Here is a 1,153,433-nt window from a genome sequence, read left to right as displayed (position 1 = left end):
GTTCCTCTTCATTCTCAAGTCGCAGGTTCAATCCAGAGTTATACTTAGACCTATACATTCTTTTACTCTCAGCTTGTAATTAGCTCCGAATTCTGCAGCTTTTGAAGAAGGGCTTGTGTATCCCAAATCTTTTCTTTTTTCTTAGCTACATCAATTAATCTAAATAAACCAACAAACCTTAGTTTTAGGCACTTTATTAGAAGTAATGAAGTTAGTGGTTCTGGGTACACTGGAGTCAATGGAAATGTGACTATTACTATTTATGTAAATAACTGTATGTAAATACAGCCAGAATTTCTCTTTTGGAGCTGCTCAAGTGCTTCAAGTTACACATGTGTTTAAGTGCATTCCTGACCTACAGCCAGACTCCTCAGCATCTTTCGAAATTGTTTTGTAGTTAAAAAAATTATGCTGACACTGTGTTGCAAAAACATTGTTTTTACTGGGTGAATGAAAAAGGTTATTTATACTGTTCATCTAAAATCTAATCCTACGTTTTTTGGTAGGAAAGATACAATGCAATTTAGAACTTGAAATAGGAGCATCTAAGTTGGTTTCCGTTCAAAATGTTGCGGTTTTGTTGATGAGTAATTTTCTCATTTAATTCTCCTTAAATGGCCTAAAAAAGGCAGAACACTTCATGTCATCAGAAAAACCTAGATAAGTATTCAGGGTATTCTCTAATGCAGTGACAAGACTGGTTATATCTTGTTTATTTATCTGAAAGTAATAATTTCTTAGAGCAAAGCAGGTATGAGCCTTATTGCAGGAAATAGCGGTTTTGAATGTTACTTCCTTTGTCTTGCAAACAGGAACACATAAACCCAGCACATATTTGGTTATATTCCAGTGCCCCTTTGTTCGTTTTGCCATTTGCTTCACTTTTATATAAATTAGAAGTTGCCTGGGTAATGTTTTTCATTCTATTGTTTGTTTACATGTCCAGTGTCCTTAAAGCTTGTAGAAATCATGGGCTGTGACTTTTTTTCTCAAGCAGACTGTAGTTCACTTTTCTCATATCTATGCCGAATACAGAAAATCAATGGTTGCAAAGTTATTAATTTTTAATTCTTATTGTGAATTGGATACTATTATGGTGTTTAGCTGAATAATACATTATGTCTAATGGTGCCTGGGATTATAAATTACATTTTGAACATAATATTTACTTTGAAAGCTAAGCAATTTTGCCTTGGAGTACTCTGTTTATCTGTTTAAATCTCACCCCTCCACCTCCCCAAAAAACCGACATGTGCCAGAGGAGGATCCTGAAAGAAGGTTTTCTTTTCTTGAGTAAAGTTTGTAGAATCAATTGTGTGAACAAAATAAAATCAAGAACACAAGCAGAGTTTTTTTTATAAAAATGCAAAGGTGAAACAGTCATGACATCTATTTGTAAAAAACCCTGAAAATATGTTCAGAATTTTTTTGTCTTAAAAATATTATTACTAAAATAAAAATAAAATGCATTAGCTAAACACTGTCAACATTATTAATACCAAATCCCAGGTCTACTGTAAGGAACGATGACCACTATCAACAATATCTGTTAGACTTGCTTGTAGCTTTGCATCACACTATGTTGGAGACAGTGGTAAGAGAATCTAGAAATAAAAACTCTGTGTAACAAAATAGATTCTTATCTCCAGTGTGCAAAAATAATACTGCCTTGTCTGTCACAAGATCACCTGATTGAATAATGTGGCAAACTACTCTACACAGTTTACTCCATCATGTTGAGTTCTGGCTAGTACATTTAGGATTTGTTCCCAAGAAAATAGATGCTGCTTTCAGGCTTCTCTCATGAGGGATATTTGGAAGATCCAGATATTTCCCTGGCTGAGCAGAACTATAAAACTGAGTTGTGAGCCTCTGCTGCAAGAATTTGGAGAACCCAGATTAAGAAAACTATGTATTGATAAAACTGTCTAAGGGAACAAAAACAGGAAATGTTTTTAGATGAGAAAGAACTATCAGGAATTTAAACAGGAAAGGCTGAGTACTGTTTGTTACTGGAGAATGCTGATGCTGTGTGCAGAATGACCATTGCCCTGACTATGAGAGCTTTGACAGACACTGTCCAAGGATAGGCAGTCCAGATCAGCAGTGCAAAATTGTTCACAAGGTGCTTCACTGGTTACAAAAGCTTAAAATGGAATTAGAGTCAAGGGAGTCAGGCATCCAGCTATCCCCTAAATTAGCAGGACCAAGCTGCAAACAAGAATTATGACCAGAAGAAAGATCTTGGGCATGTTAGAAGAGCCCAGTATTGCAGCTGAGGTCAGAGGAGTCAGAGGCAAACTGAGGGAACCAGACAAGCAGTGAGCTCCAGCTGGAGCTGAGTGTTCGCAGAGGAGAGAGCAATCCAGAGCTGGTCACAAATAGAGACACCAGCAGGTACAGTGCTGGCACTCAGAATGGTTTGTCCTCTGCAGGACAGAGAGCCTTGGAAAGAGGGAGGAGGGCTCAGTGCCACCATGGCAGGTGCTCTGTGGTGGGAGTGCAGAGCAGCACTGCCCGAGGCTGTCACAGGTGGGCTACAGACAGGCACCTCTTGGGCCAGGGGCTCACAAGCCCACTCATCCCTTGTGGGCTCTGAAACTGGCTGGCTGAGAGAGCTGTGCAGGTCTCAGTGGTTCCTCTGATGATGGATTAGGATGGTTCTCTCAATGAATAGCTGCAGTTCTCAGGTTTCAGTTCCCACAGCTCACAGCAATCTTCCTGGAGCAAAGGGCTGGAGCAGAGCTCTGGTTTCCCAACAGAGCTGTAAGCCATGGGCAGTTTTCCCCCAGAACAGTCTTACAGTGAAAGCAAATCAGTGCTGTAGGAAGTGAGCAAAAGAATTTGGAATCCATAAAACTACCATTTTTACCAAAAACTCCAAAACAACCAAACAAAAAAATCGAACCACAAACAACCCTCAACCCCCACCTTGCAATCTCCCCCCAAACCTCAGATTATTCTCAGAAGTTCTACGCTGACTTATTTGGTAGGTTTCCTTCATATTAAATAAGCCTTCTCACTCACTGACCTCATCCTTTGTTTATTAGAGCAAAATAAGAGTAAGTCCAGCTCAACTCTTAGTTTTGCTAGGCAAAGTTGGTATGAGTCTGTGCTATTCCATTTCTTTTCCATTTCTGAAGTATTTTCAATTAATGTATAAAGAATAGGTCTCTACAAACATCTGTTCCTACAAAACCAGATCTGATATTATTGTATTATCAATTATAAAAGCAGCAATGAGATTATACATATAGAATTTTTTTTTTTTTAAATATGGTAATAACATTGCAATAGTGCTGCTAAGATATCCCCTGTTACAGTAGGCTGGTCAGTCTGACCAAAAATAACAGAAAACAGATACACAATTAACTTCTTTATGAAGTAAAAGTAGGAACAAAATCAATTCCAACCGATATTTTACTGAATTTTGTTTTCCAAAATTGAATCTTTTTACTTTTATGATGAAAATTTCTAAGGTTTTGACTAAATATTCCATGACATTCAGATTTCAAATGCAGCAAAATGCTTTTTCCATGATTCAGACCTTAGAGGGATTGCAGAGAAGTGAGCTGGCAGATTTTTAAAATGCATATGAAATTCTGTGTCTTTATATAGGTATGTATTTTTGTTGTTTGTGACATATATGTAAATAGTTTGTCCAGATTTTCATGGATGGTTGGAATTTGTAGAAGGGTTCTGCAGAAAGCAGGACTCATTTCTGTTCTGTTCAACATAGTGTATGACAACTTCAAATTAGTTATCATACCATATCTGATAAAATGTGCACATGACACACAGGCCAACCAAACTTTAAGTAATGATGAGGCTAAAGCAGTTATTTGCAGGATCCTAAAATTCTTGTTCTGCAGGGAAGGGGGGGTAAAAGTTGTTTATATAGCTAAACAAAGAGTAAGTGTATGAAGAGGCAGTTTTATCTCTCCTTGAGGTTTTAATGAGACCAGTATTGAAGTACTACTTGGAGAACTAATGTGGATGCACCAAAAAAAAGGAAATTGAAAGTCTACAGTATAAATCATCATTAAAATGCCCAGGGAGAATTTTCTCATGAAAAGGATGGGAAATGTGAGCAGCAGCAGAAGGAACTGGCTGCCCTGTGTCTGGCAGCAGCTTGGACAGGCTCTCAGAAGGTGTCACACATCCAAGTGGTACCAGGGAACAGGCAGGGATGGATGTGAGGTGGCTGCCTCATGCTAGGCAGGGCACTGAGGAGACCACTGAAACTTTCTTAATGACAAGTACACAATTTAATGGTCAGTGAGAGATGGAATATTAAACTAGATAATCCATTTTTTATACTTCCTTAATGTCAGTCTGCCTATAAATAATAAGTCAAATAATTTAGGAATGAACTGTAACAAATCTCTAATTAGAAATTGCTTCAATATGATCTTGCAGAAGCAGGATCCTCCAAGTGAAGCAGATTCTCAAAGCGGCATCATTGTCCCCTAGTTAAAATAGAGTTGTGTGACTTGCCACAGAGAGCTGTGATACAGAATTCTGTAATTTGAATAAAAAGAACCTTTTAGTTCATTCTGAAACATGGTGGAGATACCTGGCAACTTTGATGTTCCTTTGAACTCCCTTTTAGTTCATTGCTAGCCAAATGGCTGCTGGGCCTTGCAGATATAGTTCAAAGCCTGATTTATGGTAGTGATTAAAAATAATGTAAAAGCCTTGGGAAAAAAGGAGTTTGGGCACATAATAATGCAGTATAAGGCTATCCACTAGCTTTACTGAGCCGTTTTCTGGATCTGGCTGCTGAGTTTTGATTCTTACTTACTAGTTTCAGATCTTGGTGAGTGGCAGGAAAAAGAAGTTGGTATTGGCATGAAAAACACACTTTGGCAGTGATGTTATTGTGCAGAGTGGTCCAACTTCTCAGCCTCTCATCTGATATCTAAACAGGATAATGTATGTAACTGAATGCATGTCACAATGGGGAAAGCAGAGATGGATAGTGCTTTCCAGCTGTACCATCATGGGTGAACCTGTGATGGGACTGTGTGACTTGCCTGTGGTGGTTCCAGGCGCAGATGGCGCTGTCACCAGCCCTGCCAGGGAGCTGGCTTGCCCAGGAGTCCCCTCACTGTGCAGTGCAGGAGCAGGACAAGTTCTGAGCTAACGGGGCTGTGAAAGGAAAACACTGCACTATTGTTCTCCAAGGAGGGCTCTCAGGGCCAGGCAGTGCTGCCATACCTGGCTGCACTGCAGAACTGGGTCCCTGGCCCCTCTGGCCCCTCAGCACAGTTTGACCTGAACACCCTCTGCTAGTGTCCACAGTACAAACAGTAATGAATGCTCATGGTGTGCCCTATTTAAGGCCATAAGACAGTAAACAAGGCAGATTTCAGGGATGAGGAACTACAAAGGCATCATAGAACCATGGCCTTTCTCTTAGGAATAGGTGTTCTTCAGTACTGCCTTGGCCGCAGCAGCTAGCCCATCCAAACATAAATGCTATTTTTCACACCAAACTTTTTAATTTTAACTTCCTCTTTATGTATGTGTATATATTGTTTATTCACAAGCATGTCACAGCTTCCAGTGGGTTGAAGCAGGCAGTGTGGTATCTCTATTCATACATTTCTGCTTTTTAATAGGATCTATTCAGAGCAAGACAAAAGGCTGATTGAATGCTGGGAGAAATTTTGTATCGTAGAGTCATTTAAATGTGAACTAGGACATTCTCTGGAAAATTACATAAAAATGGCGAGTGACCCTGTGTACAATACTTGCTTTCAACATTATCCAAAGCCAAGACAGCCTTTTGACAGTTACATAATGCAGATGGGTCATGATCAGCCAACTCAGAAATGTTCAGCATTGTGCAAAATGGGAATCACATTTGACGAAGTTGAAGCAAAAAAAAAGGACAAAAAACCTTTCATTTTCACTATGTTGATCAATTTTCTAATTTATAATATCCAAATTTAGAAATATTTGGAATCATAGAGTCATTAAGACTGAAGAGACCCCCAAGATCATTGAGTCCGACTTTTGAAATTTTATTTGTTTGTTGTTTGACATCTGAATACTTGTAGAAAGACTGGTAAAGACTCAAAATAAAGAATCTGGGAGGTCTTCCACCTTTGACACACCTGTTTGCAAAAACATCTGCAAAATATTGTAAATGGCTCGTGAAGCTACAGATGAGTGATCATATCTGCTATTGATCTCTATGAATCACATATATTTTGATTTAGAGAGATTTTACTCTGACTCTAAAATAGCCATAGACTGATTTAGTTACAGAACTGAATTCCAGAATTCACAAATCCAAATAATTTAGCTCACTGCTAAACCTTCTTGCCACCCCTGCTTTTCTTCCTGCTTTCTCTACTGAAAAAGAAGATGCTTAGTACTTTGAGTTAATGCCTATTTGCTCTTTCTTATGCTAAAACAGTAATTTTACAGAAAAATATCAACAAAATATCTGAAAAACTGCACTTGCATCAGTAAACACCACATGGCAGCAGTGTCAGTTTTCTCCCAGTGGAGGAAATAAGGTCTTAAACTACACAGAATTGTGGTGTTTCAGTGTATGCAATTTGTACTGTGTAAGCCAAAGGCTTTACACACAGATACAGATATATAGATATATAAATATGAATATATAAATAAAATTAACTGCAGTAAAAAGTCTTATAGGTATATATATGCATTTTCTGCAGGGATATTATAGCACAAGCTTCTTTGATATTTCTGTTTATATTTTTCCCTGTAGCCTGAAGAGAAATCTGTTGATGCTGAAGGATAATTTATGGTCTTCCTTTGCATTCTCTCTTTCTCTTCCAGGATGAGACTGTTAGTTACTTACATGCAGTAATTGTAATATTATCTCAAATTAATTATACTTTTGTGGCATTCCTTCCTTGAGAATTGCTGGCTCCTAATGTAGCCCAGTAAGTATTCCAAAACACTGTAATGGACAATCAGGTAAGAACACTTCAACATGGCAACCCTTTTGTAGCTGAGACTACTAAATGGTTTGTTTATACAAACTGGTTCCGCAAGTATTAGAATTTTGATTTTGAGTGACTAAAGAAAATATTTTATTTTTCACTCTGGCCTATTTTCCCCCACCTTAAACCTTGTTTTAGTCACAAAACTACTTTATAGTAGTGAAGAAATGAACTATAAGTTGCAGTGAAAACAAGATTTCCATATCTGCCTTTAGGTTTCTGATTTTAATATGTATAAACTGAGTTAGGGTGGTGAATTTTATCAAGAAGCGGGGTTTTTATGTTAAATCATAAAAAAAGACCTTTACTCCTTGTCATGCAGTCTTCTGCTTCAAGGCTAGCTAGTTTGGATTGCTATTTCTTTTTGGAAAGATGTGTGCTGTCAATCTGGAACAAGTATACAAAAGACTGAATGTAAGGAAAGTGAAAATTAAATTTGATTCAGAACAACCCTGAACATTGAAGAAGTTTTGTTTAATACAAAATGTCTTTGTAGCTTGAGTTGTCAATCAGTGCTTCTTACCAATATGATTTGTCCTGAATTTAGTACAAATTAATGTCTTGAGGGTGTTTTTGTTTTGAAGCAGCGCATCATCTCTGCATTTCACTGTGGAGTCAGGGCAATAACAAGCACAAATTCAGGCTGGGTGAAAAATGGATTGAGGGCAGTCCTGAGGAGAAGGTGTTGATGAGGTCATGACATGCCTGACATGACCCAGCAATGTGCTTTTGGAGCCCAGAAATCCAGCTGTGTCCTGGGCTGCATCCAAAGCAGCGTGGCAGCAGGGTCAGGGGGAGGATTCTGCTCCTGTGCTCTGTTCCTGTAAGACCTCACTGGAGTTCTGTGTCCTGGTCTGGACCCTCCATATGTAAGGAACATGGACCTGCTGGAGCAAGCCTGGAGTCGGACAAAAGGGTTCAGAGGGCTGGAGCACCTTTCCTATGGAGGCAGGCTGAGAGAATTGGGATCATTCAGACTGGAGAAGAGAGGTCTCTGGGGAGACCTTTTTGCAGTCTTTCAGTAGCTAAAGGGGACAAAAAAGCCTGAAAGAGATATTTACAAAGGGCATGGGAACAAGATTAAGGGGACTGTAGTGCTTTACAACAGAAAGGATATGAAAATCTTATTTAGACTTTTATCTTGATCCCAATGAACTTATAAGTAAGAGAATTGCGGAGAACTTCTGATAATGCTCTTGCTGCACAAAGTATTTAATAGTGGCCGTCATCTACTTCAAGTCAAAGCAAAAGTACAGACTTATAAATATTTAATCCTTTTCATTTCACTTGGATGAATTAATCTGTATAAGTACAGTGTTTAATAACACAGTACCCTTTGCTGTATTTCTCAAAAGCAGATTTAAAATGCTGCCTGAACTCACTTTGGGTCATTAAACTCCATTTAAATTTTCCCTGTGGTTCTTCACAGTTGAAAATGTTATACTTCACTAACCTCTTTGGGGGCTCAGCTTGATTTTTCCATATTAAATGTAGCTAACTTTTTTATCAATTTTCTGCCAGCCCTTTTTGACTTTGGTGCTCCACTCCTCATTATTACATGTAAAACTGCCCGCCCCTAGTGTAGTGTTGTTACATAAAGTTTAGTCAAGGCTCATGCTAGACAGGAAATTAACCAAGGCAGAGCCTAAAGCCCACTGTGTTCCAAAGAACCATCCACACTTAATTAAATCTATTAGTAATAATACAAAATACAAAACACCTGGTGACAGAGATGTCATTTTTCTGTTCCGGCTCCTGTCTAGCAACATTGCAATTAATGGTAAATGTGTACAATACTCAGTTCTTTGTAGTACTCTCTAAATATTTGTTGCCATTTCTGTTAATACACAAAGATTGTTTCAACGTGGAAGCAGAACCTTGGATGAAGCAGAAACAGAACATCCAATCCCTTGGATGATGTTCTTAACATACCCATACAAAAATGTACTTTTTTTCTCACGAGTATAGGGTGAGTTGTGAAGGAAGGAACAGTATCAAGGAAATAGATATATAACTAACTGTTTTCAGCTGTGGAGAGAAAGTAAACTTTTTTGATATTCACAATAGGGGTTTGTTGTAAAAAAACACACAAAAATTTAGCAAATATATAGTAAAGGCTTGTGGGAGAAAGAGTCCTTGTTCACCTGTTACCTAGAGAATTTAACCAAGTGATTGCCCCCACACCATGGGAAGGAAAATCTGTAAAGACCTCTTAAGACATATAGTGTAAATGTAAAATTGCATGAGGAAAGCAGCCTGATGAGAACACAGTATCATTAAATTTATATTGATTATAAAATGTGAGCAAAGTCAATGTTAAAGTCAGTCAAGATAAATGAGAATTTGCAAATGGTTGATGAAACATGAATATGGAAAAAATAATGCACAGAGTGATGATGTCCAAAAGTGTCAGAAGTGCTGTGTTCCCTGCTGTTTGCACTGCTGAAAGCATTAAAATAACACCTTGCATCTCAAATCACAATTACCAGGCCTCTTCTTTTGCTTTTGTGCTGAGGAGAAGAGAGGGATTGCTATGGAGACAATATATAGCTAATAGCTGGAGGGTAGGTGGAATAAATTCAATAAATAAACAGTCACAGCTGAAAAGAAGGAACGAGGGATGACAACCAAGTCTGACAAAAAGCTTCTGATTTTGTATTGAAAATTTGAAAAGGATGTAGAAATCAAATGCTGTCGCTTAAAAGCTGATAAAGCCATTGAATCAACCTGGGAAAAGCATCAAGGATTGATCCAGTGTTCAAAATGAGAAGCTAGCAGAGAATCATAGATAGGACCTTTTGCTAAACTCTACAGCTGTCTCTATGCTTTTGAATGGGTCATTTATATTATTACATTCTCTGAACATCAGATTACTCTGAAATCCCTTTGGGTTTCAGTTGGGGCATTGTGTGAACACTTGCTCTCTCTATTTAGCCAGTTCATTTCTTCCTGTGCTCTTAAAACCAGCATAAAGCTGGGCTGGTATGACAGCCCAGGGATACAATCAAACAATCTTACAAATCACCCGCTAATCTTAAAAAGCAATTATATGTCTGAGAAAGGTCATTAAATAATGCATAGTATGGCAGGTGACATAGAGTCACATTAATGGAAACACTTAACACTGTTACCATGGTTAGTGTGAAAAATGTGCCCAAAAGGGGCTGGTACTGTTGTCTGCCACTATTGATTCTTGAAAACCTCATTAGTTCTGCTTCTCAATTAATTATGAAATACTGGAGAAATGCCTGTCATTGTTCTTCTGTCAATTAGAATTAAATATAACAAAAGCTTAATCTGTTTTTTATTTCTGTATTTCTGCCCTGTATAAAGCTCCTGCCCACAGTGTATTATTTACTGTTGATCAACAAAAATATTTAGTAGTGGAAAAGGAAAGCTCTGACTGCAGACTCAGCCTTCCAGTTGACTTTCTGGATACCTGGTCTGGCTTCACATCTTTCATTGCACAGCCAGATCATAAATATTTTTCCTTCAATGACTTTTCCCTCTTTCAATCAGATATTTTTAATCATTATCTTGTGTAGTTTTATGTTGCCTTTCCTCAGATTCACAGCCTGGTTCTGGTTCTTTCGCTGGCCACATCTCACATCTCAGGAAAGGAGAAGGGTCATTTTGGTAGGCAGGAAGAGAAGGATGGAAAGGTTGAAGAGTAGTTGAAGTTTTTTTCCTAGAGCCTCCAATTCTCCATATCTCTTCTTTCCCAGTTATTCACCCAAACTGTAACTAATCAGGATGACAACTTTGTTAATTTTTGGTGTCATCTGTAAGAAATTAGCTTTGTGCTTTTTATTAGCACAAAGATGGAGTTCTCAGAGTTCATTTGAGTTTCTCATTACTCCTATGTAAAATAATACAAATCTTAATAATTTGCAAATACATCTGACATAACTATGGTTAGAAGATTGTGTTCAGCTCATTTTTCTCCCTGTCATCACCCAGTATCCTTCTAATAAAACATGGCTAGCAGTGATGTGGAGCAGTTGAGAAGCTGATATACGTTGACTTTTGCTCCTCCTATTGCAGATGCAATGACCCACTGCAAAGAAAGTGTACTGACTGCTGAGGGCAGTAATAGGCTGAGATGACTGGATCCAATAAGTGCTGCTAACCAGGGAAAGCCGTGAGCCCTTTGCTTCATTTGCTGTCATAATTGGTGGAAGTGAGGAAGTGGATGTGTGGGGTTGAAGGAGGAAATAGGAAGGAGCCTGGACTCATACTGCTAGCACATCTTCATTTTAATGCAAAAGGTATCAGGAGGAGTTATATTACTCAAAATGTCTTTTACAATGTGTTGGTATGTAGTGGATGTGAACATGCATTGTAGAATTTTCTACACAGAAAAATAAAAAGAATCCTCAAGTTCTTCCAGTACAATGAAAGCTAGATGTGCTCAGTTCAGTGAACACTGATGTGCAGCAGTACTCCTACTGTTCTCTGACCTATCTCAGCCTACACTTTCCATCTCTCTCACCTCTGCACCTGGCTGACACTACAGACACTGCAGCAGCGCATTGCCTTTTACTTGCCCTGTGCTTGGTACCTGTAGGAGCTCAGAGAGAGCACCCTGGAGTGGCCACAGGTTTACTTTGTTTTTGGCTCAGGTGGGTTCACAGTGCAAGCTGACATCTGTGCTGCCATAGTGGTTAAAGGTGTCTTCAAACTCCCCTCCCATGACTAATGGGTCAAGACTTTTTTTCTTTTCATTTTAACTGTCTAGAAATGAGGTATCTAATCCAAGCTATTTGTCTAATCAGTGTTACCTGGATATAAGCAATGTGAAAGAGACACTTCTGAAAGACATTTTGTCTCCCATTGTGTTCAATCATTTGGGGATTAGATGAGTCACTCCTCAGATTTATCAGACCCTTTACAGTGATTACAAAGGAAACCTGCATGACTAACCTAGATTGTGACACTTTTCAGATGTTAAAGCTTGAACACAGGAATTCCACCTAACCTGAATGACAGGGAAATTGGTTGAAGTATTTCAGTGCAGGAAGCTGAAATATAGGGCAGCATAGATGGTAACAAGAAAAACAGTAGAAGTACTAAAAGAATAGATCCACATATCTTGTAGTAAAGTATTGTAAATGAGTTTGTAGTGCAATGAAGCTTTGTTACAAAATGCCATACTACACACCCCAAAAGTGGAGACATCATGTGGTATGTTAAAACTTTTATGTTTCCAGTGAAAAAAAATCCTCAAAGTTAATTAATTTTATTTTTAATTATTATTTATCAACAATTTTAAATATTGTTGATCATTAAACTTTAATTAATTAATGTGTACATATATTTTGTATTTTTTATACGCACTGGTAATGTTTGACAATATTTTAATGGCGTTGAGCTATGGATATGTCTAGGCAAAACAGTTGTGTGAGCAAATTATCAATTTTACAAATAAACAGAATTCCACTAAGCACAGCAAAAGTGATTTATGCCAACTGTGATTTGAAACTATGTATTTTGATGGAAAGCTTTGAAAAAAATAATTCCATTATTTAGAAGGTGTAAAGAGAAATCTGAAAACAGAAATAATTGCTCCATTTAACTGTCCAAGATGAAACACAATTGCATCTTTTCTTCTTTTGTGAATTCTTATTTATAGCACACAGTAAACAAACAGCATATTGTGTAGCTTTGAATAGTGGCTGACACTACTTCAAATAGATGATCTTGACAGCATGCCCAAAGAAATGTTTCAGCTTTAGAGCCTAAAAAATGTGTTTTTTCTGTGAACTAGGCGCTCATATAGATACATCTTTTAAATTAGGAACACAGTGTTTATTTCATTGTGGGTGCATTTTTCAAGCTCGTTGTTCTATAGGGAGGACAAGGAGATCTCAGAGAAATGAGTGGAGTGCTGGTTGAACCTCACTGCTCATCTGAAAGAGCATGAAAACTGTTCATACAGCTGGAGTGGCTGACTCAGGGCCGTGTTTTCATCTCCAAGAACAGCATTAGCTGGAAGGGCTGAGAGCAGGAGGCATGACCCAGTCCCCAGAGTCCCCACGTGAGGCTGTGTGAGCCCTCTGGGTCTGCACCAGCACGGTGGCAATGTGCAGACCGCAGCTGCAGGGTGACCAGGAACCAGGCTCTGGGGTTTGGCATGAATGCATGTGAGTACATGTGTCTGTGAGTTCAGGGTGTATCAACTCCAAAAGAAAACTAGGGAAATAAAATACATTCAAGAAGCCTGATTGTATCAGGCTGTGGATATTTATATATATATATAAAGTTTCTATCATATTTATATGTTTGTACCAAATGTGTGAGAGGCACCTAGTTTGAAATGCTACTGACAGTAGAGTGAAATATTGAGGGAGTATAATTGTATTATACTTACAGGTAGCTAACTTCCTCTGTTGCCCAGGGAGGTGGTGGAGTTGTTGTCTCTGGAGGTATTTAAAAAAAGACTGGATGTGGCACTCAGTGCCATGGTTTAGTCAATAAGGTGGTGTTAGGTTGGACTTGATGATCTCAAAGGTCTTTTCCAACCTAGTTATTTCTGTGACTCTGTGATTCTGTGACATGTTAAATAGTTTTGTCAAATAAATCACGTTTGTCAAGCTCTATTAAAGCAACATTTGCTCAAAGCAATTCTAATTAGTACAGAAGTCTGTGAACAGACCAAATTCTTCTGATGGTTTTCATCCCAAATTCATCGGAGTTAACATTGATTCTCTTGGTAATGTTCCCCTTCAGTCGCAGGGACAAGGGATCCAAACATTGCATTGAAAAAGGCTGCAGATCAGTCATCTTCACAGAAACCACATGAACAAGGTGTGGCCTAGGTTTACAGTAAACTAACAGGATCAACAACAGGTTCTGCTCCTGACCTTGGACAGACCAACAGCTGCCAGAGCTTGTGTTTCCCATCAGTTTTGTAAGAAATGCTGAGCCTGTGATATGTCTAAGTATAAATTTGACTTATTTTAAATAAGTAAATACTCACTCCTGTCAGAGTGCTTAATTAAAAATTACTGTGAAATGGTGCAATATGAGACAGTCTGACATTCCAATTTTTGAAAGCATTCAACTGTTTAATAAAACACTAAGGAGCAATATTTTAAGTAACGTACAATGTTACATTAGCTGTATACATTTAGTTATTAACACAAGTATATCTATTAAAATGATTTGTTGTGATAATTCAGACTGTGAGTCACTTTCAGACACATGGGAAGTCTGGACTAACTGATGTGCTGTTTGAAGGGCAACCAAGTTGTCCATTACTGTGCTGAAGTGGGATGCATTGTGGCACATACAAAATGCAGCGCAGCCTAAAGGGGAAGCTTTTAAGCTGCAGTTAGCTAGTTACTTCTGGCTTCAGTTCCACCACATACTGGATCTGTGATTTCAGGATTCTTTCTTACTGTTTGACCAGCTCTGTTTTTTCACAAAACCTGCCTAAGGTTGCTCTCATCCTGACAGCTCCAGTTTTGGCAGCAACGGTTGGAACCTTTTCACCTCTGAGGGTCTGGTGACCATTGGCAGCTAAACCAGACCTGGGTCCTGTAAACCTGCTCTGACAGAGGGCTAAAACTCAGGCAACTTCTAAAGTCACCTAGTGATAATCATGATGAGACCATGAGACTCTGAAGTGCCCAGAATGCACCACAGACACTGTTCTTTGTTATTAACATAATTTCAGTATAACACACTTATGTTCTTCTGGCAACAAGAGGTCAGGCCATGTCAGGTCAGATGAATGAAACCTGAGTTTTCAGCCTTTGTAAAGATATGGTCTGATTTGGATTACAGGAATCAAAAAAATATTAGGTCAAATTGTAAAGTGGTGAGTATTTTTTTTTAGGAAGGTCAGTATTTTATTTCATTCAAATTTTTATGTTCCAGGCATTTTTAGAAAACAGGTTTTTATTCAGTATGCCCACTCAAGAGAGAACAGACTTTCCATTAGCATGTCCTAATTAAGAAGGTTTTCCAGTAGATTATAAATGGGACTTTTTGGCTGAATTATGTACAATAATATTGACTGATTCAGCTCTGCATCTGCCAGTGCAAGTCTTTATTGCACTCTCATTCCCTTGATTTTCTGTAATGTGAGTACTCTGCAAATAACAGCAGTCTCTTTGTTCCTGGGAGGGAGCAGACCTGCCTGGGGCTTGTTGGGTTTATCAATGTTTGGGTTGTTTTCCCAGAAACACACTGGCCTGAACATACTGGCAAATGTGGCAAATCTGATGAAAATTATTTACCCACCCTACACAATCATGGAACCTCTCTTCATCTTCTTGGAAAGGCTTTTGGGTGTATATTGAACCGTGAACTCTATAATAATAATTGTATTTCTGCAGAAATAATGTGCATCTGTCAAGACAGATGCTGAATGTTACTGATCTGGGTCCTGTCCTCTGACGTTTTTTCAAAAGACCAAATATGGTTCTTGTTTCTCTTCTGTATAAATGTATATTGAAGCTTTGGAGTTACAAAATATAGGAATTATAAGAAAAGAAAAGAAAAAAAAAACAGAAAAAACCTGTTTTGTGTTACTTTTAGATGCATCAATATTTTGTTCAGAATGTTTTGCCCAGAAAAGCTGCAGCTGCCCCATCCCTGGAAGTGTTCAAGACCAGGTTGGATGGAGCTCTGAGCAACCTGGTCTAGAGGAAGGTGTCCCTGCCAATGGTAGGAGGTTTGGAATTAGATGGTCTTTAAGGTCCATTTAAACTAAAACCATTCTGAGTCTAAGAAAATGGTCCCTGAATGAGGCTTTAGCTCAAATTAAGACAGTGTATCATACCTGCTAGTCAGTAAGAGAACATATAGCCTCAGCCCAACAGACGTTTCCCCCTCCCAAACAGCATTTATTTTCTAATATAAAGTGAATTTTTCTCTGAAGCCTATAATTATAGAATCAAATATTAATTAAAAAGTTCATTGTGAGATAATTATAGTATAAACCAAAGGCACAAAAGTCAGCCAACATATAACTATGATACCTTTGTGAGAATTTGAAAATTTATGATCTTCCAATCGCAAATTTAAATTAGTAAGTATAGGGAAGTATTTAAGGTTTGATTATTTTTTTTCCATTTTCCTTCCAGTTCATGTTGATTTCATATTTCTGGGGTTTTTTTTGCATTTACATCTGTTCATCCATTAATAACCTTATTTCATGACTTCATGGACTACATGTTGGATGTGACCCCGGGTGAGAGTACACAAGGCTGACCAGCAGTCCCTGCGAAGGCTGCACTGCAGAGCCAAGGGTATTATTGTGAGATGCCCTTGGGGACCACACTCTTCATTTTATTTCCTCACTTGAGCACACTGTGTTGATTTGTCAGGGCACAGCAAGATGGAAATAATTTAGACAAGATGTTGAGTTTTGCTGCCTGAGACTGAAGTTGCCTTTGAGACTGGGCCGGGTAGGTCCCAGCTGCTGCACATCGCTGGCTCACCGACAGCCAGGGAATGTCCCGTCCTGGAGCACACTCAAACCAAGCTGTTTACTTTAAATATTAACTTCTTGGGGAATGAAAAAAGGTTCAGAGGCAAAGCAAGCTGTGCTTAGCCTCTGTTTGATTTGCAACAGTTGTAGTAGACTTTTCCCTTTGCGGATACTCTGCAGTTTGGGGTCTGTTAAATGCTGTATTTCTTTGGGGAGCCAGGTGCTCTGCAGCCAAGGCAGGTTTATAAGGGCAAATTTATTTTGTGGAAGAGACAAAGAAGTGGTTCAAGACTAATTCAGACTGAAAAGAGGAGAACAGACAAGTGTGAAGTGGACAGGGCACGCTGTAAAGGAGGAGGTGGGAACAGATTTAGTGTTGGCTGGACGACAGGCTGCAGAGAAAAAGTTATTCCATCACCATGGCAACTAAAAGCCAAGAGAAAAGGGTAAGAGGCAGTGGCGAGTCCTGTGGCCTTACGCAAGGATGTGTATTCAAGGATGTCCCACAATGCCTATTTTCATTCGAGGTTAGATATTAACTGCAGTGGTTTTATTCCTTTCCTGCAGTGCAGTGTTTGCACAGTTTGCACTTTACAGGCCTGTTTCCGTGCGCTGATGGATGCTCAGAGCCCACGGAGGTCAGGTCAGCAGCACACAGCACCATATCCCATCTCAGCTGGCAGGGGAAATCTGTTTTATCCTATCTGATAGTACCAAAACTTTTTTTTATATTTTATTTCACAGCATCTTTAAAATGTTACCTAGGATTTATTTTTACATGGGAACTGACTCTTCTCTCCATCTCGTCTGTTTCATATTCACATGGTTCTAACAAGGTCAGAGTGGCTCTTGTCCTGTTGTGTGCCAGACAAGATGAAATGTAAGAAAATTTTTCAGTCTTCAATGCTATGCTGTAAGGGATTATCTGTCTCATCAAACTTGGCATGTCAGATGGAAATGAAACTGGAAGTTGGGCTTGCATAGGAGCAGGTACTGACTACTGACTTCTGCCAAAGCCTGGCTAGGAGAAACCCTACCAGCAGCAGTGTGAAGTCAGGCTACAAACCCGTGGTTGTTTTCCAGCAAAGTGAAACACACTGCGACATTACGATGCACTATTTATATCTAACCACCCGTCTGGGCACAAGTTTCTAAAAACCGCATCAATGAACCTGGAGCCCGATGTTACTGCTTTGAAAACACCATTTTGCCACCTAGTGGTGGTTTCTCTCTTTATGTCTTATATATATGTTTTTGCTTCTCCAACTTGCATCTTACTGTGCTTTGAGCTGTATATTGTTCAGGCAGGCAATTCTTCCAAGAAGGCACATATTAATTTTCCATAAAAAGTAGCCACATGTTCAGTAGAAACTGAAAGTTTGTTGGGATGAATTAGCCAACTTCTTTAAGTATTACCTGGCTTGGAAAGTTTCTTTATGTTCCAGATTTGCATTACTTTGTTAAAGATTAAAATAATTATTCTTTTAGCTCTGTTCAAGGTTTTAGTTAAATGGAATTTTTCAAAGTTTCTATCTGCTATGATTTTCAGAGTAGATAGAGGACTTCACTCTGTAATATAGCTGAGCAGCATTCCCTACTAAATGCAGTGTTTTAACTCTTGAGCTGCAGGAACAAGGCTGTAGGTGCACTGGTATTTTGAGGGAGACAGATTGCTGTTCTACAGCCCAGACAGAAACCCTTCTGAACGAGCAGGATCTCTGAAAGAAGTCTCTTCAAAACCATGCACTTAGTGTGTGATTTACTGCAAGGAGACACTCCCATCTGGGATGTATTTAGTCATAACAAAGCTGTATTTTGTTTAGCATCACAGAAACAGCTGTGTTTGTCCATAAACCAGAGAACAAAAATGAAAAATGACATGAAGGTACATTATGGTGCATTATATTAGTTAACATGGTTTGATTTTGATGTTTTCTTCTTGGGACGTTGCATGGAACTCGCTTCCTGAGTGTTTTGCCAAACAATTTTTTTCATTTAAACCTCTGAATATATGCCAGAGTTCCAGTGACTTTTTTTTTATTATAAAGGCTCTTGTCTTACTGGAGAGGGCTAGCTCATTATTGCTGGTGAAATTACACCTTCATGAGAACAGTATGGTGTTGGCTAAAACAAAGCACCTTATAGAAAGGAAAACCATCCAAGACCTAAAATGCTAAGAAAATTATGTACTTCTTCCCAAGAAAGTGTCCTGTTTCTAGATTTTCTGAGTCATTGGCACCGCTGTATGAGCTGATGAGAAATCAGAATTGTGTAGAGATTGTAGCACGGTGACAGTCTCAGCCTGTGCACTGCAGTGGCTGGAGAGGCTGGGAACACCTCAGCAAAGGGGGACTCAGTGTGTCAGAGCCATCAGGAGAGTGACCACCATCTACCACACACAAATATTCAGTCCTCATTTCTTTTTGCCTCGTTGCTCATTCACGTTGTGGCATCCTCCTGAATATTCCTTTACAGACAGACTGATGAGGGTTTCCAAGAGAAAGCAAATGACTGCTTATGAATTCCCACAAAAATCCATCTAAAGTGGAAAAGCTTTATTCAAAGGGTTAAGACAAAATTCAGATGGCAAGAAGAAAAAGTTCAGAACTGGATGTGAATTGGCGCAAGCAGAACTAAATTTTTTCAATTCCTCAGTGCATTTCAAAGTAAAATATCAAAAAAGATACTCAGAAAATTATTTTAACTCATGCTGGCAAATATTAATCTTAAAAGGATTTATTGTTCAACTTCTATTATATATCCTCTCTCCCAAAAATTAAAGAATTACATTTATAAATAAAGTCAAAGTCACACCCGACTTTACTTCTAGCAGACCTCATACAAAAATACCAATTTCATTGATGTTTTAACCTTGGTAAGACTAATACAGATTTTTAGTCGTCTCCAGTAAGGGTGCTTGCTCTATATTTCTTCAAATGAATTATTTCATGACATCTGTAAACTGTTAAACAATGGTTTCTTCCTTGTATGTATGTCATCATGTGCCAGTTGACAGATATAACTCACTGTTTTACTGTGCATTTGACCCAGGTTGTCATGGTGTAGAAACCTGAAACTATAACCCTTATTTCTGCCAGCTTCACCTCTTTGGTAAACAGACAGTATTTGGTTTGGCTGAGTGAACTGGGATATTTATGAACTGGCTTTAATGATCCATCTGTGCAAGTTGTTTTTCAGCAAATTATAGGATCATAGGACAATTCAGGTGGGAAGAGACCTCAGGAAGTCTCTAGTGTAACCTTCTTCTCCAAGCAGGGTTAGCTGTAGGGTCAGACCAGGTTGCTCAGAGTTTAGTCCAGTCAGGTCTTGGAACCCTCCCAGAATGGACATTGAATCAATTATGAATTAATCAATCTCCAGTGAAAGCTCTGCTGCTGCTTGATGGTCTTCCCTGAAAACTTTGACCAAGAGCAGATGTCTGAGAGATCTGGCCAGCCCCATCCACTACCTGTATTGAGAAGTTACCCTGAGGATGCTCAGAAACCACTGACTGGTTGTGTTCCACAGCCTCCCAATCCAGCAGATCATGTGCACTAGGGGATGTGACCAGAAATACTCTAAGTTTAAAGAAATCTCTGCACACTTCTTCACCATAACCACAGGGTCTGTAACAACAACCCATCACAGTGTCTGCCTTCCCAGCTTCTTCTCTGTTCCTGACCCACAGGCTCTCCACCAGCTGGGCATTCATCCTTTGGAAGAGCTCCATAAATCCGAGCTGCACCTTCACAGAGTGAGCAACCCCTTCTCCTTGTCTTCCCTGCCCACTTTTTCTGAAGGGTTTGCTCCATCTTGTTGCTCCCTCCAGCTCTGCAAGCTGTCCCACCCTGTCTCAGTAATTCCGATATTTTAGTGACTCCATGCAGAGCTCTGCTTCCTGCACAGGCTGCAGGTCTTTATGTACTCTTGAAGTTGATGTCTCTTTACCTTTCCAATTGATTCTGAGGCATCTCTTGTCCCTGCCACCCTCCCCCTTTGCTTTCCACTCAGGTCAGAGCTGTCTCCCATGGATTGTTTTTCCAACCCTCACAATTTCTAGGTTAAAGCACACCTCACCAGGTGAGGCCATCATGTGAGCAAACACCCTCTTGTCTGGCTTTGTCAGGTGGACCCCATCTCTCCCTAGCAGTCCTCAATTCTCACAAAAGATACTGTTTTTTAAAAGCCAAACCCTTTTGATGACAGCAGTTGCACAGGGTATTGATTTACAGGACCATCTGCTCCTTCTCATATGTTTCCCCTTCACCAGCAAAGCTGAGGAGGCATCACCTGGGCCCTGCCCTCTACCCCCACGCCTGCAGCCAGGTATTCCCTTCTGCCAAAAATAGAAGCAATTTTCATGGCTGAAATTAGGTGTTTGCATCTGAAACATACTGAGTATAGATTCTCTTAAACACACAATAATTTTAAATTCGTGATATTAAATATTTTTCTGTTTGATCGGGCATTGAATCTTGTAAAATCAATTGCTTAGAAGCAGATACAATCATAGAAATCCTTTGAGTTTCCATCAAGACATTAATCTTTATCACTAGTATTTCTTGATAAATTTATTTTGCTTCTGGATGTTAGGGATAGTATTTCAGCTATCCCTGTAGACTACAAACTGGAAAAGTCCATATATCTCTCTATACCTATAGGCTTCCCCAGTGATTTGTTTGTAGAATTCTGTCTTTCTACAAAGTAGAGAAATCTCTTCATAAGAAATTACCTTTCTGCTGCTGAAATATTTGTTCCTGAAAGAATCTAGGAAAAAATGTCTGTTGTTGTTGAGAATATCCAACAGGAACGTTAAATGTTTCCATTGGAACTCACTTCTTTTATTGGATCTTGCAAAACACTTCTCGAAGAAATCCTCCTGACATAACATTTTGTTTTCTGTCTTAAAATACACTTTCAGTGATAATAATTTGCTAACAAATTAATTCCATGATTTCAAAACACCTCTGCAGTGCCATTTAGTAGTGTCTTGGCTTCCCATTAACTTCAGTAGTGAGTGGGCTTTTTACAATAGCATTTGTTCTCAGTATTTTACCTCTTTTTTCTAATCACTTTTCCTGTTAAAATGGTCACATTGTCAAGTCTAAGTTAAAATTTACAAACATTCGTTCTCTGCACAAATGGAACAAAATCTCAGCTACAAAATGCCTGTTGATTTTACAGCCTTGAATAAAACACTATACTTCTTATTTTGCATTATTACAATTTTTATATTGTTCCAAAACATGCAGAACAGCTTATTTTTGTTGTTGTTTAGTATTTATATCAAATATTTCATATTAATTCCAAGTTATAAAATGAACATGCATTTTTGTAAGTTTTAAGTTTAGAAAACCATATGGCAAAAGTTAGCAAAGCAGCAAGGGTGTCTAGCAAAGAGCAAACTACACAGTCTTCTGTAAAATGTTTATTTCATATTAATATGTGGGAGATATGAAAGAATAGCTACGAGGAATAAAAAAGTGTGTTTCTCTTCTACCACCTCATCACATCATGCAAAAGCACATATGGATCCAGCCAGCAATAACAAGTCAATAAAGTTCCAGGGGTTTTCTTGACTGTCAAATCTCTGCCTGTATAAGGCTGGAAACAGATTTCACAACTAATAAATAATTATATTAATGATTAAGAAATAGTTTAAATAATTTAAATTGCACAGAATGAAGCTTTCTGCCCAGAAAGGAGTTAAGTTTGGGTACAACACTGTGTGTGTGACACCTATAAATGTAAATGGAAGATGTGTGCATCTTCCTGCCCCCTCTGCAAGCGCACAAAATGAGTGCAGAGATGGGGGAACAAAATTCAGGGCCAGTCACTTTTTCTTGCACATAGATCACTTGTTGATCTAAAATGAAACAAAATTGATACTCCATGGTTTCCAGATGATCAGTAACCTGCTGGACCTGTCTCAGACCTGTCTGGTTGGAGATGAGAAATTCTTGTGCAGACAGAGAAGGGATCAGGGGGAGAAAAACCTGGTCTAATGGTAAGGAGATTTAGAGAGGCCTATACAAGCAAGCAGGAATAGTTAGTTTTCAGTGCTTGCTTCAGGAGCAATTTTACCTCATCTGCTGCTAGCAGGATTGCAGTAGCAGTTCCATTTTTCTTAGCAGTGTGAATAAAATTTAAATTTAGAGGATTTTTGTATATCCCCAAAGTTCAGCAGTACCAATGTCCTCTTCTTTCAGGTGAGGGGCTTGTAAGGGTAGTTAGTGATAAGCTCTAGCTCTCCTCAGGGGTGCACTGAACTCAGGTATGGAGTGCTGGGGCTCAGCCACCTGCCCTCACTCCCTCTCCATGCCCAGCCTCTCCCAGGCTTCCCTGGAGCCTGCAGCCACTAACTGCTGCACCATGTTGGGATGCTTATGGAGACACAGCTCCTGCTCACACTTCCCATGTCTCAGCTCTCCTCATGGCTAGAGGATCTGATTAATGGGGATGTCTTCACTAGCAGTAAAATAAGAAGATAAAAAAGACACTTAGGCTTGCTTGTTAGCTTTTTCCTTTCATCAGTCACCCTCTGTCTTCACTATATGTTGTCACTGGACTTCTTGAGCTCTGATTATCCTTCATTTTTATTGTTTTAGGCCTCAGTCATCAAACTCCCAATTCTGGCAAGAGAAGTAGTTTGAAAGAATTGGTTTTAATTTAAAAACCAGTTTTGCTGTAGGAATGCTTTATTTTAATGGCCATCTTTCTAGCAGCCAGCAACCTTGGAAGATGTTGCCTATGCCCTCTGCTTTAAAAGCAATAATTTTTCATGAGAAGAATTGCCTATGAATGCTTAATATGCAGACTTTATAGAAACCAACTTAAAATGCTGAGCAGCTGAGAACACTAAGGCAGGATTATACCCCATAAGGAAAAGCAGTTGGAAGACCAAAGATTTATTTGAGCATGGAAGGTCTTAAGCTGTGACAAAGTTAAACATCATTTGGCCTGTTTGTTCATCCTCTGCACCACTTTTTTTCCAAACTTCACATCTGCAGTTCCCCAATCACTCTGCAGCTACTAGAGGCAGCACTGGCTTGTTATAAGCAGCAAAGCAGGAAATGTTTGGGATCCGGCAGCTCCTTTTGAACAAGAAAGCAACACTCCTAAGGTGTAGCTATAATTTTGGCACTCTGTTAGTGTACACTAAATCCTGCCTCCCAGAAGGATGAAAGAACCCCCAAATCTCTTATCTCTCATGAAGTAGGCACCTGTAGTAGGTATGGATCTTTAAAATCTCACACTGCCTTCTGCTTGCTCATATCAGAGAGGAGTGAGCTGTGCCCTGCAGTGGGATGTTTACAGTGCCCCTTGAACTCTGTCTTTCCTTAATGATAGCCACAGAGATGATGAAATAAACCAGGATTGTTATACAGATGTATAAAACTCTCCATGATTCTTAGATGTAAATCCACCCTCTCAATAAACAAATAGAAAATTTGATAGAAACACTATCTCAGAAATGTGTATTTACTAAAGTTTATCTTCAGTGTTTGTGTCTGCATGCAGAACTATCAGCTCATTACTTTCCTTGCTTGTTCAGTCCCTATAGCTTCAAAATCTCACAGCAAAACAAGAATAATATTTTGAAGATGTGTTGAATTATGAGGGAAAAAATTATCCAAGCAGGCAAGTTGGTAATTTAAGAAATGCATTACAATCTTTGTGTGTGTGTGTGTGTGGTTTTTATTTGCTTTTTGAAAAACCAACCAAACAAACAAAAAACCCCAAACCAAAAAAGTCAAAAAAAGCCCCAAACACTGGTTACAAGAAAGAGAAACAGCATAGAAAATTCAGTTATTCAGTTACATTAAGTTACTTTGGTGAGATAGAAACAAAATGGAAGTCTGAAAGTTCAACTGAATTCCTCCTTAATTGCAGGGTAGAAATGTTACTGTAAATGATGAACTGCTTGTATTGCCATGTGTACATATAGTGTGTACATTACAACTCTTTGTGTTAAAGTCACAGGTATGTCTTGGAGAACAGCTCATTTCATACAGCAGTTTCACAGATGTGAACTGAAGGGCTTTCATCACTCAAAATGCTCCCCTCCCTTTAGGACAATACATGAATAAAACTGCGTCCTTTTTTCATTTACCAAATTGAGCACAAACACACACACCTCAACCTCACATCAAAATACTGATTTTATAAATTACATGGATGTTTGGAAGTTAGAGGTTTATTAGACTGAAGAAAAGCTTATAAAAATAACTATGCCTTAAAGTGAGTGCAGAAATAGGTGTAAATAAATGTCTCTATTTCATGCATAAAGTAGATGCTTTTGGAAGAGTTATCTCAAGAGACAGCCACACTGAGACAGGAAATATCCCATAAGCTTTCAACACCCTTTGTATTTTATGAGATTTACTTCATGACTGAGCCATAAAGTATCAGTCTTTTGGGACTTACCCTTTTTCATGTTTTTAGTTTAGCAATAGTTCTACTTGAAAGCAGGATATTTTTCTCTCCTGTAGTCCTTTAGTGACAGCTGTGAATGTTTACTTGGAGAGGCATATAAATATGGGTATCTCTCTGAAACTGCAGGGTAAAAGGATAAAAGAAACTGGGGACCCCTCACTCAGAGTAAGAGAGGAAAGAGGCCAATGTATCTCAGTTTCAAATTGTCTGGATCATTGAAAATTACTCTTGAAAGATTGCAAAAGGTATCTTTTTGCCTTCTGTCCTCAGCTGCACGCAGCTCTCACCAGCTATTGTTGATAATCTCTCTCAAACCAAGACAGATGTCACAAGAGAGCGTTTCACCATATTTGCAAAAGGAGTTTATGTCCAATAAAATACAAGACAGCTGCTCCAGAGCACTAAAGCAGCTTCCTCAGAGCAGTCTGATTGTTTGAATTGCAACTTTCTGCAATGTGATATGTTTGGAGCCCAGCTTTGCCCTCTCACTTGTCTCCATCTGTCATTTTCCCATATCTCAGGTCTGGGTTTCTAAACTCTCAAGGAAATGGGCAGATTGACCAGGCCCTTGGGCTCTGCACACCTCTGTGGCACTGAAAACCCTGCAAATGTCAAAGTCCTCAGGCTTGGTGGCATCCTGGCACTGCCCTATAGCACTCAACACAGAACTGCATCTTGGGATAATTTAAATTTTGGGGACCCATATTTCTGCCCTGATATACGAAAACTGCCTCCTTGCTATTCGCATGGGATACATCAGTGTTGGCACAATTGTTCTGTATACTCTGCACTGGAATTCAGAGATGAGATTTGGGGATTTGAAGTATCTTGGAATATTTATCCAACAGTGCCAACACTAACAGGCCTTTTCAAGTTCTGCCCCAGGATCAATTGCAGAATGTCACAGCTGACTCACAAATGCAGGGTTGTAGTGGCATGCTGTAAACAGACAAAATCCCACCTATCAGCTTGTTTGCATATTTAGAGAATACTGATCCAAAACCTTTTTGATTACAATTCAGATAAGAAGGCAGATGTTTAAAGGAGTATTTTTTGTGAAAATACACTCCAGGATAAATTTAGCACTCAGTAAACTCCAAATGAAATCTTTAAACCCAGAATTGTTAAGCTCAAGATCGATCAACACTTGAGGTTTCTAAGGTATGTGTAATTCTTGCCTCTGAACATCTGAAAAATGTTTGATTCAGAAGGGTAAAGGTGTATTTAGGATGAAATGATGGAAAGTTTTCTGTAGAATGAAGCTGTGAATGTAGGCTGACAGTGAATAAATCCATTGTGCATATGTTGGAACCAAACTGCAAAAGATACAATAATTGTCTCTTTTCACAGTTGTGGACACTGTTCTGGACTCACTGCTGTGCCCCTCAGGGTGACAGCCAACCCCCTCCCCATGGCACCCCAAGCAGTCAGGCTCACACCTGCCAAGAGTGACTGGAGCTTCTCAGCCAGAAGTCCAATCTGTGAAAGACAAACATCACACATGAATGTAAATAAAATAGTACACCGTCAAATAAAACAGTGTTACCATCATATTTTCTGAAAAATCCTCTGTCCAGGATTCTTCTCCTGTGAAGCCAAGAAGCCTCAGAGAAAAGGGAAAACAATATTATCTCACTTGCTTCTCTTGTGTTTTGCTGCTTTGGAATGTGGTTGGAGATTGTTTATCCAACATGTGAATTGTTTTGACTTAATGACCAATCGCAGTCAGGCTGTGTCAGACTCTGAAGAGAGAGTCATGGGTTTTTAATTATTATCTTCTAGCCTTCTGTCTGCATCCTTTCTCTATTCTTTAGCGTAGTTTAGTATAGCACTCTTTAATATAATATAGTAACATAAAATAATAAATTATCCTTCTAATACCATGAAGTCAGATTCATCATTTCCTTCCTGACACGGGGGCCCAGAAAGTACCACACACTTGTGCTAATCAGTTTGTGATAAGGAATCCTTGAAGGTTTCAGTTAAATTCCCGGTGGTCATCACAGGATTCCACTTTGCTGCCAAATCTGCTGAGCATTAAGGTCTGAGCAGTTCCCCTGGAATTGGTTACTCCTTCCTGCCTGTGTGCTTTCCACCTCTGGTGCTGGCAGGAGCTGGCCACAGCAATGTGGTTTACAGAAAGGATTTAGGTTAATTTTTTTTTTTTTGACAGTTATGGCTCTAGAAGGTTTTCATATGGGTCAAAAACATGAGCTAAAGGAGAGAGAGGAAAGAAAGTGAAGAGGCAAAGATAAAGGCTGGAGCATCTCTTGCTGTTTGCTCATGGAAGTACAAGGATAGCAACCTGTGTTGACTCTTTCTCAGTAATGGAGAGAAATGGGCATCTCCAAAATGTGGTTTTAAGATTCCTTATCAAAATGTATCTACTAACGCTGGTCATCTTTAAAGTGCCTATCCCTCCCCAGTGACTGAAGAAAAATCATGGGGAACAAATTCAGAATATGCAGCTAATTTATGGATTTATGAAACAGTTGAAATATACCTCCCTACAGGACTATTTTTCTGTGTTAATGTGTTACTGCATTTTTTTCTTTGAAATCTTGAGAATTTGTTTGGTGAATGGCTGTTGCAAGGACAAAAATACTTAAAGTTTATGTAAAACAGATCTTTGTGCTGCTTTTAAGCTGATGTAGTACATTCATGGAGATTCCTGCTTATAAAGCTTAATAAACTGCCTCATTCCTTGGATAACATGCAGGTATACCCCATAAATGATACGCAGTGAGCTGGAGCATGACTTGCACTTTCTCATGACCAAATCAGAAGAGTGAATCACCAGAGCAGACCCAGAGCAGATCTGTCACCTAAACAGCCTCTCTCTTTCAGCACTGCTTGTATTCTGCCTTTGCATGGCCAGCTCTACTGGACGGACATCCCACCTGAGTGAAGATCTTTGCTCAGTTTCCAAGGTCTGAACCATGACTGGTCAATTGGCTCCATCCTGAGGACCTCAGGAAGTTTCCTCTGGGTAGGCAAACTAATCTCCAAGCTGGCTTTCCTGGTCCCTCTATAACCAATGCAAAGAAATGGACATTTCTGGCTGTTATTCATGTCAGCTCAGAGGAGTTATTTGAAGGAGGTCAGACAAATTTCTGCCTCTACCTTCCTTCTGGGAAGCATAAATTTCTCTCCATTGACTATAAAGTGAAATAGGAGTTCCTATCCAGTGACCCTCCCTTAATAACTTCCCTCCAGGCACAGCTTTATTCAGGACCATATGTAAAAAGACATATATAAGTTCATTTAAACTGGCTCTCAACATAGGGCTTGTTGTCCATGGGTCACATCATGTAGGATTTATCTTTCCTAAGCCATATAATAAAATGAATTTTGCAAACTGCCAATGCTAGTAATCAAATACCAACCATTATCAGATCCTGAGAGCTTTTTTCAGAGGCATTGGGGAGATTAACTTCACAACATCTTCAACTGATGTCTGCAGCCATGGGCATCAGATAAGTAAAATGGTTTCTCATTACAGGCAGCAGGATGAATAAGCTTCAATAGAAACCCAGGGTCCATTTTGCTGTTCCTGCTGGCAAAAATCCCCTTCATAAAGCAGAGAATGATGAATCAACACGCTGGGTGCTGGAGAGCTGGAGATAAACACTGTTCCTTAGACTTTGGGTTGAATTGGGAAATGAAAAATTTCTTTAGACATTTTGGGCCCCAAAAACAACTTAATTTATCCTTTTACAAGTGAGTTTCCTAAGTGTTCTTAAAATTTATCATTAGAACCGTTGCAGAAATGGGAAGATATTTAATTGACCTATAAGCATACAAAATTGGACTGAGTTGATTTGACAGGAGTTAGTTCAACAGTTTTCAGAAGATGTAAAGTAGTGTCTTGATTTCGATATTTTGGTTTAGATTCTATCAAGACTATTTATTTCTAAATATAGAAATGTTTTTCACATTCTATAAAAACATTTTAGCATTAAAAACGCTGCAGTCACTTTTCACAGAATCATAAATATAGTAAAAATGCAGACCCTACTGCCAATTACAAACACTGGCTGTTGAGAGCTGACATCAGAAACACTGGTGGGGCACTGGCCTTGCTTTCCTCTATTAAATAAAAGGAGCAACAAATAAAAAATCCTATATTTTAGACTATGTGTGGTTATGGGCTGCAGTGTATTAAGACTTCCTGATCTTGCCACTAGAGAGCAGTGCATGCCTTCTGAGTTCATATATTTCTCACCCAGCTAACCTATAGCTCTCTCCTTATCTATTAAGTATTCATTTAAATTTCTCCTCAAGGGTGATGCAGGATTTGTGGAAAGAGTTATAGAATAGCATATGCTAAATATATGAAGTAGTATTAGCTGCTATTCACTAATTTTTGATGAAAATTATGAGCTTTAAAATAGAAAAGATTAAAAAGGTGCAGACCTTGTGATGTTCCATTTATGCAGGCTCACAGAAAATAAATTGGTTAAAATGGAATTCCTCTGATTTATATTATTATAGTAGGAGGAAAATATGTCCCACAAGTCTATGAATTCTTGAGCCTTCTTAGAAAGTAAAATGTACCTTTCACAGGTTGAAGGGAGAGCAAGATTTTTTATACTTACCTGCCGTATTTAATGCTCTATTCCTTTGAAAGAGGCACTGCTCTGAGATAAAGAGCATTTTACTTTAAAAAAATACTGTCAGTTTATTATAACATGTTGAATAACCTGATTTAATTGACTCCAGCAGTTCACTCTCTCTGTTTTTAGAAGTATTATGAAGTAAACCTTCCTTGTTTAATGCATATGGAAGTAAAAAAAGCTATCAGCTAGGAGGTGACTCAGGTCTGCTTTCCCACTGCCCATCTCTGCCCATCTCTGAAATGCTTGTTAAAGTAAAATTAAAGGTCTCTGCCCTCCAGAGCTTCACTCAAACAACTTATCACTCCGATGAGAAGTCAGCTGCTATTCAAAGATTGCACATTTCTGATGAACACCATTAAAACAAAATGCAGAGAAAAATAATGCCAGCATCATTACAAAGAGACGTTGCTGAACAGATGGGTAAGCTTCTGCCAGGAGAACCTCAGAAAGCAGATCAGTGACTTGGCTGCAGGGAGGGAGAGGGAGGAAGAAAAGAGGATAAAGGAGAAGAAAATAAGATAACTTCATGGAAATCTTTGCCAATTCAGAGCAGTGAGTAAAACTGCTTTCACTATTACTTTGGAGAAAAAAATACAATATGGAGTTTATAATTTGGTGTCTTCCCTTTTTTTGGTGCCTCAGGAGTTCAAAGTAGTTGAATAGATTGAAACACCTATAAGGGTAAATATAAATACCTGGGGATTTTTCTTTTTGTGTTCATTGGGGTTTAATTTTGGTAGGCCAAAGTGATGCTCTCTAGGGAAGCATAAGCCTGATGCCAAGGCATGATTAGTTCTCAAGTTTGACTGGATATAAGGCAAGGATTTTTTTTTTTTTTAATAGAGGAATCAAAAATATACAATGGAAAACTCTGATGTGTTAGAGAGACACTGAGCAAAAGAACTAATGCTACCACTGATATTGTGGTTCCTGGGATAAATTACATGCTGCAAGGGCATTCTGCAAGGGCTTTTTCTTCTGTTGCCCTGAGTTTTCTGAGGATTCTTCTGGGGGAAGTTGTTTATTCTCCTCCAGGGATTTTCTTCAGGTCTTATTTGCCATTGACTATATAAATGTTATATTCTCCCACACCACAATCATTTATGGGATCAGCTGGAGAAAGTACCTGGTCCTACAGTCACCACTATGGATGGAAATTTCTCCCTTGAGCAAGGAAACAGAGGAATCACCAAGAGCAGTTTAAATCAATATTTCAAAGAGTAATGTTGGTTAAGTCACTGTTCAATACAAATGGGAGCTTTGAGTCCAGGCTCCTTAATTTCTGGTAATTTCAGAATATGAGTAGCCCACTGCAGTCACATTTTCATTTTTTGTCTGATGACACCCTAGTGCTGTTGAAATGTAAGTCAAAGGAGAAGCAAGAGCACAGTTCCACTGCTGACTGCAGCACTTCTAAGCACATCTTAATCATATGCTCTCTGAAATGTTTCTCTTAATTTCCCTTGTGACCAGCTCTTTTGAAGCTTTAATATGTGACCTGTTGCCATCCACTTTATTAGCTCTTTTCTCCCTATTTGCTCTTTTTCTATGCTCTTTGGAATATTATTTTTCTTAGTCCTGGCTGCATTACTCTCTTGATGCAATAATGAAAAATATTCTCAGGAACCTGTTCTTTCACCGTACCTATGTTATGCAATGAACCTATATAGTTTATCTAGGTCAGATGGTCTGCTTAAATTGCATTGAAATGAACACAGAAATGTGAACTTCAGGCAGGTAATTTATTTCAGCTCAGAATGCTACACTGTGCTACAGTGTGCTTTAACTAGAGCTGGTCAAAATGAGTGAAAATCATGTCAATGATGGCTGCTTCCATTTTTCAAGGATTGTGATTTTTTCAGAGGGTTTTTTCCTTCTGTTCTTCAGGTGGTTTTGGGGGGTTGTTTTGTTGAGGGGTGTTTGATAGGGAAATAGTATGGATCTGCACCTACCTTCAAAGACAAAAGGATTAAGGAAAAAAAAAGTAAGAAATTTCACAATAATTTCTGAGAATTCATACTTTATTGTATCAGCAGAATCAATAATTTCTAGCATCAGAGTATCTATTTAGTAAGATTGAGCTGTTTTGATTCTGTACACCTGAAATAAGTTGAGTATATTTCACACAACCCATTTAACTGGGGCTGAAATGAAAAGCACTAAAGTCACTTCTAAAAAGAGAGAAGTAAGGAGAGAAGCCTATATTTATATTGCTTTGAGCTGCACATGGCAACTGACCCCGCTGTCTGTCTTGTTTTCATTTAGTAACCTCACCTTAATAAGCTTTTTTATTGACCTATAGATCTTTAACATAATAACAACAGCCCAGAGGTACTGGCAAAAAGAAGGTCAACGTGTGCCTTCTCATTCCAGTCTGAATATATTGACGGCATTATTTTATAAAGACACCAAACTAAATAGGCAGCAAAGTGGCCTCTGGCAATGAAAATGGTAAAATGGAAACTGGGAAGGCTCCATACACACTTGAAAGCTGTGCAGCTTCCAGTCAGCCCAATAAATTCAGTTTGAAACTGCATTCTAATTATAAACAGTTAAACAAGTAGTAAGAAACAATGACTATATAGACTCTATGTAACTATGATAACCATGCAGGTGGAATTGCTGAAAAGACATTTCTAGAGAAATGTGAGTTTGTAATTCCAGGAGAAATCTCAGCCGCTCAGTTTGGGGGTTGCTTATGTTGTCACTGATCAAAAGAAATTAAATCACATAGGAACTCAAACCACTCCATGCCATTTGAAATATATTAATGAGATTTGGAAGACATTAGAAACATTACATAGTTTATGGCAGTTTTCATCCATCTCCTTGATTGAGTTTTCCCAGAAGCCTCCATTGCCCTGTTTGTGGCAGAGCTAATGAGAACTGATGTCTCTGTGTGGTTCTGCCTGAGCCCAGCTGAAATGAGTGTGCTGGGCCTCTGGGCACAGTGGCAGCAGCTTGTTTTCAGAAGGAATGAGGACTGTTCACCTCCTGCCTGCCTTTAATACCACCTTTTGCAGCACTCGGATTCACATGTAAAATGTGGCTGCATGGCCTCTGCTCCTGAGTGAGATCAAGGTCAGTGGACCAATATTTGCTAATACAGACAAATTTAATGTGTTGTTAGTGGTGTTTGGGTATCTCTGAGCACCAGCCAGCTCCGAAAGAGGCAAAGGAAATTTCCTTCTCCATTTGGAATTTGTATTTTCATGGGAGAGCTGCACAAGTCTGGTTTGAGTTAGAGCTTTAGGATGTTTCTGGGCTTGTAGCAGAAAGCCTCTGTAGAAGACAGAGCATGAAACACTTAGTTGGAAACAGATGGGTACATCAGGCTGTGCTCTGTGAACCCAGGAGGGAAACAGGGCAGGGAGATCGGAAAGGAATTGGAGTTATGCTTCATATTTCCTCATGCTCTTTTCTTCCTGGTGAATCCTCTGATTGGATAGTGATAATAAAATTAACCTGCATCATATAAACTTTCTGCAGTTATTTAATAGACCAGTCAACCAAAGACCAAATCTGACCATGGTATGAGATACTTAATGCAACTGTAATTAGCTGATATCCAAACAAGTAGAAGCTGAAAAACATCAGAATGTTGAAATCAAAAATCACACATAAAAATTAGATAATTTTCATTTTTAGGCTTAAAATATATACTTTTATTTTTTCAAGTTAATTTACAGATTTTAGATTTCTATACATTACTTTTTCCTCCCTCCCTTCCTCCCTCCCTTCCTTCCTTCCTTCCTTCCTTCCTTCCTTCCTTCCTTCCTTCCTTCCTTCCTTCCTTCCTTCCTTCCGCCTCTCCACTTCCTCCTTAAAGTGGTAGAAAGGCAGGGAGGGAGAGAGAAAGGACACACAGGGGAATAAATAAATCTGGCTGCAATCTTCTTTTCTTAGAAGATAGTTTTTGTCCTTTTTTATTGCATGTCAACTTTACAAATACAGTGTTTATGGCTTTAGCACAATATTATTACACAGCTGTGTTTTATTGGCTGTTATGAATTTCTGTGTGAAAAGCAAATGAGGCTGGAATATTAAGTCTAATAACATTATTTATCACTGATTTTGATAAACTGTTCTGGTAAAAATGTTAGCAACTTTAATTCATCGAGAACTAAAATAAACAGTTCATTATAATGAATTTAAAAATAAATCAAACCACAGCTTTGTTTCAAAAAATACCCCAAATTTTATCTTTTCACCACACTGTTAATAGTTTCAGCTTATATCTTTAAGAAGCAGGTTACTATTGACTGGCTTACAAGGCAGTTTGTACTGGTATTTTATGCTTTTCACCAAAACTGCTAGAGAAAATCTGAAATAACTTTTTTTCATAAATGAATTGCTTGGTCAAAACCGAATTCTAAGTTCCTGTATTCCAGTTCCTGCATAAAAGGTTTTCTTCTCCAAAACACAGTGCCACTCCAGAGAAGGCTGGCAGGAGGAGAAGAGTAAGGAAGAGCAATGAAGCTAAAACTGGCTAGTTTCATGTTGGAACTGGAGATGGAAAGGGGATCTAGGTCTGGATTTGAACATGCAGAGGCACCAAGTGGGTTCTGGCAGCTGTCCATGTGTGCACCGGGCAGAGCCACTGAGCTGCTCTGTTCAGGGGAGGCTGGAAAGGAATTCAGCTGAAGCTGCCACCAGGGACCCTGCTCAGCTGCCCAAATGTCCCCTCATGTGTCTGACACTGTGGGGGACAGCCTTGAGCACACACAGTCTCAGGGCTGTGTCCTGGGGGCAGGATGCCCCTTGGCTCTGAGCGCGGCTTGCTGATCAGATCTTCAGAGCCACCCATGCTGACAGCTGTCCATGTCCTGAGGAGCAAAAATACCATGCCAGGTGTATAAAGGAGCATGTTAGGGCTCAAAGCAACCAAACTGTAAAAGTCCACAGGTGAATATGGTAGTGGAGGGGCTAGAACCCAAGGGGGCAGTTCTGCCAACACACAGCATAAATGTATTTGGTGATTTCAGCAATCCCATGTACAATAGTACAACTGCAATGTCTAGCACAGAAGGAGCAACCTGTCAATTATGGTTTTATTTATCAGAGTAAATAATATCCCCAAAAATGCTTTTTGCTTGGAATTACTGATTTGTGGCAGTTCCCACCTCTCATGCATACACAAAATTTGGTGTATATAAAGCAGATTTCAGAATATAATAACCAAATTTTAAAGATCAAGTTGTCTATCTCCCAAGGAATTTTTAAAAATTCCTGCTTTAAGCTCTCTTGAAATTCTATCACCTTTTACTTCAGGAAAGCATGAAAATAAGAAAGAGAGAAGGTGATGTAAAAAAAATAAATGTTCATGCTGTAGTATATTAGCCAATGCTTCAGTACACTGCCAACAAATTTAGAAGCAATAAAACTCAGATGACCTGGAGAGGAGATGAACCTTGCTCTTGTCCAACCTTGATTTCATGAAAGGAGATAAGTGCTCTTGCCACACCATAAAACATGTTCTGGTACTTCCTTGGCAAGATCATTCATAACTGTAACTCATCTCCCAAACTGTTGTCTCCTGAAATAAAAAAAAAAATGAACCATATCCACTATGGAAAAGAGGTTGCAAGTGGCTTTGTTCCATTGCACTGATGGCAGAATAAGGAAGAGGCAGTCTTCATATAATTAAAAATCTGCAAATAAAAAGACTCAGGTCAGCACTGGTTTAGGATTGCATCTAGAGGAGGCTGCTGAGGTCATTGATTTTATTTTTAACTACTAACACATTTGTTTCAACTACAGAAGCTGCTCCTCAAAAGAACTCCAAGAATAAACATTCGTATTCAATGCTTTCTTTTTAAAAATAAAACCAAAAGGCCTTGAAGATTAAGCTACTTATCACCACTTTCAGGGCTATGTTCTCCTTTTTTTCATGGCTTTTCTAGCTGGAGCCTCAAAATCAATTAACTGAAAGGTCTTCATCACCTCTGGAATTCCACTCATTCACATCAGTAATTACAGAAGGTCTCCATGAAGCAGTGGTTTCTCAAAGAGTTAATTGAAATGCAGGAACAGTTTAATACTGATTCAGCAGACTTAGCTGTAAACTTCAAAGGAATTGTGATTTACCATTTGGTTCTTTGTCTATTTAAATTAATCATGTTGCTCAAAGGCAAGGGAAATGAATCATTGGAGGCCTCATAATTATTCCAGCATAAATGTTAAAATACATTAGTCTTATGAGACACAAATTCTGAATTTTTATTTTTATTTCTTTTATAAAATATTTATTTCACAAAGTATCTATTTCATCTATCTTTCCTGGCAAACATAGGATTTGCCCCCCAAATCTCTGACCTGTGCACCACATCTGGGTTTATTAAATACACTAATGTAAGGAAACACCCCAGGGCCTGATTCAAGTTTTACAAAGGCAATACAAAGCTTATCAGATCTATGGTTTACTTACTCTTGAGATAGAGTAGGCTGCCCAGCACGAGTCATGATTCATAACTTCAAATAGATACCTGCCACTGCTTTGGACAGCCTGCCAGAGATTTGGCAGCAGTTTATCTCAACACACATGAAATGAATCCGTTCCACACCTGCACTGTGAACTTGCATTTTGATCCCCAGATATGCAAAGATTTCACCCCACAGACTTCCCTGGATCTGACATGCAGTATGTTCTTGTTGCACTGCTGAGGAAGACTGGCATTATGCCCACCTGTTATGCTCTGAAGTGATGGAGGATTGAGAGAGTTTGGTGTCTGTGTCTGTCTCCTCTCCTTTTCCTCTCCAGCCTGTCCATGCTGTAGCACACAATGGTGATTCCTTGCTTGGTTGTGTGAGCCAATGGGTCCACAAAAGCCATGGACCACACAGGCAGCTGCAATCCCAAGCTGCAATGTCCCACACAGTGCAAACCTGCTCCCTTGGGCTGACTCTGGGGCTGGCACCCCATGTGGGAAAGATTGGAAGGGTATCTCCAATGTGATAGTCTGGGAGGAGGATCTACCTTATCTGGCAGAAATGTTAGAAGTGGCCCAAAAAACAGACTGTCTGTATGTGTTATTGGTGTCTTCTACAGAGTAACACTCTGTTTCTCAGTAAAGGGTGAGCCCTGAAAGACTCACAGGATAAGCAAAGACAGCATTTCCTCATGGTTCTATCAGGCAAATTTAACTCTTTCGTATAGAAACCCTCAAGAAAGGTAGTTGCTAGTTTTCTCAGTTCTTAGATGTGCAACCTCTTCATTTACAGCTTTCAAGATGAGCAGATAAGTGTTATTAGATATTTATCTTGGAGTGAGTGCAAAGTCTGCTGCACCATTCACATTCTTCAAAGGGAGAAGGGTCAGTTTGTAACACCATTTCCTTAGTCATAATTTTTGTCTGTGTGTTTTCTGTAAATACAAGCTTAATTACTTGCTCTTGATTATTAATCACTGTCAGTGCAAGATAATTCTGTTGTGAAAAAAGACTGGTAAAATGATCCTTTACTCAACAGCACAGTGCTGAGTTCTCACAGCAGCACCTCAGTGATTGAGACTGTGATTTTCAAGGTAACTCCAACCCACTATTGAATTGAATCCTAACCTCTTTAGGATCCTTTGAAAATCTCAGCCAGTGGTTACTCTTCCATGTTTTTTGATTTTTGTGTCAACTACAGAACAACCATAGCTCAGACTGACTGTTCTGTTTTCCCTGGGAGGCTCTGCTGGCAGAGCTGGCTTGGACCAGTGGCAATTGTGTGGTTCTGGAAAGCTGATGGGAGCCATGGGAGTGTACAGGTGCACTTCCAGGTGTGATGGGAAGAGGCAGGGCTGATACCTGTCCCTGAGCTCCCATGTCTGCTGAGGAACCCTATGCATTGTGCAACATGTGAAATGGAATTATTACCTCTCAGACAGCTGACTCTCAGGACGTTTTTTACCGCAAAACTAACTGCAGGAGTGCCACCAACCAATGTTAGTGCCACCAACCAATGTTCCCTCCCTGGGTTTACCAGGGTGTAAAATGCAGCACAACACAGCTCAGTCCCTTTGGTGTAAGCTGGTGAGGAGAGTCAGGGTGCATCCTTTGATGAAGGGCACATTTACTGCAGCAATCAGAAGTGTGAGTACTCTTTGCAGAGCATTGCAGGGGTGTGTCATAAACAGCTCCTGAGAAATGGGGTCTCTGAAAGGCTGGCTGGCCTCGTGGTACCGCTACAAATGAGCTGTCTCGCTCCAGGCTGGAATCTCATTTCTCCTTCCCGTGGATATTTGCACTGTTTCAGCCTCAGCTCCTGATCTACAGTCCACAGATGATTCTAGAGGGATTTTTTTTCTTCTGCAGTTGTTATCAGCTGCTTTTTTATTTGTTGTTCTCTAACTACATGACACGACTGCTTTTGTCACAGCTTAAATGCCACCTATCACAAGCACTTTAGGACTGAAGTTTATAAATTCAGTCTTTTGTTTGGCAAGTCGTTAAACTTAAGTAATTTTGAGAGGTTTAGAAAAACCCTAAGAGTATAGTTCCTTCCTTGTTTTTTCCCTTTTCTTCCATAGGAGAAAATTTGTCTAGTGCAGTGCTGGAGAAATGGAAAACAAGGGTGGCAAAACAGCCATCACAGCTCCAAAAATTCCCCTGGTAGAGCACACAGAGCCTCACATGGTGCTAAAACCTGTCATAGTGTCACAGCTTTGCTCTAGGTCCCTCCCTAAAGCCTGAACCTCCCAACACCAGCTCGGCCTTGCTCTTTCACAGATGGCCACCACCACCCTTTGAAATGGAGCAGTGGGGACATCAGAGTGGTGCAGCTCTCTGAAACATCTCTCTGCCTGCATGGTCTGGGTGGAGAGGACACCTCCCAAATCCAGCCTAGAAGCACCAGCCCTGTCCCAGGTCCTGGCATGTGGACCATGCTGCAGTTGCCATTATTTCATGACCCAGTCGTGAGAGCTGCTTATTTGTTTCTGAATTGTGTCATGCTTCCTGCTTTCTTTCTACTTTTATCCCACACACAGTTTGGTGGGTGTTTTTTGTTTGTTTGTTTGTTTTTAAGGAAAGTACATTTTATCCTTGTATCTGAAATATACATCTTTATTTACCTGAATTCTGACATTGTTAACTTTACTTGGCAAAATTTCATTTCTTGGAGGGAAAGGAAAAGAAAACAATATTCAATTAGTAATGGGTACAGTTCATCTCATTTTATAAACTGAGCTATTCACCTGCCTAGAGCTAAACCTGGGCAATGCTGGACATCAAAAGGTAGTCAGGCTATTTTGTGGGGAAAGAATGAAAAGAACAACCAGTTCTAAGCACTTGAGTATTTTCCCAGTTGTTAAATACTCCTAGAGAGCTTAACCTGTTCACTGGACTTCATAAGTTATTCAGAAAGGTCACAGATATTTCATGGCTTACTATCTTTTCCCTGCTTTGTTTCCTTTACAGATATCACAGAGGTAGATTAGACAATGACCAGGTAATATAGAAAGAAATACTGTCTGTAGCACAGACCCTTGGAGCTCTGTATGGTTTTATCCAAGTACACAACTACTGCAGAGCAGAGGCAGCCCTTGGCTTCCTAAAACTGAATGTAGCAATTGTGAAAAACTGCCATCATCAGCTTAAGTCAAGCATTTTCATGGCATCAATGACTTTTGCTCAAGACCTAAGGTGTCAGAGAAGTAGCTATGGCATGTCTAGCCACAGTACTGTGAAAAAGTCTAAATAATTTGTGCTGTATCTATTGGCAAAGATTATCATTTGCAGTACCCCTCCATTTGTACATGTGAGTGGGAAGGAGTTGACAGTTTTGGCTGTATTAACCTGTCAGATAAAACAGATATGATATAATATGGCACAGCTGCCTTTGCCCTACACTGTGTTATATGTGCCTCTCTAAAGATGAGACAGACAAATTATCCTGTTTAGCTGTATATGTAACAGCCTGAGGCAACTGAGAAGGGAGTTCTGCCATAAAATTTATAATTGCTGGAGGCATGTTTGTCTCTGGTTGATGTAATTTTGAGCATCCCATTTTCTACTTCTCAGAAAGAAGCACCTACCTTGTTCCCAGCCTCTGGTATCAGAACTGACACCTCATTCCTCCTCCTTGCTGTGAGACCAGTCACCTGTGCTGTTTCTACTTGGAAACAAGGCTGGTCTGAATTGGGTTTCCCAACTATTTCTGTGAATAGCATCTTTTAATTCTGGTTGTACAGGAAAGAGTAATATTTAAATTTTATGTTCAATATTCCTACTGCTGTGAACCTGGGCAGTCCAGAGTGTCTCCCTGGCTGTTTGTGATGTTGGCAGTGATGGAAACCAAACAGTTTGGGTGTTCTCTGGAGTGTCCATGACTAGGAATTCCTCTATTCAAAAGTCAAGACCAAGATGGAGTGAAGCATTTCCTATATCATCCAGAAGTGTTTCCAACTATTCCTACATAGAGTGGATGCTTTCCAGGCTCAATATCCTCCTGGAGCCTGTTGGATTGGTGTATCCTGGTGGCACAGTCAGGCTTCTGTGATTAATAAATTTTTCCTGACTGTGTTAATTCTGGACATTGGGTCTGAAGGGGGACCCAGAGGGAAAACACCTGCAGCTACAGAAGAGAGAGGTCATATAGAATGATTTGTAGGAGTCTCAAAAATCACATTAGTGAAACACCCCAGGCTGAAGAGGCAATCAAACCTAGCTCTGCTCCTGCTGATTTAGTTCCTTAATTTAGGGGCACCCAGTGTTAGATCAGATTTTTAATGCCAAGCAGTTAAAACTGCTTTGCCTTGTCCCAGTCACTGTCCCCTGAGCAGAGCAGACTCCTCACAGGATTAGGTGGGGCTCAGCTGCATCCTGTGTGTGGCTCATGGCAGAGCTTGTGAGAAGTGGGTTCCTGCTGTGCAGGAGAGGACAGGGCCACCCAGCTACCCTGTCACTGCCAAGGGGTGGAGCAGGGACAGCCTTGAGATGCAGGGAGCTGCTCCAAGGGGCTGCAGTGTCTCTTTAGCCCCTCTGAGGCTGTCTGACCTTCCTCTGGAAATGACAGCTGAACCACAACACCTACAGGTGCCTTCTGGCACCCAGCTGGAGCCAGGTGAGCCCAGGCAGACATTCCCCACTCCATCCTGTCTCTTCCCACAGAGAGGAAAGCTGATGCACAGGCTGCAGGGAGGTAATGCAGCTTTACACTGCAGCAGCTACCTGCCTAATGATTTGGACATAGCCTAGATCTGTACATCCCTTGGTCTATTAAAGCTTGTTTTGTCAGGTCGAAACATGTTTTCCTTTCAGGAGAAGCTTAGCTCACTTAAAACAGCCTGTAAAGCTTTTTTACTCACTTTTCCCTGGTATTCAAAGTGCTCTTCCTTCCAGGGATGAGGCAGTGAAATAGTTTCTTGCTGCTACAGTAACTTAGAAGGGAGGGAAAAAACAGTGAGAGTGAGCTGTCAGCTGGGTGACCCCATCATCTCAGTACCTCAGTGTGGTATGAAGCTCAGGCACACAGAAGTACTTTCCTTTTGGTGCAGGGAATAGAACAGATCCAAGAACAGGGTCTGCTGTCTCTGCTGGCCTCTTTTGGGAATCTCAGACTATGAGGAAAACTCCGTCCTTTTCTCTCTACCTGTCAACACCCTTGCCCTCTGCAGTAGGATCTTTTTGGCACTGCTGTGATGAATTTCTTTTCAGGAATGATTTCAGAGACAGGAGGAGATCTTTGTGTGTTCCTGCAGCTCCTCCAAGGCTCTCCCCCACACCCCTGCTCAGTGATGACCCCTCAGGAGCTGCTCCTCTCTCGCTCTCTGCTGAGCTGCTGACATCTAAAAGATGCTAAACACACTGGACTGTCAAGGACTGAACACTCTGGACTGTCAAGGACTGAACAAAAGCATTTTACAGCTCCAACTGAGTTATTGAAAGCAGTTTTCTATCTGTAACTGTCTTGGGTTTGTGTGTTTGTCACGTTTGAATATATCCTTGCATAGGGTTAATGATGCACTTTGGAGATAGCTGCTCACAAGAAATTAATGAGACATTTCAAGACAGAATTCTTACCAGCTAATTAAATTACCTGCCTTGCTTGCTAGAATTAATCACAGCTCTCCCAACATATTTGTGTAAACAGACAGATTTTCATGTAAATTAAGTGATGTTTGAGATGGCTGGTGAATCTCTGTTGTTTGGTGGTTCTGATACTTAGTACAGAAGAAAAGATAAAATTACTAGAAAGCATTCTTTGTTACTGCTACCACATATTCACACTACTTTGCCAGTTTCTATAGCTGTATATCACACAATGAGGTTAGCCTGCTCCCTCAGAGAAAAAAAGATGTATCTTGTAAAGTCTGATTTCTGACATTTAATAATCAAGCATGAGACAACTGTAGCTGTCACAGGAATGAGTTTTGGAGAATTTAAGGGACTTAAATTATGGAAGTCTTTTATTAGAGGTCCATATCTCTCCAGAAGGTTATAACACAAAAACAACCAAACAACAACAAAACAACAAAAAAAAAAAAAAAAAAAAAAAAAAAAAAAAAAAAAAAAAAAAAACCACAACCAAAAAAAACCCCCAACAACCAATAACATTTTATATATTTCATGCTTAAATAACAGAAGGCTTAAACATTTCTCTCTAATCCACTCACTGCTTTCAGGGATGATCACTCCAGTAGAGGAGAGAAAGGTTTTAAATTTTTCTAACAAGAAAGATGCCAGAATAAGAATAAACAAAACTGGATTCTTTCCCAATCCCTATTTCCAATTCAGGTGCATGAACCACTTTGTCCTTCAGTGCCCAAGCTTCCTCTTGCTGTTTGTTGCCTGTATCATCAGTTGCAATGCATCCCCTGCAAATGCTCTTTTACTTCCTATAAGGAGTGAGAGACCAATAAGAATGCAGTAAAATAAGATTATCTCAGTTTACTGCCTTCAGACAAACTATAAAATTCAAATTGATTTAATAAAATTTAAAATTTTTCAATTATATGATGGAGGATTGTCGCCGGTTGGCCACAAGGTTTTCGGGGTGAAGGAAGAGACGAGATGGGCTCCATGATCAGAAGGCTTGATTTATTAAGTTATGATACAAACATCTAATATAACTATACTAAAAAGAAAAAGAAGAGGAGAGTTTCCAGAAGCTGCTAGCTACCTAAGAATAGAAAGTAAAGAATGATCAACAAACCTTGCTCTCTCGGACTGTGTCCGAGAGAGCTCAGTTCTGGATTGGCCATTATTTCCAAACACTCAATCTGGGCCAATCCAGAACTGACCTGTTGCATTCCACAGAAGCAGATAACCTATTGTTTATGTCTGGTTGCTGAACTTCTCAGCTTCAGCAGGAAAATCCTAAGAGAGGATTTTTCATAAAAGAAATGTCTGTGACAGAGGATGAACATACCTATGTACCTACATATCCTAAGTAATTTTTCATGTACAGAAACAATTCCTACGACAGGAATTTAGCATAGTTTATGGTTTTACATTTTCAGTAGACCTAAAGATCCACATCTAAAAGTCTTCTCTCAGCAGCTGTATTGACATTGAGCAATTCAGCCCTGGATACAGATAATGAAATTGCATTTGCTACAGCAAATGTTGGAAATCCATTCCTTGAAGACTTAGGTATAAGGCTGAGCTGGCTTTATTCCTGTGCAGAACTGCCAGGTTAAGGAATGAAAATTCAGACAGGCATAACTCCCAGGATGGGGCTGCATAGTCCTTCTTCTCACAAAGTCTGTTCTGCTGCTGCTTGCATTTGGTGGATCAGCATTATAGCTATTACAGGTAGAGAGGAAATTCAGCCAAGGATGATGGAATGATTAAATTATTGATTTCTTCTTCATCTGGAATATGCCATCAATCTCAAATATTTGTTCAATTGTAAGGTTTCCTGAATTTCCATTTTCCAGAAACTCCAGCATAAGCAAGATCAAAGATTGTGCTTTCACATAAATGGTTTATTTCATGGAACATTGTTTTTAATGCATTCCTCTCCCAGAAAATTCAGAGCCATGCTTAAAATACTTTAGTTTTCTTGGTGATGTTTTCCTTGTAAAGATTCATATGTACTGTCTCTCCTAGGCTCATGAATTGTAGTCCTGGGTGTGAATCTATTTCTGTGGCTTTCAGAGGTCAGGTTATAACATGCAAAGTTCACCAATGCAGAATGATTCCGCTGCTGTCAGAAATATTTGAGCTGTTTTGTTTTTGTCAGCTAAAGAACGCAATGTGGAGTACCAGACCCCAACTGCACTGATCTTCCAAGAGGATTTGCTTTGGTTTAGAGCTTGAATTCCACTTCTTCCCTTTTTCTGTTTGTGTTAGAATATTTTCAGAGCAAAATCCTGCTGTCCTAAGACTTTTTCTTAAGAGTAACAAGGAATTGCCTTTACTCTTGCAAGACATATTCTGAGCTCCCTAGCAGCACTGCACTTCACTGCACCTTTTCCATTATTTGTGGAGTGGGCTTTTTTTCCCTTAGGTCAATCTGATCAAAGTGTTACACAGTATTCCAAATAAGATTTTCTTACTGTTATGGATGTTGTCATCAGTGCTTCCTTGTCTTCACTGAAATCACCTGGTTTGATCCAGTCTGGGTTTGCATTTTCCTCTTACTTATCCTTCTTCTCATGTTAAACTCTCCTTAATAATGCTGCCATGTGATATCTGTTCTCTTTATGTCTTATTTAATTTCCTTTTGTGTGATTTCTGCTTGACTAATTACTATGCCTTCCAAGCACTTTGCTGAAATAGACTGAGACCTTAGGTATCACACATATTCACCACTAAAAACACCCAAACCTTAACCAAACACAAATAAAATTCATGCGCATTCTCTTATTAATGAAATAAAATTATTTTTAGCCAGGTTTAACAAAGGTGTGGTGAACTGTAATTAAATTGCTGTAATATTCCAAGGAATTATGATGAGCTATAAGGTAACATTGGTACTGTCTACTCAGGCTACTTAGGCATCTTAATTAAACTGTGATTTAAAAGACCACAGAGGTATGATTTGAAGGCTGTGCTCTGTGAAGGCAATGAAAACAAACAAGCACTTTTGAGGGGCTCAGTTGGGCATGCTGGTGCCTTGAGAAGGCTAAATTCAAATCCTCTCCCTCGTGCCCACCATGGAACTGCACTGGCACCAAGTTCATCTTTTGTGAAAATTAAAGAAGTGTTTTCCACTCAGAGGGACACAAGGGCTTATGAGCTTCAAATATAATATAAAATAATGTAGATATTAAAGCATTTCAATTATTCTTATACCTTGCTTCCATGAATCCTCTTGTTTCTATGAGACATTTCTAACTCATGATATCCTGTCCACTTGGACTGATATTTCTTCAGTGCTGGCTGAAATTGGCTTAACTTTTAATATAAAAGTACAAAATATGGATCATTTTTTAATAAAGCTTTGCTGTGTGTATTCCTTAAAGACTTGTGGGATGTGGTAGTGTTAAAAGACAAGATAGAATAGTTAAAATGAAATATTTAAAAAAACTCTGATGATTTTATTTTCTCTTTTCTTTGGAGGTGATCAAGTGGGAAAATAATCTAATGAATGATTATTTCTCCCATTGATAACCAATTAACTGTACAGTTCAGAAGATCTGTCTGTGTTTTGCCAAGCAATCTGCTGGGTTTTGGCTTATTTCCTGGCAATAAAATGAACTGGTTTGGGTTTTTTTTCACCCTACTCTCAGTAAGGTCAATCTCTCTGTTCACCTGGCACAGGTTATAAGTCCTACTACAGCCTTTTTGATCATAACACCAGGATTATTGACAAGCTGCCATGGGTTATAGCTGGTGCTTTTCTGGGCTTCAGTATTGACTTTATGCCCTGCCAACAAAGCAGCATCATCATCATAATTTCAATCCCCAAGACAACAGGTTGCAGGTACCAAGAAGTGAATGACTGCCAGACTGAGCCCTGTGGCAGAAATAGCTGTCTTACAAGATGCAGTAAAGTAATAATGGTTGTGAACAATTATGTTTCAAAGTGGAATTTTAGAAGAATAAGACTCATCAAGGTTTCTGAAATATGGCACTGAGCAGTTTCATTTTCCATTTCAGGCCTTTTGAAATAAATGCTCTTAATAACTCTTGCTTCTTTTCCCCTGCTATGCAGAAAAGACAAAAATTCATCTCGGTTTTGTAACATATATACCCTCCATATAAAACATTTTATCAAAGATCAACACAGTGTTCTTGTGTTGTTGTGTCTAGCAATATCTGCTAACATTCATCAGCAAGGAAGTCTTAACTAGCAGTTTAATAAAAAAATGGAGCCTAGATGGGTGAAGAATGTAAACAACCTGGAAAGTAGGGTCCTTGGACACTGTATGCATTCAAAGATTGATGGCTCAGGACTGTTTCCAGCCTTCACTGTAGTTTCCAGGCTCTGTCTGAGAGATGTTAATATTTGAATTATTGGTTTTTGACTACCTCCTTGTCCAGGGAGAAAGAGTGATGATCTACGTCATGTTCCCTTATCTTATCTTTGAAAAAAACGTCACACTGTGACTGTGTTCCTGGGCTTTTGAGTAAATATAAAGGAGGAAGAAATCTGTCCATTCTTGTATTGGAAAGATGGAATTAAGTATATCAGTAGCTGAATGCTTTAAAAAGCTTAAGTGTGTATTTAAGCTGGTATCAAAGGTCCAAGTTTAGGTAACACCAGCTGCCCCACAAATAAATTACTCTGGGTGGCTATGTTTTGGCTTGACACTGAAAATCAGGCCATCTAGATCTATAACCTTATTAATTGCTCAGCTCATCTTTAATTCCTACTTTCTAAAATAAAGGTACCACTAAAAATAAAGGCACCACTTTCTATAATGTAGAACTGTTACTGCTGAAAATTATGTATGTGCTCTGCTAATTTAGAGAACACACGTGATTTTAGGGCTGAGGCATGGCTTTTTCTCTCAAAATCCCAAGGTACTTTACAGACAGCTGTGCTGAACAAAGCAGGGCATTCACTGCCTTGTTCCCCTTGCTAAGGGTACCTCTAGGTTCAGTGCATTTTGACTGACTGATCATTTTTCCATATGAGATGCTAAATTTACTCTCAGACAGTTTCAGAAGAATCTCAGCTACATGGTCTCAGGCAGTAAGCTAGAAGAAACTCATCTTGCTGGTTCATCAAATTCCCAGGAGATTTCCTAGGGAATCAGACTCTGGCTGCCATTTGTCTGTGCCCTGCAGCCAACACAGACCCAGCTTGGGCCATGCCCTGCATGGTGTGGGCTGAGCACTGGGTAAAGAGTCAAAGTAGTGAAGTGCCTCAAAGTCGAGGAGAATTTGGATTGTGGTAGTGGCCATAGAAGCCCTTTCCCACTGGGAAGAACAGGAGGGAATATAACAGCAGCTACATCAGGAAAGAGACTCTGCTCTGCTCTTTTTGTGGTACTCTGTGCAGCAAAGGCTAGTTTGAGCCAGAAATCCAGAAAGGGGAATGTTTACCAAGGTAAAGGTTTTCAGGGAGGTGTCCACAGTAACTATTTGTGAAAAATTGTGATCAGAGATGAAGCAGCACAGCACACTCCTGCAGCCCCAGGGACTGCAGAGGAGAGAGCTCTGCCTTTGCCTTTATTTTTGTTCATGGTTGCATGCCTTTGGTTATCATTTAAAGAAGATTAGAAGAGGGACAATCCAAAGTGCAATATTTCAAGCACGTCTTTTCCATACCCAAGACAACGAGCCTGGTAAAGTGTTCAAATTCACATACAGTCTCTGCAAAGGCTTCTGACTTCACAAAAGCTTTAATAAAGCCACAGGAAGGACCTACAGAATCATTCTGTTTCCATATGGCTGAGCTGGGAGTGGAACAACTTCTAAATGCATTTTATGAACCTCAGAGGCTCATATAACTTTTACCAAAATAGTAATTTTTAGTGGATTTCATCTGTTACTCTCCCCTTACTCAAAAAAAAAATAGCATTAGAGGGGGTCACTTCTGAGCAATTATGGGGGTTTTTTTGTTTGGTTGGCTTTTTGTTTGTTTGTTTGGGGTTTTTTTTTGGTTTTTTTTTTAGCAAGATGAAAAAGGTCAAAGCAGTGTTGGGACTTGACTATGTCCAGTGCTACATGGCAGTACAAATTAGTATCATAAATATTTCTGTGTTGGTGCTAATGAAAGTAGACAGACACTAAGTAAAAGGAGCTAAATTAACAATATTTGGAAAATAAATCCCCTCTCCAGCCGCAGAAAGATTTTATCCAGTTCTGAACTCCTTCCCAATCAATTTGAACTCTAGCCTGGTGGGCTGAATATTTTAGGGAGAGGTTAATTCCTTAACCTGCATGCTGAGGTTGTCTATTAGCTTTTTACTTCTGAATTTGGCCTGGCCATGTATTTGCAGGGACTGTTGAACTGATACTGACAGGGAGCAGATAGATGATGGTACAAGAATGACCTGGAGTTGAAAATCTTCATGGCCTTTCCCTAGATCAGTTTCCTCAGCTATAAGTTTCTGATGGCAGACAGATTTTCTAATTAAAGTTACATTCTGGCAGATTTTTTTGATCCCTCATTAGATCTGATGGCCGTGTGTAAAATACGAGCCCGACTTGCCTAAATGGGAGCTGTTAATTTACCCACTAACTGCTGTAACCTGGAGGCAATAATATTAGTTTAGCAGGTAGGAACAACTTACTCAGCATTCCTCATGGGCTGGAGGGGAGGCAAAGGCAGCTGACCCCAAATGCTTTAAAATACCCCTCCTAGCAGTGATGTGCTAAAGAAAACACTGAGGGGAAAAGCTGTGAAACGTTGTTATCAAGGACCAGTGTCATAACAGAGCTGCTCAGGTTGGGCTAATTAAATTGTTTTAGCTACCAAAGGGATGGGGTTTTCCAGCTGTGTGCAAGCAGCAATAACAAACTTTCCTTAGGGTGCAAATTCTTTGCTGGCTCTTCAGCTTCACACAGCTCAAGTGTTATTCTTTCTCATGACAGTCTCATCAGATATTTGGCTGCAGAAATGCTTGCCTGGCTGCATTAGCTGTGGAAGAAAGCAAGGAGGGTGAATTAAATAAAAATCCAGTGTCCTTGACAGCAGTGGGGTTTTGGGGGTGAGGAGGGAAGGAGGTTCCTGGTAGCAGTTTTTCTGTGGGGTACTGTGTATTCTTAGGAATTTGTTCAGCTATATTCAGCCTGAACTTGAGATCCAGATTTTCTGCCATCCTTGTATAATTAATTCTTTTGGGGGGCTTTTTTTTGTGCATTTTTTTTTAACTTCAGTATTTTCAAGATTGGCTCAAAAAATTAGGCTCCCTTTTCAGATGCCTTGTGGGTGACTTTAATATAGGATGGAAATGTTGCTACAGAGTTGCTGCTCTTCAGAGACCACTCCCTACAAGTAAAGAGAGAAGATTATTTATTAACAGCCCACTATACCATCTAAGAATGTCAAGAAATTATCATAAAGCAATACACAGGATAATAGATGGAGAACTTTTGACTGTAGATGAGTTCATACATGTAAATATATATATTACATGCTAATAAATGTATGATTTAGTTTCTGATTTCAGTCATTAAGCAATTATGCCTGATGAGTAAGGAGAGAACAGAGGGTCAGCTGTACTTTCTAAATTATAGAGACAGTGACAGGGCTTCATTCATCATGGCAACTAAGATCTTCACTGCCCATGCTTTAGTTGATAATATGTCCAGGACAGGGAGCTGTAGCTCCACTCACTTGCCAGCCCAGTCAGAGAGAGGGCAATGGAGCTCTGAAACCTGAGTGACTGATGCTGCAATGAATATGTGCTTGTCATTGATAGCAACCTTGGACTTTACATATACTTTATACAGATTTTAAATGAGGTTTGTTGAAGATATCAAGGGAGACACATGGAAGTATCAAAACACCATGGTACTTACTACAGAGCATTAATTCCAATCTTTTAGGGATTTTTCTTGTGTTAATTGTAGATGTTTATGCCTGCAATGAGTTAAGAAAATCTGAATTTTCAGGGAAGATGTAAAAATAAAGTTAACATAGTCTGAAAAAATAAGTAGTCAAAAAAATGCTTCAGAAACAGAGATACTAAAGCCTTCATAAGAACGGCAAACATGGCAAAACTGATAAAAGGATTCATGTTTTTGCATTACTTAACACTTAAGAAGCTAGTATGGAGTTATTGAGACCCTGAAAGTGCTTCAAGTGCTTTTGATGAGGAACTTCAAAATTGAACCATTTTCCCCCTGCCCTGCAGAAATTTCATAATTTCTTTCATTCCCCACGTCAGCTCAGTGTGCAGCAGAGATGTCTGCAGGACCTGGGGAATGTTTTGGGCTGCAAATCCCCATCACTCTTGGCTGGATCCTCACCTGAGTGTTGGGAATGACCTGGTTAAGGTTTGGAAGATGCCACCAGCAGCTCCTCCACTTGGCTGCTGTTTTTTCCTGTCCAGCTGTTCCTTTGCAGCTGACTGGTGAGTGCTGAGGGGTCCCAGAGAGTCTGAATGGCCTTGCAGAAGGATGTTTTGTGTGCTTTCTGCTGCAGGAGAAACCAGCAGCGTGCTGAGAAAATTAATTGCATCCTTGAATGCTACAGCTCCAAATTAGATGATTTCTTTTAATTCTCTTTTCCCAGCAAACCCACTAAAGCATCACATAGATGGAAAATTCTTAGAAGATGAATATGCAAACATGTCCCCCTTTCCCAGTCAGACCTAGTGAGATAATTTGGGGTTAGAATGGGATAAGCCTTCAAATAGGCTTAAGAGATTTCATGCAGGACATCCATGACTCATTAGCTCATTGTTCTTCACTGATGTACAAAAACTTTCCCTTCATACAAGATATTTCTTATCTGTCTATTATGTTGACATCTAGGCACTGACTCTTCAGTGTTCATCCTTATGTAACAGACAGCTTGGAACAGTCATGCAGATTAGGGGATGACTCTACAATGCTGCTCATACCTTGCACTGTGCATGAACTCTCTTCACTGTAAGCAGATAAAAGACAGCAAAGGTACAACCTCCAGTGAAATCAGCCCTGCTCTGTGTAGCATCCCAGCAGTACTTTGGCACAAAAGAAACAGATGTGCTTTTGTTGTCACAGAAACAACATTATAGCCAACAAAACTCCAGCTGTTCTGCCTCTATGCTTTTCTGGGCTTCTAAGAAGTGCATGTTTCACCTGTAAAACTTATTGAGTTAATTTTCTGCTCTATGCCACATTAGCAAAGCCTCATGTGAAAAGAGATATTGGTATGAGTCATGGTACTTAAAAAATGTTTGAGAACACATGAGAAAGCTCACATGAGATCAACAGCAGCTGCCAGAGAAAACACTGAAGTACTTTTAGAGAGAGCTTTTAGAAGAGAAGGTGAAGAAATGAGAAGACAGTACACTTCAGTTACACACAGGCATACTGCACCCTGAAAGGTACTGAAAGGATTGAATCCTTTGGCTATAAAGAAAATTACATGGAAAGAAACATTCCTTGGAGGTTAATAAACAAGCCAAACACTTTTGGTTTGGGAGGTCCAAGGCCATACTAAAGTGAAGGGATATCTTGCAGAACTACTTCTGTGCTCAACCTGTTCTCTTACACAACCCAAAATATTTCCACTTCCCAGATGAACATTCCACTGGACCCTGAATGGTTCCTGTTTTTATTTATTGCCCTTCTCTCGAATAATACTTTGTGATAACAAGTGTACTTAACAGACACATTGCTTCACCTGTCACTGAGGCAGTCAAGGAATCAGGCCACTATCACGAGTGCTTTGTGTTCAAGTGATCTATTTTTCTATTCTGCTATAAGACTTTATTTTTTTTTCTTTTGTGCCTTGCCTAAACTTCTCCTACATCTATCAAATCTTAGGAGATCTCAGAGATCTTCAGGGCTGTTTGCTGATACACAGGATGCTTAAGCTTTCTGGTACAAGCCTGTATTCTGGAATGGAGAATTTCTTTTCTCAGTCTAGACACTGCAAAGTACATTTTGATGCATTCTTGGATATTTGTCTCGTGTCAGTCTTTCTAGCACACTTCAAAGAATTGAGATTTCTTTCAGTTTGTCAGACAGATGGAAAGAAAAATGGTATGAATAGTTGTAAAGGTTTGTCATATGTGTTTCATAAAATTCTCTCCAGACCTTTTCTTAAAAGGGACATAAAAATTTGTTGTCCAGTGGTCTCAGTGTTTTCCAGTCTTTTATATTTCTGAAAGGGTTGCAATTTTGTATTCTTATTCACTTGTCTTTCATTTAATGTCACAGTTCCTGCCTGGATAAGTTGTCAGTAATTGCAGTCCATTTCTTGCAGCATACGTGTAAAAGAATAGTGCTGTTCCCTTGGAGCAGTGCTGAAAGCACTCTGGAGCAGCCTGCTTTTAAGAAATGCCCTCCAGGGATTTATGGCCATGTTCTACTTGAATGGCTTCCTGCTCCTGAAAGAGCTGGGTGAACTTTTCATGCACAAACATCACTGCAAGACATTTCTTTCAATTTTTGTCTATTTCTATTCCATTCTTGTTAGTGTCAATGAGAAGAAGTTAAGGGTGTGCCTTTCATAGGAACATGCTTCAACTCTTGCCCTGTCACTCTTGTCTTTACCTTTTCATTATATCATAAGTGTTCTGTGGGAACTCTGCACATCACTCCGGATGTGAGGAGTCCCCCGAGACCACGTCGAGAGCCGAAACCCCGTCAGGGGGCTCGGAGATCTTGGCATGATGCCCAGAACACTTGGTGGCTGGATTTCAATCCTGCAAATGAATTGCCAGTTTGGTATGAGGGCTGGAAGGTGTCACAAGTTTAAAGGGTGTTTTTTATAAGGTGTACACAGGGTGAAAATATAAGTTTTAAAAATTTTTGTATAAAGGTAATGGGGACAAGATGGAGGGAACAGGGCGTGTCTCATCCTTCTTCCTTCTTCTTCTTGTTCTCCATCTTCTGCTGTGGTGTTGGCACTCAGGGATTGGTTTGGGGAAGGGGTGCACTGTCCAACATGGGTGATAGGTATTGGAAGGTAAAGGTAAATATGATATACGTAATTTGTGGTATAAGAGACGGAGCAGCCTTGGGGGCGGTCGGAGAGCGTCGTGGCTGCCTTGCTGGTCAGACCTCTGTCTGCCAGGAAGAAAATTTTGTAGATAAGACTTAATAAACAACCTGAAGACCGAACAACAAAGAGTCCAGTCTCATTCTTCAGAGCCTGGGGTCGCTCCCTGGACCACCCAACTCACCTCGGGGGCAGAGAACAAGCAGCCGACCCCGAGAGTGTTCTAGAATAGGTCACTAGTTCTCTGACGTATGGGACAAATTTATCAAGAAGCAGAAACCATAGTTGTTTCATTCTCTGGTCAATCAGTGCCTCAAATTTTGCAAATAACTGTGATTTATGAGACATATTCTGAGGTTTGGAGATTGGCTAGTGTTTCTGAATTGATTTATTATGTTCACTTAGGGTTTGCAATGATTTCTCCTTTCCAGGGTCTGTATCCCAATTTCCATAAATAATCAACATTTCATATTTACCCAGATCTAGATATGCTGACTACCTGTTTGAAGAGTCTGTGGTCCCAGTCTGATGCTGCTGTCTCTCACCTGGGCTCTGGGTTATTTTTAGGCTGTTCTACTGCTCCAGTCAAGGCCTGACTTGCAGAATGTTCATCCCTTCTTCCAGCAGCCAAACACTGATATAAATACCTCCCCATTCAAATTGCTGTCAGCATTGTTTTACAGATGAAACACTTGGAAATATTTTTGCCTTTCTTAAAGTGCCAATAATGCTTAGGTTTTATTTTTCATTTGTTTTTTCCTCTTATCTATGTATTTCTGCATTTGCGGCCATTCAATACATCTTTCTTAGAGTTTCCATATTTATTTATATTATTTGCTGTTCTAGCTCTCTGCCTGACTCATATGCTCTATATTTGGTTCTGAGCTTATTTATTAGCTCTGCATGTTTCTCTTAGTTGATTTATTATGGGCTGTCTGAGTATTCCCATCTGAGCTCCTTCATACTTCATGGCCATGATTAATCTATCACAACATTGGTTCAAATTTTAAGATTTGATCATTAGTCAGTCATTTTGCACAGGTTGACAATATACTTATTTTGTACTTTTCCTGTGGAGATATGAGTACAGTCTTTAAATAAGAATGATTTGGACTGAAAATACTTTTGGATCATTGCTAGGATCTTACATAGACACTCCTGGTATGTTCACAAGATGGTCAAAGTCTGCCACTCAAGAGAGCTTTTGTTAACACTATGAATAACATAGTTCTTGCTTTGTTCAATTTCTATCTTCATTTTCATTTCATCATTTGCATTTTTTTGAGTGAAAATTTCCATTTGCAAAAGACTTCCCTGTCACAGCTAGACACATTGAGGCGAGGTTTTAATACATCATTATGTTTGACTAGTACTTGCACATTTCTTTTATACATTTTCACATTTACTTGGGGATAGATGGGTGAAGGTTGATTTGTCCTGTTAGTGCTTTCACTTATCTGCAAGAGCTAAGTTTAGATACTAATTTTATTGTTAAAAACAAAAGCAATATTCAGGTTCTACTCCTGCTTTAATACACAGTATTCTTTTAAATTCAGGATTTACTTGTAGTAAATGTTTTAAATTCCCAAGATTATTTTGTTTACTAAAATAATATGATACAATATGGTGATTTTTATAATGGAGGTGTCTTTTATAATTTGGTTTAGCTAGTTTCGGTTTTAAGTGGTGAAGTTTATAGATGTGATTTTTTCCAAGACTGCTTCTCCCCTCTGTGATCAGTAGCCATACTTTCTTGTCTATTTATTTCACCCTCATTGCTTGTATTGCTTCCCCCAAAAATATTGGTAGTCATTTCCAGACTGACCATCATCTGCTTCACTCCAGTGCCTCTCTTCCCCTCTTCTGTGGAGTTGGAGATGCTCGTGCTGATGAGAAATTGTAACTGGAGATTGTAATTATCCCAAACTACTAAAATCTGATTTTAGTAGTTTGGGATAAAGAGAAGGAAACCAGTATCAATTGAAGATTACAGCTTGTCAGATCAACTGCAGTGATCAAAAAATAAATGTTTATTTTAATAACTGGTTTTCAATAGCAATGGCTTCCACTCAACCCCAAATTTTCCTATCATATGTTTCAGTGCTGTTGTTTAACACGGCCTTTGTAGACTCTCAGTGTCACTCTGATTTTTCACCAGTGTTTATACAAGCACAGGCCATTAGTTTGAAGTCCACAAAACAGCTCTTCTCTCTTGCAGGTGATTTTTATGATTCTTCATACAAAGCTGACAGCCATCATTATTTTTTGTCTGCATCAGTCCCTTCTGAAACACATAACTCCTTATGGTAAACTGTAGCCCATTAATTCCATTAACGTAAGGCTGGAAGCATTGAAAAGAAAAAGTTGGCTTAAAATCTTCTTTTATTACTCAAAATAATTTCTTGCGTACAACAATCCCAACAAGTTAATTTTTGTTTATTTTAATTGGAGTTTTAAGTTATACAGGCACCTATGATTAATCTGTCACCCCGGACATATAAATTATATAAATCTAAAATTTAGAGCACTCACTTTAAATATAATTTCATCAAACTTCTTTAAAATAGTCCTCAGCAAAAAAGCACAGCATATATTTCACAGCTATTTCTAATATACACTCCCATTAATAGGGAGCAATACAAAAATAAATTGAGGGCATGCTGAGCTATAAGACAACATTTAGATGACAGAGAATTGATTTTCTACAAAGCTGAAGGATTTTATAAAAAAGTAAACAAAATCTTCTGGGAACAATTTGCAAATGAAATATGTGAAATTGGATGTCTCTAAGTCACACATCAGTTTGATCTTTATAAACACATTTGCTTGTTGATGTTGTAAGTGATCATTGCTCAGTCTTCTTGCAAACATCAAATGGGGCATGATAATTATAGCAACAACATCATTAGGGCTGGACCTCCTGGAAAGCTGGAGCTGAGAAAGTCTGCATTTTCTGTTGGAGTTCACCTTACACATCCATAAAATTGGTTGCAAACTCTTCTTTTCAAAGGACACCAATAGAAGGCTGATCTGGGAGCCTTGTGCTGCTGAGCTGTGGAGGGTGGAGGTGGGACAAACACCTTCTGTCACTTATCACACTCTCCTGGCAGGAGGGCAAGACCCAGGCTATGGATGAGCTGTACAAGGGGTACCCCAAGAGGGCTGCTGGGTGGGGATAATTCCTTCCCTGCTCCCTCTTTCTCCTTTATTAGGAGTAAACCATAGCAAGAAGAAGCACATATTTTTACATGACCATTATGACCAGTATGGAAGTGTAATACAGGATAGAATAATTTTTTTCAAAGTTCAGTGTGAGCTAAAGGCAATATATTAATTTTGTTGTAATGGGTTGTTGAGATGCAGAAAAAGAGATCTCAACCCAGTTTCTTGAAACAGATCCATTAAACAATTAAACTAAGTTTCAATTAAAACAAGTTTCAACCTTATTTTGCAATCAGATTATATGTATTATTTTAAGCAGTATCCCTGCCTTAAAGAATATAAAGCAGGAGATATATTGATGTGGATAGACATGGATATTTATTTCTTTAGTAACAAAGTAATTTGCAGCACTCTAGTTGCTGCTAGCAGAGAATATATAAGTCATAAAGTGCAGTTAGGTGATAAATTTATTTATAAAGTACCTTAGCCACTTCCTTCTTCTCTGCTCACTAATCATTCTCCCCCAGGAGTCAGTCTAATTTTAATCCACCAAGCAGATAGGTAAGTGGTATGCAGGGCAGATAAGAATAAATCCTTGTCTCCTGCAAACATAAGATCTTCTGCCCAAATTTATTTGAAATTAAAGCACATCATGAATGTGGACCAGCCTAATCTGACATTTGAAGTCAAAAATTCCCAGCCATGGAGATATTGTTTTGTTGCCCTGAAAGCCTGCAAGCAGGACCTATATCTCTTCAGAACATGAATTTTTCAGTTTTTCACTTTGAGACCCAGAAAGCCTTGATAAAACATCTATTAAATCTCTGATACCTTAAAGCTTCTTTGGGCTCTTGTTCGCTGGCTTTCACTTCTTTCTGCTGTTGAGTTCCTGGTGAGGAAGGCATAGAGCTTTGTAAGAGAAGAGTTAGAAATTACCTGTTTCAAACTGCTCTTTCAGAAACCCCAAAACATTACTAAAGTATTTGTTCTAAATTTCTGGAGCACCTCATGATAACCCCTACTACCATAATACCTTCCTCTAGATGAGTGTGTTGCATGAAAAATAACAGGGCCTGATACAACAGCTTTTGCTCTGTAAACAGGAAGCCAAAAATTTTTAAAAAAAGGCAATTTCCAGGCAGAAATTCTTCTGTTTTACAATGTTCAAAAAAGTGCCATTACATCCATTCAGAGAGCTTAACTCTCATACCTGTCCCTTTCAACTGCTGAACTGTTGTATCTCAAAGGACATTCTTATTTATACAATTAGTAATATGAGAGAGTTTATGTTTAAAATAAAACCAAATGTTTTAGATGAAAAAAAGTAGAAAATAACTCTAACAACACTAGGCTATTGTTTCTCAAACTGGTTCAGAACATTGTCAGAAGATGGTGCTCTCCCTGTGTATTCTGTTCTCTATATAAAGTTACTCACTGCCTCTTCCATCTGCCTTATGCCTGCAAACAAATCCAAGAGCTAAGCAGAGCAGAGGGATCACCTTGTAGTCAATCTCTATTTTGTATCAGCCATCCATAAATGTTGTTAATTGCTACTTAGCTGCTTGATCCAGACTGTCAGGAACTTGGAGTGAAAAATTGAACAATGAATCAATTTGTGATAGTTATTGGACAGCAGTTCTACATTGGCTTCTAGGAGAAAAAACAACTCTAAAACCCTGCAAAGAGAGCCTTCTCACAAATATCTCCAAAACCCAGGAGCAATTCTGTTTTCCTGAAAATATTTTTTTCCCTACTTCTTTTTCCTCACTGAAACTCGTGTCTCTAATAAAAGAAGTAGACATAGGTTAGGCTGTATGTAAAGCAAATTTTTACAGAACCCAGGCTGAGGGACTTTCATTTCCATAGCTCTAGCACTTAATCACTACCCACCTATGATCATTTCATGGCATACATACATGCTGTTTAGTTAAGGGTAAACCCAAGCGGTGAAAATCTTCAAAAAAAAAAAAATTAATTTCAATTTTGCGCCTTACTGATGAGGGAACCAATGAGAGTGCTACTTTTTAATGTGATAACTTTGGTGATCACATGGTAACAGCCATTCTCCAATGAAAACAAAACAAAGAGAGGGCCTTAGTCAGCTGCTTGAGCAGTTTCACAGCTGTCTGCAGTACCATGAGAAGCATGGCCATGAGGTTTGTTTCCCTACACATGTGTGATGTGTGTTACCATGAGGCCTCCTCCAAAACAGAGAACAGCCGGGTGCTGAAAATCAGTTTCTCACAGGAGGAGGACTCAACTGTAGGATAGCTTTCACTGTAAATAGTTTATTGCTATTATATACTCCACCTGAACATAAATAGCCTCTAAAGACACTTAGGCAGTCCTTTATTCCAGGAATCCTGACATGAGCCTGCTTATCCAATGCCAAAGAATGGTTTTCTGCATCAAGAACTGGCTGAAGATCGTGATGATATAGAATTTTCCCATGTCCAGTTTTCCCTAGGTAGAAGGTTAGGATTGTGTGGTTTTTCTTACATATGATACCCCTGTGCCAAAAAACCTCCTCCCCAAGGTGTTGTTGGCACCAGCTGTGCTTGCAGCTGAATGGGCTGAGGGGCCAGGCTCAGGAAATGCCCTTGGGACCAGAGGGTGGGCCTTGCTCTTCTAATAGTAATTTATTGGCACAAAGAGTATCTGGCTTTCAGATTGCTGTCACTGTACTCCTGGGACAGCACAGGTACAACAAGGTGGATCCTCAGTAACTTGTCTGGCCAGACAGAGAAGAGACTTAGAGGTGACAAGATGAAGAGAGATCTAAGATTGGATGGAAAAAAGGTGCAGGAAGGGAGAATTTGGAAGTTAATAAGAAGGGGAGAGAAGATGAGAAAACAGGATCAGTATCAGAAATAGTCCTTCTCCTCTTTCCATCCTCTCCAGCCTGTTCCTAAAGACAATCCTATAGCCACCCATCCTCCTCCACCTTCCCACCTTGTACCAAAGGAAGAGCACTCCCTTTGCCTTCTGATTGCAATCGAAATGAATTTTGCACTGCTATCTGTGCACAATTTCATTATTGTCACAGTTTAGAACTTCACAGCAGAGTCAGCAGCCCCACTGAGAGAGAGAGAGCCCAGATCAGAGCCCTCAGCACCCTTCTGGCAGGGCACAGGCTGGTGATTCCCTCCTTGGGGATACAAGTCAGGATGTTCTGCACGAGGATACAGTGCAGCTGAATTTCAACAGACAGCTGAATGGTTTTGTTGTTTTTTTTTTTTTTTCAGCCTCTTCATTTTTATTCATGTGGAAATTTATTATTTTTGTGAATACAGAAGGAAAAGGCACATTTGAAAGCTTTTACTTTCACTGCAGAGAAGTACAACATGATGGACAAAGAGATGAATTTCCATGGCTGAGCATAATGTGTATGTTCACTGCCTCAACCAGCACAGGAACAATATGTTTGCTCTTCAGGCAAACAGTATTGAGGTATGAAAAATAAAAAAGTCACATCCATACTGCTACTGCACATCACTTTTCTGATTATACTGTCATCTGGAGAAAAAAATATAGCTTTGTAACATTAATCAGCTCATAAGTTCATTTGTAAACTAAATATTCATTAAACTTTGTTCTCATTCTGCAGCTGGATAGCCTTTGTGTTTCTGTAGACCACTCTTTCTTACTGTTTCTAATAATTCCTTCAGAGATAAATTTCTTAATGAGAAATATGCTGCGATGAAAATCTCTAGCTCTGCTTTGATCAGAAGTTTCAACTGTGGATGGCCAGAAACTTCTTGAAAAGATGATCCATCTTTATATTCCATACTAGGTGCACAGTAGTGGAAAATCAAATCACTAACAACAGTTTTATTAATTTTAATGTGATAAAGTCAAATTTATTACTCTAATTTGAAATCATTACAGCGATTCCCTTTGAATTCCCTCTGAATCGTCTTCTTTGTAAGACTTACTAGCAAACGTGCCAAGGCCTTTCATTAGCACAAATTAGAGCAAATGCAAGGATTTGTACTTCAATAAATTTTCACGGATGCATGAAATTGCATGGCCAATAATTGCAGCCAGCTCAGTTATTTCAGTGATTATACTGTGTGCAGAGGAAATTAAACCAAGCCAGTGCAAACTCCAATCTGGACAGCTATCCACAAACAAAGAAAAATCCTGCTTTTCTCAAATGAGGGCCCTCAAGAGAAAAACCTCATTAATTTTATTTTGTTATCTGTGACTTTGCACCTCATACACCATGCTGTGACAGGAGCTCAGTTCTGGCACAGGTTTCCAAGAGGCACTACCACTCTGTCTGTAAAATCATGACTCATTGAGGGACCTTTAGTTTTTCTGTAACAGTTTTCAGAAAGCTGAGATTTCCATAGCCTGGAGTAGTAGTTTTCATTCTGTTCTCCAGGATTTTTAGCAGAGCGTTGTTCTTTGCCCGGCATTGCTGCAGTTTGGGTACTGCTGATACAAACTGTTAAACAGCTGCCGTGTTCCACTAGAGAGCTCCTCTTCTACTGCAATTGTATGACTGATACACAAATCCTCACCACTAACAAACAAATCTGAATAACAAGGAGCCAACAGATGAAAACACACAAATTAGCCAGACAAACAAGTCCAGACAGGGACCACAAATCTGATGCACAAGAGCAACTGAACCTGCTCGCTCAGCACATGCCAGACTCAGGTTCAGAGCAGGGAATTTTCTGTGTAGAAAATGGGAAAGAGTTCAAGGCTAAATTGGATGGGCCTTTGACCAAGCAGGTCTAGTGGGAGGTGTTGTTACAACCCTGCCCTAAAGGCAAAGGTAACGCAATTTCTTGGTAATAGATCCCTTGGGGCAGGGGGGATTAGAGTGAAACAACACTGAACAATCAGTGCTTATAAATATAGGTATGTAGGGTTTAATTCAGTGCAATGGAAAGCAGGTATGTAGTAATTTTGGTTATTATCTATTGTATTATAGCAATATGAAAGCATGAAAATATCACTTAAGCAAGTCTATAAGGGAAAAGAAAGAAGGAAGAAAGAAAGGATAAAAGTAAAAACATACCACCCATGGATCTCACGACAAGACTTGATTGTTGCAGTTTGGATGTCCATTTGTCAAAGTGGTGGTTGTTGAAGTGATGGTCACCATCTTGATGCATCAGACTGGGGAAAAAGCCTGCAAAGCACGAAGTCAGATGAAGCCTCAGTAACTGAGGTTCAGGTGGGAACACCCAGGTACTTCCCCTGAGCAGGGAGAGCTTTCAGTCCTCTGGTGGAAGGTCTCAGAAATGAGTCTGGAGGTACTTTGGGGGGGTCTTTGATGCTTTATGACACCTTTTAGAACAGAACAGCCTGGCTCTCACATCAGTTGAGCCAGTTATGTCCCATCAGAAGGGATGAACATCCTCAGGACCTTCACAGGGAGAGAGGGAGTTTTACCACTGGGTTCTGTAGGGGAGGGCTGCTGGCATGATAAGAAGCCCCATCCCACCTTGCAGGGTCTGCCTCTTATTCCCCTTAAAGACCTTGTAACCTCTGGTGGTGATTGTTCACCCCCTCTGTCTTAGGCAGACCAGAGTCTTGCCATTACACCAAAACCTCCTCCCTATTAGAGCGGTGCAAACCTGGCCTCAGCATAGCATCCTGGCCCTCCACAAATGGGCAATGTTTTCAGTCATTAACCATTAGCATTTCAGTCTCTTACAGGTGTCTCTGCTCATGGCAGGAGGTTTGGAAATAGGTGATATTGAAGTTCCCTTCCAACCCAAACCATTCTGTGATTCTATGAGTATACCAGTTCACTGGCAGAGCCAAATTTTGCCAAACATATTTCTGCAGCAGCCACCACTCTGCCTGGTGACACAAACCAACCAGGTCTCTCACCATCAGCCTGCATGCCAACCCCTCAGCCAGACTGAGCAGTTTGGGTGGGCAGTGAGGGATGCTTACATTCATCCTGGTGTCTCTGGGCTGCTGCAAGGGCTCCCCATAGCTATACACACAGATCTAAATGCATTCTGGAGCAGTCTCAAGCACTCTTCAATTATTCCTCTTGCCTGCAGCTCATGCCAGGGACATGGTGTGTAGGCACTGACAATGAACCAATATCCAAATCTCTGGTGCAAACCAGCCAAGACAGTTACAGGCAAAAGCAGTATTGGAGAGAAGAAAAAAGCAACCCAAAATTAAAAAGGGATACTAACAAATATAGCGTGTAAAATGTCAGGGAAGCACCTCTTCATCCCAAAATAATTGCTAAAAAGAAGGAACCTGGAGTGACTTTGCCATGGGCTTCAGTCCAGCTAATTACCTTACCCTTAATTGCCTGCCAGGATAGCAAACTTCAGAGAATGCACATCCTCAGTGACCTCAGTCATCTTCAGATGCCCAGAGAGAGAATAAAATCAGAGGCTATGGGGTAAGGAGCACCCGTGGCTGACCCTGTCGTGGGGACAGAGTCTGCAGGAAGGATTGCTGTGGACATGCCTGGTGAGTCCAGCAGTGAGGAGCAGGCACCTGGGGGAAGAAAAGGCAAAAATTGTGGCAAGTGATGTAAGACGAATAGATACATTCCGGTCTGCAATGTATACAGTGGGCTAGACCACTCCATTTCCCAAAATATCCAGGCTTTCCTCTTCTGGGACTGTAACTGGACTCACCATTAGAGACAGGGAAATTGGAGTGATTTGCTGTCAGCGCTGTTTACTCTGATCCATTAATTCATTTAAAATTCTCTTGAGCATGGGGCAAGGACCACTCCCTGGTTATTCCAACTCTAACCTGTCTATGCTATCGTGCTTGCATCATTGTAGGTTGCCTTCTGTATCTGGCATCGTGTTCCTTGAGGAAATGACTCTTTTTTTTTTAAGAAGAATGATATTTGCTTCAAAAATCATGAGCAGGTGTAAGCAAAAATGTGTAAAAAGTAGTATCTTGAAAAAGAAATATTTTTGCAAAAGAACTTTCACAAGTGTCAAAAAATCCACTTTTCCTTGCAATAACTCAGATGTGGCTTCTTTTCAGCATCTCTACAAAGATAAATGAACCTCTCTACTGTCTGTAAGTGATTTATTGTCTCCATACTAATGCTATATTTTATAATGGATGAAATTAGGATTAAAAGAAGGTTATGTGTAATTGCCAGCAGTGCTTGGCATAAGTACCAGTTTGTCCCACCTCTGTACATCAATCCCAGTACTTTAAAATGCAATTAATACCTGTCTCATTATTAACTGCTAATATTGATATCAAAGGAAACAAACAGAGTTAAGATGAAAAGATATTCTGCAATGATTCATTAACATTTGTTTTCCTTGTCTGTGGACCAAAACATAAAGGATTTTCTCAAAGATGACTTTAGAGAAAGGAGAAAAAGCATCTCATTGTTTGACTTTATGACTTTGACCTTCATAATTACAGGTAATTAGGAATGTAATTGAGATTTATCTTTCAGAAAAGAACATTAATACTTGCTGGGAGTTCTGTTCTCTAGCAACCTGCTCTCCAAATTTACTGTGAGATTGAAACTCATGTTGAGTGCTGATATCTACTGTTTTAAACATTATGATAGAAATCAAGTAACATAATCAAAATGCTGAAACCTGCAGAGGTCGTTCCATTGACATCCTTGTAGTTTTTCTCTGCTCTGGGTTCCTTCATCCCTCTACAATCCCTCAAATATTTCCTGCTGCATCTCAGTGTTGGAAACTTGAGTGGAAGAAGGAAATGCACTATGGCTGGCAGTAGACTCTTGCTTTTCAGACTATTTCTGTAATGATAAACATACTCAGGGGCTGACCCTGAATGGATCTGGGAACTATCAAACAAATATGCTTTCAAAAAACTCCAGTAAAAAAGTACTCTGTCACCATATATTTAGCTTTCTCTTCTTCTGATAGTGAATTTTCTTTCATGTTGATTTAAGGATCCTGTAGTTTTAACTTCTTAAAATTACATACTTGAACTTATCTTCTTTTACATACTGCATATTTTTTCCCTACAAGTTTTCAGGAGATTTTTACATAGCATGAATGATAACTGCAACATAAGGGAGACACAGAACATGGATTAGTGAAGATCATTTTCATTTTGGATGATTTCTAACAGAGCCTGTGGTAATTGTAAGCCTTGTAGATAAGTTTATAAAAATTCTGAGTGATGGATATCAATCTGTTGGTAATTAATTACAGGGAGGAATGCAGTGACCCTAGCCTTGTACATTAGAAAATTCAATTCAGGCCATTTTGGTGGCAGCTAAAAGTATTCAACAATCTTAAGAATGGAAAAGATTCATAAATAAGACCTAACACCACAAAACAAAGCCCTAATTTTTTTCAAGATATAAAGCCTGTAGATCTCATAGACAGAAGATAATACAACAGGTGGGATTGATTTGTCCTAACACAAGCAGTTAGGGATTGGGTTCAGTTCATGTTCATATGAAATGGTCTACATAAAAGAGTGCAATTCAGTTGTCTAAACGTTAGGATCTTCTGCTGTTTGAGGTGCCTGAGGTTATTCCACATCATTTCTTACTGCCCCTCCCAAGGCACATATGCTTCCCATAAATCCCATGTCTTCCTGTAGAACATCTCCCAAAATGTCAGGTTCCCATTTTAGGTGTCTTACCAAGACGTGTCTGTTTTGGGGTGAACTGAACAGACCTACTCTGCCTTGTGGCTCCACTGGGTGCACTGAACTCTCTTCTGAGGACTAGCAGAGGGCCTGGCACAGCTTGCTCACCTGTGTTACAGAAACCTTAATTTAGAAGTCTTGTCTGGACTCAAGTCTGACCTATATTCAGTGCTGAGCACAAAAGGGTCCGTTCAGTTACTCTTGTCAAGTGAATTGCCCTCTACAAGGTCATGTCCTGGAACCCATGGAGACATGCTCAGACTGAGTTTTGACATCTAAGGTGAGCTTGAGTGAATCTGTTTGCCTTTATTATTTGGAAATTTAAGGTGCTACAAGATAACACAGAACACAATTTGGAAAAATGCTTTAGGAGAACTAAATTGTTTTTCTTTCTGTTGTAGAGTTGTTGGGGATGGCAACATGGCAGAGATTAGCTCTGAGGGAGAAATCCACAGCTGTAGTGGCTCTATCTCTGGTCAGCACTAAGGGCCTTGTTAACTGAGGGCAGAATCAGATTTATGGTCTATTTACATCTGCAGAACCACGTTCATTTATGGTGCAGCAATAAACATTTGTACTCATCTCCCAAGATTTACCACCATCAGCTGGTTGTTTGCAGTCAGTTTTCCCAGGTTTATTCTTGCTGATTTTAAACCATTTCTGCTTGTGAGCATGTGCCATACAAAGTGATTTACAGCAGCCTTTACCCAGATAATAGTACATTGCCATAGATCCTTTGCCAAGGCTTCTTGACCTTTTTTTTATTTACGGTGTCCAGGGTTGAAGGATTAGATCCATGTACATTTTGGTTATTGCAGATAAGGACCCTGACAATTTTGTTCACACACTGCTAACTTTATTGAATTGTTCTCTGTGTCATGGTGTACAACCTATGCTATGAGAAGGACATGGGTTTTTGATGGAGGAGAGTAGTTATTCTGTTCTCTCTGGACTAAAACTTGCATGCATCCAGATTTCTACAGAAAACTCACCAAAAAATTGCTGTTCTATTCTAGACTTTGGGTGTGTTCCCAGGGACAGAACTTACTGGGCTTAAGTCAGCATGCTTCTACTGCAGAAACCTCGGGTGTGAGTGTTCATGTTCAGAGATGATCTGATTTAGGCTTTGTAATCTTTGGCACCATAATTCTGCCCTTCCCTCAGCCCTAACACCATGTGGCACTCTCTGAAGAATAAAACAGGGCTTTTGCTGTCATAAAAGCCAATAAGAACAAGTCTGGAGCAAGCTAGATGAAATACCTCTATAAGAGCCCAATACATTCAGGGTTCATTAAAAAGCATCTGTCATTGTCGCTGCCTCTGAGTCACAGCCTAGGTCAACCCTTAAGGAGCATCCATGTTTTCATTTCCTCTTCTCACTTTGACTGAGTGTGTACTTTTCACATCTCTATTGCTTTTAATTCAGCGACTAAGCTGGAGGATAAGGTTTATGTCTTGCTGCATAGTGCAGGCACAAAAGCACACAAAGCAATGTGCAATGAAGCACAGTCTCACACAAAGCCAGCACAAAACTGCTCAGTCCAGAAACAAATGGGGTTAGAGCTCCTTTCCTTTGAAGCAAAGGAAAAGGATTTATGTCAGGACTTGAAATGATGCAACTTACTTCTCCCATTCTTCCCTGAAATTAGCCCTGCGCATTGCAGGGGCTGGTGCTAAGCTGTGTAAAGACCCATTTCATTGCCTGCCATCCATCACACACTGCCTGCTCCCAAATGACTCCCAAAGGGAGGCACAGCCAAATCACAGCTACTCAAAATCTTGCCTATATTGATTTGATGAAAAGGTATTAGATGTCAGTATTAGATATTGCTTCACTGATATTTATAGACACCTCAATCAACAAATTCCAACTGAAATCTGAAATTTTATTCATGGTAATACCTAACATTCTTTATTTTTGAGCTACTTATACACTTATTTATTGAACTAAATATACACCTTTTTACCTATAACCAGTCTCTGTTATTTCCCATTTAAAAGTGTAAGTAAATGCAAGAAGAAAATAATACTCCTCTGTAAAAGTGTATAGATTTATATCATATTTTGGACAGGAGCCAAAACATAGCCTACCCTAGCAGAATAATAATCTACCACAGTAATGTTGGCTGGAAGTGAAAGAAGACGGAGCAAGGATGTTGAGCTGTACTAATAAGACTTCAGCTGCTCACCTGTGAGCACAGAATCATGTGTAAGTATATAGTATAATCATCTTAACTGTATCTGTTATGCTATGCTTTGGAAGGGCAGGGTATAAAGAATGTGTTCAGCTGGTTTGAAAAAAAAAAAGTAAAAGCCAATTCTTTATAGTCAGCAAAATTCTTTACAAAACTTCCCAAGGAGAAAGCAGATGCTGAGTAGCACAAAATTAATCTTGTAACATACTAGCTATAAAGTACAGTAACACAAATCAATACTGCAGCCCTAAACTATCAGCTGCTGAGCACAGGAAGAGTCAGCTGAATTGTGTAGGACATAAGCTCAGCTCTCTGGTTTTTCACTATGGGTTTCTTTTTTAGGTCCTGAGTTAGAGCCTGCTGGAAACAGTGACAGAAACATGGCTTGGGATCAAGCCCCAAGCCATAGATTTATACTGACCGGTACCCAAGGAATGCTGCAGTTGAGTCAGTGCTGCAGTGAATTGCTGCTGGTTATGTTATCCCACACCAGAACCAAATTGCTCTGTGTTGGAAGAAAGCAAATTGCTTTTGAACTGTATGATTTTAACACAGCAAAATCTGACCTTCTAAGTGTAAAATTGCACATAGCAATTATTCGCTCCTGCAGGAAGCAAACTCACTGTGTATTTAACGCTTCTGTCAAACAGCAATTAGGTTACTTTTATAGCTGAATGTGCAGCTCCTAATGCAGCAAACCCACTGCCTGTGGCAGCCACAGCTTACCAGCTCAGCTGCAGAAGCACTGGCTCTTTCTGGAGACACAGGAATTAGTTCTTTTGCAGTTGACTGCAAAGGCAGCCATGTTCTGGGGCAGCTCAGCTCACCAAAGCTCGGGGAACAGGAATTCTCTACGTGAATTTTCCTACTCTGAACCCTGCTCCTCATTTTGGGTCACAGCCACCCTTTCTCAGTCTCTGTATTTGGCAGGTGAAGGCATGAAACAGGCATTCAGCACTGCAAATGAAGCAGTTCCAGGACTGGGAATCCAACATCTCCTCCTTGAACTGTTCATCTTTGAAGGCTGATATTTGCTATAAGAAAATATAGTGGATAAAATCAACTGAAAAATCTATCTATAGGCTAGTAGGACTCATTCAAAAAACTCCCTTTGGCCCTGGCCAAAAAGCCTGATACCTTCAAAAGCATCTCCCATTCTACCTTCTGAATGTATCCATCATTCTCTGCATGATGTGAGGGTCTGCTGCATCATTCAGCTCCTGACATGTTGCGGGATGACCAAGCAAAGAGTTGTATGAAGTTGAAGTAGATAGATGAAGTTGAGTTTCTTGGTTGCAGAAACCTTGGAACAGGTTGCCCAGAGGAGTTGTGGATATCCTTGGAAGTGTTCAAGTCCAATTGGATAGGGCTTTGAGAAAACTGCAGGGGGGTTGGAACAAGATGATCTTTAAGATCCTTTTCAACCCAAGCCATTCTATGATACCATGAAAAGATTTGCTTCCAGTGAGCCTGACCACGGATTTTGGCTATAGTGTTATTCATTACATAGTAGGTCAAATTAAATAACATTTTGAAATACTCCTCTTTTATTGCTTCCTAGGGAACAATGGTAGGATGTAAAGGTTTGTCAAAGTATCTGTTTCCATTGGTGTCCACAACTCCTTCTGCCACTATTTCCCATGTCATACCTTTCTCATATGAACCCTTTTCTAAAAAACCAGAAAAACTAAGCCTTAAATGAAAAAATTCTATATAGCTTATATAACAATTCTCCTTAATCAGCATCTGTTGATGAGTTTTATACTTTATGACACTTTCCCAGTTTATATTTACTTACCATATCTATAAAAATAGTAATAAATCTCATAAATGTTCAGCACAAAGAGGAGAGTTGCTATGAATTCCAAGATGCAGCTCCTGGTTATACAGCATACAGAATGAAGAAGAATGCATAAGGAACTCACTTCAAAGTGGGAGCCATAGTTGGACACATATTTTTTGTTCTTTATATCAGTGCTATGCAAAGGCAATTAACTTTATTGGTGCTTTATCAAGCACTCTGGCAGGAAGGTGCACAGGCATTGGAGAAGATATACCTAATTTGTCTGCTAGTACCTGAATTTCAAGATGCTTCAGACACAGAGCGTACTTAAAAATTATTCTCTTTATCTTTCCCTGTACCCTGTTATAGCACTAATTCTCTAAAAAAACCCCCAGATTTTGTAGTATAGTTACTCATTCTGTGGAGAAAGGTTTAGCTTGATATCGCAGAACTTCATAGAATTTTTCACATAATTTCCTAAAATTCTGAGGTCATAAACCTCTAAATTTAAATCTGGTGTCCTAAAAAAGATCACACCTATTTTTAAACAAAAAAAAAAAAAAAAAGTTTTGAAAGAAACCAGAGTGAAAAATTAAAAAAAAAAGAGAATATATTCAAAAACTGAACTTCGGTATTTACTCAAATTTGGTTTAAATCAGCCTTGGACTTCTTGAGTCCCTGCCAATTCAGCCAAATGTACCTGTGCATGACAATGTTTCAGTGTGTAGGACATCAGCATTGGGTTTTTTTGTCTTTCTGATGGCTACTGTCCCTTCCATCTGTCCCTCACTGTGACCACTCCACTCTGCTTCCAGAGCAGCTTTAGCAGCAGCGACCAAAATCATGAGCAGGGCTCAGACGCTCTTGTCTCTTCTGTGTTTCTGCCTACAGCTCTGAGCTTCAGTGGAAGCTGGGAAGATAACACAGAATAATAAACATGTTCTAATGTATAATTCTTACTGTGTTTTGCAATAGCAGCTCCTTGTAGACACACTGTTAGAGGCACGCAGGTGCATAACTGCAGTTTTGTTTAGCCTTCAGAATGTAATATTTGATTAACTTTTTATTGGTTTTTCTTAATTTATTCCACCCAATTCTTTATGACTTGCATGAAGTTAATGTAAATTTAACATGCCTGAAGACCACTAAGGAACAAAATTGCTGGAAAAGAGCCACCACTTCTTGATTGGTATCTGTCAGATTCATTTGGTTACTGACTTTTTAATTGGAATATAGTTGTTGCTATTATTCATGACCATTCATGCAGAATTTCATCTCTATATCCCTTCTTTAATTGAATAGAGAAAGTAAGAAGATTTACATTTAAAAAGTTTAAATGATGAGCTGTTAATAGACATACCACAACTAGGCTGACATAATTAATTTATGTATCAATCAGCCACCTAGTCATTGTTACTCAAATTACCATTGGGAGTTTTGCCTTTATTCTGAGTTGCTTAAATATGTAAGTGCAAACATATTTCTAATTTTTTTGTCACAGACACAGACAAGCATCACACCATGGGGAGCACTGCTCTTATTATTTTAGGAATTGACAAAGCCTGTGCAAATACAGAAAAATATCTAACTGGCAAATTCAAATATTCTCATATCAAAGAAATATATAGGCCAATGATGGATAGTAGCCAAGGACATTAAAATATATAAGGTCTATTACCAAAAGATGTCAGTTAATTACTATGCAGAAATTCAGTGAATGTATCATATTGTCCTGAGCTCAGTTTTATTAATATAACCATTCTCAATTCGCATTGGATGCTGGAAATGGCAGGTCAATAAAGACAAAATCTGTTGGATGCTTTTGAAAATATTACAGAAGCAAATATGCTGATTAACATTCCATCACAGTAGCCTGTCATCAAACCTGCTTGTAGGCATAAGCTGAGTGTGCTCCCACCATCCAAAATGACTTCTGCTTATCCAGCGTTGACTGCACTTCATCATTTCTGCATTAGCACTGAACTGCTGCAGCCACCGAGCAGGACCCTGAGGTAGCAGATGCAGCAAATGCAGATAACAGGAGCTGGTTTTGAGAGTGTGACAGTGGTCACAGGGGTCTTAGGATGAGGGAAGAGATGTAGATCTGACTTTATGTTACAGAAGGCTTGATTTATTATTTTATTATATATATTACATTAAAACTATACTAAAAGAACAGAAGAAAAGGTTTCATCTCAGAAGGCTAGCTAAGCTAAGAACAGAAAAGAAAGAATGATAACAAAGGTTTGTGGCTCGGACGCTGTGTCCAAGCCAGCTGGGCTGTGATTGGCCATTAATTCTAAATATCCGCATGAGACCAATCACAGACCCGCCTGTTGCATTCTACAGCAGCAGATAACCATTGTTTACACTTTGTCCCTGAGGCCTCTCAACTTCTCAGGAGGAAAAAAATCCTAAGGAAAAATTTCTCATAAAAAGATGTCTGCAACATGAGAGCTTGCAATTGACTCCTCCATCTTTGCCAGTGGATGCCCTGCTTTGGCAGTGAAAGAGGTGCAGCCTCCCTCCTTCCCAGATCTCTTTGGACAACGAGGACTTGACTTTTCCCATTTGTCACATCTGTAATTTGGTTTTCTAATGCTGACAGCAGTGTGCCCTTGATAACACTCAGGCCTTGAGAAAGCAGAGCTGTGGGAGCCCCCTTGCCCCTGAAATATTCTGTGAGTGTGAAATGGGGAGCATGGAGAGCTGGAGGCCAAGAAGGGCTCCTGGACCCTTCCAAGGGTGTTCAATATCTCTGGTATAATTCCTATCTCCAAGGCAGGCTTGTATGGTTCACAACTCTGCATCTCTAGCCCCAGTCCAAGCCAGCTTGCTTTCAACAGTTGGCTGCATCAGTCTTAGGGTATTTTTAGTGTAGATTTTTTTTGTTTTTGTTTTCTGCTTAGTTTTTTTTAACTGTGGTCTCCGAACCAATCATTCATATATCTATGAATGATTACTGAGGGGTTTACAAAGAGGAGTTATGAAAACCAGAACTACCATCCATATTCATTGTTCTGGAAACATTGTTCTGGAAATTTTCCAGCTTAGCTGGAAAAGTGGCAAGGTCCTGCTGGCCAGAGGAACCCCTGTCTTATGGGCTGGTAGCCCCCCTGTCTCCAAATGCTGCTCCCACTTATCTCTCATGGCTCTCCCTGTGCACAAGGACTGATGAAACACCTTGAACCTGCCCTGTGCCTTATCCAGATGTGCCTGTAGCAATCATTCCTGTACTTTTTAGATGACATATAATTAATAGACCAGACCACTAGCTTTTTGTTAATTGCCTTGCAGAACAGATTTAGGTCCCAGTGACTGAAAATGGCCTGTACATTACAGCCTATCCAGAGATGCAGAGGGTTATGGGGTATCCAAGATCAATACCAATTCACAGAGGATGCTACCCAGGACCTGATGTTAGAAGTTTCATTTCTGGCTTTAATGAAAACTGCATTCCACATTTGGTCAACAAGATTTCTTGCAGCAATAAACTGCACTTTTCACTCCGTGTCTCTGCTGTGGGAGCAATAATGTACAAAGCTCCACACCTTTCTCCTTCCCAGGTTATTAAAAGAACTCTACCTACTAGCTGTACAAATAATTGTTCAAAGGTTATTTAATAACTGCTAAGTATAATTAGTGTAAATATTGATATAAATATTCAATAAACAAAATGTTAATCTTATTAAATATTAAGCAATTTCAAGAGTGTCCTGGGAACTTAATTAGTCTCCATAAAAAATTGATTCTTTTCCTCTGTAACACAGAGCATGAACAAATGCTCAGCTGTTTTGTATTAGAGAACTCAGCTGGTTTTAGAAAACTTTAAAAGTCCAGACTGCTGTATCACACTTTAAACTCACATCTTATTGCTGCTGCTCATGTATGCAGGTGTAAAATTTGCTATGGATTGTGTGTTATTAGGAAGTCTGAAGTCCTGCAGCAGGTTGGCAGAGAACTTGATGTGCTATGTTGAATGTCTTCATTACTTTGTCCCTTCTGTTGGTGTTTAGTAGTGCAAATTCTCATGCAGTGACTTGACACACAGTAACAGAAATGCTTTCAGTTGCATACCGAGACAAAAAGTTAAAAAGAAGTGTTGGCAGTAATGTGTAATATTAATTGCCTTTTTAAATCACAGAGATGTTGAGTATTTGATGCACAAAACAGTAATTAGGAGTAATAGGATATAAAGAGGAAAGATGATGTGTTGGACAGTTATCAGAATGTGTGTCAAAGCCTAATTCATTAGGCTGTGAAAAGCAATAATGCTGAATATGGTAGAACATTAGCATTTTTCAAATTAAAGATATACCAAGCAAAGCACAAAAAAAGTAGTTTCAGGAAAAATGAGGCTGAAAAATCAGGGTGTTCTGACCATTTTTAAGTTGTTCTTTTGACTGAAGCTTATCAACTATCATTCAGGAAAGCAACAAAGGCACGCAGGAAATAATGGGTGTGATACCACCAACCTAGAAAAGGTTATGACTGGTGACAGTTCTTGTATTCCTGCAGCTAGATTTAAGCAGAAGTGCTTATAGAGTTGGGCTTAAAGCACTGGTTCTCTGACAGGTTCTTGGCCACTCTGCTGCTCCCACGTGAATTGCCCATGCTGGACTCAGCCACAGCCCAGTCAGTGGCACCTAAGGATGCTGCTCCACAGAAAAGTCTGGAGGCAGGGTACAGTCACAGCTCTGAGAGGCAGGAGGAGCTCAGGCAGCTGCTCTCTGCCAGCCAGCCAAAACCCAGGTGAACTTGGTCACTTCAAGAACCCCAGATCCATGACAGCTAAGCAGAAGAAAAACCCCACTGTGATCTCCTTCTCTCCTCTGCCTGTGTCAGCTTTTTGCCAGTAATGAATCAGAGTACATGACAATCTATTTTCTCCACCAAATAATGCATTCAGCAGAAATACTATTTTGAATGCTTCAGTAGATAGGATCTGTTTAAATGACAGAAAATCAAAAATATTAAAATGAATTTTCATGTAAGAAATATTTTTGCACTTATGGAATGATTTACATTGTTAAACATAGTTTTTCAAATTTAAATTAGCATCAATTAGGAAAAAAAAAGTTTTCTATTAAAGGCTTTATAAATGAAGTATTTCCTCCTTTATTCTGAGGTCAAGCAACATATTCTGGTTTATCCCACAATGAATCCTCTCTTATTTATGCAGGTTTAATTTTGAATCATTGCCTCCAGCTAGGATGTGCAGAGTTTTGCTAACAGAACTTCTCCTGGCAGGCAGACAAGAGCTGATTTTCTGTCTAGTAGATCAATCCCTTAAGTAGCTTTACCCTTTATCACCTTGGAAAGGGATCAGTGCCAAGCATTTATTTTCCATAAGTAATAAGCTCATGATTGTGGTGGTCATACAAAATGGGCTTTGTCTTTTTAGAGTTATCAAGGGGAAAGGCAGCACTGATTTATGTTTTGTTAAACAGTGCTCCTGATTTCTTTGTAAACAGAGAAGTTCAGATGATCTGAGCACACCTGGGAGCACATTCATCACTGGACTTGTAGTATTTCCCCGTTTCCAGGTCTATTTTAAGTTATGAGCATATGCAGAACCTGGAAGATGGTTTCAGTGGGAAAGTAAGCACAGCAGATTAATGAGAGGTTTGCAATTTTCTAGTCACTTCTTTAGCATTCAGTTGAGTCTAAATTGGCCTCCTCAGGCTCTTGACTGAAAGTGCTATACAGAAATCAGTTGCAGAGAACATTTACAACAAATTTGTGGTACTTGACATTTTGTCTCAAACAATTTTTTTTTGCTCAAATTGAGTATTGTTTGCTTTAGGAAGCCTAACATTGAAAGCCAGGTACTATCTTACAGGCATTCAGAATCAGAATATCTAAGAGTTTCTTTCCCAAGATACTCTTACTGATCTGTAAGGGGTTGTACATTTATAGTATACAATGAAATAACTGAATAATATAAGCTGAGTGTAAAATTAGAGAAGTTTTCTTGGTGAAATTGCACTGTGATTGAATTTCCATGCTGCAATGTTTCAGTATTTGTGTAAAGCACAAAACAAGCCAGCCACACTGGCATCTGATAATAAAAACCTATGAGTTAGAGTAAATAATAAAAGGTAATCTGCCTACTTATTGCAAATTAAGCTCAGAGCAGAAGCCTTAGGATGAGGTACATAGGAATAAAATTCATCAGCAAGCAATCCACATCCAACATCTTGAATTAAATCAGTATTTTAAATGGACCAAATAATACACAGTGGCCAGTTCAACACTATTGCAGGAATTTCCTTTTGTTTCTGCAATGAAGCATTAAAAGAGCATTCTAAATCAAAGCAGCTATAAGCCTGAATAACCTGTGAGTTTGACCTTCCCTGTTCTCAGCCCTTGATGATAATGCAGGGACTTAAAACAACAATGGAGTTAGAATGCCTCAGCCTGCACACATTGTCTGTCTGTCAACATCTCAGAGAAATGCCAGCATGTCCTTGCTCTATCAGAGAGTGTGCAGGCATGTGTGTGTTAGCAAATAATCTAGTAACAACAGATGTACTGTAATTATGACTGAGCTGATTAAAGTTCCAGGAAGAAATGACTACTTTTTCTGTGGTGGCTATTTCCATCACAATTCAAAACTCGGCACTGGATTCAGCAGGAATCCTGGACATGAGTAGCAGCAGAGTTGGATCCTTCAGCAAAATCCACTGCAGTGTGGAGGGTGCAGGAGCTGCCGTGGTGTGAAGGCAGCCCCTGCTCCTGACACCAGAGACAGGTTCTCCCTCACTGCTCCTCACAGGCTGCCTGCTTTGATGGCTGATAGCAGTACTACACATGCCAGAGAACTCCTGCTGCAGAGCCCAAAGGTGTGGTTTTACACCTCCAACCAGAGATCTCTATTCTCTCCTTGCTTCTATGAAATTTCCCTATGAAAGTGAAATTTCCTCAGCATCAGTTCCTGTAGGGGGACACAGTATGGGTAAATGAAGGTAATGTAGAATGTAATCTTATCCCCCAGCAAGCTGCAGCTGGACCCTGTTACTAAAGATTAGGAGCAGGCTGGATGATAACAGGCAACACCTGTACCAAATAAGAACTAGTGGTACAAAAGAGTGGATCGGTGGGAGGCTGAGAAGTGAGAGAAGGAGTCAGATGGCTGCTGCAAGGACCAGGAGCAGTCAGTGCTTAGAGGAGATGCCTGCACTAAACATCAAGGAGGTATGAAGCTCTGGCAATATGGAATCCTTGCACTATAATGATAACAGGACTGTTGTAATTTATAAGATGAGAAGTTCCAACCCACACAGGTTCACAAAGAGGAGGGAGCAGGCTGTGCTTTTCTCAGGCCATGCCACAACATGTTGCATTTCAAAGGACAAAGCAGAAGAGAATAAAACCATAGCACTGAAGTCAAGCAAGGACTGGCCTCTTCCTGAACCTCTTTAGCACATTCTCCCATGGTACAGCAAATGAGGCAGAAATCATCCTCAGGATTTTATTTTAAAATGAGCACAGTAGAGAAGACTTTGTATTTATAGAGGGTCTTCCTCTACTGTGGATCTCAAAGCACAGGAGAAGCCTCACTGCCCAGCAAAGGAATATTTCTGCAGAATAAACTCACAATGAAGTGTTTCCAATTTGCCAGCCTTTTCCCATGATATAACCAGTAGACAAAATTTACAGGCTTCTTTATAGCCCATGCACTTTTAAAACATAGCCATGGCATGTATCCACAGAGTTGTTGCTATACTCTACTATGAATTTTCTCTAAAACCAGAAGAAAAACTTCCTTTGCTGATCATCTTAAAATAAGTTACATAAATTGGATCACTGAGCCACAGGAACAGAAGGAAAAGGAATTGCAATATTTCTGTTCTTCTGAATTCATGGCAGAGATCAATCTTAGGCTGATGTTTGCACAGATTTTTAGATTCTGCCTTTGGATTTTGTTGTGAGTGCTAGAGGGAGTTAGGAGTAACGTGCAGAATGATCTTGTGCTTACAAATATTGCTTTTCAAAAAACATAGCTTATGAACAGTATTTCTGAAATATATTACATACTTTGAAGGCTTATGGATCCCCAATGTGCTTTATTTTAAGATTAGTAGGATTCTTTCAGGCAGGAACAATAAGAATTGGGAAGCAAGTGCACTTTCTTTTGAGAGAATAGAACTCCATTTTTCTATTGCCTAGAGTGACTAACTAGCAGGAGAAAAATTTTAGAAACCCAGATGTTATCTTAATCAAGATTTATGAAATTACTTTTATTTCAGAAGGTCTAAATTAGGTAGAAAAAAAAAGATGGGAGAAAAAAATCACAATTTTCCACTTAAATATCCACATTTTCCTCTGAAGGAATTCTAGAGAACTTTACAAGCCACGAGACTTGATGTGCCACAGGGACCACCTGGACTGCTGCCTCCTCTGAGGTGGAGCCAAGCAGACATTTTCCTACACTTAGTTGCAACATATAAAAATTTACCACAAGAATTGAGTGTAAGGACTTAAAAAATACAGCTGTCTGTCTCAAAGCAGTGTCAAGGCCACAGAGGTAACTTGCCAACTTAGTTAGAAGTAATGGAGCCACCACAGCTTAGTTGCTTGAGATAAGCTTGGAAGGGAGGAATTTGCAACAGGAAAGTGGTAATTTCAGCCCTGTTGGTAAGATCTGGTTAGCACATCCTGGCTAATCGAAGAATCATAGAATATTCTGAGTTGGAAGGGACCCACAAGCATCATCAAGTCTGGCTCTTGAATGAACAATCCACGTGGGGATCAAACAACAACCTCGGCATTGTTAGCACCCTGCTCTGACCAACCAAGCTAAGGCATCCAGACAAAAATTCCCACTGTGACAAACTGTGGGACAGGAGGCAGCTGCCCACACACATATCACCCCAAGTTATGGGAATGGCATCTGTGTCCTGTGGAACTTGGGCTGTATAGAAGAACAACTCCAGCCCCTGCCCTGCACGGAGAAGCCCAGGATGAGCAAAGACCAACAGAACACTGATGGATTCTCAAGGGCCACTATCGTCTGCCTCATCTCTCTCTCTCTCTCCCCCGCTCCCTGTCCCTCTTTTCTATTTCCATCTAGCTCTGTACCTCACACTTACTGTTAAATAAAATCTGTATTACTGACTTTGGCACACAGTCTTGTTTGCACCTCAATTCAGGCAGCAGCATCTTTCACCAATGGCATAATAACACTGAGAAATCTCTGCTTAAAACTGGTTCAGAGAAGCTGTAGTGCAGCATTCCTGGTGGCTCATTAGTCTCTACACACACATAATGACTAGTTACAGTGTCCTTGAGTCCAAGGACAGCACTCCTGCCCAGATGTGCACCTACCTGCTGCACTGAGGGGCGTTCCTGTGCCACAGTGCCTGGGGACAGAGGGCTGTCTGTTCCCTTCAGCTTCTTCTGAGGTGAGTCATGACAGTTCCTGTGTTTCAAATCCCATCCCAGAACTTCTTCCTCCTGGCTACCTTTTTTTGGTCCTATGTGGTTTACAAAACCTAAGGGACAATTTTAAGCATAATGTGGTACCTCAGCACAGAGCTGAATGTCCTCAAAAAACTCACTGCCATTTACTAGTTTTGATTATGCTTCTAAAATGCTTCCCATCCCAATGGCTACAGGGATAATTCCTCACTTGTAGTTTATATGTGAACCTCACCTCCCTTCAGCCTTCCCCATCCGGACAGTGGCCAAAGAAGGCACTGAACCCTTCAGTTAAACTTTATTAAACCTTCTGGTTAAAGATCCATGGTGAGTGACAGGAGTGTGCACTGGGACACCGCTATATTGCACAGCCCTGACTTCAGCAAGGCAGCTCAATTCTCTTTGCCCTGCAGCTGGGAAGCAGTGCCCTCTGTGAGGGAATGGTCTCCCATGGTGGGTGGACAGACAGCAAACTGCTTTCTCTGCCTAGCTAGATCATTGTTAGCAATTTTCCTTCCAGTGAAAGAGTCTGATATTTTCATACTTGTCCAAAAATTCAGTAGACTGCATCAATTTCTAAATTTATGAGAAAGAATAATCTGAAAACATATCATTTTAGAGAATTCTACAATTCATCAGAATGTTTTATTTTGTTGGTGTCAAGATGGTTTGTGTTACTGTAAACATAGCATGCGGTGATACAGTTTAAAATCAATCTTTAAAAAAAATTAAATAATTGAAGTTTCACTGAAATTAAAATATAATGATTAAAAGAAAGCTAACTAAAAATATATACTGGCATCAAACTGGTAGGATTGGGATGGCGTGAGGTTTCTCTTCTCTGGAAACTTTATTATAAAGCCGTCTGCACTTAAAAAAATGTTTTTACTGTGATGGTGATGAAACACCTGAACAGTTTTTGTAGAGAACTGGTGGATGCCCCACCTCTGGAAGTGTTCAAGAACAGGTTGGATGGGGTTTTGAGCAATGTGGTCTAGGTGGGACATGTCCCCCCATGGCAGGGGCATTGGAGGGAGAGGAGCTTTATGGTCCCTTCCATGGTTAAATTCCATTGACACAAAAATGAAGAAAATTAAATGCTATTTAAAACTCTGTTAAAAATGTAATTGAAATTAAATGTTTTATCTACAACATCCCATTGTTTCTGAAACAGAATTTTTCAGTGAAAAAAACCTTGTTAATGGGGTTTATATCACCATAGCTCCTCTTATTTAGAACTACATAAAGTAGGTGTCTTCTGCCACATCCCAGTATAAGTGAGAGACTTTGAATAGCTTCCAAAGAGATCTTGGTTTGAGGAATTTTCTCCCTGATGATCTCCAAGACGCTTTGGGAATTATCATAAATGGGGTGGCATTCATCACTGATCATAAGTGAAATAAGAGAAGATTACAATTATTTTTGCTTTTGAGAAGCAGAACATCCTTATTACCTCTACCTAAAAGTTATGTATGCTTTTGATGCACATCTGTGAGAATTTTGATTGCCAAAATGATCATTTGATGGACAATGAGCACCATTGCTTGTTAAATTTCTCAGGTTTTTAATGTAGCCAAACTGTAAAAGTAACCCCATTGAGCAGCACAGTGTAAAGAATTGAGGACAGATCTGTGTGTTTGCACCTCAGGACCCTGGAAATGCAGCACAAACACATTGCATACAGGGTTTGATATCCTCAGGTTGCGCCCCTACTGCTAAATGCATCCCACCCAAGGAGTTAACCATAGCCCTAAGCTAACAGGTAAGGAGCGGAAACACTTTTGCTGATCACTTTTGGGACTAGGGCCAGTCCCTCACAAATTGGCTTAGGGGCATTGTTGTCTAGGGGATAATCACATTGCCTTGAGACACAGCGATTTTTTTTATTTTTTTTATTTTCTGGGAGTTGTTGTGGGCTTTTTTAGATGAAATTCAGTTTGAACATAGATTGAATTGTGTTGTGGGGCACTTAACTGAATTTTTATTGCATTGGAACATTTTGCAAGTCCTGGAGTCTGAAGGACTTTCTGTCTCTAAAGACCACTGAGGGTAAAGGTGCAGCCCTGTAGGTGTGATGGGGTCCCTGACACGGACTGTGTGTAAGATTTGTGTCACTTGCTTTTTTTGGTTATTGCCAAACAAACCCCAAATGTAAACTAACATCTGCACAATGCACACAGCAAGGATCCAGTGCCTGCCATGAACTCGGGAACTAAATTATCTGGTAGTGTAGACAGACTCTAAAAAAGAAATAAATTACAGTTAAGGGTGTTTTCCTCTTACATGATCACCAGAATGGAAAGGCATTGTGATTATGAGGTGCTGACAAAGCTACTACAGAGTACACTTATCATTCATGTGGTTTTTCTAATTTCCATAATAAAGTTCTTGTTCTTTCACACATCGACTCAGTGCTTGTGAGTGGGGAAATGCTGCTTATTGAGGGTTCCTCAGAGAAATAATTTCTGATTTCAGAAACTCAGGTGGCTGTGTTTCTTAAGTTCAAGGAAAATGTTTGCTATTTGACAGCAGCCTGTGCCAGCAATTTATATACAAACACAAACAGGATGTGGGGCTGCTAGGAAAGCGTCGAGAGCTGTTTATTTCTCAGCATCAGCCTCATACATGATTTTTTACATGCAAGATGTGAGCAAGCTCGCAATCTAGGCAGCAAGCCAAAGAACTTTAATGTTACAACATACTAAATACTTGTCTTAGCAATTACATAGAGCAAAGGAATATTGACAGCCCTGTGGCTGCTGCCATCTTATAGCAGGAGGCTTCCTGCTCTTAATCCAGTCACAGGGTTTTCCATTGCACTAGTGACAGGGATGATGCTGATTTATATTTAGATATGTGAGATTTAGGTACAAGTTCCTATAAAAGTTCTCCAGCACACCTTGCTGGAGTCAGCCTCTGTCTGTTGGCTATGGAGGAAGATTGGAACGCTTATTTAGGCTTCATGCCTAAAGTTTATAAAGCCAAGTGAAATGAGTCATGATTTGATAGGATAGCTCGTGCTCCTGGGAAGTGTGACATAAACTTCTGTAAGTGTTTCTTTAAGTAAAACACTTATATGTCAATGTATAGCCATGGGCACTCAAAGAGAAAATGTAACTGACTAAGAAAAGCATGGCATTTTCCAGTGTATAAACTAGCTTGATACTGTAGATTAACTAAGTTCCTCTTATAAATGTAATAAAGAAGCTTCAAAGTGTCACTTTATTAGTGATTTTCCCTAATGTATTTAGGATATTTTGGGAATGGAGATATGGCAAAATCATTTATTTCCCCATGGTGTCACCAAGGACATATCTACATAGCAAATAGAAAAACAGCTGGAATGATAAAGGAGAGTATCTGCGGGAGTTTAGATATTGTCTTCCATGTTTCCAGAGAATGATTAAAAAAAAAATCTGTCCTAGTCCCTACTTTGCTGCTTATCTTAAACTTGGGAAGGTCTTTTGCTGCCTTTGTACAGCACTTTATATTGTGGAACCCAAGCATTGCAAGCAGTAAATAAGAACAATATATTTCCATGTACAATGATAATTTAAATACATTAGCCCTTGTTTTCTAAAGTGATTGGAGAGCTTCCAGCTGGATTTTTTAATGGGGTGAGAAAATACCAAGGACAAGAGAAACATCATCATTGCTTTCAATAGGGGCAGGTGATATTTTTGTGTCTGCATGTTTAAATGTAGTTCATTAAGAAATAATAAAAACTGCCTTAGTACATTTTTAGTTTAGATAAGAGGGATGATTTTTCTCCCTAGCTTGCCTGTAGCTTGTTTTATAACCTATGAGAATTTGACTCCCAATCAAATACAGTATTACCAATGCATTTAAGTTTTACAGTATTAATATGTTCTACAGATAATGGGGTACACTTCAATCTCAGTTTGAGGCGCCTCTGTGTTGCCTGTGGTGTTACATATGTAATAATGTGAAGATTGATTCCACTGAGCTGTTTCTAACCTTCACAGCATTACCTTGGGCTGGTGTTGGCCTCAAGCTAGACAAAGGCCATGACCAAATTCAAGTACCTTGATTTATTTACATGGGAGGCAAGGAATGTGACTTTCCCATTAAAGCTATTCCCTACAGAGCTGCAGGATCTCATTTACTTGGAATGCAAAGCCTTTTTCTTGTGAACTAAACTCCTCCAGATCTAGGGAATGCATTTAGCAGCCTGTAATACTGTAGCTCTGGTTTTATCACTTATCTATGCTTCCTCCTGGAGAGTTAGATAACTTATGTGGATTTTTACTAAGGTATGAGTCTATATGGTCTGATCCAAAACTGCTCAGCAAAATGCTTCAAAGCTAAAGGGACTGATTCTAATCTCACTTAAACTTTTGGCATCATGAAGATAGTCTTAACATGTACTCATATCTGTGATTGCTGCCTCTCAGCTGTCTGCTCTCAAGACTGCAGACTCATGCAAAAGTCCTCAGAGCACCTTTGCAAGAACCTTCACTCCCTCACTCATTAAATGTCTTCAAGGTGAAGTTTTGCATAAAAGAGATTTTTTTCCCTCACATATTTTGTAATTCACTATAATCACATTCATGACAGTCTGGAGTAACTAAAAGCTATTTTTCCTTTCTGGAGATAATTTTTTGTGATGGCTTAAAAAGAGACTCAAGTATGCCTTTATGCTTTCAGCTAAGCCAGTGTCATGGTTGTAAGATTAAAATTTGGCTTATAACCTCCATATTTTAATTAACTCCTTTTTATCTCCTCACTCGACCATTCACCTCCTTCAGACCCTTTAAAATCAGGTTAGAATATATGTGGGAAACAAAACCAAAGCTTTTTTGGTTTGTTTATTTTTTTTCTTTTGTCAGCTGAAATGAAAACCATCAGCTGGAAAGGATATTGCCTCTAAGGGAGAGAAGGGGCTGGAGATAGGTCACTGTCTATGGGTTCAGAAAACATGCTGGGTGTAGATCTTAAAATATCCGAGTTTACAGAAGTGCAGAATACTGTAAGAGCACTTAGGATCAGCTGTATAAAGATCATTTAAGCACATCACCATATTGAAGTATTGGCAAATGCTTACAGAGTGCTGGTCTGAAACACCCCACCCAATGTTTCTGCAGTGAATGGGGGTGGCACTGGTTTGCTAGGCTCTGAGGGTGTGCTTGTATGACAAATTCACTGATGCTCTGTGATTGTTCGGACACTTTGGTACAGTGCTGGGGGTCCAAAGGCTTGGATAGGGTCCATTATAAAAACCAGAAATAATATTTTTAAAGTGTTGGTTGTCTCTGTGTCTGGAGGTTAAGCAGCCTCAGCGCACAGTCAGCCCTGAACTTCCAGTTTATTTTTTGCACTGGGTTTGGACAATCCTCTCACAGACTCACCCAGTGTCTCAGGTGAGAGACAGGTCCACAGAAGGGGGTCAGCAGTGACAGAGACAGCAGAGCACACATCACACCAGAGAGAGGGGGGCAGGATGCCACTGCCTCAACTCTGCCTTCAAATAAATTCAACCCTTAATCTAATCACCTGTCTGGTCCTATTCTGAATGGGACATTATAAGCAGAAACCAGAACAAGACTTTTTTCTCTTCATTCCCCTTTCCAAGTAAATAAACACAGGGTGGAAGTAGGTTTTGGTGGCAATATTGAAGAATGAAGGGGTTTAAGCTCCTAGAAAAGGAAAAGAAGGAATGGTTACCATCCCAGCAATCAGAGAAGGCTTTATGATTTCAGGCAGTGTCATAATCTTCACCTTACAGGGAAAGAAGCTCAGGGAACAACTACAGTTTGGTTTTGTTTGGTTGGTTTTTAGGGTGGTTTTTTGTGTTTGCTTGTTTGTTTGTGGGGGTTCTTTTTCCTGGTGCTTAATACAGAAGGACCATTCTCCTGCATGTAGCTCTGAGTAGTCTTATAATCAGGTTAGGAAAGCACTTGTAGCAGACTAGAGCACAGCTGTAACCTCCCCCAGTGTTAACTGGACGACAGCAGATGGAGCAGATGGAATAGTGTCAGAGGCTGCAGGAGCAATCAGCATGTTGAAGTTGAAGAGTCCCTGAGGCAAGAAAATTCTGCCTAAGTATAGTTTACGTCTTGGGATTTCATTCAAGCTTTGTTGAACTTTTAAGACATGTGGTCCATTCTGAACTCTTATAAAAAAATATCAATAGTTTGCAACAGCTACTGGGCTGCTTCAGTGTGCTGCCAAGTCATTCCTGCTCCTCTGGTGACAGACAATACAGGCAGATGATTTATTTGCTTATTGCGATTTTTCATTGCAGATTTTAGCAACTCATTTAAAAAAATTAAAAAAAGCACATTCCTCATAATGTGGAATGTATTGAAATTTGCCATCTGCTCCACTTGAAGCATCTATAGGGTTTGGTTGACAACTGCAGCCCATCACTTCTGGCACTGGCTAACACACAACCCAATGCTTTTTACTCCCCTTTTTCTGAATTTGGCATTCTTCTCTACAGGTTCTGAAACAAAACTTCATCAACTCCTTACAATTGCTTTTAACCTTTAGGGCATCACTAGTGACAAGAACTTGCTTCTGGAGTGTGAAATTAGAATATTAACAAAAGTGTGTATATTTTCTTCACACCACACAAAGGAGCAGGAATGTTGGCAGATGAATTGTGTACTCCAAAAATGCTGGCAATTGAGGCAAAATACTGTGAAGTGGGTAAAATATATATATGTATTCTGGGATGTAACTTTGTTGCAGCCAGCCCAGCAGGCACACACTGCACTCTGTGCACCAGCTGGCAGGAGATCAGCATCTATGGCAGAAATATTTAAGATACCTATTAAACTTTTGGCATAAGCCATGGGGACTATTATCACCTCTCTCCTGATCTATGGGATCTCTTTGCAGTTTCAGCCCAGTTCCTTGGAGAAAAACGTCCCCATGACAAAACTGTGGGTGCAGTAGGATCCTAAGGAAGTATCTGGACAGACTCCAAGGACTAAATGGCATCTCTAACTGCTGCCACCACTTCCACTCCATTTTGGCGAGCATTCTGCTGGCTTCCAGACCTCCAGCAGCCTCCCTGCCATGCTGCCTTCCAGGGATCCCAGCCTCAGGACCCCTGTCCATGGCTCTGAGTCAGTTTTTGTCACTGCCCATGGGCTGGGGAGCTGATTTGTGCTTGCTCAGTGACTTCCTCACAGCATCAGGTTCCTTCTCTGGTCCAGTGCTGGAAGACACAAAATAGCTACATAAACCAGGCACTTTTTTATTTTTAATGTTGCCTTCCTTGCTCATTTGACATGCAATCGGCCTACAGTGCAGGAAGGCACATACTCTGTGAATTATTGTTGTCAATCAAAGGCAAACCACGCAGTAAATTCAACAGTGACACAAATGACAAATAATTTTGTAGGAAAAGAGAACCAGGACTTTGCTGCCTACTCAGTACTTTTCCAGGAGACAGACAAAGGACTTCATATTCTTGTGCTGTCAGTCTTGCACATTTTATAAGCAGTGACTTTGCTAAGAAATTTTAAAACACAAGAGAATGCTGATAAATATAGCAGCTATTTTATCTCCATTGGATTGTATATTCCCTGTAGCCTGTGTAATGATATTTTATCTATATTAATAGCTTATTCCAGGCAGCAACATATATTTTTTGTCTCTCTCCCTTTCTTTTCCTTTCTCTTACTCCAAAGGCCTAAAACGTTTATTAAGGGAGAATGTGGTACAAAGGGAACTACTTGATTGTCACATGCTATCACCTTATTTTAAGCAACTCTTGATCCTATGACTCATTAAAATTTCCTGAAGCTCTAGCATTTCTGAAAGAAAAAAAATAATCTGATACCTTTGTAACTGGATATTAAAAGTTGTGTTGTACAAAATTTCTTTTGCTAAAAGTTTCCCCTTTAGATCTTTTAAAAAAACAATTTAAAACACTTTTCATCTAAGCAATAGAAACATATTTTTCATGGTCTCAATGGGTTGTTATAATCAGTGTAATCAGAAACAATAGGTGAATAATGTATAAATTTTCATAATTTCAAGTTAATTTATCAATACAATGATATGACCTTTCATGTTGCTCACATTTGCCAATCACATTGTGTCACTCAGTTGAACCAAGCACATTTCTAGTATCAGCTATGCCAAAACTAATTTACTACCTCTGTCCTGGTCTTCTACTCTCTGATCAGTAAGTAACATCTTCCACATAAAATATGTAAGTTTTCCATTCTAACCAAACCAGATCTTTCAGCTGTTCAGTTTTAAGATACAAACAATTGCATTTCACAGAACAATGCAGAACTCCCTTTTAAAATTTATTCTATGGTCCCATCCAATGTGAACAAACCTTTAAAGCAAACCTCATGCATTTTATACACCTATGAAAACCCTTTCGTGTAGAAATAACCTGTAAAAATAGGGGTCTTTATTCTGGATGTTATCCAAATAAATATTGTTTTAAATCGATTATTTCTAAACCCAGGATGGTCCTTACCTAATAACCTTCATCTGTTTTCCTTGTGAAAACCACTAACCACTCTCATAATGGTCATAATGGACACAACCACAGCAGTGTGGACTCCACCCATGGCAGGCTATGAAGGAAGGCCAGGGAGTCAAGGACTGGAGAGATGTGTGTTTCATGCAGGCTTCTTCCTGCTGGGTTTGAGGTGCCCCACAATCATTAGAGTGGTAATTACATTGCTTCAGGCCATACCACCAGTTCCAGAATTTTATTTTCCCAAGGGAATTAATTTTAATTAAATTAATTACAGCAAGAGGAAATGGAAATTCATCTACAATTCTGTGACAATGCACATGGCCATGCAGTGAAATCTAAGAGGGCTTCATTGCCATGTAGCACACTACCTGTACACAAAAGATCACATTGACATAAAACTTGTTTGCAATAGGAAATTGTGTTAAGAGTTATTATCTGTGTAAGGAGAAATCCTGTTACACCAGTATACAAGGGTTTATGCAGGCATGTCTTAGTCTGTGATGTGAAATAAGGTAAACCAGTGTAAGATCCAAGACATTTCCTACCAGGCTTATGGCAGTAAAAATAACATGGCTAATCCATCATACATGAACTCACATATTTTAACAGCTTTCACCCTGTATACCATGCTTGAAATGCTGCTTGTTTCTGACAATCTTTGTAGCAGCAATCAAGATAATTTTCATTAATTTTCAAAGGATGCTGCTGAAGACTCTATGTTAAACATATGTATGTATTGAAGAAAAATAATGGTAGGAATTTTATTGCAGAGTGTTTTGGCATAACTTTTTAGAATGTCATGTTGCAGTCACTGCTTTCCACTGTGTCACACCTGCTTACACAATTTATGACATTTACACTCCACAACTGTAATGCAAAGTGACTTATCTGGTGTAACACAAAGTGAGGCATTAGCAAATGTATAAATAGCTCTGGGAGGGAACCAGATTTAGCAAGGAAATTTTGATTGCATCAGACAGTGCAGATTTTGATAGACTTTTAGTCAGTTTGCAACAGAAGTCTATATGTTTGCATTATTCAGTGCAATTTAATATGAATTACAAGATGAAGAATGTAAAGACACATTCTGGTAAAACTCTGTGCCATAATATGTTAATGAATCATGAGAGCTACATTTATGGACACTACATATCAAATTTAAAGAAAAAAAAAAAACCCAAGTATTCAAGGACTCATGCCATTTACCAGAACCATGGCCCAGTCCAGAAAATACTTAAGCCTATGAATAATTTAGCATATGAGGAGTTAAGCTAATATACATCAGTTATTCTCTTTGTGCTAAAGAGACTAAGCAGGCATGTGCCTTCAAGCATGTGTGGACAGTGCACATTTTGTCCCCCAGGCCTTTTATTTTCAAACATTTTCTCCTTTACTTTAAGGAAAAGTACTTCTAGTAATAGGAAAATAAAATTTTAATATATGGAAATATATGAAAACATGTTATATTATGTAACTAAAATTTTACAGGAATATACTTTGGCTCAGCCAAATGAGTACTTACAGTTACTTTATTTCAATTTTTTTATTTATAATAAGTAATAATCAGAAAATTAAAGAAAATGGCTCCAACAAATAATTGGAAAAAAAATCACTGAAAGATTTGCTTCATATGTTTTCTTCAATAAATAAATTTTATTGACAAAAAGAGTAAAACTTTCCATGAAAAATACTTCAGAAAAATAGCTAAATTTAATCATCATAAAGCCTTGATGAAGAATTTCCATTACCATTGCATAAATATAGAAATAGTATGTTTTATTACTTCCATGATATAACTGGAAACTATTTGGAAAACATGTATATAAGGATACAATTTTAAAATATGCAACCTTTACATTGGTGCCCTGTGATTTAAGACTTTTTTTGTTGTACTACTCTAGTACTTCCTCTTCATAGTTTTGGATAGAGAATACCTAATATTTTATAGCTCTTCCTTGATTATTCCAATATGCTTTACAGGAAAACATTAATTCTATCAGTAAATGTATAGGAAGCCAGCATGTCCTACTCAGATCTGAATTCTGAAATATTTTTAATTTATGTAACATGGCAGTGGTATTTCCATCTACTGAAAATTGCGCATATATTTCTGCAGTGAACCACTCAAAAGTGACTCACAACAGTTAAAAAGTGATAGAACATGTGCACTTAGCACGACTCTGGCATTGTAATTTTTAAAACACATTATATTTTTAATGGGGGAACATTTCTGCACTCATTAACAGAGCCTGTTTTTTGCAACAGGGTTGCAGACATATAAATTCCAACATATTTTGGGACACAGATTAACTCGGGAGCACAGATTTGCAGTCATAGGATAAGAAAAGAGAATAGGTTTAAATATTATATGTACCTAGAAATGTTTCAGTTTTTGCAACTTGTTTGTGGTTTGGAAAATAGAACTTAACTTCCCAACTTAAGACCTGAAACCCCAACATCCCTCTTGGAAACAGGAGCTCAGCTTTGCCAAATCTCAGCATTTTATCTGACATCAGCAGTTCATACACATGTGATACAATAGAGAATGAGCCTGCGTAAAAGTAAGGCACAGCATTCTTTTAATAAAAATATAATGATAAATGAATTTTAATATCCTCTAATGCTTTTTGGGGTTTTTAGGTTCACAGGATTAGTTGACTCTTTCTGGCATAGATAACATAGTTGAGATCTATGAGACAATCACTCACTTCCAAAGTGTAAGAATAACTGAGTTAATTAGCAGATTTGAGTGTGAAATAGCTTTCCCATTAAAGAAAAAAATCAAGATATTAGAAAATAATTACTGCAAAAAGGTATGAAAATTAAAAATTGCATACATATGTATTAGCCAAACCCTCAAGGAGAATTGACTGCAGAAGTGTTAGAACATTCAATTGTTTTCTAGATATTTATATTTTTATAATTTAGAAATTTTTTACACAAGATAGAAAACAAATCTATTTTTCAAATCTTAAAATGTGAATTTTTGGTTTTTTTTGAAGTACTGCTGAAATAATCAATTCAGTACAATTTTGAGAGGAAAAATGCACTGTCACCTAAAATTTCCACAAATTTGTAAAGGTTTCAGTTTTGACTGAAACAAATAAACACTATCAAAACCAGCCCCCCCCCCCCAAAAATTGTTTTGTTCATAGGAACAAAACAAACCCTCATAAAACTTCTGATCAATTCTGTTAATCCACTGCTTTCTGGTGGAGAATTCTTTTTCATACTCAGCTTCCTCCCACATTCTTCTGCACTGCAGACTCTTTCTAAGTAAAGCCATTCTTTGATGCAATGGGGAAAACAAATTTTCTAAGTTCCTTAAATGTATTTTTCCAGTTGTCCAGGCTGCTGAATCATTCTCTTAGGAAAAGATTTTCTTGTACTTTCAGGGTTTTGAGGGCAGAACCGAAGAGTTTCTGCTTGCTGCAGTGCAAATGTGAGCAGTACAAAACTCATCCTGTAGCAGTTAGATCCCATTTTATGTCATAGGACATGAGATACCTTCTACAATTATTTCATACTGTAAATTTTTAAGGACAGATCCCATGCATTTCAAACAAGGACTGTTAATTCTCAGTTAGTGGCTCCAGGTTATCCTGTTAGAGCAAGATAAACATTGATGATTAACATTAAACTCCAGTATTTCCCAAATCCATACCCTGCAGAGCTGTATCAGAAATTAAATGCATAACTCCATTTTGCTCAGAAAGAACAATTTCTCCTTATTTGCTTGAAATTTGAAATTACATAGATGGGGGGAAAAAAGAGTGATGGACCTCCAGAATTTGTGAAATAAGCAAGCGATGTAAGATTCCTAATTGCAGATTCTGTCTTGGATTCAGCTGATACCAACTTGGAGCCACTCCTCTTTATTTCAAGTAATGACCCACACTAGGAAAGAAATTGCCCAATTCTCTGTTTCTTGTGAGAATAAAAGACATTTCCTGAGGCTGTTCAGATTTCAAGTGTACTTTGAAGGACACAGATGTCAACATGACCAGTATGCTCCCAGTTTGTCAGGTAGAACAAAAGCTGCTTCCTATGATAAGGTGTTGAGGTCCTCTTTCAGGATGGTGACAGCTGCAAAGAATTTTAACTCAGAAGATGGAGCTGCCAGAAAGAGCAAAATCTTAGGGGCTGATTCATTGAAAATCACCAGAACTGAGAACAAAATAAAAGGACACAATTTACATAGGAATATAAAACTTTTGTTCTGCTGAAACATTTTTAGTGCAATCTGATGGAGGGGTGTAATTAAGCATGCACATGGTTAGTGGAGAGAAGGAACTGGTTAGATCATGGCTGTGTTTCTGCTAGAGACAGAGGCCAAAAGCCAGTGGAAAAACTATAAAACCAAAACACAACAAATCTGAAAAGCTATGACACTGCTGTATAGACACTTTTGGCACAAACAGAGGGAAACACCACATGGAAGGGAAAGACTTCTTGATTTTGTTACTGCAGTGCTGTCACAAAGAGGGTTCTGTCTGGAATTTCTATAAATTCACAGGGCTCCATTCAAAAACAGCTACTTCTGATCAGAATTATTTCATCCTCATGGAAATATTCCCTGAGCCCCTGAATTCTGTTAGAATTATAGGATCAAAGCAGGTAAATTACACAGACTTTCACATACTTCATATTGATTGAAATGGCTACATTTTAACTGTAATGTATTTTATTCTATAACTTAAGAAATACAACAGATAATAGGATTTCTGAATCATTTCCTCTGTAAAAAATACTGTTACTTTTTAAAGCACAGTGAGGTCCAGGGCACTGTACTGTAACCTTTAAATTTCTTTAACACATTCAGATGGGAATTGGAAATGCTTTCATCCTATTAAACAGCTATGCATCCTATTAAACACTGACCTAATACTACAGCTCAGTATACAAGTAGCAAGAGTAGAGAGAATAAATTTTGATGTGCTTTTTTCACAAGTACATGAGAGTAAGAAATAATTTGCTGTTTAGGCACAGACTTCATATTCTCAAAGTAGATTTGCTCAGATATTTATTTAAATCTCTTAAGAATAAAGATGCAATGTTGCATTATTCCCAGTTTACTATTTCTACAATTGCACTATTTTACTTAGTCTTCCTTTAAAGTACTCTAAAGTAAGCAGATTCACAAACAGTCACATATGCAGCAACATCTGGTTAGTTATTGCCCTTTTTTAATCTGGTACTGGTTAAAGGGCAAGATGAATGTTTTTTAAGCAGTCTAGGACAATTACACAGGCAAAAGCATCAAATTCTCTATTAAGAGGATGTCTCAGGAAAGTTTCTGCTAAAATTCAACCAGGGTAGTTCAGCCATCATACGAATTTGATGGAAAACTCTGTATTTAAAGCCAAAAGCACATTAGTTTCTGGTTTTGAGAGGTATTGGAATAGTAGGACATTTTTCTTTCTACATATGCCCTTGAAATTATAAAATCACCAGTGCAAAAACTATTGAACACTCACACCTTTGTGAGGCTGAAAAAGTACTGCAGGTCACAAAATAAGTTCTTCATTTTCCATTCCATTAAATCTTTGACTATTTGGAGAAAAAACAACCTCATCCTTCCCCAAATCTGCCAAAAGAGCACTTCAGATTTCAAATACTTCAAGATGCTGGATAATAGGCACAGATAAAACTTGGTTTGACTATCTCCATCCTGCTTTTCTACCTCCTGGGAATTACCAAGCAAACACAACCTGTTTGATGCCACCTGAAGCTGCCAAGTGAGAAGCCTGGCATGGGCAACTGCCACATGCCACAGCAGACAATTGCTGCTCATCTGTGGCTTGGCTCCACACTGGTGCTGATATACATAAAGCATGATTAACATCACTGCCTGCAAATCCAGGGATTTAGTCCAGGTAAGGCTGGAAAGTACAAATCTCTGTATCACTTCACTGGCATGGTTATCTAAAAGCAATCCCTGCTTCCCTCATGCTGGAAGCATTGTGGTGGTGCTGTTGCACTTTGCTGGAAAAGCTCTTGTTTCTGGCTAAATTAGAATGCCTTACAAGGCATTTGTCATTCATGGTAACAGTAGGAGAGAAATCAATAGTACATTCACAGCTGATCCCCAGCAGCTCTTGTTCTTCCTATTCTTTAAAAAAAAAAAGAAAGTGCTGAGTTCCTCAGTCTGGATAACTTCATTATCTAATGCAAGCCCCAATTAGAGAAGATTTAAAAAGCAAACAGTCTCCCAAGGCACAGAAATTCTGCAACGCAGTTTCTGTCAGGAATGGTGAGCACCTCACATCACTGCATTTTTAAGCTACAACTACCCTGAGGAAGTTGTGTACTCTTATCTTAGTACCTGTTTGGTTATGCAGCTCGCCAAGGGATGTGAGGGTGTGGAAACCTGCCCCAGTGTTCAGCTGGTGGGTGACTCTGTGAAGGGAGACCAAAAATTATGTCTATACTAGAATGTGAATTTCCATTAGCTGATGTGTTTTGGTAAGGGCAGGACTTACTGCCCCATCCTGTTTCACAGTTTTTGTTGTTTTCCCACTATGGCAATTCTCTCTTGCAGCCCATCTTCATCTTTAGGTATTCTGAAGCACATTAACACACACCTCACCAACACTCCCGGGCATCAGTGCAAAAAAAATGTTACCACCTTTCTGTTTTCTAAAGAAATTGAGTTCTGCTAACTAATTACCAGTGTGTCCTCATCAGTATGTGGTTTATTTTTCTTTTTGAACAAAGCAAACCTAGATGGCTTTGCTCACCTTAGACAATGATTCTTAGTTTTCTCTGCTTTCAGAGCATAGATAGATGTGAACTGTTACAGCACAGAGATTAGGCTACAATTGTTCTTTTAGACAATTGGATCCCAAAGTACTGTGTACTACTACTCTTTATTGCAGCACCTAGAAACCCCAATTGATTATGAACTTTTTTCTAGAGCATGTTTTATTCCTTGTCTTCTGAGTCTGATAATCTTCATGTTCAATGGAAAGCTTTGTACTTAATTTATAAAGTAAGGAATAAGATATAGAGCTCCTCAATGACTTCTTACTATCACCCTCAAGGACTGTGACAGCAGAAACACTAAACTTGGTTTCTTGATTGAGAAACATCTTTGATTTTTTTAGAAAATTCATTTAAAGAAGACATGTTGCTTTAATTGTGTATTTATTCACATTTGTCTAGAAATATTTTTTAAAAGTGTACAAATACGCATTATTATTTATCCATAGATACCCCCATATCTATTTATACACTTATATATGTGTATCCTAGCATACATGTATGAGGAAGGGCCATTAACAGCTGCTGGGGTAACCCCAGGGCTCTGCTCAGCACTGCCCTTCACGAGCAACACAGATCTATCAAAGAGAAAATCCACGACAATGCCAACAGCTGAGGAACCTGTGGGATGTCAATAAGGAAATAAACTTTACATTAGTCTTGTCATTGGTGCCTCAGGCCGCATTTTCTTTAATCTGTGTTCCTGATTCATAAATTATACTGAGGTGCCACAGCCCTGCAAAGCAGAATTCTCTTATTGATCTGGCAGACGTTGTTGGTCTCAATTTTTTTCCAGTCTGACAGGGTGCAAGAGATATAACAGGGACATACACCCTAATATGAATCACATTTTAATTATTTATTTGTTTTATCTTTGTGCCAGCTTTAGTACCTGGAGCTGGATGCCACACTAGGGCTGTTGTGGAGAACATCAACCCCAGCCAAAACAAAAGCCTGCATAGGTCACCCTTTAGTGAGCAAAACCGTGTTTGAACACACTTTTATTAGCAGACTTTTATGATCATTCTAGTGACTCTGGAGCAGCTGTCCAAATTATTTAATGAGTCTGATGATAAAATATTGGAACAGATTCTTTCTTCATATTGTGAAATATTAGTCCCTCCCGGTCTTACTAACAGAATGTGAGACTGAAGGTACAAACCTCATGTAGCTGTTTAAAGTTGAATTTCAATGTTTAGCATTGTATGAGACCAGCTCTGTGATGGAATCATGGAGAAAATTAGTTTCCTCTTACTAATATAAAGTCTTAAAAAATGTCTGCCCTATTCCTGCTCGCCTCAGTTTTCTTTGCCTTTCCTAACAATAGATTTCTGAAACTGAATTCCATATTGCCTATTTGGCACTGAATGCTCCACTGCTAATGTCAGGAGAGAGTCATTTGCTGCTCCCAGCTGTAAAGGTGGCATTTGAACCTGGATCAAAATCTATATCTGATATCAAATTACATCTCTATTATTGCTAATAAATTTCTGATTAGCCAGTGGTGTAGCCCTTGATAACACATAACAGAAGAGTTGTGACAGTGTATTATAACTCAGTGTTTCTTTCTCTTCTTCTCAAACATTTTTCCTCAGTTTTTCTTGGATAAGAAGGTACTGCATGAGTAATGTACAATGAGAAAGCACAGAATAAAGCTCATGAGAATCCAATAAACCAGATATTTATGAAGACAGGATATGATAGAATTTATAGATAAAGTGATTGCATAGAAGGAAATAATTTCAATATTCATTTGCAATTCTGCAGGAGAAAAATTGAAAGTTTTTCATAGTACACTGCTTTATTTTGAGGAGCAACATCACAGGCCGGTTGACTTAAGAAAACTTACAAACCATCAGAAGTAGCTGTCATTTTTTGTCAGCAGATAATAAGTATTAGGAAATAGAAGCCTGGGAATCTTCTAGGCCTGTGGAAAGCTGTTGGAAACATTTTTATATTGATATGAGTGAAGAGAAAATGTGAACACATGGATGCAAAACACCAGCAGGAGAGGATTGTAACAATTACACATGTTGGTGAGGCCTCCAGTATCAGGTCATCAGCATCCCAGCACACACTGTGACCTCTCTGAACAAACAGGTATGAAGCAGAGACTGACTAAATGCTAATGACTCACAGCAGTGGGACACAGTAGAAAGATTAATCACCACCAGCTTCCAAAGGGTACAATGAGACACATCCAAACCGGCACTCTCCTAAAGCCAGAGGCTGCTGGGAAGGTTCAGAAATGGATCTCGTGGTGCTCCCCAGCAGAGCAGGGGGTCTCAGCAGAAACAGGACGTGCTGTGGGGCAGAAAAGGGTGGGCTGGGGAGGAACTCTGACCTCTGATAACACATTTTTCATCATGTTTGTGACCATCACTACCCCATCTGTCCTTTCTCCCACTCCAGAGGTGTGAAGGCTTCTCCAGCAGCCTTTGAAGCAGAGAGCCCTACAGTAGCCTTTTGATTTTGTCTAATTAAAATTAGACATTAAAATTTAACCATTCACATGCTCTTATTAAAGCTATTATGTTACTCACCTACACATTTGAGAATATGTACTTAGTTTAAATATGTTCAAATGAAGGTGTAATATATAAGTTAGTAAACATATTTTATATGCAGTTGTGTATATACAAATATTTATTTACATATATTTGTACAATTTTGTATATAAATTTATGTATAATATATTATACATATAAAAATAACTGCTTATCTATGGAAGGAATGGTAGATACATGTTGTATATTTTTACATAGGATCGCTTCCTGGACAAAAGAAAACATGGAGCCAATCAATTGGTTTCAGAAATGGCAACTGGCCAATCACATTAATAAGAAAATACATGGGATGTGAGGCAGTTGTGCACAGCAGCCACTGTGAGTGCTGGGATGGGGCTCCCACAGTGCCACACGTACCTGGCACCACCAGTGGCACCCTGGGCTGTGCCCCTACAGCTCCATCCCGAGCTGCATCGTGTCCAGCTCTGCCTCTTGGCTCTTCCCAACCTGTGCTCCAGCAGCAGCCCTTGGCAGCTTTGCAGTGCCAACTCCCATTGTTAAGTTGTCTCAACAAATTTTCCTAAGATTTTAACTTGCTTATTTTTACTTTGCAAATCATGCCCCTATCTGTCTCTATTAATTGTTCCAGCAGCAGACTAATTGCTGAAATTACTTCTGTCAACTGAACTGCTTTCTTCTTCAGCCATTGTGGGTGTCTGTGGGCTAACCCAGGATGCCCCACCTCAGTTAATGGAAGCCTTTATTAATGCTCTGTGGTTGCTCTGTGTCATTTGCTTTCCAACTCTTGCCCAAGACAGGAATATTAAGAAAAATGTCCTAGTCCCAGCTTGCATCCTTCATTGGACATACTGAACTGCAGAGCCTGCTTTAACTGAATGTTGTTGTGTTTTGTACAGACTACAACTCTGCCAAGAAGAAACATTATTTTTGTGGTCCAAAGGTAATGAAACTTCCCAGTGAAATGAAGGACGTGTGTTCAAATCAAACAGAAGATTATATGAAATTATTTGGTTGATGCATCTGTCCAGAGCAGGGATGCAGAGTCCTGGGTATAAACTGGACTCTGCATTTTCTTTCTTTTTTTTTTTTTTTTTGTAGAGAAAGAATTCAAACTGGATTTGCTGCTTAAAACCTAGAAAGTATGCACAGCTGAAAATCCCCAAAAAGGGTAGATACTCATGTTCACCTAGCCCAGCTTTAGCAACCATAGTTATTCCTAAGTGCAGTAATCCAACTGCTGCTGTATTACACTGCTCCTTTTTTCTTCATGGAATAATATGTTGAGCTTTTTTTTTCAACTAGGATGTTGTTGGCTACTAAATATTTTCACATGTACAGAAAACCATTATTAAAAAGTAACGAAATCAACTGAGAACTATGAAATACAAAGGCACCTGGAGATCCCTGAGGTACAAATTACTAGAGGCTGGGGGTTATTTGCCCTGTTCTTATGCATTTTAGGACTGCTGCTGTCCAGAGTCAGAGAAAAGGCTAGGCAATAAGGTAATGCAGTATTCATCATATCTCCATGACATTTATTTGCTTTGCAGTGCTGCATTCAGACACAGCAGTGCTGTTTCACTGCAACACTTCAGTTTTCATTGCCATTGCAATGCGGTGAAGATGACCTATAACTCTTGATTTGCTTTGATTTATTGTGCTGAGCCACACTTTGCTTCTACAAGATCATGATGAAAAACTTGCTGAAGTGCAGAGGGCACAAAGGATGTGTCAGGTACCAGGTAACCGGGGGGGGTCTCACTGCCTACTTGGAATGTAGACCAATACTAACAGCCCCTGCAACAAATACAAGAGAGATGTATGTTGACATATAACTCATGTGAAACTAATCAAATTCCAGTGAATTACTGGTATTGAGAAGAAGGGATTCCAGGTATTGATTGAAGAAGGGAGTTTGAAAATCAAAGCAGAATTTAACAAGATGGACATATAAGCAGAAAATTATGTAAATAATTATATTAATTACTCTCTGCCTGAGCACAAGATTCTTCAATTTAGGGGTTAGTGTCCGTGCTTAAATAAAGATGTGCATTTGCCTCATGTTTTACAGGTAAGAATCTCAAGTACATTCTCCTCTGACTGCACAGCCATCATTTCTTTTAGTGTGCAGGAAATTTTGAGTAGGTTTACTCTGCTATACTGATTTGGGCTTGACTTACCCACACAATATACTTCAGACTCAGTGTATGGCTTATGTTCTTTAACAAAAACAAATCTTTCATATATGACCAAAACCCAAGCATTATGGCCTCACTAGAAGTTTCATTTTTCTTAAATAATTTTTATTGTTTCATCTCTCTACCAGATCTGTGATCCTTGTTCATCCTCAAACTTTCCTAACAGAAATCCTTAACCATGACACCCTCGTGTTGTGGCACCACCATGTGTGTATGTGTGTTGAACACTTCCATTTATAAGGGTGAAATGAGATTCAAATAAATGCAAGTTTCAGTAAAGCTATAGAAAAGGAGAAGCATCTTGTGGTTACAGAGCTTTAAGCTCTCAGTGTATTCAGATATTTTTATTCTTTTAAATCTTTTATCGTTTCTTTGCTGCCGAGGTGGGGAATGAAGGCTCCCTATGCTTCTGAAATGGAAAATCCTGAAAGCTTTCCAAACCAAAATTTTGTTTTAAGACCCCTTGCACACAGAAAGTCTGTATGCAAAGGTTGTAATATGAATGGGCATTTTCAATGCTGTTCTAATTTGCAAGGAATCAGGGAAGTCTCTAAGGCATGAATAGAAAGAGTAGACTCTTCAGAAAAATAAACTGTTTTCCATATTTATTAAGTAATATAAATACTCGTTGTAAAAGTATAAAATATTAAAGAAATTGAGTATTTCCAACAAGATAGGGAGAGGCCATTAAAGAAAACATCAAGGCAAATTGCTACTGTGATAGCTCTATCAGAAGAATCAGTATCATACATGTGCTGTCTCCTGCTGGGAAGACTAGTAAAAATAATTTTAAAATTATTTTATTTCATTTTTTATCTCCATACCTTAAATTTGCAGAACAGTTTGCATTTTTCAGCATGCCTTAAAAATTACACTGACCATGTTTATTCCAAAGTATCTCAGAGTCTTTGAAATCCTTGTTTATTTCCATGGGAGTTATTTACATTTATATTATTTTAGTTCCTCCTTAAGAGAGAAGTTTTCTGTTGTATTCATTTTGAACCTACCAAACTGTCCTTTTCTTCCTCTGCAAGTTGGTTCTTTCTGGATGAGAACAATTAATTGCAGCTCTGAATTTGTCAGCTTGTAGAACTTTATGGGTGAGTATGACATTCATTTTTATCTCTCCTAGTACATTGCAGGCAATCAGTCTTAAGGAGTGCAGCTATAGTGTGAACATAGGGCAAGTGTAAATCCCCAGTAAATAGTGGAGGATTTAAAATATAGGTCTGCCATTTTACACAAAATTAATATCCATTTATAGATATTTTCTAACAGTGATATTTTTTCCAAATGTATAAGTAAAGAAGAAAGACTTCAAGTGTCATTCTGATTTATCAGATTCTGCAAACATGAACCAACCCATGGAGAAGGAAATTCCCACATTAACTGCTATTCTTTCCCACATCAATACTGATCTATCCAAGACAGGGACATAATACAGTCTGAATCATCTGGGAATTCAGGTCACAGGATCAAACAGCAAAGCACATATGAACTTCTGGTTTGGTAAAATTAATAAACCTCTGTGTGTATAGGTTAAAAAAAAATCAAATCAGTTGCTTGAAAACCTGTCAGAAAATAGACTTGCTGAGCAGTTGTACACAAATCATTCCTCTGAATCTGCAGGCAATACACAAAATTACTTTCAAAATTCCTCTGACATTCCATACACAATTTATTAAAGCTAGCTCTGATTAATGATATTTCAGACATATGTCTTCCTTTAGCAGGCAGTGGAGGCTGGTGCTCCTCTCTTCAGGAGTTCTACTAGTTTGGTTCCTATATTTCACTTGTATTTATGTTTTGCCATTTGTAAGTTTACAAAAGTTAATAGCTCCCAAGTGGATCTGCTGGCTGGCATTTAGAAAGTTCATCAGATGCACTTAAACTTTTTTATCTCAGATGGAATGGTACAACATTCCCACGGATTTACAAGAGTCATTTATCAAAGACGACACCGGCTGCGACACAAATATCAGCCAAGGCCATTTTTTGGTCTAATATACTGCCACGTTCATTGATTTTTTAACTCCAACTACCTTTCCACAGAACCCTCTAAAACCATATTTTTTTGAATTTCCTTTTTAATGTTCATAACCACACCTAATGCACATTTCCAGGAGCATGACAGAGAAGAGGACCATTCATTTTCCACCTGCTTTACAAATGAGCAGGAAAATCTCCCATCAATGCCTGGAGAAGAAATACTTAATAACTTCCATTAGTATTAATAGAAGTTGCCAGCATGGATCCCTGTGCATTTTATTGAGAGCAGACTTCAAATTGGACTCTAAATGTTTTCATTTATTTTTAATTGTGTAAGTAAACCAATCTAAAAATCCAGTGGAGGATTTACTTCCTTTCTAAACTGTTTCTGGATGAAATGTTAGCGTTTTTATAAGGGAATAAATATTGAGTCAATATTGCTGTTGAGAAGCCAGGTACTTTCCAGTAATAAGAACTACAAAAGCAAACTTCAATTAAAAAAAAAAAAAAAAAGAAAAAAGAAAGGGAAAATGCTGTTATGACTTCAGGCAAACTTTTGCTTTTAAATCAGGAGATTAATTATTAAAGAGGAGCGGTCCATCCTTAATTTGCACCATTTCACACTTCAAGTCCAATCTGACCTGCAGTAAAGAATATGTTTTTCTAGCAAATACAAAAGATTCTTGTCAAAAAAAATATTGCTACCTGATGACTAAAGTGTATCACCTCAGTTAGGCTGCCCAAACTGTATCTCCCTGATGTCATTGTCACACTCCCCACTTGCTTTGATTCATTCAGTGTCCCATGTTGTACATCAGAAGAGGGCTGCCAACACTGTGAAATGTCTGGGGGGATACTGACAGCTTGTCATGCATCAACATTCTGCAGACACAAGAATCAAGGAGATTCATTGAATGGTTTTGTCATGGGTAGTGGAAGAAAACTGATAGGGAGGGGTTACATACCCATTTATGCAAAGACTTCTAGAAATACCAGCTTAATTGGCAGAACAGTAAATTACCTGAATAATTTAAGACCTGCCTCTGAAAGAAAGTTCTGCATTTGAAAAATTTTTAGGACAAGAGAAGCAGCAACATGTATGCCATCAATGCATATCAGCAAACTATGTGCTGTTAGCATCCAAGATTTACACATTGACATGATATCACAATTTAAATCATTTACTCTCCCTTTTGCTTAGTACCATCAGCCCTCCCCACTGACCAGAGAGAAGTGTGGCTGTTTTCTGCTATGCTTTTTAAGAGGTAACCAGGAGCGATGTTTGTGCCGGCAGATTGGTTGTTAAAGTCTTTGCAAGGGGCTCAGAATGAAAAAGCAAGCTAAAAATTTAATTCAAATAAGAACAAGAATCTCTATTATGGTCAACCCAAAAATGCATGAAATTAAGATGGGTTTGGCACAATGCTTTATAATTAAAGAGCTGAGGGCTTTCAATCAGAGACAAACGTCATCTCACTCTCTTATTAGGTGCCAGAGTAACTTAGCTTCATTTCATGGTTCTTGCACATAAATTGCCCTTAGATTGATCAGTGTGGAGCAGTTCCTCAGTGTTGTACATAGCAATTTATGTCATGGCAATTCCTTTGGGTTCTCAGAAGAAATAGAGCCATCCTAGCAGAAATGTAATCATTACATTTACCATGGCTATACTGCACTAGTCACCTTCATTTTCAGGTGCTGTATGGTCAGGAAGGGCCAGAGAACATAGGCAAGGGAATTGTTCACAAAGTTTCTTCCCTTTTCATGGTTCAGTGGGAAGCTCAGCCCAACATTCACAGTCCCCACTGAGCTCTGGGGGGACACACAAAATGCTTCTTGTTGTTAGTGTTGTTGTGGGAAGAGGGAGACAAACAGATGAGTTTTGCTGGTTTGATGTGAGGCTCATTGTATCTGGAAGAATTTTTCTGACTGAAGGAAGGTATCTCTGTGGTCAAAGCTAGTGGGCCAAAAAAGCTTTCATCAGGGTTGTCAGAGATACACACACCTAGATAAAAATTGGGATCTCACACAAAAAAATCTCTTCTCAAAGGAGATTCCAGGGTTGCTGTATCCATTACTTTGAAAACAAAGACATTTATTCTGCTGTTCCTATACAAGCATTGAAGAAATTAAATTTGAACAATCAAGACTAAGAACTATGTACAAAATCACCAGTTGTCTCAAATCCTTTTGACCCTTCTTGAATGCCTCCAGGGCCTCATTCTGCAGTCACTGGTTATTACAAAGGTTTTGCTGTAACCACGTGCTATAACCTAGAAAATAAACCTAAAGCATAATGAATATCTGTCATTCTAAAAGCAGGCAGAATAGCAAAGAGAAAATATGACATCTTAGTCATAGCTACAGATAACTTCTTATGTAGATTGATGCCACTCAGGGAGGGAAGTTGGTGCCAGCTCAGACACCTACCCCAGGTGAAGTCAAGAGCACATAAAGTTGGAATCCAAACTTTCTATAGAGTCAATATTAAAAAAAATCCCCCAAAAGACAACTGTGTCTACTCAAATCTGCTTCTTAAATCTAAGCTGTGTCAATAGCTGTGTATGATCTTTCAGCTATCAACAGGGTCAATGGGAGGTATCTGGAGGTCTCAGTCCCAGATACAGATGGCATTTTAGCTTTAACCCCCCCAAAATATCCCAAATCAAGAAGAATAAGAGTATCCCAAATCAATACTGACTCCTGTGTAAGACCTCCCTGGTAATTGTGAAGATATCTTATGACATCTAACAAATCACTGGCATATTCTTTGTTAAAGTAGGTTCTGGAATAATACCCAATTTTAACCTGTATTCCTTTAGTTAATATTCCAATCAGAGATTTTTATGGTTCATTATAAATCATTAATCTTATCCATATAGATTTTAAATGGCCAATATATTCCCCTAGTTGCTTAAACTCTAATTTTTTTCTTTCATGTGTTGATCTTGGGATTGTGCTACTTCTTCAAAGAGCCAAAGTACTGATTAAACAATGATTTATTATAGGATTATCATTTATTGATCCATGTTCTCCAAAAATTACACAAATTGAGTTCAAAGCCTGACACTTTTTTTTTACAGTGAGATCTCTAAACTTACTTGCATGTCTTTTGAATTAGCTACTTACCAGATTAAATATCACTATTACAGCAAAGGTGTCACAATATCACTAATCATTTCCTGGTTGGTTTTTGTAAAATAAATACTTAATGTTATTTTTTGTGAACAATACAATTCTATCCCATAGTTTCCACTTAGCTTCTTAATAAACTCTCTTCAAATTATTTTGTGGAATTTTCTGCTTTGACAAAGTCTGTTACAGGATTTCAAAATTTTTAGCCACTGAAATTAAATAAAATTAAAAAAAAGGTGCATTCTTTTCAGAAGGTAAAATGGAAGAAATGAGAGCATCCCAGTATTAAAATACGGTCTAATCACAGGAGTTTACATTAATCATTTTTGCAGAAGAATCCAAACATATAAACTGCTGAACTATGGGCAGGTATTCCTGCCTCTCTCATCATGTAGGGATAATACTCCATGCTGCCACATTGCCAGCATGCCTAAAAAAAGAAAGCTTGGGCAATCTTTACTCCATGCTCAGCTTGATCACAGTTAGAGATCCAGCTGCCAGTCTGGCTCAGAACAGCAGCAGAACAATTATCTTGCCAGAGAAGATCTAGAGTGAAGTGATGGTTGGGTGAAATCCTGATTCCTGGGTGGGACTAAGAGGCACAACAGCCTCTCTCCCCTGGAAATGTTCTTTAAATAAGAGAAGATGATTTGGGCTATTTGTACAGAATTTATTGATCTGCTTCTGCACTGTGAGTTCAACATATCTAGAGCACATGTGGCTCACTCTCACACAGAAGGCAGCTGTGCAACTTGTGTGTGTGAGTGTATTTCAGTCCAGGAAATCCCAAGCAGAAACACGACAAACAGTTCCTGGTTTCTCCCATCAATTTACAAACATTACGGAGAAATTCACAGACTAACACGTTTCAAAAATCAGTGGTTTAAGATGTCTTCCAGCTCTATATGTTATTTCAAAATGTGATGTGGGGTGTTTTCTGTCTAGTTTTGAAACATCTCAGTGTCCCACATAGTGATTGACCATGGATTTGTATCCACATGTCCTCTTCAGAATTCTCTTGAAATACCTGGAGGAAGCACCACTGAATGGGGTATTACAAATTAGTGTGCTATGACTCAGAGCAGATGTGTCAGTGCAGAACTCCAGCCCCAATATTCCCACATCTTTTCAAAACTCACACTTGAAGTCCTCCTAGAGCTGCACATGCTGGTTTTTATTTGCCCTTTATCCTAACTAGGCCCCTATGGAGAAAATGTGAGAAGCGTACGGCAGATCGTTTTCATAAACAAGTTGTGTAATTTTGTGTAATTACATTGGTTTCCAGAGCCATCAGAAACAGAACTTCAGCATAACCATCCCTCACTGCAAGTTTCTCTTGCATTTTTTCCCTGTAAAACTTCTCATAAAAAGCCTCTTCAAAAAGAGCTAAAAGAAATTACATTCCCAAGTTGTATCAGATTATACCTAAAATAAGGAAATAAATATGATTCTGGTGCAGCATTTAAGTTTTTAAACAAAAACTACTAAAGTCATTTATCTGCTGCAGGAAACAGCACAAATACTTGTAATACCTCCAGTGATAGTAGAGAAGGAATAGAGTGTGAACTGCAAAGCTTTGCATATGGATGATTTCAACACAATTTTTGGATGGGTATTTGAGTTGCAAAGAACAGTGTTTAGTAGCAAATGGTATCTGTGACAATATATTCAAAGGATGATGCACACTAGGGGTTGGTAGATAACTGATCTGTTTGTTCTCTACCCAGTTCCAGGCAATGCAGACCTGGGCATACAAATAAATACAGGTGAACTTTTACCAGCTGCCTTGATACTTCACCAGAAGAAATATGACTTTTTCTTGTGTTATAGATCATAACTATCAGTGATTACATCTTCAGTTTGCATTCAGTAAATTTATGGTGGCCTGAGGTAATACTTCATGCCTAAAGGGAAGCATGGTCCAAAGTAGCAAACACCAGTTTAGGATCCAGGCTCTGTGATTTGGCTCTGTGATGTTGCTGGAACAATCAGATGTTATTTCTTTAAGGCAGCTTTCAACAGATTGGAACAATATAATTGCACAGCCATTGCAAACATGTCCCAGAGAGTTTTAAAAACAAATCACAAGACAGAAGATGAAGAGATTTCATTAGGTTCAAGGTAACACTGCAAAATGTATGTGCATAGAGTCATAGAGACAACAAATATTGTTAGAGGTAGTTATGAAATTCTTGGAGATATAGAATTCACTGAAAAATTATTTTTTCTCCTTTGTCTTCTGTGTACTTGCTTCCTACCCAGCAAATAAATCTTTTAATAATGGTGATCTGTTAGAAGTGTCATTTGTTATGACTTGCAAGAGTCTTCCAAAAGTCTCCAGGCAGGACAGGAATAAAACTTACATATCATTAAAATGGGAAGAAGTAGCTGGAAAGAGTAGAAGATATGGTGTATAAAAATATTTTACAGGTATATGAATTTGCAATTAGTTTACTGTCTTGTTTCTTTTTAGAAAATTGTAAAGAGGAAACAGTTCCACAATAGCAACCTTTAAAACAATGTTCCTGTTAAAACTAAATTAAATTTGAAATAGCCTTTTAGTGACTTCCACAGCAAACTGGTAAAGAACAATAGTATTATTCAGGGTTTATATGCTTTGGGCAAATACATCTAGCACAGTATTTCACCTATTAAATTTGAGCAATTCAGTCAGCCTGCTTGATTGGATTGATGGCAACATCTGGTCTGCTTAAGACTGAGTAGTTTTGCTCTCAGTTCTGTGTATCTGCCTTTTGTCTGTGTGGTGGGATGGATTTTTCTGTTTTAATTAGACAGCTCTGGTAAGTTCTCAATTCCCTGATTAATATATTAATCACCTTGGCACAACTAACTCCCCTTCTAAAACACTGTCAGGTAGGGAATGTTAAGCTTGTATCAAACTGTATAATGTAATTACACATTTCAGTTTCAGTTTTCATGAAGCCAGCAGCTCTAAAATAGCCTCAGTACAATTTGTCTAGCCTGAGAAAGGATGTGCAACCCAGATTACACCAGGCAGTTTATGGCCAACATCTGAGAATTAAACTGAGTGCTTGAAGAATTTCTCTTATGCTCTGTCCAGATCCCAGTGGAACAAGTGGGCCAAAGATGAGATTTCCAGGGGGAAAATGAAATTCTACTGTAAAGAGATTTTTTTGTCTTCCTTTTTTTCTCTCTCTCTTGTGATAGAAATACCTGAGATTTGCCTTGGTCCAAGGGGTTGCCTTGCAACAAATGACAAGGAGTGGAGTCATCAGCTGGTGCCTGTGGTGAAATCTCAGATAGTGGAGAAAATTACTGTGATTTGGCTACTCAAATGTGAGATAGACAATAGATTTCCATCCCAACAGACATCTAGGGCAGATCTGTTGTTTGGAAAGAGTGGCTTGAAATTGGAAGTGGAAAGGCACAGGTAACCCTGGAAATTAATTCAGAATTAGGACATTTCCAACTAGAATCAAAGTTCATCCAAAATCACATCCTTCATATTGCTACAGTATTTAACTGCTTTCTGCATAAACTTAGATGAATTAGTCATGATGATGTTGAGTTCAATTAGATGTAAAACCAGCATTTACTCTTTTTCCTTTGTAGGGTACAACCTGTCCAGTGGTAATATAATGAGATCCAAGCTGCATATTGAAGTCTTACATATCTTCAGTGGACTACAGTGTGCTAATCATTAATTATAAATAAAGGGACAAGTAAAGCTGAACTGGGTGAAGAGTCCCACCAGCTTGCAGACAAAATATATCATTGATACCCTTTTCATGACAGGATTACTGATATTACTGAGTATCACTGGTGGAAATCAAATCTTCTGGTTGTTACTGAAGTATATCATAAACCAGGAGCTGGATTCTATGAATAGAAAACAATCAATGAGAGGAGATGTACTTCTCATTTCGCATTGTTTATTTTATGTTTCCTATTTCCAATTTCATATTTCTTTTCTCTTTCTCAATTTCATGTACAGAGATGATCTTGAGAAACCCTAGAGTAACTCCACTAGTTTTGTGAAGATGCACAAAGCATAAAAAGGCTCAGAACTCTGTCATCTCACTACTGCAAAAGGAAGTTCTATTTCCCAATCAATTGAGTTGAAGATGGGTGGGGTGTAAGCTTTATCTGTCATTCATTCATGGCCTGGTGTGAGTAAACCCTGCAAGGACAGGTCTCTGCTTCCACCTCAGCTTCTGCCTACCTGTAAATAAAATGTAAAGTTCTGACATCACCTTTCCGTTGAATCTCTGTCATAAGGCAACTCAATTTGTTAAACAATTAGATTAAAACCAGAGCTGGACTAGATGAAGTTCAGCAGCTGAACTCCATTTAGCTCCTGGAAATGACTGTCATAATCACATCCAGCACAATCCAGTAAGAACAAGTTATTCAGTTATTCCAGTAATTTCCCTAGGTCAGATGCTCTGAGAAGCAGCAGGCATCCATAGACAGGGCATGGCCTGACATTATAATGACAGCAGATTTTGGGTGCCCTGGGATGTACCGGTCTGGTCAGCCAGCCAGTGTGTCAGTGCCTGCACAGTGCAGACTGGCAGTAATTTCTGTAGGTGGCACACATGGAGCTGCAGCTCTAAGCCAGGCAGCAAACATGTTGAATCTTACGACCTTTTGTCTTCTGCCTATGCTTCATTGTCTAGCACAGGCAATATACTTTAATTTGCACATAATTCACATTTTGCTTTAATATCTAGCTTCACACACGTAAAAAGAAGGCATTGATTAATTTATTTACAAGGTAAAAAAATTGTCAATAACCATTAAGCAAAAATCTTATTCTACAAAAAGTCAAGTAGATTCAGCTTTACTTTCATGGTCAGAAAACGTATTTATTCAATGTCATTGGGGCATATGGTCAAGGGTAACAATATTTTTACTAACATCTTATATGCAGAGAAGTTTTAGAACATTTGGTTCATTCTTTTTGGATTTTTATGCATCTGTGCATTCCAAATTCATTTCATTGCCCATAAAATTTTAATGATTTTTCAGTTTCTCCAGGTAGATTGCTAAATGTATTAAATAAAAGAAATATTTGGATTTTTAATTTATTTATGGTTACTAAGCACTATAAAGACAAGGTAGAACTAAAAACAACTATTTAGGCATACGTTGAAAAAAACTTTATCCAGTTCCCTGAGATAAAGAAAAATTTTAGATGCAAAAGTTCTTTCCATTCTGTGATGATTGTTTTTTCATTTTTTCTGAATATCCTGTAACACATTTTAAGAAATATTTATCCTTTTTTTGTAAAAATATGTAAAATAAAATTTTGAGGATACCTTTTTTTAGTTTTATTTAGAAAGGAATTGAGAAAAAATTTGACTCAGAATTTTTATTAAGTTGGCTGCTTTTCGACTAACTATGGATTTAAAATAAAGCATATGGTTTCTCTTCAATTTTCATTCATCTGTCAGAAACATTTAGTATAAGTAGCAGAAGGCAAACTACCCAGTTACTGTTAATTAATTTTAGAGCTGAGCAAATATTTGGTTTTTCTATCTGAAAAATCAGATAGAAAATCAGAGAATATTTTCATTCCAAGTACTTGCTCATTTTCATCACCTTCATAAATTCGAATACTTAGATTTTGTAAAACAGAATAATTCCATTTCATGAAATACAGTCAGTAAGTTAACCGGAAGCAGGAGAAAGGGATGTTTTAATTGTTTGAGAACAGATGATCACATAGATCACTTGATGGGGCAGATGGTGGACACAGCACTTCCCGAGGCTGAGTGGTGGATGGAGTTACAGAAGAGTTCCAGAGCAGGGGCTCCTGAGGTGCAGCAGGGAGCACTTCCAGGGGATTGAAACACCTCCAGGGAATGCTGAGCCCAGTGTGGAAAAGACCAAGGTTTTCAATACTTCACCTCTGACTTTCCAGCACTGTTGGGCCCCAGGTCCCAGTAACAGAAATCCAGGCTGATGTGAACACAGATCCACTGTCAGTGAAGGAAGGATTGATGTCTGAATTATTACAAAAGCCTGAGCCCTACAAATCAAGGGGCCCTGGCAATACCTGCTGAGGGTGTTGAAAGAGCTGTCTGACACCATGGCAAGGCCACTTTCCATAATCTCTGAGAAGTCATGGAGACTGGGTGATGTCCCAGAAGACTGGAAGAAAGCTAATGTTGAATCCACCTACAACAGGGGCTTAAAGAAAAATCCAGAAAATGACAGGCACATCAGTCTAGTTCAGTCCCTGGGATAGTTATGGAATAAAGCCTCCTGCAAGACATCAGAAGTCAAATGAAGTGTGTGATTGGGAAAATACAGTATGGATTTGCCAAGGACAAGTCATGCTTAAAAAACCTTCTATGACAAAGTAGAAGTTTGTTCAGTTGATGGGGGACCTGTTGGAATCCTGGATGCTGAGAATTTTAAACTTTCTGTGCTTAAAGGCACAGACCCACAAGAGAACACTTCAATTGACCTGAGGCTGTGGAGAAGGCTTCCAAAAATGATTAATAGCACTGGCATTACAGGTATGTAGGTGGTAAGAAGTGTGTAATATCACAGGGTAGAAAACGTAGAGTTTGGGGTTTTAGAATATAGAAATAAATACAGAGCAAGATGGAGGTTTTAGGGCAGAGACAAGTGTTCTTCTTTATCTTCTTCCTCCTTCTTCTTCACCTTCTTCCTCCTTCTTCTTCATGGGTTTGAGTGATGTTTTGTAATTGGAAGAAAAGTCCGTATTGTGGGCTTTGAGGGATCAGTTATTGGGTTAAAAGGGAAAATAATCTAGGTGTCATTTCTTAATTGGATAGTTTAGTCTTAAAAGACCTTGTAACAAGAGACAGATAGCCTAATGAAAGGCTGCAGAACTCCTGGCTGTGAAACTGTTTCACTGATAAGAAATAATAAACACCTGAGTCCAAATATGAATTACTGTCTCAAGTGTCTTCAATTCCGACCTCGAGAAACTGATAGGGACCAGCAGGAGACATTGTCTACGTAGATTTCTCCAAGGTTTCGGATGTGGTTTTCCAAGGTCTCCTCCTATGTTATGGTCTGGACAGGAGACCTGTGCTGTAGATGGGGAACTGGCTGATGAGCTGCACCCAGAGTGTGGTGGTAAATTGGCTTCCTTCAAATTGGCAGTTTGTCACCTTTGGGTCCCCAGGGATCAATATTGAGTCCAACACTGGTTTATATCTTGGACCAGAGGAACCCTGAGGCCCCTTCTAATCTGATAGTCTATGATTCTATGATAGTGACATGGGTAAGTAGTGGAGCTCAAGGACAGCACATTAATATTAAACTTGACAGTGCAGCAGAGGATAAGTTAATTAAAGAATAAAGAAGCAAGATTCAATCTTCCCAACTCAGAGCTGCTGTCAGCCTTTGTAAGTTGAGCAGAGTCATGCCTGTAAGGATGTCAGATCTCCAATGAAAAACCCTCTGCTTCTGGAAGTGATGTTAGCATTTTAGTCCTTAATGTCACTGTATGGGGACCTGGCAGATAAGGTCAGTTCTGTAGAGCAATATAAGCATAAGAAACATTCACCTGAAAATTCACATTACATTCACACCTGCAGGAAGAAGGATTGAATTTTAAAAGACAGTGAATCAGTAAAACATTTTGATCATCAAAATGGCATATGTTCTCAGTGTGATGTAGTGGCTAATATAGTCTTTGGATGCATGGACATGTAGGGCTGTCTACCCATGAAGGCATGCTTGAGTTTTCATTCAGAGCTAGAAGCATCAAGTCTGTCTCAGGGCAGTGCTCCACACAAGACTAATCGGTCCTGCTGAGAGGTGACACAGCCCTGAACTGTGCCAGGAAAAAACCCACAGGAAAACAAGTCTTGGGAAAAAAACCCAACTCACTGCTCTTGTACACAACATTAGAGAAATCTGATGAAATATCATACATGTTCAGTGACTTCTGCTCAACTTAGTGAAGATTGAGATGAATGATTCAGTCATGGTGCACCAGCACAAACTCCCAGCCAGCATCACTCACTACTGCTGGGCAGCTGTCAGACCCAGTAAGATTGCTGCGCTGTTTTGACTGTAGCTGACACACTCATGAGAAGCAAATATAAACCCAGGATGGTAACTGTCTCCACAGAATTTTTTTAAGTGTCTACAGTGCAGGTGTTTACAGACCAGTCAGATTTTTTGGCCCTCAGCACAGCTCATGAACATCTGGTCAGTGAAGTCAATGAGTAAGAATTCAGTTGCCTGAAGGATAGTGGATGCCATTTGAGATGCCCTGGAGGATGTCCTACATCTGTACAGAGATGGGCTATATGATCCCATTCCAGAGGAAAACCAGGGTTCTGCTGCAACAGGAAGATGCACAGGTTAGCCCACAGCATCTAGCTGGCACTAGGCAATGATGACTTGGCAGCTGAATATTGCTACTAATTTTTCTTTTCTGAGAATAAGCATCTATATTGGGAGTCCCAAAATCTCTCTGAATTCACTGTTTATTAAATTTCTATTGTCTATAATTGCCTAAACTTATCACACACACAGGCATTATACAACTCTGTAACGCCTAAATTTGGTGTCTAAATTGGAAGGCTCATTTACAACAATCAAAAAGACACAGAAATATGTACTGGATGTTCCAGCCTATGCATAGCTGAGACACAGTGCTACTACTGTTTTCCAAAGCACTACCTCACTTCCAAAAATTAATTTTTGGAACACAAACATCGATTTTCTAAGACTTTCCCAAATACTGATTTTCAAAGGATGATCCCAGGGATGAAAAATTTGTAAAATAAAGAATTTGCATGTGTGTGAATGCAGGGTACCAACACAGCAAGCTTTGCTGCAGTCTCCCTTTTAAACTCCTGATTTCGTGTACATTTTCACTTTGACTCACACCTGCAAAACTAATCTGTCTAATCCCAGTTCCAGAGGTAAATGACCTGAGACATGTCAAATGAAATTTATCAATCACAATTGCTAAGGCTGTTTCATGCAGTGGAGCAGTGTGCAGAGATTTAAGGCAGCATAGGTCCAAGTTAGTAACCACAGGAATGTGTAAAGACAGCTTGGACCTGGAATTGTTTGTTTATGTGTAGCCGCTGGCAGGGTTTATCTAAGGCAAAGACAAGGAGTAGTTCTGAGCAAGGTTTGCTGCACAGATTAAAGCCTTCTCTGCACTATTCAACACTCCTGAATCCATGTCCCTGTCCCTCTTTGGAGTGAGCCAGAAACAGAACTGAGGAAGCCCAAGCTGAAACCTCCTCATCCCTTTTCCATGGAGAGCTACAAACTGCCATTAAAATATGAGACAGATAACAGGAAAATCTGATCACTTGTATACAGAAAGATGAAAATGTCACAGTCACAAAATAGTCACTGTAACAGGAAATGGATTATCAGGTATTTTGAGTTCCCTCTGGCAATGTGCTGATAAAAAAAGGCAAAGAATTCCAATTTATCTCAAATAACTAGACTCTTCCCCCTATGTATTTAAGTTTGTTTCATCAGACAAACAAGAAAAATATAATTTTAAATTTATAAAATGCTGAGCTCATGATTAAAAGTAATGGGTATGAAGTCTTCTCAGGGGTTCTTCTTTCAGTTCAGTTTAATGGGGGTTTTTTTGCATCTGTTGGAAGTTAGGAAAAGGAAATACACTTATTTTACTCAATAAGAACTGTAAAATAAAGTATAAATAACCCCTCCTATTAACAGATGCTTCAAACAGGCAAACTTGAAAAGAAAAAAAATAGTAGAAACACTCAGAGGAATCTAAATTACATCTTCTATCAAAAATGGAGACTTGGTGTCAGGTGAAAAGACACAGTAACCAATCCAAGCTATCAAATATTAACACAGTCAATGTAGAACACACTTATATTCTGTAGGGAGAATTGTAAGGGGGCACAGTGTGTAATCTTATTCCCCAATGAGTTGCAGCTGGGGCCAATTAAGAACACACCTGTGACCAATTAAGATCAAGTAGCTTAAAAGGGTGGAGTCAGAAGACTGTGAGAATTAGGAGAAGGCTGCTGCAAGAAAGAGCTAGATGGCTGCTGTGAGAACTGGGAGTGCCACAAAGACTAAGAGATGGAGGGGAAGCCTGCCAGAGCCAGGAGAAGACTCCACCAGGAGACGACTGCTGCAAGAACCAGGAGAAGATGGTGAGTTCCCCTGGAGGGGATAATCCCAGGAGAGGATAGACCCCAGGAGAAGGGCTGAAGAAGCTATGGACGTGCCAGGGCCCTGCGGCAGTTTGGCAGCAATATCTTCATTGGATCACTGCTGGATTACCTGCAGATGCTTTGGCTGTGTGCTTCAGGACAAGCCTCTGGAGGGGATAAACTCTGTAATGGAACTGTTGCAATGTGTTGCTGTAATATATAAGTAGTATTGTAAATGTATATAAGACAACACCTAGCAATTGGGTTGGAGAAGCTATGGACATGGGGTTACAGTTTGGCGCAATATCTTCATTGGCTGCTGGATTAGCAGTTTTGGAGAAAGCCTTGGGGAGATTGTTTGTTGCTTAATATTTTTTATTTTGGGTGCTCTGTGGCAGTTTGGCAGCAATATCCTTCATTGGATTGCTGCTGGATTAGCTGCAGATGCTTTGGCTGCGTGCTTCAGGAAAGCAATGTAGAAGTATTGCTGTAAAGTGTACAGGGCAACTGTGACCCCCTGGGATGGAGTGGGGGAGGCGGTGTTGGTGTAGCTGAGAGTGGCAGGTGGAAGCCACAAGGAGGTGCGGACCTGATTTCCTCCAATCAAGACACCTGGAAGTAGGTGAGCCACCAACTAGCAATATAAGTTGTAATGTATTACTGTAATGTATAAGTATTGTTGTAAATGTGTATAATAATGGGACATTTGAAGTCTTTGTTTTGTGTTATGACTGCCTCAACAAGAAGAGGTAGATGCTGTTGTAATGTAACTGTTATAATGTATTTCTGTAAAGTAGAAGTATAGTTGTATAATGTATTGCTGTAATATATAAGTATTGTTGTAAACGTGTTTAATACAACAATATTTGTAGTCCTCTTAGACTAATGGCAGGTAATTTTACATGTTTCCTCTACTTAATTCCCTTTTACTCTTGTTCTTGTCACCTGGAACATCACTGACAACCTACACTATTTGGTTAAAATATTTTCCTTTCATTTTTCACAGAAAAAACCCACCTGCAGTAGATGACTCAAGCAAGACTTGGTAGGTTACAAGGCTGCACCAGACATTATATGGTTCCTGGTGAGCTTAGAGAAATCTGCCATGCACTGGGTCTGTTTTAGGCTAATAGCCAGGAGATCTCTTGGCCCAGGCACCAGGCAGAGATAACATAGAAGCTTCAGACAGCAAGCCCTCAGAAATGGCACACAGGGGCTTACATGCCTTGGCAGGCTTTGCAGTGGAATGTGAAGGGAGGAGATAACTTTTACATTTAGATACAGAGACACAGTGATAAAAATTGTAATCAGATCATTATCACATTGCCAGAATATCCAATTCAATTATAAATCTTGGATGTATAATAAATATCTGTGTAGCCTTAGGCCTATATTCTTTTCCCTGCACTAAAATTTCTTTTGGCTACAGTACAAGTTTCAGTCAAGCGGTAAATTTCAGGGGCAGAAGAACATCGTGGCTACAAGATGAAACTGTGCCTGAGTGAATTTTGGCTTGACAGAGCAGAGGAGGAGGACAACTGGGGCACTAGGCATGTCTCCAACACAGGCTCCAGCCTCACACAGCAAAAGGTTCCTGGCTTGCTTCTGCCTCATGACTGTCCCTGGTATTGAGTGGCAATGGGGTGCTGAGGAGCATGGTGAGGAGCTTGTCCTTCTTAGCCTCAGGCAAGTCTCACACAAGCTCTTGCCTCTGAACCTCCCCCTCTGAAACTACATTTAGCTTCACTGACACAGTTTGTGATAATTCTGGCCTCAAGCTTCACAAAACTCTTTACACCCTGCTGATCCGACAACCTGTTCTTAAACGCGTGATTAGACTTTGAAGGCAGTAAAGTTGTACTCCAGATAAGGAAAGTTGTGTTTTGTCTACTGCTAAAGGCATTTCACCTAAAAGTTTCCTTGGTCAATTATCACACTTCAGCTGTCACACTGCTTGGCCAGGTCTCCAGGGGGCAGCAGTTAGAGACACAGAAGCCTTAACCTCTTTGGGGTTCATTTCAAAGGTCTCAGCACTGTGCTGGTGCTGCCAAAGTTGCCATACAGTTTTGTAGTATAAACTAAGGTTACATGTTGGGCACTGGAGAGACTGGCATGATATGAATAATTGTTTCAGTGAGCAAGTCCTGTTGGACTACCACTGGATACCTTTGTAGGGCAGGAATCAAGAATCACTGGCATCAATGTCTGAAAAGAGCAACAGGAGGGGCAATGAAAACCCTATTAATAGATGCATTTCAACAAGCTTGCTAAGGTGTGCGTGCACAACTTGTAGCAGTGAGAGCGGAATCCTCATATGTAAACACAGACACATACACAAATTATTACTTGCTGGAACAGAGCTTATTTTGAAACGTCTTTCAGTTGTTGCAAGTACATTTATTAACTCCACATGAGTTCTGAGCTGTGCTTTCCTCCAGCAGAGAGGCTGCTGGAAAAGCCTGTATTTCTGTGATGGAATGGTCTTTTCTGACCAGTCTGATTAGCAAGACAGAGCAATTTATTTGCAAGCAGAGAATCCATGATAATGCTATTTTTCATAGCAGCCATAGAGGTCAACTATATTTCCTCCAGAGTCCTCAGCATGTTAACACTGAAATACATCACAGGATCAAACTCTCAGCTTATCAACCACTGCTTTCTGAGCTGAGTATTTTGTTTTGAAAGAATCTGCTCTGATCCATGCTTTTGGACATTTTCCCCCATTCGTTGTCATTTGGGCCTTGTGCTAACTCCCACATGGATCTGATCAAGCAGCTCAGCCACCATAATTGTGCAGATATGGAAAAAACAATTTACTTTTTCCCTTATATCTCACTAACAGGAGTATTTATCATCCCAAGGACTGTTTTTGTGAGAGGAAATCTTCTTCAGCACTGCATGAATTCCCTAAGGATTATTAGCTATATCACAGCAATTTTCTAATTTATGGATGCAAATTTTAGGGTGACTTATAAAGAGAAAAAAACAAGTAGACTCTTCTTTGCACTTATGTGAGGAATAAAGACTAGAAAGTTTCTGCTAAAAATAATTTCCTCTATTGTGAATATTAAGTGTACTTTCCTGTTTTGTGGGATCTTCCAGAATCAAAGTACTGGATATATATACAAACTCTAATTCAAATATAACTGTCTAAGGTGGGTGTTGAAGATTGCATGCAAGATGTTTTCCATTACCATCTGTATGGCTAATTACCTTGTCAAGTGAGCAGTTTGCCTTATTTCTCTCTTTGAGTGACCACATTCACACCTTTCTTGGGAGGAGACCTCTGCTGATAACAGACTATTGAATATCAGTGCATGACTGATAAGAACTATAACATCCCACTGGGAGACGCTCTGCCCAGAGGGAGGAGCCAAGCACTGCTACCCAGATATACTCTGAGATTATGACACTACAACACAGCTTTTCTCCATGAGATTCCCCAGAAGAACAGCAGCTTTTCCTCCTGGATCTTCAGAACAAGACTATATCCTTCTCTACAGATCCTCCTTGCTCCAATAGAACCACACCTGATACTTCAGAGGACTGCAGCCACATTTTCAATCGGACTGCCACCAACACCCTGGCCCACAGGGTGTCAGGTTGGGTTCTGACTCTGTCAGTGTTGTTCTAGTAGACTGCATTGTTTATTTTATTCTTTTTATTTCTTCCCTATTAAAGAACTGTTATTTCCTGCTCCCATATTTTTGCCTGAGAGCCCCTTAATTTAAAATTATAGCAATTCGGAGGGGTAGGGAGAGTTTACATTCTCCATTTCAGGAGAGGCTCCTGCCTTCCTTAGCAGACTCCTGTCTTTCCAAACTGAGACAGTGGGAAAGGTGCTTAGTCAGACTTTAGTGTCATTAAAAATTACATAAATCAAAGTTTAGCTGCAATCTTCATAGAAATTGGCTAATAGAATTAAATGCTCATGCTTCTTCCATGAGATAACATGGAAAAAAGTAAAGGTCTATGTTCCTGAAAGCACCTCTCTTTCTGTCTTGACAAGGCACCAGTCAGTTCGTGAGAATTTTTTAACCAATTGACTGATTTCAAAAAAATGAGACTTTGGTGCCTGTGGCACCAAAGGTACTACATCCATGTAAACTTCACGGGAATTGGTGGTTCTGCCAGGGAGAAAAATCCAAATCAGCAACCTTCTGGTGGAAAACCTGGATTATTTGGTAGCATTGTAGACCTCCATGGCAGCCTGTTGGTCAAGACATCTGTAGGTTCAAGTGTGAGCTGGTAAACAGAGATCATTGGAAAACACTGAGGGTGCTTTATGGGACATGTTGGAAAACAGAGGTGTTGTATGGGTTGTTGGGAACGTGGAGCTCCCCAAATGTTGTGGAAGGGATCTTTATTTCCTTGGCAAATACTCCTCAAAAGAAAAGAATCTGGGGCAGTTACATCTGGGTATAGACTACCAAGAACTTCATTATAGTTGTTGATTATCTGCCCACAGCTCCAGTGCTTATGAAAAGGAAGATTTGAGGTCATGAAGGAGATCCTACAGACACAGAATAACTCATCTTATTTGTCCACTATACTTCTGTCAAAAGCAAGAAGAAAAGTTGAACATATAAAACACACTGGATGTAGAGAGAGTTCAAATATTAATTTATGAAATGTCAGAATTCTGACATTCATGCACTGAATGTTGCATGAATTCCAAAAAAGAATGGCAATGATAATCAGGTAGGGCAGTCTGCAGAACATAAATTGTCTTTAGGAAAGGGAAAAGGAATCTTGGGAAAAAGAAAAAAAAAATAATGTGTGGTGGGGTGGTGGGGTTTTTTTTTTTTTTTTTTTTTTTTTTTTTTTTTTTTTTTTATTTTTTTTTTTTGTTTTTTTTTTTTTTTTTTTTAAAAAATTTTTTTTTTTTTTTTTAAAAAAAAAAATTTTTTTTTTTTTTTTTTTTTTAATTTTTTTTTTTCTCCTCCAATTGCAATTCCTTTGATGATATCCCTATTCCAGACACTTTGTAAGCCCTTCTTTTCTCTTTTGGCCTTCAGCGGGCATATTTTTGGGCAAGCTTTGCTGCATGTGCCTGCACTTGATGCCATATGGCATGCCTTTTGATGGCTTTGATTTTGGGCAAGATTTTTTTCATGGGTGGTTTTTTTTTTCAAGTATCCATGCCATGTCCCTCATATCTTCCCCTCCAAGTTGTGTCTGCCTCCTTGACTATTTCCTCTGCCTTTGCAACATCTGGGAGCTTACTTTTGGCCTCCTTTGGTCCTTTGCACTTCAGCTCATTTCCTCCCAGACCATTTTTTGAAGACACTACATCTCCCAATTTTCTGCATTTTTTGGGCTTTTTTTCAATTGCATTTCATTTCATCCTATCTCCTCTCCAGAGTCTTTCTAAGCCTTTCTTTTCAGGTTCGCAAGATTCCGTTTCCCTTCCCGAAAGGAAATGAAATTTCCTTTCGGGAAGGGAAACGGAATCTTGCGATTTCAATGGGGACCACTAGAGGAATCTTTGGTGCATGTCCCTGCACTTGATGGCATGCCATGCCTTTTCATGGCTTTGATTTGTGGAAAGATTTTTTTCGTGGATTTTTGGGTTTTTTTAAGTATCCAAGCCATGTCCTTCATATCTTCACCACCATGTTGTGTCTGCCTCCTTGACTATTTCCCCTGCTTTTGCAACATCTGGGAGCTTACTTTTGGCCTCTTTTGGTCTTTTGCACTGCACCTGATATAATCCCGGTCCATTTTCTGGTAGTCACTACATTTCACAAATTTGGTTTTTTCTCCTCCAATTGCAATTCCTTTGATGATATCCCTATTCCAGAGTGTTTGTAAGCCCTTCTTTTCTCTTTTGGCCTTCAGCGGGCATATTTTTGGGCAACCTTTGCTGCATGTGCCTGCACTTGATGCCATATGGCCTGCCTTTTGATGGCTTTATCTTTGGGCATGATTGTTTTCATGGGTGGATTTTTTTTTCAAGTACTCATGCCATGTCCTTCATATCTTCCCCTCCAAGTTGTGTCTGCCTCCTTGACTATTTCCCCTGCTTTTGCAACATCTGGGAGTTTAGTTTTGGCCTCCTTTGGTCTTTTGCACTGCACCTGATATAATCCCGGTCCAATTGCTGGTAGTCACTACATTTCACAAATTTGGTTTTTTCTCCTCCAATTGCAATTCCTTTGATGATATCCCTATTCCAGAGTGTTTGTAAGCCCTTCTTTTCTCTTTTGGCCTTCAGCGGGCATATTTTTTGGCAACCTTTGCTGCATGTGCCTGCACTTGATGCCATATGGCATGCCTTTTGATGGCTTTGACTTTGGGCAAGATTTTTTTCATGGGTGGTTTTTTTTTCAAGTACTCATGCCATGTCCTTCATATCTTCCCCTCAAGTTGTGTCTGCCTCCTTGACTATTTCCCCTGCTTTTGCAACATCTGGGAGTTTACTTTTGGCCTCCTTTTGGTCTTTTGCACTTCACCTCATTTCCTCCCAGTCCATTTTTTGAAGACACTACATCTCCCAATTTTCTGCATTTTTGGGCTTTTTTCAATTGCAATTCATTTCATCCTATCTCCTCTCCAGAGTGTTTCTAAGCCCTTCTTTTCTCTTTTGCCTTCGAAGCGGGAATGAATCTTTTGGCAATGGACCACTAGGTCTTTGCTGCATGTGCCTGCACTTGATGGCATGGCATGCCTTTTCATGGCTTTATCTTTGGGCAAGATTTTTTCGTGGGTTTTTTTTTTTTCAAGTATTCATGCCATGTCCTTCATATCTTCACCACCAAGTTGTGTCTGCCTCCTTGACTATTTCCCCTGCTTTTGCAACATCTGGGAGCTTACTTTTGGCCTCCTTTTGGTCTTTTTGCACTGCACCTGATATAATCCCGGTCCAATTTCTGGTAGTCACTACATTTCACAAATTTGGTTTTTCTCCTCCAATTGCAATTCCTTTGATGATATCCCTACTCCAGAGTGTTTGTAAGCCCTTCTTTTCTCTTTTTGGCCTTCAGCGGGCATATTTTTGGGCAACCTTTGCTGCATGTGCCTGCACTTGATGCCATATGGCCTGCCTTTTGATGGCTTTGTCTTTGGGCAAGATTGTTTTCATGGGTGGTTTTTTTTCAAGTACTCATGCCATGTCCCTCATATCTTCCCCTCAAGTTGTGTCTGCCTCCTTGACTATTTCCCCTGCTTTTGCATCATCTGGGAGTTTAGTTTTGGCCTCCTTTGGTCCTTTGCACTTCAGCTCATTTCCTCCCAGACCATTTTTTGAAGACACTACATCTCCCAATTTTCTGCATTTTTGGGCTTTTTTCAATTGCATTTCATTTCATCCTATCTCCTCTCCAGAGTCTTTCTAAGCCTTTCTTTTCAGGTTACGCAAGATTCCGTTTCCCTTCCCGAAAGGAAATGAAATTTCCTTTCGGGAAGGGAAACGGAATCTTTGAAGCCAGGAATCTTTGGTGCATGTCCCTGCACTTGATGGCATGCCATGCCTTTTCATGGCTTTGATGTATGGAAAGATTTTTGTCGTGGATTTTTGGGTTTTTTTAAGTATCCAAGCCATGTCCTTCATATCTTCACCACCAAGTTGTGTCTGCCTCCTTGACTATTTCCCCTGCTTTTGCAACATCTGGGAGCTTACTTTTGGCCTCTTTTGGTCTTTTGCACTGCACCTGATATAATCCCGGTCCATTTTCTGGTAGTCACTACATTTCACAAATTTGGTTTTTTCTCCTCCAATTGCAATTCCTTTGATGATATCCCTACTCCAGAGTGTTTGTAAGCCCTTCTTTTCTCTTTTGGCCTTCAGCGGGCATATTTTTGGGCAACCTTTGCTGCATGTGCCTGCACTTGATGCCATATGGCCTGCCTTTTGATCGCTTTGTCTTTGGGCAAGATTGTTTTCATGGGTGGTTTTTTTTTTTCAAGTATTCATGCCATGTCCCTCATATCTTCCCCTCCAAGTTGTGTCTGCCTCCTTGACTATTTCCCCTGCTTTTGCATCATCTGGGAGTTTAGTTTTGGCCTCCTTTGGTCCTTTGCACTTCAGCTCATTTCCTCCCAGACCATTTTTTGAAGACACTACATCTCCCAATTTTCTGCATTTTTTGGGCTTTTTTTCAATTGCATTTCATTTCATCCTATCTCCTTTCCAGAGTCTTCCTAAGCCTTTCTTTTCAGGTTCGCAAGATTCCGTTTCCCTTCCCGAAAGGAAATTTCATTCATTTCATTTCCTTTCATTTCATTCATTTCATTTCCTTTCGGGAAGGGAAACGGAATCTTGCGATTTCAATGGGGACCACTAGAGAAATCTTTGGCCTCCTTTGGTCCTTTGCACTTCAGCTCATTTCCTCCCAGACCATTTTTTGAAGACACTACATCTCCCAATTTTCTGCATTTTTTGGGCTTTTTTTCAATTGCATTTCATTTCATCCTATCTCCTCTCCAGAGTCTTTCTAAGCCTTTCTTTTCAGGTTACGCGAAGATTCCGTTTCCCTTCCCGAAAGTAAATGAATTTCCTTCAGGGAAACGGAATTTTCAATGGGGACCACTAGAGGAATCTTTGGTGCATGTCCCTGCACTTGATGGCATGCCATGCCTTTTCATGGCTTTGATGTATGGAAAGATTTTTGTCGTGGATTTTTGGGTTTTTTTAAGTATCCAAGCCATGTCCTTCATATCTTCACCACCAAGTTGTGTCTGCCTCCTTGACTATTTCCCCTGCTTTTGCAACATCTGGGAGCTTACTTTTGGCCTCTTTTTGGTCTTTTGCACTGCACCTGATATAATCCCGGTCCAATTGCTGGTAGTCACTACATTTCACAAATTTGGTTTTTTCTCCTCCAATTGCAATTCCTTTGATGATATCCCTACTCCAGAGTGTTTGTAAGCCCTTCTTTTCTCTTTTGGCCTTCAGCGGGCATATTTTTGGGCAACCTTTGCTGCATGTGCCTGCACTTGATGCCATATGGCCTGCCTTTTGATGGCTTTGTCTTTGGGCAAGATTGTTTTCATGGGTGGTCTTTTTTTTCAAGTATTCATGCCATGTCCCTCATATCTTCCCCTCCAAGTTGTGTCTGCCTCCTTGACTATTTCCCCTGCTTTTGCATCATCTGGGAGTTTAGTTTTGGCCTCCTTTGGTCCTTTGCACTTCAGCTCATTTCCTCCCAGACCATTTTTTGAAGACACTACATCTCCCAATTTTCTGCATTTTTTGGGCTTTTTTTCAATTGCATTTCATTTCATCCTATCTCCTCTCCAGAGTCTTTCTAAGCCTTTCTTTTCAGGTTCGCAAGATTCCGTTTCCCTTCCCGAAAAAATGAAATTTCCTTTCTTCGGAAGGGAAACGGAATCTTGTTTCAATGGGGACCACTAGAGGAATCTTTGGTGCATGTCCCTGCACTTGATGGCATGCCATGCCTTTTCATGGCTTTGATTTATGGAAAGATTTTTGTCGTGGATTTTTGGGTTTTTTTAAGTACTCATGCCATGTCCTTCATATCTTCACCACCAAGTTGTGTCTGCCTCCTTGACTATTTCCCCTGCTTTTGCAACATCTGGGAGCTTACTTTTGGCCTCTTTTGGTCTTTTGCACTGCACCTGATATAATCCCGGTCCATTTTCTGGTAGTCACTACATTTCACAAATTTGGTTTTTTCTCCTCCAATTGCAATTCCTTTGATGATATCCCTACTCCAGAGTGTTTGTAAGCCCTTCTTTTCTCTTTTGGCCTTCAGCGGGCATATTTTTGGGCAACCTTTGCTGCATGTGCCTGCACTTGATGCCATATGGCCTGCCTTTTGATGGCTTTGACTTTGGGCAAGATTGTTTTCATGGGTGGTCTTTTTTGTCAAGTATTCATGCCATGTCCTTCATATCTTCCCCTCCAAGTTGTGTCTGCCTCCTTGACTATTTCCCCTGCTTTTGCAACATCTGGGAGCTTACTTTTGGCCTCTTTTGTTCTTTTGCACTGCACCTGATATAATCCCGGTCCATTTTCTGGTAGTCACTACATTTCACAAATTTGGTTTTTTCTCCTCCAATTGCAATTCCTTTGATGATATCCCTATTCCAGAGTGTTTGTAAGCCCTTCTTTTCTCTTTTGGCCTTCAGCGGGCATACTTTTTGGCAACCTTTGCTGCATGTGCCTGCACTTGATGCCATATGGCCTGCCTTTTGATGGCTTTGTCTTTGGGCAAGATTGTTTTCATGGGTGGTTTTTTTTCAAGTACTTCATGCCATGTCCCTCATATCTTCCCCCTCCAAGTTGTGTCTGCCTCCTTGACTATTTCCCCTGCTTTTGCAACATCTGGGAGTTTAGTTTTGGCCTCCTTTGGTCTTTTGCACTGCACCTCATATACTCCCGGTCCAATTTTTGGGTAGTCACTACCAATTTCTCAATTTTGGGCTTTTCTCCTCCAATTGCAATTCCTTTGATGATATCCCCTTTCCAGAGTGTTTGTAAGCCCTTCTTTTCTCTTTTGGCCTTCAGCGGGCATATTTTTTTCAAGTTTGCTGCATGTGCCTGCACTTGATGCCATATGGCCTGCCTTTTATGCCTTTTGATGGCTTTGTCTTTGGGCAAGATTTTTTTGGGTTTTTTTTTCAAGTACTCATGCCATGTCCCTCATATCTTCCCCTCCAAGTTGTGTCTGCCTCCTTGACTATTTCCCCTGCTTTTGCATCATCTGGGAGTTTAGTTTTGGCCTCCTTTGGTCCTTTGCACTTCAGCTCATTTCCTCCCAGACCATTTTTTGAAGACACTACATCTCCCAATTTTCTGCATTTTTTGGGCTTTTTCAATTGCATTTCATTTCATCCTATCTCCTCTCCAGAGTCTTTCTAAGCCTTTCTTTTCAGGTTCGCAAGATTCCGTTTCCCTTCCCGAAAGGAAATGAAATTTCCTTTCGGGAAGGGAAACGGAATCTTGCGATTTCAATGGGGACCACTAGAGGAATCTTTGGTGCATGTCCCTGCACTTGATGGCATGCCATGCCTTTTCATGGCTTTGATTTATGGAAAGATTTTTGTCGTGGATTTTTGGGTTTTTTTAAGTATTCATGCCATGTCCTTCATATCTTCACCACCAAGTTGTGTCTGCCTCCTTGACTATTTCCCCTGCTTTTGCAACATCTGGGAGCTTACTTTTGGCCTCTTTTGGTCTTTTGCACTGCACCTGATATAATCCCGGTCCATTTTCTGGTAGTCACTACATTTCACAAATTTGGTTTTTTCTCCTCCAATTGCAATTCCTTTGATGATATCCCTACTCCAGAGTGTTTGTAAGCCCTTCTTTTCTCTTTTGGCCTTCAGCGGGCATATTTTTGGGCAACCTTTGCTGCATGTGCCTGCACTTGATGCCATATGGCCTGCCTTTTGATCGCTTTGTCTTTGGGCAAGATTGTTTTCATGGGTGGTTTTTTTTTTTCAAGTATTCATGCCATGTCCCTCATATCTTCCCCTCCAAGTTGTGTCTGCCTCCTTGACTATTTCCCCTGCTTTTGCATCATCTGGGAGTTTAGTTTTGGCCTCCTTTGGTCCTTTGCACTTCAGCTCATTTCCTCCCAGACCATTTTTTGAAGACACTACATCTCCCAATTTTCTGCATTTTTTGGGCTTTTTTTCAATTGCATTTCATTTCATCCTATCTCCTCTCCAGAGTCTTTCTAAGCCTTTCTTTTCAGGTTAGCAAGATTCCGTTTCCCTTCCCGAAAGGAAATGAAATTTCCTTTCGGAAGGGAAAAGGAATTTCATTTGATCTTTCAATGGGGACCACTAGAGGAATCTTTGGTGCATGTCCCTGCACTTGATGGCATGCCATGCCTTTTCATGGCTTTGATGTTTGGACAGATTTTTTGTCGTGGATTTTTGGGTTTTTAAGTATCATGCCATGTCCTTCATATCTTCACCACCAAGTTGTGTCTGCCTCCTTGACTATTTCCCCTGCTTTTGCAACATCTGGGAGCTTACTTTTGGCCTCTTTTGGTCTTTTGCACTGCACCTGATATAATCCCGGTCCATTTTCTGGTAGTCACTACATTTCACAAATTTGGTTTTTCTCCTCCAATTGCAATTCCTTTGATGATATCCCTATTCCAGAGTGTTTGTAAGCCCTTCTTTTCTCTTTTTGGCCTTCAGCGGGCATATTTTTGGGCAACCTTTGCTGCATGTGCCTGCACTTGATGCCATATGGCATGCCTTTTTGATGGCTTTGACTTTGGGCAAGATTTTTTTCATGGGTTTTGTTTTTCAAGTATTCATGCCATGTCCCTCATATCTTCCCCGACAAGTTGTGTCTGCCTCCTTGACTTTTTCCCCTGCTTTTGCAACATCTGGGAGCTTAGTTTTGGCCTCTTTTACTCTTTTTGCACTGCACCTGATATCATCCCGGTCCATTTTCTGGTAGTCACTATCATTCACAAATTTTTCTTTTTCTCCTCCAATTGCAATTCCTTTGATGATATCTCCATTCCAGAGTGTTTGTAAGCCCTTCTTTTCTCTTTTTGGCCTTCAGCGGGGACCATTTTTGGCAAGCTTTGCTGCATGTGCCTGCACTTGATGGCATATGGCCTGCCTTTTTGATGGCATTGACTTTGGGCAAGATGTTTTATGGTTTTTTTTTAAGTGTTCATGCCATGTCCCTCATATCTTCCCCGCCAAGTTGTGTCTGCCTCCTTGCCTTTTTCCCCTGCTTTTGCAACATCTCTGAGATTAGTTTTGGCCTCCTTTGCTCATTTGCACTTCAGCTCATTTCCTCACAGACCATTTTTTTGAAGACACTAAATCTCCCCATTTTCTGCAGTTTTTGGGCTAATTTTTTCAATTGCATTTCATTTGACCCTATCTCCTTTCCAGAGTGTTTCTAAGCCTTTCTTTTCAGGTTTCGCCGATTCCGTTTCCCTTCCCGAAAGGAAATGAAATTTCCTTTGGGGGAAACGGAATTTTCAAATGAGGGACCACTAGAGGAATCTTTGGTGCATGTCCCTGCACTTGATGGCATGCCATGCCTTTTTGATGGCTTTGACTTTGGGCAAGATTTTTTCGTGGGTTTTTGTTTTTTAAGTGTTCATGCCATGTCCCTCATATCTTCCCCCGACAAGTTGTGTCTGCCTCCTTGCCTTTTCCCCTGCTTTTTGCAACATCTGGGAGCTTAGTTTTGGCCTTGTTTTAGTCTTTTTGCACTGCACCTGATATCATCCCGGTCCATTTTCTGGTAGTCACTATCATTCACAAATTTTTTTTTCTCTCCAATTGCAATTCTTTTGAAGATATCTCCATTCCAGAGTGTTTGTAAGTCCTTCTTTTCTCTTTTGGCCTTCAGCGGGGATCATTTTTTGCAAGCTTTGCTGCATGTGCCTGCACTTGATGGCATATGGCCTGCCTTTTGATGGCTTTGACTTTGGGCAAGATTTTTTTCGTGTTTTTTTAAGTGTTCATGCCATGTCCCTCATATCTTCCCCCGACAAGTTGTGTCTGCCTCCTTGACTTTTTCCCCTGCTTTTGCAACATCTGGGAGCTTAGTTTTGCCTTGTTTTACTCTTTTGCACTGCACCTGATATCATCCCGGTCCATTTTCTGGTAGTCACTATCATTCACAAATTTTTCTTTTTCTCCCCCAATTGCAATTCCTTTGAAGATATCTCCATTCCAGAGTGTTTGTAAGTCCTTCTTTTCTCTTTTGGCCTTCAGCGGGGATCAATTTTGGCAAGCCTTGCTGCATGTGCCTGCACTTGATGGCATTGGCCTGCCTTTTGATGGCTTTGACTTTGGGCAAGATTTTTTTCTGGGTTTTTTTTTTTTAAGTGTTCATGCCATGTCCCTCATATCTTCCCCGACAAGTTGTCTCTTCCTCCTTGACTTTTTCCCCTGCTTTTGCAACATCTGGGAGCTTAGTTTTGCCTTGTTTTACTCTTTTGCACTGCACCTGATATCATCCCGGTCCATTTTCTGGTAGTCACTATCATTCACAAATTTTTCTTTTTCTCCTCCAATTGCAATTCCTTTGAAGATATCTCCATTCCAGAGTGTTTGTAAGTCCTTCTTTTCTCTTTTGGCCTTCAGCGGGGATCATTTTTGGCAAGCTTTGCTGCATGTGCCTGCACTTGATGGCATATGGCCTGCCTTTTTGATGGCATTGACTTTGGGCAAGATTTTTTCTTGGTTTTTTTTTTTTTAAGTGTTCATGCCATGTCCCTCATATCTTCCCCGACAAGTTGTGTCTGCCTCCTTGCCTTTTTCCCCTGCTTTTGCAACATCTCTGAGATTAGTTTTGGCCTCCTTTGCTCATTTGCACTTCAGCTCATTTCCTCACAGACCAGTTTTTGAAGACACTAAATCTCCCCATTTTCTGCAGTTTTGGGCTAATTTTTTCCCCAATTGCATTTCATTTGGCCCTATCTCCTTTCCAGAGTGTTTCTAAGCCAAGATTCCGTTTCCCTTCCCGTAATGAAATTTTTTCCTTCGGAAGGGAAAAACGGAATCTTGGCATTTTCAATGGGGACCACTAGAGGAATCTTTGGTGCATGTCCCTGCACTTGATGGCATGCCATGCCTTTTGATGGCTTTGACTTTGGGCAAGATTTTTTCTGGGTTTTTGGTTTTTTAAGTGTTCATGCCATGTCCCTCATATCTTCCCCGACAAGTTGTGTCTGCCTCCTTGCCTTTTTCCCCTGCTTTTGCAACATCTGGGAGCTTAGTTTTGCCTTGTTTTACTCTTTTGCACTGCACCTGATATCATCCCGGTCCATTTTCTGGTAGTCACTATCATTCACAAATTTTTCTTTTTCTCCCCCAATTGCAATTCCTTTGAAGATATCTCCATTCCAGAGTGTTTGTAAGTCCTTCTTTTCTCTTTTGGCCTTCAGCGGGGATCAATTTTGGCAAGCCTTGCTGCATGTGCCTGCACTTGATGGCATGCCATGCCTTTTGATGGCTTTGACTTTGGGCAAGATTTTTTTCCTGGGTTTTTTTTTTTTTAAGTGTTCATGCCATGTCCCTCATATCTTCCCCGACAAGTTGTGTCTGCCTCCTTGACTTTTTCCCCCTGCTTTTGCAACATCTGGGAGCTTAGTTTTGCCTTGTTTTACTCTTTTGCACTGCACCTGATATCATCCCGGTCCATTTTCTGGTAGTCACTATCATTCACAAATTTTTCTTTTCTCCTCCAATTGCAATTCCTTTGAAGATATCTCCATTCCAGAGTGTTTGTAAGTCCTTCTTTTCTCTTTTGGCCTTCAGCGGGGATCATTGTTTGCAAGCTTTGCTGCATTGCCTGTACTTGATGGCATATGGCCTGCCTTTTGATGGCATTGACTTTGGGCAAGATGATTTTTTTTTTTTAAGTGTTCATGCCATGTCCCTCATATCTTCCCCGACAAGTTGTGTCTGCCTCCTTGCCTTTTTCCCCTGCTTTTGCAACATCTCTGAGATTAGTTTTGGCCTCCTTTGCTCATTTGCACTTCAGCTCATTTCCTCACAGACCAGTTTTTGAAGACACTAAATCTCCCCATTTTCTGCAGTTTTGGGCTAATTTTTTCAATTGCATTTCATTTGACCCTATCTCCTTTCCAGAGTGTTTCTAAGCCTTTCTTTTCAGGTTCGCAAGATTCCGTTTCCCTTCCCAGGAAATGAAATTTCCTCGACGGAAACGGAATCTTGCGTATTTCAATGGGGACCACTAGAGGAATCTTTGGTGCATGTCCCTGCACTTGATGGCATGCCATGCCTTTTGATGGCTTTGACTTTGGGCAAGATTTTTTTCCTGGGTTTTTGGTTTTTTTTAAGTGTTCATGCCATGTCCCTCATATCTTCCCCGACAAGTTGTGTCTGCCTCCTTGCCTTTTTCCCCTGCTTTTGCAACATCTGGGAGCTTAGTTTTGCCTTGTTTTACTCTTTTGCACTGCACCTGATATCATCCCGGTCCATTTTCTGGTAGTCACTATCATTCACAAATTTTTCTTTTTCTCCCCCCAATTGCAATTCCTTTGAAGATATCTCCATTCCAGAGTGTTTGTAAGTCCTTCTTTTCTCTTTTGGCCTTCAGCGGGGATCATTTTTTGCAAGCCTTTGCTGCATGTGCCTGCACTTGATGGCATATGGCCTGCCTTTTGATGGCTTTGACTTTGGGCAAGATTTTTTGTTTGTTTTTTTTTTTAAGTGTTCATGCCATGTCCCTCATATCTTCCCCGACAAGTTGTCTCTTCCTCCTTGACTTTTTCCCCTGCTTTTGCAACATCTGGGAGCTTAGTTTTGCCTTGTTTTACTCTTTTGCACTGCACCTGATATCATCCCGGTCCATTTTCTGGTAGTCACTATCATTCACAAATTTTTCTTTTTCTCCCCAATTGCAATTCCTTTGAAGATATCTCCATTCCAGAGTGTTTGTAAGTCCTTCTTTTCTCTTTTTGGCCTTCAGCGGGGATCAATTTTGGCAAGCCTTTGCTGCATGTGCCTGCACTTGATGGCATATGGCCTGCCTTTTGATGGCTTTGACTTTGGGCAAGATTTTTTTTTTTTTTTTAAGTGTTCATGCCATGTCCCTCATATCTTCCCCGACAAGTTGTGTCTGCCTCCTTGCCTTTTTCCCCTGCTTTTGCAACATCTCTGAGATTAGTTTTGGCCTCCTTTGCTCTTTTGCACTTCAGCTCATTTCCTCACAGACCAGTTTTTGAAGACACTAAATCTCCCCATTTTCTGCAGTTTTGGGCTAATTTTTTTCAATTGCATTTCATTTCATCCTTTCTCCTTTCCAGAGTCTTCTAAGCCTTTCTTTTCAATTCCTTTGAAGATATCTCCATTCCCTTCGTTTGTAAGTGTTCTTTTCTTTTTTGGCCTTCAATGGGGATCACTTGGGAATCTTTGGTGCATGTGCCTGCACTTGATGGCATGCCATGCCTTTTGATGGCTTTGACTTTGGGCAAGATTTTTTTCCTGGGTTTTTGGTTTTTTTAAGTGTTCATGCCATGTCCCTCATATCTTCCCCGACAAGTTGTGTCTGCCTCCTTGACTTTTTCCCCTGCTTTTGCAACATCTGGGAGCTTAGTTTTGCCTTGTTTTACTCTTTTGCACTGCACCTGATATCATCCCGGTCCATTTTCTGGTAGTCACTATCATTCACAAATTTTTCTTTTTCTCCCCCAATTGCAATTCCTTTGAAGATATCTCCATTCCAGAGTGTTTGTAAGTCCTTCTTTTCTCTTTTGGCCTTCAGCGGGGATCATTTTTGGCAAGCTTTGCTGCATGTGCCTGCACTTGATGGCATATGGCCTGCCTTTTGATGGCATTGACTTTGGGCAAGATTTTTTTTTTTTTTTTTAAGTGTTCATGCCATGTCCCTCATATCTTCCCCGACAAGTTGTGTCTGCCTCCTTGCCTTTTTCCCCTGCTTTTGCAACATCTCTGAGATTAGTTTTGGCCTCCTTTGCTCATTTGCACTTCAGCTCATTTCCTCACAGACCAGTTTTTGAAGACACTAAATCTCCCCATTTTCTGCAGTTTTGGGCTAATTTTTTCAATTGCATTTCATTTGATCCTATCTCCTTTCCAGAGTGTTTCTAAGCCTTTCTTTTCAGGTTTCGCAAGATTCCGTTTCCCTTCCCGAAAGGAAATGAAATTTCGGTCGGGAAAACGGAATCTTGCGCATTTCATGGGACCACTAGGAATCTTTGGTGCATGTCCCTGCACTTGATGGCATGCCATGCCTTTTGATGGCTTTGACTTTGGGCAAGATTTTTTCCTGGGTTTTTTTTTTTTAAGTGTTCATGCCATGTCCCTCATATCTTCCCCGACAAGTTGTGTCTGCCTCCTTGCCTTTTTCCCCTGCTTTTGCAACATCTGGGAGCTTAGTTTTGCCTTGTTTTACTCTTTTGCACTGCACCTGATATCATCCCGGTCCATTTTCTGGTAGTCACTATCATTCACAAATTTTTTTTTTCTCCCCCAATTGCAATTCCTTTGAAGATATCTCCATTCCAGAGTGTTTGTAAGTCCTTCTTTTCTCTTTTGGCCTTCAGCGGGGATCATTTTTGGCAAGCCTTGCTGCATGTGCCTGTACTTGATGGCATATGGCCTGCCTTTTGATGGCTTTGACTTTGGGCAAGATTTTTTTCTGGGTTTTTTTTTTTTAAGTGTTCATGCCATGTCCCTCATATCTTCCCCGACAAGTTGTGTCTTCCTCCTTGACTTTTTCCCCTGCTTTTGCAACATCTGGGAGCTTAGTTTTGCCTTGTTTTACTCTTTTGCACTGCACCTGATATCATCCCGGTCCATTTTCTGGTAGTCACTATCATTCACAAATTTTTCTTTTTCTCCTCCAATTGCAATTCCTTTGAAGATATCTCCATTCCAGAGTGTTTGTAAGTCCTTCTTTTCTCTTTTGGCCTTCAGCGGGGATCATTGTTGTCAAGCTTTGCTGCATGTGCCTGTACTTGATGGCATATGGCCTGCCTTTTGATGGCATTGACTTTGGGCAAGATGATTTTTTTTTTTTTTAAGTGTTCATGCCATGTCCCTCATATCTTCCCCGACAAGTTGTGTCTGCCTCCTTGCCTTTTTCCCCTGCTTTTGCAACATCTCTGAGATTAGTTTTGGCCTCCTTTGCTCATTTGCACTTCAGCTCATTTCCTCACAGACCAGTTTTTGAAGACACTAAATCTCCCCATTTTCTGCAGTTTTGGGCTAATTTTTTCAATTGCATTTCATTTGACCCTATCTCCTTTCCAGAGTGTTTCTAAGCCTTTCTTTTCAGGTTCGCAAGATTCCGTTTCCCTTCCCGAAAGGAAATGAAATTTCCTTTCGGGAAGGGAAACGGAATCTTGCGATTTCAATGGGGACCACTAGAGGAATCTTTGGTGCATGTCCCTGCACTTGATGGCATGCCATGCCTTTTGATGGCTTTGACTTTGGGCAAGATTTTTTTCCTGGGTTTTTGGTTTTTTTTAAGTGTTCATGCCATGTCCCTCATATCTTCCCCGACAAGTTGTGTCTGCCTCCTTGCCTTTTTCCCCTGCTTTTGCAACATCTGGGAGCTTAGTTTTGCCTTGTTTTACTCTTTTGCACTGCACCTGATATCATCCCGGTCCATTTTCTGGTAGTCACTATCATTCACAAATTTTTCTTTTTCTCCCCCAATTGCAATTCCTTTGAAGATATCTCCATTCCAGAGTGTTTGTAAGTCCTTCTTTTCTCTTTTTGGCCTTCAGCGGGGATCAATTTTGGCAAGCCTTGCTGCATGTGCCTGCACTTGATGGCATATGGCCTGCCTTTTGATGGCTTTGACTTTGGGCAAGATTTTTTTTGGGTTTTTTTTTTTTAAGTGTTCATGCCATGTCCCTCATATCTTCCCCGACAAGTTGTCTCTTCCTCCTTGACTTTTTCCCCTGCTTTTGCAACATCTGGGAGCTTAGTTTTGCCTTGTTTTACTCTTTTGCACTGCACCTGATATCATCCCGGTCCATTTTCTGGTAGTCACTATCATTCACAAATTTTTCTTTTTCTCCCCCAATTGCAATTCCTTTGAAGATATCTCCATTCCAGAGTGTTTGTAAGTCCTTCTTTTCTCTTTTGGCCTTCAGCGGGGACCAATGTTGTCAAGCTTTCCTGCATTTGATGGCATATGGCCTGCCTTTTGATGGCATTGACTTTGGGCAAGATGATTTTTTTTTTTTTAAGTGTTCATGCCATGTCCCTCATATCTTCCCCGACAAGTTGTGTCTGCCTCCTTGCCTTTTTCCCCTGCTTTTGCAACATCTCTGAGATTAGTTTTGGCCTCCTTTGCTCATTTGCACTTCAGCTCATTTCCTCACAGACCAGTTTTTGAAGACACTAAATCTCCCCATTTTCTGCAGTTTTGGGCTAATTTTTTCAATTGCATTTCATTTGACCCTATCTCCTTTCCAGAGTGTTTCTAAGCCTTTCTTTTCAGGTTTGCTTTTTTTTCCCTTCCGGAAAGGAAATTTCCTTTCGGGAAACGGAATTTGGGGTTTCAATGGGGACCACTAGAGGAATCTTTGGTGCATGTCCCTGCACTTGATGGCATGCCATGCCTTTTGATGGCTTTGACTTTGGGCAAGATTTTTTTCCTGGGTTTTTGGTTTTTTTTAAGTGTTCATGCCATGTCCCTCATATCTTCCCCGACAAGTTGTGTCTGCCTCCTTGACTTTTTCCCCTGCTTTTGCAACATCTGGGAGCTTAGTTTTGCCTTGTTTTACTCTTTTGCACTGCACCTGATATCATCCCGGTCCATTTTCTGGTAGTCACTATCATTCACAAATTTTTCTCCCCCAATTGCAATTCCTTTGAAGATATCTCCATTCCAGAGTGTTTGTAAGTCCTTCTTTTCTCTTTTGGCCTTCAGCGGGGATCAATTTTGGCAAGCCTTGCTGCATGTGCCTGCACTTGATGGCATATGGCCTGCCTTTTGATGGCTTTGACTTTGGGCAAGATTTTTTTTTTTTTTTTTAAGTGTTCATGCCATGTCCCTCATATCTTCCCCGACAAGTTGTGTCTGCCTCCTTGCCTTTTTCCCCTGCTTTTGCAACATCTCGGAGATTAGTTTTGGCCTCCTTTGCTCATTTTGCACTTCAGCTCATTTCCTCCCAGACCATTTTTTGAAGACACTAAATCTCCCCATTTTCTGCATTTTTGGGCTTTTTTTTCAATTGCATTTCATTTCACCCTATCTCCTTTCCAGAGTGTTTCTAAGCCTTTCTTTTCAGGTTCGCAAGATTCCGTTTCCCTTCGCGAAAGGAAATTTCTTTCATGGGACATAGATCTTTGGTGCATGTCCCTGCACTTGATGGCATGCCATGCCTTTTGATGGCTTTGACTTTGGGCAAGATTTTTTCTGGGTTTTTTTTTAAGTTTCATGCCATGTCCCTCATATCTTCCCCGACAAGTTGTGTCTGCCTCCTTGACTTTTTCCCCTGCTTTTGCAACATCTGGGAGCTTAGTTTTGCCTTGTTTTACTCTTTTGCACTGCACCTGATATCATCCCGGTCCATTTTCTGGTAGTCACTATCATTCACAAATTTTTCTTTTTCCCCCCAATTGCAATTCCTTTGAAGATATCTCCATTCCAGAGTGTTTGTAAGTCCTTCTTTTCTCTTTTGGCCTTCAGCGGGGATCATTTTTTGCAAGCTTTGCTGCATGTGCCTGCACTTGATGGCATATGGCCTGCCTTTTTGATGGCTTTGACTTTGGGCAAGATTTTTTCTGGGTTTTTTTTTTTTAAGTGTTCATGCCATGTCCCTCATATCTTCCCCCGACAAGTTGTGTCTGCCTCCTTGACTTTTTCCCCTGCTTTTGCAACATCTGGGAGCTTAGTTTTGCCTTGTTTTACTCTTTTGCACTGCACCTGATATCATCCCGGTCCATTTTCTGGTAGTCACTATCATTCACAAATTTTTCTTTTTCTCCTCCAATTGCAATTCCTTTGAAGATATCTCCATTCCAGAGTGTTTGTAAGTCCTTCTTTTCTCTTTTGGCCTTCAGCGGGGATCATTTTTTGCAAGCTTTGCTGCATGTGCCTGCACTTGATGGCATATGGCCTGCCTTTTGATGGCTTTGACTTTGGGCAAGATTTTTTTTGTTTTTTTTTTTAAGTGTTCATGCCATGTCCCTCATATCTTCCCCGACAAGTTGTGTCTGCCTCCTTGCCTTTTTCCCCTGCTTTTGCAACATCTCTGAGATTAGTTTTGGCCTCCTTTGCTCATTTGCACTTCAGCTCATTTCCTCCCAGACCAGTTTTTTGAAGACACTAAATCTCCCCATTTTCTGCAGTTTTGGGCTAATTTTTTCAATTGCATTTCATTTGATCCTATCTCCTTTCCAGAGTGTTTCTAAGCCTTTCTTTTCAGGTTCGCAAGATTCCGTTTCCCTTCCCGAAAGGAAATGAAATTTCCTTTCGGGAAGGGAAACGGAATCTTTTTCAATGGGGACCACTAGAGGAATCTTTGGTGCATGTCCCTGCACTTGATGGCATGCCATGCCTTTTGATGGCTTTGACTTTGGGCAAGATTTTTTCGTGGGTTTTTGGTTTTTTAAGTGTTCATGCCATGTCCCTCATATCTTCCCCGACAAGTTGTGTCTGCCTCCTTGACTTTTTCCCCTGCTTTTGCAACATCTGGGAGCTTAGTTTTGCCTTGTTTTACTCTTTTGCACTGCACCTGATATCATCCCGGTCCATTTTCTGGTAGTCACTATCATTCACAAATTTTTCTTTTTCTCCTCCAATTGCAATTCCTTTGAAGATATCTCCATTCCAGAGTGTTTGTAAGTCCTTCTTTTCTCTTTTGGCCTTCAGCGGGGATCATTTTTTGCAAGCTTTGCTGCATGTGCCTGCACTTGATGGCATATGGCCTGCCTTTTGATGGCTTTGACTTTGGGCAAGATTTTTTTCGTGTTGTTTTTTTTAAGTGTTCATGCCATGTCCCTCATATCTTCCCCGACAAGTTGTGTCTGCCTCCTTGCCTTTTTCCCCTGCTTTTGCAACATCTGGGAGCTTAGTTTTGCCTTGTTTTACTCTTTTGCACTGCACCTGATATCATCCCGGTCCATTTTCTTGTAGTCACTATCATTGCAAAAATTTTCTTTTTCTCCTCCAATTGCAATTCCTTTGATGATATCCCCATTCCAGAGTGTTTGTAAGCCCTTCTTTTCTCTTTTGGCCTTCAGCGGGGATCATTTTTTGGCAACCTTTGCTGCATGTGCCTGCACTTGATGGCATATGGCCTGCCTTTTGATGGCTTTGTCTTTGGGCAAGATTGTTTTCTGGGTGGTTTTTTTTTTTTAAGTATTCATGCCATGTCCCTCATATCTTCCCCCCCAAGTTGTGTCTGCCTCCTTGACTATTTCCCCTGCTTTTGCAACATCTGGGAGTTTAGTTTTGGCCTTGTTTTGCTCTTTTGCACTGCACCTGATATCATCCCGGTCCAATTTCTGGTAGTCACTACATTTCCCAAATTTTTTTTTTCTCCTCCAATTGCAATTCCTTTGATGATATCCCTATCCAGAGTGTTTGTAAGCCCTTCTTTTCTCTTTTTGGCCTTCAGCGGGGATCATTTTTGGCAAGCTTTGCTGCATGTGCCTGCACTTGATGGCATATGGCCTGCCTTTTGATGGCTTTGACTTTGGGCAAGATTTTTTCATGGTGATTTTTTTTTTAAGTGTTCATGCCATGTCCCTCATATCTTCCCCGACAAGTTGTGTCTGCCTCCTTGACTATTTCCCCTGCTTTTTGCAACATCTGGGAGTTTAGTTTTGGCCTCCTTTGGTCCTTTTGCACTTCAGCTCATTTCCTCCCAGACCATTTTTTGAAGACACTACATCTCCCAATTTTCTGCATTTTTTGGGCTTTTTTTCAATTGCATTTCATTTCATCCTATCTCCTTTCCAGAGTGTTTCTAAGCCTTTCTTTTCAGGTTTGCCGGTTGCAAGATTGTTTCCCTTCCGAAAGGAAATAATTTTCCTTTTCGGGAAGGAAACGGAATTTTGCATTTCAATGGGGACCACTAGAGGAATCTTTGGTGCATGTCCCTGCACTTGATGGCATGCCATGCCTTTTCATGGCTTTGATGTATGGAAAGATTTTTGTCGTGGATTTTTGGGTTTTTTTAAGTATTCAAGCCATGTCCTTCATATCTTCACCACCAAGTTGTGTCTGCCTCCTTGACTATTTCCCCTGCTTTTGCAACATCTGGGAGCTTACTTTTGGCCTCTTTTGTTCTTTTGCACTGCACCTGATATAATCCCGGTCCATTTTCTGGTAGTCACTACATTTCACAAATTTGGTTTTTTCTCCTCCAATTGCAATTCCTTTGATGATATCCCTACTCCAGAGTGTTTGTAAGCCCTTCTTTTCTCTTTTGGCCTTCAGCGGGCATATTTTTTGGCAACCTTTGCTGCATGTGCCTGCACTTGATGCCATATGGCATGCCTTTTGATGGCTTTGACTTTGGGCAAGATTGTTTTCATGGGTGGTCTTTTTTGTCAAGTATTCATGCCATGTCCTTCATATCTTCCCCTCCAAGTTGTGTCTGCCTTCTTGACTATTTCCCCTGCTTTTGCAACATCTGGGAGCTTACTTTTGGCCTCTTTTGTTCTTTTGCACTGCACCTGATATAATCCCGGTCCATTTTCTGGTAGTCACTACATTTCACAAATTTGGTTTTTTCTCCTCCAATTGCAATTCCTTTGATGATATCCCTATTCCAGAGTGTTTGTAAGCCCTTCTTTTCTCTTTTGGCCTTCAGCGGGCATACTTTTTGGCAACCTTTGCTGCATGTGCCTGCACTTGATGCCATATGGCATGCGTTTTGATGGCTTTATCTTTGGGCATGATTGTTTTCATGGGTGGTTTTTTTTTTTCAAGTACTCATGCCATGTCCTTCATATCTTCCCCTCCAAGTTGTGTCTGCCTCCTTGACTATTTCCCCTGCTTTTGCAACATCTGGGAGTTTAGTTTTGGCCTCCTTTGGTCTTTTGCACTGCACCTGATATAATCCCGGTCCAATTGCTGGTAGTCACTACATTTCACAAATTTGGTTTTTTCTCCTCCAATTGCAATTCCTTTGATGATATCCCTACTCCAGAGTGTTTGTAAGCCCTTCTTTTCTCTTTTGGCCTTCAGCGGGCACATTTTTTGGCAAGTTTGCTGCATGTGCCTGCACTTGATGCCATATGGCCTGCCTTTTGATGGCTTTGTCTTTGGGCAAGATTTTTTTCATGGTGATTTTTTTTTCAAGTACTCATGCCATGTCCCTCATATCTTCCCCTCCAAGTTGTGTCTGCCTCCTTGACTATTTCCCCTGCTTTTGCATCCTCTGGGAGTTTAGTTTTGGCCTCCTTTGGTCCTTTGCACTTCAGCTCATTTCCTCCCAGACCATTTTTTGAAGACACTACATCTCCCAATTTTCTGCATTTTTTGGGCTTTTTTTCAATTGCATTTCATTTCATCCTATCTCCTCTCCAGAGTCTTTCTAAGCCTTTCTTTTCAGGTTCGCAAGATTCCGTTTCCCTTCCCGAAAGGAAATGAAATTTCCTTTCGGGAAGGGAAACGGAATCTTGCGATTTCAATGGGGACCACTAGAGGAATCTTTGGTGCATGTCCCTGCACTTGATGGCATGCCATGCCTTTTCATGGCTTTGATTTATGGAAAGATTTTTGTCGTGGATTTTTGGGTTTTTTTAAGTATCCAAGCCATGTCCTTCATATCTTCACCACCAAGTTGTGTCTGCCTCCTTGACTATTTCCCCTGCTTTTGCAACATCTGGGAGCTTACTTTTGGCCTCTTTTGGTCTTTTGCACTGCACCTGATATAATCCCGGTCCATTTTCTGGTAGTCACTACATTTCACAAATTTGGTTTTTTCTCCTCCAATTGCAATTCCTTTGATGATATCCCTACTCCAGAGTGTTTGTAAGCCCTTCTTTTCTCTTTTGGCCTTCAGCGGGCATATTTTTGGGCAACCTTTGCTGCATGTGCCTGCACTTGATGCCATATGGCCTGCCTTTTGATGGCTTTGTCTTTGGGCAAGATTGTTTTCATGGGTGGTCTTTTTTGTCAAGTATTCATGCCATGTCCCTCATATCTTCCCCTCCAAGTTGTGTCTGCCTCCTTGACTATTTCCCCTGCTTTTGCATCATCTGGGAGTTTAGTTTTGGCCTCCTTTGGTCCTTTGCACTTCAGCTCATTTCCTCCCAGACCATTTTTTGAAGACACTACATCTCCCAATTTTCTGGATTTTTTGGGCTTTTTTTCAATTGCATTTCATTTCATCCTATCTCCTCTCCAGAGTCTTTCTAAGCCTTTCTTTTCAGGTTCGCAAGATTCCGTTTCCCTTCCCGAAAGGTTGTCGGGAAAGATCCTGTATAGGTGGGACAGATCCATGCATATGGAACCCCTAAACCAGACAGGGGTAGAAATTGATCAAAAGCATCAAACCTTCAAGATAAGAAAATCTATTTCAAACATGTTGCAGGAAACAGAAGGGTGGAGGTATTTTTTGTTTTGGTTTCTGATTTTTTTATTTTGGCTTGCAATCCTGTGCCCTTAGCTCCAGCCAAGGGAAAAAAGATGAATTCTATGATCTGGCAATAAAACTGCATAGCAGTACTTTGCTTCTCGGTAATAACTTTCAGGGAGTTTCTCATTAAAACTGAAGTACTGCATTGCACACATGCACAGAGCTCAGTTTAACGGCACAGGCAACAACAGAACATTTCACTCCAACTCCCTTATGCCCAGCTTCAGCATGAGGTGTAAATCATGCTTTATTTTTATTAACACTCTGATACCAGAAGGCAAAAGTTATATGTTTAAGCCCATCCGATGAGCACTGCTGACATGAACAATGACTTTCCAACATCAGGCAACTATAACTCACTATAGGAACAGTCTGGATAGAATTTAAATTGCAAGAACAGGTTCCAAAGGGGCTGGACACATACACTAGCAAAGGCAGGCATGGCATTTCCTGGGAGACAGCTCTTGGAAATGTGTCTTCTGGTAAGAGAAAGCTGAAACGATTTACTGATGCTTTCAGATACAGTCCCAGACCATTTTCAATATTTGTCCTGGCAAACAGGAGCAGAAGGAGGATGAATAGTGGCAACAAGGAAATGGGATGAAGAAGGAAACAGAAAGTAGAGCAAGAAGTAGAATAAGTGTAATTAAAAATAAGGAGGAAAATATAAATCTTGGTTACTGGGATCAGTAGCAGCCTTAGGAAGAAAGGTAGGTTAATGTAAATGTGACTCTTACTCATCTGCCCCTCCGTTTGAGCTACAGTTATATACTCTATAACAGCTACTTTACAGAAATTATCCCTTTCAGGCAGGGATAAATAAGGCACTTTCTATGCAAGCTGCAGATAAAGGATGATACTGAGACATTATCTTTCATACTGTCCTGAGCAATCTATTATCAGTATCAAATGATACTGAGAGATTGAAAAAATACAGGTAATTTTTTTCAGATTTTTTTAGCCTGGTTTTAAGGCATTGGGTGAATGCAGCCATGTAATTTAGTTGCAGAGGCTTCTTCAGCAATAAAAGTACTATTTAATTACAAATTCCAAGCTCAAATAGCCCTTAGTTACATATGCTTCATCTTGGACTATTCCAAGGTCACTCAGCCAGCCAGCACAGAGATTGAAAGGGTCTGATCAGACTTTTCTCAGTATTTCACTATGTCTGAAATGAAAACTGCCTTCAAGTCACATCTTACATTTCTTTCTACTCCCTGAATGTGTCTCTCATATTGTGAGACATTACAGAAAATGATGACCAAGAAAATGAGTTTCTACTTTAAATGATGCCTATCCACTTAAATCAGCATGATGCTATTAGAACATCACATGACAGACTCACATTGAGTTAACCTTTTACTATTGCATATTCACTGCTTAATCAGATGAAGAAAAGCCTTGCTAACTCTTGAAAATGTTTTACCATGAGCATTGGCTAATTATCATATATTTACATATATTCAGGAAGCTTCTGGCACACTGCACACGTATTTATCTGTTAGTATGGTAACCGTCTTTTTCATTCACAATTAAAAGGTCTTACAATTTTTCAATTTACTAAAAATCATCTAGCTGGTATAATCTAAAATATCCTTTACTCTCTATATTAAGCCACAGGATTCAAATGATAACAAAGGAAACTTGATGAAATAGATTATATATCCTGGCTAATATTTGTGTGACAGATATTCTTGCTGAGAGCAATCTGTATTTGCAATGCATTCAGGGACAATGCAACCAAGTTTTACTACCTCTCTTGCCTTCCTTGAGGCTTGAACTTGAACTAGTAAAAGGCAGTTACTGAGTGATGCAAGTTGTTTGTCCCTTGAAAGCACACTGCTGGCATTATGGACCATGAAAACAAGCTCCGAAGATGTAGGGCACTCATTCCTTTTCTGAAAGGTTCTCCCCTTTTCATGGCATGATATTCAGAAATTGTCTCGCTCAGAAGACACATCTTAATCCCATAGAGTAAATATCTCTTAGCCATAGCAGCAATAATTAGCAGCACAAGTTAGGAACTAATCTACCGTATGAGAAAACTTTCTGAGAGATTATGATTTTTTTAAAGTTGCCAAAAATGTGCTTATGAATGGCTGCTGCTGCTGACAGTGCAATTCTTCTAATTAGTTTATCCCCAAATTCACTCCTGCCTCAGATGAAACACAGCTCTATTTATCACCCACTATAGATTACTACCCTAGATAACTACCTAGATGTCAACAGGTTTATATTCTGAATAGACACACTAGTTTAATACATCATTAATATAATTAACACAAAAGATCCCAGATGTACATAAGGGAAAGCAAAACCCCTGTATTTTTCACCAGCTGCTCTTTTTTTATTAAAAAAACTTAAAAAACCTCTGCTCTTGTTCACAGCCCTGACTACATCAATATACATGCTTCCAAAGTCTTGTTAGGGTATATTTTGGGTCATACTTTTACATTTATGTGTAAATTTAAAAGGCACATTAGGAATATTTTGTGTCACACTACTACATTTATATGTAAGTTGAGTAGCAAAGGCCATAATTGAACTATCTAGTATTTCAATAGGAAGATATATTTTCCCATTAACAATACAGATGCTTTAGTCAAAGTCATGTTTGCATTACATCAACAGAACATCAAAAATAATTGCCTTTTTGTGCAGCAAAGCACAGAGGTCTCACAGAGGTCTCTAAGTCTGGTATTATAATGAAGGTTTAGAACATAATGGCAGTAATCAAGTTCTATTATAGACTTGAACATGACAAAGACAGAAAAAAATTGCTATAAACTGTAGGCCCCCATAAAACAAAAAATTCAATTTTCCTCATTAACTTCTGCTTACAGCAGGAACCAGAGGAGTAGCCAACGATTTTTAAATTCCTCCAGTGATGGAAAAGTATACAAAACAGCCAGAGAGACAACCTACCTGGAATGGGAGGATACCTCTGTGGAAGTTAAGAAGAGAGGCTGGCACAATTCCCCATAGTTCTTTGCTTGTCAATGCTAATATGCTGTTGTCAATCGACTGCTGTCCATCCCCCAGTTCCAGAAAGTTCTGCGTTCCCTGTTCCTCCATTGGCTTTCCCTGAGAGACCCCGCCCACTCTGCTCCCCCATTGGTGTATTCCATGTCCCTCCACCTTAACTCCACCCCTGACTCCCTTCCCCATTGGATAATTTGTACCCTGTTCCCGCCTACCTTCCCATAGTTGTATACCCTGGCTCCACTGCTGCTCCTGGTTCTTTGCCCGTGGTTCCCGTGGGCTGAGGTTGTGTTCTTGCTTGCTACTGTTTCTTTCCTCACCCTCACCTCACCTGGACCCTTGGATTTTCCCTTAGTAAACCCTGCTGGATCTGCCATGTGTGGGGTCCTCTCGTTTTCTCTGGTGAGGCTTTGGTTACACCATCCGAGCTCAGGCATCTGGTGGGCTGGGGGAGTTGTCAAAGCAGCCTGAAGTGGAGACACTTCAGGTGCTGCAGACACCCCGACAGCACCTGCCTGGGGAAGCTACTCTGGCCACCCACAGAAAAGTTACGTACTAATGATTACTGGCCTTTGCTGTTAATAGTATGTGCTCTACTTACTGACTCGCCTTCTCTAGGTTTAATTTCAAGCATTTGTAGCTTCTGCACATGTCTCTGTGGAACAGAGGTGCATCTGGCTTTATGAGATATTTGTTCCACATGTAGGTATTTAAAAAGGCAGTTGGATCACTGCTTGTGACTTCCTTTTTGATAAATTCCTATGTACGCAACCAAGATTTCATTAGTCTCTTGGCCTAATAACTGTATTGGAGCCAAGGTTCAGCTGATTATCACAATTGTCTCAATGTGCCTGTTTTAAAGACATTTCTAATGTGGATAGATGTCTCTATGCCGTAATTGGGTTCGGTATTCTTCCTTCCTAAAGGTGTAATTTTACAGTCAGTTTTATTGAAGGTCAAATTAATTGCTTGCAGCCTGATTTTTCAAATAATTATGGTGATTGGTTTCTTTCTGTAACATATCTTTCTTTCTGTAACATATCCTCACCATTACTTATCATTCTCATTACATGCATGTTCCGTGAACTTTGTCAGCAGCAATTTTTGATTTTCTCCCAGATCAGCAGTACAGTGTGGAATACATGAAGCCAAGGACTAGCCTGATAAAAATCCAACTTAGAGTGGCATATTGAGACATAGCAGTTGCGTTACTCCTAGAGTAGTCCAGGTAGATTGTAGATTCTTGGTGACAATTGCTATAAATCTCGGTGTAAATGCATCACAGAATTCTAAGTTTGCAAATTGTGTTAGCTCTAACTTAAAAAGAAGTAGCAAATTAAATTTTAATATAAATTGTACATCATCCACTTTCAAGTAGTTTTTTGGTTTTGAACAGTTATGACATTATTTGTTTAAAAATTGTAGTTGAGGTCATGCGTCTAACCCCATGCTTACATTGCTGCAGCATTTGTCTCCTTTCAGTGCTCCAGACCCTTCATGCTCCAAGACTTGAAACTCAGGGTGGAGGAGCCTGACCATGTCTCTTAAAGTTACTGGATGCAAATCTTCTAAAGCCAGTAACTGGATAATAAATTTCCTCAGCTAATTCTTAGCATCATTGTGACTGTCTGTCGAACAGACAGGTTGTCAAGTACTCTGAATGTCTCCTGGTGTCTCAGATCTGAGCTATTTATGGCACATGCTTTGTGTTGCAAATCACAATCACTGTCCCCGGGCTGGTCATTACAGTAATCAGTGCAAAATTATACTCAGGAGAAAACCCCCTGCTAATCTCTCCTTTGTTAATCTAGTCACATTTTCTCTCTTTTCCCAATCCTGTGTACCTGTAGAAGAGCAGTGGCTGTAATGTGCTAAACCTGTGTCTGTTTCTATTCCCAATTTAAGTGGAAGGAGTTGAAAAAAATCGTTCTTTTAGTCTTTAAGGGTAAACCCACTTATTTTTTGTCATTTTGTTTACATCAAGGGAATTGTGTTCACTGTTGGGCAATTACATTTCTAAAGCCCTATTGAAAAGACCTGAAGTATCCACTACTACTGTCCTTCAGATTTATGATCAGAAGTATGCCTGTCTGTCTAGTGGTATTTTTACTGCAGGAAAAGTTCACATCATTGTTTTGACATCCCTCAGCAACTGTCACTTACGCTTTTATTTGTGTCATTTATGCTTCTATTTGGGTGGTCATACATGTGCTCTGCATGATGGGTGACCTGAATTTCTTTTGCTCCTTTTGTAACCTGGAACTCTTAACAGAAGTTTTAAATACTCCATCTGATCTAAATATGGTACAAACAGCATGACAAAAGATTCCTCTACACAAAACTACAACAGACTCTTAAATTGTCCATTCATTCTTTTTGTCTTTTTGGGTTTTTTAAATTTGTTTTTGAAAACTTAATTGTCTTTTAAAAAAATTTTGACAATGAATAAGAAAAAAATTGTTACCACTATCTCATTTATGTTAACACATAAGTGCAAAAATTAAGTTTCAAGAAAACAACATTTTTTACAGAAGTACCATTAATTGATCGTCACGTGAATACAGGGGCTTTTTTCCCCCCTTGAACTTGCTCTTATCCATGTTGTACTGAGTTCTTCTTGTGTTACTAAAAATAATAGGAAAAATTCTTCATGAGATCAATAAGCCATCTTAGGTCTTAACTAAGTCATTGAAAGACATCTGCCTGATCTCATGGCAGTTGCCAATTTTGGGTTTCTGTGTAGAGGAACAAATTCCTCCAGTTTGCAGTATGTTCAAAAAATCCAAGCTACTCATGGCTGATGAACACTTATGAGGGCACAAGGCTTGTGATATGCTTGGCAACTCCTATTTTGTGAGTCAGATGGCTTTGTTAAAGTGATTTGGAAACCCCGTGTGACAAGCCTCTTGTTTCTTTAACCCTTTGCTAACACCAATGCAATTTCTGTGTCACAGCCCAAGATACACAGAATCCTTGTGGTTTATATTCCATATCAAGCCAGAGCTCATGAGGCTTCTGTATCTTCCTCAGTATAGCAGGAAAACACCTGCTTGAAGAACACTGTCTGTCCCAGTCATAAATAAATTTTTCAGTCTGCTTGAAGCAGAGGCAGAGGATGTCAGGGATCTTGTCACATCTTGTCACTTAAAGCATGTTAGAGTGGTGTTGATTGGAGGTAGCTAACACAGGGTCAGTCCGATGGGTCAGATGACAGCATTATATGAATAATAATCAGTGTGCTGACACAATGGAAAACATATCCTATTTTACATTCCTCACAGTTCTGGTTTGGGTAGAATATTATTCCGTATTTTCATTAATTACTTGGATGAGGGAACAAAGAGTGAGTCTATTAGATTTTTAGACATTATCCAGTTTAGAGGGACTGAAAGTATGTTTTGAGACAGTCTAAATGACTTTGAAAAATAGAAGAAATATTTTGGAAAACAAGGATGCAATTTAATAGCCAAGTTTTATACTTCGAGAAGAATAACAACAGCAGGAACGTAGGATGTAAAATTGTTAATCAAGTACTGCAGTCTCAGGTTGAGATACAGTAGTGACTCTCAAACTGGAGAGAAATCAAATAGTTTTGAGACTGCAAAAGAAGTCCAGCATTGTACTTGAATCCAAAGCAGCACTGTCACGTGAAGATTTTCTTACTTAGCTTATCTGGAGTCCTGAATTTCATTTTGGGCACGCAGTTCAAGCATAGCCTGCTAGGATAAATGCTGGAGGAGAACAAGGTGAATATTTATAGCTCTTGGATATGTAACTCACTGACAAGCAACAGAATCACAGAAACATTTGGGTTGGAAAACACCTCTGAGATTATGGAATACAGTGCAGCACTGCCAAGCCCACACTAAGCCATGTCCCTAAGTGCCACATCTACACATCTTTTAAATTCCTTCAGGGACAGTGACTCCACCACTTCCCTGGATAGTTTGTTCCAATGCTTAACAATGCTTTGAGTGAAAACATTTTCCTAATATCCAATCTAAGCCTCCCCTGGTGCAACTTGAGGCCATTTCCTCTTGTCCCATTCCTTTTTACTTGTGAAAGAAGACCAACCCCCACCTATTTACACCCTCCTTTCAGGTAGTTGTAGAAAGGAATAAGGTGTCCCCTGACCTGTTTTTACTCCAGGCTGAACATCCCCACTTCCCTTAGGTGCTCCTCATCAGACTCCTCATAAATAGTGGCTGAACCAGCCGCACTTGATGTTTTTCTCAAGTTCCTGCTGAGAAACACTTTCAGTTTTATAGGTGAGGCCATGAACATACCATCCAAATAAAAGGATTTTTTAGGTGCTGGAACTACCCTGAATATTCATGCATGCAGACTGTGCACATCTGCATTGTGTGTTAACCCTGGCTTGGGCATAGTACAGTTACTTTGATTAGCAGATTTCCTTTCTGTGCTGCAGGTCCTGGTTCAAAACTAGGAACCCTGTAGGTGGAAAAGTCATTTGGATTTGAAATATCTTTGTATCATTTAATGGTTTGTGCTGGGAGGAACTTTATAGTTCATCTAATTTCAACACCCTGCCACAGACAGGGACACCTTCCACTATCCCAGGCTGCTCCAAGCCTCGTCCAACCTGGCCTTGAGCATTTCCAGGGAACAGGCCATTCATAGCTTCTGTGGGCAACCTGTTCCAGTGTCTCACCAGCCTCTCAGTAAACAATTTCATCCTAATATCTAATCTAAACCTACTTTATGTCAGTTTAAAGCCATTGCTCCTTGTCCTGTCCCTACAAGCCTGCATGCCCACATATATCAAGAGGCATTTTCTCTACTGGGGAGTGGTAAAGGCTGCTCAACACAGAGAGTTCATGTTTTATGTTTTCAAAGTTCTCTGTAGCAGTGCAGTGTCTTTGTTCTTGGTATAAATGTAAGAGGGCTCAAAGAATATGGTTTGCTTTGGTGGTGACCAGTTTACATACACTATGATCCTCTTTAAGAATCCATCTGGTTTTCTCTAGAAAGTTTACAAAAAGTATTTTAAAATACATAGCACATGAATATTCCATTTTTCATGGATTCAGCACTTTGAATTTGTCTTTTTTTTCTTTTATAATATAGATTATCTTAATTGTTTTTAATGCACTTTGAAACCAGCATTGCTCTGACTTTTTGACTCAAGTAACATCATCTTACTATTATTTGAATTCTTGGCATTTTTTTCTTAATGATAAGAATGTTCTTTTTAAAATCAACACATTTCTGACCAGATTAGAACAAAGGAAGTGCTGGCTCCGATGACACTTTAATGTATAGAATAAATATAATGCTTGAAAAGATAATTTTTTCCTTGTATAGTAATTAGTCTTGTGATTGAAGCAAGATTATTTTATTTTTATGCTCCATTACAAGGTAATTTAAAATGTTACATTTATTTAATGAGTAAAGCAATACAAGTGTTTTGGCAGGACAATGTTTTTAGTGTACCAAAATCTATTTTTTTATTTCAAGCAGTAAGACTCATCACCAGAAATATTTTGTTCTTGCTCACAATATAGTAAATATTTAATTTTTCATTGTCACTGCTGTGCACAGTTTTTTCTTTAGCTCTTTCCTTACAGTGTGACATGACTAACTACTCTTGCCATTATGTTCTCATTTACTAATGTCATCGTGAAGCAGTAGCTTGTTGTCTTCATAATGAGATCAGTGCCTGGAAAAAACAAAGCAGAGTAATCATGCATCATATTTACCATAACTGACATGTTATATAAGGGGAGACCTTGTTACAGCCTTCCAGTACTTGAGAGAGCCTATAAGAAAGATGAGGACAGAATTTTTAGCGGAGTCTATTGCTATAGGATGAGGGATAATGGTTCTAAATGTAAAGAGGGTTGAGTCAGACTAGATATAAGGAAGACATTTTTTGCAGTGAGCATAGTGGTGCATTGGAACAGGTTTCCCACAGGAGTGATGAATGCCCCATCCCTGGAAATATGCAGTCAGGTTGGATGGGATTCTGAGCAAGCTGATCTAGTGGAAGCTGTCTCTGCTCATTGCAGGTGTGTGGGACTGGGTGACCTTTCAAGATCCCTTCCAAACAAACTCTTCTATGATTCTATGCTGTGCCTAGAGAAGAATAAAATATCATGGATCAGAAGCATTCAATAATGAATAAGAGAACTTCAGAAGCAAAGAAAAACAACGTAACAGTCTCATAACACGAGACAGGTTTGGCACCAGGTCAGTAAGGGCTGGCCTGGGTACACCTCTGTAGAGGATGTAAATTAGGGTGGCTGAGCTGAGATGAATAGAGTTTATGCAGATGTACAATTTAGCTCATAAAACAGAAAACAAGCATTGAGGGGAAGGAAATTTGAAACAGAACAAAAGGTTGACAGAACCATTGGGAAGTGTTTTCTGATGGTGCCCTCTCAATACAATAGCAGAGATGTAGGGCCGCTCTGCTCTCTGCCATGAACCTCAACAATGTGGTGAGTGGGGCTGGTTAAAGAAAAGTAGCAAACAAAGCAAAGGTTAATTACCAACACTATATGACCTGTAAACTGAACAAAAAAGGAATTAGGATTATTATCAATCCTTGATTTGAATTCTTCAGATATTCCTACCCCTTTGTACCTGGCAGCATTGGGTTGTATGTGCAGCTGGCATGTTATATACACAATCTCCCATTTTCTTCTTCCTCGTAGGACATGCCATTTGCTCAGTGCATGGCTGCTGGGATTTACACTGCTTTCAAAAGTTACTTAAACAGTTACCTTGTTCTTTGAGAATTTTAATAATGTCTGGAATTTTCAAGGGGGCAATATTGTTTTTAAATTCTATACTGTCCAATCTAGCATATGAGGGGCAAAAAAATTATCTTAAATGTCAATTTCAAAAATTCAGTATCCAAATAGCTGCTAGGGTTTCTTCATGCTGATTACATGGTGTTTTCTTTGCTTAAATCGTCTCCAAAAATGCTGTGAAGCATTCTTTTCTGAATATGTCAGTGTCGTTTGTGTTAGTTCATAAAAAGTGCTTGATTCACTTGAATCAAAAAATAACTCCTATTCCCTTATACCTTAACATTTTCTCAATCTAAAGAAAAGGAGATCAGCAATGCAAAGGTCTGCGTCTGTTTTAGTTTGCATAATAGAGTGCCCTGTACAGAAGGAAACAGAATTCATGGTTTTGTTTGTCACATAACAATGAAGCTGCATGGGAGGACATTGCTGAAACTTCCATGCAATGCATCAGCTGGCCTGAATGTTTTTGAATGTTTTTCATGAGTAAGAACTGGAAATGGAGAACTTACTTGTCATTCACACTTAGCAGGAAATAGTAAAAATAGTCAGTTTTTCTATAAAGATATCATGATGCTGTCATGGAGTTAAATATTACAAAATAAGCTCGAAGATGAAGGCTCAAAGTGAATTCTTGAGTTCACTCTCTGTGGGTTGTTTTTTTTATGAGCAGGAATGCACTCAAAGGAAAAAGTTCACCAATCTAGATTTTTTTTTTCATTTCCTCAGAGTGTCTCTGTTCAAACCCTGTTCTGTGCTCCATATGACATTGAGTACATGAGGAAAAAAACCTACACAGCAGCTGCATTAGCAGTGCAGGTGCACAAACTTGATTCTCTATTTCCTTCAAGTAATTCCTTCTCCTAGTCTTGATATCAGTTCTGGTTTATTGTGAGCTGAAGAAGTCTCTTCTGGCTGAAAATCTATATGATGAAAGTACAACAGTGCCAACACATTATATGTACCCAGCTGCTCAGTGGGATCTCTGAGATGAAACAGAAGAGGAGACCTCATCCCCAGGTCTGACAGTACAGGGAAAATAGTTCTTCTCTTTTCTAGTAGGTAATGGCAATTATCATCATAACAGTGACATGGGAGAGGGATGGAGCTCACAATCCTACTGTAAAATTAAATATAGCTTATGAAAAGGAGCAAATAACCTCCACAGCACTGTAGGAGGAAATAATGAGCTTTTGCCTCACCCTTCTATATGGAACAAGCAGCCAGGTAATCATACTTTGCAGGTTTAGAAGGAGAGAAAAAATATTGTTACAGCAAGAGTTTGGATTTTTCTTGTCTGAAGAGTGCTTCCAAATCTCTGATGTTACAGGCAGCTGGGAGTTTTACAAGCTGTTCTGACATATAAATTGTTATTGTGCACAAATATTTGCACAGTGTTGTACATACCTTGATGATGGATGAATTAATTAATTAATCATTGAATAAAAATTACAGTATTGTTAATAACAGCAGCAGTAACAATACTTAAAAGTAAAAATCTTGGCTTCTTGTCCAGGAAACTAAGAGCATTAGGAGGATATCTGTTTGCACAAAATGTAGTGATAGAAATGAACATGAAATCAAAGCTCAGCAGAGAAATAAACCATAAAGGCAGACTGGGTGAGATGCCTGGCCAGCTGGACAACATTTACATTCCAAGCAGCATTCCCATGATTTACTCTGAACACATGGTGAGGTCACGACTAGCAAATAACTCCAGAGCAGATTCACATCTTTATGCCTGAAGAGAAAACCGAAGGACAAAAGGACTAAAAACTGATCATTTAAAGACATGTTTTAATATTTCACAGAAGTACATAACTACTTCCATCCACAAGGATTTTCAAAATCTTTCTATAGAGAAATAATTTTCTCCTTCATTGACTTCACAAAGATATTTGATATGGTGGGATGAAACTGAAGATAAATTTCCCATAACATCTAGATAAATTTTCATGTAAGCTTTATCACAATAAAAATATTTGTCAAAGCTGAAGGCAGAATACTGGAGTGCTTTGTCATTATAAAAGACATAAAACAAGGACATATATTATGGTGCTTGATTTTTATCTAGTTTTTATTTATTTTGTCTCATTTTTTTAACAGATAGGAAAGAAACTAGAGCAGGTTAAATAAGGAATGTCAGAAAATTCCAACATTTATAGACTCAAATTTCTCAATTAATATGCAGATTGTACACTGTTGACTGAATAATGGATTTATCTCCACAGCTGCTTGTTATCAACTTAATCCTAAATCACAAATTCCATTCAGTCTTCTGTGCTTTTTCCATGTTCTGCTAAGGGTCCTTTTTTAATATCCCTCAAACATGCTTAAATTATTGACTCCTTCAGTGTCCTTCATACCTGATTACATGTATAAGACAAGTTGTCTGCCTTCTTTTAATTGATTCAGTACTGGCACTCACAGCAAAATAAAGTTGGTGCCTATATAATTTGCCCCAGAATTCTGATTATTTCCCCCAGTATTCTGATTTCTGACAAATTCAGAATTCTGATGAGCTTTCTACTTTTCCAGATCCATTTGGTATATTTGTTGTGTCTGATGTCCTTCAAACAATCTGATAATATGAAATAACATAAATCATTAAGTCTCATCTTACATGCAAAATATTATTTTTGTTTCTTATTCAGACTCCTCCTATTACTCCAGAATCATCAGGGTTTTCTGTCATTTTTTGGTCATTGTTTTATCTGAAGTATACTAACATGAGCTCTCCCTTTGATGTATCTTATTTTTTTGTTTATATATAGTCTTTCAACCATATTCCTCAGGTGATAAAACAGACAAAATCATATATTCTGTGAACCTCAGACTACTAAAGAACTTGCTTCCTACCTTAGGGCATTGCTTAAGTCTCCCAGGGTTTTGCTTATTAACTTTGTTAAGATAAAAAAATGTGATCATTGTCCATATAGAAAAACAAGTTAGATTCAGACAGTGGCTAGGAAATAACTCAGGTGAAGACAGCTGAAAATTTATTGAGAAAGAAAAGATTCAAAGAGCAGGAAAACACCCCCTATTACTTGTTGAAATGAACAGAGATAAAAAGAGAGAAGCCTAGCAGGTGAATCTAGGCTGAAATACAAATCCAGTAGTTGAGCTTTAACAGTTTTACAACCCACAAAATAGCTTTGTCTCTTTAGTAATCATAAAGCCAATGTCTACAGTTTGTGACAAATCTAGAAGATGACAACTACCGTGATACACTATGTGAGAGTTTATTATCAGTGCCAAGGAAAAGAGAAAAATGCTGTTCTCACAGTCACTGAAATGGTACATTGCAGTGTCATGTCTTGTCTGGGGACATCACAAACACACAATATATAAAAAGTGCTGAAAGAGCAGGGCTACATAAATTGTGCTGCAGTCTTAAAATGTAACAAATAAAGATATATTTTATATAGATATATGAAGTGTTAGAAATTAAATGTTGAGGCAATCTAGTTGTGAAAAAAACCACAGCAATATCTTTATGATTTTCCTAGTTCCATTTTTTATCCCTAGTATCTGGAGACTTGCTGCCTAAGAGGCAATGCTATTAAAGTGGACAATTAAGTCTCATTCAATTGCTGTAGTCATTACAGATTTGGAGCACCACTCCACTTATTAACATTCAGGTTTCATTAATCCAGATTTTTGTAATGGATGAAGTGAGATGTTATTATTATTTTTGCAAATTACCTTATTCCTTATGTTTTCCAACTGCATATTGTAGACAGATGGAAAGTTCTTACTTTGTGCATAGTGGCAAAGACAGACATCAACACTGAAGTTCAACTCATCTTCAAGCTGTTCTGCTCATAACCACCCACACTACTCCTAATCACACACTTAACCTGAGGTGCAGCTCCTTGTCCAGCCCAGGGGTTGATGAGAATCACCACATATAACATTCAGGTAATATAAATTTGCGTTGTTTCAGTCTTGGGTTCCTGGGGGCAAAAGGCTGGGGAATCTGTTCCAGTAGGGTCAGAGTCCCCTGATGACTTTCGCAGGAGCTGGCTGAGCAGCCCCTGCCCCCGAGGTGCTGCTGAAAGCCTATCCCTCACCTGTGCAGGATCACAGTGACCTACTGTCGCCTCTGCCATCCACAGTCATGTGACAAAGGCCTTAAGGCTCATTTTTAGGGCAAAGGCAGAAAAATCTTCCAGCCACCATCAGCCTGATGTGTTCAGAATTTCTTCCTGTGCCTGTAGCTGTTGATGAGCATGTTCTGGGCTCTTGTATTCAAATGTTTGGCGGAATAAGTCAAAGGGGGAGCACATCAGCTGTCCTGGCTGCTTGCCAATGGCCCAGCTCCCAGGATATCAGAAACTAAATTTAAACCCTTCCTAGTGTCTGCATCACAGTAGCTGCAATACAAAAACCTACCCCAAAGGTGCAGAGTGTCCTGATGGGGATACCCAGGGAATATTTTTTTTTTCTCATTCCTAGGCTGAGTCTAACCAAACTTACAGCTGTAAACACAGTGTAGCATTCTCTCCATAATGACATTCAACAAACACCTTTTTTTTAAACTCTTTTGATTTAAGTCGTCTTCCATTTGCTAATTATAATTAATGAGGTGCCTCTGAAACAACTGTGATGGAACATGAGCATATTAGGATTAGTTTGCTACTGCAATTGAACCATCTTCAATTTTTCTATCTTACTGTCTTTACCTTTCACACATAATAAAATACCAAAAGTCCTTCCTCAAGTAAACACCAGAATATTAAGTTTCTCTAATATTCTGCAATACTCAAGTGTGCTGCACTGAAAAATAGCTGCATTAATTCTAAATGTTTATATTGTATTTTCTATATTGAATTATTAAAATGGCACATTAATTATTTATGTGCAGCATTGATGTACTTCCTAGTAAGACAATGTATGAAATAGAGCTGTCAAATATAAAAGAAGGGAAAAATGTTAATATTTGCAGCAGAGGACTCCCTCCTCATTTCAGACTGAAAAGTTTTTTGTTACATTATCCATCACAAGTTGTCAAAAAGTGTTTTCCACTGAGATATGTAGTTATAGGGACATCCAGATGATTGCTGTCTTTTAACATTCACAGAAATAGGGATCAAAGAAATGCATCTACTCTAGATTCAAAAGAAATAATTGATAACTTTGGATCTGATGGGCAAGTGACAGAATATTGGAGAGGTTTATGGATTAATTTAGATGTAAAAGGTCCTGAAGAAAAGGAGGGGAGGAAAGCAGAATCACCATTCCTTAGAGAAAGGTTCATTTGACTGAATTTCATGCTGATTCCCTACAGAACAGAGCTATGATGTTCTGAATATGAGGTTGTTGTCTGATCTCTGGACCATGTCAAGTATTTCAATTTTTTTGGGTTTTTTGCTAAATTAGAGCAAGTTAAATTATAAGAAGAATTATGTGTCTGATTATCTAAAAAATCAGTATTCTATCTCCTTTGAACTGTAATGTATCCTAATGTGTAAGATTGAAGGAAATAATGAATTCTTTATACAACCAAAGAGAAAGAAACTTATTTATGAAATAAATATTTTGCTTTTCTGCATCATGTGACATAACAGCGATTTCTGAAGGCACGTTCTAAGCTTCATTAATGGAATATATTTGCTCTTTGTCTATAAGTTTTAGACATAACAGTTCTACCTTTGCTCTAAGCATTTAAGGCAAAACCTTTCCACAGCATACCACATTGTTAAATTAATCTCCACAGCCACTGAAGGCAATGGAATAATGGATTCCACTTTATATTGACTATTGGTAACACTGGGTTTTATCAACAATAAGAATTATATATCCAAATAGTGCAAATTGAGTAAAGTTACAGGAAAAAATAAAGTGCCTCATTATGCCTATAAAGCATTTAAAAACTGATCAACTCCCTGAAGTCTCAAAAACTGCATTTCCAGAAATTGGAGATATTAATACCAGTCAATATGTGCAAGCTGAGACCAGCTAAGAACAGCAACTCTTTTAGCTCAGAGGTCAGCCCTAAAGAGAATTCTATATTTATTAGAAAGTGATGTGCAATATAGGTATATGAAAAAGAAATATTTGTTGTTCCCTGAATATTATTAAGACATCAATTATTTAAAACATGTTAATTTTTCTCATTCCTCTGGATGAGGATCTATGGTCTGCTGCATGAATCTTTTTAATAAAAGATTGTAGCATTTTTCCAGTTTAGTTTCTAATTTAAACAGGTTTGCCATGCACTGTGCAGCTGATTAGGTGTTCCATCTACTATTTGAGGTTGCTATAGCTTTAATATGATTCTTAGGTAGGTCCTTCACCTACCTAATCTACTGTGAAGTAATCTATTATTATGAAAATTCATTAGAATTGCACTACATTATGCTTTTATTCATGAGCAAAGTGTGGTAAAATAGGAAAAACACATTCTTTGGATTTGATACAACTTGCAACAGAATCACCAGTCCATGAACATCAATTGTAGAGGATGAAACGTCTTCTAAGACATTGGTTTCATCCAGATAGGGCAGAGGAAATGAAAGGAATGTTTTTTACAACCCATTCGCTTACCCTCTGTTCTACTAAATCCTAAAAATTTTTGAGGGAAGAATTAGAGCTTGAATATTTCATAAGTAGTACAGGGTAATATATTTTAAGAAGAAATTTAACCTGTGAACATAATTCTTAAAAGATCTTGTGCTGTAACAGCTGAAGAATGCTGTAACACTACTGATTAGATGGAAGTTTCACTGAAGATTAATATTCCTTTGGGTTACTTGAGCCCATTCAAAGTGCATATTCTATCAAAAAAACCTGTTGTGTTTTATGTACATAAAATGTTAAGAACAAAATATCCTTGCAAGTCAAATTCACAAAACATTTCTGCAGTCTCAGATTTGTGCAGTAATGAACAGATTTCTTAGTCTAGAAAGGAAAGTTTAAATTTGGCACATCATTACAGAACATTTTAGCAAGGCAACTCGACTCCTTTTTTAGAATGGGAAAGGTCAGTTCCCTGAGGAATTGTCCATTTTGTCATTTCAGTTACAATAACTTTGCTTTCAAATTGAGAAGTATTCTTTAAATCTTCAGGCCATAAAAATATCTTGGACTGTTAGAGCAGATAAAGCAGATAATATTGGGAATCTGCTGAGGCACAGTGGCTTCTGGATTCTATGGATTTTTTTTGACAGTACTAATTCTTATATTCCTATAGACTTACCATTTCATCCTGCCTCATCTTTTCTAATTTTCCTATTAGCAGTTGTTAAATGGATATTAATTGTAAGCACATAGAAATCACTTAAAATTCCAAGGTCTCCATAAACATTTTAGGGACTACGCCCCTACAATCAGGGCCTTAGGAACAAGAGGGAGAGCTGCTAGAGCAAGCCAGCTGTCTGCATGGTCTGTGAAAGGACTTGGAGGTCACAAGGACAGAAATCTGAAATATGCAATGCAAGATTTGCTTATTATCCCTGAAAAGCAAACTGAGAATGGAAAATTTCCCTTTCTCATTTCTGTGCTCCTCTAGTCAAATTGTTAGCTATGGAAAGCAACAACAGGAATTTAGCTTTACAAACCAGGCAAGCTGATTTATTTCCATTTTCTTTTAAGACAAAATTTTATTAAAAAGAATTATAATAGGGAAGAATATGGAGGAGAATTTCTAAAAATCTACATTTCATTTAGGGGTTAAAATCCCATTAAGCGGAAAATTCAGTAAGTCAATCTGATTCTGATTCTTTCCCCACTCCCCATCAACAAAAAATAATTGATCAGCTATTTATTCCTAAGAATTTTCATTTTTTTGTTCTGTGGCTCTGTGACATGTTCAGTAAGTGAATGCTTGAAATTATTGCCTTGGAGTTTTCCCTATGGTGAAATAGGCCATTAAGTTTCAAATCAATGTGGATGATTGCAATGTGAAACTAACAATTTTCTTGAAATTAATACTGGAAATGAGATGCTATGGTGAAGAAGTAAAATCAAAATTCATTTTTAGACACATTCCCACTATTTCCACAGAACTTAGATAATTAACCTATACAAGCATCTAACCACATTTTTGATTTTTCACTCAATGCTCATTTTCTAAAACTCACTAAACTCAATGAAAAGATCTTTGGAACTCTCATCCTAATGCAAGTATTTTTCCATAGGATCACTTCACGCAGATTTATAATACCCAAAAGCCCTAAGAAATCCCTTGGAAAGAGGATGGTTTTTGATGAAGAATCGTGTGGTGTAAGCTCTGACCAAGACTACCTGTGTCAATGCCTCAGCAGCATAAGCAATTCCCACAGAAAATGCTGAAATCTCTTTTTAATTTCTATGGCTGGAGCTTATTTCAATCTAGGGCAAGAAGAAATAGGGGTTCAGTCATCACAAAGGGCATATGGCTTCTCCAAATAGAACATATGCAGGTTCAGTAAGACAACTCATTAAAAGAGACAGTTAGAAACTGTATTTATCTTGAAGAGCCTGCAATCTAAGCAGCCAAGTCTGTGAATGGGTAGATAAATACAGGTACAGAGCAGTCAAATGGCTTTATCAAGGTTAGTGAGAGAGCTGAAATAAGAAATCAAAGTACCTTTAATTCCAACCAAAGCATTTCAGATCTACTAAAGGATGTGCATGGCATGTGACTTCAACGAAGTTTTAAAATGTATCACAAAAGAGATACTTGCTCACGAAAAATATCTCATGTTGTAGCCAGGCTGCAAACAAATGCAGCTTTTTCATGGAAAGACTACTTTTTCCTGCCTCTTGAAAAAGAAATGAAGAGGCAGAAATCAAATTGAATTTTGATGAACAATTGGAAAATCTTGTCTGCTGTTCCAGCATATTTTGCTGGTGTAGAACAAAGAAAAATAATAATAAAAAGAAGTGCAGCAAATGAAATATATATAGATTAGCTAATTTGGATTTATTGAACCTTACTCCTTTATTGAAACATAAAATGTCTGGTTTAATGGAGGAGAATGTGAGGGACAGAGATTCACAGAGACTAATAGAATACTTTAACACAACTTTTCTTCAGTGATGTGTCTGGACACGTACTTGCTTTCTCTGACACAGCTCTGGTCATTTTTTTCTTTTTTCTTTTCCTGTCCCAAAGACCATATTGGATCAGAATATACCACATATCTGCAACACATAAAACATACTATTAAATTTCCAGAATTACACTTTCCAAACCTTATTATTTCTTATTAATGTCTTGTAAAATTACTTTTGGGGGTGGGGCTGTCAGTTATTTTAACAGGTGCAACACAAAGCTCAGGAAACGAAGCAATAGCACATCATAAGCAGCCTGATCATGAAGAAATGACAGCTTCCTGCAGCAGGAGGCTATGAGACAGAAAGATCTGAGCCGTTTCAAAGTGCCATTATTGAGAACAGCAATAAGGCAGAGGGGACCACATCCCTGAGGTGCTGCCTCAGCAAGTGCAGCGCCAGGGGCAGCTGATGCTGCTGCCAGCAGCTCCTCACATGCTATGAGTGGGAACAGCAGCAAGTGCACAAGTATGAGAATAGGTCAGAAAGGCCGAAAAAATCTGATGTAGGAGGGCACACTTGAATGACACAAAATGACTTTTTCTACTATAACCAGTGCAATACGCAAAGAGCAAATTATTCCTCTGAACCTGTGATATATGGTGTGATACAGTTCCAACAACACATAGTAACACTTGAACACCTTTCAAATCCCTTGGTTTTAGTTTTTGATTTTTTTTCAACTCATAGCATGAGATTTCTTACATTTTTTGGACAATAAGACAAATTTACTAACAAAATTCACTTACAAAATTTTGCAACAACAAGAAAGGAGAAGACAACTGCTGTATTTCTGATGTTAGCAGCACCACTATTTTGTGAGGATCAGAAGGTTTTCCCCTTTTGAGAACACAGGAAAGGTGAGCAGTGAGCATTCTGCAGTCCTGAGTAACTCAAGATGAACTGTTTGATGTTATGTGCAAAGCACAAGCAAAAACTCTTGAGGCATAAACATTTAGTTATGAGGTCAATTTTTTTTTGCAGTTTACACAATGAAAATGAAGTTTTCATTTGCTTGAACAATTACCTTTTAATATTATACATCCAGCAAGGATATCTTGAAAAGATAGAGGAGCAGAAAGGTATTCATGCTAACTTGGGATCTCTGCAATAATTAAATCTGAACTAGTAGCCAGCCCCACCTCTCTAGTTAATGGAGAGAAATAGGCACTTTGAATGTCCAATATTTTGGACAACTATCCTAGGAAGGCATGATCATGCCTTAGAAACATTCATTTTTCCTTGAGCCTTCTAAACTGTAAATCTCTTGAGATAAGGATCTTTTATATGAGTTTGTGGCTCCAAATGACATAAGACATTGACATATAATGCCTGGTTTCAGTCCCAAGAAAGAACAGCCTATGAACAAGTTTAAAGATGAGGTAAAGGACAATCATTTAGAGTAATTCTGAGCACCATCAGAAGACTTAGAATGGGAGATCGATGCAAATGGCACAAAGATAGGATGAGAGCTTTGTGGATCATTGACTTTTGTGACCTTGGTCCACAAACCTATGTATTAAGAACTGATAGAATAAATCAGCCTGGCTAAGTACAGTGTCTTTGTCACTGGATGAAATATTCCCTCGCAAATCTTCATAGCCTTCTGCAAACTTTAAACTTTATATCTCTGAGGTAAATTATTAGCTCCACTGTCAGTGTTTCCCAGCTAATGCAATGGAAATGAGGAACAGCTTTACCAACAATGAGTAACAACCCTACATTAGGAATAAGAAATAGCATGGGAGTCTTCTTAGCAGGTCTGATTCCAGTTCCATTATGATTACTACAGTAATTTTCCAGTTAATTAATCTAATACACTGCAATCCTGACATTCAAATTGCTCATGCTTTCACAAAACACTTTTCTTTGATGCATTGACCCACTGCATTAAAGTAATAAGCAAATTGTTTAAGAACATCAAGTGAAAATAATTGAACCATTTTCTTTCTTATTTTTTCAAAAGGATCATCTACAGCACATAATAGCCTGCTCCAGCCTCCCATGAATTTCATAGAAAGACTCAAATTCATTTGAATGAGGTCTGACACAGTCCTGTAATTCTACTAATTTAAACCAACTATAAACGAGTCCCCTGGTTTTTAAAATACATGACACAATATTGCCAGGAATGAGCATGTGTTCCACAGTATTTTATTTTTCTTTTATTACTGACTTGACATCTTTTCTTATTCCCACCAACTACCTAGAAGAGGTGAAGAATAAAAAATATTACCCAAAGAAAATATAAAATCCTATATTCAGAGTCTTGACCATGCTCCCAAATTTAGGAGGTGGCTGTTTGCCAAGCCAAACTCTCCTCCAGAGCTGGTGAGTGACAGTGCTCTGCAGAGGGTGATGGTTGCTGCTCCCAGCCAAGCAGCACCAAAGGAGCCACCAGTTCTGTCTCAGCTCACCCCTAACTGGAGGTGAGAGCAAACTGATGCTGCTGTGTGTGTGCAGTGAGAGAGCTGAGAGCAGGAGCATGCCTGACGTCACTTGCTGAAAGGGAAAGTGATGCAGAAAACCACTTTTCAGCTAAATCCTCAGCTGATATAAACCAGCCCGGCTCCACTGAGGTCAGCTGATGTCCCACCAGTGGGTATGAGCTGCCGGTGTGGCCCACTGTCCCTGCACATGGGATGGGCTCACATTCAGGCTGTGCTGCTGCCGGAGTCACACAGCCACAAGTGCTTCACAGCTCCACTTTGCCCTTGGGTCCCAGCTGGCATCACTGCAAGAATGCAAAGTAATTCTTGTTTGCTCACAGCTTCACTGCTCCTACCTGTAGTTACTCACCTAAAAACTGAAAGATATTCTGGTTTTTATACATCCATTCAGATGCAAACTTACATGGACATTCTTCTGGGAAGCAACAATCCATATTTATCAGCAGCGAAGGCAGGAAAAGTGGCAAATTGTACAGCATTTGATACATCCACTTCAGCTGCTCTTAGCCCTTCAGTAGTTTATTTGACAAAGAACTGTCAAGGAAGTACTCCAGAGCTGGTGAAGAGCACAATTGCTACCTTGCCTTGTGTGCACTGCAGATATTGTGCAGCATTCTGTAGGGCTTTGCTCTCTCTCATCCCCAGGAAGGATAGACGCAGTGGAGGTCCTGGCAGCAGTGCGTTGTCTCAGGCTCACATTTATTTGATAGAGTGGAAAATCTGCAGAATTTGGAAGAGTGAGATCAATATTTAAGGTAATTTTTTTATTTCACCTCTTCATTTTTTTTTTTTTAATGTCTGTCTTGGATCAGCTGCTGAGCTCTGTTTGCTTCTCAGAATTATCACTTTCTTCCTCAGTTTCTGGATTTCAAAAAACGATGTAATGCACAATATTGAAAACAAGCAACAGAGAGACTCAGAAAGTGTTGCTAGTAGCTACTTTTCAGATTTTTTTAAAAGCAGTTTATATTTCAAGACAGGATTTTAGGGTTGATTAACTGCCTTTGCTGTTGTTGCAACTATTATTTTGGTAGGCAGCTCTCCAACATTAGTGTGTCTATTTTGAAGCTGAGTCAAATGATGCAGAGCATTTATTTGTGTCCATCTCTTCTGGTATCTAGTAAAGTTAAGAGAAAGCCTGAGTACTGTCAAAGGCCTTGAGTGTGGGCTTACTGAGCCAGTCAGAGAGCCATTAGGCAAATCTTACCTGACAGGTCACCCTGCAACCTTTTCAGGGAGAATATTTTGACTGTTTATAAATAAATGCTGTTGTTTGAAATACAAATACAATGGAAACTATGACAGCCAGTGAAAAACATCACATCTTATGGCTAAAGCAATTTAATTGCCAGAATTTCTGGTCAGTGCTCAGTAAATGTACTGCAAATAGTTAGCACTCCTTGCTATTAACTTCCCCATGTTTTCTTAATAACATTGTTTTATTTTAATAGACAGTTCCCATAAGGCTGCTCATGTGACTGTGATTCATTATAGACATGAAAGCATTTGTTTTTATCTCAAGAGTGCAGAAATCAAAACACTGCATGCAAATACCAGATAAAAGTTGAGAAGCACAGGAGAAATAAAAGATCTTGCATTAGGAAGAGCCAAGCACCATGAGGGGGGACGTTACACATCATCAGTACCTCATCACCACACTGAGCTCTGAAGCACAAGTCAACACAGTTAAAAACTTCTTTGGTCATCTCTTGTATTTGTGGGGTGCCCCGTGGCAGAAAGGAATGATGAATCTGACTCCATGTTCTTAGAAGGCCAATTTATTATTTTATGATAATATATTATGTTAAAGAATACTAAACTAAACTATACTAAAGCATACAGAAAGGATACTTAGAGAAGGCTAGAGAAATAATAATGAAAACTTGTGACTCCCTCCAGAGCCTTGACACAGCTTGACAGTGATTGGTCATTAAGTAAAAACAATTCACAGTAGAAACCAATGAAACAACCACCTGCTGATAAACAATGTCCACATTCCAAAGCAGCAAAACACAGGAGAAGCAAATGAGATAATATTGTTTTCCTTTTTCTCTGAGGCTTCTCAGCTTCCCAGGAGAAGGATCCTGGGCAAGGAGATTTTTCCAGAAAATATGGTGGTGCTGGTCATCTCTTCCCAGTCCTGCTCTTCCAGGTGAGCTGCACAGCAAGCAGAGAGCACAGACTCCCTGTGGCAGAGAGCTGTATGAGCATTTACCATCACCTGTGCAAACTGCCCATGATCTGCCTCTGCAGAAGAACCTTGGGGCTTTTCTGTATTCTATGCAAAGCCTTCCAGAATCAAGGTCATGACCCTTACATGGATTTACACACACACCCTGGAGAGGCAGGCTGGAATGGGTACATTGCAGCACAGACCCTTGGGCACAGCTGCCACTCTCACTTGTCCCTAATGCAGTTCCCACTTCTACTTGTGCCGGCAGGTTGGTATTTTGGACTTTCCGTCTTTAGATCTCAAAGTAGCTGTGTAAAACACAAAATCGTGTGTGTAAGTATGAGGCATAAATTACATTTACATGTAATGACAGCATTCAGTGCTGAAACAAGTAAAACGTTCTGATTGAGGAGCTTGTGGAAACTCCACTGCTGATTATTTCTGAGGGCAGAGAAGGTTAATGTGACATAGATGATCCTGATGAGTCCAAACACCCAACAGACAAGCTGCCTGCTTCTCCCCACCATTTGTGTAAAGAAATCTAGGTGAGCAGTGTCCATGAACACTGATATTGCAGCTGCACACAGGAAAGGAGATGTATCTCTTTGAGGGTGACCAATAATTTACTAGCTTTTGTCTAAGTAGAAATACATTTGCTTGTATCTTTTGTATTATTAGAATAAGGATTTCTGAGACAGTGGGGGCATTCACTCAACTGCCCTTTCAAACAAAAGGCAAGTTTGAAATTAAATCCTGACTGGAGTTTAAAATATATATCTGCATGAAGTTCACATAGCAGTTTGCATAACTGCTGCAGCAAAGCTGTTCCTTCTTCAACAAATGCTTTGCATCACTGTGAAATATTATACTGTGTGACTAAATTTTTTGGAGCGGCAACTTCACAAATCTCAGTCCTAGACTGTCTAAATGTTTGTTGCAGCAGCAATAGAATCAGGTCACATCTGAAAAGTTAGCAACAGTCTTCCTGGCAGTATCCTGGAATTCTTCAGACCTCTTAAATTTTATGTCTTCAAAAGCAAAATATAAGAACTCTAGAGAGTTCTAGCTTTTCAGGAGTTTAAAAACTATGTATTTTAAATTTTTGATCTGAAAGATAGGCTGGAAATCATATTTTTCCTGGTGATTTTGTTGTTCTAATTTAAAATCTTGTCATAGTACCAGCTGCAGCCTCTGGCTACTTTATTCATTAGAAGAATGGTGCTTGTTAAAACAACAAAATATTAGCTGAACTGTGACTTCAGATCCACAACTTAGGAAAACATCTTCATCACTGCTTGCTGCTTCTGACCAAGTTACACTGGAAATTCATATCAAGTAAAATGATAATGAGCCTGCTGTTACAAAAATAATCCTCTTGGTTATTAATAATTTATAAGGTTGAGCACTGATTAATTCATGGCATAATATTAAAAGCACGTTATGAATTAGAGTCAGAAAAAATGGGATTGTTTATGAATAATGAGTTCTTTTGAATAATTTCCAAAATCAATAGATAAAGCTTTAAACCTCCTATGTCTAGCACAATGCTCTGGCCAGCAGCATCCACTGCTCTTTTAACTGGGGAGCTGCTGCCCAGGGTCCCAGGTGGGTCTGGATGGAAGGTTCCTGTCCTGCAGACAAGTGTGCTGTGAGCTCTGCCCTTCCCTATTGCTCAAGAAAGCTGAAGCAATGCAACAAAAGAAACAGCAGAACACGTTGCAGGACCAGAAACAAAAAGATCAAGGGGAATCAATTCGATTTTAACCTGTCCACCCAACCTTCCCATTCATTCCAGTTTTCTTTTAAATATTATGCACTGCTCATTGTAGCTGTAAGTTCAAAACTTGCTATCTCAGCTTCTGGTTCAACCTCCTCCAAAGAAACAAAAATCTCATTAACTTCTATAGAAAAAAGATCATGACCCAAGTGATCACTTAGCAGTGTTTTCTCTTCCTCTAAAAATGAGGATAGCCACAAGGCCTAAAAAAAAAAAATTCTCTAAACAAAGAGTAAAAGAAATCACAGAACCCCCCTTGGGGCTTAATGAAGAAAGGCTGCTGGGAAGCTTTAGTGAATTTTTGCCTACAGAATCCCAGAGAGATGCTCAGAAGTGAATCTGTGCCCCCTCTAGCAGCAGTGAGTCCAACCAGCTCCCAAAGCCACATCTCCAGTGGTAGAAAAGTCTGAACCTCTGCATGAATGTATTGCAATTTTTACCATATTACCATGAAAAGCCTTGCCCTAACACCCAACCTAGATGTTATTCATCTGGGACGTGGAGGACAGCTTCTCTCTTGGCAGCAGCTTTTCATGTATTTAAAGATTGTTACCAGAATCTCTCTTTTTTTTTTTACTACTACATTCCCATTATCTCCATAATGTTAAACAGTTCCACTTAATTCAGCACCTCATTGCAGGCTCTGTGTCATGGATCTATGATTGCTTACATTTCTACCTATTTCTCTCACACTTTTGCTACACTCGGTAGCAGAAGTGAAGAGCTAAATATGTTCAGTGTGTCCTAGGCCATCATGAGTTCTTATCCTATTTAAAAAAAGCTGATAAAATATATGGAGGCTACAAAAAGCTCTTTTATTTTAGTGAGAAACAAATTAATAAGTAATGAAATGTTGTGTAAAAAGGATTCAATACTATTTAGTAGTGAGAAAAAAAAATAGATTAAAGGCAAAGAACTTTTCATGGATAAAGAACTGAATAGGAAACAAAACAAAACAAAAAAATCCTAGCAAAGTCCATCATAACTGTGTATTGAGTCCACTGTTTTACTTACCAGTGAACTAGAAGTACACAAAAACTATTTGAAAAATACTGTGTTAACAAGGGTTATCTGAAATAACTGCATGTCTTATCAGGCATTTCTTACACAACAAGAAAAATAGCAGCATGCACAACAATAATTTCTCCAATTTTTCTTAGGTCAGCTTTTTATGATCCCTGGTTATATTTGTTTTTACAGCTTCCCTTACTATTCATTATGTTTCATAGTCACTGATAGGCAAAAACCCTTCATGAATTTAACTGGTCCCATTTGGTCTCCACAGTGTATTATGTCAATATGTTCCACAGCTCAGTGATGTACTCCCTGAAAAAGGCTTTCCTTTTATTGTTTTAAGCCTATTAAACATTATTTTCTTGGCTGCCCTGCTGTTGTTGAATTGTGAAAAACAGTGAATAATCAATGCCTATTCACTTTCTTCAGGAATTTATAGGCTTTTTCCAAACAGCCTAAATCATCTATTTTCCAATCTATTTGTTCTGCTCTGTTAATTGCCTTATTTTATAGAAGCTGTTCAAACTTTTGATCAGCTTTGTTCTACTAAATCCCCTCTGAGATGGAGTGACCAGGAGTCCGCAAAGTGTTCAAAGTGTTCATGGCTGGACATGATGGATTGAGTGCTACATGCCTTGCTATTTTTACAGAAAATACTTGGTTTTTTTATGTGATTCTGTATTTTTCCAAGTACTGAAGTAAAAGTTATTGTCAGACAACACCTTGGTTCTCCTTTCACTCTGTTTGAAACATAAAAACAAAGAACTGGTGTGATATTTTACAGAATGTTATGCTTCCCATTTCAATTGCATGAACTCTCACATTGCATTCAACTGCATCCAAGTCTCACAGTTCAAACAATTTCAAATGTCTAATAAATAGAAATATTCCTTACATATTTATGTATTTTGTGGTACACCTTGAGCTTACATTTTTGCTGCCCTAATTGCCTTAGCTGTCTGAACACAGCTGACTATGTTTGCTGAAGACCATTGTTAAAAATTTTACTCTGTAGCTGACCAGCTCTTCCCTGGCTTCTTCCTTTCTCTCTGAAGGTATTTACAGAATGTTTTCCTGTTCATCTTAATGACCCTTGCAAGCTGTACCTCATTTTATACTTATTTTGTGCTTTCCACAATTGTCCTTGAGTACTTATTTCTACTTATCTGTCCCTGGCTTAATTTGCCCATGTCCTGACTTCCTTCCTGTATTGCCACCTGTGATCCAGCCACAGAAATCTCTTCCTGTATTTCATCCTCAGCACTTGCACACTTTGTAGCTGTGCCATTACTGTACCTTTCTTAGAGAGCTCCCTATTAGCCCATTTTCCTCTTTATACAGATTTTATTTGAATAGCAATGCTCTGGGTTTGATGATGCCTTTGACAGCACAGGGATGGGACAGACGGTCTCAGTCTCGAGGATTTCCTTCCTTAACAGAGCTCAGATTTTTTCAAGAGCCCTAATTCCATTATAACTTGTATTGTGACTCATTTCACTGCTTACTCGCAGGAAACTGCATCTACCTCATTTTCACAGAAAATTTGTCTGTCGAGGATCCCTGCTATGGCAATTGCCTTTGTTGCTGTTTAAAGAATTCCTATTCTGTATATCTGTCTGTTTAGCACTTATATATAAAAAACCTTTCAGATATACAGAAATGCTTTTTTATTTCTGCAAAAGGTGCATATTTTTATGCTAATAGTCTGACCATGTAAATAACCTGTTTCAAGACATAAGAAAATAAATAATGTGATCAATGTAAAGATTTTGTTAAAAAAAGCAAGAATGGACATACATATGGAATATTTGCAACACAGGCTACCTTCCCTGAAACAGTGTATCATAAAAGTAAGCATTCAACATAAAAACAAAGACAATTAAACTTTGAGCTCACACACAGGGATTCCAATTCCCAGACTTTGACAACAAAAACATTATTTTTGTGTGTGTGGAAGGCATTGTAGAAGGGTTTCTCATTGGTTTCACTAAGATACCAAAACTTCACAGAGCTACCAAAAGGCTGCTCACAGATGTTACAGAATATGAAGTTCATTGGCTACTTCTAAGCCAGCACCTTGGAAAAAATCTTCTGCATCTCAGTGTTTAGTCAGGTGGAGTTCTGTGGTCTTTACATTCCTACATGGACCATTTTCTTGAACCTTACAGCAGAGCTCAGCTCTTCAAGTCAGACACCTCATTAATTTTATTTTACATGATAAATATTACTTTTCCTACGTCTGCCAATCAAATCTGGGATAATCCTGCAAGAAGCTGAATTCAACTAATATCAGCAATACCATATATTCAACGTTAGGCCATCTTGCCATAATTCATGTTAGATTTAAGAGCCACTGCTCTATTCAACTACTGTCGTGGCTTTGTTGGAAATGTGTCATCATTGCCATTATTCAAGTTCATTCTCTATTCTTTGTGAGATTTCTATAGCTTTTTTTTTAAAGTCCGCTCATTTTTATGAGTATGTATCAACTGTTCTGCTTCATTGTCTATACTATATCACAGATAACAAAGTTTGGACTTTTTTCTCAGCATTTTAATGAACTGTCTGTAAAAGTCAGAGGTTTCCTTCCAATTTTTTATGTACAGAAACTCCTTGATTATTCAAAAATAAACCTGGAAAAAACCTCCCAAACCTCAAAACTTTATTAAAATGTAACCAAATTTAAAACATAAATAGTATCAGATGAGAAAGGAAATTCAAAAGTGATCAGTAATTAAAGGTCATGTCTTAAAAAACAAAAAGTGAATGTAATTTTATTTCTTCATTAGCTAAGTTGTGTTTCTGGATGAGATGTTCTGTATCAGCCATTCAGAAAAACTTTATAAAAGTGAGCCCAAAGTATATAATAGATACTTTTAGCTTCTAATATTAAGGTCTTAACAATAAAATTTCTTTTTGAAAGTAAAAGTTTGGTATCTGCCACTGTATGAGTCCAAATTCTAATAAGCCCTTCAGCATTAATGGCAAAGAGACTCATATTCCATATTAATGGATCCCAGAAGTGCTGTTTGATGACAAATGTACAAGTAGTTTTATCTTTTGGGCACGGTAGTTGAATTTATTTGATTTGGCATGGAAAGCACCAAGATCTGCCTGTAGCCTGAATGTATTAAATAACATCAGTACTAAAGGCAGTAATCTGGAAGCTTTCAGAGAACAAAATCCAGGGTCACCAACAGAAGATGAAGAGGATAAGACTTTTTTTTTTAATCCACATCCTATAGCTGGGCATGGTTTCCTTATTATTATAAATATTTTTGATGACTTATACAGCCCTACTCAAAACCAGTAAATACTGACTCAGAGCAATGCATGTTTCTAAGAGTACATTTAAATAAATAAGTAGAGGTGTCTCAGCCACACACCATTGGGCAGCTCTGAACTGCACACAGAGCTTTCCTGCCATGGGATTCAGGCAAACCTTTCCATCTGCAAATATAACACAGGAAAAAACCTGTCTGGGTAAACCAGTCACACCAAAAAGGATCCCCAATCTCCTTTCCTCACAATAATCTTGATGCAGACTCATTGAACTTGCTAAAAATAAATTTGGTGTATTCCATGTTATCAGGTGTTTTCATTCATCCGTTATGCAATTTTAAAGAGAGACACCTATTTAAGATAGCATTATTATCAATTTTATTTTCTACATACTACTTCTGATCAAAGGACCAATTGTTGCATTTTTTCATCTAAAACATGGTCTAAATTGTATTTATATTACATTGTGCTGAGGTGGCTTGTGTTTAAATTTTTATCCCCAGACTGACATGTTCTAGCTTATATAGGTAAATCTATTTTAGGCAGTTTTCTCTTTCTGATATGCTGTTTTATCTTTTAAGTGCCACTACAAGTGCTATGGCTCCCGAGGTTTCTATGCTCAGCCATATACCTGCAGTGACAGATTCTCATTTTAAGATGAAAGCATTTCTACAGATTGTAAAAACTTTCTGTCCTGCAGTTCCTCATAGACCCATCTGTGTATTTAATGCAGACAGTTCCCCAGTTTACGTCATTTAACTTTGGAAAGTCCCACTTCATTTTTTTAGCATGTCAGGTAATATATTTTTCTTTTTGGTAACAATTCATTTAACAAACATAATTAATCTCTGGAACTGGTCTGTGCATGGCCATGGAATACTGGAGCGATTAGGGGATGTCTCTTTCCTGTAGCACTGTGGTTTTAAAGGCAGCAAGTGGGATGAGTCCTTTTTCTCCCTGTGGGGCACCAAGGTAACCAAAAATCAGGCAAGGCTGTGAACCAGGAAAAATTCAGTTCAAATGGCAGAATGTTTTTAACCAAGATTAAGAAGGGAGCAGCCTTTCCACATCTGCACTGATGAGAGAGAAGGAAGAGGCTGAGTCAGGCACTGATCGTGCCATCAGTGTTTGCGTCCACTGCCAAGAGCAGCACAAAGCAGCTCTGGCCAGAAGCCATCAGGACACAGAACTGGCCACTGGCGGAGCCCAAGGCCAGCAGATGGGAGCTGTGCTGTGCTCAGCTGGCTCTGAGCACAGGGAGCACCAACAGAGCGCTGCCCGTCGGCCACGACACACCAGGAATGGGAGACCAACCAAAAGCATGGGCTGTGCTTCTCTGCTGCTTTTTTAGTTACAGATCCACACTGACACCATTGCTCAGGGTCACCCTGTAAAAGTCCCTGTAAAAGCATGGTGACTGTGGGGAGCACAAAAAATGTTTCTGCTCACTTATCTTTCTTCCAAAGCTCATCACTCAGAAATCCTATTTCTAACAACTGTGCAAGTTGCAACTGTTGCAGCTGTTCAAGTTAAGGATTATTTCCAAATGCAAGACTCTGCCTTTTTGCATGAGTGAGACAAGCCTCCTCTATGTTTGTCATTTCCCCAGCAAGGGTGAGTGGCTGCTTAGGCCCTGAAAACCTCATTTTCTGTCGCAATATTTTTGTTTGTTTGTTTAATAGGGGAGGGAATTGTAGGAAATTAGAAGGGTGGGAATTGTTGGGAGCAGGAGTGTATTCAAGTACCTGAATTGTTGAGCTCACCAGCAAGTAAACAAATTGAGCTGAGCTTTTGCTGTATTTTGGTATTCATTTTTTTCTGCTTCTATCAATATCTCAAGTTTGGATATATGTTTTTAAAATTTTTTTCAGGAGTGTGTTCATTAACAAACAGAAGAAAATTCAGGTTCATACTATTTTCAATTACTTGATTTGTTTGAGGTTAGCCACCTAATTTACAGCATGAAGTACCTGAGTGATGTATAGGAACATGGTTCTCCCCATTCATTTTATAACATACAACTTTATATTTTTATTTTTTGAGATATATTTGCAGTCATGCTGCAAATAACACACAGTCTTGGGGAGGCAGAACAGTATTCATATATATTTAGCAGGGCCCATTTAAGTTAATATAAAATCACTGTTCCTTGAGATTACATAGGAAAGAAGTTTTACTGCAAGTGTGGAGGCATGAAGGCGCTATTTTGGGGGCACAAAGCAGTATAATAGTAGTTTCTGGAAAGCAAATAACAATCCTAATCTATAATCTCATTAAAATATCAAAGCAAATTCATTGAGGCTCCTGAGAAGTAACATCACAATGCCATCAAAATGTGAGGTTACTGGAAAGCAGGACATGACTTTGACAATGATGATTATTTCCACACATGACAGTGAGGAGCTGCCATACCAAATGCTGTTCCCTGTGGTTTTTAGGCCTTCCTGGATTTCAGCTGTACAAAACCAGGTGTCTGCTACCAGATCCTACATCCACATGTAGAGTTAAGTCACATCTCTCATTTTTAATTGTATGCAATACCATTATTGACTATCTAAAAAAGGCTTTGTGCTGTGTATGTTTTTTAGTTTCACTGTGCCTGAATGTTTTATTGGAACATTTACTCAGGTAACTTGAGAATTACTGGGCAGTAAATGCACCTAGTTAGGGAACTTAGCTGTGGGATTTTATATTATTTTTCAAGTAATGGGCTAAGGTGCAACTATTTTTTGTCTAATTACTCCTCTTTGAAGGCTATGAGTTATCCTTTGCTACAGATTAACCTTGCAGGTTTTGAAGTATTAATGAAAATAAACCTGTGATTCCAGAAGGGAAGCACACAACTTTTTTAATGCATGTATTGCATAGGAGAAATTATTTTCATACATTCCCTGTTCAGTTTTAGTTCTGATTATTGATTTGAATGGATTTTCACTTAAAGTTGATCTCTCAGTCATAATGAGTAATATTTGACATCTGATCTTGAGCCATAAAGGTCTTAATATTTTAGCTGTATCCAGGTCATCAGTGTCTGCAGCCATCCATTGGCCACATTTTCTGCTTTCACAGTACTTCTGATCATTTGAAATATGTTTCCTTGAGGAGAATTCCAGTCTTAAAATTCCCTAGTAAAAACTCATGACTCAGTGTTTTTAGTGTTCAGATCTTTAGGGATACTGAGCCACATATTGCTGATTCAGTAGCACATGAATTCTGTAATGTTCTAATTACTGTCTACAGATGTACAAACAAGTATTTGGTCCAAAAGATTGATTCATTGCATCTGCCTTAAATACCCAGGTTCCCTGTCAAACTGGGAGATACCTTTCAGAATGAAATTTTCAAAGTCTTTAAGATGACACCTGTCTCTCTAGCCTTTATAAAGCAATTATTTCCTAGCAGGGCTATTCAGCTTCCCACAGCCAGTAAGGAGCTGCCCAGAACCAGTGCATAGGGAGCTCAAGAAGGGAATGGTCTGAACTGTACCCAGAGAACTGCCCTGCACAGGGCAGCTTAAAATCCAGACTTGCTATACCAGACTGTTAATTTTAATTGGTTTTCTCCAGTCATGGGAGACAGAGGTAACAAAGATTACCTGTAAAAGGCAATCTGATTTTCACTGCATTTTCCACTGGTGAGGGCTAGGAACAGGCAGACTGGTGTTTACAGATGTTGACAAGTTCCTCCTTATTTCCATGAAATTAATTACCTACATATTTTCTAATCTCCCTTTACATGATGTAGGAAAAAAAAAAGTCTGATTGCCAATCTCAGTTATTTAAACACTTTGGAAAACACTGCCATATGTTGACATCTATGTAAAAGCCCTGATCTTGAACATGTAATTTTCATTCATCCTTAATGCAGCTAAATGCTTTTGTTTTCCCAATCTCTGAGCAGACTGGGAGCTGTTTGCTGCAAAATCCAATTCTTTATTGCATGAGACTGCAGCTAATTCAGGGACCATCTGTGTGTACTTATAACTTAAATCATTCCTTTCAATGGGTTTTATATTGTGCTTGTCAGGATTCAGCTTCATCCTCAGTGGTGTTGCCTGTTTACCTAGTTCTGCCCTTTCCCAATGGAACTCATCACTTTCCTTCTGAGCTTGCACATAAACCATCTTGAGACAGCATCATATTTTACAAGTTTTCCTCATTTTGGTGAGCCATGCAAAAAGGGCACTCTTCTGCACCGCTAAATTGCAAAGGATTCTGTGCTGGAATTGCTGCCCATCCTCCCAGTGCTCGCTCTCAGTTGCACAGCACTGCCCCATGAAGCATCCAACAGCAAAGAGTAATTGTGACCCTAAACACAGGCAGGGCAGGGCAGGGCAGGGCTGTCCCACTCCAGCCTTCCTGATGTCCATGTGTCCTTGTTCAGACCAGTGAGGAGGAGCAGGTGTCTGTAGAACAATGGTTGGCACCTTGAAGAGTCCACTGAAGATTCATGTGACACATGAAGCACCTCCTGATGGATGACTTCTTTCAGAGAGCATGACAATAGCAGAGAGAGAGATAATTAGCTCTAAGGTAGCTGTCTGAGGTACCATGAGCAATGATGCCTGAGGCTTTACTGCAGCTATAGAACCATTTGCCAAACACTGTGTTGCTGTGAGTATTCTGTATATCTAAGCCAGACGGACTTAAGGTACTGCAGGCAGATCAGCTGCAACCCTTGTGCACAGGCAAGTGCTCTTCAACTTGCTTTCTGTACATTTTCTGTCTTTTCAGAAACGTCAATATCTCTTTTTAGGCCCAACCACTTATAGGAGGTATAAAGGGTCTGTGTTTCTGATGAGGGATTAATCTCCCTGAACTCCAGTTCTCAAGTACTTGCAGCTGGAGCTGCAGTACTGGCTGACATTTCTTCAGCACCCTGCTCTGTGTCATCAGCTCATAAGATCTTAACATGCAGCTTTTTATTCTGTGAGGATTTTTCTGAAAGTTCTAGTTCTTCTGTGACTCTAAATTTTTCATAATGTGACTTCTTTTTTGTTGTGGAAAATGTTTCATCTATAGCCACAAGCGCTGGAAAGGAAATGAAGGATTAACATCGATAATTACTAATGCCACATGGTTTTTAAAAGCCTCAATTGAAATTACCAAAAGTTGATCACTGCTAAATGTAGCCCCCAATCAGAACTGGAGACAACTTTGGCAAGCAGTGCATGCTGTGGTTACTGTCAGCTGCCCAGCTGCAGGAATGTCCAAGTCTTCTCATCCTGAATCGTGGTCTCCTCTGAGGAAAGGAGCTGAAGGACTCCCCAGCATTACAGGGATCTGCAGGTAGATAAAGGAGCAAACAAAAAGTAATCAAAATTAGAAACAAAACGGTTTCATGTCAGGTGCGTAAGGTACAAAAGAGGAGGAAAGGGAAAAATGACAAATCTAGAGGTGCTCTGAGAAATGGAAGAATGCAAGCAATGAATGAAGGTGGTTTCAAGGAGAGGAAACAGCGAGGGAGGAGCACAGAAGAGAAATGTGGGTAAGTCCCTTTCAGGCAGAACCATCAGCATGCCCGTTCCCATCTGAGTGTCCATCCTCTCCTGTGGAGTCTTGCTGAACAGGAATCTGCCAGATGGTGATCTGAGGTGAAGGAAAGCAACATACCCTTAAACATCTGTCCAGGGACATTTTGTACTTGGAGAAAGGGACAGTCAGGAGAAATCCCTTGGGAGAAGGAAGGAAACCTTGACACTGGTTTACAGGGAGTATTGCTTCTCTCAGCTATTTATACTGCACATACATTGCAACAGAATCTGTGCCTCTGTACGATGTGAAGCACATTTCAAGAGCTGCACTCAAATGAAAGGGAAATACAGTGGAAAAATACACCATGGGATTTTTGTTCCCAAGAAACTCAAGACAATCCTGCTGAATGACAATTTATCTCCATTTAAGGGTTTCATTCCCACAGTATGTTTGTGTTGTGTCTTCAGCTGTTTTAAAACCTGAAAAGTGATTTTATGTAACATAGTTTTTTAATTTGGGTTAGTTTTTTGGTGTTTTGGTGCCTTTTTTTTTTTTTTTTTTAGACATGTATTATAGCGTTATCTAAATGTGTGATGAATGTTCCATCAGCACCCTACTTCATTAAAACTCAATGATTTTCTGTTGTGCAGATCTCCTTAACAGTTTTCTGGGAAGAACCATACAGATACATGCTATGAAAGTCAGAGGAAAAGTGTAGGAAACAAATACTCTTTAAAAGAACAGAAAAGACAGTAGAAAATTAGATACAGAAATGAGAGGAAAAAAAGGTAAAATGTAAAGAAATAGAAATGAAGACCAAGACCTAAAAGAACCACCTATCTTCATAAAGTTAATTATACACTAAGAAACATTAGTTTTTAAACAAATTACACAATATTTCTGTAGATAAAAATATAACCTGCTATTGCACAATTCTGCCAGAAGGCTATGTAAGCCTGCAAATGCTCATTCTCTTATAAGAAAATCTCCTCTTAAATATTTTTTATCTTGTTTCTCCAATGAGTGCAAAAAATCAACAAATTGTGAAGTGCATTACTTCTTGCATCTTCCTTTAGTATTTGAAAACTGTATTGTACAATTTTACCTGTATTGCCAGGACCTTGATTCTGCACTTTGTCATTAAAAAGAAGCCCAGGAACATCAGTAGCATTTTCTGACATGTGGTAAAAAACATTTTTTGACATTAATGTTGCTCCTAAGAGTGCAGAGTCAGCACATAAATGGGCTGCTTTTGGTAATTCTGATTGTCAAACATGGACCCCCTGCCACACAGAGCTTTTATCTCAGCAATCACAGAAAACTGCAAAACTCCCAAGGCTTCCCAGGGTTCCTAAAAAATTTTAAGCATTGTAAGATCTTCCCAAATAAGTGTATGCTTATTAAAGAAAAGATGATCTACATAAAACCAGAGGTTATTGTAGTGCCTTGACTAGAGTTATACAACCCTCACTAGAGGGGCTTTTCTCTTAATTCCAATTTCATGCATTTTTTAGCAATGGAGAACAATGAGGGAGATGTATTTACTAGCAGTAAGTTGTTAAGAGGAGCTTACAGTATTCAGTGTAAATGTCTAACACAGATCTTATTACGAGGTAAATGGTAATAACCTAAAATGCACTCAGAATGCCACTGTGCACTCTGCTTATGTGAGTCAATTATAGCAAATGGGAGAGTTTTCCAGAAGAAAAAGCTGTTTGGCTCATCTCCTCTTAGTACACAGCTGTAATTTTAAACTCTATGTATCATGGCTTCATTTCACTAGATAAATTAGTAATAAATAAATCCATCACTTATTTGGGTTGTAACCTTAGGAAATCTCTCCTGCCTTTACTTTTCTTCTCTTTTTTATATGTCTTATAAATCTCATTAGATTTCCAAGTCAGGGATTGCCGTCGCTCGCTAAGAAGCCCGGGCGGCGCTCCACAGAGCACGAGACAGCTGGAAAGTCGCGAGCGGCCGCAGTCTGTCTTAGCCAGGAAACAGCAGGCTGCTGAAGGCAGAGCTGCTCCCCGGCCACCTGGAGCCCCTTGGCGATATAGCTCAAGGAGGCGCTCCAGAAGAGCAGGGTGCGGATGCTTGGCAGCGGCAAGGCGAGATGAGTGGAGTCGTTGAAGTAAAGCAAGAATCAGCCAGTTGTCCGTGGGAAGAAGGAAGGTTTATTGAGGGCAGGAACGATACAGAAGGGATGGGGGCCACGAACAACTGACCAAAGATCCTCCCCCTGGTCAGGCCTTATAAAGCCGACCCCAGGGGGAGGGTGAAACAAACATAACCAATCAATAGACATTACATCAGCACAGGAGACAAATCAACAGAAAACAGAGGAGTGGCCTTCCCCCCTAGCCCAATCACCACCCGAACCCCGAAGAACTTTCTGGATCTGGGGAGTGGGGCGGGGGTGATGGACAGGGGGGTTGCCCGGACAACGAAGGAGGGGGAACATTGATGGACAACGAAATTTACATGAAATAAGGAGGACCCGGCTGACTGACATATAACGAACACTGGGGGTGGGGAGGGAACCCTGGAAATCCCCTTGCTCAAGTCGCCATCTTTAACTAACAGAACTTAATGGGAATAAAATATAAAACTTACAAAACTCAACTTTAGAACAACAAAACAACACGCACCCCAACAAGGGATTATCCTGTGACATATTTTGCTCTCAGCTATGGCTCAGTAAAAAAGACCTTGATCTCATTTGGAGTCTGCTCACTACTGTAATATAAAGTAATGTTAATAAAGAGTTCAAAATAGTAATACTTCTGTTGCTGTCCTTGAAGACTATTCTGTAGACCAACAGTCAAAGGGAGTAGACTTCAATCGAAGGAAGTTTTCTTTTTTCATTTATTACCACAGCCTTTTCTTTCTCTGCATAACTCTTATCTGCTCTCAGCTCTTCTGCTCAGTGCTGTCCTGAACACTCCTTATCTACCTCAGAAGTCCGCTCATCAAATATTTATAAATTAGATGAATGTTTCATCACCTCTTAAGTTAAATACACAGATTTCCCTTTCTAAACCGTTCTTCTAATCCCCATCAGCCCCTGGATTTCATTTGGTGGTTTGCCTTTGGCCATCCAGTATTTCGTGCAAAGGTACCCTTTTTCCTACAGGCAGTGCAAACAAAATATCACCAAGAAAATTTATGGCCTTAAAAAATTGCTTCACAAGACCTGAAATAGCAAAGCATTCTTATTAATCCTGAATGTGCCATACTACAGGAAAGTAACATGGATCCCCAGTGACAGACCATAAACCACGCTTCTACCAGTTTTAGTACCTTTCTCAGAAGAACAGCTTCTGTGTTTAAATTTTAAAATAAATGTTAGATATTTAAAGCAAAAGGATTCCTTTTGCCCTTCAGATGCTTAGCCAGTCATAAGGCACAACAGGAACTCCTTTGCCAGCACTGACATCCGGCTCTTGTGCTGCTGGTGCCACAACGGATTACACTTTACAGAAAATGAGAACAGCTAACAGCAGGTCCAGGAAGGCTCAGCCTTCCCCCTTCCCCCACCTTTTAAAGGCTTGGATTCAAAATGTGATTCACAGCTCCTATATGATTTTTTCCTGTGTAGATATAAATTCAAAACAATATGACAAGCAACAAATGTTTGCTTTTCTTTTGGGGGGTATGAATACAGCACACATTTTTCAAATAAAATAACTGAGAACAATATAGTAAGTGATGGACTTTTTTTACACACAGAGCTATTTTTTCAAGGTCATAATATGTTCCCAGTCAAATCCAGAGGAGCTTCACAACTGATTGCAGTGGCACTGGGATATTGCATTAAAGTCCAGGTTCTTTCCTCAGAACTTAGCTTTCATATATGCAAATTCAGTGGTGTGTGTATGACATTGTATTATGAAAACTTTCTCATGATTCACAGTATTATTTTTGTGACTCCAAGTGAGAGCTGGTAAAACAAGAGACAAACTAGCAGAATCCATCTGCTTGAAATGTTTTGTGAACAATCACAACCTATCTAAAAAGCAAAATGAGAAGAAAAGCAGCTTTGTTTTCTTGTAGGGTGATTTGAGTAATTTTCATTCACTTTTTTCCATTCTGTTTTCCTTCATTCTCACATGGCATTCTCCAGTCTCTCTCTTCCCTCCTCCCATTTCTGCCATCTTAACCATTACATAAGAATATAAACACACTTCTGCTCTTAAGGTAGATGGACTTTTTTTTTTTTTTAGAACATTTCTGCTGAATGTTGTGTTCTAATATAATTCAGTAATGGCTTTTCATGGATATTATCTCAGATTTTTAGAGAGGCCAGCTCCAGACAGCTTCACCTGACCAATTTTTATGCTCATGATAGCTCTAGTGATGGGGAAGGTTATAAAACTAACCCAGTGACTGTCAGAGGTGTTCAGTTGCCCAAGCATAAGTGTCTAGTGATGAGATACCCTGGGGCATCTGAGACCTCCCCACAGTGGTAGCAGACACAATAGAGGGGCCCTGCTACCTCTTACCTCTATTTGGACCACTGAATCAAGCCACTTTTCTTTGAAGATAAACTGATGAAGGAGCTCTGTTCCCAGAACTAAGTATATCTCTGACAGCTATAAACATTCTATAAGGGAGCCTAGATGCCATAATGGTTTAGGAACACCTACATATACATGTTTAGATCATATACCTTGGTTTAGAGCCAAGTTTCATTCACATGGTTTCAACTGGCACCAGTAGAATTATGATCATTGCCACACATTGCCACAAAACCACATTACTTGGTGACAATTTTGATGCCAAAGCAACGTGGGCTTCTCAGAAGATTAAAAAAAAAACCCTACCCAAAAGAACCAAATGCCAACAACCTGTTACTTAACAAACACTTGTAAAGGAAAGGGATGTCTCCACTAAGTTTCTTGATACACAACCAAAATTATACCAGAGCAGATAAAGTATAGGGATCACCTAATACCTTCCATCTGCCATGCTGAAATCTATGCAGAGGATGATCCTTATCCAGAGCAGGAATAAAGCCTCTCACTTTGACACAGCATGAACTGTAATTCCAAAGACTTCTAAGTATTAGCAGATAATCTGGTGCTAAAATAAAGTAATTACTATTAATCTTCTAGTTGATATATAGAGTCTGCAATGTTTAAGAAATTATTGCCTTTCTGAGCTTGAGGCTGTAGTGTAAATAGCTTTTGAAAAAAATAAACTTCCACTCTTCCAGTTCAGAAACAACTGACTGGCTTTAGTGAACTCTAATGCAAAGATTTTGGTTCCATACACCAATTAAAGCCTGTTTGTAAACATGGTGCTTTATCAATACAAAAGTGCTAGATTAAAATCAGTACTGTAACTGATGTTATTTTTCCAGAGGAGAGGCATGTATTTTATCTATTATATAATGGAGATTAACTAGCTACAGACCTTAACAACAGTGAGACGAGAAGTCCTTGAAAAGCAGCAACACCAAGTCATGATTCAATCCCACACAGCTATGGCAGATTCAAATAACTGTAGATGACAGAAGGTCATCTTGAGACAGTAAAACCTTCCATGGAGTTTTACATGGTGGCCATTTCTCAGTCTTCATGCCAGAGTCAGCTTTGATGATGCTCTGTGCTCTTGATCCTGCAGTGTGCTGAGAAATCTGAAACAATGCCTAATCTAAGGCAGATAGAAGTGTTTAGAGCTTCATCTGCTTCTGATTTACCTGCACAAAGTGTTGGGAAGAAGTGTATAATGAAAAATGCTGGCCAGGCTAATGCATGAAGAATTATTTCTTCAGTAAAGTAGAAACCTGGCAGTTATACACAACAGACAAAGAGCCCTTCTGATGAGAAAACAAACAAACAAACAAACAAAACAAAACAAAAAACCCCTATTCTAATGTTTTACTAAAGCAACCCCTCTTCTTCAACCCACTAAATTCCCCAATTCTGAGATTATAAAACAGTATTCAATCTGGGGCACAGCAAGACATCTTAAATGTTTAGAATTTAGGGTTTGTAAATTAACAATGGGTTTCTACTGTCCCTTGTGTTAGTGATTTTCAGTATCATTTATAACTTTACTTACCCATTTTAGCACCACATCAATAGATAAAACTGATAGGCTCATTACTTGGGGCACAATCAGGGTCTGTACACTTAGGAAGAAAATACTTCTGAGATTATGTGATCTTGACTGTGTTTTAAGTGTCTGAAGTGGAGCATTTCAAGGAGGCACCAAAAGGAAATGTATAATGAATGATGTCCTGAAAATTTCATGAAATTTGTTTTCTGATGGAGAAAACCAGTTAACTTATGACTCTGTCTGGTCTGACACTACATGTCTAAAGCCATTTTAATGCAATCAGTGAAGCTTGAAACTGTGGAAAGCTAACACAGTCTTAAAATGGGACGCATTTTGATTAAATAATCTTTAAAATCAGCTTTATTTTACTGTATCTATCTCCATAGTGTTTTCTGAGTCTTAATTTTACCAATAAATTAATACTGATCACAAGTCTATTCTGAATGAAAATAAAAACACATTGATGCCAAGACTATGTGAAATTACACCAGGTACACATGCTATTAATGGAAGCCAGTGCTGCTGAATACTCAGCTAAGACAACAATTAAAGTATAATGTGTTGTTCTTTCAGGCTTTTATGCAATGGAGGCTATTACAAGCACTCCTTCACTTCTATCAGATAATTTATAGGGGAAAAATTGGGTATTAGGAAACAGTTAATAATATGGAAAATGAGATAACGAACAGAAAGCACTAAAGCTTTTTGAAAACCAGAGTTTCTGTAAAATCTCTTGATCCCAACAGCCTTGTAAATACCCTGAGGTTTGATCAGCTCACCAGAAATGGATTGCATGCAGGGTAACTCTGCTGCTCCTTTACTTGTACTGGCTATGGGGGCCATGCATCAGGCTTAGGGTGCAGCGTCTGCTCTGAAGTCTGCGCTCACTAAAATTTTGGTTCCATCTCATTTCATTAGAGTGGGTAAGGCCTTAGCCAATGTCTGTGCAAAAAATGGGCAAGAATTAGAGAACAGGCTGAAACTCATTTGAGTCTGTTGGGAGAAGCAGAGAAAATGGTGGTGCAGTCCTAGACTCTGACTTAAAGTTTGTGGCCCTTAAACACAGGAGGGTGAAAAGCACAGGGATGGCCTTAGCACAGGGATGGCCTTAGCACATGTTGGTCCTCAGTCTGGACACAGAGTCCATTTTGCTGTTTTGCCATGGGTAGAACTGAAGTACTCATTCTAGATGTGACTTGCCTTTTCTATTTCAGCCTTGATCACCTTCAAATTAGACTACCAAAACTTGAGGCTCCATGGTGCAGGAAAAACCAGCACTGCAAAGCCAGTGCTCATTTGCCTCATGGTCTCCGAACTGTTCCCCAGGTGTGGAGCTGAGCCATGCCTTGGATAGCACAGAACCTGTCTGAAGAACCCTTTATTTACTTTGGGTGTAGTTACAGGGGTGAAATGAGCTGAGGGACTGATTGCCTCCTGTTCTAAAGGAAAGGGCATCGCCAGAAGGGCATTTCCCATGAAGTGTGGAACTGATTTCACAGAGCTGCCACAAGATCTTCTCATGCATGCAGAGGTTATTGATCTGGCAGCTCTCAGGGAAATCTTACAGATTTGGTCAGAAAGAGAGGCAAAGTAGAGTTTTTTCTGTTGGTTTTCCTCATTGGTTAGATGTCTGAAGCTTTTACTTATGCCTAGGGGCTTTTTTTGTTTGTTTGAGTCTGTGTAAACAACTGTAATTACAAATCTATTAAATTAAAGTCCATAGAGATTTTGTATTGATTTTTTATTGTTGTTTAAATAAAAAAAATGCAGGTCTGTGTAATTTTTTTAAACTGCACAGATGAATATAAAATCCAGATATGTTCCAACAATGATTATTTTTACTTTCTGTAATAAAGTAGGATTACTGAGGTGAGACTTCAAGGAAGAACATTGCAGACCACCACACTGAAGATGTGGTTTTTACTTTCAGAAAAATTTAGAGTTTAATTAAAAGCTTTAAAGAGGGACTTAATCAGTCTTAGATTTCAATACATCCATAATAAACAGGAACATGAAAGTCTATTTGTACAAAGTCAGAGATATGCACAATGATGCCTTTGATGACAGAAAAGCACATCAGGTTGTTTACCAAATGCAATCTCAGCCTTCCTATCTCCTCCGCTCTCCACCTAATTATCACAAATTTCAGGGGGAAAAAAAGGGATTTACTTGTCCTGATGTACATTAAGAAAGTTATCCTTAGGTCTGCAAGGTTTGCAGTGCAATTTTTTAGCATCCAAAATGTTTCCATGGTAAATTAACATGTGTTACACGTTAATTGTATGAGTATCTAGTCTTTCACCACAGCATTGATCAGAAGATGGTTTCTCTTGCTCAAATGTTCCTGTCTCTGTTTCTCAGTTTTATCTGTTGTGACAGATGAGCTTTGAGTTTCAAATGGAAGGTGATAATGCGCTAGTCACATCCTCCCATTTGATTAGTTATTTCGTAAAACTATTTTGATGACTAATCACTTTCACCATGTCAAAATGAATCCTACTCAGTTTGAAAGGTACTGTACAGACACAGTAGTAATGGCTTAAAATTACATGAGGATAATGAGTTTAAAAAATTTAAAATGCAGAAACATTAATTTTCTACACAGTTTGTAAACCACACCTATGCCTGTGCATAGCAATAAGGGAACAAGACTGTCTCCTGAAGTGTAGTTTGATGACATATATTGTATTATTCTTTTCAGAAGCCAGTATGGCTCTCTGTCTTAGAGTCAATTAGGTTTTATACCCTTACACTTCTAATTGGAAGGCTGTTTAAAATTCTTGTTTCTCTCATGGTTAAAAATCTCCTCATATCCAGCCTAATTGCATCCATAGTTAGTATATATGCATTTGTTCTTGTGTCAGCACTGTCCTTTACCATAAATAGTTTTGCTCCTTCCTGATGCTTACCCATCAAGGATCTTTATAGAGCAATCATATCCTCTCTCTGAGACTTCATCTGATGGACTTAATAAGCAAAGCTTTTTTAGTAACTTTTTATGAAAAGCCTCTCCATTCTACTGATCCTCCCAGTAACTGTTGTGTTTCTGATCCAGATTTTGATTTAACTTCTTAAAAAATAATATTTTAGAGGGATTCTTCTCCAGCATCTTGAACAATCCCTAATGATAATATGATCCACCTGTTAATTGGATCCACCTATTAATATGATCTACATATTAATATTGCATTTGACTTTTCCTTTTTTTGTTGTTATTTATGGTGTTTCAAGCATTGACTGTGCATGCCAGTCACTGCTCTTCCCAAGACTTTCTCTACCTACTGCTTTGAAAGTGTACACTTTTGCATTTTCTAAAATCACTAGCACTTCTGCTGTGATTAATCACAAAAATAAATGCAGAATATCTGTTATTCTGCAGAGTATCTCTCTCTGCACTTGATTTATGAGTAATTCAACTTTATGTCAATCTGAATAGTGAGAATCCAGAGAAATATTATTTCATGACTTTGTTCAAGAGATTACAGGCTTAAAGGTCCTGAACTTTTCTGAGATGACTTCAGAGTTTGTTAGCAATGATTAACCAAGATTCAAGTTTTTAAATCAAGTCTTAAAGACCTTACAACTATCAGTACAGATTTTAAAGATATAATTACAGACATCATAGATGAATTCTCAAAATCTCAAATGAGTCCCATAGAGTAGGAATGCAGAGTTCAAACTGAAAAATCTACCTGGTGTTTTGGGTAGAGCAGATCAACATTGAAAAATGACATAATGAGGCAACAATACCTCTGTCTTGGAGAAAGCAAATTAAAAATTTGTTGTGTAAAGGAAAAACAGCACAGAAATACTCTCAGGCATCAAACTTTCATCAAACTCTGTAACATGTGAATCTGGCCATTTTAGACACCTAAAAATGCAAATTTCAAAACTTAAGAAGATGGACTGAGTATAAAGAATAAGCCAGACAAATAAAATCATTCACCCTTTTGTTTTCTTCTCTTTTTTTCCTTTTTATTTCCCCTTCGATTTTATGAGAACACGGCAACTGGAAAAATAATTTTGCCAGAAAACCTTTCTGCTGAAAGACTGGGATAGATCTGACATACCTTTACAGCCTAAAATATAATGTGTCCTTGATTTAAGAAATCTGACTCAGAACAGAACAAAATTATGAGCCAGGGAAATTCTTACAATTAAAAGTGATTGCTTTTGCAGTGAACCTCTTCACTGCAGGCAGTTACTTCAAGGGCTTTGTCAGTTTGAATGAGTTTGCCAGCAGCTGTCACACATCTTTAGCCAATTTTTCGTTGTCACACACTAAAGAACCAGAATGACTCTCCTTAGCTGTTGTGAAAAGCACTTGGATACCTTGGAAAACTTTTAAGTGAAATTTCTGTGGCATTTCTTGAACTTATTCAGGATGGCAGCCTGCCTCTCTGGGACAGTCTGCTGATACTCAGGACAAGCGCAGTGCAGATGCATTTTCCTGCAGAGTCTTGCAAAGGAATGTAGCTGTACTTGATCAAAGTGTGAGAACCTCTAGGAGGAAGGATGGCCTCAGGGAATATTCTGCCCCACACCCTCTGTGTGACCATGGTCAAAGCAGTCTGTCAAGCAGAGCTGAGGAGGGGATGATACTTCAGCACTTAGTGTGGAAACACTTCAGTGAATGATGGTGGGATGTGTGGATGGGGCTCAGAGAGAAAACTTTGCTCATGGCTATCATTATGCCAATCGTTACCATCAGCCATGGTAAAAGGGGAAGGTACCTTGGGATACTGACATACTAATGTAGATCTTTGGCTTCAGGGATTGCTCTTGCTCTTGCTCTCACAATTCAGAACACAAGCAAGGAAGGTTATAACTGTCCAAGCCTATCAGACAGAAAATCAAACACCTAAGATCTGGTCATTGGTATTTCTGTCTTCACCTCTATTGTGAGTCTGATTTGTAGTTGGTGGGGGTTTTGAATTCTTTTGATATATTTAAAATGCTAAAACTGGCTATTAGCATAGAGTTATACCAAACCAAAAGTAGAGCCCCTTTTATCATTTTATTAAATGCTACTGCTAAAAAACACCTCATGGTGGTGTAAGAGTATCTACACTAACTAACTAACTAACTAAGCATGTAAATTCTTTTAATCTTCAGACAGAATTTAACACCTGTTTGCTTGTGAGCCCTGTGAAAATCTCAGTCCTAATCATATCTGCTTATCCATTACACTTTTTGGGTTATATGTCAGATACTCCACATGGCTGTACTGTGGTCAATGAGTTATGAGCTAAAAAAAGTTTGAGGTGAAGGTCATGACAGAGCCCATGGTTTTTCCTGTGGGCTTTCCCCAGTGAACTCCAAACATGCCAGCTTCTGCTGAGGAAAAGGGTGCTCAGTCAGACAAGTGCTGAGCTCTGTGCACAATGTGCTACCTGCTCAGTTAATCATGAATCTGAGCCCATCCAAGATCACCTGACTGTGCACTCCAAGGCTGACTGAGTCCAGTGTTCTGAGGATGCTCTGTGGACAGATAAGCCACAGGCAGCCACATCCATGAGAAGCCGCCTGAAACTGGTAATTGATAAGCATAGTATAGATCTTTTGTTCATAAGCTTCCATAACATTCTGCTTTTGCCAGTGTCCTAAGTGGAACAGAAATATGTGACACAAGTATCAGAACAAGAAATTAGCAGAATAAATCTGAGGGAAGTGTCCCTCATAAAAGCATTAGGTCACAGAGTGCAATTTAAGTGGTGGTCTATCTTTTTCTGCCTAGAGGGGCAGATGGGTAATGGGATCTGAAACTGAACACTCTTTGCTCAGACTGACTCTACCTCACTCTACCTCATTGCTGACCTAATCACAAATTCATGGCTGCTGTAAAAAACTCAGGCTGTGAGCTTTATTGACCCAAGCAAGACATCCAGCAATTCAGGAGAGACCAATCTAAGCATCTCGTTTCATTTTCTTTCATGAAGGCAAGGGCCCACATCACTTTCAAGTTCATTTCAGCTTTCTTGTGTGCTTCAGCAGAAAACAACCCCCCTATGTACACTTTTGGGCCACTAAAATTATATTAAATTTATCTATGCTAAATTTCACAAGAGTTTTTAAGGGCAACATTTTACATAGTTAGCCATACAGAGAAGTGTATCATGCTGAGGAAAAAGAACAAAATTTATATATGAAAGTGTGTAATGTCTGGGTTACTGTATCCTTTAAATAGGATACTCCTGGAAAAGAGTGCAGAACTGCACAGAGCTTCTCAGAAGCAGGGTTCAGCAAGTACCCTGTCTGCTTGTGTAACACCACAGGGGATGAAAAAAATTAAAATCTTAAGATATTGAAAATCAGGCTAACACAGAATGAATCAAAAGACAGGGTCAGGAACAGGAGTTTCTAAATATATATATATATATATATATATGTATATACATATATATTTGGAATTTCCTTTCTTTTACTTGGAAGTTCCCATAGATATTCTTTCACTCAAGCTTTCATTCACTAAATCAATTTTACTGGAAATATATTCAGTTTCCCAGAAAAAAACTCTGTACCTTTCTTCTATGACCGAAGCACCAAAAAATTGACTAAGAAGGACTTTTCCCACTGTATATGGTAGAATCAACTTATATCTATAAAAATTATTGCCTTTCATTTTTTTGTTTGAGACATGGACACTCTAAAAGTTAATATGATTTTAGGTTGAACATTTGCTAGTTAAACGGCCCTAAACCTGAGTGAGTAGTTTAATTCACTTTCAAACTGAAAAATAGTGAAAAAAATTGCAAACACTAGAGTTCTGGATAAAGATGCTCAATCACGGATTCATAGCTTTCATTTTCTTTAAAATCATGTTTTTGATTTTAAATAATGGCCCTGAGAGTCCTCACACAAAAGAAATTCTGAGTCTGTTTGACTGACTCTAAATTCAGGTTTTTTCCAAAGTGTGAAGCTGTGGTAAAATGGACAGATGTTTTTTTAAAGGTGATATATAAAGCCTCCAAAGAATTTGTCCTATGCATACAGATGTAGCTAATAAAAAAGTAATAGCTGAACACATCAGGATCTTTTTGTGGCAAAGAACCATGAGATCAAAACAATAAATTTTAATGCATTTGTTACAAGAATCTCTTTCAGATGAGAAATGGGGAAAACTCAGGGAGAGTTGCTTGATCAGAGAGAGAGAGATCTGTTTCTTGATCAGGCAACAGAGGAAGGATTTGAAGAGCATGGTTGTTTTTCAATCAGCTATTTAGTTGAGATATCACTGTATTTATTTCCCACTTGTTTTCCTCCTATCCCAGAAATGTTTTTGCTTAGAATAAGCTTCTCATGTAAAAACCTGAGAAACTTCCTTTGCCCAGCCATGCAGACAAGGATTTCCATGGAACATGGGCTAGATACTGGCCCAAAGTATCTGCCATGTTTTCTGTCAGTGCCAGAGTGCACACGCGTGCCCTGCTGTTCCTGCCCAGAGCCTAGGACTATGAGATTCACATTCTCTGAACCTGGGAGAAGCAGTCAGAGAAGCAAAGAATGATCAAAACAATTCTTATCTCATTTACCGCTCCTGTGTTGTTCACAAGTGGAACACATTGAGGAAGATTATTTACCTGAAGGAATTTTCTTGATCCAGGTGTGTTTGTGTTGGGACTGTCGGCTGGCAGTCACGAGATGCTGTGCAGCGGAGCTGAGTGCTTGGCAGATTCAGTTTAGATGTAGTGTAACATAGTGTAATATAATATAGAATAATATAGTATAATAAAGTAAATAATTAGCCTTCTGATAAGACAGAGTCCTCCTCATCATCCCTCCCGGACGTTGGGCAAAAATATCACCGATTTAGGACCATCCAGCCCCAGGACCCTCAGTCCCAGCCCCAGCGAGGCCACAGGACACATCTCCAGCCCCACCAGAGCCCTGTCCCTCCTGTCCATAGTCTGAGTCCCACCCCCAGCCCACATCCCACCCATTCCTGGGGCTGGGGCTGCCCAGGAGCCCCCAGCCAGCTCTGCCCCTGTCCAGAGCTCCTGCCCCTTGTCCCTGTCCCACCAAACACAGAGGAGATGGGAATGATGCAGCAGCCACGAGTAACGAGCTGACAGCAGAGTAAATCACAGCCCTGCAGGAGATTCAATAACTTGTTGAGTAAAAGGGTAGCAGGGATTCTCTTGGATTGCTAACAGGACAAAGCAGTTACCAGCTCTTCTTTAGCTGGAGAGCAGCAGCTGAAGCTGACTCATACAAAATGTTAAAGCTTACGCTGACCTGCTCTACCCTCTATTACAATTACTGTGTCTCTACTTGGAGACTTATGTTCTCCATACAATATGTTCAGCTCATCAAAGTGATGTATGCACACAAGCCTCCATATTCATGCTGGCTCTCAGGAATACATACAGCTATATATATAGAAATGGATCCTTGAAATTATATAGATATAAATATACACATAGATAGGACAAAAATCTCCATGGAATATCTGTATGCGAAGTCAGATTTTCTTTTAAGCATGCAGTTCAGTCTTGGTAATTGCTCACACCAGTGCTGCCTGGAATATAGTAGGAGCTTTAGCAAAGATGTCCAGAAAATTCAGATCTATGCATATATATTTTATATTTGCACTATGCAGAGGGAAATATTTCTTTGTGAAGATTTAAAATAAACCACCGGAAAGGTCATCAATCAATATTTAGGCAAAGAAGCCAAAAGTGAAAAGTCATTTTTACTTAATGTCAACTTCTCTCTCTGAAAAAGAACATTTAAAATAATATAATTAAAATAATATCAAATTATCAGTAACATTTTTCAGATGTGGCATTTCAAATTTTCTTATTTTAGGTAAAATTCTTGATGTTTTGAGAGCCACAAACACTCCTAGAAAAAAAAATTGGTTACATGTACATTAATTTTCAGTTAATGTATGAAATATTTCTAAGTTCCAAACAATCATTCATAACAGGGATTTCTTTACTAGCAGGGATTTTAATAACTGGTGCCCATCCAGCTCTGCAGCAGAGCATTACCATGGTGTTTCACAGATCTCTCAGTACTCCCCAGCTGAACATTTGCAAACCTGCCCTCAATGACCTTTCCTAAGCCAGTGATTGGTATTTTTTTTTCTTTCTTTGACCACCCTACACATCATGCTTTGCCAGTCAAAGCCTGAACTGAAAAGAACTCATCATCACATTGACAGATTGCCACATTTCTGACTTGATTCTGCATGTTCATATTAAATTCATCTGTCTCTGCAAAAGGATTGAGACCATTGTTTTATAGACAAACGTGTCCAATTGATCAATAATATACTCTCATCAGCCCATGGAAAGCATTTACTTACTCTCAGTGAATGCCAAAATTCCCTGTCTAATTCAATATGCTAGCAAATGAGGACACATTAAATTGCTTTCCTGTATGTATATGTCTATTGACAAGAGATTTCATGCTTATCTCCTTTATACCACAGAACTATTTTAATGGTTGAATGCTTCAGCCTTTGTCTCCACGGGGTAGTAGAGGTAATCAGGCTTTCTCTTCCATAATTTCTCTTCCCTGCCTGCAGATGTATACAGAACATTTTCTGCATAAGCTTAGTGGAAAAACTTTACATTGTAGAAGAAAATACACGTACCAATTATAAGCAGAAAGCTCTGCAAAGTTGATGCTCAGGCCTGGAATTCTTCATTTCCTCCAGGACCATCACATACTTTCTATGATGCCAGAATACAGTTTTAACACCTTGCCTGTTTGCCAGACCTAATCTATGTTTTCTTGGTTGAAAACCTTGTTAGAGATTCCATTCGTTTTATTTACATGACACAGGTTAGAGGCATTATTCTGACAATCTCTCCAGTATGTATATCACATCAGGCATTGAGAACCTCACAGGAGCCTGAAGTTAATCTTTCTGCCATACATCAGGCCCCCACAGCATGCAGGGTAAAGTTGAGTCGGGCCATAGTTCACTACCACCCCAGCCCAAACTGAAGTAAATTAGCCAAGGCATAGATGATTTCACTGGCACAGAAGTGTGTTCCAGTGTCTCCTGGCCCATGCCAGTTCCAGGACAAGACCTTCATTACAGATTTGCCCAACATTTCACCAAGCTGATGCGTAAGTCAAATCAGACAGGTATATCTATGAAGGATATACCTATAATATTATCAATATGCTATATATGGCATGGATCTTGCAAACATACCATAAAATTTGTCTTTTTTGGATTCAAGGATGCCTAAGTATGTTAAAAAAAAAAAGACAAAAAAACTTGTAACACATTCACACAAATAAAACAACACCAAACAACTCATTGAAATAGTCATAGGGCAGAGCCAATCATAGGTTCATGGTTATCAAAATACCACCCTGGCACCTAATTTATTATTCTGTTCTACAGAAAATAGAACAATAATTCTTTGCCACCCATACACAATATTTGCTGCAGTATCTTATCAGGGTCAGATGAAATATTTTTGGTGTTTTTAACTGTAAGCTAAAAATTTGATTTATATTTGCTTTCTCATGCAAAGAATAATAATGTAACTTTATGATCAGAAGTATTAGAAATTTTATGTTAGCAGGTAGTAGATATTCTTTTAGAAGAAAAAAAGCAATACCTTATGGCTTTTGAAAGACAGCCCTGCAACTTGTGAAGTAATGTAATTCAGGCAGGATCTCTTTGTGCTGCCATGCCTCTGAACAGGTTCCTATCTGCATCATGTGTGCTGATAAGATAGTCAAATACCACAGGTCTGTGATTTGTAAACATCTGAATCAAGGGCACTGCTACATTCCCTGATCATTCATGCAGTGAGGTGTAGCAAAATGGAACAGAAAAGCTCTTTGGAGCTCTAACTGCAATGCCCAGAGTTCAATAAATTAGCTGAGTCTGGGGAAAGGTTAAAAGAAACAAGCTGGTTTGATTCAAGTTATAATTATTTTTCTTGTATCATTTTTGGCATTCTCAAAGCTTGTTTATGCCCTAGAAAGGCATGTACTTCTGCCAGCTCCATGCAAATTATTACTCTATGCATGACCTTGTCAGGCAGCCACACTGAGCATTTCATTGTCTATGGGAAAACTCTGCTTTAATTCAGCCAAATAATTATCACAAAAGTGGTGCAGTAAAAAGATTAAATCCCTGGGTCTAATGCTGCAATACTTCAATTTTTTTAGTGATTTGCAAGACATACAAAATGAAAATAAGGTAGTCAAGTCAAAATAGTAGTAATTCTCATTCATGTAACTGATAAAACCAAAGCTCAAGGCCACAGGGTCCATGTACATTTTTATTTCAATCATGAGACTACATACTGCATCTCAAAAGGGACATGTGGACTGACATTAAACATGTGGCTGCAGTTCTTGCTACCAAATTATGCTCACATGGAATTTGCCACTGTCTTCCCTGTTCTAAAAATTTGTCTGAAAGGTACAGATTCATGTGTCTCAGTAAGAGCTTTCTTTTCATTTGGCAATTGTCCCCTCCATTGTGACATGAAGCAGTACCAGAGGATCCAGCTTCTCTCATGTTTTTGGCATAAACATTGCTATGATGCCCTGTTTGGATTCATTACCTCCAAAGAAGTAAAATTGCTTCAGATTCAGCCTCTTTTCCGAGTTCACGTTAGAATACCAGGTCTAGTTTAATGTCAAGAGAAGGGTTTTTTTCAACAAGTGGAAAAGCTCATCTCTTCATTATAAATTTAAAATTTTAAAGGAAGCATTGGTGCCTGGGGAGCAATTCACTGCCTGAACATTGGTAACTGGTAATGAGGGTTTTGGCATGTGGTTTTTTAGAGTTGTTTTTTTCTTTCCCTTTAATAAAAGAAGCAATAAATGATACATTAATCCAAGATATATGAGATGTGGATCAAATCTGTTTTTTTTGTGCACATAAGCACCCGTAACTCTCAGAATCTCTGTTTTGTGCACACCCAAGCTGTGTTCATGTGGTGAGATCAGGTGAATAATGTAGCTATGGAACAGGTCTCAGGGCATGTGCCAAGTGTTGCTGCTGTGTCATTACTGACCCCCTTAGCTCTCTGTCCTCTGGGGCTACACTGCCTTTAACAGCAAAGCTGAATAAAGCTAATTCCTGGAGCTCTACCTGACCTGCTGTGGCACTTTGGAGTGCAGGTGAATGTACTGGTAGAACATGAAGCCCACATAAAAGGAGGTTCCAGCAGGACCCAATGCGTTGCACACCCCAACACCACAGTACCCAGTACCTTAAGATGTACAAAAAGGTCTCTGAAGTTCTCTTTACCTCAGGTCTTAACCCTGAAAAACCCCCACTTTTCCCACAAGAACCATGGCTATCATACAATTTAAAAGTAGCACAGAAGAAGCAACTTTTCCCCCTGAAATAAGAGTCCTAAGAACCTTAGGTTTAGCAGAATGAATTAAGTGGGGCAGAAAAAATACTGTAATCAATGTTCATTTTAGGCTCATTTAATTTTAATTTTTATTTCTGGGTTTCAAAATTGGAAGAATAATCTTCTTTATGAACATTTATATTGCACTGTAAATTTGATATAGCATATATCTTTGCAGAAGTGCTAAATGTTACAATTTGGTTCTGCTGGTTTAGGATAAAATTTGTATTCATTACAGACAGATTGTCTATTTTTGTTTTTACATGGATATACATTCTTCATCTGGCCCTAGGAAAAATAAAAAAAAGTGTCATTTCAGATTTCCCTTAAATCGTTAATTTAAAGAACAACATTTTCTTTGACAATAAACTTTAACATTACATTTTTTTGCTTTCAGGTTTTAAGACCTCATAAGAAATGTAAGGATGAACCTATTATTTAAATATTCCTCATTGTCCTGGTTCAGGGCAAATTTGAGAGAGAAAATTAATATTTGTCTCTTTGAGGTCCTAGGACACTTACTGATTGAAAAGTCTCCCCAAGCCAGACATTTCAAGGAAGAAAAAATTCAGATTATATCTTTTAAGTCTTGCAGCCATGTATCCCCAGTGTTTTCATATGCTCAAATCTGTTTTTCATGTAAACCAACAAGGCCATCCTTTGTTTGGTTAAGTAAATATAAATTTAAATTAACAATTGTATAATATCTGCCTGTATTCAAATGAGAGATTTTGTGGCTTTTTAAATCATAAAATTAAGCCTCAAACAATGTTGCTACTGGCTAGAATTTCAAGTCAGAAGTGCTTTGCATTACCATATGCCTGAGCTCTTTCTATCATGTAACAATCCCAGTTTAAATGAACCTCTTCCAAGGGCTGCATGCAGACATTGCTGGTGGCATTAGATGGGAAACACCAGGAAGGATCATTGCCCTCAGTCATGGATAAAACGAGCAAAACCAGCCTTTAACTGCCTTCCCTCTCCTTCAAATTAATATTAAAAAAAAAGAGCAATCAAAGTACCATTTTAGAGGACTTGCAGCAGAGCAGTAAGACTTGTGACCATCTCACTGCTTACTAGGCAGCACAGAAAACCTCTGCTACTGAAGCTCATTCCTGGGCTCAAAAGAAACCTCATATTCATTATTAAGGACACAGAAGCAAATAATATGTGAAAAATAGATGCTCAAAATGTTTGTGGAGACAGAGCCAAGAATTGTGTTTGTGAGTACGACACATTCTTATCAACTAAGTCACAGACAGAGTGGGAGGAAAATTGCAGTGCACATCTCAGCAGTCCTGGGCTCTTTTACACCTCCAGGAATGCCAGATCTAAACTACTGTTTATTTGAACAGAAAAACCTCTTTCAGAAGACAGGTTTTTCCTCTCATGCTTTCAATGCAACTGTTCTCCAAGAAGTTCTCATCTGATTTTTGATCCAAATTACATCACATTATTCATGAAATTGTAATATAATCATCTAATCAATTCAACAGCCAAGGAAAACCAGTTAGAAAAACCCATGCTGAGCAAGTTTCCAGACTTAAAGAATTAAAGAATTTAATGTTTTTCCACTTTAATTTATGCCTTTGGGAACCTGGGTTAAAACTACTAAGTCATCTCTTTCCAGTGCAGATTGCACTTTTAAAGTAAAAATAAGCTGAAAAGTTCATTTACTACAATTCTTAGACCAGGTATTGATTTTTTAAAAAGTATTTCTGCAAAGGAAAGATCAGAGTTTATAAGCAGTAGGGAAATGCAGAAGTGACGGAGAATTAGTAAAGTGTCCAGAGGCATGATGAAATCAGAGTAAAGAATGAGGAGAATTGCTTCTTTCTGTAATTTGACTTCTTCAGCATAGTTTTGATGGAGATCACCAGGATAATTGTGATACTGAGCTGTATGAGGTTGGATCATGCTTTCATTTCTTTGTCTATTTGCCACTCTGCAGTGGATATTTCCTGTACTTTATGGTCTTCCTGACTTCTTGATACTGTGAAAACAACGTGTGTCACAGTTTTCAGGACAAAATCCTTGGTCATCTAAATGTTCCGTGGTTTTGAGGAAATGTTGGTATGCACCAGGCTGGAGGGGTGATCCTAGAGCTGTTTCCCTGGAGGCTGCATATTCTGGGTGACCTAGCATGAGGTCCTACACCTGCACGAAGATCTGGGGTCCACCACTGTGCATCCCACAGCCATGTGCTCCCATTCCAGCCCTGCAAAACCCAGCAAGGATCTCTGACAGCGCAAGTGTGCTCTGTGTGTGTGTGTGTGTGTGTGTGTGTGTGTGTGTGTTTTCTGCTCCAGCCTTCTCACATGACAGAATAATTGAGACCAAAGCACAGAGGAAGAGTGAAGGTATGAGTGAATCTTAAGAATTTCTACAAAACCAGAGAATTCAGCTTTCTCATTCACCAGTCTGCTCACAGTGTAGCCTCACATAAAAGTGACAGGTAGAAAGAATCAATGGCCAAGGAAGGACTACAGACAGGTTCTTCCAAAGACATCACCATCTCAGTCATGAAGGCAGAGTTGGAGAGGTGGCCTGACACACGGCAGCCCCTCTGCACTCCTTGTCCCATTCCAGCAGCAGGAGGGATGGAAATTCCTGCCATTCCCACACAAGCAGAGCTGCACAAGCTGTCTGGCACTGCTGACCAGCCAACACAGCTCCAGCAGACACCTGGCCAGTGCATTTGGAAGTCCTTGATGGTGCCAAAGCATGCAGTATCAGAGGGCCTCTGAGTGATCAGGGATGCACTGGTTTTGGCTGGGATGCAGTTAATTTCCTTCATAGTAGCCTGCATGGGGCTGTCATGAAAACAGTAGGGATGACACAGTAATTTTTGCTGAGCAGAGCTTACACAGAGCCAAGGCCTTTTCAGCTGCTCACTCCACCTCACCAGCGAGGAGGCTGGGAATGCACAAGGAGTTGGGAGGGGACAGAGCCAGGACAGCTGGCCCCAGCTGACCACAGGATATTCCATACCATACAAGAAAGACAAATTAGGGGCATTTAAAATTACAGTGTTTGTGTTCCCAACTAACCACCAAGCAAGATGGAGCCCTGTTTTCCTGGAGATGGCTGAACACCTGCCTCTCCTTGAGAAGTTGTGAATTAAGTCCTTGTTGTACTTTGCTGGCACACTCTGCTTCTGCTTTACCTGTCAGACCCACAAGGTTTCTAACTTTTGCCCTTTGATTCTCTCCCTCGTCCTACTGTGGGGGCAGTGACCAGCGAGCTGCCTGTTGGGTTTAAACCACAACAAGGGATTAATTATGTAATAATCCTGTATTTAATCCCATTTCTCAGCCTGAATGTATAAATTAATGTCACACTGAAAGGGAACACAATGGTTTTGTGGGTCACATCCTTTAACGCTGGATTTCAGGACACATTTTCACCTCCTAGCTTACTAAGAGCTTGTGAAGGACTCAAAGGTCGGAATCCTTCAAATTTCATGGTATTTGCGCAGGTTTCCAGATCAAGAGAATATCAATCAGATTTCAGTCTTTTTAAAATTTATTTTCTATACATGAAAAGATGCACAGTTTTAGTTTTACTCAGTGGATGTTAGAATGTAACTCAGAACATTTGGTTATTCATCTTCTGCCTGGGCGTGTTTCATCACAGCCCAACCATTTCTGAAACTCTACAGGGATCAAAGAATATAAGAGATAAAGGGCCTGTTAAAACACCACAGTCCTTATAAATTCTTGTCATGTCAATTTTTCAGTGGGAAAGGATGACAGAAGCATGAAAAAACATCCTAACAGAGTACAGAGCCCATCAGTGCCCTTAAAAGAGACATGAGCCTAGCAGTCTTCCAGTATTGTTGTCTTTGCAGGGTAGATAAGAAAGAGCTAGAGGTTACAGTGTGAAATGAAGATTAAAAGCACTTTTCCTGTAGAGAGGAGCTCATCTGACATCTATTTAAAGATAATGATAGCAGTCTATTAAAGGCAGGTGAAACAAAGGGACAAAAGAAAATGTGTCTAAATAAAAAATAATGGTCATGGAGCTTAAAGGACTCAAAAATAAACACACATCAGGTCACTAACCAGTAAACAGTAGAATCTTAAGGGCCATTTATCACAGAGCTGAACAGATATACGTAAAAACAACAATGTTCTTCACCTCAAATGGTAAATCAAAAGCATGCTTTTAACCAGCAACAGCCCAAGAGAGGGGAACAAAGAAGCACTTTTGATTCACTAGTGACATTGCAGACATAATGGCATCACCTCTCAAGACAGTGAAGGATATGTCTGAAGTTCCTTCTTAGGGTTTTTTCAATTTATTTAAAATCAAAATTAATTGAAGGAAGATAGGCTGTTCATGACTTGGTTTGTATGCTGGGGGGTGAATGACAGCTCCATCCAGCTGAATTGATATGTCTTAAATGGTCTATAAAAACCCATAAAACTTAACAGTGTTTCCAACCAATCTGGTCACCATGAAGTATAAGACTCGTTTCACAAGTTTTCTTAATTTTCCTCATTCAGGCTGAGCTAAGAAGATACGAAGATACAAATACAGATTTCTGCCAGACTGCAGTTCACAGAACAGATTTGCAGCTTTTATACATGGCTGCATCTTGTTAAACTCCACAGAGACATGCAGATTCAGAGATGAGTATCTTGTCCGTCAAGCAAGTAATGCTGTTGTATGTGTGGAAAGGAACAGTTTATTTTAGAACTAGAAAAGGAAATTATTTTATGCAAGAGTGCACTAGCCTTGCAGAGTCTCATTTGCAACAAAATTTTTACAGAGAAAGTGGATTGAGTTCACCTACTTGAAACTTGTAAATAAGGTTTTGCTTCACATATGTGACCAAATTTCCTCAACAACTCAGAGTTTGTGTCTCAAATATCTTCCAGAGCCTTTAAACCTGCTGGCACAGATGCCACTTATATATGTTAGATAGATGCTTCATAACAGGAGAATTTCTAATGTCAACCTTTTGCTTTTTATGCCAGAGGAAAATGATTATTTGCTTTGTATCTTTGATACAAAGGGCTTTTGATGCCACCCAGCCACCTGTGCAAGTTTATGTGTGTCCACATGCACCTATACATGCCACCAATCCATTGCAGTGCTTTGGAATAACGTTTTGCAAATGAACTTTCTAAAATTCCACATCCTACTTTAGATGTAGCCCACTTGGAAAATTCAAATGCAAAGCAGAAAGATGAATATTTGACTTGCTATTCTAACAGACTTGGATGACTGAAACACCCACTGCCAGTAAAACTGTTCAAGAGCTTTCATGAGAACCTAATATACAGTTTCAGTAAGTTTACTGGCCTGGTAATGCCTCTGGAAATCTAGTCATAATCATCATCTTAATTAAAAGATGTCCAAAATTAGACTGACAAGAACCATCAGCTAAGTCTGTCTTCTGCCAAAGTTGCTGTAATATGTTCTGAAGATATCCTATATCCCACATACTGCCTTGCTGGGGACTGTGTGGCTGTTAAGAGAAAAAAATTGTTTCTTTGTATTAGGAAGCATCAGAGAAGAATTTTCCTACACAGTAAATGCTACTTACAGACACAGATTTTTCATTTCTCAGCGTTTAAAAAAATCACAACTAATTTCTACACAGGTAACATGTGTAAACCAGTTGATGGAACAAGTCACAGCAATTCTTGCTTTGGTGCCAATTCCATTACTTCGATCGGTGCTCCTTCCAGGTGGAAAATAGCTTGGGAAGAACAGTTTAAAATGTTTTATACAGACAAACAGATACTTAAAGAATTTGTGACTTTTGCTTCACAAAAATCACAGATGTATGTTTGATTGAATTTCTGAAACCAATTCAGAATTAGGAATGCACAAGAAATGGCCAATGACCTCTTTTTAAAATTTTCATTCATTAAAATATTTTCATTCTAAAAATCCACTGAAGCTGAAAATAACTCACTACTAAAAAAAAAATTCCAATAAGATTCAATTCAAGGCTCCCTGGGTGTTACCTCTTGGTCTGACTTCAGATTGTGATGATGTTGTTCCTATCTTCATTGAATTCACATTAAAGAGGACATAGGACAAATCATTGTGCTTGTATTTAGATAACTATTGCTTCTTTTTCCATGTGCCCAGGACAGCCCAGAGGAATTCTAAGCAAAGCCACTGTTATGAGCATCTCTTATGAAAAAAAAGAAAAATAAAAAAAATTACTGACTGCTTTTACATTTGTTTAGAGCACATAACAATATCTATAAATTCATTGTGCAGGTGATCCTGAGCAGACAATATTCTCTTTTCCATGTCAGTCTAGATATACCTAAGTGGAATGCACATTGCTTGGTGACTCAAGGATGGGCTCTCTGAGATAATGTCTTCAGTTCACCACTTTTTAAAAGTGCAGGGGAAAGGTTTGGCTGGGAAGAAAGCAGAGGATCTGGCAGAGGGAGCAAATGTATTTTGCATGGTCCCAGCAATCTGCTGCCACCATCTCTCCTTCTCTTCTCCTTCCCTCATGGAATGAGTGCAGACTCCAACATGGGAAAGCACAGGAGGAGAAAAGACCGCAGGAAAAGACTTTGAAAATGAGTGTATCTTGTGTCATGCTGTTCAGGGACTAGGCCTGGCAGCCTAAGCCTCCTGAACCATAAGTCCAATGTTTTTTCCAACTTTTGCAGACCATTCGTGCCACAGCCACTCTTTTGTTAAGTGTTCCATGGTATTCTTTGCAAGAATAAATTACAAACACAAATCAATTCTGTGACTGTCTAAAATATTGCTCACAGAAGCAGGTGAATGGTGCAACAAATATTAATATGCTGTAAAACAGTAATAAAAGTTTATTCCCAAGTTCCTAATGCACTCATCCATGCTCTATAAGGATGACTTTGCATCCTTTTAGTCAGTTCTCCTTCTGGCTATACAGGGGACTCAGGTTCCATAAAGACTGTGGTACTTTTGAAAAGGTTTTCCATTATGAACTGAATCAGACTTTTTCCTGAACTTTATGAGGTCCTCTGAAATGGCAGAACATTGAACTGCCTTTGATATGGTCATTTGCTCTCTGAGTAATAATTATAATTAGCTCTTTTCTAATATCCTCTTTTGGCTTTAGTGCAGCTAAAGCTATAAAACAGGCCTGAAACTTTTCCCAGGCACTGTTGGGAACTCTTTTGTATTTTAAGTCAATACCTAAATATAATAAGTTTTCTTAATGTGAATGAAAATTCTGTATGAAGTCGAAGGACCTTTATGATGTTCTTCAAAGCTATTAGACCTCTCTTCCCTTAAAGTAACCTTGACTAGATGGCTAGAAACTCATGAGGGGTATTCTAGAATGTGTCCTGATTGTCTTTCCTCTTCCCCCATTTCATCATTTTACCCCTTTCTTACTCCTTTCCTTCTACACAGAATCTTCCTTTCCAAGTGACCTGAGCCTCTTAAACATTCTTTACTCTCAAAAACCTTACTCCCCTTATTTCCTTTTCATTTCCAAATACTTCACACACATTGTTTACAGCTATGGTGTTTCTTTCTGCAGTACGAAATCATCCTCAAAGACACCTGCCCATGGCTCTCTAATAAACAAGTTCATGACAAATTGTTTCATAATGGTTTTCTAAAAAGCAAATATTCAATCTCAGCCACTCCTTGTGGAGGATTGTCTTACCTACTCATATTTTTGAACTGTTTCTTGCTATCAACTTTCAGAATGGGACCTTGTGGTGGGCATTCAGGTGCCTGCATGTGCCCCAGAGGGTTCAGGCATCATCTGCTGCTCTTTCCCTGCCACACTGTCAATGAGCGACAGCATTCAGAGCATCTTTATTCTGAGGATTCTCCATTCCACTTCTGTGGGCAGCTCTCACCTCTGATAGAGATGTACAACATCCTCAAGAGTGCTTTAATGGAGTGTAACTTTTCTCTAATGCTCACCTACTTCAGAAAATCCATATAGTTTCTCGTCATCAGGTTACATCACGTGGCTGCTGGTGTTGCACAGGGTCTCAGAGACAGAAGTCTTTGTGTAGAAATTATTTTTTTGGATTGTGGCATAGGATCAGGGCACAATTGGACAATCTCATGGACTCACCCAGGAGTCCTAGTTTCAAGGGTTCTCACAGCAGCATGTTCAGCTGGATTGGGTGAGACTCCCTGAGATGCTCTTCTGCTCATTTCATACAATCTACCTGCCTGTGGGTGTACATGACCACTTCAGTTCATGTGTGATAAAATGTTATTGATTGTCTTCTCTAGATCCAAACCAGGTTCAAAACACCTAACAAAGAGCTGTCCTACGTGACCATTTCCTCATCTGCAGGAATATTTTCTATTGGCTGTTTACACCTTTTGCCCATGTACAATTTGACTGATCCTGCAGTAAGAATCTCTGTGACACTCTACCCACAGCATTAATCAATAGATGTAAGCAAATAAATTGGATTTGACACAGCAGGAGCAGCCCAGTGGATTCTCTAGGGCTGTCTAAAAATCCCACCTGGAGAGGTCTTGCAACAATCAATAAAATATTTCATTTTCAAGGTGGCCAATGCTTCAGACAATCACCTAGTTTTTTAATTCTCTGTTGGAAAGTGATAATGACAGCAAGCTCAACTCCTAACTTTCATGAGATGGGGGAGTAACAAAGTGCCGGGAGTCTTTTGCTGTCACTGGTATGTACCTCAGTCATTTCAAAAACCCATGTACTCCTCCAGGCACGAAGTGGGAGTCTCCAGCTGGGATTGAAATTAGCAAATTAGTTTACTGTAGCAACAGCAAATTGACAAAAGCATAGGAATGCATTTTTGTTTGATATTTTTTTGGTTTCTGCTTTTAACTATGTATAAAGAAGAAGAACATTGTATTCATGCATATAGTATGGACAGATCTGTTTTTCTCTCAGCTTGTATATATATTTGTTATGAATGTATTTATGTTTCTTGTTCCTGATGTATTTCTTGTGTTTTATTCAATTCTGCTAAAGGTTGGTATCTGGTGTTCTTGTTGTAATTTGGAAAAAATCCACAAACAAAACCATACAAAATACAAAATCTTCTCCTTTTGTTTCTTACTTTAGATCAATACTTTATTTTTGCAATGAAGGACTGAATTAAAATATTCTGCTGTCACCCCATTAATGAGAACTCAGGGCTGACACTTGCTTGTCTAAGTCCTTCAGTTACCTTTATGACACAGCAAAGCCATTCATTTGATCAAGCTCAAAATATGCTTAAACTCCAGAATTTATGAATTTAAGATTGCAAAGAGAGGGGGGTTATATGGCCAAAGAATTCATTAGAAAGTTTTTCACAAAATAAAACTTTAAATCCATTTGAACCTGGATATCTGAGATGAAATGACAAGGAGTAAAAGAAATAACAATGAACATAATTTTCTTTTGTGTTACTCTAATCTTTTCTGTGAAAACCACTTAAAAGTCTTGATCGTGGTACTTGCTTGAAAGCTGCAGAGGAAGAGGTTCATAAAATTAAGTTTCCAAGTCATTCAATTACTATTTAGTCAAACTGTTCAGAAAAAAATCTTCACCATTCAAAAAATCATACTTTTTCTATTGTATATGTGGGCATGATTTTTAATGAATACAGCCCTTAAACATTGTAAAACTGAAATATTCATAAATACATTTGACCTGACTGCAAGCTTCTCTTTCTCTTCACTCTGAAGATCACATTCAAGTCTGAGAATGAATTACAAATGTACACAGATGCTCCAACCCATGAAATATTTGGATTAATTGTATTTTTGCCACACAAAACAACTTTTAAAAAGTCTGTTGTTAGCTTCCTTCGGCAGAAATGTTACCAAACCACCTTAGTAAAACATAATTGCAAGTGTGTATGTCCTACATAATGACATATGTGGTTTAAGATAAGAACAAAAGTCCACACAGCCTGGCATTCTGTGCCTGCCAATAGCCAAAACAAATATCCTGGGCATATGGGAGAGGGGTAAGCACATAATGATTTTTCCAGAATATTTTTCCACCTTCCTGCTATTTCCTGGAATAAATGTGATACTTTTATATTTAAGAGAATGAAGGAATTAAATCAGCCCCTCTGCCAGCCCTCCACCACCTCCATGCCCTGCTTAAAATAAAGAAAAAAAGAAAAAAAAAAGAAAAAAAAAAGAAAAAGAAGGGGGGAAAAAGGAGAAAAACAATCAATGGATGAGCAGTATTGTGATTGTAAATTGTCCTTTTGTATTTTTTCCTCCTGGTAATTGATGTGATATTGCAAGCACAAATCTCACCTACATGGCCCTGTTGGTTCTAGCAAGAGACAGGGAAAAGAACAAGTTTGGAGTTTGGGGATTAACATCTTTGTGCTTGGCAGTACAGCTTTTGGATGTGTTTCGTGCTTCTGTGTCAACATTCACACATTTTTGGCAGGGGATGATGTTCAGGGCACCAAAGGTTCACAGCCCTTTCCCAGCAGAACACAGCCTGCCAGGGCACTGACTCTGCTTTAAAAAACTGACTTGGACTAGAAGGGGTATGCATATTGCTTTCAGAATATCTTTAATCTCCTGGAATGCTAAAATACATCATCAATCATTTCAAGATTTCCTGAAGCAGAGACAGTGCTGATAGCCCTTGGGATCTGATCCCAGCCTGCTTTGCATCACTAACAGTGTTTCTATCACCCATGAGCCTCAAGGAAATTTTCATCTTCCTTAGTATTATTTTTGGTTAACTAATGTAGTTAAGAAATCTGATCTGTTAAATCAGTTTAATTAAATGAGTGTGAGCTCTTTGTGTGTGAACATTATTGTTTTGGATTAAATGAATTTAGTTTAAATATTCTGAATCAATATATGCCAAACACATTATTGGTCTGAAATAGTTGCTCACATACAGTTTTCAGTGTTCCACATTTAACACCACAGCTTAAGTTATGTAAATTTAGACTTTGGACTGTGTATGATGCCATTCCACAGTACATCAGATATTTGAGACAAGATTTTTCTGGGGTTGCATTCCATTCCTCATGTATTTCTGCTTAAAAAATTCAGCACTGAGCAGAAGCATTCACTTAAATAAAAGAGCCAGAAAACAATTTTCACGACTATCAACAGCACATAGACACTTGGAGTGTACAAATGTCAAGATACAGAAGCTGTTGAAATCAGTTGGAAAATGCTTATCAACATTACAATTTTGTATCCTGTCCAGCAGACCAAATATTTACAACCGATAGCAAATTCTGTGGTAGCTGATGATTTCCTACCAAAAGTTTTTCTCTTATTTAAAATAGCAAAAATAGCAATTTCTTTAGGCTATTTTACAAAGCTAAGCATTAAGAGCGTTTGTTAGAGCCAGATTAAAGTTGTTAAAATGGAAAATTTTAAAAGCAATTAATAGGGGTTTTTGCAAACCACTGTTTTGTATCTATTTGGGACAGCAAAGAAGCTTTTTTGCACTCAGACTGCAAAAGGAAACTTTTTTCCCCTAAACATTGTGTGTTTAAGCCCACTGAAATTCTTGTTAGATGAAATTATTGGTGCAGTATTTTTTTTTCTGCCCATGGGAATTTCCTTATCTTTAGTTAAGATATGTGTTAAAATATTGTCTATCAATACACTGCTTTATGAGGGGCTCTTAGAAATTTTATTGAGATACAAACAGAGAGCTGGTGACTGCAGAGGATGTTTGTACACAAATGTCAGGGGCATCCAAGTCCTTGGAATGTAAAAGCCATGGCTGAAGCCTTTGGGGGAAATGAGATGTGCACTTCTGTCACTGGTTTAAAAGGAGCAGGGCTGAGTCCTGATGAAGCAAGAGCAGGATGGCAGCAGAATGTTTTTTCTGATGCATCCGCAGTGATGGAAACAGAGCAAAGAACTGCATGGTCCACACCAGGAGGGCCACTGTCAGGGAAACAAGGCACATCATTGCTTCGTTGCTCTCCACAGCTTCTTGAGAGGTGGAGTAGGAGGTGCTGAGCTCTTCTTCCAGATATTCAGTGAAAGGACTTGTGGGAGTGGTTCCAGGCTGCCCCTGGAAAGGTTCAGACTGGACATTAGGAACCATTTCTTTACAGAGAGGGAGCTCAAAAACTGGGTCAGGCTTCCCAGAGGGATGGTCAATGCCCCAAGCTTGGCACTGTTTAAGGGGATTTTGGACAATGTCCTTAATATTATGCTTTAAATTTGGTCATCCCTGAAGTAGCTGGGCAGTTGGATTAGAAGGTAATTTTAAGTCCTTTCCATCTGAAACATTCTATTCTATTCTATTCTATTCTATTCTATTCTATTCTATTCTATTCTATTCTATTCTATTCTATTCTATTCTATTCTATTCCATTCTATTCCATTCTATTCTATTCTATTCTATTCTATTCTATTCTATTCTATTCTATTCTATTCTATTCTATTCTATTCCGTTCCGTTCCGTTCCGTTCCGTTCCGTTCCGTTCTAATCTCACAGACTCTTCATTTTTAAATGTCTTTTTCCTTCCTTACAGTCACAGCATGCTGAATGATCCAGGAGGAGAAAGGGAGGGTATTCTTCTTTACCAAGCTGTTTGCCACTCACCAAAATACCAATTTTCATCTATTTCTTAGTGTGTAATGTATTCTGGTTTACACTGTGATTCCCATGAATTTGTGAAAGAGATTAAGTCATTAGAAACAACTCAAATCTCCATCTTTAAGATTCTGGAAAGTTGGTAAAAATAGTATCTTGGTTTCTGTCAGTAATTCAGTGGATTTATTTCTTAACATAATATAAAAACTTAATTCTCATACTATTTTATATTTTTTTTTAGAATATGACTTATTCTTTGAGCTCTGTCAGGAATAGAGGTAACAGTAATTCAGTAGATGAAAATAAATTATTCTCTGATTCTATTATCAATTTTTAGCCAGATAAGTCCTTTAAACTTTCCTGGCTATGATCTGAAGCCTCTTTACAAAGCTTTTCTAGCTCTCCCCTTGTGTACATTAGAAACATTAGAACAAGCTCCAAGGGGAACAGCAGAATAGAGAGAATATTGCATGATTTCTAATACCTCATGTTCTTGTCCCAAAAAAATTCACTCATCAGGCAAGCCCATGAGAGCTCATTAACACAAAACCTGATTCTTGGCTTGGTCCATCAGCTTGATGCCACTGAACCCATGGAGTTACTCCAGAGCAAGATTTCAGTAACAAAGTGAAGAGCAAACCCCCTCTCGTCATCCACATTGTGACAAAAGGTACACATTTCTTCTCTCTTCCTGTGAGAAATTTGTATTTGCTGGGAATGAGAATTGGGGTTTATAAAATGACTGCAATATTATTCTTCCCTCTTTTTGGTTTTTTCCCTAACCAAATTGAAGCTGAAATTGAATATTGAACAGTTATGTCTCAACTGCAGAAGTCACCTTTAGTTTTTACCTTTTATGCTTAGCTGGGAAGGGGTGCCAGAATCACAACTATCTCCCAACATTAGTGGAGACAATCCAGAGCCATTTTTGCAAACTGTGGTTGTGTTATCCTGTTTTGGCCATTCAGCCCATGTTATGTCAGGACCTGTAACAGTTCTGCTCCCACTAGGCTGTGATCAAATAATGTAAAATGAGTTTAAGCAGAATCCAGTTTTGTTCCTGGCACAGACAAATTCTGGAAGCAGGATGCATTTCTTCTCAAGGGGATCTGAGAAGTCTTCCTCTCATTCCCCACTCGAGTCAGCTTGGTTGTATTTATGTGAAGATACCAAAGCAATCTTGGAAAAAAAGGTAGACTATGCCTTTTCTTAGCTATGTGGAATATCTCCTGCAATAAATTGTAAAACATGAAGATCCCTTGGTTTTATTTATTGTCAATGTTTATGTTATCTCAATTGTTGTACATTTGCAACAGCTGTGAAATCCCAACACAGAGATATTCCTGGAACAATTATCTCCTGCTGCAGTCTAATCAGAGTAGAGAATGTGACTAGATCAAGGCTCTGGAGTTTTTTAAGATGAGAGATGCATGTGATGATAAATAATGTATGTGTCTAATGTGTTGCAACAAGATGTAAAAGAAAATTAATTCCAGAGGCAGTTTTTTATTATTCTTGAGTCTGTAACCTGTCATCTTCACTGTGAGTCAAATGCCAAATTACAGCTAAAATCCTGTTCTGCAAATGAAATCCTTTAGTCATGCTAATTTTAATTTTAAATTTGATTGTTTGCATTTTACAACTCTTACTATTAACCTGCAAGCCAGTTATACCTCCTAAATTTTAAGACACACAAAAAGCTCTTTTCCTATTCTAGCACTGCAGATGTAAATCGTGATGCCATAGCCTTACCTCAAGTGCATTTCAGGAAAGCTGTGGGTAATGAACTGAGGAGGAAACTGGGCCTACTGAGAAGGCCTGGAGTAAGCAGAAGAATTAAGGCAGGAAGGATCTAGAGACCTTTAGCAGATATAAAATGTAGGATACAAAGCCGTAGAAAAGTGAGTTTCATCAGTTTTACTGGAACAGTTTGTTTCTACAGGAAGGTATATCCATGTAAGCAATAAATTTAAACAGTTCCTCAGGTTCAGCAAGCCATCTGTAGGGTCTGGTACCCCTTTGGACTTGAGCTATGTCTCAGACCTCAGCACAGCCACTTCCTGCCACCTTTAACACTACCTAGATCAAATGCTCCTCTTATACCTCAAGATTTGGATCTGGCCCTGACCTCCTAATGTTAAAGCTTCAAAATTTCTTCACGGTACCAGCAGTCAAAAATACTAAAAGATTTACTTTCCCTTTTAAAAAATTGCTCTGGAATGAAATACAACTTTTTTTTTTTTTTTTCCCACAGGATGAATCAATTTTAAGCAGTATTTTATTACAGGAAATGAAGCATACCAGATGAAACTGCAACATGCTTTTTAAATTGGCAAAATTAATCAAACTCCAAATTTGACAGGTCAGTAGAGTTAATATAACTAGAGTTTCAGAAAGTGCCCACTAGTAAATACTGCTCAAGACTGCTACTTTCCAAATGGGAAGGAGAACTCAAGCCATTCAGATATCATCTCCTGCCTGCCGTATCCCCTTGCTCCCAAAGAGGTTACAGCAGTGCATTCCATAACAAGTGACTGTCTATGTACAAACAGCATAGGTTAATCTTTTGCTCTAAAAATTCACTAGCTCCAGGCAGATCTCTGTCTGGAGCAACTGGGAAAGTGGGTTTAGATGACCTTGATGTGGATAACATCAGGCACAGAGCTAATCATCTGAGAATATATATCTAAATCTAAACTATCACAGCTAAATGCTAGAACTCTATGTTCAGCTGAAATTTGTTGAACATATTTGCACACCAGCTTGGCTAATATCTAATTTTAACTGCAGAAGTTCTGCTAATTGGTTCACAATTCAGCAACTCTGGCTTTGAAACCTTTTTCCCATTGAATTAGCCATAAGATGCATATCTTATGAGAAGGCAAGTTATCTGGGGAGGGAAAAAAAAGTGGTACCACAGCACACAGCTCAACTATTGATCTGGCAGCTCGTAGTTTTAAATCTCTAACAGGACATTTCTAATAGCCTAAATAATCAACAGCTGAAAATACTTTAAAAAAAAGGAAATTTCTCTTGGAAAATGGAACGGAAGAAGAGAAGACAATGACAATATTCACTGTGTCATTCCAAACATGAAATAAATGAAAAGTTAAGAGTGAACATAAAGTTAAATGAGAGAGTTGACAGGAAGATTTGAGGTGAATGTAAGATTGGGCTTTTCTTAAGTACAGGATTTTTTGAGATAATCCTCTACTTTTTATCTGACATTAAGTTGTCCTGGGATTCAGTTTCTAAACTGACAGTATGAGCAGAAAGTTATTTCTTTAAAAAATCACTCCCTCAGTGAGGGACATTGCTATCACAGAACCAGCAAAGATGATTGTACCATTTGCTCATGCAGGCCAGTCTTATAACATATTTGCATTTTCACACTGTGTACATAAAAGATCATGCAAGATCTTGAGTTCCTCCATGAGACAAATTACTCAAAGCTGGGCAGGATGCAAATGAATAAATCAAACTTCTGATTGAAGGAAATCATTGGTATTGACCACCCATTATAGGAGCGCTAAAGTCAACATGTACATGGACATCTTACTCCAAAGATTCCCAGACTCCAAAGATTCCTGCTTTTATGCACATCCAGGGTCACATCAGTGCCAAAACCTGTACACCCACCTTCCACTCAGTTGGGAGCCAGACTGGAAGCCCAAGGACTCCGCAAAGATTTTATTTCTCTAAAATTGCAACTCCAGCTGCATCCCTTCAAAATAGACCTGCAGGAGGCTTTTGCCTCTCGACTGCTGTTTTCAGACTGGGGTACCAGGCTCTGCAGTTAGGGGGTGGGAGAATTCCCTACTCTTCCTGGTGATGCTGTTCAACAGATAATTTGGCTATAGTGAGGGAACATAACTCACTACCGCAGCAGTATCCCATGGGATTACAGAAATGACTGAACTAATAGTTACCTAGTTACTAAGGAGACTTTTCCAGGTTCCAAGTAGATTTAGAGGCTCACATTTTCAGTTACAGGCCTCCCTTATTCTTGGTAAATGTTAGGATATTTCTGAATAAATATCAACAGGGGCTGAGGTGCTCGGGGGTCAGATATTTCATCAAGGATGACCATGTATCTGGAAATCCACACATGTCCAGGGCTCATGTGCAGTGTTACTAACAAAAGGTGATTTTAGGAAAACATCTAGCTCACTAATCCTGTGCTCCAAGTCACAATGTACAAGGGCCTGACATACTGTGCAATGACTCTGCAGTCACTGCATGGTAGCCTCAAGGGCTTACTACTAAAATGTTATTTCTCTAAATAAATAAATGTATGTATGTGTTTAGATATTTCATGTCAACAGTGTGAACACTTCTCTGTGCCTCTAACTTTGCACACAGAAAAACTTCATAAAACTACAGCTATTTTTGAGGGTTTGAGTAAAATAATATGGGGGATTGACGCATTAGTTGATGTAATCACAAAATAAAAAATTATTAAAGCCTAAATATCAAAGCCTAAATGCAGGTGATATGCATGCATTCATTTCTCTTGGAATTATATATAATTGATTGGAATTATCTATATTTGTACTGCAGGAATTTCCAAAATTGAACCTAAGAGCTTAGAAAACCAATGTCAGAAGAAGAAACAAACAAACCCCAGAAAACCTGTGTCATTCTGCTCTCCATGTAATTTGAATCCACATAAATTCTGTAAAAATAAATTGCAACGAAACCTCCTGCTATCTTCATTGCAGCTTCTATATGGAGTAAACTGTATTCAAATAATAAAATAGTTCTTGATTCAATGGTCTAATGTTTTGGAATTTAGAGGGCGACATTTTCTGTGAGTAATGTTGCAGTACATTGCTACACTAAAATACAAACCAATTTTATGAGGCAAAACTACATATAATTTGGATCTTTTTGTAAAACCTCTCCTGGCAAATGCTTCCTATCACATTGATTGTTGAAGAATACTTCAGATTCTCATGCTTTCATTATGATTTATTAGCATACAGTAATACAAAAAAATACACCTATTTTTGGACATTCTTTCTATCAGTATTAATTAACTCTTGACTATGCAAGAATGATCAAGACAGATTACAGTTTTATTTTGCCTTTTGCTGGATATCTTGCTCGCAAATTTTGAACTATATATGCATGTTTTTTGAAGAGAAAAAAATTCTAGTATTGAAATTTTCCTGAGTTTTCAGTATCAACACATCAGAACAAAAATGAAATTGTGGAACTCATATATTTAAAAGCAGAGGTGGGAGAGAAAGGATGGTAGAAAAATAATTTCTGTATGTAAATACTGTCATCTTTACATAGATCAAAAAGAGGAATACAAATAAGCAAGGTGAAAGGAAGATTGTGAAATAGCAGATTTTACTGATGGCTTGTAAACAGCGAGTTCTGTGTCCTTAAATAGTTTCTCCACAATACAGTGTAGTACTCACTTCTCATTAAAAATCTGCTGTCAGCAACAGCCTGAAGGCTTTTGGCCTTCAAGTTGTTAAAACAGAAAGTAAAATAGAAATAATACAACCAGTTCCCTCATATTTGACAGCTGGGAGCATACTGGGCAACACAGAAAAAAGGAAATTTCCTAAACAATTCACTGGTGTACAGTGTGCTCACCAATCACAACTGTTACACTCAAGATGAAGAAAATAATCTTCTAAGGAATAATCTCTAACTGAAGGTTTAGACCAAAAATATAAAAGGAGCCACTAGAGACAATCTCATCCAGTACCTTGTGGTGCTCATGAATGAGTCCTTGTTTGATATAAGATCCTGTAAATAGATTTTGAGCTTTCTTCTCTTAAATAGATATCTACCTTAAATAGATCATTTTCACATTGATTATAAAGTGTTTCCTAATATTCCATTTAAATTATTCAATGCCAAAAGTTAATTCACTTTCCTATTTACTTTAGCCATGTAAAAAATAGCTTATTCTCTTCTAGTACAACCTTTGACAAATCGCAATACCGTTGCTATGATTTTCCCTTTGTATCTTTCTTAGACCAAACAGAACTAATTCCTTTATGGGTTTGGTTTGACAGTTTAATTACTGCTCTGGGTAATAATGGCTATCCTTAGGAAATGCTATCATTAGTAATGGTGAGACTTAATTTTTGTCTCCCATTCCCTTTAATAATGCTTGGAAAATGTAAGTTTATCTGATGTCAAAATATGGAAAGAAGTGGAGTGTTTCCAGATGGTCAGAATAAAACTGTTCAATTACAAAAAAAAAAAACCTTTCATGTCATGTGTTTGTAAGATTTCTCTTGACATGGCCATTGCTGGCCTTATCATCTGAAAATGTTTTGGTGTACAGGTGACCTGCAAAACAGGTGACATATTAGAGTGCCATGATAGAAAAGATTTTGTTTCTCTTCTGGCATGGAAGATAAAGGATCTGTCTATCAGTGTCCTCACCAATAATGCAGATTTCTCATCATTTTTGTAACTCTTTGTAGTATTGTAACATGTAATATTGCAATAATTGCAACTTTTGTATTATTTATTAAAGGTCCTTAAAATTGGACATATCTGACATCAAGACATTGTTTATTTTAGTGCCAAGGTCATGCCCTTGCAGGACACACACACAGCTTGAACTACCTCATCCTTTATTAACACATGGTATCACTCAAAAACCTGGAAAAGCCTCTTGCACACCACATCGACATCCTACAAGGTGATAAGAAAAAATAAAAAAGAAAAAGAAACAAACCAAATGAAAAGCTTTACCTGTAACTGCTTACATTGTCTTAACAAGCATGTCAACCTACCCTCTACAGCAGGGGCCAGCCCTGACCATTTCTTACAAATATGGTACCTGGATCCTGCCAGCATGAACCTGTGTTTGTGCATGATTGTCTATTGCTCCAAATCTCATTAATGCCTTAGAAATAGGAGATATTTAAATTCAGAGTGGGTTAGAAAAGTCGTCCTGTTGGTGAGCAGTAATATTGCTCATGTCTACTGAGCTTTCAAAATACAGAGATTTGATGGAGGAAAGAAGGACATCAATTCACAAAGTTGCTGTGGGTAATATCACTCATGAGCTGAAGGTTTTGGCAAACAGCTGATTTGTAGTTCACTGCTCCTTTGGAATTTTCACTGTGAATGGAAAATTCTAAATCATTCTGAAGAGAGGCTCTTTGAATTTACAGAGTTGGATCCCAAAAATAATATTATTTATTAATAAAGAAATTAAGGGTAAGAGGATAGGAGTATTTGCATTATTAGACTGAATTAGTTCTGCCCAGAATAAGCTCCTGGGGCTTCCTTGTATCAAAGGAATACTTTCCCTCACTTTCCAACAGAGAGGCCAATGGAAAGATCATGTATAATAATTTACTGTTATTATACATGGGATCCTCTGGTTCTTAAAAAAAACATGAGAGATTCAAGTTAAGAGTAGAGCAGAAACACTGCTCTGTCACCAGTGCATTAAAATATTATGTTCAATTCAGCATTAAAGAGCTTCTGAGGTGGACATAAACTGAATGCAAAGTACTCTCAGGTCAGAGACATTTTTCTTCCACAAAAGCAACATTTACAAGGCAGCCAGAGTTCAGGAGAAGAAAAGTTAATTAAGTGCATTTTTAAAATTAGATTTGTGAATATCTGCTGGCTTTTTTGTATTTAATAGATATCATAGAAGTGGAATCCATTAGATCCTAAAGAAAGAAAGACTTTTCCTTCAGGGTTTATACTACCATTTGCTGTATATTGACTATTTTGAGCTAGCACCATCTATCACTTTAATCAGGCAATGTAATTCACTCTTTTCATTCTATACGATGGCATTCAAAATCCCAACAAACTTTAAGGACAAAACAATATGAAGCCTCCAGGGAAAACTTTGTATGCCTTTAATATATGCTTTTATATGCCAGCATCTTCACTAGGACTGAGCCTGAAGAAATGTTACCTGTCATCTCATACGTTGGGAGGGTAGAAGGATGATCTTTTCAAAGGCTGAGATGTGTATTGGGGTCAAATTGCCTTTGAACACTTTGTCCCCTGAAGAAAATCTATTGTACTGATCAAAGCAATTGTTTGACAGATGGATGAATAGTGCCTTTCAAGCACAAGCTGCTGGGCTTCTGGTAGGAATTCCTACAAGGAATTTCATGCCTCATGTGTTATGGAAGAAATCAGGCTACATGGTCACTATAGTGTAATCTCTATGTAAAATTTACATGTCTGTGAGTGTTGCCCAAAAATAAGCTGAGAGAAATTAAAATAACCCTGTGGACTAGAGAAAGGCAAAAATTCATAAAGTGACTATCTTTTAAGTTTGAGGTTTTTCTCTGGAAAACATTACTTCCTTCTTTCTCCAGAAACAATTATTTGTGTTTGGCTTAAAATAAATAACTCTCTCAATCTTTGTTGGTTAAACACCAAGATTTTCAGCATTTGCTGAAAAAAAAGTGAAAAAATTGAACGTATATGATGGAGGAAGAGTCAAAAGGACCCTTGGAACAAAATGGCAGTGTGATTACTGAAAAAAATAATAATTATATAAATGACAATATCATAAAAGATAAATGGGTCAAGAACCACTGATGTATGTCTTCACTTTAGCTTGAAAAATACCAACAAAATTATTGAAATACTGAGAAAAATTTGAATAAAATATTCTGGAAATGTATAAATGATAGAATTCAGTGGACAAATCTGGTAAGTTTGAAACCATAAAGTATTTAACTATCATCCTGTGAATACATCTAAGTTTGAAAAGACAATTAATGACAGAGGAGAGAGGAATCAATAAATCTGAGGATCATAATTTTTTGTGTCATAAAAAGATAAATGCAGTAGAATCAATTCTAAATATGCATGCAAAAATACTTCCAATTAGGTACCATGTAAAATTATAACACAGTATTACTGCAAACTAATTCAGAACTGGTCATATGGCCAACCTTGAGTAACTGTGCAAATCCTACTGTAGTAATAACGGAGAATAGTTAATTCATTGTAAATTTTTACATCACCTGGATTAACTGAAAATGTAAAAAAAAAATGGAAAAAATGGGGGGGGGAAGTGCATTTGCCTTAAGAATCAAAACAACCTTCTGTGGAGTGCAGTTGTTTACTGAAGCAGAGCTATAAAGCTTATTGCATCTGGTAGAATGCCTGCAAATAGAAGTTCTCTGCAATATATGAAGGGACTTGATTCAGAAAAGTGCTTTAGAAAAAATTCTTCTTAAAAGACTGGGTGAAACCCAGATCTCAGATTCACAAAAGGAGTGCAAAAGTCCAGCCAGGGACATGAGTGCAATGCCTAAACTTGGCTTGGATTGGTCTGAGGTCACCTGAGACCTTGGTAGTTCTGCTACCATGGTATAATGTCACTAAATTTCCCTCTAAGAAAACTGCTACACTTATGAGCCTATAGCTGAAAGGCACTGACTCAAAATACATCAGGTAAGGTAAAAGGAAGGAGGCTAGAAATAGCTGACCATGGTCTTCAAAAAATTGATGGTAAAAGAAATTATATTCTCCATTCATCATGACATTTTCTAGAAATCATGTTAGATACCATTAAAATGCAAGAAATAAATTTTGCAGGATACACGATAACAAATAGTTTTTGCAAATATAGGTTTTCACGCATATGAATAATCAATTTATATCAACAAGATTGTAAGGCAATGAATAGTATATATGCTTTGCTCCTATTGCTGTGTGCTCTTGTCTTTAAACTGGTGTTTACCCTGTCTCTGGGGTTACCCAGGAGTGACTTTTCTCTCTATTAGAATTAATGGATTCTGTGATGGTGTGCAAAAGACTACTCTTGGCTAACTCTGCAGTGTAACACAGAGTAGAATCATAAGCAATAATAGTTCCATTAAAAAAAAGGGGTTGATGCCAAATTCAAATACATTTTAAAAAACCAAACCAAACCAAACCAAAAACCAAACCAAAAAGTTCGTGACAAGGTGTTCTAATCTTTCAGCTTGGAATGCCTGAAGTCAATTGTGCAAAGACTATCTAAGTGAATTCTGTAGGAAAGAATTCCATATCTAATAGAACCTACAAAAATAGAAACTTTTTTTTTTTGAAACAAAGATTGACAGAGTAGTTATCAAAGGTTCATTGTGAAAATGAAAGGATTTTACTGCATGGGGTTCTGAAAAAATCTGCTGTGGAAACTAATTTATATTTTCAAGAATGACTTGAATGATGGAATTCAGAATGTTTCTCACATTTGCTAGTGACATCATCCTGGATAAAACTGCAAGTACATTCATCTGTAGTTCAAACAATCTTGATAATTCATGAGAGCACCTGAAGAAGTATAAGGCTGTCTGTGAAGCAGGAACCAGAGCAAGATACTGATTATAGGGCAGGAAAAATCAGCTACAAAACATAGAAAGGGAACAACAGGTTAGGGAGTAGTTCTGCAGTTGTATATCCCTTACAGAGGTTTACAAACTGAACCTGAATCAATCAAACTTTCCTGATGCAAAACAAAATACAGATACCATGCAAGTCATCCATGCAGGAGCACATTTCCAAAGAACTTGAGTCAACATGCTGGAAAACTCAGCTGATGGACATTCTTGGGCTCAAGTATGGTAAGAATCACATGGACAGAGTTTGGAAAGGAGTAATGAGACAAAACCTAGTCATGAATACAAGTTCACAGTGAGGAAAAAAAGTGGGACTGGCTGGCCAGAGGAAGAGGCAGCTGAGTGGCAGCTCAATAATTACTCAAATTTGCAGAAGCTTGCTGCAGAGAGAAAGGAAAAAATCTGTTACTCATGTTATTGGTGAAAAAGACAACAGTAATCAGCTTAAATTCAAGTAAGAAACATTAAAATTAAACAGCAGGAATTGTTTTGTTAGAAATGATAGTGGAATACTGAACTTTAGTAGGTAGGATAACCTGTATGCCTGGACATGTCTAAGAGCAGGTTCTACAACCATGCTGCAGTGGCCCTGGTTTGGGACAGGAAAATGAGCTACATGACCTCTCAGGGCTCTTTAAGCCTTCTGGTTCTACATTTAAGGTATTAGAAATAAAGTGAGACTGCAATGAAATGAGACTTGCTAAAGGAAATGCTGAGAGAAATCTTGGAAAGGATTCTGGGAAACAAGAACAAATAAAAAAACCCAAATGGTTTTTTGTCTATATAAAGACACAGGAGAAAAGAGAAATAAGGCACAACATAAGAAAACGAGTTTTTTAAATAATATTGAACTAGGACAGATGTGTCAGATAACTGCTGAAAAAGTAATTGAAAATCCAAGTAAGTACAGGATGGCGAATTTATCATCTGAGGTAAAGCAATAAGGTTTATTTAGAGTTTTAGGAGGACAGGGCAATTTCTACTGCACAGTAAATAAATAAATAATAGGGCAACATCCATGATAAAGTATAAAATATTTTTGAGAAAATGTAAATACTATAAATGCATCTTTTAAAATATTGAAAATAAAAAACAGAGAAAAAGAGACATCAATAGCTACAAAACCACTTTTGTCAAACCTTAAAGTTATGTAAGACTTGAGAACAAATTTTTGAAATAAAAAACAATATTGAAAACACACAGATAAATCATAAATGGGATGATCTCCAGTACCCAAACAACAGATTGCCAAAGGCTTGCCTGATTTCTCAGTAAGAAACTATTTTTAGAGGAAAATTCAAATATAGTAGGTATTTTCTATCTGATTTTCAAATATGGTTCTTTATGGAAAACAGTTGGTAAAGCCTAGCTGAGTGGGAATTAGTGTGTGAATTCTGATGGGAAAAGGAAATGACTTATGGAAAATGACACCTGGCCACGCTGGAGGGAAAAATACCAATCTGGATAGAGTTTACCATTCTCTACCATTGATCTTTCAAAATGTTTTTGACAGCCTAAGCACTAAGGGTAGTGTTATGCTGCTAAATAGGGCACGGTCAGCACATAGAGGGATAGCACCAGGAAAGAGCAAGGCTGCCATGGTTTGTGCACAGTAGAAAAAAGATGAACTACAATGTACAGCACAACATACGTGGAAACACTAAAAATAAATTTGCAGTGTAAAATAGTAGAGAATGGGACAAAGAGCACCAGCCTTGCAGGTGACAAAAATTGGGTCTCCCCACCCCCCTCTTCCTCCGGGTAACCAGCTACCAGAGCTGAAAGTTAGTGATGGGGAGGCGAGTATATCCTGTTAGTGACATGCTATGCTAATCAGACATCCACAGGTCCATGGGCCCAGATGGGATGTACCTGAGAGTAGCGAGGCAGCTGATGAAAGAGCTCACCAAGCCATTTTTAACCATTTACAGCAGTCCTGGTTTACCAGAGACATCCCAGGTAAGTGGAAATTAACAAACATGAGGTTGTTTAGCCTGCAGAAAAGGAGACTCAGAGGTGACCTTACCACTCTCTACACGCCCTGAAAGGCGGTTGTAGTCAGGCTGGGTTGGTCTCTTTCTCCAGGCAGCTCTGACAGAACCAGAGCTCACAGTCCCAAGCTGCATCAAGGGAAATAGAGGTTGGATATTAGGAAAAAGTTTTTTACAGAAAGGGTGATAAAGTTCTGGAATGGTCTGCCTGGGGAGGTAGTGGAGTCACCATCCCTGGATGGGCTTTAAAAAAGACTGGATGTGGCACTCAGTGCCATGGTTTAGTCGAGGTGTTAGGGCATGAGTTGAACTTGATGGTCTTTAAGGTCTCTTCCAACCTGCTGATTCTGTGAGTTCTGTAATGTCATCTACAAGAACAGCCGGAAGGAAAACATAGGGAACCCATCATGCTGACCTCAGTGCCAGGGAAGGGCATGGAGCAGATCATCTTGGACACCAACTCCACAGCATTTGCTGATCAAGGCTTAGATGGGTGTACTCTTTATGGGGTGAAAAACCAGCCGGATGGCCAGAGGGTGGGGAATGGAGTTACACCCAGCTGGGAGCCAGTCACTAATGGGGTACTGGCTCCTGCTGAATGCAAGTGACCTGATAAGGCACAGTATTACGCAGCAGCAACTTGGCTACAGAGCTCTCCAATGCCCTTGCCACCAGCCAAGGTTTCTGACATGTATCTGTTCTGATTATTACACATGTCATTTTGATAAGCTCCAGCCTAAGCATCCCAGCTTAATCACTGGTAAGGTTGCTCCTAGTTCCTCTTGGCACTTACTCAGGTATGCTAATTTTATCACTGTTAGTACAGCTTCCTTTTGTGGAACAACACAAACATCTGTGCCACATCCTCTCTCCACCTTTAATATTAACATTTCTGTGGGTGCTGAGTTCTGTATAATTAGGCCCATTTCTGAAGAAGGTCTGGCCAGTCCAAGCAGTCCTGGAAACGCTGTTCTTCAACCACTAGAGTGGTCCATAGGACATATATACCGTCTTGGGGAAAAGTAACAAACTCTGATGGTGTAAGGCATCAAGTGAAATACTCTTTGTAGTTCTTGTTGCCACATTCAAGAAAGACCAGAGATGGTTATTAAGCTGATTGATTAATACAGTGCCAGTGTGTGTGCATTAGCATTTAGTTCAGGTCAGGAGTGCCCTTTTTTAACTAATCTCATCACCCTCATTTACCACATTTAGGACACATAAATAAGAATATTTTCAAACAATGAGCAATACCTGACTGGTGTGTGTTCCACCCACAGGACCAGAGCAGAGGAGCGGGCAGGTGCTCTCACAGGGGTGTTGAGCAGTGGAAATGCCGCACTCTGCTCATGCTGTCTGGCCTCTAGAGGCTTGTGTTGGGGCTGGCAGTGGTGAAAAGCCACCCTGCAGCCCAGCACACCTTGCACAGGGCAAACCCCTTGGAGTCAGGCCCTGCCCTGAGGTGTGCAGCCCATGTTGGGGATGCTGTGGGAGACTTGCCTGGGTTTTGTGGCATGGAGATAAAAGGGGGGCACCTCCACTGAGAGCAGGGCAGTGTTAGGGTCACAGGTGGGTGAATGGGAGGCTGGTTAGGTCAAAATAACCAAACAGGGGGTGAGAAATGGCTAGACAGGACATGAGAAAATATCTGGTTTAACAAATAACAAGGTGAGAAGCTGAGAAAAGTAACAACATCATCATGAGGAATAGCTAGATTTTTAAAAGTTATGTAAGAAACAGACAGAATTCTCACACAATTGATAACAGAATAAAAGGCACCTTTAGGAAGCTCAGACTTATAAGACCACCAGTGCTGAATAAAAATAGTAATGCTTTGTAATTTTGCTGCCTTGTTACCTGGGTAAGTATCAGAAATACTAAATATGAGTACAGATGCAGAAACAGTGGCAGCAGTGAGGAAAAAGTAAGTAAGGGAAGGTATAAACAGTAATAGAATATACCAAAAATTCTGACAGAAAATAAAAAGAAAATTTAATTTTTCTTCTGACAAAACAGAAAATTTGTTGGCTGTTTTCTGACAGAAGAGGCAAAGTTTTGAATTCATGAAATGTTGATGTTATCCTTTTACAAGCTCAGGTGAAATCTATCTGTGTAGTTCTGGTGCAGCAGCCTGACATAAACATCAGAAAAGGGAAAGGCTGACCCAGTGAGAATAAGTGACAGAAGGAACTGTAGAAATGAGTGTAAATAAAAGAAAATTACTTTCACTTCCCAAAGGATTCCAACAGCCCTGAAGCTATGCAAATCAGTGTCTTCCTAACCTCAGGTAATCTAAAGCAATCCTGCACCTGCCCTTGCTCAAATTGTAAAACCAATACAACCTTGAAGGGAACCACTGCATGCTATAATAAGCAAAATCATTCAACTGCAGCCCCATAACTGAAGTAATTAAAGACTTAGTTATTAAAAAAAGAACTCTGTGGCAACTTAATCAAATTTGGGATGAGAACATGAGCCCTACCTTTATGGACAACTTCTGTCTCACACATGGCAACAGCTAAGGCATTTTCGCTGAACATGACAAGGTCTATCACTCTGTAGTAGTGGCTAATCAGAAAGAGGAAAAGGGTTATTGATTCAACTCCTTACTTCAAAGGACCTGATAAGAACAGAACTTGAATCAGGGCAGGATTCTCATCCATATGGATCCATTTTCAGCAAACAGATTCACTCAAATCTAACAGCCCAAATGGACAATAAAGTAAGATATGTATTTACATTCTGGTATCAATAACATTGATGGAATCATGTTTTCAGTGTAGAAGGTCTCCAAATTCTCAAAATATCTGAAATTTTACTTAAATTTTAAATGCTTAAATTGTGGCCACTGAACTTGGCTCCAGTTATTCTGGAGCTATCTGTCCAATCTCTAACCAAATTCAATAGATTAGCAGAGGAAACACTTGGGGAAAACAAAAAAAACCCCCAAAACCAACAAGCTTTTCCTTCTTATTTCAGCATTTAAGCATTTCCAGATTAAGGAATTCATGAATTATGATGGTGGAAGTAGAGTACAGGAGAAAAGGGCAGAGTAGAATAGAGCAGAAAGAACACATGCCCTTGTCAAAATATTGTGGTTGCACAAATGAAGCCAATTAGGAACTCAGCTGACAAGATCTCTTTTCCCATGCAAGGGAAATCTTTTCTAGACATTTATGTTTTCAACAGCTAGAGAAAACAAATAGATGTTTCTAAAGAAAAGAACAGTAATGATTACAGCTAAGCATGAAAGGCCTCTTGTTTAGTGAATCATCCATATTTTTAAGTGCTCACAATTATAAGTCAAAAAATTCCATTTTCTGGAATTGCACCCCAATTTGTTCTCAAAAAGAGAAGTAGCTTTAGACCCTTAAGGGAAATTGGTTGAGCTTACTGTAAACATTTTGAATATGTAGGAACAGCTTGCTGATGTAATTTCGTAGAATTATCTCCACAGCAAGAACAAAAAAAAAAGCATAAACTTTAATTCTTGGCTTCTCTAGCTTTTAGAGGGATATATGGGGAAAGGATAGCAACAATTTCAAATGTTATGAATTTTTAAGCACATGAATGATGGACTTATTTTGCACTTGTAAACCTAGGAAAGGATGTATACACATTAGGGGGTTGCCATGGCTTGTGAAGGCATCAACATTAGTAGTAACTCCCAGTTTCCATATATGAATCACACAGATTTTTTAAGCAACATATATATATTATTTATTTTAAATTAATTGTGACATTTGAAGCAGCACTGATACAGCTGTGATGTATAAAAGGAGACATCTGGGTCAGTTCTGTTAAAAAATTCTAAAAAGGATCTAGGAGTGATTTTCTGTATTTACTGAAATCAGTCATAAATCTTGCATTCAGTTTAGTGGCACTGACCTATGCACTTATTTTTGCCATAAGTTGTCTCCTCAGTCTGCCTCACCCAAAGTCAGCAGGTTTGTAAGGGAATCACATGATTCACTGACATTCTGCAAAAAGGGAGAAGTGGTACACCTGCTGCAGGAATATATCTTAGGGGGATTTATTTCTAAGTAGAGGCATTTATTTCTACAAGAGGAGGAAGAAGAATGACAGTAAATTGATTTTCCATTGCTCACCAGAAAGTCGGGAGTTCTTGTGAATGTGAGAACTCCATCTGGCTATTGGGAATTGTCATGCAACCAATGTTATGCAGCAAGCAACCCAAAAAATGGTGCTGCAGATAGCTTTGTGTAAAACCCTCTGTGCTGAACCATGATGACAAAAAGGTGCAGCCTCGCTGGAGGCTGCACTCTACTCTTTAGCAGAGAGGGGCTGACAGCCCACCTAACCCCACACAGCCCAGGAATGAGCTGTGCAAGCGCATCGACATATGTCTGCGCCCTGTGTAGCCAGCAAATCTCTTGTGACAGCTTTTGTAAGTAGATCTTTTTCTTGTATAGTAGCCCCCCTATTCAGCATAATCTTCAGATGAATATTGCCATTGACACAAACAGGAGCCCCTGAATGTTCTATAGGGTGCACAAAAAGAGCAACAAACTCTAATAGAAAAGCCATCTTAAAGTAACAAGACCATAAAATTAAAGAACAAGGAGCTCTCTCTCATACAGTAGGTATGCCACAGAGGAAGGGTCCTGTTCAACAATTAGGGAAGTGGAATTGTGTGACAGCGGTCACAAGGGTTTTCAGGCAAGGTGAGAGACGAGAACGTTGACTCCATGATCAGAAGGCTTGATTTATTATTTTATGATATATATATATTACATTATAACTATACTAAAAAGAAATAGAAGGAAAAGTTTCCAGAAGCTAGCTAACGTAAGAATAGAAAAGACAGAATGGTAACAAAGGAGCTGGCTCTGACAGAGAGCAAGAGCGAGCTCTGCTGTGACTGGTCACTGAACCAAAACATCCACACCAGACCAATCACTGGTCCACCTGTTGCATTCCACAGCAGCAAACAATCACTGTTTACATCTCGTTGCTGAAACTTCTCAGCTTCAGCAGGAAAAATCCCAAGAAAGGATTTTTCATGAAAGAAATGTCTGTGACAGAATTGGGCAGAAGAGATAGTTAATTAGAGTAAAAAGGGAAAGATAGGAGAGAAAGAGAACTAAGACGTAAGCCTGCCTCAAAAATCAAGAGCTAGACATTTATACTAATTTTTAGTAGCTACTGGACACTCTCAGTTCCTTTGAATTTGGTAGGAGTTTGATGGTTTTACTGATGTCTAGGTCAAAGCTTTGAGTAATTTGCACCAGACTCCTGAACAAAGTGTGAAGTCCCTGCCAATGACTCTAAGATGATATAGCCTCTATTTCTAACATAGCATGAGAGCAGCAAGAAGTGAATATGCTTGGGCTGGCAAGGAGAGCCTCAATGAGATGAGTTCTGTGGTGGATGAGCAGAGGGGGTGTCAGGAAACAGCACTCATGGATAATGCCGTGGTGTTCTAACAGGACAACCACAGACTGAGGCAGGAAATGGGTTTAAACATACAGCTGACAACACAGGAATAAAACTTTCAGAAGTCCTATCCCAACAAAGAGATAGGTCTGGCTCAGGTAAGGACACCAGGGTGCAGCTGCCTTCCCAGTGACTGTTAACGCTATTCAGAGACTCCAGATTAATACAGTGACCTCCAGCCACTCATTTATCACCCAAGTTATTTCATGAGTCTAAATCCAAAAACAGTCTCAACCAGAGTCCCTAAACAGGGGCAGTATCATTTATCAGACAAATCAGAACCCCACCAGTTGCAAGTTCCATGCAGGAAACTGAAGGTCTCTAGTCTGTGCAGCATAAAGGATATGGGTGGCAAGTTTCTGGCTGCTGTACATTAAGAACTCCTCTCAAGATATTCTGTCTCAGTATACATCCTAATTAATAATTTAAGTGGTTAAATTACAAACTCTTCTAAACTTGAGGCCCTCATTTTTCTACCATTGGAATTATTTTTTCTCACAGGTAGCTCAGTGGATTTCAGCTCTGTTTTCATTTAACAGCAGGTCTTCAGTAGGTAGGAAAAAACCCATAAAATCTCACTGCAGTGTTGCTTTCCCCTGCAGAATTACAGACTCAAAGATGTATCCCTGACAGAGAAAAAACAGTCTGCAATGAACATAGATTCACAAATTTGAAGGCAAAAGATTATTATGAACATTTATTCATTCCTGCATAGCTCAGGTTACAGAATTTCCCACAAGTGATTCCAGTGTCAAATTCAGTAATTTACAGTTGAATTAGAGTACTTACCCTGAGAATGATTGGAATTTTTCCATAACCATGATGCAGTATGCTCTGTAATGTTCTACATCAGCTCTTACTAGAAAGGCAATGAGGAAATATAAATAACTTCACTCTTTTAAAACTTTTTTCAAAATATTTTTCAGCATTCCTCCATATCTTATTTTCAATTAATCAGACTGAACTTGTTCATGAGCTTTGCTACATGACATATTCGCTGGCAATTTGTGCAAATATCAACTCTGACAAACACAAGACCCAAGACATAACTAGCACCGTGGATGCACTTCTGCACTGAAGATTTATATTAATTAACAGTGTACATGACCAACCTCTTTTTGCATTCTGCTCTGTATTAGCTTTTTATCAGGTGCAGTTACTCTGAATTTGTGGTCACTGTGCATCTGGATACAGGAATGTTGGAACATGCAAGGTGGATCTAAGGCAGCGTCCTGTGGGTGTTCAGTAAATCTGCCTTTAGCTGTGTCAGCTTCATGTGGCACCATTTGTTAGGTGCAAGGAGCCTGCAGTCATTCAGTTAACACTCATTAACAGATCTGCCCAAATGGAGACTGCAAAAGCAAATTTCATCTTAGCATTCTTTCAAGCAACACGACTTATTTCTCAGCTGATGCAGAAATCATTTAATTTACTGAAGTCAAAAAAACTTTAAGAAAAAATAATTGTCACCAATAAGGATAATGTAATAAAAAACTTTCAAAATGGAAGAATTCCAAAATATCCTAAAAATACCGGGAAAGAACTTTTCAATCAGCCTCCATGGCAAGACCATTTCTCATCTATCAGTGATTCTATCAGCCCACTGCATGCAGTCACTCCAGAAAACATGCAGAATAAAGGAACCAGTGAATTTCGTAGTGTCTCTTCTGCCCTAGAATAACCATGCAGCTATTAGAAGTCCACTCCTAGTTCAGTGCATAATTATTGTTACATTTATTTTGGAAATGACTGGCTTTTCTCAGCCCTGATTGCTCCTCCCCTGGAAAAGGTCAGTGTCTCCCCAAGGAGGTCCTGCTCGCAGCCTCAGAGAGATTGCCCGGGAGTCATACCCTTTTGTCAGCTGACCTTTAAATACAATAATGTCAGTTTGTTAACAAGAAAGTTTCATTTGTTAAAGTCCTTAGTGTTAGTCTGACATGCCATTTACAACACTCACCTGGTTTTTTTTCCTAGCCTGCCATTCCACGATAATGTTACAGTGTTAATCTTTGAGGTCACACACTAGGCAGGTTCCCTCTCCAGCCCTTACTTGCAAGCTGAATATAAAAACTTTCCTCTGTCATTAAATTAGTTTTAAGGAAGTTCAGACATAAGTTCAAAGAAATATCATACAATTTCCAAAAGCTTTTACTCCAGAGGCTAGAAGCACTCTTTATGTTTCTCTATGTGGTTGGAAATCTCAGGGAACTTGGGGGGAAGTTTTTGACTGATTTCATGGGTCTGCAAAAAAACAAATACTGTATTCATCCTCTCTGTACTAAAGGGGCAAGTACTGAGCATTTAATTAAGTACAGTGATAGTGCAAAACTGTTTTTCAGGCAAAAGTTCTGCTAGAATATTTTTGGGTGAATATCAATCGCCCAACACCGCAGCATAAATTCAAACACGCTTTCCTGAACTCCAAGGCTTCTTCTGGTGCTGCCTGCATTCACAATTACAAGCATGATATTAGGCCTTTTGGTGAGCACATACATTACTGGCAAAAAGTAAAGAATATTTTCTTTTGGGAACATCATTTTTCTTGTGACACTCTTACAGAAACAGGTCAGGCTCTTAGGGATCCTCTCCTGGGAATCACTCAAGTGGTTTACACACTATGGGCAGCAAGCTAATTGTAAATCTTCCTTAGAAACTGAGTCCCTGCTGCACCACCCTTCTCCCCAGGCTGCTTGCACAGGCAAATCTATCAAGATATACAGGATGCCTTCCTGCCTTCCCAACAGGTTTGCTTCCAGAGAAAACTGAGGGAAGTGTGAGTGCTGGTAACCACTACATGGGGATTAAGGCTATGGGACATGATGCAGAGCACACCTGCCTCCAGCATGGACATATCAATGAAAAAGAGAAGAAATAATGAGGCCATCTAGGCCTGTAAGGTCTCAGACCCTCAGTCTTGTCTGTGTGAACAAAGGGAGGAGAAAAAAGTGTCATTAGAGTCAAGACACTGAGAAGGGGAAATACAACTTATCTCATATATCCCTTACCTCATACTGCAAAAGCCAAATAAAAAAAATTCCAAGCTACCGTCCAAACTAACCTGTCCAAGCCAAGGAAAAATGTTCTTCCAAACTCTGATAAACACCTTGATCATGAATATGTGATTGCTTTACACTTGCAGCACATCTAAGGACATGGATTCCCTGCAAATCACCAGAGCATTGACAGAGCTGTGCTGATGATCTGCCTCCAGCTGTGCCCCCTAAGCAGTGCTCCAGGCAAAGACACACACAAACTTCAGATTATTTTCCTACCTCAGCTTGGTGTAGCTTCCCCTTAATGTAATTCAGAAGTTCACATTATCCCTTTTAGTCACAGCACTGCAGGCATCTCATGTTAAGGTAATTATCTGTGATGACCCTGAAGTCCTTCTTGGAGTCTAATGTACCTATCATGCTCATTACCATAATATCCCAGTCTCCATAGTACCAAGGCATCTGAGTCAGTCATGTCACTGCAGAGCACAGCCTGGAAAACAGCAAAGAAGGAAAATAGATGAAGATAAAGATTCAAGAGCAAAAGCATAGGCTTTTTAATTATTGGAAGATATTTAGGAGATCAAAAGGGTAATGTAAATTTTCTGTAATGAAATGAAGTCCGAGTGACAATGTTCCATTGGAAATAATAATGCTGAAATCATTTTGCAAAGCACAGCACAAAACTGCACTATAGGAACTGACAGGAAACCTTTTTTTTTTTTTTTACTAAGAACAAATAGATTGAACAGAAGCAAATTACAATAGAAGATTAATGATGCTGCCATGTACACTGACTAAACCAGGAGTAACTTCATTGCAAACCATGCAGCTACACATGTGAAAGAGTACTGTGAGAGTAGAATAAAGCTCAAAGTAATGGAAATTCAGCTCCACTAGTAATGATGTGAAACAGTGGACAGTCATGTAAAAATAAAGCACATTGCCCAGCATGGTTTCTGTCAAATTATATATTTACTCTGCTCTTACAGATCTGTCCTTGACACTTGTTTCTTGCTAGTTAGTCACTGAGTGAACCTCCTTTAACAAATTACACACTTCACATCTATACTTTTGCACCACTAATAGAAAGAGTATTGATCACACATTTTCCCTGTTGAATCTTGTATCTCATGTTTGTGACTGAATTAAGAGTCACACTAGCACGACAGTGCGTCAGGGTGGGAGTCACCTCACCTGGCTTTCCATGTCTACACCTGAAGCAGTCAGACTCTACTCCTCCTACAGCTAATTACAGGCTTTTCTGTATCAGGGCATAAATGGCATCTACTTTAAGTGTAGATGAGTTATGATCTAGAAGTGCCTGTTTCTCTTTATTGACTGCAAAGGGAGCCAGGAGTGACTAGATCAAATAGAGCCTACACAGAGTCAGCTGAGTCACCCCCACAGTTTATAATTTTGATAAATCACACACATTAAACCAAATTTGTTCAGTGAAACATTATTTTAGCAGAGCCTTTGGCAACTAGCATGCACTTAGAAAGTAGGTCTTTCTGTGTAAACCTTCCCTGCCAACACACGTGCAGGGAAGTCTGTGTCAGAGTATCTCTTAGACAAACACTGTGCCAGTTGCCAAAGGACAGCAGACCAAAATTGTATAGCAGCCTCCTGATTGCTTATTAGTACTCTGTAGCCTGGCCTATAGTAAAGCATTTTAATGAAGAGAGGGAGAGTAAAACAGCGTCCATGAGTAGTTTGAAAATCAGACACTTCTTGTTACAGATGCCAGGTTATTCCAGGAAGCCCGCAATGGATGCCTCTGTGGGAGCCCTTGTCATGCCTTGCCTAATTCCCATGCACTTAAGTGGCGTCCTCAGCTCACCTTTTGCCCTTCTCTTCCAATTGCCACTGCATGTACCAAGCCATACATGATGAGCTAAAGGCACAGCAGTGCAGATGCCCAGAGTTGCACACCTGCTTCAGGCCAATCTGGTACAAGGGAGTTCTGGTCTGCAACCATGTAACCCATGTAGGACCAAAGGGTAATGACCAGGACCCCTTCTCTGTTTCATGTTCATTCCCATCATGGCAGTGACACAGAATCATAAAATCATAGAGCGGCTTGGGTTTGAAGGGACCTTAAAAGTCATCTAGTTCTAACCCCCCTCCCATGGGCAGGGACACCTTCCACTAGGCCAGGTTGCTCAGAGCCCCATCTAACCCGGCCTTGAAGACTCCTAGGAATGCAGTGTCCACATCCTCAGACTAAAGATTTTTTTCATAATATCTGATCTAAACCTACTGTCTAAACCTACTGTCTTCAAACCTACAGTTTGAAGTCATTCCCCCTGGTGTTATCACTACATGCTCTGGTAAAAGTCCCTCTCTATTTTTCTTGTAAGCTGCCTTTAGGCACTAGAAAGCCAAAAATAGATTGTCCTGAAGCCTTCTCTTTTCTAGGCTCAACAAGTCAATCTTTTTAGCCTTTTCTCATAAAGGAGGTACTCAAGTTAACTTGGTGCCCTCCTCTGGATTCATTACAACACGTCCATGTCCTTCTCATGCTGGGGACTCCAGAGCTGGGTGCAGTACTCCAGGTGGGATCTCATAAGAGCAGGGCAGAGGCAAAGAATCACCTCTCCTGTTCTGCTGCCTGCACTGCTTTTCTTGCAGCCCAGGATACATGCTAACATCTCAAGGATTATATTTTTTACAAACAAACAAACAAAAAATTAATCTCGCATGATAAAAAAAAGAAAACACAAAATTAAAAAACGTCTTGGGAGAAAACCTCAGGTAGAATCTTCAGATAGAAAAGGTATTTGGGGAGATAAAAAATGCCTGGACAAGGTCCTGGATCTAGGCTGCCCTGTTGAGCAGGGGTTTGGACGCTTCCAACCTCAGCCAGTCTGTGACTGTGAAAAATCCCACAAAGCACCTGCTAGGGAGGTTGGTCAGGAGAAAATTGAACTGATGCATTTGTCCCTGTGCCTGCAAAACCAATGTGTGGAACAACCTTTAAATATGCAGTAAGGAAGGATATCACTGTTGCTGCTGCCTGAGATTCTTGTTCAGGTATCCAGGTAAAACTGGAGTTGTAGATTTAATCTCTGCCATAGGAAGTAATTGGAATATCCTATAAGCCTCTCTATCCATGACTCCCTTCAGCAGCTGTTTCACAGCAAAACTCCAATTTCAACTGTACAGTTTCAAACGTAATGGATCTATCCATGTTACTTCATAACAGCAGCTCTCATTTGTATTGATTTTAAGATTATTCTTACATAGCAGATTTTGGAGTTACTCCTGCTCTAGTCTGCTTAGAAAATCATATCATTTTTCTTAAATTAACCAGTCTAGGGAAAAATCATGTACAATAACAAAATCCATCCAATGCCAACACACAGCAGGGCAGTATTTTCAAGGTCTGAAACTGTACAAAGAAAGAGAACTTTTTTTGTCTTCCCAAATAGTATACATACAAAATAAACTGGCTCTCTTCACATGAAACATTAAAAAAAGTATATGCTTCACCATGTTTTTGATATTTGGCCTTACTTCAGATTGGCTTAGATTTCAAAATCAAGTTCTGTCATATTAAAACCAAGATTTGAATGCCAAGAAACAAATCTTGCTGAACAACTCTGGTTTTGAAACTTCAGTTATTTTGTAAATAGAAGCACAGAGTCTCACTTGTCTGTCTCACATGAAATACTGAGATTTCAGACAGAAAATAACAGTTCTGGGGTTTAGTGCTTGCCTTAGGACAAGCCTCCAGCCTATAGGAGCCTCCAGTTTTAGAACCCTGCTGTAGAACTGTTTATACCACCTTACATAGATTATTTGGGCTTCTACCTTCTAGAGGCGCTGCAGTTTCAGTATTGAACTACACCATCTTGTACTTTTTGTAGTATTTTTTTAACATCTCCATGCACTGCCTTATGAATAGCAGCCTGATGCTGCAGTTTTCAGGATAGTCTGATCTTCCTTTGGTATTCTGTTAGTTGTTACAAGATGAAAGAACCACTGAAGGAATTTGTGTTAAATGTCAGTCTCAGAGAATGACATACAAAACAGCCTCATTCTATTTTCTGCACAGAGATTGACTAGATTTTTTTTAATCTTTCTTTTTGGGGAATACATATGGAAAACTCTTATGTGATCCTGAATCTTCTTGGAATTTTAAGAATTTATATGATATGATAAGTTGCCCTTTTAATTTTTTTCCAGAAATTGACTTTGAGGACGTATTTAAAAATTCAGCTAAAAGCAAGATTATATTTTTTCCCATCCCTAGAGGGGCTTATAGGATTCTGTGAATAAATATAAGTACATAAACCTAAAGAAATTATTTTCCCTCTTGCTACATTATGAACATGTATTTATGCATATATTTACTACAGCATTTACTGCTGCAGTGTTTGTTCATGCTTTGTGGCTTTCATATTAAGGAGGTACAATGGCAGGTGAGGTGAATTAAGTCATGTGGACCAACAGAACTGCTTTGGAAGTCACCTTCGCATTAGGTGGAGAAGAAATGCAGGGAAAACCCAGCCAAAAGGGAAACAGTTTCTCAGTTTACACTCTGACATGCCAAATGCTGAGTACTTGCTCTGTGGGGAAATGTCACAGAGCAATTGTATCAGCAACATGAAATCTTCAGAGAGAGAATTCAAGCCCATGAGACTTGGAAGGCTGAATAACAGGAACTGAGAGAGACAGAAAAATTGATCAGCAGCAAGGATATGTCGGAGCCATCTAATCTTGAAAGGGGCACAAGTCCTACCTAAGAGGATAGAGAAATTCAGAAATATCACAGAAGATGGGAAAGGTACAAAAATTACAAGTGATGCATTTTTCCCAATAGATAATATCAGTGTAGCATCCAGCACTAAGGATGCTCCTCTGAAATTAGGAATTCAAACTGGAAGAGGAGACAATGTTGGTAAGGGTAGAAGACATAATCATCAGGCAAAAAGATAAATGTTTGCTTTTCAGGATGATTCTATAGACTTCTGCTCATCACAAATGTGATAGACATCATAAGGGACTACAACCCCAACAGACAAAGAAAAGGGAGGGAAAATGCTCGTTGAGACTTTTTTTTGCGTGCCTAAAGAAGGGCAATGAAGCTGGTGAAGGGTCTGGAGCACAAGTCTGATGAGGAGCAGCTGAGAGAGCTGGGGGAGTTCCAGCTGGAGAAAAGGAGGCTCGGGGGGGACTTATTGCTCTCCAGTGCTACTACAGGTTGTAGCCAGGTGGAGATTGGACTCTTCTCTCAGGTATCAAGTGGCAGGATGAGAGGAAACGGCCTCAAGTTGCACAAAGGGAGGTTCAGGTTGGATATTAGGAAAATTTTCTTCACTGAAAGAGTGGTCTGACATTGGAATAGGCTGCCCTGGGGGGTGGTAAAATCACCATCCCTAGAAGTGTTCAAAAGGTGTGTGGGTTTGCACTTAGGGACATGGTTTAGTGAGGACTTGGCAGGGCTGGCTTAACTGTTCAACTCAATGGTCTTGGAGGTTTTTTCCAACTTGGAAAATGTTATGATTCTGTAAAGGAAAAAAAACCACAACAAAACTCAAGGTTCATGGTGAATAAAGGTGATTTGAACAGGAGAGGCAAACCCTAAGGGAAAAATGGTTAGCTGGCATTTAAAATCAAAAGGGTTTGAGGATTCTTTTAAAATAAATTGTGGAGGGGTGCCAGCATTTGCAGTGATATTTTAAAAAAGAAACCTGAAGAGCCCTAAGTGTAAAGGAGAGCTCAGGAAAGACAAGTCCACTGAAGAAGGCAGATTAATTCTTCAAAAAGGCCTTAACTTCAGTAAAAATTGGGGCATTCTTACATGAAAATCTTTCCTTGAGAGCAAGGAGAAAAGGGTCAAGGGTGTCCACAGAGAATCTGTTTGAAACCAAAATAACTGTAGAAAAGACTATGGTGTAACTACAGAGAAAAGATATATTAGTGGACCTGTGGATGAATACTGTTAGATTAAAAATTCAGCATTGCTTTGTTAAGGGCAAGTTCTGCCTTATAAGTGTCTTAGAGGGTTCTAAAAGAGTAAAAAATTATGATAATAATAATTATTTGAATGGTTTAATCTAGCCTAATTTCCAAAGACATTTTAAAGGAAACTGAGCAATGACTTAAGAAAGAAGGTTCTGTCATGTGAAAAATATTTGATGAAATATAGAAAACCTAGAAAAGGAGCAAATAAATAGTTCTTACATATCAAGGATGTCAGCAGTTGTTTCTATAAGGATCTGTTCTGAGACCTCTGCTGGTTAATATATTCATAAATGACCTAGAAAAGACAGTAATCAATGATAAGGTTTGCTGATGGTTCCAAGTTATTAAAGATAGTAAGATGAGAGCCAACTGTGAAGTGTTGCAGAAGAACTGACAAGATGGATTGGGCAATAAAATGTCAGAAGAAATTTAGAGTAGACCAATGTAAAGTGATGCCCCTGTGAGAAGCCAATTGTACCTTCAGACAAATTGTTTTATTCTGGCTTTTACTGCCTGGGAGCAAGAACTTGGGGTGTGATGGTTGGTTCTTAAAAAAACACCAGCTCTGGGCTGGTCAGTGTTTAAAAAAATATTAAAAATTGAGCACATGATAGGAACATGTTGGACAAGAAATAGCTAACCAAGAAAGCACCTATATATACCTTTATCCTACTGTATAAATTCACAACTCACCCATGCCACATTCTTCCATTAGAAAAACACATGAGTGAGAGGTGTGACACAGATCTACAAAACTACGTTGATCACAGAGAGTAAGGAGAGGGATGGACTGCTAAACAGTAGTTCATTCAGTGAAAAAGAATCAGTCTTCATCCATGCTCAACATCAATAACAAAACAATAATACAAGGAATTTGACAGTTTGACCAAATAGATTTTAGAAATCACTCCTGCCCAGTTGGAAATCTTATCAACAGGGCATGAGATTAATTTTGCTTAACTTTAGATGTCTACATTGTGTCTGTACCTGAGTTATTTGACTAGACTTCTTTCACACTCAACAGAAAAATATTTTCAGCATGCAAAACAGATGATCATTTTGGACATGCACAAAAAGAGTTGTAACCAAAATTCCTGTTTGCTTCCCATGACCATAAAAGGAGCCTGTTGTCATCTTATTACAAAAGTCTCATACCTTCTCAGTGATTTCTCATGGGCAGATCCTCACTGCACTGACTCCTTCACAGCACAAACAACAAACTCCAACTCTTCTCACCCAGCTAACCCACTCTTTTGTAGCACTCGTCTTCTTATTGGACACAGCTCTGGCCTGTTAAGGGCAGGCCTGCTCCTAATTGGTGATTAGTACAGCTGCAACTCCTCAGGGGTGAAACTACCTTCTGCAATATTCTCTTACACTCTATCCCTCCGCAGGAGCCTACATAATTATCTCAGATACAGAAAGCTGCACTCCAGTAATCTCAAATTTAAGGGAAATATCAGAGATATCCATATGTTGAACAGGAGAACTGTTTTTCTTACGCAAACATATCAATAATTTTTCAAGACTGTCCCATACTCAACTGACTACACAGATGAAGCCCACTGTCTACTGCAGGATCACCTTTTATTCTTCTAACCCCCAAAATACATGTTCCATTGCTATATCTTCCCATTGCTATTATCTGTATCTCTTTGGTTGTGCTTTTCCTGACTGCAGTTCTATCCCCCATGGCTGTCCACCCTCCCACACATAAGTGACTCTCTTCCCCTCCCTTTTCTGCAACTGATCTCCTCCCTTGCTCTCTGTGTCCAGATTAGGGGCTGCTCCTGTCCCTTCATGTGCCATCAGTCAACTCACATCTTCTTTAGAGCAAGATCCCACATTCCCTTACCAGTGCTTTCTGTGAGATAAGGCAGGCTAAATGATGTAAGATGAGCACCACAGGTTTTCTTTGATCATTGGCATTCTGGCAAAATTCCTAAACTGTTTTCAGCTGATTGGGCAAGTCCACTGAAGAAGCTGCTATTTAAGGAATGTAGCATCTATTGAAGAGAATAAATTTTAAATTATATCGTAAAAGCATAAATTGCCAGGGTTTATTTACACACGTGTGCACAGCACGTGCCTGTTGTTTTGTACCAGATCAGTGAAGAGATACTCACTTTAGAAGATGTATATTGTCCTGTGTAAATTTAATATTTTTACCCTTAAAAGAAAATACAATTTATATTCTGACTCTTAAATAGCCCCTTAATATCTTATATATATAATTAAGCAGAGCAGGTTTTCCATCACAGTTTAAAAACAATCAGAGCATGAAGAGCTAGGATTTATCAATTTAGAAAAACTAAAACTGTGTTCTGTTGTGTTAATTTTTGACAACAGTTGTGTTTCGTGAAAACGCACAAGAATATGTTTCATCTCAGTTTAATTCACTACTTTAGCTTAATGCTGAGCTGAAGCAAAGCTGTGAGGACCAGAGCATGTTAAAAAAGGAGGAAAGCTGATTTTCCAGTTTCAGTTTGTAAACAATGATGAGGTGTGAGACAGTGAGATTTACCCATTTTGAAAATGTGAAGAACATGGCAAGAAAGAAAAAACCCCATTGACTAGTGATAAATAATATTGTCATTTAATATCTTAAGTTTCATTAAAGCTTGTTTTAAGGAGCTTTTTAATGCATTTTTTGTAGTTTTAAGTCCCAAATAAACAATATCAAAATACCATTAATCTTTAATTGGGCATCAACTAAACTGAATTTCCATTCAAATGCAACCTCACACAAATCATAATTAAAAAGACAAATTATCCACTAACTAATGAATTCACCATTCCAGCATAATAAAACTATAAGTACTAAGTAGCACAATAAAACCATGTAGTTTTATTACAAGTCAGACAAATATGTAGCAGACATGCATTTTTCACTGAGCAAATAACTTCATTAAATTTATCAAAATATTTCAGCTATTTGGAACAGACTATTTTGCAGAATATTTTTGAGAAAAGGATAAACATTATTTAAATTAATCCTTGTTGATTTAAATGGTGCTTAAAGTCGCTGTGATATGAATCACTCATCTTGGTGCACATTCTGCCTATACACCCTGGTTTTATATGCAAGCAGTGACATCTCATTTGGAAAAAGTTGAAATCTATTCCTGTTCCATTGTTAGCTGTTGAATATTTACATTTGCAATTAATTTAAACTGCAAGCATTTCCTGCTTAGTCGGCTGGTACGAGATTTTGTTAAGAAATCTAAATACGAATAGAATTTCCACAGCTGTCATAGACGCAGCTAAGGCATCTAGGTAGGAGAGACACATGGGTGTGAGAACATCTGCATTTTTGAACATTTGCTAGTGACTGTGCAAATTATAAGTGGCATTATTATTTGCAAATAATGTGAAAATAGGAGTTTCATAGTACAGCCACAGGATGTTAAATGGTGGGAAACGATGAACTACTGAACTACACTCAGCTGGAGAAACTGAAAGCTTTACATGAGGCACAGGCAGTGCCTCCAAAGTCTCCACGATGGTCACCTAGGATAAAACAACCTCAAGGATGCTGAAAGCCAAGATTAATTTCTAAAAGGCATTATGCACAGAAATAATGCCTTTGAAATTTCACATAATAAAAAAGGAAAGCTCATATAGATCCCAGGGGAAAAAATGGAGTTGGCATTGGTATAAAATAATTCTATTTAGGAAACCTCTTTTGTGCTAATTCACCTCAACATCAGTAATCTTGTGGATTGGGCTACAACAGTGAAATTCAAATTTGTACAGAATAAGCAGCCAATTCATGATGCATCAGAGGATGCAGGAGTGAGGGAGACTACTGAAGCACTCAGAAATGCTGCATTCCCTGCCAAGCAAATCCAGAGGAGGTATGGCACTGATAAAGAAACAAACATAGGTCGAATAATTTCTCCCTGCCTCTTCATATTCACAACAAGGGAAAATACATGTTTATTAAATACTTGCTTAATTCAAATAAATTCAAATACCTGCATAGTACCAGTCAGATAGCATAACTGTAGAACAAACTGCCTAATTTGAGGATATAAAAAGTCATTGTGATATATAAAGTTCAATATTCAGAGGACATTATTTGTTGTAACTACTGAAACCTGAAAAGCCACAAAGGAGAGAATAGCAGTTGCTTTTAAAGCTAGATCATTAAGTATATATATATATATATATATATATATATATATATTTTTGGCAAATTACATACAAAATCACACATCACATTGGAATTGCACATTAAATTGGAAGAATGCAGGTGATTCAAACAGGAGTAACACTTTAATGCTTGCTCTTATCTGGCCCTTACAGAAAATAAAAAAAGTAAATTTTTAATGAACATAACTACAACACGTTTTCAAGGAAATAGACTGCAAGTCAGACTAAGAAAAACAACTTACAGAATAATTAGCTAACATAGATGTATTCAGTTAGGCATGGCCAGATGTAATTCCTCCTTGGATGATTAAGGATATAGAAAAAATAAGCTCTGATCACTATCTTTTAAAAGCTGTGAGAGAGAGATAATACCTTGAGGACTGGAAAAGGACTACCAAATTCTCTATCTCAAATTTAATGTGGAAAAAAGAGGATTCAGTGAAATACAGATCTAATCATCCTAGTTCCAAATCTTGAAATACACTGGAAAACATATTAAAGGTTCATTTTGTGAATGTCCAAGAGATAATTAAATGACAAACAACGACCAACATGATTTTGTCAGGAAAATTAATATGAAACCACTCTAGTGTCATTAAATAGTTTATTAGATAAGAACAAAAGAAAAATATATTATGTAGCTTAATTTTAATAAAGCTTCTGACATTGTGTAACATGATGTACCTTAATGTAATTATATAAGTACTAAGTTCAAGATGAATGAATAATCAGTTCAAAATTGGATTTCAAATTGGCTTTTACCTATGGTCTACTCTTAAAATGTTATGGATAGTCCTAAGCATGTCTGGTCTGTTTTTCATTCTTCTCAGAAATACATGTTTAAAGAGGAGGGTGGGCATGTACTAAGTTTCCTTGCTGACCTAGAAACTTCAAACATTCTGCAGAAATCCTAACAGATGAGATGCACTATATTTCTCTTTCTAGAAAATTAGGCACATCTTAGATGAAATATGGCAAATTAGTTTGGACTGATCTAATTTCATAAACCGATATTGCATTTAATCCCATTTTCCATTTATCTCTATGTCTTAATTATTCTTCTCTTCCAAATTTGTTCAAAAGGTTTTCATTATACTTAGGTCAAACTGACATATATCTAGTTTTCAGGATTACTTTTTTTTCTTCTCTCAAATATCATTACCATAATGCTCTTCTTGCTGCTATACCATCTCTAGTTTGACAGATTCAATACAATGCCTTGCTGCCAACTTTAAAACTTAACGTACTAGTTCTTTCCAGTATTATGCCATGTACATTATTCTTTCCCTTCCAACTGAGCTTAGGAACTTTCCTTCCACCTAAAATGGACAGGCACATTCATCACTCGTAGTCTTAAAACTACAGGGGAGATGACAGATGCTGGTGTCAACCCTCCCTACAAGGCCATGCTTCTCCTACCAGCCTGTTCTCTAGCTCTTCCAGACATGAACTCAGTCCACACCAAGCAATAATCAGGTTTCCTTTTGTTCAAAAAAATCCATTTTGTCAAGGCCCATGTTGATGGCTTCTTGCAGGCTGATCAGCCAGGGACATGTAGCCCTCCAGGAGGTGGAGGCCTCTATCCTACCTGGTACTCACCTGTCAAGGATAACACAACCTGGGGGCTTTTTCACTCACTTATCCTTGTTCTTTCTTTGCTCTGCATCATCTTCATTTATAATATACACTACTGCAGTCATCTCTTTTAACACTTCCAAAATATTTTGACTTCCCTCACTTAAAATATACCTTACTGAAGATTTCCTGCCAAAACACAGTTCATGTATAATACTGAGAGTATTCTCCCCTCTAAAACCTCTGCTCACATCTTGGAAGAAATTTTCTTCAATAAAAAGAACTCTGAATATGCAGTGCTTACTGTTGCTTGAGCCCTGCAATCCTAGTATTAACTTCTTCTATAATTCTCAGTTTCTGGGTTAATCATGCACAAATTTTATTCTACTAAAGCAAGTTGAAATTTTCCCATCCACTGCTGTGCCTGATTTATGACTACTTCCCTCTCTATGCATACAAGATCATGGATTGTAGTAATTCTAATACCTAATTGTAATACAGCATGTCACTAGTAATTTTTTGCATGTAATTCTACAGGCCTAATAGCATATATTTTTCATTTTTGTAAGAGCTAGACAGATATTTAATCTCCTTGTATATTTTTTTAACAGGATGTTGTTGAAATTCTGAAATAATATTGATTTACACATACAGATACAGTGATGAATTTATTGTTTGCTTTTAAAACAACAGTCACAAAAAATAATAGATCCTGGGTTTAGTGATGATATATGGTTTTAGGCATTGGGACCAAAATCCTATTTGACTCATAGAAAAGATCCAGTAACTTTCTGTGAGCCTTTAACAGGCAAGGTTTTGGCCCCACAAAGGATGCAGAGGCTGAAAATATATTTAGAGATGATTTTAGAGTTCAGCTTCCAATTTATGATTTGAGATTTCTGCACTTAAAGGCTTCCTAACTCTGCAATTGCCAAAGGTCCATAGTACTTCAGGTTTTCATTTGTTAAGTTCCCAAGCACATGAAGCTGTGCCACAGCTCATTTCCAGGATGATATCTTACTTGACTAATTTGACCTCTTTGCTGCCCAATTTATGCCAGTACACCAGATGGAGCAAAAGATTGGTCACACTTACTGGTCTCTGCTTGTGACCTCCACACTAACAGGGAGAAGATGACTTTCTCTAAGAGCATACAGACAAAAAGGCCAGGTTATCACAGCACACTGCATCTCAATTAATGGGTGCACACTCTTCAAATCTAGAGCAGATGGTCATTTCCTATATTAGAACTAGTTTCTATACAGCACTCTGTATAGAAAAATCCTGTGCTGGACTTTATTTGGGCAGAGAGGAGGAATTGAACTTCAAGTTAAAAAAAACTGTTGAAATGGTTCATGGTTCTGTTCTAATTTGCATAAACCACTGAAATCTGATCAAGTCACCCAGGTTAACATAAGCATTAACAATTTATTCTAGTAGATGAAATAAAATTTTAACAAATTTTAAGGCTCTATTTGCCTTACCAGGCTGCAGCGAGTCAGGATATACTCGGTTCTGTCAGGCCCAGGCTGCAGTACAATTGGGAATAAATTTAAAGTAAGCAGATTGCTTACTTTTCTTTTCCAGGGACTTTCACCTGGAAAAGTGGAAAACTATGACTTCACAGGCCTTGCCTGATTTTTATTCCTGTGAATGTACCATGTCAGGTATATGAACAGGAATAACTTCTGCTGGAAACTCAGAACTATTGCTCAAAATAATATGTAATGCAACATGAATAGCCAAATAAAGAAGAAAAATTGTCTTAAAAATTAAAAACTCAAGCCTTCTATTGTCTCTTCAGTCATATCTGACTGTCACTTGTATTTCAAACCCAGGGCCAGTGGAAGGCACCAGGATGAAACAGCCCATGCCTTATCCCAGCGGCTGGAGCAGTCTATTCCCAGCAGCTGTGTAGTCATACACCACAGCATTAAAAACTGACTTGTCCCCAAAGCAGGAGAGCATACTAATCCAATCTGCCAGCATTTCAACACAGCAGTTTTAGGTGTAGAAAATGGAAATGCTAATGGATTTCAGATAATTACAAAATATATTACTCCTAGTCTGCATTTGAGTGTTGATGTCTGTTTATTCCACTTTGGACTGGAACAGTAGAAGGGAACACAAGCACATAATATTTCTCCATGTGAGACATTTGAGAAGAATATGAGAGGATAAGGATTTATGTTCACCTCTGCTTTTTCTAATAGTCAAAAGAAGTGTAGAAATGAAGTCTAGAGATAGTCATGCCCAGAATATACTAGTCAGGCTGCGTCTGCAGTGTGTAAAGAAATAAAAGAGAAGGTACAGGGAAGTTACACACTCCCCATGTAGGTTTATGAAGTGCCTCATAAATACATTTTGCTCAACTGCCTTGATTTATTTCTTTATTCTTTCCTTTTTTCCCCCTGTTTTCTCTCCCTTAGTTTCTGTTTTTCAAGAGGTCATACTTTGAAAGAAAGCTTTGGAGATAATAGCACTTTTGTAGTGCAGGGTGAGTCTTCAAGAATTATCCAGTTTGCACCTGGTTCATGGATGAGATAGTGTGCTCACAGAGAAAGACAAATCTGCATGGGCAGAAAATGTTGCAAAATCCTGGCCCTACAAGTAACAGCAATTAAGATAACAGCAATCACTGTTACCCAAGTCCCTGATCTCCTTCAAGGGTGCATTGGCTGAACAGATTCATATGGTTCTCTCATACATAACAAGAAAATACCAAATTTGTGGAGAGACATTATATCAGAGGTTTAGGAGCAGTTAACCACTCACACTAGAATATTATATTGCTGCCACAGAGATTGAAGAGGAACTAAGGAATGGAGAGGATTCAGGATGATTGACTGGCTGAAAAACATTGTCTGCAACAAAATTTTGAGAGGCCTGAATCCATTATGCTAAAAAAACCCCATGATTTGATTATAGGTTGTTAATTCTAATTTGAGTAACAATCTGATTGTAGCTGGCTCATCAACCTCATAAACAAAGATAAAAGAAGATTCAGGGACTGAAAATTGAGGCAAGGAAAGTTCAGACTGAGAAATAAAACAAGGTGAGAACTTTTAGAAGAGGTATAAACAACCACCAAGATAACCTAACGATATTAATGTTAGTTATATTTTTAGCATTTTGATTTGGTTTTTAAAGTTTTTTTTTAATGAAAAAATATTTAATCCAAGCAAATTTATTCATGAAAGCCTTATGGCATGTATTATTCAAGAGTGCACAATAGATGATGGTGATGATGATGATAATAATAAGACAGAGCTGACATCTATTCTGAGTGGAAACCTGAGCTTATTTAATCCACAAGTATATTGCCACTGGCTTGATTTCACTGTTGCTTTTGATTATATTAAAAACTCTTTCCAAATTTACTGATAAATTAAGCACACACAAACACCAGATGAAGTAGACCAGGGGATCTGGTCAAAGACAACACTCCAGGAATAAAAAGGTTTCTTGGGTTTTTACAGCCAAGCATCCATGCACCTGTGTACAGCACACCAGGGTAAATAGTTAAACTGGCACAACAGAAAACACAGCTGATTGTGCCAGGACAGCATGATAAATAGTCAAACCTGACTTTGGCAGAGGGGAGCAGGAACTTTCCAAGCCAGCTTTGCCACCAAAGACTGTATCTCATGTGTCTCCTAAAGCTGGATACTTGGCAGAACAGGACAGTACTGGTACATCCACCCCTCATTGCCAAGGCTCTAAGACAATAGATCTTTTTAATGCAGTTGATTTGAAATGTGTGTTTGTTTATGAAGAGTAAGAGCTGAAGGCCTTTTACCACAGAACAGTTTTCATGTAAACCACAAACCCACATTTCATTTGCTAATAGCTCTATGTCGTATTTCCAGTCTCTAAAAGAAATAATAGAGAGTCTTAATGTCAATCTTCTTTTTGAAATGCAGCTTCTCCCATAGGCTGTACATTACAGCCAGCAGTCATCAGAGATGGATAGCAGGAGTGTATTTTTCTTAGTGTTGAAGACTCAGTGAGCTGCTGACTCAGAATCACCTTTCTTGGAGACATGCCTTCCTCACATGTTAGTTCTTTGCTTAAACCACTAGAGCCATTTAAAGAATATTTGATTCACCACATGGCAGCATGAATTTTGAGTAATATTCCCCTAGCACTTACAGTGTGGTTCAAAATAGCATCCATAGACAGCTATATCTTAAGTTGATAATTTATTTTTAGAATACAGCCCAGAGCATTTTTTAATGCCCACATTTGCATTTGTCTTTGATTTGTGCTATGGAGAATCCCTAGTAAGTGAAAAGTGCATCCAACAGATATTTTTTTCAGCGTTTTTGAAATGATGTGCTATTTTTAGACAAGATTAGTTATTCCCCCATCTAGATACTATATTTTGATCTGTTGCTCAAGCCAACTTTAATATGTCATGTCCTGAAAAGAACAGTAGAGAAACAGTACAAGGGAGACATAGCTGAGTATCTATAGCTACAAAACACATACAGCATAAAAAAGCTCAGATGAAAGTGCCCATAAGCTAAGCTTCCAGGTAGATAGCATGGTAGCCAAAAAGCCTTAGTCAATACCTTCCTGTAAGGCTTTGGGAGGAATGCCACAGCACTTTGAGAATCTGCTAGAACAAGCATTCCTATCATTGCCCTGACCCTGGTGAATTACTCCAACTACTGTGATCACCCAAGCTTTTGTAACTGAGGCAGAAGCAAGGCTGGGCTTATGATTAAGTTTAGTCCCTACCTTGATGGGATCAGCTGGATAAGGGCCCTGATCCATTGCCTGGGCCACTGCAGGCACTGTCACAAGGGAGAGTGACAATGTGCATCTCACACAGAGGGAGTTTGGAAAGTTCTTCAGTCTGATCAGCCAATGGATTCACTCTTTTTACAAGTGTGTTAAATGATTTCCTGGTAAGAAATTAGAACATATTCAGCCTGGATGAGCTGATGCAAAATCACTAGCACATATATTATTTCAGACCATCTATTAGGTTTTGTAGCATAACCTTAGATTTAAAACCAAATTGTCATGGCAATCTTCTCTTGCACAGAGTTGACTTCAACAGCCCCTAACCCAGGCACTTGCCCATTCATTGCCTCCCCAGCCCTGTAACCCCAAAGCCCTGCAGCACCACACTGCTAAATGAGAGGCCATAACGACTGAGGCTTGCCAGGGTGCCCTGCCCCCACTTTTCTTGACTTGCCTGCAAATCCATGGCTAATTTGTTCTACTTTTGCTTATCTTTATGTGGTACAACTGTGGTTTTATACAGATAGCTCTAACAAGCCATCATTCTGTGGAGAATGAGGCGCTTACACCTCTAACACAGCAATGTAAGGTAGAGAAATACAATACCAAAAAACCTTGGGAAGTGGAGAGGCAGGATGCAGCATAGAAAAGTGCCTGTCTGGAATGATAAGAGGTGGGCCCAGGCTGGCATTGAGGTGTGCAGAGATATAAACCGCCCAGCAGCAGGCAAAGGATTGCAGACTAGGAGCTGGGTTTGATGGTAACAAAGAGCAGAAAACAGCATCTTCCACAAAGTGAGAGTTAGAGAGCAAGTGTGGATGCAACATAGAATTGTAAAATCATGAATGAAAACAAAGGTATATGCTAGAAAGAAGTGTATGGTAGAAAATGTATAAAAAAATGGGCAAATTATGGGGAAGAGACCAGCAAGAACAAGACTGGATCCTTCCCACTGAAGGATCAGGGGATGGTGGCTTATGGTCTTACCCTTTCCAGCAGCACAAATCTGCTGGCTGCTAGTTCAGAGGAGAAATAAAAGGGTAAGCATTCTTCAGGAAAAGCATAGAAAACCAAGAACTGAGTGCTAATATTTCAATTGTATCACTATTATTGAGACCTTTTGTGTAGAGAAGCACTCTAATTGCATAATTAGTTTAATTTTAAGGTCAGAAATAGGTCCAGAGTAATAATAATCCTTGAATTAGGCTGCTGAGAGTTCCATCACACTAACAGCAAAGCACTAGATGCATTATATGTAGTGTGCTTCCCCCTTGCCCATAAATAATAACATTTTGAAACACCACCTTCTCCTCAGGTGCACTTGTTTAATCGTTTGGGAACAGCAGCTGCTGTTTGAAAAGGGCAGTGGCCCTTCTGATGGAGTGGACCCATGGTCAAAATAACTCTGAAAGAAAATCCAGCAATCCTCCTAACAAAACCACTCTTTTTCTTACTGGTTATCAGCTCCTGATCTTGTCCACCACATCTCCACAAAAGCTGTGCTGCCGTAACAAAGGGCAGAGCAGACACAGAACAAGAAGAAATTGGAATAGCTTAAATCAACACTATTGCAAAGGAACAACAGCCAAAGGGGCTGCTCTGGCTTCAGAAAAGAGGTGACAAGACTTATGGTCTACAAGTGCTCCAGCAAAAGGTTGAAGATCAGATGTGTGCAATTGAATTTTGTTATTTGTGAAATAATACCTTTGAATCTCTTTTTTTTTTTTTTTTTTAATGAGAGGCTAACCATAATGTAAACCAAAATATTCAATTAGATTTTGCATATGTAACACAAAAGCAAGAGAAAAAGATCAAACCTGGAGGCGCAAGTACTGGAGACATCTAAAAACATCTTTAAAATCAGCACACATAGGTGAAGCAAATAAACAGTTAAAAATGGCTAATTTAAAATTTCTATCCAGATTTTTCTGTGTTAAAGACAGCTCTCAATTTGACAGCATTACCTATGAAACAAACACCAAGGGGGCTGTGAATATCTGTGGTCTGTAGGAAGGAGAGATAGCTGTGCTGTGAAATAAATAATGTTGTATAGCTGATAAAGGGACATCATGTAAAGATATACAGGTCATTAATAGATTTACATACCTGGAAGGGGGAAGATGTTTAAATTGCTTTAATATTGAATAACCTCCCTTTATAACAAAAGTATTTTCCACAGGAAAACATCAACAGAAAAAATGGGCTTTTTAAAAAAACTTTAAATTTACATCTTTTTGCAAAATAAAGATTAATTAAATTAAAGAATTTTTCTTATTTTTTATTTAAACGGAATTTTTCAATTATTTAGAGGGATTTGCTTGTAATTTTTCAATATAAAGAAATTATTTTCAAAATGTGTATTGGATATTTCTATTATTTTTCCACATTAAATAGTATTGATTTTGTCAATATCTTCTCTTTAGTAAAAATGCCAGAATCGGCTTTTTCAGGAGCAAAAACCAGAGCTTTGTGAACTGCATGAGCTCAATGAACAGCTTGATTAAGTCTATTGTGACTGAGATGAGTGAATCATTACTTTACAAATTGCTGTTTATTAGTTCTGAAATACCCATTAATTTTTCCCAATTAAAAATTAATAAATGTCTTTGTCAAGTTCATATAATTCCTTCCTGACTGTAATTTAGACCATTGTTTCTTTGGATTTCAGAGCTTTACATGTGTTTCTGCATCTGTTGTTCAAGATCCTCCTTGAATAGTAGAAAATACTTCTTAGGCTTCTCTTAAATTCTTCATTATGCTATTGATTGCAGCATATTCTTGACTCCAGCTCATCTAGGTAATTAAAAAGTTCTCAGGTTAGGCATGTGAAATGTTTAATTGAACAAAATTCTTCACTGTTGATCATTACTTAAAAGCTTGGTTGAATCTGGCCTTGGAGAATGTTTCTTCTCTCAGAGCAGCTTAAACAATACGTCTCTCTTAGTAAATTATGTCCTTGTCACTGATTACTCTACTTCTGGTCCTCTTCAAAGAGAAGAGTGCTATCTTTTAATTTAGAGCTAGATCTCAGTACTTGGACTACAAAACCTGCTCATTTGAAGAAGTAATTAATGTCTGTGTCAGGAGATGGGATATTTATTACCAGGTTTAAGTTGTTTCATTAGAGGTACAGCTTGTTCCAAGGGAAAATAAAATCAAATAGACACTGTAATGCTGAGCACTTTAATGTCCTAATGTTTATGCTCTTTGGCTCCTTGTCCTCAAAGGAATTCAAGGTGGTGCCAACAATAAGAATTGTGCCAGCAAAGAGACACCTAAGCATAATAGGACCACAGGAGACAGGGGTATCTCCTAAATCAAATATGACCCCAGAGCATCCTCAAGTCCCTTCTTGGACAGTTAACTCAGCTCCAACCAGAGCTACTCCCTGTGTGGTACCAATAGACACGTGCCCAACAGTCCCTTGTGAACATGAGCTGGTGAAATACCTGAATGAAAACCTGATGGACTTGAGTGAACAGACACTGTCCTGGCTCTGATGCACATCCAGGAAATTAGGAATTGTCCACTGCTGCAAATGTGCCACACTGGGCCATATGGCACTTGGATCTGCACTGATACAGCCAATTCTACCATCTCTTACTTTTACTAGATCACCCAGGGTGGAAGCAACTCCCATGCTTTGCCCTTCTGAGCAGAGCAGTTGCACTCTTCTCCCCCACCGTACCCACATGTTCCTCCTGCAGCCTTGGCCCTGGGAAAACATTCATGTGTGCACTGAGTCCTGAAAATAGTGTGAACCCAGGAAAATAAAGATTGGCTTTTGGTTATGGCGTTTATGACTGGAGAAGAACCACTTACAAATCCACCCACATGCTGAGAGGAGCCAAAACTACAATCTCTGTCTCTTACGAGAAAAATAATTCAAGATTACAAATAGTCAGAGGTGGGGAACAAATCCTGCTCTACCTGTTGAAATTCTAACAGATCATATCCTTCAATTTGTGAGACTTACCAACTCTTAATGTGACTTTTTCAGACCCAAGGAAAAGGAAGGTTTCTCCCAAGATGAAATCTATCACATCAATGAATTCTGACCATCATGAGCAGATCAATGAGGCTCGATGGGGGACTCACAGGTCAGCCCAAGCATCACCTCTGCAGTAACATTCTCTGCAACTCCCTCGGGTCTTCAACCCTTTCTTTACTTTTTAGGGTAATCCTTTTTTTGGGGTGTCAGACAAGAATAATTCTTGAATCTTTGTAAATATGATCTAGCTATGCATCTGCCCTAGACATAATTTCTGTCTGTTTTCTAGAAGGAAGTGGTTGGACTGAAAAACAAATTTTTTCCCTACACATATCTATTTATGTACCTGAAACAGCAGACTAGAGGTACCTTTATTCCTTTCCTTAGTTCTTGACCCATCCTATCCTCAGATGTGACACTTGGTAGCATCCTTGTTATGTAACATGGCACATAACCATTTCTACATTTTAAATTATCATTTTGCACTCTTAAGTCCAGCAAAAACATGAATTTTAAAAATTCAAAATTGCTTTCAGTCACATTTTTTTTAATTTGGGGAAATAATGTCATAATATATTTAAGGTTTTGCAACCTCACAGCTGACACATGGATTAAAATGTGACAGCCTAAGTACACAGTTATTCATTTGACATCCTCAGATTGCAGTAAATTAATACAGAATCTAACCTGAGATGTCATATTTAAATTCTGCACTAAGTCAGATGGCGTTTAGGTCTGGAAGTAGCAGGTGTTAAAATTATAAATATTTGCATATGATGTGTAAGGTCTAAGCACAACACAGACAGGAATAATAATTTTCTTTTCGTGCTTAAGACTAATAAACTTAATTATTCTAAGAAAGTTCCTAAACATTTTCAATGATCACATCTGATCAGTGTCTTTCAGAAAAAGGATAATCTTACTTTTAAAAGTTTGAAGACACAATTCTGAGCCATAAGTAGCTATCTATGAAATAACTTTGGAAGATGGACCTCTTTTAATCTGCTCAAGGTTATGAAAACATTTCTATTTCTACTGAAAACAGTTTCAGCAAGTTTCAAGCCAGGCTCTGATAAAGTTCCTTTTATATCACTACTGAAATATGGATTTAATATGGTACACCTGCAGTCAAGTATTTGCATCACTCCTGTAATTGCTGTGGATGGTCACTAATACTTAAGGCTCTTGCTAAACTCACGAATTTTAATGATCCAGCTTACAGGCTGTAAATCAGGCTCTTCCTCAAGTGTCTAATCAAATCAAGACCTAAAAGAGTAGCCGGATCTGCGTTTCTTGAATTCCTTTAATATTATGGTAGTAACATGAAAATTATAATATCAAATATTATTTCGCCATTCTGTAACTCCTTGTATAGAAACCCTGAAGTGAGCCAGAGGGAAAAAAAACTTAAACTTTAAAATGATCCATTATTGTCCATCATTATTCATTATTATTTTAGAAAATTAAGCAATAGAGGTGATAAGATCACATGTGTCTATCTAAAATCAGATACATGAAGTATTATTTTCAAATATGATTTCTAGCTTCCTGTGAAGCTGAGGTTCCTAAAGAAACTTAGCTAAAATTACTCTTTTTTTCAATTCCTCTGAAAAATCCTGGTGAAAAATGTCAACATTTTCACTTAAGTGACATCCCAAAGATCACCAGGATATGTAATGGCGTTGATAGTACAATCCAGAAGTTCCCAATTCTGTTTCTGCCATCAGCTCTCATCCACTTTGACAGGTACTGTATTCAGTTGTTCAATATTACTTTGTTCAGAATATGTTTCAACATTCATCAGAACATTTCTGGACTGAGTAATCAAAGTTGCTAATTTGTATGAATTTGGTTATGTTTCTTATTTTAAAATAGATATTCAGATATCTTGAGATTACATCCTTCCCTAACAAATTGCAAACTTCAGTGTGTGAACACAGCCAGCCTATTTCCTTTCAACATAGAAAATATAATGAGTATTATTAACATTGAATACTCACCATGCTGCACTACTTTTGAAAACTCTGAGAGCCTTATTGGTAACCTCATGTTCTATCATTAGAATCAATTACTGTTCAATTGACCACAGAAAATAAAAGTCTTGATATACCCTCATGCAGAAGATGAATAAAAGCCTCTCTCAACATAATATTTGTAATTTTAGTGTCTATTTCTATTAGGATTCCTGGAATGTGATGTGATCACAGGAAAAGAATGGACCATTGACTGCAAGGGCAACCTTTCCTGTATCATGATGCTCTTCGCAGATTCGTCAGCAAGGGCAAATACTATCAAGTGAGATAGGTTCCTTTACAGCTGGAACAGGTTCACTGTGCCCTCATTTTTGAGCTGCTCACAAGCAATGGCATAAAAGTCACATTTGCTGGTTTTAAGTAGCTCCTAGTTACATGGATGAATTGTTGTTATTTTTTCACCTCATCCTTTGTACAGTGCAGAACAAAAATAAAAAGCTCTTGGGAATGATTTTTTTTCTGTAATTTCCCATTATCATAAGTGAACATTAACAAATCTCTTGTCTGGGTTATTAAAAGAAAGTCGGGAGCTACATAACCATGGAAACACAACTTCCAGCCCCCTCAAGCACATGACTACTCCAAGCCATGACAGCCAAAGCCCTGGCGGCAGGAGCATATGATCCATTGGATCTGCTGACATTCTAGGCATTAAATTTTGCTTGAACTTATGCACAGTGGAGTTTTTTTGTTATTAGAGATGTTTTTTTAAGGGAAAATACAAAGACATAAAATGATAAAGAGGTTTTTCCATTAACTCAAATGAGCTTTCTGTGTGTTTACCATGGGCTATGCTGGCACCTGGGCACCTGACCTGACAGATATTTGGGTATTTGAACAAACATGCAGTGAGACACAGTTCTGGTTCTAAGGATCTTACACATCTTACAAATAAAATATTCAAAGTATGTGAACAGAAAAAAAGTCCTTTTCTGACCACATTTAAATACACCCTATAATGACATCACCGAAAAACCAAGTTGCTGTACTGAGTCAATGCCTAAGGATCCTAAGGATGCACAGAAAGTCTGCCCTGGTTTTGAACACTGAGTTTCTGTTTCCCATGTACCACTGTTGCCTCAGCAACAAAACTGTACAGTTTCCCTCAAAGAGATGTGGTGCGTCTTCTGCTCTGCCGATCAGGTGCTTTTCACAAGAACATATTTCACTACAAATTTAAAAACTGTCACTATCACACTCTTTTCACTCCTCCATAGGGAAGACTACAACCAAAGATCTTCACAAATGTCTTGGGAACATCTGTTATGTTCCCAAGCCAGGTGCTCAGTGTGGTGACAGCGAAGTGTTGAAGTGCTGTGTTATTGCAACACTTCTACTGTAGTTAAACCTGCCATTTCACCATTTTCCTTCCCTGAAAGTTCAGCTTCCACTAGGAAGTTCCTGACAGACCACCCTGTGAAAGGCTGTTTCCAGAGTGAGGGCATCTTCCATACCTAAAATTAGAGAGAGAAACTTGTTTGGGAATAGCTTCAAAGTTTTCTGCTCCTGTTGAAGCAATTCTTAATGTACTCAACATAGCAAAATCATCTTTGCATTCTAAGAGCTCCCTACTCCTAGCACATCCCAAATCTTGAAAGGGACTGCATCATACTGCTGAGAACACTCCCATGCTCCCTCCGAAGGCAGGACATCCAGAGGCAATCTCAGACCCAGCACAACCATTCCTTGGCACTATCAGGAACCCCACTATTGTTTCTTTCTAAACACACCTTCAGCATTTTTACAAGCACAGATTTCACAGTATGCATATAACTTATCAAATAATCTTCAAAGACTCATGAAAAGTTTCTCCTTGGGGAAAGCAAAGAACTGCTTGTGATTCTGGATGATCATGTTGCCTACAGCAGTTTCACAAGGGTTTACTAGTGCAGTGGTGTGAGCATACACAAACCAGAGCAGAATATTGACACTGTTTTAAACAGAAACATCCCAGCAGTACCCAAGGCCTCCTGCAGGCTTTAGAGGAGGAGGGGATTATGAGGATTGGAGATTTCCTGAGCTCCATCTGCTTTCTGTGCTATGAGGAGTGAAATGCCAAGATCCAAATTGGTGGCTGCAGGTTTGTTTCATCACCAGGGTCCTGTAATGGGATGTCCTCTGTGAAATGTGACTAAAGCTTTGCTTCCTGGGATGTACATATACATATATACATATAGACATACATGCTTGCTGGTCACACCCCTTCCAAGCAGAACCCCACCTGCCCACAGAAGTTCCTAACATAAGATCATCTCAACAAAAAGGTAAATATTTGGCTCTGGGGGGCAGCCCATGATGCCTAAAATATCTGCTTGAAATTTCTGTGCTCTCACAGTGCTGCTGAAAACCTGCAGAGGGGAAGTCATTTGGCCTACAGTCAAGTGTCCATGCAGGGTAGAAGAAATCACTAGGAAATATCAAGGCTGTTCATTCACTTGTCATCCAAATTAACCAGCCTTCTTTTGAGGATGAGAAAAAAATGGGCTAGGGCTGCTGTGCTGTGTAGATAGTATTTTAGTTCAGAAATTAAAGCAGAGATTCAAGAAGTGAAAATCCTGAAAACACAACACTGAATATTATTCCAGGCAGTCTCATGCATCAGCATGCTTTGTTGCCTCCTGTTAAAGGCAAACCACTGTAAGCTGAGAAAGCAGGACCTAAAGATCTAGAAGGAGACCAGGCAACTGGATACCTGCTCTTCCTGTTTGATTGCATTTTCTGAAGCTACAAAGTCTGTTTATATAACTGAATCTGAATTGAGCCCACTAAGTATGAAAGTCTTGTATCCTAAATGACAAGTCTGGCAGACCTAATGCAGTGTGAGCTGCTCAGCTCCCAGGTAACTGTGATCTGCCACTGCTGCAGGCAGACCTGCTCTGCTGTCAGTGCTAGTTCCCATGTCAGCCAGCTGGAGAAACTCCTTGGACACATCACACTGCCAGCTGGAGTGCAAGAACACTTTCCCCTCATAAAGTTAGAATGTCAGATTTAAACAAATAGACTTGTAGCATTGTTAAGAATGCTGTCCAAAATGAGCAGATGTAATTACATCCACCTGCAAGAGCACTGTGCCAGCCCAGCTCAGAGAGGCTTCTGCTCAAGACCATCACTGAGCCAGGTGAGTATTAGGAGAGGGAGAAGAGCAGCACAGGTGTTCTACATCAGGCACTGAAACACTGCTTCAGATGTGCAAGGGCAATTTCATCAAGAGCCACCACGTGTGGTAACCATAACTATGTGGGTTTTTTAACCCCATCAGCTGCCTGATGCCATTTTAGTCATCACTTACTGCTCTACTTCATCCTAAAATGTCTGCTGGGCCCTCACATGCTACAGCTGTTAAACTATTAACTGATGAAGGAAATTTGCCCTCCCTAATCTCCAAAGCAGCTACCTTTCTTTTCTTTATTATGCTGCATAAGCCTTTTACTTGACTATTAAAAAAAAGCCATCTAAATACCTGTTCTTTAATTAAGTTAATCCCAGCAGTCACAGAAAGCTGTGAGAGTTATTACAAGAATACTGTCTTTTTGCACAACAGAAATGAAAAATAAACTATCCAGTATTGTAAGTTCAAGGTTCAGTGAAGCATAGGCACAAAACCCAAGTTTTTTGGACAACTCCTCGTCACGGTTTTTTGGACAACTCTTCATCATTAAATTATTTAGCACAAATTGAAAAGATAACAGGAGAGCATCACTTCTGCCCATTGTAATGTTGGCAGTTTCTCCAGGAATTGTGCCAGACATGGATGCCCTTATGGTAACAAAGCACCCTTAGGGAAGATGTGTGAGTTCATCTCACTCCTATTATTCCATGCAACTGAACAGCTATAGTTAGGCATCCAGAGAGATTGAGGCTGAACAGAATTATGCTATGATTATAAGCACTTATGGGGCAATAGTCTTGGAGAATAGGTAGGTTAGATTGGTTTTGAGTTTTTGAGATTCTTAATATATATTTAGGCAAGATTTGAGTGATCAAATGTCTTTAAAACTGAGGCTTAATGGAGAAAAACACATTATAAAGACTATTTCCTTTATACTCTAAGCCTTCTTATCTGGATGGAAATACAAAAAAAAGAAAAACAAAAAAACCAAAACAAACCCATAGAATTTAAAACAAAGATCTGAAGGGAAACTTGTCTCTCTCATGCTCCTTTATCTCCACAGATGTGTTAGATACCTTTTCATTTGTGAAATTTAATTACCTTTGTATTTTGGCTTGAACCTTGAAATACCCTATTTTATTTTTTAGACCTTACATTTACATCACTTCAGCATTTACCACATCATTAGGGCTCCAATGCTGTCAGAGCTTGACTTGGCCAGTATTGTCATAGGTTTGGCATCAGCACAGTTTGAATTCAGAAATGTTATATAATCTCAAAAGTAAATTATTTAAATACATTCATATTCATATATTTAAATAATTACTCATATGCATGATGTAGTCCATCACACTAATGAATAAAATATCAGAAGACATCTTGGAACACTAATTGATTTCTATTTATAAAGACATTTATGTGCCTTAATATATATACACATTTATATATACATATATAGATAGATATAGATATAAAACAAAATCTTTGTTTTTCTTGAATCAGCCTCTTGCCACCTGTTTAACCATTTGTACCTTCATCCTGAGTACTATTTAATCATGAAGCTGATGCAAAAGTCATGTCAGGATTGATATTTATTCTACTGTGTAGGAGGCACTAACGTATGATAATATACCAGGTATCTGACCAGCAGAATGGAGTGATTCTAGCCCCAGAAAAGTTCTTTCTTCTTCATTTTTATTTTTCATTTTTATATTGTAGGACTACACAAGAAGTTAAGAGCGTCAAGCCACAAGACCTATGAGTGCCCAAATGAAAACAGAAGCACTTGTTGCCATCCTTCTCTGCTTCTGTGTAAGACAAATGACGTTCTTGTTGCTCCTAAAGAGATCAGTCTGTCGCTGCTGCACAGAGTGGCTCTTCAAAGAGCCAGGCAGACATTACTGGGTTCTTGCAGGACACAGTAATGTACCCAAACCTCAGCAATCTCACAAGGGACAGGCCTGTCTTTACAGCATGTTAAGAAAAAAATCTAACTGAAAGACATTTCTAAGAAGCAGAACTTAAAATGAAATCCTATTGACAAGCCACAAATTGGGAAGTAAAAAATACATGCTTTTGTTCAAGTCATTAGTCATTGAGAGTGACCAGAAGATTGCTGGCTCAAAACATTTCAGGTGCATGTGTGGGGAAAGGGGCAAGTCGAGTCTCCCCCTGCATGGCAGTGCTGTGTTTAATACATCCCACCTGTATCCCACCTGTATCCCACCTGTGCACACCCCTGGCACACTGGAAGCAATGGTCCACACCCCACCTCTGGCATCCCTAACCCAGCTCCTGAGTGGCCACCAAACCACAAGTCCCACCTGCGAGGAGGGCCTAGGAAAGCCAAATTGGACTTAAGCAAGAACACAACACAGCTCTTTGTTTTGACCCTACTTTCTTGTGGCTCTTTTGTTGCTTAGAGCACCACTGGAAGCAGGTCTGGTAGTTATATTTGTTATTTTCTGTATCTCCCTCTAATTTCTTCCTCTCAGAGTCTGAGTAACTTAATGGTGGATGGGTTGGAGTTTGCTAAGTTGGGCGGTGGGGGTTTCCCTTTGTTAAGGTAATGCTTTGTGAAATGCTTCATGTTGATTGAATGTTGCTTGAAACTTTTGCCAAAGTTACCTGATTTTCTAAAGCTTGCAAGTGAAGTTTTTTGTTGTTCTGGCTTCTTGAGAATATCTTGTTGGTGTTTCCTCTTGTGTCCAACTCAATATACATAAAAAGCCTGAAAGGCCCTTTAAGGGACTTGGTGAGGAATTCTGGGGCCTTACAATTGTGAAGGTATCTCTGTCACTCCCATGAAGCACGTCAGTGTCGAGGAGGAGGAACAAAATGCAACAGTGGGTTTTTGGAAGAAAATGACATGCTGGGTATGAAGAATTATCTCTGTACCACAGCCCAGTGCCCCTCCACTGCTGAAGGCAGCTGGATGTGTGAGTAGCAGAGACCTCACATAAATCCAGCACAGCTGCAGTGGGCTTCACCACTGGTGGGAAGAGAGAGCTGTCAGCTCAGATCCTGCTCCTTTCCCTGTGGCTGGAACCATGGCATCAAGCTACACCAGCAGGAGAAGTGGATGCTGTCACTATCAGATGCTTTACTGTGTCACCTGCAGATGGGGATCAGTGCCCTTAGTGAGCTTGGTGTATGAGGACCACACAAAGATAAAAAACCAAAAGTTTCAGAATTTGATTATGCTGAACAGATTTCCAGGCAGGCAGACAAAGAAATGCTTGTACTTGAAATACTGGCTATGTTCTCATTTAATTACCATGTAATCATTTTTAATGAGAATTAGAAAGTTGGTTTATTCTTAGTCACTGAAAAAAATTTCTGGTACTACTGTTCTAAACAAAGAGAAGAAATGAAAGAACCAAACACATACCAACAACTGATGTCTGTGTTTTTTGCATTTTCCATTCAAACACAACTCATGTTGCTATATAAAAAAATTTATCACCACAAGATAATTTTTGTCATCACTATATCTGTTTTTTAATTTGATAATTTTCATAGCATCTAGTAACAAATGCACAATTATCAGCCTCCAAAGGTTTTTTACAGTATGTACTGCCAATAACAATTAAGTTGATAGTGCCTTCTGAATAAGTGACTATCCAGATCCGTTGACCCAAGAGTTAAATATTAACTGAGAAGATTCAAAGGTCAATATTCTCCTAGAACACCAATAAATCCTAATGTCCTTCACAATAAAAATGATGCACCTAATACCGTATATACTGAAATTTCTTGCCTGGATGCCCTAATGTCTCTACTAACCAAATAAAGGGTGTTTAAGAAAGGGGGATATCTTTGTTATAGGTGTGAATAAAGAGCAAAAGGTGCAGTAATCCAGGCCAGGATCCATATTCCATTGTATTGTTTAAAATAAGAAGTCCATTGCTCTCAAATATACCAAAAAAGTTTCCATCTGTAATCAGTCTCCTAGGTGGAATACATATTCGCAAATTTGTTTAATGTATGGCATAAAAAATAATTGCTGCACTTATAAGAGGTCCAGTAAAAGATTTTATTATACATTGAGTCTGACTCTTACTTAAGGTCAGAATTAAAAGGCAAAAAAATTCTTGTTTTAAATCAAAGCTTGCTTTAAGCTTTAAAGCAGTTGCTTGCTTAGTTACTGTTATGAGATCAAAGAGATCAGCCCAATTGCACAGTGAGAAGCAAAGTGATTAACATATCTTTATTTGATTGATTAAGCATGGTAAATAGATACTTCCACAGATAAACTGTGTTACCATGTTGAGCATCAGGCTCTAAGAGAGCAGCAAAATGATCCTACTCATAATTCGTGCTTTAGGAGCAAATGACCTGTGGAAAATCCTGACCTGATTGATTTCATCTCATAAACTGAAAGCTGTGTTTTGCATATGGATGCAAGGGTGGAAAATGTAAGAATGGAAGGATAAATAGTGTAAGTAAACATGTCACGGGAAATCCCAATCCAAGAAGAAGAAGAAGATTACATTCAAAAGTTTGTATGTACATACCTTAACTAGTAATTTTATGAGTATTATTATAGGTCTAACAAGACTCACTGCAAATTTTTTTCACCCATATAAAGTTTTTCAACACAGGGTAAGATTCACCCTTACACACACAAGCTTTCTCAGGCTCTGGGAATTCTGGGGGGAGGATATTTTGTTTTTCCATGTGTGTTCATTAATCCATTATTTCTTGTACAATTTCCCTGGAATATGGGCTATGAACTAAATTCAGATAAACAGATTTTTTTTACCAGAGTGGCATTCATAACCTACATGTCAAAGTGCATGATCCAATAGCAGTTAAGGGAATTTTCAAATATTTACTTGTATTGCTGTATTTTCTCACGTGTATGTGCAATGTTAAGAATACATCTCATTATTTATTTTTACACTTGCTTGACACCAATTTTGGGGGGGAAAGAATGCGAAATTTTTCTTATTTGCTCACTCTAGCTACTGATATTTAAATGCAAATTATCTCCTGTTAGCTGGATTGTTATTCTTATCTCCCTGAACCTTGTCTTTCTTGTATTGCACATTTGTTCTGCTTTACTATCTGTGAACTGTCTTTTTTTAATTCCTAGAGGCAAATTCCCTCAAGCCTGTTCTAAGATGTACAGTAGTAAACATTCTCTTCTCTCAACTGGTACAGCCATTCATCTACATTTCAAGTCTCACTCTGCTGGAAACTGGAAAATAATCAGAAGATTGTTTATATGTTACTGTTGTTCTAAAGTTCAAACCATTATAATAATAAAGTCCTATCCAGTATTCATACACACAAAATGTCAAACAGAAAATATGGACATATCAGGTATTCAGGAGACTGAATCTCAAACAATATTGTACTAGGGGAAGGGAACAAAAGCAATTTTGAAGTTCAAAATTTCAGAAAATGTTAGAGAAAAACAGCAGGCAAAGGTGTCTTAGTTGCATATCTTTTTTTTTCTTGTGCTAAAATCCAAAATCATAAGACTGAGCAGAGAGACAATGCCATGAAAACAGTTTGGTTCACTTTTAGACTTAGGAATGTGCTGCCATAACTGAATTTCAATTTCTAGTGAGAAAATTTTATTGGAAACTGACGTTTCTGAACACTTGCAAGATGGAAAATATACTAGCAATAACATGCATAAGGGCATGAGTTTGATGATGGATTCTTATGAGTTTTCCCAGTATAAAATGTTTAGGAAAACTGTAGTGAAAACTTAAAGGGATGATTGTTCTTATTACAAACAACAGAGCTTTAGGAAATAAATACTGGCCTTAACTATTTGCTGCTGATTTTATTCTTTAATTGAATTTAGTACTCATGGAAAATGCTAAATCAGGAAAGTTTTTCTACATTGAAAAAAATGAAAACAGCCATAAAACAGCTTTCCATGCCTAGCCCCACAAATGCCTTTCTGCATTAACAGGCCTTCCTGACTGGGTTTTCCTGTAATGTGGCTTTCCATAAGATGGCCCGGCTCGAGGTGCGATTGCTGCTCCAATTGTGATCTCCAGAGGTCCCTTCGAAGTTCAGCCTTTCTGGGGCTCTGTGAAAGGGGACTAAATGTGTTGGTGACTTTCTGAGAAGGGTACCTGTCTACTGTGGTCTTCTCAGAGCCTATTAGGGTTTGTTCTTGTGGATCACAAAACTGCCAAGAGATTTTAACAAACTTCCCTCCCTTACGACCTGTCAGGTTCAGACCTCAGTGCCATTGAAGCACATGAGTAACTTCAATATATAAGCAGTGCCACTAAATCAAGCCTGCAAGGTTTTTACTGATTTCCTTAATGGGCTATTGATATGCTTAAAATTATGCATTTGTGTTTTTACACAGGCCTCAGTTTTGTTCTGAGTTTCCAACACAGGCACTGGCTGTTTGGGGGGTCAAGTACTAGGGTTGAGTGCCCCTCATTTCTTCCAATTATATCTGTAGGTTGTTTTCTTTCTCTTTATATTCATCACTGCTTAAACTTCAGTACCTTTCTATGCAGATACTCCTCTCAGTGTAATGCTGTTTAAGTCCCCCCCAGAGAGTTTCATTCTTCACTGCTATTCCTGGCTTATTGCACATAGAGCCTTGCAGCCAAGCAGAGCGCTGACCCCTGGACAGGGTTGGGTTTTTATATGATCATTTTGTATGGGGTTATTCTTTGTAAGGTCAATATTTCTGCCAATGGCCAGGGTAAATCCTTAAATGTTATTTAAATTCCTTCCATCAGCTTCTTTCTCCTATAAGTTCAGGGATAAACTTTTCAGCCTGGTTCTCCTAGCAAATGCATTGTTTTATTTAAATGGGAAAAAGGAAATTTGAGAGTATATTACCACTTCATCTTCGTGTATGGATTAATAGCTTAGTAGTAGGATTAGCTAGAGAACTAAGGATGGTGCCACCTGTGACACACTGGCAGTTTCTTTGCAGTTTAGAAATGTTTCTATAAACCTGGTCCTCTGGGGCCAGGTTCTTCTCCAGCCTTTGCTGTTTTAAAACAAGATTATCTTCCCTGACTCCTGTAAGATTGCAATTGACTTGCAAATAAAGTAATTCAGAGAAAATAGTCCTTGACTTCAGTCACACTGAAAGAATTACCAGTTATTTTCTTTTTCACAGTATAAACTTATAATTTAGACCTTGGTTTTGCTTTCAGTTAAACACATGTGTTTTGAAAAAAATAAATACTAAAAATCTCAAAATCTAATATTTTCCATTTGTTGCCCAATTGCTAATTTTTTTTAATGTAATGAAGAGCTGAATAGTAGACAATTATTTCATTGTGTCTCTGAAGAAAAGTAGCTTATGAAGTATGCTGGAGCATTCTTCGGCTAGGGAACTAGACCTTGACAGGGCTTGGATACAACCAGAATCTGACAATCAAAAGACAGTATTTCATAAATTTTCTACATTTTCCCCCCAGAAAACTACTTTAAAAGGAAGTTATAATCTTTCCTGATTGGATTACCTCAAATCCAACTTCATTAATTTTTTTAATCATGTTGAGCAGGGCAAAAGTCAGAATCTTAATATTTCCACTGCAGGTTTTGTAGTAGTGCCAGTCTATTTTCTCAGGAATTTGTTCAGATGTTGTAGGAACTGGCAACAGTATAAAGCATATCACTGTGCAGGTCAGAGTGCTTATCAGCCATATTCAGGGTTTAGATGACCTTTTCTCAGTGCCAATGATGGTGAATTTAATCTTATTAGAAATTTCAGCTGCAGTGGTAATGGGTCACTGGTGAATTGTATGGAGAGTTTGTTCAAGAGACATGTTTCCTGTCTGTTTTCATTGTATTTAATATGGATGGGTGGGCAGTGATTGTGTTCAGATCACATTTAAACTGAATGAGTTGAAGAGGAGGCTTCAAAGTCTAGACCTGAGTTATATAGGTTGGGTTTCAATGATCACATTCTCCAGGCTTACCTTGTAAGGTCTCTGCCACCCAAAATCAGTAAAATTTTACTCTTATGATGTTCTTCCCATGTCTAAAGCAGAAAGAGAAGAATCAGGGTTTAGGTTTGGACATGTCCTAAGTGTGACTCCCTAGGAATAGATGGAAATTTTAATATATGCATTTAATATTTTGGGGAATTAAAATATCAGTTTTTATTTTTCAATCATTAAATCCTAAAAATTTGGTCTCCGTTTCCAGTTTCTTCTTGGGCCACATCAATGTATTTTCGGAGCCCATTCTCTTTCAAGCACGTAACATTTACTTGTTTTCTTCAGTAATCTAAAATATGGATTAGATTTCAATTCATATGTTAATATTGTGCCAGTTTCTTTGAAGATTGACTCTAATCTTTCATCCATTTTTGTCCTTATGTGAGCTTGCTGTGAGAAAAGAAATGCCTGGCTAGTCAAGTGCATATTAAAATACAACACTAATAAAGATGAACTATTGAACTGAAATATGCAACTTTCAGATGTCATTTTCTTTTCATTTTTCTTCTCTGCAGCACCCTTTCTTGGTCCCACACCACTAATTTAGCTGATAGGCTCAAGACTCTTGGGGTTCACTGATCGTGTTTTGCAAAGGAACCATTTCTAAGAACACAATTAAATGAATCAGTTGAGTCTAAATGCAATGAAGAGTAGTGTCTTCCTTCTGAAAACTGACTTAAGAGTAGAATTTTATGTAGAGAGAAAAAATACAGCATTTTACTATAAAAAAAGTTTTTATAGTATTTTAGTGCATGAAAACCATACTGGTATTAAGTCTTTTTTAATGGAAATAATGCTTTGTGAGACCTCTAAAGGGGAGGATAACTTAAGTGAATATTTTGCAACCTCTATAAATATACCTCGAGAGGTTATTGGGATCAATACAAAGCTACCAGTACTCCTATCATTATGTCAGAGGGATCCTTTAGCAGCAGAGAGCACATTTTATGATCACTGCGCTTTACAGCAACACAAGTACAAGGAAGAGTCATCACATTTCTACTTTGTTATGCTTTCAACTTCAACTAGAAGGCCAGACACTTTTACTGAATCTTAACAAATTCATGTCAAGAATATTCACAAGCCAGCTATTTCAAAATAAAGACCTTATTGCTCGAAGGCCTCATTGCTTGAATGCCTCGCTCATTTTACTTCAGGTTAACTGCTTCACAGAATCTTGGTTATTCTTTCTTGATATTCATAAAATGCTGCACTGTAACCTTGAAATTAAATGGTCAGGTGAAAGAAAAGCCATCCATTTGTTATAAAACTATAATTTTTAAAGTCCAAAATAAAAGAAAAATAATTCATTGGGGCAAATCAAGGTTTACTTGCTTTTGATATCTTCCGTTTTTTCTTCTGGCCCTTTTCCAAAAGGGAGTAGAACACAGCAAGAAATAAAGAATGCTAAATGTTGAAGTAGTAATTGTATTAAGCTTTGTCAGTCAGAGCTCATTTTTTCTTAAGTTTCCATAATGCCATTCATCTGAATTAATCAACTCACGGAGTGTGGTTTGTGTTTTAAAAAGAGCTCCCCCCCTCAAGGTACAGCTCAGAAGCTGGCAATTGAAAACAGATACAGAATGCATTAGTGGGATGAAGTTGGCTGCCTCAACAAAAAATTCAGATTGACACAACAATTAGGCAAGACTCTCAAGTAGTTCCTGTGTCAGATACAGCTTCTCAATTGGATTTGAAGAGGGAATGGCATAAAATCACTCTTGCTAGAGATAAACCTGGGATCATGGGGATCGAGTGCTTCCTCAGCCATTTTGCAGACGACTCCGAGCTGGACAGGAGGGTAGGAGGGCTCTGTAGACAGGTGTGAACAACTTGGCCAAAGCCAATTGTGTGAGGTTCAACAAGGCCTGGTCCAGGTCCTGCGTTTGGGTCACAACAACCCCAGGCAGTGCCACAGGCTGGAGCAGAGTGGCTGCAAAGCTGCCTGATGGAAAAGGTCCTGTGGGTGCTGGTCAACAGCAGCTGAACATGAGCCAGCTGTGCCCAGGGGGGCAAGAAGGCCAATGGCACCTGGCCTGTACTGGTGAGGTCACACCTCTCACCCTGTGTTCAGTTTTGGGCCCCTCACTCCAAGAAGGACATTGAGGTGCTGGAATATGCCCAGAGAATGGTAATGAAGCTGGTGGAGGGTCTGGAGCACAAGTTTGATGAGGGGCAGCTGAGGGAGCTGGAGGTGTTTGACCAGGAGAAAAGGAGGCTCAGAGAAGACCTTATCACTCTCTACAACTCCCTGAAATGAGGTTATGATCAGGTGGGGTCAGTCTCTTGTCCCAGCAAGTAATAGAACAAGAACAAATGGCCTCAAGTTGTGGGAAAGGAGGTTTAGACTGGATACTAGGAAAAATTTATTGCCCAAAAGGGTTGTCAAGCATTGGAACAGGCTACACTTGTAAGTGGGAGTCACCATCCCTGGAGGTATTTAAAAGCTGTGTAGAAGTGGAACTTACAGACATGATTTAGGTCTGGACTTGATAGTGCTAGGTTAAGAGTTGGACTCAATGATTTTAAAGGTCTTTTCCAGCCTAAACTATTCTGTGATTCAGTGATACTTTCTTAGCAACAACATTGCAACATTTGATTCACATAATTAACGCAATTCCTCTTGCCACCTGCGTAACATGGCAAACAACTCACGATAATTTTCAAAAAGCTTTACAATACATTACCCTGTAGTGGTGGCTCTCCAGACTAACACAGGTGAAAATTAACTGAATTGAGGTAAAATGCTGAAGGATATTTGTGGTAAGCAGGGTTTATATGCATTTCTTCCAGCATTTCTTGCATCATTACAGGGATCATTCACAGTCAGTGCAAGGTTTTGTCAGTAATTTTCAATACTTTCTTTTACAACTGTAGAAAAAGGTATTTTTCGCTGCTACAATACACATCTCTGCTGAGGAATTTTGCTGCAGAACTTAATTGCTATATTATGTTCTCCATCACTTCTATGATACCCCAGGGAAGAACGAATGAGAAATTTATAACTGCAAAAGGAATCTTTTCACCCCTTTGGGCAGCTAGATCCTGAAATAGTTTTAAATGGTATTTCAGGCATTATTACTTTAGCAGTCATCCTCTTTCTAACCACATCTGGCACTCGCCCATCACTTGCCAGTCCACCAAAAGAGTAGTCCTTTTTCACCTTAAAACAATCCACCATGAAACAGTTAAGAGTGTTTTCATTAGGTCTTTATTACAACTCAGTTAATGATTCAAAATTATACTGAGCTAACTGGCAAGATTTTAATTCTGTCAGACCCATGAGGTTTTATCTCAAAATAAAATTCATACCTGAATTCATTTGGGTGAACTCAACAAGCCCATTAGATTCAGTTGTTTTGTTGTCAACAAACAACTCAGGAGCCTGGTGTTGTTTTTCTGAAGATAGTTCCAAATTGAGTTTCATTTTTCCACACTTACACTGTGCCACAGTTCCCCCTGAACTGGCCTTATCTGGTGCAAATCCGAAAACAATCTTCTTCTCAAGCCTTATGATAGAGTATTTAGAAAAAAACAAAATATATTTCTGATTCAGCACTAGTGAGATCATCAACATAGTGACTCAAAAAGAGAACAGGAAAATGCTAACTATTCAGGAGAGAAGAATTCATGGCTTTGTGATAGTGTAATTCTTTTGTGCTTGTTTGGTTCAAATCTTTGCCACAGGAAAATCACCTACTCAACAGAGAATATGCATTGTGTTCTTGAATTCATCTTACTCGTATGTATTGGAAACTGTCTGTGCACATCCACCCTCCAAGACGTTCTCTAGCACTCCTCACCAAACCTTTCAAAAAGCCTACAGATCATCTCAGGCTTCAAAGAGACACTGTTATGTATTTCTAGTAGTTCTCACTGTTTTGCTACCTCTTCCTTCTGGATTATTTGCTTGAGTTGCCCATTTGACTCTTTGGCTCAGATTCATCTCATCCAGATTTAGACATCTAACATATGGTAAAACCAACAGAGAAAGACAAACCTCTCCCGTGAGCCATTGGTGGCTTGGGTGGACTGAATCATTGCCAGGGGTGCCATTCCTTCTTCTCTGTCTGAAGAAAGATGCTACCAAGACTGTCCATGACATGGAGACTCCTGAGCAAGCCACATAAAGTTACATGTGACTTTAGCAGTGCTCCAAATGTGAATTCTCACACCCTTACATGACTTCATTTTCCATGGGGACAATAACACAGGGCTTTGGTTTTGAGAGGGTTTTGGTAATATTGTAACACCATTTGTGCTGGATGCTTTGGGAGCATCTTTCTGCATGCTATTATTGCATTCGCTACAACTAGTGGATTATAAAACAAGACAACCTGATGGGTAATATTATATAATCAGAGCAGTGATGAGACTCAGGGAAAACAGATGGAATTCTTTCTTTTCTTTTCCTTCACAGGCCTTTTGCTTTAATTTTCATATCAGTATTGTCACAAAGTTTAAAGATCTGTTTTGTAATGGCTTCTTAGCAGAACAAGTATTACACTCTAATAGACAGAGCTTTCCCATTCAACCCAAGCAACCAGAATGGCCATATTAAAATTTCTAACTTCAACTTGTCTGTGGTATGAAAAATAGTTTGAAGTAAAAAAGCAAAAATCCTTCTCTCTTATCCTTTCCAGATGCACTTGAAATGATAAGGAATGACTTGCATGTTGGTGGTAACAAAACAATCTCCACATACACAATTGTACTAGTAGCTATCTGTATCTGGGAAAAAAGGATGAGAGGATAAGAGGAAATGCCCACACCACAGAACTGTGCTGCTGTAGTTTGAAGCCTGAAGGAACAGGAAAACTTGTTCCATATACCCTAGAAGCAGCCACTCATCCACCCCTCAGCTGAGCTGGGGTGGAGAATGTAGGGCATGAATTCGTGCCAGAGATGGATATTATTGTAATCACATCAAATGGAGACTAAGCTGATGTCTACCTCTTAGATTCAAACCTTGGAAGTCCATCAAAAGAGTCACAGCACTGACCCCAGGTGAAATCCAATTTCTTTTTCATCACACATCTTTAATTTTCTGGACAGTGTCTCTGTCCCTCTTCCTGTTCCTGTACTGTCTGAGTGTACTTAGTTAAATTTATCTGCTCTTTCTTCATTATCATCAGGAAAGATTCTTTTTATTATCTTTCACTTAACATCATTTTACCCTGATGAAAAATCCCACCTACATACATTCTGTGAAGCCTGGCAATGCCTGTTTACATACCATGCATCTTTTATCTCAAACTAATAAAGTGCTGTCACCAACCAGGTTTTGCATCCCATCTGGCATGAACATAACACATTAACCACTTAACCTGAGCCTACAGATAACAACTACTCTTCAGAATTATCTAAATATTATTTAATATTGTCATTTATACTAAAATTGAGTGGTAACACACTCCTGGCAATACTTGCTGGGATATGAATGCTTCTGGTGTTAGGACTGAGGGGGACAACCAGAAGCCATAGGACTTTGAATATTCCCAGAGTCCTCATAGTGTGTTAGAAACACTGCACTCAGATGTCATACTGTGAGCAGGAAATGAAAGGCAAATAATATGAAAAGGCTGTGCATTAAAAATGCCAAGGGTACAACCTTTCTGACAACAAAGCAAAGATTCTTGCCTAATGTTATACTTCCACAATAATTATTTTTAATATTAGCGCATTAATTAACTTCCCACTGCATATAGTAGGTTGCTGTTTGAATATGATTTAGAACCTGTAACACATCTGTGTAGGTTTCTGACAGTGGGACCTGCTTACCCAGTTTGGAATCAACAACTTTTAAAGCTATAAGGTAGCTTTGTGTCCTGCTGAGGTTTATCATTTCTATAGGCCATTTTTGGGTAGTGCCCAGCAACAGAAGCTATATTTTTACCATAATTTATTTTAACCATAAATATCATAAAGGAAGAGATGCACAAAAAGATGGATTTACAGGGGTAATTGAGTACCTTGAAAGCTGAGGAGCACCTACACCTTGGGACTTAGAGAATCATGTAAGCACAGCCTGCTCTAGACAGTGGTCTTGGCCAGCCAAACCCATCTGTGTTCCCAAAATTTCTCTGCCACATGACTGAAACGGCCCTGCTTGCAAGGGCAAAGTGCTAATTTGCACATGCCCCTGAGCATTGCTGGAGGGTCCCTTTTCAATGTGCCTGCAAGTCTCACCCAGAGCAAGGCTGGGTTATGAGCAGATTCTGGTCTGAATTTCTGCTGTCACCTGGAGCACCTGACATCCAGGGATTACACTCTGGCCCAAAGAGAGAAATTACCCAAAAAAGCATCATAGATAAATGTGGGATAACAATTCAAAAGTTTAGTACTCTGGAAGTGTGCCAGGAAGAGCATTTTTCACTATGCAAAGATCTCAGATAAATGTATGCAAATCTTCTGTGGTTTGTGTTAAAAAGAATGAGGAACAATGATTTCAGAAGGAGTTCTGGCAATCAGACACAGATTCCATTTCAAAATTCTCTCTCATAGATGCAAACATACACATAAACATTAATCTAAGCATTTTATTCTCCAGTCCCAAATTTGTCTCACTCAATTTGTCAAATAGCACACACTCAGTGTGTGTCTGTGAGGAAATAATGTTCTCCCCTGTGCCTCAGCTTCCCCTTTCCATCAGTGGAAGCTTCTAATCTAATATTTCTTAAATTTGTACACAGAAAAATGTTTTCAGGCTTAATATATCAAGATAAATAAATTACACAGAGATGTTTGCAAAAGAACACTGCATCAGTGCTGAGACGTTCATCATAAAGAACAATTATAGCAAATACACTTCGAATATTAAGCCTGAAATGTTTATAAGTGTATAAATCTTCAGAACAAATCCTTTGAGCAAAGCTGCTGCTTTCACAAGAAAGTGCTATGCGAGAAAATGAATGAGATTAAATTTTGTTTATGTATATAGCATACCATAATAATGTAGCTGCATTGGCTAAAAGCACTTATGACATCACATTAATTACTTTAAAGTGCTACATTGTCTCCCTACAAGTGCTAAAGGTCTCCTAGATGTAGCTGAGTTAAGACAATTCTCCTTTAGTGTAAAATCCATTCTTTAAAGATACACTTTTTGCACTTAATATATATCACATTCATGTGCACGTTAAATGAAAACCAAGAAGACGCAATTACTATGTCTAAGCAGTTGAGGCGCATGAATATCAAGGGGAGAGATGTGTCATGAGATTATAACAAGAAGATACAGACAGAATAGTTCAGGCTGAATAGGAGGAAAAGTGTCTTAATAATGATAAGGTCTATTGGACCATGGAATAGTCTTTAAAGGGAAATAATAGAACCCCATTTCTGGGAATAAGTATAAGCACACTGAAAAAAAAAAGAAATTAAATATGGCAAGAACAGTCCTGATGTGACTTAAGATGAATCAGCTTGTTGTAATTGGTTTTTTGCAATTTAAATTACCTGTGATTCATAGTGGACAAAGACAAACAGAAAACACACCACACAAGCACTCCAGACTTTTAGGGATAGAAGGAGTTTAACAGATTAACATTTAGAAGACACATTTGCAGACCTATCAGTCATTCCATGAAAGCACTTATTATACAGAATATATATTGATAGTAACAGATCATTCATATTTAAGTTTTCAAGTCTCCATTTCTTCCCCTCATTACCTCTGGGCTTCATTTAAAAACAAAACAACAAGGCAATGGACTTTCTGATATTTATCTCTCTAGATCTTGTCAGAGCACAATCACTATGGAAATTGTGTTGTTAATGAACTTCAAATTTCTTTTCTTCTTTTTTTTTTTATTGCCATGGATATTTTCTTCTTTATAAGCACTAACATAAGAGAGTTGATAGCATGCTTTGTTATATTACAACTCGTGGAAAAATATTGAAATTGAAGTCTTCTAAATTGAGGCCCTTGAGTTGAAGGCATACAGAAGTATTTTCCATTGCTAGAGGAGGACATTCATCTCTAGGAAAATGAAAAAATTAGGGGTTGGCCAGAATGAGGCCAGCAACCATAAATTTAGTCTCCAGAAATGTTAAGGTCACAGTTGCTGGAAAGACTGTAGTTTGAATAGCCTCCCAAATCTCTGTTCTAGTTATAACATTAACTCTTCAGAGAGGAACCTCTAAAGATTCCTCCACCTTCCAAGTCTGGATCTGCTTCAGCAGACAGGGACTTAAAAGAACTAGTGACTGACCTTGACAAACCCTTGAAAGCTGTGTTCTAGAGAGAAGACGGCAAAGCACCACAATGTATAATATACAGATATCTTTGGGATATCATCCCTGCCAGAGATCCTGTGGTATCCTGAAGACCACAGTAACTCCTGACAGTTTCCCATCAGTGCCTACAGCATCAGAAACAGATTAAATATTTTAGCTAACGTGGCTACTATTCAGAATAGAAACTGCATATAAATTGTGCATATAACTTTGTCTGATTGTTGAACAATTCTGTAAATGCTTATTCTCTCCAGAAACACAAAATCTGACCCATACCTGGAGACGCACATAAGGTGTCATGGCACTGAATGATGAGGTTATTTTGATACCAAAGGGATACCAAATCAAAAATGAAGTTTAAGGTCTCCTAACCTGTCTTGCTACAAAACTAAAATACATGGCAGAAGCAAGCTGGTTTTGTGTGCTTTCTGCAACTGAACTCTTGATTGTGCCTGTAGTGTAATGTTATCTACTTTTATTTACACTCTGCTGCAATAGCATTTTAGTTCTACATTCTGATTCTCTTCCAAAATAAAGGTTAACAGAATAGAGACTTCTTAAACAAAAATCCTCACCTTACTTCTCTACTTAATATGAAACATTGCCTTTTAGTGTGCAACACATATTTTCACCTCTGATTCATGGTTCTCAGGTGTATGACTTTATGTGCTCACATACACTCTCCATCACTACTTCAAGTAAATAAAACGCAACAGTTCTGTTATTCTGGCTGCTCTGATTATCATCCCTCACCTTCACTAGCAAGATAGAAACAACGTGAGCAGTAGAGGGCTAGTCCTTGTAGTAAAGTACCTCACATGCCCCTTTTCCCCTGAACAAGTGTTTTGTGTTCCAAGTTTTCACACCACATCCCCATCAGCTCCTGAGAGCAGCACATGCATTGTCTGCTTCCGAGTTTGGAACACGCTGACTGACAGACGTACGTGCTGATCAACAAACCTGGGGGTATTTTTGGCTTCCCCAAAGCAGAGGGCAGTGATTTACTCCTTGTACACTTGGCAGCAAGTTTTAATGGCCAGCTGGTTCTTTATGGGGGTAGAGGGAGGTGGACAAATGGAGGAAGAAAGAGGCAGAAAATTCACTGTTGCTGTTGTGATCAATTATATGTGGAGAAGGTAACTTCAGTCACTCTGTAAATTGAAAACGGCTCACAACCGTAATACAAAGATTTCTGTAGCTATAAAATGACAAATTATTTTACTTTTTACAGTTAGCTGTGTTTTCTAAATATCATTGCTATAGATACCCAGGATAATGAAGAGAAAGATTATTAATTTGCTGATACTTCCAATTAGAATGTAGGATTTAGGGTCATAATAACTTGTTCATACCTGGATGATAAAAGAATCTGCCAATATCTGGTGAGATCACTTTTTCAGAGGAATTCTGGAAGGAACCTGAGAACCAGAATAATAAGCTATGTAAACCTACTGCTTTGGATAAAGTTTTAAAACTCCAAATAATGTTATAATTTCCAGACTTTGAGCTTTATGTTGGCATGTAGCTAAAACCGTAAGACAGAGTTTAGAGAAAAGTATATAGGAAAAAAAGTAATCCTGAAGTTTTTCTTTTTCTCTTAAGTTTGAAGGCAAGCGGCTTGAGCAATTAGAAATGCTGTGTTCAAGGGACAAAATTCCCAAATACAGTTGATATTTATGTTATGTTTAGCCATCTGAAGTCAGATATCCATCTAAGCTGGTTCATCTAGATTCACTTTGTAGGTGGAGAGAGGTCCACATTCATGTCATCCTCCATGATTCACCTGAGAGCAATGAACTAGCTCTTCAAGGAACTTAGTGATTTCCACAGAGGGTTTCAAACACACAGTTAATTTTGAAGTTTCTCAGGTTGACTAGATAACAACTAACCAGGCTGAGTGGGTTGCTGTGCACAACAAAAGATTTGCATTCAACTAGGATGAAACACATAAAAATCACAGGAGCACTTTTGTTATGGGAGGGTCACCATGTGCTCCTGGGAGGGAAGCAGAACCAAGGTGCAGAGACAGTGAAGGGCTTGGCCACTTCAGCATGGCAAAGGCAAAATGTAACACTTGAATACAAATCAGTGTAAACTTGAATCAACAGAAGAGCTGAAAGCAGCCCAGCAGGCACCTGCACTTCAGGCTTGCCACATTATTCTGCCTTACATTTGTCCAGATGCTGCTTTACTTTGGGGCCATCTCAAACTGAGGGCTTGTCTCTGGTGTGCCCTAATGTGCCACACAGATAAGAGCTTCTTCATTTAATTCCCAGGAAACTTGGACCTTGCCATCTTCTCAGAGCACTTCTATGTGCAGCAACCTTCTTGAAATGAAAAAAAAAAATGCTGTAAAGTTGCCAATATCTTTTTACCTTTCTCCTCATCCCCATTCATTTTTATTAGTCTAATAGACAAACCACTTTCCTATGAAAGCAGCAAATGAATGTTCATTTCCTCCTTCTAACTGGGAGAACTTTTGAATGGCAAAACATATGTCTTGCCAGTCATCTGTGCAGATACAGATTTTTATCAACAGATTTTAAACCATCTATTACTAAGCATCTATTGTGTTAAAGCAGCTGTAAAATGAAATCCATCTTAATAATTTAGCTGCATCCCTACAATTCTAACAAACTGTATTTTCTCCCTGGGTGCGTAACTTGGGTGTGTAATTTGCCTTTTGGTTCTATAACTGAAGTTTCACAGATCTTATGCCTACTTGCACTTTGGTGTATCCTGAAGTTTTCTAAAAAGTAAACAGAATACTTGTGAAATATTAATGAATCTGAATATTAGTGTAGCACATCTGCTGTATAAGATGATACTGATGCAAAACACAAGACAACACAGAATCTTAAATCTTCAGACATCAGTGTCCTTTTCTTTGTCTGAGCATTAATATTCCTCCATACTTTTTAAGTTTTCAGAAGCCAGTAGTATTTTAGATCTGCAGGAGGTAGTGAATAATAATGTGCATTAATAAGGTAGCAGAGGACACAAGATGCTGCTGATTGCGTATCCAAGATTGTTGTTGATGACTACAGTACTTGCTAAAAAAAGTAAACAAATTCCTACACAGAGAGATCCAAGATATGCCAGTTGCCTGGATGCTAAAGAATATTAATTTTTCAACAAAAATGCTCGACTGTGCTATCATTTTCAAGAGATGTATTTCACAAGTAACATTTTTTTGGAAAGGAAATCAAAACCACTAGGAAGTATGATATATTTTCAAAGGAAGTGTAAGGATTTTATTCTTTTCATTGTCCATATTATCACAGTCTCTAGCATCAAGTCCAGCTCTAAAATGCCCAAGAAATCAAGCAAACCCTCAAATATGCAGTATGAATTGTTTTTATGAAACTGAATTTGACCTTTGTGTGCTATAATTAAAGTAACTACCTTTGTTTAACCAGCAGCTTATTTTGATAACTTTATATGTCTGGTTAGAGTGAGAGTTCATCTTATATCCCTGAGTCTCTTCCATTGACTTCAGCTGAGCTTTTCCCATGAGGATTCATGGTAAAAGGATTAGGCTGCTTTCAATTTTTATTTCATATATTTTTATTTAGGCATATGAGCCAAGGCCAGTACTAAAGGAATTTATTTTTGGAATATGGGAAATGCAAGTAGGCAGTTGCATTAATAGATTTATGTAAAGTTCTTCAACATGAAACAATACATTCCACATCTAGATTTTATTTAAATAAAAAGGTATAGTGTTCTGGGATCCATGTAACAGAGCCTGACTTACAATTTGGTGTCTAGGAAATGACTTATTAGTTGTTATACAATATCCAGCTTCCTGAACATCACTGAAGAGAAAGTGCAGGCTCCAACTGTTAGACACATAAATACAACACAGTATTGTTTGGAGACTCCCACAGACACAAAAATAAGGATATCAAAATGAGAGTTAGGTTCCTCTTCCCAACAAAAAATAAGAAGCCCAAGTTTTGGGCTACTCCAATGAATAGTTTCCCAAGGGACTGGCAGTGCAAGGTACCCAGTCAAGGACTGTCTGCCTGCTATTACCCACCAGGGAAGTTCAGGTGGTGGCTGCTGATAGGGTGAGTCTTCTCTGACCAGGGATGTTAATGGCCATAACTACTGCCATGAAATCAACTGCTCTCTAACAACTATCCACAGTAGCTTCTCCATGCAAGCATCAATTTCCAGGCCTTATTTGTCTGGAATAACGCTCATAATGCTAAACTATTTCAAAACAAATTAAACAATAGTTGATCTTCCAGGATAATGTTACTTGTCAGTTTACTCTTTTGTGACAAGTCTGCTCTGCAGAAGACAATAGAAAAGTCCCGAAGATCTGCCCCATGTCCAGGACATAGGCACGGCACTTTTTTTCTGAAGATTATTTTATTTCTGGCAAATATATGTTGTTCTAGGACAAGGACCTGCTTAGACACAGACACCACACCAAAAGGACACAGCTCATGCAAACACAGGCACAAGGCTTGTTCTTAATAAAGTGCCAGCAGAGCTAGGACCAGGCACATGCTGCTGCATTATATGCAATATTTGCTCATGCATCAAACATTAGGAATGCCCATTTTAAGCATTAATATTGTGAAATGTACATGGGAAAACCTAGGCTGGGTGCACAACGTCCTCAGCAGTGGTTCAATATCTTGGTCTGATCAGTGGTACCTGAGAAATACACAACATACAGTTATCATTTCTTGTTACCTTTTATCAAGCCTTTCAGTTGTAAGGTATAAGCACACATACTAATGAAATGTATAACAAACCATTATGCAGCATTTGTTTATACCCTACTGCTGAATTTTACATCACACATGGATATTTTTACTTTTCACAATTGAAAACAATGAGGTACAAATTGAATAATGTGTAAAACCAGTGAGTACAAATCAGAAAACTTTAGAAGTGTCAGTGCAGCATGCAAGCATAACAGAGGGAGTTATTCTTCAAGATATATCTAACTGCTTTGTCAGAACAGCAGTGCCTGCAGAAAGCTATTCTTGCTCTTGATGTTGCTAACACCCCTGCCTTTATCTCAACCTCACAACATTTGGCACTTTTCCTAAGTCCTCAGGAAATGTCAGTAAATGTGTGGGTTTTTTCCATTTTTTAAATGGAAATCTCCTACTTCTTGCAATGTTAATGTAAAGATTGGAAACATTTTTGTCCAGAAAAGACAATCAGAAATTCCCAAAATTATAATTATTTTTTTTTACCTAGATTTTGGATGTGTATATTTTTTTAAAAAATTGTGGTACTGGCTTTTCTCATAATCTGTAGCAATTGATTATTTATTTAAAGTTTTCATGTTTGGCTACTTATGTTATTGCATAGTTTCAATCCAGACTGACTATCTAAAAAGCCCAAATTTTCAAAAAATTCAGAATAAATCTGGTTAGAAATCCAGTTTCCACTTTGCTGACTTATTTTTCCACAGAAGTGATTTTGCTTTGGATCAAAATAAGCAGCAAACCTGAGCAAAGTTTGAACTAAAGCAGCAGTTCCCTAGACATAGCAGCTGGAAACTGATGCCCTTGCTAGCTTTTCTGGGAAGACAAAGTACGGCAATTTCACTGCTGGGAAGTTGCTGGGGGTTCACACCTGCCTGGCACAAGGGCAAACTTTCCACTGGACTCCCCTGGGGACAGCCTCCATGGTCTCCCAGCCTTCTCCTAGGATTTTTTATAATTTTTCAAACCACTCAATATCACATAACACTCCAGTTTTGACAGTAACTGGAGTAGGTTAGACACAAAATTCTGGGAAACTTTAAGAACAATGACTTTCAATTTTTTATTTTTTTAAATTAATGAAATTGTTGTAACTATCTTCATTGGAATCATGGTAAAAGTTAATGTATTTCTAGTATGGTGATAGCCTGTAACCACCACGTGATCCTTTGGACATAGACAAAGCAAAGTGTGTTCTGGCATCTGACAATATTGTAAAATTTTGAGGACATCATCTGTATATAAGTCTGAAAATGGAGATATTTCTTTTCAATATTCTTTCACAGCACAGCAGAGCAAGTAAATATTAGTGTTGGGTGAGCAGACTGAAAATCTGAGATTTTCCAAAACCAGCACTGGTTTAATCTTCAATACCACTATCAGAGTCTCCACAAAGAGAAGGAACAACAATTTTAATTGGGAAGATGAGCCACGGGAGAGATCAAAGTTATTTCTCCCAGTGATCAGCTTATGTATTTCTTTCCTCATCTGACATTTCATAATGCCTTTCCTATAAAATATTTTCTTTCTGAGGATCTCAACAGGATTTGCTGTGGGTACAGTTTCCCAGAGCTGATTAAGTACATTGCTGGGTGTCTCTGCTGTTGTACTGGGATACCTGCAGGAAGAAGATGGAAATAGGGCCAGCTCAGAGCTCTGTCTCAGCCTGGGAGAAGTGGATTTTGGATTTGCTTTATTGGGTGAGTAACACCTGTATGTGACTGGGAGTTTGCAGATGGCATTGGAAAGGATGTAGTTTGTATGCAGAGCCACATAGGGCTGAAAACCTACTGTTTGGAAAGGGAAATAAAGCATGTGGATGCTGGAGCACAGAAACAGTAATAAAAACTTGTCTGTGCTAAATATTGAATAGTGGCATGATTAACAGAATAGCGGGTTTAGATGCTTAAAAAATGCAGTTTGTAGCAGTACAGCTTCCAGAGTGAGGAATTGTGTTCCTATTCTTGAGAAGTCACTGAGTCTGACAAGTAGGGTGGGAAGGATAATGGCAGAGAAAACCCTGACAATGCACAAAGAAATGCACAAAACTGAGAAGGCTTTTCCATCCCTTTCATCATTGTTCATCTGTTCTGACTGTTCTTATACCATAGGTATGGAACAAAAAACACCCTGAAATTAAGGCTAGGCTTCTGCACATGAGTTTTTCCACAGTGGGCACTGGAAAGAACTGGCACGTTCTCATGGAAGACACATACATCAAAATGAATTAGTAACTGCACTTGGCTGAACAGGGAGAAGCTGTGGTCCACTGGCCCCATAAGTACGGGGAAGGGAAACCTCTAAGAAATCAGGCAAACCCTGGCACTAGGTAGGGTAACAGTAGATGTGATTTCCATGCCCATTCTGCCTTACTCCTTCTGCCTGAACTCAAACAAGTCTCTAAGTCTCTCTGTGCCTCAGCCTGTAATGGAGTAATAATATTTTCCTGCCTCACTGTGGGACACTGTCATCCTGATATTGTGTTGATGGGTACAATTGAACAATTTGCCATATATTAAAAAGAAAACTTGTTCAGATGGATGGTGCTTTATCACTGAAAAACGTCAAGTGAATGAGGTGTACTGGCTTTTTATAGGTTCCTTGTATGTGCTTTGTTATAATAAGAAATTCATCATCACTGTGGGGACCTGAGTCATCTTTGTCCTTATTCTGCTCTTTTTCTAGTGTTTTTTCTTGAATGCAATACACATAAATCAGTATAAAAATGGAGTCATACCATGGCAAATCATAGGCTTTGTTTTTCTCCCTGGAAGTTGCACTAGCTCTGCAGTCCAAAACAATTATTACCATGTAATTTATTTTCACTTTATTATGTTTCTCTGAAATACAAATTGGAGTTTGCTGGTTATGCAACAGCTCTCCATATTCATTTTCCTACACAATGAAACTTCATCTGGGAATACATACAAATTAAGGATTCAAATCTTTCTAAGAAGTTTTGCAAAACTTCCTTTAGAGCCAGCTACTATCAAATCCCATTTGCTTTTATAAGCTGATGAAAACTCTAATCAGAAATGTCTGTGCTTATGTGCTCAAAACAGAGTATCATCTATACCTTACCTTACTTCCCTGCAAAAATCCCTGAATAATGTGAAAATGGCATGCCTTTCCTAATTCAAACATTTGGCACAACAGTGTTCTAATAAATGATGTAACAAGGGAGATCATAATAAGAAACATCTGTACAGATTGCTGAAGGCAAGCTCAAAGTATGTCAGAGTCTAAGAATTTACCACAAGGAAAAATTACTGAGAAAAATATGTAAAAAATGTTTATGTTCAATGTTGCTTGAAAAGGAACATGAATAAGATATGTAACTATACCACACAAGTAGACCACAACCCTCTTCTCAAATTTACAAAGCTATTGAAGGCTTTGCACAGGGAAGTAAGATCCCACCACTTAATAGCAGGAAAAGATTATGACCTCTCCCTTTTTTGGTAGGAAATCTCAAGTACAGAGAGGCCAAATCAAAATTGTTCCTCTGATTTGAGTGCAATAAAAATTGGGCAAATCAATTTCATTTGCCTTTTGCTTCATCAAAAAATGCAATGTCTGAATCTTCCATCATTTTCAGATAAAGAAGACAACACTTGGCCTCTTTGGAGACCATGTCCAAGATTTCTCAAGTCAGAGACGTCTAAAATGAATATGTGAATTGAAGGTCATCCATCCATTGCATAAGGAATTTGCCTAAGGACACTCCTACACTGACCATCCTAATAACCTGATTCCCTGTGCTTCAACACAACACTGGTTTTCATTTTTTACAGGACTTTCTTTCATCCATCTGTACCAGTAGGAAATGAGTAAGAGAAAACAAAGAAAAACATGCTGCTGAAACACACTGTGTTCTGAAAATCCATCCCAGGCCCTTGCCCACAGGTAGGGAAGGCAGCCGCTGAGATTGTGAGCAGGGATATTAAAACAAAAAAAAAAAAAGTGATCTCTGAATGTAATGCCTTTAGATTCCAGGAGGAACAAGCAGTGAAAGACAAAAACCAAGGAGATTGGACACATTCTGGGGAATGAATAATAAAGTTGGACAAGCACACAGCACCCTGTCAGCCTCTTGCTAACGGAAAGTCAACTATTCCAGGAATCAATGTCCTATGCCTGGAGTTCAAAAGGCAAAAGTGCTAAGAACCTCCAATGTTTTGTATTTTTTTAAGCTTGACCAGGTCTAGAAGGAAAATACTTGCAGTATTATGTAGTATGGAGTGAAGATGTCTCTGCTGTGCCAGATATCTGATTATGAGAGCTCAAGGACTACTGACAGTGGATGTCACTGATACTCAAACTAAAACTTTTGCTCTGTGCTTGGCTAGTAACTGCATTTTTTTGGCGGGGGCGGGGGGGCTGTCATTCCTCAGAGCTTTTCAAAGAGTGTTTTAAATGTGGAAAGACAGTTTCAAGGTTTTAGTTGTTGATAATTGTTTCTCCATGCATGAGGCAACACAGTTTTCAGAGGAGCTGAGGATGCCTTTTTAATAACAAGCTCTTTTACTTGGAACTATATAAAATACTTCTGTGTTCTATAAAAATAATGCTGATTCTGTTCAAATAAACTCAGTGCTGAGATGCTGCAGTAAGCTTCAATATTTTTAGACCATTTGGGCCCCAGGCAATCTGAAGTAAATATATTTATTTTAGCTTATCCCTGGTGTAAACAGAGAAAACCTGAGCATCAGGGTAAAGGTCACAATCCCATGGGCAACATCTGTTCTCTTGAATTTTGAGGAATAGTTTGGACTGTATGTGCAATAAAATTCAACAGCTCTCCTCAATCTTCTCACACCCCTCCAAGCCTAGCAGCCCCAAAATGTTGAAACCCTTGAATTTCACCTCATGGATCAGACAGGAGCGGGTCAGCTACAAGTGCTGGAGAAGCTTCAAACTGTGACTCAGTCTCAGAGTCCCAGCTTCAGTGAGAACTTCCAACAAGTTCTTATTACCTCTTGTCATCACTCTAATTCAGGAAATATGAAGCTCTATAAACACATGAACTTTAATCTTATTTTTTTCAACTGATATTCATTCTTCTTAAAAAAGTCAGTGCTCTTCATTGAGTTAAAACACCACAGACAGAACAGATGTTTATGTTACGTTTTGCCTTTTTACCATTTGTCATTTTGCCATTTTACTCTTTATGTTACATTTTGCCACACAGATACACACATTTAAAAGCTTACACAGTTTGTCTATATTTCCCTTTAATTATGCTGGAAAGTGAGAAATGGCATTCATTAATTGTTTTACTCATTTCTTGCTTTGTCAGGAATCAGAATCCATTTCAAAATACCAGGTGCCTCAGTTATGCCTGATTATTTTTTATGTAAAATTATTTCACATGCTTTCCACCAAGAAAAAAAAAATTGCAGAATCACAGAATATGCTGAGTAGGAAGGGACCCATCAGAATCATCAAGTCCAGCTTCTGGCTCTGCACAGGTAACCCCACCCATGCCATCCTGTGCCTGAGAGCATTGTCCAAACACTTCTTGAACTGTGCCAGGCTGGTGCTGTGACCACTGCCCTGGGGAGCCTGTTCCACTGCCCAGCCACCCTCTGGGTGAAAACTTTTTCCTTATCAGGAAATCAACTTCCCCTGACTCAGCTTGATGTTGTTTTCTCGATTCCTGTCACTGATGAGAGAGCAAAGAGATCAGTGTCTGCCCCTCCTCTTTCCCTCACAAGGAACTTGCAACTGCAACGAGGTCTCCCCTCTGTCTCCTCTTCTCCAGGCTGAACAGACCAAATGATCTCAGCCACTCCTCATAAGGATTCCCCTCCAGCCCCTTCACCATCCTCATGGCCCTCCTTTGGACACTCCGTAATGTCTTTTTTATGTTGTGGTTCCAAAAACTGCCCCAGCACTGGAGGTGAGGCTGCCCCAGTGCAGAGCAGAGCAGGACAATCCCCTCCCTTGCCTGGCTGCTGGTGCTGTGCCTGAATCCCCCAGGACAGAGCTGTCCCTCCTGGCTGCCAGGGCACTGCTGGCTCATGTTCAATTTGCCACTGAGCAGGACCCCCAGGTTCCTTTCCCCAGCACTGCTTTCCAGCCTCTCATTCCCCAGTCTGTCTGTACATCCAGAGCTGCCCCAGCCCAGGTGCAGAACCCAGCACTTTCCCTGGCTGAATTTCATGTGGTTGGTGATTGCCCATCCCTCTAATTTGTTGAGGTCTCTCTGCAGGGCCTCTCTACCCAGGAGGGAACTGACAGCTCATCCAAATTTAGTTTTGTTGAGAAACTACCTTAGTATTCCTTCAAGTCCTGCACACAATTCATGGAAGACAATGCTGAAGAGAAGCAGACTGAGGATGGAGCCCAGTGGGACCCCAGCAGTGACAAGTCCCCAGCCTGATGTCCCCCATTCACTGTCAGCTTTGTGCCTGACCTGTGAGACCATTGCTCATCCACTGTGTAACCCGGTCATCCAGCTGTGAGCTGGACATTTTATTTCTTGTGAGATAAAAGTATCAAAAGCTCTGCTGAAGTCCCAAAAGATGATCTGCTGGCTTTCCTAGATCAGCTAGAGGAGTTACCTTGTCCTAGAAGAAAATCAGTTTCAACAAGAAGGACTTTCCCCTCATGAAGCCATGCTGGCTGTCACCAGTGACTGCATTGTTCTCCAGGTGCTCTTCACTACCAACCAGAATAAATTTTCCATTATTTTACTGGGCATTAAAGTGAGACTGATAAAAAATATTCCTTCTTGCAATATTTATTTATTTATCTATAGATCTAGATTATTTGAATTATATTATAGAATTTTTGTTATACAGTATGAGAATATTTATTATTGAAAAGTGTATAAAAACAGAAAAGTAGTTATTGTTTCATATGACACTCTTCAAGATCGGAGATCTAGGCAGCTCACAGTCACTCAGACCTCTGGGATATTCAGATGTAACACTGCTACAAGTCCATCTCTGCTTTTCTCAGTGTTTGCACTGCTTATAGACACTGGAGTGCCTATCTGCTGTGTACCTGCAGTCATGATTTATAAATAAGAGTTTATAACAAACTGTTCCTGTGTTGTTCTGATCACAAGAACTGAAATACACGTGAAACATGAGTTCTTCAAGGATATTATGCAGTGGGTTTGTTTCTAGTGAAGCTATTCTAAATCTAATGTACTGAAACAGCAAGGTTAAAACACCAGTATATTTAACTTTATTTATAGAAAAGCAGCTGCACTAGTTCAAGGCATTTTATTTTTCCAAGTAAGCTTTTGCATAATGGTCTGCCTTGCTTGTTCAAATGAAGAAAAAAAAAGGGAAATTGGCAATGTATGAAAGGGAGAAAGCAGACATAAGAAACACATTCCTGACATGGATCCACAGTGACACAATGAAGACTTGAGTCTGGGAATTCACCAAAGTCTGGACATATTTGGAAGAAAATGAGGAAGTCACTTGCAGAGATCTCTCTCAAAGACATTATTTTAAGATGAGTTCTAGATCTCCTTGAAATGTCATTCATCAAACCAACTCCAGACTGCAGCTCCAAGCCCTGGTGCTTAGAGGGTGCAGCTTCCCCTAAGCTATGGTGTTTTACCATTATAAATGAGATATATCACCTTTCACTACCTAAATATGCTGAAAACATACCTTCACTCCTACAAACCAGTGAGGCACACTGAGCATTGTTTTAAGCCAACCTGCATACGAAATTCCATTTTGCATTAAATTAGATATCAACTGATAGCAAGCAATTATTTATACTTCTACATTGACAATGTCTTCAGGAAGAGCACATGCAATTGTGTTTTCAAGTGTAACTCTGTGTCCTGACTGATGGTTGTTTGATATCTGAAGCTGTGTGATACATAAATTCTAGGCAATTATTAAGTCATTTAAGATACAGGCAGATTTAGATCAACTTAGATACATCTTCTATGTATTTACACACCATTTATACAGGTGATAAAGGGTCACATCCTGAGGATGTTGGCAATTTATGAGATCCCAGGATCTGTCCTAAAGAATCATGTGGAGTTTTGTATTTATTAGAGGTTCCCTGTCATTTGGCCATCGACCATCTGATGACAAGGATCACATCCACAGGCACAACTCTTTGTACCATCAAGCATTCTCTTGGCTGTGCAAGTGTGATTCCCACACCACAGCACTACACATCACAGCATGGGAATTGCTGCACTAAATTACATTTTAGATCCTGAAATTATATGCCAACTAACTAACACTGGAAGAGACAACATGGGTGCCTAAGTCTGCTTCTACATTATCTCAGGCAAATATATTGCTGTCACTAAGGCCAGAGGTTCATAGGGACATCATTTCTGCAGAGTAAAAACAAAATATAGACTTTTAAATAATAACAGTCAGTCTTACACAGCTTAAAACCAATAAATGTTCAGTACTAGGAGAGATTTTACTGTTTTCACCACATACTAACACCTTAGCACTAGACCTGAATTACAATTAAGAGACTGAGATAAAATGGAAAAAGATAGGCTCAAGGCAGAAAGACTTACAGACCTTAGAAATTAATTTCTAAATCTCTAAACACAATTTTTCAAATTTGCAGTGATAACTTTTTATTGGAAACTGTCCTGTGCTGCTTTTATATTTTATTATGGTAGCACCAACACAAGTGCACTTGGGATATATTTATAGTCCTGGACTCAAGCCTCATGTGTGTTTGGCCCAGCTTTTGCAAGACTGCCTGGATTTCCCCACACACTCACACCAAGGAAAAGATTTTCCACTCTCAGGATCCAGGTGCAGTGGTGCTAGGGCATGACCCCCATGAAATAGTGGTGGTAAAATAGTGGTGGGATTAATTTATGGCATAACACAATCCACACTGGGCAATTTCCATGCTGTCCCTCACAGGACTGCGCCACGTGTCATGCCTGGTGCTGGCACAGGAGCTGCCTGCCCAGCCAGCACGGGACAGGGGCTGTGTGAGCGAGGCTGAGAGCGGGGGCAGCACCTCCAAATGCCCTTTTCTACCAGGGCCCATGCCCACAAGTCTCTCCCTCCTCCTGCAGCCTCAGAGGGGTGTTTACATCACGCTGCATAAACTGTGCCCCTGCTGCCTGCCCCAGGGCAGCAACCCCCCCGCCCCGTGCTGGTTCACTCAGAGAAGCAGATGGCCTGAGGGCACCTCTGCACATTTTGCCTGTCCAGAGAGTATCCCCTGAGCAGGAAGATGAGCTCCTTCAGACTCAACACCTCCATGTGAGTAACACAGAGCATAACACCAGGCACATTTATTTCTTTATTTAATAAGTGGGTTCATGCTGAGCATTACAAAGTTGCCCGGTGAAAGTATCCACCTTGTCAGATCTCCACAAATATATCAACAAAGATGAAGTGAATAAGACAGTGTTCAAGGAATATTACAATAAATAAATAAATAAATTTATACATAGATAAGCAAAGCAGCCTCCAAAGCAACAACAAAACAAAATTTCCCCCACCTCCCATCCCTACTCCACATCCTTCTCCAGGCTGTTTAAGGCATAGATTGCCACCTACCATGATTTCTTCTTTGGGTATGTTACCACAGTCCCAATTCTGCCCTCTAGCAATGGATTTATCAGTACCTCTATGGCATAATTTAGCCAAAAATGTGAAATTACATACATATTTCATATGCTTTAGTAGATGTTTAAATATGTTGATCTAATTTTCCCCTGTAGTTTATTTAGCATATAAATTGTCTCTTTTTGGTGTTACGTATATTTTATCTCTTCAAAACAAATGGTTTAAGTTATAGGTCAAGAACAGATTTTTCTATAATACTGCTCTGGTTTTAAGCTACTATGACTGGTAAATTAAAAACCATATTTACTGCCCTAACATTAAAGCACCAGGGAGAAAATCTGTATTGTGGGTTGATTCAGTTCAGGAGAGCAAGAATCAATGAAAAACCAGAGTGTCTACTTTACCCATCAGGGACCTGTGTAAATATGACTCAAAACTAGTTTGCCCCATGGTGTCAGGCACAGCAAAATACAAAGCCTGCCTTGTGTGCCCATATTAACTCTTTTCACAGCCACAGCAAGTGGAAGAGGAGTGTTCCCAAGAGGTAAATGTGTGCAGCCCTGCTGGCTGCTGTTGCCAGCCCAGAAGAAGTGAGCAGCAGTTCTCTGAACTGGGGAGAGCGGGACATTTTGAGTGTGAGCTGCAGGAAACCTCTGAAGGTGATGGTCACTCCTGCTCTGGCTGTTACACAGCTGTGAGGGATATCTTTGGATATCTTTGTATCCAGTTTCCAAATGACCAAGTAATACACAATCTAAGGGAAGTGATCATGTTTTTCTTAGCTTTTCTATGTTTTCACTCATTAGAAACATGAAAATTGTTATTGCAATGAGACCAGACATCCATGCACCTTTTATAATTTTTCCAGAGCCACAACCATCTGATATGAGGATCAAACCCATTTGATATCAGCCTCATTTCAAAATGTAATTAACATTGCAACTTCCAAGAGAAATGAATGCATTTTTTTTCTGAAGAAAGGCAGATAGCATTAAATCAAAGAACAGATTCTCCCACAGTCAGGGGTGGGAGAATGACCACTCCTGCTTCCCTACCAGGCCAGTGCATAAGAGGGCGAACAATTATGAAGACCTTACATTTTTGAAACACACAGCATTATGAGCATTAACACAAATGGGAAAAAATCCTCACTGAAGCCAAATGCAATGCTGATCATGTATTCAGAAGTTGTTGGAGGAATATCAAATCTAACTCCATATTCCTAATGAATACAAAAAGGATGATTCTTCACAGTTGGCAGGCTGGTGTGAGCCATATAACAGAAATTTGTGGCTGTTCTCGCTCTGGAGTTAGGCTAGGGCTATCGAAATGATGGATGGTAAGGGGTGTTTTACAGTATCTGCTGCAAACCTGCTCACATTTTGCATGTAAGTCCCTTTCTCTGCAGTGTGCTGGGAGAGCAGCAGATCTAAATGCTCTCAGTTATAAATGTCAGCTTCAAACCACTCAGGTGGGATCGACAGCACTAAACTGGATTAAAAACAGCCCACATGAGAACAGACCCAGCAGTTACAAAACAGCTATATTAGAAGACAGTTAGCTGTTTCCATAGAAATGGAAATATGGATTCAATCCCTTCAGATCAGAGCTCTGAACGAAGCAGGAGTAACCAAACTGTTTGTAAACGTGTCATGTCAAACAGAAATCTCTGGTAAAAGTGCAGACTTGAGGTGCTTGTAAAGCTCATGTAAGTAATGCTTATAACACAAAGCCAGGGAAAATGCAGGCCCAAGTGTCTCCGGGCTGCCTTGCTCTTGGGAAGGAGGAGAACTGGAAGGCAACTGCGCATTACTGATCATGGTGATAGCTCCGTCCTTACCCGGGCTAGAGCAGGTTACAGCGCTCTCACTGAGCGGCGCTTACCCCTCCATCCATCTCCCGAGGCGGGGGCGGCTCCGCTGTCGCAGCCGGCGCCGGGACGCGGGGCCAGCAGATGGCACCGGAATGCTCGGCATCACCCCGCGGTACCCGAACCGCTAGGAATACTGCCAGGCAGAAATGTCCGTGGGATACGGGCAGGGACACCCCCTGGGCGGGCACGGGTCGCTCCCAGGTGCGGGAATGCCGCGCTCGGCGCCCGCAGCGGTCGGGTACCAGCAGCGGCACTGGTGAGCCCAGCCATCAGCTTCCAGAGCTGGGCTTTAAATACCGAAATAGCCCTGACTGGCCGTAAAAAGCTCCAGCAAACTGCCCAAGCGGCGACTAAAGGGAGCACTGAAGAGTGAGCGAGGAGAATAAGCAGGAATTGTGAGCGCAGAAGAGCGCGGAGCTGCTCTCGCTGCGAGGGAGGCTGAAGCCCCCGGAGCGGGAGGGGATGATGATAACGCCCCGGCGGCCACAGCAGTGTCTGGCCTTTCGGGAGAGAGCCACAGCTCTATCCCTGACCACTTTTATTTCACACACAGCGAAAACCAATTAGCAAACACTTTTCTTTCGAACGTAATCCCAGTCTTGGGCTTTTCATTAGTTTGGGAGAGTGCTGGCAACTCCCACATCAGCAAGAATTTCCCGATTGCTTTCAGAAACGCTGCTTGCTGCATTCCTCCGAGAAATGCCTTCCCATTTGCACAGCATAAACAAGCACAGACACGGGCGAGACTTTCTGAAACCCTTTGCAGCAGCCTTAAATGGATACTCCTCCACATGCCTTTATTTCTGAGGATGAACTTTGACTTCTCTGCTTCTAGCAGTACTTTTTAAAGTTTTTTTTTGGTGGGGGGTTGTGATAAAATGAAAAGAGGAAAATGGACAAAAGGAAAAAGAGCAAAATATAAGTAAAACAAAAAAAATTGACATATTTTGGGGAGGACTGAAAAGAAATAAATGTTTTTGGGAACTATTTTGCACTAATTTATTCTTAATTTCCAGTATATCCTCCTGCCCGATGTAATTTCACTAGGCCTTTTAACTATCTTTGATCATTATGGGAGGTTTCAGGCCCTTATTCCCTATTTACAGCATTTTGTCCTCCAAGTCAGCCTGTGGTACTTGCAACTGCTTAGCAGATGTTTGTGTTCTTGGTAGGAAGTCACTTACGTGTCTTTGCTCTTTATTAGTAATGGCTGATTTGGCTAGGCTGAAACTATTGATGGCAATAATAAAAATATGGAAAAAAAAGTCTTACATATCTCAAATACAAATTTCACTATTTTAAGAATAAAACCTGCTATCAAGTGTTTTTATTCCAGATGTTCTAGGTTTGTGTTTTGATTCTTCAAAAATTGTCCTGTATTTTCTTGTCAGTTCAGTCAGTCACTATACCAACGCCCTAAACCATCATTATACATGGAGATATCAGTTAATTTGAAACCTTTTATTTAAATATTTCTCTGTTGAGGTAAACAGAGATACAGAGCTATAGCTCTTAAAACGCTATGCAGAAGTTTTCCACGCAGAGAGCTCTCAGAAGCAATGAAACAATTGAACATTTTACACACACATTTGCAACACTGTTTTACAGAACAGTAACTTGGTTACTATGGCATAAATTCCTTATTATCTCTACTGACTTTGACAGTAAAAACAGGTAGAAAATCTTATTTCTGAGCCACCAATGGAAAAATATGGGGCTACATCAATGCTTAAAAAATATTATTTGAAAAGCCCAAAGTTTTTTTGAAAGTAAATGATTAATTCTTGAAAAATTTTGCGCATTTAGATACAGACATAAAAGCTGAAAAAGTACAGAAATCCCTAATCTCCCTGATTATGCTTCCTTGAAGTAACTGCTCATTAAAATAATTTCATGCATGTCATCCTATCATAAGTGGAAATTAGACCGACTGTTCAAAAAAGAAATAAATAAATGGAAGAAGATAATTTCCCCTCCTTTCTAACCCACACCCACTCATCCAGTTATTGTTTAGTGAATATTTCTTTTTTCATTCCTACACCTTTAGACCTCTCTTAGGTCTTCCAACAGTGGCCTGATCTGTCCGTGTGTGACATACAAAACCACCTGGGAAAGTTTTGCAGCTACTGATAAACTCGATTAGATCTCAGCTGCTACTCTGACTGTGAACAATTTTGGGTGGGGTGTGCTCATTCCTCCCTGTGGCCCCCTTCCCAGCTCCATGCCTAGCCCCTGTTGAAAATCATGTACTAGGTTTCCAACATCTTTTCCCTACAAACAGTTCTAGGAGCAAAATTTACCCACATTTCAGTCCCCAGAATGAAGAGCTGATGAAGACACCTTCCTCTTACCTAGAAGCCAGCACAGTGCTTGTGTGATGAGCAAGAAAAAAGGTCTATTTTCTATCCAGAGCTTTCAACCTGCCCCATGTTCTCCATGCAAATGCACTTAAACACAAGTTACTGGAACTTCTCAGTCCTTTAAACTGTTCCACTGTGTGTGACATACAGAAAGAGCCACTCGTGACACAAAGAGATTATGTGGGATATTACATAGGCATTACAAACACAAGGGTGGTCAACTCCTACTGGAAAGTTACATAAATGTCAGCCCTTGCTCCAAGGACTATTTAATCAGGCAGTACAATGCTCCATGGGAGCTCCTTGGGCTCTGACTGTGGGGTAAAGTGTCATCCCTCCTCTCCCTGGAATTCATATAGTTATGTACTTTTTGAAAAATAAAAAAGCTGCAATATGAGAAATGCAGGTGCCATATCATCAGGCTGCCAAAGGGAGTTGATCACAGAATTTTTACTTACTGAATGGAGATTAACGATTAGATGGTGGAAAAAATAGCTATAAAACATGGTTTGTGCACATAAATGTCCACAAGAATGTTGTAAGAATTTTTACACTCATATTAAGACACCAATGGATCTCTTCATTGGACACAATCTATACACCAGATGAACATTAATTATCAATGTATAATTTACACTTAGCCAGGTTTCTAGCTCCAAGTTTCCCCTGACTATTCAAAATCAACTCTGCAACACCATAAGTCTGCAAGACCCCAGTCCTTCTGGAGTCCTACATCTGAAACCAGTGCAGTGTATCTTTGAAAACAGTGATCAATCAGTTGTTCTCTTCTGCAGGAGGTTTTAGAAATCAAGGTGACAATTTACTATCCTAACTGGGCACTTTGGAATACACTTGTTTAATCTGCATGAAAAGTGCCACCACAGCCACTATCTGCAGGCTCTGAAGTTGTTACATATTTTACAAAGTATATAGATAGAAATGTTTTTTTCCCCAATTAAGTTTTCCTATTCCCATGGTTTCCAAATGACACTTTAAATGAACAGTAGCTGATTTTGGTAGCTGTTTTACAGAAATACAGCATTTGGAGCCTTGCCCACACAACAGCAAAGTTTTATGGGTATTAAGAAAAGCAGAATTTATATTTCTAAAGAATTATGTCAATGCTTCCTGCAGCTACTAAAGTCGATTTGTCTGAAGATAACTGTTACATAAATTAATTTTAATATTTGGAGTACCCATACAAACAAGGACACAAAATATAGCTGTACTTCACCTATATATATCTATTTATGCAGGAATGTAGCACAAAAATAAAGGAATAATATTCAGTAAGTTTAATTTTCAAAGCATTTTACTACTTCTAGATAAACCCGAGTCCTGCCTCACCATTGCTTTTGCCATGCTGTTTCTGGCCTCTCTCACAGTGCTGTAGCTGTTCCCTGAATGAAAACCCTTTTCCCACCATGGGAGTCCACCCTGCTCCTGCTGACCTGAGTTTGTGCCTCTCTGCAGGTGTTCCTGAGACACCCTTGGCTGAACCACACAATTGTGGGGGCTGCTGGGGCCCTCCTGTGTGAGATCTACACAGCAGGGAAAGATCTCCCCTCTCTGACATTACCCAAAAGTTCCAAAGGCTCTTGGAACCCCAGAGCCAAGTGATTCCACCCACTTCTTGTCTGTTGGCAGCTCAGTTATTTCTCTGAACCTTGTCAAAGATGCCTCAGAGGAGTCTGGATAGGGTGGATTTCACTGAGTAGACTCAGCTTTTTAGCTCATTATCAAAGAAAGCTGCAGACACCAAAATTAATTTTAGCACCTATTCATTCAAGAAGGAAAAATGAACATCACCACCATCACCTTACAGAAATGGCTCTGAACCTTGTATCCAACACTTCAGAGAAGACAGGAAATACATAGTAAGGAAATCAAGCCCACTTTCCCATAATATTATAAAGTATCAATCTGCATCTCTTTTATTCATCGGATTATCATGTTCCATTATAAACATCATACCATATGTCAAAATACAGTATGCATGAACACATTTGTTAACAGACTCTGGAAATAATCATACATTATTGAAGCATTATAATCACTTGTATGTGGACACAATAGTAAAGATTTATTCTAAATAATAACTATGTTTTCTCACTTTTGTGTATATAGGTAATTCAATTGTCATCCTTGGGAAACAGGATAATTTCTAATTCACTATCAAAAGCTGTTTATGATGACAGATATATTAATATTTCTATGTTTAAAAAAATAAAATATGACTGTTATTCCAAATCAGTTTTAAGATAATTCCCTCTCGAATCAGGGCTTGGCTAGATTTACATTAATTTTTTCCAAAAAGGGATCTCTAAAGATGCAGGAATTTTCAAGCAGTTGCATCTGATTAAATATGCCATGTACAGAGAAGGAATAGCAAAGATTAAGACAAGGAAAAAAATAGAGAAGATTACATTTTCCATGACTTTCCTCTTTTTAACTAAATCCTGTCTAACGTAGACAGCAGTGTGTTTTAACTTCCATCTACTACTCTGCAAATTATTTTTATGTCCTGTTACATAAGTACATCTTGAGTGCAATAGTGCTTTAGAGGGATAATAAATAAAGAGCAACGTAATAAAGGATGTTACGCTGCAAAGAGCAGTGCACAGGGACAGCATTCTGTCCAGCTGATTCCTTCCCAAGTGTGTAGCTCACAAATTCAGAAATACATCATTTAAGTTTAAGCACTTGAGCATCAGATTTTCATTACTGTTCTAATACATAGAATAATAGATTGTTAGTTCACTGCACTAGTTGCAAATTTATCTGCAATTGTAAACTTTGCCAGGTAAGGTGAACCTAAACATAGGAAATGTAAGCGGAGAAGTATCTTAGAACTCTTCTGAAGAAAATATGGGAGAGCCTGAGAAAAGTTTGTGAACCCTGTAGATAGAGTAACTTTTAAATAATTTTAATACCTCAAACATAATTACAAATCCTCTTCTTCCCTTTGGCTTCTTCAAGGCCATAACATCATTTTCTGAGTCAACATAACTATGCAGGTCACTGATCCTAGAATCACCTGCAGGAATTTTGTACTTTAATGAGCTATGTCCGTAAAGAAACTGCTTATTTGTTTAAAGTTCAAAGCATATTAAAAAATGTGTGCATTCAGAGTCTAAATCTATTTGCATTATAGAACAGAATCACATAATTCATTTAGTTTGGAAAAGACCTCTAGGAGCATTGAGCCCAACTGTTAACACAGCACTACGAACTCCACCATTAAACCACATCTCTAAGTGCAGCACCTACACATCTTTTAAATATCCCCTCCAGGGATGGAGACTCCACTGCTCCACTGAGCAGCCGCCTCAAGTGCTTGACAACTGTTTCATAGATGACATTTCTCCTAAATCTAAACTTTCTCTGGCACAACTTGAGGCTGTTTCCTCTTGTCCTGTCATGTGCTATCTCAGAGAAGAGTCTGACCCCCAGCTTGCCACAACCTTCTTCCAGATAGTTGTAGAGTGATAAGGTCCCCTCTGAACTTTCTTTTCTCCAGGCTAAACAAGCCTGACTCCCTCAGATGTTCCAGAGGCTTCATCAGCTCTGTTGCCATTCTCTGGACTCACTCCAGAAACATCCTTAGAGATCCCTTTTTGGAAAAAATTAATGCAATTCTTCCCAAGCCCTGACTTGAGAGGGAATCACCTTATCAATGTCCTCCTTAATATCCTCCCTTAGTGAGATACCCAAAACTGAGCACAGGATTTGAGATGTGGCCTCACCAGTGTGAGTACAAGGAGACAATCAGTGCCCGGGTCCTGCTGGCCGCAGTGCTGCTGATACAAGTCCAGATGCCATTGGCCTTCTTGGCCCCCTGGGCACAGCTGGCTCATGTTCAGCTGCTGTTGACCAGCAGGTCCTTTTCCATCAGGCAGCTTTGCAGACACTCTGCCCCAGCCTGTGGCACTGCCTGGGGTTGTTGTGGCCAAAGTGCAGCTCTCACCCTTGTCACACAATTGACCTCAGCCCACCAATCCTGCCAGATCCCTCTGCAGAGACTTCCTGCCCTCCAGCAGATCATTACTGACTCAACTTTGTGTCATCTCCAAACTCACGGAGGGAGCACTTGATCCCCTTGTCCAGATCATTGATAATAATATTAAACACAACTGGCCCAAATACTGAGTTCTGGGGAACCCCCCTGGGGTCATCAAGGATCACCAAGTCCAACATAAGTGGATTACTCATATGAGGATTGAACCCACAACATTGGGGTTATTACACAATACCCTAACCAGCTTTTGAGAAAAATAAATCCCCAACCCAAATGTAAAATAAAACAAAAGTATGAATATACTTTCATTTTACCCAAGTATTAGCTCATTGATTAATTTAGAAGTTTAAGATAACAAGGAACTGTTGTAGTGCTCTTTATTCTAACTAAAAACTGTCAATTAAATTCATTTTACCACCAAAAAGATACTATTACATAAATGGCTAAATTTAATTATCAATTTAGTCTGGTGTAGTAGGTACACCAATTATTTTTATTTGTTAGCCCAAATAAGGGCACTTAAGAATGTTTGTTCCTATTACAAGAAAAGGGAGCTGCACGGTGAAGGACAGAGCCACAATGCAGTCCTACAGTTTATTAAGTTCTTATGATCAAGAAGCAAGACTTTAGAGCACAATATTTGTCCTGCAGTCTTAAAAGAAGGGATAATTATTGGGCTTTCTGTGTTAAGTCATCTAGAAGCATGAAATATGTATATAAAAAAAAATCCAAGTCCCCAAAAGAGTTTACAAATCTGGATTCCAGCCAGACACAACAGTGAGTGAAGCAAGCAGATGGGAGAATAAGGGCTAGGATAAGGAGCAAGTTTCTCCTGCTAAGTAGTAGTCACAGCGTAACACCTGCCTACTGCCATCCTCTTATCACTGCAGAAAGCCAAGTGTTAGTAGTAACAAACACTGTCAAGTGCCATGCTTTTGCAAAAAGGAGTGAGCTCCCAAAGTGTAAGCACCCGTAACAGTCAAAATCCCTGCTAGAATCACAATTTCTAGATTTGTAAAAAGTGCCTGTGATTCAGAATAAAAAATACAAGCAGCTACATTCTTTGTAAAACATTTATGTTGCCTTCTACATCTCCAGAAATTATGCTAGAAAATATTCAACTTTTCAAATGACAAACTAGTTTTATAACTACTCAATGATAACATATAAATATCAAACTAAAGGTAAACTGTGGGATATATGTACATATAGTAGAATACTGAAGTTCAAAATAAATCATTAAGAACAGAAATTCAAGTTTATTTTAACTCTTTTTCACACAAGGATTAAAGTGAGTCTCTTAATATTCACACAGACTTTGTTTTGATAATTAATTATAACATACATATATGCAAATCAATTCAATGGAGTTTAATTCCATCATATTTACACCTAGAAGAAGAGTAAATTACTTCACTTGTTCTTTTGGCTGGAATAGACTTGCTATTTCTAAATCAAAAAATTGACTTATTTCCCTTAAATGTACAGAAAACAAACGAGCATTGAAAAGGTTCAATTTTGACCTACTTTTTATTTGTCTGGTTATTGCTCTCTAAGAAACAAGGTGACTTCTTGCTCCTTTGCAATGACTGAAAACATGTTCTTCAGGGAGACTTCTGTACATGATGCTGAAAAGTCTAGTCTAATTTTTACTTTGCTGTGGATCTTTTTCTCCAACAATAAATTGGCTAGCTTGAGAAGACAGTTTCAAAATTAATGCCTTTTAGATTTTGCAATGGTAGAATCCAAAAGCAATGACTTTCAATATCTTTTTATGTACAGAAATAAATTTTTAAAAATCTGACTACTTTTATTTCTTTTGAAGACAACACTAAGATGATGGACCTCAGCAGAAGCCAAGGTACAACAGTGTGCAGATCTGCTTTAGGAAGATCATTGCATAGACAAAATCTGCAGGTGGAAACTTGTGTACTTTCTGAGAGAAGGGCATCCTGAGGTTACTGAATAACAAAACTGAAGGAGCAATATCAGGAAAACAATTAAGTACTTCAGAAAATAATATTGTTAATTGGGTAGGTCAGAGTTTTCTGCAGGGAAACAGCTGCCAGTGCAGCACTCATTTTTTAAGTGCAAGCAGCAAGGATAAAAGATTTGTTCCAGTGACACTTAAAAATGCATACCCAAAAATTAAATCATGCAATAAATGCAGCACTATGTGGGTCCCACTGAAAAATTGGTTTCACCTGAAGAGAAGGAAAAAATAATTCATTATTAGCTCATCTCTATAGGATAAAGCAATATTTTCCTCTATTTCCAGCACTGCTTTCTAAAGTGCACCCCACAAGAGATAAAATCCTGTCAAATGAGCAATTTGCCATTTTCTCTCATCACTTGGAGAAATCAGTTTCAACCTGAGACCAGCTGAACTAATACCAATTGCACCTATTTAGTATTGTAGGAATGCCAATATATAAACCCAGTAAATACATTATTAATTCATTCAGGGCTCCTAGGTTTGTAAATTAAGAGGGTTATTAATTTGGGTTTGGAAGAAGTGTCTTAATAGTGTCAATTAATTTTTAAATTGAATTGCATACTAAGAGCTTAACCTTCAGGTCAAGAGGTGCTCAGAAGCCAATTTAATATAAAAGTCAATGGGACAATTGCTGTGTAGGAGTACTGCTCAATCTAATAATTGCAGAACTGGTCTCCATCCACAACAATATTGCCTTCATACAAATTTATGGCAAATATGATGTGGCTCAATGAACAGCTGTGTCAGAAGACTCCAGTGACTTGGGTCTGGTTGGCACACGACCACACAGAATTACTGAACTGTTGAGATTAAACACAACCTCTGAGGTCACCAAGTCCAACCCAATGCCCAGAGCAGGGTCAAGCAGAGCAAGTTGCTCAGGGCTGAGCCCTGTTGGATCTTAGAAGCCTAAAGTGAGTCAATCTCTCAGCAGAGCTTATTCTAGTGTTCAGTCACCTTCAACATCTATTATACGCTCAGAAAGTGATCTTAGAACTACGTGATCTTGCCTGCTTTTACCCCTATTATCCATGATGTCTGTATTAAAAGCTGTTCAGAGCATAAATCCTAATTTTTGATGTAAATACATGTGACAAAGCTCATAGTGATGGGAGGAGTCCTATGAGAATTGCACGTAATTGCATCTGACAAGAAGTTCATTGAATTTAAAATCTAAAGTGAAAACAAGACACTTCCAAAACCAATATACATCACAAAGTCTTCAGGAAATAATTTAATACCTTTAAAAGTTCTTTCTAATTAGACTAGTTCTTTCTTTTTCCTCTCTACTTTTTTAAAACCTCTTTTTAAATAAATCTCAGCACTGGTGTTAGCCTCCTTATTTACCTACGGTATGGTGATTATTCCACTACTTCATTATTAACCTTGGGGTGAAAAAGAATGGAGTGAAGGACTGCAGCAGCAGAACTGTGGATTAGAGGCACCAATGCCTACATCATTAATTTACAGGGACAAAAGAGCAAGTGTTACTGGCTTCAGACACAACAGCCCAGGCACTGGCTGTGACAGAAGACTTACAAATAAAGAATCCTTATGAGAAAAAAACATCATGTTGATATGAAGGTTATGAGAGCTGCAATATTATTTAGATAGAAGAAAACTAACAAACCTGCCCTTGAATATAGTCTCTCAGACGAATTAAATAATCTGTAGGAAATTGCAAAAATAATCTAATTGCCCATGCAGTGTTTCTTCTTCATGTGTTTCTAACTGCACAGTGACTGAGAACATTTTTTCCTTTGATTAGTGATAAAAAAATTGAACACCTAGCAAATACAGTCTTTCTTTAATTTCCAGCTATCATATAACAAGGCAATGATAAAGTACAGTATCTTTTCCTCTCAGCTCAAGAAAACACAATTCCAAAGTCAAAATAAGAATAATTTGACTTTGAAACTTTTAAAATCTATTTTTATGTGCTATGTGTTCCACACAAATCTCTCAACTGAGTGCAGTAAGGGCTGACTTGCACCTGTCTTGCTTCAGGAGGGTGAGCATGTTTGCATGTTTCCTTCTTCAAATTCAGTGGAGATGTCTATCTGAGCATTTTCCCCAGGAAAACCTGGATTTCTGGTCAAGTGTCAAATATTCCTGGAGACTGTGGCCTTGACCTACAATTTACAGGAACAAAAACCTTGAATTGAAGTCTTGATTGAGGGTTATGTCTTCAAATCATTAGATTCAGGTAATTACATCAGTTGAAGCTTTTTTTTTTCTCCTGAAAATGTCATTCAAGAGCAGCATCAGTGACCTGGCAGCGCCGTGTGCAGTCCCATCAGTGAGCTGCTATTGATGGAAGCACCTGTGCAGAAATGTTCTTACTGAGAATGATGCCCAGCCACCAGTGTGACAGAGCATGGAGCCATATTCTGAGAATAACACCAAAACTGCACAGGGAGGCAATTCAGCTTCCTTGAGAGCACTTTTGTTTATCATCCTGAAAACAGCAAAGCCCATATTGTGATTTTAAGCATGTGTGGGCCAATTCCAGAACTCCATAAACAAAATTGCATAAAACCTCAGGGTGTGCAAATGCCCTTATGCCACATCTGGAGCACACACACTCTGGTTGTGGGGCAGAGACAAGGGCTCTAGGTCTACCCTAGTATTCAAGTTTTTGAGTATTTATACATCACTCTGAAATTAAGCTCTGCTAATTTAAAACCATTTTTGTCACCAACCTCAGTGTGATGATACATGATACATAAAGATGTCTCCATCACCAGATAATCTTGCAATACAGCCAGCTGGTGAAAGCAACCCAAATGTTTCTGCACTTGTGAAAAACACAGCAGGGAGTGAAGAGTAGCTGGATCCTGATCAGACAAGGGATACCCTGTCCTTCAGCTGTCATGAGGCAGCACGAATCAGGAACTCTGATGAATTTAAAAGTGTGGTAGAGCAATGGAAATGAGACATCATCCTCACCAACTGAATTCATTAAAGCTTCAGGCTTACTAAGGGAAAAACATTGAGAATTTGGCCGGTTGGGTGCTTCAGCACCACTTGCACCAAAGTGCCAAATTGACTGAGGCTTCTTTCCTGCTCAGTTTGGCTCATGCATGGCCTCTGAGCAGTGACAAGCATTGGGTGAGTTTCTGCAGGTATTATTTTAGAGTAATTTTCTCCAAACTCCTCATTGCACCATGCTTTAATATTTATGGAAATGTATCTACAAAACATGCAACCTCTTATAAATTTCCATGGTGATGTCTGTATGAATACTTCTAACTTCAGAAGTATTTTTTAATTTTCATGACAAAAAGGCTTTGCAATCACATTAAGTGCTAGAATTTTGACATGGAAAAGTTATTCCTCTCAAAGAGATGAGAGAGATGTGCAAATAGGGTTCTGAATGGACATGCTGTCACAATTTTACACGGAACATCAACAATACATCCCTAGAATAATATGCTTTCATTTTATCTTTTATAAGTTCATAAAATATTCATCTCCTTTCCCAGCCACGCTGTGAGATCAATCTCAGCAGCACTGTTAGTTCATATGAAATGTAAAATGAAACCGATTATAAACATGAAAGAGGAAAGTCTCATTTTGTCTAATCCAAGGGAAAGTAAAATAAGGCAAGGAAAAAAGAATTCAGAGAATAGGTCCACGGTAGTTTGCTGATCTAAGATATCATCACATACCAGAAATAACCAAATGTTTATGGATATTTTAATGGTGAGGTAGATCACTGAATACTAAATATTAAAATGGGAAAATGAAGAGACTAGATACAGGATGACTTTGACTAGCAAGTGCACAAGCTGGTGCTGTGCTGGTAGAGAGGTCAATTCATACCCAGGCTCTCACTGAGCCACTTTAGCTGCTATTTTTCAGAATACCAACCACCACTCAGCAGCAGTAATTCACAGTGAGCCTCACACTTCTCTTTCATTTCACTGTAACAGATACTTGTAGGCTTGCTATCTTTCTACTGTCAGGACAAATTTAAAGGATTATTTTCTGATAGGGTGTTGTGTGCAGTTTTGTTTCTGTCTTATTCTGTCTTCTACTGTGGATATTTACTGGGATGCAATTTAAACTTGCATTGCTGTAGGAAGAGGCTATCATTTGTTTATTTCAATGGCTCTTTTCAAATTTATTTTGACAGACTGTCTCCACAACTTTGTCCCTGGGGAAGTTTTTGACCTCCAACAAATTTTCTATGTCTCACCTGAATCAACTCATGAGCAGCTAGCAAGAGCAGTGTGGGAAGTATAAAATACCAAAATTTGATAGCAAAAGAGAAAAGTAACTGAGAAAGATTATTTTAAAACAAAAGCCAATAGAGATGAGCAGGAGAGAACAAAATGTTTCCTGCAATCTTATAAACCTGTTGTTAACAATACTATTTAGATGAACTTCAGTCTTTGATTTTTGTCTGCTCCCAAAAGTTGCCTTTATCTTTCAGTACAGCCATAGAGACTTTCTTCCCATGCAGAAGGGATCACATTTGCCCTCTGCAAGAGCTATTGCCAAAACGGGAATCCTCCAATGGGTTGAGACAGCTGAGTATTACCAATTACTTTCCATTTTTTGTCAGATGTATGATTTACAAAATGTTGAAGTTCAAAATTAAACAACAAATTATTTTGAAGCACTGATGGCCAAGACTATGGAACATTTTGATCTAAGACAAATAAAAACCCAACCAAACACACACAGTAATTCTTTTTTTTTTCTCTGTAGTACAATAAAACATGTATTTTTTATCAAACTTGAGAATGTGGAGGACTTGGGAAAAGAATTTTTCGATAAATAGCCTGAGGTTTTAGCTTTTCTAAAGCAAGTCTTCTTAAAAGCTGAAGCCAGGAAATGGGAAAAGATTATACTAGAAATAACTCTAGGCTCATACTAATAAAACTAAGACTCACAGAATACATGTGTGACTGTAGTAAATGTGGTAACAAATTTCTAGTGTTTTTTTGGTGAAATTTGCAGCGGAGAAGGTTAGGAATTTTTTACTTTTATCCAAAAAATGGCATTTTCACAGAATCCCATGGAGAACATTTAGAACTCCAAGCAGAAGAAATCAACTAAGACACTCTGGAGCTCCATTGATGGTAAGATTATCTATTACAAATTTTACAGGTAACTAAAGGTATAGGGAAAATATTTGTGATTTTGGATTTAATCATCTGAATTCCTGGTCCCAGATGAATACATGTCCTGTGATGAATTTATATTGTAGTGTTGAGAAGCTTATTTAAGGATAACTGTTGGGTGGCTGATGTGCTAAATAGAAAACTGTAGAGAAAAGCGGAATTATGCCCATATTAAAATGGAAAAAATAAGAGAGCAATATCATGTAGTTATCATCCAGTCACACAGGAAGCATGTGCTGAAGAAGGAAATTTAATGTCTTCTGAGTTCAAGTCCAACATTACAAACACAATTACAAGGCAGAGAACTCCATTCCTGCATAAATAATAGAAGGTAATGGATGTATTTTCTTTTTATCCCCTTTGGCATGTGCAATACATCATTTTCTGTCTGAGGAATTCACTTATCTAAAAACATGGCATACTGAAAATAAAACCAGAATTCAGTTACTTTTTTTACTGAATCTGTAATGTTACAGTAGGAAGGATTCCTTTCCAGCTACCAAATATATTTATGAAGTCTCACGCTTCAGCTTACTCATGAGCTCAACTTTACTCCCAAATGTACAGTGACTTACTGGTTCCTGTGTTTACAGGCTCAGATTTAAAGGAATAATAAAGGCATTTGTGTTGTTTGGTGAATGTGTTTCATTATGTGCTGTTGTTACTTTTGCTCACAGGAAATCCCTTGTGTTAGATGCCCTTACGTTCACACTCAGGACCCAGCTCACAGGCCCTCCTGGGATGAACCAATGGAAGGGAATAACAGAAAGATCTTGGCAAATCACAAAGTCCTTTTCAAGCTCTTCAGGGGTCAGACAGTAAATCTGCCCACTCACTTCTTCAGCCACACGCTGGGATGCCTGCTCTGTCAGAGACAAGAATAACCTTGTTGCACAGATAACCCTCTACCCCTGTAAAAATTAAAGCACATAAGCCAGTTATATTGTGGCAAAATTTTACCCATAAAGAGTCAACTCAAAACTCTAAAATCTTATGGCTCCTGTAAGAAAATGCTGCAGAGGAACAGCATGTTCTTCAGCCATCCTTCACTCTCTCCTGTTCTTAAAAGGTATGGCCTGCCATTCTATTCACCAAGTTTTCTTGGTCCCCGAACCTGAAAACTGCCATCCTTTCCTGACATGAGGATCAACCAACACACAGATCTGCTTTGGGAAAACTGCTAAGGCTCCTTCCATCTAATCTCCCACTTCTCTGCCAAACTGCAGATGCCTGTGCTAGGATCTGTCTGGCTCACACTGCTGCCCACCCCCAGAAGGCAAAGTTAATGCCCCTGCAACACCAATGCCACCACCTCTACATGGTATTATTTTAGATTAATACAACAGCAGTTAGACATGAAGGGTTTATTCAGCTGGATTTGTCCACAGCACATGTGAAATCAGAAATGTTCTACCCATTACCTACTGTTAAAGTCATCTGTCTTAAAATGGTAATGAGCATTATAAAAACTCTGATCAATACCTTACTAGAGACTCCTAAGAAAAACAACAGCCACAGCATGCCCTTCCCCCACCTAGGGATATTTCCAATATTTCTTGACATATTTATTAAGAGCTGTATTTTTGGCAGATGTCCTAGCGTTGTACATATATTGTGGTAAACATGGAGTTACTTAAAAATTTATTTTAATTGTAAGACAAATCAACAACAGCAATACTATACTAGCAGAATGACTACAAACTCCAAATTAAGAAATGGCGACCACTTCTAAAGTCCAAGAGTGGACTTTAGTAGAGCAGATGACTCAGCAAAGAAGTGATTTTGGTAAAATATAGGAAGGATAACAAGATGTTATGTCTTGTATTCCTCTTTTCAGCCATTTGGTTCCTACTCCATTTCTGAACTAAAAACCAAGACAAACTGAAAAGGCAGGGCTACAGAAACACTCTGCAGGGCTACCTACTGACTCTCTTGCTCTCTTTCCAAATGCCTTAGCCTCTTTTTGTCCAGACCAAAGCCCCTGCTCCCTAGTGACAACAGGACATTCATGATAGCCTTTGGAAAAGGAAACCATTAAATACTGTTGTCCAACCAGTGAAAACATCTTAGTACCGTCCAGACAAGGTACCTTTCCATCTTCAGCTGTCTGTACTTACACATCTCATGTTTCCACATATCTGGGGTCTTGGTTTGTTTATTCTTTGAGCCCACTTTTGTGAAGCCACTCACACATAGAGTTTTGCATTTCTGACCAGGCCCCCACAGCAAAACAGGTGAAATGCAAATACAGATGTCAGTAATTTCTCAATGCTTTCTTCCCCTGCATGTGTCTGTTCCACCTCTGGAACTCGAGTGATTCTGAGGGAAAATGAACTGAAGAACCCTGTTTTCCCACAGACTTATAGTGAGGCTGATAATGAGCTGTAATTGAAACTTTTCTCATTACCAAGATATTTATATGGTCTCTCAACCATGTGAATCACTATTTAATAAGAGGCAAGTTCATGTTACAGCCTTTGGGACATTTACAGGATCTCTCAGCCCTACCCAGCTGCCTGTTTTCATGAAATAGCTTAATTATATTTGAGATAGATTTGGGTGAAACTGCCCAACAGCTTCAAAAGTTATTGGAGAAGTAAAGGAGACACAGCCAAGCATGATCACATAACAGCCTGTTTCCATAGAAACCAAGAGGAAAAACAGCCGCACAATTTGGAAAATTTCATTGCGGAGTCACTTTAATTGAAATTTTAAAAATATCTGACCATCTTTAAATCACATGCCATAACACAAAGTACATTTCTCCTGCCTAATCCCATTCAATGGCCTGTCTGCAGACCCCTGCCTTCCTATATCCCACTCTCCTATATCCCGCAGACACAAAAACTATGCTTCTTAAAGTCAGGATGTTCTTCTGAGTGTATTTTGTCAACCTCCACTTCGGATGGAAACTATTTTTTTAGTCAAGGCAAGTTTCCTGGAAAGACGTGCCTATTGCTGCACTCACTGTGTTCACACATGCGAGGCATATGACAGAGCTAAGCAAAGGGAGAGCTCACAGGAGGAGCGAGCTACAGTATCACCTGCTGAACGGTGCATCCCACTGCTGGGGCTCCAGGGAGGGTCTGCAGGTTGGAGGGCGAGATTTTGGCTAAGGACAATTAGCAGAAGGCAACTGGCATAAGGGTGGTGAGCACTTGCGTCAGTAAATTTCATGGGAAGAACTGCCACCTCTCTCTTTGCTATAGCCTCTTCAGCTGTAGCACCCACCTGAGCCATCAGCTCTGGCCACAGCACCCAGCGTAAACAACAAGCCCATGTGCAACTCAATAAACTGAGGTTTCGCGTGAAGTGAAACTACTCTGCAAACGCCCGTGACGCGGAGATCCTCGAAGCAAACAGGTGTCGCTCGGTTTTGCAGCCACAGCCCGAAGCCAAGCTGCCTTTGGTTCTTCCCGGCCGCGAGCAGAGTTCCTGGAGCGCAGGACCCTTCCCGCTCCGGCTCAGGCAGCTCCCCCAGCCATGCCCCCGTACGGTTCGAGGCGCTGCCGCTCCCCTCGCGGCTGCAGCGCGGGGCGGCACCGGGCAGGGTCCGGCCGGGCCGGGGCGGTACCGGGCAGTGTGTCCAGCCGGGGGCAGCCGCTGGGCACTGTCCGGCCAGGCCGGGGCGGTGCTGGTCAGTGTCCCGCCAGGCCGGGGCGGTACCGGGCACTGTCCGGCCGGGCCGGGGCGGTACTGGGCAGTGTCCCGCCAGGCCGGGGCAGCCGCTGGGCACTGTCCGGCCAGGCCGGGGCGGTGCTGGTCAGTGTCCCGCCAGGCCGGGGCGGTACCGGGCACTGTCCGGCCGGGCCGGGGCGGTGCTGGTCAGTGTGTCCAGCCGGGGGCAGGCGCTGGGCAGTGTCCGGCCGGGCCGGGGCGGTGCTGGTCAGTGTGTCCGGCCGGGCGGGGCAGGCAGCGGGGCCAGCGCCCCCGCTCTCCCGAGCGCCCCCTCCCGGCCGGGGCCGCGCTGGGGCCGGGCCGGGGTCGCCGCTCTCCCTCTCGCCCGCCGAGCGCCCTCGCCCCCCCGCCCGGGCCGTTCTCCGCCTTCTGCCGGCCGTGCCAGGCAGCCTCTCTCTCGGCCTTCACTACCGGGTCAGGCGAGGCGGGAGCGGCGAAACAGCGCCCGCCTCGCTCCGGCACCGACACCGACACCCCTCCTCCTCCTCCCCGCGCCGCGGCCGTCCCCTCCCTCCCGCTGCCTCCCTCCCTCCTCCCTCCTCCCTCCTGCCAGTTTCTCTACAACTAGTGCATCCACGCGCAGGCAGGGTCCGGCCGCCGCGGCTGCCATGGATATCAGCTAAAGCCGGGAGCAGCGGGCACAGAGGCGCTCCCCGACCCAGCTCGCAGCCCGCGGGGCCGCCGGCCGGCACAGCCGCGGCCGCTCCGCCCGCCCCGAGCCTGCCCGGAGGAGCGCGGCTGCCCCGGGGACTGGGGGCAGAGAGGGAGGGGGGGAAGAAGCACAAGACTGCAGGGAGGGAGTCGGGCAGAGCATCCCCACGGCAATGTCCAAGGGCTTGAAGAAAAAAAGCCACTGGACGAGCAGAGTCCACGAGATCGTGATCGTGAGGAACCCGGAGGGACAGCTGGGCTTCGAGCTGAAGGGGGGCGCCGAGAATGGGCAGTTCCCCTACCTGGGGGAAGTGAAGCCCGGCAAGGTGGCCTATGAGGGCGGCAGCAAGTTGGTGCCGGAGGAGCTGCTGCTGGAGGTGAACGAGACCCCCGTGGCCGGGCTCACCATCAGGGATGTGCTGGCCGTGATCAAGCACTGCAAGGACCCCATCCGCCTCAAGTGCGTCAAGCAAGGTAAGACAGGCATGGGCCCCCCTCTCTGCCCACCCCCCGGGGGCCGGGGCAGGTCTGGGGGAGCGGAGGGGGAGCAACTTTGTTGCTGCAGTTTGACTTTCCCCCTCCCCGCCGGAGCCGCCCCCTCCCCGGCGGCGGGGGGAGGATGCGAGCGGCGCTGCGCGGTACCCGCAGCCGGGCGAATTAAATGTGCGTCAGTGACAGCGCTTCGCCATGCCGGGGGGGGCCGGGCGGGGCGCGGCGGCAGCACCCCCGGCAGCCCCGCTCTCACGGGGACGGGTGCCCCCCGGCCCGACCCGACCCGAGCCACCGGCCCCGGTCCCCGCCGCCCCTCCGGTCGCTGCTGCCGCTGGCGCTGCCGGGGGCCGGAGCGGCGGCCGGGGCCGGCTGCGGAGCGGGGCTTGCCCTTGGCTTCGCCCCTCTCCGGGCTCCTTGGCGTGGGGACAGGGGCTGCCGCCGCTCGCCGGGTCCCTGGTGGCGCCCAGGGTGGCTTCAGCATCTCTTAAGTGTCATTAGCGGAAAAGTCATTCATTTGATCCCTGGTGAAAACGATCGCTAATCCCAGGGAACGGGGAGCTCGGAGCAAGTGAGAGGACAGACAGAAAGAAACTTTTGGGAGAGAACGGTATACTCGTGCCTCGCCTCTGTTTCGCTTATTTATTTTGAAGTACTGTAATAGGTTAATGCGTTTCCAGGAAAGTCAACAGAGAAGAGACGCCACAGATGCTGTTTACATGTTTGTTTCTGTCCTCTTTAAACTATGCTGAGTTGAGTTCTCTGCAGCTGAACGCTCGCGAGGAGGTTTCTGCTACCCCAGCAGCCTTTCAGGAGCGCAGGAGCTGCTCTGGGAGCCGGGTCTAGAGGTGCTCCTCGGCTATGGGTGGTGCAGCGGCTGTAGGCGTATCGCTCAAGTACGCATTCCAGCCGGGCAGCGAGCCCAGCCATTGAAAACTTGGGAATTTCTGCGGTGGGAAGTTTTTAGATACCATGCATCAAAGGCGCTTGTGCTCTGCAACTCTAGCCATCAGCCTGTGCTCAGAGGACACAGAGGAGAATCTCTCTGGCACTGGGTATAATTTGGCAATTTTGCTTCTTCTTTGTAATTGACGGTTTATTGTTTATAATCTGCGATACTTCTGAATGCTTGAAGAATATGCTAGTTATTAGTTTATCCAGACATGATAGAACCAGTAGAAAGAATCTGATTTCCACTCAGGCCTTCAGAATGTACTTTGTTGTATATTCAGTTATCTCCATGAGGTCAAGCCTCTATATACAGATATGATCTGGGACCTTTTTATTTGTCCTTGTATGTAAGTTGTGCAATATATTGTAGATCATATCTTGCCAGTCAGGCTATGCAGGGATACACAATAGTTCATGTGATAAGTGAAGATTAAAAATGGCTATAATGGATTCTGTCTTGCCAGTGTAGTGTCATCTTTGGGGGCCTGAACTCCAGGAAAGCTGCTCTATACTGTCCTCTTTTTATTAATAATTTTAGTGTGAGTGGTTTTACTGTGAAAGGATTCCAAAAGAAGCAGCATTTGAAGTGTCAAGAAGATAGGGTAGATTGTCAGTAAACCAATTTTAACTTTTTTTTTTTTCAGAAATCCTATAGATTCTTTACAATAAGGCAAATATAAGGTTACTTTGAGTTGCTATGTGAAACATATGTCCTATTTCTCTGCTGTTTTTATAACATTTCTCTATAAGTCAAAGCAACCACTGATGATTCATTAATGTGTGCACCCTTAATAAATTACCTGTCATACATGAATTAGGGACACTAGTCAGGCTTTTAGTCTGGGAATTACTGCAATCTTCTGATAAGACATAAGGGATAAATTCTGAATTCTACCTAATTCTATGTATCTGTACCTGTATCTCTACATACCCGAGGAGTTTCAGTTCAGTATGTTAACTCACTGCAGTTTTAATGCAAGTTTTCAAAGCGCTGGCCACATGTCTGTGTGTTTGGAAATGACAGTTCAGCATAGATTCTTGGACTGAGAAAGACTTCCTGGCTGGAATGATCTTTCATGTGCTCCAGCATCCTTTACGCCAGAGAGAGAGGCCTTCTGGATCCAACTTCCTATTGGAAGAAAAAAGAAGTCAATGGTTTGTGCACTTTACTACCTGACTCCTCCTTCCAGTGTAAGCCAGTGCATCCCTGCGCCCCTCGGTGACAAAGCACAGGCAGCCACGTTACAGCAATATTACTGTTCCCTGACAGCGCTTTGCAGCAGCGTGTAGGAGAGAAACGGCTGAGCAATAAAATCTTTATGTGTTTTTGTAACTTTTTTACTCCTTTTTAATTACGAAGCACCTTTAGTGTGCTGGAACAAGGTTAATGACTCCATTATCGTTGTTTCCGCATAATTTATCAATGCTATCGCTGTCAATTAGAATAGCATGACCTTGAATGCACCATGTGACTGTAGCTGCTGCTTCAGTGCTGCCTAGGAATGAAGTCAGAGAGAGAAATGTGGAGGTAGGACACGACTATTTATAATGTGATCTTTAAGAGACTGTGAGTATTTCTCTTGTTTGAAAGTTTTGACAATTCAGCAGTGAAAATTTACTTGTAGATAAAATCAGGGATTGGTTGAATTAGCTGTTTTAAAGCATAGAAAAGGTGCTTTCATGATTTTTCTTTATGTTATGTTTTATTAAACACTTCCCTCTCTGGAATAATTAAATACTTCAGCATTTATCACATTGCTAGATGAAATACTACTTTTGAAAAGTTTAATGGAATATTGCTGTTTTGTGTTCGCTAAACATCTTGAGTTATAAAAACCCCAAACATATAATGTAGGAGTTGCTGCATATAAGTATATAATGAGGAGGAGTAAACTTCATAAGAAACTGATTTGCGGTTCCATGATATAGTTCAACATGAATTCTTCTAGGTATGACACCAGATAAATAAATAGGCTTTTAATGCAGGATGTTGGGCCTGGTTTTGCATGAGGAGAAAAGACTGTAAGAATCATTATTATTATTATTTAGTCTTAATTGTAAGAGTTCACAAAGAACTATTCCTTGGAGACTATTTCCTGTTTGGGTTTTTTTTGGTTAGTTTCTTTTTTGAGAGCCACTTGTTGTGCTACTGTTGGCAGAATCACAGAGAATCTCTGGAAACACATGGGATGAAATCTTGGCCCAGATAAAGTCAAAGGCAAAGCTGTCTTTGACATCAGATAAAGAAGGCAGGGTTCCCTCAGCAAAGCCCCATGCTATTTTGAATATATATCCTTCCAATGAGAGAATTGTATACAGCAGTTACATTAGTTGGGCATATTGCAAATGTACATTTTGACCTTCTGCTCCTTTGAGTGATGATAAGAACCTTTTACTGTTTTTTAAAGAAATACTTCTGAATTTCAGATGTGTTTGTTTTCACATGCAGAACAGTTTGGATTAAGTGCTGTCTTCTTCCCACACGTGTACAGATGCATAGTTGTAAAAGTAGCAGTGTGTTAAGGGAAGGCATCTTAATTTGGATAAGTAATCACATGGGGAAGAGTCATACAGGGAGCAATGTTGCCTCCAGTTCCACTGTCTGTTCCCTGCTGCCTCAGATCCACAGTAATTCCCAGCAGTGGCTGACCAGGTCTGTGCTGTGCACACTCACTCCTGGAAGGGCTGCACAAACAGCCCGCTTGGTTCTACTGCACAAACCAGGATCTTTATTCTTTACAGAGAGTTATAAACTTCCACAGATGCCCTCAGCAGAATCCCTGTGAACAGTCTGAAAACATGGATTTCAGAACTCAGGAGCATTGGAGCAGATTTTGTCCTGGAGCTCTTGCCTGGTACATCTCTTTCTCAAGGAAAGTGGTTTGGATGTAACCAGGTGATGTGACCAACTGAGCAATTTAATTTATTTTTAAAAGTGTTTAGTGGTATGACTATTCAAAATATGAATAAAACAGACACTTTCTGTGGATACTTTCTAATGGCTGTTTTCTAAATCTAAATAGTCAAACTTTAAGTGTCGACCCCTAATTCTATAGCTCCTTATGCAAAAAAGGCATTTTGTACACATAATGTAAGGGGGAACTAAAGTTTAATTTTCTCAATCCAATCATTTGCTTAATAGTGAGCATATTCTAGAATGTTTTGCTGACTATAAATGTACTTGGGGATATTTTCAAGTGCTTTCCCAGTCAGGAAAAGGTTTGGATCCTCATTAGGATGGACACAAGAGCAGCCAAGTTTGGGCAGACTGCATCCTCCACATCCTATTCCTGGTGGCCGTGACTGTGGTTGCTGAGCAAAGACTGAAAGGACACAGGATGGTACTGTCTCAACACCCACTGATTTGTGGCTAAGGGGTTTAGTAGCCTTGTAGTGTTTTTTCATAACTGGTTCATCCATAAACTTTGCAATTAAAACCTGGCTTAACTTTGAAAATTTGTTTAAAAGTCTATGACAGGCCTTTTGACAGAGAAATGCAGGAATGTCATGATTTTCCAAAGTTGTGGCTGCATGTGTAAACATGTTAGCTAATTAAAATACTAGTATTTTACTACAGACTTTTTCATACACATATTCCTATGTATAGTTATGGGGTTTTTTTTTAATGTCTTGTAATTTAAGGTCATAAATAATTATCTTCTACATTCATTAAAACACTCTGTGCATTTAGATACTCTTGGTGATATTTTATTCCTGGATATCACATACACTATACTCCAGGATGGGAATGTTGGATGTAGCTGTGTTCACAAGAACAGTATTTTGAAACAGAAAGCTGCATGATTTTCCAGAATAAAAAAAAATCACAAGGGTTTTTCAAAAACCAGACCCAAAGAACCCTGAAAACCTACATGGTTCACTTTTCTTTATAACTTTTGCATAGATAGTATTTGAAAATAACCTTATTCCTTTTTCCTAATTTGTGCTCCTTAGGATTTTATTAGCTCCTGAAATTAAATTCAGAGTTCTTTTTTTACCATTACTTTATGTTATTCTTATGCTTGTCCATCTTAATTTAAAGACCATTGAAGCTGACTTCTGACTCATGTAGCTTGTGATTTATTCTTCAGCTCCTCCAGAGAGCTTGTGATGTTTCATGTCAGGGACTCTGTGTTCACTAGCAGTAGAATTATAATCATCAGTCTTTTTCCTTCCCTGAGAATTAAAAATGTGCCATTAAAGGATGGGGCCATGACTTTGTTAGTGCATCATTTCCTTGAAGAAATTAAATAATTGAGAGTGCTCTGCTTAGTTCTGTTTAGTCACATAAGGTAAAGTTAATTTTACTGTAAGACTTGTTCATCTGTTGATACAGTTGACATCAAAGGAAAGTCCTGGTGTGAGGGGGTAGAATTGTGTCTGACTTCCTTTATGCATCCTATAACCTCACCTGCATTAATTCAGCATTTCATGAAAGATATGGATTCTGAGCTTTTGCTTTCAGTGTTCTTGATCTTCTCCTTGCTCTTTATAGATGAGGAGCTCCTTTCATGACATGAAAGATTCTATAAATTATTCATCTACATATTTTGTATACAAGAAGTGGTGTATACATGGAAAAAGAACTCCTTCAAAAGGGACTTATGGGAGGAGGTGGTCACAACTGTGATTTAGAAAGAGTGATAGAAAGGGCTGCAGTAGCTGTACAAGCAGATGTTTCTCTTCCTCATGGTGCTATAAACAAATAAAAAAAAAGATTTTTTTTTACTGGGGGCCATCGAGGGAAAGTTCAAAGAACATAGTGATATTTTTTGACTGTGTTAACATTCTCAAACTAATTTTTTTGCTTATGTACCTAGGTGTTTATAAATATAATAATATACATTAAAAATAATACAATCTGGTTTTTCTGAGACTGGTAGGAATTTTCATCTGTAGTAAGAATTTGCGTAGTACTGCTGTGCAAGTATTGCTACAGTATGACTCCAGAATATTTTTCATTCAAGTTTTGGTGCAAATATATATGATAACTACAATGGACCCATACACTCTGGTGGTCAAGCAATGTACAAAATGGCACAGGATTCTGCAGTGGGAAATAAAATAATCATAAACTTTAGAATAAGATTGACTAGATGCCTCTCCAAGTAGGTGCAGTCTAGAGTTGGATGGTATTGATTTCAGTGGCAAAGTGCCTGTCATTGGGTTTTGTTGCTGAATGCCATTGCAATGCTGGCCTGAATTTTCTAAAACCGTGGGGGCTGTGATCCCAACAGTATCTCTTCAGCACACCTGATTTGTTACAAATCTGCTTTTCTTCAACCTCATAGAAATCCATCCAGTAAGAAGATGTCGTACTTTTCTGGCCATTTGTTTAGGTTTCTAACTGTAGGCTGAAACTACCCAATCAAAAATGGAATGGTGGGCAGAAGCATGAGAAAAGAAAGATACTTAAGGGCTTTAGCAAAAATTATTTAGCATTCCTAAACTGGACAAAAATTGGTAAATGATAATCTCTAAAACAGTACTTATGGTTTGAATGTTCTTTTAATGTTAATCTAAAATCTCTCATTCATTCAAACCTGCTATCCACAATCTGGAGACTTCACTAGAAACTGAGCTGAAAGAAAGCTGTTGTTTGTGTGTATCTGCCATGTATTTATCCTTTTTACATTATTCTTGAACTCCTAGTCAGTACCTTCAGAGTGCTAGAATCCAGAAAGCTTAATCAAAAGGTAGCTTGCTGTCAACACAGCACTACCAGGTGTCTTCTCATTCATACATACATTATGATTAGTAATATATGAATAATGCTGTTTCGCTCTGCTTATCAGCTTCAGACATTTCTCCTGGGTGTCTTTGATTATTTCCACAGCACATGAATGTGAGGTGAAGGAAAACAAGACAAGGAACAAAACAGAGAAAGTAAAATTATGTGAAAGTTCCAGGAAAAAAATTTAGAGATTATTAAAGTATATTACTGGTTTTAGAATTTACATGTTCTGTCATATTCAAGAGAGTGAATGGCCCTGTGCCTGCAGCACAGGAAAAATCAGTGCAGGGAACTTGTTTCCTAGGCCTGTCTTAGTTTCTCAAAACATGTTGAAATCATAGAATCATTTAGTTTGGAAAAGACCTTTACGATCATTGACTCCAAGTGTTAACCCAGCACTGCCAAGCCCACCATTAAACTGTTACCCTAAGTGCCACATCTCCAGGGCTGGGAGGCTCAACTACTTCCCTGGGCAGCTTTTTCCTATGTTAGACAATGCTTTCAGAGAAGAATTTTTTTCCTAATATCCAATCTAAACCTCCCTTGTGTAACTTGAGGCCATTTCCTCTTGTCCTATTGTTTGCTATTTGGGGGAAGAGGCTGACCCCCCACCCAGCTACACCTCCTTTCAGGCAGCTGTAGAGACTGATAAGGTCTCCCCTGAGCCTCTTTTGCTCCAGGCAAAACACCCCTGCTCACTCAGCCACTCCTCATCAGAGTTGTGCTCCAGACCCTTCCCTCTGTTGCCCTTCTCTGGACATGCTCCAGCACCTCAATGTCTGTCTCATAGTGAGTGGCCCAGAACTGAAAACACAAGATTATTGATAAAGATATTGAGCAGGCCTGCCCCAAATAGTGAGCCCTGAGGAACCCAACTGGTGCCTGCCCACCAGCAGGATGCAGCTTCGTTCCCCCCACTCCCTAGGCCACCATCCAGTCAGTTTTACACGCAGCAAATGGTGCACCAGTCCAAGCTATGACCAATTGGTTTCTCCAGAAGAATGCTGGTGTAAAGCTGTCCCTCTAAAATATGCACAATTAACTCATTCCAAAGGAAAAAATAGCATTCCTGCTTCGTCAGATGAAAACATGAGTTATTGTTAACACATCTGTGTTTCTGTCCCAAGTTCTCATGAAAGTAGGGTGAAGCAATGGTGCCACCTGAGAAGTGGGGGAGAAACACAAAGTTGTGTAGGATGACTTTCCTACGTGAGTGATGTTCCTACAAAAAAAGAGATTTACCAGGCAGTGTTTCATCATGGACAGAACTGCATGCTGGGTTCCTTGCTGCTGAGGCAGCACCTCAGCCTCCCTGGCTCTATTTCTGCTTCCTTCTTCTCTGGTACCATCACAGTTGTGGTGTCATGGCCATAAACACTATGTAGTGGTAGTGCAGAACCAAAAACACTAAGTCATTACTGTGCCTTTCTTTTCAGGCCTCTGACCTTGGGAAGCAAGGACGACAGTCCAGGTATTCAACACCATGTGAAAACGGAATTAAGATACCAAATGTGCATATGGTTTATGGTTTTCAGACAAGACAAAGTGGCTGTCTGCTGCCACATCCATAGAGGAAATAATGCCTTTCTATATACATTTCAATATAATATTTTTGTTACTTTCTTGAGCCATCCTTGGTTCAGATCAGTATACTTCATGGATGGAGGCCCCCCATAAATTTGCAAACCATGGAGCCCTGTCTGCCACCAACATTCTTCTTCTTGCCCACTCCAAGCCTTTTGCTCTAGTGAAGCACCTTCCTGTGTTGCTGGAATTCATATTGAACCTTTCAGGTAGCACATCTTTCAGGTCTGGCATAAATACCAACTAGTTTATTCTGCCAGAAAGATATTCCTACCCTCTGTGCTTGAGTTCAGTTCAGAAAGCATGCAGAAACTTGTTTTGACACAAAATTCTGGCACTCCAGATCATGCCTGTTCTAATGGGAGAAGGGCTGGTGTGACAGTCTCCCATTGTGCCTGGTCTGGGGGGTATGTGGCACAGCCTTGACAGCATATGCCAGTCTCTATAGCCAGTGATGGCAGCCGTTTCATTGACTTATCCAGAATTATTAAAAGTGTCCACAGAGTTCCCGGATTACTACACTGGGGGCCAGGGTTTTCCTTCAACAGTCTGTTAGGTCAGACACTGAGGACAGAATTGAGGTCACTCACTCTCTGCAGAGTCATAGTGTGTTTGTTCTTAAAAATGCTGAAGAAATATTGTGTCCTCATTATGCAGGAAAAAAAGGGAAAAAACCCCTAGAAATAGACTTCATCATTATGAGGAGTGCTCTTAGATTCACTATGCATAGCAGAACAATGGAAAACAGTGGTAGAGTATAATGAGCAAAAATTTCTACACTATACTAGCAAGTACATTGTGTAGCTGTGTTAATGTAACATTAGTATTCCAGAGTGGAAATCCTTCCTGCAAACAGGTACAAATTGTATTTTATTTCTTATCTATTTATTAATAGGTTTGTATCTCACGTTGTCCTTGCATTTCTCAAAATGAAATGTGCAAAATGATTTTTTAAATTGCACATTTTAAAGTTCTTTTTGTAATTAAAAAAAAATCTTCCAGCTTTGTTTCCATTGTGCCAATCATGAATTAATCTGCATATTTCTGATAAAATATTGCCATTTCATAAAACAACACCTAGCCTGTCCTATAGAGGTTGAAAGGAAAAAAAATTGGGGCATTAGTCTCATTCCAGGACATCCATTTCACATGAAAGTTCTTATAACACACACCATTTTTTTCTACCTAAACTTACACTGAAAAGTGATGAACAGTCATATTTGTACCCTATATGAGTTACACTGAATAGTTTCTATCATGTTATATTCTCACAGCTGATTCTAGTATGAAATGGAATGGCTGTGTTCATTTCTGTTATTCCCTCACTAAGTCCTTCTTTGTGCTAAATCTGCATTAATAAATGTCACATAAGCCTCTCACATGCTTCCAAAATGGTATGTTAGTATAAACAAGTATTAATCCCATTATATTTTAATTCTCTGGCCTTGGTTTTTTAACAGGAACGGCAGTTTATATTTCCAAGTGTTGCAGGGTCCTGTTGCTAGCTTAAAAAGCTAAAAGATCATGCGGGGTTCCTATCATGGAATTGAAATCCTTGTGAAGTGGGAAAGGGAGCAGCTGCTGAACTCTTGTATCAGACTGATGGAGGAGCTGAACACTTCTTCAGATTAAACTATTGAGTGCCTTGCTTAGGTGAAGTGTGATTACCCCCCAAATTCCCTGTTCAGCCACTGCACTACTCATTTGGAAAACTCTCCTTGAAGCTCAGGCCTGCTGGGATCCCTGTTCTGCACTTGATGGTATTAGGTGCTTTGCTCTGACTCCTCTTCATTTTATATATATATACATATACATGTATATATATAGTAATCATACAGTCATTATTTTTACTGGTATTTCTCATTTCTCTTTCCATGTGGGTTTGTTATATCTGCCTATTGTCTCACACATGAAAACTGAACTCGTGGTGAGAGAAACTGCCTTTTTGTTGTAGCAACTAGCATGGCAATTTCAAGTTGAGAGTCTCTCGTTTCTATGGCAATGTAAGGAAGTATTCACATTAAATTCGGAGTCTAACATAATGAATTTCTTGGAATAAGTTGCTGGAAATATTCTGTATCATTTTAAGACAGGATCTATTACTCTAATTGATCATAATTCAGTCTTGGTGATAGAAGCTTTAAAGTGGATAAAAGCTTAGCAATATTTTTTTATTTAAGAGAATATAGTGGTTATTACTAATGTGGAGCTTCTATTATCGGTAGCGCTGGTCTGTTGTCTCATGGTTTTTCTATTATAGCTACTGCTAGTGAAGCCTATTAAAAAATCTTTGTTATATTGTGTACAGAGAATATGTTTCCCGAAGAGTTTGGTTTTTCATTTTATCTGCTTGATTAGAGATGTGGAAGAACATTTCTGCTCTGTAAACTTCTAGAAGAATTACTGGAATTTCAGACAAGCCAGTAAAAAGAGCTTTTTCTACACTCACTCTCTTTGGTCATTTTCCAGTAAAAATAGCATAAAAGATTTCAGAAAAAGAACCCATTACAGTACTGGAGGTTTTGTTAAGAAAATAAAGTAAAATCAAGATGTTTAGTTTGCTTAATTAAAATTGAAAGTCGGTAATTGAAATATCAATTAAAAGGTCTTCTGGATTCATATTTATATTGAGTTTTATGTTAAGCCTGTGATACTTATGTACTGAAATAGAACAGATGAACCCACAAAACTTATATATGCCACTTTTAAATATGTGTGAAATGTTGTATGGGTTTGTGTACAGTTCATCTGACTTGCAGAAGTGTAACAGCTGCTTTGCCTTGATAGGAACTCATGTCTGTGCCTGTGCTTCAAGGGTAGTGAAATTAATGTTTCTGAGTGTAAAAGTCAAAAAGCTGAAGGTTTGATTTTGGGTTTTTTTTGCATATGTGAGAAAGAAACTCCTGCATGTGACTAGAACAGTACCAGTTCTAGAAAATTAGTAAATCCAATTCGTATTCTTTTGGGTCAATATTAAGAAGATTTCTGGTAAGTAGTAGGCAACTTTCTCACCAATTTCTGTAGGAACAGGTTGCATGAGCTGCAGAACTCCTCCCTCTGTGTCTGTGCACTGCTGGCCAGCTAGTGAGGATGCTGCTGGCTGGGGAAGAGGTTTGTAGCTGGGACATTGAACCAGAAGCCTTCACTTGTATCCCTTTAGATGCTAATATTGGTCTTGTTATTTAGACTATCTGAGTAGCTTCCAGATTCTAAAAGTCATTTACAAAAAAACTTCACAGTTCCCAGACAGGGAGTTTTTCTTGATGTCCTCAGCTGCCTCAGTGAATTTCAGTCTGAGGAGGGAAGCTGGGACTGTGTAAAACTTCTTCCCTCTTTGGTCTCCTGACCTGGGCTATGAGATAGAGTACTTAGAAACCCCTGGGAAATTACTGAGTTTCACAATCATAATGATTTTTGTCCTCTGTGCTGTCTTTTAATGGTTTTGTTTGTTTTTAATTTTTTTAAATGAAATTTATTTCATTATTAAAGCCTGCCTAGCTTTTAGGAAGACAGGATCTTTCTAAACATGTATGGTTTGCCCATAGAACTGGTACTGTATTTCTCCAATATAATTACTTAGTTTTTTCCTTTTATTCTTTAAAAATTTAATCTCTTAGAACATAAATATTGTTATTAGTTTACCAAGCCAACTGAAATAAGATCCCATGGTGACAGGTACTACAAGCTGGCAGGAAAAAACACTTGCTTCCCGAAAAGGTTTATAAAGGTAAATGAGACACAGAGGGTAGGTAGGAATAGAAAGAACTGCACAGTGGTGAAACAACTTGCCAAAAATCTCAGCTCAATCAATAACAGAGTGGAGAACACTGCAATGTAATTTAGAAGTCTATGCAAGCAGTACTGCATCCAAGTAAAGGCACACAAACCACACAAAACCCCCTCTCCTGTTCAATGAGGGTTTCTATTGATGGCTCGAGTAAAACATTTTTGTAGGTATTTATTTTATATTTTACACGACAAATCCCACGTAAAGCTTTTTAAATAACAAAGAAGCACAAGCATGCAGAGGTATCTGCAGATGAGAGATTGTGATGGAGTGTTTTTTCCTAAAATGAAATGCATTTCAGAAATATATTGGAAGTGGTAGAGTGTAGGAAATCAAAGTTATATACATTTATATATTTTAATGAGATGTTTATCTTTGTTTGCGCTGCTAATTGGACAACTAGGTACTCAGTCACACTGTATGAGACATGTATTAAACTTCTTTTGGCCTGTTAATGCCACTGTTTGACAAGTAACAAATTATAAGTAATTTGTGTGGGGTTTATTTTGGGATGGTTATACCTTCACTCACCCCCTTTGCATTTTTGTTTTAAAACCTTTTGGAAATAGAAGAAGTCCTAAAAATATTACCATAGGCAGAGTCTGGTTTGCTGAGTGAAACACACAAAATCCTAATTAAGAACCCAGTGGGAGCCTCTAACTTTTCACGGTGGTGGGGCACTTCAGATTAGATCCCTGGGTGGTGGCTCCTTTCAGAGCCCTGGTATTGCCACCTTTTGATCCAAATTGGATGGGGTTACTGGCAGAATCTTAGATTTAGCCCAACCTGCCATCCCACCAAATTAATGAGGAATTGTGAGAAGTGAGCCTATCCTGATGTGACAAGGACACCTGGCAATCCCAGGCAGGGCTCTGTTGTCGCTGTGTCAGTTGTGGTTGCACCAAAGGTTTCCTTTCTGTTTCTGTCCCTCTGTGAAGAGCTCTTGGTGCCTCTTTGTGCTTTCACATCCTGTTTGGCATCAGTTTCTCATTTCTCTTTGCTCCCACTCCCCTTGGAGAGGCTGCTATAAAGGAATGCTGTGCTGGAGTGGAGTGGGTTTCACTGTCTGGAAGGTCTCTCTGTTCTCCTCTTTCCATGCCTGGGGCCGGCGTGGAGTTAAAGCAGTGATCAGTGAGAGGTCAGGGTAGGATTTAGCTTTGCACAGGCTAGGCTGCTTAGGTCTTGCTGAATCCACCCTTTGTTTTCAGGAAAAAGGAGTTGCATAACATTAAGATGACATCTAGCTGAGGTTCTGCAATCCTTCTTTTAATCCCCTTCTATGTACCACAGTACTTCTAGATCCTTTAAATAGACCTGGCCCAAGCCAATGCAGATTCCTGTGCTTTTATTCTATTGAAGCACTCATGTGTCCTTCTGACAGCCATGGAGTCCTGTTTGATCTGCAGCGCCCATTATTATACAGTTAGCCTGATAGGACTTTGGTGCTGAAGTTGATCATGAGCACGCTGTTGCCTTGTTTGCATTATTAATTCATCAGGTTTTTTACAGGTGCAGTCATTGGTAGGTCTGAGAACAGAGGAAACCCTGAAAAGCTGATGTCTCCAGCCAGTGAGCGAGGGCAGCTGGGTCACAGTGCACAGTGAAGCTGCCCAACAATTTGCTGCAGAAAATGTGCAATGTTCTGCGTGGCCAATATCACCAGGGAATAGGTGAGATGAGCTAGACTTTGGCTCAGGCACCAGACTTAGCAGTCTGTACTCCTGTAAAGCAAAGGTCCAAGCAGTACTTGATGGAATAGCACTGGCATCACTCCCCTCCCTGGAGCAGGTGTCCTGAATTCAGCCCAGGATCAGGCTGTTCAGGCATGCCGGGTGTCCTCATAGCAGAAGGTAAAAACACCTGTGTTTAAAGGGTGCTGGGTCATTCTGCACTGGTGAATACTCATTTTCTTTTCTCATGGCTCTGTTTGTGTCTCCCACTGTACTCAGAAGGATGGGATTGCTGAAGCTGCACAGAGTGCTGGGCCCAACCAGATTCCAAAATAGATGATGGAGTAGAGCATTGCTGTGTGAGAGGGAACCTGAGCTTGCCCCCTGGGAATGCTGTGTGGGGCACCATAAAGCTGTTGCTGAAGACACACTTGCAAGCAGGAGACCTGGATGGGCTCCAGTTTGACCTGTGGAACAGGTCTGTACAATAATGTCCTTGGTGTGGGACTACACTTGGCTGTAAATTCCTCAACTGATGTTTGAAAGATTGCCTTCTTTCTCCTCCCTTTTGTTTTTTAAAAGCACAAAATAAAACCAATGTCAATGCTTCATTTTTTTTTTTAGAGCAGAATCCTTGTTTACCGACCAGTCTTTCTCAGCATAGTTTTATCTGCTTAACTCAAGGCTTCCTGCTGCTTTGCCTGACCACGTTATGCACACTGAGAAGTCCTATCCACTCAATCACCAACTAGTTGCAGCTTTCCAGTTGCTCTTTGGAAGCCTTTCTGCTAAGAAATGACCCCATCACATCATGTTTATCTTCTGAGATCTGATGGATCACAGAACTAGTGTGGCATTGCTCTGAATCTAAAGTTTATGCACATGTTTATTCATGTTTTGCCTGAAAACAGTATTATGTGTCACTGCTGAGAAGTGATTTCTGATCAAATCCAGGAGTAGCCAGGCCTCTGTGAGTCCATAGCATTTTAAATTTTTTCCCCCTCTGGCTGGTAGCTAGAGATAACTGCTGTCTCTTGAAAAGATCCTATAATTAAGGTGGGTGAACCTGCAGAGTATGATTTACACAGGAGTGTTTCAGAAGGGCAGCAGAATAGAGAGGGGAAAACGCCCCTAGCAAAATGTTTCACCCAGATTGGCAAGTCAAGGATCCCTCGTTATATTTTAGATTTTTTTCCCTATTTTTTTTTTGTAACAAAGAGAATTGCAGTAATTATTTTGTAAATAAAATATTTAAATTGTATTATGGTGTAGAAATGACTTTACAAAGATCAGACTTTTTTTTCTGACCCCATTTTTCCTTTTATTACCCTAACCAGCACACTGCAAAGGCTGTGCCGTTGAATTGTATGTAAAATATATCTTCAATAGAAAATGGGACCTGTAGCAGAGAGGCTCCATTTTTAGCACGTAAAGGTATCTTACACATATGGGGTTTTGTATAAAATACAAAGTCCCTGGAGAGGAATTTTTTACAAGAATGTGTAGCCATAGGACAAGGAGTAAAAATTTCAAACTGAGAGAAGGTAGGTTTAGATTAGAAATTAGGAAGAAATTGCTTACTGTGCGTGAGGTGTAATTACCCACAGCTGTGGGTGCTCCATCCCTAGGAGTGTTCAAGGCCAGGCTGGGTGGGCTCAGAGGGACCTGATCTAGTGGAAGGTGTCCCTGCCCATGGCATGGGGTTGGAACAAGGTCATCTTTGTTATGATTAACAGTATTACAAGTCATATAACTTAAAATTTTGGCTTTGAGGGGCTAGAAACTGCAGTTTTCTCAGAGAACATAAATTGCAGGTGTTCTGTAGCTTTCAGTGTGAGGTGCACATTTCTTGCTATGTCTGAGCCAAATGGAGCTGCCCATGCTGAGCAGCCCAGCATGTAGCCCAGCTGGAAGTGGCTGTCAGCCCCCAAAATGCTTCTCAAGCCTGCTGGAGCCAGCTCCTGCTTCCCCTAGGAGCAGCCTGTTTCCAGTGCCATCCTAGCACAAACAATAGCTTCTGACTGCTCCAGCCCAGGAGTGGTCATAACTATTTTCACCTGTTTTGTTTTTCATTTTTCAGCTTTGAGATCTTCCTTCAGCTCATTTTCCTTTGAAAAAAGTTTGTCTGCTAACAATCAGCTGGGTGTCATGTTTGCTTGCAAAACACCTGCAGCAACGCATCATTTCTGCTTCCCTTATGTCAGACAAGATCCAAGAATTACATGCCCATGCTGATTTATGCTATACTGCTTGGAATTACATTGGAAATGCATTAATTTCATGTGTCCTGCTGATCTTTGCTTTATTTTCACGTGCCAATATCAACTTCTCAGGGAAATTTCATATCAGTTTTATCAAGTTCACAGTACAGCATAGCATACTTCATATTTCTCTTATAGGAGAATTCCCAGTGAACTGTTTTCAGATACTACATTTCTGTATGTTGGAGCTGTGTTTTAAAGGTTTATAATTCAGTTTTGGTTACTAAAACTGTCTGTAAGCAATGCCTGTAATTTGTTTCTGTCTTAAAACTGTTTATGAAACCAGGAAATTTCTGATTGTTTTTCAAAAATTGCAAAGTATTTCCATACTTGTTTACTGTACATACAAGGAATAATCTCGTCAGCAAATAAAAGTGAAGGAACAGGAAAAAAAGATAGAAGCAGGAGGCACTGCTGAGTAATTCTATTCCATCCAATTGCCTAAGAGGCTACAAAGATTTGCTAGTCTGTAATGCTGATGCTACTGCCTGAGAATTTCCATCTTTTCAGATGACATATTCTTGCACAGGTGTCTTCAATTGTTTTTTTAAGAAAGACAGCATCTAATTAAGAGTTGGGAAGTTTCACTGGGAACTAGAGATGTCCTGCCTTTGGAGCCCTGGCTGTGATGTGCAGGAAGGACTGGGAAGAGGCCTGGAGCTGGTGCCCCGACTCTGACTACAAGAGTGGAGAAGGGAGAGAGATGGTCTCCCCAAGGAGACAATTCCAGGCCCTTGTGCTTGTTGGAAATGATTGGAGACCAAGGGAGTTGTGCTTTTGGTTGTGTTTTGTGCACGGGGCAGAAGCCGGTGCCCTTGGCAGGCTCCTGCGCAGTGCCTTGTGAGCCAGAATCCCCGTGCAGACATTAAGTGGAAGAGTCTCAGTGTAACAGATTGTTAGAGCTGTTTGTTGTCCTTCATTGTGCAATTCAGATCAACAGAGGAAATGAATGTACTTGGTCTAAAAAAATTCTGTGTTCCGCTCAATTTTTATGAATGTGTATAACAAGAACCTTTGGAAAAGCTGCGTATTAAGGCATAAGTGGTTAAGTTACAGTAGCATTAAAGATTTGATTTAAACCAACACCTTCAAGGATTTCCAATAAAACTGAAAATCTTTTTATCCAAATTTTAAATGTGTTGTGTATGTAAAATATCCTCTTTTTGTGACTGTTTTTGTGGACATGCTTTTTTTCATTTTATCAGTGGAAGAGGTTCAGTTTTCCTGTACTACATTAAAGCAGATCCAGAGCAACTAACTGATCCCTTCTGTTTGAATCCTTACTGATGTGTTGGGGCACCTTCAGCATCAATCAGATAAACACTCTATCGCAGTCTTTGACCCTGTGATTTGATAGGAGTTATGTGTATAATCTCACGGTGTTCCAAACATCTTGGCTCTCTTGGCTCTTTTTACACTTCTACCCTGTGTTTTAAATATGTTTTACTTCAAAGCTCTTATACTAGAACACTCAGTACATAGAACCACAGAAATAGTTTGGAAAAGGCTGCTGAGGTGGAGTCCAGCCTTTAACTGGTCACCACCTTGTCAAGTAGACCACAGCACTAAGTGCCACATCCAGTAGTTTCTTGAATACCTCTGAGGATGATGACTCTGAAGTGTGTTGTTGCTATCATAGAATCACAGAAAGGTTTGGGTTGGAACACCCCAAGAAAGATCATCTTGTTCCAAGCCCTCTGCCGTGGGCAGGGACACCTTTCACCAGACCAGGTTGCTGAAATCCTCATTCAGCCTGGCCTTGAACATTAGGGATGGGGCATCCACAACTGTTCTGAGCAGTTCCAGTGTCTCCAGTTTCCCATTACCCTCACTGTAAAGAATTTCTTCTTAATATCTAATATAAACCTACCCTTTTCTTTTGAAACCATTGCCCCTTGTCCTGTCACTGCATGTAGTGCCTTTCCTGCTCTCTTGTAGCCCTTTAGGTACTGAGGGATGCTCCAAGGTCTCTGGAGCCTTCTCATCTCCTGTCGGAACATTACCAATTCTCTCAGCTTGTCTTCATAAGGAGAGGTGCTCCAGACCTCTGATCATCATTGTGGCCCTTCTCTAGACTCACCTCAGCAGGTCCATGTCCTTCTTTTATTGGGGACCCCAGAACTGGACACAGCACTGCAGATGGGATCTCAGGAGAGTGGAGTAAAAGACAGAATTACTTCCCTTGACCCCTTGGTCATGCTGCTTTTGATGCCACTCAGGATTTGTTTGGCATGTTTAATGGCCTTGATTGTGGCTCCTGAAGTATTGATAAAGATGCTATCTCAAGGAGTAAACCAAAACTAACAAATAGACCAAATGAACAAATAAACAACCTCCCAAAACAACAAAACAAAAAACTGCAAACCCTCACAGGAAAAGAAAAAAAAGAGTGAACAGAAGGGAAATAAAAGTAAAAAAAAATTAGACCATTCAGAAGATGTTGTGTAGACTCCATAATTTAAAGCCAGTGTTAATCCATTTGAAGTGATGTGATGCCACAAAAGAAAAGCATGCAGGTTGCAACTGTTCTGGACTGGGGATATGTCTGCTGCACTTCATCAGTCCCATGGCCAGGGGAAGGAAATCAGGGTGCCACTGCTGGGGGTGTCAGGGCAAGCTTAGCAGGGACAGCAACTGCTGGGAGGGGGACAGCAATGCTGGGGCCATCTGGGCCTTTGGTGGTGATGTCTGGGTGGGTAGAGAAGAGATTGGAGGTAGCTACAACCTCTTCTTGCCGTCCATGCCAGACCAGTGCATCTCTTCTTGAGGGCTGTTGCAGCTTGATACATGTGGGAGGACAGAATGTAAGAGAGTATTGCAGAAGGTAATCTCACACCTGAGGAGTTGCAGCTGTACTAATTACCAATTAGGAGCAGGCCTGCCCTTAACAGGCCACAGCTGTGTCTAAGAAGAAGAGTGCTACAAAAGAGTGGGTTAGCTGGGTGAGGAGAGAAATGGACTTTGTTGGTTGTGCTGTGAAGATGGTGGTGTCAGTGCTGCAAGGAGCTGCCCTCAAGAAATCACTGAGAAGGTATGGGACTTTTGCAATAAGATGGCAACAGATACAGACTTGATACAGTGCTGAGATATGATAATGTCATTATTTTAAAGTGGCAAATCTACTGCTGCTTTCAGTATTGTGAGATGTTTGAAATGTGCAATGGTGTAGATTTCAAGATGCTTAAGTAGATTAGGGAATGGGCAAGCACTCAGAGATCTGGGCTCTGGTTCTCTAGAAGCCTTAAATAAATTTCCCAATCTCCCTACCTTTGTTCCCCAGTGATAACAAAATCACATAGATTGTTAAACTAATAATAGGTCTGTTCCTCAGAAAGAGTTGTGAGGGAACTCAATTAATGATTGTGATGCCTTGGTCTGCAATAGCAGACAGGGTAGCATACTAATATGATTTACAGACATGTAATTGCTAATTATTCAATATTGACCTGATCCTTGAAAAGTAAACTCTGAAAATGGAATCAGATATTGTGTAAATATTATAAAAATTACAATTTTTTTTTAATTCAGAGGTGTGTTCCTTGTTGATTTTCTCTGCATATCTCAGTTTTGAGACAATTCTCTGATCAAGTCAGAGATTTTTATTATGCCTTCCTACTTTTACTAGATTTTTCTCCTGAGTGCTTGTGAACATTTTGGAAGATATCTGGCCAAAAATATCTCTGTGTTAGTTTGTTATTCTTCTTCTGCATTGTTATCATTCTGTGATATGTCTATTTCATTTCTTCACAGAAGGAACCTGCATTTTGCATTCCATTTCTTTTCTAACATTTTGCACTTCATTTTCATCCAAAATCAAACCTGTGGTCATTCTCGTGTTGGTTGTGGATGCACCATTGAAAGTGAAGAGAGTTACAAAAACCTCAGTCTCAGAGTCAATACTAAGGGTAACTAGACTGAACCCTTTATCTGTATTTGCTGGATTCTAATTGCCCAAATCCTACAGGGTGGTTGCAATATTTCAGTAAACTTTGGGAGGGCTAGGTGCATAAAAAAATCAGTCAAGGAAAAGATAAGGCCACACTTGGCAACCAAGTATTAAACTTGGTGTCAAATTAAGTTAGTTTGGAAAAGAAAAATGTATGAGTTATTCCTTTGGTCTTCATTTGATATTAGAGAAATTGAAATTCAACTTTTTTTTTTTCTGAACATACTGATTCTTTTAAGCACTTCTGAACTGTTTGGGATTTTTTAGGTAGCTTGTCAGGTATTCTACATGCCAGGCCTGGGCCTGTTTTATGTTCTCAGATGTCAAGTAAGAGACGGTATCATCTTTTATTTTGCCTCAAAATGATCTTAAAAACTATGGCTGGTTTATTTGAGTAGTCTTGAAAGGGCAATTCTTTCAAAAGAAAATAATTCATTTGCCTAAACAAATATAAGATGTAAACAGATTGAATTAGTTTATTTCTATTTGAGATTTTTTTGGTAAAATTTGGGGTCAAAATCTTCTGCTCAAATGGTTTGGATAATTTGTCTTCAAGCAGTTCTAGCTTTTATTGATTCTAGATTTATAGATGCTTGACTTTCTGGATAGTAAGCTTTGGTGTCAAAGATCTAAATGAATTTGATCTGAAGCTGAGCTGGAAAGCCTTTTCATAGCCTCTCTGAATCATTATTAATCTTACTAGGAAATGTGGACATGTAATGATTTTTGGAAAATCATGTTACAATTTTGGGCAGCTCAGACCATAGAAAACTGAAAAAAAAAATAGGTTTTGAGGTAGAATATTCACTGTTGGGATACTAGAGCATGTAAGTGTAGAGGAAAACATGCCAAGACTGGGATTTCAAAAGGGCACAAGGGAGCAGGAAATCACTGGAATAGAATAGCCCTTGTGAAACTTCTCTGAGAGAGTAAGGTTGTAATAAAGTGTTGGTTTCCTCGAATGATTTTATGATCCCAGGGACCCTGAGAGAGCTGTGTTGAGCATTGATGATCACTGGGGATTGAGGCCAAAGCTTGTCCTATATTGACATACATGCAACTTGACCTCAGTCAATATCACAGCTGTCTTCTGTTCTCCAGGATTCCAGTGCAGGAACTAAAATTCCCAGGGTTATTAGTGAGTCTGGCTTCTGCTGTCCTGCAGTGCATGATTTAGTTTAGTAATTTGTTTAAAAGAGCCATCTGATCATTTTAGCCATTGGTTGCATTTGGTGCTGTCTAGTTCCACTCAGTAATATACAGTCTTCATTTCTGCAGGGGCCATTATTCAAGGGGAGTAAACATATCTTACTCCTTCATAAAAAATAAGAATCAGTATTTCAGAAAGGGAAAAGGAAGTAGCCATATACCTTGAAGACAAGAATTAATTATCTTTTAAATTTATATGGAAAAGACAAGTAACTGGATGATGCAAAGAGGGAGAATTTGTGTTGGTTTGGCTTTTTGTTTTCTGCTGGCATTTTGTACATTCCCTATAAATAATTGAATGGCCATGGTGGAGTCAGGTGTTTTTGCTCTTGATAAAACATACTGATTTTCCCAGGGTAAATAACATCTGAGAAGTGGTAACTTGGGAGGCACCTGTAATGCCACACTTACCTCTTTCCATCTCATGCAGGATTTCTCTTATCTTCCAGTTGCCACAAGAGTTCAAAAACTTGGTGGATGCCTTGTAAAAGAGCAGATTACTGGTGTATATATGATAGATTTGGGAGGTATCAGTGACAGTTGTCACGTAAATTTACTGCAATTTCCAATAACTTCCCTTCCTTAGCACTGTAGGGTGCATTTCACCACCTGATACAGAAAGATATATTTGGGTTTTTAAAGAAATCTCTATTATATTTCTGGAATTACTAGGAATAGTCTGTGAAAGTGAAATATATAAAAGTTGTCATCACAACCCAAAGAGTAGTTTTGTGTTTCAGTGTCTGCATGCTTTTCTAGGAGTGAGGAAAAGAAAAAGAAAGAGTTTAAATTAGCTAAATCTGGTTTTATTATGTGTTAGTGGGGGGAAGAGCAAAATTTTGTGCTTCAGTAACATAATAAGATGCCTCAATAAATTGTTGTCTCCATGTAGTTTAACACTGTTTTATTATATTGGTCTGATCCAGGCTCTAAGTTTCTTTCTTTTGTTTGGCCATAGCTGATTATAGGTCATAAGCATTACTATTCACTGAAACAATGTAAAACTAGTGGAGGAGAAAAGTAAAATCACCCTGTTAATTACAATAAATAAGTAGATAGGTTTTAACACATAAGGATAAATCAGGGAAGTAATGCCAAAGGTGTGTCAGAATTCAAATTATTATCTATGTTTATAACTCTGTGGTGAGATTTTGCAAAAAATTCTCTTGATCTGTAGAATTGTTGCCCAGAACTCTCTACCATTGACAATCTTAAAATTGTTTGAGTTTTAAAAATATAAATGAATTCACAAGGACACTTTCTAAAAAGTATATTTCAAGTAAGTTTCAGTAAAGAGAACACAGAAGCAGAGACTCGATTTATGTCTGACTGAATTTATTATTTTTTTACTGGATGGTAAAAATCCCTCTCTCTGAATTCCTGTCTGACCACCAAGGATAAAGTTTACCTCATTGTGTATTAATTAAAATTTACCTTGTGTATTGTGGATTAATTATTGTAATTTACCTCTTTGATTCACATGTTGGAAAAATCTTGTGTACAAAAGAAAAGCAGATTTGGTCTCTTATTTGTGATGTGTTCAGAATCATGTGACTTAATCACTTCGGGTAGGAGCTGGAACAGATAATCCCCCTGGAGCTTAAGGAAGTGTTCCAAAATCAGGGTATGATCTTGCAGTCCTCAATTACTTGATTACTTGACCAAAGACCATCAGCCCTGTTTTTAAAAATGGGTGTTGAAAGGTACAGAAGCAGCTAGTGGGGTTTTCAGGCAGCTGAGGAACTTAGGAAGACTTTGCTTACCAGCTGAATCTTTATAGACTCACAGGCATTTATGTTTTAATATGGGATTATGAATGGGAACACTTATTTTATTCTAGCCTAAATATGGTCTCGATTAAATGTCAGAATGTAGATCAACCAGTTTTAATTCCTATGTGGATTAAAGAAAAATGGAGTGGAGCTCCTCTTTAAAAAGCAGAGGAGATTTCTTCTTCCTCAGTGGTTTGACTGGGTGTCCTCTCCTCTCTTTGGCTTGTTCACTGAGGCTGTATGGATGCAGGGGAGAGGAAAAAGTTGGTACTCAGCCAACTCCAGAGTTTTGGTTTGTTGGTTGGAGCAGCCCTACCCCCTAAAGATGACAGATAAAGGGGTGCTTTTTTTGTGTGGTTTTGCTTTCTTACCTCGGTACCTGTTGCTAAAGAGAAAATGCCAATTTTCTGTTTTGAAGAGTTGTTGTAGTGGCTGTGATGTTCAGGAGTTCACCAAGCCCAGACAATGTCGTGGCCCTCCACGATGCCTTCCTCCAAACCCCTCTGAGCAGCAGCCCAGGGCACAGGGAGTGGATTTGGGCTTTGTGATTTCTCTGTCTGCTCACCTTGGTCAGGCCATGAATCCTCCTCAGCTCTTTATCTCACTGCTGTTCCTCTGTCCTGTCCTTCCCAGTGCTGTGTCCCACTGTTTTAGGAAAGGCCATCCCTTTAGTGCTGTACACGAGGCCTTTGGTTACACTGTAAAACTTCTGTTACATTTGCACAAATGGGGAAATTTGTGGAAGTACATTCTTAAACCAGGGAAGAGGTTGTGGAAAGTTGAACTGTTGAGATCACAGCACACAAGCTGTTGTGTGAAGAGAGGGGTGCTTCATGGATGTTGAGCCCCTGTGAAGGAGAAAGATTGAGGGTTTTTTCTAGGAAGTGCATGTAAGCTGAATTTTAATTTTCTTTTTTTTTATCATTTGTGGACAAAGTATTTGAAACTGTTTGAAAATAAGTCCTAATCTAATTATTGCAGAATCTGAATACCTGATCATAAATTTAAAAAAAATCCATACAGGATTTTTCTTTGCTTAGGCTGCTTAACAGCTTATGTTTGAAGAATGATTTAAGCACCTCAGTTCTAGAATAGAATACCAATAATCAGTTCAGACTGAAGAATGGTGCTTTCACTGTCTTTTAGTGAACAGCAGCAGCCTGAAAAATCAAAGCATCTGTGCCATCTTCCCCATAGGAGAATGTGCAACCACTGTGCAGTAGTTTGCATGCTAAAATACATATTGCCCAAACTGGGTGAACAGTTTTGTAGGTTGCCTCCATACATATTTATATGAATGAATGATTAGTGTGTCTTGCTTCTCCTTGCACTTCATAGTTGAAATTTATTCCTGTATGATCAGGTATCCATTACACTGTGACATTTCACTGCTAAGTCACTTTCCCAGAGGATAATTTATTTATTCTTTTTATCTGCTTGTTTAAAAAACTGGTATAGAAAGGAGTTTTACCTAAGGGAAAATGAGGATTTGGCTGTAGGGAGGAAATAAGGAGCCTAAGAGAATAGCTAGAAACCCTGCAGGCAAAGAGGATGGTCTGTTTCATGGTGCTGTTACATCCTTCAGTGGTACCTCAATACTATATTATGTAGGAAGCAACCCCTGCAGTTTCCCAGCCAGAGTGTCTTGTGAAGTCTCTGAGTCAGCAGATAATGGAGACAAATTTGGGATTTGAGAGAGTCCTTAAAAGAGATTTTATTCTTTTCTTTAAATTGACATAAAAAACAAACAAAGCTTCCTTAAACCACTTTCTTGGTCTTTCTATATTTAATTTCTTTTGTTCTTGTTCAAGAGTTATTTTTGTAACACTTCTTTTTAGTCTGCTCTGTTTAGGCTTTTATACCATTCTCACCACTATTGTTTCTGAGTGGATTTGAATACTGTATAAAATGACATGACAAACATCTGTCACATGTTGCTCTTTCATCCTCTCCCCAGGGAAGAACCATGCCTGCAGTGCTGTATTTTTGTAAGACCTTTGTTGTTGCTTGGGTTTGGATTTTTTTTTAGCTGTATACATGCTGCTGTGAGTTTGTCAGAGCACGGTGGCTCAGAAGAGATTCCTTTGTACTTGGAGGAAAAGAAGAGGAAGATTTTGAGTTACTACCTGAAGGTCTCCCCCATAAACGTGGGAAAGGGTGGCAACAGTCAGGCACTTGTCTCTACTTTCAAAACCTATTTTGTGGTGCTTTTTCAGCCATGCTGTAGGATTCTGGAGGGATAGTTAAAACAGAGGACTTAGGCATGCCTTTGGTTCAGCATGTGGTGAAGTCAGCAGCTGTTCTGGTTTGTGTTTGTGATCTACTTTGAGCTCCTGTGAGGTTTATCTCTTGGACAAGCCCTCTCCCTGACAGGTGACAAGCAGGTACAGTCAGGTACCCTGAGTGCTGTGTTTTAGCACAAACCCTCGCTGTGCTGGTGGTGGTACTTTCGGCAGGATTGTCTAGCTGAGGAAAGGGAGATAATTGTGACGTTCTGCTTACTGGAGTATGCCATTATGCCAGCAGTAGATTGAGACAAGTGCTGTTGCTGGATGGCCCTGCTACAGTGACTGCTTTGGTAGGAGCCTCAGTCTGCAAAGCCACATTACTGGGCAGAGAGAGAACACTGCAAGTGAGTTCCTGTGCTCACAAGGCACCTGGCTGCAACCCCAGCTTGTTCAGTTCTAGCCAGTAACTCTTGGTTGCCAAGGGAGACATGAAAATAATTGCTTGAGTCTGGGATGAAGAAGCTACTGGAGTGGGCAATTCTTCCATACCCCTTTAAAAATGTATATAAAATATATGACCCACCTTTAACAGAAACAGCTTTAATTTTTCTGACCAATTACATGATTTTGGAACTGTATTTAAATTACTTTCTCATTTCCTTCATTTTATTTCAGGACTGTATAGGATGTACAGTAACAATAGTAATTCGTGGGTGAAGGTTACTTTTACTCAGTAACATGATGGGTGACTGTGCAACATCATGCCTGGAGTCACAGAGGCACCTATTCTGGACATGTGGATTTATGAGGGAAGGTTCAGCTGAGTCTGGCTTTACTTGCCTTGCATCTTCTGCTGAGTTTCATTTCAGGATTTGCAGTTTTTCAGTCTAGCAAGACCATTGCCATCACAAGAACTGACTCCACCTCCTACTCACTGTGTAATTTCTAATAGATGGGTTTTTAATGAAGGCCATAAGTTTTGGAGGTTTTGTATGGTTTTTTGTAGCTCAAGCGTATCTCTTAGAAATATCCATCCTCTTGGTTTAATGACCTTAAGGGATGAGAAAATTCGTGATAGGTGAAGTGTTCCATAGCTAATTATTCAAACTCTTAAAAAAATCCTAATTATTTCTAGTGTATATTTCTAGCTTCAGCTTCCATTTGTTGAACTTTGTTAGGCATTTGAATGAAAATTAACTCAAAAATACCCTTGTACTCAAATCTGGAGAGGAAAACGAAATCGCTTCTTAGCCTTCTATGTGTAAACTACACACCTGAAGTTTATTGAGTATTATCCATTTTCCAGCTCTCCAGTTGCTTCTGTAGCTCCTTTTGAACTCTTTTAAATTTATCAACAGGTTTATAAAATACAGCCACCAAAGCTGAGCCCAGTTCCACTAATGATTTTATGAAGCCAAAATAGTACTTCCAATTCTGAGCACTGTTTGAATCCTCACCTCGTTATCCATGCAGTGATCTTTTTCACATGAGATCACCTTTTTTAATCCACCACTTAGTATAACTATAGCATTTCTTATTCTGAGACACAGAAAGTGATAGGATTTATGCTCTGTTAGGCAATAAATCTGTGTGAACAGAGCTATGAATTGTGAAATTAGACTTTGTCTCCTTACTTGCATGCTTCAGAATGTGTATGTTTGTGTATCTTGCAATTATTTTCAATGTCATAAGTGTGACATGTGAAAGTAACCATTCTGAAAATTGCAATGGGAAAAATGGCAGAGGTCAAATATACAACATTTTTTGCAGTGGAAAAAAGAAATTAATTCCATATTAAGGGGCATCTATCAGAAAACAGAATTATGTCATTGCTAAGTGATGCCCTTTATTAGTGACCCAGCCATTAGTGGGGACTTAAGCTACTTTTAGGCACAGGCAAGGTATGGTAGGAAAGAAATAAAAAATATTAGAAGATTAAATAATTAATGAGTCCAGAAGATTAGTTAGGGCTCTTAATCACAGCTCCCCATTTACAATTTTGGGAAGGTAGTGAGGAGGTTGGTGAGACACAGGGTGTAGTGGCAGAAGATGGGAGTATGAACTTCAGTGTTGCTAAACTGCAATCATTAAATACCAACTCCATCTGATCAGCACCCTACCTGCCTTGGGCATCATTTGCATGGCTTATGTACCAATAGCATGTGATTTTCTGGGAAAAGTGATTTAATCTATAAAAAGCAAAATTTAAGAAGCAGGCTATTCAGAAGGTGCTTAGGGCATGAAGGATGATATGGCAGATAGGAGTACAGTGACTTAGAAACATAAATAAGAGCAACTTACCAGCATTATTTGCATTTCTAAAGGTTTTACTAGAGCATGTGTCAGTACAACAAGTAATGCTTTTGTGTCTTATCACAGTAATACTCAGCACATTTATTCTACTGAGCAAAGAGTAAACATAAACTATAAATAACTAGGGCTTCAGATAGTGTGGGGTTTTTCCTCTGACTTTGCAGATAAGATACAAAATTGGCTCAGCAGAACCCTGCTGGAACGTGTCTGATTGTTCCTATTTCCCTGCTTTCTCCTTCAGTTTGGGAGTAGTCTGTTTTATTGTCTTGGGTCTACTGGTCCTTGAGATTGAAGTTTACTACTCTAAAGTTACTGTCTGCATTGTGAAGGGGGACTTAGGAACCCCAGTCCCTGCAACTGGGACTAAAAAAATGTGGCATTTACATATATATGTGTGTATATACATTAGTCTGTATCATTTATATGTAATGGCCTAATGACTAGATCCCTTGCCAGGAAGTGGGAGGCCCAAGATGCAAATTCTCTTCTCCCTGAAGAGATCTAAAATGTAATTTGCTATCTTCTAAGTAGGTGTCTCCATCCCAGATGCCAGGGACATTTATATGGTATAAGAACTGCTCTACACAGTCCTTTTAAAATTATACAACTGTGAACTGAATGCAGGCTGGTCTGATTTCTCATTGTGTAATTTTCTTTAATTTTGCCCGTAGTGAAGTCATTGAGTTTCCTTTAGTTGTTCATCACATACAATGGGGGCGTCATCCCATTTGAGATGTTCGGATTCTGAATCATTTATTCAGGCAGTTAAATAATTTGTTTGGTGTATGAACTTATCAAAAGCCTAAATGTAAATGTTTAACACCATCCAACCCTCTGTTCTATATGTAAATCAGCATAAGAGTGCTTTACTAAATTGAGCTTGGTAGGTGGCTACTCTTCTGCTATTTGGCAATAAGTCAAAATTTAGTGAATGTAGTTTGTCATGGACAGAAATAACACAATATCTGTGAGGAAACAAACTGTGGTTCTTGTTTCTTCTTTTATTATAATTTATTAGCATATCACTAAAGAAGCATCAGAAGTATATGTTTAAGATGAAACCTTTTTGGGTGTTAGCAAGGATTGAACAATTTAATTCTGACTAGTGAATCAGAATTTTTGCCTTACACAATTGGAGTGAAATCATTCAGCAATCCTTTTTCCTCTGAGATATGTCAGAATTACAGTCAGCTCTGTTCCTCTTATTCTGTGACTTCCGTGTGAATTGAGGTCACGCTGTCATTCACTGTGGTGAGTTCCTCGCTGGCTGTAAGGTCACAAAGAGTTACACAGAACCTTGGCCATTGGTGGCCAAATGTATCAGGGTTCTTTCACATCCCTCTGGTCTTACTTACTGAGAGACCTTGCTGAATGAAGTGGTGATAAATCATCATCTGCTCCATTTGATGTGGTCTGGCAGGAATGCTGGGGAACTGGGCGGAGTGGTGAAATAGCCTTGCTCTATGGCTGATGTCTCCTCAATCCAGTAAATAATCAGCCTGGGGACAGCACATGACTCCTATTAGCATTCCATACCTGGATTAAGAGTTACAGTAAGCTCACTGACCAGGCTGTATGCTTGCTATAGAAGTAGGTTTTTGTAAACAGATCTCTAGAGAGTGGCACAGAAGCCACTGTCCATAGAGGTACCAATGTAGAGATGCTTGGTGAACATCTTGGGGGTGGGGAAATCACTGCTGTATTTCAACACTCTTTGCACAGTTTACCAGGTGTGCCATGTTTATGTAACTAAGGTGATAGCAAGTAATTTAGTTCTTACTCCAAAGTTATGATTACTGTTTAAACACCAAATTATTCCCAAGTAGTATTACATGGGGGGGGCATGTGTTCCATGGAGTTGGTGGTGGGAGACAGGGACGACACACACCCCAATGTCCATGAGGCAATCAGGAGAGTTTATTGTTTGAACCCCTCTTTATGAAGAGGGTTTGAAAAACTGGTCTGGATAGGTCATTGACCTTTGACACCACCCAGCTCCCACACCAGTGAGATGTCTGCAGCTCAGGATGGAATGTAATTGGTTGAGGTTCCTCTCTGTCAATCAAGGGGCTGGTTTATGGAACTGGCTATGTTTCTTATTTATAGCCAAATTAATTGCCCAGTACAAGCCAGCTTGCACTGTGGCATACTGGGACAAAGTAGCACAAATTATATAAATATAGAAAATTCTGGATCTTCTTCATTTTCGGCAAATGTGAATTCTCTTGTAACTCTGCTGTGTACTGCTAAGTGCTCAGACTTACATTAGGTCAGATTTTCGAATGCAGTGTCTTTCACTGTGGGAAATAGGCAGCATAGAAGGGAACTAAAATTTCAGGAAAATTGAGCCTTATTGGACAAAGCTATGTTTTCTACCACTGCTGCAAACTGAAAGACAACACATGAAGAATTGTCTGGATGTTGAGAATTAGGTTCAGTTTCGTGGCCACATCTTTTTTACAGGTAGAATGCCTTATCGAAAAATTAATAGCTTAAATGCTGAACAGGCTGAGTTCACATCATAAGCTCCTTCACATAGAGGGTTTTTCTTCACATAGCAGCAGTTATTATGGGCCTTGATCTCAGGGCTGTTTTGTGCAGATGTAGATTCTAGATGTACAGTCCATAATGATACCTGAATAGCTGTGCCATTTAATGAAACTCCTTTCTATGACACCATAAAATATCTTTTGCTGGAAGTCTTCTATGTATAGAACTGTGAAGTATTTAAAAATGAGCTTGGAAACTGCCTTGTGTGGGTGTGGAGTGTTCCCATTTATTTTCTTTACAGTTGGAATGCACCTGATTGGCTTAGACCTGGTCGATTTAGGCATTTTTCCTATGACTAATTTTTTTTTGTAACATTCATTTTGATAACTTACTGTAACTGTTTAATTACATTTTGCAATTCAGTAATTGATTCTTGACTATATACCAGAAATTACATGGATTGTAAGAAAGGTAGCATGCTAAAAGGGATGGCTGATTATCTATGCTATTTCTAAAATGCAGTTTTCTAAATGGCTACTTTATTAGCAGCTCATCAAAGCATTCTTTTAGAAAGAAAAAAAATCTGCTCATGAAAGCTGTCTGCAGCCTAAAATGCCTATCAGCTTTAGACTTGATAAGTCAATGAATCAATCGTAATATATGTACTCCTAATCTGAGCACCCAGCATTTTATGAAAGTTGTAAGAGTTAAGGGTACATAAAATATTTGAGAACTGGTCTTTAATTAGAAGCTTTTATATCTAAAGTTTTATTCTTGGGTAGACTGCATTTCTGTGAAAGTTAGCTGATTTGGTTGGTTTTTAACATATGGCAACTTCTTAATATATGTTACATTTTACTGTAATATATATTAAAAAAATTAAAAATAAGGGTTGCATAGTTTCTTTTAAATCTGTGGATGTTGGTTTAGATGTAATAATAATGAGGCAGATGAAATTAATTTATTTCTACTTAGGCACCCTCTGTGGTTTCTATTCAGTTGGTAAGCCATACAGTGTGCAATCCCTGTTTATGCAATCACAGATGCATAGCACAGGCCTGTATGGAGAAAGAGGTTCTGGTAATTTTCTGCTTTGCAGCAGGTATCTCACCTCTGGTTCTCTAGCACGTGGTGTCTAGTTTTGGGCATCCCATGGGAAATTTGATAGAGTTAAAAACTTGTTCTCCAGTGTCTTGTCTGTAGAGATCTTTCTTGCTCCCATCAAATTAAGAGGGATCCCTCACTTAACTTCAGGCAGAGTGTGTCTAGCTGTTTGCAGCCAAAAAAGAAGCAAAAATATGAAGTTTGTGTTTTCAGTTTCTTCTTCATCCTGTGAAATGAGAGCCTCATAGTCACTAAAAGGAAAACAAGCCAGTGTGCAAAGAAAAGTGGCCATCCCTTCCTAAGGTTCACATGCCAGAGGGTCCTGAGAGTTCTCAGTTTCTCAGAGCTGTATGAGGCTTGGCAGCTTTTAGTCTCATACAGTGGAACTTATTGTGATAAGAAGTCATCCAAAGAGGCAGCATGTTTGCACTTCAAGAGATTTTATAATCTGTAAAATATGAAGAAAATATTTAGCAATTCCAGGGAATGAAAGAGCCGGAAATGAGTTGCTGTGTAAGCTGACCACGAGGATAGTCTCTGGAGAGAATTCCCACTGCTCTCTCTGCACCTGCATTGCAGTAGTACCTATATATACAGTTTTTAATTGCTTCCCTCTAAAAATCCCCTTTGGTTCCTCCTGGAAGCAAGATTGCAGGTGGTACAGGCAATTGATATAATTTGGTATAAGAGGTGTTTTACTATTAGGTAAATATAAATAGTGAAAAAAATGTAACAAAAGGAGTGATACAGATAATCAATCAAAAAAATTTTCCAAAAACCACACTAATTTAGCATGGCATGTGACCAGTCAAATCTAGACAAGAAAGAGTGCAGCTGTACAAAACAGAAGTGTCCCTTGTGATGAGAGATGAGCAATGCGTATCGGGTGTGCTACTGATTTTGAGAACAATCATTCTATTTTTGGATTGTTGTGGCCAACTGTGACACAATATCTCATAGGGAGGGCTATTACAGAACTACCCATTATTTCAGCTATACTTAAAATTCTACCAGCATTTGCATGATAAATGTATTTTTAAAGGCTACAGCGAGGCGGTAAATGTTCATTCAGCAACTATGACAGCTGCGATTAGCCATTTCCAAAATATAGAAATAGAAGCAGAAGTTAACAAAAACAAGATTCTGGCATTTGTTTACAGGAATTCGGAAGGTGGACAAGCACTGCAGGGATGGGGCATGTCACTGGAGTCAGATTGTACAGAACACAGAGCAACAACTCTGTCTACTCTGTTTTTCAAGAAAGCTATTGTGTTGTCTTTAGACCCCAAACCTTTGATTATTCAATTTCTCTGAGCCATTAGAAGTCCCAGAAGAAATGCCATGAGTAATAATTGTGGACCAAGTCAAGGTTTGAATGACTAAAAAGGCCAAGAAGAGCCTGATTTCTGTGAGGCTGGAAGACAAATGCCATAACCTTTCCCCCTGTGTCTCTACTCTCTTGTTGATTGTTTTCAAGACTTTGCTTGGCACAGATGACCCAGTATCAACTGGTCTCAGAGGATATTTGTGTCTATTTTTCCCAAGGGTAGAGTGCAGTTGTCACCACAACTTTGCCAAAGCCTCACTTGTGTAATGAACTCATTACCTGGGAATGTTCCAGCAAATGGGTCACCAGTGTACATGAGGGCAGAAAAACTGGAGGAGTTTACATGGTTGAGTACAGCTGCCCTTGCTTATGGGTGTTACCTGCTTCTACATATATAAGGTTTTATGCAACTGGCTGGTTTTGCCATCCAGTTCGTGTTCTTAGTCTGTGGGATGGAGAAGGACAGTTCTCATCTGGAGAGGATTGAGTATGTTCAGGTTTCACCTTTGGTGGAAATGTCCATGTAGGTTCAGGCTTCATCATTGTTAGGCTTTCAGTGTGATAGTCAAGATTGTGCCACCAGTTTGAGAGACCAGCTCCTTTCCAGAAACATTGTCCTTTCTTTCTTGGCATGGTCCTCATAATGTAACAGGCACCACTTATGGCCAAAACACTCTAGTCTGGAGTCCTTGCATTGGGACTCCCGTTCCTCCTTTTGCCAGCAGATGTGGAGGAGGGCTTGTTCTAGGCATCCAGCCCAGATCATGCAGGAGAAAGTTTTTCCTCACTCCTGCTGGATGGACAGACCTGCTAATCCTGGCAGGATTATGGCATTGGTGGGTCTGGGTTTTGGTCTTATGTTTGAGAGAGGGAGGATAGGCTGAGGCACCTTTAGGTAATTCCAAAGGGGGCGGCTCTGGGGCTGTGGTCACATGAAGGAGAAGACAAGCAGGCCTCTGATAAATTAGTCTTTCACATGAACTGGGCTTAGCACCTTATGGGTTTTTTGATTCAGAGGAAGAGCGGGTTGTTCAGACTGCCCAGAAAGAAATGTACCTGCCCAGCTACTGCCTGTGCAAGTCTGACCCACCTCTGGTCAGGATGGTCAGCTAGGAGTGCCAGCCTTGTCCCTTGCTTTCTTCACAGAGTCATCAGGCAGAGTGTCTCGGTGTGATGGGTTTTCCTGTGCCCCGCTACCTCTCCAGCAGCAGTCCAGGCGCACCAGCCATGTGACATCCCAGATCTTCTGGCTCCAGTAGACCTGTACGATGCCACCAGGCCATAACAAAGCTTACCAAGAGTGTAGATGAGCAAAACCAGCTGCAGCAGGATCATGTAGGGTGGAGGTCTGGTGCAGCTGTGAGCCCATAAGGTGGAAGAACTCAGTGGGGCATGAGGAGTTCCTGGCACTTCTCACATCAGATATGAGAGTTTGACTGCCAATTTCCTGGAAAATTCCATAATCACCTGTCAAGTGGAGACACCCAAGCATCCTACTCCACTTCCAAGCAGAGAAAGTGTTTACCACGACTGGTCTGCTGGCTCACTTCTGAATCCCTGCATTCTCAAGTCTAGGAATTTCACTCACATAGCTGGGTCGATGGGTGATGCAGCTTTGGAGGGCACACCTGCAAACTCATCAATGCCAGTAGTGTAATGTCCATAGCCTTTGATGGGACTTGTGCTCACAGTATTATTTGTTTTTTGTTGTTATTGTTGGCTTTGACTTTGACATTTGGAGATGCCCTGTCACAGACTACTAACTCTAATTAAAATTGGATAAATTGATCTAATGAGGAAGTGGACGGACTGGGGCATAATAATAGGGCAAAAAATACTAGAAATTCTAATATTTTTAGTACATTTTAACAGATGTATGCTGGTACTGTAGATACTTTTTTATCAGGTTGCGCTTAAGAATATTTTAGTTCTATTTTTCTCTGCCATCTCATTCAGAGGGATAAAGCCCTGAGAGTACTCCTTGGTGCATGTAATTTTTCTGAACTTCAGGCCTCACTCACTAAGGATGACCAGTTTCTCAGTCTTGTGTGGCAAGACTGTGCCTGATCTCATCTGGTTTTAGTAAACAAGGGTGGCCTGTATGAAAATATGTATGGGACAGTTCAACTGCTGGCTCTGTGTGTGCTGGCTGCAACAAGAACAGCTGCCTCATTTTGAAATGTCTTCTCTATTTGCTTACTGGTGTCCCATTGTGGTAGGTAATCCACGGAGTTAAATGTTAGTTGGCTTTCAGGTCTGCTCCTTGCCAGTGGCTCTTCTATATAAGGTTGATACAGTTGCCTTGCACTTGTCAAACCGGAAAACAAATGTGTTAACAATTAAAGCTGCTTTTGCACTGTACACTGTGTGACTGTTCTCTGTACTCAGTGTCCTTTGGGATGATTCTGAGCTTTATCACTGCCTCAGCCTCATGTGGAGTTTAATTGCTACTTGTCCCAGGGTTGGGGGGCAGTTTTGGGATGACCTCTTAGTTTCTTACAGAGGGAAATGAGGAGTTTGACATGGTCTGGGGTGTCACAGACATTTCTTTTATGAAAAATCCTCTCTTAGGATTTTCCTGCTGAAGCTGAGAAGTTCAGCAACCAGACATAAACAATAGGTTATCTGCTTCTGTGGAATGCAGCAGGTCAGTTCTGGATTGGCCCAGATTGAGTGTTTGGAGGTAATGGCCAATCCGGAGCTGAGCTCTCGGACACAGTCCGAGAGAGCAAGGTTTGTTATTCATTCTTTACTTTCTATTCTTAGGTAGCTAGCAGCTTCTGGAAACTCTCCTTTTCTTTTTCTTTTTAGTATAGTATAATATATATATATATATATATCATAACTTAATAAATCAAGCCTTCTGATCATGGAGCCCATCTCGTCTCTTCCTTCACCCCAAAAACCTTGTGGCCAACCGGCGACAGTCTGGGGGGACCAGATCCTGCAGCAAAACTGCTGTACTGAGGAAAGAATGAATGTTGGCAAGTGCATGACTAGTATTTTCTGGGCAAACCTGTGGATTTGGCAGGCACGTGGGACATTTGCTGCTCTTCCTTGTGTTGATTGCTGAGTAACCCTGTATTTTTTCATGACCCTTGTGGTAGATCAAGCTTCCCTAAATTGTGTCTACAGAGCTCAAACAAGATTTTTCCTACATTAAAAATGTGTTTTCAGTGAGCTCAGGGAAGTTTGTCTAACTCTTAGCAAAGCTCCTGTCCATTTTCATGGCAGAGGAAGAAGGATCTGTTGTCTCCAAGCCTTCTCCAGTCAGTGAAGCTCTGTGTCTGTTGTATCAGAAAGAAAAATGTGGAAAAAAATAAAAACCCCAAACAGGGGAAGAACTTTTTAAGAGATCAGAACAGGAATTTGAAAAGATTTGAAAAACAGGTGAGCCTGAAGCTGCAAAATCAAGCTGATGCAACGTGCTGGCATAGGAGGGATATTGGCAGTGCACAGGAGTCTTTGCTTATCACCCTTGCTTGCAGCTGCTGTGTTACTGTGGCTGTATTCAGGGCTATTGCTGGGCAAGGGCTGCAGTATCATCCTCAGACAGCCCCAGCAGGATTTTTAAGAGATCCCCATTGTCTTTGCACATATTTGGATCAGTACCATCTCACTGGCAATGCCACACAGCCAAAGCCAGGGACTGTGTGAAACTCCTGAGCACTGTGGTCATTGGAAGGGATCAAGCATGCTGCTTATGGCACTATAGAATGGATGGATAGCTTTGCCAGTGGGAGTTTCTGTTCTTTGGCAGGAGTGAGATAGTACTTCCATCTCCCAAGAAGTACATGCTGGAGCTCTGACTGTTTGTGAGGGGTACCTGGTTTTACCTATGGACTTTGTACATCACCATGGAGATTTCTGAAGCCTTAAAATGTGGTGGGTTTATATTCCTTGTCATCGTAATGATCGTGTATTTCTTCCTGTGGCGTTGAAGGGGAAAATATATCGCATTTGAGCCCTACATCTCTTGGCTTTGCACATCTTCAGTGGAGAATTACAATCAGTGCAGCAATGTCCTTGCCAGCCTGACAGATCTGCTGACAGTGTAAGAGTTAAGAAGCCCTTAAAAAAAACCCAGTCCCTGCTACTGCAGCGCTGATGATTGCACTTTTCCATTTGCCTGGCCCTCCATGGAGCCTTTAGCTCCCTCCTGCTTTTACTGAACCTTGCAAGTGCTCACCTGTCATAGCAGGGCTGTGCAGCAAGATCATTGCGGAGGCAGGAGGCCGCTGACAAACTGAGCCCTTCTGGGTGGATAATTGATTACCTGTGAACAGGCAGAAGCTGAGAGAGCTGGGAGGAGCATGCTGGAGTATCTGGAGATCTGGAAGGTTTCTCCTCTTTGATGGAGTACTGAGGCACCAAACACAAGGTCAGTAATTTGGATGTTGGCAGGCAGTGGTGACTCACAGCTCTCCCCTGAGGTCCTCGGGAGGTTGAACCTACCAGTGTAGTGCAGTGTAGCCCCACGTTTCTCCTCACAGAGAAAAGCAAGGCACAGTTCTTCCCAAGAATATTTCTGGGTTTCACGTTCTCTGAACTTCAGAGAAAGGAAAAACAATTCTTATCATTTGCTGTGCCTGTGTTGTGCAAAAGTGGAATGCACTATGGAGATTGTTTACCCAAAGTGTCGGGTGACAGTCCCGAGATTCTGTGCAGTTGTGTGCAGGGTCCAGTGCTTGGCAGATTCAGTTTAGATGTAGTGTAATATAGTATAATGAAGTAATTAATTAGCCTTCTGATATCAATGGAGTCCTCCTCATCATTCCTCCTTAGCTGGGGCCTTCTCAGCACAGTGAGAGTGTAGGTCCAGGCAGTTCACTCCTGGTGCTTTATTGGACTCTTCAATACTTCAGGTTTCGTGAGGGTGGTAAAAATTTTAGAGAATTAGGTAGGTAGTAAGTTTTGTTACTTTTTCTCTGTTAGATACCTTAAGGTAAAGTGAGAGTTTACAGTCACAAGGTACATAGGGGCCTAAAGGGAGCCTGAGAGCTTCATCCGTGATGGAGAGAGGTGTCAACTTAATGTTCTCAAGGTGTTCAATTAGACCCAGTTCTTCCACTTTCTGGTTGAATGGCTTAAACGTTACTTTATGTTAAATATTTAACACTTGCTTATAAGTTAAAGATGGGTAATGGCCAAGTATTTTCTTCCTTTGAAAGAACATGTCTCTCTCTTTTCAGCTGGGCTGAAGACGGTGGTTTTGTGGCATAGTAGGTGACATTAGAGCAACCTAACAAATTAGACACCTATGGGGGTGCCAGCAGTTATTGCAGAGTACATATTAGCACAGAAACTTGTTGATGCTTTTTTGGTTTCCCTGTAGTAAGGTGCCTGTGAGATGTCAGGAAGCTGTGCAGTCAGATTGGATTTCCATGGCTTGTTCATATGGGTTTATTAAACTGCCTGTTTGTGGTGAGTGGGTAGTAGGACATCTGTACTTGACAAAGGGAGTTTGAGGACAGACTGTTAATAACTGTTGAATGTGTATACAGAGTCTTCCTTATGAATGTTTTCTTAAATGTAAGTGTGTCCAAATACTTGGGATTTATCAATTATTATTAACATGTACTTACAGAAAACATTGGTAGTGGGGCACCTCTAACATCTTTCAATGTGGCTGTAGTATTACATCAATAGGTTTTTTTAGAAGAAAAGGGAAAAAATCTGGCCAAATTTGTACAAGATAATTACCATGAGAACAGAATAAAAAATCTTGGGCCTAAATACCTTGGGGATAGCAAGGTTTTATAGTGCTAATGACTGTTCTTTATGGCTAATTTTTTTAATGAAAAATCTAGACCCAGTCCTGGGCACTGGCACATGCAAACCAAAAACTAACTTCTAGATTAAAATTCTTACAATCCCATTGTGCTAAGTAATACAGTAGTGGGGATTTACTGTATTTCTCTTGTAAGTGCCCTTTCAAAAGTACCTAGATAAAGTTCACGTAATTTCCTACAATAGTTCAGATAATTTGCTGGGTCAATGTTCTGTATCTGGAAATTTCCATACAAGGTAGTTTAGATGCAACCATGTGGAATTAGGTAATAAGAAGTTAATATGTGTAGTTTGTAGAAGTTTGTGAACTGTAATAGCATCATAATCAGAATCTATAAATAAGAACCCTACAAAGTGAGAAATTTTTCCCTTTTTTAAGATGTCCCAACTAAACCTACCCAAGGCAGCCTCACGGCACAGCATGAAATGGGATCTGCCTCAGGTATTGAGTTATATTTGCTTTTAAAACCCATCCATAAAGAGCACTGTGGAAGATTGTTTGTGCTAAAAAGGAAAAGCTGTTCAAAGTTAAGGCTCTGTGGGAGATCCTTCCTAGGGCGCCCTCAGACACAAAACTTCATCTTGCTGCTCAGTGACCCTGGTGCTGTCAGGTGCTGAGTGCCTTCAGGTTCCTTTGCTGTCAGTGGCAAAAAACATACACACCTCAAGATCAGGCCCTTGGCCCTCAGTATCTGCACACTCATGCTGGCACTGTGTGCAATGGGATGGATGCTGGCACCAAAGACTGATGCTGCAGCTGTCCTGGAAACACTCGTGATAGAAGCTGAAGGAGCATTTGCTTTGCTTACAGGGTAAGAAGAACTTTAAAACTTCTCTGGTATTTCTTTTCAGATTTCATGCTAATATTTATGCCTTTCTGCTTCTTTCTGTACTTAAATTTTCTACCTTGCAGCTGAGTTGCTAGTTACAGCTAGTTCTCTCTTGGAGACTGAACACCTCCCCCCATCTCTTCTCTCAGAAAGATTTCACAGCCTCCAGTACCCCCAGTGCTGTGACCCCCAGGCTCTCCTCAGTGCCCAGAGCCCCCAGCTCTCCTGCTGGCTGCCCCGACCATGCTCTGCTGGGCTCTCCCTCCATGGGCACAGCCTGCCCAGGGTACCAGTGCCCAAAACCAGGGCTAGAGTTGTTACCACTGTGTGCAATGTTCTCTGCGCTGATGTGCTGGAGATTTCTCTGCTAATGTATTTTCTTTTTCTGGATGATCAGTAAGTGTGGCAATTCCTATTACTAATTCAGTGACTTTAAACAAATCCTGGGAAACAACTGAGGCTTTTCTCAAGGGAGAGTATACTGAAAAAGATAAATGGCATAGTTCTTTTCTCCTTTGGTATTTTCTTTGTCAAGTATACCTGTGCATTTACATAATCATAGAGCCAGCACTACATGTGTTTTTGTTAAATTTTGAGTTGCTCTTTTTTTTAACCCCATCCCAAATTGTGTTACTGGAAACAAGATGTACATCTGGACTGTAACTAACACAATTGTAGTTTTATTGGCTAAGTGTGGACCTCTGTATGAAATGTTTTCGTGGGTCTTGAACTCAAACAAGAATGTTACTTGCATTGACGCATGCATTTCATGGTCTTTTAGAATTAAATGGAAGAGACAACCTTTCAGCAACCCTTAATGACTTTCCATATGGAGGCAGTGCCTTGCTGTGCATGTGGTCTTTGATTTCTTTTCAGTTCTGAAATTTCTTACCTTATGGTCTATGTTCCTATATTATTTTTATTTTTTTTTATAAATAAGTGAAGTTTAGCTTTATGGAGCTTGATGTATTTATAATCCTGGAACTTTTCTTGTTTAGTGTGAGAAGTTGAAAATATAATTATTCTACAACAGGACAACAGGTTGCTATATGAAATTGGAAAGATTTGTTGTAAGGCCTGTTTCTGTCCATAGAATAATAATACAGAATTATAGATTTGTATAGTGTAAGAAATACAGAACATAATATTATCAGAAGTACTTTTTTTGTGCTGGGTGTGATAGCTTTTCTGGTCTTGAAATTAAATTAGAATGAATAAACTTAAATGGAGTTTTCTGAACTGTAGGGTTAAATTGAAAAACTCATCTCAGGTTTACTGAATGTTAATTTGACTGAGGTTACCTTTCCTTTCTGTCAGGGAATTTGTTTTCCCCAACCTTAAAGAGCTGTCTGGTATTCAGATGTTAGGATCCAAAGTAAAATCCAGTGCACTAAAATCCTTGGAGGGTGAAAACCCACCAACCCAGACAGCAATCCAGCAAATTTACTTTCCAGGTCTGCATAACCCGGTAAACATGTCCTTTCCTTACCTGAAAGCTTCCAGGACTCCTGTTATGAGGAGATAAGCACTTACCTCCTGCCTAGACTGTATTTGCAATTGGATTTAAGGAGGGAATAATTTATACCTCAGCTGGGTCCCTTGAGAAGCCCCAGAAAGTCCAGAATTTAAATTAGTGTTTCAGGCTGAATTCCTGTCCATCTTTCCATGCTCTCTGAACAGCACCCACAGTGCTCAGCTCCTGTGAAGTGTAAGGGTGAGGACTATATGAAGGCTGATGCCATGATAAATTAGCATTTCTTTTAGTACATCCCTAAAAATAGCTCGTGATGGAATGATATCAGCCATGAAGGGAATCCCTCCCTCTCCAGGCTGCTGTTCAGGGAGGAGCTTTCACCAGATGTGAAATGAGGACAGACAGTTTTGTCAGAGTCTGGATGAACATTTCAGATGTGAGTGCTGATCCTTTGGGTTTAAATTGTCCTGTTGGGAGAGGAGGCAATGTGGAACAGGGATGTTTTTGTCTTTTTCCTGTTTTTCAGCAGTATCCCTTAGAACCTCTGAAAAACCTGTGTGAACAGCTAGTGGAGTCAAATTCTGTATTCCCTGTATCTCCCAACCAACGTACCGCACCATTTGCACATAGGGGTGATCATGTGATAAAGCTTCAATAAGAGTGCTATGCCAAGCTTCTTAGCCATTTTCTTGTTGCTGGCATTGTCATTGATTAATCCCTGTGTACAAAATACCACAATCCACTCATAACTCATCTGAATTTTGTATTTTCCTAGTATTTCATCTCCTCTGTGAGTGTTCAATTGTTGGCCTTACTGTGGGCATTGAACCAGTTCCTGAAGTGATGGAAATAGTCTGCAGTGCCTCTGCAAGTTGAGACCAGGAGTTCTGCTTCATCTGTAGTGCCCATATTAATTTGAGATAATCTATCTATAAATTGACAGCATAAAGCCTTTTAATTTGTATTTAACATAAACAGTGTTGTCAGATACACCTCTCCTACAAAAGATAGAGAAGAAGAGGTTTTTTCATCAGTATACTTCCAAATATTCTTAACAAAACTGAGTAATTCAGCTTTAAGTCTGGTGAAACATGTATGTAATGTTAACAAGACCAGCTGGGAACAAGACTCTTATTGTTACTTTAATAGAAAATTAGAAAGGTTGGATCCAGCTGAGCAATGTTCTCAAAGTGATGAGTACCCTTATCTTCCAGGAACTTTAATGAAGTTGAAAGCACTGAATTAACTAGATTGACCTGGCATGAATTAATCAAGATATCCCATCAGCCATTTAGCAGAGTAAAGCTGAGCAATGTTTGAGTGGTCAGATCTCATTGTATAAGATAGTGCTCCAATTCTCAACAGGAAAGTTATGTATCTGGGGTAGTACATGATGATTTTGTGCTTGATGGATGAGTAACCTGCAGGATGATAAAATAACTGGTGAAAAAGGCTTTAATTCACCTTGCTTTTAGAAAACTTGAGGGTTTTTTTTTTTTTATGAGCAACATGCATTATTTAGATAATTTCTACTTTAGTCCTTTTTCTGGACACTAATTATGGTAGTTTCAAAAGTGCATTGGAAAGAAATATATATCCTGTTTATCAGTGCTATGTGCATTCTAGCATAAGAAAATGGAGAAAAATGCACCATTTTAGGTCATACACCATTAGAAACTACTCCGGGAATCCTGCAGCTGCTGAAGTTCTGAGAAAATGATGATCTGTACTCCCCGAGTCAATGAGAGCTGACTCATGCTTATGTAGCAATTAGCTGCTGCACTTAAAGGGTACTATCAGCCCGATAGTATAAATGTGAATTGCATATACCCACACCCTGAGTCACATCAGTAAAAATCTGCCATTGTACCTCAAATACATTTTTATCAACGTTCTGCAGGTACTTGGAAAGAAACTGTGTTATAGTGGGGTTGAATCCAGGTGATATAGGAGGAGAGCTAGGACATCTTCTGCAGTAGATCTTGGGCCTTGGAACTCCATCCCAGAAGAGGTCCCAAAGCCCATATGAACTTAGGAACAGGATGCATATTTTTAATACAATTATATTACTGTATATGTTTTACAGTACATATGCATCCTAATGTACAGAGCAGAGGAATAGGAATTTTTTTTTTCCCTGGTGGAAGGCATATTGCTTTATAATTTTGTCATTTGTGTACCTGCTTCATCACTGAAAATAAAGATTAGTGTTTGGATGGCACAAGATTTTCAGTTAGATATAAACACAGGCATATGCAAAAGCCTGTGCAGACCCTGTGTCAGTGTGTCTCAATTCACACCGGCTCCCTCCATATTCCTGCAGCTCTTGTGTTGCTTGGTTTGGTTTAGGCAGCAGCTCCTGAAGCATTATTTGTGTCTCTTTGTCTAGCCAGGACCTCCCTCCAGCTGACCAACCTTCCAGGTGCATACAGAGCACGTGGCCACATGTGCTTGGAACATAAAAATTGCTAATGGTCCCAAGACATCCATGAGTTAACAGACAGGAGCTGCTCTTTGTGACTGCTTCTTTGCAGCTGTGCAGAGGCACAGCCTGGGACTTAGAGAGGAAATGCTTGGGGTTTGGATTTGTTGCCTGACTTTTCCATCAGTTCCTAAGGAGGTAGAACTGTACCTACCAAACGTAAAGCTATTTGTCTCTTCAGAATATTTGCTGAACCACATAACAGAGTAATCTCTGACATATTTCTGTTGAATCATGGTTTTTATGGGCAAAGACATTATAAATTCTTATTAAAAGAAGAATCATGTAAAAATGGAGATTACATTGGAGATAGTGTCCCAAATTTTGCATGCTTGACAGTGATAAATTAGGCCATTTAGCATATCATAAGTTCAGTGAAGCAATATTTCAAGAGAATCCCTACAACCAGTAAGTTCTATAAATTAATGATGGCACATAGAAACTGGAGCGCAGAACTCAATAAAAAAAGAAAGCATTTTTAAAGAAAAGCAAGAGGATATAGCATGGTTTAGTCCATTTAGTCCATGTATTCTCCCATGAGTAAAGTGTATTCCTGAGTGAGCAGGAAAATTTTCAGGTTATGGTCACTTCCATAATTTGTTTGAATTTATTAATCATAAAATGTGTCATGAGAAGATGCATGGCACCTCTTACTTCTAGTGTTGGCAAGACTAGAAAGGAGTCTTCATGTTATATACTGAGGAATGCCACTTCTGAGACTAATATTGAGTCTAATGCCTTTTCACACACTGGAAAAGATAGCAGAAACTACTCTGCTCATGTGAGGTACTGTTTCCTCACATGCTTCCTGGTTTTGTTGTTAGAAAGCCCCTGGCAGAAGTCATGCTAGCTATAAAAAATTGGTGACAGGGACTTAGGTCTTTGCATTACAAGCAGCAGAAGTTCTTGACATTTCTTGTCATCTGCACCAGACATGCCTTCACCAGGTATTAAAAATTAACCTAATCCTGCAGCTGAGTCTTCTGGGAGTTTGTATGCCTTTGGGAGTTTTGTAGTGGCAGAGGAAAAGGAAAAAAAGTCATGGAAAAACAAGAATAAAAAAGCAATCAGCCTTGACTCAGAAATAAGTTTCCTTTCCTCTAAGACTATTGGAAACTTCTCAGTTTGCTTTATAGAATCATAGATTTATTTAGGTTGGAAAGGACCTTTGAATCCAGCCGTTAAGTGCACTCCGAAGTCCACCTCTAAAACATGTCCCTTAGTGCCACATCTATGTGACTTTGAAATACCAGGATTTGGAAGCAAAGTCTGCAATAGCAGCTCACAATTCAAGCTGTTGCTCTGGATACTGTGCTTTAGCATCATCAAAGTTTACTCAGGGAACAAGAAATTTCAGAGTTCTGCAGCGCCCTCAATATTCAGTCTGTCATGGCTCCTTACTTTTTATATCTTTCCCCAGAGCTCTTTGGACTGGCAGGGACTCTTTTCTATTGTCTGGTGTGTATGATGATCATGACTCTGGGTTGTGGAACTCTGTCTACAAGATAGCATTTTGCCATAAGCATTATGCAATTGTCAGTTCACAATGTCCTTTATAATACAAGCCTGTTATTATAAGCCCACTTAGTACAAAAATTCCAGAAATAGTTTAATGGCATTTTTTCTGACCAGGGATTCTGTCACCCACTGTCGCCAGAGCAGTGTCTGCAGTAGTCACAGTGTCACTGCAGCAGCAGTGCTGAACAAAGGTACCACACAGACACAAAGATGCAATGGATCTTCCCAGTGCAGTCATCTGTCACTGATGGCTTATCTCCAAAGCAGCACGTGTGCTGCCTGAACAGCATCTTATGCCATTCCCACCATCATCTGCAGAACTCAGCTGTGGTGTTACGTGTCCTGCCTCAGCTCTGATTCTTTATTCATCAGCCCTTCTTCCTAGGCTCAACAGAGGGACACAGAGATAGCAGAAAATAGTACCAAAAAAGATAGGGTTTAGATGCATTTTTCTTTCCTCTTGGGAAATTTGTCTGGAAGATTCAAGAGGAGGCAGCAGGACCCACAGTGAACACACGTACACAAAGTATCCTCACTATTCTTACAAACTTTAGCTGTTGCTAGTAAACATCTACCCTGCTTGTCAGATCTGAAAACATATCACAGATGTGAGAGACATTAAGATAGATGAGCTAAAACTCCTTACTAATTAGTAGATACAAATAAAGGAAGCTGTCTCAGAACTCTGCTCTTTTCCCCATTTTCACCTTTTTTTTAAGGCATAGTACATACCCAAGGGCATAATGGGTGAGGACAATCAGCATGGATTGGGATAAGAAGGCCCATAGAATTAAATTCTCCTTTGATCCTGGACCTCAGTAGAGCCTTTCTGGAAATGCTAGAAGAAACTGAAGACATAAAGAAAATAGTTAAAATAAAAAATATGGTCAAATTACTTAAGAAAATGAGATTAGAAGAGTTTTACAGTGAAAATGATAGCAAAAAGAAAGGAGTTAAGTTTTTCTCTTTTTTCCTACATTTAGAAATCATTAAGCTCTGACAAAAGCCCTCCAAATATCAGGGCACTCTCCTTCACACATAGCCTGCAGGAATTGTTCCCTGTGTTGTACCATGAAACAGTTCAACAGTAACAGCACTTGAGTTACTTTGCCAGGGCCTACAGAGCTCCTCCTGCTTTGGGATTAGGAACTGATGGTCTAGAATTGGCTTTACATCCTTCACACATCAGGTTCTGTGATGGCTTGTCTTTTGAGTTTTATTTCTTAAGGCTGAGAAGCTCTTAGGATTTTTAGCATTTTTTCTAAAATTTTCAGAATTGCTACTAGCAATATCTAATCTAATGTTTCAGCCTTGAGTTTTTATATGAATTATGCATAGGCAGGTATTAATTGTCACAAATCCTTATGGAAGTTTTCTTCTTCTATGTGAATAAAACACATCAATTTTATATGATTAGTCTAAAAACCATTAATTTTAAGTTGAGTATTATTTTCATGTAAGTTTTTATGTATATTTCTGTCTTCCTTTCGTGGTTTAACCACTGTTAGCAATCAAGTCCCACTCAGCTGCTCGCTCACTCCCCTACCAGTGGGACTGGGGAGAGTGTTGGAAGGATAAAAGTTGGAAAACTCCTGGGTTGTAATAAAGACACTTTAATAGAAAAAGCAAAAGCTGTGCAGACAAGCAAAGCAAAGCAAGGAATTAATTCACTGCTTCCCATGGGCAGGCATGAGTTCAGCCGTCTCCAGGAGAGCAGGGCCCCAACGCATGTGATGGTGACTTGGAGGACAAACACCATCACTCTAAATATCCCCCTTCCTCCTCCTTCCCCAGTTTATATACTGGGCATGGTATCGCATGGTCTGGAATATCCCTTTGGTCACTTGGGGTCACCTGTCCCAGCTGTGTCCCTTCCCAGCCTCCTCACCAGTGTGGCAGTACAAAAAGCAGAAAGGCCTTGGCTCTGTGTGAGCCCTGTCCAGCAATAACAGAAACATCTCTAGATTATCAATCCTGTGTTTAGCATAAATCCAAAATACAGCCCCAAACCAGACACTGTGAAAAAATTAATTGTACCTCAGCCAAAACCAGCACACTTCCCCACCTGTATCATTGTTTCTCTCCTATCTTTATTTTCCTATTAGTTATTGATTGTATCTTATCCACAGTTCATAAGAATGAATGGTTCAGAAGGTGGTCTGTAAGCCAGATCTGGACACCAATTTGTATCTTAAATATCATAATTTTTTCTCTTCTAGCTTGAGGACACTCAAAGATCCAGAGATGTTTGTCCTTCTTGCCTACCTTTATCTAATAGTGAGGGAGGCTGGTGACCAATTGCTCTGTCCCTTAGTTGTGGCCACAGGTCAACATTTAGAGGTTGAACCCACTCAATGCGTGGAGATTTTTCTTTTCTTATTATCATCTTCCTTGTTCTTCTAAATACTCATTTGATAGGACAGTTTAGGTTTATCTGAATGAAGGCAGAAAGCAACACAAGAGCAGTCTTTAAGAGAGTGGGAGACCTCTGTCTAATGTACCGTGCAGTTTTCTCAATATTTTCACTATTGTATCTTTAGTAAAGTGGCAGTTTTAATTAAAACTTTTTTTGAGTAGTTTAGGAATTCATAATGGCTATCTCTCAATTTTGGTGGTTATCAGAGAAAGTAGTTGAGCAGCTTTCCAAACTCAGCATTCATTTGCATGATGTTTTCTATTGCAGTTATTTTTTCTATCTCATGTAGTCTGTACTTTCAGAACTAGATCTCAAAGAATGTCCCCCTCCTTTAAATAAATTAACTGGTAGACTTAAAGGTATTCAAAAAGGCTTTTTGGACTATGAACATTGACGCTTAAGCTTAATTTCTTTAGTCAGGTGTGTGAGAGTAAAGAGTTCATTCCTGCAGTGCTCAGGAAAATCTACTCTAAATTTGGAAAGCATTCAATTTTTAATGGAAATTTTGAGTAGTATGAAGTTTCTTGGTCATCTTCTTTCCTTGGACAAAAGCATATCAGGAAATGGAAGCTGTTGGAGCCAGTTTTACAATGGATGAGGATGAGCCAGTTCCACGACATCACCCCATCACTTCATGGAATTTGATAACAGTGAAAGACTCAGGTCCATGGAGTTGTGGTTCTCATGCTTTTGAGACTTGGTGGAAAGGAAAGAGAACTTCCATTTACCTTTTTTTTTTTTGTGAAGAACACCAAACCAGGGAAGAATGGGAAGTTATTACCGCTGCCAGTATGCTGAAAGCCTGTAACCCTGTATGCTCTGCATCTCCCAAATCCAGAGACTTGCACAGCCTTCCCAAAGGAGGTGTTGAAGGAGTCCTCACAGGTGCATGGGGACTTGAAAGCAGGAGGAAGAGCAGAAGTTTTGTCAGTACCCATTTTAGTTCAATATTGCACACAGGCATCAGCTGATGCCTAACAAATGCAAAAAAAAAAAAAAAGTTATATTTCTATCATTACTGAAGTCAATTTGGCTGTCATACTATTTTCATCTAGATAAAAGGAAGTGCTCTGAGAATGTCCATCATTATAAGAATGATGATTGCATTACTATAATACATTTCAGCTCACAGCACTTCACAAAGCATGGAGCTTTACAAGCATAGATATAAAAGCCTCTATAGATAGAGAAAAAATAATGGTCATATTAAAGCACAATCAACAGGAGTGGGAAGAATTCACAATTCATAGAAATTTCTTGTAATCAAAAAAAAAATTTAGATAGAAGGGGTGCTTTGTGGTCTTCATGCCATTTAATACCCTGCATTCAATTTGCTACCATGTAAATAAAAAAACTCCACCCAAATTCCAAAAATGCCTCTTCCAAATTTGCCTTCATTTACAACAAAATTTACCACCTCATTGACTTCTTGTTTAATTTAGCTTTAACAGTAGTTTTCTTCAGCAGTCTATAATTAACTATTCTTGTTTTCAACTTACATGAGATTCTCAGTTGCTGAACTGGTAAGGGAGATCTGGTCTTTTGTACTTAAGGTATATAAAATCCTTGTCATAATTATTTTTGACACTTTGATTTCTCAGACTGAAAGGCCCATGAAGTGCAATTCCAGTTTTGACACTTTCCTACTGTAACAGCAAAAAACCACAAGAGTGATCTGAACTTGAGTTTTCCCTGTTTTTAACTTGCTGGTCATGTTTGATGTACCTGAGAAATGAAGTGGTAAACTCTTGCATTGATTTTTAGGGAATAGTACAGAGAAATATAAATTTACTCTTAATTTTTGCTGGGAAAGACTATTTGGAACACTTGGAAATTAGAGCACCTCCTGCTGAGTATAATTGCAAACAGCCATAGGTGACAAGATTATTTTTATTTTTGATGCTGACTTTACATTATTTGCTGTAGCTTGACCTGATGTGTTTTCTTGTCGCATACATGATGTGACATACATTTAAAATAATTTTCATTTTGCATCTTGAACAACTGGTAAAAGAAGCATAGCTTGCTTGTGAAAGAAATCGTTTATCATTAAAAAACTTCTAGTTATGCTTGCTTTCATCATTTATTTTATGCAATTCAAGAATTAAAACAATCTGCAGTGCTAGCAATTATTTTTAAAGGTTGTCCCAATAAGTACATTATTTTCTAATTTGATAATAGATATCTTGATTTCTAGTCTAAATGACCTTCGCTGCCTTGAAGGAATTTTTATTGAACACCTTATGAAATTGTTGCCATTATAAATTTTACACATCATTTAAATCTATGTGAAGAAATACAGCATCATTGGAATTTTGCAGTGGAATCTGGCCAACTACATTTTGTCTGTCTCATCTCTCACTCTATGTGTCAACCTTTCCATTTTTGTGACCTCTATTCAAAGTAAAGAATTTTCACACTCTTCTAGACTTAGTATTAAAGTAAGAACAAAAAAGGAAGAAATATTAACAATGATAAACCTGTGTAAATTAAAAGTGTGTCTGTGTTTTGAAAAGCTTATGCATAATATTCAGCGTTAAAGGATAGAAGCTTTATGGAGTAAGCTGTTCAGTTTTTATTTTGGATTTCAATATCTAGCACCTTGCAAGTTTCTCCTAATTACCTTTTCATCATTCATGGGAACTCCAGAAAATCTCCAGGGTTCATGAATTGCAACTGTGAAGTGTTTGCAAAAATAATATACCATATACATGGAAAGAATTAAATGTTCAGATGGCTGAGTTACATCTTTGTAACAGGGTCTGTGTAAAGGGATGCAGAAACTGCCAGAGACCTAGGCCAGTATCCAAAAAGAAGTCAATAAATTCCCAAGAACTGCGTCTTAGTAAGAATAACTCAATGGAAAATAGAACCTTCTGTTTTATGAGCGCATAGTGAAGACATTGTCCTTTTTTATTGAAACTCAAACATCTTTAACTTAAGGTTCTCCCAGTGACTGGGAGAAATTTCAAAATGCTAGAGTTTACAGAAATCCAGTCCAAGACCTGTTAATATTGTCTGGATTCTGAAAGCAGAACATGGACTTCAGCTTTGGTTTGATCCTCCCGAGGAGATTACCACCTGTGTGAGTGAGGAAGATAATGTATAGGCAATAAACTGACCAAAAATAATGATGTATAAAAGATGAATAATTAGTTGAGACAAAGCACCAGAAGGCATACTGCTGAGAATTTAAAACAATAAAATCCTAGTACAATGTAGCTACATTTGTGTGATTAAAGAGCAGTGGTGAGACAAGCAAGATGGAAAATAATGGAAATGGTAATGGAAAAAGGGAAGGGGAGGTTCTCTTCCAGTTGTTCCTAAGAGGCTGGATTGCTTTTGACTCTGCAGATTGGAAAATTATTCAAGATAAAGAAATGTTTGAACACATATCATACACCCCAGCTACTTGTGTAACATTAGGCTTCCGTTTATGTCCAAACTTACACCACTTAAAATACAGGAGTTCTAATTCCAAAACTGCAAAAAAAAATGCACATATAACTGCAGAATTTTTTGTGGAGGGTTTTAGGAAGCCTTAGACAAGAAAACTTATCTTTAAGTCCATGTTTCCATCTTCTTTCTATTTTCTGTGAAGCTGGTGTGGTCTCTAGATATTGTGGGAAAGGAGCATTGAACCACAGACACACATTTCTCTGAAATGGCAATGTACCTGGAGAATCCTTTAAAGACAGATGGAAATTGTTCCTTCTCCCTTCTAAGCACATTTACATGAGCTGTATATGTTGTAAAATATGTAGATCATTTATGAGCACTCCAATAAATTTCCAGCACCAGATTTGAACTCTTATTCAATGATGGATAATCAGAATAGATAAATACTTACCTCACTGCAATGTAGGACAAAGATAGCCATCATCACCCAGAATGAGGACAAAGAGAAGAGACTTTGCCTTTTTATGTGGCAGCTCAAATTAATAAGAAGCAAAAACTCTTTCAGAGAAAGTTATTTTTTCTAGATTAGGATCAATAAATATAACCAAAAAAGCCAGTTTTCCAGTAATAAATCTCTAAAGCTTAGCATAAAACCTCAAAAAAGGCAATTTATACTGTGGGCATCAGCCATAATTTTCCTTCTTTATGTGCAAATCAGTCTAAGAAGTTTTATACGCAATTCATGTGTGTGAGTAAATTCATTTATTTTCATGGCATGGAATGATATTGTCTAAATAGAAAAGGATGTGAAAGCACAGCTATTCAGTAGGATCATCAGATAGGATTCATTATCTTCAAATGTATTCTGTGTGTGTTGCCGATGGATGATTTAATATAATGCAGCTCCATTGCCAGTACTCTTTATGCCACACAAGCTTTAAAAGGCATTATCTGGCTAAAAGGCAGAGATGGCCTTATTTAGAGCTCTACTTATTATCTGATCTCTGAAAGTGAAGGGAGAAAAAGTTCACAGACTTTAAAGGTTTTTCATGTTAAAGGGAGATATTGAAACCCATTAATTTAAAGCTGAGAAATCTTCCAATGGTCATAGGATGTTGAGAAGATATATAAAGGGACAACTTTGTAATTTAAATTCCTACCTAGTGTTATTATTTTGCCTCAGCATTTTCAGCCTAGTTTGTATAAATTCCTGTCTTCCTTACTTCATAGTGTACTGTGCTCCAGGAATACCAGGAAGTCAAAGACTGCTATCTAGATAAAGGTAATGTTGTATATCCTGAGCAAAACCACTTTCTTAAAGAAAAAGCAGTCCAAAGTAACTGTTCAGTGGATGTTACAGTAATATGAAAGGATCAGAGATTCAGTCTTTATCCATTCCTAGGGCTGCAAAACCAGAAGTCATCCTGCAGACCTTGAGAGCTCAAACCTCCCAGAACACACTGGGCTGTGGTGGAGAGGATCTGAGTGGACATTATGCATTTGATAGATAGGGAATCCTGTTTCTCAAAGTGTTCACAGCTTCTCATCACCCAAGTGATGCACTGATAGTCTTATCTACATTGGACAGAACCCAGCTCCTTCATTTGTTTCAGAAAAAAAGTAGTCTGATGGTTCAAAGGCAAGAAACTCTGGATTCCAGGTAGGGAAAAGCAGAGTTGCAGGGCGATGCTGTTTACTGAAGCCTAGGAGAGATGCAATTTTTTGGTTTTTTAAGATTCTTGTGGGAGGGAAATTGTCATGTCAGCCATATCTTATAAAACACTTGTCAAGAGTACATGAATTTTCATGCTTCCCTAAAATTGTTGCAAACTTGTCAGATTTTTTTGGTTGTCCTGTATTAAACATCTTGTATGAGTTACATACGTGCTTGGCTATTTCATACATGGTAAGAATGGAGGACTGTTCATTTAAAACGTTCAGATTTTTGTCATGGCTTTGTAGTTTTGATGCATTTCATGCTGAATTTAGCTACAGTGGAGTTTTTTGGGGTTTTTTATTGAAGTTGTTTGCCCACAAAGCAATGTAGTATCCTGTAACAGGTCTATTTCTTGCTCAGTGCCAATTCATTGTATCCAGAAGCTGATGTCTGAGCTGAAAATACAGAAGTCAACATTATTTAAGGCTGTTTTGATCTCCATGACATTGTTGGCTGTAACTTCTTATCCCAGTAGTATTGTCATTGAGGGTACAGGAATGACCTGCTGGAGAATTTCCAAATAGGCTCGTGCTTGTGATTCATTATTCATTAAAGGAGACAATCTATACAAGGTTTTTAGGGTAGTCTAGTATGATGTGCTGCTTTCTTCTTCATCCCTTGTTCTCTTTTCTGCTGATTAGAAACAGAGTCTGAGTTTTCTGGGATAGAAGGACAGCTTGATTAAATCAAAAGGCAAGAGTATGACTTGAAAAAATGAAAGGCCTTGTTTCACAAGGAGAAGTTAGTGATGTGTAGAATGAGTTTAAGTGACAGAACTTAAATGAAGAGCTGTGTCCTCTGTGTGAAGATTCTTGCTGGTTCCATCTCAGCACCAAGACAAAGTGGTCCTGGAATGGCTTTTCTCATTGCCCTTGGATGAAGGGCAGAGCACTAGAAGGTGATATTTGATTCCCTAGGTGAAAAAAAAAAACAGGTGACGCTGAATTGTCAAGGACGAAGGGCACTTCTGTTGGGCAAATCTCCCAATAAAATAACTGGATCATTTATGATGATGATGAATATTGTGAAGTGAAAAGCATGATTAGTGGAAAAAATATTAATAAACAAATTATTAAAGGAAAATTAACTAATGAAAGATAAAATGATAAAGTGAAAGAAATGAACTTTCTGCAGTTACTGAAGTTATTCTGATGTCTCTGTTTTGTGCTTGAATGTCCCTATAACAGCCATTTTGCAAAGAGCTAAAGAAGGACATTCCTTCTCTCATACTAAGTATCTCTCAGACAAACAAATGTAATAAGTGATGTGAGTCAGCACTTCATTCACTGTCCAAAACTTAAGAATGCGAGCTACTCAGTTTATTTTTGATTAGTCATATACCTCAATTCAGAGTGGCAGATGCATAATTTTAATCTAAATATTTAATGTTTGTGCTCTGTAAGTAGCGACTAGTGATATTGAATGTCAAATATTGAATTATACACATCTCATTTTCTGGAGGGTAGGGCATCTGTGACTTTTTGCAAGTGCTTTAATTTGTCCCACACAAAGACTGTAGTTCAACAAATTACCTACACGTGTGCATAGTTTAATATGTGGATGCTCATTGATTTTAGCTTAAAATTTTGGTCTTTAAAGCCTTAATTTGTTTAATTGCATTACTGAATTAAAGCAAGAGTTGTTTAAAAAATGTCTTGACCTGAACTCTTTAGGATGCTATAACATTAAATTAAAATGTGTACTTGAATGTACACTTCTTATAGCGTCAGAAATAACCCATAGATTTCTACTTTATTTACTGACAAGCACAGGATAAAAGTCTCTGTACCAGAAGTGGAACACACTGCTTTGCAATGATTCCACTCTGTATCACGCAAGGAGGAAATAAAGTTTTGAGGCATTTTCCTATGGCAAAGTTTTCCATCATCACTAGAACACAGGGCTGTCCCTGAATGCTGAAACATCCAGAATGCTGAAAGAGGGAAGTACAGGCTAAAAAAGAGGAGGAAAGCATTCACAGACTGATGGGGGAGAAAAGATAGTTGTAGAAGTGGGATGTGACATGATTTTACTAGGTTGGGTTCTTTTGTTGTTGTTGTTTTTGTGGTTGGTTTTTTTGTGTGTGTGTGTGTGTTTTTGTTTGTGTTTGTGGGTTTGGTGGTTTTTTTTTTAGGTAAATAGTTCCCTTGACATCGTTTTATCTGTAATTGTAAATAAGCTGTGCATAGGACTGGAGTAACTCTCTAGAGTCAAGTCTATAGCAAGTCAGAGCTTATTTAAGTCAGGGGAGTTACAACAGAGCTTTGACACGTGGAGGTTTAGTTAGTCAGAAATGTGTCCTCTGATGGAAAGCAAAAGAAAACCAGCTTGAAAGGTTCTGCACCCTTTGAGGGTCAGTATAATCCTGTCAGTATTTAAAATGGATTTCACTATTGGTAATGTGACTGAAGTTGGGTCTGCACCAGGTTCCTGGTTCAGTGAACAAAACTTAAGAGTCTGTGTCACTTTGAAGATAAAATAATCTCTCTCAGGACAGGCTGTCAAAAGTCTGATGAAATGAAGTGTTGCAGCTTTGACTGGTTCTTTAGTTGTGCTTTGACTTCAGAGTCCTTTGGGTTATTCTTTATTAATCTAAAGAAATCTCACCTTCTGGCTATTTCACACTGTTTGAATTGCTAAACAAGTCTAGCTCCTTGATTTTTAATTCCAAAGGAGTCCTCTAGATCATATGAATGACCCCAGGCTATTGCTAGTACCTGAAAACAATTCTCTGGATTTAGTTACTAGCACTGTAGTCAATATTACACAGGCTTATTTCAGGAATTTCTTTGGATGCAGAAAAGTCATAGTAGCAGTACTTGACTTCAGAACTCCAACAGCAGTTCTGGATTTCTTCCACAGTTCTGGACTTAATATTCCATTCTCCATGCTCTTGATCCTACACTAGCAACACTAGTTGAAGTTAATTACTGTTCCGAATTAACTACAGTCACTAGTTTTCTTTGATGTTGAAGTCATTGCAGAGTCTCCACCTTCCCACACAGACCCTCTAAAACCCTATGTACAGTTGAAAAATCCTTCTTACAGAGAACAAGGGACCAGGTGACTTTTTTTATTAGTTTCTTACTCTCTGTGTACCACAGAGGCCTTAAGTCACTTGCTATCCCAAAATACCAAACAAATAATAGTATTGGTAATTGCTAATGATTTATGGGGTCTGGAGAATCATTATGGAATTATTAAGAGAGTTTTCAATTTACTTCATATCACTGTGTTGACTGTAAGCTGCCACAGCCAAGTATGAAGACTTAGTCCCCATCCTAATGAATAGTTGGTTGGGCTTTTTCATTTACATTATTTCACTCATGCTTATTGAATGTTGAAGTTACTTAATGGCTTAGAAGGCAATGTATTTTGTCTAGATCTATTCATCCCAGAAGGCAGAGGTTTCGATTTCCTTCTTTTTATGCTACTCAGTGCAGAGTAAAAGCACACTGAGGAAGAATTCAAGAGGCTGACAGTATATATTCCCTTGAGAGTAATTGTTCTTCAGGTTGGAGGCATTTGGCTCAAGTTCCTTTATTTTAAGTTTTTTTTTCTTTAACATTTAAATTCTACTGAGTAATTGTACTCCAATAATAATTTCTCTGAAAAGAGATGTTATTTCTTCTAACTTTATTAGCAGAGATTCCTGATGTAAAACATTGTAGAGAATGAGAGATTTGCAACACAATAGATTATTCATTAGCTGTTCCTGTAGATAAGTTTGGCACAAAACCGTTTCAATGTACTGATTATATGTTTTGAGTAAAATGAATTTAACATTTTTTGCAAAATTCTAGTTGATCTGAATATTTTTTATTCTATAAAGCATTTCTGTGGAACATATTCTTTAAAGGTAATGTTTGCAAGATGTGGAAAGAACCTTCCATTTCCTCCATCCCTGCTCTGTAGATTTGTTCCCCTAAAGCCACTGTCCCAGCCTTGGATCCCCCAGGTCCTTGACATCACTTTGATGGACTCTCAATCCACTGAGTTGTTCTTTTGATTTCTTAATACTTGCAAATTCTCAGAGCTCAAGCTTTTCCTGCTTCACTAGTACCTGTTGTCCTGCTGGTCCTGATCTCTCAAGTCCTCCTGATGAAGCCTGTTTAGGGCAGCCAGAATGATGGAGAGAAATGGGGCAGAATTTCAGGCTCTTAGAAATCTGGAGCAAATCACTCAAATCAAACTGCAAATGCAAATTTTAGTCACAGTGTAGAGGCAGACCTGACCTGCACATATAAATCCTTATTTATTATGGATATTTTGGGCCATGCCATCATGGCACACAGTGCTAATCTGGGTCTGATAGTCTGCACTGGGTTCCACAGCCCCACAGCTTTTACTGGTACCAAAGCTGACTGAAAGTTCGTGTATACATCTCTGCAGACAAGGTAAGTAGAATAGATGTATCCTGAGGCTGGCAAGAGTTTTTTGTAAGGATCATCAGAAAATGGTGGGAAAATGCTGTCTAGGGGAAGTTTCTGTTTTCTGTGACAAAGAGTCAATATTTTCACTGAAAAATCTAATGAGAATGAAACCTTGTATTCTGGGAAAAGATCTGCAGGGCAAAAAAAAATTTAATAAACTTTCTGAGTTTTATTCAAACATTAATTTACTTCTCTTGCTTCTATTCCCACTCATTTCTTTCTCCTTTTTCCTCCTGCCAATTGCACCACTTATGACCCTCGCATTCCCTTATCATATTCTTTCAGTTCATTTGTTACCTTCTCTGGCAGCATCAGACACATTTATTCTCATTTTGTTTTTACCTGTTATCTCCTGCCACAAAATAAACTCCCCTATTTGTGAAAGATTTACACAAGCTCCTAGTTTCTCAGTTGTTTCTGAATCGTCACTTTATGCTTAAGCTCTTCAGACTTACACCTTTGGCAATAAACCCTATTTATTCCTTCATTTATTAGATTCTTACGGTCCCCTGGGTAATCCTGTTCTTTGTCTTTCCTTTGCATTGTAAATTCCTTTTGTATTGGTTCTCCAAGAATTTATAGTGCATCTGTTGCTCTGACTCTGTGCCTGGCTTCCTGTTAATGATATTGAGCCGCTTTATCTAAATCTATGGCAGTGAACAACTGTATGACCTTCAGACATGCTTTGAAATTGGGGAGTAAACATTCTGGATGATCAACCGTTTTTGCTAGAATCATCAGAAGATTACATTATTTGTTGTATAAGAGAAGAATGTGATTGTGCTGTTGAACCACTGTTTCATGAATCTTTTTCATGTTTCATGTTACTTTTTGTCTTTCATTCTTGCCTTTTTCTTTCTTCAGAATGTAGAAAATAAAATTTAAAAAATTTAAACCTTGATTATTTGTCTTGTCAGAGGTGAACCAGAGCCTAGATGGAAGAGGACTGTCTCCTGATGGAATAATATTCTGTAACTGATATGTTGGGACTAATTCTTTAAAATTGTGGCTAAAACAAACATGTGACTCCCTTCTAATTTTCTTTTATAGTAACAATGTTTCATGAAGCATAGAGCATGAGAAGGAAAAAAGAGGAGGAAGATATATCTGGGGCTTGTTTCATTTTTTTAATGGCACTTTGATACCCTAAAGACATAGATTTGAGAGCTCACGTTTCTTTTCCACTATGGAAGATTTACTGGAAGTCTACTACATATTATAATCACATATTTTCATTTACTAATATCAGAATTTTATGCCTTCTGTTGCACACTCCTGATTTTTCAGAAGTTGATAGGAAATGAAAAAAATATTTCACCAGATCTCAGAAATCATTATTATAAGTGTGAAAACAGTATTTTGGGGCAAATTGTCTATTTCCAGAAGTCTGCAGACTATCCTTATATATTTTCATAAAAAATGCCAAATTTTTCATTTGAGCTTTTGAATTTCTCTGGGTTTAAGACCAGAGAAATTGGAGATGACAAGAATAGTATCAACCTTAACCACCTCACTGAGGAGGTTTCAATATTCTGTTGAGTGTTTACATGAAGCTGTGGATGCAGGTGAGAGAATGGAGTCCCTGTTTGATGGGTTCAAGCTCTCTTTATGCACAGCTTAATAATCACCACTGTGGTTCTCCAGAGGACAACAATAGGCTTTGATTTTGCATTTGTACATCAGACCTACCACTGGAAACTTATGTCCAAAGGGAGATTTTTTTTTCCTTTACCTTGTTCTTGTTTCTAAGATACAAAAAATAAGTAATGGTTTATAAATCTAATTCTAAACATGCCTATCCACAAAGTCTTCTTTGAATCATTCATCACCGTTGCTTGCTGTGTCTTAGTTGGTATTTCTGGTTTTTGGTGCTGAAATGAATGGGGGTAATGATGTCCCTCACAAAGGCATGAGGAGTATTAATTGTTCTGTGCCACTCTTGAGCAGCTCTTTCAGCTCTTAATGATTCCTTTGTGAATAGTAAACAGGATTGTTCTCAGTGATTTATTTAACAATGTATGGTTCACTTAATCCAGATGATTTTCTTAACTATAAGAACTTATAAACTGGGAGCCATTTAGTTAAAGTCCTGTCTTCAGCTGAGTCAGATGGAGTTCTCTAAACAGTGTAGATATCAGGATCTAATTGATTCCCTTGCACGCCAGGTGCAAAGCTAATTTCTGTCTGTACATAATATATGGAAAATAACTGCAGCAAGACTGTAGTGGCATGAGTACAACTCTGCTGGGTAATGGAAAGGTGTTGGTTAATGAGAAAGTATCTGAAAAACACTTAGATGGCTCAAGGAGGGCAGCAGGGTACAGGTGAGGACATCCTCTCCTTTGACATCTAGTGGAGACACACCCAGCGTCAGTAAAGATTTGTATTCATTTTGGTGCATGCAGCATGCCATGTGACAGTGCTCTTTTGACTCACAAGCAGCTGTAATGAAAATACACAGCAGTTTTAATTGCTCAACACTGCAAGTGATAATTTAAATATTGAGGTCTGCTGTATGAGTTTTTAAGGCTGCACTTCTCTCAGAGTGCTCTGGGTTTCAGCTGTGTGCAGTGTAGTATGCTAACTCTCTCTCAAGGAAAAATAGATTATTGGACTTTGATACTTTTAAATAGGCAACTCTCCAATAACTGTAATTGTAATGTTTATTTATGTAAAACCACAACCTTGATTTGAGGTTTTAATCATTTTAATTGAAGGTTTTATTTCAACCTAAACTTGCAAATAAGAGTATTGTCAGAAAGTACAGTAATTTCTTTGACATCACTGCTGCAACTGAGTTTGCCATTTATCATGTGGGAAAAAAACTGCTATTGATGGAGTTTTTCTTGTCTATGTTGTTTTTAAACCCAAGGAAGTTGTAGTTTGCCAGTGTAAGGTGTTCTCCGTGAGTGTGCTGAGTGGCAACGTGAGCACCTTCTGTGTCTGCAAGGGCCAACTGTCTAGTTAAGTGATGCTACTTAGAGAGTGACTACAGCTTCCACTAACACTGTGTTCATTTGGTGAGAGACTGGGAGTTTGTAGTGCCTTTTCACAGCCTCAACTTAGCCTGAGTTTCTGTCAGTTTCCACGTAGGCTACTTCTTCCCTGTTAGTCATTTCAGTTGTGCTATTTGTGAAAATAAGTCAACAGCCTCCTCTAGGAATGTGGCCCTCACGCCTTTCTCATTTCAGGCTGGTGGCCTGATAGTCCTGGGTGGCCACGCTGCTTTTCTGCTTCTGCACAGCACATCTTTCATTGGTTTGAGTGAACATGCACCAATCCATCTGATATGTTCTTTTGCATGCTCCTGACTCTCTTGGGTCAGACTTAACTCTCCTGGGTCAGTTTATCTCAGTCCTGATTCTTTGACCCCATCCTGTTGCACAGACTAGTTGCCTGATGACCCTCTTTGGTTATTTTCTATTCCTGCTCCATAGACAACATCATTAGGAGATTTAAAAGAAGATATGTTGTCCAAATGGATTCTTTAAATCTGTGACAAGTCAGGAATTATATTTAAGCTTAGGGTGATAAAAGTTTTAACGCTAATGTGGCCCATTTGATCATGTTGTATGACATTCTCTGCCTCACAAACCACTTGTATTTTTTACAGCTTCCCCTCTCTTAATCCACATTTTAAAAGTAGACTTTTAAATATTCCTAGTATGATTTGACGTCTCTTTTTACTGCAATGTCCAGTGAGTCTTATTCCCAGTAATAGAAACTGAAGAGAATATTTTAAAAATTATTTTTTACATTTAATCCTTCTACACCTCTATGTTTTCTGGAGAGCTGAGGTGAATCTTTTCAGTGTTGCCTGGACATGCTTTCTAAAAAGATGTTTGGCATTATGCAATGAGCTGAAGAAGAATCTCCAACTGTTCCATAGCCTGCTCTAGCTGTCTTTCTGGTAGGTATTGATGATAGCAGGAAGTCTTTTAATGTAAACAAATTGAACCCAACTCTAGGGTGCTCAGAATTATTTTGATTTTTCTGCCTTGTTAGCTGTGTATCTGGTAGTGTTTGAAACCCATATTCAAACTAGCTTGCTGTTGTTTGTACCTGCATCTGGTGTCCTCAGATTTGGAGGGGATTTTTTAACAGAAATTCCTACTGCATGTTTCATCAATTCCCAAACCATATAAAGTTTTCTGTTATGCCATATCTGACTTCTTTTTATTTTCATGCTTAGAAGTTTAACACTTATATTTTCCTGTCCTGTAAAAATACTGCTGTCATAAAATCTCATTATATCCTCTGTACTTAGTGACTACAGCATATTGCAAATATATTTGCTATCTGCCTATTTCTTATTTATGAAACATATGCCCAGTGTTTGTCCAATACTCTGGAACACTTCATGGGAGGCAACATATGGCACCTGTTCTTAGTTAAAGAAAATGTTGCTGAATCAGAGACTGATTAAGGATTCCTTTGCCTCACACCCAAAATTCCACTGCCTGGGGGAAGAAAAAAAAAATAAACAGAATAACTTTGACTGAAGGCACTATTCAGTTGACAAATGTCTGCCTAGCTGCTATGTTGTGCTCATTCAAATCCTTCCTCAGAATTTCACTCCATGCTGCTGCACACTCATGGAGCTCAGTAGCAGCCAGCAATCTGCTAGCTGCTGATGAAGCTAATCACAAATTTATCCTGCTGTACTCCTTTCACAAGTATTTGTGGTTTCCATTAATTGTTTCCTCTCATACAGTTAATATGATTGTAAAATCATTGTTTTAAGCTTTTTTGTGAGTCTGTCGTACTTAGTATGTATAGGTGCATACATAATTCAAGTAAATAACTTTTAATAAATTTCCAGCTTGCTGCAAGAGAACTTAATCTATGGAGAGCTGTTGGTTTCATTCACAGGAAATATTTACCTATCCATCCCCTCAGGCTGTGCTGGAGATATACTTTAGATAAGAGAGCAGGCTCTGTGCAAATAAACTTGAGATTATTCTCTGCCTTGAGATGACAAACAGATCATTTTCTGCCTGAAGTATTCCCATGGACTTCGGGAATTGGGACTTTCCCTCTCTCTAGTTTTATTTAGGATCTTCTGTTAGTTTTATGGCCTCATTATCCCTTCTGTCCCAGTCAGAAATAGTCTGACCTTTGACTTTCAGTTAGTAATTTGGAATTATTTTTATAAAATTATGTGTATGATTTTTCTTAAGATTCTTCAAAGGAATGTAAAATATTCTTAATATTGGTGTTTTCACCACTAAATTGGTAGAGAAATGAAGCTTTATTTAGAATGAGGATTTTTTCCATGCAAAAAAAAATTATTTACCAGGTAATTGTCTGTGAGACTAGCATGGTATTATACATGAGGAACTTTGAGGTCAGTGCAAGTTAATGTAAGTAGTCTAAATTCATTGTAACTTGTGTTCCTTTCTCTACTGGGCTAACCATCACTATTTAGAATGTAAGCAGGAATTTTAGAGGGTCTTTTATTGTTATTGTGCATTCTTTTTGATATTTTGATTTATTTTTTAGCTTGCAATTTCTTTCTTATCTAAATCCTCTCCTAGCAATATTTTCCTTACCACAGGCCTGAATAATCTGCTGTGTCTCTGTTCCAACAATACCCATTGACTCCATCTGAATTTTCCATAGAGAGAATTTTTAAGATAAGGTGTTAAATATTAAATCTACAATAATATTTTTCATTATTTGCTTGAAGTGTTGTTGAATTAGATACAATGGGCAAAGCTGAACAGGCAGCAGAGAAGAAACTGTTTACAAAGTCAAAGATTATGGTGTACAGAGATAAAGGACAGAGAATCTGTACTAATCAGCCTGCCAGGAAGAGACCCTAAATCTAAATGAGGAGACAATTAAAGCAGGTTGTTCTCACATAAAGACTAAATGCCATATTATAACATTGATCCATACCTTAAACACTCATTGATTTTTACAAGGTGTTTCATCCATAAAAGAATGGTAAAAGACACAGATTTTAATGAAAATTCAGTTGAAGAGGATAAATGCAGGTATAATCATACCATTTCAGATACTTTTAAGATCTTCATTTTGGGAACAAGCACATTATATTGGCACCTGCTGTGTCCAGAGCTGGGCTGCCCAGCCAACTGCAGAAAGTCCAAGGAAGGGACACAAAAACACAGAACTTGGAAAATCTCCTATTTAAGGAGAATTCTTAGGAATCTGGGGAGAGAGAAATGCCAAGTGGATCTCAGCAATGCACGAAGGAAGGGAGTAGAGAAGACAGAGCCCAGGCTCTTACCAGTGATGCCCTGTGAAAGGACAAGAGGCAAAGAAATTCCATTGAAGCATAGGAAAAACACTTTTGCTGTTCAAGTGAACAAAAACCAGGACAGGTTGCCCAGAGAAGTTGTGGAGGATTCATCCCTGGAGATAATGCAATGGACACAGCCCTGAGCAAACAGCTCTGACTCTTTTCTGGGCAGGAGGATCGATGAGATGGTCTCCAGAGATGTGTGCCAACCTCATCCCTGCTCTGATTGTGCAATTCTGTCACACTGGGCAGTTTTCTCATTGTCAGGAAATGTTTTCTAGGAGCTCAGATTTTCTCCAGCTGCTGCAAGGCAAGATTAATTGTATAGATTTTTTAAGGTATAGGAGAAACACCTTTTTCATGGTCACATCCGTGGATGTTTTTTGCAAAGAAAAATGTTGTTGTTCTTCCCTAGACTAAGTGGACTGAAGGACCATAAAATATTTGCAAAGAAGAAAATACTTTTCAGAGGGTGGAAAACACAAAGAGCTCACTTTGAAAAAAGAGAGGTATTTTTGAAAGACTGTGTAATGTTGGTTCAGTGTAAACATCTGTAGAATGATAGCCTGTATCATTCTGTCTGGATGCTGAACATTTCTACATGAAATAATTGCTTTTTTAGTATTTATTTTGCAAATGAGTAAATTGAGAAACAGAGAATACAAAGAAATAATACAGTAACATGGTGTCATCCAGAGAAATAGCAACCTATCTAGGAGGTGTAATTTCTACACTCTGATTTAAGATTCCATTGCATTAATTGAAAATTGCATTGTGTTATACAGTAAGTCTTGTAATAAGGAAAGTCTGATGATTGCATTAAATCCAGCAGAAGTTAAAATTAACAACTTGCTGTTTAAGTGACATTGTAGAGAACAAATTTGTTCTTGTTCTGTCAAACAACTAGTTTTTGAGGGACCCATAAAGGTGAAGTCACAGCTGCGACTGAAATTAAATAAAACCCAAGATCCCAAATCCCACAAGTGCTTTCAAAAAGTGTACCTTCTATGTCTGACAATACACATTTCTATAAACTCACAGAAAAGTAGCTGGAAAATAGTGTGAAGAAGATGTTTGCATAAATATGAAGTTGGGTACAGCTGTTCTAAGAAAGCATGAAGCTAAAATAGCATAGGAAATGGAAGCAAGGAATTCTTTTATGTTTAAAATATAATCCTACATAAGAAGAAATTAATGAGAACAGTTGTGAAAATGAATTCATTTAAATATGAGCTATTTCCTTTTTTGGACCTCTGAAGTTTTGGTCTCATGAATATTTGTCAAAGTTAATGTTGTGAAGCTGAGCTGTTGCTTTTTCTTGGAGAATAATTCTTGTTGTCTTCCTTTGTGTTACATATTCTCTTTAAGAAAATGAAGATAATGCAATGAGTAATATATATGCTGCTAAATCCTCATGCATAGCTTGATTCAGCTATGGAACAAGAACATTTTGCTTCTTGTGAAAAAGTAATGAACTGTATAAATATAGGAATCAAAGCTTAAAGTTGGCTGAAAATGATGAAGGGCTCTTCTCCTTGGAAACTTAATCTTTGTTCCATTTCTTGACATTCAGATAAGAAAAGCCATCAGGTTTTTCCAGACTTGCTCATGCAGGGTCACATCCATTATGGTGCTGACATTGGTCTCATGGGAAGAACAATGCTTTGTCCAGTTGTGAGGTGATGCACTTGGAAATGATACAGCTGTTACTGCAGATGTAAAAACAAATCCCTTCATGGTTTACTACAGAGAAACAATAAAGCAAAACCTTTGCAGTTTGCATATGTAAAAAATTGTTATTATTATTATTATTGTCATCATCATCTGAATTCTAATTGTATGAAGAGCCTCAGATATATAGTTCATACTGATTTTTAAGAAGCCAGTATCATCATGCATGTGGGGTCAGTGAAGGTGTTCTGCCTGTAGACAGGGAAGGTACTCCAAAGCACAGCTGCTTTCCTAAGCACTGCTGAAGGGTCAGTCAGTCATGATTGTTTGCACTGATATCCTTCAACATTCAAACACAAGGAGCTGCATTCTGTTCAGTGGCAGGACTCCAAAATGATGTCTTTTGGGTAGACCTAATCTAGTTACATAGGACATAGACCTCAATATGTTGCAAAAATCTCAATGTGTGCTTATAGCATGGGGCTTTACATACTCTGACAAAAAAGTGTCTAGCATTGTTTAAGTCAAAAAAAAGTTGCCATTGCCTTTAATGGCTCCTTTTTTTTTTTCTTTTCCCTTCACATTGGTTGAATGTTGTAAACTTGGTTATAGTGTTGTTTATTCCAAACTATTTTACTTAGGCAGGTAGGTTTTGCCCTATGGAGATAACTTTTGAAAGTTAAAATTAAGGCTTCTGCAGTTTCTGGTCTTATGAAGGAGAAACTCTCCTCCAGGTATTGAAGTTTTCTCTTGAGTACTCAAAAATTTGCTTGCACACATATCTCTAGTGCCATGCATAGACTGTGGTATGGAATGTCTAGGAGAGAAGTGTGGTAGAACATAGGATGATAGAACTCCTGCACTCTTGTGACCACAAGAAGGATATCTAAAACCATCTCAGCTATTGTTGGAAAACTTCTAGGCAGTTAAACTCTGAGCCCAGGTCATATGTAGATACCTAAATCTAGATTCTTATTCTGGATCTGAATCTCTACCTCATGCCTTTGCTCAATTAGTATAAAGGAGCTGAGTAAAAGGACACTATGCTGCCTTCTAACCACATTTCCTACTTGAAATGTGTTCTTATATCTATCTCTATCTATATCACCTATATCTGTTTATATATATAGATTTAGCTGTAAATGAATAGTTGCACATGGTTCATTTGTATGCATATGAGCTCTCTCATCCTTGGAATTACTCAAAAGCCATCTGGAGATAGTCCTGTGAATTCTGCTGTAGTGGCCCTGCTTGAGCAGAGGGGCTGGACCAGGTGACCTCCAAAGGTCCCTTCCAAACTCAGCCCTTCTGTGGATCTGTGTGATATTTGCTTATGAGCAAATTTTGAGCTAATAGGAATATGCCAGTAGATGGTGCTCATGAATATATAGCTTTGTTCTCACATAATTAGCAATTTTTTGGTATTGAATGCTACCAGGATTCCAGCATATTGTTTATGTGGCTCTTTTAACAGCTGCATAATTAAAGTTCAGCACATACATAATTGTTTGCAAGGAAAGAGCCTAAATTATGTCAGAAGGTTGTAGATGAAACTGATCCCATAATAATTCTCTCAGCTGCCTTCATGCTAGCATGAATCCTCCAAAATAAAATTATTTCTAATCTGTTTGAATTTCCCACTACAGAATGACATTGTTCCTTGGCTCTGGAACTATCCAAAATCAAAGAACTTTGAGCATGTCAGGGAATGTTGAACATGAACTGCTGGCCTCAGTGGTTCACCACAGATAAATTAGGATAATAACATCTTCTGTTTGTTCAGGCTGCAGGAACTGATCTCAGAACTGTATTGGACTTGACTCTGTTGAACAGATGTTGTAACAAGATGGTAAAAAATCCAATTCATTCCACAGAAAAATGGAGAAGTGTTTTATTTACATGAAGGGCATAACCACACTAAAACAGTTTGATGAACACATTATACATTTCAGAAAGTTGCAGCTGAATGGAGTGAGGACTAGAGCTTATAAAAGACACATTTACAAGCTGGTATCTCAGTGGTTGCTGTGCATAATGACCCCCTGAAAATGCTGCAGTGGGAACTGGGTGCCTAAGCCCCAGGAAACTGAATGGGTAAGACTGGAAGCTCAAAGAGGCAACTTGAAAACCTGAAGCTGAGTGAGAAGCCACTAGAAGTTAACTGTTGATGTATAAGAATGGTGTCTGAATTCCTACCCAATGGCAAGAGCTAATCTTGGATCCTTGGATCCTGGGAAGGGATACAGTTTGGAATCAAGCCACTTCCAGATTTATTTTTATGGAACAAGTGAACAGAACCTGCAGCAGTCATTGTAAGGAAATAGTAGTAGCATGATAGTACCTGACTTTCATCCTCTTCCCAGGAAGCAGGAGAAAGCTGCCTTCTGCAGCCTCCACTCATGCGTCTCCCAGGTGAGAACTTCACCCACCCCATGGCTGCCTGAGGCAGGTGGGCACTCTCTGCCCCGTCCAACAAACTCAGGGATGGGACTGAACTGAGGGGGTGAAACAGAGCCTGACCCTGCAGCCTGGTGCCCTGGCCTGTGTTGGTGAGCTGTGCAGGTCACGTTAGTCTCTGGTAAAAATGCAGAACTTCTCCAGAGACCAGGCACCATGGATTAAAACTCTTCATTCTAGGTGATTTTCCCATGTACTAAGTAGGGCCTGTTCCTCCATGCCTTGTCTCCCTGTGTCCCCACAGTGCTTGGTTTCCTGCCCACACAATGCCTCTGTTTCTACAGAGTATTCCTCCAGCTGGGCCAGCCTGCAGCCTGTCACTCATACTTTATTGGCAATGTGGCTTCTGTTCTCTTCAGGCTGAGGAGGAGTTCAGTCCAAACTCATCTTTATCCCAGGAGAGGGTTCTCTTGTGTAGATCAGGGCTTTTTCTCTGCTGGTGAAATAATTTCCATGCATATTTCCAGGCATGTGACCCACAATGGAGCTGGTGATTTGGGAAATTTCTCGTATTTACTGAATCCCACACTGAAGATTTGGGAAATTTCTCATATTGACTGAATCCCACACTGAAGAGCTTTCTTGCTTAGGTCTTACAGAGAAGTTGAGCATGCCCATGCAGCTCAGGTCCCAGTGCAGTGCAGGGGGAAAAGCATCTTCCTGGCATCTTCTTGGCATAGACAGGGTGCAGCCCACCAGGAAATTGGTCAAGCTGGTTTTGGACTCATACCTGAATAAAATGCTAAAATTATTTAGTAGCTTGTGTGAGTAAATTCATGCTTTTAAATGATAGAAAAATGGGGGATTATAAATTTTACACAGAAAAGCATACACTAACCTTATTTTAGTGCAGCATAAGGCAAAAACTGAGTGTTTTATGTTAATGGATTCACATATTGTTTACATTTTATTTGTATTATTTTGTTGGTCCTTAAATACAAAAACATCATTATAAATATTTTAGATATTTTCAGCTTGTAAGTTCTTTTGCCACAGCTGGTGGTCTGTTTTGCCAATTTGGATTAAAGGAACATCACCAGTTGGAAATCTAATCCATTTTACAAACAGAGTTAAAAGGAGAATAACTTGCAACACCTGCTAATAACCCCCCAGCCAGTTTCCCTGTTTCTTTTTAAGATTTTTTTCCTTCCCTGTGCAGAGTTTGATCATTGCCTCACTGCTGTGAAAGGCAGCATTGCCGCCAATTTTGGGTGCAGACTTTGAAGCCCTAGAGGTGGCTGCAAGGCTCGGTGTGCTGTGGAAAGCTGCAAAGCTGCAGCTGTGTTGCATGATGGACTGCCTGGAGATGCTGTGGGGCCACCCCCCACACATCAGCGCTCTCATATCTGCACTGCAGGGGCTGCTCTCAATAGAGATTTTGGCATTAACTCCAGCTCAGTCTGCATGTGGCAGAGCCAAGCTTGGGGCAGGCTGGTTTGATGTGCATGAGCCCTTGGTGAGACACTGAGCAACTGACTGCAGAGGGAACCAAACAACTGTGCCCAAAGGACCAAAATATGCACAAAGCCATAAATTAAGGGGAGAGGAGGAACAGAAATGCTCATGAATAAATTGATAGCTTGTGTTGTGTGCTTGTAAAATTCATTTTATAGCACACAGACTCTCGAATGCATCATCTTCCGCGAGGTACCTAGAAAACTTGTGAATGTGAGAGCACTGCCAGCATATGGAAAGCTACTACTATGAGTTTACACAGAGTTCCCTGTCAGTCTGACTCATCCACCCGCCTGGTCTGTGCTGCCAGTGAGGTCAGACTTCACAGGCACTTTCTCTGCCTTGTATGGATTCCCATTCCCATACCAGCTCATGAGATGCCTCCCCAGCAGACCTGCAGGGACACTGGACCACCTTTCCCTGTTCTGCTTCCTTCTCATCTGGGTCTGTCCTGGGATGCCTGAAGTAAATGAGGCTAGCAGGAATGGGAAAATATCCAGGCAATTAGGCAGAATTGGGTACCTGATAAAATCATATCATTTCTTTATCAGCAGTATATTAGATTTCCCAGCAGTTACTTACCAGAACGTGTCCCCATCTGCCCCTCTCTCTTTGCACACATGTTCACATAACCTCTTGGCAGCCAGACCTCCCTCCCACTTTTCCTTTTGGAGGCAGGATAGTGGCTGAACTGCCTGACACTCATTCACAACTCCCAGGGTCACCAGCCACTGCCACAGTGCATCAGTTCAACCATTCATCTCCTACAACATCTTGCAACAATTACTTCCAAATACTGCTCAGAAATGTCTTACTCTCCCTCTGTATGCAAGTTATACAGCTACAGGCCTTGGAGGAGAATTTTTTTTTAACCTCAGGCATCATAGCATCTAACTTTCCCTGTTGACATTTTTTTTCTCTAGGCCAGAAGGATGTTTTTGTTTTTCACATGCATACCTTTTCCAGCTACATTGCTATAAAGATCTTGATAAAAATGACTTTCATTTTTTTTCCAGACCATCTCAGCCACAAAATGTTTTCTATGGCCTCTGACATTAATCAGTAAAACTCTGTTCCTGTGATGCATAAAAAAAGCCATCTTCAGCACTAAAGTAATCTTTAATTTATCCAATGTTTGAATGATTTTCATCAGTTACTAGATACAATGATTTGATTTTCCTGTATAATCATTTCATCTTAGATATCTCACTTGCCAAAAAAGCGTGACAGATCTGATGTGAACGCTATTTTTTATTACAGTAAATTACTTTGTATTCAGATTTTTTACATTTTGATACTTGATTACCCTAGGAGATAATTCAAAATAATTATACTTTATGTTCATTTTGAAGTTTCATTCTTTTACATGATAAACCTGTTAATTCCCTGATGCAATTCAGAATCCAGTCTGCTATTTTAAGTAACCAGTTACTTGACAAGGAGAGCAAGTGCCCAATTCCATATTCATATGGTTCTGTCTGCCAACCATAATTTTATTTTTTCTCCTTTATATTCAACAGAGGAACTTCTGAAGATGAACAGGATCCAGTCTGCCTCATTTAAATACTCACTGCTCTCCTTTGCGTGGGGTTTTTCAGCACCTTGAGAGACTTACTCAGATTTAGTGCCAAGCACCTTCACAGAAATGGAGGGAAACAGTACAAATGCTAGAGAAATAGATTTGACACCCAGTCAGCCCAGCCTTTTTTTGGCAGTGTGTGGTAGCATGCCAGCAGCCACCCTGTGCATTTTGATAAGGGTGCTTTTCAAACCATGGGGATCAATGGGCTTATAGGGAACCAGTGAAAAGGAATGAGGACAAGAGAGAGAATTCTGGTCCGCTAAAAATCACTGTGCAGAGCCCTGCACTTCTGTGTGAATTAAGGCTATAATAATTTTTCCATGGAACTTTTGTTTTTTACATTATATTCCTGCTGTATAAAAGCCTCACGCTGCTCCAAGAAGCAATGCTGAGATCTCTCCCTTTTCAGTGATGCCAGACTTCAGTGGGCTTTTCCTTAGGACTCCAGCACTCACCTCTGGGGTATCTGCCCTGCTCATGGCATGCTCTGGATTCCAGGAGTGGATGCTCAGGCAAGGTCTGGCAGCATAAAATGCTGTACCAATTTGCAAATACAGAAAAGCTAATATCATTGGATCACCTCGTACTCGGCTGATTAAATCAAGGCAGGCAAGGAATTTTCAGACTAACTGGGGAAGTACCTAATTAAATTCCTGGAAAGCAGACAATGGACCAACATGTAGAAATTTGAGTGGGCTGCATAGGCCCACCTCCCTACTCAGATAGAAACTTCCCCTTGGTTTGCCCTTTAACAGAAACAGATTTGTGCAAATGGCATTGCAAGGTTGGAGCTGGCCTTCTGAGCTTGACACCAAGGAAGAGATTATCTGAAAGCTGACATAGTTTGCACCTTACCTACCTTCATTAACACCTTAATTAGCATGTGAAGCCCCCACCCTGGCTGATGGTCGACCTTTCTGTTATTCCTGGGCAGGAGGCAGTAGGAATAAGAGGAATAGAAGCAGAAACCTTCAGAACAGATTTTTGCCTAAGTGTACAATTTCTGAATGAGATCTAATTAAATACATGTAACTTTTAAATCAAAGTTTTGATCCTTCAACAAAATCAGTCCTTTACTTACTTACTTCTGTGACTAGTCTCAGTAAACAGTTTCCAGAATGAGATACTGAGCAGAGAATTTGATGTACTGCCTGTCTACATGGGGATCAGCTTCAGTTGAGCCTGTAATATTAATACACACATCTACAGATCAAAATTTCCCATTACTTTTTCTTATAGGCGAGAAAGATTTTTGCCTATATCAAAGAAAGAAGAGTAATTACTACAGCACTTACTCCTTAGTATTAATTTTGTATGCTTTTTTAAGCCCAAAATTTTCTACATACTTGTGAGCATGTCCTTATAATAATTAAAATTGGATGAATTCATAATCTGACTAGGAATAATTTATTTATGAACCATTAGAGATTTAATTTCTTCTTAATGTTGTTTTGGAGACATATACAGTATACAAGTCTCTTGATTGCCATGAAAAAAAGAACAAAGCTTTCTCTTCAAAGAGAGTAAAGTAGAAGAGGATATTCCTTTTTTGGCTAAGCTTTAAGATGTTTCTGGTTTGTTTGGGTTTTTTGTTTCAATATTTATACTATTTTTAACTCATCAACAAAAGCAACTTTTATTACTTTACCCATTCCAATTAATACTTCCCTAAAGAGCAATGATGAGACACTCTTGGCAAATTTTTACATGCATTTCATCAAATATATATTTGGGTAACTTCTTCAGCATTTGATGCTACCCCATGAGCAACAAAAACATAATTTCCCTGCACTTAGTGCCCCAGATTTCACAGAATGACAGAACAGTTGGGGTTGGAAGAGGCCTCTGGACATCACCTTGTCCAACCTCCTGCTAAAGCAGATCCACCTACAGCAGGTTCCACAGGATTGTGGTTTTGAATATCTGCAGGGAATTATGCAGAGGCTCCACATCTTCTCTGGGCAGCCTATTCCACTGCTCTGTCTCCCTCACAGTAAAGTTGTACCTCATATTCAGATGCAATTTCCTCTGTTTCAGTGTGTGCCCATTGACCCTTCTCCTCTCACTGGGCAGCACTGAAAAGGATCTGGCCCCATCCTCTTAACACACACTCAAGATATTTGTATGCATTGATCAGATTCCCTCTCAGTTTTATCTTCTTCAGACTAAACAGGCCCAGCTCCCCAATCCTTTCCTTGTATGAGAGCTGCTCCAGTCCCCTAAACATCTTTGTAGCTCTCCACTGGACCCTCTCCATCCAACAGTAGACTTAACAAAAAACAAACAAAAAAAAAAACAAACAAAAAAAAAAAAAAAAAAAAAAACAAAAAAACCAAAAAACAAGCAAACAAAAAAATCTTTCAATTTGCATGAATTTACATACTTTCCCAAAACATCACACCTACTGACACAAGTTATAGATCTCTTCTTTCCCTCCACCCAAAAATGTCAAAAAATGTAATTGATTCCACATCCTCCAGTCCTAAGTTCTTCACAGAGCTGCACTGTTCACAGATTAATTCCACTGGGAACAATCCCCAAAACCCACTCTCCAGCCTCTGCTGTTTCACAGACACACGTGTAGCTCTTCCCCCATCTGCCCCAGGATGCTCCCTCATTGCCTGGTAAGATTCACCAGTGCTTTACCTGCCCCAGCTTCAACACAGGGCCTCAGGAGAGATGGAAGGTCAGAAGGGCCAGAGAGTGGCCAAGGTGACAAAGAAATTAGCTGTTTAGCCAAACCCCCTAACACTACCTATACCTTTGTGTATAGTGACTGAGAGATGTGTATACTTGAGAGAGGACACGGGTATGAGCTGCTTTTTAATTATTTACCTGAGATCATAGTGCACATCCTATTGACTTCTAACTGTTTGGACTCTTCTTCACCAGATAACTCTGCAGGAGTGGTCCTGATTCCCCTCATGATTCCCTTGATGTATCAGAGCCAGGGAAATGCCTCTCTCTGTTGTAGGACGGAACGAGAAACAGACAGGTCTCTGCCACTCTTCCAAGAAGTAAATTGGATTCTTAGTCATAGAGAGTGTGTGCAGCTTGGAGGTGCTCTTGGTGGCAGAAGAGCATTCAGAGGTGACTTTGGTGCTTGATCTGGTCTGTGGTGGGCAAGCAGTTAGAAGGTTTTGGTACTATACTCATTTGGAAGGGCTGCCCTCAGCTTGGAGACCAATGTGATTATGAATCCATAATGTTCAAACACTGCACATAACTCAGGTTCCTAAGAAAAGATTTGATAGTTGCCATGAGTTCCAGATCCTGTGCATGTGTTCAGGCCGGGAAGAACTGGAAAAAAATGAAAAACATTTCAAAGAACTAATCATGGTATCTTCTTACACTTTTTTTTTTTTCCTGAGCCTGCTGCTACTCATTTTTGTAACAGACTTGTCAATGTGTAAAGATGTGAATTGTTAAAAATCTTTAAATCATTATTTTCTTGTTGAAGGATGGGCTAGAAAACTACAGGGAGGTAAAACTCAAGTCACATTTGAGCCACTTGAGTTGAAATGTAGTCTGTGTTACATAATGCCCATCATGAAAAGCCCATGAATTCTTAACTATGTACTTTGATAGTGCCTGACAGATTGATTTACTGCACACAGACTCCTTTGCAGGCATGCACCCATCTCTTCATTCCAGAGCTCTGAAGAGAATGCCAGGGGAATCCATCTCCTGGAATGATTCTAGCTTCTAGTAATTCCATTTTTCTTGAGACCTGGTGTCAGTGGCTTGGATATTTCTTCCTTTCCCTCCCCTCCCCACTCTTTCCCTTTTTTCATTCTTTAAAGCATTGCATTTTTAATTAGATGCAATTTTTGCTTACAGATGGGAAAGACAGTTGCGTTACATAACAGACTTGGTGAAATCCATCTTCTTTTCACAGCATTTTTGTGTAACTTGTGCTAACAAAACTTTTGTCCTTAAGGAATGGAGAATTTTTTTTCCTTATTCACTTTCCTTAAATGTTCTTACCCATCTTAGTTCAGTTGGACTAAAGGTCTGTCAGAAGACCAACCCATTCTTAACTTGTACAAAAGTCTTGCACTGAAAGTTCTTGTACTTTTACTAAGGAAGTACAAGTTCTTGTACTAAAATCTTAACTTGTACTGAAAGTCTCCTGATCTTCCTGAGGCCTAAGGACATTACTATGAAACAACAACAACAAAATATCTTAATTTTATTGGCCTTCCTGCAAAACCTCTGCAGGGAAGTACCTGTTCACTCTTAAATCTGTTGTTGTGTAACATTTCATAAAGAATGGAGTGTATTCTTGGGCACATCTCATAAGTGATTGCTGCCCTTGTTGAATGCGTCATACTCCTTGGCTGAGAAACTTAAGGTTAGAAATACTGTTTATTGTCTCCCCACAATATGTCAGTCCCTGTAGAGCCACAGAAACTTCAACATCCCTAAAAGTCATGTGGCAAGTTCTAATGTTTAAAACTTTATTTTGCCACATTAGAGGTTTTACTGTTTCCCAAGCCACAATTGCATCTCCTGCTACTGCTTTGTTGCTTCTCCATATTTTGATATGCAGTGCCATGCAGAAAGTTACCCAATCTTTATAAGATTTAAAAATTGTTAACAGTTGTAACCCACTTAAACAGGTATGTAAAAATTATCAAAATTACCATAATATTTTGTAAGCATGTTATTTTTACCTCTGGCTCTTGACTGTTAATTAATTTTCAATAGAGAGGAAAATGTATATTCAAAAGGATGCAAATATTAACCCGTTCCCAGTTTCCTTCCTTGAACCTGTCGCCTTTCTGTGCTGTCTCTGCAGTCCTTGAATCAAATAAACTTACAAGTCCTCTTTCTATGCCAGAACTCTCCTCTCCCAGGAACTAAATCGCTCCCAGGAATTGCTGCTGTATATAACATGAAGTGGAGTACACATCTGACATACAGAAATTGAATGTTTGATCACTGAGCATTCAGCTGGGATATTTCTATTGTGAATAGTTTATAAACCAGGAAGTACCAATTTAAAATTTTCAAGAATGTGCAAAACTTCCTCATGTCTCAGTGCTTATGTATGCATGTGTAACATGGTCTAGCTGTTGACTCTGATAGATTGAATTAAAATGAAGCTATTCTCTTCTAGAAACATATTTTTCCCTGGAGACACAAGTAAATTGGAATAATCTCATGAACTGTGTTTCATTGTGTATTTTAGGGATAGCTGCTGATGCTTGTCAATCTGAATACTTTGGCTACCTGGTCAAACTCACTATTTTAAATTTATATTTACTTTTATATTGAACATGCTGGTGAAGGGTTGCAATTTTTAAATTAAATTTCTCATATCTCACTGTAATTCATCTTACTGATGTATTTCGGGGTTTTTTGTATTCACTGAGTATGCATATTATAAATTGTTGTAATTATGAAAAAGTAAATAATGGTGTTCCTTAGCAGCAATATAATTTCTTATTATTCTGTTTTAAGTTGTGCCAAATGACAAACAACACAATTGTGTAGTGCTCAGAACACTACAGCAAATAAAACTTTAAGGATAAACAAAAGGCTACTGTAGAATATGTCAAACTGCATTTCCTCCAGTCCTTTCAGAATAGCACACTTGTTCGTGATCGTTTGAATAAAGAACTGGAAAAGAGAAATATAAACAACACATGAAATGTATGGCATGCAATTTATGCTATGGAAGTAATTAGGTTATTCTGCTTACAAATCAGTTCAGATAAATTCTTTAGACTCTTTTCCCCCTCAACAAAACATTTGTAAAAATCTCAAGGAAATAGACTGCATGTACACATCAGAAAATGGCTGCTAGAGACTACAATCTGTGCAGGTCTTTGTACTAAAGCAATGATCTAATAACTAGGAAAGGTTGAGTCTTCTGCACAAACATTGCTACGTGTCTAACAAATAATTCAGCTTTTTAAAAAGTCTTCTAAATATGTTTTTCTCTTTCAGTACCATTTGAATGGAACACATCTTTTGTTTTTAAAGGACCGTGTACATCTGCAGCACTAAGACTTTTATTAGTAATTAGGTCAATAAAATTCCCATTTAAAATCCCTTAATTATCTATGTAAGTGACAGATTAACCCTCAGAAGAAACCAGATAGATTCATCAGGCCTGTAATGCACACTTAAATTGATCAGTAAATTGATCTAAAATTGATCAGTAGTAGACCCTAATACAGAAAGCATGCACAGATCATGTTATCAAATAAATCTCCCTTATCTTTACTCCAAATAAGCTAGACAAGATTTATACTTGCTATCTTTAGAGTTATATTGTCGTGTTTCTTGGATGGTCTTGCTTTCATGTGTAGAGCTGCCCTATCCCATACAAAATGCTTCAGCTGTTCTTCATAGATTTACATTAATAATAGAAATTATATTTAGCCCTCCAGAATAACTTTCATGCATTATCTTCCAAAAAAAGAAAAAAAAAGCTCTTTTTTTTTTTGAGTGAGTTATTGAAAACCTTTCTTCTGTCAGTTGCTTAAAAGCTCATTTGAGAAGCCAATTGATTCTATGATACATCCCAGGACTTTTCTTTATAGCTAAAGAAATATTCTCTGTGTAGTGTGGCTAGCATTGTCTGCCTCAGTGCTGTCATCAGTGCTCTAGGGTGTGCTGTACCCCATGTCAGTCTCTCTCATTAATATTTCTCTTGCAAAGCTGTCCTTTCAAATCAAGTGTTCTTCCACTTCTAATGCAGTCTCCACCGTTTCTGAAAGCAATTTCCTTGCCAGACAAGGTGAGAATAGAAAAACAGCTTTTCTTCTTCTCCTTTAGCTGGCCACAGATTTCCCTCTGAGGTCATAAGAGTCGCAAGTGTATTGCATTTTCCACAGCAGAAATTTGGGGCTGTGTTCCTTTGTCAGCACTTTGATGAGATCAGCTGGGATGCTGCTACTGCAAGGATTGGTGTGCTGTGTCCACTGAGAGACAATTAGGTTGTTGCTGGGTACACGTCTTGCATTCTGAGCACACTTTGTATTGCTTGGGGTTTTTTTTTACCCTGAAACATGCATGTATAATAATGATTTTCTCCTGAGAAATTACTCTTACTTTTATGAGTCTTTGTATTTGGGTCTGGCAAAGGATTCCCACCGAACTTCCAATTTATCATCTTCAGCAATTGGTAGAGCGCATTATCTGTTGTTGGTTTTATTTTCTCTCTCTATGCTTATATTCTATCTTAATTTACTTTCCATGTTGCCTTTGTGTATTTGACAGATCTGCTTTTATTTGAGAGCTCTCAAGAATGTGTTCACTGAACTTCAATTATTTTATTTACCTGGGGGAAAATATTCTAAAATAGCATTTGATTCTTCTGTGAAAACACTGTAGTCCTGCAACTTTGATTTTGATGTAAATATTTCAGAGATTGAGGTGATAAAGAGTGCAAAAATTTATGTGCATAAAGTAGCATAATAAAATATATTATTGCCACACACTTTGTGTATGAGTTTAAGGAATTGTGGAATTTTCTCTAATGTCATTTTATTTATCTTTCCCTTTCTACCCACTGGATTTTTTTACCCCTCCCTTTATTAATTTTTCTTTATTTTCCACTGGAAAATTAAAATATTGTGCGATAGTAGTAAACTTGGCTTTCTTTTTGTCCTGGAAGCTGGAACTTAACCCTGCAACTGGATGGCATACCAGTTTTTACTTTGTGGTTTTGGCATGAGTATAATAAATCCCGATGAAAAAAGGAATAACTCAATGGCTTGGACACTGTCACAGCTGATGTCCATGTGTTTGTTAAGTGGACATAATGAATTTTTGACTTGTGTTCATCGACATGGCATTTAAATGAAGTCCTAACATCTTAAAAGCATCTTGTTGAGATGATGTGTGCATGCTGCAACAGCTTAATTCCTGCTAGTCTACTTTGTTGTCATGACTGGCTAAAATGTCTGGTGATTTTTCTTATTTTAAACGTGGTACAGTTTAGGAATTAGAGGGAATGAAATACTCTTGAAGTGGAACAGAGAGGGTGAAATGAAACTCATAATGACTGAAAGTTCCAAATAAGTTACTACTCTGCCAGACAGACATGTAGACAACTATCTTCTTACAGAGAAGCATTTCTTTGAGGGCCATGAAGATGGTGAAGAGCTGTATGAGGAGCAGCTGAGGTCACTTGCTCTGTTCAGCCTGGAGAAGAGAAGCCTGAAGAGACCTCACTGCAGTTACAACTTCCTCATGAGAAGAAGAAGAGGGACAGACCCTGATCTCTGCTCTGTGGTGACAGTGACAGGACCTGAGGGAGTGGCCTGAAGTTGTGCTGGGGGAGGTTTAGGTTCAATATTAAAAGGTTCTTCCTCCAGAGGGTGGTTGGGCTCTGAACAGGCTCCCCAGGGCAGTGGTCACAGCATCAGCCTGACAGAGCTCAAGAAGCATTTGGACAATGCTCTCAGGCACATGGGGTGACTCTTGGGGATGGTAAAGGGCCAGGAGTTTGATCCAATGATACTTGTGGGTCCCTTCCAGCTTGTCAGATTCTGTGATCTGAGGGAAGCTTTCTTTATGCCTTTTTAAAGTAAAATAAAGTTATTTTGAGAAGATTGAGCTTTAGAATGTATTGAATGTATTCCTACATCTCTGCCTGACTTGACTACACCTTGAGACTTGCTAAAGTCTGTTTTCAAGTCTCTTACCCTTGCTTGCAGTATTTGCAGGAAGACTGTTGTATTCTAGTTGTCATTTCTCTCCTCTGGCAAGTCAAAACACAGTGCCAGCAATCTGCTTTGCAACCTGTCAGCTCTCCAAGGTTGTCTGCTCATGCTGGTTGAACAGATTTTTTGAGCCAATGTTTTTGGGTGCTGGGTTTTGAGGTTTTTTTCTTTCTTTTTATTTTGGAGTTGTATTCCCTTTCATTTCTGCTGTTGCTTTAACTTCTTGCCTTTTTACCTACCCAATGGTAATTCAGAAAACCAGAATCTACCAGCTGGAATTTGTTATTCTGAAATTCTGGAAAGCCTGGGAGTAGACTACAGATTTGTAGTCAGACTGCTTTTCATGGAGGATTGGCATGTGTATGTTTTTCATCTTACAAGTATCATAGTATTTTTTTGTTAAGAGAATTCTCATGAGCAAAAGTGTGATTCTTTGGGAGACTGTGGAGAAGAAAGTCTGTTTCACTAAGACAAATGCTTCCAATGCACTTGGAAAGGAGTCTTATTAAAGTTGCCTTTGGACCAAGTCCCAAACTAACACGGTAGTAAAGCTGGGGCTGTCACTGAGCCTTCAAAAAGCTTAAAATGCAATTGTTATGATGGAAGTAAACAGGAGAATATGGAAAACACATTAGTTGAAATTTATCTTTTTAGATGAGTGTGTGGATTGCTTTGTTCTTTTAAAGTTAATCTTCATAATATTCCAGAGACCTGATGTTTAGAGTCACGTCCTTAAGGCATGGGTCAGCCATGGCACAGACCTCAGGGGCTTGTGACACGTGATGCAACTGTGATATTTGTTAACTCAAAAACTCTGAATTTTGTTGGGTAGGAAATATTTCTTACTTGAGATTTTCAGCTACTGATGTGTCCAACAGTCCTTGCAGAGACTGCAAACCCAACCTTCCCATTTTCACCCAAATGTCCCATGCAGGTGGCCACAGACTCGGGCCTAAGCTCGCTGCCTTCTTGTGCCAGCAGTTCACAAAGTAGGGCCACTCTGCAAGAGCACTTGAAACTCAGGTAGCTCCTGGGCCAGATTTCTCTATGCCAAAAGATTCAGCCAATGCCTGTAAAAGAGCAATTTGTGTCCCTTGAAATGAGGAACTTATTTGAAGTTATCTGTGGTATAATGCTCTGAGAAACCATTGTATAAAACTGGGGTAACTAGCTTCAACCTAAAACAAAATGATGACTCCTGGCCTTCCTTGAAGGAAGACTGTTGAGTGTCTGGTGCTGATCTATGAGTATAGAAAAGAACTCCTATGATTTTCTGTTTAATATTAAAGATGGACTTCTCTCCACTCCCTGTTTGTAGTGTCTGAAATAAATGCCTCCCTATTCGACCGGTTTTGTCTTTCTGCCACTCAGCCCCCGGAGATGCTTATATAAGAAGCTAAGACAAATCTGATTGCTGACCTTTTAGAAGTGCCTGATTCTCTCTCCAGTGAGTAGCTGAACTCAGGGTGACCAGGTTTGATTTGGATACCTGAATGTTAGCTTCCTAGAGCTGAAAAATACTCATCTCCTCTTTTTCTGCTAAATACAAGCCACATTGCTTAAATGTCTCAGAGCAAGTGAATGGCACTTTCTTTTTCACTTACCAACACAGTTTTTTATATTTTTACTCTTTTTAATGTTTTGTGTAAACTTTACATAATGCTAGTTTAAGTAAAATTAGTTGTACTATTACATTAACTTTTGCTTCTCCAGGGCACAGTTGCCCAGAATTGTCAAGTGTTGTCTAATGGTACTGTTGAATTGATTGTGAGTATACTTTAGGTCACATAATTTGTTTTTTTTAGGTGCATTTGTGCATTTTCCTCTTTTTAAGAACTTCCTGTTTATTACTACCTGAGCTAAATAGCTATTGTACATCTTACTCTGAGTAGTTTAACTAGAGAATAGGGATAAGGAGTTGGTCAAACAGTCCCTTTCTGATGGATGATCTTGCTAATAGTCACAAGTGGTTTTCTTAGAATGGTTTGATCAATAAAATTACCTTGAATTTAAGATCTCATTGTCTTTGTCTTCTTAAAAAGTAATAGTGCTGCTCTTGTAGGCTTGGTCAAGCATTTGATTTCTCAGATGAAATTTTCTGCTTTGCCCAGTTGAGACTGTCACTAAAAGGTTTTGCAATTTTCAAAATTACATTATTTCTTATTTCAGATCAGGCAAAGAATTTACTCAAATGATAACTGAGGGAAATCTAGCCTACAAAAAAGTTCCTGTCTGTAAAGGGAGGAAAGGTGGCTTTGTAGACAGATGGAGGTGAAGGTTATCTAACAGCACAGGTCTGTGAATAGAGGTAACCAAATATATCAAGTGACATCCCTGAGGTGTTGGTTCTGGCCCTGCTACTGTTTAATATTTCTGTTGGTGTTCACAGTCCTGAAAGCCAACTGTGTCCTGGGCTGTGTCACAAATAGTGTGGCCAGAAGGTTGAGGGGGGTGATTCTCCTCTTCTGCTTCACTCTTGTGAAACCCCACCGGAGTTCTGTGTCCAGTTCTGGGGTCACAGACATAAGAAGGATGTGAACCTGTTGGAGTGAGTTCAGAGAGTCCCTGAAGATGATCAGAGGGCTGGAACTGCTCTCCTGTGAAGACAGACTGAAAGAATTGGGGTTTTTTAGCCTGGAGGAGAGAAGGCTCCAGAGAGACCTTGTGGCAGCCATACAGTTTCTAAAGCAGGCCTACAAGAGAGCTGGACAGGAAGATTTACAAGGGCATTTATCCTTAGGACATGGGGGCTCTGAACTGAAAGAAAATAGCTTTGGATTAAATGTGAAGAAGAAAATCTTTACTATGATGGTGAGGTGCTGGAATAGGTTGCCCAGAGAAGACGTGGATGCACCTGAAATGTGCAAGACCAGAGCTGGTGCAGCCTGATGTAGTGGAAGAAATCCTCTCCCATGGCAGAGGGGTTGGAAGTAGATCATCTCTGAGGTCACTTCCAACCCAATCCATTCTATGATTCTACTGTATAACAAAACAGTTAATGTCAGAAAATATACTTGCTCATTGCAGTAAGCTTGTAGCTCTTGAGCAAAGAAAAATGTGCCAAGAATTCCCTTTAAATGAAATTAACTGGTTGTGCTAGCTGGCAGAATGCTACTTTATCTTAGTTTTTCTAGATGGATATCAGAACTTTATCTAATAAAGCCTAATTTCTCATAAATGCTGGTCATAAACATATATAAACATTTCATGCAGAGTTATTTTGTGGGAGTTAGAGGAGTAGGGGAGTTAATATTTATTGGTACAATGTACTAGGAATGCAGCCAGACATCCTCTGATGCAGGCTGTGCTCAGTAGCAGTGAATATAAGATTAGCAGCACATGGAGTGAAAGACTGGCAAAGACAAGACTAATTCATAAACAGAGAAGTTGGATTTGTGCATTAAAATTGTTATTGTGCAACACTGTACAAAGGGCAGCACTGGAGAGACCATTTACCTTGACTTTCCCCCTACTTAACTAATAGCTCCCTCCTATCTGCTGCTGTTATGATTATAAACCTCAGCATAAATGCCTCCAGGTTTCACTGTAATTGATCATAACAAATCTTTTGCCATTAAAGCTCAACTGAACCTTTTCAATTCACTTTACTAACAGTTATTTTCACTGGTCTCTCCATGCCAATCTTAGGATTGGCATATCTTTAACTTAATGTTTGTCTGAAGAGGCCTGAGCTTGTCCAGATTATTTGCACAAATCATGCATGTCTTTTTTTTCCCCCAGAGGGATTTTTAAGATCTATTGCTTTTACCTGCGTAGTACTGGAAATCAGATAAATGTATTCCATAAGCTTGAAATACCTTTTTGTTTAAGGAAAAAAAGAAATTTTAACCTAGAGGGGCCTTTGGAATTTATGCTTTTAATAGGAAAAAAAAAATCAGCCAAATGGCCAGTGGGTTTGCCTAGAAGCTATAGGAATTGCATGTATGGGAAATTGAATGATTTGGATTTTGGCTGTTCCTCCTACAGGAAGGAGCAGCTTCAGTGAGGGCTAAGGCAAAGGAAGGATGCCTGTTTCTTACTAAATTATAGTCTTGCTTTGCATCTGTGCAAACAGTTTTCTCGGTGAAAATACATTGAAAGTAATAGAACAGGATAAATTATTGGGATTATCTAATTAGAAAACAAAACCAACGAGATAATTAATCTTCACACAGTAAGGCAAATTTTTTTACACAGTGTGTCTTCAATACTGATTAAATGGCAACTCCTTCTGTTGCTGTTGTTGGGATTGTTCTTTTGGTCCTTCATTCTAGGCCCTTTTTTTATTAATGGGGCCACTAAGCAGCTACAACATTTTCATTTCTACATCAACACATCTCGATGCTTTAAAAGATTCCACTCCTCTTCTAGAGTCTGTTTCCTCTTGAAATGATGACCTACAGTAGGGTTCATTAATAAGTAGCAATAGGTTTTACAACAAGGACAACCTAGAGAAATGTTAGCATGGCAGTTGTCTGTGGGGTTATCCAGCCAAGGAGGGCACACAGCCTTTGTGTTTTGCCCAAAGGAGAGCTCAGAGGACTTGTAGAAAATCCATTTGTGCTCTCACTGTAGGACTGTTTAAAATACTTTTGCTGTCTTGCCTGTCTCATCAAATATCTGTGGCTTCTTTAATTTTTCATTTCTTCTTCTTTAGTTTTTCTTAGGTACTGTATTTATTGTGATAAAAATATGCATCAATAGGTGAAAAAGAAGATAAAATCCCAGGCCTTTCCTGAAGTCAGCTATGTAATTTGCATGGTATCAGATGGTGTGGTGGATCTGGTGAAGTGTCTGTTTGGAATTAAAATATATTTTAATTTTATTTCTTCAGAGATAAAAAAAAATCAAAAGTCTTTTTCAGTTCCTCTAATAGAAAATTTTCATGTTTATGGCTGGAGATTGCAAAAGTTTTTTATTCTGTGGTTGGGGCTGATTTTTGTATTATTACTTGAAAATCTTAGATTGCCAGTTTACTGTTTGGATGGAACTGCCAGGCTTTTTGTGAATATCTTGCTATATTAGGGGTTTTTTTTGCTGACATTAAATGTCTAGGTACATTTTCTTTCTGAGCATCTAGGTTTTTCTTAGTGTAGTGGAGGGATTTGAAGTTTATAACCTGGATATGCTTTTTTACTACACCTGTAAAAATCCACCCACATTTGGCAAAGTTATGAACATTTGAAAAATATTGCATTTCACACATTCTTGGTCAAGTTTATTAGATTTTTTTTAGCAGCTGCATTTCCAAAAGATTACATATGTATTGGATGTTTGCCTCCCTTAAGATGGGACTTTCCTTGAAATTGCTGCTCTTAGTTGAACAGGTCAAACCAGTACAACCAGAGGAACTGAGACTGAGGAGTTTGCTTGTCATGTTTTCTAGTGAGCATCCTGTTATGATCAGTTAGCACAGCAATATGAATTAAACATTGAGGATTAAACTTCAGATGGGATAGGAGAGAATGAATGGGAGTGATTATTAGTTAAGTGGTAAATAAAATTTTGTGTTTGAATGGCTAAACAGGAGTGGGGACAGAACTAAGAAAAGATGAGGATCACAGAACGGAGCTCTGGCTGACCAAGGGACAGGGGATGAGCTGGTGGTTGGATTGCTGGACTGCATGAAGAGACTATGATGCAGCTGGAGATAAACCTGAGAGGGGAGAGAGACTGGGTGGGATGGCCTTGGTATTGTAAAGGATAGAGACAGCCTGGATGTGCTGGATAAAGTCTCCTGTGTGACTTCAGTCTAAGTTCTGCCAGGAGATAAAGTACTTCAAGTGTGCAAGATGTATGCTTGAGAACAAACCATGTGACACCAAGGATAGGTGCAATGAAAAGCTTTTACTACAAACTTAATGCATTAAAATGCATTAAAATGCTAATATAGATGAATCCAGTGCCCCCCAACAACACTTGCATGTGTTAATATAGAGCTTCTCAATCATTCACTTATGTTGGCTGCCCCTTAGAGCCAAGATTTTTGGGATCACTCTGTCCCCCATGTTTTTAGGTAGACCATCTTTCCTTTTGTTTTGCATTGTGAAAAATCCTTCTGTTGATTGACAAAGATTCTGGAATTGTTTTTCTATAACTTCCAACTACATTTTCCACCTGCAATCAGAGAAGAGTCAGCAGGCTGTCCTTGGTGTCAAAGTAGAGAAGCTTTATGCAGTGGAATTTATGAGTTTCCAAGGTTTAAAAAAGAATTTGTTTATCTATTGATTTAGTTCTCTTAGGAGGTCATGCATTCTGTCTACTGTAAGTGAAGACTACAGGCCTGCCTTTGTTCTTCTGCCTCAAGTCCAGGGTATGGTAACTATCAGTATCTTCAATTTTATTTGGAACACTGCTGTAGTTGCTTAATGTTTTCTTGACCTGTTGATATCCTCTAGAAGACAAGAGTGACTTTCCCATAAATTTAGCATTCCTTCTGTAGTCACTCAGCAAGAACAAATTCTCATCTCTTTTATTTTCTTTTTTGCTCTCTGGAAGTGTACGGGTTTTATAGGCATTTTATTTCTTCCTGTCTTTCAAATGGTCTTTGCATAAAGGAAAAAAAAAAAACTGTCTGGCAGAAGTGAAAATCAGATGGTTGTCAGCAGAACCTGAAACCTCCTGAAATAAATTCTGTTCCCTGACCCACTGAGCTGAAGCTGATGGATACAGCTCAGCATAATTGTTTCAAGCAAAAACATGGGGAAGCAAAGTGAGCATTAAACAAATATCTCCTTTGTGACTAACTGTGTAGCTTCAGAAAGAAAACCACTTCATGACTTTGTGAAGTACACTTTTTCCTCTGTGGATCAGCATCATTGTATTTTTGGCCCACGTGCAGTTGAGGAGGTCCCCAGTCAGAGGAAGCTTCTCTAAAGACAGAAGTTCTCTGCACCTACATGTACACATTGTATAGAAGTTCATGGTCTGAAGCAAGAATGTCTGTCTTTTTGACTTAATATCTTCCTTCTGAATGTCAATGGAATGATACCATTCTGGAAGGTAGAATAGCCAAAGTATAGCAAAGCTTGATTTCTGTATTAAGTGATGACTTTTTGACTATGACAGAAATTTTCTTAAAAAAAAAATAGAATGACACTGCAGCACCTTACCAAAAATCTTGATATTGAATTATGGGATACCCTCTTTTCTAATAGCATTCAATTGTTTGCTTCAGAGGAAGGGGAAAGAAAGAGCCATAAACTGGTGAATTTATTAGATGTTTTGATTTACTTTATCCTGGCCAAAACAAGAAAATTAAGTAAAGAGTCAAAACTGTACAGTTTTCTATAGTTGCTCACTTTTTCTTGATTATAATGTTTTCTTTATGTTTTGGAAGAAAAAATGGTTTGTAACCATGCAGTGAAATTCTTTTGAGATGAATATAATGTAAAATCAGTTAATGTCCAACAGAAAGGAGACCCAAGTTAGAATTACTAGGCTTCTCCCAGGGCACATGATGAAAGTTTGACCTAATGTTTAAAAAGAGTAATTTAGACCCCATTCAAATTGCATTGAATTGAGTGGAAAGTCGCTCTACTTTTAATGGAAAAAGAGTTGGGGCCTTTATTAGTAACTTTAATATAGTACTGTCTCAAGAGGTTGCATTCTACTGCATTTTATGTTTGAATATGACTGCCTTGCTGCAAATGACATGGTTATTGTGATTTCAGCAGCAGCAATTTCTTGAACAGATTACCATTACAAGTAATGGCACAGAGGGAGGAAAGTTTATTGCCTGCTTGAATTTTTTTGTGGATGAAACACTAGAAACACAAAGGCTTAAAGAGGAGTTGCATTCCTTAGTTTTAGTGCACACTGCTGTGTTACAGAAAAAGGGGAGATAAGGGAAAATACATGTGCATATGGAAAATAGGTCATGAAACAGCTGATTCACAGACAGTTGGAGCTGAGGTGCTACAAAAGTCCCAAGAAAACAGTTTTTTAACAGTTTTTTAACCGTTTTCTTGAGACTTTTGTAGCACCTCAGCTCCAACTGTCCTTGACCAAGCGTTGTCTGAAGGCAGTGGTGCAAAACTTCTTCCATTCTAGCAGGAGAAATGTGGACCTGTCTCCTTGCTTTACTTGTGAATGAAGCATTTAAACACTACTGGACAGTGCTGCTCCATGGGAGGAGCTCCAAAGCTGGAGACGAGGCAGTGGTGCTGATGCTGGGCTGTGGCAGAGCTATTTTATGATGGTGGCCCCATCTCAGCTCTGGGCAGGACACCAATGGCTCAGCAAATATGCTGGCTACAAACTTTTCCAAGGGTTAGCTTCTTATTTCCGTCCTGGGAAAGAAAGAGGACCTTGGTAGACCCTGCCCAGATTTCCTCCTTCCACACTGGAATAAATTTGGAATAGTTCTCAACTCCAGATGTGTATTTCACATTCTACAGTATATCTGCTTGTAGGCTCTAGCTCTCACCTGAATGGCTTCTTTCCTTTTAAACTTAGAGCTAGTTTGTTGGGAAGCAAATTAAATGTATCTGGATGATTCAGCACTGCCAGTTCTAAGTAATGCCTTTCTGAAACTTACTTCAGTTTAGGCTCCTGGATGTTTGGTATATTTCTGGATTAATTATATTTTCCTTTAAAGGCAACATTTTTCATTTCTGTGAATCAGTAAACACAGTAAAAAGTTAGGTAAATCATACCCAGATGGTTTTCTGACAATTTCATTGTCATATATATAGAAAGGAAAGTACAGCATTGATTAGAAAATCAGAAAAGATTTAATTTTTTTAACTAAAAAAATACAACTTAAAATTTACATTTTATGTCTCTTCCCTCATGTTTTAGAATATAAAAGCATAGCATTGTGAAGTGCTAAAATAATTTAAAAAATTGCATTTCTTTCCTGATTTCAATGCTGATATGAGGAGACCCTGAAATGAGATAGGAGAGCACAAGTTCCTTAAACTTCTCTTAGTGTCATCTTCTAAACAATTGGGGAAACAGCTAATTTCACAAAGACATTAGTTTTAAATATTGTCCCATAAATGTATCGGGTCCCTACATTAATATCACTGTGTATATTGAATTTTCTTCAAAGGAGTTGACCCACCTTCCTTTATGCAAAACAAATTTCTGAAAGCAGGATAGTCTCTAAGTAAGGAGATGGAAGTGAGCTGTGTTATAGTGCTAACAACTTTCCTCTTATAATCTTTTGGAAAGGTTTTTTATTGTGACCACACCCGATTCTATTTCTACTCCTCTGTCTTTATCAAGGCCTTAGGGTGTTTGATCAGCTCAGTCCAGATCTCAGCTGATGCCACAGAAGGATCTTGTTTGATGCCCCACAAAGGACTTGGATTTGGGCATGGAAGGATAAGAGATGCAGATTGTAAAATTGCTGGGTTAGCATCGGTCCAAACCAGTGGAGGATCTGCCAATGCCTTGGTCACAGGAGGCAGCTGCTGCTTTTTAGTGTTGAGAATTCACTGCTGCATCCATTGGCTGGGTGAAAGAGAGCATTGTTTGCTTCTGGCACCAAATGTTTTGTGTCCCTAATTTTCAGCAGTTTGCATGGGCTTAAATACTTACAGACATACATTTACTAATTAGCTGTGTGAGTGTTGTTTGACTCCAAGTTTTACTTCAGAGATATGTGATTCCTGATTTCATTTACTCATTCTAACAATGTGCGTTAGCTAAACTGCCCTTCATGCTTATGCAGAGTTTCTTTCCAGAGCAGTGCCAATGAACCTCCTCATCATCAGCTATTCTAGTCCTTCATTTCCAATGAGTTTATTATTTCAAGCCAAAATGTCCATTACTCTAGCTTACTGATAATCACAAACCAGAGTCTAGACTGAATTTCTGCCTTTGTTTTCCTTGCAAGGGTTTGTATCAATGGTGTTAATAATGAAGAACTGATGTTCAGACACAGTGATTTTTCTGCAGTATATCATATAAAAGGGGATAAAATAGTTTAACATTGATGTTTCCATTAAGTAAAAAATGAAAACTCTCTGTAGGAAGCAACATTAAATTAGTACAATTATATATCACTCTAATTTCAGGAAGGAGCATTATTATTAGTTGTATTTCTACTAACCACTGTTGGCACGAAGTAATAAAAAAAAATTAGAAAATATAGAGGAAAACAAAACACAGGGACATGCATATGCCCATTTTTGTTTTTCCTGAAATGAGCAAGTGGTGGGGTAATCTGTAAGAGCAGAAGGCTTGTAAGAAAGAGACCTAGGGCTAAAAAAGCCCTGGGTAAAAATCCTTCAAATATCTGGAGACCTGTTTTCTTTGCCTTGGTGGTGTAGAAAGAACACTATTTTTTAGGGGTGGGAAGTGAGGTTGGGGGGGTGAGTAGGGTTTTTTTTTTTTTTTAATATAGTATTGAATCAATGTTCATTATAACAACCAGCCACTTCTGTGACAAAACAAGGCCACAGGAGTCTGTGGGAAGATCATCAGCCTTTTCTTCCATCATGTTATCAGCTGCTTCTGTCCAGGTTGGCACTTTTTTTGGTTACGTGTGCCAAATATTCAGGATTATTTGTTTGGCCACACAGAAACACTGCATGGATTTTTAACACTTTGGTCAGTCGCCTTTAATGTCCCTCCTTTGATTTTCTTTTCTAACACCATTTTGGTTTTTGTCCAATGGTTGCTAATTCCTTTCAATTAAAAATAACCCTTTTCCAGAGCTGAAATATTTCACTTGTTACTCTGTTCTATGTGGAATTAAATTGTTTTCACTCTTTTAAATATTTTTTTGATTTGGGACTGGGTTTCAAGGCTGCTTATGAGACATTTTTATTTGTTTCTTATTGTTTCTCTTATAGTACCCTGAATTAAAAAAATAGGTATAAACAGAATAAATTATTCAGCATGCTTAAAATTGAGAATAGCTACATAGTAAAGGTGTACATCTCTTGTGAGATGGTATCCAAAAGCTTGTGTTAACTCAGAAATTAGAATTTGTGCTTGGAAAGAATTTCACTTAAATTTTCATCCCATCAGAAATATGATCAGAGAGAGCTGTTCTTAAAAGAAAAAAAGTCATTTAAATAGTTTTACTTACCCAAATTATTTGCATCCCTAATTGTTCAAAAATAGTTGTTATTATTTTACAATTAATTCTAAATTTAAATTGTTGTTTTAATTTATTAAACAAAAAATAAAACATTATTTAAGTGAGAAATGTAAGTTGTTGAACAGGCAGTCTCTAGTGAAGATTAAAATTCTGGTATATGCTGCAGAATCTAGTACAGCTTGTGGCTGTAAAGGTATCTGTATTAAATTTTGTAGACATTCCTGTAACCACTTCTCATTTTACATTAGTACTCAAGTGTAGATTTTTTCCAAATTCATCACCCTTTTCCTTTTAGGTTCATATATAGGAGAGTGATCAATAATATTTTCATAAATCCCATTGAACCTGAGAATACACACCCTTCAGTCTTTGCAGAATTAGGTCCAATAATAATAAAGAGAGAGTTCACAAATATCAATTTTGTAGTTCATACTACCCAAAGTCATTTATTCAGGTGCTGAGAATGGGCAGAAGTAAACACTGATTAGCCTGGTAGGAAACTCCAGAGGAAAATCTGAATGATTTGGATGTATCTATGTAACAGTAATTGTATCTTCTGCCTATCCTTCAATCAAGAGAAAAATTGTGACTTTTGCTTAGTGATGTGCTGAAACACCTTGTGGAATGTTTTGGGGTTTTTTTCTTCTCTTATCTTTTTTCTTGAAACAATGCATTGGAGAATTTTATGATTCTGTGGTTCAATATTTATGATTTCATTTTGACCCTCCTCAGGATTCAAAATGCACACAGATTTATGCTATGTACTACTGAGGAAATGCTTCCCTGCATTCCCTTTCAGAGACATTGAATTGAGGAAAGGGTCTTGATTTGATGCATAGTTCCATCACTTGACTCTTCCTTCATAATTTTGAACTGTGAGTCTTAAACACATAGGCACCTTTCCATCATTGGGCCAGATGGAAGTAACTCACTTAGCAGAACCCAATTTGACTTGAGCGTATCTTTCTCTTATTTATTTTAATGCATTCCATTTTATGTCTCCAAATGTTTTCATTTTTACCCAGCTCTGTGGGTCAGTTCCAAAATTCACATGCCATAACCATTCCTCTCCCCACCTCTACCAGAATGAGCAATCATATTTTATTCCTTATTCTCCCAAGTGAGCTACTTTTGCCAGACTTGTGTTTGTTTTGTTTGCCTGCCAAACTCCACCAAATGTCTTGTTTTAAAGATGATGGGGCTGGCTCCACATGGATTCAGATTGTTCTGCAGATTTTTTGAGGTTTATTTTGGTGAGAGGTTTTTTGGGTTTTTTTGTCTTTTGTGCCTCTTTATTTAATTTTTACTTGCAGATTTTTTAGTCTGTAAGACATTGCAGCTAAAATGATCTTCAGATGAGGACTGAATTTCATTCTGTTCTTCCAGAATGATACATGTTAAAATGTATTTTAAGGCAGTCTGGAATTCAGAGATCTGCATGGCAAGATCTTTCACTCATTTATGAAAGAGCTATCACCTGTCCAGGAATGTGGTTTAAACTCAGTATTTACAGCTAGTACACTTCAACAGCTCTTCACTTTGTTTACATGACCTGTTAAAGGCAAAACTTATGTTCACTCATATTCTTCTACAATCAGTGTATTCCTGAAAACTGCCATGAAAGTTTGATTTCAGTAGTTCACTACTGACATTTTTATGAAACTCCTCTGGGAAGTGAATTTTTATTTCACTGCTGTGGGTAGTGCCTATGTAAATCTGTCTGGGAAAATAAATCAAATTACATGCAGGGCTGAAATTGTTATTTTATTTTTTTTCTCTGAACTATTTATCAATTCCATTCCACTCCAGAAAATTATAATGATGTGGCTGTCCTGGCTGTCATCTGAATATTACAATGGGAGTGGGATATTTTCCACACAGTTGAGAGCTCAGCCAAAAGAAATAGCTATGTTTGAAGTACTTTTGGTTTGCTTTTTTAACTTTTCATTTTTAATGTGGATTAAAACCCCTAAGTTCCATGGTGCTGTAGCATAACTGCCTGTATAGGAGAAATAGATCCGTGTGTCACATTCCCAGGGAGGACACACAAGTCAGTGGGGATCAACATGACACAAGTTTTGGGTGGTGGGGAAGGTTGTGGGGCCCCTCTTCTAAGAAGCTGCTGTCACTTGCACTGTTTTAGGGAATGGCTCTGAAGAATAACAGAGAATCCTGAGAGTGCTGATGTCAGGAGTGGTTTTCCTCATTAAAACTCTTGCACCATGCCTGGAGAGGTAAGCCAGATAGGTGAGAAGGAACTCAGTGCAGGGAATGTATTTAATCTGTGTCTTCTTCCTCTGGAAGAGGTGTCTGTGAAGGACTGAGAGAGGTGTCATAACCAGTGTTGAGCCCACTTAATATCTAAGGGAGTATATTTTTCCATAATTGAGGCATTACAATGAGTCCTTTCTTCTACCACTCCCTTTCATCTTAGATTTTTTACTGCTTCCTTGACGGTAAATTCAAGAAGAAAACCATTGCTGATAATCCCAGGCAATAAACACATAGAGGAGAGCAGAAAAATGAGTATCCACCAGTCTTCCTATTCCTGTCCTGTGAAATCTTGCGTCACAAAGTAGTTATCAAAAAAGGCAAGGGAGGGAGAAAACAAGACATATAAAATAATTTCCTTATCCAGTTTTGCAGCCTCCTAAGAGTGAAATGAAAAAAGGGATTTGGCATTTGTGAATTGCCTGTGGATTTAGCACTTTCAGGCTGACTGTATTTTGGAGGCATTTATCCTGATTGAGTTTGCTGTCATTCAAGAATAATAATCTAGGAGAGAAAAACTTTGTGGATCTTTTGCTCCCAAATTAAAAGTACTTCTGTCTGTCTTGTGTGAAGTCATTTACAGCCATGACATGAGACCAGATCATTGTTGTATTCTTTTATTCTCACTCCAGAAAATGTATAAAACATCTGTCAGCCAGTAGGTAGTGGAACATCCGCCCCCCTCTTATCCAGGGACATAATGTTAGTGTGTTAATTTAATTTTATCTATATTAGAAATGGCTATTTAGCATATATTAAGTGCAAAAGTTCAAAAGTTGGAAAAGATCATTATGGTTAATTGAGCCTCAACTGTAGATTTGAAGTTTACATATAGTCTGCTTCAAGGAATGGATGAAGAGCTCCCTGTGTTTCCTTGGGGCTATGTGGTTGGTTGGTTGTGTTTTTCTACTTGTTTTTGTTTGGTTTTTTTCCTTATAAAAGAAGCAAAACATAATGAGACAAAAGGGATGTACCACAAACAAAAATCTTGAAAGGGTCAGTGAGATTTTTTTCTTTCCTCTCAACAAACCCAAGGTAGCTAGAATTAGAAAACTCTGGCCGAATATTTAAAATAAAAAAATAAAAAAGGGATAAGACTTCCTGATAGACCTTTTCTTGGCTCTTTTTTTTCATAGAGTCATATAGTATGGTGAGTTGGAAGGGACCCATCATGATCACTGGGCTCCTGGGCCTGCTCACATCACCCCAAGAGTCACACCATGTCTAAGAGCATTGTCCAAATGCTTTTTGTACTCTGACAAATTTGGTGCTGTGACCACTTCCCTGAAGAGTTTGGGTGTTTTGTTTCTTTGTTTTTAAAAAGCATGTATTAATCATTGCCTCTGAAGTGTCCTTTCCAGAGAGTTAAATTTTGGACTATAACAGTCAGTTCTGTTTATCTCTAGGGAGCAGTGTGTAGAGGATTTGTGGAAATTTTACTCTATGGTGATTATTTGAACATTAGCACCCCAGAAAAAGCCAAAAAGCTACAAAGCTCCAGCATTTCTGACACAAGAATTTTGGAGTCCAGCATTTTAAGGCCATTTAAAGACTGCAACAGAGAGAACAGTGATGCATCTTGTTGTCACTACTAGATCATTAAAGTTGAAGAGAGGAAAATACAAGAGAAAAAACAAAGGAATGCAAGAGAGAAATGGGATCCTACCTCTTCATACAATAATTGGACTGGGAGACATGGTAAGATTAGTGAGGAAATGCCAAGTCACAAAGTTTGAAGATGCAAAATATATCTTCACTGCTATTTTCTTCATGATGCAGATAATGGGAGACTCAGAGGTATTTTACCATCCTCTGTTACCAAAGAGTGGATTAAAATAGAAGTGCATCAAATAGATTGATCCTTCAGGGCTTTTTGGGGCTTTGTGTGTGCTGATTTCCTGTGGCAATGTTTGCTTGCTTCCAGGGAGTTGTTTGTAGGGACTTTAAACCAGGTGTAACATTAGACCAAGAGATCAAATAGCATCTTTCCCTTCCTAAGGTGAACTGGAATGTGATGAAACTGTGGATTTGAAGCACTCTCATAATAGCAAATGATGATAAATTAGTTTAAAGACAACCTTTGAACCGGACTAGGATTTCAGTGAACTACTGCAGAAACAGAAATAACTCATCTGCAATTTCATTTGGCTGTATGATGCACAATGGAGAAGTTACAAATGGTGTTATTTACCACAAGGCTATTTTTAAGTGCATGTACTGAGCCTGCAATGCAAAATTTATAGCTGGGTAGTACTACTCAGTGACTGAAGCTTGCACGCACCCTATAGGAGGCCATAAAATACCGTGGATTTTTAATCTAGAAGAAAAATTATTTTAAAAATGAGGAAAGGGAAAGTGTGCCTCACATGCCCTCTCTTGCTATTTTTACTCTTACTGAGCTGGACTTTGCCAGCATGAAAATATTAAGATTTGTCCTCAGAATAACTTTGGAGCCAACCAGCAAATAAATCATTACTTGGGGAGAAGCTATTTGTATGCGTGTTGTGTGTTTTTCAAGAAAAAAACCAACATGCTTGCACACAAAGATGTGACAGGATAATCCTTCAGACAGCTTTCAGGACACAGAAAGAACAAACAGAAGTCACTGAATTACACGTTTGAGGCAGACTTTTGCAGACATGCACAGCACGGGGTCTGCATGCCAGCTCTCCCATCCTGACAGCAGAGGCTGCTGCAGAGCCTGGGCTGTGGCTCTCAGGGCACATTGTCCTGCTGAAGTGTCTGAACAGGGCCTTTTCCAGGGCAGGTGATCTCATATAGGTAAAGCTTTATTTTGGCACACACGTGCACATTGATGCTGCATGGATGCAATTCTACTGTATGTAGTTTAAAGATGTTTCATTTGTCAAAAGAAACTCAGGGAACAGTAAGGCATTGAATGCACAGCAGGAGTAAAGAGAAACCCCAAACCCAGCTACATCGTAATGAATACTTTCTGGGATGGTCCTGATTACCTGAATGTAATGGATTTGATTTTAAGTTCTCTAATTCTCAAAAGTGCAGCTTTGTTGTGTAATATCTGTCTGTCCTTTACCTTTTTCTGAAAGGAAAAGCAAATCCATAATTTTTTTTTTAACTTTCTTGCTGACTAATAAATACATCATGGTAGAGGACATTGGAATCACTGGAACTTCTATCCATTGGTGGTGTCTGTAAGCTGAATACCCCGATAACAATGTGAAAATGTCAGACTTGTAGGAATTTGCCATTTCAGTGCATCCTTATCTGTAAAGGCCAGATTTATTACTAGGCCTATTTCTGTACCTTCTATAACTGGGTTGGAATCGTTGTCACTGAAGCTTTAATAGACTCACACATCAGGCAAGCAGAAAGAAGAGGAGAGTGGCAAAAGCTTTTTAATACTTCATCAAAATTTTATTTCTTTACTTTTAATAAAATCTAGTTAGGGAAATATATTTATAGGACTTCTAGTATATTTATGAATTCTGAAATATAAGGGGAAAAGTCCCCCACGCTTGCATAGCTCTAAACCAAAACATTGCTCTTCAGACACTTTTTTCATTTCTTCTGTTTTGGGTAACATCTTACTGAGTGAATAACAAACTGTGCTAACTCCCACAGTCTGTCACTCTGTACTGCAGCCTCTTCTGTGCCATGCAGGATAGAGCCTGTACCTTTGGCTTTTCCAAGCTGCACTTTTGAGTGGAGTTGTTGATCCTTGTCTGGCTTTTGCATTGGCTTTTTGGGGCAGCTCGCCCTGATTGGCGCTGTCAGAACACATTGGGGCGCGCGTATCTCAGTACCCAGGGCACTCTTTTGTCAGGTCTGTCTGGGTTCTTCTACTTTGCTCTCATCTCATCTCCCTTTTGGCTGCCAGGAGCGCAGAAGGACAGTGTGTTGACAAAGGTCTCCATTTGACATTTCCAGGTATCCTGTCAGGCAAAGAAATCCCCTCTTTCCTCTGCTTCCCACACCTGTCTCTTGCTGCCTGCCAGCATTGGCCCAGTCTGGTGGAGGGGTGCTCAGCTGCTCCCCAAAACACACAGTACAAGGTGTTGTGGGTGCATGTGAAGCACTGAATCTCTCTGATGTTGTTCCACTCCTGAATTCTCAGGGACATGAACATTCTGCAGGCTCACTCCTCATCTTTGATTAACCATCTCTGATTAAGCGAAGGCTGCGGTGGTGCTGCTGAGTGTGGTATTTGCTGGGTCCCCAGGACAAAGGAGGAATTGAGAATCTGACTCCGTGTTCTTAGAAGGTGAATTTATTATTTATATGATATTATATTATATTAAAGAATACTATACTAAAACTATACTAAAGAATAGAGAAAGGATGCAGACAGAAGGTTACAAAGAATGATAATGAAAACTCGTGACTCTCTCGAGTCCTGACACAGCTGGACTATGATTGGTCATTAAGTGAAAACAATTCACCTTAAACTAATCAACCACCCACCTGTTGGATAAACAATCTGCAACCACATTCCAAAGCGGCAAAACACAGGAGAAGCAATCAGATAATTATTATTTTCATTTTTCTCTGAGTCTTCTCAGTTTCCCAGGAGAAGAAATCCTGGCGAAGGGATTTTTCAGAAAATATGACAGTTACAGCTGAGCTCTTCTCTTCCCAAGAGTTAAGGTCCACCAATATATAACCCTGAGTGGTCTTGAAGAACTCAGCATGGGAATGTAGGATAAATTATAAATAGTAAATATGTTTTTTTATAAATACTTCCTCATGGAAAATTTGGAAGTGCTCTCTTCTGGATGAGGGATTGCTTGCGACATCTAACAAGAAATCATGAAGAATGAGGCACTTATGCCCTGATGGTTTTTTATGATTAAACAGTCATGATGTTAATCAATATTTTGTATTTTGGTCACTGAAAAGAGCAAAAATAAGAAAGTTTTAGCTTGTTTTTTTCCCTACTTTTTGCTTACATTTCTTGAAGTTAGCGGAATAGTTCATTATTTGACTGCCCAGGACTTTATAAAATGGTCTTCATTCAAACTATACACTTTCTTTTAAATTTTGGTTGTGACTATTAAGCTTCAAAAAGCCTAAGTTGCTTTCTAGAAATAAAATCTGCACATGAGCTTTGTACTTAAATGAAGATGTCAGTCTGAGAATGTAACCAGAGTCTCTACAATCCTGATCTTGCCCTTCCTCAAGGAAGTTGTGTTGGGAAGGGTTAATTATAAAATAAGGCAGGCTGGAGGAGCAAATTCAGCATTCCAGCAAGAATATGTGTGCCAGTTTTTAGGGATTGGCTTTTGATTTTAATTTTTTTGAAATTATTTTTTAAGTGCTTCATAATGAAATATTCATGCTTCATTTTATTTGACTTGTAATTTGGTCACATGCTTCTGGAGGAGAATATTGCCAGGCGTGACTGAGCTGTTGGATCCTCCTCAGTGTTGGTCCATTTCTGTTTTAAAGATTTAATTGACTCCAGATTCCCTCTGCACACTGAATACAAATGTATTGTTTGCTTAAAATCCTGGAATGCAAATCAGACATAGGTCCCACTGACTCAATGGGATATCATTCCCAAGTATTGTAGGACTGAACTAGCTGAACCTGTTCTGCTTCAGGGAAGCAAAAGCAGCATTAATGTCTTTCGTATCAGAATTGCATAGAAAAATATTATCAGTCTCTCAGCTAAACAGCAGCAGCAGCTCTTCAAGTTTTCACTCCAGTTTTACTTCTTTTGCAGTTACACAAAAACCCCCATGGTTTGGGTAAAGCTCTGTGAAGACTGAGATTGAGCGAGCTCTTTTAGGTTTTTCTCCGTGTTTCCCAAATCCTTCATGTAGACATTGTCCTTTAGCAGTTAGTTTTGGTTTGCCTCATCCCAAGGAAGGCAGGCTGGAGCCAGGGAGGTGTTTCAGGCAAGCCAGGCAGTTTGTGTGGCTCGTGGGAAGGCACAGCAGCAGTGCCCTGAGTGCTGCTCGAGCTGTCCTGGCAGGGATGGCAGCGAGCTCAGAACCTGGCACACAGTGGGAGCTGCTGCTGGCCCAGCTGGCAGGCACAGGTCAGTCACACTGTGTAACACTCCTCAATGCAAAGTCACAACTGAGGTACCTCATCTTGATCTGGAAATTAAAAAATTATGAACTTACAACGGTCATATCCTGGTTTATTCCTTTCCACAAGTCGGCAGAAACAAAATAACAAAAGGCACTTGAATGCAGTGGGAATGAGAACAATCAAACGAACATCTTTGCGCAGTTACAGATTCACACAGTTACAGATTCTCACTAAGTAAATTCCTCTCAAATTTGGCAAAAATATGACAATAACTTAGGGTAAAAAATCAGGGTTGCATTAACTATACTCTGATATCAAAATCACTAGAGCCTCATTAAGATTCTTTTGCAAAACTTCTAAAGTGTTTATAACTACTTTTTTAAAGAGCACAAGCTTGTCATTTAGACGACTGCTGAAAGGAATTTCCTTAAATATAGTATACAGCAAGGGACTGCAATGGATTCTTCAGTCACAGTAGCTCTGATAAGGTATGTAGGCACACAGTTTGTGGTAATTGGGATGGGGCTGTGGCTGAGCCTCATCTCCAATGGGCACAGCTGTGAGAAGCAGGTGAGCGGCACTGACAGCAATGAGCCATGGAGTGCCCAGGGGCACTGACCAACCACCAAAGGGAGCAGAGGGCACACAGGTGCAATGCATCAGCATGGGGGTTATAAAAGATTGGGCTAAATAACGAGAAGGGCAGATACTGGCAGCCTTCTGAAGTGGTGAGGTGTTACTCTGCATGGCTTGAAGCCGTCTGGTTGATAGCCTGTGGTGATACTCTGTGTGTCATGCCTGTCTCAAGTATGATGTATGCTGCAACAAAGGTACACCCTTGATTTGTGAGTGAAGGTGTTGTAACAAATAACATCATTTGAGGGTCTTAATTTTGGTGATGTGTAGTCGATAGGATGCACAATGGTCTTTTTATTTCTATGTACTTTAAGATCTAGCACTTTCCCCCAAGAATTAATTCAGTGTCAGGACTAACACTGCAGTTACTGTGTGTTGCCAGAGGATGAGAAGAGCTGCTGTGGCTCCTTGCCCTCAGTTTCCGAGGTTTTCTGTAGGTTGTGTAAAGCAGAAAATCTTTAGCCTGACTGTATTAATTTGGTTGTGGCTGAGAGCAGGGAAGAGTTAGGTGGGATCCGGTAGTCACAGTAAAACCTTTGCTGGAAGAGCCAGGTCTTGGAGAACGATGCTTAAAAGGTCTCATGTCTTGGTGAGGAGGAAGCTGGAAGCAGAAGTTCTTCTCTACTCGAATGATAACTTGCTGGTACAGAGTTTCCGTGCCAAAGTCAGTTTTTCAGAACAGTGCGCTGTACAGACTTACTGCCATGTGTCATACTGAACACCATATCTCCTGAGGTACAAGGGAAATTGAAGGATTAACTGGTGATGGGACTTCTTCTCCTCTCTAATTAAATAAATTACTTTTATTCTGGAATGGAATTCTGACTGCACCTCAGCAATTCTGGTGATTGACCTATCTACACCTGGTTTGGACAATTGAATTTAAGCACATTTTTGTGAAGTTAAATTTTAAGAAGTCTCCGCATTCCTCTGAAATTTGGCTCAGCTGTGGCTTGCTTTTCCCTTTTGGAAGAGGGAAAGAGGCGTAAAGATTTGAATGTTATGAGGAATGTATGGTTTGGGAAATAAAGGGTGTAATCTTTGCTCTAAAAAATCCCCAACTACTTGAAGTCACTGAAATGAGAGGAGGAAAAAAAAAAAGAAAAGGAATGTTGGGAAGAGTCCAAATCCACAAACTCCACAGACGGTCCACATCAGCAAATGCCTTTTGTTTTTGATGATGTTCTCAATTATATATTGGGGTAGACACAGCAGATTTTCCACATAAATGCAGATGATGGCTGCATGATAAAAAGTAAATGTGTAAGTAGTGAAGTTGTTGAGAGAGGGTGATAAAGGTCTAATGCCAGGTAACCAAAGAGAAATATTTTTGAATGTGTACATAATTGATGCCTCTCACCTCTTAGTCCTATATTTGTCCTATAGGTACAAGTAAGAAGCTACTGAAATGCTCACAGATATTTCATAGAGGTTGTGATCCACCAGGACTGGTGTGTGTGTAAATTACAGAAATACAAGTGGTGTTTACCTAACAGGATTTTTCACATGCTTGAGCTTACTGAGGTGCTGTAATGCTAAAAGCAGGCACTCTGTTTTCACTCACACGGGTGATGAGGTGAACAGCACCAGGCAGAAACCAGCTATGTGTGTGCCCCCTGAAATTCAGTGTAAGGACAAGTCTCAGGTACAAGTCACAGTCTCAAGCGTGCAGTTGTAGGAGTGCATTTGCACATCTGTATGTTAATTGGCAAAGAAATAGGAAAACACATTCTCTATTTTGACAGATATTAGATCATTCATGCTATAAAGTTCTGGTCTGTTAGACAAAATTATTTGCAAAATGGGATCTCCTTCACCAGTGTTTTGTCGCTAAGGAAAACTGTTACATTAACATCAAAGATCCAATCAATCCCATTTTATTTATAATGCATTTAATTTTGGCTTGTAGCTAGCTATATTCTGCAAATAGTATTTATGATTAAAATGTTAACTGATAAAAGTTATTTTATAAAATTTGATTGTAAGAGTGTATTGGAGTTTGAGGTTTCTTATTTTGTGGGGTAGAAAAAGATTTGGTGTCTTTTGAGTTCTTCAGTGAGAATATACAAGAAGTTTCTGGTAAAATAATTTAGAAATGAGTAATAGAGTTACTTTATCATTTTGGTAATTACTAAAAATATAGAAATTGTATCACTCAGAATTAAAATAAGGAAAGGGTTGTCTGGGGACTTGAGAACTCATCCAGCTCCTCTCTTATCTGGAGGCTGGATCAACTATACCTACATACTTCCTGACACATGTTTATCTGGATCTTTCTTGAAGATTTGTGGTAATGGAAATTCCATGTTGTTTGTAGCCAGGCAGTCCATTCTGATGCCTCTCATACCAGAAGTGCTTTTTTCCATCTCTCTTACCTCAATGTGCCTTACTGCAGTTCTGTAAATGAGAAGAGAGGCTTTTATTTGTAGCAGCCACTTCCATTTATTTATTTAAAAAGTTATTATTATCCCTCCAAATTTTCTGTAAGTTAAACATGATTCATTCGTCACTTAACATTTATCCCAGGATTATACCGAATTCTAGAATCTGTAGTGTAGGGGATATAACTGCACTTACTGTGAGACTGATTTGGAGTACTTTAATTACAGCTCTTAATTATACCTGCTTATTCCAGCAGATAGCTGTAATGCCACCAATGATTGTCATGCCAGAATGGGAAGAACAGAAACTGTAGAATATCAAAAGCTTTTTGTGGTTGTGATTGCAGAATTTTGTTAACATGGCATTTCTGTACTACTCTTGATATTGTATTGCTGTTACAAATTTTTTGTATAATATTGAAACAAAGCAGAGACGATAAAGCCAAACTGATATTAATTGTATCAATTGTATTAATTTGGGCAATTTTGTTGTAGAAACAATGAGATATGGGATTTTTTTTGTTTAAATGTAAAATTATAAGCAATGTGTTAGGAGGCTGAAGGGGATTCAATTAAAATATTGATGCAAATATTAATTTGTAGTGAATTGTGAGCACTAGGCAGACTTTTCTAGCTCTTACTAGTCTTGATTTCATTACTTTTAGTAGTGCTGCAATTCCAAAAGCTGGAAAATTTATTTGTTCCTTTTTTAAAATGCAGAGGAAGCTGCAGCTTGAAGTTAGATGTTCTGAATTATTTTGAATGCTTCAAATTTGCATTTGTGTTTTGCTGCTTGATTGGTTTTGTTTTCTTTTTGTTTTCATCTGGGAATAAAAGGAAAATGATCTTAAAGTAAATATATGTTATTGAAATGAGGGATCACAAGTAGAGTATAAGATGAAAGCAGAAAGATCTCCAACAATGCTGTTTTGCAGAGTATCCCAGGAAGGGTTTTAACAACAAAGACTTAATCAACTTGAAATTCATTTATATGGAAAAAACAAACCAAACCAAAAGAGTGGCAGAAAGCCCCCTCAAGCTTGTTCCAAATGGGAAATGTGTGTGCAAACACATTTTTTTTTTCCTGCCAAATGCAGGGCTTGGGATAGATATGATTGGAACAAAGGAGAAGGGTGAAGGGTGAAGGGTGCCCTGAAGGATGAACTGAGTGGGACCTCCAGCCTGAGTGCACCACGACTGCCAAATACAGCTCAGACATCACTGCAGCACCAGCTGGGTGTAGGCTACACATTAATACCTCTGATCACCTGTTAGGTTCTCTGCAAATCACTCAGTGTTTAAAGCAGTCTTTTTCCAGATGTGAGGTGGATTTCTGTTAATTTAGCTTTAAGAGCAATACAGCCACAAGGAACTTCCTCATGTTCTGCTACCTTTGAGGTCAGCCTGTTGGAGTGGGCTGATAGACAATTCAGAATTATGCATCAGTAAGGGCCAATGTCTTATTACCCATCATCTCTGTGCCCTTAAGCACAGTTTTCTTTAAAAGAAAACTTTTTTCTTCTTTTTTTTTCCCCTTCTGCTTTATTTCCCTTAAAAGCATACGCCAATAGCAAACAGAAAACATCACTTTAACTTCTGGTTTATGCAAGCTTTTGAAAACCTCATGAGCTTCACAGCTGTGGTATTCAGCTGCCTTTTATCTAATTCACTGTCATTTTGTGGCATCTCAGTGACCACCACTGTTTGCAAACATTGTTCTCTTCTGTGGGGGTGGCAGATTTTTCACATGGAGACCTGGACACAAGTCATTTTCACACCAACAGGAGCTTGGGGATCATTAGTTTGGGGTGGGAGTGGGGCTGAGCATCAGCTCTGTGTGGATGTCGGATGTTGTGGATCACAGGGAAAGGAAGCCCATTGATCTGAACACGGTTAAGTGCCTGCTTGGACGTGTTCTTGAGATGCAGGAAGCCTATTGATCTCTGAACTCAATAGGTCAGCAATCCATTATTGCAGGTCACAGGGACAGCCTTCCTTTGAGATTTCTGATGCTTTTACCCAGTGCACTGGAATGTTTTTCATAGAATTTTTAAATGATGATTCCAAAGAATCATCTCTTTTCCATCTTTCCCGTTTGTGGCCATTGTTTGCTATTTATGTTGGCAGGTACATATATAGAGAGATAGATATAGATGATATAGATATGAATGGATGTAGTAACCCAAATTACAATTTCATGTCCGGTAGGGTGAAGTTTGTTGCAAAAATTTATCAAAAATTTGCTAAATTAATAATTTCTTTTGAAAACTATTAAAAGTGGAATTTATCTGACCAAATGTGTTCAGCTATAATAGATCCTTGAAGTGTTTTCATATTCCTGCAGAATGTGAAATGAACTTCTTGTGAACTAAATACATGCATCCTCAATAGAGATTTTAGGATTGGTTTGCTTTGGGGTGTCTGGGTGGAAATAAAATGTTCTCTAGACCTTGCCATATTTTATTTCTTGCACAGAAGTGTATTTTTAAAATTATTATATGTATGCATTTTAATTTGTAAATATATATTTTTATATATAGAAAAAATTCTGATGCAAGTGTGTAGTTAAGCTTAGACCTGAATAGCACAAATAAATATGAGCCTGTAGATAAATACAAGGGTAAAAGAACATGTTGACCCAAACACCAGCAGAGCTGCTGCCTAGTTTCTGCGTTTTAAATGTATAAGCTAAATAAATAAGCTAACGTGATTGTGAAATGAGTTTAAATTGAGTTACATGGAAAAAATAATTTCTTCTTTGAAAACAAGAACATTGCTAGCAGAAATCCAAGTTGCCATTATTAAATTAATGCAATTTTAGTGGATAATTAAATTAGAAAATTACTGTTTTGGCATTTTATCAAGCTATAGTTTTAGGTGTTATTATCCTAAATATATGAATAACAATCAGATACTTAAATGAAGAATATGCCAATAAATTAAGAGGTTTTCACAAGTAGAATATTTTATGGTGACTAATTAAGAAAAAAACCCCATAGAATACATTTAGGAAAATATAACCATGGAAGTTAAACCAACAACAAAACCCCTTGGAGTTTAATGAATATAGAATTTACTGGTGCCATCTACTGTTGGCAAAATAGAGATGACAGAAAGATATTTAAGGAGTGGTGAAAATGAGCATAAGAAAAGAGGTCAAATAATTCCACTCAATATCAAACTGAAGGAAAACATGATAGAAAGGTCAGATTAGTTTTTCATGTTTCATAGCTCATACCAAGTGAAAAAAAAATAGAAGAGATATACTTGAAAATGTAATTGAAAATGTCAGACTTTTTTAATCCCTCAAACTTCATGATTGTTCACCAAGGAAAGCCAGAACTGGATATGTGCAATTCAAATATTGTGGGATTGGAGTTTGTCTTGATAGCTTTATCCTGTTTTTCTTTAACTTTTAAATCTAGTGGGGTCAGTTCTTCAGCTTGTACAAACAGGTGGTGTTTAATTAATGTTGGTGTTGAAATGCCATATTAAAATGTGACTGTAAGGAATGCTTTTCCCCCTCCTCCCTTCCCCTTTTCAGGAAAAAATTTCCTTCTTTGGTTTCTAAGGAAGTAGATAAACATTGGAGTAGTTTGAAAAGTTTCAGCAAAAATAGCACAGAGATCAAAAGGATAACTGCAATAGAAATAATTCAAATTTTTCATAATAAAAACAACAGTAAAGGACAAGTCTCTCAACATAAGCAAACACGTTAGGAATTTAAGAAATTCAACTGCCTGTGCTTTCCAAGTGAGCTTGAAGTAGTGACAGAGGCAAGCCCAAGTTGTCTGCTTGTGTGCAGAGAACTTTAAGGGCTCTCCTGCTGGAGATTTAATGTCTCTCATTATGGGCTGGGTTGGGTGTTTTTTCCACTTTTAAAATGAAACCCTGTTTTCATTGAAATCAACATCAAAGGTGTTGATTACTTTAGCCAAGGTAGAGTTTCACCCACAAGTGACCCTGAAATGGGAAACTTGTCCATCTCCCGGACAGAACCATACTCTGGATTGTTAGGTGTTTTGTTCCCTTCCAGTGTACCTTTGGAACATGTGAGATGACTCTTAATGTGACTAAGATTTCATTTAAACTTCAAGGTCAAGTAGGTGAGCACTCTGTCAGTAGCCAGATTGAAATATTAATCTAGAAGTCAAATATTTTTCCTTCATGTTGCTAGGGGCTTGCCTATAAAACTCAACAGGACTTTAAACACCACTAATGAAACAGAAATACCACACAAACACACAGGTAATTAATTGGATCTGTTTTAGGAAAAACCTTAAAGACTTCATTTTTTTTTGAGGTGGAAAAAGAAAGTAAAACACCAAAATGTAAACTTGTGCTCTCATAGTTCTTAAATTCATGACTTAAATTCAGGACAGCTCCCCAGCAAAGCAAAATCCAAAGTGTGAGCTGTTGCTCAAGCTCCTTTGGAGAGCGTGGGTGAGAACGGAGCAGCTCTGGTTGCTCATCTGGAAAGCTGTGTCAGGAGTGTTTCCTGGGCCTGAAGGAGGATTTGAAATGCTCCAAACTGACTCAAGGCACATGCAGTGAACATGGTTAGAAATGGTACAGATGAGCTATGGGATACCAGTGTCCTTCACTGGTTATGGAAAGTGAATGATAAAAACTCCCCACATAAAGGGATTCAAGCCAGTGTTTCAGACTCCAGAGCTGTGCAGTACCTTCTCAGGGTGAGGAGGATCATTCTCCTGGTTCTCCAGCTGTCTGCTGGAGATGGCTGTGGTACAGCCTAGGGAGTGAGGTCAGGGCATTTGGGTCAGGACAGAGACTGCTTATGCATTTCCATATCCCCAGACTGCTTATGCATTTCATGTTATGCAGCCATTTGGTTACCAGCACTGCCACTTCCCTGGACATGGAGTGACACTGGCCACTTCCAGCTGGTCTTGTGTTGTTTCATTACCCAGTGTCAAGGTGTTGGTTGGTGACTACCAAGCTCCTTCTGGCAGGCAGGCACAGCTTGATGTATGTGTAGATGTTGGTGCACTTGCAATAATACCATCACAGTCCTCTCACTTTTAATGTGCACAATGCTGAGTTGATCCTCTCCTGCCTGAAATGCCAGACAGAGGGGTTTGCCCACGCCCTTATGGTGGCATCAGACGCATCACTGGAGGAAAGGATGGAGGAGATTTAGGCAGAAGGGTTCCTGCCCATAGGGAGAGAAGGAAATTGGAGGCTTGAGAACACCTACAGACAAGGAAGTCAAAAATCTTTATACATAGAAAATAGTGAGATTCATGGTTCCTGTGATTCACCATGAATGGTTTTTGCAACTTTGCTTCATGTCATGCAGAAACTTCACACATGGAGTGAATCAAACTGGAAGGTAGGAAGAGAAGGGACTGTCTTCTCTTTGAAAAAGTTCAGTGCTGCTGTGAAGGACTGGATTATAGCAATGCCAATGAACTCCTATATTGTTTTAATCAATTTGTTTAAATGTGAATTTTCACAGAAAATGGAAGTTGGGAATGCAGTTACAGGTGTGCTGAGCACTCAAAATTGAGAGAGAAGTTGAATGCTTTGTATATGTAAAGCCCAAATAATGTGAAGAGTTCTAGAAAATAAGAGATTGTATTCCTTGTTAACTGGGCACCAAATCACTAGATATGTGATTTTTTTTTTTGCTGTCTTGAAGTTCACCTGAAAATTTCATTTAGTTTTCTCTTCCAAGAAGGAGTCTGATGAAAATGAATGTTTGAGATCATATCAAGGAATTAGAAAAAATCCATTAGCAAATGAATTGCTTTGTTTGTAGTGCATATTTGAATGGGTCATGGTAAACGAAAGTATTTGGTCACATAGTGAACACTGAGAAAAAAGGCAAATTTTAAGTATCTGTTCATTGAATGAACTTTGCCATTCATCTTTTACATTAAAATGGGCAAAGGTCTTGCAGAAGAGTTTGGATAAGGTCATGCAAAAAAGAATTAGATCATATTGCAGACACGTGGAAGGCTATCCCTTAAGTATGGCTTTCTGTAAGTTTTTTAGGTGTTTGTTCAGATATAGCTGAAGTTGCTGTAAGCAACTGTGGCTTTTTAATATATCTTGACCTTCTGCTTTTAGAGTTCCTACCCATTTAGTTTGTGTATGTTCTATGTTGCAACTCCTTTGCAAACACTTTGTTCTCTGTTAAACTGCTGATTCCAGAGTGAATCAATGCATATTAATATATATGGATGGAAATTGCATCTTAAAACGACTCAGACAAACCTAGGGAAAAAAATTAAAAATCTTAGACTAAATATGTTTTCCTTGCCCAGATAATTGATGATCAGCTATGTTTTAAGTCTGTGCCAGAAGTACAAATTGCCACACAGATGTCTCTCTACTGTGAAATTGCTCAGCCCATCCAAGGTCTCCACTACTTAAAATATTGAGTATTAAATATATTTTCACCTGTGTATAAAATCTGAATAACAGCATTTTATCACCTTGCTGCTTTTCAGGGTTTTTCCACAGCTTGATTAACACCCATCTAGGACTTTGGTAATGCAGATAAAATAACTGGATTAATCTTTTTTGCTGTGCATGCTTTAGTTTTAGTATATGTTGCAAGAAAAGCTTTCCTGTGCTGTATGTGTATAGTTTTTGTTTGAATGTTGCTAGCATTAGCTATTGTTCAGTTTTTGTTAGTGTTAGATGAATGCTGCAGCACTGCTGTAAAGCTGTGGTGGTGCAAAGGCACAGCACTGATCTGTGTGTATGGGTAGGGACTGGCTTCCTTTTTGGTTGCTTTTTTGGTGTGTTTGTGTTTATTTGTGTTTTGGGAGGTTTTATTTGATTAATTTTTTTTTTCAGGTTCTGGAGTGGGTTTTGTTTTATTTTGGTTTTGTGTGTTAATGCTTTAGGATTAGTCAATGTATTGTCTGCTGCAGAAGTACTTGTTTGTCCTTGGGGAGATGAGAGGTATTTTCAGCAGTGCATTGTACAGACTGAATAAGTGATTTGTACCAGTACCTTCCCTTTGAAGTAGATGGCTCCCTGCCTTGATGGAAGTGAAGAGTGTTTTCTAGCAAATGAGTCAATGATTTGATAGCATCTCTAAACCTGGATGGGTCAGGGGGAGAAGTCTGTGTGAAGGTTAAAACTTGGCATAAATCCAGGTTAAACTCTTCAGCAGATTAAATGCCCTTAAATGAGCAGGGTGACTGCAGGTGCACTGCTCTAAAAGCACTGCTGTGTCCCTAGGCAAAGTTCAGGTTTACCCTTTTCTAAAAAACATTTTTATTGTTTAGTTATTTAGTATTTAATAACTTCTTGTTGGTAATGAAAAGTCTCAGATGTAATATTTTACCAGATTTTCCTTTCAAGATGTTTCTATACAAACTTCATAGTGATGTGTGAGCCAGAAGGGTAGAACTGGAAACTTAAGTCATTTTTACCCTAATTACGTCAAAGGTACTTTGCCAACAGGTATGCTAACCAAGCACATCACCGTAATGTATGGGTTTGCATCAGTTTGGGAATCTAAATTATAGCTTTATTAAATGATAACACTGTTAGAAATCTACTCTAGATCCAGCTCATCTAAATATCAATAATGTAAATTTACATCCCTTCTCTTCCTGTCCAATGAAGGTTCCTTAGCTGTTCTGGTGACTGTATCTGGCTACATATTTAAATAGAAATAATTCTTCTCGAGTGTGAGAAACTCTAGAAACTGTCAATTTTAAATTATTATCGTAGATATGCATATTTAAAACTCTGGAATTGAGATAGCAGCAGCCAAAGTCAGTGCAAGTGTTTTTTTTTTAATGTAGCTTTCTCAAATTATTTCTATTCTGGTCTAACTTGAGTGAAACAATTTAAAATCAAAATATCTAGGTTTCATTTTAGTGTATTCAATATGGTTTTTTAAGGTTTTGTATTTGAGTTTTAGATCCCATCAGAAGATAAACTTGACGACATTTCTGGCCTTCTGGTTTAGGGAGTCTTTTGTTGCAGAATGTTTCCTTGCTTTTTGCTAAGCAATCTCAATCAATAGAAATTTGTTCTGGCGGGGTGGTGGAGTAAAAGATCAATTTCAGCTTTACAGTATGATGTTATTGTTTTTAGTTCAAAGCAGTGATTTTAGATAATGTGGTACCCAGACCCCTGTGAACAAACTGTTCTTGCAGTGGTCACTTTCCGGTGACTTGGCTGTCAGTGTATTTTCCAGCAGCAAGGTGACACTGCCATGAGGAGATTTGTCAGATTTGGCAATAATTAACATCACTGGAGGCTTAGCAGAAAGCTCAAGGTCGAACTGTTTTCTTGCACAATTTCTTTTTTACTGTTCTAGGGACGTGATCCTTGCACAGAGGGGTTGAGGCATTCCTGGGGTTAAATGGGGAGGGATAGATTTTTGCACTTTTACTACATAATTAGAGGCCTTTAGTCTCTGAAGTTCCAATCCTGCAGCTTTCATGAGCACTGATTTTTCACTGGAAAAAAATTGGGGAAGGGAGAGAAAGAAAGCAGAGAAGGCTGCAGGACACTTAATTTATGAGAACTTAAGCTAAAATCTCAAACATATGCAAAGAGAAAATGTGCTTAGTGGACTTGGTATTTAAGTGCTTATTTTCCTCAGAAGACCAGCCTGCCACTGGGTTGTTTTAGCAGTGTCCAGTCAGCAGAGTCCCAGCTATGAAACAGCAGTGACCTTGCCAGTTCAGGGATATTTCTTTAGCAGTGTTTAAGCACTGTTCAGATCCTTCCCTCTCTGTGATCGTGCTCAGGTTAGTGGTTTTATTACTTTTTTTTTTTTGTGTCTTTTGGGAGCTTAATGTTGCATTTTTAAAAGGGAAAATGTAAATGAAGAAAGTAGATTGAAGAGATATATTTTGGACTCCTCAATTTAAAAATATTACTTTACATGCAAAGACTGAAATTAGGCATGTTAGTCTTTTCTTAGAGTCAAGATCTTCACTGCCGGAATTATAGTGGAGCTGTTCCCACCATCTCTGTCTGCATGGTGTGTAAAGGAAGCAGGTGATATTGCAAGTAATTATGTTGGTCTGGAAAATTTATTCAAATGTAATTAAAAAAGCTTTAGGATAAAGATGTGAGTAAGACTTATTATTCTGTTATAATAACCACCCTCCTAATAACCATCTGTTTCTGGAGTCATCTTGGTTAAGAGTCTTGGCAGTTTCTGCCTTGCTCATACTACATACAAGGTTAATTGTTTTCCTGTATTGATGAAAAATGATCAGCCACTGATTTTGTTTTTCCTTTTTTCAAATTAGAATACTGTAATAAAACAGTAAAATACAGACAACATGGTGGGTGTTTATTGGTGAGATGACCAAAGGAAAGGTCAAATAATCAATTAGAGCATCTTATGACATACAACTCTTAAATTTAGCTCTTGGTTTGGAGCATTCTCCCTTACTGGCAAACGGAAGCATTTGGAAGCAGATCAGGCCACTGATCCCATGCTCTTTTTGACTGTTGGGAAGCAGTTTCAAATTTTTTTCCAAAGAAAAGAGAAATCAGATGGGCTCAGTTTTATATGTGGATTGGTAGTTCTGGGCTCCCACATTCAAACATGATGTTCTCCAGGTGTGGATTACTTACACACCCAAAATTTACTGACAGGGGGTTCCTGAGGCCAGGGGTCAGGGAGCTGTGGGTGGGGAACAGGATCTAACCCAGAGAGAGAAGCAGCAACCAGACCCAGCCAAGAGGGGATGGGCAAGGCTGTGGGGACAGGGATGGGCCAGGACAGGGGTGTCTGGTTTGGTGGGGTGGGATTTGCAAACTGACCTCTTAAGTCCTGCCATTGGTACGCCAGTGAAATGTAACATAATGGGCAGTATCAACTCTGGCAAAGTCAGAGCCATTAGCTGACATGGTGCACCACAAATGCTTAAGATGGGTTTTAGGAATTGAGGCCAACTCCATACAGCACCATTTTACTTGTTATGGAAATTATTGACAGTAAATGTGTGCCCACTGGCTCACAAATGTGCAGTTTTGTGACTGTCTCTTTTCTCTGAAGCACTTCAGGGATGTCACAGAGAAAGGCAGGCTTTGGGGACACCTGGATGAGAGATCCATGGCTGCATCCCTTCAGTAGCTCTGCCAGTGACTGTGCTGAACGTGGACTGGAGGTTCCCTTTTTTCTGCTCAAGTAACAAAGCTCACAGTTGAATTCCAGCTGCGCTGAGTTGGAGAGAGGAGTCTTGTGTGCTCTTTCTCAGAAGAGCTGAGTGCTAAGTCTATTCACTTCAATTTATATTGAAAGTTGAAGAATGTGTTACAGTGCCTTCTCAGGTTTGAATGCTTATTTCAAAAGGTTTATTACAAGCTTTTGATAATCTCTGCTAGCTCCTTAAATGGTGTATTTGTCTAAATAGCATCATTTTAGTCTCTATACATCATTGATTTCTAAATACAGAAACACTTTACTAAAACAACAGGGGTAAAAAGACCCTTATTTAGTCATTTATAATTCATACCTTCCTGTTTTGAGCTCCACAGTGTCTTCTAAAACCTAAGATCTGGAATTACTGTAAACGTTCTGTATTGTCTTCCTGAGCTCTGTGATTCATGTCAGAGTCTCAGAGCTTGCTCTAGGAAAACCTGGGATTAGTCTCTTCCTTAATATTGCTGTGCTTGAGTAGACTTGTGTCTTGTCCAGAAGCTCTTGCACAGAACAGGCCATCAGTCACAGTCTGTGCTTCTTCCTGTGCAACAGGAAAACAAACCAACAGTGTCTGAAAGTTGACTGGACTACAGTGTGGCATTCACATTCCTTGAAAATATCCCTTTGCCCAGGACTTTTCTCCTGGGAAGCTATGAAGTCTCTGAGAAAAGGAAAATGATTCTTATTTCATTTGCTTCTCCTGTGTTGTGCTCATGTGGAATGTGTTTGGAGATTGTTTACCCAAGGTGATTGCCTGATTGGACTCTGGTGTGAGTTGTTTTCACTCTTTGGCCAATCAGTGCCAAGCTGTGTCAGGACTCTGGAGAGAGTCACGAGTTTCATTATTAGCTTTTTAGCATTCAGTAAGTATCTTTTCTGTATTCTTTAGTATAGTATAGTATTCTTTAATATAATATAGTATCATAAAATAATAAATTAGCCTTCTGAGAACATGGAGTCAGATGCATCATTCCTGCCTTTGTCGGGGCATTCCCCTGCAAATACAATGCTACAGGGCAGAAACTGGCTGGAAGAATTTGATCTGAAATGAAAATCTGTGCCCTGAAGAGCAGTGGCATCCCAGTGTACTTGATGGAATCTGCATTATGTCTCTCAAGTTGTCTAACAAATAAAACAGTCCATAGGTTACATTACTGTGCAAAATGTAAAGTGAGAGTAGTGAAAATAAAATTAATAGATTAAAAAAAATTATCTAGTCTAATATTTCTAATAACATTGACAGTTGCTTTAAAAACATACAGAACTCACTTTTCTAGTTCTAAGTGTGTTACAAATGTACTTTGTCGTTAGTTTGAGTCGCAAAGAGAATAGTGTTGTTATACTGTTATTGAAATCCTTCTCCTCACTGGACAGATCATCTTCATGCTGTGTTCTCCAAATGATTCTAAATATAATACTGCAATGTCTGTTTATTCCTTTATCTCATCTCAGCCCACTGGAATTTGTGGCCCCAAGCTGTGTAATGATAAAGTTTGGCTATTGATTTATTGCTCAGCGCCTCCTTGCTGGCATGTTGAACTCATGGGCATGATTCCCTTTTGAATCCCACTGGGAACAGAGTTCAAGAACTGTGTTGTTTGCCTAAAATATCCTAATCTCAGAGAGCTCATCACTCACAGGTTTGGCTGCGTTCAGTCCCTCCCACTGGTAGCTCTGATAGGGTCTGTCCTGCTGGCTGTGAATGCCTTTTCTCTTGTGCTTATTCAGAGATCTCTCAGTTAATTTTCCTATCCTCACAGGAAACCATATCAGTTTATAAAGACCCAAGATCCTTTCCAACCCAAACAGTTCTAGGATTCTTTGAAATTAGGCGAGGGCAGGGGGAGAAAGTCATATTCACCTACCTGCTCTACCCAGTCTGTTTTTGTTCAAGGACATTTTGCCTCTGCAGAATCCCTGTCAGCCCTCAGGGAAGGGATGTTTTGTGTCACTGAGACCATGATCTGCTTTATTGCTTCGAGCAGATGCATGCAAAAGTCGTGTAACATGGCCAATGTGGGAATTATGGGCAGTATTTTTTCCAGAGGAATGTATCATTTGCTTGACAAGGCAAAGACTGACAGTCTTTGGTTCTGGTGTTAGGGTGAGCATTTAAACACAATGGCAGTGGATGGATCTTAGTTTGTACACATAAGTCTCTTCTGGTTTTTCATCACTGTGGTTTTTCAGCCTCATTGTTGTAACACTTGGCAAGAGAGAAGCTTGGGAAATGTAATTTGTTATTCTAACTTAATTTTTATGAGTTGGTAGATAAAATTGCATCACTCTTCTTACCTATTTTTGTTTTGGCTCTGGAAATATGATATGTACAAGGCATCTTAAAAAAATAGCATATCAATATAATAGTAATAGTAGTATGATGTTCCTGTCTTTCACCTCACAGAGGCAGGGACCAAAATGACAAAGTGTTTATGGTGCTCCAAATACCTGGATATAAGTTTTCTATGCATTGCTTCCATATATTAGCTGGTGGGAGACTTAGGTTTTGGGTTGGGTTTTTTCAAGATACTTTTCTTAGTGCATATTTGCTAAGAGCAATCTCATCACAGGAAGTTGTGCATATTAATTGATAAGGGTTAAACTCCTGTGGGTCAGGAGTTCCCTCAGCTGCAACCTGTTTTGAAATACAGAGTATATTAAGCAAGTACACTTCTTTCACATGGTTGTTTCCATATCCACTTTTGGTGCCTGTTGGAGGCAGGATCTCAAATGATGTGAATCTTTATAAGAATGTCTGTACTGAGCCAGAGCCCCTTTTATCTTATGTTCTTGTGATATTCAGGATGGAGGTATATAACAGGCAAAATCTCAGCTCTGAATATGTTAACAAAGTTTTCTATAAAATCATCTCCCAGTGAAGCAGATGTTCTGTCCTATGATATTTGAATTCATTAAAGATGAATAGCACAGCTTTTGTCAAACATTAGAGAGTGTTCAGGTAATAGAAAAGCAGGGGACCTTTTGGCCTCAAAGTCATTGGAGAGGTAATTACTGTAATTGTAAAACTACATTGTTTCTTTTCATCACAACTTGGTGCATATACTGTGAATTTTACTTAATATTTGTATAAAACCTGTAATCTTAAATAATACATGCTGTTCTTTGGTGCATGAAGGTCTGTGGTGTGTTTAAAAGGAAAAATGTGATGTGCTTCATGGTTGGAGAGATGCAGTGTGAGCAGTGACAGCAGACAGAAAGATGGATCAGAGCTACCAATCATTACCATTAGGGAAGTGTTGATGAAAGCTCTCTGTGCTTTTTAAAAACCAGATGGGTCAGCTTCAAAAGTTCTAACACTTTGGCTAATAATTTAGATTAGTCATCCAAGTCTAGCTCTTCCTTTTTCCTGAGTCTTTCTGCATGAATGCTGACAGCACTGTTTTCAAATGCAGGAGAGAGAGCCAGAAGGAAAGCAGATACCTATTTCAGTAGATTTCCATAGCATACAGAGTAGCTTTGGGCCAGGAGAGAAAGAACACAGTTGGGTAGCTGTTGGCCCAAGCGTGAAAGCTTCAGGTGTGGAAGGTTCCCTGCTTCCTTTCCCTTCAGAGATCCACTCTGCCAGTAGGCAGTGAAGAGGCACCTGTGTCCTGACAGCTGTGCTGGAGTCATTCATCAGGCTGAAGAACTCGGCGTTCTGTACTCAAACTTGAGCATGCAGTTATGGAGCTTAGTGCTGCCTTCCTTTTCCATGCCAGCCTTCTCAGGAGGTCAGCCCTGGTATCTCAGCCCTTCAGGGGCAAAGCTGATCACAGGGTTTGGGTCTTGATTTTATAATATTTCCTGACCTTCAAGTGCATCAGGAGTTGTTTGAAGAAAAATGAATTCCTAGAAATGTCTGTGTTCAGTTTTGCTCACCTTTTCACAAGAGACTCATAAGAACAGATTCCCCAAAGTATATAAACAGGTGGTCTAAAAGATAATCTGTTGGCACTGGTTTTTCTTACATTTTGCAATCCAGTAGGGAGGGCTAATCTTTTGGCCTTCAGTGCCCTTTCTGCCCTCCCAATGAATGATGCAGAAGAAAGAATAAGGCACAGATCTAATCTGATTTGCCAAGAGATTTGGATTTTTGGATTTTGATTTTTTTTTTTCCACCCTTCTACAGGGAAGACAGATCCTATCTGAAATGGGAGATTAAGTGGCAACACTGGTGTATAAGTAGTGAAATTTCAAGGAGTGTGAATGTATTCTTAAAAGGACTGTGAATGTAGCTGCCTCAGAAAAGCAATGTTCGCTCCTGTGTTTAATGCTGCTTGGGAAGATGGAACTTAAGGAAGAAGACTTTCTTCCACTTGTAGAAATCCAAACCAGTATGTGGGTGTTTCTACAAATTACAGGTACCACTGTGAGTTTCTGTGCCCTTGTGTCTGCAGTTGCAGATTACAATGTTTTAGTCTTTCTTCAGATGACAATGTTTTATTTCTGCTTCTTTCTTCCTATGACTAAAGGGAAAAAACCTAATACAGAGAAGGACGTGTCCTCTTGCTAACAACACATTTATTAGCCTACTGTCCTGCCTGCTTCAACCCCCAGAGACAAAATCTTCCCTATATTTTGTGAGGCTATGGAATTTATCATTCCTACTAATGGTCTGATGTGCATGACTGTCTGAAAAGGGTTTGTCCCTTGTTTTTAACTTGGAGATGTTTTTTTTTCTCTTGTTAACCCTTTGCAGACTACAAATCAAAGTTGTAACTTCAGCTTCCATGTCTGTGTGTTAAAAAAGCTTCAAAACCAAATTTTTGTTACTTAATACCAAGGCAGATAAAAGCCTTGAGAGATCATATAACACTATGCCCTTGCTTTCACCAGTGTTCTAACACTGTTGGTCAGTGTATGATTTCTGCTCTTTTTAAATTTAAAAAAACCAAACCACTTGAATAGGAGTGAGATATAGTTTTGTCAGCATGTTTCACACAGTCCTCTGCATCCCCTCTTCCAGAGGTTTATCTGTGAAAAGTGACACATGGGTACTGAAATTAGATGCCTTGGAAAATCCCAGCTCTCGGTGCCAGAGCAGAAAATTGTGCTGAAAGCTTGAGACTAACCAGAATCCATCACAGTTTGTGAACTTTTTAATTTCTTTTTTTTTTCTTTTCTGTCAGATTCCTCAGAAAGGAATAAGTGTTGAGTGGCAAGTCTGAGGCAGTCCCCAAACAAAACGTTAGGAGGGAGTATCACTTTGCAAGTGGTTTCTGGAATAACTCCAGACCTTAGAACAATCTGTATGGCTCCTAACCGCCCTCCCTGGACTCGGTCCTTGCAATTAGCAAGGAACTTTCAGTCTGGGAAATGACAGCCGGCTATAGCTTCAGACAAAGGGAGAAAAATGTGCATTGTCCAGAGGGGAAAGTAGTGGAGCTGTGCAAGAATCTGGCTGCAAAGTTGTCTGTGGAGCAGAAACCATGAAACATGGCTGTTGAATCCTAATGATACAGGATCTTTGAGCATCTTTGGATAAAGCCACGAGAAGCAATTTATAGATACCCTCTATAAATACCTCCAAAACAGGTGCTATTGTTAGACCCCCATTCACTGTCTACATCTCTTGCAGTACACAGGTGATTTTATTAAGTTAGGGCATTGGCTTTTCTTTGCTAAATATAAATATAAATAATGTTTCATTTTATCTTAAAAATATTTCTTAATATTGAAAAGCCTCATAGGTTACAGAAATATTAAATTCAGCATTTAGAGAAATAGAAGATGGAAATGCATTCTGCTGATCATTCCCTCCAGAGACAGCAAAAAACCTATATGCTCTTTTATGCAGTATCATGGTCTGTGATTAAAACCAGACCTGGTGTAATAAGTCTGGATGGAATATGCAGCCTCATCTAGCAGAAACTGATTTTGGAAGGATAGTCATTAAAGGCATATCTGTGTGAGAAAAAACTACAGCTGCTAGGGAAATAATCTGGGAACCACGATTTCATTTGCAAGCGTGCTTCAGTGACTTGGTGTTCATGTTAATCCTCTCAGTAATTTCTCCATGCTGCATCGTATCACCCTACTGGCAGAAGTCAATATCCTAGATTTCATTAATTTATAAGAGATTCACCTGTTTAGCTGGTGAATGGTCCTTAACCATGTGGTATCAGGAAGAGCAAAGTGAAATAGTTTGGGGACTGGATAGCTAATAGAGAAGGTGTGATATCCCCTGAATCTCAAAGGACCGTTGTCATCTCTCATGAATAACTGCTTTGTTCCTGCCAGGACAGCCAGTGTGTATGGCAGACATTGTGTGAAGAAATTGGAAGATATATAACAGTGCCTTGCAGCTGAAAAAAATCAGCATCTTTTGTGGGCTAAGTAGCAGTACCAAGGAGAAAACTTGCCCCAAGGTTTACAGGGTCAATAACATGGAAAAAAACTTGTCCCTAGAATATCCTTGCTCATTGTATATGGGGTTTTTTTCCCTTCTTTTTTCTCTTTTTTTTTTTAACTTGATAACAGTTATGAAACACCTTGTAGCCTCTTCAAGCATCAGAACTTGTCTGAGCAGGTGATAAATGATGTCTTGCAGGTTGGAAAGGTTGCTGCTATAGATCTTCACGGAGCTCTTCAGACCCAGATAAAATACATGAAGGAAGCAACAGAAGCAATATTCATGCATTTTTGCCAAGAAGGCTTGGCAATGCTGATTAGCATAAGAGGAGGATTTTAAACATACTTCTTTCTTAATTAGGAAGTTTGAGGTTATCAAACTCAGCTCTCAGGTCATGGAAATTGAAATAGATACCAGCGTGAAAGGGTGGCCACTTTCCTGAACTTCATAGCAAAGCTAGAAAACCTGGCTAATTCTTCTGTTGAAATCAGAGCATGACTGTAAATTTACTGTCTCTAGTGTGCTTGCATGTTTTGGTTCTATTGCTGCCTTTGGTGCATTTTTCTTACCTTCATTAAAATTATCATTTTAAGTAGGTCTGTGTTTAGCCGGTTAAGGAAAGAGAATCTGCCTGAAAGGTTAATACATCCTGGTGTTAGCTATGGGGATATACAGATGAAGCACAAGTTCTCTTCGGTCCTAAACTAAAGCATTGATTATTTTGGTAATTTGTTGTGTTGGAAGCCTTCTTGGATGAGATCCAGAATGACACTTGTACTTTGGAAAAGTGTTCCTAAGAACCATAACCAAAATTTTCCTCAGTGAATGTGATAAATATTTATTTTCCCTTTCAAGCATAAACATTAAGAACATTAGTACTGTTACTTTTACAATGAAGGTGAAGAAATTGCATGTCCTCTCATGAGATCTGCTTGTTAAACTGTCCTGGTGTACTGAAAACATTCATATGGGCTTTAGCCAAGTAACTTATAATGGTCACTTGGTGGCAGATTTGAGCAGGTGTCTTTTTGAGTGGTCAAAAATAAAAAAACACATGTTCTTAATTCTGAGCCATCCATATTTAAAGAGTATTTACATCTCATACTCTGGAGTTGATAATGCAGCAAAAATCATATTTTGATAATTCTCACAGAATCATTACAATAAAGAATAGACAAATTTCCCTTTCCTTCTCCCTCTGCTTTTCCCTTTCCTTTCCTTCTCTGATACAGCAAGAAGTATTTGCTTGGTCATCACAGAGAATATTTTCCAGGTTTAGAAAAGTAATTTTCTATCAGAAGTTTTCATTATATTGAATTGGAGACCTGGCATACCTGTGATCTGTGATGAGACACTAAGGAAAAACACCAGGTAGGCATAACTCCTCTGTAATTGAGGAAAGCAGGGTGAAATAATGGTTATAAAAGTTGTACCAGCAGATTAATTTCCAGGAGTGCCTATTATTATCAGAAGAATGTGACAGTTATTGTGATGATGGAAAGCTGCCATCCATTTTACTGGATCTGTACACATTATTAAAGACCATAAGAGGAAAAGCAAGTAGTTTACAGTTGGGGTAGGGTAGATGTTTTAAAATTCTGTTACTTTGTGAAGCTTTGACTGCTGACAAAGACTCCCAAACAGAAGGAATGTAGTACTGTGGATTTGCCAACACTATTTGCACAAGAAAAAAAATGTTGTTTCCTCAGAGAAAAAACCTCCAGAGGTTTTCTGACAAAATTTGGCCCTTTTTTGGTGCTAAAATGTTAATGAGCATTAGTGGCTCATTTCCATTCACCACCCCTGGGGAAATGAGACTTTTGCAGTCTAGGGTCTCTGAATGGAGGGAGTGGGATGCAGGTGACAGTTTCAAAATCAATTGTCCAATTTAAGCCAAGTTTGACAGAAAAAAATAAATTCCAGTGCTTATTGTACTGAAGCTTTGGAAAAGGGAGAGTCAGGTGTAGTTCAGTTTGAGCACAGGAATATTTAGACACTGGTGAATTTCCGTGGGAAAGAGCCCAAGCTGGATTGGTGCATTTACCAAAACTTTTCTTATTCCATTTCTTGTAAATAAAAGGTTGTCAAATGAAGATTAGAACAACTTCATCAGCTTCTGTTTTGTTCCTGTGTCTGATCTAGTTCAAGGAGGATTGACATTGGCACAGAGAACCAGACAGCTTAGCACAGCATCATGTTCTGCTGAGTTTCTTTCAGAACATAACTATGTTTCTAACATTGCTTCTGATGTTTGTAAGTATCATTCCTACTGTTTGTAGATTTTTGAGGAAAAAATAGAGGCTCATTTTTCAAAATGCTTGACTTAAGACTCATGTGATAGATTCAAGCCAAGAAACATCTTTTACCTTTATGTTGTCCATAAAAGTTTTTAAAAAGGCGTGTCTGTTTTAAAGTATCTTGGGAGTCTTGTTCCAGCCTGAGAGTAGGTTGATTCCACAGTATGCACTGCCTCATCTTCCATGCCTCTCAGTTTCTGCAGCAGGGAATACAGGCAAATTTCAGGAAAATCCCACCTAAGAAACACTTGAGGATTTCACAGTTTTGACACAGTTGATGAGTGCTGTCCTTTCAGTTGACCTTCATCAGAAGAAAGATGATCTCTTTACCAGTATTTGTCTCAATTCCAATGTCTTTTATAGAGGTTTACAGATGTATGAAGCCATTTCTTTTTCTTCCAACTACTCCCATATTCATGTCTGTACCTCCCTTAATTGCATTGGATGCAGAAATCTCTCTTAATAGAATGAGAACCACATTTTTCAGTGTCACTGCAGTCCCATCCATCAAGGACTTTATCCGTCATCTAATTGTATTAACCTTGAGTGATTTCATTAGGTCAGCAGAACACAGAAAACAAAAAGGCCTTACCAGTTCTGTCTCTATACTTTAAATGTAGAAGCTGATTGCCTATATAGGCAAATAAGCACATAGTCAGTCATGTGGGAAATCAGTCATTAGACTGTTACCTTGTTACAGTGGGCAACAAAAAGCCCCATATCCTTCTGGGACTCCTTTTGATCTCTTCCTGGGCCATACTTTCAGAAGCCATCTCAGTATTTGTGCTAATCATACTGAAGATACTAAACAAGGAAACTTATATATTCCCTTAATAAAATCCAAGGTTAGTAAAGTCTTTGTAGAAAAAAACAGAGTCCCCTCTATCTTCTCTTTCACTATGAGCTCCAGTATCACTAAAAAATTTGGAAGAGAAGGTCATGAAAGTTTCTGGACATAAGATGATTCAGTGATAAAGACAGAAATGTATTATTTAGGCACAGATTTGGAGGAAAAAATAAAAGTTTAGTAGGAATTTTTTTGGGGGGCAGGGACTGGTGGTGTATTTTTATGATCCGAGAAATATGTTGCTTTATGATATAGGTCATCTCAGTCTGTTTTTGACACAAAATAACCATTGAAAATAATTCTATTCCTTTGTGAAAACATGTCCTAGTTTGTGCTGAACACTTTGTATTTTTTTGAAGAGTCTGTTTTAAAAACCCAGAAAAACCATTAGCAAGACTTATAGAGCCTTAGAATCTTTATTTAAAGACTTTAGTTCTTAATTTGACCCAGCTTTGATGTAATTATGTCTGGAAAGATGTTACATACTAAGTCCCTAGCTTCACTGAACATGAGCAACAGTTTCCACTGTTCCAATTACAGCAAACAGGTTTAACTCAGTGGCAGTTTGCAAATCCATCAAGAGTGGTGCAAGATGTGGATATCACACAATACTGTAGCATACAGAAAGAAGCAAATGAAAAATTCCCTTCACATCCACACAGGTCACTGCTCAGGACCATTTAATCCTGGGGTGATAGCAGGAAATGTTTTGCTGTCTGCCATGCTATAATTTCTACTGCTTGTTAAATGGACAAGGATAATGGTAAAAATTCAGGTCTGTTTTAAGTGCTTTTAAGTAATCTGTAACAGTACTTGTCTGTTTTTTATTCCAGACATCATAACTGCTTATAAGGCATTTTGCAATATAACCCTCTGTATCTTCTACCTTTGTCTTTGCTAGAGAAGGTGAACTTTACACAAAATATTTTTCCTTTCTTATTTGCAGCTAGTTTTAAGAAAGTAGAAACTGGTATTTGCCTTTTGAATAATGGTATTGAAATGAATAAATAATTGAATTAAAAATGGAGAATTATCTAGGCATAAAATTTGTTTAAAAATTTGTCTTCACAGTGCCACTGTGTGTATATTTCTTTTCTGCATGATAGCTGATCAATCTGTTTTGACAGCAACTTAATTTTACTGGCTAAGATATAGAGCTGAGCATCTATTAGAAAGTATTTCTTGTGAGGCACTTGCCTGGGGCTAGTTTCTTGTTTAAATGAAGAACCTTCTAAAGCACATCAGCTAAGTAAATGTACCTGGGTGTGCTTGAAATATTATACGTCTCTGTTACTTATCAGAGAACAGCATAAAAATGAGACTGAGAATCAGTGTATGGAAACCAGTTTTAAGTTGGGGTTCTTCTTCTCTACTTTTGAAAAGAAACTAATTAGTATTTGCTTTTTCCTCCTTCTACTTTTATTATATATTTTTCTTCTTCTAGGATGCTCTTATATTAGCTATCTCCATATGCATTGAAATATTTGACTATTCCTAATGTACTGTGATTTTAAAAGTGGCAACATTTTTGCTATTCTGGCTGACCAGAGATGGACTGTTGAGGAATCCTAGCATTTGAAAGAAACAGGAACCAGCAGCCTCTCCTGTCCACATCTTTATCCTGAGCAGGGAAATTAAGTGTAAAGGCTGAAGTAGTGCTTGAGGGTGCAGGTGTAAAAGGAATGAAGGGTGCAGCAGCCAAGGGACAGCACAGTGTCACCCTCACTGCACCCACAGCAGCCAAGGGACAGCACAGTGTCACACTCACTGCATCCACAACAGCCAGAAATGTGTTTTCTGGGGGGAAAAACACCCACAAGCAAAGCAATCAACCAACCAAAAAATAAAACCAAAAAAACAAACCCTGAAACCCAAAACAAAACCAAAAAAAGCCAAAACAAAGAGAAAAACAAAACTCAAAGGCACAATGTTTTTTGCTTGTTTCCTGTATTAAATTCTTGGGTAGCTGCAATGACTGTGAGACAAGGAAAGACCTGGTGGGTCAAGGAATAATATTGAACATCTGAGTAGGGAGAAAAATGTGTGATGCTTCTGAATTCCCTTTTTATGAGGGATTAGGCACCAAAATATTTAGAGAAGGAAACAGCTCTTTGATGAAACATGAGTTGTATTTGGGGCTAGATAAAAATAGATGTCTGCAGTGGAAAGATGGAATGGGTGATGGGAAATACCTTCTGATCATAGCTTACTTGCTAGAAGTAAAAAGATAATTTCTTAAAATAAGAAGTCCTTGGAAGCTGACCTCTAATCCTAATTTTCTAACAGATAAGAGTTAAAGAGCCATCTTATTTTCCATCAAAATATTTTATTTCCTTTCAATTTGCTTTCAGTCTTAAAATGACTGTTCCTCATCCTGACCTTGTGGCATTTAAATAAAATAGAACAAAATGAGTACACTATATGAACAGAAGCCACAAGAAAGGACAACCATAAGGAGAAGCACATTTGTGTAAAATTGTTTAAGCTGTGATGTTCTTTTGCGCTGCATAACCAAATGCAAATATTGTTTTGAATGAAAAATGCTAAAGGGAGCCACAAAGAGTGGAGAATAACTAGAAGAAAAGAAAGGGCACATGAGGTAAAAACAAAAAAAAAAGGTGGATTCTGGCAGGGCATATGTGACACCAATGATGCAAAAATACAGAATGGAGCAGAATGTGCAGGAGAAGAGAAGTGAAAGTAATAGAGATTAAAAGGAACAAAGGAAAAAGTGGAATAAAAGAGCAACATAAAGATGAAGAAAAAAACATAAGAATTGAAATAAGATGAAATTGAGTTTTAAGTGGCTAAATGGGGAATTAAAGAAATAAGGAAATATAATCCAGAGTTGGGGTAGACTCCTGTCTTTAGCAGTTGATTCTTTATAGACTTTGAGTGTTGCACATAAATATTCTCAAATGCTGTGTTAATCTGGTGGCACTAAGATTGTTTAACCTTTAAAAATTGCTACTTTCAGGGAACACTTACCACCAAAGTAATTTACTGGACAACCCCAGCAATTTTGAGTTTTAATAAATCAAAAGCTACAAGCAATTAATGGAACTGCTCTGTTAAGTACTTGCTAGTAAAAATCCCTCTTAAAATACCGTTTCTAGGATTATGCCCCCTGTAGTTTTTTAAATATTCCAGAAGTGGTAGAGTTCCCACAACCCCCTGAAGTAATTATTTCACAGTTTAAGAAATCTGTGAAGATAAGTTCTGAGCTCAGCTTCAATCTTTGTCTTTAACTCAGTTAATTGCACAGAAACAACTGTGAGAAACAACTCATTCAGTATTAGCTTTTGTCCCTTGGAAAACTGTTTCCAAGTCCCTTCACCTGTGGTTCTTTTCTGGACCCTGAGCTGTTTCTCCTTCCTTCCCCTTCACTCTGCAAAATTGACTTTAGATTTTATGTGGGTGCCATGGGGTGTTACAATTACTGTGTATCTTTATCTGCATTGTCTCTGACATTTAATGTGAAGGTCAGAACTAAGTACAAGTAATCATAGTTTGATCAGATCTGGTTTTTTGGGGTTTTTTTTTTTTTTTGGGAAGGGGGGATTTGGTTAGTGATGTGTTGGATAGTTTTGCTTTCTTTTTTTTCCTCAATCTCTGTCACAATAGAAGCATTTCCCCCACCTCCACCCTGAATAAAACCCAAACAAAGTGTTTTATGACAACACTGCCGAAATTGAGGACACAGCCCCCAGATGTGTTCCTGTAGGTCTCCAGTGCTTGCAGCCAGGGAAAAGCTGGAGGGATCTCGCAGCAAGCCCTGTGCTGCTCCAGTGCTTCCTCCAGCATGGATGTGAGCAGAGGTTGCCACCTGCCAATGTATTCTTTGAGCATCCTCATGTGGAATATGCTTGGTAGTGGTGTCAGCAAGCCCCAAGGCTGGATGTGCCCCAGGCCTGGCAGACTGTGGAGGGAGAGGGGACGTGTGGGTCCCAGAGCCTGGACCCTGGGATGTGGCAGCTCCTCAGACCTCTGCTTCCAGGCTGGAGCACATGGTCTGGGAGGACCTCAGGAGGCAGGAATGGGGCAGAAGGCAAGCTTGATCTGTCAATCAAGAGCTTGACTATGTAAGTGAGTGTTTTAGCTTTTGGGTTTTGTAGACTACAAGCGATACATTAAAGGTCTGAGATCCCCTCCATGCCCTGAGTGGGATGTAGTTTGCTATGCTGAAGCGTTACCATTTAATTATGCGTGTTCAGCACATGTATAAAAAACATGTGTAACATGCTGCTTTCATGGAAAAGTAGTTGGCTTCAACTACCTTGTTGAAGATACCACAAATAAACAGGGATTGTTGGATGGCAAACCTCATTTGTGGCCAGCTGTTAAATATTCCAGTAAGCCAATGGTGCAGTAGTAGTAAACCTGAGTTACTGCAGGCCTACAAGTAATCTGTTCACCAGGGTTTTTGAATTTGGTTGAGTCCTGCTCTGGACAGAGCATGGCTTTCCATGGGGATTTTGAATTTGGTTTGTATGACTATGCAAGTCTCTAATTCCAGTTCCATGTCTCCAGTATTCCAGTTGCAGAAACACTTCTTGTTCTTTCAGTGCAAGTTCTGCTCCAATCTTGCTGTGTTCTGAACAAAGACTTAATTACCACATCCACTCAACAAGGACCCCAAGTAGGTAACTTTTACCTGAGTAACCTGATTTTGGTTGTACTAAACCCAGACCTCAGATCCATCCACACCCTCAGCAGTGCCTGCCACAGGTGTTTAAGAAGGCTTTTTAGACAGGATTGTCTGGTTGTGACACTTCTCTAGAGTACTTTGATGGCTTCCAGCACATCATAATCAGATCTCATAAAGTTTAGGAGAGGGCTTGCTATTCAATAGTTGTCAATGGATTTTTCTTCCATAAAGTTGTCCAGCCCTTTTGTGAACTGAGGTAAACATTGTAAATCCTTTGGGAAGGAATATAACATCTTTATAGTGAGATATATAGAGAAATGTCTTTTGTTGCAACCTGCTATATGATGGCATTTTTTGATGCTCCCTAATCCTTGTTTAAGAAGGCAGTGAACAAATACTGGCTATTCATTCATCATTCCAGATTTCTTAGATTTCTTTCCTGCCCCATTCCAATTTTATCTTTTCCAGATTCAAAAGTCCCATTATATACAGTGTATGTCCACTGCTGTAATATTTCCTATTTTGCTTTATTTCACTTTGGGTCACTGTGCCTAATGGACTTTGCATTCATTCCATCAGTACTTCATAACAGTCGATATGGTCAATGAGTTTCTCTCTCTGAAACCCTAACCTTGAGGTCTCATTCCTTTTTGGTGATAACTATTTCAGACCCAGCCACAGCGTGCAGTTTTTTTCATTACATATTGATGTATGCGTTTTGTTTGTTTTAATTTATATTTCATTTTTGTCTTTCTTTTCACTCAGTGCCTTGACACTCTTCTGCAGCATATTGAGTTGGCCTTTGTCTTTCCTCCATGGAATAGTTTATATTATCCCTCACATTTGCTGTTGCCCTGCTCATTTCTTCAGCCAGCCAGAACTTGCCCTTTTCCTATTTTTCCCCTTTCTTTTTTTGCTGATCTGGTTTTAAATATTCAAGAGAAAATAAAATTGAGATCTCTCTGAGCCTTGAAGAGGTTTCCTAAAGCTTCATGCAAATTTGACTCAAGCCTGTGGGTAAACCATAACAGCTCTAAAAATAACACCTTTACCTTCTCCTATCAGTGACAGGCTATTCCACCTGCCCAACTAAGATAAACTCTGCCTAAAGGAAGCACAGCAAAGACAAGAGCAGATACTGCAGAGGCATTTAGTAGAAGAGATATTCAGAAAGCACAGGAGAGGCAGATGGCACAAACTTACAGGCAGAGGTAGAGAGGACTGGGGAAATGGCAGCCAGGATAACAGCAGAGCAGTCTGATGTGGATTTTCCTCTGGCTTTTGCTGAGCCAACAGTGATCTCAGTTTTTACAATGTGTCTTTGCAAGGTTTTGAGGAGCTCAGAGGCTGCAGATGCCCTGCCTTTTTGCTAAACTGTGGTGGTGGTAGTTACACTTCAAGGAATAGCAAGGATTTCTAACAAGTTCCTTCATGTGAGCTGCTAGTTTATAGATCAGTGTCAGTACATTCTTTACCCAGTCCTTGATTCTTTTAGAGAAAATTAAGAGTGTGGAAAACAGTTTCTGTTTGATCATTTGAAACTGCTTGAAAGATATGGTTAATGCAGTCACTTAACATTTTATGTCATGATGTTTGCTTTATTTTTTTCCCCCATTTCCAGACTCGAGGTGCAGCTCATTAAGCACACCTGTGGCTGTACAGCTATAAAATATTTTATCATTCAAGATGCATCCCTCTGGTATTTGAATAGTGCTCATGTCCTACAGTGTTTGTTTTCTCTATTTAAAAAATAGCCACAAATGTGCTTTTTAAAGAAAGGAGCTCTCCTGTTTCCACCTTGCTATCCAAATGGGCATTGTGTACTGTGAGGAATGGGAGCAATCCAACTCACTAGAGTCAGAAATTTTCATATGCCTGTTTCCCATTCACAAAGAACAATTGACTAGTTCTTGTCCAGACATTATTTGTGTAATTTACTTTTCTAAAGGACAAGCAGAAATGCTATTTCTGCTGAAGGTAAAATAACCCTTTAAAGCAATGTTTGACTTAACAGTGAATTTACTGATTAAGCATTTGATTGTTCACTTTCAGGGTCAGTTCAAGAAACATCATAAAATGATGGAAGGGACCATAAAAATTATTCAGTACTAAGCCCCCTTCCAGGGGGAGTTCCAGTCCTCTTGCTTTATAAAATAACCATTATTATGTAATTTGCTTTAATTACTGTTATTAATTATGTGCTCATCTGTACAGTTTTGCATGACTGAGGCTGCATTTGGCTAAATAAAAAACATTATTTCTAAGTAGGTAAAGACCCTTACTCCTTTATCCCAAAGGAAGCCAAACACTGTGTGAACTTGGAATATGCACAGTGCAGTGATTTGACTCAGCTGACAATTTAAAAAGGATCTGTCATCAAGTACAGCAGCTGTCCTTAACATATAAATGAAAGTATTGTTATCATGGGAAAACAACAGAAAACAATTTACTTTTCCATTCAAGGTCTATTATTTGTGGGTTAGTTTCTTTCTTTCTTCCTTTTGGTTTTGTTTGAGTTGCTTTGGACATCATAGGAAGAACAAACAATCTGAAAAAGGTTGCTTAGTAAATTTAAGTAAAAGAAAATCACCAGGCTTTAATTTTGGTGGATGCATCCCATACTTATTTGTCACAAAGCCTTAAAGTCCAGCAGATCACCATCTTTTGTTGCTCAAACTATTCTGATACTCTTTCTCTGTCATATCCAGGAGATTTGGTTTAAAATTGTTGCTTTCTTCTATTAGAATCTGGACAATCTGAATTCCCCAAATGCTGGAAGTAGCTTTTTTACTGTTACCAATAATCCTAGAAATATGAAAAATATTAATATTATGACAAGATTGATTACACAAGTTAGTAATCTATGAAAACTAAAGCAAAGCTTGTAAAATAAAACCTGTTATTTAATCCTATGTGCCTAAACAGATGAAGGAGAATTTGAGCTTCTTAACCAGGGCAGTAGTTTACCATCCACAGTGGGCTACTTAAGAACATTTGTTTGATGTTATTCTACATTTTCCAGTATTTAGTCATTCTTCAAAATTATTTGTATTTGTCTTAATAATGCCTTTAAAATTAGTAAATTCAACTGTACCAAATATATCTTCAGTTTTTAAGGATCAAAATCCTGCCCTGTTTGCACCTGCCTTCTAAAACCAGAAGAGAACAAATACCCAGTTTTCCTAACCAAGCCTCTTACCTTGTGTCTGGCAGGACTGCTGGCAGCAGCCCAAGGTATTCCTAGAACATGCTGTAAGGCTTTGCACCAGGTGACAGGCAGTAAAGGTACCAAAGCCTACAGGTAGCATTTAGCTCCCAGCAGGCAATTCCCAGCTGTGCTGCTTTGTGTGTCAACCATAAAATGTGTGTTGTCTTTCTGAAGCCTGACTAAGCAGCTTTGGATATTACAAAGGCTCTGCTGCATGTTTTAATTTACATAGATTAGTCTTTCTCCTTTTTTTATTACATTGACTAATCAGGAGAATATCTTAGCCCAGACATGTTTATAGCCTTGTGTGGCTGTGTTTGGCTACACAGATAAAACATCCTCTCATTTGCATGATTATTGCATGAAAGCAGTACTCTTAGAAAGCCCAAACACTAATTTAAGACTCCTTCCCTGCCTCTCTTTCTACTTCTAGAACCCAATTGTCCACATCCTCACCTTCTTCCACTTCTTCGCTTTGGTGAAACCTTTTCATGGCACAGGCTGAACTACTTGGCTCAATTCTCAGGCTCAGAACCAGTGGGAATATTGGATACGGAATTGTCAGGGATGAGGTTTGCTGTGGATGGAAGTTTCGCTGCTCAGCATTTGTACTTCCCAAGCTGGGCTTATAGGACAATCCAGGTGTGAGGAAGGAGTTGAAGCCATGGTGGAAACAGAGAAAGGGAAATATGGAGCACTGTAGAGAAAGCCTTGGGGAAACTGAGGACAATCTTTTGGGTGATTGAAGGGCCCACCTTTGAGTGGCTTTTGTAGCTGTCTGCAGCTGCTTCACAGGCCAGGGGCTGGCAGGCAGGCAAAGAGGAAACATCTCAACACTGAACTGCTGCTCCATGCTCCGTGGTGTTTGTGAGGTCCCCAGCACGAGGTGAGAGATGAGAATCTGACTCCAAGTTCTCAGAAGGCTGATTTATTATTTTATGATATTATATTATATTAAAGAATGCTACAATAAAACTATACTAAAGAAAGAGAAGGATACAGACAGAAGGCTTAACAAGAATGAAAAATAAAAACTTGTGACTGACTCCTCAGAGTCTGACACAGCTGATGGTGATTAGTCATTAAATGAAAACAATTCACATGAAACCAATCAATCAATCACCTGCTGGATAAACAATCTCCAACCACATTCCAAAGCAGCCAAACACAAGAGAAGTGAATCAGATAATTATTATTTACATTTTTCTCTGAGGCTTCTCAACTTCCCAGAAGAAATCCTGGCAAAGGGATTTTTCAGAAAATAACACAGTGAGAATGCTCGAAGTATAAACTGCTCCAAGTAGAAAAAGAAACAATTGGTTTTACATAAAATTCAGTAAAATAATAGCTTCATGTCTTTTTATTTCAGGAAACAAAGTTGTGTCATATTGTTACCAAATCTGCAGAAATACAGCTATAGTAGTTGACTCACTGAACTTCACGAATGTGGGATAAATTTGCAAAGAAACATCTGGGCCTTCAGTTTTTCTAACAGATGGATAAGAGAATGGCAGAAATTCAGGCCTGAATACTCCTTCCAAGATTTCCTTGAAATCTGTATTAGCAGATTTAAGCTTTGGTATTTCATATCAAGTGTTCAAACCTCTGAAATGAAAACAGGAGACATTGGCTTAGATTCTGATAATGAGTCAAGCTTGGAAATAATAAGTCAGTAAAAAGAAAAACAAATTTAAGGATGTCACATCTAAACCAATTTGTCATCTTAGTTTTGTAAGATTTTAATAAAGCATATTGGATAAACTTTCAGTAATGACTACTAACACAGTTCTGTGAGATGCAAATGCTACTTGAAAATGTGGGTTTTTTTAAATCTTGTTTGGAAAACGAGAATTTTTATTGTGAAAATGGAAATTGTGAGACTTTAACCTGAACTCAACAAATAATTATGGTAAAATGCTTAAAAATGCCTTGGAAAACCTTTGGAAAAGTGATGACTTTTAAAATTAAGAAATTCCCAAATACATGGGTATAGATATGGGATTTTTTCAAAAGAGTGATGAAATTTAAAACTATTTTAACCTAAGTGTTGCTTAACTTACTTAATTTCAAACTTTCTTTTTTTCTTGTTTCACCAGAAAATGTAAGGCACTCCTCTTCCCAATGAGTGATCTAGTTGCAGCAGTTGGGAAGAGCAGCAGTGACTCTCCTTAAGTGTTTTGGGGAGACACATCTGTCAGAGCCTCAGCTTATCACATCTAACCCCATTACAAACCAGCGCTGGCTGCTTGCTCCCAGTGCTGTCCTAAACAATTCACTTGGTTTTCTTATACAGTCATCTAAACGTTGTTCCTAGAAGAGAAAACAGAGTAAGCTGTCTTCACAGATGGATGGCTCTGCACTCTGATTTATTCTATTGATCCTGCAAAAACAGCTGTTTGATTTAAACCAGGGACCATGAACTGCAGGCCAAGTGGCCATCAGAGAGCAAGGGAGAATGGCTGATGACTTCAGAGACAGGTAGAATTGTCCTTGTCCTTATGCTGTCCCAATAAAAACAGTCAGGATGAGGTGTTTCTGTGCACTCACGTACATTCTTGCTTTTCACATGAGCTTTGACATTTCCTTTGTAGCACTCTCAATCTGTGTGTTACCAGTTCCAGTGCTGACACATTCCTGCTTTCCAAATTAAAGCATAGAATCATGGAGCCCTCATTTGCTCCAAATCTACTTCTATTTGAAATAACTACAGTGCACAGTAGAAGGGTTAACAGCAGATCTGTACCATCACTTGCTGTTTTCCTCTGCCTTTCTTTCTCTCTTGTCTTTTAATATGGGGAATTTGAGCTTCTTAACCAGGCACATTAAATGCACATTTTACCAGCCTAACATCTTTTCCTTTGTATACCTTTTACCTTTCACAGTGGGATCTCAATTCTAAGCTGAACATCTGTGCACTGCCAAAGTACAAATGCTTCCAGACATGTCCTAGATGACTGGGGAAGCGTATCACTGTACCATACCAGAACACCCCTTAATAGCACTCTTAATAATGGTTTCATGAAAATGTTTCCTAATAGCTGTAAAAATCCATTCTTTACCCTTAACTTCACCTACTTTCAGAGCCTTTTTTGCTGGAGATTGTGTGGTAAAATGTCTGATATTATTATTAATACTTATTTAAAAGATGGTTATGAGAACCCAAATGTATAATTTTGTATTCATGGCTTTTAACAAATTTCTGATCTATTTTCTGGTCTTACTTACACTGTCTAGTATTGTACAAATCATCTAAGCTTGTCTGGAAAATGAATTTTGTGTTACTTCTTGTTCAGAATAGTAAGTTCTGATTTTTTTTTTGTATGCGTGCAAGTGTCGTTTCTTGTTACCATGATTTTAGGGAGAAAAATGAGAAAGCGGGGGTAATGACTTGTGTCTGGACTTCCTGTGCCTCTTGTTTTTTAATTTCCTTAGGGTATGGTGCATTGTGGAGAACACTGTAATGGTTGGGATATGGTAGGTTTTTTGGCTTTGGTTTTTTTTTGGTTCATTATATTTAAATTATAGGAATAAAGACAACTTCTCAAGAGTCAGGAACTGTCAGTCCAGGCTGGCCAGTCAGTGCTACATTGAAATTCAGACCCATATTACTATGATTGTAACAACTTAAAAGTGTTTATTGAAGTTTGGTCATGTGACTGTCAGTTTCTGGTTAGAATTAAGTTCTATGAACATGTGAACAATTTTGCCATTGACCAATCTGTCTGTGTCATCATAAAGTTGAGTATTTACCAAGTGAGCATACCTAGGCTTGGAAGTCTTTTCCACCACATTCTGAGTCTTGCAGACTATTCCATTTTAAATCACATGAATATGTTGCAGGATCAAGCTCTCAGTTTTCTGTTTCACTTATTGTTATAAACTGTATACTATTATAAGTAAATCAGAAAATTTAGGGCAAGACTTCTTGCCCTAAATATAACAGTCTTAAGCTGCTTATATTTAAAATCAGTTTACTTGCGTAAAGCTGGCTTGCGTCCTTCTTATTCAGCAAAAAATAATGTTTCTATTCCTAGAAAACTTAGGACTGGGAGGTACTTCACAGTGGTTGACTAGAGAGTGGCTTTTCACAAGTTCCTGGCTTTAAGGTGAAGTAATTTGAAATTTTGTTGCATATGACCCCTTTAAGCACCAGTGCCACAGCTGTGCTCCTCTTAGCACATGCAGCACCATGCATTCTGTGTGATAGCTTTCATTACACAAATACTGAAAATTGATTTACCTTTGTCAAAATAAATGATACAATCATCCAAACAAATAACACAACTAATAAATTAGAGTTTGGCAATATTCCCTAGTCAGTGATTCAAAAAAGTAATTTACTTCTGATTCATTCATGTACTTCTGTGATGGCATGTCAAATCACCTGACTCTAAAAATAACTCATTAAAATATAGAGTTGTGTCAAATGCATCTCAGTGAATTGCATTCTTAAATGTTTTCATTTTGGTCTATCAGTTTCTGCAATGTGTAAGAGAGATGTTTGCTGCCTTCCTTGTGGATGGAAGCCAATCTGATGTCTTGTTTCTTCAGCATTACCTTGCATACTGTCAGATCTAACTTTTAGTTCCTTCCTGCTTTTGGCTGACTTTATGCAGAGGATGCTGTGACTTAAGTGTTGATGTTGGTCTCTGGGTTTAATCCCTTTATTGAGTGGAATTTTGCAAATCTGTGTTGTGCAGTTATTCTCTTTTCTATCACCAACTTTAATCATGACTGTGAGTAATTAGGGTCAGGATGTCAGACTAGATTTCCACTTAAAAGGTGTGCCCAGTAATCATGCTGATCTCAGATGATAAAAAGGATTAATTACTGTACTCATCCTGGCTGCTGCTGGAGATTTTGCTAGAAGGAACAGCAAGAAAGAGTGCAAAGCTATTAATTAATTGCTCTGTATGCATTCCACTGCTTGTTCTCTTACTCCTTTTAATCCTTTGGAGTGCTATTATCTTTTCTGAAGCTTTTATGAACTCTTGTGCATATTTAAGCACTTTTGAAGAATTACCTAACAAGTATAATCTGTGGCACTCAAATCCATTAGAGTCTTCTCTCCCTCCAGATCGTGTGAGATTAGTAAAGCACATTGTAAAGAAAATAAAATGGCTACTTGCCTTTTCCCTCCACATCAGATCTTATACGTGGCATATCTTATGTGTGGCAGCAGTTGAGTGGAGTTTTAGCTGGAAATATAAATCCATGAGCTAACATTATTATAGAAAGGATTTACAGCGGTTTATCTACCTTTTTATGAAGAGTAAAACGTGCAAAACATGCCTGGGATTTTGTACATGACTAATTTTATTTGACTAGCATTTCTCACTTTACATTAAACCCACAACCAACTGCACCATACACTGATTTTACACAGTGCCTGCAGACTACATGAGTGAGAGATCAATGCATTTCCTGCTCTTTAAGTTCACCTCTGAGGAATGAAGGTGTCAGTTTTGGTAGAAACTGCTCAGAGATGGTGCAGGGAGTGGAGGAAACAAGAAGCAGTTCAAGCCCATGCAGAAGGGCCCCCCTAAATTGCTGCTGCTGCCCCAGGGATGTTGGTGGGGCCGTGGGGTTTGATGGAGTCGGGGTGATGGGTAACTGAGAGTGTGCATAAGTTCCTGGGCAGGGCAGTTCCTTCCATGGGTAGCAAAATCCTCCCTCCCAGCCAGAAGCAGCAGTGGGAAGGGATGCAGATGTTTTAGTGATCTGACTGAAATTCTCAGCCATTGTGGTCAGTGGTTCTCTGCACTGCCTTCCCTCATTCTTGGGCTGCTATTCCTGCTTCTTGCATTTCTTGGCATTGTCATGGCACTCTTTTAACCCAGTTCCTTAAATAATGTGCAGTGGAAATGTTTGATCTTTGTGGAGATATTTCTGTTCATGAGGACATAGATTGCTATCGTTTATTAATTGTTACAGTATGGCAGATAAGCCCTAACCAATTATGGCCCCACTACACAAGCCAGTGATTCAGCACAAAACCAGAATGTTTTTCTGTCCAATAGTTCTACAGTTCTTACTTTTCTGTTTTTTACAAGGGAACTAAAGGCAGGGCAATGTCACATAGCAAGACACTGACAGAATCTGGAATTTAGGACCTTATTAATCTTAGTCCACTGCTGTAACCAGAACAGCAATTCCTTGCCTTGCAGTAGCTGATATTATTTACTTAGTGTAGCTAAGCTTTCTCGCTTGGCTGGTAAGAAACACTATTTAAACTGTGGTATAAGAATACCATAAATCTAAAACAATTAACATTATATTCACTTGGGCAAAGACTTTTGTGGTTTTAATATTTAGAGGGTGTAAAGGCTATTTATTTTTTCTTTGACGCAAAAATGTGTGTGCATGTTGTGTGCAAAATTTGTATTTGCTTGTGTTTTGCTTTTTCCCCTCAAGGAAAGAACCAATTACTTCTCTCAAACAGAGCATGACATTCTGGAGTAAATGTTAAGAAAAAAATTAGTCAAAGTTAAAATAAATAGTTATGGTGAAAGCAAAACAAAAGCCCTCTTTGAATTCAAGAAATTTGAAGTGAGACTGTAAAATGTCAAGAAGAAAATTACAATAGGAATTTTCTGTATTATAAATGGTGCTGCTCTGCAAGCAGGGATTATGTAGATCTTTTTACTTCATTAGGATGCATTCACCTGTGAGATTATGGGATTCCCTGCAATCCAAATGAGGATATACCCTCCTGTAGGTATCTGAAAACAGCTCTGTGGCAGTGCAGGAGGAGAGGAAGAAATCTAAGCAAAATAATATTGATTTTTATTACTTGCAATTCATTTGTAGAGGAGGAGGAAGAGGAAATGAATGCTGTTTCTCAGACCTGGTATTTACTATGCTCCTTAAATATTTTGCAGAGACCCAAGCAATGTAAGTGCATTTGCTCTTAGCAATGCAAACCCAGCACTCAGCTCTAGGAGGTGTTAAGAGCGTTCTCAGGTCCAGCAACCTCCTCATGGCCCAGCTCTCATCGCAGGGCTTTGCTAAACTTTGCAAATTGTACTGTGTTTTGTGAGCAGTGTTTATATAATCACAGAATAGTTTGGGTTGGAAGGGACTTATAAAGGGTCATCTAGTCCAATTCCCCTGCCATGAACAGGGACATGTTCAACTAGATTGGGCTGCTCAGAGCCCTGTCTAACCTGGCCTTGAATGTTTTCAAGAGTTTAGAGTCTCTGAAGTCCATTATACCCAAACCTTTGTCATTTTTTGTGTCAAGAAGGTCTGGTACTTAGACAATAGGACTCCCTGTTTGTGGGTGATCTATAAAAGTAAACAAATCTGTCAGGCTTGTGACTGTAGACAAAAGTATCAGGAAAATCTGTTTTGGAACATTTATAATGTTCCTGCTAAAGTTCTCCTGCCTTCTATATCCATATTGGTTTTCCTACTTGTTTATTCTGGTCCCTGTGCAGAGCAGCAGGAAGGGCTGTGTAGGTACTGAGGATGCCCCATAAAAACACCCTTCTAAAAACCAGTACATGGAGGAAATATCTCAAAGGTTCACTGCTGCTGGAAAAGGAAAGGGTTTGAGGACGACTGATCCAGAAGTCCAAGTCTAGAAGAAGTCTAGACAAGTCAGTCTAGAAGAGCTGGAGGTGAGAGCAGCCCTGCCTGGGGAGAGCCTGTGGTGTGACAAGGGAATGGAGGCCACAGAGTGCCTGTGCCTCTGAACATGCGGGAGGGACTTCCCAATTCAGGGGGTTTGTGTTCATCTGGGAGCACATTGTGAATCAAGGGCAACCTACACAGTTGGAGGTAATATATGTGCTTCTGAATCTCATAAAAGGTATTATTCCTCTCCCTCAAAACTTGGCTCTGATAGGTAAGGTGATTTCAAGATACTACATTTAATGCAACAGCACTTCACTGAATCTGCATATTTATGTGTGCAAAGACCTGGCTGTTTAGTCCTCTATAAACTTCTCTCAAAAAAGCTAATTTCATCTTTCTGAGTTTGAGACAACACTTTATAAACAAATAAGAAGTTAATACCTCAATGTTTTCATAATTAATGAAATATTTAGCTAAACTAAATGTATACTCTGATAAATCTGGAACTTTAAATGTCATTTCCCTTCTGATAGGCTGAAAAAAATTTTAACCATGCAGTGAAAGATTTTCTGGAAAAAATCAAAGCAAAACAATGAAAAACAAAATCCATAAAACTTTATTTCTGCTGACTACCAGGGAAAATTGTAAGCTTTTAGGTTTTTTTTTAATTTTCCTCCCTAGCATATGAAGTCACTCTCCAAATTCAAAAGAAATGAAGGGTAATATACTTGAAACTCTAGAGAATAGCTGTCTAGTTCAAATTTGATGCTATAACTGAATGTAATTATTCTAAGGACCTATTTGAATGAATATAGCCAAGATTAAATGGCTGTGGTACTTACACTGTAAGCACAGAGAACCAGGAGTCCTGCTAATAAGCAAAGGATGTTTGTTTATGAAAATTTATGGATGTTTTTATGTACAGCTGAATTTTGTTGCCTATACTCAATTTAAAAATGAAAAGTTTTGTACTATAGTAACCAAACTTGCAGTTTTTGCTTTAACTACCAGTGAAATCCATCACTGATGGATAGTGTAGGTTTTCATCTGGATAAGGGCTGCTGGTTTCAGTTAATAATTACAAATGTATTCTAAATGACTATCATTACAGCTCCATTATGGAAAAATCAGACACTGTGGCTCTGATTCTGATCTTAAGGTGGGGTAAATTAGGCATGAGGTCAAGTGAAGTTCCAGGTACATAAAATACAGGAGCAAAGCCTGTCCTGCCATCTCTGAGCTGGGGAGAATGAGCCTAGAAATGATCCTTCTCACAACTCAGTTGTGACTGCATGTTTTATGCAAAATGGTAGGAAAACATTGATGGTCAAGGTCTAAAGTCACTTTGATCTTGTTTCCTTCCTGTCTGCTCTGTAGTTTACCTGAGACCACAGATTGTAGAGCTGTTTTGTTAGTGTGCTAAACTCCTTGGAGATAAGAGCAATGCACACACAGTGTCATGATAATCATTCCATCTGTCTTTGCGCTCTGAAGGTTAAAAAGAGAAATCTTTGAATTTCAAAGTCCTGCAGAGCATGTGGACCAAAGATTAATGGAAGTTTTTCCATTATTTCCCTGGGACACTCTGGCATTATCAGCCATTGTTTCTGTGGAAACTGATATTCATTCAAGAGACCAGTGGCTGTAATGCAGGTAAGGATATCTGCTGAAACCTGTAGGGTTTCATTATTCTAATAAGTTACATAAAAGCTTATATACAGAGGAAAGGCTAAGAAAATTCATTGTTAAAAAGTAAGAAAACTTTAAAATTCATAAAAACTACAAAATTCTTACAGTACCTCTTAGAGCCAGCTTTTTAAATCAATATCCCCTCCTTTAGTTCTGGCACATTAACAGGTAATATGTGTGTAGTAAATTCAGAAGCAGGAAGCTTTCATTCTGCAGTTGCTTCACTGGGTACTCATCCTTTATCAAGTTAAAATATGTGCTAACTTGTACAGTCACATATCTAACTACCTCCTTATTAAGATGAACAAGATTTGTTCTATGGTAGCAGGGGGCAAATTAGTTTTTAACAATCTTGCCCACTAAAAAAGTAATTATTTCTGGGCCTTATTTAAAGGCTTTGTTTTAAACTGTTGCTTTTCATGCTGCCTTGGTTATTTTCCAAGCTTAATACTCCTTTTGTTAATTATGATTTGTGATTGCCAGACTACTTGTTTGGACAAATAGAATGTAGTATTTTTCAAGTAGGTATCCATTATAAGGGATTTGTCTCTCCCAGTTTTGTTGTTCATAGGATATAAATGAGCATTACAGTTGAATTAAAGCAGAATTATTGTTAATAAGTCTCTGAATATTTTAAAACTTTATTTTTTCTCAAAACTATTTAATTTTTTTAATTTCTAAAATTTCTTCATAGTCAGAGTTCAGGTGCATCTCCAAAAAACCTTATCTGCAAGAAGCAGACACACACTGTAAAAATCAAGATGAAGAATAAAGTTTATTTTAATTTTTAAAAATGTGATGTATGACATAATTTGAAAGATAGATTAAAAATACCAAATTTACCAAAGAAGGAAAACCCAAGTTTTTCTGTTTGAATAACATTTTCTAAAGAAAAGAAAATGAAGTCTGAGCTGCCTGAGTTAGTAACTGGTTTTGTATCAGACTAAGCTCTCTTGCAATGAAATTCTCAGATGTGTAACTAAAAATTTAACCTGTGTATGGCCAACATCCAAGGAATGACACAGTATAAGAGCTTACAAAAGGAGCATGAGTCAAACTGTGAAGGTCTGTGATGGGCATTGTGAGTGATGAAATATTGATGGTTTCCAAAATAGGAAAATGCTTTTTGTTATGAAAACTCCATTTTTTCAGAAAAAAAAAATCTGACAAATATTAATTAAGAATTTTTTTATTACTGTGGGTAAGTCTAGTTGATGGGCTGATCTTAAAGTTATTTCTGTTATGTACTGCTGACCTCTATTGGCTTATTCCCACCACTATATGCTGATGTTGTGGCACTGCTGTTTTCCTCCCCTGGGAGATATGAGCTTATGTTTGATTTAATTTAGGAAGTTTTGTTGCAGAATGCCAAAAATTTGAGCATATATATCTGTGTGTGTGTTTCTTGTCATGCACAAGTACAGCCATTAAGTTACTTTTCAGCCTCAGCTAAGTCAATGGAAAAGCCATTATCTTGAAATAATGATTTGGTAGGGGCTTCTTGTGTCCATGAATTTACAAATATGCTTAAATGGTTTTATTGAGGTGTGGCCCTAGATATCCTACACTATAAAAATGAAAATAAATGCCATAATTGCAGTTTTCCATTGCCTGTTAGTCAAAAGTTTTAGAAAGGATAATTTGGCAAATCATCCAACTGTAGCATAGTCTAATTGGTTTTGAAGCCACAACATAAAATTTAAATTGGGGAAGATATTTAACTGTGTCAAATATGCTGTTCCTTCCCTCATTGAAGTCAATGCCATAATGTAATTTCCTTTGCATTTGCTCTTATCGCTTTTTGAGTCCATTTCTGTTTGATGAGAAGCTCAGTATGACCTGGCAGTGTGCACTGGCAGCCCAGAAAGCCAAAGAGATCCTGGACTGCATCAAGTGTGCCCAGTATGTCAAGGTTTGGATTAGATATCAGGGGGAGATTCTTTCCTGTGATGGCAGCAAGACACTGGCACAGGTTGTCCAGGGAAACTGTGGCTGCCCCATCCCTGGAAGTGTTCAAGGCCAGGCTGGGTGGGGCTTGGAGCAACCTGGTCATGTGGAAGGTGTCCCTGCTCATGGCAGGAGGGTGGAACAACATGATCTTTGAGATCCCTTCCAACCCAAAGCATTCTACAATACTAGGATTCACATAATTTACATCATTTTTCTGATATTTGTACACAGAGGCATAATTTTATTTGCTTTTGTAATGACAGTAATGTCTTGAATCAATTCACAGCCTAAAGCCACCTGCACTGACAAATGAAAATTTTAAGACATTCTAGCTCATACTGAGCCTCCCTATCCCAGCCTCATCCCCAAGACTTTTATGGGGCCATTCTTTTGATCTTTGAGAAGTGCAGATGGTAATGGAGGTTTAATTTCCAAGTTTGCTTTTATCAGAGAGAGGGCCTGTGGTTAGCTTTGTGACAATGTACATAGCCCTGTGGAGTGCATGCAGTAGGTAAAGTGATGCTCAGTGTGTGCTTTTTAGAAGAAACCTTGGTTTGGACTTATTTTTAAAAGGAATATTTGCTTTAAAAATTAATTGTAAGAATTAATTTTTAAGCATCTCTAGGATTTTGCTGCTTAGAGTACTGTACTGGAATTTCAGATCTTAACAATTTCCCTGTGTGGAGAGGACAATTAAAGGAAATAAATGTCTAAGAAACAGGTTTTCACATAATGGCAGAGTGTGCATGTGTTTTAAAGTGCAGCCTGTAAGAGCATGATGATTCTCCATGTAAATGTCCTGTAATCACTCAAACCAGTGGGAGCAGATGTAAGAAATAGGCTTCAATTGCTACATTAGGCTCAAAATTTCTGAGGATCAGGCCCAAAATAGTTTGGGATTTTATTATTTAATTCTCTCCAGGGAAACATAGGAAACAGCACTGAGAGGATGAATAATAAGGCTTAGGAAATGCCATGTCCCTTTGGGTAAATTATACAGCACATGCCCAAATAGGAGATTTTTTTTCCTTATTCTGTCTTAGAGCTGCCAGAGAAAGACTCAGAAATATCTAAACCTTTAGGATTCCTTCAGATCTAAAACTATCCCATTGTCATGGAGTCCTAAAACATGCAGAGCATTCTTTTTGGAAAGGAAACTGCTGTTCTGGCTGTTCCCTACTGAAATTTCTGTTGGGAGGAAGCATTTCAAAGGTCAGTTGTACTTCCAGACAAATGTTTCATATTTCTTGGCTTTCCTAGCAATTAAACCTTTGCCAGTGAAAGTCAAAAAGATCCCATTTGTAGCAAGAGGGATTTAACTCTATCAAAGTTCTTTATAGACCGTGATTATTAGTGCTCTTTCTATATCCTGAAGACTTTTCCAGCTAAGTAATCCAAGCTAGTGAAACTCTAATGATGGGGCTCCTCACAGTGAAACCTTAGGTTTAGGCTTTGGGTGTGTAGCCAGGATAATGGATAGCAGAGATCAGAAAGATTTGCTGTGGGTGAGGCAAGGCACAAGGTCTGGCGCATGAACTGTGGATGCAGCAAGTGGAGTCAGACATGGAGAGCAGGGGCTGGTGTGAAGGAGGCAGAGAATGATGCTGAAAGACACCCAGGACTTAGATCCAGACTGAGGTGAGGATCAGAAGCCAAGGTTGAGCAGCACTGACTCCATGTTAGGCTGACTGCCTTTGCTCTGGAAAACCCAAAAAAGGGTGGTACCTACCTATCCACCCATCTCCAGCAATTGCTGCAGGCACTGTGTGATGTCTGCTCTTCTGGAGTTTTCTGGAAACAGGTTTGGGATAAGAATGACCCAGAACAGAGGAGTTTGTAGTGTAAGAGCCTCAGCAGGCACAGCCCAGTGTTGGCTGCATTACAGTGAGTGGAGAAGAGGCACCAAGTCAGGAAATCTGGCATTCTTTTTTCATGGGCTGCATCCTTGACTAACTGGTATCTGATGACTGAAATATCCAGGTATTCCAAGAGGTTTTTTTAAATTTTACATTAATAGCTACTTATCTTTCTTCACCAGATCACTATGGGTGCAGTTAACCTCATGAGTTGTTCTGTGACTGCTAGGCATATGTTGGTGACCTAAATACTGTATTTCCTGATTTTGTTTCTTTTGTCTTTTTTTTTTTTCCCATAAGAAGCTTTATTTTAATATTATTTTCTGGAAAAGAAAAAATGTATTAAATAATTTCAGGAGAAATTAGCTATTTATGCTTGGAAAAAAAATTAAAGCAAGAAAAGTCACTCTCCCATTTCCTTTTCTTATTTGAATAATCAGTCTTGAAAAGCTTCAGATTAATAGAATATGAAAATCTGAAAGACTGCATTTTCAACTCAGATTGGTTTAGCTGATTCTCACAAGAATTTTACAAATGAGATTTCTCAGTGTCTCAGTGACTATGCAGTTTCATAATGAAAGGTAACCCTGCATTGATTTCAGGATAAGATCAAACCCAGTACTGAAAAACATCTGATAGGCTGGTACAGCTCAGCTTGCTGGTGGGAAGAAGTCTTTTTTAAAAGGCTCTACCCATTTTTTAGTGCTTCCTTGTGGAAAGGCACTGAGGCATCATACAACAGTATGGCGCTGTTAAGATACAGTTTTAGAAAGCTCTGACTGTAGTTGCCCTTCAAGCTTACATTCTTGTTTAGTCATATTCCAGAAGTTTAGAAAAACTATTCTGCACAGAGTCTTTGTTAAGCCTTTGTCAGGAGTGTTTGATATTTTAATCTTGCAGAGAGCAGTGAATCGTGCTAATTAGCACTACGGTTCCCGTGTCTCAATGGTAGCAGGAATGTTTCTCAAAAAAAGTATCTTTTATAAGGTGTCTTTTGTACATCTAATATGTAAATTTATCCTCTTAAAATATTTATAATAGAGGGATTGTGTACCTACTCTGAGGTAGGTTTGTAAGGAGGACAGAGCTGTGTGGTATGTGCAGTGGGTAATTGGCCACTGCTGAGAAGGGCAGAAAGCTCTTTGTGTTTCCCTGTACAACTGCCAGAGCAGTGTAGTTCACAGCAACGGCAGTCTGAGGAAAAGTGTTCTGCATTCTCTAGGATTCAGTGTTGTGTACAGGATTAAGCTTTAAGAGTATGTATTATAGCAATGGATTTTTATTAAGCTTAGAATTTAGAGATTCTGTTCCTCAGACATCAAAGAAAAATCCAAGTGGTAAATAATAAATCCTTCCCCAAGATCATCCCCATCATTTGGCATAGCACTAAACAAGTCTTTAACACCTGTGGGACAAGAGATGGATACTCTATATTTTCTTCTTCAAACAGGCTTTCACTCAAAGAAATTTCTGCCAGCATTGCCCCTCACACCAAGAGCGCATGAGCCCTGTGGAAAGTTCCAGGGCTCCATGTGTTTGCTGCACTTTGTGGCTATAGGGGCTGTTTTCCTCATGCTACAAGAGTCTGATGTTTTCTTGAAAAAGCCCTGTTCCAGAAATAGATTTAATGGCCATTTGTTTTCACACCTTCACACTGCACATACCCTACATTGAGTTCCTTCTTTTTACTTCGTCTGGTCTTGGGTTTTTAAGTGGTGACTGGACAGCAGTGGGTGACACATCCAGAAAACAATTCATTAGCATTAAAAGTGCTGTTGTCAGAAGTACATCCATCTGACTGGGTAAGAACATGTCCAGATTCAGTTTGTTTTATTTTCAGTGCCGTCAGTCTGATGGTTGTTTGCATCCAGCTTGAGCTGTAGCAAAGTGGCATTTTCCTTGGCAGTTTCCACAAAGACAAGAACGGTGGCAATGAAAGGCTGGCTATAAAGTACTAATTCCTACAGAATTTCAGACTTTTGTCTTAAGTTTTAGGATAAGAGAAGCTTTGCATATTTGTTTTAACAGACCTTTCATCTGTAATAATAATAACACTTAGCACTTTTCAGCTTCAAAATACCTTAAAAATGATAGTTTCACAACACCCCAATGATACAGTAAGTATTTCATTTGCCCAAGGCAATGAAGGGAGTCAGCACCAGTACTAGGAATAAAGTAAAAAGAAGGATATATATGGAGAGAAATATTTTTGGGAAAACTCTACAACAATTCTGTATTTCCTGTGTGTTCCTTTTTTTTTCTTCCTCTTTTCCAAAATATGCCTTTTAATGCTGAAATTCTGAGAGCAGTAGAACAAAACTAAGGGAGAAGATTTCAGGTTTGGATTGTTCATGGACTTATCTTCCACAGTTCATTGTACAGAGATTTGACACTTTTCTGTATGATGTCAGTATCAATTTTAAATGACCAGATATCAGTTTTAAATGACCAGACCGAGATAAATGTGTCTTTTGGGGAGGTGAGAGGGAAAACCAATGCTTGAGATTATTTAATATAGTGAAAATATTGTAATACTGCATGTCCTTTAGTGAATAACCCAGGGTGTAAAAGTTAGAAAGGAGTTGCAATTCCATTTTCATTGTCCCAAATTTCCAGTTTTTGCTTGTATCTAGAGAGGGCAGCAAAGAGCTGCAGTTTGAAACTTCTGCAGCAGGTAACCTGCCCTGTCTGTTTTTTCTTTGATTACAGCCTTGAAATAACTCATCATGAAGATATTTTCAAAGTGTTTCTTGGTTTTCTGACTCCAAGTTTTTTGGGGGTAGCTCTGTGTTATGAGACGGAATGGTCAGAATTAACAACTTGACCACAGGCAAAGGATGTTGGCAAATCAACAAGGTGGTGTCTTGTAATCACAACCTAAGCTCAGTTTATCAGTCTCAGTGCCTCCAGGTAATTTAGGATATTAGAAACAGAATTTTTATTAAACCTCTGGAAGTCTGTTCAATTTCAAATGCATTGCCCTGAAAGAGCAGGCTGGATGTGTATCCCAGACAGAGTTAGCAGACATTAAAGTGAAATTCAGTGGTTTCACTTCTCTTCAAAACAAAATCCTGCTCCCTCATGCACAAACACACTGCAGGAGCAGATGAACTGCTGGCAGAGGGGACAAGCCTTTAAAAGTGAAGGAAGGGAGGTGATCTATGGGATATTTGGAGGGCATATCCATGAACATCACATCATTAAAGGAAAAAGAGTGGATTTCAGTGGGTTCAACAGAGATTACTCCTTTGGAGCAGAGATGTAAGGACGGACATTACTCTGAAGTCCAGACACTTAAGACATCTGAACTTTCCCTCCACTGTTCATTATTCCCAGCTGCCTGGCTTAGGTACAAATTTTTGTCCTAAATGAGTTAGTGGGAATTTTGCCACTAATTTCAGGAAGGCTGGTATCTGAGGTTAGCAGAAGTGTCCTTACTGGGTGTCCTGTGTTTCCTTGTGCTCATCTACAGCATGGTTGGAAGATACCATGTTCGCAGCCACCCCTGATTACCAGCTTGTATATTTTGTGATGTGCAGCTGTGCTTGTCAGCCTGAACAAGCCATGGTTTTATACCAGTTGTATTGTTCTAATTTTCTGGGACCTAAAAGGGCTCTATTTTTACTGGAGTGTGCCACTCATGGACTTTGATTCTTTAGACAGGCAAAGTGCTGGCCCTGACCTCAGGCACTGATTAGAATTGATTTCCATAACATCCCTCTTGAAAGGGATTTATATGATCTCTAAGTGGGAATTACCTGAGGGAGGGGGATCAGTGGGATGTTATTTATGTGTAAAAATATCAGATGGGTTGTATAGAAGGCAAAGTCAGACTAACGTGTCTGACTGTCACTGTCTCAGTGACAGAGCAAATGGCAACAGGCACCAAAAAAAGATATTTTTCATCCATTCCTGCAAAAAAAAATAATTGTTGTTGTTTGAACTGTTGAGATGGATGGAAACTTGGCGTGGATAGCTCACCTCTCATGGAGATATCCAAGAGCTGTTCACAACCCAGAGCAAATGGTTGTAGGTGATCTTCCTTTGAGCAGAGGGGTTGGGTGGGAGGATGTCTGAAATTCCCTGCCTACCTCAACCATTCTGTGATTCCCCAGATAGATCTTATCATAACCTGCTGGAAAACAGTCAACAATTGTGCAAATACAGTTAAAGCTGCATGAAATGGTTATTTAAATATAAAAATTATTATTCATTGTAAATTAGTTTGATTCTTTTCCCTAATAATTGCAATAAATTAATACATTCTTTTAAAAATGTGTGGTACAATATTTGTTTAAAGGATGATCTCCTGCTGTCTGATTTCTAGAAAAGATTTTTTTCCTAATGTCTGCTATGCTATATAAATTCCCTTTAAATATTCCATTTGATGATCTTCCTTCCATTATAAAATTTTTGAACTTTAAATGTCATTTGAAAGTCCTGAGCAGAAATAAAATATAAATTATGATGGAAAGATGTCAAAGATATAAAGAAAATGGACATGCTTTTTTCTCATTCTGTTTGTTTTATAAATGTTGTGACATTTTGACTAGGAAATAAAATACAGCTTTTCCAGAACTGTGGGAAAATGACTGAATTTTTGGTAGTCATAACTGGGCATTCCTGACAGTCCATGCATGAATGTCTTCCTTCACTCTTACAGCCTCAGTGTGGTAGAGTGAGAACTTTCCTAGTCATGGAACAATACTAAAAATAATCATTATTAAAAAAAAAAAACAACACCCCAACAACTCTCCCTGAAGCTGTATGGAACATTCAGAGAGTATCTGGCAGAGAGAGACAAAACCAATTCAGGAACAGCTACAGATGCTGCTTGGCATCAGAGGAACTTTTCAAATGAGCTCTTTAGTAATCTCATCTCATATTAATCATTCTTAGGTTTTGGGTCTATCATTTGCTAATAATCTCTACCAAACGTTACTTTCTTACTCTTGGCAGCAGCCATTTGAGTAATTGATGACTGTTTTCATGCTCTGTCTCTTCATTGGCTGTCCTATTTTTAGACTGAACTGTCATGTTTGTTTGTTGGTTTGGGGTTCCCCCATCCGTCTGTTTATTCTTATTGCTGCCATGTGGATTCTGTCCAGTGGTTAATGTCTCTTGTGTTGTGTGGACATGCACCAGTCATCCTGTCTGCCAGCCAGCAGAGACTGCTACAATAACTTACAGTTACAATTTTGAAGTATATGCAATTTTTCTTTTTCAAAAAGGGCATATCAAAGAGCTGTTCCCTATCTGACCCTTCTTAACTTGGATGCTTTTCAAGCCTTAAAGCTGGAAAGTCGAGCCTGGCCCTTGTGGTGCGCATGTTTATTTGTAGAGAGGAAAAGCTGCTCCTTTGTGTTCCTAAGGAGTATTACCAGTACATTAGTACTGTTTTAGACTGAATAATGCTGATCACAGCTGTCCAGTTGTGACAATTTACCTGGGCTGAATGGAGTGGAAGGAGATATGGCTGATTATGATCTCCTGGTAAGATGCTTACCCTCCCTCCAATAGCCTGAGACAGTTGACATATTTGACAAGTAGATGGTGGAACCATGGAAATACCTGTGCCCTTCTCTACTATCAATTCAATTATTTATTTTCTTTAACAAAATTTATAAGAGCTCTATTCTTCATTACAGATCATTTCCTCCTTCAAATTCCCTTCTATGATCAACTGGAGTAAAACCTTTTGTTTTTAAAGTGTACTACTGGTTTGTTAAGATTTAATGATGCTCTTCAGGGTACTGGCAGTTCCTCCCAGCTTTCCTGAAAATTTACTTTCTGGTCTGTTACCAAGGTCCTTGCTGCTTCTGGTGATTGTTATTTTTAGGAAAGAGAAAGGAGTAATGTTGACTGGAGAATATACACTCATCCATAAATTTGGAGAGAATGTACAGCTCATCTGCCATCTGTGTAGCTGTCCTTTCTTCATCATCCATATTTCTATCCCAAACACCCAAACAGTATGACTGACAGCATCTTATTTACATTAAAATCTATTACTGGATGTGGAAATTTCTATTTTGAAAGGTGGTGGGTAGATCCACCATTATATGCTGTGAAAGTTTTTCCATGTGCCTGCTTGATCAGTAGAGCCACAAAAGTGGCTGTGTTGTTGCAGCTTACTTGGAGAAGATGAATTGGGAGAGAGTTGCAGGTCACTGACCCTGTGAGGTGCCTGAAATGGTGTGACATGTTTCTGCAGGGCAAGGGTATAAGAAAAAGGGACAAATCTGCTGCCTCCCTGGGCAGCCAGGTCAGCCTGATCTCATTAGCTCCATTCCTGAGATAGAAGAGCAAAGAAATTGTGTAGTAGTGAGAGAGAAGCAGCTGAACCTTAAACATAAAGTGTTTTTAAAGACCAGCCCCGGAAGCAAGATTCAAGCTGTGTGTTATGTTCTTAATTGGGGAACAGGAGACGAGTCAAGAAATTAGTGGGTTAGGTTTGCTAATATCAGTGGGCTGGTTTGTGTTGAAAGTGATTTTTAAATTTTAGCTATTCACAGTTCTCTGTTTGTTTTAATTTGTTTGACAGTAGTTCAATTTTAATGAATTAGAACACCTTTGCCTAAAGAAATCATAACAGAGTGAAACACTGTATTAAGAAAACCAACTCAAACCTTCCTGAGTACTTATTCTTGCCATGCAGAATAAAAATTGAAGATAAAGGGTCCTAGAAGAAACTCAGAGACCTTAGAGAAAGATAACTTTTTTTTTGTTTTAATGAGTGCTATTTTTCATGTGATGTCTAAACTCTCTCAAAAAATTGTTTTGACCCTTGTTCTGATGAAGAAACAGCTAAGGAACCAGAGGGGAACAGACATTATGAAATAAAGATTGCTTCAGTCTCAGATAATTTTTTTAACTTCCTTGTTTAATGCTGCATAAAGTACCAATAAATCTCCCTCTAGGCTTTGTGAGTCCTACTTTGTAGGTGACAGATCTCAGGCATTGATAGGTAGTCAAGGATTGTCATAGAAAAGTTTGGAGGGGAGAATATGCCCTGATGACACAACAACAACAAAAAAAAGCGTTCTTCACTGTCCAAGTTTAATATCTGCAGATTTGGAGCCAGATATGATTTCCTGGCTTTCAAAAACATCTCTAGTATCACTGAGTTGCCAGCAATGTATTCTGGATGGTTCTGCAAGTAGGAGTTTCCTGCAATGTCTTAATTATACCTTTTTTTTTTTTCCTTCTTGATGGGATTCCACAAAGCCACAAGCATGCACTTTAAGATGAGCTATTAAAAGGAAAGAAAACAGTCACCAAAGCTTCTCCAGTGACTAATGTTGTGTAAATACTGTCATGGTACGGTTGGATTTATTTTTAATTATTAGGCCAGCCTGGGGAAGTGCTGTCAGAGAGCAGTGATAGCCTGTCCATTGCTCGTTTGAGCAGAACAAAGGCCTTGACTTGGAGCAAGTTGCAATGCAGATAGTGTTGTCTGAGTGTATTCTGCCTTTCTTGTTCTCAAGCAGCAGAAATGTAATCTGGAGCTGCAATGGAATTTAATGCTAGGGTAGATCCCTGTGGATTTGTAACTCAGCTATATATTTCTTAAAATAACTGTAGTTTTCCATTTTATTTTTTTTATATGATTTTGACTATATTTAGGAAATCATAATTCTGGTCTATCAGAGGTGTTAGTCTCATTGATCTGTTCCCTCCTTTACTTCTTTTTCTTCTCAGAAGTGTCTCATTTTATTCAAATCAGCATTAGACCAAATAAAATCTTAGGACCTTTTCTGTACAGATTTGTTCACATTTTGGTGCTTAGGTTTTCAGGGGGCTGCGCATATGGAAATACTGTTTAAACAGAATTGGAATGAGCTGATTGGGGATAAATAACTTACACAATGCTTATCTTAGTTTATGGTCTTGCATACATTTTGTTGTCTTCTCTTACCCTTTACTATAAATGTTCTGTTTTATAAACCCACTGTTCAGTCCAACTTCGTGCTGCTGCTTTACAGAAATAGATGCGCACTAAAGATGATGGTTATTTTTTCTGTTACAGACTTTTTCTGCTACACCTGCAATTTTAGGAGTTTATTCTATTTGTTTGAAGGAAAAAATGGCACACAGGAGTAGCTTGAGACAGATTGATATTTGGGGGGAGTAGTGGAAACAACCTGAATAGTCTCACAAACTCAGAGACCAGTAAAAATAACCAGGTTGTTACATCTGGAGTAGGACTCCATTATTTGCCTATGGACACCTACTGCAATTGTAGATGTCCTGCAATTTCTGAGTATTTGCAGAGCATATATTAACATGGGACAGGAGCTACTCAAGACCTGTGCTGCTCTGGATGTGCAGCTTGGTAGCCAAGTGTCCAAGAAGCTCAAAAAGTAGCCCCAGATATGTTCTTTATTTTGGTAGGCAATAAAAAGAAGTCTTGCAGTGAGAAGTGTATCCCAGGTGTTTTCCTGTCCTTATTTCATTTTTCCCTGCATATTGCCCGTTTATGGGTGGATTTTGCTTGGTTGGTTTTTTTATCCCCACACAGAAGTACTGACAGTCTGGAAGCCATTTGTAAGGGAATACTTTCAGACCATGTGAAACTTAAACTAGTTTTATATATGCATTTGTATATATATAGATGATATTAGGTTTTAGGAGCCTAGATATGGATTCCTTAGCCTACATGTTGGATGTTGTGCCCACACCCTTCCTGCAGAGGTGATGTATGGCTTTAGGCAGGGAAGTACAACTTACTGAATGAAGCAGTGCACTTGCAGCGTCTGTGGGTGCTGAGGTATTGGGACAGCCAAACTCATCTCGAGCTCATTGGATTCAGAGGATTAACAGTGTCATAATCTGTATTTAGTGTCTAAAGGAGCTGTGCTGTATTGAAATCTCTGCCAGATGAAATCTCCTCCTCCAGCAGGCTTAAGTACATACATTTGAAATGTTTAGGATCAACAGCAAACAAAAACTTATTCAGAACTTAATTCTTAGGGTCTTGATGAGGAATGAAGGTCATGAAACCACACTGCATGATGTCAATTTTTGGCTTTTTGTACTAACTAGAAAGGAGGCATGGAAATACTTATGACCACAAATAGTGCCTAAAATCTGGATAGCAGAGCAGTTTTGAGTGGATGGGGAAAGACTGTACCTCCAGCAGAATTATTTTAACTGTACCTTTTGAACCAATTTGGAAGGTCCTGGAGGTTCAGGATGGGAACACAGCAAATATTGTCACTCACTCCTGCAAAGCATCAGGGTATTCTCAGTGTAAGAAGATATCTAAGCAGCTGTAAAAATATTAGAACTTACAATTTTAATGTGCTTAATTGCAGGAAGTTCAAGTAAGGTTGAAAATGGCATGCATGTACAACTTACATTTCATTTTTCCTAGCCAGGATTATCCAATTCATCACTGTAGCCATTTTAGTGAGTGTCAGCTCTAATTCCCTTGAGAGAAGTCAGTTCTCATTTTATAAAGGAACAGAATGGCAGAAGGGCCAAAATATTATTGTTCAGAGGAACAGGTGAGAAGAATCTGTTTTCTGAGGCTCTGTATACATATAATAAAGGTATGTTCACAAAAGGACAAATGATCAAGGTAGCTTCTCCTTCATCTGAGAGCCCCATATCTGAGATATGGTTACTGCATGTACTCTCTTGTCACTTGGGAAAAAACAGACATGAGCTGATCTGCTGTCATGGATAAAGGAAGACAGAGGATGTTGGTTTAAACTTCAGTGAAATCTCCTGTTCATGTTTGGCTATAAACACGTGTGGTGACTTGAGCTGACAGACAGTATCTTGGTTAATCTCAGTAACTAGATGTGGGCTTTCAGCCCAGAGAGCTAAATAGAGCTGCAATCCCCCTTGTCTGTCTGGGAAGCTGAGGAAGCCTGTGAGAGCCTGAAGTGCAATCCCCAATTTCCAGCCAAAGTCTCTGTCCACCAAAGACCTTCCACACCCTTCACAATCTGCAAAACTCCTCAAAAGTTTTCATAAAGATTTCATTTTTCAGCATTTGAGATGGAAATGCCAGGGTGTGTTGTTGATGAAGTCTTGAACACAAGTGTCTTGCAGTTATCTCAGAGAAATGTAATGGAAATCAAAATACAGTCTCTGAAAAAACTGATAAAGCTGTCCTAGAATCTGTTTTCATTATCCATTAAATTTCCTTCACTTTTAGTTGTGCATATAAGATGAATAAATCTATTTGCCTTAACTGCTTGATGCTGCCCACGTACTGAGAACTAGAAATTATATGAGGAAATATTTTCTTATTCTGCGAGTTAGATTAAATTAGGCAAAATTAGACCATATGTTCTAGTGTTGGTGCCTGTGATGCAATTGTATTTTCTGTGAAGACATTGTCAGAATCTTTCTTCCCAGAAGGCATAACTATTAAAACTCCTTTTTTACAAGACTTTTTTTGCGTAACAGGTTAGAAATATAAAGGCAATGTCATGTGTGCATTAATACTGACAGCTTTATCCTTTCTATTCCCATTTAGACTTCATTCACTGCTTTAGTCAAGCACCTTTTTAAGAGTCTACTGTTTCATGATTTCTATTTGGATGAGAAAGTAGTATTAAGCAGGTAGGGTTTTTTTTTTCCTTTTCCTGACTGACATTGTAATGATAGAAAATTGTCAACTATCCACAAGTTTTTATCTACAGCCATCTATGAGACTCCTTCTATTCAGAAAAGTTCCAAGAAAAATAGAAAGCAAATATTCATAGAATTTTTTTCAAATGAAAGTAAAACATATAATTTGAGCTCAGTCTTTTCTCTATCGTGATAATATTATATGTGTTCTAGTGCAAAAGTTAAACATAGAGTTCTCCTCTTAAAAATTATTACTTCTCATTGAAAATTGCATAGGCTGGACTTCCATTACTCATTCCATTACCTTACCTGAAGCAGAAGATGGGGACCTCCCTAGTTAAACTGTGCTGAATTTCAAGTCAGGAGCAGCCCAGATTCATCAAAATAGAATTGTGTTCCCAACATGTGTCTTAAACAGGGACCTCCAAATTTACTCTTGTTTGCATGTAAATTTTAAGGAAAATGGAGATCACAGACAGAATCAGTATTTGGCATAATTTGTATAGATGCAATTAGATGAGTAATAGGAATATGAACAGGAATATCTTCTCTGGCTCCTATTAAAAAATTGTGTTTATTCCTTAGGAGTATGGAAACATGTAAAGTGTGGCTGATTTGTTGTTGGCATGGTTAATCTGGTGTCTCTTTATCTGGTATCTCCTTTTATTTTTCTCTTTAAATACCAAATAATTCAGCTGATATATTTTGTAAATTTAAAACAAACCTTTGCTATTTTCTAAAATATTTTTTTAAAGTGGTAAAAATGAATGGCATGTAAATATAATAAGAATCATTATCACATTAAAAAAAAAAAAACAACAAAAAAACCACACAACTATACATAAAATACTCAGATATCAGTGCTCCTGGCTGTGGACAAGGACTGCAGAAAACAGCAAAATTCTTGTTTTCTTACCCTCAATTTCCATTTTTATTACATGCAGAAGTTAAGTGCGCAAAGTCTTGGTTTCTCACTTCCTTTCTGTTTCCCTGTCATTATTTTTATCGTGATATTGCACCTCCCTTGGCTCTGTAATCCCCTGAAACATTTCACAGTCCTGATTTTCCCATTCCAGCTCTCCATTTTTTCCTGTGCCCAGTCAGCTTTGTGTCCTTCATAATCTCTCCTGCTTTCATGCCCGTGTGTTTATCTCTCTGCATCCCCTTATCTATTGGCTCTCAAATCTTCTTATCCTAGATTCCTAACCTTGCTCATGCTGCAATCTCCCCCTTGCTTTGATGATGTACATGGCTTTCAGCTGCCCAGCCCTATTGCATGTCAGATTGCTTTTCCTTTGCTACAACTCTTTCTGCCCCACTTGGGTATAGGGTGAGCAGGGAAGCTCCAATGACTTGTGAGAATCAATGTAAAAATCCCTTTTTCGTCACTTCCTACCAGGTGACAAAACTAATATCTATTTTGCTGTGAATCATTGCAGAAAGCTGAAGAAAGGTAATTTTTGCTGCAAGAAATGCATATCACCCCTCTTGCAAACCCTGGTCTCTAAAACCTTTTAAAAACTCCCATCATTTTTATAGTAGGGGTATTGTTAATTTATTAACTAGCTGTAGATTGTGGAAATTCATAAGAACACTAAAAGAACATAGATCTTTTGGGTTTGATCAATTAAGTAGCCTGAAAAATCTCTCTGTCAGTACTTAGGAATAACACTCTTTTTGTTGTGTACAACAGCTTTAGTTACAGGTTTATGTGGAGTGGCCCAGCAAGAGCTCCAACCAAGGATCTCCTTGCAGTCTTCCACCACTTGGAAATGCATCTTTACCAGATGCTGGAGTAATTGTTGCCTCTAACAGTCCCATTAGTCAGTAGATATAAGTGGCTTTTTAACACAATTATGTGTCTTAGGCTTCTTGCTGATCTTTTATTTATTATATTAAGTATGTTGAGTCTATCCTTCTCCAGTTTTGAGGCAGAGTGATTTGGGGGAGAATGTGCTAAAACTGTGTAAGTTCTGTGAAAGAAAGCTGATGTTGAGCTGAGATGATCAGTTAGTAGAGTGCATCTACCATTGGTCGGGAAGAGTATGATGCATTTATCAAATATCAGTTTATTCTGAAATTAACATAGGAAAGCCACTGAGCTTTCAGGTGGGACTGGGTTCTCTCCTATGTTCTGGCAGAAGGAGCAGATAAAAGGAGAGCTGAAATATGCCTTTCTTTCCTGCCTTGTTGCTCTCCTCTAAGCCCCCTCCACAGAGAAGTGGCACTGACTGGGAGATATAGCAACAAGAAAGGGGAATTTGGTTTCTTCTGATGCTTGCAAAAATGCTGCTGCTTCTTTCTTAATAGGAATCTCTGTTCTCTTGGAGATGAACAATTTAATGCACATGGGCACACTTTGTACTGATGGTTTATATAATGTACTTTAGATGCTGGGTATCATTTCCTTTGAATTCAGAGGCTCTGCTGATGCAGATGTACAAATACCCTGTGTCCTGGGATGCCTTTGTAAATGAATTTTTCTTCCTTTTTTTTTTTTTTTTTTGGTCCTGTCTTCAGCAGCTGATTTGTGCTATTCAACATCTGTTGCCTTTTATCACAGTGAATTTCAGCAATAGGCAGAGTGATTCCTGTCAGTTTATATATCATTTTTAGTGCAGTTATGGAAGGAGCAGGAATGAAATGCCATACAAATGCCATACAAACTGTTAAGAGAAAAAAACCACCAAAACTAAAAAAAATCTCACATCTCAACCAACCAAGCAAACCACACTACTGCTGTGTGAAAAAATAGGTGAAATATGTTAAGTTTCTGTTTCTTCTTTTGATAGTTTTATTCTGATGAGTGGCTATTCAGATTTATTGAATTCTACATAATAAAAATAATTGTTTTGATTTATAAGACTATTCACCGTTTTTCACAAATGGTCAAGACTGCATTGCATTTAATCAGCTTTTGAAAGAAAATGAAAAATTTTTAGAGAAAAACCAAATATGACATGAAGGTGCCACATGTCAAGTGGATGGTTTAGAAATCCTTCACTCTTGTTAAAAGCTGAACAGTTGCTTTGAATTTTTTTGATCACTGAGATTCAGTAGGTGATTAGCAAAAACAACTTGTGAAAAGTTATCAACAGGAATATGATCAGAGTTGGTTAAGCAAAAATTGAGTTACTGTACTAAAGGACTTTCTTCAGATTTCTTTAGAGAAAATACTTCATTTTTTTTTACATTCAAGAAAACTGAAATTTTTCATTAAGACTTGGAGGTCCCAAAAGGATCAATTAGTTAATTATTTAGCAGGAGTCAGGTTATTTCATTAGCATCAAAAAGCTTATGAGACACAGTACACATGTGGAAGCTAAGTAAGCAGCAAAGAGAAGCAAAGGCTCTGCTTGTGCTGTGCAGAGGTGTGCAGTGTTTGGAATATGCTGTAAGACTGAACCTGCAAGGTGCTCAGACAAGATGCCAATGGGGGAGGGGTACAGGATACAGCCTTTGTGTTCTAGAGCCTTGTTTTGTAGGAGTTAAAGCAGTATGTAAGGTTGATAAGACTAATGAGGTAATTAAGTGATTTTCTTTTTTTTTAATGGCCTCCTTCACAGAGACAGGGGATCTGCCTCATGTTGAGGTAAATGTTACAGAAAAATAAGGAAAGAATCAGATTAAAGAGGACATGCTTGCACTGGCTGAAAGCACTCAGGAAACTGGACAGGAATATGATGTTCCTATTCAGTGGTAGATTTTTTTTAAATTGTGAGTTCTTACCTGGTCATGAATCATCTGGAAAATTACAGTGAAAATTGCTGATGATAGTAAATTATTCTGTATCGCAAAGACAAATGCCAACTTGAAAAGCTGCACTGAATAAGTGAGAAATGCAATGGTAGAGGACGGAATGTTCAATATTGGGAAAAAAAATGCAAATGAGAGAGAACCGTTTCCTGCTTTTGGCTCAACAGTGAGCACTGGGATGGCGCCATTGTGGTTTCAATGTCTATAAAACATCCGGGTTGCTTTGCTTTTTTTTTTTTTTTTATCTTTTTGTTAATTTGAGAGCTGAAGTTACCAGCTGGTGGTTTTCCCTAAAAATAGTTTTAGTGTGAGCACAGTATGTGCATTTTCTTTCACTGATTTTGTAAAGGTACATTACTAGTGGTACAAAAAAGCCATAATTTGCTTTTGGATAGTAGAACTAAACAAAAAGATGAATGGGGCATATATCTACTGTATAGACAGCTTTCCTTTTGTTGCTTTGGGCAATCATATAGTTAAGTGATAATGTTCCTGGAGATTGAGTCCATGAAGCAATAAATGGCTTTTATAGTTTATTAAATGCTGAAGTGCAGCTGGAGCTACAAAAACCATCTTAAGCAGTAAGTATGTTATTACCATTATGGAAAGCTAAAAGGAGAATATCATGGGAACAGGAATTTTTAAAATTTTGAGGCAGGGATAAGAACAGAAAGGATAATATTTTCATTAAAGCCATTTATACTTATAACAGTCCACGTTAAAAAATATGCTTATAAAACTCACCTCATTGTGGGGTAAATATGAACCAATTGCTGTCTCTAACCTTTGCAATTTCAAAGAAATCCAGATCCATTATATGTAACAGAACACTAATAACATTATGTGTAAAATTTTGAAGAAATAGAGTGAAAAAAAATTAAATTTGAGCTGGTTTGAATCTTAACTGAGCTGGTCTTTTCCCAAAAAAAAAAGCACTGAGAAGGAAGACCGGGGGTTTTGCAGCAAGAGTAGTTTTGCCCAATTATCCTAAATCAATACGAGTACCAAATAATGCTGGTATTGGAAGCTACCCTGTTAATTTTTCTTTATAATCTCTGGCCTCATAAGGCATGTCCCTCCCCCTGGCAAATGTCTGTCATTATCACAGAAGGTTTGAAAAGGAAGTAACTGGGGAAAAGACAAGACTAAGTTCTTTCTGATTCTGTCTCTAGTTAAGCCAAGTCCTGCAGCAGATGAACACATCCGTTCCTGGTTCAAGCCCACAGCAAAAGCAAAGGTGCAGCTCCTTTATTCAGGGCCTGGCTACCAAACTTGATCAGGCCAGGACTGAAGTGAATAGAGGCTTCTTTTATGGGTGATATAAATAGGACCCTGGTGACCAAGTGGTCATTCAGGAAAAAATATTGATGCATTATGCCAAAGATTTAATATCACTAAGCATTTGTGCTTTAACCTAAGTATCTGATCTAATGAATTTTCTCACCTTCTCTGAGCCAGTGAAAGATTTAAGAATAGCTGTGTGATATAAATAAGTCAATAATTGTGTTGAAAATTATCAAAACTATTAAATAAATCTTCCCCAGTATTTGCCTGAAAATCATATCTTCGCTTTTGAACCAGCTCTTCAGGACTGGGGAAGCAAATACTTCAGCACTTAAGTACATGAACCAAGTGGTGACACATTCTCTGTCCCAGTCCATTTCAGTCACTGTCTTCATTTTATCCAGAAAAGCAACTGAGTTTACGCTGCAGTACTAGGAGTTCAAAACTGTAGCCATCGACTGCTGGCACCTGGAGGAGTGATTTTATGTCACATTTAGCCAACTATGTTGTGAGCTCAGACCTTGTAACCAGAGTCAAGCCTCCAGCAACTATGGCCCAATGTATGTGTCCCTGAATTTAAGGCTGAAATATGAGTCAACAAACAAATAGTGGGCTGAGTGGAGCTGATTCTTCATGGATGACATCTGCATTGCCTGAGATGCTTGATGATCTCCAGGACAACAGCTCCTGAGTCTTCCATTTTAGATTAACAGATGTGTCTCCTTTCCCCATATTTTAATATTCATGAAAACTGATTCAGGAATGAGGGCTCAATCTGTTCCCATAAAGTCACTGAAACTTTTGTCAGTGACTTAGATGGAAGCAGACCTGAGCCCAATACAAAAGCATTCTGTCACTAGAAAAGCAAACTGAAAAACTCAATTTATTCTTCAGGCATACTTTGGGTACTGTATTGTTTAGATCAAGTTGTCTACAAACACGTGTCTGTACCATAGTTTTAGCTTTAACTCTCCATTGAGCTTGAAATATATTTATTATAAATAATATTGGCAAGCAGTTATTTTCACTAGATCTTGCATATAGATCTCAAATGCATTATGTGACAATTCCTGGCAGCTGTCTTTCTGTGATGTAACCTGATGAACAAAATCTCCCAGGGACTGAATGCCAACCTTTATCCTGAATTACAGTTGTTGCATGTCTTTTTTGTCAGCCATTTATCTAAATTGTTGCCTTGTTTCTTTAAGGAATTTTTAAAACCTTGGGAGGAAAGCAGTCTTTATATCACATTACTCTTTTCATATAGAAACTAATATACGTGTTATCTTCTTCTGCCTTTGTTCAAGGCATGAGAGAAAAACCATACCTGCACTTTTCTCATGGAAGTGTATTCTTCTGGCCAGCCCTTGAACAGATTGCAGTTCTTAGCTGAAAACTGTAACTTCATGAGGTAATTTTAGCAGCATATATTCACTGGGGGAAAGGTGGGAAAGGTCTCAAGAGTCCACGTGCTCAAAGCAAAAGCAGCACTGAATTCAGAGCAGGTTTCTCAAGGCTTTGTCCAAATGGGCCTTGGAAAGTCCAAGAATGGGAACCTGCAGCCTCTGGGAATTCTCTTCCAGTGCTTAATTATCCTCACAGTGATTTTATTTTTTCCTTATACCCAGTAGGATCCCTCTGTTTCAAGTCACATCCATCAGCTCTCTTCTTCACTTCAGTAGAGAGCTCTCTTCTTGATCACCCTTTTGATATCTATTGGTAGGATGAGGTAGCTGTCCCTGAAGCCTTCTCCACTCTGGACTTAAAAACCCCAATCCCTTAGACTATACTTGTGGAATTATATATGTTCTGTTATACCTGCAGTGTCTTTAGCTGTAAAGCACATAATTAATTGCATATTCTGCTGTGTTTTTCCTGAGGTCAGATAACTTTTATCATTATTTGTTACAAATTTGAATGTCTTTTCAACTAACCAAGTAACTGAGCAAATGGCTTATAGCTTTTAAAGATTAGTCATAGAAAATGTCTATCTGAAATTATTTGAACCCATAATTGCATTTTCAGTCAATAGAGTTCATTATGATTGTGTGTTTCTTTCAAAAAATTGAGATGCATACCTTCATACATCATGTGTTTTAATCCCTAAAACATCAACTGTATAAGGAAGTCAGCCTGCTTTCAAATAGACATTTCAATGTAGGATGCATGCAAACACATCCTTCTTGGAGCAGGACAAGAATTGAACATCTGCCTGCTGACACACACACCAGGGATCTTTTTTGGTGCCTGTGGTCATCATCAGAGGCAGCAGATCTGATCACAGGCAAAGGTAGCCCATGCAAGCCTTCCCTTCATGCTTTCATTATTTCATAATTACCAGCTCTACCCAAATGAGGCACAAAAGTTCTTTCATTACTAAATTAGTAACAGAAATCTCAAGTGAAAGCCATGAAAATTTTAGTGTTCAAATTAACTGAGTTTGTATCATGTCAGTGCTTCAGCATGACAGCTCAGAGATTTCTCAGCAGGCCTTGTTCCTGTAGCATCTCTGTGAGCTGTCAGGAGCTGTTCAAACAGTCAAGTTCGTGCTGTGGGACCCATGTTTGAGACTAAATTATGTCCCTTTTTTCTCAGTTGCAAGTATGTGGATGGACACTCATAGCTGGTTTATGACTTTGGTAGCTCTCCACAAGATTTTCATGTTCAGTTAAAGGGAGTGTAAACACAGCTGTTTACTTGTTTCCTACTCTTGTGGCTGTAGATGAAGCAATGTAATGTTTTCACTTTTCAGCAAGTGACATGGGCATCCATTGCTGACATTTCAGCTAATGGCATGAAATGCTCCTACTCTAACCCATGTTCCATTAGAGTTGTTACGGTTTGCAGAATTTCAAAACCACAAAATTACAGTTTGTACTTTCTTTTTTTTTTTTCCCAATAGCACAGTTTAAAGTAAAAATGGACCAAAAATCCCCCCAAACAAATCTAATTATTTGTGCTTATTTTTCACAAAGACTGACATCTGACTCCTAGCAAAATAGGACTTGATATTTTGTTTTGTGTTTCACCCATGGAAGCAACTGTTTGGTAAGTGAGGCTGCTGCTGATGAAAGTGTGCAGGGTAAATGGGATTTCATAAGCCACTGCATTTGAGGGCATAGGACCATTTGGGTTCCTGATTCATGGGAACTGTAGGGAATCAACAGGCATATGAACAAGACTTTCCTAGCTGCATGAAATATTTATAGACAGACTACTATATCTGGAATATTTAAATGATTTAAGTGATACAGACCCTGTACAGTTCTAACATGAAGGTTATATGTTTCTGGTAAAATATATAATTTACATTTCTTTAAGGAATTGTGAAGTGTAGATTTATAGCACTTGATGACCTTTGGCAATGCAGTATATAAACAACAAATAATTCTCTGACTTGGGGCATGCATGAATCTTTTTTCTCCATTATTTAATCCAATAGTTGCAGAGTAGGTCATTCTGTCAGATGGTACATTTCTGTCTGGTAAACAGGGATTTGTTTAGTAGGGATGTTACTGAGTGAGAAATGAGAAGTATTTTACCTGCTCTTGGCCTTATTATGAATTATTTTTATTGCCCACAAAAGTATGCTAAGCACTTGAAAGAACCATTTAAGCAATTTAATGGATTTTGTAGTGGTTCAACAACCAAGGATTTTTTTATACATATATTTCTCTTTATGTAGATAATTATACAAGATCTGCTGCAAGCAATCACATACCAGCTCCTTGTGTCACCATCACGTGTGATGTGATTTTTCATGCTCTCTTATTTTTTCCATTGCACAAGGAGCACTGGGATTCTGGCTTATATTGTCACAGTGCTTTATATTTTAGTGTGATTATTGATTTGCATTTATTACAATATAAATTTTCATTCTGCCCATCCTTAGCCATGCCTGTATGTGTTAAACCTGTGGATGTAGCCAGAGAGATAAGCTGAGGCCAACAGGTTCTCTTATGAGCCCACACTTGCTTGAGCTGTACGCTGAGGGAGAGTTTGTTTTTCAGAGGATGAAAGAGGGTGGTTCTTTTTGCTCAAAGGCAGCTCTGGTTTTCTTACAGGTGGTGAGGGTATGTGACAGAAAGAGGCCTGCAGGCTCCCAGGTCAGTGTAGGAGGAGCAGGAGGTGCTCTAGGTGCCAGAGCGGATTCCCCTTGAGCCCAGGGGCAGCTCCTGGTGGGGCAGCTGTGCCCCTGCAGCCCAGGGAAGTCCCTGGTGGAGCAGAGATCCACCTGCAACCCTTGGGGGACTCCAGCCTGGAGCAGGTGGGTGTCCAAGGGAGGCTGTGACCCTGTGGAAGCCTTTGCTGGAGCAGGCTCCTGGCAGGACCTGTGGTGCCATGGAGAGAAGGGCCCATGCTGGAGCAGCTTTTGTGGCAGGATTTATGACCTCTGCATCCCATGGCAGAGACCCACACTGGAGTAATTCATGACTGATAACCTGTGGGAAGAACTTGCCCAGAAGTTCATGGAGAATTGTCTCCTGTGGGAGGGACCCCACACTGGAGCAGGGGAATAGTGAGGGGAGTCCTCCCCCTGGGAAGAAAACTGTGGCAGAGACAGTGTGGGATGAACTGACCACACTCCCATTACCCATCCCCCTGTGCTGCTGAGGAGAGGAGGCAGAGAATTCAGAGTGAGGTTCAGCCCAGGAAGAATGGAAGGGTGGAGGGAAGTCCTTTTTAAAATTTGGGTTTTATTCCTTGTGGAGGGATAGAATGTAAGAAAATAGTGCAGAAGGTAGTCTCACACCTGAGGAGTTGCAGCTGTACTGATCACCAAAGATTAGGAACAGGCCTGCCCTTAACAGGCCACAGCTGTGTCCAATAAGAAGAGGGCTACAAAAGAGTGGGGTAGCTGGGTGAGGAGAGAAATGGAGTTTGTTGACTGTGCTGTGAGGAGAGATGGAATTTGTTGGCTGAGTTGTGAAGAAGAGTTAGTGCTGTGAGGAGCTGCACATGAGAAATCACCGAGAAGGTATGGGAGCTTCACAATATGATGACAACAATTCCTCATTACCCTATTCAGATTAGATTGGTAATAAATTGAACTCATTTTCCTGAGTCAGATTTGTTTTGCTGAGGATGGTAACATGTGACTGATCTCTCTCTGACCATATCTCAGCCCGTGAGCCTCTCACATTTTCTCTCTGTCCAGCTGAGGAGAAGACGGATAGAACAGCTTTAGTAGGCACTTGCTATCCAGGCAGGGTTAAACTTCATACAATTTTGTGTTTGGACCAATGTCATTAACATTTTTTCTACGTGATATATGACAAGGGTTCATAATTATGTTGTTAAACCAAATGAGGATACTTTTACATATGATATCAACTCTTGCATGTTTAAGCAGCCATCCAGAATGTAAAAACCAGATGGACTGTCACCATTTCTTGTCATTCCTAAGCAAACCTAAATCGCATCTTCTTAATTAAAATGTAACTTTTTCTTTCATTTGTGTGGACTTGGAATGAACTGTAATAAAGAGCAAATGCTGCTAGGTTTAATAAGAATGAAACTTATATTGGGTATCCAAGTGGAGTGTTGGAAGCAGACCTTGTTAATCAGATTGGGAGCATCATAGATGACATTGCAAATAGGTGCAGTTGTAAAAGACCATTAAGTGCTATTTGAAATAGAAGTGTGCCATTTCTATTGTGTATGAGTTTTTGGAACTGCATCTATACTAGTTTCAAACAAATTTAAACTGCAACGAATATGCTTGTGTATTTAAAAGACAGTAAAAATTTATAAGAAACCAACCTATTAATTTAAGACAGTTCCATTAAGTAAAGAAAAAAAAAGAAAAGGGAAAGAAAAGGAGCTCAGTGAAGCATAACTGATTCCATTTATGTGCTGAAATAAAATCATGGTGATAAAGATTTGTTCAAACAGCAGCTCAGGGCAGATTTGAAGTTGTTTTAGGAAGTAGTGTATGTGTTTTTAGTGCAGGTTTTTAATGGTAGAGCTGCTATATTAATATTTTTCTTTTCAGTTAGACAAAGACAGTGTGTGTTTGCGAGCCCATGTATCCTCTTGGCATTTAACATCATTTCCCTGGAGGGGAGATTACAGCAGTTTGTTTAAAAGATCTAGAATAAAGAGACAATATTTTGTGGATATCCAGAGAGTTGAGTTTGAGTGTATTTTTATAATAATAGACATATTTTATAGCACTCTGTTTCATAACACATCCAACAGAGCTCTGCAAGGTGAAACACAAATCTACCTACCTGGAGGTATTTATTGCAGCCCCTTGCCAACCTGCAGGTGAAATTAGTGCTTTGCAGCAGCACATGCTGACATCAGAGAGGGACAGGGAAATTTCTTTTAAAATTATCTGCCTAAGATATGCTTTATTATTATTTTAATACCAAGGTTGTCCTCAAGTTTGTTCAACTTGTGTAAAAATGGTAAGGAGTTGTTTTGATACCTAAATGTTCCACATGGTGTCACTTGCTCTTCCACCCTCCTGCTTATGGGTGGTTCTGTTTGGGCCACCTGCACACACATGCAAGTGCTTCCAGAGCCCCCACCATGCAGGCTTCTTCTTTTGAACTTGGCCCAAAGTGTTTGAAATTGGGAAATTAATCAGATGTGAATGAATTATTGTAGTAAATTAAAAAAACTTTTCTGACAACAGTTAATGAATTGATTTGTCCATAAAAAACCTTGCTGTGGAAATGGGGAGAGCTTTGACCCCAGTGTAAGGGAGCTGTGTAAAACTGGCAAACACCCACAGGCTGTTGGCTCTGGTGCTGTGGTGATCCAGCTCAGTGCTGAGCCCCAGCCCCATGCCAGTGGCACAAGCATCACCGTTGCCTTCGTAGCTGGGCAGGGTAGCATCTCCTAGCATTAATAATGGCTTCAGAAATGTTCTTGTGCCTTTGGAGGGCAAAGACCTTTCCATAATAAAGCGTTATTAGCTATTAAGTGCCCTTCTATTTTTTTCTCTGTTTTGCTTCTGTCAGAAACAGAAAAACAACCAACCCTGTTGAAATCCCTTAAATTAAAGCCTTGTATTTAAAAGGTCTTGAGATTAATTTCATTACTGAAGCTTACAGAATATCACTATTCAGCACTTTTTAATGCCCCATTCAAATTGCTGGGCCTTAGGAATTGTTTGCACTTTCAAGTGTAAAAATTTCTTCAGAAATAAATTGCTCCATATTTATTGCTATAAAGATAATCTTCCAAACATGAATTGATGCTGCTCTGACTTCCTGGGAGCTCAGTACTTCCACTGTAGAAAACCTTCCCAATCATCAAAAGGGGGAAGCTGCTGATTACTTTGATAAGATTTGCTACCTGAAAGCCTGACAGACAGAGATTGTGTGATGTGACCATAAGTACTTAAATATTCACAAAGAGTTAAAAAGTGACATGGATAGTTGTTGGCTAGGAAATGCTTCTGAGCATTTAACAAAATAGTTTTTTTGATTGTAAAACTATGCCAGACATCTTTTTCACTAATCTAGTTTGTGTATGTTTTTAGTAGGTCTAATAGTTGTGATTCCTCAACTGAGATGTAAGCTGCACTCTTATGTTTGGTCAAGTTGGCTTCATCAAATTAAAAAAAAAAAAAAAGCTTAATGGAGAAAGAAATTTTTTATTATGAATCTACCATTCCACTTTCTTGCAACTTTCTTTGTCTCTCTTGTCTTGGAGATTTCTTTGCACATAGGGATGAAACAAATGGTGGAAAATAAGATAACCTCATAAAAATAGTTCCTGCCTTCCTGTTGTTCCAGTCTCCAGGGGAACAGATTGGTTTGGGAACCTGTTAGATGTAATATATATTTTATATTTTCCCTTAAACAAATGTGGTGATAAAGAGTTGAGAAATTATGAATTTTAGACACTATAGGGGCTGAACAAACAAGTTCAGAGATTGAATATAAGTCAAAAATGTCTGCAAGCTGCAGCATGGGGCTTGTTAAGGCAGAGGTAGATAAAAAGGGTATATTTGGACAAAAATTTTGCAAAAGTGGATCAAACCATTAAGTAGCAAACTTAAAAAACCAAAAACCAAAGATTAGTTTTACAAACGTATTGTCAGTTTAAATGGAAAAGTGTAGCAGCCTTAAAATAGACAAAAAAGCCTTAATGTTTTTAATTGGATGAATACATTATCTTTGAATGAGAAAATCGATGCATTGTGGATGTGCTTGGCAGAGATTTGTGCTCCTCAAGATTGCTCCTGATGGATTAATTTTCAGGATTGAGGTGCCATTTTTTGGAGTAGCATGTGACATATTTTTGTAGTGCTTTCAAATTACTGAAATCACTGCCTAAGGAAACAGATGAAAACCCAACATATTTCCTCTGAATACAAATGTACAGCATGTTCCTTTGTCTTTTAGGAGCTAAACTTTGCCTTGCATTACAGATCTTTTTCATGGGCATGATGAACTTGGTCAGATGTGACATGACAGTCACATTTCTTACATGCATGACAAAACCAAAGCTAAATTAAAAGTTGAATTATTTTGGTTTTTTTGAAGACACGATCTAAGTATTTTGAAGTAAAACATACACATATTTCAGACCTGTAATTTCATTATTGTCTAGTCAGTGTCTCTGCTAAACCTGAAAATATCTATTTCCATTCTTTTAAGGATATTATCCACTGCTGCTGAAGTGAAAAGTGAGAATTCATCAGATTTCATTGGTATTGGGGTGCCATTGGCAGTGAGAAAGGATATTCTAGGATTGATAGCCTTCTTTCTTCTTGGTCATTTCAATTTAAACTTCAGAATGAGAAAAGATGAACCCCATAAAACCCATTCATAATCAGAGAGTGAATTTCAATGCAGTTATTCAGCACAACAGAAGCACACATCACAATTTCATCTCTCTTGTTAAGATTTAGAAGCTGTTCCAGTGCTGAATAACTTTTAGAGGTGAATAAGCCACCAGCTTCTTTTCTTTTGTGAGTTCTGTAATCCAACTCCAACCCATTTTAAATGTGGAAGTGGTACTGGTGAAGTGTAGGCTCCACAGTGACCTTGGGATCAGTTCTTTCATGTTGCTAGAAGATACCTCATTATCTAATAAAATCAGAAATTTTACATTAGCTGTTCCGATCTTTTGTTAGATCAGATAGTGTCATTGGGTCTAAATGACATGTTTTGATGTTCCTTTACCATGTCTTTCTATGTATTGTGCACATATTTTTGTTCTGCACAAATCTTGATGATAAAGCAGCTCAGCTTACTGCCAACTTGAGACTGCAGTAAAAGAATTAGAAACATCAGGTGATTTTGTTGCCCTGAGATAACATCCTTTAAATATTTGTACAGTTTTATAAAAAATGACCTGTTGTTGTCAAGCTGAGAAGATCAAAGAAGGAAAAAGCTAGTATTAATTATAATACGTGTGACTTTTACATAATCCCTAAATCAATAATAAATTTTTGAGTTTGTGGGGCATATTTGGATGGTGTCCGCAATAATAAAATATAGGGCTAAATCTGTAGAAACCTTCTGTACTATTAATGAGGTTCTACTACAAGCTCTACTATTAAGTTCCTTAGTAAAGCCACTTTCCAAATAGCCTTGGACCATGTTCTTCTCAGTAGAACAGAAATAATTCCAGTTGATTAATTGATTAGGAATTGAAGAACTGATGTTGAGAGTAAAGTTCAAAGACTTCTAGGGCATAGCATGAAGTTCACTCTGGCCCCTGGAGCAGCTGGCAGAGTCTGGTTCACATCCCTACTGCTGTTCTCTTTTCCAGTCTGAGACAGAGGCAGGAGCACTGCAGGAAAATTCATTATCTTATCCCTTACATTTTTTCCACTGGAAAATTTCTTCAATCCAGATATTTTTTTCACAAATTTAATGCTTATTTTGGGGCTTGAGAAGATTTTCAAGTCACCTTCTTACATATGATTTGCAGGCAGCTTTAAGAGCAGTTCATACAATTTTCTGTGAAATTTTCATTCTGGTTTCTTTTTTCTCCACTTTGTTCCCAAGTTTCTAGGTTGCTATTTAAATATAAGAGCCATGCATGTTTTTCTAAATGTCAACAGGAACAGCATCTAATATTTTTTACAAATATCGTGGTCATCTGTGAGGGCTCTCTACTACATGAAGGTCCCAAATAGTTAAAGCAAATGAGCTTGGTACACAAACACCATGCTGTTGGGTATGCTCTGCTTTTCTACTTAAAAATCAGTGGCATAAGAGGCAACACAGGGAACAAATATGTGAGGAATGTAGTGCTCAGTGAGGTCTTCAAGGTGAAAACAACAACCTGGAATTTCATATTGTGCTAAAGAAGGTGATGGAATTTATGATTTTGGCTCCGTTCCAGCAGTGTACTTAAAGTCAGGGCATAGTCCCATTAGATAAATCTATTTATGGAGGTAGATACATTGCCTCTTTAATAAATGCAAGAAATCATTAAGATTAATAAAATTTGTGAGTAAACAGTAAGAAGAAAATGTAACAATTAGTTTGGACAACAGTTCTTTTGGGTTGGGTTTTTTGGTTGGTTGTGTTTTGTGGTTTTTTTGCTTTGTTTTGGGGTTTTTTTTGATTGTTTGTTTGTGGGTTTTTTGGTAAAAACATCTAACCTTTGTTCACAAAAAAATCTACACATTATATTAATTCACACTATATCTCCTAGAATCTCTGTGTTCTTTTGGCACACAGAGAGCATGCTGTTGGTCACATTCATGATTTCAGCTGGAGCTTTTGATATCCAGCCTTTATTAAAAAAACCCAAACAAGCAGAATTGTAAATTAAATTCTTGAAATCATAAGAAAATTTAAGGCAGTGTGCACAAGTATTCTTACTTTGTTAGGATGGAAACCCATTGATAGTCCTCCTTCCAGTGTCTTTTAAGGAAATGTCCTCATGAATTGGAAGTCATTGGTGCATCATTTATTACAGGATCCTGCAATTATTGATGAAAGTTCAGAAGATTAATGTCTAGAGGTTGAAATAAGCATGAAAAATTCTTATTCAACAGGCTCTGGAAAGAACAAAAGGATTATTTGATATAAAGGTAGAAGGGACTACAGGCAGCTCAAGTTTTGGCAATATATATTGTTTTGTTACCTCAGAAAACAAGTACGAAGCAGCAGAGTATGATCTGTGCTTTGGATTTGAGTTCAGCCAAGTACTGCCTATTGCTGAACTGTTTTTGGGTTGCTGAACCATAATAAGAGTTTCAAACATGACCACTTGGGAGTTCAGAGTCTGTGGGGAAACAGTGCTTGGGGATTGGCAGACAGCAGTGAAGGCAGCAGGAGGTGCCTCAGAAGACTCAATGGTAAAGGAAATAATTTCTTCTAGACAAGATGAAAGGAAAGGCTTAGCAGAGGTGGAGAAGAAAAGCAGAAGCCAAAACAGAGTGAGAAGGGAATTTGGAGTAAGGCTGGAAGATTCACAAACCTGGGATGAGGGATGCAGAGGGCAAGGAAAAGCCAGAGGTGGTACAGCAGAGTTGTGTGCTGTGGATAGGCCAGGTTTACTGTGATCCCTAGGCTGGGATCTGTTACTTCTCAGCGCTGCTGGTAATAAAAACTCTTCATCATCAGAACCAGATAAATGCTGCTTGTTAATTCTGACAAAACTGAGTATTTTTGGCTCTAAGTACGAGAGAAAAATCTTCCTCTGGCTACTGCAGGAGAGTGGGAGCACCTCCCTCTGTTTCCACTGCCCTTTCCCAGGCACACAGGCTGTTGCTGGTGGCAGTAATAACAGCAAGGTCATCACCTTGGGACAGTGCCATTGAGGAGAGATGGCAGCCGGGACATCTCTGACTAGGACAGTCTGCCAGTGTGGACATCTACTTATTTTGCCTCTGCCTGAAGCTGGCCTTATGTTCCTCTCTGGGTGGTAAATCGACATAGAAAGAATGTCCTCTTACTCCCAGCCCCTACTATTTCTTGAGCAAGCTATCTTAGCCTGGGCCATGTCCTAAATAGCACCCTAAGAATTATTATTATTTTTTAATACATGAAATTACTTACAGTTTCCTGCCTCCTTTTTTCCTCAGTGCCACTGAACCCTTGTTTTCTCCACAAAATTGTTGTCTCAGTCAGAGCAAGGGATAAGTGGAGATCACTGAATGAGTAACTCCTCAATATTTCTTTTTAACATCAGCCATATGGTCAGTCTGTGATCATTGCTGAACTCGTCGGGGGCTTAGAGACACAAAGCTTCTTATGCCTTTGTTAGGGCAGCTGTTTCAATTGGGAGGCTGAGTATCAGGCATCCATGGTGCTGAATTTATCTAAAAAATCTTACTATCTAGGGAAGGATTTTAAAAAAACTGACTCAAATATGTGCTGAAGATTCTTACCTAAGAATTCTTACCAACTATCCAAGGCTAGCCAGAACATGACATTCCTTCTTTCTTATCCTTGTTGCTGGTTTTCTCCTGTTCTTAATCATAATATCAACCATCCATGTCTTTTATTTTAACTGATTTTAGCAACATCAGAAGGGGAAACAAGAATATTTCATTTCCAGTTTTATTTTAAGCAGAGTTCAAAAGTTTCCATAACAGCTGGTGGCAATGCAAAAACCATTTTCTTTCATACAAGTTTAAAATAAACTTTCCAGCAATATCACAAAAGCAGTAGCATTTTGATAAAATTAATTAATGACGGTGCAATTACATGACAGATGTCTAGTAACTTCTCACTTTGCTGCAGATTGTAATCAGATGTGTTTTAGATGCACCTTATCAAATAACACTGTCCTTAAAGCTCTTCAGAAGATTAATAAACTTTCTGGTGATGTCATTACTGGGAGTGGGGAGGAAAAGTTATTATCTAAAAAAATTAAGAAGAAAAGCTTGTATTTTCTCAATATAGTTAATGGTTTTACATTGAGAGTGGAGCTGGGTACTGAGCTGGCTGTGGGTGTGTGCTATGGTCCCAGCCAGAGCTTGGTCAGCTCTTGCTTTTGGCTCGAATTTGAAGCAATTGGATAGACAGAAATCATGCTCATCTTGTGCTTGAAAGAGGAAGAGAAATTGGTTGAAAACAACTTATTATCAGCCTCTCCCCCCTCAGCTAGAAACTGTATTAGAGCCAGAAGATTTCTATGGGTATGTAACCCACAAAGAATGGTCAGCGAAGGTGTACATCCCTTCACTCTCCTCCTGTCCCCCCAGTAAACAGTGCTGGTAAACTGGGCTGACTGTATGATGCTTTTATCCCAAATCTTCTTGTTCTGTTTATGTTGGATAATAAGGTTTCCACCTTTAAGACTTGCTCCAGAGAGTGAAGGGGGGAGAGAAGAAGCAGCAGTTTGTTTTCAGACACTGCCCTCACTCCTCCACATTCCTGATCCTGGACTGCGCTGTCTGAGGATGGACAGGCAGAGGGGACAGAGCTTTCCTTTGTTTTAGTTAGTTTTAGCTAGCTGAGGCAAAGAAGTTCTCTGGACTGTGGCTTTTTTTTTCCCTTTTTCTTTGGACCTGTTCAGCCCTGCTCTGGCCTGAACACCAGCAGAGCACCGGCAGCTGCACCTGTGGCCCACCAGGCCGGGCCTGGGCCGCGGCATTTCCAGCACTGAGGGACTGATCAGAGACTGAGTGAGCTGAGCTGCAGCCTGGGGAGGGGACTTTCTGAGCCTGTCATCTCTTTTGGAGCAGCAAGGGGTTTTATTGTTTAATATTGTTTAGGTTTTATTGTTTAATAAGCAGGTTTTTTCCCACTTTTCTCCAAGGAGGTATTTTCTCCCAGACCATTTGGGGGGGGAGGGGCCGATTGAATCTGCTTTTCTAGAGGAGCCCTTTGAGGGTTCTCTCCCAGATTTGCCCTGAACCACAACAGCTGGTAATGGATGAGGAGGAGGGTGAGCTATTCAACAACTTCTGTGCCTCAGTCTTCAGTGGCAGTGGGGGTGCTGCTGGATGAGAGCCTGGACATGACCCAGCAATGCACAAAGCCAATCGTGTCCCAGTGGGCATCCAAAGCAGTGTGGGAAGCTGGGCAGGAAGGGGATTCTGGCCCTCTGCTCTGCTTTGACCCCATCCGAGTTTCATCCAGCTCTGGGATCCCCAGCACAGCAAGGACATCGACCTGTCAGAGCAAGTCCAGAGGAAGGGCACTATGATTAAAGGGATGGAGCCTCTCCTACAAGGAAAGGCTTAGAGAATTGCGATTGTTCAGCCTGGAGAAGAGAAGGCTTCAGGGTGACCAAATTGCAGCCTTCCAGTATGTGAAGGGAGCCTACAAGAAAAATTGAGAGAAACATTTTACATGGGCCTATAGTAACAGGACAAGGAGGAATGGCATCAAACTGAAAGAGTGTAAGTTTAGATTAGTTACTAGGAAGAAATTTTTTGCTGTGAGGGTGGTGAGCCACTGGAACGGGTTGCCCAGGAAAGTTGTGGATGCTCAATTCCTGGAGGTGGGCTAGCTTGGATAGGACTCTGAGCAACCTGGTCTCATGGAAGGAGTCCCTGCCCATGGCAGAGGGGCTGGAATGTGGTGATCTTTATGGTCTCTTCCAACCCAAACCATTCTGTGATTCTTCTGTGAATTTGTAAAACAAAAAGTCCAAATCATCAATTAGAAGTAATCAAATGGATCGTTCAAGACCAAATTTACAGAGCCATTCCTGTTGCAGTGTCTGCACAGAGGGTTTTTTGCCCCCTGGAACAGGAGAAAATGGAGCTGCAATCCAATAAACAGAGCTGCAGCATCAGCTACTCCTTATTGTAACTTTCCACAGTATCTCACAACACATGCTTCAATAACTGCTGGCAAGCATTGACTTTGGGAACGCTAATCTCCCTGCCAGCTTGTTCATGGTACCAGAGTAACAGTGTGTCAGCAGTTGTAGTTACTGCCTCCAGGTTAAGAGGCATTTTCCCATGCTCTGTAATTACTAGCCAAACACCAAAGAATTAGCTGTGTCCATCTGACAGATTTGGTGATACTGTGTGATTGCTCCCACTGAAGCAATAACCATTCACTGACCGACTGGTTCCTGCAGGAGACTTGTTTTATAGCTCCATCCAAACGCATTTAAGAAAGCAGAAATCTGAGGAGAGACTCTATGGCCTTATAAAAGTAAAGCTAAGATGTTGTAGCTTACACCCTGACATTTTCAGAGCTTTGATTTCAGACACCAAATTGCGCAGTCATGGAAGCAATCAAATTAGAAATGACAGAAAACATTCAGATAAACATAAAATCATCTGCTGTGTAAATAAAGGTACAGAGAAAAAAAAAGAAGAGATGAGTTTTATAATGGAAGGAAACAAATAAAAAGCCTGTCTATAGAAGAAAGCTCAAATAAAAATGGAGTGATGGAGAGGCTCTCTCCAAATATCTGTTTATAATGTGCAGTCATTTCAGTTTAGCACCATGAGGAATGAAAAGTATAAGCCAGAATCCAGGGCTTCAAGCCAAACTTAGTGTTCTGGTTGTCAGCAAACAGTGAAAATGCTGTCAATTAGCAAAAATCGTTCTCTGTCCTCTCACATCAAAGCAGTGATAATGTGTCCTTTGATGGCCTGGCAGCACAGGGATGAGAGAAGGCAGCCTGCTGATGGGAAAGGGCCCAGCCAAAGATGAGCACCCTGTGGAAGGCTGGAGGGGCTCCTGTGCTGAGCCGGGTACCTACGGAGAAGGGGATGGCTGATGGGGTCAGCAGGGAACAGCATGAGCTAGGGGTCTGGAAAATGACAAAGCCTCAGTTTTCTGCTTATTTATGTCACTGAGGAGCTAAGCCCTCCCCTCTGCTGAAGGAGTGACAAAAAGGAGACTAGTGGATCCCAGGTAAATATGAATGACTTTTCATAAGGTGTTTAACATTTCAGGTGTGCAATCTATCTTGGTTCTGAGACACAAAGGAGAGTGAGACAATAAGAAAATCAGATCCAGTGCCAAAATATCACCAAGAATTATTTAGGAATTATAGATACAGGGGTACAATTTTTATTTTGTTTAGGAAAATGGCTTAATGGGCACTGAAATGAAATCTGATCTTGATTATATTGCCATAAACTAGTAGTAAACACAGCTGAGAGCAGAAATAGATCAATAAAAGTCAGTAATAAAGCTGAAAATAGAGGTATTAGGAGTTTGTTAAAGACGAAAAGAATATGAACATGGCATGTGAGAGCCAAACTCTTTAGCTGGAGATTCAAATTTGGTTCTACTAATCACGAAGTGATCCCACAGAGTTTCATGCTGCACAGGGGCAAAGAAACTGAAGACAAAAACTGGTCACCTTTTGCTTCCAGCTGTGGTAAATGGGAAGCAATTTTTCATGATCTTGTTCTTTGAAGTTCTCAGATCATTGAGTTCAACAATAAAAATGACATCAGCAGCATAAAGTTTAAAGTAGTGAATTGATTTTTAAGCTCAGACAGCCAAAGGCAAAAGTTCTCACTAACAAAAGAATGTTAAGCCATGGGGTTCTGAGTCTAAATGTTGCTGTAGATCACTTCCATTTGTACTGCAATGTGTATAGGACAAATCTATGTCTTGGAAAATGCCTTGCTTTGAATTTTGCCACCACAAGTACATTAAAATCATTCATAGGTACTTAGAGCATCAGCATCTGAGTAAAAGATCTGAATGGGAAAGAATTTTCTGAATCCTGTACATCACTGTAAGTGAAAATTTTGTATTACTTAAAGGATAAGAGTTGCTAATAGATATTCAATAGTGAAATTCTCTATTTAAAAATGTAAGAGAAGACTTTGATGATTAGGCAGCGCATGGCTTGTTCACGTCAGAATTGTCCTGTTGTACTGTCCTGTTGTCACATCCTTGGCTGATTGCTTCTTTTAATCCCAAAGTTCTGTGTTGGTAATTGCATCTTTTTGTTGTCCTTCTTGCAGTTTTTGTGGTTTTCAGCCTTTCAGAGCTGAGCCCTTTTCTGATACAGGCAGCCAACACTGCACAGCACAGTACTGTGCTCTGCTTACTTGCCACAGTTGCTGGTACTGCAGTAGTAGAGAATTGTGATGCAGGTTGCATCTGCCTGTTCAGTACACTTGGAACTTAATAGAAAAATCAAAATATTTTGTTATTCAGAAATTGAAAAGACAATACTCAATTAAATTGGAGTTAACAGCAAAGCCTGAAATCACTGCTGATATTAGAAACTGTGGGGTTTAAGTTTGCCTGCATTTTGCCTCTACAGTTTCACTGATAATTTCAGGCTGCTGAGCAATGTTTAATTTGTTCTTAATATTTCTGGTTCTGAGCTTGTGTCTGCGTGTTTTGAAAAGCAATACTTTTCACATTTGGGAGCATTTATGTAATAGAAAATATTTCAGTAGAAAAATATGTGTCTCTTTAACCTCAGGACATGTTCTTCCTGCTGTTGCAAATGAACTTGGGGAGAGCTGGGGTTTCCCTGAGAGTGCTGACAATATTATTCCATGTTTGTGCTGCATGAGGATGCTTTAGACTTTCCCACTTCAAAAGCCAGAAGTTGCTGACTTTTTCTGCCATCAACTTTTATTTTGGATCAATGTATAGGGTTTTTGATTGTGTGGTTTAACAGTTTAGAAGATTATGGTTAGTTTGTATTTAATTTATTGTATTTATTTATTGCTTCTTTGATATTGGAAAGTAAAGCAGAAAAGGACATGGTCTCGCCTCTGCTGATACTTTGGTGGAAAAAGTGATAAAATTATATCCTTTTTACCTCTGATACTTTGTGAAATTTCCGTGGGAGGTTTGGGTCAGTGTTTCTTTCAGCAATTGTCAGTCTTGTAGTTACTAACTTTGATAAAACTGCCGGGGCTAGGGATGGCAGCAGTGAACAGGAATGTGCACCTCACTTGTGTCCATCCCAGGCTTGATTTTAAACTTGCAGATTCTTTCGCTGTGTGGACAAGCCTGCAAGGCCTCTATGGAGATAATAAGGTTTGAGAAGTCTCGTATAAAAATATGATAATAAACAAGTTAAAGTAATGTTGAGCAGTTGGAGAAAAAAAACAGCATCAAAATTAAAACTAGTTCCAGCAGAGGATCAATGAAATTAAGGACTTCTAAAATGTTTTATTTTCCCCATTGAGCATGTCTGAAGTGTAGGTAAATAGTTACAAGGCAAAATGCCGTATGAACCTTTTCTCCTTATTTTTAATTCACAAATTTAAACACAGCCCCTGCACAGGAGCACAGATAGTTCCAAAAGACAGTTTTTCAGCTGGAGGAAACATTAATCTTTAAATATAAGGTGGTTCACTTTATATTCTGGTGCAGATTATTTAGTGCTTTTCATATACTATAGCTCAAAGCCTTTTACTAAGAAATGAACTATGGTAGAGATGTGCCCTGAATGCAGAACTCCCCAGAACTACAGATTCAAATGCATTAGAGTTATTTTTTGTGTCTGAATGCTGTCACTTGGATCTATACAAATGATGCATTGGCGTGAATCCTCTGCAAAATAGATGTCTACTTTTATGGACTAACCAGAAAATGTGAAGCCAGGAGTAATATTTGCAAAGAGGAGAGGTGTCTTTGAGCTAAAGATTTTTGCCACCCCATAAAAACACAATTGAGTATGTGTGAAAAATGCAGGCAGAAAAAATATTAGTAAATATGAAGCATTATTCTACTTTTTGGTTTTTTTCTTTCTTTTTTTTTTTTATTTATTTTACCAACAGCTAGAATTCCAAAAAATAAACAGACACCAAATTTTGCCATGTACTGCAGAAGTGTGTGAGAGGAGACAGTTCTTCTCTGAAGACTCCTCACTCTGGATAGACAGGACAGGAAAAGGCCAGTGGCAACTAAAAGATGAGAGTTGATGTTTGAATGCAGATGATTTGCAATTTTATAATAAATTAATGCTGAGCAGCTGCTGAACAATGAACATATTTTTAACCTCTTCAGTCTCGAGGTCATGCTCATGTGCTTCATCATCCTGGAAAGGCAAGCCAGTCCTGGCAACTGGTGACACTTCCTTGGCTGCTCTGAAGTGACTTTGTTCACTAGTGTCACTTGACCTTGTTTGGTCATTTGCCCACATCCTCAGTCATGTAGAGATTGGGATGGTTTGCACCTTCTTTGATACTTGAATCTTGCTATTTCTATTCATCTTTCCAGAATATTGAAGCCTCTTATCTTTCATGAAATCCCCTGTTTCTTGCTGTTTTTATTGAAGCTTATGAGAAGATAAAGAGTCAAGATAGAATTCAGAAAGTAAAGAGAAGTTATAATAATTTCAAGAACTTAAGTTTTTTCTTATTCTGGAAGAACAGAATCCCGCTTTTTCTGTGTACCTCATTTCCTTTTGAAAGAAATGGATTATGGTCTTCATAGCCCAATTTATCAGTTCTTCATGTCCTGCTGCAGGTAACAGTCGAGTGCCTTATCCTTTGGACTGGAATGCTCAAATTTGGGGTTTGAGTGGGGTTTTGTTTTGTTGTATTTTTGCATCTGTGCAGGAAGGTTGCATCTCCTTCAGGCCTTGGGCAAAGTTAATTTTTTAATGATTATTAGACTCTGTCTAGTTATTCGGTGCCTCTACTTATGACTCTGGAGTTACCTGATTTAGACAGGCATTAAACTCTTTTTTTTCAATTTCAATTAATCTTTTTATTCTAAGGAATGGATAATCTGTTTAGGTGAGCTATGAAACTTAGGCATAAATGCTCCAAGCAGATTGAATAGACCAGACCCATTTCCTTCAAAATCTTCCTCTTTTATTCTGTGCCACCAAAGGAGGTCGGCTCTGATGCCCTTCAGGATCTTCAGGGCAGGTCATTAGAACAAACACAGTTTTCTCTGTGGTTATGTTCTTTTGCTGTGGGGGTTTTATAGTCTCTCTTTCTTTGCTATTAATTGTTTGGTTCTTGCTACAAGCACTCCAACATGTTATAACATTAAAAATAGATAAATAAATAAAATTGGTGGCCTGTTAAAATGGGGTCTTGGTTCAATATGAAACAATATTTTTTATGTAAGAAGACTGGCTATGGTTTAAGATACCAAGATCTGTGTTCTGACCCTCACTCTCTAACAGCTTCTTCTTCACAGCCCCAAGCAAGTCACTTTAACTTTATTCTCTGAGAACTGTGGATGATAATGAATACTTCAATATCTTTCAGGGCACCAGAACACAAAAATTCTGCTGGCTAATCTGCGAGGAGAAGGTAGTATGGCAAAGAAGAGACACATTATTAGCCATAAGTTAAAACCAAATGCGATTAAAATATCAATAAAATCATATGTGTTTCAGGGAAATGTACCCTCTGAGTAGCTAAGAGAAAACAGCAGCTATTATATGCTGTCAGGGGTGGAGAATTAAAATGCCAAATGTGCTCTACTTTGCCACAGTTCTTGATGCACTTGTTGTGTGCTCCAGCCCTCAGATTGCTTTTGTGTCTCTCTCTGGACTGGGAGTGTCTGTTTCATGCTGGAGAGCCCAACCAGAACACACTCCAGAGCTCCAGCTGTGCCCTCACCTGTGCCAGAGTGAGGTGGGAATCACTTCCCATGAGAAAGTCATGTGTAGTGCAGAAATAGTGACTACTTCCTCAGTTTAAGCTCTTCCACAGCTTAGCACAGTTTTCTCTCTTTAAAACAACTGAAGAGGTCTCAACACTTTAGTATTGGAGCTCTATTAACTCAGCATTCTTTTGCCCTAAGGATCCTGGAGGGTGGAGGATTCTGTAGTATCTTATGTGTAGAAAGCCCAGGGTAGGTTTCTTTGCTGTTAACTGCTAAGTTTAAGTTCTCAGTCTCTCTGTGGAACAATTTCATTCATGTTCTTGCAGTGCATCTGATATATTAGTTGCCAGAGAAATAAAATCATCTGACTCTTCTCATGCATGACTTTTATTGTTGTTAATATTAAAAGTTTTCTAGCAGAGACAAAACTGCTGTCAGGAGTGGCATGGTGGGAGGAATGATGCTTTCCAGCTATGCCTGGAAGTTGTATAGGAAAACAACTGTGGGAGAAATCACCTGTAAAATAAATGAAATTGCTTGGCATTGATAAATAGCATGGCAGTTATGTAGAACTTAGGAGTGGTAGTAAATGGGAAAATATGAAAGCTCATTTACTGAAATGCATGAATATTGTAACCAAAAGAGTAAGACCCTGTTTGTCACTACTGTTACACGTCAGGTTGTGACACAAAACACAGCAGGGCAATATTCCAGTACTTGGTGTGTTGATTACAGCACAGGGAAATAGAGTCTATTGCTTTGCAACTTGTCAAACAGCTCTGTAAAATGTGGAACTAATCTAAAAGGTTATTTTTCTAACTGATGGTGTGGCACAATTGATATAAAAATATGTACATTTCTATAAATAAGTCTTCAGTCACCTTGGAAGAATATCTATACAGGTGAAATCCTAATTTGTCTGGTTATGCTCTGGTTTTGTGAAAAACTGGTTTTCATGTTGGGGGCAGCAATCAGATCTTAAAGTACATAAGCAATCTCGTGTACCTGACTAACATTTAAAGCTGTCTTATGGAATCTGTTTCTGGCTTTGCTCTTAGCCATTTGAACTTTCCTGTTGTCAGGAAAATCTACAAAAAATGACAAGGGAATTCTGGTTTATTCACAAGTGAACTTTGAGCTCTTCTGAGACAGCAGTCACAAGCAAAATCTAAACATTTCAGAATTGTTATTATTTTTATTATTGTTATTAATTTAGAAAGAACCAATGTCTGATGGTTTAGTGCACTTGAGGTTCAACTCATCCAGCTAGATTCTAAAACAAATCCCTGTTCCTGCAGTACTGCAAACATTATCCTCAACTAACTGGTTTCTGGAGTGGGAGATAGGGTGTTTCTTAAGATTCATACTTATTTACCCAGCAGTGTGTTTTGGACAGCAAACTGAGTAGATCAGATTTAGCTGCTGTTTGGTAGTGGTCTATACACAAACATGTCCAAGTTTCTGTGGTCTTCAGCTATTAAGACTGTCAAAGAATTTCTGCAGGATATAAACCTCATAAGAAAGTCATAGCTTCACCTTTGAAACTCAGCAAGATATTTTTCCTTAGTCAATACAATACTGTTGTCTGAGTGAAGTATGTTTATCTACATGTATTTCTAATGCATTAGCTATATTTCTGTATAATTTCAATTTTATGCACTTTTAGGAGAGGGCTTAGAAAGGCTATTTTTATTACTTTCACGGCATTTATTTCCTGGGGTAAGTATTGGCCAAGGTATGGTCTGGACATATGTATTCTGTGAATGCCTAAATGATTATTGCATTGAGGTTTTAGGTAAAATTCTAGCCTTTATTTAATATTTCTAAAAAATTACTTTCAAATTGAATTTGACATGTCCTTCAGTTCTCAGTAGTTTAGGAGGTGACATCCAATATGAAATATATTCAGAGACCTTAGGTGCTAGCCTTGCAATAAAATTGCTTTCCTGATTCCATGGTGTGCTTTATAGAAGCTTTATGGAAATAGTTTTATTGTTCTTTCAGGACTCTCTTTTGGTATTTGGAGCTTCTTTTATCTAAATGTTCATCTGTTATAGTGTTAGTAAGTGACTTCCTATTTAGAAACTATATACAAGATTCACAAAAGTGCAAATAATTAAGATTAGGAAGGCTGTACCTTTCACTGAACGAGTCTGAAGGTGCTGTTCAAATGAATATAAATGAAAGCAATTTCTTAGACATATTATGTTTTATTTAATATTTTTCAACATCTCTAAGACAGCACTGTTATGTTTAAACCAAAATTTAAGACTAAAATCTCATACTCATGTATAATAATTATACGGTGCAGAATAAATCATATGTGGTGTATGTGAAATGCTTGGGTCTGAACAGTAAAGGCAACAGTTTTGCTGTTTGATTCCTGACATCTTTAAATATGAAAATAAATGTATAATTCTGCTTGGAAAAAAAGCAGCAGGGGCTGGTTAGGCTGCTGCACACCTGTCAAGCTTTCTGCTGGAAGAGTTGGCAGGCTTCAGCAAAGGTCAGAGAGATATCTAGGGGATTATGGATCCCCTTTGTTGGCAGATGTTACCTGATAACCCTTGTTACCAGCACCAGCTCAAGAGGCTGTGCAGGTTTTTACCAGCCAATTTGCCAAAGCACTAAGAAAGGGCAAAATTTACCTGCAATTATCCTGACAAAGCAGGTCCAGTCCAGAGAACCTCAGGCTAAAGCCAGTTATTCTCATGGACAAAAATTTAATCATGTGATATGCAGGAATTTTGTTGTATAGTTACTCCTTTTAGATGTTGCATATTAGACATGACAGCTTTGCTTTTTCTCTTTGGTGTTTCTGAGTGAATATAAAACCCCCAATATAAATATATGTGGAAACAAAAATGTCAAAATATGGAGCTGAACAGAGCTACAGGAATAGCCAGGGTCTCCTCTCTTAAAAATATGTCTTTTGAATCGTCTTTATTTCTGTGTCACAAAGGTTCACATCCTCTAAAGTGTAGTATTAAAAGTTTTATGACCATTCCCAGACAATTTATACCAAATAAGTCTGATGGAAAAAAATTATTGAGCAAGACAGAATACTATGTAACTATGATAAGCAATACTTCATGTCCTTGCTAATTAAGAAATGGAGCAAGAAAATATTTCATTTTTCTGTAGTAATAAGTTTCTAATTTTTATTGAAAAAAATACTTAACTAAATTACAGAAAACCAGTCCACTTTCCTTATCCCTCTGAAATATTTTATTAAAACCCTATCATTTCTTTAAAAGTAAAAATAAATTGTAAAACAAATTGATAGCTACATTGTTGCAATCACATTGTCAGAAATATATTTAGAATAGGTAATTTGATAATTAAAAAAGTTATTGTGCCTCTTCACAAAGGCAAAAAGAGTTGGTAATAATAAGCATGTAAAAAAGGTATGCTTAGGAAAATAAAAACCAAAATAATAATGCTTTTAGGAAGCTATTCTCATGGGTAAAAAAGTGTCAATAAGACTGAGATTTTTTCTTTTTTTTTTTTTTAGAAAGACAAATAATAGTAAATGTATATTGGAGTTGACCAAATAATATGAAAAATAACATATTGATCTTCTGAAGTTTTGATCATAATTAATTTGATTTTTTTCTAAAGACTGTGAAGATATCCACATCAAGGCTTGTTCTAATCTCTACTGTTAGAAATAAATATTGATCAAGTGTTACTGCACATAGGTATGATATGGTCTTCTGATATGGTCTTCTTGCACCTGTTTCTGAAACATCTGTTACTGTTAGAAACAAGATACAGAGACAACTAACAATATGTGTAGAAGCAGACTTGAATTTCCTTCTGATTATGATAAGCTCAAATCAGTCAGTGGCTCACTGCCCTCTCCAAACCAAGACTATCAATCTGTGAGCACTTTCAGTAGCTATAATTTTGCATCCCCCATTCATAAAAATAAATCTGTTCAGTTGGATAATCTTAGTTTCAGTCTCTCTGATTCTCCAAAGCATTAATCTTGTTGTCTCAACGATCCCTTTGGAAATAAGCTGAATTTTTTTATTGTTTAGTAGCTCAGTACAATGCACTTGAAATGCAGCAATGGCCAAGAGTATTTTGAAGACTTCATTACTCTTCATGCTAAGTTCCTCAGCAATAGGATCAGTGGATATTGTATTGGATATTCAGTGGCTCAGAGTTTTAACTTGCCTTGTAAAATGTCTTATGGAATTCGTATTGTAGAAGGAAATAATTTTAGGAACTACCCTGGCAAAGAAGGTAAAAACACTGAAGGTCCATCTATTGCCTACTCAACAGACCTGTGCGGAAAACTGACTTCTGAGGTTCCTGCCCCTGGAGACTCGTAGCTTGTTTGATCACACCTACACACAGCTGTTTCTGAAGTGCATCAGCCCCCCACTATGTCAGTGGAAACAGAGGAGGGCAATTCCAGATGGAAATTCCTCTTACTGATTTCCCTGAGGAAGTTCCCATTTCTTTTGTTGTGTGTAGAGGCAGTTTATGGTAATTATGGTGTAATTATGTTCACCTAATTTTAGATCTCTGCAGGCATTTGTAGAGTCTGGCTGGTGTGGCATATACTAAAGCAGCTGCTTTAGGGTGAGATGAATCATGTCTAAAAATGCTTATTTCTCCCCATTTACTGTAAGGGAAGTCTGTATAACTACCTCTTAACTAAATGTCTCAGTTTTCTGTGTAGGAAAATAATTAGGCTATCAGCATTTTCTGTGATGAAGGATGTAGTCTAAATTCTTCTCATAAGGGCTGTTCCACTTGGCCTAAACAATTCAGATCCATCAGCTAAAAAAAAAAGAATGTTAATGAATGTTAAGATAAAAAAAAAGTAGGAAAATTTGATTGTCACAGTTAACTAGCCATACCACCAAGGAACACTAGTCCTGGTTTCCGGAAGTGCTGAGCAGAAAGGTACAGCAAGGACTGGAAGTCAGAACTGCAGTCACAGATAAATGCCCTAAAATGAAGACTTGCACAGAATCTGTCTCTTTCCCAGCAAATATTTATGTAAAGTGGAAATTAGGAGCAATTTGAAGTTGCCTGTAGGGCCCCTGGAATACCTTAGACTGTGCCTGGCAAACTGTACTTGTTGGGCTGAGCCTGGATGGGTTGAATGTCCTCCTGCAGAAGAAGGATTTGAATGCAGGTGTCCTCACATATTTCTGAGCGTGTTCCTTAAAAGCTGAAAGGCAGAGAGGAACCACTGGGGAAACAATCACTATTCATTCCCTTCAGCAGAGTTTGAAGGACAATACTCATTTCCCCCTGACTTCTGAAGGACCTGGCTCATGCTCCTCCCTGCAAACGTTGCACCAGGTGCCACCACGCCTGGGTGAGGTTCTTGCATGTTGTAGAGTACAGATTGGTTTTGAGGTAGGGGTTTCCTATTCCTTATTTTGTGGAATTTCACATGCAGCAGATCTATTGCAATCACCTTTTGTTTTCTGCAATCCAACTCTTCTCAGCATTGCCATCAGCCCTTCTCAGTACTGTGGATTCTGTCTGGGAAATGGGAAAAATCTGTGTTGCTTAGTTCCTTTAGTGCTGAACCTTTCCAGCCCTCTTCCTACATGACCAGATCTCTTGAACCATAAAGGACATGCCTTCTGTCAGCTCACAGAAGCATTTCAGTCTCAGCTGTAAGTCTGAAGGTTATTAAAATAAATGGAAATAGAGTATACATATGTGCAAATTACTTTTTCACAGAGCAAAAGACAGCTCCAAATGTGTTTCTTCCTTATATTGTTTTCATTACTTAGTGTGCTCCCTGTGTTAGATCTGTTTATCTTTCAGGCATGTAGTCTACCCTCAAAGTAAATGATAGAGGACACTATATTCTATTAAATAGTGCTCATGCTATAGCTAAAATAAATTAAAACATAAATAAGTTACCCAGAAACTTCCAATACACTTGACAAAAAAGTAACATAATTTTAGTCTGTTCAGTCTAGAATATGCTTGATAGTGAGATCTTATAATTATATAGAACTTTTCATTTTGAACAACCTATATGTGGTCTGCAAAGAGACAATGAGTTGCTGTGCCACCTTCAAACAGGCAATGAGACATAGAACAGTGGGAGAGTAGGAATTACATGACCAAAACCAAATTTTTCCAGACACTGGAATTAATTCCTTATTACTTCTTGATGATTTTTGCCTTTTGTTTAATCTGAATGAATGGACTAATAAAGTAGCACATCAGTTTTAAATACTGCCAGTGTGCTTTTTTTGACTGCCCGTTTGCCATGTGAATGAGTGTACTTTCATAAGCAGATATTACCACTGAATTTTTTAATGCTAAAGTTTATCATAATAAAAATATTCATGCTATCATCACATAGGTGTTAAATTAGATACTTTCATTTATTGGTGGAATGAACCAAACAGTAATGAAACCCAGAAAGAATTAAGGATAACACTAAAGATGAAGCTAAAAATTTCAGATGCTTTAGTAATTGAATAATGTAAATTTTAAGTTATATTTTTTAAAAATTGCAAGCTTCTTTCTTTTAAGAATTCTCCCACTGAATTTTTTGTATTTCCAAAAGGAATTACAGTCTCTCATACTTCATGTGTGAGGTATGCAGTTATGAATTAATATGCAGCTATGAAATTTGGGCACACATAAAACCAAGTAATATCTAATGCTGTCTTTGTTTCACTTTCTTTTGAAACATCAAGATTAGCTATAGCTACTTGGACTAAATGCACTTTGACTCCAAAAGCAACCCCATTTTTGATGCCTGGAAAAAATTATTTTAATTTTTTAATTACTATTTTTCCCATTAATAAGCTTTGATAATGCATGCACCATAAGAAAAAAAATTTCCCTCTTCAGAGTGCTTGTTGAAGCTTCTATATATTTTCTATATAACCTGAATTAAAAAAAGGAAAACAAAATGAATTCTGTCTAGAGGCATTTCTAGTTTGTGACCATTTACTGGTTTCTCAGAAATCATTGTAATTATGGTGTCATTTGTAACAGAACACGGGAAAATATCTCTTCATTAGCAGCACTTTCAGGCTGCACAGACTCTTGTAAATGTAATTTATAATGAACCACCCATGAAGCCTTATATTTTGCTAGCAAGTGTTATGAGGCTGTACAGAAAAAAACCCAAACAATCTTTCTCAGGTTTTTTGGAACCTGTCAGGGTAAACATTTTGGTATTTGTAACACAGACCATGTAACTTCCTGAGCCACACTGAGACATGATTGGCCATCCGGTGGGTTAAAACACTAATTTGTATTACCTTTTGATAAAGTGCTTTGCAAAGACTCATTCTTCTGCACTGAACAAAAGTGACTGGTTTTTACACTAAACATACTTTATTCAAATGGAAATTCAGAACATAAAAAGTTGATAAACCTTATCTCTAAATAATGTGTGTATAGTTAAGACCTGAACAGTTGCTGTGTGCAATTTTTTTTCTCTCTAAAGAACAATGATAAAATGTTGGCCTGTGACTTGGGTTAGAGGACACATGAGTCATCAACATGCCATGAGAATAGCCAGTTGTCAAATCAAATTTATCATTTGTGTTAGCAGACTTGTTTAAGTAGAAATAATTATTTCATATTGGACTTTAGACAATTAGGACAAAATTTCATTTAAAAATGGAGAGAAAAGAAACTGCCATTATACACAGTGCCCACACTACTCCAGATCTTACCTCAAACTTCTGTCTTGGTGAGAGAAATCACTGTTTTCTAAAAAAAATTATGAGTAAAGAAGAAAACACCAGATTCTTAGGCAAACAAGTAGATTAAGAATATGTGTAACATGCAAAATATTAATATTCTTATAATGAATCATTAGAGGTTATTCACTTACATAAATGCACAGACATCTCAGTTTGGACGAACCCATTTCAAGCAGAATTTAACTCTGCTAGTGTTTGAACGTTTTTAAGTGAGGATATTCTTTTTTCCAGAGAAAGTATGCTCCAAACTGTTTCTTGCAATTTCTAAGTAGCTTAGATAAAACTGCTTCTAGATTTTGCTGTTCTTATGATTCCTGAAACCAAGGCTGTAAGGAAAAAAAAAAAAAAAACCAAAAAAAACCCCAACAAACCAAAAAGACAACACCCTACAAAAACAAAGACATAAAACCAAAACCCAACAGCAAACAGAAAAACAGTAAAATAGACTAAAGACATCATTTTGCAGTGGAACAACTGAAACTGGTGTGTGGAATAACGTTTCTTCATCATTTAAATGTGGTTGTTCCCAGTGTAGATCCCAGTAGAGTTTCTAGGAGGGCAGCAAAGACCTGCTTCTCTGGGTAAGACCTTTTCTTGCCCAAATTTTCCTTTTCTCATTGACTTTGTGCCCACACAGGGCACCTGGGGCAGCCAATGACCTGCAGCAAGACCTGTGGACCTGGCAGTGGCTGGAAGAAGAGCAGCAATGAGTTTGTCGTTGCAGCATTTAACGGATTCCTAATAAAGAGTCTTTAGCATCCACTCTTATAGCCCCCTTGGAAGCCTTTTGACTCAGAGATAAAACTGAAACCATCTCCTTAGGAGATCTAAAGGACTGCCATCCAGAACCATGAATGAGCTGCTTAGCCAACACCAGCTTTTAGCCTCTCTGAGCAGCTGCTGAGATCTTCAGCAATTACACAGCTCTACAAAAGACTGCAGCTTCCATGTGTTGCGTGGGGGAGTCTGTATTCAGTTCATTTACCCTAACAGCTATTCCACAGCTGAGATAGGAAGTTATCCCTTGTCTTTTTGTCTCTGTTTAACATATAATTATGGTTTCTTAATTGCATTTTAATACAATCTGATTTTTAATTCTACATGCGCCCTCTAGGTACACTTTAATTCATGCACAAGATGAATATATTTTTTTATTTTAACATTTTTGCAAATAGGTAATTTTGTTTGCTTTTTAGCTACAAAATGTATTTTAAATTATTTAAAAATGCCTAGATAGATTTTTGTTATATGTTTCAGCATTGCAATTAAAACTGTCTAATTCAGAAGAAAAAATTACAAAGTCTTATGACTACATGGCAGGTCATTGAGTGGTAAAAACCATGATTAAAAGTCTCATCTTGAAAGTTTTCTGCTTCTGCACAATGTACTGCTACCAAAACAATTTACAGAAAGTTTCTTAAATTTGAAAAAAAAATTGTAAGAGCCAATCCTCACTTTATTTCTTGTGAAAATGTCTGGGAAATCTTCTTCTTGCAGGCATCGTGCTGTACTGCCCAGTTATGTTACCAATTTGAGAATAGCCTACAGTATCTATACTGAGTTTTTATTTTTGAAATGTGCATTACCCATATTTTCCAATTCTTATTACCTACCTATGCAGCATCTGTGCAGTTTGGTTGATTTTAGTGGAGTTATTTTTGATAAAGGGTGGACTGTCCTGGCTGCAAACTGTGTGAACACATGGCTCTTTGTGCTGGAATTCAAATGACACTTTTCCAACTCTGCACAAACCTTAGAAAATATAAGATTGTCAGCAGAATATCTTCTGATGGGAGTGAGGAATCCTTTCAAGAGCACCTTCCTTCCAGGAAAAAAATCACTGGTCAAAATCTGGGCAAGCAGAAATCTTGCTGCTGCTTCTTAATGACAGGACGATGGTGAGGAATGTCTGTTGCTTTGCATTGGGAGGCAATGAATTGTGTAAATGCAACCCTGTAATAAAATCAGCCAGTTGGTAATGTGTTGGGGACAAAGCAAGAAAGGAAAGTCACTCATAAACAAATGATTGAAGTAGGTCTTACAGATACCACATAAGAAGTTACTGAAAAATCTCAGTAGGTCTGTCTTCCTTTTGCAAGATCAAGCTTCATTAGTTTTCTTTATTTTCATATTCATTAAAGGCTTTGAGTAGTTGCAGGTTGAGAACAGTAACGTTCACGTTTTAGGCCCCTGATCCCAAGAGAGTTATGAAGCTAAATTGTGTAAAAAAGATGTTTAAGAAGGAGGTGTGAAAAAGAAGAGCAACTTCAAGTGGTCATAATTTTAACCTCTAAAAGGTGAAAGATGAAGGCATGGATTAAGCACACCTGAGTAAGGGGTTTTTATTCTCCTCTGATTTCTAGATTTAGATGTAGTTTGGTCAGAATGTTGGGGTCCTTTGCTCAGTCATAGCCACACTTGTCATTAAACAAACGTACATGCCTGAGGAATTTCCAAACCATGAAGCCAGGAATCTCATTTGGGGTTTTTTGGACCTAAAGTACAACAGACTGAGGTATGTTACATCTTCTTCTTGCATTGAGCTCAAAGCACATCAGATGAAGTTACTAAGAGAACAAGGACCTGTCCATGGTTCAAAGTAGTCCTTTGTATTGTGAGGTGGTGGTGTGTTCTCCTGGTAGCACCAGCTAGAAAAAAGGACACCCGGAGAAGGGTCAAGTAATGTTTGCATGAATCAGTCAGAAGTGGAATTGATATGTTCCAGTCCCATTCACAGGACTCTGTTTTATGCATTAATGCATGGTCTCACATATTTCTGTCTGGCTTTGGAAATTCTTTGCAAGTTTTCACTCATTTTTTTGACAGTTTAAGGAAGTTATCAGTGTTTTGTGCTTGTGCCTAAAAATTAAGATTTTTTTGCAAGGCGTTCAGCTGAAAATGCTTCCTGTGTTAAGTACTTGCTGAAAGAAAGGATTAGAATGTAGTTAAGCATTGGACAGATCATGCTGTGCACCCATAAAATAGAAAGTATATAAATAAAAAAGCTAATAAAAGGATATAGTTATTGTGGGTGTTTGTTTAGAAAGTAGAAAGCAACAAATCAGGCAAGGATTTTAGTAAATCTTCAACAGGTTTTCTGTGCGCTGATATATACAGTAATCTGAATAAGTCTTGCTATTGCAGCAGACCATGAACTGAAGTTGTTCTTTTAAATTTAAACTGGGTCATCAACTCACCACTCTCCTGCCAGAAGCACACTGCAATAATCATAGGACCATAGAATGGTTTGGGTTGGAAGGGAAATTAAAGATCATCTCATTCCAATCCCCCTGCCATGGGTAGGGACACTTTTCACTAGACCAGTTTGCTCAAAGCCCCATCCAACCTGGCCTTGACCACTCCCCAGGAATGGGGAGTCCACAACTTTTCTGGACAGCCTGTTCCCAGTGCTTCACCACTCTCAGAGGAAAGAATTTCTTCCTTATCTCTTATCTCCATCCATCCTTTCCTCTGAGCCTTCTCTCCTCCAGGCTGAACAGCCCCAACTCTCTGAGCCTGTTTTCAAAGCACAGCCCTTGGATCATCCTCATGACCCTCCCTGGGCTCGGTTCAGCAGGTCCACGTTCCCCTTATGCTGGAGGCCCCTGAGCCACAGGCAGCCCTGAAAATAGTTTTGCAATAAAGGAACTGTGTTTGAGTCATACATGGGTCACTACAGAAATGCTTTTAGAAAATGTTACCAGTTAATGGTAGCAGAGCAGAACACCTTGATTTAAAAGTAATTCTTTCTGCCAGAAACTTTTATGGAAAAAAAATCTGGCTTTAAGATTTGAAGAAGTTGGAAGTTAAGGAACTGGAGAGATGACTTACTAGAACTCATACATATTTTATTTCTTTTAATACCTTACTTTTCACCCCACCAAAACAGCTTCTAATGGATTCTCAAGTCTCTAGAGACGATTTTTAACATTATTTTTTGATAGAATAAAGTGCATCCATATGTCTGCTTTATTGAATGTTCCTAGTGCTCTCTGGAAAATAGCACTTCTATTGACAGCAATACTTTTTTGCCTTATGGGTTTTTTTTCAGTTAAACATTTTGGAAGACAGTCCAAAAAGATTTAGCCTTAAATTCTGATTCTGGTTGCACTGCTATACAGTGTGCAGATTTGACATTTCAATAAATGCCTGAAAGGAATGAATGAAAAGATCCTAGTGTTTCTATGTCACTTAATGTTGTGTCTTTAGTCAGATAAGGAATCAAAGTGATATTCTTAGTACAATACAAGAAAAACTTTATAAGCTTATTCACTTCCCATATGGTATTGTAAAACAAAGCTTGATTGATACTTTAGCAGATTTTAGTTGATAGTTTGGCTAGGAAGTTAACTGTCCCAGCAGGAAATCTAATTAAGAATTATACCAAAATGTTTGGGGTAGAGGGAAATGCATGGGAAGGAGTGACAAGGCTGTAGGTGGAAAGTTTGCAAGTGGACTGCAGGCAGTCTTATGAGACCCTGTGTTCTAAATGCTAGTGTCCTGTTTTCCTGCATCAGTTTAGGATAATTTTTTTTCCTCTTTCTCTTTTATGATTCTACTTCTCTTTTACCCTTTCTAAAGTCATGTCTACATTGTTAGTCACTATATTAACTGCCAAGGGAGACCAAATGACTATTTCAGACTGAGTATCTGATTCTTAGACAGCTGAAGATGAATCATATTTGTTTAATGGTATTATTTAATTTATCCTCGGTAAGTGAAGAATGGAAAATGAGTGGAGCTGTGAGAGTCATGAATCTTTCAGCTTCAGTGGTTTGGGTACTTTCAACTTTAATTTTCATGTTCCAGTATCTGTAGGATTAATTCCCTGACAATTCAAAACAGCATCAGGGAGGCCTTTAAGAAATTAAAATCTGAAAGCAAATGAAAGCAGGCAGTGCGTGGTGGTGAAAATGGATGAAGTGTAGGGACCTCTGTAAGAATTGTGAATAGCCCAGGTGGTGCCCCAGGGTACCTGAGGGCAGCCAGGCATGGTCAGTTCTCTCCCTCTGTGGCCTGTTTGGAGTTTGCAAGTTTAGAAGATCAGACACAGGTATTTTCTTTTGTGTGAAGAAAAAAAATCGCCTTCAGTTTTGCAACCAACCTAAAGGGATTTTGAAGGGAGTCTGAAATTTATACTCTTGCAGATACTAGACATGTAGAGTTCTCCTTCATAGTATTACTAGAGAAGTGAAAGACAAGAAGTATAGGAAGTGGTGATGAAAGCAAATGGCTAACAAGTTAAATATAAAGAATTTGACTTAGTGGCATTCCTTTCCTCTGTCACTGTAACTCCCTTGTTTTATAAGTACAGTATTTTTATTCAGGATTATGCAGTATTAAAGCTACAATGCAGCCTTATGTTGGGAGAAAAGAGTACAGGGAGAAGCAAATCAATTGATGAGAATAAGTGCTAACAGCATAATACCTCTACTTTCATGCATTTGAATCTACAAGTTTGTGAAGCAATTATTTCCTTGAAAACCAAGGAGCATATTTCTGTGATTATGGTAAAAACCTACTGGAAGAAATCCCAAGCATTTTGCAAGACTCATCAACACATTTTTAAAAGTCCTTCTCGAACACTGGGGCAATTTGATTTTTGTAAAAGTGTAGCATGCTGTGGCTAAAACCTACTGATGTGAAAACACCACTGAGGTATTTTTCTGCAAAGATGTTTATGTGCAAATAGCAAGTGGTAAAGCACAGCAGCAGATTAGCTGTGAAATTTGATCTTACTCATTTTCTGTAGGTATGTAGAATTAGAATTTCCAAACACAGTAAATTTAGCAGTTGTCTGATCCAGAATGCAACTTCATAAATATGCTGGTTTTACAAATGGGTTTCAAATGGTGGTTTCAAAGGCTGCTGAATGATCTTCTAAGACAGCACCTCAGCAGGCATTTATTATCCAGACTGGGAGATGTGTACTTCAACTGATTCCAGTCTATGAACAGGATAGCATTATTCTGATTGGCCTTTGGCACATAAAATCCAAGTAGGTTTTTTGACCACCTAATAAACAGTGGAAAGAAAGCAAGGCTTTATTTTAAATGTGTATATACTTGACCAGATACTTCATCTTTCTAGAGCATCTAACATTTTTAAGATAATCTAAATATAGAATAAAGAGCTCTACTGGGCTTTTTATAGACTTTTATCACCTCTTAGACATTCATTCTTCAAGGAAAAAGTCAATCATATTACTGTGAGGTAAGAGAAGTTCCACCATTTCTCAGGTCCTCTCTTCCACCTGTAATGCACTTGATAGCAGCTGATCTGGTGTCTGTAAGGAATCTGTTCCAGGATGCCCTGGTTAAACAATTGTTTTCAAAGTCTGATGCCAGCTGCAGCACCACAATATGTGAAATCCTACTTTTCAGAATATGCCTGGTACACATTTCACTGATACTCTGTATAATTTAGTGAAATATCCTGTAAAGGAATGTTTTATTCCAAGAAAAGCATCTTCCAAAATAACTTCTGAAGGAATATATGACTTTGAAATAAATCGGCAATTGTTACCAAATAAAAACACTCTTTATACACAAGAATAAAAATAAAATAAAGCTTTAAAATAAAGCTTGTGACATTTTTAATTAGTTAAAGCAAGGGAGCCATCTTTACTCTTTCATTCTTGAGATTTTTAAATGCAATAGCAGGAAATTAACTTTGGTTCTTCCTCTCTTAGGCATGCCAGCACTGGAAACAAACAAACAAAAATCCCTTGTGGAGAAACAGGCTCAAAAAGCCCTAAAACACCTGTCTCTCTTACAAGCTTTTTCTAAGGGAATCACAGTTCATATTTCTTGAAAAAAGGACCTATCAAAATACTTGGCTTTTAAATGCAGGCAATTATTTTCATCTAAGAGTATTCCGTGTTGTATCTAGTTTGGGATGTAAATATTAATATACCAATTGCAAAGATTGAACCTGTTTATGGAGGTCGGGGCAAAAATTGATTCATTTTGCACTGAAACTTCAGGAGGATGCAGGAAGGAATCTTGAGGCCTTGAGTGATGAAAAATTTTAACCACAGTGCAAGACAAGCTTACACAGCTATACAAAAAAGGCTAGAGTATCATGAGTTTTACATGTCATTTTGCCATAGGAATCAGCTCAGAGAAGTGGCATTTTAATTGGGCAGGTCAGCAGGCTTTCAGAGGCAGGAAGACGTCAGAGCACCTGTTAATCCTAGAAGAGCTTGATTATGAAAAAAGTCTTAGTTACAGAAAAGGTGTGAGTGATGTACCATACCCATCATTGTAGAAATGTGCCATAGCTTAGGGCATGATCTAGGAAAAGCAGAGAGAGATTATTGTTACAGTAAACTGAGACAATTTGAGAGAAAACTAAGAATTATCATGTTGGATAATCAATGATCTGCTTTGTGGACACTGACTGCTATATCTTCCATTTTTGAGGTACTTATATCTGCAGGAAAATAAATGTGAAAATGAAATAATACTTCATTTGAAAAATTATGTTAAGTAGACGGTCTAATATAGTCCTGTCGAGCAAAATGGTGTCCTGTCTTCTGTGGTGTGCCAAAAGGGGTTTAGAAATTTCAACATACATCTTGTGTTCATCAGAATAATTTTCTCATTATTTTGTCCTGCTCATCAGCAATTCATATTTTCCTGTGTCAGTGCAGCAGCTATTTAGCCACCAACAGAGTGCTTTGGGGAGAGGGAGGGGCAGGACACCTAGCTGCAATAACATTTGCCTTAGCTAAAGGAGTGGTGTAAAGAGCATCCCTTGAGTGCAAGAAGAATGTTAATGTCAGACAATTAAGCCTTCAGAAGCAGTGAAATGCCAGTTAATATGGCATTATTAACTATTGAATAGTGTTAACTGTCCCTTGTGCACAGGTATCTCCTGGTATTGGTTAATGGTATAATTGCTTGCAGTTTATCACCCAATATTCTATAACATCATATATTTTTTTATCTGTGGCATCAAACCTGTCTCTGTTATTAAATATGGGCAATAACAGAAGAATTGTTAATGATAAAAAGGAGATCATTTTCTATTGGCCTTCCCATATGTGTACAACTGAAAGTAAGCCTTTAAATATTTTTATTCTCATTTAAATTTTTTCAAATATCTACTAGAGGAAAAAACCCCAACAAACAAATTAGAGATGGGAATCTCAGTGATCAGCACATCTAAAAATATTTTTTCTCATGAAATTACAGTTTCTTATTTTCCTAAATTTCAAAGATTTAAGAAAATGTTTTTTCAGTAATAACAATGAATGTGAGTCTACCAATTGCATCTTTGTGCTGTAAAATTCAGAGTTTCTTATGCATCGTAAGCCACTTCACCATTTAGAGATATCAGTACCTATAAACTTTAGGCAAGTAGGTGAAAATTATGAAGCTATATGAGTAAATGAAAATTAGAATTTTTAGAGATATTTTTGCAGAAAAGTGCAAGTTCAGTTTTCATATAGGAAATAATGTTTAAGACTTTATTGTTATTTCTTGCAGGCATTTTTCTGTTTGTTTTGAAATACTCCAGCTTTTCTCCTGCAGTTTCGTCTTGCAATGCCAAAGTTATCTAGGCCCAAATCACAAATATATATATATATCCACCTCCTATTTTAGTGGCTGACTTTGAAGTCACAGTAAATATCTTTGTCTTTTCAAATAGCCCTTAGAGCATATTTCTTACTCGTCACCTGTGCTATTGAATGTCATGATTGATGGTTTTAATAAAATAGTTCCTATTCTTGTATTGTAATTTTCCTATTTCTCCAGGTTGTGTTGAATCCTCTCTTTTTCTGTGTCCTGTGACACCCTATTTCATTACTATTAAAAGCTTTCTTGTTCTGGTACTGAAATACTCCTAAATATACAGGGTTCTATTGCCCCTGTGAAGAAATTAAAGACTTTTCAGAAGAGCCATGAGTTCATTTCAGTTGGTTCCTCTAAAGAAACAGCAAATTTCCTTCAGTTTCCTTTTCCTCTGAAGAAACATCAAATTTCCTTCAGTTCCAGTGGTGGTAGAGTCATGGGTCCTCTGTGGCTCTTGGTGAGGCAGTGAGGGGTCTGTGTCTAGCTCTGGTCTTATCTTTATATGTGATGTAGACAAATTAGAAATCAGCTGCAGGGGAAAAAGTCCGAGATATAAAAACAAGGAAATTTGTTCCCTCGGTTTGTTCATCTCAATATTAATAGGAGAAAAAGAAAAAAAAAGAATAAAAAGAACAGAAAAAGGGAAAAGAAGAGGACGAAGGAGAAAGAAAGTGTTTTAATTTGCAACATAAACTTTTTTTCATGGAGCAGTTATGGGTATTTCATTAAAGGGAGAGAGGAGTACTCTAAACCAAAGACTGGAAACAGAACTCAGAGACATTCAAATTAAAATTAATGCATACATTTTTAAGAGTAAGGCCAATGAAATCACCACAGAAGGAGGAAAGGGTCTCCAGCTGTTCTCATCTTCAAGCCTGTAGGTGTTGCTGGAAGCAGCTGTAGCAACATGAATTAATAGGCTTAGTACAAGGGTCACTGTACTGGTTGAAGTAGCATATCCTGCAACATGTGGGAGGTCAGACTAAAGGATCTAAAGGGTTTTTTCTGACCTGGAACATCAAGCATTAGCATCTGTAAACTTAAAATATAACTGCATACCTTTGCTCATGTTTGGGGTGGTTTTCAAACTTTCCAAATCAGCAGCCACCAAATGATAGATATGCCTTGTCTCTGAGTTATGCTTTTAAATTCCCCTCATTTTTGATGCAGAAATTAAAAAAATGTAATTTGCCTTAAAACAAAAAAGAAGTAATCTTAAGACTGTCTCATGACTGGGTTCCAAGTTTAGAGACATAAATATTGCTCAGTGACATTTTTCTAACCCAATCATTCTTTCAGTAGCCTTTGGCAGCCTGGCTTGTTTGAATCTGAAACTCTGCATAAATTATTTCTAATATCCAGCATTTTTCAGTAATATTTTTTTCTTGTTTGTGGTGTAGGAGTTGGCTGCTATCCCAAAATGCATCTTTTTTTCCCTTTGTGGTGTTCTATTTTTGGCACAGATTAATACACACATTAATATTAATAATAATGATGATAATGAAAGTAGCAATAGTATTGAATACTGAAAGTAGCAATAGTAATGAGTATCTTTTTGGGTACTTCTTATGTAGGGCATCAGATAACCACATGCTTGCAGAACAAGCGAAAACAAAACACATAGCATAAGTTAGTATAGAATGAAAAGAAAGAATTTCTAGCATGAGAAACATATTTGCAGTGAGAAATTAATTTTATACTTGAGTTCATCCTTCAGATCAGTATCACAAGATACAGGCTGGATTCATTTTGATTGAAGATAAACCATGAAGTGGCCTGCTCTGAGAGGCCCATTGTGAGTCCACCAGTCTTAAACTAGTTGGCACTTTTTAGGAGGTGCTATAGTGCTGGCAGCATCCTCAAAAGTTAGCTTTCCTCTTGGTTTTCCTTGATGTATGGCATTCCTTTGTTGTTGAAATATCTTCAACCAAAAAAAGTTTATATTTTCCTACACTGACTATTCCCTTTCTGAAAAAGGGCATCTGCCAGCTCTTCTTTGACAACTGGTGAATTACTACATCTTTTATATGTTCTTTAAGAACAAAACCCAGATCCCCTTTTCATGGTGTCTTTAGTCTGTTGCAGATTCAAAGATGCCTCCAGACTGCAGTACAGGACAGACTGCTCTACTCAATTTTCTTTGAACTGTCTCTCCTGCATTTATTTAATTAAAGCACCAAAAATCAGATGCCTTTATGGAATACCTCTGAATTCACCTCAGGAATAAGATCATAGCTTCAACTGAAGTCAGTCTCTAAACAGCCAGCCACAGATGCTCTGCTCTGAGCTTCAACCAACATCACACATTCATAACTTTTTGAAATGTTTTGGTTTCTTTCTTTTTGCTGGGATGAACAGCATTTTCACTTCCCTCACTGTCTCAGTTAACACAAGAGAACTCCCCTGCTCTAGATGTTGCCCCTCAAGATTTCCCTATTTTGATGTAGAAACTAGTCCTGAATCTGAGTTAAACTGACATTCTGACACCATTGCAACTTGTTATTTGTGCAAAAGAAATCTGATTAGCGGGGGGTCTAAATTATTTTTTGTTTATAATGTTCTTTGACTGCAAGCAAAAATATTTCTTCCCCTCAGTATTACAGAGTCTGAAGATCCTTAGGGTGGTTGGCTTGTGCTATACTGATATAGAAACATACAGATATTTCCATTTTTATGAGGCATTTTTTTAGATCTGACATCTGTTGGAAGAAGGAGGTATAAAAATACAGATGTGTTAGGTTCATGCAGATTTATACAAACCCAGTACTTGCTTGTTTAGGACATCATGAGCCTTGGTCCTGTGGGGTTCACTTGCTCTGAGGACTCAGCGTGGCTGGCAGGGCCAGTAGGACCCGCTCTCTATTAATACTGACCCCCAAGATGCATTATTTTTTTTTCAGTTATCCATAAAATTTCTGGGAACTTCACATTGAGCAAGTCCACTGCAATCTTTAAGTTCTTCTGTCTTGTAAACTAACTTACAGTTTTGGGGCATTTTCTGGCAGCTCAAGGAGCTTTCAGAAGTAACCTCAATGTTCAAATTGAACACCTAGAACATTTTAGTCTGAAGGGACACCTGAAACAAGCAACCTCCTTCCTAATGTGCAGTGGATGATATGGTTTATTTATTGCATGAAATATGCATTTTAAAGTCATTGTTTCATCCTGCACCATGAGCCTTCGCCTGATTTCCTAAAGCAAAAGAGACACTTGCAGAGTCCCTAAATGTAACCATTTGGTTTTTTCTGCTCTGACACCTTATACCCCAAAATCTGAATGCAGACCTACTCTGGCATTAGCATTATTTGTGCTTGTTAGTATAGGATGAGTAAACAATCTGACTTGCACACTAGCATTGTTCTGCTTATGAGGCCCAAGTTCACCAGTGTTTGTCCAAGAGGCCTCACAGTAGTGTTTCAAAATGGGTAAAGGTAAAATTCTTCAAGCCAAGTACTGAAATTATTCTGTTTCCTTTCAGTCTTCAAGTGTGTAGAAGAGGATACATGAGATGAACAGAAATTTTCTTTTCTATAGCTGTACAAGCATCCAAGATTCCGGCCTTTTATTGTTTTAATTTCCTGTTTTATTGCAGTCTTAGAGAAACAGAAAATTTTTATTAGCTTCCTGATTTAAAACTATAAATCTCTCCATTATATCTGCATGCTAGTTTAATACTGTCAAGCATGTTAAAAATAGGAAAAGGTAAATTGACTGCTGGCATTTCTTATATGGTGTAAAATTTACTTACAATATATTGGGCCTGTAGCATTAAATGAAGGAAATGGCATTGGAAAAGTACAGATCTAATATTTTATGTGGTATGCATCAAAATCTCTACAGAAAAGGCAGGTGAAATTACAGGCACATCCTGCTTAATAATGTTCATGTTTGAGGCTCTTTTAATGGCTTTGTACCATATGCAGATTGATATTGACCTTAACATGCACAGATAAAACTGGAAATGTGTAACTATTAATCCACACCTCAGTGGCTTGCCAAATTCTTTATTGTCCCATGATTTTAGCCCTCTAGTTTTCTCTTTTAATTAAGTAACAACTGTGAAAATGTAAAAAATTCTGTGCAAAACAACTAGGCATACTCCTGAACTACAGACTATATTGATTTTAGTCCAGTAGATCATAGCCATGGGGACAATGTGCCTGAAGGGTAACAAAGTGAACCTACAGCTTTGCCATCTCATTTTTGTCCCCTGATGTGACACCTTTCTGCTTTTGGGGATGCAGAATGAGCAATTTTAGTCCAGCTGTAATTGTGTGGTTTGTTCTGTGGCTCAGCAAACTGGGGTATTAGAGAAATGCAGCAGCAGTCTCTTCCCCAGAGGTTGAGGGCATCGTGTCTCTGCAGGCAGAGTGCATGATCTTGCTGGAGTACCCACCATCTGCCTGCCTACAGCTCCTGGGAGCAGGAGCGTTTTATTTCTCTGTTGAAACATGTTATGTAAGCACACATATTTTTCACAATCTAATTCTGCACAATGCACAGTGCCTCTTTTGGTCATTTGCATTTTCCAGCAGTGCTAATTAAATCAGCACGAGGGGACTTAGCTAACCAACTGAGACCATCCCAGAACATAACAGCCTCTTCATGCACCGAGCAGCTGGTTCAGTGCTCCAAGACCAAGTGCTGTCTTTCATGCTGAAGTACCATTCTACACAAAAGGTACCTTTGATGGCATAAAGACACTGCTCTATTGGCTACACATACAGCGATTTTGAAGTGTTTATTGAGTAGCATTAAAAAGACTTCCATTTTTTTTTGTTTTCAAAAATCAGTCTCATTTTTGTAGGTTTTTGAGACCAGGCTAATTTGAAGCTGCATTGTGTCTGCATGCTGGGGATCTACTATTTTTGTTTGACCCAGAGACATGGGCTCATGCAGTCTGGCTGTGCCTAGAAGTGAAGAACAGTGTTGCACTGCTTAGAAAGCTCTGTCAGCAGTAAGTACATGGCAATCGTTTGCTTTGTCATCTACAAATCTCTGTGTTGTATTTTGTGGTTATTTATTTGCTTTCATTTCATCCTGCCAGCTTATCTCTGAGACAAGTAGGAAGATTTTCCTTTCCATATGTGTAAAACAGAGTGACTGTAGGAATTGTATCCTCAGTGGGAATGATTCAGAGGCAGAATTAGAGAGGCTGTCTGGCTTGCCAATAGCAGAGCCAGAACACCCTGACTGTGATGGTTCTTTTTTTTGCTTTGACAAAATGTTTATCAGAGACAGACCACCAAACATAACGACCCAGACTGTGATCCAGAGCAATAGTTGTCTGGTGTGGAATGTTCTGCTACCTGGAGCTGAGTGTTTTTATGACAAATATTTTTATATTTAATTAACACCTAAGTAGGGTGTTAATTCCCTTTCAGTGGGATTAACAGTGTGGTCTGCTTGTGAATCTCTAAATATTACAGCTACTGCTAGTCTAGTTTAATCTTGTCTGATTTGTTTTTAAGCCTGTTCCATGACCTGTTCCACTAGTAGAGCAGAATTTGTTCCAAGTGACCTCAAGCACTCCAGTGTTTTCAGTCTCTTCTGTCTTGACTGAAAGGCAGGTTTCTTAGTGTGCAGGGCATATCACCACTCCAGTGTTATCCCACAAGGGCTAAACAGGGCATCCACTGCTCCAGTGGCCTCTCAACACGCCCAGGCACTCACCTGCCCTTGGCTTGGGGACAGAAGTGCCACTTGCTCAGTTTCCAGCATGACTCATTTCATTTTGTGTGCTGAGACATTTTCTGGCTGTCCTGGCTAACTTGTGTGATAACTGTGAGGTGGTGCCACTGCGGGCTGCAAGCTGGGAGGAACATCCCATACACGTGAGATGCAGAGGGCTCTGACACTTGTCTGGTGCTCACTATTGTGTTTATAAAACTGAAGGATATCTTCTCAGCCTCAGGCTTATTTGCAGCTTAATTTCCCATTGCTGAAATATAGCTGCAAAGCATTTCCCCTTTTAATTTTTCTCAGTGTTTTACTCTTGTTTTGACTTGATATGAATGGCATATGAATGGCACTTGATTTGGAGTACAGCATTTTCAGGGAAGGAAACACATTTGATAACATAAATGCAATTCAGTCACAGAGATTATCAATAATTTTGTGAACTCAAAAATTCAGTTTATTTATTGCAAAATTGAGTTTGGAAATGATAGTTTTCTTGAGTACAAAGTCTGCAAAATGCTGTTCTGCTATCAGAAAGCAAGGAAGTAATGTATTATGGTAGTAATTATTCATGGTACATTATGAGTTCAGACTGAGATGCTACAAAGACTTTAAAAAACTGGGCTGCCATTATTCAAATACCAACCTAAATCATATTTTTAAACTATTATTAGAACTCATACAATGGTAACCTCTGTGAGCTTACTTCCCTCATAAATTGTGTATTACTGGGATTCTTTTACCCAGATTAATTTTTCTTTTTACAGAGTGTCAGCAATTCACAGCCTATTAATATGGCAATATTATTTCCAGAAGTAAGGAAAATAAGTCTCTATCTCAAGCAATTAAAATTGTGCTGCTATAATTTAAGTAAAATACCTTTCAAATAATTCAAGTCTGGTAAAATTATGCCACTATTCCAATTCAGTCTTTCATATTTTATTTAAATACATGTCAGACCTCAAAGTTCCATCACAGTTGTCTTCCACAAAGATAAAATGAAAAGAGTATTAGAGAAAAAGAATATTTGTGTCCCTACTAGATGAACAGTTGTACTGATGTATTAATAGAAAAAGAGTATTAAACAGAACAGTAACTTTTCCATTAAAGGTGGGGATCAATTTCTGTCTACTTTTGTGAGGAGCTGGCTTTACCCACTCAAAGCAAGGACAGGAGAATGTTTGTTCACTGGAAGAGAAATTTGAATTTATTATTCAAGCAAAAGTTCTGCTTTTGCTTGAATAATAAAACTTGTAAGAGAACCTTCATGAAGACTGGAAATCTATCCATGTAGCTCCCAGCACAGGGTTTTAGGGGCAGGTGGCCCAGAATGGGGCTCAGAGGCGACAGCAGAGGCTCTGGATGGGGACAACAGAGGTGGCTTTTGGTACAAGTGAGATGTGTGTGGAATTCCTGAGGAATATTGTCTGAGCAAGCCCTTCTTGCAGGTGTTCTGGGCATGCACCAGCAGACCCCAAGAGGGCTTGCAGGGTTTCAGTGCTGAAACCCTGAGGCACAGAGAATTGCATTGATGGAGTGAGGCACAATTTGTATCCAGGCAGAACAAATGAGGCCCCCATTATCAGCATTACTGTGTATTACAGATTAATGCTACATTTTTCAGAGAACTCAATTTGTCTCTTTTTTCCTAAGAGCAGCACATGGATGGTTTTTTTCTTCCAAGTATACACATAAAAATATTTTGCTACAGTTTGATTAAAAATAAAATTCTTATAACTTCATGACTTTTTTTTTCCCTCATTAATTAAATTTTTGTGTTGGACTTTTCTGACTAATATAGATCTTCCCAGAATACAAAACATCTTTCTGGAAATATATCCAACTGAAATAATAATATAAATGTTTTTCTGAAACTAAAACCAGCCTTACTTGTCTGTTCAAATGTTTTTAGTATGATACAGTCGATCTCTGGTTAAACCTATTCTGTGAGTTTACATCTTTATGTTCCATCAGTTTTCAAAGAGGCTTTGCCTTTAGAAGAATACTAATAAAATTTATTATTTCCCTTTACCAACTGACTTCTTGAAGTCAGTTTCTAGAACTTTCTTTGGGAGCTGTATCTGAGAGCTTGGTTACATAACAAACATTGGTCCTAGCAAATTTCATACTCTGTTGTGACACCCTTTGACCAAATAGAAGGAGATTTCCCAGAGTGGGAGCCTCTGAATGCCAGATAGTGTTTGACTGCTAGTAAAGACTTCAGTAAATATGTACAGATTTCAAGAGAAAATATTGCTGCCTTTATATGCCTGCACAGGATGAGTGTGGGTTTTGACATTCTCATTTTGTAAGTAAATGTATGATCTCTTACAATTTTGTTTGTCAAAAACATCTGTAAAGATAATTGTTTGCCTTGTAGCAAGTCTAGTAGGAGCAACATGAGTCTTTTAAATAGCTCAGTAGCAGTCATTAAAGTTTGTGTGTAAGCTAAAAATCAAATAATTGATAAACTGGAGGCATCTACAAACAGCTTGTTCATAACTGGCTTTAGTGAATTTGAAAACTGGAGTTCATTTCCCAACAGGTTTTGTAGAGAACAGCAGCATTATTTGAACATCACTTTATTTATGCACCTATTAAATGGAGCACCAAATAAAAGATTAGTATTTTGAAAGAAAAGTGCCCCAAACTGTCCTCTCTGTTACAGAAATGACAGCTGGACTTTTTTTACCAGCCCATTAAATCATGGCATTTCCCAGCAACTTCAATCTAAAATTGTGCTGAGCAGTAAATTAACTTAGGAAAACAAAACAAAGTACCTCTAAACAGCAAAGGTACAAAATTCTTTTACTGTGTAAATATGCATTTTTTGAAGCTGACTTGGGGTAACTTTGAGATTAGAAAGTCCATGTTGCATGCTGCTAGCAGCCTTTGGAAGGTGCTGCAGTTGGCTTTGCAATGGAAAACTCTCTCTAGCCATGAGGAGTGGAGCTCTGTGTTGTAATAAGAGCTGAAGTTCAGCAATCTGAGGTAAAGTACAAAATGCAGATGTGTTTGGCTCAGTTGATTCTCCTGCTGACACAGCCTCTCTGTATCATTACAAACCACATTTTTGCTTCCAGCACAGTGCACACTTGTGTCTTCACATTTCAAACAGAGGCTTGAGGCTAGCCACAAAAACTAAGAAAATAAATCCAGGGAATGATATGCTTTTACAGTGCTCCTAGAATCAGCCTTCTCCTGTGGTGTTGGTCTCATTTGTGGCTGCTCCAGGGTATCCTGTTTATCTGGTCCTCAGACCATCCCAGAAGGTACAACAAAGGCAGGTGTAACACAGTGGTGAATTAAACCCAGGGTGTCCTTAGGCAGTGAGGACTCCTCTGTTCCCCGAAACGAAATGGGAACTTTCTCCACTGTGAAGATCAAAGAGTGGGCAAACCTCAGCCAGTCTCTTCGTCTGAGGAGAGCAGGTGGAATATATCATCTGTATAGATTAGGGAATTGCACATTTGTACAGAGACATAAATACAAATATGAATTCTCGTAATTGGAGAAAGTCATTCATTGGCTAAAATTTATTGCAGGTTTTTAAATATAGTCTGTATGTAGCGTCATCCCCATGCAGTTTAACCTGTAAATTCTACAATCCTGTATTTTAAAATTTTGAATTTAAAATGCTAGTAGGAAGAAATCAAAGGATAGAGCTAAGGATGCAAGTGTAAGTGTTATAAATATGATACATGTGGATGTAAAAGATCCATAAGCAAAAAGGTTAGTAATATAATCCATAGCCAAAGAGAAAGATTACAAAATAGCAGGCCATGAAAGAGAAGGCCATTTCCCATCAATAAATTAGATCTTAAAATGTTTTTCATTGTATATAGCACATAGAAGTATACCAAGATCTAATATTTTCCAAAGCCTTGACATTTGTTTAGATCTCCATTAAAGGATCATGGAATACAATTTATTGGAGTAGCCCTAAATGTGAAAGAAATTAATTTTTTCCTTGAGGATTTTCTTGCGTAATTCCCTCTTGGTTCTCTATCACACACATTCCACAGAGTTCATAGCTCACCCCAAAGGTTTGAGGCTTTGCAGATAAGTCAGACTTGGCTGAAGGTAGTGGTGAAAGGCAGGCAGAAGTGCAAAGATGATGAACAGTTTAATCTAGGGATAGAAAGGCTTTAAAATAAAATGTGTGATCTTCAGATGATGGCTGCCAGTGAAATAAATGCTTCTTATTATTTACTAAAGTGGTTTTTTACTGTTATGGTGTTTACATGTTTTGCATGGAGACTTGAAGGATCATCCCTTGTTGAGTATGCCCATTATACCATGACTGGGGAAATGCCAACACTCATCTTTACACTAATCTGAGCACCAGATAGGTTTGTTGAGAATTATTTCCCTCAAATAATAGGCTTAACTACAGGCTGTATTTTAATAATGAATCCTTATAAAATCCAACCAAGAGTTTTCATATTACTTGGAATTTTCATATTCTCTCTTAAAAGTGATTTTTCTGGTTAACTCTTAGCAGTTAAAGAAACTATTAAAGTAAATCATCTTATACTGACTCATATGTTTTAAATGCCTGAGATCTTTATTATTCAAGTATTAAAATAAGACATATTTCATTTGTTTAAAAAGTACCATTTGTATTGCAAACAAAATGAATTCATCTGAGTAGCAGAAATCATTTTTTTTCTTTAATGGAGACGTTCTTAAGGATATTTTTAAAATTTTATTACAATAAAATGTCACTGAACTTGTGGGAGGGAAAAAGGAATTGTGGTGCTCTTCTTCTGAGGAGATCTTCTGGGGAAAAACCAGGAGATACAGCAGGAAATTTTGGTTTATGCTTAAAATCTTTCAGGGTGTAAGATAGAGGGAGTGTTCAGGAGCTGTGGCTGACATGGGCTTTCTCACAGGTGTGTGGTGCCCATCCCTCACTACTGCTCATTTCTGATTTTTTTGCATCAGCCTGGAGGTGTGTGGGTCTGAGAACAGGACAGGAAGAGGGAATTATAGGTCACCTCGCAATAGGTTGTATATGACAGAATTAATAAAATGATAGAGATGTTTAAAGATAAGTGGTCATGGTGTCACTAAAATTATTGGAATGACTAAGATGGGTTCTCTACAGTAATTTCAGATATTCTGGATTCTTACCAGACCATTTGAAAAGACATTCAGAAATGAGCATTTAAACCATGCACACAGATTTTTACCTATGATGACTATGATTTCCTTGATATATCCCAAAGAGAGTCACAAAAAGAATATTCTTGCACTCACCTTCCTGGGTAAAAGAATAATAATAAATCAGATAATAATCTGATATAGCTGATAATAAAAATAATAAATCAAATATTCCTGATATAACTGATTTAAAGAACTTAGGTAATAATTTAGGCTACTTATAGAAAGGTCAATTAGATTATCTGTGAACAGTGAAGGATAAATTAATCTAGCAGGCACCAAATTGCATGTATTCCACTGAGGAGGTGCAGAAGAAACTTGAGCTACACTCAGATGGCCACAGACCCACCCCATGGTTTGAATATAAAGCTGCAGGTACCACCTGAATAAATAATTGGATGAGACTCTCCAGTAGAATGCTCCTGCTGAAGCTGCTGAAAGCCAGCTCATTCAAGGCATTTGACTTTGCCAAATATGTGCCTTATGTCTACAGTCAGAAGTATAAGCTTTTTAAAAACAAAGGGAGAGCCAATCTGATGGAAGTGGGGCAGTTTATACTAAAAGTTTTTGAGCTTGTCTGCTTTCACAGAGTAACGATACTAAGATATTTCCTTTAGTTTCTCCAGATGCAGAGCATGTACAGATGCAAATATAGATCTAAAATTCTTGCTTGCACATAGATATTTCTAACTACGAGTATTTATAGAAGTCAGGGAAACTGAAATCTTTTCAATTTTAATCCCAGCAAATAAAATATCTAAGGCAAATTATTCTCAGATGAGATGCAATTGATTTTACTGTTAAAAAATCCAAAAAATTTACCACACCACATTTTTGGAAGGCAATTCAATGAAAGATTGTGATACAACATGAGCAAATACTAATGGGTGAATACTCAGAAGTGTTTATTGAAAATTTACACCAATAAAAATGTCTTAAGGGCAAAAAAATTATTTAGAGCTACCATTGCAGGAACAAGAGGGATGTTTGTATTTACATGTTTTTCATGGAAAATATAATGCAAGTGTAGACTCCAGCGGGAACATCAGTGAGTTACCACAGTGGAAGTTGCAAAAACCTGTAACAATATTTAGAATTAGAGAAAACTATAAACATTTATCCCTGCCATTTTCTTGGAAATGGCAATTATCTTCGGATTTGTATCTTCTAATGATCTAGAAACTATTCAGTACTCTTTTGTCTCTCTGTTCTTTATTGTATTTCTTTTCTGATTGGTTTTTTCTACTAGATTTTATAAAGACAAGCAAACATGAGAGAAATGCCTTAGAACACTGTAAAAAGTTATACTTTGCTCATTAGATTCATAAGTATAGCATGCAAGCAGAGCAGTTTTTAGTTCAGCCAAGTGTGTCTTATTCTGTAATGTCTGGAATCAACTTCAGTCATGGTTATGAGTTTGCCATCATGATTGGTAGCTGTACCTAAACCACACATACATTATGCAAGAGATCATTACTGGAAGTATTTAATTCACAACCTATGTTTCTCAGCTAGCAAAGCAAGGGGATTCATTGGAGTGAAATGAAACTGAAACAGAGCACAGGCCTCAAGCCAGCCAAAAGAAAATAAAGCATAAAAGCACTGCATGGCTGCAAGCCAGTGAATGCTCCATCACACAGTTGTCAGCCTCCTCCTGAGGCAGTGGCCAAAGAACCCTTTATATCATGGTCTCTGGGTTGGGCTCCTTAAGCTTGAGGTGTATAACACCTCTGACACACACCAGTGCTTCCTGCTGCTGTCACATGCAGTGAGCAGGATGTGGCCTGGGGGAGCTCCTTCCCTCTGAGCTCCAGCTTGGGGGCCCTAGCAGGACAAGGGATTTGTGGAATGGCACGATGGGCACCGGGGGTCCCTGGGCGCCATCCCCAGCTCCCCCACTGTGGGCAGCTGGGAATAAGAGAAAAGAAGGGGGTTGGGTTAATGTCAGGAATTTTTCAACATCTCAGTAACTTTCAGTGTTCTATAAAAAGAGAAAATAAATGGAAGCTGAATTCTACAGAAACCAAGTCAGTCACTTGTCTAACAGCGCTGGATAGGGCCATTAAATAGTAGTTACTGACTGTAAAAGTGCTTTTACCCTGTTTCTTTTTCTATGAACCTGCTGTCAATGTCACCGTTCTTCTTTCCCTCCCAAGTAAACCAGATGATAACATTTTCTGTGTCTTATTTTCAGCCTTTTGGAGGACATAATCCTATTACTATTACACATGCTATTCTTGCTTTATATAGTCTGTAACACAAACTGTAATTCAATGCTGCTGAATCAAGGCTGGTTTACATATTTGCAATTCACTACAGTTTTCTTTCAAAAAGTCTTCTGGATTCATAACTGCACACACAAGATGTTCTTCTGATTGTGCTTCAAAAGGATCAGGCTGCTCCAAAGTTTAGGTACTTTAAATACCACAAAAGCACTTCTGGAGTCAATATGCTTTAAAAAAGCATCAGGTAAAACTACAGAACTTTTTAGGGGAGAAAAGCAAAAGAATGACAATTGAAAGGATGAAGTAAAAATATACTACATCTACTTTTTTGAGCTCTAGAACTATTTTATTTTTTAAAATTTCTAGGAGAAAAAATTCATTGTTATACCAGATAAAAAAAAGAAAGTAGCTTATGCCCAAAGTATTGAAAAATATTAATTCGTTCGACAACAAAATTACTTTTGAAGAAGAAAATTTTTAATTGTACATCGTAGTTAATTGTAGTTAATCTGACTGCTCTTTAAAATGCACAAAACTCTATACTATATACTCAGATATTAAGAAAAAATTATATTGTTTCCATTGTGCTTGGAAGTTTTATTTCCTCTGCACCATGATTTTATTTCTGTTTATTTCTCTTAGAAACTTATTTTTGAATTGCATGTAACAAATGCAAGGCTGTAGGCATCTCTTCCTGTAAATACACATTTTTTATCTAGTTTGGAATATACAATTTGCCAAAAAGATCAGGTGACTCTTTTTATGAAGTGCTTAGGAGGTTTTAGTGCATTCATTATGCATGTTGAACTAAATGAACTAAATGGCTGTGCTTGAAATGAGAGGCTGTAAATAAAAAATCCACTTTGAGGGTCAGAAATCTGTGTAGGTTCCTAAACTTACTAATGTTATAAGCTGAATGATTCAGGTTTGTGTCAGTGGGCAGGCTACAGCTGCTGTTCCCGAGCTGGCATTTTCTCAGGCTGCCAAAAAGCATCTGCATCACTGGGCATGTTCTGTATATTAGAGTGAGAAGAGCAAGAGCTGCAGGACCTTTGCAGCCGATCACGAAGGAGAGCAGACTCAGAGAGTTTCTCTGCAGTCTCCTCAGAAATCTCAAAAGAAATTTGAAGTAAGGATTGTGTCATCGGCCAAAACTTTTCTATTGCAAGAAACAGGGTTAGTGGTACGAAGTAGTAGATTAATTAGAGTTTGAGGATCCTGGAAGAACAGAGATCCATATGGAAGTTCTCAGCCTCAGGGAACCAGGCATACAGGTATTTTGTGGCTTCTGAGCTGGGGTGCTTTTTCCCCCCTTCTTTTGATTATGAAAGTTTGCTGGCTTTTTTGCCTTTAGCTAAAGAAGAGAGAAATTATTTATAAGCATTTTGTAAACCTGAAACAAAAGGTTTTGAAGTTACTGACAAAGAGCAGCAGTAATAGCATTATGGACTGATAGTAGGTAGATAAGTAGGAATATCTGTAAGAAGAAATATATTTGAATTTATAACCATTTGTGCTCTTCAGTGACTTTTCAAATAATTTGGTAGAGATGTTATGTGTTCCTATTTACAGGAAAATCTTTATATAGTGTAAGTCAATAAGGCTTTTGGCAGAGGGTTCAATAGCAAATGACATTTGAAAAAATGTTTTAAGGTTGCATGTGTGAAGCAACAAGTTAGGGATCTATCTACTTGCAATTTTTCATCTTGGGAATATATGTCAGAACTCAATGTAGTAATGATTTTCTATATTTTTCCTATGTCAGAATTTCAGAGAGAGAAGAAATTGAGTTATTTATAGACTTTTCCATAATTATATATTTGATCCCTATTCAAGGTTAAGAGAAATTGGGAGGAACTATATTGGAAAATTCTTATTAATCATGTTGGATTAGATTTATAGATATGCCTTTCATAGTGGAACATCTTCCAGTCAGTAGCTGAAATTGTTTTGTCCTAAAGTCATAGTAAAAGTGGCAAATACAAGGTTTTAAACTCAGTTTTTCCCCCATGTGCACTGCTTTGCTGGGATGTTGTAATACCATTTTTGGTGGTGGAAATAAAATATGAACCCTCGTTTTTTATAGTGTCTCTTTCAATTGCGAGTTCTGTCAATATAAATAAACCAGAACATATAACATTTATGTGATCACTAAATACAGCCACATTTCATTCTGGTTACAAATGGACTAAAACCACTGAGCACTGCAGAGAGATTTTGAACCAAGATTTTTAGTTTAATAAGAAATGGGAAATTGATACATAGTCATGGGAAATATAATACCTAATACTTTATTATTTAGATACATATACAGGTAGTTGTATGATAACATGTTCAAGTTTTGTGTAGAAAGAAAATTGACAGCTCTGTCTATAATCCTATATTTATTTCCTGAACTGTACAGACTTAGCCAGTTATTTGTTATTAACTTTTTCTAACCTTTACAATTATCTATAGTAAAAAAGACTGTATCAACCACATGCTTTAACCAGAAAGTTCTGTGTGCTTTTTGTCCTCCACTGGGACAGAACCATGAAGGAAAATGACCACAAAGACTTCACAAGTGATTCATTGCTTCCATCAAAGCAATATAATTTTAAATTGTACTTGCATTTGTCTTTTCCCTGACAGGAGGCATCGTTGATAAGGACCTTCGTCACTACCTCAATCTACGGTTCCAGAAAGGTTCGGTGGACCACGAGCTCCAGCAGATCATAAGAGACAATCTCTACCTCCGCACCGTGCCATGTAAGTAGGGTGGAGATGGACAAACCTGCCTTTTTAGTGTCAGTAGACTGTCTGGGTGAGTGCTGCTGAGGCCCTTTGCAATGCATGAAGAGGTGGTCTGTGGATAAAAGAGCCTTCCTGTAAATAGATTTGTGGCTTGGTTCCAGTTTTCTACATTACTGCTGAGAAATTCAGCTGTGCAACACTGATGTTTTCGTGGTGTTTTCAGAGCTGTAATTTCATAAAGTCTGTCTCTAGAATAATAATAATATTATTTCTTCTGCAGTCTCAGAAAGCACAAATTTTAAGAGAAAAAAACACCTGTTTTCTGGGCTGGTTCAGTGGATATCCAACAGAGAGAGTTTGATCTGCGTCATATTTCACATATCCATTATGTAATAATGCTATTGGATTTAGAAAGCAATAGGGCAGCAGAAGAAATGTATAAACTAGATTTTGTTTGAATGCAACAGGCATGGCGATGAAAGTTTCTACTGTCTTGCATATGTGTTTGTTGCCACATAAGTCAATATTCAAAATGTTCTGAAACCTCTAAAATAGTTTTTGTTGTATTGATCATATTCAGCTACTTCAACAGTGGACATGAAATTAAGCAGAGTCACGCAAGCCATGCCTGACTGTCAGGGCCATGCCTTTCAGAACAGATCTGCTTGGCTGACAGACAATATATCATTTAACTGAAGTTCCATTATTCTTCCCTCATAAAATAATTGCTTAGCAGACATGAAATGGGTCTTCTGGTTTTGGCAAATAGGGGTGCACTTTTGAACTTCAAGGCTTGACACTGGAATGATAGGCAGAGGAAGGTGTACTGAGTAAGTGGCTGTGCTATTTACATGGTAATGACAGGGTACTCTGAAAGCTGAGTTTTTGTGGATGCTACTGTGTGTTTTTTCTTTCATAATTTTAAAGAATGGATCTTTGAAAAGACCCTCCTAAAAAAATAAATATAAATTCCTAATGTTCCATTTGCAACTGATCAGAAAGGAAGGTGGAGAAAAATATTTAAAAATTATTACATGTATGCAGAAAACAAAAAATGTTATATTTGTGTGAGAGTTATGATGAATTAGGTTTGCCTGAAAATGCTGAGAAACATCACAGCTGAAGTGGAAATGCATGTACAAAAAAATTGGAGACTAAATCCCACTACGAAGGATGTCTGTGAGCATCATTAGCCTAAGCATGTTCTTATTATAACCCCAGTCCATGCTCATTAGTGCCACTGGTTCAGGTTAAAAAAGGAAAACACAACAATATTGCAAATACTGCACACAAGTGTATAACAGACGCTGTCAGCAATATGGGCACAATGAGTATTTTTTGAAGTTGTTTTGTTTTCATTCAAGGCAATAATAAATTGGTGTCAAGTAAAGTACAGTACTCACAGAAGCAAATTTGTCATTCAAAATGTAACACTACAACCACAAAGACTACAATTTGGAACCTATAAAAAATACAACCTTTTCTTTTTGCTGTGGCTTCTCCATCTTCTGTGTCACTTTAGGTTGCTAAATTCTTAGGTCATTATTGTATTATATAGTGAGCATTTTTGACTAAGTAAAAACTACATTTTGAAATATACTATAGTGTTGCAGATGGCAGGTGCTGATTTGCCAGGTAAGTTGGCAAATATTCTTGGAGAGTGGAGGATTCTTTTCAGTAGTAGTGGTAGGAAAAAAAACAACCAGAAAAACTTCCATAGTGCCTAATTGGTATATTTTCTTCAAAATTTTCTTGAAAAGTCTATGAAAGTAATCCTTTTTCAAAGTGGGTATTTAAAAAAGGAAGAAATTATCAAACACAGATAGGATGATATCTCATTAGCTAAAGAATTTTTCATAATCAGTCAAATAAAAAGGACACTATCACACAGTTTGCAACCAAAATTTTCTCTAAATCATAATTGTGGTGAAAATATTTTTTTAATTCAATTTTACTCTGTCCCCAGCATTCATGCCTAGGAGGGAAAATGTTCTCAACTACTTTCTTATTTTCATATAACTTAACTAATTTTTGAATCACAAACTTACCTTTCAAGGGCATTGGTATTCGAAATGTTCTGCTCTGGGCAGTATTTTATTTTTAAGCTCTGTACATAGTCTAAGAGTACTGCTTGGTTATCCTTAGTATACAGTGGTAGTGTTTAACTGCCTGTACCACTGCCCACAAGTTCACTTATGAGTGCACCTAACCATGAACTTATTACAAATCTGTCAACAGATACCAACATAGCAAAAGCAGCACTCATTTTTGTCCACTCCTTGTGCAGAAAAATAGAGAGGGAAACCCAACTGCAGGCAGTATAGACTTAATTTCCAATGACAAGGTTGTAACTTGCACTTAGAGGGGGAAAAAGATGGAAAAATAGGTGGCAACATTTTCCTTTTAAAAATGTGTCTACAATCTTTGCTCTGTTACGGAGGCATAATTGCCAGTAAAACCATGAGAATGTTTATAGAGAGTCCTTGACCTCAAGTTTTTCTGTCCTCTGCTTTCTGTTCACACTGGCAGCACCATCCCCAGCAGCGCAGTGGGCATGACCATGGGTTTCTCAGACTCTGAGGTCGGACTAAGTCATCTTTCACTTGCATTTTATGAGTGAGTATTCTCTATGAAACCAGGAAGCAGAGAACTAATCCATACCTCTTTTAAATCAGGATAAGCCAACTCAAGTTAGACAACTGAACTAGTTTTTACTAAAAACTGAATAAGGTTGGGCTTTGGACTCAACCTTGGCAGTATCTAAAGCCAGGCTGGAAAAGGCCTTATAGAACCAGCTCTAGTGGGAGGTGTCACAGCCCATGATAGGGAGTGCTGGACTAGATGACCTTTGAGGACTCTTCCCATCCCTTAACATTCTATGACTTCAGGTAAGACTTTGAATTGTCTATTATACAAGTGCACGTCCCTGTGTACACCAAAGAATAGATGGGCCAGAATCATATGATGTGATGATAATGGATAAATTCTGCCCTCAGAAATTGTAACCCCTGGGAATGCGATGACTTGGTTCGGTTTGTGATCCTTAGGTTCCTCTATTATTGCTAATGCGGTGCCCTGTTCTACTGAATTAGAAGTGACCATATAACCCTGAGAGTCAAATGCTGCCTTCCATAAGTGTCACAGGTCTCAGTGCATATGAAATTGATTTTCCCTGCATTGCCAACAGGAATGATATGGATATGTCCCAGGGTAGGATGTACAATTGTATTTGCAGCAGTCAAGATGCAGCTGTTATCAAGGCAGTTTTGGGGGTAAGTTCCTTATTTTCCAGTTTCAGAAAACCTAGCTGAAGTTTGTGTCATGCATTTTCTTCCCCTTTTCCTGTTTGTAGAATTTTAGCACTTTTTAGGTCCTAAACTTACTCCTGAAGATATTTAGGAGCACTACTGTGCACTACTACGTTTTACCATGCCTACAGAAAAATAGGCATGGTGAAACAAGGTAGCTTTCAGCACTGTCTGACACTATCCATCCAAATCTAGGGATTTGGAGAACAGACACAAAACACACGCAGGGCTCTGAATGCTATAGTCAGAGAACACCTTGGTCATGCTGCATCTTGTGCTGGGTAGTGCTCTCAGCAAACTGCAGTTGCCATGTGGGCAAGCAGCTTTCCAGTCTTTACTATTGTGAGAAGAGGTAGCTCTAGCTCTGTGTCATCTCAGGAATAAAGCTTTGAGGAGAGTAAATCACAGGAAAGCAGTTTTGGTAGTGACACTCATGGCCAGACCTATCTCCTTTGATATGTCCTTTCCATCAATTGAAAATTCCATTTCTTTAAGAGCTGGCAAAACAGGGTAGCTGTGGTTGAAAACAGAATCAGTGTATGCTTCCTTTCCAGACAGGGAATGTGAAATTATAGTGGAAAACATTGTGATTTAACAGCACTGTAAAAAGTCAAGGACAAGCTAATTCATAAAAGTAAAAAGTCATCCATTAATTGGAAGAGAAGCTCATTGATATCCTCTGGGATATAACTTCAGATTGACAGTAGCTCAGATGGTCTATCCTGCTGGAGGATGTAGGAGGATGCAGCCCAGGAAGGCTTTCTTCACAGTGAAAATGGGGAAAAAATAGCTTTAAAAACATTATGGGGATGAGGAAGCTTCCTTCCTAGTCTTTCAGTTTAGAATAAAAAGGAATGATGTAAGAATAGAGAGGATTGTGTATGTGGCTCAGCCTTACAGTACTGGATACTGCAGTGTTACCATTAGCACAGAAATTGGAGGAAGGAAGGATGTTTTATTTAAGACATTTATCAGCAGCACAGGAAAAAAAGTTAAGTTTGTAACTGAGCCATATGTTGTATGTGAGTGTCCAGGGGCAAGAAATGGAATCATTATGAGCAGCAGTTTCCTACATACCAAATTGGGATACAAATTCTCCTTTTTCTCAGCTTTCCTGTTGATGCCATGGGTGCTGTGTGTTAGGTGAATATGATTAACACTGAACTGCAAATATGATGCCTATGAACACTTAATAAGTCACTTCCACTGTGACTTATTTTTTTACATCTTTTGTGAATATTTAGATTTAGTTCATTTTGAGTCAACATAAATAAGAGCTCATTTTCAAATATAGTTTTGTTCTATTGTATTAGTATAGTCTGGTCTACATATAAATTTAACCCTCATGCTGCAATTTGTCTGTATATTGCTGAAATGTTATATCTTACAGCATGCTTACGTTTGCTGTCTAGTCCTCTTCCCAGAAGAAAAAGTACATGCAGTGATTCATTTTTTTCTGGGTGTTGGTTTTATTTATCATATATAGTAAAAGTAGAGCCATTAGCTTACCCTTTGGTGATACTAAAGTCAATAAAATATGTTTATACTTGAAGCTGCAGGGGAACTCACACTTTCAGACCTGAAGATATCTCCATCTACAAAACAGTGCAAAACAAAGGAAGTCATTCTTTCTATCAGAGAAGTGCAATATATTGGCAAACCTTAGTCATTCATAATCTACTTCGTGGGTACCAATCAGAAATAAAGAACTTCTGGGAGTGTGTAAGACATTCCTCTCCTGATGATAGGTGTTATCATAGTTTTTATTTCTTCTATTACCTCTTATTTGGTCACAATAATTAGTAAATACTGAATTAAATCCATGTTACATACTTAGGTTTTCATATGAGTCTTCTAATTTCCAAGCTGAGGAAAGAGTTGCAGAATTCAAGCTGGGAATATTGGTTGAGGGTAGCCAGACTCAGAAGTTCTCTGTGCATAGTTCTGCTGCTCTGGATAAAGTTATGAGCTGTACCTGACTAATCCATATTTGGACAAATATTCAGCCTTTCAAATCTTTTTTTGAAAAATGCTTTTTTTCTTGTTCTTAAAGTGTATAGCCAAGAAAATTGAAATGGAAATGTGTGAAACAGACTTGCCAATGGTATAATGTATTTTTCTTACAAGTTTGTTTATGTCAAAAGTATCTTACAAGAGGTATTGTCAGTGAAAGAGCTGCCAGTTTGACGTCATATGGAGCTATTGCTAGGATAAAATAACCTGTGCTTAGCATACCATACTGCCAAGAAATGTCTGCATCGCTGGAAATAACAGTACCTAGCTTTAATGACTACATTATTCTTCCAGTGTTAGCTATTGCTTAGACTTTGATGGTTCAGAATAGAGCAATGCAGAGCTCTTAAAAATGTTCTTGTTGTGTATCTCATGGAGCACATCTCCAAAGTGTACTAAAAGTGAGGTCATTGGCATCTCAAGCAAACTCAGGTTTGTGAGATGAGGGCCCCACTGTACTGCTTGCAGAACAGCCACGTCTACCAGAAGATGAGAGAGTTGTCACTGCTTCCAACAACAGACAGCCTAAATAGAAGAGGAAAAGAGCAGCTGAAAAAAGCCACCGAGCACCAACAATGCCTGAAATGTCCTGCATGAGGTGGAGTGGTGGTTAAACTATTGCCTGTGAAGTTTCCTTTCTTTTCCACTGCTGCATTCAGTATTCTTGATTACCCACTGAAAATGCACTTGGGGCTATGACCTGTTTTTCTGAGGGCACTGCGAATTCCTGGTCAAAAGAATTTGGCTTATACATCTTTGTACTGAGTTTTCATGTTATTTTATGAGACCTTTTGTCTGTTTCAGAGCAGGGTAGTAAAGGTTGGAGTCAACTTCTCCATCAGTTTGTACAAAGCATTGGCTGTGCCCAGAGCATCTTTGGGCTGCAGGCGCTGCATTGCCTTTAGTAGGAAGTAGATAAAAATAAAACCAGGGGAAAAAATTAAAATTTATTTATCAAGGTGAGCCCCAATTTTAATTAAGGTCTAGGGTAAACAGATGTCCAGACTATAACTACAAATAACAACACCGATGGAAAATACTGTCTGTTAGTCATGAGAGAGAAAATTTACATAGTTTCTGTCTTTTTTCCTCAGAAATTTCTCAGTTCTACATATTGGGGACATCAGCTTTCAGGTATTCAGTGACTAAGTACTCACCTTAACATGTATGCAAAGAAAACAAATACAGTTCAAGAAGAAGGGAGGAAGGAATGTGTCTGGTGTGGTATGACTGTAGTAGGAAGTGAGAACAGTTGAAACAAAACAAAGAGGTGTAGTTGTGTACCACTTCTGATACTGTAGCTTAAATGTTCCATAAAGGTTGCATGAAGACATTAGGATGCTTTCATTGGCTGTAGAGTTACAACAGTTCTGTTTCTCAGAGATTTTTGCACCCAAATCACATCTAGAAGACATTGTGGCTGCTAATTCTGTCCCCTACTCCCATTCTTCCCACCTCTTTATTCCCTCCTTTCTGCTCTTTTAAATACCATGCTTTTTCTCCCATTTTAAAAACCAAATCATCCAAAATCAGTATTTTTTTTTAGTAAAACAGTGCCAGTATAAATTATTTTTCTAACAGGTAATCTGGTGTCCTGCCAACTGGAAAGTTGATACAATACCACTAAAGTCACTAAAAGTTTTAGCAGTGAAAAAAAGGATAAGAAAATGCTCTGAAATTGCAAACCCAATCTTTCTAAAGCTGCTTTCCTACAAAAGTGTATCACATATTGTCACATATTTTCCTTCACTGATGTTACCTGGCATGTGATTTAAAGACTGATGCCAAGTATCTCGGGTTGCTCATCACATCTGTCTGGAGTTATTTATATGTGATATAATACATGCATAACTCCAGATGAGAGTTTAGTTACAACAGTTTTGCTGATTGTCCCCAGGAATCAACAAGTGTTTATTTAAACTCTGAGGAGGCTCACTAGTGTTGCAAAATGGGTTCTCTAATTCCCGTGATACCAAAAAGGTAAAGGATGGTGGCATTTTTAAATGAGTTTTGATGATAGCCCTAATTTTATTGATTACTAGCAGCAAACTGGAAGGGTAGTAGCATGAATCTGGTGAAGTACCTTGCCTCAGCAGAACTAGAATAGCAAACAATAGCAGAGGCCACAAATAACTTATTTCACAAGTGCAAGTCATGGTTCTTGAGTAGCCTAAAGCAGCTGGAAGTTTGTGTAGAGGTTGTATCTCCCTATGACTGTAGGCTTTTCAAGCCTGAAGGTCTTAAATATACTACTGATCTTTCTCCTTAAATAAGCAAAGTATCTTAGAAATTTAAGAATTACAAATATGATGAACAGAACTGGCAGCATTGTTGAATATAAGTTTCCTATGATTTCTAAAGTATTTTTTTTCCTACATGATCTTTCCAATTTGCCTTTTGATGTTAAAAGATTTAAAAATATATCCTCTAGGTAAATTTAATCTCCATCTGCATGCAGTCAGATAGGTCAAAAATTGATTTTTTTCTTAAGGTAAGCTGAGATACTCTAAATATCTGTGTTTTCTCTCAGTCTGGATAAGATAAACTGTCAGAGACAGTGGATAATCTTTACTTGGTGATTTTTAGCTGAAGAACAACTGAACAATGAACATGGGACACCAAAAGCTGTCCTTAGAAATTCAGAACAATAGCAACAAAAAAAAGAGTTGTGTAAAATAATCAATATTCTGAACTGAATGACCAGTTAAACTACTAAATCGGTATTTGCATCATCAAACAAAAAGGTCCAATATCAGCTTTGAGAGGATGTGCTTCTTTTGGTTTTTTCTCTTCTGAAGCTTTCATCTACAACCATAAGAAAAGCAAATGAGTGGTAGTTATGATGGATCAGGAGTAGATCATCTGGTGCCTACTGAGAAATTTATGTGAATTTGTAAGCACTTGGCCAAGTTCGCCAAATAACCAACTTCTCACATTTATGTCTCTGAAGTGCACCTGCAGCTCAGCAGTCTCCTCACACCAGCTGGAGCCCAGGTCCTTCCTGGTCTGTTTGGACACCCTGCTCTGTGCCACCACTCCCTTCATTCATAAAGGTCACTAACTACATTCATGAAACTATATGACCTTAGATGTTTCTTGAAAATTTAAGATTTTCCCACCTGTAGAGAGGAAGGCACAACTTTCTGTATATTTTCTGTGTCTTACAAAAAAGGAAAGAATTTCAACCTTCTGTGCATGATAAGCTTAGGTCAATGGACAAGTGTCTCTAATGGCACCATGTTTTAGATAAAAAAGTACCCTGGCTAGAATAAAGCCTTTTGAGAAGAAAAAACATTAGAGAATGAAGATTATAGAGGTGCTGTAATGCCTGAAGAGGTGCTTAAGACCTGAAGAGTAAATAAAATTTTGGTTTCATCAATAGGGGAGAGATTAATTTGTAACTTACTGGCTGAAAAACTGTTATGAGGAAACTCCTTTCCTGCAAGTCCTTTTCTTTTTATTTTCCTGTATCCTGAGGATACTACTGTCCTGGTTTTGACCCATGACAGTTTGTCAAAACTTTATATTTCTGCTTTATCTCCAGGTTTTGTTTCTATCTAATGCATTTTTCTTTTACTAATGTATTACTGTTATTAACATATCAACCTCTTGACTAGCTATCAATCTACTATAGATTATTCAAATAATTCTGTCAAATTTATTCCACTGAGTCTGAATAGAGAAACTTTGTTACTGTTGAGATGGCAGAAATATATTTTGGTTAGAAAAAAATAATTAGAATAATGCAGAGGTTCCAGACCTCTGTATTTCAAATGAAAGCAAGGATCTGGATTTAAATGCAGAACAGTGTTGTAATTTTGGCTTTTAAATTCTTGTCTTTGAATTTTAGAAGCTTGCATGGACATATATTACAGGGTCTAGAAAGCACTATGCTTTTCAGTGAAGAGACCAGATTTTCTTAGTAAATTACAGATTTTCTTAGTAAATCACATTTGCTATTGTTATTTCCTATTTTATCAATGTGTTTTTTGTTGCAACTAATCACTAATACCTGTTATATGTTGCTAAGATATTTTCACATTGCTCACAAAAATAGTGGATGGTTTCATATGGAGGAAAGCACAAAATTCACTCTAGGCTGCTGAAGGTGCAGTCTCCACATGTTGTAGTGGCCTCTAGCTAGTGACACACCAGCACTCACTTTAACTTATCTGTAGTTTCTGATTCCTGTTTTTGATTTTGACTGGTTATTGAGCTTTCCTTTTCAACTTGGTACTGTTATGATTTCTTCAACTCATATTGGTACTGACTTGAGTAGATGCTTGACCAGTTATTTCATTTGGTGTTTTTTAATACAGAGAAACCCAGAAAGGTCTTTTTTTTTTTCTTATACCCCTCCTTGCAAAAATGGAATTTTTTTTTTCTGCAGAAGAATCTGTGGAGCCCTTCCTGGTCACAGGTGTGTCAGAAGTCTTGCAGTAAAATTCTGCCCTGCTATGATTCATTTATTTCACAGAACAGTTCATTTAATTGGGAAATGCACATTGCATTGTACTCCTTCTTGAAGAGCTCTTAGAACCCAGAGGACAGGCTAACATTCAATTACCTTTAATTCATTGGCAATTTTATGCTATGGGGGCACTCAAAATGGTGATTTGGCAAGATTTCCTTTCTTACATAAAAGTAGAAGTCACTTTTATATACAATATCCTCGTAGTAGCAGCATCTATAAAAAAATTCTCTTGTTCCCTTAGAGATGTCCTGCTTTGACTCTCACTAAGATGCTGAGTGGTTCTGAGCCTGTACACGTGGTTGGCTCCATATTTATAAACCCTGGCCACTCCCTGCTCAGAACACTCGTGGTTTGGTGTCTGACTCTGAGCCTGCCATAACTGCTCAGGGAAAGGGAGCTTATGACCCCAGGCTGTCGGTTTTACACAGGTTGCAGCTTTAACCAAAGCTGATGCTTAGGGCATGGACTATTGTAACTTTTGTTCATACAATAAGCAAGGCATATTCGCAAATATATACTTCAAGGTTTATGTCCTCTAGATAAGCTAGTGCAGCTGCCTTCTCAAGAACAGGATAAAAATCAGGCTGGTTTCAAATTTCTCTCTTTTTCTCTTTTTCTGAGTCCTGTGAGGACATGGTGAAAGGTACAGCTGAGTAGTGAGTCATTCTGCTATCCAGGCTTTCATTCAAGGAATATGTGAAATGTAAAGTTCTTCATCAATTACCAAAAATTATTCCCCCTTGTGTATCATGTAGAAGGAGGCTAGCTGTATTATATATTATCTAATCTTTAGTTTATCTTTGTGTACTTCAAAAATAATGGTTATTTCCTATAAAGCTTCAAAACTTGCCATGAGATCATTAGTCACTTTTATCTACACTGCAAATGCATTTCTACTTGTATTAAGAGTTGGGCACCAACAAACTATTATTTAAATACACAATTAAAATTGCACTGAGTCAGAAACATGGCACTTGGAGCCAGAAACAATTTAGTAATCTGGACTGCAAACCATCAGAGAATGGTTGTTGTTCTGTTTTTGTACTTCATAATGCAATGTCCTGGAAGAAAGTGATAAATTTTGGAGAAAATCCTTTCTTTCATCATCTTCACAAAAAGAGAGCATCTAATTACTCCTTTCCTGTTGTCATCCTCGATTTGTTTTGCTCAGCTCTGGCATGTCTGGTAGGTTTTTGCAGGGAGCTTTAATTTCTAGAATCTTCAGAGTAAGATACAGGGTTATTTCTGTCCTGGACCAGAACTGGTCAGTCTGAACTGGAGAAATCAAGTGGAAAGAAACCAGGATATTTGAGGGATTCAGTCTGGACCTTGCTTCCACTAGCTTTCACATTAAAAAAAAAATATATTAGAAGTCTGCATGGCACTGTGTTTCTAAGAGCATTTTTTCCTACCCAGTTGAGGAAAGTAACCAAGCTGTGAGTTGTGAAATTTTTTTTTCTGTTAAGTAATTCCTACTCTATTATATTCTTTTAAAATTCTGAAAAAGCAGCAAAGTCTAAAAGAAAAGAGAAGGCTTCTGCAAGATGCAATTATATTGTCTCTCTGTCCCTCTTTCTTAAATGTGGGAGATTTGAGCAACAATAATAAACATGAGAAAATGTTAGTTCTTGTATAATCCCCCATTAGCATCATAAAAGAAAATTCTGAATAAAGATTAAAGGTTTATTTTTGAAAAAGGAAAAGGCTTCCGATTTAAGTTCTCTCTTCTACAAAATAAGGAAGCTGGAAAGATGAACATAAAGGAAAATGGAGAAGCAAAGCAGAAGGGTTTGTTCAACAAGGGAAGGCAACAGAATCTGCATGAGGAATGGGGCAGCCTTGGATGTACAGACAGACTGGGGAATGAGATGATGGAAAGCAGTGCCACAGAAAGGAACCCAGGATCCTGGTTGATGCGAAGTTAAACATGAGCCAGCTCATTAGTCTCAGTGCACTCTTCTGGTGGTAATTTTTACTGAGTTTGGAAACATGGAGGGTTGCTGAGGGCATGTGTTTAACTGTGTTATGACCAGAGGCCAGATCATGCTCTCTGGCTCAGGCAAGAACTTCCTGAGGATCGTGGCATTGTTGCCATTGTTAAGGCTCATTATGTCATAAACTGCAATATAAAGTGCAATAACTGAGGTTTTTTTTCCTCTGCTTTGCAAATGTTTGTGCTCATAAACTATTACCAAAGACTAGGCAGAAGTTTTAAGAGTTTTAAAAGGATAATGATGGATTTGGAGAGACAGTAAGCTCTGACCAAACAATGCGCCTCCTATCCTCCCATGGAGTGACACCTTACAGGTCTCAGGGTACATGACACAGTATCAGACAATGAGGAAATCACCTGTGAAGCCATTTGGGTGGTGGAGGGAATACCAAAGATCACTGTAGAAGGTAGATTTGTAAACATTTGTTTGTGTGATAAATTGATAACTTTCTACAGTTTCCTGCCTTTTGTTAATACTCAATCTGAAACCAGATCTTTGGTTTAGACTGAAGATCATCTTAAACCCAGTTAAAAATATATATGGAGTTCAAAAGAAAAGGCCTTGCATTTCATTTCTTGATACCTTTTCTGATGAGATTACTATTTTTTTACCCATTTCTGCTCTGACCAGTCTTAAGGGAAGGAAGAAATCTACTACCTTAGTTTGGCTGTGAACATAAACTGTAAGTCACTTGAGGGATGACTTTAACCCACTGGTTAAGAACATAAGGAAAATTACACGGGAAGTGTACAGAGAAGCAATCATAACTTGGAGCACAATTTTTGCTGTTCAAGTGAAATATCATGAACTTTCATTGAGTTGAAGTGAGAATTAATTTCATTCTCTATGTCTCTTGTAGAATTTTGTTAAATTACAAGCCTTAGCTTTCTGCAGGTTGGAAAATAACACACCTCTTCCCCAGATAATACAGTGAGGTTTATAGCAGCTTAATTTTCTTTCATTATATGATTCCATGTGGGCCCTATAAAGATGTGATCTGCACAACACTAACAATCTTTCAAAGCTAAAGCTTGAACAAATCAATGTCTCCAGGTCCATTAAACTCAAGCACAAAGCACGTCACGTTCCTGGACAGAAGGATTAATTCTGGGTAAGAATACACAGAAATAATAAAACAGTGAATACAGAAACTAGGCTCAACCTGATTATTCCAGAAGTCATTCATAGGAGGGTCTGTAGTGCTCTGGCTCTGTGTTCTTCCACTCCACTTTTATTCTGGTGCAGATCATGGCAAAAGATAGAAAATATCTTCCTGTTATGTGGTCTAGCAGAGGTGTTTTAAATGGGTTCATAGAAACTGCTTCTAATTTCTTGCCATACCAGTGCAGAAAGAGAAGAGAAGGGGGATTTTAGTGAGAGGAAGGAACACTTGAAATGTGGTACGTCTAGTTTTCTGGTTCAAACCGTGTATGTACCCTACTGTGCAGAGCTGCTCTGTTCCCCATGGTTGTGTACTGTCCCTGTTCAGACAGTATTGTGCACTGCTGCAGCATGTGACAGACAGGGAAATCTGTTTCCATGCAATATTCCATATGGCACTGCAGTCTCCCTTCATATCCCAGTTCTCCTTTCTTACCCCAAAGAGACATCAGAGAAAATGTGGGAACACAATTTCCTGGGTGAGTATGGAGTGTCCTCATTAACAATGCACAGCCCCAAGCAATTCAAGGTGATGGCTGTGTCTGTGCCAGGAGAAATAGATGGAGATGAATGGAAAATAGTGACCCTCTGGGCAGGTGGGAAGGGATTTCTTTCCCTACACCTCCACTTATAAAAACCTATGATGTAGTTAAATGTTCCATTTGTTCATCTCCACTACTCCATCCATCTCCTACAGAAGTGCACTTCCAAGCTTATTTACCAATGGTATGTGATTCCAAGTTTAAGACAGGAAATCTGATTCTGAATGATATAGCCCAGTTTTCACTTCCAGAAGCTGAAGAATACCACAGCAACTTGGCAAATATTATTCTGCAGTATTATATCAGAGCAATATTCAATATATGTCTCTTAGCACCAGTAGATTTTTTGAAGTGGTTTTGGGGGTTTGGGTGTTTTTGTTTTATTTTGGTGGTTTTTTTGTTCTTATTGGTTTTGTTTGTTTGCTTAGTGGTTTGGGATTTTGTTGTGGTTGTCTGTTTTGGTATGGTTTGGGGTTTTATTTGGGTTTTTTTTGGTGGGTTTTTTTTGGGGTTTTTTTGTTGTTTTTTTTTTGCTTTTGTTCTGGGGTTGGTTTTTTTCATGTTCTATGTAGAATTACTTAAAATATTAGGAGTCAGAGTTTTGGTTTTCTTCTCATTGTCCTTGTCAGATTTGGGATTCTGGCCCACTGCTTTGCTAAATCTGGGCCATATACTTCTCCTTCTGTGTCACTAAAAATCTTGAGCAGAAGAAAACAGTCCCAGCTGTAGAGTGTGGAAGAAAGTAGCAGTAAAGAGTTCACCCTCACCTTCCCCTCACCCTCCAGCCCTTCAATAAGTTCTGCAGTAGCACAGGGGAGAGATGAGTATTGATATTGATAATCAATCTGCTCTCACTTCATGACCAGAAGCAAATAAGCATGACTTGCCTGTTCATTCTCTGCAGGCACCAGTGCCACTGCTGAGAATCTCAGCTTGTTTTCTGTCCACAGAGACAAGGGTTGGGTTGGGTTTGGTTTGGTTTGTCTAAATGTCACTATTCCAGAAATTCTGTAATAATATTGCTGATTGTGTAGAATCCTGCTCTCATGTATTGTGCATGGCTAACACTTGAATGATGGGCCAGGATGTGTAAGATATTTCAGATGAGTAACACCAGGCAAGTAAAAATAATTGTTATTGGAACAGTTTGGTGATTTGAGGAAGCAGTCTATTTTACATGAATGCAAAGAAAAGGGGTTGGCAATCAGATAAACCCCTTCTTAACTTCTTAATATTCTTTTCTGTTTCATCTGTTTTGTTTTTTTGCCCTAAATTGTATTACTCAAATGAAAATTCAGTGCATGACAACTAAAGTGTGCCTAACAATTCTACTTCTTTTTAAAAAGGCTGAATTTCCTATTTATCCCCTGGTGCTTCAATCTGTGAAAATGTTACATTAGTTATGATTTATGCTGTTCCCTGTTGATACTGCCTGGAGTTATGCAGTTGTTGTATTCCTGCACGTTGGGACAATGCAATGCCTGCAGGGATTGCAGATGGGAAGGGATCCATGTGCCCTTGGGGGCCACCCACAGCACCTTGGAAGGTCAAGGTCTAAAGTGTAGTGCTCACAAAGACTTTGGTGGAGCAGGGGAGTTAGGAGGGTCAGGAGCTGTGCCTTACTGATGTAACAGCTGAGTTAGGTCTGCAGGTAGAGCTCTTCTCATCCTCTTCTGCAACTTATTTTGTACAATGAATTTTAAGTTATTACTCCTAAGAGTTTCCAGTTGTCTGAATACACACCAGCAACAATTTCTCTGCTGATGTCAATCATTACAATGTTGAGGATTTTTAGAAATCAGCACAGTTTGAGGCTTTAACCTTGTTATGATAGGCAGGAAACATCGAGTTCCTTTTCCAAATTATTACTGAATGCTAACAGCTCTCTGGATGTTACTGATGTAGATTGGCATAACTAGATTTGTTCAATGTTGAGCTAAATATGTTCCTGAAATTTCAAAATATTAAAGTTTTGTAGCATTTTTTCTGTGGAGACTTGTAAATTGCTTTGTTCTCCTGAATTACAAAATTAGCTAAAATTTTAATCATAGAACTGTAAAAGGTTGAAATCTGAAAAGCAGGAGCAGCTTTATTGTTTTATTTAAATAATGTAGTTATTTCCATTTGCATATTTTTAAAACAAACCAAAAAAGCCCAAAACCCAGTGCTCACCCTAAGATTTAAATTAAGAGAACTGTTTTCATTCATTTTTATGTTTTTCAAATAATTCACTTTGCAGGCTAATTTTGCAGCACGGTGCAGATTGTCATAATTGCTGCCTAGGAAGAGACGCCTTTGCCAGGGTTGTTTTTGTCACTTCTCCTTATTTATTTCTTTGACCTTTACCTCTGAGAATAAATGTCATGTTGTGGCTTAAGCATGGTTATAAGCAATAGCATGCCTGACTGCAGCTGTAATTGAGGATCTACCTATTCTTCCCTTTGCAAAATTGGTGCAGCCTTTACAGCTAAATCCAGGTGCTCTGATCACAATCAGGAGCAATTTGGAAAACTGAAATTGTGTGGTCTCATTTTCATAAAAATCATTTGGATGGGGCCATTTTAGTCCACATAATACTTCTGAAAACAGAAGCAGAGCAGTAAGACCCTGGGCCAGCACTGTTCACATAACTATGTTCACATAGTAAGACCCTGGGCCAGCACTGTTCACAAGGGATATAAATTTCCTTGAAAGAAAGAAGATACTGCAGAAAGACAGTGGTTTTTTTAATGCTGGGTTTTGCTGTTTTGTTGTTTGGGTTTTTTTCTTTTTTAATGCTCATTCACACTGGTTTTCTGGACTAAGAACTAGGAAGGTGTGAGATGAGGCTGCTCAGTGATGATGCTCAGAGCAGCAGGGAAGATGGACAAGGGGAGCATGGGGTTCTCTACAGTAAATGAAAATAAGGGGTTTTATTTTTCACAAGACTGATTGAAGTGGCAAAGCTGTGGGGAGAGTAATGTGACAGGATTATTAAAGATTTCATTATAATAGAAATAAGAAAGAACATGAATTAAAACTGCTAAACGGACATTTTCTAATTTTTAGTGCTGTGGTTTATAAGTGTAGTAATTTTCTTCTGTCATAAGTTACAGTGTAGAGATAGTCATAAAGCATTTTTTAATTTTTTTCCCTTGCAGAAAATAATAACATTTTAAGGGGGGTTTAAAAAAAATTAGACTTTTATCTTACTTTGTTTCTTTTTTCTTTTGTTTATTTTTATTTTACTACTTCTGCTAAACAGTAGTCTGCAAAAATAGTTTTCATGCTTGCTTTACTGTGAAATAACTACAGCTCTCAGTAAATGTGAAGACTGAAGCAACCTCTTCATGGAAAATTCAGTATTGCCTTAAATATCAGAAGAAAAAACGTAATTGGCATTCACAGAGAGACTTTCTTCCATAAATTTGCAGTTTTACAAATTGGTAATTAGTCTTATGCAATCATTCTGATGTTGTTGGAGGAAAAAAATAATAAAATACTTGTTGGCAGCTGCAGCTAGAAACCTTGAGTGATACAGAAAACAAAGATAAATAAAGATTCTGAAAAAGCGAAAGCTTGCTAAGAGCATATCTAGCCCAGTCTTCATAAAATTGAGATTATGTTGTTTATTTACAGCAGTTCTATAAAGGTAATGTGAGTCATGAAATAATTAGTAACATATAAGAGAACTTGTTCCTGATCTTTCTGCCAAGCAGGCATTTAGGTATCAGCTGGAAACACCAGTAGCATTCTTTAAAGAAATACAGTGGAGCTATGTCAAATGAGAATAGAAAAACTTAAATTTTTATGTGGAATTTGCTCTTTTAATCCCAGACATTTCTCTGGGGTTTCTCCTAAACTCAGTAGCATTTGAGATGCATTCTGAGTGCTGGGGTAGCTCAGAAATACATTGCAGTGATATCCTTTTAAAAATGAGACATTTTTGTCTCTCAGTGTGAACTGGGCTTTCAAGGAGTTTTCTCCAAGCAGCAGTACTGCCCAGTGTTCCTTACCAAGAAATGTCCATGAACTTAGAGGTGCTCAGACATGTCCTGGTTCTGTATGGTTCACGTGAGGAACCAGGAATCACTCCAAACTCTGCAGGAGGGAAAGTGGGACATGGGAGTTGTGCCTTCTGAGAAATGAGATGGTTTTGACCAAATTGTTGTAGTAAAGAAGACAGTAGTTACCAAAAAAAAACAAAAACCTATGTTTACCTTATTGTATCTTTGGAGGCTTAAAATTTTCTAAATTGGCTAAATATTTACAACAAAATCAATCTTGAATCTTATTCACTCGTTGAGCCTTTGGTTCTAATATAGGGTAATAAAACTTGTTAATTTCAAACTCTAACTCTGTTTCTGGTTATTGAAAATTGAAAGCCTTTGGGTTTTACATTTCTTTTCAAAAATCATTTCTGTGTTGGTTACATTGTTACCTGCCATCAAAAACATTAATTTCTCAATAGTACTTTTGGGAAGACTTTACCCTGGCACAAAGTGGATGCTAATCCCTTCTTTCAAGTGCGAAAGAACCCTGGTTACATCAATAAATGGACTTGACTGCAGAATCTATTCACAGGAATTTTACATTCTGTCTTATGAGAAAGTGGCAGCATTGCTTCTCAATTACAATTGTGCACATTACAGCATTCTGTGTCTTTGAACAGTAATACATCTTTTTGGATGTATTGTGGCATCCTAGAGTTTTACTAAGAAAACCCATCTAGAAAATTAGCAATGTCACACCTATTTAATCTCATTGTAACTTTTATATTGACGATGCTTTTCTAAATTGAGATTTCTCAACTATTATCAAAAATTCCCAAAAATAATGCCTCCATTTATGAAAGTCTTTCAAAAGAAAACATTTTAAATTTCTTTAAAAGTTATCCAGGGGGTCTTCTAATGGTCTTTAAACCATGTGTGTCTTTTATATAGCTTCAGAAAGATACTCACAGAGTTAGGCAGGAATTTCCAGACTATCTGTGTCTGTTATCACCCAACAATGGCAGTGACAGCAATGGCAGTGACAGCTGCTATAATTGCAGATCTACATTTATGCATAGAAAGAAAAGTGTAATCTCCCTTCTCACTTTCCAAACTGGAACCTCCATATTATTGTCTTCTCATTTCCCTTCTTCTCTTCTCTCTCTCCCTCAGATTTTTCCTTGCTCCTGAAGGAGCCTCAGATCATCCCTTCATTGCTTTAAGGGACATCCAGTCTAAGTCACAGTATAATCCTCTTGATATAAGCAGGGCTAAAAGCTGCTGTAGTTTTCACCTGGTTATAAGCATTTCACATTGACCTGTTTCTACACCTCACCTGAGGAACTAGTCTTTTTAGGTAATAAAAATTTTGTTCCAAGTCACACAACTAAGATGATGCAAACGTCTAATGAGCAGATTTCCTGACAAAACTTCTCATCTATGTAAATGTTAATATATGTGAAATTTATTTATTACCAGCTTTGAACTCGTTATGGATACCATATTCACAACCTGCCTTCTTGATATCACTAGCTTTACATATCAGACACTACGAGGACTTTTCTTTCTTTATATTTTGTTTGCCACTACCATAATAATAATTTCCCTCAAAACATCATTTTGGGATTCCAGATTTCAGTTAACATTGCTTCCAACAGTACCAAAATATTTCTTTGGTCACATCCCATTAAATAGTGATGGGAACCCTAATGTTGCTTTGGTCTCACTTGTGGCCAACAAGGCTGCACCACTGCAGAGCTGTGGTTTTGCTTTGATCTATTTCTGACTGTATTCCAAGCCATGCATTTGATCTATTCTGACATCTACCCTGGGAAAAAATGTTCTTTTCAACATTTATACACACAGGCCAAATAAGCATTTTAAACACAGATGTCTAGGTACATAAAGTCGGAGTTCCCTTCCAGAGTCACCATTCTGTTTATTCACCTCTTGCATTCAAGATGCTAATTTCACTTTTCCTTTGTAAATTTTCATCTTTTCCTGCAGCTGGTATTTTAAAACCTTTGACAAAGGTAGTTTTTTCAAAAGTTAAAATCTTTTATACAGCAAATCATCAAGGTAACTTAATTCACTTTGAAGTATAAATGAAGGAAACTGAATTACAATTGATTCTTCTTTAGGACATTTTTCTCTACGCTGAGGCTGGACACACAAAAGAAACCCTGCAGCAAAGGGGTCCCAGTGGTGCCTTACTTGTAGTGATTTTTGCATTCAGCATTTTATATGGAACCTTTTGTATATGTTATGTGAGTGATCTTCAGCTGTTTCTAAGTTAATTCCAAAGGGGGCTGAAGGAAACCTACGGGAAAGGAACAGAGCTGATGTTAAAAAACAGGCAAGGACTGAACTGCATGCAGCAGTACCAAATACAGATGAGAGCAGGCAGAGCTATTTTGTGGCTAATTCCTCAGATGAACAACTCCCCGCCACTTCTCTGCTCCCAAGGAGGTGTAAAAAAATGGAAAAAACGTCACTAGTGCTGTTTTCCATTGACTCTTGTTCAATGGAAAGTGAAACTGCCTGCAGTAGAAATTAATGGAGTTTGTCTGCTCTCACACACACTCACTCAAACTCCATGGCTCATACTTAACCCTTAACTTATTTTACGTTTCTTTATACCTCCCCAAATGCGATAAATTTACCAAGCTATAAAGCCAAAGTTAAACTCTCCCTTTAAGTCTGGCTTTTCTGAGATATGCTCTTTGCAGAGACATCCATTTTGAATGTCAGAAAACACCCTATAGCTAAAGAGACATTGACAAAATCTATTTGTCCTATTCAAGTAAAAAGAAATTGTCATCCTTTTACCGTGAGGTAGAAATGAACAGGGGAAAAAGCTGAGTTAAGTATCTTATTGTAGGCTAATGAAAGCCTGAGACTGCAAATATTTCAGTTATGACTCTGAGACATTTTTTTCTTTCCTAGTGAAGATGTGAAGAACATATCAAGCTGCTTCTGTCCAACCAAATCCCTTTTTTGTTCATACAGAACTCATAACAAGACATTGACATTTATTACATCTTCTGAAGTCCACTGTATACAGCTGATCATAAAGATTACATTGCCAAAATTATAATTAATATTATTATATCCTGACTTCTTCTGTGCATACCCTGATTTACTGCTGCCATTTTCTTTGAGTCAATGAAATGAGAATGCTTAAAATAATTTACATAATCTAAAGTTATGTACAGCTGGTTTTTATTAAGTGTATGCCAGCCTAAATAATGACATGCTTTCTTTGGCATGTCACAATAAGGCTGTGGTAAAATGTATACATTATGATTACATGAGTTAGTAACCAAGGAAACTAAATTGGTATTGTAGCAGTGTCCTCCAGAATATATATAATTAAGAGCCTATCAGGTTTTCTGAGAAAGATCTCCCCTGTCTCAGGATTTAGCGACAGCCTTGTGAAATTCTGATATACAGACTGAAATGTATGAGGTGAGAGAGCAGGTACTGTATCAGCTGTAACACACTTGTCTTATCTGTAAAGGTGTTCCTCAGCAGACTATATACACAATTTTTATATTTTTCAATGGCATTTTTGATGTCTTCTCAGTTGCTTACTGAAAGCAAATGCCTCAAAAATAAAGCCTTCCATTAAAATTGAAGCCAAATGTTTCACTGAAATCAGAAGCTATTGAAAACATTGGGTGACTTCCTGATGGATAGGATTGTAGGGTTAGAATTATTTTATACATTCTCTACATTAAGACCTTCATTCATTTCACCTAACCTTGGGTGAAAAGCCAGTCAAGTTTTTACGTGTATCCTACTTGAATCTCAGTCCTATGGGCACCTTTTGTACAGACAGAAAGCAAAAGTATCTCGGGTAAGGTTAAATTGGATGTCTCTTCAAAGACCCTCAGAGAAAAATCATATCCACTTGAATACCTGAACCCAAATTAGACAGGGAGTGCCTTTTTCCTCTTTAGTTTCACACTTCTTTAAAGCTGATGCATTTTTTGTTTTGAATGTTCCTTTAACTCCCCATTTCAGTTTAATCCAACTACTGATCATCTTCCTCTTTAAGATAATTTTAAGAAAGCACCTGCTCAGATATTCCTAAGAGCCCTTGTTATCCAGCCAATTTTGCCAAAAAGTCCCTCACAGATATCCCCTTGTTAAGGTTCTGTATTAACTGTGGACAGCTGTGTAACAGTGAATGCTTCTATTTCTACCCATGGAGTTCTCATATGTTATTGTCTTAGTTTTATGAACTCTTGAAAACAGATTTTTTTTCTTGTTTTTTGTAGGTTTTTGTGGGTTTTTTTGCCATGCACTAGGGCTGTATCCTGACAGTACAGTTAAAACAGTGACTTAACACTTCCCTCAAAGCAAGCAGTTGAAGCTTGACAGCTTCATAGTATTTCTTATAATTTTAAAAGAGCACATAGTGCAACTCAGAAATAGTTTGCTGTGAGCCACAAAGAAAATATTCTCATAATAAGAAATGTGAGAACATCACTTTTCTCTGACTGGAAAGAGTGGTGATTTCCCACTAATCTATGTCACTCAGTAAGTTTGGGTAGTATGCAAAACTTCTCTTGTGGTAAGGAGAAAATTATCTGACATTGTATCTATTTATCAAACATATGGGTGCAGAAGAAGACTTCAGAGCACAGAGAAAGAAAACACAGCTTTGTCTCAAGGTGCCCATGTGTTTAAACAACAGCAAACTCTGCTTTATTTTCCTAATATTTTCAATGATCAAAAATGGTATCCTGGTATGAAATGGATCATGCAATTACTGAACACACAGAATGCCCAGAGTCATTGGGTCATAGCTCCTAAACCAATGTGTGTGGAACAACCCCTTCTCTTGCCTAAGTGTGAGGCAGGATGCCCAGGGTTTGCTGCCAATAAGTTTAAGTGATTTATCCAATAAGTTCCTAAAGAGGTAGGGGAATAGCATAAATATATGTAAGGTTTGTAATCTGAAATATCACAAATAAATACAGTGATCCAATAGCAGCTTCTATGTTGTCACATATGGAAATCATTCATACTTTTCACAGGTAAGAAGTTCCATAGTTTTGAGACTTTTTGCCAACTTACATTTAAATACAGCATTGTTTTTTTGTAAAGAACTCATTTGGTTTTGAGGTATTTAGACAGTTGGGTCTGTCATGAACTTTCTACTATTTGTTAACTGGCCATGATGGGAGTTGCATACCTGAACACTACAGAGCAGAATCAAGGTCACTTTTGGCATGCAGCAGAGACCAACACAAAAAAACCCGAAAGGTTGTTGTTATTTCCATACACTGTATTATAAAGATCCAGGCACTTTAATATTTTTCTGTCTGCATGCTCCACAGTTGCATGAAAATAATATGTCACAGCACAAAAATTGTATCATAAAATCATTCTGAAACCTCCTCTAAGCTGTTGTCATGGCAAAGGAATCTAATGAGAATGCTTTTAATTCGATGATGTTTCAGTGGGCCTTAAAAAATGTGAGTTAGAGCCAGATAGGAAATTTTTGTGAGTGAATTACAACCTGGCATTGTCTCTGTGTATTTTAGATACTGTTTTTCATCATAATCCCTGTACTAGGAATACTGGAGGGTGAGATCCTTCTGCTTTATACATTGTCAAGGTAATTGCTGGACATCTTGCAGTGTGATAATGGTGAGGAAGGAATCACTCCATTGATACCCCCCAGTCCTTATATAGTGTGTGGAAAATGTCACCACACTGGGAGGCTTATTCTTTCCATCTCTGAACCTGAAAGATGTAAGATTATCCTTGTTTGGACTCTTTAATGGCACAACTGGAGAAATTTGAAATTACTGCTGCTTATGACTTCAATTTAGGAATTATTTCAAGATAATGTCCTTGGAAAAAAGTTAAGAGCATTATTTTCTCTGTAATTTTCACTCTTTCTAAGGAAGAAAATAAAGAGATGATTGGTCATTCATCTGTTGAGTGTGGTGGCTGGCATCTCTGTGCCAGCAAACACAATTGGGGAACAGATTTATTATTTGAGCATTTCAGAATCAGTAATAACACTAATTAGTTTTCTCTTTTCCTGGAGAGAAACCCAAGTAACCCATCTTTATGTCTGTGCAAAAAAAGTAGTTTAAGATTCAACTGCTGGAAATAGAAATCTAAAATATTCAGATTAGAAATAAAATGCTGCTGCCTAACAATGAGGGCAATATGCCACTGTAAATTTCTTAGAATAACTGATCAGAAAAAATGAGAAATTCATCTTTACTCTCAATCAATAGTAGCAGAGTCACAGAATGGCTGAGGTTGGAAGTGACTTTATGGAGGGCATCTCCTCCAAACCCCCTGCTCTGGCAAGGCTGTCTGTATCCAGGTGCCCAGGACTCTGTCCAGACTCCAACACCTGGAGTCCTTCAGGTCCTCTCCTGCCCAGCTGCTTTCTGGATGGGTGTGCCCCAGCATTGATGGGTGGGGTTCTTCTTCTGCGCTTGTTGAATTACCCACCTACAGAAACTGATAAAGTTTTTTAATTTCTTTAAGTACATGATGGTATTTAATTTCATAATTTGAGAGAATAATTCTTTTTTCTACAAATCCCATCTGCTGAGGGTGCACTGTATAAGTTTGTCAATACAAGATTAGTTGTTCTGGCCTAACAAATGCCAAAGATGTCAGATGCCCAACATGAATCAGCAATACTGCTTTGAGTTTTAGAAATATAACTGCATTTTAGTACTATTCTAATTTATTTTTAATTCATGCTCAAAAAATAGATCAAGTAGATATTACCAGTTAACCAAATCTCTAAATTAGTTTAGCATTTCATGTCATGAAGTTCAAGGCAGAACAATAATGGCCAGATGGTTATATGTTGCCATGTTTTAAATGGTTGTTAAGCATTAATTGGCTTATCACTATAAGCAGTTTATAGAAAAATGCATATTTAAAAAATAAAGTAGGTTTCAAATTTTATTATGTTAATTATATCTCACAAAATAAGTAAATACTCTATTATAGCTGACTCATGGTTTTATTTTTTTTAATTTTAATTTTAATTAAAATTTATCCATGAGATGGAAATTAAAGATACGCTGCCCTGTCTTTTTCCTTCCAGGACACTGAAAAGGTTGAAGACAATACATAAAAGCTCTCATTTTAAAGGGAGAAATTTATGATTTACACCTAATTTAGAAGTAGTGTGAGTCTTAGTCTCCTGATTTTAAGTATGTAAGAACATGTAATTCACCCTGAAACAGAAGGATGTCAGGTTTAGGTATTTTAATAAAAACAAAAATGATCAGAAGCATTCTAGATCTTATTTACTGATGAGCCCATTACTGCCCTGGACAGTAACTGAAAGAACAATAATATTCTGCTCTCTAATCTGAACTCTAGTTGAAATGTAAGAGTGCCTGGCAGACGAAACTGGCAATTTTTAGAGTGAGGAACAACTGTGACTCTTCCAGGTCACTGAAAGGTGTCTACTAGATGTGTATAAAGATAATCCTGTCACCAGGAAAGTGAAAAGTAAATATGAATTGATTTGGGCAGCAGGACAGTTTGAGATTTAATGCATGTAAGAGCAGTGAAAACAGTGAGAGCATAGGTAAGTGATGAAGAAAAAAAATTTACTGATGTAAAATTCAGTTATTCCACTTGAGAGAGAAAGCAGCTTAAAAGTGTGGTAAGGGCATCATCTGAGATAACTGCATGTCAAACACTTCTCCCAGCCCTTGTGATACAACAGTACCATTGGTACTGTTTCCATTGGCATGTAGCCTGGCCTTGGACCAAAGAAGGTGAATTAAATGGATACCCTGGGAGATGATGATGAAATGGGCAATCCTGCAAAGGGTTTAATGATCAACCTGTGTGTGTGATGCAACCTTCTATTACAAAGTGAGCTGCAGAAACACATTAAATTGTAGAAAAGCAGTACTAAGATAAGAGCCTCTTTGTTGTAAAGAAATGAAATTTCTTGGTGTGGTGAATCTGTGCTTCTGTGTATAAAATTCCCAAAGCAGAAGAATATGTGCACCAAGTACCCCAGTTGCGCACTAATAGGAGCAACAACAGGGTGGTGCAGGATGTCAAAAAGATGGTAAAAAACCAGTTCTATCATGCCTTAAGTGACTTAGAACACCTGATTTCTACAATACATGAGAAGAAAAATTAGTATTGAATTAACCCTAATAAAAATGCAGGCCTTGAAAAATAATTGAGTGTGAGGAATAGTATGCATAAAATAATTGACTTCTCTTTATGATGAATCACAAGTTAAAATTTCCTATCTGTCCTGTCGCCTCATTTTTAAAAATAGGATTGTCAAGGAAATGGGGGGAGAGTTAAAAATTATACTAGAAATGAGAACTCAGTGTTTAGTTAATCATAGTCACAGAAATATCACAAGTGAGAAAACTTTTAAATGGTCACAAAGGTAAGAACAGGAATGTACCCATGTGCAAAGAACAACATTGTTTTGGGTGGGGACATTTTTGCTCTCTCCTAAGTTAAGAGAATTTAATAAACTCTAAATAAACTCATCTACACTGAGTCGTTTATCATTTTAAGTTGCTTCCTTAGGAAAGTGAGCAAAATATTTGACAGTTTTGAGATGTTAAAATGTCTTATTGTCTGACATGTCTGACATAATTTTTTATTCTTGCTTTTCTGCAAAGTTATAGCTACTTGGACAAAAATGTGTGGTGAAGTCTTTTATTTATAATTTGCCATATTTCCAGTAGTGGGGCATGATATTTAATAATATTTGTAAGGCTTCCTGGTCCTTTTTGTCCTTCTCAACTCACAACTATTATCAAGATGTATACTAATTAGTAAAGTGACCCTTCCCCTTCATCAAAAGTAGCATGAAGCTTCATTTAAGGGACATGGGGTCACAGAAGCAGTGATATTTTCAGGTGAGATGATAATCAGGAGCAGTGGATATGGGCATTCCATGGTGTTCTGGATAGGGATCCCTTCCCAGATTACCCAGACCCACTCTTTGGTCTGCTGACAGTGGTAGCTTGAATGGAGGCTGCAGTATCTCTGTCCTTTCCAGATGTACTCATGCAATTTTAGATGCTTTTTTCCTCACAGAAACACACAGTTCCCCTCAGAGAGCACTTTGCCTTTTTTCTTTTCTTGTGTGCCTTTGACATTTCTAGTGAGCTTTTAACAGCTTGAATTCTGCTTTCAGCTGTCTCTGAGAAAGCCCTATTCAAAGGGACAATTACATGTGTGACAACTGTCTTCTCTCAGTAATTCCTAAATAGCCCACCAACAAAAACTAAAAGCCATGCACAGGAACAGCATTTACCCCAATATTATTTGCGTGAAAATTGTGTAAATAGCTACTGTTTCCTGGAAATGTCTGGAGTACAGAATTGTAGAACGTACCACTTTTTTTATAGTTTCCCATTTAAAATGACTCTTAAGGTAAAGTGTTTCAATTGTGAAAGTTCTCTGTTGATTACCCTGGTCAGATTTTGCTAGAGAAATGTGAGATAAAAGGAACCTCCAGAGTTAAAGGGAATAGCAGGGCCTTCTAGATGAAGTATCACAGAATACTGATGCCACCAGTCAGTTTGCAGGCCTCTTGCTTTTTGTACCCAAATAGCAAAATAAATTTTGCAGACTGGTGCCTACCATCCTCATTATTAGATCCAGTGCTATCATAATCCCTGTGCATAAAGTAGTGCAGAAAAAAACAAGCAGTAAAAAGAATTATAAAACTTATGAGCAGTAGGAGAAAAAAACAGGTTTGTACCAAAAATACTTTAATTAAAGCCAGTGGAATAACTACAGAATTTTTTTGAAAGAAAAATTAATGAAAAATCCTAATTCCTAAGATAAATCCTTCAATAATGTCATTTTTATTTGGTTTTAAACTGAACATGTTTTTAATAGGCTCCACTAGAAGATTAAGTAAAATATTCCATTAAAAATGTCCTTTTTATAAATGTTTATTTTGGGGTTAGATTGCAATCTGTTAAAAAGAGCAACTCTTCCAAAACTGTCAGAGTAGATCATGCAGGAATGTGAAAGATGCAGAATATTTACTTAAGAGGAAATGGCCTAAGGAATTATTGCTAATTTTAATTAAGTTTTTTGCATACCCAATTGGTCTGCTATATCTGGACATCCTTAGAACTACTCGTTTCCTGCAGAACACATTGCTTCATGGCTGCAGCAGTACCTTCTGGTAATTCATTCATAAGATTGCTTGTCATTTGGTCTTTATTAATGAAAGAGTGGAAGGAACAATTTATTTATAGTATGGTTAAGAAAAAGTATTTGGTGAAAAACTAATTATGTGTGATACTGTGTCTTCACTGAGCTTATTATGTTCATAGTTTTTTTGCTCTTCGCTGCTTGTGTATCAAATGAAATATCCTGACAATTTCTCAGCAATATCTGCGTTTTTCTTTTCCTGTAGAAAGTAGTTGGTCGTTTACGAGCCCAGCTGAGAATATTGAACCCCAGAAATTTTTTCTTCAAAGTGACCTGTGTAGCCCCAGCTGCACTCAAAGACAGTTTGCTAACTGACCCGTGAAGTTATGAAGGACATGAACTTGCTTAACATGCCCTGTAATAACCACTAATGGTCTATTCAGGATAGGGAAGGCGTTCTCCTCTTGTCCATCTCTTCTCTTGCATCACTGACCCTTTTCAGAAAATTACTAAGACCTAAAAAATCAGTTTACTATTCCTGTAAAAAGCAAGTGAAAAAGACCCAATTTTTAGAAAAAAAAAAATGCAAACCAAGTCAAAAACCCCCTACAAACCTCCCTCCCTAAAAAACCCTCACCAAAATGACCCAAAACTTCTCTATCCCTTTGCTAAAGCTGTATTTTAGTCAGGGTAATGATACAAAAGAACAGTCCAAGCTGGGCTATTCTGTTGTGGTTTTTTCTGTACATGTGCGTAGTCTGTGCAATAAAAAAAAAAATCCATAATCCAAAGAGCAACAAAACCACAGGTGCAAGGAGATTATGAGAAGTCTCTGGGTAATTACCCAAAGCATTGGTTTTTGGGGTTTCCTGTGGTCTTCATTCAATGGCTGTAATTAGACTGCATGTTTTACAAAAAGCTTTTTAATGAGCTTCCCATTCCAGTTTACCTGGCAGGTACCCAGTTTATTCCAACAGATTTCTTATTACCTCCAGTGAGTTGAAGGGAAGTGACTTGTCAAATCTACCCCCATTCTCTGACCAAGGAGCCATTTTCACTCAATGAAGGTAAGTTATTTAGAGATCAAGTCTCTTAAAAGAGCTTAAAATTCAGCAACTACAGATGATTCCTCCTGCTGGTGAGGAGCCCTTCCTGTAAGCCAGGAAATTGCTAGACATCAACCTCATAGGTTGATTTTTTTTTCCCAAGTGAGATGCTGTTTTGTTATAGTCTGGTACCAGCTGCCAGTGAAGGTCACTTCAGAGAACCAAGTGGGGAATAAAGTGCACAGTTCTTTGGCTATAATGCCTTTGATATAATGTCTTTACTCATTATATCTCTCTTCTTTTCCCTCTTTCTCCAAGCTTAGGTGGGAGAATCTCACTTCTTTCAAAGAAATGGTTTTAACTTAGTGATCAGAACTTGAACTGGATTTTTATTTGTAAAGAATGTCTGATTGACAAGAGATAGTGCACAGTGGGGGGCCTTAGATCAGAAGAAGGCCAGTCAACACAAGCTTTTTTGGGGTCAAAAGTATTGATTCCATGGATACATTGTTATGCAGTAAGTTTTCTGCGTCCATGACAATGCAGCATTTTGGTTTTCTGCCTAAAAGATTTTGAAAAAGTCTACATCCACTTGACTGAATAACTGGACCTGCAAATTCCAGTCTTCCACAGGAGGTTTTACTTTGGATAAAACAGCTGCAGATTTTGGCAAACTCAGGCATGAGTCTACTCTAAATTAATCGATATAAGCAGAGACATCAGCTTCATTGAAGCCGATACACCAGCATTCCACCTCAGAAAAATTAAAATCCTGTAATTATAACAAGTCATTAAAAATGCCCTTCCATGGAAAGATTTTGGTCACAGCTGTCCTGAACCCTGCAGCACAGTTGTCATGGGCACTTATTTGTGATCAAACAACTCAGCACCATGAGCAAGAGTTTGGCTGTTGATGATCAGAAAGTGCCTTTGTGGAAAGAGCAGCATTTTCATCAGCCTCTGTGCTCTCAAGAAAACTAGACACAGCAGGGTATCTCTACAGGGGAGAGTATTTTCATTTGAAGAAACAGCAGTTTCCATAATGAACATTTTTTATCCTGATGCAAAGCTAAGTGACATTGATAGTGACCTGATAACATTGAAATATAACTTGCTTTTGAAATTACAAGTAAATTAAGAACCAATACAAAGAGAAGGTGAGTCTACTGTTAGGTTTCTTTTTTCTATCTGTCCTGTTGATAGCATGTTTCTTAAAAATATGTAATGTATATAGTTCTTTCACAGTGCAGTGAAGGGTGTGTGTAGTGTGTATTTAATGACTCCTTAACTTTTGATATATTTACAGTTTCAAAGAGTTGAAGTCTCTGGAAGCAAATAGTTTAAAGAAACAACTCTCTATCCCCTTCCTCTCATCCAGTTCTTTCCCCACTGCTATCCTATCTAACACATGCTGTACATCCCAGAATAATTTCAGTTGGCATGATATGCAAAACTCATTAAAAATGAATAGGGCAGTGTCCACATAACTTCTATTTACTTAAAGTACTTGTTAGATATTTTCCCTAAGGATGACTTGATCCATCTTAAGGTAAACTGTTTCAACTGTGAGAGTACTCCCTTGGTAATAAGGAATGGCAATAACAAATCATGAAACCTGTTAGGACATTAATACAAACAATGTGTGTTAAAGCTGGGGACTAACTCTTCATACCACCAAAATGAATGTCTGTGAGAAGAGCACTTTGGATGATACCTTTTGTCTGCTCTTCCTGGCTGCACACAAACACAGAGACAAACTCTCACGCTCCTTCCAGCATCCTAGCCAGCACTGTTAGGAAGGTAAAGAATATTCCCTTTAGAAAATAAAAATAGGATTACTGGTAGCACTCAGATTTTGTCTGGACCACTGAACCAGTGTCCATTTTGGTATTTCTAAATCCAGCTGGGAACTTAATCTTGTCAAAACACCACACTAAGGCAAGGCCTAGGCAGGCAGACATTCCTCCCCTAATTTATTTTTTGGTGTGAAGGATGCCCAAGAGCATAACCAAGAAGGGAATTGTTGATCTCTGGTTGGGATGGGCAAGACACCAGGGCTGACCATGGTGTGCACCTGTACTTCAGCCTGTGTGTAGGCAATCTGTGCTAGCCAGAGTGTGCTTTCCTCCATGGGATGTGTTGGATGGGGAGCCTGCCTCCAGTGTACCCTTGCTTCTGTGAGGGCTTCTTTCATCTTTTCGTTCTAAGTAGTGAGGGATTAAAAGTCTTTGAGACAAAAATAAGGTCAGCTGAAAGAGCCTTTTTATGACTGTACTTCTCAGTTGTATAAAACCTTAAATAAAGCATCTCACTTGGCATAAGAGCTCAGTGCCACAAAAGTTAATATCTGAGAAATGTATTCATGTTTCTGAGAAGTTAAGGGTGCAGCTGTAATTTCTTTCCTTTTAGATCTAGGTCAAAAATGTCAGTACCTATCAAAGAGGTGAAACCTGTAAAAGAAAAAAAAGGAAAAAAAAGGTAAAAATCATCACTTCAAAGTGTGTGAATACTTCCAGGGATACCATCGTTGCCAGTCTCAAACAGGAGAGGGGTTCTGTCATACAACAAAAAGGGTATGAGCATATGTCATGGAAAAGTGGTTTTTTTAAATGAAAACCAGTAGAGGGAAAATACAGAGGTAAATTTCACTATCCAACCAGAGTTTGAACATAATTTAATATTTCTTTTTTTTTTTTTTTTCCTGAGAGGAAACAGTTCAAGTTCTTCATTCCAGACAATGGAATAAAAACAGCTTTTAGCCTAAGGTAATTAGTCATTATCATTATCTTCACAAGAACTTCCTCAGACGGACATGAGTGTACCTGGGGATCTTTAATCAAATTGAATGGATATTTTCCTTTTGCTAATTAAAGCTAGGAAGTTTGGTGTGAAATAAATTAGCAAAAAACTGGTTGTTCTATGAAATGTTAATACAGTACTAGCACATCTTGGTTTAATTGAAACCCAGTATGTCATACATCATAATGATTCTCCAGAAATGCACATGGAAAAAGAAAAACATTTTGAGGACTATAAAGTATTATATTTCATTTAGGAGGAGGAAACTCATGCTGATACTGCAGAAGGCCATGTATCACCACCTGTTTTGAATAAATGTCAAAAATATTCATGTTTCATAAAACACAAAAAATCCATGAAATTATATTTACTCGTTGTGGTTATATTCAACATACATAGATTTCCCAGGAGCAAGAGAGATTTCATTGCAGTTGTAGTTTCTTCTCTCAGAGCCGCTGGCCTCAAAGAAAATGCATGTACTGGATGCCAAATGTTTTAGGACTTTCTCCACTACAGGTCAGTAGCAAATTCAGTGAATGTGGGTGTGTGGTTCAGCTGTTCAATTTTATATTTTTTTCAAATTTTCTGCTATTTAAATGTTTAGACTAACATATCTGAATCCATGCATTTGGAAACTCAGCTTAGATGTACCTCTGCTTTTTCTCTGCTGCATTTTTTTGCCATTTATCACATACAGCATCCTTAGCTTTAGACAATGGTTTGATTTCAGAAACTTAAGCATCAAGATTAATTAGGCATAAAGCATTTTTTGTTTTAATGTTAAAATGATTGCCTCCATGGAGGATTGTGTGAATTTTAGTCCATCTGAAAGGATAGGTATATCTAAGTAAAATCAATTCAGCAGATAAGATTAACACTGTATTGTTTAAGTCATGCTGTACTAATGTTAAGGTGAACCAAACCCTGAAAAAACACATCCTTAAAAAAGCCCAGTTAAAGTTTTAGTGTAGCAGAAGCAGTTCAGTGGAGATTGAGCTTAAACCTGTGAGTTTTCCTATTGATATTAGTGAAACCATACACAAGCACATGGAGAATATTCAATATATACAACCACCATGCTATCAACAAGGACTGCATTTAAGATCTTAAAAATGCAAAATCCTACAAAATATCTTCATTAATTATTCTTAAGATGTGAGCTCTCCATGTGGCATAACTAGTCAGGAGAGATTGACTCAGTTGCAGGTATGAGCATAATGTGTTGCTCTGGCAGTATTTGTACATGCAGCTCTAATGGATTTGGAAATCTGCTGTAGCATGTTTATTTTAAAAGCACACCCAGTCTGAGGAGAAATCTGTATTTTCAACTCCAGCAATCTATTCTTTCTTGATTAAGGCCACAGGAATGATACAGCCTCATTGGTGCTCTGCAGCTGTTCCTTGGCTGGAGTGTAATTCCTGTGCAGCTCCTTTTCACCTCTGCTCCTGCACATAGATACTTGACATTCAAACTGTGTGAGTGTCCTCCTATGGAGGATTTGGGCATGGAAATACATAAAGCTCTAAAATTAGGCCATGATGTTCAAACTCCCAAAGATAAGGCAGTAGATTTCAACTAGTATATGAAATAGAAATTGAGCCTAGTTTCAATTTGATTGTCTAATTTCAGTGCTGAATGAAAAAATAGTGGCAGAATGAGATTAGAAAGGTTCTTATGACTGTCTGGTATTTTACAGTTTTCCAGTAGTTAATATTCAAAGCAGGATATTTCTTTTGTCACTGTTTAATAAGTGGATGTTTCCTGCTAACGTGGCAGCGGTTTTCATACGCCTTTGAAAATTATAAGCATAGAAATATATACTGTCAACATTTAGGTACCAGAAGAAGTTCCAACAAGTTTAGTAAATCATCCGCCATCATAAGGCACAATGAACTGTGATTGAAGAAGTGATGAATACTGCAAAGCTTGGGAGTGTTATCTGGCTCACTCTTTATTTTGAATTCCAGTTGAACAATTGTCACAATATGTTCTGAAAGTGGTGAATTGCTACTAAAGATCAGAGAGATGAGTAATAGGAGAGGATCTAAAACCTTAAACTGTAAAAGCAAAATGCCATGGCTAAGAAATTACTCTTCGTATTATAAGGCATCTAGACTAGGCCTAATTAAACTTGCAGATTTCTTTGAGGAAAACAGATTTTAAATTTTCCTTTACTTCAATTAATTCTTGTGCAATGACTAAAACCAACATAACTTTCTACGTTTTTGACTAGGCAGTTATCTGTGCATAGACAACCTATATATCACTGACATTAAAGATACTGTTTCCATTGCAAATCCTGACACTTTCCTGAGGCTTTCAGATTATGGAATTTCCTTAAGTTTCTATTGTGAAGTACATTCCCTGGACAATACTTTTTGTATTGAACTGTGAACACTTACTGAATTGAACAATCCTTCTAAGATCAGGGAAATCTATCATTGTTTATGTGTGGTTTGGTCTTCTAGTTCTATATGTCACCAAGAGAAGACTTCAGTTTTTCAGTATAAGAACTTCAGGTCAGTAAACAGACAGAGTAAAAAGTAAATTGAAAGTTTACTTTGAAAATTCTTAAGGAATAGCTTCAGTCACTCATCCAGTAGAGGGAACTCTAATACAGTACATGGCAGGTGACCTGGGACTGCAGGGGAGTAGGATCACAAATACAAGGCAAGTGTGTAAAATGTGTTTATGTTATATATAATGTGTAAAGGAAAGTACCTACAGCATATGTGCCATTAATTTTTTAGTGAGCTTATTGCAGTTTGTTTATTTTCTTTCCTTCTTTTCCTTGTATTCTGTGGTAAGAGTTCATATATGTCTGCCAGATTTAAGGGATGACTTGCCAATGACAGTGTCACATTCTAATAGTTCCTAAATATTACAGATCATGTACCATTGACCATTTAGCTGAAATTTGACCAGATGAAAAAAAAAAACTTTGTTAGCTTTTTAAGATGCCTCAATTATGTGTCAGAGTGGCAGATAGTAATCTCTCTTGGAATGACTGGCACACATCCTTTGGAGGAGAGAGGAGCAGTTTACAACACTAAAACATAGTAGTCACCAAAAAACCCCAATGTTGTATTAAACTGCCTTTCTATAGAAACTCCCAACAAGGAATTCACTCACTTTGTTTTTTCTCCTTCTTTTTTTCTGCCCTTTATCACCTGAATATGCTTTCAGCTGGTGTATCACTGTTTCATTGTTTTTAAGGCTTGGTGTCTTCACTCAGTCATCATTCTGTCATTTACTGCTTTCCTCTTGTAGTTGTTGTTGCTGTTGTTGTCCTTAGAGACAAAATGTCACCACGTTGGTTGATCACTAAATAGGCTTCTTAGGGAAAATTGTTTATTTTTTCTTCCAAACTGCTAGAAGTCAGAAATAGATGTAACATTTCTCTGTTGCAATCTGAACTTAAGATCCTTCCTAGGTCTGTCTTCTCCAAAGAGCCTTAGTTCTCCTACACTACATTGAGACATTTTGTTATTTCTACACAATGAGGTATTCTATGGTCTTCTATAAAAGATAAAGAAAAGTTTAAAAATGCAAAACCTGCTGACATCACTGAACATTTTTGAAAGCTTTTTCAAAATATGTTCACCTAGGGTAGGGTTTTCAATATTAAGATCTCACATGGAAAGGGATTGAATCATCTGGTTTTAACAAGTATTTGTTCTTACAGAAAGGAAAAAATATCCCGGCACATATGATGTGTTGGCATTTCCAGTGGCAGCATTTCAGATCCTGTGCACAGCTGTGAAAGAGAGCAAAAGTCTAACCCAGCATCTGCTGTGGACTTGACAAGTGCCTCAGCTGTGGCCCCTTCTCTGCTTGCATGCATTCCAGAATTAAAGTTCCAGAAGGACAGATTTATTGGCTAACTAATCTGCTTTTTCCATGAAGTGCCCTGACTATTGTTGTTTTCAGATAAAACTCAACTTACCTTTCCACTATATTTAAGTAGTAGCTTTGTTTGAGAGGGAATCTTATGGGTCATCTAGTAATGATTGTTAATAAAGGAAGTTTCGGGAAACTGAATTTATTTTAGTTGCATACCTACAAAAAGAGATTAACTCGGTTGGTTAGAGCATCATGTTGATAATGCCAAGTTTGTGGGTTCTGTCTGTTTGGGAAACTCACTTAAGAGTTGGACCCAACCACCTTTGTAGGCCCCTTCCAACTCAGAATATTCTGTGATTTTGTGAACAGCTTGACCTTTAATACTATTAAAGACAATGCAAAGCTATTTTTTAGCTTCTGCAGAACCAATAGGCAAAAAATTGCAGGAATGCTTACAATTTTGACCAGTAATATTTTGTAGTTGCAGGGGAGTATTAATTTTCTAGAAAAGTGGAACCAAATTAAATATAGATGTGATATGATATCTAGTATTTCTCATTACACAAATCTTTTGCTGCATCCCTTGGAATAAGTCTAAAATGCTAATTCTAAGCTGTAGTACAAAACCTAGGGGAAAATTAAGCCCTGCATTCCAGAGATCAATTCAGAATGTCCTGAGGATGCCAAAAATAAGGAGGAATTAACTTCATGTTTAACTTTTAATTCATGGTCACTCTTGAGTATGTATTGATATCCAGATACAGAAAAAGATATCTCTGAAGCTCCAGGCTGTGTACCTGCATAAATTCCCTGTTTAGTGTTTTATATTAGCTTCCTGTAGAGTATCCTCCTATGCAATATATCCTGCATTAAATATGCTAAATGCATCAAATCTTCCTCGGAATATGTCTAAACACAAGGGGAAGAAATAGGTGCTTCAATTCATCAGAATTCTGCAGTGGTGTCAGACTTGAGAGCGTCACTTGTCCTCCCTGAATGATTGCACTAATGCCAGATATTTCATTTTATAAATTACATGTCTTAGTGAGGCATAAAGTGGACAGTCAGAATATGCCCTTTATTCAGGATACCTGTGCCATATGTTATTCTTGGTTTTGTGTTCTCTGGCTATTCAGGGTGGCAGAGCAGGATAGCTTGTTTTGTTTAGGAAAACAGTTTCAAAAATAGAAAACTGTAAATGCATATTTATCCACCTAAACAATCTGAAAGTGTGAGTCCTTACAGATAGCTCTAGCTGCTGAAGTACAAATGCTAGATGACAATACTTGTAGAACCTTGACACACCATGTCTTGTGTGTGTTTATTTTTGGGTTTGGTTCAGAATAGTCTTTACTGATTTCTTTTTCCCTCTGTTTTCTGATCTATATCTAGGGGCAATTAACACATGCCAAACATCTCCATAGGATTTTTTGATCAAATAAGCAGGTTTGTTCTGCAGGAAAATGAGTACCTTGAATTCAGCCCCTTATCCAAGATGCTATGCCCTGTAAATGCTGATTGCTTTGACAGAGGTAAAAGGTATGAAGACTTATTTTCATTAATTGTTTAAAAATGGATTATTCTTTGTAAGGATATTGCTATAAAGATGCAAGATTGCTTGTTTGGCTCTTGCATTTTCAGAACATTTCCCTTTTTTTGGCATTTACACCAATTGCATAGAAAGGTTTTTTGTTTTGTTGGGGGTTTTTTGTTGTTTTGGGGTTTTTTATGATTTTGTTTTAGTTTGGTTCAGTTTGTTTTGTTTTGTTTTGTTTTGTTCTGAGATAAATACTTCTCTGTATATACAGTGCAAAGCAGGTCTGTGCAAATAGATTGCCAGTTCATGTTCTAGTTTTCCTGATACTGCTAAAATATTTCTCTTTTAGCACATTTGAAATTGATCTGGATTGTTAATACATTACTCTAAGTGATGGAATGGATAATAATTTCCTAAAGTAAATGCAGGACATATCATACAGTATTAAATAAAATGTGTAGAGGGACACATGTATAAGACAGGAAGGTAATTTGATCTCTTAAATTATTTAGAACACATTTCCATTTAAGTAAGGAGCTAATGGTAAGCAACCAGGTGAAGATTTGCACATTGAATTATGGATTTGTATTAAAGATTTCACATTGCTGATTACATTTCAGCAAGTTTTCAGGGTTTCTCTTCTAAACAGACCATTTTATATTCTATATTTTGAAATGAGAGTTGGTGTTTAGGTTTCCAGTGCAAACATGTGTAACAGGACAGATGTAAAAGGGCAAAAGGACAATTACTAAAATACTAGATTTCTTTTTTTATTGGTAGTACTCCTGCCATATACAGTGCTAGCAGAACCTCAGGAATGATAGATTTCTTTAAGGATTTTTTTTAGGACATTAGTGTGCTATATATGAAGAAAATATTGAGACGTTTTAAAATTTTTCACAATCTTGAGTTGTTTAGAATGTTATTAATTAATAGATTGTGCTATACCTAATATGCAATGGTTGCCAATGATACAGACAGCAGGATGGCTGGACCTGATTTATTGGAAAAGATTCAATAAGCTTTTTTAAAGCTGATACTCTTAGCAGATTCAATTTGTCACTGAAGTCAAAACTAAATTCAATGTATTAATCCACATTATCATCTTTTATTAAATGTATCATGACTAGCTTGAAGGGGTTTATTTTCAAAATTATATTTGTAACATAATATTCATTGAATGTTCTGCATCAAAAGATAACTGATGCTGACCAAAGAACAGGTGCACAATTCTCTTCTTTTTGAAATGCAAGATGAGGGAGAAACCAAGTGCTTGTCTGGTCTCACACCTCGGTGGCTGCAGTAGCTGAACTTCACTGAGTGAATTTCCTGATTAAGTAACAGTTCTGCCTGTGGTTTGCTGACATCACTTGGAGAATGTAGATGAGGTGTTCTAAGCAGCTGCTCAAAAGCTTCTCTTGGTGTTTGGTATCCATTTGCAGCCATTCTTAATCTTCACTTTGCATGCTCCCCTACATAACGTGAGCCAGGAAGATGCACTAAAACTGCAAGGTAAATTTGTAGAGCTTGTGATGCCTTGAGCAATGCACCTGCTCAAATAGAAAATCCAGAGGACATATCTGCTCCCTTCAACCCTTAAAGAAAAGCACCATAGCCCCAGGATCAGTGGGTCTAGAACTTTGCAATTACAACTGATGGGGAAGGCATTAGCATGATATTCCAGGCTCTCTAGCTGATTTCAAATCTATGTCTTTAATCATTAGTGCAAAATTATTTTCTTCTATGTGCAATGGGATTACTCTTTTGAATAACAGATGAGAGAAAATTGAGTAACCTTTAATCTCTGCCAGATGGTTCAACCAAGCAGCCTAAAGAGGTGTGCAAATTTCTTATATATAAAATAGGGGAAAAAAATCAGCATTTGATCAATGAATTGTGAAAGTCAAAAGGGCATTTGTAAAAATAGCTGATTATGTTCACTTTATCTGCTTGCCAGTCTGCTTGTTCCCAAATGTTTGCTTCATGGAAGATGATATATACACAGTGAATTTTCTAGACAAGCATGTATAGACTTGTGCCTTTGCAGAAGACAAAAAATATACATGTAAAAGATTTAAATTTTTCATTTTTCCATTTCTGATCTTAAATGTTTACTATGTTCAGCCTCAGCATAATAATATAGTAGAGGGGATTTATTTCATTTCATTTTGCACCTTTAGAAGATCATATACAGGTAATGCTGCATACGTCTCTCACAGGTACTTATATGGTTCCATTATTGTGTTATCTGGGTACTTCACAATTTTTATTCTGTAAATTTATGGCACCCTTGCAAGCAAGAAAATGGACCCATTATTCAATTAGGAACTTAGGCACACCATTAGGGAATGGTAAAGGAAATAATAGTAAGTGGGTCTAGCATGCTTCAAAGTGCTTTTTTCCCTTTTTGGGCATTTTTTGAAGTGACTTTTAAATTCAGATAAAATAGAGAGACTCTTATATCTAGTCTGTCTAGTCTAGCCAGATCTATAATGCAGAACAAGATTACTCTCACCTATGTTTGTACTTTTATAATGCAAATTTTGCACTTGAACTAGTTGCTAAACTCCTGTTGTAGGCCCTCAGTGGGAACTGGGTGATGAGGGCATGAGTCATCTCATCTTATTAACCACACAGGGAGTCAGGATAACTAGCTGAGATATCTACAGAGAAGATGACTAAATAAGTTAAATCTAACTTAACACAGCTGGATAACTTGGTCGGGACCACAGAAGAGCAGAACAGGAAGCTGAAGTAGTATTTCACCATTCCTAGGTCTGTGCCCTAACCTCTGACACAATGTCTTTCCATGACCTCGATGACATCCTTATCTTCTAGTCTTACTACTTGTCACTCTACAGCCATAAATTATACAGCCAATGCCTATGATATGGCCACCAGCACAAGTACTACTCACTTTAGGCTGTGCTTATTAAAAATGTATTGTTGAGATACTTATTCCATTGACTATCAGTGAAGATTAGAGGATTATCTCAAAAGTGAATGTTGACAAGGTCTCATTGTGAAAGACTGTGAGCTTTTGTAGCCATAAAGTGTTCATTTCAGAATGAACAGATAAAGGCAACTGAGAAACCAGACATTTGGAAAAAAAGAAACTCCACTAATTAATTTCCAATATTCAGAAAAAAGTTGGCAGGAGTCTTATGGCATGATTTTTTAAGCTTGCTATTGATGCCACTGTTTAGGATTTGATCCCATTCTTACTTCCTGAGAACAGAAGTTGCTGTGAAAAAGCATTTGTGTATGGATTTTATACATACACACTTTCAGACTACATTCTTGTTATTATCAATCTCTTAGATGTCACAATTTCTGTTCTTTATGTGTAATTGAAGCACTGGGATGAAGTAATTGACAGCAGGACCTATATTCCTGATGTAACTTGAAAGTAAAACTTCATGTATTCTTGACAAGGTTATCCTAATTTATCCAATAAGATTAGGGTCTGTAACATACAGAATGTTTTCTACTTTCTGGAACAGAATTTTTTACTTCATACTCTGTTCTTTGAAAGTAACTTCTACATAAACCTGATAGGCAGGTAGGTTTTATAGTTTTTGTACTCCTGTCTAGTTAAAGAATCTGCTCAAGGTGATGCCAAGTTTTTTTTTTCTTTATTTGTAGTTCTACAAATGATATATGAAGTCTTGAGACAAGAGATTTTTGTTGTATTTCATGAAGGACCTTAGGTCTACCAAGGTGATGAATCGTGTGATTGGGAATTTCTCTGGGAAGCCTCTGGTTTGCTGAGATTTACAACTTAGTGAAGGCTGGTCTTGTACAATGACTCAAAGACCACATAAATCAACTAAAATATTTTGGGATGAGTATCCTTTTCATTCATTCAAGCCCTAGAAAGAGCAGAATTCTTTCTCTGCATCCCATTTCTATCTCTGAGTCTCACTGCAAATTCTGAGGCTTAGAAATGTTAAGATATGACCTGCTTTTTTATTTCAGACTGTCTTCTTTTATTTTTCCCCTGTAAAGAGCATAACAAAGACAGCTCATAAAGGTTCTGGAAATATTTTTAAAGTTGGAAAGGGAACAAGGCAGAAAACAGTGATAAGTGGAGTGATTATCTGCACCTGGGGTTTCTGTTGAGTACTTATCTATCACCCCTTCTCTCTTTGCCCTGTGAAGTCAGTGAAATCACTCAGATGAGTAATAGTGTAAACTTTCAGAAAAACAGATGTCAACAGGACAGAGATTACAATGAACTCACGTAAGTTATAGTACCAGTGAGTAGAAATGAAAGATTATTAATTGCAAGGAAAACAAAAAAACTGAAGAGAAAATGATATTAAAACAACAGAAGAGTTAACAAGTAAAGGAATGGCATTCGGAATGATGCTTTTACTCATTTTGAGAATAAACCTAATGCTCATTATCAAATATCAAAATATTATATCAAAATATCATATGTATTTACTAAGAATATCAAAGAAAAAAATTGAATTTGCCAGCTGTACTGTAATATTCATATTCGAAGCCTTAAGGATTTCCCTTTTCTTTGTCCTTTTTCTTGTCACTTGCTGATGAAGACACAGAGTGTCTGTGTTTCTAATGATTACAACTGTCAGAATAATGTGGCTGTACAAGCAATTAGATCTGTGTTACCAAACAAGGTGCACACGTGTTGAGTGCATATGGGAAAGGGCAGGAAAGAATTCAGAACTCTGGTCATAGGTAGAAGCTCCATAATAAGGAGTTGATAGTGCAAATATATGGTCATAAAAAAAAAAAAAAAAAAGAAGTTTTACTAGCCACTAAACATGAACCTATCAGTAACTTGAATGAAAAACTTGAGTCTTGTAGTCCTTAGAAAATCCCAATGTAAAACAAGTGCTGACTCTTGAGGACTCAAAGGAGTTAAAGTGTTCAGTATTTGCTGTGCTGCAATACTACTGAAGCTGCAGCAAACAGAAATTGGTATTTCATATTTGTAGTATGGGGAGAGAAAATCAAAAGAAAATGAAGACAGTTGTATAAAAATTACTGTTCCTTCTTTTTAGGTCAGCTTCTATATTACAAGGAAATCTCATGGTTTTGGCATTGTTTTGTGCCAAATTTTGGTATAATTGAATCATTTTATTATTTGGCTAAGGAAATAATGTAAAAAGGTCCAGTTTAGAATAGCATGCAATGATATTAAAATGTTAGCTGGAACCAAAAACTGTATTATGATGATGGGCTAATAACGGTGTAGTTAGGAAATAACACATTTGTGGCTTACATCTCAATAAACAGAAGAAGAGCAAGATCAGTTTATGATTCAGAATTGAGAGAATTAGACTTTATCTGGGCAAGTGCTGGTCTTGTCCCCTTCACAGAGGGGATGATGTGGGATCCTTATGCTTTTCCTAAGGAATAAAACCAGGGCTTCACACTTATGGAAACAGAAACAGCTCCAGGTTTTTTGTTGTTTCTATGGAAACAAACTCCCACTTTGTTTACAAGGCAGAGGAAATGCTTTTTAATGCATGAATTAAGGCATGAAGCACTGTGCAAAACAGGTGAGCCTCTAGAAATCCTAGGAGTCAAGACCAGCAAAGCCAGCTGGGGCAAAAGCAGGGTTTAACAAGAGCTCATCTGAGCACTTTGCTAGTTAAAAAGAGGAGAAAACCAAAGCATTAGCTGCTGCTTTAGGGAGGATGGATCGCTGCTATTATACCAACGAGTGTTTCAGAGGTTCCTAAATTGTCTTCTGTCTCACACTCAAAACTGCCACATTTGAACAGTGAAAAATATTGTTTCACTTCCAGCTAAATGCACTTTAATGGCTTCTAGACAGCCATAAAACTGAGCAGCAGGCATAATTCTTCCAACAGGATATAACATCCAGTGTGTTTCTTGATTATCCAACTCAGTCTGATGCTCTACAGATTTCCAGTGCTTCACACTTTTGTATAAGATGTATTTCTAATAGAATGGATTCATTTATGGGTTGGATATTTTTCTTTATGTTATACTGTAGGGATTTATCAGTCCCCATGAATCTGTATTTTATAAAGTTACCCTCTAAATTTCCATGCCAAGAAATTATTTTGTTTCATGATCTCCGTTAGCTTGAAGGTCATATTTGGCTTTCTGCAACATTTTTTTCAACCCAGCAACTTCAGAAAGTTTGGCTGCAGGTCAGTAATTTGGTTTTAGTTAGGCCCAAGTGAAAGGGAACATGAAGGAAAGGATGAGTTCTATAAATGCTTTGTAGAAAGTATTTGTTGGAGTCATTAGGGAAAAAACTCAGTATTCAAACCTGTGCATCCACCAGTCACAAAATCTTTACTGCTATCCTGTGAATACCTACTTTCACCTCCAATGGTCTGCAAAAAATCTGTACTAATAGAGTAGGATATTGTAGAACATCTCAAGTGGGAAGGGGCCCATAAGGAACATTGTTGTACTAGGCACTGGATATTTTAATTTACTAGTTACATCTCTGTAGTAAATTAATATTTTAGAGTAATAGTGAGATAAGTGCTCTTTAACAGTACCTTCCACAACCTCGCTGCACAAAATCATTTGCGTAGATGTGCTTCTACTCACTAGTATTAGAGTTAGCCATTCTGAGACTGCTGTGCTCTCTGCTGCCTTGTCTGTGAGGTTCAGTCAATGAGACTGGTTGTTTGGCTTTCATTTATATCATTTATTCCTGCATCTTAAGTGAATTGATTAACTTCAGTGATTTTAGAGGCTTTCCTGAATGAGGTGGGATGGGTCCTTTATCTGCAGTAACTCAGAGGAATGCATGGTTGTAATGGCTGGTGAACTTCAAGCATGTGACAAAAGATTTAAAAAGCAGGAGATGGATAAGTTTCCAAAAGAAAGAGGTTAGGATTAACACTGTGGCTTTTTGTTTCATTCAATCACTCAATGACATTTGTAAGAATCTCTCATGACAGTTGTTTTTTCAAAGCTACCTGGTAATCCCCAAAGGCAGTGGCATTTTTGTTAGGTTCAAATACAGTTATATTGTTCTCCACTCTAGCTCTCTGATATTTTGATGGTCAAATAAAAACCCTATAATCTTAGTTATCATCCTAGGGTCATGCAATTTTTAGAAAACAAGATTGGATGAAATATTAGGTATTCACTTCTATGCATTTTTGTTTCTCTCAGCCTTCCAGTTCAACTGGCAGGTCTTCCTGAAGCACTGTGAATATCCATTCAAAACAAAATGAGGATTCATTTTCTGTGGTGGCAGAGAAATGTATTCATACTGATTGTGATACAATACAAGATGAAAATGGACAAAAGAGACCTGGACAATATGTACTATTGTCTGATTGCCCTGAAATTTCTTCATGTTATTTGGACCTGCATGTTATTCAGTGGCAATTAAGCCTTATTAGTTTGCTTTTGTCATTATTTTTTAAACCACATTTAATGCCAGTAAAGCTGTTGAACATTGCATATTAGAAAAACTATTGGCTACATTTTTGCCTTACATATAGCTAGAGGTATCCTAGTTTGATGGGGAGCTTACATGCCAAAGTAAAAACAGTTTATACATTGAGTTACTTTGTTAAATTACATGCACAAGTACCCCTGGAGTTTCCTTCCTGATGATGCTGTTTTCATTTTGAACTGCTGTTTTGACATTTGTAGAGTTTTAGCAAATGCTTCAGGAAAAGGTCAGTTTATAGCGACATTTTCCCTTTACAAAAACCTGTGGAGAGGACACTGAATACAGGTTTACTTGATAAGGCATAACAGATTTTAAAACAAGTCTTTTTTTACTGTGTTTTTGAGCACTTTTTTTTTCACAATCTTTTTGTGGTTTTGAACTATGCTCCAACCTTCTACTAGAAAATTCTTTTCATAGAACTCCATTCTGAATGTTTTCCTTTCACACTGTTAACTTGAAAAATATTTCACAGCTTAGGGGTTTTTGATACAAGAATGAAGTGTTTAGAAAACATAAGGCTAGGGTATTTTAATGTTACTGACAAAATCCAAATAGACTGAAAGAGCTCCTACAAAAGCCTCCCTGCATGTCCGTGTGGTTGTGCAGTGTTTGCTCCTGGTCAGCTGTGCTGCAGCTATATGTGCAAACTTTTTTTTCCCCTCCAGTCAACTGCGTCATTTTCACCTGTCAGTCAGTTCTGTACTGGTTTGAAATCCACCAAATTAATTAGATACTGTCTAGTAACATGAATCAATACTTTCCACCATAGCCAGAGCTTCTGTCAATGATGTCGTTGAGTAATTTACTGTTTAGGGAATAAAGGCCCATTTATTAATGAGAATGTCATCAACCTTTTTCATATTTTCAAAATCAGGATATTCCAGTAATGTCTCACTGACATATTTTAAAACAAAAAATACGGTTCTTCAAAAAAGTTCTCTAAATATTACAGAAGAAATAGTTCACTTTTTCAAAAATACAGAGTTACAGCATGAGAAAATATGTTGAGAAATGTATTTCTGTCTGGCAATAAGTATGTTCCCTGCACCTGAGAATTCTGTGCTTTTAGCTATCCCGGAATTATATTGATGCTTTAGTGAACACAAAATTTGTTTCTATCAAAGCAAGGCCTCTTAGTTTCAGAAGATAAACACTTAGAGAAGACTTTTCAGAAGATGTTCAATGTTTCTATTGATGAGGTGGTTGTTAGGAAATAAATATGATAGAAAAATGTCCATAAATATATATTTTTAACCTTGGTATTAACACCATGAATGCTGTATGTTTAATGATTGAGGGAATTGGCCTTTAGTCATTATGTACTATACACTTTTTATACAGCAATGAGACAGAATATGCAAACTGACCTTTTCTTTGAATGAATTAGAATAGAAATTCTACTGAGTTCTCAGGACTGTGTGTACAGAGCTCATTAGAGCTGTCAAATTACCTGTGCTCACTGAGCTGGTAGGACAGTGTGGTAGCAATATTTTATGCGGCCAGATGAGAGAAGTCCCATGAGCAAAATGACTCAGTTCAACTTGGATGAAAAGACTAGTCAGGATAGGTCAATGGCATATATTTAGTCAAATATTGTATAACCACTCTACCACCAGAAAACAGAGAGATCTGATTAGAAATACTTGATGAATTTGATGGATGAGGAGGATGAAAATACCCACACCAACATTATCCCATTTTTGAGAGTCAGTAGACATTCATGTGAATTTTCACTCTTTTTGTTTTCTATTTTTCAACATCTATTGTTTTACAGGAGATTATTTTTCACTATGTATGTAGCATGCCCTTACTGACACACTCAAAGATAATATTTTTGATTCCATCAAGTCAGAGCAAACTTCTTCCCAAATTGTTTACTTCTCTTTTCACTGACCTAATTGTATTACAAGAGCATCTTCAAATAAAATCTATGTTCATGTGTAGTAAACGAGAAGCATGTGGTTATTAAACAGTTATAATAACAGTGTTACAACCAGGCCAATGAGAATATTCATAGCATGCACTCCTCTGAACTGCTGCTACACAATTATTTTTGACAGATTCACTTACAAAATGATATTATTCATTTTCACAACACATCATATCTTAAGTAGAAACAGCATAGATGCTTCATTAATTGGTTCTTTATTTTAAAATAAATACATATATTTACAAGATATTAATAGCTTTTACCCTTTAGCTTTCAGTTGTGTGATCTTGGACAGAAAATTGCAGGGAAATGAAAGTGCAAGTGATGTGCAATAAGATATTCAAGCATTAATGTTATGTGTAATATTGGATTTTTAATATCTTTTTCTAACAAAAATGTCCTCAACTGATCCATAAGAACTTTAAAAGAGCTTTCCTTGCAGTATTAGCCATACTTTTTAAAAAGCATTTTTATAAGATTTGTTCTATTTTCACCCAACTTGGCTCAACATTGTTTCATGGATTTCTGTTTGTAACCTCTTCAACTATAAGAATTTATTACCTTTCATTTTTTGTGTTCAAGCCAAATGAACAGATTGCATGAATTATTTCTTTTCCATACTAACTAAATTATTCCATCAGACTTTTTTTAAGAGAGATATTTTTTTCATTCTTCAGCTCAAAGTAGTGAAACTTTCAAAAATTTCCAGTTTTAGCTCTGTCAATGAAAATCTCTTTCCCTTTCCTGTCTTGTTTCTCCATGAAAATTCAGTAGTGGAGAGCAACCTGCCAGCAGAGCAATTGCCCATCTGACCATGTTCACTCATGGACTGAGTCACAGTCCATCCTGTTCATAGTTGACTAGTTATTATTTGGGGGATTTAAATATCCTGTCTATTATGAAAGGGCCTAACTGATTTTTTTAGCCTAAATATCCAGTGCCAGAAGGTTTCAGGTTAGACTCACAGCTCCTAAACATACATATAGGAATTAAATGCTAAATACTGAGAATACAATTTAGTTTTGCATTGATTTTAAAGTGGTGATCCAAAACTATATCCTTACCATAGGTCTGTATACCTGCTGGGGTTAGGGCTGTTGGAATTATTGAAATTAACTATACATAGAATTAAACATACAACTTTTTGTTTTCCCAGTCTGTGCCTTTAATGCAAAAATAAAAAACAGTTTAATAAGGCTTTTGAGCTGCCTGACACAAAATAGAAGAGTTAACCATGTTTCTTTATGCCACTACATTTTCCAAAGCCTGTAATTGTTGTCAGCTGGTGTTGCTTGGAAAGCATAATTCTGAGTTTTCAGTAATGTAAGAGAATAGAGGTTTCATGACAGAAGTAAGAGATATATCCTATTCAGTAAAATCTGCATATTTGGAAAGTGTTCAGGAAATAACAGTAAGATAAGACTGATTCTAATTCTAGAAAAGCTGAGAGAATCCAAATAATCTGAACATATATAGTATAAAGAAAAAAAGAGAAATGAAATCTGACTTGATCATGCAAAAAAGTACTTATGAGGTAGTTATGGAAAAAGTAGTTTCTGAGAGCAGAAGCATTTGACTTTAAAAGACCAAGACTAATAAAAGCTGGAGCTGGGGACTGGATGAGATCTGAAAAGAATTGCAGGAGAGCAGGTGGCGCTGCAGCTCACCCTGGAGATGAGAGGATTGTTCACTTGATTGTTCAGGCTTCTATAGTCTTTTACAGTGTTGAATTGATTTCTGTTGAACATAATGGTAGTTAAAGCATTAGGTTTAAGTGGAGACACCTGTGTTCAGGTTTCTTAAAAGCAAGTCATTCCCTTCATGCTTTCCTTAGGAAGAGTCTCTGTGTCAATGAGACACGATTGATACAGGATTCGCCGTATGAAATCCTGTGTGGGCCATGCCTTTGAAAAGGTCACATTAATCTATCACATCACCCTGTGAAAGGCATTTTCCTACAGCCTGGAGCTTTCCTTAATTGCTTGCTGTGCCTACATCAGTAGTAGAAATAATAAAGAATTTTCTAGATGCTTTGTCCAATATATCAGCTGAGCTTTTAGGTTATTCTGTGTATTTCTGGATGGTTTTGGTAATGATCATGTATTTCTGGATGGTTTTGGTAATGATCATGTATTTCTGCACTTATGTTGAAGAAAGGAACTTCATGGTTTATCCTGTAGCTAAATTCCAAACCTTGCACTTGATTCGGATGTCTCCCATTGGGCAGGGAGGGAGGTGCATTGTGTGTATCCCACAGGGACTGCACACACAGGGGAGTGCACAGGGTAGCTCTAAGGACCTGCTGGAGCTCCTGCTGCTGGTGCATCAAGTGGGAGTGTGTAAAAGTCACATGCTGCTCTGATATTCCACTTGCATTCCTGGGTGGTGGTGGGCAAGTCAAACACAATGACAAGACTTTATAAGCCAGTCAGAAGTGGTAAAGGTTGCTTCTGCATTAGAGGTTAGCATCTAAAATGCAGCTGAATAAAGACAAGGGAAGAGTTTGGAAGGCCTTTAGGCATAAAATATATATCCCATAATATGCATTTGCTCTTTTAACTTTTAAAAAAATCCTTCTTTTAAAAGGTTAAAAAAGTAAGAAGAAATAGTAAAGAAGCCATTACATTTATATATTTTTGCACTATGCAAATGCTGATTTCAATATGCCAAGTAATCAGATAATTACATATCTAAATATTTCTAATTACTTTAAAAGTAATGCTGCATATTCTTTCATGTTAGTGCAGTGCTATGCCATTTTCAGTATCTGTAAATAATATTACTTTCTTCTAGCTGATCTGCAGTAAACTTCAAAATTTGTTGCTCTAGTTTGGTCATGCCAGAGTGCACTTATACTCTTCATGGTATCAAAAAAAGAATTTGTTTTCTATTCACTCACTTAAAATTACAGTGTTCTGTAAAAAGTACTGAGTATTATAAAAAAATCAATTTAGGGACAAATATATGTTGAATCTGTTTTCTGCAAGGCTATAAAATATTTCAGAGTGTGAGTGCTAAATTTTACATTTAGTTAGGAAGTTCATCACCTTTTAGAGTTTCATATCATCTCTCTCTGAGATATGCAATCACTTCCACAGGAGCACTTAAAGTTAGTAGTCCTCTGGAGCACTGGTGGATTTTTTCTGGAAACTGCTTGGTCAGTTTTATTTTATTACTATGTAAAGTGCTTTAAATGCCTTAAGTATTAAAGAAATGTTTTTAAAAAGTTATATTCTGTTATGTGTAATGTTATGTGCAAAGATTATTGAGGAGGTCAGACTGGCTAATCAGAATGGTTCCTTTGGGCCATGAAAAAAATATCTAAGACTAAATAACTACTAGAAGTTTTTTGTGAATATGTGAAAAGAAAAACACTAGTTTAGTACTTGAAAAGTGTTGCATGGAGGTTTTTTATTTCTAATAAAGCTAGAGAGAAATTGCAGCTCTCTTTTCACTTATGATCTCTCATATGTATTAATCCTTTGGAATTTTATTTATTCTGTTTTAGGAGGGTAAGTGAATTATTTCATCAATTTTGTGTTACTTCATTTTGTTTCTCCTAATTTTAAAGAAAACCATTTTAGTGTTCTCTAATAATTTATAAAACATGCTTTTACAACAGGAAGAAAAACATCCTCAAGCTATAGCCTCTGTTGTCTACTGTGAAATTATTAGTATTTATTCAGAGTCTGAAGTCTGAATAATATAGTCAAAAATCTTATCACAAGAGATTACTGGATGATCAAAATTTACCTGGATTAAAAATTTAGAAGTGGCTATCCTATTACTTAGTAGAAGTGTTGAACCCTTCTCTCAGTTGAGATGTGAATGCCCTAAAACCTATCTACAGGCTTAACTTCACAAGGAAGATGGGCATATATATTTTAAATGCTACTTTACAGTGCAGGGTTCTTTCATTCATTTTTTTATCAGGAAGCTTCTAAGTTTAAAATAGATATCCTGATTAAAAATTAAAGAACCAACACTTTCCACCATTACAGCAATATTAAATCTAGCTACATTTTTAAAAAATTTAAGGTACACAAACTTTTTCAGCAATCTAAAATACAAGGAGAACCTGCTGTTTCCTTCACATTCTTTGTGTTTTATACAAAAGGCAACATGTGAAGCTGAACTGAAATCTAAGAGCTTATTGTGATATTGGCAGTACTACTATTGCCCTTCTGAGGAAAGGTAAAGGATATTAAGGACCTGTAAATCATTTTAGTGAATAAAAGAAGAGTAGTGTATAGGGCGTTCTCATTTGTTGAGATTTCTTTACGTTCTTTCTTTCCCATCAGTCTCCAATAAAGGTTCTTGCAAGCTTGGGACAGGTGCATCTTACCTTCCAGAGATCTCTAACCTGACCCTCAGAATGAGTTTATCATGGTGAAGGAAACTTCAGCAGAGCTGGAAGACCAAGGCAACAAGTGATCATCTTTGATGGTCACAGTAGCTCCTTCCAGTTCAGGTTTTTGCACAGCAATGAAGTCAAGGAACTTTCCCCCGCAACTTGGACAGAAGGAATGTGCCAGGAAGATTACCTAAACAGCTTAAGTGCAGTAACTTTTACAGTTTGTCTAACAGAACCATGCAGTGACATTCACAATGCAGTATGACTACAGTGCTATGTCTTTGACCCCAGAGCCAGGGACCACCATGCACTCTCTCAGCATGGGATAAGGCAGTTTAATAGGGCATAGCATTACTATAAAGCCATTTGGAGCAGGAATTAAGACTGCCCTAATTACATGAAATTCTTACCAGAATTTTGCTGTAGAGTCGGAACTCAGGCAGAAAGACCACCACTACATGATAGACAGAAAAAAAAAATAGCAGCCAAAAATCCAGATCATTACAATAAGTATTTAAGAATACTAAGAATCAGGCAAAGTCATGTTTATCAGGCTTGAGTCTGTGTTTCCTGCTTGAGACAGTCTTTCTCATAACATTATGAGAACTAAGGAAAAAAGATAACAGAAACATTGTCAGTTTTGCTTACAGTTAGTAAATCTATTACTGACAGAATTTTGTCTCACAAAAGTGAGATCTGTCTCTTTAATGCTAAGAATACATGAATTAAAGAATCCTCTTTTTGAGTTCTTGTGTATATGAAGAACCACAGTCCCAACAAAAGTGTCCATTGTGCATGTAGCTGCTCAATTCATAAAAGATAGGTTTGTGACCTTTGACTCCTAAACTGCAGATTTGTGCAGAGAGGATCAGACCTAAGCATAATATTTGAAAATAATTTAAACTCACTTTAAATGGCTATATGCCAGATTTCATCAGTATAATGGATTGGTTAGAAGACATGTCTACTGCATGTTTGAAAAGTCTTGTGCCAAATATAACCCTTAGATAGCAACAGGACCAAGCAAACCATGGTAAAAGCCCATGGACAATGTGTGGTTTCCCTTGTAGTCCTGGTTCGTCCTCAGGGTGGCTTTGAAGACTCATAAACCCATCCTCCCTTAGCCAAACATAAGCTTGATTTGAAAATAACTATCTTTCATGCTATTTACCTTTCTTATGCTGTACCCAGCATATCTTGCAGGCTGGTTTTTACACTAATAAAACCCAGTGGAAGGCATGACTGGGGACCATTAACCTTTAGAACACAAAAAGCTTAAGCTCAGGGAATATTTCTGAGCTGCCTCATAGGGCTTTGAAGCCACTGCTTCCATCCTTCATCTAAATTGCCTGAATTCATTTTCAGGGCTGATAAACTGTCCAGTGAATTATGAGACATGGGCCTTGGGTTAATTTATAGAAATGCTCCTGCACCAATGCTGAGTGAATCCACCTTCCTTTGTTGGCTATACCTGCTTCAGCTTTCAGAACTTATTTTGGCCCTTTACAACCTCTGCATTTCAAACTCCCCTTTCTTCATTAAAAAAAAATGAATTTACTAAACATTATTTTATCTCATCTTTCACACTCTTTCAGATAGAGTAGTAGCAATGCAATATGTAAACAGATGGTCAAGTTGACTTATTAAATATTTTTTTTATTAAGATGAGAAAGTCGGTCTCACTATTCTGCCAGCACTTCACCTGTCAAAAATTAGTTCAAAGGAATAATTCACCTTTTATCTTCCTGTATTCAATGGCTAGACAGACTGCAATTTCTGCTTATCTGGCTAGCTGAGTTCAGAGGCAATTACAAGGAAATCCTGTACTTGCCAGTTACCTTTTAGTGTTGGGCTTTGGCTCTTTATTTCCATATAGGTAATATAGAACTGGAAATAGCTTGGCTGTCCCTTTTTAATTAACTATTTTGCATATTTTATAGATGAGGGAGACGAGTACCTCAAGCGGAGATATTTAGAGTGTATTCCCATGAAAATTGTTAACAAAAAACAATTAATCACTGCCATGTTTTTCTTACCTTTGGGTAGCTCTCAGATTGACATTAATGTTCATATTTAAATAGTTGTATGATTGGACATTCAAAAATATAATAACTAGAGTATAAATTGTCTTACTGAGAGAAAAGTTGTGAACATATTTTTTTGGAAAAAGAGACAAAAGTAAACTGTTCACACTACTTTGGGGTTTCTTTGCATACGTCATTGTTGTCTCTTGGCACTTCAGTTTGGATAAAATCTATTTATACTTCAGTCTTTATAGTATATGCATGATTAGTTCTCAAATCCTGTATCAAGAAGATCCTTTTCATGGTAATGGCTGTAAAGACCTTGCATGTATAGCAATTATATATAATATGCCCCTGGAGAATGCTTAGATTTCTTAGCACTATGTAAGCATCTTGTCACGGTTTAACCCCAGCTGGCAACTGAGCTGCATACAGCTGCTCACTCACTGCCCCTGGAGGGGATGGGGAGAGCATCAGAAGAGCAAGAGTGAGGAAACTCATGGGCTGGGTTGGAGACAGTTTGGTAGGTAAGGCAAAATCACCACCAAAGCCAAACAAGGAATTCATTCAGTGTTTCACATGGCAGGCAGGCATTCAGCAGCCTCCCTGAAAGCAGGGCTCCATCATGCACACGGGTGACACCACCACACCAAAAGCCTCCTGCTTTCTTCTTCTTCTTCCCCCTGCTTTGTGCTGAGCATGAGGCCGCAGTGTCTGTGCAGGTCAGCTGTCCCAGCTGTGTCCCCTCCCAACTCCTTGTGTACCCCCTGCCCAATTGCTGGTGGGGTGAGGTGAGGAACAAAGACCTTGACTATGTGTGAGCTCTGCTTAGCAATAACTAAAATATCCCTGAATTATCAACACTCTTTCCAGCATAAATCCAAAAGGTAGCCCATAACAGCTGCTATGCAAAAGCAGCACGCATCTGGAAACCTAAAAGTCCTGTGAATGAAGAGTTTACCAGGCAGTCGTGAATTGTAAATGGGGTGATAGAAAGTATTTCTTGTTCAGAGAAGAGGTACCATACCTATCACCACATATCTAATAGTTATCAGCTCCATTTTGGTCACTTCTCGACCATGAAATGTCTATCATATCTGCACCCATTACAATTGTTTTTAGTAACAAAATCAGGATCAGTAAATGTGCATTCTGTTTCCTGCAGCACCTCTTACTAAAAAAAGCACCACATTGCTATGACATTTAATGTTTGAAAGCAAAATGCATAGAATGATAACATAAACCCAACAGAGTTTTTAGCTTCAGAGGTCTTTAAGCTTTGTTATATATTTGGCACAAAGAACTGTGAAGATCTGCAAGGAGAATGATTTGATTTTTTTTCCTTTTTTCAATTAGAATACTTTGAAGCAAGTTACTTTTTTTGCTCTGAGTTTTTTCCTGACCTGAATAATTGGAATGGTAATGTGTTCATAGATCAGAAGTGTATTCTGAAACTTAATTCCCTTGGCACCATAGACAATGAGTATTGAAATGGTAAGCATTATTTTCTGAGGTCCTGATCTTACAAAGAGCACCATGTAAAAACTTGGGAAGAGCAAAGTCCCTGTGTGTGGGGAAGGGGTGTGAAAGGAGATGAAGGTGAAAGAGGCTGTGGTTGACTGGCACCACTTTCATCCCTGCTATGGAAATGGCTGTACTGGTAGGCATTTCCCACTCCTTGCTTTCTATACATACACAGGGGTTGTCAGCTGTCCTGAATTTCTTCACTTTTCTTCCTGTATGTCATCAGAAAGACATTCTGTCCAAGCATAGAAGCCTTCAGACTTTATTGTAGGGCCTTGATAGCCCCATGTAGAGATGTTCTCCCCAGTCACAACACAAAGTTCTTTACCCACAGAATTATCCAGGTAAGACACACAGCTGCACATCCATGCAGCATTTCCATCCAGTGCAAACCACTGTGGCTTTACAGAGGTCACAGCCCCAAAGGACTGTTTTCTAGATTTTATGTTGCTCTCACTGTAGTGTCCAAGCTTAATAAACAGAATGTAATTTTAAAATATTACCAAATATATGAGAACTAGGCTGATCAGTCATACTTATTGTAGTAATGCATTTTTTTCTATTATTTACCTTTGGAAGGTATATTTGGGTTATAAAGACTAAATTGATTGTGTTTTCTAATTAAGAAGAAAATGAGGAAAGGGGCTGAATATTTATTTCAGGATTGCAGTCTACAGTATTTAAAATGCATGACGAGCTACAGTCTTGCTTCCTAATTACTTAGTCCCTGTCACTTCTCATTAACATGTAAATCATGTTATAAACATAGTAAAGGTGGAGTAAAATATGTCCTGAGGGGAGGGGGCATACTGGAAAATTGCTTTGGGCAGTGTGGTGATGAGACTGTTTCATTTGCAGCTCATCTGTATTCCACTCCTATGGGAAGATGCATATATGAGATTTAAGCAATCATATTTTCTTTGTCCTAGGCTGGAGTGGTTGTTGCACTTAAACAAATTGATCTCAAGCTTTTAAATTAACTACAAGGAAATTAGCATACAAAATCTAAGACTATCAAAAATATTGAGAATATATTTAAGGAGTAATTGTATTCTTCTTTAAAAAGAAAAAAAAAATTGCTTATGATTTTAGGTGATAGTCCTGAAAATAAGAACATTGTTAATAAGATGTTTTGTTTCATAGCAATCCACCAGCAATAGCCTCTTGGCTCCCTGCTATATAAAAATGGATTATACATAAATAAGACAACATTCAGAATATTCAGAATTACTCACTTGTCTTTTAGTATCTAATATTTAATATTTGTAAGAATAATTGTTTCAAAACAAATTCATGCAATATCGTTAACACTTTTTGCTTACTCAGAGAAGTCTGCTTCTGAAAAGACATCAAGGCCTATAATTTTAATGAGAAAATTGGTTTATACGTATTGAGTTTACTCTTAATTTACTTACCTGTCACTGACTGAATGATGAATAAGGTAGAAGTAGAAGGTCTTCTTCTCAAACACTACACTCCAATATGAAGAAAAAATATATACTTCTAAAAAAATATAATTTTGGTGTTTTTTTCTCTGTGAACAGCTACTTTGGAGTGCTTTATCTGAATGAGAAAACTGAATTAGAAAATTTCACCTTCTCCATGTAGTCAAATCTTACGGTGCCTCATGAAGAAAAATATTTGGACTAAATGTTATAAAGGAGTGAGTGGCGTATGTATTTAGCATAGTTGATAATCTGATTTAGTTCAAATTTCAGTGAGCTGGTGAAACATATAAAGGTTCTAGAAAATGAGAAATGAGCACGTTATTGTTTCATTAAAATTAGCTTACAGCACATTATTATATATATTATGTGTATATCATCTTATACTGTACTTTTTAGCACTTTCCATATGAAAATGGCAGCACATTTTAAAAAGAGATATTGGCAAGTGATTAGTGGACAGCTGGGACTTTTGGCATGAAGGATGTGTATTTCACACATCTAGAGCTTACTGAAACATCTAATATTGAGGAAAAGATTAATTTTCTGTCCCATCTTGAGAAAGGGGAAACAATTTTCTTTATTCTGGGAAGAAGGATTATCTCATTCCCCAGTTTCTGCAGATTTTCATGACAGCTGGTTTCCCTAGACTATGCCCTGTTATCTGCCATTACGTCCACTCACAAAGCATCAATTCAATCATTCCACTAAAATGATGTGTTATGGTTAGCAATAGTGTAGGTGAAAGTAGCAGCTTTGATTAGAACAATTTGCTTGCCTCTGAGTCTTCCTATTTCAGGAAGCCAGTACTCTCAGGAAGACATTGTACTCTGGTTTAGTGTTTTATTCACAGACAAAAGGGCTGGAGATACATATTTTAGTGAATTAATTGAAATTTTAGACACTTCTTTGCAGTGGATCTTTTTAATTAGATGGCAATGACAGTACAATAACTGCTCCCTCATCTTGCCTTGTGGTTTGCTGGACATACAAGGCTCTCAAGCAAAAAGGAGATAATGGTTTCAGCAAACAGTAAGTGAACTTTAAACTTCCTGAGTTAAGAAAATTGAAGAGATTTGAGAAGATGAAAATGAGATGAGAGTTTTGATGAGGGCAGAAAGAAAAGGGATGTTTCTCAGGATGGCTGTATGCGGGGATATGGGGTGAAATAAAGCTGTCATCACATTTTTTGGTAGAAGTCAGTGTTTAAAAAAAATCTGTTGATTATTACAAGAAGTTAAAAGTAAGTAAGGTCATATATCTTCAGTTAAAAGAACCTGCACACAAACCTGTCTCAGCATACCAGGAGGCAAATTAAAGTGGGATTAATCCTTGCATTGTGATGGTTTTCCCTAAAAAGAGGGAATTTAGTTCATATCTGAAGCTGGATTCTGGGTAAAGGGTCAGAGTCTGTAATTTCACAACAAAGTGATAATAAAATGGATTTACAGACCCTGGTACACTTGTGTGCTTGAGACACACAGGAGGAAATGTCTTTGCTCAGAGTGGCAGGAAGAGGGAGGAGATGGGAAGTGACAAATTTGGGTCTCTCAGAGGTTATGTAAGGCGGTGGCAGGGCAGGGCAGGAGGAGCTGAGGCTGCTGGGGTCAGTGGCCTGGCAGCTGGGCAGCTCAGCAACGCTCAGCCCCCACGGGTCAGCAAAGCCTCAATGGGGCTGACAGGGAAGGCAGCCCTTGTTCTTCCCATCTGCAAGGGCAGAAGGGTCACAGATGCTGAATAAGTTACAAGTCAGCCCCTTTCTGAGTCTCCTGGGGGTTCTGGGTCATGAGGGACAGTACATTATATAGAAAAAGGTGCTCTTCAGCAAGGGTGGAAAAAGGAATTCCCTAAAGCCCGTGTTTTATCTTCTGGCACTGCTATCCTTTAGTTACTATTGGCATTCCAGCCCAAAGACAGTTCCCAGATGGGTCAAGCTGAGTATCTGTTGATCACCCATTTCCTTAAGCCAGTAAGTGATTACCTGCCATCGCAGCACCATTTCACCTGCGTGCTTCATTGGCTTGGAAAAGAGTGTTACTCTAGCAACAGGCACTTTACCTCCCCTTTGACCCGTCCCCAGCCCACTTTCCTGAGGGCACTTTTGCTCCCAGAGTATTATTCCCAGCCACCAGCCTTGCAGGAGTAGAAGTTTGCAAACTCACTCAAAGATTTGGCACAAAGTGTCATGCTTAGGGCCAGCAGGAACCTGTGACCAGCTGGAAAATAACAGGAAAGCACTGGAAAGGTGACTGCTTTCTCCAAAATACAAAGGAGGATCTGGTGAGTTAGCACAGAAGTACAAGGTCCTAAAATGCCTCACTTACTGAGGGCAAAAATGTAGAGAGAATAAAAGATTAGCACCAAAAGCAACCTTTGGAGGACTGCAATAAAGAAAGGATGGGAAAAGGAATGATCACAGGGTCTGGGTGGGCATTACAGTGAATAGGTTCTAAGTGATGCTCTTCAAGAAATAATTATTTTTTCTTCTGTACTTGTCTTTTGCTGTCTCTGTGATTTCTTAATGGTTATTTGAAAAAATAATCAAAAGACAAAGTCGTGTAAGAGATATCAACAAAAACTGTTAGTTTCATTTAACAATAAATGGAGAAGAGTTAAGTAAACCAGAAAATGGACAGTTAAGAAAAGTTTCCTGGCAACCAAAAAATGATGTGAAGCACAAAGCAGAAAATGAAAATTGAAATAGAAGTTGGGGAGAAGCTACAAACTTTGGTTAAATTTTTTCCATTTGAATTCTGACCTGTTATTAAAATTTTCTGAGCCAGACAAAAAATTGGAGGCAGCCTGGGAACAGTGCTCAATGACAGTGACATTTCCTGACAGAGCAATTCTTTGCATATCAGTTGTAATAATTGCATTCAATCTGACAGCAACAGTTTAACCCATTCACCAGGGGAATTGTCTTGCTTCGAGACCAGTGATCTGTGTTTTCATTTAGATGTCAATCTAGCCTTGTGCTGTATATTTTAAAGGTAGAATTAGCCTTAAATGATTGTACTAATATGATAAACACCACCTCCCTTTGAATTGTTTCACAACAAAATCTTAAAAAAGCAACTTTTTTTTTTCCTGGAGAAAAGCTTAGAAATCTAAGGGCTTTTGCCTTTTTCGAAGCCAAGCTGAATGAAATCACTTATTTCCTAAGGCAGTTTTCTTTATTTGACCATAAAGGAAAATAATTTTGGGCATCAGAAAGTGTTTTGCCTCCAAATATATCCCGAGTGCTTCGTACAGTTGCAACAACTAAAATCCAAGTGCCTGTGCCATTTTCTTCCACTATGAGTGGGTTTTTATTTTTTACATGAGAGGCAGGAGACCCTATCAGGCTGGAAGACAGAAACATCAGATGAAAATCAGTTAAATACATCCATTCATTGTAGAAATTATGCTGCCCATAGAAAACTTAATGGTGGGTGGAAATGGAGAGAGATGAAAATCCTGTGTGACTGGCCAAGCTCAGAAGGTTGGAAGCTGCTTTAGATGCACATTCGGTTGTCCTTTGAAAACTGTCAAGCCTTATAAATGCTTCCCAGGCCTGTTTCTCTGCTTCTGCAATACTGCTGGCTGCTGCAGAAAATATCACCAGAATAAATCTTCAGAAATTACACCCTGCCACTGGGTTGTACTGAAGATGATGGGTGCCTGAATAGACTTTTGAAATACAGCTAAAGTAGTCACTAAATGCAGTTATGGGGTGAAAAACTCACCGATAGAGGATAGTCTATTAATAGAAGGTGTGAGCTTAATTGCAAAAGGGAAGAAAAGAGGAGAGGTAGGGAGAGCATTGTAAGCAACCTTCAGGACATGAAGACTTGTAGCTTTTAATATACGGCTATTTTCTGTGTGGTGCTATTGGCTTAGGTGGTTTATATTTGTTAGGTAGAATTGTTTATATACCATGTTACGGATTATGGGAATGGCCCACTCTTCTAAAAGACTGGGCAAAGAGAACAAGTAAAAAGTTTGAAGGCACTTGCAGAAAAAAAAAAAAAAAACCAAAAAAAATTAAATGCAAGCGAAAGAAGGAAAGTTTTTTAGAGAGATTACAAAAAGAAGGAAAAAAAGAGATGAGGAAAAATAATGAAGATAGTTTGCGTTTTTGGAGAAAATCAATATATGTTAGTGTGGAGGGACAGAATGTAAGAAAATAGTGCAGAAGGTAGGCTCACACCTGAGGAGTTACAGCTGTACTGATCACCAGAGATCAGGAACAGGCCTGCCCTTAACAGGCCACAGCTGTGTCCAGTAAGAAGAAGAGTGCTACAAAAGAGTGGGTGAGCTGGGTGAGGAGAGAGATGGAGTTTGTTAGTTGTGCTGTGAGGAGCTGCACATGAGAACTTTCCAGGAAGGTATGGAACTTTTGCAATAAGATGATGACCATGTTAGCTTAAAAAAATTATCTAATTAATTGTTTGACATAACACAGAAAGCTGTAGTACATCTTTCAATGGACAAATTTCGCAGAGCCATGCTGTGAACACAACATTTACCTGCTAGCCCAGGTTCAATTGGTGTGGTGAATTTTTTTCTTTAGATTAAGTCTGATCTCTCTTCCCATGGACCCTTGAGAAATAAAGGCTGTGGAGCACTCCCTGAGCTTTTAGTGGAGATACTTAAAAATTTTCCTTGCAGAGAGAGGAGGAAAAACTTAAACAAAGTAAATAACCAACATAATGGTGAATGACTGTTTAACTGAAAGTAATGGACATTGATCCAATGCAAAGTTCTTTTAATAGACCTTGTTTGCAGGCTCAACATTTACTTGATCAATGTATTTACACCCAGGTAAGGGATCTGTGCATTACTGTATGGAACACAATAAGAAATCGTGGTAATGTTTAACTACTCTCTAAAAATCCTTGCAGAAATAAAGATAAATATAGTATTAAATACACATATTCCCGTGCCAATCCTTAAATGAAAGACAGATGATTTGAACAGGTTTAATTTTATGTAACTTCAGTCCTGTTAAAGAGAGTTGTCTAATTTCATGCTAGTCACAAAGGCTTCCTTTCCAGTAAATGGAATAAATAGGCATAGCTGAAAGATAAATAATCTGGCCTACTTTAGAAGCTATTTTAGGATGAAACATATTATCTTTTGGAGGTGCCTGTTTCTCTTTGACAAGAATGAAGCGAACTGACTGTGACTGACCTAGAGTAATAGGTTTAACTTTTAGACCCTTCAAACATGGCAAATTAGTTGCATTCTTTGTCCTATGAAGGAGGGTCAAAGTAAAACACTGGTCTGCCAATAAGAAGAGTTTTAATTTTTTTTCACAAAACATGAGTTGTTGTGTGTTAGTAATTCAGATATGGAGTAATTCAAGAATCTCCTTTGTTCTACCTTTATTTTCTCTCTGTTACCCATAGCTCTTTCTGGTCTATGCTTCAAAAGCTATGTCATAGATGTTTATGAGGAGTCAGAATATGATGTATTTTTTTAAAAAACAAGAATACTTTATGGAGGATTTGTATTTCCATATTCTGTATGCTCTGCTGAATAGCATAGTAAAGTTAAAAATATCTTGAAGTATGAATTTTTTAACAAACAAAATGTCTTTAGATGTTTCTGAAATTTGTGAAAAAAATAGAACCAAAAAAAAATCAAATGTAGAACAGCACACAGAAATGCAGCTTATTCTGATAGATGACCATAGATTGCTTATTGTTTGCTTTCACTGGGCATCTAGTTTTGAACAGGTTGGCAGCAGTTTCCCAGGAGAGCTGTCCTGAACGTTTGCACCTGTATTTGAGTCGTGTGCTTCTCACAGTACCACACTAAAGATGATGTTGTGTTCCTCTTCTGGACATTTTCCCAGTGTTATGTGGAAGCGTTCTTGTACATGGATCAAAATATGGTATTTCCACATATACACAGTCATCTATTTTCCTTTGAATTTGGAGCTTGCTGTTGTGAAACACTGATTGTAATGAGCCCTGTTGTTTTAAGTAAATATTTGAGGTTCTGTCTAAGCAGATCTCTTATTACATGGCAAATGGCCTTGTTACAAACTGCCAAGGAGATGCAGTGCAGAGCATGCACAGTTGTGGTCCAAATGCATACAGCTGCATGTGATTCACTGCAGAAACTGGAAACCTGATAATGTCATTTCCATTACATCATTTTTCTCATTGTATTAGTCTCTTTTTTACCATTTAGAAGTTACAGATTTCTGCTAAGTAAACTGTTGGCTGTTTTATTCTTTTTTTAAGGATTTTATTTTACTGTTTATTGAAAGGGCTTTAAAAACAGGAGCCACTCTTAGCAGAGCTACTGTTGTGTATCATTGTGATGTTAAATCTGTCAAGGACATGAAATAGCATCATAACATTTTGACTGAGTACAAGTGACTGTGCTGTAGTTTTGAGATTGTGGCTTGCAAGTCAAGTGTCAGTAGAGGTAACTCATTAGCTACAGGGCTTTCAGTAAAATACCATGTAGTGGATTGGCAGTCATGTAGTGTTCAGCTGTATCTTCACAAGTGGGGTGGAGGTTTTTTGCAGAGCACAGCTTCTCAAAATGTTTGCTTCTAGATAAGCAAATGTATTTTGGATCCCTAGACTTCAATCTCTTCCTTATTAATATTAATCAGATAAGGATAGAAAATGAGTAAGGGCTATTTATCTGCCCTGGCATTAAAAAGAATTAAAAAAAGAAAAAGGGCAACAAACATGCATGCACAAATAAATATCACCCCCAACACCACTCCAAAAATAAGATTTCACAGTTACTGATCAGAGAACAGTACAACCATATACTGACTGCTTTGCTCTGAGCAGTCATCATTGTATAGAACACCTGATATTTCTGCTGCTTTGAACTGATATTTTTCACTTTTTGTTTTAAACATGATTTCAGATAATATTTTCTACTGATGTTGAACCTACCTATATTTAAAATAGAAGAGGAAATAGAGCATCTCGCATATGAGCTGTCTTAATAAAGAACACATGGCCAACTTCAGTTTTCTGCAGTTGTTAATGGTGCTAATTAAGACTGCATTTTCTCACCCTCTCTGTGGACTCGGGAGTCAATCATCTGGAGAAAAGTAAATAGTGTCAGCAAAGTGACAGGAAGTTTGTTAAGAAGTTTTGATGTCTAAAAAGCAGATCTTTTCCTGTAAACCGCTATCAATTATATGTAACATGTCCTCTAGGTTCTATATTCAACAGTCAAAATAACTGCAATTTCTCTTTCTAAGCAGCAAGTCTATACCAGGTTTTTCAAAGGTATTTTAGTGAAGAGAAGTGAATAGGGGATATGTTTTTCATGAAGTGAAAGAATCTTGTTTGAATCACCACAAGCTTCCTGTAGACTTGATGGGAGTTTGAATAATCCTAGAGACAGTTTTAAGTGAGAGTGAAAAGGACTGTCAATAAAAAAACCTCCAACTAAGGGTAAAGTATTTTATGTATGTGTTATGATATAAATGTCTAAATGATATGAGAGCTGTTGGAAGATGTAGGAGCTACAACAATCTTATCTCAGTCATCTAGGAAGAAGAGGGCTGAGGATTCTTTTTCAGAAATACATTGGTCTGTTTGAGAAAAGACTGTGAAAAATTTTCCATTTAGATCAGTTCAGCAAATACGAATTTGGGAAAGGATATTAACTTTTTGGGGTTTGGGTTTTTTAATGTTGTTAAGAAATAAATAACGGTTTTTATAAAATAAGGTACCAAAAGGATAATAATATTTCCCCCTGTATTTTCAGACTATGATGTCTTAAGGTTGTATAGAAAAAGTGTCCTCTGATTTCTAACTTCTTTTGTTATTGAATAGATACCATTGAAGACTTTAAGTCATCTCCATGCTTTTCAAGCAAATCAAATCTGGCTCTTGTACTCAGAGATTACAGTAAGAAAACTATGACTCTTGGAACACCAACAGCTACACCACAGGAGATTTACTAAATCCTGGCATGTGTATCATGTGTCTAAAATCTTAAAACAAATTATGAAATAAGTGAGCAATGGAACACACCAAACATGAAAACATTTGTTTCTATGAGCCACTCATTATATTGGTCCACTAAGGGCATGAGACTGTGGGAGGCAGAGCTCTATGCAGCATTTCTTTTTAATCTGTCACTCAGAACAATGGTTTTGAACATGGATGTTAAAGAAATACTGCTTACTTGTGTGAGAAAATTTGTCATTCATAGTCAGGAAGAATCCAGTAATCTTTTTGTGAGTGCACCCTCAGCAGTTTTGCCAATGATACCAAGCTGTGCGATGTTGTCGACACGCTGGAGGGAAGGGATTTCATCCAGCAGGACCTGGACACGCTTGCGAGGTGGAACTGTATGAACCTCGTGAGGTTCAACGAGGTCAATTGCAAGGTCCTGCATGTGAGGTGAAGCAATCACAAGCACAAATATAGGCTGGGTGGAGAATAGATTGAGAGCAGCTCCCAAGTGAAACCCTGGAGTTCTGCATCCAGTTCTGGGGTTGTAAACATAAGAAGGGCGTGAACCTATTGGAGTGAGTCCTAAGGAGAAAGCAAAGATTATCAGAGATCTGGAGCACCTCTCCTATGCAGAGGCTGAGAATGATGGATCTATCTAGTCTGTGAAAGAGAATGTTCTGGGGAAACCTTGGAGCACTTACCAGTACTTAAATGGGGTTTCAAGAAAGGTGGAGAGGAACATTTTACAAGGGCCTGTAGTGATGCAAGGAGCAATGGATTTTAACTGAAAGAGGGCAGGTTTAGATTAGATATTAGAAAGAAATTCTTCTCTGTGAGGGTAAAAGAAGACTGGAGATACTGGAACAGGTTACTCAGAGAAGTCACAGTTGCCCCATCCCTGGAAGTGTCCAAGGCCAGGTTGGATGGAGCTGTGAGCAGCTTGGTGTTGTGGGAGGTGTCCCTGCCCATGGCAGGGGGTTTGGAATGAAGTGATCCTTAAGGTCCCTTCAAATCCAATCTATTCTAGGATCCTTAAAGCATAGATTATTACAGTCAGTCACAAGTTTCACACCAACTAAACTGAACAAACTGACGTGGTTATTCATTTATAGTTATGAAATGCCTTTGCAGTGGTTTACATCCTTAGCATTGCACTTATATAAAAAAAATCAATATATTTCTCTTATCCAACTTTACCCTGAGAAATTATTTTTGAGAATTTGGCTCATTTATAGGACTTGGTATCAAAGTAGGAAACCACAGCCAAAAGTGCCAAAGGCTAGAGAGGTTAAGATGATGGCAAAATGCTCTTTTAATCGGTATCTCTGAAAATGAATTAAAATATGATGCAAAATACAATGTAGAAAGACCAAATGGCCCAATAAAGTTACCAATTGGGTAACATTTCTTATAAATAGAACGCCAATCACTATATACTGTAAAAGTATTACAGTAGTTCTTAAAAAAGGAAGTAGCAATAATATAACAGTGTATCAAAAATAATCACAACTCCAGCAAACTGATTTTGGACAAATTAAGTGGGATAGTTTTGTTTTCTCTTGTCTTGAATAGAAGCACTAGAAACATCTACTGCAAACCATTAGGTCTGCTGGAAAAAAGAGTAAAAATAATTTCCAAGATTCTTTAAAATACAGTTTATTCAAGTCAAATTAAATATTACTGGTCTAGATATCTACTGCTGTACCACAGTCACACAAACAGACATCAAAGGCTTTTCTAGGTTATAAAAGAGCGATCCTTGTGATTTTGGAAACATCTGGAGATTACATCTGGAAGAAAGGCATTCTGAACAGATTAAAAAAAAAGATTAAATTCTCTGAGAATGGACTAATAGGAGAGCTCTACACAAGTAACTGTGAAATCAACAAGGATGTGAAATAGATTCTGTATTTAAAATAATTCACAAAATTACTGTGTGAACTAATTAAAGAAGACTAGAGGGAGTTTTATTGCTTGGAGTGTTAAAAATTAGAGTGGATGAGACACTAGGGGGCCTGTTCAAAAACCTTTGAAACCTTTTGAAGTCATCATAAGCTTTTTCCTTGAATTTCCGCAGTTTTTCAGTCAACCACACATAGTTGTGCTAAAAGAATTGCTCTCCATTGTTAAGCTATGCAATACATTGCTCCAGTGTTTTAATTTTTTAACTTAGAAATATGTAGGTGTGGGAAAATATAAACACTTATTTTTATCTCTCAGAATGAAATTAGTTGCAATATGAATATAAAATATTTCACATAAAGTCACATATTTCCATATTTCTCAGCATTGGTAAGGGATACAAGCTCTGTTCTTTGCTAAAACTCAAAATCTTTTGTTAACCAAGATATAAAGATAGGAGTAAATTTTCCAAGCAGAAAGTTACTGCTGAAAAAAATTTAGTAACTGAATTGGGAGTCAATAAAAAAATGCAATTTTATGTTATCATAACTAATCAGGTTGTAAAAAAGTGTGCACTATAATATGGAACCTAAGAGGAAGGAGCCATCTATTTCCCATAAGTTTTTTATTAGGTATTCCTACATTCTAGGATAAAATTTTTAAAATACTTTAAAATGGATGAGTACATTCCATTAGACTTGCATATTCATAACTCAGTTGGTTTTTTCTTAATAAAGACTAGAAAAGCCCATGTAAAGTTTAACTTCTCCTCCTGTAAGTCTTGCAAAACCGTATTATATGTAAGAAAAATTGTGTTCAAAATTCTCTGTCTGTGCAGATATGTAAATATATTTATAGTTGCATGTGCAGGTGTGTTCATGTGCTCCCTGAAAAGCCAGGTGGGTGGAAATTACTCTTCCAATCATTAATGTAACATCAGAACTGGATGCAAGTGTTAGCCATGTGCTTTTGGAAGTGTCTCTGTGATCAGTGTGAATGCTGACCCTTGGCTGTGACAGATTGAGAACAAACTGGAGGAGGGCAGAACCACTGGCCAAACACCAGCCCCCGTTCCTGTGCCAGTGTCCAGGGGGATCTGCCTGTAGGAGTTCACTCTCTGGAGCCAAGCCATGTGAAATAACAGGAAAGCAAAAGTGACTGAACTGATACCTGTTCACTCAAAATCCCTTCTGCACTAGAACTGCTACGAAATTCCTAATTATTCCACTTCTGTCTAAAGTGTCATTAATTTATATTTCTAAATAACAAAATGCCATACCTTCTAGCAATCTAAGAAATGAAACTAACATTTTTAAGATGATCAAAAGATGGCAATTCGGGATGCCTTTATGTTATTTAGAGATCAGAGCTAAATTTGTTGGGTTTTTTTTTTTTCTGGTCATAGTTTTCTACTCAGTGGAGTTAGAGCCTCATCCATCTAGTTAGCTGTTAATTCCATTCATTGAGCACCATTCATCTGTATCTTCTTTATCCAGAGTTATAAGGAAAAAGATTATTATTTACCAAAGCTTGAATACCCATTTAAAACACCTAAAAAGTTGCAGTTTAAATTAATTCCAAGTTGATCCATTGAAATTTACAATTTCAATGTATGATCCCTGTATGATGAATTTGTGTCTCTAGGTCTTGAATAATCCACTCAGTAGTTTCCACTCAAGCAAAACCAGTTAAAGTAGAGCTGAAATCCAAGATAATGATGTTTAAAAAATATCTATTCACATTATTTAATTGTAAGAGAGAGTTTTTACTGATCACATTTTTTTATGTCTGTATTTCTCAGATGAGTAAACAATAGGTTTTTTTTTTATTTCCTCAAAGATTAATGACATTCTGCCCAACACTTTGATTGGTTTAATCAGTGGGTTCCACAGAGAAGGTGTGCAGACAGAAAATATCCCCATCCCCAAAAGCTTCTCTTACATTTTTTCTATAACATCTTACTTGGCATAAGAAGCTGATAAAAGTTAACAAGAAATTTATAATTGATACAACCTCAGTACTATAAGTTTGAAGTTGGGCAGAATAAAAAACTCATAATTTTTTGTCTTTTTATTATAACTAAATACAGAATTAAAAAGATTTGCAAGAATAATTTGAAATAAACTGAAATACGGAACAACATAAATTCATGTTTAGAGATCCCATATTAAAATATCTATTTATGTTTGTGGTACAAAGAATAAAATTAAAATTCCAGTGCTGTTCATATTTTTGGAAATAACTCTTTTAGAATTATAAAACATGAAAAAGTAATATGAACCCAGGATAACTCTGTAAGGGAGAGCAGACACTGAGTTCTGACAAAACGGGTTGAAAGTCATTCTGATCTTTTGGCTATAAACAATCCCCAGTGAATAGGATTTGACATCAGATTTTGTCAGTGACTTGGTTTATATAACAAAACCATTACAGACTAGACAGAAATGGCATGCTCCACTCAGGGAAAGCTTAGGGGGAAAAAAGAACTGTAGGCATTGCATAATTTCTCTTCAGATAAGTTACACGAAGCTTCATACAATATTGCAAAAAAACCTGGACTGATGGTCCCTGGATTGGCAGCACCCAAGCAGAGCTTGGACAAGGCACAATTGGGTATTGACATCAAGGAGAGCATGGGAAATATCCCCCTTTCTTTGACCATAATAGGAAAGACACCACGGTGAACAAATCTGGTTTGATAAAACATTCATATGCCAAAACAAACAAGTACCAACATTTTTTGTGAAAGTTCAAAGCATCTCTGCAGTGTTTCCAATAATGGGAAAGGTGCATCACCTTCCATACTCTTCCATGTTGACCCTGAATACTGTTAATTATTTTTTCTTTTACTATCTATCCATAAGTAGGCTAGAATGAATCCTTTCAGTATATATTGATGTATATTTCTGAGGCCCTATTTTCTTCCAGTATGTTTCACTTACCTAAAACTGAAACTATACTGTTCTACTGAAAAAATACCCCAGGAAACAAACAAACAAAAAGAAGCAAACAAACACCCCCCCAAAACTTCTATGAGAACAAAAATATCCAAAAAATGGTAGCCATTCATAGCATTAGGAAGTTTTTACTTTTACCCAAAATTTTTCATCGCCAAAGATCGGACTTTAATAATATTTTTCAAGTATTTGTAGAATATTTTCTGCTTAAGCAATCAAAATACTGTGAAAAGATTTAAATCATGACTTCTTTGTGAAGATGTGAACCTGAAAATGTAATAAGTCACTTAAATTTCCTGAGGTCAAATGAAAAGTTAGTTGAAGAATTAGGAATAGACCAGGCATTTTGTTCATAAATTAAGACACCTTAGCAACCAGAAATTGATTTTAAATTCATTAGCTATAGGATTTTCCCCGGTTTTTGTGAAAGAAAAGATTTTCTGTGTAAGATGGGAAAATAATTTCAGTGCAATTTATGACTTTTCCAGAAGTTTCTTCTTTCTTTTTTCGGAGATGTGAAGGTTTTTGCAGCATCATAGAAATTATTGCATGCTATAAGGTTAAAGCAGTTTGCATGTCCCTAGCAGCAATTTAAAGCAATCTAAATATTAGAAAAGGCATTCTTTGGTTCATGGCCTGATTTAAGATTTTATTTTTGTTATTGCAGTTAGTGACAGTAGAGGTATTAATAACCAGATATTTGAAGAGTAGTAGTTATTTCAAAGTTCCAGTAAGATTTTAAAATCTATTTTGTTGTTTGCTATCAAAGTATAGAAAACTTTTGACCCAAAAAAATAATTTCTAGTAAGGCATATCATAAAATTAAAGTACTGTCTTAGAATATGACATCCAAACAAATAAACACAGAGATGAATTGTGTATCAAATTTCCTCCAGGGCTGAAATCTATGAGCATGGAAACTTGCTAATGCAACCTGAATGATTAGGTTCTGTAACTCCCTAAGTTATTTCAAAATTTATTTTCTGTGAGGAAATGCTATTTGTATATGAAACAAGTTGGATGGAAAAATCCTTATGAAGGATGGTGGAAGTTTATTGAGAAAATGAAACATATTTAATTATGTTATTCTTCATCCATTCTAAAATCTGAAAAACTGCAAACATAAACATTTATTTATTGCATCAAAAGTTTTAAATCAATTTTCTCAAGGAAGGTAAACTTAAATTCCAATTTAACTCTGCAGAAATGTCTGTGTTATGTAGGAAAGAAAGGAAATGGAAAATAGTGGAAAATGCATTATGTCTCAGTCATCTAACATTGCTTAATGATACTACAGGTAGTTTTATAAATTCTTTTCATATTAGATTTATGGATTGGTTACTAATAATTTCAGATTATATTAGGCATTTCTTTCTGCAGTCCTCATTTAAAGTGGGCTGTTGCCACTTCAATATATAATTGCCTCAAAGAGGAAATTTCTGTATTAACTGAGAGGTATCTGAATATTTTGTTAGATTGCAAAAATCATTGTTAGTTTCTGTTTATTATTATAATAAAAAGTCTTGATAAATATGGTGAGAGAAAATTACCTCCATCAAATAAGACTGCCCTGATGCGCATGTAATTGGTCAGAAGCTTCTAACGTTCTTCCTCAGCAATGTAATGTTATTTGCACAAAGATATTTTTCTAGCCTTAGACATTATCTCTCTGAAAATTAGTAGCTGATAAATTAGGTGCTGATGGGGAGCCAACAGAGTGCAGTCAACTGTGAGTGTGAAGATAGCACTATTTGCATTCCTTATTATTCATAAAGAATTACAGGACGCCCACACATCTGACATGATTAGAACACATGAACAGTAGATTAAAATCATTCTGTATTAAATATAGAAAATGAAGTAGAAATGAAAATACATTTTGGCCATTATAATAAAGTGATGTTTGTTCACTATTTCCTAACTGATCTCTATGTTTCTGTGCCAGTTGTCTTTTCAAGCAAAAGAAAGCTTTACATTTTGCTGGAAGTTCTTTGCTTTAGATTTCAGTACAACTTATTGCCTAGGAATTACATTGGAGGCTGTATTGTAAACCCTAAATCACACTGGAACTGAAAACTCAGAGGTGATATTTCTCCCTGGTTTACTTATTGTTTTATTGGGATTTTTTTAAATTTTTGGTATTAATTATTTTAATGTGAATTTCTAATTGGAAAGGTTATTATTCAAGTTCATGCATCAGTCTTAAAAGGTGGCTGAATCCTTATATTCGGTTAAGCAAAGGTAAACGTACGTACCTGTCCTTAAGTAACTACACAGAGCAATGTTCAATGTTGCAAAAAAAAATAGGACAGGGGAAACCTAATATGCCTGGAAAGATACTTGTCTGGAAGTTGGTGTGAAAACTCACAGGAGCCAAACAAGAATGTATTTTGAATTAGCCCTGTGCTCCTGTAATCACAATATATACCCACATATGTGTTACTGCTTTCATTTAACTTGCAATTTTCACAAGTCTTGAGTTCCTGTGAGAGCTTTCAAGTCAGAAGTTCATTGGCCTTTTGTGACAGAAGTCTGATTGACACAAACATGTATACTGTCTTTGCAATCAAAACATCCAGTCTCTACAATCAGACACGTAAATTCCACTAGACATTTAATCAGGTATTTACATTGGAATGATGTAAGTCAGTAATAATGACACTAAAATTCCACTGATTCGGGTATCTTTTCATGAGTAGACACAATCAATCATCTGTTCACTCTGCCTGCCATCCTGGTCACTGGTCAACTGTGGTCCATGTGCCAAGGAGCTGTATTAGAGTGCTGAGCCTGAGGTTATATATACCTATTTCAAAATCACACAGCTTCTGGATCAGGAGGCTATAGAAGCAGTGATTTTGTTTGATTTGACAATGTCTGTCATACTTGAGCAAAATTTTTCAAACACTGTCCAGGAAAGATCAAGAGCAGGAGAGGGGATTGCAAATTAAATCACAATAGTTAAGGGTTAGGCACACTTAGCTTCTGAGAGACTTAATGAACCTTTATTACATAGTTGGTATGATAGCAGAAATTTGGAGATGGCAGATGCAAAGTAAAGAATACTAAAATATATATTTTAATTATCTATATACCTCACTGGGCCTAAAGATATGGAAATTGCTCCTGCTGAGGAACAAGGTACCATTTCATGGAGGTTTTGCTAATCATTCTGTTTTGAGCACAGGAACTTTCAAATAGACAATCATGTTAAGGAGATCAAAGACTAACTAGAAAATAAAATGCAGAGTATTCAGTATCATCTTATCAGTTTAAATTTCCCATGCTAAATTTTAATCACCTCATTTAAGAAAAATAGTAAGATTTCTGAAGAGCAAAATAAATAGGAGCAGAAGACTTTTAAAGTAATGAAGAGATCTTGAGAAGTCTGATGCTAACTTGTGTGCACAAGCAAGATGTAATAGTGAGAGGTAATAAATGGGAAGTACTGATGTACATTGTAAAGGTAATAAATTGGAAGTACAATGTAACCATAGCTCCTATTGTATCTGTTACCTTTATACCAAACAGAAGGAGTACTCATTAAAACTGAAGATAGTCACTAATATTGAATGATAAAATTATTAATTATTTTCTATTGCTTTTTCCTTTGTATGACATTGAATTTGTCTTTGAATAAATTGAGTTTTGGAGTTGAAAGTCTTAAACACAACAAGATATACACGTGACTGAAGAATACCCATAGTCATATCAGATAAAGTGTGTCCTTTTGAGAAGGGACACAGACTCACAGATTTGAGTGTAGGACAAAACATTAACTAATGGCATTTTTTTTGCCTATGGGCTGATTGTTTCATAATTGTCAACTGCTGACTTCCCTTCACCTTCATTTGAAGCATGAGGTGATGGCCTCTGTCAAAGATGGGATGGTGGATTAGATGGATAATTGGTCTGATTCCTCATGACAGCTGAAATTATTCTATGTAAAGCCAAAGTAAAGAAAATCAAGCTTGTACTTTTGTCTGAAGATGAAAGCAACTGTCTAGTGGTGGGGTTTTGTGGGGAGGCTAATTCCTGCAAGCATTTCTGCTACACCTAAACACTGAAGTGAGAATTTCTGGAGATTCTGCTCCAAAATGCAATTCCTTGTAGAAGGAGGTTGTGCTAATTTAAGTTCTGAAAAAGGTTTAAAGCTGCATGAGCATGGCCTCCTGTCTGTAGTAATATACTTTGCTGTGCTGCAAGCCTCCTTCACCCAGGCAAAACGCACCAGTAGGTGTGGTAATATTCCTTCTGGCATCTGAGCCAGCTTTCCTTTGACCAGTGGAATAGATGTGTAGGATCCCATATTCTGCTGTGTGTACTTATCCTTGTGGAACAAACATCACAAGCCACTTGGACTGTTTATGGACATTTTAAGCCTTTTGGTTCCAATAGATTGAAAAGATAAAAATAGATGTAGCTACCTTTCAACATCTACATGATTACCAGGTCTATATAATGAAGTCATCTGTTCATTAGAGAAATAGCAGGAGCAGTTCTTTTTTATGCTGAAGGGTGCTTGAAAGAAAGAAGAGTCCTTTCCTTCCTTCTTGGCTTGCTTTTGATTTTCAAGGAGAGTATGCACAAACAGCCCTGAGTTATTTAATGAATGCAACAACAAACTTTTTCTCCATGCAATCTCTATTGCACATCAGGACATAGAGAGCATTTTGTTTTTCTTCCATGTTTTATTGCTTATTTTTGTGTCTGTTTTTGCACTCTTTTGGGCTGCTGTGGTCACTGGAAGGACAAAATTCTGATTGCAAGAAAGGGAGGCTTAGAAACAGAAAAGGAGACTGTTTCTGCAAGGAAACAGAATGTATGAGTAAAAAAGAAAATTATAAGACTAATTATTATCAAAACAATATATCTCATATTTTCAATAATGACTAATATTGTGAGTTCTGCACTCTAGTATTACCTTTTGATAGAGGTTGATTACCTATTTTAGGCCACTTCTAAAAATTCCAGTATGATTTGGTTAGTAAAAGACTGCTGTGGAAAAATAACAGAAAAACATTTTCTGGAGACTGCTTGTCAAGAAGCAAAAAAAGAGCAATGCAACTGTAGAAAGATGAGGTCAAATGGTCTTGACCACCATGAATTTACAGCAGTAGCTTTTAGAGCAGCACTTACCTAACCACTAATGCCAGACATGTAGTGAGATCTCAAGCAAGTCATTAATTTCTTGTGTGCATTTCTATAGATAGCTCTGTGATGGCCCTTCCAACCCTGTGCTTCTTGGTGCTGTGGGGCACCTGCGGCATCTTTAAACCACATCTAAGTTATACAAGTTTTCCAGGCTGTCAAACAGGGTCCACTGAATCAGCTCTTTGGTCAGCTGACCAGTAGCAGTCCTACTGGGGGCCAGTGAAATCAGAAATACATTAGGTGGATTTTCTTGTACTCAGTGAACTCTGACAGTGCATGGCACGCAAGAATGGATGGAGTAAATTTTATGCATTTGGTTTCCCATCTTCTTTATGCAAATTGTGCTGGGTTTTGTTTTTCTAGCATTTTGGTTAGTTGTTTGTTATGTCATATCTTTAGCTAGACAGTGACCTACAAAGGTTAAAATGGTAGCATCCCCTAAGCAAGAAGGTGGTAGGCCTTTGCTTTGCCTTGCTCAGGATGTAGCTTCTCTGGAATTATTTTCCAATACCCAAAATACAGGAATACAAGGAGAAATGGAAGTACAAAATATGCCAATAGCCCCCTACACAAAGATGTCTTGGACTCATTTAGTACACTCATTTATCAGTGCCTTTATTTTTAGAGTTTTCAGACTTTATAGTGCTAGTGATTGAAACAAATCCTCCTGTTGATTTGCCTGTATCCTTCCATGTAGTGTGTGGGTTTTTTCTGGGAAACTTTGACCAGGAATTGCAGTGATATGGGAGGCTGCTTAGATCATGCAGTTGAAAGTGGCAATTCAAATGTCAAGCACTGAGTGAAAAACTGATTTCCACAGTTTCATAATTAATTCCTCTCTTATACAGCCTTGCTCATTTTGTGGTCCCAGGTGTGAGAAGCAGCTGGTTGGCTGAGCTTGCGTGGGTGGCCAGCTGTGCCTGGCTTGTATTCACACAAGAGGAAATTGCAATGAAAAGGTGCATTACCTAAGAGAACATACTGTGTCCACAGGTTAGTATCACACCCTGCCCCACAGAACAACCAGATGAGCCTCTGCTTTTCAGACAAATAAATATATCAAGTGGAGCAGTTCCACAGACTCCTCTACATGTCCTAGTGCAGGGATGGTGCAAACAGCAGGTTTGCCCAACCTGGGAACCCAAAATGGCATTTCATGCATAGACTGAATTATATATCTACTTTACATATAGGTGCACCTTTTGTGTCTGAGTCACACAGCTTGACATCCATAGGTAAATGTTAAAAATCTGTCTGCAATTAGAAGTTTTTCAAAATGTACCATGATACTGTCCCAGGATTCACTGTGATAATAAAGTCTTCATGTGACCAGATTTAGATTTATCCTAAATGAATGAACATTATTTAATCTTGCAAATGTTAATATGATTAGAAAAAAAAAGTGTTTATGTCAATGTACCTAAATGCCCATTTTTCAAATGATGATAACATGTTTTTCTTGCATTTTTAAGAAAGATACAATAATGATAAATGTCAGATTCTGTATTTTTCATTGTCCTTGGTTGCAAATGCTGGTATTAAGGTTGACTGATGCACATTGCACAAATAGGATGCTTTAAACTATGTACCAAAACACAAAGTAAACAGTTTCATGTGGCAGATAGTAATGAGTAATCCTGGACTTACAGGCTTACCAGTAATACAACCTTTAGGCTATACAGTTTTGTATTCTTGCTTTATTAGACATTCTCAAAAAGAAAAAAAAAGTCCTTCTCAATTATTAAATGCCCCAGCCAGACAGCAAATGCATAGACTGGATAAGGAGGCTAGAGAATTTATTTATTTCCAATATATCCCCCATAATCTGAGTTTTGAGACTTACCTACAGTCTGTGCATACAAAGCATTCAAATATCATTTATAATTTTTCAATCACTTGTAACAAGAAACAGCTTACCATTTTAATCAGGTTTTTTGTTTGTGATCTTATTTCACAAGTATACAGGATTTTCAACAATGTTCTAATTTTAGAAAGGTAGGAGACGTAATTTGAATGTTGAAGAGTCATAATAGAGAATAATAGAGTAAAGGTTGTTTTGTGATAGGGAGACAAATAAACCTGAGCTGCTAAAGCAGAAGACAGGTGAAAATGAGATTAGAAATAGTAAATAAATACTGGACATTGATGGATCATGGGTTTACAGAGAAAGATGGAGGAGAAGAGATGATTCTGAAGGAGGTCAAATGCATCCATTGAGACATGGAAAAAGAAGCAAAGCAGAAGGATGACAAGGTTGAGCAAGTGGTAAATGGACGAGTTGATCCATGACCAAAAATCAGTCTAGGAGGTGTTGCTAAGGAGTTGAAGGGAATGTCATTCCAGCTGTACCAAATACCCAGTATGAAAAAAAAGAGGCTTGAGTAGAGGAAGAGTCTGGTCAGCATTATTTTTCTCTTTGTTTTCCTCAGTCTGTGTAAGCTTTGAAATATTACATGTATCTTATCTATAGGCTCTGAACTTTGCCATGTCCATAGTGCAATAGGTACAGCTTGATTCCTAACTCTTTTTCTTTATTTGAGTACTCACTTAAATGGATTTAGATTTATATGTCCAGATATATATTATTTAAGGAGATCCAAGCCAGTAGGATCATTTGGGAAACAGCAGTTTATTCTTCTTACATTAAACAGGAAAACACTGAATGCTAAAGCTGTCATCCTCACACAGTCAAGGTTGAGGCATCATTATAGAGCTGTCGTGTCAGGAGCTAATCTTTTTGAGTGCTTAAAGAAATTATATGAATAAATCTGATCAAAGAAGAAAGTTTTTATGTGCATGGGAGGATTTATTCATTATAGGCAGCCTCATTTGGCTTCTGATTTTAAAAAAATATCCTTGTCTGAAACATGAAGAAAATCATGTTAAGGTTTGTCTACAAGTGTCATTTGGCTGTAGGAAAAGATAAACTGAGTCAAAAGGCTCTTTTCTCTTGGAACTCTACTTCAGGGACTCCTCAGAGACTTTGAAGATGTGCAAAGGTGAACTGGCATTTTAGTCGAGTACACATGGTCACTCCTACTCTCCTTTTGTGTTGTTTCATCTTTACTCCTTTCTATACTCCTGGATTATAGAGGATGGATATAATTTGGTTTTCAGTGTGTAATTAGCACAGCAGTATAAATGGCTCAATGCTTTTGCCTCAGACAGAGACAGAAAGGAGCACTTATTGTTTCTTTGCAAGTTCAAGAGTTAATATCCTAAATATGGGCCTGGGAAATGTTTTCCTAAAACCCACTACTCTGAGACTGCTTATGTCCCATGAGCTCTTGTGCCATTGCTGTGACTGACCTTCACAAAGTCTCATCATACATTTGCTCTAACTCTAACATCATACATTTGCTCTAACTACCCTTAATTTTGTTAAAAAGAAAGAGATTCAGTGGGGTAAGTTACTAAAGCCAAGATTTAAAAATAAACAGCAGTTTATCCTGCAATGAAAGCCAGTGCCTGACAAAATTACAGCAGCTATAAAAGAAAAGTGTCCCAGTCTACACGGTTAATGATATCTTTGGTAATTAAGTTACAAAACTAATGTAAACACTGCAACTCCTTAGTTATAGCAGAGCTCATAAAGTGCTTTTGTCTGTTCTATTTTCTTTCTGAGCGAACATTTAATAGGCTTATTGTATAAATTCAGAATAAACTGAATTACAGCATTAAGCCCTTAATTATTTGACAGTTTGGAGTACAATTAACTATATCTAAAAATATTTTGGTAGTTTAGTTAGCACTCCCAAGTTTTAAACGAAAAACTGAATGATATTTTAAATGTAATTTACTTAAACAACCAAATCAAATCTTTCTGTGAGCACTTAAGGAAGTTAATCTTCATTTGTGCTTTTTATTAATTGGGAAAACCAGCTGTATTCAACCTGTTCTTTAAACCTGGCTTTCTTTCAGTGGTAGTAAACAAACAACTGGTTGAATAGGTATTATCTTGAAATAGAGTAATTTTTATTTAAAGGCGTGCTTGCTGTCATATGACTAAAAAAAATGTGAAACACCTACTAAAACTTTGAAAGAACAGAGGATATGGTAGTAATTTTGTATTTAGATTGTCTTTCCTGCAAGTAGCTATGTTCTGAAATATGTTCATGGGCATGGTTTTTTATTTGATATATTTTTGGCATAATAGCCCATTTTGATGTTACCATTTTGATTACAGGAGAGATATACATTAGCATCTAGCTGTAATTTGATTTTATCCTATCCCTATTTCCTACATGGTTCTATTTCAAATAAACTGTGTATGCAGCAAAGTTGTCTGGCAACAAAATCTATGGAGCCAAGTAGGTATTTGCTACCAGATAATTTGATCCTTTACCTTTTACACCATTTTGAATTCTTCTTATCTTACTTTATCATTTGCACCCCACAAGACGAGGTCAAAGTCACCCATATCTCCATGAACATTAATAGAAAAAGAGAACTTGTCTGATGATTGAGGGATTTATATAAATATTTACTGCATTTTATTTTTAAAGAGCATTGCATTGAATAACCTCTCAAAGATGAGGGGTTGTATTTTTTAATCTGTATAACACTGAGCAGTTTCTTAGCTGATAGTTGAATTTATTTCAATTTGTTTGAATGCAGGAAAAAAAAACCCAATATGACAATATTATTTATTTAAACTGCGTTGACCATTTGGCATTGACCATATCTGTAATGTAACTCTATCCAGGATAATAAAAATATTTCAACATACCAATATGCTAAGAGTTTGACCCTACTCCATGTGAATTTCAGCATTTCAATAGTTTCTGTGTTTAAGTACAGCAGTCTTAGATGATTTAGTCCCATGCCAAAACTATGTAGGATGAAAGGGAAAAGAGTGAAAACTAAAATCAAAATGCAAAAGCAAAATAAATTAATGCAAAAAATTGTATAAATGTCTTTTTCAGACTGAAAATATTGGTTAGAGTTGCTATTTTAGACATGCACATATAGAAGTCTAAGAATAGTCCTGTCTCTGAATTTTGAGTTGGCAAGTGTGAATAATGGCTATTTTTCCAATTTTGTCAAAGCAACCCATAGCAGTAGGAGCAGAATATCTTCTCAGTGCAAATGGTTATAACAGCCACAAACGGGCACCCTAATGTGGTACCCACAGTTGTAGTCAACAGCTACTGCAATCTGTCCTCTACAACACCTCTTTTTATTTTTGATTATTTCACAGCTTAAGGCACCACCAGGCAACTTGTTTCCTTCTCAGCAGGAGCTGCTGCAGCCTGTTGTGCCAGTGCTGTGAGGCGTAGTGAGGTTCAGGGTCACTGTGAAATTGAGAGATGGGCAGAGAGGAAAAAAAGTAGGCAGTCAGGAGGACAGAAGGGAAAATGGAGCAAAATCTCATTTCTGTTGGGTAGGACTGTGTTGGTGCCCTGGTACAAATCAGAAATCCCTGGATGTGCTTGGGTAGATGGCCGAGTGATCAGGGCTCACTGAAAAAGGGTAGAGTTTCTAGAGCACAACAGAGGCTACTGATCTTAACAAAGGATTACTCCATAAATTCTTACAAGATTTTTTTTTAAATTAAAAATGAAGGGCAGGAAGGTAAAAAATAAGAGAGAGAGACTAGAATTTATTTCATTTAGCCTCATTTCTGAGCTCCTTCTTTCAGTTCACAGTTTTCTTACATTCTTTATTCTGATTTGTTTGTAAAGTTCCTAACAGAGCTTGGATTCAATTGTCTGTTCTTTGTGTCTGTGTTTAGTTGGAGGTTTGTTGCCTTCTTGTGCCCTTGCTATCAGAACTCCATCTTACCCATTAACATATCACTTTATCAACTTGCTACAGCTGAGATGGTAATTGAGATAGATCTGTAGGAACCAGTAACGATGATAAGACACAGACACAGTGGGTAGTGAGAAGCATTCACATGCAGCTTGGCTACTGTCCATCACTTTCACGTCAGTTTTCTACTGAAGGGTTTTTTAGTGGCCAGATATTACCTGTTATGCCTATTTGAAAAAGGCACAGAATGATGCCCTGTGGATCACCAGTGATTGGTTTTAGTGCTTGACCTGAAAAGCACTGAGACAGGAATTGTTTTTCTAAGACCTGCTGATGGAAGATTTGCTGTTATTTTAACTGAACAGAGGAATAGGTTGCATGGTTACCATGCTGTGTACCTCAGAGACAGCTTTAGTACCTGGAAATGTTCAGGGAAGCTGAGTGAGGAGACTTCTGATGTTCTTAGTACCCATATTCGTTTGAACTTGACATCACCTTTATTCAATTTATATGGCCAAGCACAGTAATTCTTCAACTGTAAGAGGTCACATCAGAAATTTGTCACTTAAACAGTTTTTGTTGTTGGAACAGTCTTTTTTTTTTCTTTGAATATGAAAAAACATGGAAAATATTTTCCCCAATAGGATAAATATATTTTGAGCCATGTGTTTACATTTCTTTGCCTCCTGGTGACTTTCTTCTTTTGTTATTGGTTATTATTATTAAGTTGACATAACAGCTACAGAGTAAATAATGCCATTGTTTTAAGAAGTCTCACAGAAGGCCACTTCTACAGCTGTGGTCTTAGTTTTGCTTTTGCATGTCCATTTCCATTGAGATACCCTCCCATCTGCCCAAAGCTCTACACTTTTCTGTCATAACCTTTACCTGGAGAGTACCTAAAGAAAGGTGAAAAGTCCTGTTTTAGATATATTTATTGTATGTTCACTGTTTTGTGATCATGGAATCACCTCTGGAGATCATCCAGTCCAATCCCTTGCCAAGGCAGGGTCACCCAGAGCAGGTGACACAGGAACTCATCCAAGTGGGTTTGGAAAGTCTCCAAAGAGGGAAACTCTACAACTACTGTGGGCAACCTGTTCCAGGTGTACAGAGGTCCTTCCTCACGTTGAGGTGGAATTTGTTGTGTTTATGGTCATTGTTCCTGGCCCTGTTGCTGGGCACCACTTAAGAGTCTGGCACAATCCCCTTGTCACTTTGAGATATTGATGTGCAAGAATGTCTTCTCTTCTCCAGACAAAACAGACCCAGCTCCCGCAGTATCTCCTCATGAGAGAGATGTTCCAGATTCCTAACTGACTTTGTAGCCCTCTACTGGACCTGCTCCAGTAGCTCCTTGTCTTTCTTGAGCTGTGGAGACCAAAATTGAACGCGATATTTCAGATGTGGCCTCACTAGAGCAGAGTAGAGGGCCAAGATCACCACCCTCGACTTGCTGGCCTCAGTTTTCCCTGGTACTTGGGGTTGTTCCTCCCCAGGTGCCAGACACTTCACATGCCCTTGCTGAACTTCAATATTCTCTCCGCCCAACTCTCCAGCCTGTCCAGGACTGGTGAAATGTCAGCACAGTCTTCAGGTGTATCAGTGACTCACTCCATTTCATATCACCAACAAACTTCCTCAGAGTGCATTCTATCCCTTCATCCAGGTCATTGGTGTTGAACAAGTTGAATAAGACTGAAACAAATTGACTGAGACTGGATGATGATGAATGAGACTGGATGATGATCAATTAGAGCTTTAGGTTGAATGGCTCAAAGTTTCTGCCAGCATAGAAGAGATTTTTCTTTGTAGCATTATTTGTACAGAAGGCAAGGGGGATCTGTCACAGATCCCCCCCTGCCTGTGTGTGTCTGTGTCTTTGGGTTCCCTTCAAAAACTTTTGAACTTGGTGTATTTTAACCAAATGTGACAGAAGTAGAGGAGTCTAATTAATTAAATAATTAGATTTCCACAGATTTATAAATGTTTCAGTTGGACATCAAGGTCAATCAGTCACTAGGCGCTTCAATAATGAATTATGCTTTATTAGTTCCAGTGACGTCAGACCTTACTGTTGTCTTTCATCAATCATTCAGTTACTTTGGTGCTAGAGGATGTGTAAACACACATGATAGATTTAGATGGCTGTGCAATCCATGACTTTTGAGCAGTCCAAATTTTCAAACATATTTAAAAGCAATTGTGGTGGTATTTGAGCATCCAATAAAATGTTAAGCACCTAACAGTGTTTCTTGTATGGAAAACTTGAGTGTTAAGTAACTAAGCATTTTTAAAAGTCTCCATGTATCTTTTCAAGCATATGAGAGAACAACTGTTGCACTTCTTTAAGTATGAGCAACAAATGTTCCTTTTCAGTCCACTGATATGCTCATTTTTAGGAAACACTGATGCTTTGAACTCCAAATTCCTCTCTTGTACCCTAAATTATGCATATGGAGAAGGAAATTTTAAAAAAACAACAACAAAACAAAAAATATGGACAAAGAATTAAAAAAAAAATTAAAAAGCTTCAGATTTTTCAGTCATTTATCTGCAGACATCTTTTTTTTCCTGAGGTGCATTAAAAATGTTCATAAGTAATCTGTTAAGCATATAAATCTGAGATAGTTGCCTAGGATTCCCTAACAGAAAAAGATAGGTGATGCTGGAGGCTAATTCCCTCTAAGATAAGTATAAAAGCCTAGTGGAAAACATTGCCCTGTGGACATTCATGTCTCTTTTTTTAAGGCAGACTAGATGATTAGGTTGTATTTGACATCTATCATTTCTCTTGCTAAAATTAACCAAAATTATAGCCCCACCCAGCCTGCAAATTGACTTATCAATTTCTGCTAAGTAAAAGTGTTCCTCAATGTGAAACAGGTAAGATCTACCCCTTAATATTCCTTTAAATTGTCTGTTCTATTTCATGAGATTCATCAATATAGTTTTGTCATCGTATTTAAAACTTAAAAAACGAGGGCCAGTATTCAAAGATGATTTAAAGATCTGAGTTCATACTTCTACAAAGACTAAAGCAACTTCAAAATTTTCTTTATCTGTTTTAGAGCCCAGAGATTGGTCCTGATCATGCAAGCATTTTTCCTCCTGATTCCCATTGTTTGCAGTTAAAGTCTGGCTAATTGAGAACTATTTGCCTTGACCAGTCTAAAGTCATGTTCATGCCATCACAGAGTCTCTTAAATATTTATTTTTGTCATTGATAGATAAACTGTGGATAATCAGCTCAACATTGTAGGTGAAAGTTGAGCTGAAACATTTTTGCAAGTTATCAAGAAACACTAAAGATGGCAATTTATCGATGTTCTCTGTAAATATATTCTGAAATTTCTCTAGGAAGAATTCAGTCCTAGAATAACTTGGATTGTTTGCTTGTGAGGAGCTTGTGTTGATCTTCTAATCCACAACAAAACAACATGCCCTCTTCTGGGAAGTGTGCAATTCGTTGTCTCCACTCATAAAGTAATCTCAGGCTTGAGAATGTGGACAAATTTTATTTTTTAAAAAATGTATTAAATTTCCTTTTAAAATCTCTCAGTATAAAAGATCCCAGTAGCAATGAGGTTTCAAGCAGCTTACATGCTTCTTCTAAATAAAGCTTTTATTCCAGGCTCCCTTTTTTCTCACCTTACATACAGAGGCACAAAAGGGACTCACTCTTGGCAGTTGCTGCCACTTTGTCTCCTAAAAACAGACAATAGTTTGTCATCCTAATTGTAAGCTCTTGATGTCCTATTACACCAGTGACAATTCAAGAAAAGGGAGCTTCCAAGCTTGGCAAAGGGCAAAGTCTCCTCTCCTGCTTCTTATTCATTCACAGAGCTCTGTTGGAAGCATGAGAAAAGAGGGCTGCAGCTCACACAGAAACATGGATGTCATTCACAGGCACCACCATGCTGTGTAGCAGCAGAGCTGGCAGCGCCACACTGGCCACAGTTTGAGGGACAGAGCTAAAACCTGTCAGATGTTCCTTTTTCTCCCATCTACCATTAATCTTCTGCTTATTATCAAGGCATTTTCAAGGACTAACACAACCTGTTTCCTTCCACAACTGATATTTCTGGGTGACAGGACAGGAAGGGCCATCTTCGGATTCTGCTAAACAGGAGGTGGATTTGCCTTGGTCTTAGAGGTCATTGCAGCATCTTGCAAAGCAGCAAAAATAGAAATGGGTCCTCTATGTCACTGGAAATCTACTTTTCTGAAAAAAAATAAAGAAAATTATTTACCCAATATTTTATTTCTTTTTTACTATAATGTGTAAAAACAGAAATAAATACCTTTTGTTCATGAAGTGTGAAAGTATTTTTATACTGCTAATTCACACTGACCAAATTTAGTAAGGAAAACAGTATTAATTTTGGAGGATTGCTTTGGCTTTTGTAAGAACCATTCCAAAACCTACAGAGATGTTGCAAGTATGAGAAAGGGATCTGGATCCTATTCCTTTTCTGTGCTACAGCTAGACCATAAACCAGTGTCCCTTGGTCAGTCCAGCAGAGGATTGCACAAACATGGGGGAGAAGGTGTGGATGCAGACACTTTAATAGTGGAGTCAGTGGAAATCCTGAACACATTTGCTGTGGAAACCATGGAGAATTACAGTAGAAGTTGGTACCAAAGCATGAGAAGCATGAGAAAAGATGGCAGAGGTGCACTGCTCCCTACAGAGCTACATCTCTCCTGCTGACACATGCTGTTACTGCTTATCAGTCCCAGCAATTTAATTTCTTCTAACAATGTACATCACATTTTAAGAGGTGCTTAAAGAGGAGTATCAATGGTAGCTAGAAATTGACAGTTAAGTTGCAAACACCAGTGCATACTCAGTCTACCAAATATGCTTTCAGAAATATCCTTTTTTCCCTTTATATGATGCAGTATTGTTGGAAAATCAGATGCAAATAAACATTACTTTGGAAAAGATGGAGAAGGAGGACATTATCACATTCATTTAAATAAAATGAAGTAAGCACAACTGACATTATTTTTTCCTTCACTGCTCGATGTGGTATAATAAATCATCCTCGATGCTTCCCCATTTTATTATCATTATCTGTGAACAAGCTAGAAGTAAGTTGATTCTTTATCAGCTATGACATTCATCTGAAAAACAAGACTAAAAATTCAGTCTCCAGAGTGAAAAATTAAAACCATTAGGGAAATATGGAACAGAATGTCTAATCAAATGATTATATTGGATGAAGGAAAACCATGATTTGGCAATGAGGCGTTTTGCTTTGTAGTCAGAATTAACTTGGTAATTATAATGAGTTATGAATTTTGCAATTGTTATTTTTTAGAAATGTATAACTCTCCAAGAGAGTGGATTTAAAAACAACAGTGTTTTCAACATCAGGGAAAAAAAATGTACTAAAATACTATATAGAATTAAAGTTCATATACACACAAAACATAACTGTAACTCTGCAAGTAATCTTAGTTTGCACCAAAACCAGTATTTACTGGGCATGTGATCTGGGAGGAATATAGAAACACTGTACAAACATGCAGAAACAAGGTTGGAAATGTCAAAGCCCTTCTAAATTTGAATCCAGTAGGGGACATGATGGGAAATAAGAAGATTTCTGCAGGTACAAAAAATTAAAAATAGGGCAAATGTGTTCCTGCTGTTCAAATGTGCAGAGTACCACATGGAAAAGGATGAGGTGCCCAGTGTCTTCTTTGCTTTGGTCCTTACTGTTAAGACTGGCTTTCAGCAATTCTAGGTCCCTGAAGTCAGGAGGAAAAGTCTGGAGAAAGGAAGAATTACCCTTAGGGAAGAAGGAGCAGATGGGTAGAGCAGGATGGGACATACAGAAGTATGAGTGCCTCCCTGGAGGTTTTTACCCATTAGTACTGAGGGAGCTGGCTAGTCACCACAAGACCACTGCTTGAAAGGTCACAGCTGTCTGGAAAGGTTCCTGAGGACTGGAGGAAAGCAAATATTACTCTCTATCTAAGAAGAGAAAGGAGGAAGGTCCAGGGAGCTGCAGGCTTGCCTGCCTCACTTTAGTCATTGAGAAGGGGTTGGAGCGAAAAATCTTGGCAGCCATTACTAAATGCACTAAGGACATGAAGGTGATTGGAAATAATCAGCATGAATTTATGAAGCAGAAATCAGGCCTGATCATGCCTTTATGCAGTAAAATAACTAGCATGGTGAATAAGAGGAGAGCAGGAGATGATGTACATCTTGACTTTAGCAAAGCTTTCAGCACTGTCTCCATATAATCCTCATGGACTAACTGATAAAATATGGATTAGAAAATGGGCTGCAAGGTGGATTGAAGACTTCTTGAACCACTGGTGCAAAGAGTTTTAATAAGCCTCCCAAAGTCCAGCCTTTGAGGTCAATCTGTAGTGTGCAGGGTAATAATGAAGCAACAAAATCCTCCTGCTAAGCAGGTGTCTGTTCAAAGCACTCTATGGACAGGCTGCTGCAATACAGAATAGACTTTTTTGGGGGTAGATGAACCACCTATGCTTAAGTTCAGAGTAGTCAGATCTTAAAGAGCTCCTTTGTGCTGGCATGGGGATCTTGTGGTTTGTAAGCAAGATTGGGAGATGGTTGTGGGACATGATTTTTCCTGTAAAAGCACCTTGGTCAGCTTTGGGACTGATCAGCATCTTGAACTAGCACAATGAATAGAGGGAGAGAGAGAGGATGTGGCCATGGCAAGTTTACTCTACACTGACATAAACTCTGTTCCTTTCTCAATGTGAAACAATAGGAATAAATCAAAGAGCAAGATTTCAGGAACTAGACCAATATGTGGTCACAGTTGCAAAGATTTTTTCATACTGGAAATACATCCTAAATTATATTTCATATATTTATAGAGAGATTGTCTTTCACTCTACAAATCACTTGACATTATACCATAATGTTGAAAGGAATAGCAGTTTAGGCAAAGTCACACTTCTCACATGGAAGCAGGACTGCTTTGAAATGTTTCCATTGGCTTGACTTTTTGCATATCTATTTTAAATTTTACTAAGCAAAGAAATATTCCCTTGGAAGTAGTGTATCTAGATCTATATTTTGTTACAAACAAGGTTAGAAATATTTCAATATTGATTGTGTGATTAATTAGAATGGTAACTAGAAGTAAACCTATATTAATGTTTAAGTGAATTTGGTTTGGTTTTCTTTTGTTGGATAAAGCACTAACTATATCAAGGGAAATTGCTTTGGAATGGATCAGCTGACTTAAAAGGGTTAACTGCATTTCTGGAAGGGCAAACCTATTTATTTTCTTATCTGTCTTGTTCCAGAGAAAAGCAACTGGCATGAAAAGTATTTTCTAACTCTGGCTAAGCTGTTAATTAGAACACTTCTCAGAAACAATGGATTTTGTGAACAAAATGAAACAAATCTGTGATTGAAGAGAGCAATTCAGAGTAGTTAGGTATTAGTTTTGCTTATAATTCCCTGCATACTATAATTTAAGAGTTTCTGATTTTTAAAATACGTATTCCTAAAATTTGTAGATGTGTATTTCAATATGTATTTTTAAAATTTGTGTCTTAGAAAAATACACAAATCTCTATGTATAGGCATAAAACTGTAAGAGCACAAAATCATTTTGTTTTCTTCTTTTTCACTTAAATGTGCACATCCATAACACAAGGCAATGTTAAGGCAGTGATAGTAATAGGCTTAGCTGTTGGTGACTTTTTTCTGAATAATAGTATGTTTCCTGAAAAATGCAGTTCAGGGATTAAACTCCATGTGATCTTTGCTTTAAGCTCTTAGATGAATTACAGAGAGGGAAGGGAAATATCTCCTTTCAACTTTTTTGGAACGAACTATTGCAGCTTTTTTATTCCAAAGTATAACATGCAGATACCTATGTATAAAAGAGAGGGGGTTTTTCTGGTTAAATACACTGGAGAAAAAATACTTTGGTTTTGAGGTGACCTCAGACGTGTTAGTGATATTACATTAATAAAAAGGAACATATAACTTGATTAATTATCACAAAAAGTAAAAACTATTCATGCTAGGAGAGAAACAGATGTCCAGAATTCATCTGACTTTGCCACTGTCATGTAGTTGCCACTGTCATACCTGAACTGCTAGTTCACCTAACCTCCCAAACTACAATCAATCATTCTTATCAATACTTGTAGTTGTTAACTTACTCTGCATCACCTATCCACCTCTGACTTTACAGAAAGAAACACAGAGATTTCTGTTTGTCCTTTAGTCTCTTGCCCTGGAATGAAAATTAAACGCACTCCTTTCCTTTCTTACCTTTTCTCAGGTTTGGCGCGTTCACTTCTGCTGAATGAGCAAACTTTTTTCCATATAGCCAGTTTCTTCCTTCCAATCTAAAAGTTTTGTTTTGCTCTTCAGAAAACTGATGTGTTTGCATGAAGTTTTACACAGTAGTTTGTCAGCACTTGAAATAAGAAATACTGTACAACAAATTGTCCATACTGAAGTAATGCAGTTACAGTATAATTAATGCAGCTTTTAGGGCTCTCCTGCCTTCATTAGTGTGTAAGAATATTTTCCATTCATAATTCTCTCCATGACAACTCATAAAATGAACAGTTTGTGCTCATTTTGTGCTAGTACTCATTTTGTTTCTCAGTCATCCAAGACCATCTGCACACTCCTTTTACTCTAAAGATATATATTTCCATTTCAAATCAACTCACAGTTTGCTGAATATAGCAACCCAAATACTATGATTGAAGATCTCTTCAGATAAACTCAAATACTTTAATTTCTTCTTCTAAAATTCCTGTGGACTAGGTACTTCTTCCAAAAGTATGCTCTCTCTTGAGTGTGTATAGACATCTAATTTTGTCTTTAATTCATAAGGCCCATAATGATTTGCTGTTTTCCATTTTAAGTTGAATGGGTTTTATAGCATAGATCCCATGTTTCAACTTGCATGATGTTATTTATTCTAAAAAATCTTATCCCCAAATCCAGCAAAGGTTGGGAGGGAACTCAGAGCTGACTTTCTAAAAGACAAACCCTTAACTGGTTGTTATTATGGTAAAAACAATTTTCTTAGGAAAACTGCCTGCTTCTGAGTCTGCCCCATTTCCTTTCATGACAGCAGAAGCTGACAATAGTGAGGACACATCTGTCCCCCCCAATACATTTTTCTGTAGTTCTTATCTCTTCTTTCAAGAATATGGTACTTCTGCACTATGTGTCTTAAAGTAAAAAACCAGTAGGATGAAGCATTTGAGATAGCTCTCATCAAACACAGGATTTGTTTGTTATGTAAATGCTATATATTTTGCCCATTTATTTTAAATTTTGTCCAGGACTTACTTTCTTTTTCAACCTCTGTCTATATTATGTCTGATGATTTTCATTTTTTTTTAGCTGCAATTTAAAAGGTAAGTTCAATGATTTAGGGATGGCCAAGGGCAGGCATATAAAATCATTTAAAAAGAAATTAAGCATTTCAGTCATGAACACAAGGGGTGGGGGAAATAAAATAACATTTCTCTATTTCACTGCTCCATAACATCCAGCTCAGGTTATAACTTAAATAATAAGCAGTTCATTTTTCCATGTTCAGGGAGCAGGCATGTTCTTTCACAAAGAACCAGCAACCAGCACACTCCTTCACCATCCAGGCTTCATGCTGATCATTAAGAACCCCCTGCAAGGAGCCTGAGGTCAGGAAATTTTGGCTCTGTACATATTCTTTCAAAACTAGAGATCTGTAAAACATTTGCCTTCTTTTATTTTTTTTTTTTTTTTTACTTGGAAGCAGTGTAACACGCAGAGACTGATGCTATTTAGGTTTGAGAAAAACTAACAATCCATCTCTCTTAGTATCTTAGTAACTCCAGCATTCAGTGATGAGAATTATAGAAATAATGGGAACAATGATTACTCTTCTGCTGTAGTAATGTAGTCAGGAGTGGAAAAAACCCCCAAATTCCTTCTGCCTAATTGCAACAGTTACTCAGCTTTCAACTTGTGCAGCAGCTATATCCACCTAAATTACCTTCTAAACTTGTATAAAACTGGGTTTGCTTTTATATTTCAGCATTCACAGATCCTCAAAAAACCAAAATTAATGTTTATGGAAAGTAGTCCAATGTATTAAGTGAAATATATGAGTTGCCTACACATCTGTAAATATCCCTCTGTAGCCTGATTCACAAGCTAACCACTACTGCTTTTACCTGTCAAATTCAAACTGAGGTAAATGAGGAAATATAAAATTAACCTTATCTCTGCCCTTGCTAATCCATGGCCTGCCACATATATTTTGCATTCTGTTTTTGCCTATAATATAAAAGAATCATGGAAAAAGCACTTTGCTTACTTCACAGAAACACTTTTTCTTCCCTTTAACTCACTCTATATTTTACCACTCTGCCCTGTCATGCACTGCTTTTGGAGATGGGCTGTCACAGATATTCCCAGTGGCTTTTGCAGAGGTAAAATTGGAGTGAGTTAGACTGAGCTGTCATGTACTGTAATTCTTTATTTTATGCTTTTCAGAAGGTTTAATTTTTCTAAAGTGATGCTCTGTAAGAGATACTAGGAAGAGTCTTAAATGTGTGTTAACAATTTTTTTTCAGATATTGTAATTTCTTAATGTGGGAGGATATAGATTTGTATCTGATTTCTGCCATACAGGAATATTGTCTTAAGATTGAAAGCCTAACTAAAACATAGACTCCTCCTACAACAACAGCAACAAAACAAAGAAAAACCCAAACAAATAACCCCAAACAAACCCCACAAATTAACCCAAACTAAAAGAAAAAAATTGAAAGAAAAATTCTAGAACTGAATTGAGGCTGTTTGGTCAATTCAAAGGCACCACACATGCAAATTTCTCACTATCTGAAGAGGCAAGGACATTTGGATAAGTGCTGAGAATGCAGTTGCCTCTTCAGCATGATGGTATCCAGAAAAGGATATATCTAACAGTGTTTGGAAGTTTTTATGGTAAACAGTGAGTTTGCTGAACTGTTTTGTCCTGATGGTAATGTAAATGTCATAATTAAAGTTATCATTTGGCATAGGAACATGGATTGTCATGGTTTGTGTCTGTGGCACGATTATGAACTTTGGACCTTTAGATTTTGATGCATAACCTTGACTATCTTTCAAACAAATATCAGAAAAATATCATAAAAGTTTATAGATTTTTACATGTGGGATGATGAGTGTTGGATATAAAAGTTGTCCTATATTCTCTTAGTTTTCCTTTTTCTAATTATGTGTAATTTACTATACAATGATGGAAAAAAGCACCATATTTACACCTCCAGTCCTGCAGACTCATAGAAATTCACATGCATATGTCTCCTACAATGATCCCCTGTACCTTATGAGCATAATTAAGCCCCAGAGAACAGTTAAATGCCATTCTGGTTTCATAAACAGGGAAACTGAGGCATTGCAGTCATTACTTGCTTAAGATTACACCATTTTAATGGTAACATTTTGGTGCAAGCCAGGAACTGTGAATAGCAATTTTTTGATCCAAATTGCAAGAACATACCATTAACCCAGACCAACTTCAACTGCAGCCACACTTCTTTGTAACCTTGTACTACAAAAGTTTCACTTGCATTAAGCTATAATGATTGTTGACATTTATATTTCATCAGCTACCTCAGGTCCAGGTACCTCTTTCAGAAAGTTCAGCTTTCTAAAGCCACATCATACATCCCTTTTCATATTTTTCCCTTATTTCTTTCCACTGAGTTTCCACCCTGCTCTGCAAAACCTTGTCACCCGGACCCTGCAGTGTGCTAAGCACACTTTAAAATTCTCTTTCCTTTCCTGATGATTTGTTTCATTAGTGACATTCTTCAAATCAAATGTACCTAATCCATGGTTCAGTCTACTAACAGGAAATCGGTTCAGTGAACAGGGTTTTATATAACAAAAGAAGTGCTCACTTAGAGAGTACTTTAAATACTTTGTTCATTGAAAAAAATGCTGACCTTCAGATTTTTCTGGCTTTAATGCTTTGGTGTTTCAGTTTGGATTTAACTGTAAATGAAAGCCTTCGAAAGCCATATAATCCATCGATCTCATACTTGCTGAAGCATAAGTTCCATGGTACATGAGTTTTTTTATTTCTTTAATTTTATTTTCTGCTGTAATTATGTCAGCTATGTTATTCCCAGGCATGCCTAATACTGGTGTCTGTTCAGCTGTACATTTCCAAACCAAGGCCCAAATGTCTTCTTCATTTTGTTTTTTTTTAATTTTGGAATTAGTAATTCCAATTCCAGCATCTGAATTCATTTGATGGGAGGAGGTATCCTCTTTTTGCTGCTATCAGTACTTCTGTTATTGGACTGTTGGAGCTTAGATGTTCTGCTTTGAGATTTGGCTATCTAAAGATACAGTCATTTTGCTAGATAGATTGTTGTTGTTGTTTACACAGACTTTTAACTATTTCCTGAGACTATTTTTTTAATTTTGACAGGAATATGTTTTTATTTCTCTTTGCTTTTAGAGAGGGTATAGATATCAGAAACTACAATAGACTACAGAGCATTAGATTATTTTATCATCTCTCACATCAGTTTAACTAGCTGCACAATTCAGTGTTCTGAGGAAATACCAAAATCTACTGCCACCACCACCACTGTTAGCTTGGCAGGCTTTCAAAATTATTAATCTATTGGTAATACTCTCGAAAGGGAGAAAGATGGACATTAAGGTCAGAGAATGAAAACAAGAAAGACCAATTATGCCAAAGAAACTCTGTCTTGAAATTGGAATAGTCTAAGGAATTATTATGCCAATTAAATACATTTATTTATTAATTTGTTTCTTTCCTCAGGGAACAACGATTCCACAGTGTTATTGATTAGAATATTTAGGTCCTAAAGTAAAAAAGCCTTTTTACTGAGTCATGTCATGCTTCTTTTATTCCTTCATTTTAAATCTAGTAAAATAACCTCTACCTCACAGAACCCAAATGACCTTGTGCGGCTCAGCTATCATTAAATTATTAATATAAATATGTTTTATAGTAGAAGCATGCATGGTGATCAGATTTCAAGGAAAGTAGGTTTCCAAGGAAAGGAAGTAAAAAGAACCCTTCCAGACTATGAGCAAGAATTATATAACATGATTTTTTACTCTTAGTATGCACTTGAAGAACTTCTTTCTTATGATTTATCTCATGGATTTCCCATTGCTCTTCAGTGGGATAGAGGTATTCTTTGAAAATCCTAGCCACAGAATCATGAGATGTGCATATTTTCTATTTACAGATCCATGGTTTTCAAAAAGGACTTTCAGAAAGGACATAGTTTTCAAAAATTTTATTTTCTGTCACTACCCCTAGAAGGGATGGCCTGGCTCATCACTCATCTCTGACTACTCTCTTCCTTCCCTCTGGAATATATATCTCATGAAAGGAGATGCATAGATGGAAGTTTTAACCATGCCCTAAATAGGAAGGAATTTCCTCCTGATACATCCTGCTCTACCTTCTAAAAGAGAGGACAGAAGCAATCCAGCCATTCATTATCTACTTTTCAATTCAGAATGCACTTTATCTGACTGGAGCCTGGTTTAAAAGAAATGAGTTCTCCCCATTTCAGTCATCTGTTTTTGCTGTTGTGATGAAAGGCCAATAACACTCAATAGCCTGTGCTACTGGCAATAAGATCATTTTACTGATTAAGGAACTCTTCCTTATCTAGGACTACCTGTGAAATAGAATATTTGCTATGAAGTAAAAAAGTTGAATAGCAGAAAAAGAATTCCACAGCTCAAAGTAGCATCTGCAGTACATCCCAATACTGATGAATTCTTCTTTATTCACAGTTAAAAATACCCTTAACATTCTACATATGAAAATTGTTGCCTGTGCCATCACTGGAATCAGATGCAAGGCAAAAAATCCACAAGTCTTCTTATGACTCCTCTAGGGAACATGAGACCAGCAGTAAAGGTCTATAATCTAGTCAAAGTTTCAGCTCTCATTTTAGAGTAGCTGTATACTGTTGCTTTTGCTGCAGTTCTACTCTTTCGATGAAATGAAAAATCCTTCTGTATCATATTTTCATGGAGTGGCAGGATAGAGATATTTGCAATACAATATTCTATTTGTATTTTTTGCTTGCTAGGCCACAAGATTTTGACAATATTCAAAAGTTTGTTCTTATTTTATCAAATTCCGTGTAAGAAACTGGAAGGGTTGAATGAATGTGCACTGAATTTTGGTATGTGTAATCTTGGTTCACAAGAATTTTTTTGTCAGCGGAGAACAGTGAGGTAAACTGTGATATCAGAAATCTTGACACGTATGTCAAAACAGGTTTCTCTTCATGTGTGAAGGTGTTCCACAGAATACAGAAAAATACAGTAGAAGAAAAAGTAAGACTAGGCTCTTGGTGTTGAACCTGACAAGTGGATACAGGCCTGACACTCTGGAAAATGAGTAGTTGCAGGTACCTACCTTCTAAGGAGACTGTGAGTTGCATGCTTGGGATGCCAACTCATAGCTGTAAATCATAACATTTCCACCTAAAGTATTATTACAAATTGGGTGTTTAGTATTTATTTTTGACTTACACATATAGCAACTGCAATTGTTCCTCTGTATTTTAACTCTTTCTAATGTTCCCACTGCATAGGATAGAAGACTTAGGAAACTTTAATTTTCTGTACTTGCACATTAGGAATTCCTACTGATAACAGTCACTACCTATTGCCAGTTCAAAATTTTAGCTCACATTTGAATTCACAGATTCCCTTTAAAATCTTTACTTGTCAACTTCCTTTTGCCAAATGTAGGGCTTCTTAATTCCAGAATCCTTATAGAAAAAAACCCCACTTCATTAGGAGGTAAAAAAAGTTGTGATTTCCATCAGAGTCAAGTTTTCAAAGATTATTCTAGAGAAAAGATTTTTATTTGTGCTAGGGGAAAAAAAAGACATATAGAAGTAATAAATATTATTTATTAGGAACATGCTGTACCAGTTTTGGTTTCAATTTGACATTCAGCCAGTGCCTGCAGAGTGAGTGGCATTATTTGCTCTGCTTTCAAATTTGAAGGCATGGGGTCTCAGTGATAATAACAGCTCCTGCCTTGCAATGAGGGTGGTTTGCCTTCCTCTTTCACCGCATGTGGAAGTAGGATCTGTGATTTTGTGCTGAAGAAAGGGCTTCTTCAGCCCAATGAGCCTTGTAGAGTCCAAAATTCACCTCAGACCTATGAAGTTTGTCTGCCAGACACACTGGTTTTTATCCTCAGTTGCCAGTTTATGTAATGACCTATATGTTAGCCAAATTGAGTTCTGAGTGATCCAGACAGAGTAGGGTTATGATTCATTGATGGTGTTTGAATGTGATGCATTTGTAAACACCTTTGACTTACTCTTGTCTAAAGTATACATGTCCTTATTCTTGCAAATATATGAGGTTTACCTCCCACTTTCTATCACCTGATTTTCCTTCTGTGTATTGATAAGTGCTTTGACTGAAAGTGGATCTTTGGTAAAAGGTGCATTGGAGCCAGTATAAACAGTCCATCACAGCAGGTCAATGGTTTGACCATTTTGTTCTGAGGATTTCTTTTTTTGTGTGTGTCTGAATTTTTCAAAGCACATTGCATGAGGTTTTGTTTATTGTGAAGAAAGAAAGGATATTTCTTATTCTGATGGGGGAGCCGGTGCTGAAGATGCACTCTGAATTCCATATAGCAGAGTAAACCTACAAAGCCACAAACTGAAAGAGAGTTGTGAAATATATTTTCTGAACTCTCATGGCTTTTAGAAAGAAAGAATGCTTCCATGATGCCAAATCCACAAAAGGGCTCTCTTATAAATCTTGTGGTTGATCTCCATAATGTGCTCATTATACAGGCCTTCCTGAATCCCCCTACCCCTCTGTATCTTCACAAAAATTCTAAAAGTTTGATAGGTTGAAGATGACTATTGCATTATAAAAATCATTTTAAATTGGCCATTGTGCTCCAGCATAGTCGGGGAGACTGAAGGACAGACAGACAAATGCATGTTTCTCTGTATGCCATACCCACATCCTCCTTTTCTTCCTTCTTGCCTCCCTCTCATAATGCCATTACAGAAGCTTGGTTCTCCTTAAGAAACCAAAATAAAAAAATTTCGCTGAGTTACACGAGTGTGTCTGTACTGACTTTTGGGAATCAGTCTTGATTTGTATCTCTCTGAGAGTTAATTAAACTCTGAGGGCTTAATGAGATCATTTAGGAACAGGTCTGCAAGGATACACCATGTAGCTTTGTGCAGGTGAATAGGTGCAGTGAATGGACTGGGCCTATTCACCCTTGAAAGTTTTTACAGAATTGGATTTTTAGTTATTATTTCAAATTTTAGCTTTTCTTTCAAGTTTTGAAGAGAATCTGAAATATTAAACTGTGTTTAATACCTGCAAGAAGATTAGTAACTACAACTGCATTGTTATGGCTGTACTGAACTACTTTTTATGACTACAAACACAATAATTTCTGATTCAGGATTTCTATAAAGTTTTCTAACAATAAACAGTGTAAAAGAATGCAGTGTATCCAGCAAGGTACATATTAAAACAACAAAACTATAATGCTTGATACAATAATTTTATTGAATATCCCATGATGATATTGTCAACATTAAAGATAAGGCAGCCTTAGAAAACCAAACCAAAACAAACAGACAAACAAAACTAACACACTTTGAAGAATGAAAGAGAGAACATTTTGTTCCCAAGAAAAAGTTGCTGCAAAAGTAAATGTCACTAGAAGAGAAAAAGACAATTTGAGGAAGAGGAAGGGAAATACGGAGCAGTCATAGGAGACGCAGAATAAGAAGAGAGGACAGCAATGATGGGAACATGAGAGGGCAGGGCTGAGCCTGTTCCTGTGTCTGCTGTAGGGCTCGGGGCGCTGCTGCTCTCCAGGGTCCTGAACGCTGAGAGCCGCCAGGTTGGTCCGGAGGAGCAGGGAGAGGAGTAGTTTAAATAGGAAATTTGAAGTGAATCGGGACAAAATTAATGAAGGAATTTAAATTTTGGATTAAATTGTTTGTGTAAAGAAGAAAATAAATCAATTTTATTTATTAATTAATTTATTTATCTATTTATTTATTTATTTCCCTGTTGCAGTGGGGATTGTCTTGTACATCCTGTGCGTTTGCTACGGTTCTTATGGGAAATGTGCATGTTTTTGCATACTCATGCACAATATTTAGAAAAGAGTTTGATGTGTTCTGCTGACACAAGCTTCCCATTGTTGCATTCCTTGTGCATTAGATCTAATCAGAGATATGCTTCCATTCTGCTTTTCATACTGAGTTAATTCCCTCTTCCAGTGGGCAAGCACACCACAGAGTGTTTCATTTACTTGTCATGGTGAGATCAGGAAATCTATTGTTAATTATTATGGTTTCAATTCCCAACTCAGCTTCCTGTGTCAGATGTGCCACTGTGTGAGTGTTCGACTATTAATGACTAGATGGAATATTACTATCTATACTAAGAATACGAAGCTTTCTTTCTTTATTTAGGCAAAATTTTCTAGAAAGAAAAAAAAATCAAAATGGTACCAGAAAAGTCTCTTGCACATTTGTCCAATAATTGATTTAAATACAAAACTATCAGTTTTATGTGTGCGTATATGAATCAAGTGATACAATTCTTCAGACTTTTAAAATGCACATAACAAGCAAACATAACATAACATACAAACAAACATAACATAACAAACATAACATTTAAAACACTGCATGAATACAGAGGTGGTTACTATTAATAACAATAAAAGGAGATTCATATTAATAAGAAAATATTATCGCACCTAGTTAAAATACTGAAAGTACAAGAAAGATTAAATAAAATAATTAAAATTGTAGCTGTCATACCTCATAGTTACATATAGATACATTTTTTATATGTATTCTGAGTAATTTAATGATTGTCTTTTGTTAATAGGAAACAAAAAACCTTGAATTTCAGTTGAAACTCCTAGCCTACAAAAGCCCTAATGAGTCCCCAGATTTGAAGCTTCAGAGCAGAAGAGCAATTGTATGAAAAATGCTTGCCTCCTCTTCCCTTACAACACAGCAGGAGGGGGAGATAGGAAAAAAGTGTCACAATTTCCAAAGGTTGAGTTTCCCAGAACAATCATATATGAAATTTAAAATCAGCCTCTTCACAGTAAAATATTGTTGCTTCAGTGGAGGATTATAGTCTTCACTAACCATTAGGAGTTACAATAGTGGATGTGTTCCCTTTCTGTAAACATCAAGCCATGGATTTGGACTATTTGTACAAAAAGTATAGACGTTCCATTTTTTTTTTCAAAGGTATTACAGCAACCCCAAATATGACTTATTTTAAACAAGATATCTTAATATAGCATATACAAGCAGAATACAAAAATGTATTTTGCTTTCTTTTTTGACTTCCTTTACTTTAATATGACAATTAATAAATAAAGAACATTTTCATAGTTACAATTAATAGGAATATAATAAATTAGTAGACTTAATGTTTTAAAGATTGCTTTTCTTCATTTGTTATTAGCATTATCTTAATCCAAAATTTGCAATAGAAATTTTGATAACTGTTTTAGAAGATTGTTGTATCATATACAGGGACTAGAGAGGACTAAGGAAACATGCAGTTGAGTAAATAATCTCTTGCAGGTAATAACTTGGAAGCACAGTGCAACAATACTAGTTTGAGAAGGCTCAGTCAAGAGTCTTTTTATTTTCTAATATTATATCCATTCCTCCTGCAAATTTAAATTTTCTTATCCTTTCTGTTTCATTCCTACTAGTAGTAGCACACAGGATTAAAGAGTTTTTGGTAAAATGTAATTTAGCTCTTGGTGAAATAGCATTTCAGTAAAAAACACAGTCATGTCATATTAATTTGATACAACCACAGTGATTTTTCAAATTTACACTTTAAATAACATTTACAGATCAGAAAATTATTTTTCTCTGTGAAGAAGTTTTACAAAACTTATTTTGCTTGGCTGTTTAACAAAGGAAAAAAAAACTGACAAATTTTTTTGGGTTTTTTTTTTTTTCATTTTTGTTTAAAATTGTATTTAATCAAGATATCACTTACATAAAAGGAGAACTGGCAAAATACTTGACCAGTTTTCATGGATTTAAGTAACTGTCTTTGCAATATATTGACCGCTTTTAGCAAAAACTTTTGGTGTCTTTATGATTTCAGGTCTCAAACTGGGTGACAGAACACTAGGGAGCAGTCAGATAGGTTAAGAATTCATTTTTATTTCATTCTTTCACATAACTTAAACACTTGAAATCTAGAAAGATTCTTTCCAAACTATTCTCTTTTCTCAAAAGAATAAACAATTTTTTTCCTGTCAGACAAAAGATAGTTCTGCGTAATTCAAGAAATGAAATAATCCGTGGCTTTTAGTGCAATACAACAAAGAAATGGTATCTTCCCAGTTCCAGAGAGGAAAACTATCAATACATGGGCAAAATCATAGGAGCAGGAAGACATTCTAACTCTAGTTTCCAAAAAAGTAGGTCACATGCTATAAACTCAGAGCAGGTGGAGATTTAATTTTTGCAGTCAGTGCCACCAGAGTTGTGTGAATTAAGCTGCTGTTTAATAAAGAATGTGGCATCTTATTCTCTGGGAAGAGAGGAGGAGGTCCTCTAATAAGAGAAGTGTGCTGAGTCAATCAAGTGCCATTGGAAGAAGAGTGAACACTGAATAAACCAGTAATTGACATCTTGTGGTTACCCCTATTGTAATTCAATTAAACTGTACTGAATCCCAACAGGGGAAAGCAGTAGGGGCACAGATCCTCACTGCAATGCTACCATAGAACATCCTACTGGCAGGCACTGGAAGCCAATTAAAAAACTTACTTATCCAAAATAACACACTTAATGAACACACTGTCTGAAGAGGACTATAATTATCTTCTCCTTCTCATCATGAGCCTGAACAGGCAATATTACAAGCTCAAGGAGAAACAGTTGAACTATCCCAAGGAAGTAAAATTAATATCACCAAAAAAATCACCAGGCATTTTTATGGGACTTTTCTCCCATTGCTACCCACTGGCTTCTGCCAAAGTTATTGAGGCTAGTTTATCAGCTAGATGAAGACACTCAGTCTTCTTTGAAACACAAGTCTCAGAACTGGTTGGCAAAGTAATTTTGTTAAAGTTTCTCTGGAAGCTGTACATTCCATTCCCCAAATCATCCACAAGTTAAATTTTATGGATTTTAATTGAACCCTGCACAAAGTTTATACAAGAGAATAATTCATCTCTACTGAGCCCTAGTGAGGCTGCTGGTGAATCTGGTGTGCTGTGTCTGGGCTCCTCAGGATAAGAGAGACCTGGTGCTCCTGGAGAGTGCCCAGTGCAGCTTTGTGAACATGACTGGGAGACTGGAGCATCTCTCTTATAAGGAAAGTAAAAGCTGAGGGATCTGGACCTGTTCAGTCTTGAGAAGAGATGACTCAGAGGGGACCTTAAGAATGTCTGTAAGTATCTGAAGGGAGGGAGTCAACAGGATGGACCAGGCTCCTTTTGGTGGTGCCGAGCAACTGGAAAAGAGCAATGGGCAGAAACTGATTGACAGGAAGTTCCACCTGAACACAAGGACAGGCTTCTTCACCATGTAGGTGACCAAACAGATTACCCACAGAGGTTGTGGAGTCTCCCACACTGTAAATAAAAAAATCTGGATGCAATCCTGTGCAATGGGCAACATAGCCACAAGGGGAAAATAGCATGGACATTCCAGCAGACTTGATGGTGAATTTCCTCCTCAATGTCAAAGGAATTTTATTACTTCTATTTTTATCATTCACCTGGTTTTTAAAGAAGGGAAAGTTTCCATAATTTCTTTTGTAGCAAATTTATTTTTGTCATGCCTCAATAATTTGATAAGGAAAGGTCATGAATTCCAAAGGACATTTGTGTTAACGTAGCTAATCATTTCTCAGTTCTTTCTGTCTGTTTTAAAGTCAAATATAACAACTAATCCATTCCATGGAAAGGTCTTCTATGGAGGCTTTCTCTAGCACGAGTCACAGACCACATGTCAAATGGCTTATTTATAATACAACTGGATTCATACCACATCTCTATCTCAGCCTTCTTTCACTTTCTTCTTTGTAATCTTTAACCTGTGATGACAAAGGACTGTAGGTAAAGCTAAAATACAAACCAAATCTACCTTAAAATTGTTAAATTTCCTGATTATAATTTACAATATTTTTAAGGATGAAAGTTACTCAAACTACTGTAAATGCCATATTTGTTGTGGTTTGCCCCATTGTATAAAGCATGTGTGTAACTTGTGTGCACTTCATTATTTTCATTCATCAATAATATTGATGTAGTTATAGCTGTTTTCTTCCTTTAGCACTAATTTTGAAACATAGACTTGCAAGTTCTGCATCTGAAGAGTAATGGAAAAAGAAGCCATTTGTGCCTATATGCTGCACAAATTTAAAAATACTTCATAAATACATGACATACCTGTTTTCTCACTGATTGAATGCAGTTTCATTTTTAAGGATATACCTTTTTGACTTGCATATAAATGAACTGTAAAAAAGATGCAACCTATTTCTATGGCTTCGTTTAGGAATAAATCCAGCCTTAAGGGTGATGTTATTATAACTAAAATAGGGATTTTTTATTGTTGTTTTATGTAGATATATGCATTTTTTTACTGTTTTGAAATTAACATTGCAAATATTGAGACTATGTCTCTCACAAAGTAGACCATTAATTTATTTTTGTCATGCCTCAATAATTTGATTATGTCTGTGTTGTTGTTTGAATTAAAGCTCTAATTTTTAAAATAGTATGATTTAAAACTAGTGATTCTTCTGGGAAACTCTCAAATTTCTCTCTAAAGATTACAGGAGATAAACTTAATGATAAAAAAAACCTGTATTTATTTAGTGAATAAAGTATCAGTTCGTACTGATTTTTATTTTGATAAATATTACTGCACACAATTTCCAAACCATAATTGTTATCTGCATGGTTGAGACAGGTTTTCATCCATATTTATTGCATGGTTTTATTAATTATGTATACATGTCTGTACACATTATTTACATACCTACTTGCATGTATACATGCAGCCTTCAGATGGAAGATTAGCCTCCAGTTTCTTCCAGTGGATTAGACCTGTACTTACAGCATCAACATGAAAAGTCCGAATGTTCCTGTCAATGTGTATGGCAACCCAGGCATTACAAAAGGCTTTTCTTTGGAAACCTAAAATCATTGCTCTATTTCTTAGAAAGGAAATTACTTCCTTTTGAGAGTTGTAAATCATACTTTGCAATAGATGGGTGACCACAGCATTTCATTGTTGAAAAGCTCTACTGTACTCAGCTTTGCTAAAGTGAACATTTTGATGACTGTAATAAGTGTGCATAAGATGTGATCCTCTTGCTGATCAAGAAACTCATCACATTCAGTGGGAGTCCTGTGCAGACTGACACAACTGTATTCCAGTAATTGACTACATCAGAAACTTTGTTGAGCAGTCCCATGATTTACACACTGTTGCAACTACTCTTAAGTACCAGGCAGGGTAATTTGTGTCTATTTGCCTTTTCACCAATGATAGTTTAGGCCTATTTTTGTACTAGAACCAAGTTTTATGTTGACTTTGTAACAATAATAAAAAGGCTGACAGTATCCAAGTTAGAAAATACCAATATATATGCAGTTCTGAGTCTGAAGATGAGTAGTTTGGCTGGCCCTGCTAGCTTCTCCAGGTGGCTTACTCAGCTGGCTCTCTCATATTTGACCATTGCAGCCAGTGAATGTCACTACTCTGCTTGAAATATTGTGGCTTCAGGAAGGTGAAAGGAAAAAATTATTAAGAGTAACTACCTGTAATTACACAGAGTGCCCAAAAGAACTGCAGAATTCCACCTGTAACCAGAAACTTAGACAACTGAGATAAAGTTGTTTTGTTCCTGTCTTGTGTTGGTTCCTATGGCCTTCATTGTTGGGATCATCTTAAACATATTCTAGTGTTAAGTGTGCAATAGTCGTTAGATATCTTTCTACAAGGATGTGCTTACCTAGGCATGACAATTGTCCCACTTCTGACTTCTTTTTTTCAATATATAATTAAATGAAATGTAGAAAAGCAAAAGTCCAGTGATTTTTTCCCCCACGAAGACTGGTTTGAAATAATGCCTCATATATATATATATATATATATATATATATATATATATATATATAAAATAGTTATGGGAATTTTACCAACCCCTTGGAGTCAGTCTTGGCTTCTGCCAAAAGCTCATGGACTGTGGCAAAAATTTTGGCTATGATAGGAATGATGTGAAGCACTCTTACTAGAGCATTACTGAAAAGGATGTGTCAGGGTTAAAAACCCTAAGTCTCTGAATGATAGAGTTGTTATTATTAATCTAGTACATATAATAATAGCCTAGTCATATGGTGAAGTTAATCCATGATCTCTCATGGATCTCTTTTCCCTCAGTGTCCTGAAAGAAATCCAGGTTGCTCCTTTGTGTACTTATCAAAAGAATTGCCTTACATCATAAGAGTGATGGTACAGAAAGTAAGAGGTGGAAATCTCATTTAGTGTGTAGTGCCAGAGGAACTGAGGTGTCTGTGAACAGATCCACAGTTAATACAAGATGAGTAAATGTTTATTTTTTATATTGTTGGAAACATTGGGAAGTATTAGAAGTGCCTCTGTTGGGTGGTGGATGGATGAGTAGGCTTTCTGGTTTTAACCCAAGTCTTTAAGAACATGGTCATAGGAAAATGGTATTACATTTCTTCTGGAATAAGGTGGTACATTACATCTACACATTTAGTTTCTCAGAAAGACTGATTAAATGTGGATGCCTACTTTCCCTTTTGTGCCTAGTTTTGCAGGTGTTTCCTGTTTGTTACCATTTTATAATGAATGCATAAGGAATATTTTGAGTGAAATTGTGGTCTCATTAAACATGATAGAATTTCTTTAATTGAAACTGGGGTTCTAAATGCAGTATTTTATCAAGAGTCACAGTGTGTTTCCTATAAGATTTTCTTCTGACATATTGTTTGCTGGTAATTCTGACTGTTGCAACAATATTTGGGTATTCCTTATTACTTGTTAATAACTAGGATTGTCACAGAATCTGAATTCTTTCAGTCTTTTAGAGCCTAAATTCCAAAGCCCTGAACCGTATGGTAGCTTTAATCAGGGTAATCCCAGGGAGCAGAGCCATTGGATAGCCTGACAATTCAGAGAGTCAGTTTTAAATGTAATGGCCCTTACATCAAAGATAACTTGAATTGCAATATAATAATATGAATAAAGAACTAATAATTGTTTTTAGTTGAGTATGGTCCATTTGCTGATGAGAATTAAATATGGCTTCAGCATAAATATTTAAATATTGTATTGTGAAAAAAATGTACAATTGGGAAGACTCTGTAAAGGGATACAGAACGAGCATAGCATCTAAAAAAATTATGTTTATTTAGGAATAAGCCCCTAATTTTAAATATTTAGGAGCGTCATGGTATCCAAACTATGTACGTATATTGCCACTGAAAAGTTTAATTGCATATCTTTGCGCTGTGCCTCCTTACGTGGAAAAAGCAGAAGGATGCCTGATGATCTCCTCGGAGCCCTATTTCCCTCCCTGCTTTGTAATGTAAATGGCTAGTTTGAATCCCACCACGGATCCGTGCGCTCAATCCCCGAGCATCCTCTCGCTTTTTAACCGGAAGATCACCTGACCGCCCCCCGAAGCTGCCCCTTGACGGCCGGAGCGATCTCGGCGCGGCTCGGGCAGGGCCGGCGGCGGCTGCGGGGGCCGGCGGCGGAGCCGAGCGCTCCGGCGCTGCCGGGGGCGGAGGGAGCGGGAGCGCCGGGAGCGCCGCTGCCTCAGCCCTGGAGAGAGGCAAAACAAAAGAGCTCAGCTGCGGTTTTTGCGTGGCTGTGCCTGGCTTAAGCAGAAGATTCTAGACATTCGTACCGAAAAAATCAAAGCACAGCTGAGACTACATCTACCGGGAAGATAATTTCCGTCCCCAGAATGGGCTGGATCCAGTACAGGTGGTTTGCAGATCATGCGAAGACAGACGGGCTGAGAGCCATGGAAAGGTGGGATAAGGCGCTGCCTTCTCTTTCTTGCCGTTCTTTTCTTTCTCTCTGTCTGGATTTGTAAAGCAGTATAGCTGGAACCTGAGTCAGGGTCACTTAAAGAGATTAGATGGGGTTTAATCCCACAAAACAGAACCAAAATGGGAGGCACTGCTGTGTTCAGACAGATGTTGAACCCAAACTTGGGCTGAGTTGGACTTGCTGTGAGCGATCCCTGTGTAGCTTTTGACGTTGTCTTTGTTTAGAATAGTTCCTTCCCGAAATACGAGGCTTTAGGACGAGCTGCATGCCTCTGTAACAAATTGACTGTTCCAATGCTAGTAGATTTTTGCCAGAGAAGCTGCAAATGAAGGCTTTCGAGGTGAGTTTATGGAAATAGGAAGAGCTGTTGACTTTTAATTCCTTGTGATGCGGGCATGGTTAGAAGTTGAGCTGTGCTTGTTGTTGTACATTGTCTGAATTGTAACAATGGGCAGTTCAAGTAGAGCAAGTTTGAATGGTGTTTCTTCAGCAATGCAAATGCATTTCACTGGTATGATCTTTGGCTTTTCACAGAAGGCAAGGAATTTGTTCCTTTTTTTTTGAGGAAAAAGCCATCAGATTTTTTTAAATATCGAAGAACAAGAGCAAATTAGCATTTATATTTGAATGGTTGTTGTTAACACCAGCATGCCTGAACATCTAAAATATATCCCAGCAATTTCTCATTTCTTTTGCTGGGCAGAGGCATTTCTTTTGTTCCTGATTTTTTTCCCTGCCTCTTTAGAACAAAAGACATTTCCTTTTATTATTTTTTTTCCTAATGGCAGCAAGAGAGTTACATACAAAATTAGCAATTTTATACAGGTTAATGCTCTGCTTCATTCTGAAGTAAACTGCCTTAAGGTATTAGGAGGAGAGGGGGTGGGCAAACCGGGGGAGGCTTGACCGATGCCCAAGAAATACTGAATTCAGATGGATTTAGATCATACAGAGAAGCAGACATTTATCTGTAACTGGATTTCAGCTCCATGTCATGCAAAATCTGCAGACTATAGCAGGAAGACTCTTAGCAACCAATAAATCAGATTTGTAATGGGCCTTTAAAAATGTCTGTGAGGGGTGACTGCTTGGGTCCCCTTTGGCCAAATTAAGATGCAATCTGACAGTACAGTAGCATCTGTGTGCTGACATTTTCTCGTGAACCTAGTGAAAAATGGCTCCAGATCTCTTCTTCAGTCCCCAAAAGACAGTTTCTGAATATCCATGCATTTTCCCCTTGTATTGTTGTTTGTTATAATCACCATTCTCTCTGGTAATGTCTGACTGGCTTGTTTTGCTTTGCTTTCTTTGGCTGTTTGACTGGCTGAGGGGCTGTAGTGGGCAGTGGTTGTTTTACCTGAAACCAGAACCTCGTGCCAATACTACTGCTTACAAAAAATAATTAATTTTACAAAGTGTTTATTGCAAATGTGTTGTATAAATACTGCTAATAGAACAGCTTCTGCCAGTTCTGCTGGAATTAGGTAAGTGGGTTGAAAAACATGTGTCTTAAATGATGTGCCGCCCATGATACAGGTGAAAAGGAATGCCAGACAGTGGTGAGTGCAACTGGCAGGTAAAACTAAAAATCCTAACAAAAGGCACTGGAATAAAGTCTTTAAAGGCCAGAAGTACATGTATGGGTACAGGCATTTGTTTATCCAAGGGAGTTCACGTTCAGATACTACAAGAGCGAGGGGAGAGGAGGAGCAGGGGAGGCACTCCTTTAATTGTACTACAAGTGTGCTGGGTGGAAAGAGCCCCGCATGGAATGGCCATTCAGTCTGATTCTGCAGCTCTGCTCCAGCCTTCCTGAGCAGCAGCTGCAGCCCAGAGCTGGGAGCAGCCTCTGTCTGTCCATGTGTGGGGTGATTGCAGGGGAGCAAGGAAGGGGACCGTGTTTCTCCAGAGGGATCTGTGCCAGGGGATTCGTGGGGTGAATGGGAATTTCACTCCAGTGAAAATCACTTCTTCAAATGTTCCCGCAGATAGGGTGGCTCCACAGCACAAAAATAGGGCAAGTAGGAGGCAGAAGGGTAGCTGTGAGGAGTTGTCAGTAGTATGGATCCTCTCCAGAAAATGTGGCCAGTGTTTTTTGTGACTGCTTAATAGTGCCTACTATTTTTGTTGGTGCTTAGAAAGCATGTTGTGTGCAGTACATACAAAACCCCCAAATGTTACTTGCCAGACTTATTGCAGTCTTTTGAGATTAATTTTCATAGACCTAAATACTTCCACTACCGCCAGAAAGGAGCAAAAAAGGAACTTTAACACTGAGTGCAGATCCCATTGCTCCTTCTGTGCAGGTAGATAATTTGACAGTAGTAAACACTTGCTTCATGGAAAGTGACACAATTGCACAGTGGGATTGTGAAAAAGAAAAACAAACATCTTGCAAACCATCAGACAAGCAGAAATGTCAATGAGAGATGTTCAAATAAATAGAGTTAAAAAGCGTTGAGTGACAGAAAGATTCCAGATGCGTTATTCACACTGGCCATAGTTACAAAGCACTGGAATGCAGCTGCAGTTTTGGATGGTAAACCGAACCACACTGATTTTCAGATGTGTATGTACACAATCAGAATAAAATGGGAATCCAATTCTGAACTGGAACAAATTAGATTTCAGAACTTTACACCTTAAGAAAAACTGGATTGAAGATCACTACAGGCAGAAAACTTTTCCGGAAGGAATTAAATGTGTAAATTTAACCCTAAAGAAACACACACATCCAGTTAGGGGCACAGTCTATTGATTATGTGATTATTAACTACCAACATTATTTAAAGTGGGATTTAACAGTGAAAATCTGATTTAAGAAATTTAGCATGACGTTTGACTTTCATTGTCATTACAAAATAAAAATTGTCCAGGGACTTTGCTTGGAAATGCACATTTTCTCATGGTGCAACACTGACACACTGGACCTCTGTAAAGGGAGAGGGGAAACACAAATAAAATGGTGGCACGAGGAAAATTTCTCACTATCACTTTCTGAAAGCTATGTAAATACATCCTGGATCCTGAATGGATAAGCGTATGACAAACATAAAAGTCAGGATTGTCTTCTGGTTGTGATAAAAATAAATAATAACAAGAATTAACTAGATTAGTATATACTAACAGGAAAAAAGACTCAGACCCAGAGTATTGAAATCTGAGAAAATTCTATTTACATTGAAGCAGTCCAAGTAGGAATTGCCAGTGTTCCAGCTGACAGACTCATCAAACAGCCCACCTATTTCCCATTTCAGTAGCAAATGCCTATAGAGAAACCATCATGCTCTCACTGCAAAATAAGCTTAAGAACATTAAAGACCATATAGTACTCCCAGCTGCCCTAATGCAACCAGTCTAAATCAAGTTTGTTGTAAATGATGTCACTATAACAGAGCTGACTGTAGCCCACAGGGCCAAGAAAAGAGTATGGTCAGCATAATTTACTTTTTTTTTTTTTCCCCTGTAAGAAGATCCCAGCTATTCCTGTTCCCATTCCTCTGTCATTGCTTCCTCATGTATAATGTATATAGCATACCTCAGACCCACATGTCTGATAAAAGCACCAGACAAAAGTTTCAGAGAGAGCTCTCTGATCACTGTAGCAACTGCTTTCTGACTACATTGTGCTGTGGGATGAAGAGGAGGATGGTTCTTTTGGTGACCTTTGGTGTTTGTGTACAGAGCATACCTATGTTTATACTGCCCACTTTTTGTAGAAAATGAAACATCAATAGTAGAGTTAGCTGAAAACTGTAAACTGAAAGTTGGCTGGGTCAGTCTGTTCTTTCTCTAACCTTTGAAGGTTAGGTCGACTTTTCAACTAAATAAAGAAAACATGCAAGATGCTTCAAACCTGATGTTACATTTCCTGTTACCCTTCTAATTTTTTTTTATATTTCTCCTCTCATACGTTTTTTCTGACTCTCCATAAACTTCTTTATTTATGTAAACCTTCTTTTATTTAACCTCACTAACCATCTATGACTTTTCCCTTCTGCCCCCAAACTTCACGTTCTGGGACAGTGAGAAGCAATTTCTGCCACCAGGTCTTTCTTTAGTCCAGGTGAAATCAGTATTTGGTGCTGGGGAACTGGGTTATAGAGAGGTGCATATCCAGATGCCTACAGAACACAACACTCTCATCAGTCTTCCCACGACAAAAAGAAGCTTATTTTTCATCTCAACATCAACTATATATACCATAAAGAATTTAGCCAATATTGCCATGGTTCAAACTGCTGAAGGGAGCAATGAAAGCTGGTGGCTTTCTTGGGACAATTTTATAATCTGAATCTGTATCCTGAATACCTGTATGATCATAGGAATGGTACTAAAGGAGAGTGGGGTTTACAGCTCAGTTCTGCCTCTGCTGAAATTGGTGCCAAGTTTCACTCTAGAGATGAGACAAGAGAACATTTAGGAGATAAAATCTGATCTTGCAGCAGGGCTCAGCTTAAATACATTTTATCACCTTCCTGGCAAAGAAAACAAGCAAATAGGATTGACAGTGAGTGATCACGGAACCTCTAAACTCCCTGTCATCCCTTATGAAAATATGAACAACAACAACAAAAAAAAGTGCCTGGGAAAAACTCTTTAATCTGGAGGTATTAGGAGTTCAATCTTTACAGCCATGACAATTCCCAATGACAGAATTACTCATAACCTAGAGGTGATGGAATACAAATGGGCATGGATGTGGGAAGCATTGCAATAGAGAGCACATCACAATAAAAGCTCTTTCTCAGTTATCCTTTCCTTTCCAGTCAAATAAATAAATTGCAGAGAAGTACAGTGGGAAGAATTATTGCCACTAGAGTGCTCTTCTGATGACAGAGATGATGTAAGCTATAAAAGTCTGTCCTAGATATCAGAAATTAAAGATTTCTGGAAGTTTGTAAAGATTTAGGAACTCTTAGAGTCTGGATTGATTCAAGGAGACTAATTGGATATGGATAGTGTAACTTCAGACTTGGTCATCTGCTGATAAACCTGTTCTGATGGGAGCACAAAGCCTTGGCACTCCTGTGCTGCTCCTGCTCTCCATCTGTCTCCCCTCCCAAGGTCCTGGCTTAAATCTGCAGGATTGTTCATGACGTTGGCCAAAGTTATTGGAGTGACTGTACCCATCTCTGTGATGGCAGAAGCCATGATGATCCAGGAGGTGATAATATTTGTAATGAAACATTGGTGAGCAAAGCCTCTGCAGGGACAGCACCTTCAGGGCAGAGCTCCCTCATTAGAGGATTTTTCACCTTCAGAATTAGCTAATTGGAAGAAATTCTGAAAGGTAGCTTGGCATCATCATGCAATGCTATGCAGTCAGATACAATCCAGCATTTTGTATTTTAAGAGTGCACATGACCAAAAGAGGAGTGAGGAACGGTGCCTTGTCACTAATTAAGGTTCTCTATCAATGGTTGGGATCAAGAATGTCTAAAAGCAAAGCTTGATTATGACACCAGCCACTGGAATATTCCATAAATCTAGAACATCTGGGGAGAATTGCAGATGGCTGAATAAAGGAGCTTGATCAGATCATAATTGTTCACTGTTTCATCACACAACTGACTGAGGTGACTGGAAGCCTGTGTGTCTCTGTCTTCAGAGCTCTGTAGCTCCTGACTGACAGAAGGAGACTGCAGTTTTGGTGTTTCTTGTTCAGATGATGTAATAGAAAGAGGTTCTGTAAAACACAAGTGAACAGTTTGTGGAAATGTGAGTATCACTGCACCCCAGAAATCCTGATGGGTTGACTGGTAGTTATCCCTCAGACTGCACTAGGAGGAATTTGCTGCACAAAAGGAAAGGGTAACTCCAAACTTCCCTAGCTTTTGCATGACTGGATTTTAAAACCTGGAAAAACTGAAGGGATAGTCTGCTCCCATTCTGTCATTGCAGCCGTCAAATGCTGTTGTTGAACCAACTGCAGTGACATAACCATCAAAAAACACCTGCCTGTGCCTATTGGAAAGTCCTGAAAAAGGAGGAGTGTGCCAGTAGGGAGCTCTTTATTGCATTAGGTTTTTTCCTTCTGCAGATTCAGCAGGTGCTATATATTATCCTTTACAACCTTCAGCCATTTGGAGCTAGGACACTGTAATTATGTTCCCTGTCCATGGAAGTTACTGACTATTACTGTGTGAAATACGAGCTCTGCTCAGAATTCAAAACTAAACTGAGGAAGCATGTTTGCTGCTGTTTTCATACCAACAGAATAATGGCAGTGTTCATTTACAGTACTGTTCCTTTACACTAGTAAATGCTCTCTGACCCTTAAATGGTGGAACCTGTATAAAAACTCCTTATTGCTGATATGTAAAGTCAAATTCCCAGTGTTGACAATTCTCTCCTACAAGTAGTAGTTTACATTTGTGTAGTTAATGTTATAAAAGAATTCACAGGGGTTCACTCCTTTGTAAGTGTGAAAATAAATTGGGAGGCTGAGGCAGAGAAAGTACACAATCAGTTTTAAACAGAAGCAACTTTGTAGAGATAGTCAGATTCTCAGGGCCCTTCCCAAGTCTTGAATATATTGCTCTTGGATTTGTATGTGGCTATTTGTAAGTACCTGCACCTGACTCCCCCAATGACTCAATAGCACAGGAGAAAACAAAGTTGTATTTTCTATCTTCTGCTGCTCCTACTTTTGCAACCTCATCCACATGAGGATTGCCTTCTGTGAGGTTTCATTACTTGCTCACAAAAAAAAAAATGCAGCCTGTTTTTATCTTGCTCTTTTCTCTCCTGAAGTTATTCAGAGGAAGTGAGATATGGGGGGTGCCTTGCACACTATTCCATTAGGATAAATAATGTATGCTGTCTATTGTGTTTCAAAGAATGCTTCAAAGAAAACTCTCCATAGCATAGTTATGATAACAAGCAGGAAAGAAATAAAAGGAGAGAGAGCACAAGAAAATGTAGGTGCTTTGGTATTATCTGCTAGTTCAGCTTCACAGGGCTTGATATTAGTGTGCTTCTTTTGCCACAGCTCTTGGCAATAGCCACGGCAGTCCATGGAAAAAGATGTGTAGCCCTAGGAGAAACAGGGAAAAAGTTTTTGTTGCTCTGTTCCGCCAGGAGATAAGGTGCAGACTGTTCTTGGCAGAGGCACGCTGTACTGTGACCATCTCTTGAATATTTTCTTGTCCTGCTCATTTCTTCTTCCCACTTTCATTTTAATAGGAAAGTCCCACATGCCTCCACAGTCTCTCAGGGGAATGACCATGGTTTTTAAGAAGTACTGATCTTCTCAGTTTGAGGTTCTCAGCCCACATCAGGTGCGGTAGCTCTTGAAAGTAGAGGACACACTCTTACCTCCTACCAAGCATTATTTTTTTTATTGTATTCTGTTTTTCAATCACTTCTGTGTATAAAGCTTAGTATACATGAATTATCCACTGTAATAAGAATCTGTAATAGACAGTCCAGATTCCACCTCGACAGCAAATACAAAAATTACTGGCAAAATATCTCAAATGTTTGATATGGAACTTGTTTCCCCAGCTGGAGTAACAGCAGGGTATTTGGCCCAGCATCCTGCTTTTCACACTGGGAAAGAGTTCCAGCACCAGGCCATGGGGGGGTAATACTTTTCTTTTATGCCTCCCAGTTTCCAATATAACTCACCAGGATACTAGGATTTTTTTTCCAAATGATATGGCATTCTTGTTCTAAAGCACAAATTGATATTTATGTAGTCACACAATGCAGAAGAAATGTCATTTCCAGCATTGGTCCCATGGATACATGCTCAGTGGTGTGTATGTAACCAGACCTTTACACCTCAGTACAGGGTGACCCAGTCATGGAGGAAAATTGGTTTGTTATGCCTTCACTGAGCTTACTGCTGCTTTGGTGATGAGCCTTATATCTTCAAGCACATCAGACCTTCCTGCCATCATTAGAAATACTTTAAAACTTTGAAAGTCAAAAGCCTTGAGTTTTGGCTAAGTCAGCATGTAAATCTGAAAATGTGTTTCATTTATGATAAAGGCATTTCTGTGCATATGAGTCATGCCTGGCAAAGGCAAAGCACAGTAATCCAAAAAGGGAAAAAAAAGGAAAATAAAAGGAATCAGAATAAACTCTTTTTTAGACAATTGCTATCAAAAAAAATCTAGGAAAGTGTTTGACATAGAATGTGCCTCCTCTTCTGGGGTATCATAGTATTCTCCATCAAATCACCTCTTCTCCGAGTGGGAATATTTTCCTCCTTATATTTTTGCAGGCATGCCTTTGAAATGTCAGTTCATCTTATCATTTTGCATATGAATTTGGTTTGCCTATTTGTTCGTCCTTTTTAGGGTTCTTCGACCTTTCCCCAAAAGTGTGAGGGGAGATTGGATTGAAATAGATGTTGATAAATCATTTCTGTCTTTGAGTGCAGTACAGTTATCTGTGAGAGACAACTGTTTGCCCTTAAAATTACTGACCCTCTCTCTGGAAATGGCTATCCTTGAGTCTTGGCTTGAGCATCTTACACTGACAGAGAGGAATGGCCGTTGTCAAAGGTTTTGGCCATTGTTACAAAAGGTTTGTAACCAACTATCTCTGCAGCAAGAAGTCAGTGGGAGGGAGAGTGTTTAACAATCTCAGTGAGTGGCGCAGAGCAAGACAGGGCATGGAGAGGAGCTAAGAGGAGAGGACTTGGAATAAAGCTCCAAAAAGGAATGAAATCAAACAATTCATAGAGAAACAGAGAAAGCAACCAAAAACAAAATTAAGAGAAATGAGAAAGAAAAAATAAAATGAATGGTGGCAGAAACAGGAATTGTTATGCACATCCTCAGGCTGTCATGGCAAAGAATATAAGCCAAACAACTTTTCCTTTACTTCTCCATGGAAATAAAGCAATTATCAGGAAACTATTCTATTTTATTCTTCAAATAAGTTATTTAAAAGCAGTTCCCCATTCTGGAAAGACTTGACATCAAGAACAGATATTGTCTCTCATAAGTGTTCTTTATGGTTACTGTTTAACTCAAATGCCAGAAAACTGACATACCATGCTACTTAACAGAAATGGATGGTTTTGCCTTATAGAACCTGAGGAGTAAGGAGAAAAATGTCTCTGAAAGGAAAAAGAATTGTGAGCTGGATTGTGTCCAAGGAGAGTTAAACCAGTGATAAAGTTTCCTTCCCCAGGTGGTAAGGTTTTCAGGGCAGTGCAGACCTTCACTTCCACCCCAGGCTCTTCTTGCTCCTGATGCTCATGCCATTCTCCTGTTGCTCTAAAACATCCATGTCCCACCATCACAAATCCCTCCCTCCAGAAGCACCCAGTGTCTGGTGTGTTGTACCAGGCTCCTCTCCATCACTGCAGTTTGAGGAGGGGTTGATGTCAGGGCTTTCACCGGGGCAAAAAGTCTTGTGCAGGTTTTCAGCATCCTAGTGAAGCACAGGCTGTTGAGGAAGAAGAGGGTGGAAGGGTGAAGATGAAGAAAACCCAGTCATTGTGGCCTCTACACAGCATCCCTTCTCATGACAAAAGGCAGAGAGGAAGCACTGTGAGAGAAACAGTCCAAAATCCTGGGTGCTTTGTGGTGTAATATTATATGAGAGCAAGAGAAAATTGTGGTTTCTGACAGAAAGTCAGCTGCTAGCATTTTCACACTCAGGTTCCTTGAAGCTCAGCCTGAATGAAATCTGGTTAAATAGAAGTGTAAAACATGTGCTTTATCCTAAAGTCTTTGAAGAAGTGTCTTCAGTCCTGAAACATATTGCAGCTTTATTACAAGCCATACTCTGATCTGAGGCACTGTGGTGTAAATCTGCAATTACTTGCTCAAAATCAGTGGTATTTTCCTAGCAGTGGAAGAGAGGAAGTTCACCCCTTCCTCCCAAGCAGGGGGATGAATTACTTCTAAATAGTTGGCACAGTAAATTTCTCCTGATATAGTGCTGGCACTTACTTTCATCTGGAGAATTAGAATTAAATATCACCTTCATTTTACAATTATACTAAATTGAGTTAAATCATTATGTTTTAAACCTTCTGTTACACTGCAGAAAACTTACTTCAGCTAAAACTCCTACTTACTATTTAACTTTAAATTCTATGCTCAGGAGTGTTTCCCAAAACATGGGAATGGATAATAAAAACATGGAGAGCTAGCTGTCTCTGAAGTGTTGCTATCAGTATTTCTGTTTTCACAGTTACAGATGCATTAAATTTCAGGGTGGTCCAAGGTTTGTCTGTTTGTAATAATGACAAAAGTGCTGGGTTTATCAGAGAAAAGGTGTAGATGGTGGTTAATGAGGAGTCAGTGTTGCAATTTATATTAAAGTGGCAAGAGGCAAAGACTGAATATGCACAAGAGAGGTGAATAATTTCATTTGCTTATACACTGTATTCTGCATTCCAGGTGGTAGTGTCAAACTGAGAGGATATTCCAGGAAATAATCAAAAGAGTTCTTTTCTAGGACCAGTAGTCCTAATCCTCTCATCTTTTTTTTTTTTTTTTTTTTACATTATCATCATGCTCTATTTTACTCCTCTTTACTAGTCCTTCACAAATAATTCCTTTTTCTCCTCATTAAGATGACTTTTAACTTATTAGTGATTGCCTCTTGATGCAGTAGGTACTGCAGGTCTTGATCAGTATCACTTGTAGACATTTGTAAACAGAAATTCAGTGTCCACCTTAAAGGGGTTGTGAACATACATTTCTACATTTGACATGTTCTGGATCTGTACAACTGTATTCTACTGTTCCAGGATTTCAAAATTCTTAATATAAAAGCATATTCTACAAGGGCTATTTTTTAAAAGTGTAAGCCATGCAGTATTAAAGCATGTCAAGGAACTTATTAATCTATCCATCCATAACAGAGAGACACTACAAGGTTCGTATACAAGATTATAGTTTTACACTGACTTTTTGCATAGGAATGACCAAACCTGATGCCTTTCTGCATGCACATTAAATTATTTGACAATTTTCTGGTAATGAGAAGCAAAATAGTGACCATGTATTGAAATTAGTAGAGTTATAACACTGTATCAGAGATTGCGTATTTTCTTTTAAATTAAAATGCCTGTACCATTTTTTTCAAAAGTGTATAACTGGAAGAGACCTTTGAGCCATTGAATTCAGTCCCCCTATAATCAGGGGCAACTGTATCATAAAATCTCCTGGATAAGCAAATCAGATTTTCTGTACTCAATATGTGGAGCACCAACTACATTCTCATCAGTTGTCAATGTTTTTCATTGATTTCAGTGCTGTGCTCTATTCACCAATTAACTGGGCATATCACCTTCACTGGCCCAAATACAGACATTTTGCCGAATAATCTCTCATCCAGCAGCCAAATTTGCTGCTTTATACCCTTCCACCTGTCTAGCTGCATTGTGATCATACTTTTTTCTACTGAATTCTTCTCCTTTTTATTTGTTATTTGAAATTCATAGTCATAATATTAAGTAATGGGTGATTTTTAGATATGTCAGTCAATACAGGGGAGAATAATTTCTAATTTATACTTTAAAAATAAATTTGTTTAAAAATTCTGTTCACAATAGAGATTGGTTTAACTTTTGTTGCCACAGTGCACGTCCAGCTTGTGTCAAACAAATCTAATAACACAAATCCAGTAACACAAATAAGCATTGCCCTTGGTCCTTGAATCAAGGCATGTGCTACACAAAAGAGGAGATCATTAGGCTGTTAAAATGTGTGATGGTGAGACTTCCATTATGCCAAATTTTCTTCTGAGCTCCTGGTTCTATCTGTGGTAATGATGGATCAGTGAAACAACCTGCACGTATAAACATGATTGCTGTAGTTGTTGCACTCTCGGTTCTGGATGTCTGACATTTCACTAGTTGTAGCCCCTTTAACTGATTTCTGCTGTGTTCTTCTTAAGTCTTACATGATTTTAACTTTAAAAGAGAAATGTCATACCTCTTTAAGCATATCACATCACATTTATTTATTTTATTTTTTCTGCTTCAACATTTCAACATTATCTTAAATTATTCTTCTTGTGACCTTGCTTGGTCCAGACTTTCAGTAAAGGACTTTCTTAAAAATTGATACAGGCCATTTCTTGTACACTGTTGTATTGTAGGGATCTTAAGAAATCTGTAGTTGACAATTAAAATCAATATTCCATAAGACTACTAGAATAATCTTTTGAATATTGGGAAACAGCAATGAAGAAACAGTTTTTGTCTATAGAGCACCCAGCTCTCTATATTAATAGTCTTCCTTTGATCTCCTCCTGGAGCTGACAAGATAGGAAGCAAATTGGTAATTTTCAGGGTTTATTTCTTCTAATAAAAAAAAAGAAAAAGAGAGAGAGAGATAATTGCAAAAGCATGTTTTACATCTATGGGACTTGCCTAGCTAGAGATCCAGACAGGCAGAAAACAAAATCTGGGTTTCTAAACAGCAGTTAAGGTACTGTGCTAGCACAATCCTGTGGTAAAAAAATAGTATTTCCTGCTCCTAAAATAGCAGTTTGTGACATAAATCTTATTACATAAACAAACTGTTCTGTGTAGGTGAGGTAGCTTTTGTTCCTTGAGTATTTTTCTAGCTCTTTAGTATTACTTTAGCCATGATGAGCTGCTGTGGCTCTGGGCTGTTACATTTCCAGACCCTTCTGTCAAGGAGGATTCAAACCACTTGTCGGTTTGCAGGCAGCATCTCCTGCAGAGAAATTAGAGACTGAACCCTGTAGTGAAGTGGTAACTTTGAGCTATACTCACAAGTGTCTCTCAGCCCTGAGATGTCACTTGAGAAAAAGCCACATTCCAGAATGCTTTGAGATTCTGCTTTTGAAGTAACAGGAGGCTGACAGATGGGAGAGCAGGCTGAAGTCAGGTACAGCAGAGGTAAGAAATGGCCACAAATGGATGGCTGGGTTGCTCTAGCCTTTCATGGCAGAGGGGAGTGACTTAGAGTTTATACATAAAAGCAGATGACAAACTTTTATTTGCCACAGCACTTAAGACAATCAAAGTGAAAATTCATTTGTTTTGCATTTGGTTGGTGAAGATATTTAGTTTCCTGAAATACCTTTTTTTCCTCTGAGAAATGTTGTATGACCTGTAAAGAGGTGACTGACAAATAGAAGTACCACCATGACCAGTGAATCCTTCATGAGAAATACATTTTCATATAAAAATTTCAGAACAGAGCACAGCTTGATAAGCCCTGGAAAGCTGCTATTTTGGTAAATACACACAGAACATTACTGGGAGATTTCTGTAGCTGACATTAGAAATGGAAATTATAAAGAAGTTTAAAAAAGTCTTCAGACATGTAATATGAATTAGGAGGAGCTTGAGCCATGCTTTTTGTTCTGTGTAGTTTACTGACCAATGCTGATGTCCCAGCAGTGAACTTGTAGGTTCTGGCAGGTGATGTAAAACCAATACAGCAGGAAAGAAATGTGATGAAATGACAAGAAACCAAAACATAACAACCCAAGGGTTGTACACCTGCATTTATGAGTGCTGATTCAAAACTAACAGAAATCAGAAATCAAAGAAGCTTAAAGTCACTCCAAGAAAAGTGTTAGGACCTGTGAAACAGCTTGTGGTAAATGGAGATGTAATAAAGAAAAATTTTGTGCATTTGCTTAGAAAATAACAAAGGTATTGACATAGTAGGAAGCTGTGTAACTGCTAAAAGAAGGATATTACTATTTTTTCACAGTAACCTGATGATGGGTTGGTACAGAAACCAAATCTGAACAGGAAATATTGTGAGAACAAAATCTGTAAATGTTGTTAAGCAACTGGAGGAATGAGTAGAAATTGCTCCTGCTGTTGACATGCATTTCTAAACAGGCTGAAATCAGGAAAAACCTCTAAAGATTAACTCAGTAATTTGGAAATTACAGGGAAAGGATTCAGTGGCCAGCACTTTAGACTGGGCTATCTTTTTGTGATTGCCAAGCCCTTTCTGGGGCACATATTTTGGTATATGACTGTGTCAACTGAAACACAGTCCAAATGAGAGTGGGAAGAAGCAGGCGGCACTGGGACGGCTCAGCTCGTTATTGCTGTTTTACACAGGGATTCTGATCTCATTAAGATTCATATAGTTAATGAAAAAAAAAGGCATACTTGGGAGTTTGAGAAAGAGACTTTTACTTTAAACATAATCTACATTATATAAAGCTTCCTGTGTTTACACTGTGAAAGTGCTGACACAAGCTGAGAGTCACTCATAAGGCAAGTTTATTTTTCAAATACATTGAGTACAGAATGCACAAAAAAGCTTACAAAAGATGGAAGCATATCTCAGAAAGACAGAAGAAGATTCAAAATACATTTTATTAGCCTAGAAAAAATGCTGGTTTTCATATAAACCTTTTCTTTGTTTTCCTTAAAGACTTAACCATAGTCTGTGACAGAAATGTTATGACTCTAGAAATACATTGTTTTCAGATTCATTGTGAAACATCCAATATTTCTTTTTGAACCTTTCATATAACCTTAGCTAGAGGTTTTACTTAAGGCTAAAGCCTCTCATGAAGAATTAAGGCTGTCCCAGCTTTTCCCATTTCATTTCTTCAACCATGCAGTTGAAGAAATGAAAGTACTAATCCTTCTCAGCATGGCTTTTAGTTCCAGGCAGAACAGGAGTTCACAGAGCAGTTGGACTCTCAGATTGCATCACTCTGGAAGCCACATCCCCATTGCCAGGGCAATGACATGCAACAGTTTCTCTGAGGGGAGCCTCCTCCACTGAACAGCAGCTCCCAATAGGTGACAAACACAAGGTTGAGCACTGCATCCAAATTTGGAGTTTTTATAAACCACTTTTGGTAGAGATGGGTTGTGGAATCTGTGTGTATGTGTGTCCTGTGTAGTTATATCGGTCAAAATCTGACTTAGTATGTCTTCATATAGACTCTGTATAGTAATAAAATTTAACCAACTTTCCATACCAAATGGGTTATGCTAACCCATCTGCTAAGTGTATTCTCCTGAATCTGGGAATTATTATTATTATTATTGATCTCAAATATGCCAATACACAAAGATACAAAGATATTAATGCTTGTGGCAAAGCTGGGTGCTTGAGACAAGTCGTTTCTTTGTGTCCTTGACAGATGTGAATTGGCTGAGCTCTGTTGGGCAGAATAAGCTGTGACTTGGCTTCCTGAAAGCAAAGACAACACTGGGATTCCAATGAGTTCTGGATCTCTTTTTGACGGTGGTCTAGTCTATATTCATACCTAAGTCCCTAATGCTTTTGATCTCTTGACAATGAAATATAGAGCTTGAAAACCATGCCATCCTTCTATGCAACATGCTTAAAATTAGAGATGTGATTATGCATTTTTCCAAAGTGACCTGGTTTTCATTAACAATAAAAATAATGATATAATCTTATAACCAGTATTTAATGTCTACCTTATATAAATATTGATAAACTCATTTTTAAGGGCCTGTTGCTGAATACTCTTTTGACATCTTATTTTTGTTTATATCTTCCCTGAGAATGTTGGTACTTCTATCAGGTGCATAACAAGTTCCATATATATCCACCTCTGGGTGGGCAGGGGGAGAGAGGAGACAGGTTACTTATGACAAAATTGCTCTCAGATTTCACATATGCTAGCTTCTTGTGCGTTGGAAGGTATTGGAAAATGTGTAAGATGGAAGAAAAGGATTACACTTCTCAAATACACTCATCTTACGAGACTTGCTTTCCATTGATTTTTCCTCAGGATCTCTTTGACTCATGCTAACTTGATGACAGAAATCCTTGCTCTATAGGGAAGAAAACACTTCAGCTGTGTAGCTTTAAAACTGATGAAAGGTTTGTTTAAACACTGGGGGAATAATCAAGTCACCTTAAAATCATCTCTGTACCTGTGATGAGCATAGTGTTGTCTCAGTTTGGGGAAATGAATGGTGCTGATGTGTCTAGTACTCTTTTATAACTGCGGAGACTGCGTATTTAAAAAGCAACACATCAAAGTGATTTAATGCATTAATTGGATAAAAGGAAAAACAAGTAAGCCTCTAAATGAAGGAAACCTAATAAAGCTGGCAGATTTTTTGCAAATAGAGAAGTATTTTCTTTGTATAATGCAGAATTCTTCTGAAAGCAAATTTTTTCTTTGATTTAGCCTTGATTAAGTGTTTCAGGGGTAAAAAATCCAATTATGCCTAAACCCAACGTGTTGAAAATACTCAGAAGAGAACTTAAAGCTAATTGATGTATCTGAATTCATATTCAAAGTGAGGAATTACCTAACATATGTCTGTAAAGCATTGTACCAAGGTGTTCATTTCCTTGCAGCATCTTTCTTCTTTCAAGATACTGCCCTCAAAAATTTAAATCAAAACAAGCAAATCCAATATCACAAATGCACTGATTGCTTTTCAAACTGTCTGAAGAGTTCAAACCACATGCTGAATTAGTGGATCAGAATTCTCTAGAACACCTTCCTTGACTCCAATTAACTTGTTTTCTGACCTTGGGGAAAGTCATTGGACATTCCTTTTTGCCTGTATATCAGTAATATAAGGAAAATTATGTTTATAAAATGATGTTTACAGGGGTTTTTTTAAAATCTATTTAAAGTGAAAGATAAAAAATGTCAAGTCCTACTCTTAATAACTTTCAAATCTCTTTAAACCCAAAAATCTCCAATTTGATGTTACTTTTTTCTGTTTCTTACTTTGTGCTCCATTACTGTGTGATTATTGGGGTGTTGGTAATGTAGCTACATTTTATCAAGGGCAAAGGTATAATGTTATGTTTCAGTGGCCTAAGAATATACACACCAACAAAAAAAACCCAGTGAGATAGGAGTAAGCTTCCAAATTCTCACTCTAAGGAAAGAGTATACTCTGGGCCTCTTATATGAGAAAAGTGTTATTTTTCCTTATGAACTGAAAGATGAACTTTTCTCAAAACTGAGAAGGGTTTAGGACTACACCAGATAAGCTGGCATATTTTATTGGCAGGACTCATTTGCTTTCTTCATGCTGTGCAAGCTGACATGAATAGGTTGTAAAAAGAGGTGATAATACAATGAGAGATAATTACAAAGAAAATTGGAGGAAATGTAACCAGTTCATTTTCCTCTAAAATGTAATTTAGTTTTTCCAAAGAGCAATAAAACATAGGTATTTAGGACAGTAAGTGCGGGTATGTATGTGTCCCAGATGGACTTTTAACTGAAGTAACATCATAATGATACTGGTATCTCCTAAAAAAAATCAGCAAAGATCATTTATATGTCATATTAAAGTAGCTGGAAAATTATATTTCCTGCCAGTTCTTAAATTTGTACATATGGTCAAATTTCAACAGCAAGGGAGACACTGAGGTACCTCTTTATAGAGCCAAATTGTGCCTAGCAAGATTTGCCATGGCTGCAGTGTGGAATAAGTCCAGAAAAGTTTTTAGGGCTGGTCCAGAGGTGGACTTGTGGAACAGCACTGGCTGGTACCTGTGCTGATAGCTGGGTACATCTGCACCACCGTGGCACAGCCTGGGGTTGGTGTAGCTTTGGAGCAGGATCCAGAGCAGGGTCCTGTGGGATCCTTACAGCAGGACATGGGAAGGGACCTGTGGTGTTTGTGAGGATCCCTAGGATGAGGCGAGAGATGAGAATCTGACTCCAAGTTCTCAGAAGGCTGATTTATTATTATATTATATCATATTATATTATATTATGCTATACTAAAACGATACTAAAGAAAGGGAAAGGATACATCAGAAGGCTTAGCAAGAATGATAATGAAAGCTTGTGACTGACTCCTCAGAGTCTGACACAGCTGATGGTGATTGGTCGTTAATTAAAAACAATTCACATGGAACCATTCAAACATGCACCTGTTGGTAAACAATGTCCAAGCCACCTTACAAAGCAGCAAACACAGGAGCAGCAATCAGATAATGCTTGTTTTCATTATTTTCTGAGACTTCTCAGCTTCCCAGGAGAAGATCCTGGGCAAAGAGGATTTTTCAGAAAATATCATGGTGACAGGACCAATGGTGGTGTCCACTCCCAGCCAGGTCAGGCTCAGTGCTGCGCTGGGGGATGGCTGGGATGTGCTCCTGTGCCTGAGCTGGGAAAGGAAAGCTGCTGTGAAAGCCGTTCTGGGTGGTTTTGCCTTTCTGTCCCAGCCTCAGGGACAACATATATCAGCAGATACAAATGGAATGCTACTTCTCAGCCCTGGCTGATGCCATCAGTGCACTATATATTTACAGTGGTCATGTAAACACAGGTACTTCAAAGGCATTGTATGAAGGATATGGCAAAGGCTCTGGGCATCTTCCCTTTGATGTTTTGAGTTGTGGATGTAGCCTGCTATGCTAAAAGAATTTTTCTGTTTAGCTCTCAGTTTGGCCCCAAAAACCTGAAAGTGCTATTTTTTGACTTGGTGTTGTTATCAGTTTTTACACAAAGCCATAAAGTGGATAACTTTAAGGATATTTTGAGCAGTTATTTCTAGTGTGCTTAATTAGAAATGAGTTAAGCGAGGACAAACCCAGACTTGGGAGTGACTGTTCCATTTAACCACAGATCACTGATCCATGAATCTTTTTTCTATTAAAGTGATTGCTCCTCTCCATTTTCAGGTCATATTGCATGGATGTCTGATATGAAAGATATTCACTAATGCTTACTCTGTTTATCTTAGGGCATATCAATGCATTTAAAAGTGCCTAGGAGGATACATGTGTATAGGCAAAACATAGCAACTGCCTATTTAACTCATTGCTTTTATTCTCATGAATATACAACCTCAGTGTCTCAGATAACGGTCAAATAAACAAATAATAATTAAATATATTTTGTATTATTAGCTCTGTTTTCACTGTTATTAACTTCAGCCATTCAGCTTTTGTTTCTGAATGATGTGAGTGAATTTTTCAGCTGTTAGAGGCCCTTCTATCAGCTTTGCCAGTAACGTGTATATGCTTCTCAAAGGAAATGCACTTTTGTCCATGGCTTGCTTCAGAGACTAAAAGGGAAGTTTGGAAACTGTGAAATGTATTATACAGAATGACTGTTAATTCCCTATCTGATATAGCTGATTTGGTCAACAGAAATGCTGTGTGGCTGACAAGGAGTTTTTGAACTGTGGAGACTGTGATTAAAAGTAATTAAATATTGAAATGTTTAAAAGATAACCATGAGCCCTGACTCAATAGAAGTATATTTAAATATTGTTCTTAGATGAGGTACATATTTTCTTGTACCTGATGATTTTACTGATTTCAAGTCCTGTACCAGTATTAAAATGACATAACACATTTCTGTTATAGATCAGGTTATGTCATCATTAAGTGTAGCAATCTTTCTGTGTAAACTGAATGAAAATGTATTTCAGGTGCATTAAATTAATGAGTTAGAGCATCCCTCCTGGAAGGTCTTTGCCAATGCATTGTACAAGGGTAAATTGGCAAACCATTGTAATATCTGGTAAATTTTGCTTCATCTCAGCAGGCAAATGAGTTCATCGTGTACTTTGGAAAACAGTTCACAACTCAGAACTCTGTCCCCCAGAAATCAGTAGTGAAACTTCAGATGATTTCTACGAGAGTTGGGAGTGACATACTCCTACACATATGAAACAGGACCAGCAGAAGCTGCATCATCAGTTAATTTCAGGGATATCCAGAAGTTTTATCATATTAATAGAAAAAAAACTTTGCCTACATTTACTTACCTCACATTTGCTGTCCAGCAGGAATTGCAATGGCTTTTCCCATTAGAAAACAGGCATATTTTAGCCTGTGTGTCATCTACGTGTTTGTGTTCAGCTTTGTGCGTGGGGATAAACAGATCCATGCAAGTATCCAGAAATGCCAAGCAGGCAGGTCAGGGACTCACTACTGCACTGTGATCACAGGCTTCTCTCCTCACCAGTAAACATGCACTCCTTTTTTTTTTTTAGTTTCTCTACAGCTCAAGAACTGCTGTAGAGACCAGAAACCAGAAAGAATACTGTCTGCTCCCACTGATTTTCAGTCTGCTGCTAATTGAGACATTGCACTAACTCTGTGATGCTGCTGTATGTGACAACTCACACCCATTTACTGTCTATTAGTGTTATTCTGGCTTTAGAAACTAACTCTGGCATCACATTTTACAGCTTGGGAAAAGATCCTGTGAGGAACAAAGCACTGAGATGCAGTCAGAAGTGTCTAGTCACTAATACCAGTCACCACCTCAGCTCACAAAAATACCTTGATTAGTGTTTGACAGAAGTCTATTTGTTAAAAGAAGGAAAAGGTTTGTTTAAAAAGAGAATGTCTTGGTAGGATGCCTATTAAAATAACAATTGCAGCCTATAGAAATGGCACTTTTAGAGAAACCCTGGAAATATTCTGCTTGTCTTCTACCCATCCAGTGAAAAAACCCTGTGTAGACATGATGTCCTGAGTTCATAAAAGGGACTTTTGCCGGGCTGACAGACCAGGAATCTGAACTTCTAAAAACACACAAGCCAACCCTACAATTTTTTCCCCATATAAAATTATTTCAGTCATAGCAAACATTTCAAAGACCAGGCATTTTAAAATTGCAGCAAGCAGGGGATCACTTGAAGCATTGTTCATGACCCAGAGTGTCCCTTCTTTTCTAAGGATGCTGCTTCAAATTAGGTGGTAATTTAGAAAATATCTGTAGTGCAGAGATAAATCATTGTATCCCTTCAGCGTTGCCACAAACAAAACATGCACAAAAATGCCTTCTTTGGGTGTGCTGCCATGTGAAACCTGCCCTTGCTGTCTCCTTACTGCCCTGACACGAACTCTTGCTGCACTACACAGGGTTGCAGTGGAGATAAGCAGGTGCTCAGCCTTCCCTTTCTTAATGTTTCCCAAACCTCCCAGGCTCATTTTTGAGTCTCTAGTTGTTTACTCCTATATTCTGGTATGGAAATGTCCTTCAACTAAATAGATTGTAAATAATTTTTGGTGCAACTCTGTCCTTGCAGCATTTCTATATAACTTCTATAAGAAATTTCCATCCTTCAGCCAGCTGTCTGCAAGGCAGCTGTGATCCACTGTGCTGGTCTGCTCTCAGTGATTAGGGAACTTCTTCCCTCTCTGTAAAGTCTGCCAAGTCAGATAGTCCCACACTCAGGGATCCACATGAGGCCCTGCCACAGTTTGCTGCTATCTGAAATTAATATTTAAGCCTGACAACATATTCAGGGACCTGTGGTGTAGGATTAGGAAGATTCAGGCTTCAGAGCCAAACCCAAAACTTCCCCGGCATTTTCTCTCCAAAGTCAGCTGGGGAAAAAAACCCACAAAATTTCTGTATTAACCATCAACTTTGGAAAAGAGAAAATCCACAATTTCTAATGCAGAACTCATCTTAGAACATACTTGCTTTATTAGGAGGCTGAACCTTTGCCTGAAGCTCCTCTGCCTGACTCAGAGAAGCTGCATCTGGAGCAGACAGTAGCACTCACTACCTCAGTGTACCTGTAAAAAAAGCTGCTTAGGGAGAAAGAAACCATAAAGATTACTTAAAAAAAAAGAGTAGAGAAAGGGGGAGAGTCATATTTCTTAAAGGCAGGACAGTATGAGAGCATTGAAAGGTCAGCACTGTCTGTTTAGGGCCAGGCTCTTAATTTAGTGCACTGAGGGATGCTTCATGCTAGAGGGGAGGCTTTTCAAGCAGTGTCAGTTTACATTTGGCCAGAGGAAGAAGGATTATCATCTCTTTTCCAGCAATGTGGAAAGGAGGCCACCATCCCACTCATCTTCAGGCATGTGGAAACAGTGGGGGAAATTAAACTCACTACAGCTCACAGTGTTTCCTGCGATATCCAAAGCAAACCCTGCTTCCCATCCATTGGCTGCAGGGACTGACAGACTGCAGTGAGACTCAAATCACTGCTAACTGACAGCATTTTTACAGGCATTCAAACATTAAAGAGGGACAAATGGCTGAGGAAATGGGTCTGTAGCCCTTGCAAAATCTTGCAACAATTTTTTTTAGTATCTTTGGGAGTTCAGTTTCTGCAGGCTGGCCAGATACAGCTGCAAAAGCACACAGGGCCATCAGCACACTTTCTTTGGATGCCTCAAGTCCAGCCTACCTGTCTAGATACTCCAGACTAATTTATGAACACAGCAAGCTTTACACAGCCCATCCATGCTGCTTTCTGGCACAGTGTGTCCACAGGACTGCACAATGGGCCTCGCATCACTTTCAGCCCACGACCCAGGCTTCACACTCTGCTTCACACAGAGCACTCCCACAGCTGACACAGATATCTTGTGGCTGCACAAAGGACTTCACTCCCAAGATTGTCTATTGATCATCATTTGTGAGCCCTGCAATTCTCACTATTGCTCTCCTGTGAATCATTCCAAGCTACTCTGAGAAATTTGCTGCCCTTTCTGCTCTCTCGATAAGTCACCACCTCCTTCTCATGAGCTGGCAGCTGATTGAAACGGATATGAGATTTTCAAAGCATTGAAATAATATTTAGCATTCTAATTATATTTTTGTAGGTGCTAGTAATAATAATGCAGTATTGATTCATCAGATCTCAGGCTGGAAAACTCAGCAAGTCAGCAAGACTGGAAAATGCAAAATGATTTTTAAAGGCACTCATATTTCACACATAGTGAAATACTGATTTTAAAATTGTAATTGTGAAAAAATAGTGAATATTTCTGCACACTCTTCCCTAAGTGAAAACTTTAAATTGAAGATACAGATTTTTATATGACAGAATTATACTAGAGCAAGGGAAAAACAAAGAGTTAAAACAATTCATACTAGATTAGGATAAAAGGAGAGCTGAAAGAAATCCCACTGAGTCGTAGAATAAGCTGAGTTGGAAGGGAACCACCAAGATCATTGAGTCCAGCTCCTGGCCATGCACTGCACCATCCCCAAGAGTCACCCCGTGTGCCTGAGAGCACTGTCCGAACACTTCTTGAGCTCTGTCAGGTTGGTGCTGTGACCACTGCCCTGGTGAGCCTGTTCCAGTGCCCAACCACCCTCTGAGTGAAGAACCTTCTCCTAATGCTGAATCTAAACCTCCCCCAACACAACTTCAGGTCACTCCCTCGGGTCCTGTCACTGGTTACCACAGAGAAGAGATCAGTGTCTGTCCCTCCTCTTCCCCGCATGAAGAAGTTGTAACTGCAGTGAGGTCTCCCCTTAGTCTCCTCCGGGCTGAACAGACCAAGTGACCTCAGCCACTCCTCATATGGCTTCTCCTCAAGGTCCTTCACCAGCTTTGGGCATTCTCTAATAGTTTAATGTCTTTTATATATTGTGGGCCCCAAAACGGCCCCCAGCACTCGAGATGAGGCCACCTCATTGCAGAGCAAGACAATCCCCTCTCTAGCCCAGCTGGTGATCCTGTGCCTGATGTCCCCAGAACACGGGTGGCCCTCCTGGCTGCCAGGACACTGCTGTCAGGATGGTGGGGTGAACTCAGGGGTGAGCGTGCAGTGCAGCAAAACAGAAGACTGAGGTGTGAATTTCTGCCTTGTTGAGTGTATTTCTTTCTTTGGAATCCTTGCTAGTGTTAAATTAATTTCTCTTTCTGTGGCTGCTCCTGTGAAATACATTAGCTATTCATAGGCATGGAGATCTGCCGGGCAGGAAGGGCACTGCGTGAGGGGAAATTTGCATTATCCTGTGTGGCTGAGAGTTCATGTAAGCTCTGTGGCTGAGAATATGACTCTTATTTAGTAAGCAAAACATTCCTGAGGCTGCAAAACCTCAGAAACTGGTCGGTGTTCCATCCATTGTGCACACATCTTCCCCTCTCTGCTGGAGGTACTGAGGCAGTTCTTCCACTGAACAGACGCTGCCAGCATAAGAGATGCTTTGGAGATCCCAAGGACAGCTTAGCTTTAGGTTTAAGACATAATCAGGAGGAAGAGGACCTGTGGAACAAGAATGCCAAAAGGTCACAGAGAGAAAGGCCATTTTATCTGTTTTAACAGCTGCCACCTGCATGGGCATGATGAGGAGATGCTCAATGTCTGGAGATCCCTGTGAAGCTGCACGAAGAGCATGGGGAGCTCAGGTAAATGAGTGCTCCTCACCTGAGACACCTCTGTAATTGCCACTGCCAGTCTGTGGTGGAACAGCTCTGGTTGCCTGAGGATTTAATATTCCCCAGGCTTCCCAGATCTCTTCCTTAATGTTCTCTAATGGAGAAATGCCAGCACAATGCAGTAGATAAATATGTGTGCCCAGTACTAGTGACACTGCAGATCAGGCATTCATACTCAAGGCTTATTTTCCTCATTTGTTACCTACTTAAATAGAGAAAGAAAAGAAAAAAGGTGCAAGAGGCAAAAGGCTTTTCTTTGAAGGAATAGCAGCAGTAATGACAAATCAGTCTAGTTATTGAACTGCTCGGAGCTGTCAGAAGGTAAGGACTTCCTGTTCATTTTTGATGGCAAATCGGGAAGGCAATCTATTCCCCCTTCTAGCCTCTTGTTCTTGAGAGAGCTAGTCCTTTCAGCACAGAATTTGAGTGATAGAATTCATATAGACTTCAAAAAGGTCAGATGCAGATGCCAATGGCATCATAGAGATAGCATCCTCAAGCTGGGGTGGTAATAGTGTCTATTTAATGGAAAATCGTACAGCCATCAGACAAGCTCTAAGCAGTTGCCTCAATTGCCTTTTCCTAAAAGAGAGGCCACAGCACATTACATCCAAAAGCTGCTCAGTTGGTTCATCAGGGATCTAACAAACAGTTTGCAAACAGATCTAACAAAATGAGTTTGATTTTAGACAGATTTGTGGTTTATTTGTTTTTTAAAGTTCTAGTTACTGCAGAAAACTGCTTGACTCTTTTAATGGCAGTAAGTAATGCACAAGCACTTTTGCTCCCTCACTGCCCTGTACTTCTGTTACTGTAGGCAGACAGATAAGTGAGATATGCAAAAATCCTACAGTCATGTTCTGTGAAGTTCTCACAAAGACAGAATGTTTAAGTGTTTCACCTCTTCACCTTAATAAGAAAACAGAGCAGACAAATATGGCTGGGAGGAGCATGATGTGTACATAAATCCCAGTCTAAAACATAACTGCTGGGTCAGATCTTCTGAGAGCAATGACTTAGCTCAGTATCTCTGGTAATAACATTGATCTCTGCACACAGCTCCTAGCCTGTGGATGAGAATGGGTTTGGATGAATAAATGTTTTTTGCTTTTATACCAGATACACCAAAACTAGTTTGAAGTGAATAATTACAGAGCAAACTCTGTGGGCCAACAGAATGACATCAAATAACATCACTTCAGAAACCCTACATATTCTAAGTAAAAATTTCAGAATTTGTCTTCTCTCATTTGACAAAATGTCAAAAAAAAGTTTGGAGGCCTTCAAATTTGGAGTTTTATTATGGTTCATACTGAACTAAGAAACTTGCTGAAGTTGTGATCTGAGTTTCAAGGGGGGAAGGGACACAGATGGCTCCTGCAAACTTGGTTTTTCTCCAGAACTTTTGTTTCTACACTAACTTTACACATGTAGCTAGGATTTTATAAATAGGTATCATATGAAATGCAACATGGCCTGTGAAATTGAAGCAGCACTTGGCCTAACCTCCAAAAGACTGCTTTGGTTTAGCAAAACTCTGCCAAGTCAGGAGTGGATTTGAAGGCAATTACCAAGCCATATGTTGTCCTTATCTTAACACAAACAAACCCTTTTGTTATAGCACAGCTCCTTCACCTGTTCCCTCACAGGACACAGCCCAGTCTCCCACCAGTGGTTGTTTCCCTTCTGACTGTGCCCACCTGTGCCTGCAGACCCCAGTGTGCTGCCTGGTTCCACTGCCCTCCTCTAACATGTTTTGGGGCTTGGCAGGCACAGCAGCCTCCACACTCATCCAGCTCCCTGGGCAAGATGCCACGTGAGCCTTTCCTGAGCACAGCAAAGGGGAAGCAGGGAGGTGTGATCATTAAAACAGCAACCACTGTGTGTGCCCAAGCAGGATCAGGCCCCAGGGTGCACTTCACTTGTGAACTATTAAAAAATTGCAGTGATGGTTAGGGGGGAATGCAAACTGGCCAATAGCCTGGAATAACCAAACAGGTGAACATGGCTTTGATTCTGCTGTGTGCTGAGCTTTAGGGACCATGTACTGTTAACTTTGGTTAGTAAGAGAGATGTCATGATAGCTTTATTAATATTTTATGTGCAGGGAGTTCAGTAAACTGGACAAATCTTGGGAAACAGGCAGGGAGTGTGTGTTTTGTGGGAAAGGAAAGGAAAGGAAAGGAAAGGAAAGGAAAGGAAAGGAAAGGAAAGGAAAGGAAAGGAAAGGAAAGGAAAGGAAAGGAAAGGAAAGGAAAGGAAAGGAAAGGAAAGGAAAGGGAAAAACCCTTTCCCTAGGGAATAAATGCAGTATTGTTCTTCTCCACTACTTTGTAAAGCTTTCATTGTTCATTCATTTTCAAAGAGATGTGTACTTCCCCATGAGACCAGAAGGAATGCATCAAGTCCCTCATTAAATACACCTTACCAAAAAATCCATACTACCTTGATACTGCAAGACCTCAGCAGAAACACTGTGATTTCTGAAGTCTCATGCAAAATTCAGAAGTGTCTTTAGCACAGGAAATTGTTCCATTACAATATATTTCTAGAAATCAACCTGTTGACAATAGAGACACAGATGCAGAACTTGGAGGACTAAGCTCAGCCCTTAGTATTAACCCAAAATTTCTATCTGACCAGGAATAAATTCCAGTCTTAAGGTTTTACGCTTTTAAATTGGCATTATGATAGTGCTGAAAGTCCTGCACGTGCACAGCATCAAGTGACAGAAACGGGCACAAATTGGTAGCGTCTCTTGTCAATTCCATGTCTATCCTAACCTACCCATCTTATCCAGCCCTACCCCACCCTATTTGTGAGACCATCCTTCCTTTTCAGATGACTGCAGAGATCAATGCACAGTTTGATAGCAGTAAACATCACCTTTAGTACTGCAGAAGGTACAATTCCTTTAGTTATGGTAGAAGTCCCTTGGAAAGCCTGTGCCATGACTGCCAAAATGGGATGTTAACATGAAAATTACTTATAATGCCAGATACATAATTCATTCCAAATATTATGTTCTATTCTTGAGGGTTTTGTTTAAATATTTTCTCTGCTTTGAGAACTTCAAGCAACAATCTTCAATATGCATTGTCCTACTGATTTTAAAATGGGATGCTTTCTAGTATCTGTATTATTTTTCAAATACTCTAAATATCTTCTGTTTTAAAAGTTCTGTCAATTAATCTTAATTAGAAAAATGCATTATTTGGTCCTAATGCTCATGGATGGATCATGAGAGATAGTTGCATAGATATTTATAGCTAGGAAGGACCATTCTGGTCTAGTCCAACTTTATGCATTCCTTTAAACACAGAATTTCACCTGATAATCCCTAAAGCATAGGGAATTATATTTCCTTACTATATTAGCAAACCTTATTAGCCCTAAGAACCTCTGGAAGAATTTGAGGATGTCTTTATGAAAGGTTAAGTATCTTAATTTAAAGATGATTTAAAGATGAGGATGCATTCCTGGTGCCAGCCCATCCCAGTGCTGCAGGCAGCAGAGCAGTGGACAGGTAGGATAATTAACAGAAAATACAATGGTCCTTTCTCTTCTGTGCCACATCTTTAAATGGAGGAACCTCTTCTGGAAGCTCAAAACCAGACAGAAATATGCCCTTTTCTTTGTTTCTCTTGACTGTCTCCTTTCCTCAAAATGTCATTAATATGAAAATGCAATTTTTCCTTGTTCACTGCGCTTGAAATGCCAGTTGTGTCATTGCCCTCTTGCCACTCCATGCTCTTCACTAAAATCCCGCCTGGTTCCTTCTGCTCACAGTCCCATAGGCCCAGCACAACAGAGGAATACGTCCAGGTGTATGGACACCCAGGGCATGACAGGGTCCTCTGGGACACCCTGACCTTGCTGCTGTGCAGGGCACTGGACACAGAAACATTTCTGTGCACTGCTGGGGCTGTGTTAGGCCACATCTGGAGTGCCAGTGGGAGCGTGGGGCCCCGGGGCCAGGCTGGGGGCGCCTCGCAGGCAGTGGTTTGCTCAGTGGCAGATGATGAGCTAATGAAGCTTCAGTGATGCTAAATCAGACTTTGGGGCATTTAAAGCAAGGAAGTAAGGTGTCACACAGCCACGCTTGGGGGAGGGGAGAGAAAAAATCTTTAAATAATCCCAGATTAGCAAAAGGAATTGCTCAATTAAAAGTGTGGCTTTAAAATGCTACTTTGTGTGTTGCAGGCAGGAAGCTGTGTCCTGCTCTCCCATCCATTTTATAGAATAATAATCCCATTGACTTTGCTATAGTTTTTCCTGATTTACACTCATCTGAGATAAACACAAAACCAAGTGTCTTTCCAAGCCATCCATCTTTGTTTGTGGAGAAGTACTAGTGAGAGAAACAGCTCAGCCATGCGTAAGGGGAAGTCATAATCTGACTGTACGATCTGCAGTGGCACATTGTATTATTAGCTCCTGAGTACTCTGTTTTACAGCTCAAATGGACTGAAACATGCCTTCTTTTCCCCAGCTTCAGAGAAAGTATTTTTTAATGCAGATCCAGCCACGTCAATACCCAATCCTAGTGGTTTTTCTATTTTGTTCATATTTTCACTGTATGAAAATTTGTGCTGCCCTGGTATATTTTCTGCAGTGAATTTGAGCTTGTTAAAATTGGAAAATACATTCCGAAGATGTGGAGCTCTCTTTCCAGAGACCTTGATTTTTATTCCTTTCCCAAGATTCTGAGGTAGATTATAGCCTTCACTGCCTGCAAGACCTACTGTGTAAATTGTGAGCTCTTTAAGACCAGCATCTGGTTTTAGTGAATCACATTTTCTTCTTTGGTGTGTTTCTTTTGCTTCCATTTGCAAACACAGGAGGGATGTAAGATTATACATCCTGTGAATGTACAATTCCAAATTGTTGCTGGTTTAGGACATACACAAAAATAATGTTTTTTTCTGCTGTACACCGTGAGTGTGCAGAGCTGCACAGACAAAAAAAAATAGATTAAAATAATGTAGATTTCTTCTTTACTATTCTAGTGTACTTTGAGTGGTGATTGGATAATGAGATGATAAAGATATAATGTATAATTTTATTTTAATTTGAATTATTTTTGTACATTTGCCCTCAGAAAAAAGTAGAAAAATAAGAATATTCAAGTGTTTTTTGAAAAGTTTTAGATTACCTTTTTCTTTAGATGAACATTTTTGGTTAAAGGGGATGATCTGCACTGTAATTGCACAGACTCTCCTAATTCCTGGAGCCAGGATTTTTTTCCAATTGCTCAACACTTGCTGCAGAGAGCAAACTGGGAACATTGTTGGACACATATTTTCTCATGGAATTCTGATCTGTGTGATGGTTCCTTCCACTGTGTTCCTGTTGTCTTTTTCCTCACTCTGTAGTCATGCTGGATTCATAACTGAGAGTACTCCAAGGCAGTGACTTCTTCTCTTGTCTTATCCATGCTTTGGTACAGTTCTCCTATGTTGTCATCATCATATCCATAGTGAAATATATGTAGCTATCTATAGAAAGTAAATGAGAGACTAACTTTATACAATTCATTTATCCTTATTCACTCACTTTGCATTTCCCTCTCTGAAGGGAATTTCATGTCCCTTTTAGCAGTTTTGTTGGAAAGCTGTACAAGTAGCAGTGGTATCCACCTTCTGACTAACTGGTCTCTGTTATGGATTTGAAGGTTGCGACATTCCAATGTCAGCTCAGTTTTCATAAAGTTATTCCTTTCATCAAGAACCTTTGCAAATATCCATAACTTTGGGGATTTGCTTTGTAATTATTTTCTGTTACAAATAAAATTCAAGCTATATACCTGAGAAACGGAGCAAAATATTGCTTCAAAGTGAAATACAGGGTACAGCTTGCCTTCCATGGTATTACTGGAGTTGTTAATTTATATTGTACTCATTTTTATTTTCAGAAATTTCCTTTTTTTTAAAAAAAATCTGAAGTAAAAGATACCAAAACATTCTGACCATTCAATAACAGATGTTTTGAATTAAATATTAGTACTCCTTCCTGAATGTACCCCTGATTTTTACATGTACTACGTTTCTTCAGGTTCAGTAGTTGGAAAATGCTCAGAATTCTAAAAAAATGTGAATACAGACTAAGGTGCCTTCCTTTAGGAGCTTGCTTCTGAAAAATATGGCCACCATATGTAAATACTGGTCATCAATTTGGTACAGAGACTGTATCAGCATTGCTATATTTCCTTTACTGGCTTTAGATCACGCTCTACATTTCTCTTTATGTGCCACTGCTGGTGTGTTGTAATGGTAAGGCTAATTATAATAATAGATGCAGTAGTGACTTTTCAGCACTGGATGGATTTTTCAGTAACTTATTGAGGTCACTAATTCCTTTCATGCAGGCTATGAATAGAAGTGATTTTCCAGCACTACCCTAGAAGAAAAATACTCTGTGATCTGTTATCAATTCATAAATCTATGTCTCCTAGTTCTCACAAAGTGACAGATAGTCTATTTAAAAAAAAAATGTAAAAAGTGATGTACTGCATACAGTATCAAAGGTGTAGGTTATATTTATACTTCATAATAGAACATTCTGTACACTAAAAGTAGTGCTAATGATTCCCCTGTTATAATTTCCAGCTGCAGAAACTGCAAAGATATGTGTTTTATTTAAAACATATTATGCACAGAAGAAGACTCTAATCAGAGTGCATTCGCTTTTGAAAAACCAAAATTAGTGGTAGTACAGACTTCTGAAAGCTTCTCTGATGGTTCAGTGCCAGCCTGTAGCTCATTTTGGTGCAGCTGGAGCTGTCTGTGTCTGTTTGAATAAGTACTGCTGTGGCTGTGCTGGAGGACAGGAGTACATGTGCATGACTTTGGGGTGTGTGTGACAGTCACTATTTGGTTTCCTAAATGGACCAGAAGCCATATGACATGAGGATTTCACAAAAAAAAAAAAAAAAAAAAAGAAAATCCCAAATGCTATTCTGTTACAGCCAGTTGGGCTATTCCTGGAAGCACAACCTCAAGATTTAGATGGAACTGGCAGGGTGCCAGTTTGACACCTGCACTTTTTGTCAACTTTTTCTGCTCTCTTCACTTTTCAATGAGAAATCTTAGGACACCTGAGAGGAGATGTAATTCATGTGTTATTGTAGTGATGACTGACTAGGCAGAGCATTTCAAACCAAAGGACATTATGGCTAAGAAAAGGTCTTTCTTGTAAATCTAGGCAGGTGTGACCATATGTATTTGATTTCAGAGATTTCACTGAAAGCTGCCTTAGACAGAAGAGACAAAAGTGAGAGAAATAAGGAAAAAAGTATTAGAAAGCTTATCTGTAATCTTTCTTCACAGGAATCTCTAGAGTCTGTTAAAGGTACAATTTTATCTATGAGAAAGGACATTCTCCCTCTTCCCTGTGCTGTCTGGTGACCATTGTTCTTCAGCCACCACTGTCTGTGATTAAAGAGAAGAATAAAGAACACTTTTGTAATAGTAATATTTTTAATATTAGTAAGGACTATATAAACAGGGAATATGGGCTATTAAAATGTGCCTGAACTCCCTTTTGGAGGGCATATTAAATCTGTGGTTAAAACTGGTTTTGCTGTCCATCTACATAGCCAGGCAGATCCTTGATACAGTTACAGATTATTCTCAGAAGAAAATGTAATGTCCTTGGTCATCACCAGCAGGAACATGTGGCAGCAGGACCCTATTTAGGTGGCTTAGTTTGTATTTGCAGGTGGAGCAGTAAATGACATTGCAATCCTCTTGTCTTTCTCTTCATCCAAATTCTTGAAAGTTCAAGCAGTAAAGGTGCAATACATTCACTGGATGACACTTTAAATGCTAGTTTTTAAAGGTAACTTGTGGGGGTTTTTAATATAAAGAAATCAAGGGCAATTATTTTTCAATAAAAATAAATCTAAAAGTCAAGTTTAACATTTGCAATGCACATATTATTGTACTGCTTGTCTTCTGAACAAAGTCATAACTCCTTTTTACTGAGACACTAAAAATAGCTGTGGCTGTAATGTATGTCATGAGTCATAAATCAATAAGAATGTTCTGCAAGACAATCTATTGATTTAGTGCAATTAAGTAAAACCTATTTTGGACTTCTTGGGTGTGTGAAAAGCGTAGTGCTTTTGTCAATGGATTGTGTTTTGGATAAAAGGTTTGTTCAGTTCTAGGCAGGTATTATTAAAGAAGAATATTTGTTATTTTGCATGTTTGCCTATCTTAGGAAATAAGGAGATTTGGTTAAGAGGAAGGCACTAAAGAGAAGTGTTTTAGTCACTAAAGGGAAGTGTTTATTCAAACACATAGTAACAAATTCTTCATTTAAAGTGCAGATATGACCATTTTTAAGGTGCATGGAATCAGTGATGAAAGTATGACCTGAGCAGTATTTACACAATCGCTATACAATTGAAAATGTGACACCATAGATGAGTTTGGAAATATGTTAATCTAACTTCTTCTTTTCAAAAAAGTGAGAGGAGCCACTGACACCATGTGGAAAACTTGGAAAGTGCCTGTGACAAAATAATCTCCAACTTGGTAGCCTGTTCTATTTTTCTTTCTGACTCATCCACTGTTAATAAGATAGGGTGAAGAAGGAATGGTTGTCCATCAGTCTGCAGTCTTTTAAAGGTGAAAATGCTGCTTCTTGTGCTTAAGGCCACGTCCATCACAAAAACCCATGGAGTAGGGATGACTGAGTTGGATTAAAAGAATTCATGTCAACAAAATCCTACTGTGTGGTTCACAAACCTGAGAGTCAGGGGAGGCTGTTTGCAGCAGGATACACAGTGCTTTGGGGATAAAGGGGGACAGAGTGTGTCTGCATACATTCTGTGTCTCATCATAACAGCTAATGGGTCTCTGTGGGCCTGGGCCCCCACTGTAGTGCCAAAACCCTGCAAATAGATAAAAAAATGTTCCTCATCTTTTGGGGAGTTAGGGGAAAAAACCCAGTAATATAATCTTCTTTCACAATATATATTTTTCTATTTAATGATAATGTTTCTGAGAATAAATCTTCCTCCTCACCAAATTTCACAGCAATATTTAGATCATCACATTATGTAAAAAACAATTTAGTATTACCTTCAGAAAGAGAATCTTATCAGGTGGGTAATGAACTACGGGCAAGCTAGAGGAGAGAAAGACACTCTTTCAGAATTAAACCTTTTAATTCAATATTCCTAGAGATAAAAATGTCCCAAATAATGTACTAGGAGAGGCAAGAAGCACAAATACACAGGGAAAATGATTCAGACATTGTTTTGTCTAAATAAAATGGTTTGAAATCACAGAAACACTAACAGCTTTCTAATGGTACAGTTTCTCAAGAATGATATTCACCACAGCCATCAAAAATGAAACTTTTGTTCCCTCTCTTTCTGAAGGATATTTTTAACAGAAGTATGATGTGTCATTTCTATTTGTGACAAAAACATTTGAATGGATATTTGAAAGATTTGCTAAGACATTTAGTTCAGCTGCAAAAGGAAAAGATGTATTAAAAATTATTTTACTTCATTCAACTTTTTCTTCAGTGAAGTGCTTCTGTTTTGCTCCAGTGTACATGATGTGTGCTTTAAAATTAGGATTTCATTCATTTTCTATGTAATTATTTAAATTGTCTGCTTTCATTATTGAACTCATTCATAATTAAGTGAGACCCATTAGGGTCTTCTACAGTGCTGTCGTTAGCAAATCTGGATTGTTGGATCACTTTTCTGCAATTATTTGCTTATTATATTTTTTGGTGTCCTATGTTTTATTTGGAATTATAGTATTATTATTTTTTTTGCTTGAAAATTTTGTTTAATTGATAAAATATATTATGAATTAACAAACATTTCCACAGAAATATTGACCCAGTCTCATAATTTCCAGTTTATTTTTCAATAAATTTTTCTTCTTATAGGAAATCTGTTTATTACCTCACACATTATTTAAATAAAAATGCTAATTGATGAGGGAACCTGATAACTTTTATGAAGAAAAACTGAGAAATAAATTTGACATTTAGGTCAACATTTCACAAGTAGATCAGCAGAAACTAATAATAATAGTAAGTGCTTATACACTTAAAATAGGCAATCGCACATTGAATAATGGCACACAGATTTTCAGTATCTTATGTGAGATGATTCAATGTCTCTGTGTAGACTTAAGGACTAATCAATCTCAGTGGTTTTGGTGTTTATTGCTATTGAGTGTATCTACTGCTTATTTAAAATATATTCTATCAGTCTGTTTGTGCTCAGGTGCATGTAACATAAAATCATAGTAGTCTCAGTAAGTCTGTGATTGAAGGAGCTGTGTAATAAAATAGTATCTTGGTTTTTAGAGTGTATTTCTGTGTAGCAGCCATAAAAGTGCTGATGGAGTGATCTTACAGCATTTTGACATTCACACTATTTTCAGTGGTCGTGGTTTTGTTCCCATTTGGGCTTCAGTCTTCCAAGTGATAGTTATTTGGAAGGACACCTACACCTAATCAGATCCCTTTTTTAAAGACTTAAGGAGTCCTCACCGGTCAGAAGCCTCTCCAGTTGTGGACAAATGAAGAACCAGGGCCTTGTTGAACAAACCCAGGACTTCAATGAACACAAATAATTTTTATTGTATTTAATTAACAGTTTGAGGATTTTCTAACTGCACCTATTTATGGCATTTGGAGTAGAGAAGACTGAGGAGGAGATTGCCTTCATTTTGCTGCACACAATTGTTATTTATAATTATTTTGGTATATTATCTACTTTACATTCCCTGTCTTTAATAAGTAGTTTTTTCAAGAATATTACCTATTGCAGACCTGATCTTCAAAACATCACCTACTTTTTGTTTTTCCTATAAATTTTAACTTACATGTTGTGTTCATAGCGCTGTTAAAACACAACTTCATAGTAAATTGGAAAATGATACTGCAGTCGTTATTGAGTCCTTGTGGCATTAGAAACATTTCCTCTGTAACCTGTAAGATATGAAAATTCTAACGACCTAGATAAGCACTTCAGTAATACCACCACTAAAGGACTCTAAAGATCTGAAGGTCTGCTTGGAGACCTTCCATTTATATCTCTTTATTATTGCTATGTAATAAGTGTAAGTATGCCTTGCTCTTTGTTAGTTACTTAGGGAACTTGGGCTTTTATTCTAGAAACAACTAAAATGTGAGCAGGTAAACAAATGCTATGACTACACAAAGGATTCCATGTGTTGGTATGAGAAAAAATTATGCTGAATTACTCAGGATCATAACTCCTATACCATGACATAATATTTAAGAAGTTATTACTTGTATATGAAAAAGTCATATAGTCTCAACTATTTTAAAAAAACCAAAAATCAGACCTTTTCCCTCTTCCTACATCAGTTGAAGCAGCGTATTTTGACACATTAAGTGACTTTAAAAAAAACACAGGTAAAGGGTATGAAAGAGGTTCCACACACCAATCTTATTACAGCTAAAAATACCTGATTAAATAGTAGGCACATGTTTGGAAAATTCTGACAATTTTTTTGTGTCAGTTGCATGAGTTACAATTAGAAGATTTATGTAACTTTGTGCAGGAGACATAGCACTACAAACCAAACAGTGACATAAAGTTTCTCTTTGCTCTTTGACCAGTTACCTTTCAGCTTCCCAGTATAAACAATTTCCTACATGCCCATTGCAAGCTCCAGACTCCAGTGTCCTGATCCTCAGATGCCTATTAAGCAAAACTTTGATATTTTCTTCCTCATGTTAGCTGCCTGTGTTGGGCAGAAGAGTAACTACTTAAGTAGTAACTACTTAAACTAGTCTTTTCCTTTTTAGCCCACAGTTCATTTTCTTCAGCAGCTGTGCTGGGTTGTCCTTGCCTGGATGCCAAATGCCAAAGTTTGATACTTGGAGTGGCTGCAGCTGCTGTGTCTTGGTGGCTGCAGGCCTTGAGTTACACAGATCCCAAGGATTCTTGCAAAGCTTTCTGCATCCATGTTGATGTGCACAGACTTATGGGGACACCCTGGCTTTAAGTGGGTCTGGGTTTTAATACACTGTTCTGTATGTCAGCCCTGATAGACCAATTCCAAAGAAGAGCAGATAGCTTCTGCAGCCCAAATGAGTTCTTGGAAGATTGCTAAGGAATGTGAGAAGCATCTGAGGAAGGGGATAACTTCTTGGCATGCTATTGACCTGGACATTGGTATCAAGTTACTGTTCTTCATGCTGAATATAAAAAAGACATTTACAAATAAACCCAAGAGAATTGCATTAGAAAAATATGATGAAAATGTTTCTGCACATCTGCTTTCACTAGTGAATGATTTCAATAATTAGCAGCTAGCATACAGATCCATTTTTGTGCCTTCAGATATCCATGTTTAACCAAGTAGAAATTAATTAAAAATGAACATAATTTATCGTGATGATTTTCAGCAATATTCTCCTTATCACATTGGTATGAAATGGGTAAAATTTGAAATGGGAATGGAAACTCCAAGACTATTTTATGCTAATGAACTGCATTTCATTGTTTTAAAATCGCTAGTACCAAAATTTTGTGACATTGGAAAAACTGAGTCTGAGTTATGATAAACACACTGAAATCAAGGCTCAATTTCGTATTCCTGCATACAGGTTCAGGTTTTATGTTTATATTTAAATATGGCCGAATCTGTTATAATCAGAAAAGATTTCCAAATCCCATGTTTTTCCAATCATGCAAAATTGGTGACATTTTTTGAAAATGATGGCTTAAAGTAATCATTGAAAACTACTTTTTCTTTGTGAGATCCTTTTAGGGCTGGCCGTTGTTTATGCAGTGAGACCTCAGCCTGCTGGTACTTGGTGTCAGTAACTCAGCAGAGATGATTGGGATGGCTCAAATCCACAGTTTAGGCTGGTTCAAAAGGGCTTTTGAGGAAGAGCCATTTGCTTCCTGCTGTCAGATTTGTGCTTTCTCAGGTCATTTGACAACTCACATTTGATCCAGAGGAGCTACACAACTGCATTTATGCTGATTTAGCAAGAGCAAGAGCTACTGAGTTTATGCTGCTTTTAGAAGGGGTTAGACTTGCAGAAAAATACCTGGATTGCCAATGCCTAACCTGGGGGGGGAACAAAAGCATTGATTCCTTCCCATTATAATTAAGCGATCAAAATATTTTGACATGTTTGAAATAAAAATGTGTGTTAGAACAGGATCAGCACTCTGTGTCATATGGGGGTTATGGCATCTTTGATCTGGTACTAGGAACCCTAAAGCTGGATTTACTTTATCACTGAACCTCATCTGGAAGTCAGCAAAATCATCCACATGGGAGTTTTCTGTCTGAAAACCCAGACAAAGACACTGACATCTGGTTTTTTTCCCACTTGTAATGCCACCAACCTTTATTTTCTAATAGCTGATTTTAACACATTTACACAGTAAGTGAAGACTTTTATAGAACCTATACTTAACATATATTAAACTGAACTGAACTGAGATCCAGCAGACTAGAATTGCTGCAAGCCATTCCAGTACATTGGATAAGTACATAATTACTTACATTATTTAAGAGACAGAGATAAACATATACTAGGGGTATCAGTGAGGAAGGTCTTTAGCTGCTGTAAATTGTTACAAATTTCTATGGAGAACATTTATAGCAGCTTAAGTTTTAATCAATATTATGCATGTATTTATGGTCTAGGCTGTTGTACTACTTCTGTTAAATGAATAATAATGCCATTAAGGCAAATACTAAAGAGGAAATTATTTTATTGTGTGAAGAGCAGATCTTTACCTGTGCTTAATACTATTGATTTTAGTGTGAATATATATGAATTCAGATATTCTTTTCCTTAAATGTTTGTCAGAACTGCTTTTATTAGGGGCAACCTAAAGGAGAGATTGTGTAGCCTGTATGAAGCAATTTTTTGGTCAAGTTTTGTTGTAATTCTGAAAGTTTTGAGTTTCTACACTTAGAAAGCAGCATTCTTTCCTCTTGGTGCATATTTATTATACAAAAATAATGAGATTCAGCTAGTCTTATTCATTCTCAATACAGTTAAGAGGATTTACTGAGTCAAGTTACTCATTCTTTAAAATGATGCTCATTAAACATGAAATCCAACAAAGTTAAAATAGACGTTGCTGACCAGGGGTGAGATATACCCGTGAGCCATTGTCTTGCAAATTCTTTTTCTCGTTCTGGATTCTTTTTCTGAGGTCTTGAGGCAGCTTGTGTTACCTACCATGACATGCAGTTGCTGAATCTGAAATGAGTTAATGGCATTGCATTATCTCCTGATGACAAATCCATTAGAATATGTCACTGCTCTCACTTATAATTCTAGTCTCTGCTTGTTTGGTGCTCATTGCAAAGGAAAATATGCAAGTTTTTATACTTTCATTTCTTTACAAATATTTTACATAGCTTTACAAGGCTGAGCAATACAGTCAAATGAAGGGCTAATTTGTATGTTCTAATGACTATACATAGATTTGTTGCCTTAAATTATTTAAAATGCTCTTTGTCAACTGGAATGACCTACAGTATATAATTCATAGTTGTATTAATTATGAATTGCATGGGTTATTTTACTCCACTAAAATGAAATATTTAGATGACTATTCCATACTCTTCTTGAATAATCTGCTTTGCAGCAGCTGTATGCACCATACAGAGGCAAGTTTTTATTGGGTTTTACTCTGTGTTAAAAGATTTGGGGTGGCAGAAAGAAGCCTTCTTGATCCCCATCTTTACTGACCCTCCTGGGACAGGGGTCCAGGCAGGGCAGCACTGCAGAGCTTGGGAACAGCTGTGCATTCCTGCATTCCCTAGCATGTGATGAGTTGGATTAAGTTGGCCCTTTGGGGTGGTGTCACTTATGGAAAGCACTGTTCAAACACAGGGCAGCACTGAGCTGGGAAGCAGCACAATGCTTGGCAGACACCATGACCTGTCTAGCTGTTGGGTTTTAATTCTGTTCTTTTCCACCTGAATTCAGTGCAATAGGCATGAAAGATTTGTACTGAGAATTAGGAAAGAGACTTGTCTGACTTTGGTGAGACAAGGGCCAACAGTGAGGGAGGTCAGGAAATGTGCTCAATGTATAATAGTTGGAAAAAAGCAAAGGGAAGATAAAGTGGGAGAAATGAAGTCAGAAATGGATAGATAATTGTCCTGGGTGGAGGCAATAATGAAACATTGATCTTTTCAAGTGAAGATCAGGAATATGTGAGAAGCCATAGGTGAGGAAGGAGTTATTATGGTCGGAGTCAGTTAAAGCAGGGGACATAACTGCCTCTGGTTAAGAGCAGGGTATTAGTGCCTTGTCAGAATACCAGTCAGTGAAAATAACTGTATAATATTGCATTAAATTTATCAAATAAATTGGTTGAATAGCAGACTTGAATAATATCTTTAAACCAACTACATCAGTGGACAAGGGAAGAGCTGTCTATTCTGTGTGGACTTCTGTAAGGCCTTTGACACAGTCTTCCACATCCTTCTCTCTAAATTGATAAGTTCAGTGGAAATGGTTGGATGATTGTATCCAGTGGGCAGTGGTCAATGGCTCCATGTCCCAGTGGACATCCTTGACAAGTGGTGTCCCTTAGGAGTCCATACTGGCACCAGTACATTTAACATCTTCATCAATGAAATAGACATTTGCAAATGACACCAAGCTGAGTGGTGCAGCTGACAAGCCCGAAGGAAGGGATGGCACTCAGAGGCACCTGGAAAAGCTTGAGGAATGGCCCATGGGAACTTCATGGTGTTGAACAAGGCTGAGTGCTGGTGCTGCACCTAAGTCAGGGCACCTCCTGGTACCAATACAGGATGAGGGATGAAGGCATTGAGAGCAGCCCTATAGGGAAGGACTGGGGGTGCTGGTGGATGGGCCACAAAAGGGATCAGGGGTCTGGAGCAGCTCTCCTATGAGGGCAAGCTGACACTGTTGTGGCTGATTCCCCTGGGGAAGAGAAGGGTCCAGGGAGATCTTCTTGTGCCATTTCAACACTGAGGTCTTCATTTTGGGTGGAATAGTTAATTTTCTGCCTGGTAACAGTCACAGCACTGTGTTTTACATTTAGTATGAGATTAATTTTGATAACACACTGATGGTCTAGTTGTTGGTCGGTACTGTTTGTTCTAAGTCAAGGACTTTTCAATTTCTCAGCCTGTGCCAGTATGCAGGTGCACAAGAATCCCTGAGGGAACATGGCCAGGACAGCTGACCCCAACTGGCCAAAGGGATATTCTATACCTTAGAACTACACTATACCATGCCCAGTATATAAACTGTGTGGAGTTGGCTGGAAGGGGATGATCACATCCCTGTGTCACTTGTTTTTCTCAGGTTTTGTTCTTCTCTCTGTTTTTGTAATCTCCCTTTTCATTACTATTACTATTGGCACTTTTATTATTATACTTTAATTTATTTCAGTTAATAAACTATTCTTGTCTCAACCTATGGGTTTTACCTTTTTCTGATTCTTATCCCCATCGCATTGTGGGGGCTGGGTGGGAGTGGATGAATTGCTGTGTGGTATTTAGTTGCCATCTGGGGTGAAACCATGACAGGAAGCCTACTGGAAGGATGAGGATAGACATTTTAGCAGAGCCTGTTGTGACAGGTCAAGGGTTAATGATTCTAAACTGAAATAAGGTAAATTCAGATTTGAGAAAAGGAAGAACTGTTTTACAATGAGGGCAGTGAAACACTGGCTCAGTTTGCCCTTAGGGATGGTAGATGTCCCACTGCTGGAAGCATTCCAGGCGAGGCTGGATGGGGCTCTGAGCAACCTGTTCTAGTTGAAGATGTCCCTGGTTATTGTGCAGAGGATTGGATGACCTTTAAATGTTCCTTCTGACCCAAACTATTGTATGAGTCTATCAAGATCAGTGGTTATTTTATAACAAGATTTTTATTATTTATTTTTAACTTAACATGTTTTGAAATCTGAAGTAATATGGCTTATATTCACTATACCTAGCTTTAAGCATTTAACTGATGCATTAAGTTAGGTCAAATACCAAAGTTAAATAATGAACTGCTATTTAGCAAAGCAGTCATATTCCAGGAAGTGCCTAAACTCCTTCAAAGTATCCAAGAAATGAATGTCTTCACAGGAACAATTTTCCCTCCTAGCATACGTACTTCATTTTTATTGTCTTCCTAGATATTCATATTCTATAAATTTGTCTTTTCATTATATGAATTCTTACTGACTATTTCCTGTTTTATAAGATTCATTGCTAAAGTTATGGCCCCATATATGTTAAATACCTACCAGCACAGAAGTTCAGCTCATTTAGCCAGCTTTAGCTGTCAAATTCTAATTTATACAGCTTCAAAATTTAGCACATGCATTTCCAGTTCTTTCCTTCCCCAGTAGAGGCCTTCAGGCAGAGAGAATACAGCAGTGGGGACATTTTATTCACCCATTATGCACCCATTGTTCCTTGCATTATTCTTTTATGCTTTTCTTTTTCCACACTAGTTCTCTTTCTCTTATTTTACAATGGGAACTGATGAGGATTCTCCATTTTAGGGAATCACAGCATGTTTTTTCAAGGCTGACCATGCAGTGCTTCAATTAATTGGCAATGGTTTATGATCTACCTTTTTTCAGTTGGGTTAAAGCAATCAGCACTGCTCAGTGTTATTATATAGGGCAAACCCAGCACCACAAAAAGTCTAAAAAATGCAAAATGGCTTTAGACTGCAGACATAAAGAAGGACAAGTTTCTATGTGTCTACCTCAATACCTTCAAAGATTTAAATCTCTCATGGTTTTATTTTGCCCTTTGTTGAGCCACAGGTTGGCTATTTTTAATTTGTTGTGTTAAGTTTATGATTGCAGTTTTCTTATTATGCATTCAAGATATTAGCTGCTTAGGAAATAAATTGCTATTAAATATTCTATAGATATAGAATGAGTAATTAGGCTTCCCTGGAAGTACTTAACAAAGAAAGAAATCCCTCACTGCCACCATTTTATGCAGAGACTGACCAAGGCAGAAAGGTGAGTAAGTTACCAGCTACCTCCATTTTTCCAGGCTGGGACCTTTTACATAGAACCAAAGTAACATTTTACTGCCTCAATTTTTGAAAATTTTCTGAAGAAATCTGTGAATCTTCTTATTCCATATAAAACAAGTTTATGTCCCCTTGGTCTTCAGTGGTGGTGAGCAAACTCTTCATTCACTGACTTTGGTAGCTGAGAGCACTCAACATTTATTAAATGAAATCTTTTCTAATTATAAATGGGGAATGAGTCAGGCTGTTCCAGTCATGATAAATGAACCTGATTAAACATTTTCTGTCAAATATAGCACAGTGGAAAGGAAAGTTAGGAGTGAGTGGATTGAAGGGCTGCATAATTACCAGGAACAGAGCTCATTCATTTCAGGGAGGCAGCACAGTGCAGCGGCTTCAGTATTGCAAGGTTTGGGGGAGAAATACAGAAAATACAGGTTCTCTACTGGAAATCAGCCTGCAAGATGTGTATTTAGCTTTCTGGCCTCCAGACACCCTCTGAGCTTTGTGTGGGTTTGCTGTACATGCCTCAAACTTTAAGGTGAACTGAATGACTGCCAGTGACCAGCTCAAGCCTTGACTGGAGGGTTCATGAAACTTCTGCTGGAATTGCCAATGAGATGCTTATGCAGGCTTCTGAGCAAAAGCCAGCTGAAGCAGATAAATAAGAAAAAGGAAATTTCTAATAATGAAAAAAAATAAATCTGTTCTAAATTATGCCATATTTACACTGTATTTTAATTGATTCTGAACCATAAATATCTGATTTTATAATTGCTTATAGTTATTAAGGCAATTTTAAAAATCTGAATAATTTCTACTTGTATTTCTACCTGTGAAGGGCTATTTTATAGTATTTCACTTGATTAAGAAAACAAAATTGTTTGCTTTTAAGTTTTGCAAGGAGTTCTGGTGTATACTTTCAAAGGAGTGGAAGAGTAAAAGAAAGAACAGATAAGTAATGGTTTAGTGTTCTGTTGAGATTTAATAAGTAGAGGATTTTTGTTTCCTAGACTAAAATTTATAGAGCTGCTGGACAACGTCTGCTGCACAGGACTGGAATTTTAATTCCTTGCTGGGATTGTTTGCTGTAAGGTTTTTCGCCATAGCTACATTACAAGTTCAAATATGCAAACTAATATTAGTATGGCTGCCCTGGGAACACTGCAAAGCTGGCAGTTCGTATCTCCCATGCTCCAGATGAAATATCAATAGCACAAAAATATGCAATCCCACAAGGATCCTTCCATGAGCTTGACTCTACATACACCATTAAAGCATTGGGGCTATTCAAGGGCTGCAGAATGAAGCATTTGCGTCAGGATCAAATGTGGGAGAATGCACAAAAGCCTCTGACATTTTGCCAGTCATGGGCACTGCAGAAATCAGTGGCAGATTTCTGTTTCAAAGAACAGCTGTATTTCTCAGAACAAATGCAAACTTCTCATCAAATTTGTATCATGAAAATGAGGATATGGCAAATCTCACCCTGGTTTTCTTTTTCATTTTTAAAATGTCTTGTTTTGTAGTTATTTTGTTTTGCATGTGGAGTTCTTGGGGTGTGTAGTAGAAATGTCTCTCTTGTGGTTTATTAAAATCTCACAAATTCAGTTCGCTGAGAACAAATAGTACTGGAAACATCAGGCATAGTTTCTACTGCAGAAATAATTCAGTCTTCATTTTTATGAGAAGAAATGTCACACAAAGATATAGAATCTTTGATCAGTTTTTAAAATTATCCATTTCTACCTCCTGATCATAATTCAAGGACACATTTTTTAATGATACCCATTCCACTAGATTTCAAAGACTTCATGTGCTCTTCTGTAACATAGAAGAATATACTCCATGTACTTTCCAAAGGATACTATTGGTACAAGATAAATTAAATAGGGATCAGTTTACTATAGAATAAAAAGCAAACACGAAACAACTTGCTTTTTTTCTTAGAGAATAAATTCAAGGATAATATTTTTGGAGAAATTAAATAATCCAATTCCATATCTCTCTGGACATGCATGAACATTTTTATTTCAGAAATACAAGCAATAATGAAAAAATAAATGTCATATTCTGCCTTCTTCAGAGCTCTATGATTTAGTAATGATCTTTTTTAAGCTCTATTCATAAAACATCTTGTATGAGCAGAATCTGTGTGCTGATACAGACTTTTGCATGAGGTGTTGTCATTACATCCTTTTTAACTACTGAATGTGTTATTAAAAACTGATTATTTCTTCTTCATCATTAGTGATTTTTTGTTTGATTTACTGTGGATAAAGTCACCCAGAGGCTGAAAATTTAAAGATTACATTTCTTTGTAGTAGTCACTCAATTAAGATCTTTCAGTTCCTGTTGCTATCTAATCATTTTCTAAAACAATGAGAATTATCTTTGTGTGGTGCAATTCCCCTTAACTCAAGACTCTTATCACATTTGCCATATGTGCCCCTCTCTTCTTGGGCTTTGTCTCCTAAAGTCTTCCTGGATTTAGCACCTAAATCCTCAAAAAATGAGAGCTCATTAATAAAAAGGTGTGCAAAACACAATCCTTAAAAGATTTTGGACCATGATGGTAAACTATGGTGCCATCTGAAACAAAGAAAAAAACCAGTACATATTTTCATTAATGTCAAGTGATCATTGTTCAAAGACAAGTCAACCTTCCAGTTTATTGACAGGAGTACATTAATAAAATTGTGCTTATAAAATTAACAGGCTGTAAAGGAGAAGACTGAGTGAATTAGGGAAGACAAGTCTTATAAGTAGCAGAAAATGAACCACGGTATTTCATAGATTAAAACAGTAGTATAGTATAGTATAGTATAGTATAGTATAGTATAGTATAGTATAGTATAGTATAGTATAGTATAGTATAGTATAGTAAGTATAGTATAGTATAGTATAGTATAGTATAGAGTTGTATCTGATGAACCCCCTGTGGCATAGATTATCCCCCAGTAATTAGTATGTCCTTAAAGCAGAGGAAATACTCCAGCTTTGCTCTCATCAAGATATTTTTCCCAGGTAATTGTGTTGGAAGCCTCATGTTCCTTGAATTCTTGGCTCATCTAAGCACTGATCAGGAGTTACTGCTGACACTTATGAAGAATGAAATTTAATCAGAGGATTAAAAGGATTAGAAGGTGGTTTTAATTATTCAAAGAATGAGGATCCTAAATGAGCTTCCAATATAAGGGTCAAGAACTTGCTAGTTTTCATCAGAAGTTGATCACTTGATGTTCAGGGTTATTTGGCAGGGAGAAGTTCAGCAGGAGGCAACTGGATTTGAGGAAGTAAGCAATTTCTCTTATGGTAGGAATTAGTCTGACTCGAGACTCTCTTCTCTTGAAGAAACTCTGGAGTCCTTGCATTAGGAACAGTAGGAAAATTCTGTCCTGATCCTTTCCCTGTGGCTATCTGAGAGAACCTCCCTAGATGTAGTCACACTGGCAACAATAAAGCCTCAGGCTATAGGCACATTTTGGTATAAAATTCCTGCCTCCCTCCTGGAATTAGAGTTCTGTCATCAAATCAAGAAGAGGTACCATTAATTACTGAGGTTTGTCTCTCAAACATGTACCATGACTGGTTTTGGACACCTCCAAATCTTTCCTGGTTCTTTGTAAAGATGTAGTAAGATTTTCAGTCTTTGATAGTGAGGAAATCAGGTAAAGAGATTTTTCAGTAGGATTTAATGCTCAGCCTTTTGTCCTGGTAAGAAATACCTGACAAATAAACCCTGTCTCCAAGAACAGCCAGAGGGGCAGAAGTCTGCTCCATGGTAGCTGTTATCTGTGGTAGCTACACCACAGTAGCTCATGTCAGAAGTACTTTTGGAGAGCAGTGCATTTTTTCAATGGTCATACCTGACTTTCTTGCCCAATTGTCATTAGCTTTTTTGAGTCTCCAGGCCACTGCCTCATTTCAGATTTGTACCTGTGCTGTGACTATACTGAGACATTTTGCAAACATATGCCCTGGAAGCAGTGGAGAAACTGCCAGGGATTACATGGCTTCCTTAGTTAATGAAAAAATGGTGAAAAGTAACTGAGACTCCAATCAGCTGTGATTGTCAACACCTCCTTCAATGCTGGCAACCTACTGGCAATGCTAAAACAGTCTGTAATCTGGCCATGACTCAAGAAAATATCATTCTAAACTAGTAGTCTTGCCAACTGTTATCCTAGTTCTAATATTTTCTACTTCAGTAAGGTAGCTGCCTCACTTTTACCTCAAAAACTCAAGAACCTTTTGAATGTATTTTAATTAATGCATATTCTTTTAGCAATTAAGGACAAATATACATCCTTTTATGTCTATAGCAGATTTCACCCTGGTTCATCAAGAGATGTTAATATGCTTAGAGGAGCTAGCAAATAAAGCTAAATTGAGCTGATTCTCTTCTCCCTTGTTATTGAGGAGTGGTTGTTTCCTCTTGCCAGGTATTCTCATGTCAGTGTCCCTTTACCAGGTCCTATTTTTCAGCAGTTTTTATCTCTTGTAACAGAATTCTGCCCTGAAATAGAAACCCAGGCAGCATTACTAGAAAAAAAGTTCATTCTTCTTAAGCAATATTCACCTCTGAATTTGGAGGTTGTTTTACCATTTTTTGTTTAAATATCTGCATGAATGTATGTGTATGTCTGAGTAATATCTGTCTCTGTTTCTCTGTATCAGATGTGGGGATATAACTTCTGATTGTTTTCCTATTTTCTCCTCAGTTGTTTCCCCAGAGGAACACAACTGAGGAGAAAATAGGAAAACTATCAGAAGATATTTAGGTATTGTATCTCAATACCTAAATAATTGCAACTTCCTCATAAAATCCAGTTCTCTCATCATAATTAAAATATCGCTAAATGCTTTGGTTTTGTCTTCACTGATTGTTTCTGCCAGGTGCATTCAACATTTCTAACTTTCCTTCCCTCCTGGAATCCCTCAGTGGGAAAGCATGGGGAAAAATGTCTTCATTGTCTCTTTTTGATCTGTGGTGCACAGTCCTGCTGCTCTAATGTAAGTGTGAAGGTACTGTGAAGAATCTCTACACATTCTTGACCAAAGGAAATTCAGGAACAATTTGATTTATGCACATCTAAATGTCGTGGAATTTTGTGGGAAATGTCAGCAAAGTCAGGAAACTTGCTATTTGCTGAAAAATTCTAAGTGAGGAAACTGAGCTCTGAGAGATGGAGGGGTTTAAATTTAGGAGACATAAAATAAGATGTTTCTATCTTTACTTTCTGCCCACAACTTTGTTAAAGGTTATAGTTCCAGCAGCAATTGAAGCAGGAGCAGTATTCTTGTGCTGATTCCTCAGTTGCTGCTATTCACAGTCCTGTATTTTGTCTTAAAGCACCCTAAGCTGAAATTTATGTTATACCATCCTGCGAATGGCAGTGCCTGGGAACCTGATATGTGTTTCTTCTGACATGACAATTTTGAGGCTAGTAATTGCTTTCAGAGCACAAAGTGGACTGAAAGTACTGGTATCAGGTTCCTCTGTCTCAGCTGTATCCAAGACAGACTGTCAGTGTCCAGCTGCACTCTTTAAGAGTCAAAAACAGAATTAATGGGAAATTAGGAAGTCTTCTGTTTGGCTTGAATATTTTTAAACTGGTTTGATTAGTCCCATCAGTGACTAATGTGTTGTTCTCCATAAATCAGCTTTCAATGCATGTTGCCATGCTGCGTCCATATCATCAGAAGGATGGTATAACATCTCCACATTACACAGTACCGATGTCACCCAGATTGTTTTCTGATGTTTCTGATGCTTTCTGTGTTGTTATGACCACTAAGAACGCTCATACACAGAAAAAGTAGTTTAGATGATGGGATTTTTGTTTTGCTCCTACTCAAATGGCACCAATTTGTTTTACCAGCCAGGGGTGTCACTGTGGTGTTCCTCTTAATTACCTTGCCTGGACAAGTTCAGTCACGTGCTAAAGGTCTGGTGCCTTATTGTTACATATGTGTGAACAGCTTGAAATGAATAGAAATACTAAAGGATTTCACATAGCTCCTGTTTCCAAAGAAACCAGTTTCCTGTTGTCTGGGCATGTTCAAAGAGGGTAGGTCAATTGTAAGACCAGCATAAACCTTGCTGTGATTTCGTGCTGAGAAAACAAACAAGTGAAAAACCCAAATTATGATAGAAAAGCTGATTGTAATTAGCAAAGCATTAAAGAAAATTCTTTTAACACTTGGGTGGATGAATGGCTGAGAAGGTGTCTCCAGGGATAAAAGCAGAAGCTTATGGGAATGTCCTCACTTTTCTGAGTTTCTTTGATTAATTCTCTCCCTTCTGTTTTTCCTTTTTCTTTCTTCTACACAGCTGTTTGAATTAGACTAAGAGAAGGGGAGCTGGGGCAGGGTGAGATATGTCTTGGGAACTTTGATTTTTACATGTAGCTCCTTTTTCCATACTTTCATTGAGGGTGAAAGCATTTTAAAAATCTTTTCTGGCATTTGTCTTTTTCTCTGAGATTTAGATTTGCATTTATCAGTGTTTTCTTGCTTTACCCACATACCAAAAGACCTTAACCACCTAAAATCCCGGGGTTCAGATCCCTCCATTCTGCCATTCTGCCCCCAGATCAGCCAGACATTGCATCCACATGCTAAGAAGGACAGCAGTGACCAAGGCCACATTTGAGTTGCACATTAGAAGAGAAGGACTGCTAAATGGCAGGATGTAAGCAAGGGCAGGCAAGTGTTAAAGAAATGACTGATCTCTAAAGCTTTTCCTTTACTTCAGTAGGTTCAGTACAACAGTCTATACTGCAGTACTGGCTAACAGGTATTGTCATTAAGAGCTGTTCTTCATTTCAAGGCACAACTGTCAGGAAATATTAGCTCTTATGGGGAATTAGCATGGATCAGTACATATCTCCACTGCCTGGGAGAAATGAAATAAACAAGTTGTTCAACTGGGAGACAGAGTGTAACAATCTTATTTGATCTTGATGTTTATCCTGCATTCCCATTCAGTCTACCCCAGATATAGACACCCCTGTCTCCCTTAGTCCACATTCACTCTTTCAATACCATTAGTTCTTCCAGCCCTCTGGATTGGGTATCACACCCCAGAGTGATTTCAGTGCATTCTCTCCTTTCCTGCTGATGGGAAACCAATATGAGCCTTTCCCTTTGAAGCATTTCCGTTTGGGCTGGACAGTGAAATCACTTTAAATCTGTCTGTAATGACAGGATAGCACTGGCAGAGCAGAAAATCCATGAGGAGACTTTACAGTATCAGAGTTTGGAAGGGACCTCTAGAGGTCGTCTGATCCAACCCCTCTGCTCAGGCGGGACCAGCTAAGTTGTCCAGGACCATGGCCAGATGCCTCTGACTTTCTCCAAGGATGGAGACTCCACAGCCTTCCTGGGCCACCTGTGCCCATGCTCAGACATGGTCTGCAGGGAGAACTGCAGCAGCTGGTCATCCCAGTCCAAACCACAACTTTTTAAGGACTTATTCTGATCACAGTTAACTGTAAATCTGCTGAAGTCCAGAAAGTGACACTTCCTTTATACTGGTGTTAGTAAGATCAAAATCTGCCCTGCAGCTCTTATTCTTATATAGATGTCTTGCAGGGAATTATGTGTTCTTTAAATAGCCAAAATACTGTTGGTGTTTTTTGTGGGTTTTTTTTGTTTGTTTGTTTGTTTGTTTGTTTAATTGTTTTTGTGCTTTGGTGGGGGCATAGGGAGTGGAGAAATGTAGAAGAGGTTATTTAGAATGAAAAAACAGCAATAATGTACCTGGAGCACATTTCTGAGGCTTCTTTATAACAAATATTTCCTTTCCTGATATAAAAAACCTTAGCAACAGGGTTCCAACCTATTTTTCTTCTGTTGAGAAACATGAGTCACTAATGGAAAGACTTAAATTAAGATATCTAAATAAGAGTTCAAAAGTTGTTTTCAAGTCACCATTTATTATTCTTTGTTTTGCAGGGGGAAAAAAAAAGCAAACACCAAACCAACAAAAAACAGAGTATCCAAAGTTGCTGTAATAATTCAGTGGAAACTTTTTTATTGAGAAATAAAATAACTCTATTTGGCAAGGCATATTTTTTGCTGATCTGTGTTTTGGTTGGCTAGATGAATGGCCTAGCAATTATGAAATTATGAAATTGTTGTACTGCTAATCAATTCCTTATCAGTACAGACATTCCTCTTGAGAGCAATCTCATGACCTTGGTGACATTTGCAAAGTACAAAGGAGTGCACTGAAGATGAGTAACATTCAATACCAGTCTAAAAATTATAATCTACCAAGTAATACAAGTTGTATACTTTACTTGGTGTAAGTGGTATCTCAGACCTTGATGCTTCAGGCTTTCAGTAAATTCTCAGAAATTTTTCATGAGATATTTGTTTTGTATCTAGATACTTTATCAACACCAATTTGCACATTCACAAATCTAATTATCATAAATAAAATACAGCATTATAATAGATGAATGAAAGCTTATATCACCCATACCATTGTTCATACTGTGTACTTCTGCAATCCTCTACTCTTTTACTATTTTCCATATAGTTTTCCTCCTATTTTAGCATTCAGGTCTTTACCAAGATTTGCTTTTATCAATATTCCAAATAATTTGTCCAAGACAAAACTGTATTCAGAAGAGAGCATCTTCTGAAAAAAACATATGGGCACTTCTATGTGCCAATAGGTCTATCTAGAATGAAATTATTCCTTCTTTTTAATGTATATTGCATTTTTTATTCTATGTTTTTGTTTTTAACAATAGCAAGATACTTTTCAAAGATATTTTAATAGATTAGGCTAAGTATTTCCTATCAACTTAGTAAGATAATTAAATCAGTGATCCTAATGCAGTACATTTCAGCTGTTTTTGAATTTGTCTTTTGAAAGTTTTCCACTAAGGATTTCTAAAATCTGTTTAAAGTAGATTTTATAACTATTTTAGAAGATTTTATTCTATTTTAGAAACTTGGATCCTTGCCACGGTCACACAGTTAATTTGTCCTATGCCTTAGTAACCAATAATGTACTATTTGCAGTTCACATTGCAAGACTGAATGATGTGAGCTCATAGACTCATTTTTATACCCCTGCATTTGTGCTGTCTGAAATAATGGAAGACATTCTGAATATATTTGCTGCATGACGATCCCCCAAAATAAACCTTAGCTGCTTTAAGAAATGTTCCTGAAAACCTGCCATTGCTCACATTTCCTTATCATCCTTAAAATTTAGATTCTGTACTTAGCTTATTTAGATTTAATATTTAAACCACTACATGGTGGACTAGGAAACCCACGTTTCTCTGGAAAAGCTAGCTAAAGTACTAAACATAGCAAGAAGCACCAGTGAAGCTTGCAAGGCTTTTTCTTTTCTTTTCTTTTCTTTTCTTTTCTTTTCTTTTCTTTTCTTTTCTTTTCTTTTCTTTTCTTTTCTTTTCTTTTCTTTTCTTTTCTTTTCTTTTCTTTTCTTTTCTTTTCTTTCTTTCTTTTCTTTCTTTTCTTTTCTTTTCTTTTCTTTTCTTTTCTTTTCTTTTCTTTTCTTTTCTTTTCTTTTCTTTTTCTTTTCAAATGGGAGCAAGAAGTTCTCTCTCTGAAGATGTTTGTAAGAGGTTGAGGACTGGAGTGAAAGGCATGTATGGAAGTGTCATTTCTTTCTAGAAAATTTATAAGTGATAGCGTATACACCATCAGGCACATTATTTTCCAGGACCCTTCCCTTTCTTCCTCCCTCCCATTTGTCTGTATTGTAGATCAATAAGGTCATAGAATTTCCAAGTAGAATTTTCTCCTAGAAATAGAGTGTTCTCCTTGGTTCTGGAGTGGTGGGCAGGAGGACAGGTCCATGGGGGTCTCAGCATGGAAGGCACTACACTCCCATCAGCTTCCCCCAGGGGAAAGCCTGAATCTTCTTCCTGAGTGGACCTCAGAGAAGACCAGGTGGAGGGACAAGGTGCACATTTCTCTCTTCCATAAACTCATATTTCAGCTGATTTGCCTGACAAAGATTCCATAAAGTTTTAACATTCTGTTTAACTGCAAGGTTCAGCAGCACAATCCATAATAAGCTCTATCCACAATAGATATGGATAGACATATCCATATCTACACTGCATAACAAGCTCTGTCCAATTCAGGAAAGTGTTTCTTAAGAAACAGCTTCTAAAGAGTCCTTGAAGAATATCTGCAGAGAGTCAGGATAGCTTTTTGTTGAAAACAAAGACATCTTGGAGTTATTTTGGCTGCATGGTTCCCTTTCAGGCTAATATATTGTAGGATGCAGTATGGCAGAAGACAATTTAGGGCACAGGCTTTCTGAGCAGAACAAAAGTAGTTTATTTGCAGTTACAATCTATTTTTTTTTCAGAAATATGCTTATTGAAAGAAAAAATTACTTGAGACTATGGTTCAAAACAGTAATATAGTATGTCTAATTGTAATAGTCCACATTTTAATGCATTCTGCATGAGAAGAATCTAGTGAAATGATACTACAATACCAGTAACAAAAGGATCTGAGTCCAAGTGTCCCATGCTTATTTGTTCAGTTGAAATGAAGTTATCAGCAAGGATAAATTATCCTATCAAACACCAACCTTCCTTCACTGACTTCAATGAGAGTTTAATAAGACATCTTTTTTTTTGAGAAGAGAGAAAAATTCAAGTTCCCTGCGAACCTCATGATACTTTGTAGTCACTCTGTACTGTTTATTTTATATTGATTTCTTTCTAACATTCTTTGAAAAAGAGAACTATTTCAGGAGTTGCTTATTCCCTCTCATACCAGTATTGTTTAGAGATGCCCACATGCATCAGAATATTATTATACTTACAGTAGTCGTTCTGAAAAGTACATGTATTTGGAGAGAAAACTCCTACTTTTCTTTATGAAAAAAAAAAAAAAAGAGAGCAGAATCAGATAGGGACCGGGATACAGAGCAGAAGTTCTGCCAGCAATATGGGGGTGAGAACTGGTCACAGTGTGGGAGAAATTTGGTCGCAATGGAATATGGTTAATGTCCAGCTATAGCATGTCCCTTGTAACAGCAATTAACTCCAGTTATACCCCTTTTTTCACCAAATAGTCCACAGCCCATGAAGAAGTTATTGTCTTTGAACTTACTTTAAGCAAAATATTAAAGAAGTTCCTATAGAAAATAGACTGAATGTTCATTACTTTATTCAGTTTAACTTGAATGGAAGAATAAAGAAAGTAGGCCTGCAGTTAAACACTCTAATTCTGAATAGGGAAGACTGAGGGATTAATAAAACTAATTAGTTTTCTTAATCTCTCAGTCAACTGGAAGTCAACTGGAATGAAGAGCTAAGAATTTTAATATAGACAAGACCTGGAATGTAGATGAAGCTGACCTACAGTGCATGCAAAAACTATGAACAAATTTTGAAAAGAAAGAATAATCAAGGATATAGTGGTTAAATGAGAAATGCATCCTGGGTTTAGTCAGGTTGATCATGCTAAGGTTGTCTAAGATAACTGATATTTCTGAAAAACAAAAGCAAATAAGTTGCTACAAACAAAGTTAAATTTAATCTGTCAGGATCTCAGAAAAGCATTTAATATAGTTTCACATAGGAAAATATTAGGTAAATTAGAAAATGAGAATTAATAAAAGAATTATGGGGTAGTGGACCATAAAGGAATCTAGCTAACAACAGCAGGCTTTGCTTAAAGGCCACTATTGGTCTGAAAGGGATTTTATAAATAGAACTAACAAGGATCATTATTAGAACAAATTGTATGTAATGAGTCCTTCAGTGGTGTTCGTGTAAAATACAGCATATAGATGAATTTTCAGTACAAAGGATGAATGGAATATTATAGAAGAGTACAAGTAAAACAAAACCTAAGAATATTTTATTAAAAAATTGCATAGTTTTGCACTAAATGTTTCTGCTATAATTTGGAGACTCGTCAGCATGAAGTGTTGATGGAGATAGAACAGTGTGGATTAAACAGCACAGACTATTTAAACTGATGTGACCATGTCTAGAATTTTATGCCTAGTTGTGGCAATGAATATTTGAGAAGACAAATTGGAATTGCATTAGGAACAGAAAAGGGTATTGTTCTACCAGTTGTAATGAGAGACTGTTTCATGACAGGAAAGAGAAAGAGCTTGAAACAAAGACAAAAATGTGTGTTGATGAATGATTGCTTGGTTCCAAGGTGCAAACACAAAGGTGGTAAGTGGTACTTTACTGAAAGTGCAATCTTGGCACAAGGATAAATGGGAATAAATTGGCCATGAACAGATGTTGGCTGAAAATTGGAAGATGTGCCTTATTACTCAAAGGTGCCTGGCCAGTTTTTCTGAGGGAAGTGTAAGGGTAAAATCTTAGTTTGAAATTAAGCTGGTAGAATTATGAAAGTGAAAATAAGACCTTTCTTCCAGGAGGAGTGGTGTGAATTTGTTAACTCAGTTATTTCTCTTGTTTAACATATGCAACCATAAATGCAGATAGATATTGTCTGCCTTGGTTGTATGCATTGCCAGTGTTTTTATTCCAAATTGCCTTGAACTTGGCAAAGCAGAAGCATTAAATTATTTCTTTTAACTATTTGTGCATAGTTGCTATATAATGCTTAGGTTTTCAAGGTATTCTGTTGGCATGTCTGACATTCTGACAGTTACCCAAACACATTAGCTTGCTCAAGGTTATATTACAAGCCAGTCCAAAGATCATATTGGAGGTCTGATAGACAGAAATGGCAATTTTTAGTTCTAAACCCTAAAGTACACTGTCATTACTTTTCCAGCACAGAGTATGAAGGGTTAAGAAAGAGGTTGGCATGAGCTCTTTTTTCCTAATTAGGGGTTTTTCAAAACAAGATTATTTCACTTGTAGTCCTTTCATTCATTCTGTATCAGTATTACCCAAGCATTGCTCATTGTTATGCTTAGAAGGTAAGACTAAAGAGTCTATGGATAGGTAAGCAGGCAACACTAATTCCAAATAGTAATAAAATTATAGGTATGTAAACCCAAGATGATCTCATTAAAGTAATAAACTCAGAAGGATATTGAAGACCAGATGGAACTCCAAATAGGAAAATCTATAATGGGACATAAGGATGCAAATTACCCAGAGCAGAGTTTTTCCACATTTGAATGTAGTTCCTTATGTCATAAAAAGATATATACATAAAATACAATCTGTTAAAGTATTTGTATTGAAATCACAATTTCTAAATAGATATACTTCAAAGGACTCTGAATTAATGAATATGTATGGAAATGTTTTCTTTCATGCAAAGATTCAGTGGAAAAAGTCAAACTTTGTATGATATGCGGAATCAAAATTTCACATTTAACATGTCTGCAGCATCTCAGAGGCTCTATACCTATTTTTGTATATGCACTTGAAAGTATTTTACTGAACAGTTCATCCAGAATATTAAAGAACTTATAGATAACTATGGATCAGTTGGAGATTTCTTGTTTAGTCAGTGTCCATAATTCTGCCTTTATCTGTCTCTATCGAGCTTTGGTAGTAGGAACCATGCCAAAAGGATATGATTTGGCCAGAATCTGGGCAGTGAAGTGCAGAAAGAGCCATTATACTTGTTTTAGAAATCCATCTGTTCTTCTTATGCAAATAATATTGCTGTATTGGAAAAACTGGCTACTTTGAACATCCCTTTATTACTATCATAGATCTTGCTTAATTAGTATTTTAGGATGACTATCAGAATATTTCAGTGTTGGAAAATGTCCTGTATCTCTCTCCCCAAAGGCTGGTAGTGTCTTTGTGTCAAATTTGGGACTGGTGTCCTGCAGCCATATTGCCAGTCCCTCTCCAGCAGTCCATTCTGGCTTGGTGGGGTTTTATTTGTCTTTTCTGTGGAAAACACATTTAGCATGGAAACTTACAAAGCATACTGGAGAATGGAAGAAATGGGTTAGGATGTCTGTGTAGGAACAATTATCGTCTCTGAATAAGTTTCTGTCATATGCAGACAATTTGTAAGAATAAGGCACAAGCAGGTGTTTGCTGGGCTTTAACCCTTTGTATCCCAAGAATCAATGAAAGGGTAGGTGCAGCTCCACTCTTAACTGCAGTGAACCAAAGGAAGTAAGCACTATGAAGTGTTGTTCACTCAGTGGATACTGTGTGTGGTATCATTCTATGGAAGGCTCCAGGGGGAAGCAGGCCTTGTTTATATTGTGTCTTTTTTCAATAAAATATTATTGACTTCTAACAGTGAAGGAACAGTGTTTAGCACTTGTTTCAGTTATTAGTACGACTGAAAAATGGAGCAATTAACAAGGGCCCAAGTTCTTGCAGTAGGGTAGCACTTGCTCTGACTTGGTTTCCCAGGCATGCTGGCTAGTCCTGGCCTGGAGACGACACTCAATAGCACTTCTGCAGCAAATAGGGAATAAATGATGTAGCACAGAAATGTCAGGTGCAAATCTTTTCATGCTTCCTTCCCTTCTGCTACTTCTTTCCCGTAGTTACTACTTTTAAAGAAGACTCCTGTGGGGGTCTGGCACAAAACAAAATGGAGCAGCTGGTAAACCCAAAACAGAGCAATGCTTGTAGACCTTTTGCATTAATTAATCTTAAATCATTCTTTAATCTATATTTCTTTACACTTGGGTCAGTTTGGTTTTCAGTCAGTTTGTAAATCATGGCAACAACTAGATGTTCTGCAATCAGCTGATCTGCTGCTGTAACCTGATCTTGTTTTAGTGATAGGAAGGTGGAGGTGGAGAGCTGATTCACAGTAAAAAAATAGTGAGACCACATGAAAGGGCTTGGCAACATATTTCTTAATTGTCTGGGGACTGGTCAGTATAATGGCAATTGAAGTGAATATTTGGGATTATTATTCTGTGTGGCAAATGTTCAAAAGCACCTTTGAGCCTCACTTAAAATCTTAAGTGTGAAGTGACAAACCAGCTCCATCTCAAAGCTTGCTGTAGACAGACAGTGTGTATTTTGTACTAGACACTGGTGACCATATTACAGTAGGGTTACTTTTAGAAAGCAGTCAGCATGTGATGTGGATTGCATTCAACAATGAACTGCCAGGTTCTGACCTCACCCTGGTTTCCCTCCAGCAGGAAACTCCAGTGGAGTTAGAATAAGTCAATGGTCCTATTTGAAATTTACACCAGAGGATATTAATTTGAAATCTTGCCCATGCCTATGTTATTCTAGCAGCCCTCTGAAACTGGTATTCTTCTGGTTATGGCAGTTAGAAGATTACCCTACTTTATTTAGGCAAAAAATGGTTGTCCAGTAAAAATGGAACATTGAGTAGTAACAACACTTTGTCCATTTTCAAATTTCACATATTGGACTCTTCTCTTAAGCCACAAGTGATTTTGAATCCTGTTTCAGGTTCTAAACATAGAAAAGACTAATGTCAGAATAGGGAATGATATATAATCAGCAGCAAAACATATAGAGTCTAGTTTTTGTGAAAGTACGAACTAGACCAAAACACTAATATATAAAAGTTGTTAATTCTTAAAATGCTGTAGCATTAATTTCATGAACTGCATTGAATAAGGAATTTTACTCTGTTATTTCACGTGACTTTTTCCAGACTAAACAGATGGTCAAATACATATTTCCTCAAATTTTTAATTCAAAGAATATGCTAAATAACACTTCTTTTCCCCAAGCCCTGTGATTTAGGCAAATGTGACTTTATCCTATTTTTCATCACTATTCATAAATTTAGATTATGAGGAAAGATTGATAATTCTCCTCATGTAACAAAAATGAATATTTTTAAATTTCAAATTCTAAAAGGCAAGCAAAAGTACTGTCCGTTTATTTTTTAAATGTCATTTTTTTAAAATACTTTTCAGAGTTTGTGAACTCAAATTATTTTGTTATTTGGGGCTGGTGAAGCCTGAGAAGAGGCAGGGTAGTGTCTGATGGTGTGAGGTGCCCAAGTAAACAAAGCTTTTCTCTGTACAGCCCCCTTGTGTTACAGACTCATCTGGGTATTGATTCTTCTGGGAGAGAGAACCATGCCTGAGAGTAAGTTGTGAGAGTCAGTCGCTTTTCAGAACTCAAAAAAGCATATTAAACACTTAAAGAGTGGAAAGTTTTTCTTAATACCGTTGTGAGTCTTTCAGTGCAGAATCATAGGAATATGAATTCATATTTGCCATCAAGGATGTAAGTGGGTATTTTAGACCACATGTCATTTATTTGCAGAGTTAAACATCCCTAAGAGTCGCTGGTGAGCACTTCAGAGCAGAGTAGCCTTACAATGAGGTTTTAAAATCTGCTTTAAACCAGTTTCTTTATTCTCTATTTCCTTCTCCATTTACCTTCAGACAAAACTATTATTTTCTGCCTTTAAAAAATAAATTGAGCTGGGATAATTGAACTAATTGTCTGGGTTGTTTTTAATAGCTCTTTAGAGAAAAGCCATTCATCTGAATATTGTGCTAGGATTTCATCCTTCCTTGCTGAGCCATACAGTCCACTGGATACATGAAAAGAAACTTCTAAACATAGTCAAGATATGGAAATATAGATCTAATTTCACTCTCATGTATCCAGTTGCTCAGTTTTATGTAACTGCAAAATGACATGCAAAAATGACCAACTCAATTAAAGTGTGTAGAATATGTCTTAGTTTCTACACACCCCAATCTTCTGTTTCCTCTGACTGAATAGTAAAAAAATGCTCAGGGTTTTCTCCGACACCTCCCAGGTGTGATGTCAAACTTAGTGTGTAACTGGATGTAGCAGAGTGTAAGGTTCTAGTTTCTTAAAGTTTAAATTAAATATTTTTTTCTGAAAATATAGGATTTATGGGGTGAGGACAGGCTTTCCTGAAGTAGTTCAGAAAACCTGTATCTTCCTTTAATAATACTGTTGATGTTTCTTCCCTGTGTAAGATCAGTTTTTAATGTCTAAGGTCAAACTGAAGGTGGGAATGAGAATGAGGGTTCTTAGAATATATTGATTCAGTTTTACTTTCTCAAATGATGCCACATCAGGATCAGTAATTCTGTCCCTTTCTCCCTTCTCCAAACCATGGTAAAGCCTAATAATTGCACAGATTTTTCACTGCTTAGAATGGCTGACCTTCAAGCAAAAAATTATTTTCAGTCCTAGTTAGAGAGAAGACTTTACTTTGCTGTGATAATTAAGGGAACTGAGTTATTAAAGTGAGTTCAAAGTATATTCATGGGAATGAAATGCATTATTATTAGAATTTAATCATGATGCAAGAGTGTGATTGAGAAATTTCATATGTGGGAGGAAATAAATGTCACTCATCAGCACTGAGCACACCAATGGCTTAAGTTCACCCCTCTTCCTCTCACTGTCACAGACTGGGAGCACCCAGATGTTCAGCTATTGCATGTCATCCAGGCACTGGCAGTTTTCAGCTAAAAGCTGTTCATTTCCTATGATGAGCTAACTCTGCTCCTTGAAACCATGAAAGCAGAATCTGTTGGATAAATTGCACAAAATTGCATGTTTTACCCTTGTTATTCAAGGAGAAGCAATGGCATTTTGGAAATAAGAAACAGAAGGGAGCACGTAACATCCAGTCAAAGTTAAAATTAAGTAACTCAGTTAGTTCCTGGAACTTTTAATTAATCTATCTCCTGTAGTTCCTTCAGCACTGGCAGAAATAATTTAAGTGATTAACAATGCTATTGAATACAAAAAAGATCCTTCGAAATTATAGAAAAATGGTGAGGGTGGGATTGATTTGGTTTGTTTCAGTTTGGTTTGGTTTGGTTTGGTTTTAATAGTCTGAAATATTTGACATATCTGATATTTAAGATATTTCAGACAAGCAGTGTCAGTCTTTGTCATGCATGCTTGTTGGATAATCTGTTGGATCTTTTTCTGTGATGAAGTCCATTTGCTACAAATTTTCATAGACCCACTTTTCATTGATCTGCAGACTAGAAGTGGTCATTGTAATTATCTGTCATGTCTGACTACATGACACAAAATCCAAACTTCTACAAATGTTTCTTGCCTGAACCTCTCATCTTCTCATAGGTATTATACCCTAATTTCATTTTAAAGGCTTCATATCAGAGAAGGCCTCCAACATGAGACTTGGCCTCTCTGCCCTGGATTTTTCATTTTTCACCGTTGAAATACATTTAAACTAATGCTGCACATTTACTGACTTTTGCCCAGTTCAGTTATAACAAATATACTAAGCTAATTCGTCACAAAAAAATGCCATTAGTGGAGCAATATTGAAGTGAGTTGTTTCTTGAAGGAAAAAGTCTGTTAGAACCTATTGAAGACAGAAATTAGTTATGTGATGCCATCTCACTCTTTTCCTGTAATACCAGGCTGTTTAAATTTTCATTTAAGGCTACTGAAATTGATGTGAAGGTGATAAATCATTGAATGAACTCTCAGTTATTAGTTAAAGCCCTAAAGCAAGACCTCAGAAGCCTGCAGATTGTGAGGTACATATACCCTGGTTCCATGCAGCCTGAACTGGGCCTGCCTATGCAGTTATATTTCATTTGCACCTGGCTGAGCTTTCAAGCTTTGCTTTTGGGATTTTTTTCTCCAGAATACCTGTAACCTCAGCCACTTGACTGTCCCCAAAGTTGGTCAATGACCACAGAAGAGATTGCTGGAGTGACGTTGTTTCAGATGACAGTAGCTCCCAACCACATATGTGCTCAGATCTGCAGGTTAAGCCAAAGATTTCCCCCCAGATTTGGCTACTTCCCTCCTTCAGTTTTTCTCTCCTCCAATCTCACCCAGAGCAAACTAATGAAAAAACAACCCACAAAATAAAAACCAGACACTGTAAGAAGGGAACCGGTCCAGCAGAGGTTCTCCAAGACTTCTATCATTTTCCTTTTGCAAATAGTTTTGCTGTTTTCAGTCTGTTATTCTTGTGGTTTGAAGGTTTTGGTCAATAATCCTTGTGGTTTTCAGTCTGGCTGAGTCAGACTAAGATCATGCTACAGCTGCAATTAACATCTTGGCTAACCCAATTAGTTTCAATAATACTGGATGATATATGCATTTGTTCATTGATTCTGAAATTATTCATCCCTGCAGTGCACATAGGAGGTGTATAACTTTTGATCAACTTGTATTCAAAACTTCTTTTATGTGGGACTTTATAAACAATAAAATTGGTTTTTCACTTTACTGCTTAGAAAAAATATTGCAAAAAAACTCAAAAAAACAACCAAACCCCATTTTTAAATGTGCTAAGAAAATTATGTAACTTTTTAAAAAACAGAATGCTGTCCTTGGAAATGCTGTTAACAAATTCGGGGAAATTTAGAAAACCACACAATAATTATATTTAAAATCTGTAGCTATTCATCAAATTTGCTCAGACAATTCTTCATAGAAAAGAAATCAAAGCACGTTGTTTAGTAGTGCTTCTGAAGCTGCCTTGGACATTGCAGGTCACACTTAGGCAGTTCTCACACATGCTAGACAGCACAGAGAAAAATGGTACAGCAAATTCTGAAAAAGAGGTTGGAATGGATTTTTCTTTTTCTCCTTTCTCATCTTTCTCCTTCCTGACTTTCTTTTCTCTCCTTCCCCCTAGTTCTTCTTTTTCTTTCATCCTTTCTTTTTCTTTCCATCTCTCTTACTTTCACTACCTCTTTTGCTTTCTCTATCTCTGTGTTGGTTTGTGGGTTGATTTTAACTGTCCTATGGCTTAGTTCTGTATAGAAAGATTCCTCTTAGTTTGAAACTAGCGGTCTATAAAATGACACAGAAAACTTTTAGCCTAAAAGGGGAAAAAATCAACAATTTTAACTGAAATATTTGAAGGATTCTATTCCAAAATTATGCTTATTAAAGGAAAACAGAAGTTAATCACAGTGATATTTTTTAAAACCATTATAAGCTTAGAAGGCAAAATTACATATTTAATTTTGATTAACAATAAGTACTTGATCAACACAATGTAAAATTGATTGTTTTACATTTCTTTTTCAAATTCACCCATGAAAATTGAATTTATTTTCATAGTTCTAATCAGAATTCTATCTCTCTCTGCTTCCTTTCTCAACTTCCTGTCCTTCCTTTCCTTCCTCCCAGAGAACTGTGCTACATTTTTGTTATACATCAATTGATCTTTAAACATTTTTTGTTGCTGGCTCTGTGTGCTCTGTTATGTTTCCAATTATAAAAAAAAATATCACTTTTAATCCAAATTCTGAAGGTCACTAATTAGCTCATTTCTGTTCCATAACAAGAGAAACAATGTTAACTTCCGTAGCATTGAAGCTGAATATAAATGCCTCATTTATCTTAGACATATGAAGGCAAGTATCTGAGGATGGATGTCAGTGGAGAAAAATAGCCCTGGAGGGGAAGACACAGAAAGATCAGACAGTATTTATTACCGTGAAGACATTCTTATGTGCTTCATAGACTGGGTGACATCAGGGCACAATGCAAGGTTCTGAGGAAGTAAAGATGTTCTATTGAGAAAAACATTGTTTGTGAATGGTGGAGTTGATTTCAGGTTCAAGAATTCCTGCCTAAGCCACGCTAGAAACTCTCCCAGAGCAATACTCAGCACCTTACTAGTTTTTAAAGAAAGTGATAGTAGTTAATCTCCTCAGTCAGTAGAAAGCTTCCTTCAGGGACAGGGGACTTCCACTTTGTTTTGGAACATGTTTTGTTTCTCTCTTCTCTCAGCCTTTTTGGGAATGCATTAGGAAGCCTGCTCAAAGTCCTTCTGGACTCAGAGCAGGGCCCTGAATCAGAATTCGTGCAAACACCAAGCCACTTCCCATCTGGTGGGAGTGATCTGCAGGTGGTACAGTGTTCATTTAAATGAATTAAACTAATCAATGGATCATTTGGATTTTACATAATTACGTATAAGTTGGAGATGAAAACATATTCTTTAAAATTGTGAGCTAATTATTTCTTAGTGGTAGTGCACAGCAAGTCACAGAAGTTTTCATATGTAAAACTAAAGATACTGATATTTTCATTCATTCCTGTTAACTTAACAGTCAAAGTTGATGGGTTTATGGGTTGTATTTGGGAATATTTCAACAGCAAATATACAATATTAGGTACATAAAATAATACTATAATGCATAAGCCAAAATTAATAAGGATTAAGTAGTAAAATCCTAATGCCTCATTTCTACACATTTGTTACAATTTCTTAAATTGACATGTTCTGACAATGCACTTTGATTATAATGAAGCTGTCTTTCCAGTTTAAGAATCTTCCACTGTAGTAATTAAGATGCTCTTAGTTTTCCAGTTAAAGTACTCTAGAGAATTGTTTATTCTTTCGAAGTGTTTCTTTTCAAAGAAAAGCAAAACAAAACCCCAAAAAAGTAACAAACAAACAAACAAAAAAAAAAACCCAACACAAATCCTACTAACAGGTTTTTTTAAAAAAAGTTTGTTTCTCTTGAATCTGACTTGGGCTAAGTCATTCTTTGATGAAATCAGGGTGACTTCCTAACAGCTCTTAGTAAAAGAAAAACCAAAGCAAACAAAACCCCAAACAAGCAAAACCAAAACATAGCAAACTATTCTTACCTTATCAATATCATTCCAGAAACATTATGGGAGGATGTGAGAAACTTGAGACCAGAGAGACCTGTGGTTGAGATTTTTTAAGGAAAATTTTAAACATAATCTTCAGACCTTTATATATTTTATTCAATCATCTGGCTATGAAACAATTTTCCATTCACACTCTAGTGGCTGTAGCTGTGAAAATTTGCAAACTATGATATCCCGACTTACACTTATCCATGTTTCTTTTCTAATAAGATTTTTTTTTTAACAGAGAACTAGAAATATTAAAAATAGATGAAACTGAGTATCACCACTTAAACTGAAGGAACAAAATCTTATTTCTTCACTGGTTTTAACTAATTTTTCACTCTGAAAATGGAATGATAATTATTCCCTGAATGGAACTTCAAGAGACAATGCTAACATTTTCTTTTCCCTTATTAGTGTTCCTGGGAAAATCTCACAAAGGAGATTAAAATATGATTTCTGCAATATTAAAAGGCAGTGCTGTGTCTCAGTGCTCCCTTTTTTGTTTGTGGAAAAATTTTATTTGATAAATGAAAGTTTATTTTGAAGAATCATCATTTGGATTTAAGAAAACTAACCTATTTATAGGAGATTATACTAGAAAGATGCATGAGATAGCTTACAATTTATAAGATTCTTTTATTCTATTTATATTTTTGCTTCCACAAAAAGAAATATAGTGTGTGAGAATAGGCTGCAGTCTCAGATTTTTGTAATTAATGAAGCTGTAAAATGATGGTTGCCTAAATGAAATTGAGGAAATGTAAAAAAAAAAAAAAAAAAAAATTTAAAAAAAGAAAAAGGAGAGAGCCTCTGGCCTGCTATATAAACAATAGCCTTTGTTACATCATCATATTGTAATTAGATTTATTATGGCTGTATGCTCATAGTTTGAATAAGTGGAAAATGTGATGTGAGTTTAATTGGCTTATTTGTCATGCTGAGTTCACTAGTGCATTGGATCCTGCCTTGTCCTGCTGCTAATAGAAACATCTCTTTTAAAAAATCAGCCATTCTACTCCAATCTTTCAGAAATATATGACTGCAACCAATGCCAACATTTTTTAATTTAGACTTAACCCATCAAAAAAGTATTAGTTACCTCCTGTTCTTCCCCTCCTTCTCATCATATTTGAGAAACCTCTGTCCTTCCAGTTCCGGTGCTAAACCTGCTCATCAAAAGCACAAATTCTCTTTTTATTTCTGCCACAGACTTCAGACTATTTCTGTCTGCTCAGAGAATGAATAAACTGGGCAGCTCATTTCATCTGTGTCTTGATACAGCAGTTCTGTGAATAGAAGGAATAGAGCTTAACCCACCTCAGAGGCTGCTGAATGAGGGGTAGAGTAAGAGCATAGTTTGTAATGAATGTTATGGATACTCAGAAATAATCATATGGAGTGTTGGAATTACAGAATTGCCTGTATTTTAGGTCTTCTGGCCTGCACATTATTGCAACAATATCAAGGTGAACTATGTCTAGGGAATTAGAATCTGCAATTGAATGGACTGAATTTGTTTCTCTTTTCCATTTATTTTTAAAAACCAGTTGTGAGGTCTATTTTAATGTCACTAACAGTATGGATCAAACCAAATGGGATTTAAATAAAAACAGGTAAAAATAGGGAGAAATTATTTATATGCAATTCAAAGAAAATGTTCATATCCAGTTCAAGATCTTATGGAGACTGAAACCCTCTGATAAACTGTATGATTTTCTTTGAGGAATCTGTTACTTTTCATACCAGGTATTCACTGCATTTCTGTGCAGAATTTTTACAAACTTCTCCTATTTATATTACATCATCTGTGCAATTTTTTCCCCCACAAATAGATAGGGAAGAGTATGTCATAAATGTAAAAGTGTATTTAGTCTCTAAATTATTAGTGAAAAACTAGTTTTTTGTAAACACAGCCTTGCTTTTTAGAGAGACAATTGATGGCAATTTTCTAGTTGCAGCCTTAGCTGGTTTTGTATATGGATTTTATTGTCTTGTTATCTTAGAATGGAGGGTGACCCTGCATTTCAATGATCCAACAATAATTAGCAAATAAATAAATTACATTTGAATATTTGTCAGAATCTGTGAGTAATCTAGACTGAGCCATGGTCTGACATCCTGTCTGGTCAGATGAGATCATTTGAGTTATCTTTGTGCATCCTGAGTTCAATTTCCCTTTTGTTTGGAATCAGTAGGCTTGCATGGCTAGTAAAGTCCTGTCTGCTCCCTTAGGACATCCATTATATCGAGGACTTTAAAAACAAACAGAAGTTAAACCTTTAGTTTTGCCAGGTTACTTTATGATTGTGCAACAGTTCTCTTTGTAGAAGATAATTCACTTGTGGTGTCAGTGAACTCTAGACATTGTTTTAGCTGGGGTTTTTATTGCAGGATTTGTAAAAATAGATACATGTGTATGGAGTAGATATGTTTAAAAATGCCGTCCTGGTCAATTACGTCATTAAGCCCATAAAATAACATGCAGAGGTCTTTATTTTACAAACTTTATAAACTATACATAAATCAAGACCTGAAATAATGAGTAATGAGTATAACCTGTTTAAAATAATATCCTTTACATATAACTCTTTTTATTTTGACTAAGAGTATTTGTAGGATTTTTTCAAAAATATACTTCAAATATTTTTAAATATACTTCAAAAATATAGCTCAAATCAAATTCTTTGGTGTATGATGGCTTGTAGTTTTCCCTTGTTCTCTTTGTGGGTGGTATGGTACGATATTGTTTGTGACGGTGTTCACAGGGGTTTTCAGGTGAGGGAAGAGACAAGAACGTTGACTCTATGTTCAGAAGGCTTGATTTATTATTTTATGATATACATTACATTAAAACTATACTAAAAAGAATAGAAGGAAATGTTTCATCTCAGAAGGCTAGCTAAGCTAAGAATAGAAAAGACAAGAATGGTAACAAAGGCAGCTGCCTCAGACTCTCTGTCTGAGCTAGCTCTGCTGTGATTAGCCATTAATTATAAACAAACATATGAGACTAATCACAGATAGACCTGTTGCATTCCAAGCTTCTCAAGAGAAAAAAATCTAAAGGAAAGATTTTTAATGAAAAGATGTCTGCGACAATTGTTTTCTTCCAAAAATACAAAATTTAGTAATAGAAATATCCTACTCCTTATTTTAGAAGGAGAGTCAATTATGCATGAAACTTGCATTGCTGCTACATGGTTTTGGGCAAAAGGTGAATTATGCTTTAAAGTAAAGAGAAATGTGTGCACAAACTGTGCATATTTGTTTTGCCGTGCTCTGTGATTTTAAGGATATATTAGAAATTGGGTATTAAAAGCAAGTTATCTATGGTGCAATCAGCAATTGCAAATTTTGTTTGAAATTACTCTGCTAAGTGTTGCAAACCATGACTTGATCCTGAACTGCTGAAATCATGGGAACTTCATCGTCTTCAGTCCAAAAGAAGCGGGTGCAGGAGTATAAATTAGAAAAGCATTGCATAAAAGAATGGATTTGAAAAGTAGGAACTAACAAGGATGGTTATAGATCTGGCCATGTTCACTGGAGGAAAATGCAGAGGAGAAGCATAAAAAAGTATCTTATAAATATATAAAAATACCATAAAGAGTGATTTATTACTTTTCTTAATTAATAAAAACATAAGTAGGAGTAACAGGCTTAGTCTGTTAAGCTTAAATGGTAGAAATAAATTTTATAAAGCACAATTACACAATGAAATATTCTGCCAGTGGAAATTGTGTAATTATTGGTACAAGAGGTATTTAGAGCTGAGCCTGGTAATACATGTGTAAAAGAAGTTTCATCATGACAAGACATATCCAGCTTTGAAAATTCCAAGTATAGAAACACAAATCTAGCCATAGGTAGCAGCTGTAAAAGAGTCCTGTAAACTCTAGCAGTGGCTCAGCCAACAGTGCCAGGGGCCAGAGCCCTCATTCACCACCTCTCACTGAGCTGCTGGGTGATCTCCTTTTGCACAGGAGGGATGACATTTTCTTCCAGCCTAGATTCCAGCTGTAAGACCTAGAGATTGTAAGGTGTCTTAAGTGTGCAGAATAAAGAGAAAAAAATACAGAGGGTCACAGAAGAAAGATGTGTCTATATGCAGGGTGTGTGTTTGCACCTGTATTCATTTCCTGAATTGCTGTAGTCTTAACTTTTTCTTTCACGGAAGCAAATTTAAACAATTCCCAGCATTTAGGGCATAACAACATGTGCTGAGGTCCAAGAGGGGAATCTGTTCAGCTCTGGAAGAGAGTCATCCTTCCTGCTTTCTATTTCCTGTGCTCTCTGCTCTGCACTGCAGGGATCTGACCCACAGTGACCAATATCAACATAGATCTCTCATTAAGAGGAGGTGAAAATATCCAGTTAAAAAATTCACAGTGCTGCCGGCCTTGGCTGCCACCCCACAGCTCAAACAGAAGTGCTCAGTCCTTCAGAAACCTCTTCAGAGATACTTTCCCAGACCTTCCCAAAGCCACAATTTGCACAGACAAGTGCTAGTGGACATAAATGCTCCAAAGCTGCTCAGACCATGATCATAGAGTCCAGAGTGGGTCACCACAGTGTCTGGGATGGGACTCTGTCTGGGACATGGAGGAGAAGTCAGGCCTGCCCCAAAGGATCTGGGATACTGGAATCTTCTCTTCTGCAGTGGTTTATACACGATGTTTTCCACTTTTCTGAGCAGAATAGCACTGGGCATGCTTGAGAATAAAACCTAAAGATGTACATGCACCTGTTTGGGAAAAAAAGGTTTTGAAGGTTTTTGTTGTCATGTCTCCTGGTGAGGTCTGCAGATGCAATCTGTAATTAATGTAAAATATTGTCAGGTGTTTGCAACTATACACTTCCATCTGTGAAAATCTGGCCTGCCCTGAATCTCAGTGAAAGACAAATGTTTTTGAAAGCACTGAGCTGAACCCACAGGAGGACTTGCTGCAGTTGCTTGAAATGTGAAATCTAATTTATATTTAAGAAAAGCAGGATTCATGGGCTAAATAGTTTTTGTTGTTTTGAACCTAGTGGATTTACATTTGGAGTGGATTTGGCCTTTATACATTGCCATTTAGAAGCTGCCACAGCTCTCAGATTCTTCTCACAGAGCAATAGGTTCCCACAAACCATGCAATCTCTTCCATACCAGACTGTGAGTTTGATTTCCTGCTTCTCCAGGAAATAAAAAACTGATGTCTGCTATATAGGATAAGGCCAATATATGAAGGCGTGAATCAGCACTTCAGTACATCCAGGAAAATGTCTTTGGTTCTGCAGGGGGAATGCCATTATTGTTATTTCCTTCTTTTCAGCAAGTAGATTAAATAGATTTGTAAATTCCTCAGTCAGTAGTAAATAAATGGAAATAGCATCACAAGATAGGAAACCAGCTAAAGAGCTGAGCTTCTGCAAGTCTCTAAAATGGTTCTGAGACTGCCAATGTAAAGGATGCTTACCAAGAAATCTGAGCCACAGTGAGTGATATTTGTAGCTCAGAGACTCTATTAAGGGATAAGAGACAGCAATAGAAATGATGCAGCTGAATATGTGCCTGCTCAGTTAATTTTGATGTAAATGTTCTAGGTACTGCTCTTAGCAGTATCATATTAGGCTTTACTGAGTTGTTATTCTACAGTAATCCATCAATTGTCTGCAATTATTCATCCCCTGAAGACTGTTTATGAAATGTTTGTGTGCTTTTAGAGTTACAGAATGAATGTTTCAAAATGAGTGTGCAAATTTTGTAGGAACTCATGTAAGTGTAAAACAAAACTAAGTTGTTGATGGCTTTTATTGCACACTCTTTCCCCAGATGCTTTACAAATTAAAATAATAAGGCCCTAAGAATTAAGTGAGAAAGAAGAGGGAGGAGAGGGGGTTTTGAAGAAATGGGGTAAGTAGTAGTGAAAGGTATTTTTAGTTGAGATTGTGATAAGTGAAAGAGAGTTGCTGAAACAGAGACTTAACAGGAGTCTAACCCAGACAACATGGCCTGCAGGGACTTAATTGTCCATCACTATTTAGAGAGGAATTTTGTGTATTGCCATTTCTTTAGTGCTGTTTGCCCAAGTATATTAGAACAGGTAGCACAAAATTTAGGACCGAGGCAGTTGTAACTGTCTGTGGGTACCTGAGGACATCTCAAACACTAAAATGTTACTTTATGCAAACAAGCAGGGTGAAAGTAGTCAGGGTTCTGCCCAAGCTGCACCTTTGCAGCCATTTGCTGGCCAGTCTGTCAATGATCTGGGGATAACAAAGGATGAGAACCCTGTAAATGCACAGAGTCTGTCTTGTTACTGTTATTTTTACTGTCCCATGCTTGTCTGCTATCTCTAGCTTGAAATGTTTCTGAGTTTGGCCTCAGCACATTTTCTGCAAAACAAGATAACGTCAGTGTTTTAAATTTCTCATTTCTATGAGCTGGAGAATGTAGATACTTAATTCCTTCAGAAGAAAGAGGTCACAGACAGGAGGTGAAGCAGTGCTGCCTTAAAAATTACAGCAATGACAGTAAATGTCTGCAGAACTGCACTACAGGAGAGACAACTCTTTTCTTCCTTACAGCATGATCAAGACCCCCATCCTCAGGAGTCTGAGCTATTTGTGCCTATAAATTGGTGTATTTATTGCTGTTCTAACTGGCCATAGACATGGAATCTGAAATTAGTCCTCTTTCTCTTCCTCAGTAGGTGGAATTATTTTCAGAGCAGTCAAACTCTTTAAAGTCTCAGGAGAAATATTTTTACATGGCCGATGCAGAGTCCCTAAATGGAATTGCCTTCAGGGCAATTCATGTATGTTTCAATTGATTAAATATTTAAAATCCAACCTGATGAAAGCAGACAATCATGTACACAGTGGAAAAAGTTCAGGAAAGATCAGCAGAATTTATGTTTTAAATCAAATTAAGAATAAGGAAAGACTGTTATATGTTACAGGCATCTTTTTATAACATACATACTTAGTATGCATTCATATGTTTGTGCACATGTGCATATATATATTGCAGAAAAATCTGTCATGTAAAATCAGCAATAATATGCAAAATGCAAACGTAGCTATTTCACTAGACCTTGTAGTGTTCAGTTTGATGATAATGAATGAAAAAATATGTATACATCTTTGCAAAGGGTGATAGAAGTGGCAATGTTTTTCCAAACTGTCTCTTTAAATTATCCTTAATGAATTAATGTGCTACTATGAGCAGATAATGCTGAAGTGTCTTGGGCATGAGGTGTATAGTCCAACTGTTGAGCTTTATAAAATGACTTGAACCTTTCTTCTGGTTTTTCTGAAAAAATGCCCAAAGATAATAGTGGCACCCTTCCCACCTCTTGGCACTTTAGAAAATTGTTAGCCTGTCTTGTGGACATTGCACTTGTCCTCAGTGTACATCTTTTACTCTGCTGTCAGACCTTGTGGTTATTCTGAGCTCATTTTTTTCTCCCATAATCTTGGGGAAAGTAAGCTGAACAAAAGCTAGCCAGCCTCAAACTATTTGCACAGTTAGACATCAGGTGGTCTGTCGCTGATCTGTCACATTAACATGAGCAGAGTCACTACAGGCAATTTAAAAGATGCATTTCTTAAATGTTGGGTGCAGACTGGACACCAGAATTCATATAGTCATATGAGAATGCTTCTGGAACTGAAACAGAGTGCTTTTTTTGATCTTACTCATGATGAAACTCCACCTCCTGTATTTGCTACCTCTCACCCATTATTTCTTTAACACTGCATGATAGCATGAAGATATCAAGAGTGCATTACTGTTAATTTTTAGCTTGAATAATTTTTCCATCTATCCTAACATTCTCATGCTGTGGGAATAAGTATTGGGTTATTAATTTTGCCACAGTTACTGACATAGTATGATGATGAACAAAACTAGAGTAGAATACAATAGAACAGAGCAGAGTTTCAAAAGATTTTTCAGATAGGAGGGTCCTAAATCCTAAAGATTACCTGAAACCTTAACTCTGTGCATTCCAAGTATGGGGCAATATACCAGTAAAGTTTGAAGTTTTGCTGTATTTGTGCTATATTTACATATTAGATCCCTGAATCAGTGACAGTTATGGACTGTATTTTCAAAATACAACTTTAAAATACAGGAAAAAAAAAGGATTTTTAGTAGTTTGTTTCAGTCTTTATCCTGTTTCTCAGACAGCTGAAATCTGCAGTGGTGGCTCTAGGTGGCACATTCTAACTGTTTCACTAATCCAAAATGAGGATGTCACCTCTGGGGCAGCACTTCACTAATGAGAGAGGAAAAGACACTGTGAATGTACATTGGATAAACATGGATGAGCTCATTCCAGTACCTGTTCGATGGACACTGAGCATCACATTTGAAGCAAAAAAATCAATGCATTACTTGAGAGAGGACACTGAATTCTCTTCCTATGTGAAGAGTTGGTTCTTTCAAGGACACGTGAGCAGAAAGCCACAAGATATTTCTTCTTCTGCAGCTTTAGTTTTCTTGTTTCCTTATGTGGAGAAGAGCATTTCATTTGTAGTTTTCAGAAAAGCTATTAAATAAGGAGAGATTTTTATAACAAAACAGAGTGAAAATAACAGTAATTTCGTAACGGGCAGTAAGTTCATCATTTTCTACCTTGCATTTATTTCAGGTCAAGGTTTGTATGTCAAACTGCACTGTAGGATGGCTTTTTAAGAACACTTTTGAACTCTTAATTGAAGGTATTTGTACCCAGTATCTTTTATATTATAGCAAAGTATTGTAAAAACAATAATTAAAAAATTGAAGTATCAGAAGTGAAATTCTATTTTTCATAAATTTTTTCAAAAATTTTCATTTTTCATAAATAATTTTAAAATAAACTAGATTAAAAGATGGATTTAATTTTACCTCTTTTTTGTATATTGCTAAGAAATCTGAAGTCTGGAATATTCTTGGTTCCATGACATAAATTGGTGTAATAGATTTTATTTCATGAAGGTGCAATGATTTCCCTTCATGCTGTGAATCAAATATAGGAGATCATATTACAACTGGCCTAGGAAATTTATGCAATGAATACTCATTGTTTTTCTGAAGCAATGGATATTAAGGGAAAAAATACTCAAGATGAAAAAGCCCATTATATCAAGGAAGGACACTGGGTACCTCTAAACACAGTAGAGGAAAAGTTTTTAGCTCAGGCATAAGGTGGTATTTTATTGTTCATCTTTCAAGGCTGAAAAAGTTCTACTACTTTAGCTACACTCCTCTGGACTCTGGAGTTTAAGTGTTTTAGGTGTTACATTTAAAATAACTTACTTCTTACATTTAGTATTGCATTGCTAAGAACACAGAATTAGTTGTACTGTCCATATTTTGTATGAACTATCACCTGCAGTGGGACTTCTGTTGTCAACTTCATGCCATGTTCTGCTTTCTGATTTTCCTTGTAGTTTTATGCTGTGTACTTTGCATGGTTTTGAGTCTCTCCTTATTGCTTTTATTTAACTTTAAAAGTTACAAACAGGGCCTATATAAAATAATTAAGAATCTTAATCTCAGGTGTTGGTGAAACATCAACTAATGATTATTAGTTACATTTTTGCCTGCTGTTTGTGTGACAAAACAATGTGAATTAAAATCATTCTATAGGACTTTGTGTCATACAGCTAAAAACTCCAGAATGTAAAATGGAAAGATGAAATTAAAAAGATCTCACTTTTCCTAATTAGAAGGTAATTCCCAATCACAAGAGAAGCAGTACACTTACTAGTAGACAATCTATAAAAATAATTTCATAAGTAAATATAATATGATGTTAAGTTTTAAAGGATTAACCATACTATATTTATTTTACTTCAGTACAAAATGTCAGCAAAAATATTATCACTTCCAAAGATAAAATAGCCATGTATTAGAATTTCAAAAAAACCCAAAGTTGTGCACTTGAAAAGTACCTCTTTATGTATGGATCATGTTTTTATGCAAAAGCAGCTCTTTAGAAGTTTGTCACAAGTAACATAATAATGGTTATCTCATTCAAAACCTTTTAACAGAAATGTAGATTTCTCAATAATGAACCTTTAGAAACCTTCTTAAGTTCTTCATCAAAATATCTTGTTAAATAAGCTGCAAAATCAAAAAGTCCATGGAGAATGAAAAGTTAATTTCAAATCTGTTAATTAAAGCAAAGTAAAAAAGTGTGTTGCCAATGGGAAAATCTATGTCTCCTTCACATCTGTACCATCATGCAGGTTAAGGAAAAAAGAGGAATTACAAATTCCCTCTAAGGTCTTTTCATGCCAGTGTGCTGTAGTGCCGTATGAGGTAAACACAAATCCAGCCATTAGTTTTCTTTGACAGCATAAAATAATTGTACTAAAAAGAAAAAAATTCATAGTACTCGAATAAAGCTGCTTATGTTATTTCTGTATTCCCTGATCAACAAAAGTGAATCATTATGACACAGCACAAGGGAGATGGCTTTACAGAGTAAGATTTCAGGTTCATCTGTGTCCTGTTCCTTGTTATGAGTACCATGTAACACCACCATTCCTCAGAAAACGTTTAGCTATACAATTGTGTACTGCCTGTTGTGTTGGTAACATCCCTTCTGTTAGTTCCAATTAACAAGGATGAGTTCCTTCAGGGCTCCTGTGGGGCTTAAGGAAATGGACTCCTGAATATCTTATGGTTCTTTGTTCAATAAACATTACTACCATTATTTTATGTAACAATTTAGTTTTTATTATAGCACCATGTCTGTTAGCAGAAGGCAAAGAAACATTGTTTTTCATAAAGAACCAAATCATTCTTTCAAATATTTAAAAATTAATTTCCCATTTTTAATTCCAAGTGGATTGGCTTACTGTAACTAAAATATAATATATTTCTAATATAATCTATTTCTTGGCTCTATTTTTACATCAGGTAACACTTTCTCAAGTTCTCCTGTTTGCAGGCCAGCTGAGGACAAGAAAGCAGAGGTGTAATTGAACATTCAGGATGGACTTTAGGGCACATGGCATAGGTAGTTAATAGAGACAACTGCTCCGTGTTTGGGAGCTGTGTTAGACACTCAAGTTTTGAACTGAAGGGCATAGGAGTGTTCCCTGCTAAACGAGGATTTTATTCTAGGTTCAAAAGCACAAAACAAATCTCAAGCAAAGCCTGGTGCTGCTGGTGCATTTGAACTTCACTTTCAGAAAGGCAGTGCTCTCCTGGGCATTTCTAGTTGAGTAGTAGTGGCCACTTCTTTTATTGGTAAACTCCGTTATCACAGGATCATCTCAAAATTGGCCTGGAAAGTCTCTGGAGATCATTTGGTCCAACGTTTCCCTCACAGCTGGAAAACTGAAAAGTTATAACCATGTTGGATAGTAGATCATGTTACTCAAGACTTTGTTAAGCTGACTTTGAGAATCTACAATGGTAAGTCCTTCTGGAATACTAGTTCCAGTGCTTGATGTAATTTTTTTCCCATCTTAATATTTTAGTTTATAATGTTTGCTACTTTTTCTTGATTTGTATTCAGAATAATTAGGGGAGAATTTAGGCTGAGAAAATTAACACCCCACTCATTCTTGGACTTCTCTTAATAAAACCACTGTATTAGTAGATCCAGTTTCAGTTGGAAGCAGTGGATATTTTTTTAAGTGAAGGAAGAGTGACTGGATAGTGACAGAAGTCTGCTTGTGTAAAATATTTGAGATTGGTCACCAACTCTTAATCAGCACTGGGGTGGTTTTAAACTCTGGGACTGGAAATCCCTGAGATCTAAGTAAGCAAGATAAGTGTCATACCTTATCCAGAGACTGTCATTTATCCTTGGATGGATGGAGGTGTGCTGTCCATATTATTGGAAGCTGGTGCTTCTGTGCCTGTCTCATCCAGTTACCTGCCTTTGATGAGAGGCAGCTTGAGGAAGAATAGCAGTACACTACCCAAAAATGAATGTGCTAATGCTTCTGTAGCTAAAATCATCACTAACTTCATGCTGAATTCAGAGAGTCATAAGTTCTACAGCCAGAGGGGATCATTATGTTCACCTTGTCTGACCTGCTGTGTTATATAAAGGAAAGAGCTCTTCAACCATTTTTAACAATTAAGACAATTCCTAAAAAAATAACCTTAAAGATACACAGAATTTACTACATGATAATAATTCAAATTGTTAATTAGCCTCAATATTAAAAACATACACCTTTTTCTAATCTCTGTGGATGAACATTCACCTTCTAGCTACTAGATAGATCATGGTACTAAACATTTTATGAAGCACATAATTATTCATTAAACCAAATTCCTGCTTTAAAAATATTGTATAATTGGAGACATCAATCACTCTTCCATAATGTAAAATTTGAAATATTCATTAAATCCTTCCATTGTGAGATCCTAGAACATACATGCTTTGGACCTGCATCTGCTTTCACTCATCTTCTTGTTATCTCTTTATACCCTTGTTGGTGTAACAGAGTCAACATATTATGAGTTCATTTGATTTATGTGTCTTTAAATGTGTTCCTACAATAGCACAAAATCTCCAGGGACTCTGGGATCATTTGGATAAAGAATGTGTATGTAATTCATGCATTTTTTTTTCTGTTCTCTAATGGCTCTATATTTCTAGTATGTAATTATTCATCAGGTTTTCCTGTACCTGTGTTGTTATTACCAAAATGCAGTTAGGAAATTTTAGGTATGACTGCCATACGTTTCAGCTTTTGCAACATTGTGACTTTGAGCTCTTTCAAGAAAAAAAAAACCAAAAACATTTATGTCACTCAGTTTTATTTCCTTAGAAGGACAGTCATAATTACTATTGAAATGTCCAACAGTATAAACTCAAGACTGTCATCAAAAAAAAACAACACATCTACATAGCAACATCCAAGGTTAGAGAACCAAAGGATGAAGATAGATCCACATTGCTATAAAAGAAGGTTTTCTGGGATATTGAAGCATGGGGTGACAGCAGAGAACTTGGTGCTGTACATTTGTTCTCCATTCTTGCGTCTTCCTCTAAGGGTACTTTTGAAAGAGCTTAGGATCCATTACATTTCACCTTAGAAGATTTTCTCTCAGCTTTGTCTTCATTAGGAGAAATGAGTTTTCTGTCAGTAAAATACATTTTCTACTGAGATGGCCAATTTCTTCTGCAATACTAATTGCTTTATCTTCCTACCATTTTCCCTGTGAAGTCTCCTGCTTCTTCCAAACTTTGCAATATGTCAAGACTTTGTCTTCTCTACATTTTAGTTAGAGAGCACATTTATGGATCTCATATATTTGCCTATTCTTTTTTAAATAACAACAGGCCAAAAAAAACTCCGTTCAAGAATCCATGAAGATTTAACAGGTGACACAGTGGTGCTCTGGGATATTAGAGATCTAATTCACCTGCAGTGAATTCCTTGACTTTACTTTCTAAGATAGAAAAAGCAGCAGTAAGAGAAAGATTGTTATTTATTGAAAAGTTTTAGATTTAAATTAATATTAAAATATGAGGAAATTGTAATGTGTGATTTATAAGCTTGATTTCAATTACATGAAATTTTTTTAAGCCACAGAACGACATCTTGGCTGGTATAAATCAATGAAATTGCTGTTACTTATGCTTGTTGCAGGTATGATTATATATTGCTAGTTTCTTCAGAACTCTGTTCTTTCCTTCAGGTATTTCACAAGAAAAGCTCCACAATCATACTTCAGAGTGTCAGGAACTTAGAATTGATTCTTATGGGGGATTTGCATCAGCTGAGCCCACTTAACTTGATCGTTCTTTATTTGTAGCTGATCAAAAATTCAACAGCCTGCATTGTGCCTTTACCTTCTTATCTAGTGGCACTTTGGGACTGCTCTGAAAAGAGATAGGTGTGTATTTATTTAAAACTTGGTTTACATTACAGGAAAAAAAGTGTGAAAGAGATTCAGACTTAAGGTAGCTAATAGATTGTTCCAGATAGAAATATAACACACTCCCTCTAGTGATTAATAGATCATTTCCAAAATTTTCATAATTTTCTATGACTTATTCAAAATGTTGTTGACTACTAAAACTTGTAAGCAATCTTGTATGTTCTGGTGGTACATGGTATGAATATGCTTTACTGCATACATATTTTGAATAATATCTCAACAAGTTGAACTGTTTCATTAGATGTATTTGAATGCAAGATTTCTGGACATATATCATCATCATTAGTTCCATTTTTTATTTTTTGAAGCTCTTGTAAATCACAGAACCTGTCAGTGATGTATTAATTTTCTCTATGCAGATAAAAATAAAGAACAACTGTGAGTTAAATAATAAATAGGCTAATTTGCACTCATAACTCTTACATCTTAAATCTTCATAAAGTGTCATTAAAATTCAATGTTCCTTATAGAGATTGATGTGCAAGCAAATACATATTGCAAAAATTATATTCAGTGAATATGCAAGGGGGTGGGTTTATGCAGTAATTATAGCATTACTTAATTTATAATTATTATCTTTATTAGATGTAATTTAGCCAACCAATATAATTTAGATACACAAATTCATCTACTACTTTAATAAAATATGCTTGCTGCCCTTGACAGCTTCATGCCTTAAGCAAACACAATGTATTGAAAACTCTCTTTTTCTTTTAAGTTTTCTTCTTGTAGAGTTCAGCAAACATAAAACTCTGTTATTGCTGCCATTGTTCTATTCTACTTTCAGAAGCTGTTTACTACAGCTAAAATTAAAAAGGCCTTGGTTCTCATAATTTTTCTTCCTCAAGGTCAACTGATGTAGCTACTAGTTCTTGACTAAAAAAAGTGGTATTAGATTTATTATTTTTTAAATTCAGCCTTTTATACTGCAATTCAAATTACATTTTTTTAAACACATTATTTTAAAACCAAAATAGAACCAAGCAAACATTTTAAAAGCAAGCAAAATAGTTAATAAATCAGTGAACTTAGCGGTAAACTGTGGGAATTAGACATTAAAGTCACAGGTTTATGTGAGCTGTATTTATTTGGTCACTGTTTTTGTCAAATGCTTGACAAAGATGCTCCACCAGTACATCTGTGTTTCCCGTGGGCTAACAGTTTTGTATGCATTTCTTGAGTTCCATTCCTCTTTGAGGTAAACTAGTCCTACAAAGTGGGAGTTAGGTTTGAAGTTCAGTCTGGTAACCCATCAGATAAAGTTCATTACTTGAATGTTACTCCCTGTGAGCTGGTTCAACAGCTGTATGGAAGAAGTCCTACTGAGTGGCAAACCTGAGGCTTGTTGGTAAATGAGGAGAAAATTCACTTCCCATGGTGTAAATGATTCCTTCCTTCTGCTGAGTGTGGTGGCACAAGAGTTGATGGTGTTGGTGTTGATGTGTTTATGTGTTGCTGTTCCCATAAAAACTGCAGCAATGGCTTGTTCTTCCAGAGCTCACTGTTGCTCTCCCCTGGAGAAATAATTGCAGCAGCAGAATTAGCTGAGGTTTGGCAAGTCTGAATGCAGCAGTATATCCTGACTAGTAGCGAGTGCGCACAGCAGTACTCATGTTTGAACAGCTGAGTGACAAATGCCATGCGCTGCAAAAACACAAGGAAGGAGCCTGAACCAAAATAAGCCAAAATAAGCTCCTTGTCTTGGTGTTCCCCACCACAATACCCATGGTAGGAGGGCAGCACTGCACTAAGTGTGGGGACACCACCTTTTCTTAGAAAGGGTCACAATGCTGAAAGGTGTCCCAAAGGAGAAAACTCTCCTCCACACATTATTTTAAATAAAATCCTGTTCAGCTAGAGAGATTGACCACTACCCAAATAAGGAGAATCTTGGCTGGCATGGTGATTCCTAGAACTGAGGGCTCTGAACTTGAGCCCTACTTCATGACAAGCACATATTTGTGGATTTGACAAGCACAGAGCAAGCTAAAGAACTGGCAATGTATGTATGCCAGGTACACTGCTTGAAGTAAATTGACAAGTTATAAATTAACCTTAGATTTTACAGCTATTGAATGCAGGGGCATTTTTACATGCTGGGATGAAGGGACAGGAAAAAAACCCATCTAAATAAACAAAACCCAACCCATAACGGATCAGGATTTGGATAAGAGAGATGTGAAAAAGCAATAGTGATACTCTACACAGGTATACGGAGCTCTTAAACTTTGAAGAAGCAGAAATCCCAAGATGCTTAAAAGGAAAGAAAGAGTATCACTAAAAATATAGAATATTCATGTTCTCTCATAGCTGGGGAGCTAGAATAATTGACCCACACTTTTCAGGAAATTTTGTTTCCTAATACTAATTAATAGAACATAAATTCCTAGATAATAATTAAATGCATATATAAAAATAAGAAGATAATTAGATCTGCCTCAGTTTGAGGCAGGTACTTTTAATTTGCTCGGTTATCATCAGTAGGAACAGATGCTAGCTTTTGCTAACTGTTTGGAGCTAAAATAACTGCTCTCTAGTGACTATAGAATTGAATGTTGCAAGGTTGGTTATTAGAACTCATCCTGTCAGAAAAGGAAGCCTCACTGTATATGAAAAGCATCAATTTTTGTTATCCAACCAGAGTAACATTTGCTACTCGCCAGTAACTTTTCTTTAAGCTTTGTCAAATACAAGAAAAGCATCAAGGTCACACATGGGACTGAAATCCTTCAGATTGTTCCAGGCCCTTTCTTAATCAGACATAAAATTTATATTTTTACTGGAATAAGGATTTTATCCATTAGTTGGATCACGTAGCCCTCATGAAACAACCTTCACCAGGGCTAGAGTTACACCTCAGAAATAATTCCTGTTGGAGACAAGAATAGCAATGGCTTCCCACATTTAGAATTATGTGGAATTGATTTCCTCAATTTCACTGTATCTGACTCCTTTGAAGTTAAATCTAAGCTTTTTTTTTTGTCTACCTTCAAAAGAAAAATGAACAAGGTTTTAAATTTACTTTTAAAAATTGAAGGCAGTAGTAATATTTAAGTTTACATCATGCACTTTTGAGTTTGTGAATATGCTATAAAATAATGACTTCTCTATAAATAATTTATTCAACTTATTATCGAGGAATGTGTTATTTTATTTTTTTATTAATGTGAGTTAAACTGAAAATAGTTTTTTTCCTAAAAACAGATGGGAAAAAATCTGTTTCAAATACTTGTGTTTTATGGGAAGTAATATTTTTAGGGAAAGTAATTTAATATAAAAATTAAGATCATTTCAAAATAATAGATTTCTTTTCTGAATACTGTGGTAGAAGTGTTCCATGATGCATTCATTGATGTGAAAGAAGAATAGATTTTCTCTCTGCTACTATTTTAAACTGGACTTGGTAGAACAAAAAAAAACACACTGTGTTTCCTTGGAATTTACTGCATAAGGTCTTAGTTCAATGAAAACTTTATTCTCTATGAGGAACCATAGAAGAAAAAGAGAAACAGAAATGTTTTTTAAGGTGTTTTTACCCTTAAAAACATGTTCTTCTTGATAGATACCTTGGGGTGCATTAGAGTGAAACGACACTGAATGATTTATGTTTGCAAATATATATATATATGTGTGTGTGTATATACATATATATATTTTAGATGTATAAAATATAAAATAAACTCTATATAAAATAAACCCTATATAAAATTGTTCTAAAATAAACCCTATTTTATATAGGGTTTATTATTTTAGAACAATTTGGTTGTGTTTGGTTACAAAGGAAAGCACGTAGGTAACCATTTTGGCTATTATTGTCTATAGTAATAAAGCCATATGAAAGCATAAAAATATCACCTATGAAAATGTATAAGGGGAAAAGAAAGAAAGAGAAAGACAACTATCCACAGAGCTCACAGTGAGACTTGTTTGTTGCAATGTAGTTTACCATTGGTCGAAGTGATGGTCTTGATCCGTAGTGGGCAGGGATAGAAACCCATGAAACACAAAGTCCCACTGATTAAAATAGGCTCAGGCTGGGTGGGGACACCCAGGCACCTTCCCCATGTGGAGGGGGAGTTTTACACTGTCTCCTCCAACACACCCTGGGTCTGTTGCAGAATTTTTAGATCATGTGTAGTCATTTGGTGGAAGGCCTCGGGAATGGTCTGGGGATGCTTTGGGGTTTTTGATGGTTTGTGGCACCTTCCAAGACACAACAGCTGTCTCTCAGCACAGTGGAGCCAGTAGTGCCCCATCAGACTTTCCTTGGGGAGAGGGGGCAGTGTTACCCCTGAGCAGACGACAATGGCCATGAGAAAGAGAGCCATGCAGAACTGCAGGGTTTGAGCTCCCCCTCAGGGGTGCAGACCTGGCCTCAGCAAATGAGTCTGTGGGCTTTGGCCTCCCCTGCTGACCCCAGCCAGAGCTGCTTTGGCCTCCCCTCCTGAACCCAACACAGCCACTGAGAAAGGCTGCCTTTGTGGGTACATTCTTCTCCCTCCAGGCTCATTTACTTCTCCTTGGACTTAAAATAACTGGACAATAGGACCAAATTTATCTTGTCTCAAGTCCCCATCAGGTGGCTTAACTCACAGCCCATTTCCAGTCAGGAGACATGTTCTGGGAGGGATTTGGCTTCAGTGATCACAGATGAGCAGTTTGCTACTGTGGAGAAAGGTCCATCCTTTGGTGATTTTAACAATGTTTAAGCTATTAACCCTAATATTTCAGTCTCACAGGGGTTCACACCATTATTGTGTATATCCTACTTTTGCTCTTTGTACTGAGAAAGCAGGAGGAGCGAAGAGGGACCAAGATTTTTTGTCTTACTTCAGAAGCAGACAAGAAAATATGTGCTTATTCTACCAGTGTGCCTGAGAGGCGCAGCCTTCAGCAGTCTGTAACCTTCAGATGGGAAATGTGCTTCCACAGGGACAGAGCAGTGCTGCCGTGGGAAGCAGTCCCACAGCGTGACTTCTCCTTCTGCTCAAAGCCCTCCACGGCATGTGGTGGCATCCCACAGTAACAAATCCTGTCTAGCACTGATGGGATCCCTACTGAGGGACCAGCACTGCCTGTGTCTCAGCAGAGCATTTGCTCTGCTGTCTGGATAGCAGCTGGCCACCAGGGATTTCAGCTGGGAATCTGCTGGAAGTGTGGCACACAGTACCGCACAGCCACTCATTCTCTTCTTTGAACCTGTTCAGTAAAAATGACTGCCACAGTATCTGCTGCTACATCTGAGTATCTTTTAGTCACCAAACCAAGGTCTAGTCTGGTGTCTGGTGAATGGTACAGTTTTGGCTGTGTATACCAAATTTAGGGCTGAAAGCCAAGGAATACAACCATTGTAACCAGCTACAAACTGGAAGATGTGAAGCCCAAGTAACATGTGACTCTCTTCTACCATTCAGACATCATCTACTGTACTTTTTGAAAGTACTTTTTGATTCAGAAGAAATGCTCTGGATTGGGTCTTGCTGGCATGCCCTGTGGACAGATACTGTTCAGAGGTCCATCAGAACATAAATCTGGAGACTATGGAGAGAGAATAGACATATCTGAAGGCTGCCACAGTTTAAACACAGATTTTTTTTTGATTCACACATACTAATTGGTTGCCTATTTTAAGCATAAAAAATGCTTCTCATTTTTCTTTTAATCATCTGCCCTGATACTCTTAAAATACTTTTATTGCTTCATATTATTTATTCATTATTAATTGTTCAATATTATTGACACAAATTTAAACAGCTGAAGTACTGAAGTTTGGTTAAGAATACACATGTGGATGGTTTCTATGGTAGCCTATTTCACAGTCCCTCTTTTAATGCCTCTCAAAGTAAGACTGTAGATTTAGAAAATCCTTTTTAAATATTTCCTGAGATTTAGTAGCAACAGCTAACAACTTCACCAATCCTTTTAAAATGTTCTATTAAATAGACATTATATAGAGTGGTTGGCTTCCTGTGTTTGAATAAAATATAAAAAGCAAATAATAATATTAGTGTTTTTTGAGCTGAAAAGTTATTACTGCAGGCATTGCAGAACCTTTCAAGGTACACTATGGTGTGTTTACAACTTAAGAGAGTTCTTCAGCTCTATGTGGTAATAAGTACAAGCTGCATAACAGAAGTCATCCATAACAGTTTATTTATAATGTTAATAAAATCAAATGGTAAAAAACAAGTTCTTTCATTGATAGCAGAAATGTTGTCCTTTAAACTAGAAGTGGTGTGCTTCCAGGATTTCTGGAGGTATATTTGAATTATGCACAATACAAATAGATGTTTTGGCATCACAGTTAAACAAATCATCCCAAATTTCACTTAATAATATTTCCACTGATGATCCAATCCATTGAGCCATCAGCAGGAATAACAAATTTGCTAATACTCATGGAGGGATAGAATGTAAGAGAATAGTGCAGAAGGTAGTCTCACACCTGAGGAGTTGCAGCTGTACTGATCACCAAAGATTAGGAACAGGCCTGCCCTTAATAGGCCACAGCTGTGTCCAATAAGATGATGAGTGCTACAAAAGAGTGGGGTAGATGGGTGAGGAGAGAGTTGGAGTTTGTTGGTTGTTTTGTGCTGTGAAGAAGGAGTCAGTGCTGTGAGGAGTTGCCCATGAGAAATCACTGAGGAGGTATGGGACTTTTGAAATAAGATGACAACAAATACTGGACAAAAATTCATCTATAATTTCTCACTGTTTAGTAGAGATACCCTTGCCAAGTGACTACTATGCAAATAGTTCTCTAACTATGTTGTCTATCTTCTTGAAGAGCTGCAAAAATCAGACATTTCCCAGAAAAGACTTTGTTCATCTAAAGACAGTAAGAAATTATTTTCTGATTAAACTTTTCTAGTAGTAGAAAGCATTTTGCATGTAATTAGGTGAGCTTTTTATTTTATTAGTAACATCAAAAGTTTCTGTCTGGATCTCATTAGCTGATGAGTTTTAAATATCTGTGTGGGAACATTAGATGTTCATGCATACATGAGTCTCTCAACATGATGCTCTTATGTATGTCTTCATTATTCAGACGATTCTCTTGTGCATGTATGTTCACTTTTCTGTAAAACCTGTTCTTTATAGTTGTAATAAAGATTTATGGGGGTGCAAACAATTATGTGCCATAGGAATCAAAGTCTAAATGGACAAAAGTGGAAAAAGTTTGTCATGATCTTTTAGTTCATATCTTTACATGAAAGAAGAACAGTGACTGTCTAAAGCATGTACAAAAAAAATCTTGGACTCCATTAATTATTTATTAGCTCAATAAGTTCCTAGTTAACCAAAACAAAACCTCAGATTTCATACACCACAGTCATTAATCATCAGATTTTCAAAGTTTTGTTCTCAAATGTTTCTTTTTGGCAGTTTGCTGCTTTCTTTCATATATGTTTGGAAAGCTGATAGGGAGTTTTCATTTTCTAAGTACTAAAGATATTGGGATATATTGCTGAGGTATTTGCTAAGACATTGACATGTTTTATTAATAAAATCCTAGTGTCTTCTGGAGTTTCCTGGCTGGTACTAATTTTTGCCTTAAAAAAAAAGCAACCTACCAACCAGTCAAAACACACAAAAAAAACCCCTTGAGGCAATAACATGGAATCCGAAATTATTCATACCTGATTTTCCTTCTTTTCATCTTTCCACTTTTTGAGCATTGAAAATCAGATTCCTTTAGAGACTTAGCTAACCCCTGTAAGGTATACACTTCCAAATGCCAGAACAGCCATTTCACGATTTGCCATTTTCCAGGAATTATGAAAAATATAATTTAAGTGTTTAAGATACCTGCATTAGCAACAGCTTTTTTGATTTTTTTTTACAAGTATTTCCTGCAGTCATCCATGCTTGACTTTACACAAAGTATTCCCACTTATCTGTTATTAGATCCTCTCTTTGCAGTTTATTGTTAACATTTTGAAGATTGCTATTGGCAAAGATAATGAAAAAGAAGTTATTTTGTTTGCTCAAATGCTGTACTGGCAATGAAACTTGGATATCTGGCTTAATACTGGGTCAGAGTTCTTCTCAAAAGAAAGTACCCTGCAGACTTCATGGGAATTCACCATGTGCAGGAAAGTGCCCCAACTGATGCCACCATAGCCAGCAATGTCACACAGCCTTGAAGAGGGAGCACACAGTGTAGCAGTGCCTGACACACGACAAGGGCACAAAGTGCACAATTCAAATCCTTGCACTGTGTAAGGGTAAATCTGGATATGTCACAGTTTAAAGAAAATCTCCAATATCTGTTTCAGTGCACAAATGTTGTGCTTCATTTCTTTTCTGGGTGCTTCTTGTTGGTTCCAGTGGTCCTCTCAATTAACTAAATAAATTAACAAATACATAATGTTCCTACCCACAGTCTTTAGCTAGACCTACTGTCATTTGCATCTCTCAGTTTTACTTTTCTGTTCAGCTCCAATATGACTTTATTTTACAGTGCATAAATTATCTTAGGGCTGTTCACTGTCTGTCACATTGCACAAAACCAAGAGAACAAATAGAAAACCCAGGCTGTGTTTAATCAGAGGCTCCTGTCTGCATATTGAATCTAAAAATAATTTTTTAAAAGGTATTTGAAAGGATGTATGCATCTGGAATCTAATAATCATGCTAACCACCAGGCAGGAGCTTATCTAGCCTACCTAATGCATATGTCTCAAGTTTGGAAATAATCAAGATCTAAAGAAACATTCAAAGAATGCATATTCCATAAAGGACATGCTTATCTGCTCCTATGTGCATTATAAATCTCGAATTCAGGAATTTGTTATTTCTGTTCTGCACCATAAAATATAACATATTTGTCCTAAGATTTATGTGGTGCTGTAGAATATGAGCACCACAACCCAGTGCACAGTCCCTTAAGACTGCTTTTCAGTCTTATGTTTTGCTTCCTCAGCAAAAAACAAAACATATCCAACAATGTCATGAATCCCAAATTGTAATAGAAATTGTGAAACCATGGGTGAGGTTTTTATTTTCTTTTTAAAGGTTTCTTTTGATGGGAATCAAATTCTCCACCTAATTTCAGTAGACAGTAGATCGAGCCATGTAGTTCATCTGTTATTTCTGCTACTCTCACTGAATGCTAATTATGCACAGGGATTGCAAAACTTCCTTTTTAGTTCACATGAATTAGGCACCTAGATATGAAGCTTTTAGTTCTGTGATGAAGTATGGCTAAGTGCTTTTCACTTTCTTCTAAAACTTGATCAGAAAATCCAGGCGATAGTAAAAACAACACCTCTTCTTCTAAATAGCATCTGATTTTTTCACTCTGTGTACAGGTAACTTTGCAAATAATGCTGCAGTCTCAGAGCTAAGCAGCTGCTGAATGTCTCCTTTCACACAATGACTGAGATTGGGAGGGATCTCTTGAGATCACCTTGTCCAACCTCCTGCTAAAGCAGATTCACCTACACCAGGCTGCACCTCCTTGTGTCCAGGCAGGGTTTGAATATCTTCAGAGGAGCCTCCACAGCCTCTCTGGGAAGCCTGTTCCACTGCTCTGTGTCCCTCACAGTAATGGAACTTCCCTGAGTTTCTGTCTGTGCCCATTGACTCTTGTCCTGTCACTGAACACAGCACTAAGAAGAATCTGACCCCACACCCTTAAGGCCTGCCCTTAAGATATTTTTATGCATTGATGAGATCCTCTCTCAGTTGTGTTCCTGCCTCACTGTAGAACATTCAGCATCTTTGCTAAATTTGAATTTATTAACACCCAGATCTTCTTCAGGAGCACATTTGCCAAATATTAATGCAGTTTGAAACTATTCCTCCTGAAAAACATTTTCAGGAATCTGGAATTCATTCCTTTGCTTCCTTTGCTTCTGCAGCTTTTTTTTTTTTTATAGGAATAAATCAGAGAAATTGCTGGTATTGCACACTTGGAAAGGGGAAACACTTTTATTCTTCATGACCATTGGCAAGAATGGACTTATGCCATTGTGGTTTATGTTGTTGTTATGAGAATTGCCATAAACACTTGAAGCTTCTGGCTTTGTAATATGCCTAAAATCACTTTACTTGAAAATTATGTGTATTATTCTCTTCAGCTGGAAATGCAGCAGATCAAGACAAATGTGCTGCTTCTCTGCCTAATGCAGTTAGTAATTTGACAAGATAGGTATAATTTCCCATACATTTCAGTTCCTCCCAGTAATAGTGTACCAGAGTAATTTGGCAAACAAACAAAAGACCTAATTAAGTATTGTTGAATTTTTCTAAGGCAAAGTGTATACAAGGTCATAGCAAGGGCTCAGCTGAAGTTTATTAAAGATTAGCAGTCTGTTTCTGCAGGAGGGATCCCTCCAGCTACTGTAATGTATGACAGCCTGGCAGACCATGCTCCACAACAAGCTGTTGTACAGAGCTGAGCTACAGAACAAATTCTCAGTAGAATGTCTAATCAAAGGGCTTCGTATATTAAAGACATTTTTCTCTTTGCATTTTGTTACATTTGGAACAGATAAGCAAAACCAGACATTTTTCACTTCCATAAATTTGGAAAATTACTCTAGAAGTAGGTCATTGTGCAAAAAGGACTAGGTTATTCCCCTGCTCTTCTTTTACACTGTAAATCCTTGTGGCAAAAACATACCTTTGCTTTTAAAATTACCTTATGCAGTAGGAACAAATCTGTGAATCCAAATATAAATCAGCTAAATATGTATGAAGTGGATAGTGATGTGCCAGGTTTGCCCTTAACTTACCAAAAAAAAGTAAAAATTTAAATATTTATAACATGCCTGTAAGCTTGGAGCATTGAAACCTGTGAGCCCAGTCTGTGAGTTGGTATGAGACCATGTAATGCCTTTACTTCTACTTTCCTGACCATCATATAGACTCTACAAGGACACAACTAGTACAATATTAACCTTGAGGTGCTGCTAAAGACAGTAAAATACAGATTATTTACTGCAAGGATGAAGTGTTCTTTAAAATATGTCTAAAGTACTGAGTGAGTCTTTCCTGTCACAGTTCTGGGAGTTTTAACTAATATTCATATTCCTATGCTGACAAATAAATAAATTTTACTCTTTTTACTTTTCTATAACTACACAGAGTGAGCAAAAAAAAAAAAAAAGGAAAGAAAAATGAGGGAGCACCTTTCCTGCTTTTGAAAGTAGCAGAGGTGGACAGAGAGAGAGAGACTGACTGTGAAGACTCAGTGCCTCTAAGTAGTAGAAATATGTTCCAAGTCAGGCTGTGCACTTTGCTCCCAAATAAGCACTAAAATGTTATAATTATGTAATTGAATACTGAGATTAAAAATAGACATAAATTCCTAGTTCTTCTCCTGCCTCTACAAACTGGTGCAGAGCTTTCCAACCCTGGAACTCTTCTAGAATCAATAATTCTATCCTTTTTTACTAACAAAGGCAATCTGGACTGAACAGTACATGAACTGACCATTTTTCCAATCTGCACTAGAAGTCAACATACAAGTTCCATTTATTTATTGTTCCCCAAGCTTATAAAAGCATTATTTCAAAAATAGTTTATTGCCATTAAATTAACACACTTTTTTTTTCAATAGAAGTAGGGGTTTCTTACATGTCTAAGCACCTGCCCTCAGGTACCTTAAACACATTTAAAATAAAAATATTCTTTCAGATGCTATTTATGTAAACAACACTTAATTCCTCTCCTGGGATTTAGCACCATCCTGCAACACACATGAGCATGGAAAGCCTGGACTCCAGTATGGAAAATCACCATAATTCCCCTGTAGAAGAGAAGAAACCAGCTGCAAAGGCAAAGGGTCTTTTTAAAACATTATAATAATAATAATAATAAAATATAGCACATACCTTAAATATCTCCAAAATGGACCAACTATTCATCTTAAAGTCAAAAATCCAAACAAAATAGCTGCTCACGGAATGACCTTAATATATGTTTTAAGAGGAGATTATTTGGTGAATGATGCAACAAGTGGTCATAAAATCAAGGAAGGTCAATACCAGTCCAGATTTTGTAGACCAAGGTCCTGCAATTTCTAAAGTACCTGCAGGTTGTGTGACAGCACTTGCATGACTGGATTGGTCATGGTTACTTGAGAGCTTCTCATTTTATGTCTTCAACTGCACCTATAAATTTCATTTGTCAGAAATATACATAGTGCAAATACCCCTTGTTGGTTTTGGTCCTGAAATATCTAAAAGTATAATATTCTTTCATTATGGAATTCAGAGATAATTTTTTCATAGGTTACCTTGGTAACAAAATTGTAACTGAGTTCTTTTTTCCATTTTGCATTAATAAAGGGCTAAATATTATAAGTAGCAGCAACTGTGTCCTATTAAGCCTTGATGCTGCATAACAAAAAATGTGTTTCTGTAGAAATCTGAGGCTTGGAATTAGTCCTTTGTTTTAAGTCTTGAATCACCATAAGTTTTAGGCCTGCTTATCTGTCTATATGGAGGCAGTTAAAGACAAAATCTATGAAGAAGTGTAGCTCTAGGTTAAAGGCAAGGAAAGAATTTGCTTGTGGTCTGTAAGATTCCTATATATAGATCTCATGTTCAGGCCTTGATGAGTGTTTAAGATGCTCCAGTAGCTGTGTCCAGCTCTGTAAATACGCACATTACAATGGCCGTGGTGCTTACAGAAAGCTATAAGGGATGGCAGAAGTACTGTTAGCAACAATTCAGTTCCTCCAGGGTGAAGGAGTAAAAGAGGCAATAGCCATTGATTATTCCATTAGCCAGGGACTTGCTTTAACCATTTCCAAGATCTCAGGTCCTCCAGCCTGAGGGAATGAGAACAGATGCAGGAGGGAAATGGGACTCAGCAAGATTTTATCAAGAGCAATAAAGTTCTTCAGGGGATGGAAGCTGCTGTAGCTGGGGTAGAGTCACCCTGAATTCAAGCAGCTGTTGATCATGGTTTCCTCCTTTCTCCATTTTTTTGCAGGACTACTTGATCTTTTATAGGTCTGCAGCCCTCAGTACACAGTGCAGTGCTCTTGGAGCTGGCTCCCTGAGTAGTATAAGAGGATGGAACCATCCAAGTGACAGTGTGTCCTGGGATGACTTTATGATGCTTGTATCCCCAATCATCTGTTCTGTTTATGCTAGATATTAAGTTCTGCACCTTTAGGACTAGTTCCAACAGCAAAGGAGAAGTGCTATCAGAAAACCCTAAACCAAGGCACAGTGTTATCTGCTGCTGTTGTCTAAGCAGATTAGAGAGAATATTTAATTAATAGTTAATTAATGCAAGACATGCAAAAGGTATTACCATATCTGTACCATATCTGAAAAAAACATGACTCAGTAATGTAAGGGCAGAAAGATTAGCTCTTTAGCTTCCAACTTAAGAAAGGGATTCAAAATCTGAAATTTAGTCCATTACAGTTTTCAACATGAGTTGAACAAAGACTGTGACCAAATCAGGGATAATCTGACCACGACAAACTGGACCATTAGGAAATCAGGTCAGTTTCAGACTCTTCCCCCAACTTCTGCTAGCTAAGCCAAGTCATTTGTCAGGCTGTGTGTAATATTATCTGTCATCTTTTACAGAGTTCTGTCATCCAGGGATGACAATAGAGGCAATAACTAAATATAAACACCTGTGCAGCTTGACAGCATGGTTAGAAGGTGATTTTAATCCCACAGGCCCTAAAGCCTAACCATTTGTCAAGTCCACTTATGGCACTGAAACAAGCAATGTGAATATAACCCTTTCAGATGTACTTACAGAACTATTGTTTTGTGTTCTAAATAAATGTTTAAAATATCATAATGCAGATTAATTGTAGAAAAGACTTTGTTTTGTGTTACCTCTGAATTCCTGATGTCACTAAGGGTCTTTCTAGTAATGTAAAAATAACAACAGTATGATAGTTTTTCATTAGTGAGAATAAATATAGATCCAAATAATATCTGGCATGATCTTAAACATACATCTCTGTCAGCTTCAGCAAATACAGCTAGATTCCTTTGAAAGCATCCTCACAAGGAAGATGTGCTATGTAAAATGTTGTGTAAGTGGTTTACTTTGTGACTTTTCCAAAGCTTTCAAAAAGATCATTCTGCATTTTGGCCATGTGCTTGACAGTGTGTCTTTCATCTTCCTAATAGGCACCACAAGGCCACATAAGGAGGGGGAAGTCCCTGGTGTGGACTATATTTTCATCACTGTTGAAGATTTTATGGAATTGGAGAAAAGTGGTGCTCTCCTAGAAAGCGGAACATATGAAGGTAAGCAGGCTTTCCCTGCTAAATTTGTATCATGTTTCCATTGTACTGTTTTCTCATTTGATGGAATTGCTCTGGTATATCCTGTTACAAATATGTCATTGCTACTGCTATCAGAAATTTGTGAAGAGCCATGTGGCCATTCTGAAAATATTTTCATATGTAAAAGCTAAATGCAGATGAATTCATTGTAAGTTTAGTATATTATAGTGGTTAAGAGAAACATGGTACTACATTGCATTTACAGGACAGAAACACTAGTCCTTTACACCAAATACTCAAGGGCATTTCCACAGAATTTCAGCATACAGCTGCCTTTCTAACATAAGGCAAACACATTCTACAGCAGAAGAAGGCTGAGACTTTTCCTTTGCGTGTTGGATCCCGCAATTATCCATCTATATCAGAAGCTGAAACCTCACTACTTATATAAAAGAGGAAGAATTTGCTATGTCATGTCTTATGGGCTTTGTAAAGTTATTGAAAAGAACTCATTAATTTTGTAATATGGCAGAGGGATAGGGGCTGTCCTAATGGCTGTATTAGAAATCCTGTCTATGGGGCAAAGAGCCAGCAGTTTACTGCATGACTCTGCTTCCCAGGAGAACCAATGATTCATCTGATTTTAAACCTTTTCCAAAACACAGCTGTCCTGAAAGTGAAACTGTTATAAAAAGGTGGGCAGTTACATTGCAGGGTATTTTAATAAAACCAGAATAATGATACACTATTTTAAACCAAATGTTTCTTGCAAATATACTACTATTTAAAGTAACTAGGTAATGGACAGTTGTTTTTTACTGCAATATTCAGAGGGGACACCATTTATAGGAAAAATATGATCCATATATATGGGAATACCTGGGTGAGTAGAGCCATTTTACAGAAATCAGCCCCATATTTTCACCTTGTAGCAAAAAAGGCAATAAAGACCTTTTTGTCCTTACTTTGTCCCTGCCAAGAAAAGCATCTGAAGATAAATAAGAAGCTATTCACCCCAAAAAAATCATTAGCTGTGTTATAAATAGCAGCAAAGAAGGCAATTTTTCCCACCTAATCAGCACAAAGTACCCATTGTCCAGTAAATAAATTTTCATTAAGAGTTCTATCAATACAGAACTTGTAACAAAGATTTCCATTAAAAAAGGTCAAATAAAGGAAAGTATGTCATCTTTCAGGTTTCTACTTTTTTCACCACTGTCTGACATGTAATGGTACAAGTTACCTAAACATTAATACAACACCACAATTTTACTTTTATCACAGGTTAATTTAATAACAAGCCTTTCTTGAAGTGTCTTTTTGTTACCTTAGGTGTTTGAAAGTAACATTAGAGGAGCTTAAATGGAGCACAAGTCTGTCATTGCTTGACCATGTAATTTCATTAGTTTGCGGCAAGTTTGTAGAGATTGAACTGCTATGTTAAATTAATTCACAGTGCTCTTCTGTCCCTCGAGGGATACTGAGATGTGGCTTTTAATACCAGCTACCAGAGCTGAGTGGACAGCAAGGTGAAATATTGGTTGAGGAAGTCTGCATAACTCCTCAAACCAGCTGAGGATCCAGCTGAAGAGAGGTCCAAAGTCGTGCCTGTCACAACATCTGCCATGTCATTTGCTTATCACAGGTGACAAGTTCACTGAAGTCAAGAAATCAGAAACTAAACTTACAGCTAACTAAACTCAACAGACCAATTCTGCCCAAATCCTGTCTTTTATTCCCAGGTTTTCTAATCACCAGATGTGCATTCTGACAAAAAGCAGATAATGTATTATCTGCCTATGTCTTTATGGCAAAAAATAGGTAGCACATGAGAAAATATAGCTATTGTAGAGATGCTATTTCTCCTATTCCCTCACAGTCTTTTGGATATGACCATACAAATTTACACCTCCACAGTTTCCTGCTTAATTCTTGACTGTAATGCTTTCTTTGGGAAAGAATTTTACTAATCATCCTGTCACAGGTTTTCCTGGGTGCATTAGGGCTTCAATGATTAAATTTACTGGTAAAAATTATACAAACCAGAGCAAAGAGATTATCTATTTCTCTCATGAGGAGATGATTTTTGAGTTCTTGGATAGATCAAGCAACTTATTTGAGCATTCATACTCTGGGAGATAAATTTTTCCTTATCAAGACTGGTTTTTATATTTATGAGACAAATCACTCTTCTTTTTAATTGTTCTCAGTATTAATAAATTGGTTTAAATATTTATTTATTTGTTTGTTTTAAGAAAATCATTCTGCATTTAGCTAAGCTTCTATGTAGAGTAGCTGAGTCAGTCTCTGCTAGTTATCTAACAGTAACCACTGTGAACCAGTTCATCTCTACCAGAATAATGTTTTAAACAGATTTCTCATTCAGTTGAGATAAAAATTCAGACTGTATACCTGTGTTGTTTTTCATCACTTTTTGACTAGAAGGTTTGTTTCAGTCAATTTACTTTCTACTGTGTGAATTCCAAAGAGAATCAGGAACATCCAGGTAAGCCAGAGGAAAATGAGGTCAAGTGCAGACTTACCTGACACTGAGTATTTGTATTGTTCAGTATAGAATCTGGTATTGTTGGGAGGGGATATTATCTTATAGTAATCATAAAGCCAGTAAAACAATCTGAAATGTTTTGTTCTATTGCAGTAGATAAGAGTTGTGATTCCAGCTTGGACAGGATACAATCTAAAAGTCAAGCAAAATATATTCTTAGAAGGGTAGAGTTGTATAGTTTTTTTTTTCCTTGAAGCACACTTTTTTTTAAGTTATACATTCTTTAGAATCAAAAATAGGATACTCTGTGACCTCCTTACTGCTTTAGGCTTTGGATACACCTTTCTTTGTCTACCGCCTTTGTGACAGCTGTGAATGACTGTAGTATTCCAAAGTGCTGTAGAAAAGCAATAGTATGTTCAGGATAAAAACTCTACAAATCTCTTTTTTTAGCAGTTTTGCAAATATGAAAATATTTCATTTCAGTAGAACTAAATGCATTATTATTTTGACCTTTTCTACTTATGTCTTTTTGAGCAACTGCTGATTAGAAAGCTATCTTTATAGATATTAATTATTTTAGGCATACATAATATTACATAAACAGTTGCTATGCTTTGCAGCTTACCTGTGGCTAAGTTCCCTGTCAGTCTGGGTAATGTTATTCAATGCAGAACAAGAGAAAGAATTCAAGAAGCAGTTCCACTCTCACTCAGATTAAAAGTCAAAGTCACGTTAATTTCGGTGACATTGTTATTGGGTTTTGAATTTGTAATAAAATTACAAATTTTATTATCCATCTTTATCTAAAATTGAAATTTTTTTATACACCAGCACCTTGCTATTTCAGGCAGGGCATATTTGCCTGAAGCACATCAAACTTTTATTTCAAGGTCTTTGTATAATAACACAACCAAAATCTAAAGGTTTCACTTTGTTTGCTTTTGTAGTAGAATTTCAATTTACTGTACTGATTAAAGAAATTCTGAATTGGCTCAAAATGATAACTTCATTATCCAACACACTTATTTAGATGACATAACCACGGTTCTGTAACCAGAGGAGGAGGTGTTCCTGTGCAGAATGAAAGCCACTGCCATGCAGACTCATGTAACACAGGAAGACATTCCCCAGCAAAATAACCAACATTCCTTTCCTTATTTCTGGCATGAAGATCAAAGATGGTCATTGAATTGACACAATATGTAAATCTATAATATGCAGAATAGTAAAATCTGTGATGAACAGACAAATTGTGTGTCTATGTGTGTGTACAGACCCTTACAGCTTCTCTGGTAGGAGGTTTGGCTCAGCACATTGTCATCTCTCCAATGTGTCAAAACTTGCATAAAGACTTCATGGGTCACTGATATCAAATGTTGCTCCCACCTCCTTATTAGATCAGCAAAATTCTTAACCAGTGCAGTGTAGCAGTAGAATTAAAATGTACTTGAACTGTATTTTGCTTAAGAATGTAAACACTCATTAGCAGCTTCAATGTTTCCAAACCCCAGATATGTTAAGGCACATGATTGAAGGTTATGGCAAGACATCATTACGAAGTGTTAAAAATGTAAGAGTTTAAGTGCAATGCATGCTATGGGTAGGATTGCCTCGTAAAAGTGACATATGTAGTGGCAGTACCAGAAATAAGAGGAGATGTTCAGTGTATAAGCACTGTAAGAAAAAGAAGCATGGTTGTTGGCAATCCATAAGGATAGAAATGTATTTCAAATACATTAAAGCAAGAGGTATTTTGGGCATGTGGAGCTCTATAGCAAATGGCAACATGAAAAAGCCTGTTCGTAACCATTAGATGTGGCAAAAATAAGAACAGAAACTAATTCAACCGGTACACATACCAATAATGCACTAAGTAGAACTCTTCTTTTTCTATCATATTTTTGTTTTCTTTAGAAAATCTCCATAATAGTTGTTTTGTAAAACACATTTTATTTGCTTTTAATATAATAATCCTTAATTTATTCCATGAAAAGGAATTATTTTAGTTATTGTGCCATTAATTTTGTCAAAAATCCACGTTTTATTATTTGTTTGATTGTTTGGAATTGTCTGAAATTCACTCACTGGTGAAAATTCCAAGATCACTGCAGCTGTTTAACCCTTTACATGATCATGGACTTTCTTTGGCCCCACTAAATTTCATGGTAAATTTCCAGCTGGCTTAAATGAAAACAGAATTTCACCTCTGTTTTTTTCACTGATGGAATATTATTTGGCAGAAGGATGAGAGTTACCTGGGATTTCCCTAACAATCTAGAAATCTGTAATTACTATATCTTAAAATTACAGGTTGAATACATCCCACGGGTGAAACCTTGGTGTTTTGCATTACTTGATTATTCAAGAACAAAGCTTGCAGTTGTTATAGGCACAGGTTTAAGGGGTCAGCATTAGAATGATCTCTGTTGGGGAAGAGAATGTGGGTCACAGCCAATGTCTTGCCTGTGACTCTTCCAACAGCTGGCACATAAGCAACACTGGGAGGTGCTCTGATTCCATTCACCTCAAGACAGTCCCCATGCTGTCTCCTTGAGAAGATACTAAGTTTTACATAGGCTTTCATTTTTTCTCTCAAGCCAAATTTAGCCTAAATGATCAAAACCCTTCTGTTCAGCTAATGCATTTTCAATTAACATTTCATTTTAATATCTGTAAATTTAAAAAATGAGTTAAGGACTGTTCCATGTAGGCAATGGAGATTTTCATTACTGTATTGTGGTGATAATGGTTTCATAAAGTGCTGGTGTTTGATTCCAGTAGTTTTGATTCCATTCTTCCTTGTAAAAATTGTAAGGTATTCAAAATTCCACCCACTTACTGTGTGCAGTGTTCCCTTGTGTGCAGGACATCCTGAGCACTCCACAGCAGATGGATACAAAAGAAAATTAATCACCATAAAGATAATAAAATGCTACCCTCTTAAGACCTAAGCACAGTAGTTAATGAAATATTCTGATTTAAAATGGAAAACAAAGCATTCATGAGGATAGATGCATAGAGATAAAAATAGTAGTCCTTCCAAAGTTATGTCTTTTAACAGCAGGAAGTGTTTTCAAGGGCATAGGAGAATGAGAAGAGATACTTGATAGTAAAAATCATATTCCTGCTGAAAGTGCCTCTTGAAGAGGTAGATCTCATATTAATATGTCAGCTTTTCACCCCCATATTCAGAGAACATGTAACTGTGGATATTTCAACATCTAGGTCAGCAAATAAAAGAAGAAATCTTAGATACAGTCAGTGACTTCTTGATCTTGTGGGAACTCTGCACATCACTCCGGATGTGAGGAGTCCCCCGAGACCACGTCGAGAGCCGAAACCCCGTCAGGGGGCTCGGAGATCTTGGCATGATGCCCAGAACACTTGGTGGCTGGATTTCGATCCTGCAAATGAATTGCCAGTTTGGTATGAGGGCTGGAAGGTGTCACAGGTTTAAAGGGTGTTTTTATAAGATGTACACAGGGTGAAAATATAAGTTTTAAAAATTTTTGTATAAAGGTAATGGGGACAAGATGGAGGGAACAGGGCGTGTCTCATCCTTCTTCCTTCTTCTTCTTGTTCTCCATCTTCTGCTGTGGTGATGGCACTCAGGGATTGGTTTGGGGAAGGGGTGCACTGTCCAACATGGGTGATAGGTATTGGAAGGTAAAGGTAAATATGATATACGTAATTTGTGGTATAAGAGACGGAGCAGCCTTGGGGGCGGTTGGAGAGCGTCGTGGCTGCCTTGCTGGTCAGACCTCTGTCTGCCAGGAAGAAAATTTTGTAGATAAGACTTAATAAACAACCTGAAGACCGAACAACAGAGAGTCCAGTCTCATTCTTCAGAGCCTGGGGTCGCTCCCTGGACCACCCAACTCACCTCGGGGGCAGAGAACAAGCAGCCGACCCCGAGAGATCTGATCAGGTTCTTGCAGTTAGAACCTGTTCTTTATTAGTAAGATTTTGTGGGGTGTGTCGTGTTTCTTCTCTTACTCTTTGGCCAGAGGCAGGAGTTGGATTTCATTAATAAATATGAAATGCAAAGAAAGTAAATGGTCAGAAGCTCCAAAATGTAATGACAGTGAATATATCAACATGTATGATATTTTTAAAATTCCTTTTTAAGTCATAAAACATAATATTTACTTTTTTAAAAAATTTAGTAAAGTATTTTGTCATTTTCTCAGGGAAGTAATAAGAAAGGAATCAAAATTGAATACATATAATTTCCTTTATGTATGAAAAAACGTCTAAAAATTATACTTTTGCATTGTAAAGGGTGACTTTCATAATTTCTACAATGCCTTTTTAAAGTCTGAAAGATTGGAGTAGTGTTACACATCGTATACTTTGTGTCTGTTCTGAGGCTGCATAAATGCTCATTATTTTTACTATTGATATTCCTGGTGTGTGATTAGCAACAAGGTTCATGGTTAGAAGGTGCTGCCCTGTGCGGCCAAGGCAGGTCATCATCTCCCACAGCGCTGGTGACACTGCTGGGAAGCTTAAAAATCCCTGAGCCTGCAGATCATGTCAGTAGACAAATACTATTATTTTATAAATGTTTAAGACATGGTCAGTTTTGATGTACTGCAAGAATGCAACCAATGAGAAAAAATAACATCCAGCTGAGGTGTACATCATAATGCAGCATTAAAAAATGTCTCTTGGGGACTACATGTGTCAGTATAGGTCAAGCCCATTCCCACAGGCATCCAGGAAATAGGAGCTTAAGGACCAGGGTTTTATGCATGAAATTCAGAGAGTGGGGCCATTCAGCCTTTAAACAGACAGGATCGTCAGCCAAAGATTTGACAGCTCCTTCATCCTGTGTGCTTCCAGAGCAATCCAAGAGATCACTGGCTTCCCCACAGCTTCTAAAAAGGTTCAACTGAAAGAAAACCAGCAGTCATTGGAGTTATCTCTGTCTCCAGGAGCATCTGTCAGCTCCATCCCCTGCCCAGCAGATAGCCATGGACACACTTGATCTGTGTGTGAGTTCAGAAGGCTGAGTGGGATGAACTTGTCTGAGCTGTGGTGCAGTCAGCATCTCAACTGAGCTGCTGCCTGCCCTGCCAGACAGCTGGGCTGCCCAGGCAGAGGGTTCTAGGAGGGCAGAGCACTTTCTGGCTATTCCAGGGTGCTGGCAGGTGCTCCTCCTGAGTCAGTGTCCAGCGCCCCTTTCAATCACGTGTCAGCCACAAGGTCACAGACTAGGCCACTGTCACCTGTGGCTTGGCAGAACCCATAATTCTGCTGGATGGGGCTGCAGAGTTCAACAGAGGCTGCACAGACATGCAGTTCATCTGATTTGGGATTTGTTGAGATTCTGTGACTGTTACTAGCAGAAACTTAAGCTCAGTTATTGGCTGGTAATTTTCCCAAGTGTCGCCATCATATTTTCTGGAAAAATCCCTTCTTCAGGATTTCTTCTCCAGGGAAGCTGAGAAGCCTCAGAGAAAAAGGAAAACAATATTATCTCATTTGCTTCTCCTGTGTTTTGCTGCTTTGGAATGTGGTTGGAGATTGTTTATCCAACATGTGAATTGTTTTTACTTAGTGACCAATCACAGTCAGGCTGTGTCGGGACTCTGGAGTGTCACAAGTTTTCATTAATATCTTGTTAAGCCTTCTGTAAGTATCCTTTCTCTATTCTTTAGTGTAGTTTTAGTATAGCATTCTTTAATATAATACCATAAAATAATAAATTAGCCTTCTAAGAACAGAGAGTCAGATTCATCATTTCCTTCCCTTCATCCAGGGGACCCTGAAATTACCACATTCAAGAAAATCAGGAGGATGTATGTTCACCAGGCAGACAACAGTCTGCTTTGCTTAGGTGTGTTCCCAGGATGCAGAGCGTGACCAGGTACAACAGAGCACAAATTATAGGGGTCTGAGTGCCCCAGAAACCTGGTCTGCTCAAACAGGCTCTCTGAAACAACTGTCAACATACTTTAGTTTATATCAAATCTAGATCAGCACCAAGAGGATCTCAATTGCAGGGAAATCAAGAAAGAAATTTTTCCTTCATGCCTTTTCCCAAGCTGGGTTGACCTTGTATCAGCTCAGCCCAAGATCTCAGCCTTAATCTTTAGAACTCTGTACAGTTACTACCAGAAAACTATTAACAAGCTGAAGTGTCCAGGCAAAAGTAATGCAAATTACCAGGAGAGCTGTAGGGAATAAATTTAGAGAACTCATCAGACAGGGCTTTGTTGAGTAATGATTGAGAAGCTCGGAGAATTTAAAATGTGTGAACCCAATGAGTGAATAAAGATAATTCAAAGTTGGGCAAATAAGTAACCAGGGCTAATGTGATGAAGCTGGAAAAGATTAACATTTCAATTTAATATTGGGGGGAAAAATTCTCATACTGTGTGATTTAAAACCTAAAATAACCTCCAGAGGTGTAGATACAAATTTCATCTTTTAGAAATTTTAAAAGTAGTTATTAACAGAAATATTCCTGCACTAGTAGAAGGATTAATTAAAGGCTGTAGTATAGTATTGTATGTTTCTGTATAGTATATATTAATGCTGTCTGTGTGACACATTATGTTTTGATTGTGGGTTTTTTTTATAAAACAGGTCACAACCCGTTCATGTTTGCATTTGAGTTACATTTCTAAGTGAATTTTGCCTGCAGTACATATAGTGTAGCTTTAGTTTAAATGCAAACAGGGTTAGGAAAAAAACCATCAAACTGTACAGCCTGACTTATCAGGTTATCACACTGATAAGCCATATATACCTGTAGGTATTACAAAAGATGAAAAAGAATTTAACATTCAAATTGCAAATCATTATGATGTGCTCTGCAGAAATGTTTTTCCACATTGCTCAGTTTCAGAGGTCTCCATTTTTAAGTGCATTACTGGAAACGCACAATATTTGCTATATCCAGTTTACATGTATTTCTCATGTTGCTATGCTTTTGTGAAGCTGCTCTAGATTTTATATCCTCTTGGATACTCCACATTCATATTTATGGTATTCCTCAATATTGAGCTTCATATCACCTTCTTGTATCAAATAGTACTCTGCTAAATACCATAAACTGCCGTCCAGAAGGTGTTTGGGAGGTTCTTCTGAAAACAAATGGAGAAAATCCCCTTTCTGCTTCTCCCAGTCTCAGACCTTTCAGAAAATATTGAAGCCATTATATTTTCTAAACTCAAGGTATACCAAAGCTTCCACAATACATTTCTATTTGAATGAAAAGATTATGTTTTTTCTGAGTACATTCTCTAAATCCTTCTTGCCTTTTTTGAAGACTAAAAGTGTATTCTCTAGTCTTTGCTATCTTGATCACAATTTTTCAAACATGATAGAGAATGGTCCCAAAACAACCACAAGCCAGTTTCCTGGCATTTTCAGGTGCATCCTATCCAGTCCTATGGACTCACACATATTTTGCACATTAGCTGACCTAATTAGTACCAAATTGGATCCTTCTGTACCATGGTAGTACCTGTTTCTGCCATCCTTTGGTCCTAAGCAAAGACCTGAATGGCCTGGCAGTGAGCAGCAGACTTTGCCAGTAAAGGCTGAGGAAACGAAAGTATTGAGTCTTTCACTCTTCCCTACCATAGGTTATCCTTTCCTACACTTTCCATTTCTGGGTCACCCATCACACTGTCCCATGTTCTCCCCAGTGTTCCTTTAGTTGCTGCTGTGGCTCTAGAAACCTTTCCTGTTGCTATTGTTGTGCTTTAGCAATTTCAATTCCAGCTTTTCTTTGGCCTTCCTGATTCTGCCGTGTGCATCCAGGAGCAATTCTCTGTTTCTCCTTGTTTGCCTGTTCATGCTTCTGCCTTCTTGACACACCTGCAGTGAGGAGTTTCCTGGGAGCAGAACCTACCTTTGTAGTCTTCCCTAGTTTGCACAATGTTCTATAAAATCAGGATAAGGTCTCTCTATGATAGCAAAGATTGCAGTTTCTGTATTTCTGTTCTTTCAGCAGAAATGGCTTTGCAGCAAGACACAAAAAAATTCCATTTTATGGCCTTGGATGGAATTGTTGGTTTGTTTTTTTTTTAAATCTCACTTTGATTACTCTGCTTCAATAGCAAGGTACTGTAAAACTTCGCAGTCCTGCATGCAACCCTGGCCATGGTAGCTATGGTGGACTCCAGACAGGTGAAAAAAGTGTGCATCTTTCTGCCTGCTGGCACAAAATAAGACAGGAAGGATCCTGTCTTGATGACCTTAAAATAATGAAGGACTTTGAGAGAAGTAGGTTGTACCAAGTGCAAAATAATGCAGCATGAGTGTGGGAAGAAGGCCTGGATTTGTATGGTTAATTGAAAAGAAGGATTCAGCTACTGATACAGCTTTTTGTGCAATAGTGTTACATTACTTCCCAAGTGAGCTAATTAAAGCAAGATAAAAGACCAAAAAAACACAGGCACTAAAAGAAGTGTTTGTGTTTCAAAGCAAGGAGTTTCTGATTAAAAACAAAACAAAAAAACCCTGAAGATATTAAAAACAAATGAGCAAAACCTTTCAAGTGTAGGGAAATCTGTATATTTGGTTTACACTGTTTTCAAAAATAATGGCTCTATGTTTTACCTTGTGTAAATGAAAGCATAAGTAGAACTCCAATGGAAGGTTCTCTCCAAAAAAATAGTGGAGAAGCAATCAGAAATCAAGACCAAATATGCAGCTAGAGAATTAAATATAAAGCACAGGTGATGACCTACATTTATAGTTATTTTATTTTGTGCATAGAGGAAAAAAATAGCCAGGAATATAGAATAAGTTTTAAAAGATACCACTGATGTAGCAGAAAACTACACCTGCATAAGGAAAGTTCACCAGCACTGAAAGTGATGCAGGAGAGATACCACAATGTGCAAAATTAGTGTCTCTTCAGAGATTTGTGTTTCCAGACTCAGTTAAGGATAAGTGTAATCTGCTTCAGTCATCACCAGGAGGAGACAGGATGCAAGATAGCCATGACCGTGGCAGGTTGACATCTGACATCGTTTAGAGCATCCCCAAGGCTGCTGAAGATCAGAGGAATGCAAAGACAAAAATCTCGCTTTGATCTAAGTTCACCACCAAATTATGTTACATACTCTTATCAATGAATTCAGGACTGTGGGAGAAAAAAAATCTACAAATAAAAAAAAGAAATCCTGAAGGCCTTCTGAATTGCATAATGATGTGCTTGATAAGAATAATGAACTTCCAAATTGGTGACTGGGAATCCAATACTTTTACTGTCCATGGGTAGACACATTTCTGGGGTCTTCCACAGACATTGAGGTCGATTGTAGGGAAATGATATTGTTGTTCTTCTTTCATGTCTTGTGCCTATGAATGCTCTTCCCTAGTAAGGTTTTAGGAGCTTTAGGAGAAAGAATTGTTGCTATTTGTATTTATGTGGTGTCAGACAACCCCAGGAATAGACTGGAAACCATTGCCTAGGTACTGCAGAGGCAGAGAAAAGAACAGAGAAAGCACATTCTTTTGTGAATTTATGAGTATATTGTAACATGAAGGACAATAGATTAAAGCAGTCAGGAGGCAAACCAGCTGAATGCCAGGCAGTGGATGTCCATGGACAAGTGCTTTGACTGCTTTCACAGCTGTACATTGGAAAATTAGAGATGAAAGAGGTAAATAGAGGTATTGAAGAGGCAATGGGCACAAACATGTTCTGTCTGAATATCATAAAACGCTTTTTCCTGTGAAAGTGTCCAAGTGCTGGCACAGGTTGCTCAAGGAGGTTGTGGAGTCTCCATCTTTGGAGACATTCAAAACCCATCTGGACATGGGCACCCTGCTCCAAGTGACCCTTCCTAAGCAGTGGGGGTGGACAAAATGATCTCTGCAAGTCCCTTCCAACTTCATCTACCTGAAGTTTATGACATCATAGTGTGGCTATAAATAATTCTTCCTGAGGGCACGTCGGGAACAGCAGGAGCTACAAAGAGATTTTGTAAGAGTGGGTGCTAACAAGAACAGAAAAGGTAAAGCAAGTGCTGAGTTGAGTGAGGAGTTATGCAAGTTGGAAAATAATGTTGATATGGAAAATAAGTGAGGAGGGGAAAGAGATGGGTGCTGTGATGAATAAAAGGCTGCTGATAAATTAGTCAAAAGTGGGAGCGCTTAAAAGGTAGGTAAATACAGTGAGGATTGAACGGCTCTTGCAGCTGGGAGTGCAGTGTTCTCTCACTCTGAGGAACTGGAAGATCCCACCACTGGGAAGATCTGGAACTGGTGTAGCTCACAGCTGCTTTCTTGCTCAATTTTATAAGAAATGTGTTATATTAGTTTAATAACCACATGTTAAAATGAGAGCAGCTGAATGATTTCATAACTTAAAGCTTCACTAGGAAAGTAAATTCACAACTAAAAAAACTTAAAGCATAGATTCTAGCATGAACAATTATTATTATTGTCAACATTTTTAATACATTCTGTTAAAGAGAATTATATTCAGTGTGGTTCATAATAACTCCAAAGGATTTATCCAAAGCAAGTTGGTTTCCCATTTTCTAGTACAGTAGGCAGGATAGGCTGCAGGCTGTCACAAAATATCCCATTAACCGTCTTTTATGATAAGGTTTGAAGGCTTTTACACAGAGACAAAGGAGTAATGTGCAATGTCTTTCCTCCTCCCTTTCCCAGGCCTGTTAGAGACTGCACAGCAGAGAGTACAGGCTCTGGAGCAGATCCTGCACTATCACTGTTTTGAGGAGCACTTCATTTGCTATGGATAGATTGAGCGTGACAAGGGAAAGAGCATCCTCCTCACCACGCTGGCACTCAGGATATGTCAGACATGAGTTTTTCTTTACAAGCTAGACTTAACCAAAAGCTGCTGGCTGTTGCGACTTCATAATTGAGAGTCCTTTGAGAAAAATTCTATCTCACCTCCCTGTAGAGTATTTGGTTGCACGTACTTGTGTTGGTAATCCCTAGCACACGTTTTGTTGTCATATTGTTCCCAGCTGTATTTGGATACTAGTCTGCTGAGCATAAAAACTCCACAGCTAAAAGAAATAGAAATAAAATCTTCTGCAGGCTACTGAAACTGTTATTATCTTTGGAAAACCTCTACCTCTCTGTCTGAGACAGGATAAAAATCTCTTGATCGATGAAAATTTAAATTTAAGCTCTGATTGACTCAGCTGTAAAAAATATGAAAGAGGACAGATGGTATGAAGATGTGCATGATTGTATGCTCAGTGGCAAAAATTGGCTGGAAAGAGAAAGGAAGGAAATCAAAAGGAAAGAATCAAAAGAAATGAAGGAGCTGCCCTTATGGCACTATTTAACAATTTCCCTTCATAATGTCACTTGGCATTGCCTTTACAGTATCAGCTCCCAGCCTTTGGTGCCTCATTGCAACTCCCACATTAAGGGGTTACCATCAGTGCTAGAGTGGATTGTTCTACTAAAGGAACAACCTTGAGACAAAGGCAAGTATGCTTGCAAAAGCAAAAGTTTGGTTTGCCACCCATAGGAGGGGTGGTGCTTTTGTCTTTTCCTTACTGGGGTTGTAGTGGAGGGTGAGGTAGAAACCACTAACAGAAACACAGTCAACAGGAGATGCTTTGTGAGGAGGCTGAGCTGACCATGGCACAATAACCCTCTTGCTTCACCTTTAATGCAAACTCACAGAAAAATATTCTTAGGGAATGTGAAGTGAAAATTTGGTATTATCTTCTATGCTGAGGCTTAGGTTGAATAACTGGAGCAGAGCCTGCATCTGTGACCTTCAGGACTTTAAGCAGTCTTTACCTAAATTCTGTATGCTTTTTCAGTTTTTATCAGTTATGAGTAATTTCCTGCTTCCCAAACTATTTTTGACCTTTGGTACTACTTCTTTTGTCAGTGAAAGTCACATGGGGGGAAAAAAGAAAATCATTCCAAGCTAAAGATTAAAAGACAATGTCTTCTCCTGAGGAAAATCATTCTGGTTTTTGAAAGTTTCATAATTTCTCCTCATTGTACATATATAGTGTGTTTGGAGTGTTTATCTTATGGTACAGGGCTTGTTCACAGCCTAATTTTACTTCAAAAGGTGAAAGAGCTAATATGAACTCTAGGGACTTTTTTTGGAGTGTGGCAATCCAATTAGATAAGCAAGATTCAGGAAGAAACATACATCACATAGACAGTAAATTTTTTGAGACAGGTTTTTTCCCCATAGAAATGCATTGTCCTGTCAAAGTACTGTTAATGTATAGAAAAAGTAGGGCAGGAAGGGGGTTGTTTTATTGCTTGAATGACAAGTTGCAGTTTCCACTGTTTTTCAGCACTGTCATAACTTTTCAACTTATAATCTTTATTTGTAAAAAAAGGGTTGGGCAAAGCATAGTGATGTATTTTATAGTAGTCTTCATGCAGCTGACCTGCAATCTACAAAATAATTATTTTACTGTGCTGCTTAATCTCATTCTTTCCTCATTCCAAAGATACTCCGAAATACATTGGTTTGTGAGAAAGCATTTACTTTCAGAAGTGACATTCCAAAAAAATCATCAAGGCAGAAGAAGGTAAAGCAAACCAGCTACTTCCACTGCCTTCTTTGTATTTTTTGATTAGGTATTGAAAAATTCTTCACAGCACCTCAACTTTATCAGCTGCAGTAGTGTGCACAATACGTGTTATGAAAACCCACAGCATTCAGATAAAATAAATATTGAATATCCTTCTTTCATTTCATTCTGTACATTTTCGTTGTATGAATGAGTCAGGAATTCACCAGGAAAAATTGCATGTGACTGAGAGGTAACTGAGGGGTGATTTACATATTTATGTAACTTAAAGTCTTTAGTGCTCCTAATCATCCCCTAGAGGAATTAAATTCTCTTCATCCTCTGTATTGAGAATTTCAGTGCTTAACTTTGGGTGCACTAAATTACAGGGCTCTTGCTGAAGGAGTTAAGTAGATGAGGTGAACACTCCTACACAGCTTGAAGACCTGTTTAAGATCCCAGAAGAGGCCCTTAGGAGAACAGGGACTGAATTCCAGGGCCGACGATCAAACAGAGGACAGGAAAACACATCAGTGTTTCAATCTGTTGGGTACAGATACAGAGATGAGCTACCATTTCCATCAATAGCCCTGATGAGCATAAATTCAGAGGAAGTCAGTTCTAACAATCCCCAGGATTGCAAAAGAATCCTGACAGGTGGGGTCAGGTTTCAGGTTTACCCATATCAGTAAATCTGATATTACTCAGTGCCAACCAGTTTGGCGCTGCAGAGGCTATCTGAGATCTGACACACAGACTGCCACAGTCTGTCTGCTCTTCTTGTCTGGCCCACACAGATGGTCACCCTCAACATCACAGGCTCACAGAATTGCTTAGGTTGGAAGGTGCCTCTTCAGGTCATCTAGTCACCATTTTTGTGAATGAAGAGGGGGTGGCAAATATTTCCTACCTGGGCTTTAACAAAACTTTAGACACTGTTTCCAACACTCTCATGGACAAGCTGGCAAAATACAGACAAGAGAGCAGCCTGATGGATTGAAAACTGGCTGAACAGCTGGGTCCAGAGGGTTGAGATTGGTGGTACAAAGTCAGATTGGAGGTAAGACACTGGTGGTGTTATGCCAGGGATTGATCCTGGGGTCAATACTCTTCCTCAAGCATCTTCATTAATGATCCAGAAAATGGGACAGCGCATACCCTCTTCAAGTCTGTAGATGGTACAAAACTGGGAGTGACTGATATAGACACAGTGATGTTACCATTCCCATGGACCTGAACAGACTGGAGAATTAGGCTGATAGTAAATTTGCGAAGTTCAACAAAACTGGGGAAGAATAACCAAGGCACCACATTACCCCCAGGCAGAGTTCCAGGCTTTCCAGCTGCAGTCTCACAAAAAGTCACCTCACCTTCTCAGCCTTACTTTCCAAAAGAGTCTGTACCCAACCATTTCAAAAATTTAGTTGCTATTGCATCACATGTCCATAAGCTCAATGGCTGTAACTGCATGTGGATTTCTGATTCCTCCTGTTGGTTTGCCCATGCCATATCCATTATTGTCAAGCATTTCAGAGAGGCACCCAGACAGGTTCATTTACCAGAACAGTCTCAAGATCATTTCATGGGCACCTTCTTTCTTACGGACCTTCTTTCTTTCTCACCTTCTTCCTAGGCTTAAGGTGATTCCACCTCATCATTGGTTTTGTTGATTTCTATGTCACTTCTCTTCCCATCTCCACTGGCTCTTACCTTGCCTTTCTATCCTCAACTTGCTCACTTGCTTTTTGAGGAATCTCTACCTCTCCTGTAATTACCAGTTTAAAGCTCTTAGTTTGGCCATCTTTGACACATCCTGTGTGCTTCTGGTTCCATGCTCTGGACACAAGAACCTCTTCCCTCATTCTGCTCTTTCTAGGAAAGGGATTCCGGACTTCTGCTGTTGTAAACTTATCAAGCTCTATCTCACAATCATAGAATATCTTGTTCCTATTTCATATGAAAAGACTGCTCTAGAACATCACTCCTCATCTACATAGAAAATTATCTCTAAATTCTGGATTTTGTGCCTTATAAGCCAAAGTCATTCACCTTTATGTCAGTACTGGATTTTCTTTACATGACTCTTTGCTTTGGTAGCTAATCAATGGTCTAAACATAATTTCCCTTTTAATTTTTGATACATCCTTGAATGTGGCTGATGTCCAACATAGTTCCCATGTGGGACTGGAAGATATTACATATAACCTGGAAATACTGTGCTTTTCTGTAATAGTTTCTATAGGCTACACAGGACAGACTACAATGTGTGAAATGGCATTAAAAATTGTGTTTAAGTACCAGTTAGTTTTTCATTTTACTCTTACATCACCCCTTGCAAATGTAGAATCTTTGTGTTCCACCTCATTCTCATTCTGCTGAGCTGAATGAACCCACATTGCTTCCTATGCAAGGGTTCGTGTAAAACTCAAACTGAAGAGAGATCAGGTTCCCATTTTTTTACTTCAAAGTGTGTTTTAAAGCCCTGTATAGTTTTGAGGTCAGAATAATAGACCACTGTGTACTTGGATATTTTTCCCTCTTTCCTTAATATTGATATTTTATTTGCTTTTCTTCAAACATAGAATTTTATGTATATATTTAATATCCTCACTGCCAGTCCAAGAGGTCAGGTGCTGGTTTTCTGAGTGGAAGTTACCTGTTATCCCTGTTTTGAGAACACTGAACTTTTCTTTGCCATTCTGCTTTCTTCCCCACATTCTGCAGTGTATAATTACAGACATGTTAATTCCTTTTCAATCATGGAAAATAAATGTAATATTAAAGAGGAGAGTGAAGTGAATTTCAATATCAGAAGTAGATTAAGAATCAATTAATTTTTTTTCTGTGTTCTTTTCCTGTAAATTCCACCAAAGCTGAAGGCTAAAGCTTCCCCTTTCTCTGTTAAACCATGGTGGCTGGAATTGGAAAAAAAATAGCAATGAGGTATTCAGTCCTCTGAAATACATGCTGAAAAACTCAGGGGAGCAAATTTGGGATGTCTTGCTGCTCAGACATGAATGTTTTCTTATCAGCACTGTCTTCTTTTCTGCTGCTACCATTTTTACTTTGGCATTCTTAAGAAGTGTCTGAAAAGGTAGATATTTCAAGCAGTAGGAGTCCAAAAATAAATGCTCTAACCATAATCATCCCAGGTATAACTAAATCTTGTTTATGTATTTGATTACCCCTGGCTGGCTCACCTTCTGGCGAGGAAAATTTGTCATTTCAGTAGGGGGGAGAGGGGGAATGTTTTAAAATAACTTCCTAAATAATAACACAAACCAGAGCTAGTCATTAGATTTACCTATCAGATGTCTGAACTTTTATGACAATTTATGTATTTTTCATTTGTTATCTGTCACTTGAGGAAACAAATACATAAGTGCTACACAGAATGCTATTTTTTCTCATTTTGCTTAATATGAATAGACTAAAATTAAATGAAATGACAAAAAGGAGAGCTGGTTAAGTCTTGTCAGGTCATTGAGGTTGCCTGCCAACAAAGCTATGTTGCCTGAGGTATGTGCAGGTGCTTTGCTTCAGCCTAATTTTGAATGACTCATATGGTGAAGCTCCTTGCACCACCTCCCTTGGGAGACAGCTCTGTGATCTGACATCCTAACAGGGAGAAAATGCCTCCTGATCCTTGGCTGGAGGTTTTATTGTGCACGGGTTTAATCCACTGTTCCTATTTGTATCCACCGAGGACATACAAATAATTTTTCTTCTTACTCTGGGTTTGACCCTTCCAGGAGAGGTGATGATCATATTTCCCCCTGATTTTTCCCCACACTGTAGTCTGACTTGTAATTAGTTCAGTCTAACTAAACTGTTTCTAAATACTGTCTAAGTATTCCTAGAACCATTGCATATATTCTGATGCTATTCTTTCATGTATTTGTTTTTCCCACTTGTTTCTTGGCACTGGAATGCTTCAAATTCTAGATCCAAGGTAAAAGTTATCAACATAGCACTTCACTGCAGCTCCTTCAGTGAGTGCTCACTGTTGTTTCTCCACCAGATTCACTGCTTTAACACTCTCCTCAATAGCACTTGGATGGGTTTGGCAAGTGTAACCTGGGGCCTCATCACAGAGCATTTCAGGAAGGGAGAAGAGGAATCAAGCTGAAAGTGCAAAGTCTGAAAGAAATGAGTATTTACAGATTAAATTAGAAGGCGTGAGGTGGTATAAAAATTAAATATCCTTTAGTAGCGATGGGAAATTGCAGGGTGTTAGCCTGGAGGAAACTAAAATTTGAGGTACCACAAATTTATGCAGAATGACTGGAAGCTAAGTATATAATACAAGGGGAAAAAAGTGGAATCTGGAAAATTCTTATTACAGCAAAAATTAATTTTTTTAAAGAAAAAAAGCACAGAAAGCATCTATGCTTTAGTTCACTAGAATTGGTTCAGAAAAGCCTCATGTTCTGTGGTACAGAGGAAGATCAAGTTAATGGTGCTGTGGTCCCTGTGGCCTCTTCACCCAGAAATGCTGCTCAGAGGAATGTGGTCTTGCAGCAAGACTTCCAGTCCTTCCCTTCAAAAAGACTGGGGAAAGAACTCCCTGCCCTTAGAGGCAGCCTGGAAGCTTCATGCTCTCCACTAGGACCTCCTGGTTCCTCTAGTGGGGCTTCTGTTCCAGCTATCATTGCTTATTAATAATTTTGCTTTATGCCAGAAATTTTCCCCTGATACATTGTATTTGCAAGTCAGATCAAGCACAGCATATGTCCTTTCTCTCTTAGCCAGAATTAGTTCATTTTGTCCTTCACTGATGAGTTCTTTTTCTTAAATGCCTTCACTGACTTGTGGCTCTTTCCTAGATATGTTATTGTTCTTTTCATGGCAGCAAATATAAGTTGTTCCTGAAGGAACTTTCTTGTCTTTCTGTTAATCCCTCTGGGATGATGCTTGCTGGTGCCCAGTACCTATTTGCAAATTTTATGCTTCTCCAGCATTATTTGAGGTAAAGGGTTTCAGAGGTGCCTTGTGGAGAGCCATAAGGAACTTCAATCACCAAAGAATTTATTTCTCAACAGTTAATATTTTTGCTTTCATGGAAACCATTTCTTAATAAACGCAATCAAATGCTCACCTTCACCAAATAGTCCAGTGTTTGTCAGGTCATTAACTATTTCATAGTTTCTAATAAGACATATATTTATTTCTTGCACTTATTATTATTTGTAATTTCTAGACTCTGCAGTTTCTATCTGTTCTGGTCCTTTTGTGGTATATTGTGTAATGATAACTAGAAAACTTACAAGAGTTTTTGAAGATAAGTGTTTAAGGTGTATTTTTACACAACAGATACATTCCTGAATGGTCCCACATGAACGCTGAGTAAATAATTGAAACTGAGTATCTTTCTCCTATAATTGGGAAGCAAGGATGGCAATTGCATTGAACTGTGATAGCAATGAGTTCAGAAAAATAGACATCCATGAGGCTGAGATAATATTGCTTCTGGAGCATAGCAGTAGAATTAGATTTCAAACATATGTGTGAAAAGGGAACTATATCTGATCACTTTGTCTCCTGATATCCAAGGGTATCCATTTAGGTACCAGATAAATGAAAATTACCTTAGTAGGAAAACATAGTTCTGTTTTCCCTCCAAGCAATACAATTTTTTTCAGCTAAAATGACATTAGTAGGAGGAAGGACGAATAAGGCAGTACCAAAAGACAGAAAGGAAGATGTATAGACATGACCTAGAAGGTTTCTAAAAGGTCTAGTGAGGAATTTCAATATTAGAGAAATTATCTTCTAAAAACGACAAGATAAAAAAAATACAAGATCTCACAATTCTGAGATACATAAAATACCTTTGGAAATGTCAGGAATGTGATGAAAACTTTTTCTGAATATGAGGTAAAGTTTTCCTATCAATAACCATAATTATTATATAAGTTAATATTAATTTATCCAGTAAAAGCATTAAGGCTTGAGTAGTATAATTTTGTAATTAAATTTAAGACTTCTTACACTATGGCATATTTGCTGATATATTCACATCAGTAAAACATTCTTGAGAAAATGTGCCTTATGTTAGCAAGAGAGGTTTTGTAAGGACAGAACTCCCACTGGTTCCCTGAATAAGATAAACTATCCCAACGAGAGGCGTTCTTTGCTAGCATAAATATGTCCACTCTGAAGCTTTTGTCAAGGCAGTCCTGTTAGTTGAGGATGCTGTGAGGGATATTTTTTCACACTTCCAATGAAATTACTGTGACAAAAATCCTGATTAGTCCTCAGTCATTTCAGAATTAAGGAAAAAAATTGGCAATCTAGGTGATATTCCCATGTTTGTTCTAAGGAGAGCATAGAGGCATCTGTGATGTTTTGGATAATTAGGAAGAATAGAGTACAACATCTAAAGCTAGAAAAATTGTGTATTGCCTTTCATAATTTTATCCTCACCAGTTTCAATAAAGTGGCAAAAATCCTGGCTAATTAAAAGGCCTTTTTATAAATCAGCAAAAAAAATTAATTTGTGATAGTGAAGACAACTGGATCACTGAGTGGGCAAGTAGGATTTGGTCCTCAGGAGATTCACAGTCTCACTCAGGTGATTCATGTTCAAAGTTTCATGTTTGACTTGTAAGGTGTGGTTGCATCACAGGTATAATAACGTTTCCCAATTGTGCCTCTTTCTGTTTTATTAGTGGGGCAAAGTTGTCACACATCATTTATCCAATATATTCTCTGAAAAAGGAAATTGAAAAATCATCCTGAGGTGATTTACATATTTTGCTATATATGTTTAAAATATTAATTTCAAACTCAAGACTTAAGGTTTTTTTATGTTGCCCTATGCTTAAGATGTACATTCCAAGAAGGAATGGGTTGAGTGTTTAGAAATCACATCATGGGATATATATTTGGTGAACCTACCATGACACTATAAAAGTAAATTCTGTAACCATGAAATAGCTTACCATTTTGTGAAATATACCTGAATGTAGTCTACATTAAATAATGTGAACAATATAGGGCTGGGAGCATCTTATTTCCAGTAGGCAATCATAGGGCTAAGAAGGTAGTTAAACAGGAAAATTACTTACGAGATAGGTTTAGAAGTTTGGGGGTTGAGTATCATAAGTCTTCATTTTCTTATATTAAAGTCACTTATAAATCACCATCCTATCCAAATGTGAAGTTAGGATGTTCTCCTGCAGGTCAGGTGATGAAGCTGGAAAAGCCAAAACCTGAAGATCCAGATTTGTGTTTCATTATCAGTTAAAATAATGTTTTCACTGCTAGTTTTCAAAAATTATCTTAATGCATTTTATTTATTCTGCAGGTTTGAGATGAGTGGCGTTAAGAAATGAAAATGCAGTAAATAGTAAATAGTACAGTAAATAGTATGACATCTCTTTTGGTATTTATTGCCTTGGTAATTGAAATACCCCTTCACTCTAGTACGCTACTTGTTTCTACTCTCATTTTACTGATTCTATTATAGATTATTTGAATCTTAAGTAGATACATCACTAATCACTGTGAATATTTGTTGAATGTTCCTATAAACACACTGTCTCATGATTGTCCTCCATTTAAAATTTTTATATTATTATTCCTGTGATAACCAAAAACATGTGACTTCTCTGGTCCAATCAAATGACTAATCACAGCACAGAATTTTGATAATCCTTGAAATGAACTATCCACAGACTAGTTACTTACAGACAAAGCTCGAGTAATAAGAATGAGTAAATTTGAGAAACTGTAAAATGAAAAGAAAGACACATTTTTGTAGTCATGTTCTCTAGTGTATTTTACTTCACATGCACATGGACTACTAGTATAGTGAGTAAAAAAAACCCTTTCCACAAATTCTTAGGAGAAAGTCTTTATTGTCTACAGAAAATAATTAATGGGGCTCATAAATTTTCACATTTCATTTCATATCTTCAGAGTTTTTCATTATTACAGAACCTGTAAAAACAGGCTCCTGCATTGGGAGTCACGTCTCCAGTATTAAGAAGTTTTGTCATCAATTATCTCAGCATTAGCTAAAATAATTATATAATTTCTGAAGATTTATCTAACTCTTAAATCCAGTTACTTTAGGTTGAAAATTATGTAAGATGACTGAAAATACTTGTGGCAAAAATCTTAGAAGTGCCAAGGTGAGTAAGGTGTATGAGATGTGTTGAATGCTATTTAAAGGCTTGCACTCCAGGTAAGGTTTATAGTGCAGTTTAGGAAACAAAACAAGACAGAGGAGTAAGCTGTAAATAATAGTGTGGATCAAGTAGATTTAGAAATTTTTACCTGATTATTCAGAGTATTTATGTATTTGTTCAATTTAATTTTTTATCAAGCCCAGAGAGACCAGAATAATGAAAAGATTAAATTATTTATATAACTACAGTGAAAAAGTGATTGCAAAACAATGTTTCAAATATTTGAAATGTGTAAATGTCAGCAAGAAGGAGAGGTTATTTAGGATGTGCAAGCAGTATTAGTAAAATAGCCAGATTAAATTTAAAAAGAAAGGAATTAATCTAGCTCTCAGGGTTAATTTCTGACAGCAAAATTTTTTTGATTATAAAATGTTTTTGAAAAGAAGCAGCAGCAAAGCTCTCTTTTAGGAAATCAATAGTAAACTAAGGCACAGACTGAGAAAATTATTTGGGGAAATTATTACCCTAAGTGTCCCTGGAATCCACCTTTAAGAACAAAATAAATCTTTCCCATCTGTACTTTTGACCAAAAATGCTAATTTTTATGCATTTATTTTCCAAGACTTGTCTTAATATTCACATGGTGAATAAGTGTTGTTTGTTTACATTTTTTAAAAAGATTGGAGCAGCTTTTGATTAGTGCTATGAATTAAAATTCCTATTTAAAGCTAAAAGGAAAATGCACAGCAGAAACTAACATCTGTCTGCAGATAACAGAAATTTGGTTTTCACAGGCAGTAGCCTGCCCCCATGCCTCTTGCTTATATATTAATTGTAATTTGTTCTCTATTAACTGAAGATTTTAGTAGTGCTTGACTTTTAGGTTTGTTTTTTTGATGTTTGGTGTAGAGGTTTTGAAGGATATTGGATGGGGACAAGAGCATCAAAGGGTTCTGCTTGCCTACCAAATACCAGGATCATCCACACCCTTTCAACCATTGCCAGCAGAGGATGGGTCTGTAGGGAAGCTGAATTTTCTAGGTAACAAAACTATAGTGCCTAAAAGATTTTGTGATGCTGACACAAATGGTGGGAGTCAGTTCCATACTAAGACACTTGTGTCTGAGATTCTGATGTCCCTCTACTATCTGTTAATGAGATCCAGCTAATTAGCCAAGGGGAGTCTAGAGAGGGATTCAGTGATCAGCTGCTGTATGTCAGACTGAACCATTCCCTCCAATGTCAGGCCAGGAGATTTCAGCTGCTTAAAACAGTCCTTTAGTATCATTTGAGAAAATGATACTAGCCTGCCTTAGCACTGGAAGGTAGTACAGGAATACGGGAGCAGCTCTGCAAGGAGAACCATTCACGTGCTCTGGTCCCAGCTGTCACTGCGAACTAGAATAGAACCTAACCCACTGAGAGTTAGGTTCTATCCTAGTCTTGCAGGTTGAACACACTTAGGGGGCAGAGGACATCTTCTGTGTTAGTTGCATCAGAAAATAGTGCAGCTCGTTGGCTCTGAGATGGCTCTACATGTGCAGCGATGCATGGGAAATAGGAACAATGGGGGGTTGCATCACGTGCACTTCTGATCCAAATTTAAATGCCCAAATGTATATACAGATGTGTTATATCTCACTGGACCTTCAGCTGATGTTCTAGAAGGGCACAAGTCTCCCAGAAGTCCTGTTTCAAGTCTGTTAGTCCTGTGTGAATGCCCCAGACATCTTACTGGCTGCAGAGCTGCAGGGGGCACTTGTACTTGGTCAGCTGATCTGTAATACTGATCTCCACTTCATATCATGGAAGATTATACACTAAAGGTGGACATGTGGGTTCAGGATTTGTTATCAATTGCCCAGTTCCATACAGTGAAATAGACTGAAGTTAGAAAATTCAGTCTCTGCTAATGTTAACAATAAACCTTCAACTGCAGCAGCCAGATCTTTTTTTTTTTTCCATGTTTCTGGCATTGCCAATTGTTTCTAAGTTCACTTCATGCTCTAGTTTCACATACTTCATTTTTCATTTATATTCATGTTTGAGTAATGTAATATTTATACATTTGGTCTTGGCATCCAGTGAATACAAATGACAATGAGACATTCTCTCAGTCCCAGAAGAACCAGCAAAGAATTTTGTAAATTACACATCGCTTATCACATAAAATCTCAGACAAGTATTTGGCTGTGTGTCAAATGCCTCTAGATCACAACTGTAGAATTAAACTATGGAAATTTTGGAAGTGCTTTTTTTCCTGCTTTATTGTAGACCAATATTTTCAGTTTCTTTAGCTGGTAAACTTCTGCTTTTTGTTTTATTCAGCATTTAGTAGCCACAGTCTGGAGTGGACTTTGTTAGTTAGTCATGGCTGGAGTATGGGAGAGTTTCCTTTACACAAACTATAGTATTTTTTTTTCTTTAGTCGGATGTTCTCAAAAAGAATGATGAAAAACAGATTGCTGTAAAAGTAGCCGTGCAGACAAGACTACATCCACTGTTAGCATCCCCAGTCTGGTACCTATCCCCACAGAAATATGGGGAAGAAAAGCTCCTCACCTATACTTACATCAAAGATATAGATATATATAAACTGTATAGGATAAGCCATTTTATAAATAGTGACGCTAATCTGTAAATGTAAATAGATGGTGCGAATGCTACCTGACAAAAGCAGACTGATAACGACTCCTTCCAATTAAAGTTTGGTTTTCTCATTTTATTTCCTTTTTATTTTCCACAGCATTCCTAGGATGGGGAAAATCCACTTGCCAATGAATGACTATTGTAGGGTGAAATGAAGTGGCAAGAGAAACTCAAAATGGTTGAAACTGTGCCATGTTCTAGTTGATGTGGTGTTGTTCAATCACAGGTTGAACTCAATTATGTCAGAAGTCCTTTCCATCCTAACTGATAGCGTAATTCTGAGATGAGTAACAGATCTGGGGGGAATTTAGCTGTGTTAAGCAATCACAAACTGATTTAAGCTTTCTGCAGAGCATTGGATCCAAATGGCCATTCCATTCTGTGGTTTGTTAATTAACTGCTGTTTTTTCCCCATCTCTTTATCATATTGAAGGTAGAACCCATGCTTCTCTTAATCTCCAATATATTATAGCTATCAGATCAAACTGCTAGTAAAAATGAAGTGTAAGGATATTTTGCACATAGCCTGATACACTAAAGAATCTCACTAAATGACTCACTGAACATAATATGAATTATTCCAAATGCTGGTGAAGCTGTGTCAGCTGATCCAGTAGTTTATAAATAGCACAAATACCTTTGCTTGCTTTCATGCTGTCTCTAGCTATTACAGTTCATTAAGATCAGATGCATACTGCTCTTCTCTGCTATTCAGATTATTCAATCCATTAAGACACAGAAGTGAGAGAGAAAATCATGAGAACTTTTGTGTCGATACTGTTGCCAGGGAACCACTTTTTATTTCAGTGCATAGGACACTGGTGTCACTTTGAGTGTGAGTTGCACAAAGACAATTTCAGAGGAAGAGATCAGGGATGTAAAACAGACTTAAGAAAATCCTAAACATTCATTTTTAAGAGAAAAAGAGGTGTGCCACTTGTCAGAAGAATCCTGAATGGCTGGAAAGTTTGGGGTTTTTCTTATAAATCTGACTAGAATTTTGAAAGGAATGTTAATGACAGATATGAGAGGCTTCTCGGTCTCTCCAGACATGTCTTAGATAATATTCCATACCTTTTTATTTCTGTGCACCATTGTGGTGCATCACCATTTGAGCAGAATGGTGAATATCTGTCTGGAAGGACAAGGAATCTTTCAGTCTTTCCAGAGCTGTCCTCTGCTCACAGGTGTCTGTACAAACTCATTTGGACCCCCATGTGCCTGGAAGGGTTTCCTGATTTAATCTAAACAGACTTTAACCATTCTATCATTTAAACAGCCTTATAGGCCACATTTCTTTTAAAAAAATCTGTATATGTAGTTTTTGAAGCACAATAATTATGAATTATAAAAGAAAAACTAGAACAAATGCAAATATAGTCTATAGCTATGAAGTGTATATAACATGAGAAATTTCATCACTAGATTGCCTTATGTCATTTAAAACTCATTTGACACTTTCATTTTAATCAGATCTTCCTGAGAATTAAACTATACATAAAAGGAAATTGAAGAAGCACAAGTAAAATTATTCTAAAACTAATTTTTTTCTTCATTCTTTAAGGGAAGGAAGTATTGACAGCAAAGAACCATTGCAACAATAAAGTTGCAAAAAAACATCCCCCACCTCCTATAAGGAATTGGAGTATTCAGCTGGTGGCTGGATAAATAATGTGTAAACTGCTCTTTTCAAATTACAATATCTGTAAGATTCTGATTTCTTTTTTCTCAACAGAATTTATCTTAACTGTGTTTTTTATTTGGAAGGCATTGGATTAAAAAAGGGAATTCATTAAGATTGATTTTATACCTTAATTATATTTAAAATAGACACAGAAAAGCAATATAACTGCAGGGCAAGGAAAAGATCTATGCTGGTAGATGCTGAAAGAGATAACACTATGTGTTTTTTCTGACACTCATTTGTGATGTTCTAGTCATTAAAGCACCTGGGAGATGAATGGTACTAAATAAATAATAAGTTTTGAGTGATCTTATGGAACACTAAAAGTCACAAAACTTTTTACAGAGAGTGGGGTTTGCAATGAATCCTAAATAAAACTAAATAGGTTCCTAACATCAAAGCTTGCTGTCTTCACATTTGTTTTATCTCCTTCTTAAATTTCTTCTTTTTCCCACTCATGAGAAGTGGAAGCCAGTTTTTCCATGGATGAGTATCAGAATCAGGTTACAGTCTGAGAAAATGTTATATCATTTTTTTCAGTCATTTTGAGAAAACTGCCATTTTCCTGTTGTATTTATTGATGTGTGATTGACACAGAGTGTTTTAAGCATAGTCTAGGAGGGTGTCTTCCTTAACCAGTCATATTAAGCAGATAAAAACTGTACATCAGTGTAGCTTGCAGCAGGTCAAGGGGATTAAAATTCCAATTCCAATCTTTCTTCCACCACAGCACATACTGTAGTTGTAACCAAATGTCTAAGTATGATATGACCTGGATGAGTGTGCAACTAGATGACTGAAAACTAGATATAATTTATTATATAACTTACGGATATATGCATAATTTTTATCAAAGAGTTTAATTAAATAAATCATGTAAGTAAATCAGCTAATTGTTTTGGTAGCCTAACTAGGGGTCAAAATATCTAGGGAGCTTCTGTGATGTGGAATATTATTTAAAGTCTTAATAAGAATATGCCTCTTGCTTGAACACTTGAAAAAGGTTTGTTAAAGCAAGTGTGAAGAATCTTATTTACATTAGTTAAAATTCAGATAAGTTGAAATTTGACTTTGCTCTTTCTTGGTCAAGGTTACAGCATTTCATTGGTCTGTGATGCATTCACTATATAGTATACCATTTATTCTCCAGTTCCAAAGCTGTAGAGGTAACTAATATCATCTCATCTATCATTTTTGCTCCAGCAGTTTTTCATGCAGTTTCTGTCAATAACAGGATAGAATCCACACCTTTATGCATACACGCATTTCTTAGCTTCCTAAGGTTTTGATACAGGTCCTCCTGTTATGTAAACTTGTGTATATCTACTTCTCTTGAAGGCTTCTCAGTCATAACAACTTATTAGTAAGCAAAATATTTCAAGAAAGTATTTGTCTGTGTTAGCTTGTCACTGTTAAGCTTAATTCATTTTGTTCTCACTCTTTCTTCTGTGCAACAGCCCCACAGACATCTTTCTTATGCTTCAGTAGGTATAAAATTGTATATAAAAATGGTTTTTCTGATAGTTTTCTATCTAACCATAGTTTTCAGAGTGGTTGTATACTACACTGTCTTAAAAACTAAAACCCAAACGTGTGAAGAGATGTTTTACTGAGTGGGGAGCTGGTTTCTAAAAGGCAGATGACCAGTTCTGCATTAGAAGAGCTCAGTAAATCATGGTAGGCTGTAAACATGATTTTTTTAATGAAGGGATGTGTGGAGGGATAAGTGGAGAGAATAATTCAGAGGGCAGTCTCACCCCTGAGGAGCTGCAGCTGTACTGATCGCCAGAGATCAGGAACAGGCCTGCCCGTAACAGGCCACAGCTGTGTCCAGTAAGAAGAAGAGTGCTACAAAAGAGTGGGGTAGCTGGGGGAGGAGGGAGCTGGAGTTTGTTGGTTGTGCTGTGGAGAGAGTTGGAGTTTTTTGGTTGTGATGTGAAGAAGAAAGAGTCAGTGCTGTGAGGGGTTGCCCATGAGAAATCACCAAGAAGGTATGGGACCTTTGCAATAAGATGACAACAGGGGTGATTGGTCTGGGACACATTTATACGGGTCATGATATTTTTTCTCATAATTGGTGGTAGTTAAAGAGCATAGGAAACCACATTAAATGGGTGTGAGCTCCTGCTATGGTGTTAGGGCAGAGATAAGGTGTCTGTAGGCTTGTAGGACCTGAGAAAGTTACATCATGTTTGCATATGAAGCTGCTTGAAGCTCTCCTGGCTGTCTCTCTCCAGTTGTGGCGCATGCAGTGCAAGCAGGAAGATGACAAGCTGGAGAAGAATTCATAAGAAATATTAAAGTCTGACTTGACTCTGTTTGGTTTAGCACCATAAAGGCAAAGAGGTGACTTTGTCACATTTTTCAAGTATTTCTGCAGTGTTAGTAGAAACAGATACCAGGTAATTGTTCTTCAGTCTTGCAGCCAAAGTATAATACAATCCCCTGGCTGTAAACTGAACCTGTTCAGGTTAGACATGAAGCACATGTTTTTAGCAATGGAGGCAAATGAGACACTCAGGGTTACCATGTATTAAATTCTTAAATTAAAAAAAAAATAAAGTTATTTTTTCTAGTCAACAATTCAAATGCCATTTAATTCAAGGATGGATGTGTTCACAAGGGTACCATGATATGCTACAGTCTGAGAACCTGGATATTATCCCCTTACCAGTTAATAAGATTCCTGTAGGGAAGAAGAGAGGTGGCTTGGCTTGGATCGCAGTAGTGTTGTGGTGTTGTGAGGGTCCCCAGGATAAGGTGAGAGATGAGAATCAACTCAAAGTTCTCAGAAGGCTGATTTATTATATTATGATATTACATTATATTAGAAGAAATTATGTACTAAAACTATACTAAAGAAAGAGAGAGGAGACATCAGAAGGCTAGACAAAAAAAATAAAAACCTGTGACAGACCAGAGAGTCCAACACAGCTGGACTGGGATTGGTCATTAAGTAAAAACAATTCACATGGAACCAATCAAAGATGCATCTGTTGGTAAACAATCTCCAGACCACATTCCAAAGCAATCAGATAATAATTGTTTACATTTCTTTTCTGAGGCTTCTCAGCCTCTCAGGAGAAAAATCCTGGCGAAGGATTTTTCAGAAAATATCATGGTGACACACTAGCTCGTGCAGAATGCTGCTACAAGAGTCTGTGCTGCATTCCCAGCAGTGAGAAACGCCAACAGGCTGGAGAGGTCAGGGTTGGAGTCACCCTGAGGCAGGAGTCCCTTTTCTGCTGGTGCTCAGGCCACCGGTTGAGCCTTTCCTGGTGCAGTGCTGCTGCAGGTGGATCTATTTGTGGCATCCTCTGCATTCACAGCAGATGGGGCCATCCAATGGTTTTGGCATTCCCAGAGCTCCACTGCTGCCAGTGGGACACTATGGGGGAGGCAGATCTGTGCGCAGAGAGATGGCCTGGCTGTGTGCAGGGGATTGTGGGGTTAGTGGGCACTGCCAGAAGGCACTCTGTGGGATGCAGGTGTGGTCCCTGCAGCCCAGCCAGCTTTTGGGAGCACTGCTGTGTGCCAAGAGCTGTGCAGGTGCCTTTAGAGCCAGGTCTGATGCTTGGGCATAGCGCTGCACACGGGCCCTGTGCATGTGAGGCTCTGGCTGCTTAGCAACTGCAGAATAGGGCTGTCCCAGAAGAGCACACCGTCTGTTTAGTCTATAAATGTAAAATACCCATTTTAAATCTGCACAGTACATCCTAAAGAGCACCGGAGCACTCTCTGTTTTTATAGTGCCAGGGTATTTGGCATTGTCAGAGTGGCACCTCCCCAGCACAGCAGCAGTGCCAGAGGTGTCTGTCAGACTGTGACTGCCCAATGCACTGACTCCTTCATCCAGTGATAGCTCCCTCTGCTTTTGCTCCTGTCCTTCCTGTCCTGTTTTGCTCTGTAGAGAGTATCATCAGCCATGAAATTGTTTCATTTTCAGTCAGTTTAATTAAATATCAATGGTTTGGAAACTAAAAATTTACGGTGTGTATAATAAACAAGTGTAAGTTTCAAAGCATGCACAGGCAACACAGCTCTTAAAAAATGTGTTTCTTAATCTCAGATGTCTTCTTTTATAATACATTTGCTAAGAAGCTGTAATCCAAATTAGAATGCAAGTATATGAAATCGTAGGGATAGTTTTGCTAAACAATTTACATTTCTGTTTTTCTATTCCTTCAAAAAGTATATTTTTAGTATTATTTTTTACTTGACTTAAAATGTAATCAGCTGAATGACAAGCACCTTCTAGGTTTTCTCAGAGTAAATAGCTTGGCATGTTAGTTTTTCAGTTTGATCTAATGAAATGGGAAGTCAGGAGTAGTAAGAAAAGGGAAATTAATGTGTGGCTATGTCTGCTTTTCAGTCAGTGGCTGATATCTACATTGGTAGTAGATAGGTTAAATTTAGCTCAAAAGCTTCCATGAAGAGCGTTCTTATGAGAAAAAAAAAAAAACAGGAAAAAACCAAACAACAGCAACAAAAATTAATGCAAGGAAAAATAATTTTTAAAGTAGTTAATTATCTTCATTTTTCCTGAAAAAGAGAGTCAAGTGATTAATCAGCATGATAATTTTAAAAACAAGTCACTTAGGTAAAAAAAAATCCATATTCATGACCATCCATACATTGCTTTCTTCAAATAAAGTCTGTGAATGGATTTGGTCCAAAGGTTTCTAACCACCAGGTAATTATGTTTTAAAACTGTCTCTCCCATAAACAGTTCTGGTGTTTTGTGAACAGACTGACCCGTGAGCAGTCAAGCCCGAAACCTCTTTCCAAGTTGCAGAGGTACTGGCAGACTGAAGCAGTTCTGATTGTTTTGCTTTCATATCTACCCAGTACAACTTTACATACACTTAGTACCATTCAGGTTTCTTGATTTCCAGTCATTTCTCCACTGCGCCCAGTGTACAACTATCTTTGTTTTACAGGCATCCGAAGGACACTGAGTTCTGCATCTGGAAATATTTTTTGATTACTAACCTGAAATACCCATATTAAATCCAGGCTTACATGAAACTAAAGGAGATTTAGAGATAGAACACAAGAGAGTTGGATATTAAGGTAATTCTAGGGCCAAAAAAAAGTTTTTTAATGGGTTAAAAGATCCTTACATACTTTAGTGTGCAGTGTTTGAGTTGGATTCATTATGTCACTATGACAGCTGGATTTCACTCCTTTGTTGGGGCATTGACAGACATCCCACCCAGCACCAGCTGGTGGAGAACTGGCCAATGTGGCTATTCACTGTTGCTTTCTCCCATCCCTTTCTTGCCTGCCGTTCCCATTTATCGCCCAGAAAAGCAGGCTGTACTCAACAGCCCTCTGGTCTGCTTCAGACAAATTCAGCCAGGAGCAAGGAGCAATAGAGTGAATTATTACAAAGGATGATGGTCCATAATGCGCAGTGATGAGGGCGGTCAGGTACAACTTTCACAAGTCTTGGATTTATTCCAACTTCCAACACTCCTGCAGTTTAAAAGCTATTTTGAGAACTTCACACATAAATAGATCTTGCTCAGCAAGGTTGGTGAATATAGTGATAATGACATCATTAGTTCTTCTGGACAGAAAATGTGCATGGAAATTCAGCATTTCCCAATGTTATTTGTTCCAATTTTGTTACACAATACTTCGTACTAGGGAGGCACTGATTTTAATGCAGTACTGTTAACACAGCATTTGAACTAATGGCACACAGCAGCAAGTTTTAGGATCATTCTGAATGACATTTTTAATGTGGAACATCCAGCTTAAAAATCAGAACTGACAGTAGCTGTGTAAGTTTTTTCTTGCAGCCTGCTAAGTGATCATCTGTCTGAGGATCTAATTCTTGTGCATTCTCCATGGCCGGGTCACCTATGATCTTCTGACACTGTAACAGCAAGGCTTATACTGTTGACTTCTTCTCTAGTGGTGATGACATATTCCTTTGATTTAATATAAATTTTGGTTAAAATTTATGTAGTGCCCTTCTAACAGAGAAAATGTCTGCATCACCTTGTCTTTGCAGTGATGTAGCTTCAACCTGGCAAATTGCAGTTCTTTAAACTTTGCTTTTTAGATGTACTGAGTCAAGTTCAGAGGTATCAGCTGGCCATAAATACCATCAAAACTGAGGAGATTTTCACAAAATTATTAATTTTGCAGTTTTAGCCTTCTGTAATGGTGTTTAGTATGAATAAATTGGACCAAGTGTTAACTATGTATAAGGAGTATACTGGTTTTAGACATATGAATTTTTTTTTCTTTGCTCTCATTTATAGTATTAAAGACACTGATTTTAGCAATGCTGTTCTGAGTCAACTTCAGAGTAAGACAGTTCATCCCTGTGTTTAATCATAGGAAGGGATTGTTGGTATTGCCCAAATAAATTGTTCTTTGAGGGCCTCTGCATATCCCCGCTGGTAGTTCCTAGTGACCTAGTTAGAGTCAAGCTATGTCTCTCTCTCATATCAATGTATGAGAAGCCTTGAGCATGATGTTACTACTGTGTGCATGTTAATGTAAATACTTGAGCACGTCTCTGGCTGCACAAGTTGTCATCTTTATGGATGCTAAGAGGCAATACAGGTTGCTGCACAGAGTATCATTATCTATCTGCCAGTTAGTACTTCCTGTAGAGGAATGTACCTCATGATTCAGCACACATAATTTGCCCACAAGCTCGTAGACTGGCACTAGAGTCCAGAAGGAAGTTGTACCCAGAAAAACTGGCTGAAGACTGATGCCCCTGTCTATTCCCAGTTATGTCTGTTCCTTCTTACTCTTTGCTCTTTTGGGGACAGGAATGTGAAATGTGGATCTCAGAACCTACAGAACTATAGTGTTTCAGAGGCTCTGAGAACATGAAGTTCAGCCTTTGCTCTCTGCTGCTTTGGCATGTGAAGTAACCATGTAACTGCAGCCCCTTCTTGACTCAAATCCGTCCTTGGCCACTAATGTTGTAAGGGCATATGCCCAGTGCATGCAGAGGCCCTGCCAGATTTAAGAAATATTGCCAAGAATTGACTCCTAAGAATCCAACCTGTTCTGTAATAATGTATCCCAAAGTTTAAGGAAGAAAAGGTGGCAGTGGCCTTGTGAAAGTCCATGAGGCTTTGCCAATCTAGGCAAGGATGAAGAGGAAAATGTCTCCTGGCCTGCAAATGCAGTCATGTGTTCCTTGCTCTGTCTCCTCAGCCCACACTGTTTTGCTGCTTGTCTGTCCCTGCTGTGATGTGTGCAGGTTGGGATCAGAAGCCCTTGCTGTGGAGCTCAGGTCAGCACCAGGCAGGGCACTGGGCACTGCTGTTGCTAAGAGCAGCCCACCCTCTCCCAGCTGCACGTGTGTGCCTCGACAGGGTCAGAGCGTGATTGAAGAGTGAGAGATGCACAACAGCAGAGAAGGCTTGAAATTAAATAGTCTTTGACACTTTTTCTTAACTAGTCTCACTCTGGCACAGACCCCTGCCTTAGGGGAGGTGATCCAGTGGAATAGCAATGACCTAAAGCTGCTGGTCTACCTAGTGAAACATGCAGGGAGGAAAATTTATCTCAAAAATGATGATGTGAGAATGTCTGGGCTGCAAATAAATGTTTGTAAAAGATCTACATTAACATTATAAGAATGAGAACTTTAGATTTTTTTCTGACTAAATCTGGACCTTTTTTTCTGAAGCATTGAATGCTACACAGAAACAAAAAAGTGGAAAAATCCTGGTGGGTGAGACCTTGATCTCTCCTCTCATTTATTACTAGTACCAATGGAGTAGCTGTTCTAATTAAAAAAGAACTCACCCTTTCAAACAGAGGAGCTGAATTCTGATCCAAATGGCCTTGTAGAAAAGAAACTGGTGAATGAAGTCATTACTCTAATTAACATTTATGCTCCTGATGTTAACAATGTATTTCTAAAAGGAACCAGTAGCATAGATATTACTCTTTAAACCATCTAATGGTCTGGCATGGGTACTGATTTTAATTGCCCTTTGGTTATCAGTTTAGACAGATCTGCCAGGGGTAATTGCATTGTAAATAAGACAACTCAAGAAATTCACTAATGAGCTAATGAACGATAGTTATTTGTGAGATGAAGCTGATAATGCTTATTTAGACAAATGGTGTATTTATGTGTTCTGTGTTCCACATGTGACCATTCAACAGTAGCTAGGTTACGTTGTCTTAGCTGTTACTCAATCTACTCTAGAGTTTTATCTTCCATTTTCCAGGAAGTCCCTGGAAGTCTCTTTCTGTGATTTCTAATTCACAGAACTGTAGTTTAGAGCCCTGCATTTCTGTTTGACTTTGTTTATATATTTCTTGTCTCCCTTACCATAAATCATAATGACAGCCTAATTGGTTTGCATTTCTGAAGCAGTTTGAAATGTGAAGTGTTGCATAAGTGTTCAAGGTTGTTATTGCTTTGTGACTCTTCCCAACCATTTTCTGTCCAGACTGAAAATTAAAGAGAAATTACTTGCCATTTACAAGAGTAAATGTAGTGAATCTTGTCATGAGTAATCACTCAAAGATCACCAAAAAAACCCCTTTGTTTCACAGAATTGTACTTTTTAAATGCTTGAACTTTGCATTTCCTTCATAACATAGTAAGTCCATTAGCTTCAGTGGAAATATTTGATTTATGGTCACACAAAAGGAGAATCACATCCTCGATATCTTTGAGAGGGTAGCTTCATGGTGGAATGAAGGTAGTGGAAAACACAGGTCTTGTCTGAAGATGTAGCTATAATTAAAACACTGGGGCATTTGATAAACTTAGAATTTGAGATCATGACATGTTTATTTCACAAGAGGGATTTGTGTGGTTGTACCAGCATTTTACAGATTGGAAGATTCACAGATATATAGTTTACCTAAATAATTTGCATGTACCAAACTGATTTTTCTTTTTTCCATAGGGCACTATCCCTTTTGCTTTTTCACAGGACCAGACCAGTGCTTAGTATTACCGGAGAATTTTTTATTAGGTGCAGTTTTCAAAAAATAAAGTCAAAACATGACAGATGCATTTAATTTTCTTTGTTGCTTCTGCTGGCTCACAGGGCAGAGTCAAGAGGTATCCATGACATAGTAGAGAAGTCTTTTACCCCAGAACAGGATTTTAGGATCAGAAATGAAGCAGGCAGGCAGGCAAAACAAGGACAGCCAACGAAAGGTAGCCTGGGGCAACACAGTGTGTCGATGAGAAAGAGAGAGATAAGAAACACTTGGACAGTTGCACATGTTGGCTTCAATCTGTAATGACTGTGCAGACCATACATCAAAAACATTTGGCTGTCCTTGACAGAGAATGAAAAGAGCACAGATTTTTTAGCTACCTTTTTTTTTTTTCTCACAGTCAACCTGGTGAATAGCAACTCATTTACTTTACTTCTGTTTTTAATTATTTGTCTAATGGCCTTCAGGCAGTTATTAAAGATCATCTTTTAGAGACAAAATGAAAACTCTTCATCTTTTTACAATGCTCTTTCTGCTGTTGGTCTGATGGATCTACAAATCTCACTGTTTTAAAAAACATTTCTGTTGTATCTTTCTAGTGTAAATGAAGGGCAACATTGCCACCATCAACTCCAATAACACTTAATTTAGTCAGCGCTTGCAGCTGCTGCATTTCTGCAGTACTGGGCATGCAGAGACCTCCGTGACCTTGGGACCAAAGTGTCAGTTGGTGCCTAAATTCTGTCAGAGTCAATAAATGAGTGGAAAGCACCTATTTTTACCCCACTTCCCCAGCCATCCTATCCACACTCGGAGATTGAGCGATACAAGTTTGCCAAATCGCAAAATGTCCAGGCTCTGATGGTGGTTATGACATTTTCTTTACAACCTCTGGCCACTTTCTTGTTTGTCTGATGTCCAGAGAAAAGAATCAGTGGAAGGTCAGAGTTTATTTAATGTCGCACCTTGCCCTCCCAGCGGTGGCTTAGTTCCTGAATGAAGATGACCCTCCATTCCTTCTTTCAGGAGAATGACATTGTGAAGTTTGCAATTTGTGGGGCCTGATGCAGAGCATGCCAGAATGCCTCATTATACATCTTAGGAGCAAGAACTAGGAGAAAAGACTCATCAAGCATGATCAAGCTTTTTATATTTCTGTGGTTTTTTTGGTTGGTTTTTTTTTCCTACTAATATGTGATAAACTCACCCCAGGCAATATTAATTACTTCATTCCTCAATATCTCTTTGTTTGTGTCTAATCAGAAATTTTCTGAATTATTCAAAAATAATTTGTTTTTAAACCTTTATTTTTTCCTCCCTGGCTTAAAGTTCTGGGGTTGTGGATTGCCTCATCATAGATCTTTATGCAGCAACAGAGCTCTGGAGGAGCTAAAATATCTTTTTGTAGCACAAGACCTCATTGACAGTAAAGTTATGGATTAAAACTCACATGAGAAAGGTAAAGCTCTATATCTCAGTCATCTCAGGAGCAAAGTGGTAGACAGAATAGTGAGGTAAAAAATACCACTTTAGAAAGAGATATCCCACTGGCTTTAAGGGAAGCAGGGAACACAGAGCCCCCATTAAGTGGTAGTTATGGCTTAGTATTTTGGCTTTATAATTTCAAATTACTTTTAAAAACACCTGATGATTCTCACTAATATGGCAAAATAATCTGTTGATGAAAACAGAATTTATGTAGTTATTTTTCTGGGGTTTTTTGGGTTTTTTTGTTTGTTTATTTTTTTCTACCTGGAATCACTGTGAGTCTCTGAGAAGTATTTTTATTTATTCTGACAACTCCTTAAGGAAAGGCCAATAGGGACCATCTGATTTATTCATGTTGTGCAAGATGACTATCCAGGACAATCTGCAGAGGCTTTTTAGGCACAAAAAGAAGGATTCCCTACATACCTCTCCAATTGGCAAGATAACTTTCTCTGGTAGCAGCCTGAATAAATGAATACAAAAACTGATTGACTACAGGGATCTCTTTTCTTCCTCAAGTCTGAAGAAACTGTCAAATGAAATTAAGTCTAGAGTATGTTCACAAGGTTGTCAAGGCAGTTGGAGACAGATTTCCAGCTATAACACAGAGAAAATGCCACTCTGAAAATGTATAAGATGTCTATAAACACAGCTTTTAAAATAAGCTTAGAGTCCTATGAAGGAAAAAAAGAAAAAGGAGATACATTAGTGAACAAACCTGGGGTGGGGGCATTAATCCAGCTTCTTATGTCAGGCAAAAGACAGATCGCACCATTCTCATGACTGTAAGACCTCTGCAGGATCATTTTTGAATAAATGTCACCTAGCCCTACACATGGCATTTTCAGATAGATCTGTAGTAAGTGTGGAGTGATTTAACATATGGGTAATCTCTCAGAAACTTCTAGTATAGTGACTCTGTGTTCTTAAAATTCATTCCCATTTTTTAAACAAAATTTCATCTGAAAAACTTGGCACATCCTTTCCTTCATACCACCTTCTACAGAAATATAGTTAATTTGTACAACTGAAATGCATTTTATTTTTATTATAGGAAGCTTATAATTTTACTTGCTTTTGTTAGAACATCTTTTCTTTCTGGAACTTCTTTTCCCTTAAAAAAGTATGGGCCAATACTGCATGCAATAAAGTTTTTAACCACATGATGAGCACTGTATGACATTTGATTCCTTTAGTTCAGTGAATGATTCTAACTTTGCTTATTATTTAACTGAAGGAAGCTGCTACTATACAGTGAGATGTCTGCAGCAATGCCAGTATCACTCTAGAAAGAAGAGTAATTTGCAACAAAATCGCTCTCTGATTTGCATTAATCAGTAATAAATTTCATCTAACATAATAACTTCCCCATGACTTATATTTTTTTCTCTTTTTTAAGCCTTTTGAACCTTCAGAAACATTCATTTCTATGGCCCAGACTGAACTAGATGAAATTTTGTCTAGAAGTATTCTTAGACTTTTCTCATCTTTCCAGATAATTTGTAAGGGTGTAAAACCATGTAGGCACTACTGTCAAAAGGGAGGGACTCTGCTGCAAGCTGTTCTCTAATATGGCAGAGGATTTTTACTTCTACAAAAATCTTAGCCATAATATATAAAATATACAAAGGGAAGCAGAAAATCTTTTTTTTTTTTAACTTTGCTTAGCCTAAATCTTTAAATGAAGGAAGAAAGTAATAGCATGATTTAGTGTGTTGGGACCTTGATCATTAAGGGTCTGAATCATGTCCTCTAACATTAGCAAGCTTAAAGTTGTCTGGACCTTCTTTTAAAGTAGCAACCAAAACCCAAGCACACTTCTGGAGGTCAATTAATCTCATCTAAAATCGCTACCAGGGCAGATGGGGGAAGAGAGGTTGTTATTTTAGATACTGAACTTCTGAGCAGGAAAAGTGAAATTAGCTAAAAACCCACTCTACATCACTTAGGGATCATACACATTTTGGGACAGGCGATTACTCAAGGATCCCATCCAGCCAACTCACAATAAAAATTGTAAGTGAGATGGGAAAAAGTATCTTCGTATCTGTACTTAGCTGCAGCAAAGAACACACTGTTTAGGAATTGAACCATGTTTCTTCTCTGGAAAAGGCAGAGGTTTCAGATTATACTACTGCTTTTTAGAAGATGAGGTCAGATGACAGAATTGCTTTAAAGTGTGCAGACCACTATAAAACAGTTACTAATGTATGTAACGCTGTACTGTTGCATAGTCTTGTTCCAATAGCCTGCATTCATACCTTTGTGATTCCTACTTTTGAAGTCCAAATTCCATTTTGTATTAATTATTCAATCCTTTCTCTTTGTCCGTGATTTTCCTTAAGTATGTAGGAGTTGCCTTTTCAAGAGGTCTGGCAGGTCTGTCTAGATTTTTCACTTCTGGTACACTGTGCTCAGCAGAAGATCAAATTATGAAAGTTGAAAGTCATTTCATATTTGCTGGTGGTTGGGAGATGTGTGATGATTTGCTCTGTGTGGGGGACTCTGCTGCATCTGATAAGCAGTCCTCTCTCTCCTAGGCCATTATCTAAAACTGATGTGTTCTGCTTCTCAGAAAGAAATACAAACTTGAAGAATATTTGGGAGAAATAAGGTCAGGACCTTAATCTTAGAGGAATCTTAAAGCAAGACAGTTCCCTCTGTGTAGCCACCTCCACCTGGGCTTAACAAAGGATGGTTTATAGTTACTTTATCTGAAAGGTATTTACACCTTCAACCCGTGGGATTCCCACATCTGACAGGAGAACAGTTATTTCCCAGCTGTGAGAGATTTAGTGCTCAAGAGAATTGTATCTGTTCACATGGTTTGGTCTTGGTAGAAATTAAAGGGATGATGAAAACAGTCTGGGCTGTACCTGATTTTGTAAAGGTGAAATTGTTGTCTACTTGCTCCTTGTACTCTTACACAGAGATTTAGGGATTAGTCTTGGATATGTGCCAGAATTTGTAGATGGGCAATCAGCTAAAAGATTAATTAGCAAAATCTAAGGAATGCAGAGTATTTATAGGATAAAGCCACCCTAGTATTTAAAAAGGTGGGAGAAAAAATGAGTAATTAAAAGGAAAAGCAGCTATGTAAAATGGAACTATGGAAAAAATTGTGAATAAAACTTAGAAGTTTTAACTCTCTGAAATACACTAAAGTGTGAAGTGATATCTCTGAGGAAAATATATATTTTAATATGAGAACTAGCTTATATATGCCTTAATTTGGGCACCTTAAAAACTTTCAAAATCACACCATGCCCTATGCATATCTGGTGTACTCTATCACCACCTTATTGTTACTAAAATTTATTTGCTACTAATATTTATCTTGAAAAATGCCAATTAAGAAATAAAAACCAAACTTGTACATCCTTACTTATAAAGTGTCCCAGTCTGTATGGATGGAAAAGAGATGCTCTTATTGGGGACAGTTGGTGTCCAACAGCAAGAGAACAGCAATTTTGTCATGTTGGAAGGTTTGACAGCCCATCTTGTCTCCTTCACTGTATTTGTGAATTTAGAAACTTCCTCTGCTATTGCATTCATTGGGGGCCAGAACACTCTTGGGCAAAAATCCACAGCTATAATTAGTGACTTAATTTTAATGTAGATGAATAGACCATCCTGAAGCCAGTTATTAAAATGTCATTACTTGACACAGAAGTTAACATATTTGCCTGATGTCTGTCACCAGAAGCTGCAGAGACCAACCCAAATGAGAATTCAGCCTGGGGAAGAGGCACAGCAGCACAAGGCATCAAATCTCTGGGAAACAGCTGGATAGCCCCTGCCAGAAAATGCTGAAGTGTTTCTTGGGAATGCACAGGCAATGACTCTGACCACTCTGTTCTAGCAGAATCCTGGGATGTCCAGAAAGTATTTCTTTCAAGTAACTTGATTTATAGCTGAAGCCCAATGCAGTTAGGAAATAGAAAGGGGAGAAAAAACAGACTTTGTAACAAGTAGCCCTGGGGATGTCGATACCCAGCAAGTACGGAATTAGTTCTGTGTATCATGTGTAACTCATTCAGGCAGCACTCCCAAAGTAAATAAATTTTAATCTTTATTTTTGATTCAGACTTTAATTTAACAGTAAGGCTCAGAGAACTAAGAAATCTGGATTCAAAGGCTTAGTTAGTAAAAGAAGAGCAAAGACATTTCCGGGACCTTCAGTTTTCTGTCTAAAAGAAACTAAAAGTAGCCACAAAGATCATAGTAAAAGTACAACTTTTCTTGTGAATATTTCAGAGAAAACAATCGAAGTTAAAAGCTGCTGTTTAAAAACATAATTGTGAATCTATATTTCGTAACTTTTTTTCCCCCTAAATTCTGGGAGATCTGAACTACAACTTTTCCTATTTCTTTGCCATTTTAATGACACAAGTCCATGAGTAAAAATAATACCAATGTAAATCTAAAATCTAAACGCTTCAGAAGGATTAATTTTTTAATTCCACTTTCTTTGGAGTCACGATAAGAGTTCTGCAACTTCAATCCATCAAGCAGCTTTGCAAAACCGTCATGAAAATGTATGAACCCAAGAACAAAATCTACTCACCCAACCTTACAGCAATGATTAAAAAAAGGCCTTAATTATAGTATAGTCACCCGTCAAAATAAATTACTCAGGGTGAGTGGGTGAAAAGAAGTTTGCTAGACTTCCTTAAGGAGGTGGTAATTGTCTTGGATTTTGTTAAAATACATCACTAATTGTATTTTAACAAAGTCTACGTACTCTTCCTCTTTAGGAATTTTATAAGATGGTTGTAAGAAAACAGAGAAGTGGATTTTTCAATTTTAGAATATTCTATACTTGTGTGGTTTTACTGCAGAGCAAAACAGGCATACAAAAAATGCTCTAAATTACATATACAGATGATCAGAAATGTTAGAATAAAGTGATTTCACAAGCAGATGCAATTGATTGGACATACCTTTGTGGCAAAGTGATGTGTGTGCACAGTGAAGTGATACCACATGCTTGATTCATGGAAGTTCACAGAACATGCATTTAAGAATTCCTTCCTGTCTTTGACATCCATTGCACACAAATGATGCTCAGGAAAGTGTTTGAATCACTATCCCTGAAAATGTTCAATAAACTTGTAGTTGTGGTGCTTAGGGAGATGGTTAGATGTGAACATGGCAGTGCTGTGTTGACAATTATATTGATGACTTTAGAGGTTCTTTCCAGTCTTAACAATTCCATGGTTTAATACCAGATCCTTCAAAGAAGATGTCTGCAACACCTATTCCTGGGATATGTTGTCCAGGAAAACTTCACACAAAATTTAAAAACTACCGAACTCATATGGTCTTACCCTGCTGATTATGCTGCCAGTGTGTTGGGCCTGCCCTAAACAGTACCAAAACCATAAGTTTGTTTTCTTACTGTTTTCTGGAGGTTAACAGAAAGCTACACTTACACTTACATGCCAAGAGTGCACAGGGTGTGGAGAGTGGCAGACATCAGCTTGGTGTCTCAGGGCTTGCAGGCTGGGGGTCATTATAGAAAGAGATATTTTTTAGGCACTTCCTGGAAGATGATTGCTTTACTTAATTCCAATTAAACACATCATCAGTTAAGCATTTAGAGCCAGATAGAGAGAATATAGACCATAATAGTCAATTTTCAGACTCCAAAGCAGGTTAAGTTAAAAAAAAATCTTCTTATGAAAAGTTCATTGATTTTCATAAAATAATGGAATAGTTCTAGTTGGAAAGGATGGTCTAACTCCCTTAGTCCAACCCCCTTCCATGAGCAGGGACATTTCAGCTAGATCAGGATCCTCACAGCTTTGTCCATGTTGACCTGAAGTGTTTCAGGTGTAGGGCATCTATTACCTCTCTGGAAAACTTCCAGTGTTTCTACATCCTTACAATAAGAAAATGTCTTCCTTATTATCAAGTCTGAATCTACCCTCTTTTACTTTAAAACCATTATCCTTTGTCCCATTGCAACAGGTTTTTCTAACAAGTCATCCTTTTAAGCCTCCTTTAGGTACCGACTGGCCACAATAAGGTCTCCCTGGAGTCCTCTCTTCTCCAGGCTGAATAAACCCAACTCTCTGCCTGTCCTCACAGGAGTGGTGCATCATTTTTGGGTCTCTCCTTTGGACTTGCTCCAACAGGTCCATGTCTTTCTTGTGCCAAGAATCCCAGAGGTGGATGCAGCACTGCAGGCCTGGTGCCAGGAGAGCAGAGCAGAGGGACAGGATCCCCTCCCTCACCCTGCTGGCCACGCTGCTTTGGATGCAGCCCAGGATGCAGTTGGTTTTCTGGGCTGTGAGTGCTCATTGCCAGGCATGTCCAGATTTTCTTCCACCAGCACCTCCAAGTCCTTCTTGGCAGGGCTGTTCTGGATCTGCTCATCCCCCACCTGTGCTGACACTGGGGCTGACCCACCCCAGGTGCAGCACCTTGCAGTTGGTCTTATTAAACCTCATGAGATTCCCATGGGCTCACTTCTGGAGCTTCTCCAAGTTCCTTTCGATGGCTTCCTGTTCTTCAGGTGCACCAACCAAACCACTCAGCTTGGTGTCATCTGCAAACATGCTGAGAGTACACACAGTCCCACTGGTGGTATCACTGATGAAGATTATAAACACTATTTTTTCCAGTATGGGCCCCTGAGGGACACCAGTTGTCACCAGTCTTTGTCTGGATACTGATTATAAACAGATATAAATCATGAACAGATGCTTCTTGTGGTATGCAGTTGGCTTCTAGTCATAAATTCAGCCATCTTCTTTTAATCGAATTATAAAATATTCATATTTGTTCACATTATTATTTTTATTTAAAATTAAGCTAATTTCTGCCTACCTAAAACTCTCTATAGCATTGGAATCTATTACATTTCCATATGTATTTGTGAACTGTTAAAATATCAAATGTAACTCAAATCTAGGCAGCAATTAGACTTCAGAGTACTTCCCCTTAGTTTATTATCAGTAGTCAGTGATCACAAAAGCAAATATGTAGGGGTTTAACATTTGTCATAACATTTGCAGTTGTTCTCATAACTGAAAAATAAGGTTTGTCTTTCATTTCCTAGAGTTGTGCCTGACTCACACAATTTTGACTGATACTTCAGCAATTCAAAGCTGTATAAACAAAAAAGACAGATCAATCTAAATGAGGGTGCTGAATAAGCAGAGGCAGGTGTGTATTTGTAGCTGGGTATTGTTTCATCTCGCTCTAAAAATAAGTGTGAAAAGGAATGTGTCTCTGCTCTGGGCTCAGAATGTGAGTCACACCACAGCTGGAAGCATTCATCCTAAAAGCTTCTGGCTCTGGCACCCCTCTTGTTTTCTGTCTGGTTGTTCATTTTTACTATAATTTCCTAATTCCTCATCACTATTTTAACTTTTCATAATACCTTTTAATTCCCTGTGTGAGGTCAGTGGAGCTTCAGGAGCAAAGGGTGCTCTCAGCAATAGTCCCCTTTCTCCACAGCCTGATGGCTCAGGCTGGCCTGGCCCAGGAGCTAAAGGAGCATCTCCTCCTCCTCCACAGACCTGGCCCAAAGCCTTTCCTCTCCCTTCTCTGTCCAGAAGGATGGCAAGAAGAGATGTCCACTCTATGCTGCATTTTGGATCTTTCCTCACAAAAGGAAAGGGAGAGGGACTGGGGAGGCCAGGCAGAGGAAAATGCATGCAGGTCAGTCCCTGCAATGGAGCACAAAGTAGAGCACGACATGGGGGACACATTTATAACTGTGCCCAGTACCTGGGATCACTGGGTGTTGAGCACATCAGTATAGGCACTGTCAGTATATCTAAGTCTTGTTATCATTTCAGCATGAGGCTTTTTCTGCTTCTTTGCTAGCACCCAAGAGCTCTGGCTTTTCTTCTTCCTCAAAGGCTTACCTTTTCTCAGGAAGCAAGTTAGGATATTGCTTCACCATCAAACACTTCATCGATAAAATAAAAGTCTTACTACATCCTGACATAGGTGAACTAAAGTTAAAGGGAAAAATAAGCTGTTTCCTCCTCCTTATTTCCTCATTTTTCTGCTTCTTGTGACTTTCTGACTTCCTGATCTGGTTTCTGTCATCAGAGCAAGGCTACCCATTAATTTGTCTGATTCTTCCTTGTAGAATCAGGGTGCTGACCAGGGTTCATGCAGCTCAGGGGTGGCAAGGGACACTTGGTAATTGTCACTGTGCCATGGCTTCCAAGCTGCTTTGGCAGCCAAGTCAAATAGGTTAGGCCAGAGCATCTCCAGTGTTCAGCTGCACTCAGAAGCAGCTGGAAGCACTGAAGCAATCAGGAGCAGCAGCCAGATGGATTCAGCAGAGGGGCTTTTTCTGCACTGCCTGCCTGCACCAAGCCTTTGATTCAGGGCCAGCACAAAGAACTTCACTTAGGCTTAAACTGACCTCTTGACTGTGCAAGGGTGGCAGGTAAGTATCCTGACATTTTTCTGAGTGCAAGGAGGAACCTGAGTAATAGAGCAGCTGCACTTAGTCAAATGGAGGGAAAATGTCTTTACTACTGCCCCTTGGTGGATCACAGAATCACCTAGATTGGAAGAGATCTGTAAGATATTAAGGCATAAAATACAAGAAGAGGGAAGGCATGCAGAGTTACATTCTGCACTCTACCAATCTGATTGTATGGAACTCTTGATACAGAATTTGTACCTTTACATTTAATAGGCTTTCATGGTATTTTTTCTTCTGTGACTTTGTATAATTGCTTTTTGACTGCATGTATGATACTGGCAGCATCTGACAGTGAATGCCACTCTTCTCTTATGCTGTGTGAAAAAACCCCACTTCTTTTGCTTGTTTTAAACCTGCTAATTTTATTGGGCATCCTCTTGTTCTCAAGTAGTGGGAAGCTAAGCATCCATTCATTCATTTTCTAGGCACTTTCCCAGGATTGTCCTGTTTTTATACATATCTGCCATATCCCCCTTCAGTTGTCCCATTTCCAAGCTGAAAACTCAAAATCAATTTAAGCAGTTCCAAGCTTTAATTGCCCTTCTTTAGTTTCCCCATGTAATTTTTGAGAGGCAAGTACCAGAACAGCAGGCAGTATATGAGAGAGGATACTACGTGATTTTGTATAGTGCTATAAAGGTGTTGTCTGTTTTGTGCTCCTTTCATTTTTTAAAAAAACTCCCAACTGCTGGTATTTATGACTGCCAATAAGCATGAGATATATGTTTCCTTCTAGAACACTTTCTTTTTTTACTTTTTTTCTTTTTTTCTTTTTGTTTTTCTTTTTAATAATTCCTTTTTAAAAATTAACTACAGTTGAAATTGCTTACTCGGTGTTCCTTTTTTTTACCTACAGGAAAATGAATTTCAGTACCTTATGATTAGTGTTTCAACAATAACCTATTGAACCCTTCCCCTTGCTCAGGGAAGATGAAATAGAGATCAGATATTTTCAAAATTTAATGGCAACAAAAGTTATGGTTTTTAAACATTTAGTCTCTATATTATGCTTAGATATGACATTTGCCAAGGTTTTGTGAGAGTCTTCCATCATCTCTGATCTCCCAAGTCTTAAGTAAGGAATTTCAAGACACTGAGAATCTCTTCTTCATAAAAGATACAGTTTAGCTTTATTCTATTTTTTCTGTAACGGAGCATTGCTCCTTTGTTTAAATGGCTGGATCTGTCACTCTATATATTTTTTCCACTGGAGTTTTAACTATTTTTTTAATGACACATTGGTTGTATCAGTATGTGTATAGTTTCTTATTTTTATTTGCAGTGTTTCTGCATATTTTTGAATTAAAGATATAGATCAATAAGTAGCTAGCAATAAATAATTTTAAACCCACTTTTAAATCAACGGTTACTGGATCATAAAGCACATAAAGTTTTATGTTGTAGGACAGAAGCTGGAAATTATACAGTATTTTCAGTTTGAAATCAAATGAGTTAAATGCTCTTTGGCCCCTGATCTTATATGTGCAATTTTTCTTATATTTTTATATATGTGATATTCATAGATTTTTTTGTGTGTATGAATTTTATCTCTGTCTCTCACTAATGCATACAGTCACTCAAAGTGAAAAAGTGTCTAATATTTTAAAATATCATGAGAGCATCCTTCAGTTAAAACAGCTCATCTACTATTCAGGATATTAGCATTACTGCTAATTATTACTGCACTCAATTTTGTATGACAATGACAAAACTAAGAACAAAGGAAAAAAAGCCAAGGTACTGTGCTTTAGTTTCACAGTTTGTGTCACACTAGTACAATATTCCTGGGATTTATCTTCTGATATTTATGGAATCAGTGGAAATCAGTGCTATTTGACAAGTTTTGTCAAGCTTAAGGCCTCTGAGACACTGATTGAAACTGTTAAAATGGCTTAGGCCAGCAAGCTTTTTTAATTGAGGGATTCTTTTTTCAAAGTATGGGATGTTACAGGTACACAATCTCACCAATAAAGGTAACATGACCTTAGAGCAATACAAAAGTAAACTTCCAACTGAGCACTGTTGGTTTCCAGATACTCTCAAAACAGCCTGGGCTGTCAGAGCATGGAAATTTGACTGCAAACAGATCTGGTCTTGACATTTTCTGGAGGCACAGTTCTGTGAGTGGATCAATGTAGATTTCCTTTTTGCCCCTTAGACCCCAGATGCTGCTCCCCTGCTTTAACTCTGGCAGTCAGAGAGCTCCCACTGTCACCCCTACAGAGCCACATCTCATTGCCCTGCTGGGTTAAATCTGCTGCCATCTCACAAAATCCTAGGAAAATCTGCAGTGAGTCAAAGTTTTGTTCAAACTTGCCTAACTCCAGAGTGACTATGAGTGTCATTTAACACAGTACATTTTTACTGTGTGTTACAATTACAGAAACATCTGTTATTAATATTGTTTTGCTAAACTGCTGTGAAAAATTCATTGACTATTCAGTAGTTTGAAGGCTGTTCAGTTACTTACCTGTATTGAGATGGTCATGTGGCTGAACATAGTAAGTCTTTGGAAACACACAGAAATACAAGTGCTAATAATAATTTTTACTTTGCTTGCAAAATATATTTTATGATGGTTTACTGTGCATGTATAATATATGCATTTACTTTTGTCATGTCTATGTGTGGTTTCAATAATATTGTCATAATATTGTCATACTATTTATGTTTCATTCTAGAAAGTACATGCTTTTAAAAATATTATTAATTATGTTACTGTTCTATTTGAACCATATTTTTAATGAAAAATTTGTGGCACCAGCAAGACACTAATTTTGAGATCAGATGTGCTAAAAATGCAAGCATTCAGATATTGATAGATAAGATGGGACTGTGGTCCATCTAATCTAATAATCCTTCTGACAGAAAGTAGATGACTCAGAGGAAGTTGCCAGAAATTTCAAGAGACACAAATAGAGGGTAATCTGTCAGCCACCTTAAGTCTTCTCAGAATTCCTTAGTAGTTGGAGATAATGTTAAGCCTTAAAGCATAAGGTTTCAACCTTATTTTCAAAGGTTTCTTTGATAATATATTAGCTTTAAGTATTACAAATTTTGAAATTATGAATAGGAAAGATTTGACAAATATGAAAAACAAGATAGTGAAAGTGTTACTAAAAACTGCAAATCTCTGAATCATTGGATTATTATTTACTTTCTAAGCAGGTGAGATAATTTGAGGGAGTGAAAATGACATAACATAATAAATAATCAATATTCTCATCATAATTTTGATCCTTAAGAAACTCTTGTTTTGTGGCATAAATGTTGCAAAACTAATTTGTCCTAACTAACGATTTGAAATAAGAGAATGGCTCTGGTTGGCAGGTATTTGGATGAGAGGAATGTAAACTTAACCTGATATAGTTTCAGAAATTGTTAATAAGATACTTCTTTGTGAGCATGATTGGATCACTTGTGCTACCACAAAGAAAATTAATTACCATTTCAGGAAGGGTAAACATTCAATTTTGCAGAAAACATTTTGAACTATTCTTTATTTAAGCTGATGAGCCAGATCCGACCTCACACATCCCTTAATGTAAGACAAAAGAAGCAGCAGCAGCCTGTGTATTTCTGCAGTCTCATGTGTTACTCCTTTTCTTCTCTTTGCAGACAACTATTACGGCACTCCGAAGCCTCCAGCAGAACCGGCTCCGCTGCTGTTAAATGTGACGGACCAGATCCTCCCAGGTGCCACTCCAGGGGCTGAAGGCAAACGCAAAAGGAATAAATCTGTGAGCAATATGGAGAAGACAGGCGTTGAACCACCAGAGGAAGAAGAGGAAGAAAGACCTGTGGTCAATGGCAATGACGTGACAGTAACACCAGGTCTGTTCTTCCTTCTTACTTTGCAGTGAGTTTCTGTTATTCAGAGTCCTCAGTTACCTCCTTCTGCAGGGAGAATATGCATGTTCAGGTAAGGATGTTCTTGCAAGAGGGAAAGGCAGGAATCCTGAATATTAGGATTTCTCTGAAGCTTAAAATAGTTACTTAACCTCTGTTTTGGGGAGTCATCTCACTTACCTCAGCTACTGTAAAGATTTCTGTCTCTGAACTAGTCTCTTTGAACCCTCCTCATAGACCAAAGAGAAAAATACCTTCTTTCTGAACATGGATTGTGACCTGGTTTAGATTTCTATGTTAGGAAATCATTCACAAGTGCCTGTTCCTCTCTATTAACTATAGAGGGAGTCTAGAGAACTGCAATTTGTTCAGATAAATAGTGTCTGTGTTTTGGGTCTTCTTGTTCTCAAATGGTGAGACTCACAAGATTGTTCAGCACTTTATGAAATGAGATTTTGTAAATTATCCTGAAGACTTAGCAATATAATGGAAGACTAAAGTCGCCATATTAACAAAGGCGTGGCAGTGCCATTAAAACTTACCCAGCAATACCATCTGGAGGACACTTTTCAGGAATGTTTCAGAGCCTGCATAAAGCTGATAAGGGTTTCAGATGTCAAAGACATCTGAAAGACAATTGTTGATTTACTTCTTGGATCACAGTGCTTCAGGAAAAAAAAAGGGGTTCTGGGTACTGACTGGTAACTTGAGTGAAAGCACTCCAGCCTATTCTGAAGCAGGCAATCGATTTCCCCCTCCACCTCTCAGTAAGACAATATTTTACAGAACTTAATAATTCTTATCCTGAAATAGAATTTAGGAAATTATTTTGTTGTCATTCATGTAGAAAATTGAAGAATTCAGATTTTTATATCCCTGAGAAATATTACTGTGAATCCTTTCTGGCAAACTTAGAGACTCAGATTATTGAAGTAGAAGTCTAGTGACAATCACACAGATGAGAAGATAAAATGAAATATTGCAAGTTCTCTAAATGTATAGGTTACTCTGGAACAAAAAAATCTATTGCCTGATCTTCTACACTCTGTAGAAGGATTTTCATATTGCAAACTTTATTTTATTATTTTTTCATATTGCAAAAAATATACCCTTTTAATTCCTGCTTCATTACAACGTATACTGAATTTTATATCTTCCCATCCAGGATGATTTTACCACACACTTTTCCTTAGCCATTGCCTAGCATTACATATATGGGTAAATTCCTCTGCAGAATCCATCTCCATCTACCAGGGATGTCCAGGAGCAGTGGGGTGAGAGTGGGTCTGGTTCTTCCCCTTGGCTCTCCAAAGGGCTGCAGTATTGCTCCCTTGCCACTGCCACCACATGCTGCACAAGCCTTGCTCATCCCTGCCACACAAGATTGCGTCTGTTGGCGTTTCTCTGACACTTAGTGCCCTTCCTACACAGCTAAGCAGGAAAGGATGGAGCTCCTAACATCAGCACTGCTGCTGTTGCCAGGATACTTCCACAGTGAAAGAGGCAAAGGCAGGATTTGGTCTCTGATGTGTATTGTAGGAATTGTTAGAAAGATCATTCTTTGTAGTTATTCGAAATGTACCACATAGGAGACCATTGCTGAGGAGCAATTTCCAGGACAATATGTTTCAGCTCCAAGTGGATCAAGAGGCAATATTTACTTGCATTTTTCCTTGAATTCTACACCTATAATATGCTTCTCCCAGGCAAATTCTGTGTGAACAATGACTAGGCAGCCCACAAGAAGCAGGCGCTGGCATGTGCTGTGTAACAGAATGAAATACACGAGCATGGGCGTGAGACAGCCCACCCCCTCTTCCCCCTCCTCTCCCTGCCAGAGTAAATCCTATTGGTGTGGCCAGCAGAACAAGCAGTGCCTGTGTTGGCTCTCATGGTTTTATAAGCAGTGTTTTGTTGTTCAGTTACACTGATTGAGGACTTTGGGGATTGTAGCAAAGCAGCTCTGTACATACATGCTGTGTTGCCTTTGTTGGACAGTGTGGCTCCCACAGACCCCGTTACCGCAGTCATTTTCTCTGTGAGCTGAGAGAGGCTTAGTCACCTCTAAAATGTCTGTGCATTTGCAGTTTGTGTCTTTAAACAATCAGGAAAACCAGAATATTTTAATTAATTTATTTCTTTTTAAACTCCTGGCCGAGAGAGCATTTTAGTTTTTATAAAGAATCAGCAAAGGTAGGACATTTGTTATTGCCAATTCTTTTAGAAAGAGTGTTCTATTTTAAATACTTCACTTCCAGGAGGAGGCTTTTATTAATTATAAGGCTCCTGGGACATCTGAAATATTGATTCATTTTTTATAGATGCTCAGCAATTTAATGGCTTATTAACTGCATATCCAAGCCTGTCAACTCAAGTACCTCTCTAACACATAGGACCATGAGGTTGAAATAGTAACAGATCTAAGACGATTCTGAAGAAAAGAAACCCATCCTTATCAAACCAATTAAATGGTATCTGTGCTTACATGGATTTTTGTGCTTTCGGTCTGAATTTTCAGGCAGCTTTTCAGTGTCTGTTGGCATAATCTGTGCAAGTGTTGAGCTTTAGCAATTTTTCATTAATACCTTCCATATACCTTGCTTCATGTCCATCAGATTTCCCTGAGACAGTTGTATATGGGCAAAATGACCATAATTGTCTGCCCAATATGTTTATTCTTTCTGATTTGTGTCATCTGTCCTCAGCCCAGAAACCACCAGGAATCCTCCTCAGTGCTTTGGCTTTTGGCCCTTTTAGGACGGAGTACTCTTCATCCTGGATCAAGTTCTCTCAGGACAAAATAGTATAATTTGGGAGATGAGATTTATCTCATCCAGCTTTAGTAAATTATATGCCGAAATGTCTTACTTTTTTTGTTTGAGCTATTTGTCTCTGCTCTGTTGATATAAAATAAGAAGAAAAGAGAAATTTCAAAGCGTAAGAGGTCATAGCTCTTTTAGATACACATTTTAGGGGATCACCTCTACAATTTAGAATTATTGATTCAGCCTACAGATACAGAAGAGCTTAAATAGCTACATTTAAATGAAGAACCTTACTATTTGCCAAGAAACATATGGGAGACATAATCTATAGATTAACTGTTAGGATGGGCAAGTCTAGACTTAGTATTGGGTTTCTTATGCTTAGTGCAATTGAACACATTACTGGGTGAGAGATATTGCACCTGAGAAGACTTCCCTGACAGACACTGTGTTGAAATTAATGATTTCTGCAAAACTAATGCTTTGACCAAAGAGGTAAAAATAGTCTTGATCAAATAGTAACCAGAAACTTGTCAGACATTCAGCAGTTTTTACTGCTGTCACTGTTAATGTCTGCAACAGATTGAGTCAGTCTCCTTTACAACCAGCATCAGTATTGTTGACAGTATGTTGGTCATGTCACATTTGCTTTCCACTGCTGACTGATGAAGTTTATCATCCAAACTCCAGAAGAATCACTTTCACATTGAAAGCATGCTTATGTATGTGCATTATTCTGACAGTACTTGAGCAATGATAAGTTGCACCCGGAGAATGAAGCTCTGTCAGGCTCAAATTAATTGAGCCATAAGATATGACATAAAGTTTCAAAATTATCATTCCAGGCCTTGGGAATGAACAAAGACCAGAGTCCCAATGCAATCAATCATCATGCAAGTTGCACTAGACCCAGGCAACATGTTGAGTTTATTGTTTTATTATTACACACAAAGACAGCCAGAGGCATGAAAACAGCATACAAAGCTTCCAAAACCACACACATTTAGAATACACTCAAAATTTAAAAACACACAAAAGTTGGTATCCATTGATTTTTCCAGGTTCTTTAAACTCAATTTATCACAACTAAGTCACATCCTGTGACCCAGAGAATACCCTGTGCTCTCCATGACTCCTGCTTTCCTTGCCCAGGTCAGCTCCTGGCTCTCACTGTATCAGGAGTCAGTGACACCAATGCCTCCATACAAAAGCACCAAGACCTGAATATGGCTCCAGCTCTATGGGAAAGGGAGAAACTCCAAGGGTGCAAAGTTATATCTTTACAAGAAGACACATTCACATATATTGGCAAATGTGTTAAACTACTCTTGTATCCAGCAGTTATTTTAAAAGGATGGACTCTTGCCTGTACAGAATTTAAGAAATTTGCAATTTGATACAATAAGGGTATAAAGATGCGAAATATTTTTTATTCAGAACTGCTAAAATCACCCATAAGTTGCTATTTTTTTTTTCTTTTCTGATATTACTTGGTTCATATTAGTTGGTTCTTTTGGATGAAGACACTAAGTTTTTAAACTTTTCTGCATGAATAATCTGCTGCATTAAAATAAAGGAATAAAGTGACAAGGTCTTCTTGCATGTTTAGATGGCAAGTTTCAAGAATCAGACTGTAAATAATAGAAACCATTTTCAATTCATTTTTTTTGTCATCATTATGGATGGGATTTGTTAATATAGTTATTGCAAATCACGGATCTGACCCCTTCAGACCTGTTGAAAATAAGATCTTGAGGAAGTACACATATTAAAGATATGGTAAAATCCGAGGGCACAGCAGTGTCACCGCATCTGTGCTCTTCAGATACATTGGCTGATCAATAGTCATTGTGTGTGATTCATCTCTGCCCCAAATGAATTCCTTCTGCTGTGCTCATATCTGCCATGTGACCTTTGTCGTATATTCAGTTTAATCTCCATGTCTTCCTTCCTGTGGTAGAGATGTGGTCAAGGCTGCAGCCAGCCTCAGGAATACAACTCACAGATCTGTTAATAATGCCTCAAGTAGCTGAGGACTTTTACTTTGCAGAGATAAGAACAAAACACCCCAAAAATTATTCAGCAAATTATTACATTGTCCTATTCTCAGGGGAAGTGGGGACTGTACATCATCTCTTCTTTGCAGGAAGCTTTTACATATTTGAAAATGCTACAGACAGATAGATTCATGTTTCCAAACAGCACAAAATGATTGTAATTCCACATAGTTCAAGCATGAGTTAAGATTTATCAACATGCAAGATGCAACATGCAAGATGTAGAGCTGTAGATCATTACCCTTTCCAAGGCTGAATCTGGGTTTTTCTCATGCTGTTCTGAAGGGTTGATGTGTCAGTGTCAGAAGTATTTGTTAAGATCATGAAAGCTGTATATACCATATATGCCCAAGAAGCAGCACCTTTTACTATGTCATGTAAAGAAAAAAAGATTAGTTTGACACAATTTCTTCCTGAAAAGTCTTGACAAATATTTATGACCTCTGAAGAGTTTACGTGTCAGTGGTTTGAGTCTTACTTCCAATCCTAGGAATTAAAAAAGAGAAAGATTTGCAGTTACAGTTTCATGGGTCTTCCTCCTCCTTTTATTTTTTTTTACAAAAAGACAAAATAGCCTAATAGAGCAAATCATTTCAGACAAAACGTAAGTACTCAGAAATTAAGAATATAAAACTATCTAAAAACTGAAATCATATATACTTTGCTGAAAGTTTGTCCTTTCCAAGTTTCCTTTCCCCATGAAGTCTGGAAGGTGTTGACATTACTTGCCACGAGTCTGCTTGTGTGGTACTCTCTGTACCCTGGGTTCCATTTCATCCAGCTCTGCCAGTTGAGAACAGCTGGGTCATCTAAGTTTCACCCGACCCGTTTTCTGCCCACTCTACCTTCTTTAGCCCTATTGCTGATATTAATTATGTTAGTCATTTAATCACAGGTGATTTTTTTTTTTTTGGTAGCAGTGGCTGAGGCAAAAAGAGCACTAATTGCCTTGGGGTTTTTATGTGTCATAAACTATTAGCTCTCCTTCCTTCCCACATAGTAGAAAGAATCTGCTTGTGGTATTATCATTATTATTATTATTATTATTATTATTATTATTATTATTATTATTATTATTATTATTATTATTGCACTTACAGAAAGTTTTCTTGTTAGCCCTAATGTCCTGACCATATCCCACTTTCTAGACTGACTGTTCTGTTTTGCTGTTATTTTTCAGTGCTCATCCTTAATAATTTAATCTAGTTTTCACCTTTTGTACAATTCTGCCTCAAGTAGCAGCTCATTGCAAATTCATGACTTAATTAAAATTATCTTTGATTATACTTACTATTTTTCTTTTTCATTAGAAATTTTACTTGTATTCTTAGTATTCAATCTTTACTAGTTTTCCTAAACTTTTTCTCTCTTACCACTGCTTGCCATAACAGCACATTTATTGATTCTGTGGGTTAATTAAAATCTAGGCCTTTATAAACAGTTTTTGTTAATTTTTTGTTGCTCTTCTTTCTTGCTGTTGTAAGCATCACTAATTAGAACATTTCACCCAAGCTGTCTTCCACTTTCCTACATGTTTCACACAGGAATCTGCATAGTTCCTTGCTCTGGGTGCACTGTTAGATCATTTAATAAATTGTCATCTTCGTGAACTTTCCAGTACACTACAGTGTTGATATGTTGAAGCATTTGGTATTGGCTGTGGGAAGCTAAGCCTCCTACAGGTCATATCAACAATGAAATCACAACCACTTTCTATATGGTATATTGGTATGAGTTGATGCATGTCATCGGTTTATTTGATATATGGATACATAAAGCAATTAGTGCACATACATTTTTAAGGGAAAAGGATCTGTAGTCTGTAGTAAAACAGTCGGGTAGTTGTTTTATGTGTATACATGTGTGTTTATGAGTATAGTTTGAGAAGTTAAGACATGAGACAGTAGAGCTGCTGGATATGAAGCTGCCTTCTGCTCAGAGCTTACTGCTAGTCTGGAAGGACTCCTGGGACAGAATGAGCCAGAACTCTTTATTAAACTTGTTTCAGTTTGGTTTTATTCCTTTCTTTTCTTTTATTGTGTTCCAAATAAAATGCATCATCAGAAGAACCTTTGTGTAAACCAAACAGAATTGTTCTCTTTATTTCAAGGCTTGCAGTTCGCAGAGACTTGCACCCCGTAAATTCTTCTCCGTTAACTTGGATATCCAAAACCTGTAATTTTTCTTCTCTTGTAGAATCAAGTGAACATGAAGAGAAGAGTACAGCTGTCTCAGGTGAGGCATCTACCACCCAGCCTTGTCCTGCACCAGGATATGGTCAGCCTGAAGAAGCAAAGGAGGATATGGATGTAACAAAACAGACTAAACCTGAAGAGAATGATGACTTGGGCCCACTGCCTGATAACTGGGAAATGGCTTATACAGAAAAGGGGGAAGTCTACTTTATTGAGTAAGTCTTATTTCTTCTGTTTTTAATAGCTGTATTGTATTTAACTGGGTGGGGAAATGGTTTGTATGGTGAAGTGGAGCATTGCACTCCTCCTCATTAAAACAGCGGGAATGTTCTGGCTGTCAGGGCTCCTGAGGGCTGGTGGCAATTCCTGTACTAGTGATTTAGATGGAAGCCTGCTGGGTTTTAAGATAGGTAACTGGTCTGCTTCCTTTAATAGTAGGAATTAAGCTTTTGTTTCTTCTGTTAAAAGCAAAGTCTTTCTACTCTTCTGGTGCTTTCTGCTGGGAAGGTAACACAATCACTGGTTTTGTCCTTCCTTATGTGGACAGAGGTGGAGAGGGTGAAGCTTTTTTCCAGTTAAAGGAAAGGAAAATGAAGGGACTAAAAGCTACCTAATGAACAGTAGAGGGAGACCATGCTGTATATAGAAATAGTAAAATAAATGACTATAAGGAGAATTAGTTATGTGTAGAAACTTTTCCCTGTTGGTAGACTATACATACCTGTTACTAGTTAGTAAACTCATTGAAGTAATGGGTATGAAAGTTCTTTATGCTCTATGTGCTCTCATTAGAGAGCTTTCTGTGGAGGGCCACGAGAATGGTGAGGGTCTGGAGGGGAAGCCTTATGAGTTGCAGCTCATGAGGTCACTTGGTTTGTTCAGCCTGGGGAAAAGGACACTGGAGGGAGAACCCATTGCAGTCTGCAGCTTCCTCAGAAGGGGAAGAGGAGGGGTAGGCACTGATTTCATTCTTGTGACCAGGGCCAGCACTCAAGGAAATGGCCTAAAGCTGAGTCAGGGACGTTTAGACTGGATATCAGGAAAAGATTTTTCACCACAGAGGGTGGTTGGCCACTGGAACAGGCTCCCCAGGAAAGTGCTCACAGCCCCAGGCCTGACAGAATTAAGAGGGTTTGGACAATGCTGTTGGGCACATGGTGTGATTGGAGTGTCCTGCACAGGGGTAGGAGTTGGACTTGATGGTCTTGATAGATCCCTTCCAACTCAGCAGATTCTATGATTATTGTAAATTACCAGGATAAAAATACAGCAAGTTTCTGAGTTGGTATAACATTTTGTTCCTCAAAAGAAAAAAGAAAATGGAAAAACTAACATTTTCATCAGTAAAAATCTACTGCAGAGGTAGAAGGAGCATATATGTTTGCTTTAAGGAACTGCCTCAGTTTGGAGCATTATCTGTTATTCTGATTATTAGTAGGTGAAAATAACATTTGGTGGTGTCAATTATGCTTTGAATCCTGTATTTAATTTAAAATGTTGTGACTATCACATGAAGTGTAAACAAATGTTAAGAATAAAGTTTGTGCATGTGACTTTTTAATGAATACTGGCGTGACCAACTATAGCTTCTGGCATGTACAAGGCTGAAAATAGCAGTAACTATTAAAACATAAGTGTGTTTGCTGAAAAGGGCAAAAATGTGCTTATTCTAGAAGAAGAATAATTATAATTTGTCCAAGAAAGCAGAGAAGAGCTAGGATGACCTCAGGTCTAGCTGAAACTCTTGCTTCCTTCTTACCTTACTCCAAAATTTAATTTTTCCACATGTATTGAATGCCCTGATAGAAAGCAGACTGAATTATATGGCACTTTTATTTTACTTGTAACAAAAACCTGTGGTACATTTGGGGGACAGGGGAAGGGGCGATGGGTAGATCACTAACACACCAAATTTAATAGAAAATAAATATATATTTTGTAACAAATGCAGTGAATGCAAATAGCCCTGATGCTCTACAGAGCAGCCATTGCACTTCTCAAATTCCTTTAATGTTACATCTTTCTTCCTTTCCTTGAAATGCTCTGGTTTACACTGCAGTTCTGACAATGCTCATCATTCACTTCCACTAAATGAGTGTTATGTAAAGCAAAGAAATCAATCAGAGGTGCAGACTGGATAGAAGGTCTGTTGCAAGGGCTTCTTGCTTTTGGGATTATAAACTTGAACAATGTATTTGCAAAAAAAGTGCAATTGCACATCTGTAAAAATATTAGATTATTTACTAGAAACCTAGCAAAAGGAACAGCTCTCTGTTCATTTGAGCTTTCACATTGCACAGTCTTTGCAGGGTTAAGTAGGAATGTAATGCTGTGGGGATGCTGTTAAATTGCCTCTTTGTTTACAAGTCACTTTGGTTAATGGCATGAAGAGACTCCATTTGCTTTCACAAAAAAACGGAAAGATAAAAAGACAACAAAAACCTATTTGTCTAACAACATCTCCCTGAACAGGAGTAAAGATTGTACTAGATTATTAAATAATAGATGAAAAACAAACATTTTTAAAGTGTACATCACAATGAGTGGGGAAAAAAAAAGCCACACTAGGCAGCATCTTTTATTGCTTTATTTGGGGCTCATGTGAATTGTGCCTTTAAACGCTAAAGCCTTCCAGCAGCAAATGATCTCAAGTTCCAGGTTGTCACAGGTATACCCAAAGGTCCTAGATTTCATGCAGCATTTTCATTCATTCACCTCAAAGTAACCTCTAAAATTCAGATGTGACCTCGCTTATCAAAACTGCCATCAGAATAGTGTGGCAGATTTACAGTGAGAGAGGAAGTGACTTCATAAGGGGGAAGATAATTGTCTACAGACAGGATTATTTATTTGTTAATCATTAATGGTTCAGTTAACTTTTTGTAAAGCACAGTGGAAGGAACTTCCTCTGCCTCAAGGACTACAAAAACAAAAAAACATGTCATCTACCAGATTCACTGAATGATTCAGAGGATGGTTATATTTTCAAGCGTGTCTTGCTCTGTTTCTTCCTTTCATTCCCTTTCTGACATAGGTGCATGACCTTATGTTTCCCTATTTTAGCGTTCACAGACAGAACATGAGCATCTCTTCTTGCAACATAATACTTACCAGTGTTTTTCAGGAAGAGCTACCTAAGTACATTTCTTGGGCTGTTTCCAGCCTCCCTTACATATGAATCTGAATTTTCAAATACAGGCACACACTACACAAATAGGACTCCATCTCTTGCATTTGGTTTCACTCAGAACATATGCTAATGGGAACATGCAATAATTAACAGGCTGTATATAAATTGGAATGCCATCAAATAACACTCCAGTTTTGCTCCTTCTTTCATGCTTTAAATATGGCTGATAAATGTGGTGTATTTTGGCATGCTTAAATAAATCATAGTCCTCACTGATTTTTAGCTGTTCCCTTTCCCAGGGCTAAGGAAAGGCTGTGATTCCCAATGCCTTCAGACCTTGCCTTGCCAACAGCTCTCAAACCACATACTAGAGACCCAAATTTGTGTTGTCCTCACAAAGTCAGCCGGTCTGGTTGTTAGATCCCAAGCAATCAGTGTTTGCTGTGTTGGTCCAGTGCAATGCCAAAGCATTGCAAAACAAGAAAGGACCAGGATTCTAGGTGCACGTGCTGTCATGTGCAGTCAGCTTGAAATGTGGCCCTCACCCAACTAGCTTGCTTCAACCATTATTACATCATAGACTGTCCTGTACAGCTGGCTGCACAATTTAATGCTCTTCTATAAAAGGCAGAATTGGTTTTTTCTCCAGCCTTCTCTCCACACGTAGGCAGCAGAACTCTGAAAGGGCTGCAGGGACAGTAGGACATGAAACCTAAAGCTATTTGACTCTATACTGTTCAAAAGCATATATAGTTTCCTTTGCTTATAATACATTAATAGTTTTCTTAGTGGAGAAAAGTCTAGAATGAATGCAAACCACAATAGAACATCTTTAAAGGATTATCTTTTTTTACTTGTGTGGATGAATTTTAGGAGAATGAGGCCACACAAGGTTTAACAAACAAACCACTTTCCAGTACATTTTACACACATTCAGTCTCTTACTACTTCAACACCTACTTCTTAAAACACCATAGTCAGCATTGCTTTTTGGACCTGTTGCAGTATCCTTTCTAGTTGCTAAAGATTTTTTTTCTTTATGAAAGTATCATAAAAGACTGAAAAACAGCTATAAAATAGTCCTTTGCCAAGGACTCTCCTTTTCACTGTAAAAAACAGCCATTAAGTTTTTTAATACAGCTGGTGCAATTTCAGGTGATATCTGAAGAGTACAGCTACCAGAATATTGCTGTGGACTTCGCTGGGATCAGTTTTTCCTCATAGCAGTTTTTAAGACAGGAAGGTTTTTTGACTGCAGGAACAACATTTATCCCAACATCTTGTTTATCTGAAGAACCATGATGTATTTAGTTGTTCCTGACTGCTCCATCAGTATACCATCACAAAGCAGGATATTTTAGTTAAGCCTGGATGCATCATTATTATATATTATAGTATGAGATACTAAAAGTACTGGGTAGAAGTATACTCTGCTACCTGCTCAAAATTACTTTCATATCCTGCAGTAACTACGGGAACTTTTATAAGTTAGTTCATCACTTCTGTGAGTATGTTACATCAGAGTATCAGTCTATAATATTCAAGTGTTTTGGTTGTCTGGGTATTTCTACTGCTTGAATTAAGCAGCAATTAGGATAAAGGGTTTTGTTGTTTTTGTTGGTTTTTTTTTTTTTTACATACTGTTATAATATTCGCTTCTGATGGGATTTTTCTTTGGGAAAGAAGCCCAACTTGTATCAGTAAGATATGTTTTATAGACAATTCTGACCCATCAGAGGTCTTGTAAATATCATTATAATTGGTTTTCTTTGTTTATGTGTTGGATTGGATCTGTCAGTTTTGGTCAGCATAAAAAATCAGATTTCTAATGCACTTTGGACTTCAACATGACGTACAGCAGGACAGGCAGCTGAAAGAAACCAAAAGGGGTCTTTTCTCCTGAGACCACTTCCTTGCCTCATGACAAGTTAATTAGGAACATGAAGATGGTCGAACTGGAAAGAATTTGTGGAATGATGAATTCTTTTGTTTTCTCTTGTCTATTGATGTTATAAAGACATTATCAGTCTGTATTAGTGGTGGGCGGTCCCTTGCTCTCACTTGCTGTTTGCATCTCTGCTGACATCTAGGTCAAACTGCCAGCTTAACTCCTCTTGTCTTTCCTTACTTTCTTATTTCTAGTCTTTCCCCCAAAGGTCTCTGCTGCTGTGCTCTGCAGAATTAATCTTCCAGCACATTTCCTCTGATATTTGTAGTGTTGTTACAACTTTTCTCCTTTGTATTTATTGAACTAGAAGAATCAGCTCACCTGGCTTGCCATGTAGCATTAGGTATCTAACATAAATGAGTTGCCAAGACTCTTCTGTGGTCAATGGAGAGAGATAATTATCTCCAGAGGCTGATTCATCCTGTCCATATATAAGGACAGAATTATTTTGCCAAAATACAGCTGCTTCTACCAGTAAATATGTCTCCAGATATCCAAAACTATGGCTGCAGTAGTATGTAATTTGTGTCAGGAGTCCACTTTTGAAGGAAATCTGGCTGTCTTCACACACTGTGATTTGGCTCACATTTCAGTGTGGCCACATTGGATTCCTTTCAGACAAAAGAGAAGAGAAAGTTGAACTCTGGGAGTGCACTTAGTTTTCTACTACCTCTGGACCCTGAACTCCATCCATCAGACCAGATTTGAGTTAAAACCAGCCTGAGCTCCTTCTGATCTAAACCATTTCTGTATCTAAATTAGCAATATCAGAAGACTTCAGAGTGAAACTCTTGCTGCTGATGACCCAGCAGCCACAGCTTCTAGATCTCTTCAGGTGCCATGGGCTGCATACCTGTGAATGCAGCACACTAGGTGAGCTCCTGCTCTGCATCTTTTGGTTTAAATTCAAGTGAAAAGCTTGAACAGCTACAAGAGTGGAGAACACTTAATGTGAAAAAGAAGATAACTGAGAGATTAATTTGCAAAGTGACCTCCTGATCTTGGCCAAAGCACCACTGTAGAGGCACAGTAATAGCCCAAGATATCTCCATTATCCTGACAGAAATGACACAGAACTTGTCAAAACCAAGACTGTTCTGGAGTGACAGCCAGAGGCCATTGGGGAGATGATATGACCAGCATTATGTCACATAAGAGCATATGGTTAGGTGGTTCTGCTGGATGATAGGTAAGATAAATTATTCTGTATAGGTGTCTCTCCCTTGAAGAGAGACAAATCTCACACAATTAGCTATGTAATTTTTGTAGTCACATGAGATGAAGCCCATTCTTTGTCAGAAATTAAACTGCCTCAGTCAAAGAGAATTACTTCAACAGCAGAAATTACCGTAGGAGAATTTAGGCAGTTATATATTCCCCAAAAAGTCATGCATAAGCATCTTCTGCTCCTGAATGCCTAGAGGCAGTGCCACTGTCTCTAGGCTGAGTGCATAAGTGCTTATCTTGTGCCCAAGGCCATCTAAGATTCAGAGGATAGGAACTCCCAGACTTGGGTCTCTTAAGGACCATGAACTCTGAGCACATGGTGAAATGCAAGGCAAGCTGGCACTCACAGCTGCTGCCATGCAAACCACTGCCAGAGGATAACTTCCTCTTGTATCTGTTCCTACATGTGTGCAAGGAGCTTAGAGAGCATCCCACAATGGATGGGTTGAAAATTCTGGTTTAATGCTCTGTTTTCCTATCCGTGAACCTCCACACACAAATTACTTGAAGATCATTATTGTGCCACTTGAAAATCTCTGCAGATAAGCAATGCTTCAGCATAAAGAAAGAGGAGGGAGGAGCATTTAGGGCATTACAGAGCACTGTGGTTTTCTTCTTGTCTGCTCCCCTTTGGTCAAGTTGTTAGATCGAGGACCGGCTTAAATGTAATGTGTTCAATAAAAACCCAAACAAACCCAAATGTGCTGCCCCCAAACACACTGAAACAATGCCCATTTGGAAATGCTTTCCACAATAACATGCAAGTTACATACCTTGCAAGATGCACAATTTAGACAAGGTCTGCAGTGCTTTTAAAAGATATTAAGGCTATTCCTGTCAGTAAGTACTTTCTATAGTTCCTTCAAAAATCCTTCAAGAGATTGCCCACAGGCTTTGTTAGTACAAGAAACTTATCTGTCAAAGTGCTTTAAACTGACAGATTTTTCACACAAATCCATTCTATTCAAATCTTAAATAAAATAATATACTGTCTAACAAATAATTATAATAAAAAGATAACACTTTGATAGATAAGAAAAGCCACATTCCTAATGTTTTTTTACTTCCCAAAGCTATTGAGTAGTATCCAGTGAGATTCCCAGAAAGCCTCTGGCCTGGTACCCAGCTCCAGAGCTATTAACAGAGGCATTTCAACAGTCTCTGTGAAGTCTTAAAAGCAGAGCTACAAAGAAAATCTGGAGAAGAGCATGAGGTTGAGTCAAGGCTTCTGGGAAGTATTCTGTGCTTTCTTTCACTCTTTGTTTCACTCTTCACCCAGCTGAAGAACATTTCTTCCACATATATTTAAAATTGTGTGCAACTAATACCAGATGACTGATTATCATAAACTGTTTCTGCTAGGTGCAAATACTTGGCAAAGAGAGAGGATTTAAGTTAGTTCAGCAAATAATTATTTTATTGACTTTTGGCTAAAATATTAAGCTCCACTTCTTTACTGAACGACCTTAAAAAAAAAACAATTGCAATACACTTCAGGCCAATATGCAGTTTCTATTTTGTGCATAGGTATCAAATTTGGGTGAATTTTAAAAAGATATGCTCTTTCCATGCTCCACCTGCTTGAATCAAGACCAAAGAGATCCTTTGTTAAGGAAAATTTGCTTCCAAAATTTCACAAATTAGGATTTTACTGTTGATTTTTAGAGAGATTTTAAGACATGCATTGTTTATTTGCCAGCACTTATCTCAATAGTCCTAACTAGTAATCAAAATAATTGAAATTATGGGCTTTCTAAACATATTTTTAATGATAAGGTATAGTTATTGCCAAGTAATGAAGCTTTGGTGAGTGTAAAACATTGCTGGAGCCACAGCTGTATTTCTCACAGGATGCTTTTGTTTCATCACTTCACTCTCATTCCATCTCTGACAATTCCAAATGCCTGTTTGAGACAACTGCTGCTGCAATTCATCTGCTGTTCATTCATAACTAATCTGTAAATCCCCAGCCCCTTTTCCTTCTGGTCTGTCTATAAGACTTCCTAAGTGGACACACCTGATTATACCTGGTAGTAAGGTAGGCAGGTTGTGCCCCCTACAAAGTTTTTTTAGTGCTTAAGAATTCAGTGTGCACAGCCTATGCAGCAGATATGTGTTCATGTTACTCTTGCCATGAGTGTTAATTTGACCAATTTACCATTTACTGTTCCTTCAGTCTCTTTTCCCACGGTTGAAGCTTCTTCTCCCATAGTTGAAGCTTTCCTATCAAGGCTTCCTTTAAATTATATTAAAAGCAGGAGATAAAGGTTGTCTCCCTTTAGCTTTTACAGATTCTGGGTCTTTGCAGAGCTGAAGAGGGAATAGCTGACACAAGGGAGACTGGAAGAATACCCTGCCAAGTAAACCTCCTTTGCAGGACCGAAGTAGACATGCATAAAAACCACAATGCTGTACTCCAGGGCTACTTTTACTGAGAGCAATGTGACATTTGTCATGCCTCTCCTCCTTGAAGGAGCGTTTGTGTGTTATGTACCTGGTTGCTAAGATGATGCAAGCAAACATGCTCTCACTAGGGAGAGCATAGGAGGACACTGATGGTAAGGTAGAGGTGTTAGAAGTCAGGTGGGTTTGATTGTGCCTTTTTTCAAGTCCTGCCTTCAGAGCAGGAAAGGATTTTTTACCTACTAGAGTACTTGTCTAGAAGCCTTTGAAGTCCCATTGCTGGAGGTGTTTAGTCCCAGTGCATTGTGTGTTTAGTAGAGATTATAAAGTGGAGAGGCAGGGCAAGAGAAAAGGCACAACAAGGAAAAGAGGGATGAATTTCAAATGGTTCTTTGCTCCTGCAGTCATTTGTTACAGACAAAAGTTCTTGTGGATGAGTTTTGCTTTTACTAAGTAGCTGAACAGGTTTGACAGATATCACCTAGAGGAGGATATTGAGTGCTCTAAGAGCTGATCTAAATGAAATATCATCTCTATTCTGTGAAATTTCACTGCAGACTGAAGGATCGCTCTTCTGTTGGAAGAGCTGTTGATTTTTTAGCTCTTTTATGGTTTTGTTTAAAATGGCCATCTTGCACAAAACTGGGACATCAGTCCTGCTGGCTTTGTGGAAGCCACATTTATGCTGAAGGGAAGAGTAACTGCTTGCTGTTCTTAGTTTCAACTAAAGCCTTGAAGGTTGTAATTCAACTAATTTGTATTTTTAAATATTGATATTGAATTGGGCTTGTTTCCAGTTTGGCACCTGTTTTTGTAGATACTTGAAAACTCTTTCTAAAAATATTATCAGGGTATTTTCAGGGCTGGTGAACTGGCCTAGTCTGATGGGTGGACATTGGCCAGTTGACTTGCAACAGAGCTGGCTTTTAGTACTGCTGCTGTCACTGGCTTGTTTGGAGGCTCTGGACAGTAATTTCGTGATTTTGTGACTCCAGTTTCTTGCCTCTAAGCCAGGGGTGGTTATTTTTATTTCCTTTGTAAAATGCTTTGAGATTTGCTCTATACCACAGCAAACATTGCTAGTAGTAATCATATATATTGCTCTTTTAAAGTCATAGGAAACTATCTGCGATTCTAATTTAGTCCCTGAAATCAGTGGGGGTCCCAAAAATAATTCAGAATTAAGATCTGGGAGAGAGTGGCTGTTGTCCAGACATGCCCACACTCCAGAGATCCAACTGCAGCTTCCCCAGGAATGTCCAAGCTCACTCTGAGCTCTGGCCCTGCTAACAGGGTATCCCTGGTGGTGTGGAGCTCAGCATGAGCTGCTGGATGCACCCAAGGAGCTCAGTGGATGGATGCTGGTGTGATGAGCCCACGCTGAGCTCCATCCTGCACCACTGACACTGCTGGAGCATCTCCCCCAGTTAATTTGAAGTTAACACAAGCTGTGGTGGGGCTGTGACTGCAGCATAAAAATGCACCCTACAGGAGACCACAGGCAGCCAGAGCTTCTGAGAAAGTGTCTTAATTACACTTGCAGTCAAGCACAGGCTGCTGGCATCATTTCAAATTCACCTCAACTTTGGCTCATCATTCTCCATATCTGCAAATATAGCTCAGCTCTCAAAGGGAAGGGTTTGTTTATCATCTTCACCTGCCATGAATGGTGTTCTAGACTAGATAATGCTTTTAAGAAAAAATCATTTAAATGCCTCAATTTTCATTTTAGTTGCCATTTCATCCATACATAACTCTGCTCTACCTTCTTTCCCATTCAAAATGTGGAGGAAGTTTTAACATGGTGACAGTTCTGCTGAGAAGTAGGCACTGTCACTGTTTGGAGAGAGAGAGAGAGAAATTGAGGCTGTGGAAAATTTATTTGCCACGGAAGAAAAGTGGGAGAAGGAATTTGTTCTATTTATTTATTTTTCCCTAGGGGAACCAGCGGTGTTGGGATCACATGGACTGTATCAGTAACTAACAAACTCACAAACAATTACATCCTAATCCATTTTTTTGCTAGTCCCCTGTTTTTGTATACCTTATAACAATGTTTATAAGAGAAATCATAAGCACACTTTAAAATGACACAGCAAATTAATAATAAAAGAAATAATTTAGTATTGTGTGGAATGAGCTTCCTCTTAGGATGTCTCAGATAAATAAAACATGGTTTAGAAGTGTCTCTGAATTATGGTATTGTAGGAAAGGCATCTCAAAAAATCAAGGAGTAATGATGACATCATTTTCTGGTTTATAGTCTTCTTTAACATGTTTACAATATTTGGCTCCAAATTAAATTGCTTATGGGTAAAGTATACATAGAAAGGATCTGGCTTTTAACTCTCATTAGCTGTGCTAAGTATCAATTCATTTGGCAAAATAATCTCCCAGAAAACAATTTTTGCCAGTTCAGTGCTCTTTGATGGCTGATTTCTCAAAGATCTATTCTGAGTATAGAAAGGAGCCACATGATTCATTCAGCTTGTGCATATCTATTTTATCTCTATAGAAGGATTATATATGGAGAGATAAAGGTTTGTTAAACAAAGTATCATTAATCACCCTGTCCGGAAATGTAGACTTTGCAGGAGCATGCTGTAATTTGCATCACTTTTGCTATGCCTTGTCACTGCTGCTGGAGAGAAATAACAAACCTGTATTTATGAAAAGGACAGGTTTAAGATGAAAATAATTCTATCCGAAAACTGTGAGAATGGTACAGAATCCTGTCGCCTGCGCTCGATCAACGGGAGAACACTGTATTTGTAATAAATTCCTTTTGCTCTGGATGAGTTCTGCATTTTCAATGAGGTTAACTTGGCAACATTCTAGTTGATTTTAATAAAAATAGCTGCTTTGAGGACAGGGAGCTGAGGTTGCCAAATTTACAACTGCCTTGCACAATTACTCTTACACCTCCTTCAGGGCTACTTAGAACCAGTAAGCAAATTAAGTGTATCGATTGCAATTTTGTTGGACTAACCCTTTTTTCTTAAGGAAAAAACTTGATTCCTTTCAGTATGTGTCTGCTCAGAGTGATCTCTTTTCTTTTCAGCCATAACACAAAGACAACATCATGGCTGGATCCACGACTTGCGAAAAAGGCTAAACCTCCAGAAGAGTGCAAAGAAAATGGTAGGTGATTAAGTTTTCCTTGCTGCTCAGAGGGGATTTTCCTTTGTGTGTGCGTGTGTGTCTTTCAGTTCTTACAAAAATCAGGCATTTGGGGGAATGATGAAAGGTGTTTAATTGCTGCTTTGGTTAGAAGCCATAAGTGATACCAGTTCTCAGTGTGCCATGTGTTTCTGCTTTTTATTCCCCTTTCTGATGCTATCCAAAGCTGAGGATCACAAGTGTGTTTTCTGCCTGTTGTGTGTGTGACTCCGGGACTGACCCTCTCCCTCATCTCCTACAGAGAACTTTGGTCTGCAGAACAGAATCCTTTTCAGATTCTGAGCTTTTAATCTACAGGCGATTCAATGCATAAGGGAAACTAGCAGCACCGTGGGAATATGAATATTGTTTGATTTGTATTTAAAGGTACAGTGCTATGCTATTTAATAGCCAATTTAAACAAAATAGTGTCTGATAAAACAGGGTGTGGGAGGGAGAAAAGAGATCAGTGTCTGTCAGAGTTCAAGGCTGGATTGGGGGGGTACTACATTGCTAATGCCTTAAAATATAAAAGCATACATACTGCTGAGGATGCTTAAAGGAGCTGTAGCTGTTTTGCAGGAGAGATTATTATACTGACAGATTCAGAGATTTGAAATAATACAGATCATACCACTGTAATTTCTGATTTTTCTCTGGTAAAGTTTATCAGTATTTAAAGCATTTAATAAAGTCAAGGCAAGAATGTGTTGTAACCGATCTGTTTCTGATAAGGGTTTTTTCCTTCATTGTTTTATACTTCCATATCAGTTCGATTAGTCAGTTATGTTGTGATTTCTAAATGTTGCTACTTATTTTATTGTTGTGAGATACAGAGCATTAAATGCATGCATGCTACGTGCATTAATTCAAAGCATTTTAAATATTTTAAATGTGTTCCTAAGTATTCATATACTGCATCTGATTTATTTTAAATTTTCCAAAACACATTCATTTGGTTAACATAAATACTATGAACAGAAAGGAAACTCAGGGCTGATTAAGAGGTCACTGAGGAGTTGCTGGCTGTATGAATTGCAGGGTCAGTGGTTTGGTAAAAAATGTTCCCGGGTTGGATTTTTTTGTAAATGGCTTTCTTTTGAAAGATTGCTATACTCCAAAAATAGCTTCCTTATTTCAGCAGCAATTCTGACGTTCTCTTCTGACATCAGAAATTACATGTCTGAATGATTTTGTGATGCTTATTCTAGCACAGACAACATGAGCTCCCAGACTAAATTCTACAGTGATTACAATAGAGATCTGATACTGAAACAAAACAAGGGCACAGGAGCTTTGCTTTCAAAATCTCTCACGTTACTTACATGAACCTATATCATAGCCTGCTCCTTAGATAATAGTAATGGGAAAAGCAGGAAAAAAACTACCAATATCTGTGTAGTAACGTTGCACAGAGTTACTTGGAGTAAATTTGTGCTGGTTTTTTTTTTTTTCTGTTAACTGTTGTATACTGAGATCAGAACAGCACTGACATGTTAAAAAATACCTAAGTGTCTGAAACAATTTAAAATGAAGATCAGTGCATTAAAGAAAAAGCATTATTTTATAGTTATTTGACTACTGGATTACTGAATCACTATAGTATGCTGGGTCATGTTGTTCTTTTAAGGTTGCTTAGCTCATTAATGCAAAGTACTTGGAGTGATGCATAAAAGACTTTAGGGAGAGATTTTCTATTCTTACATTGATTGTTCTTCCAACATCCTATCTTTTCTAAGGTTCTTCTGTTTTTCAAAAGTGTCATTTGTCTTTTTTTTTTTTTTAATCTAATACCTGCAGATGAAAAAGTTCTTCAAAATCATTTATATGCCTTAAAATGACTGCACCTTGCCATGGTAGTCCAACACAAGGGACTTTATTATAGCACACAGGGATTTGTAATTTTTGTTAAAATTTAATCTAACTTCAATAATTAATTTCAGCTATGGCTTGGTAGATTTTTTATGCCAAACATATTTTCTGTTACACTTTGTGATTTATTCTGGCATATTTTACTCAGAGAAACAATATTTAAGAAAGACATCAATGTTTAGATAGGAAATTATACCTACCTTGATGCTTTATCATTACATGCATAACTCTTGCTTTTCATTGACATTCATTTTGCCACATCTGAAACTTGTATTGATTCTCTGAGATACATTATGACTTCCTTATCATTTACTAGATTCTGCTATCAGGTTTTGATTGTGAATAACCCAAATTTTGTGTTCTCCTTTCAACGCAAATCCTGATAAATCCTCCTTCTTCATTCTGCCACCAGCACACAGTTTCCACACCAGGCAGTGTCCAAGCAGATCAGGATATCAGAGTCCTGATCTTCTGGGCTGGTGATATTGAGGGCCCCCTCTGCTCCAGGCATTTACTCTCTTCCACTTTCTGCTCTTCAATGCTCCTTAGACAAATATGATTTCTTCATTATCTCTGGCTCCTGTAGCTGCAAATCCCAGAGCTTACTCATTTCCTTTTGCAAAATCTGAATCAACCTTCCAGCACATCCCTCCTCTTAAAATTTTTCACATGCTTTTGCCAAGAGATTGACAAGCTCTACCAAGTCAAGCTTTCTTCACCTACATGTGTGCTGTGGACTCCTTCTGTTTTTCTTTAATGATACCTACTGCTCTAAATCCCTTTGTAGGTCAGGAGATTTTAAGTGATGATCTTTATTTCTGTCTCTCTGTCATGGAATTTCTGTGTGAGTTTCAGCAAATTACTTTGACTTTTGCTCTGTCAGACCTACTTAGATGGCAGAACTTTGAAGAAAGAACCACCTCTTATGCTCTGTTTTTATGGTGCCAATCTGAGTTTCATAATAGCAAAAAGCAGAAATAGCTGGCAGTTCTACAATAACAGCTGCAATTTTTTACACTTTTCTGATTTCCTCCAGAAAATCTTGACCTTAATAGAAATAATTATTTTTTCCCTGCTGAAAATATAAGTTAAATATTTTTTGTTGTCTAGATTTAAATACTACTTTTAATTTTTTTTTCACATCGAAATTGGTTAAACAATTATTATGTGTAGAGTACTAGAGGAGTTATAGTTCTGCCCTCTTTGCATGTGAGCTGGATTCCCTCATTGCTAAACTTCCTGTAAAGTCATATAACATAGCAGATTCATAGGCTTTGCATGATTACAGGTATATTATGTGAGTGCTCTTCTAACTGAGTCTGTTCTTCAAGAGAGAATATGGAAAAGAATGATAAGTCCCATAAGGCAGTAAGAAATGTAGTTTAATACTGAAAGGCAGCTCAGCTGTAATGACATGAAATATCACAGGTTTTAGAAAGTTCATTTTTTAATTAAGAAATGTAGCAATTATTTTTTTCAAATTCTTTAAGTCATTTTAGGGAACTTTTATTCTGGAGAAAAATCAACAATTTCTTCTGCATCCAGTTTGGGGATTAAACAGCTCTTGAAATTTCCTGGGATCAAATATGTCAAGTTTCACTTATTTCCTTTAAAAATTTCCCTAATTTCATTACTAATCCATCCCATTCGATAGTCTCTATCACTCTTAACCCTCTCTTTCTTTTTATGTCAACCTCCTTTCTCCCATCCCCTAGTTTTCAAATATGAGTAGGCCTGCAACTATAAATAAAACTTTGATTTCACCTAGCATTCATCCATCATCTGTCTTTCCATCTCCTCTACACCCACCAACTTGACTGCAAAATATAGATACTTATGTAGGGTGAGCTGAGTTGCCTTTATACTTCATTGACTGCAAAAGTCAGCTCTGCCTTGGCACTTAGAGGACACAGACACCAGATTCACCTGTGTGAACACCTGCATGCAGACAGGCTGCTGCATTTCAGTGTCCTCATGTTGAACTGAAGCCCACCCCATCCCATGTTGTTGGGTTGTGTATTCCCCATTCCTGCAGTCCCAGGCAGTGCCTTTGATGCTCCCACTGCCCGACACAGCTCTTCAGAATTCATCATTGGTTACCTGATTCCTTACAATGCTGCAGTAAGATGTACCAGCCTTTCATGCTGTTGTTTTATGGATGCATTTGGGCATAGGCATGCTGAGTTTATGGGCAAAGCATTACTTCTTGATTCCCTTACACATATTTCTTGCTGGAAGCCATGTAGAGAACTTTTATCTTATACAGATACTGTTTGTGTTTTCTGATACCTGCTAATGGCAACTTGTAGAGGGTAAATACTTTCCTACAAATAGCTTTTTACTTGATTATTTTTACTTAGAACTCCCTTTTACCGATTATTAACCCCATTTTAAGTATTATTTAATCATGTAATGTAATGGAGTTGGCATTACTTGTAATAATATTGATCACAATGAAGTTTTTTCTGTCATTTTTTGACATATTGAACATGGCTTTCTCTGCTTGCATTTTCAATTTGAATTAATTAAACCATAACAAAATATTTTGAACTGTTAGGACCTTTGGAAGGGCATTTCATGCTGGCAACACCATCTGGGCATTCATTGACCAAAACACTCTTCCATGCCAAACTCACAATAATGATAATAAAAATAAGAAAAGGGTCACCTCCTTCCTGGGAGTTCAGAAGACACCTTTTCTGGACAGCCTGGCTCAGTGACACAGCTTATAAAAGTAATTCTTCATCCTTGGATAAGTTTTAAGACAAAATAGCTGTCCACATGTGCATACCTTGGCTGGCTGTGCCCTGGGCAGCATTCTGGTATCTCCCTGGGGGGAGGTCTTGCATAGAGTGAAGCTTCCTTGGAGGACATTTATCAGTGTAAGAGATAAGTCCTTTGAGCTATAATGGACTACTGAGTATTACTTTGCCTTTAGAACCATTAGAGTTTCTCACAGTCTCAGCCATACAAATCCCCATAGAGTGCTAACAGTAATCTTAAATAGAACTGGTAATTGCAAGGACAAGAAGGAGTAAAAGTAGAGAAAAAAAATTCTATTTTCCTTGATTATTTAGTGAGCATTTGGCTCTCTTGTACTCATTGCTCCCACTGCTCCCCTAGATAGTGCATTTGAATGGACCCAGGGGCACACAGCCTGCAAGGATCCCTGTCTTTGGAGGTAGTGGCAACCCATAGTAACTTCTCCAGTAATCTGAGGATTTTAGAGGCTGCTAAATGCAGGTCAAGGAAGCTTCTATCTTGTCCCATGGTCTTTTGTGAAGAAAACCACAGGCTTTCATTCTAATTGCTTCATGGTGATATGAAAACAAATCACTTCCAATTTCTGAGTTTTGTGAAAGAGGGTTATATAAACACATCTTTCATGTACCTGTAAAGATTATTTGCTTGCAAAGTGGACTGAGGTTCACAGCTGAAAAGGCTCATAGAAATATGAAATATTATTTTTATGCTAATGGCCCTTTATGCATAAAGTATAACAAATATACCTATACAGTATAGCATGTATAACAAGTGCCCCCTGTAAGGAACGCAGCATGCTCATCAGTGATGTAAGATACAGTGAATAATGCATTTTCTAGCAGCAATAAAGTTCTACTATTATTTTGTAAGACTTTTTAAAATTTTAATTTACTTTCAGAATAAAATAGACACATTCACCAATGACATACTCCCAAACAGAAGCAGCACACTGGAGCTAAAATGATAATGCAGTTTAAACTGCACTGCTACTGGAAGGTGGTCCAAGGCTACAGGACCACTACAGAATGGCTGTGGTAGCTTAAATTCCTGCTGGAGCTGCTGAAGCTACTCACATCCCGTTTCTGAGAGCATCTCTTTTTCATTTTGTTGCCAAGTTAAATGTCTAAGCTGAAGTAGTTTTCAGCTAGAATGTGTAATGAAATTTAGAAAGGGAGGGAGAGAGATTTTGTAAAATTCTCAGGAGAAACAGGACCAGAGCTTTAACAATTCACATCTTTAATGAGCTATAAATTGGATTCCACTCACCACTGAAGTAAGTAGCAAAATTCTCATTGACAGCACGAGGTTGGTTTTTGCCACTAAAATGCAAACAACACGTGGTATGAGAATAGAGGTGACCTGAAATATTCCTACAAGGACCATTGAAAGGAGTGGTCCTGTTTTTTCACATTATGCAAAGATCAAGGCCTTGATGCCAGTAAAGAACAACAGGTTGAAATTCCTTCTGAAACATGCACCTTGTTTAATCATAAGTAGAAATCAACATACATGATTTTTAATCCTATTCTCTCCATAGCTTTAATCCTTCAGTTTCTGACTTCTAAATGACAATGAAGCATGATAGATTTAACAATGAGGGGCTTGTGAGATTATATTCATTATAATATGGCCAGCTACCTTTGGCTTTATTATTTCTCCTCCTTCTGATTTTCTGTGAAAGCTCTCATTTTTAACAGAGATCATTAATGAAAAAGGAATGTCAATCTTCTCATTTTTAAAAACTATTCTTCGTAATCCTCTCATTTTATATTTCATCTAGAAAGTCAGCAATTTTATCACATTTAGAAACCAAAATTTGGTGTTGTTTGATGGAAATTTTGACTTGTTGCAAAGAGTGGTTGGCTATTTCCTGGCAATCATTTTGGAGTCCATTGCTGCCAAATAAGAAATACAAGGACTTACTAAAATTCCTAGTAACACTTGTTATTTTGCAGATAGCTTTAAAGGTAGAGTATTTGTCATTAATTCCAAACATTCCCTGACTGCTGTTTGCTTACAATGAATTACAATTAAGGAGAAGATGTATCCAAACCTTTCTGTTCCATTAGCAGTTGAGCATTCCTTGTATTTATGATTCCCATTTCTTTTATTTTTTTTTCAGTATACTTTAAAAAAAGTCTCAGTTATTTTCTTCTTGTGACACCTGGTCTTTGATTCCAGCCTAAAATCCTCAAAGTGAGTGCTGGAGTCCCTGTTAAATAGAACTGGGAAATCCTGTCTGAGCACAAATATCCTGTATTTAAGATTTGACAGATAATGCAGCACTTTAAAAAGCCTCTGTCTTTCATGACTAATACCCTCAAAGACCCACTGGCAGATAATCACTGTTTGTGGGACAGGGGAAAAAAACGTGGTAGCATTTCAAGTTTTTTGAGAAGTGTATCTGCCTGAGTGGGAGGAAGGCACAAGCACTTAGTGTGTGGATGGTAGATATTGCAGAACTGTCAAGAAGGGAGGAACTGCATTTGAAGAATTCATAGTAGAAGGCTTTGGAATAGAATAAGTGGCTATAAAAGGTGGAAAGTATAAAAAGCAGAGATGTGGAGAATGTGTTGCTGGCTATATAAAAAGATATTTGGATTTGTGATGTCTTTAAGCATTAGAATTATTTCAGTATAGAAATGTGAAAAGGGAAAAGTATCTCTGGATATGAGGAAATCCTGAAACCTGGTAGAAGGACTGATAAGGCAAATAGGATTTTGGAATCCTGACAAGAAATGTTAGAATTTGTTTCCCTTAAACATCAAACCTTTATATGTAATTACATTCTACAGAATACAGTCTAATGTTTCATCAAAATAATAATTTCTGATTACACATTCTGGTGAAACATTGAATCTTTTTGTCTAGGCAACTGTAAAAATTAAAAGGCCGTAGAAATGCAGAATGATTCCAGATGAATGTAGTCACTTGCTCTAAACACAAATGAGCCTTACTTACATATCAATATGTGCATATTTCTGTAGACATGCAGGCCAGATTCTAGTGACTCCTGAGGTTGCCCTTTTGTCTGTATATTTAAACGTACTGGACGTTGGACTTTGTTTCAGCACATTTGCTCAAGGAGACTGAAAAATTTGAGAAATGTTTTAATTATAGAAATTTTTATTTAATCTTTCAACTCTGACACCACCATGAAAAACATGAATTGCTCTGTCTAAAAGTTTTGTTGTTTTGGAAGGAGGGAGCAAAAGTTAAAGGAGAGTTGGATTTATATTTTTGAAATACTTTTTCTTCTTTCAATCCCAACTGGATTTCTCTTATCTATTTTCTTTTAAGTAGCCTGTGAGTTTTCCTTTTTACAAGATAAGTCCTTGCCTAGAGAATTTAAAGTTGTAGTTTACCTTCTCTATAACAGAATATTTACTGGAGGGAGCAAGGTCTTTCCTTACAAAGGAACACAATTCTCACATTTTTCACTCCTTTAACAAAAATTCAGTCATTCTGTTTTTCCAATGACAGAACTAGAAACATTTGATCCACATCTGAAATTCCTGTTCCTTCTATTCAAGAGTGTCTGGAATAAGTGTATATCACTTTCACAGTTAAACAATTCAATACTTCAGCATTCTTTGTGGTCATGTGCAACTACTGAATCTGAAAGTGTCTGCCACTGCTCTCACAGGATGGACCTCATGCTTTTCATACTGTGGCTTTTGCCTGACCATCATTTTATCTTCAAAACAGGTAATTTTTTAGAAATTTTCACCCTTGGGCAAAGGGTGGACCAAGTCAGCTTTAGCTATTTTGGAACTGTCATTTTTTTATGCTCAGACATTCATATTTTAAGGGTTCTGGACCAGAGGAATCATTCAATTTCTTTTAGCTGTGGAAGTGGGAAAGGACTGTCCTCATTGGTGGTTTGGGGGCAGATGGTTTTTTTTAGACTTATCAGTGTCATCATTCAGAGGGCTTAGTGGGGACCATTAGGCTGTTGTCAGTTGTAGCTCCATTAATATTCATTTGAACTTGCCATTTTTTTCTGGTGGTCCACTTTGTTAAAAAATACAGATATTTTCATATTTTCTACCCTTCAATTTTCTATGGTCATTTTCTGTGCCATGATATTTCTGCTTGGGCCTTGTGTCCCCACCACTACTTGGCTCACTTGGTCTCTTCATAACTGAAGAATACACCTGTATTTGCAAGTTCTGCATTAATATACAGGATCATAAAATGTTGCTCTGATGAGTAGTGAAAAATGGTATGGAAAGACCTTAGATTGTGTGTCTTCCAAACTATTGAACACATGACATGTAATGCCTGTTCACAACATAGGTGAGTTTCAAAATTCTTTGAACTTTCTGAGCTTAGTTCCCTTCCTGACTCTTTTTTTTCAAATTCTTGGAGGATTTTATCACCCTCAGTTTTGTCTCACCATCCTTTTGTTCTCATGCTTCCCTACACTGTCTGGTCTCATACTGTCATATTTAACATCTCCTGCATAGTTTAGATTATTCATTTAACGTGGGTGTTAATTTTTGAAAAGTTAAATTGTAGTTTTGGACTTCCGTTGGTCTAGTGAAAAGATCATGGCAAGTATAACAGTATTGCTTGCTATACTGATTGCTGGAATTTGCACAACAGTTTTTGTTTATAAAATTCCTGATTGTTACTAGAAGATATTTATTAACATATAAATTTCTATAAATAAATTGAACAGGTCATGCTGGATAGAAAAATATAGTCTTAGATCTATTTCAGTAAATGGAATTTCATTAAAATTTCATTTTATGTCTGGCTTAAATTCCATATTGCTTCAATAACTGAATTTAACACATTGTTTAAAAAGTAGAATTTGGTCTAGCAAGGAGTAAAAGCAGATAATCTTTCCCCTCTAATATTAATCCTGCAAGAAATACAGTTCTGAGGTTAAGGAACATTGCCTTAGTAAAGAACGGAAGAATTTTTTCTAGCTGCACTATCACTAGGTAGGCAAAAGCAGAATTAGAAAAAATTGTTATGGATTAGGAACATTAATAAACATACTTTAGTCTCTTACTTAAGCACAAGTAAGATTATAAGTGACACTACTGGAAGAGAAGAAGGCAGAAATCCTGTCATTATTATTTTTTTAGATTAATTTTGAAACAGCCTTACTGATTTGTTTTTTGTTTAGAGAAGCCCAAACAAACCCTCAGTTAGTGAAATGTGATGGGCGACTTCTCCAAAATCCACTGAATGGCTTCTGTTGAAAAGTGTTGGATTAGGTGGAAAGATAATACATCTGTAAGGAGGATTTTCCTTTTTCTCAGTGTAAGCTTCCTTCATTGATTGACTTGAAGGGTTCCCTATTCAGATGAGGAGTGTGCTTTTTGAGATTTTGTTTATGCAACACCAAATATTGTGATTATGTCCTCATGAATATTCTTCCCAGAGAGAACAATGTGCATCCTTGTGGCAGTGAAATTCCCATTTAAAATGTGTGTGCCAGCTGTGGTTATTCTGGATTGTTTATGCCTTTGTGATGCACTTTCCTTCTCTCACTTCTAATTGTTTTTGAATGATTGTGGCAGCGGTCACTGACAATTAATGACTGATGGGCAAATTGCATGAGTCCTGCCTTTGTTCCCATGATTACTGGTACACTCTCAAAACTAAAATTAACACCACCCTCACCCCCTGCATTTCTCTGCGAGCCATCATCTCTGAGTTACTGATCTGTTAATGTTTCCTTCACTTAAGGTTCAAAAAATGTAATAAATTTTCTCTCCTTGGAATAATTTTTAGTAATGACCAGCCTGATAAAGAGCCCAGCTAGAATATTTAGTGTGTCAGGGTATTTTTTGTTGCATAATTCTTAATCTAAGAAAGAAACATAATGGCAGTTCTTATTCCTTTTCTGGGATAGCAAATGAGCCTCGTTATTGCCACAGTAGTTAAGCTAAGTATTGTTGTTAGAATAGTAAAGGCTTTGAAAAATCAATATGAAAACCTTTTAAATATTTGTCTTTTGGAAAGGTGGAGCTGATATTTATATAATGTCCTTCTTTGCAAAATAAAGCTTGTGTTCCCAGGAAGGTTAATTGTGCTTTATGTTCCTGTTGCGTGTACAGTGTTACACAGGGGTAGTGTATTTGCACAAGCTTCAGAGTGCATTCACTGTTGTCGGTGTGGTTCATTCAATATTTATACTTTGGGCAGCAGTGAGGCCATGCTCATCTCATCCCCTTGACCTAATCTAGCTGTTTCTACCATTCTAATCACCATAACTTCTGAGCTGCAGGTTCTGTTAGCATGGTTTTGCTACCTTGCTCTCCTTACGTATACAGATCTCCCACTGATGTTGCTGTAGGGAGCTATGTAAGATAAGAGGAATATTGATATTCATTAGTATCATGTGCAACTGAGAGGAGATTTTGAACTGGGAATATTGCCCTTCAGTTTTTGCTGTTGTACTTTGCCTTTAACATGACTGAGTGCCCATCAGCTGAGATGTCATAGAGACTTGAATTTGAGGTTGAAATAATGCCACCGTGGATTTGATCCTTCTGAGAACTGAGCCACAGATTTTATTTTTCAAACATTATGTGTAGCCAAATTCTATTTCAGATTTGCATATATTCATACACGCAGATTTTGAAACACCAAGCAAAGCAAGATAAGCTTTAAACTGGTTGAAAGAATTTTGGATTTCTGCTTGGAATTTCTCCTTCTGTGTAATGTATTTCCAAAACTGTAAGTCTTTGAGTTTAATGCCAGAGATATATTTTCTCCAGTAACTTTCAACATTGCCTTTGGGAATTGCTCATCAAAGGAGTTAAACTAAAAGGATGACTGTGATCAGGTGTTCCTAGGCTGCTTAGTTCATACAACGGGGATTTTTGTCATGCTCTGATGAGAGTCCCTAATGAGATATGAGAAATATCTTGCTACCATTAAAATTAAAATCATGTATGGCTTGACTTTTATAGAAAGTTGTTTTCGTATTGGGCTTTAACATTGTTTTAAGTTGTATTTTTTTTTGTTTGTTTTTTTGGTGATGTGTTTCAATAATTTTTTTTTGAAGATACAGGAAATCAACTCCCTCAAACTTTCAGCACCAGAATAATGCACTAGGGTTGTCTAAAAACTCTATACATTGCAGTTCTTTCAAGCATATTCAAGCATATTCTTTCAAGCATATTCATTTTCATGAATGCTGGTCAGAACTGGGAAAGCATAGTCCTACAAAAAATTTTGCTATCTATCTGGTTTACGAGCTGTAGAAGTCTTTTTGGTCTAAACTTATGTGCAATATTTGACTGGAAAAACTAGACATACCCATTGTTTGAAAGCAATTTTTTATTTCTGGATAAGTTAAACATAGTTTTCTTTCTATTTTATCAACTGTTTAAGTTGTTTTAAAAAATAATACATTATTAAGTGAATTAGGGCTGTTTATATTAGCATGTTAGATTTAGAAACAGAATTCTGAAGTCCTTTATTGTGATTCTGTAGCTGAAGTAAAGTTGAATCTTATGTAGAATAAATTCCTACTTTACGCATAATGAGGACAACATAGTAAGAGTACAAAATCTGTTTTACTGGCTCAGAATAGCTCTGTCTAACATGTATCCTGTCTCTAAGTACTGCTTGGAGCAAATGGGTGAGAAAAGGCTGCAAGAAACAAAGCAGGCATAATCCCCCTCTTGCACCTTCCTACTTTTTATCTCTCTGAGCTGGTGATGGTCTCAGGATCACTGTGCTCTAACTGTCTTTTATAAATGTGTCTAATTCCTTTTTAAACTTTTCCACCCTCTTGGAAAGGATTCATATGCCATTGTCATATTCCTTTACATGGTATTTCTCCAGCAGGAGAACCCTAGCACGCAAAATCTCACATTGGCAAATGAGGTCCTCCAAATCTCTGACAGCATTAACTATCTCCTCCTGCACGTCTGCAGGTTCTGCTACCTGTTTTTAGGTTGAATGACCAGAACTGCACACAGTATTCAGGGTGTAATTGCACTATTGATGGCATAATGCTGTTTCCTGTTTTAGCTTCAGTTCCCTTCTTGACATTGCTGACATTATGTTTGCTTTTTGACTCCCCATGGTCTTAAGCTGGTGTCTTGAAGATCTTTTCTCTGAGTGTTAATATTCACTTTAGAGCCCATCATTATGTATGTGTGTATGCACAGTTAGCATTCTTATTTCACTTTTTGCATTTCTTTGCATTTATGGAGATAAAATTAATTGTCCATTTTAACACTCAGTGTTATGAGATTGTTCTTCAGGTTCTCACAAGCAGTTTTAATTTGATTATCTGGAATAAGCTTTCTGAGTCTTTCACTAATATCTCAGAATCAGGAAAGTGACTTCAGAATCAAAAGATCCTGAGAAAGAACTTATGGCAATTTTTATTTACCTTCTTTATGCTTGATCCCTTAAGATGATTATTTGCATAATTTTATTCACCAGTAAAATGGACTAAATCTGTGCAAAAAGAGCCAGAAAGAGAGTTAATACAATCATCTTGTTTCTGAAATGAAGGCTTTAGGAATGCGTGGTAACAGCAGCTCCATTTAATTAGCTGAATTTAATTACTCCACAGAAATGAAACCAGCTGGCCCAACTTAGTGATGGAAAAGTGGGGTATTGAAATCCAGAGCTGGACAGCAGGGACTCTTTGTATCTGTAGACACGTCCAAAGAGTACCTCACCTCACCCTCAGCTTTTATGCTAAATGAGATGGATTTTCCTTCTGACACCCCTGCCTAGTGAGGTGGATCTGAAGGGAATCAGCAGGGATCGACCCCGGGTGAGAATGACATGGAGCTCTTTGAAGTACACGAGATGATTTTCACTTCAGTCTTGGCACACTCTAGGAAAAGCCTTCCCCTTTATAGGTCCTTAGGCAACTAGTTTGGGGGACTGACAGAAAAATTTATTTAGTGTGGGATCTCCAGCAAAACTGGTCTGAGGAAGCAGCAGCAGCAGCAGGCGTTACCTTCCTTTTCTTCTGCAAGACACATCGAGCCATTTACACTTGTCCTTCATTCCATTCTTGTGTGACTCCATTGATGCTGTGCTGCTGAAGAGCTGTGTAAGTGGTGAACAGCAGCCAGATTTGCTGGGGAATGGGATTCTGTCTTCACTTTGTTGCTTTGAGAATGTTTTCTAGAATGTACTAGGTGTTTTGTTAAAGGAAATACAGTTATGCTCGGATAGAGCCTTTGAGTCAGGACTGTTCAACTAAAAACTGTAAAGGGGAAATTTTGTTATACATACATATATATGTATATATATATATATATATATATATATATATATATATATATATATATATATACACACACACACACACACAATTTTTAGTTTTAAAAATAATTTTCCCTGGTATTGTCTATTCATCTAAAGGCTTGAAAAAGCTTGAATGAAAGGCTAAAAATTTGGGGCTGAGTTTAAATTCACTTCATCCAAATTTGAAATGTGACACATCAATACTGTAGTATCATAAAAAATGTTACACTGTCTTTCAAGATGAATTTCCTGAAATTCTTAATAATTTTAAGAATTTCAGGAAATAAAACTTGTAGCTTTAGAAGATTTTGCCACTTTGTTATATCTACTAAGTAACCTTAAATAGCACAGAGAATAGGAAAAAAGAGAACTTTGAATTAAGGGAACCTTCTGAGAAATAATGCTAATGTTTAATTGCAATTTGGTGACCCAGTAGCTGTGTTATTTTGGCTTATTAAGAGTATATAATTACTCAGAAATTCACATTCATTTGTGATATATCAGCATCACAGTTTAGTGAAACTCTCCTATAGCTTGGTAAACTGCAGGACACTGCATCTGAGAGTTTCTGAATAATTTATCTGAAGTAACGAGTATCATCATGTGACGCTGTATCAAAGCAACCGCTCAAATGAAAGCCAGCTGGGTACAGCCGTTGTATATCAAATAGCTGCTTGAGCTGTCTCTCTGGAAAAATTAGAGAACATAATGAGCAAAATTAGAAAACCTGGGGAGCAGCCTCCGTGGATACCTATTAGCAAGAAGTAATTTAATTAGTGTGAAATCTGTGAAAGTTCATTATTTACAAAGCTTTGTAGTGTTATAAGAGAAATACATGTCTACATACACAACATTTATTTCTACAGCATGGGCATAAAATATATAAAGTATAAAATGAGTACTTATTTTTCTGTATCAGCTTTATGAAACACTAATAGAATATTGGCTCAAAATCTAAGGACTCATGTTATGCCCAAGAGAAACTTTTGGGTTGTTTCCCAAAAGGCTTAATACAGTCTCACTAAAAGTAAATGCGTCAAACACAAGATCCAGGAGAGGCTGACAAAAGAGATTTGCTAAGGAGAGATGCACAGCTCTGTTAAGTATTAGATTGATGTTTTTATGAGGTGGGTCTATTGAGAGTGCCATTTGTGCCCACTCTGCCTGATGCTGACTAGAAATAGAGAAACATGATGTGCAGAACTGACTGAGAGAAGGACAGACCTGCTGAATTTTCAGCCGTCAATGGATGATGCATCTGGTCTGCATCTCTCAGGAGCAAGCCCTGCTCTAAACATTACAACTGCTTTTACTAACTTGTCTCCTGGTCTCCTAGCAAATCTGAGATCAGTGTGTTGTGGTTTAACAATGAGGTCATTTATAACACCTTTTGGGTCCACAGTTTAAATCACAAAACCAATTTGAGGATGGATTTGTGTCAATGGCTTTTGTAGCTATGGCTAATTGTTTTTTCTGAGAGACACGGGAGAAATACTGCTTCATAAGGTTGTCATTAGCCTGGGAAAAAAGAGGCCATTGATTAGAGGCATGAATAGAATGGCTTGTAAGCCAAATTGCCAGTTGGGGATTCCCGAATGGCCAAGGGCACAGCCTGTCTGATCTTAGCAAAACTCTGCATTGCAGTGGGGAACTCTAAAGGATGCATTATTTTGTGATGTTGACCTTAAATCAAGTCTTTTTTGGAGGAAATAAACCAAAAGGCTTTTGTTTTCAATAACAGATTTGTAATAGACTAATTCAAATATGATCCAACACCCGAAAAAATTATATAGCAATTCACAGTGACAGACATATTTTTTATGTATATCTAGGTATATGTCTGCAGTATATGAAAGCAAGAAAAGGATACTTCTATGGTACATGAAATGTGAATATTGAATCATTATTACATAGGAATTTGAAAGGGGAGGACTACATAACAATTCTCTTACATATACTAACATAAAGCAATGACACTCTTAAATGGTAAAAATAACCAGACAAAAATGAATATGTGCATTTAGACAGTGCTTTTGTTTCTTTTCATTGAAAGATATTTTATAAAAATATTCTTTTCAAATGATAGTGCCATTTGAAAGGCATTAATAATGATAAAGTGGAATACTGTGTTAAAATTCAGTTTGCTAAAAAATCATACAAACATTAAATGTGTATTGGAACATTCTTATGATTTATTGAATTTTGCTAGCTAATATCTTTCTAAAGAAATAAAAACTACTAAATTCCCTAACCTTAATGTGAAGTGGTCCATTCCACATATAGGTACAGAAGTGTGCATCATCAGTACATCACCTTGTTTACAATGTAATGATGAAGGGTAAAATTGAAAGCAAATAAATTCATAAAAGTAATTTACAATATTTACAGGGTGAATGAAGCATTTTACTATTTTCTTTCTTTTTTGTCATAAAGGAAAACTGGGTCAAAATGGAAAGGACAAAACCAGTCTCTTACAAGATCTAATTTGACCTGCAGGTTTTGGACCATTACAGGAACACAGATACTTGTAGTGAAGTCCACACTATTGTGATTTCTGGAATGTCATCTTTTTAATGATTCTAGTTAAATTGCCAAATTCATTATGAGAAAACAGAGTTTTCGTTTAGCCTTGTGAATCTCATCCATTAGCCTTTTAAGAGAGCTTACATCAGCCAAGCCATCAGGAGCACATTGTGGCACCCAAACCTTCACTGAAATCTTAAAATTCAGTTGTCAAATTACCAGTTAGCATAGATGGACAAAGCTCAACGACACATTTTGAAGAAATACTTCGTACTGGAGCTTTAAGCACCCTGTCCCAAGAACCACAAAGTATCCTACCAACTTCCCTTTTGTGGAAGAAGGGGTTGGTAAGTGGTTCTGCAGCACCTCTCTCAAAGCTCACCATCTGTTCTGCAGAGAACTGCTGTAGTGGTTGCTGTTTGAGGAGCTTTTACCTGTTTTGTTTTCTTCCTGGATCCCACCATTGGCACTGTTCTGTACTACCTCTTTTGCCAGTAATTGGATTCTGAGTATTCTCTGATTTCCACTCCCTCCCCTGGAAAGGCAAGGCAAAACAAAGATACAACATAGTCTACTGCCTACTGGAATTATTAGTGTTAAATGCTCTATCACCACTGGGCTGAGAATTGAGTTGTTTATTATCAATTTGAATGCCATTCTGGAGTTCCACTACAGTTAGTCCTGCACTACTTTCATTACAAAATCAATTTCCTGGAGATACCTATCTCCATCGGTTTAATATATACCACATTGAAAGCTGGCATAGAGGAGCTGGTGCTCTTCCAAGGTAGAAGTATTGACTGCTGAAGAGGAGATGTAGTTAGAATAGGAAAAAGCAATAGATTTCCCATGTTTCAGACTGGTTGATGCTCTCTAAGCTTGAAGGACACATCTTAGTGATTTTTTTACTTAAAAGTCCCCATTCCCACTTCAGCTGTGTGGGGAACTGCTCCCATTCCATCCTGCCTTTCAAGAAGTACCTCCTGATTAATCCCAGCTCTCCTTTTCCTCTCATCTCTCAGCCATCCTTCAGTGAGTATTTTCCCAGGGATGTTGTCCTAGGCTGACTGTATGATGCTTTTATCCCCAATCATCTTGTTCTGTTTATGCTGAATAATAAGTTTTGCACCTTGAAGACTTTTTGCAGAGAGTGAAGGCGGGGAGAGAAGAAGCAGCAGTTTGTTTTCAGACACTGCACTCATTCCTCCACATTCCTGCTCCTGGACTGCGCTGTCTGTGGATGGACAGACAGCAGGACAGAGCTCTCCTTTGTTTTAGTTAGTTTTAGCGAGCTGAGGCAAAGTTCTCTGGACTGTGGTTTTGTTTTCTTTTCCCTTTTTCTTTGGACCTGTTCAGCCCTGCTCTGGCCTGAACACCAGCAGAGCACCAGCAGCTGCACGCTGTGGCCCACCAGGCCGGGCCTGGGCCGCGGCATTTCCAGCACTGAGGGACTGATCAGACACTGAGTGAGCTGAGCTGCAGCCCAGGGAGGGGACTTTCTGAGTTTGTCATCTCTTTTGGAGCAGCAAGGAGTTTTATTGTTTAATACTGTTTAGGTTTTATTGTTTAATTAACAGGTTTTTTCCCACTTTTCTCCAAGGAGGTATTTTCTCCCAGACCGGTTGTGGGGAGGGGCCAATTGAATCTGCTTTCCTAGAGAAACTCCTTTGGGAGTTCTCTCCCAGATTTGCCCTGAACCAGGACAGATGTACTCTAGACTCCAGCTTCAGGAACCTCCACTCCTACCACACCAAGACCATGGAGGACCAGAGCTCCTTCTGGGATCAGAAATGGGGGCTGCCTGCCCCTGAGGGACCCGTGTTTTCCTGGAGTGCCCTATCCCTGCAGGCACTGCCTGCCCTGCAGAAGGGAGCTGCTGTGCCCAGCTCTGAGCAGCCACGTTTGTGTGCTGCCAGCTGAGCACAGCAGGCTCAGCCACCCTGTGCTCAAAAGCAGGTCACCTGTATCCTGCACATTTCAGACTGGAAAATCCCCACAGCAACAGGGAATGTAACATTTATTCAACATGGAGAAGTTTATAGCTGCCTTTGCTTATGCTCTGCCAATGTCACTGCAATCACAAGGTTACAGGAACAACAAGGACACTACATCATGCTATTAATATGTCTGGTTTGGGGCTTTTTTAAGAGGATTTTGCAGCTTTAACAGTTTTATGTGCCTACAGATACTCTTAGTCATGGATTTATTAGGATATTTTTTCTCTTTAAGTATTATTAGATATATCTTCAGAAATGGGGTTTAAACCTGTCTCTTTTGAGGTAATTTAATGTGTAGAAAAAGCCCAACTTTTCTTCCTTTAGACTAGAGGGCTACTTCAACTCTTAAACTGTTTATCATTCTCATAACCTTTCTTTACTTCATTTCTATTCATCCTATTTCCTTTCCCATCTCTCTTCCCCTCCTCACTCTTTAAGTGATCTTAGCAGATGCTAAAGATGTCAGGCTGATAGCTCTGCAGATACAGACTCTTTATCAGACTTTAAAGATGTTGTTAATTCAGGAGTAAGCAATGTCAGTCCTATATCACAGATTATCTGTCATGGACTTAACCCAGGCCCCTGTTTAGAGAAGAAAAATCTATACACCATGGTCTTTATCTTCCTCAGTGGTGACTGCTGAAATATTTGCAGATTGACCACTGATGATGAATTAGTGTGTAACAGATGTATGCTACTCTGCATTGTGGCACTGTGTCAGAAGCTCCATGTTTGAAGGCATTTGGGCTATTAACCAATTATAATCACAGTTATTTAGTATTTGCACCACATAATGCCCCAGATAACCCACTATAAATGAATCACTAAAAGCACAAAACTGAAAGCCAGAAGTGCTGAGCGAATTAGAAAAAACTAGACAGAATGAAAAAGGAAGGAAACTGGTTTTTTTAAATATAATTTATTAAATTCTCCTCTAATCCCCTCTTTCTATAGCAGTTTAACAATTACATATTTTCCTTTTGCTATGTATCATAAACCAGGCCTATTTTCTCCTGCTATTTTTCTTTTTAATAACTTCTGCCTATGTTTCCTTAATTTTTTTTTATTGGTAAATTCCCCTTTTCTGCTTGTGTGTCTTTTAATTAGGCATTTGCCCATCTTCATCCCTTCTTCATTTGCCCAACTCCTGTTTGTGGAGTTTCCAAACTCTAAGCTCCTATTTCTGTAGCCTGCCTTTGGATTTCTGCAGGCAGATGCCTCTGCCCAGGCACAGACCAGCGAGGTACAAGGAATTGCAGATGTCATTATTCTGCAATTATTTTGTGTGTAGGTAAATTGTTTTTTTTTCTCTGTAACTATTTTTTCCCCTAGATCCTGGTTGGGTTTTTTTCCTTATCAAGTTCCTCAGACAGAGAATATCTTCACTAGACAGGCAGGCATAAAATCCTTCTGTAGGGAAGGAGGCTGCACGTTTACAGTGCTAGGTTTGCAGAGTAGATTTCCACTCAGTGGACTAAATTAAAACTTAAATGATGATTTTAGCTCTGCTAGCTTCCTATTCCATCATTTCAAGGAAATGTTTTGGATTTAGGGTGTATAAAACTAACAAAACTTTACCATTGTTTATCAAGCTACATGATCTAGTTTCAGGATTATCACCTTCCAAGAAAAGAAAGCCTATAGTCTTGTTCTAAAAAAAAGATAGATGAATGCATTACTGCATGAACATAATCCTTACTGGTATCTTTGGTTTAAAATGCCTGTTGAAAGTCATCACTATGGAAAAGGTACATATCAACCTAGAAGTTTGAAATATCAGTTCAGAAATCCACCATTTTATTAAAATCAACTTTTCTGGCACTTAAGGTATTAGTGTAGAAAATTGACAACATAAATTTAAATTTAGAGCTTGGCACTTGGCAAAAGAGAGTCATTTGCTTGGCCATTATGTAATGACATGCCCAAAGTTATTGAGCTGTTAAATTAAAGCTTTCCTGTTATAGTGCTGATAATCGATACACTAATATTTGTGTAAATTTGCTGTGCAATTTACAGCAAATTGGGGGGTGAAGTGATGTCTGTATTATATTTTTTGCTTTTAAATTTTTTTCTTGCCTCAGTTTAATTCTGCAAGCACTCTCATCTTTTACTGGAAAGATTTGCTTTGCTGTCTGCTCCTAAACTCTAGCTAGCCCTAATTATCTAGTCCTTTCTTAAGCTCATGTATGTCAGCAGTTTGAAATCTTACATGAGCTTCCTCACACCCAAGGAGCAGTCTGAACCCACACATGCTTTTGTCTTTGCTATTCCAAAATGCATCTTGTGGCTACTGTCAGATTTCAGGGGGATTTAGCAGTAGAAAGCTGCTCCAAAATCTTTCTGGTGCTACAGAAGATGGTAAGAGTTGATTTCTTAAACTTTGCACCTCTATGAGGGAAACTGTTATCAGGCAGAATCATGTCTAAAGCTGGTGTACAAGCAAAGATTTGACTGTACCTTGGAGTTTCCTCTAAGCTCTCCAGGAGTGCCCAGTGCTTTATTTTCTACAGAGTATCTAAAAATACAGTTAGGCAGAGTGTCACCTTCCTGAGAGAAAGGACTTCATCAGATGATTGATAAAGGCATCCTGGCACAAGGAAAGAGCTTTATTAAGTGCACAGACAGGACATGTTTTGTTGGCTCTCACCTAGACTTGCAGCACAGACCTGTCCTTCAAACTTCTGACAGGGAAGTATAGAGATTTTTGAAAACCAGGCCTTTTGTACCAGGTTCTTTATCACAAGGAACTCTAATTCAGTAACTTAATGTTCATCTGAATGCATACTACAATGAATAGTCAAATAATTTTTCATTTAATAATGTAACATGTCGTTTTTCCTGTTTGCCACTTGCAGCTGGCATTTTTGCAATGCATTTTATTTTTCAGACATCTTCTAGTGAATCACCAGATAGAGCAGCTGTGACAGCTATCCATTAATTATATCACTGTATTAAAGTCTAATGAAAACATGACTTTCAAGGGAAAGTCTCCAGTAGTGCCCAAGTAGCAGTTAGTTAAACCAGCACTATCTGGTGGTTGATTAAATATTTGTACAGAGATTCACGTAGCTGTATTAACCTCAAATATTATTTATGAACAATTTGCCTTTGGGATTAGAATGAAGAAAAGCAATAGACTTTTTATGTCTCAGTAGTAATTAGTATTGCCCTGATGCACATTTGCACTATGCCAATCACAGGCAATCCAAAGTCACCCACATGTGTGTCACGGCCTTTCCCTTGATTCAGGCCAAGCAGAGCTTCTGTATTTCAGATACAGCAAAGTAGATAAGCTGCCTTATTCTATCTACTTCAATTTATAAAAAGTGAAAAGAAAATAATCAGCAAAGGTTTAAAGGTCTTTTAAGATATTAAAAAGTGAGTGATGTGCAAGATGGAAGCAGCTTTTTGGCTTCACTGGAAGCAGAAACTGAAATCAGAAGGCAATACATAAATGCGTTCATAATTTTGTATCCCAGTTCTCCCTGTGACTCTCCAGTCAGTACCTGACTTGTGTGAAGTGAGATAGGGTCAGCCTGGGGACACGTTGTTAACCCAAAGGGCACACTCTCCCTGTGGGCTGGGGCTGGAGAGACCCCACAACTGCAGCCATTGGAGGGGGGCAGAAATGAGGGGAGTTTGATTATGCAATCACCTACAGAAGGAATGCTCGGGTCCTGGAGGGATTCCTAGGAAGATCCAGAAAAGCCCCATTCAGTAGGTTTCTATTACAATCCCATTCAAGAGTTTAGAGACTGAAGCTTATGCTGGGGAGGAAGACCTGTTTCATTGATTACTAGAACTTGCTCATCATCTGTTTTGTATGATTCTGACCTTTCTCTAAATGAAATGGAAACTTTTCAATTTTCTCATTGAAAATAGATGCAAATGGTGTCAGCAGGAACCACAGACATACCATTTCTGCCAACTGTGATTTTCCTGTCAGTTTTTTCTTTTTGTTACTGGTATGCCACAATGCTGACAGCTTTTATTCTTTGAACAAAGCCTAGCAAAGAAATGTCTGTTGAAATGTGATTATTCCTTTCACTGACATACATGGGGACTGTTTCCACTTCTGATTCTGTAACCGTGCTCCTGAAACTGTCACCCTTCACCTTGTTGGGTTTTTTCAGATGCCAAATATTTTCTAGGGTCTGGCAGAATTCCAGAGAGAGTGCTGCTGTGTTCCTGGTGAAATCAGCATCAGACATGATGATGAATACAATCCTGTGTATTTCAGTTGCAGTGCATTCAGGCATAGATTTTTACTTACCAAAAATACAGAATATTGCTTCACCTTGTAGTAATTTTTTCTTCATAAGCCATAAAAATGAGCTTCACTATGGCTACATTTAGAACCCATCTCTCTTTAAATGCTAGACTTTTTCTCCTAGTGGGAAAAGGTGGAATAAGTAGCATAGATTTATTGCCACCAAATTTAATATTCCACAAAAAATAATATGTCTATTAGCTCTTCTCTTGGAAGGTTTCAGTATGCCCCAAAGTCTAAACTACTTAACATTCATCTCATATGGTACCCACTGCATCTCTGATACAGAATCAAACCTTCAACAGAGAGAGGAGGTATGACCCTCAGTTTTCACCCTGGCCTGACTGGATGTGCTTGAGATTATGTCTCTGCTCTCTTCTGTGAAGTTGAATTTGTGGGGGAAACATCTGTAGAGTTTCTGGCAATCTAAATGGATCCTGCCTGCTTTCTGTATGTGGACTCAAAAGGGAATCCCAAGATCAGTCAAATAGTGCATTTCTGTCCCTGTCACTTACCTCAATAAAGACCAAAGGATCCTGATGGAAATACATCTGAAACAACTGATTATTAATAAATATAAACTAAGATATATTTCCCCATACAGTTCACAAATAATTTCACTCTTCTTTTAAGGAAAATGGGATAGGGAGGTGGCTAAACAAACTCTAGAGGGACCTGTCCAAAGGAGGGAAAGGAATCCAGATGAGCAGAGCATAACAGTGGGACTTAGGGCCTTAGTTTGGGAAATAGCCACATCTGTAAGAAAGGAAGCATGAAACTTTCTCTTAAGGAAGTAGTGACGAGGAGAGTTTTGTTGCTGTTGTTGTTAGGATGACTTGTAAGATGCTGGCTGTTTAGTGCAGATGAATGCTAAGAAATTTAATGACAAAAAATAAGCTTATAATTCAGCTGAAGTTTGAATCTCCAAACAACTGGGAAAAGGAACATGTATTTTAACTCCCTCATCCTTGATCAATGCCCCAATGAACCCAAATGCTTACTTTGTGTATGAAACATATCATGAGGCTACCTGGTATATTAATGCAGTCTACTCTACAAAAAAATAAGCATTGCTGTTAAATTTACTACACCTGTTAACACCTAACTCTGCTGCTAGCATCCCACAGAGCATTAGCCTCCACCTTCTGCTACTGAAACCCAGCTTTTCAATGGAGATGTGTACCTGTTCCCTGTAATCCTTGAGAATAATCAGACGCTTCGTCCAGCAAGATCATGTCAATATCTGCCAGCCTGTTCTAAATGACCTCTGGACCTGCTGATACTTTATACTACATGGTCACCCAATATTTGGAATGGCTCTACATTTTTTCCACTATGTTTTAACACTGTAGGAAACACAAAATTCATTGAAACAATCTACTTCAGATATGAACATAGGCATTAAAGGATATGATTTGTATCTCATTCACCCCTAATATACAGCCACTAATTTATGCCAAAACTGTAACTTATAATGATCAAGACAATCACCATAGTGATTACCTGTGGCAAATACTGTTTCTTGCTACTAGATTTCAGAAAAAAAAATACAGAGTATATTCATAGTCTTTCCAGTTGATTTCATAGGGTTTATAAATAATCCCTAGTCTTCTTTGAATATTTTTAGTACTTAGAATCTTAACTTCTTACATTCCTTCTTTAGATTTAATCTTCATCAAAGTTACTTTTATGAGTAGAAGGTGCCTCTTCACAATTCCTTCCATGTTCTTTAGCTTAGGTGAGACAAAATGAATTTTGCAATAAAAGACAATAGAGAAAAATTACAAAGTGTTTCTAAATCCTAGCGTTCTCAATGGTTTTAAAATAAAGAAAGTGCATTATTCTTAAAATTAGTTTTCTCTTGTTTACCACTCTTTGTACTTCCTCTGTCTAAAGAATTAATCCATTCCTCTGCATAGCCGCATTGAAGCATGGACAGCATTCTGCATTCTGCAGCCAGCTTTGTTAACATTAAAATACATGTTACATGGGCTGTCTGGAGGTGATAGATGTCCTTTTCCTCTGCAGTCTCAGAACCCCAAATCTAATCAAGTCGTGGAAGTCCTGGGGAAAAGGCCAGGATCCAGTAATGCATGGGAAGATGATGGACAGCAGCTGTGTAAAGTTTATTAGTTAAAAAGACCTCCTGTCTTCTTTTTTAATAGTTTCAAGAAAAAAATTTGGTGCAAAAAACATTGAAGGGCTTACTCCAGTTCAGAAAAATTAAAGCAGACTTTCCAGTGTGATTCCTCTAATGCTTGTTTTAGATTTTGAAATTTGAAATCTGCAGAGTCTGCAAGGTAGAAAAAAGACTGTAACTTTTATGTAGATCAGTTCAGAATGTAATGATTCAGACTATTGAAGGGAAAAAAATACTTAGAAAATAATATATAAATAGATACAGAATATTTATGTTTATGTATACCAAACAAAATATCAAGCTATTTGTTCAATCGTGAAGGAAAAGCAGAAAAAATATTTTCTTCTTTTCTTTTGATTCTATAGAAAATGTATTTTAATTTACTGTGATTTTCCATAGGATTGAAAGTTAGTGGGTCTAAAGTTTTATGTTTATTCGGCAATGGCATAATATTTTTATGACCTAGTTTAATTCTGTGTGCACATTCAGTTTTTCAGACACTGTTATAGTTCCACTGTCCTGAGCAGTGCGGAGAAGGCAGACAGCTGGTAGCTCCTGCTGTTTGGATTACTCTCTGGGGCAGAGCACCTTGGAATGCCCAGTGAACATTGAGTACAGAGATGTTGACAATGCCAGGTGTTTAAACCACACTGTGCATTCTGCTCTTAGCACTGCATGAACAATATCAGATTCTGTAGCCCTGAACAACATGTTTTCTTAAATCCTGCTTTATGGACTTAGCTCTCCCTGTCTGGGCATATGGGATATTTCATAACCAATGCTTCTAGGTTAGTTACACATCGCAACAAAAGAGAATTCTTCTGGCATTATAAACAGCTCTGGTTTAAGCAGACATCAAAACTGGAAAGTTTTCTATCTGAAAAGCACACAGTGGACTTCTCAGTGAAGAATTCAGTGTGTTTAAAAAGACTGTGTATTTGTTAAAAACACTGGGGGTACAGTCTTCCTTGAGAAATAAATAACTGGAAATTACTGGAAATGGAAAACAAATCCTGTCTAGTTCCTCACTGTGATTTTTAGCACTTGGTGGTATGCCATATTGTCAGTAAAAGAGAAAATAATCATTTAAGTAAACGCATTACAAGCATTACTGTTGTGCTTTGGTAGACTTGCTGTATCAAGTTTTGCAGTCTTTGTTAATACACTTCACAAAGGATAATGGCAATATGTAGTCTGAACTTGTCAGTTAGGAGACTAAAACCAGTTAATAGAGCAAATAAGAATTACAATTTTCCCTGAGTATTACATGCCAATGTTTGTGCATTATTAGCTAGTCCAATGAGCAATAGAAGCCATCTTTCCTCACAAAAAACTTTTATCTTTGAGGAAATAATACTGATTTACTGTTCCAAACAGTAAAAACTAAATCAAGAAAAATGCTCTATGGAGTTTTTGGCTATATTTGAGTTAAAAAGGGGGTGAACAAAAATAAGAACATTATGAAGTACATGCACCTTGATTAGAGTTGGTGTAGAGCTGTTCAGCTGTGCAGCCTTACAGATCTGTAAGTCTAAGGTCCTCACTTTTGCCATATAAAATAGGTCAATCGGGGGTTTTTAATCACAGTGTGAAAGGTGGTCCTGATGATTTTTCAGAGGACACATGATTTTTTCAGGCACTCCTGACCCAGTGATAATTTCTGCTGAGATTATGAAAGAGACATGAGACTCACCTTGAACCCCATAACATTTATGGCATAGGTGAAGGCACACCACTGTACTCAAAGCCCTCCCATTCCAGTACACAGGCTGAAGTGGTAAGTGTGAAAGAGCTCTCCACCTATTACAACATCTTCAGTACTCCAGTTCCTCCCTAAAAATTGGGATTTATTCAGAGGTAGCTGCAAAGAGAGTAAAATTACTTATGGACATCACTAGCTCTTTGTCTGTGTTGGGCCCTCATTCCTCCAGACTCCAAGGAGTGAATTCACTCCAAGGAGTGAATTTTAGAGTGTTGAGGAAAGCAGTTCTCTGCTCTAAGGATCCATATTTGCCTTTCTGTACTTCTGCCCATTATGTCTTACACACCTTCCTCACCCCAGACTGAAATATTGATGGCTTAACTATATGGCAATGAGAAAGCAACTTGTGTGTCAGGGGACAACCAAATTCACTCAGCAAACTAGATAAGGTTTATGGTAATGTTGTTCAGTGTTTTAACAGTCTCTGCAACTTAGCCACAGCAGGAGGATCTGTCGCTGTACAGTAAACAAGAGCTGATTGATTTTGTAATCTCAAGAGGGACACCTGCCTTCCCATTTGACTAAAGCTCTCATTTCTTTTGCTCTAGTAAATCTTACAAGCTAGAGAACAAACAGCACTCTAGTACTTCATACATTTAAAAAAAGAAAATCCATTTCCATCTTCCAGAAGACAGAACTGTAGGTGCAGAAGGTCAGCAGTGCAACTTCTCATGCACTCTGTAGCACGATGGTCTTGAAAAAGAGCTTTTTCTTTTTGATACAGCTGAGACTATGTAAGCATCTGTGTGGTATGAGCTGTGTCTTCCTCACTGCATCCATGTTCCTTTTCTACAATTCTATTTATACAAACAATAAGAAATTATTTTTTTAAAACCAAATAAAAAAGAGGAAAACCAATCTATAGGTGTTAGACAGTAGTGTAAAATTTATGCATTTAAAAGAAAGCCAAGTTTTCCATAAATTATTCTTCATGTGTGTTCTTCAAAGCTTTCTCGAGCTTTCTTCTCTGATTTTTTGGTTTGTTTTTTTTGTTTTTTTTTTTTTTTTGCATACTACTTTTGAGAGGTATTCATGAAGTTATTTAAAAGACATGTAGATGTGCACTTAGACACACTTCAGTGGTGGACTTGGCAGTGCAGAGGCAATGCTTGGACTTGATTTTAAAGGTCTTTTCCAGTGTATTGGAGAGCTGGAAATTGTATAATTCTGTGGTTTATGTCTCTTAAGGCCAATAAAACTGCCTCTTATGGCATGTGCCCAGATTTTAGAAAGGTCACTCCTGTTTTCATTGTGCCTTTTTAATGCTTTGTAATTATCAAATGTTTGGGGTCTCTTTGCAGTGCTCTGCTATTTTGTAATCTAGAAATTTATTTTTTCCATTTACTGTGACGTAAAGAAAATTAGAATTCTTTGGAAAGGCTACAAAGAATAACTTTACAGTAATTCTAATTCTAGGGGAAAAGTATCTGTTTCATTTTCCTATTGAGGGAGCACCTTGTTTATTTCCAAGGAGCTGAGAGCTGTCCCAGGAGTCGTGGTGTGGGATGGGAACTCCCAGCATGTCCCTGAGCCCACAGGCACCAAGGCAGCGGGATGCCTGCTGAAACCCCCCACACTCCTTGGGAAACTGTGCTGTGGGAGAGAAGCCAGTTTGCCCAAGCCAGTTTTCTTTAAATTCAATGGACTCTACCCCTTCACAAAATTCAGAACTACTCCTAAGCCTCGTTCAGTTCTTCAGGCTGCATCCTGGGCCCTTTGCTGTGTATTTGGAGTTAAATCCCAATGCATGTTCTGCACACCACGTATCCCAACATTCATTTCGGTTCCTTGTAGAATTCAAGTGGAAGATGTGCCTCTGAAAGCTCTTAGTAAACTTATACAGCTCTTAAATACACAATTGTGCCCAAGATAAATGCATTCAAATAATAAAGAGGGGTTTTTTTCAACATTAAGCATCCAAGGATGAGGAAACACCAAAATTTAGGCAGCATTACCCACTCTAATCCAATCCTTTTTGTGTGAATCAATCAATGTATGTGTTAACTGCATGAGTTTATTAAGAGAATTCCTGGTCTGATTTAGTATGGCAGACACCCAGCACATAAGTTTTATGTTAAGTGGTTAAAGATTTACAAAATCTTTAAGCAATTAAAGTTTATTTTAAAATGGGATGTCTTCAGCTCAGTAACTGTGCCTTGTGCTATCACCTGCTCAGCCCACTTCTTTATCCATAGTCTTCCTTCAAATTTAAGTTCTGCTAGCTTCAAGTGACCACTGAAATTGTGATTTAACATGTTAAATAATGCTATTAATAAACACATATGTATGTATTCTAATATGTCCAAGTGCTTTGAAAGAAAATTAATTTTCTAACAGCATTTTCTCTAAGATGGGAAAAAGTTTTGCTCATTTTAAAGACAAGGAAGAATTTTGATTGTGAAGAGCAATGACTAAATATTGCAAGGTAATTTGAAAGGAAGATCATAGACTTTGAGTTAATTTACAGCTGAGTTATGGTCAAAGGAAAGTAGTTTTTCTTCAGCATCTAACAAAACTTCCATAGCAGTAATTGTGTTGAAAGAAAATATTAAATTCTTTAAACATCTAGTCAGCCTAGCAGAGATTTAAAGCGCTACTGAAATGGAGTTCTAGCAACTGAGGAGCACTTTCTCAGATACTGTGTAACCCCTTTTTCTCGTACCACTGGGAGGCACAATATTTTTCAAAACACTTAATTGCAGTCTGTCGTAGAACTGAGGTGCCTTTGCTAGTATTTTGTCTTCTTATACCAATTACTTGCATTTTCAGTACTGCATGGAGAAAGAAAGTGGTAATATAAGGAAGAAAATGAAATATCCTAAGTGAGAATGTATTTTGAAGTGGTAATATAAGGAAGAAAATGAAATATTCTAAGTGAGAATATATTTTACAAATGTATAAAACAAAAACTTAATATGTAAATATGTAAATACAAAATAAAAAAATACTGGTTGGGTTTGTTTGGGGGGAGTTAATGCCTTTTGAAGTCAATGTCAGTTTCAAAACTGTAAGGGAAGAAATGAAAAATCATCAAGCACTGCTATGTCCTTAATCTTCAGGTTTTACTCCTCCAGGCTGTCATTACTCATCGATAGTCTGACTGATGTGAGCTGGACAACTTTCGTGTTATTCTGAAGTACCCATTTTGACAAGGCAAAATTAGTAACATTTGCAGAGTTCTTAGCAAACATCAGTTATATTGGCAGGCAGCATTTATTTCTTCAGCCTGGAAGTCCTAGAATTGAGGATGCAGGATCCCAAGGGAGAATAATTCCCTTCAGAGATAAGTTCATGTCAGCTTTCCCTTCAGAGAGGTGGGTGAATTTTAATTAGGTGCATTTGGGATTTCTGCCATTTCCCAAGCTTCCCCACTGCCTTACAGCTCTAGCAGGGTCATGTCTCCCCAGCTCCTGAGTTGCATTTGATCCTTTGAGAAAGTCTCAGTTGAGATTTAATAAATACAGCTCCAGAAACTGTGCCTCCATCTCCATATTTACAGCTATAACAAAGCCACATCAGAAGCACCAATATAAAACACACCAGCTACTGAAATGGAGAAAGGGAGTAAGTTATGCAACCCTTTATCTATTGAGGTTAGATAGCCAAAAATAAAATCACCATTATGAAACTTCCAAAATTACAGAGAAACTTATTTGATTCACTTTTTTTTGTGCTATACATACCCAGAAAGGGTTGCAAAAAGATTTATGAGAATCAGAAACCTTGGGCATCCCTACCCCACACTATCCCCGTATTCCAGTCCCTGGTAATCTTTATCCCATGTTCTCCATCAATTAGATACTTCCTGGTTAAAGATATTTCCACCTGTCAGTGAATCCAACTTCACTGGAAGCTTTGTCTCTATCACATATTTTGTATTCCAGATTAGCTATGGTCCATACTCCTTTCCATGGAGCTGTTAGTTTTTAGGGAAGGTTACATTAATTCTTTAAAAACTGTAGATTTGCTTTTGTTTATAACAAAAGCAAGGGACTGGTTTTCTTTGAAAAGAAAGTAATGCTAGTAATGCTAGTTAATGTATGGTTCTGGTTACCCCTGAAAAGGAAAAATTCTTCCAAAGCCTGTGATCCTTTATAGCAGTAAAATTTGATCTCATCCTTTGCCCTTCAGACAGCCTCGCATCACTCCTCTAATACATTAGTAACCTTCCCCACCCAGATCTCAGTGAAATGGCAGTAATTATCTGCCATCTAGAAACCCAGTACCCCACAGGAGGCTCGTGTCACCTCTGAGAGTGTGTCTGGGTGAGGAAGAAAAGCAGAATCATGTCTGACTGTTTGCCAAGAATGCAGAGGAAAGTGATACCACCAACAAGAGCTCAGTTTAGTGAGGCTGGAGGGCATGAAATGACTGAACAGTTTAGGTACCTTGCAATGAAGTCAAGGTCAAGCTGAAGGCAAGATCAGAATTAGTTCTTTTGCCTTGATGGGGTTTTGCTATTCTTTCAGTTCATAATATTTTTAAGAGAAATATATCAGCAGATGGAAATGCTGAGCCACAGAGCAAGGTCAGCTGCTACCTTGAAATATATACCTTGGACTATATAATCAATATTCTCTGTCTCTTATCTGATGTCTTCCTTTCTGACTAGCTGGAAAGACATTTGGGAAAAATCACATGCCTAAAAGTTAGGAATATCATCAAAAGAGTGCAGGTGAAAAAGATGATGTGAGACATGCAAATTGGTATGTACAGCATAGAAGTTCAACCTGTATAAGGCTGCCAAAAGCTGAAGTTTCATAATGGACATCTAATTAATATTTGTTGTTCTTAATGTTCCTAAAGTCTGTCTTGGTACTGGATGCTCATATTTCTCTGTCTAGCTTCATCTGATCTCTGTCTCTGATCACATCTCTAGTGAGACAGACTTTGATAGAAACCCACTAAGTTATTCCACCACATGAAAGTCTGTGTCTTGGTAATATACATTTTTAATTGGTCAGAGCTGTTGTTTATGCTGTACCAGACGGTTCCTTTACAGTCTCATGTTTATCATTTAATAGACTATCAGGAAACAATTATTGGGTTGGTTTCACTTTGTCAGACTGGCTGCAGTATCCTTCTATTAAGGATTCAAGTAAGTGTTGAATTGTGTGTACTGCCTGGTTTGCAACTGGTGAAAGTACACACTAGTAGAACATCCAAAAGAGAATTATCTGTTTGCTCAGGGTACTGAGGAGCTTAATTCTTAGATGATTCCTTATTTCTTTTCATTTTATTCGTGAACATAAAAAAACTCGTTTACTTAAGCATTGTGGTGTGTCATTAATTTTATGTAGAGTCTGTAACTACTGTGCTGTTCTCATCTATAATTTAAATGAGGCTTTGCACTCAATCTAACTGAACAGAGGAGACAGGTACCATAATAGCTTGCAATAATTGACCTGGTGGAGCCATTTTGGAATCATTTGAGAGTAATATGCTTGACCCTGCAACCTCTCCTCCCACAGACTGTCTACTTTCAATCTTGCAGTTCCAGCAGAGGCTATTAGCATGGCATCATCTCTGATTCATGGGGATGTGAAGAATGAATGCATTATAAATGGAAGAAAACATTTTGGTCTTTCTGCCATAGTAGGATGTTGAAATTGAAAAGGATCAAAACACATTGTATGAATCTTGTAGCTGAGATGATGGTGGTGATCAACACAGGAACATAGACAGGATGGATGCCAATAGGTTTCCCAGTCACAAGCTGGAAAATTTAAATGTCTTGCCATTGAATTGGCCTGTCTGAGCATGAGCTTTTTCTGTGAGGGGGAAATTCTGCTCTGACTGAAGAGTATTGTCCTTTCCTCTTATTTATTCACTTGGAAGGTGCAGTTTCTGGTCAGACCACTGTTCTTATAGGAAGCCAAGATTGTGACTTGTTGCATTCCCTTTCCTCTTCAGCAAGAATTTTAGGAGCAGCAGAAGAAGCAGAGCTGGGCTCAGAGATGTGAGCAACCATGGGGTTTTGGTGGGTTACCTAAAGAACAGAGTATATTTGGTAACAGAATAAATGGCTTGGGCAGGAAAAAAGGAAGTAATGATTTGTTGCAGCCCTGCCACCCCAGTCAGAGCTGGGCTCTCCTGGCTCCCCTTGCTGTTCTCAGCTGTGGTGAAGAGATGCTGGGTGTTCCTGCTTGTGTGTGCACAGGCATTTGCTGAGGTTAAATGTGAGAAACAAGTCATGGACTTCCATGTGAAATTGCATGATATGAACAAAACGGGCAGAGCTTGTGAATGAAAGGATGAGATTTACCTCACTGCAACTGAAATAACAGAGTAAAATCACACTGGCCAGTCCTTCCCCACAGGCACCACCCACACCTGGCCTTGCTGTGTCCGCCATGTGCATTGCATGCGGATGGGGATGCTTGTGAATTCAAGAGCTCCCAAGAAGGAAATCCCTTAGGGTAGACCTCTCTCTGGCCTTGGGATTCCTCATACTGAGGGCTAAAGGAGTTGAAAAGGCAGCATCCCTCTTTTGTGACCAGGGCCAACAGTTCCCAGGAAGGGCAGCACCCGTGCAGCAGCTGGAAGCTTTATGGAACTAAAAATATATAGAAGATTGCTAAGGATTGCTGAGGCAGTCTGTGAGTCAGTCAGGGAAAAACAAGCTGGGCATGAGAAGCAGAATTGCTGTGGAAGCTCCAGACACTCCAGATGGTCAGAAGGGGTGTCAGGCCAGCCCCACAGATCCCACACCTGGGCTGGTGAGGCTTTCTGGGGGGTTGGTAGGGAAAATAAGATTCATTCCCAGTGGATACCAGGGTGCCAAAGGCTTTCTTGACTGAACTTAGTGACATCACGATTCTGCTGTTTTGAGGGGAGTGGGCAGAGAGGCTTTTGACCCCATCCTCTGATTAAGTGATGCTTCCTTAACATCATTTAAGTAGGAGGAATTAGCCCCCACACATAATATCTGAGACTTCAAACTCATTTCTCTTGTCAGAGTAAAAAAAATCCCTGATCCTGCAGGAAAGGTATCAGTGTTTCAGGCCTGTGGGGCACAGCAGGGCAGGTACTTCTCTGAGCACTCTTGTGCTTTTAAGTGGCTCCAATTATTTTTGAACGACTAAGTAGAGTGCTCATTAAGCATTTCCCTTAAATGAAAATAATGACCTACAAGGTCATGTTAATTAAGAAGCACAGTAAGTCAGTGAGAAGAGGTTCCGTTAGTACAAACAGTGGGCCCAATGCTGCATAACACCACACTCACAATGAGTCTGGGTTTGTGTCCATCTTTGTAATAGTAAGAATTTTTAGGACAGGATCATTGCACAAATAAAAAATGCTGCATATCAGTTCAATCTGACAGCAGCCACTGGCTCATTATGTGGCCATGAGCAGTATCTGCTTTTAGATCATACTGACCAGAGCACTCTGGCTTACTGTGACCAGGAGCAGTGCCAATTTACCCTATTGAGAAGAAAACTTGACATATTCCAAGACTTTTACTTGCTTTTCAGAGTTTGTCATTTGGACTGGTATGGTGCAGGATCATACTCAGTGATGAAATTTCACAGTTGAATCATCATATTTCAGCTACAAGTCCCACTAGCTGCAGGAGGCTCAGGCTGTCAGACACCCTGTGACTCCAATTAGAACAGCACAGCCCAGCCTGGGTTTGGATTTCTCCTCTGTGAGCAGCTTTAGATGTGCTGAGCCTCACGTGTTCTTGCCACACATTTACCAACCCTCAGCTCCTCTCTCTGACTGTGTCACCTCAGCCCCACCATGCTCCCATGGGAAACACCCCTGAATGCTGGATCTGGGACACACAATACCCCAGCACAGGGGAAGGCTGTACAAATGCTCTCCAGCCAGGGGTTCAGAGTCACACACAGCCCTGTGCTGCCCTGAGTCCTCCTGGGCAGTATTTTGGAGACCAGCCACAGCTGCCTCCCTTTCCCTTTGCACAGCATACCCCTCACAGGAGCAGCATTCTGTGTCCATGCACCCCCTTATCTAACAGCAGGAGCCCAGGAAAATCAGGATATTGTGGCATTCACATTCTCTGAAAAAATCCCTTCACCCAGGATTTCTCTCCTGGGAAGCTGAGAAGCCTCAGAGAAAAATGAAAACAATTCTTATCTCATTTGCTTCTCCTCTGTTTTGCTCATGTGGAATATGTTTGGAGATTGTTTACCCACAGGTGATTGTGTGATTGGATTCTGGTGTGAGTTGTTTTCGCTCTTTGGCCAATCAGTGCCAAGCTGTGTCGGGACTCTGGAAAGAGTCACGAGTTTTCATTATTATCTTTTTAGCATTTTAGTAGGTATCATTTCTGTATTCTATAATATAGTATAGTATTCTTTAATATAATATAGTATTATAAAGTAATAAATTAGCCTTCTGAGAACATGGAGTCAGATGGATCATTTCTGCCTCCATTGGGGCATTTCCCAGCAAATACAATAGGATATGGCACTTAGCATCCCAAATATTTGTACTTTGGAAAGATGAAGCATGCATGCTGTTACCAGGATGACAAAAACTTAGCATCAAGAGCCCTCTTACAGGGTGTATAGGATTGTTATAGCTGACAGACCCCTATGAACATTGAGGAAAATATGTATTTGGCTCCAAAACTGCAGAAAATTAGCTTTTTAATTTAGTTCTTACTTTGGAAAGAAGTTAAAAGGCTCATTTTGTAAATGCCTGCACACACCCATACACTCCACTAAAAAGGTACCAAAGCTTGGTGGAATACTCTTGCACATCCATGTGTAGTAAACACTGGCTTTGTTCTGATTATTAATAGCACTTTGTAACAGCAGAGGAGTGACACTGGGTTTAATGCATTTATATCCTAAAGTCTTTACTTTTTCCAGCCAAAAAAGGAGTTATTAATTAAAATCAACATGTTAAAAAAATAAAAATTAAAAAGCAGGTATTAAAGAGTCTTGCATTTGACTGAGCAAATTGAGTTACCTCATGAAATCCTAGATGTTGTGGTGGAATTTTGTCCCTCATATCCAAGTATTGTGGCTCTTACCATTGCTTTTAAGTCACACACATGGATGGGTATCTGCTTTTTTGTGTGCAGTAGTCAGGGGCATATCTCTTCTCATGTGAACTGTGACAGCTCTGTTGAAGCCAGCAGAGCTCAGGCAATGCACACCAGCAAAGATCTGCCCCTCACTATTCACCCCCATCTGCTGTGTGACTCAGTCACACCAGAACTGCCGAGCACCTGCCTGCCTGATGTTTTTTTAATGAGTTGAACTCCTCATGTTGGGTTTGTGTCTCTGCCAGGTTCCAGTTTAATCACATATAAGCTTCAGTGTGAAGTTTCACCTTGGGCTTTGAACTTGTAGGCACAGAACAAAAAATCCTGTTTCTAGTGGAACTTGCATAAGCAGTAATAATAATAAAAGCTAAGATACAAGGCAAGTATTTTAATTCATAGGTTATAACATTCAGCTTTTATGAACAGGAAGAGGAATTATCCTCAGTAGACAGGAAATAATGAGGTTGACCCATATTCCGTAATAGTGTATGAAAATTAACTAAAGATTTGTGTAGCTAAGATAATGAGCACTTAAAGTTATAGCCTGGCCTAATTGCATAAAAGTTTGTGGGAGAAGATGTGTGTGTACACTAATAGATTAGTGGCTGTCTCTGGAGTTTCTACTCAGCTCCTGTAAAGCAGTTCAGTATGTAATAAGTCAAATTTAAATGGCTTGCTTGTAAAATGTTTGGCTAAAAGTATCCTAAGATGCATGAGCCCTGCTTTCCCAAGAATGGGGTGTTCTTTTTTAACTTTCAGATTAGAGTCAATATGGGATGTGTGTTTTGCAGTTATTTAAGTAATAAAATGTACTTATTTATCAGGAAGTAAAACTGTCACTAAGGGAAAAAACCCCAAAACCTGGTTCTGACATCCTGGGACCATGAACATCAGCTTCTAGTATTTATGTTTCAAAAACATAAATACGAATATATATTGGGATTTGCGAATTTCTTGATTTGTCCTTATAGGAGAAATTATTTTAGTCTTTAACATTCTGTTTTTGGAAAAACATTGTAAAGGAAAAAATAAACAGGCACCCACAAAGTTCTTAGTGCAGGTGGTTTGTGAATTTTCTGGTTGTCATAACTACAGAATTTGATTGGGACTAATAATATTATTTTTGTTGTTTTGTTACACCATTTATCTGGGAATTTGAGTGATTTATGTATTTTACCAGTGATTAATAAAACATAATAGATTTTCAGTCTGGTTGAATACTGAAAGCTAAAGTATATTAGAACATCTCAGTGAGATGAAATGTTAATAAATAAACATTTTATAATAGAAAGTGAAAAGAATAATGCTAATCTATTGAAATGGTAGGAGGAATTTGGGGTGACAGTGATTTTCCCTTTGCCAAAGTAGGAATATCACTGAATAATGTGCATTCATGTTGTCATAAGAATACAAGTAGCCAACCTCCAGTGATTGAAATATTATATATAAATTTCGTTTGAATAAAAAGATTCTGGAATGTAGTTTCTGTCACTTGCAAAGGACAGACACCAGGAAGCAACTTCAATGTGATTATTTAAAAATTGCATACACAACAAATACTCAGCTACAGAACCCTTTAAACTCCATGTCCTGATTTGTCTAATTTACTCTGAAAATTAAAGGATGATTTCCAGTGCACTGTTGCTGCTAAAGACAGTCATTTGGGACAATCTGAGGACAGCATATCAAAGAAACTCAGGCCCACAATTCTATCTTACATTTTATTTGCAGGGATGCATCTTGTCTCCCTGTCTGCTGCCTTTCTGTTTTTCCCATTTGCAGTGAGTGGCAGAGTGATACTGGTGAATATTCTTTTTGCAGCCTGGAAGGGACAGTCCATCAGCAAAAACTGATACAGACAATCCACAACATGCTGCCAAATCACAGAGTTAACAAAAGCACACACAATTTTCTTTGTGGCTATTTCTTGCAGTAGAAATCACAGCACTTGTACAGAAAACTGTGCAGGGTTTAGGTTATTGGTCTTGCTTTGCAGAATGCTATGAGCATAGGCACTCCTGTTGCTGATCAACACTAACAATGGCAGGTGCTTCAGAGAAAAGCACAGGAAGCCCAGGAGTGGCAATTAAAGTTTAATTTGAATTAGAGGAAGTTTCCTCTTAACCTTCCTGAGCTTGTGATAGGACCTCAATCTGAAGGATATTTTTCCTTCAGTTATTAACCAAAATATTCATTATATTTACAAATTGCTAAACCTGTTTTAAATCCTGTTAAGTCTTGGTGATATTCTGTGGTGCTGAGTTAATCAGGTCTTCCAGAAAAAAAATCTATTTCCCTTACTTAAATTCACTGGCTTTAGATTTTCTATTTAAATGTGCAGAAAATAACCATGTTCAATTTATTTTCTGTGTATCCATCTCTGAACAAAAAAAACCCATTTAAAACAGTTCTGATCTTTTTAACCTGCCTTTGTGTAGAATTAATTTGCCTCTACCCTTTTATTTAATAATAATTAAATTTCCTAGTATGAGAATCAATGGCCTTGTCTACATCTGGCCTGCATTACTACCCTGGACTGCAGGCACACTTTCAAGTTATTTCTACACCCATTGCATTGTGTAGGAAGAAATGTTTGCCCATTTTATCTCCCTCAACACACAGAAGTTGGAAGAAGCGACTGTGAAAGCTCTTTCTCTCCTCTACCTGCCAGCTGGGTTTGCAGTGGCTCATTGATGGGCTTGGGTGTTCCAGGGCCAGGAGCCCAAGGCTGGCTCCAGTCCAGCTTCTCAGGATATTTCTAGAAGTATTTCCAATGCTTATAAGAGGCAGTGGTGCTGGCTGGGAGCAGGCAGCTGCAGCAGTGGTGTTTCCTCAGGGTAAGTGCCCTTCCAGAGCTGATGAGCTGCTGAGGGGCAGGCAGTGGGTCCCAGAGAGCTTTTTCCCAGCTGGCATGGAGGAGTGGATGCCGTGGTGCTGGGCTCCCAGTTTCATGTGTGCCCAGAACAGAGGCAGAGTGATGGTACAGAAGGGGGGAGGCTTTGCTGTGTCTGATCTTCCCAGGACAGACAGTGTGCAGTGCAGCCCACCCAGACTGGCTTGGATTGCAGGGGAATGGCTGGAGGCTCCTGAGCAGCTGGAGACCTCCTGAACCTGCTTTTAAGTTTTGTTCCTAAGGGTTACAACATCAGCTGAAAAACACAAGATGTATCTAAATGTCCCACTTAGAGCAGTAACACCTGAGCTGCCTCAGAGCAGTCATTTAGAGCATTTCTGAAGGCAAGGAAATGTCTGGCTGGTGAATTCAGTCTCAGACCTTGCCTGGAGCGTGCTCTTACACTACATTGTAAGTACAAGTGGCGTGGGTTTGAGAATATTACATTTTGCTTAAGCCAGATTTCCTAGTAACTTTTGTTACAGAAAAGTTCTATGAAGCTTTCATTGAAATTCTGATCAACCTCCAAAACCAAGTAAATGTGCCAATGACCACAAGTTCTCCTGCATTTTGGGTAGCTCTTTTCCATGTGCCTAGATAAGGTGGCAAGAAAAAACTTTTGTTGTCCAAAGCATTTGGTATTTTGATTTTTTTCATAGTGATTTCCTAACCTCTGCAAAAATATAAACTGAAACTCGTTCTCCAGCTTTCTAAAACCAAATTAACCACAAATATTACTGCCACAGCTCAAGGGAAACTGTCTCATTAATGCCGTGGAAACTGTTATAACAACTGTATACATTCCACCTTTCCAGCTGAGAAGTAAATACAATAGCAAGAAGACAATTTTATCAGCTAACTGTACTGTGAAATCACTATTTCAGCCTATACTTTTCTTCAGTAGCAGAAGAGCACTTGGAATAGTATTAAGAATTAAAAAAATTGGTAGCTGGAGCTACTTATACAGTAAAGGTGCTAACTACACTAATATTGATGAATGCTTGCTGCTATGTAACTGCTAAGCATATTGCTGAATGAGATTAATTAACAGTAGTCCTACTCACAGCTCAGATCACCTTTTGTGGATATCAGAGAATAGAATCAGTAAAACCTTGTTATTTAGCTGTTGGGTTTACTATCAGATGGAATCTCTATAGAGTTATAATCCACAATCTGCTTTTTGATTTTATTTATCTTATTCAACTACTCTTTATCTCTTCAACCACTCTTTAGTAGTGTGGTAGTTAAAATTGGTTTAAATCTGTTTAAACCTCAATTGTCAGCTTTAATATACACATATAAGGGATTAAGTTGTCCAGTTTCCTTTTCTGTTACTGTGCATAGGAATATACAGCTATTTTGGTTTTGTGACTCCATATTCTGGTCCCTTCAGAGACCCTTCAGGTCTCCTAGGTACCTTGAAAAAAGACTTGTGTCCTTGCTCAGACTAATGTTATTTGCATTTTGCTGTATTTTTATTAATTAATTTGCAGCATTATCCTTATACCACCAAGTAATCAAAACGAGAAATTAAAATGTTAATGTCACTCTGCATTCCATTTGAGCTTTGAGGAAAACTAGGATTTTTATAAGTAGGTTGGTTTTTCTGTGATCATATCAGTGTGAAATGTATATTGAAATAAACCTCAGGTATGAAAAAATTGCCATGTGGTAATTGTCTTCCTGAATCCTATTATACGTGTGGAGACAGAACAAAACTTTGGCCTAGATAATATATTTCAATATATGAACACACACAAAGAAAAAGAGACAGTTAAATAATGCTGCTAAGATGATAGAAGCATAATCCTGAAAATCCAAGCACGTTAAATTTCAGGGTTTTTGTGTGATTTCAGTTTGGGTTTTTTGTTCATATAGACTGTGGTATTGTCTTTTTTCTCGTGTGAGTATGAGTATCTTTCACTTAGGCTCTTTCTTCCTTGAGTACAAAGGACAGAACTCTGTGTACTCTGGCATGGGTCAGAGCTCTGTAGAAGAGACTAGTGCCTGTGGGATGTTTTTGCTTCTTTTGCAAAGTATTTGATGCAGGGAATTGCAGGAAGAAGTGGCCAAGTGGGGCAGTTTGAGCCTTGGTTTAACTTGCTCTTGCTGAATCTAGCTCTGAAGACCTGCATTCTTACACTGCATGTAATGTGATGTTCAGTTTTTCAGTGGTGGGTTTAAAACTCTGGAACTCATCTTAAATTTTCAGTTTTAATTATAAAATTTTAGTATTAATTTACACATATTTTATTGAGTTTTTTTTTAAGTTGGGGGAGGGGGATAACACTGAAATATTTCTGTTCATGTGGTTTATCTGCAACTTTTCAAAGGGCAGCTTCAATAACAGACCTTTCACGTGAGAAAACAGCAGGGTGGATGGGTTGTGCCTATAGACTGCTCTGTAAGGTCTGTAGGGTCTTCTGCTAGCAGGGGGCTGGATAGCCTGCAGCACAGCAGTGCTCCCAGAGGCCAAGGAATGGTGAAATTCAAGTATCTTGGATTACATGATCTTGGAAAGAACAAGTACTTACAAAGCCTGATATTGTCCCTCTGTTATCTCATGCAGATATGTTTGTAGTAGTTGTGATAAGAAGGTGCACATTTCTATCTCATCAGCTGGCACATTTATGCATGCTCAGAAAGGACAGGATCTACAGAAATTTTACCTGACCAGGTTTTGAAACATTTAGTGATTTTTTTTTGAGTCTAAAAAAGGCCCTGCTTGATGTAAAAACATTCTCTTTAAGTGCTGTTCCCAAGCAGAAACTTTTTTATAGCATTTCAAAATCAAGATCTACTGATTTCTTTTATCATTGTCCCAAATACATTTTTATGAGCCTTTTCTAGGAAATAGCTGGACCACTTTCATTTCAATTTTCTACCAGAAGTTCAAAGCAAGTGGAAGGAGGGTTTTGAGGGGAGTTTTCCAGCAGCCTGGTGACAGTCATTGTGGCCAGAACTGCCCACAACATAAGGGTCCTGCTCTGAAGCCACCAGGGAGCAGCTCCATGAACAGCTCATCCTCCAGGCTGATGTCCTCCCCAGGATTGTTCTCCTGTTTTCCTGCAACATAGCCAGGAGAACCACCTGGGTTCTGGGCATACATTTTAATAATCACAATTGCTACAGGATCACAGGCTAGTTGCTTTAAAATACAGTTGCCTCCTGTGTGAGTGTGGCTGTGGCGTTGGTAAAATGGGCATATTTCTTTGTCTGACAACTTTTCTGGACAGTTTCTCCTTTCCTTTGCTTGGTCAGAGAGTGATGTCATGGTACTTGGTAAGATCTGAGATTCACCAGACCTGGCTGTAAGCAGGAGGTACAATCTCTGCTTTCACTCGTGATCATTCATACTTGTCTGACCTCCACTCCAGAATATCAGAATATCATGGGCTGAAACTCCCATTTTATAACTGTGATTTTCTGCATTGCAGTTTCTCTTTCTTTCTTTTTTTTTTTTTCTTCAAGACCAATTATTTCTCCTTGTTCTCTAGATCCTAAATTGAAGTGAGTCACACTAAAGGCTTTAAGTGTACTTGAGGAAATCCAGCTGAATTTAGTTTAAAGAGACAAATCAGGTAGATTTCTGTCTTCTGAGAAACTGAATTATAGAGATGTTACCATCAGATTCCCTGGCAGGATTTTATTTCTTTTGTTGGCTTTTTCTATTTTCGTTTATCAAAGAAGTTTAAAACTATTGAGTTCAAACTCTTTAAATCAGATTGTTTTCTAGTGTGGTTTCTCATAAAAAAAATAAAAGACTGCAAAAAGTGCTGTTTCTAGCTGAGGTTATTTAAGGTTTCAAAGATGATAATGCAATGTTGCACCTTTAATATATTCTTCAGTGAGATAGTGCAGACTCAGTCGCTGCCTTACATAGATTTTTTTTTCCTTTTCATCTGGCTTTCCATTTGTTTTAGAGCCATTCTCTGCTAGTTTGTTATTTCCACAAGAGGGAAAACTATGTCAGTGTTAAAAAGATAATACTGTGGAAACATCCACTGAATTATGAAATCATGTTTCACGTGTCTAAATGCTCCAGAGTGAGCCCTCCAAAGCAGTGTGTGCCTGCAGATGTACAAAACTGGATGTGTGTATATTTGGGTGCCTGCTCTGCTCAGACCCCAGTCTGGCATCTCCTCAGTCTGCTCCTGGAGCTGTGTAGCAGCATTAGTGGGGCACTGAGCCCAGCTAAATTTGCCATCATTTGGGTCTGAAAGTGTTGGGGTTTTCTTCCATATTTTACATACTACACTAACAATCCAAGTGCCTGCACAGTTTCCAAAGCCCTTTGAGAGATGAATTTATTATAATACTGTTGTCATCGTTTCCTTGGTCACCTGCCATTCTCCAAAATCTCTGCTGTTTGTTGACTGGTGCTTTATTACATCATTTTGATGCTGAAAAGAAATTAAATACCATATTTGTACTATGATTTCAAACATCCACCACAACTGCTGGTTTGAAACATTCTGTGAGGCTGTGTACTTAAGATGCCTGTGAGCCAGGAATAGAACATTTCAGCAGTTAAGAGTTACAGATGAGCTAAAAAAAATTGTCACAAAGGCATTGCTGTCTCTTCCATCATTCAGTGTTTTCAGATGTTGATGTGCAAGAGGTTATTAAACATGCTGGTCAACCTTGCTCAAATTTACAGTTTTTATATCCAGCACACATGCAATGTTTTTTACTTCCACAAAGCACTCCAGTCTAGCATCAGTACATCTGTAATAGCATCCGTAAAGGATTTATGCTAGTCAGTATTTCTCCAAATTATAAAAATTGAATCACATTATATTTTACAGGGATTTTAGAAAGTAACAATGGTCATAATAGTCTGGGAAAAGGGTGAAGAAGGAAATTTGAACGTGTATAAATCTTGATTGAAACACTTCCACAGTAAAGATTTTGCGTACCATTTTTTTCAAATTAGGAGTATGAACTTATAGATCAGAATTTGTCTTTTTAAAGCATCTGTTCTAAATATTGAAATTTTTCAGCTATTTTAGCATCAGAATCAACACAATATATCACTCTTTGAAAGGTCTATTATAAAGAATATAATTGTGGTCCCTTCACCATTTGCTTCTAATGTTCATTTGGACAAACAGATTCTAGTGTAACAAATTCAAATAATATACAGTAACTAGGGCTGAGAAATTATTATCATGTAGTCACCAAATATCTAATGACATTAAAGAAAATAACTGAACACCTAATTTAGAAGTTGCATTTTGCTGCTTGCATAATGGCTATAAGCAGTTTATAATTTTTCATGTAACTAGTCATGCAAAATAATACTTTTAAAAATATTGTGATGCAGCACTTAGAAAAATTCAGATGTCAATTTTAAAATTTTGACATAGCACAAAAATTTGCCCAATTTTCAAATTTTTTACTGATATAATTTCTACTCTGTGATCAGGAAGAACAGTTTTCAAGAACAGTGCAGTGATCACTAAATTTTCACAATTACCTTTCTTCATATACTCTAACTCATCCTTATCATTCATAAAGGTGTTTGTGACTGCTAGCTCCTACAGTGAGAAAAGTAACAAAAAAGAGGATGAGAGCATAGAAATGGCACATATTTATGTGTCTGCCTGTTCCAGTCCTCAATACTGTAGTGTGAGACACTACACGTAAAATGGGTGTTTTGTTAATCATGTCCATCATGATTATCATTAAAGTCTTGTTGTGGGCAGAGGTTTGCCAGTTACAGGTTTATGCACCAGACCTTCATAGGCATTGCTTTGTTAATCTGTCCTGTGATTAATCCCTTCCATTTTGTGCACAGCCAACCAGTAAAAAATACAGAGTATGGGTAATTTTTTAACCTAGTGAGAAGGATGCGCCCTTACAGGAAAATATGTGAACTCCTGGTTCTAGTCTGTTAAGCAAATAATCACAAGAATTGAAAAAGCAAAAGCAAATGAAAACGGTTACTTTTAGACTGAGAACAATGGTAAGGCTGTACTTCTGGGAAATGGTGAATTTCCTTCAAATCTTCTCTGAACATAGAGGCCATATCTTGATGGCAAGTAATTGCACACTGTGTTTAAATTAAACAAGTATGACTCTTATGAATAATAGAAAAAAATATCAGCAGCCAAATCTATCCCAACTCTTATTCCCTGTTTCTGAATAGTTATGGGTCTGTAAGTAAATTTACTTATCATCCAACTCCATTCAGAATAAATATTTTAAACATTAATCTTTATCACATTTTGGTCTCTAGTTATGGATTTTGTGTTCTTGTAGCATCACTCCAACTTTCAGTGACTAAATTAATTCTGTGTTAATTTCTCAATTTACTATACTCTTGCCCATGTTATTAATTGTAATTAGCATTATCTGATCCATAATCCATGTTTGGCAGAAACTCAAGGCTCTCAGAAGCTAATCCCAAAACATATTGTGAAATCAAAAATCTGGGAAATAGCATGAGTGGAAAAAATTGGACTTAGAAGCATGTGAAATCCAGCTGAGAGTCTTTTGCAAAATTATATTTTACAAAGCTGTCTTCTGAGAATGAAGGTGGCTCTTTAAATCATGCTGAGAGTAGTGTAGTGTAGAGGTTCACAGAGAATCAGCAGTCCTGGACTCTGTCCCATGCACTGCCAGGGATTTAATGTGTGACTGAGAAATTGCATCTTTGTGTGTGTGTGTGTTTCAGCATCCCCATCTGCAAAAATGAGCATATTATCATTTGCTTAATTTATTTGATATTTTAAAACATTGGTATATTGTGAAGAAAAGACATTATAAAGCTAATGCTTTTCCTTTGAAATAAAATTTTCCATATTTTCCTTTGAGTATTTCTACCCCCCTGCATGAGCAAAACATGTTATTAAAGGGCATTATTAAAGATAATTTCCTTAGGAGCAAATGACTTGACATTGTGCCTTTGAAAGTATCCCTATTTCTGCAGCCCAGAAGTTCTTATGACAACCATTGCTTCTGTAGGCAAAACAACCATGCATCTAGGAAACTAAGCAGACAATACATACAATTTTGCTAGCTCTAAATGTCACGAGTTCACTTCTGATTGATTTCAGTGCAAGCAAATCTCCTTTCTATTGACTTTAATGTGTGCTGGCCCAGGTCTAAGGGATTCAGTACAAGCTGTAGCTACCAATCTCAAAGCAACTTTAACTCTGCCACCAGTAATAACAGCTCCACATTCAGAAGCAGGTGCTATTATTTTGTCAGATTTAATCAGCTAATCTCTTGGTTTAAATATCATGAATCAAAAGCACTGTTTAAACTCTCATATCTAAATGCTTCTTAACATAATGTTATTGTACTTTGTGGATATTTTGGAGTAGGGTGTAAGCATGTATCAGTAGTCTTGTGAGAAAAGAAAGCTGAGCACAGAAACCAGATTTGGCATTTCATATGGTAAAGATTCTGCTAAGCTGTTGAAGAATTAGTTATTCAGCTACATATTGGGAAAGCAAGTATTGCTTTGAACAAGTAATTTAAAGAACAAACATAAAATACCTCAGTAGTGAGGATGATGCTGCTGAGAATCATGATTTACCTGAAGTCAGCGCATGAACTCTTGAATAAAAGGATCCTTGCAATTCAATAAATGCTGAGTTGTAACTGGAGGAAAATTCAGGCTTAATCAAATAGAAATATATCTGCATATCCTGGAAATCTCAGAAAAGCAAAAATGCTCAACAGTATGGCTCAGAAGCTGAAATGCCATCTATCCCATTTTATCAATTTCTCCATCTGCTTCCATCTCAGCCTGCTAAGAATATAGAATTCTTTTCTAATTTGCTGTTTATCATAAATTTTAAAAATTCATTATATATCACAGATGCAACCTTTTTCAACAGCCCTGCGTGTCTTTATTGTGTTTGCTTAGAAGTTTTACAGAAAAATAACTTTCAGTTACTCTGAAAACACTGTTTTGCCACTGCTTGACCTGTTGCTGCTATAACTTTATGATTACTAATATGTACTGTCACATAGTATAAAAGAGAGCCTTTTTTTTGAGGTTACCAAACAAATGGGTATTAGCTGATGTCAGCCCAGAATAACTTATTATCTAAGAAAACTCTTGACAACTCCAGTGCATGGAAGAAATTAAGGATCAGCTTTCCAAACACGTTGAGGGGATGCCTGACTAGCTTTTAAAGGTCTTATTCTGCATGAGATAAATTTAGATTTCTTGCAGCTCTGTGCTGCCAAGTCTATAGCTAGACAGTTTCTGGGACCTAAGTTGTGTATATGTGGCTGCAGTGAGGGCTTGCACTCTACAAACTGAGGACAACATTTAGTCCCTTTTGTTCAATGGAAATCCTGCAAGTACACCTCAGTTCACAGTGAGGAAGAAACTGAAGGCTTGGTTGGACCTGAGAAGAGAACTCAGATGAGAAAATTTAAATCAGCCATTTTACTTTTCTGAATTTTACACCTTTACACTTAATTGGGGAGGAGTGGGAGGTTGTTTGTTTACATTCTGCTCTTTTCTTAAGCATCAGAACAGCTGTGTTTAATGAGCTTGAACTGAAATAAGTCAATAAATGTCAAAAAAAGGTTGCCTGTGTGATTAGAGAGAAGTTACTTGGATATGTAAATATGATTAAAAGTCCTACAGCTTAGATTGGAATGTGATAGCATGTACTATTAAGGATTAAGGGAATACTTTTGTGAAACAGGAAAGCAAATTTCTTTAATATTCAATGAACTTCAATGAAAAGGCTTTAGATTTAAAAGATCTAGGCAGTAAAAGCAAACACCTAAGCATTTTCAGAAGGTGTGTGCCTGCTGAGTAGGCTCTGTATATGGACATAAGCAGGAATAAATACAGAGGCTAAATTGATTTCACCCATTATGTACTATTGTACATTTCACTTTTCTTGTACACTTGCATTGTCTTTCTTGTGCCTGTTTCTATGTAGTTATTTAAGCTATTTTTTTATACTTTGGGCAAATAATTATCCAGTTATCTAGGCTACCTCAGATCTTGTAGATGCTGCCAGTGTCTTCTGCCCTGAGAGAGAGGATCACAGATTGCTTGATGTTGAGAGGGACCCCTGAACTCCCCTAACTCATGGTCACTGCAGCCAAGGCTGGCTTTGACCTTCCCATCCCCAACCAGTGAGTATGACATCCAGCAGATCACTTCTCCTCTTTGTCTTCACTTGGATGAAAAAGCTCCTGCTGCACTCCAGGAGCCTCTGCTGTGTTGTCCCTTCAGCAGATTGAAGTACCTTCAGTCTTTACCTGTCCCTTCGGGCTGGTTGACCAGGGTGACCAGGGCCTCCAAATGTGGGGCTGCTTCTCTCTTTCTGTAGAGAGTTTAATCTGGTTCTTCTCCTGAGGGTCTAATCCACTTGTCCTTCCTGGCCAGGCAGCCTGTAGAAAACACAGACCAACCCTTACCTCTCTTTGATCTTCATCCACAAGCTGTCAGTTGGCTCCTCATCCATCCCCAGGCAGAGTTCCATGCATTCCAGCTGTTCTATCACATAAAGGGCAACTTTCCCTTCTTGTCTTCCCAGCCTGTGCTTCCTAAGGGGTCTGCAAGAAGTCCTCCTTCCCCACCTAGAATATTGGTTTTTGTCAGGCCAGTCAGGTTTTGCACTCTGGATCAGTTCACAGACCTTCAGATGCTCTAAGATCATTATTATGGGGGAAGGATTCCATATAAATGACTAATGTATTATTAGACTTGTGTCTGCTTCAAAAAAAGTAGTGGCAATGACACCTTGCTGGGCTGAGAAGCCCACCTACACCATCATCAAGAACCAGCAGTCCTGAGAAAAGCCACTTTTTGACATATTTTATATAAGTCATAACACTTCTTAAAGATTTCTGATTCATTTTGAAGGCTAATTCAGGGTGAATCAGCACAAATTATTAGCAGCAACTTGCAGAAATACTTATTAAGAAAGGAGGAAACACATTTGTGAGAAGATAGATACACAAAAATGGAACTGAGGATCTGGAAAAAGTATCTCTGAACAGTGACTGGTTGGAAGCTGTAGAGAGAAAAGAAGGGGTGGAAGAAGCAACAAAAGAAGTAGCTTGTATGCAGAGAAATTGTCACTCCTGGAGACAAGTTGTCCACATTGCATGTCACCAATTATCCTTTATATCACAGAATGGTTTGTGTTGGAAGGGACCTTCAAAGATCATCTGGTCCAATCCCCCTGCCATGCATGGGGACATCTTTCACCAGACCAGGTTGCTCAAAGCCTTCCTCATTTCTCCTGAAGATTGTAATTCCATTGGAGTTTTTAATGTGATTATTAGCTCATAGGTAATTATTCTTTCTTCTGAAGATAAAAAGGAAACTGAAGAATCCAGTAATCTATATACTTGGAAAGCACAGCCTTGAACACAGGGATTTTCCATCCTTTTCATATTTCCAGCTCCATTCCTGTGTGTACATGCAGTGTTCAGAACTCAGCTGAAGGTGAACCGGGTGAAAGATACCCTCAACCCAGAACAATACCCACACAGCAATAACCACAAAAAAGCAAAGCACAGCCTACCTTAACCCTAAACTTCTTTCAAGGGGAAGTACATTTTGATGGGAAAAAGGGAGTTGAGATGAGAAAATCTAGACTTGTATTAAAACACAAAACTAGACAAGTCACACATTTCAAGTTTAAAAAAAATTGACAGAGCAGCACATATAATACTATGATTTGATGTTATGAGGACCACTAATGTGTGGGCTGAGATTTTTTTGATATAACAGATATAAGAAGCTTACATATTCTTAAGCTATTCAAGCCGTAGTTCCTTGAAGATTTAATTGTAAGAAAAAAATAAATGTGAAGCTACTGGTCAAAGATTACATTGAGATCTCTAATGATAGTTGAGAGGAAGTACTGAAAGAACCTGTAACAATATTAATAACGGGAAAAGTGGAAAAAAAAGAATAGGAATGTTGAAGGAAAAAAGGGGGCTAAATTGGTTTATTTAATTTAAAACTGTTATCTTATCCATCTTTTAATTCTTTAGTAGATTTTTTTAGGGTACATTTATCTTTCCTTTTTATATGACAGTGATGGGGTGTTGGTGTACTATCATTTGCTTCTATACTGGAACATATGGCAACACTGTCTGGTTTTGATATCTTCATCTTTTTTGTCTTGCATCAACTGAATACAAATGGAGTTAGAAGGTATTTTCTTTGGCAAATATGAAAAATAATCTGTGGATGGTGTGAGTCTATAGTTTGGAATGGACATCAGAAAAGAGACTGTCCTTACTGAAAATTGCACTTTGATGTTTTCAAAATCTGCTTATGCACATTTGTTTTATTTCTTTTCATTTAATTAGCTTATATCACTTCAAAAAGGAATGTGGAATGCTAGAAGTAGAACCATTAGCAGAAATTCCAATTTTCTGGCCTCTAGATAACACAAAGGTTATCCAAAATAGCTATTAAGATGGGAAAAAAAAGAAGAAACAAAAACTGATTTAGGGAAAACATTAAGGACCTTTGTGTGCTATCCTGAAGAGATTGAGATATTATTCTGGAAGAGAAGAAGAGAATTATGCAGTTGGTTCTTCTCTCTTTTCTTTCTTTCAAACATTTTCATCTATTTAATAAGGTTTGCATTAGACATGAGTTTAAATCAAAGACTGCAGACATACACTTTTAGATGGATTAAAAATTGAATTTTGTATTCATATTTGGCATCTAAAGATGCATATTGCAGTAACTGAATGAATTTCCCTTTCTTTAATCCAGTACTTTGTTCTCACAGATCAAGTACTCACGTCCTTGGCTTTGGTTTTTATTCTATTTTTCCTTTTACTGTCACAGTCTTTAATTGTCCTTAGTATCAGAAATGTTTAGCAATTTATCAAAATTAAAAACATAAGTGGCCTACATATGAGGCAATAACAGTAGTTTCCCTTGAGGAGTGATCTCCCTCTGACCATTAGATTAGGTAATACAACAGAAAAAAAACCCCTCCATAAATAGTTTCTGGTTTTTCAGATAAGACATGGGTAACGGACAGTTACCAGGGGTTAAACTCTGCTGCTTCCCATCAAGCAATGACTCTAGTGCAGGTTTTTTGGGAGAGGAGCCCACTGTGCTGCAGGGGACAGTCTGGTTCCCACCAGGGCTGAGAAGCAGCTGAGTGCAAGGACCACCCAGGGCTGGGCAGCTACTGCCAGTGGGTGATGCAAATTCATGTGTCCATGCACAGAAATGTTCCTACTGCAGCAGCTTCCACATTATGTGTCTCTATTTCCTCAGTCCTTTTGCCCTGCTAAATATCCCTTCCTTCTGATTGCTATAAAATTACCCAGATTATCTCAGGTTTGCACAGTGTCATGAAAGAAAGGTTTTGGCTTATTTGGGTATTCTTGAATTGTAGAAGAATTTTAAAGTATCTGTATCAAAGTTTTCTGCTCTGCATCACAGTTTGAGTCCTTTATTGAGAGCTCCTCCTCATGAGAGACAAGTGTGATTACACAAAATAACATAGTCATCAATAGACCCACAGAAAATTTCCAGTCCTTTAAAGGTTTTTTAATGTTTATTCTTGTAATAAAAAGAAATAAACCTATTGCTATTAGCAGTTAGGAGAAAGATCCCAAAAGGCTTTGAGAAAACTTTCATAAGAGAGCAATGTAGAATCAGGAGCAGGGTTGACTATAATCTCCCATCAGTCAAGGATAATTGGATCTCTGAAATGGTTTAATTGTTGTCTGGTTGCAGTGAATTATTTTTGCTACAGCAAAGAAGGTGCTGCTGCCTGCCATTTTTAGGGCAAAACAGCCTCCAGACTTCCAATTTTGCTGTGTGAACACACTGAATTGAGAACTGATGATTTCTGGGACCTTGATACTAATCCAGTATTTTTCATTACTTTCATCGGCTATTTCAGTATTTTGTCACCAAGTGTGGAGGGGAATGCCTGTGGTTGATTGCTATGAATTGCTGCTGTCTCTGTTCACTTTATTAAATTATTTCAGGACTTTGGAAGTGTCCTGACAGCAAAAGCCTGACCTGCAAATCAAAGAGTAGGCAGAGTTTAGGTCAGAGACACTGACACCAGTTGCTTTTAACTGCACTCTTGTGTAGGGACATGAAAATGACCTTGATGTTTGTAGTGTTGCAGTTGCTCAGGAGACCTCCAGTTCTGCAGGTAATTAGATATCACCATACCTAACACAAGAGTGCAGGATACTGGAAATCTGAGAAAACAATGTGTATTGGGCTCTCATGGCAAGGCTTTGGTGGCAGATGGCTTCCCCCCTGTCCAGTGGCTACAAAATGGAGCCACTGCTGGCCAAGGTCAAGACAATCAGTGACCGTGGCATCATCTCTGGGATAGCATAGCTAAGAAGCACAGTGGGAAAGGAAAAAAAGCAACAGCTACATCGTCCAGAGAGAGGAGTGAAACAGCCCTGTGAGAGAAACAGCTCCCCAGACATCCAGGTCAGTGCAGAAGGAGGGGCAGGATGTGCTCCAGGCTCCAGAGCAGATTCCCCTGCAGCCCCTGGTGAGGCAGCTGTGCCTCTGCAGCCCAGGGAGGTCCATGGGGAGAAGAGATCTACCTGGAATCCCTGGAGGACTCCATGCTGGAACAGGGGAAGACCTTTATTATATTTTTTCTGCCCTGTCCAGCAGAGGAGGAGATTGAGAGGGTGGCTTTTGCAGGCACCTGCCATTCAGTCAGGGTCATCCCACCACATAACAATTAAGTGTTGCAAACATCAGACTCTTTGGGACAATGTAAATCTAACAGGCCTGATACAGCCCATATTTATCCTGTTTACAGTTGTAGTCCTAAAAAAACTGAGTGGCATTAATTACCTTTATTATAAGAAGACAAGGAAATGCAAATATTCTCAGGAGGACCTTAGACTGACATCTAAATGAGTTTTAGTTTTATTAAATCCTTGGGATGTTAAGCACTCACTGGTGAGTTATATATTTTTATCACTGGGGCCTTCGTGTTTAAAGGCACAATCAGCACATGATTTTAAAATCATATTGTACAGCCCCCCTTTTTTTTACACTTTGTACAGATATGCAGTCTCAGCTTCTGCAAACTCAGAATTTGTAAACATAAACATTCTCCCTTCTTTAGGCTATGTGGTACAAACTGTAGGAACAGTTGTTCTTATTTTAACTTGCAGGAGACACCATTGTCTTCTGTCACTTTTAGGTGACCAAAGGTTATCCTGCTTATTACTGACTCAAGCAATTTCAAAAATAAAAGAGGAAAAGAAGTAGAAACAAAAACAAACAAACAAACCCCAAAAACCAAAAACAAACAAAAAAAAAAAAAGAAAGGAAAACTGGAGGAAATAGTACTGGCAAATGAGAAGAGATTGACAATTCAAGGAGAGACATAATATATGAAGGGAAATGAGCACTTCAGGGCCAGTCCAAGCAAGACTTTCCCAGCTATCATGCCATGTCTTCCTCCCCTCACAGGCCCAGCATTGCTTTTTCTCAATATTTCCACCAGTCTTCCTGTCCCTTAGTCCTTTCTCATCATCTAGTCATTTTAAAATGCTGGAAGGAAAAAATAGATTAAAGACAAAAATGAGACAATTGTGAATCAGCACCATGTTCCTTCCTTCCGCTTAAACTCCTTTACTGTTAAACAGTGCAGACTTTCCTGCAGCACCAGCTGCCTTGTGTAATTAGCACTGCAACTGAAAAGTGGAAAGCTAATACATTTTTATCATTTCACTGTGTACTAAAAGGCTGGCAGAGCCTGCCATTGCCACAGGTGTTAGAAGTGTTCCAACCCAAGCAGTTTACAAACATGGCACTTGCACAGCTATTTTTGTCACTGGAGCAGAGACAAATGTGCACCTAAAATGCATGTAGCATTCAGTTCCCTGCATTTTTAAGGCTTCTGATAAAGGATTGGAGGCTTATTTTTTTTCCATGGTACAGAAATCATCTTTTCTGTGAGCACAGAGCAGTGAACCAGATGTTAACCAAGCCTGTGAAATGCAAGCACCTAAATGCAGTTTGAAGAAGAAAGTAATCACTAGTTTAAATCCACAAGTCTTCACTTGTAGCTCAGCCCAAAAGGCAAACTTAGGAACTGAGCACACATATTCAGTAGGTATATAACATTTTGCTCAAAATAATTAAAGGTTGCTAAGGAAAAACATAACTAGCTCTTGGAAAGTGTACACAGCGGATATATCATAAATTATAAAGAAACTTAATTTTTTCCCATTCTCCTGCATCTGAAAGCTATTGCTGATAATTTCACCATTACTTTATGTATCAGTACAGTGCCTATCAAGAGAGGTGTAAAATCCCTTCCAACTCTGCTTGCCTTTAAGACAATAGTCTCTACACCTGTCCAATATAGAAGACTCAATAAATTTTCATCCTCTGAGTTCTGGCTGCAGATGGTCAGTACAATTTATTAAGTTTTATGAAGACTGCAAATGACTGAAAAGAAACATAATCAGCCACAAAAAGTTGATCTGTCCTGTACTTATTTGCTCTTCCCTGCTTATTATACAGCTATTCATACTTACACACAATGACAACAGAATCAATCTTATCATTTCTTCTGCTTGCAATTTCTGCAGTTTTTTTGTCTGATGTACTCAGACTCTTTTCTAGTGCTTTAGGGACAGCCTTGGTTGAACAGCAGTTTTTATAGTATCTTTTGGGCCTTCATACCTGTATTTTTGTAAATAACTGAGGCTGTAGTCAGTAAGGTCGTGCTGCTGCCTTTCTTACTGGGCTTTCTGAATGTGTTGACATTGAGGGGACCCAGCCTAATCACTCTGATTTTTTCTCCTGGGCCATAGGGAGAAACATCTAAAAATTTCAATCAAGTGTCCTCTAGGTCAGTCTGTAAAAGATATGTCTTTGTATGCCTTTATTTGATTACTTCTAAGCTGGTTTACAGAAGAATTAGAAAGGCAAAAAATAGTTAGGCAAAGCTAGGCTGACGTGAAATACTGCCGTGGGAGATCTGTTCAATGTTTGTGTTTTGTGTTCCTATATTCTGTAGTAACTTTGTGGCAGACCATACAGCTTTTGGGATAGTTGTAGCAGAAGCAGTCTGGAAGTCTCTTTTATTTAAAGAACTTGTAGTGACCTTGATATTTAAGCAGCTGAAGGGACTGGAGTACAGTGAAGAGCAGAAATTAAAAGACTGGCGGAAAATGAGGAAATCAAATTGAAATTTGTTTATTCTGCCGCTGAGTTGGTACAGCTTCAATTTGGAAACTTTACTTCAGCCATTAAGCACAAATGCGATTAAAAGTAATTAATTTAATTTAAATAACCAATTTATATAATACCCATGCCAGGGCAAATGCTGGGGAAAAGGTTACTTTCTGTTGGAATTAAGTAGATCAGTTGCTGATTCCAAAATTGCATGTATCAGTATCATGAAAGTCAGATGCCTCAATCTCTCTGGGCTGATGTTTATGATAAAGGCAGCCATGACTGAGTAACCTAAAAGTCCCCTGACATGCAAATAGTCTAGTGCTACAATGCATGAAAAAGTGAGCAGACATTCTGTACTTCCAGTAACTGTTTTTTCCATCTCTGTCCCGTTTCCATCTCCATCCCACTAACACAGTATTCTCTCAGTCCCCTCTCTAGTGTTTAGGTTGCTACTCTATTCACTCTTAGGGAGGTTTTATATCAAGGAAGAGAGAAAAATAAAAGGAAGGCAAAGTAGTTCTTTCATCTTCTTTCATAGTAATGATTTTTAATTTTTATGTGCTGAAATGTCAGAAAAAGTGACGACACACATATTTTGCATTCCCTTTGCCTTCCTTTTATTTTTCTTTCTTCCTATATCTTTTCTTCCATGTTAGGATATGCCAATATCAATGAACATTGAAACATGAAGAAAGAATGGGTAGATATTTATTGTATTATTATCTCACACAGTTAAAACTGTTGAGGGTAAAGTGACTTAGAAACCTGATTAGTTTGTCATTGACACAAATAGATGTATTAATTCAACACTGAAATTGCAAAGTGCCCTCATGAATGTGAGCACATTGTGTCTGGTACGTTAACAAAGGACCACACACCTGTTCCTCATGCAAAGTTCCTTCCTGATGCTGTCACAGAATCATACTGAGAGTGAGTTTTGGCAGATGGCATTACGATTCAAATAAAGAAAAATAAGCTTGTGAATTCATATATATTTCCTTGTCACTCAAATGCCAAGGGATTTTTTAACCTAATGTTTAAAGTATGGAGTGAATGTCCCCATAAATATCACTAATGCATAACGATGAATAAGTTATAACAAGAGGTTTCAGAAAGCAGTTCCATGCAACCAAAGCAGATTTTTATTGATTGTACAGCAAAGCAAAAAGTAATAAAAAATGGGCCTTTCAAGTTCTCACCCTCAGCAAGGCAATGAAGCCACTAAGAAAAAAACAACCTCTAATCTTATTTCACTGGTATAAATGAAGAATTGCTGCTTCAGCAGGTGCAGTGTTAACATGAATTTTCCCCAGTGCAATGTAATCTCTCTCATCAATTGTATTGATTTATCTATTTCATCAAATACTATTTAAACAACTACTGTATCTGCATTATGTATATGTAGCCAAGTTCAGAACTGTAAAAACATGTTATTAAAAAGCGTGGTAGTCATGGAAACAGATCATATAGAAAGTACCTTGAGGAGGATTCTGCTGTCTGATTGTATAAAACTTCACTGGCCTCTTTATAAAACACAGAAATGTAAGATGCCTTGTACTTGATCACAGCTCTAGTTTATTTAACCTGCTCTCAGATTTCCATCCAAGGTCATTTGGTGATTCTGAGGCAGTTGCAGCTCATCACAAATAAGTAATGTGCTTTTGAAATTTTACAGTCTGGGTAGGATAGCTTTCTATTTGTAGACCACCCACAGATAATCAGTTCATTGTAAGCATTCAAAGTAGTACTTGGCTTTTTTTTTTTTTTTTACATTATCACTACAGATGCTATATTTTTCTGTCTCCTTTTATAATACATCTATCCATTTCCATCACTGGCCTGTCAAATAAAATCAAGTAATTGCCATTTGTTGTAATAACAAGGCAGAAAAAAGCCACCAGAAAACCAGACAGAATTATTCTATGTGATTTATTTTGAAGCATTGACTTGAGACTCCCAAGGCTCAGTGAGAAAAGTGGAACAAATGTTTTCTAATGTTGATTGAAATTTTTATTAAAGTTCAGTGTTGTTATTTTAAAAATCTTTCAGAAACAAGGCAAAACAACGTTTGACCAGGAAAGAGGGTTAGAGAAGATGAGGAAAAAGTGGCTTCTTCCATGCACAGGAGCAGCATGGTTGTATGGAGCTCTCCTGAGCATCAGGCAGATGAAGAGTCTAGGAGGAGGCAACAAAGTCAGCTTTGCAGGTGGCCCCATGGGGACCCAGCAACACAGCCAAGGGCTTGGCTGCATTGAGATACAGCCAGGCTGCTGGACTGGCCCAGCAGAAACCCTGTGAATTTCAGCAAGGACGAATGCAGAGTTCTACACTTGGGCAGAAAGAAAATCTTGCATCAGTACAGACTGGGAATTGACTTGTTAGATTGCATCTGTAATGCTGAACCCAGTTTTTGGGCCCCATGATACACAGGAGTTCAGCAGAGGGCAACCAAGACAGACAAGAGCACAGGCACTTACCCTGTGAACAAAGGCTGAGAGTATTTCTGTTTCCCCCTTAATAAAGGCGCTGAAAATAGCACTGAAATCTGTCATTTGGGTTTATTACAGAATGAGAAACATTTTAATTTGTAAGACTAGAGGTTAAGAGGTGAAAAGATAACTACAATTGTTGAATTTGAGAGACAAAATACCTGGCAGCCTCCCACAAAACTTGGCCTGCACTTTTGGTAGCTACATACTTTTATATGGATCTTTTTAGGTCAGTAGCCAAATTTGAGGGTTAAGGTTTCATAACAACAGTAAATTCAATAACTCCACAAATTCACAGGGTATGCAGTTAAACATTTAGGAAAAAAGCAATGAATATAAATAAAGAGACTGGAAAGCAAATAGAAGAAAAGCCTAACTTCATGACATCATGCATTTGTTAGATAGAAAGCATTGGTTTGCAACAAGGCTGAATTGATACAGTCAGTAATGAGATACATGCACTGAAACATTTGAACATCCAAAAGATCAAACAGAGTGTTTCTTTTCAGGCTGTTTTTTCAAAGTTTAAAGAATATGGCACAAAACAGCTGTGTTAATAAAATCAGTTTCAAAGGCAGAATCTTCCACATTGCAGCTCTACGTGGCATGAAGCAAATCTGCTGAACTTCAGGAGTACAAACTGAGAATGCAGCGTGCAGTTGATGTACTCAGGGCTCCTGCTCTGCAAAATGAGTGGGCCAGTTCCAGATCATCTCACTGCAACCCCCCTGCCACAGGGATGCCTTGCACTAGACCAGGTTGCTCCAAGCCCCATTCAACCTGGCCTTTAACATGGCCTGGCTGAACTTTGTTATAGATGGATAATGAGATGATTGGCTCTCACAATTAAGGGATAACTATTTTGTGAATATTAAGAAAAGCTTTAGTGATGCATAGTTATGTTGTTGTAGTTTAGATGTCCTCTCTTCTCCCCATAGTTCCCTTTTCCCCCCTGTATTGTTCCCATCACGCAGCCAGGGTTGCCTAGGACGGGTAAAAGAAGGCTGCACATGTGTCCTTTGCATGGGGCAGTGGGGAATGGAAAAGCTTGGTGCTTAGGGGGGCAGCATGGCAACACCTGTTCTCCAATCCAGTTACAAGAAAGCAGTCTCCATTGATAAATGGCAAAGAGCTGACTGACAGACTTTGGGAAGGGCCAGGGCTGGCTGATGCAACCCTCAGGGGTATAAAAGACTGAGCATCCATCATGAAGATGAACCAGACACATGGTACCATGAGACCAGTTCCCAGTGCTGTGAATTTTTCCTTATTTAGTCCTTTTGTTGTATTTTTGTCAAGGTTTAATAAACCTTTTTAAATTTTCAAAGTGAGCAGTTGTTTCTCACAACCTTGAAACAGCTGGAACGGCCACCTGGGCTCATGGGCATGGAGCCCACCAGGGCACGGGTCAGCTCCTCCGGCATCTGCAGAAATGTCCCTCATCCTGAAGGGACTTCGCTCCTAGCAGTGCCCATGTCAGCTAGTTTAGAGCTCTGAGCTGTGAGGGTGTTGCAGTGGCTCTGTTTATGTGTACCATTTGTTATGTTAAAAATGAGATGGCATTTAATTCGACACAGAATTCAGAAATTTTGCCATGCTCCTTTTGGAAGCTAAGGCAAGCTGCTGTTTTAGTATTCCAAGGAAGCTGGGATGCATTCTTATCCAGCCTTCTCAGCAAGAGCTTGCAGCTAAAATGTGAGATATCTCTGTTTCCCCAGCAGCATGCTGGTCAGTTTAGTGGGAACCTTGGGATTAACAAGGAGCTGGTTTAAGCTTTTCTCTCCACAGAAGTTCTGTAATATGAACCAGGCACATGGCACAACTAATGCAGGAGTAAGGACAAGAACAAGATAAAAGAATAACAAGATTTAATGAAAAAAATTGTAACATTTTAATAATCTTTTTTTTCAGTGTTTCTGCTTTCCTTAAATCTATTCTTTATAAATACATGGAAAACAGGATTTTGCAATTTGTTTGAAATCTTTTAACAGAAACCCTTGGCTTTCTCTTGAAAAGGTCCATGGAAAGTACTTTTGACCACCTTATTGCCCACTTACCTCTTGAGCACTGAGTTCCTTATTAAAGCTTTATTAAGGAAACCACCTCAGGTGCTGCCTACAGTAATCTAGCTAAGTTCACAACATGTAAGTTATTTCCTCCTTATTTATTTCTACTTGATTGGGGGTTTTAATTTTTATTCTATTGAAAAGCTGACAAGCCTTTTATAGATACAAAAATAAAAAAATTTAAAAAACCAAGCAAAAACCAACCAAACAAAAAAAAAAAAAAAAAAGAAAAATACCAGAAATTCAGTTAACACTTTGTCACTGTATTAATGCAAATCTTAATTACCATTGCACAGTTCTGCATGTCAGAGGAATCATGTATACCTAATGTTAAAAAAATATCCCAACTGCTGCCAGTATTTCACTTGGTAACAATGCTGGGAAAAAAATATTATTGAATTTATAGTAATATTAAGTAATCTATGTTCTATGTAATTAAGGATGTAGCATGTCACAATAAGCTGCACAGAAGGAAGAAGATTCATTTATCAGGTGTATTACTTACACATTTATTTACATTCTGCAAGGAGAAATTTTGCATAATGACATTTTATTTGTGAGAATAATTTGCACATGAATGTTTTTTGATTGCAGACAGAACATAAACAGTCATGATTCTGTGAAATTTGCCGATATGATAATGGCAGTTGGAGTTACACTGAAAGTGAACTTACATGGCTTGGCTTGGAGGTGGTACATTCACTAGGTTTTACAGATCTTCCATTAAAGCAATAGTCAATTTGGGGGTTTTTTGTGGACGTGGAATTGTCAGTCCTACCTTTGTTGTTATTTTCACTGAGAGAGTCAACAATCCAACTTCCATTTTTATCTAATTTTTTTCTCTCCCCACCCACTCAGTGTTGCCATAGCATGTACCTGTTGATCTGGTTCAGTTTTTGAGCTCCAGATGGAATGCAGATAGTTGACCTAGAAAAATTCACATAGGTATGGGGGTAATAGGTTAAGTCCTGATTTTCACTGGGTAGTGTTATCCTCTCTTTCTTCATGGCAACCTGCATCAGGGGTTTCAGGAGCTGCAGCACAGCCACAATGTGTTTCATGTATCATCTGGACAATGCAGACTTGCACAAACAAAAGCATCCAAACCAAATATCTCCAACCCTGAGCTCCTGAGGGAGCAGTACAGCATGCCTGGAGCAGCATCCACCCCCTGGGAACCTGTGTGCTGTGCCTTGGGGTATTACAAGCAATGTTTTTTTGTGTAATTTATGCAGTGAGGAACACAGGTTTAGACTTAGAGATAAATATTTGCAAAGACTGTATCTCTTAGAGGAACTGGAAGACTGTGACACTGCATTGCACTGTGGGGCTGCACTGCTTTTAGCTTTTAATCCAACTCTTTTGATACCCTTTCCAGTAGGTAACTGACTTGAAAAGGCAAAACTGAATTTGAAACAGGTAGAAAGAAAAGATAAGAGAGAAAGCAAGAGATGAAAAAATCACAGGCTTTTGAGTGGGAAGATACAGTATTTTTTCTGAAAAATCTCCTATATAGGTTAGAAAATGATTCCTGGCCTGTGCCTGGGTGTTAACAAGGCAGGTGAACCAAACTTGTGTTGACCTCCCCAGCTTCCACATGCTCATTGACAGTATTTTTAATAACAGCAGGCATTGTATGATTTTTTTCTCTCTCATGCTATATTCCTTTGAACTAAACAAATATTTTGATTTGCAGCTGAATCAGGAAATATGCTCTCATCTTTCTTTGCAGCATGTCAGTGGGCTGGGTAGTGACACAATGCTGTCTGTTGTTCTGAAACCTTGAGAAGTTTTTATGACTCTCTTTAACTCAGTGAATGATAAACTTCAGAAAAATTAATCTCCGGGCTTGGTGGTGTGCTTTTTCATCTTGGCACATTGAGATCCAAAATGTACTCTTTTCTCCATCCCTAGAGAATGTTAAGTGGCACCATTAAAAATCATTCTGAAATGCAACAGCTTTCAGAAGGCAGAATAAGAGCATCTGCACCATTAGCATAAGCAGTCTGTGATGAGAAGGCACTACAATTGATTATTAAAGCAACCTGCTCAAATTCATATTAGTCGTTCCTTTTTTTCCTTCTTTCTCTTTTTTCTTTTCTTTCTTTTTTTCCTTATGTTTTTCTTGCTTTCTTGCTTTCTTTTCTTCTGAGTTTCATTAACACTGGGCATTTAACTTTTAGAAAGGCAATTCTGAATTAAAAGCTCACCCAGATGGTTACTGAGCAAAGGTTGTTTTGGATGACTGGTGTAGGCTAAATGCTGCTTGTCTTGGAAGGAATAAAGCATGCATTGCAAAAACTGGAGGATATAAATACACCATACAGACTGTCCAGCACCCTTCTATCCACTCATGGTGTCAGCATTGCCAACCACTGCACAAACTACTACTGATTTTTAAAAGGTGATTTTATAAATATTCCTGAACAGGCCCTGCACTGGATGATAGGAGGATGTTAGATATTTAAGATTTAAAAATAAAAGGTATTTTTAATTTTTTTTTCTTTCTATAGAGAGAAAGCCTTCAGTAGTCTACAGACTTGGAGGACAAGAGTGGTAGAAGTGTTGAGTTCCAAAAGATTAAGATGTCTGTCATATTATAGCACAGTATCCATGAACCAGTGCTTGCAAAAATTGCGCACAAATGAGCATGCTGATGCTACGAAATGAATATCAGCTGAAAGATATAGCTGCTTTCCCTATTCACATCCATTAGCAATCTCCTTCACTAGTCTTGTACAACAATTCTCTTTTACAAATATTTAATGTTCACTTTCATCCCTAATGATCATCCCTGGGTACAGTGAAATCAAAAGGAGAAACTGTAATGCCCTCACCCCTAATCTGGCAAATGCTAAGCTTCCTGTTTTATAAAGCAGTAAAGTATTTCTGTCCTTTAATCTTTCATTTCAAGAGTGAAAAATGGAATAGATGCCACAATTTAATCTAATGAAAAATAATCACAGTGCTCCTGAAAGCTAATGTAGCAGAAGATTCTTCTTAGAGAAGCTGTGTAGTAAACTACACTCCACTAATCTTATCTGCCATTCTCAACAGGCAGGGGCTTGGGGTTTGTGCTCTAGCAATTCTGTTTTACTGGTCAACACAGAATTTTAATTAAACATAGCTTATAGGCCAAATCTTAAATGGAATAATAAAATCAGAGCATAACCTTACGTGGAGAGTATTATGGTACACAAAAGTAATCTTGTTTTTCTTTCTTCTGAACCCATGGCTATCTTATGATGTTAAATAATCAGTCATTCAAGCCATGCATTTAAAAATGGGTTCTTCTTAGTATGTCAAATACATTAAAGTCTTGCAGATTTTTACACTAGTAAATGGAATTTTTCTTTTTCCTTCTCAGTAGTTGTGCCAGTTCATAAGTACAATTAAGTATTGCTTTAGGAAAAATAGGCCAATAGATTAACAGTGAATCCTCAATTATTTCTGATTTTTATGAATATGTAAAATTAAACATGTTATCTGCATCTATATACTTGTACTGTATCTACTTACATAAAAATATCCACTTTCAAAACTGGACAAAATATCTGCTTATTTATTTAGTTATTTCATACTTTGAAAAAATGCATCTACTAATGGGCTTTGAGAGAGGAGCCTGTGGGCACCTGTGTGTGTATGTCTGTGGGGAGGTGTGTGTGTGTTTGTGTGTAGTTTTATGTACAGGTCTTACTGGTACTTGTCTGAGTTTTCTTTAAAGAAATATAATTTTAGATGGACAGACATGAAAGCAACATGAAAACTGTGCAAGGTTACATGAAAATAAAATGTATTAATAGTACTTAAGCTAATATTTTATATTCATCCTGTATCATAGTGTTTGGTAAGAGAAGAATTTTTCGTAGCAGATTTTTGCCTTGCTTATCATGCATGGGTTGGCAATGAAACTTTCTGTAGGGGCAGTACAGGATTTGTGCATCAGCTGATTTCTTTTTGAATATTTATGGATTACCCTACACAGTCTTGTCCCAAGATACATGGGATTTTGTGAGAGCTGTTGTAGGGTGATTCACCTCATTTTACTCAAGTTCTGAGAAGGTCTGCAAAGATCATCAACAGAGCTTTCTAATGCTTAGAGCCTTGATGTGCCAGTGATGTGTCCCTGCAACAATGTAGGTGAGCAGCCCACTGGGCTGCACTTGGCAGAGCATCACCAGCAGACCAAGGAAATGCTCCTGCTCCTCTGCTCAGCACAGGTGAGGCACAGCTGGAGTGCTGCATCCAGGGCTCCCAGTACAGCAGAGACATGGACATGAAGAAGAGAGTCCAGTGAATGGCCACTAAGATGATTAAGGAATGGAGCCTCCCTTCTAGGAGGGAAGGATGAGAGACCTGGGACCTGAACCTGGGATGGGTTAGCCTGAAGAAATGAAGGTTCAAGGGAGATGTTGTCAATCTAGATGAATACATGAAGGGAGGTGCAAGGACAGAACCAGGCTCTCTGCAGTGGTGTCTGGTGACAGGGCAGGAGGCAAAAGGGCACAGGCTGAGTTACCCAGAAAGGTTGTGGAGTCTCCATCCTTGGATATATTCAAGTGCTGACTGAAAATGGTCCTGAACAATCTGATCTGTCTGACCCTGCCTTGAGCAGAGGGGTTGGACCAGGCAACCTCCAAAGTCCCCTTCCAACATTCTGAAACTCTGAGACCAGCTTGAATACCTTATACTGCCTTTATTCCCATGAAAAGACAATAACAAAATAGCCCTGACAAAAGTAGTTCAGAATGTGGACTTAGGAAGATTTCAAAGCTAACAATATTCTAAGAATAATGGGAAAAAATGAGTATCAACATTAAGCCTTCTGTTAAAAAACAAAACTAATGTGGAGTTTCCTCATCTGCCTGTCTCCTGCAGAGGGTTGTATCCTTCAGTGCTGGATTGGAATGGGCTGAGCAGGAGCATCCCCTGGGGGCAATTTTACATGAAGATCCCAGCAGTCTAAACAGGTTCATTCAAGGAAGGATCAGCTACTACAGATACATTTAAAGGAGAAGTAACAAGCAGAGGTTGACATGGCCTTTTAACCCTTTAGCCTCCCTTTTGTCACTCAGGCTGTACTTTCCTATTTGCCCCTTTGAGCAAGTCAATAATTGTCTGCTCATGTTGTCAGTGAAAAGATAAAAAATAGCTCAACTCTTCCAGGAGTACTTCTTTATGACCAGTGTAATGACTGTTCAATGTGATCTCCATCAGTTCTATTCTGTCTAATTCAGTACTCGTTGTCTGCAAAAAGTCAATTTAAAATAATGCAACAGAATTTAAAAAGGAAAAAAAAATCTGAGATAAGGAATGCCAGAGTCAAATTTCCTTTTAGAATCTCAGCACCACTCCCCATACATTGTGTCGTATTCTGTAACTGCACAGAAATCACTACCTGTGCATAATGGGAATGCTCATCCCTTTGTGAGTGTTCTCCATCCATGTCACCACTTGATACTGAGGTTTTTATTCTGTTCATGTCAACTGAAATACTCATTGCCTCTGTCTGGTGCCTTTTAAACACAAGATGAAATTCTGTTGGCAGTATGGTATTTTTTTAAGCATTCAGTGTTAGTGATAATAAGTATTGATGTATATGAATATATATGTGACAGTTTGGTTATAAATGAATGCAGATTGATTTTCAAGATTGTTGAATTAATATTTGCAACCGTTTCATTTTTAAGACCAGAATGTTTTAGGGAGCTCTGAAAAATGTAGTTAGCTTTATGTTCAGAGGATGCTACAATATCTTATTTTATTTTGTACTTTCATGTACTGTTCTGTGCTCCTGTGTTCCTGATATATAACTTACCTTTGGAACAGGATGCCTTTGGAGATTGTGGAATTGCTATCCCAGTAAGAAGAATAATGCAAACATTTCAGTATACTAACTGTTCTTATATGGCAGTAGACAAACTCTTTTCATTCCTTCAATCCAACTTTCCCAGGATTCCTAAGAAAAGCAGCTCAAAAAGCATTTTTTGTGTGTTTTATTCATGAAAGTAGAATGCCCTCACTTCCTCTGTCAGTGATGTAACCCAAGATGTGCTACAGTTGTTGAATGGTAGAACTGTTGGAACAAAAAAAAAAGTTCAACCAAAATGTGCTGCTCTAGAAACTGAGTTGGTTTTACATGCAAATTTCCAAGTTACTACTGCTTGTGGCTGCCATGGGGTGTGTTCATGATTTGGCTTTGCTTTAGTCACTGTATCTAATTTCACTATTATTTCCCTCAACACCCAGCAAAGATCCACAATTTTGTTATTAGAAATCTTTGCATTCTGTACTGTATATACTGAGAGGGATTAACTCTTTGTTTTTCAGAGCTTCCATATGGCTGGGAGAAAATTGATGATCCCATTTATGGCACTTATTATGTTGAGTAAGTTCCAAAGTTCAATATTAAGTTGCTATTAATATGTCATGACCTAATCCTGGTATCCTCTGCAATGCTCAGCCTGGCAAGGAGTGGGTACAATTACTTGTTGAACTAAGGGTATACCAGGAATTCTCAGTCATCAGTGCAGTTAAAATATCCAGATATATTCAAAGTGTCCCGAATCAGTGACTCAGTCACTCTCTTTATCCAGGGTCTGGTTTCATGGTACCATTCCAGCTGAGACTTGTACAAAGAATATATCCATTAAAGAGATGTTGCATTTTCTATCTAAGCTTTGGATATCCTGCAAGGTATAAATCTTGTTAATCAATGAATAGAGCAAAGCATAATCATTTTAGCTCAGTTAAAATCTAGTTTTGGGCAGTCCTCCCTTGCTGCAAATCAGGTGTTAATACTGGTGTACCAGCAGTCAAGTTTTTTATAAGCTGCATATAAAATTTTATGTTTTATTTTGTATTTTAAAGTGCAGCTGAAAACAATATAAATTCTATTTTCATAGCACAATCCTTGGTTTCATTTTCTTCAGATTCTGTTTTAGTTATGAAACAAGAAAAAAGCTTCTTCCTCTATGCAAAGGCCAAAATATGCTTTGTTTGAAGTAATGGTAGAACCTGGCCAGTTTGTACATAAAATAAGCAAATCTGAGAGATTATTTCCTCTGCTTTTCAACTTAAAGTAGTGAATGAGACTTATGAAAAATGAATCTAGATTCAGATTGTGATACTTGCTTGGGAGGGGCCTATTCTCATTCTGCTCTCTACAGACAATATGCAAGAGCGGAGACAGAAAACCACTCCTGTCACTGTGCAGATAGCACTTGAAAGGTTGAGAAACAACTATCCATTAGTGCCTTTTATTAAACAAGAAAGATCTTTAGAGAATATTGCCCCTGACCTAAAATTTCAATTTCAAATCTTGACACTCAAGCAGTATATTTATCTAGTTATTTCATAGAAAATAGAAAATTTCCTTTGTGTCTCAGATTTTTTCCTTTGGTCTCTTGAATCCACACCAACAAACTGACTGCAGAATTGCCCTGGACAGGTATTGGAGATGCAGTTTTTCCAGGCTTCAGGATATGCTGCTGTTATGTAAGGGTCCAGGTGTGCAGGGAGATCAAAAAATCATCTGATTCCTGGAAGTCTAGAAGATGTAAGATGCCCCTTTCTTACCTGCTGTCACAGCAGCAGCTTGTGAATGCCCATGCATCCCCAGCCTTCTACAAAGCAAACAATCAACAGAAAATGATGTTTGCTCACTCTCTGTTGACTCCTTCTGTCCCATTCTGCAAATGCCAGAGCACCTGCTCTCCTTTTTTGTCCCCAGCTTGCTTCCTGCCCTCAGGTGAAAGAGGCAGCAGCTCCGTCTACTTTGCTGCTCAGTTCAAATCACCTCAGTCAGTCCAGATTGAAGCAAAAGGATAAATTTTGAAGTCCCTACATAACACCATTAAATTACTCCCCCTTGTAATGCCTGAGTTCTTTTATGATGTCCCCAGGTAGGAAGGGGCTGCAGTTCTCATATCATTTCGTACTTAACCCCTGCCAAAGATTTCTGCAATTACGCAGATGCTGGGTGTAAGTAAAGCTTCTGCCCCAGTGGTTTTTAGTGTGTTTTGGGGTGTAACAGGTATTGTGCAATTTCTGTGCAGTAATCTCTTACTGAGACTCCCTTGGCTGTTGGTGCAGCCTGAGGCATTCTGGCGCCAGCAAGGCTCACACTGCGCTGCAGAGTCAGAAAAGGAACAAGTATTTATCTGCATTTCATGTCCAACCACAGGTAAACAGATGCAAGGCACCAGCCCCAGATGTTATTGTGCAATTACATATTTTAAGGCTGTTAGTGCCAAATTTATTAATCCTACCACAGATAAGATTTGTGGACAGATACATCAAACCTACTGCAGTCTCTGAGGTTTTTAGAAGTGGAATGGATGCTCATGGTGTGTCATTAAAACTGCAGCCCTGCTAAATTCACATGGAGTTTTATCGTCAGTAAAATGTAGCTGTAGTTTAATTTGCTGTCTGAGCTCAGTAAGTTTGAAACAAAGATTGTTTTCCATTTTTCCTGCTACAATATATAACAGTCACAGCTTTTTTATTACCAGTACTCAACAGATGAGCTCATTTTTAACTAGATAAAATCAGACGACAATAAACTCTCTTAATTTTGTCATAAAAGTAGGTAAATTATGAGAAGCAAGATTACAAACTTCCACATATTTAGGTCCAGTCCAAGTTTACATGCAGGCCTACAAAATCCTCATAAAAGAAGGGTTTGTACTCTGCTCACTGAGGTGCTTGTATCCCATGGGAAGTTTGTACAGTTGAGCAATGAGGCAGACAGACTCCCTTTCACCTTACAAGGAGCAGCCATGTTCAGCTCAAATATTCTGAGACCAGAGAAAAAGCTAAAAAAGAAAACAAACCAAAACAAAGAAACTTAAACCTCTTGCTAGTCAAGTTACTAAAAACAAATCACAATGTATTTGCAAATTCTGTTAAAAAAAATCTCCAGTATAATACCTCTCTTAATCATGCATAAATGTAGGTGTGAGAGAATATTATAATTTTCATTTGCTTTTTTATGCAGGTCTAGGGCTCATTTGTAATGTGTAGACATTGGACATAAATGAGAAGTGTTTGCTATATGTTTGTTAACTTTCAGGCAATCTGGTTTTAATTTGTAAACTAAGAACTAACAGCACTGAACTGTGCAGAACTATGGAGAGAAAGTAATCATTAGAGTACACTGGGTCTTTCAGGATTCTAATTGCCAAAAGATTGTTTTCCTCTTTAAGGATGACTAACTACAACATAGAGCTCAATTTTCAGACATGGGCTCTTTAATAAAACAGCTAAATTAGCCATATAGTTATTTATACTAGGAAAACATACCTTCTTGATTTACAACTTCTGACAATTCTCTACTCAAATAGAAAAAGTTATCTCAGGTCCTTTTGTCATTATAATGTGTTATCAACTGAAAAAATGTGAATATAAAGAGTAGATAAGCACTAACAATTATACATTAGAATATCCATTTTATAGGCATCTTGATCCCCAGAATTACTTTGTTGGGTAATAGGCATGTGGGTACCCATTAGGTAATGGGTAATTTCAAAAGCTGTAGGCAAAAACTGAAAAAAACCAAACATCTCATATATGAAAGTAGTTAAGAAAAGGAGATAGGTTAAAATCCTTCTACTGATGCCCATGCTCCACCTGCTACCATTTTGTCACAGCTCAGTGCCTTGACCATCAACTAAAGTCTGCAAATTAGGCACTACAGCCCACAAATCTCCTAATGATGTGTTTCAGTTGTCTTAAGTGCATCTAATCTGAAACTCATCACAAAAACAACTTAGCCTGGCCCCACTGACTGCTGAGAGGGCAGAACTGTGTCTGGGTCTTATAGTTTGGCTGGTGGTGATGGTTCCTCCCCATCACACAGAATATTTTGACATCACAAATAAACACAGCTCAAAAGGAAATCCTACCTCTGAGGGTTTGTCTCCAGTTGAGATACAGTGAGATAACAAGGGCCAGCAGCACCAGCCACTCCTTCTTTGCACAGCCACAGTGGCGCTAGAATAAATTAGTTGGATTAGGTTTTGGATTAGGATTTTTGATTTAATATATAGTGTATAAAATACAGGAAGAAAATTTAAGTTAGAATTGTTCACTGAATTAGATCCTATGAGCAATATATTTTGGCTACCATCCAAAATCTGTTTTAACCACAAAAGTACTTACTTGTAACCATCTCTAAAACTCACATTTGACTTGTCTTATGAAGGCCTGGGCTAGTAATAAATATTGTGTGTGCTGTTGAAGTAGCTAGATGAAAAGCTAAAATGTCCTTTCAAGAGAATTACTTAGCTTAATAACTTCTTTCTCAAGCAAACTCATCAGGAGCACTTTTTCTCGTTTAGCCAAGAAGCTGTATAGCGCTTAAAATTGCATAAAAGAGATGTGTTTCATGTAACATCAGTACAATATTACTGTTAAAAATGAATGATTATAAATATAGCTTTATTTTCTTTGAGTCCTCTTGGACACAATATTTAATGCAGTTTTTGGGGTTTTTTTAAATAGTTGGAAATTTCACATTGTGCTTTGGAGATTCCACTACCAAAAAGCAGTCAAAATATGAGAATAAATTGGAACTTAGAATTATTAAAGTTGCACCAACAACATGAGGTGCTTCAAGAACCTGTTAGTCTTCCTATCTGATCTTATAGGACAAAATGTCATTTTTCAGCTGTTGTTAAAGATATTTCTGTTTAAATGGACCAAACAACAGCTTAAACTATACCTAGAAACTGTAGGTAGGCAGTAGAAAATGGATTCTAGCTGTGATGTCAGTACCACAGTAATTAATGTTTCTTGAGCCATGAGCACAGATTAGCTAAAATCCCAACTTCTGTTATAGCACAGAACACATATAAGTTGAATCTTAGGTCTGCAGGGGCCCTCCTGCAGCTCTGAGATGAACCCTGCAACTGCAACATGACACTAAGCATAATGCAAGGTCCTGAATGAAGACTGGAGTGTAATCTTGGATATTCATTACATCTGCAGGATATAGCACAAAAGCCATGGGAAATCTCAGCTCTTGTGGAGGGCAGCTGGAGAACAGGGCAGGGTACTTTAGAGCCCCTAAAGTAAGATATGATCCCTATGTTGAAGCAACTGACCCATGTGTGTAGCAACCTTATAACCTTATCAAACCTTACAACCTTTTAACCTTATCAAATGCTAACATAAAACAAGCTAGGTATTGTACTCCATACCTCCTACTGGATGCTGTTTTCTAACTTCACACTTCTCTTGTGAGAAGCCTACAGACTTCAAGTCTGAAATCCTGGCATCTTTAATACATTCTAGTATTTACTTGTATTCATAGAATGCAATTATATCTCAGAATTAATTCTGCTTGAATAAAAAGCTAAAACTCCTTTGATCTTCTATAATAGAATACTCTATTTCACTGGTCTTCTTGTAAAACCTTTCATAGAAATTCATTTCATTTGATCATGGGTGCTCAGAACTTTATGTAGTATTTGAGTTTCATCACTGTCTTGTGTAAAGGCAAAAGCAGTATTTACTTTATGACATGGAAATACATCAAATGATAAACACATCACTATTTACTTTTTTCATGCTTGTGTTAGTAGTTCATGATTACCTTTTTTAATGCACGTAAGTCTTGCTTTCTCCATTTTTAACTAGTGAAGTTTTTCTCCCTTTATCATAAGTTTCCAGGTTTGCAATAGAATAAGATCCTGACAATTACTAGAAATACCAGAAAGCAAAAGTCAAGGAAAGGAACAACTACAATCTTAAACAGCCTGTCTGAAGAATGGAAGGAAATGAGAGGGACTCTCTCTGCCTTCAGCATAGATCAAAATTTACTGAAAGCTATTAATGAAAATTTTAGAGTATGAGAGTAAGCTAGCAGCCACTTGAATGAGTTATAGCCATGTGAACAAAGTAGCAACTTAAGGATTTATCACATTTACTTCATCTCATTAAATCAAATATTCCTTTACATGACTGAAAGTCTTTTCATTTCATTAGCATTGGCCACTAAATCCTATTTTGCAAGTGTATTGCACTCCCATGGGATTTGCTGCCTTTCTTCTACCTCACTTCCTAATGGCAATTCCACTTATCTTCTTTGAAGCTGTGATAGGATCAAAATCCCAAAGGACCTGAAAAGTGCTTGATGTGGCACAAAAGGTCATTGCAATGTAAAAAAGACCCTTTTAGGACCTTAGAGTTGTGAAAGTTACCAGGTAACCTGTCCAAGTGCTTAAACCCACGATTAGGATTGGATTTTCAGAAGACCTCAGTAGATGGTAACCCAGTGAGAACAAATAAGGAGTGACAAAAGCCTGCCCTTCCGTACATATGTATTTGATTCCTCACAGCAGTGTTGGAAGCACAAGCCCTTTCTCTTTGTTGTAATTCTATTGAGATTCTGTCTTACAGCAACGTTCCATGCAGCCTACTACATTGTTTTGCTCCCTTCAGAAAACATGCAAAACATATCCCAGGACAGGATAGAAGGATAGTTCAGTGATTGACAAAATGTGTGCTTTAAAGAATTAAAATCAAGGATATGGTGACAGGAGTAGTAAAGATCATAGGCCTAAACACAATGCAGAAAAGTAATGGTGTAATGCCAGAGATGGACTTAATGACCTGTAGTAGGAAATATAAAACATCAAGAAAAAATGTATGTACTAACTTTTCTTATATTTCATACATCATCTGTGTAGTTCTAATTTGCCATCTAATTTAGTTTCTGCGTCTGATTTTTCTGTACAGCTGAGTAGATACACACCATAGTACTAAAAAGGAATAATCTTCAATTTATTACCTCTTAGATTTATTTGTAAATTACCATCATAAAAGCACTCTGTTGTCTAGGCTTTTATTTTTCTGTAAGTGAGTAAATTCACTTACAACTAATTGATAGTAATGCACAAAACTGGTTGAGATCCTTTAAATCATACACAGAACAGTGGTCATGCTGAAGACTGTTGAAAAACTGTTGCTGTAGCCTGTTTCAGCAATGCTGCTGTTTAATATGTAGTCCCATAGATCAAAACCAATTTTATGTAGCAGATTTAGCATATTGAAGTGATAGGATGCTGCTCAGTGCTGTTCATTACACAGGGAAATCACTGGTTGTATATCCTCATCCCCAGCAAAATTGTGTGGAATGTAAGGGACATCTTCAGGCCCGTTGGGGCCTACAGCGCCCTACTGTGAAAATTATCATTTCACCCAACTGAACCCAGTTTTTAACCAAAACCAATTTTTTTTTCCAGCCACATAAATAGAAGAACTCAATTTGAAAACCCTGTCCTAGAAGCAAAAAGGAAGCTACAGCAGCATAACATGCCCAACGCAGAACTTGGAACAAAGCCTATGCAGGCCCAAGGTTTCCGAGGTACAGTTCCGCATCAGCTATCTTGGTCAAGATGAAAGATCCTGCTCTCCTGTTTATCTGACAATGATTTTGTCATAGTCTGGTTAAAAGAATAGTGTTGCCAATGCTCAAAATGTTATCACCTATATCTTAACAATTTTCTCCCTTAAATGTCGGAGTTCCAATAGTTGCAGGACTCACCAGCCAACTAAAACTTTCAGAGGCGCAGAGAAGAAACAGAAAAGTTTAATCAAAAAACAGAAAAGTTTAATCCAAAGCCAGAAAAGTTGAATCTAATGTTTCCTAAAGGCTGAGAAATTGAAAGCACCATAAGACTCCCAAAGTAATTTTCTAAATAAAATCATAAATTCTGTTCCTGAGGATGTACAACTCTCTCTTGAGCACCCAAGGTTGGCAACACTGAAATACTTAATTGTTCTTTCTCTAAATTACTCTTAATTGATGTTTGGTATGTTTCTAAGCTAGCTCATCTAGCAAGCATCAATTAAGTTAAAAGCCTCAAGCACAGTGTTATAGGAGTTTACAGGAATGCAGCCGCTTGGTAACATAAAAATTAATGCACTCAAAAGGAGCCGTATAAGCATCAAGCAGTACTGGTATCGACAAATGAACTTTAATGTAAGCTTATAGTCAGAGAGTGAGGCTTGTTCTCCTTTGTGGCAGTAGAAAGCTCCTCATCAACCTTACCTAGACCCAAATTTGCCCGCCTGCGCCCCGCTCCCAGGAGGTCCCGCAGCGTCAGTGACCTGTCACAGTGCCGGCGCGACCGCGCTGGGGCCGGCACGCTCTATGGTACGTCCCGCTGCTCACCAGCCCCAGGGCCAGCTGGGCTCACAAATCTGCACCTTCCCCAACCCTCCCTCACCCACTGCAGCATGGGAGAGCAGCACGGGGACCCCCGGCACCCACACTGCACCCCGAGGCACGAGACACGGAGTTTGCACAGCAGTCGTGTGTGTCACTTGTTGGATGACTAAACCAGAAAAGCTCGTCTAGTATTTACCTCTTCTTAGTAACAAATGGAATGAGACATTCACAGGGGATGTTTTCCTCACTGTGGCTGGGAGGGAAATTATGAGGAATGTATTACTTTGTAGACAAAGCTGAATTTATAGGTTAGGAAAGAGGTTTTTAAATTACCTCACAGATCATTTTTATTGTTGTGATTATTTCAGCTACGCAATAGCCACTTCTAAATGGATTTCTAATTTCAAAGGATATTTATATCTTTTCATTTATGGCTGATCTGCCATAGATAAGAAATATGTTTTAGCTTTGTATTAGTACAAGAACACACAAATATTTTCCCTGGAATGCCTGCACTCTTTATTTCCTTGCCTTTGATACACTGCCACTTGGTGTCAGCCAATATTGTTATGTGCTGTCCCTGCTATGTTGTGAATAGATCAGAACTTTTGTCTTTCTTGTTTGTGTTGACTGATGTAGAAAAACCACTCTTCACCCGTGATGCATCACAGCTGAAGGGGACTTTCCTCAGCACAACTCTTAAGAAAAGCAACATGGGTTTTGGATTTACCATCATTGGTGGGGACGAGCCGGATGAGTTTCTCCAGGTGAAGAGTGTAATTCCTGATGGGCCTGCAGCACAAGATGGGAAAATGGAAACAGGTAATTATGAAGGTTCATCTGCTCTTTTATATAAGAAATAGATTTCTGAGTCTCACTCTCTCCATAAGTACATACATTTTCCATATGACTTTCTGAGTTAATATGTAGAAAAGGTAAGTTTCTTGGTAAAAATTTCTTCTTAATATGTGCCAGGTAGATATTTTTCCTATTTCACAATATTTTAAGGGAGAAAAGATCTCTGCATTTCCCTACATAAAAATAGGTCACGGTTTATAGACTGTTTACTTAAGGGAAGTCTACATGGAAAGAAAAGAGATAGAGAACACAGACTACTAAGCGCAAATTTATTTCTTTAGAAAGGATGGTTTTGCAAAATAATCAATTGAGTCTCATCCAATACTGTTCTCATTATAACCATCATAACAAGAGTTTTCAGTGTGGCATATGGACACACAGGCATTTGTCCTATTGAACAGTTTTCACAGTTTTTCCTGTGAAAACTCATGAAATAAAAGAAACTTCTGAAGAGATTGAAAGCTGCTCTGAAGATCTGGACCACCACTGCAAACATTTTCATGTTCACAGATTGATAAAGATTGCAAACCACTGTCTGAAAGGTCACATCAGGTCTATGAAAGGATGAAGCTCTTTTGGACGGAGATTAATTCTGTTTCCAAGCAGTTGTCATCTTCTTTAGGAAAAGACAATCAGAGAATTATAGAATTATTTCAGTTGGCAGGGACCTCCAGTTACTAAACCCCTGCTAAAAATAAGGCTAATTTTGTGCTTGGATCAGGTTTCTCAGTGTCTTGAGAAAATTTTAAAACACAGTTTCCACAGCCTCTCTGGACTCCTGTCCCAGCATTTCTCAACTCTCATGGAAAAGACTTTAGCCCAGAATTTGTGGATGTCTCATCCCTGAAAGTGTTGAAGGCCAGGCTGGACAGGGCCCTGAGCAACCTGGTCTACTGGGTGGCAAGGGAAGTAGAGGATCTTGAAAGTCCCTTTCAACACGAACCATTCTGTTGTTCTGTGATTTTTGTTCTTTAGGTCCATTGGGCTTTCCATGGGTACAGCTGGTTACTAGGGACTGTGTTCCTGTGTTTGTGCAGCCCTGGCACTCTGTACCATCTCTCCCCAGCATAATTTATTCATGTCCATAATTTTTTACTTCCATTTCTCAACAAGACATTGAAATAAAGAAATGCTAGTTTTGGATTGTTGTTGCCTCTGTAGAAAACCCATTTCATGGTGGCCAGAGTCACTGTGAAAATAATTTTCTAAATTTTAATAACAGATCATTATAGATGGGTCACTGCAGCAGAGAAGGATCCTTTTAGTGTGTTACAGTGCAGGGAGCAGATAGAGAAATAAATGCAGGCACAAATTATGAGAGTGGAATATGATGAGAGTCTGAAGTGATTTTTCTGGAAATTTCATTTCATCTTTCTTTTATTGTAGTTATTTTTTTTTCATCAGAGTCATATTCGTATGTCAGAATAAATCACCCTGGATTTTAGTTTATTTTGTTGGACTTTCCAGGACTCACCAAGGAGGAAGTGTAAAGGTTATGAAAAACATTATTTAAAGAAAACCCAAACAGGATTTGCTTCAAAGCTAATGTTATAGTTGTCATGATGTTTCTAATGCCAAAGAGATAAACAGAAAATTTATATGAAGAAACAAAATGTAAGAAAGAAGTAGAATATAGATTTTTTTTTTGCACTGATTTTACAAAAAACATTAATCTAACAGCTTTTTAATTATTGGTACTTGTTGCTATTTTAACTTAATGCAGTATAGTTCCCAAAGGGAAAATTTATTAAATTAGCTGATTAGGGGAACAAAGAATACAATAGACTTCCTGAAGTTCAGAAGATTTCTGTGACATAAACTTCATTTTTCCTTAATATTTTCATACTATCTCAAACATGGCACGAGAGCTTTTCCTTGTTTGTCATGATTTAGCGTTCTCAGATGCAGAACTCAAATATAATTACTTGCTAATACCTCTGAAGTATGGGTTGGTTATTAGTGAAATTAATCATATGGAGTTATTTTCTCTGGAAAGCAGGGTATCCTTGCAACTTACTTGAATTTTTATGCTGAAATTGAATATATGTTTCACAATACTGTTGATGGTCATTACTGTAGTCATGGATTGTGCTGAGAACATGTAAGAAAAATGTTTTTTAAAATGCATAGAAATAGCATTGTTTTTTTCCTCAGGTAATTAATTCAACTATATTAGGAATACAAAACAGAAACTTACATTCAAATATATAATCACTCTACAATTATGTGACCCCAAAACATATAAAATTAGATCTCAGAACAAATGTTGGCCTCAAATGTCTTTGTTTTTAAGAAGAGTGACAGATTCTGATATAAAGTAATTGGAGAATCTCAGACTAATGAGACATTGTGACATCTAGCATTGGTTCTATGAATGAAGTAATTTTTAAATATGTTAATGGAAAACTGGAAAAATATCTTTAAGGTCAGAATGTTTATAAAAGCATTGTTCAACAAAGTGCTTGCATTTCCTCATATCAAATCCTTTTCACATTTCCTGAATTAGAGTTTCTCTCCCTATTGAGCTACTGTACAATATAATCAACTGAAGATATGAAAACCTCCCAGGTTCCATCAATAGCTTTTTGTTCATAAAGCTGTTAAAATCTTACTTTGGAAAACTACTTGAAATTACATCTGTTTCTTTTTGTTTGTTAGTTAGGCATCGCTGGATAATGAATAGAGCTTTTAAAATATTTTATTTATTCTTTTGATACTATGTCCCATTGTTCAATTTATGTGCATTCCATATATGATCAGAGTCATGGGAAGCTTTGGTTATACATCAAAACATCGTATTGTGGCAGGAAGGCATCATAGTAGAAAGTCTGAGGGCAGTGACAATGATCTGTGAAGCAGCCTGAGTGTAAGGAATAACCACAGCACTGGTGCCCACAGCTCAAATATGATCCTGGACCCTGTCCCTTGCAAAGCTGATACTATTTTTTGTCCAAGTGGTGATCAAAACCTTCATACTTCAGACCTGCGTCAGATTTGGGGGAAATAGAAAGGAAAGAAAGGCACCATCTCATTTATCTTACCTGAACTTTGGCCACAAGCTGAAGACACCAAAGCTGTACTTCAAGCTAATTGTTAAAGAAACAAGCTCATAGAAAACTACTTTTGTTTATTTCTCCACCCAGAATCTAATATAGGGGTCATAGACAAATGCTATTCCAAGAGTGAGTCTATGTAAGACATTGTCACCCTTAAATGTGATCATAACAACGCAGTTTGACCTGAAGGTTTCAAAATGGAGCAATTTTGGATTTCATCCTTTGGAACATAGTTGGAAAGGGCTTTCAAGATCATCTAGTCCCACCTCCCATACCAGAAAGGTGAGCCTTCCACTAAACCTGGTGTGTCCACACAGCTGTATGTCATTAGCAAGCTTGTTGAGGGTACACTCAATCCCTGTGTCCAAATCACCAACAAAGATGTTAAATGGTGCCTGTCCCAGTACTGACCCCTGAGGAGCACTGCTGAAAGCCTGGAAGCCACTGGGAACAAAGAAGCAGCTGCCTGACAGTGACTTGGCATTGCTGTGAAACAAAGCAATGAGGCAAACCGAGTGCACTGAGATGCAACAAGAGATATCTGAGGTCCTGACAAGCTACCAGAACCCCTTGGTGCCCAGTGCTGAGCACTAAGAGGTATTTATATTTGTCCTAGACCCACAATAAACCTCACAAGCAGACTCAGAGGAACCACATCTTAGTGGATGAGTCAAAAACAACCAAAATTACATTCCTGATCCCATTTGCCAGATGTTTCAGTATTTGTAGGGGCTATTATGGCCTCATGTAAATCTAGCATCTGTGTGCTAATGGTTGTTAATAATCCTGAAAATGCCTTTCTAGGACATGTTTTAGCATTTGGAGTTCAATCAAGCTGCTGGATATGAACATTACATTCCACAGCATCTCTGTCTATGTCAGGACAGCCTAGGAGCTGATACCACATTCTTTTCTGGCAGGTTACACTGCTTTGTCTTGTCTGAAGCTTCATGCAGCCAACAGAAAATTGTCTGCATTTAAGATGCCCCTGCATCCCTGCATTCTATTAAAATGCTGGTAAAAGACTGCATCTACATGAAAAGACTTTTATACAGTGAGTGATTTTGACTGACTGCTGTTCTAAGGCAAACAAAGATTTAGGCCTGTGGCTGAGTCAGATAAAAGCTCAAGCTGCAGAGGCAAAAACTCTCCTACAAGTCTCAAGGTTATCCAATGGACTGGATAAACTGAAACACTCCCACATAATCAAGCTCGGGGAAAGAGTCTCACTCTCTGCATTTCAGCAAGCTCCATTTCCTTTGGTGAAAGTTTGCAGGAAACAGCCCAAAGACATGGTGCAAAAGTGGTTCATGGAGTCTGGGGATGACCTTTCTGACTGATGAATATCTTTGGTCACTGCAGGTTAAACTTTCCAGAGACATAAATCTGTGGGGAAATGTCATAGCTCAACCGTGTGAATCAAAAATGGGGAAATACATTCTTTCATTTCATCTGCCAAGTATGCACTTGGCCAGCTTTAAGATGCTAAATCATCTGTAAACAATGCATACTTGGACTTTTTTAGATGTTGTTCTCTGAGGAATGGTAGTTTTTCTATATTAGTTGATCTATTCTAGAGATAGAAATTCATAAATTAAAGATAAGGTTCAGCTAACAGATATACTTGTCTACAATTCAAATGTCTACACCTACCAAATAAGCAGACATCTATTACTTTTGTATGACTGTAATAGGATGAAGCCTAGAGAAAAAAGCTAGAGATCTAAAAGAAGCTAGGGAAAAATACCATATCTACCACTCAGAATTTCTAGTGCACCTTAGAGATCTCCAAAGGGAATGAGCTGTTAGAAATGCTGGAAGGAGTGGCCCATTGCCTTGCTTTAGTCCATGGACATATGTCAAGACCCATAAAAATCTTCTGCATATGATGAATTTTTCAAGAAGCTGAGGTTACTTTAAATGTAAGAAAAATGGAGAAACCACGCTTGTTGATCTACAAAACCATGAATGTTATTATTTAGGTGAATAAGAGCAAACCCAAAGCCATTATCAGGTGGTTGAACCTACAATGTCACTAGGCTTAGGAAACAATTATCTTGTTTCATTAATGCATATTTTTTCACAGTAAGGCTAATATCTTACAACCTTTATAAAAAGTGGAGTATTCAAGACACAAGGAATTGGGGACATCTACAAAAGGATATATTTTTACAAGTTCAAACAGATGCTCAGTTCTGTTCCCTGTTTATCCATTGTCAGATTATGTGAACAAACCATCCTCTCACCTAATGTGAGCTCAGCTGAAATGCAAGCTCCCTAATTTGAGCAACAGAGAAGATTAACTATGTATGCACAAAAAATGCCTTCAATCCAAAGCAAATATGTTAAAATTAAAATCTATGTTTTGGCAGTCATCTAGAAATGTTAATAATTTCAGAACGTCACCCAGTGTATCATGACCACACACCACATTACCTATAGTCATTTTCAAACAGGTCATGCCTTTCTGAAGTGCTATCAGTCAAAACTCAACCAATAATTTTCTCTTTTACAACATTCCCTTCCCTTAGTAGCCAACTGTTTACCACCATCTCAAGAGGTGCACTGGCCAGGAGCTGGTCATGATGTGAGGCATGATTTCCACAGTGCCTAAAGCTGGCTGAAATTTATTTATCTCACCTGCCTGACACCTTCTCATCCAGTGGCTCCAGGACAACTGGCTCCCAAAGTTAGGGCGTGGTGTTAGAAAAATGAGAAGCTGTGCTACTAGTGGGACCACTGAGGAAGGACTATCTTTTCATTGGTCTTATGCATCTCCAGGCTAAAAAACTCTTTTAATATGCACCAAGGCCTCATGAAGTGTCAGTCTTGCAGCTGCAAGTTGATGCCAGGTGAGGCAGGACTGTGAGAGCAGAGCAGCACATATAAAACCAGCTTGTATTATCTGCTTCCCTGACTTCCCCTGCTTTATTTGGAAGCTAGGACGTTTCACCTGATGTTTTAGTCTAGCTGAGACTGCACATCTCTCTCTGTCTCCATATGTGGCTAATCATCCCATGGAGTTCAGAGAAAGAAAATTACCTGTTTGGAAAGTAACTAACAGCAATAACAGAAATTACTTCAGGCATTGTGGAGAATGATTTCTCCCACCCACGTTAGGCCAGTCAGTGTGAATTTGTGTTATATTTACTGTTTGCATTCCAGCATCCTCCAGGCTGATGATGAAATGGTGCAAAGCACAGCAGAAGCACTATATTTGCATCAGGTACAACCAAAACCAAGAGTTCCTTCCACTAGCAGTGCTGGTTACATTTTCTTGTTTGTGAGACATATGAAGAGTAACTGTTTGTTAAAACCTCAGCCTGGTGTTGCAGTACCAGTCTTCTTTCATTTCACTAGTTAATTTGGCTTTTTTAATCAAGGAGATTATGAGGTTCTGGAGAGTGGAACCACAATGTGGTTGCTGTGGTCTTTGCACCAGACATGAGGACAGAGTTAACAGATGCCCTGCTAGTTCATAGCTGACACAAAGTGAGATCACCTTTTTTTTTTCATTTTGCAGCACACAGCATCCCATTTAATTTAATCCGCTTTATATTTCTCACCATAAAAACTTGCACATCATATAACTAGTGTGAAAACTATGCAAGGTATAGAGGTGTAGAGTTAAAATTAACCCTCTTTTAACAATCTACCAGTTTGCTAGTCCTCAAAATTTTATTCTGAGTCTCTAAGTAACCAGAATTCTTTAAAGCAAAACTCTTAATTTTTTTTTGTTGTTTAAAGAGGGCCAAATCTGAATCTTATCTTAAATTTTACAGGACAAATCTTTTGTTCCCCTGTCATAGAGGAAAGTGCTGAAGTATGACAACATTATATTTAAGGGGTTTCAAACAAAAAGCAAAGGAAAAAATGCCAGTTTAACTATTTATTTGATAGCATATATTAAGACTCAATTTAGCTGGGGAAAGGGATATGACAGGTGGTTTTAAATGTGTGATGGTGACAGTAAAACTAATACTTGCATCTAATTAATATTAATAGCAATTAAGAGACTCATTTTCAGGCCCCTGTTCTTTCAAATTTTAAGGCAGGCTATTCACTGAGCACTGGATGTAAATAGAAAGAAGGTAGTACTTAGGTTGCTACAAATTTTTCATACTTGTGCTACTATCTTCTAAGATTAATTTTTCATTCTATTTTTTATGTTTCTATGGCTTTCAGATAACTTGGGACAGTAGTCACATTAATATCTGTAAATTTTTCGTTATGTTGACCAAAGGACTAGGAAAGGTATCTACTTTTGTCTCAAAGTTACTGAATTTCAATCTCCATGAGATTCTTATTTTAGTGCTTTCTTCATATTTTTCTTCTTTTGATATTCACTATATTATGAGGTATTCACTGAGTGATAACCAGGGCAGAGACAAGCCTAGACTAAAAAAAGTATCCACATTTTGTGTACCACACACTAGTGCTGTCTACATCTGAGGTCTTTGTGTGCACCTTGTCAGATTTTTCAGTTGGTTGGTGTGATATTCAATATCCTTATGTTCTCTCTGAGTTGCAAAAAATCCATGTGGCACTATCTGTTCTGCCTGATAGGGATTTAGAGCTTGAGTCTGTGCTGCCCCTCCGAGCTACTGAGCATTCGTTAAGTAGTGCCTACAAACAGACATTCCTCAAGCTATGAAGAGAGCTTTTGATGCTTTTTAGCCCTGTCATTTGTCTATTCCCTTGAAGTCTTCAATTACAATTACTGATGCAAGCTGAAAGAGTAATTGTAGCAGAGCATCGAAGTTGGATTTCAAAATGCTTCTGAAAATGGACAGTGTGTTGTTTAAGTCACAGGAACAATTAAAAAAAGTTCTTAGGAACTCGTCTCCACATTACATGCTGTCTCACTTCATGGGATGACTCTGGGCTCCCATTATTAGTACAAATGGAACTCAGTGGTCTCTGACTCTATGTTGGGGTTTAGCCCTAAAGTCTGCCATAACACAGACATTTTGGGAATCTTCTAGCTCACACTTTACGCTTAGTACCTGAACTCGAGGTGGTTCAGAGCAGGACACTAAGGAAGATAGATTCCCAAGAAGGGTGGCAGTAGGGAGGAGAAGGGAGATAATTGACAATATCAATATGTGGGTGCAATTCAGTTGCACAGACATAGGTGTCTAGGGCCATTAAAAGTTCCAGGGATCCCACCTAGCCTCCTCCTGCCTTCCCAGGCAGCCCTCTCTTGTAAGTCCTGTGTGGTACCTGCAAGTCACATACAAACATCTCAAATGGCAAAAGCTGTCACAAATTACATTAGACACCTGCTTAAACAACCTCATTCCTCCTTCAGCAAGGAGTCTGTTTATAGACTCCTTTGGTTTTCCTTATCATCTATTAGAGTAAGCAGTGATTGATTGATTAATTACTGTAATAATAATCCTTTTCTGACAATTTTAAGGATGTTTGTTTCCCCTAGCCTAATTCAAAACTCACATTTGTGGTTTTATGAATGCTTTAAAAAAGCAACAAAAGCCCTTTTTAAATGATTAGGCTTAATTATCTCTAATTTAACTGTTCAAACAACAACATTATAAGAAGTTTGATGATTGACTTCAACCATATACTGGGGATTATAAATTCATTTTCATCTCCAACACTTACAATATTTTACTCCACATTGGTACCCATAAAGAATATGCCAATATCAGGATTGAATATTGTATATGTAGCTTGTTTATTTCCTATGGTGACTTTTCTTCAAAATTCATTTTGAAGTGAGTCACTTATTTTTTTCAAGTCCACATATTACGCAGAAATTAAGGAGGGCTCTGAAAAGAACACCAATCTTTCCTTTTGCTTTGATAAAATTCATATTTATACACAGGAAACAGCTCACAATACTCGTGGTTCATGGCACTTACTTCATTTTGAAAGAAATTCACATTTGTTGACACTATATTTTGATCTATGATTATCAGTCCCAAGAATGATAATGTGTGCTTGTTACTTGAAACAGCAAAATACTGGACATGTAAATAGGTGAAATTCTGGGTTATGTAAGTGTGCCACATGGTCTTCTGCAGGAGTATATGAGCAGGTCTGCTTATATATGGTGTTTTCTAATATTTAAGCCATTAGAGCAACTCTTCCAGCACCAACTATAAAAGCTGAAGGTACTTGATTAGAGGTGGCTGAGGTCTGAACATGCCCAGCCATGCCAGATTCCACATGTACAGCACTTACTGTCTTTTATCCAGCTGTTTCACCTTTGACCAGATACTCCCTGTGGTTATGTTTTTGTTTAACCCAGAAACCAATGATGAAGTACTTTGATGGGAAGAGAGGGTTTAAGGCAAACAAGATGGATGATAATATAAAAATCCTTTATCTTGTGTCAAATGCAACTCAAACCATAAACACAAGGCATACACACCCTGTTTAACCTAAGACACTGGCCTGAGTGTTTTCTAGAAAGAGTAAATGGAGACATTCTGGTGCTCAAAGACGCTATATCTTTAGCAGAAAATGAGATCATACAGAAATCAAGAAATATGGTAAAATGTGAAAGAGTAAAGGTGAAAAAGCAGAGAGATCATTTGGACACAAATTATTCAAGTATATGCAGTCTCATATTCCTACTAATTCAAGGTCTGACTCCATGGAAAAATGGCCACAAAGGCCAAAAGCGTAGACAAGGATACTAAAACTATGACATGCTTGTATCAGTATGCAAAATACAAAGGCAGAAAAATGTTAAATTATTTATTCTCTCCACTATCACATCCTGATACACCTTTATGCAATTTGAGTGTTCATATTGAAATAAACACTTGTTTTGTGTATGAAAGTTCTAGGAAGCCCATAAATTCATTCTTCAGTCTGAACTTCATCATGCAAAATCTGCAGATTCTGCTACTAAGACTTTAACATAGACCAGGAGATGATAAATATATTGTCATAATCCTCATATTTATTAGGACAGTTTTTTTAAGTTTTGCAAGTTGCCACTTGAGTAAGCAGCATGCACTGAACTCAGTAGCTGCCAAAAATGCTGCAGTTGCAGAAATTACTTTTCTTCTATAAAATGTAATTAACAGCTATCTCACATGATTTGGGTATTTGTATGAACAGATAAAAATATACGTTGAAAATAACAGTCATCATCTTCTCATGTACTATTTCATTCAATAAATAATGATGTTTTGTTTCTTTAGAAGAGTGATCTATGCGGTCAGAAAGAGATTCTTGCTATATAAAAAGATGACAGGGAAAGTGAGAATTTCATATTACATGATGAAAATAATCTAGAATTGTACTTTTCAATATTGTCAGCCATGCCACGTTTGATTTTCTTTTGTCTTGGCATATAGGGCTTTATTTTACCATTCAATTACCAAAACAAAAAGTAAGTATTTAGCTGAGTTTTAGATTTTTATTTTAATTTTGTGTTAAAAAATTAGTATATTGATGTATATTCACCTCTGCCTCCACAATTGTGCAACCAAATACGATCTGTATCTATATTAAAATCTGAGAGTTCAAAAATTCCATTCATTTTTTGCCTTTAACCAGTTTTGAGAACAAATTTTAAATTCTTCGAGAATTTAAGAATAAATTAAGTAATTAGTTTTAAGATACAGTTTCTGCTGTACATTTAGAATGTCAAATATCTGTCTTGACAGTTAGCAAATATTTTGCTTGAACGTATTAGTTTATATTGGTATACCTGAATTTCCCCATCCAAAAGGAGAAATAGTCATTGTAGAACTTAGTAAAGTCCAACAATTATTGAAGTTAACAACTCCCATCATAACTGCTAAAAACATAAGTGAAGAGAAGCCTAATGGAGTTCAGCTTCAGATATTAAGGCCAAACACTGTCAAAGTCCAATTGTGCAAAATATATTAAAAGAGAAGTCTGTGTTCAATTGCACATGGATCAATATTTTGTCAGTGCCCTGACTTGTATCATTTGATGCATGGCATGAAGTAAAACTATCCAGAGTTGCATCAGAGATGACAAAACATTTCCAGGCATATAAATCATATTTGAGGAGCTTTGCAAACCTTTAACTAATGGGGAGTTACAGAGACATTTGAGGCCATTTTATTGGAAGTTCACCTCTCAAAGCATCTTTCACTGTCTGTTGCCAGGATCAGGATATTAGCACAGATGCACCTCTCATCTGACCCTGTTTAGCTGCTCACATGGCCTTTATAAGAAGAGCGAAGTTTATTCCAGCACTTATGTGACTGCCTCTTTGTAATTGATGACTCTGACATTTAAAAAATAGCTTGTTTGTTTAAAGACCTGTAATGAAAATTTCTCGATGACATAAGGAGCACTTTTCCAACTAGGAGGCAGGCAGGGAGTGAATCCTGATGGAAAGCGAGAAACCCTTGGAAAAAGTCCTTCCAGCCTTTTCTCTCTGTGCCCCACAAAAGTCTTCTCCCCTCCAGCAATCATGTAAGTGTGGTGCTGTCTCTGAGTTGGTGGATGGAGGTGGGGCTCAAGGTGCCATGCAGCTCCCAAAATCTCTGTGTGTGCAGCAGTGGGAGCTGCCTGGGCACCGCTGGCTCCTCCTCAGCTCCTCCTTCAGCAGGTACCAGAGGGAAGCAGAGCCAGGGTGCCCTAAACACTGCTCTGCTGCCATGCCCAGATAAGTGAGGGCTGTGTGCAGGAGCTTTTGGTGTCTGAGTTTTGGCTGTGAGCCTCAGGGGGTGACTGGCTGGTGGAGAGGGAAGAAGGGGGTCCAATCTCCAGAGATTGGGTGCAGAACAGAGAGAAAACTGACTGCAATAGGATATGCTGGAGCTGAGGATGACATAATTTGTTTTTGTTCTGCAGGGAGGCAGGGAGAAAAGGCAATAATTTCATGCTAGAAATGGCTGGAGAGTGGGTGTTTCTATGCATGTGTGAGTGTGTAGGAGGCAGGAGGGGGAGGGCAAGGTTCTAAGGAAAAGAAGAAAGGAGCTCTGCAAGAAAGGTCTGAGAGCACTCATGTGAGTACAGATCTTTTAAACACTGGCAGTTTCACTCCTTTTGATGTATTGCTTTCTTCTTTAGCTCCAAATGGAAATAAATTAAAATTCTTTGTATTAAACTAATCTCTTCTGCATTAAAATCAGCATCATTGTATGCAGTGTTTACTGAGACTTTCTTTGCCATACTGAGCATCACCTGTAGTACTGCTGGGGAAAAGTCAGATAATATTGGACACCCTGTCTTGATAGGTGTTCCTTGAAAATTTATTCATAGGCTAAAAGTCATGAAGCATGTTGAACTATGCTGCTGCTCTGTTATTTGTGATCTCTTCTATTCTACCTTTACATAAGCAAAATAGCAAGTCTCAATAGGCAAAGGCTACCAGCAGTTCATGATAATTGGCCTGAAATCTGCCTTTGAATCCTGCAAACCTGTCAGTTCTGAAGAAGCTGTCATCCCTAAGCCTGTAACACAGTGAAAGGCTGAAAGAGCACTGAAAAAATGGGTTTTTTGCACTGGTATGATTGAAAAATGGCATCAGAAAGAGGTGGGAAACTGAAAAATGTGGAAACTGAGGTAATGATGAGAACTTGACAGTGTAAGGGGAAAGTGGAGAAGCATTATTGTGTGGGACTGAAAGACACACAATATAGATGTGTGGGGCAGCATTGATTATACTCCCCTCACTAGCAGGTTACCAGGATTATTCTCCTGATGTTGGGCAGAACCTCAGCCAATGCTCTTGGTACTTGTCTTGTTTGTTGGAGTCTGGTTGACTTCTTGCACTGAAACTTCCACAAAAGTTTATGTGCCGCACAACAGCCTGGTGTGCTCAGGCAGGTTTTCCTCAGGCAGTTTTAGAGGAACACATCCATCCAGAGTAGACACTGCCTCCTGTCAGACCATGGCACTGGCACTGGAAACCACACTTGTATCCAACCTTGTTTATTTGACAAGTGGGATTGAGGGTGGATTCCTCTGTCCAATTCCACAGGAAAGTCATGCAACATGGCAGTGCTACACGTGGTGTGAAAATATTGATCACATTTATGTCTTTGTACTTTTAATATCACTTTAGAAGGTTGTTTTATTTTAATGGGAGAGAGTTGCTCTAACACAGATGGGAGAAGTTGAAAACATTCATATCATCTCTGGTCATTTTCTAGACAGGTCACAATGGCAGCATCCTTACTCAGAGTTCAAAAAAACTTCATTTTTTTGGCCGATTTTTCTTTTTAATCTCTTTAGTCTGTCTTGTTCCAATTATTTTCTGCATATCAGACAAAAGTATATTTTTTAGGCCAAACTTGATTGCATCAAAAGAAAATGCCATTGACTATTATATAAGAGATTCAACTGTTTCTAGCACAGTTGAAAAAGTAGCTCTGAATTGTTTGGAGAAATAGGGATAATAAGAAGAATTATACTTGAGCAATTGTTTATACCAAAAAATTCCACTCCAGCCAAGATGCTGAGCGGATAGATTTTCATTTTAAACTTTGCAGTGTTGTAAATACTACCTTTCAACAGTGCATTCAGTTCTGAAAGCAGTATTGTGATACTTTAATCTTTTCTTTTTTTGCTACAAGAGTAATGAATTCGTCTTTGCTAGGGCATAATACTTGTAATCTCAAGTCAACTGGAAGTAATATTTTTCAAAAAATGTTGGGGGATAGTAAAAAAAATCAATTTGAAATTATTATGACCTTAAGAACATTTAGTGAAAAAACCAAAATCACAATATTTCTAAATTTTAGAGGGTGTTTAATTTACCTATTCCAGAAAAATTGCCACAGACTGGGAAAATCTTCTACCTAACCCCAAGCTAGGTGTGATCACCCTAGTCCCAGGCATATAGGATTTCATCTCTTCCACATAAAAATATAACCGCATTTAGATGTTAGTCTCATTTTGCCTGTGTGTGTCAGAATCAGTTGCTAATTTTTTCTCCAGTATGGATTCTGTTAAACATGCTTTACCACAAGCTGGCAGAAAAAGCCAGGTTTTCCCTGATTTGGGTCTCCAGTTAAGTTGTGCAGTACTGGCAGTGGCCATAGCAAGGTACATCAGGCTGGCTGTCTCTCCCTCTCTCTCACATAACTGGAAAACAGCTGTGGGAGACAGCCAGGCCAAGTATGGGAAAAAGGAGGGGCTAGAACAAAGACCCTGTAGCAAAGAATAAAATACAAAGTGTGATCTCAGTAAAGATTGTATCGAAATCTGTTTGCACAATGCAAACACAATCAAGACAATGTAGACAACCTTTAATCTATCATTTTCCAGAAGACCACCCCAAATTTGGTGTATATAATAGAAATCATAAAAGACACTTGAAACAGACTCTCTCGGAGTCAGGACTGGAGGGAGAAAGTCAGTGTGGTTAATCAGTTTCTGACAGCAGTCCCATGGCAATGCAAGCAGCCCTGTCCATTTGACAACCAGAGTGATGCATGATACCTGTACAGTATAATTGCATCCACTTCAACAGACTGCAGCAAGATTTCCACTCTTTCTTGCAGTGACAGCAAGTTCTTCTCCCAAATACCAGAAATTACATGAGATACAACATTTTTGTGACCTCGATTTGCATCCTGCAATAGCAGGGTTTAGGGACAGGCTAAATATTAAACCTACTCCTTCAGAGTAATTTAAATTTCACATGCACCATGGCCTTACTATTTTATTGCTATTAGTGATGGAGTTAGATAGTCTTTTATATCCCGTTTTATGTGTAAAAGAGAAAAATCACATTAAGCTCATATAATTTTCATTCCTTTTTCTTTCATTTCTTTGCATTTCAGTCAATTTAATGCAACAGTATTATCCTTCCATTAGATAAAGGCACACCTCATATTTTTGTGTCTGAATTAGGCAGTGCATCTGTCTTTTAGTTTGGGAGAGTGAGAGGTTTGAGGAAAACGCAGAATGCTCATGTAACTAATTTCTCTTTTAATGAAAACAGTTTTTAATCTCTTTCACTTGTTGTGTTGGTATCTAAGCACATCTGGGTCTTACTTAGGTATTCAAAGTCCTTGTTATGCCTCAAGAGCATCCTTCCCAAAAGGATTCTATTTGTGCAAGTGAAAAAGAGGAATATATTATCATTCATCTTAAACAGTCTTGCTTTTGCAGATTCCCTTTAACTACACAAAAATAACCATACAGATAAGTACTCATTCTACTTTTTATGGCTGGGGGGAGGGCAAGTAAGAATCCTTCAATAGAAGGAATGTGGGGTGAAGAAGAGTGGGTAAGAGAGAAAATATTTAGCTCTGATCCAAAGTAGAACCTGCACAGACTCCAGTGGAACAGGAGCACATCTGTTATGTGCAAACAGTTCTTCCCTGTGCATGCACAAGGCTTGCCATTGGACCTGAACCTCATGTGTGCTATTACTCATTTTAATGATGATATTTTTTTGAATGACAGGACAAAGCCATTAATAGGTTTGGGGAGAGTGCTCTTTGTAAGATTATCTATGGACTGGCAAGGACTGTGCAAATACAGAAATGCCTTCCAGCTGCCTTGGCCAGCATGGGGGACAGTAGGCACTGTCAGAGGGATTTGTTTCACAATTTCTTCACATCATTATATTCCTCCTTCCATTGCTGCTAGTATTTGTTTTTTCTCTATTTCCATCACTTACTTGACACTGTCAGTTCCACTACTCTCTTGTGCTAGGCTGGCTTCGAGGGGTCTCTGGTGCTATGGGGCTTTTTCTGATAGCAGCAGCCTGAAACTGGAGATGTGGGCAGGTGCCCTCTGCTCTCTCAGAGTGAAGGTTGTCCTTTGTCCTGTGCCTTCAAACCCAAGTGAACACAGCTGGAAGAAAATGTGGCACCTCTGCTTATCAGAAGCTCTGCAGCAGAGAAACAGCTGCTATGCTTGCTGTCCTATAGATTCCAGATTGCCTCAGAATCCAGAACATGCTCTCCAGGTTTCAGAGTAGATGGACCACTTACTCTCTTTCTAAATCAGTACTGTTTTTGAAGCTAGCTGAAGATATATGAATAAGTGTGAAAATACACATACTTCTGTTTTCAAAAGTACCTTTTAGATGAGTTTTGCTAGGTGGAACTGTGGTATTCAGCATTTAGCTTGCAGCTCATTGCAATAAATCTGGGAGGACAGTGAAGTCAGAGAATGAAAATGTGGTCACTGCTAATATCAGAGTTACTGTCCTCTCTTTCTATGGTGTCTGTCACGTAACAAATAAGCACATTGAGAAGCATTCACAGTAGTTATCCCAAGCATATTGAATAATTCATAGAAGCACTGCTAGGAATTGTGCTATAGGGACATTTCCAACATGGTATCGTTTTTTTTTCATAAACCTCTTCCTCAGTCCCAGTTAATCAGATTACTCCTTGCCATGGGAGTGCTGTTACAATAGTTTTGCCATAGCAGATACAAATATATGTGCTTTTGGAGGGATAGTTAAAAGACTGGATAGTTTCAATCTCAATAAAAATAAAATTATGGAACTCTTCAGAATTTGTTTCTTCACAGTGTTTAATTGTAATTTTACTTACTATTTAATGCTGAAAGCCTTGAAAATGTTTCAAAATCAGTTTACAGTATTATAGGCTCACTAGACATTTAATAGATTGATTGGTTCATCTTTATATATGTAAAATTTCTCAAGGCTAAACAATTTATGGCTTCCTTGCTGAGAACAACTAAAGGACTGTCAGTTTCAAAATTATGCAAAAAACATAATGTATCAACTATTAATGGAATAAAATTAGGGACAAATTATATTTTGTAATTATAATAGTATATTTTTATCAATTATTGTAAAAGCTTGTTCTATTTTGTGAATTGGTTTATTCTTCTTTATTTTTTATTGTATTGAACTGGTATAAAGTCTCTTTGGTATATCATCATAAAATCCATTAAATCAAAATGCACTGTATCAAACAAACACTGAATTCATTCACCCAGCAATGCTTAATTTTGCTGTTAGGACAGTGTTATTTATGGTGATGTCTCTCTTGTTAGTGTCAGCAGCCCCATCTTTGGTTAGAATGATTCACAAAGACAATCTTGAGGTTTTTTCTGAGCTCATAGTTTCTAGTAAAAGCAGAGAGAGCTAAAATAGACAAGAAGCCATACTTTCATTTTTATACCCAAGGTTGTTTGCATTTTTTTTAGTTTGATCTTAGGTACCGGAGTTTCTCTGATTGTAATCCCCACTGGAAATAATGACTGTGTAATTTAACTGCATTTCTAAGAATTGTAGCTGACATATAAGCAGTTGACACCTGACTGTTTTTTGTCTGGAAACCATTTTTTCTGGTTGTGCCTATATGTGAGCATTGCTTGCATACAAGTCTGAAAAATTAATAATTTCATACTTAAAATGACATAAGAAGCAGAGAGAACTAAAGGAGTTTTAATGTAAATTGCCCTCCATTTTAAAAACATCAACTTTTGGAGCAGATTCACTAGTATAGCTCCAGTCTGTTTGTGCCTTCCTGAAGCAGGACAGGGCTTGTAGACAGGCAGGAGTTGGTGTTTTTTAAAGACAGGGATGAACAAAGTGCTCAGTGCACAGCAATTTCTGCTTCCTATCTCACTCTGCTGCTGGCATTCATGTCCCACATTCCTCCTGCTCCTTCCATTCCTGAGCCCCACATCACACACACTCATCCATTGCTCACCCTTAGCCATCCCCTGTCTCCTGTGTGCTGCATCCTTTAACCCATGGCACTCTTGCCCTTCTTTGTGCACTTCTCATGCAACATTTCTTAGAAGGAAGTTTATGGAGTGGCTGTCCCACTTCACACCATTTTTACAGGCTTTCCAAAGAGGAGGAAGTTGTGCATATAATATGGTTGAGAGAACTTTTCCAAGAATCACCTTCAAAGACTATGGCTACCATCTCCAGTGGGATGGGAGACTGCAACTGGATCTCAGTTTCTGATGGACACAGGAGCAATACACTCTCAGGATGGTGCCACCTACTTTGTCAGGAGCAGGACAGAAATATTGTGTGGAAGCAAATGACATGGAGTGGTAGCCTTCTGAGGAAAAATCAGATACAATGATAATTTTGGGAAAGGCTTTTTAATTACCATGGGATGATTCACAGGAACATTGGGAGATGGCAGACATAGTGTGAGACTGCTTTTTCATGGTCTGAACAAATAGTCTGATGTGGCATCACAGTTATTCATAATAACACATTTTAATTTACTTTTATTCATTAGCTAATTAAAAATTAATAAATACAGACATCCAGAAAATTAAGTCTTTGCTGAAGGGAAAGATATGGTTGCTCTCGTACACGACAGAGTTAATGCCCCTTTATATATAAAATCTGAGGTTTGACTACTGAACAGCATCTGATGTATCCATATTGCAGCAGTCTGTAGCAAGTTCTGGAATCCAAACATTCAACGAAACCTCTACATTGCAATGGAAAATGATGGACTACTTGCCCTGCAATGGTGTTGTAATTGGTTAAATATTTTCTATACTGGAAATTAAGTTCCAACAATATTGTGACTTTTCAGTGCTATAAAACATACTAGAGCAGCAAAAATTCTGTTCTCTCTCAGAAACCAAAAGACAAAATAGATAAGGTGGATGAGACATAAAAGGAGGAAGAGTAGCTAGTGGGAGATTGGATAATCCTCATAAAAGGGGAATGTGATTCGTAGCCATACAGCTATAAGGCTAGAAAGTGACCTTTTCCTAACTATTATAAGGCTGGAGTTTTCTGTGTGTTATAAAGCAGTTTTAAAGAAAGAGCTTGGTGGGACTTGTGCTAATGATTTTGCCTCCTCACAAAAAAAAAAAATTATTTATTTTGTAGTTTATAGTGTAATATTCAGAAATGAGCTGAAAGTGAAAGTATAATTACTCAGTGGTGAAGGTGTTAAATTGTTTTGCAAAGAGTAAAAATATATTGTCCTTGAAAATGAGTGCTTGGCAGTGCAAGAGGCTCTAGAGATATTAAGGCAACCAACATTTGCTTGGAAGGAAGGTCAGTTTGATAATACATTACCCTCTATTAACCTGGAAAAATACTGTAAAACCTTAGAGAACCTAAAGGAACTCCACTATTTATCTTTACCATGCAATTTTAAAGCAAGTAATCTATTCACACATGCCTGAAAAACTATTGAGTAGATCTTTTGTTATAGAAATTATGTGAAAAGCTCTCGGAAGTTAAGGTAATTATTTTGTAGATAATTTCACTATCAAAAAAAGAAAGAAAATATAGAGGTAATACATAAGATAAGCCCACATAAACTAAAATTTGAATGACCTTTATAAAACTTATGAGTAGAAAATTAATTATATACTAGCCGTACATTTGTATAAGCATATGTTAATGAAACAGTAATCAAATATAGCTCCATTTCAAATGCACTGAGGTATTTATATGTAGTAAAATATCAGTAAAAATCCCTTTATTTAGCTGGAAATTTTTTCACTGTGTTGATACATTTAATTTCTGCTTGGTAGAATGCTTCCTGTCTTTAATTTTGATTAAAAGCATTAATCTGTAGTGATCCAGACCTCTTTTGAAATATCTGCCTCTGAAAGGTGCTGACCTTGTAAACCCAGTTGACTACTTTAAAGATAGAGCAAGATTTGAGGATTTATATCTATCTACAACAAGGAGTGCATATATATATTCTGAATTTCTGATTTAGCATGACAGGAGAAGCTCCAATAACGAGGGTGAAGCAGTGAATGAGCACACATTTCATTACAACTAATGGCATGATTAAGATGTTAATCAGTCAGATTCTTCAGCATAAAGTTTGGTAGTGAATTTTTAGCATAAAAAGTAGCATCAGGGACAACAGCAGGCATTTCATTTGGGAAGAATGTGGATACATATTATTATTATTGTAAATTAATGTTTCTAATCAATACATCAGAGCAACACCTTCAGATTTGGTGCCTGGTGGTTGGCTCCACATCCATGGTTTGGATCTGAAATAAGGACACTGACTGCTGGCAGCTCACGTTGATCTCTGTCAGCAAAACGTGGACTTGAGCAATGAATACACAAAACATCCACAAATCAAGCTGTAAGTCTTAGCCTTAAATTAAATTAATAACCTGACTTATAGTCAAATCAGATTTGTACTGGTTTCAGAGAGTCAGCTGGGGAATTAGGCACCTGGATGGGCACTGTGTGAGTGTCGCAGGAAAAATGAAGTATTGATCAAACAATGATGAAAATCATAGTTTTACCAAATAGATAACGGTTATAAAACTGACCCACTTCTGGCAGTAATGCCCACTGCAGTTACAAGGAATCTCCTTGGAAACCATAATATCTCTAAAATAGAAATGAATTTTCAAGTTGTACCTCTATAGATTTTAAATAGAGAATGAATCCTACTCATCTATCTTTGCACATATTTTTTAAGTGTCCAAAATGTGCTGTTGCTTTCACAAATTACTAATTTAGTGTATGGCTAGTTATTCTTGTCCTTGTGCTGCTAGCATTACTCAAAGAAATAAAATAGCTCTATTAACCATTTCAGTTCGCATGACTGCCTATTACTAAAAATTCCCAGTAACATTTATATTTATATTTCAACATATGAAGGCATTTGTCACTGTGCTGCAGCATCTTTATAAATGCTCCATCTAATTCCTCACCTCATCCATCTCCCTTTTTACTTCCTGGCAGTTTATGTCAGGAATCAGCAGTGGCAATGGTGTGCAGTTGACAGTGCTGCTGAAAATGTCTTCCACCAGGGACAGGTGGCACATGGCCAGGATTCCCAGTGGGGCACAGCGGCTGCTTGGTATTTACATCATGCTTTTCCATGCCCTTCTGCCTTTAGGCTGCTGGGAGGCTGACTGGGCTACTTTCTTCCTCCTGGGAGCCATTACCTAGATAAATGTGATGCGCTGCCTACAGAAATAAAATGTGCGTACAAAAGCAAACGTGTTGTAAATTTTGACCTCCTTTTTCTAAAGAAAAAGAAGGGTTGCATTTCTTCATGAGCCTCTGCACACAGTGACACCTCCCAAAGTGATCCCAAATAGCTATGCAAACGTGGCATACATTTTTTATCTCGCTCTTCAGATCCACTGACGCTCTGTCACGCAGTTCATTCACACCAGGCATTTCAGGATGCACAAGAAGTTCCTGCAAGCAAAGCTTAGACAGAACAAGCTTACATAATTTGCAAATAAGAGGCTACCTTGAAAATTGGAACTTTTTCTCTTTATGTGGTCTTGCCTCCAATATACTTAGCATCTTTTAAGTAAATAATTTTTCTGTAAAGTAGCAGCTTTAACATCCATGCTATGCTTTCAGATGCTTGAAGAAGTGAAAACTGTTTCTAGGAAGAAAATTTGCCTACTCTTTACTGCTTTATGATCAGCATTCATTTAAGTATACTTTTGCTATTTCATTACTTATGTTTTTTAGTCTACAATATTTCATGTTTACTAGATCAGCAAATAATCAAGGTCTTTAGATTTTTCTGGAATGTATTTTATTTATCTCCCAAATAAATGCCTCTATTTAAATAGCTTTTACCACTATATGCAAAATACAAATAAAATGGAAATAGTTTTTTTCTACTAATCCACATCTGCCTGAGTGTAATTACATGATACATGCTGGTTAAGCACAAAAATTTTGAATAGACAGCTTTTTAATTAGGCATATGCATTGGGTCACAGTAGAATTAAAATGGGTTCTAAAAAATTGATTGTATAAACATGGCACCTGCTTACTCAACAGATCTGAGTCTTGGGTAAAGTTGCAGACAAGTGTCTGTGTCACATATTTGTGTTGGCCTCTGAAGCAAAGTTCAGAGCCAGTGCTCAGTCCTTCATGATAGGAATGATGAAGTCCAGTGATGGGAACAGATTTTAGCCCAAGTTATCACCCCTACAATGCTGTTTGTACAAGTACTGGCTCAAATCTGACAAGCAGATGATTTATATCTCTTGTTCAGGTTTCAGAAAGAGGAAAATCTAAGCCTATTTTATGCCAGTTTGACTGCCTGAATGCCTAAGAATACATGTTGGCTTGAATTTTTGTCCAATTTAAAGAAATAATAAATTATAATAATCATCATTAATGACTTATTAAATAAATAATAACTCTTATTACTATCATATATTATTATTATTTTTCCCCCTGAACCTCAGTTCCCAGAGTTCAGTGAGTGAAAGAAGGAGCAGTGGAGGGTGGTTACCTGTCAAACACAAGTAAAACTTTCTGTTTGTGATGGAGCCTGGGAAATGGGTCTTCCATGCCAGTATGAACGGTGATATTTTAATGGACTATTTAGTGTTCTCACATACCAGCAAGTGGTCTTGAAACTATTTCTGAATGCAGAGGCAGCTGCCCATTATGTCTCCCAGCAGCTCTTTTCATTTCGCTGTGGCTGCTGCAGTACTGTCTATCAGAGAAAGTTGTTATAAAGCTGATAATAACATGGTCAGTTTTAAATTTAGTTCTTTTCATCAGCAGCTGTGGTTATTGAGTTATTGAATGCGTGTACTTCTCCCCAGGTTGCCTTTTTGATATGTTTTAGCAGTTAATCCAATGTTCCTCTTTAGAAGAACTAAGTATTTTCGTGGCAGGTGTTTTAAGTATTTCAGTACTAATATGCAATAGTCATCTTACACTGCAATCTCCTTTAAGAAGTTGTTGTCATTCCAAAATTTTTATTTTAAAATAAGGGTAATTTTATACTGAATATTAACAAAATAAGGGCATTTTTCTTTTTCTTCTCTTTTTTTTTTTAAGACTAATCATGCTACCATGAGCTACAGGACCCTAGGCTTTATCTTTTGCCCATAAAAGTCAGGCCATCAGATGTCAGCAGCTAGAGCTAAGTAGGTTTTACAGGGTTCTGTGGCAAGTCAGAGTACAAGAAATCAGAGAATTTCTGGTTATGCAGAAATTTCTGAAATCTTCTACAGCTAAAAAAAAAAACACTTCTAGCCATTTGTAATGGAAATTATTTATTCACACACTGGATTAACATCTATGGCAAGTGGAGGGAAGTTGAGTTTCAAAGTTTCAGAATGTGGTTTGTCTACTACTGTTTAACTAAAGGATCCTCACACACTAGTTCTCTGTACTGCTGCTTGTAAGTGTATGTGTGAATGTGCAAATGGCTCATTTCTTACAAATCTTTGCTTCTTTCATGACCATCAATCACATGCTGTTGTTATTAAAATTACCCACATGTTTCATATTTTGGTACTGGAAACGTGCTCTGAATTTATGATTAACAGGCTCCAGTGCCAGCAATCTTGCAGCACTCTGCAGAAAGAGAAGACAAGGTCACTGCTGAGAAGTGACAGAAATATCTGGTAATGACAGTAGAGAGTGTGGGTGGGCAGGTGAAGGGAAAGCTTCAGCGATGAAGTAATCGTGTATTGCCAGCTCTGAAACTGATGCAAAGTATGCATATGCAGCATTTAGATTATATGGGTGAGATATGCAAGTGGGAATAAGTAATGCTGGAGAAGCTAGCAGAGTTTATGTGGGCTATAAATGCAGCAAAAAATTATGCTGCCCAAGTCCTGCAGAGCTGGTGTGTCCTGTGCTGACTTGCCAAACCATCAGCTGGTTTTAGCACTGTTGCTATTGGCTTCTGCTGGCTGCAGGGGGGTAGCAGAGCTGTCTCCACCCCAAATCACAGCATTCTGTCATATTTTAAGCACATAAACCTAGCACTAAGAGCATGATCAAAAACCTGTCAGAAAGAATGGAGACATTTCTACTAAATTTCAATTGAAGATCTGATCTGCACTTTTTTCTCTGCATTCATACTTCAAAATTTAGTGAATTCTAATTATTAATGAGAATGGCAGCCTAATAGGCAATTAAATTCACTGAAGTACAGCCAGAAACCTAAGTGTACAAGAAATATAATTAGAAGAAATAGGCAAAATGTTTGTATACAAATAGTGGGAACATAGGTAAGACAATGGAAAAACTTTACCTACAAGATGTTTACACAGAGAACCTAGAGATAACAAAACCTATCAGAAACAATAACTGGAATCAACTGAATAGTACAGGTTCTTCAGAAAGGAGGTAAATAGAGCTGGTAGCATTTCCTGAAAATATAAGATAATTTGTGATGAAAGAAGTTATATCAATAAAACATATTCTGTTTGGATCAAGCACTTCAAGCATGAAAAAGGTTGGGTTTTTTTTTCAAAATTAAAGCTTGTGGAAAATCCCCAGGGTGTCAGATTTAATTCTGAAACATTATTGTAGAGACAAATGTAAAACAGAATCTGTCATTAAAAGATGTTGAAGCTCAGAAATTTCTTCACCAGTTACTAATCCAACTAAAGATAATGACAGTACAGATCTGGTTTTTGCTTTGAAATACATAGGTAACAAAATGGAACCTCTAATCAAACATTCAGGCACTGAGTCAATTAACATTACATGACAATAAGTAATGATCAGCAGACTTTAATCAGCAAAACAAGCTAGTTAAATATATGAAATATTATGAGAGTTCATGGTTTCTTCTGTGAAGAAGACATCAAACTTCATCAAGTGTAACATACTGTGTTGTATCTGATAACAGAGGACTAGGTTCAGACATCCAGGAAGACCCCTCCAGACCCCTTTTCCTAAATTTTTCAGTTAAATGCAAGAGCCTCAACTAAATCTGAGGTAACTTTAGGACAGTTTGACAAATTTGCTTGCTGTCAGTATTCTTTAAGATTCTTCAACTCAGTGCTGAATTTAGAATTGAAGATTCTGTTTTTGTGGCAGCGTAGATTTTTGAGAGGTAGGCCACGGTATCTGTTGTCTACTGGGTGTCTATCAAACCTGCCAGTTCATCTCGAGAGTCTGATTCAGATGCCTTCTCCACAGATCAGATCAGCCCTTCTGGGCTCCCTTATTCCTGAGCAGTCTCAAGGAAGATGAGGTTGGGGTGGCATGAGTACACCTCATTTTTTACAGGCTAGTGAGGAAGATGAAACTGGAGAGCACCTGGCAGAGAGGATGTTCACCCTGGAGAAGAGAAGGCTCAGAGGGATTTTATCAATCCACATAAATACCTGTACAAAGAAGCTGGAGCCAAGTTCTTTCCAGTGGCAAGAGGCAATGGGCAAACACTCAAACACAGAAGGTTCCCTTTGAACATCAGAAAACACTTTCCTGCTGGGAAGGTGATTGAACACTGACACAGGTTGCCCAGAGAAGATGTGAAGTCTACCCCCTTGGGAGGTTTTCAAAAGCCAACCCAATATGATCCTGGGCAACTGGTTCTAAGGGATTCTGATTGAGCAGGGTTTGGACTCTGACCTCTAGAGATCCCTGCCTAGCTCAATCGGCAAGCTGTAAGCAACCTCCAGTCATTTTAGCAAATTTAATTCTAAAAGTCAGGCAAAGTTTGATGCTTAATATAAATGTTCTGCATAACTTCAAAGATACCCACTCACTGTGAAACTGTGATTTCTGGAGGCAGACTATGGCTTGCTCAGAAAATCAGACAGGAGATGTAAAGTGGATCACTATTATGCTTGTCCATATGCACCCATTATTATTAGAAGCAGCAGAAGAGAACAGGCAGAAAAGATGATACAGGAACCTTTAAGGGAGGTTTCCTAAAGAAGACAGGTTTTGAACTTTGCATTAGCATGGCACTGGCTCTGTAATGCTCTTAACTTATCTCTCTCTTCCTACCAAATGCTGAGTACTTCTCTCTGTGTCAGCAATGAGGAACTCTCAGCCTGGAAAAATGAGTTAGGTTTGGAGAAAGTACAGCTGAGAGATTAATTTGAAGTGTTTCTGAAATTAACCCCTTTTTTACTCCTTCCTGTCTTATGATCTGAAACTGTTTCTCCCCACTGCAGTCCCACTGTAGCTCCTTTCTTGGAGCAGAATTTAGTAACTCATGCCCTTGTGTTTATGACACTGTACGTTCTCCATGTGACAGTACAGCAGGTGGGTCCCAAACAGCCCCACTGTGACTGAGTTACAGCTTCAGGATCTGCCCAGCCATGCTATCCATGTCATGTCTCAGAAACAACAAAGAGCTTTAAAGATACTGATTCAGGAAATGCTGAAGGATTTTCTGCTGGCCTGTGGAAGGTTGTTATTTGAGGAAGTTCTTACCCGAGGTCTTCTAGTGCTCCGTTTTGTTTGTTTAGTGACTGGGGAAAGGGACTACTTGGGGTGTATGTTTCCTGACTGCACTCCTTTTGCAAAAGCTAATTTCTTTTAACTACAGCTCTATATAATGTCAACTAGTTTATGTAATTTTCTGATATATCGAAACCATATTGATTTAAGTTTTATATCATAGCTAATCCTGTCCAAATACTTAAAGTGAGGGGCTGAAAACAGGCAATGATTTACTTGCCCAACACAAAAATTGCATTTTTCATTTTGCACTCTGCTAATGTATTGTAAGAGAGGATGAACAAACAGATTGGTCTCCTCCCACCACATAGCTGCATTGCCAGCACTCAGGGAAATAAAGACTGCATGGATTAAAAAGTCTCAAGGTTACTATTAAAGCATAGTTACTGAAACAGCAGCATGCACTGAAGAGCTCTCAGTTCAACAGAAGCAGTCCTGAGCAATGTCAGCCTCACTGCAAACGTGGGAGCCAGGCATGAGAATGCAGGTAAGATCTTTTTATACCAGGGCATGAGCAAATCATGATGAATTGCAGCCATTGCCACAGTAATTTGTACGGTGCATATTTTCTTTTAAATTCTGACTTCTGAAAACGGCTTTATTTTCAGCTGCTTGAGACAAAAGCATTGGAGTTTTATCAGCACTGCCTATGAAGTGACATTACTGTTTGTGCTTCTTTTGGAATCTATTTATGGTGCACATTTAAGAAGGCATTTGCAGCTCCTAAGGTTTATGTGTGTAATGCTCACAATCATTTTAACAAACTTCCTTAGCATTTTTTCCCTAGGCAGCCTCTGAAGAAATCTTCCTCTGAATCACAGTTTGTGCATATGCAATTAATTACTGTCAGGCTGTTACACAGACTGATCATGTGGGAATTGACCATTTCATGTTCACATAGAAACAGCCTTTGCCTTTTGCTCTCACTTAGAAACAGCCCTTGCATTGGCATCTTGATGATGCTCTTATCCTCTGTTTGCTGGATTAGATATTTTGATTGAAGTACTTGAAAGACATAATTACATAAATACACTTGAAGCAATTCCACCCAAACCACCTCATTCTGCCTAAGTCATTCTCATTTTCTTGCTGAGTTTTCAAATACCTTTAAAAAGCTTTGTGTTGTGATGTGTATATTTTTTAATTGTGTACCTTGTAGACATCTCATAGTATTCTGGTGATTAATAGCAAGATAATAAGACAGTCTTCACTCAGAAAAATACTTTAACTTCTAGAGTTCTCCAACCAAACATCCTTTTCTTTTTCTATAAAGATGTAAACTTTTTTATGAAAGTGAAAACTGACTGTGGGTCATCAAACTATTCTGAATATTGTTTGCTTTGATAACTCATTTTTATTTTAATATGCACCTTAACAGAACGTAAAAAAATTATTTATGGCTATGAGTATATAGATCTATTCTAACACCAAGAAGAATCTTGAACTTATTTCTGAGCATTTTAGTAACAGTAGATGGTTGGTGCATGGGCAATATGGAGACCCATAAATAGCCTGTTGTCTTAAAGAATTCTGCTTCCATATGCTCATATTGGTAGGTCTGCTATACATGAGACAAGATTTGAAGGTAAAGGTCATATCTTTGGGTTTATTTGACCAGCTGCTTAGGTGAAAATATTAAACTGATTTTCATCTATTTGCCAAGATTCTTCTAATGTGAAGCTATTGAACCTACCAAAAAATTTGTTGTGTCATTGTCCTTGAGCCTTTTGGCTACAACAAAATGCCATGAAACATCTCTATATTATGTAAGATAGATAGTTCATGCCTCGAATAGGAAATGACAGTAGCAGTTCTGAATGGCTGATGGCAAGTAATCATATTTAACAGAAAAGTGTCAATATCATGATCAGTGCAAAAACTATTTCCTTATGCACATGCATACACAGTCTTGATTTGCTATTCATTGATTCTGAAGTCCAGGAATACTTACTTTTTTTTTCTTTTGCTCTTCACCAAACATTGGTATTTCTTGACAACACAGTCTCCAAATAATCGTTCATTTTACCTTATTAAAAAAGTAATCTATAGAGACTGCACTGAAAGGAGTTGGAAAAATAGGGAAGACATGTCAAGAAAAAGTGAATGTCTGGATCCATCTAAATTTTCCATCTGTGAGCTTACACAGAAAATAACTGGTATTGTCATTGTGTCTTTGTATTACATTTACTGCCAGACAAAATTTACTTTTTTGTCTCTCCTATATGAGTCAGTATGTTGATTGAATTTATCATATTTTTTTAGTAGACTTCTATCTCATTTAAAAAAAATGCACTGCATATACAGCAATTGAAGTTGTCTCATGTTGTCACTGTTTGTTCTTCTCGTTCTAGGTGATGTGATTGTCTATATTAATGAAGTTTGTGTCCTTGGACATACTCACGCAGATGTAGTCAAACTCTTCCAGTCTGTTCCTATTGGTCAGAGTGTCAACTTGGTGCTATGTCGTGGATACCCTTTGCCCTTTGATCCTGAAGATCCTGCCAACAGCATGGTGCCACCCCTTGCAGTAATGGAGAGGCCTCCGGTAGTGGTAAATGGAAGACATAACTATGAAACTTATTTGGAATACATTTCTAGGACTTCTCAGTCTGTTCCAGACGTAACAGATCGACCACCACACTCCTTGCACTCCATTCCAGCAGATAGTCAGCTTGATAGCACATTCCCACCACCTGCCCATGATGATAATGTATCAATGGCTTCTTCTGGGGCCACCCAAGCTGAACTCATGACCTTAACCATTGTGAAAGGGGCCCAGGGCTTTGGCTTCACTATAGCAGACAGTCCTACAGGACAGAGGGTGAAGCAAATTCTAGACATTCAGGGATGTCCTGGTTTGTGTGAAGGTGACCTCATTGTTGAGATCAACCAGCAGAATGTACAGAACCTGAGCCATGCAGAAGTAGTGGATATACTTAAAGAATGTCCTGTTGGAAGTGAAACTTCTTTGATTATCCATAGAGGAGGTAAGTTTGGAAAGTCTGTACAATTACAAAAATGTGTGTAAAAGGTTCTAAACCATAAAGACATACATATACTCACTACATCCTTGTTTGCTAGATTGGAAATTAATTTCCATGTTGTGAGAAATAACACCATTGGTTCTGGAGAAGTGTGTCTGTAATTAATTATCCTAGGCAAAATCTTACAGTTTGTTGTACATTCCTTTATGTGTTTGAGTGTCAATGGTCCCATCTCTGTATAGGGGTAAAGCTAGGCCAGTTCCAGACCTTTCACCCCATAATAGTTTGTGTGGTGTCTGCAGCAAACTCACGTAGTCCCAAAGCAGTGCTGCAAGCTTTAGATATAGTTGTATGTATTGACTCATTAATGTAGATCAAAATCAGAGCAATTTATTTGCCCTTTACAAGGTTACTGGTTTTCCTAAGCCATTTTGCCTCCTTTTCATTCATTGTAAAAATTTTATACAACAGTTGTTGGGGTTATTTTCTTTCCTGATAACAGAGATCCATGGTATATATTTCTCTGATTAAAAAAAAATTAGCTTTTAGCAACTTGTTTTTTCTTACCAGCCTGACACAGTAAGTTTGAATGTTCACCATTGGAAGGAGAGAGTCAAGACATCCATAAAGAAGCAATAAGAACAGAAAAAGAGTTAAAAACTTGACAGTGATTTCATAGCTTTTATTATTTTAGCCAAACAAAATTGTTTTGTGGTTTGAGGTGAGCATCCATCCTAACTTATTATCACCTGAAGTAAATCATGATTGGATTTTTTTAACTAAAAATCTTTTTTTTTTTCTCTAAAGGCATTCACATGTCACTTAATGTACATTAATCTGTGCTTCAAAAGAAAAAGGATTCTATGCATAAAGATGCAAAAATACTTCTGAAGAATAGAAATTGGGAAGTGAAGATTTCATGTTTCCATATGCCAAATGTTTATCATTACAATACCTTAAAATCCTTAGGATAAGGAATTTAGTAACATTATATCCAATTGCAGAAGTAACAAACTTAAGGTGATTATAGGAGATCTATAGTCACATAGTCAGTAATGACACATAGTCAATAAAGTATTTTTCAGGTATATGTATAAAAAAGAATGATTTACAAGAGACAGAATCTGATATTTCTTTGGAATGAAACCAAATTAGGATGATAATTAAATTGGACTCACTATAGTATATGGACTTGAAGAAAGTGAATTGTTGTATTCATTGGTATTAAATCTGGTTGTCCTTAATGGCCATTAAGATTCTTGCACAATGGAGTAAGCAATATTTTTTTATTAAGTTGACAAAATAGGGAGCATTTCATAGCCAAAAAAGAACATTGGGAGAATTAAAAGTGTTAGTGCAACCCCAAAAAGGTGGAATTTTATTTTGGAAAAGACAGGATAATCACCCTCTAGAGGAAAACAATTTAGAACACCAGTCTTCAGAGAGAAGCGGAGTGTAAAATCCAGCATGCTGAACAAGCCTGAGTAATAACAGACAACAAAATAGATATTTCAGCAACCAGTGTAGGACAGTAGCAAAAAAAACCTGAAGCAGCAACATACTCAAGCCCTAGAGGATAATTGCTCTCTCTGAGGACAAGTTTCTTCGTAGATCATTGATTCATGATCAAAACATGATAGTTTAACATTGATCAACATGATAGTTTAACAAGTTCTGGTACATTAACTGAGCTGTGGTTATTTCCTGCACGTGGCTGTGGCAGGTAGGAGATGCTGCACTGAGCTCAACGCTCGATAAAGGCACTGTGAGTGTGCACCCTCTGCTGTGTCTCAGGCCAAACACTGAGGTACAGCTCGTTCCCCTGCCTCAGGGACTCAACATCCTGGGTCCAAATCCAGTAACATTTAACCCTCTGCTGCTGGGGCAGGAAGTGGTTGGTTGCTTTAGAGAAAGCAAGGAAGAGAAAGAGAGCACGTTTTGTTCATGGTAGAACAATGACCAAGACTAAAGCAAATGTTTGGAAATCCTACAGTGTTATTAAACTTAATGGAATGGTACAGAACTAATGTGAGTTTAATATCATAAATTTTTGTTCATCAGAAATAATGAGTATAACTCAAGATTGTGAGACTACAAAATTAAATTTTTTTAAAAGTTCACTTTTTTGCTTGATTCAAAATAACTGAAAAAAAAATGTATTACTCAAACCTACTTTACCTAAGAGATGGCTAAATCATATCTTAACACAATTATGAGAACTGTTTTAAGATGAATACCAGGGTTTTGTTCCTTTTTTTTTTTCATCTATTCATAGGAAAGGGAATTTATGTGACTAACTACACACCCAGAATGCAGGTTATTATGTCTATGTTGGTCATCATGTTCCTGTGCAGAAATGGACTTTTCTATGATGTAATTCATGTAATCCACTGTAGATGTTTCAAATAAGTCAGGTATATCTAAGTATATCTTAAAACTACATTTGCTGCTTGACTGATTATAAAGGGAGTAGGGGATAACTGATTCAGGTGTATGTGTCTATCCAACATGTTACAAATAATAAACAGGTGATAAGATTTGGTCATGTGAGATAATCTAAATACAAAACCAAATACATAAAGAAACTTTCTTTGACTCAAATATTTAGTCAGTGAAATCAGTAAATCAAGGCATATTTTCTCATTACTCATGGATCCAAGTTTTAGTTTATTATCTTTGTTGTGTAATGAACTTGAATTATGCCATCCTTTTCCATCATTACCCTAAGCATCCTGTCTTTAATGTCTCATTTTTAAGAATAAGGCCAAAAGGCTGTTCCTGCCTGTGGAGGAAGGCTGTGTTTTGCATAGGTTTGTGTGTTGCCTTGTAATGTTTCTGTCTCTGATATGAATATGGCCTGTCTGGACACCTAATTGTGGCATGAGGTATGCCACAAATCCATTTCTGTAAGTGACTTAATTTCTCTCTCATCCAGCAATCTTATCTACATTGCAGACAAGAAACAGATTGAAATTGACTGAGATTTATTCTCACTATAGGAAGTAGTATCTCACACTGGAAAAATTACTCCCTTGGATGCACACAGTATGCATGCTACAGCATTTTACAAACCATTGTCCCTCAAGCTTAAAAGGTCAACAGCCAGAGTATGCAGGAGAAGAAAAGGTGTGCATGTTTCAAAACAATACTCAAATTTGAAGAGGCCAATAAAATCTCTCTCACCATCACCAAACAGAGACTTGTCATGGGGTACAATCCAGCTGGAGCAAGTCCCACAGCTCAGTCAACTCATTTTAAGATTTCTAAAGCAGAAGCAGCAATGTATCTGCTTGTTAAAAAACAAAATGGTAATGGAAATAATACCCTTCTCTGTCAAATGAAAGAATCTCTCTAGCACTGGCTAGGCCTCTTACTGTCTTTTTCTTGTTTATTGGAAAAGTTCTTTGCTAAGTAGATGCACCATAATAGTTCAGTATCTTTACATCTGATTTTGCTGAACAGCCATATTATTTCCATTTATTACTATGAGCTGACAGAGGTGGTTGCACTGAAAAACAAAAACTAAAATTAACAGAAAAGTTAGTGGAAAAGTGTTACCAAAGGAAAAAAAAAAGATATGAAAGAAAGAAAATAACACCCAGAGAGATTTACTCCTTTCCAGTTTTGCTTCAGCCTTTACACTTTATCCTGAGCTTCTGCAGTAGATTTCATCGAGTATAGGCTGCTGAAATAGTGTGGAAGAGCTCTTGAAAATCAGTCTTTCTGAATGTAGATCATAAATTCTGAATTAGTCCAGTGCTACTGAAAAACAGCGCTTAGTGGTGAAAGTGGTATGTAGCAAATTTATGTAGAGCAAAATATTCAGTAATAAGGACTTCAAAAACTGGGTTTGGCATGTTCTACTAATTGAACTATCCATGTATTTGACATATGCCATCTCCTTTAGAAAGTACCTTTGAAATATATGGACCTATAGACAGCAGCCCAGCTCCAGAAGTGTTCCTGTCTAAAAAAAGAACTGATAGATTCAAATCTAGATCCATCAAGACTATGTCTGAAATGCTGTTGTTAAGGAAACCTGCAGACAAGCCAGGACTGATTCATGCAGTTATGTCAACTCATAACAGGTGCTGAGAGTGAAACATTAAATGCAAAAAGTGGGAGGCTGACAAAATTCCTACATCAGATGGCTATTTTATAATCATGGAATCAGAAAATGGTATAATCCAAACTGGCTCTGAGAAAGTGAGAATGTTGGTATGAAACTGAGCCAGAGAGCTGACACAGTGTGGACACTGTTTAATTGTTAGCCCGGTCCTGGTGTGGGACTGGACTGTCAGCAGCCAGTGTCACCATGGCATGGCATGGGAAATAGTGAGGGCCACATGCAATGCGCAGCCAAGGTGAGGAGGGAGAATAACTACATGCTTGTCAATTGTGTGAATAAAAGCAAGGAAAATTATCTTTCTCAGACACTGTATACATCTTGCTTGAAATGTGTAACTCATTAAAACCACTAACAGATACCAGTACATCACATGCAGCATCATGTTTCAAAAACAGGCAGAAATTTCACCAAAAAAATCTCTGAATATTCTATTGAAAAACACTAACCCTTCAAAATAAGCAGACTTCAGTGGAAGAAACCCTCCATCCTCAGCACCCTTTCCATGGACTTACTTCAAATTTTCCAGTTTTGCCTTTCTCCCATAGAGGTTTGCTGTTTTTTTCGGGTTTGGTTTTTGGTTTAGGTTTTGGTTTGTTTGTTTTGGGTTGGTTTTTTTGGCCAGGATTGCTGTGTGTTTCAGTTCCTCTGGTCAGGAAAGCTCATGCTTCTTTATCTCCATGTTGTTGCCTTTTGGGAAAGCTGCACGAGCTGAGGCAGTGCTAGTCTGGCTCAGGAAATTCTGATCTCTTTGTTCCATGACTTCAGCCCACTGCTGAGGTCTCCGTGGTTTTATTCTCATTCTGCAGTTCTTCATACAAAATACTAAGAGTTCCTGTTGCAAACTGGAGACCCTGTATCTCATGGCATGCTCATCCCCAGTTCAGGACTTTCTAGTCAGCAGTCCTGAGGATTTAAAGAAATTCAATTCTTGGAAGTATGATGTAGGTTTTTGATTTGGGACTTACAGAGTTTTTCCATCATCCTACTGTCTCTACGGTTTTACATACCTCAGTCAATGGCAAATTTTTCCTTTCCAGTCACTTCCTAAAGGAACCCAATCTTGGTTTATTTGCATCCTATGGGTACTCTGAATTAACAGTAGTCTATTCATACTTGTCTTGTTCACAAAGTTCTGCTTCTTTTATTGTTTCTGAGAGGAGATTTTGGGACAGACAAGGTCTCACATCTCTTCCTGTTTCCTGATATACTTTCTCCTCTCCAGACACTTACTTCAACTGTATATCTGCTCCTGATCTATTTCCTCCTATTTCCTCAAAGCAGTCTAATGTTGAGAGGAATATTTGGCAATATCTGCATTTTTAGCCCTTCTGTGTTCTTAAATGTCACATGCATTTCTTGTTTGTGAGCTTAAGGGACATTTTATCACACAAAGTGAATGTGCACATGAACCTAACAGAGAACCACTGACCCATTTGAAGTTAACCACGTGATCCATTGATACCTAGAAATTTGAGACATTAATGCCTTCTGTTGAACGTGCTGCTGACAGAATCCTCTTACAATTTTCTCTTTCCAATTTGCCACGTCATTTTGCCTTGCCATCCCTCTAAGTGCTGTGTTGTTCCTGGATCCATCTGCTTTAAAAATGATGGAAAACAAAGGTTCATAGATGACCTTTTGCCTTTCCATCTCAAAATTAGGAGTTTTTATGATACCATAAACTCAACAGTTTCCTCAGCATGATTTCTCTGTAAACATATTCTTCTCATGCTGGCTTTTGAGTTATTTCCCTTTTTTGCGCTCATTTTTGTTGCTATTTTAGCTAGTGAAGCCAAAAACATTTAATGATCAAAAATACTGTGAGTCATGCTATATTGTCCACTTCACTGACTTTTCTGTTAGAGGTAATGTTGCCCTTTTCCCAGCCATGGACACTTGTCCCTTCCTACCTTCCCTACATAGAAATCAGAATTATGTGCAAATTGTTCTCCTAACAGCCTTGTGAGAAGGACAGTTGTCTTTCCTTTGTTAATTCCAAAAATAAAATTCTGAAAGATTTTTAGAATTCTGAAAATTCTGAAAAATAATCTTCTGAAAGATTATTAGAAAATACCATTAACATGCAAAAAAAACAAAAAAAAACCCTGCTGTTTAATTATCAAGATTCCTGAAGCACTGCTTTCCTGACACATTTTTACAAGATATGTCTCACCTTGCAGAGTATCATACTTTTAACTGTGAGATATATACTCTCCTAGCAACCTTTCAATTATTTGAATCCTTTTTGCCCTACGCCTTGAGACTGTTTTATACTTTATATTCACTTGAAATACTTCTTAACCACCTTGTTGGAATTATCTGGTATAAAATCTATTTCAATAAATATTACACATTATAGCAGGTAAACAAAAATAAGTTACATATAGAGCCTGGTTTATGAAGGGATTCAGTCTAAATCTTTTTACTGAGAGAAGTTGTAACCTTTCAGTAACACAGGGAATGACAAATTTGAACAGGAGGAGTTAGGGCAGGAGACCAGTTATCCTAGAATTTGCACTAATGAAACTTTCATATCTTTTCTTGTGTAGCTCTGATTAGCTGTGAAACAGTGTGCAGTGCTTCCATATTTCTGAATAAAAGATAAAGAAACCATAGACATCCTTAATGAATATGGATTCCTGGAAAATAGACATTAATAATAGTTAGTAGCTGTTGCACTGTATTACTAGAAGTAGTACTAATTGCATTGCATTTCAGAGTGGTAGTGCTATGGTTTTGTTGCTTCTTTCTTATTAAGGTTTGTGCACTGTGCAGTACATTTGTGGATAATTTTGGAAAGCATTAGGTAAACCCTTTCTACATATATTACACAGAAGGTTTTAATGACTCTTAGAAAGCATTTTGTTTCAAAAGTGCTTTTATCACTGGTGAAACTGTTTTCTAATGAAGGCTTATATGGTCTGTGTGAAATTTGAACAGTGCTTCTATTAAAACTTGGGGACATTTCTCCTAGGGATATGTGTGCCTAACTCTTGCTGACATTGGGAGGAATTGGTTTGCACACTGGAGAAATAAGTCCCTGTAGAAAACCTTTTAGCAAAAAGAAACACAAGTGTATAGGCATTTATTGTCATCATTGCATGCCACAAAAGGTGACTACCATTGCTCCAGTGGCTATTCTGCCATTAAATTCTCACACCCCAGAGGCTACAAACAGTGAGCAGTCAGACATTAGAGTTATTAGGACTACAAAGAGACTTACCGTGCACACAGGATTTGAGCAGAGTTGCAGGAACTCTGCCTTCAGGACAGACAATTGCTCTTGAGGAATACAGGGCATGTTATTGTCTGCTAGCTACAGCCCACGTCACTCTAGAACCCAAGAGCTCCACTGGCAGGACTGCAGACTGGTTTCAGTCTTGCTGGTATTATTTAATGAATGTACACAAATTGAAGAACAGTTTGTTTGACAAAACAGACTTTTTGGCTTGTCTACCTTGGAATCTGGCCAGGCCAGAGAAGTTTCTCCTTTGCACTTGCAAGCAGTACTACGAGAAAACTTAATGGTATTGTCTTGGACTGTGCATCTCAGTGAAAGATGACATCTTTTGAAGCCAAATACCTCCCAAGCATGGTACATGGGAGAACCTACTGCAATGCTGAGGGATGAAGAAACATGGGGGTTTTCCCCAGTCACCCCTAGTCTAGTTTCTAAGAGAATCTCACCTTCTTCAGAGGAGATTTGGGAGATCTCAGCCTAAGGATGGAGAACTACAGAGCTGGACTCTAAAAAAGTACCATACAACCTGTGCTTGTGTACTGAGGCATGTCTAAAGTTTAGTCTAAATGTGTTGAACAATGTTTTTGTTGGTTCAGTATAATGTAATGTCCTATTAAACAGCATTTGTTGGGCTTCCAAATCTGTTGTCAAAGTACATTGTGTAGATGTTGTGATGTGGTGATTTGTAAAATAGTGCAATATTTTGTAGTAATAAAGTAAGCTAATACACTATGAAACAAGTGACTACATTATCTATTGTGCTCCAGACTTGAGACACAGCACTGGGGAGATGGGAAGGTGTGCTTTTCAGGCACTTCCTAAGCTACAAAACTCTCTTGGCCCCTATGGTTTGCATATCCAGTAAAAATGCAGAAACTAAATTAGTCTTCTAAATGAGGAATTAATCCCTGTACAATTCTTTGAGCAGTTTTCATTTTTACATTCTTTAAAAGGGAAGGAAGGCTTTAACAATGGCTATGCTTGCCCTCTATGATTCATGCTCAACATTTTCTTAAAATTTTTTTATAAACCAAGATTATAACATTTAATAAATACAACACTGACTTCTCAGGAAACCTTTGGCTGACTCATAATTCAAACTCAATCAAAATCAGCACCAGGATTCATATCCTTTTGTTGTGTCACCTTCAGTTTTAAAAAAGGACATGGAAGCCAAGCTGCCAGGCACAAATTCTGAAAGTTGACTCCCAAGTATGTCCAAACAGATTTCTAAAGGAAATAAATCGCTTTCCAAAGCCAAATTTTTCATAAGTTCGAACAGTATTTCAGCACAGAAGAAACATACTGTGCAGTGTTCGTGTTTGGTAAATGAGAGAAATACTGACTTTTATTTCTTTGTTACCTTTTAATACCATAAGCTAAAAGAAGGCAAGCTTTCTTTACATACATTCCCGGGGTCACCTTCTGGTTAATATGTATTTCACATTGATGCAAATTATAGTCAATGGACTTATTAGAATATTTTTTCTATAATTTAAGCATTTGTAATTGCATTTCATGTGTTCTAGATCTAGCACTTCTAAAAATTCTCAGCTAATTAGAAAAATACTCTGTAGGCATGAATACAAGCACAGATACAAAATATTTGAATGAGAAAATATTTTCATCATCTTTACATCCATTCTATCAATTAATTTCCATTTCTATAATTAGGTTTTCTTCATAGCAGAAAATTTGATAATGTTTTAATTTGATAAATGATGATGACGATAGTAATAGTAGTAGTAGTAATAATATTAATAATAATGCCATTTTCTTAATTTTTTAAACTGATTAAGCCATACTTAATGGATTATTTGGCATCGTAGAAAAGGTTTGCTAATTACAGGAATACCCCGGTATTATCTATATTTTAATAGTTTCACTAAATTCACTCATCAATTTAAAGCCAATATATTTTTCTTACAACCCCTGCATAACTTCTGTATTTTAACTTATTCTCAATAAATTTGATTATTTTAGGCATCTGGGGCCAAGCAGTGCCTCTCTACTGCAATATAAACACAATCATATCTCTGAAGTACAGCAAAAGTCACCTTAACCTGTTCCTTAAGGGGAAAGAAAAATTGACCAGTTGAGGAACTGTAAACATGATCCTAGTGGGGTAGTGTACCAGAAGACCCAGGTTCTCTTTTGCATCACTCTTAAGCCTCACACAATTTAACATCTCGTGTTCTCTGGAATAAGTATGAGCAAGTACTCAGTGAAAATTGAAAGATTCTGGCAGATGATTCAGTTGTTTAGCCAAAATGTAGGAAGATTACATCGATGGAAGGCCCTAGAGCAGCCTAGAGAGAATTCTGGAAAAAGTCTACAGGGCTTTGATCTGTGGCCAGTGAGAGCCAACAAATGTGGCAGAGTCAAAGATGGTCATCTCCATCCAGTTTCTGCCATTCCTCACTAGCTGTTTCCATGTTTTACCCAGTCCTTCCTTAGTCTGCATGTTTACTGCTTGTCGTTCTGGCTCCATTTTCCCTTGTTTGGCAATTCAGAGAAGCTGCCATTCTTGAATGTCAGCCCAGCCTTTGAACTTAGCCTTGCTTTGAGCAAGAGGTTGGCCTACCTGAACCCCCACTGTCTCTTCCAATATAAACACTTAGAATATTCCATGGTTCTCCATACTTCTCACATTTAGGCCAAGGGTGCTAAAAGAGAGGGTCTCTGATTGAACAAATCATCATCTGCATAATTTTAAACTTCTTCCACGGTACTTCTGAGAGAGAAAGAGAAGCTTTTTAATCTTGCCTCCTTATTACACCACACTGAATATATATTTCTTTGTATATGAGAGTTATTTAAAAGTCAATGCAAGCAGGAAGGATGGTGACGTGCTTTTTGATTTCAGCTTGCCAGATGTGTTCCTTGAGATTAAATAAACAACAAATTATTCTCACACTGTAATTGAAAAATAATGCAGTGTTTATTTACTTTTTTGTAGCATCTCTGAGAGATCTCAATGGCTTGTGAGGCTGGCTCTAAAATAGAAACATTTGGAGAGTCTGACATAGCTAAAATTCACTGCATGACCACCAACTGGAATGATTATTTCTACTAAAGTTAATCTTGAATAAGCAAGAGGTTTCTCTTGTAATTTGTTCCTTGCATATCAGACTTTTAACTTTATCAAGTTCTTTATCCCAATAGCATCACATTAGGATGTGTTGTACTAAAAGAAGAACCATCTAAATATCGCTTCAGTCAATAGGGTCTTTTTTAAGCATTCATCTCACAGTGATTAATTGATTCTATATTTTTTCACATGTCCCTAAAGGCAGATAAGCTGAAAATATTTTACATGCAACATCCTTTAGCCTGTCTTTCCTTGCAACACATATTGCCACGTTCTCCTCAGCACTTGTTATCAGGGATCCTGTGTAGGCAGCTACAGTGAATCCTTCATCATCTGCTCTGGGCAGCAAGCAGGCATTCTCTGTGGCGAGGGAAACAGGCATCTCTCTGGTGCCATGCAGCTTCTGTAAACATCTAAAGTAGCAGAAATCAATAGTATTCTAAAAGAACCTATTCTTCCCTGCTGATTATTAAAGTTTTTAAAAGTCACCTACCAACATTTCACATTTAAATTTCTACTCACTTTTGGTCAGATGAATCCCAGTCTAACTGCAAAACAGTTAAATTTCTAGTCTACATGAATCAAAATATTAACCCCTGCAACCAGTGGTGGAAAATAGCCAGTGGTGAAAGATGACTTAAATCATTTTATTCAGTCACTGTCTAGGCAGCTTGTTCTCTGGCTTTGCTCATTATGCTCACAGATTGGAGAGAAGTCTGAATGAGAGCCTTAGGTTAACTGACAAGGTCATCTGACAAGCCAGATGAACAAGGGTGCATGGGCTGAGTCCTGCCCACACACCAGAGGCAAGCATAGGTAACAATCAAAGTTATTAAAACCCCCTGCATTATCACAAAAGCTGAATGCTATCTCATGCAGTAAGGCTAAATCTGGAGTCCCATTCATGCTACCTACTATAGAAAACAGTCTGGATTTCTTTATAAAAGTGAAGTTAGAAATGTAGAGTACATAAAATATTTTGTATTAAATATATATTAATATATTTATTAATACTTAAAGTTTTATTATAAAATTTAATTGGTTTTACATAATGGACTTCTGTAAGTCTTTACATGCAACAACTCCACTCCTTACCTAAAAATGGAAACAAGTAAAATTAGTATGGCTTACTTTGGATTGGAAGATTGCTTCACTTATCAATCTTTCAACCTAATTATAAGTAGGAAATCAGTGAGGGAATTTATTTTTAATGAACTATCTCTAGGAAAAGTTCTTGGCTTCTGAATAAAGGCACTTTCTTTGAAAGTCCCATAGAAAACATAAAATCAGTACTGGTAAACTTTGCAATTGGCAGGGAGTTTGGTCCATGTCATTGAACAGATGAAACATTACTGATAAAGAGCAACGTGGAATGTTTAATAAATTAAGCATCAGAAAACAGAAAGTATTTCTATCCAGTCATTGCAAATTAATTCCTGAAAGAGAGTAAGGAATGCAACCCAAACTTGTAAAAGTGCTTTTGAATCATTATGTATAATCACCTGAGCATAACATCACAATGAGAAAATGCAGATTCAGCACAACTTCTTAAAATTAAAGGTTTTGTTTATATTTTTCTTAGTAAGATGCCATTGGTAAACTATTTTATTGCACTTATTTTTAATGTTAAGAAAATCAGTGAGGTACTGTTCCAGATTCTTTCTCTGCTTCTTCATACTTCTCCATCTTATTTTTCCATTTTTTTCCTATTTGCTTCAAAGTTACTATGTGACACTTCCATATACTGTGCAAAGCATCTTGTAGATGTCTTATCTTTTACTAAAGGGTTTTTTTTTACCTGAAATATGGGATTTCTATAGGATTTTCCATGCAGTTCTTCCTTAGCAAAAGTAATGGCTGGTTCAGTTGTCCATGTACAAGGAAGATGGAAAGATATTTCCTTACTACCTAGCTCGTATAATAGATCTCATTTCCTGTGGAGACAACTAGGCATGTAATTTCAGGATTTATTTCCTGTGAGGAATCTTGCAAGGAGTTGTTCAAAAGCTTGTAAAAATTAAAGAAAAGGACTTTGCTTGGAAAAAAAAAGTCTAAAACAGAGCTGAAAGGATAGAAACCAGCTAGTGAAGAGTTAGACATTCAGAAAAGATGTTTTGTATCACATAAAGAGTAGGAGCTGTGTTGTCAGGTGATCCTTTTTTCAGCAGGTAGGAGGCACAGCTGACCTTCAGCTCTCTGGGTATCAGACTCTATCAGCTATAAAACTGCTTCAGAGACATTTGTGGTAAACATGAGTAAATATTTACCCAAAACAGCTGCAGCCATCTTCTGTGCCAAACAGACAACAGCAGTCTGATGGAGAGATCTCTTTGGTTTTTTCCAAGTCTATAGCTGTCCTTGTTCCTCTGAGAAGTGCCTGAGTTAGGCAGGTCCTTCTGCAGTGAGGGTTCTTCTGCCCTTCCTTCCTGAGCTCCTGGTGGAGAGACACTTCCAGTGGCTGTGGCTTCTGAGCAAGTGGAAGAAGGGTCAGGGCAGAAAGCTGGAGATCTACAGCCCAATCCAGCAGGCTGCTGAGAGGAGCAAAGCACAGATGGAATGGGATGAAAATCTGGGGACTAGCAGGGAGTTTTTATAACTCAGAGAGTCATTGATTTCACTGGAAACAAGGACCTCTAATGTAGGGACATTGTGAGCAGGGCAAGCTGTTCCAAAGTTTCTTTGATTTCTATGTTCTCCAGTCAATGATTTTACATCTTCCCGATTTGAAAACATATGTGGTTTAGTTCTATTATTATAAAGCTCAGTGGTTTGGGTTTTTGCTTGGTTATATATATAATCAAGCCTTTGGAGCTGTTATAAGAAGGAGTCTAGGCAGGTCGAGATAAAATCTTTGGCCAGCCTGGGTTCAAGCTTGTGTGGGAAGAAAACACCAAATCAAAACTTGCTATATTGCTACAAAGTAGAAAGTAATTTCTTCACCTGTTTGGTATATCCTTTACCTTTGAGATTAAAGCCTTGATTTCTGGAACTAAGAACTGAAGCTGCTTTTTCTTCTGAACTGATAATCATTTCTGTGGCTATTTAATTGTGAGTTAGTAATGAAAAAACAAAAATCATACAGAAATTCTAGGGATTTCAGAGAGTTTTACAGAGAAGGAAAGTTCTACTACACCAGTTCTACAATTTGGGGTGACAAACACAAAAATAATATGCATTATTATAATTATGAAGTCAGAACAAAAAGAGACTCAAACTGAAATATATTTCTATCAGTTTCTCTTTTGCAACTTAAAGCTATGAAATTTATATTTGTCAAAAAACAGGGACATCAAAAAAATAAAAAAGAAATAACTGGTTTAGAATGCAAAATAATAAATAAGAAAATAATAATTTTGTGTATTGAAAATAATGTTGCAAATTTAAAAAAAAAATTTAGGAGAGAAAAATTAATGCCTCAAATTTTGCATGTGGAGGATCAGGCCTAGTCTCTAGAGAGTGAAAATTATTTCTGAAGTACTCAAAAGCTTTTTATTATTTTTGTTCCTCTCTGTTGTCTGAAAGATAAATTGCAGTGTAGCAACACATATACTTTTGTCACTAAATTTGAATGCATTTATTGCAGATTACTGGTGTAGAATTGCAACCAAATTACATTTCTAACTTGCTTCTACCAGGAAAGGGAGGAATAAAATTCATTACTTGTGTTTCTAGAGAGCTACCCATTTTTTATTCATTAATATGTGATAGCTACTTGCACACTGGTTTGGTGTTTTCTATTTGCCTCAGCAGTAAATAAACTTTACCAGATTAAGGAGAATTATGGGTATTTGCCATGTGTCCCATTTGAGGTCTCTTTGTATGGCAGAACACACAACTTTCAGAACATTCTTCAGAGAAAAAATTGTTCTGTGGAGAGTCTGAAGACAACTTTTTTTTGTTTTCTCTTGCATAACAATTTTATTTTCAACCTGCAGCAATTACATCTGAATTACTAATTTCTGAGTAGACAGAAACAAATTTTTTTTTTTAAATTAGAATGGATTTGTAATTTGTTTCCTTAATCCTATAAGTCCTAAAGCCTTTAAAAAAATTCACCAAAGAGAACATCACTGAGAAGTAGAGCAACTTAATCTAGAACTGTCAGTTGCCTGATAGATCAAAAACTTTTTGATGGCATGGAAAGCAAAAGGCTGCTAATAACAGGGTGAATTACTTCAGGCTCCGTGTTATGAGGGACATCTAATATTTAGTGCTTGCTAAATATTAGATGGTCCTGCTAAATGTTAGATGGTCACTAGGTATTTTGTCTAAAACCTGAATAGAAATTTCATCTGAGATCTGGTTTATTCTGTTATTTTACCCATCAATACATTCTGAAAATGCAGCTACTTTTCACAGAAATGGTATTAGAGAATTAATGAAAACTCCCTTTGATAAAAGGCTCTAATTTGAATTAACATTCTCCTTCCCTTTCCTCTGAAGTGGACCCTTTGTTGCTGATCCCTGTTTCATGAATTATACTCTTTAAGTTAGCCTGTTAGAGTTAAAAAATATACATTTTTTTAAAAAGAACACCAGGGGGAAATTTCCTTTACAAACTATTTCCTATCCTATCAGATTGGGATTATACACCACTAAACCTGTAGGGTGGCTGGGTAAAGAGCATACAGACCTAACTTTAGTATCATTTTATTTATCTGGTTTTTGGGGAAACCCCAGGAGAAAGTACTGTGACCATCACAGATGAATTGTGCTGTTCATCCAGATTCCTTCAGCCAGCTATGTTCTTCAGGCATAAATTCAATTTTTGTCTTGTGATCAAATGGGGATACTGAGGAATGAGGTTAGATTGAGGAAGAAGATGGTTTATGGATCCAAAGACTACATCTAAGTTTGTTTTCTCATGTAGTCAGTTCTGATTTTAAATAAGGAGGGATATACATGCAATGTACCCTAGCATGTCTTTCTAAAAATGCTAATTTTTAAGGTCCACAAAGTGCTTCACGGTTGTCAGCACCACAATCTCCTCCGTTTAACTTGTCATGTTTATGTACTGTTCCAATTTTCTCAGCATTGAGGGGTTTATTTTCCATTATGTTGGACATGTCATCTAACTCAAGTCTGAAACCAATTTATGTTCCTCTGAGAGACACAGCAATGTCACAGGCAAAAAAAAAATCAATTTCTTCACAGTTTTTCTTCCTTTTCCTTGTACTACATTCATTTGATACTTATCACTTCCCAACTATCTTGTCAGGATCCTTTTTAAGCATCATTTTTTAGTGTTCTGTTCATTAGCTTTTCAAAGTCCTATGCAGGACTACATGTGACCAGCACATAATCTAAACATCATAAAATTCACATCAATACTGCTCCTCTCTCCTTAGACTTGAGGACACAGCTGTTCTTTATGTTAATTGCTCGACTCCGAACTTTCAGGAATTCATAAAAATTGACATTTTTTAACGAGTTTTTCTGCAAGCCAGGTCATCTTGATCAATTCATCATGCTTTATACTCTTCAGTGTTCTATACTGCAATAATGTCATGCCCATCAATCATTATTAGTCTCATTTTTTTTCTTTCAGGCTCCTGTGGTCTTATGCTAAACCACCTGAACTGCGTGTCATTTTAACCAGTATAATTTAAATTACTAAAATAATCAGAAAATCTTTTACTAATTCAGTTTTGTTCTTCTTGATGAGTAAGTTGTATACTGAGAATTACCTCCTGAATGGGAATGTGAAAGCAAAGACGTTTGTCTCTACTAGGTACATGTCAGAGTGGACAATATCAAATCTTCAGTAGCTCAAAGCAAAGTGTCTTACCTGGAGATTCAACCAGGGAACTGCAAATTTAGAATGTCTCTGTTCTTTTCACAGTTGTGTTACTCTTTGTACATGGGTCTTCCACTAACGTCCCTTGCCAAATATTCTGCTTTTCAACACTTAATGTTGTATTTTCACATCTACGAGTTAACCACATAAACCTTGGTCTTGTGATAAGTTTTTCTTCTCCAGTTGGTCTTCTCTTTCACAGTCTCCAGCTGTTGTCAATCTTTCTGTTCTACCTGAATCCCTACAGCCAGGAATAAGCTCATCTGTCAAGCTGGTGTGACGGAGCAGGAAATTCGAAATTAATTATTCCTTTGACTAACACCTGGATCCAAAGCATCAAATAATCATGCTATTGCTTATCCCCAGCTTTCACCACTGTGGCCAAGTGGCATGATTACCTTTTTATTATGTTGCCATTGGGTGTTTGTCATTCCACCATGTGGTATGAAAATGAGTCGATTATGGTTAACACACCTGAGCTCCTGACACTACCCATTTCCACTGAACAGATTTCAAAAGAAAATTAATAACATTTAGAACCATGCAGACAGCTTGATGCCTATTGAACTCTAAATACTGAAGTTACTACTGTGTAATTTAATAATGACAAGCAGTCAGAGGAAACCAGGAGGTTCTTCTCTAAGTCTCTGTAATTACACTTATTTGTTTCTTTATGGTGACCTTTTGTCCAGTGCTCCCAAATCTCAGAGAAATCAGGAGGAGGGAGACTCTGAGCTCATTAGCAACATCCAGGGCCATCTGAAATGCACTGGCATGCCAAGAAATCTTCACTGGAATGGCAGAGTAAGGATGACAACTGAGGCTCTGAAATCTTCCATAGATTCTGTGTCTTATCTGCCAATCTAGGACAGATTTCTGAATAACATTAGGTTTGGCACCCTGGATATTAGAGCTGTGTTTCTGCACCTGTGTTAAGTTCCTAATTCACAGATTAAGACATGAAAATCTACTTGTCTGAATATCAATATCTAAATCTGGCGTATGTGTTTGTGTGTCTATTGTAACTGATGGGGACTTAAATTAACTGCTGACATGTAGGCATCCTATTCTGTTGAGATGCCCATGTATATTCCATCTCACTTCCCACCAAAGGTCCTTTTGTCACAGTTGACAACACTAGGAAGATACACATGCAAGCAAAAGAATGGATTTATAGTTGAATGTATTTCCCCCACACTTGCTGAAGTCATTTTGTGAATGTATTTTCATGAAGAGGGCTTTAGGATGCTGTATTAAAACAACTTATGCACCATCTACATTTTAACAGGAAATATTTGGAACATGTCTTGATACTCATCAATGTGACATACTATCATTCACTGTGAGATTTCTTTGTTTGGCTTAGAAAGTGTTAAAGCTTAAATGGGAGTAGAATCTAAACACATGAAAGAGCAGAGAGAGTGATATAGTTAGGCAGAGTTTCTGACTGGCAGAGAACTCCAAAAATATGATGCAGTATTCCTGAAAAGTTTTTGAGGCTTAAATTAGCTTTCAGTAAAGCCAGGCTGAGTTGTCAGACGTGTTCTTAGCAAGCATACAAAGTCTTTATGGAAATGGCAGCACTTGCAGACCCTTCTAGAATCAACAGCCACAAGATGTCAGGGCTCTGAAGCCTCAATTTATATTCCAAATGATGTGGCTGGTTCTGTGTGTATGACACATACCAGGCTTTTCACCTTGCTCTGCTCAGGGGAAGTTGCATTCCACAATATATTTTTTGCCTGAGACAAGGCATTGCTTTCATTACCAGCTCTCACAGCGTTAGAGCAGCACAGTTAAGAGTGTAATTGCTAGTCTGGAAAGAGAACCAGTGACACTGTTTTTAGCAGCAGTCATTGGACAACAGACACGAGCAAACCTGGAGATTCTTCAGGAAAAATTTCCTTTCAGGCAAATAAAAGGTTCTTTTTCATGTCTGTAAAAAAAATATACCCTTGACCTTTTCAAAATGTAGATAGAACCAGTGAGCAAACATCTGAGATGTCTTGCTCATCATGTATGAGTACCTATTCATGCAGACTTTTCCTAATTGAGGTAGTATTTAAATAAAAATAAGTATTCTTAGACTTCAGAGAGGAAATTAACAGTTCATCCAATACTACCTGCACCTCAAAAACAAAAACTATGATATGAACCTAAGGATTTGAACTTTTAGTAGAAACTTCTGTCATAAAAAGAGACAACGTTCATCCTCAATTCCATAAGATAACTTTTTCTACTCCAGGTCAAGTTGTCCCAGTAAAATCTGTTCTGCAGCAGCATTTTTTCAGTTCCAAGACATGACTGTCCTTCAGATAATATAGTTTGGTATCAACAAGGAAATAAATCTGTAGCAGAGTAACACTGTTCTGGTAATCAGTGTCTGAAAAGAGAAGACAGTTTGTGTAAAAGTGAGACATTCTATAGGTGTTTAGTATCTAACTTTGTCCTTGGAAAATCATTCATTCTTGTTGACCACATAAAAAGCTTGTTCCAAAAATGTATTTTTCATTTCCACAAATTGAGATTTTTATTATTTTTTCAACCTCTAGTATATTTACACATCAGAAACTGTCACTTACTATTGATTTGCCTCTGCACTATTTTAGATATGATGCAAAAATTCTCTGCCTCACATCCAGATTAATTAGAAGGACATGGTACTTGTTGGGTTTTTTCCTTGGTTTCATAAATTATTTTAAGTCTCTGACTGATAAGCAATTCACAGAGCTGTAGCAGCTAAGGAAAATAAATACCTGTGTGTCCATTAGAATGTAAATTAACTCATTACTATGCCTGCTCCTGACCTTTTCTGATGGCTGTATTCTTGCTAACAAAGACACTTTGCTATTCATGAAAGTGAAATTTAATGGTAGCTTGAGAATCTCTGGTGTATTTTAGATTACATTCTGATAGACTCGGGTGACCGGTGAGCGTTCCAGCTTGAACAGCAAATACTTCTAGCATTCATGACTTTGAATAGCTATCCTTTTTCTAATTATTTGTGAAGATTTGAATATTGTTGAAAATTTGTTGCTTAAGCAGGCTAGGTCAGTGAAACTTAATGAACTGCACAAAAAGGGCTTCTATGTTTAAAAAGCTGAATATTGACTGCACCTGATCTCGCAGTCATTTAAGGTTTTGTATCAGCACTATAAACATGGAAACTTAGAATCATAGAATCATAAAAAGGTTTAGACTGAAATGCCTTAAGATCATCAAGGCCAACCATTAACCAGCACTGCAAAGTCCATCACTAAACCATGTCCTGAAGTACCACATTGACACATCTTCTAAATACCTCCAGGGATTGTGACTCAACCAAGTCCCTGGGCAGCATGTTCCACTGCTTGGCAATCCTTTAGGTGGAGAAATTTTCCCAAATATACAATCTAAACATCCCCTGTACAACTTTAGGCCCTTTTCTCTTGTCATATCTCTTGTTACTTGGGAAAAGAGATCAACCCCCACCTCACCACAACCTCCTTTCTGAAATGTGTAAAGCAAAAAAGGTCCCCGCTGAGCCTCCCTGTCTCCAGGGTAAGCACCCCCAGCTGCCTCAGCTGCTCCTCATCAGACTTGTGCTTCAGATCCTTCCCTGGCCCTATGCAAGCCCTTCTCTGGACCCATTCCAGCATCTCCATGTCTTTCTCTTTTGGTCCTGAGACACCCAAAATTGATTAAAGGTGTGGCATCACCATTGCTGAGTACAGGGGAATGATCACTGCCCTGGGCCTGCTGGCCACACTATTGCTGATACAGGTTGCTAGTGATTGTAAGACTTCTCCCAGCTGCTTATAGAATATTTTACGAGGCTCTTCATCCTGGCTGGGTGGTCTACAAAAGATTCCCACCATGTTATCTGTCTAGCTGGTCTTTCTTAATTCTTAAACACTCAACCATTTCATCACATCACTAAGCTCCAGACAGTCAGGACAGCCCCTAACATACAGAGCTGCCTCTCCTTCCTTGCCTGTCTCTTCTGGAGTTTATTGTCTTCCATTGCAGCAGTCCAGGCATGTGAGTCACCCCACCACATTTCTGTGGTGGCAACTACATCATAGCTTTCCTGTGGTACCAAGAACTGTGCTTCCAGCTCTTCCTCTTTGTTGCCTGTGCTGTGTGCAGTGGCGCAGACATTCTCCAGCTGGGCTATTGGTCCTGCCACGTTTTTAGGGGGAGAAGCCCTAATTCATGTGTGACCACAGTCAGCTGTTTCCATGGTTTCTAGCTCACTAATAACCCTCACGTCTCTGCTGCTGCATGGATCCATCTCCTACCTCCACTGAGACAGCAGACCAGAGGGCATTGCTAGCGCACTGTCCCTCAGTGACATGCAGCCCCAAGGGTTAGCTCTAGCAAGCATGGTTTTATCCCTTACCCCTTTCAAATCCAGTTTAAATCTCTTTCAATGAGCCCTGCTACCTCCTGTGCATAGATTCCCCACTATGAGACAGCTGTACCCTATCTGTTCTCTGAAGTCCTGGTGTTCTCTAAACTAAGCCATGATCAAAAACACAAAACCCACACTTTGCTGGTGGCACCAGGCTCCAAGTCAAGGATTGATATGCTGTTTCTTCCTGTTTCTTCTGTAATAATCTTCTGCAACTGTAAAATAGAGGAGAACACTACCTGTGCTTCTGATCCCTTAACCACTCATCCCAAGGCCCTGAAGTCTGTCTTGATTTCCCTCTGACCTCTTGTTGCAACTTCATCACTGCCTACCTGAGAAATGAATAATGGGGCTGTGTCAGGGTAGGAAGCTTTCTCTTCATATCTTTAACCAAGGCTGCAGGGAGGCAACAGGCTTCCATAAGAACTGGGTCTGGGCTGCATACGGGGCCTTCTGTTCCCTTCAGAAAGGGGTTTCCTGTGACAGTGACCCATCTTTGTTATGGAGGGCAGCTTTGGCACAGGGAGCAGCCCAACTTGATGACAGCATCACACCCATGCTGGATGAAGCACCAGCCTTGTTATGTTTGGTTCCACTTGCAGAGCCTCATACCTGCTATGCCTGGACAGCTGGAGAGGTGAGGCAGTCCCAGAGGAGACATGCACTGGGCAGGCACTTGTCACCACTGCCACCAATCCCTTGAATCACTATGTTCAGCCAGGGGGAGAGGATAACAAATTCTCTCTATCATGTGTCTCGTCTATCTGGGGAGCCTGTCCCTGGGAATACAGGGAGTGAAGGTTAGAGCACAGTGCTGATAATAGCACCAAGATCATGGGCTCAGTCCCTGGATGGCCACGCCTCAGTTGGGCTTGATGATCCCTGTGTGTCTGTTCCAACTCAGAATATTCTGAGATTCCAGCAGTCTGATACTCTTACACTCCCCCTGATTCCTCAGCCTACTCACTTCCCAGAGGTGTCACTCAGCACAGGAGCTCCTCACTCACTGTGCCAGCAGTCCTGGCGCAAGGGCAGTGCAAATCCCGGCACTGGGGTGGCAGTATGATCCCACTGGAGTTCCACCTGGGCAGCTGTGCTCCTCATGCTGGGTGCAGAGTTAGAGAGGCCTTTCTTCCTGTAGTTGGCAGGGTTTCAGCACCATTCCTGTGTGCCCTTCTGTGCCAGCTGCCACCAGACTGTCATATTATGCCCTTGGTACCAGACCATGCCTTGTGTATCCACCCTGCTGATGATGCTCCTGGCCCTCAGAGATCCCTACAGGGTTTTTTTATCCTTTGGAGGAAGGCTTGGCCTGGTGCTCCTGGTCCTGTTAGCTGTGGCATGGGCTGCAGGCTGCTATTGGCCCTCCTCTGAGCTTCCCAAATTCAGACAAATCCCCCATGAACCTCACTGGAGCACCCACAGGCAATCATGTCAGCACCAGAGCCACTCACCTCAGCAACTTCAGTAGGATGAGATCAGGTACATTTTTCTAAAGTTCTCTTCTACATCATTTGTGATAAAGTTCTGTCTCACACTTTATGCTACATGTCAAGAAGTCTGAAACTCTGAAAGAAGAGCTGAAATAAAGACTTGGACTCACAATGTCCCCAAATCATCTGGAGCAGAGATAAGCCATTGGGGTGGTACCCCAATGGGGTAGAGATCTAGCTGACCTTCCTTTGAACAGTCCCTGCTTTTTGCCCATACCTTCATAGATTGTTGTAGGCAGGAATGTATTTAATCTTTGGGATCACTTTTCATAGGTGTAGTAGGGCAAAGAGTGAAAAACAGTGATGATTTAAACTGGAGCACTACTTCTGTTGCAGCTTCGCTTGGGTTGAGAACAGGAGCAATCAAGTAGTGGAGCACAAAGCAAAATGCCAGCACAAGCAACTACTGAGAATCAGTTTGTACCACTGTGAGTCTTTTTTCAGGAACAACTGGGCTAATAACATCTGAGCATATGTATATAGCCATAAAGAAGACAGAGGTATTTCTCAGTTTTATAAATGTGAACCTGCATGTGATGCAGCTGATGACTGTAACCAGCCTCCATGTTACTGCAACACAGTGCTCTATCAGTTACTTGCCATGGTGCTTGTATATCACCTGCTGCAAGGGAAAGGCACTGGCTCTAAACACATGGAATGTTGTGGCCTGGTCTAAGGCAGTGGGTCATTCATCTCACTCTGATGTGGGATGTGTTGATTTTTGGCCCATTGCATCAGGTGCCATCCCAGCTAAAGACCAAATGGATCCTCCACAGCATGGCACCATCTCTCTGCAGGACAGCTGACAGCAGGAGTAGCTAACTATGCTTGAAGAGCTAGAGCTCACAGTCTTCTTACACCTACTCTTTATCTCAAGGTAAATCAACTTTTTGTTGTTGCTAGAGTAACAGTCAATATTTAGAGCTGTTTGAAAAAGATGGACCATTGGAAAATGTTATGTAATAGTGATTGATTTTATTAGAAATGGAACTACTAATTGCCATTCCCTATACATCATCTGATACTTTAAATATGATATGATCAACTGAAATTTTTTATCACCTACTTGTTTTCATAAGTATGATTTTCCATTTATTTTTATTAATTGTCTCCTTTTAGATTTTGTTTACTACAGTATGTAAATTATTTGAATGTACTACTTCTCATTGATGATACTTCTTTTCCTTAAAAGGAGAAAATATTTGAAGAGTAATTGAATTGATGGTGTATATTGGTTCTGTATACACACAAAAAATTACCTCTCCCACAAATATTTTCAGAATTTTAACTGTAGGATATTTTAAATCTTAATGAGTCAACTCAGTGGTAGAATTAGCTCTGTACACCCAATCTGACCACACCTAATACGGCTCAACAAAAGGTACACATGCTCAGGGAGAAACCAGGTGTAATGTGAATGGTAAGAAACAGTTTCCTGAACCTGCTAAAGGTGAACACCTGAGTCTGAACTCTGTGTTCTCACCTGTCACATCCCTTTGAAGTTAATGAGTATTTGGTACCTTTGTAAATCAAGCCCATATAGATAACTGCTAGACATCTCAGGGATTCCAGTAAGAGAAAGAAAAAAGCACAGAAAATAAATCTAGTGTTACAGTAAATTTATCCAGTAACTTTTCTAGAAAGAAAAACTTTTGCTTGAAGTGTTGTCACATGGATGTTGATAAGATGCCCATGGAGTCAGTTAATGCTCTGGGAGTGCTCATCAGCCATCTGTTCAGTGACTTCCAAGCATCTTGGAAGGAGAAAGGTCTGTTCAGTGCTTAAGACAGCTTTGCTCAGGAAGCCATATGCAACAAGAATATTAAAGCACAAAAAAACTCCCAAGAAGCCCAGTGAAAGCTAGTGGGCTTTCACCCATTAGAAGTGAAACTGTGACAAGTGATGTGGAGGGATGTTGACTTACCCTGAATGTTGCTTTAGATTAAAAATCTTTGTGTTGGATGCTGTTGAGTTCCTCCCTGCAGCACACGCCGTCACTGCAGAAATCAAACTGTTCCCAGGCTTCAGTTTAATTATCCATACACATCTGCCACAGAGGTGAACATCCTTAAAAGTCTTGTGTCTTAGCAATTGCTATGTGAGTTACTTATGATTCTATGAGGTGTGAAGAACTTCTTCAGGAAACAATGCAAAATAATGTGTGAATAATGAATAATGAGAATAATGAAGATGGAAATGGAGCAAAAATTATCTCCATGGGAGCAGACTAATAACCAAGGGCTGGTTTTGTACTACTGACATTACAGAATTTGCAAAAAACCTGAAAAGGAAACTAATCAGAGCTCTGTCTTGCAAATGCTCTAAGTCCTGCCTGATAAGCTGCCTTTAGAAAACTAAACTTTTCAACAGTAAATCCTTGCTGAAGTGTAAGGCACATGATATCTGTAAGAATATTTTACAACAAAAGCATACTTAAACTTGGCTATAAGAGGAAGTAGATACAATGAGTGTGATGTGATTTGTCTTTTGTTACAGGATATCTTCATCAAAAAGGAGAAGTACAGTAAACTGAAGCTGGAATTTGCCTTGATCTGAAAAAAAAAAAAAGAGAAAAGTTTTTTCTTCCTGCTACATTTGAACCTAAAATCTGTTTTCAGTTCACAGTATTTTTTAGTTAAGTTACAACTTAGAAACCATCACAGCTCTGATTTCTAGGGAAGGTCGTTTTGGAAGGTGGTAAATACAACTTAAAAAGCAATCTCAAAAATAATTTTTCTAACACTGCTTTATGAGAAAATGTAAATCTGAGTTTTAGAAGACGTGGTTGTTACTATGCCTTGGCTATTTTTTTGAAATTAAACAATTGAAATGTTCATATATGTTGGCCACCAGCTGCTTGCTGTACTTTATTACAGTTTAAATAGCCAACCTGGAATAAGAAATCATTATATTCTCAAAAGCAATTTTGCAGAAGCATATGAGGTTATGTATTTTTATTGTTGCATGCTTACATGTTACCACAGTATTTTCCTGCTAGCACCTGGCTGAATGGTGGGAGCTTTTTTTAACAAAAGCCAGGAATCCAACTGTCCTTTCCAAAACTGATGCAGACCTGTACTGGCTGTCTTTACAAGAAGTGTTAGTAAAAAAGATACAGGAATCTTCAAGAAATGGGCTGCAGCTTGTGTGGTGAGGTTACCATGAGGAGGGATGGCTGTCAGGCACATAGGTGAGCCAAAAGCCACTCATGGTAAGAACAGGCTGCATGAAGTATTTTTAGGTGGATCTTAGTTGACTTCTGTTATTTCAAATTTTAAACATGTGTATGGATATGGAGGTGAGGGGTGTTCATATGTAAATGTGCATAATATTTTCAGCTACTCAAGTTTTTATGAAGACATCCCAAGTTGGACAAGAGGGGGCTGGGGATCTGGGGAGGGAGAAGCAGAAACTTGGAAGTGGAATGAGGTTGTAAGAGCTTATCCAGTATATGTTTCTAGTTGGATGTGAGTTGATCAGAAGGTTGGGCAGTATTAGTACTGTATTAGTACTCAAAAGAAGTTGAAAGCTGCATTTTTTGGAGAACAAATTTCAGCCCTGTTGATAAATCAGTATCTGTATATGAACTGATGCCAGTCTGCTGGCAGTTGTCATTCAGGTGGGATCCTGCTCTCCCTGCTGGAGAGGGCTCACATGGCATGTAAGGAGCACCAGAAAGTCAAGGGAAATGTGGTGTGAAGTGAGGTCAAACTAAACGAAAGTCCACTTCTCATTGCCTGCTCTAGATGTGACTGCAGGTGGCCAACACTGCTGAGTGGACACTGAATATACATTATTAAGGTATATTCTTCTGGTGAGATTTTAAGCCTCAGTTTTCTATATGTAGAGGATTTATTTCTTTTACTCTTGCAGTGTTCTACATATGCAATATTCTCTTGAATTGCAGCAATTGTTGCATGTGTTTAAATACTGGTGATAATTATTTTGGTACACAACAATTATCCATGATCAGTCTCACACTGAATAACTGATAATGTCATATATTCCATAAAAGTCAGTTTTGTTTAGGTTGGGAAAAGGATGTTTAGTTCAGCTGTGAATGCAGATCTTATGTGAGACAACATTAAAATTGTCAAGAAATAGGTAAGAGATGTAATGTAAAGTTCCTTTATGGAGCTAGGCCTTCACCCCTATAGCCTAACACCTAATCTTTGACAGAGGTGAGAGATTATCTTGTTTTACATAAGGTCAAGGTGTAACAGATGGAATTAAATCAGAAGAATGGATTTTACTATTAGTCCCAAGGTTTGTTACCTTTAGAGATTGTTGCTTCTATAGCATCAGTTTGTACACATATGGATCTCTAATGTTTTTTTTTTAATTTTCCTTTGGATCTTTTACTTCTTTGGCATCCTATATCTGTTAGTTTTCTTAACATAATTTCATGCTGTGTGAATAAATATTGCTTTTTTTTTTTTTGAGTGTAGATGTTGTCATTTGTATGTTGCAGTCTGTGCCCATAACCTCCAAGCTAAATATAAGTTTATATTCTCCTTGTTTAAATGAATAATTGGATTTTTTTTTAATTGAGGGGCTTTAAAAAAATCTTGACTTGATGTATATGTCACTGTTTATTTGATTTTTAAACACTTATTATATTTTAATTGATAGTAAATTTTTTATGATATCTCCAGCATAACTTATTTTTAGGTGGAGGCAGTAAATAAATAGGGAAAAAAGACCTTTCCGTTTAATCAGGAGTAATTTTTCATGACAGTAAGTTATGGGAGGCGCACCAGGATCAATGGGTAAGGAGTGTTACCTCTGCCGATATTTTCTGAACAACAAATCAGGATAGTAAGTTGATTTGAGCAAGTTTCTAGTCTCATCTTTAGCTCAGAGCAGAAAAGTCCTTTTTAGTTTTCACTCCTATTAACAGTACAGAAGCATAGTGGGTAAGGTAGCCATCTGCCATCCAATAAGTTATTTAATAAGTTTCTGCTACAGAATCTTTAATACTGAAAGTGATGTACGAGCCAGATCTATCAAGGATGCCTGTTGTCTCAGCTTGAGTTTGCAGATGGAAAGAAATCTGTCCACTTGTTAATAAAGCAGTTTTTATCCAGGCACTGTCGAGTCAGTAAGCGTAAACCTTTCCAGGATTACTTTTTTCAATAGACCTTTTTTTAAAAAAAAACACATCTGCATTACCAAATAGCCAGTGTTTCACTACAAATGGCTCAAGTGCTTTTACACTGCAAGATACTTCAGTTGAAATTAATTATCAAGGCCGAAAAGATTACCTCATTATCACAGAATTCTACAAACCTTAAATATATGTGCAAATATAATTCCTGTTATGATTTTTCTGCAGAAAGATACTATTCTAATGCTCTCATAATTTTAATTTTCTCTTTAGACTGAAAAAGAAATAATGAAGTCAGTACTACTCTTTAGCTGAATTCGTTTTTTGAATGAAAGAGCAGCCCTCCTGTTAGATATCTCACTTTAAGCGCCATTTCTGTTTCCAACAAAACAAATGAACTTTTATTAGTTTTAATTTTACCTAGGAAAGTCCACACACTTTTTTTTCTCAGCTATTAAGCTGAGAATGAGTTTTTTAATGAAAGCTATGTTGAAAGCTGGTATTTAAAAAAAAATATCTAATACCTTTTGTAAGGATTTTTTTTTATTATTTAATACTTTGTAAAGGTTTTTAACATTGTACTGTATAAGATAGGAACAGTGTTTTCAATGAGTATTTCAAATAATTTCCTTTTATGAAAAAGACATATCTGGAGTTTTAAACATTTGTAAGCTACAAGAGTTGAAATTTAGGGAAGTCACTGAAGCAAGTTATCAATCAGTTAACAGCTAAGGAAAAGGAATTAGCTACTTGTGTAAAAGAGGTAGTCATGCATGACTTCTTGGTAACTAAGACCAAAACCAGGACAGTATCAAAATAAGCAACCCTCTCAAGACTAGGCCACCTCATCTAGACTAATGAAACCATTATTTTTCTTCAGGCTTTTCTTCTAAAAAAATCTCTTGTATTATTAGGTTTTGTTGATGGGATGTTCTGAATGCTTCTTCCTAAAGGTGCGACTGCATTTGACACATCAATACCAGGTCATTTGGTGTCTTATCCAATGTCCACCAAGACATTTGGAAGTCCTTTTGATTAGTTCTTTTAATTTCAACCTAATCCCATGCTGTTTGTAAAGTATGGCAATGATCTCAATAGCTCCACTTGCATATATATATATATATATGTATATATGTGTATATATATATATATTTATTTCTATCTATTTTTTCTTAGAAATTATCCCTTGTGTTTTGTGTTTTCACCCCTTGTGTGTAGAGAATTTTCATATCTATCAATATTATCTGCAGACCTGAATGAGAATGGGAGCATAGACACCACTTAGCCTCCATTCTTTATGCATCAGAAAAAGCTGCTAACATTATTTTTTGTTTATTTCAGGTTTCTTTTCTCCATGGAAAACTCCAAAGCCTGTAAGTTTCCTTTCAAAATTGTACACATTGAGTTCATAAGATGGCTATCATGCAAAGGAAATTTCTGTAGATGGTCATCTACCCATCCTGTTCCCAGCTCATGGGACACCTCTCAGCAGTGCCCCAGCTCCAAGAGACACAGCGCCAGGGGTGGCCTCCCAGAAAAGCTCTGAGGGTCTGTTGGCTTGGAGTCTGCCAGAAGTGGAAGAAGGAAAACCCTCATGTTAAGATGGGTGGCAAGAACCAGAAATGTGGTGGCTTAAAAAAGAGGTCTGGAGGAGAAGGCAGCAGAAATGAGTCCAGTCTAGTCTTCTAGTTGGCAAATTCTTTGAAATTACCAACATGCACTTTTTCTGGTTTACAAGTGGCTTAAGTTTAACATCCTCAAAGAGATTGTTACTCTTTCTTGCATTAGGAGATCTAGAGCTGCAAACTCACACTTCAAGTAAGAGCTTGGGCTAGATAACTGTCTGAGGTGCCTTTTAATCAGCTTTTCTGTGTTTCTATGAATTTGACAGTAAAGCCCAAGGTGTAAAGACTTCCCACTGTAAGACTGTAAGCAATGACTGTGTTTACTCTGCTGACACCACATTATATAATTTTTGGAATTTGTGACAGCATTCACAGTATAAAAAGAATTCGTAGGCTACTATTTTTGGTTGTCTGGTTTGTTTTATTGTTGTAGGGGCTTGTTTGGTTTTTGGGGTTTTGTTTGTTGGTTTGTTTGTTTGTTTGTTTTAATTTGGCTCTTTAATTGAGATTTTACAGGCCTTAGAGCAATTCTTAATTCTCCACAAGGGTGTGTAGAGGAAATAGATCCTGAAGACTTCTAAGAGCAATGGGGACAACAATAGCAATACCTTTTAAAGGACTTAGAGCCTTCTTAGTGGGGAGCAGGCAGGGGAAGTACATTAAATCTGAACAACTTTACATACTCTCATATTGGAACATGGCGCGCTTAAACTTTGCCAAAGTAATTTTTGTACCCTGTCAAGTACAAATAGCAATTAATCAGCTGATGCAACTTCATCAGACTGCTTCAGCTTGTGGTGGTTTTGCTATAAAAGGATAGAGTCTGTATACAATACATTGTAATAAGTATTGCATAAGTTGCTTTGTTCATCTGTGTAGCAGGACATTTTTGAAAATAAATCAGATTATTAAAGGCTGGCTTGCTCTCACCAGTTTAAGAGTCCTGAATTATTGGAATGTTCAACTTTTAATCTCAGATAAAAAGTGAGGAAATAGATAGCTTGGTGCTTTCTTGTTAAAGATCCACATTTGAAGGCCTCCTCTTGTCCATACTTTGCCCTTTTATGTACACATCAAATATATAGATATCAGTGTATTTATTGTTGATGATTTTCTGCAGCTTTTCACTATATAAACAGTATGGTAGTTCATGGTCAAGTAGCACTTGCCAATAATCAGGATCTAGAAAAACAACCTGAGCTGATGCAGTTTTTCATGCAATGTTGTGAGGAAAACCAGGGCTTGCGGAACAATATAACACCATTGTGTGCTGTACCTGCAGGCAGACTGACTGCTCACAGCCACTCTATTTTGGAGTAATCTCAGCAAGAGATTTCACTAATGATTAACTGAGTTAAGGTAGTGTGAATTCCTCTGTCTGGCACCACTTTTAACTAGAGAAATAGTCAGACATCAATTTCTCATGTCCAAGGCCTGAAGATTGAAACCAAGTGCCTGCAGCACTGTGTGTAGACAGTCTGAAGCAGTAAGGCCAGCACAGGAGGTTTGGAAAGCCTCCCCAACACCTCAGCACAGCCTGTATCTGTGTAACAGCACAGGAAAACACAGTAACCTGGGGTAACAGATATTTCCAGTGATTCCTATGTATATCATACACATCTTATATATGTATATCATGTATAATATTAGTGCAAGATGACCATGAGCAATGTCACCAAACCAGTTTGGAGTTGATGCCCTGCACTCCCTTCTGTCCTTACTCACTTTCAAGAATGCCTTTTTTTCTGGAGTAGCATTATGATAACTTCCATTACTGAATGCTAGGTGACTGTTTAATTAGTTAATACAGGTTTGGGAGATAAAATTTCCCTTCTGTTTATCTGCTTATTTAGCTGGTTGAACTTCACACTTGAAGATTTAGAGCTAACCAGCAAGCAAGAGTTAGACATATGGGACCCAGTAGGGTTTTGCCAATTGATCTCCAGTTTCCTGTCCTTTCTCCAGGGTAAAGTTTGCTCATCAAAGATAATTATATTTTCCTTTCTTTTTTTAAATCTTTCTTTAAGTGTTTTAATTTTGTCCAGTTTTGCATTTTGAAAGAGGTAAGTGATCTATTTCCCCAGCACTTTCCAAGAAATTAGGAATCTTTCACTTCTAGACAGACATGGCCCTGCATGTATTTCATCTTCATAATGATAAGACAGTTTGGTTTCACTGGCTTGTATTCTTCTTTTAGATTCCTAAGGGAAGGTAAAGCCTATACATATTTTCCTTCCTATATCATAAGGAGCTGGAATTGAGCTTAGTTCTTCTTTCCTATTTAGACATAGGGGTCATAATCAGATGTATTTCTTGAGACCTTTGAATTTACAATTCTATAATGCAATTATATACTGTATATGTCTTTATAGCTATGGGAGGTAATTTGTTTAGGGCTCAGAAGTAGTACTGTGCTATCCATGTGACTTACCATACAGGTTAATTTACCCAAAGGACAATTATTTGCAGAGGATAAATTATCTTGGTGTGAGGGGTACCTGGAGATACCCAAGGTAAATTCCTAAGCTATTTCAGTGGCAGCTCAGATATTTCCATATGCCACTGTATTGCACAGAATGTACATACTTATAGTTTTGAATGAACCAGCCCTACTTACTGCTGAAATTCTGGCAGAAACATGTCTTGAGTTACAATAATACTTTGTAAAATAATTAGGTCCTCGACAACTGAAAATAGCCAATATCTATAATACATGTGTTCTTAAGTATGAGCCTAAGAAGGTCAGATCACCAGGGATATGCAGCAGGATAGTTATTCAGCATATTCACCAGGAGGACACTAAAACATCTATTGTCCACACATGCTTGGTGTGAAAAAAGCCTGATGCAGTTAATCATCAGAACAGAGAGTAAAGCCTAGCTGTTGACCCAAACACCTTCTGAAACCAAGGAAGTAAAGACAAATGATAGTCATGGAATTTGAAGAGCAAGCCCACTGTAAACCTGCAATCATCTTTGATAAAGCTTTGCTGATACAACAGTAGAAGTCAGTGGAATTTATTTACAGATGAGTTTGTTTCCAAGAGGCATTTTTTGTGTAATTACTGTTGTTGGGTTATGTGTGAGAACACACTGTTCTAGAGGCTTTACCACCCTTGTCCTCAGGAGGGGTTATAGGAATAGCTAAGTACTCATTTCCTGGGATAAACATTTGTGTTTTGTTTAATTTAGCCTCTTCAAAGAAATTTGCTAATGCAATTTGATTAGTAGCCAACTTCTTCAAGAAATAAAAAAGCAGATCCTCAAGCCATCTTTAGCACAGCCTATCATGTCTTCAAGTTTGATGTACATGTAAGACTGCTAAAGACAGTCTTGAAAAAAGCGTGAACTGAGGTGTCTTTCATGCATAGACAATAGGCTGTTGTAGGCTTTCCTGTAAATGGCCTGGAAGAATTGAGAGCCTTATCCTGTGCTTGGTTGTATAATGCCACTTTAGTGGGGTTTTTGAGTGCTAGATGCCTGAATACGTGCTGTAATAATTTTCTCTTTGGTTTTGATTTGTTTTGATTTTCTTTCGGTTTTGATTTTGGTTTTTTAAATCTTCAGTTGGAGCTGTAAATTCTGGTCCCAGTTACAGTTATCTCCTTCTCCCTGGGCAGCCAGTTATTTTCATGTATTCTCAGAAGATACAGCATTAAGGTCATTCACAACTACACAGTCTGTCCCTTTTTTGCTAAGCACTACCTTCATGTATGTTACGTATTTTGATGAATCTGATAATTGTGTCTTTACGAACTGACAGATTCCACCTTTAGCAAATAATTTCCAGTAGCTCAGCACATTCTGTGAGAGGCAGTCCACATGCTCCAGAGGTAATGCTGGGCCTAATCTTACCTGAGAAAGGTCACATCTTGCCATGAGCAACAAACTAAGGAGTAAATTTAACCAAGTCATTTTATAAACAGCACAACACACACCTTTCATTTCAAAAGGCAGCAAACAGATTTACTAATTTTACAAAACACATCCTCAACAGAAATCACTGGTTTTGGTGTCATTGTGGAAGTGACAGTTTTTGCAAAACTTCATTTTTATTCTCTGTATGTTTTTATTCCAGATGATGGAACGATGGGAGAATCAAGGCAGCCCTCAAACAAGTGTGTCTGCTCCAGCTATGCCACAGAATATTCCCTATCCACCCACTCTTCACAGGAGTTCATTTCCTGATTCAACAGAGGCCTTTGATCCACGAAAACCTGACCCATATGAGCTGTATGAGAAATCAAGAGCTATTTATGAAAGTAGGCGTAAGTGAAAGCTCTCTTGACCCTGCTGGCCATTTAGTATTTAAAATTTTGCCTTTGAATGTGTCACTGTTGGCATGATTTTCTGTAATTATCTTTTGTAATTTAAAGAAACTACATGTCTTTCCAGTAAATAGAGGCCGTTGTAAATGTTTCAAAAATTGTACACTTACATATTTTCTTAGATCTTATCTAGAGTCTCATATTTGACCTTCATAGGTGTTTTTTCCTTATATTTTTGATCTCCCCATTTTGATTGTTAAGTCCTTGGTGAAGCACAGTATATGTCCCATCACATTTTACTTTGTTTTTTTTTATTTCATAGTTAACCAATAGGAAGATGTGAATTTATCAATGAAGAAAATAGTTTCACCCACTTTCACTTCAAAGTGACTTTTTTTTAAGAAATTTCAAATGTATTTTTTTACAAAAAGGTCTTTGACAAGTTTCCACATTGTCCTTGGTAGTTAGAAAGTAACCTATAGCATAAAGTACTATTTGAAGACCTATACAAAACAGTACTGAGCCATTGAGGTGCACATCTTGATTTAATTTCTCATGTTTTTGGAAATATATATCCCATGTTTTTGACAGCAAGAGTAAAAGGGCTTAGACTTATTTACTCCCTTTGTAAAGAACATTTTAGCTAAAAATTTTGTTCTAAATTGTCTGCAGCCTTTGCACTTCCTAAGATCAACTCTGAAAAATAGTTAACTTTTTTACTGAAAGCTTCCTCACCACTGCCATTACTTGCATATGCCACTTTTCAATTTATTTTGTAAAATACTTGAGCCTATAGACCAAAATATGCTATAAATTACACATAAAATACTGGAGATGATTCAGACCAGCCCATTAATATTAGCTGGGGCCAGAGACCTGGAATGTTCACATTTCTTCAGCATGCAAAAGGATAGTCTGAAGGAAATACATTATTGTCCCCAACACTGGGTTCATACCATTCTTACTTGCCTTGCCTAAAACGTGAATTACAGCATCAGCATCTCCTCTTTGGCTTTGGCATTCCCAGTCCCCCACAAGAATGGATATGATGGAGGAACACCAGAGTTCATTTCACATCAACTCCAAGTAAACCCTGACCTAGTCTCAAAGCTGCATGTCATATTCCTCAGTCCTTTGCCACTGTGGCCAATGCCACCATCTTCTGCCACACTGATCCTCTTAGTGGAACATTTTCAATACAGATTGTCAGGCAAAAAATCACTTTCCATAATACAAATTCTTTTTTTTTTTTTGAGGGAGACAGTTGTTGATGTTTTATTTAACTTTATGTACTTAAATAAATTGCTGGCTTTTTTGAGGAATACCAGTATCTTACCAGGTTATCTTACTCACCCTAAACACAGATTTGAGTACTTACTTAGACCCCTGTAAAAAAAGTATTTAATCTTCAATTATAAGGTGAAGGCATAGAAACTAAACTTTCCAGTATATTTACAAATACCATGTAGTCCATGTTGGCTGGTATTCCCAAGACAATGTACAAAAAAGAGACTATAATTTTTGAAACTTTAAAACTCATTGAAGTATGGATCAGGATACTGTGTGGAGTAGGCCAAATAGCTTTGAAAGAAGATTAATTTTGATCAAAGATTGGAAATAGTTTTCAGACATCTCCCCTCTTTCGCTTTCTCTTGTGCATTAAGGGCTAGACTAGTATTTAAATAAAAACATTTGCTTGAACTGCCATGTTATTCTCCAAAGTGATAGAATTGGGTATATGATAAATTAAAAGGAAAATAATCCATTCCATAGTTAGAAATTATTTTATGTAGTTCAGCACCTCTACTGAAAAAACTCTTGGCTTTGTATAGAGCTCTAACAAACAGAAAACCCTTTGCAAATAATAATTTCCCATATCAGTAGCTTTTAGAAGTGGTGAAGTTTAACAAAAATCTATCCACTCAACAGTCAGAACCATCTTCTGTAATTACAGTCATCAGGCCAAGAATGCCAACTTCGTACCTTGAAACAAATATCTCTGGGAGACAATTAGGAAAATATTATAAATGCCATATGGATATATGACATATGTATTTATATGGCATTTCCTTTCATGCTGATCCCCAATCTACATTTGGTCCATGTGTGCCCTTTATAAAACTGTGGGAATATAGATCTGATGTCAGCTACAGAGATTCACTTACCCCCCAGAAGATTATATATTACATAACAAGATATATTATACTATGCAATATTCATGGGTGCTTTCTTCAAGTTTTCTGAGCACTTCTTTGACCAACATGAATTCTTATCTTTTACTTCTATGATCTACTGTGTTAAAGAGTGTATGCTTTACAATAGGAAGAGCATCTAACATGTGGGTTGGAGTTATGCTAAAGCCTGTGTTTTAATGGTATAATTGCATTTGAGTTCTGTCCAAAAGGAAACGGAAACTGTATGTGAGATGTTTTCATCACCAGCTGCCTAGAAAACCAAATAATTAAAAATAGGAAGCTACTTGGCCCAAAACAAGAAAGTGAGAGATGAAAAGCAAGACTGCAGTAACCTTATCCTAGATTTCAATCAGTGTCCTGTCTTCCAGCTAATCTTGGAAACAAATTTCCTATCTTCTTTCTCCACTATCCCCTCAACATTTTCTCTAAGATTTGATTCCACTAGTTTCCAACCAGATCTTGTCTGCATTCGTTCATATCCCTTATTTATAAATAGCTACCTCCAAAGATATCTATTCTCCCTGACATTTTTGTTTCATGAATGCCATAAGCACACATTTTAGCAAATTTAATTTGTCAAGCCTTAGCACCACATAGTTGTCCTGTTTCCTGACGATGGAAACAACAGGAAGGAAATCCATTATTGAGTCAAGTAATTGTCATGTAATTTGAGAATATAGGAGGGAGAGTTTCAAGAGAACACTCTTTCCTACCATATGGCGATGTCAGGTTGGTTATCTTTGAGAAGAACATACCCTAAAAGTGCACAGGAAAAGTTCAGCTACTTGGTTTTTTTAAGTATTTCTTATCTCAAGGCAAGTTTGTCTTATCTCCTGGCACGATCTTCTTTTCATCTTCTAAAAATAGGGCAGAGAAGTGAACAATCATGACCTGGAAAACTCAAAAAGAAAGAGATAGTTCAAAATTTTTGTTTCTCTTATTGTGAGACTGTTACTAAACAGTTCATTTTTGTACTTCTATAGCTCTGGATTTCTAGAGAGCCTTTATCATAGGGCTTCCCCACAGTCAGCACTCACCAGGGCCTCATAAAATTCTCCTGCTTCCCAATCAGAGAGGGAGTGAAGCAAGTTATGAAAACCAGGGTAGTTCTGTGAGGAGCACAAGGAACACGACTCAAAGCAAGATCTAGACCAATGTGCTGCCTCTAGCTCATCCCTACCTAATGATAGCAAGAACAGGGTTGCAAGCAGGAAGTCTCAATGAAAAAGTGAGTTTCATTCTGCAGAAGTGTTTTTCCACCTAAGGAACATGAAGAACCTGCAAGACCCTGTGTGATGGGAAGATTTCAGTTTGTAATGGTTGCATATGAATTGCAAAGCATTACCGCTTCTGCATGGGAAATAGTTTCATAGAGGCAATCAAATGATGCATTAGTACAAAAACAGAGTGCAACTCTATTTTGGAAGTTATACTACCTTTGAAAATTGTTTGTCATGAGTTAGCTGTTACCTATCAGGTCTTCCCTCTTAGCTGTCACCAGCCTCTGCTGTCACCTATCACCTATGGTCAAAGCTCCAAGTAAATAAAAAAGGAGTATGAGGGGTTTCCAAACACTGAGGAGGACTACCACATCATCTAAAACAACTACTTAAAAGCAAAAGATGGGAAATTGGCTTATGCTTTCTTTCTTTACTTTGTCTCTCTGGTTTGGTGTTGTTTTTTGTTGTTTTGGTTTTGTTTTGGTTTTGTTTTTTTTTTTTGCTTTTTTGTTTTGGGTTCTGTTTGTTTGGGTTTTTTTTCACTCTCTTCCCCCATCTCTTCTTATTTCTTCTGCATGCTGAAGAATACCTACCGAACTTTCTGCTGTGACATAATTTTTTCAACTGGATACTTTTTCATTCTTTCTGTTCTTCTATTAATTCAAAGCAAAACCTTTATCTCCTTTCTCCTTACAAAAACTGTTAGATTGTAAGTGACAGTGTGACTCTCCCTATAACCAGCTTAGGTCCAGAAGGTAGAAAATGGAAAATCAGATCAGGAATTTCCTATTAATGAAACAATTATGACTTCATATGCACCAGATTATTACAGCTGTAACTGGAGCCCTTGAATTATCATTAGGAGACCTCATTCACCTGAATTTTAAACTTTTGATTTTATAAACTCTCCTTATCATACCTTGTATTTTATATTGAACTCTGTTTATTGCAGATTCACAGTTTGTAAAAACTTCATTCAGATACCCCTGTAGGCATTAGTCAAGCAGGAGTCACAAAGCTGTTGGTAATCATAATTCCATAGTATTTCTCTAGTTATAGTAGAAATTTGAGGTTATATTCCTCTAAGGAAAGAGGTAAAATAAAATATTTTTTACATTGATTGGGTTACATTCGTCCTTCAGTTAGTGTGGTAGCCAAGGCTGGTGATGTGACACAGAAATGCCAGTAGGAAGAATGAGATAAGCCAGTGATAAGCTCTCATTAAAAGTGAAATCTGAACAATTACAGTTCCACCTTGAGCTGGAAGGACAAAAGTTACTTTCTTCAAAATCTCCCATGTTGTTGTTGTCCTCTGACCACAGCATTTTGAATTTAAGTGCCTTTCAAATCTATCAGCTGTTTTATGCAATGCATTATTTTTTTACTGCCAGAGGTTTTAACAAATTGGAAAGCAACCAAAAGCAAAGTTCACCAATACCTGTGAAATATGTAAATGGCAAATGTATTTGCACAATTAGCCTCCACATAATAAGGTATATTCTTTGGCAGACTTATAAATACCTTTCTGTAAGGGTCACAGACAAGCACTTCAATTCATATTCACAGGCTACATTTCCTCCAGAGCATCCCTCCAGGACAGATATGCATTAAAGTAGGAAAGCTTTGTCAGACAGCATTATACTGATCCCTAATGTGTAACTACAAAAACACTAGTCTTGCAGAAAAATACTAAGGCAATCAGGGTTTCCTAAATTTGATACTCATGGATATAAAAAAAAAAAATTAGGTCCAGCACTGAATGCATGACCACCTGAGGGCTTTTATGGCATAGTCTACAGCTAAGCAGAATTTTCCTGACAGCACTTGTTGGCTGAAGAGCTACACTTAAAGATTGAAGTTATTAAAAATTGAAGGAAATTTTTCGCATAATTGGTACTACCACTTTTTTCAGATAATGTTTTCCTGACAAAAGAAAATTTGCCTCTAACATTTTTTCCCCTTTTTGGTCATTTTTAGTCTAAAAAGAAATCAATTTTGGTTAGGGCACTTTAACATGTATGTATACACATCTGTGCACAGGTGCATATAAATGCAGAACTATGATAGCACTAAATATATAGTATTCTGAAGTATTGTATAGATGGGGTTTTGTATGGGTGAAGGGTTTGGGATTGTAAGCTAGAAAATCAGGTTCCTTGCACTCAGTTTACTATATCCTTCCATATTTCTATTCACCAGTTAATGCCCTTTATGTCAGTAAGTCATGCCTGCCTTCATTTAGTAAATAAAAGTATTGGGAAATTGCTAAGTAAGGTCTGTTATCATCAAACTACTCCTTGACCTAGAGTATGAACAACTGAGGTATAGGAAGGGAATTTCTCAAAGCAATTTCCAAACAGTCCGTGTTGGTGTTTTCCTTCCATCTATTGCTGCCCTAAGCAACAGCATGGAGATGGTCTAAGAACTGATATTATTAAATTAATATAATTCTTTTTCATAAGAGATGATATACAATAAAAAGAGAGGAAATTTAGCAGACTAATGTCAAATGGTTTTATATTGTTCATCACTGCAGAAAGAGTTACTCACCATGACAAAATGGATTTGTTGCTTATAAGAACTGACAGTGAAACCAAAAGCACTTTCAAATGGAATTATGAGTGTATAATCATCACAGTGCCATGGATGTAAAATGATTTTGATTGCTGGATTGCAAAGTAGGTCCCTAATGACCTCTGCTAATATGAAGTGTCAGTTTTACAGCTGATGGCAGTGCTAAAGATGCAGTATTTCTTTCTCTTTAGCAATTTACACTTTACTAAAAGGTATACAAATAGATTTTGATCTGCAAAGTGGCAACATGTACTTAAGAGTCAAAGTAAAAATTTAAGAAAACTGACTTGTAGGCATAGGGGAATTGGGACATGAGACAAGTGGGTGCTGCATTGCCTATGAGCTGTGGCAAACTGCTGCTTGCACAGCTTTGGAAGGGACATTGCAGCGTAATCACACTCATAATCACGCTCTTCTCACTTGTGAAACTCCTGTTTACCTGAAGCATGGCTAGTACCAAGATGCTAAATACAGATGTTCCCTTGTGCTAGTTTTCTTCCATGTATTTAGCATTCAACAAAGACTGATCCAGAAAACAGCAGAATATGGAAAACAATTATCAAATATTGTCCCTACCTTTCATCAGCATAACTCTTCCTCCAGAGAATACCAGTGGCTCCACTGGTGTAAATAAAAATACCCTTGTGTCATGCTGTGGGTGAATTGTGCTCCTGTGGCTGTATCTTGGCAGCAAAGAATCCTGCTATTTTCACCATTGATTTAATATAAATCAGGATTATCTCCCAGGTCTTGTTTATTGCTTGGCTGTTTTCACAAATATTTTACAGTTTTCAGTTTAAAATGAAAGAGTGAAAGTGAAATAAATCTATTAAAGTAATTTATTTTAGACCAAACCAGAAGGCAGGTGTGCAAGATTTTTACTGTTCTATCTTCTAATAGCAAAATTAATCTTGGCTTTGCATTCATCTGATATGCAAAGAATTATAGAATGATTGCCATAGAATGGTTTGGATTGGAAGGGATCTACTTTCAACCCCCAAATCTTGATGTATGGCAAGACTTCTCAAAATGCAGAGCTGCATCCCCGTTCTTCAGAGCACAGGGAGTCATCACCATGGTGGAGATTTATTTTAATATAGTTATATACAAACAACAGTTCAGAAGATTTTAGTTTTACTTTTCTGATTCTTGTTTCTAGGACAGGTTATCTGAACTAAAAAATTAAATCAGTGAATTCAACAGATATTTTATTATACTTTCAAGTTCTACTTTGTAGGTACTTAATTCCTATTTCACATGAAAGACTACAACTAATGGCAATGCAGCTGCAGATGTTTAACCAAAAAGGCAGTACAGGAAGAATACAGAAATTTTATGTCATCATTTTAAAACTTTCAGCACTTTGAATGCCTCTTCATGGTGGCAGTGTTGGGTAGACTTGTCTCTATGTTCTGACCTCTCCAAAATTTCACTCTTTTACCTCATTTCCTATGAGGTAGAGGCAGGATATCTAACATACTAAAAAGAATTAAAAGTTTGGAAAAATGTCAGAATTAATTTAATAATAAATAAATGGAAACTTTCAAATTGCCTTGTGTAAAGTTAGTTTCCTATAAATCTAATTGACAGATTTCTATAAAACAAAGCTCACTAGAGGTTCTCAGTATTCTGATAAAATTAGCAGCTCAATTTATCCTTAACAGATAGAAGGCACCAGGATGTGCACAAATTACTTGCATTCTGCTCAGTTGAGGACCAGGCACAGCAGTCCTTTCTCCTCTGTTGGAAGTTGCTTTTCTGTAGGGTCTCTGAGAACAGAATTAGGTGAGTTTTAAAAAAAACTACTTATCTCTGCATTTGACAGATAGAGACAGTGCTAATTCAGTCCCTTCCTCTATGTTAAAGGTTCTTTGAAGTTTTCTATTATTTGCTAACAGTTTGCTTGTCATATGAGCACAGCTATTTAGAGGATATATTTTGTTTTCCAAAGTGTCAGTGACATTATCACAATTATGTGTACTGCACAGAGACCCATACTGCTGACAGCAGATTCTTCCTAATATGAACATTGCTTTGCAATGGTCACCAAAACCACAAATCTGCACCTGGGTTTATCTTTCTGGTGATCAGACATTTGAAAACTCTAGGGCTTGGTTCAGCATCTTCAGCATAGCACACTTACAATTTTCACGTGTGTGAATTCCTAAACTACACTGAAAACACATGCTAGGTGCTGAATGGTTGATTACAAGATGATAATTAGCACTGTGAGAATCTACATGAAGTTCTGCAAGGCAAAGGAACAAAAGTAATGTCAGACTACATGAGATTAGCTTTGAAGGAAACCATTGACAGGCACTTTTGCTTGACCACAAATTACAGTTCCTAAAAAAGGACACTGCTAACTTAAAATATATGTCTGTCTTAAATTAATATAATTGTTAATATAATAGAGCAAGTTGTTCCCTAATTGGTCACAGTTTGAGAATGGTGGCGATTCTTTCACTTTGCTGCTTGAGACCAGTTCTGGGTGATATTGAAGTGACTGCAAGCAGAAATGGAAACAGAATGAACCAATCTTAGAGCAGCTCCAAAGAGCAATTCTAGCTGAGTGACCAAGAGAAAGAGCTTGTGTGCCTTCAAACCTAAAAGCTTATTGAGACTACCAAGATGAAATTGCTTTCTCTACATTAAAATAATTTTGTCTCTTTTAATAGTTCATTAAAATCTTGAAAGGCTGTGAGGAAAAAAAAATCATTTCTCCAAGTTTGCTGTGGAGCAGCATCAGTTTCGAAGGTTTTGGTTTTCAGGAGCTATGGTGGTGCAATATTTTACATTTAGATAGCACGTCTCACTGGAAAGATCCCAAATCACTACAAAATCTGAAGTGCATGAAGGAATTGTCTCCTTTAACCATCAAAGTAAAGACATGCAGCCGCCTATAAAGTCAAACAGCATGGCCCACGTGACACAACTCAACACAGACAGTAAACACAAATGCAACAGGAACAGCAAATCCAAACTGATGTCCCCATTCAGTGGACCTGGATTTGGACAGGTCAAGGCTGTTATCTAAACATCGTTACCAAAATTTTTTAAGACATCTCCATTCTTGCTAGCTATCTTTTGGAAAACATCTTTGCCCTGCAACAACCATTTCAGTATTATCTCAAGAGAGCTCTGAATCACTCAGCTGCTGCCATTGCATCCTGTGCTTCCTTTAGGAGGCAGTCCGCCAGAAGGCAGGTGGCTTTAGTCTAAACTCTTTCAAAGTGGTACACAGCTTCCCACAGAGGAAATGCTGTATTGTGTGTCTCACCACACCCTTCTGTCTTAGGAAGATGGTATATACTCCTAGGTTGCATCACTGTCCTACAAATGCTGTTGTGAAAGACCTTACCTCCTTTAGAGCATGAAACATGCATGGTATGATATTCTGGCTTAGAATCACCTGATTTGCCCTTTTGTTGTGTGTAGGTCAATAGAAATCACCTATGGTTTGGAATGTTTTGCAACTCACTCTGGGTGCTGCCAAAATAATAAAACAGAAATTCTTGTTCAGAACATTACAAAATTAGCAAAGGAAACATGACTGAATTCAGCTATGGACTCATCCAGCTTCCTCTAATGCAAGCAAAATAGTTTTATATGAAAACAAGACAGTTGATGCACTTCGTATACTGAAATACAAATACTTTGAAACTACCTGCATAAAAAGTACGTTAAAGGGATTTACCTGCATTTCCCTTCATCTACAATCAGTTGTTCTTCTTGCCAGCATACATCTCTCTGGAAAAATCTTCCTTGTCTTGATGATAAAAGACAATTTGCAGTGGAGTTGTACAAAAGCAGGGGTCAAGCCATCTGAGGTCAAGTCATCCAAACGCACCCATTAAACTTCCCCTTTTATTGCTGTACTTGCATAAGCACAAATAATGTCATTATTTTTTAAAAGTTTTGACCAAACTAAGATTTTTATTGTCATCAGAACCTACATTGTGTTAAAGAAACATTACCACCTCAACATCTTTTTCACTTTGCACAGAAATGGCCAGGGAGGTCTTAATCTAGGAGGAATATGTACATGTACCACATGGAAAGTAAAGAAGGAGGGGAGGAGAAAACAAAATTTCAAGAAAAAAATAGAAAATTCATTTTAGTAATTCAAAACACAGCAGAGAAATTGATGCTGCATCTTTAAATAACTTGAGAAATGTATTTCACCTTTAATTCCCCATTTTCCTATTCAGAACAAGTGCTGCCCAGGACTGGTTTTCGAGCGGATTCCTCTGGCAAGTATTCTTCAGCCTTTGTTTTCTGTAAACTAGTTGTCCTTCATTTTATGTTTTAGCTGTTCTTCTTTTTTTAATCATTTCTCAAGATGATGGACAGTCTTAACTGCCCAGTCACCATTTTATTGTGTATGATCTTTGTGGGGTTGTAGAATGCTTATGCCAAACCTTTTTATAATAGATTTGCATTTTGAACAAGGAAAGGTATTTCTTTTGCCTCGGCCAGTTTTTATGTTTTACTGTGTTTTATGTGTACTTTCATATTATTGTTCACTCTTTAGCATAAAAGTGTATCTCTATAGCTCATGCCCAAATCTAAGCCAAATCATTTTTTTTAATCTGATTTTAATTCTGTCTTAATTCTATCACCAATTCCTTGCTTTCATACTTATATCTTGTGCTGTAAAAATATAAAAGAAAAAGCTTTCAAAGTCAAGAAATTTTGGGGGCGTTTGAGTCAACACTGATCTTGTAAAACGGCAATGGACTTTTTTAAAAAACAGCAATATTTATTTCCCAGTGTTATCATGCTAAGTGAACAGTTAAAATAGGCATCCCATACCAAAAAAAAAAAAGGCTGTTTTGACAATCCTATCAAAGTTTTCTAGTCCTACACAAGCTGGACAGAGATCCTAAATTAAATATAACATTCGACTGGTTTTGCATAACACAGTGGGGTTCATGCATTGAATTACTCTGTTAGCACACCAGTTCTTTTTTCTTTTCTTTGATGATTTTCATACTGAATTTTTTATTTGCCAGCTTTCCTCTCTATAAATATCAAGAGGGAATATGTATGCTTTTTTAAAAACCTGCTTACATTGCAGAGCAGCAGATCCATGACTGCTTTCAAGCTTTTCACATCTTTCAAGAGCATCTGAAACTCAGATGAAGTTATTGTAGTTTTGTGTCAATCCAAATTCACAATTTATAATTATTTGTAGGAAACAAAAATCTTCACCATCTTCAGCAAAGGAGTCCAAATTAGTTTTTCTTTTCAGTAGGTAGCTGAATACACCCAGAAAGACTGTAAAATTATTACAGCAAAGCACTTCATCTTTCCTTTAACTGCAATATAGAAGAGATTAAGCAAAAAATTTGTACCAACATTTACAGGATCATCCCAAATACCAGGTTCATCACTGTGAAATCACATAGCACTTGTTCAATTTGTCTCACACAGAAAATTAATTAAGCATTTTCAGGTGTATATTTTCTCAACATTTCAGAAACAACTGCATGCATGCATCTCAGTGTGTTGTCCACCCAGAGATTCAGATGAATACAGTGCAGAAAGGTAGCTGGGAGTTGATAATCACATCTTCACCTGTGAGATCTCACTATTGTTCAGTAACAATCTATTCTGGTACCATTACATTTAAAGCAAATCCCCCATCATTCAGGAACCAGAAGGAATTTCCCAATGCTCTTTACTCTCCTCACTGTGCAGCGATGATCAGATCACAACTTGTCCAATACCACTCTCAAATTCATGGGGGAGCCAGACGGTTTTATAGCCTAGCAAAGTGAATTGGTGTGATTTTTTTTTTTTGAACTGTTAAGAAAGTTTTCCTTCACACAAAAAGAAGAAACAAAATGGTATAACAATAAAGAAGAAAGAGATTTAAGTTACTAGCAGGCAAAGTTAAAGTTGTTTTTCTAATATAACTGTGTAGAGAGGCAAAGAAGGACAGGGAGCATTGTCATTCTGGCAGAGAGTACCCATATTACATGAGCAAAAATATTGAATTTAGGGTGAAACTCTCAGTAAAACTGGTAGGAGACAGGTCATTAAGGTATATTAAGCTGTCTGGAAGGATAAGCAAACTGGAAAAGACAGTGTTAATTCAGTATTGGCTTGTCTGCAAGCTTATTCATACTTCTTACTTGGCATGAACCACAAGGTGCTAATCTAGGTTAGCAAAAGGAAACAAAAAGACACATTTTCCATAATAAAGTTATATTAACCAACAGTTTGTAGTATATTGCAAGGCTCAGGAGGGTCATTTTCTGTAAGTACAGGTAATTTTCTCTGTATGATCAACTGAAAATCTGCTCCAGTAAGAAAACACAAAATTTAGTCTATCTAAAAATCCTTTGTGAGGAACAAAACAGTACCAGAATCCTGGAGAAGCAACCACTAGAGGAATATGAGATGAAATGTAATCATTTAAATGGGAAAGAATACTTAATCAATGTATATTCAGGAATATTGAAACTCCTGCCACATAATGATAGGGGCTTTTAGTAAATCTATCAAACATGAGCTCCTGTGAAGTACAAAGTAGTGAACAATTTACCTGTCTTTGAAACACAGGAAAAAAGGATCTCAGCAGCAGCAAGGCTTTAGAACGTGTTTTTGATCAAAGACTAAAACTGCCAATGTGGAGATAAACTGAGAGCTATGCAAAGGGAGTTTAGCAAAAGTTGGTTGGTCTAACCAACCAACTAACCTGGCAACTGATTTTTTTACACTGAACAGGTGATATGTGTTTAATTAATCCATATTTCCATTTTACAAAATGCCAGTTATAATTGTAGCATTTCCATGTTAACCTGGAAAAGACAGTGCCTAGCATGAAATGTAAAGATGAATGGCTAGAAAGCAGCTAAACAATTCTACTAGGAGAATCTGGACTGAAAGATTAATGTTATTGGAGAGCCTTTCAATAAGTCTTCTGCCTTATTTCATGAATCACTTAAGCACATAAACCAAGGGTAGAAGTCAGGCCCACTTTCAGAGATGTAAGTTCAGGAATCTATGGTGTAGCTGTCTCCAGAGCAGTGCAAAGGTGATCAGTGCAGTCGCATCATACCCAACATGAAAGCTGAAACAGCACACAGGTTTGCGTACCACATCTCAGACTGGAGATACTGTGATATTATGATATTACTGCAAGGTGGGTGGCCTAGTGACAAAGGCCACAAACAAGCTCAGTTGCCAGTGTCTTCTTTGCCTGCGTCTTTACTGGAAAGGTCTGTGTGCTGTTTGCTTGCAGAGGTTTGCAGTAACAGGAAGCTAGACCTGGTGACCCAGGGATCCTTTCCAGTTTTGCTTCCTTGGTGGGACTGAAAAGAACATTATTTTTTGAAAGCAGTTTTCAGTGACCTGTTGGCAGACAACGGACTCCACAGAATTCCAAGTCTTTGGGAAGGAACATTGTTGCCCAGTCAATTGATCCAAAGGCTTCCAAACTGGGTTAGAGCTCATAGAAAAATATGCCCCTGTACAGCATTTTTTTAGCCTAAACTTTTTCATGGTCAAGCTGCCTTATCTATTCCACTCTAAATGGGATAGAAAAACAGCATCCTCTTAAAAATAAATAACGCCCCTTATTTTAGGATCTGTTGCCAACACTGGTTTGGCTCAGCTTTGTCAATGTATCTGAGGGACATTTTCATCTCAGTTTGCCAGAGCAGGTATTCTTCACAACCTGACATTCTTACATTTTCCTATTGTATTCCCAACTGTGCATATTCATTCACTTGTACACAATAAAGGCAGTGCTCAGGTTGTGACAGACTGCTGGAGACAGTGCCTTTGAGTGTTAAACCTGGGTTTCAAATGCCGATCACACTGTGTCTATCTACAAAAACATCTCCCTAGTGCTAAGCCCCATCCTTGTAGGCACAGCAAACCAGATAAAGTACTGCTTTCTTCTGAAATTCCTTTGCCTCTCACAATTTTAAAATGTTTTGCATTAAGCTAACATACTGTACATACCCAGAATTCATTTGCTCCTTAGTGTTGAGGCACATCAAATAAATAGGAAAAGTCAGTATAATAAGCTGCTTGGTTCTGTTTGGGCTTGTCTTCTCAATATATGAGAAGACAGTTGGTAGGGAAAGGTAATACTTTTATTTTACCAATTGAAATATTTGTGATTCAGGCTCACTTTCACCAATACAGATTGTTGAAATAATGCACTATGCCATTGTTTACAGGGGATTTTTTATTGCACAGTCATAGTATAGAGCCAGTGCATGTCTTTCTACATCTGTCTTTGCAATAATACCTGACTGAAACTAATCAGGCTTTAATCCCAGACTACACCTGGCATGTGCCAAATTCCACCATTTATGAGGTGTCCACTGATGGTTCTGAGGGGAGATCTGTAAGTGAGAGCTGCTGAAGTATTTCAGCCACCTGTAATCCCTCCCATCCTGAGGGAAAAAGGCACAACTGGAGACACTTATGAGCAGTTTGCTGAAATAAACTTTGTCATCCCTTTTTTCTGTTGGGGTCAGCAACAAGCTAACACCGACCAAAAGCTTTTGTGTCACAATGTATAGACCAGAGTGCAATCCATAGGAAAGACCATTCCTGTCAATCACTGTTTTAGGTGATGAACTAAAGCATCTCTGAGCATGCAGATAGCAATAGTCACAACAGACAACAGGCAACTTCTTAGTCCTCTAAATGCTTACAGTTTCAATTTATAATATTTGATACTATTATTATTATTATTATCCCAGAACACTGTGTTCTTTCAAGTGAAGCTAAAGACAATTTTATAAGAAACTGACTTTTAAAAGACTCTATATTCCTCAACTGATATATTACAGGACATAATATATGTCTAAAGACAGGTTAGGCAGACATATGGAAATGCAACCTTATTGATTCACAAAGCTGTTGAGACTTTAATTGAGTAGCATTAAGGAGTTCAAGTTAATGATGTTAGCTTTCAATTTAAACTCTGAGACTGAGATGTTTATAATGATAATTTTCATCAAAACTCCTTATTGAGGGTACTACCTGGAAGTGGAATACTTAAAAGCTTCATTACATAAAAAGACACATATATATATATATATATATATATATGTGTGTGTTTGGAACTTAAATGACCTGTAATGATTTTCATGTTTTGTGAGTTGGACTGATGTATCTCTGTCTCCCATTTCAGTTTATTCTTTGTAGGATTTAATGAACTGCAGGGAAAAGACAAATTAAAGACCGGAGGTGGATGAGCAGCAGTCCATTATACAGTCAGTTTTAGAAAGAAGACACATTTTTAACCTCTATTTTGGACAGACTTTTCCATACTGGTCTTCTGTGAATGTATTCTAGTTTGACTTAGTTTATTCTACTAAATATAACCACCCTCCAAGAGACATCTACATTTTCAATTCTCCTCCTTGTCTGTGCCCATTTGTTTCCACCAGCTCCAACCAGGATGCCATTAGTCATGTGCAATGAACACAAGGTGGGAGGGGTTGGTGCAAATTCTCAAGATAAGAGCAAAATGCTTTGCTCAATGGGATTTCTCTTTAAACCAGGTCCCGATTACAAGGAGCTGGATGTTCACCTTCGGAGAATGGAGTCTGGGTTTGGCTTCAGGATCCTGGGAGGAGATGAGCCTGGGCAGCCTGTGAGTTATTTCTTCCTGATTTCCCTTTTCCTTCCACATTCTATAATCTGTGTAAAGGTCAGAAAATATTACTACATAACTGAACCCAAATGAACACCATGTTAAGGCTGCAAGTAAAATTACTTTTATTCATCTATATAAAAACCCAGAACTCTCAGGTTTTTCACATCTGAGAATTAAGTTAGAATAAGAAGGCATTAAGGTGGAAACAGAGCATCACTCATCCCATTACTGCAGAGTGTGACCTGGCATCTCTTAATCTGGACTTTTCAAAATCAAGCAGAAGGTTCCAAAAATCCAATTCTGTAAGACCATCCATATGTTGTTGTAGAGTAGACAACTCGTATGCAAAATGTATGTGTGTGGTTAAAAGACACAGTCAACAATGCAGTTAATTTCCAGAAACAGAAGACCTTACCACAAAGTGATAGTCAGTGTTCCAGGTTAAATGACAACATCATGTGAGGCAACAGGCACAAAAATGATAGCTTTGTACCATTAGGAGGGAGGCACCCCTGTAACCAAATAACAGGTAACAAAATGAACATAGATAGTTTGCTAATAAAATATAATATAAAATAAATCTTATGCACAATATTTAAAAGAAACAGTGTAGAAGCCCAGAAAATAAGGGTCAAGTGTGCGTGACATACCACAAATGTATAAATATTTTTATAAGTTACTGATCTATCTAAATGCTATAATTTTGAGAGCAGGCAGAATTACCACTCTCAGAAAAAACTCAATGGTGTAACTATAATCTGACAGCTAGGACTAAAGTCAATAATGATAGTGCTTTACTGTCACAATTTTAAGCAGTCTGAATCTTGTGTTACTACATTTCTGAGATAATGTATAATTAATTATTAGATTTGCGTATTCCCTAGTCAATAATTTATACATTCCATATTCAATTTAATACAGAATAGTATATTTTTCATTCAAGTCGTAAGGTTAACCAGCACATGGCTTTGAAAAACAAAGAAGCTCTTATATTTTAAAATTGTCAACATCTGTCAAAGTACTGAAAAATCTTAACAGTTTACTGATATCTCCCATAATAAGAAAAGAATGCAGTGTATTCTAAAAAAGATGCTTCAAGTGCTGTTTGAAATTCAGTCTAGTTTAGAATAAGTGTTTTCAATGGTTTTTCAAATGTAAAGTATAGCTGCTCAGAAAGACTCCAAGAGAACACTGCTTCATCCTCTACACTTGCAGTGTGCCTGAGCCCCCTCTGATATGTAACTTCCTTCTGTGGAACATGTCCCAGTGCACATAAAATGAGGCCACTGAGCCATCATCTGCACATTCTCCAACTGAGCATTTTTCCTGTCCCTTCTGGACAGGCCAGCCAGTATAAGTTCTCAAAGCACACATACTGGGTGAGGCCAAAAAGGAAATCTCTGAGGTGTTAGTGGAAATGTCCCATTTTATCTTTTTAGATTGTTAGGAAATGGCACTAGAAAGGCATTACCTTTAAGACCAGGCTGGCTGGAACTTTGAGCAACAAGGTGTAGTGGAAGATGTCCCTGCCCATGGCATGGCAGGGAGATTGGAGTTAGAGGATTTTTAATGTCCTTTCCAACACAAACCATTCTATGTTCTAGGAAGATTTGGAAATCTCCTTCTATCTGCTCTGGATAGTAATGTCTAATGGCATTTCCTATCTCCCAGGAAAGTGTCCCTGGCTACAGGGCTGCCCAGTATTTTGTGATAGGCTCTCTTGGTGTCTCCTTTAGTGTTTTTTCATTACAAATAGATAATTAAGCAGTCACGGACTAGGCGTCTGACTGGCTCTGCTTGTTGGAGGTTTATGACAATCTCATGGGGGAAAGTGCAGCTCAAATGCCTTATCTAAAAGATTATTATTTATATAAAACTGAATTATGTCAACCCAAAGGACTAAGAGAAAACTCATGTAGAATATCTGATATTCTGGTAGTTCATATCCATAATACATGCCAGAGTTGTGAGAGACTTGAGTCTCTCAGTCTGCTCAGCAGTCCAGTAGAAAAGAAATTTTGAAGCAAGCTTTTTGCCCTGCAGCTACATGCATTGTGCACTGAAGTAATACAGAGAATCAGGTCTTTCTAGTGTCTCTTCAGCAAAGGACTGACCTGACTTTACTGTCTGAAGTCAAAGAGCCATAGCTGGATATCAAGGGCAGAGATAAGCACCTTGCTATTTTTGGAAAGCAGGGCCAAAAACGCTGCCCTCTGTGAACCACCCTCTAACACATTTCACTGTCCTGTTGAACAATTGCTCTCAGCCTGCCTTTAGCCTCAAGGTTGCTATCTCTGTTCCATGGTTTGCACATACAAAAGCATTTTTCCCCAAGACGTATCAATCCAATCGGCTTTACGTGTCTTTGCAAACATTTCTCAAAGTCCCCAGGAGTTAGGAAGAGCCCAACTCGAAGCTGAGGATTGTGCAAGGCAAAAAGAACCTTCTTAGAATTAAGTGTTGCAGTGCTGAGGTTTTCAATTCTCACTCCCTCGCAGTTGTCCATCTTGTTTTCACTGCTCAGATTTAACACCAATAAACACAACAGATGTACTCTTTTTAGTGTCCCTCTATTTCGTATTCAAAGTACAAGACTTTTTAACTCTGTTCTCTCTCCTCCACTGCTTCCCTGCCCCCCATGGACAGCCCACCTGCAGCCTCCCATTCCTTTCACTCCAGAAAAGCAGAAGCAGTTTTTGCCTGTTCTCCAAACCCCTGCCTTTCCCATGAAACAAGAACTGAGACGCTTTGAAATTTTTATTTCAGCTCTCCTGCTGTGCCGTCAGGTAACACGGAACAAAAGGAAGCTTTTGTCTTTGTGGTTTGATATCTAAAAAGAAATATGGATTCTTCAGCATAAGGCAATAACTTTTTCAAAGAAGTAGAATCCAAATAACACTATTTTAGAAGGATAATACCGACACTATAGAGGGACTGTAGCTTAGTTGCCTTCTAGTTATATCAGATACTTGGCACCTTAGAAGGAGAAAATGCTGCTGTACTACTCCACTTTCCATATTTGTGAGCGTAAAAATACTTTTGAAAGGAAATACTTAAATTTACTGAGAAATTTCAAATATCAAGTCTGTGAGTTGTGCTCTCAAATCTTGTAATATTGCACTACAACAGCTAAGTATCACATCTCCCAGTAACTTGAAGATTTAGAGATAATCTCTGTTATGGTGAATTATAATATTACTGAAAGGTTGCCAAACCACATAAATTGGAACTTTACTGAAGTTGCAAATTGCTGTCCCAAAGGGGAGATGTATTTTGCATATATTTGTGCAGCTCAAACTCAGAATCACAGGAACATATACATAATTTCTCTAACAGCTTTACCTTTTCAACATGGACAAACTGTGATTTTTCTCAAAAATGTCCACAAGATATATGTTGTATTCTTTTTATAGTCAGTGCCGAGATATATTCTCAGTGTCTTTCTACATTTCTAAGACATAGAGCAAAATGTTAAGATAAGGCCATGCCTTGGGAAGTCGTATTTTAACAGTGATCAGACAGAGTTCAGGTGATTAGCTTGGATTTAGCCATCACTGACACTTAATATTAGGTGAATCACCCTTTATGTGTATATACATAAATTTTGCTATATGTCTGTGATGCTACTGTATTATGTTCAGAAAAACTAAAATACAAATTCAGATAATTACCAAGAATCACAAAGAAAGTCAGTATCAAAGCAGATTAACCTGTATAAATTAATAAACATCAGCTTTAATTTCAGATTAGACTCTGCCACAATCATCCTAATCCCAGAATTTGTCCTGTTTAATCTCAAACAATAGGAAAAACTTTTCTTTTTTCTCTACAACACAGTCTTTATTACTTACCTGCCATCATCCTTCTCATCACGCATTCAAAGCCATCTCATGCGAGTATGGAACTGCATTTGAGAGGTAATATAATCCTGATATGTATTTTTCCAGTTTGTGCTTTACATGTAGAATTGATAACTATTATGGCAGCTTCTCAGCCATGAAACAAGAGCAGATAATGCATAAGAGACAAATTCAGACACAGAAAATGAAAAAGTTATCCCAAATAATATCCCAAATAATAGATATAGTGGCCATCATCTTGACAAACACACCTAGCTGAAGTGTTTAAGGTATGACTCTATGCTTATGTTAGGAATCCAACACTGAGATGAGTAACACAATCACATTACATGGTGGACATGTGAAATATCAGCAATAATTACCTAGTCAGGATCTAGAAAGAGTTTTTCTAGTTTGCTTTGTATACCGATGACCTACCATGCTATGATCTGCATTTTGTTTTTACAAAGGTTAAAGATGCTCAAATTGTTTAATATTTTGCCAGAAAATTATGAAAAAACTGCAAATGTTCAACAAAGGAGGAAGCCAATCCCTACAATCTCCCAAACTGTAGCGGTTATAATCCATCTCTTCTCAAAATAACTAGGAAGAAATTCTTACTCATGTGAGATGCCTAATTTTCAAATGTTTTGAGAATACTTTGTGGATATCTAGCTAAAAGTAGCCTTGGAGAACTTTTCTTCTGTCTGATAAAGGAGCATAAATTCATATTTCATGGTTGAATTTTGTACAAAGTATTTTCCAAAGATTTAAGGTATACTTTTTCACCATTTGAAGAACAGAATGGAGAACCTGAAACAGCCTCTCTGGCCACTCAGCCTGGCACTGCTTAACAGGATCCCAGGAACACCAGAAAGCAGGAAAAAACTGCATCATGTTCTCTCTTTGCTAAGTTTTGAAAGCAAAAGTAAGCCAAAGGGAGGTGAAAAACTGGGGAAAATTCTCCAGGCTCCACAGGGGATTTCATTTAGACACTATGCTGAGATACTTGCAACTCTGCAGCTAAGACCACAAAAAACGACAGGCCCACCTGTGTGATTACCACATCTAGCCTTTGCAATTCATCATGAAAAGCAATGCTTCATAGCTTTTATCTTATATTATTAAAAGCAGATTGTCACATGGCATGTCATATCCATCATTTTATGCTCACTCTCAGACTGAAAAAGAGAACAGAAAATTTGAAACACACTCTGTGAATGCTTTAATATTCTTTCAAAGAAAGCAGGTTTTGTTTGAATCAATCTCAACTGTTCTACCAGTTATTCCACGGGGAAAATATATACATCTTCTTCTGAGAAAGAAGATGTGAAATTATCTGCATAGAAGGTGGAGAAAGTCATTACAAGGTTTTGGACAGATTTTTTACTAGTTTATATGTCCTATACAAACTACATTTAAATATCGATTTGGGAAAACAACATCTGCCCAGAACAAGCTGACATTTTTTCCTCTTTTTTCCATTTTAACCAAGGAGTGCCTGAACAATCATTCATTAAGAGTGATAACATTTAATATAGTACTTCTTTTTCCCTAAAGAGTCCCAAAGCCAGCTTTGTGTAGTGGGGTCACTTCCACTGCTGACCTCAGGTATACGACTCCAAGGGCTTAAATCACGCAGCAGTGAAAATCCTTTGATAAGAAATAACCAGACTTGATAATTTTAAATAAAAATATTCTTACATGGAATTAATCTTTTTAAGTCTTTGTTATAATGTAGTCTATAGAAACTCAACACTCCTCAGAGGCAGATTATCTTGATTTGAACATATCAAGCAGAACTCAGAGTAGGATTCTCTGGTGTATCTCTCCTGTGCAGGTAGGAAACTGTGGTACTTTTGGGGTCCCCTGGATGGAGGAGAAATTGATGTATTTGACTCTATGTTCTTAGAAGGCAAATTTATTATTTTATGATGTTATATTATATTATATTATATTATATTATATTATATTATATTATATTATATTATATTATATTATATTAAGAATGCTATACTAAAACTATACTAAAGAATAGAGAAAGGATGCAGACAGAAGGCTAGAAGATAATAACTAAAAACCCATGACTCTCTTTTCAGAGTCCGACACAGCCTGACTGTGATTGGTCATTAAGTCAAAACAATTCTCCTGTTGAATAAACAATCTCCAACCACATTCTAAAGCAGCAAAACACAGGAGAAGAAAATGAGATTATATTGTTTTCCTTTTTCTCTGAGGCTTTTCAGCTTCCCAGGAGAGACATTCTGGGCAAAGAGGATTTTTCAGAAGATATGATGGTGACAGGAAACATCTTACCTTCTTACCAAAGACAAGGAAGCATCTTCAGTCATACCCACAAGAGGACAAGCACAGCTTTGAGACACACAGAGCTCTTCACCCGTGCTAAATCACTAGCTTAATGTCACAAGAAAGAGAAAATCACTGCAATATTCATGTCACTAAATTGGAGGCTCAGTGCAATTTTTGTTTCTTTGCTGCCTAGATTCTCATTGGAGCAGTGATTGCCATGGGCTCAGCAGACCGAGATGGCCGTCTCCACCCTGGTGATGAGCTGGTGTACGTGGATGGGATTCCAGTGGCCGGCAAAACCCACCGATACGTGATTGATCTGATGCACAATGCCGCCCGAAACGGGCAGGTGAATCTTACTGTGAGGAGAAAGGTGCTACCCACGGGTGAGTGAAGGCTGGGAAAGGTGAAAGGAAAAACAGATCCCAATGCTGGCAGCACAAACCGGTGCTGTTATAAAATAATAGAGGAAATCAAAGTGAATGTTTGTGTCATTTTGAGGAATGAATTATTGTAAATATGTGTCCTTTGTTCCTCTGACAAAAACAACTGAGTGGAAACATACTGGCAACCCTGGTGTGGTGATCATAAGTGCTCTGGGTTTGTTCCATGCTGTCTTGGTCTGTGTTGTCTCCTTTTGTCCACTTTTGGGACTAAACATTCACCTAAGTTAAAGCCATTTGAGCTGACTATGTCAATAAGAGAAAGGCTCAAAGACTGTTAACTGTTTTAGGGCAGGAGCTCATTTCACTCTTATGTGTGTTAAAAGCCCATTTCTGGTCTCACTGATGTCATCTGGAATTCCCCACTGAACTACAATGCAAGCTGGCTGAAAATCTTCTGTAGGGCGCAAGGGCCGGATTCTTCTGTCAAGCAGACATATTCAGAAAATGAACCTAAACCACTACGAAGTATGTGTAGTAAATTAGATGTTTAGACTAACTCAGTCTCAATTGCTGAAAAACATCAGAACCTTGAAAAATGTGTGTGGCAGCATCTATTAAAGCTTTAATGGGAGAATTTGATGACCTTCCATTACAACCATTGCTTACTTGAGGAAAGAAGTCTATCTAAGATCTTTTAAAACATTTTTGGTGAGTACACCTGTCTGAGGTACCAGAAATGAGCAAAACCACATTCCCAGCCTGTCCTGTCTTCTGCCTGCCCGTGCCCTAGATCCACTGTCACTGCCTGCGCCGTTCCCCTTCGCTCCTGTGCCAAAAAAGCCGCCCTCCCACTCACCTTCGTCTTCGCAGTCCCCCTCCCACTGCGGCACCGCAGCTCCCTGCCAGCCGTGCTCCTGCAGGACTGACTTTCTTCTGTTACTGACTCCAGAGTCCTCCAGCCAGAAAGGTGCCCCCGCGCCTGGTGCGACGCCCCCTCGCAGCTCCCCCAGCGCGAGGAAAATGGCCAATAACCAAGGTAATGACGCCGAGCCCTCGCCGCCAGCACCGCACGCACCGCAGGCAGGGCTGGCACTGAGCAGTGCCGGCCTTCCCTGCTGCTCCTTAAATATTAAAGCTCTACCAGACACTCTGGGCTCCTGTGCGGACAGTAAGCAAGCTGGTAAAACACCTGAAGTTATTCTTGGGCCTTGGGAGTGCCACACCAGGGAGTGTGGCGTGTAGCTCATTAATGTTTGAGCATTTCAGGAGCTGAACAGGGTTTTAATGTGGTGTGTTACAACATAAGCTTTGTGGAAGAATTTAAAACAACTGGTGTTGGGCGTGACTGAAAAATGCTATGCTGATACATCAGGGCAATTGATTTCATGGGAATTTCTCACTAGCATGAATGTAGACAACAGAGGGATCTGGGGTTTTCCTTACCTGTCTGTAGCTGATATACGTATCTGAGCCCTCACCTGGAATTACCATTTTGTACATATACTTACCCAGATCTGGAACAGAAAATCACAATTCACAAGATCTGGAAAACAATTTCATTAGAAAAATATGATTTTTGGATTGAAATGCCATTTTTTCACAGGCAGGAGCAAAATGTAATTTTTCTGATGAGTATCTATTGCACAGTTGACAGTCAAATAGCCATTTAAGCTTTTCCTCCTTTATTATTCTTTTCCCATATTTAATGGCATTCAATTGCATTCTTTCATGGCCAGGCCAGATCTTGGTCATTCTACAGGGTAAGAGAATTTCATTTCTGTTGCAGCCATACTGACATAAACAATATTCAGCCTTCTGAAACATGACAGCCAGAAAATGAGAACCCTCTTGTCGCTGACTATGGCATTTAGTTGCAGATTTGGTTCAATAACTCTTAGAGATTTTCAGGAGTATAATAATTGTTTGTTTTTCTTCCTCTGTATACTCTCTAATTACCTTATTTCATAGTTGCAGGACTACTAAAGGACACACCTGACTGAGGAAACAACAGCTTGTCCTTGAATGCTGTTTATTTTATTAATATATACACACACTGAAGATCTAATTTGCAAACTCTCTACCTAGGATGTATGTGTATATGTGGGAGCTCCTCACATGTTCAGTAAAATTACTCTGCCACTCTTGTTGCTCCAAACAGAAAACATAATACTTACATTTATCTGAAATTTCTGTATTAAAACTGTCAATAAATGCTGATTTGTGTAAACAACTTAGATCTGCAAAGAATATAAATCTTTTTGTTCCCATCTGGAAGTGTAGATTTACTGTTTTCAATTGCCAAAATGTTCACACTAAAAAATGTGTAATCCCACAAATTTTAACTTGTTTCCTGTTCTTGTTACTGTAAAGCAATACTGAAGTGTACATGGACTCCATTTTCACTTATGCCCTTTTGAACTTGCCAAACAAGAGCATCTCCAAACCTTTAAATGACCACTGCTTCTGCCATGACACCCACAGAAAAACTACTTGCGATGATTTTGCATTGTGTAACAGCTCTGCTCTTTGAACATTTTTTGAACCAGCTAATCAACTTGTAAGAAGAACATTATGCAGCTAATCCTAATTACTCTGTTAGCTCCCTGCTTAAATTCTTGTAATCCAAACACAAATAATTTTTTATTGGATTAGACAGTCACATTTTCCTCTTGATGACAGATCTACCAGCAGACAAGGGAATAGTGCTTGGTAATGGTTTTGCAATCCAGATAGACACTGTTTCTTACTTTCCTCTCTTGTAGCTAGTGTAGCAGTCAGTGTTCACGCTTGCTTTATCTGATTGCCCTTGAATGCTCTGCATAATTGTGTAGATTCCTGTCTCTCTGCATCTATTACAGCTCCTGGTTTAACACTTGGGGTAGTCTGCTCTGTAGACAGTCAGCTGTACTCACATTGCATTAGCAAATGTACTGCAAGTCACAGAGCCACCGAGCAAGTCAGGCCGTGACACTGGTGTGATTTATGTTGCAGGAGAACCTTGCCCAGAGAATGGCAGAAGCCCAGGCTCGGTGTCTACGCACCACAGCTCTCCAAGAAGTGACTACACAACCTATGCCAACAGCAATCACGCCGTGTCCAGCAGCACGGCCACGCCGCCCGAGGGCTGCGCGTCGCACAGCCTGCAGAGCAGCGACGTGGTCATCCACCGCAAGGAGAACGAGGGCTTCGGCTTCGTCATCATCAGCTCCCTCAACAGGCCCGAGTCTGGCTCCACAATAAGTGAGTAAAGCAGTTTTTCAGTTCATGTTTCTCTAAGTTTGCCCCAAATAAAATAAAAAAACAAACCCACTGTTGCTATAGGACATGAAACAACACGAGCACACACATTGCTGCTTTCAAGGTGAAGAAAAGGGAAGTTTATTTTCTGACTCTAACATTTATAGTTTTCTAAAAATGACAGTGAAAGTATCACCTCTCCAATGACACTGGACAAACTAACAGTCTATCAAATTTCTCTTCCTCTATGAAAGAATGCAATACAATAAGTTATTTATAGACAGTGTGCGAGAAAGTTCATTACAAGAATGTAAACATCAGAAGGCTTAGAAAATCTTAAAAAATCAGGGTGACACCCCACACCAATAGTTAATTTAAACCTATCTGCTAATAATTTATCACAGCAGAGATTTAAACTGAAGATGCTCTCAATGTTTATTCAGAGGCACTGCTTGTTTTGTCTTCAACAAAACCAAAGGTTATTCTGGCCTCTGGAGCCCTGCACTTCCCACACTTCTTTGGCTATCAGAGTAATAGAGGACTCACTCACAAAGTAGATTTTGTCTGTTATTGTGTCTCAAAGAGACACTGTAAGTAGGGTTATGTGAATAAATTAGTCTCCTACATGCAAATGAATTAGACTTTTTTTAAAAAATCAAGATGAAGTTCAGCAAGTTGAAAAAAAGCTTAGATCACAGCAAACCCTATGACAAGAGCTGTCCAATTATGGGACTGCAGAAGCAATTGGAAGTTAGGAGAACTTGTTAGATGCAGATGCAGAGAGGCTGATTTAACTGGGGGGAGTATAGACAGCATAAAAATTACAGCTGAGTATGGGGGATAGGTATATCTCTCTGTACTCAGTAGTACTCTGGTGGCAAGATCTGCAGCTAATAATTATAGCTCACTTTCTGTTCAGAAAACATTTTCTCTGTGGGTCAATTTTATTGCTTTAATATAGACATCTGGTGCCACTTGAGCTGTCCTGGGTACATCTAGGAAGAGGTCAGGCAGGTGTGACATAGGACCTAAAGGAGACTCAAACCCAGGTAGTGGCAGCTGAGGCACAGGGGCACCATTGGGTCTTTCCAATGACATTTAACCCAATGAGAGCTGAGCCTTCTGGAAGAAGGAAGCAAAAAAGGCTTTCTATTGAGAGACATCCACATGCCCCATCAAATAAGGCTAACCACAACTGAAAAAACAAAAGTGAGATTTATCATTTTGCAAGTTGAAGCCTAATACAATGATTTCCCTACACTAAAATATGTTTTTAAGGAACTGTTCTTTTGCCTGAAACTGGTTCCTGACAAAATGAAATCATAATTTCAACTTCAGGGCCAAACACCATTCTTCTAAATCCATACCTGAAAAGCAGCCAAGAGAATACTGGGAAAACCTTATCTCACAATAGCAAGTAACCTCAGAAAACTTTTTTGCAGTATTTCCTGATCATGCAGTTATTAAAAGAGTTGCTTTTCATGCTACCTCAGCTGAATTTTAAAACTCCATGATTGCTGGAATTAATATTGTAACAAAACCATAGCTAATTAGCCTCTTGGGGCTCTGAGTTTCACATTACTGAATATAATAGCCAAAGAACTGGAAGTTCTTTGCAGAAGATCAGAAAATAAAAAAATAATCAATTGTGGTACGTACATGTTAATCAGTTAAGTCAGTCATGATTTTTTCAAGAAAAATATTTTATAGAGAGAATTTGTGGTTGGGGCAGATGGAGAGGGAAAGGGGAGAAAAAGGGAAAATGCTCAAGCAACCAAAAATTCTGTGCCTGGAATAGTCTCTTGAAGACTACAGACCCAGGTTCAAGATCCTGCTTTGCCTCCTACCCTCCAACATGTTCTTTCAGCACTTTTCTTTCTCCACAAGCAACTGTGTAAGCAGCCATTTCTGATGCTCAGTTGAACACCTCCAACAGTAAAGGGAAATGACAGCCTGCTGTGGAAGTGACAAGAGAATTTAATCAAATAATAACTGCAGTGAATTTCAGTGATCCCCAAAAGTACCAAATCCTAAATTTACAAGAACAGTGAACAAAAATTACATTTGCTGCAGACAGTGACAGAAAAGAGAAGAAAATACCCTTGCTATATAAATTCTGTTACAAAAATGTAGTAGAAAAAATATCCTGAAGTTTCCATCACCTGTCATCAGTAATGAAAAAATCTGAAAATTATTTACTCTTTCTATAGTAACAGAGGTTATTTCCTTTACTTAATATTTACTTGGGTGAAGTCATTTAAACTTTATTAACAGAAGCATAGCCAGTAGATTGGGGACATTATTGTCCCCTTTTACTCAGCACTCACTGGCATCCGTTCAGAATACAGCATCTAAGTTTTGGGCCCTTTGGTAGAACAGGGAAACCCTCCTGAGGTACCTTCTATCTTGAAATAACACAAAATCCTTTTATTGAAAGACACAATCAGGGGTAGAAAGCATACCAACAGTAGAAAAATATCAAATGGATATAGGAAGTGCAATGTCCGAAATATATGATACATCACTATCAAAATGTGGACCTGCATGGCACCATGCTAGGTACTCCTTCTGATAGCAGCAATATGTTAATTGGGTGAGATATTGTGCTCTGGTTCCAGTGTCCCTTGTTTCAGAGGCAGGGTACTTGTTGCCAGCTCCTGTATCCCCATATGGAACAGAATGATGTTATGCAGACATGCATGCACAGAGTAATGTTAATGTTGTAATTGCAAAGCAATTCTGAAAAATTCGTAATGGGCAAAATAGGTCAAAACAGGGAGCATCTTGTCGTGCCAGACACTGTTAGGATGAGCAGCACCCAGGAAGTTGTGTCACTGGAGCATCCTCAGGGCAAAGTGAGGAAGGGTTCCTTTGATTTAAGAATGTTTATTTCAATAACTCTATTCCCTCCTCTACTTTCTTGCAAAAGCAAAAGACTTGAGGTCTTGGAAGAATAAGTATGATCACCACTATTACTCAGGAAGGCAATTAATTATGCACTGAAAGCATTTTCCTTGTTGTTGAAATCACACTTACAAGCTGTGTTTTACAGTCCAACAGATTACAACACCTCTTGTGGAGTACAGGAGCAGGCACTTTGTGTCACCAGGTGCTTCAAGCACTGCTAAAATTGAAGCAGCCATTCCAGCAAGGCTGCTCCTGGCTACAGAGCTGCAGGTTCATTGGTTTAGTGCTTTGCAGTTGGGCTGAAGCTGAAGGGGTTGCACAAAGCTGTCCTGTTTTCCAGGAGAGTTTGCTCTGTCTGTGCAGCTGCAGGACCATCCCATGAAGTCACAGTGCTCCAGCTGAGTCTCAAATCCCTTTTCCACCCTCTGGTGGGGTGTGGGCTGCACTGCTCCCTTACAGCATCTTAGGAGTTCTTCTTGCTCCTTCTGACCTGAGAATGAGCCATGAAAGGCTCAGCAGCTCCCAGAAATAGAGATGAAACTCTTTTTCCAAGAGGTTTAGGGTTCTGGTCAGCTTTTCTCTCAATATGGTTTGCAAGGGGTTTGTTGTTACACTTGGCATATGGGCCTGCCTTTGCTGTGCAGAAATTTTAAAAATATTAAATGCTGGCTTTTTACTACTGATAGACACAGAGTGAGGGCAGACTACAGCCATAATTAGGAAACACACTATTTTTTCACATTTTGTGATGGGCAGCACTGAAATAGCTGTCAGTTTGATAAATTAACATTAAGTACTTTGGAGCCAGCCTTTAGATATGAATGTCATTTTTCCTTACTGGCACTTGCTTAAACATCCAATTCTTGTGGCACACTTATTTTCCTGTGTCTATAATGGTAGAAATTTTGTTTCCCATTTGTCAAAGCATTGCTTGGGATGTTCTCTAATCCAGCACAGGGGATTATCTTGCACTGAACTACAGTTCTGATGCGGGGAGATCAGGAGTTGAAAACGAATGACAAGGATTGAATGAAGAGATTTTACAGGGCAAAGCAGGGGCATAGAAAAGGTCAGCCATGCTTCAAAACTGTATCAGTAAAAAGAGATGAAGTGGATAAACAAAGAGCTGTGCTTGAGTGGTATATCCAGGAGCAAGTCATTTTGCCTAGTGCAGCACGCAGAGGATCTTGGAGTGCTAAGAGATTAAGAAAAGAAAATACACCTGTCCAGGCTCCTGACCTATTTCTAACGAAAGGATTAACCTCCACTGCCTCTAAAATATACTATTGTGCCTTCCCCCAGATCCTGTTCCAACATTAAAGGGGAATGTGGCTCTCATCCCTTCTTCACGCATGAGAAATTACAGCTAAAATACTTAAATTTAAGTAATTAATCTACACTTTTGCATTACATTTAGGGAAGCATTTTTAGGGTATCAAGATAATTTCACTATCTGCAGCCTATGCAAAAGCATTTGCAGACTTCTAGAGGTGACCAGAATGAGATTTCTGCCCCAGAATTTTATGGAGTAAACTTGTTCCTGCCTCCTTCATATCTTCCTGACACTTTTACTTTTTGTGTTTGGGATGCAGCTTCATCTAGAATAAGTACTTGTGATCCCCAGTAAATCTCTTTACATCGTAATTTTTTTAGAGAGAAACCATGTGTTGTAAACAGACCTTGTTAAATTGCAACTTCCAATGAAGTTGGAACATTGGCAATATTTCCAGGAATTTCACTGTAGCAGGTACTGTCAATTAGCACAGTTATGAAGTGTAAACAAACTGAAAAGACAGACCTAATCAATAAAAACTTTTCAAAAAATTAAAGACTGTGCATACTTGTTATGATCTTGCTCCTGCTTTGCAAAAGAGGAGTTGTAGATTTAATTTGTCCCTACACTGCATGTGCCAGTGCCTGCTGGAATTTGAAAACAGGATAAAACAGAGTCTAATTAAAGTTCCTTTCATTTCTCAAAACATGCAGTCTTAACTAAAAACCATAAATCCAAGCTAAGTCTCTGCTGACTGCAGAAAACAGCATTCTGGGTAAGTCCCATTCAGCCCAGAGTTTCTTTAAACTCCTTACAGTTTAGAGATAAAAACCAGTTTATTGATCAGTGATAGCTGTGTGATCTGAGTGTTTCTGCAGCAATTTCACCTCTGCTTGGCCTGGGTAAGATGGTGGTTAGGGACATAATTTTATGTGACCAATCTTCTAATTCTAAAGGATACAGAGCTTTGGAAATTAGGATGTCTGTCTACCCCACCTAGGACATTTTTGGAGCATAGCGGTGAAAACCCGCCCACAGTGTGCATCCCCCATGGAAGATATTTGCAGTTTGTGGGCAAGGAATCTAGATTATCATTTCTATGCAGCTGTGATACTCAGGTTTGAGCTGTTCTGCCTCTTCAGCTACAAAAGCCCCCTTTTAAGTATGTTTAAGAGACAGCAACACTTGCAGCTGAAAGAAATTTCTATGTGCTTTAGTTTCTCAAATCAACATAAGCAGTTATCATAGTGAAATAACCTTAAGGGGTCAAAGAGGTTTTTAATATCATCAAAATACATTGCTGCAGTTTGCAGGCATGAAATATTCAATTGTCTATTTGATATTTTTGTTGATAAATAATGAAGGATCTTAACTGCATTACTCCCCTCTCTAGATTTCTGTCCTCCAGTGTATTTCTGAATACATTATTTGGACCTACAGGTGCTGCTCATGTGTTTTCAAAGAGCAAGCACTGTGAGTTTCCTTAGCAAAACCCATCAAGAGAACCAAGGCTTTTCTAATAATTCCACTTTACTTTCATTAGAAGCATTAATTATAGTCTGTAAGTTCCATTATTTTTTCTTAGATCTTCAGCTTTGTAAGGCATGTGCACTCCTTCCCACTTAGCTTCTTATGCCTGTGCTAGGCAAGCAAATATGCTCCATGTCAGCACAAAATGGGATGCTTCCATTCATAGATTCATTAATCTTATAAAGAAAATGGATTATTTTAACATGCAAGTATGCAGCATGCATACTATTTCTATTTTCCAAATAAGCGTCACATAAAATATCCTATCAATATCAGGAAAATGTTTTTTAGCCCTGATGGAAAGTCCACCATACCGAAGTTTTCAGAAATTTAGATTTTTCTATAGTTATGAAATTACAGGTGTTTATATTTAATATATTCTTCCAATTAAAATCTGATATGCTGGAGCCTGCCAGTTGAATGAAAACCTTTGCATGTTTAGAGAATTGAGAATATAATAAATATTCATTTGATCACTGTGTAACATTGAGAAGGACAGCTGGCTCAGGAAGGCTCATTTGCTTGGCTTACTGTCTATATCTGTTAACATTAGAAAACATTGCAAGAATTTATCTGCCAGAGGGTTTTAATGGATAAAGTAGGGGTTTGGTTTTTTTTTCTCCCTTAACTGATACTTCTTGACATTTAGCTACTATATAGAGGGGGAAAACTGGAGAGTTGCTGTCTAAAAAGCATAGTCTAAACAGTTGTGTCTAGGACTAAATAGATGTAAAATATACTGATGTAAATCAGAAAAGCCTTATATATGGTAATGTTTTCTTAGAATCCATTCTTTTTAGCTTGTGGGTCTTGCAAATGAGGAGAAATTATTTTCATATTCAAAAAGCAAGAGACTGGTAGATATATCAGTCTTGTTGAACTTATTCATCAATGGTCTGGGTGAAAGGACAGAGTGTACCCTCAGCAAGTTAGCTGATGTTACAAAACTGGGAGGGGAGGCTGATACACCTGAAAGCTCTGCTGGCCAGACCTGGGCAGTCTGGAGAGTTGTGGAGACAGGAACTTAATGAAGTTCAAACAGGCAAATGCAAGGTCCTGCATTAATGAAGGAATAAACCCAGGCACCAGCACAGGCTGGGGCTGACTTGTGGGAAGCAGCTCTGTGGAGATGGACCTGGGGGTCCAGCTGGACAACAAGCTGCCCATGAGCTGGCACTGTGTCCTTGTGGCCAAAAAGCATAGTGGTGTCCTGGGGAGCATTAGGAAGAGCATTGCCAGCAGGTAGAGGGAGGTGGTCCTGTCCCTCTACTCAACCCTAGTGAGGCCACATCTGGGGTGCTGTGTCAAATTCTGGGCTCCTCAGTCATGAAAGTCATGAAATGACTGAGGAGAGCCCAGTGAAGTACTAAGGTGGGGTAGCAGGGTGGACCTGACAGGCTAATAATTAGCATTGACTCCATGACTGCAGAAGGCTGACCAATTGCTTTATTCTCTGTCCTGTATTATACTACGCTAATTAAGAAGCTCGTGATCCTTACAGACAGTCCCATACAGCTTTGACCTCATTGGTCAATCAATCTAAACACCATCCAGTGTCCAATTAAGAAATCACCTTTTGGTAAACAAATCTCCATAACACATTCCACGTGTGCACAACAAGTGGAGATAAGAATTGTTTCTCATTCTTTTCTCTGAGCTTTCTCACAGCTTCCCAGGAAAATCCTGGGACAGCTTTGTCTCTCTCTGTTCAGAGGATATATGTTTACCACACTAAGGGGGTGATTAGGGAACAGAAACATCTCTCTTAGAGGAAAGGCTGAGAGAGGTGGGCCTGTTCCACCTTGAGAAGAGGTGGCTGGCAGGGGCTCTTACCATTGCATACAAATATCTTGAAGGTGGGTGTCAAAAGAGTGGAGCCAAACAATGGGCATTTGGAACAAACTGAAACACAGAAAGTTCATTCTGAAAATCTTCTTTCCTTTGAGGGTGACTGTGCACTGGAGCAGGCCCCTGAAAGGTGGTGAAATCTCCTTTTCTGGAGATATTCAAAACCCATGTGACTAAATTCTGTGCTATTTGCTCTGACTGAACCTGCTTTAGCAGCAGGTTAAACTATGTGATCTCCAGAGGTCCCTCCAAACACCCTTCTGTGTTTCTGTGATATATGGTGCTAGAAGCAGTATCTGTATTCAGCAACTGCTCTGGGTTGGTGTACAGCTGACCCAAGCATATGGACACCCAGGTATAATGACATGAAATTTGTTCTCTGTTCTGTGACATGCAGGTGTGGTAAGGATATTAATTTGAATCATGGAGAGCAAAAGTGAGTGATTCTTATCAAATAAAAATATAGAGAAAAATGTAAGCTTCTAAAAGCAGACCTTATCCACTTTCTAAATGCAAAGATTTCCTTTAAGTAATTTTGTCTTTACATTTTTTAATTTAATTTTTCTTCAATGAGCTAAGAGCTGATTATTGCATGATTAAATACATTCAGGGAAAGCCTCAGCTGCTACATGCCAACTCTGTGTCAGTTTGTGTTGTAATGCTGTAACTATCTGAGCAATATTTAGGAGTTGAGATTAATGATTTCAAATATCAGAGAAGCTTTGGTGCTCTCAGGATTCAAATCTTCCCCAAGTCATGAAATTTTGAAAAATACATTGCAAAAAAGTTACCTTCCAGTGTAGGATCTTTTGTCAGATAAGGTTTCTGCAGCATTGCTGCTCTCTGCTAGAGTATTTTGGGTCTAGGATTATACCCTCTGTCTTCAAAGGATTTATTTTATCTTAAGGTAGATATCCAACTATATCACTCCTGAGTATCACATTTTGCATTACTTGATAGTACTAGAGAAAAAAACCCTCTATATCTATTTTGAAGGGGTGCATGGTTTGTATACATATAAATTCATTCTCACTAATTTCCCATATTTTCAACAGTTAAAAAATATGTATTAATCCGTGTTTACAGTAATTTTTCCCTTGCAGTCTCATTCATTGTGTAGTCTGAGAGAACCAAGAAATTAATTGTTCTACAAAGGGGCAGCTTGTTTTCTACATTCACTTTTAGCAAAATCAATGGATTTCTTGAAAAGAAAGTCACAAATCCAAGTCTCTCTGTATAGCCTTCTAATATTAAATGTTGCTGAGGTAACTCAGTGTTTTGAAATAAGTGGATCAGATGCTGTGCAAAGTCTCATCCAGGCACAGGCTGTCACTCTTCAATATATACGTGTTTGGAGAACAGCTTGTGGTGAATTGTTAAAAGAGGCATGAATAGTTCAGTAAAAATTTTTAAGGGTGATAGGAAACATTTACCACTAGTCAGAAGATTTGGGACTTCTTTAAAAGGTTACATCATTAAATGCTCTGCTCAGATAAAAATAAGACCCAGAAGATGCAATTTAAGGAAAAAAAAAAAGTATTTTATGTTAACAAAACCCTAATTAAATGCCAGACATGGGAGGTTTCTTTCCAGGAAGAGACCTGCCATGCTGGGAGAGACCAAGCAGCCACACAGCTCCTTGCTGTCCCTTTGCTGTGATCAGCAGCAGAGAGGACAGCACATACAGCAGACAAGACCTTTCCCAGGCATTGTGTCAGCTTTTACAGCCAAGGTTTTCTGATTTAATCAGCAATGTATCCACCCCCATAAATTCGTCTAATCCTTTTTTGAATCCTTTTATTCTTCTGCCCCTCCAGAAGGTTGCCCCAAATTCTCTTTTGGAAGGCATAGACAGCGAGTTCATGGACAGCTCCTTTGAGCAGAGGCTGTTTTCTGCTTCTGATTTCCATGCTTCCCTTCTCTGAATCTTTGTGAGTTCATTGCTATGATTTCTGAGATGAGGATACTGAAGCAATTAGGAATACTCAGATTTTAGGTGCGCAGCATTAACTAGCAATAGTTTGTTTCACTTGTTACTCTTTTAGAACCCTTAGTGTCATATTGACTGTTTTAATGAGTTTGTGTTTTTAGACATGTAGGCACATATTTCAAGGACTCTTGAGTGATAATAATTAATTTAGGGCTCATATCTGCTTAATCTTAGGCAGGGTTATTTTTTCCTTACTTGCATCATCTTGCATTTCTTTTCATGAGATCCTGTCTGCCACTTCTTTCAACCCACTCCCTACTGACAGTTTATAGATCTTCCGCACTTGTTTTAGACATGACCATTCTGAACAATAAAAATTCTCCATTATGGAAATTCACAGTTCATTTCCACCTTTGCTCCTTAGCTTTTACCTCATTAATCCCCTATGAGAGTAGTTCCTGCTTATCCCTTTGAAGTAAGTATTTCACCACCAAAGGCTCTCTCTAAAAATTGAAAGTTTTCTAACATATTTTAAGTTTAAGTTGCTTTTTGAGAACAACCTACACATCAGATAATCTGTGTCTCTTAGAAGAATTCATGCTTGTAAAAAAGCCCTAAATAAATCCTCCCTTCCCAAGGAAGCATTTGGGACCATGGCAGCCAGGATATTGTGGCTTAGGAGGGCACTCAGGCAGAGTTCCACTGGGAAGAGAGGCAAAGAACAGAAACTCCTCAGGATAACATTATCCTGAGAGGGAAGGAGCCAGGAGATAAATGTCTTCTCATATTATCTAGAAATGTGCATGAACCAGTTTCTGCTGCATGGCCATGAGCTCCTCCAGTAAGTCCCTAGATTTGCCCATAAAACCCTTGAATCCAGCAGAGATTCAGATTCCTTCTGCACAATTTTCCCACACCCTACTTTGTAACAAGATCAAATGGCAACATATGGCACCAATACAGCCTGAGGAGAGGAGCATTAAGTCCCCAATAGCAAAGTGGAGTAGAAAAGGTACCTGGACAGACACAAGTTTGTATCTGATGGTCACCTACTGCTGATCCTCTCATAACACAACAGAATGGAGTTCAGGGATACCAAAACATTTAGAGTAGGTACCTTTATCAGGAAGGTGAGGACCATTAGGCTTAAAGGGAAGAAGAGAAGAACACCAAGTTCCTCCTCTTTCTCCCTCCTTTCCTTTGTCTCAGGATTTGGATCTAACTAGAGTCTCGTGGCTCTCCCACCTCCAGCTTCAGTTTCAGCAGACATCTCAAACATGCAGACATCTGCTCTATTCATTTGGCAGGTACAAGAAGTCTAACAAAAAATTTTTCTGCCAAATTAATAGGGCTTCTCACCCCCCACCCTCCCACACCCCTTACTACTGAAATGATGTCTCTACTAAAGTATTTAGGCTAGCAAAAACATCTTTAGGTTTAGAAATGGCAAGCATGGAAATTTTAGTTGTGGCATCTCTACCATATTTCCCCTTCTTTCTTACTACCAAAATTCTTACTTTTTTACATAAGACAGTCTCATTTTCAGATCTCCACTAATATGCAGTCAAGACATGACAATTTCAGACAGAACTTTTATTACATTTGCCAGAAACAGGCAGATTTTAGTATTAGTTTAAGTCATTCTTGCTGATGCTTTAAGAATAGATTTGATGAAAAAAGCTCTTTGTAAACATAAACTGTTTAAGAGTCAAGTTACTCTTTCATTTTTTTGCTCACTGATATGTATGTATTAGCAGTTATATGTCTTCATTAAGGGCAAAATAAACACAATGTTTTGTAGAAAGTCTAGCTATAGATATTTAATCTATTTTAAAACATGGAAATGTTTAGACATTGTAACATAAATTCAGTGCTTATTTCCTAAGCAACAATGCATTTCTGAAGTCCATTTGTTGTGTCTGTGTTAGTAAAGTTGTGTTCTAACTTATATTCATGCCTCAACCATAGTGGTAAAGAAGCATGCACTTTGATTATGGCTTGCACTTCAGAGTACTCACTTATATTTTCAGTGTTCCAAAAATTAATTTTTAACACTGTAAGCACTTACATCCATAATAGAAACAAAAGTTATTTTGAGATATGTCTATTGTGACTTTATATCAGATGTGTTAGTCACCAAAACCTTCAGTAAAACTTTATAAGGGTGCTGCGAAATTTCTTCTGCAGCAATGTATTCTGAACATATCTCCTGTTAGAGCTTTGGTTTATATGAGCATTGATAGCCTAGATATTTCCCAAAAATGTGTTTGAACCATCTTTTCTTTCATTTTTCCAAGTTCTCTGTAGATAATTAAATGTTAAGGTTATATTATTTTCGAAAAAAGAAACACACTAGTTTTAAACACCAATTTAAAGGTGGATAGTAAGGCTGAGCTGCTTTGTGCTGTTTTCCAGGACTGAAGTGTGGGACTGCAAAGGAATACTCAAACACCATTAGGATATTAATTGACTATATAGTCATTTAATTGTGATAAGCATATTTATGAGTACTTGGGAGAAAGAAAAATAGCATGCTCTTTGGGAAGCCTAGAGAAAATTCTCAGCTATAGCATATGCATTTAGTTAAAAAACAGAAAATAATAGAGTAGAAACACTGGTCAAAAAATCAAGAACAGTATTTAGAAAATTCTATGGAAAATGAGGGAAGAGATAGGACAAGAGCATGGATGGAGTAAACAGAAAGGTGAAGAACCAGAGAGGAGAGCAAAAGGAGAAGCTTTGTTCTGTAATGTTTTAAGAGGGCTGAGATCTTTTGATGTAGTACATGTCTATTTCCTCATAGCTAACTGTCAATTCAATTCTATTCATTTATTATTAATACCTAATTAGAGAGCTGCACATCTCAATAAATCTTCAGTATTATTTCTACTTATCAATAAACACATTTGGATGGAGGAGAACAATTTCATGTACCCCGGGCATTTTCAATAACAATTTTTGTATATAAAATTAATAATATTTTTGTTGCCTCTATTGCATAAAAATATGAAATTCTGTATAAACAGGAGGTGGGAGACAATTTATGACTGCTACTTATTGTATAAATTTATACCCTTTCCCTATTTTAATGCCTTATTGTTTCCCTGATCTGCTTATTAGGTTGTTTCATGCCAGGTTTGCAAAATAGCTGAATTATAAACTTTCGACTTCACTTGTATATGCCATGTGTATATATGCATCTGGATTCTGAATTTTTAGGGAAAAAACACAGTACTGTGTTGCTGCAAATGACATTGCATAAGAATTTATATTCTTATATGGTTTTACACAAGCTGCTTTTTAATTCATATAGAACTTCCTTCTAAAATGAACTCATTTTCTTTCATTTGTGAGCATCACCACTCGTTCCAGCATATGCTAACTGTGTCTATTGTCTCTTGTCTAGCTGTACCCCACAAAATAGGGCGGATAATTGATGGAAGCCCTGCGGATCGCTGTGCAAAACTTAAAGTTGGAGACCGGATCTTAGCTGTGAATGGCCAGTCTATTATTAACATGCCTCATGCAGATATTGTGAAGCTAATTAAAGATGCAGGTCTCAGTGTAACTCTACGCATCATTCCTCAGGAGGGTAAGTCAATGGCCCTTAAAGACAGGAAGAAAATTTTAAGTAGCCTCCAATTAGCTTAAATTATGTCACCACTTGAAAGAGCATCTTTTGTTCTCCTTCCTCCGCTGTAACATGCAGCACACCAGAATTATGAGCTTAGAACTAGCTCAGATAGGATCTGAATTCTTGAAAAGGTTTCCATTTATGAAAGGGGTATTTAAAGCAAACCTGGAGAAACCTGACAGAGAGAGAAAGAGGATATTAAGGTCTTTTGCAAGAATTGTCTTCTATGTGAAAAAGCACTCTACAAGAGCCAAGTTTTGAGTTTATTCCCTTATATCTTGCTATAAGACAAACCAAAGTTTGACAAAGTGATTCACAAGAGACTGCAATGGTTGTCACCAGGCGTGTTCAACTACCAGCTACATGTGACAAAAAGTGATGTGAAGGAAGAGTTCAGATTTGGCAGTTTCCTCTATCACTATCACATAGTGATACATCACTGTAAATGCACAAGGCAGGAAATAACTGAACCCTAAATTATCTCATTTTTAGGGTGAGGATAAGGGGATAGGCTCATTTTTCTGGTCATTGCTCCACATCTAATCAGTGAAGATCTTTTGATGTTGGTTCCTTGAGGTTTGGGCTTGATTTCAGGGCTTTTTTAGTTTAACAATGTGCTGCACTGCTGCATGAATTGTACCACATTAATGAGACCATGTCTTTATATCTCAGCAACAAATATCAGTAGAGCTGGGAATGAAACACAGAAAGTAATGGAATTATTTAATGATCCATGGCCCAGTTAGATGACCTTCACCTTATGCTTCTGCATCCAGCAAGGGGACAGGGAAATTGTCTGACACTGGTCACAGACTGCAACTGAGGGAACTCATCTACTTTGTTAAATTAATTCAGTGAAGGGAAAAACACAAACGTACACACACTTAGAATTCACATCAATTAGCACCCTTGTAATTACTGGAGGTTAGCTTTAAAGGCATCTAAAACAAGTGTGATGCTTCATACAGTCCATGAAGTTTATTTAAGCCTCTCTGGTATCCAAGTTAAATAACATCATTAATAGTTTAGTGTTAGAGATGGATACATTAAATTAGAAAGAAAGCAAAGGTGCAGCTGAGTTGCAGTACTACAAGATGTTCTCAGGTGTTAGTGGTGAGAAATTATCTGTGCCAAGGCACAGCTTCCCTGTGTGACTGTGTGACATTGGACACCTCATTTGCCTTCTGATATTAGCTTCTCAGCTTAGAAAAATTGGTAAAAAATCTAATACCTCTGTAATATACTTTCGGGTGAAAAATACCATATAAATGCAAAGCAGTTTTAGAAGCAGCTCATGATTTGACCAGTTCATCCATAGTTATGAGAGTAATGTAGAAATGAGGGACAACATTTCCAATCTTCCTCTCTAAAACTTGCAATACAAAAGAGACTCACAGATGCAAAATGGGCAATTACAGCCTTAAGCATAGTGATTACACAGACAAGTATTGCTTATGCCTGCATGAGGAGTGTTTTAAGTGCAAATATACAAGCTTTTTTTGACAATTAATCCTAAATTGAAAATATTTTCAATAAAGTAGCCAAAATTTTTATAATAATTTTGAGCATAAATTAGATAAGTAGAAAATATGCACCCATAGGGAAAAACTCACACATTAAAAGTTTAAAAATAAACCACGTAAAAATTAAAACTAGATTCAAATGTAAAACTAGGCAAGGTCTGTATTGTGTGTAGCTATTGCTGTTAGGGATGCTCAGCCATATGTATGTGCCCATTTTGTTTGTTTTACACCATGCCACACTGGCCTCACTCCTTCTGTGGCAAGGAGGAATAGAAAAAACATATTTGCCTTTACTGTTGATAATGCAGGAACTTCTGCAGTGCTCTATCCTCCTGTGTGGGCAGAGTCTTTCTCTTTTATACATCCTAATAGGCAAATGGTGAACAGGACTGTGCTAGTGTGTTGGAATAAATACATTTGATATGAGCTCAGTAGCAAATGAGTCTCCCCCCAAGTCCAGCAGGAAGCCTGAATGAAGATTGGCATCTTTTATTTATAGCAAAGCAACAAAACCATATTTCCTATGCCAGACTCCCTGACTTTTTGAATTTTGTGTTGTTTGGAAAGAATGATTCTGTTTTTCTGCACTGTTCCTAAGTGGAACCTTAGTCATTTGACATAATACAGTGAAATAAAACATCAGTTTAAATGGTTAGTCAGAATTTATTGAGATTGGGTTTACTGTTTTACTGTTCACAGTCCCCAAAAATTTAAAGACAGGAAGCTCTTGATGAACTCAAAGACAGCAGGACCTAATATGTTTGTTCCTAACACTAAACACCAGTGTTTTAGCTTTTGTGACAGGTCTATCATCCCAAACAGTGGAGAAAGCAGTAAAATGTTCATTCTCTCAAAATGATATTTTTTCTAAATGGAAAGCATTTCAAATATCTTGTAGCTGTGCTAAGGCACATGAAGGACAGGGAGGTTGTTCAGGACAGCCAGCACAGCTTTACCAAGAGTAAGTCCTGCCTGACCAGCCAAGTGGCCTTCCACAGTGGAGTAACTACATCAGTGGACAACAATGGACAAGGGAGGAGCAATGGGTCTCACCTATCGGGACCTCTGCAAGGCCTTTGACATGATACCCCACAACATCCTTCTCTCTAAACTGGAGAAAGATTAATTTGATGAGGGCACTGTTCAATGGATGAGCAGGTTGAGGGAGGTGATTCTGGCCTTCTGCTCTCATGAGACCCGGCCCGGAGTTCTGAATCCAGCTGTGGGGTCCTCTGGACCTGTTGGAAGCAGTTCAAAGGAGGGTCAGGAAGATGATCAGAGGGCTGGAGCATCTCTCCTATGAGGACAGGCTGAGTGAATTGGTGTTTTTCAGCCTGAGGAAGACAAGGCTCCAAGGAGACCTTATTCTGATCTTGCAGTACTTGAAGGTGGCTTATAAGAAATATGGGCATGGACTTTTTAGCAGGGCCTGTTGTGATAGGACAAGTGACCTTACAGCTTTGAACTAAAAAGGGGCAGATTCAGACAGATATAAAAAAGAGATTTTTTTTTTATGATGAGGGTAATGAACACTGGAACAAGTTACCCAGAGAGGCGGAAAATGCCCCATCCTGGCATTCCTGTCAGAATTCAAGGCCAGGTTGGACAGGGCTCTGAGCAGCTTGGTCTTTTTAAAGATATCCCTGTTCATTGCAGGGAGGTTGGACTAAACAATCTTTAAGTGTCATTCCAACCCAAGCTCTTCTGTGACTCTATGACTCTATCATCATTCTGTGATCTGTAATTCTATGATTTAAAAGAATATGTGAAACGTGGAAGCAATTTCCCTTGTTCAATTGTGTTTTAAATAATGACAGTGTCAACCAGAATTATAGAAGTCACCAAGATTTCAGATCCCACAGACTACCAAAAGAAGCCCATTAGGTTCAAATGTCTTAAAATCTAATTATAACCTGGGAGAGTAAAAGCGACAAAGCATAAATTTGTCGATGTAGCGTGTGACCAAAAATTATTATTGTGTACCTTTGCCCTTTATTAAATGCTGCACTGTGACAGGTCTTTAATCTCCATCTCCCCATGAAGCAGAGCTGAACAGCCCAGCCTCGGCCCCCAGCTCGGAGAAGCAGAGCCCCATGGCCCAGCAGCACAGCCCCATGGCCCAGCAGAGCCCCCTGGCGCAGCAGAGCCCCGTCGCCCAGCACAGCCCCGTGGCACAGCCTCCGCCGCCACAGCCCCTACAGCCGCAGGGACACGAAAACAGGTTTTGCATCTTCTCATTTCTTCTTTTTTTTTTTTTTTTTGCCCCTTGTATGTTAGCATGGAGTCAGGAAAAATTTTTTATGGTGGGTTTAATCTCTGATGTATCGTTTACCATCCAATTTCTGGTGAGTAAATTATGCGTATACGTTAGCAAATTTATCTGTAATGGAAATCAAATGGTAGGGGGACAGAAATTTTGTGGCCAGCTGTATTAAATGCTGTTTATCTAAAAAGAACACACCGGCTGTGGGATGATACAAGTTTCTGTGACCTCCAATCAACACTATTTAGTCCTTGTATTATTTTTTAGCATGTTAAACAAGGCTGATTACACTAACTGTCTTTATGCTAATCTTCTGTAACCAACACATATCATCAAGATCCTCTTCCCCAAATGATGCTAGCTACAGGATTGCAACTTTGCTCTTCTGAAAAATCTTGAGTTCACTTGTGATTCACGCACTACACCCTCTAATTCTCCTTGCTTAACAGACGTAGTACTTTCACTTGCCCAGAATTATTTTGTTTCCATTAGTCATACAATGAAAATTACTTTGCCTTATATTTTATTGAGTACTTTCTCCAAAAGTGATCACCTCCTAGAAGACATATATTTCTGACAAAATTCAATATGAAGTTTTCAAAAAAGTCATTTTGTGCTATTGGAAGTCACTATTAAATATCTGCTAAATTGGGAATTTTCAGATGGGAGAGCAAACGATATTAATTAAAGTTCCAGGAAGAAATTCTGTAATAATTTTACTGAAAAGTGTAAGCTCTAATTGCTCATGTCACTCTTTACATATTCAGCAAAAATTACAGTGCCTCCATCTGTGAATAAAAACATCATCATCTGATATGCAGCTGTGGCCATATATTGGGCACTTGCCTAGAGATGACTCTTTTTTCAGAAAAAGGTCAATCCTTGCTAGTTCACACAGTATTATTTTTCACTAGATTTCATAAGCTAGATCACAGCTTATTTGTATAGCCACATACATTGTTTCTTTACCAAAATAAGATTTCAAAACTCTTAGGAATATTAACTAAGTTTTTTTAGTTCCAATATTAAGGCTCAGTATCACAGGATGCCTCACATTAAGTTTGTCCTCTATCTTCTTTTAACAGGATCATGATACTCAGTAAAGAAAGTAAGAGGCTTGCATGTATGCATGCAGGTCTTACTAATCGTGGCATCAGTCTATTTTAACCTTCTCAGAAAATTCAAAGGCAAATAGCTCTGATTTTTTTGTGTGTGGTTAGACATTCCGATTATTAAAACTATTTGTACGAAGATTAGCCATAATTTCACTGTAACTACATTAATAAATTAAAGAAATTTTGAAACATATCAGACAATTTAGGTTCGGATTACCTTTTTATATACAAATCAACCTAATCAAAAACAATGCTGTCATTTTTTCAGAGTGTAATTTTTGTAATCAATAAGTACATTTCAAAGTCTTTCAAAGTCCACATGCATCTTTGTATCTGTATGTGTCCATGAACAGACACAGTCACTGGGTTGACTGAAAACTTCCAGTCTAAGATTAAAGCAGAATTTAAAATGTCTATTTCCTGTACAGGAAAGAAATGTTTCCTTTGGCACCTAGGGAAGAGCCTAAGAACATTCACTCTGTGACATTTTTGTTAAAAAGTAACCTAAACCATTATTACAGAATTACCTTGCTAAAAGTGTTCAGGACCTTCTTTGTGCCTCTTTAGCACACCACATGGCTGAGGTAGGGAAGTTTGCCGTTAGGAATGTTCTTTACTTCACCCTGAAGTGCTTTTATGTGCTGATTTCCATGTGCTAAGGGAAATTCCCATCTGAATAAAATAAATAACTAGGCACTGTATCTGAGAAAGTCACATTTTCTTTCAAATTTTAGGACCCATCGCCCTGTAACCATTTACCAACTAAAGCAATATTTTACTTGTTATTAATTCCTCATAACCAAATTTATTTTCTTTTCACCTTGTGTTATTTCTGTGCATAACTACTGACAAGAATTTACTGACGTAGCTTTTAGTCAGATAGCATCATAGGGAGTGTATAATAAAAATAATACACACTATCATAACAGATGTTATATCAAAGAATACCTTTCATTAAAAAGGTAACAGCTAAGACAAAGAATTTATCCTTTTTTAACTTTAAGAACCTCACAATAATACTTTATGTTGATGAAAGAGGATGTAAACTGCACTGATATTCCCCTTATTCTATAGAAATATTAATTTTATAACTTTATAAACTCAGTGAATTATTTTGTAGTGAGTATAATGAGTATTTTCACATGCAGTTTCATCTTCAAAACAGGCAAAGTGGGAAAGATGATTTTCCTGTTCCTGTCCCTTTGAGTCCAATCTCAATCTCACTGATACAAGCTGGAAAATCGCACAGTATGACCTGAGGGAAAATTGCTTATGCCCATGTTTCAAAAGCTCTCACTGCTTTCAGCTGCCTCGACTATTTACCCCTGAGAGTTTTGCTTCCCTGTGAAAATCTGTTCCATGCAGTTTTGCAGTGGGGCAGCTGGCTCTCACTCCTCACTCACTATTGCATGCAATGCATACTTCTAATAGCCTGCTGCTCTCTGAAACTGAACCACTGTTACCTTCCTCAGCTACAGGTCAGAAGTAAAAGCCAGGCAGGATGTGAAGCCCGACATCCGGCAGCCGCCGTTCACGGACTACAGGCAATCCTCCACGGACTACCGGCAGCCCCCGCTGGACTACCGGCACCCGCCGGTGATGGATTACCAGCAGCCACCACCGCTGGACTACAGGCAGCCCCCGCTGATGGACTACAGGCAGCACTCCCCCGACACCAGGCAGTACCCCCTGGCCGAGTACAGGCAGCCCCAGGTACAGGCAGAGGTTGGGAAGGATGAAAGTTTGACAAGAAAATCTCACAGATGTGTATGCGTGGCAGAAAGATTTTTTTGAATGTAGAATGTGAAGAAGGAATAGAAATGAAAGCACATTTTGATATAGAAGGAAAGAATCGCTGAGTCAGTCTTACTGGATAACCAAGGTGGCAAAGGGTATGTTAGTTAGAAGGGGTTTTTATGGCGTAGAGCAAAGAATAAACCCACCTCAAACAAGATGATGTTTTTACCAAGTAGAAAGATAGCACAGGCAAACAAGACTGCCAATGCTGCAAGTAGAAAAAAGGTCTCAGAATTTTCCACTGCAAGAAAACTGAAAAACAACTTCTAGCTTAAACTGTAATGTACTAACTTTTAGTGATTGGAGAATAACAACATGGATATGGTAATTATAGTAGTTATGATAGGCTATAGATAATAATTAAGGTATAGATTGGTTCTACTGTATTAAGATGCTCAGCAAAGGAAAGTATATAATGCATTTGTAACCCAAACTAAGGGTCTCCAGGCCTGCCTGCAGCTGGAGCTGACAGTTGTAGGCACAGGCTCTGTCACCCACGACCCTGGACTGCTGTAACCTCTTGGATGTAATAAACTGCATTGTGAAGAGCTGCCTGGAGTCCCACATCCCTCATTTTGGCTCTTACAGGCAGACACATTCAGAGCACCCCTACCCACACAGAAGGCAGTAGGGTCTGTAGGGACAAGTTGTGGATGCTGTTAAGGAAGGTGCCACTATGGAAGGAGAAGACACATTAAAGGGTTTTACTCTGAGTTACTACTTCTCTGTAGAGGAAATTACTTCCAAACCATTAATATTAATGTATTAATGTGTGTGATCTGTAAATTAACATTACATTTATAATTGCGTGACTGTTATATTAAATAAATGCCATTTTTAAGGTACTGGAGTGTTGAAATAAAAATTCTAATATAAAAAGCCTTTTCATCAGAAGAGGAATTTTTTTCATTTTGGCACGTATTCATTCATCAGACAGTGGGTGTACTTGGGTCAGACTGCCTTTCTACAGCATTCTTCAAAATTAGGATTTTTATCTAATCGGAATAAATAAATAAAGGAATGAAATTCTGACTGATAAAATCAAATTTCTGTTGGTAATAGTCTGGATGAGTAGAAACTAGCCCATGCAACTAGTTTCTTTGACATCAAGCATGGTCTGACAAATTCAAAGCGATGATGAGTTACATGAAGAGTTATGGTACCTTGAACAAGACTCCTCTGATGACAGATATTTACTGACAGTTTTGAAGGTTGAGGATTTAGCTGAAAGTTCAGACTTTAAAAAAGACCTTCCTTTCTCCTTACATAAAGTCAGGAAAAAAACAGAGGTCAAAAAGTATTAAACGGGAGCCTGCAAATTTCTGTACACTATATGCTGGAACCATGTATGGGTGGTTTTTATGTCCATATTTTCAAAACCAGACACGTAAACCATATCAAGAAAAATCCTGAAATTCCTAAATGGAATGCAGAGAAACCTATGAAAATATTGTGCATTTCAGTATCTAAATAGCAAATATCTATCCGCATGTGCATACCTTATAAGGTGCTTCTTAGCATCTATAGAGATGCTTGGGTTGGCTCTTTTCCAGCACCTCAGTTTTAATTCTCTAATCAGTAGACTGTACAACCCAAGCTTTCTCTTTATTTTCAGCTGCTCCCATGGATCTTGCACTCTTGGCTGACAATGCATCAGAAGCTACATCACAATTTCCCTCCCAGACCTCTCTATGGACCTTTGCTTATATCAAGTGAATCAATACATTTTTGAAGAGATCAATTTTAAAGTTTTCTTGAATGCATACCACAATGCCCATGTAGTTAATTGTATTTCTTTTTGTATTTGTCTGTACAGGACTTTGATTATTTCACCGTTGATTTGGAGAAAGGAGCCAAAGGATTTGGGTTTAGTATTCGAGGAGGAAGGGAGTACAAAATGGATTTGTATGTGTTGAGGTTAGCAGAAGATGGACCAGCAGTAAGAAATGGAAGGATGAGGGTGAGTAAAATACATTGTAACTTTTTTTTTTGACATTTACAGATATGTTTGATGATGGGGTCAAAGGGAAAGTACTTTTTTCACCTCTTATCAGGTTTTAAAAAATAATGCCAAATACCTCTTCTAAAATAAGCTATTTCTGTAGGGGTTCAAGAAATTAGTTGATACATATAGTAGATCCCCGTCATTTCTTTGCAAATAAATTTATTACTTCTGACTGATAATACCTTTTACCATGTTAGAAATTTTTGTCATTATTATTTTCACTCTTATCTAAGCAACTTAAAAATCTCAGGCAAAGTTTGATGTTTCTTAGATAACAATAACATAATTAATATTTGGGTCTCTAATCACAAAAGCAAAGTGATCACTATGATATGTATTAGATAACTATGAAACCTAAGACCTCATCTGTGTTGTTTTACTAATTTAAGCGAGTTGTCTTTGTATTGTTTGCTAAATTTGTTCATTGATCTTAGTCTTGTTTGTAGGGATCATGATCTTAAAAAAAACAAACACACAGTCTGTATAGGAAAAAAAACCTAATCAAAAATAGAGACATTTAATCTGTCCAGTTGTGATAAAAACAAGGTATAACTTCATCCAGGCCTGCTGATACTTTGCAGAACTGTAAGTACACAAAAAGGAGAAGGAAAGAACATAGGCAAGACTATCAAGAGTCAACATAAAAAGTTGTTTATGTATCTAATTAGTGCAGTCATGTTCAACCAGTGTTTAATTTCAAAGATGGGCAATGAAAATTGTGTTCTGTATGTAGTGGTAAGAACAGATTTTACAAATGTCATGGTTGTTACACTTATTCTGTTTCACAGTCTAAACAATCTGATCAAATTTGATGTCTTACTGAAAGAGCACTGTCTTTCTGTGTATAGCTCGGGAGTTTTGCTGTGCTTCAAATGACTTGGTAGAATAGCAAAACTCAGCTAGTCCTCAGTTGTATGATGGAGTGCAAGCCCCTGGCACTGGCAGCAGCAGCAAAAGTAGTTCCTGTGTCAGGAAAGCCAGTGGTGCAGGCAGGCAGGCAACTGGTAATGGAGATACACTCCCACTGCATTTTTGTGTGAAATACGGGTGATTTCATGCTGCAGCTGGAACTTTAGCTTTCGAATATCTTCCCTGGTCCTCATTCTTTCCTTTATTTTAGTATTATCATTGTCTGTTGCTCTTAATGAGAAGCCATATGCAAGATGTACATTAGTAGCTATAATGTGATTAAAGACTGAGAAAAAGCTGTGCTTTTCATAAGCTCTGGAATCACATGTTTGGAAACATATGGCTAAGAATACCAAAAAAAATAAAAGAACACCTTTGAAGAAGGCTCATTTCAAATAATAATCTGTATTAGGTAGAAAATGAACATTAAAATCTGTGCATCATTTAAACAAACTAATACTAAGGAATGAAGTTAGATTATTCACTTTATGAATAGCCAAAATATAAGAAAGTATTTAACATTAGTAGGAGTTGGTGGTTTTTTTAATTGCATTAGGAAAAGTTCTGCATGCTTTAAGGAATACTGCTAATATAACATCTTGGTTTAAAACTTTTTCATTGTAGTGGCCATAACAGATAGCCTAACATAATAAGTGTTATTCTGACCAGATAGATGTAATTGGGGGTTTTTCTCCCTTTTAAAAGCATCGTTCTTTGGAACCAGTTCTACCGTGCATGCTTGTCACTGAGTGTTCTCTTTTATTCTCCTGCCTCACAGACATTTTAACCTGACAAATGGGTTTGGAATGTGAAAGATTCTTATATTCAGTGACCTGTGACTGATGGACAGCAGAAGCTCAAGAAAAAGCTTCAAAACAAAAATAGAAAAAATAGAAGCGAACAAAAAAAAATGTTGAAAGAAATATGTTACATAGGAAGATGGGCAAAGGAAGCAGAGTTCTGTGCCCACATCACCTTTCTAAGTTTACATCAGCTGTTAACAATGCAGGTTCATTCACACTTCTTGGCTGGTTGTTGCATCTCTGTATCTCTCTGTTTGACAGGCGCATCTCTACAGCAGAACATGCAAAAATCAGGGCAATGTCTCTTGCTTTAGATACCGTTGTCCTTAGACATTATCCTCTGATCCTTGGCTTTCAACACTGAGGATAGTAAACCATGCTTTTGTGAAGGATCTTACCAGACCACTTTCCAGCTAAGAGTCATTCTGATAACCAACTTGTCTCCATTAATGTTTTTCTTGCTGTTTCCTTGTCCTTGAACAGCCCTCTTTAATTTAACTAAATCTTTACAGAGAAACATTGAAGCAGATAGCACAAGGTACCAGTCATGCTAAAAAAAAAAAAAATACACACAGCGCCAGCCCTATTCCCATGCACAAAACCAAGAAAAGAAAAATAAAACCAGATAAGTTGTTGTAAAAAATAGATCATATAATGAAACATGTTACCTGTGGGGCACTTAGATGTAATAAGCAAACATATTCCACAAATAACATTTTGTTTTCAATCTACAAATAGCCAGCAAAAACCCTGATAGAGATTCAGCCATATTGATACAAAGCTCCCTATTTTACAGAAATAAATAAAATAATTATGTTAAAGTAATAGAGCTGAAGCTATACTAGTGGTTTTATAAAACTCTATAATTGAAGAGATGAAATCTCAAACTGAAAACAGCTCTGGATGGGAAAGTTAAAGTCTGTATGTTTACTCTATTAGTGGGCACTGCAAAACCAGTGTTGGAATGAGTCCCAACAGCTGTATCTGCTTGGACATGTGTTAAAAAAAATCTGGGAGTCCACCACCACACAATCAAAAGATTCTAAGGTCTAAATACATGAAAAAATGTTAGGCATTACTCATGCAGAGGATATTAGAGTAAAACCTATGATTATAGGCAAACAGATGTAAATAAAGAACTGGAATGGAGCTATCTCTTGTGAAAGAAAAAAAGGTAGATCAATTACTGAGGAAGGTAAGTATGGAAGGAGTACAATATGCCAATAAAATAACAGCAAAGAGAAATTGAACAAGAAAGCAATGATAAAACAAGATGAAGAAAGTGACATCAAAATCAGGACATCCTTATGAAAATTTTGGTTTGATCTTCAGGCTTTTATGAACTTCAGTGAGCCTTGTGAGCAGACAGAGAACAGACTCACAGAACAAGCCCAAGAAGTGATGATCTTCCAGTGGCCCTGCCAAAACTGTATGGATTTGTAAATACTGATGTAAGAAGGAAAAAGATTTTATGAAGATCATTATCACATCAACATTTCCAACCATAATTGGATTGTTATTCTGGTCTCCCTTCCTACTGGGGTTGGCATGCTAGGCATGTAGTTTTTTTATTGGATACAAATTCACCAAGGAACACCCCATTTCAGCATTACAAGATCTAAAATAGTCTTTAATTTAACTTCATGACAGATGAAGCTTTCTACTTTGATTTTCTGCAGAATTGTTTTGGGAATTGGAAAGGTGGAAGAGCACTGAGTTGATGCCATACAGAGTTCATCAGTTCTCCAATCCTATCGTTCTTTGACTCAGGAATCCCTTTCTGCCAGCCTAGATAGACACAGCATTAAGTCTTGAGGTTCAACACATTATTCCCTTAAAAGCAGGTTTAAACTTTCATGGTCTTGCTACACTTAGTCATGGCACCTTCACATGCACTGAGACTTTTATTTGAGCCCATAGACTCTGCAGAAAGCCCAAGCATATATCTTACTTTAACCTGGGTTCATCTATCACTAGATATGGGAAGGAGATGCCCATCGACCCAGAGGTCTACAGGAGCTGATTCTTTGCATGCATCCTCTGCCCATGTGGTTGTTAAACTATTCTCAACCAGTGTTGGAGACCCACAGCCATAAGTGCAGCTTCGTATAAAATCACATGTCAGATCATACATCACAATTTACTGTGGCAAGGCTTTATGGTTAAGATATATGGCAGCTCCTCACAGGGGAATGCTGTAAGGGAGAACCTCATCACTACACTGGAATTAAATACTCACAGTGTATTTTATATAGACATATAAAATTTATGTAATATATGGAAATACTGACTTAATTCTGACAGCTGAGCAGGGAGCAAGCTACAATGGCGAATTCCAGAAAACCTATCTCTGTGCTCCATAAGACAAGGATGTATTAAAATAACCATGAAAAAAATTTGAAGAACTATTAGTGCCTTTGTTATCTTTTCCCAGACTGGCAGAGGTCTCAGCACATCAGGATTCCATTTCTCAAGCACTCCTAGCATCAGGGAAAACAACTGAAACTAGTTGGTGATGGCAATGTTAAGAATAAAGCTGCAAGGCCCAGTCTCGGAGTAGGGCAAGAACATGGCACACACTCTGTCAGTGACAGTCACATTGAGCTGATTCTGTCACCAGAGATGAGGGACATAACACAGACAATGTGGAGCACAGTCCCCACAGCCTTTGAAGATTCAGACACTACTGGAAGCAATTTTACAGGTCTATTTAGATAAGGCTCATGCTAACATATTTTATTCTTGCCTCATGCTGAGGACAATGATTGGCAGAGCTCTGCTTGCAGATCTCTCTCTCTTCCTGTCTTAGAGAGAGTAAGTTCCTTACTGCTCTCAGGGGGATTGTTAAGCATGGTTGTAGTGTTTGCTAGACATGAGATAGGATCAACAGATCTCTTATTGCCTTGAATGGTATCTCCAGCAGCCAGCATGTTTATTGAAACCAGTGTCAAACAAAGAGACTGTGGCTGAGGGCTGCAAAGGTACAGAATAGCATTAAATTCTTGAAGAATGAGGGTGAAATGTGTTTTTTTATAGACAGTGTACATCTGTGTCATTTTGTCACTTTGTGATCTTTTTTTACATCTTCCACAAAAGCCATACATCTCATCTCTGACATCTCTAGTTTCATTGTCTTGTCAACTCATTTTTCTCAGTCCTCATGCACCATTTAGCCCTATCTCCAGCTTCCTCATATCTCCTTATGCTACATTGTTTTTCTCATTTTATTGCATATTTTTCTTATATTTTGGCAGGACAGACATCTGACATGCAGGCACAGCAGAATTTTGTATCTTTCATGCTCTGCAGTTCTGCTTTGACTCTTCAGTCCTTTTTCCTGTTCGTTGCATTTCTGTGGTTTGCATACCTCTTTTTTGTTTCAGTTGTACACAGCTGGAGATAAAACCAGGCACAATGGACAGGAGGCTCCTATAGTGTCAATTATGAGCTGCTGTGTTGTTGCATAAGAGTCTGTGTGGCCTTGCTTGGTTGTTCCAGCTTGCTGAGTGATCATTGCAGTGATGCTCACACCAGTAACAGATCTGTGCTGTGGTCAGGTTCATGGCATTCTGCAAACCAGCACAGTTTGTGTATGTAATAATTTCCCATAATAATAAAGTTCACACCAACCTTATTTGTGGTTATTCAGAAACCTTCATCCACCCACACCAAGAATTATTCCTAGCAGAAGGGGAGAGTTGGGTATTCAAGAGCCAAGGGTCAAAAAACAAAGGCAGAAAGAGGGAGTCTGTCTCTTATTTGGAAGAAAACAGAACTAAAGTTTCAAATCATGGAGGACATAAATATTAAATTTAAAACTGCTGTCAAAACCCATGTATGCATTTGGCAACATTCAAAACTGACATTTTCATATTTGTTTGCAATAGAGTTACAAACTCATAATCTGATATTAAAACCCTCTCTTGAGCCATAAGAGAAATAACTTTAAGTTCCCTTTGAAAAGTCTGGACTCCAGGCTTCTGAGCAGTAGGGTGGCATATAAGAGTTGGCTGTAGCTAACTATGTCTCACAGAATTAATTTGTTACCATTAAGACTCTTCAGGCTTATCACAGGAGCAGGTGGTATGTAGGCATCTGGGCTCTCCAAGTGCTGTACAACTGTGGAGTTTAACAAGGTAACAAAAACCCGTCTCCCTGCAATATGACATTTCCAAACATCTCAAGTCAGGGCACCCTGAAATCACTTAAATTGTTCGGGGTTCAGTGAATAGTCAGAGATGAGTTAATTAGGATCCTAAAGTGCTTGGAAAGTCTTTTATACCATGCAAATCAGAAGTCTCTCTCTTGTTTCATCAGAGTGTTTTTTCCATTTCACATTTTTTTATTCCTAGAGGTTGCACACATTTAGCTTGTTGTTCATCTAGTCCCTTAATCACTGTATCCCTTTTTTGCAGCCCTTGATTTTTAGGTTCTTAGTAGATCAGTCATCTGTTTCCACCAAATAAGGAATCATTCCCTTTCTGAGGCTTGGATGTAATACAACTTCCATAGATGCTTTTTATAAGTCCATATTAACATGTGTAAAATATCCTCATTCTTTTTTTAAATTATTTTTCAGTTGCTGTTGTCTTGCATCTCAGAGATGACAAAATCCAACAGAAATGCCTGGACTACCACATACCATTTTGTTAGATTCCTACTGCACAACCAAATTTTGTATCAGAAACCACATGCAGTTCCTGTAGCTTCATACACAGGAACCTTCTAACATTTGTGATTCTGGTCTCCATACATTAATATTGTATTTCTTCAGTCCTTCCAGAACTAAGCCTTTGCAGGGTTATTTCAGCTGTATTCCTGTTGCTAAAGGAATATGGAAAATGGGAAAATGTGAAAAAGCACTGATTATCAACAGGACTGATTGGGTTTTGTCAGTGACCATCAAATCTAATCAAAGCTTAAAAGGAAGAATGAACAATTTTTTACTCTACATTAAATGGAAATCCTTCAAATCACTTTGCCATGCAGACACCACAATCTGCACTGACTCCTCACTTGTGTAGAGCCTCTCTGAGATTTCTTGTTAATGAAGAACAGAGCATCTATTTGGGATGCTCCATCAGTGATTGGCCCCACATTAAAGGATGATTCCCTACAGTCTGCAGTGGAAAACACATAAGGTTGCAATCAGTAAGTACAGTTAGCAAGAAGTAGCTCAGCTCAGCTTGAGAGTGATTAGAGCAAAAAGCATTAAAAATAGAGAGAAACAGTTGTCACACAGTAAAGAGAGTAGGTGACAGATACAGACATTTCTTTATCCAATCAAGAAAGCTGCAGCAAGGAAACAGGAAGAATGAAGGAACAGCTTGATCAGTTGTGCATTTTTACAAACATTTAAGGCAATCCCAGCATTCAAAAATGAATGAAGGATTTACCAGTTTAATCTTTAATTTCTGAAATAGCATACTTTAGAATCCTATTTTATATTGAAAACAAGGAACAAGACTGACATACTGCTGAAAATCCTCAGGTTCTCCAGGTGCTAAAAAGCAGTGAAGTCTTGTGTTTGGAATATTGGAGGAAAGTGGATATTGCTGCTGGGAATCCTCTTTGCAAGTTTACTCTAATCACAGCAAGCACAAATGTAGGAGGAGCAGTGATAGGTCCTAAGAGCCATAAAGGTCTTCTCCACACACATGGTGTGCTGGCACAGTAGGGACTCAGCTGCTGAGCCCTTGATGTGAGTGAGGGCATGAGAAGGCTGTCAGAAACCCCACTGAAGATTTGGAATATATATAACAGTAATATTTAGAATAATGCCGCACATCAGGGGCAGAAGTACACCCCAGGAAAATACGGTGCTCCACCAGCAGCAGCTTGGCTAAGGTTTTGTGCACACATCTGGAAGACAAATGCTCACAGAGTGATTCATGCCAGTTAAGCAGCCCATCTTTTCTACATAAGTAGCACTGATTCTTAAAACCTGCAGCATACCTGGCTTACTTTATGCAGTAATATAAATCTTACCTTCATAATAAGCATTCAGTGAATGTCAACACTGTCATTTCAATGGAACAAAAAGACAAAGGTATTCTTAGGCCCATCCATTTATTCTGTGGTTTGTGATCCACCTGAACAGTACAGGAAGATGTTAGCTATGCTTTCCCACCAAACTGCATGTCCCTTTGGGGTAATCTAACTCACACTCCAATTCCCTACTACATACATCACTGTCCAACCTCACTTGTGGAGAGACTAGGTGTGATTGATCTGAACTCAGAGAATTCAACTGGGATACTCGAGCACATGAGCTGGATGCCAGCCTGTGGCAAGAGGAGCTCAGTGCTGGGTTAGTGTAATTGGCAGAACTCAAGGAAGAATATATTGACATGCAGACATAAAGCTGATCAAAATTCTACTGTCTGCACAACAAAGAAATGCAAACTGAGGCCCTCGAGGATCCTGAATATATTTTGACAGTATAAAAGCTTAATAAATCAAGAGCAAATTACTGTAGGTGAACTATTGTTCAGCATTTCTCCAAAAATCTGTGTGTATTTTTAAGAACTTGTTTGCAGAAAGGTAAGGATAGGAGTATTCCTCTCACACACTTAATTAAAATCCTTCTTACAAAAATGTATCCAGTTCGGCACATTCAAAACATCCTTCTAACTCTATGCCTAGTAGCAAAATCTTTCAAGCCAGCTGTGAAAACAAATCTAGTTAATAATCATGTTAAAAATAGTTAACTATTAAATTTTAAGACTAAAATACTTAGTTGGCAGGCAGGCATCTTATTTAAATCTGGGGTTTATGGAATATTTATGAAGGTTTTCAGGTCTAAAAAATTAATTAACCCTAACTGAAAAATTAAGAATCGAGTATTAGAAAACAAATGAGCACACCACATGATGCTGCTCTGATAATTAAAACAATTTTCCAGCAACAGAAGTGACATAGGCATCAACTTCTCTTCTGTGTTTTCCCAAATCATGACAAGTGAAAACTGGGAGAGTTCATCCCTAAAGGTAAAAAAAAAGATATGAGGCCCATTGCTATGGCCCCAGCCTAGTATCCTCATTCCAACAAGGACAAGTAGAGGATGCTTAGAAAAGGAATGTAGGACAAGTATGAAATTATTCTTCCATGCATATAACATCCAAGACACTGTCAGTCAGGAGTTTATATATTTTTCTATGCTAGGACTCAGTGTTAGGACTATTTTAACCACTTATTTGAATGTATTCATGCTTTTGATATTCCAGATATAATGTGTCAATGGATTCCAAGTCAAAGTGCCTGCATTGTTTGGAAAAAAACTCCTTTTTTTTTTTTGTAGTTACAATATAATAACCATATTTCATCATTCTGCATACCATTCTTTGTTCTACTGATCTATATCATGTACTGAACCTCACCAGTCTGTTTCACCTTGCATCAAAAGGGAGCTGTTCTTTACCCCTACCCAGCCTCACTGGCCTCCTCCAAGGCATTTCTCAATGTATCACATTCATTTGGAGGTGAAAGCACAAGAACAATTTGCAGTTTTCAGGATATTGGTGCTCCTAAATGACACAGTGATGGCTTCTCCTATATTCTCCACTTTCCCCCTAGCAGCTGGTGTTCTGTTTGGGTTTTTGGCTGTGCTGACATTTTCAGCTTAGTGAGCTAAGCACAAGGACAGCAGGATCTGTGTTTTCAGGGGTGATGGCTGATTCAGAGTGAGGGAGTATGTAGTTTTCCACATGTACTATGCTTGGTGTTCAGCACTCAGCACCACTGGCTTTCACGTGCTGCTTTAGCATGGATTGTGCCATCATTTTTAGAGCTTTTAAGTTTAGATATAAGAATACTGCATGGTGATGTGCTGTCTGCAAATCCTACCACCTCTTCCCCACACCATTTGCAAGTATGCTGAGCAGAATAATCACTGTGGTAAAGTCTTTTGATTGTGAAAATTGACCACTTATTTAAAGCATTTTTTCCCTAGAATTTAATCTCCTGCTTAGAGGAGCCTATTCTTTTTCATCCCACAGCAGTCTCTATTGAAGACTTTACTATTAAAAGCTTTCTGAAAATGTCAGTATACTAACCAGATCACATTAATCTATATAGTCATTGAGAGCTCCAGTGACCTGCAATAGATCTGTGAGGAATGGCTTCCCTCTACAATAGCCACACTGACCCTTTCCCACTATATCATCATTATCCATGTGCCAGCTAAGCCTCACCATCCTTATTGCTTCCTTCCATCTGCTCAATTGAACATGAGACTCGCTTGGTTACTTTCCAAGTCCGTTCTTAAAGACTGGTGTCACACTTGCCACTTCCCATTCCTTTGAAATTCAGCAATTTACTGATTTAGTCAGTAGATTATATCCTATAGCTACTAGTAGAACAGCTTCATATCCAAATTCCTTTAGAACTGAGGATAAAAGTCATCTGCTTCTGGTGGTGGCTCACTATCCGTTTCATCAGTCTGCTATAAAATCTTTGCCACAGACCCTGCTGTTGGAGTCAGTTCTTCACTCAACCCTGCAGTGAGCAGACCCTCTGCAGGAGTTTTGCTGTCCTCCTCTTCCGTGAAAATTGATGAAAAGAATTAATCTGTTTTCTGCAGTCTTTTCTACTTTGTGCCCAAACTATCTTTTGAGATCTGACAGACTCCATGCCTATGGTATGCTTGAAAACATCTTCTTAGATCTTACTTTTCAGCATTTTTCCTCCTCAAAATCTTTTTGTGGTTTCATCTTTATCTTGTTGGAGTTTATATTCTTTTCACTTTTGCTGTGCGGATGCAACTTTGGACGAAGCAATCTCCATTTTCAGGTTTCTCTGTAGGATCTGTAAAATCAGCTTGTCAGACCTTCAACTTGCTTTGCTTTTGCCTGATCAGAACTGCCTGAGACCATCAAGAAGATACCAGAAAATTTTTTTCTTCCTTTTCATAGTCTCTATTGGTTCCCATCCCTGATTTTAATAGTGAAGTAGATGTTATTAATATTACATTATGCTACAATGAGTTATCCTACCTCTGTTTTAAAAAAGAAATAGTGTATCAAATACAGTAGGACAATGCATTTTCCTTTTATCTTTGACAGCTTTATTTCACATACACATGGATTATTTTGCAGCAATGTTATGAAAGGCATCAAGTGTACTGTAGTACCAGAAATCCATTTTGCTGTCTTTTCAGCCCTCATGACTGAAAACTCCATTTTTCCCTCTTGCATTTCCCACTCTTTGCAAACAATCAGGCATGCACATATTCCTCTTTCCAAGATCTCTTTCCCAAATAGCACTACCATTTCTCTCTCTCAGAAAAAGGGGAAAAGGTAAAAAGAAAAAAGCTGGAGCTCCTGCTGAGGAGCGTGGGAAGAGCTTTTCTTGTTCTGCACCATGTCCTATGGCCCGTCTTTCCCCCTTCTTTTGGGCAGGAGTCAAGACCATCTCTCTGTGGGAACAAAGGGCCTGGCATTTCCAGGAGTAAGAAGCTGCAGCTGCTTAAATAGTTGGCCACAGAAAAAAAAAACACTTTTTCACTCCAAACTTTTATGTGGTTGGTTCAAAAGTAGCATGGGACGTGTTACTGTAATTCCCCCAAAGAGAGATACCATGTCTTCTGCTGAGACATCAAGCTCACATACCTCAAATGCACTGGAGGGAGTCCAAGGTTACCAAAGCCCCCCAGCTTTGCTCGGGCTGTATGTTGTACCTGGGGTTTCCAGGCAGCACACATTCTCTGCTGTGAGGAGATTTGCTCAGCACATACCCAGCCTGTGCCTAACTCCAGACAATCATACTTGAGCTTGACAGTACTTGGAAATTCACCAAAATAGATACTCTGGAATTGCCTTTTGGTCTCCAAGTACAGACAGTTTTTCAGCCTTTTGGGCCAATTGGCAACAACAACCTCAACAAATAACATGTAAAATTGTTTCAGTTATAAAAATAGAATGCCCACATAAAAATAATTAAATGTGATTTGTCTCTTTCCTGAGGTTTAATTATAAAATGCATTAATAAAATTACAGATAGCAATGCCCTCCACACAAATCATTTGAGGCTGCTTTTATCATTAGATTTAACATGGACTGAAAATGTGCATACACAATTAATTTAATTTCATGCAGCTGGGAACCATACACCTGCTTAGAGACTGTTCCTTACGCACCAACGGAGGCAAACGTACACAAGGCTCTCATCCCTGGTTTAAAAGAACACTCAAGCAAGGAAAAACCTCTTTAGTACAATAAAGCTATATGTGTTTCCCTTCTGGTTCACCCTGTTTCTGAAACCCTGTTTGTGTGTATGGTTGGCTTTTTTAACAAGACCAGTAATGATTGCTTTAAAATATGGCCAGAGCCAAACAAAGGCTCTGCAGATAAACCCACACATACTTAAGGCACTTTATTCTAATGATTTGGAGAAGCTTTACAATTTTCTTTCTAATTAACCTATCAATAGTGATGTTACTTAAACATTCCTTAAGAATATTATCTTCTCATTATTGCCAGAAAACATGTTGCCCAATTTTATAGCTCAGTTGTTCTTGCACATGGATGGAGCATCTGAATTAACTTGAACTGAAACAGATTTTGTAAAGAAACACTTTCCATACACACAAACTACTTTCATAATTGCATTTAAATCATTAATATTCAAATTTCAAAGCATTAAGGGGGTGAAGCATTCAATGTTTACTTTGTACTTGCACATTGTAAGAATATAATAGAGGAGTGTTCTGCTTACCAAGTGCCATTGGGTTAGGAGGAGAACCAGTGGGTTTGGGTAGGTATTTATCCCAAACATGGAAACTCAGCAAGGGTCATATTCTTCAGGAAGAAAGAAACACAATGCAAAGCCAATGTGAATAAAATTTCCAGATTCATAGCTGCAAAGAACATGTTTCTTCAGAATAAATACAGCTCAGGCAGCAGCCAGGCAAGGTTCCCAGGCTGTCTTGCCAGCACCCTTCACCCTTCAGCTGCTGAGAACATCTGGAGAACATAGAGGTAGATCACTCCTGCCTTGTAGTCTTTGCTGGAGACCTCCAGGAAGGTTTAAAAAGCAGAGCTGATGCCAGCCTGGGGAGTGTCCCACATGCAGGGCTTGCCTGTTGGGACTGGGAAAGGGTACATATGTCACATGTTTAAAGAAACATCAAGAACTGGAAAAATAAGGTCTATTGCCTGATGAGAATGTGGAGATGGCTGAAATATTCAGTGTTTTCTTTGTATCAGTCTCCATTGAGATGTTCACAAAAACATCAGCAAAGAAATTAGTATAAATCAGAATAAAGAGAAAACTGCTTAAATCATACTTAGATTCAAGTTTGCAGACCTTGCTGATGTTCATGTATGCTCAATGACTAAGGTAAGTAAATTTATAGACTATTAGTAATTATGTCTAAGAATTCATGGAGGACAGAAAGTTAGACTAGAGAAAGCAAAACATATACCCTATTTTTAAAGCTAAATTTAAAAAATCCTTTAATTTTTGTGCTCAGAGATAATCTGTGACAAGCTACCAAAAAGTTGAGAAAGTTCACTGGCATGTGAATTGTGGAAAGCAAATCTTGTCCCACCAGTCTGATTTTTCTTTCTTATGTCTGATTTTCATTCTTATTTCTATGTGGAAAAATGGGGAGGAGAATGTACAATCTTCCTTTCACCTTTCAACACTACCTTCTATGAAAGTCACATGAAAAGGTTGAGGCCCTAGGTGGAATCTCTTTTAACGTGGTTACTGTCAATAATTCCTCTCAAAGGCTGCTCTGAATGATTTTATCCTTAATAGTAATTACAAGCATAGTTCTAAGGTGTCTGGGATGAAACCAACTCAGTTCAATATTCCATTATTACTTGGAGACCTACTGATAAATAATAAAATAAAATTTGCTGATGCCAGTATGTCACTATTCATGGGGAGTAAAAAAAGACTTTGAGAAACAGACTGTTTCAAAATAAAAATTTTGTACTGAAGCAGTCAATCTGATGAAAGTCACAGAGGTGCACAGTGCTCAGTTTAGGGCAGAGAAATCAGATGCACAATGATAAATGTGAGATAACTGCTCAGAATCCAAACTGACTACGGGTTGCAAATCTGATGTGTTACAAAAAGGCAAAGAATTTGTTCTGTGAACATTATTAGTAAATGTGGAAAGAATGTTATTTTGATCTGTTCTACTTACCCTCCCACGTTCATAGTATCTTCAGTTTGGACACTGTGAACAGACATGGAAGGATCCAGAAGAGAAGTGTAGAGAAATGCTGTGTGGTATAAACTGCAGGAATCATCTTTTGATTCTAAAAAGAGAAATGAGGATCCCATGTGTCGACACTGATTTTATGTTTCCAATTACTTCTGGCCTCACCTTAGTGTATCTTCAATATGTGGGTATATATAAGATTCTCTTTAAAAATCATTTGATTCAGAAAATAGCTCCACAGACCTAAAAATTTATTCCAGAATAGAAAAGTTGAGGGAGAAAGCATATTTGAATGCCTGGACAAGGAGAGCCCATACAGGAGGGTTTCATCCTATATCAGCCATAAGAAAATCTACATCATGGAGGGAAAGAAGGGAAGGTTATCAAGGTTTAACTGGAGGAGAAAAACAAGAACTGTACCTTGCTGACACATAGGGAACAGCTCCTCAGCCAAGGTTTTCTCTTTTGTATGAATTTCCAGATATGAGTGCAAAGTCTAATTGAAGCTTTTCTCGAGGTAAGGGTGTTGACAACTTTTCCTTGCTGTTTTCTCATCTAATCAGGGCTGGGCTTGTGCTGCAAAGGCAGAATAATTCAGCTGCTCATCAGTCAGCCACAAGACACAAAAGCAAGGAACACAATTAACCCATTGCTCCTGCAACTATTCATTATAGCTCTGGTCTCACCCTTTCTGATGTAGATTTCAGAGCACCTAATTTTTGCCATCTTGTTTCTCTCCCCTCCTTCAGCCACATAACCAAGATGCTAGCCTTTTTTTAAGCTTTCTCAAGTTATTTGCACATAATATTTCAGAAGAAAAGGAAATATCAAATCAACTACAATATTTTATAATGAAAGAAAATACCAAATGAGCCACGTGCTGCCTACAGAGAGAAAAATTGTGAATTCACAGAAACACAGAAAAGGTTACATTAATACAAGATAGTTTGTGCATAGTGACCAGTGAAAACAGAAGGAAGGCAAACAGCAAGGGAAAAATGTGACATTAACTTAACCTTTTTACATATTAAACTGTATTAAAATCTTTCTGTCTGTCTGCTCTGGAGTGCAGAGGATTTTATTTGAAGGACTGTACATTCCCAAGCAGCTTTCGGTACTAATTTTAAAAGCTATTCATCAAGGAGTGCTAAAAACACCTCTTTCATTTGATCTAATCTGGCACTTCTCTCAAGACATGCTAACAAGAACATTTTAAATACCTTCTGCAAAATATGGTCTATGAAGGCAATGTTACACTAAAAAGAACTGTCCTCAAGCATTCTGAAAATCTGACTTTACTTTTGCAGGATTTCTATGGGGTTTAATTGCTTCATGACATTTATAAACAGGTTTTTCCAAAATCATTTAATTTTGTCTGTATTTTGACTGACTGATATCCTTGTGGGGTTGCTACAAATCCATCTTCTGTCTGTGTTACAGGAGTGATAACACAGATTTTCTCTTTTTGCTCCAAGTGTGTGAACCAACAGCATTCTCCAGGAGTCTGGGGGATGCAGAGAGCCCTGCATGGCCAGACTTGGGGGAGATGTCACCATGATCCAGAGAGCACCTGTGTTGTGTGCCAGTGTGGCCTGAAGGCTGCCAGAAATATTTTAAATTTTGCACTGCATGGTACAGCCAAATGAATTATTTTTTGAGAGAGAAAATCAGCTGAGGAAGAAATTTGCACAGCAAAAATAATCCTGCACAAAATAATTCTGATTTTTTTCCTCTCCCCACTGTTAATACTGCAGAATTTACAAATTGTAATAGCAAAGCTAATAGGTTTTATTTGGATCAATGTATTTAGTTACACAAAGTATCAGCAAAGATTGCATACAGGACCCTGGGACGATGCAGTTCCTATTGACAAAGTATTAATTCTGAGAATTCCTATTGAGAAACACTGTCATAGTACTTCTATTAGCACTCATTCTGTCTCTGAGCAAAAGTAAGGACTAGATAACTTCTTGGCATCCTTTCCAGTTTCTTTGATGCTAGGAGTTGTATTGACATTTCATATTGTGCACATTTATTTGGTAAATATTATATTTCAAACTCAGGAAAGAAGGAAAACCTCTGAAGGATTACACTTTGGGCTGACAGAAGTACAACTGTAGCAAGGAAAACCTACAAAATAGAAGATATTTCAATGTCCAAGGCCAGCTAAGAGCTGGTTTTGTTAAGACAGTCTTGTAAGAGGGAAAGAAAGTGTGTGTCACCTTGAAGTCTGTATCATCTCTTGTCACAGACACTTTTTATGAAAAATCCTTTCTTTAGGATTTTTTCTCCTGAGAAGCTGAGAGGCCTCGGGAACAAAATGTAAACATTGATTATCTGCTGCTGTGGAATGCAACAGGTGGATCTGTGATTGGTCTTATGTGGTTGTTTCTAATTAATGGCCAATCACAGTCAGCTGGCTCGGACTCTGTCCAAGACACAAGCCTTTGTTATTCATTGCTTCTTTTTCTATTCTTAGCTAGTCTTCTGATGAAATCCTTTCTTCTATTATTTTAGTATAGTTTTAATATAATATATATCATAAAATAATAAATCAAGCCTTCTGAAACATTGAGTCAGATCCTCGTCTCTCCCCTCATCCTAAGACCCCTGCGAACACCATCACAATCTCTTGTCCAGGATGTGTAGGCATTGTTGTTTTAGTGTGGTGAAAACACTGTGAGGAAGCTGAAGGTGCACAGTGAGGCAGGTAAGATCCTGCTGAGCAAATGTGTTCCTCTGGCACTGACAAATGAGCGTGCTGTCCCGCTCACTGAGACCTCCTGCCTTGACCTAGGCTGCCATCACCTGGACCTGCACCTCTACCAGCCCCAGGAGATCATCCCTGCTCCTGGGTTTCACTCAGGCTGCCCTTCCAAGGGGGCTGGGAGGCTTCTGCAGGCACAAATCCCAAAGCTGTGGTGCTGCTAACAGGAGGCTCAAGTGTCACCTCTCTGTGTGCTGGTTCCAGGCTCTCACCAAGGGGTCTCACGGCACTGCAGGATGTGCAGTGCTGCTCCCTGCACTGCTCTGAGCTGTGCTGACCAGGCACAGCAGAGAGCAACTGCTCCTCTGCTGAAGGAGAAGGCTTCCAGCATCAAAAACCAGCCAAAACCAAAACATGTGGGCTGGAGGCAAAGCCAAGCAAGTTGGGGTGGATGGGATGTGCAGACATCAGCGCCACATTTAACTGCTGTAGAAATAGAGCAGAAAAATAATGATGAAGCCAGCTTTAACTGGAAATCTGGCCAGGAGATGAGGGGCAGAAATCCATAATCAGAACCCTGGAGTCAGCTGCTCTAACTAGACAGTTCAGCCACAGGCTGGGCTTACTCCCAGCAATAAGCTCCTGTGGTAAATAGTTCAAAGCATGCTCTTTGAGCCCCAGCAAACCTGCTTGTCCTGTGTCATAGCACTAACCTTTCTTTGTTTAACAGCTCCTTCATAACGAGTCTTAATTTGGTGTGAAACTTTACTACCAAGGTTTGGAAATTCAAATGATGGAAGTTTCTATTTGTGCTTTGAACCTCTCTTTTTCTCTATGAAAACAGCAAGTGCAACAAAGTTCTTCTCAGGCTCACCCAACACTGCATGTTACAGAGCAGCAGGGATAATGTTCCAGTGATTCCACCACGTCAAGCAATTCAACAAAGCCTCTTATGTGCAGAAGATGTGAGCAAGTTACAAAGGCATTGCACTGATTTCAGCAGAAGACAAGCAGCATTTGATATACCATATTCAGAACCCACTTTGGAGGTTATTTGATCTGCCAGTAATATTCCTCAGATAGACAGGAACAAATTTTCCTTGATGTGTCAGTCTGTCATTCAAGTAACCTGTGATCCATTGAATATGTCTCTTCCTGAAACACTCATTTTACTGCAATTCTGTCTGACTCAATATTCTTCTTACCTGACAGGTAGGAGATCAAATAATTGAAATCAATGGAGAAAGCACAAGGGACATGACACATGCCAGAGCAATAGAGCTAATCAAGTCTGGTGGCAGAAGAGTGCGACTGCTGTTGAAACGTGGGACAGGCCAGGTCCCAGAATATGGTGGGTTTTCATCTTTACATTTCTATATGTGCATGACTTTATATAAATTAACTGTAATGCTTTTGAATTAAGGGGCAGTTGCAGATATTTATATATTGTAATTTCCTGGAGCACATTAAGTATTGCCTTAAGTGCTTACCTGTGATGGGGTGGACTTACATGTGTGTACATCGCTGTCATCTGCTGCCCTCCCAACACAGGCAGTGGCTTCTAAGATGTGCATTGGAGGAAGCACTACAAACCTCCTAGGGGACATCTCTGAGCGTGCTGGAGTTGCTGATTTGCCCATAAACTCTCCTTTTCTTCCTTTATTGGAATTTCTTCCTTATTGGTATTTCTCTGCACATTTTGAGCCCCAGCAGATGATCTTGTTGCCATGCAATTGGGTGGCTCAGGCTGGAACTCTAAGCATTGTCAAGAATGTACTCCTTTCTTTGACAACTTCACCCATTGTAGTCTCTCTGACAAAATACATGGATGATCAGTTAGAAGTCAGTTATGAATTTAAAACATGAGATTTTGCTCATTGTGGTGAGAAAACAGGATCCATTCTTCTTATATTTTGTTTCAGAGGGATTTCTGGTACTTTTTAAATATTTGAAAAAGTATGAGTCATTTAGACAATATAGAAACCTTATTTCATAACTGAACTGACAAAAATTAAAAAGAAATTATCCAAAGGTAATTTCAAAGATGAGTTTTTTTAAAAAACTGAAATCAGGGCTTACTGTGTAGTATAGTGTAAAAATTTCATATAGTTACATAAGTTCTATTATGAGCACCTCTGGGCCTTAAATCTCTCAGGAAAAGGGCTACTTTTTAATGAAAAGTCCTTAGCTTCTTTATGCTATGAGGTCCAAAACTCTATTAAACATTTTTACTTTTCCTTTTAAAGTTACAGAATGTCTTCCCATTAGAATCAGAAATTACAGTCACATAAAAATTCAAATACTTAGGCTTAACTATAGGTTCAGGTGAGCCTTTGTTGCCAACATAAATTCAATACCTCTGTTAAAGTCAGCTGCACAGAATGTCAATTCTTTCCCAGCTGTCAATACACAAGGTAATTGCACTATTTTCTTCTCTAAAAAAGAGCTAATTCTGTGGCTAAACCAATACTCAGGACACTGTGTGCTGCATTTTTTACAACTTTCAAGAGCTTCTGAATAAAGGCAGAAAAGATGGGCCATAGCCCACCCATCTGGTAATAAAGTTAGTGATTTATACTTTCAGTGAGTAAAAACAAAGCCAAAATGGCTTTCAGGGGCTCTGATAAAATCACACTAAGACAGTTAATATCTATTTTAACTAGTGTGAAATCCTTTCAGAGAGACCTCAAACAGAAATTCAGGTCAGCTCTAGAACTGTTTTATGGGAGAGGTGCATCATTTTTAATGAAAGAACAAACATACATCCAGGACTGATGCAGTGGCAGTAATCCTTCCCAAACAGCAGAACCATATATCAGCAGTCCTCTGCTCCCTCAGAAAACAATTTCATCTAAGGCAGGCCCAGGAGGCTACAATGAGCAAAGAATCAGTTGAAGTTCAGACCCATTCCAAATCTGAATTTCTTAAGGTCCCAGTTCCAAACGGCGCTTAAATCCAAAATAAATTTCCATTATTTATATAATCTTATAAAATTGTACATTATTCCCATTTAAAAAAAATTTAAAACTTTTAAAAAAATATTAAAAAAAAACAAAACACAAACACAAAAAAAATTTCAGTGTAAGTATCATTGATTTAGGAAAACAAATCTTCCAAAATGTCCAAAGAAGATGATGAGTAGAAAATACATATAAACCACTAGAAATTGAGAAACAGCTTTTAGTGCTAAGAGAAAGCAACAAGGTGACTTCACAGTGTTGTTTAAAGCCAAGCTTGCCATTTGGGAAGGCATTTGGAATACTTAGCATTAGTTGTTTAAAACCGCAGATTACTGAGAAATAGAAGTTGCTACAAAGAAAATTCATCAAAGAAATACTTTTTAGTCAGCCCGTCTTTCAAACTGCATCTCCAGCTTACAGCTTTACACAGGAGGAGAACCAAGTAGTGGAGCTTGAAAGGCCCTTTTTCCTACTGCACTGAAAAAGGAGTAAAAGTGTTCAGGAGTTACTTCATGGTGTACAAACAACCTGCAGAAAACATCACAGCAAAGGAAAACATCTGCACATCTGCAGTTCTTAATCTGTGCTTTATGCAGGCAAAGTGTTAGAATTGTATCCAGTCTGGAGGGGGAATGGAAGCAAAATAAGAAGATGCCTGTTGGAATTAACTGAGATAATTAAAGTCCTCCCTAGGTCATTTCCCAGAGGTGTGAGAAGTAGTCTAAGAACAAACAGAAGGCGAACCTAAATTCCAACAGCAGCCTGCCTAGGAAGTTCAAAACATAAATTAACAAACAGAACCAATTAAAATGGGAGGCCATGTCTCAAGCAGGCCACATCTCAAGGTTAAGTCATCATCATGCAAAGAACATCTGTCAGAGACCCCCAGAAACAAGGTTAAGTCATCATCATGCAAAGAACATCTGTCAGAGACCCCCAGAAACATCTTTTGCAAATGTAAAACTGAATGCAGAGAAGCTTGTGACAGTAGGCTTGAGGACAGAGTGGTCCTGAGGACAGCAGACAGTCAATATTTAGTAACTCCCTCTTCCTTCAACCAAAATTTCACAGCTGAGATGGAACAAGACTAATTGGAGCTCTTTTTACTGAAATTATCAGGGTTTTTTAAGCAATTACACGTCAGAAATATTTCTTATATTCATCAGGGTCCAACTGTGGAAAGCATCAGTGGGAGATAAGACTTGGTTGAGTATAAAAATGCAAGGCTGGAGGACAGAGCTGGTATTGGGACTGCAATGGTGGTGTGCAGCAGAAGCCTAGGGGTAAATATAACAATAGCACAAGGGTACCAGGGTCCTCTCCTGGATATTCTCTCTCAAGTCCCTGACAGGCAAAATGATCAGGGACTTCCTAAGGCAGCTTTAGTATTGCTGTGCTTTCCAACAGGAGCAACACCCTGATTCACAGCACTAAAAAGGAGAAAACTTATCTAGAGCTACCTAAACCAGCCAGCCAAGACTGTCATATTATTGTCTTCAACCTTCAATTTCTTGATTTTCCTTGTGTTTTAAACTCCAGTGCAATGTTTCTATTAGTACAAAATATGGTGGTATGTACTTATGTGCAAGAAATGTCAGTGTTTGAATGATGATGTGATTGACATCTGTAAAAGCAGTGTTTAGGAAAATTCATCAATAATAAGAAAGTGATTTGTGAAAGAAAAGAATATGAAAAGAAGAAGAAAGCACTTAGTGAAGAAACAGAGTGAGCTGCTGAGAGAGTGTAAATCTCCTGCATGAGTTATGTCAGTTTATACTGCCCGCAAATCTGTCCATTTCCAATCTTGAAAAGTCCTGGCTGAGCTGAAGCACTCTTCAAACCTAGGGTAAGAAATAAAGTGTGCTGTGAATGCATCATTTACCTCCATTCCAGCTGCTGATTTTGCTTGAAAACAAATGCCAGAGATCCCAGCCCATTCCAGAGGCAGCAATCCCCTTGTAGCAGGCACGGAATGTAAGCCAAGGAGCTCAGATATGATTAATGCTCCAAAACTACAGCTGATTTCACAGCAGGGTACAACAAAAAAAGTGTTGAAAACAGGTGTTTTATCACCCAGCATCTCAGAACACGTTTGCTGAGGATGAGGATAGCCAGAGGAACTGTGCTTCCATGGGAGGTGAATTATCACAGCTCATCCAAACCTGAAGAGCATCAGCATCATGTTTCATAGGAAATAGTCTGCCAGCTGAATGCTCCAGAGAGCCAGAAAGTCATAGCAAGAAAGCATATTAATGTGCAAGAAAGCCTAGAAGTACTGCTGGGAATCCTGATCCCAAAAAGCACTTAATGCCTGGCAAGTCTGGCTGCAGAGTGTGTGAGGTTTCATTCATGTCCCAGGACACAAAACCCAGAGTCATCACTGCAGAACTGAGCACTTCTCCCACCAGCATTAAAAACAGTTTGAATAAAGTGATGGATTAAGACATTTCTTGAAGTGGCTGCCTAATTTCCCATGTGTGCACCTACTGGGTGTGCAGCAGCTCTAGAAATCTGCCTGTCCACACCGTGGGAGCCTCATTACAGATGGTTAAGTATTTCAGGCCTTAGCCATAGCTATAGGAACATCATGAGAAGGACATGTACTTTGCACAGCCAAACACTGGGACAAAGTATCATCCTCAAAGGCAAAATGCAGGAAAACTGTTCACAAAATCCCAAAATGGTATCATTCAAGAGGAAGTAAAGCTGACAAATCAGTCCCTCCATCCAGCTGTGAGTTCTGCAAGAAGCAAGTTACATCTAATGATTGAGCAGCCCCAGAAAACTCCAGTTTTTTGTGGAACACCTAGTCCTTCCTCTAGATGTCTTTGGAGGAAGTTTCCTAGGAAAGTAGTGTTTCACTCTCAGTCCCAGCAGTCCTGGCAGCTTGTTTTTTCTGGCTTACCTCTCCTGGCCTTTCCTGACTGGAGATTTTATTACTTACAGTACATTAAAATATGTGAGATCCTGAAAGCAATGGGTCTTATAATGAAATGTAAAGGTGGAGAAGGCTGAGGCAGGTTAGCACCTGTAGGTGGATTCCATCCCTCCAGCAAGGCATAAACCCCTGCCCCAGTTGTTTTCTGTCTGGTAGTGCAGAGGGAGCAAAAACACTGAATTTCACCTGTAAGGAACATCTAAACTAATAATAAATAAACTAATTTGTTTCCGTACCTACTTCTAGGACTACAAAATCAGGTTTGATATTAGGTTTCTATTAAGTTTCACTTTGTTTTGAGTTGCTTAAGAGCTCCTGCAGGAAGTTATAAATTTTAGAGACTCCAGCCCATTTACACTGAGATTTTGGAAAACTTTTCCATTGCCCTATCTTGGACATCTGGATCTGGCCCTGAGCATTCTAGGTCACATTGTGACACTAACAGATACACAGAGCTGTGGGAACTGGAACCACTGAGGTTTGGAGAACAAGGAATCTGCATTGTGTGCTGATGGTTGGTGCTTTATGGATCTGCACAATGATGGTGCCTTTCCCTCTCTTCCCCTGCTTTGTTTGGCTTTCTTAGAAGACATGTCCTGGGGGTGCATTGTGTATTTTTGGAATCTCTGTTTCTTTACACAATGCCAAATTGTGTACACAGCTCACCCCATGGGTTCATTGCACACAGGTGGTTTTACAGAACTGGAGTTTAGATTTCCTTTGGGGCTGTTTAAGGGAGGAAGATTAAAGTGTCAGTATATGCAAATTGCTGATTAAGAGATAAAAGCCACAAGCAATCAGTCATTGTTAAAGGCCTTGACGAAACTCTCATCTCCTGCTTCAGCACCACCCCAGCAAAAAAAAAAAACAAAAAAACAAAAAACAAAAAATGTCAGAGTTGATACCAATACAAGGATTTTTCATACAAGTAAATTGGCACAGTTCTTAAATGCATTAAACCCTTTGCTTTTGATTTGTTATGACTCCTTCAGGAAGCACCTCAAGATGTACTCCATATCCATAGACCAGGTGAATCTATGTCCTGAATATATATGTACAGTAGTTTCAATAATCCACTAATATTTAGACTTACAGCATGCCTATTTGTCTTAGCTTTACAGAAATACTTCTTTCCTGTTACATATAAGCTTTTCTCTCAGTTGTTCTAAACTTACTAAGAATTCTCTGCTCTAACAATAGTAAAAATGTCTGTATGTCACTGGTTCTGTTAATTCTAATGATTGGTCCTAGGCTGTTCCTCCCCTTCCTTTAGGAATGGTTCCTTCCAGTCTCTCCATGTGCATGAAAAGTGACAAGCATGGGTCCCCATATTTCTACTTATTGGGCCACCCTAAAGACACGGTTTGTAAACTCTGCATGTATATTATCTTTCTAATACATTTTGTTTCTCACAACTGTTTAGAGAGTATTTTCCAGCTTCTTCTTACATGCTAGCTCACTTAATAGTTTCTACAGTATTCAACTGTTCTTTCATAGCTGATTATCTAAGACATCACAGCAGCTATGCATTCTACAAATGTATTTTAATATTCTAAATAATGAGTTCTGCATGTTATACTGCTGCTAGTGTATAGGTCTTTTATATCTCCATTTTTTCTCATGACAAAAATTTATCTTCTGAATTTGCCTTTTCAGATAGAAAATCTTGAACTTCTGAGTTTAACCTGTAATTTTCCTCATTTTTATGGCACTTGACTTGCAAAAATATTAACAAAATGAAGGTGGAAATTAGGTGCTGATCTCAAACAATATTTATATGCAGCCTCTTAAAGAAATAAATGTAAAATTGAACACATTTTGAAATGTGCTGTAAGGCAATCGTCATTTATTAAACCCTGTGGTAATGCTGAATTTACACAAAGCTCTTTGCTCTCAATTTCCAGCAATTTTCTTCAGAGAATCAGATCCAACTGCACAGATTGTTCAGATGCATCCAATTTGTAATATAGAGTCAGGGCCCAGGTATGATACCTCGAAAGCAATGGAAAAGCAAAACCTATTTTTTCTATTTTCCTATTGATTGCTGTCATCACAGCAAACTCAGCAGTGTCCAGATGCATCCAGCTCTGTCTGCTGCTGACTTTTGCACGAAAAATCCTTTGCAGAACATTTGCTACAATTGCAAGAACAGTCTCACACATTGAAGCAGACAGATTGCAAATAGAAAGGGAGCAATATCCAGAGATGTTCCTCCAGCCTTTGAGCTTCAAGCAGCTCTTCCAGTGTGATGCTCACAGAATTTCTGCCCCTAGCAGAACTAAACTGGGCTTAAGTTTTCAGTCTTGTGCATGCAGATCCAGGTAATCTAACCAGTGTGTTTCCAGCTGGAGTTTATTTCCAGTCTGTGTCAATAAATAAGATTATTTTTGAACACAGACACATCCATATGCTTTGCTGCTGCAGAGCTGGACACATCTAGAGGCTATTTGGAAATGTTCCCATGTATTTCAAGTGTGTATGTCACCATCAGAGACATCCCAGCTGCAAAGTTCCTGCATCATATAGAAATGTTAATTCCACCATTCCTTGTATTCTCACCTTGCCTCTGTTTAGTTCTTCACTACAGCTCAGAGAGGTTAGAGGTGAGATATCCAGGCTGGCATTAAGGCCATTTTACAAGTCCCAGTGTTCAGCTCAATGAACTGCACTTCCAACACAAATTCTACATATTTATACCCTCAACTTTTTGGGCATCATCTTTATTTTTCCTCCTACAGAAAAACATACACAGGAAATAAGTATTTTTCCTGAAATAAGTAGAAATGTAAATACTCTATAAATATAGCTAAAGGTAGTTTTGCAGTCACCCAGCTGTGAATGGCTCTCATCTATTTGGCAGGAAATGTTGCAACAGATTTTTTTTCTCAGTATAATGTATCCAGAAAATCAGAAGAATTTCCGTTCTGGTCAACACCAAAACTGAAATACTTGCTTGATAAAAAAAGCAATGTCATGTCAAATTAAAATATGTTTGTTATAAAATGTCTCCATTTCAGGTATTTTTAATGAAAGAGTTTGGAGGGGAAGAATTTTCCTAAAGAGCCTGTTTTGATGGGGCTTATTCCAACCAAAAATGTGGCTGTGCTACCATTCATTAGAGCACTGAGCAAGGAGTCAAATTTCCTGAAGCAGAACAGATAAATTGACCATTCCAGTATGCCTTAGGAGAGGCCCTACCATAACATCATGGAGCAGTCTGTTATAAGGCCTCATCTCACATGAAGGAATTGTTCCCTTTTGTATAAATAATCACTTCTGGAAGATGATCAGCAGCCTGACTGGAACTTAGACACAGCACAGGAGAGATGCAGGTGGTTTGAAAGGTTCCTGCAGATCAAGGGATACCTGCCTGAGCTTCCTTGCACCACGGGTTTGGTGGCCCTTACTAGTGACCACTGCATTCATATTTGCAAAAAATACATTAAAAATTGAGAGCTTATACTGTGGGGTGATTGTTTGAATATAGTTATATCCTTCAGAAGATGCCAGTTTGCAGTCTACTAAAAATTGATTTTTCTAATTCTATTAGAATGTCTGAAGCTTTCACATTTGTCTAATAAATGGCTAAAGCACCTTGGCCTATACTTTGAAGCCAGATACTCCTATCTGTTCAGAGTCCTGATCAGATAATCCAGTTTATCTCATTTTTAATGCTCATTTTATAAATCTCCAGAGCTGAGGTTGGGTGTTATTTGAAACTTGAACTACCTCATATATCATTTATCTGATGTGAATGCAAAAATCAATAGTCATTTTGGAAAAGTGCCCTTTCTGCCTGTGACCACCTTGGTGGAACTGCAAACATTCATTCATATTCCTGCTGCATTTCCAATACCACCTTCTTATTTCTAGCAATACCAACTTAATGTCAGGATCATGTGGTGTGTCAAAAAAAAAAAAAAGACTAACTAAATGAACCAATATACCGGTTAATAAAATTGGTCTAAAACCATCAGGCAATTTGAACATGGGCTCCCAAAGGTTCTAGAATGTTTTATTGCTATGGGTAAAAAACTACTCAAGGGCAAAAATTAATATTAAAACCTGCTTTACAAACATGTCTTTAGTATTTAATAAATATGTAGCAGCTGGCAGAAAAGTAGAACATCCTTCTGTTAAATAACAGTGGATGTGTATGTATAAGTGGGTGCATATAGTTATTTCTGTCTTATAGAAAATTTCTGTTTCAAAAGATATGCAGACTTTTATCCCTTGATATAGAAATAGAAAACACAGTCTTGAAAGAAAGAGGGACACATGAGATGACATTTTCAGTTTTCTGGCAATGACTTTGGGCTTCCAGGAAGGCAATACCTCACTTTTTAAATGCAAAAATACTGAATCCTAAACATTGCTCTGGCAATTACACTCCCTGTGGATTCAGACCACTCTAGCTGAATAGTCCAACACAGGCTTCCCCCATCTGTATAACAGGGATAGTAATATTTACTTACCTATCTCATGGGAGTGTTATGGGGATTAATTATTTAATGCTTGAGAAGCACTTTAAAGATTAAAATTCCTAGTTGACTACTCAGTATTATTACTAAAGCAGAACCTTGCTAATCCACACCAAAATTGGCAGTGTCCCCCCATATCTGAGCAAAGATTTATTAATAAGGTTGTTGAGCAAGTTCTCTTATAATTAAAGCTTAATTATTCTAATATAATATTCTGGAGTAGATTTACTAATATGGTGTAAAGTGTAGATAATTACATCTAAACTCCAGTGAATAAAACAGATGAACAAACATTATCCCGGGTTTGGTTCACATAAACTAGCAAGCAGACTTCCCAAAGAAGGGCAAAGTTCCACCCACAAATCTTTTCCTAACACTTATTTGTGAGGTCCCATTATATTATATTATATTATATTATATTATATTATATTATATTATATTATATTATATTATATTATATTATATTATATTATATTATATTATATTATATTATATTATATTATGCGGTACTAAAACTATACTAAAGAAGGAGAAGGATACAGACAGAAGGTTACAAAGAATGATAATGAAAACTCGTGACTGCTTTGAAGTCCTGACACAGCTGGATCATGATTGGTCATTAAGTCAAAACAACTCACATGAAACCAATCAAACATGCATCTGTTGGATAAACAGTCTCCAGACCACATTCCAAAGCAGCCAAACACAGGAGAAGCGAATCAGATAATTATTATTTTCATTTTTCTCTGAGGCTTCTCAGCTTCCCAGGAGAAGAAATCCTGGTGAAGGGATTTTTCAGAAAATATCACAGTGACACTTATTTTCATGGCTCCCTGTATTTCCATCCAGTTGACAATACTGGAAGATCAGTACCCAAAATAGAGATTCTGAGAGAACACAGCCATACCTCTGTCTCCACAACATCGGTTTTTCCTTTCCTCATGTAATCCAGATAAGTAGGTAAAATAGCAATTCAGTAACACTTACTGTGTCTCTGCAGTTTGCCACAGGACTAAGTCCAGTCCTCTGCTGTTGCAGCACAATATCCCAGAAAATCCCCCTCCTGCTGCTCATCTCACATCTCCCTTTCATTTGCCACAGGCCCCCAATTATTAACCAGACTGCATCGCTGCAATTTGTTCTTACTCAGAGTTATCTTCCCCACGTATCTGTGATGGTATTTTTGCCACAGGGAGCTGGGGACCAAAGGGAGCAGTGTGGAGGCACACAGAAATATTCCTGTATGCTGTGTCTAAGAGCCTTGCCAGCGGCCTGACTCTGTGATGTTCAAGACTAAATTAAGCCAACAAGGCTTCTCATGGTCTCTCCTCATTGACATCAGAAATATGATGAGTCTAAGTGCTCACACACAGAGTGACACAAAGAACTGTTATTCCAAGCATTAGGCAGGCAAAGGCAAGCTCTGTCCATAGAGACACTTGCACGTCCTGCCTCTGTCCTCACTCCGCCATCCCATGGTGCAGCTCCTGGCTGATGCTTTGTGGCCCAACCACCCAACCACAGGGAAAGGTAGGCAGAAGTCATGGCTTCTGTCAGATTTCTTAGAGCTCCTTATTCCTAACCTGGAAAAAACCCCAAAAACAAACACAAACAAACAAACAAACAAAAAAAACCACAGAAAAATAAATGTGTTTTCTTCGTTTTTAGCTTTGACAGTATGAGGTAACTGTGACTCTCCAACCAATGCTTAACAAACATGACCAGAGAATGTTGAATTTTGTTGAGCAAGAGCAACACAGATATGCAACCCAGAATTTTGAACATCTGGATTTTCTAACAACACATAGTTTGTGTTTACTTATTAGGACCTGAATATTACAGGGTAAAATTCATTTAATCATGCACTTCCACAGAGTTTTCAGATAAATTTGTCTCAGCATTCCAAAGATATCAGATACTACAACAGCCCTGACAGCAGGTGTGGTCCCAGAGTCAACTCTGCACCCTCATTGCCTAAAAACCCCCAGGATGAAGAGTTTGCTGAAGAGACACTAAACTGCTTCTGCAGCTTCTACCCTAAGCAGAGCAGGACTACTTATTCATGAGCTTTGGGAGTGAGTTCAGACCAAGTGTTTTGCTTAAGATCCTGCTCTCACTGAATGAGAACCTCATTGCCTACCAGAAACAACTTTCTAGGAGCATTTCATACACAGTCAAAGTGCTCCTCACTTATTAAGTAAATTTTATTTATTATCTACATGCTTTTAATAATAACAGCTATTTGTTGACCTGACTGAATGTGATGCCTACTGTTAACACCCATTTTAGCTGTGATAATTCATAATTTTAATATTTAACTTTAATTAAGTGTGTAATATCCAACTCTTAAATTATTCAGTCTCTGCAGAATGTTTTTCATTAATACCACACATTTTATTAACATATTTATGAACACCTTTTATGACTTAATGTGGCTTAATTCTATTAATAAAAACTAATTTGAAAGTCATTATCTTTTTTAATTATACAGTAACTTCCAATGTAGTTTTTCCAGCTCCAGCATAGCTCTGGGAGAGAACTGCTGAGGTTCCTCCAGTTCTACTCTGCTGCCTGACCACACAGGGAAAAATAAAACGTTCTTTATTGACAGGTTGAGTGTTGCCTGAGTAGCTCTGATCTGGTAAATATGTGAGATGCTCAGCACTTCAAAAAGGGCACCAAACCACCTGGAGGACCTATTGAATAATAATGTGTGGTCAGAGCAGCATCACTCAAGACTGGCACTTAAGCTGTCCACACAGTTAATATTGACACCACTGAGAGGAGCTCCCTGTGGAGGGTAAAAGCCCCATGCAGGCTGCTGCTCTTCACTTGGGCTCTTCCAGTATTAGCAATCCTGCAACATTTATGCAGATGGATTAAGCTGATTCAAGGAAAAATCTAATTTACCAAGGGTTACAACCTGTCCCTGGAGGCAGGGGTAACTGCAGTTCTTGTTAATAGATCCCTTGGAGGGAATTAGAGTGAAGGAACACTGAATGATTGGTGTTTGTAAATATATATATGTATATATATGTATATGGTTTATTTTAGAACAATTTGGTTGAAGTGGAAAGCAGGTATGTAGCCATTTCGGTTATTATTACCTACAGTAATATAAAAATATAAAAGCATATTATTATTAAAAAGGAAAAAAAAAAAAAAAAAAAAAAAAAAAAAAGGGAAAGGAAGGAAGAAGGAAGATAGGAAGGAAGGAAGGAAGGAAGGAAGGAAGGAAGGAAGGAAGGAAGGAAGGAAGAAGGAAGGAAAAAAAAAGAAAAAAAAAAAGAAAGAAGAAGGAAGGAAGGAAGGAAGGAAGGAAGGAAGGGAAAGTTGGTTTTAAGACATGACAGCCACCTCTCATGTCATTGTAGCTGAGCCCGTTATGCCCCATCAGAAGGGCTGAATAAGGTGAATGTCCTGATACCTTCCCCAGAGGGGTTTTGCAGCTGAGCCAGTTGTGTAAGGGAGAACATTGACATGATATAAAGTATTATCCCACCTCACAGGATCTGCTTCTTATCAGCCTCTTCTCCTATCTGGCTCAAAACCCAGCTTGTCCCTAAACAAAAGTTTGTGCACCCCTGCTTGGCACCTGGGCTGTGACCTTGCACATCCTCAGCAAAGCACCAGCTGCTTTTGGAAATGGACAATTGTTTGTCATTAACCATTAACATTTCAGTCTCTCACACCCAGTTCACTCTGATTGGTGATCATGATGATTTAAATATTTAATTAATAGGACTGTTTATTAGAATCATATATATAGAATAAACTAAACTGGGTCTTGGAATGAGAGGTAAACTGTGTACCCATAACATCTGGCCTTAAGATTTACAGCCAGAAGACTATTACAGTAAATTAGTAAACTGATTTACCACATTAATTTACCTGTTTCTGAAATACAACCTGCTTGTGGGTGTGGCTCCTTATTTTTTTCCCCTCTCCCATCCTGTGCTTTGTAAGCTTTTTTCTGCACAGAAAAATGATCCTTTTTTATTCTTGCTATTGTAAGGGCAGTGTCAAAGTCTCAACCCTGTTGTAAGGTGTGAGTGATGTTGGAGAGAGCCAAATGATGCAGAGCTTAGGCACTATTACAAAATCACAATGAATTGTTTATGGATGTTATTTATATTTAAGGGGTGAACAATGGCAGAGTAACCAGAAAGGACTAAAGCAGCGCCCCAAGATATCCAAGACAATCCAGGCCACCTGCTCTCCATGGCAGAAAGTCTGAGTGTTTCTGAATTCTTTAGTTATCTCCTGTGCCAGCCTGAAAGGTCTCAGGCCACTTTTTTGCAGCGGCCTGTGTTTTCTAGAAAGGACCTGGTGTGGGGTGATGGGTGTAGATCTCTGTGTTCATCCACTCAGCTTTGATCCACAGCCCCCAAAAGGATTTCCATAAGGAACTCCCCAGCTTTGGTTGTGTACATGTTCAACACAAGAGCAGACATCTATTTCCAGAGGTCTTTTGAGACCCCTCTCTCTCTGACTCTGTGAGGCAATTAAATTATTATCTCAAGTGGTAAGAACAGTAAAATGCTGGTGAAACTGTGCCATAATTAAAGAACTAACTCAGGGAAAGGGATTTACTGATGATGCCCTGGGTATAATAATGTAGGATCAAAACCAGTGCAGAATAATAATAGGAACCCTCCAAGTCAGATCAGTTGCTTCCCATGTCTCTTTGTTAATCATATTTAAACACTAAATTACATAATAAATTGAAAAGAGATTTCATACATAGTGCTTGCTACAGATTAAAGCCCACACAAATCAATGTGTGTGGCTTTCTTGTTTCAAGAAAACATGCAGCATTTTTCTAAAGAATTTTTAAACTTTTTTCCTTGCAATATACAGTCTTCCCCTCTCTTGCTGAAGTTTAAATTTTCCCTTTCTGTCTGTTCCCTTAACTCCAACACCAAGTAAGGTCATCTCCTGAGCTTCTCTAGATTTGGTCTTCCAAGCATAACTAACAATCTGCTCTTTCTGAAGTGTTGCAATAATTCTAAAATTAGATCTCTGAACGTGAAAGCACTTCTCTAACAAACCCCTAAGCAGAGTACAGAAAAGGTGATGAAAGTGAATTTTACCTGAGATGAAATCATTCAAAGTCTCATTAAATGGCCCTTGCAAGAACTTCATGAACACTCAGTCTGCTGCAAAAATATTTAGGGCATCTTCCATTTAATATCTAGATAAAGTATACAATGGAAGATGGATATACTGAACCCAAAGGAACTAAATATTTGCTCATCAGTAATGACCAGGAACATGAAAAGAAGTAGGGTATCTGAGTATCAATGGCACTAGGAGCTGAGCCAAGCAGGATGTAGAGCTGTGCTTCCCAGCCTTGGAATAGGTCAATGGCTGAATTTTCTGGATGTTAAATTAAACTTTTCAAGTTTACACAGGAGATCGAGGTGTTCATCACTTACACTACACTTACATTCATATCTCTTCAGTTCTTGTGAGCATCTGCAGAAGCCATGCCAACAACAGCTCCATGTAATAGGAATAGTGGCCACCTTTTCCACTATTAGACCAGTGACAAAAACAAAAATGCACAATGACTCTGGGGACAGAAAAACTAGGGCTGGCATTGTTTCATACCACAAATATCAGTCTTTCCTAATGAATCATTCTGCTCTTTTGAAAATGCCAAGCACAAAATTTAGAAGTGAAAGATGTCAGGACTCAGATGCACATTTGTTTTCTTGTAATCTTCTGTGACTTGTAAAGTAATCCTGATTACCCTGAGCAACCATCCTCAAACTTTGGAAACACAAATGTGTGAAGCCAAAAGAACTAATTACTAAAAAGTAGAAAGATTCCCTTCTTGAGCAAAGCAACATTTAAAGTTATATTTATAAGGTGCTCTAAACATTCAGAGTCACCATGACATTGTCGAGTACAAACAGGCAAGTGATATAAAAAAAATGACTACATTAAGATAGAAAATTAGATTAGGCTTTCATTTTCAAGGCTTCAAAATACTAAGCTGATCACTCAACTGCAAGTGTGAGAAAGGACAAGTAGTTCATATGATAAAATAACCAAGTATAACCTGGGTTAATTTTTATAAATGTATATGGCATGTATCTAATTCCTGTACATAGAATTAACCTTTTGCACCCATAGCACGCTGCCATCATACCTTTGTAAAGCATAGGAGCAGTGCTAATGATGGAAAGGCTATCCCACCTGGCTGTGCCCACAGTGACTGACCAAAGGAAGCACCATATCCCAGCAGAGGACACCTCAACCCATTGGTGTTTGCTTCCAGGGCTGCTGGTGTTCAGGGATCAGAATGTGGATAAGTTCAGTGGAAGGGGAGACAAGGGAAGTGTCATTTTAAGCCAAGAAAAGTGCAATTTGTGAGAAAACATTTGCATAGCATATTGAATAATTAACAGGAATTTCAATTTATGGCTAGAAGTACAGGCAAGCTGTCAGGTGGGGGCAGAGCCCATTGCCACTCACTGTCTGAGAGAGGCTGGGGGAAAAGGTGGCATATTGTCTCACATTTCCATAAGGCTCCCAGCTGAACAAAAAGTACCAAGTGCTTTTCTAACCATGAAATCTTCAGAGAATCATTTATTTCAGGAAACAAAGGGTGCTGTGTGTTTGGGTTGTGGAAGTGTCAGGATAAAAGATTAAAGATTCTTTATATATTCTGAAATATCCCTCCTTAGAGAGCATTAAAGAAAAGCTTCAGGAGACCAATGCAATCAGGAACATCAAAGACATGTCAAGCTATAATGAGAAAGACCCAAATGCCCTCCTGGTACAGCACTGCCAACATTAGTGGATACTCACCAGGGGACAATTTGTCCCATTTTTGTTATTAGCAGCATCTGTAAGAACTGCTTGGCACCTCCTGGCAATACATAATTGCAGACAAAAAAAATGGGGGGAAAAAAAATCACCATATTTTTTATTCAATCAAACCCTTTTTGATTCCCTAGGAAAATAATACTGGGAAGATATGAGAACAGCTGCTTAGACAGTTCAGAAAACACTTCATCCAGACTAATGAAAGTGTTCAAAGCTTTAATATATTGTACATTATTCACATAATTTGAAAATTAAAAAGGCTTAGAGATTTTATTACTTAAGTAATAAAATGTGATGTAATTTCTACTCTTACTACTAAATATTCAATAAATTAATATTAGTACTTTATGGATAATTATATCTGATGAAAAAACACACATCCTTGATAAATTACTAAACGATTATCTAAAATATTTTAATGCTAAGGGAGAACCTAGCCATAAATCAGAGCTCCATGGGCAGAGCTCTCCTCTCTATTAGGACTAAAGCCAGGGTTATTTTTGTCATGGCTCAGCCATCAGCAAGCACTGGATCCAGGTAGCACAGTTAAGACAGGAGCAATAGACTCATGAGAGCAGTACCCTCATTTCCACTCCATTGAATGTGGGAGAGCTGACAGAGCAAAACAAACAATTCATGTGTGTGGCAGCTCTACCTCAAATTAAAAAAAAAAATTTAGACAGAGAACTTCTGTTCCTGATGTTTTCCCTGTGTCACTCTTGCCCCAGAATGGCTGTGTTCATCTCCCACTTGTCCTCCCACACACTCAATCTTGTGTCTGTGGTGGCTCTTACTCAGTTAGCAATTTACTCCTGTGCCTGGGAGTTATGTGAAGCCGCTCGTAGGTGAGTCATTCTTACACATCCCATGGAGAGGTGCCACCAACTTGTGTTACAGTAGCTTGTAGAAACTAAAAGCCACCCAGCAAACACCTGCTAAATTACAGCAAATGAAATGCCATCACAGTGACAGATTAGAGTGCTGCTCCCAGCTCATTGTCTTGTCTAAATTAGTAGGTCAAGGGAGATTTTCTCCCTTCAAAGAAAGAAGGCAGGCATCTATTAGCCTTCAGTGAGAGGTATACTTTTGAAAATCAATTTCTCTCACAGTAAGAATGTTATCAATGGTGACAAAGTCAGAAACAAGTTCAAAACTATGTTGGCTCTAAATCTCTCCAGCAGTTGCAACTGAATGCAATATTCTACTCATCTGCTTGCAGGTTGTTTGGGCATTAGTAGTTTGTGCTCTGTTAAACAAATATTGTTTTCAGTTCCTCACAGAGGTGAAGGAAGAACAAAGTAAAATCAGTGCTCTGTCTCTGGTTTAGTATGTTTACAAAATGCTTTGAGATGTGTTGGAATAACAGACAGTAAAAGTAGGTTATGTTCCAAATTAACTCAAAGGTTTTATAAAAAACCTTAGGCCAACAGAATAAAAAGTATTCAGAAATATTAATAACTCTCTCAAAAATGTAGCTAGAAACTGAGTATAATCATGAAAATAAATTACTCGTTTAACTGCTCTGCAGGATAAAATTTTACATTTTTCTCCTGTTTATATTTGCTATGGAGAAGCAATCATTTTAGTGCTGGTTGAACAAGTCCAGATGAACCCTTATGGCTTGAACACAGCTCTTTAAAAGGTTTTTTCTTCTGAGCAACAAATTACTTACATTCCTGCACTTTGCTCTAATTTAGTAATTTTTACACTTTTCCACAATGTTCAAACATTAGAAGGAAGTTGGCTACAATAACCTGGCATGAGTATTCTCCTCACTACTGAGTGACATATTGCAACAATGGCTTGTTGACATTAATGTCTACCAAGGCTGAGGATGACTTTCTATATAATGTTATTTCATTTGAAAGAAAATCAGGTTAGGTTGGGTTTCACTGTCTCAGACTGATGGCACTTAAACCCTAAAGAAAATAATTTTCTTCTTACTTGCAAATGCTATATTGCCAAAGAATATAAATTATAGTTTTATTCCATGGCAGCATTGTTCCATAACCTGGAAATACAACCTATATATAGGTGCCTTCCCAGCAAGTATTTTAAACACAGTGCAGCCAGAGACCCACCTGGGGTTGTCCCGCAGCCAAAATAAAAATGCTGTGGCTCCAAGTTTTCTTACTTGGCTGGCCAAGTTGTCTTTTACCTAGGGCTCTCTGGGGGAGAGATAAAATTCAGTAATGCATATAATATGCATGTCTCAGTTTATAGACACCTATACTTATATATCAGTATATGTAAGAGATATGCTGATTCACTTTTGTTGAAGTACATTCTAACCCACTATGATTTCTCACTACAACATTTGGTTGTTTTTTCATCCCCTTTAAAATAGAAAACAGAAGAAATTCTGTAATCTCCAGGCAATGAAGCAGTAGGCCACTAACCTCCAGGTCTCTTCTCCAGAACATCCAACAAATACCAACTGGTACCATATCATCCTTTGTGCCTCAGGGGAGCCACAAGACATCTTTGACACCTTGATTTTGAATGGTGCACCCCTGGTTTGTCCTCCTGGAGGAGAAGCAGTTGATTTGAGCATAGTCGTACCTTTTCCACAGAGGCAGTCTTGTTACCCAAAAGTATCTTGCTGCTCCAGGCTATTTGGTGTTTTCACTGGTGTGTTGCTGATATTACTCAAAGGAACCAGATATTTCTGTAATCAGAAGCTCTCACAGCCTAACATGAGATTGGATAATGGCCCACTGCTCTTCACTGACACTGAAAAACTATGAAAACATCTCATGGACAACTAGGAAAGAAGATTGTAGTTCAGACAAATACATTGGTCCAACCCTTGGCACCACCTCTACCCTGGGTAGGAGTGACAATGCCATGAAAAGTATAAATTAAATTTTCCAAAGCTCAGGGTGGCTTCTTTAGTTTGCTCAGGTACTTTGCTGGTGCATGTAGGCAGCTTCACGCTGAGTCCCAGGATAGTTTTAGTGATTTGGACTCTGTGCATGGTCCCTGGCTCAAGTATTAAATAAAATTACATCCCCCAGATTTCAGATTTAAGAAGACCCAGAGTGGGGTCTCTGCTTCCTCCATCAGGCACAGGCTGTGGGCCTGTACCAGGCTGGTGGTGCAGAAGAACAGAAGTAAAGAACAAGCCCACCAAAGTCAATGCTTTTTGTAGGCAAACTCCTAGGAGCTGGTCACTCTACATGCACGAGTCTTCCTCTTATTTTTTCTTGCTTGAGTGCCAAGCTGGGAGCAGATGGTACATTAGTCACCCTTAACTGGAGGGTAAGAAAGTGTGATTTCTTTTTTTTTCTAAATTCAGTTGAGACCCTCATCCCATTTAGATTCCCAGCTCAATGTTTATTTGTCTTACACAGAACTTGTACTTTCTACCCCTCTCAAATGCTAATCCTCTCCACACATATGCTCATTATGCAAAAGCATATGACAAACACCATCTGGGAAAATAAATAGCTCCTCAGCTAACTGTGCTGCTCCCTCCCTTTACGTCACCCACCTCACTATTGTCTCTCCTATTTTTATCTGGAAGACAGCAATCACTCAATCCAGCTATTAACTTAAAAGTGCTGTTTTAGTCAAGCAAGCTGCAGATCCCAGGCTGGGCAGTAGAATCTATTCCATTTTTCGAGACTATGTGCTCCATGATAATTTGAAAGCAGCCATAGCACTGAGAAAAATGCATGTTACTTTTTTAAAGGGCAGTTGATATCACTGACAGGTACTAGTCCTGACCTTAAGTCCGCACTTGTTTTTTAGCTAGAAGGTTACATTTTCTCCCCTATAAAATATGCAGCTCTTGCCACAAGTTCTACCTCGTTTCCATGGATTCCTGAGACAGTCCTTCATCTCTGACAGATTATTCCTCATACTGCTCAAAGCCTAAGTAAAATGGTGCTAAATAGGGAATGACATTAGCCAAGTTCAGTGATTTCTCTAACCTCTAAGTAGACGGGTAAGAATGGGAGCCATGATGTCATTAATCATGGTTGATGTGTTTTCTGCCAGAAAGTTAATCAAAAGAAACGAGGATGTATACAGAAGAGAAAGACATCCCAGAATATTCTGGTTTGGATTAGGAAAATCATCATGATTCAGCAAAGGAGACATTTATTTGGCTAAATTAAACAGGATCTGCACAAACCAACCATATTGTGTTGAGGCTAAGTAACCAAGAGAAATTCAAAATGCACAACCAGGAGACTCAGCAGCTGACACTGTGATATAAAGGCAGAGCTGTAAATGTACCCTGTAAGAATTGTGGGGCCATAAACACCTCAATACTATATCTGTTTAGAAAAAATATGAGACAGAATTCAATGATGACCTTATCTGAGCTACAAATTCTTGTCAATTATTATATGCTTGTAGGGACATGTTTAATAGATGGCAGAAAGTCCTTCTCATTTGTCCTCAGAGACAGCACTGATATTGCCCAACTAAGAAATCCATTATACAGCTACAAAAGAGGCTATTTGATTTCATGAGCACGTGCCTTTATTATTTTAAGAATAATTTAACATAGGCAGAGGAAAGTGGAATCTGTATGAAAAAAAGACCGAGGTTTTCAGCATTTGCAGTTATCAGCTTTGCTTGTGTGTCTCCTGTACTTTTTTTATTTTCTTTTTTTTTTTAAAGATTATTTTCGGTTTTCTCCCTATTGGGTCCACACAATTGAGGGAGTTTCACCTCAGCTGAAGCAGAGGGGTTTAAGGCTGGTACATGGTTTGGGAGTCAGTGTTGCTCAGAATACATGTGCCTGTGCAATAAATACACTCTGTGCTGCTGGGTACGCCCTTAACTGTCTTCTCTTTGTTGTTACAACAGACGAACCAAACTCCTGGAGTGCTCCCTCTGCCACCTCCCCAGGTCTGCCGGAAGTAGCTCTTTCCCTCGACGACATAATCTCACCATTATCTTCATCACACATAGCCCCACCCTCTGACCCTTCTCACCAGATAAGCCCAGAGCCAACATGGGATATCAAGAGGGAACACGATGTAAGGAAACCAAAGGAGCTTTCGGTGAACGGTCACAAAAAGAAAAGGTTAGGAGAACAAAGAGAAAGGTCAGCAAGTCCTAAAAAGGTAGACAGGTCAAAGCACGAAGAGGCTTCTTGGAAAGGGTATTCAGGAGGCAAAAATAAGACCACTGATGGTGGCAGGCCCACCTCAGAAAGCAAAGCGGTGGGACACGGCGTTATGATCGAGGCTGGCGCAAGAGAGCACATGTGTGCTGGAAGCAGTGATGAACAGTTTGGGAGGCTGAGGAAGCCAGAAAGCAAGAGAGGAGGATCTCTTAGCAAAAGAGACCACAGATCCACAAACACCAGTGAGAAGTCGGCTGCAGCACCTGACCACATCAAGACTGATACAGGAGCTACCAAGACCTATAGTAGCAACCGCTGCAGCTCGCCTGGAATTGATATGGACCACAGCCAGAGGGACCCTGATGGGAAACCCAGCGAGTTCCCCAGGAAGGGACATCTCCACTCCATTAGCACTCGCAGCACCAACACCACAGTTCGAAAGGCAACGGTCTCTCCAGGGCCGTGGAAAATCCCTGGCTCAGATAAGCTACCAAGCGTCCTGAAGTCTGGTACTTCTGCCATGAGCAGATAAGCAAGGGACTGTTGCCCTCTAACTGTCTCAAACTGACGCAGAACATTCTTCTTAGTTTTTGTCTCACATTGGTTTGTTTTAATTTATTTTAACTATCACACATATACACAAAGCATTGAGGAATGAAAACATTAGTGTGTAATTCCATGACAATGTGCACAGTATCTAATAAGTTCAAAAGCATATAGTCAACACAGAGATTTAAAATCGACCCTAAAGTCCCAGTTCCATTTTAGGGACTTTGGCAGCTATGGAAGAAACCAAAACAATATGAAGGACAGTACATCAGAGAAGGATAGTGCAGTGTAGCTTTAGCAATTTTTTCCCACTGCATGAAGGACTTGGATTTCATTCAAACTTTATATCAAGAAACTGGAACAAGTTAGAGCAATCACAAACTGGAACATCGCCTTAAATAAAACTGCACGGAGCAAGCTGAAACCGAGAGAGGATCTTTTCATGAAGCTAAAATGTTGTAAATAAATTGTTCTCGACATATCTAGACAGGGGTTAAAGGGTTTCTTTAAAGCATCGTTCGGAACTGTACACCCATGACACGTCTCCACTGTTAACACTTTGGGATAGTCCACGTGGCACCCTGTAGAATAGTTCACCGGGTGCTGCGGAAGGAATGGGGAATCCAGTGGATTAGTTTCTGTGATACCATTTCTACTGCCATTTTTGTGAAAAAAACCATGTTTCTGTACATTGGAAAGGAGTTAAGGTGGAGTTGTATTTACAAATTATTCTCAAAAGTGATTTATTACAGGTTCCCCAAGTCCTGCGAGGTAGCACACAAAACAATTGGTCAGGCTCAAATCCCAGGCATCTGCAAGGCCCTTGCAATGAAAGGAAGAGTGCTACAGAGAAAAAGCTGCAGTTTCCTTAAGGAAAGGCCTTTCCTTCCTGCAGAAGATGATAGCATCACTTATCAACAGTGCTATGTTTCATACCCATCCGCATTTACTTAGGACACTCTCACCTCTCATCCCCTCAGTTTGGCAGAGCAGGTGCCTTTCAGGCACATATCAACAATAATTAGACTGGTTTCTGAAATACAGTTGTCGGTGTCCTCATTCAGTATTTTTCCATTTTTAAAATGGTTTCCATTTTACCATTTTTTCCCTATTTCCATTTTTTTCTTCTTTTTGTTTTTATCTTTCTTGCTTGTCTGTTTTGAATTTTAAGCCTTAAGTGCCAGGTAAACATTCCAGTCTGCCTTCACAGGAAATAACTCCGAGTTCAGTCAATCAGTCATTATCTTGTTTCAAACAGATGTGTGTGTGTCTGTGTAAGTGTGCGTATGCTTATTCGTCTGTCAAAATTAAAACAAAATCCTGGGCAATAATACATTGGTAATTAAAAAAAAATGTAAAGCTAAGTACTGTCAAAAATTCATATTTAAAAATTATTGTTCACTAGCAATCTTAGTTCCTCACACGCTCTGCTGAAAAACTAGATTGAGATTGGCTTTGTTCCAAGAAATTAGCAAATTACTGTATGTCTCAAACATTGCACTGGACTGCAAAATTTATAGACATGTTACTTCCTGTCCAATTATTTGAAAAGCCTCAAGTCAAGGATTTTGCAGCTTTCAAATATTTTTTTTAAGAAAGAAAAAATCCATTTATAATTTTTAAAAAAGCACAAATCCATGTAGCTGTTTATAAAACTCTTATTTAACGGGAAAAAAAGATCTTTATCCCCTGAACTAGAATCCAATATAATTTGCCATTAATTTATTGAATCTGATTTTGGACAATGCTTCTGTAGTGTAGATGCACGTCCCGGTATCTTATTTTTATGTATAAAGAAAGCAAACAATGAAATCTGAAAACCAGTTGAGATTATGCTTGCATAAACTCTAATTTGCACAGTTCACAGCTACTCCTTGTGCAGTAATTGCTTTATGCGGCTGTAATCGATAACCTGTGAAGACAGCACATCATCTAAACCCCATTCCAAATAATATTTCTGTGTAGTGTTAGCTGTGAATTTACCTTGTACAGCTCTATCTCTATAAATATAATTCCATGTATTAATAGTCACAGAAAGGCTGTAAGTGAGCAACTATTTTTATGAAACGCACCACTATGGATAAATTAACTTTTACAGAAATCTTGTTTACTGTATGATATTCTAAACCACTGTCAAATAAAATATATATCCAAAAATCTTTCATTTTTTCAATTGTATATAGTTTGTGTTAATTTTGAATAACATGCTTCTGTGTTACCCTGACAAACAACCATTTTCTTGCATATGAGTAGAGTTAATTAGCTACTACCTTATAAAAAAAGGGAATAGGCCATTTTAATTTCTTACTGCAATATATGAATAAACATGTAAGTGACCAAACAAATTTTATAATGTCAATCAAGGCTTATGAGCAACACAGACACAGAAAAATCTCTTCCTTGATGGAGAAGCCTAAACCCTTATTCTGCTTCCAGCCCAGGAGACAAAGGACCAGGGTGGTCAGACTCCAGGAGTGAGACACAACTTTTGAGAATATATCACATATACAGAATTAACCTGAGCACAAACCATATTTACCTCAGAAATCGGGCAGTTCTAACTAGCCCTAGAAAGGTTTTGTTGACAAGCTGTGTGAAGGGGGCACAATTATATTTTCAATTTATTTTACAGAAAAAAATGTCTCAAAAAACATCATAATGGTGTGAAAATATTTGTAACCAGCCAGCCTCTTTTGGGACCAAATCCACCCCCCATTAAATGCTCCTTATCTCCAGTTAGGCAAAATAAATCATCAGTGTATAGATTCTAGACTGTAAGATGTCTGCCTGGAAAACAAGCAGTATTTTTCACACAAATATGGCATTTTAAAAATTAAGTATTTCCTGTTTTCTTAGAATATAATTTTTTCAAAAAATAATAATTTGTCTTGATACACCCTGAGTCAACTTCTGCAGAACTTTGTTTTTTCAGATTAATGGTCCCCGTAGAAAATTTCAGCCAGCTGAACTAATAACATAATTTTGCATTACAATAAACTCATAGAAAATATAAAGCATATTTAATACTCAAAAATAATTTGCTGCTGTTTAAATAGCCACTATTTTCAGGTTGGAAATCTGGTTATGTGCCTGTTTCAGACCCAGAGGTATCACAGCGAAGTGTTCTGAAGACAAATGGTTTCATCCAGTCAAACCTTTCCTGTTAATAACATGACCTTTGTCTTTTAAACTCAGTAGTACAGCATTTGCATTGCTCTGCTGTTATTATGACACCTTTTAATATCTCTTTTTCATACCTATGCAACAAGACAAGGAAATAGATGCCTTCTTTGATGCAGATTCTCTGCTCCAAACTGCAGTGTAACAGTGTAAGTGAGCCTGCCAGCCTGTGATCACCAGTGCACATTTGGGCGGGAGTTTTGACCAGAAAAACATCACAGACAGATGTCAGTGCAGCCCTTTTCTTAACCAGAGGCAAATGTGGGCTCTGGAGCTCACCCCTTCTCCAAGTACTTCACTGCTTCAGGCCACTCATACAAACTGCAGAGCCTGGAAGAGCAGGCTCTCAAACAAATTTAATAAAAAAGCCAGGAAATTTAATAGCTCCCACAAGATCTCACCAAAGATGTCATCTTTTCTTCCAGAAAGCTGCTGGACAGCCAGCACTCTTTGTGTGGTTACAACAGAGCATAGGTTGCACTGGTTTCGCTCCACTGTGCTCCCCTAAACAGGAGGGACGTTTGTAGCCCATATATCCACTTATTCCATGGCCTCAGTGATTAGAGTGCCAGCCATTTAGCCCCAGTGTGGATAGCTGCCTGCTAGGAATTGATGCTGATGTTCAAACATGGACCCATTTCTTCCCTGATACTTTTCATCTGAACATGCAGCCAGCCACCATTGCTAAAACCTTCTCATTCCCATCAAAGGGGAGATTCCATGTGATTTGTGCCATCTCTGCTGAACACAAACATCTCATGCTTAGCCCTCTCTACATCCCATGTGCTCTCATCACCACCAGATTTATTCTGAATCTCTTCCCCCTCAGCTCCCCACTGGTTCTTAATCCTACCTCTGAGGTAAATTCTGCTGCCATTCAGTAAATCAAATCTTCCATTCTCCATTTTCTCCTTCTGTCCCTCAGAACTTGTCTTCCTTTTTTAACTTGTTCTTTTGGCCCTCTGCCACCATCTGTCATCTCAGCCTCCACCTGATGTGTATCAGCAGCTCAACATGAGATACCTCTTCTAAGATATGCCATGACCAATTAGACACCAAGTCTTTAACCCACTCCTGGCTGTCATACAAATGTAAAGACACACCCAACACCTTGCACTGAAGCCCCAGTCACTTCCCTTGTCCTTCAGAAACCACCAGTGGTTACTTATTAGACATACTAAGTCTACATGCAGCCAGTAATTACTTTTGCAAGTACAAATAATGCTTTATCTTGTTTGCTGAATGTCTGTACTGATAATGATTCAAGCATTCAGGCCAGGGTTTGTGGATGCAACATACCATGATCTCTACTGGAAGTTTCCAAATTCATTTTACAAAGTCAGGGACAGGCAAAGCTGCAGGCACATTTCTGTCTTATCCTCTGTGCTCTTTCTGTACTCCTGCCATGGAAACGTGGGACCAGAACTGCAGAGGCAAAAGTGGAAGAGCACACCTCAGCAAATGAGGACGTTACCCTTCGCTGCTTGGAAGGAAGCCTTGCTGTGAAGTGCAAAGGTTTTTCCATACACTGCCATGGAGCTCAAAGCTGGAGAAGGCTTTGGACTTGCCCAGGATGTTTGATCCCATTAGGGACTGATTTCACATAAGTCTCCAAAAGAGCCCTTTCCCTCCTCTGTCCCCTAGAAGCAAGGATATTTTCTCTAATTGCTGCTAAAAAGGCCACAAAGCATGGCAGGCTGCCCACCCTCCTGACTACTGAGGGCTGGGAGAGAATTGCCATGGCTGTGTCCTGCAGGACTCCCACCCTCCACAGCTGCCAGACTCCAGGACCCCCAAGGCTCTGTCACCATGTGTCAGTGGAGGGCCCAGAGAAGGGGACACAGAACCAAACACTTTCACCTTCACAGCTGTCATCCAAACAGTCAGTGACTTTATCTAGCCATCACTCCCAAAGGGAAATCCAGTGCATTATCTGGACAGAAACAGCTGTGTTTGGGCCAGGATTCACACATCACTGTGGGGGTCCCAGTTCTGGGTTTCTCTGGGTCTGCATTGAAGGCACTTGAGACAGTAGTTCATGTTTGGACTCAGGTGTTTATTATTTCTTATCAGTAAAACAGTCTCATTACTGTGAGTTCTGCAGCCTTTCATTAGAAGGCACCAAATGGCCAACAATCTCGTTACAAGGTCTTTTAAGACTAAACTATCCAATTAAGAACTGACACCTAGATTATTTTCCCTTTTAACCCAATAACTGACCCCAAAGAGTCCATAACATGGAGTTTTCTGCCCAATTACAAAATGCCACCCACACCCACGAAGAAGAAGGAAGAAGAAGCATGAAGAAACCCAAGACGACACCCTGTGCCCTCCATCTTGCTTCCATCCACAACATACTAAAAATCCCAAAACCTAAATTTCTCACCAAGTGATGCACCTACACTACTCTCCATAATCTATTTCACACTTTTGTGGATTCTAGTCTATCTTGAAGTCTAGAAAACTTTCTCCATGAATGAGAGTCAAAGTCAGTGCTCCCCTGGGGGTCAGGATGCCTCAGAGCAGACAGAGAAATATTCCCAGTGCCCTGGGTTTCCACAATCAGCAGTGCCCCAAGCCTCTCATAGGTGCCCTGCTCAGCACCCAGAACTGTCCTCTCCCTTGGAGAGAGACACCCAGAACAGTCCCCTGGCCTCCACCCAAATAAGTACTGCAGGCTCTGCATAGCCACCACCCTCCTGGAGCCAAGGCACACACACTCAGTCCAGCCTTGAGCGTTCTGGAATATTTTTCTCAATATTTCTAACAGCAATGATGTGATCACACATTTATCTCCATAGCTGGCACCTCAGCTTAGAGCAATCTTTTTTAAAATGTCTTGTCAAGACACAGTAACATAAGCATTATCTCTGAATTATAGCCAATCTAAAACTGATGTTGTGCCCTTCCTGTCTTTAGTGCCTCTGCGGCAATAAGTCACTCTGCCAGTTCAATTAATCGATAAGGAGAGTTTTGCTTGCAAGGTACAAATATATATCCTTTAAGCAGCTGGGGAACACCAGTGCACCAAGACCCACTCCCAGTCCCACACAGGGGCCTGGAACATCATCCTCCATTCCCATTCAGGAACTGCCCAAATACCCATCTTTGCGTTGGATGGCTGCCACTCTCAGGAAAAGAAAAAAACACATAGGAGTGCAGACTAATCCAGAAAGCTATTGTTCATCCACAGATCAACTCCTGTAAGTGTAAAGACATTTAAACTGAAAAACATAATAAATAAGCAAGAAATGGTGCAGGGAGAAAGAGGAGTGATGAGCTTTTCTGTGATGCGGCCACCTGCTAACCTGCTTTAATTTCAACTTCTTCAAGCTTAAAAACTGAAAAAGATGAACTATCAAACACAACAAATGCTGCAACAAAGCTCTGCAAGTCTTGGGGACAGCAAGAAAGAATACGTAGTGATTACACTTCTGAAGAGAATTAATTTATTTCAGTAAAATGCCTGGCCTGGTGCCTGGGAGAGGAGAGCACACCATCCCCTGCCCTCCAGTGGTGACTCCAGGGTGTGCATGGGCTTCTCCCACACAGGTGAATCCCTCCGTTTTCCCAGAGGCTGCAGCCACACTCAGCAGTGGGCTGGCACTGCCATGGTGGGCCAGCACCAGCACCACTGGGACACAGAAAGGTGGAGAATTCAATCCCTGGAATACTTCCCTTTATCTCTGCCCCCAGGAGTGCTGCATAGCACCAGTGGACCTGTTGTCCACACAAAGATGTTGTAGATGTGGAAGCAGTGGAAGGAGCAACTAAAATAAGAAAGCCAGACCTGTGATGAGAGCGCCAGTGCAGCTGCAAGCAGGAATAAAGGTTCTGAGGAACCTCAAACCCACAGCTACAGCAGGAGTGAGACCAGGGCCCTGGCATCATTCTATCCTTCCCCTCTCAGTAAATTGGGGACATTGCTGTCACTGAAGCCACCTGAATATTTACACTTCTTTACCAACACTCTAAAAGAAATGCAGATTTTCTTCCTGGAGTGCCCTTTGCTCAAAAGTAGTGAACAACAACAGGCACCCCAACCAAAACTAAGCAGCAGGGCTGCCCATGGCTCTGAAGTTTCTATTCCTGCATATATGTGGAGTTAAAGAATTTTGGTGTTAGTACTTTCGCAAGAGGATTAAAAACTATGCCAAGAGCTTTAGCTAAAGTACTTAAATAATTGCAGTCCATAAACCAGAAAATTGTTCATCCTGTCTCTAAACCAGCAAGTACAAAAGCTAAACTTAAGTACCTATTTAATTCAGGAAGAAAATCAGACCTTTCCCAGCACAGGCCAGTCACCATGTGTGAAACACCTATTCTAATTAGCACTTCATTCACTCCAGAAATTTTTAAAAAATAAGCCCAGCAGGCAACACGGAACACTGCAATCTGTTAGTACAGAATATTTCAGAGTACTTCTCAAACCTTGAGCATCACAAACAATACTAATTGATTACTTCTTCTATTGCTCCAGAAAAGATGAATGCTGGCATATGCCTCCTCCTGAGTGCCTCCTGTCTGCAATATCCCTGGTACTGCCCAGCTTTTCAGGTTGGTTTCTGGTGTCCCCATGCCGTGGGCAGCTGCAGGAGGTCACAAAGCCTTTTGGAGGCACCTTCCCATCTGACTTGCACAGCAGCACCAGAGCATCCCCCTGCAGCCAGGAGCACAGAGAAGCTCCCTGTGTGACATCCAGCTGGGAAAGGGTCCCAGCTCTGGCTGTGGAGCTGCACAAACAGATCTGCATCATTGGCACGTGGCACCATGTTGTCATTACAGTGCAAGACTTCTATTGTCATTGTATTGCAAAGGCTCCATATTGCTAGAGGTTTGTAGCTCCTTGATGTTTCTTGTAGGCATCTCCTCTAGGCACTGACTCTTCCTTGTCCTCACAGCAGCCAACTGACTCCAGTTCTTCCCTCAGCCAACCAATCCACTCCTTTATAACACTCTTCTTCTTATTGGCTACAGGTGTGGCCTGTTAACATCAGGCCTGCTCCAAATTCTTAATAATTGGCTCAGCTGCAACTCTTTAGGGGATAAGATTACATTCTATACCATCTTCATTTACCCATACTGTATTCCCCTACAGCACCAAGTCCTGCATTGTGACACCTCCCAGCACCATAAGCCTACAAATGAGCCTCATGTCAAGGGCAAAAGCTCTTTCCCTAACCATCACAGTTTGTTCTGAGGGTCTGTTTTGGGGTGTACAAGACCCCTTAACCTGGCTGTTTATTCCTTTGCCATACTAACTTATAGGGAGGCACTGTTCCTGAAAGAGGGCAGCTCCAGCAATGCTTCTGCCCTGACTTCACATCTCAACACAAAATAAGCTTTACATCTGACAAAAGAAAGACCACAGCCCCAGGCTCTGGCCATGAAGCAACTCTGGAGGATCAGCAGCCTCACTCCCTGTGGGAACACACCTCAAGCAGCCTCTGCCCAGTTCCCTGCTCTCATCCCTCATCCTGCTCTTTGTACTGAGCATATTTCACACTGGCATACAAATTGCAAGTGCAGCCCAAATTGATCCTCTCCAGGCCTTCAGTCCCCTGAGGTTAACAAGTAGGTCTCTACCTCATAGTTTTATAACTCCATGATGTTCTTTGATTAGCAGCTCTGTCCCAGACTCAATGGCTTTGGAATAAATTCAGAACACTTCATAGCTAGTGTTTTTAAAACTGATTGTTACAGTATTTTCCAAATTACATAGAAGTTACTCATACTTCAGTCCCACTGATAAGCCCCAGCATCCTTGGTCTTCATCAGCTGCAGTGAGCCCCCCAGCAATGGGAGTGGAGGTGACAAGGTCACTGGAGGTGATGCCACCAGAGCTCTCCACTTTTTGTCAGTTCTTCCCCCTTGGGTGTCCCTGCTCTGATGTGCAGGGCCTGGCAATTCCCATTGCTTATGCAGCTGATGAAGTCCAAATTGAATATTTGTTTAATATTTATCCAAATGGAATATATATTTGTTCTAAGTGGAATAAGTGATGGACCAACACAATGACAAATTGCCCCTAATTTCCCCATTCATTTCAGGAATTTCCCTCACAGCAGGAGCACACAGTAATCAATGTGTACAGCAGCTCTGCCACCATCAGCCCAAGGCTGGCCTGGAGCAAACTACCCTGCAGGATCAGATGCTGATTTTCCCCATCTAGGCTTGGATTGCCTCCTGGTGACCCAGCCAACACAGGAAAGTGACTGGGGACCACTAGTCCAGGACTGGCCATGTAAACACTGCAGGCTCAGGTGGAACAAATGGGTCCCACAAGTCCAAGCAGGGTACTGTGAGGTGTCACTGAACAGCAGCAACAATCACTCTCACATCAAGATGCCAAGCCCAGGAAACCTCAGCCAGCGTAGCCTCAGGGACAGTAAGGAACTACTACATGTTTCTTTATAAAAGACCATATTGAAGTCATAGATTAAAAAGCAGAAAAGCACAGTAGCATAGTGAAATACAAAGTATGAATTGACCCATTCATTTAATAACACCTCTTACTCCCTTTTCTTGCCTTTGTACGTCAAAAAGCTGTCCACAGCCAGCTTCTATAGGATACATGAGTGTTGGGAGCTTGTTGTATTTTCTGGGGTCCCCTGTCGTTGGGAGGGATAAATCTGACTCCATGTTCTTAGAAGGCTTTTACATTACACATTACGTATTACATTATATTATAGAATGCTATACTAAAACTATACTAAAGAATAGAGAAAGGATACTTACAAAAGGCTTAACAAGATACTAATGAAAAACTTGTGACTCTCTCCAGAGCCTCTACACAGCCTGGCTGTGATTGGTCATTAAGTTAAAACAATTCACAGGAAAACAATGAAACAATGACCAGTTGGTAAACAATGTCCAAACCACATTCCAAAGCAGCAGAACACAGGAGAAGCAAGTCAGATAATTATTGTTTTCATTTTTCTCTGAGGCTTCTCAGCTTCCCAGGAGAAGCATCCTGGGCAAAGAGATTTTTCAGAAAATATGACAGTGACAGGAGCTGCCCTGGGGGAAAGGGGGATGAAGTCAGCCCAAGTGGGATGCTGCTGCTGCCTTTGCTCAGTGCCCTGAGCACAGTGCATGCCTGCACAGACACGTGTCCAGAGCAGAGAGCTGGGAGAGGGCAGCTCAGATCTCTATGGCCACTCCAGCCCACTGCAGGCTGGCTGCCCACGGAGCGTTCCCCTGGCATGCAGGGTATGCCAGCCACGCAGGCAGGGCCCTGCTAAAGCTCTTCTGCTCTGTATACAGAGTTATTTATAGGCAAGAGAAAACAGACTCTGCAACCCGGTGCTGATGTTCTGAACTTTAGCAAAAAAGCATTAGGGAAAAATGCAAGCAGCGTATTTTTCACTAAGGTCTTTCAGTAGAAAGGTCATTCACCAGCATAATAAAAACCAAAATACTTTAAAAGAAAACAATTTTATCCTCTAAATCATAAATAATATACACAGTTGCAGAATTCTTATTATTGGCTAATATTGCACCATTTAAAAAATATTTTAAATTACCATGTATGTGACCTTAGGGAACTACCAGATATTTTATGGTGTCTGATGGAATCAGGGCATGAAAACATGGAATAAAATGGACACAGGAAAAATTACCAAGTCATAAGAACTCAAATCACAGCAACACAGTTGCACAGACTGACCTACAGATTAAGTAAGACAATCAATATAACCCATAAAAAGTAAAGAAAACTTGAACTACATAAACTTATAAAAGTAGGATGAGAAAATCAATTAATTCAAAAAATCAGTCAAATTTGAGTCTTTGGCAGAGAGGAAATAACCTCCCCAGGCTGGTATCCACAAGATGTCTGGTGAGGTTAAAACCAACCAGTCATCCTCTCAAGAATGAACCTTCTCTGTGAGTTCATTACACAATGTCTTCAAAATTAGTTTTCCCCTTTAAAACAAACTTTTTAGGGTTTTCCTATTACTTCTAGCATGACAAATGTGCAGTGTGTCATTGTCAAAAACTCAAAGGACATGTAGCCTTATCAATACTGGGAATCGGTAGTCAGTGGATAAGACTATGTGGTACAGCAAGGAGCTCTGTAAGCACAGACAGCCCAACTGATGTGTTAAGGAACAGGATGACACCAGGATCCCAAGGTGACAAACACAAAGCACAAGTCACCAATCAGTGTTCCCAAGAGCTGCAAAGAACCTGTTTTAAGGCACAGCTAAAAACATGATGTGAATATCCTGCACAGGGTGACAGCGCAAAAAAGGCACCAAGGGGGTACAAAAGGCAGTTGTGGACCCTTCAAAACCAGGACCAAGGGACAAAGAGAGAAAACAATTGCTCCAGCACCATTTTCCTTGCTGCTCTTAACATGAGCAGCATTGCTGTGCACCTGCAGCAGCTTCTCCATCACCTCTGGCAGAGACAGAGCTCTGCCCTTGTGTTTGCCATTGTCACATTCTGTCACTGCAGCTCAAGCAGCCAGTTCTGGGATGTTACCTTTTACCATGTGACTGGGCACAGAAAACCAATTTCTAGAGCAATGTGTGTGTGTGTGTGTGTGTGTGTGTGTGTGTGTGTGTGTGTGTGTGTGTGCAAACATGGTCTCTGCTCCAGCTTTCCTCCTCCAAACTTCATGCTGCTGCAGTGCTCTGAGGCACAACCGGTCATTATGGATTAAAAGGCAAGTCAGCAGTCCCATTGAACATTTATACAATATAGAGCAAATGAGACAGAGAATATCCAGGAGCCCAATGGTTAAAAAGATGAATTTCAGTATCCCAAGTTCAGTTCCTGTTCCAGAGACTAACAGGATACAAATACAGAGCAGGATTAATCTCATCCAAGTTTAGACATCTACATTAACAATCCTCATTCCAAGATTTTTGCACGGGACACCAATGGGCACTTTTAGAAAACTATTTGTCTGACACCTGTAGGAATGAATTAATTATTCTGCAGAGGCATCTAAAAATTTTCCACTGACTGGGAAAAATGTGCAGGGTCACTAGCTCCAAGTCATGTCCAACACCTCCATTTCTGAAGACAGGACAGTTAAATCCCTACTAAAATATTCCCAGATGCCTTTAATTTGAGACATGTCCAGATCAGTCTGCATGAAGGAGTTAAGCAGGTAAACCCTGAGGTTTCACCCAGAGTTATTTGTTATATTATTTGTGTGCAACATCTCCCCTCAGTCACCCACAGCTGGGGCAGAGGCTCAGCCCCACAGGCAGTCAAGAGGCAGCTGAGCTGCAGCTCTGCCGCTGTGGGACAACCCAGAGAATTGCTACCAGCACCAACAGGGAAGGTGACCAAGCCCTTCTGAGAATTGGAGCCTTCTACCCAGGAGTCCTGCTGAGACCAAAACTCCCAGTGCTATTACTGTCCTGCCTGCTGCAGCCCCAGAACACACGTGCAGTGCTCAGAAATAACAAAAAAGTGAGTGACTGTGGGTGTCACAGGTTTATAAGAACGGATTTTTCACAGTGCATCTAACTAGCAGGTAATTACCAATGTGTTTGCAAAGGTGACATGTTGGTAACTAACATTCTCTCTTCCCAAAGTTCACATTTGCATGGCAGATCCTGTGTCCTCTTCTGAGGAGCTGATACCGCTCTTCACTGTGATGTGCATTCAGAGCCTGGAGAGCACAGCTCAGGGTTTGGTGCAGAGCTGTCAGAGAGAGATGTGTATCTAACGCACCATGCACATGGTTTCCCTCAGAGTGCAATTCCTGGGGGCTCATCACAGGTCCCTTCTTCTGGGTGCTTCTGCCTGGAACCTCTCAGTGCATCTGTCCCTGACCCACAGCCCACCATCCCAACTCCAGTTCCTCACATTGTTTACCTTTCCTTCTTGCAGACCTCCCAGACAATTTCATTTTTGGGTCTGGTGGTTTTTTTCCCCATAAATTGTACCTATGGAGGTTTTTTTTCTCTTTTAAAGGTATCCCAGATATTTTCAAAAGCCTGGGTCTCTCAGAAATGGGAGCAGGTACTCACAGAATATAGAAGAAATCAATGCCTGGGTTCTAACTTCTTCCTTTGGGGGCACAGAAGCAGAATTATTTTCTACTTCTTTGCACACGTGATAGGATTGGTGCAGAAGAGAAAATGAAATGGAACTTCTCTGCCCAAAGAGGGCACAGCAAAGAGGAGCAACACATGCATGGACAGACGCACAGGTTCACAAAACTACATCCCAACAGTGGTACAAGCAACCCCTGCTCAGATTTTCACCAATAAACCCCGTGTAGGCACACTCAGGCCCGACCTCCTTTTGTACTGGGATTATTTTGGCTTTTTATCATGACACTTGAATTTTGTGTTGTTTTTCCTATGGTAGTCATGACCTTGTAGTTATGTGTATCAAATGATTATTCTGCTCTCCAGGAAATAAAAGGTGACTCATATGAAAACAGTGAAGTGAGCACTGTCTGTACCATGCCTGAATCCCAAAATACTCTTTAACTCCCTTGGCTTTCTGAAAAAATGTTAGGGACTGGTATAGAAGCCCAGAAGATAAGGGGGTTATGTGCCTGTCTCAAATACCAGTAGCTGGATGGCTGTGGAGCCAAGCAAGGATTGCTGGTAACAACATGCTGTGGAAAAGAACAAGATGTGTCTGGAAAAGAGGAACATACTGAGGTAGGGCAGTACTTTTCTATGACAAACATCCTTTTTCTGGCTGCTAGAGAGAAGCACAACACAGTTCAGTGCAAGCATGAAATGAAGCTGAGAAGTGGGCATGGAACATAGGAGGGGGTCAAGACCACCCAAAATCCATCCAGTCCTCTGACTCATATCCAGAAAAGTCTGAAAGAATGGACTCTGCATGATCACTAATTCACATGGAAAGAGAGGAAATGGTCGTCAGGGCAGGGAAAATCATCTACAAAAAGGTACCCCCACCAAGCCTGGGCATCCTTCCTTTTATTCTTTCTTTCTCTCTTTCATTCATCTCTTTCTCTCTTCTTTTTCATCTTACCTCTTTATCCAAAAGCCACTGTCTTGTGCTTATATAGTAAATCAGGGACTAACATACCAATTTCCATACCAAGTGTGTAATTTACTAATAAAACTTCATGGCTTTGTGGCCCCTCTGAGTTTTGTGATTCCTTTCAACCATGAGCATTTACAAACCTTGAGGGCTCCCTCTGCCTTAAGGGTGGGACCCCCCAGCTGTTTAACCAGGTGACTAGAACTGTTATTCCCCTGTACCACACAGTGACCCTGGAAGAAAAGTAGGATATTATGGTCATGATGTGCACAGCTGAACTGTGTTTGTCTATTCCAGACTTAGCCCATCCAGGATTTTTCATATCATAAGAATAAGGAGACTACCAAGCCATGACTGGTTACAATCTACCCACACCACTCACAGCTCACACTGACACTCCCTAGCTACTAAGTGACACAAAAGGTACAATGCAAGCTGGGAGACTGGTGGCAATTTTTTGTTTTTTACCTAGGTGGTACATTAATCAGTTGTGTTTGTAGCATAGGGATTTTGAGAATGGGAATTCAGAAGCACTTTTTTTTCCCCTAATCCCTTTTAATGACTGCAGCACTTTTGTTTCCTTCTAGTATTTCCTCCAAGGAAGCAAAAAAGCCTTTGAATTAAACTAATGTTAGTTGTCTATTAGTGGATAGCACAAAGAGAGACCGAAATTAAGTACTAACAATGTTCTGAAACTAGCATGACCTTAAATTACAGCAGGTTAATAAATCACTTCAAATGTAAATCTCTCTCTGCTCTCACCTTGAGATCTGAATACCTTTAATCAAATTGCATAATAGAAATTTTGATGATCAAAGCCTGCAACTGCTGGTAGAGTGAGACTACAAGTTGGAGAGACAGCTGGGACTTAAAGTTTGTGCTGTTCAACAAAAAATGATTTGGAAATTCAGTCTCTCAGGAACCTGTAAAACATAACAAGGTGTTGCAAAAGGTTTCAATATTTAACAAAAGCCATTGTAAATCTTTTGAAGCCCAGCATGGGACCTCAGGGGGACCAAGGAGATAGGAAGAGATCAAAGAGCCTTTGGGGCAAGTCACAAGATTGATGTTCACCAGCACAAGTGTGGGATGAGTTGTGGCAGCCTGTGTCCCAGCAGGGCTCTCCAGTAATGCCCTTCCCCTGGGACAAGGACAGCTGACACCACCAGGGCTTGGGGACCTGCACCTTGCAGCACAAGCACGTGGGATGCAGAGAGAAGCCGAGACTCACAAACCTGAGAGAGAGCCAAGGACAAATGTAGGGGTTCATTCCTGCTAAGGAACTCGAGGGCAGCTGCAGCACCAGCATCTTAACTCTGCTGTCCTGCAGCAGCTCTTCGTGGGAGCTGAGGCAAAGGGCCAGTGTCACTTGTTCTGTGGTCTTCTTTAACATCAATACAAAATAGACCTGCCTGCATCTGATTTTTTTTTTAATTACCTACATACCAAAATTCTGCAAATATGAACAAGCAGTGTTCATAAGCCTTCAGTGTGAACATCTGGGAGGAGGAAGACAAAAGGACAAATGGAAGACAACAGAAAACTCAGAGTGGCATCCTTGATATGCTTCCTTCTCTACCCTGTACCAGGCTGCCAAATTTAAAGTGTTTGTGATTTTCTGAGAATGCTCCTGTTCAAGCGTTTGCTCTCTGTGATCTTCCTACTGGGGCGCAAAGCAGCATGAGTCTGTCATGGTTTTCTTCCTGTTTATCAATATTACTGCTCACAGGCACTAAAACAGCCTCATCTTAGCGATGTAATTTATGGGGGTGTCTGTCCCTCCACACTTAGGAAACTTCTAAAAGGGGAAAAAGAGAATAATTACAAGAATAATAAGTTTTATAAAACTCTTAATCCTATAAATCAGACCAAATTCCCTGTGACATAAAAATGAAAGCTTGGCTCCACTGGAATAAAATATAAACCTCTGATTTCAAAGTGGACAGGATTTCACATAAACCTAGAAGAGAAATGAGCAGTAATGCCTGGTTTATTTCAGTGCAGGGGAAATATCCCCAGCAGAGTACCAGGCTACTTGAGCTCTTCAAGCCTTTTACAAGGAACATAAAAGCCAGAGATCTGGTGCCAAATCCCCTGGTTGGCTCTCTCCAAAACAAGGAGTAATTCTTACACACTATGGAGGATTTCTGCACGTGCTCAAAAGCAAATACCTGGATTTGCCTCGTCCAAAATGGAGGAGTGCCTGCAGGTGTGCAGAGTGCTGCAGTGCCCTTCTACCCCTATGTACTCAGCAAAGCTGAGCTGGCCTGGAAACGTGGAAAACCACAGTCCCAGGGCACTCCACCTCATCTTAGGAGCATGATTCACAGCAGCCATCTCAGATTATCAGTGTAACAACTGCTAGCTGGATCATCCACAGTCCAAATCACCCCTTCACAGACAAGCAAAGCCAGGCTTGCCAAGCTGCCCCTCCCTGCTGCTTTGTGGCCCAGAATAGGCAACATTAAAAACATTTTGGCCATGGGTTTTTTATCCAGCATTTTCAGTTTGATATGTAAACCAAAGCATATTAAATGCATGTACATGTGTGCATATTTGTATGCAGTCCACATATTTGAGCCCATTTCTTACAGAAGTCTGCACTAATAGATTGTATCCACCACAGGTCCTCAGGTTCCTTCTGTTTCTCAGCAGAGGACCTGGGAAGGCAGCTCGAGGGGAAAGGCTGCAGCTCTTTAAGTGCAGCATCCCCCCTTCGTGAAATGCTGATCTCAGGAGGAGGCAGAGCCCAGCTTGCAGCAGAAGAGTAATTGCCTTCTGGAAGTGAGCTGCAGCACTCAGAGCATCTGTGCCTTCCAAATGCAGTTTTGAGTCCCCATCTGCAGGCAGGATGGAGCAGGGCAGCTCAGCACCCCAGCCTGGCTGGGGGCATTGGGCTGAGCTGGGCCCAGGGCTGGGGGACACTGAGTTGAGCTGGGTAAACCATGGCCCTGCAGGGCAGGATGAAGAACAGCCATTCTGTCCAAATCACAGCAGCGATCTGCAGATAAAATTTTGTCTACCCTTCTTCACTTAATCACCAGCCAGAGCTTTAAGGGTGTGCAATACGTACACACACCTATTTTTGATGAGACAGAAAGGTGGGAACAGGCAGGCACATCTATGTGTGCAGCTGGGGCAGAGCAGGTCCATGCCTGGCTGTGCCTCATGCTTTGGGAAGCACCAGGGATGCAGAGAAGAGCAGCACAAACCCTGCACAAACAGGGGGTGTGCATCCAGTGCTCAGTGCTCTGGTGACCCAAAGCAGCCCAAATCACAGCTGCTTCCCAAGACAGCTGAAAGAAGAAAGACAGCTACCCTCTCAGCAACACACAGATCAGCTACAAGAGCAAAACCAATCCACTCCCAGATTTCCAGCTCAAGGAAATGGCTGTACACAGAGCAAATCTGGGGAGAGGGGTGTGTGCAGCTGAGCTGCGAGCTCCAGAGCACCTGCATGGTGGCTCACTGCTTCCTCAAACACCAACAGCCACCAAACTCCTGCTTATACCAAAGACTTTTTCTGCTTGATAAGTTGATGCCCAAACCCTAAGGCAGTAAAATCCTAAAGGGAAATTTTCCTTAGTCCTCACACTGGAAAATGAAGATTAAGAGCAGCACTTTGAGCTTCAGCCCAAGGCAAAAGAAAAGAACAACTTAATCAATACTTTCAGGTGAGATACTCTTCCCTTTAGCTGAGGAAGCAGGAGGAAGGTTTTGATTAAAGTCCACCTTCCAGCCCTTTCCCATTTTATGAGGTTTCACCATTATCTAAGCACTCTCCTTCCCCTGCTCACAAACAGGTTGCTAACACAGGCAATGTTACTCAAATTTGTCAAAAGTGATTTAAAATCCCATCAACATCAGAAAACTATAAAGGGTAATATTAACCCCTAAGTCCAGCAAGTCAAGAACTGCATTTCCACTAGTTTCTAATTAAAATTACTCTGTAGTAAGTTTGTCTTCATTTTTTGTTGTGACACAGTTCTCTAATTAATACATTTTTACAACCAAAATAATGAGTTTTCTATATTATATCTGTCTAATAATGTATCTTCCAAGAAAAATGAGATTAATCATTCTTTTAAAACACTGGCTTTATGGGGTTTTTATTTCCTTTATGAGATCTGCACAGATAAATCAAAAAACCAGTGTTTCCATCACCCTCCCAGAATAGGATTAATTTACCATAAGGAAAATGGATGGGAGCATCAGAAGTGCTCACTCCAAATATGCTCACAGTGACTAATACCATGAATATGAAAAACTATCTTAACTGATATCTAGGTTGCAGATAGATCTTGGCAGAAAGGAAGACAGAGGAAATGAATGCAATCACTGCAAAATATGTAAAAATGACAGAGAGAGGAAAGTCTAGACAATGTGAGATGATTGCCACGCTCTCCAGCTTGGAATGCAAAGCCTGTCTTCTGATTGTTCTGAGGTTTAAACCGCCGAACAAACGCTGCTCCTCAAACCCATATGGGCAAGCAATTTGCCATATGTTTTAGAACAAGGCACAAGTACCCAGAGATGCACCACTGCTAATGCTGCAAATAGAAAAAAGCCAGAAATGCCATCCCTGTCTCTCCGATGCATTAACAAGGGAGTGGAGTGCTCCAGGCTTGTTTTCAAAAAATAATACCAATCCCTCTACATGGTAACTTCTCCTTGTCCGTGTTCATACCCAGAAGAGCTTGCCCTGGCTCCCAGAGCCCTGGCACCAAAGAATTGATCTGGGGCTCTGGGTTGATGGTAAATTGTCAGCAGTGTGTGCAGGCAGCTGAAAGGGCCAGCTGTATTCTGGGGTGCATCAATCCCAGTATTACTGGCCAGTCCAGGGAGGTGATTGTCCTGCTGCACAGTGCCCTGGTATGCACTCTGTGCAGTTTTGGGAGGCTATAGAGCTATTAGAGAGCATCCAGAGGAAAGTGACTAAGGTGGTGAAATGTCTTGACGACAAAATTCACAAGGAGTGGCTGAAGTCACTTGGCTTGTTCACTCTAGAGAAGGGAAGGCTGATGGGTGATATCATGGCAGCCTAAAACTTCTTCAAGGGGGGAGAAAAGAGGTGCTGATCTCTTTTCTCCGGTATCCAGTGACATGACAATGGAACAAAGCTGCATCAGAGGAAGTTTGGATCAGACATTAGAAAAAGGTTTTTCACAGTGAGATTGGTCATCACTGAACAGGCTCCTGGAGCAAGCAGTGATGGCACCAACCCCATAGGAGTTCAAAGAGCATCTGAGTGATGTTCTTAGTCATATGGTTCAATTTTAAGTTGTCCTGAAAGAAGCAGGGAATTGGACTTGATGATCTTTATGAGGTCCCTTCCAACTTGCAATGTTCTAAGATTCTAAACTATCCAGGTCCAGCAGTGCACTGTATCCACCTAAATCTTGTATGGAGAAAAGATCCAGGGATAACTGTCTCCATGTTCTCTCACCCCTGCTGAAGCACGGGAAGAAATCCTGGGCACCAGGACTCAAAGGAAACCACGTGCTCCATTCAGCCTGACATCTTCCCTCTCCTATCCCTCAGCCTCCCTACACCATGAAGAGGTTGCATGGGCAAAACTGTGCTTTTGTGAAACCTTACTCTCAATTTCTATCATTATTTTAAACATCAACATTCCATGCACTCAGCCTTAAACTAACGAGGCAATGGCTTCTTTCTGCAGGGAAAATGTGCTCTCCTCAAGACCCCAGCTGGTGATCCTTGGTCTGGATTCTTCTCCTAGGTGTTTCTTCTACTCCCATGCATGCACTGTCTCTTTCTGAGACAAATGTCTCAGTGATCCATTTGTGTGTTCCTCCCAACCACATCACACATGAACAGAACACTACTCCATTATAAAACCAACATCTCCTGCAAAAATTAAAAGAAACTGTTAGCTAATGATGGCTCATTCAGAGAAGAGTGTGCAAAATTCCCAAATATATTGAAAAAATTCTCTTATTATTGAATGGAGCATGTAAACAGCCTGTACAACCTCATAAACTTACCAGAGCTACATGTTGCTGGTACACCATTCACCTGGACAGTTGTCAAGCATCAGGGCAGGCTGTGGACACCTCCACATAGGATATCTCTGGTCTTTTGAGTCTGATTATATTGACGCTGGCTATAACTATTTACAGATCATTGTTTTAGGACACTAACAGTGTTTGCTTGTAGTCAAACAGTCAGTAACTTGCTCTTGCTTAAGTCTGAAATCTTAAACCAAAAAGGACTTCAATTTACTTTAAAATAAAAATTTACAACCTGATTTCAATAGTACCATTTCTTCCCTCTGCCATATCAATCAAAAACCAGGTAATCCTGCTGCTGGTATTAAATAAAGTGCATTAGTAAGCACAGAAATAATAAAAATAGGAATATTCTTGGAAGAATAAGAAGAAGAAATGGTACTCGCAGGTGATAATTCTGTGGCTGCCCCAGTCAGAGGAACATGCTGTCAGGGCTGATCCTCGCAACTCTATCCCAAAGGCTCTGGAAATGTTTTCTTAAATAATAACTGCATTTAAGATGGAGAATTGCAGGGAATAAACAGTCCTGCTGTCTTTCTTGTTGGGTTTTGTCTTTTGGTCTTGTCTTCTGATACTATGAAAGCCTTTGCATTTTTAGAATGCAGAACTGCATATGTAAGGAAATCTGTGACTGAAACAGACAATTTGTGCCCATTGTGCCTTGTGGAGAGAGAGCCTCCATTCTCTTTGTAGCTGCCTCTTAAGCACTGTAATACCATGATGAGGCACTCCTGAGCCTTCTCTGCTCCAGGGAGGAGACCTAGCTCCTTTAGTCTTTTCTCACAGGGCAGGTGTGGATGGTGGCTTGATCCTCTCCAGCCTGTCTGCATCTCCATCTAAGGTCAGCAGATGTTCCTCAACCACTACTCAAGCCACCTAATATATATGATTTTCTTGTACTACAGTTACAACTGTAAGTTTTATAGAGCTGGGCTGGTGTCTTGATGAGTTGAAGTCACAGCTGCTGTTAGGAGGAGCTGATTCAAAGGCTGAGATCTGGAGAAAAGAGAATTGGTGTTCTCAGTACATTCCCCACCTGTGAGCTCCAGGTATAACACTGATAATATCTGTATTATCACTAGTAACTTCAACAAGGCACCAACCTAATCTTCAATGAGACCCCCACTTATCTTCATGGGTTGGTTTAAATGTTATTTTTAAACATTAATAAATCTATTTTGCCTTTTATTTCAAACAGCCCAGTTGAGAGAATTAGAAAGAAACAAAATATAAAGGTAGTGGCAAAAGCTGCTCCACTAGTCCCAGTAGTGCATTCCTTGGCTGTGCATTATTAAGCCAACACAAAGAACATTTCCAGGAATACCATTATGCTGCTGCATAGAGAAAAATGCTTCTGATTAGCATGTACTCGATATGCTTGGAAAATTAGCTCTCCTTCAGAGAATTCCAGCAACAAGTGAAACATCTGTTGTTTCCTCCAAGTTATAACAATTATTTTACAATTGCATACTTTGAATACTCCTTTGCATACTTTGAATTTCTAATTTTTTATTTTTATCTAGAAAGCCAGGATTTGTGGTGCAACTGGAATTCACAATGTGCACATGTGTGTAGGAAAGAAGAATGGGAAATAATAGCAGTCCCTAACTGCAGCGTTATGTCACCCCAAGGCTAAAATTGTTGGCCATCTACATTATTTGCATTCACTGTATTAATTCTCCTCTATACACAATGGGAATTAATCCCATTTCAATAATTTCAATGGCTCCTATTTATTCCAAGGTTGATGGCAGTGATCCCTATTGTTTGTATCCACACAATCTGCTTTCTGCAGCCAAAAATCCAGCTTCCACCCCCTTCCAGCAGCACATTGCTTGTGCAGCTGTGGCAGCACCAGTGCTCGGGGTATAAACAACACTGAAATAAATGGTGCTAAAAGAAAACCCTAAGTGGGTTGGAGTAGCAGCAGCACGGCAGCAGAAACGTGCAGAGGCACTTGGGAGAGACTGGAATTGCTGCAGCCAGTTTCACAAGTGGTGAAAACAGGTCATAGCACGGGCAAAAAAGAGCTGTGAAGAGTCAGACCCCTGGACAGCACAGAAGTCAAAAGCTTGGTAATATTCACATCTATAACACTGGAGATAGACTCACCTCATTATATTCAGTGCAGTTTATCTGCTCTCAAGAGCCATTGCTTCATAAGGTGATGCACAAAGCAGAGGTGAGAAATGCAGGTTAAATACAATACTTTGCTCTTCCTGCTGTGTTTGCCTGCACAACGACAGCACCAGCCCCGGGGGCAATGGCCTGTTTCCAGCATCAGCCTCCGAGGGTCATTGTAAGTTATTTCTGTCATCCACACAGGTTGGATGAATAAATAACTCACCAAATACACTTAGAAACAGTCAGATTTACCACGGGTTTACAAAAGACTGGAACCAGAACATCTTGCTGAAGGACAGGGGTAAAATAACAGTGGTTCCCCCTCTGCAAGCCAGAGAGGTTTTTGCTATTTTTATCCACCCTGCAAACACGTTCAGGCCAGCCAGCAAAGGCCTTTGAGGAGTATCTTTGACGCAGCTGCAAATCCACAGCCTGAAGATAACAGAGGAGACATAAGGCAAAGCCTTGTCTCTGTCAGCCCTACCGAGCAGAGTACCCTTGACTGCAGCTGCTGGGAGGACAAACATCACAGGGACTGCTCTGCACAGAGCTCTTGGAGAGCTCTCTGCTTCTAGGTGGGTTTTACACCTCAATGGCATCACAACTTTAAACCTGGCAGCATTGTTGCCACAAAGGATTTCCAATGTAACAGGCAAAGGATGGAGGCATAACCCCTGCAACTCTGCCAAGACAGGAACAGCATTTCCCCATGTGTGAGGTCAAGGCCAGAGCCCATCTTACCCATCCTTCAAGTTACTAATTTTAGTAATAAACACACTTGAAGTTACTCATGTTAGTAATAAAGACACAGATTTCTCCAGGTACACCCGCGTGTCACCCTGGCACAGGCTGTGCCTGTTTAGAGTGTTGTGCTGTGCCTGCACAGTGCTGCCTGCAGGCTGTGAGCTGCAGCTGCACAGATGTGGGCAGCTCACCAGCTGCCATTCCACAGCACAGGGAGAGCTCTGAGTGCTAGGGCAGGACTATGGAATACTTGTTTAGAAATCTTTTCTATGGGAAAACAATAAAATTTAAAAAGGAAATAAGAAAACAATTGTCTTCCTTTCCAGTAGCAGTCAAACTAATTACGCAGCTGCAAACACTGTTGAAGTTTCACTGCAGAGCAAAACAGTAAAGTTGGATTATCTGCCCTAATTTAAGTGGCTAGAAGTTTTGCACCTGATTCTAAATTACCCACACACTTCTTTTCCTTTTATACTCAATAGAGAAATATCCCAGAGGATCTCTAAAATGAAGGTCAAAGATCAACTGAATGAATTCCCCTCTAAAGGTAAATGTGACTTTTTAATGATTGCCAAGGAAGCCCTGGGTCAATCTGGCATCTAAAGTTCAGGCATCTCAGGACAAAGAACTGTACACCAAGTAGAAGACCACAGCCCTGGGTACAGTAAGCAGAGCATGCAGAGCTGTTGGAAAGTGACTTTTCATTGAGGTCAAACCTCTATCCCTAGGCTGGTTTTCTTTGACCCCATTCAGCACCATTGTAGAGATGGTTTAATGAAATGATGGAGTACTCCAAACAATGATTTCACCAAAACTCACTGGTTTAGTGACAACTTCCACTTAGGTTCCATTTGTTTAACTGTGACTTTCAATTAGCCCAGTAATTCACTTCCTATTTATTTGCATGCATGAGACAGAGCAAAAGCAAAAGATTTCATTTGATACATAATCACACACCCAGAGACTCAGGCTTGGATTGTGATATGGGCAGGAGGCAGCCAGCTAATTCCTGACAAATTTCATTATCAGTAAGGCCATGCTCAAGAAGCAGGAGCTGTTTATGAGGGCTAGAAGTGAAAAGTTGGTGGGTGTTTAGGAAGGCAAGCATGCCTGAACATAAAGTATTGTGTCATCATTAAACAAAAGACGGAAGTAATAAATTAAATAGCTAGAAATTTAATATTTTTGGGAGCTTGTCCCTAAAGTAAATGTGCTTTCCTTTCCTTGAAATGATTAATCAAACATAGAGGAAAAAAAGAAATAAAATGGACAAATCTTTCTGCAGCATGACCTTATTTCCTACTCTCGATCGTGAACTTATGCAAGCTTGTATTGGAAAAATTGAATCTGACCAGCCATCAGTGCTGTTTATTTTATCAGAGGTGCTTGTGTCCATACTGAATGTTGTAGCTTCATCTCTGAAGAGCCAGAAAGGAAATCTCTCTTGATTTCTCTCTCCAGAGAATTCTGTTACTGACAGCAGGAGACATGGCATTGCTTACAGCCCAGAGAATTGGCTTCTTATCACAAAACCAAATCCACAGCAACTTCAGATTTCTGAAAGTTTGTTTAGGGATGGCAAAGTGTCCACTCAAGTGTAAAATGATTAAAGAGTGGGAAGAAATAGGGAAGATAAAGGTAAAAACATAAACTTTAAAAAATATTTTATCTTATTTAGTAACACTTTTGGAAAGTTATTTGTAGGATATTGAGGTACATACTGACTCTCCAGCACTTAATCTAAACTAAATAATCTGAAATAACGCTCTACAGATATTTTACACTTGCATAATTCAGACATTCCATATGGACCTACATGCACCAAAGGTATCTGGGGAAGCTCTCAAAAGGCAGCCTGACAGACAATCCAGATGGCATCAACCAGACTGGTTTCTTTCCCCTTTCCCATTTATTCCTACAGCCACATTTCAAACTTTCCCTGATGAAACCAAGACGGGACTTACAATTTAACCTGAGCTTCTACATTAACATCCAATTAAAATCCAAGGTCTTACATACCTGTATTAATTATAGTTTTAACTCCAGCATGCCTTGGGCATGACAGCACCAAAACAAAATTGCTGAGACCTCTTTGCCAGCAAGCCCAACTTGCCTTAAATGTGACATTAGAGCAGCTGAAGTGCTGCCCAGCTGCCCAAGACTCCTGGCTGCTGTGGCAGTAGCCACGTGCTCCAACACCAGCCCCCAGCAGAGCCTGCTGCAAAGCACTGCTCCTGGGCTGGAGAAGTAGATCCAGCTCCTGCTACAGCAGGCTGGCAAATTCTCCTTCCCATGAACCTCCCCTGCACCAAACACCTCACTCTGAGCAATACAGCATCCTCCAGAATACTGTGGCTTCCCATGCATATTAAACTGCATGGGGTGTAGCAGTTTTGAGGAGCAAAATGACCAAAGAGGACAGACACCTGGTGGCAGCAGTTGATCAGCTTTGAGATGCAGGACATGGGGATTCTCTACATTTAGAACCAATCTCTCCACATGCTTTAGCCTCTCCAAGATGATTTGGGTAAGGTGCAGTGTTCTACAGCCACAGGTTGACAAAACCTTCAGCCTGCAATATGACCATCCACAGCAAGACCAAGTACCAAGGGACAAGACTTACAGCTGCAGCCTCCTCTGATTTCTGTTATTGTCCCTAAACCATCCATTACACACAGCCTGATCAGGGGAAGTAGCTAACAAACTATGGGGAAGACCTTGGTGTCCCTTTCCCAAAAGGCTTCACAAGAAGGCCCTTCTCAAGGCTGCCTGTGTGTCTAGGGAATGTACATGACAGGCCAGACTGCAGCAGTGATTGATTGCTTGAAACAGTAAGGAGGAAATCTTATTTCCACCTAGCCCCAGGCAATGCTGGTCTCAGGGGTTACATTTCACAGTGCAGACATCCAACTCTGACAGCAGAACTGTCACCACAAGTGGGTCATCAGTTCCAGGTATCGGAGGTATCACACTCCCTTTCTTTCCTGAGTTAGCCCTCTCACAAACTGTCCACAGCAGCCTTGGACATTTCCCCCTTCCCGAGACAGCTGTTTGGTTGCTGCCACCGGTGGGGTTTATTTGCTCAGTCAGGAAGGCAATAGGCAAAGGAGCAGATAAAATGAGCAGAGCTGACAGGTATTAGCACAAACACCTCTATCAGCCCAGTCAGCAACACTGGCAATGCAGGCATCTCCTGGTGGTTTGTGGTCAGACACTCCTTGAGGCCCAGCAGAATTGCCAAGAGCACCTTCCATCTGAACGACCCCCAGACAGGGACTTAAAGGACATTTGCAGGCTCTGTCCATCACCAATGACAAGATGATGGTGATTTTCAGGAAAAGGAAGTGTCAGCAAAGCAGGATCCTAACAATCCAGCTGAGACTCACCACTTTTCCTAAGACTGACAAGGTACAAAGGCAGTATTCATGAGGAAAGCCACAGTGAAGTGGTGAACTGTGTGAAGACTGTTGTGAAGGTTTTTTAAAAAAATAAACAACATGGGCACCTTCTCAAGATGAGTTCCTCTGCTGTCTTGCAAGAATTACATTGGAAAAGATGACTGCTTTTCCCGTTTAGTAATAAATAGCAGATGACTGTGTCAGCTGCTATTTATTACTAAAAAATTTCCTTCCCCAGCTCCTGCACCAATACAGATATATTTTGTGCAGTGATATAAAAAGCTGATTGCTTTATGGACTGAGAACAAACAATCAGGCACTCCTCCTTCAAAGTCTTCTCTTACATTCCTACTGAGGGAAATTCACTACTGAGAAACTCATAACAAAAGTCCACCTAAGGAGGCAGCAGTGGGCAGACCAACACCACCAACAACCTTTCTCCTCCTCTTCCCCCAGACACCTTGGGTGCCTTGGGGTTTGAAGAACCCAGTAAAGACAACAGCAGCAGCCCACTACCACCACCTGTAAAAAAGATAATTCTCTCTACCATTTGCTGCTGGGTGCCAAAGATGGACTTTTGAAATGCAAACCGGTAATATCCTTAAGCATTACCTGGAATGAAATAAGCTTGTAATCCAAAGAAGTTTTTTGAAGCTACTAAATTTGGTAGCTACCCAAAGGGTTTTAAATGCCCCATTACAAGAAGATAACATGGAAAACGAATCAAATTATTAAAGTATCTTTTTGCATTTCACCTGTACTTCAACTTGGGTTGTTCTAGGTGATATTCTATATCATTTGCATTCTGTGTGCATGTTTCTTTCCCAAATGTGCTTTAATTTAAATGGAATATATGGATTTAAATCAAAACAGGCAGACATAGAAATATGCTGGACATTACTAAAGACATAGCTCACTGCACTTTTCTTTCTTTTTTACCATCAGCCATAGAAAGCTTTATTCCAAGCCTGATCACACTTTCAGTTACAAAACACGTGGCAAAAAATAACAGTTAACAACGCAAGATCTGCCATATTTCTACTTGCCTCTATTCATATACTGGACTTTCCACATTGAGGGATGGAGAATAAACCTCTCTCATTTTTAACATAATGAATATACCTAAGGGTAGCAAATAAAGGTTTTTATTATTTTTAATTTCATTTCACAAACGTTTTACTTTCCCCAAGCCGCCATTTGTTAGTGCAACAAACCGCACAGTGCTAGTTGCTGAGGTATACATGGTTCAACTAATTTCACCTTCAACCCAAATTGCTGTTTTCTCACATCCTTTTTTTTTTTAAAGTAATGTAAGCCATATAGTCACTATTTCACATATCTAAAAATAATTTAATTCCACTCTAGACTAAAGAATGGTTTTCTTCTTGGTGTTCATAATGACAGGCTATAAAAAGCATCAGCCTTATCTTTTATCACCCATAGAACTCCTGCTGTTCTTTTTTTTTTTTAAATATATTTTGTGCAAAATTAAGTTCTGTGTAGGTCTGTACCACAATTTGGAAAAAACTGTGTATAAAATGTACTTAATTTTTAAAAACAATCCCAACGTCAAACAACAGAGAAAGAAGAAACAGATCAGAGGCAGCTGAAGTTTTCACATGAGAAACTAAATATAGTATGTTCTTAAAGCTCCAGTAATACATTCTTCCAAAAACCAGAATGCACTTTGGTCATTATTAAACATTAGTACAGAGGCAAATAAAATACAAAATGCTTGTTTGTGTTGCTTTATATATAAAAATATTTTTATACCACATAAGTTTAAGACTCAATACTTCAAATCTTTCAAGATTCTGAACATTAGCAAACATAGGGCAATATCCAAACTCTTGTCAACAATTACTTGTAATTTTTCAGTATGAAGCCAGTATTTTAGAAACAGAAAACATAAGGATACTTGTGCCTCGTGGTATTAATCCTCCCAGAATAATTTCCTTGTAGAAGGAAAGTTTGTTACAAGTTACTTAATTTCACAGGGAAGGACACATTATTTTTGTCCCACCGAAGAACCACGAGTCAATATGACTGGTCCTTGTGGGAGGCAGAGGGAGAGGTGTTAGAAAGCCCAGCAGAAAGCATGTGGCAATGACACCTGCTGGGGAGGAATGGCAGTTATTTCAAGACACAAACCTGCCGAACACCAGGCTTTGCAGCTCTGCTGCTCACCACAGCAACTTGTTCTTTGTGTTCAATTGTTCTTAAACTTCCATGTGGTATGAATGGCATATACTATAGTGTACAAGAGGAGAGCATCTACCTATCTATCTTTTGCTCAGTCATTCAAAGCATTCCTTTCACCAGTAAATAATTTGCTTGTTTAAATATTCAACTTCAACATATAATACGTACTGCTCCATAGTTCACCATAATATATCCCAATTAATATACATTTATATGTATAAAGTTTCTCATTAAAAGTAACAATAAAAAGTGCACATGCACAGTCAGAGCTGCACAGAACAGCCCAGTATTTCAAATAAATACAATATTTAATTTTTATCAAAATATCATACAGCATGGTAACCATTTACAATTATTGCTCTAATAAATGTGTTATCAAAGAACACTTGTTGACTTCTTATATAATACCTTTTTAATATCCCAGGATATTTAAACTGCAGCCTGAGTTTAGATCCTGGAATTACTCAAAATATTAGAAATTGTTTCTAATAGTAATAGAAAACATTTTTGCTACCTGTCATACCGTATTGTCAGTACTTTATTTTTTGAGTACATCTCACTTTTCTATTGCAACCAAACATCTATTGACACTGTCCTCATAAATGACTGGTGCAAATGAAATACTCTAAGCAATTTTACCACACTATCAAAAATCAAATGACTTCCACATAGTGTTACTGGTAACTAAAAATGTTCAGCATTGGCTTAGCTTTAACAACAGATAGAGCAATTTAGTGTGATCGTTTTCCAGGATTTCAAACTCTCAGACACACAGTTTTTGACCCTTCCTAAACTTGACCCTTTCCAGAACAAAGCAAGTAATTTGAAAATAAAACATAAATGTCAACTAAAACAAACATAAACCAGTGAGAAGATGAAATAAATACAAAGATTGCACAAGACAGATGTAAACACTTCCGTTTTCCGAATTACTTCCTTGAAGAGGTTGTAGTTTCTGAAATACAGGTTCAGTGGCTGCTGTGAGGCAGTTTTGTCCATCAATGACCTTTTCTGTAACACTGTGTTATTTCATCTTCTTTCTATACTGTCAAGATTTGATCTTCCAGAGCTGGAAAAATTAGAGCAGGACATCAACTTATTTCTCAAATTATTTCTGTTTACCAGAACTGCAGTACCACCATGTTTTTTCTTACTGCATTTGCTACATCTTCGAATGACACACAGAATACATTTTACATCCATTTATTTCTAACAAGAAAAAGTTGCTTACAGCAGATGTAAGCAAACTTAATGGCCAATAAAGGGCTTTGTGGCAACGACAAGCTTGTGCCTCAGAACCTGAATCTTGAAATAGTTTCCTGAGTTTGCAGTTCAGGATGGGCCTGAGAGAAGGATCTTAGGGGACAGCCCTAGAGCAATGACAAACCAACACTGTATGACTGGTCACAGCAACACCATTCCTACTGCAATGCTTCACTGCAGTGCAAGACAAGGACAGCCTGCTCTGCCTGCCTCCCCTAAAGAGCTGCAGAGTCAACAGTGAGGAATAAAGAGAGAAATCAAATCTGGGATATGAAGAAAAGTTAAGGAAGGCCTTGTATTTATGTGTACAAATGTCTCCGTATTTCCATCTAAGAATTCTTGTAATTGAGTGTGCTAAATGAAAATACAAAGCCACAAAATGAAAAAAAAAAGTTTTAAGGGCTGCTCTGACAAGTACACCATTATTCTTCTGATATAAATTTAATTTAATAATTTAGTAACAGTTTTCAAACAACAAATCTTCTAGTTAGGCTGGTTAAGAATTAACTATGCTTCAATATGTGTTCCACCTATGGTGAAAAAAGGGATGCTTCTCAAGTATTTACCTTTAAATTAAATCCAAGCAAGTCACTGATGACACCAGAAACAGCTGACAGGATGACAACCTGGGTGATGTTATAAAGCAGGGGATTCATTGTAAGCCCATATAACCTAAAGGGACTGTCCAGTTCCTAAAAAGGCAAAACAACAGCATCATTAAAAACCAAAAACGACACAAAGGGGGTTTTGTTCACATATGTATTGAGCTATATTACTTTAGGAAGTCTTCAAGTCCCAGTGGAGCAAAACATTCTCCTATTATTCTGCATATCAAACACAATGTGCAGGAAAATATCACAGTAACTGGCTGTTTATTGCTGTTGTCTGAATAACTCTTCAAAAAACTGGAGGCTACGCATGTACAGTACCTACCAACCTGCTCATGAAGCCAAGAAAATAAAGAGCTAGGTGACACCATCTCCAAATTCCTTACAGTTTTTCAGAAATCACCTTCAGTGTTAAAAGAACTGACAGGCAGCAGAACCACAAAAAATAAGAAAAGAAAGATTTTTCACAATGACAGAAGACCACCTCACAACTATAAAAATTAACAAAAATATCTTTCCTATTGCAATTTTCTTCTTTTTTCATTAATTTTGAAACTAACAACTGATTGATATAACCAGAAAAGGATGATAAAGGAAAAAAGTCCTAACCATCATTAGACTGCCAACACTTTTTTTATATTGAAAAGAACAAAACTTCAGCCCAAATTAATCTGTAACAAAACTTGAACAAAGACGCTATTTCACTGATTTTCAATTCTTGGTGTGTGAATATAGTCACCCAAACTTTTCTGGGCTAGAAATATGTCAAATAAAGGAAATAAAAAGGAGTTTTAAAATATAAGAGTGGATTATATAAAGTCCACCAGCTATCACTGCTTTGGTCATTTATATTTTCTAGCTTTAAATTTATCTTCATCCTTCTCCTGCATTACATCCTGGGCCCTGAAAATGCCCTTATAAACCCTTTCTTAAACATGAAGAATTTCAAAGGTATGATTCTTCTTTCAAAAATGTGAAATAACAATGAACAACCTTTTCATTTGGATGTAATGTTGTATAAAACTCTGCTCCCAATACAAAAGATACAAAAGACATGATTCTGAGAGGGACAGCAGAGAAATTCTGTAAGGAAAAAGGTTTTAGATTCTGGATTCATCTTACCAAATTTTTGAGTAAGAAAACAGTAAGAATATTCAACAGAATCTAGTCTTTATAAAAGTTTAAAGACCAAAACCACCCAAAATCAAATTAAAAAAACCCAAAGCCCATTTAGCTACTGGACATGAAGTATTGCATGAATCACTAACTACCAAGAATTTATTTAAAGCTCCTAGTAGGTGGCTTGAAAATCTCACTTTTTGGTATCTTCTCACAGTAACTAAATGATGGCCTGGGTCTGGGATTTGTGCCACAAAAGCTAAGTTCCCCATTGGAAAAGGCTGTGACTTTTGGCAAGAGGAAAACAGGAAAGCTTTTTTTTTTTGAAACACTGAGAAGAAAATGGAAAAAATGGAAGCCATTTAGACCAAGCCTTGATCAGCATCCACCCTACCCACATTCTCACAGCACACAAACACTTCAGCTCATGAGAGCTCATCCTAAACCTGTTGGGCTTGTCTGTTCTTGTCCAGTCCCTCCTTGAATCCAGATAACCCTTCTGTATCCACTGTGTACCTGAACCACCTGATGCACTTAGAAGACTTCCTTCCATTTGTTCCACAACCAGGTCCTGTAAGCCTTGCAGTCCCTTATTCTTACACCAGGAGATAGTCACTGATTTAGTCAGGCTCTCCTTATTGCTGCAGCACAGCTCTCAAGCAGTTGCTTTGTCAGCTCGGAGTCCTTGCTGACTCCATCAGTCCTCTCAGGGAACACGCTCCGTATCTTTTTAGAGAGGAGGGGACCAACACGCACCTTGCTCAAGGTGTGCTGGTGGGAGGAATTACTCATCTAACTAGAAGAAATACTCTGCTGTCAGCTACTGACTGGCTAAATTAAACAGAGTTCTAACTGCATTTTATGGGCTGCTCCCTGGCACATGGGAATCAACAGCCTAAGGGACCCAAATTCAGTGTGTGGTAGAGTGAGGTCACAAGGTCTCAAATCATCACTGCATTGACACTCAGACAGACAATAAAATTTAATCATTTATTTCCCAAGCATTCATCATCCTGACCACCCTGAAGCACCTTCTCTCACACTGCTAATACATAGATAAAGAATAAAACTCCCTGGATGTAATAATACTTTGCAATCCAGAATGATGGCAACATAATAGACTGCAGTGTATGAACAAGCAGCATCCCTGTGAAGAGGTACAGGGCAAATTTAAACCAAAGCACATCCTACTGCCTGCAGAAGTCACACAAGTGACTCTTTAACCAATCTATTCTACTTCATTTTTACAATATGGGAATACCATTTTAATTCTTACCTTCAATAACTTAGTAGCAAGTTTTAAAACATTGTTCACTAGTGTCAGTTCCTCCTTCTTATTAGGCTTCTTCTCCATTTTCAAGTACAAGTTTATCTGATTTAAAACAAAAACACAAGAATCACCACCTACTCAGAATTTAAAGGAATTAATTTTGAACTATTTAATATTTCAACAATGTGATTGCTCAGCAGCCATATGACAAAACTGCAATGAATTTCTGCAAGCAAGCAAGCTTTTTGTTTCTTTATTAATATCCAAGAACAAGCACTGGCTCAGCACCATGGGAAAATACAATGCTAATTTATGATATAACATATTAATTACATTTGACATTATTATAGCACCAAGTTTAAAACTTAGTCTGATCTATAAATTAGGCACAAAAAACCAACATAGGTAGGGTTTGCATAATTTTTTCCCTCATTCAAGGGTTGCCTGAGGTTTGACAATTCATCCCCAGAAAGTTTTTATACTAGTGGGCAGACCTGACAAGACTTAACATCCTGAAAAGCTATTGAACAGAATGGAATGCTAAACCATAACTCTGCTAAAGGGTAATTTCTTTTAAAAGATTCTAGTGTAATTTAGTATTTCACAAGCACCTTGAGAGCAGAAAAATCAATCTTTCCAGAGCCTTGAAATATTTGAAAAATTATTAAACTCTTCATTGCTGTAGGAGAACAGTATATTGAACATTTCAATGCTTCTGTGAAGTAGACTTTTTTAGGTCATTATTTCTGAGAAAGTTAAGAGTTCAAACTAGCTCTCTTTTGTCCTTTTAGCAATTTTGAAACATCAGCTTTTATTCTCAAACAACCTATCTTTGATATCCTAGATCAAACAAAGGCTAGGTTTTTTTCTTTTCTATTGCATAACAAAACCAAATCAAAGCAAAAAATGTCTTGAAAAGCCACTAAATTTTAGGATGACAACCCGCAAAATAAAAAATGAACAATTTAGAAACATGCTGAAGCAGTCCTTCAGATGACACTCACCTGATTATGCTATGATATATTTCACTACCTCATTGTATGGTGGTTATTGAAATAAGGGTCATAGACATCTACCACAAGTAATTGATTATCAGATCTCCCTAAAAAGACCACTGTAAGTTTATTACACAGGTTAAAAAAAAATCTATGCCTAATATATTCCAAGGTATATTAAGCTTCTGAACTATTATTATTGCATATACATTAAAATTATGCTTTCAGAGCCAAAGAGATTCCAATTTTTAAAGATAAAACTATTGATTTCAACAATGCAAGAGTTATAAGCAGGACTAAACAAAAAATAAGGGCTCTAATTAGCCTGAAAACCCTAGGAAGATTCAAAGATCTCTTTTAAGAGCTATTATGATTTCCTTCATTTCAATAACAAACTTGGCATCAGGAGGAGTGTGTCTGCACAGCCATCTATCACGCCTACTTTGAGAGTCAAAACTGGCACAATGACAGCTAAGGTCTGACCATACATTCTATTTTGCTCACAGATTTACAAGACCAATTAAAAACACTTTCAGAAGGACCTGAAAAATTACAACCAAACAGCATAAAATCAAAAACATCCCTTTTAGCTTCCCATCATGACTCCTAATCATCAAATTCATAGGCTGAATATAAAGCACAAAGAAGTGCCTGGAACTTTGCTGGCAAAAGTAGAATTTTCAATTTCATCTTATCTGTGGAGTATTTAAATTGCATCAGAGAGTGGAGACTCATTTGCCCTTTTTTGTTATTGTTGTTGTACTTCCCTGTTTGTTTGTTTTCAGCTTTGTTATCTTCTCAGTAAGCCTAATAACTGCAGTGTGCCATTATCCAGGACACTGGAACAGATGTGCTTTTTTAAATAAAGTGAGTATCAGTCAATATTTCAAAGGGCTTGACCTTCTTTGAAAAGCCAAAATGTAAGACTTCCATGAGTCTGTCTCAAGACCACTGTAAATATGCTGTAGTACTCAGCTTAAGCAATTAAACCAGTCTAAAATGAGTCCTACCCAGGGTGAAGTGTATCCTTTTCGTTTTCTGAGAAACGATTGTTAATTCTATTTTGTTTTTCATTTCAGAAAGCTCTCAGGTATTTTTGAGGAAAAATACTTGTAACAGGATAAACTGCACTCAATGCAAAGGTGTCTGATGACATAACATTTCTTTAAGTTCTGAGGACATACAGAAAGTGTTTCTTTCAATATCCATGCTAGATTAAAATGTTCAAACATTGACTCCCAGGAAGACCATAGTATAGAAACCCATGAAAGCAAAATAAAGGCTTGACAATCTCTCTCCCCTTGCTATTTGTATTTTTTTGCAATCCTTATCCCAAACACTTCCCTCCATTTTCATTCCAGAAACAGCAGACAAACTTCACTAGGACATTCAGCTCCAAGGATCAACAGAAAATGGAAAACTCTCTAGGCTCAGGAACTCAAGAGTTTTCAGACTGGTGGAAAATATCTCGTTCAGGACAAGGCAGAGGGGCAGTCAGGCTTCTCAGTGTCCAACCTTATCTTTAGTAAAGGCAGAATGAGTCGTTTATATCATCTGTCACAGGCCTCACATCCTGACTTTCGGACACACAGTGTGGAAGATTTTGTTCTCCTACTTTAACATATTTTCTGTAGGAAACCTGTGAAGGTTTCTGGAACTGCCTATTTACCTTGCCCTGAAAGGGCTGTTTTGTACCAGTGTGAAACTTCAGAAGAAAGAGATTTCTTTCCAACCTAACACTAACTGAACATACTTAGCTTGGAAAACTATCAGCAGTGCCAGGCAGAGCAGAGAGGGAAGTTTGAAGTACAAATACCAACCAGAACATTCCTGAGAAGAAACACACATAGATCCAAAGACAAGCTTGAAAAATGACTAAAAAGAGATATTTCCAAGGAGTCTAGAAGAGGCTACATGTAACCCATGCAACCTAGCAGTCCTAAGCTATTGGACTGGAAACAGCAACTCACTTCCTAGAGGGTTAAGTTTGTCTTCAGACCTTTTACTCACCCATCCAACACTGAGATTCCAGGATTTTTTTCATATTTAAAAACTATTTTTTATGTTTCTGTTCTGTTAGATGTCAAATTATAGCAAAGGAGATGGTACCTTTAAGCCCACTCACTTAAACAGAAGTTGGGATAAAGTCAAACATTTATCTCAGAAATTGAACTCTGGGTTGCAAAGTTGCTTCACTTCCCCATAATTAACTCCCTAATCCAAACTATTTTAATAAATCTACAAAGCCTGAGACCCACCAGATGAATGAGTTGTTTAGGTATAAAAATATAGGTCTATACAAATTCTCACCTGCTCAGTAAGTAATATTGAGGTATTGCTGTACTTTTTACTTGTTTCAGATCCAAGAGTAACAAATCTTAAGAGAAAAACAGTTAGAGAAATGCACCAAATTACGAGTTCCCAGTTGTAGTGACAACCAAGGAAAATCTCATGCATGTGAAGTAGCTGAAAAAAAAAAGAGAAAAGAAATCAAAATTTAATTTGAAATAATAATTACATTACGATACAAGAAAGTAGTAACATATCTCCACAACTTCAAAAAACACATCCCAGTAATAAATATATGGAAGGTTTTCAGGCCTATAAAATTTGACTCATAATTTTAAACCAACACTGTATCAGAGATAAGAGGTCTGAGAAAAGATAAATAAAAAAATACATTCTAAGACAATTTTTAACTTCTGTTCAGACTTGCAAAGGCTCTACATGGGATAAAAAAATAAATCTTCACATGTACTAAATTTTACATAAATTACATTCTTAATAAGATACTTATAGCTAGCTGGCAGGCAAACACCATAAAGGTAGCTAGAAACTGTAAAGAAAACACAACCAGAAGCCATTCATAAGATCCTCTATATTTTGAAACAGAAGTTCAAAGACAAATCTTAAGCAACAGAAAGCTTCTTTAAACATAGATTTGCTTACTAAAAGATTTTCCACTAGAGGGCAGGCCAATATAGCCAACAAGCCTGTTTCTCACAAAAAGCATCAACCAAGGTCAGTATCAACGTTCTTTGCTGAAGTGTATTTTGATGCAAAATGAAGAAAAAAATAAGTTCCAAAAACCACAATGAAAAATTAAGGAGGACACAGATTTAAAATATAACAGTGATATCACAGAATATCCTGAGCTGGCAGGGATACACAAGGATCACTGATCAAGCCAACTCCTGGTCCTGCACAGGACAACCCCAAGAATCACCTTGTCCCAGGTGCAGAATCCACCACTTGCTCTCATTAGACTCCACACCACTGGTGATACCCTAGCCCTCTAATTTGCTGCAACAGAACTTTCTTTTGCTATTACAGAAAAATATTCTGAAGTAGATGAAATGACGATACAAAATGGAGCTGTATTCCAAAAAGCTCTAACAGCTCTTACTGGTTTTTCACTGGGGTCTTTTAACTTACTAGACATCACCATGTAAAAGCCACTCAAAACTGTTTTAAAAACTATTTAAGTCATGGCTGCTTCTCCACAAGTAAAGTTTCCTCACCTGTGCACAACAGATAAACACAACTGAGATAGTCAGTAGGAAGGCAGATGACACTATCACATCCACTGAGCGCTGAGGACCTCGACGCTGAAAACAGAGGAAATGCACATGTGAGTGAAACCCCACCCAAGCAGCACTGGGATTCAGCACAGCTAGTTAGAACCACACTGTTCTCCTCTGGTTATTTCTCAGTTGAGTCAGTTCCCTACACACCTACCTCTGATCACTTTATTGTTAGCCACATTATTATACAAATGTTTTCAGTGGCACAGGAAAAAGTGGAATATACAAGTGTGGTTCCACGGAAAGAAAGGAAGACATTCCACAACAGTGCTAGCATATGCAGAAATTCAAAACACCCCAACTACATTCTATTATCCAAGTGATGTTATCTTCCTTTCATCCCACCAGCACCACACTAAATTTTGTTTGCTTATAGCTCCTGTTTTCCACCCTTTCCAGCCTCCACACCATAATTCCTTCATGTTTTCACAAATCTTTTTCTGCTTGTAAAATCTAGTGATAGGAGATTTCAGGGATCAGAATGTCTTACAGATAATACTTGGGCATAATTTCTAGCTTCACCTGGCACCCATACACTCACAAATACATAAGAACTGTCTTGCTTTATAAATTCCTTGTGTTAATGACACCAACTGATGAGACTCTTAAAATAAGATATTGTCAGTTTTAGACTACATGTGATCACTTTTTACCCAACATACTTACACAGCTTTTCAGCTGGCATTACTAAGACAAGACTCCAACTCTGAACACACTCAGGCTTTAAAACAAAGTGAAAACCACACATTAACTTTCTCAAAATCTGTCTGCCTGCAGGCACTGGTGGCCCAGAGTCACAAAAATGAAGCATATATGGGATATATGAACCAATAATAAGTGTACAGGAGGAAATAGCCTACAACACCAACCTTCCATCAGCTGCATAGGAGATATTTTATGTTAGAACATAAACAAGATGCTTAAAATTTATTAAAATCTTATTAAAAGCAAAAATATAAATTATTTTACCTTTAGATAGGACCTGAGAGAAAGCCACATTTTTATATTCTGCACTTTCTTTAAGCGAAAGTGAGGTACCTCTGATTTTCTTGCCCTTCTGGCAGATGTTAGATGACCAAAAAGTTTAGCAAAAAGTAGCCTCTGCAGAGAAGAAAAAAAATTACCTTAGCTGTTAAATGATTTTCAGAGATGCTAAAAAAATAAGAGAAAAGGCTTCATTAAATATGTCAAAGTAATGTACAACGTACCAGTGTAAATTAAAATATGCCAATATAAACCAGAAGTAAATGTAGCATATTATTAAAGAGAGGAAATACACTAAAACATTGTAGAAGTCTCCGCATTCTAATGATTAACAAAATTTCACTACACTTTGAGTTCCTTTCTTCAAATTTTAGACAGCACATCTGCTATGCTCTTAAAATTTGGAAAAAACCACACACCTGTCAATCATTTGCATTAGAGAGCACCTATACCACAGAAGTTCCTCTCAAGAGAAATCATTATTAGAAGCACATTAATTCTATTCTACTGTATTACATCACATATTTTGACTATAATTTGAGAACAGAAAGTATAAAAATGTTTCTTTTCCAGACCAGTAAGTATTTATATGTTGCAGCTAGTAAGGTAGCTCTCTGAAGTTTCAATTGCAATAACAAGCAATGGAATAGTACTTCAGAGAGCAGCTCTCTCCATCTCCACCTACAGAACTGATCTAACAGCAGAGCAGACAGGGCCTTGGCCAGGGATGGACAGAACTGTTTTCAATGTCCCATCCCTGGAAGTGTCCAAGGCAAGGCTGGATAGGGCTCTGAGCAACCTGGTCTAATGGAAGGTGTCCCTGCCCATGGCAGAGGTATTGGAACTGGATGATCTTTAAAGTCCCTTCCAACCCAAACCATTCTATGATTCTATGAATTAAATTGAAGGTTTTGAATGAAACACATTGGAAATTTATAGAGCACTTTTCCTGAAACTACCTCTCCTTGTGGAAACCTGAAACAAACTGGGACAGGACTAAGCATTGGGTTAATGCATTGAGCCAGTCTTCCTCCAGAAATTCTCTGCAGGAAAAAAATAAAACACCAACAAAAAAAACCTTTTAGCTTCAGAGACTTCAGTCCACTGGAACTGAGTCATCTCCTGAACTGCAAGCCCACTGAAGTGTTTGTCATCACTGATCTATGACTCACAGCGTGCTGAAGAAAACAAGTTTAAAATAGCCACAAAGTCAAAAAATGCAAACATTAAACCTTGGTTTGCTTTAGATGAAGTCTCTTGCTTTGCTGTTCATACCTGTTTATATGTTCTCTCTGCTACACAGAGCAGAAAAAAGAAAATCCACACGAGAGACACCCGGACCATGAAACTTATAATAACCATAGAGAGAACCAGAACATCTCCATCTGATCCAAATGCAGTCATGCAGAGCTCAGTGGCAGAATGTGCAGCGAGTTGTTCTAAATCTTTAGCTTGGAAAAGTCGAAAGACAAAGGGCATTAAACCCAAGATTAAAGATATGACATTTCCAAAAATCTGATAGCCAATTCCTGGTATATGGCTGTTCACCTAAAAACAAAAGAAAACAAGGAATGTATTTAATTTTTGAATGATTTTGTCATTAATTCAATAAACAAAATATTAATGCTTTTCTTTTATCACAAAGAACACTTTATAATCTGGTAAATTGTATGAAAACTTCAACCAATCATCATCCCATTTTATTATTTAAAAACCAGGAAGTCCTCAAAGAGCACTTAATACATAGGAACCAAGTAATTTAAAAACCCAACAATAAAACACTGCAGTTAAACTCCAGTGCATATTCCTGCATTAAAAATTCACTGAATGCTGAATTAGCCAAGTGGGGCCAATCAGACTGGGCTGCTTAGATCCTTATGCTGCTCCTATTTCTGTTTGGTTTAGGTTGTATCCTTTTTAGTGGAATCAAAGTGTTTACAGCGCAGACAGGCCTGGAGTTTTGTTCTGCTGGCTATGGCTTGCTGAGTTTGTTTCTGCTGTGTCTTGCATCCAAACCTGTAAAGCCTCTGAGTCAGGCAGAGATCAGAACTAGGTTTGTGAATAAGTTGCTTTTTAACAAGTGGGAGAGAGTGAGTATCAACTTGTCAGAACTAGTGAGAGTTTTCTTTGGCTATGCTTGGTTTCATGAGCAACTCTACAAAATACTCATGTTGTCTATTTTGAAAAGAGCACATCAATTAAATGCATTTCCAACTGTTTCCTCAAGAGAAGTACTAGGAAAAAGGAGAGAGGACTAGTGAGAACATCCCACTCATCCTCTTAAAGGTTTGCTTCCTAAAGAGGAAAGCTTTCTTTTCCAATCCTAACTTTAGCATCCATATACCCAGATCTGTATATTCCTAACCCAATAAACTACTTGTTCATTAAAATCAAGGAGATGAACTTGATTATTCACAGCAGGTATCAATAAAACTGAGGCTGGCTTGCTGAGGTGAGCAAGCACCTTACAATGCAAACACCTTTTATTATCCCAACACTGAAGATCTGGCAGCTATTTAATTTAGTAGTAACAAGTAAATCAGAGTGATGTAAGCCACAGAACAAGAATGTGAATAACACAGACTTAAACCATAACACGAACAACAAAACAAACAAATTTTAAAAAAATACAACAAATCAATCAACAAACACAAAAAAAAACCACCAAAAAACCCAACCAATGGAAAAAAAAAAAAACAACCACATAAACCAAGCTTGGTAGTGCTTACACTTCTAAACACAATATTTGCATGAAGTAAAACAAATACTCACTCTGTTCATTATCATACCACTGATTTCAAGCACAGACATATCTGCTTTCTTGCAGTCATTACCCTCCCATACAATTGCACTTATTTTTTCTAGTCCTGGATTCAAACTGTGGATCCAAGGCAAATGACTCTGGGAAAGACAAAGAATATCTTCCATCAGAATTAAGAATCTATTCTCATGTCAATATGCCTTTTTCAGAAATATACTAACAAACCCCCTCCCAAAAAAACCCAAAACCAAAACAAAACAAAAAAAACCAAAAAAAAACCAACCACACAAACGAAAAACCACAAACAAACAAACAAAAAAACCCAAAAAAAACCAAACCAAAACACTTTAGACTGACACAAATATTGCTATATAGCATTTACTTCTATTATGTGTTAACCTCATTCCTTAAAATCTTCCCCTTCTTTTCCAAGAAATAGCTGTGAGAACAGAAATCTCTCCTTCTCCATAGTCCATTTTCTAATAGGGATGATTTAATGGGATTAAGGAATTATTGACTTCTTTTTCACTCAAATGTATCAAAGAAGAGAGAAACATGAAAACAAAGTTCTAATTATGAGTAATTTTCAATTCTGACACATTTAATGAATTTATTTTATTTATTTGCCCGTAACATCCTGAAAAGCACTCTTCTCAGGTTTTTTCAGGGTAACAGTTTTTTATTATTTGCTCCTAATGAACTTCAAAATCCTTGTTATGCCCAAAGACCCCCCTGTGCACACTAGATCTGGCCAGGCTCAAAGAGTAGTAGGTGTCTAATCAATACAGGCAGCTCCTAGAGCCAAGCAATCCCAGGTTAATCTTCTGAATGCACTTAGGACTCAGGGACCTTTCTTTCAAACCACAGAGCCAAGTAAGAACTAAAGAATATGGAAAAAATGTTGAGGTGACAAATATTGCTGTGGCCATTTCTTGATTTTCCCCAGCCCTGTGTCCCTCCTCCCCCATTCAGGAGATGCAAATTGCTTTCAGCTTTAGTCACCTGGCACTATGGGCATCACACTGCTGGAAGTGCTGGTGCTGGCAGGGGCAAGGGCATGCTATTATTTATAGATTTTAATTATCATTGATTGCAAGTAAAGCTTTATTTTTATTTTATTGCTTCCTTTTAAGTATTGATCTGAAATATTTGTAATCTGCTGAGTATTCAATTATCTCCCTCATTTCCACCAGGTGAATAAGAAATTATTTATAATGTTAAAATAGCATAAATAGTTGTTGCAGGTTTTTCTTAACAACAGTTTTCCAAGCTCTCCCTCTAGAGGGAGTATCAGCACCAGGAGCTGAAACTCAAAAATTTACAATCTGCAATCAAGTAGAAAAATTCTCAAGTGGTCAAATCAATATAAATCCTTAAGTCAATATATGTACTGTAATTCCACTCACTACTGCAAGGTCTAGTGTTTTATTGAATGCAAGCAGGAAGAACTAAAAATAAAAATAGAAAACACTGCATGAAATAATCCAAATTGCTATTATTAACTTTCGGGCAAAAAAATTATAACCAAATAGTATTTAGGCATGTATAATACACCCGTGATATCATATATATATGCATATACATAAAGCACATGTTATCCTTCTGTTTGCTTTTCTTATATATACATTCCCAAATAAGCAAACAGAAAGGTGTCTTATAAGTGCTTATAAAAGAAATTCCACAAGAGAAAAACAAAAGGGTGGTGAAACTCACCAAAATCTAAACAACATAAAATTAAACAAAACAAACAAACAAATAAAAAGGTGGAAAACTCAAAACAGAAAAATAAACAACCAGCCAGAACCACCAATCACAGAGGAAATGTAAATCAATCAGTCCTTGCCCTACATTAGAATTAAGATTCAAACACTCAAATATTCTATAGGCTATTTTGATATATCTTCATACCCTCTTCTTTTGAAAAATTAATGACTGAGTGGCAGAAATCAAGTTTTACTTGTTCTAATTCCATCACATCACTTTGTTACTTCTATTTGATACAGGTCTTTCTCCCAGGCTTTCTGTGACATATGAAAGGTAACACTGAACTTGTGTGTAGTGTAAAACACCAGAACTGGTGGATACCAACCTGATGAAATGGGTCATCTCTGAATTCTTTCTTCACACACGGGTTCACCTGAGGGCTTTCCACGTCTGTCTCGCTGGTGCAGGACGAGTGGCACTCAGCACAGTGCAGGAGGTCCTCCCACAGCACATCTTCTGTTTCTGACTCTGGCCTTGTACTCTCAGAGTCTTGTCTGGAGCTGGAGCACCGGGAACTGCAGCTGGTACCTGATTTAGGTGTATCCTGAAAGCCAAACATCCACTGGAATTAATGCTGATGTTTTGTTCTACATCATTTCCTGGCAGAGATGTTTTAAAAATCAGATTAGTGAATCTGTGTCCATCCCGATTTTTAGGTCCTAATCCATTATCCTTGTCATCAGAACGGTTTGTGTGTTTATTGCAAGTGTGTCTAAGAGGTTGCACATTTTAAGATACTGTATCAAAAAGTAAGCAATAGTCCACGGCCTCTACTTTTTAGGGAGGGGTTCACATAAGGAAGAATCTAATAATACTCATTATTAAAAGAAAATAACTACTTCACAGATTTAGAGCTCATTAATTTAGAATTTAACAGCAATTGTCAAGCCACAGACTCCAGCTATATCTCCAGCTTCTGAGGAATTGACCCTAAAGTCCCCTAAAGTCACATTGTTACTACTAACATACCTTCTCAAAGACCGAGTGGGCTTGAAGACAGCAATGCATCAGGTATAGAGGGGGAAAAAAGCAAGGGTACACATAGCTAATGCCAGGTTTATGTGTAATCTGCACAATTAGACATAAAAATTTAATTATTTTAAACAGACTGCACTTGACAAACAAGTATGCCTTTCTAAACTCCAGTCTTACCTAGCTCTTGGATAAGGAAAGAAAAATCTGAAGTTTGGGACATTCAAATCTCTCAATGCATACACATGAAACAATCTACTGCGTTCTTCAGAAAAACAATGTAGAGTTTAAACTACTTCCTACAATAAACAGAATCCATTTCCAGCAAGACAGGGGTGTAGTATTAAAAGCAGTATCAGCCTACTCACTGCCATCCTCTGGCAATTTCCATTCCCTCTTAACACCAAGTTTGTTTCTACTAAGTTCTCTTGAGAACACGCAATTTTCTACACTGAAAAAATATTAAGCACTGTTTCAGCAGACATACTAACTTAGTGTGATTCATAGTCCATTACCATGTGAAGAAATGTTCTTCATTATTTCTGAAAACCATGTTTAATGTATTTTATGCAAACCATTTTGTAAAGAAATGTTCAGAAAAAATTTGGTCTGAACTCCTTCTGCACCTCTTACAAAGAGAGGGATAACATCAATGCAGAAAGAGTCTGAAGAATTTTTTTTATAAAGCAAAAAAGAAGATATTTATAGAAGGCAGTCACTATGGGTACCACTGAGGCTGAAAGTTAATAAAGTAAGAACATGAAAAATATCTTGTTTAAACAACAATTAAGTAGACAAATAAACATGAAGATAAAAGAAAATGCAGGACAGAATTTGAGAGTATATCCACTGACTTCACTAATTATTTTTTTTAATACAAAGAAAGCTTTCACTGATTTGAAAACTATTGTTTCATTTTCTTTGTAATGGTGTGGGGGAGGCGAGTTGGGAGCAAGAAAGAAAAGCTTCCTCTTTCATTGCATCAGTCAGATCAGTGAACATGGAGTAAGTGAAAACAGTACTGCCACAGCTAAACATGATTACATTCTGTCTCCAGCTTCTGAAGGTATCTACAAAGTCTACCCTAGCTTTGAAGCACTCTACACTAGAGAAGAATATCTAAGCTGAAAAACAAAAGAAATCAACTGTAATGGTGCCTTTCTGCTTCCTCCTGTGAAGTACTATGGCTGCACAAGGACACAGTGAAGGGGACATTTTCTGTAACATGAAACAAACAGTGCCATTATCACAAACCACACATGCAAAAGGCACTAAATGCTGACATCAATCAACATTCTGGATCTTTCTAACCAAAGTCTGTGAGAAATGAGTGAAAGAATAGCTTATTTAATGTTTTTTATGCAAAGAATCAACTTCAAGGCCTTGCCGTTGTGATCAGAGCAAGCAGTACCTGAACCCTTCCAATACACTTTTCCTACAACAAGTAGAGAGTTTTCTTATGAAGCTCTGCCTATCAAGCCCATCTATCAGTGGACTTTTGTCAGGGCTGATTTTACTCTTTGCTTTCTTTGCTCAGCCTTTGAGAAAAATAGCAATACAGCCTTTAAAAAGTGTTCCATATCTGTGAAGTTGCATACCATTAGCAAAACAGCATAATTTTTTTAAAATAACGAATAAATAAACAAAAGCACAATAACATATTGCATTCTCTTTCTATGTCTGAGTCCTTAAAATTAAGAATTCTGCTCACATGAAATCTGTGAAACCCCCTATTTTAAGCTGTAATGTCATCAAGTCACTTAAAATTTTGATATTTTTTATACATTGACAATTTTGGTAAAATTTCATGACAAGATTTAATATTATTGTTTCAACAAAGACAAGGAAATGAAAATTCTGAGTCAATCAGACTTTTCTACAAGAAAGCGAGTGAATCCAAAATACTAAATGGAGAGAAACAGGAGCAGAACCATGCTAAAAATTTGCATATCCCCAATTACTACTGTTTCTGTAACAAAGCAAATTTCCAGAGGAGATACCTGGTGTCACAGGACAGCAACAGAGTTACCATAACCCGATGCAAAATCTACCAAACATATTTTAATTCTCCTTACAACAAATTGAAAAATAGGATGAAGCTCAAAAAAACTAGATTACAATCTTTTCATTTCAAAACATTGTCATTAAACAAAAGCAAAGGAAAAAAATTTTGCTCCTCACTAGCATGACTTCCAATTTACAGACTCCTAAAATCCAAGACAGGAAAAAAAAAATTGTGGAAATGTCATAGTTTAACTCCAGCCAGCAACCAAACACATGCAAGCTGCTTCTTCTATATACCTTACTCAATAAGAAGTCAAGTTGTTTTCAGAATTTTCAGGCAAGAAGCAATAGAAATGAACCTACCTCCAGAGGGTAGTGCTTCTTGTAATGGTGAGATTTCCTGTTGCGAAGGGTACAGTCGCTGGAGGTGCGTTCTACATTGCGGCGCAAGGAATAGCCAGTCTCAGGCCCCTCCTCACTAGAAACTTCATCTGATAAATTTGTCACAGTCCTGTGAGTATCCTAGGGCAAGAAATACAGTATTTGTAAGACACAGAGTCATATTTAATAAGTCTTGTTCTCAACTAGTGAAATCAAAATTTCTTTCTACAACTTTGGTATCTATGCTCAGTTAAAACAGGTATTAATGCATTTTCAAGACTCAAAATTGGCAGAGCAGGAATTATGAAATAGAAATTGTAGCATCAAAAATATTTTTTCAAAGGAAAGCCTAGTTCACATTAGCCTCACGAAAGATTATGATGCTCTTATTTTAAATATGATTTTTCATAAACTGAACATGTCAAGATAGGCTTAGACAAAATATATCCTCATCTGAAAAGAGAACAAGCAGAACCAAAAAATCCAAACCAACCAACCAGTCAAAAATAACAGTATAAGACTGAATTATCAACATATTCAGTACAAAGTTAACATTTACCATCTCTTACAAGGATGAAGGTTTAGAGGATATATGTTGAATCCTGAGGTCACTAATGTGTGTTACTTTGAATACAGGATATATCCAGGAAATAATAAGACCCAGACAAATTAAAAGTTGTGCTTTCTTCCATGACCATCTCCTATAATTCTGTAATAATTCTATTATTCCCTCTAATTCCTATTCCTCACTATATAGAATCCTGCCTTTTTCACTTGGAGGGAAATCCTGCCTTCCTTATCTTTCGCACAGATCAATTTAAAAACAAAACAAAAAACAAAACAAACAAAAAAAAAAAAGAAGAAAAGGAAGCCAAGTCACAGGCAAAAATGACCTTAAAATTACAAACTGTCAGTAATCCAAAATCAGCTCCATTTTATCACAGTGACAGACCAAAGATGTCCAGACTCTCAGAGAAGGCACAGAAGGTTTACCTAGTCAGCAAATACCCACAGATAAAGGACAGCACACAAATTTGTGCATTGAAATAAAGAATACCAAAAATTGTTTAAATACCATTAAACATGACAAAAGGAAAGGCCAGGAATATGATGAAGTAAGACAACTCACTACAATTTTTGGCTCCAGGACCCTAAGCCTAATTTCATTTTAAAAATATTTTTAAGAATAAAGCAGATAAAAATGCATCCAAGGCATCACAAAAAGCAACAAACACACTTACTTTGTGGTGACTGTGGTTGCCCAGGGCATCTCTCCCTGTGGAAGGGCTCCACCCTGTCTCTTCTGGCCTGATCACCTCACAGCGACGTTCATGGCCCTGCACCCCTTCTTCACTGCCTCTACCCGGCTTCTTCCCATCAAGGGACACGTAGCCATTATCAGTTTCAGTGGATTTATCTATTGAGTTTTTTGCTTTCTTAGATCTATATTTAAAACAAATACATGTATTAAATTAATTATTCTCTGAATTATTTCCCAGTTTAAATCCTGTTTATTCCTATCAACCAATGTTTTAGCTTTACTAAAATGTCCACAAAATAACAATATTAACATTTGATTTTGATGTCATATTTGTAACTATTTAATCTTTAAATTATACACATTATCCTCTCCTAAAATTGTTATAAAATAAACTGTCAGGGTGTGAAAGAAATGTATATCATTAGCTACTGAAAGAAGAGAAAAAGAAACCTGTTTTAAAAACAAAATCACAGCAGCTCTGCTAACAGAAGAATCACAAGTGTCAAAAGTGAAAGAGAAATCCCTCTATTCAATCTTAAATAAAAGAGGTATGCTAGAAGTTGCTTTAATAATTATTAATTCAAAGCAAGCATGCAATTTCCTGAAGCTGCAAACAAACATGCTGTTTAGTACTCTGTACACTGATATTTGGTGTTGTTTTGAATATACTCTGCTTACTGACAACCCTACTAAACAGAAGGGGATCTACTCTTTTCTGCATTATCCAGCAACACCCCGGGCAACAATTTCCCCTATCTCTTACAACCATACCAACTAAGCTTGTTTTTAAAGGACAAAATCTCAAGGATTTTAAAGGACAAATCTCTCACTGAATAGTCTCCCATAACATCCTCTAGAATCAAGGCCCTTTCCAAGACAATAAATGTACCAGCAAGACTACCTCATGCAAGAAGAGGGCTTTCTCAAAGCAAACACCTGGATGATTACACTCCCAAACTAGAAAGTGCAGTGGATGAAGGAATGAAGAGGAATAGCAACTTGCTACCTTACTGACAGGGACTTTTAGTCTTAAGCTTCTGTATTGTCAAAGTAAATTAAATTTTGATTTTTAGCTTTTCAGAACACTAGGTGGGAAAAGAGAGGAAAGAAGACAAGTGTTATAAATAATGCTTCTGAATTTTTTTTTTTTATTTTAAGTAGAACACTGGGCTATCAAGAACACCAAACTATCAAGAATCTGTTCAATTGATCTGGTGCTCCTGTGAGGGAATATGCACTGCCTTTCTCTTTAAGGACTGAGGCATTCTGTAAGAGCTTGGATTACACAGCAGAAGATTAAATTCCTCTTTAACATGTACATCAAACAAATTGGGGGAATTTTGGAGAGTTGCCTCACATTCCTTCCAAGATAAGGTATCCCATACATAAAGGGGAGTCCTGAAAGCAAAAAATGGCTAGGGACAGCTGGATAAAATAGGAAGTAAAAATCCAAAAAGGACCAATTCGGCTCACAAAATAATGGTATGCAGGAAAAAATGGAATAACGGGATGCAGACAAAATCAAGAGAAGAGATGCTGTTACTAAGGTGTTTAATTCTCCTTTCCCATCTTTAATTTCATTTTTTTCACCCTAACTAGGAAAAAAGTTAACATTTATATTACTTTTAAAGCAAAGGGACTGCCTTTCAGTGGCAACTCATTGCAAAATAATAAGCAAGGTCAGTTGTGAGTACTGAGGAAGAAGCACTAAAACTAAATTATCTGCAATAAGGAGGAATCCAGATAAGCTACTCTGCAATTCATTAAATATTCCTCCAGCACTTCTTAAAATTTTCTTTTAAACAGTGCAGAAGTAAATGCAGTTCTCATCACACACACATATCCAGTCAGAAACACTTTCTCCACAAGTTACTAAACTGTATGAGCAGATTAATGAGACAGCTCTTCCAAATTTGATTTGAGAAGTTTTTATGCATTTTATACAAAACTTTAAAGCTAGAAGTAGCCTCAAACAGTTGAAAAGGAACAGATAAGAGAACTAAGGAACACATACATGTATGTACAACTTTTTCAGATGGGATTTCCCTACTCAAGCAATGTTTGAGTGCTAAAATCACAAGACCAAAGCTACTGGTCTGGTATCAACTAAGGCTCATTCTAAATATCAGGGAGCTTGACTGAAGTCTTTATTTGATTCTAACAGAGAAACCAAAGTTATCTTTTTGTAAGACTCCGTAAATTTAAGTGTAAGCCTCAAGCCAGAAAAGTGTACATTTGGGCTTTAAGTCAGGCTTTTGTGCACATGTTTTCAAAGAAAAACAAAACAAAAAACCCCACAGTAACAAACACAAATAATACATCCCTAGGTGACAAAATGTATGGTTTTCTAGAATTACTATATATACATACATCCTTAATCAACTTTTACAATTTTGGGCTATAACTAAAAGTATTTAGAGAAAAACAAAGAACACCAAGAATAAATACAATGTCTTAAAAGTCTTGAATATATGCAAAAGCTAAATCGAGAATGACTTTGTCTTATTCATGCATTATCAAGGGAAAATACTAAGGAAAAGTTCAATAAATTTCTGTAAGAGTGTGGATTTGCACTCTCAAGTATTCTTTCAATGTATTTTCATTGGGGTTGATCAGAAAAACTCTCCTCTCTGTTCCCACTGCAAAACTTTTAGAGATTACAACATTTTAGAGGTTATAAGATTTCCACTGGAGCAAGGACACATGCAGAGCAAATTCCCAAATCAGTACTACATTCTGAACAAATCACCTGCTTGGATACTGCCCTCCTTTCAAGTAAGACTTATCAATAGTATTTTCTAAATTGCCCCTGTGCTGGATTAAAGTTTAGAATTATAATTTTTAAGTCAGACTGAGTTCTGCCAATGGAAAGGATATTTATTAAATACACAGTTCCAGTTTACCAATGATCTGAGCACAGGCAAATGGTGTAGGTACACAGGGTCCAGCCCTAACACAGAGAATGCAATTTCTGAGGTTAATTTGAAATCATGTATTTATGACTTATACTTAAAATTCCAGAAAACAGTATGTCAAAGATTTGTGTAAGTGAAAAACTGCTGAAAATAAATACTCATCAGACATTCTATATAAGACATTCTAATGTGCTTATCTAAAGAGCTTCCATGTTTGTGTTAAGAAACAGGACAAGTGTAGCTGTGAAGGTTCCTTGCACTGAGATTTTGTAAGATTTTCTTTAAGGAACGTCACCAAGTAGTCAATTACTCCACACTGTGCTCTTGCTTCCTCATTCCCAGCCCCACTCCCATTGTGCTGACAAAACTGTTTGTATTACCATGAAAAAAATTACATGAAGAAACTGAACTGTATGTTCCCCTGGGGAAAAAGAAGGTTATTTTTCATCTAGACAAGTTTGTATGGCTCTAGACATACAAATAATTGTGTCTCTGCAATGAAGGGGTAACAAAGGACTAAGGGCTGTTTACAGCACTCTCAGTCACTCTGTGTTCTTTTTCCTTTGAAGATACTGTATATACTAAGCAGTCATCGTGGAGGCTTAACATCTATATATATACACACACTACCTCTCATTAAATGGTTTAAAACAAGTCTTTAGGATAAGTTCCACATAGCCCTTCTCAACTGAAAATACTCTGAGCCACACAGCAGGAAAGGCAAGGAAAAAAAAAATCTTCCAACACTCTTCTTACTGCAGAATAGTATTTTCAATGAAGGGAAAACAAAACATCAAGAAGTTTACAAGATTACACTTGAAGCATACCAGAGAGTAATGCCTACAGACCCTGGTGCCTATCACTATGACCCACAGTTTATCAAAGACAGCTTAACCCACACAGGAAAAAGTCAAACGAACTCTCCTGTTACAACACTTCTAAACATTTTCAAAACTTGTCCAAGGTTTCAAGTAAACACTCCCAGAAGGTAACATACGTTTTACCAGTGGTTAAGAGCACAGATCACAGGTATGACAGACACATTAGTGTTGCTGTATTTACAATGCAGCATGCACAACAAAACATCAATGTCACAACTTGCATTATCCCTTTTCTCAATGTAATACTATTTATTGAGTATATTTTCACTTACTAATAAATGTTGATAGGTAGCACTCAAAATGCTGCATGCATAGCATGTCTTGCACATAGAGCTATAGAATGGGTTTTTTGAAAAAAAATTTTAATAGCCCAATCAGTGTTTATTTGAATCCTGAAGAAAAAGTGTGTCAGTTGATGACAGTGAGAGAGTTGAATAAGCATTCTCTTGGAGTAACAAGGAGGTAATGTAATAAAGTAAAAGAAACAGTTCAATTTTTCTCTTTGGATTAAAACTGAGAATCTAAGTTGGTTTTTTTCCTGATAGCCTACATGTTGTAGTAAAACAACAAAATATAATTTAACTAAAAGTTAATTCTGTACTCTGGTCTCATGAGATCCCACCTGGTGCACTGTGCTAAGCTCTGGGGCCCCCATCATGAGAAGCACATGGGACTATGGGAACAAGTCCATAGGAGGGACAAGAAGATGATCAGAGGGCTGGAGCACTATTCCTGTGAAGACAGCTGAGAGAACTGGGGTTGTTCAGCCTGGAGAAGAGGCTCCAGGGAGACTTCTGAGCACCTTCCAGAGCTGGAGAGGGATTTTTTCAAAAGCAGGTAGCGATGGGACATGAGGCAATGGTTTCAAATGAAAAAAAGGTAAGTTTAGTTTTCAGTATTAGAAATAAATTAATTGTGGGGGTGGTGAGAGTAGAACAGGTTGCCCAGAGAAGCTGTGGCTGCCCCCATCCCTGGAGTGTTCAAGGCCACAATGGATGGGGCTCTGAGCAACCTGGTCTAGTGGAAGTTGCCCCTGCCTATGCCCAGGGGGCAGAACTAGATGATCTTTAAGGTCCTTTCCAACCCAAATTATTCTATGACAATTCAGTATTTTTTCAAAATCATTGCATCAGCATTTGCAAAAGTCAAGAAACAACACATTAGTCCATTTTCAAATACTCAGATGAGTTTGCTATTAAGAGCAAAAACTAGGTCAACAGAAGTTTAATCATTACATCAATATTTACTTAATTAGAAAAGGGATAGTGCATCTCTAACACTTATGTAGCCTTGAATAAATACAAACCCTGATAAAAAGAAAGCAGCATGCCAGATATCTCTGAAGACAGCGCCAATACTGCAAGAGGTGCTTGTACCGTAGCTCTGCACTGTTCCCTCCTGTGTGTTATCTGTGGTACTAGAGCCATCTCCTTCCCTATGTACTTCCAAATGTGCTGCTTTCCTTAATTTCCTTCATCAGAAGAGATTAAAATGGGAAGGTAGTTTTGTAAGTGCAATCTGCTAGTTCTATAATGTGTTCAGCAGTTTAAGCATGCAAAAACAAGCAAGATTTCAAAGTATTTTGCTAAAGCTTTGTCATTTCAATTTAATAAACTCTATTTAATAAAAAAGCATGATACATTCATTATTATATACTTAAACACAAAACACATTTCATTTCATCATCAGAAGCTTAGACCTACAAAAGTCACTGCTGCAGTGTTTCCCATTTTCATGGGACAATTCACTGTAGCAAATGACAGTCAGTGGAGTGCTTGGAAGACTTAAATTCTACTTTTCCAAGAGCATCTCTTTTCACATATACTTTCCACAGATTATTAGCCAGATTTATAAAACTAAATTTGAAGTAATATAAACACTGTCAGTCCACCACTATTCAGATGTTTTGAGACAAAATGTCAGATTTAATGCATTACAATTCAAATAAAACTATGCCTAAATTAGTCAATGCATAAAAGTTAAAGACCACCACACCATTTTGAAGTTTCAAATAAAAACAGAGCACCAATTTATCATCTCTAGCATTGCACAGACTGTAAGCCCCTACATTTCTTTTCATGCACATTCTCTACAGTAGTTTAACAGTCCTAAATCTAAGTACTAAACACAGACTATAAGTCTTTAACTAAAGTACTTTAACACAGACTATACCTTCTTCTTTTACCCCCTGTGCTGGGAGGTGGCTTAGGAGTTCGTGTTGAGACAATCTGACAGTGCACAGTCCCAAGCAGCAACATGAGCCATATTGGCCCAATGACTTCAGTCAGAGGTATATTATGTGGGCTTTGGGCTGTATAGAATAGCACTACAGCAGCAACTGGAAAAGAAGGGAAATGAAGTTGAGTTTAATGTCTCAAATGGCCAACTCATATGGCTTTTGTCAAAATCAAACGAGTCAGATGCAGACCTTTACCTGCATTTTAAGGCAACTCAGGTAATTCTGAGAGAACAAAATTATTATTTTCCTAAAAACCAGCAGCAATTAGGGTCTAAACAGCTGACTACTCTCTTAGTACCCATCTTTTCTTTCATACTTGTGATATCATAGGTATTGCTCAAAAAATGGCTGAATGAAATAAGGGGGAAGAACATTTGAAAGCTGTATCTGTCATGAAACCACTTCAACTATGGTGAAACATCAGTAGGAGACAAAATCAAAAAGTAAATATCATCCTTAAAGCAGCCCAAATAAATTTAATTCTGCATCATGTGTTATGACAAAGCACAACCCAGTGAGTTTGATGAGACTTGAGACTAGAAACTCCTTACACAGCAGAATGCATTTTTAACTCCATATCCCAGCCAAGGGACAAAACTGCCCATATGGAAGGGCAGCCATGCACAAGTACAACTCTATAAACGTTCTATATATACTTCTGTGCATCTTTTTAGCAGTGAGGAAAGATCAAAAGACAAACCATGTAAACTATGGGGTTGTCCAACGGAAGTGACCAAGGCTCCAACTAGCAATTGTGGCTGGAAAAAGGGCCAGCTTCCAATTCCATGGCTAACTGTTAGTTTTGTAACCCTATAACTACTTCTCATATACAGCCAACAAGCAGGCTCCTGCACCCAGAGCCCAACACTCAGCAACATCTTTACAGGCTCCAGGTCAACCTGAACACATCCAGCAGGCAAGAAGCAGGAGGAAAAGGCAACTTTCTCCTCTCTGCTTACTTTGTCCTTGCTCTGGCTTGAAGAGCTGTGATGCATAACTCACCTGACAGAAGCTATCAAGAAAAAAACAAAAACAAAACAAAAACCAAAAAAAAACTCCAAAACACCCACAGAAACTCCAAGAAACAATTCAGAAACAGATCTGGGAAATAATTCTCTGTGCCTAACATCCGCACATCCCATGAGAACTTGGTTTTGTTTGTGTACTACTGAGAAGTGAAAGTCCCGCAATTTAGACCTTTTTCTAGCACAAAAAATACAAGTTCAACAGCTGTCACCAGTTCTCTAGTGAAGCTGACTGAAAAAATGCAGCCACATACAAAGCTTAGTGCTACATTCAAACATCTAAAATAAATCCCATGAAGCAACACCTAACCCAGCAGATACCTGGATGGGATGTTCTCCACTAAAAAGAGGTTTAATGTGTTTTACATTAACTAATCTTTAGCAAGGTAACCAGTATTAGAAACATGATGAACATACAAAACAATTCTTTTTGATTGTGGAAAAACTATTTCTAATTTCTCCTCTTTTTCCTAAATTAAAGCGCAAAAGTTTTGCATGAAGTATCCTTTATTACTGTAAGTGAAATACATTTTTGCTGTATAAGGCTTCTCAAAGACCACATGCATCAATGAGAAATCCAACTTATTAAAAATCAATAAAATAGGTACAGCAAGCAAAAGATAATGTTATCTCTTTCTAAATGAGCTTATCTGAGTTCTTCACATACAATTAGCTCCATGAGGTATAAAATGTAAAGAAGGAGCTGATTTTGGCTCCTATCATACAATTTGGATAAACACATACCTCCATGTGAAATGTTTTGCAGGAGTAGGCCTACACTAAATAATTTTAAAATTCACTACTGCTACTTAAAAAACTTTAAGTAAAGCAGAGCTATCTAAAAGAAATAATCTTCGAGAATACAAGAATCTGCAGATTGCAGATTCCTACCACCAATTTTTCACACAGATTTAGAAAAATATTACCACCCTGATCTTTTTGAAGTACAATAGTAGGGAAATTCAAGAATTAATCTCTGCATAGTGTGACAATACATTCTAGTTCAGGTTATCCAAGAATTGCTGCTATCAACAGCTAGGTAGAATTGGTTGGAACAGGATTTCTCACAGTACCTTTAATTATTTCTTTATGTATTTCCAGTATTTTGACCTCTGATTTTCTAAAATACAGTGCTTTTTATTTTGTAAAACAGACACAAATGAAATAATATCACATTGAACAAAAAGCTGCCTCAGAGAAAGCAACCTTACACTTCAAAGGCCAACAAGCATTTCTTTTTAAAGCATTTAGAGTTTGAAAATATTTTTAATACCAAATTTTAAAATGCATATCTCACCACCACAAGAAACAACCATTACATCACTATTAAAGTTTCTTGCTTTATACTTAAGAAATACACAATAAACATTAAGTTTGCATTTCATTTTCCCCTTAGAATATAAAAACGTTTGAAGTTAAAAATGAGGTATTACTATATACTCGATAGATAAGGAAGCAGAAGAAAAAGGTTTTACTTCTATCTTAAGTCAATGGCCTGTTCCATGACCTTGAGCATAAAACATTTCTCTATAGTTCTCTTATCACATCGTGCTAATCACTTTACACTAATGGAAAGCAATGCAAATAAACCCTGGAGTTTAAATCTACAACCAATGAAAAGCTTTTTTCTGTAGATTTACATAAATGCAAGCAAGTACCCTGGTGAAGCTAATCAATTTTAAAGCAGTAATTCCAAGCAATGCAATTCATACATCTATAGAAAATACTTTAGGTAAATTATTTAATTATGAACACATACAAATGAAATATAGTCAGATCATTTTACAACAATGTCAGTGGGAATCTGTCACGATGACAAAGTCCAAACTTCAATACAAAATCCAGATTCAGGGTAGAAATCTGGTCACTGGAATTCAAGGTGGTTTATTCTAATCTTCCATCATGGATTCTTGATATTTCGGTGCTGCCTTACCAGTCCTATACAAAATTAATAACTAAGCACACTTTCTGAGTAGAATAGAAGCAAAACTTCTATTTAAGTGCTTGGGGGGCTGTCTTGAATAGTTCCCAATAAGTAAATATGTCCATTTAATTTCACTTACATGTTTATTCTAAGTCTTCTAATTTATTTCAAAAACTATCAAAAAATCTGTAGCTAATCTGTAGCACAGTTTCAATATCAAGTATTTCAAATAGTTGGATTATAGTGTAGTATGGAATACTATTCATTATTTCCTGCTATTTGTTAACTCACAACCACAGAAATACTTTGTCACATAACAGACCGTATGGATTAGGGAAACGATGCATTCCACCCACAGCTTAGTAAACCAGAGACCCTAAGAAATCTGAGAGGAAAAAGGCTAGTTCTAAGAAAGCTCTGTAATTAATGTCATAAAAATTGCTTGCACTCAGAATCTGCATTGTCTCACTATTTTTCTACTTGTAGGGTCTTACAGAGGTGCCACAAATTAAGTGTGAGTATATATATATATATATTTTTAATAAATTTACATATAGGAACATAAAAAAATTACTGCAATGGTGTTTCACAGAATAAAACACCCATGAACATGGTAACAAACCAACCACAACTTATGTATTTTACTACCTATATTACTATAAAAAGATTAAAATTATTAACACTATCTCTTAACAGGATCTCTTACCATAGCACAGACAAATGAGGAATCTATCTCAGAAATGGGGATAAGAAAAACTTTTTAGAGAAGGCCACATGAGTATTTTTAAGTACTGCAGGTCTTGAGGCACTGGCATGGTGAGATTAATTTTATACCTGCTAATAACATCACCACACAAGAGGTACTGCCTTTTTTTTAAACTCCATATATTGTTCCAATTAAAATTTCCAAATGATACAATGATTCACAACTGAGACGACAGATGGTGAATTTGAAAAAGTAATATTGCATGTTAATTGGATTTCAGTGAAAAATTCATTAGTCATTTAGCTTCTCAGGGTACTTATATTGCTCCCAACTTTCATTAACCTTCTGTTCCATATCTGTTGTACAAACTTCTGAAATACTTTTTTTTTGTGACTTTCATACTGATAGACACTGACTCACTACATGACATTCTTCTCTTTCAAATTTTCCTCTTATATATCACATACAATTAAGGAACTCACAAAGTCAGATTGCTAGAACTCAAGACTGAATATCCCAAAAGCTGTGAACTGACTTCTGTTTGTTAACAGCTGTCCTGAAAACCTGAATTATATTCAGATGTGACAAACTAACATGTGTCAAATGCTGAAGAAAGCCTGTGAGGAGAGTGTTAAATTTTTCATGATGCAACCTTTATGTATGTAAAATAAATGTTAACCAAGAGACATATGCTTGGGACTGTGTCATTCCAATATTTTATGAAAATACTGGAATAGACCTTAACAGCATGAAGTGAACCAAGCAGCCCACTGCAGCTTCCACATGGTTAAAAAAAGGCATTCAGTTGAAGCTGATGCTGTAATCCAACTCTACCTTGGAGAAGGTAAAGAACAAGCAGCCAGAAAAAAATGACCCTTGATGTCACTTGGAGCCACCACCTGTAGAAGAATGGAAAGAAAACAACTCTCACGATTCCTTTGCGGGTCAAAGATGTCCAAGGACTTTCAGGTTTTGCTTTAGCAAAAGCAGATCCTTTAAAAAAAAGAAAAGAAATTTATTTCATCATCATGGCTAACAGAAATCTCAGTTGTTCAATAGCAGATTAGTTAAGACAGTGAAATGGTGGAAGTGCAAGATTTATTCAAATAATTGCATTTAATAACTGCTCCTTTAAATAACTACCTCCTCAATCCAAATAGGGCATAAATTGTTGATGCCCTCTTGACTGCCATTATCAGGAACTTCTACAAATACCTGTCATTTCAGAATGCTTGAATAATAAAACATTGCCATTTCAAAATTATTCTAAAATGAATTATTAAAAATTGTTCTGTTTCACAGATGTATCAGAAACTTTATACAAAGCAACAAGTCTCATGAAAACTCCACAGGCTGTGCAGGCACAGCAGAGTCCTTTCCCAACATAGAGAAGGGATCTAAAATAACAACATCTGTAAATTGCACCAGCCACGTCATTGTGGAAAACTGAATGAGGTTGGGAAGCACTGAAGTTAATCTGTCCAGCTGAGGACTAGCCCCAGGAGCAGGGAAGCCACACAAAGAACAATTTATCTTTGTGTCTCCTTCTATACAATTTTTTAAGTCTCTCATTCAAATGTCCTTTCTCTCCCATATCTCTCCATTTCTTTTTCTTCCCAGCCAGAAAACTGAGTAAAATTTACTTAATGGAGATGTGACTTAAATTATGCAAAGTTATTGACTGAAAGGGTAACAACTGCATGCTGCTACACCATCCCTATGTCATTTATAAGCTGCACTGGCACTAGTGAGCTCTGTGCTGTACAGGTAAAACACTGCCAGCTCTGAAACTACTTTAATGCCAACTTAGACATCCATGCAGTCATTTAAATGCTATTCATGTACATGACTGCACTGAAAAGGTCCAACACTGTTTCTTAGTTTCTTGTAAGTTCAAATGTTATTTAATTTTGTTTCTTTCTCTCACATTCTCATTTTTAAAAAATTAAACTGTTAGGTGATGTCAGAACAGCGCTCTGCACAACCACAGAGCAGATGAAAGAGAAATTCGGAGGAAGGAGCCCAAATAAAACTTTTCAGGGTCCAGGGTTCTCCTCACAGAGCCATCACCGGAACCATCAGCCCAGCCCAGGTCATCTCCATGAAGCCAGAGCAGGAGAGAGGCAGAAAAGCAGGTGGGAACCCAAACCATGGCATAACAGCAAGACCAGGTGTGAACCCTCACCATGCACTGCTGGGAGCAGCTCTCCAAGTCACCTTCCAGAGGAAAAGGGACCCTGCCGGAGGGGTGGGACTCACTGTGGGATGCCAGGGAAAAGGAGCTCCAATGGCACAGCACTTGTAGGGCATTTAGGGAAGAATCCAGGGGTGGGGGAAAGAAAGGGTTTGGGCAATTTAGGGAAGAACAAGTGCTGTGAAATTGAAGGGTAAGGGGATAAAAACGACTGGTCACACAAACAGCCACCGCCCAGAGCGCTGCTTGTCTGGCCATGCCACAGGGCTGCTCAGCACAGCCCGGACTCACTTCTCTCTGAAATCCTTGGACTCTCCTGGGCCAGAGGCCCTCTGCTCTGTGCCCAAGGACACCAACACAGGGCTGAGACACGGGGCTGAGCGCCAGCACTGGCCATCAATGCCAGAGCTGGGGGGAACCATGTGGCCATGGCGTGGCCGTGGTGCCAGCAGCCTCAGTGAGGGCGGCACAGCCAGGGCAAGGCCAGAGCTCCCATCGGGGGTGAGCCTCCGGGGACAGAGGGGGTGAGCCTCCGGGGACAATGGGGGCGAGGCTCCGGGGACTGAGGGGGCGAGGCTCCGGGGACTGAGGGGGCGAGGCTCCGGGGACTGAGGGGGCGAGGCTCCGGGGACAATGGGGGCGAGGCTCCGGGGACAATGGGGGCGAGGCTCCGGGGACTGAGGGGGCGAGGCTCCGGGGACAATGGGGGCGAGGCTCCGGGGACAATGGGGGCGAGCCTCCGGGGACAATGGGGGCGAGCCTCCGGGGACAATGGGGGCGAGCCTCCGGGGACAATGGGGGCGAGCCTCCGGGGACTGAGGGGACCGAGCAGGCCTCTGGAGGCCAAGGCTGGGTGCGAGGGTGCCCGACCTGCACTACCTGGCTTCCTGTGCTGGCTGCTGGGCTTATGGATAAAACCACTAAATAATGTTTTCCCTAGCCTTCACAAGGCATAAGGGAAATTACATACAGATAAGAATAATTTAAGACTAAATAAAGACTTTTAGAAAAGTCTCATATCATGTGACCTTCTGTTGCCATGTTGTTATGGCAAGAAACAATCAAGGCCTATACATTTTTACCCTCCAGAAACTTCAACGTAACAGTCCCTGCAGATTTCAAAAGAAGTCTAAATGCCTGGCAGTAGGAGTAAAACTACTAAACTAGTAACTAGTAACTCTAAAATGATATAAGACAATGCACAAGACAATAATAAAATTATATAAGACAAACTAGTAACTCTAAAATTATATAAGACAATGTACAAGTTTCTTTCTTTTTTTTTTCCAAATCCAGATCTATAGAGCAAAATTTAAATTAAATTCCTAACATTTCAATTTAATCTTGATGTCATTATTTAACAATGTTTTCTGCTTCAGGGAAGAGTTATGTAGTGTTGGCTGTGTTTTGTTTCATTTGGTGTTATTTTAAACCTACTAATCCACTTTTATTATAAGACATTGGATGGCTGTTATTTTAATACTGAGAAATTCAGCTTTTTCTAGCTCAGAACCCACCTCTTACAAGATCAACATCTATGAGGTCTGGTTTCACATGTCCTGTTTTCTTTGGTTTGTTTCTCAAACCCTGCAATAGATAAATACTTATCAAAATACTTTCATGCAGATGGCAGACATTACAAAAGACAAAATTATCTATGTGGTCAGTAATTATATTTAACCTACACTGCTCCTGAAAATTCAGACAAACATGTCAATTTCATAAAGTACTATAAATTAAGCATTCCAAATAACAATGCACAATGGATGCCTTTTACACACTTTACAATCTATATAAAACCCAACCAATTACTGACCCACCAGGCTATTTTTCAGGCACTGAGCACTCATGGCTTTGCATTATGCAGACAATGTATGCACACACTTGCAAGAATTAGTAATACATGTCTAGTAGCTTTTCAGAATTTTTGCAACAAATTACATTCTTGAATCTCTTTACTCCTTGGATGTCTAAGTCAACTTCACAAAACTCTTACACTGCAACTCCTTAATTCCAAACCCAGATAGCAAATCACATTGCAATGCAGGAGCCACTAATGAACAAGCTCTCAGAAATCCAAATTCTAGGGAAGTATTGAATTTTTCCTCAGTACTGAATATAGATTAGCCAATTAAAAGGAAAGGAAAAATCCCACACAACAGGAATACAGCAGGAAGAAAAACAAGCTTATTTTTTCTTTTAGAAGCAGCATCCTCCATCACAGAAGAACCAAACTTGCTGGCAAAGCTTTCAGGTTTGTTTTTAATGCTAAAATGAGATGCTGTACGCTCAAGTCTCAGAGACAGCTATAAGTTTATTCTGCTACCCTTAGCTTAGATTCTTGGTCACATTAGACAGTAAGGAAATCACAGCATACAATTCATACAGAGTAAAATAAAATATTTCAAAAATATTTAGGATACAAGTGAAATTATTATGAAGACCATTTAACTGCTCTCATTCAAAAGGCATTTAAATTGGTGAACTGTACATTTCTACCATTGCCAAGGCTCATCCATCCATGTGTAAAAACACAATTAAAATGTAAACATTAGGTATAAATTAAAGCATGTAAATGAAATTATTGTCAATCAGAAACAGATCAGTGAAATCTGGTAGTGTTAATCTTTGTAAGAATAATATCAAGCAAAATGTTCGACTGAATGCAGCTTAAAATATTTCTCACATCTAAATTAAACTGGATTTCCTTTTCATGCAGAAATAAAGATAAAAAATCAAACTGAAACAAGCTAGATATGTAGTCATTACCTAATGTGCCTATTAGAAAAATGATTTTACTTGAAACAAAAAATAATTAATACACAACTGAAACATGAATAGGAAAAAACACACTCCGAGGATGACAAATAGACATAACCAGTTGTATTTTAAATGCAAGCATTACAAAGACCTTATAATGCAAGATTTTTACAGAACTGCAGTAATTTTATGTGGAATGAGAAAAGAAATCCATAATTAGAATTAGAAATTACCATAATTCTAGAATCAGCTACAGATTCTTGTGAATTTTGCGTGAGCCACTCCATTTCATAAAGAAAACTGAAGCTTAAAAATAAAATGCTGAATGGTATAGTCATTTTCAAATGTATTAGTGCTTATGGACCACAAGATCTCTCTTGAAAGTCTAAATAAAGATGTGCCTCTTGGAAGAAATAATCTCCAAGAAACACATACGCAATCTTAGGAAGAATTTACCACTGTGGCTCAAATTATGTTTTCACGTTTAAGAAAGAACTCTGAAAAATCTAAGTCAAGAGTACAACTTGATGTGACATTCAGAGGAAAAGAAATGGTGACTCATTCTTTAAAAAATCCATTGCACAAGCAGTACTTTCAGCATCCATAGACTTCACTGAGCTGGCTCCTGAACTGTTTGCCACATACAGTAGAAGCATTCCATTTATTCAGATGCAATTTCTACACTTAATGCATCACAGATCTCTAACATACATGGAAAACAGCAGTTTCAGACTAGGGTTATTTTAAAAAAAACCTCAGTATTTCATAATGCTCAGACTCATCCAGTTAATTCATATAATTTCTACTCAGCACCAAACACTTTTCAGGTAAGCATTAGCAAAAGAAGGCTTAAATAAGAGTACTTAAAAATGTTACTACTGTAAAAACTCTTTTACATAAATGTTAAAATTAATCTTAATAGATCCTATTACAGTGATAACTAAAACATAAATTTGTAGTAAGAGAAACGTATTTTCTACTAAAATATATGAATTTTTCAGATTTTTAGTGATGTTAATTTATAAATCATTACATAACCATTTCTAAATTTATAATGTCAAAGCACTGTAAGAGCTTTGAGATTAAAGCACTAGTGTGCAATCCCTGAACTTAGTCATGTGCCTTGGTGTTACCCGAATTGCACTTCACTCAGTCAAGCCAAGCTCAGACACCACCAGTAATTTGTTAGTTATTGGACTCCTGAGCCAAACAAGATGCTGTTTGCAGTCAGCATTTTTTGCAGTATTCGCAGTAACTATTTGAGTAACATGCTGTTACACAGCAGTTAATTAATGAACTCCTCTCGTAGCTGTGATGGGGTTTCATGGCCATGGGAAGGACCCTTCAGGCAACCCCAGGCTCAGCTGTGCTGCTGAAATACCAAGGGGTGCAACTTAATGTGTGCATTTCTGTACAAAACTCTGTAGCTCAGGTCAGGAACAGCTCCCACAGAAGGGAAGCAAGCCCCCACAAACAGTTTTGTTTAAGTACTGCAGAGTGAAAAAACCCATCCCCGAGGAAACTGAGGCAATGTACATTTTACTGATATTAAGTAATAGCAACACCTTGAAACTCATGCAGAAATAGCACAATACTTCCATGCAGTGTTGGAAGGAAAAAAAAATTAATTGCAAGAAAATGTTCAATAAATTAACACCATGGGTATTTCATACACAACCCACAGAACTGGTACCTATAGGAGGGATTCCTTTATCTCCAAAGCGATTTAGCAACGTGGCAGACACTGATGGTACTGTTAGTTAAACCAAAATGCACAGAACACTGTTAAACTGCTTGTTCAGAGAAACAAAGCCTGAGGTACTTACCAGTCTAATAAACTGTACAAAACAATGACAGCATCATAAAGGAGGGAAAGTAAACTGCAGGTATAAGGTAACTAACTGAAAGTAAAGAGAGCTCAGATAACTGACATTAGAATTCATCACAAAGAAAAGTGAAAGACAGAGGTATTAACACAAGTAAGCCCTGTCTTAAGATAAGTGAAAAGAAAACAAAGTACTGAGATATATAAAGATGCATCACACTAAATGGTGCAGAGTTATTAATTATGTAAAATAGAGCATAGTACACTGGTTACATTTGGTTACACTCCAGAAGTCTAGTTTTACTTTACCAGTATTAAATACCACCACATACAATGTAAATTACTTTAGCATACACAACCACAAAAAAAAAAGCTGCATTATTACCTTTATTTCTCTTTGCTCTACTGATTTTTCCCATATTTGTTGATCATATGCTCCAATCTAAAAAGAAAAAAAAAAAAACTACATTAGCATATAAAAGATATTGATCAAACAAAATCAAATCAACCTTCAACAAGAGAAGCATGAAGCCATCAAGTTATTTCCTTGGGGAGTTTACAAAGAAATTTTTATCTTCTCCATTCCATCTTGGCTGGACAGGATCAAGCTAATCTGTAATGGAACTGTGACAGAGGGGAGAGCTGAGCCTCACACAGCCCCAGCCTCAGCCCAGGACTTGTGCAAGCCCAAACACTGGGAAGATCACACTCCCACCCCAGGTCAGGACTGCAGCCTCCATAGGACAGAGAGCAGAACTATGGCTACACTGAGATAACTTCAAGAAATCTGCACATCTAGTTGAACCCATACTCTCACAATTTATTTTTTTAAACCATCTATAATTCCTATTCCACTCCGCCCACCTTTAAAGGCAGATGGTCTTAGCTTTATCTCTTGACAGTGCACAGCAACCAGATATGTGGTCAGGCTGGTAATCAACCAGCTTATTGTCCAGGGGAAACCCAATAAATATCAAGAAACAGCACTTTTCCCCTTGACTGTCAGGTATTCATAGGAAGGGCAATCTGAAACTTCAGGATTTAAGATGGTGACAAGAACAAGTCAATATATGAGACAACATATCCAGGTCTTGTAAGAAGTTATCAAAGATCATCAGATTGCTTTGGACTCTACACAAACAGTATTTCTAAGTAATAATCACTAATAATCTCTTTTACTATGGTGATTTTGAAGCCTTGCCATCTCAGCTGTTCTACCAAGACACATAAATCTTGTGTATCTGGGGATTGATTCTCAACATACACTCTGAGCAGTTAAGTGTAAGATCACTTTAAGGTCACCAGAGACAGACAGAAGCAGTTCCTGAGACTCAAAGTTCCTTTTCCAGCCTGCAGAGGTGACAAGCAGCTCAGTCAGACGCCTGACAGAGAGGAGAGAGGAACAGCTCCCATCACCTGTGCAAACGTGCACAAATTCAATCTCACTGCAAGAGTGTGACTCCTCCTCCCAGTTCACAGCTGCAGCAGACATAAGAGACCCAAGCACAAGTGCACACACCTTGTACCAGAAAACATTGTTTTTATTTTTCTTTTAGCATTTCAGCCTTCAGCATTAATTTAGATGTTATAAAAGAAAGAAAGAAAAAGTTATTCTTAGTTAAAAAGGATCTTTTAACCAAGGATCCAACATAAACGAAAAAAAAAACCCTCAGGGAAACCAACACATACCTACATAAACAAAGAAATCTAAAGGCATCTTCTGTGCCTCTAAACCTGACCAATTAGTGGAAATAAATAAACATTAAAAAATCTAATTTAGAGGAGTAAATCCCAAAGCATATCTAAGATTGAAAATGAGAACAACAAACTGAATTACTCTTTCCCAAACTTAAATAATATTTCCCATTCAAAAGAGCTAAACAATTTCTATAGGTTGCTACTTTAAAACTTTGCAAAAGAAGCAATCTACTGGCTTTTTGATAATAATAAATACTTTACACCCCGCATTTGGAAAAAAAAAGAAACTGTGGAAAATAACTAGGGAGTCAGGCACAGTAGTGGGCAGAATTAAGCACTCACTACAATTAAAGTAATTAAACCCAAGGAAGTTTAACAGCTAACTCCACCTGGATAACAGCCAGCAATTAAAAAGTCAATATATTGAATAACCACTCCACCCAGGCATTTACAGCTAATTGTTCTGGCTTTTTCCTCTAAATACATTTCAAATAAAATTTCAGGCCTTTCTGGTTTTCATTAAATTTGCTAAGAAGAGCCCCGAGTAAAATCTTTGTGCTTGCGTAACATTGTGTCCTCCCCTCCCCACTTCCAAAAAAATTTATTTCTACAAGGACAGACGGGCGGATGCAAGTCTGTGTCCCTCTCTGTTAAGCAGCAACCAAATGAGGAAGGAAGCCTTTGTGCCAATAAAGCTGCAAAGCAAACTCCATTCATAATTCCATTCATAGCTGAAACTAGTATAGAGTTGAAAGTCATTAAAACAGTGTTCTTCTTTTAGACAAATACCAGACCATTTATTAAAGGAATTCTACGAAACAGACCCCAAAAGATATCTAACATTAAGAAGTCAACTGATTAAAAATCTTAATTATATTTTCCTACAAATATTTCTTTTCCCTCTTTAGGCAGCAGCTTCCATCTCCACAAAAAGACAAGAAGCAGGGATTTTGCCATTCACATTTCTCTTTTAACACTGCCCTATAAAGCAATTATTCCATCAAGAGGTAAAATAAGAGATCCAGAACTACTTTAAAGGATAGGGTCCTCAACAACTGTTTTACTGGAGAAGTGGATCTGTCCAACCACCTCTGATCACCTTTAGTTACTGAAAGCTGAGCACAGGAGTGTTCAGCAAGGCATGCTGGTGGGAACTGAAAGGAGTGGAAGAGAGAATTACAGACAGCAAGTACCATTACAGTCTCTCACATGGTTTTTGCTGTTGTTTGGGGTTTCTTTTTTAATCTATTTCATATCACCTCTTTGTGTTTTAATAAAGTTTAAGCAGGTGTGTGTGCCACTCAGCACATCAAATTCCAACCTGATACTCAACCTCCCTTCTCAACATCTGCATAAGTACCCCTCTAAACTTCTCTTCCAAATGTATCAGATGAAAATACATGAAAACAAAGGCAACCTTATAAAGTAGAATACTGGATACTGGCACACTTTATTTCCCACATTAAACAAAACTAGGAAGAACTAGTGTTACTCAAACAAGGCAAGTAAAAAACATAGGCTTTTTTTTTTTCTCTCCCTTATGTCAGGAAAGCAGATTAAGAGTTTGTGAAATGTGTCCTGCAGAATTCATTGAAACGCACATTTTCATTTACAACAAACTTAATTATAACATATAACGATTACCAGAGATGCTAGACACGTGTATGAATTAAAATCAACATAATTTGTGAATGAATTGAAGAAGGTAAGTTAATACTAGCAAACCTTCCTAGTTTTAAATTATTGAGTGCACCAGTGAATTCCAGCTTCAAAGAGTTTGGATTTACAAGTATTTGCATTTGAATTCTGTTTTATGCTAAATATAATGTAAATCTAAAACAAATATAGGCTCTTGGCTATTCATGTATTTCCTTACAACTGCACATACCTGCAGGACACGGAAAAGAAGCCTAGCACCTAGTCTAGCACCAAAGAAATTCAGCTCTAAAGGCAAGTAAAAGGAAGGAAGAACCTTCCAGAGATAAGATCAGGTTGGAACCTGAATAATTTAAATATACACAAAACTCGCTCAAAGGAAGGTCTCCCTCAATAAGTGGCTGTCCCAGGGCTCCTCCCAGGCCTTGGCTGGAGCTGTTCTGCCAACAGGAATGCCCTAACCAACTCCAGCACCCATTTACTGCCCACCCACTGTGCCTGGAGCCTTATCCCTCACAGCTGCACCATCCTCGGGAGAAAATGTAAAGTACAAAACACAGGAGTCAAAAAAAGGATCCTTTTTTAAGTACACAACTGTAAGAAATGCTTCTAAAATCTCTTCAAGACCTAGCACAAGACTCTTCATGTAACAGCTCATCATTGATACTTTCAATCCATCAGTCTACCCTACAACAGGCAACAAACTTCTTAGAGCAAACTATAAAACACAATATCCCAATTTCAAATTGATTTCACACAGAAATTTATTCTAAAAAAATTATGAAATACCTAATCCAAACTTGTATTCTATAGCATTTTTTTTGTTTGCTATGACTTGGCAGAAAATAAATTAACAAAAAGTTAGATAAGCCTATTGTCTCACTTTGAAATGTAACTTTTATCACCAAGCATCAACACAACCTTGTTATAGGAAACTTGTCAGTAATATTTACAGATATTAAAAACTGTGGTATAACCTATCTGTAGCTGAGTTAGATAAAGTAGTAGATGTTATTTTATACACAGATGTCATTTTTAAATCATGCATCCCAGGTCTCTTCAATGCCAAGATTTTATCCAGTATATCCAACTCAGCTACCTCTAAAATTCTGAAGATCCCACACCTCAATAAATACCAAGTAAAGACGATAAAAGGGATTGGGTTCATCATGCATTTGCAGAATTAGCAACCATTCTTCAAGCAACTATAAAAATTTTCAGAATATAAGGAATTAAATGCAACTGAAAACTGCAGCCACTCTTTCACAACAGAGAAGCAGGTGTTAAACATCCTACATTAACAGGGTACAATAAACTTTCAGATAGGTTTTCTTGAAAAAAAATTCCTCACAAGTAATCATTAAAAAAATCTAACTTGTATGTAACTTGGCATAGGAAATTACAATTACACATTTGGTAAACTCAATAAAGCCAGCTCTTGACTGAAACATTAAATAAATTTGAGATCCTTTTTAAGTGCAGACTCCTCATAACATTTTCTGGGTTTAAAAGATATGTGCATCTCTTGTAATTATCTAAAAACAACTGCACTTAGTCTTGCCCAATCAAATACGTCAGGAAGCATTTGATCAAATTTCTTCATACATGTGAAATCTGGCACCTGTACAGTTTGGCTGTATAACAGCAATAGCAATTAGCTTAAGTAAAGAGTTAAGCTATTGAAAACACAGCAATATTTAGTTCAAAGCACAGTGGAAAGGGCTTTGGCACTGCTCAGTGTTTCTTCCTGGTGCCTTTATCATAGCGAGACACGTGTGCATCAAGATTGAATTTGAGCTTTGTGAATGACACTGATATTCACTTTAAGCTAATGTAGTGATGCTATCAACCTGTAGCCCAATACTCACAAGGCCCTTCTGATTCTAATGGAATTGATCAATATTTCAAGAGGCATTTATAATTTATGAGCATGCAGACTAGCAAAGATTATGATCCTAAGAATACATAGTATTTCCTCTTGGATCTTAAAACTTTAATGTTTATCAATAATGAAACTTGTATGCTCAACTTTGCTCTTTAAAACCTCTGAACACTTTTACAAGCCACATCACAATAGTATTACAAATCCAGAATATGTAAGATCTAGAGTTCAATAAATAAATAACAAAGTTGTTTCCTTGGAGTGTCTGACGGCTTATTAAAATATTTGGTGCTAAAATATTAGCTAATATGCTTTATTAACTTCTACAGTCCAACATAATTAAAATAACTATATGATTTTCTGTATCAATTTTAGTATTACAATATCCATATAGAAATAATTTCTATACAGGCAGTATTATTAATTTTTCAATATGTCTCATTTTCTCAAAACTTAGAACAGGATTATTAAAAGTTATTTTGAACTGTTTATTTCTTGCATGAACTGATCCCCGTTGCAGTAAAGGTAATACTCTAGTAGCTCAGCAGTATAATTATCTCTGTTGGAGTAGATGTCTAGTCTTGGGAAGGGGTTTTTTCTGGATATTTTTCATTTTCAAGGGTGGAAGGTTTTTTCAATTTTGTTTATGGTGGATATGTGGACTGGACAAGCTAAACTAAGACAAACTTAGATGATAAAGCACAGATAGAAATCACTATAGGACAGTTGTACACTGTCTGTTAACAGCAAAGAGTTTAGCAACTTTTAGTCAAATGGAGAAGGACAGTGAAGGGATTAAGGTTCTATATCCTAAGGCACAGAATTTATAACTGCTGAATTGTTACTTCTGATTTTAAAATATCCCAATACCCCTCCCTTCTTGTTTGGTGCTAGAGGAGAGCTGAAATCAGCTATTTAGAGTAAAATTAAGCAAGCAATTCAAACTTTAATAAGAGTTATTTATTATTAACTATTTGAATTGCCAACTAATGACCCACTGAAATTCTTTCAATGACTGCAACAGCACTGTATTTACAGCCATTTCACTGAACAATAATTTTACTAAGGCTTACTTTAGAGATACCATCCCTTTTAGAGTCCAATAATAGCTAATTAAACATTTATCAACTACATACTAATGTTTTTTTTCTGAATTACTCTTTACAGATTAATTCTTCTTAAGATCTGTCAGCCATACTTATTTATTGCCCTGAGTAATGGTTTACAAATTTTAAGACATCTATGAAAACCACAAAACATCTCTTTTCATCACACAATTAAACATAAACTATATACAGAAGAACAGCTGGAAACCAGGTGTGTAGGTTAAACTAAATGAGAGTAGAGGAATAACCAAAGCTAGACACAGCACCCCAGGTGCTGTCTGAGGTGAGCTGGCCAAGAGCAATCCCTTTCCTGGGTCCATGGCTACACTACTGCTAACAACACCCAGCTACTCTCCAAGTGTTAAGGATTTAACTCTGAAACATTTCATTTTTTTTAATGATAATGTAGTTGCACAAAACAAAACAGCCTCATGATGTAACTGGGAAAAGAAAACCACTCTGACAGGCTCATTATTCAGTATAACTCCCTAAAGACCACTGAAAATCTAGCAAACTTTACTGATGTTGCAACTAGGATTTTAGAATAGCATTGCCCTGATGTCCCTGATCATTTCCACTTCCCATAGCATGCTTTCCTTGTTGCCCCTGCATTTGTCTGGGTGGCTAAAATATCAATCAGATCACACAGGAAGAGATAAGAAAATGTTAGGCCATAATTTCTAATTAAACAATTTAAGAACCAGAGAACCCTTCCCAAGACAGAGGGATTTCATCTTGTCGCTCCCTTTCTATTAGATACATTCATCTCCTTGTAGACTCACAGTCTTACTTTTAGCTGGATGAGTTTCCTGACGAAATTCACTAAATAAATGTATGGAAGTCTGTGGAAAGGCAAAGCAGGAATGGGAGCCTACAGGCAGGCAAAATGCAAGTCTGCTTCATTCAACCACAACTCCTGCTGCAGTTCTCTTTTGCACATTCAGAATTCAGAGTTCTCAGATTCAGAAACCAGAGTTTTGCCTCACCAAACAAGGCAATGAAAGTAAATCCCCACTACCTGAGTACCACATGTGGAAGGAAACTCTATCTGAACACACATTTTCTTCCTCCATGTTCTGACAAATACCAGCTCCAACATTCGTCAGGTTTCAGCACTTGAAGTCAGATGTTTTCAAATCAATGCAGTTTCAGCATCCAAAGTTTTAGGTAAAATAGCCATACAGCCTGTCCATTTGGCCAAATCTGCCTTTGGTGCCAGGGTGAATAACGTATCGTGTATTCAGTGCCAAAAAGGAAATCAGCTGGTTTCAAGGTAGGATATAATCATCACTTAACTCCTCCTTTATTAACTTAATACAGGGACCAGGTTAGGAAAGTTAAAGCACTGATGGAGTTAAACGTGGGCAGGGACCTCAAGGGCAACACAAACAAGCTTCTACAGGTTTGCTGATGACAGAAAGAATGCTAGGAATAATGTGGGCCCTCTGTGGAGAGAAACAGGAGAGCTGGTTACCAGGGACATGGAGAAGTTTGAGGTATTCATATTTTTGCCTTGGTCCTCACTAGCAAGTGCTCCAAGTTGCAAGCTGCTCTAGTGGAAGATGTCCCTGACCATGGCTGGGGGGTTGGAAAATGATTAATTTTTCAGGTCCCTTCCAACCCAGGCCATTCTATGAATCTAAATAGGCAAATATAATCTTGGACTGATGAGCTGTAAAACACTGAATATTAAGATCTTAAAGTAATGCCATTAGAACTCTAATTTTGCCCTTTAAAGCCATGAGAGAGAAAACATCTCATTTGTTTTATTGTGCCCTTTAACAGATGTACCCAAGGGACACCCAGAGCAGCAGAAAGCTGCATTGGCAAAGTTAAATGGTATGCAATCAGGTGCAGGATTCAGCCTCAATTCAATAAGTTTCATTCTGCCTTCCCCTACAACCATCCCCAAGAGAAGGAACAACATAACTGTACAAATTTGTTGGTAATATTGCAGGAGAAAGAGTTTCCCATTTTAGCAGCAAGGCTTCTGTAAGGATTGAAAATCAGAAAGTCATTAAGGTAAACTTACATATCTTCTCCAAAAGGGGAAACCAGACCAAAATTCCCTCTATTATTATCTGTAAAACTTGAAAGTATTTTAAGAAATTAATGCAAAAAGTTACAAGCAATATTTTAAATTATTCATAATTTTATTATTTTTAACATCAGTTACTGTCATTCAGGCAATAAATACTTCAAGTACATATATAGTATCAGCATCACACAAAAGTTATGCCACCAGATACTGAAATTGTTTTCAATAAATGTGGGGTGTAAGATTTTTTCCACAGGAAACAGTATGATGGCTTTCTCCACAAAATAATCCATCACCAAGCTGAAGCAATTTCAGTATTGTGGTACATACACATAATCCTAAGGATATTAACCAAGAGATGCATCTATGTGAGAGGCTGTCTGGAACCCTTCCAGAGAGCCATGCAGACACTCCTGCCACTCCCTTTTATTGCAAGAAGCAGGGCAGCTCCAAGGGCTGAAAACAAGCCAGGCAAACTCTTTGTCACACATATCTCAGCACTGTACTCCCCAGTGCACCAAGAAATACAGCAGAGGTTTCCTTTATTTTAATTTCTACTGAGTCAACCTGTATCTAGTCTACTGAGTCAACCTATTTCATGCCTTGCAAAAGTATTTGTACTGGCTGGGAAATGCACTGGAAGCACTAAAACTCTGTCCTTGCAACCTTGTATCTCAAATAACAAGCTGTTGTAATACCACTCTGAAATCTTACAACCAAACTTAATTCAGAATTGATTACTGTACTTTACGAGGCAGTAATCAGGAGCTCCAGTACACTAAAAGCAGAGTAAATCCATTGTGAAAACAGAAAAACATGTTTACATAATAAAAGGTCTGACCTTTTAAACAATTAAGGGTATTACTAAATCATCCTGGTGTAAGGAGCTCAATTTCAGACAATACTATGAGTCATGAGTAAACTTGCTGTTTGCAAAACTTGCCTTAAGTAGGGTTGGAAGAGCTCAATTGCTTAACTCTTTCCATTGAAGAGATATAAAAATGTCTCCTGAGAAACCAACAGACCTTGGAGACTCAGTAGAGAGACACATGAAATAAATATATTTTTAAATACATTAAAACTGAAAACTAAGAAAGACAAGGAGTAAGTTATCTGCTCAGTATTTCTTACACAGCCCCAACCTACTCAAATGCTTCTTAGTCATCTATAACTAGAAATACCAGAAGTGAACTTTCTTTTTCAAGGCATTCATATACCAATTTATTCATCTGAAAACACCTCCCCAGAACAACAGCTTATTTTTTCTCATTTCATCAAAGAGGTGAGTAATATCAATTTGATCAATACTGACTGCAGCCCTGGCTCTCTCTTGCCCCAGGAACAAACTTCTACTGCTGGAATGTGCTACATTCTGATCCCTCCCCACTTTCAATTCCAGTTATAGGTGTAATGAGTCAGCAGATCTAACCAGTGAGACAGCCCTGACAACTACAATAAAAACTGAAATTGAAATTTAAAACGGGAAGCAAACAACAGGTCTTACAGTTCAGTATCTTGACGTCATAAGCAAGGACCAAAAAAGAAAGTCTGGTATCAACTAAACACTAGCACAACTCTTTCTGTTCCCCAAATTGAAATCTTTGGTTTAAATAACAAATCCATGGGTAAAAAATACTGTGCCATGTAAGCGATTTAAACAAATAAATAAGCAAAATCAAGGGCAAAGGTGAAAGAGTCAGGATACTCCCAGGAACAGACAGCACACACCACACTAGAGAGAGAGAGAAAACTCTTTGGGGTTATCAGCCAGATCCAGGAGAACCCTGAATTTGTGGTACCTAAGAAATTACAGTCTAATTCACATGAACATCTGCAACTTTTCTACAATACAGCCATTTGTCTCAAAATATTACACTTCCTCATACTAAAGCAACATAACTTGCTCCTTTGGCAGATCCCAGTCCACGTGTGGATTGCAATTAAATTTTGTTCACACCAGGGAGAAGACCAACACCTGGTTTATACATGATCTTATCCCTCTTGTAACAAAAGCCACCTCACCACAACTCCTTGCCATAAAGGCAACTGTGCAATTCCTGGCCAAGCAGATCTCTGTAAACGCCTACAGAGATTCACCACAGAAATGCTGGTTTTACTATGAACCAAGAAAATTGAGATGTGTGTGAAATCATTGGAAAAAAACGACAGAGCAAGGGTTAAAAGAATGACCTGTACTGATAACAAGTAATGCTGTTAGGAGCAATGTTCTGGGAAAAGTAAAACTGATGAATGGCTGGTTTATATCAAGATCAGAAGGTCTGCCCTCTGTAAAATCACACCTCAGTGACTCATCCTGCCTTCCTAACATCAGGAGGATGGAAAGTTGAAGCATATCAAATGTGCCATTCCTTTTACTGTATGACCAACAGGAAACACATGTGTTTGAAAAAAAACCCAGAACCAACCAGACAACAAACATGAACTTCACTTAAGATTTACAGAGACAACAGGCTCTTTATTGCATCAAAGGACCATCTATATGTAAAGCTGAATATCATGAAAGACCTGTCCAAAGGATAGACGGTGCATCATCACCAACAAAAACAACCTCAGAGACAGGATGAGGATCTGACACCCAGCATCTCTTGCACTGCACAAAGGGATCCTGGCCAGACCAAATACAAACACTTCTTGGCGTTTGGATATCAGTACTCTGATATCTCTACACAGTGAGTGAATTAAGTGTAGGAGAGAATGAGTAGAAGCAGGTAAAATCAACATCACTTTCCCCCTCCATGAGATCCTCCACTGAATTTCATTACATTAGATCTTTCACAAGTCATTTTCCAAATCAGAGTATATGGTAAAAAAAAAAAAAATCATCATTAAACTGTGAATTATTTTCAAGTTTTTAATACATAATTGAATGATTGGTATAGATTAAGTCAGCAAAATTAATTTTTCTGCTCTTTCAACTGTACATTTAATTCACTGTTGTAAAGACTTCAACAAAGCAGACCTGTATTACCTCATTTCTAGAAAGCAACTGTTGCTTTGATAGAAGCTAACCAGAATTTCTGTTTTGAAGACCACTGCATTATTTGCTTAAGGACAAGATGCTCCCTCTCCAAAAGACAGCTATAGACCCAAGGAAAACACTAACTCACGGAAACTAATTAAACCCCAGAGCCAAGACTCTCTCTTTTGGGTAGGTATTATACAGGATTTTTGTTACTGACAGATAATTTGTTTCAATTCTTACTTTCTACTTAAATACAAGGATTCTTTTCTGTGCTATAGAAACAACATTCTCTTGTACATTAATTAATACTCTACTGAGAATACAAAATTTGGTTTTTTGCAGAGCACAAGTAACCAAGGGAGTAAGGAGTTTTCAGCTAGAAGACTATAGACTAAAAGCTATAGACTTAATACTACAGACTTAGCTATAGACTAAAAGCTATTTCATGTCACAAAATACTTATTTACCTATGGAAGAAAAGTTTCAAGCTACTCACTCTCATACAATGCTAACAAGTAACGCATAAGTCATTTATATTTGTTATATTAACACATAAACATAATAGGCCACCATAAAAACAAACAGAAATCTTACCTTTTTCTGGTACCAAACTATAGCATCAGTTACTTTGGACGCCATTTATTCCACTGAATTCACAGAGTCATTTTAGGCTGTTAACAGAAAGAGACAGAACTTTACTTCCACTTCCCTACGAAGGCCAAGCAGGGAATGCAGAAACATTCCCGTTACCTGCAAATCACTGAACAGCTGTATTTACTTTACACATTGCCTCATCTCTATTTCACTAAGAGTTTGGGCTCTCTCCTCTAGGCAAACAAAAAAAAACCTACAAATCTGCTGCTACAGGAAACCAAAAGCCCCAGTTTTGTCCTCCCTTCCCAGTAAAACACACAGGCTGCACAGAGATTATCTGTCATTGTCTCACAGGAACCTCACAAGTGCTTTATTACATGCAGTCTTTTTTTCTCCCTGATAAATTAAGCAACCTATAGTTATTAGCCCAACACAGTACTCTGAAGTCCAGCCATAATTGTTAAAAAATGTAAAAAAAAATTCATACACACTATTAGATATACTTGGAGAAGAAAGCAATATCAGTGCTAGAACTTCACTAATCATAACTAGCACCCTCATGAAATCAGTAGCCCAAAACTAAGTCAAAAGGAGAAAACCAAGAAAAAATGATATGGTTCTTTTAGTGGTAACAAATAGCAATAGCATTAGTTAGTCTTTGATGCCACTGTAATCAGCATGAAAAAAAGACCAAAACCCAACCTTTCAGCTTATGTAAAATATTTGTATCTTGAAACTAATTTTTACAGTCTTCCTTCATGTAATCAGTCAGCCAGAGTTCATCAAGAGAGGAAAAAAAAAGGAAAAAGAAAAACATAAAAAGCCTTCAGGTATATCTGTGCCTCTCCTGTACTGGGAAGCCCAGAAGTGGAGCCAGCACCCCAAGTGTGGCCTCACTGATGGCAAGGACGTGGTTAAGGATGTCATAAGGAGGGCAGTGACTTAGTCCCCAAACACCAAACTATACATCAAACATTTTCCAAGATCCATCCTGAGTAAAAACATTACACTTCAGTTGTCAGTATCAACAATAACATTACACCTTATATTTCTTCATTGAAAGGAAGCAAGAATTATTAACCTGTAGTGAGTTTATATAATAGAAGATTATTTGAGATCTACCTCTTGATTTAAAGACATTTGTTTATAGCTTTTACACAGATAAAAAAGCCAAAGAAAAATGCAACATTCAACAAATGGGATAGAAACCAAAACTGTACAATAGATTAAAATTACTGTCTTTATGAAAGACCTAAGCATTAGAGCAACTCATAACACTTTATTGTACATTATTCATCACCAAAAATTCAGGGTTTGGGTTGTGTTTTCTTTAAAGCAGGTATTAACCATATGAAGCTCATCAAGGGAAAGTGCCACATTCTGCACCTGGGACAACCCTGGCTGTGTGTAAAGACAGGGGAACAAAAGGCTGGAGAGAAGCTGCAGAACCTGGGATCCTGGTCCATGGGAACATGAGCCAGCAGTGCCCTGGCTGCCAGGAGGGACAACCCTGGGCTGGTGACATCAGGCACAGCATGGCCAGGCAGGCAAGGGAGGGGATTGTCCACTCTGCCTGGGATGGCCTCATCTCAAGTGCTGGAGGCAGTTCTGGGCACCACAACACAAAAAGACATCCAGCTGTAAGACAGCATCCAGCGGAGGGCCACAGAGATGGGCTGTCCTGTGCAAGGCCAGGGAGATGGACTTGATGATCCTTATGGCTCCCTTCCAACGCAGTATGACTCTATTTATTTTAAAAATACCCTCCAAAAGACTCAGTTCTGCACTGACATTTGCTTGTTCATTCTTCTCTGACTATATCTTTTAAGTAATGCACAGTATAAAATAGGAACATGTCCATTAGGCATACTCTTGTTTTATACAGTGCATTACTTAAAAGATATAAATAATAGTGCCTTTAGTTTGGACATGCATCATATACACTATAGTACAAACCTTCAACAAATGGATTGAGGATTTCTAAGAGACCTCATGCCACACATGTTCATGCTTCCCAAATGAACTGATTTTTAAGATTTCTAACACTGCAACTCCTGTATCTTCTATGCAACTTCAGATAAAACTACAACTCAAGAGAAAGATATGTCTCAGAGAGCTTAGACAGTTCCAGAAATAAAGTTCTTAGAAAGTTCCAGAAATATCAGAACACTGACAATTGGTGCAACTGAGGAAGCAAACACCTCAATTTTTCCACTGTTGAAAATATCATGTAAGTCACATCAAGTCAGGTAAAGCTGGCAGCCCTGACTGTCAACATCTGTGATTGTTTCTGATGTATTTGCTTCTGATAACAGAGTCTATTTTCCTAAGAGCAACTACCAATTATTAAGAATCCATTGGCACAATAAATATAAAAATACTATCACATAAAGGAAGGAGTCCAAGAGAGACTGCTCTAACCTGATATATCACATGAACTGGTCACCTTTCTATTCTCACCCACACAAAGCTTACAACAGCACTTGCTTTCTTATTGGAAAACCTGTTCAATTAAACTTGACTTTAAAAATCCTTTGCTCCATTGGACTCAAAAGTGACATAAAACCCTTCCCCACACACACGTGGCCTCCACACACACCACCCACACCACACAGTCACAGTGACAGCAGTGACAGGTGCCAGTGCAGGAAGGGGGCACACAGATATTGATCACATTTGCATCCTCCCTGCTTTCATGACCTCATCTTGGAGAACCTTTAACTCCTTCTCATTTCTCTCAAATAACACTCCTCTCAAATACAATGAACCCAACTTCCTACCAGCCTAATCACAGGATGAGACAAAGGTTGGAACAACTCATTACCAGCAGTAAAGAACTGGTGAACCTGGACAGAAGCCTCAACAGCTACATTAACTTGATGTCCTTCTCCAAGGCCAATTACTTTTTAGGAAACCAAACATTAACTCATTAATCCAAGACCTTGAACTGTGTTGAATATGGCTAAAAGTGGATCAGCCATTTTAAAGGCAGTAACCTTTCTTTGCAGTAGCTTTTTAATTCACTCAAAAATGCTTTGCCTCAAGAAACAATTACCCCACAAAACTATAAACCAAATATAAAGTGACTTTCTTTGATTTTGATCAACAAACCTGTTATTTAGATTATCCATGGTTTTCATATTTTTAACAAATTCTGCATTAAATCCTCCATAAATCTATTCTGGTGGCATTTAAAGCTTATTAGCATATACATTTGCATAAACAAATGCAAAGATTATGCTTACAAAAGTAAATATGACAAAATCATGGGATTAATGTCTCAAAACAGAGTTTGGTGTGCTAACTAAAAATACCTCTACTAGGAAACATCACATGCTTTCTTCAAGAGCTACACAAGCATTTCTGAGACAGCACAATAATGAAAGGTGAAAAAGTTTATTTAATTATTTCTGTGTTTCTGCTTGCAGGAGCTGGGATTTGTCTGTGGTTTGGTTTTCAGTTTGTCTTTAGGTTTTGGGGGGCTTAATGAGACATTATGAGTTCAATAGATCAGCCTGAAGCTAGTTTTTCTGGGTGAGGGATGGATGGAAACAATTCAAGGCACGTCAGCTGCAGTCCTGGCTCTGACTATCTGCCCAGAGCTCACTGAACACCTTAGACTGGAGACTAAGTATTTTAGCAATTTCAGAACTCTGCATATTCATTACAACTTACCCTGCCATTCGTGTTTCCAGCTGACATTGATCCTGAGGTCAGCCTGTAAAAGCCTGGCTCTAAAGCACACCAGGATCAACTGGGTAAAAGTGAAAACAGCTGATAGACAAACACAAACAGAGCAGTGCCTGTTCTCCTGCCTGGTTCTCCCCTCATACTCTCTGGACCCAGCCTTCTGCTCCACGTTCTCTGTCAAATACCTGTATCTAGGATAGCCACCAGCTTTAGCACTCAGTTGTACAATGTCCTCTGCAGAGTAACTACAGCAAGATTAACTTAATCTTAACTATCTGAAGATTTCAAAGCAACATAAAAAATACTCCCAAGTTCAAAGATTAGCTAGAGCATCCAAATAGAAAAGCTTGATCACAACATCTCTGTAATAGTCAACAGAACTTTCATTACATTTCCATCAAACAGTTAATGCTATGAATAACCAGCAATATTTTTAATCAAGATTCATTACTTTCTTAAAGGTTAATAGAGAGGACTACCTAGTTTTGGTGATCCCTATTCAAAGGTGGGGTTGCTTAGCTATTTCCCAGTTCAGGGCATAATCATATAACACAATACACTTTGCAATCAAAGTAGCAGTTTCTCAAAAGCCACAGAAATTTATATTTAGACGCCTTCAGGTAGCTAAGAGCTCAAGCCCCACAGTACTGCAGGGCTTACTGAGTAAGATAGGATTTAAATAAATTCAAAGCATATTTAGAGATTTTACTCATATCCACAGGGCTTTGGCGACCCTAGTCAGACATAAATGTATATATTCCTAAATAACAGTCTAAAGCAATCTGAACTGACAGAATAAAACTGTGCTCTTCCATAGTGACAAAGAAAAAACATAGCTTTTAAGAATATACAAGACTAAGCAGTGTCTACTAGCAAAAGGACATAATTAAAAATACAACACAAGCAAGGATGCATAGGTAAAGAGTTGCTGTCCTTGCCTGTAAACACTGTGAATCACTCAGTATTTCAAGGAACCTGTTCCCTTTATAACAATCCCAACCTGAATGGACAGGATACCATGCAGCTGTTGAGTCAAGACCTGAGTGTCCTTCTCAACTCGTTATGATCATAGACTGATGATGCAATGAAGTTGCATGTTCACCATACATCATCAGAATTAAAACTGCAAAATTTAGGTTGTTTTTGTCTCAAATGTTTTTTAAAAAGTCACTGATTTTTCGTACCTTCAGGAAAATAAAAGCCAGTTTTAAAAAGGCTGTCATACAAAGCCATGAGAATACTACAACCTGGTTTCTTCAACTGCTTTCCAAGCTAGAACTGTTTTACCATTATGTTAGATCCTCCATATTGCTGTTTCACAATCACAGGTGTCTTTTCACCAAGATTCCCCAGCATGTAGAGTAAGAAAAGACAATGAATCTAAACAGTAAAGACTACGGCTTAAACTACTAATTTAATTGCAACACTTGTATCACACAAACTCTCTTAAAGCATTAAACTTGGTTTATGCACAGCTAGAAAGCAATGATTAAAAAAATTAAAGGAAAAACCCTTCACTTTCTAGGTTCAACACCAAAATACAAGTTAACACGAAATTGCTGACATTATTTGATACTTTAAGTTTAAATTAGCCCAATAAACAGCTCAGTCATTGGGCATCTGCTGTTGACTGAAAAGCTGCTTCTGCCATGACATAACAAACCAAGGGAGGCATCCCTGTACTGCAGAACAGCACTAAACTTACCAGGAGTCATCCTTCCTCCACTTAAACCCAGGGGAGTTCTGCCACTGCCACAAAACAGGATGAAAGCCTTAAAGCAATGCTCCAAAAGAACCATTATTTTTCATGTGCATTACACATAAACCATTAAACCTACATCTCCTTTTTGAAAAGAAACATCAAATACTAAGCTATGCACTCACTGTTCTTTTTAAGTACTTTTAAGTACTTTATCTACGCATCACTGTTCTCAAAACAGCATTTCAGAATTGCAAATTGTATACCAGCAAATGAGAAACTTGTCACTCCTAGGTTCACACCTTTCAGTGGAGGTTTGATCATGTTCTTTCCAGATACCCTTAAGAAAACCTGCAGCAGTCAAAACTGAAGGAAAAAAGTCAAGTTAAATTAAGAAAGCCCCAGACACTGCTAACTTAAGGACAACATCCAGCAACCAGCATGAGAAGTACTCTTCCTGCCACACCTGCTGAGCTCCCCCAAGTTGTCTTGCAACCCAAGGTCATAACAGTTTGTAAATAAAAAGGAATTAACATACTTGCTTTCCCCAAGGAAGACCAAAACTCTGCTAAAACTGGATACCAGCATTCCTAGGATGCTGCTCATGAGAGTTAATTTTCAAACTCTGCCCTTCACTCCATCTCAAAAGAACCCCAAAACCCCACAAAAAAAACCTGAAAACCCAAAATGCAATCACCCCCAAACAACTGATTTTTAAAAATTAACATCCCTAAATGTCTATTTTGGGAGGTTTTCAGTTGTTTGAGAAGGCCTCTCTCATCAGGCCAACAGCAGCCACAATAAGACATGAATCAGACCCTGTGCTGGCTGCTGGGTATCAAACCCTGCTCTTGAACACAGATGTACCAAACATGTCATACATGATGACAGACACAGACACAAGCCAGGCCTGCCTGTGCCTCCAGCGAGATGTCAGATGCTGAAAGGCTGATGCCTTCTCAGGCCCCAGTATCCTGCCCACAAACTACACCTGATCCTATTTCTGCTGCTGCCTATTTCCTTATAAGCCCATGCCCTTTATCACCCACCAGCCAAGCAGGAAGGTATCACAGACACAGCACAGAGCATGCAGTGAGAACCAGCCTTCAAAATCTGATGGGAAGCAGACTCAGCCTAGCCATCCTCACTTCCACAGCAAACCCATCAATATCTGAAGCAAGGAAGTGCCACACAAAATAACTGTCACCCAAGGAATACTTGTTTTGTCAGTGAATTACACAACTGTCTGAAATAGTAACAAATGTTGACTATCAGGATTTCTGAGATTTATTTCAGGTTATGGTAAAAAGAACATTGCGTGCAGTTGTTGCAACTGCTGCAGACATTTCTGGAATCTCTGCCTTAAGATCTGTGCAACTTTCCTAATTTTGTTACATAACTGGTTCATGACTTCATTTGAAGCAATTTGACACAGTCTCATAGATACCTTACTCTATAAAAATAGGGGGGAAGGACTCTGAACTGAGAAGTCCACTATTCTACACCTCCCACAATTTACTTTTGAGCCTGCTGCGGTATTTATCAGTTAGCAAAAAGCTTATAATATTTAAACATATTCTGCTGTTCAATAAAGTAGAGACTCCAAGCCCTTAAAGTGAACTATACTCAAGTTAATTTTGCTTCTTATCTACTATGAGGTTTCAGTTTCAAAATTCTCACCAAATACAGTAATTGCTGTCAGCACACTGGATCTACAAGCCATTTCTGAAAGTGCTGTATCTTTAAAAAAAAAACAAAAAAAACAGCACATGGTCGATCTGAAGTTCTTTCTATTCCTGTTTTTTGTACTGAATACTACACGCACACACATACATATCCCATTAAACATTTGCAACCTTATACTGAGGAAATCCCTGAAACATTGCATGTACACATCTGCTCTTACAACTGTAACAACTTTATTAAAGAACAGAATTTCTATAAACACCAAGTTTTTAATTTATATATATAGATAGATATAGCTACCCTAACAAATATTTGAAAAAAAGACCTCCAAACAAACAAATACAGTCACCACCTTGAAATAAAATGCCTTTCTTCTTTCTTGAGATTCCTAAGGCAATAATAAATCTTGCTCACTGGAAATACTGACGTGTGTTTAGGAAGACATGTTTGTCTGTCACCAGGCACTGCACAGCAGAGTTGTGGCTTCTTGATGACTACAGTCAGGAAGCTGAAAACCACTCCTAAATCACCAAGTCTGCATCATGTTCCACAAATAGTTATCCAGCAAGTTTTTGAAGCAGCTGAGGCATGAAGTGGCTGAGCTGTCGGAAAAAGCTGCTGCCTCTGGTAACAGCCACTGTTCTGTAGGAACAGAGTTGAAAATGCTGAGCATGAATTTTTAAATTCTTTAAAAAAAAACCAAAAAGGTCTCTGGAGTGATCCAAGCAAGGAATTGCAGAGTAACAAGCCTTACATGTGTATCTGGCAAGGTCCTCAAAACAATCATTAAAAATGGAACACCATTATACCCGAAAGTCTATCTGATAGGGTCTAATCAGCAGTTGCTACACAGGAAGATCATGTCTCAGTCTATCAGTATTTCTGGACATGTCAAACTAACTGATAGACAAGAGCAAGTGGTAGAACATACGTGGACTTTCAAAGAACCTTTGGAAAGATGTCAAAGACTTCCAAAGAGTGTATGAAAAGCAAACATTGTCACAGATTAAAACCAGCCAAAACACAGAAGAAAATATGGAATCAACATTCTTCACTGCAATCAGCTAATTGGATAATGCAGATTAACAGCAGCATCCAGTCTGCATAGAGCAGGCTATTGATCACCTATGGATACCAGTGCCCAGAATCTCCTTGGATCACAGATCACTGGCCTGCAGCTCTTCTGTTCAGCACCAGTCCAAGGCAAAGCGCACACAAATCCCCATTCTCCTTCACGCAGAACCACCCTAATCCTGAAACCAAACAGACTAAATTTTCCTTGTCTGGTGTGTCTATGTTCCACTAGCTTTCACATACCTCAGCACACAGCAGTGACAGAGGCAGACATTCAGCATCCAGTGTGCCTGGTGACTACCTTGTTCAAGAATGAGAGCATCCAGAAACAGCAAATTCCACGTAAATATTCCAACCATCAGACTTTTACTAGAGAGATGAACACAGACACCATGTCATTGCTTATCAGGCCCTTACAGATAAGGGTAGCTTACAAAGAGATGCCCCACATTCCTGCTGGCTCCCAGAGCTCCACAGAAGGAACTTCAAGCAGACACAATCTCTTCCTAAAGACACGTCCACATGACTGATGGCGAAGGTCAGGATGGCCCTGTAAGGCTCCACAAGGGTTTTAACCACTCTAAACCACAGGACACTGTCCTTAGTGACCAGCTGCCAGCCCCAGAGCCCACCACACAGGACACAGCTCCCAGGCTCTGGCTTCCCCTGCTGAGCACACGAGCAGCTCTCACAGGATTCACCTCTGCAAAGTGAATTTCCAGTACAAATGGCACCAACAGTGAGCACAAATGGCACCGAGGCAGCTCTGACCACAGCCAGCTTGAACACTCTGCATCTCTCCCCATAAGCCTCCTCAAGCACCATGAAAACAGTAATCTCGACTAATTAGGGCTATTTCCCCTCTCCTCCTCCTATCTGGACCAGTAGACTAGCATTTTTATGAAGTACTGCCTAAATTAAGTTCTGAAATAGAGTGAACTGAACCCTGTCCTATTATTCCAAATTTTAAGCTTCTGTTAAAAGGTTCAGCAGGGCTCACTATATTTATCTTTTCTACTGCAAAGAAAAAAAGAAAACCTGAAGCAGTAACATTTCTAGATGGCAATCTTAAACTAGCAAAGCTTAAGAATATGAACAAATTTTAACAATGAAAAGGCAAAATAAACGGAATTCAACATCAACCATGTCAATGTTATCTGTAAGGGAAGGCAGGGGGAGCAATCTATGAACACCACTAAAAGCCTTAAGAAATGATATCTCAAATCCAGAAAGGAACTTCAGCAGCTCAGGGACCTCTGCCATCCAATACAATACAGTCAGAAGAGCAGGGAGACCTGAATAAAAGGGGGATGACAAGGAAAACGACAGTACAGCTCTGTTCATCAGCTGTGCAATCTGATTTGAAATACACCTACTTTATTGGGAGAAGATTATTAAAGTATAAGGGGGAGGGGTTCTGAGAAGGGCTATGAATTAGCAACAACTTGAAAGACTCTCCTATTGAAACAGGCAACCATGAACAGAATAATAAGGCCTTAAAATAAATTAAATGAGACTTCAAGAGAAAAACAGAAAATAAAGTCAAGAAAACAACAGCTTCCTAGTAATACAGGCAACTTCATTTATTAACTAAGCTGAGAGGACAGCAAAGCCAAATTTTTAACAGGGAAATATTATATTACAACACATAAGTAGACTGTTAGACTCACTGCCACAGGAAGTCACTGAAGCCAAGATTTTACTCCTATTCGAAAACAAAGCAGCTATTTAAACACACAATAACAATAATAATAAGGGGAAAAAATAAACACAGAGCTGAGGGCATCTCAAGCTTCATAATGCAGGATGCAAGAAAACATCCAAAGAGATCACTGGGCTGTGCTGGGCCATCCAAACACTGCCCTGAACCCGACGGCAGGACGGGCAGAAGCCAACACCAAGGAGAGCATGAGCCACACACAGAACAAACTGTCCCTTGGACACATCAACACCAAGGGTGTTCAGTGCCAAGGCAGCATCTGCCAACCACCTAAACCCCAAAAGCATCTGGCGCTGGCCAACTTCCAAAATGCGAGGCTTGCACGATTTCATGTTTGATGGGATACTGCTCTCATTTCTTCTCCCACTCTGCAGTTGTACTTTATTTTTTAAGAACAGAACCACAAATTATTTGCAAATAGGAGTCCAATGCTTGGACTCATTCCAGAAAGCCATCTAGGCTCTTTGGAGAACATCTACCAAGATCACCTCAAATGAGCAAAGAATTAAATACTGAACATTACATGTATTCCCAGAGGAAACAAATTTGGAAAAAATCCCATTCACACGCATAAATTAAGAAATAAGAGAATAGTTCTAGGAACTCCCCGATATCCTACCCTTCAATTAAAAAAAAACCAAACAAAAAAGCCCACCACAAACACAAGCTGTATTTCTAAATTTCCTGACAACACAACGGCTATCTCTCTAGATGTACATGTGTTTGCTCTAACTTTGAAGCTGCTCTGAGATGGGGCTGGGCCAGACTGATGACCTCCAATGACCCTTTCCCAAATTATTCTATGATTACAAGTAGAGCATACCCAAACACTACACAGCAATACATTATCACTCTAATCAGTGTTAACCCTTTCTTCCACTGTGGCAATTTATTAAGTCCTTTGGGTTCTTCTTAAAAATTCTAACATAATTTCTTCAAAGAGTTAACCATTTCCTCCTCTGCACCCATCAAGAAGGACCTTTATAAATAACAGAACAGTAAATTCAAGGGAGAAAGCATGATATTAAAAGCTTTCAAAGTCTGTTACTTTTCACACCACCACATATCTTTTAATAGGTGGTGATCAACTGTCCTCAAACAGGAAGATGCAGCAGTACCTCTGACAGGTACCCCAAGAGTTTTGTTTTGTCTCCTTCATAAAACAAAAAAACTTCAGAGAAAAAACAGGCCTACCTTGCTCTGTGGGCAGAAGCAATTAAGTCTGCCTGCTCTTACCATTGTCCCCACCCAAAATATTTTTCCTGCCCCCCACCCATCATAACAACCATCCCAAGAGCTTGGCAGGGCCAGTCAAAGTAGGCTAGTGCTGATGGCTCAGAGCTTAGCACACACACTGCCCAACAATTGCTCACTTCTTGGAGAAGGGAGGGACTCAATTATGACTGCCTTTTTTGGGTAGGAATATTAATTTGGGACACTACCTATCAAAAGTTTTATAAAAATTTGTCACAGTGTAGGTAGCTAATGTCTTTCAGGTGCCATTAACTTTGGTTTCATCATCTGAGTAAGAAGTGACTCAAATGGGAGAAGAGAGACAAAGGAAGCACTTGTACAAGCTTTGTGCCCTTAATAAGTCTTGCTAAAAATCCACATAAACTGTCTGATGATGAATCCCTAAACAACACCGTTTATTATGAAAAGAACTTCCTCACAGACAAAGGAAAACCCAAAGCCCAATCTTTGACTGGTATCATTCTCATTCACGGGGGTCCTGAGAAAAGACAAAAAATTTCTTCAGCAGTATTTCTATTAGAAATAACTAAAGATAGATATATAGAAAAAGCCAAGGAAGACAGCATATGTAACTCTGGAGAATTAGGAAAGAAATAAAGTCCACTGCTTTCCAGTGACCCCTGCCAGCTGTGACAGGAACAGCATTGTTCAACTCCAGCAGCATTCCACCCCTCACCACCTGGTCAGCTGCCTCAAACCAGGCCGACTGGAATTCTTTAACACACCTCTGTCCCCCCTCTAAAACACACCAATACTGCTTCCCCTTTCAAAACCTACAGGACTTTGATTGCTCCCAGAATTCACACCAATGCCCAGCAGCTATGGATACAGCCGGGATCAACTTTTTGAGACCAGCTGAGCTAACTATGCTTTCGGATAAACCCAGAATACTTGAAATTCTCCATAGAGTTCCCAACAATTACTGACAACTTATTTGTATGTCACGTTCCACACAAGGCAAGGGGAAAAAATTATTGTGCAAACATTGAATTAAACCAACCAGGTTTCCGAATTCCTTTTCTGGTGACTCAGGCTCATGTTTTATCCTTGGTAATATTTATATCCAGAATAAAAACATACATTGGCAGTAAAACATAGCAACAGAATGTGTAACTGCACAAATATTCTACTTCAAACATGGATTGGGATGTTAAATACACAAATTCCAAGCACTACTCTCAACCTTTACCTTCAGAAATGAAAGTTGCTTGCAAATACTGTACAGCGGAGTCCATCAAGGTGATGCACATACACACATTCATAAACACCTTACTAGAACAGAAATAAGACTTCTGAGAAAAGGATTATCCTTTCCAGGGAGTCACAAGCAAAGAGGCAAACCAAAGAAGATCACCAAAACTTCAGAGCTACAAAAATAGCCAAATGCATACAGCTATTTATAACCCAGAGATTTACGCACAAAACACTTTTAGCCTCTTAACCTCAGGGAAACAAAGTCTGATGCCAAGTACTAATGTATGTAACAGAAAGACAGAAATACATCCTTCTGCTGCTTACTGACCACTCCAAGTGCAGCTGAAGATATTAGGATTCACTTACTAGGATTAACAGGTTATTTCAAATGATGCACTTCTCCCTGATAAAACAGATACCACCATCTGTTTAACATCATCAACAGGAAGATATAAGCAGACAAATTACTGATGACACACCATCCCTAGTCTCATTCCTATTAGAGAACTCGTGTCTCCAAACTGTAAGGCAAGCTGTATTTTCTGTAGGAACATTTCATCACAAAGAATTTCAGAACATTAATTAAAGTACTTTCAACAAGTCAGGTTTTCCAATTAATTACTTTTTCCATTTAATTATATGACAGATGGATAAAACACTGGCAAATTTGGAACAAAATGCAAGACTCGGCAGCATTGCTTTTCAAGTGACCAGTAACATGTAAAAGCAGTAAAAGGCAAAATACCAGGCACAGAGCTTAACACTATGGACTCAAAGTTTCACTGAATCTGATAGATCAGGGTAACACTCCCTCAGAGGCTAGGGTATGAGAAACATTAGTAAAAGTAACAAACACCTGCACAGTTCTACTACCGTGGGATACATTCTCCTCAGCTCCTTTGTTTCCCACAGAAAAGACAGTAAATAAATAAAACACCAAGAAAATGAATGTGACAGCATAAACTTTGAGTGATGAGAAGTTCCCTAATATTTTGATTCCCAAACGGAAAACCAAGGATAAGCTGTAGTCAGGTTGCCACTTTTTTAGGGTGGAAAAGATGGGGAAAAAAAGGTAAAGCAAAAGAAAACACAAACGTATGTAAAACACAAGAGACACGAGAGAGGTCAGAGACGAACATGAAGATGCTGAAATTCAGGAGCTCTGAAGGGAAGCAGAAAAGACGTTCTATCGTTCTACCACCAGACACAGGCGCTGAGGCAGCTCTCGGTACGCTCAGTGGAAGCAGGAGCCTCACAGCAGAGCCGGAGCGGGCAGCCAGAGCCCCGAGCACGGCAAGGGCCCCGGACCGTACCGGCACATCTCCGCCCGCACCGGAGGACACGGCGCCCGGACACCGAGGGCTCCGGGACGGCGCGGCCGCTGCCCGGCCGGACCCGATGCGGACCCCCGAGCCGCGCTCGGACCCCCGCCCCGGCGGCGCCGGCTCAGCCGGAGGGAACCGCGGCGCCGCGGAGGCCGCGGCCGCCCGCCCGTGCCCCGGCAGGGGCTGCCCCGGGGAGGTGGAGGGCGGCAGCCGCCCCGCTCCCGCCGCCCGGCCAGGGCAGCCACGGCAGCCCCGCCGGTGATGCCCGCCCCGCGCCTCCGCCGCGCTGTCCCCGAGCACAGAGAGGGCACCGCCGCCTCGCCCCGGCCGGCCCCCGCGCCCCGGTCGGCCCCTTCCCCAGCCGCGCGGGGAACTCGGCGCCCCGGTTCTCCCCTCCCGCTGCTGCCCCGGCGGGGCGGAGACGCCCCGGGTGCCGGAGCCCCCCGAGTGCCGGACCCCCCACCGCCATCTCACCGTTCGCCGGTGCCGCGGGGCAGCGCGCGCCGCACGCAACGGCGGCGGGAGCGCGAGGCGGCGGCGGGAAGGCGCGCGCGAGGCAACAGCTGGCGGGGGAAGCGCGAGGGGGGGAGCGGCGCGCGCGTCCAGGCGCCAGCGGCGGCAGCAACAGCGCGCCACCCGCGCGCGCCGCCGGGCCGAGGGCGGGGCCAGCGCGGGCCGGCGGCCAACGGCGGCCCCTCCGCCTCCGGGGGCGGGGCCGAGGTGTGACTGGCGGCCGCGCAGCCCAATGAGAGCTCGAGGAAGGCGGGGCTGCGCTTGACGGACAGGCGGTAGGGCGGAGGCGGGGCCTCTGTGACAGACAGCCCGATGCACCAATCGGCGGCGGAGGCGGGGCTCCAGGCTGACCCGCCGCCGGCCGGGATGGGTGGTCCGGGCTCCAGGGGCGTCACAGACGACCGGGATAGGAAGGCGGGATTAACTTGAGCGACGTCTCCGTGGCCCAATGAGAATGGAGGGTGGCAAGACGCGCGCCCCCGCTGGCCAATAGCAGGCGCGGGGCGGGTGAGGGAGGCGGGAGGTTCCCTGAGGCGGAGCGGGCGGGGAGGGCCCCGCGCCCCCTCAGCTGAGCGCGGGCCCCGCGGACCGGGGGATGCGCCGGGATCTGCGGTAGGTGACGGGCAGCGAGGGGGGCTCCCGCCTCCGGGACCGCCGGCACGGCCGGGGAAGCGGGGCCTGATGGGATAAGGCCGTGAGGCCGAGGGAGGGGCCGAGTTTGTGAATGCAAAGCGGTGTTTAATTGGGGTTTTAAGCCGGGCCTACCGCAGTATTTCTTTCGAAGTGTTAAATTACCCCTACGATCGGAATAGGCTCTAAAGTGGTATTTAATCGAATTAGGGTTCTGTTTAGTATGGTTTCACCATAATACGAATTTCAGGACTTTTTTAGGCGATGCTCAAGGTTTAAATCTAAATGTGTAGGTTCATGTTATTACTACTGAGCTGAGTGTCATGTGTAACTTGCCCTCTTTATTTTTTTCTCCTAAACAGGACAGTATTAGCTATCATAATATCCTCGTTATGCAGATCATCCCACCAAGGTCAGTGATGCTCCTTGGATAGTTTCTGCTCACTGAAAATATTCACTGTCTAATTATGTCGGTCCTTTAATAGGAGCCAGGAGCTTTTTTATTTTCACTCTCTCACATCCCATCAGTGTTCTCACTGAAGAGCCAGTCCAGGCCTGTGGCACAGCTGCATCCTTTTCCCAGTGTCACCCAGCTTGCTGGGATAGCTGGGCTCTAGCAAAGAATCTGCCCATCATCTTTGTTTCAGCATGAGATCATCAAATGCTCCATGCAATCAAATCCTTCCTTGTTATGTCAGCTCTATATCCAGCTCTCAAATCTCTCTTCAAAATCTGGTAGGTTTCTTTACTTAGACTCTTAAGATCTCAAAAGTGCACTTGGATTTTCTTGAGTTTTCATCTCAAAATGCCTCTAAAACTGACTGGAGCCCTGCAGTCCTGCCCAATCTGGCAGGATTCTCTGTTAGGTCAGAGAAAGGCAGTGTAACTTCTTCCCATGCTGAATTTTCTGCCTGTTTTTTCCAGTGGTTCTTAGCAAACTGAAAGTATTTTCAAGTGAACAACCTTCAAATTGAGTAGCCCCATGTAATACATCTTCAGTAGCTTTGTGTTTCCTCCAGAGACAGGTGATAGCACCTTCTTTGAGTATCTGATAACCTGATACTTCTAAGAGTGTTGAGTTTCTTTTTTCCTTTCAGACCCAAGTTTCCAGTCTGTTTCTGTTTGGTTTCTGCTTTCTCCAGTTTGCTAATAAGAGAGTTGTCCTTCTTGTAGTGTTTGTAGCATTGATTTCCAGAACTGGTTTTGAAAAACATTCTCATGAAAAGGATGTTGAAACTTCATTTCAGACCATGACTCCTCACTTTAGCCGCAGACTTGCACTTGAGAGTATTGGAAGTGTTTTCAAAATACTGTAAATGCTTCAGGCCAGACATAGCAATTGTTCTGCAATCCCCTGCCAGCTGGTTTAGGTTTGTTTCTGTAACAAGAGCAAAACAATGCTATCTAAACCTCCTCCAATTTTTTTGTCCCCTTAACTCTCGAGTGCTGCTTCTGAGTTTCCCCTCTTCCCCAACACAGAGAAGGCTGGGGGAGTTGGTTCCACCCTGTCAGGAACTGCCTTTGACCAGACCCTTTGGTGATCTGGGCAGAATTGAGACTGTGAAAAGCAAAACTACAAAATCCTACCTTAAACTTTCTCTTTTTTTTCTAGTTCAGCTCAGGGAACTGGCCTGATTTGGACACAAGTGTCAGCCCCAAAACAAAAAGGGGATGCACTGACTGCAACTCCAATTTAGATTATTTTAGGCAAAACTGGATCTTCTTACAAGAAATCTTACTAAATCAAATCCACTAAATCAAATCCATTCAAACTTCAAACCCAGAGTGAACAAAATAGTACATCTGTTTGTTGAACAGTGTATCAGAAGATGCAGATTTAAACTGTAGGATGATTTTAATGATGTACAGAATTGTTATCCCCTCACTGTAAAATAGGTCATCTCATAACCAGTTGAGACAGCAACTTTTATTTCCCTCCTTCCAGCAGCAAATCTTATCTGAGCACAGAATTTGTTCAACTTCCTAATCTGGCAAAAAAACTATTCCAGTAAAAAAAAAAAGGGTGGCAGTAGATTTGTAGATTTCTGCTTGCTGGGTGAGTTCAGCAGCCACAGTCAGGTGATGCTGTGTGCCTTGGAAATAACTCACAGGAAGCAGCAGCAGCTCCTGGGCACAGAGGGAAGCAGCTCTTGTCCTTCCCTCAGCATCTGGTGCTCAGCATTCAGTGCTTCAGAACACAACATCACACTTCCAGTAATTCAAATATTTGTCTAGTCTGGAACAAATCAAAGCTCACTTTCTTATTTCAGGTGAAAGGCAATTTGTGTTCTAAAGGGAATTAGTAAAAATTTTAACTCAAAGTTTTGAAATAATTAAAATACATATTTCAGCACCATTTCACTGGTAAAAGTTATTCATTTTTGTAGCGTGAAATCTAGAGGAAGATCACAGTCCTTCACACTTCTGCTTTTTACACCTGTAGTGAAAGGCTTTTGGCAGATGCAGTGGTAAAAACTATCCCGTTAGGAAGATAAAAACTTCACTTTCATGACTGCAGCAGCAGATGCATTTATCTTACTTTTCTTTTGTCATGACTACAGAGAAATTTAAATATCCTACCCAGCCAATAAACCTGTCAGCCAGTGTCTGAAATACTTGAGATACCTGCCAAGAAGCAAACCTTATCTGTAGCTTTTAGTCATTTCAAGATTGCTGGCTGACAGAAAGCTGGGCAGTGCTCAGTGGCTCAGTCTGAGGCCAGATGAGTTCAGCTGCAGCTGTGCACACTGCAGGATCCCTCTGAGGGTTTTTGAGCTCTTTGTGCTGGTTCAGGTTTTACTGTGGTTATTTTGTTACAGAGACAGAACTGTTATGTTTTGTTGTCAAGTGCTGGCTCTGAGTGCCTCAGTACTGATGAAAAATGGATCTAAACATATTCTTAACATTCAGAAATCCCTAAATGAGTCTGACAGCTTGTTTAGGATTAAAGTACAGTTTGTTTCATAGAACAAATTTAGATGAAGGCACTTACACAGCTGACTTAAGGCACTCCAAGGGAATGGTGGACTGGAACAAACACTGCTCAGCTGAGCATGCTAATTATGAAAGTGCTGGGAAGCAGTATGTGGGTGAGGCTAGGAGTGGGAAAGCAAGAGCAAGGAATTGGTCTCCTTTATGGAATATGCCTCATGGTGGTGTAGAGCCATCTTTTGATGCCTGCCCTCCCCTTTTTGTTTTGTTAGCTTGTTGCTGACAGCAAAGGCCTTCCTCTCAAAGCTGTTTAAATGAGAATGTCCCTGGCTCAAAGAGTGCTGCTGACATGGCTTTTTACCTTACTCTTCCTGATCATGCTGGTGCTGAAGTTGGATGAGAAAGCACCGTGGAACTGGTTCCTCATTTTTATTCCAGTGTGGATATTTGACACAATTCTTCTCGTCATGTTAATTGTAAAAATGGCTGGACGCTGCAAGTCTGGCTTTGACCCCCGCAACGGCTCCCAGAACATGAAGAAGAAAGTCTGGTACCTCGTTGCCATGCTGCTGAAATTGGCCTTCTGCCTGGCCCTGTGTGCCAAGCTGCAGCGCTTCACCACCATGAAACTGGCCTATGTGTTCATCCCCCTCTGGGCCCTGCTGCTCGGGGCCATGGTGGAACTGGGATACAATATCTTCTATGTACGGAGAGACTAGGCTAGGCCAGGTGCTTTCCAGGACCAAGACTGGCACCAAACTACTAGATTATTACCATTTTGCCACAAATTTGATCTTCAAACTAGAAAGCCAAATGAGTCAAGCTGGAGACTTAAGCTAAAGCAGACTGAAGACTGAAAGTAGACATGTTTCATTTTTTTATTTTAAAATTCACATATGCTCTTGTAAATAAAAGTATTTGTTCAACATAAGCTGTTCTAATATGATTGCTGATACTTGTTTCATGGAATAAGATATGGGTTCTTCACATGCAGGTAGAAGACCTTGTCAAAGAAACCACAAATGGTCTACCCAGAGTATTCAGCACATTGAGTAATCCTGGAGTAACATTTTCTGCTACTTATGCTGTAAGCCAAGAAATAACCAGTTAACAGTAATTTCCACAAGGAGCTACATTTGCTTTAAAAATCAGTAACAATTGACGGCAGGCAAATAAGAGCAAGAAAAGGAACACTTGCTGGTTTTGATTTTTTTTTTGGACAGTGGGATTCCATTACCAGTGTAAAAATAAGCAGTTTTGTAAGCTGCTGAAACAGCCCATAACGAGTATGTTAACCTTAGGGAACACAGTTGGTAGCTGAGCTGTGCCAGCAGTCCTGAGATCCAGAGAAGAGGGAGACAGTGGTGATTCTTTTCCAAGTGAGAGATCACCAATGCTGCAAGAGACTGAAAATACAGGGTGAGTATACAATACTGCATTTGTACCTGCCTCAAAGTGTTACTTGAACAAGACAGTCTTTAATAGCTGAGAATATGAAATTTTTGGGGGTGAAACCTTGGTTTCATGGAGCCAAGGTTTCACCCCCAAAAATTCAAACTCAGATGTGAGGAAATGACCTTTTCCAGGTAACAAGTGAATAGGACTTGAGGGTTTGTGGCCTAAAGTGCTCTTCCAGGAGATACAGTAACACCAAATTCAAATGTAGCAGTTATCTGGGACATTATTAACATGCATACTGAAAGTACTGATCCATTCCTAGAGACAAAAAAATGTCAAGTGAATGAAAAACAGTCTAGGGAAACCGGACATACCTAGACAAATGTCTCACTAATAAAATTTTAAGTATGTACATTCAGCTGTACTTGTCTGTGGAAAAAAGTCTTCCTGAAGTGTTTGGATTTACTCTTGCTGTTTCATCACGCAGATGTGGGTAAAAACACAGAGGAACCATATTGTGGGAGACTGCTGAAAGAGCTTTATCTAAAAAAACATGTTCCATTCTAAGGCAATGAATCCCAATTCAGAACATCAGATAAAAATTGATCTATAAAATTAATTTAAGTCATAATTATTTCAGAATGATTGACTGTCCTACCTTGCTAATGGAGAAGCCAGGAAAAGACAGAGACAAAATAACTCTAAACAGTAGCTGTTGTTAAAAAAATGTAAAATATTCATAAACTCTTTATTTTTGTAATAAATCATGGGTGTGCTTAGCAAAAGCCAATGTACCCAGCCCCAATATATGCACATCAGGTCATTTATGGGGAGTGCCTGCCAGGAGCAGTTGTTTGGAGGAGGTGTAGCTATGCATTGTGTAGTTCTGAAAAATACTTAATCTTGCTCTGTGTTTGAGACTTCTTGTCCATTCATGTGAGGTTCCCATGGAGAACTGACTTCCTTCAGTCTTGAGTGATTTTTCAAGTAAAATTGGCACTTTTGATTAGGATGAGCTGTGGAGAGGGGTACATTAATGTCAGAACATGCTCTGAGACCTGCTGGGAGCTGTGAGAGAGAGCACACAACTGTGGGTGCCACAGGTGTGTGGGGTGGGGAGAACAGGTGCTATGTGTGGGGTGCAGGCTTCAGCTGCATGTCCCACTGGTTCTGTTCTGTAAATGGGAACCCAAACCATAGAGCCCCCGCCTGGAATGGAATGCCACTCCATGGCAGGCAGCCTAGACCTTGTGCATTTGTTATGGCTGCTTTCAAAATTTATGAAGAGTATCTAAAGGCCTACCTCCAATTCAGGTATAAACTTTGAGGACCCACTTAACAAGCAGTGATACAAGTGTGTAACAAGCTTTCAAGCACCTCAGACAAGATGATTTTATCTGCACACACACACACACACACACACACACACACTTACCTGGGGTAGGTATGGGACCAAGCATAAAATAACACCCATAGTCCTTTCCCATCTGATGATTCTGGAAGAATAGAATTCCAAACCCCCTTGTTCAGAGGATGCCAGGACAGCCCTGTGCTGCTCAGGAGAGCAGAGCAGGTTTCCTCAGCCAAGCTGACAATAGTAATTGATTGTTATGACATAAAACAAAAGATGGAAGAATAAGAACTGGCTTCATTGGAACTTGGTGTATTATTAGCAAGATAGGCCATGAATGGTGACTCTGCCCCCTTAATAAACCCCTTCTCTTCCACAGATGTAACAATTATCGGGAAGTTTGGCATCTCTAATTAACTACAATCACACACAGTCCCTACAAATCTCCTTGTAATTGTTGCCTCCAATTCAATAGAAAAAGATCAGCAATATCAGTTTTGGTTGTGGGTTTGGCTTTCTTTTTTTTTTTTTAAAGGTTTACCCACCTTGAAATAAATGATTTGGAAAGCTGAAGCAGATGTTTCTTGCTGGTGTCATACAGAAGTCACACACAGCCAGACAGAACTGCTCAACTTTCCAAGTTCCTTGTCTTTACAGGGCAACTTGGACAAGAGCATATCCCTTTTGAGAATTTTGTATCATTTTTAACTGACCTGAACAGTGCTGACATCTTTGTGCACACATCTCTGCCTTATTAGAACTTCATTCAGAAGGATCTGTGACACAAAGTACACTACAGCTCACTGTGACCTCTCCAGAAACAGCTGCAGGAATTAATTACATCTGTTCATAATTATGCTGTTCTCAAAGGTGCCGATGACAGCTGGAAGTGGAACCAATTTCCACCAATCTCCTCACACATTTTCCTAAATTTACCAACTGATCTTTGGTTAACAGGATAAAACAAGTGAAAAGCAAATTTGCTGAAGGTGGCAGGGAAAAGGAGAGCTCCATGCTGAGATGGCTCACACTGATTTGTGATAAAGAAGGCACAAGGATGTTGTCTCAGCTGCCTGCAGCAGCTGATGGGGGGCAAAGGAGAGAACTTGGCCTCTGGGAGCTTTGTTTTAAACTGCAATTCAAAAGCTTTTTGAAACTAAATGGAAGTATTTCTCTGTACTGATGATATATATTGGACATGGAGAGATACATTCCACATAATTTCTCTCTTTCCATCATTTATAGAAATTTGAACACTTCAGCATGCATTGCAGGTGAGTATCTGCTTTTGTCTGATTACAGAAAATCATTAACACACACACACACACACGTGTGAAAGGTCATGAAAATGAAATTTTCAACTGCCAATTCTTACTGGTTTTCTTGATTTGTCACCATTTTAGAACAGTATCCAGTTTTGTGTTCTTTTTATACTTGAAAAAGGCAGTTCTGTGACATGTGCATTCCCACCTATAACAAAGTTTAACTTGAATGCTCTGAGAACATGTGCAGACACACAAAATGCACTGCCAGGCACACAGGGCAATATCAAAGCCTGAACTAGCACAGGACAGGGGTACACAACCATTTGAGAGATGTATTATCAGTATTATTTCCTGACATATCTGTATCATAGTACAGAAGCAAAATGTTTGCCTAACCTCATGAAAATTTTCCCATATCCACAGTGTAAAAAGTTGGGTGACACAAAGTGGAATTGAAAGTGAAAATTATGAGACTCCTAGAAACTCAGAATTTTAACATCAGGTGTTCCCTATTTTAACATCAATATAATTTTGGGAAAAAAAAACCCCATGTCTTTTCAGTAATAAAGCTCCTCAATAATTTCATCCTCAGAAATAAGTTGAATTTACTAGCATGGAAAACATAGCACTATCATGTAACACATTATGCTTTTTAATTAGGATTGCAGTAAAAACAGCTATGCTGAGTTGTGAAAAGAACATTTGCACCTTTTCACTGTAACTTTACTGGTTTTAAGGTTTTGATGGAGTTAATCTCCCATAAGAGCCCTGTAGACCTGAATGGGCCTGGGTATCAACTTCCTGCTGCAAAGCATCAGGCTTTGAGAACTTAAGGCATTTCTGCAGCTGGACCTAGAGTACTGTTCAATATTAATTCTGCATTTTCTCCTTGGATTTTACTGAAGTGGGATAAAGAACAGGAAAATCTGCAACTCAGTGACACCATTCCCTCTGATCTGCCTTTCCTAACAAAATCAAGCAGACAAATATAAGAAAAGTCTCCCTAAAGTGCAGAACAACAGCCTAAGAGCAAGAAACAGGAAAGCAATGAGAATGTGAGCTTAGTTCATCCACCTTAATTTTTATCTCAGTGTCCCTTCTGAAGTTCATAAAAAATCACTGCTTAAAGATGTTTTTTAGTCTAAAAATTCAATTTCTGTGATTAATTAAAATTCTCAATTGCTTCAGTTCACACTGGCAAGTACCTGGGTGTTACTCTTGCATGCTAAGAATAAAGATTTAGCAGCCTTATGTTAACATAGTCTCCCACACAGAGGTCTAATTCTCAAGATTTTCATCTCCAGACACCAGGACCAGCTTTCTCTGCTAAGTGCCCCACTTTGTCTCAACACAACCAGATGAAAAAGCTCCCATAAAAAGCACAGTCCTTAGAACACAGGCCTGAGCTGCACCCAACATGGCACCATCATTCCAGTGGATGGCAAATTCAATGATAAAACATAGTATCAAAATAGCTATTGAAAAATCAAACTTGATAAAAATAGAAGTTTAAACTGCTGTTTTAATCAATGTTTGTATCAGGTAACTGTACACCAAATATTAAAGGACTATTTAGGACTAACGCCCTCATCAGTAGGCTCATCTATCAGCATGACCAGAACAAGAGAAGATCAATGTTTAGCTGGCACTCAAGTACAGCACGGCTTCAAAGCAGAGATCATATCAGCATCAAAGCACAGAGAAAAACAGTGGTTAGAATATAATACACTAAATTTGCAATGTCAGTATCCCTGATGAATCTAACAGAAACAGCAACCTAAATATTGTGAAGTTAATCACTGCTTCTGAACAGAACACAAAATAACTTGCATTTTTAAGAAAAATGAAATGAGTGACTGATGGGAATCAGTTCCCCAAATATTCCCACATATGCTGCAAATTCAGTGGGATCTGCACAAAATATCAGTAAGTTCTATACAATTTTAAAGTGCATTTCATCTGTTTAAGAAAGTAATAAAATACCAGCTGAACACAGTGACTCATAATCAAATCAAACATTCTTGACAGTCATTCACAGCAAAGCACAAAGCAGTGAAAATTTGTCTTTTCCATTTCCAGCTTGGATACATCCTGCTAAGGTACAGGCACTGTGCGGCCTAAACACAAGGCTCTCTACACACCTGACCACTACAAGAAAATAAATAAAATGACACTTGAGAAGCTTGAGGAGTTCTTTGATCTCTTGATCAGAATCAGTACAGCTTTCAGCCTAGCAGGGTCACGTGGCAGTGTGCTATCTCACAACAGTTCATTCTGCCAATGAGCAAGGGAAAATCATGGATTTATTTTGGTCAATTCAACATCTTATTCACATGCAGATACTAGAAAACAGTCATTTTGATAAATGAATACCAGTCTTGTGTTTCTTGGAAGACTTACTCAATTTTCCAAATCTGTAATGTTCGGATCGCTTTCACAGCATTCTACTATTTCAGATTTCCATTTCCTACATCTTTTGCAATTCCAACTTATTTACTGTGCACATGTATATCCACTTAAAAATCAACTTTATTTATCACCAAGGAATTCTTTCACAGATGAAGAATTAAATCATCACCCTCTAAAATAATACTTTATTTCTAATACTAGATAGAGTTAATATTTCAGTTAAAGTAGTATTGAAATATTCGCTATAGTAACAAGGACGGGAAAATCTGCATGCCAGCAGTACCTGTAATGAAAATTCTTTCAGAGTCAATTTTCAGGCATTTGGAGGGCTGGGGGTGACACAACACTGAGTAACACTTGTATGTAACACATGAAGTCAGTTGCCAGTGAAATGCAAAAGATCCAGTAATATTGAAAGAAAAAAAAAGGTAGCTACCCCCCTTGAAAGCTTTTTTAGCAACTGTAACAATGCAATTCTTTGCTACTCAAAAATATGTACCAGGATCTAGGAAAACATCTAATTTTCTGCACATCATGTTATTAACTGGAACACCACTGCACGTGCAGGGAGACAGGAACAGCACCAATGGCCTCGGGCAGCTCTCTCCAATCTGCCCAAGAACAAGGGCCAGGAGAGACAACTAAAACACTGGAGATTTCAGCCAAAATAACAGAGATTTCTGTATCACCAAAATCCAGAGAAGGGGGAAAAGCAATAAGCAAGGACTAATTTCAGTACAGCAGAACACATGGAAGATTTATTGCTGAAGCAAAAGTCTGAAGATGAAGTTGTATGCAGCAGGAATAAAGGCTATAGCACAGCACTGAAGCAAGGCCTTTGTCAGATTAATGAACAATTTGGGAGGTGACATTCTCAGAAAAAGTACTCCCCTCTCAAAGGACAACTTCATTAAAATGAACATACCACAGGGAGAGGACACTTCTTTTAAATCTTTTCTTTAAAAAGCAAGTAGAAAGTAAACAGTAATGCAACCAGACAGCCCAGACTGCAGACATCTGTAAATGCAAAGGGAGGTCTGGTAGCCATTGAAAATTCCAATATGGTTCAAATTCTGTCTGCAAGGAATTCTGCCTAAAGTAAGAACCTAGTCTGTCTCAAAAAACCAAAAGAATACATCAAAACTGCAAAAAAGCTGCCACTTTAAAATATCTCTTGAAATTCTGAAAGTGGTAAGAACAAAATGGGTTGAATATGTGAGCACTTCAGAAGCAAAATCTCAGGACTAAGATACCTGAGCAGAACTTCAAGACCACATCAGCCAAGACCACTGAGCAGGTCTCCAAAAAGAAACAAAGTTCTCCTTATAAGTGTAAGGTTGTATTTGCTCATCGTTTTCAAAGGTTTATTATTTCTGTCTGGACAGGGCCTATGCTGCACAAAGTTGGCAGCTGTCCTGGGGGATGTGTGTCCACACTTCACTAAAATATAAGAGGTTACCAAAAATGACTTGAATGAACCCAAACGAATGGTCAGCATATGCATGACCAGCACACCGGTAAGATTTGTTATTCTGAGTCAACTAAATAGTTTTGGGAGTTTTTTTAGTGTGGTTTTTGTTTTAAAAAGCAGTATCTGGCAAGGCTGGTTTGGCTGAAGCTGGAGCCCTCATCTATCCCAGCTGCAGAGCTGAGTGCTTGGTGCAAGCTGCAGCTCTCCTCTGGTGCTGCTCTCCCATGGGCAGCACACAGAACAGGGATGGCCAAGTGACTATGCATGGATGTTCATGAAGCCAGAGATTACAGGTGGAAGCATTATTTCCAGAAAATCCAGAAAACAATAAAGGGAGCTGAGACCACATTCCTGCTATAAGGAAGGCTCAAATTCTTACATGAACAAATTAATTTTTTCAGATCAATATCTGCTAGAGCAATAAAATACCACATCACACATGGATCATTTGCTCACAGCAAAGGGGAAAGAAAGATCCCTGAGGCTGGAAAACTGGTAGTAATCTCTTAGCCAGCATTAAAGAAAACAGTAGTAAGACTTAAGGACACATTAGCCACATCCAAGAGACTCACATTTCTATTGCTTCTCTAATACATATTTATGGCTATGCAGGAGTAATGTTTAGCAATTCAAATATTGATTTAATTAATAATTTTTTGACAGACATATTTTGGATTAAACCAATCAGGGCACTCATCTAATAAACGGCTGATTTTAGTGCCACCTGTGAGTATGCAGTAATATTTTAAATTTTAACAACCTATAAGGAAAAAAAGCATTTACAACAGAAGGACCTCAGGTAGCTGAACTGGACAACGCCTGAAAATCACATTTTTCTATTGCTACAAATGAAGCCAAAGTGACCACTAATTGCATCAACATTTATAAACTGGGTACTTAAGGATATACAACTTCCCAAAATGTGGTACAGAAAATTCCTAACAAAAATCAGAGATACAGAGGGCTTCGAAAATAAAAGGCCTTGGATGTGAAATTTTACATACTTAGCTGAAGGACAGGCTGTAGGGCAGTTCACTGCTGTGTGCAGCTATCCAAGAGACACGTATCATTTGGCTGTGTTTGAACTACACAGGAGTACAATACACAGAGAATAAATAGGTTAAATGACAGAGTTACCAGATCAGATGCTAGCTAGCCTTGAAATTCTTTTCCCTCAGAACACAACCTAAAAGAATCCAAATGTTCCATAGATGGGGAAAGAGAACAGTTAACTTGGACACTGCTGTTATTTCCTTAATGAAACACCTCTTGCTTCCAAACTGTGACTCATGAGGAACCTTCCCACTACACATATTGGCAACACAGCCTCTTTAGTGCCTGGCACTATCAGCACAGGGACAATTCAAATCCAGTATGTCTCTGTGAATTACAGGTCACTGCCAAAGTTGAGGCTTTTTTAGCTTGGTAAGTAATGACTTAAAAGTTCTTTTAATTGCAGTCAGATAACAGATTTGAGGGAGTGGTTGCTTTTTTGGCTTGTTATGTGGGTGTGTTGGTTTTTTGGTTGTGGTTTGTTGTTTTGTTTTTTTTTAATGTAAAGTGAAATTGTCTGAATTGTGCCCTGAGCTGGGCCAAGAGACAAAGCCCAGGAGAGAGTCTGCTCCCTTGCACCAGCTCATCTAAGAGATGCAGGCAGGTACTGGCAGCACTCCTGGAGCCCACTGTGTGTCCAAGTGCCCTCCAAACAGCCAGTCTGACTCCCTGTTCCACATGAGTATCTGACAGCAGGAGTTTGGGGAGTGCCTGGAACGAGCACCCATAAGGAGCTGTGTGAAGGGAGAACTGATTCTGCCTTCTGACTAATCTGCATTTACAGAGATGCCTCAGCTCTACCTCAGTTTGCTACAGCTCCTCACCCTCAAGGCGTAAGGGCATCCTATGCATTAGTGGCAGATAGAAACATAACCACTAAGAGAGGCAGTTGAACTGAATTATTTTTTGCAGACCCAAAAATAAAACCAATCTGTTATTATGAACCTTTATTAAGCGGCTCACATTTCAGTATAAATCACACTAAAAAGATTCTTAAAAAAGATATTTACACTACAGTGCTGACACATTTAAAATGAAAAAATTGGTATAAATAAGCTCTATGGAAAAGCCTGGAATTGTCAAAAAGAATTCTGGCTCATCTTACAAAAAATATATATGTTAAATGTCAGCTCTACTCTAAAACCTACAACTCAAAATTTTTTAAAGACTTCTTTATGTTAAACCTGCAGTGTTTACAGTGCATCTGGCCCTAAGTGCTTTGATACTTCACAGTTATGGACAGGCACTGAGGAATGTTACAAAGCTACATAACTATTTTCTGTAACAGATGCGAAGACAAGTCACAAACTTGCCTCACAATTTATGATCTTTACATTATTACATCATTAAGTTTAAAAAGGAATTTAAAACCATATATACAAATTTAGTACAAAAAATCATCCTCTCTTTGTCCATGCAATTTTGGATATGATGAGCTAGGCTGTCTTGTATCATCTGGATGTACGTGACCTCCAGAGCACAACTTGCCTTGTAAGTCCTTGTTGCCGGTTTCAAATTTAGAATCCATTTCCAACTTTAGTGATGTCAACTCAGCGTGACCCAGCCTAGCCTGAACATTCTGTCCCCCGACGTCATTAGGTGTCACTGTCTTTTCAGCAACATCAACATTCATGGGCTCTTCTTTTACTCTGAGAGATGCAAGAGGTTCATGTTTTATGGGCACAAACTCCTGCTGCAGGTACTTGGTCTGCAGAGCATCTGGAAATTTGGTGTCTTCGGAGGTATCTTCGCTCACGGTACAAACTCTGTCAGTCTGAAGTCCAACAACCGAAGACTTGGGGTCTTCAGAGGTCCCTGCTTCTACAGGATTTGTGTTTTGAGAGAGTTCTTCCTCTGAATGATAGAGCTTGAGCCGGATGTGCCAAGCCAAACTACACACGGCTGAAACTGTTTTGAACTGGTGCACAACATTCCTCGGGATGAAATAAATGTCATTATCGAATAACTGGATTCTGGCATAGCGAATGCCTTCCCTTCGCAGCTGATTGAGCTTTGCATCATCAACCCACTGGACACACTGTAGGGAAAAGGTGGGGAAAGGTGAAAACTCTGACAGCACTCAGAGGACACTGACCATCAGTTCTCAGTGTGCTTACCTGTGAGAGTGGAGGCTCATGCAAATCTAACTGCATTCGCTGAACTACCTCCAGGAAGTCCTCGGCATGAAAACAAATTACATCTTTGGTTATACGAGGCTGCTCAGACCTACAGAAGAGTAACAAGTGCACAGTCAGAGGCTGAAACTACCATGCTGCAGAAAATAACAAAAAGTCAGCAAGCAAGGATAAAGCAAATTTTTTAACTTAAAAGATGCAACAACTCTACCATAACCACCAATAAGAAAAAAAAGTTGATCAGAACAGTTAATTTTAAAACACAATCTCATTAAACTGGTTAAACAAATTAACTACAATTTCTTTGTAAGTGGAAGTAAAGGCAGCAATAAAAGGCCAACAAAACACACTGTTTTCCATTTCTATTTTTAGCTGGCCCCTTGGTTACCTAGATGCTGAAAGACAGCTGTCCCAGATACACTGGGCTCACTCTGTCACCACTCCAGCACCATCAGCTACCTGAGCACAGAGAAGTCTGACTGGGAGCACTGTGGCAACCACTGCTCAGCACCTCAGCCTCCAACACCTTGCCCAGAGTTAGGAGTAAAAGCTGAACCTACATTAAACTACCACAATGCCAGTAATCAGGCAATACTGGCATCCTCCACAAAACATCCCTCAAAAATACATCCCTATTTATGCTCCCTAGAGAGAGCTACACAAGAGCAAAATCTGAATAAGGCTTTGTCTCCGTATTCAAATTGTTAGGAGAAACATCTCTAGTTCCAAAGCATCTCCCCCAAAGAAATACACACCATTAATACAGCTCCTCTGGAAATATCATCTAGAATCAGCTCACAAAAGGCAAAAGCATCTACAATTCCTGATCTAAAGGTCAAACTCTGTTCCTCATTGAAAACATGTAAGAAATAAAAGCTCTACATACTCACTTCTGAGGGATGTTTCCATTTTAGAAGGATTTTTAAAATTTAAATGTGATTACATGAAGATTTCATTTATAAAGGATAAAGCTCACCTTGGAGTAGTTTTGCAAGGACAGTTTCTCAGCCAGAAAGAACCTGGTTAGAATTTCTGTGCTTCCCCCTCTGTAGCCCCCCGGGCTGATGGGAATGCAGCAGGGAATGCAGCAGCTCCTCAGTGGGCACAGGCTGCACATCCAGGCACTGCCCATGGGACCAGGGAGTGGGAGCAGGGATCAGAACCCACTGCTGCCCTCCCGCCTGTCCCTCCTGCAGGCAGGGCTGGCATCTGCCACCCCTCCCTGCCATCCCTCACCCTGCCTCCCCCCCTCCAAAAATAGGGTACAAGTCAGACATAGGGGGCCTGGGGAGCAGCTGATGCAGCAGAGCTGAAACATTTTCTTCTGAAATATTTCAGAATCCAATAGATGTTCAAGAGCCCTTTTTTAAAAGCAAGATGAACATCTATTTTTATATAAAGATATATACGTGTCCTGTTATTACTGTTCTAGGAAGCAGGCAATGATGTACAGTTCATTCAGGCTTTTTAAACATAGGAGACATGTTTATTTTATTTAGGTCATGGCCTCAATAAAGCAAAAAAATAACCAGTCTGAGGCTATTTTCAGGAGGAAAAAAAATCCCAGATCAACTCCTGAAAGTATGCTAGAGAGACTTTTCAGACTACATATTTTACTTATTAAAGATTAGGATGTGTCTCTGTATTTTGATCCATATACTCCCGATTTAAACACTGAAAGCAAAAAGCTTCAGAAACACTTCTAACCAGTGGTGTTACAACCATTAACTACATTCATCTACCTTTTATAATGCAGGTATTTATTTTTAAAATATAAATTTGCATTTGGAGCCCCCAATATTTGTAAATGAAGTTGAGAATTAAAATCATTTTGCACACTTAGAGAACTTCAATCGAAATTGATGTGCTCTCCCCACCAGTGTCTATTCTGCTTTATGCATTGTCATTCCTACTCTCAGTCCATGTGTATCTGTCCAAGAGGATGATGGATCACCAGCTCTGTACTGCAATTTTGTCACAGAACACAACATTCCTTTTGCAAGCAACTGAGAAAAAAATACTATCAGATACTTTTAAATTCTGCATTTACAGATTTTATCTTTAACACAAATTTGAGATAATATTTTGCAAAACCTTTATTTTAGGTATCATGTATCTCCCCCCAAGCAGAAGTATAGCACAGAAGTTCAGTTAATGTCCAAAAAGACATTAAATTAAAACAAAACATAAGATAACTTCAGAAAAATCCATTTAAGCCTCTAGTAGAGAATTGCTAGAACTGGTTTTGGCACTATTTTTTACCCTTAACCTCATTCTTCAAAAGGATCGGATTCCTTTTGCTGTGACTTTTCAAAACAGATTCAAAACTAGAGGTTTCACCATTAATATTTCTGGCCAAATGCATAAAGACAGGCAATATATACAAAATTCCTATGATCATACAGAGAAGCTCAACTTCAGTGTCTAGAACACAAACCTGAAAGCTGCTTGCTGAAGCACAGGTTTCGTTTTGCCAACAACAATGCCAAGAAATGCCTTTTGCTGTCCCTGTAAAAACCCACCCAAATTTCCCACATAGAACTTTTATAAATTTCCATAATTAAAATTTCATTGGCATTTCATAAGTTCTAAAGCTCACTTGGTATCACTGATGAAAACAGCATTAAGTAATCAGCACAATCACACCTGCATTTATCAGATTATAGTTCAATCCTTAAAATGTTTGCTAGCAATAGTCAGAGTTCTGTAAACTGTAAATACTCAAAGCAATAAAAAGATCATAATACATTAGAAAATACCTCAAGTCAAGATCCTGTCACAATTGGGAAAGGACAAATTTTTTTCTTCTTCTTCAAAATAAAATGTTTAGTTTCAATGTCTGTCCTGTAACACCATAACCTGCTTTTTGCTTTTCAATAGTTCTGTTCCTTTCTGTTCTTAAAGACAACATTTATCCCACCTAGCATTAACATTCATCCCTATGAACTAAGAAATAAATCCTACTTTCTTTAAATCTACAGCAACTTATAAAGCTTATTTTTGCCCACTCGATCCATTTTTATGGATTTAGTTCAGGCAGCCCAGGAATTGTTTTATTTTCTCCTCACAGAAAGCATTATTTTACATAGATGATCTCATCACTAGAATGTGTACATTTTTACTGCCATAGTGCCTTAATCAGTCCAGAATATCTTCAACTTTTCAGATTTGTTCAACTACTCAAACAAATTAAAAAAAGAAACAAACCAAAAATAAAAACTATATTTTTCAAAACTTTCATTCATGTTATTTCCTTTAAAATAAATCCACCCACAGATTGCAAATTATGGCAAAACTAATACCTGAAATAATTGTAACGTGCTACATTAATCCATGATGCTTCATTTTCATAAGCCCTGATTAGTTCTCATCATGTAAACACAAGTGGCTTTTCAAAATTACATAAAAGTGGAAAGGGAAAGCAGGAATTATATTTTAGGCCAAATCAAGCCTGAAATAAATAACTTTTATTGTGTTACTCGTGTTGTATATTTTATTCCTCTCCATACATCAGTCACAAATTTTTTATTCTGAATTAAAAGATACATTCAGTCTTTACACTGAAATGAAATGCTGATATTTTTTTTATTCCTCAAACTGAAGGACTTTCAAATATGCTATAAAGCTATAAGATGAGAACGGGAAATTCCCAGACTTAAATTATTATCAATTCAACTTCTTAATCTCCACAAACATCCAAGTTCAGGGGGTGGGGTTTTGTTTGGTTTCTTTACTTCCTTTGCAAGTCCCTCTCTCAAATGTGCAAAGTGTAGTTTAAAACACTCAGATCTACAGAGTTAGCTCAGCTCTTGCCCTGCTACTACTGCTCAGTCTTAATTCACCACAGCACAGTCAGAGCAAGCAGGAAGTTGAAGGCTTCCACTGTCATCAACCTGAAGAGAAAGGAAACTGAAAACCTCAGAGCCCAAGAGACCAACACATTATGATCTGAACAATCCAGTTCTTCCCCAATGACAATTATTCTACTTTCTATGTCAATGAACTCATGCACTGTAACACAAATTCACATCATTTTATCCAAAGGGAATTCACACTTCTAATTTCTAGACAGACACAAAGAAAAGGTATTTATAGTGTTTACATATGCAAAGGTAACCTCCAAAACTAAGGTCATTCTTCATTGTCTGAAGATGTTGAAAAATGCCTCTTCAATCTGGACCAGGAAGCCCATATGGTCATGGGCTCTTTATTTAGTTAACATGCAAACACGCTTCAGAAGAGGCACATTTCACTTCCTGAATCTCACACAGGAATTCTAAGGACAGACACCAAAAAATATCACCCAACTTCCAACAGGATTCTTCCTAGGTGAGCTTCCATAAATAAATCAAGGTTGTAACAACCATGACTTGGGAAGCAGAAGCATAAGAATTCTGCTCATCTCCAGACAACACAAAGAACTGCCAGAAGGTCTCTCCATGTGCACCTCTGCTGCAGTAGCAGCTCAGTCTCTATGCACCACTTGAAGCAAAATGAAGTGAGAGGTGTTTTTACATCGACCATGACCTCAGTAACAGCAACTCAATTATAGCAATTGAACTGTCACTGCCAGGAACCTTTCTGGTTTCAACCACATAGCAAAGCCACATGCAATTAAAGAGAGCAGACAAACATCTAATGCTCAACCAGCACCTATGAAGTCTTCATTGAATCTTTAATCCTAGATTAACCTACTCCACACTCCCTTCCAATTACAAATGGCAATTCAGGCAAACATGTTCCAGACACCTAGGGGAAGCCAATCAACACCTACCACTCCCCACAGTGCACAGCCTTCAACACTCCCACAGCAGCTGTGGTCTGTCGCTCAAAGCCTTGTCCTATGTGATCCGCATGGGCTCGCGTCCGGTCCTCAAAGAGCATCTCACGGGGTTCACTGGTTCGAGGTAGGTACTGCAAGTTTTTTATTTCATTGGTAGTTCTGCATAAGAAAAACAGTAACAGTGATATAGAAATTTCTCTGAATTATCTAATTCCCATCATAGCCAATAGGACTGCTCATCTACGCCAAAAAAAAAAAAAATCCCTCTTTTCCTTATTTTAAATGGATTTTTTGTAATTTAGTTTGTGTCCATTTTCTCTGTTCATGTCACTGGGCACTGTTGAAGTAAGTCCTTTCTACAACTTTCGGTGAAGTGCTTAAACACATTAATATGATCCCACTGAGCATTCTTTTCTCAAGAGTAAATCCCAGTTCTCGCAGGTCACCAGACATACTCCAGTACGGCTGTGTCTGTCTTAGCCTGGTGAGCTCAGGACTGGGCAGATATCGCAGATGTGTCTCACCAGTGATGAGCAGAGAGGAAGAAACCTGTCCCTCCATCTGCTATGCTGCTCATGCTTGAAATGGCAACTTCCCAGGATGAAGGCAAGACTGACTGGCCTGCAGTTCCCCAGGTTTTGCTTCTTACCCTTCTAAATGACAGGAGCGGCATTTGCTTTCCTCCAGTCCTCAGGAACCTCTGCCAATTGCCATGACCTTTCACAGACAGTGGCCTTGCAATGACACTGGCCAGCTCCCACTGCCCTTGTGGGATGGGACCCATCCCAGTAGGTCCCAGAGGCTTGTGTCTGTCTAATCTGCCTATCTAGGGAGTTTCTTAATCTGATTTTCCTCCACTGAAGGCAAGTAGCCCCAGCTCCAGACACTCTTACTGTCTCCACAACAGAGCGTTTCCTGAAAGTAAATCTCACTAGAAAAGACAAGAGCAAAAAATGCACTATCTCAGCCTTTTCTGTGTCCTTTGTCCCCACCAGGCCCTTTGCCCCATTCAGCAAATGCCTTCCATTTTCCTAGTCTTTCTTCTACTGTCCATATGCTGTGGAAGTCCCTGCCGCCCTTCACATCCCTCGCCAAATTCAACTCCAGGTTGTCTTTGGCTTTAATTGCATCCCCTCATGGTTGGACAATGTCTCTACACTCCTGAGGCACCTGCCCCTGCTCCCACTTCTCATACACTCCTCTTTGTGTCCTCGTTTTGAAAAGAACTCCCATGACAAGTCCTTATGACATACAATACTAAAGTTCTGCAGAAGCTGTCCCTACTCTTCAGCTGGTTCTTACACCCAATACCACACCAAAGCTTAAAGATTTCATTTAATGTTAGAGTTGTTACCTTCAAGGTGAGAGAAAAGTTCTTGACCCCAGAGGTCACAACACATCCACTCACATGTAACAACAGGGGCATTGATTGCAGTCTTATGGCATATATCAGTAATTGCATGTGTGTACACATTTTCCTGAAGTTTTCACCTTATATTTCTACTAAACCTCCAAAAAGGACCAGCACCTTATTTGGCCAGACAGTAAAAATTAAAACAAAAAATTCCAGATTCTTACATAAAAAAAACAACAAAAAAAGTGATTTGGAGAAAAAGATTTACAGTAACTTATATTAACATATAATATCAAACAGTACAAGGTTGGGGATAAAATGAATTTGTAAAGGAAACACTACTAACCAGACATTTACCAAGCAAAAAAATTCAACCTACCTCTTCCTTTTGAAAGGTGACTTTGGCATGTCAGCCACAGGGATCATCTGCTCTCCTGGCCGTACCCACATAATGGGACCATCATCACTGTCTTTACGACTCTCTAATTTTAAACTAGAAAGTGTTCCCCATGGCAGTGTACACTAATGGGAAATACAAGCCACAATTTTCAAGTGAGTTACTTTGAAAAACTTGTTAAAAGCAGCCTTTATCTCTCATGATGAAAGCGTTTATGAGAACACTCAATTATCTAAACAAGTATCACATACTCTCACTTTATTAGTATGACAGCACTACAGAGCATGGTGTCCCCCTTCTCCCAGCCCATTCCCTTCTGTTCTTACTTTTAAGAAGGGTGATTCTTCCAACATATCAAGGAATTCAGGGAAGTAATCCCCCACTTCCTCATCAACTGCTCCAACCAGGCTGATCTGTCTCATTGGGCCAGCTCTATACGTACCATGAGAGTATGTTCTTTTTACCTACAAGTAGAATATGACAACAGATTATACCAAGCCCTCTACTGTGCAAAATCCACATTCAATGAGCATGTGTAAACTCTATGCTTATGCTTTCTGAAATAAAAAGATTTATTTTAGTCCTTCAGTCTCCAGTGTATTTAAGATTATTATGAAGTCAATTACTACAAACTAAAAGACAGATCTTATTAAACATCCACAACAATTTGTATTTTATTTAACACCTGAAGGTAAACTGGAGTAACTATTTATTGCCTTTCAAGAAGACAACATTCCAAACCAGTAACTCTAAAAAGTTATCAATGCATGTTATGCTCAGTAACTAGTCAATAAGGATTCTTACCTGGATTACTCAAGTCTAGCTGAATTTCTACCTTTTCTTTTGCAATAGGCAGAACTCTGAGTTACAAGTAATTTAACTCTAAACATTTCCTCTGCTGCTCATCCTCTCCAGTACTGCCTCTTTGTGAGCACATTAACTAGAGCAAATTAGTGAACACAAGGCCCATAAAGAGTTTGTACAAAAAGTGAAACAATGATCATCACTCCTTCATTTTTGCTGTACTAGCACATCTTGTGCTCCCTTCAGACTTTAACAGCTGTAGCATTCACCTCTCATGAGAAATCTTCTACTGTGAAATTTGAACAGAAACACATACTGTTTTAAGGTTTTTTTTCCAACAATCTGATCTGTTATGTTAGATCACCAAAATACTCAGGCATGAGATTGATGAGGGTCATGTCCACTTTCAGCTTCTGATTTCCTATTTAACAGGCTGAAAGATGCTGGCATTATGAGATGAAATATGAAGAGACCAGAATGGAGGACAGAGCAGGTGGATTACTGCACACACCAAGTAAGGCTCCTGTATGACACCTCTAGACATTCTGCACCCAAAGCAAGAAAAGTAAAACAGTGCAAGGAAAACAGTTAATGAAATACTGCTTAGCTATGGTCCTCACCCAAACAGACCATTAACATTCCTAGCAGTTATGGCAGTGCAGAGGAGAATTCACAGCAGTTCCTGAAAATAAACCATGGAACAACACTGTGCCCTTCTGAGACACTCAACTAACGTAACCAGATCTTTCCAGAAATGCAGAACCAAACACTGTTCTGATCATCCCAGTCATCTGTTTCCTCCCAGCAAACAGATTCTAAAAGTAGGATTTTACAAAATGTCTTCGCTAATGCTACAGCAAGCCATCACAGACACACTGAAAAGAACAGTCCAGTAATATTCCTCCATTCCTCAAATCCTTAGTCATACATTTCCTGCAGGGTTTTTTTTTTTTTTTTTTTGCAGAGACAGCTGGTGATTTTGTGATAAAATATCACAAATCATTCATTTCTGCTGAATTTGCATCAGCTCAGTCCTCAGCTACATCTGCACTGGCACAAAGCATCAGGAGCTTGTACAACTACAGCAATGAGCAAGGAAGAACCCTAAAACCACTTTCTGAAGCTACAGACACCCACAAATCTGACACTTTATTAAAATGCCTAACACACAAAAGGATGTTCTTCCACTGACATAAGTAGCTTAGTATTCCACTACTCCAGTCCAAGATATTGGAATGATGTTTCCATCTACATCCCTGATTAAAGAGAACCATTTTTCTGCCTTTTCCATGCTTCTTCATGCTACCACTCTCCCAAGTAACAAGTGATAAGACAAGAGAAAGTGGCCTGAAGTTGTGTCAAGGGAGGTTTAGATTAGATATTAAAAACATTTCTTCACCAAAAAAGTTCTCAAGCACTGGAATAAGCTCCCCAGGGAAATGTTGAGTCACCATCCCTGGAGGCATTTAAAAGATGTGTAGATGTTGAATTTAAGGACATGGTTTAGTGATGGATTTGGCAAGACTGGGTTAACACCTGGGCTCTTAAAAAGGTCTTATAGGTCTTTTTCATCCTAAATCATTTTATGATTCATACAGAATATGATAAACTGGTTGTGAAACTAGCCCAAGCAAAAACTATAAAAATTCTCCTAAAAATACTAAGTTAAAGCTTGGAAAAGCTGTGAAGCTTCCAGTTGGATCAACCCACCCATCTGACTTATATACCACTAGATGCTGGTAAAGAAACCTGAAGTCAGCAAGTATTTAGTTGCAGCATAATGCTGGCATTAAGAAGGATCAATTAAGAAATTTTTAATTTGTTCCCAAAAAAAACCCCTGCCACTGAAAGTTAAAACTGAAATATGAGCACAACTTTTTCAAGCATTGTTTGTCCAAGCCCTTTCACCCCCAGCTTCCCAACCAATCACCCTGCCCTTGATCACAAGGCAGTACAATTGCTTCTCAAGATCCAGCTTAGGTGAAGAAATCCAACATGAATGCTTAAATAATGTCAAAGTTACAAATGATGAGTGGTTTATTCTGGCACCATATTCAGAATCACATCATTGCAAATACAGAATGAAATGTCTGAGTGATTATGAACTCTGTAGTGGCCTAACCCCAGGCAGCAGACACTGATCTTACAGCCCCTGCTCACTCACCTCTCACAGTTGTGAGACATGGGAGAGAACAGGAAAGGCAAGGAAATGTATGGGTCCAGATAAACAGTGTTTATTCAGTGAAGACAAAACTGAAGAAGAAAAACCACCAAGTGCTGCTCTCCACCACTCACCAACTCCCACAAGCAGACTGATGCCCAGCAGTCCCAAGCAACAGGCACCTTCCAGCCAACCCATCAGTCCTCTCAGGCTTTTTTTGATGTCCTACAGCACAGAATACCCTCAAAGTCACTTGGGACCAGCTGTCCCAACCATGTCCCCTCCCAGCTTCTTGCCCACCCCAGCCTACTCCCCAGGGGGGTCCTGGAAGCCTTGACCCTCTGCCTGTGATGCTCAGCAATAGCCAAAACAGCAGTGTGTTACCAACAGTTTTAGTCACAAACCCAAAACACAGTCCACAAAGAAAATTAACCCGTCCAGACCCAGTATAAGCAGGAAATAAATCCATGATGGTGATCAAAGGACATCTGCTCTCTTTCCCCTTCTCTCCTGAGAGGATTAGGTCTTCTGAAGATGGACAGGGAGGAAGCCTAGGGAACTGATCTGAATTTAATCCAGGAATTACCTAAGAATTTTTCTGTTTTACAAAATAATAAAAAATAAATAAAGACATAGGCCATAAATACTAATACCTGGCCAGAAAGAACAAGAGAGAGTTTGAAAGATGAAGCAGCTGTGGGCAAGTGAAAAGTAACTCCTATTTCATCTCTTCCATGAACTCGGTTGTAGCATCCCAAACTCTAGTCTTGGAGAAGAGGGTCATGCTTTAACTGCATTACCTTAGATTAGGCTGAAGGCTTAGAAAAGCATGCATAAAAAGGTGGGGTCATTCTTGGTGAGGAGCTAATTTTCACTCATTCCCAACTTAGACTGCTACTAAGCAATGGTGTGAAAACAACAAAACCTCCCATTGATGTTTGACCAATGGCAAACCTAAAATTAATCCCAATAAAGACAACAACCAAACAAATATAACCTATGGCATATTAGATAACAGCAACATTTTCCCTTCCTTTTACTGTCAGTATCCTTTGGCTGGTTTGTTCACAGGAAGAGAAATAGACTGCTCTGTGTATTTCTAAACTCACAAAAACAATATTGATGTACTAAAACCAGTACTCATCAAATTCTATATTAAATTATGCATTGACTGCTAATAGAGTACTACATATATTAAGTATTTTATATATATACATATACCCCTTCAATAAAACAATCTTCCTAGATGCAATTTCACAGCTTACAATGTGACTAGGTTTTTAGAATTTTACAGACTTGCTCAAAACTGGAACAATTTAAATCCATAATAAAAGGAGAAATCAAGGTCATGCTGCTCTTCCAGCATGTGGTCAGGAATGAACACACACAAATTACCAAATATATGCAGTATAATACCATGGACAGGTAAAAGAGATAGAAACATAAAATAATAAATACGACATACTAACTTCTTCTCATGTAGCTTACATTTGAAGTATGTCACCTAAAAACACACAAAAGGAGACTGTGTCATTCTCTGGCATCACAGTAATGGAAAACTGTTACAGTAAAACCACCACTGAATCCACAATTAGTAAAACTTGAGAATTATCTGCTTCTGTGACTCACATGGCCTCAACTGATTTTTTAATGCAATAGCAAATGTTTTGACACAAATGTCTTGGTGTCTGACAAGAATCTGAAGACCAAATGCAAAAATACATACATATATATATATATATATATATAAAATACCAAAAATACATTTAAGCAATGTCATCCTACAAATGGAAACATTTTAGACACTATATGTTAAATATTTTGTGTTTGAATAAATCACAAAGTGGAGGGAACAATCCAGAGAAACCATGCATTTCAAGAGAGGAATTTAAAAAATGTAAACTGGGGCACATAACAACTGAATTCCTATTTTTAATATAGTAGGGTGTGGGTTGTTGTGGGGTTTAAATGGAGGAGGGTTTTTTTCTTATTTGAAACTTTATCATTTTCCTGCTAGAATTTCAAGGTTTTAATTTCTTTCAATTTTTCACCTTTAAAACCAAGAATGTCTGGAAAAAAGGTCTTCAGAGAAAAAAAAACCAACAAAAACAAACAAGTTATCCACCAACTGAACTCAATTTCAAGAAACCCATGAAGTTCCACCAAAGACCAACGGCAAAACCCAAAAACATTACACGACCTAAAAACATGCAAGGACATTGAGGGTTTTGCTACAGTAGTGCACAAGCAATGCACTTACACACTGGTATCTCAGAACAGAAAAATCTCATTTCAGAGTCAGGGTTAATCCCAAACACTGCAGCCATGAAGAGGCCATTGCCACTCCTGCTAACTTGGTACATTTCAGTGAAGTGCCCAAGCGGTTTTCTGTTCCTTACCAATTTCATTCAAATCCTTAAATGCCTTCTTATACTTTCAGTTTCAAATGGGAGCCAACACTGAACAAATATTCATCAAAATTGCTCTGATTTTACAAATACTCCTTAATCTGTTTGGCTGCTTTTTACTATTAAACCACATGTACTTCATACTCCTTCCTTCACCTTTTTTCCCTTTTTTAGGTCAGGGCTTTGGTATCAGAATGGGATGTCTTGACAGTTCTGGCATTACTCAATTGTCATTAAAAATCTAAATTCAAGAAATAGTTTTTCCCAATTGGAAGTTTCTGGAAACACAATCTCAAGATTTGATCAGCTTAAAAGCAAGAAGCAAGTTCTATTGAAAACAAAGTTCTACTGAAAACTACTTGAACACAACTGAAAAGACATAGTTCCAATATAAAAGAATTCTGTCTAGAACTCAGGAAATTAATATATGGAAATAAATACTGCACAAATCTTTAATGATAAGGAAATGAAGCACTAAACAATTATTTGAGATTTTCTTTTAAAAATATTTTCAGCAATTCCCCTCAAATACTAAAGGAACTAATGATTTCAAGCAGGATGTCACAAATTATTAAAGAGCTAAATAGCAAAACCTCTCTGCAAAAAAAATGTCAAAGAGCTATACAAGGAGGACAGCAAGGAGAAGATAATATTAAAAGATGATAAAAGAGAAAGGGGATTACAAGCTCTGTGCGCAGAACCTGAAAAAGTGAGGACAACCCCTCACAAAGCCACACTACAAACATGAACTATCATTACTATCACTGGTCTTCCTCTAAAATACTTATTCATTAATATTTGACTATTCAGTGTCCATCACAGCTAGCATGGGAACATGAATTTATTCCAAACAGGGAACAAAATTGACAAAAATTGTTTCTCTGAAGATGCAATTGCCTGTTGTTATGGAATGGGGCTGATTGTGCAGACCCACAGTCATCCTTGAGCTACCTTTGACACACATTTCAACAATGTAATTTGCCAAGTCGGTAATAAAACCAATCCCTCAATAGTATTTAAGAAGTTCTGCTGAATTAATGAACCAAGCTGAACTCACCAGTTCAAGAAGCACCACATCTTGGCACTAGAACATGCAACTGGGAGGAAGGAAGGAATGAGGACATTTTCTTTTGGCAGAACATCTTCTTTAGATGGGCTCTGGCCATTTGTCTAATTGCACACTGCACAGTTAGAGTGACCTTTTCTAAAGTGAACAGGCTGAATGATGTGCATCCTCTTATACCTACAGCACAAAGGCAATGAGGTAAAAGAAGACAAAGCTTCAATAAATCAATGAGAACTTCAAGCTGTGTGGTGCAGCTGACAGGAGGAAGAAGTGATACCATCCACAGGCTGGAAAGATGGACCTTGTGAACCTCATGAAGTTAAGCAAAGCCAAGTGCAAGGCCCTGCATGTGGGCTGGGACAATCCCAAGCACAAAAGCAGCATGGAGAATCAACTGAGAGCAGCCCTGGGCAGAAAGACTGAGAGGTGCTGCTGGATGAGAGGCTGAGCATGACTCAGCAATGTGCACTGACAGCCCACAAAGCCAAATGTATCCTGGGCTGCCACCCCAGCAGCGTGGGCAGCAGGGCAGGGGAGGGCACTCCGCGCCTCTGCTCTGCTGTGACCCCACCTGCAGTGCTGCAGCCAGCCTGGGGTCCCACAGCATCAACCTGTTGGCACAAGTCCACAGGAAGGCCATGAAGATGATCAGAGGGCTGAAGCACCTCTCCTATGAAGACAGGCTCTTCACAGATAGACTGGAGTTGTTCAGCCTGGGGAAGAGGCTCCAGGGAGATCTTAGAGCAACCTTCAAGTACCTAAAGGGGACTGCAAGAGAACTGGAGAGGGACAGTGTGCAAGGGCATGTAGTAACAGAGCAAGGTGGAATGGCTTCAAATTGGAAGAGGGCAAGTTTAGCTATTACAAAGGATTTCTTTGCTGTGAGGGTGCTGAGGCACTGGAACAGGTTGCCCACCAAAGTTATGGATGGCTCACCCTTGGAAGTGTTCAAGGCCAAGCTGGATGGAGCTCTGAGCAACCTGGTCTAGTGGAAGGTGTCCTGTCCCTGCTCATGGCAGCTGATTGGAGCTACACAGTCCTTAGGGTCCCTCCCAAAGCAAACTACTCCATGATTCTAACTCAAAACCACAAAACAAGTTCTTCAAATCTGGAAGACAGTAACACACCATCTTAAAGAAACAGGTGTCAACAGAAGACAGAGGAGCTAGAGACTATTTAGCCTAATTCCAATTTACAGGAAAAAAAGACACTTAGCTGGATAATTGATACAACTATCAAGTACCTAGAAAATAAGATGGTAAGAACTAATAAACATGGTCATGTAAAAAAAATTGAAAATCAAGTCAAACTAACCTTTGTTACTATGACTGGATAGCTTGTTCAGAGGACCAGTAGATATCTTAACATTTGACATGTCCACTATATTCTACAAACTGCTACAGAAACATGGTCTAATAAGAGCAAACTGTGGGCAGTTTAGTCTGTGCTTATGTACCTATCTCATTTTGAGGCAGGAAGCAAGGATCCTTCCTTTGAAGGCAGTGTATCCTCATAAAACCCACAGGCATTGCAACACTGGAAGTCATAGGAAAGGATCAAAATTAACAAAGCTTGAAACTGGAGAGGGGGTCTGAATGCAAAGTATATAATTCAGTTTAAACAAAAGCAAGAACTACACTCACATACATATTTAATGAACTGCATGAACCTGAAAAGGGGAGAGACTCAATTAGCAGAAGCTGCTGCTACAGCAGATCACAAACTGCTCTGAAAAAGGAAGAAATAGATATAAGAGCAATAATTTGCAAGACACTTGCAGCAATCTTCTCATAGTCTTTGACATCAATACACCAGGCAGACACTGTCAATTTTTAGTATCATATATTAACCAAAAAATATGGATGACTGAATTGAACATAAGGGGAGATCACTAAGAGTAATAAGGGCATAACATGCAATCACAGACAGAAATAACTCAAATTACTTGATCTAGGGAGAGGGGGAAAAAGAAGTTATTAAGCAATCTTCAAATATAGAGAAAGCTGAATGAAAAGGATAAATTGTTTGCCTTCTCCACTAAAGACCAGAATAAAAGGATAAGAGGTCAAACAAGGAGAAAATGACTTTATAAAGGATTTCTTTGTAAAGAGTAAAATCACCTTGATATCTCCCGCAAACACATCAGACAAGGACTTGTCAAATACAGCTTTAAAACAGTCCATCTTGTTTGGCAGCAGAGGAATTGTCTGGTACTGTGTCGCATTTTACCTCATCTGTACTAAGAAGTTGCCTCTGATGCAAGACAGTAAAATCAATGCACTCAGCATTGTTAAACGTCAGCTGGGAGCTTTGGGGTTTCAGCACAGCAATAAAAACTTACACTTGCCCAGCACCAGGAAAAAAAATTAAAAGTTCAAAATATTAACATCTGTCTCAACAGCACTGAATAGCTTAAGTGAAGTGATGTAAGCTGCAAGTAGGTGGCAAAAGCTGATTATTTACGTTCTTTAAAATCCTCCTAAGAGTCTGACGAGATCCATGGCTATCGGGTAACTGATGCAGCTGTTGCCATCTACACGAACACAGAGCCCAGGCAAGATGGAGCTACAAGACAATTCTTCACCACCTGAAGGACTGATTTAGTGGCTACAAGGATATCCAGACTAATTTCATTTTGCCCAGTTACAGAAACTGTCTCACTAAGCCTTGCAGTCAGTTCAGAAAGAGCTGTTACACTAATGCAAAAAAATTTTAAGGAGTACTCAGGCATAGGCCCAAGCTGGATGATGAAAAACTTCCCATTTCCTCTCCCTGCAAAATTTAAAAGCTAATTCCCATTAGAAAGAGCCAGTACCAAATTCCTCTCTCCTGCATCTGCTGCAAATATTCTCACAAATCTGTGTCCTTTATCTTCTAACAAGTAAAATTACATTACTCCTATCTGACACAGGTGTATTGGGGAGCAAGCTGAAAGGAGTTAGTTTCCAACTCTACAATTGTGAAAACTAACTAAATTACTTGAGAGATGCAGACCTTCCAGGTAAACTTAGGAGGACCCCAATTTGACCTCAGCAACAGAATTTACTGTGCAATCTGATTCTTGTCACAGAATTTGATGACTAAGAAATATGCATTACTTAAAACCAAAAAATGACAAACCCATATCTGTCACAAAACGGGAGGTGGAAGATTGAGTAGTAACAAAAGGACCAACTTGAAAAAAATTGATAAAACACTCTATTACACTTTCCATTTCAGGCTTAGCTCAACCTTCATTCTCCTTTTTATAATACTTTTCTTGATCTTTTTAAATACTTACATTTGACAGATTGATTACATGTGCTACATGTAATCTGAGAAACCACCAAAGAACCTCTTGTACCAAAGTGAGCTTCATTTCAGTGTTTTAGTTAAAATTACCAAAGGAATACCCAAGTTTCTTAAAGCTGATGAAGTCCAAGATACATACTCAAAGCAGGTTTGATAAAATCAACTTCCTCCTTAGACCTCAGAAAACAAATCCTTCCTCAACTAAGGCTGTACAACAGCTGCTCAGGCTGCCCAGGACAAGGAACACCACAGCACAAAGCTGGGGAAATGTAGGAACAGAAAACCAAATATATTTAAAGTTTCATCAAAATATACTGCAACAAGATATTAGAATTCCTTTAAAAGATTCACAAAGAACCTAGAGAGACAGGATAATGTTCTCAGTCTGCACAAAATGTAACATGTCAAAAAGGAGAATACGAAGCTAACAAAACATTTTAACTGTAGCAGACCACATTAAAAAAACCAAAATACAGAGCCAAAGTAAAACAGAAATAAGAAAACCATAAACAAAATTAGAATCAATAACTAGGCAACCAAGATACTGACTTAAATATTCCAGGAAACAAGAATGCTGCACAGAAGACAAAGTCTGATGTTTGCCTGTACATGTTATTTATACACCCTCTACCCCTTAGTTAGCAAAAATACAAGGAGCCAAGCCTTTTCTGTCAAGCAACCAAACTGAGAAGTGATAAAATGCCATGAAAACTAAGGAAAAAAATGAGGGAACACAAAGGAAAAGATACCAGAACTAAACTTCCAGCCAAGTAAAATACAGCTTAGACCAAGGAGCTGACCAGCTGAATGCTGTTAATAACACACTTCAGCTTCTTTCATCTACCACAGCCTCTCTCTGTTCCTCCTACACTTACACAAAAATGGGGAATTAGGATTTCAACCCCAAAGAACACAGGACTGGTTTAACTACAGATGTTGATGTTACCATTGTAGTAACAATCTATCCCTCTAGTAAAATAATTCTATGATAATTCACAGCAATAAAATTTGGGCTTTTATTAACTATTTCTTTAGGGCAGGCACTAGCACACACACTATGCCTGTGTTAATGCTACCCAAGAGAATCAGCTGGATTTAAAGAACAGATCCAGCTTTTCTTATCTAAAATGGCCAAACAGCAGCTCTGGAGAGCTGCCTGTATGTTCTGTGATTTTTATTAATAATGATTCAGTATACTCATACTCAAGAAAAATAGTGACTGTAGTTCACAGAATATTCATATTCCATGGCAGTAGATATTTTCTCAGCCAGCACTGCAAATGTTCTCTTGCAGCAACATTTTAGTTCTGCATATCCTTGTGCATTAACGCACACCTGAAATTTGTCAATACAAGCAAGTGTTCTATGCAAATGTCTATGCAGCCAAAGGGAAAAAACAGGCATGGTTTTCATGAAAGAGATGACAGTGCAACTTACACTTGAACTCTACTAGTCTTCGAAGTGAAGATTAACTAGTTTAAAGCTGATCCATACAACATCAAAGTTCACAAATATGGGAGTTAAAAGGGTAATTGTGAGATAAAGTTGATATAAATAACAGGACTGAGTTTCTGCATAAATTGTTTCATGCTCACTGTAGGGGCTTTTTGCAATAACCTCATCACCAGGGTGAAAATCGGACAGATTTTTTTTCCTGAAAACCAGTGCTACAAATAATTTCTGTGCAATGGAAATGTATTTTCTACAGCAACTTAATAAACAGCAGAGGTGATGCTTAATCAGCAGCTGCTGTTAACAGAGTATACAGTAATTTCTTTCCAAAAAATTTAAAATAAAAGAATGTTCAAAAGCTGCCAGTCATTCTACCATTTAACTTAAGAGCTTTCCAGAAAATCTAGCCAAGTGAGGAGAAATGCAAAGGCATAAGGACCAAATCCACACCACAACAACCCCAAGTTTTTCTTTGAGGATGGATTTAGAAAACCCAAACTACAAATACAGCTAATATAACTGTGCCCTATGCAGGTTTTTATGTATAACACTGTATTAAAGCATTTCAGTTTTATGACAACACAGACATACTACTGTTCAGAAACCCAAAAAGCCACAGCTAAACCATTTTAACCCTCCAAAACTCATGGTTAATCTTCAGCTACAGAAACAAATCCAAAGAAACCTACATACACAAGCATGCAAACACTTGCCCTCCCACCAAAAATCCAATTTGATGTCTCAGTTAACAATTTTATGTCTCTTCTCATCTTCAATAACGCAGAACTGACTTATTGAAGAAATCCCTTGTTTCTATCTTCTGTGTCATCCACATAGCAGAGCTAACAGCAACTACTCTAAAAAAAACCCGTTCACAGTTGTTTGAAACCATTATATGACTTTAGAAAGTAAAATGCATAACCTCTTACCTGAGCATGAAAATTTGACATAGTCGTTGTCTCTATATCTTTCTTTCCCAAAATCTCCATTTTCACTGGTGAATTGGGAAAATTAAACGAAAAGTAGTCTAAAAAGTCAGGTAAATAAGTAGCTGCCCCATGAACAATACCCATTACATAGTAAGCTGCACAGTTTTCATTTTCACTAAAAACCAGACCCACAAACTCTTCTGCAAATCTCTCCATCTCCACAGGAGACAAGTGGGAGAGTTCATTACTGTAGGCATGGATAACTGATGCACCTCCGTTAGGCTGGTGCTCAATATGAATCAGCTGTTTGAACTCCAATGTGTCCAACCTTTTGAGTTTATTTTGAACCCGTGGCTCCTTTAACGAGACAAATGGAAACTCACTGTTCTCTGGTATCTTGGACTCACAGTCCTTCTTGGGATCCATATTTTTCCCATTGAAATCCTTAAGATGATCATCTATGATGCCTTTGGCTTCCTGATCCTCAATGTCAGAAACCAATCCTGAGCAGATGGTCTGAATAGATTTGCTGTACATTTTTGGACGCTTCCTCTTCTCATTCTCTTTATGTTTCTTTTTCTTTTTCTTCTTAACTTTTTTAATCTGTAGCTCTTCTGCATTGGTTTTTGGTTTCTCCTTCCCACCTGTTGAGAGTTTAAAAAAAAAATCTCTTGAGGAAATTTTTATACAAAATATATAAAGTTTGGGATTCAAAGTCACCAAAACCCTCACCATGGCACACAAAGACCAGAGACCAAAAGCAAGGGTCACAATATGTATGTTACCAAAAGTGAGGAGGGTAAGAGACACCTTCCATGTGCAATTGATAAATAAGCTGAGACAGCAAAGGAAAGACCTCACAATAACCCAAATTACCCAAGGCTGCTTTCATGATGAGCGGCAGTCCATCATTCCCTTTAGCTGGTCATAGCAGTTGCTGTCCCATAAAGTCCAGAGACACTACAGGACAGCTGTCCAACACTGCCTACAAACCATGCCTGGATATGAACAGCAGCAGCAAGCTGCCCATGAGATGCCACTGCCAGAACTGACCTTGTCTGATGGGCTTCTTCACATGGTCATTCTTTCAAAACTAGATAAACTGTGTTGAAGAACACGTGGGAACAACTAAAAACTCATCCCATACATATTATAACATAAATAAAATTAAAACAAAAGACACATTAAAGAAAACGCAAAAAAGAAACTAGCCTCAAGTTCTCTTAATATACAAGCTGACATGAAAACAAACTGTCCTAAATGTCCAAAATGTCCTAAAGGCAAAAATTACTCATTTGGGGATAGCACATTCAAGTGATTCCCAAGGTAAATGTTTTCACTTGTTTTAAAAAAGTGAGGGGTTTTTTGTTGCAAGTAATAGAAGTGGTAGCCAAAAAAACTTCTAGCACTACACTGCCCTAAGATCAAGCAGTCAAAATGATTTAGCACATCGTAAAACAAAGTTAGTGGGTATGTTTCAGCACAAAATTAAATTCCCACCAGCAATTCAAAACCAGCATGTTCAAACACAGAAGCTTTCAAGTTTAAAAATTGTGTATTTCATTGCAGGACTAAGTAATATGAAATCTGCAAGAGTTAAGTTAGCCAGTCTCTACTACAACGTTGCAGTAGATTATTTTCAACTTGCCAGCCTGCATCTAAGCAACTTAACAAGGGTCCTTAAAGAAAAAAAAAAAAAAAAAAAGAGACCACAACTGTTGGTGCATGGAATCACAAATTCTTGCTGCTAAATACCTCTGGGATTCTTGAAGTGGAGGCAGATTTAGTTATCTCCCTGGATTATATTTTCTCACAGAGAGGGGAATGAGAAGTGCCCTGAGGTCACCTCATTTCTTATTTAGTCCAAACAAGGAAATGGATTCTAGGATTTCTTAACCTAATCTACACAATTGATAACTACAAAGACTCCCTTCACTCAGAATCAGATTTAACACTGCACACTCTCTAAACACAATTTCACTTTTAGCTAACTAAGGTCAACTGCCAAAAGTTCAACTGCCAGTATCTCCATGGAAGTCTGTGCTTTCTTAGGCTAAATTTAATGTAAACCCAGCACCAAACCTCAGCAAGAGGCCTGCTTCATCTGGTAGATGCAATATTCACCACTTCTTTGTTAATATCCTCTTTCTGTCAGAGTCTTTAGTCTAGTGGGCATGAGAAGATCCAGAAGAGCAGCAACAGGTGTTAACAATTAAGTACCTCAACCTTAGAGGAATCCTAAAAATGGTTCATTCAGGGTGGCAGAGTCCTTGTGTGTAATATCATTACCTGGCAAAAATCACCTACTGCTCCGTTCTGGAGTATTGTAATGGTGTCATTATGGCACGAGCTCCAGTCAGTGGGAAATAAAAAAATGGTATATGAGAGTGGGAAGTTACATATTGCAGACTTTGAAATCTCAATACAAATCTCAAAATACAGACTCAGACATGTTTCCGCTCCTCCTGACTGCAGGAACACACAACTACAAAAAAGCATCCACAAGTATATAGGTATTGCAAACTCTTAACAATGCTTTAACTTAGCATTTTAAAATTGTTTCGCTCTAAATATGATTTTTTTTTTGCTGTGCTCATGGATATCACAAAGAAGTCAAGCATTCTGCAGATATTATATTAGTCTGAATATACAAACTATGGAATTGTAGCACCAAATGCTGGAGCAAGGTGATGCAGGGGGAAGCAGGAGTTACCTGCCAACACACTTCACTTATTTTCAAATGGAGATCAGAGTTTTTTCCAACTAGTCACTCAGATCTGGGACATTATGTATGGCAGAAACGGATGGAAATTTGTATTTACTGGGGTTCAATTAGAGTAATGTAAATGGCATCAAACTTCACAGCAACCAAGTGCTGCAGTAAGAGCCAAATTGCCCTCTCCTACTTGAGCATGTTTGCTATCACCAAAGAAAATCTTAAGACAAATGAAGATCAGCATCTCTATGTTCTTGCTGAGCATCCAGCTATTAAATTACATTATATCATTACTAGCTGAAATGTAAAGTGCTTCTATAATAGATGGGTATGAATTTGTATCTGTGAAAAATGACAAAAACTACTGACTTCCATTCCTAAAGTACAAGAAGGAGATGATCCGATTTCCCCTTTCAACCTGTACCATTCCTTTTGAACTTCTGAGAAGTTTTATTAACAATCAATTTCACTCAACTGCTCCTGTAATATCTGGTGGCAGTTTCTTTAATCCCTCACTTAACGTATTTCAAGGACGCAGCTATGCAATAAAATTTAAAAAAACTAACCAAACAAACAATTCCACTATTAAACAACAAAGCAGACTTCCTTAGAGAGGTGGTCAATGCCCTGAGTCAGTCAGTGTTCAAGAGGCATTTGGACAATGCCCTAAACAACAGGTTAAACTCTTGGTCAGCCCTAAGGTGGTCAGGCAGTTGAACTGGATGATCACTGTAGGCCCCTTCCAACTGAAATAATTGATTTTTTCTAATCATCAGTGAGCAGCACTCAAAAGAGCACAGCCATGGTCTTGAAAGCTGTGGCGCCTTTAAGACAGAAACAAAATAGATGGAATGTAAATCAATCTCAAATTATGCAAAGTTCTTGTGAACATATCCAAAAAGTGTTTGTCTTCAAACCCAGTTGTAAAAGTAATTCTTATTTCACTTGGTATACATCTATGGAAGCACTTAAAACCTTAGAAGGAATTACAATAAGACATTTTTTAATGAAGAACATTTATCATTCCCTCTGTTTTCACATCATCGCTACAAAGCCTTCAGAAGAGATAAAAGTTTTTAACCAGAGGATAAAAATAATTCCCTTTTTGGGAATATAAAAAAAATTTTCTGCTCAGCTTTAAATACATTGATTTTAATACAGACTGCTTTTACTTCTGAACACAAGATAAAAGGGTTATGCCATTTACATACATATCAAGTATACAATTAATCATTGCACACTTTCTCAAATCACACCAAGTTGCAAAAATGATGCACACAATTTAGAACAAAATAAATGTTTGCTCACAGCCCCTCACTTCTGTGCACAACTCTCTTCCACTGAATTTTTTGGATCTCTATATTTAAGAAGGATGGAACTGAGATCAGTTTTACTTCTGAAACACTTGGAAACCAAGAGAGCAACAATCACTGAAAGAACAAAAGGCTGTATAACAAAAAAAAAACCCCAGAAGATCTGTGATGGAAGGTAGCAGGGCCCCCTGAACTGCTACTTGGTAAGTGTCTATCCTTGGGAGACAAAACATCAATCCCGTCTTCAATGTCTGAACTACTGATGCCACTGAAGCAGAAAAAAGCCTTAAAACACAGATATCAGAAGATAAAGAGGATTCCAAATGGGCTTTTTTCAAAACATTACTAGAATTAAACACTTTGAAAAAAATTGCACACCATCAAGAGTAAAACTTAGATCTCTAAAACCACTTCAAGCAGGAATTAGGTAACACAACTTCAAAAACTGCTTAGTTGTTTTGAGCCTTTTTAAAATTCACATGAGCTTTTGCTACTGCATACACAAGTTCTATCAAAAACTCAATTTCCCTACAAGCAGCAAATGACATACATACAGAAAATTATTTGTGTAGATACTTCATACACCCCACATTGCAAAGAAAAAAACATTTTAAAATCAAATTGTATATTGGAAGACTGAAAAAATGTGACAATTATTCGGCCTTCAAATGGATATGACACAGCTGAGCAATGTATCAACTCACTGCCAGATGATCCAACCTCCCAGTCTCCTCTGTCACTGCTCCTGGCACAGGGTCCTGCACCACTGCTGCTACTGACTGCTGCTCATCAGCTGCACAGCAACTCAGTGGCTCAGCAGAAAGCTGTTCACTCTGCTGCTACAACAGGGAACCGCTTCCAGTCAGACAGGAATTAAAGCACACAGGCCACTGAGAGCAGGACACAGGGGGTACCAGCAGCACCCACCCCTCCTCAGGGCAGCAAACCACCTGGTCTGCTCAGCTACTCTGTCCCCCACACCTTCTCCATCCACCCCTGCACTGAACAAAGCTGAATTTTTACAGATTGAAAAAGTCCCACCACCTCACCCAACAGTACATTTATGAGACAGGATCAATTTCTTAAGAAACCTTAATAGAAATTTTTGTAACTTGAACACTTGAACTTTTAAATTTAACAAAGAAGTTATAAAATTTACCTTTTAAAGGTAACACTTTAGTTCATTTATCTGTAATACACATCAGATTACAATTTCCTCCATCTATCCTCTTACAATGAGTGTGGGTGGTGCTTCGTCTCCACACTGCTTTGCCACCTTTGACACCCAATTTTAGAATACTTATGTTCAACTATTTTAGCGTACAGACAGTTCTCCTGAGGAATACAAACACAAAATGAAAAACTGATTTCTAGAAGTAAACAGTATTTCTCAGTAAAGCTTGAATAGAATATAACAGATAGAGAAGGAAGCACATTTCTAGCCTAAGGCTTCTGCTCTGATGGATTTCAAAGATCCACTCTGAAGTAGATGTTTAAAGCTGCTAAGAAGCTGCAAATAGTTAAGAGCAAAAAGAGTTGGCTTGCTGGAATACTGGAATTGCCATCAGCAATGTTCAATAAATAATTTCTTCTTTTTCTTCTTCTGTATTAGCTGTAGAGAGGACCAGAAACACACTCATTCAGTCACTTCTCTGCTGTATATATCAAAGTACTTTAAAATAAAATGAGCTGCTTCTTCCAAAACCAGTAACACTGCTTTGACACTTCACTAATGGACACCAAAAAAGAAGAGCAGCTTTCCTCATCTCTCTAGGGCAGTAATCAAGTTGCTCCAGAGCAGACAGGCAGAACTTCATGAAAACATAAATAAGCAATCCAAAAGTTTAAATAAAGATCCCAACAAAAGGGTGAGATATCCAACCTACTTTGTTTTAAGTCGGATTTGGGAACAGCACTGCAGTACTTGTTACAAGCTAACCGGATTCACCTCTTACTGCTGAGGCACACACTGGCAACCCAAAACTTTCAAGATAGGTGTATCAGAGAGTCTTAACCAGCACACATAGTACAGGTGTGTACATACATACATATACATACAACTCTTGGAATCATATTTCACACATTTTGAAGTGCATGGCATATTTGTCTCTATGTGACCTGAGATCCATTTAGACACAACAGGTATTGAACCTATGAACAAAAAGCTTTTTCCACAACATGGTTTGGAAACACGAGACAGAAGTTAACAATTTTAAGTCGCATTAAAAACATTTCATTTAAAGTGACTCACTGCCCTAGGACCCCAAGAATGAAAAATAACAGGGACATGGGGTAGATAAAAAAACTCTCAGCATCCGCATTTACAGGACCTTTTCCCTCTGACCTGTTGTTAAAAAGCAGACTGAGCTCACACTTTACTGGACTATAAAAAAAGCAAAGAACAGCTTCTGCTCTTATTTGGCCTAGCAGTATCTGCACGAGGATAGAGCTGCAAAATCTGCACTGTATCAATAAAGAAATCAGAAGAATGGAAGTTATGTTCATTCTGTTCATGCACGCACATACTCAGCAGTATCAGAACTAATGCTAAGTAACTTTTAGCCATCTTCTAGGCACCAAGCCTTATGTACCATAAATAGAAAAATAATTCTCACATGCACACATCTATAGGACTGGTAGATCTTTCAAGGTAACTCAGCACACCTTATTTTTTATGGTGCCATAATATACCTGTCAGTGTTAGTGATATGGGACTTACTACTAAGGACTGACACTCAAAACTGTTCAAATTTTATGCAAATAAGCCAATGCTCTGTTATTACAAGATGACACATACTTGTAATCAAAACTGATGCTAGACAGCCTAATATCTGGTTTATCTGTCTAATGACAGACACCTTCCAAATGTAAGTTTTTGCAAGAAGTCAGACACTACCTGAAATTTATTTTATGTTGTGTTTTGTCCATTTGTTGTGCTGGATCATTTGATCTGAAATTTTAAATAAGCAGAGACCATGAAGTTGAATACTTTATTCAGTTGTTTCAACTAGAGTAGGTGTTTCTCAACTGAGGTCACAGCCAGAATTATTAGAGGGATACTTAAAGACATTTCAAAACAAAAGCCAAAAATTAGTAACGCTTAACTCTTTGTTTCCCACAGTTTCTAGCTGACAGCTAGTAGCAGGAAGGCACAAACATTTTTAACAGCACCCAGTAATTTAAATCAGTTTTCACTTCCTTACTTTAGGAGAGCCTAGCCACCAAAATTTAACATTTTCATTTTGATGTACCAGAAGCCTTTGTTTCAAGCTCCAGATCCCCAGCTCCAGCAGAAAGCTTTCCAGCACAGCTCTCCCTCCAGTTGTCACTTGCTCCATCTCATCTGACATCTGTGTTTCACCCTCTACTCATATATTTTATTGATAAAAGTTGGTAACTTGGTGCATAAGGACTGTGAAGCAAACCCAGTATCAGACAAATCAGTGTGGCGGATTGTGTGCCCTGCACTCTTATCTCAGTCTTACTCATTCTCTCAACTAAAGTGCACTACATAAAAATACTTGAACACTTTCCCTAAAGATACATGAAGACTCATGTCTCATGTTCAATACACTGATTTTATAAATACTCATGTAAAAAAAAATCTATAAAAAATTTTAAAAGGTCATAAAAATGTACAATTAAATGTCATTTCTTCCAGAAGAATAATTTTTAAAAGTCTTTAGAAAACAATTTGGATTTACGTATGTTCATACCAGCAAATAAAATGTTCATTTTCAGTTCTTTCCTGAATTTTGGCATTCAATAAAGCAAGGCATTTAATCTTGCAGAAACACATACTAAGAATTTCTCCTACTGCAATTTTAGCAGTTGTTGTGCTCAGATATAAATAATCAGGGAAACAAGACTGACTTTTTTTTAAAATGAAAAACAGAAATGGGACTGTTTACAAATAAGCCCATTAATCATCCTCTTTTTTGCAGAACCTCCAGTAAGTTTGTCACATCACACTGGTGCAAATATTTTGCATTAAATGCTTAATATCTAGACAGTAACTATTTACAATGCAGATTCTTCTTAAAAGTAAATTTAAATCACTTAGAGTTTCTGGATTTTTAACAATACGCATGTGCCAAGCAGATTTTGTCTGAAAACTGAGCTCATCCTTCCACACAGCAGAGACACAGAGGCAATTCTACAGCCTTATCTACAGAGAATACAACTTTTAAGTGCAAAAGGATGACAAACTTTTTAATTCTAGGTTTATAAAAAAAGCCATCAGGCTCTCTGAAAAGCCTCATTTCCTTTGGTAGCCTCAAGCACAGCAGAGAAACTCTTTTTCAGAATCACCCTTCTCCAACACGGGCAAGTTTTATCAGTGCTTTCAACAGAATGCCAACCCAAGTTTAGGCAGATGAACAGCTCACAACTCAGAGCCTCCAAGTATAAATAAACTCTTCCACATTCAGCTTAGAGCACCAAAATTAGGCTTATACACCAGCTCTCCCTCAAAAGGCATCAGTCCCTCGGCACTGACCTCTTCTAGAACTCTTCACCTCTGACCTTGGACAGCCAGTTGAGCTGTCTGAAGTCACGTAGGCTGTTACCTCCACCCCCCCTCAGCCAAAGGCAGTCACAAACAGATGGTCAGAGCAATATTTTACAACAAGATATAGATCTAATACCTAGAAGAAGGAAATAAGCTGTCTTTAGGCACTGTAGTCTTGGTCTCTAAACACACACACACTAAAAATAGAAAAAACAACCACAAAAGCAAAAGCCTGAAGAAATGGAAAGCAGACTCATTCCAAAGCCCACACAGTAAATCCTGAGCTCAAAACAATAGGGCTTGAAGTTTAACTTTTCTTATACAGGAAGAAGACACTCTTAAATAAAGAGCTAGTAATTGAAAAGGTCACAGAGACACTGACCACTGATATATACATGAAGCTGCATCATAAAGCACTTCTGCCTCTGCTCTCTCTTGCCCAGGATGTATAAGTTAGATCACATCAGCAGGACAGCTCAGGAAATGTTATACAAACCTCACAGAACATATAAGCACATTCAGTCAGATTTTGGAGGCCCACAGAAGACACCAAGCTGCTGTTCTGAACAGGATACAAAGCCTGTGGAGATGATCTGCCTGCTCTAAATAACTGCCCTCCTGACTCACCCCCTTCTTTCCCTGAAATAGGAGTCAATTTTGCAGGATACTGGCAAACCAAATACAGCCTCTACAAAACACTTAACAGCCAACACCTTAAAGAAAATATAAAATATACTTGAGTGATAAAAAGTCAAATAAAATAGGGGTAAAGCATCTAATGCACTTGTAGCACTGTTTGCTGTGAAATAAGCTGTCCTGCTTCTCAAAAGAAGTCTTTTAACACAGTCCCTGGGCATATACATTTGAACATTAACCTGAAAATAAAGCACTATTTTAAGCTCAGCAGCCCCATTAGATATCATCTATTAGACTGGGGCAAGACAACTTGCTGTCTTTGCAGATTGCACCTCATCTGCTGAATGGCAACAGAAATAGGACCCAGTGTAAAAAAAGGCTGCTACTCAAACAAAGCCTGAAGAACCCACTGTTATGGCAGTTACATGCTGCCCTGTATCTCAACCATCGACTTCCTCCCACATGCTCAGCAAGGACAAGTCACACCTGCCTTTTGCACAGGAAGTCACCAGCTTACACAATGCTCAAGTTCAAAGCAGTACTTTGAGATCTGATCAACACAGGTTTTAAGCTGTCATTGTTGTTAATACAGTTACTTGTGTGTAGAGTATAATACGTGATGCAGTAATTAAAGGGCTCTGTGCCTCTGACCTCTTCTGAAGTTCAAGATTTAATTTGAAAGTTTCACTTTCTGGTTTGTAAATTAAATCCTACAGTATACAAAGTAACATAAAAACATATCAGGAATTTGTTCCTAACTTCAAAAGCACGGACTGAAAATAACAGATTAAAAAAGCATTTGGTCTACTCAAATAAGCAACACCCTCACAGAAAATCTGATGCAGCATGACCTAAGTAACGAGTAAGGTGGTTCAAGTACTGGCTTAATTGCTGTGCTCAAAGGGTTGTGAGCAGCAGCACAAATTCCAGCTGGAAACAGTCGCTGCTGGAGTAATCCAGACCTTAATATCTTGTGTTGGTATTGTTCAGCCTCTCCATTAATGGCATCATAGGACAGAGCACACCCTCAGCAAGCTGCAGCTGATCCAAAACTGGGAGAAGGAGTTGATGCACCACAGAGTTGCACTGCCAGAGAGAGGGACCTTGAGAGGCTGCAGAAATGCAGAAACTTGGGGGACTCATGAAGTTAACAGAGAGGTGGGTAAAACCCTGCACCTGGAAGAAATAAACCTGTGAAGCACAGGTTGATGACCTTCTTCATTCCCTTTCATCAGGTTTTTCCACACACTGATAAGATCCTCCTTGAGCCTCCTCTTCTCCAGGCCTATCAGTCCCAGCAGTCTCTGCCTTTCTTCATAGACCATACAACAGACACCTAGCTTGTGGACCTTTCAAGACCATCTAGTCTAACCTGCTGCAATAAGCAGGAACAATTAGATCTGGTTGCTCAGAGCCTAATTCTTGACCTGCCCTTGAACACCACCAGGGATGGAATATCTGTCACCTCTCCGGGCAACCTGTTCCAGTCTCTTATCATCATCATTACAAAAAAAAATCTCTGTATATGTAATCTGAATGTAGTTGTCCAGTGAGACTGTTACCTCCACCCTTGGAGATAAAGAGTCTGATAATCCTGGGCAACCTGCTCTAGTTGATCATACCTGGAGCAGTTGGACTAGATCCCTTCCAACCTCAACTACTGTACAGTTCTAAGATTCAATGGATGTACAAGCCACATGAGAATGTAACCTTAACTACCTTTCATTACAGAAAACACTTGAACAAATTAGCCAAAATTAAGACTGCATGTTGCATACAATTGCCTAGTATTTGACAAAGCTCCTGAATTATAACTCCTTAATTACTCAGTCTTGTACAATTAATGTTAGACATAAAATGTAACATGCATTCATTTTTCCTCTCCACAAGATATAAAATGATAACCTACATCTTGTCAGCAGTTATTGAAGAATCACTAATATTGTTCCTTGGTGTACTAGTCTTTCCTATTACTACTATTGTATATACAACGCTGTGATGATAGTTTTATCTTTAATTTCCAATACCCAGCACAGTTGACAAAAAAAATTAACATCTATATCAGGTTTTAATTCAAAACCTTTGTACCAGCTAACCAGGAAAAATTACATAAGTTAAATGAAAAACATAGTATTAAAATACAGCATCCAATCACAAATACCTCTAGCACTAGAATGAAAAATCACTACACAGTTTGAACCTACCTTTCTGCAGCAATTTGATCTCTCCATTTTCTTTCTTGATTTCATTCATTAGTTTGTGCTTCTTCTTTTCTTTTTGCTTCTTCTCCCTTTCTTTAACTTTGTCTTTGATTTGACCTGAAATGCAAATATTTCACAATTAAGCAAGAACAGAAAAGTAATTGTAACATACATGTTTCCTATTACGCTTATGCAAGCTCTATTAAGAGGATATAGAGGAGGAGTTACAAGGAAATCCCAGTACTTACAATATGAAAAGCTAATATTTATCTGTTGCATAATCCAACATAAGCTTCTTAAACTCAGAAAAGTTTTGTTTGTTATGTTGTGGCTGTATGCAACAACCCAGCAAGTTAACTGTACAGTAATTTTTGCTTACTCCTATACCTCCTGCTCTTATTTTGTATCTGCAGTCAGCTCATTTGTTGAAACTGGAATTGCATACATGACATAAGCATTGAGGAAAAAAAGAATACAGTTAGCATTTTCTTGGGTGCACACCTACACTGAAAACCTCCTATCTATCTATCTATCCATCCATCCATCCATCCATCCATCCATACTCTGAACTTAAAAGCTTTTGCAAATACCTGGGAAAGATGGTTTAATCTGTCAAATGAAAAGTCTTTTATATTACATGCACGGGCTAATGCATCAATAGCAGTCAGATATAATTAATAAAAATATGAGACGTGCTGTATTCACACAGCAGATTTAATTCACTGGTGCTTCCCCTGCTTACCTACAATCAGTAACAGCTTACCTGAGCAGTCTCATTTTTCATTTACTTTCTTGTCAAGTCACTCCAGGTTTTTAAATCCCTGACACAGAAAAGCAGAGGCTTTAGGCATGCTTTCTGCATGTAAAATACTAGACCTAGAGGAATCCATAGTTTCAAGCAGTCATCTTTGCAAGCCAAGTTGAGATTCACTTATGAGGCCAAGCATTAAAGAAGTCAGATTTTACTAGGCTTATATGCAATGCAGCCAGCACTTCACGCCTTACTTTCTGGCCTGAAGCCAGTACCTGCTGCAAGAGTTCACTGGGCTTTTTAACCTCCACAGGGAAAGAGGAAATCTGATTTCAAGCTTCTACATAATGTTATGCTTCAGTAATACAGCTGAGAGACAGCCCTGATGTTTTATTCATGGTACTTGCATTATAAACCCCAAGTGGAAGCAAAGAAATCCAATTACTCTTCCTTAAGCATTCACATAAAATAGAAGTAGCGAGTATGTTCACTACTAACAAATGAGAAATATTTCAGAAGCAAGCCAAAGAAAGCCCTCAATTCTAGAAGGTAATGTAGAGTGACCTCTAACCAAACTACTCAGGAAGCATGTTGATAAAGGTGCAAAGAGCTGACAGTAACCCACACAAATGAATGCTCTAACAGTGATTCCACAGCGTTCCTATCTTTCCTCTGAGGAGTATTCTAATGAGGATATAGAACTTAAACCCTCACAGTTCTTAAAGTGAAGCAAAGGATGTATTTTAGGGACAGTCATAAGAAAATAAGTCAAATAAAAACCAAAATAGACGGCAATTGAGATATGCCTCTTGCCTCTCCACAGATCATAAGCAGCAGGGAGAGAACAGAAACTATACTGGCACAAATATAATAAGGTAGCTGCACTTAGAGGATGTTTTACGTCTAAGTGACTGAAACAGCCATGTCCAAGAACAGCCTCCTCCTAACACCTCTGTGGGAAGGGATGGATGACAAAGCAGATTTATGTGTACAGCAGACCATGGAAACCAAACAAGCTTTCCTAAGCAACACAAACCTTTCTAGGAATAGGTTAAACTGACATAAATCTTCCTCTCCAACCTGCTTCTCCCCAAAAAGGAATCTCTAATTTGTAAATCCCCTGCAATTTAAGTATGAAGTTGGGTAAATTGTCCAACAGGAGTTAATGTAACACTTCAAAAGCAGACACTCAGCTAGCAGGCAGCAACACCAGGCTTGATTTATAACCTTGGCTGAACGATCAACTCAGCCAGAACTACAATTATCATGGGAAGACCTAGATTTTATCTCAACATTTTTCTATGGTTAAGAGGCACACTTGACTTCTGCTATCACTTACAAATCAAAGCAAGACTGAAGAGCATATACAGATGTTGAGTCTTGCTGAAAGAGGACAAAAGACTGAAAGAATCTTTTACTGCCAGCTCATGAAAATGAGGCCAATGAATCTTCTAGTTTTGTCAGAAGCAACATATAAAGACAGAGAACCTCTTAAAGAGCCTCTAGATTATTTTCACATCTACAAAGCAATTAGACTCAATGGTGAAACTTTCCCAACAAAAGAAACAATGAATGTGTTCCGAAACATCCCCCAGCAACAGCCAAAAGTAAATCCTACCATAAGTGACTGCAAATACAATGTAAATGCAGCTGAGGGAAGTTTGGAGTAAACTTTCCCTTCTAGAAATCACAGAACTGTAACCAAAGCAGTGTAGTGCCTGATGCAAGTAAAAAACAGTTGAGAAGCTCAATTTGAATGTACAGATTTTCTGATTTCCTCCTTCAAAGCTCACAGAATAGCTTAACAATAGCCAGTAGTTCACCTTAAAAAAAAACACACAAATACTGAAATTTTAAAAAAATCTTGGTACATTAAAAAAAAACTGTCAAAATGAGTTACTCCATGGATTAACACTTGAACTTAATTCTCAGTTGAAATGTCTGAAGTTTCTGAGTATCAGTATGTGTTTTCTAATCTGGCTTGCAGAATTCAAACACAACTCTCAAACAAAAGTCTGCAGATTGTTCTCCTCAGGGACATCCAGAAACATGAACATTCTTCATAAAATTCCTGCTTTGAAATGAAAACCCCCAATATTAAGTAATTTACAACCTACATATCACAGAATAAACAAGCAGTGAGTGACACTGGCAAGGGAAAACAAGAAAATCTTCTGTTGAAATTATGAAAACCTGGAATGCTCTTGTACAGCTTTTTTGAAATTTAACAGTAGAAGCTACTACTGGTCTCCATTTCACTTGTAGGGCAACAAGATCACAAAGTAGTAAAAGGTAGGAAGATGTTTATAATAAGCTTTCCATGTCCACAGAATATTCTGCAGTTAGCTTCCACCAAGACTACTACTAACAAATAAAAAAGAAAAATAAAAAAAAGCTTTTTGAGCTGTTGTGGATGAAATGAGCCTCCACAGAAATAACATAGCCCAAACATGCAGGAGGGAAGGCCTTTACATACCTCCAAAGGTACTAAAACTAAAAGCCAATCATCTGAAGTAATTTGTGTCCCAGGGTAAAAAAGAAAGAAATCTATCTTTTCACTACACTTGTCCTACCTATTTCTCCAGTGTGAGTCCTGCCAATGGGCTCAGCTCCTCACAAACTGCTGCAGTGTGGGTCCTTTTGCATGTGGCACAGTCCCTCAGGCACAGCCTGCTCTAGGTGCCCCATGGGGTCACAGGTCCTGCCAACAAATCTGGCAACCTGCTCCAGCAAAGGGCTCACAGGTCCTGCCAGCAAACCTGCTCCAGCATGGGCTCCTCTTTCCACAGGTCCTGCCAGGAGCCTGCTCCAGCAAAGGCTTCCACAGGGTCACAGCCTCCCTTGGACACCCACCTGCTCCAGGCTGGAGTCCCCCAAGGGTTGCAGGTGGATCTCTGCTCTCCCAGGGACCTCCCTGGGCTGCAGGGGCACAGCTGCCCCACCAGGAGCTGCCCCAGGGGCTACAGGGGAATCTGCTCTAGCACCTGGAGCACCTCCTGCCCCCTCCTTCTACACTGACCTCTCTCCAGCTGCAATTGGTCCTGTGCAGTAATTTTTTGCCCCTCTTAAACTACATAATCCCAGAGATGATTACCACCATCACTGGCAGCTTCTCACAGAAGCCATCCCTGTATCTCCCCTGCTACCTTGCCATGCAAACCCAATCCAACTGTAATAAATAAACAAGTGTATACTTTTTAAAATACAGGGCTTTGTAGGAATAAGTATCTCTGTTTAGAAAAAATACAACACCTAAAGAATTAAGAGATTTCTACATGTCTCACTCAAATTTACAGTAAGGAGTGTCACCATAAAGTCCATATTCTTTGCTTTGCACGTCACGAAAACTGTACACCCACACCCAAAAAAAATGCTGCAACTGCAGTACATTAAAATAAAAGAAGTGCTACATATAAACAGGAAGACAGTTATGGTGTGTGCCATCTCACCTTTCTAAACGGCATCTGAAAAATATCTTCACTTTACAACAATTCCACACAATGAACTGAACTAATTAAGAATTATATGCATACTTCATCCTCAAATTGCAAAGCTACTTTTTCTGGATGATAGGTTAAGTACATAAATGAAAGAAATGGATATACACTGTATTTATACATTAAATAGCCATTTACAACTAACGAGTACAGTAAAAGCTCTTTGTTTCCCAACTCAAGAGATACTCATAGTAGTCATTCTCATGAGAATGACTGCCATGATTTCCTAAGCAGTAAATACAGGAACACAAATTCACAGATCACACCATCCTGATTTCAGAAATCTACTCAGATCTTTGCCTCTACTGCAAGCTTTCTACAGACAAAAAGGTAAACCATGAGCATAGAGAGTGAGTACTAAGTGGGAAGTGCTCTTGAGTGGATCTTATGTGCAAAGTGGTGGCTGTCACTTGGGAAATTTGCACCTTGAAGTCCATGCAGGAGCTCAAACAAGCAAGTCCATTTCAGCACTAAGAGGAGAGCTGTACAGCCCTGTCAGATGCCAAAAGCTGCAGCTGCTCTGCATCATTTTCCAGATGGTAACTCACATTAGTAGTCAGTCATAGATTATGTTCAAAGTATTCTGCCTCTCCACTGTTTGATTTAAGGGCTGTCACTGCACATGAGGCAAAATATTTACAGACTACTGCTAAGGGACACCATCAATATGGATAACACCACCAGCAGTGTAACTGAAAGGAAGGGGAAATAAGGAGGGCATACAAGAGTATCAGCTACTATCCCTTCCATCAGCACTCTCCTCACTTTGAACAAACACCCATAAAAATAAAACCTCAAGAAGCCACGTTTAACTGGTTATGCAGGTACATGAAGTACATTTAACATCACCATGTTAACAGCTTTGACACCTGCACTTATTAAATCCTATAATGTACACTGCAGAGCAGGTTTCCCAGCTTAATGAACACGGAAAAACCCATACAGCATGTTCAAGATAAAATACAAACCATCAAAAAAGGGACAGGTTTCACATCCCAGCAACCAGGAACATATGGCTCACACTCCTTTCAGTAATTTAAGTTTAAAATCCAAGATATGACTAAAGAAATCCCTTTATCAGGCAAGAATATTTCCTCAAGCTCTTCAGTGAATGAAAGGAGGACAGATCCCTTTCAGAATTAAAACACTTCGAAAAAACTGAAATATGATCTTTACAGTTCCCAGTTCCTTTAAGCTTCTCACTTCTAAGAAGACCTTCTACATGCAGACCTGAATGAGTCAAGTTTAAGCTCAAGCACTGGGGAGTTGGAATCAGTAACAGAGAATGTGAGAGCTGCAAACAAGGCCTCTTCAAGAGGCTTCAGATCAAATGCTTCAGCCTCCTGTTCCTGTGTCAACTATGGAAAATCATTTGGTATTCTAAAATCAGAGTTAAGATTCTACTGCATGAATTACACACAAAGCTGGATTCTGGGTTACAGGAAGGGCATGGTTCTCCAGCTTAGAAAGACTTTGTTCTGCCTAGCAAATGTCAAGTTAGCTTACCAAAAAGGGGCCAGGGTCCCTCAAGAAAAAGATGCACTGCTCCAAATTTATCCCAGCATTGCATACTTACATTAATGTCACTCCCAGCTCTGAAAACTGAACTGCACGTAAATCTCAAACAGCAATAGAAATTTGAGAAGTCCTTCTTCCTCCTGAATACCATATTTAGAACCCTAAACACTTTCTAGACATTGCTGCTTGCAGTAGGGTATCTAAATAGAAATATATTGAAGAATTCAGATGAAAGTGGTCAAGAGGCCTCATAAGCATGAAAATGATTGACATATTTAAAAAATTCAACAGGATGGAGGGGGAAGTGAGTCAGGCCAGAGAGTCCAAGGAAAAAGAAAAAAAGGGAAGCAGTAGTTAACAGAAGGAGAAAATGTTTAGCAGAAGAAAAAAGACAACCTTACAAGCAAGATGCATGGCCCCAGTTCTAAAGAAGGGAAAAAGAAGATTCAAAACTTTCTTCAACCTACTTTGGTAACAGAGACTATGAAATGAGCATCCCACTGGATGCAGACCAAAATTATTAAGACTAAAAAGTGTAACTTCTTGAAAGCTAAAATCCCAGAAGGGTCACATAATACAAGGTAACTGTTACCAGAAGAATCACTGCTAAATGTTCATCTGAAATCTAATCTTACCTATCCTTCAAAGACAGCAGGAGAAAGAAAGGGGGGGGGGAAGGGGGGGGCAAAGGAGGGAGAGTTAAAAAAAATAGACTAATACTAAAAACAAGAGCTACAGTGCCATATTCAGCTTTCCTGCTCATATGGGGAATCCCCATCTGCAAGTCAAAAGGCATCAATCTCATTTTGCAACTGCCTGCACACTGAGGCAATCTAACAAATGGATCACTGAAGAAAAAAAAAAGGAAAGAGAAATTGTACACAGAAACAGCAAGAAAAGCAGAAAAGATGGATCATGCAACTGCATTATACCTTACAGCAAATATAGGGACCAAAACCAAAGATTTGGACAGGCGTTGTCTAATGAAGAGGGGAGTGGCTGAGCCGAGCTTTGCACTGTTATGAAAACAATGTCAACTATGAACTGCTAGAGCAGAGTACCAGTTAAATGACTAACTGAATCAGCAAAGTCATGGCATGAACAGCAATCACTTCTGTCAGACTGACATTGTGCTTTAAAAACAAAAACATTGCACAACTTTAGTTCCACTATCAGAATGTTCGTGACAAGTGAAATTTAAGCTCATTTTAAACAGCCTAAACCTCGTTATCTGCAGAATAAATCATGCATCTGGCAAAAGGCTCTTTCAGGCTCTCTGCATGGTAGATCATCTCTGAAGGGGTCACTGAACTCCATTCATTTAATGGAATCACAAGCTGTAAGGCCTGCTTATGACTCTGCAACTTAAAAGCTCTTTGCAATTAATTAAAAGACCAAAGAAGTCTTTAAACAAAGACTTGAAGAAAATATAAAATTTTTTGAAAAGCTTTAAACACATCATCCATCTTGGCTACTACCAAGCTTAACATCTTCCTACCACTTAGGAAATCAGGGTGCCTCAGAACTAGGCTCCTTTACCTCGTAATCACTACTGCAAGTAAAGGACACACATCAGCTCCTATCATCAGCTTTTCTGAATGCAAGGTGAAAAACCTCACAATTTCCTCCACAGTGTCAATACTCCTATCATCATTACTATAATTAAACTAAAATTAGGAAAATTCATCTGCTACTACTCTCAAGGTCAGATTTCACATTCATTCACTCCACATCACTGCACACCCTCATTCCCTGTATTATTTTGTCTATACCACAGTCCTAGCAATCTCATGAGATTTTTTGCCATTCTCCTCCTGATCCTCTAGCTTTGCTTCTCATTTTCTCTAGTACTGAAATCTGTGCAGGCCTCAGTCTCTCTCACACCCAAAGAGCTCTGTGCAGCAGAACACACAGCTCCCTGACCAGAAACACAACTCCTCCTCATTTATAGGTACTGGAATGACTGGGAATTCCACTCCATCCCATGTACCCACATGCAATGCATCTCCATTTTTGGCTGCAAACAGCAGGATGGACTTTTTCCATTTTCAGAGCCTCAAAACAACTCAAGGAACTCTCACCCATTCCACCTGCTTATCTCTTAGTATTCCTGCCTCTATACCTCTAGTCTCTCCATTAGCACAACTTCCCTTCTGGCAGGTGCAACACTGGCATGCGTATCAGTTATGAATGCTAGCAGAGAAAAACAATCAATACCATCAACTCCACATTGCTGCTCCTTCTCCACTGCACCAAAAGCAGAGAAGCTCCCTAACTGCAGAATCCAGGAGCAAGAGACTGCACTTGCCTGCATGAGGCTGATTTTTAGAATGCACTGATGACAGCTTCTACAAACTCAGCTCGCTACACCTGAAGAAGAATATTTTATTCCTATTCCTGTTTTATTCCCTCATATATCCTGTATGTGCAAGCCTTTCAGTTTTCCATAATTATCCAAAATCATCTAAATTTACCCATGCTGTTCAATTCCACCCCATAGGCTGCCTAAAATTTTCATTCTCCTTCCATCCTACCTTCCTGGGCTTTTCTACAGCACCTAAGTATAATCTTTCACCCCAAAACAAGACCAGAATCACCTCCACACTGCTTCTGCCTGCTATTTTCTTTTCCTGTCAGTATTTCAAATTCATTCCACATTCACTCATTTATCACTCAATATATGCTGCAACCACAGTCCCTCTGGTATCTTTTTCCAGTCTGTAGCTTCAACACTCCCAATACACAAGTCCTGACTATTCCACCCACCCACCTTAATGTCATTCTTAGCTCTCCTCTGTACTTAGGATTCTATGTGCCTGCCCCCCAGCCATTCTTTTCTCCCTGCATCATAACTGCATTTTTCCCTTTCCTCTCTGCACAGTAAATTATTCACAGGATTAACAGCACAAACCTGTTCTTTAATCTACAGTCAAATACTGAATCACTTTTGAAAGGCTGGCAGCTCTCAGCAGAAGATTCAGTGCATCCTTCACTTTTTCACAGCCCTCTCTGCAAAAATACACAGTTTAATTAAAGTTTTTCTTTTATAGAGGAAAATATGCCACAAAATTTTAGGTTTAGAAACTACTTCCTCTAAATGGAAATCTGTAGACTCAGATACCAATCAGGTATCATTTGCCTTTGAAAATTTATTTGTTTCATGTAGATAAGTTTTCAAGAAATAAATGTAAGGTAAAAATATCTGTTCTGAGCACTCAGCAACTAAGCAGCTAAAAAAAAAAAAGAATTTGTGTCTGTGAATAAATAAGCTCTGAGAAAAGTATCTTTTCCAGATACAAGGTGCAGAATCTCTTTAAAGACAAATCACATAAATTATTCAGTTACCACTATCAGTGTCAATTTCTTTAAGCAATGTGAGAGAATATTTCATCCTGTTATTGCAATATGGTTCCAAGATTTACTAACATGACTCTTTAACACTGGTAGGACACTACAGCAATCAGAGCAAATATGGTTATTAATTACACAGCTTTGCAAGAAGGATATTGGGTGAGTTTCTTAGCAGCTATCCTTGAAGACAAAATTACTTCACCAACACCAAACAGGTAATGAGCATCATTTCTAAAGGCTTTTTCCTAGACACCTTTTGGACAGGAACAAAGGGGGGGAAAATGGAACACTTGAAAGCACTGAAATTACATACTTAAAACCCATTTGGACACTACCAACCTAGATCCAAGTAAATAAAAAAAAAACCCTCAATGGTAAGTGAATCATAGACTAAGATACTCATGGAAATCAGTGAAAAATGAAGTAAGGTAGCCCAGACAACCTAATCAGTAGACAAAAAGGCATATTGATATTTCTCTACAAGCTTGACTGATCCTGTAATTACAGGTATAGGCCACAATCAAAGTAACCTAAATCTACACAACAGCTGTAACTTATCTGTCCTTTAAAATAAAAGAAACTTGATTAAACTAGGTAATGGAATGTACATTTCAAATTCGTCATATTTCAATGTAAATATAAAAGCATCAACATCTGGTTTAAGGTCACTGGAGACTGGGAAAGGACACACTAGAAATAAAAGCATGTATTCTTGTACTGTCATCATATACTCATGTATTGTCTTTGAGTTCCCAAGATTTACTGTTGATCACAGCAGGAATCCAAGCAAGACTCTTGCCTGACATCTTGTCCTACCTCGTATGGCCATTTTTGTCCAGCACGACTAAAGAACTAACCCAGCATTCCTCCCCTTATCCTGAAGGCCTCGAGCATTCCTTGGGAGATGTGATCTTCAAAAAATAAAAAAAGCCTGGAGCAGCAACTACATGAGATTTCAAAAGTCTAAGTATCTAAATTTTACCTGCATTTTAACTAATACTGAATGACTTAGCCTGTAAAAATTAACAGCCTAAGAAATGAGATTATTTACGATTTAATTTTTAAATTACCATTTTTTGCAACACGTTCTCGGTTATTCCCCAATTCAGTTTTGTTCGCACATTTCTAATAAATTACTCGGCATCCTCATTTCCCTAATAGGTAAGAAAACCTAAGGCCTCTGGCAGCTTCTGGCTGACGCCATCGCTAATTCCACACCCCCTTTTTTGACAGGATTGACGGCGGACTGAGCCGCCGCTGCCTTCCCCACGAGCCCACACAAGGCCAGCGATGTGTGACGGGGTCCGGCGCTGCCCGCAGCCCCCGGGCCGGGCCGGGCCGCCTCCCGCTGCCGCCGGGCAGCTCCAGCGAGGCCCCCGCGCCCACTGCCCCTTGCAGCCCTCCCTTCCCGCCGCCCGCTGCCCCGCCGCTCACCTTTCGGGAACAGCAGCTTCACCTCCCCGTTCTCCTCCCGGCTCAGGGCCCCGCCGCCATCTCCCGCCGCCGCCACAACGGGCAGCGCCCCGTGCTTCCTCCTCTCCTTGTCCCGCTTCTCCTTGGGTCTCTTGGGCTTGGCGCTGCCGCCGCTGCCGCCGCCTCCCGCCTCGGCCGCCAGCGCCAGGCGGTGCCGGTGGTGGCGGTGCTGGTGCTGCGGATGGGACGAGGAGGGGGAGGCGGACGGCGGCAGCAGCACCGCGGGCGGCAGCAGCTTCCGGGACAGCGGGGAAGGGAACGCAAAGCCCCCCGCGCCCGCCGAGGGGCCCGAGGGCAGCGTGGTGAAGCCCCACGGGCCGGGGCCGCTGTAGCTGGGCACGACCGCGGGCAGCGGCTGCTTGGCGCTCCCGCCACCGCCGCCCCCTTCACCGTTGACACGCTTAGCGCCCTTCAGGTTCCGATCCTCGGCTCCCTTCACCTTCTTGGCGGCCGGCTGGGATCCGCGGGAACCTTTCGCGTCCGAGGCCGTCCTGGCGCCGAGCAACTCCTGCTCGGGAGGCGCCGCGCCACGACCGGGACTGGGCGGCTCCGCCATCTTGGGCTCCGGCGTCTATTTACTCTCGGCTCGCCCCAACCGATAGCGCCGGGGGCGGGGCAGTGCCACGGCCTCGCCCAATGGGCCGGGGTGGCTCCGGACAGACAGCGAGAGCGGCCAATCGCAGGGCGGGGAGAGGGGGCGGGCTCTCAGGGGATTGGGGGCGGTGGCTCGGCTGAGTGCGCAGGGCGCGCGGGGGCGGTGTGAGGGGAGCGCGGCGGGGACCGGGGCAGGCGGCGCGCCTGAGTGAGGCGCTTGCTTGGGAATAAGGAAGGTTCGGACCCTGGCGCACTCCGGGGGTTTCGTTAACGCCTCCGGTTTGGGGCTTCTCTGCTCTGGGAGCGGCTGACGGGATCCTCGCAGCCCCGCAGCCCGCGGGCTGTTCCTAGGAAGGGCGTTTGTTCGGGAATGAGAAAGGTCTGGACTAGCGCCGTTCCCGGTGGATGTATATCCCGGGAGGCGATGAACCCGTCCCTCGGGATGGTCCGGCGCCGGGGGGTTGTTCGTTCGGTGCTCTCCCAACCGGAGTTCTCTACGCTCTCCCGCATCCTTGGAGGGACTCAGGTGAAGCTTGGAAGCTCCGGAGGGCCTGAAGGGAGGAAGGCAGAGGCTGCCGAGCTCGGCGGCTGTGCGAGTGCCGGTGCCAGCCCGCCGGGACAGTCGGGTGTCTGTCACCAGGGGATCACTGACCGCCGCGCCTCAGGCAAGGGATGTGAGCTCAAGTGTCCCAAACAGGAGTCCCCCACTCATGCCTTTGGCCGCTAAAGCTGCCATAGCCACGGCTCAGAAGCAGCCTGAAAGTCACCCCAGGTTCTGGTGCCAGCAGGAAGCGTCGTGGAAGTGCATGGAAGTTTCTTTGGAGTGTTGGCATTGCCGGGCTCCTGCCCAGGTCAGTCACACCTCAGGTCTCCTGGTTGCCGCAGGGAGAACAGAGTCGCTGCCACATTAAACCGAACCTGGCAGATGGCAGCCAGATGAAAGTACTGAGAAGTTCTGTAAAGGATGTATCAGCGGGCAAACAGGGTTTTAAGTTTCGATTTTTTTGCTCCACAAAACATTTTCATTTGAGCAGCCGCTGATGAGCCTCAGAATAAGCTCCTAGCACTTGGGCTATCTCCTTTGTTTCTTTTGAAATGGTAAACCAGGTTGAATGCAGTTCAGTGTTCATCTCAACAGCAGCGAAGAACAGATTTCCTGTATCCAGACAACTCTGCCCTTTTCTCAGATGTTTCAAGTTGCACTGCTGTAAGAGTGTATCCTCAAACTGTATTTCTGGGCCTGATGGGAGAAATGGCACATGTGGTGTCAAAGGAATTGTCAACTCACATCCAATCCCGGACTGAAATCAAGGTACAAATCTACCCATGTGTACACAGGCTGGTAAACTACAGTGAGCCTATGAGTGTGAAGGTCATCCTCAGCTCCCCTCAGAAATGTTTATTTGTATCAGTGGGTGAGGAAAAACCTGTGCATTTTAATGAACATCTCTTTTCTAGGTTAACGGAAGGTGACCCATCCACCTATGTCCAAATCAGTGTTTTTGCCTCAATTGATGTTAGAGGTGCCACAATATGCACACGAGGCCATTGGTATCCCTACACCTAATGGAAACTGGATTCTGGTGACTCTAGAGTGAGAATTTGAGGCACCTCATGGCACTGTCTCAGCTTCACAGGCTTTACAACCAAGTTCATCTTACTTCTATGCCTGTATTGATCCCAAATCAACAGTATATTAAGGTCACTCAAACTTCAGATAAGTCACAATCATATTTTCACCTTACACTAGAGGCTTTCAGTAACAGAAGAGCAGCGTTTCTTTGTTCCTTAATTGGAGTAAGTCCTTGGTTTTGGTTCAAGAAGCTTGACCACAACCTCTGTGAAGGAGTACCTCACTTTTGTCCATGCAGCAGACTTAGCAAGACCTATTAGGCTAATGAGGCTGGACAGCTGTATAAATAGCTGAATATCTTGATATGTGCACTTTCATCAACGTTAATAATTAAGACAGTTCATATTTCTGACCTTTGTACTGGACATGCTTGGATGTCTTAAAAATGCATTGAATTTATAATGCAACCCAGCAATATGAAAATAAATACAAAGAAAACTGGTGAAAGAACTCATAGCCCAACACTTGATTTAGAACTGACAAATAAACTTATAAATGTGCAGCAAACTTTAACAGCTGACAATATGCTACTAAACTCAGGTCAAGCTGAAGTTGTTTCCTGTGCTTTCTGAAGTAGCATATTGAGCTTGTAAGCATAAGCCAGGTTTTTATTAGTGAATTCTTTACAAAATTCAGCTGGAGCAAGATGACAGAGTACCTATTACATGTAATTGTTGCTTGTTGGAAAGCAGTGTGACTAATGTTTGGAGGTTTGCTGCTGCTATCTCATACCCATTTGTCAGCAGAGGAAATTGCAGGGTGCATGAAATTCAGAAGCCAGCTCTATTTCAGCTCCCATAGTCGTGCTGCTGTATGGGCATTAGAGGGAGGGGTGTTGTCCCTGTCACTTGTTTTGTCACACAGATACATTAAAGTCTTCCACCATACCTATGGTGAGCACACATTCCAAAGCATTAAAACTAAATTTCAGGGTGTCTTCCTTACTACCTGTTTTTACTTTGATTAAATCTCTGGCTGCTGGTGCACATATCCCAAGCAGATGCTCCTGAATGAGACAGACAAGATGAGAAACGCCAAAACTGCTTCAGAATAAAGAGTGTCTTTAAAAAAAGGGGGTAAATACAAGCAGTATAGCTTGTGTAAAATACAGAATCAGAAATTTGTTCTGATGTTAATTGAAAAGAGTGAAGTATATATGAAGTGATACAATCTCGAGAAACACTGTCAAAACAGTGCCCCAAACCAAGCTACTGCACAGAAATACAGTAGTGTCTCATGTCACAAGTCCAGTCCCCCACAGAGAGAGAGCAGTGTGAACTGGGAGTCTGTGGGGATCAGTCCTTGAGGTGTTGGCAGCACCCCACACACAGAGACCAGAGAGCTCATCTCTTCCCACAGAAGCCTTGAAACTGACTATAGAAATTACATGAATGTACTTTTGTCTCTACTTTTATATGCACTTAGGGAAATCCATGAAGACTTTCTAGACCATGGAGGCCAAAATGAGGCAAAACCATGACAGTAAAAATGTCAGACACAAAGCAGTCCAGTATCCAACATGCATTAAGAATAAACTTCCCATTATTAGCCTGCTTATTGCAAGTGTGTTGCCATTTTAATTAGGATAATTATGAAATGCTGATATAAATGGGTATTAATCAAAGCATTTATTTAAACAAATTAGTGTATATGCTCACCTAAACTCAGAATCATTTCAGACATCCTCTATAAAATAAAAAGCTGAATGTAAATGCTGTACACAAGTTGAGTTACAGTGTTCTGGCTTTGCACTCTTAACTGCCTACCAAAGTGATGCTTTGTAGCTTTACTCAGATCTCCAAAGAGAAAAACAGCTTTCAGAAATGTTATTTAATCTTTTCATAATTCCAGCAGTTTGCTCTCCATGTGCTTACTTCCTTGGTTTGGCATCTGCTCAGTTCTTAAGTCAAGCATGGAAATAATTGTGCCCAGTGTAAATTGAAAACATTTGATAACACTTAGACGTCTTTATGCTGGTTTTTGTCTGCAAAATTAGCTAACTGTAATTTTTAATGTTATTCATTTTTTCTTCAAATTCATTGAAAGTCAGTTAATTCATCTTTGGAAACGGGGGTGAAAACTAGCCTTAAGTGCACAGAACTGTACTGACAAAGGTGATCTCATCATGTAAAAGTGTGATTTATTTTAGAAAAGCTTCATTTTCCATAGTCAGGGTTTTCAGAACAACCAGTAACATCCAAATACTTCTGCAATTACCACCCAAACAATTGAACTAAATGAGACCCTGGGGACTAACTTGGCTCATAACTGGGAGCTGCTGACAGCATGACAAGCCTTGCTGCAGGGGGTTAAGAACCCTCTCCTGCCCTTGTCCTTCACAAGGGACAGTGTCCCCACGCCTGAGCAATGGGAATGTGCAGCCCAGCATCTTTGATCAAACCAGTAACCAAGGCAGCAGTTATCCCCAAAAGCCTTTTTTCCCCTGAGAAGCAGCAGATGTCTCTGCTGACTGCTCAGGGGTGGTGGGTTAGACATTTGGCAGCGTGGCAGAGCAGACAACTGGGGACACTCATGGTTTTTATTACACTGTTCTTCTGCCAGCATTTTACAGAATCCATAAAAACCACAAAAAGGAGTTTACACTTCAGGGAGGACCTACAGTACTTGTTTCTTGTTCAATGTTTTTTCAAACAGCTACAGACTACTGCTGTAACAGCTCTTCAGTCTTTAGAACTGCTTTTCTCACTTGTGTTTAACATGTGAAACACCCCAGCTCCAATATTTCTATTTTGAAGTGTAGTAACAATCACAACAATGGAGCAAACTGGAAGGTCTTGATATGCACAATTTTAAATTATATCTGCTTGCAGTTGAAAAGGTAATTTGCTTAGCTCTTATCTTCATAACTTCTTGACTATTTGAAAGATCTTTAGAATTTTTCAATACAAAAGATACATAATTACTAAAATCAGTATGAAAGCAAGAGGATGCAAGGCAAGCAAAACTGTATTTCCTTACATATGGAGGAGATGTTAGCCTCCATTATTATTCCTTAAGCAGTTCTATGAGGTATGCATACCTCTTATTGCTGCCAAAGAGTTCAAGTCAATGAACTAAAATCTGTATGGATTTCCTGATGGCTTTTTTGTTTTTCCTATCCCTAAAGACTTATGGAATGATAAACAGATCAAAGAATGGTCATGGAATGGTTGGGTTGGAAAGAACCTTAAAGATCATCTCATCCCAACCCCCTCTGCCATGGGCAGGGACACTTCTAACTACACCAGGTGGATCAGAGTCCCATCCAGCCTGGCCTTGATTTGGAGTACATTTAGTTCTAGAACATTCAGGTCTTGTGCCTCAGGTACAGACACTTATTTGCAAAGCAGCAGTTTATATTTGTAAGTGTATATACAAAAAGCAAACAAACAGCTAGTTATATGTAGCAGCTAATCTTTCACTGCTCACTTCAGCTTCTTGCTCACATAAACATCTTAATGGAAAAATCCACAATAAAGAGCTTTCTGTCTATTCACAAATTTCCCTCCACAGTGGAGGCAGCAGCTCTTCAGATCAGTGGCCACAGTGTTTCAGGGAAACAGTTTAAGACAAACTGTGAAAAGTAAAAATGTATTTGCCATAATCTCCTCGGATTTTCTCTGATGTACCAATGGAACTGGAAGATAATTGCACCTGAAATTTCCAGACCATGGCATTAGGAAAGCATCTCACAGTATAAAGTCACCCAAAAGTGTTTAAATATATGTACTGGATGGCAGTTAGTGGCTTTGGGACTCACTCAGGATAGATGGAATAACCTCACTGTAAATCTAACACATCACTATCAGCCTCAGATCACAGTCCTGAAATGGGAGATGAGCAGGCTCCTCCCAGGCTGTTCATGTGAAATCACAGTTGTACCTTGTTACTTGTACAGTCTTGCCCTGGCTTAGAGGCAGGAATGCTGAGCCTACGTGATGGATAGCCCCACTTCCAGCAAGTGTGCAGGACAGATTTGTCATCTGACCACAGACTCTGGCCCAGAGGTTGCTCCAAGTCAGCTCCCTCATGCTGGTTCCTACTGATGCTCAGAGTTAGTGGGAAGGGAGAGGAAGAAGCAGATGGAAAAAGTCTTCACACATTCTTAATCACTGAAAGGAGACACTGAAAAGTGCTTGCTTGATATATCTACAAGACATCATTAAGATAAAAATTGTAATAACAACTCCAGCCAGCCTTCTGAGTTGCGTAACTGAAGTGTGCAGCGAATTTCCAAGCAGTGATGTACCCCAGTGCCCTCTTTCTGGACCTTACTGTTACACATATTGTGGTCTCTAGCAAAGTGAGGATGTGTCTCATGGTTTAAAATATAAATTAGATAGGTGTGTGATGTGGTCTGTAAGAGCACCTATGCATTTTCTGAGTTATGGGGAGTCCCTAGAGCACATCACATGTTCCAGAAGTGGTGAGGAGAGGAGACCTGACAGCTGAAACACAAAGCATTTGCTTTAGTGACAAAGGCTGCTCTCTCCCAAAACACTTCCCTGCAGTCTGGGGACTGTGGACAGGCCCAAGAGCAGAGCTGTGTCTCTTGGAGCCAAAGCCCTCCTTCAGACAGGGCTGAGCTCACTCTTGGGGACTGTCATGGAGATTTCTGAGAGCCCTTTTGGCTCATGTAGCCATTCCAACTCAGCATCCAGAGGAGGCTGGCAGCTGCCTCAGGTCCAAAGGAAGCCTGATGTATTTCATTTTTTTAAATTGTAAGACTGGACACCCCCTTTCCTATGAATCAGGGAGTCTGAGACCACCCTCCTGTTGAACCAAATGAGGGTTCCCTTCTTCTAAATGAAACATGTGAAAGGCAGTAGTGGCAGAGAAGTAAATTCAGGACAACTTTGACCACCACCTAGTATCCAAACTGTGAAGAACTAATTTATCTGTAGAAATATTTTGTAGGGTCTGAAAATTTATTTCCAAAAAGGGTAGATTTCAGGGGAAAACATACATTTGAGTGTTCTTTCCAGCCTCAATGAACTGGTATGAATTTGCTGTCTGATGACACAGAAGAGGAAAGAGCTGCTCAGCAACGCTTTTCAGAGCTGTTAGGTGTCCCACCAGTCCTAATGTATAATACAAGTTGATTTATATTGTAAAAAGAATTACTTGCATTGCTTCCTTCTTACCAGCAATTTACATGTCAACAGGCAGACAAAGATGTATTCATTGCATGGCAATGGTATCACAAAGTGCCCTTGTTCAGGTAGAACTTCCAGGTCTCAAAATCCCTGACAAGAGATTGCTTTTTGAATTAAACATTCTTCACATCTCCACCTTTCCCACCCACTCCAGGATGTTTCGAGGGTCAGTTTATCCTAATTAGGTTATTATTCTTCTTTTTCTCCCACCTTGGAGTAATCTTTGTCTGGGCCTGATCAGTCAAAATGCAAGAGGCTCATACTCAATTGCAGATTTGAGTAGAAACTCAAACACAACCATTTATGTAAAGAAGCGTCTTCCCGGTGCTGCATTCCTGTTACTCAACCACACCTCTGCCCTTCTGAGGAGCTTACAAAACCAGGAACCTGCTCAACAAGTTCACATCAGCCTTTTATCACCCACAAGCAAAGACAGTTTCCCCCTTGTACTTCCTACAATTCAGCTCTTCCCAACTCCTCTCGTCTGGCATTATGTGCTCCTTGTTCTTCCCAACTCTGCCAGATATTCACTTTTTACCATACACCAAGCAGACACCATTCTTTGGATGACTTTATCCAGAAGTGACTTGCTTCACTTCTGAAGTGCTCACGCATTACTCCCTATGAATCTCATGACCTGAGTTATGAGTAATTTTTAAGTAACTTTTATAAAATCCAATGTACAAGTGCTTTTTCAGAAAAGCCTGATGGTATGGGCCACTCACATCCATGGGAAAGGTAACCCTAGATTCCCTGCTGAAGTTCACAGGGATGGCTATTGTAGCTTTTGATTGTCTCCAATGAAAGAGATCAGAAGCTACATTACTATTTGTTAACAAA

At 38.5% G+C, this 1,153,433-nt stretch overlaps 4 protein-coding genes across 18 annotated transcripts; 2 read left to right on the top strand and 2 right to left on the bottom strand.

The window, feature by feature from the left end:
• Positions 1-301,095: 301,095 nt before the first annotated feature.
• On the top strand, positions 301,096-1,001,900 carry MAGI2 (membrane associated guanylate kinase, WW and PDZ domain containing 2). Of its 12 annotated transcripts, none has more exons than XM_030960214.1 (24): positions 301,096-301,761; positions 511,287-511,403; positions 707,400-707,519; positions 757,489-757,704; positions 764,738-764,951; positions 776,506-776,585; positions 842,130-842,187; positions 849,047-849,168; positions 850,615-850,797; positions 879,312-879,947; positions 908,537-908,568; positions 912,898-913,087; positions 923,288-923,329; positions 928,613-928,704; positions 935,050-935,242; positions 936,192-936,278; positions 938,234-938,482; positions 951,374-951,559; positions 955,168-955,345; positions 957,975-958,215; positions 960,116-960,259; positions 978,108-978,246; positions 984,067-984,155; positions 998,933-999,127. In XM_030960214.1, exons 1-24 carry the CDS (start codon positions 301,461-301,463, stop codon positions 998,987-998,989), a joined length of 3,966 nt encoding a protein of 1,321 aa, XP_030816074.1. In that variant the 5' UTR covers positions 301,096-301,460; the 3' UTR covers positions 998,990-999,127. The 12 variants fall into 12 exon arrangements, with proteins under 12 accessions (XP_030816074.1, XP_030816076.1, XP_030816066.1 ...); XM_030960216.1 differs by lacking the exon at positions 984,067-984,155 and adding an exon at positions 983,786-983,822 and having other exon boundaries at positions 998,933-999,017; XM_030960206.1 differs by lacking the exon at positions 984,067-984,155 and having other exon boundaries at positions 955,171-955,345; positions 998,933-1,001,900.
• Positions 1,001,901-1,027,148: 25,248 nt separating this feature from the next.
• Positions 1,027,149-1,089,975, bottom strand: PHTF2 (putative homeodomain transcription factor 2). 3 transcript variants are annotated; one of them, XM_030960048.1, is made up of 18 exons: positions 1,089,918-1,089,975; positions 1,075,802-1,075,878; positions 1,064,230-1,064,286; positions 1,060,777-1,060,846; positions 1,057,900-1,058,058; positions 1,053,344-1,053,509; positions 1,052,478-1,052,642; positions 1,047,356-1,047,557; positions 1,046,097-1,046,255; positions 1,043,083-1,043,301; positions 1,041,005-1,041,133; positions 1,039,508-1,039,780; positions 1,038,218-1,038,349; positions 1,037,186-1,037,272; positions 1,035,975-1,036,130; positions 1,032,676-1,032,771; positions 1,030,239-1,030,364; positions 1,027,149-1,029,478 (listed from the first exon to the last, which is right to left on the bottom strand). In XM_030960048.1, the coding sequence occupies exons 2-18, from the start codon at positions 1,075,844-1,075,846 to the stop codon at positions 1,029,458-1,029,460; spliced, it is 2,262 nt and encodes a 753-aa protein (XP_030815908.1). In that variant the 5' UTR covers positions 1,075,847-1,075,878; positions 1,089,918-1,089,975; the 3' UTR covers positions 1,027,149-1,029,457. The 3 variants fall into 3 exon arrangements, with proteins under 3 accessions (XP_030815908.1, XP_030815909.1, XP_030815910.1); XM_030960049.1 differs by lacking the exon at positions 1,089,918-1,089,975 and having other exon boundaries at positions 1,075,802-1,075,955; XM_030960050.1 differs by lacking the exons at positions 1,064,230-1,064,286; positions 1,075,802-1,075,878; positions 1,089,918-1,089,975 and having other exon boundaries at positions 1,057,997-1,058,058; positions 1,060,777-1,060,821.
• Positions 1,089,976-1,090,465: 490 nt separating this feature from the next.
• On the top strand, positions 1,090,466-1,094,943 carry TMEM60 (transmembrane protein 60). Of its 2 annotated transcripts, XM_030960203.1 has the most exons (3): positions 1,090,473-1,090,568; positions 1,090,949-1,090,998; positions 1,093,790-1,094,943. In XM_030960203.1, the coding sequence occupies exon 3, from the start codon at positions 1,093,832-1,093,834 to the stop codon at positions 1,094,234-1,094,236; it is 405 nt and encodes a 134-aa protein (XP_030816063.1). In that variant the 5' UTR covers positions 1,090,473-1,090,568; positions 1,090,949-1,090,998; positions 1,093,790-1,093,831; the 3' UTR covers positions 1,094,237-1,094,943. The 2 variants fall into 2 exon arrangements, with proteins under 2 accessions (XP_030816062.1, XP_030816063.1); XM_030960202.1 differs by lacking the exon at positions 1,090,949-1,090,998 and having other exon boundaries at positions 1,090,466-1,090,568; positions 1,093,790-1,094,942.
• Positions 1,094,944-1,099,051: 4,108 nt separating this feature from the next.
• RSBN1L (round spermatid basic protein 1 like) lies at positions 1,099,052-1,145,793 on the bottom strand. The gene is made up of 8 exons (XM_030959745.1): positions 1,145,172-1,145,793; positions 1,134,624-1,134,737; positions 1,123,245-1,123,888; positions 1,111,460-1,111,597; positions 1,111,116-1,111,258; positions 1,109,374-1,109,541; positions 1,104,582-1,104,690; positions 1,099,052-1,104,502 (listed from the first exon to the last, which is right to left on the bottom strand). The coding sequence occupies exons 1-8, from the start codon at positions 1,145,764-1,145,766 to the stop codon at positions 1,103,849-1,103,851; spliced, it is 2,565 nt and encodes an 854-aa protein (XP_030815605.1). The 5' UTR covers positions 1,145,767-1,145,793; the 3' UTR covers positions 1,099,052-1,103,848.
• Positions 1,145,794-1,153,433: the final 7,640 nt, after the last annotated feature.

This window comes from Camarhynchus parvulus, chromosome 1A (genome assembly GCF_901933205.1).
Source record: "Camarhynchus parvulus chromosome 1A, STF_HiC, whole genome shotgun sequence".
Lineage (NCBI taxonomy): Eukaryota > Metazoa > Chordata > Aves > Passeriformes > Thraupidae > Camarhynchus > Camarhynchus parvulus.
Note: the sequence above shows the minus strand (reverse complement) of the source record. Positions and strands in the feature narration are given on the sequence as shown.

Excerpts from the sequence above, each read along its gene's own strand:
- MAGI2 (XM_030960205.1), top strand. The coding sequence starts at position 301,461 with ATGTCCAAGGGCTTGAAGAAAAAAAGCCACTGGACGAGCAGAGTCCAC. Across the intron at positions 879,948-908,536 it reads TTTGATTATCCATAGAGGAG|GTTTCTTTTCTCCATGGAAA; the intron begins GTAAGTTTGGAA and ends TGTTTATTTCAG. Across the intron at positions 960,260-978,107 it reads TAAGAAATGGAAGGATGAGG|GTAGGAGATCAAATAATTGA; the intron begins GTGAGTAAAATA and ends CTTACCTGACAG.
- RSBN1L (XM_030959745.1), bottom strand. The coding sequence starts at position 1,145,766 with ATGGCGGAGCCGCCCAGTCCCGGTCGTGGCGCGGCGCCTCCCGAGCAG. Across the intron at positions 1,111,259-1,111,459 it reads AAGAATCACCCTTCTTAAAA|TGTACACTGCCATGGGGAAC; the intron begins GTAAGAACAGAA and ends ATTTCCCATTAG. Across the intron at positions 1,109,542-1,111,115 it reads TCACCTTTCAAAAGGAAGAG|AACTACCAATGAAATAAAAA; the intron begins GTAGGTTGAATT and ends TTTCTTATGCAG.
- PHTF2 (XM_030960048.1), bottom strand. The coding sequence starts at position 1,075,846 with ATGGCGTCCAAAGTAACTGATGCTATAGTTTGGTACCAGAAAAAG. Across the intron at positions 1,046,256-1,047,355 it reads GCAACCACAGTCACCACAAA|GATACTCACAGGACTGTGAC; the intron begins GTAAGTGTGTTT and ends TTCTTGCCCTAG. Across the intron at positions 1,041,134-1,043,082 it reads GAGATGACCCATTTCATCAG|AGTCATTTGCCTTGGATCCA; the intron begins GTTGGTATCCAC and ends TGTCTTTCCCAG.
- TMEM60 (XM_030960203.1), top strand. The coding sequence starts at position 1,093,832 with ATGAGAATGTCCCTGGCTCAAAGAGTGCTGCTGACATGGCTTTTTACC.